This window comes from Scyliorhinus canicula, chromosome 4, assembly GCF_902713615.1.
Source record: "Scyliorhinus canicula chromosome 4, sScyCan1.1, whole genome shotgun sequence".
Classification (NCBI taxonomy): domain Eukaryota; kingdom Metazoa; phylum Chordata; class Chondrichthyes; order Carcharhiniformes; family Scyliorhinidae; genus Scyliorhinus; species Scyliorhinus canicula.
The window spans coordinates 48,498,484-49,651,916 of record NC_052149.1 but is presented as its reverse complement, the minus strand read 5'-3'; the positions used below and the strand labels follow the sequence as shown (position 1 = coordinate 49,651,916).

The following is a 1,153,433-nucleotide window of genomic DNA, read 5'->3' as shown; positions in this document are numbered from 1 at the left end:
CATTGGGCATTATGTGAGAAACCACGGCTCCCACCGCATAAGGTGATGTGTCGCAAGTGAATTTTAGGTTACCTGCCCTAATAGACCCTGTGCCAAATTTTATTTGGAAATGATCCTGTGAATTTTACTACGTCAGATACAAGTTTTTGTTGTTAAACATGGCAATGAAATCTCAGTATTACAACCCCTCATTTTGTGTGAAAACAACTGCAGTCCTTTTCCACCCTGCAGTTAAACAATCTTCAGCCACCTGACAACTTAAACAGTCATTTAATTAACAGTCTTATCAGATGATATCTCAGGCAGCAGTGGCATCCCATATTTCTGACCACCCTTTCCACAGAACTCTGTGGATTTTCCGAATGATTCTGTTATAGGGCAATACTTTCTTATCTAGCAGCACATTAAAGATTTAATGCCACTATTCAAAGAAGTGGTGTCCTCTGGTCTCCTGGCAATACTATTCCCTCAACCAATATTCCTAAAACAATGCACCTAACCTTTCCTCTCATGACTGTTTGTGGGAACTTGCTGCATTTAAATTGGCGACTGAATTGCCCTATAAGCTGAAGGTAAAGTCACCATAGTTCCAGATGACCATCGGCTGCTTTCCCTTTTGAGGGGGGTGAGCTCACTGGTGGTGATTGAACCTGAGGCGAGGGGCAAGGTTCAGAAGGCGGGACCTTAATAAATAGCCTCAGCTGGTATGGGAATTGAACCTGCGCTGCTGGTTATTAGCCACACTCCATTGGCTGTGAAATGCTTTGGGATATCCTGAAGTCATGAAAGGACTACATAAAATGTCAGTTCCCTCTTTCCTTACCTCTCACTGTAACCACATCTGTGCAATATTATTACCTGGTACTGTGCCATTTTAATGGCAGGATTGTTGCAATGTTTGGAGCCATAACTAGCTCTACTCCAGCTACCAATCTCTGTGGAAGGTCACTACTGGAGTCTGCTGACAATTACACAAGCTTTCCTTGGCAGGCAATAAAGTTTGTTTTTCCAAAAAGTTGGCAAGGACAGAGTGTTCCTCCTAAAGAAATGCAATTTTTCCCCTTTTGAATTTTGTGGTATTGATGATTATAACATTACCAAAATATTCTGAAAAATAGGTATTGATGAGGATGATTAATCCTATTGCTTTGTTAAATTGCTTACTTGTAATTTCTTTTGCTTTAATCTTGTGACAATGTACCTGTAGTGAATTGTGTGGCATTCCTATCGATCTATGCAAACCATGTTAATCCTTCCGAGTACCTTAAATTTTTTACGACAGTGCGTTAATTTGTGAGAATGTGGCATGAACAGCAAAGAGGATTGTTAGAAAAAGGCTCTCTTTCACACCAAAGTAAAAAGGTCATGGGTGCGATTCAGCGGACAAAAGTTTAAGTCCACTTCTAAGTGCAGTTGGCGGGATGTTTCTTGGCAGCTGCAGTGCTGAAAATCACACCGTTATTCAACAGCACTTTTGTCATTTTTTTTGGCCTTGGGGAGTTTATCCCCCTCGAGGCCACACTCAGAGAGATTTCCTGCTGCCAAACTGATCTTGCCAGCAGGAATGGCTGCTCGCAGAACAGGGCGCCAATTTGAACAGCAGCCACAATCTTTCCTCCCTTTCAGCTCCCTTTCCCCACGCTTTATTGACCCCCTCCCCTCACCCCACCTCACAACCATGTCAAGGCCGTTGGGAACATCCCCCTCCACCTCCAATAGGCAAGGGTGGCGCTGCCAAGGCATCAGGCTGGCAATGTCAAGGTGCCATGATGCCAGGGGGAGTGTCAGGGTACTACCCTGCCCTGACCCTTACCACCCAGGGGCCTCTAATGCATGAGAGACCCCCCCCCCCCCCCCCCCCCCCCCCCTCCCCCCCGAGATGGTATTGTGCCCGGTCCATTTTTGTGTAGACCAGCACTAAATGGCACTCTGGCAATGTCTCGCAGGCAGGGCCGTTGACTCTCGGGCGCTGGGTGAATCCGTCGTCCGGATATTAAATATGCAGATCTGCATCTCACCCAGCAAGGGCAAGATCCAAATCGTGCCGGGCAGAGAGAGTCAAGTGACTCGCCATCGGCCCGGCTCGGAGCCCGATTTGGGGCTCTCGGGCGATTCACCCGTTACGCCCGGGTCCATGTCAGGTGGAAAGGGATCGCTGAATCATGCCGCATATCTCTTTTTTAATCTGAATGAATTGTTTTAACAGCGAGCCTCAGCCCGAGTCACCCTCTATGTAGAGCGGGTTCACTCTTTTATCATGTCCCACAACTTAAATAGGAAGAAAAACTGGAATTACAATGATTTTCCATGATTATTTGCTTTAGTAAAGTTCAGTTCAATCATTTAAAAAGTGGAAGTGCCAGCAACCAGACTGGCAATGTAGTAAAACAAATAAATATTTGGACAATCCCAGCAGCCCCTAGCTTGGCAGTTCATCATTTCCTTCTTCCCACCCACAGGTCAGAGCTTTCAGTGCAGGATACCAGATGCAGCAGCCTGCTTGACATTTAAAACAATATTGATATGGGCAGAGATTTGGCAGGTTCCACTCTGTACTTACGCGTTTACATTTATCCTACAACCTGCCGTATTTTGATATTTTCATTACGTCACAAGGTCATAAAATATCCTTATTTATATTATTGTAAGGAGGCATTTCTTAAAAAGAAAAACAGATACAATTTCTAATGCCTTTTTCTGGATGGACTTTACTACCGTTATCAAATCTCCTTTCAGCCTGTTTTTCTCTTAGGAGAACAGACCTAACTTCTCCGATCTATCTACGGAACTGAAGTGCCCCATCCCTGCACTCACTCCGGTGAATCTTTTCTGCACTCTCTCTAATGCCTTCACATGCTTCTTAAAGTGTGGTGCCCAGAACTGGATGCAATTGTGGTGGTTCAAGGCAATACCAGCTAGACGGTAGTAATGAAGAACAAAATGTTTATTGGCAATAACAAGGGTAACTTATGTACAGACACAGAGTCAATTATTCTATAAGATAGCATCCCCAAGTTCAGTTCGCTCTCTTGGCCTTGGCTCTCAGTGAGGAGAGACCTGCCTAGCAGCTGCATCAACCAAGTAAGTCTAAGGTCAACGCACGCTACGAGACAGACGCTCCTAACTATTGTTCCGTACCAATTCGAAGCCAGCAGTATCAGAACCGGACAACGGCCATTGTTCCTCTGACCTGGTGGGCCACTCGAAGCTAAGTATAGGCGTTAGCAATAGTTGTAGTTTAGCGAGTAGAACATAGAACAGTACAGCACAGAACAGGCCCTTCGGCCCTCAATGTTGTGCCGAGCAATGATCACCCTACACAAACCCACGTATCCACCCTATACCCCCCCCTTAACCTTACTTTTTTTTTAGGACACTATGGGCAATTTAGCATGGCCAATCCACCTAACCCGCACATCTTTGGACTGTGGGAGGAAACCGGAGCACCCAGAGGAAACCCACGCACACACGGGGAGGACGTGCAGACTCCGCACAGACAGTGACCCAGCCGGGAATTGAACCTGGGACCCTGGAGCTGTGAAGCATTTATGCTAACCACCATGCTACCGTGCTATCCCACGGTAGCATGAGTTTATGCATGAGTAATAATTGACTCTGTGTGTAAATAAATGTGTATTGATTTCAAACTTACTAACTGGTGTATTGAGTTATTGATCAGTACTTGGCTTTGAACCTCGTGGTGGTATCAGAAAGATACCTGGCGACTCTAGAGCAAAGGTTATTAAACAGAGCAAATTAAGGGAAAGCATAACGAGCAACACCATCAGTTCTCATAACCCAGGATGTTCCATTGAAAATTAAAATGTAGTTATTTATGTTTTTCTTATGCACTCCTGTTCTGCTATTTTTGTTTATTTTCAAATTAATCCAAGACACATAAAATTTGAAACAGAATATACAATTCTTAATCTGAATGACCTTGTGACCATGCACAGCCACACCTGCTGTGGCTGCCGAAAACTATATTACTTTTGAAATTTAATAATCTATTATGAGATATTTTCTCTCTCAAAGATTTACAACAGAAACAAATAATTATTTCGAAACAGCAATTCTGGAAGGATTATTGTGCCTTGTCAATCAGCAGGAAGCATTGGTTTTCAGCACAGAGTCCAGTGTGCAGTAATTGCAGAGTGTTTATATATAATTAACCTTTTTGTAGTCCAGGTTGATTGCAGCTCAACGTTAGCACCTCTGATGAGCAATTAATTATTCAGGTGGGCTGACATGATGCTCCAGTTGGTTTTTGAAGAATGATGTTAAACTAACTTTACTTTTTAGTTTAACATTTCAAATTTTATTTAAACTATTGCCCAACTTTGTGTCCAGAAGGCGTGAGGTGGGCATGTGACGTGGGCAATAGAAATCTTAGGCCTGAGCAGCAGCAGAGCTTGGAGGCATTGAGATGCTCTGTATTAAAGACTTGAGTGACCATTGCCTGACTGAACCTTGCATTCTAAAGGCTTTACTTCCTTTCTGCACCAATTTGATCCCAAGTTGCCTCATAAACATATTGGGGGCGATTCTCCAGAATGGAGCCCAAGTGTTCGCGCCTTCATGAACGCCGTCGCCCCCCCAGAGGGGGCCAGCACAACGCTGGAGCGGTTCATGCCTCGCTTCCCAGCGCCAAATGGGCACCGCGCCAACCCGTGCATGCGCAGTTGGGCCGTGCCAAACTGCGCATGCGTGGGGGACTTCTTTAGTGTGCTGGCCCCGACCAACATGGGGTTGGTGTTCAGGGGCCAGCTGCGCCACAAAGTAGGCCCGAGGGAGTGGGGGGAGAGGCCGGCCCACTGACTGGTGGGTCCCGATCACAAGCCAGACCCCATCGGAGGCCCCCCCCCCCCCCCCCAGCGACTGAGCCCCCCCCCCACAGGCTGCCCCCTGACCGTTCCCGCAGAGTTCCCGCCGGCAGTGACCGGGGGGGGGGGGGGGGAACGACGTCGGCGGGACTCTGTCGTATACACGTGGCCGGTCGGCCCATCCGGGCCAGAGAATCGGTGGCCCCGCCGATTCCAGCGGCCCGCGGCCAGCGCCGCGCCGGAGCCGATTCTCCGCACCTCGGAGCATCGCGCGCCGGCGTCGGGGCGTCGTGGCGCGGGTGTGCCGATTCTCCGGCCCGGCGCGGGGCTCGGAGAATCGCCTCCATTGTGTTCCTTCATAGAATTATTGAACGTTTGTCGCACCGAAGGAGTCCATTCGGTCCATCGAGTCCATGGTGGCTCTCTAAAAGATGAGTTTAAAGTCCCCACTCTTCCATTACATGCCATGCATATCTATACCTGATTCACAGACTTCCAGCAAAATATAACTCTTGACCTTTGAATGTATCATATACCTAAGCTGTTTACCTATTAGTTTCTCCAATAAGTAAAGTCCATGTAATTGCTTCCACCTGGGAGGCAAGACAAAGCTGATCCTTGCAGGACATTAGAACAAACTCTCCATTTGTTCTAGCACCAAAGCACATTGGTGCTGGCTGCACGTTGTACTGGGATATACATTCTGCCCAAATGAACTGGAAATAGCTAGTTTGTCAGTAATGTGGTAGATCAAAATATCTTTCGAAGCTATGAAGTAGATTCTCTGAAATGGTTAGTTGTTTATTTGTGAATCTATTGATGCTGGTGAGGCTCACTGACTCACTTCTTAAACACATTTGACCTGAAAGGGTCAATATAATTCCAAGTCCCAACGTTGCTTGAGTGGTTGCAATGACATTAGAGAAATTGTCACATTTACTAATGCAATAGTCCTTGGCTGAACACATGATTGAGTGCGGATTTAATTCCCTGCACTCTGTATCCATGGAGAGTTAAATTGCTGCAGTGCAATCATCGAGTTACCACAAAATAAGACAAAATCGACAGTGCTTTCTCAGTAATGGATTTGTGCTCTTGTGACTCTTTCTTTTACATCAATTGAAGCACAAATTTAGACTCCTAATTGGTGTTTTAATATGAAAGCTGTATTGTCTGTTTTCCAGTAAGCTATATTTAATTGGTTCCTTGTGCATCCAAAACTGATGTATGTAATTGCCTAAATGGGTTCTGATGTATATTCTTCAGTTTCACTTATATAGAGTTACATGGGACATACAGCACAGCAACATGACATTACACTCAACCAGTTCATATAGGCGTTTGTGCTGATCGAACTTCCACCATCCTTCTTCATGTGACTCGATGCACATAAGCCTCTATTCCTTTCTCCCTCGTATGTTTTCTCGTCTTCCCTTAAATGCATTCATATTATTTTCCTCAGCCACTCATAGTGAGTCCCACATTCTCACCACTCTCTGGATAAAGAAGATTCTTCTAAATTTCCTATTGGGTTCCTTGATGACTATCAATTTTAAACTGATTGGGCGGGATTCTGTGATCCTGAGGCTAAGTGTTGCGCTGTCGGAAACGGCGTCGCGTTTCTCGACGGCGTCAACACAGGCTCAGAATCAGCAATTCTGACCCCTACGATCCACGCCGCTCCAGCTGCTGAATGTGGCGTGAACTGGGCACCGCAGGGTCCGCGCGTGCACAGTGGTACCGGCACCAATGCGTGCATGCGCAGTGGCACCGACACCAACGCGCGCATGTGCAGTGGCTCCCTTCTCCGCACCGGCCCCGATGCAACATGGTGCATGGCTACAGGGGCCGGCGCGGAAGAAAGGAGGCCCCCAGCCAGAGAGGCCGGCCCGCCGACTGGTGGGCCCCGATCACGGGCTAAGCCACATCAGAGGACCCCCTGCCCTTTGCCACCAGTCTTGGAGACTCAACTGAAGTACAGTCTTTAGTCTGCCAGCCAATGAGCATGTACACATCCCTTCAGTTGAAAAGACTCAAACTAACTAACAAATTACAATGTATACCTCCTCCTCTTTCTTCAGTGTACTAACAAAATGGGAAATCTGTGCATTTGTTAATCTGGACAAATGCGAGGTAATGCATTTTGGAGGACCCCCGAAACGGGGCCCGGAGAATCGCCCCCTTTCGTTCCAAAGTTCCAAAGGGCAATGGTCAAAGAAAGGCACATCACAGGATCAGGCCCTTTGGCTCTCTAAGCCTGTATCGATCATGATGCCCGAACAAAAACTAAAACCTTCTGCCCTTCCTCGGTCCGTATTCCTCTATTTCCTCCCTATTCATGTATCCAACCAGATGGCTCTTCAACATTGCTCATGTGCCTGCTTCCACCACATCCTCTGGCAGCACGTTCCAGGCATCCACCACTCTCTGCGTGAAAAACTTATCGCACATCTCCTTTAAACTTTCCCCCTCTCACCTTGAACCTGTGCCCCCTTGTAATTGACACTTTCACCTTGGAAAAAGCCTCTGACTGTCCACCCTGTCTGTGGCTCTCATAATTGTGTAGATCTCTATAAGGTCTCCTCTCAGCCTCAGTCTTTTCACTCAAATCCTAGTTCATTCAACCTCTCCTCATAGCCAACACCACCGAGATCAGGTAACATCCTGGTGAATCTTCTTTGCTCACTATCCAAAGCATTCAAGTCATTCTGATAATGCGGTGACCAGAACTGCACGCAATGCTCCAAATGCAGCCTAACCAAGGTTCTATATAGCTGAAATATGATTTTCCAACTTTTGTACTCAATGCCCTGGGTGATGAATGCAAGCATGCCATATGACTTCTTAATCACCTTGGCCGCCTGTGTTGCCACTTTTAGGGAACTGTGGACCTGCATGCCCAGATCCCTCTGTATGTTCCTCAGGGTTCTGCCATTTACAGTATAATTCATACCTAGATTTGATCCTCCAAAATGCATTACCTCGCATTTGTCCGGATTAACAAATGCACATATTTCCCATTTTGTTAGTACACTGAAGAAAGAGGAGGTGGTATACATTGTAATTTGTTAGTTAGTTTGAGTCTTTTCAACTGAAGGGATATGTACATGCTCATTGGCTGGCAGACTAAAGACTGTACTTCAGTTGAGTCTCCAAGACTGGTGGCAAAGGGCAGGGGGTGGGGTGGTGGAGGCCAATTAATTTTATACTGATGTAGATTTGCATTTACTGGTCTATTGCAGGCAATCTGTGTTTGCATACTAGTTTTTCATAAACTTTAAGATTTTGAAATTTGTGGCTTATGAATATAAATCATTCATATGCCCATTGCTATAGTTATCCAAGCAACAGCAAGTATTTCTTCCACCCTGCTAGCTGTTAATTCATTGTAACATCGCCTTAAATTTAATGTTGCCACGTTGCATTCATAATGATAATTAGACACTTCACACATATTTGTTCTTTGATGTGAAATATGATCCACTACTGAGAAAACTTGTATTTCAAATATGATGTCATTTATGTTAGTGTCCTATAATTTTTAATTCATATCAGTAATATCAAAGTGTATATTGTGGTTGTTGAGTGCTTTTTCTGTGTTACATTTCATAACTTTTGAGTGTTATTGAGCCCCAAGCGACTCCATTAGTAAAAGAACATCTTAGTCTGTTACAAAATGTGAAACACTTTTCTCTGAAGTGGAATTCATCAGTGGTGTCTGCGATATATTAAATACTGATCTATTTTGTGCTGTTTGTGACCTTTTGGCTTACTGTCAAGTTCAAATTTCAGAAAGCGAAGGGGTGGTTGAATAAATTAGAGCGTCCACCTCCTGGGGAATCAAATCCAGAACAAAAATGACTTGCCAGTAAGAATTTGATGAACACAGGCCACGTTAAAGACAATTCTGAACTTACAGCACGAGGAGGGTTCCAAATTCTCTAATTTCCCCTCCCACATTATACTTCTTTTAAAAATATAGTTAACTGACAATATTAAACAGCGTTCCTTTTAAATATATGGGCATTAGCCCTTAAGGGTCTAAAAATATGGTTTTCACATTTTGTCAGATGTTGATTGGTACAATAATCTTTGCTCTTCAATAGTGTGGAGGAGTAGACCCACAGAGATAATGATGAGGTCCAGAGCTAGAGGCTGCCAGTATTGAATTATCACCATAGTGATCAGTCAGGAAGAGAAGGTGTGCTTGTCTAATTTGTTTGGATAATCGCATAAGTGCACCGTTGCTGCATTTGGATATTCGATATTCAAAGGCCTCAAAGTCAAAATTTCCAAATCAGTGGAGGAGGGAAATCTGTTCGTGGACCACCACTAAAGCCAGTCATATGATGCTAAAGATTTTAATGTATGCTGGCCGGAGTAACACTTAAAACAAAGGAAGATGGATGTGGTTATTCGAGGCCATTCATCTCATCTCCAGGGCAACATTGCCGGAGTTCTTCAGGGTAATATCCCAGGCCTAACCATTTTTCATTGTTCCATCAATGACCCGCCTTCCATCATATTGGCAACATTTTCTGATCATTGCAGTATTCAGTTCCATTTAGTAAACCTTCTTTGAACTGCATCCAATGCATTTAGATTCTTCCTCAAATAAGGAGACCAGTGTTGTACATTGTAATCCAGATGTTGTCTCACCAATACCCTGTATACTTGAAGCATCGCCTCCGAATATTTGTATTTAATTACCTTGCAATAAATGATAGCATTCTATTAGCTTTCCTAACTTGTTATGTGCCTACATACTAGCCTTTTGTAATTCATGCACTGGGACCCCTAGATCCCTCTGCATTTCAGAGCTCTCTAATATCTCATCACTTCGATAAGTTTAAAAAAAAATTTCCCTGCAAAAATAGAAAATATCACACTTTCCTACATTGTACTCCATTTGCTCGATCTTTGCCCACTCACTTAACCTATCTAAATCAATTTTATAGCCCCCTTGTGTCCACTATGTAATTTCCTATCTTTGTGTCATCAGCAAACTTAACACTCATACCTTTGGTCTCTCCATACAAGTTGTTGATATGAATTGTAAAAGATTGTTTCCCCATCACTGATCCCTATGGCGCACCACTTATTATATCTTGCCAACCAGAAAATGACCCATTTGTGCCTACCCTGTTTCCTGTTAGACAGCCAATAGAGTAGAACAGAATACCTATACTACAGAAGAAGGTCATTTGCCCATCATGTCTGCACTGGCCCTCTGAAAGAGCACTCTACCTAGGCCCACTCCCCCTAACCCCATAACCTCACCTAACCTGAACATCTTTGGACACTAAGGGCAATTTAGCACAGCCAACCCACCGAATCTTTGTACTGTGGGAGGAATCCGGAGCCCCCGATGAAACACACGCAGACACAGGGAGAATGTACAAACTCCACACAGACAGGCAGTCATCCAAGGCCAGAATTGAACCCAAGTCCCTGGCGCTGTGAGGCAGCAGTGCTAACCATGCTGCAATCTTCAATCTATGCCAATATGTCCCCTTCTGCACCGTAAGTTTTTATTTTACAAATAAAATTTGATGTACCACCTGATCAAATGTCTTCTGGAATTCTAAATCTACTGGTTCCCATTTGTCCACAGCACATGTTACTTCTTCAAACAACTCTAATTGGTTCGACTTGATTTCCCTTTCACAAAACCATGTTGACTCTGCCTGATTACTCTGATTATTCCAAGTGCCCTGCTTTACCATCTTTAATAATAGCTCCTAATCTTTTCCATATGACATGATAAGCTAACTGGCCTTTAGTTTCTTGCTTTCTGTCTCCCTCCCTTATTGAATAAAGGAGTTACATTCACTATTTTCCAATCGAATGGAACCTTCCGAAAATCTAGGGAACTTTGGAAACCCAATGCATCAACGTTTTCACCAGCCACTCGTTTTAAGAACCTAAGATGAAGTCCATCAGGTCCCGAGGACTTTTCAGCCCCCAGCTCCAACAGTTTTCTCAGGGCCGCTTCCCTGGTGATTGTAATTTTCAAGAGTCCTGGCCTCCCTCCCATTTCCTGATTTACAGCTATAATTGGGATGTTACTCGTGTGTCTATAATGAAGACTAATGCAAAATACTTGTTCAATTCATCTGCCATCTTTTTATTTTCCATTATTAATTCCCCAGACTCACTTTCTATAGGACCAGTGCTCACTTTGTTAACTCTTCTTTTTAAAACATCTATATAAACTCTTACTATCTGCCTTGATATTTCTAGTTATCTTTCGCTTGTACCCTATAATTCCATACTCATCAATTATTTGCTCATTCTTTACTGTTTATTTATATTCTGTCCAATCTTCTGACCTGCCGCCCATCTTTGTGCAATTATATGCTTTTTCTTTAAGTTTAATACTATCTTTAACCTTTATACTATTGTTAACTTTTTTAGTTAACCACAGATGGCGAGTCCTCCTGTTCGATATTTTCTTTCTTAGAATATATCTGTTCTATGTATTCTGAAATATCCGCTTAAAATGTCAGCCACTGCATCTTTAAACTATCTGTGCGGCATCTGCACATTCTCCCCGTGTCTGCGTGGGTTTCCTCCGGTGCTCCGGTTTCCTCCCACAGTCCAAAAACGTGCAGGTTAGGTGGATTGGCCATGATAAATTGCCCTTAGTGACCAAAAAGATTAGGAGGGGTTTTTGGGTTATTGGGTTACGGGGATGGGGTGGAAGTGAGGGCTTAAGTGGGTCGGTGCAGACTCGATGGGCCAAATGGCCTCCTTCTGCACTGTATGTTCTATGTTCTATGTTTATTGTTCTATTCTTTAACCTAATTTTCCAGTTCACTTTAGCTAGCTGTGCTTTCATCCCTCATGATTGCGTTTATTTAAGTTTAAAATAATGCTCCTGAATCCATTCTTCTTTTCCTGAAACAGAATGTAAAGTATTATGATCACTGCTACCTAGGGGTGCCTTCATTATGAGGTCATTAATTAATCCTATTTCTTTGCACAATGCCAGGTCTAGTATTGCCTGCTCCCTGGTTGGTACCAAAATGTGCTGTTTGAAGAGACCTATCAAATCAATAATGTAAAATTTGTTGTAGTGCTGTATACAATAGGACAATCTACAAACTATTAACAATGGCTTACTGTGGGGGGAAATTATCAAATAGTTTTGAATTGGAGATTGTTTTGTAGCATCTCAATGTAATGGATAGCAGTAAAACTTTAGTTATATTCTAGTGAAATACCTACTCAGTTTTTATGTTCCTGGTGTGATTGCTTACTGTGCCATACACAAATTTGGAATTCCAAAGGATTGTTACTGGGATCAATGAAGAAGGAAGGCCCAGCATGTGTGGTGATGATGACACTTAGAAGCCAATATATGGAGGATCGTAATTCAGAGGAAGTTACTGTCTTAATTGCCAGAGAAAATATAGTTTGATTATTAATAATATGTTTTCATTGGAATAACGTCTCTCTATTGACTACAGATCTGTCACAGTATCTCCTTAAGCTGCTCCATTACTTTCATGTGAAAATATTTGTCTTTCGGCCTCACAAACCATCCGACCTCTATACCCAAAACAGATCTCAAGAAAACTCCTGAGCTCATTGTACAACAGAGCCAATTCAAATAGCAACAACTATTTAATTATTATTCTTGAAAACATATCCCCTATAGGTCAATCACCATGCTTCCTCTGGATGCCGAGATGCACCTTTCTATGACCTATGAACTAAGGTAAATGTTGCGAAAGGTGGATGGTTCCATGCATGGGCTGGAGCCTTAAGGACCTTCTGCAAGGACCACCTGTGGGCTCTATCTCTCTTTTCCCTGTCAGGAGAGCCTAGCCTTGTCTCTTATGTTCTATTTAAGTAGGATTTGGCTAGGAGGCTGCCACATGCTGGAGATAGCTGCATAATGTTGGAGAAGCCATGTTATGCCAAAGGTGCTGGCTACAGGTTAAGAATGGTCACTGATCAGCAGCACGACAGGTCAAATATTTAGGACATCATGCTGAAAACCTTAAGTGTGGATCTCTGGTAGCCCAATAAGAGGAAGTGAGAATATGGTTCTCCATCATATCTGCCTCCCAAAGACATGAGGGTACAGTCTTCACTTCTAAAGAGGAGGCACCTGGATGAGTGGTTGCAGACCATAATGAAGCTGCCACACACTCTGTTGCTGTTTGCCATGAGATAGAAATGCCAAATAAGAAAGCAGTAGATTCCACTGACCACTGCTAACCACTGCATTTATTAGGATTTGGATTTCAGTACTGAGTGCGATGTCAGTCAAACTTTCTTCTTTTCAGAGAATGTCTATGAGATTAGAATCTATGAGATTAGAATCTTGCCTTTTCAACTGAGGCCATTTGTCTCCCCAGCCTTTTCTTCACTTCCCAGTGTGATTACTTCATGGATTGTGAATGGCCCTGTGCCAAGTCTTCATCTCCCACTAACTTCAACCTGAGTCAAAATCACCTAGGTGGTGAGCGGGCAAAAGCAGCTGAATAATGCATGAAGTGAAAGGGAGGATCCATGGCCAGAGGCTGCGAGACAAATTTCTTCCTTATAATCATTATCTTTGTCATCACCTTTCTCCTCCTCTTTGTCTCAAATGTGAATGAAAGGCGCTAGTTAGAGATATCCATTCATATCAGGAATTTTCTCACTGTTGCGCCCAGTAAACAACAAATTTTGGCAACAGACACACAGATCTCTTCATGTTGGTAAGTTCCTCTGCAGCAACATCATTGCTTGCTTCTTAAAATGGGCTCACTTCCAGTAACAATTCAACAAGCCTCCCTTACACATCCTCATCTGCCTCACCCCTAGTTCAGTAGCTGAGAAACACCGAGCTATGCAATGGTACTCCAAGAGTTTTCTTTACAGCTGCTGATGCTTGTAGAAAGGAGGCTATCACAAAGCCACTCAGCATCTGGAAATACTATTAAACTTTTCAAAATATTTCCTTGCAGAACTCTTTGATGAGGCATTAAACCAAGGCTCTTAAAGACCTGTGAATTGGACATACAAAACCCATGGCACTATTGTGAAAGGGATCAGGGGATTTATCACTCATCTCATGGCCAATGTTTATCCTTCAACTAACACTCTGAAACAAAAACAGATTATCTGGTCATTATCACATTGTTTGTGGAACATTGCTGGGTGCAAATCGTCTGCAGTTTTTCCTGGATTTACTACACTTAAAAAATATTGGCTGTAACCTCTTCAGGATGTCATGTGACTGTGAAAGGCACTATATAAATGCAAGTTCTTCTAACTCCTGCCAATTCTGTTAGGATCTGTGGGTTGCATCACTAACAGAAAACATCTTGCCCCACATTATTTCCAACCAGCACCCCTCCCCCTCCTTTACTATGTTATCCAAGGACATTCAAGGTCTATACGGAACACTCTGGTCAGTTGGAGTAACATCTATTATGTGTATGTTGGAATCATTAAACTACATTCCCCTGCTCTAGATCCAGCTGTGGGATTAAAATCATGCTTGCAAATAATTAATTCAGACAGTAATGAAGCGATAGCTCTAGTGGCCTGAATCAAACACAAACCATCATGTGATATCTGTGGAGGAACTCAACTTGTGTCATTGTGCATTCTCTTTGTAAAAAGAATGAAAAGATTCTGTTGTCGTGAACAAGCCTTAAGTTCAGAAAAGAATGTAAAAAGACACAAGACTACTTTGTTTTAATATAAGCTTTGATTCCCTGTTGGCGAACATTGATGGTGCGGTTGCCTGGAGACTAACAGCATTCCTAAGGAGATGCAGAAACACAGTTGCAATGAGCACTTTTAATTTTAAGAATAGTGATGTTCTTGTTTGTGGCTAAAGGAACAGTACATGTTTGTACTTAAAAACTCTTATTGTACCTTGGTCATATTTACAGAGTGTCCAAGAAAAGAAGGGCTATTCATCTATCTCTACCACTTAACCTACTGAGTTGTTTAAATTATAATGTGTATCCTATCGACTAATGGTTAGCATTGGGTAAAAAAACATGCAACCAAACCCATCTTGGAAAAGCCTTTGGAAATTAGAGGACAAACCTGACACTGGGTAATATCTGTGTGGTCATGATTTTGGCCTTAAGAATTCTATAGATTAATAAAGCACGCCATTGTCATGACTATCTCGACTATGGAGATGCTCGACTGTGCTTGGCTGAGCAGATATCAAGAGTTGTGGCAGTACATTACATGCGGTGCAGCCCACCAAGAGGGCGCAGTCCTTACCCCCATCTATCAGATGAGAAGTTAAGGAGCAGGATCACAAGGAAGAGATGCAGCAGGAATAATAATAATATAATAATAATAATAATCACTTATTGTCACAAGTAGGCTTCAATGAAGTTATTGTGAAAAGGAAGTGGAGGATGAGGAAGGGAAGTGACAATCTACACAGCCCCGTTATGCCTGTACTATAGGTGGTTAAACGGCCGATGACTAATCTCAGTAACCTCAAACACACCTCCCCATTCACAAACTCCTTAGGGCCATAATCCTTACCTTTCCTCGATCACTGACCATCATACTATTCTCTTTCCATTACTAAAACCACCAGACAACGTGGATTCCAAATAAACATTCCAACACAAGTTTATGAATTTGAACACAACATAGTGCATCCAAAAATAAACTCATTCCCTTGTGCATTCCCTTCAGTTCCTTTCTTTCAAAAGCCTTTGTCTTAGTCGTGCTTATCTTTAGCTTGTGCTAGATGAGTTGCTGCAGTGTGACGGGTGGAAGGATGCTGACCTCCAGTTGAGGAGATAGCCTTGGAGGGTGACCTCAAATCGCTCCGGGTCTAGAAGACATTAGCTTCAGAAAACACCATTGCAGCCTTGAAAGCAGAGGAATCTGCTGGTTGGTATTCCATATTGGAAAGCATGGAATCCAAGCTCGGCGTAAAGCCCTGTGCCAAATTGATATTGGATCCCTCTGTGCTCCCTGACATTGAGCACAAGCTTTCTGGCTGGTATTCCAGTGCACAAAATATTTGGTCACATACACGCATCAACCTTCTGCTCCAGCCTGACACATCAAAATCCTCATCTGAGTCCCCAACTGATCTTGGGTCCAAATCTTGGCATGTGTCAAGTGTCTCACCAAATATCCCTCTAACCTAGTCCCTAAAGTACATGTATGTTCAGTATCTGAGCTGGTGGCTGCTCGTGTGTGATCAGGGGTGGATTAATTCCACCCCTCTTCCGTGGTGCTTTTTTCCAATGGCAGAGGCGCTCTCCATTGGCTGCTGGCGGGATCCTCTGGTCCTGCCGATGTCTATGACATTTTATGTGGGTTACCCATCCTGCCACCGGGGGACACAACGTGGGGGCCACCTTCGGCAGGGCTGGAAGATACCACCAGCGGGAAGGGCTGGAAAATCCTCCCTCTAGTGGCAGAGCCTGTCTATCTTCATTTTCTTCTTTCTCTTTCTCCGCTGACTGGACAGTTTGTATTTCTTGGGCATTTGAAATAATAAAAACAGACAAGTGCTGGGTTGTGGTGAGGGGAAGAGAAGATGGTGAGAAGTAAACGTTTACACCATCAACAGCTGCTTCATCAGAAGAAACAAAGGGATGAGAGCAGAAGGATTTGGCATGGTGATACACATGTCACCATTATCAGACTAGGCTAGAGTCACAGACTAAGAACACGGACTCCCGTCGGTTGTGGCGAGGCTTAAACAAAATAACGGGCTACTAAGCAAAGTGGAGTAGAATCTCCAGCAGCAGCGCACTCTTCCCCGATGACCTCAATGCATTCTGTGCTCGGTTCAAGTAGGAAACCAACAAACCACTGTCAACTGCCTCAGCAGCCTTGGACACATCCATAACTACTGTCACAGCTTCCAAACACAGAGTGGCCTTCTTGAAAGTGAACCCTTGGAAAGCAATGGGTCCTGAAGGAGTCACAGGTCGTGCACTCAGATCCTGTATGGATCAACTGATGGGTGTGTTCATGGGCATCTTCAACCTCTCCCCACTCCTTTCCGAATTTCCCACCTGCTTCAGGAAGACCACCATCATACCGGTGCCAAAGAAGAACCAGACAACGTATCTCAATGCCTACCTTTCGGTGCCTTTGACATCTATCATTATGAAGTGCTTCGCGAGGTTGGGCATGAGACACATTAACTCCATACTCCCAAAATGCCTTGATGAGTCAGAGTTCATAAGGGAGATTGAGAATCTAGTGGCATGGTGTAATGACAACAATCTGTCCCTTAATGTCAGCAAAACTAAGGAGCTCGTCATTGACTTCAGGAAGCAAAGTACCATATACATCCCTGTCTGCATCAATGGTGCCAAGGTAAAGATGGTTGACTGCTTCAAATTCCTCGGTGTGCACATCACCTACAATCTGTCCTGATCCAACCACGTCGACGCTACTACCAAGAAAGCATGACAGCGCTTGTACTTCCTCAGGAAACTAAGGAAATTCGGCATGTACAGATTGACTCTTACCAATTTTTACAGATGAAACATAGAAAGCATCCTATCTGGCTGCATCACAGCCTGGTATGGTAACTGCTCGACCCAAGCCCGTAAGGAACTACAGAGAGTCATGAACACAGCCCTGTCCATCACACAAACCCGCCTCCCATCTATGAACTCTGTCTACACCTCCCGCTGCTTTGGGAAAACGGGCGGTATAATCAAAGACCCTCCCACCTGGGTTATTCTTTCTTCTAACCTCTTCCATTGGACAGGAGATGCAAAAGTCTGAGAACACACACCAACAGATTCAAAAACAGCTTTTTTCTCGCTGTTATCAGATTCCTGAATAATCATAGAACATACAATGCAGAATGAGGCCATTCGGCCCATCAAGTCAGCACCACCTCAATTAAGCCCTTACTGGGAAACATAGCCTCAAAATAAGGGGAAGTAGATTTAGGACTGAGTTTAGGAGGAACTTCTTCACCCAAAGGGTTGTGAATCTATGGAATTCCTTGCCCAGTGAAGCAGTTGAGGCTCCTTCATTACATGTTTTTAAGGTAAAGATAGATAGTTTTTTGAAGAATAAAGGGATTAAGGGTTATGGTGTTCGGGCCGGAAAGTGGAGCTGAGTCCACAAAAGATCAGCCATGATCTAATTGAATGGCGGAGCAGGCTCGAGGGGCCAGATGGCCATCTCCTGCTCCTAGTTCTTATGTTCTTATGTTCTTATGTTCTTCCATTCTATCCCCGTAACCCAATAACCCCTCCTAATCGTTTTGGCCAATCCACCTAACCTGTACGTCTTTGGACTGTGGGAGAAAACTGGAGCATCCGGAGGAAACCCATGCAGACACGGGGAGAATGTGCAGACTCCGCACAGACAGTGACCCAGTGGGGAATCGAACCTGGGACCCTGGAGCTGTGAAGCCACAGTGCTATTCACTTGTGCTACTGTGCTGCCTCTCATGGACTGAACTGATCTCTCCGCGCATCTTCTCTACTGAGTAGCACTGCACTCTCTATGCATCACCCAATGTCCGTGTCTATGGCCATATTCACCATTTTTGATGCTATATGTTGGCGCCAGCAGAGGAACTGTGGCGTTATACGATGGAAAAATCGGCGCAAAACCCTCACACATCCTGCGACCGGTGAGGGGCTGGTAGTCTCACCAAGTAAAACATCCGGCTTTCACAGCAAAAACGGCTGGAGAATGGCCGGTCCATGGCCGCGCATGTGGCCGCGACCTGCACCGGTCGTGCTGTAAAAGATGGCGTTGGCTGTGCGCGGACCTGACCTGCCAAATACTGCCCCCCTGGCCAACCCCCGGGCCTCCCTCCACCAAACCCCCAGCCCTTGCGGAAGTCCCCCCGGCCAGCAGCATGGCTCCCGGATGCCTGTGGCGGTGATGGACACAGTCCGCAGCCGCCACGCGGGTTCCCGACCACTGAGTACACAAGTGAACCTCACCGTCGGGATCTCGGCCCATCGGTGGCAGTTAATCACGGAGGCCCTGGAGAATAGAGGGTCAAGCCCGCTAATGAAATGCCAACGGTACCTAAACGCTGCACGGTGAGGGATGCATTTACACCATTTCAAGGGTGCCCGAGGAGCCCGATTTGACATCAAACCAGTGCCTACCACGATTTTGGCATCGGAGGCTATTCTCCGCCCAATTACTACTCATGATTTTGGCATCGGCCAACAGTGAACCCAACCCACAGTATTTACATTGTGTATCTATTGGATGTCCTATTTTTAAAAAAAAATGTATGGAACGATCTGTCTGGACTGTACGCAGTTCACTGTATCTCGCTACATGTGACAATAAATCAACTCCAAATCCAACTAGCTTCAGTGCTGCTTGTGGCCAAGGACTCAGTGATGGAAACTGGAGCACCTGGAGGAAACCCACGCAGACACAAGGTGAATGTGCAGATTCCACACAGACAGTGACCCAAGCCGGGAATCGTACCTCGGACCCTGGAGCTGTTAAGCAACAGCGCTACCCTCTGCTATTTACAAGTGAGGTTCAATTGGTGACTGATGTGGTTATCACATCTCATTGCAGATCATAACGTATTAGTCAATTGGTGTCAGTTATTTGGAATTTAGTGTGGCTCAAGGATTAAATGGGAATTGCACAGATTTCTGCCCTTCCCGAAAACCTCCCAACAAACTCTGTAAGATTTTCCAATGGCCTAACATGGAGGATACCTTAGTAACAGGGCCACTGAAAGCTCTTGCACCGGCCCACCTTTTTGAAAGAACTCCTCCCCCAGCCCCCCACCTGACCCTCATTTATCTGTGCGCAGGGATCCAGCAACAACACCTGGTGAAGACCCTGGAGCATTACCGATAGCAGCCACCACTCCCAGTGGCGCTGCTGGCAATGGTGTGCTCCCCCTCTAATTGGCCAGCAACTTTTGTCAGCTGAGATTTCCACCACCTAGCTCCTAAATCACGGGGATGGTCCAGTGCTGGCCAGTTAAGTGACTGAGAGCCACTTAAAATCATTCAAACATCCCCCAAAGAAGAGATCGGGGGGCATGGGGCAGGATCCATGTTGGGAACATTAAAAGCTGCCCTATGAATCCAAACAGCACTTTTCACTACTCCACAGCCAGTTGAGTACTTTCTTATTGCTGTACAGTCCCTGGTGTTTTAATGTCAGGCTTTGGTTTATGATTTGAGGAAGACTGAGGCATTTAATAGATTTTTGTGATGCTGTGAAATCCTGACAGATTTCCTGAGCAGGCAATGATATCTTGAGGCTTCATTTCAACTCCATGAGAAAAATGGAGGGGAATGGTGTGAAGGATTTTGTAATTGCAGTTTATGGATTTTCAAATAAGCACCGTAATTGCAGTCAAATAGGAAGAGACAAGAATGAGTCACAGAGATTGGACATCAGAAGAAGCAGAAATCGCCTATCAGAGCCTATGTTTTTATTTAAATCTTGTCGGGAGTCTGAAATATCAACTGTCCAATCTGTAGATCACTTTCTCCTATTGCTACAGATACTTATCTGTGCTTCATAATTCACAGGTGATGTGACAAAGATGTCAGTAAGTCGTGTCCTGTATCATAACATTAAATTTACGCTTTGGATGCTCATCGCACAAAATACAGATTTATTTAAGAATTGTGGACTTAATAGCCAAAATTTTATGATATATCACCTTCCCCTCAACATCCCTGTGGGTTCTTCAGCAGGGTAGTGGGAAATAACACAGAGGGGATTCCCTCCAGGATCCTGCCTGCCTGGTCCCAGGTGCGATGTTATGGCTGGTTGGACAGGGCCTCGGACAGAGAGCCCACCCTTGCCCCTATTAAGATATATGAGTGGCCACTCAATTGCCATTTTAGGGCCTTTTCCCATCCAGCCTCAATTTTCTTGTTGGCAGGTGCCTGTGATAGAGGGTGGGAAATTGAAAATGTTCTCGGAAGGGTGAGGGGGCTTGGTGAACCTCAATTAGAAGATCCCTTCAGACCGGGATTCCTCCCCTCAGAGATCAGAGAGCTCTGATCCTCCTCACCCCTCCACCCTTGGCCCAAAACCCTGACACAAACCTCCACCCCTCCCGACTCCAGAGGGCATCTCCTACTCTTGGTACTTACCAGAAACGTGGTCCTGGGACTTAGTCTCAGGCACAGCATTACAGCACTTTTTCCAGCCACTACAGTGCTATGCCTTGGTGGGCTGGTGATCTGTCCGCTAATCTGATTGGCTGGCAGTTCTCCAAGGCGGGACTTCCATCCAAGTGTGAACTGAAGTCTCACTTTCTGCCAATCAATCTCAATTGAGTGTGAAGTGGCAGTGGGCCTGTTGGACCCGGAGGGGATGTGTTCTTCACTGACTCTTGGATGAAGGGCGTCGGACACTCACCATCCTGAAAATTCAGGCCAATATGTTATTAAATGGGAATCTCATTCACATTGGTGTGAATGAACAGAAAATGGTTCATCTTCAACGACTAAGAACAGACCTGAAGAATTTGTGCCTTGAAAGACATTGTCCCTTAAATGGTTACTGCTACTCCCTGGGGAAAAAAAATGTAGAAGAAAAGGCAATTAAGCAATTTTGTCACAGGGTCATTTACGGCACTGGAGAAATAAAACCATCCGTGGAAAACTTTTTAAAGTTTTGGTTTTGCTTTGAGAAAGTGGACCAACTGGCAGGGGGCGGGTTGACTAATGGGCCTAGTTTTATAACTTCCAGTGAGGGCAAAAGAGAGAAGATGGGGAATAGGGAAAAAGAAAAGGGGGACGGCTTGATTGTTGACAGTGGAAAAAGAAATGATCGCCTCCCAAAGGGCAAGAAAGAGATTACGGCAGGGTTTAATTGTATGTATTTAAATGCACGGAGTATAGTGAACAAAAGTGGGTAACTGAAAACAGAAATTGCTCTCGGGGGATATGACATAGTAGCAATGACAGAAATGTAGCTCAAGCCAGGTTGGGTAAAAGGGAGGAGGTTATCAGTCTTGGTCAAAGGTAGTATCATAGCCCTTGAATGAGGTACAGATCCTGAATTAGAATCTGTATGGTTGGAAGTTTGAAACAGGAAGGGAGCAGTTATCTTGTTTGGTATTTATTATAGACCTCCAAATAGTGGGGAGGAAGTAGAAAAGAGAATTTGTAGGCAGGTTGTGGAAATCTGCAGGACAAGTAGGGATGTGATCGTTGGGGATTTCAGTTACCCGAAGGTAGACTGGGAGAAGGGTAGAATATGGGATGTGGGAGAGGAGAAATCCCTCCAGTGCATGCAGGGGAACTTTCTGGACAGAACATTTCTAGCCCTACCAGGGAGGAAATGAGGCAGGCCAGGTGGAGAATGTCAGAATGGGGAGCAGTTGGGAAATAGCAAACATAAAATAATAAGAATGAATATGAAGTTGGAAAAGGATAAAAATAAGTCATGGATTCAGATCCCAGACTGGTAAAGGACACATTTTAGGGCTCTAAAACCTGAACTGGAGTAGGTTGATTGGAAACACATTTTGGTGGATAAACAGTGGATGCAAAATAGGACACTTTCAAAGGAGGGGTGAATGGGTGCAAGCTAGGTGCAGACCCATGAGAAATAAAAGATAGGGATCTGGATTCTCCATTTCTGAGACAAAGTGTTGAAGCCAATGGAGAATCCGTGGACTTTACGACAGAAAAAGCAGCGCCTCACCTGGACCGATTCCGCTACTGTTGAGGGGCTAGCACTGGTGCCACGTGGAACACACTCAATTTCACTGAAATATTTTGCGGGAGACGCCGGGTCCATGATCGACACTCGGAAGGCTGACAAGCTGCAGCCACACGTACACATTACACTCCCCAAACACACTTGTCCCAGCCAAAAGGCTGGCACTGGTATTGCTGGAGCATGCCCATACAGCTGATGGGTTGGCTCTGGGGGGACACCTATGTGACCCGTTGGACCAGGTTCAAAGTGGGCTGTTAGCGGTGTGTGCAGCTGCATGGCTACCTTGCCTGCTGCAACAATGGTGTTCCGTGTCCGACCACCCTGACCCCACAGCTCACCTCCTGGCCACCTCCACTACTTCCCTGGTAAAAGCCCCCAGCCAGTGGCACAACTGTCAGCACACTATGGACATGTTGGACATTCTCTGTACTCCCTCTCTCTCCCTCAGCAGCTGCCACATCGGTTTCACAATTTTTAAAACTAGAAGTGATCCACGCCGTCGGGAACTTGGCCCATCGGAGACAGAGAATCGTGGAGGTTCTGGAGAGTACTGGATCAGGACCGCTAATGATTTGCAAACGGTGCCTACTGTATGTGCGGAGTGAAACGCATTGACTCCATTTTTGAGGTAACTGATAATCGCTATTTGGCAACAAATCGGTGCCTGCCGTGATTTTGGTGTCGGAAACTATTCTCCACCAAATCGCATTTCATGATTTGGGCATCGGCTAATGGAAAATACCACCCAGGGTATCCAAAGCTAGAGGGCCCTGGATGACTAAGGTTATTGAGGAGAAAATAAGGAAGAAAATTGAGGCATATGATACATGCTAGAATAATAATCACAATAATAATCAGGAAGAGTATCTCAAATGCAGTAGAGAGGCTAAGGCTGAAATGAGGAAGGCTAAGAGGAAGCATGAAGAACGGATGGCAGTAAATAGTAAAATGTTTTGCAAACATATTATTAGAAAAGATTAGTGATGGATAGAGTGGGGCCCATAAAGGACAAGCAGAATAAATTGCTCACTGAAGCAGACGGTATATCAAAGGTATTAAATGAGTATATTGCTTCTGTCTTTACTAAAATAGAAGATGGTGACAATGGCCAGTTGAAAATGAGGGTGGTGAGCAACTGAACAGTATAGTTTTAGATAAAGAAGAAGTGCCAAAAAGGTTGGCAGCAGTCCAGGTAGAGAAGTCACCAGGCCCACATGGGATGTATCCTAGATTAGTGGGAGAGGTAAGGGAGAAAATTCAGTTTCCATTAGTTGGTATTTTTATGTTCTGTGTTTTGGCTGTGGTAAAGATGCACACAGAACATCTAGTTATTGACTAGTAAGATAGTTTATTAACAAAATGAACACATGGAAAGATAACTAACAAACTATAATACAAATGGTAACAAATAAATCAATTCTCCTGGAGCTACTTCTCGTGCAACTGTCCTCTATTATAACTTACTACCAACTGCCGATCTGTGGAGTCACATGGTGGATCACCATCTCCACCTGCTGGTCGGAGGTTATACATCCAACCATATGCATTACTATGCATATGCATATCACCACAGATATGTTAGTGATGAGGGGGTCACAATTTCAAGATGGTCAACAAGAGAGCTAGGAGCGAGATGAGGAAATACTTCTTTACTCAGAGAGTTGTTGGCTGCCTGGGAGAGTGGTAGAGGTGGATTATATACAAGGTTTCAAAAGAGAGCTGGATATATATTGAAAAGTTAGGCCTGGGGAATGGGACTGGCTAGGTAGCTCTTTCAGGAACCAGTGCAGACACAATGGGCCGAATGATCCCCTTCTGTGCTGTAAAATTCTATGATTCTATAACTGCTTGTGAAAAGACAGCAGTCTTTCTGCAGCCCAGAGCTGGTCCACAGCTGAAAGTGAATATAAGAATTAGGGGCCTCACGGTAGCATGGTGGTTAGCATCAATGCTTCAGGGTCCCAGGTTCGATTCCCGGCTGGGTCACTGTCTGTGTGGAGTCTGCACGTCCTCCCCGTGTGTGCGTGGGTTTCCTCCGGGTGCTCCGGTTTCCTCCCACAGTCCAAAGATGTGCGTGTTAGGTGGATTGGCCATGCTAAATTGCCCGTAGTGTAAGGTTAATGGGGGGATTGTTGGGTTACGGGTATACGGGTTACGTGGGTTTAAGTAGGGTGATCATTGCTCGGCACAACATCGAGGGCCGAAGGGCCTGTTCTGTGCTGTACTGTTCTATGTTCTAAGTTGTTCCACACACTGGAATGAGTACTTGCAAGAGTTCCTCGGGCCCACCTGAGAAACAGTGTAAGAGTCGCAGACACGGGGAGAACGTGCACACTCTGCATAGACAGTGACCCAAGCCAGGAATTGAACCTGGGTCCCTGGCGCTGTGAAGCCACAGTGCTAACCACTGTGCTACCATGCCACCCTTACAGTAGTATCAACAAAATATTAATTTTTGTTTTAGATTAAGTTGAAATTTCCATATCTTAAATATCAGAAAATGCAGTACATTCTTTGGATTAGAGAATCTATTGGGTCAATATGAAAAATATATCGACTTAAAATTGAATTGGTTGTTACAATAAGTGACCTTGAACCTGTTACCTTAATGTCACTAATAATGTTTTTAGAATGGCAAAAAAACCATCACAGCAGTAAGTTGATCTGATTATATTCACCTCCTTCTATCCTCTGTTCGTTACAGGAAGGGACGAATAGTTCAGTTATGCTATGAGGGTGACCAAATGTCCGAAGCTACCTCAATCAATACAGGCAGGCCTCTTGAAGAATGAGAAGAAATCTGAGAGAAATGATGCCCATTTCATTTAATAATGAAAATGAAGGGAGATATAAAAAGCAAAAGAAATATGTTTATGTCAAGAATGGAGCTGCATTGCCTTGTGAGGTAATGATTGGTTGGTTCATTGGGCAACATCTGCAATCTTCAGATCTTGAAGCTGCAACGGAAAAGCCAGAATGTGGTTGTGCGATTCACCTGATGAAGGATCTGCACTCCGAAAGCTAGTGATTCAAAACAAACCTGTTGGACTTTAGCCTGGTGTTGTAAGACTTCTTACTGTGTGTGCCCACCCCAGTCCAATGCCGGCATCTCCACATCATGGCTTCTAGATCGTAGCTTTTGTGGGTTTGGAAGATGCTGCCTAAGGAAACTTGGTGAGTTCCTGCAGTGACTTTTGTAGATGGTACACTCTGCTACCACTGTTTGTCATGGTGGACCTCCATGGACTGTAAAGGTTTAAGGTGGAGGCTGACTATCTCTTTCTCAAGGGCAGTAAATGCTGACCTTACCAGAAATGCCCATTTCCAAGAATGAATAAAAACAAATACTGATTTGGAGAGATTTGGAGATGCCATGCCATCTGGGAAGTGAGAGAAGGAATCAGTGCTGTTGGATATTGCAGAGGGCTTTGCAGAGTGCAGGAGAAGTGTAAATAAGATTCTTACCTTGACAGTACTACAGCTTGATTCTGGGAATAATGACTTTCTCCACTAATTTTGGCACAGACTCATTCTGCTCCATACCCGTCCCTTCCCTTAAAAGGGAAGAGGACCTCTTTCCTACTGCCCACTGTAAGTGTCATGCTGACTGCTTCTTGAGAAAATCACATTCCGCGCAACACCATTGAAGAGAGCACCTCCCCTTTCAGGGTCTACCAGCTGCCTTGAACCCGCATCCGTCCTGCCTGATTTCCCACCCTCCCAATTGGTCAGCTGCCTGTCGGCAGCACAAGTACAGCGGCAAGTAACCAATTATGCTCCTGAAACTTAATCACAAAGCTGGCTCTCGTCTTCCCCCATCTGCACAGACAAAAGGATGTTGCCGATTCTGTTCTCACTGCCCACCCAGCTAAAGTAAAATACAAAAATCAAGCTCGGTAAGACCAATTGCTGAATTATCTCTGGATGTTTGATGAGTTGCGGCCTCCAGACCTTCAATTTTCTGTTAAGATTGCCGACAAAGCAAAGTGAGTTCTCCAAAGAGAAAAGGCAGGCTGTGAATTACATCTCACCACATTGGAATATGACCAAGTGTGCTGAGAAAACTTATAGCACCAAACAAGCAAGATTAAGGCCCCACCTGTTAAAGAGAATTGAATAGAAGTTTTCATCATTGTGCCTTTTTCCCATGCATCAGTAGCAGACACTCTTTGACACATGTTCATGCAGGACACCATCTGGTTTCCCTTGGATAGAAGCCACATTATCCATTCGAAGCTAACACATTGAGACAGCCATTCATTGTATTATGTACGTGGTGTGATTTGTTAGCCCGATTGGCTAGAATATTTTCAACCCTGAACTTTGCCCTAGCATCACTAATAAATATTTATATCAACACTTAGCTGAACTTACATGGATGCTGCCCTTGCAGATTAAAATTAAGCCTGCATCCTTCCAACATTTATTAACTCATCCTGTTTGCAAAGCCGCTTTGCCTTTCAAACCAAGCTGTAATTAGCCAATGTAGGAAAGCTGCAAAATATTATGTGTACTCTATTAAAATTGCAAAAGCTGCCTGTACTCTGCTGTCATCTGTCTGTGGGTTTAACATTGTAACATAGCAAGAGACACCAGTTTAAGACATAGAAAACAAAGCTGCTTGGAGTAATAAGACGCATCAGCCAAAGTTAAGGTTTTGCCTCAAGAGGTTGATTCAATATATTTAATTATTGAATTGATTGAATTATATATATTTGGTGATTATAATATTTCCCATTCACCAGTTAGATAAATAACAGCTGCAACATGTATTTGCATATGCACAGTGGTTAGCACTGCTGCCTCACAGCTCCAGGGACCCGGGTTTCAATTCCGGCCTCAGGGGACTGTCTGTGTGGAGTTTGCACTTCCTCCCCGTGTGTGCATGGGTTTCCTCCGGGTGCTCCGGTTTCCTCCCACAGTCCAAAGATGTGCAGGTTAGGTGAATTGACCATGCCAAGGGACTACCCTTCGTGTCCAAAAGGTCAGGTGGGGTTACTGGGTTACGGGGATAGGGTGGAGGCAAGGGGTTCCTTCCAAGGGCCGGTGCAGACTTGATAGGCCGAAAGGCCTCCTTCTGCACTGTAAATTCTGTGATTCTATAACAATACAGGGGCTTTCAGCCCCGTGACTACCAATCACCTTCCAGGACCACACTTGCCAAGTTATTGGTACCCAGGTCACATGACTGTCTCAGGAGACCTCCCCTTAAACGGGACAAACACCACATCCCCCCCTCTTTAAATTCTTTTATACATCATTAATAATTAAGTTACGTAAAATATTAAAACATTAAACACATGCAATCAGTCCATCATAAATTGAATCTTTCAGGTGGTTTCTGATTCCTAGTGGAGTGGCATAACTCCTCTGTTGGGGTGCTTCCACTGGGATGCTTTCTGCAGAAGGTACTATGCCCGACATCTCTCAGGTATTGGTAACTCAGTGCCATTCATTTCCATGGAGACAACAGACTCGCATGTCACAGATTGGCTTGGTGCTTCACTGCTCAGATAGTCAACAAAGTTTCCTGCTGGCAATATGGTTTCAGGTGGCAGTATTGGCAGCTGAGACACCTCTCATCCTCCTAAATGGTCTACATGCTTCCAAAACTTTCTTCCTTGTACATCCGCTTCATTAGACAAAGGTCCTGTTTTTGATACAAAAACTCCTGGGACGCAATTTGAGCCACTTCCAACATTTCTGACATAAATGGCTTCCTTCATTGAAAGCGACCTTGTTGATCTGCCTGAATAATGACATTTCTTCTAACTACACTGGTCTCGTCTCTCCCCGGCAAATTTGCAAACATCTGGATTAAGACGCCGGCTCATCAATGACTCTGCTGGCAGTACTCCCTTTGGGGAGTGCAGAGTGGTTCCCCAAAGTAGCATATGCAAAGGGCCCAATAATGATGACATGTTTGGAAGGAAATGCTCAAAGTAATTCAACATTCCTAAGAATGACTTATCTCACGTGAGTTTCTGGTGGCCAGTCCCTTCTTTATGGCTCTGACCTTGTCTTCTATGGGGTGTAATCATTGTGCATTTACTTAATACCCCAGATAGGCAACTTCAGTGACTTGAAAAGTAAATTTTTCCTTCTTTTGGCATACTTCAGCCTCTTGAAATTTCTTTAGCACCTCCTCAAAGTTAGCTAGGTGCTCACCTTCTGACGATCCAATTATCAAAACATGCTCTAGGTATACTATGATTCAGGCAGACCTTGCAATAGACTTTCCATTGATCTCTGGGAAATTGCATATGCCGACAAGAAAACAAACGGCAGACATGTAAACTGAAACAAATCTTGATGCTTGTTAATTGTAACATAACCTCAGGAAGGCTCGTCTAACTCAAATTGCTGACATGCGTGACTCATATTTAACTTAATATTAGACTGGTCTCCAGCCAGCTTTGCATACAAGTCTTGGAGATTGGATACTTATCCAACATGGCTGCCTGATTAACTGCTAATTTCTAGTCTCCACGGATGTGGAGAGTCTTGTCAGGTTTTATCACAGGGACTATGGGTGCTGCCCATTCCATGAATTGAATGAGCTGAATCATACCCAGTTCTTCCAATCTCTTCAATTCCATGTCCAACCTTTCTCGCAAAGGTATGGTACTGGTCTCGCTCTAAAAAATAAGGGGCTGCCTCTGGATCAACATAGGTCTTAGCTTGGAGGCCCCTTATTTTACCTAACTCGTTGTGAGAAATGTTCTCTACTTCTTCATTAACTCTGGCGGTCCCAGCTCCCATAGAAGATCTCCATCAAGTTTAACTTGATTACCTTGATCCAATCACAGCGCAAAAGACTTAACCCTTGGCCTGACACTATTATTATTGGGAGCTGAGTGGACTGTTGCTGATAGTTTACAGATATCTCAATGGCTTCTCCTGTGACAGTTGTTAATTTTGCTGTGGCATCTCTCAAACTCAATGGTTGCACTCCATGTAAATATCAAAATGTGTGTTCTCCTGGCACCATGACAGAGGCTCCCATTCAACTTCCATCTTCAAGGGCCTTACCATTTACCAAAAGCACCAGTGATGGGACCTACTTTGCCAGCTTTCACATTGACCAATAAGTGAATATTTAAATCCATAGTACTAGAGTCTTCCATATACAAAGAACAATTCAGCTCAAGACAAGGCCCTTCAGCCCTCCAAGCCTGTACCAGTCATGATACCAATATTTGCCAAAACCCTCAGCACTTCCTTTTGCTGTATCTCTCTATATCTATCCTATCCATGTGTTTGCCTTTTGAACACCGTTAATGTATCTGCTTCCACAACCTCCCTTGGCAACGTGTTCCAGGCACTCACCACCCTCCTCGTAAAATACCTGTCTCGCACATATCCTTTAAACTTTGCCCCACGGACGTTAAACCTGTGCCCCCTTGCCCCTTGGTGACTGACCCCTCGACCCTGGGAAAGAGTGCCTGCCCATCCACTCTATCCATGCCCCTCATAATCTTGTAAACCTCAATCAGGTCACTCCTCAACCTCCATCTTTCTAATGAAAACAATCCGAGTGTTCAGCCTCTCCAAATAGCTAAAACCTCCAGACCAGGCAAGATCCTGGTAAACCTCCTCTGCACCCTCTCCAAAGCCTCCACATCCTTCTGGTAGTGTGGCGACCAGAATTATGCGCAATATTCCAAGTGTGGCCTTACCAAGGTTCTGTACAACTGTATCATGACTTGCCAGTTATTATACTTGATGCCCTGTCCAATGAAGGCAATCATTTGTATGCTTTCTTGACTACCTTGTCCACTTGTTTTGCCACCTTCAAAGATCTGTGGACCTGCACGCCCAGATCTCTCTGACTTTCTTTCTTCCTAAGTGTGTTACCATTTACGGTATATTTCCCCTCTTATGTTAGAGCTACCAAAATGCATTACCTCACATTTGTCCGGATTAAACTCCATTTGCCATTTCTCTGCCCAAGTCTCCAATTTATATATGTCCTGCTGTATCTTCTGACAATCCTCAACACTATCTGCCACTCCACCAACATTGGGACCTTCCGCGAACTTACTATTCAGACCGGCTATATTTTCCTCCAAATCGTTTATGTACACCAGAAACAACAGAGGCCCAAGCACATGATGTACATGTGATGTATTATTAACTCTGTTACTAGGTAGACTTGACTTTCTTTTACATTGGTGCCTTAAATGACCTTTTCTGTGGCAGGAAAAACATTCAGCCTGTTTATCTTGGCTGGCTTCAGGGGAGTGATTACCCCTGCACCAATAACTCTCTACTTACATGCATGTAATTGATTGGCTCCTTTAAATCTTCTCACTCTATTTGTGGCTGCATTTGCTTTCCATTTTAAAATCATATCTTAATTTCTGGTGCCAGTGTTAACTGCGTCTTCTCCCCCAACTGGTGGGCCACACCATTTTGCGCACTCTGAAGCTCCTGTGCGCCCTACTCAGCACTATCCATCACCAACACTATCTTCTTCAGTGCCTTCTTAAAATGTATATCTGCCTCTGCTAATAGCTTCTTTTGGATGGCCCCATTGTTTACCCTGCAGAATAAACAGACCCGCAGCATATCATTGAAAGTGGTTCCAAAGTTTCAGTGCACTGTGATCTGAATAACTTGGTAATATAAGTTGCAATAGTTTCCCCAGGGACTCTCCCGGTTGAGTTGAACTTAAATCACTGCAATATTACTGATGGCTTCAGGTAGTGGTGTGTTTGCACCAATTCAACTATCTCAGTGAATAACTTGGAGTTGGGCGTGGCTTGGGGATGTGACGTTGCTTATTAACTTGCAGGCCTGGGTCCCACACGTGCTCAGAGGATTACCTTTCTCTTCTCTTCCTCCTCCATTTTGTTGGCCTGAAAAAAGTAGTCCAAATGTTCAACGTATTGTGTTCAATCCTCCACAGAGGCATCAAAAGGATCTATCTATCTGAATAAGGTCACATCTGCAAACACTCTTCCGTTTCTCAACTTGAACTGAACTTCAACATAACTTAGTGCTCACAATCTTGGGACTGCTTTTTTATTTTATCCTCATTGCCAATGTAATATTTCCCATTCATCAGTTAGGTAAGTAACAACAACATTTATTTACATGTAACTACAATACAGGGGCTTACAACCTCCTGGCTGCAAATCAGCTTCTAGGATCGAACTGATACAGAACCCTGGGCTTGCTAGGGTAATCCCCCACCCTGATCCATGATTGGTTGCCCAGGCCACGTGATTTTGCAAATCACGCCTTAAAGGGGACAAATACCACAGGTGAGAAATATAAGAACAACACATTCTGACTTGATGAGCCTTGTGATCTGAAAGCAGAATGTATTTTTGGTACAGGAGGTTTTCTTTTTCTCTCACAAACCTTATACCTTCCCAGATACTGGTTAGGGTTGGATTGTATTCAATGTGAATTGAACTGATTATCCTCACCAAAATTTGTTTTTCAGCTTAAACAGAGGTAGAAACAGCAGATTTATTTTTATAATCTAATCATATTGTATCATTCATTGTTAACAGCACCAAGTAATTGGGACTGATTAATCTGAAGATAAAGCATGTACGGGGCAACCAAAACTGATTTCACAGTTTCTGATTTTGTTTAAATCTTTCTTTGAACTAAAATAGGATTAATTGTACTAGTGCAATTAACATCCTGATAAATTGCTCCTGATAATGAGCCTCCACAAGTAACAAGTGTGTCGATCCATGTGTACAGTGGAGGACACAGAAACATTATCCCTCATGCTTGACCAAGTGCCCAGTCATGGGGCTACTCTCTCTCTTCCTCGCTCCTCCCCCCACCCATCTCCCCCGACTACTCCCATCTCACCGTCCACAATGGAGTGGCCACCATACTGTTCTGCTAATTCTGGCGCTTCTTTTTCCTTGGGTGTTAGGGCGGGTGGAAATGGCACCTCACCTCATTGCCAGTCTGGGCCCTTTCTTTTTCTTTGTGGAATTTCTTTACCTGCAGGAACAAAGGCAAATAATGTTGATTTTTCAAAAGTATGGGCAAAATGCCTAAGCAGGTGGCATCCTAGCTGCTGATTTTGAGGGCATTTGGAAGTCCCCTGAATTCTGTTGTGGCCTTGCAAAGGTCACAACGGACAGATGAGTGCCCATTGACCAAGCTGGATGCGTTCCTCTTGCTGCAACCTGACCCCATCGACACTGACTGGGTGGACTCCATTTATGATGGTGACTCTCATTACAACTGTGACTCCCATTAAAAGAGTGACTCCAGTCAAGACAGTGACTCCCATTTAAAGAGTGACTCCATTTAAAGCTGTGACTCCAGTCAAGGCAGTGACTCCAGTCGAGTCAGTGACTCCAGTCAAAACAGTGACTCAGGTCAAAAGAGTGACTCCAGTCAAAAGAGTGACTCCAGTCAAAACAGTGGCTCTAGTCAAGTCATAGAATCATCCCTTCAGTGCAGAGTATGATGAATATAACAAATTGCCATGTTTTATATTTGATATCTCTTGGAGTAATATTTTTACAACCTGGGTTAAGATTCATACAGGCGGTATGACTTCTAGAGTGGTGAATGAGGTGTTGTAAAACTGAAGTAATCATGATTTGCACATAAAGTGTTCAGCTAATAGATCTTGAGAACAATGTACCTCTTTACAGATAGTTAGCTAATGGAGTGTTCTTTAGGTTTGAAGGACCCCAGGGTGTAGATCATTTATGAGGTGTATTGTGCTTGTTTCCGGCTAAATAAGTCAAGAGACATCTTGTAAGAAGAGTCAAAAGAATGTCTTAAGCTTTGGGTACAAATGATGCAGTAAATGGGAGGAGCCAGGTTTGTCTGAGAGTCAGGAGGTCCCAGAACTCCAATCCGAACAGAGGTGTTTTAGTTTGGTCACGAAAGGTTCTTTCTCCAAAGATTCTGCACAAAGAAATCCTTAATTGTTAACTTTATTAATAAGTGGCATTTAATATATATATATATATATTTGCTTAATTGGAATATAGTGGCAGGTTTAGGAAGTAAAGTAAGTTTTCTTCTTTTACCTAAGAACTATTATAACTGTTAACTTTAAAGCGATTTATTTGTTGCGAATGTAGTTAATTCTGTGATGAACATAAAATATACCTATTGGTTACCTGTGGTGCAGTAACATTTCCTCATAGTTTTACACGGTGCAAGTAGTTGGCTTCTCATCCGTATCCTAACTCAGAGCAGCAGATATTTTCAGAGCGTGCTGGCACATTCTTTACAAATGGCAACAACACCTCCAGAAATGTCACCTGGCACCTTGGCCACCACCTCACTGCCCACCTCTGGTCCAGGTGGAGAGACCACAGGCCTATCCATAGGCCAGAACACATCTCAAGCTATCCCACAATGTTGGCCCATTGTGGTTTCAGCTAGTGTTAAGTTTGCTGCCTTGTGGCCTTACTCCTCTGGTGCCCATGGAAGCAGAAGTGGAAAAAATACGGACAGACAAAAAAATAAAGGGAGTATTCTGACTTCAATTAAATTTGTTTTTATTATGTTAACAATTACAGTAATTTCTACATATTATTAAAATATTTTGCTCCTTTTCATTAATTTGCAGATTACAGGGTATTTGGAAAGAGGCAACTAAAATCATTCATTTCACAGATGCACACAAAATTCTGCAGGCATAAAGTGGAAAGTACAGGGACGCTAACAGAATAGGGAATGGAAGAGGACTGCAGCTAGAATGGATCATTCACAACATAGGAATCCACAACAAAATACAGGACAAAATATCATTGCTTATTCAGGATAGCAATAAGACATTTTTTAAAATTTCAACTTAGAAACATAGGAACATAGAATTAGCAGCAGAAGTAGGCAATTCAGCCATTCGAGCCTGCTCCTCATTCAATCAGATCATGGCAGATCTCTTCCTGGTCTCAAATCAACCTACCTACCTGTTCCCCATATCCTTTTAACCTATTTTTTTCCCCCAGAAATATATCTATTTCCTTCTTGGAACCATTTAATGACTCAGATTCCACCACACTATGGGGCAGCGAGTTCCACAAATTTATCACCCTCTGGGAGAAATAGTTCCTCCTCATCTCAGTTCTAAATCTACTGCCTCTCAACCTATATCTGTGACCCCGCGCTCCAAATTGCACTACAAGGGGATCATTTGGTCTACATTTACTTTATCAATCCCTTTTATATACCTTGATCAGATCCCCTCTCACCCTTCTAAACTCCAGCGAGTCTAAGCCCAAACTGTTTAATATCTCCTCCTATGTCAACCCTTTTATCCCTGGAATCAATCTCTGAATTGCCTCCAATGCCACCACATCCTTCCACAAATAAGGAAACCAAAACTGGACACAAAACATCCAGATGTGGTCTCACCAACATCCTATACAATTGCAACAACACTTCTCTACTTTTATACTCCAGTCCTTTTATAATAAATGCTAACATTCCATTTGCCTTTTTAGCTACATGCTGTAACTGCATACCGTCTTTCTGTGACTCATGAACAAAGACGACTAGATCTCTCTGCCCAGACACATTTAGAATCTGTTTTCCATTGAGATAATATTTTGCCTTTCTATTTTTGGGGCCAAAATGGATAACCTCACACTTATCTACATTAAACTCCATCTACCAACTTTTGGCTCAATCTCCTAGCCTATCTATATCCACCTGTAAAGTCTATATCTCCTCTTCACTGCCTGCTTTCCCACCTATTTTAGTATCACCCACAAATTTTGCTATGTTACACTCTGTCTCTGCTTGCAGATCATTTACTTGCATTACAAGGGATGAATTTGTGCAATGTTTCAATTTCTGTTGAATTACCTTTCAGGGAAAATTATTCAAATTATGTAAGAGAATAATTCTTTATACAGCCCACTAAAGGCAGCTCACACTTTTTAAAATCTTCAAATGCTTGCAACATCATTGGTTTCCTGCCCTCCATATTGAAGTGGTTAAGCATTTGAAATACCCAAAGAGGTTATTTCCTTTACAAACATGTACTCCTAATTTTACCTCCAGCTTTCAACATTTCAACAGAAGGATCTGTCTGTTGCTACTTCGTGGCCAGATCTTGATTTTCTCCAGTGAATGAGCAATCATGTGACCATCGGAAATACTTAAGAACTTCAAAAGCTGGCTGGGCTAGAATATTGCCCTTCTATCCAGGTTTAGTCAAGACTAATGGACCAGAAGCCCTAATTTCCTCTCTGGCTGTGTCTAAAAGGTGGAATGAATTTGGTCAACTTCAATGCAGTTGTTTGTTTACATGAACAGTTGGCAAGGGAAAGTAACGCCTATTGACAGAGCCAGTTTTTTTTTTTTTTTTTTAATCGCTTATTGTCACGAGTAGGCTTCAATGAAGTTACTGTGAAAAGCCCCTAGTCGCCACATTCCGGCGCCTGTCCGGGGAGGCTGGTACGGGAATCGAACCGCGCTAGCTGGCCTGCTTTAAAAGCCAGCGATTTAACCCAGTGAGCTAAACCAGCCCCTTCAAGTTTCACACTTGAAGTGAAATTTTATGTCTTGGTTATGACTGGATTCCCCTGCGACGGATTAGATTTGATTACCTTTTGAGCACCTCAGGCAAACCTTGAAATTTAACATCATTTATCAAGCACCAAAACCGGTCTGCATCCAAGTCAGAAATACTGCAAGAAATATTTTGTCAACATTTTCCTGATGTCAGGCAGTATGCAGAATAACAATTTGGGGTGGGATTGGGGGGGGGGGGGGGGGGGGGGCGGGGGGAGTTGGTCACTCACTTGAAAGCTTCAGGAGTGAAACATAGTGAGTTTGCAGACTCAACTTTCACCTTTTGCAACAGGTTTTCTTTTCATGATACTTAAAAGCTGTTATATTTCCAATATTATATGAGCTAGCAAAGCTACAAAAATATCTAGCATTGACAAATAACAAATGCCATGAGGATCTTGTTCAGTAATATAAAAAAATCATTATTATCCATAATCTCCAATTACAGTCTTGCTCTTTTCATTAAAACCTTCTAATCTCTTTTTGCAATCAATACTACTATGGTTATTTCATTTTCATTTTCCACATTGCATCCACACTGATGTTTCTGTCCTTGATGTGATGCAGTGTTCCAATGATGCTCAACCCAAGTTGGAGCAACAGCACTTCATTTTTGACTATGTACTTTACAGCCTTCTGGACTCAACATTGAGTTAATCGATTTCAATCATAACACTTTCCTCCATTTTGTTTAATTTTTCGGTTCTTTTATTTCTCCTTTAATTCCTTGATTTTACTTTTGGACAGCAGATATTCAGGATCCGACCATTTATGTCTCCTCTAAGCACATCTTTTGTTTCCTTATTTGTCCCATTACCACTCCCTTTGACTTTGTACCTTGAAACATTTTGTCATTTAATCTCGTCTACCCTCCAACCCTTTTTCCATCTTCCCAGCATCCCACCTGTTAAGAGGTTGTGATAAAATGAAAATCAAGGAATCCAATAATTAGCAATGTGTTCTGGTGCATTTTATGAAGAAAGATTGGCTGAGATTAAGGAACTGAGGTTTTTGATTTGCGGATTAAACACTATAAACAGATCTTTATCTGAGAAAAGTGGTTCACAATGGAACATAGAAGTTCAGAAGTTAAAGCAAAGATGGTATAAGTTCGAAAGAGAAGATGAGGATGAATTTCAAACTTAAATTCTAAAAGAGTGAACTCACATGAGAAGTGCCATGAAGAGGGATCTCTATGATGGGTAGGTCAGATAAGAAAAGGTCAAAAGAAAAAGCAGTATATCAGTGACTGAGTCATCCTCATTGAGGATGGTCCAAGATCACAGCCGCACACAGAAGAAGCTGTGTTCACTCCACCCCAGCAAGTGCCTGGAGAAATTGTTTTTGAACATCCATTTTGTCTCTATTCTAAATCAGAAGCAACCCACAAGAAATAGATGCTAAGTGTGGCAACTATTGCTGGATTTTGCTTCCAGTTCAAAACCTATGGGATGTTGTTTGGGCAGGTTTAGCTTTGAGGTTAGTAAGGTAGAGGCAGTTGAAGATGGGTCAATTTAAGTGTACTGTGTATAGCCATTAATGTAGTTAAGTGTAAGTATTGAGTTGCCTTTCTTTTATGTGTTTTACTGCTAAAATTCATATTTATTTTGTTTAATTATTCTTCCCTAGTATTCACATCTTTCCTCACGTTATACCAAATTGCAAAAAATACAGTTGGGAACTACCATTCCACATTTCCCTTCTGAGATTTGGAAAACCCTAACATTTAACATCAGCTGGATTCTTAACATAGAATATAGAACATAGAACATTACAGCACAGTGCAGGCCCTTCGGCCCTCGCTGTTGCTCCGACCTATGAAACCACTCTAAAGCCCATCTTCACTATTCCCTTATCATCCATATGTTTATCCAATGACCATTTAAATGGCCTTAATGTTGGCGGGTCCACGACTGTTGCAGGCAGGTTATGCCGCGCCCTTACTACTCTATCAATTCCCCAAACCTATTGCATTATCAGTTATGATAAAATGTAACAGACAAGAAACATTCATTCTGTTTCTCTTTCTGCAGATGCTGTCAAACCTGCTGAACAATCACAACTATACTACTCCTCTGAACTTGCTGTTACTTTTCCAACATAATCTTCCTCCACTTTGTTGAGGCCAACACACAGTCATTCATTTCCTACCCTTATTCATTGTTTACCAGGGTCTGATCATCATAGAATTCTTTGCTTCCCTAAGTGTCCTCTTCTTTCCTTTGATTTTTAAACATTAAGCTCAATATCATTATTTATGGATTTTAAGGGTCTATATTCCTCTGCCCTGAGACTAGGCAGTCAGCACTCATCAGGTGCAGGGCAGAGGATAAAGAGAGCCATCACATCAGCTCTTCACTGACAGGAAGGCCCTCAGGGATCCTGACTAAAGGCTGAAGACAATCCAGATTTATTTTATTTTGTTTTAAAATACAATTTTATTGAGGTATTTTTGGCATATAAAACAATGACATTGTATAATACTGTACAAAAGGAAAAGCAAGTAATGCATAGTACAAACCACCCCCTACTCTACACTACCCTAGCCAACACCACCACCCCCCCCCCCCCCCCCCCCCCCCCCACCCCCCCGCCGATTAATTCTCCGCGAAGAAGTCAATGAATGGCTGCCACCTCCGGACGAACCCCGATAGTGAACCTCTCAAAGCGAACTTAACCTTTTCTAGACCGAGAAAGCTCGTCATGGGCTTTGAGTCCCTCCATGCCAACAGTATTCGTCGCTGGGCTACCAGGGAAGCAAAGGCCAAGACGTTGGCCTCCTTCTCCTCCTGGATTCCTGGGTCCTCCGACACCCCAATGATTGCCACCTCAAGACTCATTACCACCCCAGTTTTCAAAACCCAGGACATGATGTCCATGAATTCCTGCCAGTGCCCCCTGAGTCTAGGGCACGACCAGAACATGTGCACATGATTGGAGGACACTTGTCCTCCAGCCTGAAGAATTTACTCATCCGGGCCACCGTCATGTGGGCCCGGTGCACGACCTTAAACTGGATCAGGCTGAGCCTGGCACATGTTGCGGTCGTGTTTACTCTACCCAGAGCTTCTGCCCAAATACCATCCTCCAGCTCCCTCCCGAGCTCCTCTTCCCACTTAAGCTTCAGGTCCTCAGTCTATGTATCCTCTGCTCCCATTAGTTCTTTGTAAATATCTGAGACTCTATCCTCACCTTCCTCTCCCCTAGAAACTACCCTGTCCTGCCTCCCCTTTGGCGGGAGGCATGGGAAGGATGGCACCAGCCTGCGCACAAAATCCCCCACCTGTAGGTATCTAAAGTCATTCCCTCCCACCAGCCCAAACTTCTCCTCCAACGCCCGCAGGCTCGGAAAGCTCCCTTCCAGGAACAGATCACCCACCCTCACAATCCCGCCCTCCTCCACAGTCGATATCCACCGTCCATGTTCCCCGGGGCAAATTGGTGATTACCGCAGATTGGGGTCCACACCGATGCTCTCACTTCCCCTATATTGCCTCCTCCACTGGCCCCAGATCCGCAGAGTGGCCACCACTATCAGGCTGGTGGAGTACCGTACCGGCGGGAGCGGCAAAGGCGCTGTAACCAGGGCTGCCAAACTGGTGCCCCTGCACGAAGCAGCCTCCACCCGCTCCCAAACCGACCTTGTGCCCACCATCCATTTTCTTATCATCGTTATGTTAGCCGCCAAGTAATAGTTGCTAAAGTTCGGCAATGCCAGCCCCCCCCCCCCCCCCCCCCCCCCACCCCGTTCCTTTTGAACATCACCTTCCTCACCCGCGGGGACTTCCCCGCCCAGACAAATCCCAGGATAATTTTATTCAGCCTCTTAAAGAAGGACCTCGGGATGAAAATGGGGAGACACTGAAATATGAACAAGAATCTCGGGAGAATCACCATCTTAACAGTCTGCACGCTCCCTGCTAGTGACAGCGGGAGCGCATCCCAACTCCAAACGTCCTCCCTCACTTGTTCCACCAATCGGGACAGGTTGAGCTTTACAAACCTGCCCCACTCCCGTGCCACCTGTATTCCCAAGTATCCTGAAAACCGGCCAACTTCCCTCAGGATTTCCATGATACCGTCCATCCACACCGTTGGGTCTGACACATATAATAGCATGTCATCCGCGTATAATGAGTCTTTATGTTCCACTCCCCCCCACCGGACCAGTCCTTTCCAGTCCCTTGAAGATCTCAGAGCAATTGCCAGCGGCTCTATGGCCAGCGCAAACAGCAGTGGGGAGAGACGTCTTGTCCCGCGGTGCAGTCTGAAGTAATCTGATGTCGTCCTGTTTGTCCTTACACTAGCCTCTGGGGCCTGATATAACAGCCTAACCCAGTAAATGAACCCCTCCCCAAACCCAAACCTTCCCAGCACCTCCCACAGATAGTCCCACTCGACCCGGTCAAAAGCCTTTTTCACATCCTAGGAGAGTAGGCTGAAGGGGTTGCCGTTCAGGCTGGTAGGAGAAAGCTTTCGATACTTGGGGATACAGGTGGCACGGGACTGGGGCAGGTTGCATAAGCTCAACCTGTCCCAATTGGATAGCCACCACTATCTCTGCCTCCCTGCTCTCCAAGGTCATCATGATCACTTTAAGCACCCTTCTTAGATTGGCTGCCAGTTGCCTACTCTTTATGAACCCAGTTTGGTCCTCCGCAATAACGTCCGGTACACAGTCCTCAATCCTAGTCGCCAAGATCTTGGCCAGTAACTTAGCGTCTGCGTTGATCAAAGAAATCAGCCTGTAAGACGCACAAACCTCCAGGTCTTTATCCTGTTTCAGAATAAGTGAAATAGTGGCCTGCGAGCGACATCGTCGGGGGTAGGACCCCTCTGTCTCTTGCCTTGTTGAAAACCCTGACCAGCACTGGCCCCACTATCTCGGCAAACTCCACCAGATACTCATCCGGCCCCGGGGCTTTACCTGACTGCATGACCTTCAGGCCCCCCAATACCTCTTTGATCCTAACCAGGGCCCCCAGTCCGTCTACCAACCCCCTACCTACTCTTGGGAAGGTCAGTTCGTCCAGGAATCGCCTCATCCACTCCGGTCCCCTGGGGGGTTCCGAAGTGCAGATTTATTTTTAATCCCCTCCATGAATCGCTTGCTTCAGCTATTGATCACAAGCAGTAGCCAGAAACTCTTCATCCCTATTATTATTCACCTGGTTTTAAGATGAAAGGCACAACTGGGAATTTACGTAGATTCTAATCTTCTCAGGCCATGTAGATGACCCAGGCAAACTGTACCTTCTTCCAGAAAGGCACAGCACATACCTGAGGTGCACAGTGGCCTCAGCAGTTTAATTAGGTTTCTGAATACAAATATTGTAACTGGGGCACAGCTACACAAACATTTTCATTGCAACCTTTCCAGTCTTCTTATGAGGTCCTTAAGTACAGATGTCAGATGACAAGAAGGGCGGGTGATGCATCGAAAGCTTATTGCTGCTGTGATGTTGGGATTGAATGTAAAGCCAGATATTTCACTATTATTGCAATTCATTAAAAGTTAACATTAATACTTGAATATGTTTTGTGGAAGTACAGGTGCCATTTATGAAGCCTGGACTGACACTGTTTTGATCTCTGCTGGAGTATTTGCTTTATTACCATCATTAATCTATTTTCACGGCCAAGAGGTCCTCAGGTTAAACTGCAATGTGATTATTAGCCTGTCAGAAATCACAGGGCTTTGACTAATGCATTGAAACTGTTTTTGCGAGAAGCCCACACATGTTGTTACACAAAACCTGGAGCAGCAATTGAGTGCCAGTGATGGAAAGAAAAGCTCTCTAAACATAGGGTTAAATGAAAGAAAATTGATGTGTAGATAGTTTAAAGGAAGATGATTCAACAAATTACATTGAGGCCGGAACAGCAGGCTTTCTTCACAAGAGGACGTGATAACTGCAGAGACAGAATTATCCTGCTAATCACATTTCCCCCTGAAATGTTTGCCATATTTATTGTTTCTCTTGATATAATTTTCCAGCCATGCAAAAAAGCCCAAAATTGTAACACAAGATCAGCAGTCTGAGTATAAAATGTCCAAGTTCTCTTCATAAAAGAGGAATGTATTCAACAGGTCTGATCCAAGAGTAATTACATATTTTGTGGAATGTGATCACAGCAGAATAAATGTAAAAGGGCAACAATGCAGTCCCCATGGATTCCATCGGTGTTTTTCTCCTCACCGCCGCACATGCAAGTATTTTATGGGAAGTAGACCTCACCCGATGGTAGGGTTAACAACTGTGAATGCATTCCTGGATGTTTCAGCGCATGACCTCCAATTACCCTGCCCCCAAATGTCTGCCATTGGTCACCCAAAATGCCCATCTTCTTGACCCCCATACCTTGCCACCTTTGGGAAACAAAGAGATTTTGTTAACTGATTGGATAATTCTTGTCTCTCAGTCACACGGTTCTCTGGACTCCACGCAAATATTTGCCGCCCTCATCTTTCTGTCTCTTGCAATGATGCTGAGCACTGGATTATAACTTCATATGAACCATGTTGCTACACTATACAGGTACTCTGGCACTCTGGGGTGGCACGGTGGCACAGTGGTTAGCTACTGCCTCACCAACGCCAAGGACCTGGATTCGATTCCAACCTTCGGTCACTGTATGTTTACAATTTGCACCCCACAGAAACCCTAGCTCAAGGTTCACGTTTTTAAAAAGGATTACTAATCGGCGCCAGCGTGAACACTTGCTGGGTAGGTCGCTGAATGACAGGAAGCCATTGGATATGGGATAGCTCCCGTTAATTGTATGGAAAGGGGGATTAAGTGGTGATAATTGGTTTCTCGCCACACTATGGCGAGATCCCAATTTCGCCAATGGGAGCAGGCCGGTTGCATTGCAAAAGTTTGGCCCCCAGCACGGATCCCGTTTTTGGCCTCTCCCGCTATTCATCGGCCTCGTTACGCTTGAGCAAGAGCGCAACGAGGCCAAAGAATCACACCCAAATTGTTGACGCCGGGGCAGAATTCATGGACTTTCACAACAACAAAGCTGGCGCCGAACCTGGATGATACAGCTGATGCATCGGCTGGGGCCAGAGGGCACCGAGGAGAGTGCCCTGTGGGGGCACCTATATGACCTGTGCCCTAGGTTTACAATGGGTTGTCAGCGGTGTGCACAGTTGCATGGCTGCCTTTTCAGCTGCAGCAATGGTGTTCCATGCCTGTCCATCCCGACCCCACGGCCCACCTCCTGGCCACCCCCTGTTACCCACCCCGGCCCTGACAGCAGCCCCCCCCCCCCACCCCCCCCCCCCCCAGCCAGCAACACAACTGTCAGCAAACCATGGTGAAGTTGGACACTACCCCCCTCTCTCTCTGTAGCCATGACAACAGTTTCACCATTTTTTAAAGTTACAAGTGAATCGCGCCGTCAGGAACTCAGCCCATCAGAGGCGGACAATCGCTGAGGCCTCAGAGAATACCGGGTCAGGCCCACAGAATTCTCTGGCACTGGTTTTCGGGCGGGGGCGGGGATCGCGCCGTGCCAGTTGGGGGCCGTTGGCAGCGCCCACCCCGGCAATTCTCCAGGCCCCGATGGGCCGAACGGCTGACCGCTTGCGGCCAGTCCCACCAGCGTGGGTTAGACATGGTCCATACCAGCGGGACCTGGCTTGGAAGGCAGTTAGCGGGGTCCTCAGGGGGTCGCGGGGGGATCCGGCCCCGGGGGGGAGGGGCTCCCACGGTGGCCTGGCCTACGATCGGGGCCCACGACCTGCGGGCAGGTCTGTGCCGTGGGGGCACTCTTTCCCTCCGCGCCGGCCTCTGTAGGGCTCCACCATGGCTAGCGTGGAAAAGAAGCCGCCTGCGCATGCGCCAGAACACACTGGCGGTCCTGCGCATACGCCAACTCGCCCCGGCCGGCGGTAGCCCTTCGGCAGCAGTTGGCGAGGTGCCAACCCCTCCAGCGCCGGGCTAGCCCCTGGGAGTGCGGAGGATTCCGCAACTTCCGGGCAGCCCACGCCGGAGTGGTTCACACCACTCTTTGGCGCCGTTACGGGCCGCCCCGCCAATTCCGGGAGAATCCCGGCCCTGATTCGGCCTCATTTGGGGCATTGTGTCCAGTGCTGGGAGCTGTGTTTGAAGAATTATGTAAAGGCTTTGGAGAGAGTGCAGATTCATGAGAATGTTTCCATGGGTGAGGAACTTCAGTTGTGTGAATAGATTGGAGAAGTTGGGATTGTTTTCTTTGGAGAAGAGAATATTTGAAAGAGATGTTCAAAAATACGAGAGCTCTGAATAGAGTAGGTAGGAAGAAACTGTTCCCATTGGTGGAAAGCAGGGTCGAGAACCAAAGGGCACCGATTTAAAAATAGATGGCAAAAACACGGAGTGGTGACTTGAGGAAACCCTTTTTCATGCAGAAGGTGATTAGGATCTGGAAAGCTCTGCCTGAGAATGAACTGGAAGCAGATTGTATTGAGGCTTTCAGCAATGAATTGTATCATTGTCTGAGAAGGAATATTTGCATAACTCCAGGGATAGGCAGAAGTGTGGAACTCTCTGAGGGCCAGCACAGGCACACTTGGCCAAATAGCCTCCTACAGTGCTGTAACTATTCTATGATTCTATAGCCCTATTATTTGAACCCCCCAATTTGTCACATGCTCCAACCCAGTCGTTATTTAAACGAGATTCCAACAAATCTGTAAATTTAGAGATGAAAGACTATTCAAGTTTTCCTTCTAACTTGATTTGCCCATTTCTACATTATCTTTGACTTACTTTTACCATTCTCATGGTCATGCATCATTGCCCAGGGCCCTGCACTATGGGTATAAATGTGGGAGTTTACATTTTTAAAAATTGTCTTTTTACTTAACGGAGTGAAAGTACCTTTCATCGCTGTGCACATTTCTTTCATGAATGGGACTAACTGGCTTCTAAAGAATCTGCAGAAGATACTCATTAAATAAATGATCCAGCAGCTGTAATGTATCAAGAAGGAAAACTGCATTGGCTCCAGATGGTGTGACTACTACAAAGGCTCCAAGATTATAAAACCTGCTTTTCAAGCAATGTGATCAAAGTAAAATCTATTAGATCTTGAATATTGAACAATCTACTCTGTTTCCATGTTGCTGCTCTGTGGTGCCTGTAAAGGTAAACACGGTAATTGAGAAGGGGAACGATTTCACAGATAAGAATAGAATAAAATAGAATAGAATGGAGTATAGAATAGAATACCCAGAGTGCAGAAGGAGGTATTTTGACCCACAGACCCTCCACAAGGTATCCTTCCCAGGCCAATTCCCTGCCCCATCCCCGCAACACCATCTAACCCTTTGGACACTGAGGGACAATTTAGCATGGCCAATTCATCAATAGTTCAATGCAATACAGCACGGTATCACAGTTGTTAGCACAGCTGCCTCACTGTGCAGGGACCAAGGTTTAATTCTGGCCTTGTGCCACTGTCAGTGTGGAATTTGCACATTAACCCATGTCTGCATGGGTTTCCAACAGTTGCTCCCATTTGCTCCCACAGTCCAAAGGTGTGCAGGTTAGATGGATTGCTAAATTGTCCCTTAGTATCTCAAAGGTCTGGAGGTTAGGTGGGGTTATGGGGATAGGGTGGGGGATTGGCCCTAGGTAGGGTGCTCTTTCAGAGGGTCAGGGCAGATTTGATGGGCCGAATGGTCTCCTTCTGCACTCTAGCGATTCTACGATTCTATGAAACCTCCTTCATCCAGTTAAAGGTAGCAGTTCCCTATCTGCATGAGTGATTGAAGCAGGGACTGTGCTAACATTTAAGAATATGATAAGTAGGTGGTTGAAGGAAAATGGAGTAAAGAGACATGGGAACAAAGCAACAATGTAGAATTAGGACACTTGCTTGGGATAATCACCAACATGGACTGGTTGGGCCAAAAGGCCTGTCTCTATGTTGTGACGTCAATGAATTTGTTGAAGCTTTAAAAATTAAAAAATGGCATGCAGAAAAGCTGGATTTTTTATTAGTTCAGAATCAGCCTGTGGACTGGAAGGTTGCCAACCTGTTGACAATACTGTGGTGCCACTTACTGAGGAACCCATCATTTGTATTAGCAGAATGGTGCCTTTCTGTCTTCCTGATCAAAAATGGCAAACCTTAAAAAGTGATATGAACTGTGGGTCAGAATTTGCCACAGTGGCAATATTGCTGCTAAAAGTAGACCAATGGGCTCGCCAATTGCCAATAGCTGGTTTAGCTCAGTGGGCTGGACAGCTGGTTTGTGATGCAGAACAAGGCCAGCAGCGCGGGTTCAATTCCCGTACCAGCTGAGAATTCTGGATTCTCCCTGTGTGTACCCAAACAGGCGCCAGAATGTGGCGACTAGGGGCTTTTCACAGTAACTTCATTGCAGTGTTAATGTAAGCCTACGTGTGACAATAAAAATTATTTATTTTATTATTTAATTTTTATTATTTTATCCTCCGGTGGGAAAATAAGTAAAATACACAAGATGGAGTGCAGTATTGGATTAGGAGGAGCACAGCTGAAATCTGATACACATCTGACATATCATGGCCCAAAACATGCTGGAACAACTGGGATGCCTTAAGGAGCATGGGTTCCAATCTGATAACAAGCAGATGGGTCACAGTATTGTATGAACAGGATGCACGTTTGAGTTCAGTTTGATTGATAGGTTTGTGCTGAAACTGTAGAAATGTATAAATCATTGATAAAGAAGGTACCCATATGCAGAGGGTCACCTTCCAAGCGGCAATGATCTCTGGTAATATTTCATTGCCAGTTGCAATCCATGCCTAATGCACAAGCTCAATAAATGTTAATGTAAAAACATCAATCAGGGGAACATCAAAACTGGATGTCAAAAGGCTTACTTTATTATTTGGTTGCCATTTATGATTTCAATGAAGTTCCTAAAACAAGTTGGTAAAAATATTGCGATTAAGCAACCTGCTGTGCGACTATTAATTCAGGCTGCACTGATTTGAAGCTCTTTACTGCCATTTTGTGTCAAAGTGGCTGTAGTGATCATGATAGAGTTAATTCAGCAGACGCTCCCTTGATTTGAATTGGTGGGTTAGATGGAATGGTCGATCTCCATGACAAATCACTTTCAGTATTTTCTAGCGAACTGCTTTACAGTCTCAAACAACATCAGCATCACCCATGTCAGAATTGCCCGGAATGTCTACCTCATAAGAATGAGTTCACTGTGGACAGTCCACTGTTATAATATTTATTTTCATCAAATTCATGTTGGTTCTGTCTCTAACACATCAGAGAAACTTTATAGATTTAATTTAGTTGGTAAATCGGGAATTGCTGATATTTCAAGTATCCCATTAAACATTTTTCCTTTATGCTGAAGAAACTAGAAACCACTCCATTGACATCAGCATAATTTCAAAAAAACTAATTTTGAATAAATACATGAATCAATAATATACAGTATACAGTTCTCTTCGATTTTCCACACTTCACGATACGGGCAAACACTAAAGAAGCCACTTTGCTAATGCCTGAAACAGGGGTTCACTCAGAATAAAATCTTACTAAACTGTGCAAAGTGGCTCAGACTGCCTCTTGCTGCCTGCCAGGAGAAGTTGAAAGCAGGAATCTTTTGTTTTCCCTTTATTCTGTGAAGCTGAGGTGTTAAGCTAGTATCCTTTGAGGTGGGCTATGGAGCTCTCAAACATGTAGTTTTAGCAAAATTTCACACTCTGCAAATGGGTTGAATTAGCACTTAGCCCCTTTCGTTGGCCCAGACAGTGCCGGACCTCCAATGCATTTGTGATTCACAACTTTTTCTTTACCAGTTAACACTCCAAATCATTGTGAAAATCAGCCTTGTTCCAGTTTACTGCCTTATTGAGAAAATCATACTGGTGCTCTTTTATCTTGATTAATAATAACTACAAGACGTGAGTATGTTCCGTGTACTGTATTGGACAAATGACCACACAACCAGTATATTAGTTCAATTACTGTTTATTATTAAACATAGGCTTGGTTCTATGCATAATAATCTACACGCGGTTACACATGAAACTACAACTAACAGCTTAAATGACCTTTACTTAACTTTCAAGTGACCGGATCTGTTCAGGTTATATAAGGCCTTTATCTGAATCCCCGCGTGTGGTGGCTGGAAGTTGTCAGGTACGTCTAAGCTGCGGCTCATCCTTCAGAGAGCGATCGCGGGTCCTTGAACTTGGCTGGTCGAAGTGCTGCAGTTGGTGGCAGTGGCGGACTGGGTCTAAAAATATTGGTTGCCAGGAGACAAAGGGGGCCCACCCACAACTACAATGCTATCATTTAATTTTCATAACGAATAAATAAAATTTTCAACAAATACATATGGAAAAAAGGGTACAATTAAAATGTTTGTGGAAAAAATGTCTATTTCTTAGTAATACAGTGTACATGTACTGTACATATTACTGACAGTAGATACCAAATGTAAATACAGAATGTTATAATTGAATTTTTTATTTTTTTATTTTATTTTAAATAATTGGTTGATATTTTTAAATAGTTTACTGCACAATTTACACATTAACAGATAGTTCAAAAGCACAATAGAGCATTGCATGCAGTCCACTATATTAAGAGCAATCGTTTGTGTTCGCTAGATGATTGTGCGAATCTGCCAATAATTGCTTCTGCATCCAATTCATCTAACAATTCCTTTTCAATGGATAGCAACATGTATGATTCCAAATTCTCCTCAGACAGCGAATTTCTTAACCTTGTCTTTATGATCTTTAGCTTTGAAAATGTCCTCTCACATTGGACTTGAGTAACTGATAGTGTGCAGATGACTTTATAAAGTTCATAAAGGTTATCATATGCCTTGTCATGAAGTTTGTTGGATGCCAGAATTTTTAATACACACGATAGGCAAGTGCTGCAAATTTTACAATTGTTGCAACTGGAATCCATATTCTCACCATCATTAAGCAATAGCTTTAATACATCAAAGTTTGAAGCAAAAGAAAACAATTCCAATATTACTTGATCTTTGCTGATTTGTGGAAACAGCTTAATAATACCTTCCAATGCTTCATCTTCAAGGCCCTTCTCTGCAATAGTTTTAAACTTTGCTGGGTCCAAGCAGGACAAATCTTTATACAACTGTTTGTGCTGTACAAAGCGTGATTCTAGTGACTGGACAATGCGATCCATTATTAGGTTAAACACATTTACTCGAAAATCCGCTAGAGAATTCGAGGAATTTCTTTCATCATCAATAAGCTCATCTGCCATTCTTTTCTTCTTCCTCTGCCTCTTAACTGGCAATGCTGATTCCAACGCATCTATTTCCAATGTTTGATTTTCATCCATATTCATCTGTGAAATCCTGTCATTACATTTATTTTCAAATTCCAAAGCCTTGCTGTGAACGTTATCAAATGTTCTTGTCTGTTCCTTCAACTTTGTTGTAGCTGAATCTACCAAACTCCATGCAGTAAACATATCTAAACCACTTGTCTGTAGATAACTTGATAATGGGGTTGTAGTTTCAAATATATACAAGTAAGTAAATGCTATCAATATGGTTTCAAACTTTAGAAGACTTTGAAGTAAAACATTTGCTTCATGTTTTGTTTTTGCATCAAACTTTTCTGAACCTTGTATCATTGATAAGCATGTCAATAGATTTACAAAAGTACTGGCAGAGGCATCATCAAAACGTCCAAATATAGTTGTTGCTGCATTGGATTTTCCTGACCATTTGGTCTCACCAATTAGCTTTAATCATTTCATTTTTTCTTGTCCTAGATGTTTTCCAACAACTTCTATCCATACAGCCATTCTCTTGTATGATGCTTTCACAAAAGTTGCTATATTCTGGAGCAAATTGAAAAAAGAAACTGCAGGCACAGAACACAGAAATTCAAGACATGGGCATAGCACCATATATGAACATGTTGATCAGCCACATCAGCAATTTTACTTTGTAAACCATTATACTGGCCATGGTAGCTTGCAGCGCCATCTGTGCTATCAGATAAACATTTTTGGGGGTCAATTTTAAGATGCTGTAATGTTTCAATCAATAGATCAAAAAGTCCCTGTCCTGTACCATCGTTACTTGGCACAACTGAAAGTAGTCGCTCACAGATAATACCTTTAAGCACATACCGAATAATAATGCTAAACTGATCGATGGATGAATTATCTTGTGTTGGATCAACCTGAATAGAATGATATTTTGCTTGAGAAACTTCATGACTAATTATTTCTTGTATCATATTCTTCATAATTTTGATTAACATGTTTATAGTTTTACTCAGGTATGTAACAAGTCCACCACGGTCTTTAATTTGAGCCTTTCCTTGTTGCTCTAATCGTTTGATTCTTTGTTTAGACTTGTTTTGCACTGCAGAAACGTGAGCTGCCATAATGGGGTCATATTTTGCCATGAACTGCACTGTAGCTAAAAAATTGCCACGATTCAGAACCTCATTATCTAGAGTGTAGGCCGATTCTTTTCTGTGACCTCGAAAAGGAAGTGCTTGCTTGCCTAACATCTTTATGATGTCTATAATCCTCATGGAACATAGAACATAGAACATAGAACAGTACAGCACAGAACAGGCCCTTCGGCCCTCGATGTTGTGCCGAGCAATGATCACCCGACTCAAACCCACGTATCCACCCTATACCTGTAACCCAACAACCCCCCCTTAACCTTACCTTTTAGGACACTACGGGCAATTTAGCATGGTCAATCCACCTAACCCGCACATCTTTGGACTGTGGGAGGAAACCGGAGCACCCGGAGGAAACCCACGCACACACGGGGAGGACGTGCAGACTCCGCACAGACAGTGACCCAGGCAGGAATCGAACCTGGGACCCTGGAGCTGTGAAGCATTTAGACTAACCACCATGACAATACGTCTCTGCTTCAATACTTCTTCTTTCCTTTTAATTAGTGATGCTGCAAAAAAATTTATCTAAGGTGCCATCATTAACTACACTACTTGAAGCTATGTGTTCAGATGTAGCAACTACAGGCAGTACAGATACCGGAACAAGGAAGCCAGAAGAAATATTGGACCTGGGTTGATTAGTAATGGATGCACTTGTATTTGTCTCTACATTCAAAGTAGCTCTTCTCTGTTCTTGTAACTCGCATGTCATTGTATCATCACCATGAGCATTGTTTCTTGCTTTTTGATTATTTGTTGCAGAACTGGATATTGATATGGATTGTGCTTGTGGTATTATAAACTCTGTAATAGGCCTGCATCGCTTGGCTGATTCCTTCCTTTCTGCTTCTTTTTGTTCTTTGTGTTTTAGTGACCCAGATTTATGCTTTTTCTTTTCCATGCTGGTAGGGGTAATATTCCTGAAATAAAAACTTAATTAAAAATAGCCCACATTGGAAAAAATAAATATTGATGATTGCAAGAATAACTTGAAGGAACGCCAGGTAAACCCCTACTTGATAAAAAATATAAAATAACTTACTTACACTTCAATAGGCTATGTTCATTAGTCAATACTACTGTGGCCTATGCAGCTTCAGAAGAGGAGACAATCCACTGTCCAGTGTTCAGACCAGCAAGCAACTGAGACAACTGTTGAAACTTAGAAGTTTGGTCCGACTATAGTAAGACATTAAGAATGGTCCCACGACCAAAGTTAACATGTCCAGTTTGATACCAGTGTAGTGTTATAAGTCATAACCCTTTGAGTTAACCGATCATGGCTTATCACTTCAATATCTTTGAACCCATGATTCACGGTCAAAGGTACAGCTTCTCCTTTTCGGTGACCTCACAACCCTATGTACTGCTTGATATCCTTTCAAGTTGCCGACCATCTCAAATCACGAACTGTAACTTTATCTTTAAATTCACACACTCTTGCTGAAAACGTGGATTTCCAACTATGTTCAACCTGGGTGAACCAGCCTCCCCCCCCCCCCCCCACCCCCCCACCCCCCCCCCCCCCCACCCCCCTTCACATCCGTTTAACACTGATTCGTTCCTTCATACATAGAACATAGAACATAGAACAGTACAGCACAGAACAGGCCCTTCGGCCCTCAATGTTGTGCCGAGCCATGATCACCCTACTCAAACCCACGTATCCACCCTATACCCGTTGTGGTGATCACAAGTTAACCAGATGCAACACAACTGAGCGACCACTAGAGGGAGCACGGGAGAGCCATATAAATAGATCAGGACAGGAAGTGAGGACACTCTTCACAGCAGGCGGGCTGGTAAGCAGGACACACAGCAAGCAAAGCTGGTAGTTAGCACTGGAAGGTAGTTCTAGGTCGAGCTCTGGAAACTGAACGAACTCACAATAAAGCATCTTCTCCACACTTGAGACTACGAGCTTTATTAAGACACGAGGAACAACACATGGTACCAGCAGTGATTTCAGGACGCTTACTACAGGACAACTCAGCTGCAGATACAGAAAGCACAAAATGGCATGGAAATCTCCTACTGGACATTTGACTGGGGAAGACATCGCTAATTCGAGGATGTGGCATGGATACCCACCTCAGCTGGACACGACTGGTAATGTAAGAAATGTCTGGAAAAGGTTTAAACAAATGTTCGATTTTTATCTCATAGCTAATGATGTTGCAGAAGCCTCAGACAAAATTAAAATAGCAATTCTCATCGAAGGGCCTGTCAATAGGAAAGTGTATAATGGATTTAAACACTCAAAAGGTGAAGACAGGAACAGCTTACAAACGTTACTAAACAAATTTGAAGAGTACTGTGAGAAATTTGAACAGCAAGGCATGCTCACAGTCCAACCTGCACAGAGACTGAGTGATGCAAGACTTAAAAAATCACAAAAAGATCAGGAAATCGCGAATGCACAGTACAGATCAAAAAGAAGAAATAACATGAATTTTTCACAAAGCCAAAACGCTGAAATCCAGTCCAGATCGGAAAGAAAAGGTAACTTACAACTTTTAGAAAGAAAAAAACGCTGAAATCCGCGATAAAATGGCGCCGGAGCACATTTTGCAGTCTCTGGTAAGCAAAGAACTACAAATCGCGTCTGCGCATGCGCCGGAACCGGAAGTCGCGCATGCGCCGGAACCGGAAGTCGCGCATGCGCAGTTTACAAAAGATCGTGGCGCCAATCGTTATGCGCATGCGCAAGCCGCGCATGCGCAATGGACACCGAACCGCACAAGGAAAGAAAGTCGATTTGCGCATGTGCAAGTCGTTCCTACGCGTGACGTCATGACGTCTGAGAATCATGACCACGCCCACTTAAAAGGGAAATGCCCGAAAATTGAAAACAAGACACTTAAAGTGGTAAAACCAAATTTTCTTGCCTCAGAACACAGAAAAACGCCTGAACTTAAACCAACAGTAAAAAACAACTTGCACAAAACCTTGGAAAAAGCTGCCTTCACCACACACAGTGAAGCGAACAAAAAGAATTCCGAAACAACAAAAGATGATTTGTTTTTCGACGATTACCTCTCAGACTTGACTGGGTCAGTCAGATATGCTTATCACAGCATCAGCGACACGGTCGCAAAGTACAACACGAACCAACTCGTGGTAGATGAAGCTCAACACGACGCTACTCATGGTGGATGAATCCAACACCATGGTGCCATGGCAGCTCGTCGATACATTGGATGACAGCAATACCCAAGACGAAGACGACGCCACACAGAGAGCACAGGAAGACTCCACGGAGCGAGCGATGACAGGCTCCACAGTGCGAGTGATGAAAGACGCCAACAGGGATGCAAGCAAACACTCCCGGGCGGACACCAAGCATGAACAAGACCATGAAGGTAAACCCGCTGTACCTGAGCAACCGCAAGCAGACTATGAAAGTCTACCAAGCTCACAGGAACAAGAAGAAAAAGCAGACTATGAAAGTCCAACACGCTCACAGGAACAAGAAGAAAGAGCAGACTATGAAAGTCCAACACGCTCACAGGAACAAGAAGAAAGAGCGGACTATGAAAGTCCAACACGCTCACAGGAACAAGAAGAAGACAATGCACCTCTGCCCACTGCATGCGAAGACAGTGACAAGGTGCTCGCACTCGACGTACAGGATCACAGTGAGACTGACAGTTCTCAGCTTGTCTGTACCGAAGCACAGAGCGAAAACAGTGACAAGGTGCTCGCACTCGACGTACAGGATCACAGTGAGACTGACAGTTCTCAGCTTGTCTGTACAGAAGCACAGAGTCGGGCCACCCAACAGTCCAGAGAGACGATGCCGAAAGAAAACATGCAGATTTTGACTCCAGAAGAGGAGCACCTGGAGCCCAGAGAGACAACGCCAAAAGAAAACATGCAGATTTTGACTCCAGAAGAGGAGCACCTGGAGTCCACAGAGACAATGCCGAAAGAAACCATGCAGATTCTGACTCCAGAAGAGGAGCACCTGGAGTCCAGAGACATCAAACAAAAAGAAACCATGCAGATTTTGACTCCAGAAGAGGAGCACCTGGAGTCCAGTGAGATAACATCAACAGAAATCATGAAGATTTTAACTCCAGAAGCGGAGCACCAAGAGTCTAGAGAAACCACGTCAACTGAAATCATGCAGATTTGGACTCCAGAAGAGGAGCGCCGAGAGTCCACAGACACCGCGTCAAATGTAATCAAGAAGACTTTGACTCCGGAAGACGAGCACCAAGAAAGCAAAGATGCGGAATCCAATTCTCCACAACTGATTGATGTCACCTGCACCGATGCAACATCAGATCATTCGCACCACTCGCGAGAAGACGAGCACCAAGAAAGCAAAGATGCGGAATCCAATTCTCCACAACTGATTGATGTCACCTGCACCGATGCAACATCAGATCATTCGCACCACTCGCGAGACGGAATGCTCAATGACTCAAATTATCCACTCGGGACACTCATAGAGTATAACAAGAAAAACAAAAGTCAAAAGAAACACAGCAAGAAGAAAAGCAACATGAAGCGCGACAAGACAAACAACAATAGCAAGAAGCACAGCAGAAACGAGAACGACAACAGCAAGAATAAAAGCAACATGAAGCGCAACAAGACAAACAACAATGTCAGGCACAAAGATAGCGACAACGACAGAGGCAGAAACAACAAGAATGGCAACAAACACAACAAAGTCAGGAGCAAAGATAGCGACAACAACAAAGACGGAAACGACAAAAACAGCGACAAGTACGGCAACGGAAACAACAAAAACAGGAACGACAGAAACAACAGCAATGAAACAACGACTTGTACACAATGGCACTACTTGGCACATGATGGACGATGCCACAGCACACTGCAAAACGATAACAAGACTACAAACATGTCATGGGATGACAACGAATCGCACAAACTCACGTCTGCTCCAGAACAAGCAAGCACACCAGCATCCAAGGCGGATGAGACAATAAATCAACACCACAAGCACAAAAAAAAGTCCATGCCAGTCAACATCAGTGATGTGACCATGCAAACACCTCGGGATGACGCATTGGGTACTTAAGATAACAAGGAACACCAACAACATTCACAGCGGACTTGCAATATCAATATCACCACGTCATCAACAACAAAAAGAAAAAAAAAAAAAGCTCTGAACAAATTCATCAAGTTTGGACTCATAAATGTGTTTATTAAGTTTGGACATATAAATACATTGGCTTTGTTAACTAAGGCAATAGCATCATCACTTGTATAGATACGCATATCATAAGTTACTGTTTTGTATAATTTCCCTTAATGATGTACAGAAACTATGTAATGAGAAAGAGGGGGATGTGGTGATCATAGATTGACCAGATACAAAAACAACAGAGCAAACACGAGCGGGAGAGCTAGAAATACACTGGGACAGGATGTACAATTTTCTTTAACGATGTTCAGAAAATATGTTAAGAGAAAAAGGGGGATGTGGTGATCACAAGTTAACCAGATGCAACACAACCGAGCGACCACTAGAGGGAGCACGGGAGAGCCATATAAATAGATCAGGACAGGAAGTGAGGACACTCTTCACAGCAGGCGGGCCGGTAAGCAGGACACACAGCAAGCAAAGCTGGTAGTTAGCACTGGAAGGTAGTTCTAGGTCGAGCTCTGGAAACTGAACGAACTCACAATAAAGCATCTTCTCCACACTTGAGACTACGAGCTTTATTAAGACACGAGGAACAACACACCCGTAACCCAACAACCCCCCCTTAACCTTACTTTTTTATTAGGACACTACGGGCAATTTAGCATGGCCAATCCACCTAACCCGCACATCTTTGGACTGTGGGAGGAAACTGGAGCACCCGGAGGAAACCCACGCACACAGGGGGAGGACGTGCAGACTCCACACAGACAGTGACCCAGCCGGGAATCGAACCTGGGACCCTGGAGCTGTGAAGCATTTATGCTAACCACCATGCTACCCTGCTGCCCCACTGAGTGATTATTTGTTTCTTTCTTTCTTGCATTTTTATTTGGTATTGCTCTTTTTAAAAACAATTATATTTTATATAATAATACAAATCTCAGGAAAGAAGTTGGAGATTTATTTATCTAATTAATTATAATTTTTAAGGGCCCTTCAGAGATTCACGGGCCCCTTCTTGGCTCGCCAGGCCCCGGACCGATGTACCGGCTGAACCAAGACTACTGCTTGATATCCTTTGAAGTTGCCGACCATCTCAAATCACGAATTGTAACATTGGGCGCGATTCTCCGCAAATGCGGAGAGCCGTAAAGGCTGTCGTGAAACTGGCCGTGTTTCACAGCAGCCTCCGCACCCCCTCCCGGGACCCAATTCTCCTCCCCGGTCGGGGCTAGCAGCACGGCCCCGTGAACCACGGCATCGCAGGCTTAGCGACCATCGCTAAGCCCGCGTGCCAAGGGTCACGGCAGCTGACGTGCACGATGACGTCAGCCGCGCATGCGCTGATTGGACGGCTCCAACCCGCGCATGCACGGATGACATCATCACGCATATGCATCAAACCCGCGCATGCGCGGGCCGTCATGCCCCTCAGCCGCCCCGCGGACTGATCCAGCTGGGCGGCGGAGGAACAAAGAGTGTGCGGGTTTCAGACCCGCTGCCCGCGATCAGTGCCCACCGATCGCGGGCCCATGCCACCCTTGGCATGGCCGTGGTGTGGCCATGCCAATCGATGCCATGGTTGTCGGGAACGGAACTTTGCGGCCGTTTTCATGAACGGTGAGAGCAGGTGTGTTTGCGTTCGTGAAAACGGCCGTAAAAGCCTGGGAACTTGGCCCATCGGATAGGGGAGAATTGCTGTTCGCCGTAAAAAAAGGGCGAGCAGCGATTCGTGTTGTGGGGTGGCCGTGGGGGGGGGGGGGGGGGGGGGGTGGGGAGAATTACGGGAGGTCGTGTTGTGGGGCGGTCGTGGGGGGGCGGAGAATCGCCCTTTATCTTTAAATTCACACACTCTTACTGAAAACATGGAATTTCCTTAATTATCCCCAACCCGGGCCCCCCTATTCCACATCTTTTCACTACCTCCCCTGCTTCGTTCCTTTTCATGCACTGCTTATTTGTGTCCTGCTCTCTTTTTTTTCTTATTCCTTTTTATTACTAAACCAGTTGTCTGTGTTTGTTTCTTTATTGCATTTTTATTTGATATAGGGGGCCCACTCCATCGGGCAAGCTGACACCCTGGCCAGTCCGCCACTGTTCACAGTCACTCACCCAATATCCACCATTGGCAAACCCCAGGAATCTAAAACAAATAAACTTCTAACAATTTAATACAGTTCTCACTCATATACACTTCATTGTAAAAAAAAATCCTGCATTTATGAAACACATTCTTTTCATAGAATTTACAGTGCAGAAGGAGGCCATTACACCCATCGAGTCTGCACTGGCTCTTGGAAAGAGCATCCAACCCAAGCCCACACATCCACCCTATCTCCATTACCCAGTAACCCCACCCAACACTAAGGGCAATTTTGGACACTAAGGACAATTGAGCATGGTCAATCCACCTAAACCGCACATCTTTGGACTGTGAGAGGAAACCATTCATTAGGGTTCCCTTTCCAAGGGCCGGTGCAGACTCGATGGGCTGAATAGCCTCCTTCTGCACTGTAAATTCTATGACTGGGCCGACTGCAGCTCACACCCATCCCATAGCACTGAAAATCCCGCCATTGTGGGCACATTCTTCCAAGGTGGGTGAGCAGAACCAGGAATCTTCTCAATTCCCCCGAGGGAGGATGAAAATCCAGAACGTTGTGTTTGCATTCAGAACATGTCAGAAACTGGGTTTTCTAAATGACTCCTGCAATGCAACAAAGTTGCCTTGTAAACATTTGGCTCAGACGTGTGGTTACAGCCATTCATCTCCAACATTCCTGTGCAGCTAAAATAACTGTGAATCCTCTTGTGTCTGGGTGTTGTAGCAATTGATCTTGTTGTTTCGGAAACCCTCGTGTGGAGTTCAACCTTCTGCTAGCATGTTTCTTATTTATAGCATCACCGTGTATTTGGAGCTGACACCTCGGTGGATTACAAAAATCTGTACCACAAAAAAATATTGCTTCAGGCAAAAACATTTCAGTAACCGCTTCAAGAGAATGTTTCAGAAATCCCTCTGTTGGCACTTCCCTAACTTTACAAAAACACCCAGCCTCAGGAAAACGATAAGGTGCATTTGAAAGAAGGTACAACTGGGTAATAATTTCAGAGCTGACAAGCAGAAAAGCAAAATGTTTAAAATTTTGACTACGGGCAAAAACATTCTGGAAGTAGACAGCTGTCTTACACCTATCTTTGCTCTCTTCCAGTACCAATGATGAACCTGCATTTCCAACTGTTTGTGAATTGCTGAGTACATTTCTCTAAAACTCTAGCTGTTATGCTGGGAACACGGGAACAGGAATAGGCCATTCATCCCCTTGAGAATGTTCCCCCATTCAGTTAGATGATGGCTGATCTATATCTTAGCTCCATCTATCTATCTTGGTTCTGTAACCCTTAGCAACAACCTATCAATCCTGTTTTGAAATTCCCCATTTACCTAGCCTCATCTGTTATCCGGGTGGAGAGTTCCAGATTTCCAATACCTTTTCTTCCAGTGATAACATCCAACAATTTATTTTCGATGTAGGATAGTTCACGTGTGGGACTATTTCTGTCTACACTGGCAATATTGTGACAACTCCATTACCAGAGGGTTACATCCTATTCCACCATTGTGACATTTTGATTTCCCTCACCAAACATTCTTCTTATTTACTGAATTCTGAGAAATGTTGCTTTAACATTGGGCGGAATTCTCCCATTTTGAGATTAAGGGTGGTGGTGGACGGCTCCGGCGGCACTTGTCCCCCTGACCAGGACAGTGGGATCCCATGCCACGTTCTGCGCTTGGAAGGTCATTAATTATGCACAAGTGAGATCCCGTCCAACTTTCCTGGCAAGCTGGCAACTGGTTTGTCCACTTCACCAGACCATGCAGGATATCAACAATACAGGGGGAAAAGGCTAGCAGCTTCAAGAAAAAATCTGATCCTTGATTCAATCACTCTCCCCTTGAGTTCATGGGCAGACCCATGCCCCACATGGATCTCAACCCATTGCATCTGGCGTCTTCATTCAGCCCCTTCCAGTAAACAATGTGGTATCTCTTTGACCCTCTTGTTTGTGAGTTGTTCATGCAGCCTTGTCTGGGTCCAGCTTCCCTCCCCTCGGCCTTCCCTCTGCCATCCATTGTTCATCTTCTTCATCTACCTCCTTGCCACTCTGTATGCCAGCACCAACTCTTGCCCTTCCCCTGCCCTCTTGCACATCCCTCCTCCCACATTGCTCCCCCTTGTTTTCATGAGGCCACAGCCCCCAGCCTCATCTCACACCCTTGGGTTGAATTTCAGACCTTTGTTGCGGTGACAGCACATGTCCCACAGCACAGTCTTGTCCAGATAAACAATGCTGTGTGGCACCAGGGGTAAGGAGACCCCTGTACACCCAAGTTCCAGGCACAGTACTGATTTGACTTTGTTACATAGGAGGGTCCAGCAACACACTGCTGTCCATGAAAACCAGCTCGACACGGAGATGGAGGCAGGAGCCAGCCTGCCCTGTCAGAGTGGTGAACATGCACAAGGAGCAGCACAGCACTTTGGCAGAAAGTTGCTGCACTCACTTTGTAGTCTTTAGTGGCCTGTGGGCCACCTTGTGCACGCCACTCATCAGCAATCGGGTTTGATGCTGATATAAATTCCTTCTGGCGTGATGTAAGATTGAAAGGCCTGATGGGATGCCAGTGGGCAGCTGTTTTGATGAGCATTCTTGAGATACAAGTCAATGCAAAATGGCAGTTCTGCCACTTGCCAGCAGGAAGAGCAACCGGAGAATTGCAATGGGATTTTATACTGGCGAATTTCCCACCAGATTCACTGTGCTCGCCCACCAGCAAAGCAGACAAGTTGGCAGAATTACACACATCATGTCAAGACAATTCAAACTTATTCACAAAGGTCCTGGCTGTTTTGTTCTTATGTTGCAAGGTGACCAATTTCATAATTGTAAACTAACTTTATTAAGAACAGAACATGGACACAGATTGCAGGCTGGCAATCTGGTTTCAATTTACATTTACATGTGCAATCTCACCTCTGATCCTGAGGCCATGTGACCCCTATGAAGTACTGAGTGCGGTATTCTCACCCCGCCCCCTCGCCGGGTGGGAGAATCGTCGGGGCCGCACCGACCCCCGCACGCGATTCTCCCACCCGCCCGAAACCAGCGCCGTGTGAATCACGCTGGGCTGCTTGGTGAATCGCCGCAAACGGCGAGCGGTGATTCTCCGGCCCGGATGGGCCGACTGGCCGCTCCGACACAACAGGATCCCGCCGGCACCATCGACCCCTGGTTGCTGCCGGCGGAAACTCTGTGGGAACGCTCGGGGGGGGCGGCCTATAGGGCCGATCGGGGCCCACCGATCAGCAGGCTGGCCTCTCCTCCGCTGAGCCGACATTCTGCCATGGCCGGCCCCTGAACACACGCCATATTGCGTCGGGGCCAGCGAGCGAAAGAAGTTCCCCGCACATGTGCAGGATGGCGCGGCCCAACTGCGCATGCGCAGGATTGAGCTGCCCCAACTGCGCATGCGCGGGTTGGCACGGCGCCCATTTGGCGCCGCATAAGGACGCTGGAGTGGCGTGAACCACTCCAGTGCCATGTTGGCTCTCTGTGGGGGCCAGAATAGGTCGTGCCCGGGCCCTGTTCACGCCATCATGAAACGCGGCGCGGAGAATCGCCCCCTAAGTGTACCATAATATATCAAATACTGGAGCGCACTACCACAATCACTCTAATATCATGACACTAGAACTGTCTGAATAGAGAGTTGGAGGTGTTTGGTCCCATTTACCCTCATTTGCTGTGCCTAAAACAGAGGCAATGAGGGCCAATTTTGAGATGCGATGCCTGTGCCTGAGCAGTTGCTGCCATGTAGGTACAGGGGAAGGCCCTTTGCAGTGGTCACCTAAAATTATCACTGGGCCTTACGCTGAAGCAAATCAGGGCCTATTATCTGTTTTAGGCCCTATCCCAGAAAGTGGTCAAAAGCTGACTGGAACATTCTTTGATTCATTTTTTCAGGAAAATGACATGTACTGGAAGCTGAAGAAAAGGTGAATAATTTTCTCTGAAAGTTTCCTGGACTCCTCCTGGTTCCACAGATGGCATAAGCATACTAAGCAGTGAAGCAGCATGTGATAGATAGAGCTAAGCGACCCTACAACAAACAGATCAGATCAAAGCTCCGCAGCCCAGTCATGAATGGTGGTCAACAATTAAACATCTAACAGGAGGAGAAGGCTCCAGAAATATTTCAATGATGGGGGAGCCTAGTACATCAAGTGCACAAAAGACTAGGCTGAAGCATCTGCAATTATCTTCAGACAGAAATGCAGAGTGGATGATCCATCTCAGCCTCCTCTTCATATCCCCAGCATCACTGATGCCAGTCTTCAGCCAATTCAATTCACTCTACATGATATTAAGAAATGGCTGAAGGTACTGCACACTACACAGGTTATGAATCCTGACATCCTGGCAATAGTACAAAAGACTTGAGCTCCTGAACCAGTTGCACCCATTGCCAAGCTGTTCCAGTACAACTACAACATTGGCATCCATCTGGTAATGTGGAAAATTACCCAGGTGTGTCCTTTCCAACTTAAACACTCACTCCCTCCACCATCGACACTTAGTTGCAGCAGAATGTGTGATGTTGAAAATGCATTGCAGCAATTTAGCAAAGATCCTTTGACAGCACCTTCCTAATTTGCGACTATGCCGCCGAGAAGGACAAGGACAGCAGTTGCACATGTTCCTCTCCCAGCCACACGTCATCTTGATTTGTAACGATATTGCCAGGTCTTCACTATTGCTGGGTCAAATTCCCGGAACTCCCTTCTGAAGCTTGACCAAGTCCCAGATTTGCATCATCAGGGCAGGATTTAAAGTCAGGACTCTTGCTTGTTTCTCACTGTATTCTGCAAATTTGCAGAGCATCCTCTGATATTAATTGGAATCATAAATCTTCTTGGAAACATTGAAATCTTTAATAATTTGTGTTTGTCACAAAATTGATGATTTTCTCTTTCTTGTAATATTCTCTTTGTCGTCATAACTAATAGATTGTCAATCACATCAAAGCTTTCAGCAAAGGAGGTGAGGATCGAAGAGGAGAAAATGGACAGAAATAAAATTGGAAACTGAACGAAGGTATGACGGGGCATATATCCTTAAGGACTACATGAACATTTGACTTCTGCTCGAATTCTAGCGTCCTGTCACATGACGCCATCGTGAATGTTGATGGCACTGAAGAGAAACCCTTGCGCAATTAAAAACTGTTTTTCAAAACGATGAATATAAATTGTACAATACAGAGTTTTCTACTGGAATAATAAAGCATTTTCCATTTTTTCTTGACACTTGTGAAATGTAGAAATACTTAGCCCGCCACCACATCCTCAAGGGCAATTAGGGATGGGTAGTAAATGCTGGCCTAGCCGGCGATGTCCACATCCCATGAACAAAAACGGCAATCAATCAGCCTCAGTCCACAAGAGGTGAAAAGTACATAGCAAGTGTGGAGCTGCATTAGAAAGGTCAGTTGTGTCTTTCCATGCTGCACAGCCTACCATCCGGAACAAAATTGAAAGTGACCTATACAGCAAATCACTGATGTCAGCTTAAATCTGCCTTCCTGTCGCTCCAAATACATTATCCAGCATTATTTACAGCCTTGCTTTAAAAACTAGATGAAGCTGAAAGCCGCAATGAAATCTATCACAAAGGTCCACAACAGCTGACTGAGCTGTTCTCATCTAATAGACTGCAAAATCAACTATCATAGCATTTAATCTCCTTTTGCAGAATAAATGCTACGAATGCAATAAAATTCCTCTCATTATGGTTATTCATCCATTTGTGCATTTTAAAGATAAAGGCACTCCATAGCCGGGTGATACTAGGCGAATGTTGGGATTTGATTCTCCATCGTGTCATCATCTAAATTCATCAGGGGGAATGGCAAGTATAGGTACTCTTCACAAAGTAAGAGAGTGTAAATCATTCTGTGCAGCAGTAATGTTTTAAGTGAAGTATGTGCTGTTCCCATGACAACAAAAGTGAGGGACCCAAAAATCTACGTAATTCTCAATTGAACAAAATAATGTGACAAGGATAGTGATACAATATCACACCATCAGACCACAGATAGCTTTTATTTTCAGAATTAATTGGCCCAATTTCTCTGGCTGATCTAATTTTCTCCTCAGATTGAATCTATTGGGCGGGATTTACCATTCCCCGACGGTGATTTTGTAATCGGTGATTGGCGGTGAATCCCTGCTGATGCCGAAATCGGGAACGGCGCCTGTTTGACGCAGGTTTTGTATCCGATGCCCCCTCCGAAATGGCATCACCATGCTGTGCAGCGCACACCATTGGGATGGTGTAGGTGTGTCACCTGAAGGCCCTCCCCGATTCTCCGCCCCCGATGGACCGATGACCTCGCGGTTGACATGTTGTCTCAGCAGTTGGCAACCCGGCGTAGCGGCTGTGGACTGGGTCCAACGCCGCCACAGTTAGGTGGGAGTCGTGTTGCTGGCTGGGGGGGGGGGGGGGGGGGGTGGCGCTTTCGCGATGGCTGGGGGGACTGTTGGGGGCTGGCCAGGGGGGCGTATCTGGTAGATTGGGACGGCACATGGCCAGAGCCATGCTTTACGGAGCGACTGCTGCAGATCGTCGCCGTCCGCTTGCGCTGCCACGGACCTAGCCATTCTCCAGCCATTTTTATAGTGGGAGCCGGGGAGCTTTTATGTGACGTGGCTGCTAGCCGCTCACCGGTCGCAGGATAGGTGAGGGGTCAGCGCCGATGTTTTTGGCGTAAAATGCTACAGTTCCTCCGCACTCAAAAACGGTGAATCCAGCCCATTATTTTGAAATGGGATTTGGATGGTGGACAGGAGAGGTTGGGTCAAATGAAAATGGGGGTGGGGGAGGGGGGTGGGGGGGTGGGGGTGGGGGGGGGGGGGGGTCGGGTTGTGACTGGCGTTCAAAGAAACCCTCATTGATCATTGCACTACTGCTTCATATGGTTCCAGTAAAGCAACTGGCACTTTGATAAATGAAGGTTTTGCAGGTTTAAACACAAACCGTAAAATGCAATCAACGAAGACTGTGGAGGTACTTCAAAGATGGGGTTAGCATTTGAAGATAGTGTGACTTCCCAGTTAACCTGTGCTTGAGAAAACATACAACGGAAGTAATGTCCAACAATGTAGTTTGGCAGGTTAATTGACCAGCCTTGAAACTTGACAAAAATGAACTTTCTTCACACACATCTGTATCATATATGTCTAACACTTTTCTATTCAGTGCTCTCAGGGTACGGTGGATACGATTTCAGGGAACGGATGTGGGCTATGGCAATTTGAATTGTCAATAAATAATTTATTTATTATTTGAATCAATTTGAATTATTTAAATTCCATAATTTGATTATTATTAAATAATAATATTTAATCCTAACATTGTTCAACCTTGAAATGAGGCATCTGAGCTATGACCACAACAAGGTATATGATATAGTGCCAAAAAGAGAAACCTTGAAGATTGCTTTAAACCGAACTGAGTATGGAACCAGGAAGAAACAAATTAAAACTAGTAAAAGATAAATTTAGAACTGACGTAAGAAAGCTCTTATTCGACGAGTGATTAACACATGGAATAGAATGCCATGAAAGGTAACATTGGAAATGGATGCACATACATTTATTGGTGACATCTCATTTAAATTGCCAAGCTGTACTTAACGGCCTGACAGCCACACTGTGCAAGATTGCCAAGTGGAGTTGGTTCGAAATTAAATATATTGCTGTGTACATTCCTAGGTTTCAGAAGAAAGCTTTTTTTACAGACTAACAAAGCAACACCGACAATCAGAACTAAATACATGCCGACATGCAGCATTCAATGTCAGCTATACCTGCATCTGTGGTAGGCGATGTGAAAGATATAGCCATTGATATCCCTGACTCTCGCCCAGGAATGCCAATTCGCGATGTGCAAAACTCAGGAAAAAGGAAGAAGAGATTCATTTTGCTGCATTTTCGCTCTTCTGGGGGTTGAAGGGGAGTTGGGGGCAGGGTGGAGGGGGAGGGTGGTGGTGGTGAGAGAGGAAACCTGCATCCAGGATTCACCTCCCGAAACACGAGTTCCAGTGCTCCTGGAGCTCGACAGACTCATCAGGGAACATGAACATTGGTAACATTTGATAATCGGTGGACAGACCTTTCCACCAATTTACCAATTGGGTGTACCCGCCATCTATCCAAGAATACAGTTGGGGCACCAGCTGTCTTCACCAGCACCACTGAACTGAAAATTAGTCCATTAATGCAAAGGTGTGCTGCAGCTGCAGGATATCTGAAATCTAAATAGAACATGGTTCTGATCTGCTGGGAATTTCTAACAACTTCTGGTCATGGTCAACATTTTCAACAAAGACAAAAAAAATAAACCCAGAATCAATCATTATTCATATATTTCCAACATGAAAAAGGCTAATGATTGGCAGCCAACTCAAGTGAAATGCTTCCTGAGCAACCATGTTCCCCTTTTGGAGGAAATGACATTCAAATAGTCATTTGGTAGTACAGAACTTGACTATTGCTGAAAAAAGTGACATGCTGTCAAAGCTTTTTGTCTTACACTCATCAGGAAAGATTTGTAAGAATATCAATTGTAAAGGGAGCAATGATTTCTACTGCATGGGAAGAGAGTGCTGATCGATTTTCAAATGGACTCCGATTGGTAGAGGTGCTGCCATGGGGAATGAACCAGGGAATGGCTGTTGCCCCAAGGTTTTGCTTTGAAATGCTCCTTCTGTTTTTTTTCTCTACTATACAAAGGCTTGGGCGACGGCCATTCTCCGGTTCATTCCCTGTGGCAATGCTTTGATCAGAGCCAATCTACCTGGTTTGAATTTAAACAAAAATTTTGTGGTTAATGTTCACAGGTGCACTATCCATGGCAACACCTTTACCAATCAGAGTCCACTTGCTAATCGATCAGCACTCTCTTCTCATGCAGTATAAATTGTTAAATTGTTGTTCCTGTTACAATTGGTATTTCTGCGAATCTGCCCTGTCTCTTTTTTCAGCAAATGGCAGTCAAGTAGACATTGAAAACCCTTGATTTAGTGCACCTTAACTTGCAGAAAACCTTCAGTAAGGATACGTCTGAAATGCTGTTGCACAGATTCGGGAGACGGTGGCACAGTGTTACTGTCACTGGATTAATAATCCAGAGACCCAGGGTAATGATCTGGGACCCAGGTTTGAATCCCACCATGGGAGATGGTGGTGGAATTTAAATTCAATAAAATATCTGGAATTGATAGTCTAATGATGACCAGGAAACCATTGTCGATTGTCTTAAAAATCCATCTGGTTCACTAATGTCTGATAAGGAAAGGAAATCTGCCATCCTTACCTGGTTTGGCCTTCATTTGACTCCAGACACAGCAAAGTGGTTAACTCTTAAATGCCCTTTGAAATGGCTTAGCCACTCAGTTGTACGAAAACACAAAAAGGAATGACCCTCCCTAACAGCACTTTGGGTGTACCTACATCAGTTCAAGAAGGCAACTCAACACTACCTTCTGAAGGGCAACTAGGGATGGGCAGTAAATGCTGGCCCAGCACTAGTCAGCACTTGTTCTAAATTCAGATTCTAGTTCTAGGGGAGATGGATGCCAAAAATCCTGCACTTAGATTCTCCGAGGGAGCCCTTACCAAACTATTCAATGGTGTGCAGCAGAAATTGGACCCACAGATGCCTTTCCAGCACCACTGTGTTAGCCCTAGTCAGTGCCTAGTCAGGGGAGAGGGCAGCTGTGCTAGAAGAAGATGAATGCGGCCAGGGTAAGTTTGATTCCTCCAGTCCCTACTGCACAGCCTCACACAACCTTGACACCTCCAAGGTGACTGGCCAGCCACCTTGTGGGTTGTCAACACCTATCAAGCGGCCCCCTTACTCACCTTCCCCAATCCTCATGGTCCCCCCTCCCCCCCCGCAGTAGCTACTTTGCTCCTTGCATTCCTGCTGTCATTCAAGTTCCACACCTCATTACCATCCTGCAAACACCCTCCCCATGTGTCTCTTTTCGGGATAAAATCAAGCATAACAAAATATGAGCGGGCAGAGGAAACTGGAAACGCTGCCTGTACACCAGCCTACAGACGCTGTTAAAACAAGGGGTGCCCCAACATGAAGGGCAAGGCCTGTGAGCGACCCCCCTGGGATTGTGATACTGAACCACACACACACACATTTTCAATTCTTCCCTGGTCACAGGAGAGGTGGCGGAGGACTGGAGGATAGCCAATGTGATATCATTATTCGAGAAGGGAGGATGGGATAAACCAGGAAACTACAGGCCTGTCAGTCTAACCTTAGTGCTGGAGAAACTATTGGAAGCAATTCAGAGAGACTGAATTAAATTGCATTTGGAGTGAAGTCCCTGGTGAGGCGGCTGGAGAGCTGCATGCCAGAAGTAGTCGCCAAAGACCAGGTGGGCTTTGTCAAGGGCAGGCAATTAACATTGAACATTAGGCACCTGTTGAACATGATATTGACCCCATCCGGGGAGAGGACACCTGAAGTGATAACTCCCTGGATGCAGGAAAGGCATTCAGCATTGTTGAATGCAAATACCTCATAGAGCTACTGGAACGGTTTAGGTTTGGACTGGGCTTCACTTTCTGGTGAAACTACTGTACAGCGCGCCCATGGTGAATGTATGGACAAACACCACCATCTCTAAATACTGAGACAGGGATGTCCGCTATCTCCGCTGTTGTTTTCTCTGGCAATCAAGCCTCTGGCGATTGCCCTCAGAAAGGCAAAGGGGTGGAGAGGTATCCAAAGGGGGGGACAGAGAGCATAGTGTTTCACTCTATGTGAATGACCTGCTCCTCTACATCTCGAACCCCCAGAACAGCATAGAAGGGAAAACTAAATTCCTCAAGGGCTTGGAAACCTCTCCTGTTACAAGCTTAACCTGAGCAATAGCATGATCTTCCATGTGAACCCACAGGGGAAAGGGAGAGAGCTGGGGGGCTACCGTTCAAGCAAGCGCAGACCAAATTCCGCTACCTGGGGATATAAATAACCTATGACTGGACACGGATCTACAAGTGGAACCTGATGAGTCTGTTAGAGGAAGTCAAAAGCGACCAACAGAGTGGGGCCACTCTCACTCTCCCTCGCAGGGAGAATATAGATGATCAAAATGAATGTACTGCCCAGGTTCCTCTTCCTGCTTAAATCCCTCCCTATCTCCATCCCCAAGGCCTTTTTCAGCACAGTTAACAAACTAATGAATACATTTGCGTGGTGGGGGGAGGAGGCAAGGCAAACTTGAGAATCCAAAAGAAGGTCCTGCAAAGAAAAAGAAACATGGGAGGCCTGGCCCTCCCAAACCTACAGTTCTACCACTGGGCAGCCATCATAGATAGAGTGAGGGGATGGATGAAGGAACCGGGAGTACAGTGGATTAAGATGGAGGAGAGTTCCTACATAGGGACGTCCCTCAGAGGCCTAGTCACAGCCGCTATCCCATCTCGCATGGCCAAATACTCGAGGAGCCTAGTGGTAATAGCCACAATCAGGATGTGGTACCAAATGAGGCAACGCTTTGGCCCAAGCAAAACATCCACAATGGCCCCCATCTGCAACAACCGCAGGTTCACTCCGCAATAATGGACGCCACCTTCAAAAGGTGGGGGCAGAACAAGGGACACTGACGGTTAGAGACATGTACAAGGACAATAGAGTAACGACCCTTGGGGAACTCATGGAGAGGTTCCAACTACCAAGAATAAATAACCTGAGATACATTCAGGTCAAAAACGTCCTCCATAAGGAAACAATGGCTTACTCCCAGATACCAGGACACTCGTTAGTGGACGCGGACAATCTAGGGAATAGAAACTGTACGGCCAATCACACCCAAATGTTCTGGGCTTGCCCCAGACTTTTCGGGGACTGGAGGACCTTCTTTGAGGCAATGTTCAGGGTTGTGTGGGTGAGGATGGAGCCATGCCAAAAAGTTTCTGTCTTGAGGGTTTCAGACCAGCCAGAACACTTCATGGGGAGTGATGTGTTGGCTAGTGTAGGCTTGAGAGATGCCACAGACACTTCCAACACTGGTGAAGGTTCAACTCAATTTTATTAACTACTTCTAACTACCTAATACACGATGACTGTGGGTCTAAATAATGCTAACTTGAACTAGAGACTTAAGCCTTGTCCGATCCAGTTGATTCTTTCAGCACATGTTGTAAGTCTGTGCTGGGCTGGATAAGTTCTTGTTACACTCAGAGGCAGCACCCAGAATGAGCAGGAACCGTGGTGCCCTCTGCCTTTATAGTGTGTGTATTCTAACTGGTGATTGGCTGCAGTGTTTGTACATGTTGATTGGTCCCTGAGTGTGTCCATTAGTGTGTGTCTGCACCATGATATATTGGTATATATTATGACAGGGAGGGGAACCAACACCTTAGCCTTTGCCTCCCTGATCCCCCACTGGAGAATCCTGTTCGGCTGGTGATCAGCAGCACCACCCAAAGCTGCCGACTGCTGTCCGACATGGCGCAAATCCCAGGCTGGAGAAAATACAATTTGCCATCCGGGAGTTGGATAAGGGCTTCCATATGACATGGAACCTGTTCACCAACTTGTTGCAAGATCTGTTCGTAGCCAGCAACCAGTAGGGAGAGGCGGGTGGGGGCAATGGGGGGGGGGGGGGGGGGGGGGAGACACAAATGAGCCACGGGACAAAGAGGAAAAGGAAATGGGGAGGGGAAGAAGGGAGGGGCGACCGGAGGGGAAACGGGGAAGGGAGGGGCAGCAAAGACAGGCAAAGAGAGCGAAAGGGACAGGGGAAAAAGCCCCAGGGGACTGGTCCAAGGACAAACTGAAGCCCAAATCAAACTGTAAATAGACACTTGTAACTACGTGCTCTGGCCATACTGGGGATTGTGACAGATGTATGCAGACTAAAGTGGGGTCGCGGACAAGGCGGGAGGGATGACAATTACCTATAAATATATGGGCTGACTTATGTCTGTCTTTTTTATTTTCCTTTGTTTGGCACGATTTTTGTCATAAGTAACCTAGGGATTGTGAAATCTAAGGGGCGGGATTCTCCGGGGGGCAGCGTGAATCCCGCCTTGCCGCCCCAATGCTGGCTGCCGGATTCTCTGGCGCCGGTTTATCAGCGGGGGCGGGAATCGCGTCGTGCAGGTCGGGGGCCGTTGGCAGCGGCCTCCTCGGCGATTCTCCGGCCCATGATGGGCCGAGTGGCCGCCCGTTTTTGGCGGGTCCCGCCGGCGTAAAATGCACCAGGTCCGTACCGGCGGGACCTGGCTCTGCGGGCAGCCTGCAGAGTCCTCAGGGGTGCTGGGGGATCTGGCCCCAGGGGAGCCCCCACGGTGGCCTGGCCCGCGATCTGGCCCCACCCGCCTCTCCCTACTCATTGCCTCTGCGCTGACCGCTGTAATTGTCCGCCATGGCCGGCACGGAGAAGAACCACCCTGTGCATGCGCTGGGATGACGCCAGCACACCCTGGCGCTCCCGCGCATGCGCCAACTCACGCCGAACGGCGGAGGCCCTTCGGCACGGGTTGGGTGGCCAAGTCCTTCAGCGCCGGCTGACGCGGTGCCAACTCCACCGGTGCCAGCCTAGCCCCTGAAGGTGCGGAGGATTCCGCACCTTCCGGGCGGCCTGACGCCGGAGTGGTTCATGCCAGTAAACGGCGCCGGTACGGCCCGCCCCGCCAGGGAGGGGAGAATCCTGCCCAAGATGTGAAAACCCAATGAAAACACTATGGGCGGGATTCTCTGACCCCTCCCCCCCTGCCAGGTCGGAGAATCGCCGGGGGCCGGCGTGATTCCCGCCCCTGCCATCCTCCAAATTCTCCGACCCATCAAAAGTCGGCGAGGTGTGAATCGCGCCGCCCGCATCGGAGAATGGCAGGGACCGGCGCGACTCAATGGGCCCCGGGACTGCCCGAATTCTCCGGACCGTGATGGGCCGAAATCCCGCCCGTTTTTTGCCAGTCCCGCCGGAGTGAATTGGAGTAGGTCCCTTACCGGCGGGACCTGGCAGCGTGGGCGGCCTCCGGGGTTCTTGGGGGCGCGCGGGGGGATCTGGCCCCGGGAGGTGCCTCCACGGTGGCCAGGCCCGCGGTCGGGTCCCACGGATCTGCGGGCTGGCCTGTGCCGTGGGGGCATTCTTCTCCTACGCATCGGCCGTGTCAGCCTCCGCGATGGCTGACGCATAGGTGACGCCCCCCCGCACATGCGCGGGGATGATGTCAGCAGCTGCTGACGCTCCCGTGCATGCGCGGACTCTCGCCGGCCGGCGGAGTCCCTTCGGCGCTGGCGCGGCGCCAAAGGCCTTCCACGCCAGCCGGCGGGGCGCAAACCACTCCGGCGCCGGCCTAGCCCCCGAAGGTACAGAGGATTCCGCACCTTTGAGGCGGGCCGACGCCGGAGTGATTTACGCCACTCCATCCTGCCGAGACCCCCCGCCCCGCCGGGTACGGGAGAATCCCGCCCTATTAAAAAAAAGTTAGGTGGTTGTTTGTGACCGGCGCAGGCACGATGTGCTGAAGGGCTTTTTCTGTGCTCTATGACTATGACACCCTGACTAGAAGTTATCTGTGCCCCCCGCATTCTTCTCAGTGCCCCCTGAAAATTGAACACGCTGGAGTGTGATTCCTGACAGAGAGCTCACCTTGAAGTTCCCCTCGGAGGTTGTGGTAAACCACAGTTACACCTGTATTAGGTGATATAAGGTAGAACCTGTACTACAGGTTCGCCGGTAGCCCCGCCTGCTGGCTCTGCCCAGTAGGAGGAGTATAGATTCATGTCCTCTATCCAGCAGCCATTTCGCCAGCTGCTGTGGGAGGCCACACATCTTACTGCAATAACGCCACAGTTGTATCCAACCTTAGTCTTTGTACAATTGATCATGCATCAGAGGTGAGATCGCCAGGTTCACATTTGTATAAACCTATTATAAATCGTGCTGGCGTGATGTCATGTCATTATTAAATGAGGGGGGAAGTCCCATGACCTCACATCAGACGTGGCAACCTGCTGAATTTAAGCATATTACTAAGCGGAGGAAAATAAACTAACAAGGATTCCCCTAGTGAGTGCTCGCTAATGATATGCTAATGTATTAAAATGAGGTTCTCGGGCTCCCGTGGCACAGTTCCTGTCAGCGAGGGGTTTGGAAAATCAGAAATCGCGATCGCATTGAATCATAGAATCGTACAATCCCTACAGTGCAGAAGGAGGCCATTCGGTCCATCGAGTCTGCACGGACCCTCTGAAAGAGTGCCCTACCTCGGTCCAAACCCCACCTTAGCCCCGTTACCCCACCTCAGGGAAATTTTGCATATCCAATGCACTAAACTTGCACATCTTTGGACTGTGGGAGGAAACCGGAGCGCCCAGAGGAAACCCACGCACACACGGGGAGGACGTGCAAATTCCACACAGTCACCCGAGGCAGGAATCAAACCATGGTCTCTGGCACTGTGAGGCTGCAGTGTTAACTACTGTGCCGCCGTGCTGGCATCATCCCAGCGCATGCGCAGGGGGGTTCTTCTCTGCACTGGCCATGGCGGAGTTTGACACCGGCCGGTGTGAAGGGAAAGAGTGCCCCCACGGCACAGGACCGCCCGCGGTTCGGTGGGCCCCGATCGCGGGCCGGACCCCCCCCCCCCCCGAGGACTCTGCAGGCCATCCGTGGAGCCAGGTCCCACCGGTAAGGACTTGTTGTGATTTACGCCGGTGGGACCCACCGAAAACGGGCAGCCACTCAGCCCATCGCGAGCCAGAGAATCGGCGGGGGGAGGGCGGCGCTGCCAGCAGTCGCCGACCGGCGCGCCACGATTCCCGCCCCTGCCAAAACCCCGGCGCCGGAGAATTTGGCAGCCGGCAGGGGCGGGATTCATGCCGCCACCCGGCGATTCTCCGACCCGGCGGGCGGTCGGAGAATCCCGCCCAATAAAACTGATATTATAGACGGAAAATGTTGGAAATACTAAGCAGGTCAGGCAGTCTCAGATGTTTTTCTTTTACAAGATTAATAGTATTCTTGCATCATATGATTGATCACAGCTCCCTGAAAGCTGGGAACCATTATACTGTGGCATGGGAGGAGAATTGTATTTTACACAGCGAGTTACGATGATTAAGAAAGCAGTGCCTGAAAGGACATTGAGGCAGATTGAATAGCAACTTTCAAAAGGGAATTGAATAAATATTTGAAAAGGGAAAGCAATCTGCAAGATTTTTGGAAAAGAGTGGGGAAGTGGGACCGATTAGATAGCTCTTCCAAATGTTTTCATGGGTCGAATAGCTTTCTTCTATCATGTAGGATGTTACGGTTAAGTAGTTGGTTTCGTTAAATTAAAATCTGTGAGGATCAGTAATCACTACCTTAGAATTGCTGCATGCTTGTTATTTTACAATATTACAATGTAAATTGCATGTTAAAATTGAACATTATTACAATGCAAGGGCAGAACGATAGCTGTACAAGTCAGCACATAAGATTAGAGCTTTACACCGTAGGGATTTACAGATGATAGGGTTTAAGGCATTGGAGGTAATATATTAGCATGGCTTGAGGATCAGTTAACAGTCATGAAATAGAGAACAGGAATAAATGGAACACTATCAGGATCGCAAGGTGCAACTAATACAGTGTCACAAGGCTCAGTGCCTGGGCCTCAGCTATTTACAATCTATAGCAATGGTCAGATGAGGGAACCAGGTATGAAATATCCGAGTTTGTTGACGATATAAATATAGATGAGAATGGGAGCTGTAGGACACAAAGAGGCTGCAAAGGGTTTTGAAGCGAGTTTTTGCTGGCAAAAGCAGGAAGACAGATTATTATCTGAATGGCTATAAAGTGAGAGAGTGTCATGTGCAATGAGACCTGGGTGTCCTCGTATACTAGTCACTGAAGGTAAACATGTAGTTGCAGCGGGCGGTAAAGAAGGCAATTGGTATGTTGGCCGTCATAGCGAGAGAATTAGAGTACAGGAGCAGGGATGGCTTGCTGCAATTATACAGGGCCTTGGTAAGCAACATGTGTGCAGTTTTGGTCTCCTTATCTAAGGAAGGATGTTCTTACCTAGGGTGGGTGCAGTGAAGGTTCGCCAGACTGATTCCTGGGGTGGTGGGACCACTGGATGAGGAGAGATTGAGTTGGTTAGGATTATATTCACTGGAGTTCAGAAGAATGAGAGGAGATCCCATAAATCTAGAAAATTCTAACAGGGCTAAACAGGGTAGGTGCATGAAGGATGTTCCCGATGGTGAGGCTGTCCAGAACCAGGGGATACAGTCTGAGGCTATGGGGTAGACCAATTAGGAATGAGAGGGGGAGAAATTTCTTCACCCAGAGATTGGTGAATCTGTGGAATTTGCTACCACAGAAAATAGTTGAGGCCAAAACAATATGGTCGGGATTCTCCAACGCTCCGCAATGGGCGCGGAGAATAGCCGTTCACGCCGGAAATCCGGAGCGACGGCGGTTCCGTGATTCTCCACGGACCCGCCAGTCCCCCGCGCGCGGTTGACGCAGCGCCGATCGGGGGCCGTTGGAACAGGCCCCTGCAGTGATTCTCCGCGGTCGACCGGCTGAACTCCCGCCGGCGTGGTTTACATGTGGTACCACCCGGCGGGAGCTGGGACCCACATCCGTGGTTGCGGTTTTGGTGGGGGCGGGGGTATCTGACTCTGGGCGAGGCCTCAGCGGTGGCCAGGCCCGCGGTCGGGGTCCACCGATCGTCGGGCCATCGCGATCTGGGAGGGACCTACCTTCCTTCGCACAGGCCAGCTGTGTGGCTCCGCCATGTTGGTGGCGCCTGCGCCAAGGTGGCCGCCGCACACATACGCAGACCCACTTGCGGCCACTGTGCGCAGGCACGGTCACATGGTCTGACTAGCAGGGTCCCGGCGGCAGCCAGAGCTGTGGGACACACGCCGGAGCTCTGATAGCCCCCTGGAAAACAGAGAATCACCCCGGGCCTTCGAGGAAAATGTCCGGAGTGATTCTCGCCCGTTTTCCAGCGGGCATGGGGACCTGGTCCCCAGAAAGGAGAATCCCGTCCTATGTTTTCAGAAAGGAGTTAAATATGACACTTAGGGGGGAAAAGGGATCAAGATATGGGACGAAGATGGAAACTGGTTACTGAGTTGGACGATGAGCCATGATCGTTATAAATACCGGAGAAGGCATGAAGGGGCGAATGGGCTCCTACTGCTTCTACTTTCTCTGCTTATATGTTTCTGAAATGATTGAGCAAATAGCTGAAAGATGGAATATAATGGGAATATGTGAGATTATCTACTTTAGCAGGAAGAATGCAAAGGCAGATTTGTTTTTAAAAAGTACGTAATCAATAAATGTTGCTGATCAGAGGGAATTGGCAGATCCTTGCAACCAAGTTAACATACATTGCAGGTTATCACCAAGACTCCTTCATCCGCACCTTAAAAACACATGACCACTAGCATCTAAAAGGACAAAGTCAGGAGATACCTGGGAACAACATCACCACCTGGTAGTTCCCCTCCAAGTCACACACCATCCTAACTGGGATTATATTGCCATTCCTTTACTGTCACTGGGCCAAAGTTCTGGAACTCCCTCCCTAACAGCATTGTGGGTGCACCTACACCTCATGGACTCCAGCGGTTCATGAGGCAGCTCAAGGGCACCACCTTCTCAAGGGCAATGAGGGATGGACAATAAATGCTGACCTAACCAGTATAGCCCACATCCCATGAATGAATATAAGAAAGGTACAGCAAGCAATTAGGAAGGCAATTGATATGCTAGCCTTTCTTTTATAAGGTGGTGAATGTACAAGAGTAAGCAGTCTTGATGCAATTATACAGGGCTCTGGTGCAGAGCAAACCTGGGAATTTTATACAGTTTTCATCACTATATTGGAAGAAAGATATCCTTACTTTAGAGGGATGCACATTATGGTTCACTAAATTGATTTGTGGAATGAGAAGGCTGTCCTAAGAAAAGAAATCGAGTAAAATGGGCTCACATTCACTGGAGTTCAGAAGAATAATAGGAGATCTTATTGAAACATATAATATTCTAAAAGGGCTTGACAGGGTAAATGCTGCTCTGGCTGGAAAGTCTATAACTAGGGGTCAGATTCTGCAGATAAGGGGTCAGCTATTGAGGATTGAAATAAAGAAAGATTTCTTCAGCCAAGAGGTTGTGAGCCTTTGTAATTCTTTACCCCAGAGGGCTGCTAATGCTTCGTCAATGAGTGCATTCAAGACAGAGCTTAATTTATTTTTGGTAGAAATTTAGTCATGTTCCTATATGGCAGAGGATATTTGATCGGCCATATGGCCAACTCCAGCTCCCATTTTTAAATGTTCTTAATAGCAGTATTACATCAGTACATTTCAAGTCAGTCTGAGTAACTTTACCTTACAATAACAAATGTTCTGAATAGAGTTCCCTAAAGGTCAGTACTGGGGTCTCTACTGTTTCTGACTGAAATTACTTTTTTTTAAACTTGTTCATGGAACGTAGGCTTCTCAGGCAGTACCAGCATTGATTGTTCATCCCTAATTGCCCTTGAGGGGGCGGTAAAGAGTCAACCACATTGCTGTGGGTCTGGAGTCACGTGTAGGTCAGACCAGGTAAGGACGGTAGAGTTCTTTCTCTAAAGGACATTAGAGAACCAGATGGGTTTTTACGACAATCGACAATGGTTTCATGGTCATCATTAGAGTTTTAATTCCATATTTTATTGAATTCAGAATTCACCATCTGCGGTGGCGGGATTTGAACATGGGGCCCCAAAGTGGGACTTTGGTTAACTCGTCCAATAACAATACCGCCAAGCCACCACCTTATAAATCATCTAGATTTATAAGTATAATAGTGAGCTGGTCAGTTTTGCAGATCATACCAAACTTGTGTGACAGTAAGAGTTCAAGATGGAACAAGTTGTTAGAACTACAATACAGATAGATTCAAATAGAGCAAATACTTCTCCCACTGCTCTCTCCCCTCCCCCCCCTCCCACACACACAAAAATATTTTCTTTGTCCTTTGGGTTAAAGTGACCGTGTTCATCATCTGGGGGACATAGGTGATTGCTGAGACCAATGTGCCCAAATGTTCGATATCAGATAGGACAGGATACCTCGGATGATTGAGTTTTGGGTGAGATAATGCACGAAACTGGCTCGCAATTTCCTCCCCTTGTGTTTTTTCTCTCAGTCTCTGATATGCTTTTGCTTTTGAAGGAGGCCACACCGTTTTATTGTTTGGTTGCACCAAGTGCAGTGATTGCGGGTGAGCTTATCTCAGGACTGGAAACTGTAATCAAAACTCCTAACTGAAATCTGCAGAGTGTCCTTGTAACATTTCCTGCGACCGCCATGAAAGTGCACGCCTGAAGATTTGCTTTTGGAATTGTGGTGAATATATTCATCTAATGCGTGTATGATACCGTAACCTATGACCTATGACATGGAAGTGGTGATACGAGCTGCTTCCAGGTACTGTACTGTAACCCTGGTGGGCTCCGCCTCTGGCTCCGCCCTCATCGGGGCCATATATAGACTGTGGGCGGCATTCATCTGTACAACTGACTCTGGCTAGGCAAGTTCATGATTAATAAAGCCTAATGTTCACTCGCTCTCTCTGCCTCTCGGTGAATTGAAGGTATATCAATTTATTAATCATCGACAGCACTATGGAAACCGTTCTAAAGCCAGACAGGCTCAAACACGACGCCCGCGCATCCGAAGCCAAGGAGATATTCAAACATTGGCTTCGATGCTTCGTGGCTTCGTGGCTTCGACTCCTCCACAACGCCGCCCACGGAGACCCTCAAGCTGCGATACCTCCACGCTTGGGTGAGCCATCGAATCTCAGTAATGATCGAGAAAGCGGCCACGTACGACGCGGCGGTCGCAACCCTCAAGGCACACTTCGTGAAGCCCATAAATGAGGTGTTTGCCAGACACCTCCTCACTACTCGCCGTCAACGCGCCGGAGAATCGCTGGATGAGTATCTGGAAACCCTGACTCTACTCGCGAGGAACTGCTGCTATCGAGATGTGACGGCGGAGGAACACATGAACTCACAGAGCTGGGGCACCTACGTGACGAGGGCCCGCTCGAAATACATCAGGCAGCGCCTGCTGGAAAACGGGACCTCCGACCTGCGGGACACAGTAAAGTTAGCTACCTCGCTAGAGGTGGCCTGCCAGAACCTCAGTGCGTTCCCCACAGGCCCGGCGAACCCCTCGTGGACACCCTCGTCGCGGCCCCCGTCGGACCCAACTACGTCGCAGGCCTGCGCCGCGCATCTGCCAGCCCAGCCCGGGGAACCGCAGTGCTACTTCTGCGGCCAGGGCCAACACCCCCGGCAGCGCTGCCCAGCCCATACAGTGACGTGCAGCGACTGTGAGAAAAAGGGGCACTTCGCTAGAGTCTGTCTGGACCGACCTAAGGCTCAGAAATCGAAAACGCACCAGGCCCAACCCATGGAGTCACAGCCCCACAGACCCCGCAATGTGGCTGCGTGCCTGCCCGGAACACCCCTGTCAGATGCGCCATCAGCATCATGCGACTCGTGGGGGCTGCCACCTTGGTCACCGGACCCAACACCGAACGACACGTGCGTTTCATGGGTGCCACGATCTTGGCCGCCGGCTCCGGTACCGACCAACACATGCGACCGATGAGGGCGGCCATCTTGGGACCCACCTTCGCCCCAGCCGACACGTGCGACTCATGGGGGCCGCCATCTTGTGATTCCACCAACCATACAGGCTACCCGCAGCTGGGCGCAGTCACTCTCGACCAGTCGCAGTCAAAACAGCTGAAGTAATCCATGATGGTCGTCCGGGTCAATGGGCACGAGACCCCCTGTCTTTTCGACTCCGGGAGCACGGAGAGCTTTGTCCACCCTGACACGGTAAGACGCTGCTCCCTCCACCCCTACCCAGCCTCCCAAACAATCTCCCTTGCCTCCGGGTCCCATTCGGTTCAGATCCGGGGGTACTTTATCGCCAATCTCGCGATGCAGGGTGCAGAGTAAGCTCGTTTTAAGCTCCACATCCTCCCCCATCTCTGCGCCTCCCTACTGTTCAGATTGGACTTTCAATGTAATCACTGAAGCCTGACCTTACAGTTCGGCCGACCCTTGCCCCCCCCCCCCCCCCCCTTATGGTGTGCACCCTTGCGACCCTCAAGGTCTCCCCCCGCTTCACTACTTGCGAACCTCACTCCTGACTGTAAGTCCATCGCCACCAGGAGCAGGCGGTACAGTTCGCTAGACATATTGGTTTATCAAGTCGGAGGTCCAGCGACTGTTGAGTGAAGGGATCATCGAGGCCAGCAACAGTCCCTGGAGAGCGCAAGTGGTGGGCGTCCGGACCAGGGAAAAGAATCAGATGGTTGTGGACTACAGCCAGACAATTAACCGGTTCACACAACTGGATGCGTACCTCCTCCCCTGCATAGCGGAGGTGGTCAACCAGATCACACAGTACCGTGTGTTCTCAACAGTCGATCTGAAGTCGGCCTACCACCAGCTCCCAATCCGCCCGGAAGAGCGCCACTACATTGCCTTTAAAGCAGCCGGCTGACTCTTCCTCTTCCTCAGAGTCCCCTTCGGTGCCACTAACAGGGTCTCGGTCTTTCAGAGGATGATGGACCGAATGGTGGACCAGTACGGTTTGCGGGATACATACCCGTACTTGGACAATGTGACTATCTGCGGCCATGATCAGCAGTACCATGACTCCAACCTTCCGAGGTTCCTCCAGGCCGCCCAACCCCTCAAACTCACATAGAACAAAGAAAAGTGCATCTTCCATACTACCCGACTAGCCATCCTTGGCTACGTCGTGGAGAATGGAGTCCTAGGGCCCGACCCCGACCTTATGCGCCCCCTCACAGAACTCCCCCCTCCCCACAGCCTTAAGGCCCAAAAACGATGCCTGGGGCTGTTCTCATACCACGCCCAGTGGGTCCCCAACTATGCGGACAAAGCCCGCCCACTTATTCAAACCACCACTTTTCCCCTGACGGATGAGGCCCACTCGGCCTTCAGCCACATCAAGTCTGACATCACCAAGGCCGCAATGCACGTGGTAGACGAGTCCATCCCCTTTCAGGTAGAGAGCGATGCGTCAGAAGTCGCACTGGCCGCCACAGTCAACCAGGCGGGCAGGCCAGTAGCATTCTTCTCTAGGACCCTCCACGCTTCTGAAATTTGACACTCCTCAGTCGAGAAGGAAGCACAAACCATAGTGGAAGCCGTGCGGCACTGGAGGCACTACATAGCCAGTAGGAGGTTCACCCTCGTCACCGACCAGTGGTCGGTCGCCTTCATGTTTGACAACGCACAATGGGGCAAAATAAAAAAAGACAAATTCTTGAGCTGGAGGATCAAACTCTCCACCTACAATTACAATATCAAGTATCGTCCTGGGAAGCTCGAGCCCCCAGATGCCCTGTCCCGTGGCACATGCGCCAGCGTGCAAGATGACCGACTTCGGGCTATCCACAATGACCTCTGTCACCTGGGGGTCACCCGGCTTATCCACTGCATTAAGGCCCGCAATCTGCCCTTCTCCACCGAGGATGTCAAGGCAATGACCAGGAACTGCCAAGCCTGCGTGCAGTGCAAACCGCACTTCTACCGGCCAGATAATACCCGCCTGGTAAAGGCCTTCCGGCCCTTTGAGCGCCTAAGCATTGACTTCAAAGGGCCCCTCCCATCCACCAACCGTAATATATACTTTCTCACCGTCATCGATGAGTACTCTCGCTTCCCCTTCGCTGTCCCCTGCCCTGACATGACCTCGGCCACTGTAATAAAGGTACTGCATAGCATCTTCACACTGTTCGGTTACCCTGCCTACGTCCACAGCGACTGGGGCACATCGTTCATGAGCGAGGAGCTACGTCAGAACCTGCTCAACAAAGGCATCGCCTCGAGCAGGACTACGAGCTATAACCTGCAGAGAAACGGACAGGTGGAGAGGCAGAACGCGACGGTATGGAAGGCCGTTCTTCTGGCCCTCAGTTCTAGAAGTCTCCCAATCCCCCGCTGGCAGGAGGTCCTCCCCGACTCCCTCCACTCCATCAGATCGCTCCTCTGGACAGCCACGAACGTGACCCCTCACAATCGTTTGTTTATCTTCCCCAGGAAGTCCATCTCTGGGGTCTCGCTTCCACCTTGGCTGACAACTCCGGGACCAGTCGTTTTCCGGAGGCACATGATGAGCCATAAGACCAACCCCAGCTGCTCCACGCCAACCCCCAGTACGCCTACATCGTGCACCAGGACGGAGGGCAAGATACAGTCTCCCTACGGGACCTGGCTCCAGCTGGTTCCCCTGCCAACGCGCCCCCCTCCCCGCTGCCCACCGCTGCTGCCAGTGCCCCGTTCACTCTCCTGGGTCTCCTATATTGTCCCGCGCCAACACTGCCGCCACCCATTACCCCCCTGCCTACCCTCACACCCCAACCATCTCCGACACCCGGACTGAGGCTCAAGCTCCAGACACAATGCCCCTGGAGTCATCACCTGCAACAACCGTGCCCGCCTCACCGCCAGAGCTGAGGAGGTCGGAGAGAACGATCCGGCCTGCAGATAGACTGCATACGTAATGACCCCACGTCGCCCCCGCTGGACTTCATTTTTTTAACAGGGTGTGAATGTGGTGAATGCATTCACCTAATGCATGTATGATACTGTAACCTATGACCTATGACCTGGAAGTGGTGATATGAGCTGCTTCCAGGGACTGTACTGTAACCCCGGTGGGCTCCGCCTCTGGCTTCGCCCTCACTGGGGCCATATATAGACCGGCCACCTGTGGGCGGCATTCATCTGTACAACCGACTCTGGCTAGGCAAGTTCATGATTAATAAAGCCTAATGTTCACTCGCTCTCTCTGCCTCTCGGTGAGTTGAAGGTATATCAGAAATTGAACCGTGAGACATTCTTGACCAGCCTGATGCTGTTGTGACTGCCTCAGTGTGGTGTCGTGCTTGGCCTCCAAACTCGGGCAAGCTCGAGCTCAGTGTCTGGTATTTTCCCCTGCCATGTAATCTTCAGAAGTTTCCAAAGTGAAAATGGTTGAATTTCTTGCATGATTCTGGCACATAGTTCACATTTTCCATGTAGAGTAGAGTGGGCAGGATTATTGCTCGATACACTTTCAGTTTGGTCAGCAGAATTACTCATCTTCATTCCCAGACTGATGTTCAAACTTTGCCAAAGGCTGCACTTGCTTTGGCAATTCTTGCATGTGTTTCACCATCAATATAGACAGCTAGAGAGAGTGTGCTGCTGAGATAAGTGAACTTATCCACCACTGACAAGTTCTGGCCATGAATTGAAACCTCGGGCTCGAGATAGCGCTTTCCTGAATCAGGCTGGCACTTTACTTCAATTCTTTCTATGCTGATCGTAAGGCCAGCTTTGTTTGCATTGGAGAACAAATCCTTGCTGTATTGCATGTCAAGCTCTGAACTGGCAGTTTGTGCGTAATCATAGGAACATAAGAACATAGGAATATAGGAATACAGGAACTAGAAGAGGAAGTGGGCAATTCAGACCTTTGAGCCTGCTCCGCCATTCAATCAGATCATGGCTGGTCTCTTCCTGGACTCAAATCCACCTCCCCACCTGTTCCTCATATCCCTTTAACCTGTTTTGTTTTTACATCATCTCCTTCTTGAAACCGTTTAATGACTCAGATACCACCGCACTATGGGACAGCAACTTCCACAAATTCACCACCCTCTGCGAGAAGTAGTTCCTCCTCACCTCAGTTCTAAATCTACTGCCTCAATCTATATCAGTGGCCTCTTGCTCTAGATTGCCCTACACGGGGGAACATTTGGTCCACATTTACGTTGTCAATCCCGTTTTGTATTTTATGTACCTCGATCAGATCCCCCCTCACCTTTCTAAACTCCAGTGAGTATAAGCTCGAACTGTTTAATCTCTTCTCATATGTCAACTCTTTCATACCCAGAATCAATCTGGTGAACGTCCTCTGAACTGCCTCAGATGTCGCCACATCCCTCCTCAAATAAGGAGACCAAAACTTGACACAATACTCCAGATGTCATCAGCAAGCAGATAATCATGAAGTATGTTCTTTGATACCTTAGTCTTTGCCCAGAGTCGTTTCAGATTGAGAAGCTTCCCATCCATGAGATATCTGATTTTGATGCCACGGTCAGACAGCATGGAGGAGAAAAACATACTGAAGTGTTTTGGCACTCGCACACGGTTCTGTTTAATTCCATTATTGAATGGGAATGGGTCAGAAGACTCACCATCATCCAGGACATGTGCGAGCCTGCAGTCATGGAACTGTCGAACCATTCAACTGATCTGCCAGCATTTATGGAGCGAAAGAAACAAACTTGGGATTTCAGGTTGATAATCATTCACCAGAAATCTGATTTACAAAATGGGTTTACAGAAGAGGTGGCTTGTTTTCCGCTCTGCTCAATTTTCTTTACGAATGAAGTGTCTAGTAAGTTGCAACACAAGCTGCCGGTTTACTATTGCCCATTTGGTGCTACTGCCAAGCCAGTTTCATGACCAGAAATTGAATTGGCTAGTTTTATCAATCGCCCTCAGTTGCCAAATATACTGACATTTCTGCGTCAACATTTGCACAATATTGGCACAAGAAATATAGAAGAACACTGGTCTGAGAGCATCAGGTAGAGTGGAATCGATTTATCTAAAAAAGGACGATCACCCAACTTGTACTTCAAACTAGAAGTAGTATAAATGGTGTTAAGTTTCTAAATTATGGGCAGCATGGTGGTTAGCATAAATGCTTCACAGCTCCAGGGTCCCAGGTTCAGTTCCCGGCTAGGTCACTGTCTGTGTGGAGTCTGCACGTCCTCCCCGTGTGTGCGTGGGTTTCCTCCGGGTGCTCCGGTTTCCTCCCACAGTCCAAAGATGTGCGGGTTAGGTAGATTGGCCATGCTAAATTGCCCGTAGTGTCCTAAAAAGTAAGGTTAAGGGGGGTGGGGTTGTTGGGTTACGGGTATAGGGTGGATACGTGGGTTTGAGTAGGGTGATCATTGCTCGGCACAACATCGAGGGCCGAAGGGCCTGTTCTGTGCTGTACTGTTCTATGTTCTATGTTCTAAATCCTCTAAATAACCCATTGGACCACCTGTAATGTAAGCAAAAAGCTGATGGGGTAGGCTGCTGCTTGATTTAAGTTGTAATTGCAGTATGTAAAATATAGGCTTCCACTGAGTACAAAATGACATGGATTTGGCAGAATAATTGGTACTACAGCCTGCGCCATTCAAAAACAGATGCCTGCAATGGAACTCAGCATATTTCAGCTTTTTTTTTTCTGCTGTGTTGAGTTACTAAAGCTGAGCGAATGATCTCAGATTCTTCCCTAACAGAAGGCCTCACAACGTCTGTGCTTTGACAAAGCTCCACATTGACAAAAATATTGATTTATCAGCAGTTCTCCATCTCAGTGGACGCTTTTTGCTCCATACTCTGACAAGCAAATTGGAAGAGAAATTTAAAGACTGCAATAAGATAATCCATCTGGATGTACTTCAAGTAGTAGTGGCAAAAAAACACGAGTGCTCGAACATGCCAATCTCATTCGTCAAAGTAATTTAGTTTGAATTCCCATTCTTTTCTCCTGGTTCGGCTCCTTATGTGGGTAGTTCCCTTGTCCTACATTTTTCTTTGCTAACTTCCATTTGTGAGACTTATATTCACTGCTTCAGAATGATACAGGTTCCAGATTCACGCTCCCATAGCACAGTTCCAATACAAGATCAGGAAAGTACAATTTATATTCCTTTTTTTCATTCTCGCAAAAGGGTTATTGATGAGATCATCTAGTTAATACTGACATAGAAGTAAAATCAAGAAATAGAGAATTGCCTAAGTGATAGTTCACCTGGCTTTCGGTTTTAAGGAGGGACACAATATATAGGGTTTAAAAGCCATTTTTAAAAACAATGATTAATTTACAGAATGTGGGTGTCGTAGGCTGGGCGACATTACCCTTGAGAAGATGGTGGTGAGCTGCCTTTTTAAACTGCTGCAATGGATGTAGGGAGAGAGTTCCAAGATTTTGATCCAACAATAGTGAAGGAATGGTGACATATTTCCAAGTCAAGACAGTGAGTAGATTGGAAGGGAACTTCCACCTGGTTGTATCTGTTGGGTTCAGAAGGTACTGCTCAAGGAGTCTTGCAGTGCATCTTGTAGATGGCACATACTGCTGTCATTGTTCATTGGTGGCGAAGGGATTGAATGATTGTGGATGGGGTACCAATCAAGCGGGCTGCTTTGTCCTCGATGGTATCAAGCTTCTTGAATGTTGTTGAAACTGCAGTTAACCATGCAAGTGGAGAGTATTCCATCACACTCCTGTGATAGGGGCTGGTTTAGCTCACCTGGCTAAATCGCTGGCTTTTAAAGCTGACCAAGCAGGCCAGCAGCACGGTTCAATTCCCGTACCAGCCTCCCCGGACAGGTGCCGGAATGTGGCGACTAGGGGCTTTTCACAGTAACTTCATTGAAGCCTACTCGTGACAATAAGAGATTTTCATTTCATTTCATTCATTTCATTTTGTACTTTGTTGATGAGGGGCAGGTTTTGGGGAGTTACTCACCGTGGGGTTCCTAGCCTTTGACCTGCGCTTGTAGCCACAGTATTTATATGGCTAGTCCAGTTCAGCTTCTGGTCAATGGTAACCCCCAAGATGCTGATTGTGGGGGATTCAGCGATGGTAATTCCATTCAATGTCAAAGGGAAATGGTTAGATCCTCCCTTGTAGGAGATGGTCATTGCCTGGTACTTGTGTGGCGTGAATGTAACTTGCCACTTGCCAGCCCAAACCTGGGCATTGTCCAGGTCTTGCTGCATTTGGACATGGACTGCTTTAGTATCTGAGGTAAATGATGCTGAACATTGTGCATTCATCAGCGAACATTTCCACTTCTGACCTTATAATATAAGGTAGCTAATTAATGAAGCAGCGAAGATGGTTGGGCCTAGTAACATACATTAGGTATTGATTGGTTCTGTACTTTTGTCATGAATGAGTTGAAGATTCTATGGAAAATGGCAATTGTTCCCAAAGTAACACTAATGTCCCATGTTGGATTTCAGTGGAACTAACTTCCAGGTCAGCAGTAATCTATATTTCAATCCTCAGATGAACTAGGAAAAACAAAGACCTTGCAGAAGTTAAATTAATTAAGTATTTCATGGATTAACAGCTCAACAATGCTAATTTTACTCTCACGCATCGATGCTTATTTGCTATCTGGTAGCTTCAATATGCAAGAGGTTCTCTGGAGAACAGGAAGGAAATGCGAAGAGGCATATAAGGTCCAAAATGTACATGAGCTAAATGGAAAGTGTACTTGACTTTTGGAACATATTTGCTTGCAATTAAAATCAAAATTCCTACTAATGAGAATGAAAAATCTGAAGAAGTAAAAACCTTTTGATGTAACAACAATGGGTATGAAATTCATCGTGGAAACTAAATAGACATGGATAAGATGAGTTTCCCCATAACAAGTATTGAAGTTCTTTTAGCATTTGCAATGGTCAATGCCAAATAAAATGAATGTTTCACAATACCACTCTTACTCAATATATATATATAGCCCAACGTATTACAGAGGGATGTTTGATTCAGCCGATTTTCCCGGAATACCTGACAGCCACCTAACACAGATGTTAGGCCCAATATATATGGAGGTGAGAGTACAACATCTGTTTTAGACTTCCGGTATTAAATATAATATCACAGAGCAGAACAGGAGCCTTATGTGGCTTTGGGTTCATGCATGCTCTGTTGCCTTTGCAACTCAATTGGGATACCAGTGAATCTAAATCCCCTACATTTTTTGCTATAAATATTCGAGTCTATGGGCTGGATGCTCCATTTCGGAGACAAAATGCTGACGCTGGGACTGAACCGATGGTGATCTACGACCATAGAAGGAAGCGCCTGGCTCGGAGCAATTCAGGATTTGTTACTGGGTTAGCCCCAGCGCCACGTGGAGCTAGAGCAATTGCAATGAAAAAGGTGACAATTTGCCGGGGTCGGGATTGGCACTCAAGATATGCTGCAGCCGCATATAAGCACTCCACTCCCCACACGTGGTCATTCCAGCCAACATGATAACAGCCTGAAGAGCATCACCGCGGTTCGTAGATGCGGAGCTCGAGACCCTGCTGGATCCGTGGTTCAGAGGCGGGTCACCCTGTTCCCTGGGGTGCGAAGGAGGCTGCCAACCGCCGTCGTACACGGGCCTGGGTGCAGGTGGTAGAGGCTGATAGTGCCGTGGGCCCCACTGCCAGGACTGGCCAGCAATGCCTGGAAAAAGCTGCACAACCTCCTCAGGGTGACCAGGGTGAGCAGCCAGCAGCACGTCCCTGGCACCAACCCCTGTCCCACACACCCGTAAACCCCCCCCCCCACCCCTACCTGGAGGACCACCTCCAAATCCCACACGCCAGCAGTCTACTCGCACCCCACCCTGTGCCACTTGCCAGCACCTCTATCACCTGCCTTGGTCAGGTGCCCTGTTCACAAAGATCACCAGCTGTCCACGCTCTGAGGTGTCCACGTCTGATTGCCTTTCACTGTCCTGTCTCCCCTGACTGCAGACTAAGGCAGTGCACAACCGCAGGGAGAGAAAGATGACTGGAGGAGTCCCGCCGGACCTGCGGCCCCCTCACCACAGCAGAGCGGCGGGCACTGAACCTGGTCAGTGGGCCCCGGGAGAGGGCAGTTGCCGAGGCGGAGGTTGGCATTGGAAAACAAGTGAGTCCCTACAGCGTTGCAGTGCCCCTATGGCACAAGTGGCATAACCCTCACGCCACACCCACACCACCCCATCTCCCCCACACCACCCCAGTACTCCACCACCTTCACACCACCCCACCACCCTAACCCGCAATCCAAACATGCGTCACATCTTGTGTCTTGCAGGATCACCTCGCCATGAGGTGGGGCCTTCTGCTGTCCCTCGCACACGGTCAGATTCCAGGACACATCATGTGATGAGGTGGCACCGGACAGCAACACAAGACCCCAAACGCCAGCCCCCAAACACCAGATGTCTCCAACAACCTCCACCATCCCAGAGACAGTCACCTCGGTTGGGCACTTTCGTGAAGAGGCTCCTTGGACACTACCTGGTGTGCACTACACACACATGCAGCAGTACATCATATACAGGTAGGAACCTCCGAGGGGGCAGTCGGTTGGAGGGCAGCATGACCCCAGGAACTAGCTGCCATTCAGATGGACCTCGGGCTTCTGGAAAAGGCGGTCCTATCGATGCTGGAGATGCTGTCACAGAACCATGGATTACATGAGGGGGTGTCAAGAACCATCCTGCAGTTGCAGTTGGAGGAGTCGAACCACTTGCAGGGACTGGAGTCATAGCTGACAATGCGTGCGACCCAGCCAACAGCGCATGAGTGGCATCCGCAGTTGAGGATCATGGGTCAGGATGTCCAAGGTATGGGGCATTCTGTGCGGGCGATGGCTGAGGCGCAGGACATGGCTGCCCTGACACAGGCAGCTATGTACCAGGGCCACCTGGACATTTCAGCGACACTCTACTGCTTGGTCCAGTCACAACAGGTCACGGCTGCAGGCGTCAACATTGCCCAGGTGCTGGCCGACCTGACACAGTCCCAGAAGGATGTGGCACAGTCCCAGAGGGAGATGGCTCAGTCCCTGTGCTCCATCGCCGTGAGCATTGAGACCCTGGTCGATTTGAAAGCAGCCCTCAAAGACTGGCAGTGCCAGGTGGTGAGGAGCACCCCCCCCCCTCCCCCACCCCAGTCCCAAGGAGTAGCCCGAGGGTGGAGGTGGGCGGGGCCTGTGCTGGTGATCCCTGCAGGTGAGGTGGCAGAACACCACAGTGCCTCAGACTCCCCCCAACTTCTGTCTCTGGCGCATCCGATGGGCGGATGGCAGAACAGGGTTGCACCTCGTCACCTGGGACACCCGAGGGACTGCCGGGCTCGTCCAAGCTCGGTCACTCCAGATACAACCGCCGAAAGGGACCCAGGTCACAGGGCGGAAATCGCAGCAGGCCGCCCAGACAAGTTCCCACTCGGCGCCTGGAAGGACCGGTGGGGAAGAAGTTCAGGGTGACCATTATCTTGATTGCCACCGGGAGTGGGTGTCCTCCTCCATTCCCCCACGGTTCCAGTTGTGCCATGATCCCACAGATATACCATACGATCCCCCTACACAGCCGGAGTCTTCGACAGCATGCCCGGTCATCAAATGACATACACTGTCGGCACATACGAGGCTGAATGCAGTGCCTCCTTCCCGCCTCCTCATCGGCCTGTTGGGTGGCCGGCAGGCCCCACTGTTGCAGGGTCCTCCACGGGCAGTTCCTGCTCGTACAGTCAGGGCTGCAGCGGCGAGGGTTATGACAACCATTTCTGTTTGGATTCCAATATCCATTGTCTGCAGGGGGTGAAAGGCAGGCATGTTAACGTGCTGTGTACCTTCAAGCCCAACCAGGTTCAACGGGCTACACGGAGCCCCATCCGGCATTGCAGCCCTTGCCCCTGCATGTCTCCCTCCTCCCCCATCTGTTCCCCCTGGCACTCTGCCCTCTGAACCGTACCCCTGGGTCCATCAGTCCATGGCATCATGGGGGCCCCTGGTGCTACACATGCCAGTGGTACGCTCTGCGGGACCCCGTCCATTGTGCTCCTATGGGGGTTACTGTGGTCATTGCCCTTGGGTTGGCCGCGTGATGCCCCACCGCGGGGTGGCACCTTGTTCTGGTTGGAGGGTGGGGTTCGGGGTGGGGTGGGTGCACCCATAGAGCCAGAATCTCTCTACGCAGCCATGGGCCAGTGTGTGGTTAGTGGGGTGCGCCGCAAGGTGACGGCCGTGGCAATAGCAGTCCTTGCCAGGACACCCCAGTCACGGGGACCACTCGCACGCCATGGCTCATCCCCTAGTCACCCCCCGCTAATCCACCCGACCCTGGCAAATGCCACCGCCAGCATCCAGCCATGCCAACGACAGGACCGGTAGACGACGGTCGTGTATCTGGGAACATGACCTACATCCGCTCTCCCCCTCAGCAGCCACTGCGCCTGTTCCCGATTTTTAAACCATAAGTGAACCTTGCCCTCGATAATTTCTCCTGGCGAATCATCACGGGAGACCTGGGGAATACCGGTCCAGGCCTGTTAATGATATGCCAACAGTGTTTACTGTACGTGCGGAGTACAATGCATTCACGCCTCTGTCGAGGCACCAGAACATGGCATTGCATCGGCGTCTGGCACTGGCCTCGATTCTCAGCCCATTTGTGTTTCCTAATTCCGGAATCTGCCGACAGAGAATCCCACCCTATATGCGAGTTTTCTCAGAATATTGTAACTTTAAACAAGCCCGCTAACATCCATTCTTAAAAACACATTTTGATTGCTTATGGTGTCCAATTGTCATTTTAACATCTTTAACAAAAGAGTGGAATGGTGTGAAAATGATCTTTGCAAGTTTCAAATTGCAAAATTTCTCAACACTATGGAAAGTTGCATTCAAGAAAGAATTCAGATCATTTAATTCTATCTTTCATCATTGGCCAATTCACTTTTCTGAGGTAAATATTTCACATCAATGCTCTCTCGTGGAGCGCCAGGAAAAGAACACCAAGGGGTCCTTGTTTTTTGGGAAAATCTATTGCCCTTGGTATGAAATCAATAATGGTTTACAATCATTTATTTTGTGGAATCAATTCTGTGTGCCAGCCCTTCGTACCTAATCTGGTGACATGGAATGTGATATGAATGAAGCATAGAGAGCAAACTGTAACAGTAAACAGATGGATTAGCTACATGTGGCAAATATCCCATGGATACGTTTTAGGAATTTAGTTGTTCTCTAAATAAAAAATAAATGATTTGATTATGGACACAGACGTATACCGACTGCAAATTTCCAGGCCAGTGACTACATGGAAGCGATGACTAAGAAAAACTCAAGTTTATTTTACCTACTATATTAGAACACCTACTCCAAGAAGGGTCCCTCACACCTGGCCCACACTTGGGCGGGGAATGTATGTCCCATGAGGCCCCTGGCTTAAGGGTGTAGTGTAATGTTCTTGACAGATGGCCTGATTTATATTACAAGAACACTTGTATGTAAAACTATAAACAATTTATTAACATTAACTATGGGTCAAATGTATATAAAACAACAGATGAATGACAGTAAGAACATGCACAAGCAACCTCTCTCCCAGCTCCCTCATCAGTCTGAGCTCACCTGACTCAAACATTTACTTGTGGTCAGTCAGTGAATTACAACCTAACCGTGATATCACTGCATCCCCTTTCCTTTGAAGGAATAAATTAATACATTATCATCAGCATATGCACATGTGATATCATTAGCCTATGAGTCTAACAGTATTTTTTTTAATTTTCAAAACTGTTTCAGAATGTACAAATAGTCCAAATCTACAAATTGAGTCGATCAGGTTTTCCTCTGGCTCTGGTTGATCTTCTCAAAGTTTGACCTTGCTGCTCAGAACTTGTAGATTCAATGTTCTCCATGACATTCTCATGCTCAGGAACTGCTGAACTTTCTGACACTGCAGCCGATGTTGATTCTGACGTAGATTTGTCATCTATCACGTTGTTGTGAAAGTCTTCTCTGGTTTTCAAGAGCACGCGACAATTGCTTCTTAAAACGCTGTCTGTACATTGTAGGAACTGGGTGCTACTTCTTCAAGTACAATGGCTTTTCTCAACCAATTGCCTGAATCTCCAAATCTCACAATGTCATCGCTATTCAGAGGTGATAAATTTCTAGACACTCTATCATAGAACTGCTGGTGTTTTGCTTCAATGTTTTGCATTTCCTGCAGTACCACTGCAATTTCCTCCTTCTTTTCCAAGTATGGTAGTGTGGTACACAACCTTCTATTCATCTACGATCTACCATGTGACAATGGTAATGCTTTGCAACGTGATATTGCGAGATATGGATCAGATTAGCTGTCCATTGCTTTGTGTAATGATTATTTTACAATATGTACACTTTTTTCATTAAGATCTTTGGGATCCATGCCTACCATCACCATTGCATCACCATTTTTTTATTTCACACATAATCATGGAATTTATCCCATTGGTAGGTTCTTTATTCTTAATAGCTTGCGGTTTCGTATCTGATGCAGGTGGTAAGGTAGAAATGAGATTGACATGCAGGTCTATACCTTCATCAATTTCACTACGAATAGTTTGTATCGGTGCTTTAAATTGTATCTCGTTGGTGAATGGGAGTGCACTAAAATCAGTGAACACATTGCTGAATTTGTTGATAATGTTCTCAGAATCATTGGAGTGTTGATCCAATCCTTTGTATATACTAACTGCACTAGACCTAATTCATCACATGACTCATCAACAAATAATGAATCCAAGCCCTTGGATACAATACAGAATGGGGTGGAATAAACTATGTTCTTCACCACCACACACAGGTTACAAGCACCATAAGATTTAATGAAATGAAAATTGCTTATTGTCACGAGTAAGCTTCAAATAAGTTACTGTGAAAAGCCCCTAGTCGCCACATTCACATTCCGACACCTGTTCGGGGTGGATGGTACAGGAATCAAACCTTGCTGCTGGCCTGCTTGGTCTGCTTTAAAAGCCAGCGACTTAGCCCAGTGTACTAAACCAGCCCCTAATGCTTGAACTATTATAATCTCTGAGATATTTTGTGATTTCTTCTAATTGGCTGAAGTTTTAGATTTTTTAGATCAGTCATGCTGATTAAATTGGCTTTGGCACCAGTGTCTAACTTCAATTGGACCACTGAACAATATACTTCAAGTGGTAGAAGTAATTTATCCTTATCAACTGCATTTATTTTAAATGGAGCATCAGTTTGTATTTTTTTTAAGTGCTGGAGAATTTTATGATGTCTCCAAAACATTCTTCTTCTCTGTTATTACTCCAACAAACAATGGAGACTGTGTCTTCCACTGTGCTGACTGATCTGGGACTGAGCTTAGAGTAACAATTCTGAGCAAAGTGATTTTTTTCCTTTTCATCTGGAACGAAACACCATAACCATAATTCAACACCATAATCCCAGCCAAGCTCATATCAAAGCTCCAAAACCTAGGACTTGGCTCTCCACTCTGCAACTGGATCCTTGACTTTCTGACCAACAGACCACAGTCAGTAAGAATGAACACCAACACCTCCTCCACAATAGTCCTCAACACCGGTGCCCCGCAAGGCTGCGTACTTAGCCCCCTACTCTACTCCCTGTACACACACGACTGCATGGCAAAACTTGGTTCCAACTCCATCTACAAGTTTGCTGACGATACGACCATAGTGGGCCGGATCTCGAACAACGACGAGTCTGAATACAGGAGGGAGATAGAGAACTTAGCGGAGTGGTGCAACGACAACAATCTCTCCCTTAATGCCAGCAAAACTAAAGAGCTGGTCATCGACTTCAGGAAGCATAGTACTGTACACACCCCTGTCAGCATCAACGGAGCCGAGGTAGAGATGGTGAGCAGTTTCAAATTCCTAGGGGTGCACATCACCAAAAATCTATCCTGGTCCACTCATGTCGACGCTATCACCAAGAAAGCACAACAGCGCCTTTACTTCCTCAGGAAACTAAGGAAATTCGGCATGTCCACATTAACCCTTACCAACTTTTACAGATGCACTATAGAGAGCATCCTCTCGGGCTGCATCACAGCCTGGTATGGCAACTGCTCGGCCCAGGACCGCAAGGAACTTCAGAGAGTCGTGAATACCGCCCAGTCCATCACACGAACCTGCCTCCCATCCATTGATTCCATCTACACCTCCCGCTGCCGGAGGAAAGCAGGCAGCATAATCAAGGATCCCTCCCACCCGGCTTACTCACTTTTCCAACTTCTTCCATCGGGCAGGAGATTCAGAAGTCTGAGAACACGGACGAACAGACTCAAAAACAGCTTCTTCCCCACTGTCACCAGACTCCTAAATGACCCTTTTATGGACTTTCCTCATTAACACTACACCCTGTATGCTTCATCCGATGCCAATGCTTATGTAGTTACATTGTATATCTTGTGTTGCCCTATTATGTATTCTCATGTATTTTCTTGAATTCTGTTCAATTCCCTTTTCTTCCCATGTACTGAATGATCTGTTGAGCTGCTTGCAGAAAAATACTTTTCACTGTACCTCGGTACACGTGACAATAAACAAATCCAATCCAATCCAAACTTGCCAAATGCTGGACACTGCCTTAATTTGTGCCTTTGACCACATCTTTTATACAGAAATACTTTGTCCTGGTCGTTAACCTGTTTGTTGGTGTGCGAGGAGCTGCAGGAACTTTCCCGATTTTTTTCAGAAGTTTCCTGCCTTTGTTGAAAAAGAACAGCAACCGGAGTGCTTTCCTCCAAGAAGACATGGCCATTACTGAGAAACATTTTAAAATGCTGTGCTACTAGCTCATGAGCCTGACAAATCTTAACTGTTTGTTCCAAGGACAGCTCCGTTTCCCTTAGCAACCGTTTCCTCAGCTTGCTTTTATTCACACCAAGCACAATAAGGTCCCAAAATCATGGAAGATTCCACCGCAGAAAAATTAGATGTTTTAGCTGCTAACCTTCAAATCAGTGATGAGAGTAGACTGATAGAGCGGTAATTGGCTGGGTTGGATTTATCCTGTTTCTGGTGTACAGGAGACACCTGGGCAAATTTCCATATTGCTGGGTCGATGCCAGTGTTGTAGCTGTACTGGAACAGCTTGGCGACTGGTCTGGCAAGTTCTGGAGCACAAGTCTTCAGTACTATTGGCGGAATATTGTGAGGCTCATAGCCTTTTTAGTACCACTAGGCACTCCTGGCTGAAGATTGTTGCAAATGCTTCAGCCTTATCTTTTGTACAGATGTGCTGGGCTCCTCCATCGCTGAGAATGGGGATATTTGTGGAGCATCCTCCTCCAGTGAGTTGTTTAATTGTCCAGCACCATTCACGGTTAGATGTGGCAGGACTGCAGATCTTACATCTGATGCAATTGTTGTGGAATTGCTTAGCTGTGTCTATTACTTGCTGCTTATACTGTTTGGCACACAAGGGGCGAAATTCCCGACCCCCAGCAGGGTCGGAGAATCGCCTGGGGCCGCCGAAAATCCCGCCCCCGCCGTGGCAGAGATTCTCCGCCACCCGGGAAGTGGCGGTGGCGGGAATCTAGCCACTCCGATCGGCGAGGCCCCTGCGGCGATTCTCCGGCCCGCGATGGGCCGCAGTCCCGCCGCTGGGAGGCCTCTCCCGCCACCGAGGTTTGAACCACCTCTGGTGGCGGCGGGATCGGCAGCGCGACCTGGCCCCCGGGGTCCTGGGGGGGGCGCGGGGCGATCGGACCCCAGGGGGTGCCCCCACAGTGGCCAGGCCCGCAATCGGGGCCCCCCGCTCAGAATCTGGGCCAGTGCCCTGGGTGCACTCTTTCTCCTCTGTGGCCACCACGGCCTCCGCCATGGCGGAAGCGGAAGAGAAACCCACATCATGCATGCGCCGGTGGTGATGTCAGCGGCAGCTGGCCGCTGACATCACCGCCGGCGCATGCGCCGACCGGCGAAAGCCTTTCGGCCAGCCCCGCTGCCGCTGGCGCCGGTTTTGTGCGCCAGTCTTCTGGTGCCAAACGCTCCGGCGCGGGGCTAGCCCCCAAAGGTGCGGAGAATTCCCCATCTTTGGGGAGGCCCGACCCCGGAGTGGTTGGCGCCACTCCCCTACGCCGGGACCCCCCGTCACGCCGGGTAGGGGGGAATCCCGCCCAAGTAGTCCTGAGTTGGAGCTACACCAGGTTGACACCTCATTTTTATGTATGCCTGGTTTTACTCTTGACATGGTCTCCTGAACTGTGCATTGCATATTATAATGGTTCGATTCTTATAAAACGACATTTCATCCAACCGAGTGTAAACAATGCCATAGGACATTTTCAACTCTGAACTTGCCCAGTATTGTCACCATTTCATTGTTGTTTTTCTGTCCAAGTTAAGTTGCATTTTAAACTTTATCATGGATTTTTAATTTACTAATTTTGATGTTATAAGTTCCTGCTCTTTATTTGTCATCATTGTGCAAATAAATATCTCCACATAGCATGCTTCCCTTTCTACCCTGCTGGCAGTCCTTAACTCTCCCACTGTGTATTCCTCTTTGCTTGGCTGGAGAAGAGGTCTATATTTCACAAGTAACAAGCTTCAATCAGAATGTATTTATTTTTATTAAAAGGAGAGAAAGCTAGAGAGCTATTCTTTTCCATTACTCTCCAGTTGGTGAACTTTTATGTTATGATTTGCTCAATCAAAATTAATGGATGGGTTTCCATAATTCACAACTGACCTCAATCAAATGTTGCTTCTCAAATGACCTGACTGGATGAACATGCACAGGGCTGTTTCATAGCTCACCAGTTGGAAGTTGGGGCTCTATAATTTCAAGAATAGCAAGAAAGAGATATCTGAGTAATGTGAAATAGTTACAGTACAAATGTGCTCTCAATCTAAGGCATCTGTGTGAACTACCTTCCTGAAATTTTATGCAGTGAGCTATCTTTATGGCAGGAATTCATTCTTGAATTAGATAACAGGTGAGATATTCCCCGAAATCGCCAAAGGCCATTGGCAGCTGTGAAGAATGGCATTAACGATGCCGACGTTAGTTCGGGACTCAGAAAAAGTAACATGTGGGTCCGACAATATAGAAATGATGGTGTGTTTCTGATTCACCCATCACCCCCCCACCAGCAACTTGGAAACACAAGGCATTTTTAAAGGCCACCCCCAGCATATGGTGTCCATATCAGTTAAACTTGGCATCCCTGGAAGCCCCCTGGGCAATCCCCTGGTACTAACCGGGCACTAACAGGCATTCCTGGCAGTGGCCAGGCACTGTCCAGGGAGCCCGACAGTACCCTGGCAGTGCCTGAGCAGTGCTAGGGGGTACCTAGCTGGTGCCGGGGTGTGCCTGAGCAATGTGTAGACAGTGCCAGGGGATTTCCTGGGAAGTGTCAGGGCAATACCCGGGTGTGATCCTCTCCCTCTGAGCACTGAACTCATGCAGCTCCTCTGGGTAGTTTGCTCATCAAGGCCGGAGGGTGGATGAGTTTTACGGGAAGGGGACCGGCGCCCAGTCCAAGTGAGGGGGCTCCGCTGTGGCAGGCTGTGCGTGGGCAGGGGGTTCCAGGTGGGTGGGTCAGGTGGGGGGGGGATCAATGGGAAATGGAGGGTCCCGGAGTAAGGGTGTCAGTCTAACATCCTCTCTCGATGCCTTACTATTGAACGCTATGGCAGGGCTTTTGGACTCAGAACCTGCCCTCATAGTGCTGTTGCTAGGCTGGGTGGCCAGACGCAAGAGTCAGCGGCAGCAGCAGCATCTGCAAAGGCTTGAGGTGGCGGACCATGTGTCAGACCCCGGCACACACTCTGAGGATCTGGCTGCCATAAGGCTAGGGAGGGACCCACAGGTCTACAGGCGTTGCTGGTCATTTGAACAGATGACAGACAGCGCGTGCCTCAAGAGGCTCGGCCTCAACAAGGAGATGGTGCGGCATCTGTGCAATGTTCTCGCGGACTTGGCACATTGTGGAGGAGGATGACATCTTCTCCCGGTGGCCGTCAAGGTCACTGCATCTCTGAACTTGTACGCCCAGAGCTTGAGCGGGGGCCTGTGTGACATCTCGTAGGCAATAGCTCACAGGTGCATCCACCAAGTCACGGATGCCCTGTATGCCGGGTGGAAAACTACATCATCTTTGACATGGACCAAGTCAAGCAGGGTGCACGGGCAGCAGGTTTTACTGCCATTGCCGGGATGCCCCAGTTTCAGAGGGTAATAGATGCCACGCATGTTGCCCTGCACTCACCGGGCCATTTGGGAGTGCTCCATATTGGCAGAAAGGCGTTCGACTCCCTCAACATACAGCTCGTGTTTGACCACCAGGTGAAGATAATGCACGTATGTGCACACTTCTCTGGGAGTGTGCATAACAGATACATTCTGTCAGTCATCTAGGACCACCCCAGGATGAGCGGTTGGCTCTTGTGGGATCAGTGGTGCCCGCTGAAGACCTGGATAATGATGCCAGTATGGTCTGAGACCGAAGCAGAGAGCCAATACAATGAGGCCCAAGTGGCCACCTGGGCTGTGATTGAGCGCTGTACCGGACTCCTCAAAATGCGGTTCCGATGCGTCGACCACTCCAGTGGTGCACTCCAGTACACCACCGGAGGGTAGCTCACTTTGTGGTGGTCTGCTGTGTCCTCCACAACTTTGCACAGCAGTGACGTTGGTGATGGGTTGGAAGTGGGTGTTGAGGAACATGTGGCCACCTCCGAGGAGGAAGAGGAGGAGGAGGACGAGGATGATGAAGCGGCGCTGGACCAGCAGAGGCTGGAGGACGAGCCCAGGGAGAAACCGGAGGACCAGCCATAGGCATTCTACTGAGATCCACAGCCATGGCCATCACCAACTGCGCGATGCCATGAACACCTTCATTAATGGTGCGACGTCGTGCACCAGGCTCGCCATTTCTCTCGCCAACTAAGCAGTGTTGGCCTCGGTGCCTCACATTGCCGGTGATATCTCCTGCGCCGTAGCCTCTGGGACTCCTCCAATCGGCCATGGACCGCTGGATTATCACTGACATTTCCCTTTGAATGTCCTGTCTGCTTCCTATCATCTCCATAAGCTCCAGGATGACCTCTTCCTCAGACTCAGCATTAAGCTGGGACCCATTGGGGTCCTGGGATTCAGCAGCCCTCTGACTGTTGTCTCCCCTGGGGCTTCCTGCGTCCACCTGATGTGCATCAACAGCTTTGTAGTGCTCACCAGAATGCGCCCCAGAGGCCTGACCAGTAACATTTCCCACCAAGGTGCATGTATCTGCGCTGGTGGAGGGTGGGGATGACAGCTATGGCATTTTGTGCCTTCCTCAGAGCTCCTCTTCGAGGTGTTCTCCTGGAAGGCTGGAGAGGGGGCCAGCTGGGATGGGCCGGCGCCATCAACTGGAGAACCAATGGGAGAATGGACAAATGGGGCTGAATTCTCCCAAAATGGGGCTATGTCCCCATGCTGCGTTGCATTCCTGAGTTTCCTCAAAAACAGATAAACCGATTCACTTACCTTCAGGGGGCTAGCAGGGACCCGGAGTAAATCACACGGCTTTAGCTGCGGATATGGGCCCCTGCACCTCTGGTTTTGAGACCTCGCATGCACACGGCAGTGGCCTCCAGCGCCCGCGCCAAGCGCCCTGGCAGACTCGGACTGCGGAGGCAGCTCCGAAATATAGGCCCCCCCCAATCTGTCGGGCACCCTTGCATTGGACTGGCTCGATATATCCCCCGGCCGCGCATAAGGGCTCCCCCTCCCGGTGCCCGATTCCCCCCACCCGCAACAGGGTTCCCAAACGGCAATAGGTGGTTAGAACCACGCTGGCAGGAACTCGGCCGACTCGGAGAAGAGAATTGCTGGGCAGGCCTCTGGCAATGGCCCCCCGGCCACACGGAGTAATTTGCGGAAAGGCCGATTCTCGAGTCCTGAAGAATCACTGGAGTGGTGCCAGGCCCGATTTCGGCGCAAAAGGTTATTCTCCGCCCCTGCCGGACTCAATCTTAAAAGGGGTTGAATGTGGTAGTCACCACTGATGTATATATTATGTATAGAGGATGTCGGTGTAGGTGTTTTGTGGTAAGGCCCTGTACTACAGGTACAGGGGTAGTTCCCTGCCTGCTGGCTCCGCCCAGTCGGCGGAGTATAAATATGTGTGCTCCCAGTACAGCAGCCACTTTGCCAGCTGCTGTAGGAGACCACACATCTTAGTGTAATAAAGCCTCGATTACATACAACTCTCGTCTTTGTGTAATTGATCGTGCATCACTGAAGTAGTCCATTCCCACTGGCAGCAAGACCCAGACAACATTAGCTTGGGCTAATCAGTGACATTCACGCCACGCAAGTGTCAGACAATGACCATTTCAAACAAGAGAGTATCTGGCCATCTCCACTCCATGTTCAGTGGCATTACCATTGCTGAATCCCCCACTCTCAACTTCCTGGGGGTTATCATTTTGGACGAGGCACAAAAATAAGGTGGTTGCAAGAGTAGTTGTCAATGTTTCAGTGGATAACTCATCACCTGACTTCCCAAAGCCTGTCCACCATCTGTGAGATACAATGAAGAATGTGGTGGAATATTCTCCATTCAAGAAGCTCAACACATCCAGGACAAAACGGCCCAATTGATTAGCATTCCACCCACCATTGTATACATCCGCCACTCCCTTCACCACTAGAGCATAGTGACACTAGTATGTATGACGTACAAGATGCACAGCAGAAGCTTGCTAAGGTTCTTTCAACAGCACTTTTCAAACTTGCAGCCTTTGCCATCTAGAGGAATAAGGGCAGCGGACACATGGGGACACCACTACCTTCAAATCCCCCTCCAAGACACTCTCCATCCTGACTTGAAGCGAGATTGAAGTTGCTTCTCTTTCATTGGGTCAAAATCGTGGAACTCCCTTCCTCACAGCACTGTGGGTGTACCTACAACATATGGACTGCAACGGCTCAAGAAGGCGGCTCACCACAACGTTCTCAAGGGCAATTAGGGATGGGGCAACTAATGCTGCATTTCCCAGTGATGGTCACATCCCAAGAATAGAAAAAAAGCACTGCCTGCCTGATTTATCAAAATAGCTTGGACAGAAGAAAGTTACAACTTAAACTGATACAATTTAGGATTTCCTATGGGAATACTTAGTTCCCAAGACATGTAAGGAGACTCACTGAGCATTAATCACTTGCACAGGAGGGATTTACATCACTGAAACCACATTGTAAGCTGACATGAAGCTACATGCCTTTACTAAATGACATTAAGCAGAGTTAAAAGATTAAGACGATATTTGCTACAGAGCGAAGTTGATAAATACTGGAATTACACCTTGGAAAGGAATGCCATTTTCTCATTGCCAACATGGACGTGTCATTGAGAACTGACTGCTGGCTCAGAAAGGCTCTCTGGAAATGCTTCCTAATCCATATTCTAAGCACGAAATTCATTTTTAAAAAGCACTCATCAATACATTAAAAAACACATTTTATTTAAGTGGTCTTCTAAAATGCACCAAACAAAAGCTCCAGAAATTAAATGTAAGATTTTATTGGTCAGATTTTCCTTCACAGACCATCCCAAAGCATTTTACGTGTTTTTCTTATAATTATTTTATGTACTTTTTATGTGTTTTTTAATGTGTTTTTCTTGTAATTATTCTTCATCTGAACTGTTTGAAATTATTATAAAGGAACAGAGCTGTAGCTGCTATTTTCAATCTTACCTCTGTGATCTCCCATGTGTTATGTTTTTGAACTGGCTGATGACTGCAGGGAATGTTCGAAAACACTTTGAGTAAATTTCTTCTCACAATGGCAGCCCGAGCTACCATTCCAATTGCATTTTAAATTTAGAAAGATGAACTCACATTAAAAATGAAAACCTGTTATGGTATTAACAGCAATCATGAAATTCTGGCCAACCAGGACTGTTCTTCCCTTCAATATGTTCCCAAGAGTCAGTTTCTGTGGTTCAGAAGTTGCACTCAAGCATTTCAAACAATAGCAGATGTTCAGTTTTTCTCAGCAAGTGATGATTTTTCACCTGTAAAAACGAATTGGGACTGTCAATAAGTTTGGAGGTGCCCATAACACCATAAGACCATAAGACATAGCAGCAGAATTAGGCCACTTGGCCCCTCAGGTCTGCTCCACCATTCAATCATGGCTCATATTTTTCTCATCCCCGATCTCCTGCCTTCTAGGAGATAACACCTGATTCTCCGCCCCCGCCGGACTCAATCTTAACAGGGGGTGAATGTGGTAGTCACCACTGACCATAACCCCTGATCCCCTTATTAATCAAGAACCTATCTATTTCTGTCTTAAAGACACTCAGTGATTTGGTCTCCACAGCCTTCTGCGGCAAAGAGTTCCACAGATTCACCACCCTCTGGCTGAAGAAATTCCTCCTCATCTCTGTTTTGAAGGATCATCCCATTCGATCCTCTCCATACCACTCCTGTAAAGATGTGGTTCCATGAAAATATCTGCTAAAATGTTACATTTATAATGCTCAAATAGGATAATGAGGTGCATTCATAGAACAATTGATGACAAGATGAGACATACTACCTGGTTCTTATACTTGACCTTGGTCAGGTTTCACTTATAATGTTCTGCCCAATTTTGGTCTACAAACATGGTGGATGATATTGAGGTTTAAGCCAGTGTTCAGAGGTGAGTCACTTAATTAATTCCCGATATACAGTATCTTGGTTATGAATCTAGGCAAAAAGAGTTGAGACTCTATGCTTTAGAGAATTTTAAGCCTATAGGGATGATCTGATTAAGGCAATGTTTTCTGTTCCAGTGATAGTTTGGATGCCTTGGACGGGGACATACAGGTGGGTGGTGTTTGATAGGGTTGATTCAGAGAAACTCTTTTCTTATTGTGGGGAACCTAGAATGAGGGAGCATTGTTATCTTAAACCTGGAACTGCGCCATTCTTGAATGAAATCAGGAAGTATGTATTTGCATTTAAAGTAGTGGAAATATGAACTATGCTCTGTCAAAGGGTTGTGGATGCTAGGTCAATGATCGTTTTTAAAACTGATGCCAACATTTTGTTAATATGTAAGGCTATCAAGATATAGGAATGAGCTTTAAGTAAATGGAGTTGAGGTATAGATTAACCATGACCGAAATGGATGTCAGGACAGATTCACTGGTCTGAATGGCCTACGCCTGTTGCTATGTTCTATCAGTTGATCGCCAATGTTGGCATGGTTCCTGGTCAGTGCTGATCCAGGAAAACAGGGATGATTTCATGCTCAAACCAGGATGGCACAAAGAGCACAATTTACCTCAGTGCTTCTTATCATTGAATCATAGAATTTACAGTGCAGAAGGAGGCCATTCGGCCCATCAACTCTGCACTGGCCCTTGGAAAGAGCACCCCACTTAAGTCCATAGCTCCACCCTATCCCCGTAACCCAGTAACCCCATCTAACCTTTTTGAACACTAAGGGCAATTTATCATGGCCAATCCACCTAACCCGCACATCTTTGGACTGTGGGAGGAAACCGGAGTACCCGGAGGAAACCCACGCAGACACGGGGAGAACGTGCAAACTCCGCACAGACAGTGACCCAAGCCGGGAATCGAACCTGGGACCCTAGAATTGTGAAACAACAGTGCTAATCACTGTGCTACCGTGTTGCCCCACGGTATCAGTCAGTGTGTCTGTTCCTGACCATTATCCAGCAACAGTCTGGTTCAATTGTTCACCAATTGCCAACAAGCTGAGATTTGTTGGAGGGGTTTGCTCAGTTGTATATTGTGTAACTGGAATCATTAGCAGGTTCGAGCCAGACAAGATGGACAGAATTTGAACTTAAAAATAAGGGTGTGTTTGCAATTGGGTGGCTGGGCTAAAGTCATAAAAATCTGTTTTTCGAAGCAAACCAACCTCCAAATCACCCATTTCTGACTTTAACTGAGGTTGAAGATTGGGCAGGCAACCTACCCACTCCAAGGTGGCAGATTACAGCCATAGACAAAGTAAACTTGAGAAACTTGGCAGCAGTCTGCTGGGTTTTTCAGCATTGGGTAACCTGGCAACTTCATCAAGGTGAGGAGGACCTGGCGGGTTCAGGAGGTGAACGTCATCACACCTACCTGCCTGCCTGAGGAGCTCCTGTGATTGGGTCCTTCCGTCAATGACCAACCCCCTCACCGCTTGACCCCACTAGACCCTAATCTCCCCAATAGATCCTGATACCCCACTGTTACCACATCCCCCACCAAGCCCAATCTCCCTAACAGACCCCGATTATGTCACGATCTCCCCACCACCACACCACAATCCCCCTGCCGAAAAGTCTCTGACCGTCTCGCCCATCAAGCACCGACCTAGCCCACAATTGACCACACATCCCCTCCCTGCTAACTGAATCTCCCCCCATCCCACTGGAGGACCAAGCTGTTTGACAGACATGCCTCTGGAATCAATCACTGATTTGAGAGACACACTATGGAGTTAAAGTTACGCTGCATGTGGGGGAAACTCAAACTGTAAGTTCCCACAGCTTTCTCCCTTGGCGAGCAGGTAAGTAAAAATTCAGCCCAATGCATCTGAAAGGGCATTCGTCCTGAGAAAAGTATTTCACTTGTGCTATGTCATTCTGACACAGCAAAGGTGATCCAAGGTCAAGAGCAGCAGAACTCTTCAGCTCCGAAAGCGCATTCAGCTATCCCTGGAAAGTAATTAAACTCCTCTGGCCATAACAGCAATCTGTTTCATGCTCCTGTGTGAAATGAAAGCCCAAAATGTGGGATGCTGATTCATTATCAAGTGTGCAGATCCTTCAACATGCCATTACATCGTAAATACTAATTGAAGAGAAGTATAGGAAAACCCCATGTTAATAGCCGGGCACTAACTCCCAGCTTGTTGAACAATAAGCCCATTTCTTTTGATAAATTGTTGGAGTTTTTTTAATCTCTCACCACGGTTGTTTGCCTTTTCCCCGGGAAAACAATACGTTTGGCAATTGTACAAAGAAATACGAATCACGTGATAAATTACATTCAAATACATTTTATGTTTCAAAACTCGCAGTAAATTCCACCATTTTCATTGCTTGCTACTAAGATTGCACTAGCTTTAACTTGGTAAATGTTGAACTTTGAATTTGCGGTCACTTGTCTCCCAGTATCAGATTCAAAGATTTTGCAAATTTACACAGTTGGGTTGGAACATATGTTGTAACTCACTTGCTGCTTTCAAATGATAAACTATGAAAAGAAAACTCAAGCACGCTGTGAAAAATCACCTGGCACCTCCAATTTGTCATAACATGATCTGACCCCATTCTGTGTTGAATAAATTCAGTCATGCAGTTTTTTGCTGTCAAACCTACAGCTGCTGTGGAGTTTGACATTGTTTGCAAATGTCGCAGTCTTTTATCACAACTGCTTCCCTCTCTGTCACAAGGTCAAATTGGTATTGAAAGTAACATGACATGGAATCAGCAGCTAAGGTAAATTTTATTTTCAGAGAAACATGAAGAATCATTGGGGCGGGATTGTCCGTCAGCCGATTCCGGAATCAGGAAACACGATTGTGGAGAATCCGGGGTCAGACGAAAATCTAGGTAGGAGATGGGCGCCCGATGGAATGCCATGCTCGACAGCAGCGTGAATGCATTCTACGCCGCATGTATAGTAAACGTCATTGGCATATCATTAACGGGCCCAGTCCGGTATTCTCCCGGTCTCCCACCATGCTCCACCTCTGCCTGCAGGAATTACCGATGGCGAGGTTCACTCGTGGTTTTAAAACTGGGGAAACTGGAACAGTGGCTGCTGAGGGAGTGTAAGGACATGTTCCCAGAGGCATGTCAATGGGCTGCCAGTCCTACCACTGCTATGGCTGGCTGGGGGGGGGAGCGTCTGCCAGGGCCGGGGGGAGTAGCGGGCGGTGACTAGGGGATGGGCCATGGCATGGGGGTGACCCCGGGACTGGGCTATCCAGACACGGACCGTCTGTCTGCACATCCCACTGACCACCCAGTGTGGCCCATGGGTGTGTAGAGCTGCACTGGCAATTTGGGAACAAGCACCCAAAACCTCACCCCAACCCCTTCACCACCCTACCAACTCACCCTACCCCCCCCCCCCCCCCCCCCCCCCCCCGCCAGTCATATTGTACATGGTTGTGCATCACCCGTACCCCTGCCGCAGGAACAGGTGCCGGAGCCAGAGGCCCTCACGGTGCCGGACACTGACAGGGCCAGGGGTGCAGTGAGGAGGGCAGAGTGCCCGGCGGAATGGCTGGGGGTGGCTCTGGGGTTGGGGAGGAGAGGAGGCGATGCGGGACATGTGGAGACAGGGGCTGCAGTGCAGGTCGGGGCCACCGTGTAGCCTGTTGGACCTGGCTGGGCATAGGGGTGCGCACCATGCTAAGATGTCTCCCTTTCGCCCTTGCAGACAATGGATTTCAGAATTCAACCAGAAATGGTTGCCATCATCTGAGCCACCGCGGCACTGGGGGATGCACTGAGGTTGTACAGGCAGAGGCTGCTTGCGGAAGGCCCTGCAGCAGCAGAGCTTGGCCCAGAAGAACTAGAGCTATCCGGAGAGGATGGAGACACGGCTGCCCAACAGGCTGAGGAGGAGGTGGGAAGGGGACACCGCATTAGGCCTCAGGTGTATCGCGATCGCCTGTCATTTGAGGACCTGCGACACTGGGCAAGCCGTCGAAGACTCTGGCTGAGCAGGGAGACTGTACGGCATATCTGCTGGATCCTGGCACACTTGGCACTTTAGAGGTATGGGGAGGACACCCATTCCCGGTGGCTGTCAAGTTGGATGGTCACCCTGAACTTCTTTGCCACAGGGTCCTTCTAGGCGCTGAGTGGGGACCTGTTTCGGATCTCGCAGACCTCGGTGCACAGGTGCATGCGTGTTGTCATAGAGGCTCTATATGCCTGATTGGTACAATATATCATCTTCAATGTGGACTGAGCCCACCAGGATGACCAGGCAGTGGGATTTGCCACCATCGTTGGGATGCTGCAGGTTCATGGGTGATCGATGGGACGCATGCCCCCTCTAGGGGCACCGGCGCAGAAGGGGAAGGTCGAACCGAAAGGGGTTGCCCTCCATGAACGTGCAGCTAGTGTGTGACAACTAGATAAAGATAATGCATGTCTGCACTCGATACCCGGGCAGTGTGCACGACGTCTTCACCCTGGCACACTCCACGGTTCCTGACACCATCGAGGTGCTCCCTAGGGTGAGGGATGAATTGAGCGGTGAATCGGCATTCGGAACATGCGCTTCAGGTGCCTGGATCGCTCTGGAGGGGGCTTCCACTATAGCGCTAGGAGAGTCTCCCACATTGTGGTGGCCTGCTGTATCCTCCACAACATTGCACAGCAGAGGGACGGCATGCTGGGGGATGGGGATGAACGCTAGACTTTGTCTGACGAGGAGGATGTGCACTTGGGTGATGCACTCTGGACCTCTACTCGCCTCCAGGTTCGGCCTCTCTGCCACCGCCCCCCCCCCCCACCCCCAGAAGTGCCCCCTCTGCAGCCAGCCCAGCCCAATCCATCCCTCACCCACTTCTAACAGTGCACCTGCAGGTGTTGGATGATTGCTGGCAAGCCCTCATGTAGCCCCAGGCTCTGTGTCTACATCTCCAGCATCGATGGGACCGCCATTTCCAGAAGCTCGAGACTGATCTGGATGGCAGCTAGTCCCTGGGGTCGGGCTTCCCTCTGACTGTCCACCCGCTCGGGGGTTCCTACCTCCACCTGATGTACCGCTGCCCGTTTGTGGTTCGCACTAGATAGTGCCCCAGGAGCCTCTTGACTAACATGCCCAAACAAAGTGTCTCTGGGATGGTGGAGGGTGTTGGCGACAGCTGTGACGGGAGGTCGGTGTCATCCCCGGACTGATGCTCAGCGGTGTCGCAGGCTGGTGTTTGGGGACTCACGTTGCTGCCTGTTGCCGCCTCCTCGCTGGACATGTCTTAGGGTTGTGGCCGGGGGCAAGAAACACCAGAAGGGCCCATCTCGTTGCCAGGTGATCCTGCAAGACACAAGTCATGGTGCATTGTTGGATCTAATTTTGGGGTGGTGCTGTGGGCGAGGTGGGTGATTGGGTGGTTGGGGTGGTATGCGGGTGATGGTGTGCTGGTATTGGGCAGGTTGAGTGCACCCGGTCCAGTTCCCGCCACTCCATGAAGGGGGGATGCAGTTGGGGAACAGGAAATGCAAGTGTTAGGCAGTCAGACCATAGACCGCAGGGAGGTGGGCAGCTAGTGGCCTTTAGGAACAGGGCACCAGGTCATGGTGGGCGTTATGTGTGCTGGCATGTGGCGCAGGGTGGGATGCGAGCAGACTGCCAGAGGGTGGGGTTCAAGGGTTCAGTCACCCTCCAGGTTGGGGGCGGTGGGGTAGTGTGTGGGACGGAGGTTGGCACCAGATGCATGGTGCTGGCCACTCACCTTGGCCGCCATGAAGAGGATGTGCAGCTTTTTGTGACATTGCTGCATTGCTGGCCGGTCCTGGTTGTAGGACCCACGGTACTCACAGCCTCTGCCATCTGTGTCTAGGACCGGTGTATTGTGATATATTGCAGCTTCTTCCTACCCCGGGGAACAAGGTGCCCCACCTCTCCTCACAGCGTCCAGCAGGGACTCGAGCTCTGCGTCTGCAAACCGGGCGGCCCTCCTCTTGACTGGGATGAGCGTGTGTGGGGAGTGGAGTGCTTACATGCGACTGCAGCTTATCAGCCTCTTGAGTGCCAATCCCGGTGAATCGGACACCGTTTTTCATTGGAATTGATCTCATTCCACATGCTAGCCCATTAATAGATCCTGAATTGCATGAGACTGGCGCCGATTCCATGGTCATAGAACACCATTTATTCAGTCCCGGCATCAGCACTTAGGGCGCGATTCTCCGCAAATGCGGAGAGTCGTGAAGGTTGCCATGAAACTGGCCGTGTTTCACGGCAGCCTCCTTGCCCCCTCCCGGTACCCGATTCTGCTCCCCGGTCGGGGCTAGCAGCGGGGCCCCGTGAGCCACGGCATCACAGGCTTAGCGAACTTCACGAAGCCCGCGCACCAAGGGTAACGGCGGCTGACGCGCACGATGACGTCAGCCGCGCATGCGCGGATTGCACGGCTCCAACCCGCGCATGCGCAGATGACGTCATCACGCATATGCGTGAAACCCGCGCATGCGTGGGCCGTTATGCCCCTCAGTCGCCCCGTGGACCGATCGCTGGCCCATGCCACCCTTGGCACGGCCGCACCACGGCCGTGCCAATCGGTGCCATGGTTCTCGAGAACGGCACTTTGCGGCCGTTTTCACGAACGGTGAGAGCAGGTGTGTTGGAGTTCGTGAAAACGGCCGTAAAGGCCTGGGAACTCGGCCCATCGGATAGGAGAGAATCGCTGCTCGCTGTAAAAAAACAGCGAGCAGCAATTCGTGTCGTGGGGAGGCAGTGGGGGGGGGGGGGGGGGGAGAATAGCGGGAGGGCGGGAAAAATGTCAGGAAGGCCCTCCCGCTATTCTCCGACCCGTCGTGGGGGGCGGAGAATCGCGCCCTTAGTCTCTAAAACAGAGAATCTGGACCATTACTTTTGATGTACTGTTGCTCGTTATGCTCTCTCCTTAATTGGCTCTGTTTATGGCGGTTAATATGGTCGCCGTCCTTAATTCTAATTATGTTTTCTCAAGAGTCGCCAGGTATCTTTCCGATACCGCCACAAGGTTCAAAACCGAATACTGATCAAAGACTCGATATACCAGCTAGTAAGTTCAAAATCAATACTCATCTATTTACACACAGTCAATTATACTCATGCACAAACTCTACCAACTAAACTATCACTACTACTAAAGCCTATACTTAGCTTTGGGTGGCCACTCAGTCAGAGGAACAATGGCTGTTGTCCGGTTCTGAGGCTGCTGGGGTCGAGCTAGTGGGGAATAGTAACTAGGAGCGTCTACCTCGTAGCGTGCGTTGACTTTGGACTTTCTTGTCTGGTGCAGCTGCTAGGCAGGTCTCTCGCTGCTGAGAGCCAAGGCCAAGAAGAACGATTCTTGCTTGGGGGCTTTCTTTTTATACCCCAAAGGGGCTTCGCGCGCTTTTGGGCGGGCCTTGAACTTGGCCCCAATTAATTGGACCATATCCTAATCACTGGTATTGATTTTCTCCAACAAAGGAGTGGCTGCCTGATCGCTGGGTGGGCCCTAGGTTACCGTTGGCCTGCTTTTGTTTTAGTCTCCATTGGCGCCGGGGTGTCTGCTTTGGTGTCGTTTGCTTAAATGTTTCTCTATTGTCCCCGGGGATAGCTCATTAGTATGCTAATGGTTTTGCAATATCGGTCTTGTCTGGGAGCTGCAAACTCCAATCTACAGACAAACCTTGCACCTGCTTGCTTTCTTAACATTGTCCAATTTTCCCTTCATTCTCTGCAAGTGTCCATTTTGTAATTGGGATGTGGCCACCCCAGGTGGCTACAATACAGAGGCAGATTGTCTGGGGTCACCAGCCAGCCGCGGGAATTGTGGTGGTCTGGTGCTCTCTCTAAGTGCTGTGCCTGTACCTGCTCTTTCTAGGAAGCTCTTCAGAACAAAGGGCGAAATTCTCCGCCCCCCACGACGGGTGGGAGAATAGCGGGAGGGCCTTCCCGACATTTTTGCCGCCCTCCCGCTATTCTCCCAACCCCCCGCCGAAGTCCCGACCCGAATCGCTGCCGCCGTTTTTTTACGGCCGGCAGCGATTCACAGCTGTTAGATGGGCCGAAGTCCCAGCCCTTTCCGCCGTTTTCACGAACGGCAAACACACCTGGTCTTGCCGTTCGTAAAAACGGCGTCACCAACTCGCTTTTTATAACCATGGCACCGATTGGCACGGCAGTACCACGGCCGTGCCAAGGGTGCCATGGGCCCGCGATCGGTGCCCACCGATCGCGGGCAGCGGGCCCGATGCCCGCGCACTACTTGTCCTTCCGCCGCCCCGCAGTATCCATTCGCGGGGCGGCTGAGGGGCAACCCGGCCCGCGCATGCGCGGGTTTCGCGCAAAAACGCGATGACGTCACCCGCGCATGCGCGGGTTGGAGTCTTCCAAACTGCGCATGCGCGGCTGACGTCATATGACGCGTCAGCCGGCGCTAACTCCGGTAAGCGGGCTTAACGATTTTCGTTAAGCCCGTCTTGCCGGAGCCTACGGCGTCGGGCTGCTAGCCCCGACCGGGGACCAGAATCGGTCCCCCGTCGGGAAGGGGCGCGCTGCCGTAAAACCCGCCCGGGTTTTACGGCAGCTTTACGATTTCTCCCGTTTTGGGAGAATCTCGCCCAAAGAGTCAGCCTCTTTGAAAAACTGTGATTAGAATGAATACCTGCTCAAAAGAGGAAGCACTTCAGAGTTAATGGACACCTGTCGAACTATATAGATAAACAACGGTAAGCCTTCATTTGATACTTCCTGGACCTGTCAATGCAGTTCAAAGATTTTTGGCTTTTAAGCCTGCAGAAAGGTCTGAATAAGTTAAAGGGCAATTAAATTGACTGAAAAAACACTTAAAGGTTGACACCACATTAAAGGAAATACATTTACTTTCTTCTCACAGATCTTTCATTTTGACATGCTGGGAGACAGTTTGAAGGTTTTAAGGCTACCGGTGAGATGATTTTCACTTTCTTCTCACAGAATTTTAATAGGGGCTGGATTAGCACAGTGGACTAAACAGCTGGCTTGTAATGCAGCGTGGGTTCAATTCTTGTACTGGCCTCCCCAAACAGGCACTGGAATGTGGCGACTAGGGGCTTTTCACAGTAACTTCAATGAAGCCTACTTGTGACAATAAGCGATTATTATTATTACATTGAAATGCTGGGAAGCAGTTTAAAGGGTGTAATGGCCACAGGTGGGCAAACAAGCCAAATGACCCCAATACCAAGAAATACCCCTGGCCTGTGCCCCTCCAGCCCAGCGCAAGTACCCTTACCCCCACTGCCCCTGAAGAACCCCCCTCATCACCCTGGAGGCAAGTGCGTGGAGGGCATGCAGCCCTTTCCATCCCTCAGAGTGGAAGATGCCAGGTTGGTACTGACAAGGGGCAGGGCCTGAAAGGGGGGGGGGGCTAATGGGGGTGACGGGGGGCCTGAAAGAGGAGCTGGGGGGGGGGGGTGGCCTTGCCAGTGATTGAGGGGGGTCTTGCCAGTGATCCAGGGGCTGGAGGGCTGCAATAGTATTCTGAGATCAGTGCACCCCTGAACTCTGAGGAGCGGGATCTCTTTTCTAACTGCAGAAAGCACTTCACTGCTTTGAAGTGGTCAGCAGCTGTCAATCATAACAAGAATGTTCATTAACATTGTGGTTCGGATTGATGGAGGGTACTTCAAACTAAACAAACCTCCTGGGAGGTCTGTTAATTAATTAAGCTGTCAATCATGAGCAAGTTAAAGGACCTCAGGGGATTTTACGCCTTTTCAAATATCGTGGGCTTTCTAGGAAGGCACTAACACTTCAAAATGCAACAGTTTTAAAGCCTGGGGCTGATGGAGCAGATGTGAGGATAGGGAAAGTGTTCCTGGCTTTATTATTCACTCATCTGTCTGGTCTCCTCATCAGCAGTCAGGCAGTACAGTTCAAAGTGAGAAGACCACTTCAGAGTTCAAATAGGTCAGATAATGATGAAGACCTTGAATAGAGGACTGCCTGAATGTCAAGAATGATCTTCAGCCTCGGGCAGGAAGGGACAGTCCAAACATGGGACCCCCATCCTGGGGGAGGATCCCAGGGTCAACTCCTTACCAACAGCCTGAGACCACCAGCCCCAAAAGCTTTGGGAGATCTCCTCGTGCATCCTGGCAATGGCAAAGGGGCACATGACCAATGGGCTGATCCCCTTGACCCCAATCACGCCAGGCTAGGGAGTCACTGCAGGGTGTCAGTGCAATGGTGCCAGAGGGCAGTGCACCATTGGCAATGCCAGGGGGCGCAGACTGAAGGGGGGACTGAATGGAGGGACCTGGAGAGGCAGCTGAATGGGGGATGGCTGAATCGGGCTGCTGAATTAAGGGAGGGGAGGTTGGCTAAAGGGGGTGCAGCTCAAGGGAGGCTAAAGGGGGTTGGGGGGGCTGAGGGGGTGGGGGCATTGGATCACCCTCATGCGTGGGTGGTTTGGGCGGAGGATGCCCCTCCTTGATGAGGGGTGGAGGGTGCTCCCATTATTGGCGGGGGGGGGAGTGTCAACAGTTGCGCTGTGGGGAGCAGGGCAGCCTGTCCCTTGTTGCTGGGATCAGGGCGCTCGTTCGAAATAGCGGCAGTAAGTGCTGGAAAACCGGCATGTTTGCATAGTCAAGCCATTAGAACCCCTCCCCAGTGACGCTGCTTACGCCATCCACCGGTGGGAGCACGTGGAATCTGGAATGGAGAATCCCCGCACTATTAAGCGTTTAAACACATCCGTCTTCTTGCTTTTTCAATGACATATGCTGTGTCACAAAAACTTCTTTTCCGAGCTCAGTTACCTTCATCAAAATACAGCTAATGCAGAATTATGTTGTAAATCTATTATTCCTGCAGGTAATAAAATTTAAAAAATAGCTCCATTATAGCCATGATATATTGATGCTCCGATACACAGCCATGATGTGGAGATGCCGGCGTTGGACTGGGGTGAGCACAGTAAGAAGTTTTACAACACCAGATTAAAGTCCAACATGCTTGTTTCAAACACTAGCTTTGGGAGCACTGCTCCTCCCTCAGGTTAACCAGAGGAAGGAGCAGTGCTCCCAAAGCTAGTGTTTGAAACAAGCATGTTGGACTTTAACCTGGTGTTGTAAGACTTCTTACTGATACACTGCATCAATGATGTGGCTTCTTTCACCATTCACAAAACAGATTACCTTCCCTTTTTCAGTTGGATGAATGGTTTTGATCAGAGATCAAGCATTCCTGTTCAGGGCAAATATAGGTTAGTGGAAAAAAAACCCACAACAAAACTATGAATGATTCAAGATTGCACATCCTGATAAGCAGTTCACAGTGACACAGGCAAAAATAGTGCAGAGTAGGGAGTGAATGGAAACCAATGAAACACAAGAAACAAGTTGAAATGTGGTGGGTAGAATTACAATGCTGTTGTAATATTACAAGCAACACTCAGCCAACTGATGGGCAATACCTCTCCCTCCCCAATCTAAGTTTTTAATTTCTACTTATACTACAGGATGGCACAGTGGTTAGCACTGCTGCCTCACAGCACCAGAGGCCTGGGTTCAATTCCGGCCTTGTGTGACTCTGTGTGCAGTTTGCACTTTATCCCTGTGTCTGCATGGGTTTCCTCCGGGTGCTCCAGTTTCTTCCCACAGTCCAAAGATGTTCAGGTTAGGTGGGGTTATGGGCTTACGGGGATGGAGTGAGGGAGTGGGCCTAGGTGGGGTGTTCTTTCAGTGGGTCAGTGAAGACTCTGTGGGTCAAATAGCCTCCTTCTACGCTTTAGGAATTCTATGTTTCTATGCGCTGTTCCTTTGATCTCTTATCCCTCATTCAATAATAACAAAACTGGCATGTTTTTCGCAAATTAAACACAGTAGAACACCCAAATTGCTTCACAGGTTTGTAATCATGAGGCACCAGCAGCAGCAGAATTCTACTTAACCACAAACCTATTGGCCCTGCATATTTCCCGCTCTACCGTTATCACCAAGCCAGGGATCAACACTGGTTCAATGAAGAGTGCAGGAGAGCATGCCAGGAGCAGCACCAGGCATACCGAAAAGTGAAGTGTCAACTTTGTGGTGCTACAGCACAGGACTACTTGTGTGCCAAACAGTGGAAGCAGAATGCGACAGACAGTTAATCCCTCAACCAGCAGATCAGGTTTAAGCTCTGCAGTGCGGTCACATCCAGTCATGAATAGCAGTGGACAATTAAACAATTCACTGGAGGAGGAGGCTCCCCATCACCGATAATGGAAGAGACCAGCTCTTCAGTGCAAAAGATAAGGCTGAAGTGTTTGCAATCATCTTCAGCTGTTCGGAGCACTTCTTCTCTGAGAGAATGCTATCAGCGCTTTCCAGATGAACGGCAACTTCTTGGAAGGTGCTCCTGCTGCTGCCTTCAATAGGGCATGGAAGCAGATTATGGAGCTGTACCTTGCACCAAGAAGAGCAGGAACATTACCACCATCAGTAATAGACATGCTATGCTCCCTTTTCCACAGCCACTTGGTTCCCAGCCAGAAAAGAGAGAATGGTCACTGATTTCCTGTTGGACGGAGGCAAGAGCCCAACACAGGGTGGGTCAGCTCTCTTGACATGACGGAGCATTCGTGCCTCAGGAGGCTAAGGATGTCACAGCAGGTCACTCCCAACATCTGGCCTCCCCTGGAATTTAACCTCCTTCTCACTGGGCCAGCTGGTCATGCATTGCCAGTGGTTGATAAGATTTCTGTCACTGGTAAGCCACCACCTGGGTCTCTGCCAATCACCAAGTTGCATGCTCTCTTCTCCTGCAAGGAGAGAAAGTAGAGAGGTTTGAGTGTTCGGAATGACTTGTGTAGAAAGGTGCAAAGGACACCATTTTGTGACTGTGAGGGAAGAGTGCGAGACACAATAGGATGAGGGTAAGAGTGAATGTTGACTGTCCAGATGGGTATATGAAGTGCCTTGAGAGAGGGAAATGACTGTACAGGGTCGTGACTTCAGGAGTGCTGTGCAGGGGAACGCTGGACAAGTCAGATTGTGGGGTTTGGCACCTGAAAGCATTGTACTACTCACCTTTCCTGCCCTCCTGGATCCTCCTGATTCGCTGTCTCCAGGTTGGAGGGACCACACTGCTGCTGCTACCCTTCTTGGCTACTTCCATCACATCTGCTTGATTCAAGAGGCTGTCTTCACCCTCCCCTCCTTGACAAAGTTCTCCTCACTGCAGCTTCGCAGATACCGCAGCGTGACCTCCAGATCAGACTGAGAGATACAGAGAGCAGCCTTCCACAGGTCTCTTCTCCATTCTGGCTGTACACTGAAACATCTAAAGGCAATTTCACCATTCTAACCCATGCTGGGGCCTGTTTAGTTATATCCTTCCTTTGATGGATTATCTTACCCCACTCCCTAAAATTCCCGATTTTTCAGGGAACCCAAAGGCTGGATAATAGTCCTGGGGCTCAAAGGAAAAGCCTCTGCAAAATCTGCCAATTAGTGAATTGGGTCCTCAAACCACAGATATCTCAAACTGCAGAAGATTCCACCCAAAATATTTGTAGAGACTTGAACAATTTGATTCACAAACTGTATATCCAATTCCCATGAAGACTATTCAGGATTAAGATGCTCCAATAACCAGGCTGCTGCTATTTTTACTTGATCTGGTAGAATGTTGCAAGCTAACAAGTTCATCTGTCGTTTCTCTGCCTGTACTGTGCCCAAAGCAATTTTCTCTTGGTGCATTAATTCTAACATTCAGAACCACATTGAATCTTGCATTGAAGTGGACATGAAATATACGTTGTACTTTATTTGAACCATTAGCTTATCAACCAGCAGATCAATTAGACACAGAAATATCCTCACTGTAATTGGAGTCCCAGTTACACAGTCAGAAAGTAATCAAGGGCACAAACCAATTAAATAAATTACAGAACAATTCTTTTGGATTGACAAAATGATGATGTCCTTTAAATCTACCTTTGGATTACTTGACACAAAATCGCAGGCAAAGCATTTGCAGGAATGGGTGTTGTACCAGCGCGGCTATACTATAGTACTGAAAACAGTAACACTTAAGTAGCTAAGTACAATGTTAGGTCAAAATCAACACCGTGGTTCAAGCTGTAAAAACTAGGGAAAACATCAAATGTTTTTGGTAAATTGGCTACCTACTGGTACGTGCCACTGCTGTGCTTCCTTTTTCAGCTAGAAAGACAGAACAACATGGGCTGTATATTCCTTATAGACACACTCATTCTTCTCCATAATGTTACGACACCCTGGGCTAGTGCATGGCCAATTCCAGCCCCGCTTGGCCTGGAGTTGTATTACAATTGAAATTAACTATTCATTCTTCTAAAATACCCAAAGTTTGGATGCCCAATAATTACAGTCACCCAGTTTGTAAATTTAAGCACAACTAATCTTTATTAACGACAATAACTGTAATTAAAAAGCGGTAAATACAACTGGTTAACGATGATCTAATTCCTGACCCACTCTCTTTAACTCACCCCATCCTCTACACACACACAAGACAGACCAACACAGAGGGGAAAGTAGGGTGCAAAGGAAAATAATACGAAAAGTAAAAAGGATAAAAGTCTCTGTTTATGATGGACATCGTCCAGTACATTCAGTCTAGGTCTTCAGTTGGAGATTCTTGATTTCCATCTATAATGGTTTTCACTGTGGATCCATCACAATCTCAAGATTTCTCTGTAGATTCAGAAACAGCACGCAGGAAACCTTTTTGGAGAAAGAGAGCAACCAACTCACAGCTTTTCTCTCAGCATCCAGGGGAGTCCAGTTTCCTTCCTGGGTCCTCTGAAAAATCTCCCACTTGACTGAAACCGATCACGGTCTGTTGCCAGGCAGAATACAATCTTTGGCCAATCCACTGGCCAACTAATTGAACTGAATCCCTCCGATCTTGTGGGTGCCAGAAAGCCTGATATCTTGTGTTCAAAATCTAAGTCTTCATCACACAGTGTACCAATTTGCAACTTTTGAATTCCTCCCTCCCTCATTTTGACATAAAGGTTTATGTCTATTAAATATCCATGAATCAAAAAGAATAACAACAAAGTAAAAGAAATGGAAAATAAGGGAATCAGCTGGTAGGGTCTTTACACACCTCCCTCCCTAAAATTAATGAAATGTCAGGGCATGTACTTTTCATTATGAGGTATGCAAGACATAAATCACAGACATATATCAATTCATCCTTTTTTGTTATATAAGTCCCCCCTCCTCCCAGTTCCTACACTGGTAACTAATCAGCCCTTAAACCCATGACAAAGCACCTGCTATCAAATTATCCCTTCCAGGGATGTTTATCATTTTAATATTGAACTATTTAATGTTGTTATAATAAACCCAAATGGAATAATCTTGCGTTCCGAGTTTTAAACCTTTCTGTAAATGCAAGTGGATTATGATCCATATAAACTAAGCTTTGTTTATTGTCATGTAAGACATATACTTCAAAGTGCTGAAGGGCGAGTAGCAATGCTGAGGTTTCGTTTTCAATGGCAGAATACTATCTTTGGTACCGACTTAGTTTTTAAAAAAATATCCCACTTACCTCTCTATTCCTACATCGTCATCTTGTAGTAGCTCTACCCCCCATTCCCAAGTTGCCGGCATCCGAGGCCATTTTAAAAGATTTGATGAAATCCAGGGCGGTCAGCACTGGTTCGCTCACTAACATGGCTCTCAATCTCCCAAACTCTACTTGTCATTCTGTGGACCATACTATATTCATTTGTTTCGGCAACATAGCAACATGCGCTGATTTTCCGCCACTAACTGAGCCAGTCTTTGTGGGTCCAGTCGAGACGCATATTATTTTATTGGTTCAGAATCACGTATGTCTGCATCATGATTAGTTAATGTAGTGCACCTTGGTGTGTCCCTACAAATCTGTCCATATTTATTCAATATCTTTATTCGATCTTTTTGTTGTTCTTCTTCCAAATAGGCAAACTCAGACTGTAATGGTTCCAGAATGTCCATATTTGTTAGTAATACCACAGGAGGGTCATTCTGTGAACTGTTGACCTCTTCGCCTACCTCACTCTTCCTATATCTGTCCTCTTCCACTAATAATAATAATCTTTATTATTGTCACAATAGGCTTACATTAACACTGCAATGACTTCTACCACCTACACACTCATTCATTCCTATCCTCTTCCTTACGATGGTATTTCTTCAACATATTTATGTGGCCTAATCGGTCCTTATTCCTACGGTCTAAAGAATCGATTAAGTAAGTCACCTTCCTCAACCTCCTAACTACCTTATAAGAGCCACTGAATTCTGCTTTCAGATGTTCACCCTGCAATGGCAACAATACTAGTACCTCATTTCCAGCCTTTAATTCTTTGGACCTGGAATGTTTGTCTGCTCACATTTTCATTCTTGCTCCGGAAACGTTTAAATTACTCTCAGGCTACCTGACAAGCTCCTGTGAGACTTTCCAGAAACGTGGACACGTAATCCAACATTGAGGATTCATCCTGTTGTTTTAGAAACTTCTCTTTCAACAACTTTAATGGACCCCTTATTTCATGCCATAAACTCATTCTAATGGGCCAAACTGAGTAGATTTGTTCACAGAATCTCTGGTTGCAAATAGTAAAAATCCAATCGCTCATCCCAATATCTTGGATATTCATGGCACTAGGTCCTAATCATGGTTTTGAGCGTCTGACAATATCTGTCCAAAGCTGAGTTTGTGGCTGATAGGCAGTTGTTTTTAATTGTTTGATACCTAAACTTCAAATTATCTTCTGGAAAATGTGAGACATAAAGTTAGAGCCCTGATCAGGTTGTACTTTGAAGGGTAGGCCAAAGCGTGTGAAAACCTGCATCAACCTTTCCACTACTACCTTAGCTGTAACTGTTCTCAAAGGTATAGCTTCTGGGAATTGGCCATAAGAATGTACTAACGCCCTGCCTTCATTTTAGGCAATGATCCTACACCGTTTACCAATACCCGACTGAATGGTTCTTCAAACACTGGTATGGGTATTAAAGTTGTGGGTTTAATCACATGTTGTTGTTTACCTATATCCTGACAGGTATGAAAGGTTATACAGAATTGTACTACATCCTTATGCAGTCATGGCCAGGAAAAATGCCTGTTGACTGTTGCCTGAGCTTTCCGAATTCCCACATGTCCTGACATTGGTATCTCATGTGCTACACGCAGGACTGCCCTATATTTGGGTGGTACCGCTATCTGATGAACAACCATCCATTTCTCATCCACAGGTCTATGAGAATGTCTCCACTTCCTCATCAGAACTCTGTTCTTAATATAATAGCACTCTGTAACCTCCTCAGCCTCTACATCTGTAAGATCTGATTGTGGTAATCTCTGCAACTGTCCCATGGGCCTCAATTAATTAATCTACCCTGTCTAATCCTGTTAGAATTTTATAAATTTCTATGAGATTCCCCCTCACTCTTCTTAACTCCAATGAACCTAATCCTAACCGATTTAGTCTCTCGGCATATGACAGTTCCGCCACCCTCGATATCAGCCTGGTAAACCTTTGTTGCACTCCCTCCATAACAAAAACACCCTTCCTCAGAAAAGGACACCAAAACTGCACACAATACTCCAGGTGTGGCCTCACCAATGCCCTATACAATTTAAGTAAAATGTCTCTGTTCCTATACTCAAATCTTCTCGCTATGAAGGCCAACATACCATTTGCCTTCTTTACTGCCTGCTGCACCTGCGTGCTTACTTTCAGTGACTGATGTATGAGGACACTAAGGTCGAGCAGAGTCTCCCTCCATCTGCACCCATTCAAATAATAATCTGCCTTCCTATTTTTGCTACTAAAGTGGATAACCTCACAATTATCCACTTTATGCTGCAGCTGCCCACTCATTCAGCCTGTCCAAATCCCGCTGAAGCATCTCTGCATCCTCCTCACAGCTCACCCACCCACCCAATTTTGTGTCACCTGCAAATTTGGAGATAATACATTTAGTTCCCTCGTCTAAATCATGAATATATAATGTGAACAGTTGGTGTCCTAGCACAGATCCCTGCGAGACCCTAGTAGTCGCTGCCTGTCAATCAGAAAAAGACCCATTTATTCCAACTTTTTGCTTCCTGTCTGCTAACCAGCTTTCTATCCATCATAAGATACCACAATCCCATGCACTTTAACTTTATACAGTAATCTGCTGTGTGAGATCTTGTCGAAAGCCTTCTGAAAGTCTAAATGAACCACATCCCCCGGTTCTCTCTGGTCAACTCTATTAATTACATTTTCAAAGAGTTCTAGTAGATTGGTCAAGCATGATTTCCCATTCTTAAATCCATGCTGACTTTGTCTATTTACACCACTACTTTCCAAATGCTGTGCAATGAAATCCTTGATAATGGACTCCAGCAACTTCCCTATTACTGACATTAGGCTCACCGGTCTATAGTTCCCTGATTTCTCCCTATCTCCCTTTTGAATAGAGGGCTTTGAGCTACCTTCCAATTTGTAGGAACCATTCCAGATTCCAACAAATTTCTCCACTTATCCCATTCACTAATACCTTAGCTTTCGTTGAACTCTCTGGGGGGGAAAACCAAATCCCTCTCCAGTAAGAGAGTTTGTGTAGCACCTGTGTCCCTTACAATAGTTGTGGGGTTGGCTACATCAGTTGATGAGTATGGGGTGATGTTCTCCTGAGACAACAACCCTGCATATCTTTCATCGACTTCATTCATCACAACTGCGCCCACAGCAGTGTTTACCTCAGCTCTCCTAAGTCCAGTTAGAGCTACAGTCTGTCCCCAAGTATTCTACATTTGTGTTCTCTTTTTTAGAATCCTCCTTATGAACCCCAGCAAGTCCCTCGGGCTTTCATCGCAAATTCCAACATGCTGAACTAACATGTCCCACTTTATTGCAATGGTAACACCTCGGCCTTCGAGTCTCACCTCTATCATAGATTATCATAGAATTTACAGTGCAGAAGGAGGCCATTCGGCCCATCGAGTCTGCACCGGCTCTTGGAAAGAGCACCATACCCAAGGTCAACATCTCCACCCAATCCCCATAACCCAGTAACCCCACCCAACACTAAGGGCAATTTTGGACACTAAGGGCAATTTATCATGGCCAATCCACCTAACCTGCACATCTTTGGACTGTGGGAGGAAACCGGAGCACCCGGAGGAAACCCACGCACACACGGGGAGGATGTACAGACTCCGCACAGATAGTGACCCATGCCGGAATCGAACCTGGGACCCTGGAGCTGTGAAGCAATTGTGCTATCCACAATGCTACCGTGCTGCCCTCAGTACTTTCCTTCCTGATCTGAGGAGATGATCTCGGGGCATTCCCAGCTATCCATTCTTTTCACTTCCCTACTTTCTATATTTTTCAACATTATGGGAGCGAAAGAACAAAAGTTTGAATTTGTGGATCAGCTCATAATCGTCAGCCAATATTGCTGCTTGACCAGTGGTTTTCACCCTTTGGTCTTCAACATGGGTTCTTATCACAGAAGGTAGTGAATTATTCAATTCTTCCAAGAGAATGAGCGGAAGCAAAACTCTCTCTCTCTTTTGCTTCTTCCTTTCTCTCCAATTCCAACCTCCTTGTTTCAATATCCATTTGAAAAGTTCTTTCTTTTTGCTGTATCTAATTCTCTTTCTCTTTGCTGCATCTCTAATTGTTTAGTTTGTACCTGGCACCCAGGCTGCATTTCTGGTATCTCTTTCAAATTTAAATGCTGCATGATCATTTTATTTATCTCTACCTTCCCAGCTTTAGACAGTACCTCCATTTTTAATTAATTTGTCAATTCAATGAGTTTGTCTTTTCAAACCTCTTGTAATTAAACCAAAGGTAGGTCTTCCACCCAAAGAAAAACCTTAGCAGCTTCCAGGGCCATTCTGTTATGATATTACAAACCTGGTCCCTCTTTAATATATACTTTTCGCCCAAACATCGCCATCTACCGTTCCAAAGATCACGGGATCGAGCACCCAAATTATGTTACGACAGCCTGAGCTGTGCATGGTCAATTCCAGCCCCACTTGACCCAGAGTCGCAAACAACTGAAATTAACCACTCATTCTTAGAAAACACCTGAAGTCTTTGGCTACCCGATAACTACAGTCACCAGATTTGTAAGTTTAAACACAATTAATATTTATTAACAAAAATAGGCAGCAAGTACAACTGGTTAACTGTTAATTCCTACCCCCCTGGCGACGAGGGAATTTTAACATTGATGTCATTGCAGTGTTAATGTAAGCCTACTTGTAACAATAATAAAGATTATGATTATTACACAGAGGGGAAAGAGCGATGTAAAGGCAAATCATACAGAAAGTAAAAAGGACAAAGGTCTCTGGGCGGGATTCTCCCGCAACTGGCCGGATGGCCCGATGCCAGCGCCTAGAGCGGCACGAACCACTCCAGCATCGGGCAGACCGGAAGGTGCGGAATCCTCTGCACTTCCAGGGGTAGGCCCGCATCGGAGGAGTTGGCGCTGCGCCAACCGGCGCTGATGGGCTGGCACAAGTTGGCGCATGCGCAGAACCGCTGGCGTGGTTCCTGTGCATACGCAGGGGGTTTCTTCTCCGCACCGGCCATGGCGGAGGACTACAGAGGCCAGTGTGGTAGGAAAGAGTGCCTCCATGGCACAGGCCTGTCCACAGATTGGTGGGCCCCGATCACGGGCCAGGACACCGTGGGAGCCCCCCCTCCGGGGCGGGATCCTTCCGCTCCCCCCCCCCCCCCCCCCCCCCCCCCCCCGAGGACTCACCTGGCCGGCCAACAAGCCAGGTCCCACCGTGATGGACCATGTCCATTTCACGCAAGTGGGACCGGCCAAAAATGGGCAGCCGCCCGGCCCACTGGGGCCCGGAAAATTGTCCTGCTGTGGATTCCCCTGAGCTGCTCTCTCCAGTAGGTTTAGTTGTGAGATCCTGGCCTGTTTGTGTCTCTGGCCCTCTCTTCCTTATTACAAAATGATCCATTTTAAATTTTACAGTCCTGTTGCTTGTTTGCTGCTGACAAGTGGAGGAATCATAATTGCGCCCAGAGCACGTGTTCTGGGTGTGTGACCGGTTCTCTGCCATTGCTTCTCCTGGGTCAGCGCACTGACATCAGAGGAAGCGGTGTTTCTTGCTGGATGTGGGGCATCTGCACTGACGAGCGGAGACGCCTGCACAGCATGCCAGCATTTTGAAAGCCGATTGCATCCGTCATTTTTAAAGCCAGGTTTAGCTGGCATTTTAAAAAACTGGTTCCTGCGGCTGTTGAGCATTAATCCCCGTGAATGGGAATGCCGTGAAGGATTCCACGACACTCCCGACATCTGCCCACAACCCACCTGTGGGTCACGACCCTGACTTTGAAAATAACTGCTTTGACCCTGCAGTTGAATCCTGGAATCAGTATGTGGAATGCCTATGTTACTTTTTCAGGGCAAATAACATTACCAAACAGGAGTGGCAGACAGTGATTCTATTGACAGCCTGTGGGGCGCACACATTCGGGATAATTAAGGGCCTTACATTTCTGGCAGATATGCTAGTATTTGACCAGCTTTGGTGGGCGACCACTTTAACCTGATGTTTTTAAACGGTGTCCCGATCTCCTTCTGCAGTGAGGAACTCCAGCGGGTGGGAGTGCCTCAGTGCAGGAAGTGGGACTAAGTGCGGCCTCGTCAGGACGTTCCCTGTGGAGGCCCCGTGTCTACCTGAATTGGCATTTAATAGCGTGGTATTTCTTGGCACTCCGAGCGCTGGGAAACATCTGGCTAAATGCGCTCGCTACAAGACTCTGTTCCCATTCGGGTAGATCGCGCCCACAGACTTCTGGGGTCTCTGACTCAGAATTGATCATTCGCCCGCCTTCGGATTGTTCTCTACCCAGAGAATCCAGCCGCAAGCGTCGTTCTCCGGCTAGGTATTTGCTGGCCGACCCGGTCCCTCCACCTGCCAGCAATGTGCCGAAGCCCAAGCATCTGTGTCCTCCGTCGCCATCGGGACTCTGCCAATTTCTCCTGCTTTTTCCTCATCATCAGTATTTTTGACTTCTTATTCTACTCCTTGTATTCATCATCCTCGTCGTTCTCTTTGGGGGGGTCTTTGGAATTTGGGTGGGAGGGGGTAATAGCCTGCAAGAGATACAAGGGGCGGGGTTGATTGTTTTCCCATTGTAGTTTGAGGAGTATGAGCTCCCCCACTAACTATGAGGCTGATACCCATGTTGTATAACAGGTTGGCCAATCAGGAATGGCCAAGACTGAGAGTGGCTAGCTATGAAGAGAGATTGAGTAGATTAGGATTATTTTCATTAGAAAGACGGAGGTTGAGGGGGGACCTCATTGAGGTCTACAAAATCATGAGAGGTATCGACAGGGCAGATAGCAAGAAGCTTTTTCCCAGAGTGGGGTGCTCAATTACTAAGGGTCACGAGTTCAAGGCGAGAGGGGAAACGTTTAAGTGAGATATGCGTGGAAAGTTCTTTACGCAGAGGGTGGTGGGTGCCTGGAACGCATTGCCGGCGGAGGTGGTAGAGGCGGGCACGATAGCGTCATTTAAGATGTATCTAGACAGATACATGAATGGGCAGGAAGCAGAGGGATACAGATCCTTAGAAAATAGGCAGCAGTTGTAGATAGAGGATCTGGATCGGCACAGGCTTGGAGGGCCAAAGGGCCTGTTCCTGGGCTGTAATTTTTCTTTGTTCTTTGTTCTTTGGACTCGGTAAGTATAACTGGGCACCATGTAAATAGTAGTTCTTATAAATAAACGTTTTCTTTTGTTTACTTGTCGGACTCCCCTCGTCTTTATTAAAGAAACGAGTTTCAATACAGTGTACTTACAGAACCTTAAGCGTTCCTGAAAATTGTAGCTTATGCCCTTGAAAAGAAACATTTAGCGGCAGCACAGGGTAAATAATAGGTCAACTGATATGAAAGTAGCATGTTGCCATCAAAACAGATGCAAGACATTTCAATCAGCGTGAAGTAAAAACTCAGCCAGCCTAGCAGCATCTGTAGCGAGTAAAATAGAGTTAACATTTCGAGTCCAATTTGACTTTTCTTCGGAAATTCTCTCTTCACGAATTCTGTCAGATCTGCTGAGTTTTTTTGCAGGATTTTCTTCCTTTACTTCAGATTTCCAGCATCTGCCGTATTTTGCTTCAATCACCACGAAAACCGACTTGGAACAAAGTGAAAACAGTAGACGACAAATAACCAACATTTCAGTCGTCAGTTTCTTCCAAACACAGAAGCGTGCAAACTAAATCCTAATAAATCCTGTCGCTGTGTGTGCAGTGAGCAAGTGACGGCAAATTGCTCAATGATACACTTTTGTATCAGTGAGAAGCTGCGAATGTGAAGCCAGGTTTGATGGAGCAGCTGGTCTTTCCTTCCATTTTAATACAAAAAATGACATTTTAAGCAGGTTTAATTCCCTTGCACTTAGATCTCAATTATTAGAGCCTGGAACAGGTATTTTGAAAGTGAAGCAAAACAGATACACTACTGTAACATCCTCTAATATGGCAATGCTCAAGGAACCTTCTTCAACAGAAGAGTTATGTAAAAACATCATGTGACATACGCTTTGCAATAAACAATATTAGTTTCCTTGGCCCAAATGCAACATTGCAACATGAATGTTCTCTGCTGTGTTAGCTGGTTCATTTAGCTCCAAACAGCAGACTGAGGTTTCAGGATCCCCCTATAAAAAGAAAGAAGATCTTGAAATTGTATAGCACCTTTAATAAATATGCAGACTGCCTGAAGCTGCAGCCAGTTAGCGGCAGCTGTGTGGTGATCTCCAATGGTTACCAATATATACATAATCGCCATCACCTGTTGCCAGCAGCCAAATCAACGGCAGCAGCTGGATCAATCAGATCGACCATTGTTCCAGAACCCCTGGCCCCACCCGCCTCCCTCAAACCAGATGACGTTGGAGACTTGCATGGCCTTCACACCGCACAAACGATGCACCGTGCATGCCCAACACAATGCACACTGCCGATAGGACAGTCCCACCTGCACCTGTTGGTGTCGATACACATTACAGACACTTGAACAGGCCCAACACAAGGTATCATGACTTCATCATGCCTTAAAACTGTCTGGATTGACCAAAGTCATTCTGTCAATTTTGCTTTTACCATTCCCCCAATTTATCCTAAAAGAAGGGGTGTAAGTGCACACAATAGACACACAACGCACTGTGTACTAGTTGCAAGAGTCAATTGGAGTTCTATTGTTCAAGTGCACACAGTGGGCACACAACATACTATGCACAAACTGCAAGAGTCAAACTGGTGTTTCATTGTTTGTACAGACTGTTGTTTGCTTCTGTAAATTCATTGCTCTGTTTGCGTATACTCAGTTGTACATAGTTTTCCGCGTACCCTGCTGTATCTCACACCTCCGGGGGCCCAAACTAAATGTGGAGGATGTAGGCCGGGTTATCACATGACTATGTGATGACGTGGTCAGGTGGAGCGTCACGTCGGTTGCTTGGCAGAATTGTCCGGTACTTCAGGCAGTGTAAGTGTGTTAATGAAGCTTTGTATCTTAATTAATACATCTCCCGTTTGTTCACAGTCCCTTGTGCAGCTGTTGATTTAACGGACCATACAGAATTGCAAGCAGCACACGTTAATTAATCTCTCTCAGACTGTCATGATTAATACTTTTCTGTAGTTCAGGCATTCCCAAACTGGGGTCCACCCAGTTCTCCAAAAGGGCTTGCTCTGATTGGCCCATTTCATTTTTCTGATCTTGCTGTTGCTGGGCAGTAGGGCCGAGGTGAGGCAGGAGATGAATGAGCCAGAAGTGGGGAAGTGGTCGCATTGACAATGAGTGGCTGCTCACAGGTGAGTATGTGTGTGAGAGAGAGGGATGAATGTGCGAGAGAGAAAGGGGTGTGTGCGTGTATGTATATGCATGTGTGACAGACAGGGGTGAGTGTATGTGTGTGATAGAGAAAGATATGTGTGTTAGAGAGAGGGATGAATATCTTAATGTGAGAGAGGAATGAGTGTGTATATGTGAGAGAGGTATAAGTGTTTATGAGAGATAAGTGTGTGTGTGTAAGAGAGAGAAGGGTGAATGTGTGTGTGTGAGATGAGTGATTGTGTATGTGAAGGGGTGTGTGTGTGTGAGAGAGAGAAGGGTGAATGTGTGTGTGTGTGAGGGGTGAGTGTGTGTGAGAGGGTGACTGTGTGTGTGAGAGGGGCGAGTGTGTATGTGAAGGGGGAGGATGTGTGAGAGAGAGGGATGAGTGTGTGTGTGAGAGAGAGGTATGTGTACGTAAATGTGTGTGTGTGTAAGAGAGAGAGAGATGTAGGGCGAGATTCTCCGATCCCCGCCGGGTCGGAGAATCACCGAGGGTCGGCGTGAATCCCGCCCCCACCGGCTGCCAAAATCTCCGGCCCTCGAAAAGTCAGCGAGGCGTGAATCGCGCCGCCTGCCCCGGAAAATGGCGGGGACCGGCACGACTCAATGGGCCCCGGGGCTGCCCAAAGTCTCCGGCCTGCGATGGGCCAAAGTCCCGCTAGTTTTTTGCCGGTCCCGCCGGCGTGGATCAGACTAGGTCCCTTACCGGCGGGACCTGACGGCGTGGGCGGGCTCCAGGGTCCTGGAGGGGGTGCGGGTTGAGGATTCTGGGTCTGTACTTGTTGGAGTTTAGAAGGATGAGGGGGGATCTTATTGAAATTTAAAGGATACTGCGAGGCCTGGTTAGAGTGGACGTGGAGAGGATGTTTCCACTTGTAGGATAAAGTAGAACCAGAGGACACCATCTCTGACTAAAGGGACGATCCTTCAAAACAGGGATAAGGAGGGGCTTCTTCAGCCAGAGGGTGGTGAAATGTGCAACTCTTTGCCGCAGAAGGCTGTGGAGGCCAAATCACTGAGTGTCTTTAAGACAGAGATCGGTAGATTCTTGGTTAATAAGGGGATCAGGGGTTATGGGGAGAAGGTAGGAGAATGGGGATGAGAAAAATATTAGCCATGATTGAATGGCGGAGCAGACACGATGGGCTGGGTGGCCTAATTCTACTCCTATGTCTTATGGTCTTATGGTGTTGGGTGGTCACGAGAGATTCCATGGCTCAAAAGGTTAGGGAGACGCTGCTCTAGCCAATGCTCCCACAGAGACCACCAGCATTTTCTACTGAAGTAAAACATTAAACAAAAATATCAAAAGAGGTTGCTGTTAAATGTAGAGCCTTCAACTGATTTTTAAGAGAATAAATGGCTAAGGGTGTGGAAGAATTGAACTCATTCTAACTGTGGTATTTTGTTGCTCAGAAGGACAGAGAGAGGTCACACAGTTTATCAGCATCTTTATGTAAAAGGTGAATGGGGGAAGGTAATGTGAATTTAATGGTGTTTAGTTAACTACATACTACATAAAACATGTAGGATAAGCTTTAAAAATGTGAAACAACCAAAATAACAGGAGTGAAAATATATTAACAAAGTCCATCAACAGCTAATAGATTCCTGTTGATTGATTGATATTCCCAGCCTTTATTTTCATCTCCTGGTGACTTTGCCTAATAGATAATACAATTTGCAAGCACTCACAGAATGACATCATGCTTCCATGTTAAAAGCATTATTAGGGATTTCATCTCACAAGGGATGTTTTCAATGCCAAAGACAAAGATATAAGTTTCCAAATATGATATGACAAGCATTATTGTTAGCTATATATTACAAAGTGACAATGGGACCCTTTGACTGTCCGATACATATTAAAGATTCTGTTCAATTATATTTCTTTTTATGAAAGATGAAATAGACATTTCATTCCTAATGGGTTCTGCATCAAGGATTATGTAAGGGGAATTTGACTATTTTATTACCTTTTGTCTTCCACTCCACTAGAGAAGCCTGCATTCAACCTGTCTTTAGGGCTTGTTACAATCCAACAAATCACGGATACATCGACTGTGGGACTGAGGTTTCAATTCAGCGTTTCTCTCCATTTTTTCTCTGGTCAGAGACCTTTCCGCATTTACTTAGTTTCAACACGATTCTTGATTAATGTGAGTCAACAACCGAAATGATATACTATTCAACACAAATTGTTAATCTCACAGGGTGAATGGATTGGAAACTGAATTATTCTTGCAGTATACCCCAGCGAGTAAAATAGAACTGTTGCCACAGTCCCAGAGGACTATAGGCTGCTCTGCCCTTTGAGAGCTGACTCTTGGTGATTTAACCTGAGGATTACCACATCTCGGGTGAGGAACAAGGTTGAGAAGGTGAGGACTTCAGGAATAACTTCAGCCAGTACAAAAATTGTTGGCGTCGCTCCGCATTGCAAACCAGCCTTCCAGCCAACTGAGCTAACCGACACCCAACACCAGCTAATAATATCGGACACAGCAGGCAGGATTCTCTGTCCTGCCAGACCCGTTTTCTGGTGCTGGCAGTGGGATCCTCTGTCCTGGCAGTTGGCCAATGGGGTTTCTCATTGTGGCCATTCCCCCCCCCCCCACACCGTCAGAAAACCCGCAGGCATGAGTGCCACTGGCAAAGTGATGACATCTTTTGCAGTTGCTGCATTCAATCAGATCGTTTTGCACCTGTGCACTACTTTTTCATTACTTTATGTACGTGGAGGCCCAAACCCCTTTGCTCTTCCATAATCCTAACTCCTTGTCATTGAGAAAATATTCTGATTTCTTAGGACCAAAGTTCATGACCACGATGTTAATGTGAAGGCATATTGGCCACAGGGTGGCAGAAGGTGGTGACGTGGGTAGATGGAGAGGGTGGGGAGGAGAGGTGGGGTGGGGAGGAGGGGTGTGGGGGGGGGGCGCAGTATCATGTGGGAAAACTGAAGGCAAGTTCAGCATTTCTGTCACTGGCATTTTAATACAGCCAACTCATCATCATTGTGGATCCAGTTTCAGTGTGGATTGCACGGCACAAGGGTCGATGAGAACCACACGGCAGAATGTAAATTCCAGTACTTACGGGGCCGATCCAAACTTGGAACTTGGAAGAATTTGTATTTGGAAGCGAGGGGAAATAAGATATGAATGAATTGTGAATACGCAACTCCTGCTCTGCACTTTGATAAAACCCCCTTTTTGTTACAGCTGGGGCTGTGAGGAACTGGAGAGGTATTCTCCTCTGAACCTGTAGGGAAAAAACCTGCTGCTGAGACAAAGAAGGTTTGACCGGAGCTGGTCAGTTAACTCAAATGGTCACCAGTGGGAGCATCGTGCCACAATCCTGGATTCAGTGTGAAAAGTGCTTTAAACTACCGAACTAGAAATTACCCAACGAGGAAGAGAAATTCCAAGGGGAGGTCCAACAATTCATAATTAATTTAAAAAGTTAGGGCAGCACGGTGGAGCAGTGGGTTAGCCCTGCAGCCTCACGGCGCCGAGGTCCCAGGTTCGATCCCGGCTCTGGGTCACTGTCCGTGTGGAGTTTGCACATTCTATCCGTGTTTGCGTGAGTTTCGCCCCCACAACCCAAAGATGTGCAAGGTAGGTGGATTGGCCACTCTAAATTGCCCCTTAATTGGAAAAAATGAATTGGGTACTCTAAATTTATATTTTAAAAAGTTAAAGATCGTATCAAACTTAAAGAAAAGCACATAATTGCACATAGATGGGTGGCAGGGTGTCAAAAACAGCAAAGAATGACTAAAAGATTAATAAGGAGGGAAACATCAGAGGATGAGAGAAAGCGAGCTCGAGTCAGATAGGAAGAGTTTCTATAGATATTTTTAAAACGAGAAAAGCTATCAAAGTGAGCCCTGGTCGATTAAAAAGTGAGTCTGGGGAGATAATAATGGAAAATAAGGAGATGGCAGATGATTGAATTAGTATTTTGCAGCGGTCTCCACTATAGAGAGTATAAATAACATCCCAGGAATAGCTGTCAATCAGGAATTGGAAGGAGGGAAGGAACTCATGAAAATTACAATCACCAGGGGAGTGGTGCTTAACAATTCGTTTGAGCTGCAAGTCCTCAGGACTTCATCATCTTGTCTTAAAAGAAGTGACTAGTGAGATCGCTGATGGGTTAGTTTCAATTTTCCAAAACTTCCTACATTTGGAGAAGGTTCCTTTAGATTTTTTTTAAATTAGAAATTCGAACAGTACAGAACAGAACAGGCCCTTCGGGCCTCGATGTTGTGCCGAGCAATGATCACCCTACTCAAACTCACGTATCCACCCTATACCCATAACCCAACAACCCCCCCCCCCCCTTAATCTTACTTTTTAGGACACTACGGGCAATTTAGCATGGCCAATCCACCTAACCCGCACATCTTTGGACTGTGGGAGGAAACCGGAGCACCCGGAGGAAACCCACGCACACACGGGGAGGACGTGCAGACTCCGCACAGGCAGTGACCCAGCCGGGAACCGAACCTGGGACCCTGGAGCTGTGAAGCATTTACGCTAACCACCATGCTACCGTGCTGCCCCCAACCGTGTAGCCCCATTAATGGAATGAAAATCTGGTAGGTTCTGTGAAGGGGAAATGATCTTCCCTGCCAGACATTTGTAGTTCGGTTGATGCTTAGGCAGTAAAGTTGAAAATCTATCTCTGGGAGATGATAGCTATTCTCTTTTTGGAGCCTGGTTTCAGAGGCTCTCTGTGACATTTAGTTGGTTCGAAATTAAATATTTTTCAAGTCAATAGAAAATAAAATTAGCCTGGTGAAAACTCAGCTGCTGATTCTCCATTTCATTCTGACATAGATTAACTTCACCACGCCATCTCCCACAGTAAGTTGCAAGTGTTTCCCTATGAGTTCCATGGCCTTTGTTTCAAAGGTAATGGCAGGTTTAAAGGTGGAGAAACCTCCTCATCTGCATCTCTGCCCCATCCCCAGTATCCTTCCTTTCACAGATACTGGGCTGAATTTTATTAGCCCTCTGGTGACAGATCAGAAGGTGGGAGGGCTTTTAAAATGGAGGCAGGATGCATCTGGAGGAAAGTCTTCTCACCGCCATGTGATATTCCCAAAAGTGGGAAAGGCAGTGGTTTGGCTGCCTTCCTTGAGTCAGGGGACAATTAATTAAATTAGTTGGCCAACCAAATGCCATTTTCCCATGATAAGGGGAATAAGAGGAAGTAGATTTAGGACTGAGTTTAGGAGGAACTTCTTCACCCAAAGGGTTGTGAATCTATGGAATTCCTTGCCCAGTGAAGCAGTTGAGGCTCCTTCATTACATGTTTTTAAGGTAAAGATAGATAGTTTTTTGAAGAATAAAGGGATTAAGGGTTATGGTGTTCGGGCCGGAAAGTGGAGCTGAGTCCACAAAAGATCAGCCATGATCTAATTGAATGGCGGAGCAGGCTCGAGGGGCCAGATGGCCTACTCCTGCTCCTAGTTCTTATGTTCTTATGTTCTTATGATGTCAGGGGTTTACCAGTTTTGGCACAGCCTTCTGCCATGTGAGGAGAACACGGGCTATACCACAGGCAGCTTCTCGATGGAGACCTTTCTTTCCGACCCATTGACAGGCTCCCCAATAGAGCTGCTTCAGAGTCACTGAGGCTTGTTGTCAGAGATCGACTGAGATCGTCCAATCAGCTTCCAGGTCCCCACAGGTGGTAGGGAACATTGGAACACACTGGAGGCTATTTCCCGGTGGCAGCCCGTGTGTTGGGAGCGGGTGCAGGAGTGGTTGGCCATTGCTCCAGACAGGCTTAGAGGACCTCCCTGCCCACTACGGTTCAGGGTACGTAGAAGCGTAGTGGTATAGTTATTGGGCTAGTAATCTAGAGACCCAGCTAAATGCTCTGGGATCCTGGGTTCAAATCCCACCACGGCAGATGATGAAATTTGAATTGAATAAAAATCTGAAATTAATAGTGACCGTGAAACAATTGTCATAAGAATCCATCTGGATCACTAATCCCCTCTTGAGAAGGAAATCTGATATTCTTAGCTGGTCGGGCCTATATGTGACTCCAGATCCACAGCAAAGTGGTTGACTCTTAATTGCCACAGGATCATTCTTCCATTCATTTAATGGAATGAAAATCTGGTAGGTTCTGTGAAGGGGGAAATGATCTTCCGTGCCAGACATTTGTCGTTCAGTTGATCGTTGATTCTTAGGCAGTAAAGTTGAAAATCTATCTCTGGGAGTTCAAGAGTGTGTGATGATTCCTGATATGCAAGTTTGCAATATATATATATTTAAAATTACACAGGTTTAATGGAATCATCTACACATTAAAGACATGGATATCAATGATTGATTTAAATAATAGACTGCAGATATGTGCATATTCTCTCTATTATTCAGATTAAGTAATTGAAACTTGGGATACTCCTAAATCATAATTGGAATTTATCCAAATGTTCAATATATCACATTATCACATTCCAGGAAATGACTTCAAGGCTATAATTTAATTGGCTCTAATTCAATTCTCCTGTCTGAATGATGTTTAGTAATTTAAACTTGGGTCTCATGGTTTAAAATATCCCCTAAACCTCTCCGTTAAATGAAAGCCTGAAAATTCATTCCTAATTATCCAGTATTGTACCATTCAAGTCCGATTGGTTGGGCCTGGCTGAAACATTTAAACCTTGTTCTAATTTATCAAAAGATTACAAGATAGTGACTGATTAACTTAATTTATCCATCCAAAACAACGCTATCATAGTGTTTCCTCTTTCGGAATATGTAGTAAGTGTGTTTCCTGCTTCCTAAACTGGGGTTCATTTGAAGTGCCTCCCCAGGCAAAGAGGAAGTGAGGTACCTCAGATTTCTCGGTCTTTTATAATATTCCTCTGATGTGCAGTTGGCTTGTGTCCACTTCTTTCATAAAATGGCTACAGTCACAATTAATCTAAAGAGTAAGTAAACGTTGTTTGGAGTACATTTTGTGCAAAACCAAATATGCCACTGGTGTGCGGAAAGAACTAATTACAAATCTGGTTTCATTCTCTGTTTGAACAGGCAGTCATGTAAGTTTAGCTGTGGGTCAATGATGCCATTGGAGAGAGTGCATTGGTCCTCTGAAAAGACCCGTAAAAAAATCAATGAGCTATTGATGGATAAGATGATTGTTTTGGGTTTTTCACAGATGGCAACTTCAAAGCTTTTATTTTCATTAATAAGCAGTTTTAATTATTTGTACTTTCTGCCTGTGAAAATTCTGGCAACTAACAATTGCCAAAACATTTCTATACCGTATCATTGGCTCTAACGAACTCTGTTCAACCACTGACTTAGCGATATGACTTTAAATAAATATATAATTAAAACCTCCAGAAGGGAAATAAAGCCATGACATGGTCAGGTTCGCTTGGTCTAGTTTTATAAACATTGATTTTTTTAAAAGACATCGATAAATGCAAAGTCTAGCATGACACAAGAATGCAGATGTTCGGCCTTCCCAGACAATGCCCCAGTTGCTGATTAGGAAATGCTGACCTGAACCCAGAGCTATCAACACGGAGAAATGGATACGGAGTTTTCCTAGGCATCTCCAACAAATTGGCTATGGGCTAACATTGGCAAAGGCTTGGGAACAGACTGTACTCTTTGTCCTGAAATTTCCGTGGTTAGCGAGAGAAAATTGAAAAATAAACAATAAATTAATCAAAATACAAAAGAAGCGAGACAGTGGGCGGGATTCTCAGCGAACCGGAGGGGCGGGCAACTCCGGCACGAAAGAGTGGCGTGAACCACTCCGGCGTCAGGCCGTCCCGAAGGTGTGGAATCCTCTGCACCTTCAGGGGGTAGGCCGGCGCCAGAGTGGTTTGCGCCCGGCGGCCGGCGCGGAAGGGGCTTGGCCCCACGCCAACCGGCGCCGAAGGGCCTCCGCAGGCTGGTGCGAGTTGCCGCATGCACTGGCATCAACCCAGCCCATGCGCAGGGGGATCATCTCCACGGCGGCCATCATGGAAGACCACAGCAGCTGACGCGGAGGAATAGAGTGCCCTCACGGCACAGGCCCACTCGCGGATCAGTGGGCCCCGATCACGAGTCAGGCCACTGTGGGGGCACCTGCCAGGGCCAGATCCCCCCCCCCCCCCCCCCCCCCCCCCCCGGAGGACCCAGGAGGCCACCAGTGCAGCCAGGTCCAGCCGGTAAGTACCTATTCTAATTTACGCCGGAAGGACCGGCCGAAAATGTGTGGCCACTCGGCCCATCACAGACCAGAGAATTGGCAGGGGGGCGATGCAAGTGCCCGCTGACCAGCACGGCGCGATTCCCGACCCCACCAAATCCCCAGCGGCGGAGAATTCGGCAGCCAGCAGGGGCGGGATTCATGTCGCCCCCCACCCGCCGCCGGTCGCAGAATCCCGCCCAATAACCCCCGGGAGAGGGGGTGGGGCTAGCAGTAAAGCTAACGCCGGAAGCATGCAACAAAGCAGGGCAGCGGCGTGCCCTGGGGACGGCACCAGGCGAGATGGGGGGGGGGGGAGAGGAAACGGGGATAGGAACGAGGGAAAGAGGGACAAAAGAGGGGTAAATGGGAGTGGGGGGATAAGGAAGGGGATGGGGGGATGAGGGGGGAAAGGGAGGGATGGGGGAGACAGTGAAGGAGAGATGTGGTAGTCACCACTAGCAGTATTATATGTATTACGGTAAGACACGTATAGCTCGGCAGTGCTGCAGCCATTCTGGTTCCAGCTACACTAGGCACAACGGGCACGATTCTCCGCAATGGTGGAGAATCGGGAAGGCTGGCGTGAAAGAGGCCATCACCCACAGCAGCCTCCGTGCCCCCTCCCGGGATCCGATTCTTCCCCCCCCCCCCATCGGGGCTAGGAGCGGGGTCCCGGGGGTCTCGGCGGCGCGGCCTTGACGACCGTCGTCAAGGCCGCGCGCCAAGAGTGACGCGCGGCTGGCGCCTATATGACGTCAGCCGCGCATGCGCAGGTTAGACGGCTCCAACCCGCGCATGCGCGGATGACATCATCACGCAGACAGCTCCGACCCACGCATGCGCGGAGCCGTCTTTTCCCTCAGCCACCCCGCAAGATGTGGCGGCTTGATCTTGCGGGGCGGCGGAGGGAAAATAGTGCTTCCGTTATGGACGCAGGCCCGACGATCGGTGGGCACCAATCGCGAGCCTTTGTCCTCCTTGGCACGGCCGTGGTACGGGCGCCTATAAGCCCAAAATGGGCTTCTGGTGCCCGTTTCACGACAGTGGCGACCAGGTGTGGTTGCTGCCGTAGTGAAAAGGTCGCAAACGGCCGGCCACTCTGCCCATCAGCCTCAGAGAGCGTGGGGGGGGGGGGGGAGAATAGCGGGGAATCGGAAAAAATGTCGGGAGGCCCTCCCGCTATTCTCCCAGGCGTCGTGGGGAGCGGAGAATCGCGTCCAACATCTTTGCTCAATAAAGACTTGATTATTCCACTACTCTCGTCTCTGTGGTAATTGATAGTGCATCAATTTATTGAGCAAAGATTTTTTTAAATGATGGATCTTCACATCAAGCCTGATCGCCTGCAGCTGAGCCCTCGAGCAGCCAACACTACATCCGCTTTTGACCACTGGCTAGCCTGCTTCGAAAGCTACCTCCGAACATCCGCTGAAGAACCCTTGGACTCGCAGAAGCTCCAGGTCCTTAATTCATGGGTGAGCCCTCACATTTTTCCTCTCATCCGGGATGCGCCCAATTACTCCGAGGCGATGGAGCTCCTGAAGGGACATTACGTTCGACCAGTCAATCAACTATACGCTAGGTGCCTCCTGTCCACGAGACAGCAACTCCCTGGGGAGTCTCTGGACGATTTCTGGCGTGCCCTGCATATCCTGGGTAGGTACTCTGACTGCCAGGCAGTTTTGGCAGTCTAGCACACAGAACTTTTCATTCGAGATGCTTTCGTTACGGGCATGAGGTCTGTGTACGTCCGCCAGCGGCTACTGGAATGGGGTATGCTTGATCTTGCGGGAACTAGGCAGCTCGCAAACCCGTTAGAAGTGGCCTCCCGTAACGTTCAGTCGTATGCCCCCGACCACGCGGCACCCTCATGGGCATCGTGGGCCCCACCAGCTGCCGACTCCAGCTCACCGCAAACCTGCGCCGAGCAGCAGCTAGCCAACCCTGGGGCCCAAGTGCTATTTTTGCGGGCAGAACAAACACCCCAGGCAGCACTGCCCGGCAATGGACCTGCAATGAATGTGGAAAGAAGGGACACTTTGTTTACGTTCACCAGGTCGGGTGGGTCGCTGCTGTTTCCAGGACCGGTGTTCCTGCACCCCCCACGTGCGACCCAGAGGCGCCGACATTTTCCTCTTCGCAAGCCATGTGCGGCCTGCGGGCGCCGCCATCTTCGGCGCCATTTTGGACAGCGCCTCAGGGCCCCTGATCGTCTAGCCGTTCATCACCTGTCACTACCGCCACCATCGCTGACCAGCCCGGGACCTCCCAGCACCTGCCGCAGCTCGCCTCCATCACCCTGGATCAGTCCCGGCCCCGCAACCTCGTGACCGCAACAACGACGGTGAAGATCGATGGGCACGAGACCACCTGCCTTTTTGACTCTGGGAGCACAGAGAGCTTCATCCACCCCACGACGGTAAGGCGCTGCTCCCTCCCGGTACACCCCGTCACCCAGAAGATCTCAATGGCTTCCGGGTCCCGTTCTGTGGAAATCCGGGGGTACTGCATCTCGACCCTCACCGTCCAAGGCATAGAGTTTAGCAACTTCCGGCTCTACATCCTCCCCCACCTCTGCGCTGCCCCGTTATTCGGCTTGGACTTCTAGTGCCACCTCCAAAAGCTTAACCTTAAAATTCGGTGCTCCCCTACCCCCCCCCCCTCACCATATGCGGCCTCACGACCCTTAAGGTTGATCCACTTTCCCTGTTTGCGAACCTCCCCCCCGGATTACAAACCCATTGCCACCAGGAGCAGACGGTACAGTGCCCAGGACAGGACCTTCATTAGGTCGGAGGTCAAACGGCTTCTGCGAGAAGAGGTTAGTGAGGCCAGCAATAGCCCCTGGAGAGCTCAAGTGGTAATAGTAAAGACTGGGGAGAAGCACAGGATGGTCATTGACTACAATCAGTCTATCAATCGATACAAGCAGCTCGACGGGTACCCCCTCCCACGCTTATCTGATATGGTCACTCAGATTGCGCAGTATCGGGTCTCTTCCACAGTGGACTTGAAGTCCGCCTACCACCAACACCCATCCGCCCGGAGGACCGCCAATACACTGCGTTCGAAGCAGATGGCCATCTCTGTCACTTCCTTAGGGTTCCCTTCGGCGTCACTAATGGGGTCTTGGTCTTCCAACTAGAGATGGACCGAATGGTTAACCGGTACAGACTGCAGGCCACCTTCCTGATGTACCATCAATTGGACGCAAGGCACGATGAAGGTCCAAACTTAGGCTTTAATCAGTTAGTTGTTAGCCCGGTGGTCGACTACAGAGAAAGGCTGACCGCCGGGAACTCTGGGTACTTATACCCCGCCTCGGAGGCGGGGTCTACTTGCCTCTCGACCAATTGGTGAGCAGTCACATGACTAGTCCCAGCCAATCAGATGAGAGGCACATGACCAGCCAGAGCCAATGGGAAACCAATGCTATGCACCAATGGCAGTGCTCCCATTCATACCACCACATTCACCCCTTGTGGGGAAAGGCGGCGGGGGGGAGGGGGAGTGTTGTAAGGGGAAGAGAGAGAGGGGGGGGCCGAGGACTGGTGGTATGAGTAGAGACAATCGAAAAGATGGGGGCTGCCCACTGGCTCGTGGCAAAATGAACAAAACTAAATACAGTAGGATGCAAAAAAAATTACAATAGAGTCCAATAAAGTCCCATGGTTGCATCAGATGGAGACGATCAGCCTGTTGGGTGCCCGTGGTGTTCTGGTGGACTGTCGCAGTGGAGCCGGTGATGTCGGGCCGATGGTCGTCCTTGCTTCCAGGAGCGTCGGTTGTAGATGTGTCTCCGTACCCCGGGCCGGTGGTGGAGACGCTGTAATCGGGGGAGAGGGGGTCTGTGCGCTGGGTCGTGGGGGCGCAGGGGGCGTTGGGGGGGAATTGGTGTTGTGGGGGGGTGTTGATGTAGGGGGAGAAGGCTGCACGCCGGCGGGTGCCAGGTCCCGAAGCGAGACCGTATCCTGCCAACCGTCGGGATACTCCACGTATGCATACTGCGGGTTGGCGTGGAGTAACTGGACTCGCTAAACCAACGGGTCAGACTTGCGCACCCGCACATGCTTCCGGAGCAAGATGGGCCCGGGGGTGGCCAGCCAGGTCGGGAGAGGGGATCCTGAGGATGACTTCCTAGGGAAAACAAGGAGACGTTCATGAGGTGTTTGATTAGTGGCGGTACAGAGGAGAGACCGGATTGAATGGAGGGCGTTGGGGATGACCTCTTGCCAACGGGGGATAGGGAGATCTCTGGACCGTAGGGCCAGCAGGATGGTCTTCCAGATGGTGCCATTCTCCCGCTCGACCTGACCGTTACCCCGGGGGTTATAACTGGTCGTCCTGCTAGAGGCTATGCCCCTGCTGAGTAGGAACTGACGCAGTTCGTCACTCATAAAGGAGGACCCCCGGTCGCTGTGGATGTACGCGGGGTAACCGAACAGGGAGAAAATGGACAGGAGGGCCTTTATGACGGTTGTTGTGGTCATGTCGGGACGGGATGGCGAAAGGGAAGTGGGAGTACTCATCAATAACACTCAAGAAATATGTGTTGCGGTTGTTGGTGGGGAGGGGACCCTTGAAGTCTATACTGAGACGTTCGAAGGGGCGGGACGCCTTGATCAGATGCGCTTGTTCGGGGCGGTAGAAGTGCGGTTTGCACTCGGCGCAGACGTGGCAGTCCCTGGTGACGGTCCTGACTTCCTCAACGGAGTAGGGCAGGTTGCGGGTCTTGATAAAGTGGTAAAAATGGGTGGCCCCTGGATGGCAGAGGTCCGTGTGGACGGAACGGAGGCGGTCAATCTGCACGCTGGCGCAGGTACCGTGGGATAGGGCATCGGGAGGCTCGTTGAGCTTCCCAGGACGATACAAGATATCGTAGTTGTACGTGGACAACTCAATCCGCCACCGCAAGATCTTGTCGTTCTTGATCTTGCCCCTCTGTGCATTATCGAACATGAAGGCTACTGACCGTTGGTCTGTGAGGAGTGTAAACTTCCTGCCGGCCAGATAGTGCCTCCAATATCGCACAGCTTCGACTATGGCCTATGCCTCCTTTTCCACCGAGGAATGGCGGATTTCGGAAGCGTGGAGGGTCCGGGAGAAGAAGGCTACGGGTCTGCCTGCTTGGTTCAGGGTGGCCGCCAGAGCTACGTCAGATGCGTCGCTCTCGACCTGGAATGGGAGGGACTCGTCGATAGCATGCATCGTGGCCTTTGCGATATCCGCTTTGACGCGGCTAAAGGCCTGGCGGGCCTCCATCGACAGGGGAAAGGAGGTGGACTGAATGAGGGGCGGGCTTTGTCGGCATAGTTGGGGACCCACTGGGCGTAATAGGAGAAGAAGCCCAGGCAGCGTTTGAGGGATTTGAGGGTGTTGGGGAGAGGGAGTTCCATCAGGGGGCGCATGCGTTCGGGATCGGGGCCTATCACTCCGTTACGCACTACGTAGCCAAGGATAGCTAGGCTGTCGGTGCTAAACACGCACTTATCCTTATTGTAAGTTAAATTCAGGAGTTTCGCGGTGCGGAGTAATTTTTGAAGGTTGATGTCATGGTCCTGCTGGTCGGGGCTGCCGATGAGATGAAATGAAATGAAATGAAAATCGCTTATTGTCACGAGTAGGCTTCAAATGAAGTTACTGTGAAAAGCCCCTAGTCACCACATTCCGGCACCTGTTCGGGGAGGCTGTTACGGGAATCGAAACAAGCTGCTGGCCTGCTTGGTCTGCTTTCAAAGCCAGCGATTGTTATCGAGATACGGGAAGGTAGCCCGTAAACCGTACTTGTCGACCATTCGGTCCATCTCCCGTTGGAAGACCGAGACCCCATTTGTGACACCGAATGGAACCCTGAGGAAGTGGTAGAGGCGCCCATCTGCCTCAAATGCGGTGTACTTGCGGTCACTCGCGCGGATGGGGAGCTGGTGGTAGGCAGACTTAAGGTCTACCGTGGAAAAAACTTTGTACTTCGTGATCCTGTTAACCAGGTCGGAAATACAGGGGAGAGGGTACGCGTCCAGCTGTGTAAACCTGTTGATGGTCAGACTGTAATCAATGACCATCAGGTTTTTCTCCCCAGTCCGAACTACCAACACTTGGGCTCGCCAGGAACTATTGCTGGCCTTGATGACTCCTTCCTTAATGAGCCTCTGGACCTCGGACCCGATGAAGGACCGGTCCTGGGCACTGTACCGTCTGCTCCTAGTGGCGACAGGTTTACAATCTGGGGTGAGATTAGCAAACAAGGAAGGGGGGTCCACTTTGAGGGACGCGAGGCTGCAAACAGTAAGAGGAGGAATAGGGCCGCCGAATTGGAAGGTCAAGCTCTGCAGGTTGCACTGGAAATCCAGGCCCAAGAGTGCCGGAGCGCATAGACGGGGGAAAATGAGGAGTTTGTAGTTTTTGAAAACCCTCCCCTGGACCGTGAGGTCCGCTATGCAGCACCCGGTGATCAGGATGGAGTGCGAACCCGAGGCCAAATCGATTTTATGCTTGACTGGGTGGATGGGGAGCGCGCAGCGTCTTACCGTGTCAGGGTGGACGAAACTTTTCGTGCTCCCGGAGTCCAGTAGGCATTTCGTCTCATGCCCGTTGAGCTGGATCGTTGTTGTAGTCTTGGCGAGCGTGTGTGGTCGTGACTGGTCGAGTTTGATGGAAGCAAGTCGTGGCGAGAGTTCCAGATCATCCTCGGCGGCAGAGTAATCGCTGGCAGGGCCTTCCATGTTGGCCCAAGATGGCAGCGCCCAGGGCCCGCACGTGGAATCGAGGCCCCAAGATGGCGGCGCCCTGGACCCGCACATGGCGTCCGGGGCCCAAGATGGCGGCGCCCAGGGCCCGCACGTGGAATCGGGGCCCCAAGATGGCGGCGCCCTGGACTCGCACATGGCGTCCGGGGCCCAAGATGGCGGCGCCCATAGGAACCTCGTGGCGGCTGGGGGCAGTGTCAGCGGCGTCTGCGGGCCGGTCAGGGCAGCCGGGAGCGGGGGTAGGGAGGACTGTGGGCCTGTTGCAGGGGCTGGGAGGCGGGCCGGAGAGGTCGGTGCGTGGCGCTGGGCCCTGGGATGGCCCGGGGGGGCGCGATCCGCGGTCGCTGCGCGGAACAGCAGCGACCGACTTGGTCTGGCAGACCACAGCATAACGGCCCTTCTTCCATCAGCTCTTACGCAGAGCGGAGTGGGCCGTGCAGTGCGGGCGGGGGTGTTTGGAGAGGCCGCAATAATAGCAGCGGGGCCCCATTAGCTTGTCGGAGCATCCCGCAGCGCAGGCCTGGGTGGGGTCGGGGTCAGCGGAGGACGGAGGGGGCGCGTGCCATGAAGTCCAAGGGGATGCCGCCTGGCCGGGGGCATATGCGCGGGTGTTCAGGTCGGCGACCTCCAGGGAGGTTGCGAGGGTCCGTGCCTCAGCTAGGCTGAGGGCGTTCTCTATAGCAATCGTTGGCGGATAGAGGAGGATTGCATGCCGGCAACGTAAGTGTCTCTAAGTAAAAGTTCCATGTGCTCTGTCGCAGAAACTTGGGGACAGGCGCAAATTCTCCCTCGAACCGTGAGGGCCTGGTAAAACTCGTCGATGGACTCACCAGGGAACTGTTGTCTAGTAGTCAGGAGATGCCGTGTATATACTTCGTTGACCGGCCGGAGAAAGTGTCCTCTCAGGATATCCATGGCCGCGTCATAATCATTTTCGTCCTCAATCATTGAGTATACCGCCATGCCCACGCACGAGTGGAGGATGTGGAGTTTCTGCTCTTTGGTGGGCTTGCTGGCTGCAGTTGTCAGGTAACTGTTGAAACACGCCAGCCAATGTTTAAAGATTGCAGGCGGATTTGAAGCATGAGGGCTGATGCGGAGGCAGTCAGGCTTGATGTGTAGCTCCAATTCTACCTAATTAAATTGATGTACCATCAATTGGACGCGAGGCACGATGAAGGTCCAAACTTAGGCTTTAATCAGCTAGTTGTTAGCCCGGTGGTTGACTACAGAGAAAGGCCGACCGCCGGGAACTCTGGGTACTTATACCCCGTCTCGGAGGCGGGGTCTACTTGCCTCTCGACCAATTGGTGAGCAGTCACATGACTAGTCCCAGCCAATCAGATGAGAGGCACATGACCAGCCAGAGCCAATGGGAAACCAATGCTCTGCACCAATGGCAGTGCTCCCACTCATATCACCACACTCTCCAAATGTGGAAAATTAAATTTGCCACCCAAGGGTCGGACGGCGGATTCCACAGAACGTGGGAGCCATTCACCCAATTGTTCCGGGACCTGTTTGTGGCCAACGAACAAGCAAAAAAATAGCCAAGTAGCCTAGATTCAGGGGAAGGTAGCCAAGGTGTGAGATGGAGGGAAAGACCCGGGGGGGGGGGGGGGTAAACCAAGGAGAAAAGAAAGGTGAACCACAGGAGAAAGGGGGAGAAAGGGGAGGGAGGCAGTGGGGGGGGGGGGGGGTGGGGAGCGAATAGGGAAGAAGGAGCATACAGGGAACAAAAGAGGAGAACCAGAGAAGTGGGGAGGTGGGGGAATGAAAACCAGAAGGAGAGCATGGGAAACGACAACAAACTCGGCAAATACAGTAACAGAGAGCAAGAAAATACGGGACGAATGGCCGAAGCTGAGGTGTATGCGCAACAACGGCAGTGAAAACCGTCCGGGAGAAGCAAGTAACAACACCAACACCAGATCCATTCTCATATTGCCCTCTCTGTATTGGGCATAACTAATGTAATTGTTTCTCTGGCGCCCAAATGTATATGTACCTCCCCCCCCCCCCCCCCCCCCCCCCCCCCCCTCCGCAAACGGTGTCTACTTATTTGTTCAACGTAATACAGTATTGCTAACTATACAGAGTTGCTGTTTTTGAGCTGGTGTACAATATCCCAACAGTCTGTTTTTTTATATGAAAAATGAAATGAAATGAAATGAAAATCGCTTATTGTCACGAGTAGGCTTCAACTGAAGTTACTGTGAAAAGCCCCTAGTCGCCACATTCCAGCACCTGTTCGGGGAGGCTGGTACGGGAATTGAGCCATGCTGCTAGCCTGCCTTGGTCTGCTTTCAAAGCCAGCGATTTAGCCCAGTGTGCTAAACCAGCCCCAGCCCTGTGCTAAACCAGCCATTCTGAGTACATAACTGTAAATATACTATGTTCAAAAACCTAATAAAAACATTTTTTTTTTAAAAAGAAGGCATTTGATAAGTTCCTGATGGAGGAGGACATTGGGGATGTCTGAGTAGGCTTAATTCACTTTGGTAATCATGATTATGATTAACCAGGGTCAGCCAGCGTGAGGCTAGATTTAACTGGAGTACTTCCAGAAATTATCCGGTTTCTTTTGGCTCTTTATTATTATCTCTCCCAGGAGTCAGTACATCGGTAAAGAGAGCCTGAGTTTGCACTTCTGGATAGGGTGAATATTGATGAGCTGAATGGTCTTTTCTTGCCCGTCTTGTGTGTTCTGACCAAATCACTGAATGTTTGTGGTTCTATTCCTCCATTCGCAAATTAATCCAAATAATTCAATATAAATGAAGTGTGTGGGAATAGAAAAATATCAGAGCGACTGTCTAATAAAGCATGACACATAACACCCAGATAGAAACAAAATGTACTGACAACAGAAATGTTCTCCAGAAAATGTTATCTCAAGACTTTATGAATCGGAAAGGATTTGAACTTCATAGAAGTTTTTATGCGTTGGTACTAATATCTTAATGTTAGCTTTGTTTCACTCTCCACAGATGCTGCCAGATCTGCTGAGTTTCTCCTGTTTTTAGTATAGTAAGAAGTCTTACAACACCAGGTTAAAGTCCAACATGTTTTTTTCAAACACTAGCTTTCGGAGCACTGCCCCTTCCTCAGGTGAGCACTGCTCCTTCACCTGTGTTCACCCCAGTCCAACGTCAGCATCTCCACATCACATTTTTAGTATAGTACTAATATCTTGTCCAGCACTAATAATCTTGCACCATGTCCAAATAGAAGCAAATAAGGTTGGAGTGAGGAACAAGCCAGTTTTTCTGGGAATCTGAATAATAATTTTAGTATTCAAAGATTTTGGAATATATGACTTCCTCAAAGAGAATATCTACTTTTCGCAATGTGTGGCACAGGTTTCCCTTGCACAGTAAAATATGAAGGCCAGAATTCTCTGGCCGTTTGCTGGTGGCAGGTGTCTCTGGTCCCACTGGGAGGTGCACACCTGGCCACATGTTTCCCAGCAGTGTGGGGAGGTTTCACTGGGAAATCCCATCGACAGCAGAGGGAGCAGAGAATCCCGCCGCCAGCGAACGGCGCGCTGCCTCCCGCCACCAAGAAACACGAGGCTGGCAGGCCACATAATGCCACCCGAAGATTCTGAACATGATGAACTGACAGATTCAGAGAAATGACTGTCTCCCTGGGCCAGGTGAGTTTTATTTTATATATATTTGGTGAGGGAAAAAACAATAGAATAATTGCTGAAAAGAAAGGCATGTCGCTGAAGCTTTCTGTCTTGCACTCATCAGGACAAATTCAAGAATATCAAATTTCAAACAGTCACAGGAGAAAATGATGCTAATTGGTTGCCATGATGACCCTGATTGGCTGAAGAATTGCCACGTAGAGCGCAACGGGAAACTATAGATTCCCCAAGCTGATAGGGATGGACAACCAGAACGCACGGTTGGGTAGAAATGAATAATAGGTTTATTACGGTATACACAAAATAATGAAACTATAATTCCACTCCCAGAAGGGCCACCCTCTCTGACTTGCTGCCAGGTCAGTGTTTATATACTGAGTAATTTCCCCTTAGCCCCACCCTCAATTACTGGGAGAATTCATACTCAGTTATGTAAGGTGGAAAATTGTACAGAGACGGCATTGGCCCCAAAGCAGTTATAACAGGCTCAAGGCTTGAATATTTATTGTTTCATGTAGGGAATGCGTCCCTGTGTATGAATATCTGACACTTCCAGCAAGCGTAAATGAGCATGACTGATCATCATAAATTAGTTGCTCCATATCCTGTGGGACAATGGTTATACTGATCATTTCATTGTTTGCTATGTATCGCGCAAACTCGAAACTGGGCTGAAGTCTGTCACTTTCAGACCTGGAAAATGCCCAGTCTGCCCCAAATTGCCCTGGAAAAGCTAGGTAGTTCAAAAAATTTGAACAACAGGTTAAGCATACATTCCACACATCTAATATTCAGTGGCTATACAAGTGGTGTTTCCCACTAACAGGATGTTGCTGTCTGTTCAAAGAGACATTCTGCCTAATTTAGTAACTTTATGTATGAATTTCAGTGCTACGTAGGCTGATTGGCTGATTGAAACAAACTTTGCTTTTTCATAATAGGCAGAATGCAGACAGTACTCACCAGCCCACAAAACCCAAGAGAAAGGATTGGATCTCCCGCCGTGTTCACCCGGCAACCGGAGAATCCCATCCGAGGTCAACCGATCTTTCCATTGTTGCCGTCTCGCCCGTTGCGTTCCTGTGTTGGGCGGATCCAGCCCAAAATGTCTACATTTAGATGTGATTCCGTGATTGGTGAGCACTGGCTGAACAATCCTGAGCATGCTAATAGCTACACAATCAAACAAGTTAAATAATCAGTCAAGATCATTACATGACTCATTTACATTTGTTAGACGTGACATACATTCAGACATAGGGACCTATTCTCTGTAGTGTTCAAGCCTTGCACCTTTTTTGAATGATCTGTGATCTTGAGGAGCCTATAGTTTTCCATTGCTTTTTCCATGTCATTGCATTGGCCAATTGGAGTTGACTTGCCAACCAATCATCATCCTTTCCCCCTGTCGTATAAATTGTTGTGATCATTTGAAATTTGGCATTCTTGTGTTTGTCCTATTGGATGCAAGAGGAAAGCCTCAACCTCAATGTCTCTTTTTCCAGCAATTCAAGTTCTGTACAAACAAGTGGGCAGCATGGTGGCATGGTGGTTAGCATAAATGCTTCACAGCTCCAGGGTCCCAGGTTTGATTCCCGGCTGGGAATCCACTGTCTGTGTGGAGTCTGCACATCCTCCCCGTGTGTGCGTGGGTTTCCTCCGGGTGCTCCGGTTTCCTCCCACAGTCCAAAGATGTGCGGGTTAGGTGGATTGGCCAGGCTAAATTGCCCTTAGTTGTCTAAAAAAATAAGGTTAATGGGGGTTGTTGGGTTACTGGTATAGGTATATGTGGGCTTGAGTAGGGTGATCATTGCTCGGCACAACATCGAGGGCCGAAGGGCCTGTTCTGTGCTGTACTGTTCTAATTCTCATTCTAAGTGACTGTCAATATAATAATTTTAATACTGTGATAATCAGAATAAACTCAGACATAATTCATTTGAAAATAAATTAATTTTACTTAAGCTCCTACTGCCTTTCCTTGATTTTCCTTTCATTAGTCTCTCTTCCCCACTTCATAACTTTTCCCAACCAATATTTCATAAAATTAATATACATCCAGAGAATCCCTACAGTGCAGAAGGAGGTCATTCGGCCCATCAAGTCTGCAATGGCCCTCTGAAAGAGCACTCTACCTAGGCCACTCTTCTGACCTATTCCAACAAATTTATCATGGCCAATCCAACTAACCTGCACATCTTTGGACTGTGGGAGGAAGCAGGATCACCCAGAGGGAACCCACGCAGACATTGTGAGATCATATAAACTCCCCACAGTCACCGAACATGGAATCAAACCCAGGTCCCTAGCTCTGTGAGACAGCAGTGCTAACCACTGTGCCACCAAGCTGCCCACATGGCTCTTTGAAAGAGCTATCGCATTGGTTCAACTCCCTCTCTCTTTTCCCACGGTGCTGTAATGTAGCATAATCCATCAATTCTAACTCCTCTTTCCACCCCTTAAGGTAACTTTTATATTTACCACTGAGATTCATCATCGACCCCTTGTAGATCGTCCAATTTTCAATGATGAAAATTGGGTCATTTCTACAACAGGCAGGTGGGCAATCTGCTCACCAAATTGCCACTCAGGGTTACCCAATAAGGTGCTCTTATCAGAACACTTCAGCTGAAAGGTCAATGGCCTGAAACATTGACACTGTTTTTCTCTCCACAGATGCTGCTGAGTATTTCCAGCATTTTCAGGTTTTATTTCCGATTTCCAGCATCTGCAGTATTTTGCTTTTGTGTGAATAACAAAAGGAACTAAGCACAATACTGCACAGGAACAGGCCCTTTGGCCCTCCAAGCCTGCACCGACCATGGTACCTGCCTAAACTAAAACCGTCAACGTTATGAATATGAAACGTCTTTCACAAGGCTAATAGATGTCATGGGACATAACGTTCCACTTCCTGATTGTCGGAGTCAGCTGCAAATATAAAAAGCTAGTTCAGCATTATAAGGTGTACTTAGATAAAGAAAATGGTTGAAAGATGAATACCTAAATTGCTCAAGCAGTACAGCACTTTCATTCTCAAGCAACATTTGTAAAGAAGCTAAAGGTTTTCTTCAATGACACCATACAAATTGGAGCAATTTTTCATATCCTGAATGAGACAGCAGAAGGCTGTGATTTTGTTAAGTATAGCATCAGGAAAACACCCACGCAGGTGACTCGCACCACCTGAGTGCATCTTTTCCAGCTATGAGGCACAATATGCTTTCGGTTGCCGAAAGGGCAACTTCTGATCTTTGTTCTGGCACTGTAAATGTGGTCAGGAAGTTAAGTGGTCAGGATTTAGCCCTTTTTTTTGTCAGCGGTGAACCTCCATCTTTAATCCTTTTCTAACTTTTATTCTTTCTCATGTTCTAATGAAATTCAGTTAACTTTTATGTTCATCAGCATCGCTTTTTGGCAAATCATCCAGTCACAGTCACTAAATATACAATGCCGTTATGGATTATTCCAGGAAAATATCATATTTTCTTTCACAGAATTGTTATAGCACAGAAAGAGGCCACCTGGCCCATCGTGTCTGCACCAGCTCTCTGAATGAGTAACTAAACTACTGACATTCCCCACCTCCTCCTCATAACCTTGTACATTCTTTCCTTTCACATAACAGTCTAATTCCCTTTTGAATACTTCAGTTGAACCTGCCTACACCACACTCTTAATCAACTAAGGACCCTAACCATTCACTGCATGTCACTTATGCCTCTTTTGCCAAGTACTTTAAATCTGTGCTCTCTGGCTGTGAATACTTTTACCAGTGGGAACAGTTTCTTCTGATCTACTCTGTCCAGACCCCTCATGATTGAACACTTCCATCAAATCTTCTCTTGGCCTTCTTTAAAGAAAATAGTCCTTGTTCTGGATGATATCAGAGAACAATTTAATGCAAGGAGGTTATTGCTATTTTATTCAGACATTTTTCATTGTCCTCTTCTTTCATTTTCAAATATCTTGGACCAATATTTATCATTCTCACTGAAATGTGTTGTTTTTGTAACTTGAAGTTGAATACTATTTACTGCACTTGTGCACCTTAAACTGAGCTCATTAATAAAGTAAAAAGTCCTACAACACCAGGTTAAAGTCCAACAGGTTTGATTCAAATCACTAGCTTTCGGAGCACTGCTCCTTCCTCAGGTGAATCAGGTTGTTGTAAGGCTTCTTAATGTACTCGCCCCAGTCCTACGCCGGCATCTCCATATCATGGCTATCCTCATTAATAAAGATCAAATGACTCAGTTACAATCATTTAAGTGTAAGATTTTCATCTAATTTACCACTGCCAAGCTTAATTTGTTATTGGTTCTGAATAACTGTGTGAGAGTGGAGGAATGGCACTGAATGACTTAGTGGTAAGCATATGTGATTCATACTTATTACCTCCTAACGTTGATCAGCAAGTTGGTTTCTTTGTTTTGAAAGTAGATTAGTAAAATGAAGTTAAAACAATGCAAAGATAATTGGAACTAGGTGGTCAGCAAAGGTTGGGCATTTTCATTTCTCTGGCTGCTGGATATGGTAGCAACGTTTGGCTGTTGTGTTGGGCTCGGGGATAGTGTTGTGGTTCGTCTACTGGGAGAAATAGAAGATTGATGCTTCTTTGGTAAGTAATCCAGTTTAAAATAATTTATTTTCAAGAATCACAGCTGACCCACATTTGTATAGGTTGTCAGTGAGGTCCACTTGCCTCTGCTGGATTCTTTAAGAGCCTGAGGCATGAGAATCAGATGGCCAGAGTCTCTGGTTTGGATTGGTTTGGGGTTTATTGTCACGTGTACAGAGGTACAGTGAAAGTATTGTTCTGCGTGCAGTCCAGACAGATCGTTTCATACATGAAAAACATAGGACGTACGATAAATATGCAATGTAAATACATGGACAGTAGAGAAGATGTGTGGAGAGATCAGTTCAATTCATAAGAAAGTCATTCAGGAGTCTGGTAACAGTGGGGAAGAAGCTGTTGTTGAATCTGTTGGTGCGTGTTCTCAGACATTTGTATCTCCTGCCCGATGGAAGACCTTGGGACAGAGAATACCCAGGGTGGGAAGGGTCTTTGATTACACTGCCTGCTTTCAGGGGGAGGTGTAGACCGACTCAATGGATGGGAGGTGAGTTTGTGTGATGGACTGGGCTGTGTTCATGACTCTCTGTAGTTTCTTAAGGTCTTGGGTCAAGCAGTTGCCATACCAGGCTGCGATGCAGCCAGATATGATGCTTTCTATGCTGCACCTGTAAAAATTGTTGAGAGACAATGTGGACATGTCAAATTTCCTTAGTTTCCTGAGGAAGTATAGGCGCCATTGAGCTTTCTTGGTTGTAGTGTTGACGTGGGTTGACCATCAGTTGTGGTCATCAGTTGTGATGTGCGCACCTAGGAATTTGAAGCTGTCAACCATCTCCACCTCGGCACATTGATGTAGACAGAGGTGTGTATGATACTATGCTTCCTGAAGTCAATGACCAACTCTTTCGTTCTGTTGACATTGAGGGAGAGATTGTTGATCCAGGCCCCAACCTTCTTACAACAAAGGTCCTCCTTCAGAAGATCAAACACTCTGGCCCAGACTTGTGTCCCTGGTTTGGGTATGTAAATTCAGCTCGGTGAACCTGACGGCCAGCCTGCAGCTCAGATTTGGAGTTAGTGGGTTTGGGGGGGAGCTGAAATAGGAAGTGGGGTGGCCAACCCTGGAATGCATGCCAGCTGCTGAGGTGTGCTGGATGGCAGGCCTGCCTCTGTGTTCTGGTACTGTGTTTCAATACATTTTAGAAGAGAATGAATCAATAAGCAGCCCACTTGCCCTCACCACCGACCCCTCCCCCCCACCCCTACCTCCACCACAGTTTGACTTAAATGGCCTGTGGAAAACTGGGCCTCTGTTGAATGGTGTAATTAATTTGTGCATAATGTTTTCCTTGCCATGGAGGAAATGTGTGCAGCCTTGAACTATAACTAGAAAACATAATAATAATCTTTATTGTTGTCACTAGAAGGTTTACATTAACACTGCAGTTACTGTGAAAATCCCCTAGTTGCCAGACATCCGGCCACCTGTTCGGGTATGGAGAGGGAGAATTCAGAATGTCCAATTCACCAAACAAGCACGTCTTGGGGACTTGTGGGAGGAAACCGGAGCACCCGGAGGAAACCCACACAGACACGGGGAAAACATGCAGACTCTGCACAGACAGTGACCCTGGTGCTGTGAAGCAATAGTGCTAACCACTGTGCTGCCGTGCCACGTACACAATGATAAAATGGCAGACTAAATTAAAATAAATTGAAGTTATACAAAGCAACTCTTGGCATTCCTCAATTAATGCAACCGTAAAGTAGGCAACAAAATGTTGGCAAAAACATCCATTTCCATGCACAAAATACACAACGTCACTGTGGATTGTTCCAGTGCATTGATGCTCACACATGTGCTCTACGGTCAAAAAAGGGAGAAGCTTGCCAGCAATTCATAGTAGCTGTCCCATCACAGGTAGGATAATCCAAGTAATATCAGTGAAACAGCTCATTTTCTTGCTATCTTCATAGAATATTATTATGTCTGGCGTTGCCAGCCTGCTGGTTTCATTAACCCTGACCCCCCCCACATTGAGCTAAGGCGAGGCCTCTACATGGCTGAACTCCGTAAACTGAAACGGCAATTTGTCAGCTGCACCAAGCTGCACCCGACAGAAGGCACTGGACAGATAGCCAACATGTTTGTGCAGTACATTAACCAAAGCCTACACTGACCAGCGTGGAAAAGCAGTAGTTTGTGACTCAGATTTCTTGACAATAATAACGTTTTTTTTTAAGATGTCTGCCGTTGCTTCTTGCATTAGACATACCAGGGGTCATTGCCACCGCTAGAGACAGTTTATTTCAAGTTCCTTGACATTCCTTCTACATGAGCCTTGAGTCTACAGTGCAACAGTCAATAAACTTCAGAAATTCTTCTTTGACTGTAAAATGCTTTGTGAGGTTCTGAGATCATAAAATGCAAATATAAATGTGCACTCAAGCAGTTAAAGATAATAGAATGTGTTCTACGTTTAGGAATATAAGAAAATGAATGGCATTGTCTGCAAGTTTTGTCGTTCCCAATTGTCCAACCCATGGACAGGAATGCCAAACATTTCGCATAACTATGAGGCGAACAGCAGTCATTGTGATAACAGAGTAAATCACACTTAACTTTTAATATGTGTGCATCTGGGCATTTAGACATGGAAATTGTTGTCAGAGATACCATGTAACACAGGCTGTGCTAGCACAGACACTCATGGGTAGACCCTGTAAAAGTATCCGTGCAATTGTGGGAAGTTGAGATAGGTGTTTGCAGAATCATTAAAAAAAAGCCTTCAAAAGTAGTTCAGAAAATCATTGAAAATTATTTATAATCAATAAAGAAAGAGCAAGCACTAGGGTTGCTCTTCAAAATAGTCAGCAGAGACCTGATGTACCAGATAGCATCTGCCAGTGTTACATTGTTCTGCAATTCTATGATAATTGCCCTGTAGTACACCACTATAAACACCAGAAATGTTTAGGGCTGGTGTATGCAGGAGTAAATTATTTTTTAACAATGTGATAACTGATAATTGTTCCCAAACAATTTCTCCAGCACTGAACATTTAATTTTCTCAGTATGGACTCTCATTATTTCAGAAATTAATTAGTAATGGTGATTTACTTTTTAAAAATCCCTTTTCAGATTCTCTGTTAATCTCGTCTGTCTTTCAAAATCCTTATTTTGCCTCGTGCATATGATTTAACTTTAATCTCCTTCCTGCTTTTTTACTTCCTGGTTTAGATCATGTGCGATTCAGTGAGGATTCTTCAATATGATTAGTTGAAGGAGCTTGACTGTTTCCTGGTCTGGTCACACATGCCACTGATGCCCTGTGAAGCATACAGCATTGGGCCAGACACAAAGGGCTGGATTCTTCGATTTTCGGGCTATATCCAGAGGATCGATGGCGTTTTATGGGAAAAATGGGCGAGGCCCCAGAATCGATCCTCACAACGGTGAGAGGGCTAACAGCCACGCCATGTAAAATGCACAGCCTTCTCAATATAAACGCCTGGAGAATTGCTGGGTCCGTGGCTGCGCATACGCATGGCGACGACCTGTAGCAGTCGTGCCACCCGACCTGCCAGATAGTGCCCCCCTGAACACCCCCTCACCACCCCAGGACCACCACCCACCAGTCCCCCTCATCCTAGCCGAAGTCACACCCTCCCCCCCCCCCCCCCTCCCGCCCGACTGTGGCGGCGCTGGACATAGTCCAGCCGCCACACCAGGGTGCCGACTACTGAGACCACATGTGCCCTGTGCAGACGGGAACTCATGTTTTGTATTCGGTGGTGAAGTGAGGGTTATCTTATGGACAGCTCTAGCGAGCTTTTGAACAGAAACCTACTCCTATCCTGGGCGGGATTCTCCATTCCCCAAAGCCGATTTCGAAATTGTCAATCGGGCGGAGAATGCCTTTTTACGGCCGAATCGGGAAAGGCCCATCAGGGGCGGAGCATCGTGGGAGGGCCTTCAGGTAACGTCCTGAGACCATCCCAATCACGTGCTCCGTGTTCCTCAATGACGCCACTTTGGAGCATCCGAAAACAGGCGCCTTTCCCGATTCGGCCGTAAAAAGGCATTCTCCGCCCGATTGACGATTTCGATTTTGAAATGTTTTTTCTGCGTATTTCAGAGACCCACCAATGAATAAACAGCAATGGACAATAATCATAAACCCAAGAATATGTCAATGACAGAATTGATATTGGATGACAATAGATTCAAAAAGGACAAGAGTTTCTACCAACCCTGCCCATGTTTGATTGGGTATTGATCTCCCTGAAAATTCCTGGTGTCCTACTTGAGCAATATTTATTCGCTGGAGCAAATAATTCTCTCTGCAGAAATCAGAGGAAACTAACATAGTCAGAAATTTGATAATCAGAAAAAAGTGCTGTCAATTAAACTGTAAATTCCTGATAGATTTAACTGGAAATAATCAGTCAGATTTCTAAGAGGTTTGGTCAAACTCTTGTGCTATTTGGCTACTGCCCAACATTTTCACTTCAATCATTCCATACACTAAATAATTTTCTCCAACATACCCAATAGACCGCCCAAAAGAGCGCGAAAGATCGGAGGATAAGAGGAACTGCACGACCAACATTCTGTTTCTTTTGGGACTGACCTCTGCCCCACCAAGTTCTGTGAAGGTGACATGCGGGTTATAAGAGCATAAAACATAGGAGCAGAATTAGGCCATTCAGCAGACCGAGTCTGTTCCGCAATTCGATCATGATGACATATTCCTCATCCCCATTCTCTTGCCTTCTACCCATAACCCCGATCCCCTTTTTAACCAAGAACAGCAGATTTGTGCTTGAATGGCTGTTAACCACAGGGTTGTAGACCAAGAACTGGATGGTGGACAGAACAGTTTTTTTTTAGAACATAAGAACTTGGAGCAGGAGTGGGAAATTAAGCTTCTCAAGCCTGCTCTACCATTCAATAAGATCATGGTTGACCTCATCAATGCCTCATCTCCACCATCCTGCCATTCTCTGTAACCCTAATTAAACATCTGTCTAACTCTTCCTTAAATTAATAAGTGATATTATCGCTGGACTAGTAATCCAGAGACCCAGAGTCATGCACTGGAGACCCTAGTTCGAATCCCGCCATGGCAGACAGTGAAATTTAAATTCAATTAAAATATCTGGAATTAAAAGCCTAAAAGGTGACCATGAAACCATGTCGATTGTCATAAAAAAAATACTATCTGGTTCATGTATGTCCTTCAGGGAAGGAAATCTGTCATCTTTACCTAGTCTGGCCTACATGTGACTCCAAATCCACAGCAATGCGCCCTCAGGGATGGGCAATAAATGCCAGCGAAGATCCAACCCATGAACAAATAAAAGGAAAACCTTATCAAACACCTTCTGGAAGCCAAGATACAGTACATCTACAGGGTCCTCATTATCCACTTGGCGTGTTACACCTTTGAAACACTCTAAAAAATTAGTCAAACATGATTTCCCCAACATAAAACCATGCCGACTCTGATGGATAAAGTTTTGATTTTCCAAATATCCTGAAATTACTTCCTTAATAATGGATTCTAACAAGGGCTTGGGGTGGTTGGCGTTGATGGTTGGCATGTATAAGTTGGCATGGAGGTGGTATTGGGTATCTGAGGGGACATGAGGGTGGCTGGGGATTGAGGGGGTGCAGGGGTAAAGGCTAGACGGCCAAGTAGCTTATCAAATAACTGGGACAAAGTAGCAGAGAGGAAAAGGCAGGCCCAATGCAGGATCCACCCTTCGCTTTGAGAGCCTACAATCAGCTTCCAGGGTCGGCGGGCCCTACTCGATCCTGCCTGATCCCACTGGAGCAAAATCTGTGAACAACAAGGTCCTTTAAACCAAGGCATGCCTGCAGAGTCATAACATTTCCCAATTCAAGCTACTGCTTCAAAAGCGGAAATCTCTACTATCGATACAAATCAACGGTATAGTTTACCAGCTAAAGTCATAGGATTATTGATGAACTATATCCTCTCACTGGCCAAAATATGACAGTTTAAAATAGGCACGCATTAATATGGACCCCCCCACAAACCTTATTTTGCGATTACTTTTTGAGCGTAGTTCCATGGGATAGGGGTCGCCTTCTCCTCCTCTCACTTTAATCCACTTATGTTAGAAAATATTTCCGTGACAATCCAGCTTAATAGCTGTAAAAAAAAACATCAAGAGCGGGACCTGCTAAATGTGCAACCGTTCACAGCATGGTCGCCACCTGAAGTCTCGGAGGCGTAGACTTGAGTGGGATGGTCTTTCCAGGGACCAGTGCAGACTCGATGGGCCAAATGACCACCTTCTGCAATGTAAATTCTATGATTCAATGTTATTTTTTAAAAACACAGTCCTTTCTTATTTATTCTACTAGTTTGGTTAGGCAGGAATTACGAAGCCACACAACTTAACTATGTTTTCTAAAGTATTTGCCTTACAGGCTCCAGTAATTTATGAAGATCTCAAATAGAACTAATTAACCTATGTATTCCTGGCCATGATTCACTGTTTCTCTCGAGCTTCCCATCAGGATGTGAGTAATCATGGGCTGGATTCTCCCCTACCCGGCGGGGCGGGGGGTCCCGGTGGGATGGAGTGGCGTAAACCACTCTGGCGTCGGGCCGCCCCAAAGGTGCGGATTTCTCCGCACCTTCAGGGGCCAAGCCCTCACCTTGAGGGGCTAGACCCGCGCCGGATTGGTTCCTGTCCCGCCGGACAGCGTGGAAGGCCTTTGGCGCCACGCCAGCCGGGGCCAAAGGAAATTCGCCGGCTGGTGGAAGTCCACGCATGCGCTGGAGCATCAGTGGCTGCTGATGTCATCCCCGCACATGCGCAGGGGAGGGGGAAAAGAGTGCCCCCATGGCACAGGCCCGCCCGCGGATTGTTGGGCCCCGATCGCGGGCCAGGCCACCATGGGGGCACCCCCCGGGCCAGATCGCCCCGCGCCCCCCCTCCCCCCCCCTCCAAGGACCCCGGAGCCCACCCGCACCGCCAGTCCCGCCGGGAAGGGAGCTGGTTTGATTCACGCCGGCGGGACAGCCATTACAGCAGCGGGACTTCAGCTATCACGGGCTGGAGAATCGCCGTGGGGGGCCCGCCTACCGACGCAGCGCGATTCCCGCCCCAGCCGAATCTCCGGTGCCGGAGAATTCGCCGGCCGGCGGGGGCGGGATTCACGCCGCCCCCCGCCGATTCTCCGACCCGGCGGGGGGTCGGAGAATCCAACCCCATATCCCTCTGATTGGTATTCCCAAAGTCCAATTTTTTCTTGGACTGTAACCTTCACTAACAGTACCACACCCACCGATAATAAAGAGCAGAGAAAAATCCATAATATTAGACTTCAGGTCCTACCTTACTTTTAACCGTTGTGAGATACAACTCTCACTTGCTTTATCCTGTGACATTGTCCATTGTACATTCAAATGGGTTCAAAGTGAAGCAGCTTGATAGAAGCTTGACATTTTCAATCTGGAACATTTCTACAAGTAACCATGAAAATAACCATCACTTCAATGTCAGTTTGCAATTCTCTACCTTGCCTCACCAGCCTTACCACACTCAGTGATGTCATGTATATTGAGGGAGGACAATTACAAACAGTTTGGAAATGTGGGCTAGTAAATTGGAGTACACTAAGGTTCTGGCTCAAGTATGATCGATCTTCCTACCACTGGATGTGGCTTTAAACTAAATCTGGCTTGGTAGTGAAATCGTTTATCATCAATATTTCTATTGACAGGGCAGCACGGTGGCGCAGTGGTTAGCACAGCTGCCTCACGGTGCCGAGGTCCCAGGTTCGATCTCGGCTCTGGGTTACTGTCCGTGTGAAGTTTGCACATTCTCCCCGTGTTTGTGTGGGTTTCACCCCACAACCCAAATATGTGCAGGGTTGGTGGATGGCCATGCTAAATTGCCCCTTAATTGGAAAAAATTAATTGGGTACTCTAAATATTTTAAAAAATATTTCTATTGGAGAGAAACTGACAACTACAGCAGAACACAAGCTCAATTTGCAGATCAATCGATGTACATTTTCCACCGGAATGCAGTAAAATGCCATTTACATTCAGTGTAATACAATATTTAATGATGAAAAAAACAAAATCACACTAAATTTTTTTCTAACATAAGTGGATTAAAGCGAGAGGAGGGGAAGGAGACCCCTATCCTATGGAACTATGCTCAAAAAGTAATTGCAAAAGAAGGAATCAAAAGCTGGTTGGAGGTGAGGATCTGAGCTTAGTGGTTGCAATTGCAGAGAAGCCAGTTCTGGCCCCGCAGGCTCAATGGTCGATGGATCGGTTGGTTACATACCTGGATGAGAAGTTCGCTTAGCACCGCAAGGAGTGTGCGGAGGACCTGACCAAGGTAGTAGCCTCGATTAAGGAGGCTGTCGACCGGATGGAGGTAACAGTGACGGCCCAGGGACAGTCGATCCAAAAGCTACAGGAGCAGGCGACGGAGCAAGTGGAGCAGTCCACTGGGATGCCACTGCAAATTGGCATTTTACTGGATCAGCAAAAGCGGCTGCTGGAAAAGTTGGAAGACCTGGAGAATCGTCCCCGCAGGCAGAACATTTGGATCGTTGGTCTGCCAGAGGGGAAGGAAGGATCGGATGCCGGTGCATATGTTGCGAAGGTGTTCGAGAAAATGACGGGGGCAGAGGCGTTCAACAGGCCGTTGGAGGTGGACCGGGCTCACAGGGCACTCATGCGCAAGCCCCAGGGTCGTGAGCCCCCGAGGGCAATGGTGGTGAGGCTGCATCGATTCTTGGAAAAGAATGCATCATAAGATGGGCTGGGCAGACAAAACGGTTTGTATGGGAAGAAGCTGAGATCCGTGTTTACCAAGACTTGGGAGCAGAACCTGCTAAGTGGAGGGCAAATTTTAAGAAAGTTAAAGCGGCCCTGTATACGAAGGGAATAAAATTTGGACTGCTCTACCTGGCCCGTCTTTGGGTAACCTACGAGGAACGGGAACTATATTTTGGCTCGCTGGAAGAAGTGGCGGGCTTTATGAAAGATAACAACCTGGGGGGCCCATTAGGACTTTAAAAAACTGGCCGGTAGCGATTTAAATCAAAAAGTTCTGTGGTGCACTGTAACTTGAGTTGCGCTGACCGGGAAGAGAAGGATTTTTTTGAGTTATCTAACTTTGATCCTTTCAGTGTATGTACTAAGGTACAGTTTCTTCTTTTTTTATGTGTTTGTAAAAAAAGAAAAAAGGGGAGAAGTGGAGGGGGGTGAAGAAAAGTTCTCAAATTGAGATGTTCTAGGAAGGAAAGATATCTGTTTGAGTTTTTACATGCATAATTTTTTCTGTATTTCCATTTATCCTGTTTGTTTATACTACCATTGTTTGGGGCTCTGTTTGAAGGTGATGCGATTGAAAAGATGTCCTAAAGGAGAAGGGGTGGGCTGTTGATCCTAGACCTTAAGTGCATGCTGTGTTTGTTTTCTGTGCTTGCTGCTATTGTTTTGAAAACTTTTAATAAGAGTTGGGGGGGTGGGGGTAAGGATCCAGCAGCTGGTAGACTTCTAGGCATCTGGGGTGCGGTCTGCTAGGCTAGCTGGTAAGGCTGGCTCATGGAATCGAAGTGGGGGGTGAGTTGAAAAGTGACAGGGTAGGGGGGTAGGGGTGGAGAGGGGGGACTGCTGATGATTAGGGGACTTCCAGGAGGCTGGAGATGGAGACTAAATGGCGGTTGCTGCCAAGGGGCGAATCTGGGGAGGTGCGGGCCATGGGCTAAGGGTTGGCCCAGGAAAGGTCATGGCTGATCGACAGAGGAGGGGGGCAAGTGCCCCCCCCCCCCCACCAAACTGGTTACTGTCTTGTTATGCTCTTGGCGTAGCATAAGCGCCTTCCTTGAAGTGCACGCTGACAGAGGAAGGTTCAGACGTGGAGATAACTTCAACACGTTTATTGAACTATTTACAATTCTTTTACTTGGGTTCGCCACTACTGTTAATCCTTCTATAGCTACTCGGACTGACTAACCAGTCTGCTACAATCCACGTGGTGGGTGTGATATTGAATCAACCCTGTGTCTCTACTCACTGAGTGTCTCCACTGGAAAGAGGAAGATCATATGTGTTGTGTCCTTTATATATCAGTTGGTGTAATGCCCCCCTGTGGTAGTGTCACCTCTGTGTGTATCGTGAATGCCCAATGGTCATGTCCTATCTAACTGACCTATTTGTTGAGTGTCTGTGTGTCATGTCTCTGGTGCTCCCTCTAGTGTCTAGCTAGTCTACATGTATTTACATTAACCCCTTGTGTATTTACAGTGATACATATCACCACAGTTACGTGGAATGTTCGTGGCCTTAATGGGCCGGTCAAGAGAGCCTGTGTGTTTGCAGACGTGGCCATGTTACAGGAGACACACTTGAAGCTGGGGGATCAATTTAGACTGAAAAAGGATGGGTTGGACAGGTGTTCCATTCAGGATTGGACTTTAAAACAAGGGGGGTAGCCATCCTGATTAACAAAAGGGTGGCGTTTGAAGTGGGGGAAATGGAGACAGACCCGGGAGGCAGATTTATTATGGTGAGCGGAAAACTGGAGGGAATGGCAGTGATGCTGGTAAATATGCCCCAAACTGGGATGACGTCGCATTTGTGAGGAAGATTCTGGGAAAAATCCCAGACCTCGACTCGCACCGGTTGATTATGGGGATGATTTTAACACAGTCTTGGATCCTAGGATGGACCGTTCGAGTTCTAGGTCGAGGAAAGTATCAGCAATGACGAATGAGCTGCAGGGGTTCATGGAGCACATAGGGGTGGGGGGGGGGGGTGGGGGCTGTTGATCCGCGGAGATTTGAGAAGCCAAGGAGCAAGGAATATTCACTCTACTCTCATGTGCACTAGGCGTACTCCAGGATCGATTTTTGTATATTGGACAAAACATTGTTAGCAGGGGTGGTGAACACAGAGTATTCAGCAATTGTAGTATCGGACCATATGCCACATTCGCTAGACCTACAGGTGAACACGGGAAATTCCCAGCGCCCACAGTGGAGGCTAGATGCAGGGTTGTTAGCAGACAGCAAGATATGTGAGCGAATGAGGGAGGCAATTCGGGGGTATGTAAAAACCAAGGACACGGGAAAGACCGGCTGGGGCTGGGATGGTGTGGGGGGCATTGAAAGCGGTCATCAGAGGGGAATATATTTTGATTCAGGCCCATAGGGAAAGGGCTGAACAGGTGGAGCTGGACAGGCTAGTAGGGGAAATTTTACAGGTGGACAGGAGATATGCAGAGTCTCTGAATGAGGAGCTCCTGAAGGAGAGTCAGAGACTCCAAATGGAATTTGGACTCCTTTCCACAGGTAAGGTGGAGGGACAGCTGAGGAGGGTAAAAGGGGCAATATATGAATATGGGGAGAAAGCTAGCAGGATGTTGGCACATCAGCTGAGGAAGAAGGAGGTGGCGAGAGAGATAGGGAAAATTAAGGATGTGAGGGGGAAAGTAGTGAGGGACCCGGGGGCGGCTAATGACATGTTCCGTGAATTCTATAGTCGTTTATATGAGTCGGAACCCCCTGAGGGGGAAGAGGGAATGAACAAATTCCTGGAGAGGCTGGAGTTCTCGAAGGTAGATGAGGAGGTGGTGGAAGTCTTGGGGGGCGCAACTGGGCTCGGTGATTGGGGGCAATGTAATTGGGTAAGGCCCTGGGACCTGACGGATTCCCAGTGGAATTTTATAAAAAGTTTTCGGGGCTCATGGGACCGCTGTTAGTCAAGGCTTTCAATGAACCCAAGGAGCTGGACGTGCTTCCCCCAACGCTATCACAGGCATCAGTCTCTCTCATCCTGAATCGAGACAAGGACCCGGAGAGCTGTGGATCGTACAGGCCAATTTCCCTTTTAAATATAGATGCTAAATTACTGGCAAAGATCTTGGCCACCAGAATAGAGGACTGTGTCCCGGAGGTAATAGATGAGGATCAGACGGGATTTGCGTCCAATATTAGACGGCTTCTTAATGTTATGATGGTGCCAGCTGAAGAGCGCGAGGCTGAGGTGGTAGTAGCCATGGACATGGAGAAGGCTTCCGACCGAGTGGAGTGGACATACCTATGGGATATTTTAGGCAGGTTTGGGATTTGTGGACTGGGTCCGGCTGTTATATCAGGCTTCGGTGGCAAATGTGAGAACCAACCGATCCCAGTCAGAATATATGGCCCTTAGAGCATCGGGTGCGTGGCGGGGAATAGTGAGGGGGGGGGGGGTTGGGTGGAGCACAGGGTTTTTCATATGTGGATGACTTGCTGCTCTATGTACAGACCCGGTGGGGGGGATGACTGAAATCATGGAGGTACTGGGAGAATTTGGGCGATTTTCAGGTTACAAACTGAATATGGAAAAGAGCAAGATGTTTGTGATCCAGGCACGGGGGCAGGAAAGGAGACTGAGGGAGTTACCTTTTAAAGTGGTGGCAGGGAGTTTTAGATATTTAGGGATTCAAGTGGGTAAAGAATGGGGGCAGCTCCACAAGTTAAATCTGGGTAAAGCAGTTGACCAAATGAAAAGGGATTTCCACAGATGGGATATGCTCCCACTGATGCTAGCGGGAAGGGTCCAGATGGTGAAGATGACAGTCCTACCAAGACTGCATTTCCTTTTTCAATGCTTTATGATTTTTGTCCCAAAGGCTTTTTTTTGAGATATAAACGTGGCGATTACAGGTTTTGTGTGGGCAGGGAAAACCCCGAGAATAAAGAGGGCACTCCTGGAGCATGGTCGCAGAGCTTAGTCCTCCCGAGCTTTCTTAATTATTACTGGGCGGTCAATATAGCGATGGTCAGGAAGTGGGTAGTGGGGGAGGGGTCGGCCTAGGAGTGAATGGAAGCGGCATCCTGCAAGGGTACGAGTTTGGAGGCTTTACTAACGGCGTCCCTGCTGTTCTCGCCGGTTGGTACTCTACAAGCCCAGTGGTGGTGGCAGCCCTAAGGGTGTGGAGGCAATGGAGGCAGCGCATGTCAGTGTGGTCTCCGATTTGTAACAATCACCGGTTTGTCCCGGGGAGGCTGGGTGGGGGCTTCAGGAGATGACAGTAGGCAGGGATCGAGAGATTTGGGGATTTATTTATCCAGGAGGCCTTTCTGACCTTGAAGGCACTACAGGAGGAGTTTGAGCTACCGGGCGGGAATGGGTTTCAATATCTTCATGTCCGGGACTTTCTCCGGAGGCAGGTTCCAAGCTTCCCTCGCCTCTCCCTGAGGGGACTACAGGATAAGATGATGGCCAAAACTGGGGTTGGAGAGGGGAAGATTTCGGAGATATACAAGGATTTGATGGAGTGGGAGGGGGCCCCGATCAGGAAGGTGAAGCTGAAGTGGGAAGAGGAGCGGGGAAGAGAGCATGAAATGGAAAAGTGGGAACAAGCCTTGAAGAGTGTCAATCCATCTTCGTCCTGTGCCAGACTTAGCCTGATCCAGTTCAAAGTGGTCCACTGGGCCCACGTGATGGTCGCCCGGCTGAGCAGGTTCTTTGAGGAGGTGGAGGATAGATGTGGGAGGTGTGGGGGTAGCCCGGCTAACCATGTGCATATGTTCTGGGCATGTCCGAAACTGAGGGAATTCTGGCAGGGATTTGCAGACATTATGTCAGACGTCCTGGAAGGGACAGTAACCCCAAGTCCAGAACTGGCAATATTTGGATGATCCGGGGGCCAAGGGGGGAAGGGAGGCCTTCTCCTCCCTGGTGGCCCAGAGACGGATTTTGCTGGGTTGGAGGGACTCGGAGCCCCCGAAGTCAGGAGTGTGGGTCAGCAATATGGCAGGGTTTCTCAGTCTGGAGAAAATCAAGTTCATCTTGAGAGGATCAACTCAGGGGTTCGCCCAGAGATGGCAACCGTTCATCAACTTCATCAAAGAAAACTGAAGTAAGCAGTAAGGGGGGGGGGGAGAAAGAAAGTAGGAGGCATGGCAGTGTTAGATATGAACAGGGAACTCAGTATACGGGTAATTTAGGGGCTGTTTAGCACAACGCTAAATTGCTGGCTTTGAAAGCAGACCAAGCAGGCCAGCAGCACGGTCGATTCCCGTAACAGCCTCCCCGAATAGGCGCCGGAATGTGGCGACTAGGGGCTTTTCACAGTAACTTCATTTGAAGCCTACTCGTGACAATAAGTGATTTTCATTTTCATTTCATTTGCAATTAGAGAATAGGTCGTGGGCAGTAGGGGACATTATTTTTTAGGTTTTTTGCGTGCGTTGGCCCAGGCGGTTTTTCTTTTGAGAAATGTTAATCTGTTAAACTGTGAAAATTACAAATGCTTCAATAAAATATTTTCTTTAAAAAAAAGCCTACTTCTCCACCCTATTCCCATAAACCCCACCCAACATAACCTTTTGGACACTGAGGGCAATTTAGCATGGCCAATCCACCTAACCTGCACATCTTTGGACTGTGTGAGGAAACCAGAGCACCCAGTGGAAACCCATTTAGACAGGGAGAAAGTGCAAACTCCACACAGACAGTGACCCGATTCCGGAATTGAACCCGGGTCCCTGGAGCTCTGAGCAGTGTTAACCACTGTGCCACCGTGCCGCCCATTGTTTATGGATTTTCAGAAAGTATTTGACAGCTTTCCAGCTGAGAGACTTGTGACTGGAATGTAGGAAAATGGAAGGAGAGATGAGTGGAGGAGAAATCGAAAAACGATAAGGGAAAAGGGAAGCTTCACAGACTGGAGAAGTGTGGTGACTGGAGTTACGGTGGCATTTATGTTGGATCCACCTTTGTTTCCTTAAACATTAATGATCTGAAATTAAGGGAACGTTGTTGAGATTGGCTGGTAGCATCAAATTGGAGACGGGAATGGTAAATCATGTTGAGGACCATGAAAGGTGCTAAGAAACGGGTGGCACAGTGGCACAGTGGTTAGCACTGTTGCTTCACAGTGCCAGGGATCCGGGTACAATTTAGGCCTTGGATGACTGTCTGTGTGGAGTTTGCACATTCTCCCCGTGTTTGTGTAGGTTTCCTCTGGGTGCGCTGGTTTCCTCCCACAGTCCAAAGGTTAGGTGGGATTACAGGGATAGGGTGGGGTAGTGGACCTCGGTACGGTGCTCCTTTAGAGGGTTGGTGCAGCCTCGATTGGCCGGATGGCCTCCTTCTGCACTGTGGGTATTCTATTATAAGGCAGACTAACCGGATTTGGCAGATGTGCGGTAAATGCTGCACGGTCTTGAGAAGTGTGAATTGATAGATTTTGGAAGTTGGAATAGGGAAAGATTGTAGGCCGATAATGACATCACGGCCACGATTCTCCGCTCCCCACGCCGGGGGGGGAGAATCGCGGGAGGGCCGGGTGAATCACGCCACGCCGCCCTGGCACCCCCCTTGATTCTCCCACCCCCCCCCCCAAATGTCATGTCACGTTTTGTGACACGCCGCTCGGAGAATCGCCGCTCGCCGTTTTTCCCGGCGACCGGCGATTCTCCGGCCCGGATGGGCTGAGCAGCCTGACGACCCCGACCGGTTCACGCCGGCGGCAACCACACCTGGGTGTGGGGCCTGTGGGGGGCGGAGAGAGGATCGAGCACCACGGGCGTGTTCGTGAGGTGACTGGCCCGCGATCGGTGCCTACCGATCGTCAGGCCGGCGTCTCTAAGAGACGCACTCTTTCCCCTCCGCAGCCCCGCAAGATCAAGCCGCCATGTCTTGCGGGGCAGCGGAGGGGAAGACAGCAACCGCGCATGCGCGGGTTGGAGCAGGCCAACCTGCGCATGCGCGGTTGACGTCACTTAGGCGCCGCTGGCCGCGTCATTCTCGGCAAGCGTCAAGGCCCGGCGCCCGAGGTTCGCGCAACGCCGCTCCTAGCCCCCCTGGGGGGGGGGGGAATAGGGGGTGAGGAGCGGCCTCCGACGCCGGAGTGAAACACTCCGGGTTTCACTCCGGCGTCGGCACTCAGCCTCCCGTTGGGAGAATCGCGCTCCACATGTTAATGACACAATGAAAACAATTTTAACTGAACACATAAAGCAGAAAACCCACAGAATCGGTTAGGTATGGCAGATTTACATCGGCACGGTGTCGCAGTGGTTAGCACTGCTGCCTCACAGCTCCAGAGACCAGGATTCAATTCTGATCTTGGGTGACTGACTGTGTGAAGTTTACACTTTCTCCTTGTGTCTGCAAAGGTTTCCTTTGCGTGCTCCGGTTTCCTCCCACAGGCCAAAGAAGTGCAGGTTAGGTGGATTGGTCATACTAAATTGCCACTTACTGCCCAAAAGGTTAGGTGGGGTTACTGGGTTACGGGGATAGGGTGAAGGCATGGGCTTAAGTAGGGTCTCTTTCCAAGGGCCGGTCCAGACTCGATGACCCGAATGGTCTCCTTCTGCACTGTAGGGGTCCTATGATTCTATGATTTCAATGGATAGTAAACTCAAGTAGGATGTAAAATACCCAATCTCGTCTTTTTCCAGATGTGCAGCTTAAGTTAAACTAACTTGGTTATTGCAATATGCTCTTAGTTTGTGGATTCCAAGGATCCCACACATCACTTCGTCAGCAGGTTGCTCAGAACATTGACACTTGGAGAAAGTGTTCCAGTATTTTACGAGGAGCGACAGGAACCATCCAGAATAGTTACTAAATGCCGATGCTGCAACTCACATTAATGATTCCTGTTGTCTCACAATTTAAAAGCACTGTGAACATATGTTGCTAAATATTCAGTGATAAGAAAGATTCAGTCAAGACAGGAAAGAAAACTGTTGCAATGTGATGCACGATCAATTGCACAAAGACTTGAGTTGGATATAACTGAGGCTTTATTGCTGTAAGATGTGTGGCCTCCCACAGCAGCTGGCGAATTGGCTGCAGCATGGAGGACACACATATTTATACTCAGGGACTACCAACGTACCTGTAGTACAGGTCCTACCATACATCCTCTAATAGAGGTGCAACAGTGGTTTACCACACAATGTTGTACTGAGCTCATGAATTCCAATGATATAGCGACGGGGCATAATCCTGCCTTAAAATGTCTGCATATTCTGTCACATTCTCAAATCTCTTCACTTTAAGAAGGATCAATGAATTAATGACGTTGCAGAACCAAATATGATTTGCTAAGTACTGAAATACACTTTATTTTCATGCATTATACATCGTTCTTGAAAGTAAATAAGCTGGGTTCATGTCACGCATTGCCCCTGATAAAGATAGTGGTTGCTAACCTGGACCTACTATCAGCAACTGCACATGCACATCATTGTCAGCAAATGCAGTCATGCATATTTTACAATGTTACTTTGATTGGGCTAAGTGTAATAAATTTATCCACTTCCTTTGTTAAACTCAGGAAAATATGTCTTTGATGATCAAAGAATGTAAACAGTTAAGTGCTCACTGAATTGGCAAGTATATCCTTTACAAACATAAAAAACCTGTTGCAGTCATATGAGGAGATGAAAGAGAAGGAAAGGTGAGCCGTTCAACAACTCCTCACATCATCATAACACAATTATTTATTGTGCATAATCCTTCAAAATTTAATGTCATTCATAATCTTCTCCACTCCAGTGAAAAAATACCTTCGTTCCTTAAGCCTCTCTGAATAGCTGAAAGTCCCAGAACTCCCAATGGGGTGGCAATTGAGTCAGATAGCCATTCCGCTCATAAATACTTACCTTGAAATCCAACCACTCCTATGTTACCCAATCTTCCAACTTAGGCCAGACAAGATCTGTTCTCAAGTTCTTGAGGCTTACAGCTGAGTGCAACTCAGTTGAAGGTAAATAAGTAACACTTCCTTTTTCACGGCATTAGCTGCCTTAAACCGGATAAATTTAAAGGTCCAGGGTCCAGCCACTTTGACAACACAGAGAGAAGGTAAGTGGGTAGAATTTGGGAGGGGGAAGGGGGTCGGAACCTGAGGGTAGTGGGGGTTGGTTAGGATTGGACAGATTGGGCCTGGGGTGGGGGGCACGGGGTGGTGCTGGTGGGGAGGATTGGGCCAGGTAGGGTCTTGGTGAGGAGAGGAGGAGAGTGCAGTGGTCGTTTGAGGGGGAAGGGAGTCTGGTTCAGGTGGGAGGGTAGTCAGGAGATACTTGGGGGGGAGGGGGGGGCGGTGGCAGGGTTACATAGAACATAGAACATAGAACGATACAGCGCAGTACAGGCCCTTCGGCCCTCAATGTTGCACCGACATGGAAAAAAAACTAAAGGCCATCTAACCTACACTATGCCCTTATCATCCATATGCTTATCCAATAAACTTTTAAATGCCCTCAATGTTGGCGAGTTCACTACTGTTGCAGGTAGGGCATTCCACGGCCTCACCACTCTTTGCGTAAAAAACCCACCTCTGACCTCTGTCCTATATCTATTACCCTTCAATTTAAGGCTATGTCCCCTCGTGATAGCCACCTCCATCCGCGGGAGAAGGCTCTTGCTGTCCACCCTATCTAACCCTCTGATCATTTTGTATGCCTCTATTAGGTCACCTCTTAACCTTCTTCTCTCTAACGAAAACAACCTCAAGTCCATCAGCCTTTCCTCATAAGATTTTCCCTCCATACCAGGCAACATCCTGGTAAATCTCCTCTGCACCCGTTCCAAAGCTTCTACGTCCTTCCTATAATGGGGCGACCAGAACTGTACGCAATACTCCAAATGCAGCCGTACTAGAGTTTTGTACAACTGCAACATGACCTCATGGCTCCGGAACTCAATCCCTCTACCAATAAAGGCCATCACACCATAGGCCTTCTTCACAACCCTATCAACCTGGGTGGCAACTTTCAGGGATCTATGTACATGGACACCGAGATCCCTCTGCTCATCCACACTACCAAGAATTTTACCATTAGCCAAATATTCCGCATTCCTGTTATTCTTTCCAAAGTGAATCACCTCACACTTCTCCACATTAAACTCCATTTGCCACCTCTCAGCCCAGCTCTGCAGCTTATCTATGTCCCGCTGTAACCTGCAACATCCTTCCGCACTGTCTACAACTCCACCGACTTTAGTGTCGTCTGCAAATTTACTTACCCATCCTTCTGCTCCCTCCTCTAGGTCATTTATAAAAATGACAAACAGCAACGGCCCCAGAACAGATCCTTGTGGTATGCCACTCGTAACTGAACTCCATTCTGAACATTTCCCATCAACCACCACTCTCTGTCTTCTTTCAACTAGCCAATTTCTGATCCACATCTCTAAATCACCCTCAATCCCCAGCCTCCGTATTTTCTGCAATAGCCGACCGTGGGAAACCTTATCAAACGCTTTACTGAAATCCATATACACCACATCAACTGCTTTACCCTCGTCCACCTGTTCAGTCACCTTCTCAAAGAACTCGATAAGGTTTGTGAGGCATGACCTACCCTTCACAAAACCATGCTGACTATCCCTAATCATATTATTCCTATCTAGATGATTATAAATTGTATCTTTTATAATCCTCTCCAAGACTTTACCCACCACAGATGTTAGGCTCACCGGCCTATAGTTACCGGGGTTATCTCTACTCCCCTTCTTGAACAAAGGGACCACATTTGCTATCCTCCAGTCCTCTGGCACTATTCCTGTAGCCAATGATGACCTAAAAATCAAAGCCAAAGGCTCAGCAATCTCTTCCCTGGCTTCCCAGAGAATCCTAGGATAAATCCCATCAGGCCCCGGGGACTTATCTATTTTCACCTTGTCCAGAATTGCCAACACTTCTTCCCTACTCACCTCAATGCCATCTATTCTAATAGCCTGGGTCTCAGCATTCTCCTCCACAATATTATCTTTTTCCTGAGTGAATACTGACAAAAAGTATTCATTTAGTATCTCGCTTATCTCCTCAGCCTCCACACACAACTTCCCACCACTGTCCTTGACTGGCCCTACTCTTACCCTAGTCATTCTTTTATTCCTGACATACCTATAGAAAGCTTTTGGGTTTTCCTTGATCCTACCTGCCAAAGACTTCTCATGTCCCCTCCTTGCTCGTCTTAGCTCTCTCTTTAGATCCTTCCTCGCTTCCCTGTAACTATCAAGCGCCCCAACTGAAACTTCACGCCTCATCTTCACATAGGCCTCCTTCTTCCTCTTAACAAGAGATTCCACTTCTTTGGTATGTCCCATGGCAGGGGTTGTGAGTAGTGGGAGCGTAGGGGGAGTTCTGTGGGGATTGGGGGGGGTAGTGGGCTAACAAGATTCCAGCGTGGGTTTGGGTGGGGGAGGGGGCTGGGGCGGGGGATCAGTGCTATCATTACCCAGAAGCTAGAAATGGTTTTAATTCTTCTGACTCTTCCTGGGTAACCACTGCTGTTTGACAGTCAGAACTATTCAAAGTTTGCAATTTAAATTATATTTTCAGATGGGTCCCGGTACAGGGAAGTATTCCAAAAGACGTTTGTACTTTCCAGGCTATTGCTGGGAAATTCTGGTGGGGGCGGGGGGGGGGGGGTTATCTTTGAGGTACGCCCCAGATCCCCCAGATACACTGTCCTGAAACTCGAAGGTATAGCCCAATATATTATGTTTCCATAACTTCTTTATTCTTCGTATAATGGGGTACTCAACATCTAAAACTGCTTCATATCCAATCCTGGTGGATTACAATTAGATGAAAATTTCCCCAATTATTCCATTTGCATGTGATACCATGATGATGAAAATGTCACTGACTCCCCTCAATCTCCTCCATCAATAATGCTTACCAATAGTAATGGAGGGGGTCTCTTTCAATTTAGAAATAACATTCCACATGACACTAAAATATCTTTATATTAATTTAATATAAAAAAACCTTGATAAATTAAGGAAAATAAGATTTAATATGGCCAAGAATTTCAGTGTGTCATAGTAACATAGAACATAGAAACACTGAAACATAGAAAATAGCAGGAGGAGGCCATTCGGCCCTTCGGGACTGCTCTGCCATTCATTATGATCATGGCTGATCATCAAGTTCATTACCCTGAACCTGCCTCCCCTGCCATATCCCTTGATCCCTTTAGCCCCAAGCACTATACCTAATTGCTTCTTGAAATTATACAACATTTTGGCCTCAACTACTTTCCATTGTAGAGAATTCCACAGGCACACCACTCTCTGGGTGAACTAATTTCTCCTCAATTTAGTCCGAAATGGTTTACCTCTTATCAAAATATGACCCCTAGTTCTGGACTCACCCACCGTCAGGAACATTTTTTCTGAATCTACCCTGACTAATCCTGTTATAATTTTGTAAGTTTCTATGAGATCAATGACACGGGAGAGATTGCAGCTGGGGTGGTCTGGGAGGCGCTGAAAGCAGTCATTAGAGAGGAATGTATTTCGATTCGAGCCCACAGGGATAAAACTGAGCGGTCGGAGCTGGACAGGTTGGTAGGAGAAATTTTACAGGTGGACAGGAGATATTCAGAGTCTCCAAATGAGGAGCTACTGAAGGAGCGCCAGAGACTTCAAATGGAGTTTGGGCTTCTTTCCACAGGAAAGACGGAGGGTCAGCTGAGGAGGGTAAAAGGAGCAATATATGAACATGGGGAGAAAGCTAGCAGGATGCTGGCGCATCGGCTGAGGAAACAGGAGGCAGTAAGAGAAATAGGGAAAATAAAGGATCTGAGGGGGAAGACGGTGATGGACCCGGGGGGGGGGGGGGGGGGGGGGTGAATGAAGTGTTCCGGGAATTTTATAGCCAGCTAAACGGGTCGGAACCCCCGGTTGGGGAGGAGGGCATGAATCAATTCCTGGGGAGGCTACAGTTCCCAAAGGTAAATAAGGAGCTGGTGGAGGCCCTGGAGGGCCCGATTTGGCTTGGGGAGGTGGTAGAGGGACTGGGGGCGATGCAATCGGGTAAAGCCCCGGGACCTGATGGGTTCCCAATGGAATTTTATCAGAAGTTCTCTGGGTTACTGGGGCCGCTCCTGGTTAAGGCTTTCAATGAGTCCAAGGATCTGGGAGTACTCCCCCCATCGTTATCACAGGCATCAATTTCTCTCATCCTGAAGCGTGACAAGGATCCAGGGAGCTGAGGATCGTACAGGCCAATCTCCCTCTTGAATGTAGATTTCAAATTATTGGCAAAGATCCTGGCCACTCGTATAGAGGATTGTGTCCCGGAGATAATTGGGGAGGATCAGACTGGATTTGTAAAGGGCAGGCACGTGACATCCAACATTAGACGGCTTCTTCATGTAATTATGATGCCAGCGGAGGGGCGCCAGGCTGAGGTGGTAGTTGCCATGGACGTGGAGAAGGCTTTCGACTGAGTGGAGTGGAAGTATCTATGGGATATTTTAGGCAGGTTTGGGTTTGGGCAGGGATTTGTGGAGGGGTCGGCTACTGTACTAGACCCTGGTGGTAAATGTAAGAACGAACCGAGTTTGGTCAGAATACTTTAGTCTTTGTCGGAGGACAAGGCCGGGATGCCCACTCTCCCCATTACTGTTTGCCATGGCCAGAGAACCCTTAGCAATGGCCCTGAGAGCAGCGAATACCTGGAGGGGTATAGTGAGAGAGGGGTGGAGCACAGGGTCTCTCTCTATGCAGACGATTTGTTGCTTTATATCACGGACCCGGTTGGGGGGGGGGGGGGGGGGGGGGGGATGACCAAAATCATGGTGGTATTAGGAGAATTTGGGCGATTTTCAGGCTATAAGTTAAATATGTGGAAAAAGCGAGATGTTCGTGATTCAGGCACGGGGGCAGGAAAGGAGGCTGAAGGAGCTACCTTTTAAAGTGGTTGGGAAGAGTTTTAGGTATCTGGGAATTCAAGTAGCCAAGGATTGGGGGCAGCTTCACAAGTTAAATTTGGGCAAAGCAGTGGATCAAATGAGAAGGGATTTTTGTAGATGGGACTTGCTCCCACTGACGCTGGCAGGGAGGGTTCAAAAGGTGAAGATGACTGTCCTTCCGAGACGGCTTATCTCTTTTTCAATGTCTCCCGATTTTTGTCCCAAAGGCTTTTTTCAGAAGTATGAATGTGGCAATATCGAGGTTTATATGGGCAGGTAAAACCCCTAGAGTAAAGAGGACACTCCTGGAACGGGCCCACAGGGAAGGGGGATTGGCTTTCCTGGGTTTTATTAACTATTACTGGGCTGCCAACATATCGATGGTCAGGAAGTGAGTAGTGGGGGAGGGGTCAGTCTGGGAGCGGATGGAAGCAGCATCCTGCAAAGGTATGAGTATGGAGGCTTTACTGGGTGCCCCTGCCATTCTCGCCACCTCGGTACTCCACAAGTCCTGTGGTGGTGTCAGCCCTGAGGGTGTGGGGGCAATGGTGGCAGCATATGAAGGGGGCATCAGCGTGGTCACCGATCTGTGACAATCACCGCTTTGACCCGGGAGGGCTGGATGGGGGCTTTAAGGTTTGGCAGCGGGCAGAGATTGAGAGGTTTGGGGATCTATTCATTCAGGATGCTTCCTGACCTTGGAGATATTAGAGGAGGAGTTTGATTTGCCGCGTGGGAACGGGTTTCGGTACCATCAAGTGCGGGACTTTGTACGGAGACAGGCCCCAAGCTTTCCTCGCCTCCCCCTGAGGGGACTACAGGATAAAGTGGTGTCAAAAACTGGGGTTGAAGGTGGGAAGGTTTCAGGCATATACAGGGAATTGTTAGAGTGGGAAGCAGCCCCTATCAGAGAGATGAAGAGGAACTGGGAAGAGGATCTAGGAGGGGATCTGGAAACTGAACTATGGGAAAAGCCTTGAAAAGGGTAAATGCATCCTCGTCCTGTGCTAGACTCAGCTTGATTCAGTTCAAGGTACTCCACAGGGCCCACATGACGGTAGCTCGGATAAGTAGGTTTTTCGAGGAGGTGGAGGACAGGTGCGGGCGGTGTGGGGGGTGTGGGGGTAGCCCGGTCAACCATGTTCATATGTTTTGGGCATGTCCGAAACTGAGCGAATTCTGGCAGGGATTTACAGATGTTATGTCGGAAGTTCTGGAAGGTAGGGTAACTCCGAGTCCAGAATAAGCAATATTTGGGGTGTCGGAAGGTCCAGGGACAAAGGGGGGAGGGAGGTCGAGATCCTGGCCTTCTCCTCCCTGGTGGCCCGGACACGGATCTTGCTGAGATGGAGGGACTCGGAACCCCCAAAATCAGGTGTGGGTCAGCGATATGGTAGGGTTTCTCAGTCTGGTGAAAATCAAGTTCGCTCTAAGAGGATCAATACAGGGATTTGCCTGGAGTTGGTGGCCGTTCATTGATTTCTTGGTGGCCGTTCATAGACACGGGGAGAATGTGCAAACTCCTCACAGACAGTGACCCAGAGCCGGGATCGAACCTGAGACCTCGGCGCCGTGAGGCAACACGGCTAACCCACTGCGCCACCGTGCTGCCCTTCATTAATTTCTTTAACAAAAACTGAACGTCAGCAGTAAGGGGGGAAAGGGAAAAAGTGGAGGGTAGTAAATTAGGAGGCATGGTAATGTTAACTAAGGACAGGGAGTTTAGTATACGGATAATTGGGGATAGGGTGGGAGATGTGGGGTACGTGGTTTATTGTTTGTTGTTACTTTAGGGGGCATGTTGTGCGTCAACCCGCACGGTTTTAGAAATTGTGAAAATTACAAATGCTTCAATAAAATATTTTCTCAAAAAAGAATGACAGTCCCGCCATCCCAGGAATCAGCCTGATAAACCTTTGCTGCACTCCCTCCAAAGCAAGAACATCCTTCCTCAGATAAGGACACCAAAACTGCACACAACACTCCAGGTATGGCCTTACCAATGCCCTATACAATTGCAGTCAAACACCACTATTCCTATACTCAAATCCTCTCGCTATGAAGGCCGACATACCATTTGCCTTACTGACTGCTGTACTGCGTGCTTACTTTCAGCAATTGATGCACGAGGATACCAACATCTCGCTGAGTCTCCAACTCTCTCAATCTATACCCATTCAACTAAAAATCTGCCTTTCTATTTTTGCTACCAAAGTGGATAACATCACATTTCTCCACATTATACTGCATCTGCCATATATGTGCCTACTCACTCAGCCTTTACAAATCCCACTGAAGCATCTCTGCCATCGTCCTCACAGCTCACCCTCCCACCCAACTTTGTATCATCAGCAAATTTGGAGATAATACATTCAGTTCCCTCTTCCAAATCATTAATATATAATCTGAACAGTTAGGGTCCTGGCACAGATCCCTGCGGTACCCCACTAGTCACTGCCTGCCAATCTGAAAAAGATCCATTTATTCCAACTTTTTGCTTCCGTCTGCGTACCAGATTTCTACTTCAAGACACTGCCCTTAATCTCATGCTCTTTAATTTTGCATATTAATCTGCTATGTGAGACCTTGTCAAAAGCCTTCTGAAAGTCTAAATAAACCACATCCACCGAACCTCCCTGGTCAACTCTCCTAGTTACATCTTCAAAGAGTTCTTGTAGATTTGTCAAGCATGATTTTCCTTTTGTAAATCCATGCTGACTTTGTCTGATTACACCACTGCTTTCCAAATGCTGTGCTATGAAATCCTTGATAATGGACTCCAGCAACTTCAGTACTACTGACGTTAGACTCACTGGTCTATAGTTCCCTGTTTTCTCTCTACCTCCCTTTTGAATAGCGGATTCCAATCTGTCGGAATCATTCCAGAGTCCAAAGAATTTTGGAAAATGACCACCAATGGATCTACTATTTTTAGGGGCCACTTCCTTAAATACTGTGGGATGAAGATTATAAGGCCCTGGAGATGTGTCCACCTTCAATCCCATTAATTTCCCCCAAACTATTTCTTTACTAATACTAATTTCTTTCAGCTCCTCATTAGACCTTGTGTTTCTCAAAACATCCGGTAGATTACTCATGTCTTCCTTTGTGAAGACAGAAGAAAAGAACCAATTTAGTTCCTCAGCCATTTCTTTGTTCCCTGTTATGAATTGCCCCATTTCTGACTGTAAGTTACATTATTTTTTTACCAATCTTTTTCTCTTTTCATACCTAATGTAACTTTTACAGTCAGTTTTTATGTTCTCAGCTAGGTTTCTCTGAAATTAATCAATCCCTTGGTCTGCCTTTGCTGAATTTTTAAATGTTCCCAATCCTCAGGTCTTTTGCTTTTCCTTGCTCATGCCCAGTTAGGGCATGTCATTTTCATAAATTTAAAAAACATGAACTGAACTCAACGTGGAATCTTCTGGAACAAACTTTTCTTTTCAAAATAGTAAATAATGTGCTGCAAAAGATGGTCGCCAAGGATCATCCAATTTGGTCTGTGGATTCAAAACTGCCTCATTGTCTCAAAAGGACACACCCCACACTGAGAAATGTCACCAGCCATGTTTTCTGGAAGTCCAGATACACTACATCTACATAACTGCCATTATCCACTTTGCTTGTTACATCTTCGGAGAATTCCAGAAAACTAATCAAACAGAATTTACCCTTCATAAAACCATTTTGACTCTGATGGATTATGCTTTGACTTTCCAAATGTCCTGTTACTATTTACTTAATAATGGATTCCAACAATTTCCCAATGACTGACATTAAACTAACTGGTGTATACTTTCCTACTTTCTGCCTTTCTCCCTTTTTGAGCATGGGTGTTACATTCACCTTTTTCCAATCCACTGGAACTTTTCCAGAATCTAGGGAATTTTGGAATATTATAACCAATGCCTCCACTATCTCTGCTGCCACTTCATTTAAGACCATAGGATGTAGGCCATCAGACCCTAGGGACTTGCCTGCCTTTAATCCCAATAATTTGCTCAGTACTTTTTCTGAGTGATGGCAATTGTTTTATATTCCTCATTTTCAATAACCTCTGCATTATCGGGAAGGTTCTGGTGTCTCCCATCATGAAAGTCAGGAATAATATTGAATTAGTGTCTCTGCCATTTCTGTGTTCCTCATTATTAATTCTGCAGTTTTGTCTTCTAAGGGACCAACATTGACTTTAGCTACTCTCTTCCTTTTTATATACTCCTAATTTTTTGCGATCCATTTTTATATTTTGCACTAGATTTTGTCCATAATTTACCTTGCTCTTTTTATTACTTTTGTTAGAACCCTTTGTTGGTCTTTAAAGGGTTCCCAATCTTGCAACTTGTCACTGACCATTGCAGTATGGTATCCATTAGATTTTGCCTTTATGCTATCTTTAATCTCCTTGCTTTCCTACAGATGCATTTCCTCCCTCTTATAATTTTTCTTCCTCTCTGAAATATATTTTAGCTCAGAGGAATTGAATGTCTCCTCAAATGTCTGCCATTGTTCATCAACTGTCCTACCTTTTCATCTATCTGCCCAGTGCAGGAGGGCCAATCTGTCTGCATGCCACTGTAATTACTTTGATTTAACACTCGAACACTAATATTGGTCTCACATTTGCTGACCTCAAACTGAATTTAAAATTGAAGATGCAATGATCACTCTTCACTAGAAGATACTTTACTACAAGATCATTAATCAATCCTGTCTCGTTACATAATGCTAAATCCAAAATAGTCTGTTCCCTGGTTGGTTGGACAACATATTGGGCTTTATTCTCCATCCCAGAATGCTCAGAATGCTTTCAGAATGTGACGAAGAACGGGGCGTCGGGGAAAAATCAGGTTCGGCCCTGGGCTCTGACGAACATGATACGTCACGGCCCTGCTGGCAGCGTGAATTAATTCCATGCCACAAGCTAGCGAGTGCATGTAAATAAATGCAAATGGGTCATAATGATGCATTTGCATCTATTTAGCGGGCCCAATGCCCTATTCTCCACCCTCCAGTGATTCTATGGTCCCGCGGCCTCCCCGAAAGGTTTTGGCCATCGTGGATGTTCTCTCCCTACCTGGTCTCTGCACAAATTCCCCCAACTTCCCTCCCCAGGCTTTCACCTCCCCTCCCCATCCTGACATCTCCCACATTTACCTGGTCGTGGACTCCTAGGTCTTGAACTCTGGGTACTGCTTGCAATCACCTTTCTGTCCAGTGCAGTTCCTGGGACTAAAGAGCTGAAGTCAATCAGATTTTCCAGCAGCTCTCTGATGCAGGACTTCTTCTTGACTGAGAGGCAGAGGTTCCACTTCCAAGTAATCAGTGGCCAGTTAAATGACTGCAGGGCAGCCAGTCTTGTTGGTGATCTGCTGGCCAGAGGCTCTTCAGCTGACAGGAAGGGAAACCCCACTAACTTAAAAATTCTGTCCATTAATACAATAAATTCCCACATAACTAATTGGGCTTACATTGTGCATTGTACTGAAGTTTAATGGATTTTTTGTTCCCAAAGCAAGCAGACTACATTGACATTTGTGAGGTGCTGCTAGGGTAGAATGGCTGCTACCTCTGGCCACGTAATAACACTTTAAGAAAGTCATTATGTGAAGGTTTTCAGATGTTTTCGGCACGATGAAACAGAACAGAAATGCAAGGAGCTATTTGGGGAACTGGGTGGCATAATGAGAAGTCGGGCCTTTCATTTCTGGGACCTGAGCTGGATTTTCAATTTGGCGTTGGGACCCTGACACCAGAATCAAATGCAGATCCCAACCCCGCACCCTATCAGGTACAGTGTTTTTGCAAGTTTGGCCAATTAATGGGCGGTGGCGGTGGTGGGGGGGGGGGGGGGGGGGGGGGGTGCAACTGTCATCCTGGAATTGGGGGGCCAATAGAAAGCCAACCTGCAGGTAAAAGATGGAGGCCCCAGCTCAGCGCATTACATTTTTAAAAAAGTAACCATGACCAAAGCTGTCAGACTGTCTTTGTGGAGGTGAAGCCCTGTCACCAGGTAGTCTGTGGCTTCAGCTGTGGCATTTTAATTTCATTGGTTCAGGTATGGGTCAGTGTAAAAGCGATCCAATCACTGAAGCAGTGGAGTTAGACACTGTGTCCTGGCAAATATGTATCTCTCAAGCAACATCATAAAAATAGAACAGATTATCTGGTCATTATCGCATTGCTGATAGTGGGAATTTGTGTACACAAATTGGCTGCTGCGTTTTCCACATTACACCAGTGACTACACTTCAAAATAATACTTCATTTGTGGTAAATCACTTTAAGATATTTCGTGCTCACAAAAGTTACTGTATAAATACATGTCTTTTGCTCTTTTTTTACTGTAAGAAGTCTTACATCAGCAGGTTAAAGTCCAACAGTTGGACTTTAACCTGGTGTTGGAAGACTTCTTACTGTGCTTGCCCCAGTCCAACGCCAGCATCTCCACATCATGGCTTTTTTTTTCTGGATTGACCAGTAGCCTAGACTGTTGAATAAAACTCTCCTCCTGTTTGATGGCTGTAAAGATTCAACAAAGTGGTGAAATGATTTTGAGCAGTCTTATCCCAGTTTCTAGTGGGCATTGCATTATTTTTCCTAATCTCATATGAATGACTGGTGTGGTAAATGGAAAACATGTCACATGAGGGCAAGAGCTGAGGTTTGTGTTGAGATAGAAAATAAGAGGCTTTAATATGTGTTATTCCTCAATTAGGAATGCTTAATGCTGACTTGAGCAGAGATTACAACCCCCCCCCCCCCCTCGCCTCCTCCCCCTCCCCCCTGGCCCCCAGTCAGAAAAGCCAGGGAGTGCCATCAGACTTCCTGTCCCCACTATAGCCAGACTTAATTAACATCTTGTCAACCAGCTGTCCATCGATACTGGGAGTAAAGAGGTAGATATTCAGCAGTTTGCAGGTAAATCGTAAGCTTTCTATAGTTCAGCGTGACTTATCTAGGCCCAAACTTAGCACTCCTGATCGTCATTGCAAAGAAAGGATTTTCACTTGTATTTGGATCTGTGACATTATGTTGAATGTCCAGAATATAAAGGGTTAATGAAATATCATAGTTGACCACCAGATGGAGCTAGATGCAGAATTATATAAAGTACTGACTCTCAGGCTTCTGGGAGAGGGCTGGAGAGAGTGCAGAGGAGAGGTCTAGAGAGTCCTGGAAGGTCTGAAAAAGCCAGAACACTTCAGGATGACCGGTAAACTAAGTCTAAACTGGAAAAATTCAAACAGTAATTGAAGTTTCTTTATCTGCCTCTGCGTTAGAATCAGCTCCTGATCATTGCAAAATCGCGCTCCTCCTAAATATAGCTGGACCGAGGCATTTGAATTATATAATTAATTTGAGATTGAAGACAGTGAGGATAAGAAAAAATAAGAGTGGGCCATGAACAAATTCGATGTTCTTTATAAAGCGCAACTGAATGAAACTTATGAGTGCTACATGTTACCAAAAAGGCTGCAGCTGAAAGGTGAATCGATAGATTCATTTATCACTAATCTAAGACTCAGAGCTCAGTCTTGTAATTCTTCCTCCATAATGGATTCATTAACTCGGGATCAGATCATGTTTGATGTATATGATGAGCAGGTGCGAGAACATTTATTTAGTAGACTTATTTTGTCTTTAGAAGAAGCTATAAATCTCTGCAAGGCTAGTGAGCATGCCACAAACCAATATGCAGAGTTTAGGGCTCAAGAAAAAGGCGGGAATTTGCAAAACGTGCACGAGACTGAAAAAGATACAATACATCAGTGGGTGATCAAACATCTGAGAGAAGGATGGCCTAATGGCAGCTGCAACAGTTTTAGAACTGTCAAGGATAACCTGACTGTTGTCAATAGATTCCTGTTGAAAGGAGACAGAATTGTCATACTGTCCAGCCTACGAAAAAGTATTCTTGAAAAGATACATGAAGGGCATCAAGGGATAGAGAAATGCAAAGGACAGGCAATCAGTATATTGGCCAGGCATCAATAAAGATGTTGACAACTATGTTCAAGATTATAGTGTCTGCCAAACACATCAACCATCCCAGTGCAAAGAAACATTTACATCGAGTGAAATTGTCACTAACCCATGGTCAAAGTTTGGGAATGGACTTGTTCTATTTCAGAGGAAATGATCATCTGATAATCATAGATTACTATTCCAATTATCCTGAAGTCATAACGTTGAGAGATTTAACTGCTCATTCAGTCATAAGAGCTGCGAGGTTTGTATTTGCTTGACATAGCATACCCCTAAAAGTCATGATGGATAATGGACCCTGTTTCAGTAGTTGGGAATGGTTGTCATTTGCAGAAGGCTGCAACTTCCAACATGTCACATCCATTCCATTATACCCCCAGTAGAATGGGAAAACCGAGAAAGGAGTCGGAATAGTAAAACAACTGTTCAAAAAGGCAAATCATGATTAAGAGGATTTTTCATTAGCACTGTTAACCTTTGGCGTCAGGTTTGTCGCCTGCCCAGATATTGAGGGGAAGGAAGCTACGTACTCCGTTACCAGCCAGCACTAACTCTCAGGGTTCTGGGAGAGGGTTGGAGAGAGTGTAGAGGAGAGGTCTAGAGAGTGCAGGGTACAGTTATAGATAGAGTGTAGAGACTAATGTTAGTATAGAAAATTTACAGTGCAGAAGGAGGCCATATGGCCCATCAAGTCTGCACCAGCTCTTGGAAAGAGCACCCGAAATAGCCCATGCCTCCACCATATCCACGTAACCCAGTAGCCCCATCTAACCTTTTTTGGGCACTAAGGGCAATTTAGCATGGCCAATCCACCTAACCTGCACATCTTTGGACTGTGGGAGGAAAACGGAGTGCCCGGAGGAAACTCGCGCAGGCACGGGGAGATTGTGCAAACTCCGCACAGACAGTGACCGAAGCCCGGAATCGAACGTGGGAGCCTGGAGCTGTGAAGCAACTGTGCTAACCACAGTTGCGTGTAGATTGTAGGTGAATCGATTATTGCTTGGTATAGGAGTAAGTGGTCGAGCTTTAATAAGTAGTGTAATAAATGTTAGCTTTGTTATTGAACCTAGCTTCTGTGGTCTTTGTGAACACTACGACATCCATCCTGATAATAAGAATTACAAAGAACACCACAGGATCCTCTGCTAAGTGCCTAGTTGTATTGATGTATAGGTCACAGTCAGCCGTAAAGTTGCCGAGGCACTTTCTACGCAGGACTACTGCAATTAGCATATATTTATGAGTGAAGCAAATACCTGAACCATCCAACTTTAAAATGGTCATTGGGCATTATCAGAGCAGGAAAAAGAGCAGCTCAATTTTAACCCCCATGGAATGAGGTTCGAATTCTACCCCCGGTTATCTGAAGTGGAAAGCTTTTGCCTTTGTGTGAACCAACATCCATCCGCTCAGTGAGTGCAAATTTTAATAAGTGTAATTGATTTTCGCCAACACCATAGCAATTGTCTGAAGAGGTTGCAGCGAATCTTGACACCCAACTGTAAATTAAGAAACGCTATAAATCATTGCCACTTTTGAAAAATACAACCTGCGGCAAATGGCATTTGTCTTAAATGGGAAGCACAAACTATTTCACCCCCTTTACTGGCATCAGTCACCTCTTCCGCTGTGTCACACGGCTGCGTTGTACAACTTGTAATCACATTTTGTACAGAACTGCCACCCTGTCATTATGAAGTTCTGCTTCACCGATGACATGAATAGGAATTGCTGCCTTCAGCCGCACCCACCATCACTGCTCGTGACACTGGAACAGAATTGCATGATGTTGCAAAATTGGGAATACAAAACAGCAAGCTTTATTAATCTAGGTGGTGTCAGGAGCTTCATCTGACAGCTCTGCACACCCAGAGATGGCAGGTGTGCCACCTGTAATTTTGAATCTATATAATGTCTGCTACAAAGTTGCATCTAGACTATGGTTGAAATGTGTCAGTCACATTTAAGCATTGTATTTTTAAACGGTGATTTCACTCGAGTGGAAACAGCCACAAACTGAAGTTATCTGAACATTTGGGAAGATATTTATTCATTAGTCATTTTGAAGCCAAATGCATGTATGAAGCTTACACATGGGCCACACAGTCTATGTTGGGAATGATTGTTCAGCAGCTCACAGCATGTTTGGATTTGCAATGTATACTTATCAAACATTTTGAACAGAAATAATTTAAATCCCCTACTTGTCAATGAGAATCTATCCAAAGAGGTGATTTTAGTGCAGTAGTTGCAGCTGAATCTATTTTGGTCCAAGTGGAAAAAGGTCGATTCCAAATTAATGATAGCGTCTTGATCTAAGTCTCAAGGTGAAGGTGCTCAATGTGATGAGGTACCCTGGATCCAAATTACTGAAGCATCCAAATTATTTCTGTGTATTACAGTGTCTTATTATCCCAGGCATTCAATGGTCTACAACTGATCCATCTAGCTTTGAAGGTCGCTACAGCTGAAAGAAAATATCAACATCATTAAAAATATGTTTCTCAACTTAACATGTTCATGAAGAAACGAAGCGTAATTGGACACTTTTGGAAGGCAATTAGCTGCTTGAGACTGTTCTGGTGTTCAATTAGATTATGACTGGTCTGTATCTCACCTCCATTTAGCTGCCTTTGCTCCATATCTCTTCAGACTTGAAGATGAGCCTTAAATTTCCACTGGTCCAGCATCCACAGCCCGTGGGGAGGTGAGTCCTAGATTTCTGCCACTCTTTGTGAGAAAAAGTGCTCTTGATTTTACTTTAAGATTAAGCCACCTTGTTCTTGCTTGCCCCGCCTGAAGGAATAGTTTCTCCGCATTTACTTTAATCAGTTAAATATGTTGCTTACATCACCCCTCAACATTCAAAACTCAACTCCAGGGAACATAAGCCACATTCAAAGCTGCTTCAATTTCAGTTTGTATCAAGTACAAAAATCACAATGATTACAACACAGAAGGAGGGCATTCAGTCCATCTTGTCCGTGCAGGCTGCCCTCCCCTTCATAGCTCTCATGCTCTTTCTCTTCAGGTAATAATCCAATTCTCTCTTGAATACCTCCATTAGATCAGCCTTCACAACACTCTCAGGTACAACATCCCAAATCTTGACCACTTGGTGTATGAATAAGCTTTTTCCTCATAGCAACATTCCTGCTTTTGCCAATTACCTTAACTCTGTGCCCTCCGAATCTCAATCCTTCCACCAATGGGAACAGTTTCTCCCTCCTTTCACCAATGGGAACAGTTTCTCCCTATCTACTGTCCAGAACCCTTATGATTTTGAATACCTCCACCAAATCTCCTCTCAGCCTTCTCTTCAAGGAAACAAGTCCCAACTTCTCCAAACTATCTACATAACTGAAGTTCCTCATCTCAAACCACTCTTGTGAATCTTTTCCGCACTCTCTTTGATGTCTTTAATTCCTAAAGTGTGGCACCCGGAAGTGGATCTGATCAATACTACAATTGAGGCTGATCCAGTGTTCTGTATAAGTTTGACATAGCGTCCTTGCTTTTGTACTCTATGTGCTTTAACCAAACTCTCAAATATGCCCTACCGTCAGTTTAGCTCATTTGGCTAAACAGCTGGTTCGTGATGCAGAGTAAGGCTAGCAGCAGGGGTTAGATTCCCGCACCAGCTGGGATTATTCACGAAAGCCCTGCCTTCTCAACCTCGCCCCTCGCCTGAGGTGTGCTGATCCTCAGGTTAAGTCACCACCAGTCAGCTCGCTCCCTCAAAAGGGAAAGCAGCCCATGGTCATCTGGGACTATGTTGACTTTAACTTTACAACACCACCTTCAATGATTGATGTACATATGGACCCAGGTCTATCTGCACCTGTGCCTCCTATAGAATTGTGCCCTTTATTTTGTATTATTTCTTCACTTTCTTACTACCAAAATTACTCTCTTCACTCTTATCTGCATTAAATTTCATCTGTTGCTTGTCCGTCCATTCCACCAACCTCTCCAGGTTCTTTGGAAGCTCAACATTATCCTCTTCACAGTTCCAAATACTTCCAAGTTTTGTCTCATACATGTATTTTGTATTCAATGCCCTTTACACCAAAGTCATGGTTATTAATATAAATCAGCAAGACCAGGGTACCCTAACACCTACACCTGAGTGGCTCTACTGTAACTTTAAAAGTAGAAATGTTTTTTTGTGCTGAAACATTTAAGTCATGGTCTTTGTTAATAAATAACTTTCCCAACACAAACAGTGCTGCATGAATGACTGAAAACTAATTGTCGAACAGTTTACAATAATTTCAGGGTCATAGTGCCACTGTCGTGGACAAATACAGTGTGGTGATATGATTTGCATAGCTGTCTGCCATTGGTGCAGAACACCGGCTTACCATTGGCTCTGGTCGGTCATGTGCCTCCCGACAGATTGGTTGAGACCAGTCATGTAACTGCTCTCCGATTGGTTGAGAGGCTGAGTTAACCACGCCTCCTTACCAAAGTATAAATAGTCGAAGCGCCCGGCGGTCGTCCATTTTATTGTAGACAACCGCAGGGCTAAGTTCTAGCTTATTAAGCCTAACTTTTGTATAGCAACTCGTCTCTCGTGCAATTGATGGCTCATCATACAGTCAGTCAAAGAGCACAAGGAAATTCTCACAACAGTGACTAAAAATTACAGAACAGGGACACACTTCAAACATAGAAACTGTTAACATTAAACTTCTTATAGTTACGGTACAATGCAAAGCTACCCTGAGAATGAAAAAGAGCAAGATGAGGTAGATTCAGCCTCTCTCAGGCTCTGCATATTTTTCTTGAAGTAGGTTTTCCCTTGCAGTATGTTGCTGCCTGATTCAATTTATGGTATCAGTGTAACTTTAAAAAAAGCCCCTCTCTATCTGGTCAGAAATAGGCATCACAAGGAGTTTTCGGCCCATTATTTTCCATGTAGGTTGAATTTAATGCAGGTGACAGTTGTTCTGTTTTTATAATTGTCATAATCGACAAGAGGCCACGGGGTCTGCAATATCAGAGTCCCGACTGCCTCAGCTGAGTATGCTCACCCCAGATGAGGGGGCGGAGCTACACCCTTAAGCCAAGGGCCCCATGGGACACAAATATCCCTGCCCAAGTGCTCCTTCGAGGAGTAGGAGTTGTACTATTGTAGGTAAAATGAAGATTGAATTTTCTTAGTCATTGCCTCCGTGTGGTTGCTCGCCTGGAACTTTACAATGCTCATGAAGGATTGTGTAAGCAAATGGTGGATTCATTTATTGAGACTAGGCACATGAGAACATTTATACAGAGGCGTGAAGACAGCAGAGCAATGTGCTTCTTTTGGCTAACCAAATAAACTATCAATGAACTGAAGCATAAATTAAAATGCAGCTCCTTAAAGGGATACTGCATCAAAGTAATAGGAATGTCAAAGCAAACTTAAAACATCAAAACAAAATATGATTGAAGGGGTCTGTGTTGGGGCCTCAATTATTCACATTAGTCATTAATGACTTGGATGATGACAGAGAAAGTCATATATCCAAATTTGCAGGTGGTACAAAGTTAGGTGGCATTGTTGACAGTCTAAATGATTGCATAGAATTGCAAGGAGATAGTGACAGACTAGGTGAATGGGCAAAATTGTGACAGATCGAATTTAATATGAGCAAGTGTGAGGTTATCCATTTGAACCAAAAAAGGATAGAGCAGAGTTCTTTCTAAATGGAAAGAGGTTAGGTACAGTGGATGTCCGAAGAATATTGGGGGTTCAGGTGCATCCGTCCTTAAAATGCCAGGAACAAGTGCAGAAAATAATCAAAAAGGCTAATGGATTGCTTGCCTTTCAAGCTTTCAACATACAACAGGGAAATTTTGAACATCCCTGGAACAGCCAATCCCCAGTGGCCGACAGAGGGCAGGAGGCCAATCTGCCTTTTGTTGTCATGGAAGATATAGACCCAGTCTGTTAGGAACAGACTGGTTACAGAAGATTAGGCTCAACTGGCTGGAAAAGCTCAAAATATTGAACGGCTTCCTCCAAGATGTCTTAAGAAGCTATGAAAATGTCTTCCAAAAGAGCCGGAATAAAGGTGTAAAAGTCCAGATATATGTCAATCTGGATTTAATGCCCAAGTTATTCAGAGCCAGACCAGTGCTATCTGCACTGCATCGGAAGGTTGAAGCAGAGTTAAAGAGATTGGAAGAGCTGGATATAATAAAGCTGATTCAGTTTCAGAGAGGGTGTCGCCGATAATCCCTGCCTTAAAACCTGTTTGCTCGATAAAGATTTGTGTGGACTATAAGGTGACCACAAATCAGGCTGCCCAAGTCGATCGGTATCTGATTCCCCAAATCGAGGACCTCTACGCTAATCTGGCGGGGAAACCTTACCTATTCAAATATTAGACCTCAGTCATGCCTACCTGCAACTAGAGTTGGACGAGGAGACTCAGAAATTTGCTGCAATCAATACCCACCAGGCCTCTTCCAGTATACCAGACTGCCATTTGGCATTGCTTCAGCCTGCGCCATCTTCCAGTGCACAATGGAAACACTCCTCCAGGGATTTCCCAAGGTGATTCTTTACCTTGATGATGTACCAGCCACTGGTACTACACCAGAAGAACACATGGCCAGCTAAGATGAAATATTAAAGGGATTTTGTGATGCTGGGGTCTGCCTAAACTGGAAAAAAAAGTATTTTTCAGGCCTGAGAAGTAACGTAACTAGGATTTTCAGTCGATGTGACAGGGCTGCACCCCCTAGAAGAATAGATCAAAAGCCATACAAGTCACCCAAAAATGTCAATTAGCTGAGATCCTATTATGGAAGGTTCATTTCGAATTTAGCCACAACATTGGCACCAGTTCACCAGATAGTAAGGAAGAATCAGTGGTGGCAATGGAGTAAGCCCATCGTGGATGCCTTCTGAGTCTTGAAGGTAGCATTACAGTCTTCAAACCTCTTGGTGCATTTTGACTCCGGAAAACCAATTGTGCTGACGGGCGATGAATCCCCTTATGGTATACGAATGATTTTATCTCAGAAAATTGGAGGTATTTCAGAGCGCTCTATCATCTTTGCCTCAAGGATGCTTTAAGAGGCATAACAAAACCATGCCCAAATTGAGGAGGACTTAGTGGTTATATTCAGTGGGAAGAAATTCCATCAGAATGTGCACGGTCGACGGTTCGACATAGTGACTGATCACAAGCCATTACTGGGCATTTCAAAGGAAGATAAGCCCATATTACCCATAGCTTTCCAGCACCGACTGAAGACGCATATCACTAATGCAGGTGCATACATCACCTGTCACTACCTAAGAGCATTCCTCCACCACCACCTGTACCCCAGGAGATAATTCTGGCTCTAAACCTTCTAAACACTCTGCCAGTGTCCGCTGGGCTCTTCCGCAACGGGACCTAAAGAGACTCTATTCTTTAAAGGTTAAACAAATGATACAGACTGGCTGACGTTCCGAGAAGTCTGATCAGCTGAAGCCCTATTTTACTCGGTCAGCACAAATTAACTTGTGAAGACGGCGTGAATTCTTATGATGATCACAGGTGGCCGTCTTGCCTTAGACAAGGTGGACCCTCCTTCAAGAGCTACATCGCGTCACCCAGGGCAGACAAAGATGAAGATGCTGGGTGCGCCTCTACGTCCGGTGGATAAAGCCATAAAAGAACTTGTCCAATAGTGCCAAATGCATCAATCTTTGTCACCTTCCACCACCCTTTGGAATTGCCGGGTTGCTCAAGACCAGAGCTCATGTTGACTACACTGACCCGTTTATGGAAATGAAATGAAATGAAAATCGTCTATTGTCACAAGTAGGCTTCAAATGAAGTTACTGTGAAAAGCCCCTAGTCGTCACATTCCGCCGCCTGTTTGGGAAGGCTGGTACGGGAAGTGAACCCACGCTGCTGGCCTGCCATGGTCTGCTTTAAAAGCCAGCTATTTAGCAATGTGCTAAACCAGCCCCAAGATATGGGAAGATATTTTTGATGCTGGTTGGTGCCCACTCTAAGTGGTTAAAAAGATGGGGGCCACTACCCTGGAGACCACGGTAGATGCCTTGTGCCAAGTATTTGTCATTCATGGGCCTCCTGGGCCAATTGGTTTGACAACGGCACACCCTTCACCTGCATTGATTTCCATAGTTTTGTGAGGGCAAATGGTATACTACACATGAGGACAGCCCCTGCCACCAGACGTTGAAAGGTCTGGTTGAGTGGGCTATCCAAGCTTTCAAGAATATCATGAAGAAGCAATCTGATAAACTACTCACCAGTGGTTGGCTAATTTTTTGTTGTTGGACATCTCAACCCCTCATTTCACGACAGCGGTCACACCAGCTGAGCTGCTCATGGACCGTCAGTTGAGAACCTGATTGGTTCTTGTATTTCCAAATTTGGCTGGGAGGGTGGAGGCATGTCGGGCCTTCTAGAAGAATCAGAAGTCTGCGCAGATGGGCGCAGTGGGAGACTCCGTTTTGATCCATAATTTCGCCTCAGGTGCGCCTTGGTTAGAAGGACGGGTTGTGGTCTAATCAGTGCCAGTGTCTGATGTGGTTAATGTTAAAGGGAAGACTATCAGAAAGCACATAACCAGTTGAGGAGTCAAGAAGTGGTGAGCCCCAACTTGGAGTCTACTAGTCCAGCTAGAATCGTGAACACTCTTGTAACTGTCCAGCTAGGGGGAGCCAGGGACTCATAATTCTGCTCTACTGAATGCGCCTTGTCGAGGCTGGTGAGACCAGTTTGCCTGTCGTTGAGGTGGTGTCTCCTGAGGTGGCACTAACTGTTGACCACTCGATCGCCCAAAAAGTGTCCAGCCTGTGGCTACGGGGTCTGGGAGGACTGATTGACGTTTTCATGGACTCTCTTTCACTGACGTTTCTGTTAACATTTGTAATTTGTGTATATAGTTGTAATAAAGGACTAAAGGGGAGAGGGATGTGGTAGCAAGATCCCTTTAAGGGGGTGGACTCCATGGACCATGTACCCTGCTCAGGTCCAATCACATGGGAGCGCACAAACTTTGGCCAATAGGGAGTTTGAGCAGGGCCCTGGGAGCAAGACCCCAGGCAGTGTGGACCAGGGAGCTGAAGTGTTAAGACCTGTTGTTTGGGGTTCTGTGCCTGTTACTTAACTGTCTTTGCCTTTCATTAATAAACCCCATTGTTAACTACTGGAAGCCTCCAGTGTCTGTCTTGAGCCATCACAACTCTCCACTTACCTTGTGGATCCTGCAGCAACAACACTCAAGGAGTAAAGCAGAATCTTAGATGAGAAGTCCATCCAGCAACTCCAACATTGCCTTCACAACTGGTCTCCTGAAATTTGTTTTAATTGCCTTTAGGGATCACAAAGGAACCTCCCACATTTATCATCCTCTGCCCCTCAAAAGTAACTTTGCGTTTTTATCATTCTTATCTCCTCTCCCAGGAAGAGGCTGCTGGTGGGATGAGCGTGCCCCTCCCTCCAACACCCCACCAAAAATGTTCACAATGCTCAGTTGCACCTTGATTTTATTTGTGGGGCTTTTGCTTCTCTAATCACAATTTTCATGGGCGGGATTCTGTGATCCTGAGGTTAAGTGTTGACGCCATCGGAAAAGCCGTCGTGTTTCTCGACGGCGTCAACACGGCCTCAGGATCAGCAATTCTGGCCCCTACAGGGGGCACTAGAGTGGTTCACGCCGTTCCAACTGCTGATTCCGACGTGAACTTGGCGCCGGGGGATCCGCGCATGCGCAGTGTCAACGGTGCCAACACGCACATGCGAAGTGGCTTTCTTCAATGCGTCGGCCTCAAAACAACATGGCGCAGGACTACAGGGGCAGGCACGGAAGAAAGGAGGCCCCCAGCCAGAGAGGCCGGCCCGCCGATCGGTGGGCCCCAATCATGGGCCAGGCCACATCGGAGGCCCGCACCGGGGTTGGAGAACATGCTATTAATAACTAAAACATTGTGGGAATGATAGTCATGTACATTTTACACATTTAAACTCTTAATGCCTAATACATCGTTAGTATCGAACAGATTTTAACTGTATTTTGCAAAACATTCAATCTATGTGTTCACTATTAAAGAAAGCAACTGCTTTTAGCTATTAATCTTCGAATAGAGCAATGATCTTTGGCAAGCCCCAGTGTAGAGTTCAAATCCTGAGAGGTTTTCTCTGGCCTCTAAACCTGAAAGTGTGACTTACACAGTGGAGTGATTAATACTTTGCCACATTAGTGGGCACAAGTAGTTTGAGACCAGGCCACTGTCACTTGAATTTTATAATGTACATCAGGTTTGGCTTGACTGGAGAATTTTATTACAATGTTGTACCAGAGTCCAAGGTTCAAACATTCTTGGTTTCGAGAATAGTTTAAAAGAATATTTCTGTCGAGAGACCCAGGAATTTGAAATTGAACAAAATTCTTTCAGAAATCTGGGGCGGGATTCTCCGCTGGCGGGATTCTCCATTTTACCGGCGCCCGGGGGTTTCCTGACGATGTGGGGCTGCCCCACAATGGGAAACTCCATTGATCGGTTAGCGTAACGGAGAATCCCGCTGGTGGGTCGAGGCGGAAAAGTGGCGTCGCGGGGCGAGGAATCCAGCCCCTGCTCTTTTTTTCAGCACCTCTTTAACTTTTGGCTTGCAGGCCGTTTTTTCCACGCATGCCCCCTACGTCAATGTAACCCTAGAAATTCCAGCCATTCACCGAATAATATAATTTTCACCTGGTTTTAAAAGCCTCAAGAAACAATTGGTTCAATATAGTTGGGGCCAATTTTAACTGAGGCTTTTGGCATAAATGAAGCTGCAGTGCCTTGGTCACTTCCTGCCCCATTTAAACGGATGCTTCAACCACCAGCACCGTGATAAGGGGCCATTAGAAGGGTGGCTGGGTAGGATACTCTTTCAGAGGGTCAGTGCAGACCCGATGGGATGAATGGTCTCCTTCTGCACTGTAGGGAGTCTATGATTTTATGCTGGAAGGAGCATGCACCACGTATCCTGTCAGTTCTCCTTCCTCTCCAACTATGTTTTGCACATAGCAAACCATAGCACTGGTTTGCGATGTGCAAACTCACTGGAAATTTTGCAAATGAAGCTGGAGTTTCAACTTAACTCCTTTAATGGCAGCAAGAATGGATGAGCAGCATACAGCAGGCCCACTGCAACTGCTGACCAGCATTTTGTGTAAAATCAGCCTCAATGAGCTTTAATTTCAACAAATTGGGGGCAGAAAGCAGAAAGTGTGTGGGGAATGGTATCGACGATCTGGAAAGTTATTGCACGAAAATGCCTAGTTCAAAGTGTAACTTTTTTCCAAAAGTACTTTTTCGAGCGATTAAACAAGCAGGTGCTTATTGATTTGTTGACACAAACCTCAGTCTGAGTCAACGTACAAGACACAGACCCTGTTTGAAACTATTGCCTCCAGCAAAACCACAGATATACTTAAGATATGACATTTACACTACTTTCCATCGAGGTAGAAAATTTGATTAGTGATCAGCATGATTCAGTATTCGTGTTACAAGCTTAGGGTCTTGGTTTGTCTAATTAATCTTTTTCACCATCTGACAGGACAGTAAGAGGTGTGCCCATATTACCCAATATACAATTGTCGGACAGTTAAACACACAAATATAACAATAAAAGACAGACTTGCATTTGTGGAATGCTTTTAAAATGGACTTGTCAAACCAATGGCATACTTTTGACATGCAGTCCCTGAATCATAAAAATACACAGTGCAGATGAGGCCCTTCCGCCCATTGAGTCTGTACTGACACATCAAAAACACCTGATCTACCTACCTTTTTTTAAAAATGTTTTTTTATTGAGTTTTCATATTTTATATACAACATATTACAAATCATTAGAGAAGAGAAAAAAAACACACGCAAAAATTAACATGTATATTTACAGGTAAGCATCTTCATAATAATAATTGTGGCTGCCCCCTTTAGCCGGCATACATATTTTACATTCCCCAATATGGCCGAGGCACATGTTTATAGGCATTTATTTATAGTTTGGTTTTGGGCCTTAGCTTGCCATCAAACCCCCATAACGAACCCCCCCCCCCCCCCCCCCCCCCCCCCCCCGGCTACCTTCCCCCGATTCCCGTCCATTTTCCCCTGATTCTTGGCCACCCGACTATTCTTCCTCTTGTTCGTTGGCCACAAACAGGTCCCGGAACAATTGCATGAATGGCTCCCACGTTCTGTGGAAGCCGTCATCTGACCCTCTGATGGCGAATTTGATTTTCTCCATTTGGAGAGATTCCGAGAGGTCGGACAGCCAGTCTGCAGCTCTGGGCGGTGCTGCTGACCGCCAGCCAAACAGGATTCTACGGCGGGCGATCAGGGAGGCAAAGGCAAGGGCGTCCGCCCTCCTCCCCAGGAATAGGTCTGGCTGGTCTGAAACCCCGAAGACCGCCACTTTCGGGCATGGCTCCACCCTCACCCCCACCACTTTGGACATAGCCTCGAAGAAGGCTGTCCAGTACTCCACAAGTCTGGGGCAAGAGCAGAACATGTGGGCGTGGTTGGCCGGGCCTCTTTGGCACCGTTCACATCTGTCCTCCACCTCCGGGAAGAACCTACTCATACGGTTTCTTGTTAAGTGGGCTCTATGTACCACTTTTAGTTGCGTCAGGCCGAGCCTTGCGCACGTGGAGGTGGAGTTGACCCTATGCAGTGCTTCGCTCCAGAGTCCCCACCCTATCTCCATCCCCAGGTCGTCCTCCCATTTCATTCCTGTTGCGTCCAGTATGGTGTCGTCCCTTTCTACCAGTCGGTCATACATGTCGCTACAGTTCCCTTTCTCTAGGATACTTGCGTCCAGTAGGTCTTCCAGTAGTGGCTGTCGTGGCGGTTGTGGGTACGTCCTTGTCTCCTTTCGTAGGACGTTTTTGAGTTGCAGGTACCGTAGCTCGTTCCCCCCAGCTAGTCGAAATTTCTCTGTCAGTTCGTCCAGTGTTGCGATCCTGTCGTCCGTGTATAGGTCCCTGACTGTCAGTGTCCCCCCCGTCCTGCCTCCACCTTTTGAAGGTGGCGTCAGTCAGTGCTGGTGTGAACCTATGGTTGTTGCAGATAGGAGCCTTGTCCGACATTTTGGTCAGGCCAAATTGCTGCCGCAGTTGGTTCCAGGATTGGAGGGTGGCTGTCACCACTGGGCTGCTGGAGTGTTTTTTGGGTGGGGATGGGAGTGCTGCCGTGACGAGGGCCCGGAGGGAGGTCCCCATGCAGGAGGCCTCCTCCGCACGCACCCACTCGGCTTCTGGCTCCTGGATCCATCCCCTTACTCGCTCGGCTGTTGCCGCCCAGTGGTAGAATTGTAGATTTGGGAGGGCTAGCCCCCCCCCTGGATTTTGTTTTTTGTAGGACCTTCTTTGGGATCCTAGCATTTTTACCCCCCCATACGTACGCCATGATAATTTTGTCCAGCACTTTGAAAAAGGCCTTGGGGATGTAGATCGGAATGGATCTAAACAGGAAGAGGAACCTGGGCAGTACGTTCATTTTGATCGTCTGGACTCTCCCCGCGAGGGAGAGTGGTAGTGTGTTCCATCTTTGCAGTTCCTTTTTTACTTCCTCCGTCAGGCTGGTGAGGTTCCATTTGTGGATCCCTTTCCAGTCATGGGCTATTTGGATCCCCAGGTAGCGGAATTTATGTCGGGCTTGTTTGAATGGCAGCCCCTTTAGTGCTGCCCCCCCCCCCTTGCGGGTGTACTGGGAAGATCTCGCTTCTGCTCATGTTGAGTTTGTAGCCTGAGAAGGTTGTCCCTTTTGTCCCTTTTGTCCCTGCATTTCCCCTCCCTGGTCTCTCGCACCCTGTGTGCCCCCCCCCCCCCCCGGTCTCTCCCTTTTCCCTCCTCCCCTGTATACCCCTCCTTTGCCCCTCTATCCCCTATTCCTTTCCCCGTTTGCTCTCCCGCCTTTGATGGGTGATCTCCCCCCCCTCCCCTGCCTGGCGCCTTCTCCCCTGTTGGGGGTGCACTGCGGCCCTGCTTTGTTGCGTGCCTGCTTTGTTTCCTGCTAGTCCGGTGGCTCCCCTCTTGGAGGTTGTTGTCTCGCTTCTCCTCTACCTGGCCTCTACGATTTTCTGCCGCTCTTTCCCCATCCTACCCTGCACCCCTCTCGCCTGCTCTCCCTTCTCCAATACTCCCGTTCCTACGTGCTGGGGCCTGGCCTCTCACCTGGAGCGGTCCCCTGGGCAGTGGGTTGTTTTTTGTTCCGGGTGTTCCTGCCGGGGGGGGGCTGGCTTTGCCTCGCCCCTCCCCAACCCCCCGTCGGCGTGTCGTTGCCCCTTGCCAGGGGCCCCTCGTCCCTACCTCCCCTGGTGTTTTTCCAGCCCGTGCTCCTCGACGAACCTATTCGCCTCAGCGGTGGCTGTAAAGAAGTATTCCCTGTTTTGGTATGTGACCCAGAGTTTCGCTAGGTACAACATACCAAAACGCACTTTGCTCCTGTAGAGAGCTGCTTTCGCTCTGTTGAACTCAGCCCATCTCTTAGTTATGTCTGCTCCAAGATCCTCATAGACTCGGATGGCGTGCCCTTCCCATTTGCAAGCTCTATTTTCCTTGGCCCAGCGCAGGATTGTCTCCCTATCCCGGTACCGGTGCAGTTTGGCTATGACTGCTCTCGGTTGTTCCCCTGTCTTGGGCTTCGGGCGCCGCGACCGATGTGCTCTGTCCATTTCCGGTGGGTTGGGGAAAGTTTCCCTCCCCACTAAGTTGCCCAGCATCTCAGCCACGTATGCTGTGGGGTTTCTACCCTCGGTCCCCTCTGGCAGGCCCACTATCCTAACATTTTGCCTTCTCGAGCTGTTTTCCTGGTCATCTACCCTGCCCTTCAGGCTCCCCTGTGTTGCGCCCAGTCTCGCCACTTCCCTCTCCAGGGCCGTGACCCGGTCGCTCATGTCAGTCGCTGCTTTCTCCAGCTCTTTAATGGTTGCCTCCTGGGCTTCCAGTTTCTCCCCTTGGGCTTCCAGTTTCTCCCCTTGGGCTTCCAGTTCCTCCCTTGGGCATCCACTTTCTCCTCCAATCTGGTCAGAGCCTGCTGCACCCCTGACATGGCCCTGGCCACTGCTGCCTGTGCTGCGGCCTCTGCGTCTGCTTTCTCCTCTGCCTCGATTGCCTGCAGCTGCTCCCTGAGCACCTCGGCAAAGGCTGCCTTCCAATTCCAGCCCCCCTCTAGCCCCAGGGGAGAGGGCACCTTTCTGTCCAGCTCTTTTTGATGCGGCGATACATCCGTCCCGCCGCTTCGTGTGCTGATTCGCTCGCCTGAGCTGGCTTGCCCTTTGTCCCGTCTGCTTCTGGTGCCCCCTCTCCCTTGGCTCCCTTCTGGCGTTTTTTTCTCCCCCTTCCCTTTCATCTTTTCTTCTCCCCTTGTTTTTCTTTTCCCCCCCTTTTCCGCACCCTATTTTTATTTTATTTATTTATTATTATTATTATTATTATTATTATTTTATTTTATTTTTTTTCCCCCTCTCCCTCTCCTCCCTTCTTTCCTTTACCACTTTATTTTTTTTATTTATTTATTAATTTTCTCTCCTCCCCCCGCTTTTATGCAACTCCTCTCAGGTGGGCTTACTTTTGCTGGTAGCGAGTGCAAAAAGAGAGAAAATAATATATATACCCCTTTTTCTTTTCCTCTCCCCCTTCCTTTCTCCTCACTCACCCAGGAGAGAGAGAGAGAGAGGCTTTTGCCCAGTCCCTTTGTCCTTGCCACGTGGTGGTCGCTGCCGGTTGGGCCGGTCCCCGCTGTTGGGGGGGGGGTGTTGTTGGGGTGGGGGGGGTGTTGTTGGGGGGGGGGGGGGGGGGGGGGTTGTTGGGGGGGAGGGTTGTTGGGTGGAATGAATAAAATAAATGAAAAAATAAAAATTAAGTGAACAAAATAAATGAATAGATGAATAAAACCACTACAGAACTTGCAAAACAAAAAGCTGCAATCATTAAAAAAAATAGCGGCCGCACTGCACATGCGTGCCCAATCACCGGGCGCGCATGCGCAATGCGGCTGAATTTATTTTTACATGCTCGCGGCCGCTTGCAGCCGGCGTTATGAAAAGCCGGCTGCTGCGCGGGCATTTGCGCGATCGGGAGCGCCGCGGACAACGGCTCCGTGACCCTCCCGACACCCGCCCACGACCCACCCGCACCCGGTCGCGCCCCTGACTTTGAAGAACACTGCCCTAAGGCATAGAATCTTTTACAACCATTTGAGAGAGCAGGCAGGGTCTCGGTTTAGCATCCCATCAGTACTGCACTGCACTGGAATATCAGCCTGGATGCTCAAGTCTCTGGAGTGGGACTTGAACTCAACGGGAAGAACGCACACCACCAGGTCAAAGTTGACACACAATTTATCCCAGATAGTCATGTCTTTAGATCTGTAAATTCCGCCATTTAAAGGCACATTAATCAAACACTTGGGCCAGATACAAATTGTTGAGCTGCTTTATTTCACATCAAGTAAGCAGAGAATCAGTGCACCTTGCCTTTGTGCAATAGAACAAAACAATCAACATCCTGTCATTTCCCACATCAGTGGGTTGTCTTGTTTGATACAAAACAAAATAACTTCTAACTACTCTCCTCAATACTAACTTCTCCACGGTCTTTGTTGTTGTTATTTATATCACAGAAGGAGGCCATTTGGCCCAAAGTGACTGCACTGGCTGCCAAAAGCGAAACCAGCTAGTCCCATACCCTAGCCCTATCTCCGTAGCCCTCTAAATTAATCACTTTCAAATATATATCCAGCAGTTCTTTGGAACCTCCTATGGAATCCACTTCCACCACTCTCCCAGGCAACGCATTCCAAACCCCAACAACTCTCTTGAGTACAGAAGTTTCTCCTTATCTCATTCCTAGCTCTGTTGCTGACCAGCTCAAAACTGTGGCCCCTCATCACTGACATACCAAATAGTGGAAACAGAATATCCTCATTTACCTTGTCAAAATTGTTTGCTAGGTCCAAATCCCCTTTCAGCTGTTCTGTTTCTTTTTAAATGATTGACATTATAATCTTTGCTAAATCTAACAGCTGCCTCTGCCATGATACTTCACAGTGATTTCATAGTGTTCAATATCATTTTTGACACCTCAGTTACTGAAGCAGTCCATACCACATGCAGCAACACCTGGACAACATTCAGGTTTGGGTTAATTAGGGGCAAATAGGGCAGCACGGTGGCGCAGTGGGTTAACCCTGCTGCCTCACGGCGCCGAGGTCCCAGGTTCGATCCCGGCTCTGGGTCACTGTCCGTGCGGAGTTTGCACATTCTCCCCGTGTTTGCGTGGGTTTCGACCCCACAACCCAAAGATGTGCAGGCTAGGTGGATTGGCCACCCTAAATTGCCCCTTAATTTGAAAAAATGAATTGGGTACTCTAAATTTATTTTAAAAAATTAAAAAGTTAGGCGCAAATAATATTCTTGCCACAAATGCCAGGCAATGTTCATCTCCAACAAGAGAGAATCTAACTATCTCCTCATGACATTCAACTGCATGACCACCACTGAATTCCCCACCATCAACATCATGCAGGCTACCATTGAACAGGAATGGAACTAGACTAGCCATATAAATACTCTGGCGCGAATGAATGGCCTTGTTGCACACGACTCAGGCGGCACAACGAGGCTGTTAAATCTCGTGATAGGCCTCTCATGAGATTTGTGACGCTCAGAACGTCTCGTGAGATCTAACGGGATCACCTAGTGAGGGCAAGATCCAGATTAGCATATTTAAATGAGACATTCGGGTAATTTAAATATGTCTGCACTCAATTCTCCCGAGGCCCAGGAACGAACGGCCTTCCCAGCGAAGCCTCAAACGGGCACCTTTTAGCACTGGTCTACATAAATGTGGACCAGGTCGAATGGCACCGGGTGGGGGGGGGGGGGAGGGGGGCTTCCAGTGCCTCGGGGGGCCCTGGATGGTCGGACATGGGACAGAGTGGTACCCTGGCACTCTTACTGTCACCCGAGCTCCTTGGCACTGTTGGCCTGACATATTGGCAGTGTCACCCAGGCAGTGCCACCCTGGTACTTGTGGGGGTTATAACACCCCTTCTCTTGCCCCCCCCAAAAAGTCTGAAAGTCGCCCTTCAGCCGCCAATGGAGGGGGCCTTCTGCACCACTTTGCCCGTGGCTGTGCACCCACCTGGGGCGGCTCTGGGTTCGGCAGAGTGTACCGAGTCGCTGAATGCTATTTTCTGGCAAACCGCAAAAGAGGAATCGTCGGGACCTCGGTGCCAGACATGCTGTTGTCTGCCAGTGTGGACATCTCCACGTCCATGTCGGAACCCGAGTTACAGCACTCTTGCTGGGAAGGGTGTGACAATCCGGTCGGCTCGACCCTCAACCCAAGGGGTGGCTACTGCTATGGCGACAATGGTACTACCGCCAGTAGGACTTCTCAACAGTCAGGTGCATGCCTGGTTAAATGGTCCAACTGTTTTTTGAGGGTCTTTCCTTGGACTCTGACCCTATACGAGACTGGGCCATGCCTGTCCAGTATCACTCCTGGAAGCCACCACACCATTGCCAATATTCCATGCATAAATGGTGTGTCCGATTGGAAACACACGTTACATGATGTTCCATACTCTCAGACCATGATGTCTCTTCTGTGATTCCTTTTTTTTTAAAACGCATTTTATTCAAACTTGTATCAAAGTAGATTACAGCAAATAAACACCCCGGGAAACATTCTTCCCAACAATCAACTATACAGTTTGTACAGATTTTTTCTCCTTGCACAAAGGAGGTCCCGTTTACCATTTGCAGTGCCTCACTCCATACTACCCAATTGATCTCCATTCCCAACTCCGCTTCCCATTTCTCCTTGATCTTCACCACCCGCTTGCCTCCCTGCTCCCTCAACCATTTATATATATATCCTCAATTCTTCCCTCCCCTTCCACATCCGGAAGCAGCAGTCGCTCCAGCAGGGTGTATCCCGGCAATCTGGGGAACCTCTTCCAGACCTTTCGTGCAAAGTCCCTAACCTGTAGATACCTGAACTCACTGCCCCTCGGCAGCTCTACCCTCTCACTTAGCTCCTCCAGACTGGCGAACCTTTCCTCCAAATACAAATTCCTCACCTTGACCAGCCCCACTTCCCTCCACCTCCTGTATACACAATCCATCCCCCGCCCCCAGCTAAAACCCATGATTCCCGCACAGCAGCGTTAGCACCGACATCCCTTCCACCCTAAAATGCCTCCTCAGCTGATTCCATATCTTCACCGTGGACTGCACCATGGCTCCCTGAAGACCTACTCGGAGCCATTGGCAATGCTGCCGTCACCATAACCCTCAAACTAGACCTCTTACAAGATTCCTCCTCCATCCAAACCCACTCTATCCCTTCTCCTTCCCACCACCGCCTACATTCGTCACCCAAAAATAATGAAGCAAGTTTGGCAAAGCCAACCCCCCCTGCTGCCTCTGCCTCTGGAGCAGGGTCCGCCCCACCCTCGGCACCTTCCCCTCCCATATAAAGTCAGAGATGACTGTGTCCATTTTCCGAAAAAAGGCCTTTGGTATAAAGATCGGGAGAGCCTGAAAGGTAAACAAGAACCTCGGCAGAATATTAATTTTCACCATTTGGATCCTCCCCGCCAACGTTAAGTGCCACCTCTTTAGATCCTCCCTGGCCTCCTCCATCAGCTTCATTAAGTTCCACTTATGGAGCCCCGTCCATTCCCTCTCTACCTGAATCCCCAAGTACCTAAACTTATCTCTCGCTACCGTTAATGGCATCCCCCCTAAATTAGCCCATTATGCCAGCTTCTTCTGTGAACCATGATGCCATTCTGGCAATGAAGTTGGGAAAAGTCAGACTCAATCAAGTCGACAACCATCGACCCATCTAAAGCTCTGCCATGATATCCCGGTGGTCACATGCAGCGTTGTAAGGTAATTGACTAGGGTGCGCTCCGACCGTGTGTCCATAGACTCTGTCGACTGCTTCTTCAATTCCCGTTTAAAAGTATGGACTGCCCGCTCTGCTAGCCCATTTGAGGAAGGATGATATGGCGCGGTCCAGATGTGCGAAATGCCATACTACTGCATAAACATGGCACCATCTTCACTGGTGAAAGGAGTGCCAATGTCCATCACCAGTACTTGCGGGATTCCAATGATGTAAGAAGATACACTGAGGTTCTCAATTGTGGCCCTAAACATTGTGGAAGATCTCCAGCCACTTGGAGTGTGCGTCCATGATCACTAGGAACGTGGACCACATTAACGGTCCCGCAAAATCCACATGGAGGCAAATCCATGGGCGACCCGACCATTCCCAGTGGAGAGGAACCGCTGACGGAAGTTCCTGAAATTCCCAGCACGCCGGGCTTTTTTTACAACTCTCTCGATGTACCCAACATCGCTCTGGACCAACATTTTCATCTTCGATGCCCCCAGAGAGCATATTAGACTACCAACAGTGTATAAGGTTCCGGAACAAGTGCCGGAAAAGTGGATTAGAATAGATAGGTGCTTGATGGCCGGCACATACACGGTGAGCTGAAGGACCTCTTTCTGGATTGTAGATTTCTGAATTTTCAGCATCAACGGCAATTCTCAGACCCGGCACGACCTCGGCAAATCCTGGCCCAGGGCTCTCAACCAGTCTCTTCCATGTAAGTTGAGACCCGGACCATGTACTACCACCAAGGGAAGACGGACTGATTGCTGTCCCTACGTCACTGCCGTCACGGTTTTCCCCACGGCTTTTCATGGTTCCCCTGTATAGGTAGCCAACCTTGCCTTGGTATCACACAATTTCAGCAGGGTGATCCCCGAATGAAGTCATTGAAACGTGCAGAGGTCTACAATAGAGACAGAATGGATGGCATGGTGGCCCAGTGATTAGCGCTGCTGCCTAACGGCGCCAAGGACCCGTGTGTTCGATTCCGGCCCTGGGTCACTGTCCGTGTGGTCTTTGCACATTCGCCCCGTGTCTCTGTGGGTCTCACCCCCCACAACCCAAATATGTGCAGTGCAGGTGGATTGGCCATGCTAAATTGCCCTTTTAATTGGAAAAAAAGAACTGGGCACTTTAAATTTATTTTAAAAATATAATAGAGACAGCAGCCCCTATGCCCATCTCTATCAGCACTGGATGACCATTAACATGCAAAGTAATCTGGATTGGCATGGCCCTCGCAGTAGAGACATGGTTCAATTGCATCAAACAGTCGTCATCATCTGGTGTGTCCACGTACAACAACAACAATAAGAGTAACAATAATCGCTTGTTGTCACAAGTAGGCTTCGATGAAGTTACTGTGAAAAGCTCCCAGTCATCACATTCCGGCGCCTGTCCGGGGAGGCCGGTACGAGAATTGAACCCATGCTGCTGGCCTTGTTCTGCATTACAAGCCAGCTGATTAGCCAACTGTGCTAAACCAGCCCCTGTGCTAAACCAGCCCAGCTAAACTAAACCAGGTACAAGGCCCTGATCTGGGAGTGACGGCCTGCCCCCTAATTCACCGGGTGACCTTGACCCTCATGAGACCCTGGACCATAATGGCAGGATGGTGGCCAGCTCTCACCGTCATTCTCATCCCATCGGGCTGAGGCAGCGCCCGAAAACTGAACTCAGGCGATTCGACAGCCAAGTCCGGAGCTGCCTTTAATCTTCGTCGGCAGGGTATAATACCTCAGAGGAAAGCTGTTGCAAATGAAGGATTTCTTTACATATTTACAATAGTCTGCATCTCACTGTTGTAAATGGAGGTTTGGTTTGCACCTTTACAATAGTCTGAGTTTCACTTCCAGTGCAACCCTAGCTGGGAGGACTTGTTACACTAGGCCCTGAGTTGGGCCTGCTTTTATACCTTGCTCATAACAAGCCCAGGTGGTTGACCTCCACACCCTACCAGGAGGGCTCATACTCCACAAGTCCCACAGGGAGATCAATGATTGTTTCCCTGTGGTCCTCATGGAGGTTATGATACCGTTTAATAAATACAGGCTTTTTGTTGTTCATTTGCAATGCTGTCAAGGATAGAGAAGTGGAAAATGAACAGAAATCTTTCTGCTTGTCGAGGGTGGTAGGGTCCAGGGTCAAGCCAGGCTGGGGGCTCGCGATATTTGGGGTTGGGGTGGAGCCGGGAGTGCAGGAGGCGAAAGAGGCCGGTGTTTTGGCCTTTGCATCCCTAGTAGCCCGGCGGAAGATCTTGTTGCAATGGAAAGATGCGAGACCCCCGAGCGTGGAGACCTGGATCAATGACATGGTGGGATTCATTAAGCTGGAGAAGGTCAAATTTGCCCTGAGGGGGTCGGTACAAGGGTTCTTTAGGAGGTGGCAGCCTTTCCTCGACTTTCTGGTTCAAAGATAGGGAACTAGGTCAGCAGTAGCAACAACCCAGGGGAGTGGGGGGGGGGGTGCGGTTTCAGGGGGGCATTGTTTATGTTAATTTAATTTATTGTTAATTTATTTTGTTGTTTATTGGGTTGGGGGGGTGAGGGGGTTCGTTATATGCGTTATTATGGGTGCCGGGGGGTGTTTATTATTGTTATTGTTATTATTATTATTGTTCTGTTGTTATACATTTTTCAAAAATCTCAATAAAAATTATTTAAAATAAAAAGAAATATTTCTGCTACTTCCAGATTGCAGCTCAAGCAGATGTAGTCAGGAAATTGCTACATATTCATCTTTCTGACCACAGCTGGAAGTTTATCTGCCAGTTAAATGGTTTAGCCTTATTGCCAACAAAAATAACAGTACTTGTTTTCTGACTAAGGTAGGAGATTTAACTGAGCCTCACACTGTCAGACCATTCATCATACCTGCGATAGATTATTATGCATTGTGGAAATGAAGGCCAGTTGCATTAGACCTTATGCAATCTAATTAAATACTTTGCAACCAACTGATCTGCCGGGTTCCTTGCAAATGCTGGCCCTCCTCCACAAAGATTTGACACGTTTCTGGAGACTGGCCATCACATTTTGAGAATTCCCAGAGTAAATTCAGAAATAAAGTTTTCTTATTGCCAAAACCATCTGATTTATGCATATAGATATGTACCACCGAAACAATTGTGTAGTGCATATCTTTGGTTCAATGGGTGGTGATTTGATCCAAAATAGTGACATGAGTGTCTGAAGACATGAGTGTGGGCAGTGGACACCATTTTGGAATAGATCCAGCAGAGGGCAGCAGAGCGGAGCCGCTGACTGGCTGTTGCAGGGTAAATTTGCATCAGTACATTGTGGTCACTGTATCCAGAAGGTGTACCTGAGCAAGACACACTCCGTGTTCAAGTGAAGGAAAGCATCCGGCAGAGAGCAGCAGTGTGGAGCCGCTGCTTGGCTGTTGCGGGGAAAATTTGCATCAGTGCATTGAGGTCACTGTATCCAGAAGGTGTACCTGAGCAAGACACCCTCCATGTTCAAGTGAAGGCAAGCATTCAGCAGAGGGCAGCAGGGTGGAGCTGCTGATTGACTTGTGGGGAAAATTTGCATCAGTGCATTGTGGTCACTGTATCCAGAAGGTGGTTTGTGGAGGAGTTGTTGTCAAGTGACAGTTAAACCACAAACACTTCTTCAGTGTTTCCCTCCCTATCTCCTCCTCTAACCAAAAAAAAACAATCACTGTAAGGATCCCAGCCAAGTAAAGATCAAGAGGGAGACTCAAGGGCAGGTAGAAGTAGAAAGAAGTTGAACCGTGAAGTCACAGCCAGCAGGTAGGTGATTGGTTGGTGACTGGTGTGTAGTTTTTCTTTTCCCTGAGGTGTGTTGATAAGGTAGGGTTTTTCTATTTCTATTTATTTTTTATCGTGTGACTGGTAACAATTTTTCTTTTTTTTTTCCTTTTTCATTTATCTATTATTTGATATTATAGTTGGACTAAGTAAACCTTAAGATTAAAAATGGCAGGAGATCTCAGACCCGTGTTATGCTCCTCTTGCCCAATGTGAGAGCTCAAGGTCATGGCTGATGTCCCTGGCTCCTTCATGTGAGGGAAGTGTGTCCAGCTGCAGCTCCTCGCTCTAGGGCTGCGGATGGACTCACTTTGGAGCATCCGCGATGCTGAGGAGGTCGTGGATAGCACGTTTAGCAAATTGGTCACACCACAGATTAGGATTGCTGAGGGAGAAAGGGAATGGGTGACCAAAAGGCAGAGAAAAAGCAGGAAGGCAGTGCAGGTGTCCCCTGCGGTCATCTCCCTCCAAAACAGGTATATCATTTTGGATACTGTTGGGGGCGATGACTCACCAGGGTAAGGCAGCAGTAGCCAGGTTCATGGCACCATGGCTTCTGCCCTACAAAAGGGCAGGAAAAAGAGTGGAAGGGCTATAGTCATTGGGGATTCAATTGTAAGGGGAGTAGATTGGCGGTTCTGTGGTCGAAAACGAGACTCCCAAATGGTATGTTGCCTCCCAGGTGCATGGGTCAGGGATGTCTCAGGTCGGCTGCAGACATTCTGAAGGGGGAGGGTGAACAGCCAGTTGTCGTGGTGCATATAGGCACCAATGATATAGGTACAAAACGGGATGAGGTCCTTCAAACAGAATTTAGGGAGCTAGGAGCCAAGTTTAAAAAGTCGGACCTCGGAGGTAGTAATCTCAGGATTGCTACTAGTGCCACGTGGTAGTCAGAGAAGAAATGAAAGAATAGGCAGGATGAATGCGTAGCTTGAGAGATGGTGCAGGAGGGAGGGGTTCAGATTTTTGGGACATTGGGACCGGTTCTGGGGGAGGTGGGACTACTGCAAATTGGACAGTCTACATCTGGGCCGGACTGGAACCAATGTCCTTGGGGATGCTTTTGCTAACGCTGTTGGGGAGGGTTTAAACTAATGTGGCAGGGGGATGCGAACCAAATGAGGAGGTTAGTGGACAATAAGGAGGTAGTAACTAAAGCCTGTAAGGAACTAGATCATGAAGTCAGCGTGACTAAGGGGAAGAGTAGGCATGGAGCAGGTGATAAACACAAAGGGACTGTTAGTCTGAGGTCCATTTGTTTTAATGCAAGAAGTGTAGCAGGTAAGGCAGATGAACTTAGGGCTTGGATTAGTACCTGAGAGTATGACGTTATTGCTATTACTGAGACTTGGTTGAGGGAAGGGCATGATTGGCAACTAAATATCCCAGGGTATAGATGCTTCAGGCAGGATAGAGAGGGAGGTAAAAGGGGTGGAGGAGTTGCATTACTGGTCAGAGAGGATATCACAGCTGTGCTGAAGGAGGGCACTATGGAGGACTCGGGCAGTGAGGCGATATGGGCAGAGCTCAGAAATAGGAAGGGTGCAGTAACAATGTTGGGCTGTACTACAGACCTCTCAACAGCCAGTGTGAGATAGAGGTACAACTATGTAAACAGATTATGGAAAGATGTAGGAACAACAGGGTGGTGGTGATAGGAGATTTTAATTTTCCCAACATCAACTGGGGTACACTCAGTGTCGGAGGTCTAGATGGAGCAGAATTTGTAAGGAGCATCCAGGAGGGTTTTCTAGTGTACTGTGTAAATAGTCCAACTCGGGAAGGGGACATACTGGACCTGGTGTTAGGGAATGAGCTCGGCCAGGTGGTTGAAGTTTCAGTCGGGGATTACTTTGGGAATAGTGATCACAATTCCGTAAGTTTTAGAATACTCATGGACAAAGACGAGAATGGTCCTAAAGGAAGAGTGCTAAATTGGGGTAAGGCCGACTATATCAAAATTTGGCAGGAGCAGGGAAATGTGGATTGGGAGCAGCTGTTTGAAGGTAAATTCACATTTGATATGTGGGAGGCTTTTAAAGAGAGGTTGATTAGAGTGCAGGAAAGGCCAGTCCCTGTGAAAATGAGGGATAGAAATGGCAAGATTAGGGAACAATGGACGACAGGTGAAATTGTGAGACTAGCTAAGAGGAAAAAGGAAGCATACATAGGGTCTAGGCGACTGAAGACAGACAACGCTTTGGAAGAATATCGGGAATGTAGGACCAATCTGAAATGAGGAATCAAGAGGGCTAAAAGGAGTTATGAAATATCTTTAGCAAACAGGGTTAAGGAAAATCCCAAAGCCTTTTATTCATTTAAAAGGAGCAAGAGGGTAACTTGAGAAAGGGTTGGCCCACTCAAGGACAAAGGAGGAAAATGGGTGAGATTCTTAACGAGTACTTTGCATCGGTATTCACCGAGGAGAGGGACATGACAGATGTTGAGGTTAGGGATAGATGTTTGATTACTCTAGGTCAAGTCAGCATAAGGAGGGAGGATGTGTTGGGTATTCTAAAAGGCATTAAGGTGGACAAGTCCCCAGGTCCGGATGGGATCTATCCCAGGTTACTGAGGGAAGTGCGAGAGGAAATAGCTGGGGCCTTAACGGATATCTTTGCAGCATCCTTGAACACGGGTGAGGTACCGGAGGACTGGAGAATTGCTAATGTTGTCCCTTTGTTTAAGAAGGGTAGCAGGGATAATCCAGGTAATTATAGACCTGTGAGTTGACATCAGTGGTAGGGAAGCTGCTGGAGAAGATACTGAGGGACAGGATCTATTCCCATTTGGAAGAAAATGGGCTTATCAGTGATAGGCAACATGGTTTTATGCAGGGAAGGTCATGTCTTACTAACTTAATAGAATTCTTTGAGGAAGTGACAAAGTTGATTGATGAGGGAAGGGCTGTAGATGTCATATACATGGACTTCAGTAAGGCATTTGATAAGGTTCCCCATGGTAGGCTGATGGAGAAAGTGGTCTCATGGGGTTCAGGGTTGTACTAGCTAGATGGATAAAGAACTGGCTGGGCAACAGGAGACAGAGAGTAGTGGTGGAAGGGAGTGTCCCAAAATGGAGAACTATGACAAGTGGTGTTCCACAGGGATCCATGCTGGGACCACTGTTGTTTGTGATATACATAAATGATCTGGAGGAAGGTATAGGTGGTCTGATTAGCAAGTTTGCACATGACACTAAGATTGTTGTAGCAGATAGTGAAGGGGAATGTCAGAGAATACAGCAGAATATAGATAGATTGGAGAGTTGGGCAGAGAAATGGCAGATGGAGTTCAATCCGGGCAAATGCGAGGTGATGCATTTTCGAAGATCCAATTCAAGAGCGAACTATACGGTAAATGAAAACGCCCTGGGGAAAATTGATGTACAGAGCGATCTGGGTGTTCAGGTCCATTGTACCCTGAAGGTGGCTGTGCAGGTCGATAGAGTGGTCAAGAAGGCATACGGCATGCTTTCCTTCATCGGAAGGGGTATTGAGTACAAGAGTTGGCAGGACATGTTACAGTTGTATAAGACTTTGGTTCAGCCACATTTGGAATACTGTGTACAGTTCTGGTCGCCACATTACCAAAAGGATGTGGATGCTTTGGAGAAGGTGTAGATGAGGTTCACCAGGATGTTGCCTGGTATGGAGGGTACTAGCTATGAAGAGAGGTTGAGTAGATTAGGATTATTTTCATTAGAAAGACGGAGGTTGAGGGGGGAACCTCATTGAGGTCTACAAAATCATGAGAGGTATAGACAGGGTGGATAGCAAGAAGCTTTTTCCCAGAGTGGGGGACTCAATTACTAGGGGTCACGAGTTCAAGGTGAGAGGGGAAATGTTTAAGGGAGATATGCGTGGAAAGCTCTTTACGCAGAGGGTGGTGGGTGCCTGGAACGCATTGCCGGCGGAGGTGGTAGAGGCGGGTACAATAGCGTCATTTAAGCTGTATCTAGACAGATAGATGAATGCGCAGGGAACAGAGGGATACAGATCCTTAGAAAATAGGCGATAGTTTTAGATAGAGGATCTGGATTGGCGCAGGCTTGGCGGGCCGAAGGGCCTGTTCCTGTGCTGTAATTCTTCTTTGTTCTTTGTGTTTTTTGTGTGAACCATCCTGATGGTATTTTGGTTAAGGCATTGACACTTATTTTGACCTCAGTGCTGCCATTTTGGAGTTCAAGGACTTCCTTAAGTTTGTACACGCACACAGCAACAGGAAGTACACCCCACCCACCCTCCTGGAAACGGGAGCACCCAGAGAAAACCCTTGCCGACACGGGAAGAATGTGCAGATTCCACACAGACAGTGACCCAAGCTGGGAATCGAACCTGGGCCCCTGGCGCTGTGAAGCAACAGTGCAAACCACTGTGCTACTGTGCTGCCCATGTAACTTTAAGAGTACTGCTCAAACATCCTCCTCATTATGGGTGCAGTACTTTCTGTTCCTACACTCTGCACCATGATAGTGAGAATGGAGAACAAATTGCTCAGAGAGGACGATGGGAGAGGAAAAGAGCTCTTGGCAGAAGATGCATCAACTCAGCGTGTTCAGGAGCAATTCCACTATTTCAATCTCCATGAGGAACAGTGTTTGCGATATCTCTGCTTCACTGACGAGATGCTCACTGTCAGGCATGGGCCTTTTCCTATCCTCGTGCTCCTGTACAGTGTCAGTATCTGAGCTGATGGCTGCAAATGTAAAAACAAGTAACAGGATTTATCGTCTTCCTGTTCTTCCATCTGTTCTTCCCTCTGCCTGTCTTGGTTTTTGAGTATCTGGAAGGGCAAACACACAAATGGCTTGGTTTGTGATGATAGAGGAGGAAAGAAGAACTTCCCTTCGTTTAACACTTTTATAAATCAGAAAAAATTGTGGGATGAGGGAAAAGTGGGATTGGAGAAGGAGGAATAGGTAACAGTATACTGTCACTTTCAATGGCTTCAAGCCTTCCACTGGCTACAGCCTCAGTTGTGACTACTTCAATGATGGCAAGCTTCAGTTCTTCCATCGTTAACCTCAGTGGAAGAACTTGGCATTTGAGTGTTGGTGCCTCAAGCTGTGCACCATCTTAGAGTCATAGGGCACGATTAAACGGGAAGAAAACAGAGTCCCGTTTTGGGCAGGTTTAGAAGGGTGTTTCTGGCACCTGCAGTGCTGAGAATGACCCCGCTATTAAATGGAAATCTTTTTTATTCAGGCCTCGGCGAGCAAAGCCTTGAAAAGGCCGCACTTAGATTCATTTGCTGCACTGGCAGGCCCAGCTCATCAGTGCAGGAAAAGATTGATGTGCCATTTTTAATTGCTTCCCCAATCTCACGACCCCCACTGAGGCATCCAGACGCCCTCCCCAACATATCACCTTATTGATTAGGGGGTCGACGAGCCCTCCCCTCACTCCACCTCAAAAGGACAGGGCACTCCTGGGCCCAATTCTCGGCGTGGGAAACCTGGCAACTGGGCATCATACTACTTCCAGGCTGGTACTCTGGCAGTGCACCTGCAGTGCACCAGGGTGGCACTGCCAGGGTCCCAGGGTGGCAGTGGTAGGGTGCCCGTGTGGCAGTGTCAAGGTGGCAGCGGGAGTGCCACAGTACCAGCCTGCCCAGAGCCCGTCCACCCAGGGGGCCTCCCCTCACCTGGGAGACCCCTCACCTGGGAGACCCCTCCCCCCACCCACCCTAATTGTGATTACACCAGGGCATGTTGTGGAAACCAGAATCATGGTGGGATCACCCAGGTGCAGGCGTTCAATCCTGGGCTTTGGGCGACTCCGGCATAGACATATTTATGTGAAGATAACTGATCACTTAAATATACAAATCTAGATCCCACCCAGAGAGAGTGAGATCCAGATCCCAATGTCTCGTTAGATCTCGCGAGGTGCCCGAGGGTGTTAAATCTCTTAACAGCCTCGTTACGTCACCGAGTTGGATGCCACAAGGCCGTATGATCATGGCCATAGAATTCTACAACCCAGAAAGAAGTCCTTCAGCTCACCATGTCTGTGCTGGCCATTAAGCAGCTATCTATTCTAATCCTCTTTCCCGGCACTTGGTCCGTACCTTACATGCTGTGGGTAGTCTTGTATGCTAAACCTCTCAAGTCACTTGTCCTTCAAAGGAACATGTCACTAAGTGTGGTGCAATGTGTACAAATTTCAATGCATGTGAAGTTTGTAGCAGTGCTAAGTGTGTAAGGGTAAGTTGAAGCTATGAATGTTAAGCACAGGTCCCTATTGCTAGATATTGTTAGTAGGTGAATAATAGGATTGGTAAACTGAGAAGTATCTGAGGCTACTGGTGCAGCTGGCAGGAAACAACATTTCAATTTGGATTCACCAACCCAGACTACGTGTGTGAGGTCATTGAATCTCATGTGGTCTGCATCCAGGTCTTAGGGGCTAGACTGTTGGCATTGACCACCATGACTTGGGCAGCAGGGTAGCATGGTGGTTAGCATAAATGCTTCACAGCTCCAGGGTCCCAGGTTCGATTCCCGGCTGGGTCACTGTCTGTGTGGAGTCTGCACGTCCTCCCCCTGTGTGCGTGGGTTTCCTCCGGGTGCTCCGGTTTCCTCCCACAGTCCAAAGATGTGCGGGTTAGGTGGATTGGCCATGCTAAATTGCCCGTAGTGTCCTAATAAAAGTAAGGTTAAGGGGGGGGGTTGTTGGGTTACGGGTATAGGGTGGATACGTGGGTTTGAGTAGGGTGATCATGGCTCGGCACAACATTGAGGGCCGAAGGGCCTGTTCTGTGCTGTACTGTTCTATGTTCTATGACTATCTTGTCCCACCGCCATCTGAGAATTTGTCTCGAGGGCATCCTGGCCCCCTGTGGCTAGAACACACCAATCCTCCTCTCCATCTCTTCCGACAAAGCCTTCAATGTAATATCTGAGAGCATTGGGACATGTTTCTTTCCCCTAGTCTGCCATGAGTCACTCTCCTTGCAAGTCAGACACTTTTCCTCTGGCCCCCTTCAGCACCTGTTGCAGCCAGAATTCACCACCCCTGCACCACAAGCTGTTTTTAAGTAGTGCAAGCGAGCTTTAAGTAATGCTATCCATGCACCAACTTGGGCTCCCTGCTGATATGTACAATTACTTAACAGTGTGCTGAGCGCTTGACTGCACATTACAATCATGTGAGCAAGGAGGTTGTCTTCTGCTTGAATGCAACAGGCTTAGATTAATTGCGCTTTGTGATCCTCATGCCTGTTTTCAGGGGTATCCAATTTAGCTCCCCATGGCGAGGAAAATGTTAATCATTGCTTCATGTGACCAGTTGGATGTGTCGGTCAAAACCAAAATGCTTTTACCTACAGTTTATCCTGAGCAGTACAAATCTGATGTATCGATTAGTGAAGTGAAAAGAAAGTAAAGTCTTTTATTAAGAGGAATAATGCTGGAAAGTTAGATTCAACAGATAATTAATTTAATTAAAATGTAACATTCCTTTCAGTGCACCTTAATGAAATGAGTTGACCATTGTAAGTATTTTGCATGATGTATTGGTCATTTTGATTGGCAGCCTCAGTGGCGCATCTGGAACGTAAAGTTGATTAGTTAACAGCTGTTGCGCTGTTAAAACTGCCTATAAAACCATTCCGAATGATTTCCCATGAAAATAATCAGCCTCATATAATTAAAATTAATTAAAAGACTGTTAAAAATTGATCAAGAAATGGTTAAGTTCAAAACTTGACTTGATTACATTCTCTCAGCGCAACTCAGCTGTTTGAGATGCCAATGAACAGCTGTAAGAGCAGGAGATCCCTTTACATTGGGATTTAACTTTTAAACGTTAACATTCCTCCAGTAGACTTGATCTTCTGCATGGGAAAGTATTGTGCATGCATTGCCATTATTGGATCAGCCCAATCCACTCAGAAACTGTTTGGTTGCCTACCTTTGGACATAGTTATCAATCTACTATTGTCCAAGGGCAATTAGGGATGGGCAATAAATCTTGGCCTAGCCAGTGATGCCCACAACCCATTAATTAATACATTTTTGATAACTATATTGAGCCTTACAGGGCATGCTCAAATCAACGGTTATAACTGAATTTTCCCGCTCTTTCGTTAGAATAGATGCAAGGTGCTAATAAGATTATTATGTTTTTCTTGAACTTCCAAAATGATTCACAACCAATAAAATAGTTTTCAAGTTGAGTCATTGCTGTAATGAACGCTAGGTCCCACAAACAGCAATAAGGTGAATGAGCAGATAATTTGTCTTTGGTAGTGTTGGTTGAGGGGTAAATGTTACCCAGGACACTATGATAACTCCCTGATCCTCTGAATAGTGCCGTGGGATCTCTTACCTCTGCCTGAAAGGGCAGGTGGCAGCATTAGTTTTACAGCATAACCAGAAGATGGCACCTCTGACAATGCAGCATTTCTTCAGGACATTGCTGGAGTGCCAGCCTCGACTACATGTTCAGACCTCTGGAGTGTGGCTTGGAGTCAGTCTTCTGACTGAAAGTGCTGCTACCTGACATAAATTCAGAAATCTGATTATCTTGGGAACCCTTAAAGATCTTGATACCACTGGACTGACTGGGCTGATTTTCTTATTGTGCTTTCCAAGGTGGCCTGGCAAAAGCCATTTTTTTTAAATGTCTAACTTACAATTGGAGGTCTGTCTGCTCTGGTTTTCAGATAGTCCATGACTTAGGTGGCCAGCACTTGTTGTTAAATAGAACTCACATATGTACTTAATTCTGCTGAACAGTTTCAGTGTCAACATAGAATCCATGATTTGGTCCAAAATCCATGGGTAATACGGTTATTAAAGTGGTTATTCGCCACTCTACCTACAAGGATCATAACATGCTCTTAGGTAAAGCTAGAAGCTGATCTGGCTATTATTTTCTGTTCACTCCCTTCGCTATTTTAAACCTTCAAAGGTTCAGTGCAATCGGATGACACTACTTCTCCACCTTTAAGTCATTGCTGCAGGTCTACATCGGTCTTCTTCTTTTTCTTCTTTTTCATAGGCAGTCGCTTGGGATCAGGATGACCTGCTTCCACTCCAGTCTCATGGGTTCTGAAAATTGTTGATAAGTCCATTGAGCGATCTGCAGGCTTTGCCGTATGTGGGCAGATGGTGTTTGAAGGGTTGGGTAGATGGATTGTTTGGAGGTTTGAGCGCTGCCTCTATTGCCTCGACTTTGCCTCTGCATGTTCCCAAAGGAACCTCTCGATGTGCTCGGTGCCTTCCTGAATGAGCTTTCTCCGTTTTGGTCGGCCACAAGTCAGGACTTCTGAGTAGATCAAGTCCGGCCTCGGGTGACTATGCGGAGTCTGCACATTCTCCCCGTGTCTGCATGGGTTTCCTCCAGGTGCTCCAGTTTCTTCCCAGAATCCAAAGATGTGCAGGTTAGGTGGATTGGCCAGGCTAAATTGTCCCTTAGTGTCCAAAGATGTGCAACTTAGATGGGGTTATAGGGCGGGGGAGTGGGCCTAGGTAGGATGCTTCTTCAGAGGCAGGTTGTAGACCCGATGGGCCCAATGACCTCCTGTACGAATTGTATGGTTCTTCTATATTTCTCGAGTAATTGCATCGGGGTCTGTTGTCTGGAGTAGAAACAACATGCCTCACCCAGCAGAGCAAGTTTTGAGTGATTGGTGCCACAGTGGTGGGCAGGTTGGCCTGTAAGAGAACTAGATTTGGAGGATTTTGCATAGTCACCCCAGTGTTACTTCTTCAGTGCTTTCAGGTGTCCCAAGTCTCCAAAGCATATAGTGGCATTGGGATCACTGGTGACCAGTAACCCATGACTTTAATCTTGGATTTGAGATCCTGGTCTTCAGCTATTCTTTTCCTCAGTCGGTCCAAGACGAGCTGCCACATTGAACGTGATGATGAATTTTGTCATCAGTCTGTGCCTTGTAATATCTCCCACCCTCGCAGTTTACTTGTTCTATTTAAATAAGGGCCAACCACAAAACCTGATGAACAAGAGCTTGCATCAATAAAAGGTCTTTTATGTCATAATAGTGTCCCATTCTGCGTCCGCAAGGCATATTTTGGAGAGAAAAAAATGGGCAATCCAACAAAGAACAAATGCTTGATTGCCAAGATGGGCTTTACAGGAGGAGAGAGATGGGGCACTAGAAGGGAACTCTAGCCGAGATTGTTGAAGGCAGAGCTGGCAACATTAGGGAAAAGGAAGGGAGTGCAAAGGAGGCCAGTGTCAGAAGAATGGAAAGCTCTGGTGGAGGGTTTGTAGGGCTCGAAGAGATTCAATGATGAAGGATGTGGCAGAGAATGAGTTTAAACAGGAGAGTGAGCATCCTAAATTGGAGGTATTGCAGAACTGGGGCCAATGGAGCTTAGTCAGGATGAATGGGAGAGAAAATACGAAGTGGGGTCTTAGATGAACTGGAAATTAATGAGTATTGCAAGTAGAAGGATGGTGTGTATAACATTGGAATTGCTGAGTCTGGAATTGGCAAAGATAAGGTTGAGAGTTCCAGCAGCAGTGATTTCATTGCAGTGTTAATGCAAGCCTACTTGTGACACTAATAATGATTATTATTATTCTAAAATAGTGCCAGGGAGGATGGTGGAATCGATGCAAAGATGGGAGGTTTGTGGTGAAGGCTGAGAGGAGGGCTCCTGTCTCCCAAAGTTTAACTGGACAAAATGGCCATTCATCCAAGGCTGTTTGTCATCACACAGCCTGAGAGCACAGCAAACAGTGGAGGGGCTTGCGGGAGTGTTCCTTCTAAACTGTGTGGCTGCGTGACTTCACAGCAATCTTGAACTCACTGCCCAGGGCTATAAACAGGCTGAGCACAAACCAGAAAGATTAGACAGAACATAAGTTGAGTGAAGTGGTGAAGAGGTAGAACTAGGCATAGTCAATACACATGAAGTTGCCCTATCAGCAGATAAGGTTGCAAAGAAGTATGTAAATGAGGAAGATTTCATTCACTGAGACTTGGGGAATTTCAGAGTTGTCATTGGAGGAGTAGTGAAGCCATTAGTGGAGATATTCTATGTATCATTTGATTGGAATCAAGTGAAGGCCTTAACCTTGTGTCATCAGAGGGGGGTTAGTGTGTCAAACCAAGCCATAGCTACAGAGAGATTGAAGAGGGGAAATATACCCCTGATCATAGTGTGAAGGTGTCATCTGTGACATTAATTAGGTTCATTATGCACAGATTTATGTTATTTTTCTGAGAAATAATGGGACAAATGGCTCCTTCTGTACCAGAAATATTTTATGTTTCAGTGTATAAATGTAACGAGTGAAGATAGGCAAGAACCCTGTGATTTTACTGGGTTTGAAGTGGAGTTTAGGTGGGGAGAAAAAGCACAAAATTATAAATTTTCAATGCTAATCTTGTTTTACAATCTTACTCATTGCAGAATATTTTCCACAAACCCTCTGCTCTTCCCCTCTGTTCACATGCTGATGTGCTCATGAATACAGATAGAGAGAAGCATATGCTTCTCAAAAGCTTGCACTGTAATGTCTGCCACCTCACAAAGTGATTCGCACCTAAGAAAAGGTGTAAGTACTGGGGAAAATGTCCTATTTTTTGACCGATGGCGCGTGCTGTGCAGTGAGAGCTCAGTGAAATGAAATGAAATGAAAATCGCTTATTGTCACGAGTAGGCTTCAATGAAGTTACTGTGAAAAGCCCCTAGTCGCCACATTCCGGCGCCTGTCCGAGGAGGCTGGTACGGGAATCGAACCGTGCTGCTGGCCTGCTTTAAAAGCCAGCGATTTAGCCCAGTGAACTAAACCAGCCCCTAAAATATATTGAAATGTATTTTTCTCATAAGATTGAACGTCGAGTTCAAACATTAATTTGAATTTTGGGGAGGCTGCCTTTTTTCATGAAGCATCAGTTCTCTCTATGGAGTTCAATAATTTATATGGCCATAAAAAAGACCAAGAGAAAGACAAAATCCAGCATTCCAAAGAAAGCAGCATGTGGATACTTGGCTGCCTAGCCAGTCTTTTGAAGAATTTTCTCCAAGCAGTGGATTTATCATGGTCCTCTCCTTGGAACTGACTGGAGTATTGGCTCTCATTCATAATCTGCTTCAAGAAAGATAATGTGTTTATTCCTGATGAGGACTACCTTTCCACAGTCCATATGAACATAAGTATTTTTCAGAATGAAATCGGTCCGTTCTTCTATGACATAAACATCCCAATCATACGACAGTGATTGGTAAAATAATCTTGATTTGGAGAAAAGTCTATGGGCGGGATTCTCCAGCCATGTTTATCTGCATGCCATGCCCCCGCCAGCTGCGGGATTTGTCATTCTAGCAGATGGCCAATGGGGTTTACCATTGTAGCCATCCCACGCCTTCAGGAAACGTGCAGGCGTCAGTGTGCTGCTGGTGGACCGGAGGAATCCCGCCGACAGAAAATTCCGCTGTATATACATACAATATTAACTGGGAGGTTGAGTATGCAAGTCTGACTTTGACTGCTGCTTCTGTAGACTGAGTTCATTCACGGGACTCTTCCGTCACATCATTTGTCGGTGATAGTGATTGACAGCAGTTTTGATTATATACCCTCGAAGGTACTGTCATATCTCTGAGTTTGCTGGGAAGAGTAAAGGTGTGGAGCTGCCAAAAACTTGGATTCTTACAAACACGATGAGAGGTTTTATTAGGGGAAGTTTCAACGATTTCACTGCATGAAGCTGGTAGCTGGGCAGCATGACATCGCCAAACTCTTTCATCATCCGTCTCGACGGTATCTGATATTGGACCTGTCTTTGCTCAGATCACAGCAGGTTCCCATTTCTCATTGGTGGTGTAGCTTCTGGCTCGCACTTGCTCACTTTGAGTGAACACTCACTTTTTAGAGTTTTGTTCCCTCCAAGCAATTTGTGGTTGTTGTCACTGGACAATCTCTAATGTATCAGGTGGGATCAAAAGATCAAACTATGTTCTCAGTTTTCTTTGAACAGCAGCATTGCTGATGAACTCTGTGTCGTTGCATGTGCGATGTTCGGATAAGATATTAATAATTTATTCACTCTTCTTGCCAATGTATGATCCTTTGATTCATTGATGGAATATGTAGTGATTTAATGAAATATCTGGCCAATCCATTTGTCTCAGGCTGACTTTGTGCTGTATACCATTTCCCTTTAAGTAATCTTCAAACTCCTTAGAAGTGAATTGTGGGGCAGCACGGTGGCGCAGTGGTTAGCATTGCTGCCTACGGGGCTGAGGACTCGGGTTCGAATCCCGGCCCTGGGTCACTGTCCGTATGGAGTTTGCACATTCTCCCCGTGTCTGCGTGGGTTTCACCCCCACAACCCAAAGATGTGCAGGATAGGTAGATTGGCCACTCTAAATTGCCCCTTAACTGGAAAAAATAATTGGGTACTCTAAATTAATAAAAACAAAAAAAAAAGAAGTGAATTGTGCACCATTGTCAGGGCCTGCTCCAAATATTGCAAATAGAAAGAAAGAAAGAAAGAAAATTGCTTATTGTCATGAGTAGGCTTCAATGAAGTTACTGTGAAAAGCCCCCAGTCGCCACATTCCGGCGCCTGTTCGGGAATTGAACCGTGCTGCTGGCCTGCCTTGGTGTGCTTTAAAAGCCAGCGATTTAGCCCAGTGTGCTAAACCAGCCCCTTCCAAATATTTGGACCAGCTTCTCAATGGTTTGTTCTGTCATCGTGGATTTCATGATCAGTATTTTTGGCCATTTCGAGTGTGCATCCACAATCACGAGGAACATCTGTGCCTCCACTAGACCAGCATAGTCTGTGTGCATTCTCTAACATCGCTGTCTCGGCCATTCCCACAGATGTAATGATTGCGGTGGTATTATGGGCCAGGGTTTAGAGAACCCCAAAGTGTATCATGGAGTTCATGGTGTGCATTCCCTTAAATGTGCCCTCATAATAAAGCCAGCAGTCAGGCTGAACCCTGTGAAACCGAAGAGCCATTGTGAAATGGGTCAGTGAATACAGATTGCATACAGTAAAACACTGAAGCAAAGCATTCCTAACAGACTGGGAGGTATAAACCACCAAGGTCACAGGCTCAGAGATAACTGTTCAGAGATACAAGTATGTGACTTCTTATCTGTAGAAGGTCCTTTGTTAAAAATAAATTGAAAATTTAAGGAGTGGATGGGGTGATAGTGCCACCTGGATTGCGATGCGCATGTCTGTGAGTTTACAACATAGAAACAGGCCACTGATGTTTACTCTCCGAACGAGCAAATAATACTAATTACATTTACCCACCCTGTTTGCATCTCTCTTCAAGTCTTTTTTTTCTACATTCAGTTATCCAGTCTAATCCTGAACATTGATATAATTTCTGCCTCAACAATGAAACCTGGTTTGAATTGCCTCATAATTATCTGTGAATATCTTTATTCTATTCTCTGTTTTAATTTAATTTAATTTTGTATTTATGGCCCCCCATTCTTCACCTGTTAACTTCTGGAAAAAAGTCTGCTTCGGCCAACCCTGAATGATAGTTCCACAATTCTAACATCTTTGGGAAGCACGGTGGCCTAGTGGTTAGCACTGCTACCTCACGGCGCTGTCGGTCCCAGGTTCAATCCCACCTCTGGGTCACTGTCCGTGTGGAGTTTGCACATTCTCCCCGTGTCTGCGTGGGTTTCACCCCACAACCCAAAGATGCGCAGGCTAGGTGGATTGGCCATGCTAAATTGCACCTTAATTGGAAAAAATGAATTGGGTACTTGAAATTTATTTTTTAAAATTAAAAATTCTGACATCTTCTGTTATATTACCTCGTTCTCATTCTAACTGATGGCTGTATTCCACTTCTTCTTGTGTAAGCTTTTTATTTTACCTTAAAAATATTTCTTTCCTCACTTGTTTGTCATGGACGCTTAACCAGCCAGGTTGTTTGGGGTCTGTACTGGTTTCATGGGTGGTCTTGTGGCGCAGTGGGTAGCACCCTGCCTCTCAGTCAGAAGCTCTGGGTTTGAGTCCCACCCCAGGACTTGATGGTCAAGGAAGGCGCATTTATAGCATTGCCAACAGGTTGAGCATCAACTTACAAAATCCTTCCAACATACACCAACAGAAGGCAGTAAAAACAGCGTAGACTCCTGGTCAGCCATGCTTGATACAGAGTGACACCCTTAAGCCTCTGGCGATAGGCTAGTAACCTATTCCAGGAAGAATTTGCAATGGAAACAGATGGAATTCTGCCTTGTGCACTACTGGATGTGGGAAGAGAAACAACAACAATGACTGTCTTTGTAAATTAGTATGATTTGCAGCTGAACAGACACACTGGTCAGTGCAGGGCTAGTTACACCATGCTATAGCCAACTGAGCTAAACAACCAATAGCCGCATGTCCAACAGGTCAATGTGATGTGCCTAGTGTGTGGATGAAGAGAGTTTAGCATACTTACTGCTTTTGTGAGATAGTTTGCTTCTTATTTTCAGCCTCGACTGCTTTCTAACAGCAATTAAGTCTGTCTCTATCACTGCGACCTCTCTAGGGCAAGTCCTCAGCTGTGCCTTCTCATGGCAACACATGGAAACTGCATTCCTCACAGGTCCCTCCCAAGTTAAAGCTTCAGAGGAACTCGCAAGGAAATTGGCCTCCAGAAATGGACTCTGACTTTAGGCAGGTTAGGGTCTCCATGAACATTGCCCAGGCTTGTGCCTTGTAAAGGACATTACAGTTTTGCTGTTGGGCATTAACACAACATGCGAGGCAGCAGCTACGAGTGATAAGATCAACTTGCTTGGAGTAGAGAATGGGTACAGTGGGCTGTTTCTGATGGTGGGAGGGATCATCGTGTCCTATTGGTCAGTCACTGCGCACCACAAGTCAGATGTCTTTCCAAAATGGACAACCTCACACTTTTCAGGGTTAAACTCCATCTGCCACTTCTCAGCCCAGCTCTGCATCCTATCTATGTCTCTTTGCAGCTAACAACAGCCCTCCTCACTATCCACAACTCTACCAATCTTTGTATTGTCTGCAAATTTACTGACCCACCCTTCAACTCCCTCATCCAAGTCATTAATGAAAATCACAAACAGCAGAGGACCCAGAACTGATCCCTGCGGTACGCCACTGGTAACTGGGCTCCAGGCTGAATATTTGCCATCTACCACCACTCTCTGACTTCTATCGGTTAGCCAGTTCATTATCCAACTGGCCAAATTTCCCACTGTCCCATGCCTCCTTACTTTCTGCATAAGCCTACCATGGGGAACCTTATCAGATGCCTTACTAAAATCCATGTACACTACATCCACTGCTTTACCTTCATCCACATGCTTGGTTACCTCCTCAAAGAATTCAATAAGACTTGTAAGGCAAGACCTACCCCACACAAATCCGTGCTGACTATCCCTAATCAAGCAGTGTCTTTCCAAATGCTCAGAAATCCTCTCCCTCTGTACCCTTTCCATTACTTTGCGGACCACCGAAGTAAGACTAACTGGCCTGTAATTCCCAGGGTTATCCCGATTCTCTTTTTTGAACAGGGGCACGACATTCGCCGCTCTCCAATCGCCTGGTACCACCACTGTTGACAGTGAGGACGAAAAGATCATTGCCAACGGCTCTGCAATTTCATTTCTTGCTTCCCATAGAATCCTTGGATATATCCCGTTAGGCCCGGGGGACTTGTCTATCCTCAGGTTTTTCAAAATGCCCAACACATCTTCCTTCCGAACATGTATCTCCTCGATCTTACCAGTCTGTTTCACACTGTCCTCTCCAACAATATGGCCCCTTTCATTCGTAAATACTGAAGGAAAGTACTCATTCAAGACCAATCCTATCTCTTCAGACTCAATACACAATCTCCCGCTACTGTCCTTGATCGGACCTACCCGCGCTCTAGTCATTCTAATATTTCTCACATATGTGTAAAAGGCCTTAGGGTTTTCCTTGATCCTACCCGCCAAAGATTTTTCATGCCCTCTCTTAGCTCACCTAATCCCTTTCTTCAGTTCCCTCCTGGCTATCTTGTATCCCTCCAGAGCTCTTTCTGAACTTTGTTTCCTCAGCCTTACGTAAGTATCCTTCTTCCTCTTAACAAGACATTCAACCTCTCTTGTCAACCATGGTTCCCTCACTCGACCATCTCTTCCCTGCCTGACAGGGACATACATATCAAGGACACAAAACATCTGAATTTCCACCTTCATTGTTCCAAACGTATCCTCAGCACCTTGGCAGGGCCAGGTCCTGGAGCATGCTAATTCAATCAGCATACACTCCTTGCTCAGCCAATGACGTCTGCACTGGCTCAACCACATTTACTGGACAGATGATGGTCGTATACCCAAAGACCTTCCGCATGATAAATTGGTCACGAGGTCATGACCTCTTGGGCATTCATACCTTCATGACCAGGACACTGGCAAGTGTCAGGTATGAAGATAGAGGATCATTGACCCTGACAACCTGGAGGTAGGCACAAACAGCCATTATGGCTGGAGGTTGACTGTTTGGAAAGGTACTGGGTGTTGCGAGTAGAAAGGTCAAGCTCAGCTGGCTGAGAAGAGGGCCCAGAGAATACTGACGCCAGCCAATTGTGCACCTTCTCAGCCCACTGTCATCTTCTGCAACAAGTGTGGCAGAAACTGCAATAAAATGGGGCTCATGAAGGCTGCCGATGACTGGTTTTGTATTGTACTAAATCATTCTGTGAATACTTGGGCTGTAGCTTTACTCATTAATGATTCAACCAGATTTTATTCTTATCAATTAATTCTCATCCCTTAAACCTACCTTACCTAAATTTAAAAGCTTGTTTTTTAACATTCTATTTTAGTTCAAACCTATTAATACATTCAGTCATATTATGGTTACTATTTGCAACATGCTCCCTTACTATCAAATTGTCAACTAATTTGGTTTTGTGGTTCATCATTAAATCTATATGGCCTGTTCCCTTGTTAGTTACAAAAATGGATTGTTCGAAGAACCTGTGCTGTATTCTAGAAAATTATTGACCGCATAATTCAACTCCTTCATGCCTGTTTTAAGCTACAAGTGCTGTTTTGATTCCAAAATGGCATTCTAGATACATGCACACTTCTGGTGTGAGTTAAATGGCTGCTTTTTGGCAAGGACATTAGCACGGGTAAATAGAGCGTCTGCTGGAATAATGCAGAGTAAGCAAATTGTGATGTCAATCTGATTGATGCTGATTTACTGCTAGTAGTGCCATTATGGAGCTCAGTACACCTTTCTCCCAGATGTGATTTCATTTCCTTTGGACTATGTGAAGTGTACGACCGATGCTAGAAGAGGGAGAAAAAGGAGAGGGGTGGGAGAGAACTCTGCAGGAATCCATACTTTCCCAGGGTGTTCAGAAAGCATGTCTACCTGAGTCTCAGCAAAAAACACTAGGCCATAATGAACATTGGAAAGCGATGGCTCGCTGGAATGGCAAGAGTATACAGCGCATTTATCTGCTCTGCGGAAACTCTGCCATTCCCCAGTGCGGTGCTTCAGTAATCCTAGCGACCTTATGGAGGGCAGCCCCTTTGAGCACTGTACTCCACAGCTTTGATGATAGCTGCACAACCATTGTCCCCTGTCTTGGCTGCCAACTACCTGTACCCAATGTCTTACTGTGTGTAGATCCCGCTTCTATACTAACCTATAAATTACACACCGTGTTACTGTCTGAGCTGATGGATGTAGGGATGGGACCAAGTGATGGTGTTTCTCCTTCATCCTGCTGCTCCACCTTTCATTGTCCAGGTCAGTTCTTGGATCCTGAAAGGGTAGGGTTGTGGTGAGGGGAGGGGTGGAAAGGAAGAGGTGCATGCTGACCCATCTTGTAATTCAGTAGACAGTGCAGACTGAGCAGGAAATGGGGTGTGAGCAGAAATTAAGGGTGCCATCAGCTTTGATGGTTTGAGTTCCACTACTTGCAACAGCTTCAGCAATTACCACTGTTCCCACTGGTTAGGTCTGCAAGCAAGAAGGTATTATGTTTGTGAGTGTCATACAATCTGTTTGCCTAATGTGGCTGTCATGATTGAATACCTGGCAGTGTATGCAAGCTGTGAGATATGCATGTGAGGCTTGCAGCAGAGTTAAGTATGTGAAGGTGAGGTGAAGGTACAACTGTTATGTATGAAACATGATTGATAGAGATTGTTGATCGGTGAGAGAAGGAAGTATGGTTGATTGATCAATAGCTGAGGCTAATGATGCACTTGGTGGGATGTGGCACTTGAAGATGACCTTGACCACCCAGGTGAAGTCATTGAACTTCTTGCAGCACTGCATCCAGATCCTCTGGGCTGACTCCTAGCAATGTCAGATATGCCCCAACTACCTTCTGAGGGTTTGTTTACTCTGGAGGGCCTCCTGGCCCTCTGTGGATAGATGCCATATGTCTCCCTCACTGCCTCCTCAACCAAAGCCTCCAGTAGAGGATGAGAAACTCTTGGCGCATGTTCTCACCTCTTTTCTGCCATAACTCATTCTTCCTCCATCTCAGAATCTCTCCCACAAACACCTCCCCCTGTAAGTGGTGCAGGCAAACTTTAAGTGATACTCACCGTACACAATTTTGGGCCCCCTACTGAGGTGTGCAGCCACTCAATAGTATGGTTAGCACTGCTTTTTAATAAAAATAATCCCAGGGTGTCGCTGGCTAAACCAGCATTTATTGCACATCCCTATTTGCCTTTGAGATGGTGGTGGCGAGCTACCCTGGCCAAATGGAAAATCCTGCTCAACGTATTTATAGTATCTGATCATCTTGGCTGAAATTCCTCCTTCTTATCACTGTTGCTCTTATCTTTTATCTATCTACCGCTCCATCATCTTTCTCAATGTCTTTGTCTTTCCTAAGATCATATTGCCTGGACTTGTTCCCAATCTTGCCTAGCTTGTGGCCAGGTTTCTTGAATGGCTGCTACAGCAACTCTTGAAACAAAGTTTTTTTTTGCCTCCGGTAACCTTTTTTGATGCTCTATGTATTTTTAGACAAAATTCTGTATTGCATAACTGTGCCCACCTTACTCATAGACTTTGTTGGTCTTTTCTTCACACTGCTTCAATACCCTGTGGATTTTCCCATCTAACCACCCTCCCACCTATCCCATGCTGTGTCAAATCTTTCCAACTGTAGTCTTGATCCTTTGAGAAGGACATAACCGACCTGCTGGTTTTGGCCAAGATCACCTTACAGATACAGCCTTGCTTCGGCCCAAAGTGGACCAGTAACCTGTAGCCCTGTCCCACCTTCTGCTCCCTTCTTCCAGACATTTGTTAACAATTTATCTTCTTGTGCAATCCAACATGTGATACTGAGAGTAATCAGTAGACATCAATCCTGGAGTTTCTGCTCTTTAACCTGGGATTTAACTGCATAAAATTTCTTTAGCAAAACCTCAAATTTACTCCAGTCTATGTCACTGGTTCTCACATAACCCAGAGCCTTTGGCTACTTGACCTATAATTCCATAACTTTTTGTATTTGCTTCTTGAGGGCTTGAATTTAATGGCCATGTTAACAATGTGCCATTCAGGATTCTGAATCATGTCCAGAAACAAACAATCTCACTCTTGACCTAGAATTCCCCATAATCACCACTCTTCTATTCTTAATACCTGCGACGTTTCCCTCATGGGTAATTACCTTGCTTTTCAGCGCCTAGTTAGTCGCTTATGGTTACCTGTCCTTCATATCCACCCCCCTCATTATGTGTATTACTTGTACCCAAACAGGTATACCCATTAAAACGATCCAGTTTCAAAGATCATCCCTTTTCTGCTACTTCCTGCTAATGGTCACTGATTGATCCCCCTTCCCAACCCCTCTAGTCCTAATAACCTTTAGAATGAATGTTGAGTAGTGCATTCAGTTGGCTTTAAAGTTATGCAACTTTCTGTTTGAAGAGCACAACTTCATGCACTTTGGATTGATTCGGCGTGATATTCAAATCCAGACAGGACAACGACGCGTGTCCCACACATATCATTCCAAATCTCTCTATGTAATACAAACTCTTATCAACTTATTGTTCATTTAATTATTTCTACTTATTCTCCAAATTCATGATACGTCCTTGATATGTTTCGGAAGTATTCTTTGGTCAAAGCTTGACGTTTTGTCATAAAATCTATCAGTTTAGATAAATAGTTGCTTAAACAAATATTTATGTTTCTGGCCACCAACCACTGTCATAGATAAATAGTTTTTTTGGGGTGGATGGACAAAACTGGAATGAGTTTTGCACCATAAAAAGAAAGCAGCTGACTTATCCGTTTACACTAAACTCTGGTGATGACATCTACATAGTGTCCTGACGTTCAATCCACTGGATCACAGTGTGTTCTGAAGGTAACTCTGAACGTTAGGGTAAAATCCCAACATTTATCTGCTCTGGAAAGCACGTATCATAGAACATAGAACATAGAACGATACAGCGCAGTACAGGCCCTTCGGCCCTCGATGTTGCACCGACATGGAAAAAAACTAAAGGCCATCTAACCTACACTATGCCCTTATCATCCATATGCTTATCCAATAAACTTTTAAATGCCCTCAATGTTGGCGAGTTCACTACTGTTGCAGGTAGGGCATTCCACGGCCTCACCACTCTTTGCGTAAAAAACCCACCTCTGACCTCTGTCCTATATCTATTACCCCTCAATTTAAGGCTATGTCCCCTCGTGCTCGCCACCTCCATCCGCGGGAGAAGGCTCTCGCTGTCCACCCTATCTAACCCTCTGATCATTTTGTATGCCTCTATTAAGTCACCTCTTAACCTTCTTCTCTCTAACGAAAACAACCTCAAGTCCATCAGCCTTTCCTCATAAGATTTTCCCTCCATACCAGGCAACATCCTGGTAAATCTCCTCTGCACCCGTTCCAAAGCTTCCACGTCCTTCCTATAATGAGGCGACCAGAACTGTACGCAATACTCCAAATGCGGCCGTACTAGAGTTTTGTACAACTGCAACATGACCTCATGGCTCCGGAACTCAATCCCTCTACCAATAAAGGCCAACACACCATAGGCCTTCTTCACAACCCTATCAACCTGGGTGGCAACTTTCAGGGATCTATGTACATGGACACCGAGATCCCTCTGCTCATCCACACTACCAAGAATTTTACCATTAGCCAAATATTCCACATTCCTGTTATTCTTTCCAAAGTGAATCACCTCACACTTCTCCACATTAAACTCCATTTGCCACCTCTCAGCCCAGCTCTGCAGCTTATCTATGTCCCGCTGTAACCTGCAACATCCTTCCGCACTGTCTACAACTCCACCGACTTTAGTGTCGTCTGCAAATTTACTCACCCAACCTTCTGCGCCCTCCTCTAGGTCATTTATAAAAATGACAAACAGCAACGGCCCCAGAACAGATCCTTGTGGTACGCCACTCGTAACTGAACTCCATTCTGAACATTTCCCATCAACTACCACTCTCTGTCTTCTTTCAACTAGCCAATTTTTGATCCACATCTCTAAATCACCCTCAATCCCCAGCCTCCGTATTTTCTGCAATAGTCGACCGTGGGGAACCTTATCAAACGCTTTACTGAAATCCATATACACCACATCAACTGCTCTACCCTCGTCTACCTGTTCAGTCACCTTCTCAAAGAACTCGATAAGGTTTGTGAGGCATGACCTACCCTTCACAAAACCATGCTGACTATCCCTAATCATATTATTCCTATCTAGATGATTATAAATCGTATCTTTTATAATCCTCTCCAAGACTTTACCCACCACAGACGTTAGGCTCACCGGCCTATAGTTACCGGGGTTATCTCTACTCCCCTTCTTAAACAAAGGGACCACATTTGCTATCCTCCAGTCCTCTGGCACTATTCCTGTAGCCAATGATGACCTAAAAATCAAAGCCAAAGGCTCAGCAATCTCTTCCCTGGCTTCCCAGAGAATCCTAGGATAAATCCCATCAGGCCCCGGGGACTTATCTATTTTCACGTTGTCCAGAATTGCCAACACTTCTTCCCTACGCACCTCAATGCCATCTATTCTAATAGCCTGGGTCTCAGCATTCTCCTCCACAATATTATCTTTTTCTTGAGTGAATACTGATGAAAAGTATTCATTTAGTATCTCGCTTATCTCCTCAGCCTCCACACACAACTTCCCACCACTGTCCTTGACTGGCCCTACTCTTACCCTAGTCATTCTTTTATTCCTGACATACCTATAGAAAGCTTTTGGGTTTTCCTTGATCCTACCTGCCAAAGACTTCTCATGCCCCCTCCTTGCTCGTCTTAGCTCTCTCTTTAGATCCTTCCTCGCTTCCTTGTAACTATCAAGCGCCCCAACTGAAACTTCACGCCTCATCTTCACATAGGCCTCCTTCTTCCTCTTAACAAGAGATTCCACTTCTTTGGTAAACCACGGTTCCCTCGCTCGACCCCTTCCTCCCTGCCTGACTGGTACGTACTTATCAAGAACATGCAATAGCTGTTCCTTGAACAAGCTCCACATATCCAGTGTGCCCAACCCTTGCAGCCTACTTCTCCAACCTACACATCCTAAGTCATGTCTAATGGCATCATAATTGCCCTTCCCCCAGCTATAACTCTTGCCCTGCGGGGTATACTTATCCCTTTCCATCACTAACGTAAAGGTCACCGAATTGTGGTCACTGTTTCCAAAGTGCTCACCTACCTCCAGATCTAACACCTGGCCTGGTTCATTACCCAAAACCAAATCCAATGTGGCCTCGCCTCTTGTTGGCCTGTCAACATATTGTGTCAGGAAACCCTCCTGCACACATTGTACAAAGAACGACCCATCTAATGTACTCGAACTATATCTTTTCCAGTCAATATTTGGAAAGTTAAAGTCTCCCATAACAACTACCCTGTTACTTTCGCTCTTTTCCAGAATCATCTTCGCCATCCTTTCCTCTACATCCCTAGAACTATTAGGTGGCCTATAGAAAACTCCCAACAGGGTGACCTCTCCTTTCCTGTTTCTAACCTCAGCCCATACTACCTCGGAAGAAGCGTCCCCATCTAGCATCCTTTCCGCCACCGTAATACTGTCCTTGACTAGCAGCGCCACACCTCCCCCTCTTTTGCCCCCTTCTCTGAGCTTACTAAAACACCTAAACCCCGGAACCTGCAACAACCATTCCTGTCCCTGCTCTATCCATGTCTCTGAAATGGCCACAACATCGAAGTCCCAGGTACCAACCCATGCTGCCAGTTCCCCTACCTTATTTCGTATACTCCTGGCATTGAAGTAGACACACTTCAAACCACCTACCTGAACACTGGCACCCTCCTGCGAAGTCAAATCTGTGCTCCTGACCTCTATACTCTCAATCTCCCGTACCCCAAAACTACAATCCAGGTTCCCATGCCCCTGCTGAATTAGTTTAAACCCCCAAAGAGCACTAACAAATCTCCCCCCCAGGATATTGGTGCCCCTCAGGTTCAGATGTAGACCATCCTGTCTATAGAGGTCCCACCTTCCCCAGAAAGAGCCCCAGTTATCCAGAAATCTGAATCCTTCCCGCCTGCACCATCCCTGTAGCCACGTGTTTAATTGCTCTCTCTCCCTATTCCTCATCTCACTATCACGTGGCACGGGCAACAACCCAGAGATAACAACTCTGTTTGTTCTCGCTCTGAGCTTCCATCCTAGCTCCCTAAAGGCCTGCCTGACATCCTTGTCCCCTTTCCTACCTATGTCGTTAGTGCCAATGTGGACTACGACTTGGGGCTGCTCCCACTCCCCCTTAAGGACCTGGAAAACACGATCCGAGACATCATGTACCCTTGCACCTGGGAGGCAACATACCAAACGTGAGTCTCTCCCGCTCCCACAAAATCTCCTATCTGTGCCCCTGACTATTGAGTCCCCAATTACTAATGTTCTACTCCTTTCCCCCCTTCCCTTCTGAGCAACAGGGACAGAATCCGTGCCAGAGGCCCGTACCCCATGGCTTACCCCTGGTAAGTCGTCCCCCCCACAAGTATCCAAAACGGTATACTTGTTACTCAGGGGAACGACTGCAGGGGGTCCCTGCACTGACTGCTTCTTCCCAGTCCCTCTTACAGTTACCCATCTATCTCCAGTCTTTGGTGTAACTACTTCCCTGAAGCTCCTATCTATGACCCCCTCTGCCTCCTGAATGATCCGAAGTTCATCCAGCTCAAGCTCCAGGTCCCTAACACGGTTTTTGAGGAGCTGGAGTTGGGTGCACTTCCCACAGATGAAATCAGCAGGGACACTGACGGCGTCCCTCACCTCAAACATTCTGCAGGAGGAGCATTGCACTGCCTTCCCTGACATCACCTCTAGATTTAAAAAATCCTTTAATCTATCCAATAATCTGATGATCTAAAGCTGGTACCTTGACTGCAACCTGAGGAATTTAATCATAAATTACTCTCAGCAGCATTTTTTACCAATCTGCAACACCGATCTTAACCATCAAATTGTAATTAATAATGTTGAATTACCATGACATAACTGAATTACCTTTGCAACCTCTGTTATTCATTCCATCAGTTCATTTTCTCTGTTAGATAATTTGCTCAATATTTAATTTTAAATGGTGTTGTGATCATGGGGGATAACTAATAATTGTCAGTTTATGACTATATTATCTGGTTTCTCCTTTGATAATTTTGAAAGAAATGATGGATTAATTTACTCACCAGCTTGTGCATAACCTTTTGGGAGGCTGATGGTGTAAATGCTGAATGAGTCTGTACTGCTTGATGTGAGACTGTTGGGCTAGTCAAATCTGGGCGTTATTCTCTTCCAGTCAGAGGGTAATAGGCCCCAGGGCATTCCTCAATGAGGAGTTATGGAGAGGTTGTGAGGCATTCAGACGGAGGACATGATAAATATTGTGTTCACGGTATCATAGGAACATCAGAATGAGGAGCAGAAGTAGGCAATTCAGCCCTTTGAGCCTGCTCCACCACTCAATCAGATTGTGGCTGATCTCTTCCTGGTGTCAAATCCACCTCCCCCCCCCCCCCCCCCCCGTTCCCCAGAACCCTTTAAGCCATTTTTAAAATCTGAAATATATCTATCTGCTGCTTGAAACCTTTTAAAGATTCAGATTCCACTGCACTGTGGGGCAGTGCATTCCACAAATTCACCATCCTCTGCAAGAAGTAATTCCTACTCATCTCAGTTCTAAATCTACCGCCTCTCAACCTATATCTGGGACCTCTCTTTCTAGATTGTCCTACAAGGGGAACACTTGGTCGACATTTACTTTATCAATCTCTTTTAGTATCCTATATATCTTGATTAAACCCCCTCTCATCCTTCTACACTCCAGCGAATATAAGAATATAAGTTCAATCACTCCTCATATGTCAACCCTTTCATCCCTGGAATCAATCTCGTGAACCTCCTCTGAACTGACTCCAAAGCCACCAGATCTTTCCTCAAATAGGGAGACCGAAACTGGGCACAATACTCCAGATGTGGTCTCACAAACACCTTATACAATTGCAACAACACTTCTCTAATTTTATACTCCAGTCCTTTTGCAATAAATGCTAGCATTCCATCTGCCTTATTTTTTTTGCATAAATATTTTTATTTTCCTAATTTTTCACATTTTCTCCCGAATCTACACCCACCAACAATAAACAATAATCAGCAACAGATATCTCAATCCCCATAACAATAACAATGATCCCGTCCTCCCACCAACCCCCAAACATCAGCCCGCATGTTTACATAAACAAATTACAAAAAGGAATCAGGGATTACCCATGGTCATCCTTAATATACACAGCCCCCTCCCCCAACCCCCCCAACTAATGTTCGAAGTTATCCAGTTCTTGAAAGTGCATAATAAATAATCCCCATGACTTGTAGAACCCCTTCGTCCTTCCCCTCAGTTCAAACCTAACCTTCTCAAAGGTCAAGTGTTTCAACAGCCCCCCCCCCCCCCCCCCCCCCGCCAAGCCAGGGCATAGGGGGGAGAGGCTGCTCTCTATCCCAGCAGGATCCGCCTTTGGGCGATCAACGAGGTGAAGGCTACGATATCTGCCTCCGCACCCGTTTCCAACCCTGGCTGGTCCGACACCTCTAATATGACCTCCCGGGGACCCGGGTCCAGTTTAACATGCACCACCTTGGAAATTACCCTAAAAACCTCCTTCCAGTAATCCTCTAGCTTTGGACAGGCCCAAAACATATGAACGTGATTAGCGCCCCCTCCCCCCCCCCTGCAACGCTCACACACATCTACTCCTTCAAAGAATCGGCTCATCTCTGCCCTCGTGAGGTGCGCTCTCTATACCACCTTCAGCTGTATCAGCCCCAACCTCGCAGATGAGGTGGAGGCATGTACTCTCTGGAGCACCTCACACCAGAACCCCTCCTCCATATCCTCTCCCAACCCTTCCTCCCACTTCGCTTTGATCCCTTCCAGTGGTGCCTGATCCTCTTCCAGAATAGCTCCGTACACCGCTGCCACTACCCCCTTCTCCAGTCCCCTTGTTGTCAGCACCTCCTCCAGCAATGTGGAGGCCGGTCCCTCCGGGAAGCTCGGTATCTCCTTCCTGGCAAAATCTCGAACCTGCATGTATCTAAACATTTCTCCCTGCTCCAGCCCATACTTCGCTTCCAGCTCCCTCAATCCTGCAAACCGACCCTGAAGAAACAAATCTTTTAGCGTCTTAATCCCCTTCTCTACCCATTTCCGAAAACTTCCATCCCACTTCGCTGGCTCAAATCTGTGGTTCCCCGAATCGTCATTTCCCTTGACTCTGCCCCCAACCCGAAGTGTTGGCGAAACTGCCTCCAGATTTTCAATGAAGCTATTATTACCGGGCTCCCTGAGTATTTCCCTGGAGCTATATGGAGCAGCGCTGTTGCTAGTGCTTTCAGTCCCGGCCCCCTGCACAAACTCTCCTCCATTCTGCCCCACTGGGAATCAACCCCTCTGACCCAGCTCCACACCTTCTCCACATTCGCCGCCCAGTAGTAGTACATCAGGTTCGGGAGACCCAAACCCCCTGCCTGCCTTCCGCTCTGTAGCAGCACCTTTCTCACTCTGGTCACCTTGCCTCCCCATATGAACGAGGTAATCCTTCCCTCAATTTCCCTGAAAAAAGCCTTTGGCAGGAAAATCGGTAGGCATTGAAAAATGAACAGAAATCGCGGCAACACATTAATTTTAACCGCCTGTACCCGACCCGCCAGTGACAGAGGGAGACCATCCCACCTTGCCAGATCAGCTTTCACTCTCCCCACCAAACTAATGATATTGCACCTGCGAAGCCTCCCCCACTCCTGGGCAACCTGCACCCCCAGATACCTAAAGTGAGTCCCTGCCCTACGGAATGGCAGCCCCCCCCCCCCACACCTGCCCCCAGCCCCGGCCGAGACACCACAAAATACTCACTCTTGTCCAGGTTCAGCTTGTACCCCGAGAAAGACCCAAATACTCGCAGTAGCTCCAATATTCCTCATATCGACACACTCGGTACTGACACATACAGCAGCAAGTCGTCGGCATATAAGGACACCCTATGCTCTACCCCCCCCCCCCCCCCCCCCTCACTATTCCTTTCCATGCTCCCGAACTTCTTAATGTGATGGCCAATGGCTCAATCGCAAGTGCAAACAGTAGGGGGGACATAGGACATCCCTGCCTCGTCCCACGGTGGAGAGAAAAGTATCTCAAGCTGATGTTGTTTGTGTGGACACTCGCCTTCGGCTCCTTATATAATAGCTTTACCCAGTTCACAAATCTTGGTCCAATCCCAAACCGCTCCAGAACTGCCATCAAGTACCCCCATTCTATCCTGTCTAACGCCTTCTCGGCTTCCAATGCCACAACCATCTCTGTCTCCTTCCCTTCCGCCGGTGCCATAACAACATTCAAAACCCTCCCAATATTCGAAAACAGCTGCCTCCCCTTCACGAACCCCGTCTGATCCTCACCTATCCCCTTCGGGAGGCACTCCTCCAGCCTACCCGCCAGTACCTTCGCCAGTACTTAGCGTCCATATTCAGAAGTGATATGGGCCTATACGACCCACACTCCGGCGGATCCTTATCTTTTTTAGCAACAGTGAAATCGATGCCTGCCCCAAGGTTTGTGGTAGCACCCCCTTCCCTATCGTCTCTTCAAACATCCCCACCATCAGGTGTGCCAGCTTATCCTTGAATTTTTTATAATATTCCACCGGAAGCCCATCCGCACCTGCCACCTTCCCTGACTACATCCTCCCAATCGCATCCTTTATCTCCTGCTCCACTATTGCTCCTTCTAATGTAGCCCTGTCCCCCTCCCCTAGCCTTGGGTAGTCCAACCCATCTAGAAATTCCTGCATCTCACGGTCTCCCCTGGGTGACTCTGATCTGTACATCCTCTCATAAAATGCCTCAAAAAAACTTGTTAATCCGCTCCGGAGCCACCACCAACTTCCCTGCGCTATCCCTCACCTGAAGAATTTCCCGTGCCGCTGCCTCCCTCCGGAGCTGACCTGCTAACATACCTTATTTCCATGTTCATAAACTGCACCCCTTGCTTGTCTCAGTTGGCGCACCGCCTTCCTGGTGGACAGTTGGTCGAAGCTTGCCTGTAGTTCCTTCCTCTTTTCCAGCTTTGCTGGGTCGCCATCTTCCGCATAACTCCTATCTGCATCCAACATCACATCTATTACCCTCTGCCGCTCCAACCTCTCCTCTTTGTCATCTACCTTATTAATTAAATACTATACCTGCATACCTACTTTCTGCAATTCATGATCAAAGGCACCCAGATCCCTCTGGCCAAATACATTTTGAATTTCTTGATCTCAGGCACAGCAGAGTGTTGGATGAGCTGAAATTTCTGGGAGTCTAGCCAGGAGAAACGTCTGGAGTCTGGTGGCACTGTGGTTAGCACAGCTACCTCTTAGCGCCAGTGACCTGGTTTCAATTCCAACCTTGGGTGACTATCAGTGTGTGGTTTGCACTTTCTCCCTTCTCAGTGTGGATTTCTTCCGGGTGCTCTGGTTTCCTCCCACAGTGCAAAGATATGCAGGTTAGTTGGATTGGCCTTGCTATATTGTCCTAGTGTCCAGGGGTGTGCAGGTTGGGTGGGGTTGCGGGGATGGGGCTGCGGAGTGGACCTCGATGGGGTGCTCTTTCAGAGGGTCGGTGCAGACTCGATGGGCCAACTGGTCTCCTTCTGCACTGTAGGGGATTCTATGGTCCTATGGAGGTGGAAGGGAAATGCATGAGACTTTCAATGGCAGATGGGCTAAAGTAAGGGCAGAGATGGGGGATATTGCAGTGTTACAAATAGACAGTCTTGGAGATGGAGAGGATGCAGGATTGGAAGAACAGCCTGGCACAAATGGACAGAAGAGGTTGAGAACAACCTGGTTCGATCTAAAACAATGGCGGAGGAATGTGTTGGAGTCAGTCTCGAGGATATAACGTTTGAGGTGGATGTTTCATTCCAGGAAATTGTGTATCATCAAAGACTGATGTGGGACAACACAAAGGAAGGGGAGGGGTTAATAGAAGTGGTGAGGCAGAGCGTGTGAAAGGGCAACAATAGTGGGTAACTATACATTTACCCACTGGCATCCACAGCTGGTAGATTTTTATTATATATTCCGAAAAGATTTTTGCAATAAGAAAACCTTCATCCAAAAATGAAAGCATTTAGTTTTTACTGGATTTACACCACACCCCCCACCCCACCCCAAATAAATCTTGAAAATGCCAGAAGTTCCTTTAGTCCCGCTCCAATCCCAAGTGCACCATACTTAATGCAACACGTTGCAGCTTGAAGCCAGCAAGTGAACCAGGCGCTGTTCTTTCCAAGGGGCCCGTACAGCTGCACAGATTCTGCAGTGCAATGACCGACTTTCACTTGCAATTTATCACAGACAGGAGGTGTGGTTAGACACGTCACGCTATAAATACTGGGAATCTGGCTGGGGGGAAAGTGACTGCAATGAACAGTCCAGACTGCGGAGTGCCCGATCTTGCCATGCATCTGAAATAAAGCAACTGCAATTAAAGGCAATGATGAGGAGGCAGCAGGCGTCACGTTCAGCAGACACTGTGGGGAGATTTGCCCCCTAAATCCTCTCTCCACCAGGCGTGGACATCTTACCGGGGGAATCGCCCAGGATTTGGAGAGGTATTTTTGTTTGTGCTCCAATGTTGAAAACCGTAGGGGTCTGGTGTATATTTTTTAGCCATTTTTTTTCTCGCCGTGGTGTTTGCACTCGGGTTTTATTTTTCAATCTCTTACCCTTGGGACTTCTTCATTTTTATCTGCGGGGTTTTTTGGTTCAACTTTCCCTTTTTGCATCTGACATTTTAGAATGCATGGGTTCCACAGGTCTGAGCGATTGAAGGCGAGTGTGTCTGGAGATTATTGCGGGGCTGGAGGGGGGTTTGTGCTGTGGTGAATTACCAGATAGATCCACTTATCCCCAAATACTGTACTTGCGTATAAATACCCCTCGTGCCTAAACAAATAATGCGCATGTAGTGGGGAGAGGGTCAGGGGACTGCTTTAACCTGTTTAATAACCCCTCCTCTTTCTGGACAGTTTGGATTACAGAAAGGACTTGAACTCAGGACGTCCCGATGAATTCCGCTTGATACGGGATAAGCAGCCAGCCGTCATTGGGAAGTTGGAAGTGTCCTGCAACTTGGGTCGCAGCACCATCGACGTGAAGAGAATGGATGTTGTATCCAGTGGGACAGCGGCGATTTCACACTGCCGGAGAAACTGACAAGCTTCTGAAGTTGACCTTGAGTTCCAGGGAAGAATCACACTGTGGTTGTCGGCGTCAAGTCCCCTCCCCACCACCCCAAGTTTTGTTTTTCCAAAAGTAGAATAAAAATTCCTGGGATAGCACAGCAGCAATGTGTACCGAGGGTTTCCAGTACCGTGCTCTGTTCGAGTACAAGAAGGAGAGAGACGAAGATATCAATTTACTGCCAGGCGACGTTCTGACTGTTGGCAAGTCGGTGCTGGTGACGGCAAATTATCAAGAGGGAGATGAAAAGAATCCCAAAGGATGGCTAAATGGTGTCAACGAAAGAAGCAAAGACAAAGGAGACTTCCCTGGAACATATGTTGAGTTTGTTGGACCGGTTCGATTTGTGACTCCATCTCCCAAGCCAAGACCAAGACCAGTCCCTCCCACACCAGGGGCCAGCTCAGCTCCCACTAATGGTATGTGTTCCTCAAACAGCTCGCTCCACTGTTTATTAAACTTTAGGACATGGATATAGATTATGGTTCCAAACGCAATTCGCAGCAGTAGTTTTGACCCATTAGCCATCGGTGCAGGACACTTTTGTTCAGAACAAAATGGACCAAATTTGTGCAAGTTTGAATATTTAGTAGTTTAAAGGGAGAAAAAAAATCCCAAGTTTATAACGGTGAGAGATGGCACAAAATTCAATGATGAACATGATTTTACAAAGGTGGAGCTAATTTAGGATTATTTCACCCTTGTGATTTTCAAAAATGAAGATGAATTCAACACTTCTATCTTACTAACCTTGAAAAAAATTACTTAGTTTAACTTGATATCTAGCTAATTCATGAATTAAAATTTTGAAATGTACTAATATTCGAAAATACACAATTCTGATCATAAAGGTAACTTTTTATTCTGTCCCTGCGTGCTTTCAATAAACAGGTTTGAAAGTACTTGATTAAATTTCAGCATTCTGCCATCAAATTATTGTCCACTTCTATATTTCCTTATCCATTTCAGTTCCAATGTGTATATATGACTCTTAAAATATGCTTTCATATAGACAAAAGCTGTGAACATATTCAGCGACCTCACCAGTCTCCAATAGTTTACCTGAGGAAAATGCGAATCTATTTATCTGGTTCAATGAAAAATCTCACTATTAGCATTGATATTGGGCCATGGTAAAATAAATTGGAGGAAAATTGCATTATTGATGCTGTGTAGAAAGAATATTGCTTACTCGAAGGATGTGGTGCTCTTTTTTAAAAGAAGCAAAATTCAAATTATGTGCAGCAAATCCACTCGTCATTTAGTTAAAGCATTAGCAATGACTCGATGTTTTTCAAAGCTCAGAGATCTCCACTTGCATGGAACCATTAAATAATTAGAATCCCTACAGTGCAAAAGGAAGCCATTCGGCCCATCGAGTCTGCACTAGCCCTCAGAAAAAGTGCCCTACCCAGGCCTACTCCCACCATATCCCTGCAACCCAGTAACCCCACATCATCTTTTTTGGACACTAAGGGGCAATTTATTATGGCCAACCCACCTAATCTGCACACCTTTTAGACTGTGGGAGGAAACCAGAGCACGGGGAGGAAACCCATGTTAACACGGTGAGAAAGTGCAAACGCCACACAGTGACTCGAGGCCGGAATTGAACCCGGGTCCCTGGCGCTATGAGGCAGCATTGCTAACCACTGCACTACCGTGCCGCACCATTATGGCATTGGTTGAGACTATAATTTGACAACAGTATGCTCTGACTGTGTTGCAGAGTTTCAGATATTTGTGCAAAGTTCAATAAATCATAACGTTGCTACAGTTCCCATTGTGCAATCAAACTCTAAAGTAACAATGCATTTTCAAGATGTTCTTATCTTTACTTTCCACAATAGGACAGCACAAATAATATTTTTAAATACTTTTTGAAAATGTACCAAAGTTAAAATCCAAAATTTTTAATTTAAAATCTGAGTTAAGTTTGAATTCGCACAAAGCAATTCCAGAGTTTCAGGTTTTAACTGCCAGAATACAGATCCAAATTCAAACTGTTCCTGTCAAGGAAAAGATGTAGTGAAACATTTGAAAATATTTCAGATAGGGTCTTTCTTATAGTATATCTGTGATAATCTTTTCTCACCGCTGGATATCATTCTCAGTTCAAACAACTTTGATGCAAAAGCAGTTTGTCATTCGCAAGTCCCTTCAGTAACAATCGGCATTATCGTCCAACATTGGGTTGCAAAACCAGGTTGTCATTTCAGTAAGGATGAGGCATTAAACAAGCAAGGTTTACTCATATTTTCTTTTACACCTGTTATCATTTGTAACATGTTTTCGGATCTCGCGTTCAAAACAGGTAAATGCAATGTAAAATGGTCAGTTGATCATACCAAAAAGATCAGGAAGTTAAGTCAGTAACATGGTGAATAACCCTTTGGGAGAACGTGCAGGAATTAGGTGAGCAGGCTAGCATGGAGGAACTGAGTTGTGGTAACTCAGGTGAAACAAACCAAATATAGCTAGCTGTTGATTGTGGCTGTGCCTTTTATTGGAACTACCAAACGTTAAGCTGCTGTGAAATTTTTAAAATCATCTTTATGTCATAATTGCCATGTCACCATTGCAGCAAATGCCTTGTGTTTTCAATAAAAGCAAGTTTTTTAAAATTGTGGGCTAAACTCCGCAGTAGCAGTATTGCAGAAGAATTTAACTGCAGAGTGCTGAAAGCACAGTACATGGTACAAATCTTCAAATGTCTTTTTGAACATCGATGAAAGCCTATCATTTGCTTCAAGAGCTAGTGTCTAAAATATGGAGGCAGCATGAGCTCGAATATGAAACAGATTCCAGAAACTTTTCAGAAGATTGCTCATTTGTGAGGTGATTAAGTGAGATCTGTCAAGAATATTTTGATCAATACGTTATCCAAAAGAGGATGGATATCTTTGAGGATTACAGTGCCTGTCGAAAAAAAATTGACCTCATTAAAAATGCAGAAAGGTTTTGGAAACAGCAATTTTGAATACCATATATCATTAGCTTGGACTTGTGCTGAAGATAGTGCTTCACACTGCATTGCGACCAGAAGCCCTGAATGTATAGCAGCCATTACACATGAAACATGGAGGTGTTTGTGTTTCCGACATGGCATAACATCAATTTTCAATTTTAAAAAAATTGTGCCAAATTCTTTTTAAATTATTTATATTATATGTTGCTTAGCGCATTGCTTGATAATCAAAGGAGCATTCTATCTGGTTGAACAAAAATACTATTGAGGATACCAAATAAAAAATTGGAATACATTGCGTTGATTTTTTTAAAGAAAAAATGGAAATGTTATGTTTCTGGCTTAACAATTTAAAGGAAAAAAACTTAGAAGTCAAATTTCTGAAATGTCATAGAAGATACATTAACAAGCAATTGTTTATAAAAATTGAACTGATGACCCAAAACTTTTCTGTTAGTTTGGGGCTGACCTTTGCATAATTGTATAATACATGAACCTTGGTTTTTTTTAAAATCAGAAATAATAAATTGCATTATTATTTTGTATTTTTCATCTATTGAAGCTTGCAGATTGTTCTTGACAACCAAATTCATTTAAAAAAAAAAGCTGCCATATACTTCTGGTTAGAAACAAAACTGACAATATTGACACATATATTCCACTGAGCGTTATTTCAACATGTTTTTATTGTTTGGATTTTTGAATTCTGAAGCATTAATCAGATGCAAGAGTAGGGTTTGTATCGACCTTTTGGCTTTTGCATTCATCAGTAAAATTGAACTGAAGACATTACGAATGCCTTTCATTCAGCATCATGGGAACCTTGCTGTTTTAGATCAAGGAGCTTTGAGGAAGCAAGGAAATAAGGAATAGAACATTTTTTTTTAAAAATGGGACTGTGTGTTATTAACAAAAGAGCAGATGATTCAGAAGTGGGAAATTTTATCATTTTGAATGCCGTGCATTAGGGTTACATCTTCTACACTCTAATCAATTGAGTGGATTCCTTTTCCACTTCAGCAGACAATTTGAAACCCTTCACTTTCTGTGCACCTCGGTGTCGGTGTGTGAGTCTTGGGGTGTGTGCACCTTGTTGTGGGTTTGTGTGCCTCTGTGGGTGTGTGCACCTCTGTGTGGGTGTGTGTGTTTGTTCTTTAGCACAAATAATGTATCTTCCATCGTCATCTAGTTCCAATTTTCAAGCAGCAGAGTCATTTTTACCTGAGACATTTATGTGTTGACAATAAGTCAAAAGATACTTAGTAAAAATTGTGCGAACAGATAGGATTCCTTATAATAATCATTATAGTACTTGTATTTGAGTAATCCTACATTATTGGCTTTTTGCAAAAGGCTCTCTCTCCTCTATGTTAATTTTCTCATAATTCAAAGGCTCATTGATTTTAATAACATTTCAGTCAGTCACTTATCTGGAGGGAAATGTTTTTTCTGATTAATTTAATTGATTATTCAGAAGAGATTGATTTGAATTTGAAACCATTCAAATTAAATAATTCAAATTAAGCCAAATTCTGTTTAATTTGAGATTTGTTCTCTATCTACCAACATCTTGTCTATAAAACCGATCACATCTTTGTGAAATCTTTTCAGTAAAATTATATTACTGAGTTGATTGATTATTTTGATAAGCGCACATCCACTTTGTGAATACAGCTTATATTATATTGGAAACGCTTGTTAGTGTTGGGCAGTAGATTTAAGAATAATACAATCTAAACCCACCAATATAGTCAACATAGTCTATATTCACTTTATATGAATGCTTTTGTGAAAATAAAACTGATAGGGTGCAGCAGGCAAGTGACTTCAGTTGATTTTCTTGAGCAATAAAAGTATTTGCCAAAATATTATTCCCTCTCATCTGCAAAACTACAAGGGCCAGTAAGACATGGGTTTCAGTAAATGTCTTAAGATTAAGGAGTAGGTCTGATCCACTTCTATCTTTCTTGCTTGTGAGTTACATGGTGAAACGTTTAACCCACTCAAAACCTATCCTCTTGAACAGAGTTAAAATTGGGTCCATCGGGGCAGCACGGTGGCGCAGTGGTTAGCACTGCTGCCTCATGGGGCCAAGGACCCGGGTTTGATCCTGGTCCCGGGTCACTGTCCCTGTGGAGTTTGCACATTCCCCCCGTGCCTGCATGGGACTCACCCCCACAACCTAAAGATGTGCGCGGAAGGTGGATTGGCTATGCTAAATTGCCCCTTAATTGGAAAAAAAAAATGAATTGGGTAATTTAAATTTAAAAAATATATTTCCATAGAATCACCATTGACAATAATTTACATCCTCACTGCGTTTACAAGACTGTTGCTTTGTTTTTGACTTTTTTTCATGTTTGATAGTGTGTATTGTAGCATGCAAAGCACAGAATACTTGGCTGTCAAGGGCCACTTAAAAAAAGTTGATAGAATGTGACATACTGCCAGGTATCTATCCGTCAATATTGCGCTGAGTTGACTGCTGGGAGGTAAAGAATGCAAATGTGAAATCTGAGGGGAAGGCAGAGCCAGAATGATCTGGGAGAATGGAAATAGGATATCCGATTAACTGGGCTACAAGAGGAGAAAAGTACCAGGGTGAATTAACGGGAATAAGGAAACAAGGTAAAATAATTCTAGCGTGGGTTGGTGGGTGGGGGGGGGGGGGGGGGGGGGGGGGGGGTTGGGGGGGGGGGGGGGTTGGGGGGGGTGTGGTGGGGGGGGGGGGGTTGGGGGGGGGGTTGGGGGTGTGTGGTGGGGGGGGGGTTGAGGGGGGGGTTGGGGGGGGGGTGTGGTGGGGGGGGGTGGCGGTGAAGGGAATAGAATACAGAGAGCTGAATGTTCATTAAGGTTGGGACTCCACTGTTGGGATCACTTCCAGGTGCCAGCCCAAGCCACATGGCGCCTGATGCAATTTTCAAGAAAACGCTCAATTAGTGGCCAGATGGGGCGTTTGCTGTTCAGTTAAGGATGGCTGACAATACAAGACCCTGCAGCATTGCAAAATCAGCAGTTCCAATGTCAGAGGTCAGTACTGACAGTGTGGGTCGTTGAAAGAGAGGTGCCTCAGGATGGAGGTGTCCACTGGAGATTCTACAAAATGTTAAATAGGAGCTCGGTACAGCTGCCAGACCATTATTGTGGAGAAGAAAACCCACCCATCAAGTGCGGCCACAGCTGCATCTCCATGGGTACCATGTTGTGGGGGGAGGAGGTCCTTAACTTCAATGATGGAGTGTTGCAGCCACCCTCCCTACCCCCAGAACCAGGACGGCTTCCAAAATTAGCTGGGTTGTGGCCTCAACATTCCAACTAGAAATTTAATTTTCTGCTTCCAAAATTCGGCTTCCACTGTACTTACGATTATATCCCTCCAATATCAGTGATGGAATGCTATGTATACCTGCTGCTTGAATTACAAATTCTGGGGCAGCATGATGGCACAGTGGTTAGCATTGCTGCCTAAGGCGCTGAGGACCCAGGTTTGAATCCCGGCCCTGGGTCACAGTCCGTGTGGAGTTTGCACATTCTCCCTGTGTCTGTGTGGGTTTCGCCCCCCACAACCCAAAGATGTGCAGGTTAGGTGGATTGGCCACGCTAAAGTGCCCCTTAATTGGAAAAAATGAATTGGGTACTCTAAATTTAAAAAAAAAATTACAAATTCTGTGTGGCCACTTGTTTTTACATGTCAGGCTGTTCTGAAATTGTGAGATCTTTGGAGAATGCGACAGCTTTTTCTCTTTGAAGGTCAAAAATAAATGAGGGTGGCTGGTGCATTTCAGATGAATTCTTTAGCGAGGCCCAGGTCAAATACTGTATGTTGAGAAGAGAAGTGAAAAGGAAAATAAGACTGGCAAAGAGAGAATGGTTGTTATCATAAACAGGAACCCACAAATCTTCTACAGGCATATTTACTAGTAAATGGGTCGTGAGGGACAAGGTAGGGCCTATTGGGAGTAAAAAGTTGACAGATGCTTAGAGGTGCAAGGCAAGGCTAGAAGAATGAAAGAATTATCTGCATCCATGGTTACTAAGGAAGAGGTTGCTGACAAAGTATCGCTAGAAGAGGCAATGGTGGAGATATTGGATGGAGTGACAATATACGGGCAGAACATATTGGAAAGCCCGGCTGTGCTTAGAGTGCGCAAGTCACCTGGTCTGGATGGTTTTCATTCCAGGTTTATAAGCAAAGTCGGGGTGGAATAGCGGGAAGGGCTTACCATAATCTTTTAATATGCCTCAGATATGGGAGTGGTAAATGTGGTCCCAGTATTCAAGAAAAGGTGTACAGACATTTGTAGCAACTGCAGGCCTGCCAGTTCAACATCAGCAGTGGATATGGTATTATAAACAATCATCAGAGAAAAAAAATCAACAGACCTTTGGAGAAGTTTGAGTTGGGGTATGATTCTCACTTCGGGGGGGGGGGGGATTGATGTACAGAGAGATCTAGGAGTTCAGGTCCATTGTACCCTGAAGATGGCAATGCAGGTCGATAGAGTGGTCAAGAAGGCATACAGCATGCTTGCCTTCATCGGAAGGGGTATTGAGTACAAGAGTCGACAGGTCATGTTACAGTTGTATAGGACTTTGGTTAAGCCACATTTGGAATACTGCGTGCAGTTCTGGTCGCCACATTACCAGAAGGATGAGGATGCTTTAGAGAGGGTGCAGAGGAGGTTCACCAGGATGTTGCCTGGTATGGAGGGTGCTAGCTATGAAGAAAGGTTGAGTAGATTAGGATTGTTTTCATTGGAAAGACGGAGGTTGAGGGGCGACTGATTGAGGTCTACAAAATTATGAGAGGTATGGACAGCGTGGATAGCAACAAGATTTTTCCAAGAGTGGGGGTCACGATTTCAAGCTGAGAGGGGGAAAATTTAAGGGAGATGTGCGTGGAAAGTTTTTTTATGCAGAGGGTGGTGGGTGCCTGGAACGCTTTGCCAGCAGAGGTGGTAGAGGCGGGCACGGTAGCATCATTTAAGATGCATCTGGACAGATATATGAATGGGTGGGGAACAGAGAAAAGTAGATCCTTGGAAAATAGGCAACAGGTTTAGATAAAGGATCTGGATCGGTGCAGGCTGGGAGGGCCAAAGGGCCTGTTCCTGTGTTGTAAATTTCTTTGTTCTTTGTTCTTAATTAAGCAGAACAGTACATCTGTCAAAGGCAGATCGTGCTTGACTAATTGATTTTTTTGATAAACAGTGAAGGTTGATGAAGGAAATGCAGTGGATGTTGTCTATATGGATATTTAAAAATGTTTGGCAAAGTATCGTAGCAAAGATTGGTTAACAAAATTGAGGCGTATGGAATAGAAGGGTCAGTGTAAGTGTGGATAAAAAATAGGCTTAAGGACAAAAAACAATGAGTTGTGCTAAGAAATATTACATGGCTATTGGAATACAGAGTAAAATATCAAAATTTGCCAATATTACCATACTTGCAGGTTTGGCTATCATCAATCATGATGCCAATCAACTGCACCAGCTAGCCCATCCAACTGGCATATGGAATTTAATACAGAGAAATGTGAGGCGAGTTATTTTGGTAGAAAGGCTTGGGAGAAGAAATAATGGCATAGTTCTAATGTGTGCGAAGGGGCAGTGGGAGCTCTGATTGGATTTGCAACCTAAACAATCTGCCTACAATTCTTAATTTGATGGCAGATTCAGAGGCAACCAATAACAAGGCTTCCTTTCAGAACAATACACCAGCTGGCATGTTGCCAGTATGTGTGAGGTCTGAATGTGGAATTGAATCTGTCCCTCAATTTTTATTTTAATGGGCCATGATTCCTCCAATAGATTTCTCATAGTATAGCCCACCAGTCATGCTCTAGGGAGCTACTGAAAGATGTTTGAAAATAATTTCCCTGCGCAATACAGATGTGTAATAATAAAGGACCCCTTTCTCTCTCTAATTAATTCTGAGCATGTTTGTAAAGTGGCGTCTGTGCCTTGGAGAAAGGTCCAACTGGGGTCAGAATGGAAATGTTATTAACAGATTAACACTCTGACATTTACAGGAATTCCGATGTTTTACAAAGAATTAAGTCCAACATGGACTCTGAGAAAAAACAGAAAATATTGCAAGTCTGGTGCAACCCTTATTTTCTATCCACTTGCAGGATAGTTGCCATATGCTTGCAGAATATAAAATAGGATTGAGTATTGTGTGCTTTGCTCACACTGCACACTGTGCACACTAAATGTCAGAACATGCTTAATAGCTTATATAAATTGAATTTTTCCACTTCCCTTTGATTACAAATAGATGGTGGGTAAGAACTTCAACTTATTTCTGCTTCTGACATATGAAACATAATTCTAATTTCAAAGCTTTTGTCTCGCTGTATTTTTACTTGTATGTTTGCCTGTGAACAATCATCTGGCATTTATCATGAGAAAACTACGGTGAAAAGAATGACGTGAATTCACGGGCTGGAGCACAATATTAAAGGGTCATAATTGGAGGTTGCACAGAGGTTAAAATTTTAGGTTCTTTGGAAGAAAAGTGTCCAGATTACAAATAGGGGCAAGATATTTTATGTTGCTCAGATGTTGTTCTTCTTGCATGTGACATCTTACAGCTTTTCAATCCTCAGTCCAAGATGGACACCAGAATCACAGTGTGTCATTATGTGGTTTACATTGAATCATGTGGCAATTTTTGTAAACCACAATCATCAGCAATGTGGTGAACAGTCTGATTGGGATGACCACAGATGCAGGCTGGGCTGTCCTTGACATTCCATTTGTGGAGGAGGTGTGATGTCCTTCCAATGGTTTCTGTTGAGTGTAAACCACTGTTTTGAAGGAGGTCAAACTCTGGAGGCTCTGCTGTCGGATGACTCGCCAGATCTTTGTTCAGCAGCTCAACTCTGATCCACTCAAAAACCAGCATTATTATTGCCTCCTGGATTGTTTTGCAAAATGGTGGTATTCAGGTAGCAAATCACTCTGCACTCGGATGTAGCAACACGCCAGATTGCTTGCCCTCCTTATAATTAGCCTCCTTACCTACTCATCAAAGCATGGCTATAATGTTCATTCCTGTTTTCAGAGGAAGGATGCTGCTTTCCTCTCACATGGTCAGAAGAAAGACAGTAAGCCTCTTCATTGCTATCTTTTTATAACATCAATTGTTGGATGAAATTTGTTCTCTTATTCTGCAATTATTTTGTGTCAAGATTGGTATTGCCTGGTGCCATTTGATGCTTTTGTTGCTTAGCATAAAGAGCTTAAAAAATAAATTTGCTCAGTATTTGATAAATGAGACTGTTACCTTCCTTGAAAACTTTCTTCTTGACATCAGATTGCGAGCATTTTGTTGTAAAGATCGGAGATGTTTTGATTTGTCTACTACTAAAATCTGACTCGTATAGACTTCATGAAACATATACCCCCGCTATCTTATGCAAGTACTGTGGGCTGTTGACACACCAAAGCACCACCAAGAGATCCCTTATAAACAATAAGGGATGTTCAAATCATTAAAGATCTTTGGATCATTGAACTGTGTACTGCCTGAACTCGATTTCACTCAAAATTATATGTGCTGTGATATGTTATACGTACGGATATCTGGAATGCTGACAACATGAATCCAAATCAAAAACCTTGAATGAAATGTTTAACTTTTTTAAAATTCCAATTGTGGGACAATTTGGCATTGCCAATCCACCAACCCTGCACATCTTTGGGTTGTGGGGGTGAGTCCCATGCAAGCACGGGAGAATGCGCACACTCCACGGATAGTGACCCGGATAGTGACCAGGATCGAACTTGGGTCCTCGTGCCGCCCTATTTTTAATTTTAAAGATTTTCAATATATCAACTTTTAAGCAGTAACGCAAGCTGCTTACTAACTGCTTTTGCAGTATGTCCAAACTTGTATTTGTCAGTGTATTGACTATCTTGGCACATTTAAGTTGCTGTTCGGGGACTGTGTGCACAACATGGATGATAATGACAACTTGCCTGTTTTTTTTAATAGAGACAATCTGCCTGTGCCAGTTAGATATTGAGCAAAATTCTAATTTTCTCACCATTCGAATTCCAAGTTTTGTTTCATCTTATTTTTTTTGTTACATGTGTTTGCTGTGCCAATTGGAATCTGTTACTTAAATTACTCTATTGCAAAAAAGACGAAAGTTGGTTTGTTGCTATAGTGCACGTCTGGTGTTCTTATAGTTGCTATATTTATCATAGACAAAGCCTTACCAGTAAGGAATTTGAAGACGTACTTGTTGACAGTTATTGCAGTTATATAATTCTTTTTAGATTGAACCCCAGAAGTGCTACAGTCACTTTTACCTACAGAAATACTAGAAAATATCTGCCTATGATTTCTTAGCAAACTGAAGTAATTTCTTTCAAAGATTAAGAGAGCATTTACTTAAGGAAACACAGAATGAAAGAATGTTAGCTTTTCCTACAATCCCTGACATTCAAGTGTCGCTCATATTGCTTGTATCATAATTGTGAAAAGATTGAGATATTTGGAAGAGCAGAGTGATCTTGAGGGACATCATGGGCAGGATTCTCCGACCCCCCACCGGGCTGGAGAATTTCCGGAGGATGGCGTGAATCCCGCCCCGCCGCCTTGATGCCAGCTGCTGGATTCTCCAGCACCGGTTTTTCGGCGGGAGCGGGAATTGCGTTGCGCCGATCGGGGGCCGTTGGCAGTTTCCCCCCCCCGGCGGTTCTCCGCTCCGCGATGGGCAGATTGGCTGCCCGTTTTTTGGCCAGTCCCGCCGACGTAAATCAAACAAGGTCCTTACCGGCGGGACCTGACTCTGCCGGCGGCCTGCAGACTCCTCGGGGGGGGGGGGGGGGGGGGGGGCGTGGTGGCCTGGCCGGCGATCGGGGACCACCGATCTGTGGGCGGGCCTGTGCCATGGGGGCACTCTTTCCCTCCCCGCCGACCGCTGTAATGGTCTGCCATGGCCGGCACAGAGAAGAACCCCCCTGTGCATGCACTGAGATCACGCCATAACACGTTGGCGCTCCAGCGCATGCGGCAACCCGCGCCAGCTGGCGGAGGCTCTTCGGCGCTGGTTGGCTTGGCGTGGCGATTCCGCACCTTCCGGGCAGCCCGACGACGGGAGTGGTTCACGCCACTCCTCGGCGCCGGCACGGCCCGCCCCGCCGGATAGCGGAGAATCCCGGCCCGTATCACCCATGGGAGACTGCTCATAGGCAGCTAGACAGCCGCAATGGAATAGTCTGTAAAAAAATGAACAAAAATGCAATTGTGCAGAATCCTCCACGGCCTTGTTGTCATAAAGCTCTGTTTTACTTTACTTTTGATGTGTGGTCACTTGTAATGTTGAGAAATTTGGCAGCCACTTTGTGCACAGCAGGAGCATACAAACTACAACGAAATAATGACCAGGGTAATTTATTATTGTTGAAATAACTTGAGGGACAGATATTGTCCTGGACACGAGGAGTACTTCCTTCAAATAGTGCCATGGAATCTTATGCATCCACCTGAATGGGCAAATGGAGTCTCAAGTTTAACATTGCATCCAAAAGAGAGCCCTTTCCACCTCAATCAATGCTGCACCGAGTTGTCAACCTTGACTATGTGCTGAACTTCTGTCGTAGGGCTGAACTCCGTCCGTGATACTTTTCACTCACAAGATGACAATGCTACCCACCGAGCCAAATTGACACTGAAAAATCAGCAATATTGGCAGGTTATACCTCAAGCTTAACATTTAAAGGGATACGAATCAAGAAGATAAGGACTGTGCCTAATCAATTATTGCCTCCGTAGCTCCTGAAATTTGAGCCTGGCTATACCTTTCTCCTCTGAAATCTTTTCTGTTGTTACAAGCCACAGGAACTATAACTTCAAATTCAAACAAGTAGTAACCTGGCTTAAGTACTGTCATTTTACATTTGCCACAGCTGGAAAATGTATGATCAAAGACATTGCTTCCTCAAAATTCTTTAATCTTTAATTAAAATTCTTTAATTTTAAGATTTTCAGAATTCTAAGGGAATTAAAGCAAATCTTCCAAGTGTCGTTTGCTTATTTTAGGGATTCTTCCTGGTCCATGTCCTGATTAGTAACAATGTAAAAAAATTATGGATGAGAGATATCTTGAAATTATTTTCTTTCTTCATGCATACTCATCTTAAAATGACTGCGTTCGACTTTTGCCTTGTGATTCAATCAGTATTGCAAGACCAGGGAATAAGAGGTAAATAAATGTGACTGAACGTCACCATTGAGCTAGATTGCCTGACATCCTTGACTGAACACAATTTACTCCCCACCCACGGTCATTGACTTCTAACGAATGATTAATAATGGGTACCTCAGGACTGGGAGGAGCTAAAGCACAAACCAGGAAAGTTCTGCATATAAAAATACGCCTGATACATTTTTTTTTTGTGCTCAAACACCACAATAAAACAGCACACCCCAAGACTCTTGAAGGTAATGCCCTCTGAAGCATTCACAAGAGTTTGAAAGGATCGTGCTCTTCCGAAATGACAGATTGATCACTTGCTGCTACATCACCTTAACCGATATTAATTTTGTATTTAGATTAAACACATGGTTGTAATTATCACTTGATGATCTCATTTTAATATTCTTAGTGGCTTGATAAAACACCTCGTTTCATGTGATTCATAAAATGAAGGGCTGTTAATTCAATTCAAGTTCTGGATTCTAAATTGCCAAAAGTAGTTTGCATTGTTTCAACAGAACGCTTGCTAAACTTTTAACCAGCCAGAACATGAGCTGGATTTTATGTTTAAAACATTGAGGGGGGGGGGTTGGTGGGTTTTGAGGGGGGGGAAGCGGGGATTGGTGGTTGCCTGCCCACCATCCCGCCTGCTGTTTTGCAGCAATTAAACACTTCTATTCGGAGGAAGCCTGAGAAAGAGTTGCTGAGTTGGTGGCCAACTGAATGGCCAGTAGCTCTGTAGTTGGAGCAGTTGCAGGCGGGGACGGTGGCTGTGACTGGGAATTCAAGCAGTCTAGCTGAAGGGGAGCCTGCATTCGGATGTCGATCCACAGTACTGCCAGGGCCAGGCTGGCAGGTCAGGTTGAGGGAGGGTGTAAGGTTTGGTTTGAGAGGCATAGGAGGCAATGTGGGGCGAGATCTTCCGTTGCCCGACGATCGGGCGGAGAATCGCCGTTTGCGACTGAATCGGGGTTGGCACCGTTTTTTGGATGCTCTGTCCCCTCCAAATCAGCGTCATCAAGGCGCGTGCCACAGGCCATAGCGCGTTGCTTTGAGTCCCCCCCCCCCCCCCCCCCGATGCTCCGCCCTCGATTGGCTGGGTTCCCGACCGCGCGGGTTGCCTGTGGTCTGAGTTTTCATAAACCCGGCATGGCGGCTGTGGACTGTGTCCAGCGCCACCACAGTCAGGCTGGAGACATGCTGCTGGCAGGGGGGGCTTCGGTGAGGGCTGGGGAGACTGGTGGGAGGATGTCCAGGGGGTTGCGAAGGGGTGTCCAGGGGGACACTATTTGGCTGGGCAGGTCCGTGCGCAGCAGGCGCCATGTTGTACGGCGTTACCTCTACAGGTTGTCGCCGTGCGCATGCGCAGCCACGGACCCGGCAATTCCCCGGCCGTTTATGTCGGGAAGACCGGGAGTTTTATGTGGCGTGGCTGCTAGCCCCATACTGGGCGGAGCATCGATGCGGGGTTGGCGTTGACTTTTTCATTGTAAAACTAGAAACTTCTCTCCGGACATAGCCTCAAAATCGGAGAAACCAGCCCGTGATCTTCGCCGGTGTGCCTCCAATGGTTTCAGGGAACCCACAAAGGATGTGTCTCCTCCATCCCCCGATCTCAGTTGCCCAACACAAAGGTTGGGATTCTCTCTTCCGGGGGACTAAGTCCCCATGCTGGCGAGAAAACCGGCACCAACGACTCCGGCGTCAACGGGCCCCCGAGGTGAGGAATTCTCACCTGTCTGGGGGGCTAGGTGGATGCCGGAGGGGTTGCCGCCACTCCAGCCAGCGCCGAAGGGACTGCGCGAGTTTGTGCATGCGCAGAAGGCCCTTCATGATCTCGTGCATATGCAGACCGGCCATCGTATTTTGGCGCATGCGCGGGGGATTCTCTTCTCCCCGCCGGCCATGGCGGAACCCTACAGGAAGTGGTGCGAAAGGAAGAAGTGCCCCCACAGAACAGGCTTGCCCGCAGATCGGTGAGCCCCGATCGCGGGCCAGGCCACCGTGGGGGCCCCCTCCCTCCGGAGTCAGATCACTCTGCACCACCCGTGGACTGCCCACCCGACATACCTGCCTGGTCCTGCCATGTGGGACCTTACGTAACCCATGCCGGTGGGACTGGCCAAAGATGGATGGCCGCTCGGCCCATCGGGTACCGGAGAATCACCGGGGTGGGGGGGGGGGGGGCGCTGCCAACTGCCCTCAACCGGCGTGGCAAGAATCCCGCCCCCACCCGAAAAACGGTGCCGGAGCATACGGCAGCCGGCGTCAGGGCGGCAGGGGGGATTTGTGCCGCCCCCTCGGGGATTCTCCGACCTGGCGGGGTGTCGGAGAATCCCGCCCAAAGTGTGTGTGGGGCAGGATGAGGCCATTAATTGGACACAAAAGGCAGCACGGTGGCACAGTGGTAGCACTGCAGTCTCACGGCGCCGAGGTCCCAGGTTCAATCCCGGCTGTCACTGTCCGTGTGGAGTTTGCACATTCTCCCCATGTTTGTGTGGGTTTCGCCCTCACAACCCAAAGATGTGCAAGGTATGTGAATTGAACATGCTAAATTGCCCCTTAATTGGAAAAAATGAATTGGGCATTCTAAAATTTATTTTTAAAATTAAAAAAAAAAATTAATCGGCCACGTAAGGGCCATTTGATGTCTCCCTTTCTCCCTTCCCCTACCCCCAATAACATTTTAAACCGGTTAATGGCAGGTGAGTAGGCGACGAGAAGGCTACCCACTGTAGTTATGAACCAGTCAATCTTCACACACACTCCCTGGCAGGGGAGCTTAAAATCCACCCCCCAGGTTTCGATCATGCTTTAGAGCTAGATTTATTGATATGTGGTGTTGCTACTTTTCACCACATAACATGGGACCAGGTTGTGAAGTTTCTGCTTTGAGTGTAATTGGTGATCCAAGCACAAATGGTGCCTAAAATTATGCTCATCGTGAGAGTTATTTTCCACTCGAGTTTCCACTCAAATTTATTTGCATACCATTCGATGGGAAGTTTTACCTTAAACCACCAATCCGGCAGCGTTTCAGATTGTAATATCTGACATTTTTTGCTTTAAAAACATTCTTTCCTATCTTTAATAGTAGCAACTTGCAGTTTGATTAACACAACCGAAAATGGGCGTTGTCAGAATGAGCACACATTTTCCATCAAAGTACCGATAGTCCCCATCTGTGGGTAACCCCAATTTTAAATAACTGAAACTGACCTAAAACTATTAAACAGAACCAATTGCTAATAGTGTTGGTAATCATCAATTCCTTAGTTCGTTAAAAGGAAAGTTATATTCAATACATTTCAAATCTGTCTATGGCAGGGGTGGGCAAACTACGGCCCGCGGGCCGCATGGTCTTTATGCGGTCCACCAAGTCATTAAAAAAAAAAAAATTTAAATTTTTTTTAAAAAATTTTTTAAATTATTTTTTTAAGGTTAATGGGGGGGGCTGTTGGGTTACTTACTGGTATAGGGTGGATACGTTGACTTGAGTAGGGTGATCATTGCTCGGCACAACGTCGAGGGCCAAAGGGCCTGTTCTGTGCTGTACTGTTCTATGTTCTATATGAGGCGCCCAGAATCATAACCGGGTGAAGCAATTATTTTACTTAATATACTATGCGGCCCATTAAAATTGTGAATTTCTGAATGTGGCCCTTGCACAGAAAAGTTTGCCCACCCCTGGTCTATGGGGTGCCTGTGGTCAAAAGAACCAACTCATTTTGAGAGCCTCCTTGAAGGCTCACAAACAGATACCATTCTCTGCTCATTTCAACGGAAATGAATTTGACCTTGGGGTCTGACCCGTTTTGTGGGTGGGGCAGGCTGCTATCTTGACATTTGTAAAATTAGCACAACGGATTGAGTTACGCTGGACATATTTTACCCTTAAAATGCCGCAGTTCCTTTGTGCCCCTTTGTATGATTTTGCATGAACTGTGCTGAACATAAAAAAACTTGCAGGAAAAAATTAATAACCTCCTACAGGGAGTTCAGAACCCAACATTGAAAATTTTGAAACTCAATTCAATAAGTTTACGATCCAGCACCGCCAAATTGCCCATGAAAACTGCTGAGCCGGGCATGTTTGTCAAAGATTGCCCAGATCTGGTTGGTCTCCATGTAAACCCAGTCTGACATTTGTTGACTCTATTTAATTTCAGGACGACAGATGGGTTATAAATGCTGCCTCATATTTTCCACACCTCATGAACAAGTGAACCGGATTTGGAATAATGATGCTAAATAGTTTCAGTTAACCAGTGAGAAAATCTTTCTTTAATGCGGCATTTCTTCCAAGAAATCTGTCAATGTTCACAGGATTAAATATTTGGCTGCAAGTTTCAGTTATTTTTGCGTATTTGTTCTTGGGATATGGCCGCTAGCAAGGCCAGCATTCATTGACATCCCTGGTTGCCCTTTAACCAAGCAGTTTGCTCGGCCATTTCAGAGGGCATTTGAGAGTCAACCACACTGCCTTGGGCCTACAGTCACATGTGAGCCAGACCAGGTAAGACCAGAAGAAATAGGAACAGGAGTAGGCTGTTCAGCCCCTTGAACCTGCCCCGCCATCTAATAGGATCATTTAAAAAAAAAATTAAATTACCCAATTATTTTTTCCAATTAAGGTGCAATTTAGTGTGACAATCCACCTACTCTGCACGTTTTTGAGTTGTGGGGGCGAAACCCACGCAGACATGGGGAGAATGTGCAAACTCCACACGGACAGTGACCCAGAGCCGGGAGGCAGCTGCGCTAACCACTAGGCCACTGTGCTGCCCTGTCCAATAGGATCATGGCTGATCTGACATTTCTCGCGTTCATCATCCTGCCCTTTCCCCGTAACCCTTGATTCGCTTACTGATCAACAATCGATTTATCTCAGCCTTAAATATACACAAGTCACACCAGTGCCTTGTACAGTTGCAGCAAGAATTCTCTAATCTAATACTCCAACCATCTTGAAATAAGGGCTAAAATTTAATCAGCCTTCTTGATTACCTGCTGCACCCATGTGCTAGCCTTCTGTGTTTCATTCACAAGTACCTCCGCATCCCTTTGTGTTGCAGCTTTTTGCAGCTTTTCTCTATTTAAATAATACTGTGTTGTTCTCCTTCCAAAATGAACAGCTTTACATTTTCCCACATTATACTCCATTTACCATTTTTTTTGCCCACTTGCGTATCTCTTGCGTTATCAATATCTCTTTGCAAACTATTTGTATCCCTCTCGCAACTTGCCTTTCCACCTATTTTTGTGTCATTTGCAAATTTGGCTACAATATATTTGCTTCCTTCCTCCAAGTCATTTATATATATTGTAAACAGTTGTGGTCCCAACTCTGATCCCTGTTGGGCGGCGTGTGGCACAGTGGTTAGCACTGGGACTGCGGCGCTGAGGACCCGGGTTAGAATCCCGTCCCTGGGTCACTGTTCGTGTGGAGTTTGCACAGTCTCCCCATGTCTTTGTGGGTTTCCAAAGATGTGCTGGTTAGGTGGATTGGCCACGCTAAATTGCCCCTTAATTGGAAAAAGAAAAATAATTGGCTACTTTAAATTGATAAAAAACAACCTCTGATCCCTATGGAACCCCACTGGTCACAGGTCGCCAACCTGAAATAGAACCCCTTATCCCTATTCATTGTTTCCTGCCTATTAGCCAATTTCCTTCCCTAATGGACTTCCGTTAATCAGGTGGGTTTTTACAACAATTGATGATAGTTACAAGGTCGCAGTTGGACCGGCGCGAAGCCGTGCATGCACAATGGCTTCCTTCTCTGCCCTGGCCCTGATGCAACATGGCGTAGCGCTACAGTGGCTGGCGCGGAACAAAAGAGGCCCCCAGCCCGAGAGGCCGGCCCGCTGATCAGTAGGCCCCGATCGCGGGCCAGGTCACAGCGGAGGCCCCCCCTGGGGTCGGACCCAACCCCCCCCCAACCAGGCCACCCCAGATGCAACCACGCCGAAAGTCCCGCCGACTAAGAGCAAGTGTGGACGGCGCCAACAGGACTCGCCTTTTTTAGCGTGGCCGCTCGGCCCAACCTGGACCGAGAATCACCGGGGGGGCCCCGTAGAGCGGCCCACGACCGGCGCCGTACCGACCGTGCCGGCACCAATGGCGTTGGTTCTCCGGTCTCTGGAGTATCGGCGGACCGGCATCGGGGCGGGGTGGCGCAATTTGCGCCGGTCCCAGCCATTCTCCAGCCCGGCGTCGGGGTGAGAGAATCCTGCACCTAATTTTGTTAGCTGGATCAATAGCCAGAGTGCACAGAATCAAAGGTGATACGTTATGATTTGGAATTCATTGCCTGAAGAGGTCATGTTAACAGATTTCAATATGGATTTGGATATGGACTGAAGATTTGCAGGGCTATGGAGAAATGGATGGAGGCTGGAACTAATTGGAAATCTCATTTGAAGAACAGGCCAAGGCTGAAGACATTGCATGACCTCCTTCTGTGCTGCATGATTTCAAGATAACTAAATTCTTAATATATCCTTTCATTACCTCACACACTGTTCTTTCCCTGATTTGTTTCTCAATTGTTTCTTGTATGTAATTACCATATGACACCATGCTAAGAATGCTTAAGTCAGCCATGATCTCATTAAATGGTGAAGCAGGCTCGAAGGGCTGGGTGGCTTACTCCTGCTCCCAGTTCATATGCAAGTTCTGTTCGCTCAAAATTGCTATATAAAGGTCTCTGTTATTGACATTTTTCATGCAGTGAGAATTTCCAAACCGTTATGAGCAAGGGCCTTTGAGTCCATGATAGCTGCTGATGTGTACAGGTGAGCATGGATACTCCGCTGTTCGGAACAAGGATTAGCTGGGAAAAGTTTATAAAAATTGAACTGGAAGTTGAGTCAGCAACACCAAAAGTTGGATCCTTTGCTATACTTTTCATTAAAAATGATTTCATCAATTATTCTACCTGTTTTGAGTCATATAACTCATAATTGGTGGAAGGATTTCATCTTTGCTGCAATCCTGTTCATGCCAGACTCAATTATGATTTTTGGAAACCTGTCAACATTCTTCAACAAGTAGTTTGTTTTGATTGTTGCCTTTCACTGATATGCTTGTCCTAGATTGTCTGCCACATCATTTGACACTGTAACGGTGAAGTAATAGTGGCTGGCTACTGAATACTGTCTTTGTGCAGCTTTGTAAAACCCAAGTATGTTTTGGCACAATTCATTGCTGCATGAGATACTACTGAAGCCAGCTGAGGATTGATAGAAACAACTGTCACAAATGTGAAAGAAGAGCTTGTGTGTGTGATTAAATATCATTTTTGGTTGAGCAAAATTAATCTTTGTTTTATGTTCCAGGGCGTAAACACAAATGGCAAGCAATGTGGTTTTTCTTTGCACATTGAGTGACTTTCGAGCCCCAAAAAGGTGCAGGGGTGGGGTAGGGATCTACAGGCACACTCATGGGGCAAATCATACTAGATACCATATTGGTGAGGGTGTTGATGTGGAGTAATTGTTTGGTTGAGTATTCAGAGGAGGCAGATCATGCCCTCAATCAGCATGCAACACTGATGTGACGTGAAGGGTGCCACTTTGGACATCAAGATCCTGGTTCTCTTCATTTCTCACAGCTGAAACTTTGTTCAAGAAGTATTTGATGTTTTCCACTGTTGTTCAAAGTTGCCCAAGACTACAGGGCATGGTATTACAAGCACTGACTGAATTTTGCTGACTTCAAGACTTCTGCACAACCCAGTTGCTCCCAGACATGAGTGCAGTAGTAGGCATTCCTCTTGGGATACAATGGGCCTTGGAAGATGAAAGATGCCATGCAGAGCAAGCCGAGCTGATGGAAAGGCTGAAGGAGAAGTGTTGTAAGCAGGAAGTCATATCTACCCAGGGTGTTTAAGAAGCAAACTGCCTACCTGAACCTTAGTGAGAACGACATGTGATTTGTCTGCACTTCAACAAGGACATTCTCACTGAAATCTGTCACCTGCTGCACCACAGCTGAGAACTCAGACTCAGCAAGGACTACATTACCAGTGGATGTGTAGGTGAACACAACAATGAACTTTCATGTTTCAGCCTGCTTCCAGGCTGGCGCACCATCTTGCAGTCTGCCATCCACTATGGTGCAAGTGAGGTCACTGAGGCTCTCTTCTTAAAGAGAAGTCATTACTTTTCATCCTCTCTTGCCAGAGAGAAACAGACAGCATGTGGCCTCACTAACATTGAAGGCTTTCCCATAGTGCAGACTGCCAATGACTGCACGTGTATCATTTTGCAGGCTCCACATGTCAGCACTGCATATAGAACCAAAAGGGATTCAACTTCTTTGGTGTTAACTGGAGTGTAACCAATCACAGCATACCATGCAGGTCGCTGACTGGTATCTTAACAACAGTCTTGAGACATAAGAACATAAGACCTTCACCTTCTTGCTGCCCACTGTGTCAGCTGCTTTTGAGCCAGCACTGCAAATCATTTAGGTGATGAGGGCTATTTTTTGATGACCCGGCTCATGATTCCAGTAGACAACCTGTGCACTGCATGCATACAATGAAAGCCATGGTGACACACAATGTGATGGAGCACACCATTAGCATGTTAAGACTATGGTTTGTATTTCATGGTTAATGGGAAGCAACGGGGTTTCTCATTGACCGTGAAAGAAAGCTTCCCACAAAGACCTGTGTTGTGGATTTTCCCTTTCCCAATATCAGTTTGAATCTGGCACCAAGTCGAGGGAACTCCAGACACTGATCAATAGCGATGTCATCAAGCAGCATTAGCTGCCAATCAGATTGCACTGTCCTCACAGTCAGCAAACCAGGCACTAACACTTTTAATATAAAGTTTACAGATAGTAAAATTAATGATTTGGACCATGGGATTACATTAGAAACTGGATTATCAGAAAGAAAGAATATTTTGTTGATGATTTGAGTCCCGCCATTGACCATAAACTCAGCAATGGCCTTCACAATAATTGCTAGCACTGTCTTCTCCATGGAGTTAGAACCACACACACATTTGTCCACCAGGAGCTAGTCCTTGATTTCTCCAGTTGCGTTCCCACTTTTCATGCTCGTGTGTCAGGGAATATCATGCAATTAAATTTGATGATGGGGCTGTCATAGTTGAATAGTTTGCAGTTTTTTGTAAGCTACTGTGAAATGTGGCTGTGAGATTCTCTGCAGTAAGTGTGTGAGGGTGTGGTGAAGCATATTAATTTCAGGTTGTCTTGTTGGTAGATGAGTGAGTGATTGGGGTAGAGTAAATTGAGCAGTGTCTGAGGTTAGTGTGCCATTAATGAAATATGGCATTTGAAGATGCATTTATGGATCTTGACCACGCTATATTGTCCCTGACTTTCTTGCAACACTGAATCCAGGTCCTCGGGCGTGACCTCCAGTCTTGAATTCCTGTTGAGCATACAAATTGAGGATCTCATGGCCCTCTGTGGAGTTAATACATCTCTACTCCATGGCAGCCAAAAGTCCACTCTTTATAATGTTATGCCGTTCTTCAATTTTCCCAGATCAGAGTGACTTGCTGCACATCCTCCAGCACAATTCCCCATTAAAAGCTGTAGGTTAGCTTTAAGCAATGTTGGCTAGCTTTAATTGATGCAAACTACTCGGGTACTTGCCCATGGCTTATGTGTCCTGCTAGAGGACAGTTAGAGCTTCTTGAACATTGAAATGATTGAAATGAGCACACTGGATGAAGTTGACATGCTGCTCACTGTAATCAGTGCCGATAGACCTAAAGAAACCCCAACCCACTGTAATCACATACTGCTACTAGGTTAAACAGGCAGAGTGGGACTTTGGCTCTTCAGTTGGGGTTGTCTCGCCCTCGAGCTGCCATCTCAGCGTTGCCAGAACTGATCAATGGGCACTGTGTGGACTGCGGGAAGTCCCACAAAGAACTTTGATGGATTCCAGATCCAGATAAGCCCTGGGCTTTGAGGGAAGGGAGGGGTCGGAAAATCGAGGGATGTGGGGCGAGGACGTGTGCTGGGCAGATTTTGCAGGGCAGGTAGGGAGGAAAAAGGAAGGAGGTAACATTTTTGGGAGTTGCCCCCCTCCTCCAAAGTACAAAGGCCCCCCCCCCTACAAAATGCTGTGTCCCTTTTTCCTTCCCAAAATATATTTTAAAAAGAGACTCCATCCATTAACTCACGCCCATCTGCCCATGCCAACTGGGTTATAGCATGGTGCAATGACTGGAAGACACCAGGAATATTGGATTCTAAGTATTGGGCAATGAAAGGGTTACAAGCCTGAAGTGTGTATTTGACTGCAGTAGCCAGGGGCGAGATTCTCCGACTACCCGCCGGGTCAGAGAATTGCCGGGGAGGGGCGGCATGATTCCCACCCCCGCCCGCTGCCGAATTCTCCGGCACCGGAGATTTGGCGGGGGCGGGAATCGCGCTGCGCCGGTCGGCGGCCGCTCGCAGCGGCCCCTGTGGCGATTCTCTGGCCCGCGATGGGCCGAAGTCCCGCTGGTTCTTTGCCAGTCCCGCTGGCATAGATCAGACTAGGTCCCTTACCGGCAGGACCTGGCGGTGTGGGCGGGCTCCGGGCTCCTGGGGGGGCGCGGGGCGATCTGGCCCCGGGGGGTGGCCCACGGTGGCCTGGGCCACGATCGGGGCCCATCGATCCGCGGGCGGGCCTGTGCCGTGGGAGCACTCTTTTCCTACGCGCCAGCCGTGTGATCCTCTGCGATGGCCGACGTGTAGGTGATCAGCCCCCCTGCGCATACGTGGGGATGACGTTACCAGCCACTAATGCTCCCGCACATGCGCGGACTCTCGTCGGCCGGCGGAGTCCCTTCGGCCCCGGCTGGCGCGGCGCCAAAGGCCTTCCACGCCAGCCGGCGGGGTGCAAACCACTCCGGCGTCAGCCTAGCCCCTGAAGGGATTCCGCACCTTTGGGGCGGGCCGATGCCGGAGAGGTTCACACCACTCCGTCCCGCCGGGATCCCCTGCCCCGCCGGGTACAGGAGAATCCCACCCATTGAATTTTGGTCCAGTTTCCGAGCCACTGTTGGGGTCTGGTCTGGGATCGTAATAATGGGCAGAATGAAACATGGGTCAGTTGGCTTGGTAATATGCTCAATAGCCCTTTAATTATTTTGTTAAAAATGGTGGCCCCAATTTCAATACCCGCCAACCCAACATCTTATGGGGACTATGTCAGGATCAGCAAGAAGACTTTGCACCCCTCCCCAACCCCCATTAAACACACGCTGGGAAGGAGGGGCGGCGTGTGTCTTAAAATCAAGCTCATTAAGTTTAATGTGATGTGAGAGAAATTAGATTGTTCTTTATTTTATTAGCAAAAACATAATTGTTGCTTTAAGTGAGTATTGTTGTGCAAAATACGTGCATTATGCAGCAAGTAGCAATGCACAGTATTCTCGTGTAACATCCTGAGAATGACCTGAGCAAAGTTTTCTCGAGGATGTGATAATCCAGGTTCCAGCAACTATGATTTTTGTGCATTTCTAATTTATTTTTTTCTGACGAGGTTGTGCTTTTCATTATCTCTTGTCTACTCCACATTGTCCCTGAGAATTAGAGGCTCGGGATGAATGTCCTTTTAGAAAACCAATATCAGTTGTGATTGTACTAGGCTCCATTACACTGAACAATATTGATTGCTTCTCATTGTGGCTTTAAATCCAGGTCATAATTTACACTGAATTTAAAGTACATGGATAACGTTGTCATGCAGGTTTTCCATGATAATACCATCAGAAACTGAATTTTAAAATCCTCATCCATGAAATATATTTCCATAATCCCCGAGAACCTTTTAAAAGAGTCAACTTTCCTCAGCCTTCAGAAGCTTTGTTATCTGTGCCAACATGCTGAGGTAACAAAAATCTTGAGGTTTGCAAAAGACCCGCTGTGAAATGCATTGGATTTTCAACATTCTTTTTCAGTAGATAAGAATAAAATGTGCATACAAATAGTCCCATTCACAATCAGGGAATATCCATCTTTATGTCACATTCCACACTAAATCTCTTTCCTAGGTCTTCAAGACTTTGGAATTGCTTAGCGGCCCCTACTGATTTACCACCGTGTCTCTCTTGCGCTGTTCAACCTCGTTGAACACTCGTGCATTACATGATTGACATTGGATTTTCTACATTTTTTTTTAAGAAAATTAAATAATGTTATGTATTTTCTGAACTGAAAATGATAACAATCCAGAGTTAAATTAAGGAATAGACAACAAAAATAAGCTTGAGACACTAAGCAGCAATATCAAGGCCAAAAGTTAGGTGAGGTTGCTGGCTTACGGGGATAGGGTGGAGGTATAGGCTTAGGTAGGATACCCTTTCGGAAGCTGGTGTAGACTCGATGGGCCGAATAGCCTCTTTCTGCACTGTAAATTCTATGACAAGATCTATGATAAGAATTAATTGCTGGACTTTAAAAAGACATTGTCCCATACATGTTTAGCTCAACTCCTTTTGCCATTTCTATTCTTCCAGTTACTCATTTTGATTGAGCTCAGACTTTTTGAAAACCAGTGGTGCAAGACCTGCTGAGAGTGTATAATATCATCGCGGAGGGTGGAATATGATTGGATTCTTGGTCGGGATATTTTTGCTCTTTGCTTACCCATACAAAGGTCAAAAGAATATTATTATTTTTTTTATATAATTTTTATTGGAATTTTTTACAGAAAATATAAAACATAACGACAAACAATGAAATGCAACAAAATAACCCATAATAACTGTGGCACCCCCAGACCGTATCGGCGCATGTATCACATCCCCCCACCCCCCAACCCTAATGAACAACAAAAGAACTTTAAAAATATTAAAATTAAATAAACAAACATAGTCATTGTCGGCCCCCCCCCCCCTTTTCCCTCCCCTTTTCCCTCCCCTTTTCCCTCCCCGGGTTGCTGCTGCTGCTGTCCCCGTACCCTATCGTTGAGCCAGAAAGTCGAGAAAAGGCTGCCACCGCCTAAAGAACCCTTGTACCGACCCTCTCAGGGCGAATTTGACCTTCTCTAGCTTAATGAAACCCGCCATGTCATTGATCCAGGTCTCCACGCTTGGGGGCCTCGCATCCTTTCATTGTAGCAAGATCCTTCGCCGGGCTACTAGGGACGCAAAGGCCAGCACACCGGCCTCTTTCGCCTCCTGCACTCCCGGCTCCACCGCAACCCCAAAAATCGCGAGTCCCCATCCTGGCTTGACCCTGGATCCCACCACCCTCGACACCGTCCTCGCCACCCCCTTCCAGAACTCCTCCAGTGCCGGGCATGCCCAGAACATATGGGCATGGTTCGCTGGACTCCCCGAGCACCTGACACACCTGTCCTCACCCCCAAAGAACCTACTCATCCTCGTCCCAGTCATGTGGGCCCGGTGCAGCACCTTGAATTGGATGAGGCTAAGCCGCGCACACGAGGAGGAAGAATTAACCCTCTCCAGGGCATCAGCCCATGTCCCGTCTTCGATCTGTTCCCCCAGTTCCCCCTCCCACTTCGTTTTCAGCTCCTCTACTGACGCCTCCTCCGCCTCCTGCATAACCTTGTAGATATCAGATATCTTCCCCTCTCCGACCCAGACCCCCGAAAGCACCCTGTCGCTCACCCCCCTCGCGGGAAGCGAAGGGAATCCCTCCACCTGCCGCCTAGCAAATGCCTTTACCTGCAGATACCTGAACATGTTCCCCGGGGGGAGCCCAAATTTCTCCTCCAACTCCCCCAGGCTCGCAAACCTCCCATCAATAAACAGGTCCCTCAGCTGTCTGATGCCCGCTCTGTGCCAACCCTGAAATCCCCCATCAATGTTCCCCGGGACGAACCTATGGTTCCCCCTTAACGGAGCCTCCATCGAGCCCCCCACTTCTCCCCTATGTCGCCTCCACTGCCTCCAAATCTTGAGGGTAGCCGCCACCACCGGACTCGTGGTATACCTCGTAGGAGGGAGGGGCCACGGCGCCGTTACCAGGGCCCCCAGGCTTGTATCGCCACAGGACGCCCTCTCCATCCGTTTCCATGCTGCCCCCTCCCCCTCCATTACCCACTTGCGCACCATCGACACATTGGCCGCCCAATAATACCCCAAGAGATTGGGTAACGCCAGCCCCCCACCATCTCTACCCCGCTCCAAGAAGAACCTCTTCACCCTCGGGGTCCCATGCGCCCAAACAAAGCTCATGATGCTGCTAGCCACCCTTTTAAAAAAGGCCCTAGGGATAAAGATGGGCAAACACTGGAAAAGGAACAAGAACCTCGGGAGAACCGTCATTTTGACGGACTGCACTCTACCCGCCAACGATAGCGGCACCATGTCCCACCTTTTAAATTCCTCTTCCATCTGCTCCACCAGCCTGGTAAAATTAAGCTTATGGAGAGTCCCCCAACTCCTGGCCACCTGCACCCCCAGGTATCTGAAACTCTTCACTGCCCTCTTAAATGGGAGTCTCCCGATTCCCTCCTCCTGATCACCCGGGTGTACTACAAATACCTCACTCTTGCCTAAATTTAACTTATAGCCCGAGAAGCCCCCAAATTCCGCTAACAGCTCCATCACCCCCGGCATTCCCCCTTCTGGATCCGCCACATACAACAGCAGGTCGTCCGCATACATCGATACACGATGTTCCTCCCCACCCCGCACCAGACCCCTCCATCTCCCTGACTCCCTCAACGCCATAGCCAAAGGTTCAATCGCCAGTGCAAAGAGCAAGGGGGACAGGGGGCACCCCTGCCTGGTCCCACGGTAGAGCCTAAAGTACTCCGATCTCCTTCCATTGGTAACTCGCCATCGGAGCCGCGTAGAGCAGCCTCACCCATTTGATGAATCCCTCCCCGAATCCGAACCGCTCCAGCACCTCCCACAGGTACCCCCACTCAACTCTATCAAATGCTTTCTCCGCATCCAGCGCCACCACTATCTCAGCCTCCCCCTCCACTGCCGGCATCATAATAACATTTAGTAGTCTCCGCACATTCGTGTTGAGCTGCCGTCCCTTGACAAATCCTGTCTGATCCTCATGTATCACCCCTGGCACACAGTCCTCTATCCTGGTGGCCAGGATCTTCGCCAGCAACTTAGCGTCAACATTGAGGAGCGAGATAGGCCTGTATGATCCACACTGCAAGGGGTCCTTATCCCGCTTCAGGCAAAAGAATATTATTAAGTGATAGTGTTTGTGGTTCATGACTCAGTGCTTCTTAGCATTTAACCAAATCACATGTAAGAGCAAAGAAGGGGTGATGAAAGATCGGAAGTTGGCTTGTCTTAATACCAGCTAATGTGTCAATTTGGGATAGTGCACGCTGCCCTTGGCATATCTCAGTTCTCCAACTGACTTCACATTTTAAAAGGAATATTTAAAAAATAAATATTGCTAACTTGCTGGAGGTTTTTGATGAGCGCAGTGCTGTTGATGTGCTGTACATGGACTTTGAAAATGTGGTTGATACAGTGCCACACAACAGAATTGTGAGCAAGGTTACACCTCCTGGAATAAGAGGAGTGGTAGCAACATGGATATGGAATCTGCTGAGTGATGGGAAAGCGAGAGTGATGGTTAACGAATGTTTACCATGCTGGAGGCTGGTTTCTAGGTGTTGCACAGGGGTCAGTATTGGGTCCCTTGCTTTTGTTTATATTTGTTTATATACATTAGTGAACTAGATCTTGGTTAACAGTGTACAACTTCAATGTTCGCGGATGATACAAAACTCGGAAGCATTGTGAACTGTGAGCAAGGTGGGACATGGACAAGTTGGTAGAATGGACACTCAGTAGATGTATTTCAATCTAGAGAAATGTGAAGTGATTAATTTTGATGGGAAGAACATGGAGAGACAATATAAAACAACGGTACAACTCTAAAGGGGCTACAGGAGTAGAGAGATCTAGGTGTATATGTGCATAAATCATTGAAGGTAGCAGGACATTTTAGAGAGTAGTTAATAAAGCGTGCAGTATCCTAGGCTTTGCAAATAGAGGTATCGTGTATAAGAGCAAGGAGGTTATGTTGAATTAGAATACGTTACTCGTTAGGCCTCAGCTGAAGTATTGCGTCCAGTTTGGGCAATGCATTTTAGGGTGTGAAGGCATGAGAGAGGGTGCAGAAAATATTCACAGAAGTGGTTTCAGGGATGAGGAGCATAAGACAAGAAACTTCAGTTATGAAGATAGACTGGAGAAGTTTGGATTTGTTTTTGTGAGAAAAGAAGGTTGACAGGAAATTTGACAGAAGTATTCAAAATCATGAGAGATCGGGCAGCAATGCGTCGCAGTGGGTTAGCCCTGCTGCCTCACGGTGCCGAGGTCCCAGGTTCGATCCCGGCTCTCGGTCACTGTCCGTGTGGAGTTTGCACATTCTCCCCGTGTTTGCGTGGGTTTCGCCCCCACAACCCAAAGATATGCAGGCGAGGTGGATTGGCCATGCTAAATTGCCCCTTAATTGGAAAAAATTAATTGGGTACTCTAAATTTATTTAAAAAAAGAAAGAAAATCATGATAGATCGGGACAGAGTAGATAGGGAGAAACTGCTCCCAGTTGTGATAGGCTCGAGAACACAAGGGCACAGATTTGAAATAAGAGAAACTTTTTTTTAATGCAGCAGTGATTAGGGTTTGGAGTACAAAGCCAGAGCGTGTGGTGGAGGCAGGTTCAACTGAGGCATTCATAAAGGAACTGGACTGTTATCTAAAAAGGAAGCATGTGCAGGGTTAAAGGGAGAAGGTAGGCAAACAATAGGTGAGTTGCGTACTTGGAGAGCCGGTGCAGACATGATAGATCACAATCTGCGCCGTATGAGAGAGGGTGCAGAAAATATTCACAGAAGTGGTTTCAGGGATGAGGAGCAGAAGACAAGAAACTTCAGTTTCAGTTGGCGTCGCATTTCCCGACGGCGTCAACATTGCCTCGGGATCAGCAGTTCTGGCCCCTACAGGTGGGCAGCACGGCACTGGAGTGGCCCACGCCACTCCAGCTGCTGATCCCGATGTCAACAGGGCGCCGCAGGGTCCGCGCATGTGCAGTGGCACTGGCGCCAATGCGCGCATGCGCATCCGCACCAGCCCCAACGCAACATGGCTTGGAGTTACAGGGGCCGGCTCAGAAGAAAGGAGGCCAGATTGCCAGAGAGGCCGATCGGTGGGCCTTGATCGTGGGCCAGGCCAGAACTGAGCCCCCCCCACCTCCCTACAGGCCGCCCCCAGACCCTTCAATGCCAACGCCGTTCTAGTCTACTCTCAGCCGGCGGGACCTCGGCCGTGAAGGTTTTTTTTTGTTACGGCCGCTCGGCCCATCCCGGGCCGAAATCACCGGGGGGGGGGAGGAGAGAGGTGGCCCCGTGGCGCGGCACCGTGCTCCATTGACCCTATTCCCACTAAGCTATTGATCGTCGGCGTGGCGCGATTCGCGCCGGCCGCGGGGATTGCCTGGCCTGGCCCCTTCCGCCTCAGAAAAGTGCTGAAAAAAGCAAACTAATGTTGCTTTTCATGCTATTCCGCAGTGGTGGAAAGGTATGCACTGCATTTATGATGTAACAAAAAATATTTGAAGCCTATTGCCTTAGAAGGAGGACTCGCACTTGGGGGAACAGAAAAGCCTCACTTAAAAATGAAACAAAATGTAACGGGAACAGTTATAAACACTTAATTGCTATCTGATATAGATGTGAGATAAGATGATGTAATTTGAAAGCTTTCATAGGAATTAAATTACTTTGGTTTAAATGCATTTACTTTATAGGTGCTACGAGGAGAAGTAGAAAACTTTCTCCTGCTTGGGTACGCGATATTCAATCGGCGGGATTCGCCGTTCCTGAGACTAAGTGTTGAGGCGAGGCAGGATTGGCGGAGTTCCACGACAGCAAAACTGCCGCTGCAACTGGACCGATTCAGCGACTGTTGAGGGGCTAGCACCGGCGCCACGTGGAAAACAATTGATTCCAATGAGAAACGGTGCAGGATTGCCGGGTCCACGATTGGCACTCGGAGGCTGACAACTGCAGCCGCATACTCACACTGCATTCCCCACACACACACATCCCAGCCAACAAGATGGCACTGGTAGTGTTGGTGCACGCTCATCCCATTGATCAGTCAACTGCGGTCAGGGGGCACCTGGGAAGGGGGGGGGGAAGTCCTCTGGGGACACCCATACGTCTTTTGGCCATAAGTTAACAGTGGGCGGTTAGCGGTGTGAGCAGCTGCATGACTACCTTCCAGGTCATGGCAATGGTATTCCGTGCCTGTCCACCCGGCCCCGAAACCAGCGACATGACTGTAAGCAAACCATGGCGATGTTGGACACTTTCCGTGCCCTCTCAGGTAAATTTTTCCCTTGTGACAGAGGCATCCAGTTTGGATGAAGGCGAGTGTGCCAAATAAGAGAATGAGAGTGTGCATAATGGCAAAGAAGCTGCAAAATGGGGATGACACCTTTGCAAATAGAGGCATGTGAACGGGAGCAATGTGTGGTCATGCGTTGGCAAGGCCACAAGTTGGAGCAATGGCTTTGCCCTGAGGTAAGGGTGTATGACTGAAGAGGTCATATCTGGATTTGACAGAAAACCAATGCAGAGTGTGGCTTAGATTAACCAGGGGATTTGGTATTGAGATATGTGCTGTGATGCAACAAAGATCTGGCACCACAGTCTGCAGGTCTCATTTGTGGGCAGTCACTGATGCTCTCTTGGTTTAACTGTGATATATACAAAATTATATGATATGAAATGAAACTATAATGAACCCATTTGAAATCGAGGCAACACAGCACCCTGTGCTGACGAATGCTCCTCCATAGTGCCTATTGACCAAGAGGAGGTGGAGACAGGCTGCTTATTTGTGCTATATGGCATTTTTGCAGAGGCAGCTGTTGTCACTAGGACAAGTAGAGCAGACAGGGGCTTGGAAGTTATGCTGAGATGCCCTCAGAACCTGCACCCTCCTCATGAACTTCTGCAGCCAGGCAAGGTTGACCTTCAGGTGGGTTAGCTGGGCTGGCTGCTGAGGTGCGGCACTTGTCCATTCCAGCAACCTTTGTGCTACTAGTACAAAAGTCCAGTTAAGGGAACACAGCTCTTCATGCATTCCATACATGCCAGCACTCCACAGAGTGGACTGCTCCAGTCTCCTGAGTGAGCATTGTACCCTTTGCAGAGAGCCACGCTGCTCTTGGATGCACTCCGGATGATGCTGTATGTATCTCTTCATGAGATTGGTCATTCTCTCACAGATGTAGGCCATGCTATCGACTGTCCTAGACAAGGCAGAGCTCATCAACTTCATGGACGTCTCCACTCTTGATGCACAAGCTCTCATTGCCTCCGGGAATTCTGCCCAAAGTCTACACATTTGCTGCTGATACTATAAGTACTGTGCCACATAAGGAGACTCCTGACCTGCATGCCCACTGGACCATCATGATTTTCCTTCCTTCGAGGGGGATGTGCGCAGATGTCCCTGACTCCAACATGTCCACCTGCACTCTGGCACAATGCCCTTCACCATGTGCAACTGTCTGTGCACTTGTGTTGCATCACAAGATGTGCGAGTATTTACGTTGGCAAAATGTGGACAAATCAGATGTGACACTGCTTCCTCGGACATCTCTCCTCCTGGTGCCTGAGGGATGAGGTAGGATGTGGGGGGTGAGCAAGTGGCACTGGAACCTGTGTGACACACAAAGTTTCACATTATAGCCCAGACAATACTGTTGGCAACATATACAATGGTTTTGAATGAAAACTGTGTGTATTATTTTAATAGAAGTATAAATGAGGCTCTGGCAACGTTTTAATAGCAGAGAAAGAGGAATGTTGTACAAAGACTAAGGGGGTCATTTTAACCTGACAATAGGTGATTATTGTTCAACCAGTGGTCTGATTTTTTCCATCTACTAACTAACTTCATACATGACGTATAAACGGTGACCAATCTGATATCATCCTTTTTACATGCTCAACAAATGTTAAAATCAATATACTCAAGGATGCAGAACATTGGACTTTTGTTGCACAATTTTGGTTGAGTTTTCAATTACCAGTGAAGGTCAGCATTCTACTCCAGCTATCATTTGCTGTGTGAAGAGTTAGCTGCGTTTGTGAGGAATTCCACAGAGATTTTCAGGAGACTGTCTGTACTAAACCCACCAAGAAAATGTGCTTCACACTATTTTGGTAAAACTTATTGGCAAAGCAAGTCATGGAGAATTATTGAACTGCTGACCGTCTCCTCAGTTGATAGTGATACTGTTGCTTTTGGGTACTTTTAAGTGTTAAGTAAACTGAGAGGAAGATTTTGAAAGGGAGTGTGGGGAATAAACCTGTCTGAGGTGTCATGTAAAGTGGGTGCTAGTGAATTAATGGCCTTGTCAATCTGGGAAAAAAAATTAGATGAGTGCAAAGCCAGATGATACTCGCGATCATTTGTCTTCCAATACAGTCCCAAGGCAAATGCAAACCCCCAATATTATTGCCTTCTCTTATCATGACATATTCATTGATCTCAGAAATACTTTGGGATTATAAAGAGACCTGTTACATATTCTTCGTGCAGAAAATTGTTTTGACGCATTGACTAAAAATTAAAACCGAAAGCCTTAGTTTGTCCTGAATTAGTGGAACTTGGGCAGCACGGTGGAGCAGTGATTAGCACTGCTGCCTCTCGGTTCCGAGGACCCGGGTTCGATTCTGGCCCTAGGTCACATTCCGTGTGGAGTTTGCACATTCTCCCCCCCCGTTTCCGTGGGTCTCACCCTCACAACCCAAAGACGTGCAGGGTAGGTGGATTGGCCACACCAAATTGCTCCTTAATTGCAAAAATATTTTTAATAATGGTCCACTTGTCATGATTGACTTTTTGGTAAAAAGGCTTGTGAAATGCTTTCATCACTTGGCTGGAGATCAATTATTTTTAGTTACACTCCTGCCTCAGAATAATAAGTATAACCGGTTTATTTGGAAAATGGAAGTGCATGAGATTTTGAAGGGACATGTGTATTTAAACATTGAAGGGATAAGTCAAAGAGTAGTGATATATTTCTGACTGGGGAGAAATATGCTGAGATGTCACCTGGGGGGGGGGACCATTTGCTTTTCTCATTATATACACATGGCCTGGCTTTGGGCAGAATTGAGTAAAACTTCAGAACTTGCATGTGTTACAAACTTAGCAATGTAGCAAATAGTGAAGACTATAGTGTGGTGACATGCCCATGGGCTATCTCACAGTTGGAAGGTGTGCAACCTCCAACCAGCAGGTGGCGGTACAGACACTCCATGCGGTCTCTAGACCAGTGTTCTTCAAAGTCGGGGGCGCGCCCCGCGGGTAGGTCGCAGGCAGGTGTCGGGAGGGACGCGGAGCCGTTGTCCGCGCCGCTCCCGATTGCGCAAATCCCCGCGCAGCAGCCGGCTTTTCATAACGCCGGCTGCAAGCGGCCGCGAACATGTTAAAAAATAGTCGCCCGCATTGCGCATGCACGTATGATGATCAGCTTATCGATAGCATGCGCAGTGCAGCCGCTATTTTTAAAAATGGTTGCAAATTTTTGTTTTACAAGTTCTGTAGTGGTATTTATTCATTTATTTTATTCATTTAATTTTTATTTTTTTCATTTATTTTACTCATTTTATTTTTTATTTTTTTTACAAGTTCGGAGGGGTTTATTTGATAAAAATTTACAGGAAAAAGTGCAGAACTTTGGACAGATGGAGACTCCATACTTTCCGACACCAGACGGCTTCACCTTCATCCAACAAGAGGAGCGTGTACGAGGGCCAAAGGGACCCAAAACCATTTCCTCCATTTTTGTCAGTATCAAACAAGGTAAGAGAAAATGGTGGGTCGCGCAGGCCGGCTGGCATGGGTCGTGAAGGTCAGCTGGCGTGGGTCGCGAAGGTCGGCCGGGTTGGGTCCCGAAGGTTGGCCGATTGGTAAAAATGGGTCCCCAGAAAAAAAGTTTGAAGAACACTGCTCTAGACTAAGGTCATGTGACTTGTGACTCCAATGTAAACGGAGTCACATCTCACTATCTTCAGAAGAAGATTGAGAGGGTAGTAAGACATGCATGTGAATGGTCAGCGCGAGGTGCAAGTTCCAGAGGAGTAGTTAGCAGATGTCATAATAAAGTGCTCTGTATCAGATTACTATCTTACCATACGAGTCTCCATAAAAGATTCTGGTTTGGACAAGTCAAAGTGTTTGGTGAGTTCCTTCGTGAAGTACAAAGGACCAAACACAACATAAAGTAGCAGACTTCATGAGGACTTTGGCAGGCTGGTGAAATGGGCAAACAGATGGCACTTGCAATTTAAGGAGAAGTGTGAAGTGATGGACTTTGGGAGAAATAATATGGAGGCAATATAATCAAAATGGTACTATTTTGAGGCGCATGAATATTTGAAAGAGTCAGGGTAATTTGTTCAGACAGTTAAAGAAGTGTATGGGTCACTTGGCTTTGTAAAAAGCAATCTCTGATGAAGCCTCAGCTGAAGTATTGGGGGAATTTTCCATTTTCTGCACAGTGCTGGCTGAGGCCAGGAAACCGGTTGCACATCCAGCTTTTCTCTCCAAATATTACAGCACTCTGTGCGGGAAACACCTGGAAGTGTGGCCCATGCCATTACATTGGCAGGGCAGGAGAAAGCAGGCAGCCGGGAATCTCGCGATCAGGGTATAGTTTTTAAAGGCAGCTCTGATATATAAAATAAAACAGGAACCACCACCCCCACCACATACATATAGAGACCCCCCACCGGCACTGCATCCTGGTAGCTGGGAACCTTGCCGACAGAATTCCAAATGTGAGGGGGACGATAAGGCAGGCAAGCCCACTAATTATATTTAAATTTATTTAAATGAGGTCCCCAACCTTCCTGAGCAGGAACCTCATTTCGTCACCGGCTAGAGGTGTGGAGAATCGGAAAACAAGATCTCGCCGACGTGGGTGCAAAATTGCAACCATTATGTGCAATTCTGGGGAGCCACACTTCACGGAGGATGTAAAGGCATTGGAGAGGGTGAAGAGCAGGTTTAGCAGGATGATACCATAGATGTGGGAGTTCAGTCATGTGGAGAGTCTAGAGAAGCAGGGATTTGTCTTGTGTTTTAGTGTTAACGTTGAATGCTCATGACTTCTGGTATGCAGAAAGTAACATGGCATCGTGCAAATTACATGCAGGTTATTTAAAAATGTTCAAATAGAAAACAAATTTTGAGTTTGAAACTAAATTCTTGAATCTATGCAAATGCTTAACTCACTGAATTATTGGCTCGGGCTATGGTATCGCCACTTAGCCTGATCTTTTCACTTGCAATATTTGTACAAGTTTCCAATAGGGGTTGTTTGAAAATCCTGCCCTGGTGGGCTTTCATCTGGCCCAGTTTTATTCTAACTTAATTCAAGGACATTGTGCATTGGGTCTTCTACTACAGTCCTGGTTGATAGCAGTTCAGTCAGCACAAACTGGGAATCTAACTTAAGATCTTCCTTGTCAGCAATGTTCGCTTCACCGAATAAATGAACAACACAGAGAAAATGCGGGAAATATGTGGCACAGCCATTCCATTTTCAGTATTCAATTTTTGTTTTATCTCCCTCGATGAGCTCTTTAACCCATTGGGGATGTAACCAGTGCTCCTGTTCTTCAGACAAAAATTAGGCAAAATGTAGAATTGTCATTCTCATTGCTGTGCCTTAGAATTTCACAGTCATTATGTAAGCGTTTTAAAAAAAATGTTTTTATTGGTTTTCACGTTGTATGTTCAGCTCACAAGATAAACTACACGTTGCGTACCCGCGCAAAGCAAAGCGGAAAATAAAACAAGGGAACAAATTGCAGTTATAAAAAAGAACAAAGAAAACAAAAGAAAACAGATATGAAAGGGAAGGCAAAGACCATCAGAAATCCTCACATATATTTACAGACCCTTGTCTCCCTTCCCACTGTGGCTGTGATAACCCTTTCGGCGGTCTGTCTTTGTTATACTCCCCAGTGTGACCTGAGCGTTTATTTACAGGTGCATCTATACTGTTTACTTTGGTTTTCAGCTTGCCCTCGGGCCCATCATCTGCGGTTTTGTCTCTCTTGCCTATTTTGCGTGCTTTCGCTCCCCCCCCAACCCTCCCCCACTCTCCTGGTTGCTGGATACGAACAGAACCTGGAACAAGTTTGTGAGCAGCTTCCACATCATGTGGAAGGCCTCTTCCGACCGGCGGATGGCAAATTTTATTTTCTCCAGCCTGAGAAATTCTGCTAGGTCGGACAGCCAGTTTTCAGCTTTGGGTGGTGCTGCCGAACACCAGCTCTGAAACCCCGAAGACCATCACTTTTGGGCATGGCACCACCCTCACCCCCATAACCTTGGACATGATCTCAAAGAAGGTCGACAAGAACCGGACAAGTCTAGGGCTGGCCCAGAACATGTTGGTGTGGATGGCCGGGCCTCCCAGGCACTGTTCACATTTGTCCCCCAGCTCTGGAAAGAACCTATCATTTGGGTGCTAAGGGGGGTCTTTAACTGCATACAGGACCCACGGACAGACAGATTGAACCCCAAATCGAGGGGGGTGGAAGTTAAACATGGCGAAGGAACTGAAGTTCACCCTGTGCAGTGCTTTGATCCAGAGTCCTCCCCCTACTACTATGCGTAGCTCTTCCTCTAATTTTTCCCTTGTCTCCTTCTGCGGGGTAGCATACCTTCTCCAACAGTCACCCACAGGGTGCACTAAGGTGTTTCCCTTTGTTTGGGGGCCCTCCAAAGTTTGCAGTGCCTTTATGTTCCTTGCCACCATGTGTCAAAGCCAGCCTAATGCCCTACCCTCCCACCCGCCTGGCTTCTGTGTTTCCCCCCCTATTTACTGCCCCTATTACCACCACCCCCCACCCCCCACCACCTATAGTGTTCTCCCCTCCTGCCGGCAGGCATTGTTTTCCCGATGGGGGATGTACTGCGGTCCCCCCCCTCGCTTGTGCCACCTAATGCTGGCTCACCCACTGGTGTGGTGCCCCCCACCCCCCTCCGGGTCGATCTATAGTTCCCCCTTCGTCTTCCTCATCTCCCCTGTGACTTGCTGTTCTTGCCCCCTCCTTTCTGAGGCTCAACATCAGACTTTAAAATGAGGCGGTTGAGTTCCCTGCAAATAGTCTCTCCAATCTTTGTGGTTTGAAATGTTGCGGTATCTGGTTCATTGCTGGTTACGTTGCCTCCTTCTCTAGTAAGGGGATCCATTAGTCTGGTCGATGGCAGCTCTCTCCATCTCCTTGATCGTCAATTCCTGTGTCTCCAGCTGCCTTTCCGTCTTCTTCAACGCCGCTTGCAGGGTGCCTAGTGCTTCCGCTAACACCACCTTCACTGTTGCCATCATTTCCACTTTAATGACATTCTTGACCTCTTGGAGTTCCTGCGTTAAAAACTCCCTCCATTCGTTCAGCGGGCAGGCCCTGCGTATGCTCCAGCGGCACTCCCTGCTCGGGTTTGACTGGTGCCTCATCGCCTGCAAGCTTACCATAGCCTCGGTCCTCCTCTCACAGCTTTTGCTGCCTTTGTCATCTTTTCAGTCTCTGGGGTTGCTAGGGGCATATCTTGGTGGTGTTGGAGGAGGTTGAAGGGGTTTTTCCCCGCATTTAGCGGGCTATTTCGTGTTGGAAATGCTTAATTCACGTCTGTGCAGCACATCCCCATCACTGGAAGTCATTGTAAGTGTTTTTTTTTAAAATGAGCGTGCTTCAAAAACCAGATTGACATTCCAGTCCTCCAAGGGAGTTAGACTTGCAGGTTGCCTCTTCCCCTCCAGTTCATTCTTGCTGCCGTTGGTTGTGTACCAGGTTCTCCTGTCAGAGTCAGGGAAGTGCCTCAGTGAGCATTGTGCAAAATGTTTGGGTGATATGGCCATCGCGGCGTGTTTCCCGGCACCGGAAGGTGGTTGGCTGGTGGCAGGATCTTCTTGTCCTGCTGCCGTCAATGGGATTTCCCATTGAATTCCATCGATGGGACCAGAAGCTTACACTGGTGAGAATGGATTGAAAATCCTCCAATCGTGTTTGAATACCTAACAAGGTGTGCAAAATGTGTGGTTTGCAGTGTGTGAGGATGAGATGAAGCACATGAATTTTAGGTAGGATTCCAATAGAGATTGTTGAGTGAGTGACAGGGGGGTGGTGAATTGAGCAGTGTCTAAGACTATTGATGCAGTTGGCAAGATATGGTCTTTGAAGATGTATTCAGTGACCTCAACCACTTGAGAGCCCCTTGCGGCTACTCTCAGGCATTGACATTCTTGACTGTTATTCTGTGTATTCCAATTGCCTCCTCATTGTGGGCCTGGTGGGCCTTCTCCTGCCTCCCTCCCTCCTGCAGAGGCAGGGCATTGCTCCTCCTTTCAACCTCCACCACCAAGATCTACAGTGATGTGTCAGAAGATCTTGGGGCATACACGCTCCCTTGGCCAGCCATTGGTGAATGTTGCACAGTCTATTCCAAAAAGCCTTAGTAATGCCAGCAGCCATAATGCACCTCCCCATTTAAGAGATGCAGGCTAGCCTTAAGGAAGGCAGTGTTGCTTTTAAGTGGTGCTAGCAAAGAACAAAGTGAGCCCCTATCTGATAAGCACAATGAATGAACAGTGTGGCTACATGCAGTAATCAGTATAATGAGCAGGTAGCATGACGTTGGCGTGCAGCCTACATTATGTTGAGTGGGTGCCCACTACATTTCAGCACTCATTTTCATGGGCTATCAAATTTACCCCCAGAGTTTATTCACAAAAGTTATTTAGAATTGCATGAATTACTTGAATGTTTTTGTGCGCAAATTTTTGAAACCGTAATGAAAAATAATGAATAGCTTTGCTGTAATTACCCAGTCACCATGAAAAGAGCCCACATCAACTTGGTGACAAATGAAAGCATCCATCAACAAAAGATTATTTACCAACACTAAATAGCTGGAGGTGAACTTGAGATCTCCCAAACTATTTTTTTCAAGTTATTCATTCATGGTCGCACAGTTTCATTCCTTTTAGACTTCTTACCCGTTGGTTACAACTGAGTGACTTGCTCAGCCATTTCCGAGTCAATTACATTGCTGTAGGACAGACTACTCAAGGATAGAAGATTTCTTCCCCTTCAGGGAATGTAAAGCCAGATGGGTTTCTACAATAATGGTTTCATGGTCACCATTACTAAGGCTAACTTTTCAATTCCAGGTTATCAATTGAATTCAAAAGGTGAGATTTGAACCCAAGTATTGGGCAATGTAAGGGTTAAAAGCCAGGAGAGAGTGTGTTTGACTGCAGTGGTCATGTTTTTTTGAGAAGAATTCGGTTTTGCAGTGCCTGGGTACTTTCAGCAGCCAGACGGTGAAATTGACCCGAGGGATGTGTTTTTCAGACTGGGTTAATGGACTGTGGTTTGACTGGAAAAGTCTCTGGGGAGCTAATGTGCTTTGCAGCCTATAGAGATAATGGGCGGGATTCTCCGGTCCCCCAGCAGCATGTTCCTTGGCATTGCGCCCTTGCTGGCAGCGGGATTCTCTGTTCCCACCACGTGCCAATGGTATTTCTCATTGTGGCCACCCTACGCCACCAGGAAGCTCGCCGGTGTGGGTGTGCTGCCAGTATATTCCGCCAGCGGAGAATCCGCCCAATGGGTTCTTCAGCTTGGGGAGATGTGGTCATTGCTGGGTGGAGCCAAGGAATGCAGAGAGACATTCTGAACAGCTTTAGAGAAGCAGGGATTTTGGAAAGAGCTGTGGAGAGCGGCAGTTTTTTAGAGAAGGCCTTGGAGAGAGGAGTTGAATTCTGATTTGCCTTTTGCCGAGTCCACAATTCTCCCACAGTAAAATAGATTGAGAACTGTACTTTTCTTTTCTTGCTGTTGTGTAATGGGGAATTGAGTAGTAGTGTTTAAGGGGTAATTGTAAGCTGTTCTTTTGGGTGTGATATTAAAAAGTTAATATTGTAGCCATTTTCTTTTTTTAAATACCAAAGCCCTCTTTCTTCATGCAGTCACTCCTGGAGCGAATCATTCTTTCCAAAGAGTCTTACAAATAAACTAAAATAATGGGGTTTCAGTCCAGTATCCTAGCCATTGTTGGGGTCTGGTCTGAGATCATAACAATATTTACTGTAATTTTAAAAAAATTGCCCACTGGCCAATCATTATGAGTTGTATTGCTGTGACAAAAAAGAAAAACTGGCATTTATATATTGCTTTTGATGACTTACATTCTTTACAGCTCATTAAGAATGGAGAAAGTATGGCAGCTGATCAGTGCACAGTAAGATCCCACGATTAGTAATGCGACAATGGCCGGCTAATCTTATTTTCAGTCACTAGCCCCAGTGCTCCACGCCGCCCCCCCCCCCCCCCCCCCCCCCCCCCCACAACAATATAAATCTGATCCTGTTTCCAGTTCTCTCAAAGAGTCATCCAAGGCTTGAAACATCAGCTCCCTTCTCTCTCCACAGATGCTGTCAGGTCTGCTGAGATTGTCCAGTGTTTTCTGTTTCTGTTTCTCTTCAGTGATGTTGGTGAACCAATGAATCTTGTAACATTTTGTTCTCCATCTCCTGTGACAAGTATATCATTGATATTATTATTCCACGTAAGAATTTACGAGCATGGTAATTGGGAGCGAACGTTGCAAAAATCAGCATCTCTGCTTTCTTGGAATGCAGCAATTTTGTCTCCTAACACTGATCCATACTTTGGTGCATCTGAAGATTTTGCAATTTATATGGGACTGAAAGAACCAATGGTACATTTTTTGCTCCATTACATTATTCCGCCTGAATCAAATGTTCCCATAAACTGTCCACTTTCAGGCTAGAACGGCATTATTTCCCAGCTTATCTGCAATCCCCAATCACCTGAGCTTACTTAATAAAAGGTTAGTCAAAATCTTTGGAGGTTTGGGTACACCACGGGATTTATCACAGTTCACTTGTGACCTTGTCAAATAATTTAGCTTTATTGGTCAGACAACCTCCTCCTCTTCTGAATTAGCACTGTTTGCTAGGTTACTAGCGTGCAGATAATCATTACACTTACTCCCGATATTTGATTGCATTATTGCTGAAGTAAGTCTGATGGGTGCATCACTATCATTACCTGCTTTATTTTTTTGAAAATATGGACCATGTTACCTCCTCCGTGTCTTTTAACACCCTCAAAATCACCATCAACACCTCTCAGATTTTCTCCCCAGGCTTTCATTGTGCTCTGGAAGAAATACAACATACTCTGGGATTTATTTGTTCTTAGTTCCTCCAGCCGCACAACCCTCTGAACCAGGCCCTCACTAACTCTGGCCTTTAAAGTATCCCCAATTTTTAATTGTTCCCCCCCCCCCCCCCCCATTTTGTCTGTGTCTTCAGTTACCGAGGCCCCAAGCTCTGGAATACCCTCGCTGAACCTCTCCACCGGTTTACCTCACTTTACTCTATTAAGGCGCTCTTTAAAACCTACTTTTTTGACCCAACATCTCCTTGCCTGGTGTGGGTGTGATACTTTGTTTCATAATGCTCCTGTGAAGCACCTTGGGATGTTATGTTGCATTAAGTATGCTATATGATGCAAGTTGTTGTTTCGGGCCTAGGTGAAACCTCACTCAGCTGGACAACGGCAGAGAGGCATTGAAGGGGGATGATATGGTCAAAGGTATTGAAGGCTGCAGACAGGTCGATAAATACCAGAAAGTACAGTTTACCATGGTCACAGTCGGATAGGATGTCATTTGAAGTGGGAAGATGGCATGGTAGCACAGTGGTTAGCACTATTACTTCACAACACCAGAGATCCGGGTTTGATACCCGTCTTGGGTCACTATTTGTGCAGAGTCTGTACCTTCTCCCCGTGTCTGCGTGGGTTTCCTCCCGTTACTCCGGTTTCCTCCCACAGTTCCCAAAAGAAGTGCTTGTTATGTGAATTGGACATTCTGAATTCTCCCTCTGTGTACCCGAACAGGCGCCGGAGTGTGGCGACTTGGGGATTTTCACAGTAACTTCATTGCAGTATTAATGTAAGTCTACTTGTGGCTCTAATAAAGATTATTAATAAACAAACATTGAAGAATTGCTGAAGTTATAAGGCGTCCGATCCCTTCGTGGACCCCCAATTTCCTGATCCCAGCCGGGCTGTCCTGCAGATGATGAATGGAGGGTGCTCCCTCCCCACAGTTGAAGACCGGAAGACAAATTACTCCAAGCTATTGCCCCGCATTACCCGGTGAGCAGCAAAGTTTAAAAAATTGAGAACCGGACATTGATGCACCACAGTTTTTTAGCTGCTTTGCTTTAATTGGGTCATGTTCATATTAACTTGCACGACTGAGGTAAAGTCTTGTAATGCTCAAGGTGGCCAAGTGTGCAAAGATGACCAGTATTGTTGGTGTTAGAGAAAACCACACCTCATACCCCCAACATACAGATTGTATTTCTAACTGTTCAACATGTTGCAGATTGAAAGGTGTGATGCACAATTTGCCTGCCAATGTATGTAACTGAAACCTCAAAATACTAATGCAATAAAGAAAAGAAAATGAAGGGAATAAAATTATGGTGCACCAACAAATCTGATCAAATCCAACACTGTTGAACAGTGGATTATTCAACTAGTATTTTACTTTTATAATGTTTTATAAATATTTCCAAAACTTATATAGAGCTGCGAAAATAAATAATTAGAGGATGGAAATGTATCAGAGGCATCATTATATTAAAAATGTGTCTTATTTTAATTTATTCTTTCATGGGTAATGGGTATTGCTGGCAAGGACAGCATTTGTTGCCCATCCCTAATTGCCCTGCCACACAATTTCAGAGGAGAGTTAAGTATCAACCACATTGCAGTGCGTCTGGAGTCGCAAGTCGGCCAGACTGGGTAAGGATGGTACGTTGGTGAACCACATGAGTTTTTCAGACAATCTATACTGGTTATATGGTCACCATTATTGGGACTAGCTTTTCAATTCAAGGTTATTAAGTGTCATGGTGAGACTTGAATCCTTGTCCCCATAATATTAACCTGGGGCTATGCATTAAAAGCCCAGCAATGGTACCACTATACCACCATCTTCACCAACATTTATTTTGTTTGATAACAAATTTATCAAAGAATTCTGTTGGTTAAAATTTTAATGTCTTAATGTAGGGTGATCAGTGTAGAGTAGTGATTCAGAGAAAGCCATGATTGATGAAGGAAGCAATTTAATTTCTTTCTCCTGTTAAATTATTTATAATTGCTGCTAAATATTTATGTGTTGCGCCTGTTCATATTTTTTATATTTGAAAATGAAATGAAAGTCGCTTATTGTCACGAGTAGGCTTCAATGAAGTTACTGTGAAAAGCCCCTAGTCGCCACATTCCGGCGCCTGTCCGGGGAGGCTGGTACGGGAATCGAACCGTGCTGCTGGCCTGCTTGGTCTGCTTTAAAAGCCAACGATTTAGCTCAGTGAGCTAAACCAGCCCCTAATATATTTTATTTGTTTACACATTAAACAAGGTTATTAATGACTATGTTGAGGAATCAGAAATATTGAAAAAGAGAAAAGATCCAGCGGAATTTTGACTTGTAAATTTCCCTAACGCCAGATTATTATCATCTCCGCACCACCATCTCATTCTCCAAGAGTACTGTTTCCATTTCCCATATTTTGTTACCATATTTTGAGCAAGGTGGTTAAATTAGTGCTAAACTATATTAGATTCTGGAGTCTCCCCATCCCGGATCAATTAAGTGCAGGCTGAATTGTCCACATGATTTGTCTCACTCACCGACAAGTTTGAAATTATCATATTTAATGCAAGTTAGGATCATTCAGATTCTATCCAATCTGTAGAGCTGGACATCCAAGCAAGGTTACTCATGTGTTATGCTTATGAATCTGGAGCAAGTAGTGTTTCTGGAAGTGTTTTCCCACTGTTTTATGATGTTCTGCACTTCCTTATATTAAATAAAATACATAAGCACGCTTTGAGTTCAGATTTTTGTACTCGAGCTAAATTAAAATCTGCCTCAACACTTTCCACTTTCCAACCTACCAGGATGCCCGAGGTGCAAGCCCAGATCCAACTTTAAAAGATTTTAGTTTAAGACTGTACCTACATAGAGAATTGGTTCCCTTCCCACATCAATTCTGGTGGTACGGTAGCACAGTAGTTAGCACTGTCGCTTCACAGCGCCAGGGTCCCAGGTTCGATTCCTGACTTGGGTCACTGTCTGTGTGGAGTCTGCATGTTCTCCCTTTGTCTACGTGGGTTTCCTCCGGGTGCTCCGGTTTCCTCCCACAAGTCCCGAAAGACATGGGGCGCGATTCTCCCACACAGGGAGAAATCGTAAGGCTGGCGTCAAATCCGGGCGGGTTTGACGTCAGCCCCCCCTCCCCGACCGGGAACCGATTCTGGTCCCCGGTCGGGGCTAGCAAGCCGCGGCCGTGAATTCCGGCATCGCGGGCTTAACGAATTTCGTTAAGCCCGCTTGCCAGAGTTTGCGCCGGCTGACGCGTCATATGACGTCAGCCGCGCATGCGCGGATTGGAAGACTCCAACCCGCGCATGCGCGGATGACGTCATCGCGCATTTGCGCAAAACCCGCGCATGCGCGGGCCGGGATGCCCCTCAGCCGCCCCGCGAATGGATACTGCGGGGCGGCGGAAGGACAAAGAGTGCGCGGGCATCGGACCCGCTGCCCGCGATCGGTGCCCACCGACCACGGGCCCATGGCACCCTTGGCACGGCTGTGGTACTGCCGTGCGAATCGGTGCCATGGTTTTAAAAATCGGGACTTTACGGCCGTTTTTACGAACAGCCAGACCAGGTGTGTTTGCCGTTCGTAAAAACAGCCGTAAAGGGCTGGGAACTCGGCCCATCGGCCAGCTGAGAATCGCTGCTGGCCGTAAAAAAACGGCGGCAGCGATTCGTATCGGCAGTCGGGCGTGGGGGGGGGGGGGGGAGAATAGCGGGAGGGCGTCAGACTAGCGTGGCCGTAAAATGTTACGAGCCACGCTATTCTCCGCACCGTCGTGAGTGCGGAGAATTGCGCCCATGCTGTTTGGTGAATTGGACATTCTGAATTCTACCTCAGTTTACCCGAACAGGCGCCGGAATGTGGCGACTAAGGGCTTTTAACAGTAACTTAATTGCAGTGTTAATGTAAGCCTACTTGTGAAAATAAAGATTATTATTACAAGTTTATAATATTTATCATTTTTTAAATTTGAGTTTAAAGGCATTTTGGCAGGTTTTTAATGGTCTTCCAAATAAATAGTATGTTACGGCTGCTCAATGCTTTCTTTTATGTGAATATATCTCTCATTTCAACAAATTGTAAATTTGTTTTGTTTATATTCCCTGCACATCTCACTGACTGCATGATTTTGCAAACATGTGACCCATTGGTAAAACCATCTTCTATAAATACGCTTTATTTTAATCTTTGCTGTTGAGAAAACATCTAAGACAGACGTTATTTTTAGGAGGAGCAGAAGGATAAGTTGGGACAGATGTCTGAATAGTAGAGCTTTCCTGACATACTGAGGGCTTAACCAGGTACAAAAATCTGTGTCACATGAGTTCTCTGTGTTGAATATCAGTGGCGTACACGTGTAAAATTACTGTAGCCAAAACAAGTCATATTATATGTAGACTCACAGCTGGAATCTATTACAGGCCAGTCACACACTGAGGGAATAAGATGGCATAAACTGTGAAGTCAATGCTCAATTTATCTGCGTAGATGACACTGGATTAAGCGGAGTATTTTCTATTGGGTTCTAAGGTGAGGGTTTGGAGGGGCTCTCATACGTGTCCTTGTAATAGTGCCTGTTTTCTTGAAATACAAATAAATATTTTTCTGGCTCTTGGTATTCAGTTTTCATATGGAACATGAGAAATGTTGTTACTGTGTAATTTAGTTTGTAACCAGCTAATGATTCAAATAGAACCTGATACTGAGAGAGGCATATATGCCAGTAATTAGTTTAAATTTGTTCATTTCTGAAGCTCATTTTACATCTGTATGTTATGAATGTACCATCTTCATGAAAAGGCTAGGGACATATAACAAATGAAAATGCCAGCACCAGGTCTAAACTGTGAGAGACTGAGACGGTGGAGATCATACAATGTCATCAAGAGACCACCAGAGCCAAGGAAAAATTCTCTGAGCTTAGAAACAGTCAACCCTTTTGGTATATTGAGGTTATCCACTTTGGTAGCAAAAACAGAAAGGCAGATTATCTGAATGGCCATGAATTAGGAGAAGGCAATGTGCAACGAGACCTGGGTGTCCTCTTGCACCAGTTGCTGAAGGTAAGCAATCAGGTGCAGCAGGCAGTAAAGGCAATGGTATATTGGCCTTCGTAGCGAGAGGATTTGAATTCAGGAGCAAGAAAATCTTGGAGCAAGTAAGTCTTGCTGCAATTATACAGAGCCTGAGGGAGGCCTCACCTGGAATATTGTGTGCAGTTTTGGTCTACTTCTCTGAAGAAGGATTTTCACCAGACTGATTCCTGGGATGCCAAGAGAGATGGCAGGGCTGACGTATGAGGGGGAGATTGAATCGGAGTACGATTGTATTCGCTGGAGTTCAGAAGAATGAGGGGGGGGGGATCTCATAGACAGCTATAACATTCTTGCATTATGTTCCTGATGGTGGGTGTCACCAGAATCTTGGATCAGTCTGAAGATACTTGGTAGACCATTTAGGATTGAGATGATGAGAGACTAGTTCTCCCAGAGAGTGGCCGGCCTGTAGAATGCGCTACCATCGAAAACAGTTGAGGCCAAAATATTGTATGCTTTCAAGAAGCAGTTAGTATAACCCTTGGGGCAAAGAGGGTCAAAGGATATGGGGGGAAGGCAGGATCAGGCTATTAAGGTGGATGATCAGCCATGATTAAAACGAATAGCGAAGCAGGCTCGAAGGGTCGAATGGCCTCTCCCCACTCCTATTTTCTATGTTTCCATTTAAGTACTTTGATATGGTATAGCCTTCTTGAAATCAACCATATTTGCATTGAAATGAATGTACGTTTTTCTTTCTGTGTTCAGATGGCCAATAATCAATGACATAGAGGCCAACCTAAAAATGTTTCAATTCCTATAATAAGATATGTATTCATCAACTTCTGGAAGCTTGAAAACAAAGCTCGTCATGAGAGCAAAAGATGCTTTTAATGACAAAGCTAGCATTTGTTGCCCATTCCCAATTGTGCTTGAGAAGGTGGTGGTGAGCTGCCTCTGGAACCTCCGCAGTCCTTGTGTTGATGTCCTGAAAACCTTACTTTCTCAAGTCTAGTCCACAATAAGTTAATTGGACGAAGGGTTGAGTTTTACCAATTTGACCAAAAGAACATTATTTTCATCTCTTTAGTTTATGATTCTTAGATCTTCTCATGTCATGCACTACTGTCCAAGAATATAACAGACAATCCTCCCTTGTGCCTCTAATATTACCTTTTGAGCTAACCACGTGCAGTTTAACAAGAGGAACAAGTGAATTTGCTCTCTCATGTCTCCAACCCTGTGCACCATGCCAATTTTCTTTCTGTTGAAAAATATTAACATTCTGTACAACATCTTGCTGTAACAACACAATCCTGCAGCACAAGAAATTGCTGGAAACCTGTGAATGCATTCAAAAGTCAGGTCAACATTCTTTCTCTTGTACTTACCATTTGAAAGACCAGCCATGTCAACATGTTTCTAAGTTTCAAAATGTGCTGACTTCCATAGAGAAAAGAATCAACAGAAGATTGCAGTCTACTAGACCAAAGTGCTAGTGCTAGGAAAACAGGATTTTTAAAGAATTCCTTGCACAATGGATTTCCAGCAAAGCTCCCTGTGCTAGCTTGACCTCTTTAAGGGGCGATACTTTGTGGGCAATGTGAAGGCCGTAGAGCCTGTAGGGGACACAACGCGCAAATGTAAACTTATCAGGCATAGGTGCAGTTCTAGCCCTTGGGGATTGGTCAGAATTAGCCCGGGAGTCATGGGAACTAGACCTGTGCATTGTGCTGTCCAGGATATATAACTCGTCTTAGTTCATAAACCTGTTTTGTGTTTTACGACTGCCTCGCCGATTGCCTCGTAATATAACATTGGCGACTGGAGTAAAATAAGCCAGTCAACGGAAATTGTTGAAAATTTGGACGGGGTGATGGGAAAGAGCCTCTCAGAATACTAAAAAGTAAAAAAGCGTCTGCAGTCAAATAACAATGCCATGGAAAAATTGATCCATTTGATCCAGAGGTTGAAAGTTGCAACTAATTTGTTGAAAGGCTTTGATAGTTTTTTGCTGCCAATTGAATAACGGCAGAAGAGACGCGAAAAGTAATATTACTGCTTGCAGCTCACAAACATACAACCTTGTAACATCCCCAAGGCTCCGGACTCCAAGTCCTTTGTTCAATTGAAGCAGTTATTGAAGGACCATTATAAACCCCGACCCTCCATCATTATGCAGAGATATAAGTTTCATAAAGCCATCAGAGGTCCGGGTGAAACTATCTGCTTTTGTAGCCAGGACCAGAATGGTTGCCTGGAAGAGTTGTTAAAAGGACTGGGCCAGTATCCCATGCCACAGAACTACAGGGCTGTGAGGCTAGAAAGATTTAGCTTGATTGGCTGGAGAGCTGTTTCATGATACAGAGCAAGGCCAGCAGGGCAGATTCAATTCCCGTACTGGCTGAGGTTATTCATGAAAGCCCTGCCTCCTCAACCTTGCCCCTTGCCTGAGGTGTGGTGATCCTCAGATTAAATCACTGCCAGTCAGCTCTCACCCTCAAAGGGGAAAGCAGCCTATGACCATCTGGGACTGCAGAAACTTTACCTTTCACATAGCTGTTGATACGAGTTTTTCTGTTTCTGTATTACAGGGATCTGTAAGGGAACTTATGGGGCTAGGAATATGGCAGCTTGACCCTTTTAAGGAACAATACTTCACGTGCCACATGACTGGCCTAGAGCCTATGAGGAGACAGGCTTACATTTAGGCACGGTTCTAGCTTTTGGGGCTTGGTCAGAGTTAGTCCGAGAGTCATGCAATAAAGTCCTGTGTAATAATTGTGCTGTAGACTGTATATAGTTCACCTTAGTTCAACAAGCCTCTTGTGTTTCAACACTACCTCGTCAATGTGCTCGCAATGTAACACTTTCCTGGAGAGATGTGAGCATAATATGAGTGTGTTCTCACAGTGAGGGAGGATGACTAGAAGGATGTTAATCATCCATGCCTGTAACAATTTGATAAATTGGTCAATAATTTGGAGCAGATGGCTTACTTGACTGTTTTCGTAGGAGCACAGGAGCAGGAGTAGACCATGTGGCTCCTCCAATGCTAGGTCTGGTGTGTGGGGTAAGGGATCAGGAGAGACTAATGAACAAAATGAAGAAATATTCTTTTCAGGTGAGTACAAGTCCCATTAAAATTCACATGACCAGGAACTGCGATATTGAGCTCCCTTGCCTAAGAACAACAGGTGAAGTAACTTAACTGAATCCTCAGACTGAAATTGTACTGCCGATTTATTTGTTGCATAATTGGAAACTTATAGTCTTGGTTTTTCCCAACTGTCAAACACGGTAATGCTTCAGTTTTTATGCGCTTTGACTTGAGATTACTGCTGGTACTGTATCAGCTTGGAATGCTGTGCGTGCCTTTGAAAGGTTCACACTGATTTGATGTAAGAAGCATGGCAGCTCATTAAAACATGAGCCAAGGTGGAACACAGATCTCACATTCACACTGGAATTCTACTGTATTACTTAACACACATTCACGCCGTTTGATGAAGGGAATGTGCAACTTTAAGCTGGCGCCAGAGTCCATTCCTTTTACCTGATTCATGGACTGCTAGAGTTTTGATTGAATTTTTACTGTGCGGATTTACGGTGACAAACAAGTTCAGGCAATGAATGCGCTGTATTAGCTGCTTCCCAATTTCAAAGCTGTATCTATGTATCCATTGGCGCAAAATCCACAGATTGACCAAGTCACCCCAATTAGATTAGTGGATGCCATTTTCTTGACGAAGAGTGGGTAACCTAACAAACTGGCCATGTCATCTGGTGTCACTCGGAAACCCGAAGACCTTAGGCATCAGCTCTTTGATATTAGTTTAGATAAATATCCTTTTATTGTGGCAATATTCAGGGTGTCCTGGTAATGTTCAACTTCAATATAAGATAATGTCAAGTATGTCATATTATTGTTTATTGAACTATTTATCCTAAATTGTTAGAATTTCTCTTTCCTTAGGATTTCAGTTTATCAGCAGGTATTGTAGTGAGGTATTTGAGGCTGAATCTTCCAGTGGCTTTGGGGAAACCTGACCTGTGCACCTACATGGCTCGCAAACTATACACCCGATCCATGTGTGACCTCATGTGCCATTTTTGTCTTTCACACCAGGGTTGAGTTTGCAATCCAGTTTGCGAGCCATGAATTAGTACGGGTGCAGAGGCAGGCTGGTTGGAAGGCCCACTGCAGTACTTCAACATAGTATTCCACCACCCAACAGTGCTTAAAGGCCTCGTAAACCTTTCTCACCTTCCCACTCACTTCCATTACAGACCATGCCACCTTATATCATCCATGCCACCTGTATACGCTATGTATTCTCCACACTCTTTCAGATTTTACATGTCACCCCTAAAACCCCCATGTATCTGCCATAGCCATTCGCTCACTATGAATGGATCCTCAGATTCCATGATATCAATGAAAAGTATTTTATGTTTCTTGTGGGTGGGAAATGAATCTTTTACCATCTAATAATCGTCTCCATATCATTAATACTGAAAGAAATGTACTCTGGCATTTGAAAAAAAAACTTGCAATACCTTTAATCCTATTAGCTTGCATCAACAAACCAGAAACCACATCAAAGGTACAATCAGTTATAAATCTGTTATAATAATAATTTTTATGGTCACAAGTCAGCTTACAGTAACACTGCAGTGAAGTTACTGTGAAAAGCCCCTAGTCACCACATTCCGGCGCCTGTTCAGGTACACAGAGGGAGAATTCAGAATGTCCAATTCACCCAGCAGCACGTCTTTCGGGACTTGTGGGAGGAAACTGGATCACCCGGAGGAAACCCACGCAGACACATGGAGAACGTGCAAACTCCGCACAGACAATGACCCAAGCCGGGAATCGAACCTAGGACCCTTGAGCTGCGAAGCAACAGTGCTACCCACTGTGCTACCCCACAAAACTATCTCCTTGAAACTATCATTGATTCTCAGATGCGTGGAACAATGTGCTGAAAACCATTAGTGTTTGAAACTCAGTCGAGCATTGATAATGACCACAGTTGTCCAAGCAACAGATTCCTCTTTGGGAAGGAAAGAACAAATCAGAGCGCCGAGGAAGTAGATAGTTAAATTTGTTTTGATGTGTCAAAACCAGGCTTTTTTTTCATGTATCAGCCAGAGCGATTTGAATCACAATAGAAAAAATGACATCACAAACGGACAGGACATTTTGATACATTTTTTACTAAATGATGCTTCTTTTTCCATTGGAAATACACTTGTATGTGAACAAATGCCAAAGACTGACCTATTTAAGGGTCAGCTTACCTTTAAATGATAGATCTCTGTGATGAATTACTGTATTAAAACATACATTACAATTAGGTAACAAATACCAACATTTGATATGTAAAAACCCTTTACACTTGCCTCTCAGAATGTTTTCAATTCCTCAGTGGGCTACTATTTTCTTCACAAACTCTCACACCTTGTGTGATTTTAATAGCATTCTAAAGCCCCACACCACCAAATGAAAAGTATGTGTGGAAGGAAATCTGATTTTTAAAATGAGGAATGTGACCTCAGCGAGGGGAGGTTGGCCTTCCTGATCAGCAAAAATACCAGAGGAAAATTGGCTGGAAATGCGGAGGAAGATCAGATTTCCTCCAGAAAACCTTGGTGTGCCGAGTTGGGATATTTCCCAGCTTGCATACCCCAGCTTAGGAAAAAGAAAAGCTCCATCTTCACATTAAGGATGCTCTTGATCGTCTTCTGTGGCACAACTAAATGCGATAGATTTCGAACAGATCTGGCAACTCGAGACTGGAGAATCATGAGCCGCTGTGGGCCTTCAACAGCAGCAGAATTATACTCAACCACAATCTTTAACCTCTTTAACCTGGCATATCCCCCACTCCATCATTAAAACCAAGCCAGGGGATCAACCCTGGTTCAATGAAGAGTGCAGGAGAGCATACCAGGAGCAACATCAGGCATACCTAAAAATGGAGCGTCAACCTGGTGAAACTACAACACAGGACTACTTGTGTGCCAAATAGCATAAGTGGCAAATAATAGACAGAGTCTTGTAATTACTCTTGCAATTGCCTGGATGAGTGCAGCTCCAACATTCAAGAAGCTCACCATCCTTCAAGACAAATCAGCCTGCTTGATTTGCACCCCATCCACAAAGATTCACTCTGTCCAATGCACAGTTGCAGCCATGTGTACCATCTACAAGATGCACTGCAGGAATTCACCAAGGCTCTTTGGACAGCACCTTCTAAACCTACAATTGCTTTCAATTAGAAGGGCAAGGACAGCAGGTTCACGGGAGTACCTCCACCTGCAATTGTCATTCCAAGTCACGCACCATCCTGAATTGAAAATATATCGCTGTTCTTTCACTGTCGCGAGGTCAGAATTATTGCAAATTCCTTCCTAACTGCAATGTGGGTGTACCTACACCACTTGAACTGCAGCAGCTCAAGAAGGCAGCTCACCATCACCTTCTTGAGGGAAATTGGGGGTGAGCATTAAATGCTGGCCTTGCCAGTGACACTCACACCCCATGAGTGAACAGACAAAAAGCCACTGTACCAGGACTGCATCATCTGCCCCTGTGAATTCAGACAAACAGTGTGGGACCCTAATGGCCGCTGGACAGATTTTGAAGTCTATGGATTGAGACTGCCTATTGGCTGATGTGATGTGACAATATTGCTTTGTAGTTTAGATTTACTTTCCAGAGCAAAGGAAAATAAACATGTCCTAAAAACGGATAGTTCGAGCAGCAGAATCCGCATCCAGCTGGACAGTTTGTTTTAATGAAAACAATATACTGCGGATGCTAATGGAAATCTGAAATAAAAATAGGAAATGCTGGATAAACTCAGCAGGTCTGGTCGCATCCGTGGAGACTGAAATAGGGTTAACGTTCCGAGTCCCTCTGACCTATCTACAGTTTGGTAGAAGCGTTAACTCTGTGTCTCGCTCCACAGATTCCATCAGATTCTGCTGAGTTTGTCCAACATTTTCTGTGAGACAGGTTTTTCTTTGTTCACTTGTGGTATAAACTCTGCCCTCACTCGCATGGCAATGTATCTTCAGTGACTGCCAGACTCCACTGATAAAATGGCAATGCAGCTTCAGTCTAGCTGATGCATATATTAACTTCTGAGCTAATAAAAATCACGTGATATATGTATTGCAAGCCATGGGAAAAGAGCGGGGAACGGGACTAATTGAATGGTCCAAAAACAGATTTCATTATGTTATTAAGCAGTTTACATTTTTATTTGAGGTTTATAAATTCCACTTGTAATTTTGGTCCAGAATCACTTAAAATGCCATCTGTTATGTGTCACTATTTTGCAAAGAAAATGAAAGTCTTAATGGTTAGAACAAAAGGGAATGTTAAAATGGTTGAGTTGGAACTCCCCTTCAGAACAGTCTCTCTCTGCCGATTATTATTGTGGGTTTTATCTGTGAGGCAAAATGACCTTCCCCACAGAGTGATAATCTCATTGAACACAATTTGGGGGCTTTCAAATTGTCAAGCAGAGTTTGAGCAAATTAGAATGACCATGTTTGAATTTCAGTATGAGACAGCAATTCACTCTTCATCATCATCAGCAGCAGTTGGCTATTATCCAAATTACTCCAAGTGTCTTTCACACCTCTTTATTCAGCATGTATGATGGTAATTCTTCTATGGGAATTGCTGTCTCCCACACAGATTGGGTTGAATGTTACAGGATACTCTATTCCCCCTGCCATCCCAACCCCACCCGACTTAAAGGTCAGCCGGCCCATGAAGGTGCTGGCTGCCCTGCAGCCATTTAGCACTGGAAGCTGCGTTAATTGTCCACTCCCATCGTCACCCTCATCCGGGGAGGAACTTCTGCCATAGAGAGCTGGCAGCTAATTAGATTGGCTGGCAGCTCCTATAGTCCCAGCAGTGCTACATTCGAACGGTGGCCACTCCTTGGAATACAGCCAGTCCCTGGAGAAGAAGAGGTTGTGCAACTGGACTTCAAGGTAAGTCAGGACTATCAGCAGAGCTGGCAGTCAGAACCCAGTGAGGGGGATGAGGAAGGTGGGGGGGAATTTGAGAGATGGGGAGGTGCAGCGTTAAAGGGGGTTATGACTTTGGGGTGTGCATCCAATGAGGACTGGGAACTCCGAACAACACCCACCCTTTCCAAACACCAGCTCAAACAGTACAGCTGCCAAAACCTATGAAGCAGCAGGAGCTGATTTAAACACTCTCTCTGTCAGGCCTGTGAAGGTTTAACTCCTGATTTAAATGCTGCAATTGTTCTACCCAGCCAGGCCTGTGAAGTTTAACCTCTGATCAATAGGCTGCAGGCGCTCTCCAGTCAGAAGGCTGGGGAAGGCACAGTGCTGATAGCTCTCCCTTGAAATCGCTAGAGATCTGGAAGAAAGGGTCTTTTACTTTCTCTTCAATACAGTTAATCTTGATCTGTAGAAGGAACAGACAAATGTTTCAGAGGGAGAGTAGAAAGAAAACCCTATTTTCAGTGCTCAGGGAGAGAATTTTTAAGATAGTCTCACTGAGACTGAGGTCGGTCCAGTGAAAGTGACTCCCCAGAGGAAATTCTACAACTTGCGAGTTCTAATTGGAGACAAACCTTAAAACCAACTGATGATTTCAAGGTCTCAGACTTGACTACCACCTCCACAACAAAGATTAATCTCAGCCATTTTAATCCCTGTTATTTTTTAACTTTTCCTTCCCTGCTCACTGTGTCTGCGTGGAGAGTAGGATGCGGTTTGGGGAATAGAACATAGAACATACAGTGTAGAAGGAGGCCATTCGGCCCATCGAGTCTGCACCGACCCACCTAAGCTCTCACTTCTACCCTAACGCCGTAACCCAATAACTCCTGCTACCCTTCCTACCCCTCCTAACATTTTGCACACTAAGGGCAATTTTAGCATGGCCAATCCACCTAACCAGTACGTCTTTGGACTGTGGGAGGAAACCGGAGCACCCGGAGGAAACCCATGCAGACACTGGGAGAACATGCAGACTCTGCACAGATAGTGACCCAGTGGGGAAACGAACCGGGGACCCTGGTGTTGTGAAGCAACAGTGCTAACCACTGTGCTACTGTGCTGCCCTATGAGATGCTAATCAAGTAGTCTGTTTTAACCTAAATGATGCTGAGTTTTGTTGTTTAAAGTTCTCTCATCTCGGCAAGTGCATGTTATTCTATTACACTCCTGGCTTGTTCTTATACATGGTGGACAGATTTTGGGAAGTCGGGAGGGAGAGTACCCCGCCACAGAATTCCCAGTCCCTGACCTGCTCTGTACTTAGTTCAAATAAGTTTCAAGTGAATATTGGGCTCTTGAATATTTGTGGTGGGAATTCATCAATGAGAATGGTGTTTTATGTCAAGGGGAGCTGGTCAGATTCTCTCTTGTTGGAGATGGCAATTGCCTGATGGTGTGTGTGTCCCAAATGCTGCTTCATTGAATGGAATTTTACCAAAATTTGGCCGAGGGTCAGGCTCTGTTTGAAAACCCATGTGTATCTCTCCAGATGCATAGCTGAGATTTCAGACCGCATTTTCCGGCATTCAGTATACAGTAAATCTGGGGGCTAGGTTTACGATGTCACTCTGGCGGGATGGGACTCTATTTAAACAGCGCTCCAGACTGTTTAAAATATGCTTCCCCCCCCCCCCCCCCCCCCCCCACACACACACACACACATACACAAATACAGCTCCCCACCACAAGTGTCAGGGGCACTTTCCCCACCCCCTTCCTCAACATGGCTTTATCAGGGGCATTTCTCCATTCCCCCCCACCACCACCACCATCACAGAACTATTGGGGACACTGTAACCTTTCCCAGCTGTGACCCCGCCCACTCCCATCATACACAAACACAAGGGGACCCCTCCCCCATGGAGCTCCTCAGAGGGCCAACCTTAGGCGCTGCCCCATGGCACAGGTTGGCATTGACATGTTGGCACTGTCAGGGGCAATGCCAACCTGTGCTGGGGGAATGTCCCTCTTTCTCCCCCCTCCCCAGGAACTATACCAACCTTGGTATACTCAGCGTGAGGGGGGATCATGTGGCTGGAAAACCCTCTAATAAGATTTAAATGTATTGAAATTAGAGCCCTGCCCTTGATGGGTGGGAACTTCATTACATTATCAGCGAGGGGTAGGGAAAGTTGGGAAACGAGATCTTGCCAGTGAGAATCTCAGTGAAGAACGACATGCCATACAACATCAAACATCTGAAAAGTTGCGCAGCTTCATTTTAACCATGGAATTTCTGCATGCAAAGTTTCCTACTTCATTTTGGCGTTATACAAAATGTGATATTGCTGCAAAAACCTTGGGCGGGATTCTCCAAACTCCCGCCGAATTCTCCGGCCCCCCCAAAATCTCCCCTCGGAGAATGGCGAGGACTGGCGCGAAGCAATGGGGCCCGGGGCCGCCCGAATTCTCCCGTCCGCGATATGCCGAGCGGCCGCCAATATTAGGCCCGTCCCGCCGGCGTAAATTAAGGTAGGTACTTACTGGCGGGACCCAGCTCCGCAGGCGCCCTCCGGGGTCCTCAGGAGGGGGGGGGGGGGGGCGGAGCAGGATCTGGCCCTGAGGGGTGCCCCCACGGTGGCCTGGCCAGCGATCGGAGCACACCGATTCGCGGGGGGGCCTGTGCCATGGGGGCCCTCTATTCCTCCGCATCTGCCGCAGTAACAGTCTGCGATGGCCAGCACATGCTGTCGCTCCCGCGCATGCGCCAACTCGCTCTTTGGCGCCCGTTGGTGTGGCGCCAAGCCCTTCCGCGCTGGCCGGCGCGGAGCAAACCACTCCGCCACCGGCCTAGCCCCTGAAGGTGCGGAAGATTCCGCACCTTCGGGGCGGCCCGTTGCCGGAGTGGTTCAGGCCTCTCCTTCGTGCAGGAGTTGCCCGCCCCGCCGGTTCGCGGAGAATCCCGCCCCTTGTTCATATCTTTTGTAATAAAACTTTTAGTTTTATAATTAAAGTTTTAACTGTTAATAGATTGGGGCAGCAGGGTAGCATGGTGGTTAGCATAAATGCTTCACAGCTCCAGGGTCCCAGGTTCGATTCCCGGCTGGGTCACTGTCTGTGCGGAGTCTGCACGTCCTCCCCGTGTGTGCGTGGGTTTCCTCCGGGTGCTCCGGTTTCCTCCCACAGTCCAAAGATGTGCGGGTTAGGTGGATTGGTCAAGCTAAATTGCCCGTAGTGTCCTAATAAAAGTAAGGTTAAGGGGGGGGTTGTTGGGTTACGGGTATAGGGTGGATACGTGGGTTTGAGTAGGGTGATCATGGCTCGGCACAACATTGAGGGCCGAAGGGCCTGTTCTGTGCTGTACTGTTCTATGTTCTATGTTCTAGATGGGGGCATCTAATTGAAAACCTGATAAGAAATTCAGATCTAAATGCTCTCAAACTAGCTTGAGTTTATTATGCTTAAAAACTAACCAGTGTTTGTTTTAGAAAATCAGAGTTGATAGTGAAAAAGCACTTTGGCCAATGAATGGCCCATCTCCAAGCTTGTAATGGAGTCCAGGAGTCTGGAGAAAGTGACATAAAGCTCCATTAGCAATATAAATTATTGATATTGGTTGCAGAATCAAATAGTTGTGTTGAAGGTAAACTAATCCATTTACATGTCTGTTTGTATCATCCCATAGCATGCCATGTTGCCATAGAGAAAGTGATTCAGGGTGATGCCTTAATTAAAACGTTATTTTGTTTATTCAATCCGTGTGTGCTGACAGAAGCAGCGAGGCCAGTTTGGTTTTGTGAGGGAAAAGTAGCTGGCAGTTGTACTCTAGCTTGCAACTCGTGGAAAGTAATATGTAGTAGTATTTGCAAAGGCTTGTGGAAGAAATCAGTCAGCTTAAATGGTTAGCTAGAAAAGAACTGCGTAGTAACTGTGCGAGCAGGTTGGGGGAAAACAGTCTCTGTATGTCCAAAAAGCGAATGGAAGGATCCTCGTGTAATTTGAACCTTGCGAAATAGCTAGAATACAAAGGAGAATTAAAGTAAATTCTGGAAGGCTGTCAACTTTTATCAGGGGGTGAGGGATGCCCCTGATAAAACACAAAAGTGGCATACTTTTTGGGCTGGTCCCAGGAGAAATGAATGGTCCTTCATGATTTTGTAAGATAATAGAACATTGGGGGTGGGGGGCAAAATAAGTAGAATTGAATTGATCGCATAAGCTTTATTTTTTGCAATGTAATTTGTTTCTAAGACAAACATGACATTTGTGGGTTCTGTTGGTTGATTGCTGGGTGCTTAGATAGCTTCTTTAAATGTTAACAGTCTTTAACAATATTAATTAACATTTTTTTTAAAAAGGACACGGTTTATTGATTAACAATTGGAGTTGTACCTTATTAGACTAATGTAGTGCATTAAGTAGCTCTTCCATATCACTGGGAGTAAGGTCGAGTTTAGTTCAATACTTTGTTTTCGTTTTTAAGAGTTACTCAAGTTGGAAGAAAATGTATTTTGTTAAAAGCTAATATTACATTAAAGCCATGGATAACTGCTCCAACACATTTTTTATTTGGAATAATGATGAGGGATGTTAGTGGTGGGACTGACATCCTCTCCTCTTTTTACTGCAATGTTAATATTGAAGCAAAAGGTACAGCACAGTCTGGATACATGCTAATTTGCTGCAACATAGCCAGCCTCAGGCAGACTTCCGACTGAACCAAGGTGAAATTTTCCATCTCGCACAGCTCTACAACTCAATAAATTGTTAAATTTAATATTAATGCAATTATCTTTATATAGAATCATAGAATTTACTATGCAGAAGGAGGCCATTCAGCCTACTCTAACCCAGTAACCTCACCTAACCTCCATACCTTTTGGATACTAAGGGGCAATTTAGCATGACCAATTCACCTAATCTACACATCTTTGGATTGTGGGAGGTAACCAGTGCACCTGGTGGAAACCCACGCAGACACGGGGAGAAAGTACAAACGCAGACAATCACCCGAGGCTGGAATTGAACCCGGGTCCCTGGAGCTGTGAGGTGGCAATGCTAACCACTGCGCCATCGTGCTGTCCTGGCATTTTCAACATTATAATATGTAGTTTTTATTCTATTTTCATTATTGATTGTAGTAGTTCAGTGGGTGCATGCATCCATCAGTACCCTTCCAGAGTAGCAGTTCTTAATATTTGAAACTGGGCCATAAATGTTGGCAGGCTATTGAACTGTGGAGTACTTCGCAGCTGAGCCCAATGTCCACAAACACACACTTCTGGGCAAAGGGTCGCTGAATAATTATCACGGCAGCGGCAATTTTGTTTTTGGTCAATTGGATGTCTGCCGCACGTGGGAATCAGCCAAAAGCCTCTAAACCCCATTACTGAGGAATTCACACACGTGGAACGTCTCATTCCCTGCTGATGGAGGTTTCTCCTCTGTCAAGATCTTCCTGGTGAAAAACTGCTTGGAGAAGGTATTATTGTGCTTGAATGTTTTGGATTTTGCAATCCTTTTAATGAGGGGAATTCATCAATACCTATCTGAAGTGCTGGCTAAGAGAGTCTCAGTTATGAATGTTGAATGAATAAATCTTAATGCTTAAAATTGAAAATGCCATTAGCAAAGACAGATTGTATCTTCAGTGTCTGAAGGATAGATAGTTCATTGAATGCCACATATTGTTATTGTGTCAGGCTGGAGCAATGGTGCTTGCATGGCTGGAACTGGTCTGCTTGATCTCCAGATTCTGCTTGAAAGTACAAGCACATCATGCGATTTAATTGCCGGAAAGCAAAGATGAAAAAGAAAACAAAGAAAAACAAATGAGAAAATCAAAAATAACTTTGCAAAGCCTTGCAGTTTCAAATGTGCTTCACTCCCCTTTTCTTCAATAAAGGAAATAATTCCTATATTATCGACAGAGAGGTGCAATTATTTAAACCACAAATGTAATTGGGGGCCTTCAGTTAAGGTGCTTTCAAATAACCTGCTAGGTATTTAATTCCCCGTCGTAATGTCTATCTCCATCCATGTGTACAGAAAATATAATCATTTTACAGTACATCTGGAAGAGCACACATTTCACCACCCCTCTATCTGCACTGTCAGCTTAAATGTACTTTTATTGCTGTATTATTCATAGCTTGTGAAAATGTAGTGCAAACAGTTTACATGAGGATTGGAGGTGAAATATAAAACCAGGTTTTTATTGAACATTAATCTGTAAAAATCGTCCATGGCTACTTGCTCCAGTTGAAGAAGCTAACTGAACTCTGCACTATTTAGCTAAAGAATGAAAGACTTTGTTTCCTATTTGTGTCACAGCTGCAGCATTTTGTAGTAAAATGCCAAGAACTTTGGATATCATATACTCTCAGAAGAAATACCATTCATCGAGAACAAATTTAATGCAACATGCTGGACTCATTATGGCTTGTGGGACGCAAATCATTTTTGCAAGCTTCAGTGATAAATGAACAGCCATTTCGGGCTAGGCTAGCTGAGCCAACTGAATATTCCGTTAACTATTCCCTCTCCATTCTCACACAATTCGGCTTACTCAGTCCATGTGCAAAATGGCCATAACATTCTGGGTCTCTCAATCTGCCACTGGAAGTACAAGTAGGGCAGGATTTCACCTCCCTTTCCAGCTCCGATCGTGACCCTGTCAGAAATGCAGGGTTCAGCTCATTAGGACACGCGTCCTGCCAGCAATTGGTGAGATTTGCCTGGAAGGCCCAGAAAAGATATTGCCGGGGGGGGGGGGGGGGGGGGGGGGGGGGGGGGGGGGGCAAAGCAAGCCATTCCATGGGCCTGGTTGCAAGATTTAAAGCTGGATTGTATTTAGAGGGCAACTAGCATATTGGAAGTATTTTTTGTTGATTACAATATATTGATCACATTCATTGCATTGTTGGAAACAAGGTTGCCAGGAAAAATGTTGGGGAAAAGTACATATGGACATGGGGTTGGTAATCATAGAATTTGCCGTTCGGAAGGAGGCCATTTGGTCCATCGAGTCTGCAACGACTCTTGGAAAGAGCACCTACTTCAGCCCACGCCACCACCCCATCCCCGTTACCCAGTAACCCCAGCTAACCTTTTTGGACACTAAGGGCAATTTATCATGGCCAATCCACCTAACCCGCACATCTTTAGACTATGGGAGGAAACCGGAGCACCCGGAGGAAACCCACGCAGACACAGGGAGAACGTGCACTCCGCACAGACAGTGACCCAAGCCGGAATCGAACCTGGGATCCTGGAGCTGTGAAGCAACTGTGCTGACCACTGTACTACCCTGCTGCCCCAATGAGTCGTTTATTCTGAATAAGTTGTGAAATTAATTTACTGCGAAACATCCTGTTTATTAAAGATGTTGGAAAGCTATGTGATAAAAGATTCTTGAGAGTCTGTCTGATCAGTCACCACTCATTTCCAGAAGCTGCTGTGACCCTGTGTGTGGCCCACATGTCCAAGTCCCTCCGACATTGTGCATTCAGTTTCTCATTCTGTCTTCACCTCTGGAGTCCAGGCCTTCCTGTAGAATTAAAATATAACGGGCACAGTGGGCCACCGCAAAGCATGAAGCAACATTGTGTGATGATACTAGAGGGAATGCCAGACATACCTTGGCACCTGAATCGATCTATCAGCATGCCAATGGCCTGTTCAATTTTAATAGAGAGTGAATGTGAACCCTTTATAGGGCTTCTCCACATCATTGATAGGGGTGGGGGTCCCCAATGGGTACAGGGCACCAGTAAAGTTACTCCCCACCCATTCCTCCCCCCCCCTTTGATTAGTCACCGGCTCAACCCATGAAACAAGACATGCTGGACACTTGGTGCCATCCTCCCCCACCATGAGTAAAATACAAGCGACAGAGGAAGCCCTTACATGGCCATTAATTGGTCAATGTCACAGGTAAAATTGTGGAAGGGGCAGGGTTAAGCGGGTCGATGCTGGAAATGGCAGTTGCCTGTAGAGCGGGCATTGTGCGGAAAGTTGAATCTGTAATCACACACCAGTTGGACATTGATGCAGTAAAGTCTCTTCCAATTGACATATTTGATTGGTCTTGTTGGCAACATTAATGCAGTCAGGAGCTCCAAGCACTCACAATCCCGTGCTTGTGATCCCCTTACCCATGTCTTACTCCAGCATCTGATGTAATGAACTGGCAAACAGAGAATTGGTGACTTCCCTGATTGAAGAATTGGCACTAAAACTCACATGTTGCCAGAAATGTAAGGGTTGTTTCTGAAGCCCAGCGCGTGTCAACAGTACTATCAAGTGAAATGAAAAAATGAAAATCGCTTATTGTCACGAGTAGACTTCAACGAAGTTACTGTGAAAAGCCCCTAGTCGCCACATTCCGGCACCTGTCCGGGGAGGCTGGTATGGGAATCGAACCCTGCTGCTGGCCTGCTTGGTCTGCTTTAAAAGCCAGCGATTTAGCCGAGTGAGCTAAACCAGCCCCTAGTGAACCAGCCCCTAGTAAGTGGCACTTACTCAGCAATAACCTGCTCGCGGACACTCAGTTTGGGCTCTGTACACTCCTGACCTCATTACAGCCTTGGTTCAAACATGGAAAGAGGTGAGGTGAGAGTGACTGCCCTTGATATCAAGCCCTTGACCAAGCATCTGACTGTGTATGGCATCAAGCAGCCCTAGCAAAACTGGAATCAATGAGAATTGGGGTGGGTGGGGGAAATCTCTGCTGGTTGGAGTCAAACCTGGCACAAAGGAAGATGGTTGCGGTGATTAGAGGTAAGTCATTTCATCTCCAGGACATCACTGTAGGCGTTTGTGAGGGTAGTGTCCTCGGCCCAACCATCTTCAGCTGCTTCATCAATGACCTTCCTTCCGTCATAAGGTCAGAACTGGGGATGTTCGCTGATGACTGCACAATTTTCAGTATCACTCGTACCTCCTCAGATAATGAAGCAGTCCAGGTCCAAATGCAACAAGACTTGGACAATATCCAGGTTTAGGCTGACAAGTAGCAAATAACATTCGCACCACACAAGTGCCAGGAAATGATCATCTCCAGCAAGGAAAAATCTAACCATCATCCCATGACATTCAATGGCATTATCATCACTGAACCCGCCCCTATTAACACCTTGGGGTTTACCATGGACCCGAATCTGAACTTGTCCAGCCATATTAATACTGTGGCTACCACAGCAGGTCAGAGGCTCGGAAACCTGCCGCAAGTAACTCACCACCGGACCCTCCAAAACCTGTCCACCATCTATAAGGCTCAAGTCTGGACTGTATGGAATACTCTCCATTTGTCTGGATGAGTGCAGCACTAACAACACACAAGAAGCTCGACACCATCCAGGACAAAGCATCCCGCTTGATTGCTATCCCTTCCACATGCATTCAATCCCTCCACAAACAGTGGCATCTATGTGCACCATCTACAGGAATCACTGCAGGAACTCGCCAAGGTTTCTTAGGCAGAACTTTCCACATCCAAGACCACTACCATCTGGAAGGACAAGAACAGCAGATACCTGGCAACTTCATCACCTGGGTTCTCTCCAAGTCATTCACCGTTCCTTCCCTGTCACTTGGTCAAAATCCTGAAATTCCCTTACTTTCAGCACTGGGGATGTACCTACACCTCGGGGTCTATGGTGGTTCAAGAAGTCAGCTCAATACCATCTCCCCAAGGAAACTAGAGATGGGCAATAAATGCTGGTCTTACCAGTGATGCCCACATCCCGTAAAATTTTTGTTTGTTTCGGTCTGTTTCCTTGATGCAGTTTGAAGACCTTCCTATAATGTTCGTTCAGCCCTTCTGAGCTGCAACCTTGTTGCCTCATAATACCAAAGAGGTAGGAATGTCTGATGGGTCTAAGCACTCTGCTGGTTGGGTATCAATGAGGCATGGGTTTCCTGTGGCCCTGCCATATACACCTGTGGAGCTTTTAAATTCTTTGCTTTTCTCTATCTTTCTTTTCCAACATAGTTATCATGAAGAGGAAAATCATCTTTGGAAAATCCATGTTACAGCCTATCAGGATATTTTAGGAAGATTTTCCAAACCAAAAGCTGTCTAGAGGCAGAATTCCAAATGAAGCCCGAGCTTTAATAATAATGTTGGCGAAAGACTGATTCAAAACAAAGTTTGTACCGAATGGCACAATTCAGTACAGCATTTAACCTTCCACTACAATTGTATTAAAATACACCCATTTCAGAATTGTGTAAGTTAGAACCAGAGAAATGATGGAATATGTGGTCTAAACCTGTTTGCATGGCTACTCATACCAGTGTGGACCTATCTCTCCCACTGTCAAATGCCTGTGGCATTTAGGACATACCTTAAATGGTGTGTAAAATTGGTGGACTTAGTATCAAACCCTGATCACCCCCCCCTCCCCCCAAACCGTGACCACCCCCTCCCCCCCCACCCCCCCACCCCCCCCATCTCTCTCTCTCTCTCTCTCTCTCTCTCTCTCTCCCCCCCCCCCCCCCCCCCCCCCAGTTATGGCAATCGGATTTTAAACTTCCAAAACCTTTGGAATTCTCGAGCCATTAGATTGTTCATGCCTTCCACAGTGATAATGTGGACCAGTAAAGTGTCAATTCCTTCCATTTATGGTGTAGGTCTCCACAAATAATCAAGATTATTTGGCCAGCCGTGTCGGGGCAATTTCTGCCTTTGCAAAATCAAAGGCCAGAAGCAGATTTCCTATTTTTTTGTGATTTGCAGCCGAATTGTAGCCATATGCTCCATATGCTGCTCCCAATTCCTTTCCAGCAGTGCCTGACAAAACCTCATCTCGCCAAAATTGAAAGTTAATTCTTCAGTTGCAAAGTTTCCTTTAAAGACTTGTCAGAACCTGCTCGGATACCCCTCCTATCTCACTGAAGAGCATGGGAACATTTCCATATTTGGTCGGGTGAGAGGGTTCTACTGAGAGTTTGCAGTAACTGTGGTGCAAAGCTGCAAACCTGTTAAAAAACAATGGGCGTGATTCTCCGCTCCCCACGCCGGGGGGGAGAATTGCGAGAGGGCCGGGCGAATCACAACACGTCGCCCTGGCACCCCCCGCGATTCACCCACCCCCCCCAAAATGGCGTGTCGCGTTTTGTGTGACGCCGCTCGGAGAATCGGCGCTCGCCGTTTTTAACGGCGACGGGCGATTCTCCGGCCCGGATGGGCCGAACGGCCTGATGAACCCAACCGGTTCAGGCCGGCGCCATCCACACCTGGTCGCTGCCAGGTAAGTGTGGGGCCTGTGGTGGGCGGAGGGAGGATCGAGCATCACGGGTGTGCTCATGAGGTGACTGGCCCGCGAACGGTGCCCACCGATCGTCGGGCCAGCGTCTCTTTTCCCTCCGCCACCCCGCAAGATCAAGCCGCCATGTCTTGCGGGGCAGCGGAGGGGAAGACGGCAACCGCGCATGCACCTGTTGGAGCTGGCCAACCTGCACATGCGTGGCTGACATCACTTAGGCGCTGCCGGCCGCGTCATTCTCGGCCGCAAGCGTCAAGGCCAGGCGCCCGAGATTCACGCACCGCTGCTCCTAGCCCCCCGGGGGCAGGAGGAGAATAGGGTGTGAGGAGCGGCCTCCGACGGCGGAGTGAAACGGAGTCTTAGTATCAAACCCTGATCACCCCCCCTCCCCCCCTTGCAGGTGGTCTTGTGGCGCAGTGGGTTAGTGGGTTGCGTCCCTGCCTCTCAGCCAGAAGCTCTAAGATCAATCCTACCTCAGAAGGTGCATTCATAATGCGGTCAACAAGGTTGAATGTCAACCTGCAAACCCTTCCAACGTGCCAATAGCTGGCAGTAAGAGCGGGAGAGACTCCTGGACAACCACGCTTGATATGGAGTGGCCCTCTAAAGCTATGAATCCCGACCAACAGACTAGCAACCTGTTCTGGGAATAACTAGCTAGGGAAGCAGACGATAGTTTGCCTTAGTGCACCAGTAGGTGCGGGAAAAGATTTGGAATGGAATCTAAATGACTGTCTTTCCTCACTTCACTTATTCAAAGTGCCTGCAGCCAAATCCTTCTCAGCTCTACATGAGCTCTAGGACAGTTGCCTGTCAAAAAGGGATGTCAAGGATCAGAATTGGCAGATTTAAACTCGTAAGTGGATGGTAATTGTGCAAATTTATTGAACTATCGAAAGCCCAAGTAAGGGTAGTGTTTGCTCAGAATAAAATAAAGTCTTACAGGACTGTTTCTATAATCTATATGTGAAGCTACTTGTCATCCATTAAGCACGTTGCCTTTGTAAATTTCAGCTAAGTCCTACCACTAGCTTCTTCACACCTCTTGGTTTGGCACACACTGAACATATGGGTATAAATCCAGAGACTCATTAAAATTCCAACTGGCGTCTCATTGCATACACCCTTTTTTGGCAACTCAACAGCGCAAGCTCTCAAATTTAAACCTCAGAGACTAAGGGAATTCTTATCATTGAGTGATCTCTGAAATCATTTTACTAACTGTGTCAGGAATTTGGTTCAGAAAGACAAATAAAAAATACTGTCTTAAAATAGTTTAGGTTTAGTTACCACATTCTGACCTCAGTAAATTTGCATTAACTCCATGTAGGAGAACCTTTATAAAGAAACAAATGCACAAAAATTTCAAAGGTTGAAAGAGTGGGTGGTGGAGCCTAGACCTTTCTGCCCAGATTTTTGTGTGGTGTTGGGGAAACCTGCCCTGCACTCTTTCGGTACTGTGTTTGAATTCCAGGTTTTATTAGGTTGGTAGAAGTTTATTTTTGATTTTAAAATAACTCCCATTAATATTGCATGTTTCCTGAGGCCGGTGCTTGGTTCATACTTAGTAAGTGCCTATGGAGGATGCAGAGGTCACAGAGAGGCTGATTTAGCACAGTAGGCTAAACAGCTGGCTTGTAAAGCAGAGCAAGGCAAGCAGCATGGGTTCAATTCACATACCAGCCTCCCCGAACAGGCACCAGAATGTGGCGACTAGGGGCTTTTCACAGTAACTTCGCTTGAAGCCCACTTGTGACAATAAGCGATTTGCATTTTTTTCATTTTCAGGTGGCCAGATGTAGCAATGGATCTGGGGCGCCATGGGGACCAGAGATGGAATGAAGGGTGGGTGGTTGGCAGTGAGGGAGCATGAGGGATCTGGGGTAGTATGAGGGATTTGAGGTGACATGGGGAGCCAAAATGCACAGCCAACCCAAACGTGCCTTTTGCCCAGGATTTCTGTCTTTTTATGAAGTGTGTTTTATGAGTCGTGATGGAGTGTGTGGGGACTGAGTGCGGAGGGAGCCTGTGTGAAGACCTGCCTTGGTTCTCCAAAACAGCAGCCCCACCTCCCAACACTATTTAATGGCCCCCATGAATCTGACCCCTCTTACTCTCCACCCACCCCATGCCATCTCCCGCCACCTCAAAATCCCCCATGCCCACATCCGGCGAAGCATAAAAAAAGTAAGGATCAATTTAACTTTGCAAGACAAGAATCCCCTTGAGAATCACTGCATTAAAAACACATCTACATTGCAATACAGCATTTAATAGTGACATTTGAAAGTGTCAAAATGTTCTTCACTCCTCAGAAAGCTTCCTCCAGTGGTCACACTCATTCCTAGATTTTTTAGGGTTTATAAAACCCGCCCCAGCATATGGAAACCGTGTGTAGGAGGAAATTTAGTTTCTCTGTGGTCCTCATAATGAGGAACTGATCTTGGAAGAGGTGCACGTGTGTCTTGTGCTCAAGGCCTTCCTTACCTGCTGAAAATGGTCGAGGGTCAGGAAGGCAGGAAAAATGTTTTTGCAGCACAAAATAAGTTTGCATTTTGCGACCCAATTTGTACCTTTGTTAGGAGTGGAACCCACCCTTTATCTTAGTTTGCAATAAATTAATTGAGACATATTTAATATTAGGTTAACAAATGTATCATAACCCCTGAATTTCTATCTTATTTATCTTGATCTGATTCTACAGTTGTCTGGAGATTGTTTTTGAATAAAGATGCACAGTTCACATTCTGGTGATGCCCATCACTAAAATGTTTTGGGTTAAATCTGTGGGCGACATGGTAGTACAATGGTTAGCACAGTTGCTTCACAGCTCCAAGGTCCCAGGTTTGATTCCCAGCTTGGGTCACTGTCTGTGCGGAGTCTGCACGTTTTCCCCGTGTCGGTGTGGATTTCCTCCGGGTGCTCCGGTTTCCTCCCACGATGCCGGAGTTCACGGCCGCGGGATGCTAGCCCCGACCGGGGACCAGAAGTGGTTCCCGGTCGGGGGGGGCAGAGGCTGGCGTCAAACCCACCCGTTTTTGACGCCAGCCTCACGATTTCTCCCGGGTGTGGAGAATCACGCCCATAGTATTCCTGCAACAAAATGCTTTTAGGCATAGTCTATTACCTTTTGGTTCTAATCCCTGATGTTCTGATGAATTAAGAAAATATTTAATTTAACCACAAATGCAAAACTGTATCCTAATCTTGTGGCTACCACCACCATCCCAAGAAAAGTTATTTCACAAATTGTTGGATTGTATTTGTGGTATGTAATGTCGTACTGTCTTTCCTAACTCAAGAAAACTAGACAGAGATAAAACCACAGAAAGAGCCATTTAGCCCATCGTATCTGCGCTGGCCAAAAAAACAAAACCAAACAGTGACCAGCCATCCAATCTAGAGGTTGCAGCACTTCCGGTGCAGTGCCAGGTATTTTTGAAATGAGTTGATGGTTCCTGCCTCAACCACCAAACCAGGGTGCAAACTCCAGGCACCCACCGCCTGCTGTGTGAAGAGCTTTTTCCTCATGTCCCCTCTAATCCTTCTACCAATCACCTTAAATTCTCCCCCCCGGTGGTTGACCTTTCTGCTAGAGGAAACGGGGGCGGGATTCTCCGACCCCCCGACGGGTCGGAGAATCTCCCGGGGCCGGCGTCAATCCCGCCCCCGCCGGGTCCCGAATTCTCCGCCACCCGAGATTCGGCGGGGGCAGGAATCGTGCCGCGCCGGTCGACGGGCCCCCTGCGGCGATTCTCTGGCCTGCGATGGGCCGAAGTCCTGCCGTTGACAAGCCTCTCCCGCCGGTGTGGATTAAACTACCTACCGTACCGGCGGGATTGATGGCGCGGGCGGGCGCCGGGGTCCGGGGGGGGGGGGGGGCGCGGGGCGATCTGACCCCAGGGGGTGCCCCCGCGGTGGCCTGGCTTGCGATCGGGGCCCACCGATCGGCGGGTGGGCCTGTGCCGTGGGGGCACTCTTTTTCCTCTGCCTTCGCCATGGTCTTCACGATGGCGGAGGTGGAAGTGACCCCATCTCCTGCACATGCGCCGGGGTGACGTCAGCAGCCGCTGATGCTCCGGCGCATGCGCGGACTTACGCCGGTCGGTGAAGTCCTTTCGGCCCTGGCTGACGTGGCGCCAAAGGCCGTTCACGCCAGCCGGCAGAGCGGGAACCATTCCGGCGCGGGCTTAGGCCCTCAATGTGAGGGCTTGGCCCCTAAAGGTGCGGCACCTTTGGGGCGGCCCAACGCCGGAGTGGTTCACGCCATTCCAACACGCCGGGACCCCCCGCCCCGCCAGGTAGGGGAGAATCCCGGCCCGTGTCTTTTGTGTCTACTCTAGGGCCTTTATAATCTTGTACACCTTAATTAAATCACCCCTCGGCCTCCTCTGTTTCAACGACACTTGGCTTCTCTTTCTGACATATTTAATGGTCTGGAAGTACAGCCCTTTTTCAAATTGATTCTTCAGTCATTTTTCTCCTGCCTTCCATCTGGGAGAATGTCCAAGCAGCTGCTCTCCAGTCTTGTCAATGTTACTGTGACTTGCTTGCTTGAAGGTGAGTGATAGGCTGAAGTAGACATTTTCCTCCTGGCTTCAATTTTATGTATGGAACCATGGGTTTCAGTCCCCTCCCTAGTTTCTCTCGTGTATCATCAAATCCCACCAAAGGAATCAAGTCATAATTTTAACTGCAGGCACTGATGCTAACACTTTCACTGTCATGCTACCAGGTTGATGTATTTTGTTTCTCGTTTGCCATTTCCAAATAACTATAAATAATTTTAGTCGGCGATTTTTCAGATGTGGGGCAGGATTCTCCGCCCTGCTGTGCCACATTCCTGCCCCGACCGGCCGGCGGGATTCTCCATTACGCCGGCCGGTCAATGGGGTTTCCCATTGGGGGAGAGCCCCACGCCGTCGGGAAACCCCCGGGCGCCGGCATAATGGAGAATCATGTCAGCGGAGAATCCCAGCCATGCTTTATGTAATCATGTGATCATGATCTCATTCAGTTCTATGTTCAAATGGCCTTCCTCTGCACTGTAAATTCTATGATTCTATGAAATGTACAAGTTAGAGCAGAACCAGAATTAATCATTCCCTTTAGTGAGATTCTGGTTCACAATTTCAGCCAACCGTGAGACACTGCATATGTGCAGAAATCCCAAGAGCTTTTTTAAACCAATTTTGCATTCTCTTTAAAGTAAAAGCTTTTTGATATTAAATTGCGTTTGGAATCGGTATCCTCTGCAGACTTGTACCGAAGGCTTCAGTCCCACATGTCGAGTATGCAATCAGGTTTTTTATATGCTTCATCTGTGCATGCATTTTCATTACTATTAATATAAAATGTATCTTTGCAGCAGAGGGAAAATTGTACACAAATGGATTTTTTGACATGTTGAGAACAACACATTTCTGTCTCCCTTGAATCTTTGTAACGGTATCTCATTTCGGTTTTGAATTTTTTTTCAATTGGAGCAAGTTAGTTTCGTACATTAGGGGAGGACGTGGTTACAAAGAGCCTCACATCTTAAACAGCCCTCTCATTTTGAGAGAGGTAAAAAAGTCCCTCTGGCAATCATTCTGCTTGGAGCAAGATGTAGTTTTCCTGCCCTTCCCTACACCTCACAGCACTCTCTGTAACTCTCCAGGATTTTACTGCTGTCCCCATCGGGGCCCTTTAGAAAGATTAATCTTTCCTTGAAACACATGCCTTCTACATTTGTTCACTTCATTTTTAACACACAATAGTATCCTGTCTCTTGGAGAATTCTGATCACAAAACAAATAAAGGAAGCTGCCAATGTCTGATTCAGAAATATCTGCTGTGAATCTTTTTGGGAACGAGTCCATGTTCTTCCACTTTACGGCACGCCAAATGTTGCACCACTGATGTTACTCTGGAATGGCGACTCATATTGTCCGGTTTAAGGACCTGCTGAATGGAATTTACATTTTACAGATTTGCCCTACATTCCTGATAATGCTGGAAGAACATCGTCAAGTCATTGATGTGACAAATGTTGTATCTTGACCTGATTTGGAATACTGTCATAACTTGGCAACAATATTGTTCATTGTTGCAGCATTAAACTAGATGCTTTGGTGATTTCCCAGCTCCCTATGTAGCATGGTATAAATATACATCCAGCTCCTTGAAATAGAGCAGTTTCCAGACATTGGAAATATATCCCTTTTTGGCACCCATATCATGTTTGGCATTCGTTAAGACAGTCAGCTCGGGGTCGATTCATCCTTTTCAGACTAATCTCGCCCGCCTATAGATTGGCGGACTGCAGAATTTAAAAAATGATCTCTCAACCAAAAGCAGGAAGTTGTTGCAAAAGGTTCTGTGTTACAAGAATAAAGACAATTGTAAAATGAGTCGAATATATATATATTTCACAAGTCATCAACTTTCATTAAAGTGAATAATTACCATGGACATTGAGAACATGCATGGCTGTTGGTGTACCCCGTGACATTAATTCATGGCAGAAACTTAATCCAAACAGAATTAAACCATCCCCAAAATCTCCACAGTGTTTCTATTTTCAAAGAAAATAAAAGTTGCACAGATGTCATGTCATGTGCCAAGAAATTACTCCTCTGATATAGCTTGTGTTTTTGACATTTGAATAATGAATTATTGCATTGACGTGATTTGCATGGCGATCCTTTGGCAGGCGGTATTTTCAAGTCATAGTAAAATTTAAGTGTTGAGGTTGAATCAAGATCTCATGACAAAGGCAGTGCGTTCTCATTTTCATGGAGGAATGGAAATTATCATAGAATACAATTCCAAATTAGCAGTAAGAATCTAGGAGTCCGATATAATTTTTAAAAAAACACAAAGCCCATAGTTCCTAGGCCTTAAGTGAAAACTTGAGATTGTTTTCCTGCCTCCACTTCTGTTTTATCTATCAACGATCTGCCTTTCTCTCTGGATTTGCTTCCATCAGTGCCTTTACACTACAAATATATAAGAGAACCGACAAATGAGAAGATTCTGATTCTTGTAACAAAATGATATCTGGAGGACATCCTTTGGTGTAAAACAATTTGTTTTTAAATTTCACAACTGGCAAACGCAGCTGAATCTAATCAACTTGATACTCAATCACTTGTTTGGTCAGTCATGGATTGTTTTTAAAAAAATTGCTGCACACTGGTGACCTGTGCTAAAACAATAATACAGGCGTTCGTTTTGAGTGTACGCTGAACCCTTAATCTCCAGGGACTGCAGTAGAGTTGACAGTCTGATGTTAATTGATTATGGTTACAAATTGTGAGCAGGTTTAGAAAAAATGTAGATTTGTTAATAAGATTAGCACAGGGTCAAGAGATCATTCGCTGAACATGAAAAATTAACCAAATTGGACATCTCTAAATCTTTGAACAGGAGAGTGGGAACTGTGCATTATTTTACTTCATTTAAAAAAAATGTTTCCTGTCATAACTTTAAATATTTGTACCAGTTTTACTGCTTCTCTTCTGTCGCAAAATATCCACAATATTTATGGCCGCAGTACGGTAGCACAGTGGTTAGCATTGTTGCTTCACAGCAACAGCGGCCCGGGTTCGATTCCCAGCTTGACTCACCGGCTGTGTGGAGTCTGCAAGTTCTCCCTGTGTCTACGTGGGTTTCCTCCCACGAGTTCCGAAAGATGTGATTGTTAGGTGAATTGGACATTCTGAATTCTCCCTCAGTGTACCCAAACAGGCGCCGGAGTCTGGCGACTAGGGTATTTTCACAGTAACTTAATTGCAGTATTAATGTAAACCTACTTGTGACACTAATAAAGATTATTATTGATTATTATTATTTATATGAAATGTGCATTGACTAACTGAAAGGCCATGTGACATATTAGGAGGCAATGTTTACTTCGTGACATGTTCAGAGATGGAGGGCGAGATTCTCCGACCGCATCCGCCCGGCACCCGGAGAATCCCACCTAAGGTCAATGGAGTTCTCCATTCTATGCAGCTTACCTGTGGCGTTCTTGCGGTGGGCGGGGAAGGAGAATCCAGCCCGCCGGTTCCAATAGCACACAGGGAACCCCAAGTCTCGATTCCCCATGTGCTGTGAAGTTTCTGGTTTGTATGAGGTTTAGGGGAACTTACAGGGCCAGGAAGAAGTGCACCTGCTTCTCTTGGTTCCCTTGGAGTGCTGTGAATGAACTTGCCTTCTCCCCAAAGCTATCCTTGCCTCGCTACAATTGCAGGTTTCCCAAGGCCCTGGTAACCAGCCGGCCACAGTTAAACCTGCAAGGCAGATTAAATTTGAGGTTTACAGACTCATTAACTGTTTAAAATTCCAACCCACCTCCAGGGAGCGAGTTGGCTGCCCGCTCCTTGTCCAACCTCTGCAAAATCTGAAAGACAGTGGGTTGGAGTTTTCAGTATGTTCAGTATCTTTTGTCCATTTAAACCCCTGCCCACACCGAATCTCACCAGGCACCCATGTTAAAAATCCCCCCATTATATATGTAATACCCAGAGAATGTACGGAGCACAGAGGTGTGTTCGACAAAACTCCGAGGGAAGCTGGAACTCCATGATCATAAACATGTTTGGCCATGGGGGAAAACACAGAAGTGGTAAAATTGTGTTGCTGTTCGTAGATCACCAGATATAGTTCTGAACACATGGGCACAGGAAATAAAGAATTCCATAAAATCTAGATGAGTCCATCGTAAATCTGAAATGCTATCTGTTGTTCGGGTTTGCAACATCGCCAAGACACTTACTACCTTTGCTCGTGCCTCGTACCTTTCTCAAAGAAAATAATCTGCTGGAAACCTGACACAGAAGTACAGAGTGCTAGGAATACATTGCAGGCCAGTCAGTATTTGTGGAGAGAAAAGGCAAATTAATGTTTTGGCAGACCCTTATTTTCAGAACGTCTTTGCGCTCAAAGTGTAAACCTGACTTCCCGCTGGACAGCTGCTGTGGTACAAACACTTTTATATTCCCAGCTGTGTAATTCCAACACTTTGATTTTGTCAGTTTTATTCTGCTGTTTGCTATGACTTGCATCACTCAACAGATGGTGGGCATATTCTTAAACATTTTACTTTTACAAGTATACACAAAACCATATTCATATGGACATGACTTGTTTCTATTGCACAAGGGATAAAGTTTAGCACTGCCATGATTTGTTTATTAAACCATTCTAACTTAGGTGGCCGTTTACAGTTTATATTTCTAATATCATTATACTTTCCTCAGTGTTGTCATGGTGCTGCTTCTGCTTAACGTTTGTGTTTGTTATTCTACTGGAATGTTCAGAGAATTATAATGTCATAAAACCCCATAGGTTACTGTTGAATGGGAAGGAAATCAGATAATAGGCAACCATTCACGAAAACCCCAGTTGAAAATTCTTATGCTCGTATTACACATGGTTTGAAAGAACTGTGGTTATGATATATTTTATTATCTATTTTCATTCTTGTGCTTTCACCAAACACCAATTTACTTGAAGGTTCAAGTTTAACCACACCAGGGTCGAATGAAGTCTGCTATATCATAGGCAGGAACTACATTAACATCTCCACTTTCAAGGCTTTAGTGTGTTCAGAGATTGATGGCGTGAAGGTGTTTATTGTGTCTCAGTGAGCGTATTTGTATTCTTCACATGAACGTTGATGATGCTGAATAGGCATGATATTGGACATGGCAATGGCTTTTGTTAAACAGGGTTGATCATGTTAAAGTTTAAAGTTGATTTTGTTTTCTATTTTGTTTCAATGACCAGATTGTACAAGATCCCAAGAGGTGGGGGGGGGGGGGGGGGGGGGGGGAGGGAGAGAGAGAGAGCCTGCATCCATCTAAAGGCCTATGACAATCCCATCGCCATTTTGTCGTTGGTTTTCACGTTGGCATGGTGCCCTCCACCCCCCCCCCCCCACCCCCCCCCCCCCACTATCCCACCCCCACCACATGGAAAGGCCACCAGATAAATGGAAGCAGTCTCCCAGTGACAGCCTGAGACGGCCACCTAAGTTAGAGAGAATGAAACAAAAAGGCGGCCGTGGCAGCCCCCGTGGGTCCAGTGAATTCCCCAATGGGGTATTCCCTCCAACTATCGGTCCCGTGATATACGTTTCACTTATCTCAGTCGGCCCTACATCCCTCAGCAGCAACAAACTCTCCTTGTGGGGCTACTGAGTTTTTAGAACTGTTAGTCCTCAGATTTGCAACACCACGAGCCTGCCATGGTCTATAATAATAATCATTTTTTTTCACAAGTAGGCTTACATTAACATAGGCAGGCAATGAGGAGGCCGCTGATGTAAAATTGCCGAGCAGGTCCCACTGCCATTAAATGCAGTCTCAGGACAATACCTTTTATCCCAAAATCGAGGTCTCAACACGCCTCATAAAATTAACCCTCAATGTCAATGGAAAATAATTCAAATCTCTGTAATCGTAATATTTTTCAAATTGCAAGGGCGGGATTCTCCGATCCCCCTTGCTGGGCCGGAGAATCGGCGGGGGGTGCGGCGTGAATCCTGCCCCGCTGCTCCGATGCTGGCTGCTGAGTTCTCCGGCGCCGGTTTTCGGGCAGGGGCGGGGACCGCGCCACGCCGGCCGAGGGCCGTTGACAGCCCCCTCTCCTGCAATTCTCCGGACCCAATGGGCCGAGCGGCCGCCCGTTTTTGGCCAGTCCCGTCGGCGTGAAATGGACATGGTCCACCACGGCGGGACCTGGCTTGTCGGTCGTCTAGCGGGGTCCTCGGAGGGGGCACGGGGGGATTCGGCCCCGGGGAGGCCCCCACGGTGGTCGGTCCCGCGGTTGGGGCCCACTGATCTGCAGGCGGGCATGTTCCATGGGGGCACTCTTTTCCTCCGCGCTGGTCTCTGTAGGGATCCGCCATGGCCGGTGCGGAGAAGAACCCCCCTGCGCATGCGCAGGAACACGCTGGCGGTCACCTCCGGTTGGCGTGGCGACAACCTTTCCAGCGCCGGCATAGACCACAGAAGTGCGGAGAATTCCGCACCTTCTGGATGGTCCGGGGCTGGAATGGTTCGCGCCGCTTTTGGAGCCGGCGTCGGGCCATCGCGCCAAGTGTGGGAGAATCCCGCTCCAGGTTTAGAAAATGCACTTTCCACAAAGAGCCAGACACTTTTCTTTTGCTGGTGCTAGTTTTTTGTTTAGAATGAATTCAAATACTGGAGCTGCCATTCGGGGTTTGAACTCGCACTCTACTGGATTATAAACCCAGTTGTCTGATTATTAGTCCACAACCCCTCCACCAATGCGGTGTTTATTTACAATGTTTACAAATGATTTTAGTGCTTGAACACTCAGGTTAAAGCGTTCCACTTTGGCGGGGTGCAAAACAGTGGCAACAAATAGAAAGTGGGGCACTTGGTCTAAGATGTCCATTTTATAACCCATGTAAAGTTGACACCCCTGCCCTTAGATTCTAAGAATATTGACTTCTTTGTAGATCTACAATTGACCTTTGCTTTTGAGTGCCGTCAGCAGTCGTTGGCAGTTGGACTTATAAATCTATCCCATGTGTAAATAGCTGGAAACCTGACCCTCAGCACCTGTTGTCAGTCTGCGGAAGTGTGTACGGCTCCCAGACGGAGACCATTCACCCCATTCTGTCTGTGCTGGATCTTTGGTGTAGCGATTCGATTAATTTCACTCCCCTGCTCTTTCCCCAATTCTATTTTGAATGGCACTATTGAATCTGCTTTCTTTCGTGTACAGGAAGATTTTGTTTTGTTCATTCGTAGGATGGTGGGTGCCTCTGGCCAGGCCACCATTTATTGCCCAGCCCTAATTGCCCTTGAGAAGGTGGTGGTGAGCTGCCTTTCTGAAGTGCTGCAGTCCCTGCAGTGTAGGCACACCCACAATGCTGTTATGGACGGTGGAGGAATAGTGACGTATTTCCAAGTCAGGGTGGTGAGTGGCTTGGAAGGGAACCTCCAGGTGATGATGTTCCCATGTGCCTGCTGCCCTTGTCCTTCTCAATGGTAATGGTCATATCTTTGGAAGGTGCTATCTAAGGAGTCCTCACTTAAATTAACATCATGTTTCCCAGGAACCAATTAATGACGTAATTTGGAATGACGACATGCAAAACAATCTGTAGGAGTTTCATAACCCCCTCCCAAAATTACATGCTCCCCACCTCATCCAAGAGGCAGCTCTTGCAGGTTGAACAGTGGATATTTTGTGGGAATGTCCTGGCTTACTGCGAAGCTAGCACAGAATATCAACATTACAGTTCATTGGAGAGTAATGTTAAGGCAATGCAACATTGTGCAGAATGATATTAAGCAAGGATTTCCTGCACTGTATTCTGAGTCTCAATAACTTCCTGCATAAAAAATGTTTCCTCCTGTTGACTCCTGGGGCGGGATTCTCCAATCCCGCGACAGAGTGTCCATGCTGTTGTAAATGTCATTGCGCTTTACGACGGCGTGAACGGTCCGCTCCCAGGACCGATTCAGTCCCCTACAGGGGGCCAGCACGGCACTGGAGCGGTTCGCGCCAATCCAGCTGCTGATCCCGGTGCGAACTGTGCACCGCGGGATCTGCGCATGCGCAGTTGCGCCGGCGCCAACGCAGACATGCGCAGTGGCACTGGCGCTAATGCATGGATGCGCAGTGGCCTCCTTCAACGCGCCGGCTCCGACACAACATGCCCAGGATTACAGGGGCTGGCGCGTAGGAAAGGAGGCCGCCAGCCACAGAGGCCGGCCCGCCGATCGGTGGACCCCGGTCGTGGGCCAGGCCACATAAGAGGCCACCCCCGGGGTCGGGCCACCCTCCCACCCACATGGGCTGCCACCCGACCCTTCCACGACGAGGTCCCACCAGCCCAGCGCAGTTTAGAACGGCATCGGAGGGGCTCGGCTCTTTTCTTACGGCTGCTCGCCCATCCGAGCAAGAGATTTGGCGGGCCAGCCGCGTAGAGCGGCCCTCGACCGGCGCCGCGCCAACCACGCCGGCGCCAATTCTCTGCTCCGCAGTGTGGCCCGTTCGTGGGGATTCTCCGGCCCGCCCAGGGCTGGGAGAACCTCGCCCTGTTTCTTTTGCCAATCGACTTAAATTTCTGGTCTTCTCTGTATTTACTCAGCCAAACCCACTCATTGTTTGGACATCTCGATCCCATCTCAAGTTCATCTTCTCTGCTCTGAGGAGACAGCTCCAGCTTCTTCCAGTCCCTCCACATAACTGAAGCCCCTTGTCCCTGGCGCAGGTCAAGCTATCTCGTCCGCACCCTCTCAAAGCCCTTCAAATCTTTCCTAAAGTGTTGCCCAGGTTTAAATTCTCTTTTATTCAGGTTTAGGGTAGCTTCCTTGCTGTTGTACTCTATTCTTCAATTAACAAAGCCAAAGAACACTTTGATATTTAGCAGCCTTTTCAGCTTTTCTTGCCACTTTCAGTATGATGCACGATCAATTGCACAAAGACGAGAGTTGGATACAACTGAGGCTTTATTGCTCTAAGATGTGTGGCCTCCCACAGCAGCTGGCGAAATGGCTGGAGCATGGGGGACACACATATTTATACTCCACCTACTGGGCGGAGCCAGCAAGCAGGGACTACCAACGTACCTGTAGTACAGGTCCTACCATACATCACCTAATGGAGGTGCAACAGTGGTTTATCACATTTACCCCCTGTTAAAATTGAGTCCAGCGGGAGTGGTGGAGAACTATACACAACAAATGGTTTTCTTTTTACATTTACATTTACAATATTTGATAGACCATATCAGATATGCGTGGGAGGGGGTACGCATCGAGCTGCGTGTACCGATTGATGGTCTGGCTGTAGTCCACGACCATTCGGTGTTTCTCCCCCGTTTTCACCACTACCACTTGGGCTCTCCAGGGGCTGTTGCTGGCCTCGATGATGCCTTCCCAAAGCAGCCGGGTGGACCTCGGACCTGATGAAGGTCCTGTCCTGGGTGCTGTACCGTCTGCTCCTGGTGGCGACGGGTTTGCAATCTGAGGTTAGATTTGCGAAGAGGAAAGGCGGATCGACCTTTAGGGTCGCGTGCCCGCACACAGTGAGGGGTGGTAGGGGCCCGCCAAATTTCAGGGTTAGGCTCTGGAGGTTGCACTGGAAGTCCAGGCCGAGTAGTAGGGCAGCGCAGAGGTTAGGGAGGACGTAGAGGTGGAAGCCGCTGAATCTACACCCTGGACCGTCAGTGTGACCATACAGTACCCCCGGATCGCCACGGAATGGGATCCGGAGGCCAGGCAGTTTTTTTGGTTGGCGGGGTGTACCATGAGGGAGCAGCGCCTTACTGTATCCGGGTGGATGAAGCTTTCGGTGCTCGCAGAGTCCAGCAGGCAAGAGGTTACGTCTCCATTGATTTTAACGCTGGTCTATGCGGTGGCCAGGTTATGAGGACGAGACTGGTCGATGGTCACTGAGGCGAGTCGTAGTCGGTCGTCGCTGGTGTTGGATAGAACATAGAACATAGAACAGTACAGCACAGAACAGGCCCTTCGGCCCTCAATGTTGTGCCGAGCCATGATCACCCTACTCAAACCTACGTATCCACCCTATACCCGTAACCCAACAACCCCCCCCTTAACCTTACTTTTATTAGGACACTACGGGCAATTTAGCATGGCCAATCCACCTAACCCGCACATCTTTGGACTGTGGGAGGAAACCGGAGCACCCGGAGGAAACCCACGCACACAGGGGGAGGACGTGCAGACTCCACACAGACAGTGACCCAGCCGGGAATCGAACCTGGGACCCTGGAGCTGTGAAGCATTTATGCTAACCACCATGCTACCCTGCTGCCCCAGGATGATGGAGAGCCGGGAGGCACGGGTCCTAGAACGCTGGCAGTGCCCATGTACCATGGGGGAGACATGAAGGCGGCGCCTGAAGATCTTGAGGAGGGCAAAATGGCGGCACCCATGGGCCGCACGTGGCGGGGGTTGAACAAGATGGTGGCGCCCATGGGCCGCAAGTGTTGCTCGGAGCGGAAGATGGCAGTGCCCACTGGTAGCAGGTGGTCCGGGGAGGTGAAGGTGGCAGCGCCCATTGTCCGTAAACGAGGGGGGTGGGGGGCGATAGCGACGACTGCATGGGCCTGGCACACGACGGCGAAGTGCCCCTTTTTACCGCAAGCCTTACAAAGGGCAGCGCGGGCCAGGCAGCATTGACGAGGGTGTTTCTCCTGGCCGCAAAAGTGACATCGGGGACCCCCGGTGTTCGCGGGCTGGCGTGTGGCGCAGGCGTATTGGCTGGGTAAGGCCCCCGCTGGGGCGGCCGTCTGTGGGGTCCACGATGCGTAGGAGGGATGGGCCGCGCGGCTGGGGGTGAAGGCCTGAACATTGCACGAGGCGACTGTCATAGAGAGCGCTAGTTCTTTGTCTCTGCTAGATCGAGCATGGCCCCTTCTACCAGTCGTTGGCATATGAGGTCCAACCCAACCCCCGTAACAAACGCATCCCGCATGAGGAGGTTTGAATGTTCGGTGGCTGTAACGGCCTGACAGTTACAGTCCCGGACTAGTAGGATTAGGGCCCGCCAGAAGTCTTCTATGGACTCACCAGTGAGTTGAGAGCGAGTGGCGAGTACGTGCCTGGCGAAGAGCGTATTCGTCTTCTGAGCGTAATTCTCTTTGAGAAGGGTCATGGCTTCGGCGTATTTCGGCGCGTCCTGGATTAGCGGAAAGATGCTGGAGCTCAATCTTGAGTACAGGATCTGTATCTTCTGAGCCTCCGAGACAGGGCTGGGCGCCGATTTGATGTATGCCTTGAAACAAGCTAGCCAGTGTTGAAAGTCCTTTTTGGCCTCGCTTGATTGCAGATCCAGCTGCAGGCGATCCGGTTTGATACGGACGTCCATCTTTTGAAAATCTTAGGCAATAAATTTATGCACGATCAATTGCACAAAGACGAGAGTTGGATACAACTGAAGCTTTATTGCTCTAAGATGTGTGGCCTCCCACAGCAGCTGGTGAAATGGCTTCAGCATGGGGGGGGGACATATTTATACTCCGCCTCCTGGGCGGAGCCAGCAGGCAGGGACTACCAACGTACCTGTAGTACAGGTCCTACCATACATCACCTAATAGAGGTGCACCAGTGGTTTACCAGACGGTATACACCTTAGACCGTTCTGCTGAGGCTGTACACCAGCCCCCCACCCCCCAAAACCACAGCTGCTTTAAAATTGTTCCACTTTGTTCATATTTTCCTCATTCTTCCTGCCAAAATAAATCATCTGACACTTCTCTGCGCTAAATTTTATCTGCTGTTGTTTTATTTCACCAGTTTGTGTATGCTGTCCTGAAGTCTGTTCCTATCCTCTTCATTGCTTTCTATGGGCACGATTTAACTAAATGGGAACAAAGTCTCTTGGCGAGCTCTTTTAGCCGCACCATTCACGCTGCTCGCAGGGCCAAGAAACACAAGGCTATAAAACGCGACTCACATTAGATAGGGGGCCTCAGCAGGGAACAAGCGGCCGAGGCTGCACATAGTCCCGTCCTGTGCACTGAGGAACTCCGCTCCATAGAACTCTTCAGTGTAACAAGAAATGGCGTCCCGATCTCCGATGTCCCTGAACCTACCCCTGATTTCCCACCGCCCCCCCAGCCCTACCGCACTATGTGAGGGAACCACTCTATCTTCTGGGCACCTGGGCAGTGCTAGGCTGGCAGAGTGCCGAGCTGGTACTGCCAGGTTGCCTGGGTGGCACCAGCTGTGCCAGGATACCACCCTTCCCAAAGGGCATGCACCTCGGAGAGGGGGGGGGGTGGGTCTTCAAACCCCTGGGAGACCCCCATAAGTGCCATTCTGTCTGGTCCCCGTTTGTGGAGACGTGCTGAACGGCCCTCGGCCAATGTCTCCAAGGAGAAGGGGATATATCCCACTCCTCGGATAACCCAGGAGTCTGCACATTAAAGTGAGTTTAGCTGATAAATACTCATAGTTTAGTAAATTTGTTAATTTGGTTAGGATTACATTTTTAGAGCTCAAAGAGCCACAGTTGAGGCTAACTGACACCCAGGGCTCTTCCTTTTTGCAATTGAACAAGATTTTGATTTCCTTAATGACTCAATGATGAGGCATACTCATTTCCGACACTACAAAGAAGAAACTTGGTTGAAACAAAGTTCACTGAAGTTTCTTTCTGTTTTCAGACATTTGGTCAAATGTTTCTTTCAAAAGGAAGTTGAAATATATTCCTGAATCCAGGTAAATCACTCCTCCATCAGTTGGTGATTCCCGATACAGTTGTAGTACGTACATGTTTTATGCTTTTTAAAGTTTAACCCGTGTCTTAATATTAATGCTCAGCACTTCCATGTACCCTGTGTTCTTTGAAACAAAGACTGACTGTTCTGGGGAATAGAATGTTTTTCCACATTGCGAATGAAGATACAGCCTCTTGCCAAATGGCCTAATTGTAATTTGCATGATGCGCAGCTTATAGCATTAAAGGTGAATGCAGTTTCTTTCAGCTGCACAAGGAAAGAATAAATATAAAACAGAACTGGAGCAGAATACTTTTAATTTATTTGACACAGTTTTGAACTTATTTGATTGTTAGGCCCAGATTTTCACCATAACAAGAAATAGAGGAACTGCCTGAAAATCTTAAGTCCTGTCCGAATATGGCACTTCCCAGTTTGGCGCATGCATGCTTCACAGAGGCAGCTGGTGTTTAAATCATCAGATACCTCCACTCCAGTCGTATTTTGTTAGCCGAGGTGTGGGGATGGGTAGGGGTTGGTGCTGGTAGATGGAAGTAGAGTTAGGAACTGTGTGAGACGCAAAAGGAGTCATTTAGGTCAAGCTCGTCTCATTGTGAAAGCACGTTGTGATTCACATCATTGCCTTAACTTATGATGCAGCCCCATTATTACATTCCCTCTCATGTTAATACCCCCTTGTGCTCTGTGAACTGAGAGCATGGCCTTGTACATGTACAAAGGTGATTGCAATACTTCAATTATCACCTGCTAATGGCGATTCACCATCACCAACAGAAAGCTGTTCAGGCTCCCCGACAAACCCCATGGGTCGGATGGCTGAATCAGGCCGATCCACCCCCAGTCCAGACCATTTCCATGGTTTTCTTCGCCCTGTTTGACTGTAATGACATTATGATATGACATTTATCATCACTACAACTGTGCATCACATTGCTTATTCACATACGTTCTGTGCAAATCTGCATGAGCTGTGTACACCTACAAGCCTGAGTGCTGTAGCAGAGCTATGTGCCATGTCCCATGCTCCAGCATCTAGATATGACCTCTGTGGATGATTGGATTGGATTTTGTTTAGTGTCATGTGTACCGAGGTACAGTGAAAAGTATTTTTTTGCAAGCAGCTCAACAGATCATTAAGTACATGAAAAGAAAATAAAATAAAAATAAAATACATAATAGGGCAACACAAAGGTATACAATGTAACTAAATAAACACCGGCATCGGATGAAGCATACAGGGGAGTAGTGTTAATCAGGTCAGTCCATAAGAAGGTCATTTAGGAGTCTGGTAACAGCGGGGAAGAAGCTGTTTTTGAGTCTGTTCGTGCGTGTTCTCAGACTTTTGTATCTCCTGCCCAATGGAAGAAGTTGGAAGAGTGAGTAAGCCGGGTGGGAGGAGTCTTTGATTATGCTGCCAGGCAGCGGGAGGTGTAGATAGAGTCAATGGATGGGAGCCAGGTTCGTGTGATGGACAGGGCTGTGTTCACGACTCTTTGAAGTTTCTTGCGTTCTTGGGCCGAGCGGTTGCCATAACAGGCTCTGATGCAGCCAGGTAGGATGCTTTCTATGATGCATCTGTAAAAGTTGGTAGGAGTTAATGTGGACATGCCGAATTTCCTTCGTTTCCTGAGGAAATATAGGCGCTGTTGTGCTTTCCTGGTGGGTGGACCAGGACAGATTTTTGATGATGTATACCCCAAGGAATTTGAAGCTGCTAACCATCTCCACCTCGGCCCCGTTGATCTGACAGGGGTGTGTACAGTACTTTGCTTCCTGAAGTCAATGACTAGCTCTTTAGTTTTGCTGGCATTGAAGGATAAATTGTTGTCGCTGCGCCACTCTATTGAACCAAACTACTCACCTTGCCAGAAAGCAGCAGATTGTTCAATCTTTTCTAGCACTTGATTCATGAGCACTGTTGTACTCCAGGATAGCAAGCTCTGTGGCCTGCATTCACAGCCCTCTTAGACACACTGTTATTCCATGACAGCAGCTGTCGTGTGCAGCTATGAGGGACCTAGTCAAGGGGCAACAGTGGGGGTACATCCATGGGTGGCTGGCAAAAGGTCAAGTGTATGGCATAATGAACATGGCACTGTGCATCATTCATCCACCCACTGAGTCTTTGCAGCTAGCTACATTGCTGCAGAATACCTCTACCTGATAGTGATATCAAGATGGTGGCATCTCCATGGCTATGTCTTGAGAATTCACTCCTTGCTTTCAGTGCTTTAGAGTACACTATGATTAGACAGTAACAATGACAATTCTCCCATAGGAAAGCCATTCCAGGGTCAGCCAACAGTTGGACACCATTTACAGCTGGGACACTCAACTTAATATCTCATCCGACACATGAGGAATTCACTTTTTTTTAATTTGTTCCTGGGACGTGGGCTTCGCAGGCTGTGCCAGCATTTATTGCCCATCCCCAATTGCCCTAGAGTGGGCAGTGAAGAGTCAACCAAATTGCTGTGGGTCTGGAGTCACATGCAGGCCAGACCAGGTAAGGACAGCACATTTCCTTCGCTAAAGGACATTAGTAAACCAGATGGGTTTTTACAACAATCAATAATGGCTTCATGGTCATCATTAGACTCTTAATTTCTTTTATTGAATTCAAATTTCACCATTTCTGACCAGTGCAAATTAATGGAGTCTTTTTTTTGTATTAGAAATAAGGACACACGGTTTAAAATTAAAAGGTCTGAAATAGGTGAGAATTAATGAAGCCCTTGCCTCTCACAAGAGAGCATGAAAAAAAACCTCCATTTCCTTTGTATCGTTTACATCCTCAACATATGCTAAAGTCTGTCGTGGCTATTGAGCTACCTTGCTTTTTATAGGCAAGTAAATAGTATGCACACAGCAAGGTCCCACAAATGGTATTGATAGTGTTGGTTAGCGACGAGTGTTAGTCAGTCCAATGGGAAACCCACCATGCTTTATTTTAGTAGAGCTATGTGATCTTCCTCATTTCTGCATTGCAGTACCAGCTTATTATGGGCTGAATTTTCCTGGTCCTTTGGCGTGCGGGAATGGAAATGGGGGAAGAGCGATGCCAAGAAAAACGGGGAGCTGCATCAAGGCTGCTGGGAGTGTTTCCCAGGAGTGACACGGTTCGCTCTGCTGCATGGAGGTGGGCAGGCAATTTAAAATGGTTAAGTCCCTAATTAAGGTTGAATGTGCGATGCCAGTGGCCGAGTGGTCCGCCACCACATTGGGAGGCTGCCAGCTCCCTGGATGTGGTCTCCTTGCGCCGTTTCTGGGTCCCATTGTGTTGCAGGCTCTACACCTCAAAGCAGGCAAGAAATGCTCCATGCTCCAACAATGCAACTGGAGAGGTTTGCCCTCTGAACTGAGAGAGGGGCCTGCCACCTTCCCCCTCTAAAGTATTAAATTATTTTTGTGCCTCCTGAGAGCACCTCCATTTTGAGGCATCCTCACATTCACAGGCCAACCTTACCCACTGGGGCTGCTGAGGTTCGAGGGCTACTGGCTCTGAGACTGGATTGGCAGTGTTAGGAATCTGCCTGCCGGTTGTAATAGGATGGCAAGCGTGAAGGAGTTCAATTAAAAGACTCCTGGAAAATAGTTCTACCAGTCTTAACACTCAGCACGTGCGGGCTCGGGACCCCCATTGGTTCTAACATCGAGATCTTGAAGCCCGTGGGAAAATCCTGCGCTTTAGTGTTCAAATCCTGAATGAAGCTTGAACTCACAATCTTCTGACTGACTCCACATTCAGCCAAGTTAACAGGTGAATGGACTGTCAGCTGGGACAGTTATTTTAATTAAATCCTCCTATCAAAAAGGTACTGGATGTTCAGGAATACAATTGAAGAATAATTATAGACCCAAGATAATCACAGTAAAGGACACAACAGCCACAGCATTTTTGGATTTGCGTGGAGTGTTAAATGAGATGGGAAACGGGCCTCGGAGAGGGTACATAGGTGAATACATCAGTTTTGCATGATTATTTTTCAAAGATATGAAGAGATTAATTAAGGGTGGACTATGATGAGGTAAACGGCATATGGTCTGTGACAAAAAGATGGTCTGAAATTCTTTTCCTCATCCTGTTATGACTGCAGATAGTCATTGTAGAAGATTTTTCTCTCTGAACATAGAACATAGAACAGTACAGCACAGAACAGGCCCTTCGGCCCTCAATGTTGTGCCGAGCCATGATCACCCTACTCAAACTCACGTATCCACCCTATACCCGTAACCCAACAACCCCCCCCCCCCTTAACCTTACTTTTATTAGGACACTACGGGCAATTTAGCATGGCCAATCCACCTAACCCGCACATCTTTGGACTGTGGGAGGAAACCGGAGCACCCGGAGGAAACCCACGCACACAGGGGGAGGACGTGCAGACTCCACACAGACAATGACCCAGCCGGGAATCGAACCTGGGACCCTGGAGCTGTGAAGCATTTATGCTAACCACCATGCTACCCTGCTGAACTAATAAAAAAAAAATTCATCCCAATTAGGTATGCAAGTACTGGGAAATTAAATATTTTCCCACTTTTTGGCATCTAATGCCAATGTGGAATCAGGTCCAACCGGAGCAGATGGAGAATAAAACCCTCTTTATTCTTTCCACATTGGATGGGTCTATTAATGCCTTTTGCCAATGGGATTATCGCAAATAATATTTCCGAATAAAATAGCTGTAAAACTGTTTCCTGCTATGTTTGTTGAGCCATAAAATACAATCTAAGAATTCTGTTCATCTTTAAGTTGCTTATTTGGCGACGTTATTATCATAAGAACAAGATTTTATAGCAGCTGTCAACAGAAAGCAAAAGGACAAATTGGATAAATGTGCCCATCCCATATGATTGCTGTGATACAGGAATTTTAATTAAAACATTGGCACTTTGCAACATGGCAATTACCTATCGAGCTGTGACTTTGGATTGCTGTTGCCGGAGAAGTCATTTTAGAAGTGTAGCGATCTGCATAACGGTATATACACAAGGGGTTAATGCAAATACACTACAACTAAGTAACCACTAGAGGGAGCACCAGAGATGTCATGATATGCAGACACGCAACCAATGGGCCATTAGAACAGGACACAACCAATCGGTAATTAGGACACCCAGAGGTGTCATTCCCATAAGGGGGCACTACATGACCCATATAAAAAGGACAAGACACACAGGACCTGCCTCTTCCACCAGCAGAAACCAAGAGAGCAGGACCGGGTTGATTATCAGCAACATCACACCCTAGCACATGGTCGAGAGCAAGCTTGTATAGTTAGCAGAGTAGACTGAGTTACTAGAGGCAGATTAATAGAGTGTCAAACTCATTTAAGAACATTGTTAATCGTTCAATAAATACGTTAAACTTATCTCCGAGTCTGGAGCATTTTTCAGCAGAGCCTCCATCAAGTAGCAGCTTAACACAACAAGAAGGTTAATGGATGTTTCCCCATCACCTCAGCAGGAATTGAAGCCTTCTGGTTTATCACTGTACAGCTGCAACACCAGCGAAGAAACCACACATCAAATCAACAAAGCATTTATGTGGACTTGCAGCCGCTTTAGATCTCGGGACAGAATTGAAATAGCTTTGATTTGCACAGCTTGATGTTGAGAATGCACTCAATGCCTTTCTATTATAGAAATAATCTGTAAAGCAGATGAAATAGTTGTCACTTTCCTTATGTCTGTTGAAATTTTTTCACAACAAATCACAATTGTCTTAATCGCAATTATGGCTAAAATGATCAAACTACGTAGTCATGCATTTGGAGTCGCATAATCAATTTTCAGTCACTGATGTTGAGTTCAATGAGAAAATCTGGGCAGGAAGGTGCTGCAGTAATGATATGCTGTCCCTCGGTGTCTTTAGCATGCTTTGTTGCCATAAACATGTTCCAGTAAATCAAATGGCAGGGCATCAGAATACTCGATCATATTTAGTGAAAAAGTGACTAACATTTGCTTTGGTTGATGAATCAGTCAGACACTATAATACCCTCTCTCCTTTGTGACCTAGACCACTCTGATAGGTGAAGATTCTCCATCCACTGCTGATGTTGCTACATGAACTCAGTTTTGGCGGACCTGTCAGTTCCTGCTGAATGTAGGCCTCTGGTACAACTCTGCCCTGTTTATGCACCAATTGGTTCTAAGCTGGCACCCTCACACTGGTGTGGAAACTGTAAATGCTAAAGAAGGGCCAAGTATCTTTGGACAGAACAACATGAGTTATACGTTCAAACTATGCCATTCTACACCCGATCTAGAAGTGCTTGATTCTAGCTCTCACAAGAGCTCCATTTTGCATCATTTTGTATATATCCCACCGTAATATGCACAAATTCATTAAAACTGGAAGAGTTTAAAATTGCAAGATATAATGATGGGCAAGATCCAATAGCCTTTTTGCGCCCGACTTGGTGGGGAATATCCAAATGACCATATTTAAGTGAGCCATCAGGTTGTATTGAGAACTTCTGTGCTAACTTGAAAAGAGAAAAACACTGGGCTTCTAAATTCTCAGCAATAACACAAATTCGGCAGGACAGTCAGCATGGTTTTGTGAAGGGTAGGTCATGCCTCACAAACCTTATCGAGTTCTTTGAGAAGGTGACTGAACAGGTAGACGAGGGTAGAGCAGTTGATGAGGTGTATATGGATTTCAGTAAAGCGTTTGATAAGGTTCCCCACGATCGGCTATTGCAGAAAATACGGAGGCTGGGGATTGAGGGTGATTTAGAGATGTGGATCAGAAATTGGCTAGTTGAAAGAAGACAGAGAGTGGTAGTTGATGGGAAATGTTCAGAATGGAGTTCAGTTACGAGTGGCGTACCACAAGGATCTGTTCTGGGGCCGTTGCTGTTTGTCATTTTTATAAATGACCTAGAGGAGAGCGCAGAAGGATGGGTGAGTAAATTTGCAGACGACACTAAAGTCGGTGGAGTTGTAGACAGTGCGGAAGGATGTTGCAAGTTACAGAGGGACATAGATAAGCTGCAGAGCTGGGCTGAGAGGTGGCAAATGGAGTTTAATGTGGAGAAGTGTGAGGTGATTCACTTTGGAAAGAATAACAGAAATGCGGAATATTTGGCTAATGGTAAAATTCTTGGTAGTGTGGATGAGCAGAGGGATCTCGGTGTCCATGTACATAGATCCCTGAAAGTTGCCACCCAGGTTGATAGGGTTGTGAAGAAGGCCTATGGTGTGTTGGCCTTTATTGGTAGAGGGATTGAGTTCCGGAGCCATTCCGGGTCATGTTGCAGTTGTACAAAACTCTAGTACGGCCGCATTTGGAGTATTGCGTACAGTTCTGGTTGCCTCATTATAGGAAGGACGTGGAAGCTTTGGAACGGGTGCAGAGGAGATTTACCAGGATGTTGCCTGGTATGGAGGGAAAATCTTATGAGGAAAGGCTGATGGACTTGAGGTTGTTTTCGTTAGAGAGAAGAAGGTTAAGAGGTGACTTAATAGAGGCATACAAAATGATCAGAGGGTTAGATAGGGTGGACAGCGAGAGCCTTCTCCCGCGGATGGAGGTGGCTAGCACGAGGGGACATAGCCTTAAATTGAGGGGTAATAGATATAGGACAGAGGTCAGAGGTGGGTTTTTTACGCAAAGAGTGGTGAGGCCGTGGAATGCCCTACCTGCAACAGTAGTGAACACGCCAACATTGAGGGCATTAAAAAATTTATTGGATAAGCATATGGATGATAAGGGCATAGTGTAGGTTAGATGGCCTTTAGATTTTTTCCATGTCGGTGCAACATCGAGGGCCGAAGGGCCTGTACTGCGCTGTATCATTCTATGTTCTATGTTCTATGACACTGTGCTATTACTAAGCGGGATGCATTTCAGTTTTTCAGCTGACGTCATCTCGGACTGTATGAGGCATGTCTAAAGTGTGGTTCATTTTCTCCTTGGCTACATGGTACGCTACCATGTAAGAGGTTAATTGTGCTTTGTCAATCAATGTTGCATTTCTGCTAAGCACTTCAGCTGATGACTTAAGTTCTCGCTGCATCCCTTGAAAATAAATCTAGAGGTTTGTCCTCAAACTCGCCATGCTTAGTCTTCATGTGCCTTTGAAGTTTTGAAGGTTTTAAATTCTCATTTGCCAGCACATCCCTGCATATAATATACATGGGCCTGGATTCTCCAATCCCGCACTGGGCCGGACAATCAGCGGGCGGGAGTGGGGGGGGGGGGCGCGAGAATCCTGCCATGCCGCTCCGATGCTGGGCCGCCGATTCTCCACCAATTGGAGAATCGGTGCAAATCGCGCCGTGGGGGCACTGCTGTGCCGGAAAGTGGCCGTTGAAAGTGCCCACCCCCCGGCGATTCTCCGCACTCAACGGGCCGAGTGCCTGCTGAGTCCCGCTAGTATGGGTTACTTATGGTCCCACCCAGCGGGACCTCGGAGTTCTGGCTGCGGGGGCCGTGCTGGTGGGGAGGCGAGGGGATCCGACTCTAGGGAGGGCCTCCACGGTGGTCAGGCCCGCGGTCGGGGCATACCGATAGGCGAGCGTGCTAATTCCGGGGGGGGGTCCTATGTTCCTCCGCGCCAGGCCCCTGTAGGGCTCCACCATATTACCAGGGTGCCGTCAACCCACGCACATGCGTGGACCCTTGTCGGCTGTGGTGCGCATGCGCGGACCTGCGCTGCCTGTGGCGCGCCGGCTTTCGAGCGGACAGGACTCCAGCACCGTACTAGCTCCCGAAAAAGGGGTGAATGCCTGGGCCTGGAGGCCCGGCACGCCGGTGTTGCTCGCGCCGGTTTTGATGCCGGCGTCAACACTTGTCCAGGATTTGGGAGAATCCCGGCCATGGGCTTTGCATCCAGATTTGAATTGACACAATCAACAAAGCCATACCTCAAGAAATCATCTTTATACAGTACTGCTTTGTTCCCTATTTCAGTTTTTTTGTTGGCTTTCACTAGAAGCCCTAGAGCGCTGTTTAGAGATAACACTTGCAGTGCTTTGTTCTGCTTTGGACTTGCCTCAACAGCTCACACGAGCGCTGTTTTGTCTTGCCATGGACTCTCCTGTCAAGCTCTTTCCAGCAGATTCAGTTGTGAGATTCTGGGATGTTTGTGTCTCTGGCCCTCTCTTCCTTATAACAAAACATCCATCTTCAGTTCTTCACAGTCCTGTTGCCTTGCTTGCTCACAGCTAGAAAATGGAGGAATCTCTCCTCTGTTATTTTGCGTCAAAAGCACAGACGCACAGGGCGCGTGACGTCAGTGCATATCCCGGGCGTGTGACCTGCATTCTGCAGCCACTTCTGGCTGGAATACTGCATTGTTCCATTTAAAAGCTGGTCTCATGTGCCTAGCCTAAACAAATGGACCCACAATGAGTTTACACAATCCCTAAGGAGTGATTGATGCTTTGATAGCATTATAAGAATACAACAACCACCACCTTCTCAAGGGCAATTTGGGATTAAGTAATAAATGCTGGAATTGCCAGTGACACCCACATCCCGGGAAAGAATAAAGAGGGCGCGATTCTCTGCTCGCCACGCCGGGTGGGAGAATCGCGGGAGGGCCGGGCAACTCACGACATGCCCCCCTGGCACCCCCAGCGATTCTCCCACCCCCCCGCTCGGAGAATTGCCGCTCGCCGTTTTTCACGGCGACCGGCTATTCTCCGGCCGAGCGGCCTGACGTTCCCGACCTGTTCAAGCTGGCGTCAACCACATTTGGTCGCTGCCGTCGTGAACATGGTGCCAAAGGTTCGTTTGTGGCTTGTGGGGGGCGGAGAGGGGAGTGAGCACCACGGCCATGCTCAGGAGGGGACTGGCCCGCGATCGGTGCCCACCGATCGTCAGGCCGGCGTCTCCAAGAGACGCACTCTTTCCCCTCCGCCGCCCCACAAGATCAAGCCGCCACGTCTTGCGGGGCAGCGGAGGGGAAGACGGCAACCGCGCATGCGTGGGTTGGAGCCGGCCAACCTGCGCATGCGCGGCTGACATCACTTAGGCGCTGCCGTCGTGTCATTCTCGGCGGCCGAGATTCATGGAGCGCCGCTCCTAGCCCCCTGGGGGGGGGTGAATAGGGTGTGAGGAGCGGCCTCCGAGGCCGTCGTGAAACTCGGCCGAGTTCACAACGGCCTTCCCGATGCCGCGCGGGAGCGGAGAATTCCGCCCAGAGTATTTCCAGCTGGTAGCCGGCACTTCTGTCCCCTCTGAAAGATTCTGTGCAATGTTCCAGGTTGATGACTTTTAGCAGTTCTCTTAGTTGAATGTTTGAAGCATGGGCACCTTTTCAAGGAGATAAGTTCAAAAATATTTGATCTGCATTTCCAATCAACACTAGTGATCACATCAATTAACACTCTCATGTCACAGTGGCTCCTGCTTCAAAATTACAATTAAAATTATTTCTTTATCATAAAAATTAAATACAGTTGGTCCTCCTCTCATGACAGTCTGTATATATATTACTGAAATAAGACTGAAATTCCCATAAATTAATTTATTTTTTAATGGGTCGGTTATGCTTAGTTGGCGGTGACGATAATATAAAAGGATTCTCACTTGTCACTGATGTATGACAAATTCTTTTCGCGTCTGTCTGGCAACTTGCTAATGCAGCGAGGAGTAAGGCGGTTCTAATTATTATTCAGCATTTAATCTAAAATTTACACAGAATTTGTGATAGATTTAAGACTTTGCAAGTTGGCTCCTGCAATCTCGTCAAACAGGAGGAAAAGGTGACCTATGTCACACTGTTCCCATTTTATAAAATCTCTTTTTATTTTGTTTCTGCTTTTTAATTTTGGGCACTGCAACTTGTCTTGTTTTCGGTGCCTCTCAGAAACGTGATCGGGACTTCCTGGCACTCTAGTCGCCAGCAACATTTGCTCTAATGATGTGTGCATCTTTTTCTCAGCAGACCACTGTGCACTTTGTTAAATCAGTTTCCAATTGATAGATTTGGCCACAGACCAACACTTTTCCTCAATCAATTGACGGACTAGGTCCAATTTTCATTTGTGTGAGTTACCAATATAGTGGGCAGTAAAATGGGCACCGATAGAACAAGAGCAGGTTCTAGAAATGAACTTCTGTCACTATGCCAAGTTATCCTGGTCCAATGCACAAATATGTCCAGGATCACGATGTTACCTCTTCTTATCCATTTTGGCTTTCCACAGCATGTGCTCTGGTTGTTCATGCACTGTCTCTTATCGTCTTATGGTCAATGGTCTCTTCCTCTCTCATCTCTCTCCTTCATTTGACTTTCAATGAGGCAACAGAGGTCTTGCCCACCAGCCAATAATTGGTAAGAGCACTGCATCGCCCATTTTAGGTGAAGCCCATCACATTAAGTGCCAATAAGGCACTTGACTGTACAGTAGCAAGCTTCCCCTTGATCAAGGACTGGAGGTTCTGCCTGCTGAATTCTACAGGCCAATCAGACAGCGTCACTGGTGAGGCGATGGCTATTGCCAGTACAAAACCTGCCTTATGTCGAGGATCATTTTAGTGGATCATGCTCCGCATTTTGTGGACCTGATGTTGGGACTGAGCTGCTCTGAGTGACTCCCTAGGAGATGGACGTGGCGTTGCTCACAGATAAGGGTTTTTGTGAGCATGGATCCTCTGCCATTGGAGAGCATGTGCAGTTTGACGGGAATGAGGCAGTCTTGCCTTCCACGCTTTGGGAGGCCCTCAAGGCGATGGTTGGAGCGAGATGATCTCTCTTTTAAGGGGATAGAGATAAACCTGGGAAGGTGGAGAGGCAGAGACCGGTGGATTCCATTCTCGATTGCTCCGACACCGGAGTTATTGATGGACAGAAAGAAATTGCAAATGGATTTTGACTTATTGTCAATGGGAAGTTGGTGACCCAGCTCCTCCTTTGGAGGAGGACTTTTCGTGAGTATGGGAGAAAGCCGTTTGTCTGTCGGATTACCAACTGAGGCCTCTCAAGAGATAGTGCAGGTCAGGGGTTTGGGCAGTGGGTAGTCTCTGCCCCAGAGAAGGTTAATAAGGTGTTTGAAGCCTTCTACTGTGGGTTGTCTGAGTCAGAGCCCCCAGAGCAGGGTTCATCAATCAGGCAATTTTTGGATGGGTTGATCTTCCCGGAGGTGGAGCAGGAGAGAAGGCATAAGTTAGAGAGGAAAATCAGGCTGGAGGAGATCATGAGCTGTATACGGTTAATGCAGACGGGCAAAGCACCTGATCTGGATGGGTTTCCAATAGAATTTTACAAACAGTTTGCTCGTCAGTTGGTCCCACTTCTGCTGGATATGTTTAATGATTCCGTGTCCCGGGGGAGGTATTGCTGGCCACGCTGACGAAAGCATCGATTTCCCTCATCCTGAAGAAGGACAAGGGTCCCATGGAATGTGGGCCATTTGGGCCTATTTCATTGTTAAACACTAATGCTAAGTTGTTGGCCAAGGTGTTGGCACTGCGTTTGGAGCTTTGCCTTGTTGAGGTAATGTCTGAGGAGCAGACTGGATTTGTTCACGGCTGGCTGTTGTTGGCCAATATTAGGGACCGAGCCAGAGGTGATTATTTTCATGTTAGCAGAAAAGGTGTTCAGTAGGGTTGAGTGGGGGGTACCTCTTTGAGATCCTGGGGCAGTTTGGCTTCAGGCCAAAATTTGGTTCATGGTGGATGAAAAGTATTCCACTTGGATGTTGGTGACCAATGGTGTCCGGCAAGGATCTGTTCTGGGACCTCTGCTCTTTGTGGTTTTTATAAATGACTTGGATAAGGAAGTGAAAGGGTGGGTTAGTAAGTTTGCTGATGATACGGAGGTTGGTGGAGTTGTAGATAGTGTTGAGGGTTGTTGCAGGTTACAACAGGACATTGACAGGATGAGAGCCAGGCTGAGAATTGGCAGATGGAGTTCAATCTTGATAAGTGTGAAGTGATTCATTTTGGAAGATCGAATTTGAATGCTGAATACAGGGTTAAAGGCAAGATTTTTGGAAGTGTGGAGGAACAGAGGGATCTTGGGGTCCACGTACATAGATCCCTCAAAGTTGCCACCCAGATTGATAGGGTTGTTAAGAAGTCGTATGGTGTGTTGTCTTTCATTAACAGGGGGATTGAGTTTAAGAGCCGTGAGGTTTTGCTGCAGCTTTATAAAACCTTAGTTAGACCACACTTGGAATATTGTGTCCAGTTCTGGTTGCATCATTGTAGGAAGGATGTGGATGCTTTGGAGAGGGTACAGAGAAGATTTACCAGGATGCTGCCTGAACTGGAGGCCATGTCTTATGAAGAAAGGTTGAGGGAGCTAAGGCTTTTCTCACTGGAGCGAAGAAGGCAGAGAGGTGACTTGATAGAGGTGTACAAGGTGATGAGAGGCATGGATAGAATGGATAGCCAGAGACTTTTCCACAAGGGAGAAATGGCTGTCATGAGGGGACATAATTTTAAGGTGATTGGAGGAATGTATAGGGGAGATGTCAGAGGTAGGTTCTTTACACAGAGTGGTGGGTGTGTGGATTGCACTGCCAGCAGAGGTGGTGGAGTCAGAGTCATTAGGGACGTTTAAGCGACTCTTAGACAGGCACATGGACAGCAGTAAATTGAAGGGGTCTATGTTAGGTTGATCTTAGATGAGACATTGTGGGCTGAAGGGCCTGTACTGTGCTGTACTGTTCTATGTTCTATGATTAAGTTTTTGCCCACTATGAGAAAGCTGGGGGGGGGGGGGGGGGGGGGGGGTGGTGGTGGTGGTGGTTATTACTGTATATTGTGGACCGTCTCTCCAATGTGGGGGAGATAATGGGCTGCCCAGGAAGTTTGGCTCCTTCTTCAGGTGCAAGCTAAATATGGGCAAGAGTGAATATTTTCCTATGAATGCCCTGGGGAAGGGAGGTGATCTAGGGAGGCTGCCGTTTTGTCCGGCCAAGACTAGCTTCTGGTATTTGTGTATCCGGGTGGCCCATGTCTGGGCCATGCTCCATTCACCTAACTTTTCTGGTCTGATGGATGGGATGCAGGCCGATTTGAAAAGGTGGATGCCCTCCCTCTGACCTTAGCGGGAAGGGTACAGACGGTGATGATGAATATTCTCCTGAGGTTTTGTTTTGTTCCAATGTTCCCAATCTTTCTTTCCAAGGCTTTCTTTTGCAGAGCTGATAAGACTCCTCGGATTCCTCAGATATTTTTGCAAAGGGATAGGCAGTCAGGAGGGTTTGCTATTATGTAATGTGTTTATGTTTTTGCAGGGCAGCAAATATTGATAAGGTGCGTGGATGGTTCAAGGATCCGGACTCTATATGGAGTGGATGGAGGAGGTTTCATACATAGCGTTGAATCTGAGGGCCCTGCTTACAGTGTCATTCCCGTTTTCCCCTGCTAGGTTTTCTTCGAACCCGGTGGTGATAGCCACTTTGAGGATTTGGAATAGGTTTAGGCTGAATCTTAAACTGGGCTTCCTGTCACTGTTGGCTCTGATTTGCAGGAACCATAGGTTTTTGCGTCTGGCTTAGATTAATCGTTTAGGGTATGGGAGAGGGAGGGTTTGGAGAGGTTTAGAGACATGCTATTGGAGGGTAGGTTCGCCGGTCTAGACATTTTGTGGGAGAAGTTCCAGCTCCCGAGGGGGAATATATTCAGGTGCGCGATTTCTTATGCAAGGAGCTTCCATCATTTCCCCAGGTACTCAACCCCCGAAAGTAAGGAATTCTCCGCACTTTCGGGGGCTCGGGGGACACCAGAGGGGTTGGCGCCACTCCAGCCGGAGTCCAAGAAATATCTTAACGCTGTCCAAATATAAGTAATTGTTACGAATTCTCACTCTGCTGTGAACTCAATGTCATAACTAGTTCATGGAGAACGATTAATAGGAGCATTCAACAATTACTTCATTCCAAATGAAGCAAAACATTATGGATGAAAACTAATTGCTATTAAATCTCAATGCTAAAATACAATCTCTAATTGTTTGGGAATATTAGACTGAAAATGCTGCGAGTCCGCGCATGCGCGGAATGGCCGGCGTTATCTCGCGCATGAACGGACCGGCCGGCGTATTTCCGCATATGCTCCCGGGAAAAATGGCGGAGCCCTACAGGGTCCCGGCGCGGAGGAAATACGTCCCGCCACAGAACAAGCCTGCCTGCCGATCGGTAGGCCCGGATTGCAGGCCAGGTCACCGTCGCACCCCCCACCCCCCCCCGAGGACTGCCACCGAATAATCAGGTCCCGCTGGGGCCCGGAGAATCACCGGCGTGGCGGGAATCCCGCCACCGCCCGAAAAAACAGAGGGAGAGAATAGGGCATCCAGCGTCGGGGTGGGAATCGCGCCTTCCCCGGGATTCTCCCACCCAGCGGGGGGGGGGGGGGGGGGGGGGGGGTTCGGAAAACCCTGGCGCAAGGTTTCTGATTGGAAGATCTGGACCTACACAGTGTCTTCTGAGAATCAAGCACTGCAGTGAACATAGTACCATTGAATAAGCTTCACAAAACGAGTAAATCTAGATCATTCGCACAGGCTGAGACACATGAGACACAGCTGCCTATCACTGAGCTGTTTTTTCAGATAGGACTTGACTGAAGGCTTTGTAAAACTACAAATTTTAAACAAACATTTTTATGCTTTAGACCTAACAAGGACAGGCTTATGAACATTTTTGTGTTGAAAATTAATTGTTTCCCTGGCTCGTGCTGCATTTATGTCTGTGTAACAGACTAAACAAGGAGATAAGGCACAAAAAGACACACAGGTCAGGGTCAGTGGATATCTCCAGTTGCCGAGTGCAGTCATATTGAGTTCAGGGTGATCATGCTGGGAGATTACAAGAGATGAGAAATGAGGATAACAACAACAACATGAATTTATATAGTGGCTTTAATGCAGTAAAATGCCCTGAGGCACTTCAAAGAAGCAGAGGCAGAGAAAAATCAACCATCAGCCAAGGAAAGAGATATTAGAGTGAGGAATCACCAATCGCTGGATCAAAAAGATGAGTTATAGGGAGGAGAGAGAGGTGGGGAGGTAGAGGGGGTTGGTGAAGGAATGGCAGTGCTTAGAGCCAAAAAGGCCCGATGGCCAGTGATGGGTCCAAGGGGAAATGCAAAAGAGACCAGAGTTGAAGTAATAGAAAACATATTTTTTCAAGAAATATCTTAATGCTGCCCAAAAATAAGTAATTGTTACGAATTCTCACTCTGCTGTGAACTCAATGTCATAACTAGTTCATGGAGATCGATTAATAGTAGCATTCAACAATTACTTCTTTTCAAATGAAGCAAAACATTATGGATGAAAACTAATTGACATTAAATCTCAATGCTAAAATACAATCTATAATTGTTTGGGAATATTAGACCAAAAATGCTTTTGGCTCCTTTGCAGAACATCTGTAGAATAGCTTTTGCAAAACTCAGCATTGGCAAATTAAAGTTTACTGCTGATGGTTATAGCCAGGCATATTATGTTGTCCCATAATCCTTTTGGTATCCCCAAGGATATAGTTGGAATTGATAAATTTAGTTAAGCACTATTTCCAACATCTGGTTCAGATATATATCATGCTGTGATCTGCGTTGATTAACTATACATCCTTCATTAGGTAGTCCTCCGATATACAGTGCATTATTTCTTTGATGTACTTCCTCCCTTATAAGGAGTAAGAAACAGCAGAAAGTTGGTTTGCTGACCGATTCCAAGTTGACATATTGCTGAAGTATGAGCTGTGTTTAAGGATATGGCTGACCAATCACCTATTGACTCCACACCATGACTTCTTCAAATAGTTCCATATGTTGAACGATCATTACAGTTAAGTTACCTGTTGTTATAGCTTGTAGCTGTTAGTACCGCTGGCTAACATGAACATTCATTTGGAAGTTATAAAAAATGAGAACGAATCCCATGGAAGGTTTGCAGGGAAATTCCTGTGGTGCCTGCCCCACATTTATCCCTTAGCCAACGCCATTAAACCAGAGTATCTGGTCATTTGTCTCACTGGTCTGTGCAAATTGATTTCCAAGTTTCTCTGTGTCGCAACAGTGATACACTTCAAATGCTTCAATGTTTTCTTTTATTAACCGTGCATCTTGTTTGGGATGTCCGAGATAAATTTAAATTTGTTCCTCTTTTGAAACAAACTTCATTGAATCAAAAGTGGCCAACTTTGACAGTTTAGTAGTCATGGTATAACACACGGCGATGAACTTTGTGTGATTGTGTCAAATGGCCAATAGAGTGTTAGTTGGCAGCTCATTTTGCAGTTTTACTCATTTTACTTTATTACCATTGTGCGTATTGCAGAATGAAGAAATGTGAAACAGTGGCCGATTTCCACAGCATCTGGTTCTCTCCATTTCACAAAGCCAAAACCTACCCCAACAAAGCAAGTTGTGGACAACTATGGAAGATAGCTTCTTTTGGTTTACTTTCAGTGGGTAATGTTTCCAAAGACTGGTAGGCAGACATTTCCCGTGCAACAGGCCATCTGGGGATAGATGTGACAGTAATTAATTTGCAACCTTTTGTCCAATTTTGCATCCTTTTCTGACGGAAGGGGCTGGAAGGGTCAAGAAACAGCCAAACTGCTCAGCTGGATACTCAGTATCTGTGCAAGATTAGCATGGTTTTGTTTGTCCGTTTCGTATCTTCACGCACTTTTGTTTTCTCCCTTCGGGGATTAGTGGGCAAATGTTTGATGGATTAACAGGTTGACAATCAACCTGATGAGCCATGTCTTGAACACTCCTTTCATGGCAAACAAGTTCTGGGGGTACTTGAACTCTGGCTCAGAAGCAGCTGACTGAGCCACATAGCCTCAATATGACAGTGATGAGCCACATGTGCATGTTAGAAACAAAGAAACATAGCAAATAGGTGCAGGAGTAGGCCATTCGGCCCTTTGGACCTGCACCACCATTGAATATGATCATGGCTGATCAGTATCCCACTCCCGCTTTCCCTCCATACCCTTTGATCCCTTTAGCCACAAGGGCCACCTCCAGCTCCCTCTTGAATATATTGAACAAACTGGACCCAACTGCTTTCTGTGTTAGAGAATTCCACAAGTTTACAACTCTGAGAAAGAAGTTATTCTTCATCTCAGTCCTGAATGGCTTACCCCTTATTCTTAGGCATTCACCCCTAATTCTGGATGTCCCCAACATCGGCAACATTCTCCTTGCATCTAGCCTGTCCAATCCCATCGGGATTTTATATGTTTCTATGAGATCCCCTCTCATTCTTCTAAACTCCAGTGATCACAAGCCTAGTCAATCCAGTCTTTCTTCATATGTCAGTCCTGTCATCCCGTGAATTGGTTTGGTGACCCTTCGCTGGACACTCTCAATAGCAAGAATGTGCTTCCTCAAATTAGGAGACCAAAACTGCACACAATGCTCAAGGTGTTGCCTCACCAAGGCCCTGTATAACTGCAGCAAGGCACCCCTACTCCTGTACTCAAATCCTCTCCCTACGAAGGCTACCATGCCATTAGCTTTTACTTGGTCAAACTAACACAAACTCCGTAGTCCCCTTGCAGAGCGAGAGCTTTATGAAATCAGTGAATTATCAACAGTGCCTTAAGGGTTCAAGTAAGAAAAAAGCCCGAGGAGCCAGGACCTGCAGGGTTCCTCATTGGTTTTCTTCTGCCCAGTTTTGCTAATGCCTGAATGGCTGTTTAAATAAAAAATGAAGCAAACATAGTTCCCAGTTTCCTAGAAATGCTTCAACACATTGCTTTCGATGTCATGACTAGTATTTCACATGGTTTAACATGAGTCTGAATCACACCAGACAAAGCAGCCATCCATTCCCTCACATGGACCTTACCCAAAGCTGAGGGAAAGGGACCGCTCACTGTGTGTATTACGGCACAAACGTCCTGACCTTGATTTTGTAGCATGTTGCCAATTCAGGTAAAGGTGTTCAAGTTAATATCTATTACAACAGGAAGGTAATGACCTCTGAAGGAGTAGTAAGTTGAGTGTGATTCTTTCTCAGCTGCACTTTTGGTTTAAATTAAAGAAAAGCTTTTTGTTCACTAGGAACAGCAAACAACTGAGGCAAATTAATGCAGAATTTTCATTGACACGGGAAATGAGACAAAACATTTGAGTGAAATGTCAATGAGCAGAGAGTTAGGCATTTGCTACAGGCAGGGACTGAAAGATTTGTCAGTAATCGAGGCTGACAAAGGGACGCTCAGACAGCAGAACATTCAAATTAGTTGTTAACTGCAAACATAAAGGATGTATCCTGGTGGTAAAAAAAACAATGCAGTATATTTTCAATCATTATTGTTACGGCCCACATTTATTATGTTTTATTTTTATGGGTTTGAACTGGCTTACGCTGCATTTGTAAAACATGAAGAACAATTTAGAAAAAATGCCTTAAGTGTCCACCACAATTGGTAAGCTGTGCATCAATGTACAGGCTCATTTCCTTAATTTTCAACAAATAATTGAATGATGCATGTCTTAATTATTTTATTTGATTATTTTAAAATGTTGGGCGCAATCTACCAGCCCTCCCTATTAGAATCAGAGTAGGTGTGGCTGATAGATTCTGGGAGGGGCATCTGCGAGTTGCCCCGGCTTTCAGGCGCAATCCAGGCAGTAGATTGCACCATTATGTGTGGGTAGCCCAGAGAGAAACCCGCTGGGTCCCAAGAAATGACTATGTGTGGTTACATAGAGATAGAGAGCTCACCAACAGAGCCGAAGAGGAACTCCAAGCCAAATACGCCTGAAACGATACATAAACCTTTTTGGTAAGATCGCGCCCATTATCCTTCCAGTGTTTGCTCTTGACATTGCATCTGCAATTGCATGTTGATAGCTTCAATCTTTTTGGAGAAATCTATGGTCAGGTGGCAAGTGTTAGCATCACCATCTAAACCCCTTATAGCATTTTTAGTGCTTCCTGCGTATCTCTCTATTAAGAAAAAATATATTACATCCCCACATGGGTGATGTGTGGCTAATCACCTCTCCTACTGTTCTCCAGCCAACATTCAGGGATAGTTCAGAATGTCTTTCCCGTTCAATGTTATACTCTTCTCATCCAAAAATGGTGCTTCTATATTTATTTCGAGGCATTCACAGGATGATTCATGAACCACATTTATTATTTATCTCGGGTTTCCCTGAGGAGTTGATGGCTGGCCTTCTAGAGCAATTATATTGTGTGCAGTGATGGCGTGCCTATGATGATGTTAAAGTGAGAATTCCAGAGTTCTGACACACCAGGAGTACAGAAACAGCATTTCATGTCCACATCAGATTGGCGTGGATGGAAATGAATGGGGAATTAAAGATGAAGTTATTCCCATAATATTGTTGTTTGTCTTTCTTAGTGGCAAATGGCACAGGGCTGGGAGCTGCAGTTGAAAGGAGCTTGTAAGTTAGTGTATACTGAAGCCACAGTGTGTCAGTGGTGAAGTTGATGTATTTTGAGCTAAATTTTGCTGCCTTCCGAGTGATGGAAATAGAGGTGGCGTGGCTGGCAAAATTGTTGTCACATCAGGACGGATACTCATTGCTGTCCAACCTCCAGCTACGTTTCCCAGCGAAATGCTGTGAATCAAATCGGCTGCTGCTCCAGAGAGGCATTTACATATTAAGGCCTAATTGAGGGCCTTTACAGGGCGCTGGCATTTTGCAGGTGGCAGGGTACTGGGTGGGGAGGCTGCCAAAAACTGAGGTGGCCTCCATATGGCAGCACTGGGGAAGTGAGGGGCACTGGATCCAGAGACCCCATGGCCCAAAGAGGGACATGTAGGCAGAAAAGGGGGGGTTCAGGAGGGGTTGGAGGGGGGGGGGGGATCGAGGAGTCAGGAGGGGTGTTTTGGGTCGGACCGGGATGGGGGCCGGATTGGGCCACACAGGGAGGGGGGTTGGGTTGGGGGGGGGATCCGCTAAGTGGGGGGGGGGGGGGGGGGGGGGCGGTGTTGTGTGTGTGAGAGGTGTCTCATGCAAGGTTCGGCCTGGGTTTTTAAATAGTTACTCTGGAGTTGGAAATAATTATTTTCCTTGTAACTCTTTCAGAGTAACTATCAGGGTAAAACTGGTAGAAGCATCTGAATTTAGTGATTTAAATCGCTTCTGTTGGATGGTTTCCAGCCCAGTACAATTGTTCATGGGAAGTTAGGACTTCTGGGTAAACCCTTACCTGGGAATTCCCGAGAGGAATTTCTAGTGCATCATTGGGAGACCCCCTAAATGCAACACTGGAGAACCAGCAAGTTACGAGAGATATGTAGAAATTGAAAGGATTTTTTTAAAGGTAGCAATTTTGGATCAATTTGTTTCTTGTAAATAAAGTTCTATTGGTCGCACTTCCTAGTGCTTTGTTGCTTCACAGCGATATTGAATGTACAGAGGTTGCGGACCATGGTCAGAAATAACATATCTGGAACTGGGATTACTCAGATAACATCTTTGGAATCCTTTGTGATCCCTAATCTCCAGTATTCAACTGCACACTCAGGAAGGCCAACCTCTCCCGCAGTGAGTAATATCGGTAGTCATATTTCAGAGGCAACAATGCTGAGGGACTTCAGTGGCAGTTCCAACATCACTTTGGAGTTCCCTCCATTGCAAATTTAAAAAGACTGAAAGTCAGTGATGGATCTAATCTAGTTTAGGGTGGTGGATGAAAATGTGCAAGTCATCAAGTTTGCAAAAGGCCGTCACTGTGTGCTATGGCTAGCTGAAAAACAATACCTTCCAGTGTGAATCAAACTTGATCAAAATACCAGCCATGTCCCTGGTTGTATCAAGATCATCTTTAACCACTAAGCAGCTCTTCTTGTAGAACTGGAATTTTGTGAATAGCTAGAATAAACACAAGAAAATAAATTTAAATTTTCTGAGTGATTGATTCGAAAATTGTAAATAAGACTGAAGGAAATCATTTTTTTCTAATATATTTTTCTTTTGAAAGACAACATGAGAAGCATTTGGATTTTACCTAATGATTGCTTTAACAAAAAACACAACAATACTCATTATTAGGTTGTTAACACTGTGAAGTTAACAGTAAAATAACGTCAATAATTTTTTATATTCTAAATCCGTTCAATGGAATCTGAAGCTTGTTTTGAAAGTGTCTTGTTTGTTTTAATGACAAACAGCAAAATTAAAGTGAATTTTAATCTAGGGAGGAAACCATTATGAATTGTTTGCAAAGTCATTTTCTATTTCAATCAGGATTTCTGTAAACAAGGAACGCTGATAAGTGGGAAGACTGTGTATATGAATTGATAGTTTGTTAAGCCTTTTAAGATGTTTCAGAGGGCTTTGATAATACACCGTACAAATGCAAGTCTTTCTATTGGTGTAGATGGTGCTGAAGGGTAAGGTGGTTTTTGATGATGAATGTCAAATAAGATGGAACTTGGTCGTTTTTCATCTGGCAATTCTGATGTTCCTATGTTTTCACTGAATGTTCAACAACAGCAGAACAAAGCTATGGAAGAAGTTATGTTTCCACCCTACCTGCTTGCTCTCTGACCACTTTTGGCATCACACAACAAAGGCAACCTTTTGGAAATGGGAAGTTATAACATACTGGAGTAAAATTGGAGCGGCTGGTTTAGCACAGTGGGCTAAACAGCTGGATTGTAATGCAGAACAAGGCCAGCAGCGCGGGTTCAATTCCTGTACTGGCCTCCCCGAACAGGCGCTGGAATGTGGTGACTAGGTGCTTTTCACAGTAACTTCATTGAAGCCTACTTGTGACAATAAGCGATTTAAATAAAAGTAATATACAAGTATATTTCATACTTTGTCAATCATTGATATCTTTCAGAAACCTGTTACAAATATTTATGTCAGACTTCATGAATATCATGGTCCCATTAAGTCCAGAGAGAGTGCACTTCATGCTCGGGAAAATAAAAAAACAAGAATAATTTCCAAAACAAACACTCATAATGTCATGAAAGTTGATTTTGTTTTGGAAGGGGGTTGGAGGCAGCAATTGTTCTTCTCCATCCAAAGAATGAGATGTCTGACTAATTTGTGTAATATTGTAAATTGCCCATGTGTTTTTTATTACTTCAAATAATATATAAATGCTGTCAATAATGGCTGTATTCCATGCTGAATTCATTAAAAAATTCAAATTCATCTGAAACATGTATCAATTTTGACAATCTGCCGTGAATAATTTCCTGTTTGAGCAGTGAAATCCTGAGAGTGTCAATGGAATTCCATTTCTCAAGAGATTGTAAGAGGTTCTTGGATATTATTCTGTCCTATAAGTAGGTCATTAGCCTTAGGAACTGAATAATAGAGGATTTAATTAGCTGAGGTTAGAGATGTTAATTTTCCTGCTGGCTATAATCAACTAATTAATTTTGTATTGCTATTGCTGTCCACTTAAAATGAAAAGGTATTCTTACAAGCTCTGAGGTGTATAAAAGATCCTATGCTGAAGATGCTATTTTCATTCAATGCTTCAGGCCAACATCATCATTTGGTGACACGGTGGCAAGTTTTTTATTGGAGTTTTTCCTAAAAGTTAGATAGCAGTGCCATTTAATGTTTCCTGGTGTGATTAATGTTTCGATTGTAATGGGCTTCTATTCCAAAATATAAACATTTACCACCGCTGCGTTTTTCTTTCTTGACAATCTGTCTTCCTGAACACCTTCGAGCAAATATAATAAGTCTGGACTGGACAGGATGACATCATGGCTGAAAGGTGGTGTTTTGTTAAGGCCAAGCTCGACTTTTAAAAGTGGGAAGAAGGAACGCCTGATGGAGCTGAGGGAATCCATTTTTGAGATTTGCTGCTGCTATGTTGACCATTGTCAATGATTACACAGAGGCAGATGTGACTTCTGTTACAGCACAAACTATTGCAATACTGATTCCAACAGGGGCCTTGTAATTTTAAGTTCAAAGTGTTTTAATTTTTCAATGCCACTGTTTACACTGACACAACTGCAGTACAGGGCGTATAATTTTTACCAGGTTTCAGAATGAAGATGCAAATCATTGCCGCTTTGCATGCGCAACAACAGTCACTGCGTTTCAAAATGTAGTTAATTATTTGTGAAGGGCTCTGGGACATCGTACGGCTGAGATAAAGCAATATACAAATGCATGTTATTTATTTATCGCAACAAAATTCTATGTAGGTCAAGCTTCACATTCACATGGGATAACACAAGAACATTGCTCAAGCTCAGAATTCCTCAAAGGAAAATATCAGAATGCGAATACATTTTTTTTTAATAGCAGTATTCAAATCTCAATGAACGTTATAGTAAAGCATGGTTCAGATGGTTGAATTCCCAATTGTATAAAAATGCACATTGACCTATAATCCTCGATGTTATAAAGAGTGCACTTTTTATGCTCTTTGCATAAGTTTGGTGGTGGGGTGGGCATTTAATCAGCCTGGGATGGTGGCCGATGTGGGCCACACCATTTATTTGCCCCACCTGATTAAGTCTGTGGTGGGAAGGTATATGGATGCCAAACAGGCGCCAGAGCGTGGCGACTAGGGGCGTTTCACAATAACTTCATTGCAGTGTTAATGTAAGCCTACTTGTGACAAGACCATAAGACATAGGAGCAGAATTAGGCCACTCGGCCCATTGAGTCTGCTCCGCCATTCAATTATGGCTGATATTTTCTCATCCCCCATTCTCCTGCCTTCTCCCCATAACCCCGATCCCCTTAAAGATTATTATTATTATTATTGCTGCAAATTTTAGATGTCTGATTTATCGGAGATGAGCAATGCAGAGATGGTACTAGTTCCAAATTGACAGTAGGCTTATTTACAATACATGAAAATATCTCAGAACTGATAGGAATTTCTACATACAGAAGGTGTCATCCAACACCCAGGATATTTTCTGGAAGTAAAACAGAAAACAGAAAACTGCTGGAAAAACTCAGCAAGTTTGACAGCATCATTGGAGAGATAAATAGAATTAATGTTTCATCTCTGTATGACTCTTCTTCAGAGATAGAGAGGGAGAAATATGATGGATTTTATTCCTAAAAGCGTCCATGCCTAACTAGCTCTCTAGCCCTACCCACAGGCTTAAGCAATCAAGTACAGTTACATAGATCAGAGAACCAACTAACATAATCCAGCACAGATAAATCAAACGATTTTCTCCCTTTTAACCAAAGACATCATTTTCAATTGAATCCTTCTTAAAGTTTGATTCATCTGTGTTCTCTAAGTACAGTAATTGGGATGCAAATGTCTCTTTGATCTGTGAGATGATCTATGAATCTGATGTTTTGCTTCTGTGTGATCTAGCTTGATGAGGCGTGTGATCACAGGAAAGGAAATGTGTCTTATTCTCGGAATATCTTGGTTTTCTTACCAGTAGGACCCTGCGTTTCATTTTATGTTGGCATCCAATAGATCAGCATTGGTACCAAATAACTGCTTGATCTGTTTTGGACCTTACACAGAGGATGCAGGTTTGTGGATGGAATCTTCAACTTCCAAATGTGGTTCCCTTGTGCCTGTTCATTTGTCAAAGTATCTTTATCTTGTTGTTTAGCCTGTATTCTGTTCATGCAATACAGCAATATCCACATGCTGCCAGATCAGAGCCACTGTTATTCCATTGTGTGTTACCTTGGATGTATATCAGACATTGGCCATGGTAATCCTGATCCAGTGCTTCGGTTGATGTGGCGTTTTCTAATTATTTCCCCAGGAAATTGTGACATTCACACACCATTGGAGGAGCTCAACAGTCTAATTTATGGTATTCATCGCAAATATTGTTGCTGCAAAAAATTGCAGTCCGTAGGTCTGCGATCTAAAATGCGACACGTGATTGTGCGCTTTCTCCTCGGTTATCATTTTCAGTAGTTCTCAAACAAGCCATTTTACTGAAACCCCCCAAAAATAGGAGTGCCTTGAGAGGGAACTTTATCTCTCATTGTACCAGAATTTCATTAATCAAATAGAGTGCTCAATTAATCACTTCAATAATCGAAACAGTTACCAATATAATCAGTTGATGCAGCCCTGCAACAATCCAGTGATTTAGAGTGAGGTGCACACAACCCAGTGCAAACCAATATGTTTATGTCTAGATTGAAAATGCCCTCCAGCATCTTATTACTTGTAAAGCTTCGAAGACCTAATTGAGTGTTGAAGGATTTACAGTTTGTTAGACAAAATCCTGCAAGATTTATTCAAAATCCCTCCAAGAATCATACAGGACAATGCAGAATATGTCTATAATTTCCTGGAGGATAGTTTGTAATGCAATAACATAATCCTCATTTTGATCCTTATGTGCTTAGCTAGGTCATATCAAATACATTACTTGTTTTCAAGGATACATAGTTAAATGACATAAACCACCTTCGTTGACATAATGGGATGAATGGCCTCTTTCTGTGCTGTAACCATTCAGCTTGCATTTTTGAATCTGATGTGTGCTTTAAGTATTGGCTCATAGACAGATACAGCTTATACATGGGATAGTTACAGGACTCTTTAAATATTGATCATGGTACTTATGTATTGCTGACAATTAGTTGGTACAACAATGAATGCTTTAAAATTAATTTTTAATAATCTGTGCTACTTATGTGTCAAACAGTAGCACAATATGAGTTTCAGAGAAAAACTCTTGGCAAAGAATGGGTGCAACAGCCCTTCTCCAACAGGATCTGTTTCGGCATCTTCCAATTATACTGAATTAATTCCAGCAAGTTCACATTTGCAGTTTCAGATTCCATGACAATAGCTCATTCTTGATAGAAATACACCCACAAAACCCTATAACCGCTAGTAGCCCTATGTCCAGCCTCCTTGCCGGATGTTGAATAGGACCCACCTCTAAAACCAAATCATGGTCCCAAATGCCAATAGCCGAATATGGGTGGCAGGGTAGCACAGTGGTTAGCACTGTTGGTTCACAGCGCAAGGATCCCAGCTTTGATTCCCGGCTTGGGTTGCTGTCTGTGCGGAGGCTGCGCGTACTCCCAGTGTCTGCGTGGGTTTCCTCCGGGTGCTCCGGTTTCCTCCCACAGTCCAAAAAGAAGAGCTGTTAGATAATTTGACATTCTGAATTCTCCCTCTGTCTACCCGAACAGGCGCCGGAATGTGGCGACAAGGGGCTTTTCACAGTAACTTCATTGTAGTGTTAATGTAAGCCTACTTGTGACAATAAAGATTATTATTATATGTTGAGCAATGCATGTGAACTGAAATAGAGGGTACAATTTAATTTTTTTAAATCTGGGCTGGATTAACGGGGTAATTCCTGGCACTTGTAGTGCCGGGGCTGACCCAGGCCCAATCCCTTCCGTGAGCAAAATGCCAGCCTGGCACCTTGACACTGCCAGCCTGGCATCCTTGTAGTGCCCCTGCCAGCCTGGCAGTGCCACCTGGGCACCCTGGTAGTGTCAGGCTGACACCAGCCTGGCAGTGCCTAGGTGGCACCAGAAGTGCCAAGGTGCCAGCCTGGCCTGAGACAGACCACCTGGGGGTCTCTGGTTTCCTGGGAGCCCCCCCCCCCCCCCCCCGTACCGTTCCACCTGTTCCCCGTTTGTGGGGACTAATGCTGCCTGGGGTCTCTAAAGGCATCTCCCAGGATCTAGCCATCGTGTTTCTTCCTGATTCCGGCGGGACGTGGCTGGTAAATCGTGTCCATAATGAAAGTTGATTGTGTCACTCAGACATTAAAAGAAAAACATTTGCTGAACGGCTTCCTACATTTGAGGTATTTTGCCAGCATGTGCGCTGAAAGTGTTAACTTGTGCTGGGGCACTACCACAGCATCTCCCAATGCTCAGGTGCCTTACCTTAGCTGTCATTCCTGATGTGCTATGCTTGCCTGTGCACTTCAGCAGGGTTTATTTTGCTCATGGTGGAGATCATGGTTGAACATAAATCAGAATGTACATATGTAAATGCTGGCTGCTTCCACCCCTATGGAAAGTAATAGAGTCTGAAGTGGATAGCATTGGTGCATTTAAGGGAAAGTGGGAGGGGTGTTCTTGATGCAGATTTGAGAGAAGGGATCTACTGATGGGGTATTAAGATGTAATTAGTCTGGAAAGAGGCTCATGTGCAATCGAAACATCAGCTGACCTATTTTTGAACTGTATATATGTGGAACTCTGTCTCACCCTTTTAGATGGGGAAATAAAGCTCAATTGTAGGCACCCCACTAATATCAGCTAATTCACAACCAATCAAGGCTAACCCAGGTAATGCATATACAAATGGGAAAAGTGAGTGAATAATATTTGTATACATAAATTTGGGGTACTTTGATTTAGACTCCTGCGATGTAAAAGGTAGAAAGCTTTCATGTCATTTTGTAATGGTCTATACAATCATTGTGTGAATCAATCACACGGTGCCAGAGGCACTTGAGTCAATTAGATTAATCTATGAAAATCTGTACAGTATTCTGTTTGTTACTCTTTCTACAGCTATGTAATGAGGTTAGTCGAACATGCAGAGTTCTGTTACATCGGACGAAACACATTCAGATTCTGGAAACCTAATATTCAAGGAGAAATGCAATTTCTTTCACCAAACCACTGCAATGTACAGGCTTATTGGAGTCTCTGGCCTGGCAAATGGAGGGAGGGCAAATACTGAAATGGCCAGATCAAAGGAGTCGGAAGAAGACATCTTGTCTGAAATTAAATGAAAAAACGTTGTTATCTTATATACCAATTTGAGCATTTGGCTTGGTTTTGAAACCATTTGTGGAGCTATAGTAAGAACCAGGAACTAGTTTAAATATTTCAACAAATCACTCAGATCTGAATGCCAGTATTTTCTTGCAGAGAGGATCAATGAAAAGTCTTCCCCATACATTACATGCTTCATAGCAACAAAATTCAGAAGTGCGGAACATGCTTGCCATCCCCTTGCATGTAGCCACAGTTGTCACCTGCAGGAGGAAAATCAGGAATGGAAAAATAAAACAGTAGGTCTTAGGCTACCCTCAAATTATTTTAAAATATTTTTGAAATGAGAGGAATATGTGAAAGGAGAAACCAACCTAAATAGGTTCAAGCAATTTCTAAAAGCCAATGGGCACGATTCAGTGGCCTCATTGCACTCAGGCAAGAGGGCAACAAGGCCGGTGAATAGCGGAGAGGCCAAAAACAAGAACCGCACCGGGCGCCAAACCGTTTACGATGCAACCGGCCTGCTCCCATTGTTGAAATCAGGATCCTGTTGTAGCCTGGCGAGAAACCAATAATCACCACTTAAGCCCCATTTCCAGACAATTTCTTTTTTGAAATTTAGAGTACCCAATTCATTTTTTTCCAATTGAGGGGCAATTTAGCATGGCCGATCCACCTAACCTGCACATCTTTTGGGTTGTGGGGGCGAAACACACGCAAACACGAGGTGAATGTGCAAACTCCACATGAACAGTGACCCAGAGCCGGGATCGAACCTGGGACCTCAGCGTCGTGAGGCAGCAGGGCTAAACCACTGTGCCACTATGCTGCCCGCCATTTCCATACAATTAACGGGAGCCACTCCATAACCAACAGCCTGCCGTAATCCCACGGCCTCTCCAGCAAGTGGTCACGCTAGTGCCGATTAGTACTCCTTTTCAAAAACGTGAACTTGGCAGACGGTCTGCTGCTGGAACCCAAGGAGATGAGTAGCCATCTTCGCACAGAGGCAATGAGCCCGGGGACACTGGGAATGCTGCCCCTGTGATGTGTGTCGGGTGGGGCATGTGGGGGGGGGGGGGGGTGTGGGGGGTGTGCCAGGACCCCATATCTCGGGGGATCGGGCATGGGATTGGTGGTCAGCCTGCATCATGGAACAAAACGGTAGAGTTGTCATTCTGGTAGCGGTGAGGGTTTTTTAATGTGTCTCGTATAAGTCTACACTACTGCCCCACCCTCCCTCCCTACCACCATCCCGTGATGCCCCCTCACTCACCCCCCTATGCACACTCCACTCCTTCCTCCTACCTATCCCCACCCTCTGCCCCCCCCCTTGCCCTCTCAGTGACCCTCAATGTGCTTCGTCTTCCTTGCTCTCGCACTGTGTCTAGGTGTATCCCCAGGATGCACATTAGAGGTGGAGGCAGCCAGCTGCTCACCACGTCCCATGGCCATCGATGCCCCGGCGGGTCTCCTCTGGGGGCTCAGGGGACGGAGGGCCCCGACATACTTGGTGGCATATGCACAGCTGTGCCTTCCTTTTCCGGGTGCTGACTGCGAGACGCGGCTTTGTCAGAGGGGTGGAATTCGGGGGAGCTGGTGGCCACTGTAGCCAGTCCATAGGATGGCGCATGTAGGCCAGACCAGACCAGATAAGGATGGCAGATTTCCTTCCCTAAAGGACATTAGAGAATCAGATGGGTTTTTACGCCAATCGACAATGATTTAATGGTCATCAATAGACTTTTAATTGCAAATGTTATTGAATTGTTGTAAGATTCCACAAAGATGAGAGTGGAATTATTTTGTTCTTATTATCTGTGTTGATAGTTTCCAGAATAGAAGACCAACCTTGCAAGTAGTGTGACCTGTAGCAGCCATTTTTTGGTTCAGCAAAAGTCCATCTAAAAATAGCAAAAAAAAGGATAAAATCTTGATGCACCTGCTGGGGGTCGGAGAATCGCCTGGGGGCGCCTAAAATCCCGCCCCCGCTGTGGCAGAGATTCTCCGCCACCCAGGAAGTGGCGGCGGCGGAATCTCGCCACTCTGATCGGAGAGGCCCCTGCGGTGATTCTCCGGCCCGGATGGGCCGAAGTCCCGCCGCTGGGAGGCCCCTCCCGCCGCCGAGGTTTAAACCACCTCTGGAATGGCGGGCTCAGCGGCGCGAGCAGGCCCCCAGGGTCCTGGGGGGGGCGGGGGGCGATCGAACCCTGGGGGGTGCCCCCACGGTGGCCTGGCCCGCGATCAGGGCCACCGCTCAGTGCCTTGGCTGCACTATGTTCTTCCGCGGCCGCCACGGCCTCCACCATGGCGGAGGCGGAAGAGAACCCCACATCGCGCATGCGCCGGCAGTGACGTCAGCGGCCAGCTGCTGCTGACGTCACTGCTGGCGCATGTGCGGACCGGCGAAAGCCTTTCGGCCAGCCCCGCTGCTGGGGGCGCCGGTTTTTTGCGCCGGTCTTCTGGTGGCAACCGCTCCGGCGCGGGGCTGGCCCCCAAAGGTGGGGAGAATTGCCCACCTTTGGGGAGGCGCGACCCCTGAGTGGTTGGCGCCACTCCCCTACTCCGGGACCCTCCGTCACGCTGGGTAGGGGAGAATGCCGCCCATAGTTTATATTTAAAGCACATGTAATGATAATACAATAATGAAATAAATAAGAATGGCTATGCACTCATGATCCCTACGTGTAACTAAGAGAAATACACATTTGAGCATCAAACATCATCACCCCCAACTTGAGTATTGGTAGTGGTGTTTAATAAAGGGCTAGCTGGTACAGGGTGAAGCTCACTGTGCTGAGTTACCATCTGAGTTGAATGGACATATCAACATTAGTAACCTTGCTTTCAGATGGAGAAAAGGCTTTTAAATTAGTTGTTCTTATTTTCAATTAAGTTAGTTTTGATACTGAAGAGATCTAGATTAAGCCAATTAGAACAGAATAGAATAGAATAGAACAGTACAGCACAGAACAGGCCCTTCGGCCCTCGATGTTGTGCCGAGCAATGATCACCCTACTTAAACCCACGTAACCCGTATACCCGTAACCCAACAATCCCCCCATTAACCTTACACTACGGGCAATTTAGCATGGCCAATCCACCTAACCCGCACATCTTTGGACTGTGGGAGGAAACCCACGCACACACGGGGAGGACGTGCAGACTCCACACAGACAGTGACCCAGCCGGGAATCGAACCTGGGACCCTGGAGCTGTGAAGCATTGATGCTAACCACCATGCTACCGTGAGGCCCATAATTAGCTTCCGCACTGCAGCATTAAAATCTGTTCTTTTTTAGTTCCTCCTTCACTCCGGCTTGTGTGTGCATAGTGACTGCATCCAGCACTCTTCGATAACCTAAACGCCAAAATGCATTTCATAGTTTCATGGTGCTGGCCTAGATATGTTGCCATTTGCTTTCTGCATAGAGTAGACAAAACAAGTTTAGCTTATTTTTTTCAAATATCCACCGAGCTTCAATTCCTCTTCAGATCAGAATCACTTCTGCCTGTGTTTTTACCTTTCAATGGTCAGCACTTATACTGTTGCAACACAGTCAAATGGAACACAGTCATCTGCAGTTGCAACTGATTCATTTACATAATAAAAAATGTAAACATCGCCATAGGACCAGAGGATGCTCACCCCTTTGAGAGAGAGAGCTGACTGGTGGTGATTTAACCTGTCAGCCGCCATGCCTCAGGCCAAGGAGAAAAGTTAAATTCATGAATACCCTCAGCCGGTACGGGAATTGAACCCATGCTGTTGGTGTCACTCTGCATTGCAAATCAATCATTCAGCCAATTGAGCTAATCCCATCCCCTAATGCCTTATAATTGGATAGTGACTTGAAAGTGGTTATTGCAAATTATTTGATTTGAATTCATGTTCATGAATGATAATTTTACTAGGAAACAGTTAGTTACATCAAGAAGAATTTACTGCTTTTACACATTAATTAGTTACTACTTTTACTAATTAATAATTTTAAATGCCTTGAATAAAAATGTCATGGTGTTCTTTTATAATATATGCGAGGTTGTTACGACAAAAAGCAGAGTAATGTTTCAGTAAAAGCTGCATGATGTGTTCATTGATCTGTCACATCTGAGACCTGGATTCAGGGTCAGCTCCAGATGACAGAATGAAAGTTTGGTGGTTGTAAGAATTATGTTGAAAAAGTACTGGGGTAATTTCAGTGGTATCATGTGGGCTGGGCATGGACCCACAGCATGGAACTTCCTTCAAATCTGCGTTAAATATATAAAGTTTGTTTGACTGGTAAATCAAAAATGAATGAAGTATACAGCATTCTGATTGGGACAATGGGTTTTTTGTGATCACTGAGTTGGAGGGGTGGGAATGAAGTATTTTTCTCACCTCATTCCCCAATCTCTTCAGCGTGAATTCTATACTCTGCCAGCTGCAATTTTGTCCTCATTCCTGACAGCATGTGGTTTCTGCTCTGAGCTACAGCACACTATTGAGAAAAATATTGGCCTCGGCTACATCTGGCTGAGGAAAGCCTGATGCTGATACAGGCTGGAATTTCATGTGGGGACGGGGTATCTGGCCAATAGCTGGAGGAGAACCAGTTTCACTTGTGTAAGAGAGGCCTGACAAAATTAAGTGGCTGCCAGGCAATTAACTGGCCAGCAGCAGGACTTCCCATATGCGGGAATTCATGGGCAGAAATCCCATCTTCTGAGTACCTTCGGTCAATCAGAGGCTGGCAGCTCACCATTGCCTGCAGCGCCTCCAGGAGTGATGGCTGCTGCCGGTAATGCTCTAAGGACTTCACCAGGGATTAGCGCTGGATCCCAGGATTCAGGTGAATGGAGAGGAATGAGTTCATGGGAAGGGGGTCACCAGAGAAGTCTGATGGGGTCTGAAGCAAGGACAGAGAAGTAGCATTGAGCACCAGCACCAACTCCCTTTCCCAATGCTGGGTGCCTCGATTCGACTGGCTGCAAATGAAGGATCCAATGGGAATCAAGCAGGAATTTAAAACTCTTCAAACTCTTCGGTTCAAAAACTGCTTCAACCTGGGCCTGTAATCTGTCTGCCCCCGAGCTAGCACTTGTGCCTCTCTTCGGTAACCTTGAACCCGATGGTGTCAGTGGAGAAGACTGGGCCCAATACACAGAGTGCATGTATTACTTCTGTTAAAATTGAGGGAGATAAAAAGACAGAAAGTGATCTTACTGAAAAAATGTGGTGCCCCGACATTAAGTATGATAAAAGCCTGACCTATTCAGATGCTCCTAACTCGAAGACTTTAAATGAGTGTGTAGACTTGGTAAAAAGTCCCAAGTCCTCAGAGATGCTGCTTTACACAGCAGAGAAAACCTCAGGGGAATCTGTCACAGAATCTTTGGTCAGATTACGAAAATTGGCAGAACATTGTGAATTCCGATTATCCCTGAACAACATGTTGTGAGACAGATTGGTATTCGGAATTAACAACTTGACAACCCAAGACAAAACTTTTGACAAAACTCAATCTGGGTTTAAAGAAAACCATTACTTTCACTGGAAATTGCAGAAAAATGAGCTCAGGAACTCAAGGGACATCAGTTGGCAATGTCCTCCGGTTAAGGTTAGTAGACTTGTGGACTTGTTACCATTCCTCAACTGAGGGCACTTGTGTAAGTAAGATATCAGATATCAGGGGCTGTTTAGCACAGGGCTAAATTGCTGGCTTTGAAAGCAAACCAAGTGGGCCAGCAGCACGGTTCGATTCCCGTAACAGCCTCCCCGGACAGGCGCCGGAATGTGGCGACTAGGGGCTTTTCACAGTAACTTCATTTGAAGCCTACTCGTGACAATAAGCGATTTTCACTTTTTCACTTTCAGATAGGCCATTACAATATCTGTGCTCAACTCGCATCACCCAGCAATCAAGAAAATGCAATGATGGCTCTGACAATACAAGGGAACCAAGAAGGTTGCAGGTGCCAGGTGATTGATGATTGCAAGCGCTGCCAAACTGCCAAAGGGCACAGCCAAGACAAAGTTATAGCAATAGGGAGAACCCTTGCTGTTCAGAGAAGAAGACAAGACTGCACCATGCAGGTATACCCACTGGCAGAAACAAACAATGTAACTAAACCGCCTCATTATGACCAAGGTCACCCCAATAATGGTGAAACTGCTGGGAAGCAGCCATACATTGAAAATGGAGATGGACATGGTAGCGGCCAGCTCTGATATCAGGAGCAGGCATGATCATCTCCAAACTGTTATTTGACTCTTGAGCTTCGAAGACACGAAGGCCAGACTAGCCACCTGGAAGGAGCAACCGTTACGAATAAAGGGAACCATAATGACCTCAGTAACTTACGGACAGCAATCAGCCCGGCCTCCACACATTGTTGTGCAGGGGCAGGGGCCAAGCCTAATGGGGAGAGATTGGCTCCAGCGGGTCAGGCTGAACTGGTTGGAATCTTCAGGCTGGGCGTGGGAGGAATGTATAAAGTCAGCAAAAGACTGAAGTTTTCCAGGAAGACCTTGGGAAAATAAAAGGAGATAAAGCCAAGATTTAACCTCGATTCTACACCTAAATATTTTCGAGTGAGACTGGTTCCATACTCCCCACTGGAAAAGATAGAGACTGAACTTGGGCGCCTGGAAAATCTGGTCATAATAAAACCCATACAGTTTGGAGAGTGGGCCACGCCTGTGGCCAGACATTCACAAAGTTGGATATGAGCCATGCCTAGGTTGAACTTGAATTAGAAAGGCCTTCCTGAAAGCATGCTACGATCACCACACACAAGGCCCTATATGAGTATACTCACTTGCCCTTTAGGATCTCATCAATGTGCACCATATTCCAATGGATTGCGGAGAATCATAGAATCCCTACAGTGCAGAAGGAGGCCATTCAGCCAATCAAGACTGCACCGACCCTTCGATTGAGGCCCCCTCTACCGATGTTCACCCCGCTCTATCCCCATAACCCCGTAACCTAACCTGCACATCCCTGGACACTAAGGGGCAATTTAGCATAGCCAATCCACCTAACCTCCACATCTTTGGATTGTGGGAGGAAACCTGAGCACCCAGAGGATACCTATGCAGACACGGGGAGAACCTTCAAACTCCACACAGACAGTGGACCCAAGGCTGGAATTGAACCCAGGTCCCTGGCGCTGCAAGGCAACAGTGCTAACCACTGTGCCACCCCAAAGGGTTACCCAAAGTGGTAGTGTACTAGGATGACGTCCTGGTTACGGGGACTTCAGAACAAGAGCACCTGGCAAACCTAGAAGATGTTCTGCTGAGATTCTGGAGAGCTGGCATACACCAGAAGTGGGAAAATGTGCTGTTCAAGTGAATATAGATCTTTTGGGCAAAAAGATCGATAAAAAAGTTTTACATTCGGTAGAGGTCAAGGTAGAGGCCATCAAGGAAGCGCCAACTCCAAGAAACATTAGTTAAGATCTTTCCTGGGATTAGTCAATTATTAGGGAAAATTTATCCCGAATTTGACCTCCATATTGACCCTCTTGCATACCCTACTTCGGAAGTACCAAAGGTGGTCTTGGCAGGCACCACAGGTGGAGGCTTTCAATAGAGTTAAACAAAAATTATTGTCATCAGACAGAAACTACAACAACACTAGCTATGAACACTTTTAACTTCATAGCCAACTTTACAAGAAAAAAGTCACTGAAATATTTGCCTGTAGGTGATTCAGGGAAAAGAGGGACTGTCTCTTTAAGAAACACAGCATGAGATGTGCAGCTTTTTCGTACAGTTAATAGCCTGTGACACACAGAGTAATAACTTGGCGCCCATTAAGAGTCTGGAATATGGATTATGTTCTCATTAAAGTGTCAGTGCAAGTTCCTCTGAATCTAACTGTACGAATGGCATTGGTTATAAATTGAAACCACATGCTCTGAACATAGCACAAAAATCCCTGAAGATTGTTTGATGCTGGATGACCTTCAATGCAAAGCATTTAGGCAAAGCAGAATGCAATTAATCTGCTTGCAAAACACTGAGTTCATCTTCTCTTTGCCCAGTTCTGAAGGCCCCCTGCCCATACCCACTTGGAAACTGGCTATTTGCCTCATTTTGCCTATTTTTACCACCTGAGGTGAGAGCTGAAGATGCTGTGAAGCTTCTTATCATTGCCGTATGTGGAAGCTCGCTATGCAGAAGTTGGTTGCCATGCCTCCCGCGTTACAACAATGAAACACTTCAAAAACTGTTTCATTAGCCATAAAGCTCTCTGGGATGCCCTGCAGTCCCGAAAGAGGCTACATAAATATACTGGGCACAATCTAATACGATTTTGTGCGACTTTGCGATGTAAATAATGGGGGGAATCACTTTTTAGCAAATCTGCGTATCAGGGCAACACAGCTAGTCTCACTGTAATGTGCAGTTTCCTGAGGCATCCGAGGCATTGGCATCTATCCCATTCACCGGAGACCTTGGGTGAGTTCTCAGTGTTCTCCACATACGGGGACCAGATGGAACGGCACTCCTGGAGGTCTCCCCAGGGATCGGAGTCCCCGAGGTGCATGCCCTTTGGATAGTCTGCCACCTTGGGTGCCAGCTTGGCATTGCCAAGTTGCACAGGTGGCACTACCAGCTGGCAGGGCACTGCCAGGGTACCAGGTTGGCACTCCCAAGGTGACAAGCAGACATTTTTTGCATGGCGGTGGTCGGGCCTGGAGTGCCCTATGCAGGTGTTGGTGGTCCCAGGAACCTCCTCACAGTGGCTTAGGGGGTTTGGGTGTTGCATCGGGGACTCCAGAGATTGGGACACCATTTATAAATAGCTACACTGAGGAGTTCTGGTGAGTGGAGCTCCTCGGTACAGAAAACGGGGCTATGTGCTGCCTCGGCCGTGCGTTCCCCGCTGAGGCCTCCTATCTAACCTGAGTGCCGTCCAATAGCTTTGTGTTTCTCGATGCTGTGAGCACCAGGAAACAACGTGGCTAAAGTGTGCTTGCTATGGGACTTTGTCATGCTCAATGTTTCTTCTTACTGGGCTACAATTGACCATTTAGTTCCATGCTCAGAAACATTGGTGAGAGGAACAGCTCCATGCTGGCACAGTGAACCGGAGTAGCTGAGGATATAAACCAGAAAAGCCCCTCACTTAACCTGCTCTGGCCTTTGTTAGCTAGTTTCAACTAATACAGCCATAGCAGAATGACAAAGTACCTCAGTTTCCTTCGGTCAGGGAAGGGAATATAGGTAATTAACCCATTAATTACTGTTTGCCATTCAACCTCTGCAGGAGGTGCATGTGCATTAGGATTGCAAACCCTCCCAGATTACCTGGGATTCTGAGATTCCTGGGTACCACTGCTAGCAACCCAGGGGAAAAGTCTGTTGTATGGGTGATTTGCACCTCTGGGTTTCATAGCCCTGGGAGTATAGAGGCTAGAGAAACTAGAGGTTTCCAGTTCTTCACTCATTGTGGAGATCAAGTTTCCACCATGACAAATCCTTGCGTCATGCAAAAGCTGAACCATGAAAGAGAAAAGTTAGGCATTCTAGTAGGGGGGTGCCAGTGTAGGAGAGCAAATATGTGCAGTGCATTTGGACAGAGATGTGGAATGCAACATAGGATAGTTGATAAAGTGAGGTTTGTGTCTAGTCTAATCAGGTACTACATGTTCCTTGGTACAGATTAAATGCTTATGGGTAGGCTGGGTAAATTATGACTTTCTTGTGCAGGACTTTAAAATTAGACACAGATTAAAAAAGAAAAAAATAGCTTTTCATAACAAGATTACTTACAGCTTTTTTGGCTTTTAAGGCTGACCAGTTGCTGTGAACGTTCTACGGCTCCGGCTCGTTGGTCATCGCCAGGTTAGCTGTGAGCCTCTGGCTGGGTAGCTCTTTCTTCTCGGGGTCTTTGAGTCCAGTGACATTGAATCCTCTCCGACAGAGTTTCTTCTGTATGTGTCGGTTTGGGGCCAGGGTGATGGAGATGGCAGAGCGGGTTAGTCGCTGGCCAGTCCAGCAGTTGTCTGTTGTGGTTCTGGCGCAGGTGATGTGGATGACTTTGCATTCCCTTGCCCGGATGATGAAATAGTCTGTTAGGTGCCATTGCTTGAAGCGGGGGTGTTGCCATGACGTCTTCTGCTTGACCCTGTAGTGGAACAGGGTGTGTGTGATAACCAGGTCACACTCTAAATATTTTGTCAGGTGGAGGACTCTGTTGGCGTTTGTTTTCTCCACACCTTCCCTGTCTAATGCACCTTTCCAAAGGTTTGCATCCTTCCCGACTCTAGCGTTGGAAGTCACCGAGAAGAATCCGCTCGTCTCCTTTGGGATGCAGGACAGCGATTGGTCGAGGCTGGAGTAGAATGCCTCTTTTGTCACGTCTGTTTCACCTGAGGTTGGGGCATAGGCACTGATGGCTGTGATTTTGTGTTTCTCCCTGCCTTGAAAGCCATCATAGTCAGCACCTGCAATGAGACGCTCGGGCTCTCGACCAGGACCAAGACCGGTTCGACGAGAATGATCAGGCCATGCAGGATCTCCTTGGCCCACAAGCACACGGCGCTCCTGAACTGGCAGCTCCACGAAAACCTGAGTGAGAGGAAACAAGCCTACAGGCCAATGTGCAACAAAGAACCCACGACCTAAAGAGCAGATAGTGAGTGGAATGAGTGCAGGAGACTCAGCAACTCACCAACAATCACAGTGTGCCTGGCTTCTTCAACACAATCAAAACCAACTAGGGTCCAAGTACCCAGGACCCTACCCCACTGAGAGCCAAAAACAGAGAAGCTCTCATCAAAGACAGAGGACGCGATTCTCCGGTCCCCATGCCGGGTGCGAGAATCACAGGAGGGCCGGGCGACTCTCGACGTGCCCCCCTGGCGCCCCACGCGATTCTCCCACCCCCCGCTCGGAAGAATTGCCGGTCGCCGTTTTTCACGGCGACCGGCGATTCTCTGACCCGGATGGGCCGAGCGGCCTGCCGTTCGCGACCGGTTCACGATGGCGGTAACCACACCTGGTCGCTGCCGTTGTGAACATGGCGCCAAACGCTGGTTTGACGCTTGTGGGGGGTGGAGAGGAGTGTGAGCACCATGGCTATGCTCGGGAGGGGACTGGCCCGTGATCGGTGCCCACCGATCGTCCGGCCAGCGTCTCAAGGGGACGTACTCTTTCCCCTCCGCCGCCCTGCAAGATCAAGCCGCCACATCTTGCGGGGCGGTGGAGGGGATGACGGCAACCGCGCATGCGCGGGTTGGCGCTGGCCAACCTGCGCATGCGCGGCTGACGTCATTAGGCGCGCTTGCCGTGTCATTCTTGGCGCGCCGGGCCTTGACGCCAGCGACAAGGCCCAGCGGCCGAGAATAACGGAGCACCGCTCCTAGCCCCCCAGGTGGGGGTGAATCAGGTGAGAGGAGCGGCCTCCGAGGCCGTCGTGAAACTCGGCCGAGTTCACGACGGCCTTCACGATTTTCCACGGGAGCGGAGAATTCCGCCCAGAGAGGCAGTCAACACCCACTGGAGAGAGCAATTCGAGGACCTCCTCAACCCAGACACAGCCTTCGACACAAGCGTCCTGGACACCATCCCCTAACACATTACCCACCACCAACCCAGCGCAACCGCAGCTCACCCTGAGGTTGAAAAAGCCAGCCGACAGCTGAAGAACAACAAAGCCTCTGGTACAAATGGAATCCCCGCAGAAGTATTAAAATGCGGTGGAGATGCACCCTTGGCAAGAATCCACAAGCTCATCACTCTTGTCTGGAAGTAAGAGAGCATGCCGGATGGTCTCAGAGATGTCTTACTTGTGACCATCTTCAAGAAAGGAGATGGGTCCGACTTGTGGAAATTATAGAGGGATTTTCCTACTCTGCGCCATGGGAAAGGTCATTGCGAGAATACTCAACCTCTGCCTCCCACTGTCTGAAGAGCTCCTTCCTGAGTCTCCATGCGGCTTCCGCCCATCAAGAGGCTCAATGGTCTTCAGTGTGCGACAAATCCAGGAAAAGGGCAGGGAGCAGCATCAACCTCTGTACATGGCCTTCCATCTCGCAAAGGCCTTCGACTCTGTCAACCATGAGGGACTGTGGAGCATCCTCCTCAAATTTGGCTGCCTGCAGAAATTCATCGCCATTCTCTGCCTGCCCCACGATGACGTGCAAGCAGTGATCCTCACCAATGGAACCACCACAGATCCAATATGTGTGCAAGTTGCAGTCAAACCTGGCTGCAACATCGCATCAACGCTCTTCTCCATCTTCCTAGCAACAATCCGCCCCATCACCCTGAAACACCCCACGAGAGTGGAGCTAACCTATCAGATAAGTGGGAATCTATTCAGCCGTCGACACCTCCAGACCAGAACCAAGACCACCCCAACCTTTGTCATTGAGCTGCTGTATGCATACGACGCCTGTATGTGTGCACATTCAGATGCCGAACTACAAATAACATTGACGCATTCACGAGGCGTATGAGAGAATTGGCCTCAAGACTAATCTTCTGACTTCCGGGTGCGGCTATGACTAGCTAAGTCGCACACTTGGAAGCTCCTGCGACAAAGGTATTTTCGGGCCAACTGGAGGGCCCCAAAGGTGCAGTAAAGACGAATCCCGGTGGGGGAAGGTCCCCTGAGGAGAACTAGACCGATTTTATGGTCGGTACCCGGAGTGGAGCTGCAAGAAAAACGGCAGCAGCTCCCCAAAAAAAGCGGGGGAAGAAAATCAAAATGGCGGCCGGCGGCGCATCGGAGGAGTGGAAGAAATGGGCGGAGGAGCAGCAGGCCGCTCTCCTCCGTTTTTTCACGGAGATGAAAGTGGAGCTCTTAGAGTCCATGAACGCGACGGCCACCAGGTTGGTGGGAGTCCAGGCGATCCAAGAGGCGTCGATTAAAGAGCTGCAGCAGGAGATGACCGCGAGGGAGGAGGAGGCCACAGTCATCGGGGCAAAGGTGGAGGTGCACGAGGCACTCCACATGAAGTGGCAGAGCCGCTTCGAGGAGCTGGACACTCGGATGAGGAGGAAAAATTTGAGGATCCTGGGCCTGGAAGAAGGCCTGGAGGGGTCGGATCTCCCGGGATACGTGGCGGAGATGTTGAGCTCCCTGATGGGGGAAGGGGCCGGTCCGGCGCCCCTGGAATTGGAAGAGGCGTACCGGGTCATGGCCAGGAGGCCTAGGGCAAACGAGCCCCCGAGGGCGGTGCTGGTGCGATTCCAGCGGCTAAGTGATCGAGAGAAAGTCCTGAGGTGGGCAAAAAGGGAGAAAAGCAGCAAATGGCAGAACTCGACGGTAAGGGTGTACCAGGACTGGAGTGCGGAGGTGGCAAAGCGGCGGGCCCGGTACAACCGGACAAAGGCGGTGCTACACGCGAAAAAGATCAAATTTGGAATGCTGCAGCCGGCACGCTTGTGGGTCACCTACAAGGACCAACATCATTATTTCGAGTCCCCAGAGGAGGCCTGGACCTTTGTACAAGAGGAAAAGTTGGACACGAACTAAAACCTGGGAGCACCGGCGGTCGTAGCCGCCTGGGGACTTTTGATTGAGCAAGTGGCCCTTTTCTTTTTCAGGCCAGGTCGGAACTGGGTAACAGTTTCGTGGATTGTGTGGGGTGTTTTTTCTCGAACGGTTGACTTTTCTGAATATCTTGAAGGTTTCGAGTTGTTGGGTGTTTCTGTATATTTGTACTGTTGAAATCTCTATTGTGGGTCGTTGGCTTCTTATGGGGTGTTTCTTCCCGTTTCCAATTTCCCTTAGTTATTTACCCCTTTTACCCTTTTCCTTTGGGTGCTTGGGGGGGGGTTTTTTGTTCTTTTTTTCTTTTCGGGTTATGGTTATCTGCGGTTATTTATACTGTTTGATGGAGGGTGATGGTTGGGCACACTGTTAGTTGATAGCTAGTTAATTATTTTGTTATTAAAGTATGTAGTTAAGTATTTATGTATTTAGTTGCCATTGGGTATGTATATCGTTAAGTTGGGGAGACGGGACGGGGGAGCGGGTTGATTATGCGGGTCTTTCTCTGGGGTTTTAAGGGGATCTTTCACGGGCGCAGATGGGGTGAACCGGGAGGAGTCGGAATGTGGCAGGAGCAGCCGGGTCAGCGGAGACCAGCTGACTCTCGGGAGTACGATGTTGGGTACATCGCGGCTAGGAGGGGTCCTAGCCGGGGGGGGGCGGGGGGGGGGGGGGGGGGGGGGGGGGGGGGGGAGGGGGGGGGGAGGGGGGGGGAAGGGGGGGGGGGCTGGGGGGGGGACACCGGGTTGCTGCTGGAAAGACCAGGGACGAGAAGGGGAGAGCCGGGGGGGTGGGGGGGGGGGGCCATCGCTATGGGAAGCGGGTCAGAAAAGGAGGGATGACCCGGGGCGAGCAAGGGACAAGACATGGCTAATCGACAGGGAGTAGGGGCGGGTCGCTCTGCGATCCGATTGATCACGTGGAACGTAAGGGGGCTGAATGGGCCGGTCAAAAGATCAAGGGTCTTCTCACACCTGAAGGGACTGAAGGCTGATGTAGCAATGCTGCAGGAGACCCATTTGAGGGTAGCAGATCAGGTCCGCCTGAGAAGGGGGTGGGTGGGACAGGTGTTCCACTCAGGCTTGGATATCAAGAACCGGGGGGTGGCGATTTTGGTGGGTAAGAGGGTGTCGTTTGTGGCGGCAGAGGTGGTGGCAGATAAGGAGGGCAGGTATGTGATGGTGAGGGGTAGGTTGCAGGGAGAGAATGCGGTACTGGTAAATGTGTATGCCCCGAACTGGGACGACGCGGGTTTTATGAGGCGCCTGCTGGGCCTCATCCCGGGACTGGAGGCAGGGGGCCTGATCATGGGAGGGGACTTTAATACGGTGTTAGACCCTGGGCTGGATAGATCGAGTTCCAGGACGAATAGGAGGCCGGCAGCGACAGAGGTGTTAAGGGGGTTCATGGAGCAGATGGGAGGGGTAGACCCATGGAGATTTGGTAGGCCTAGGGCGAGGGAGTATTCTTTTTTCTCCCACGTCCACAGAGTGTACTCTAGGATCGATTTTTTCGTATTGAACAGGGGGCTGATACCGAGAGTGCAGGACACGGAGTACTCGGCCATTGCGATATCGGACCATGCACCACACTGGGTGGACGTGGACATGGGGGAGGCGCGGGATCAACGCCCGCTGTGGCGCCTGGATGTAGGGCTGTTGGCGGACGAAGAGGTGTGCAGAAGGGTGAGAACGGGCATTGAGAACTATCTGGGTACGAATGACACAGGTGAGGTGCAGGTGGGGACGGTCTGGGAGGCCTTGAAAGCAGTGATTAGAGGAGAGCTGATCTCCATAAGGGCACACAGAGAGAGGAAGGAGAGGCAGGAAAGGGAGAGGCTGGTGGGGGAGCTCCTAGAAGTAGATAGGAAATATGCGGCGGTACCAGAGGAGGGGCTATTATGGGAGCGGCGTAGCTTGCAGGCCAGGTTCGACCTGCTGACCACTAGGAAGGCGGAAATGCAGTGGAGAAGGGCGCAGGGTGCGGCGTATGAGTACGGGGAAAAGGCGAGCAGGATGCTGGCACACCAGCTTCGTAAGCGAGATGCAGCCAGAGAGATTGGGGGAGTGAGAGAGAGGGGTGGGGACGTAGTGCAGAAGGGGCAAGAGGTGAATAGGGTCTTTAGGGACTTCTATAGGGAATTGTATAGGTCTGAACCGCCGAAGAGGAGAGGGGGAATGAAGAACTTTCTCGACAAATTGGGGTTCCCAAGGGTACAGGAGGAGCTGGTAGAAGGGTTGGGGGCGCCGATAGAGCTGCAGGAGCTAATTAAAGGGATAGGCCAGATGCAGGCGGGGAAGGCGCCGGGGCCGGATGGGTTCCCGGTGGAGTTTTACAGGAAATTTGTGGACTTGGTGGGTCCAGTGCTGGTGAGAGCCTTTAATGAGGCGCGCGAGGGGGGGGTTCTGCCCCCAACAATGTCGCAGGCCCTGATCTCCTTGATTTTGAAGCGGGACAAGGACCCGGTCCAGTGCGGGTCCTACAGGCCCATCTCCCTCCTAAATGTTGACGCCAAGCTGTTAGCAAAGGTCCTGGCAACCAGGATAGAGGACTGTGTGCCAGGGGTAGTCCATGAAGACCAGACGGGGTTCGTGAAGGGACGCCAACTTAACACAAATGTCCGGAGATTGTTAAATGTGATTATGATGCCAGCAGTGGAAGGGGAGGCGGAGATAGTGGTAGCGCTGGACGCGGAGAAGGCATCTGACAGGGTGGAGTGGGAATACTTGTGGGAGACGTTGGAAAGGTTTGGGTTTGGGGAGGGATTTATCAAGTGGGTAAAACTGCTCTATTCAGCTCCGATGGCAAGTGTGGTAACAAACGGGAGGAGGTCAGAATATTTTGGGCTCCATCGAGGTACTAGGCAGGGATGTCCCCTATCCCCCTTACTCTTTGCATTAGCGATTGAGCCGTTGGCGATGGCACTGAGGGGTTCAGGGGGGTGGAGAGGACTGACAAGGGGAGGGGAGGAACATCGGGTCTCGCTCTATGCGGATGATTTGTTGTTGTATGTGGCAGACCCGGAGGGGGGAATGCCGGAGGTAATGGGGATACTAGCGGAGTTCGGGGACTTTTCGGGGTATAAATTAAATCTGGGGAAAGTGAGGTCTTTGTAATACACCCGGGAGACCAAGGGGAGGGAATTGGGAGGCTCCCCTTCAAAAGAGCAGTTAGAAGTTTTAGGTACTTGGGGGTGCAGGTGGCAAAGAACTGGGGGACCCTCCACAAGTTGAACTTTTCCAGACTGGTGGAACAGATGGAGGAGGAGTTTAAGAGGTGGGACATGGTGCCGCTGTCGCTGGCAGGGAGGGTGCAGTCAGTTAAAATGACGGTCCTCCCGAGGTTCTTGTTTTTGTTCCAGTGTCTGCCCATCTTCCTCCCCAGGGCCTTTTTCAAGAAGGTAACGAGTAGTATCATGGGGTATGTGTGGGCACATGGCACCCCGAGAGTTAGAAGGGTCTTTTTGGAGCGGAGTAGGGATAGTGGAGGGCTGGCGTTACCCAACCTTTCAGGATATTACTGGGCGGCAAATACATCGATGGTACGAAAGTGGATGATGGAAGGGGAGGGGGCAGCCTGGAAGCGCATGGAGAGGGCGTCCTGCGGCAACATAAGCTTAGGGGCACTGGTAACGGCACCATGGCCGCTCCCTCCCACGAGGTATACCACGAGCCCGGTGGTGGCGGCCACCCTCAAGATCTGGGGGCAGTGGAGGCGACACGGGGGGAAGTGGGAGGTCTGATAGGGGCACCACTAAGAGGGAACCACAGATTTGCGCCGGGAAATACAGGAGGGGGATTCCAGAGCTGGCAGAGGGCGGGTATTAGACAACTGAGGGACTTGTTTATAGAGGGGAGGTTTGCGAGCTTGGGAGAGCTGGAGGAGAAATTTGGGCTCCCCCCGGGGAACACGTTCAGGTACCTCCAAGTGAAGGCATTTGCCAGACGACAGGTAGAGGGGTTCCCCGCGCTCCCCGACAGGGGGGTGAGTGATAGGGTGCTATCAGGGGTCTGGGTCGGGGAGGGGAAGATCTCGGACATCTATAAGATTATGCAGGAGGTGGAGGAGGTACCAGTAGTGGAGCTGAAAGATAAGTGGGAGTTAGAGCTGGGGGAACAGATAGAGGACGGGACATGGGCAGACGCCCTGGAGAGGGTCAACTCGTCGTCGTCATGTGCGAAACTAAGTCTCATTCAATTTAAGGTACTGCATAGAGCCCACATGACGGGGACAAGGATGAGTCGGTTTTTCGGGGGGGAAGACAGGTGTATCAGATGTTCGGGAAGCCCTGCGAATCATGCACATATGTTTTGGGCATGTCCGGCACTGGAGGAGTTCTGGAAGGGGGTGGCAGGGACGGTGTCGAGAGTGGTGGGGTCCAGGGTCAAGCCAGGATGGGGACTTGCGATCTTCGGGGTTGGGGTGGAACCGGGGGTACAGGAGGCGAGGGAGGCTGGAATATTAGCCTTTGCGTCCTTGGTGGCTCGGAGGAGGATCTTGATTCAGTGGAGGGACGAAAGGCCTCCGAGTGTTAACACCTGGTTAAACGACATGGCAAACTTCATCCAATTGGAAAGGATCAAATTCACCCTGAGAGGGTCGGTGCAGGGGTTTTTCAGGCGATGGCAACCCTTCCTAGACCTCTTGGATCAGAGATAGAAACTGAGGCCGTGACAGCAGCAACCCGGGAGGGGAGGGGAGGGGCGGGTGGGAGGGAGGGGGGGGAGGGGGGGGGGGGGGGGGGGACAACGACGAGGGAAGTACGGTAGCGGTGGTGGCACGGGCAAGGCCTGCCCGAGGACACTGCCAGAAATGATAAGTTGGTCTGACTGTCGGTTCGCCGGCGGGGGGGGGGGGGGGGGATGGGGGGGACGCGCGAGTAGGGGGGGGGGGGGACTTTTTTTCTTTTCTTTGTTAAGTAGGGGGGTTTGACTTTGTTTTGTTATAATATAAATGTAAATGTAGGGGGGGTTAAAATGTTTGTATTTTTGAAACATTTCTTCAATAAAAATTATTTTAAAAAAAAGACTAATCTTCTATGAATCAAAGGTTCTCTCCTGCCGCACAAAACTGCCCCCCAACCATCAAGATCCGTGGTGAGCCGTTGGACAACGTGGATCATTTCCCATACCTCGAGAGCCTCCTATCAGTGTGAGCAGGCATTGATGATGAAACCCAACATCGACTCCAATGTGACAGAGCAGTCTTCGGATGCCTGAGGAACAGAGTATTTGAAGACCAAGACTTCAAATGCCGGACCAAGCTCATGGTCTACAGAGCGGCCGTGGTCCCCATCCTCCTGTAAACGTCAAAAACATTGACAATGTACAGCAGGCACCTCAAATCCCTGGTGAGATGTCACCAACGCTGCCTCCGCAAAATCCTACAAATCCACTTTCAGGATAGGCATACCAATGTGATCGCGCTCTCCCAGACCAATAGCCCAAGTATCAAGGCACTGATCACACTCGATCAGCTGCGATGAGTGGGCTACATTGCCCGCATGCCAAACACAAGATTCCCATAACCAGTGCTTTAAATGGCAAGCAATCACTAGGAGGGCAGAGGAAACATTACAAGGATACTCTGAAAGCCTTCCGACATAAATGCAACATCCCCACCAACTCTTGGGAATCACTTGCCGTAGAACGCACAAGCTGGAGAAAATGCATCTGCGAAGGTGCAAATCGCCTCCCACGTTGTCGGGTGGAGCACGTGGAGACCAACCGTAAACAATGGAAGGAGAGCGCAGAATCCAGAGTGTCCCTACCACCTACCTCATCAAGCACCACCGGTCGAACCTGTGGCAGCGTCTGTGGATTCAGGATCGGACTTTTCAGCCACCACTGAACCCACCTCCGCGGAGCAGAAGCAAGTCATCCTAAACGCTGAGGGACTTTCCCAGAGGGAAGACTTACAGAGCAATTAAAGCAGGAAGTACCAGAAAAACTCAGCAGATCTGGCAGCATCAGTGACAAGACAAAATCAGTTAACTTTTCAATGCCCTATTCTCTGGCGTCATTTGGCGGCGGTGGGATTCCTGCCACGACGGTCGAGGGCTATTGACAGCTTCCCCCCCCCCCGGGAACTCTCTGGGCCCCAATGGGCCGAGCGGCCGTCCAGATTTGGACAGTCCCGCCGGCGTGGATTACTCACCTTACGCATGGCGGGCAGGACCTGGCAGGTGAGTATGCGGGGGCGGTCCTCGGGAGGGGGAGGGGGGAATCACCAATCTGCGGCGTGCTTGTTCAGTGGGGGGACGCCTTTCCTCCACGCCGGACCCCTGTAGGGCTCCGCCATATTGCCTGGCTGGCGCGGGGAAGAGAACCCCTGCGCATGTGCGGAAATATGCTGGCCAACCCGTGCATGTGCGAGCTGACGCCGGCCATTCCACGCATGCGCGAATTCGCGCCGTCCGTTTGGCACCGGCTGGAGTGGCGGCAACCACTCCGGCATCCACCTAGCCCCCGAAAGTTCGGAGAATTCCTTACTTTTGGGGTCTGTTGACGCCGGAATGGTTGGCGCCGGTTTTCCCGCTGGCATGGGGACTTTGTCCCCAGAAGGGAGAATCCTGGCCCTCGTGTTACACCGTTCCCGATTGTTGGGCGGGATTCTCTCAGCTCACGACGGGTCGGAGAATCGCCGGGCCGGGCGCGAATCGCGCAACGCCGTCCCGATGCCGGACCGCCAATTCTCCGGTGAGCGGAGAATCGGCATCATTGGCGACGCCGGGGTTGGTGCGGTGCCAGTCAAAGGCCGCTCTACCTGCCCCCCCCCCCCCCCCCCAGCGATTCTCCGCCCGGAATGGGCTGAGTAGCCGCCCAAGAAAACTCGAGTCCCGCCGGCGCCGTTCACATCTGGTCTTACCCGGTGGGACATCAGCATCCATCCTGCAGGGGTGGCCTGGGGAGGGGGCTGGGGGGGGGGGGGGGGGGGTGTCCGACCCCAGGGGGGGGGGGGGGGCTCCACCGTGGCCTGGCCCGCGATCTGGGCCTACCGATTGGCAGGCCGGTCTCTCTTGGTGGGGGCCTCTTTTGCTCCGCGCAGGCCCCTGTAGCCCTACGCCATGTTGAGTCGGGGCCGGCACGGAGAAGGATGCTGCCACGCATGCGCAAGTTTTCGCCGGTCGCAGCGTGTATGCGCAGACCAGCGGCACCCATTTGATGCAGGTATCGGCAGCCCTGCTGGCCTCCTGTAGGGCTCAGGATTGCTGCTCCTAGGGGCCTGTTGACGCCATCGTAAAGCGCGATGATGTTTACGATGGCGTCAACACTTAGCCTCAGGATCAGAGAATCCTGCCCGTTATCTCCATTGAAGGTTATTGCTGGTTTTACACTATCGCATGGAGTCACCATTACTCCATCGCGCATGCTGTAGGTGGCAGGTCCATACTCATCACCCAACCTGTCTGCCCTCCATCACATTGACTCTTGGCTTCTTTCCTCATCCCCCACCCACCCATAATTGCTGCACACTTGTTAACATGGGCCCTTCTGGGGCATGAAAGTGTTGGGAGGCTTACTTTTAAAATTCAACTCAACTTGTTGTGTTTCCATTGTCAGTACTTTTATCAATGAAATTTAAAGTTATCAGCTGATAGCCCTCGGTTTCTGCAGGAGTTGGAAATAGGGCACCGGCCCGATAACCATCAAAGCAGCACTGGAATAAAAATGAACACGTGAGAGAGCATCAAAACGGACAAACTCTATTGGTTGCCATTTTTCCTGAAAATGCAAGGTGACTCAGCTACAGGGAAGCCAACGTTTCCAACGTGAATTCATTAACAATTGCCAACTATGGGTGAATGTACACATGATCAAATGCCATATGATCAATTCCCTCAGTATAATTCTCAGCAGGGTTGGTAACCCTAGTGTGCACAAGGTGTTGGATGAGCATATTGACCACCCCCACTATTGACTAGTCTGCTGAAGTGCACACATCCATACTGGGTAAATTGGGTGATGCACCCTCCTTGGCTTCTGACATCAATAAAACCAAGTGCCAGAAATGAGTACATGCTTTCAAGAGGGGCGAAGAGGAAACTGGTGCAGACCATATGTTCTTGTTTTAAAAGATGCTTAACAACTCACCATGTATTAGACCAGGGGTGGGCAAACTACGGCCCGCGGGCCGCATGCGGCCCGCCAAAGGTCTTTATGCAGCCCACCAAGTCATTAAAAAAAAAATTTTTTTTTTTTTAATTAAAAAAAAAAAAAATTTTTATTATTTTTTTTAAAGGTTAATGGGGGGGGGGCTGTTGGGTTACTTACTGGTATAGGGTGGATACGTTGACTTGAGTAGGGTGATCATTGCTCGGCACAATGTCGAGGGCCGAAGGGCCTGTTCTGTGCTGTACTGTTCTATGTTCTATATGAGGCGCCCAGAATCATAACCGGGTGAAGTAATTATTTTACTTAATATACTATGGGGCCCTTTAAAATTGTAAATTTCTGAATGTGGCCCTTGCACGGAAAAGTTTGCCCACCCCTGTATTAGACTGTCTGAGGTACTTATGCAGGTTGTAGCTTTGCAGTGTACCACCCATATATTTCACAAGCATTATTATTGCAGGAATGTTGGGTGGGATTCTCCAACCCCCCGCCGGGTCGCTGAACCCCCAGGGGGCGGCACGAATCCCACCCCGACGGCAGCTGCATTATTCTCCGGCGCCGTTTCTCGGACAGAGATGGGGTTCACGCCACGCCAGTCAGGGGCCGTTGGCAGCGGCCCCACCGGCGTTTCTCCGGGCCCCGATGGACCCAGCGGACGTCTGTTTTTGGTCAGTCCCACTGGCATGGTCCCTGAGAATCCCTTGTCCGTAAAATACGCTGCGCGGCTGGGGGCCAGTGACAGAGGTGCTCCCAGCGATACTCCACTACCGACCGGCCGAGCTCCCGACGGCATGGACCTAATGTGGTATGGCCGGTCGGGACTCCTGCGCGGTGACTGCAGACTCAGTCTGCGGCCGCCCTGGTGGGGGGGCGGGGGGATCAAGCACCGGGGGGGGGGGGCCTTATGGGCGACCGGGGCAGCGATGGGGCCAGTCCGATGCAGCGGTGCGCGCCCTAGATTGGGCATGTCGGTTTGCGGTCCGGGTCTGCCATCGCGCTCGGCATGACAGCTGGAGGCCACCTCCGTGCGTATGCGCGGACTCGGAACAGGAAGTGTGAGGGCCCGTATCCGCAGCCAAAAGCTGTGTGAAGCTCCCCGAGTCCCTGCTGGTCCTTAGAAGGTAAGTGAATCGACCTTTGTTTTTTTGCAGGAGACTGGGGAGTGAAACGCCAGCGTTTTTACACTGGTGTGGGGACATAGCCCCATTTTGGAGAATCCAGCCCCCTCTTTTTAAAATAGGTTAAACAAAAGAGTATTGGGAACCATGGCTGGGATTCTCCGGCCCTGTGCCGGGTCGGAGAATCCCTGGGGGGAGGTGCGAATCGCACCCCGCCACCCTGACGCCGGCTGCCCTATGCTCCGGCGCCGTATTTCGCTCCGACGCCGGGATTCCCGCCGCACCAGTTGAGGGCCGTTGACAGCTCCCCCCCCCCGGTAATTCTCCGGGCCCCGATGGGCCAAGCGGACATCCATTTTTGGCCAATCCCGCTGGTGTGGGTTACTCAGGTTCCACATGGCGAGACCTGGCAGGTAAGTCGGCTGGGGCAGCTCTCGGTGGAGGAGTGGGTGCAGGGGGATCCGACCCTGGGGTGGGCCCCACGGTGGCCTGGCCTGCGATCGGGGCCCACTGATCTGCGGCGGCACTTCTTTCTTCTGCACCAGGCCCATGTAGGGATCAGCCATATTGCATGGGGGCCGGCGCAGAGAAGATAACCCATCATGAACTTTCGCATGCGCGAAAATATGCCGGCTGGTCTGCGCATGCGCGGAATCACGCCACCCGTTCTGCACATGTGCAAACTCGCGCCGGCCCTTCAGCACCAGCTGGAGCGGTGCCAACCCCACCGGCGTCTACCTAGCCCCCCAGACAGGTGAGAATTCTTCACCATGGGGTGTCGTTGACGCCGGAGTGGTTGGCGCCGGTTTTACTGCCGACGTGGGGTCTTAGTCCCCAGAAGGTTGAATCCTGGCCCATTTCTTTACTTGCCTAATTCTGTTCAGGAAGTTGACATTATTTGTATTTTACTGAGGGATGGGAGACCTGCAACGATTCTCCACGGGTATGTTTGATAAGTGCAGCCAACCACTTTCCTTTTATCCAAAAGGAGATCCTGAATAAATACAGAAGTTGATATTTAAAGATACATACTATATAAAGCATTGCCAGTATGTATAGATAGATAGAGAAATACAGCACAGAACAGGCCCTTCGGCCCACAATGTTGCGCCGAACTTTTGTCCTAGGTTAATCATAGAATTTTGGACAATTTTTCATTGCCAATCCACCCAACCTCACATCTTTGGACTGTGGGAGGAAACCGGAGTACCCGGAGGAAACCCATGCAGACACGGGGAGGATGTGCAGACTCCACACAGACAGTGACCCAAGTTGAAATCGAACTTGGGACCCTGGAGCTGTGAAGCAATTGTGCTATCCATAATGCTACCGTGCTGCCCTTAAGAAGTTAACCTACACTCCATTATTCTACCCTAATTCATGTACCTATCTAATAGCCGCTTGAAGGTCCCTAACGTTTCCGACTCAACTATTTCCACAGGAAGTGCATTCCATGCCTCCACTGCTCTCTGGGTAAAGAACCTACCTCTGACATCCCCTCTATATCTTCCACCATTTATCTTAAATTTATGTCCCCTTGTAATGGTGTGTTCCATCCGGGGAAAAAGTCTCTGACTGTCTACTCTATCTATTTCCCTAATCATCTTATAAACCTCTATCAAGTCACCCCTCATCCTTCTCCGTTCTAATGAGAAAAGGCCTAGCACCCTCAACCTTTCCTCGTATGACCTACTCTCCATTCCAGGCAACATCCTGGTAAATCTCCTTTGCACCTTTTCCAAAGCTTCCACATCCTTCCTAAAATGAGGCGACCAGAACTGCACACAGTACTCCAAATGTGGCCTGACCAAGGTTTTGTACAGCTGCATCATCACCTCATGGCTCTTAAATTAAATCCCTCTGCTAATGAACGCTAGCACACCATAGGCCTTCTTCACAGCTCTATCCACTTGAGTGGCAACTTTCAAAGATCTATGAACATAGACCCAAGATCTCTCTGCTCCTCCACATTGCCAAGAACCCTACCGTTAACCCTGTATTCCGCATTCATATTTGTCCTTTTTGTCCTTCCAAAATGGACAACCTCACACTTGTCAGGGTTAAACTCTATCTGCCACTTCTCAGCCCAGCTCTGCATTCTATCTATGTCTCTTTGAAGCCGACAAGGGCCCTCCTCACTATCCAGAACTCCACCAATCTTCGTATCATCTGCAAATTTACTGACCCACCCTTCAACTCCCTCATCCAAGTCGTTAATGAAAATCACAAACAGTAGAGGACCCAGAACTGATCCCTGCGGTACGCCACTGATAACTGGGCTCCAGGCTGAATATTTGCCATCCACCACCACTCTCTGTCTTCTATCGGTTAGCCAGTTTGTTATCCAACTGGCCAAATTTCCCACTATCCCATGCCTCCTTACTTTCTGCACAAGCCTACAATGGGGAACCTTATCAAATGCCTTACTAAAATCCATGTACACTACATCCACTGCTTTACCTTCATCCACATGCTTGGTCACCTCCTCAAAGAATTCAATAAGACTTGTAAGGCAAGACGTACCCTTCACAAATCCGTGTTGACTATCCCAAATCAAGCAGTGCCTTTCCAGATGCTCAGAAATCCTATCCCCCAGTACCCTTTCCATTACTTTGCCTACCACCGAAGTAAGACTAACTGGCCTGTAATTCCCAAGGTTATCCCTATTCCCTTTTTTGAACAGGAGCACGACATTCGCCACTCTCCAATCCTCTGGTACCACCCCTGTTGACAGCGAGGACGAAAAGATCATTGCCAACGGCTCTGCAATTTCATTTCTTGCTTCCCATAGAATCCTTGGATATATCCCGTCAGGCCCGGGGGACTTGTCTATCCTCAAGTTTTTCAAAACGCGCAACACATCTTCCTTCCTGACAAGTATCTCCTCGAGCTTATCAGTCTGTTTCACACTGTCCTCTCCAACAATATGGCCTCTCTCGTTTGTAAATACTGAAGAAAAATACTTGTTCAAGACCTCGCCTATCTCTTCAGACTCAATACACAATCTCCCGCTACTGTCATTGATCGGACCTACCCTCGCTCTAGTCATTCTCATATTTCTCACATATGTGTAAAAGGCCTTGGGGTTTTCCTTGATCCTACCTGCCAAAGATTTTTCATGCCCTCTCTTAGCTCTCCTAATCCCTTTCTTCAGTTCCCTCCTGGCTATCTTGTATCCCTCCAGCGCCCTATCTGAACCTTGTTTCTTCAGCCTTACATAAGTCTCCTTCTTCCTCTTAACAAGACATTCAACCTCTCTTGTCAACCATGGTTCCCTCACTCGACCATCTCTTCCCTGCCCAACATATCAAAGACACGCAGTACCTGTTCCTTGAACAAGTTCCACATTACACTTGTGTCCTTCCCTGACAGCCTATGTTCCCAACTTCTGCACTTCAATTCTTGTCTGACAGCATTGCATTTACCCTTCCCCCAATTATAAACCTTGCCCTGTTGCACACACCTATCCCTCTCCATAACTAAAGTGAAAGTCACAGAATTGTGGTCACTACCTCCAAAATGCTCCCCCACTAACAAATCTATCACCTGCCCTGGTTCATTACCAAGTACTAAATCCAATATGGCCTCCCCTCTGGTCGGACAATCTACATACTGTGTTAGAAAAGCTTCCTGGACACACTGCACAAACACTACCCCATCCAAACTATTTGATCTAAAGAGTTTCCACTCAATGTTTGGGAAGTTGAAGTCACCCATGACTACTACCCTGTGACTTCTGCACCTTTCCAAAATCTGTTTCCCAATCTGTTCCTCCACATCTCTGCTGCTATTGGGGGGCCTGTAGAAAACTCCCAACAAGGTGACTGCTCTTTTCCTATTTCTGACTTCAACCCATATCACCTCAGTAGGCAGATCCCCCTCGAACTGCCTTTCTGCAGCTGTTATACTATCTCTAATTAACAATGCCACCCCCCCACCTCTTTTACCATCCTCCCTAATCTTGTTGAAACATCTATAACCAGGGACCTCCAACAACCATTTCTGCCCCTCCTCTACCCAAGTTTCCGTGATGGCCACCACATCGTAGTCCCAAGTACCGATCCATGCCTTAAGTTCACCCACCTTATTCCTGATGCTTCTTGCATTAAAGTATACACACTTCAACCCATCTCCTTGCCTGCAAGTACTCTCCTTTGTCAGTGTTACCTTCCCCACTGCATCACTACACGCTTTGGCGTCCTGAATATCAGCTTCCTTAGTTGCTGGACTACAGATCCGGTTCCCATTCCCCTGCCAAATTAGTTTAAACCCTCCCGAAGAGTACTAGAAAACCTCCCCCCCCCCAGGATATTGGTGCCCCTCTGGTTCAGATGCAACCCGTCCTGCTTGTACAGGTCCCACCTTCCCCAGAATGCGCTCCAATTATCCAAATACCTGAAGCCGTCCCTCCTGCACCATTCCTGCAGCCACGTGTTCAACTGCACTCTCTCCCTATTCCTAGCCTCGCTATCACGTGGCACCAGCAACAAACCAGAGATGACAACTCTGTCTATCCTGGCCTTTAACTTCCAGCCTAACTCCCTAAACTCGTTTATCACCTCCACACCCTTTTTCCTACCTACGTCGTTGGTACCAATGTGCACCACGACTTCTGGCTGCTCACCCTCCCCCTTCAGGATCCTGAAGACACGATCCGAGACATCCCTGGCCCTGGCACCCGGGAGGCAACATACCTTTCGGGAGTCTCGCTCGCGACCACAGAATCTCCTATCTATTCCCCTAACCATTGAATCTCCTATTACTATTGCTTTTCTATGCTCCCTCCTTCCCTTCTGAGCCCCAGAGGCAGACTCAGTGCCAGAGACCTGGCCGCTGGGGCCTTCCCCCGGTAGGTCATCCCCCCCAACAGCATCCAAAACGGTATACTTGTTTTGAAGGGGAACGGCCACGAGGGATCCCTGCACTGTCTGCCTGTTAGTTTTCTTTCCCCTGACTGTAACCCAGCTACTCTTGTCCAGTACCTTTGGTGTGGCTACCTCCCTGTAACTCTTCTCGATAACCCCCTCTGCCTCCCGGATGATCCGAAGTTCATCCAGCTCCAGCTCCAGTACCTTAACACGGTCTCTGAGGAGCTGGAGTTGTCCGACCAGAGGGGAGGCCATATTGGATTTAGTACTTGGTAATGAACCAGGGCAGGTGATAGATTTGTTAGTGGGGGAGCATTTTGGAGGTAGTGACCACAATTCTGTGACTTTCACTTTAGTTATGGAGAGGGATAGGTGTGTGCAACAGGGCAAGGTTTATAATTGGGGGAAGGGTAAATGCAATGCTGTCAGACAAGAATTGAAGTGCAGAAGTTGGGAACATAGGCTGTCGGGGAAGGACACAAGTGTAATGTGGAACTTGTTCAAGGAACAGGTACTGCGTGTCTTTGATATGTTGGGCAGGGAAGAGATGGTCGAGTGAGGGAACCATGGTTGACAAGAGAGGTTGAATGTCTTGTTAAGAGGAAGAAGGAGACTTATGTAAGGCTGAAGAAACAAGGTTCAGATAGGGCGCTGGAGGGATACAAGATAGCCAGGAGGGAACTGAAGAAAGGGATTAGGAGAGCTAAGAGAGGGCATGAAAAATCTTTGGCAGGTAGGATCAAGGAAAACCCCAAGGCCTTTTACACATATGTGAGAAATATGAGAATGACTAGAGCGAGGGTAGGTCCGATCAATGACAGTAGGTATAGTCAGCGGGGACACCAGTGGTTTCCCTCACCACCCACATCCAACAGGAGGAGCATGCAACTGCCCTAGCCTCCATCCCCTCTTACTTTACAGAATTAGCTGCCCCGTGGACCAACTGGACCTCCGCCCTCCAACTCTGCTTCCAGTCAGCTGTACTCTAAACTCCTGGCTCCCTTCACGCTCTTTGATAAATATAGGAAATGAAATGTAAGGAGCACCTTACTCCCTCCTCACCTAACTCCCTCAGTCACCAAACTCTCACTGTAGCACTCAAATGCCACAAGCTCAACACTCCCTCAGTCACCAAACTCTCACTGTAGCACTCAAATGCACCAAGTTCAGCACTCCCTCAGTCACCAAACTCTCTCTGTAGCACTCAAATGCCACAAGCTCAGCACTCCAGTGCAAACAAAGTCTGCACTGTAACTAGCTCCTATTTATGGTGTGACTTTAGCTTCTGAAAAACTGGCCTAATGCAATTAACTAATTAACAAGCTCCAGCTGCAAGTAAGTACAAGTAGAACCTTGTTTAAAACTGATTCAAAATTCACCTTCTGATAGACCAAACAGCAACTTTTAAGTTAATTAACTAAATAAAAGAAATACTAGACTTTAAATAAAAATGAACCCTTATACTCTCTCAGTCACCAAACTCTCACTGTAGCACTCAAATGCCACAAGCTCAGCACTTCAGTATCTCATAAAACTTTTGATATGTGCACATAAACAACTTTGGCACAAGCGGATGGAAAAATGCTCAATTCCTGACTTTGTTTAAATGATATTAGATTAGCCATTGGGAGTGTCACCTTCCTCAAAAGGGCCCTATCTCCAGACTCTTTTCCAGATACAGCAATGAATTGAGATTCAGGAGGGAGTTGGAGCTGTCAGTGGAAATATTTCTAAATTACAGACATGTATGCCTTTCTTTAGAATGGCTCCAGGTTTTGCCAAATCTCAGTCCCTGGGGGAAATATTGTGGTTACAGTCACAGACGATTCAGTAACTGGAAACCTTCAGATACAAATCTACCGGTTTCAACATTTAAGCCATCAGAATCAGTGCTTAAAATTTTGTTTGGAATTTTCCCATTTGGCCGCCACAGTGTCAGCGAAAGATCGCTGTAAAAGAGCAAATGGATAGCCAGCATTCCCTTTGATCTTTGCCAGTGGCAGCTGATCAGGAGAGATATTATGAAGGCCTATTTGTCATTTTTATTTTGAAAAAAGGTAACTCCTATTTTCCATTGTCACATGCCACATTAGCTCCCTTCCCCTCTCTGTCATTTTACTAAGGTCATTTATTAGTCACATGGCATTTCAGATATTGCAGGTGAGTTTTTCCACTGGAGTTGGATGGCCAGTGGACCAAATTTCTGCCGATCGTTTTCCAGGTTGCAGCTGTTGACAGAAAGCAAACATCTGGCAATTGTTTTAGAATTGGACACTTCCAAAGTCTTTATATTTGAATTTTCTTTCCCCGAAGTATTGAAATGGCAAGAAATAGTTGAACGCTGGACATTTAATGCTGGACATATTTTGAACATAGAACATACAGTGCAGAAGGAGGCCATTCGGCCCATCGAGTCTGCACTGACCCACCTAAGCCCTCACTTCCACCCTATCCCCGTAACCCAATAACCCCTCCTAACCTTTTTGGTCACTAAGGGCAATTTATCATGGCCAATCCACCTAACCTGCACGTCTTTGGACTGCATGAGGAAACCGGAGCACCCGGAGCAAACACGGGGAGAAGGTGCAGACTCCGCACAGAGAGTGACCTAGCGGGGAATCGCACCTGGGACCCTAGTGCTGTTAAGCCACAGTGCTAACCACTTGTGCTACCATGCTGCCCCGTGCAGAACTACAGGGAAGATAATCATTCCCACCCCATACGTCCCGTGCGGGATATTACAGAAGGTTCTCTGAAAATCTCTTCAGGAGGATCTATAAACAAGCAATTTATGTAGAATGGTATCATTTTAAAGGGTCCCTTGATCCACAAATGTAGCCTGTAATCTTTTAGCAGCAGGAGTACTATAGATTATGGTTCGCATCATCTTTTCAAAACCTTGAAAGCAATTTAATTGGTTCAGTTTATAGTTGAAAATATTACCCACTGTAGATTTGTAATTTTGTGACTTCATAATTGGCGGTTTTCTGTTTTGGTTTCTACTTGCTGATTGGTGGGGTTTCCAGTGCATCAGTTGTGATTTGTTGCTGCTTTATAAATATGAAAATTGGTGCCATTGTGTAACACACTAATTTACGTCCATTCTGGCGCAAACACAGATGCACACACTTTAAAATATTTATGAGATGAGGGCATCACTGACATTTGTTCCCCATCTCAAATTGCCCTTTTCACAAGGTTGGTGAGAGTCAATCACATCACTGTGGGCTTGATGTCTGATGTAGGCCAGGCCAGATAAGGATGATAGATGTTTTTTTTTCGTTCTTGGGATGTGGGCGTCGCTGGCTGGGCCAGCATTTGTTGCCCACCCCTAATTGCCCTTGAACTGAGTGGCTTGCTCTGCCATTTCAGAGGGGGAAGAGTTAAAGGTCAACCGCATTGCTGTGTTTGTCTGGATTCACACATAGGCCAGACCAGGTAAGGATGGCAGATTTCCTTTCCTGAAGGATATTGGTGAACCAGGTAGGTTTTTGAGACAATCGGCAATGGTTTCATGGCCATCATTAGACTTTTCATTCTAGTTTTTTTTAAATTTAAAGTTCACCATCTGCCATGGCGGGATTCGACAATGAGCCCCCAGAGCATTACTCTGTGTCTCTGGATCACTAGTCCAGTGACAACAGCACTACACCACCACGTCCTCTAAAGGCTATTAGTGAACCAAATGAGTTATTACTGAGACTAGCTTTACAATTCCAAATGTACTCATTGAAATTAAACTCCACCCAGCTGCCATAGTGGGATATGAACTCATGTCACCAGGATTACTAGTCTAATAATAATAATCTTTATTGTCACAAGTAGGCTTACATTAACACTGCAGTGAAGTTACTGTGAAAATCCCCTAGTCGCCACGTTTCGGCGCCTGTTCGGGTACACTGAGGGAGAATTCAGAATGTCCAAATTACCTAACAGCACGGGTGGGATTCTCTGACCCCATGCCAGGTCGGAGAATCACCGGGGGGGCAGCGTGAATCCCGCCCCCGGCGGCTGCCGAATTCTCCGACGCCGGGGATTTGGCGGGGGCAGGAATCACGCTGCGCTGGTCGGCGGCTGCTGGCAGCACCCCCCCCCCCCGGCGATTCTCCGGCCCACGATGGGTCGAGTGGCCGCCCGTTTTAGGCCGGTCCCACTGACGTAAATTACAACAGGTACTTACCGGTGGGACCTGGCTGCATGGGCGGCCTCCGGGGTCCTTGGGGGGGCATGGGGGGATCTGGCCCCGGGAGGTGCCCCCACAGTGGCCTGGCAAGCGATCGGGGCACACTGATCCGCAGGTGGGTCTGTGCTGTGGGGGCACTCTATTCCTCTGCGTTGGCTGCTGTGGACCTCCGTGATGTCCGACGCGGAGATGAAACCCCCTGCGCAGGCGCTGTGATGATGCCAGCACGCTCTGGTGCTCCCGCGCATGCGCCAACTCGCGCCAGCCGGCGGAGACCATTTGGCGCCAGTTGGCGTGGCGCCAAGCCTATTCTGTGACGGCCGGCGCGGCACAAACCACTCCGGCGCCGGCCTAGCCCCTGAAGGTGCGGAGGATTCCGCAACTTCGGGGCAACCCGACGCCGGAGTGGTTCACGCCACTCCTTCGTGCCTGAGTTGCCGCAGTTGCTGATTCCCGCAGAATCCCGCCCCACAACTTTTAATCTTGTGGGAGAAAACCGGAGCAGCCGGAGGAAACCCACGGGGAGAACGTGAGACTTCAAACAGACAGTGACCCAAGCCGGGAATCGAACCTGGGACCCTGGCGCTGTGAAGCCATAGTGCTAACCATTATGCTACCAGGCTAGTCTAGAGACATTGGCTGGAATTTTCTGGCCATTGGGATTCTCCTTTCCCACTGGTAGCGCATCCCCACCTGCGGGTTTCCCGGCGATGTGGGATGGCTCCAATGAGAAAACTCATTGATAAGCGGCGAGAAGAGAGAATCCCGTTGGTAGCGAACAGCAGGGCCGCCGAGAAAAACGCGGTTGAAGGTCCGGAGAATCCCGCCCGTTATCACTATGTTGCCCGCTCCCATTTACACAGACTATTATTTTTATCAGTGAGCAAAGATTTTCTTAACGTATTTTTGGGCATATGCGAGATGAAGAGGAATGTGCAAATGCTGGTCGAACTTATTATTTAAGCGAGGTTCAGATAGTAACACCAGATGGCTTAGTGGGAGATAAAATGGCCATTTACTGCGGAGACATATTTACATTTAAAAGAAATGGAACAACAAAGTACAGAAGCTGAGTGGTGGTTTACCCTTTTAAGGTAGTTCCGCCACAGAAGGTAGACTGAAATGGGTCAGACCTTGGCTTGGATTCTTCCGCCCCGCCCGTCGCAAGGTCGCCACAGGCGGGACGAGGACCATGTAAAGGTCCATTGACCTCGGGCGGGAATTTCCGGTCGCTGGGAAGGTGCGGCCGGAGAATCCCGCCCTTTGTGGTACAAATAACAGTGAGGATAGCAGTGCTCAGATTTATTCAAGTGTAAATTGGGACAATAACTTCCAGTGACTGCACATGTGTAGTTAAAAGTGGAGGTAAAGGTTATCCAAGAGACTTAGCCTCATCCTTTGGGAAGGGGTTCTTGTGGCACAGTGGGTACTATCCCAGCCTCTGAAGCAGAAGCCCCAGGTTTGAGTCCCACCCCATGACTTGATGGCCAAGGAAGATGTGTTCACAGCGCGGTCAAACAGATTGAATATTAATCTGAAAAATCCTTGGGCATGCCAGTGGCAGCGGGCACGAGCGGGAGAGACTCCTGGTCAACCATGCTTGATGTTGAGTTGGTGCCCCTTTGGTGTCCGTGATAAAACTAGCTATGGAAACCGATGGAAGTTTGATTTGTGCACCACTAGGTGCAGAAAGCGGAACAACAAACTCTTAATTTCAATTGATGCAATTTAATCCAAAAAATTAGCAGGGTCATTCCCGGCGCTGAATGGGACTGACCCTGCTAGCTAAAGGGAACTTGTTCCTATTTCGGCTCCTGCTGAGGAATGCCTCACTCAGGCCGCACAGCATCATTTCTTGCACTGAGGGGTTCCAACGAGCGGAGCCCTTAAATGGTGCCCTTATCTCTCAACCCTCCCAAAGATACCCCTAGACCCGCCCATCACCCCACCTCACATGGGCAGGGAACCCCCGGGCCTGATCCCCGGCATGGGCAAAATGCCAGCCTGGAGGGACATCATGGTGGCGCAGTGGGTTAGCCCTGCTGCCTCACCGCGCCGAGGTCCCAGGTTCGATCCTGGCTCTGGGTCACTGTCCGTGTGGGGTTTGCACATTCTCCTTGTGTTTGCGTGGGTTTCGCCCCCACAACCTAAAGATGTACAGGCTAGGTGGCTTGGTCATGCTAAATTGCCCCTTCATTGGAAAAAATGAATTAGGTACTCTACATTTTTTTTTAAATGGAAGCCGGGCAGTGCCCCGGGAAGCCTGACAATGCCATCTGGATATCCTGGAAATGGCAGGGTGGCATCCAGGTGGCATTGTCTGGGTGCTGCTCAGGGTGCCAGGCAGACAGTACCAAGGTGCCTGGGTGGCATCAGTAGTATCAGGGTGCCACCTTGCCCAGAGGCAAATCACCTGGGGGCCTTCATTCACCTGTGAGACCCCTCCCCACTCCGAGTGTTGTTCTGCCTGGCCCCCCCTTTGTGGTCACCGATGCCAAATGGTACCCAGCTGGGATCTCCTCGGCGAGGCCGGTGGCCCTTTGATTCAGGAAAGACATAGTTAAGAGTGTTTTTAAGCTCACTTAGCTATGCAAGTCTGGGTCCTGCCCATTTCTGCGCCACATTTGCCAACCACACTGATATTGGTTGCATCATGCAACTATCAGGATCACTATCAAGAGCGAGGTAGATCTTGGTTTTGTTTGGTTTAGCATTTCCTATGTTTACATGAAGGCAGTGTCACTGTTCTTGGTGATAATGATCACGCCAGTCCCAACACTGCATGGTTTATGAATGTTTGCATATTTCCCACACCTACCTTACTGATCACTCATAATCTCTCAGGAATAATTCCCAAGCAGATCTCTTTTCTTATCTGCCTTGCTCCTAGTGTTTTCTTGTTTTTCCTTTTGGTCCCCTTTTCCCTCTCGTTAATCCACCACCTTGCACCTCATTCTTTATTTCTCTTTCTGTCTCTAATTTGACCTCTGATTGTGGGATTATGGTGCCCCGAATGAACGAGCAAGTCTAGACTGACTGTTTTTTCTTGGAATAATCTTGCAACCTTTGGATCTTTGCTTTCACATGGTAGCACAGCGGTTAGCACTGTTATTTCACAGCGCCAGGGTCCCAGGTTCGACTCCCTTCTCTGCATGTGCAGAGTCTGCACGGTCCCCCTGTGTCTGCGTGGGTTTCCTCCGGTATTTTCCCACAAGTCCCGAAAGATGCGCTCTTAGGTAATTTGGACATTCTGAATTCACTCTCTGTGTACCCGAACAGGAGCCGGAATGTGGCAACTAGGGGCTTTTCACAGTAACTTCATTGCAGTGTTAATGTCAGCCCCTACTTGTGACAATAAAGATTATCAATTAAAAAATTATACTTGACTGCTATCATTGCTTCTTCACATGAGACCAGTACCTAGAACACCTGGATTGTTGTAGCAGCTATTCACTGGTAAGCATCATGACACCCTAGCTGCAGAACTGTGCATATGGTAAAACTGATATCCAAGTATTGAAGTGAAATCTCGGAAGGACCAGTCAAACAAGTTGAATAAGATCTCCGTGAGATTATTCATTTTTCATTCTTGGCTAGAAAAATAGACATGGCAATCTACGTGATCAAGCAAAATTGCACTGAACAATAGGAAAACCATAGAAAAGAAAGATTATGTTGGAGAGAGGACTCGACCGTTTTGTTTTTTAATCTCAAAGTAGTGCATTTGAAATGCATTTTAATTCACTAAATAATTCTGTAAAAGGATTCGGAAAATAAATTGTAGCATGTTCTAGATAAGATGGCATTTTGTAACCACTAAGTGGATGTTGAAATGCAAAGCACGTTTTTTTTTCAGCACTTGGCAGACCTGGCCTCCCCACCCAGTGTACTTGTGAATCTGATTGGCTGGAACAACCAGCAGAGAAGAAACTAATTATAGCTTCTATTGAGTAATAGTTTAGGTGCCGAAACAACAATGTCTAGTTGGCTAGCCCTGAGGGTGATCGGCAACGAAAGCTGCCGTGAATAGTTTATGGCTTCCAGGAAAGGACCCCAAAGGAATGCATCTCATTTTGCTATATGGCTTGTCAGATCTCACTCTTGGGTCCTCGGATTCCAGAGCTATTTATTTTGTTTTGAGTGATTTGTGTTGCTATTCTTGCTAAATTGCATTCATCACACAAATATTGTGGTAATAAAGAGTCCCCAGTACGATTCTGCGACCACTGTTACTTTAAGTCTGTTTTAGATATGTTCATTTGCTTTACTAATCTAAAGAATGAAGGTCAAACAAACATTAACTTGTGCCCCATAATGAAAGCAAAATTCTGTAGAAGTTGGAAATCTGAAACCCCCCCCCCCCCCAGAAAGTGCTGGAAATTGGCTGTGGGTGTGGCAGCATCTTTTGAGAAAGACCCCCAGCCCACCCCCTGCCCCTGTTTTTTGGCAGGCGAGAAATGGGGGAGGAGAATGGAAGAGAAGACCCAAAACAGCTTTCAAGCCGGTGGGGCTTCCCTGCTCGATTGTCCATGCCCTCCACCCCGACAAATGGGGAGCTGGTGAACGCTCCCCACTGGGGGCGCACAATTAAGTACAGTCTCCAGAAGGGAGAGGGTCATGCCATGGCAGTAACCTAACATTGCCCCCAAGCAGTGTCCCCAACACTGCCAAAGGGGGGTGGGGGGGGGGGGGGGCTTCCATTGGGGAGGTACTGAGTGGGGGAGGTTCCCTCTGGGAGAAGGGGTTCACGAGTTAGTGGGGGGTGGGTTCGCTGTGTGAGGGGGGTCCCAAGTCTGGGGGAGGGTGCTGTTCCCAAGTCCATGTGGGGGGTACATGGAAGGTGGGTGGTGTTCCCAAGTCCTTGTGGGGGCTCCCGGGAGGTGTGGGTGGGTTTCCAAGTCTGTGGGGGGGAGGGGGGTTCTCTATGGGTGGGGTGGTACTGAGTCCATGACAGGGGGCTTCTATGGGGTATTTGTGTGTTTTTTTTAATTGTTTTCAGATCAGGCCGCCATTTCTAAAGGGGCCGGGTTTACTGGCGTGCTGTCTCCAGGATTTGTCTTTGACAGTATGCCAGAAAATATGGCGGGTAGCCTGGCAGTGTGGCTGGCGGGTTACACTCACTTTCCCGCCTGAATTGACACGTTGTCCGAAGAAGAGCAAATTCCACCCAGAGTTAATGCTTGGAGTTCATTATTACTTATTTTTCAGAAGAGAAGAAGTATCATATTCTATCCAAAACGTTAATTCTGTCTCTCTCCCCACAAATGCTGCCAAATTTGCTTGACTTTTTCCAGCAGTTTCTGTTTAAGTTAGCTTGTAACTTTCCCAGTCAATGACGGTGCTTCTTGATAACATCTTAGAAGCCATCCTATCGGGTTACTTTCTTGTTAATAATTAGAAAAGTATTTTTGGCTTGCAGTCCTTTTAGTCTGTGATGAGCGAGGGCTTTTGCTGAATGTAAGCCTCTGGTAACCATGTTAATGAAAGGTGTCATCGCATTGTTTGGGACACATTGTTACATTACTTATCCATGACAAAGTATGTAGGAATAAGGAATGGCTCTTCACACTCCCCAAAGAATTGTTATGCATTTAAAAATAAAAAATGAAACAGCCCTTTTAAATAACTTGCACTTGGGTGTTCTCATGATTGGATGTGGTGGAATTGCAAGGAGTAAATGGGTAGACTCGGCTGAAACATATATCTTTGGGATAGGTTTGGTTGAATGGTGTCGTATGAATGGCAACTGTAAGATTTCTCAGTGAAGTTAATTTGGACAATGCCCGAATTTCATTCCAAGAGGAGTTGACTTTGAAAATGCCTATTATCCTTCCTCGATTAGTATATCACTAGATTAACGTGCAAGAAGCCTTTGGAAGTGGCATCAAAATGAAAGTATTCGCACTGGTGGAATGGAAGCTGCTGTTCTGAGGTTCGTCATGTCAGATGGATTGGGCAAAATATAATACCTCATTTTTGCATTGGGATTGAAAATCTGTTCCATTCTCCAACATATATAAATTGATTCCGTGATGGAAATTCAACATGGCTTACCTCCATTTTCAGCTTATTTCTTCGCAAGGATGAATCAGTGAAGGAAGACATTTCACCGTAAGACAGTGTAGTGTGCTTTTTAAGAAACTGCTCAACCTGAGTTTTCACTGATGTATCGTGACAGTTGGCAGGGCTTGTGCATTCTTCATGATAAATGACTTGTCTTTTTATTGTGCTAAAAAGCATTTTATTTTGTTATCAGCATGGCTTCTCTACAAAGTAAAAACAGATGACACAAAAAAAAGCAGGCACAATAGCTCATTGTCCAATGTAGTCAGCATTAATGAAAAGAACTTCATGTGGCAAACAAGCCTTTAATTTATAGCTGTACAAATTTCATTCTGATATGATGTTGCTGAGTTATAAGTCAGGCATTAAATAGGTCACATATACCTTTGCCCAGTCATGCTTTGGATGGTCACAGCTGGGGTACCAAGAGAGAACTGCAGATTTTTGATTTATAAAAAGGGATTTTCCCTGCGATGTTCATACCTCTTCCTGGTCTTGATCTTGCCGTTAAAAAGAGTGGAGGCCTTGCACCTTTCTGAGTGATAAAGTAGCATTATGCTAACCAGGACTGAATTATTTGTTCTAACTCTGATTGGGAATGATGGATGGTGTGGTGAAAGCTGCTTGAAAAGTAGAGAAAAATATTGAATAGTTATGGTTTGCATTTTCAAGTTCAAAATATTAATTATGCAAAAATCCATCCTCCCGACATTGGCTGCACAGTTAGCTATGGTCCAGCTCCAGCTCATGCATGTTTGCCTTTTTGTTCCTGATTGTTTCATTCACTCACACACACACACACACTCTGGTCAGTCTAATTACCTCATTCTGAGCACACACAATCCTCTCTTTTTTCACCCGTCCCCATAACTTCTCTTTGATCCCTATCTCTCTTTCCCACCCTCATTTTGACATATGAACCAGCGCCAAGACACCAGTTCATTCTCCAAGGGACCGATGATATTAATTGGGATTTGTGCTTGGCGAATTTCCGAGCACTATCACACTCGGTTTTGATGAGCAAATAACTTAATTCTGCCCCTATCACCACAGCACCAATGTAAGATAAATACAGATACACATTTTTCAAGAAATCTTTTATTCAAAGAAAAAGCTTGTCCCCGGCATTACAAAAGCTGTTGAGTTCTATGGGTAACTAGTTTCAGCCCACAGTCATATATTCTATATCTATCAGTTGGAGCATCTATTATGTAATTTTACCAGAAAAGCTTATTATAAACCAGGTACTTAAGTGTGCCAAAGATTCCCGATTGTTTCTCTCATTTGTGCGAGAGTGTTTAGTGTCTAATTGATGTTTCTTCTTTGCTTGACAGCAGAATGTACTAATGATAAAGGACCAAGAAAAACAATCGGCACAGCTCCGATTAATTAAGAATGCAGCACATCAATATTTGCTTACAGTTTCTGAGCTATTTAGTATTCTGTCTGCAGAGCCTTGCTCCCACAACACAACTCTATCTCTGCTTTGATTGAAATACACAAAACAAATAACTTTCTTGCTCTTATTGTACAGCCCTGAAAACCACGTATTTGATTAAATGTTACCAGTCCATTGTGAGAATGCTCTGTCTGTTTAGAAACTGTTCACTAAAGCAGTGGGAGAATATATCAAGGATATTCTTTTTGTTCAACTGTTTTTCTTTGTTTATATAAGGAGGTGGGATTGCTGTAATCACTTATGGAGCATCAATGTTGAGGTGGGGTGTGCATTTCCATTTGTGGCACCAATATAATAATTGATCATCCTCAGGATAAGTGCAGCATTAATTTGCTACAAGAAGAAAATTCCTGCTTCCTTTCCCCTTTTAAAATTCTTTTTAACAATTTTTATTATGGCTTGGCTGAGTGAGATGGCTATTTTCTATTTGATCTGCTTGGGCTACCAACTCATATCTACTTAATGGATGACCTTGCATTATAGGAATGGAGAAAGAGACAGTCAAGCAAGCTGGATTTGAATTCCACTTCTGCAAGTGTAAAAAAACTGCTTACCACCAATGCTCCAAATATATAAATAACAATATAAGTAACCATCCTGTTGCTGCTTGTACAACAAACTTCTGCTATGTTTGCCTACATAACAACAGTCAATGTCCTTCCAAATAACTCATTGTATCTGAAACACTTTTAGACCGTCTCCTACGCTACATGACTGAGTCTTTTATGAATGTTTGCAAGTTTGAGATTTCAAGTGTGATGAATATCACACTGACCACAGAACCAGACAAAGCCAGAATAGTATAAATGAAACCTGAATCATGTAATAATCATTCAGAATCCCTATTGCTCATTGGGATAGAAACATAACCAATAGAATTATGAATAATACTTAAGTATTTCAAACTTCACAAGCAACAAGTATAACAAAGAGAATAAATTGTACTCCAGGATCTTGAGTTGATAACCATAAAATTATTCCGAACATCATTCATAAAAGCCTAGCAAGAGACCCACAGAGGTAGCATGGTTCTCAAATGGCTATTAGTCCGGTCATTTTTCAAGATGTATTGACACCAGCCCTACAGTTAAAACAAAGATAACAGGTCCTGTGAAGGTCACCATCCTTTAAAAAAAGGATCCTATAATGAAAATCGCTTATTATCACAAATAGGTATATAATGAAATTACTGTGAAAAGCCCCTAGTAGCCACATTCTGGCGCCTGCTCAGGGAGGATGGTATGGGAATTGAACCCGCGCTGCTAGCCTGCTTTGTTCTGCTTTAAAAGCCAGCTGTGCTAAACCAGCCCCTGTAACTATGAATAGTTGCCTTTAAAAATGGCTAATACAGACTAGTTCCTTTAAGGTTGAAAAGGTACCAGGTTGTCACCATCCTTAAGAGAAAAAGATATAAATCTACAAATATATATAGCCGTCTCTAAGAAAAATGTATGAAAAGAGACAGATTCGAAAGAACCTGCACTCACCCTTCTGTCCTGCAAAGAGGGTGCAGTCAATGGTTCTGTCCTGCCTATTTCCTCAAACAAGTCATTCTGGACTTTGTGAGTATGACTTTCTTAAAAGTTTTGTAGTAAAAGATACTTTTGGGTATCCATGTTTAAGTACTTCTCTTTTAGAAATGACAGTCTGTTAGCAGACTCACATTAATGACAAACTGTTATATTTTGTAGACTCTGTGAACCTGTTTTATATTTTAAACTGTTTGTAATAAAACCCCACTAAAAATATAACTGTGTATGTGTTACACTGGGTAAGTCTAAATTCCTAGAAGCTCATTAGGAAATGTTCGAAGAGACAAGAATCCACGCTGAAAAAGTAACGATTTAGTATGAGTGACCTACCTGGGGAATCCCCCGCCAGAAAGTAGTATGAGGTGACTTACCTGGGGAATCCCCTACCAGAAAGTAACTGAAAGCTGTTTAACTATGTCAGAGCATGTACAGTAATCTCCCCCCTTTTTTTTGTTCAGGAAGAAAGCTATCCCTCTTTCGGTGGCTTAAGCAGAAGTAGACTATTAAGGTTAATCATCCAGGTCAGAAATCCTAAATCAGTGACACAAGTTGCACTCTGGCAAATCGGCGCAACATCCAAGATGACACTTGAATCTAGTAATGAGTGAGTGCTGTACTGAGATGTCACCTTTCGTATTATAAGATATTCATTACAGAATCATCTGGCCTGTTTGGGGAGATGTCAAAGATCCCATAGCATTATTCAAAAACAAATGTTGGTTACTCCCTAATGCCTGAGATTAAATTGTTTGGCTAAATTCTCCTTCAGTGCCAAGAAACGTCATCCTCAATACCTGTCTGCAATTCAGTTCTTTTGACCATGTTTGGACTGAGGTCTGGAGCCAGATGGCCCTGGCAGAATCCAACCTGAGCATCAATTATTAGTTAGTGAGTAAATGCCACTTAGTAGAACGGCTAACGACTCAGTCCATCAGTTTACTGATGATCAAGAGTGGACTGGTGGGGGAGAATTTGGTCGGGTTGGATTTGTCCCGCTTTTTGTGGACAGGGCATACCTGAACAATTATCCACTTTTTCGGGTAAATGTCAGTGTTGTAACTGTACAGGAACAGCTTGGCCAGCGGCATGGCTAGTTCCATAGCCAGAATGCTGTCAGGGCCCATAGCCTTTGCCATTTCCAGCACCTTTAGCTGTTTCTTGATATCACATGGAATTAATCAAATTCGCTGGAGACGAGCCTTTTTGATTGTGAGGGCCTGAGAAGGAGACCACGATGGATCGCCCCACTCTAGCTGAAGATGGTTGCAAATGCTTCAGCCTTTTCTTTTGCACTTATCTGCTTGGGATGTTCATGGAATCTGCTCCTCCTGTTAGTTGTTTAATTGTCCAGCACCATTCATGACTGGAGAATGGCAGAACTACGGAGAATGTGTTATTATGTATCCTTTATCTTTTCCACAAACAACTATAATTCATGGCAATTGTCAACAGAAAAAGGCTTGAGAGAAATGCTGCACGCAAACCACAATTCAGATATATTTCATTTCAATTGAAATTTCTGCTTTTTTCGCTGCGGAATTGTGAAATAACAGCTCATATTATTTCATAACCATTTGGATTCTAAGCTACATCGTGTCTGTTTTCCTCTGGTTTCTGTAAGTTGACAGCTCCATGTAATAGTGGAATTACATTTACAAATTCAGCAGAAATAACATCAGTAACATTGTGGATCCCTTATCTGAAGTTCCCTAAACATTGAAAGTATTGCCCGTAATATGTGTTTCGCAGCTCATCTATCTTACCATAGAACCAGAGGGCGCAATTTACCAGCCGCCTTGCACCCAGAGCAGATCCGTGCCGTCGATTAAATCCCAGGAGAGGTCGAAATCGGGATCCGCATTGGGTGCTGATCAGCTCGTGATCTAACCGGCCCGCTTGCATTGGCAGGTTCCGGATTCCGCCTGGACATGGCGAAACCAATTAATTGTCACCAATTAAGGGCAATCTCCATCTCATTAATGAGATGGGTGCCTTATCTAATGACCTCCTGGGAACTAACCGGCTCCCCAGTGGGAGGTCTTGAGGACGCCGTTTAGCACTCTTATTTGAAAATGCGAACCCAGCACGATGGCTGCTGAGGGGATCGGAGGCGGTGAGTAGCCATCTTGATTTTCGGGATGCAGCCCTGGGGCACTGGAGTTGCTGCCCCAGCGCTTGAGGGAGTGGGTAAACCCCCCAGGGGAGGGGAATGGAACTGGCCAGGAGGCTGGGCACCTCGGTTGGCGTTGACACTGGGCTGGGGGGTGGGGAGGAGTGAGGGGTTCAATGCCTGCAGGTCCGACAGGCTATTCCCCAAATTTTGTACACCCATAACAGGGGCCTGTCTGCCCCACCAAACATTTCCAGGACAGAGCCCTGCTCATGGTTATATGGTGAAGGTCACTTTAACTCGAAATGTGAGCAGCCTCTGGCGATTGCTAAGAAGGAATTGGCATTTTTAGTTACGTGAGCACTTCGCAGCTCTCAAGTGTATTCTCGTGGGTACTATGTCTCAGACAAATTTTATCACATAGCATTCCAATCAAACTGTGAGGCCTGCACACTTTGCCTGAACCCTGGTGCTGTCAAAATCACAGAGGCAGCAGCCAACAATCAAACACCCAAGAGTTGGGCCTCAACACTGGGGATATCCCTGCACCCAGAGGGTGAATGTGTGGATCAGGGTAGGGTATCTGAGCTCGGTCCCCCAAATGATCCCAGCAGGGATATGGGGTTTGGAGTCGAGGAGCTCTTGATGTGGCCAGGGGTGAGTATGCAGGGCGGGGTTCCCCAGCAGGCTGGGTGGATGGCATTCTGATAGAAGGTGAGGAATGTAAGTATGGGGGAAGCTTGGGGGATTCGAGGGTCCCAGAGTGAGAGCCCTAACTGATTGTTGGTCCCTCACTTCTCCAATTCCTGACAGATATAACAAAATGGGTGGTGTTGTTGGCCCCGCAGCAGCCTGCCTCACGGTGCTGATGGTGGTGCCAGTGGCAGCCGGTTGGCCAGATGCTGGAGAAGGCGGCAATAGCATCAACGCAGGCTCTAGCTGACACCCCATGTGCAGGAAGCCGCAGCATACCCTGCAGACCTGGCCGCCCATTAGGCCCGGAGACACTCAGAGAGGGATGCCAGCCATGGCTCAAGGTGTGCAGGCATCGTTGTTCCCTCGAGGCAATGACAGACAGTATGTGCCACATGCGGCTCGTCTAAACAAGAGACGGTGTGGCAGCTGTGCCATCTCCCTGCAGACTTGGCAACCCGTGGAGGAGGAGGACAAACTCCCGGTAACCAGGAAGTTCATCACAACCCTGAACCTTTGTGACACTGGTTCATTCCAGGGCTTGAGCGGGCACTTGTGTGGCACATCCCAAGTTACAGCCCACAATGTATATCCATGAGGTCATGGATGCCCTGTACGCCCGGGCAGCTGACTGTATAAACATTGAGCTAGACCAAGCCCATCAAGATACCCGGGCAGCAGGATTCTCCACCAGCAATGGGATGTCCCAGGTCCAGGGGAAATTGGATTTGGATTTGGATATGTTTATTGTCACGTGTACCGAGGTACACTGAAAAGTATTTTTCTACAGGCGGCTCAAACAAATCATTTAATATATGAAAAGAAAATATGTAATACGGCAACACAAGGTACTCAATGTAAATACATCGATACAGACATTGGGTGAAGCATATAGGAGTATAGAATTAATCAGATCAGTCCATAAGAGGGTCATTTAGGAGTCTGGTAACAACAGGGAGGAAACTGTTTTTGAATATGATTGTGCGTGTTCTCAGACTTTTGTATCTTCTGCCCGATGGAAGAGGTTGGAAGAGTGAGTAAGCCGGGTGGGAGGGGTCTTAGATTATGCTGCCCGCTTTCCCCAGGCAGCGGGAGGTGGAGACAGAGTCAATGGATGGGATGTGGGTTTGTGTGATGTGTGATGGACTGGGCAGTGTTTGCGGTCTTGGGCCATACCAGGCTGTGATGCAGCCAGATAGGATGCTTTCTATGGTGCACCTGTAAAAGTTGGTAAGGGTTAATGTGGACATGCCAAATTTTCTTAGTTTCCTGAGGAAGTATAGGCGCTGTTGTGCTTTCTTGGTCATAGCGTCGACCTGGGTGGACCAGGACAGATTTTTGGTGATGTGCACACCTAGCATCTCCACCTTGGCCCTGTTGATGCTGACAGGGGTATTTGAAGAGTAATTGATGGCATGCATGTCGCCTTGCATGCACTAAGGCATTAGGGAGCATCCTCCTTTAACAGGAAGGGGATACACACCCTTGAATGTTCAACTGAAGTGCGAAGACCACCTCAGGATCATGTACGAGTGTGACAGCTCTATCCTGGGACAGTTGGAGAGCCCCCGTGTCTTTGAGGACAACCTCAGGGTGACAGGTTGGCTCTTGGGGGATAAGGGGCACTCGCTGAAGTCCTGGCTGGTGATGCCAGTGCGGAGACCAGAGACTGAGGCGGAGACCCGATTGAGGCCCATGTTGCCATTCGTGCTGTCATTGCGCTGTGCATCGGACTGCTCAAAATGCAGCTCTAATGCCTGGACACTCTGTGGTGGTGCCCCGCAGTTGACCCTCAGAGGGTCTCCAGCTTTGTGGTGGTCTGCTTTGCCCTCCATATCCTCACACAGCAGCAGGGATGCGTTCTGGAGGAAGAGGAGGGACATGCAGCCTCATTTGAGGAGTAATGAGAAGGGGCTGGAAGACAAGCCTGGGGAGGACCCGTGGGAGCAGCCGAAAGATGGAGAAGGGCCCGTCACGCCCAGAGAGCCAGGGAGGCCCTCATACTTGCCCGTTTCTCATAGGGACGGGGCTTTGTCCATCAGCCCACCTCCTCTTCCTCCCCTCCCTTCTTTGTCCCTTCACCCAACTTCTCCAAATCACCCCCCCCCCCCCCCCCCACCACACACACACACACACACACACACTCCCACCCATGGCTAACCTTTTCCACCCTTCCAGGATCTGTGTAACATCACTCCAGGGTGATGGGCCTGAGTCGGCACTGTCAGCGGGTCCCTATACAAGGCAGGAAAGTGATAATCACTCGCTGGGAAGGAAAGCTTTGGTGCACCTCACACTATGCCATAGTCTGACTCCTGTCTTTCTGCTGACAGCGCGTTCACCTGCACGTGGTCTGCGTCATCGGGGGAATTAGATCTTTAACAACTGCACCCGGAATGTTGGGGTGTGTGAGGAGCAGAGGGCAACAGGCGGTGGCTGGGATCTAGCAGACCTCCGACTGCTGCCTCCCTTGGATGTTCCTGCCTCCACCTGGTGTACACTAGCATCTGTGTGGTGCTCACCAGATTGTGCCCCAGAAGCCTGTACCCCACAGTGGCCCACCAATGTGCCTGTCTCTGTGTGGGCTGAGGGTGGGGTGATAGCTGCGATGCCTCGATGGTAGAACCCTCGGAGCTGTCCTCCGAGGTGTTCCCTTGGGTAACAGGGGGCCTGGATGGTCCGGACGGCTCAGGCCCATTGGATGGAGGTCTTGCGAGAGAATGGACATGTGGCCAGTGAGAGAGAAGGACCATTTTGTCTGACATGAAGAACTGACTTGAGACAGGTCATCTGGATGAAAGGGCAGTGGATCCTCACCTCTGCGGGGCATACCAAACGTGCTGTTGGTGACTGCTATAACTTCGGCCAACCCTGCGATTTCCAGGTCCTTTTCCTCACAGAGGGTAAGAACTCTGATGTCAGGTGCCCTGCCACCTGTCTGGGCCTTTTCCCAACTTTTATGGGCTAACTTCTTCTGCTGGGGCAAAGAGAGAACTTTGGGAGCTAAACGCCTGATGCATCGAGGGGTTGGGGGACGGGGGTCTATGGAAGATGCCATGTGTGCGCAGCAGTCCTGGGCATAGAGGGGTTGTTCTGGTAGATGCCAGTGTGTGCTGGGGAATAGTTGCGGTAATATGCTGGGGGAGGGGGGGGGGGTGCGGTGTGAGGTGCCAGCTGACGACTTGTTTGCTGGGGGGGGGGGGGGGGGGGGGGGGGGGCAGGATGGAGAGGTCGGAGGGCATGTCAGGGTGGTGGCAGGTGGGACAGATGCCAGAGGGCTTGTGCCAACTTACCTTGAGGCGCGATAGAGGTTGTTGGTTTTCCTCCCACACTGGACTGATGTCCTCCTGGTCATGCTGCCCGAACTGGCAGCCGCTGCAGTCGCGCTGCCAATGCAGCCTCCTCCTGATCATCCAACATCCTTTGGAGTCGAGGAGCTCTTGATGTGGCCAGGGGTGAGTATGCAGGGCGGGGTTCCTTTTCGTCTCCAAGGCATCAAGCAGCCTGGCCTTGTTAGTGGGGAGCTGCCGGGCATGGTCCAAGCGAATCAGCTGGCGCTACAGCCTTTTCTAGCATGAAGCTCATGGGGGATCATTTCCAGCACTAAGTTCTGTTCAATACGGGCCATGGTCTCACTGGCTCAGCCATCGGGAAGCACCCGGGAAGTCACGTCACTTAGAACGTCTCCTGTTAAATCATGTCCATAGAAATGATGCAGCGCAGAACGGGATCATTCTCCCCACCTTGTCCATGGCGACCCAAAGACACCCAGGTGCCCTTTCTAATTCCATATTTCTGCACACAATAGCATTTCTTATCAATTGTAACGCACATCTTTACAACACACTAGCAATGTCGTGGGCGGGACGGATAAGGTCCATTGACCTCGGGGCGGGAATTTGTGATCCCGGGCGGGCGGAACTGGAAAATCCCACTCACAATGACAACTGAAGGGATTAATTTGCTCAAAAGGTCACAGGCGTGCTCTTCAGATGGTTTTGACTCTGACCACACTGAATAGAATGAGTGTGATGCCAGGAAACAGGTTATCCATCTGTGCCCCTCAGGGAGTTAATGTTGAGTGGATGGTTATTGAATCCAGTGGATAGAGTACAGGTACTAGTTAAGCAGGAAGCTCAATCCTTGATGTTGTTGAACTTATTCTGATGTTGGGGCTGAACCCACCCTGGTGAAGCAGACTGGAGAGAGAGGCAAACTCAACCACTCTATCCTCTATCCGTAAGCAGAGTTTTTTTTAACTATGTGCACACACACACACTGAACCATGTTGCATCGTCAGTGAACCTCCTGACTCTTCCATTTCTAAAGGGGAGAAATTCAGTGATGAAGCATTGCAAGGCAGATGCACTGAGCGTGCTACCTGATGAAACTCCAGCAGAGTTGTGATGATGGGCTGCAATAATTGGCCTCTGGTAAATGATCATCTTACTTTTGGGACGGTTCTGCCAATTTAGGCGCCTGTCTCCAATCTCAGTGAGAAAGCATTTTCAGGGTCAACGGAGATTACCGCAGCTGTGCATAACCAATGAGCAGCTCACTCTGCCACTTCAGCCAGTAAACGTTATCGATGTCATGTGGGACTGAATTCGTATGGAGACAAATTGCCTAAGAGTAACAGGATACTACCCTCTGAGGGCTAGAGCAGCTTTTGTGTTGACGTTTCTGGGTTTGGGCTGACAAATGACCAGATTTATTGAACTTATTTTCACAAACTGCTAAGCGTGGGATTGAACTCACAACCTCTGAATTGCTTGTTCAGTGCTGCACCTCAGTGCTACTATATTCCTGCAACGTTTGACATTAAAGAAGTTGAAAGCTTTGAATGCAGTCTAATAAACAAGTCTAATTTCCAATCAAGTGAAACACATTTATTCTTAATACTTCGCACATGCTGAATCATTCTTGCACCCACCTTTTAACATTTCTATCATTTTGTTTCAGTAGTACAGGGTATTTTAGAGTGTACTTACTGTTCATAGCTTGGCTGATTAGAGCCTTAACTCATGAATTAATTGTCTTAACAACAATAGAACTAGATTTAATTTTTTTAAACATCCTTACAATGCAAAATACTCAGGAAACAGCTGGAATTAAACTATCATTTTGGTTTTCATGATCTTGTTTCGCTCCTGTCAGCCAGCTGAGCATTTTAAAGTTAGAGGAAAAAAAGGATTGCTGAGAACAGCAAAAGCAATCGCAGAAGAGATTTGTGATGGAAAATATTTTTTTTCAAAGGAGCAGCATTTTCTGGCGTCTGTCCACAGCAGGGGAGAAAGGCCCCTCGCTGAATCCTGTTAGCATATGTTCGCGTGCTAGGACCACTTTAATTTGGTGTGGAAAGCCAGTTAAAATTGTTTTTTTCCACTAAACCTGATAGTGACTGGGTGTCCTTGGCACAGCAGGGCAGCGAATGCTGGCATTAATATTTAGAAAGCGTAGCACGCAGTTGAGTGTGAGAAAAATGCTCTTTGGCAGGGGTGGCTGAGGCGAAATGGGGTTGAGACTATCCCTTGTCTGTTTTAACCAGAGATGCAAATCTTTGAAATGTGGTTTCATCAAGCATGAGCTTTCCATCAGGATTTTTGAACAAGCTGCCGAACTACAAAATGGCGGTTAGCGTTTTCCACTAATTGACACTTACATTTCAGGATGTCTAGTAAACTCAAAGCCTAAACTACTACTTAGTACCATAATCTGTGCCAACCTGCCCCATTAATATGTTCAATATCACCACAAAGTATTTTTTTTTCTTCTCTCTCCTTGAGTCTGTTTAATATGCTGCAAATGTTCAGGCTCTCACAGTACACATCATTTATTTATGCATCCCATTCCTATCAACTCCCAACTAAGATGTTTAAACTAACATTATTTTTATAGTGTGCACACAGGTACATTTTGAACATGCTCCCAATATCTGGGTGTGTGCAAAGCTTACCACAAAAAGTCAAGCACTCTGTGAGCGGGGAAAAGATCAGTTATCTGTTTGCGAGTATTCACATTTAAACACCTTCTTTTGCTCAAATCAGCCCTACTTGTCATTGGCAAGAGGTTAGGAGGGAGTCTGCTTTACATGAGTGCTAATCCAGAGCAGATGGTTCAATTTATAATGACCTTCCTGTGCCATTATTGTTAACAGCATAATGCTCAGTTACGTTTTGTGTGCTCTGAGACCCATACAGAATGTATTGCCTGAGAACCACTGTCAAAAATGGCATCATGGGTACCGATCGATAGTTAAGAGCAGCAGTCCAAATCCTCATGAGTCCAGATAGTGCATTAAACACAGGAAAATATTTGACTGAGTTAAGTATTTCTGAAAATGAGACATGCTGTTGACACTTTTTATCTTGTATTCATCAGAACAGGTGTGCAAGAATACCAAAGGTAATGGGAACAACAACTTGTACTGCATGAGAGGAGAGTGCAGATTGGTTGGGACATGGGCTCTAATTGCTAGAGTTGCTGTGGAGCCTGCACCAGGGAACAGTTAACTACCAAGCTTTTGTTACAATTCAAAACAGACAGGTCAACACTGTTCCCCAAGCTTTTATTTAGTTGAAAAAGGCGCAATGTGTGTACATGTTCTTTCTGTCTGTAAAGCACGGAGCTTTGAGTGTGAATATATGCAGCTTCTAGCATGCATATGTTTGTGACACTACAAGCCTGACTGATAATCCTAAATTAGCTGTTATGTAATATATATGCTAGAAGCATATATTGGGAGGGAGTGGTGTCTATAGCAGGCCTGTGGAGCCAGAACCAGAGGGCACGAATGGCAGATTAAAGTGAGAGCAGGATTAACAGGACTGGGGAGAGCAGCCCAATGCCTATTTCAGTTTCTGGTGAGAACTGGAGTGAGTACCCAGCTGTAGGACAGTCTAGACCACATGGAATGCCACAGCCCCCCCCCCCCCCCCCAACCAAGAAGTCCTGTGTTCCTGGAGTTATAGTTTGTGGCCTAGACGGCACGGCAATGGCTGTTGTGTTTTCGGGGACCTAAAAGCAGGAGTGCCATTAGTGTTTCTTTGCTGTGCTTCAAGTCCAGTTTTAAATCCAAACCCATTTTGTGAAGACTGGGGATAGGAGATAAAAGAGAAATGTTCATTACCCTCCACTACCCTTCACTCCACGCTAGGCATTCTCATTCCATTGTTTAATACGCAAGTCTGCAACATTAAAATAAATGTAAAATACTGCGGATGCTGAATCTGATATGACTCTTCTTCATATGGACTCAACATGTTAATTCTATTTCTATTTCCACAGATGATGCCAGACCTGTTGAGTCTCTCCAATATTATCTGTTTTTAAGTCTGCCACACAGCTGATTCGAGATAAGGAGATGTGTAGTGGTAGCAGGAGACAGTAGAGTGAGGGAGATTGACACTTTTCTGGAGCAAAGAGTGAAAGCTCAACAGGCTCTGTTAGCTCCTTGGTGCCACGGTCTGGATATTTGCTCCGGGCTGGAGAGGAACTTGCAGTGGGAGGGGAAAGATCCAGTGGTCGTGGTACATGTATGTACCAGTGACATAGGCAAGACAATGAAAGAGGTTCTACACAGTCAATATGAAGAACTAGGCATCAAATTAAGAAGCAGAACCACCTAAGTAATAATCTCTGGATTAATTGCCTGAGTCACATGCAAATTGGCACAGTACAAATCAGATTAGAGAGATGAATGTTCAAATACTGGTGTGGGAGAAGTGGGTTCCTATTTGTGGGGCACTGGCATCAGTACTGAGGAAAGTGGCAGCTGTACCATTGGGACCGTCCACATACACGAGGACCAGTTGCAATGGCACCTGGAGGCAGGTCTTCCAGGCCATTGGAGATCCCCGGGTGGTCGGAGATGGGGCAGGGTGGCACCCTGGCACTCCCTCTGGAACCTGGGCATCTTGGCACTGCCAGCCTGGCACCCTGGCAGTGCCAGCCTGGTGAGGAGGGGGTGGGGGTTCAAAAAATTGGGGAGGGCCTGAAAGAAGGGGGAGGGAACGGTCGGGGCTGCCAGAACCGATCTGCGAAGAAGCTCGCCAGCAGGAAATCTCTCTAAGTGCGGCCTCCGCAAGGAGAATCTCCCTGAGGCCAAAACAAACAGCAAAGTGCCGTTGGATGGCAGGATGTTTCTCGGAATTGCAGCCATTGAGAAACACTCCACTAAACGCACTGTTCAGCGGACTTTAACTTGAGTTTGCTGGATCACGCCCCATGTCTTGAATATTGCGTGCAGTTTTGGTCTCCTGTTTTAAGGAAAGATGTAAATGCTTTGGGGCGATTTAGAGAGGGTTTACCAGATTGATACCTTAAATGAGCAGGTTATCTTATGAGGAAAGGTTGGACACATTGGACTTGTTTTCATTGGGGTTTAGAAGAGTGAGGGGTGACATGATTGAAGCATATATGACGCTGAACGGTCTTGACAAAGTGGAGATGAAAAGGATGTCACCTATTGTGGGTGAGTCCAGAACTTGGGCACTGATTTAAAATTAGGGGTCACCCTTTCAGGACAGACATGAGGAGAACTTTTTTCTCACAGAGGGTTGTGCAACTTTGGCGCTTTCTGCCTCAGAAGGCGGTGGAGGCGGGGTCATTGAATATTTTTAAGGTGGAGGTAGATAGATTTTTGTCAGGCAAAGGAATCAAAGATTATTGGGGGTAGATGGGAATGTAGAATTTGAAACTTAAACAAATCAGGCATGATCTTATAGAATGGCGGAGCAGGCCCGAGGGGCTGAATGGCCTACTTCTGCTCCTGTATCATATGATTATAAAGGAGTGGGCTCTTTGTGCTTTGGAGTGTCGAGTGACGGTCATACACTGTCAGCTGCGTGTTTCTTTAGGATAAGCTTTCTTTCATCTATGTACTTGCATGTTAGGTGCCAGTGCAATACAAGATTAAAGGATCACAGAACTTTTGTGCATTCTGTGTACTTCTTCCTGCGTTACATTATCCAGCTTAAGTGAACCATCTTCTCTCAACAGTTTGATCCACATTTTCACTATCCTATGGAGGTGATACTTTTCTCATCTCTTACCTGTTTGCTACTTGTTAATGTGGTTATCTGTGCCCTCTTGTTCGCCAAGATAAATACTTGCTCTCCTTCAACAGCAGGAACAACATATTTATATTTTACTTCTGCCTGACCAATAGTTTTCATTCATCTGAAGATCTGCTACATAACCCCTTTGTCTTAGCTCGAGAGGATTGTTTTTTACCGGAGCCTTTTGGCATAACGTTATGCCTTAGGCCTGGATAAATCTTGGTCACTTTTCTCTGATTTTTTTTTCTCATGCATCCAAATGTCTCGAGGGGAGGACGAGCAAAACTGCCTGCTTTGCTGCAGAATTGGCTTGACCATTAATTTGTTCAATGTCAGACTCATAGTCCAAAGGTTGCTAGAGCTCAGTTTGCCTGATAGCAATACAGTCAACGTTGTAAACTGCTGGGAGACAGGTTGCTCGATAGGTTGAGCCCTCTTATGTGTGAGGTGTATATATAATGTAATGGGGGTACGTAGGAGCACAGGGGGAGGATATTTGATTTTTATATATTCGTGTACTATGCCCAGTGTTGAATCTCAATAAAAAGCCTGTATGTTTCTGGCACTTCCATTTTGGTTCTACAAACACTGTTCGCAATCGCTGGTTTACATCTTCAGTGGTTTCAAATTCAGAGAAACTTGCATAATCCAAAGACAAATGTAGATTTTGTGCCAAAATTTGTCCTCGCACTAGTGAATTGACCTGCCTGATTTAAGAAATACAGAGTTCATTGAGAATCAGAGAACTGCAATCCCTACATTTGAAGCAAGAGTTGTTTACTCATAAATAAATAGAAACTGATATTCTGGTCTATTAAACGGGCATGTCCCTCACTCTACCATTACCACCAAGCCAGGGCATCAAGCCAGGTTCAATGAAGGGTGCAGGAGAGCAAACCAGGAGCAGCACCAGACAGAGCTAAAAATTAGGTGTCAGCTGGTGAAGCTACAACACAGGATCACCTGCGTGTCAAACAGCATAAGCAGCAAGTTATCGACAGAGCTAACCAACCCCACAACCAATGGATCCCATCTAAGCTCTGCAGGCCACCCACATCCAGTCATGAATGGTGGCGGACAATTAAACAACTTACTGGAGTAGGAAGCTCCTCAAATATTCCCATCCTGAATGGAAAAGTGTGAGGTGGTTCACTTTGGAAGGAGTAACAGGAATGCAGAGTACTGGGGTAAAGGCAAGATTCTTGATAGTGTAGATGAACAGAGAGATCTCGGCATCCAGGTACATAAATCCCTGAAAGTTGCCACCCAGGTTAATAGGGCTGTTAAGAAGGCATATGGTGTGCTAGCCTTTATAAGCAGGGGGATTGAGTTTCGGAGCCACAAGGTCATGCTGTAGCTGTACATAACTCTGGTGCGGCCGCACCTGGAGTACTGCGTGCAGTTCTGGTCACCACATTATAGGAAGGATGTGGAAGCTTTGGAAAGGGTTCAGAGGAGATTTACTAGGATGTTGCCTGGTATGGAGGGAAGGTCTTACGAGGAAAGGCTCAGGGACTTGAGGTTGTTTTCGTTAGAGAGGAGAAGGCTGAGAGGTGACTTAATAGAGACATATAAGATAGTCAGAGGGTTAGATAGGGTGGACAGTGAAAGTCTTTTTCCTCGGATGGTGATGACCAACACGAGGGGACATAGCTTTAAATTGAGGGGTGATAGATATAGGACAGATGTCAGAGGCAGTTTCTTTACTCAGAGAGTAGTAGGGGTGTGGAACGCCCTGCCTGCAACAGTTGTAGACTTGCCAACTTTAAGGGCATTTAAGTGGTCACTGGATAGACATATGGATGAAAATGGAATAGTGTAGGTCAGATAGGCTTCAGATGGTTTCACAGGTCGGCGCAACATCGAGGGCCGAAGGGCCCGTACTGCGCTGTAGTGTTCTATGTTCTATGTTCTATGATGGCGGAGCCCAGCACATCAGTGAAAAAGACATGTCTGAAGAATTTGTAACAATCTTCAGCCAGAAGTGGGTGAACCATCTCAGCAGGAAAACCCCACCACCTGGAACCTTCCCCTCCAAATCATTCACCACCCTGACTTGGAAATATATCGTCATTCCTTCAATGTCACTGGGTCAAAATCCTGGAACTCCCTCCCCAACAGCACTGTGGTCCTACACCACTTGGACTGCAGTGGTTCAAGAAGGTAGCGTACCACCACCTTCTCAAGAGCAATTAGGGATGGGCAATAAATACTGGCCTAGCCAGAGACACCCACATCCCATGGATGAGCAATAAAAAGCCAGAGCTTTGACACAGCCAGGCACTGTGCAATTGGTATCTTTTCACCGGCGAATTCCATTTTGCACCATACCTGCTAAAATAAGGTCGACATCTGGTGCACCTTCCATGCGTAGAAACAGCAAAAACATGAGTGAAGAAAGCATAGAAGCATTATTTTTATTATTGCATAACAGGTGGAAGAGACAGCCATTGATATAACTTGGAATATTGTTTCCAGTTCTGGTCGCCTCATAGGAAGGATATGGATGCTTTGGAGAGGGTACAGAGGAGATTTACCAGGATGCTGCCTGGACTGGAGGGCATGTCTTATGAAAAAAAGGTTGAGGGAGCTATGGCTTTTCTCGTTGGAGAGAAGAAGGAAGAGAGGTGACTTGATAGAGGTGTACAAGGTGATGAGAGGCATGGATAGAGTGGATAACCAGAGACTTTTCCCCAGGGCTGAAATGGCTGCGAATGAGTGGACATAATTTTATTGTACTCTTCTATGTTCTATAACTAGTTGCCTGTTTCAAATGCGCACAGTTGGCAACCAAAGAGACAGTACAACATGGTGTGAGCCACAATTTAGCCATTAATCCAATTCCCCTCTGTACCCATGCTTCATATGTAATGGTTCAATATGAATTAGTTATATCTGCAATCCTGCTCCCAAATTCAGACGATATCTGTTGGTGTTTAGTATCTGCTGTTTGCTCTACCTCGCCAGAAGATTTCCACAGTGCTCGAACTCCTGTGGTGCCACTCTGTGGATGTTGCTTGTATTGCATGTGTATTTTTTGCTACCAGTGTGCCATTTATTCTGGTGACACAGGCAGCTATTTATCTGACCACGAATTATTAGCCCGGTTAATCATATATAATTATATGCAAATGATCAACATATCGGATATTCACTATCTTATACGGGTAAACTGAACTGCAAATAATAAGGGATCTAGCCAAACCAGTTCAACTTTTACACCGCCATATATCCAGCAAACTGGAACATTTATCAGGCTTGTCCAACCCCCAATATTCTAATGGCAATATTTTAATGGGAATATTTTAATGAGAATATTCTATTGCAAATACTCCAATGGGAATTGCCTCATGGAAATAGCCTTATGGGAATATTCTAATGGGAATATCCGAATGGAATTTTAAAAAACATTGTTCATGAGATGTGGGCATTGCTGGCTAGGTCAGCATTTAATACTCATCCTCAATTGCCCTTGAGAAGGTGAGCCATTTTCTTGAAACAGTCCAGTCCATCTGACTTGGATACACCACCCACAGTGCTGTTAGGGAGAGATTGCCAAGGTTTTGACATAGCGACAGTGAAGGAACAACAATATATTTCCAAGTCAGGATGGTGGGTAGCTTGGAGGGGGAATTCCAGACAGTGATGTTCCCCTGCTGCTGCCCTTGTTCTACTAGATGGTACAGGCTGCGGATTTAGAAGGTGCTGTTGAAGGAGCCCTCGTGAATTGCTGCAGTGCATCTTGTAGATAGTACACAATGTTGCTACAATGCATTGGTGGGCGGAGGAAGTTAATGTTTGAGGTAGTGCTGAGCTGACAGTGAAGCTGGACTGCTTTGTCCTGGATGGTGTTGAGCTTCTTGAATGTTATTGGAGCTGCATTCATCCAGGCAAGTGGAGAGTATTCCATCACGCTCCAGACATGTGCCTTGTAGATAGTGGACAGGTTTTGGGAGTCAGGAGGTGAATTATTTAATAAGGACATAGGGAGTACACACCATGTAAAATAAAGAACTTTGGTTTATCTACAGTTATGTACAACTCGCAGTAGATCCCTACCAGGTCACTGCGAGAACCATGGGGAAGATGATCATTCCCACCCCATAAGTCCCATGTGGAAATCCCAGCATCTGACCTGCTCTTGGAACCACAGTATTCCTATGGCAAGTCTAGTTTCTGGTCAGTGCTCATCTAGGACGTTGCTCGTGTGGGTTTCATTGATGGTAATGCCATTGAATGTCAGGGGGAGGTGGTTAGATTGTCTTTTGTTGGAGATTGTCATTGCCTGGCACTTGTTTGGTTATTTGCTATATTTGGCTCTGCTGTGAATGCACCTTCCATGGCCATCAAGTCCTGAAGAGGGATTTGAACACAAAGCTTCTGGTCCAGTGTAGGGATGGTACCCACTGCACCACAGGTCTCCTGATATTCAAAAATTAATTTTATTTTAAATTATCCCGTACCAGCCTTCCCGAACAGGCGCTGGAATGTGGAGACTAGGGACTTTTCACAGTAACTTCATTGAAGTCTACTCGTGACATTAAGCGATTTTCATTTCATTTCATTAAAGCAGCACAAAGTAAAACATTATTTCCAGTGGCTTCGCCTCAATTGTGAAGCAAGCAAAATGATGTTGTTTAACACTATGGTCCTGAATTTCACTGCCACCACTTTACTGGCAGTACAGCAGAAGTCCTACTTACATTTATTAATGGTGTGTCCATCACATTTCGGGTGACGTTACGGAGCAGCTGCAGGAAAATGCTCGGCCTATAAAATTTAGTCCTTCGGCAGAGGTGAGGGTAGCAACAAAGACTGTTAATAGACAGATTCAGTGTACATTGATGATAGGACTCGAGAGCTTGTCCTTGTGGGAATTGAGACTAGGAGCTAGAAAATAGCAGTATGAGAAAGTGTACCCTCTTTTGAGAGGCCAGTCGAGTTTATGAGTGAGAGAAACTGTCAGATTGGTAATAAAATTGCTCATATTTGTATTAGTGCAATGTACTAAAAATACAGGAATCAATGTTCCAAACATACTTTCAGCAGTAAGATTGCTATGTGATTTTTTTTTGAAAAGATTAAAACTATCCCCTAAGTATTTTGCAACTTTATAGGGGTTACATGTCAGAAACAGAGCCACAATGAGGAAACAAATGAGGTTAACCCCCTAGCTTTAGTGACAAAGTCATGTGTGTGTTACATGCTCTTTTTCCATGCTCTATACATGTATTCATTGGAAGCCTGTTTATTTTGTGTACTTTTGAAAATGGTATATTTTCATGAGATTTTTTTGTGTGGCAACATGTTGCAGTCTGAAATGTGAGCATTATACTGCTGATATCATTTACAGTAAGAGGAGTTCAACACGGGCCTCCCTCCAGGGCAGGAGGAAAGATGTCAAAGATATAATTGAATGGGCAACAATTGAGGGGGGCACGGTATCACAGTGGCTAGCAACGTTGCTTCAGGGTCCCAGGTTCGATTCCCGGCTTGAGTCACTGGCTTGGGTCACTGTCTGTATGGAGTCTGCATGTTCTCCCCGTGTCTGCATGGGTTTCCTCCAGGTGCTCCGGTTTACCCCCGCAGTCCAAAGATGCGCAGGTTAGGTGGATTGACCGTACTAAATTGCCTTTAGTGTCCAAAAAGGTTAGGTTGGGTTATGGGGAAAGGGTGGAGGTGTGACCTTGAGTAGGGTGCTCTTTCCAAGAGCCAGTGCAGACACGATGGGCCGAATGGCCTCTTTTTGCACTGTAAATTCTATGATTCTAATTAATAATAATCTTTTATTGTCACAAGTATGAAGTTACTGTTAAAAGCCCCTCGTCGCCACATTCCAGCGCGTGTTCGGATAAGCTGGTGCAGGAAATGAACCCGCGCTGCTGGTCTTGTTCTGCATTACAAACCAGCTATCTAGCCCACTGAGCTAAATCAGCCAGCTGCTATGAAAGTGGAAGATGGAGTAAATGTGGGAAAGTGTAAAGTTAGTAGTAAGAATTGAAAAGCAGAATATTAAAAAAAATACTTGAAACTTTTAAATGTTGATATCAGAGAAACTTGTGTGTACTTGTACAAAGGACAGTTTTATCATGCAGGTATGGTCAGCAATTAGGAAGGCAAGTGGCATGTTGTCCTTTATTGGAACAGGATTGGAATACAAATAGAAGGGACTCTTGCTCTGAATGTATAAGACTTGGGACTGCTACACAGGGTTTTGTGTCCATATTGTCATATTATTATAATGGTAAAATATCTTGGGCGTATTTACCATACATGTCCAAGGCACCAATCGCTCATAAGGGAATTGTTAAACACATTGTGGGTTGATTTATTAAGACTAGGCACATGAGAACAGTTGACGTAGGTAGAAAGCTTGAAGGCATCAGGGCAATGTGTAGTGTGCTTTGCTCAAAGCAGAAGTGAGTGAAACTAAGACTGGATTACATGTCACATTTCCCTTGCAGTGATGTCATGTCTTTACCATGAACCTCTTGCCAATTAGATCGATCTTACTCTTTCTTTGTTCTACCCAAAACAACTATACCTTCTACAACACATACATCCTAGCACAGTTCATGTAATGTGGTTCATGCAAGCCTGAAAGAGATCCTGGCCAATAGATAACTAGAAGGAAGTCATAGAAAACTGAATGGATTGTGAAATGTAGTGAACTCTTGTGACCTCCCTGTGTGATATACCGACCAATAACCATGCCTGGCAAGAAGAATTTTTTTGCATGCGCCAATCTTGGATTTAAGTCTTCTAATGTGGTTATTTTATAATGATAATATTTCAAAGCTGCATTTGAAAGTCCTGGACCAAGGCGTAATCAAGACGATGAGTGCATTCAACCAGAAACCCCGTTGGCAACGGTGGGACCAGAAGGTCGCGCCGCTGGCTAATGGTGGGTCACCTCTCACCATCATGAAACACATGACGTGTTGTGCAGTACATTCCGCCCTCTATCTTTAGCTCGAGTTTGTATGAATGATAAACAGAGCATCATTGCTTCAAAACATTGCAGTTCTGAAAAGGACAATCGAGACATATGTTGAAATTTTCCATGACAGGACTGGAAATTCCCACCTGAAGTCAACGGGAATTTTGTTGATCCTTCGTATTTCCTGTCGCAGCCATGACTATTCCCGCTGCGGATGGGACTGGGAAGTCCCAATCACGTAAACATCACATGAAGGCTTGTGCCATAATGAAGCTTTAAATTTGACTCAATCAACCACCAGCACACAAAAGCATTGTGTACATTTAAATATTTTGGGCATGGGTTAACGGAAATGAAACAGAGTCCTGTTTTGGGTGTGTTTAGCCAGGTGTTTCCTGGCACTTGCAGCGCGAACAACCGTGTTATTAAATGGGACTTTGCTTTATTTCTAGGCCCCAGCGAGGAATGCCCTGCTGAAGCCACACTTAGTCCCATTTCCTGCACTAAAGAGCTCAGGTCACCAGTGCAGGAAGAGATCGGAGTGCCATTTTGAAATGGCACCCCGATCTCTGGACCTCCCATCGTGACCTCCTCCCAACACCCCAACTTATTAATTAGGGGCTCTTCAAGCTCCCCTGGACCTCACCTCATATGGGCAGGGCACACCCGGCCCAATCCTCAGCATGGTAAAGCGTGGCACTCAGGTGGCACTGCCAGGGTGGCTGCGTAACAGTGCCCGTGTGGCATCGGGGGTGCCAAGGTCCAGAACCTGACCTCCAGGGGCTCCTGATTACCTGGGAGGACCCCCCAAGTGCTGGTACACCTGGTTCACGTTTGTGGCTATCAGTGCTAAACGTCACCCACCTGGGGTCTCCAAGATTCTGTTAGAATCCTGAGTCTTGGGTACTCCAGCACGAGCATATTTAAGTGAGCTTAACTGCACACTTAAATATGCAAATCTTCAATGGGCGGGATCCAGTTCATGACACCAACCAAGATCACACGAAGCGTAACGAGCTCCATAGATCTCAGAGATTTATGGCCTCATTGCGTCCTGTGCCGGACGTGACGAGGCCGAGAGATCGCGCTCTATATATCTCTATTTTCTTTGCTAGTAGTGTTGGTCTTGGAGGTAATTATACCATTGCACTGAAATATACTGGAGCTGATTTTATCAGTGTGATCCTTGTTTCTAGTTTTCAACAGGGTTTACCCTCTTTCCAAAGGAAATGCTGATGGGTGTATGTATCAATTCTGGGTAGTAGAAAGCAAATAGCAGCAAAATGCACAAAAGGGATTTGTGTCGGTGTGGAACCTTAAGATTGCATTCAGTTAAGACATGATTGAAGTAATCAATCAGGTTCATTGGAAAACGTGGCAGCGAACTTGTGACATTTGTCAGTGATGTTATTGTAGCGAGTTGGATATTACTGGTACAAATGAACCTTCAAACAAAGTATTCACTCTCTGAAGCAGTCGAAAAATGGATTAAAGGTTATAGTTCATAGCATTAAATCAGACTTGTGGCCTCATTTCCTAAATAAGCTCAAAGATTGCTGCCCATTATCCCAGATCAGGTCCAAGGGGATAACTAGCTTTTTGGTCAAATGTTTCGAAGTAGCACCACCAGTAAAGAACCGTGACACAGCAGCTTGCTATGAAAAGGGTAGAATTTGACTACCCTTATTCAGACAACCAATTCTTTACTGTTGTTGGGGTAATTTTCCTTCATACGGTTGTTAATGTCAGCATGTGCGCCGGGCCTCATTAACACATATTTGGCAGATTACAGGCATCCTGGGCAGCTCACCTACCCTCGACCACTGCAATATTCCAGTGAGTGACCAGGCGCAGAACAAATCATTTTTAGCAAAAGTGGGTAGGGGGCTCTGTCCATTCTCAGAGGTGTGGGACCAAGTACAGCAGCAGCTGAGTGAGTGTTTGTGGAGCGGCACCTCGAATGATAATGAGGGTCATATGTATGCTACAGGAACCTAATTTGCATATTAAAGGAGCCAAGCACTTGTACAGGTCGGCTCTCTCTCTCTTTCTCCTTTCTTTCTCTCTCTCTACCCGCAGACGGATGCCCTGAATAGGGGGAAAATTCACCTTCACTGGCGGACACATAATGGTTGGCACGGGATTGGCTTGCTGTCATACACCTCATCTAATTTTCCATACTGCTGTAGTCAAATCTGTGAATCTGATTCATGCCAATTAAACCTATTGCTTCTTCTGTCAAAACACAATTATTGTGGTTTGGCTTGATACTCGTCTGTGTGACATACCAATAAAAACATCAGTCGCATGTATTTTATTTCGCATATTCACTTTGCTAACTTTAATAAAGCTGCCCTGAGGTAGATAGTGTGCAATTCTGATTGCTGAGTATCTCACTGACTGAACAAAAACTCTGCGACTCTTTTTGTCTCCCATTTTCTTTCAGTTTACCAGTGTTCTATTAATGAGACATTTTGCTGTATTGCTCCTTTATTCTTTGGCATTTTGGATAGTATTCCAAGTCCTCCACCAAAGCATTGGATATATGTGACTTAAGAAACCAGCGACAATTAATGGTACCTTGAGGGTACTCGCGACAAATCCTGAATATGTTGAGAAATTACAGTCTGTGGGAGAATGATATGTATCTCACGTTTTGTTAATTGATCATCTGAGAGGGTTTTAGTCATTGGCTATTGATATCTGATTTTCTTTGAAAAGGTTTGTTGCAGTTTAGCCCAGTTCTCTGTGCCAATAAAGGGAGTAAAAGGTACTGTGTGAATAATACCCAGTTTGAAGATATGATACATATCAATGAAAGGCTCATTGAGGGTAAAACACCACCTAAGTCATAAATTGCTAGTGCGCAAGTGGATATCTGTATGTGTACTGCATGTGTCTGTATATGCATGTGTGTGTGCGTGGGCACGTGTATCTGTACACCTGTGGGGCATGTGAAATTGCCCACAAGCATGTCTATGTACCTGCAGGCATGAATGTGTGCATCTTGAGGTGTGCTTGTGTCTGTGCATGTGTGCTTATATATGTCTGTTTGCATGAATGTGTGTACCCGTATATGTGCATGTGTACTTGTGTGCAAGCATGAGTGTACCTGCACACCTGCATTTATGTACTTGCATGCATGTGTTGTGCACGATGCACATGTGTGTATATGAGAACATAATGGAGCGACGCCACGTCTTTCTGCCTGTCTATGACCAAGAAAGCACAACAGCACTTATACTTCCTTAAGAAACTAAGTAAATTTGACATGTCCACATTGACTCTTGACTCTTACCAAGTTTTACAGAGGTACCATAGAAAGCATCCTATCTGGCTGCATCACAGCCTGGTATGGCAACTTCTCGGGCGAAGACCATAAGAAACTACAGAGAGACGTGAACACAGCCCAGTCCATCACACAAACCTGCCTCCCACCCATTGACTCTGTCTTTACCTCCCGCTGCCTTGGAAAACTGGGCAGCATAATCAAAGACACCTCCCACACGGGTTATTCACTCTTCCAACTTCTTCCATCGGGCAGGAGATACAAAAGTCTGAGAACTCGCACTAACAGATTCAAAAGCAGCTTCTTCCCCACTAAACGACCATCCTAAATGACCCTTTTATGGACTGGTCTGATCTCTCAACACTTTTTCTCTACAGTTGTAGTACCATATTCCGTATGGTTTACTCAATGTCTATGTCTGTGTAGTTACATTGTGTATTGATCGTATGTCCGATGTTTTTCATGTATGGAATGATCTGCCTGGACTGTACGCAGAATAATACCTCAATACACATGACAATGGAGAGTGGGGCTCAGGTAGAGTGCTCTTTCAGAGTGAGTGCGGATTTGATGGGCCAAATGGCCTCCTTCTGCATTGTATGGATTCTATGGATTGCTGGTACACATTTAGATTATTTATCTTCCAGCCCAAGCTTCCTCTTGTTCTTTACATAATTTGAAAGTGGAGATTTTTTTCCAGTTGAGGGTAGATAAAGAATGTAATAACTGGGTGCGATCGTGGTAGTAAATAGGGAGGAGACGCCCAATCTTATGGCTTTACTTTCCCCTTCCACTTCTTACTTTGAACGCTGCAGCCATTTCCCTACATGGAACATGGGCAGAACAGAGCCAGTGTACCTGGCAAGGCCTGGGAGCAGTCCATCTGCCCATGACCATCTTGGACACAAAACAACATTTAGAACAGGAAAAAGGGGATGTTTCAAAAGGGAAGACCAGGAAAATAAATCCTGTGGAAAAGACACAACATATGCACCATTACTTAAATATAAGGCTGGAAAATTACTGCTTTGTGATGGAAAGAATGGTGAAATTAAATTTAGGATATGGATTGTGACAAATCTAGATTCCTTGTCACACTGCTTTGCGAAGATCCAGTCCCAGAAAACCTATTTAATTCACGCAACTAAATGGCGACAGCTGAAATTCTATCCATCCCCAGCTTCAGCCCATCACATATTGCCTGAAGGAATGATTCTGCAAAGCTGATTTCTTGGAAGATACTGCCAGTCAGCTTCTTATGCTTTGCTTATTTTTTTGATTTTTCTCACTAGCTTTGCAATTTGATTAATTAAAAATGCAAAGAAAACACCATCTGCCTGGTAGAATACAGGGTTTTCTATTAACAAGGTTTTAATGGATAAATAATATATACAGATGGTCTAATCAAGTTAAGCCTGTGATGTTTTATCTCTATATCTAGTAAAATACTGTGCAATCGTGTTTGAAATGTTTTTTTCTCTAATTATTTGCGACAAACTAATATTAAGGATTAATGGCAATGACACTGACAGAACGATATTGCAGTTATTTAAATACTGTGTATGCTCTTGTTAACTAAGTGTTGCCGTGCAGTCTCAGTGCATCTGCAATTTTTCAAATCCTTGCCCTCAAAACATAGAATCATAGAATCCCTACAGTGCAGAAGGAGGCCGTTTGGCCGATCGAGTCTGCACTGACCCTCTGAAAGAGTGCCCTACCTCGGCCCATTCCCCTACCCTATCCCAGTAACCTCACCCATCCTTGGACACTGAGGGACAATTTTAGCACGGCCATTCCAACTAATCTGCACATCTTTGGACTGCGGGAGGAAACTGGAGCACCCGGAGGACTAAGCAACCGGCAGGACCTGCTCAAAGGGCACAACCTGCCCATATAATAGAGGAGCAACAACAAAGGCAAATTGCTCTGAGAGGGAGGCATCAGAGCATAGTGCAGGAGACCACTCCTCATTACCCTATCGGGTGCACTGCATCAGTGCTTAAATTACACCAGTTTAAAGGTTACGCTATAAGTTAATAGGTTCTGCAGAAATGTTCTTACTAGCTAGATTGGTGCAAAAAATAGCACAAGTGTAGCTTCCATTTTAGGGTGAAGGATGAAATTCTAGACTAATATCTTCATTGTTGTCACTTTTGGCATTAGAGCAAGTCAGACAGAATAGTGAAATAGCAAATAAGATTTTATCTTTTAAAGCCATCATTTCAACTTTGGAACAATCTTGCATTCAAGAAACTTGTACACACGCAATTGTTGCAGAACCTGGCCCACGGTATATGCTGCTCAATACAGCACCGATAGGAACTTGTTAATTACAAATTGGTTCCAAGTGGAAGAGGCTCATCAATGGAAAATGGCCATGAGATCGGTCTGTCTTTGTGTTGTGTGTCATAGCAGCCTGAACCATTTATTCACAGCATAAATATCAGTGTCAGTTTTAAAAGAAAACTGGCCTTTGCATAAAATGTACTGCGCACCTAACTTAGGCCATTAGTATTTACTTCCCTGTGAGAAAATGTGGGATTTGGGGCTTTGTTTGCCAGCCACTGTGCAGTTCTGTAACTTGGGATATGCAAAAGATAATAGATAGATTAAACGGCAACATTCTGATTCAGAAAATCAAGTAAGATCATGATGCAGGAGAAGAGATTTTTCTGATGTATGAAAATAAGGTGAAGCCTGAGATTTGATTGGTGGTTTCAATCCACTTTAACTACTTGTTTCCAATTGAAAGGTCCAGCAGTACATCCCTCAATCGGAACTCAGACACATTGGGCATGACGTGGGCAGAGTGTGTCCCAATTGGGTGCCCAGACCGCCAGTGATGAGAGGCAGACATTTCTGCTGTACTTTCCAGCAAGTTGCACATGGTCATGATGGTGGGTTGGGAAGGCAGGGATGTGTGCAGTGGTGGGGGAGTGGTGCCCTAACACTCATGACCCCTCTGCTAAAACCATGAACCTCAGTTGGGCTGGAGTGGAGGCCCGTATTTCCGTATTCCGCAATGTTAAGGTCAGCTTACCTGTGTGTTGGATTCCCATTTTGATAAACTCCAAATCAGTGTGTGAAACAGAATGAGAAGGAGTCCATGACCAAACCTTTTGTAGTTCCAAAGCCCCACACTCCAAAGCTGTCATTCCCAAGAAGTGGAAAGAACATTATTTGATTATAAGAGGCCCTTTTGCTCTAACCTTAAGAGTGTTCTGTGTGTGGTGATGTCCATTTTCAGAGCGTATGCAAATACGTAGTCCAGAATCATCCAATTTAAGAGAGAATGGCCTCATAATGGCACAGGACAGCTCTGAAATTGTCTTGCATATGTTAAATAGTAATTGCAACAGTAGAAATGCACTTTTCAAAGCTATCTTTCTGATGGAATAGCCAACTGAGCTACTTGTCGAAAATGATAAGAATAAGTGTCAGAATACAGAATGTTTTGCAGCCTGTTACATAAGGTCCATGATTAAAAATCCAGTTTAATTGATGCTCAGAGGAGGCTGCAGGCAAGCATAATGAATACTCTTTCTGTGTTCTACATTGACAGTTCCCCCGGGGCAGGAGCTAACTGAGCTGTTAACTTTGCCGGATCAGGCACCGCAGATTGTGATGAAGCTGATTGAGGCCTTGGAGAAGAAAGGTACAGTTTTTTTTTTAATTCTCCCAGTTATTCTGTCCTGAGCACAAATGCAGAAACATCAAAAGCATGGGCACACAAATATGCATGGAGGTCATTCTCAATAGTATGAGCCGTCCAATTATTGAGTCATAGTCAAATGGGAATGAGTCCAATCTGTACTCCCAGGCTTAAGCACATATATTGACACAGGGTTCAATACTGAAGCCAGGTTGTCCTTCAGGTGATGCCCATGTGTCTGTTCAGCTGGACATTTAAGTATCCCCAAACATTATTCACAGAAGAGTATGGGCTTCTCCTAGTACCACAAAACTAAATTATTCATCTTGTGACCATTGTAGCCTTTGAGATCTTGCTGTGACATTCAGCTGCGGAACAGCAGTGATTTCACTAAAGTTAATTCATTGGATGTGACTGAAAGACGTGATAAGCTACCATAAAAACAAAAAGTCCTGGAAATACTCACAAAGTTAGGCAGCATCTGTGAAGAGAAACATGGTTAATGTTCCAGGTCAACAACCTTTCATCAGAACAGAAGGAAGATAGAAATATAAGAGTTTTTAAGCGAGTTGAAGAGAGGTTTGATCATACAGAACAAGAAATAAAAGGGAAGATCTGTGATATGGTTGGCGACAGTGGAAGCAAAATTTTAAGATGCAAAATCCCAAACGGAATGGTAATTGGTACAGGAAACTAATAGCGATTGTGTTATAATGGGGCATGAATGGCTATATAACAGCCATCTGAATACAGCGTTCAGGGATAAAGAAAGAAAGATGTCAGCAACAAAACCCAGAAAAAAATACATAAAACAAGGTGGAGACAGAAATTATGATCTTAAAGTTGTTGAACTCAATATTGAGTCCACAATGTTGTAGAGTGCCGAGAATAAAGATGAGTTTCACTGCAACAGTGTAGTAGGTCAAGGACAGAAGGGTCAGAGTGGGAGAAAGATAGGGAATTAAAATGACAAGTGGCAGGAGCATCAGGGTCATGTTTGCTGTCTGAATGGAGATGTTCTGTGTTTGGTCTCCCCAGTGTAGAGGAGACCACATTGTGAACAGCAAATACAATAGACTAAATTGTAAGAAGTACAAATAAATTGCTGTTTTGTTTGGAAGGAATGTTTGGGGCCTTGGACAATGAGAAGGGAGGAGCTGAAAAGCCAGGTGATGCATCTCCAGGCTTGCACGAAAAGGTGCCGTAGGAAGGGAATGGGTGTTAGGGATGGCTGAGGAATGGACCAGGGTGTCGCAGAAGGAATGATCGCCCTGGAATGCTGAAAGGGCAGGGCAGGGGAAAATGTGTTTGGTTGTGATGTCACAAAGGAGCTGGTGGAAATGGCAGAGGAGGATCCACTGAAAACGAAGGCTGGTTGATTGGAAGGTGGGATGCTGATGATGAAGGTGTGATTCTGATGATACCAAGCTAGGTAAGCTGTGGGAAGGGCACAGAAAGGCTGAAAAGAGATATGGACAGGTTAAATGAGTAGGCAACAAGATGGCAGATGGAGTATAATGTAGGTAAGTGTGAAGTTATTCACTTTGATCATGAGGATAGAAAAGCAGAATATTTTTTTAAAGGTGTGAAACTTGTAAATGTTAATATTCAGAGAGACTGGGATGTGCTCATGCAATGAATGCAGAAGGTTAGCACGCAGGTGCAGCAAGCAATTAGGACAGTGACTGTCATGTTGACCTCCATTGCAAAGGAATTCAGCCCACTGAAACTTTAGGGTTTTTCAGAAGGGCCCTGACCAATTCTAACCTCTGTAAGTTTAGCTGAGGTCGTTCAAGAATGTGAAGGATAGAATTTCCCGGTTCAAATTTCCAATGTACACCCATAAAATAGAGAGGGCATGATGGAAGATATACCCATGGCCCCCACCAAATATTGAAAAAACAGGGCAAATATGGGGGATTCCCAACATGGGCAGGATTCTCCGACGCCCTGCCGGGAGGAGAATCGTCGGGGGGGGGTGGCGTGAATCCTGCCCCGCCGCTCCGACGCCGGCTGCCCCCAGAGTCCACCCTCAGATCCACACCGCCCGTCAGCACACAGCCATCCGAAGCGGCTGTAACCCCGGTGCTCCACCGATCCCAGCGGACGACTCGGCCACCGGACCGACTCAATCTGTAGACCCGTCACCCCCGCCAGACTTGATTTTTTTACAGGGGGTGAATGTGGTGAATGTATAATGCATAATTCACACTGTGTATCACTGTGTCCCTGTGGGCTCCATCTGTGAGCCGTTGCGCGGCTCTGCCCTGAGGGGGAGATGAGGAGCTTGTACAGGGCTCCACCCTTGGCTCCGCCCATGGCTCCGCCCATGGTCCCTCCCACTACCGGAAGTATAATGTGCTGTGGTCTTGTGAGTCTGCCCTCAGTTCTTCTAGTCGCAGGCAGGCTCAGTTGTAAGTTGATTAAAGCCACCGTTTACTTCCCCTCGTGTCTTGAGTGAATTGATGGTCGCATTTTCTGTGCAATGAATACCAGAGAATCTGAAGAGCAAGCTCGGCTGTGCAGCTGGAGAGCTACACACTGGTTTCCTTGCCACAGGCAGCATTCTCTGCACTAGAGTCCAAACGTCCGCCCATAATCTGTGCATGTTGGATTTCTAAATTTGCTGTCCAGCTGGAGGAGTTTCTGTGCCAGGCGCACACAAGCAGATGGAACTTACCCTCTAATTTCTTTCATCAGGACCAAATTTCCAAAGTTCTACAGGTAAGGTGCACCCAGTCAATACAGCGACTCCTTTGTCTATCATTTAGGATTATTTAGTAATTCAGATGAACAGTTCTATTTTTAACTATGCTTTGCTTAAATCATTGTCGCATCAAAAGTGCTCTTTAAATTTGTGGTATAGCTAATTCTCAGTTTGTAACTTGCCCGCAGATGTCATTCTTTTGACTAATTATGAATCACATCTGTCTCTTAGGCAAATGATTGTGACGGCAGGTTTCAAATCAAATGGTGTAAGCATTGAAATATGGAAAATACCTAAAATGGACTCACTCTACTATTTATTTGTGTAGCTTTAACTGCTCAATTGATGGTTTGCTTCGTGTATCTTTTCAACAAGCAGAATAAAAAGAATGAATGAAAAATGGGCCAACAATTTTTGGAGGGTCAAATGAGATGAATGCGTTGCGTTTGTATATCGGAACATAAGAAAGAGGAGCCGGAAGAAGCCATCTGGTCCCTCGAGCCTGTTTCACCATTCAGTAAGATTGTGGCTGATCTGACTGTGGCCTAAACTATACTCTCCAGCAGGTCTTGCATGACACTGACTCTCTGTGGCATTGGGATCAGAGCAAAAAATCAGAGCACAGAATTGGTTGCAGCTTTTGTGGCCTTCACTTTTGATGAACTGCTGCTGGTTAGTTGAATTCTACAGCACGTAAATTAGTGAAGGCCTCCACTGAAATCCATGGCCAGTTTTGACTCACCCGATGTATGGCCCTCAGCGTAGAGAAGAGCTGGGCCCTGGTATGCCCTAATGAGGAGTTCCCACTTTCCTCCAGTTCAATGGGACCATTACAAAATAAGGCTACAGGGAGTGTTTTACTTGTTTTCGATGGTGGGGAGAGGCTGATAACTCCTCCGGCCCAGCAGTCTTCAGCCAGTTTTTCTGGCTTCTTCATCATCAGATGCCCAAATTGGCTGCCCAATGAGGAGCGTTGCCCTGATCTTGGAAAATTTTCCGAGGACGGTGGCTGTGACTTCTAGCAATTTGCTTTTGGTTGATACACAAGGATACATTCCTTCATAGATTTTAGGACAATTATTTCTATTGTCTCATCGTAAATTTGTACAGTGCATTGATCTTATTCCCATCTGAACTGGACTTTGTTTATTTTCTCCGTTAGGTGCAGAAAGTGAAATCCTCTACAGGCCTCCCCCTGACTCACCTAGTGGCTCAGAGCTCAAGGAAGCTCTTGAAATTGGTAAGATTGAAAAGCAATTAAAGATACTCCGCTGTACTTTTTATTTGGAAAGAACTGAATTAATGTCCTCAATGTTAAATGGTCTTCTTTTCCTCTCCAACAACTCCGGATGGAATACAGTTCCACTGAGGCTAGACACTCCCTGTTAATGTGTCCCAGTGTCTCTTATTTATTTTTAAAACTCAACACTGTAACCTGATATTTGCACTTGCCTACAGCTGCCAACTTAGTTGGGTTGGTGCTTTTTAAGTGCTGCTCAACCTTGTTGGGGGGGGGGGGCTGCGAACGCGGTCCGGCGAATAGGCTTGTGAGCTTTCATTTGCGGCGTGAAACCCATGAGGCCTCGTTACGTGGACCAATTAACGTTGAGTAGTGTTTGCTGGCTTCGCCAGGCCGAGCGTCGGGAAGCTCGCTACCACACTTCGAGATCTTTCTGGAGAATCGCGCCCAGGATTTCGGTGGAGGAGGTTCAGAGAAGGTTCACTATGATGATGGCCAATATGGAGGGATTGTCTTATGAGCAAAGACTAAACAGGTTGGGATTCTACTAATTGGAATTAGGAAGAACGAGAGTCCTTGTGTATATTTGAGGCTGAGGGAGATAGATTCTTGATCAGCAAGAGAATCAAGAGTTGCAGAGAAAGGGCAGGAAAGTGGGCGTGAAGAATGTCGGGTCAGACATGATCCTATTGAATGGCGGATCAGGCTCAAGGGGGCGAACGGCCTACTCCTGCTCCTTTTTCTTATGGTCTTATTTCTTAAGGTATTTATATAGTAATTCTTGCCATCTCTGGGTGGTGGGGGGTAGCGGGCAGCATTGTTGTCACATTTATATTGCACTGCCAGAACAGTTTAAGTGTTGTTATAATATAACAATTGAATAAAGTCTTTTCCTCGGTTTGCAGAAAGCTGAACTGTCTGCTTGGACATTTTCTCAGCTTTAAAACCAATAAGCGAGTTGAGGTGCTTTCTTCAGTGTGTAAATGTGAGTTCTGTCACAAATTGGGCAATTTGTGCTTTTCTTATCTATGATTTGTTAAAAAAAAACACCTGACTGTATTTTTGATCACTTAGAGAGAAAATTGTTTGCTTTTGTAAGTGGAAAACTTGACCAATTAATCAGCCTATGGGCTCAAGTATAAATGGCAGGTGCTGTGTTTTGCAGGTACAGGATGGGACTCTGTAAGTTGTTATCTTCCATTAAATTTCCAATCAGGAATTGTTGTCATGGCTACAGTAGCCTTTTGAGGAGGAACTATGTCAACAATTGTGCCTTTTTGGGGCCAGGAACTTCTATCAGGCACAGGTTCACTGGAAGCACCTCAGTGCAAATTCTGTTCAGTAATAGGGAGGCACGAAGGAGCACCCACCCTCCCGAGTTAATGACAAACTTCGCCTCTGCATCTTCAGCCCCATCTGAGAATATGTGCCACTGTACAGTTACCCGGAGCCCATTCATCAGCTTAGAAATATTTGGTTAAATAAACACTACACCATTGAGATTGCACATATCGCACAACCCAAATATAAACGAGCATACTTGACATGAACAACAAAGGATTCCAGTCCCTAAATCTGCGGCTCGTTCACGATGACAGACAAAGATTTTTGTTTGAGAATTCACAACATGCTGTTGTTTCAGTGTTTCAGTGAATAATTAATATTGTGTACACATGAAAACACCAAAATGAATTGAGGAAGCCTATATAGCTCAACAAAAGTTGTCCAAGCCTAGGTAGATTGAGGGTGTTGTGCAGTTTGTGCCCAGCACCATCTCATAATTTATGCCAGCCCATTGTGTGTGTCACCATATTGCATCGAATTACATTGATTTTACAGCACAATAGGTCAATGCTGTATTGATGTGCTATATGAGCTATAATTGCCTTGTTGCAATGCTTGAAAACAGACAGATGGACTATTTCAAATCAACTGGGATTACAGTCAGAGATGGATTTACGGTCCAACAATGCCAGTGAATCCGAGGTTCACAATTCCTGATGTTGAAGCCTAGGCCTTTGAAATGTGGGTGCTTAGATGCAAGCTTCAAATTCTCTATCCAGACCATAAGACAAATAAAGAGGTGCTTAAAATTGCAAAAGCATTTCTAACAAGTGACATCCAGAAAATAAAATGTCAGTATTTTGGCCATTTGAGCAGAGCCGAAAAGCTACAGTGGTCTCTTCTGGAGGGCAAAGTGTGCGACTGCTAGATTGGTAAGGACGAGGTCACTTGGGTTTTTCCCTTGTACTGGTTCTCTGACTACCTGTCACAGGCTTAATCTGGCAGCCATATCCTTCAGACTCTGCCATCTCTGTCAGTAATGGTGATACGCTCATCCACTGTTGGTGATGGCCATTGACGTTCCACATCCAGAGTACACTTTGAGCCCCTGCCACCCTCAGTGCTTCTTGAACGTGGTGTTCATGGAGGAGCACTGATTCATGAGCTGAGGGAAAGCATCACGAGGTGATCAGAAGGAGGTTTTGTGTGTGTGTTTTCGTGTGAATATGTGCATGTGTTTGAGGAGTGGGTGTTGTGTTTACATTTTGGGTGTTGTAAACGTTCATACTTTATTTTGATGTAAGCTTACAAGAATGCCTGCTTTGTGTCTACTCTTTAGATTCAAACCCCACCCAAGGTTAAAACACTTCTCAAAAATACATCTTGTTGCAGCCATTGAGAGGTGGAAAAAGGGAAAAATTATCCCACATCTCTCCATCCAAAACAGCAGCAAAAGGACTAAAGGTAGCACTAACAGTATTGGCCGCTCCTGTCCTTGATGTTGTGAACCCAGGTGATGTTATAACCGGAAGGGAAGATCCCAGGATGAAACCCTAGCTCATTATGTCATAATATACACCAGTATATCATGGTGCAGACACATACTGATGGACATACACTAGGACCAATCAACATGCACAAACACCGCAGCCAATCACCAGTTAGAACACACACTATAAAGGCAGAGGGCATCACTTTTCCCGCTCATTCTGGATGCTGCCTCTCAGAAGCACAAGAGCTCATCAAGTATAGTACAGACTCACACCACGTGCTGAGAGATTCAACTGGTTCGGACAGGCACAGGTCTCTAGTTAAACTAGCATCGTTTAAATCCACAGTTATAGTATGTCTATTATTTTATAAGAGTTAATAAAATAGTGTTGAACCTTCTTCAGTGTTGGTGGCATATATCTGCTTCACAAGTCCACAGTGTCCAACACTTCATGGTACAGTAGTTGAGGGATGCTAGTACTTCTGAGACCTATCTTCCAGTGATCAGCCATCCATTAGTCTTCAGCCATCCTGCAGTATTGACAGCGTTCACTTGCCGCCGCCCCTCCGCATTACCGGAAACCTGGGCTCCAATTGGGAGATTTTTAAACAGCGCTTCCAGCTGTACCTCGAGGCCATGGACCTGGAAGCTGCGTCGGACGCACGGAAGATTGCTCTCTTCCTCTCCACAGACGGGGACCATGCCCTCCACGCCTTTAACTCGCTCACCTTCGCTGATGGGGAGGATAAATCAAAGTTCAAGACGGTCCTCCTAAAGTTCGACAGCCACTGCGAAGTCGAGGTAAATGAGAGCTTCGAACGATATGTATTTCAGCAGCGCCTACAGGGTAAGGACGGACCTTTCCAGTCCTTTATCACCCACATCCGTGTCCTTGCGCAGTCCTGCAACTACGGGTCCACCTCTGACTCCATGCTACGCGACCAGATAGTTTTCGGTGTGCAGTCGGAGCCCCTTCGCCAGCAGCTGCTTAAAGTCAAACAGCTCACCCTGTCCACTGCCATAGAGACCTGCCTGTTCCATGAGCACGCCTCCACGCAATATTCCTGCATCCAGGCCGCTGAAACGGCATGGCAAGCTCCCCACAAGGCTGAACGGGTCCAGGTCATTAAGTCTCTCCAGGGCCTAAGTCTGGATGAAAGCGGCCATTTTGTGCACTTTTTGCAGGCTCCCGCGCTGGGACGCAACGTACGTGGTGACGTCGAGGAACGTACTGCGCAGGCGTGCACCAAGCTGGATCGTACCGCGCATGCGCGGTGGTGCAACGAACGCACCGATGTGACGGCGTGTGACAACTGTGGCTCCGCCCACTTAAAGCGGCAATGTCCCGCAAAGACCCGACGCTGTCTGCAGTGTGGCAAACTTGGCCACTATGCTGCTTTATGCAGGTCGACTCAGCCTGCTAGTTTTCGAAGATCCAGCCAGCCTCGCAGGGATGTCCGGGCCATTCAGCCCACAATCAACGAGCCTGTCCCAGACCTGTCCTCCGACTTTGACAGTGATGACCTGCAAGCCCCTTTCCATGTTGGCATCATAACCAAGCACAGGATGTCTCCTAAGCGCAGCACCAAACCCATTCCAATACACAGCATCGATCCGGATGATGAGTGGTGTGCCACCCTTATGGTCAACCAGAGTTCGTCGCCCGCCTCCGAGACTGAATTTATGAACTTTGCAAATTTATGGACTCTCTGAGATGTTTTATTCCTTGTTAAATCGTTTTCTATTGGTTTGTATATAGCACTGTTCTTGTTCAATTTGTTGCATACTAATTATCTGCACCAGGCACCTTCCCTTGTATATAGCTTTGTTTTCCTGTTTATAGATTTGTACATATGTCTTCGCACCTCACATATAGCTAGGAACATTCTTCACACACCCACACTATTTATTGTCACACATTCACAGCAAATTTTTTAAAAAGGGGGCGGATGTCATAAAATGCACCAGTATATCATGGTGCAGACACACACACTGATTGACACACAGCAAGACCAATCAACACACACAACACCGCAGCCAATCACCAGTTAGAACACACGCACTATAAAGGCAGAGGGCATCACTTTTCCCGCTCATCCTGGATGCTGCCTCTCAGAAGCACAAGAGCTCATCATGTATAGTACAGACTCACTCCCCGTGCTGAGAGATTCAACTGGTTCAGACAGGCACAGGTCTCTAGTTAAACTAGCATTGTTTAAACCCACAGTTATAGTATGTCTATTATTTTATAAGAGTTAATAAAATAGTGTTGAACCTTCTTCAGTGTTGGTGGCATCTATCTGCTTCACAAGTCCACAGTGCCCAACACTTCACATTAGACTGTAAATTTCACTTTATAAAAAAACATGGAGGAACAGAGTCACAGGACCGCTAATTACAAGAACAAAAACATTTATTACACATGAAAAGTTGGATCATGATACGATACTTCTTTACTCCCCTTTTAGTTTAACAAATACACACAGATTGTGAGGTTAACATGGATTACAAAATATATCTTATGCTACAATGGTCTCAGTAACACAAATCCCTTTAAGCATACAGGTGAGCTGTGATCAAATACACACTCCACTCTGAACCCAAGTTAGTAACTAGATTTCTGCTCCGAATCTCCCCAGATGATTGTCACGTAACAGTTTCCAAGCTCCGCTCCAAAAAAAACCCAGAAATTAAAATCTTCTTTCACAACAATGCCTTCCATCAATGGTTTACATTCTGAAATCCAGTCCAGCTTTTCCAAAGGAGCCAGGGGTTGAAGCAGTCAGGTGTTGAGGATTCGAGGATGAGCTTTTGGCTGGTAGGGGAGCTGAGATAATCTCTGAAAGTTACCGCCAGATATTCTGCATTATTCTGACAGGGTGTCAGGTCTCTTTCTTTTAAACAGGCTCAAAAAATCTATCTTTCTCAAAGTGGAATACCCAAGACATCTCTTTGGAGTAAATATTCCTGAGTGCTAACTGTATTTAAAAGTGGATTGGGATTTAAGATGGTTTTGTTGTTTGAGTGAAAATAAAGATAGCTTTTAAGGGTTATTGTGTTACTGTATTGATTTAAGGGGTAATTGTTAGCTATTTTCTTGTGTGATGTTAAAGTTATTTTAATACTGTGTTAATAATAAATTTTGTTTTCATATAGCATATCCATATTTATCATGAAATCACTCCTGGAGTGAGGTTTCCTTTCCTCACAGTCTTACAAAAATAAAATAAAATATTGGGGTTCCTATCCAGTATCCTAGCAACTTTTGGGACCTGGTCCAGGATCATAATACCGGGTCATCAGATACTTCCCAATTCACCTCCTGGAAATTTTTTTAAAAATGATTAAACATTTTTTGATAAATATAAAACAGTAAAACAAGTAAAACAAACCCAAAGAAACAACAACAGCCCCCCTCCCCCCACAACACAGTGACTAGCTCTTTAAAGTCCAGAATAAATGGTGCCATCTTTTGTAGAATCCCTCTGTTCCACCCCTTATGATGTGCTTAGTTTTCTCAAGGTGTAAAACTCCATAAGATCACTTAGCCATACTGAGGCATTGGGTGGTGAAGCTGACCTCCACTCCAACAGAACTACTGGCAATCAGCGAGTCGAAGGCTAAGACATCTGCCCAAACATCTCTGTTAACTCCTCTAAACTCTCGATCCACCCCTTCAAAAACAAATCCCTCATTCCTTCCACCCCCCTTGTCCTCCCAGCCTCATAACCTGGCATCCAGCCTTGCCGGCTTGAACATGTGATTAGCACAAATCATCGCCAACTTCGACACCGCTTCAAATTTAAAGTGCAACCAAAACTGACTCCATATTTTCAATGTAGCGATCCGCCACTGGGCTACCCAAATATTCACTGGGGAGAACGGAGAAGCCATCTCCAATGCCCGCAGCCCCGACCCTCGACATGAACCAACTCCATTTTCACCCAAACTGCCTCCTAGTCCCCGCACCAACCCAACACCTTCTCCACATTCGCAGACCAATATTAGAGTCGGTAACGCCAAGCCCCCCGACTGCCCGTCCCTCTGCAGGACCGCTTTCCGAATGCTGGCCACTTTGCCTGCCAGACGAAGGACGAAATCAATCTCTCCATCCCCACAAAAATTGATTTTGTTAAAAAAAACGGTAAACATTGGAATTTTAGAAAAGAACCATGACTGAATGTTCATCTTCACAGACTGAATTCAGCCATTCAAAGATAAAGGGAGACTGTCCCACCTCCGTGGAACGGCTTGAACCCTGGTCACCAAACTCATAAAAATTAATTTACAAAGATGGGCCCAATCCTGAACTACCTGCAAACCCAAGTACCTAAAGTGAGTGCCCGTCAAACGGAATGGAACACCCCCAGTTCAGCTCCCCTACCCGGCGAGAATACTGAAAAACACTCACTGTTCTCCACATTTAATCTGCATCCAGAGAAAGCCCCAAACTGCAACAACAGGGCCATTATGTCCCCCACTGTGGGGACCAGGCTAGTAATGTACAAGAACAGATCATTAGCGTAGGGGCACCCTATCCTCCACTCCCCCCTCACAATCCCCCTCCACTTATCCAAATTCCTCAAAGCGACAGCTGAAGACCCAATCACCAATGCAAACAGGAGAGTGGACATACAACACCCCTGCACATATCCTGGAATCCTTGTCTGCCATTGCTTAAGCCTTCTACTTCTTTCTGCGCTAAGGAGCAAACCTTGCTTTGAAAATTGCAGTGATGTCTGGAGAGCTGTGCAGGTGTCATACCCTAAGCTGTGCTGCTGCATTGTGGGCTTTTGAGCTTGTAGGCAAGCAATGCCCTGGCATCGGGGTTAGCTAACAGCAGGCAAGTGCAATGGCAGTGGGAAGGAGTCTACTGCAATGATGTCTGCGGCTGGAAGTACCATTAATTGTTGTCTTGCCAGCTCAAGCCAAAGGTCACAGTGCATTCAAACTTTACTTACACCAGTGCAGGCCCAATGTGAGAGCTGTGATCTGGTTTTAGCATTTCAGGAAAGGCTTCTGACTTATATTGTCATTTATGCATATCGGCTCATGGCCGCTGCCACCACGTTGTAATTATCTCTTTCTGGATCAATACAAATGAAGCTGAAGTACGGGCATAGAAGTTGAACAGAGAGCTTTAATGGTGGCTCCTTGTTGCTTCAGCTTGCATGTACTAACTGCAAGAGAACTGGATCACATGATATTGCATCACATTCTGTGATGACATGCACAGGAGCATAAACATACATTTTCTTTAGATTGACACAGGGTTGGGAAAGCCAAATGAGATTCAGTAAAATTGGAGGAACACACAACAAATTGATGGCCTGAAAATTGTATTGTGCTCAGTGCAGTGTTTGCTACACACACCTAATGAAGCTAGTGGCGAGACCATGTGAAATTGGTCCACTAGCCTCATTAGCATTGTGCTGCTATAGTGTAGGTACTAGTCATGGTCCATGAGAAAGCTTGTTGCCATGGGTGGGGAGTAGGGGCAGCTCAAGCTTAGTGTGACGATTGAACGAGGAGTGAGCAGTGCCCCTTCTGCTTCTCCCAACTCCACATACATTCAATCTATCTTTTTAGAAGCCACCATTTTGGAATCAGTCTTTTGTGATCCCTTGAAAGATATTGCTCAGCCAGATGTAGATTTTTAAAAATAAATCTAAAGTACCCAATTATTTTTTTTCCCCAATTAAGAGGCAATTTAGCATGACCAATCCACCTACACTGCACATCTTTGGATTGTGGGGGTGAAACCCATGCAGACACGGGGAGAATGTGCAAACTCCACACAGACAGTGACCCGGGGCCAGGATTGAACCCGGGTCCTCAGCGTCTTAGGCAGCAGTGCTAACCACTGCACCACCGTGCCGCCCAGCCAAATGTAGACCTGATAACCCTGAATGCATGCATCTTTCCACATACAGAAATTCCTGATATGGTCTTAAAACAAGTATTAGACTTTTGATTAGTGTGTTCAGGAGCCTAATGCATGTTTTAGGCAATTGCCCAGGAATACCTCCACTCCCCAACAAACAAAAGTGGTGCATTGGATCTCTTTAGCACCTATTTTTCATCTGGCACTCACCAGTATGTAGATGTTCTTTGTAAACCAATTGTGAATGTGACAAATGAAGTGGGGGGGGGGGGGGGGGGGGGGGGGTTGCGCCAGAGTAATAATTCTGAGTCAATTTTTAAAAGTTAATTTCCACGAAATGGTGAGCTTATGTTTTTTGTCACCCATCAAGATTCCTTCAAAAGTCGTTTTGCAGATTCTTTGAAGAGAAAGCAGCACTGAGTTAAAAACCTATAAATCTCTCACCGTCTTGAGAGGGGAGTGGAGGTCAGTGAAAGGGAATGAGGTGTCAATTATTATTGTAATGATAGCCTTTGTTGGCTGACAGCAAATGATAGTTTAGTCTCTTACCAAGTTGGTTCTCTTTCCCTTTCATTTGCTCTGTCAACTCCAGGTCAGTTTCATGAACTCTAAATCAACAAAGCACTGATCTATGTACCTAGGATCAAACAGGAACAGGATTGTTGGCAACAATGTGTGTTTCTGCAACAACATTTGGACTGAATTAAGTTATAGATGTAATACTGTAACTTACAGCTAGCATGTCACATTTTTTTAACAATCCACTTCCAGACCAGTACTCATTATTCTGTAATGTTTCTTTATTTTTATGTGGAGTGAGTAACTACATTTCTACAGTCTACCACAAGGGGGTGGTGTTTTATCAGAGTCATGTTCGCCTTTTATCATTTTCTACCATGAGTCATGTTGTAATCTCAGTTTCCCAGTAAAGCTTGATTGTATGATAATTAAAATACATTCTCTTTGTATCAGTGTTATAATAGTAATTTCCCTTACAGGAAATCTTTCAAAAGCTGTGACTTTAGATGCGAAATGGATCGTTATAATAACAGCTTGGGTAAGGCAGTGGTAAAAGACCATTATCACTGGAACTGGATGTCTTTTCCCGTAAGAGTTGGCATCTTCAGCGGAGGAGGGCAGAGGTCGCTGGAAGTTCGAGATTTGTTTTGCCAATCATTGCAACTTAAAAATATATTTTTCCAGTATGAATGCGCTTATCAAGGTGTTATAAATGCAGCCAAACTAAGACTGCTCAGGAACTGAGTCTACATTTTTTAACGAACTTTATGAGCACATACATTACTGCTGACTAATGGGATGACAGATCTACGGGAATTCCTGATTCCTGTGATAGGGCATGGATAAGGTTAATCAGGTAGATTTTATTTGCAAGCTTTTTAAACAGAAACTTCTCGGACAGAGTCTAGACATTACATAAACGAAAGTTGACGTTTTAGTGAATTTAATTGTGACGCACAGCCTGTGTAAGAACTGGTTATCTGATGTACAAGCAAATAACAACACAAGCTACCAATCTACTCTACAGCCTATTGGTAACAGATTGTCAAACTTTGGCACGTGGTATATTGAAGGGATAATATAATCCATGCATTCTACTGCATAGAGGAGTAGATTATGATATGGGGCATTTTTTCATAGAACATACAGTGCAGAAGGAGGCCATTCGGCCCATTGAGTCTGCACTGACCCACTTAAGCCTTCACTTCCACCCTATCCCCGTAACCCAATAACCCCTCCTAAAGTTTGGTCACTAAGGGCGATTTATCATGGCCAATCCACCTAACCTGCGCGTCTTTGGACTGTGGAAGCAACTGGAGCCGGAGGAAACCCACGCAGATACGAGGAGAACATGCAGACTCCTCACAGACAGTGACCCAGCGGGGAATCGAACCTGTGACGCTGTGCAGTCACAGTTCTATCCACTTGTGCTATGTGCTGCCCCTTGGATTTAGTGCCAGAAAATCAATTTTAATCATTTTTTCCCGTTTTTGGGCCTAAATTGCACTGCAAATAATATCCTGTATGGACTTTTGAGGGAGGTGCACTTGATGGTGCCTCAAAAAGAATGGACAGATGTAAACTGCAAGCACGAGTCAGAAACCTGTGCATGCAGATTTCCTGCTCTACTGCTGGGTGCAATTCAGAGGCAAACCAGTCCCAAATTATCTTGACGTCATAGCTCCCACACCTGCCATGCTGGTGTTATCTGTCTCAAACAGCAGGCTGCTTTTATCTGACAGGATCTTCATTTTAGATATTGAATTTATGAAAAATATTTTTTTGAAATATAGTTGCTATTTTGGAGGCAAAGCCAACAGCCAATTGGTTCCCTGCAAGGCCCTGCAAAGAGCGATGCTTTGAATGACCAGTTGATTTGCTTCTTACTTGGTCTTAACCAAGGGGTAGAAATTGGGCAGGACATTGATGGAATTTCCCTGTTCTTCTGCAAATGATTCCATGGCATCAGCTGTAAAATCGGCTAATTCAATGCATGTTGTTGCTTTAATTTAATGGCAGGAGCCTTGCATTTTACTACTGCTAAGGGGGATCTACAAAATGTATTTTTTCCAAAATAAATATCAGCTTTGGTCAGTCAAAACATTAACTGATGTTTGGCTGGGGAACTTCACAGTTTCAAACTGCAGCTCAGAACTGCCCAATATTTTTAAAGCTTGATTAACATCAGTATCAAAATGTGGTATCTGGAGTGCAGTGTACATAAAGCACTGCTGAAGAAACATGCTGTCAAAGCATTTTGTTTTGCACTCATCAGGACAGAATCGCAAATAAGCAAAGGAAGCAACAATTTAGATTGCTTGACAAGAGAATGCTGACTGATTGGCAAATGGACACTGATTGGTAGAGGTGTTGCCATGGAGAATTCAAACTAGGCAAGTTGACTCTGATTGGTCAAGGCATTGCCGTGAGGAATGGACCAGGGAATGTCTGTCGCCCAAGCTTTAGTTTAGTGAAAAGGGTGCAAGGCATGGGCATGTCTTTCTGTTTGCAAAGGGCAGGGCACTTTGTGTCAATATATGTGGCATGTAGCACGTCAGTGAGCAACACTGTGACCGCTAATGATAATTTAAAATTGGTTGTTAATATAATTCGTACACGATCACACTAAAAAACAATTTGGCAGGGGGCGGGGGGAGTGGACAGATAATGTAAGATTATCAGTTGGATCTTCAGTGTGGCTTACTTGCATGTACTAGAAGTTACATAATTTCCACATATTTGTCCTTTGCAAACTTGGGGGACAGCCATAGATTCTATAGCACATCAATGGGTCATTCAGCCCAACTGGTCTATGCCGGCATTTGTGCTCCACATTGATCACATAGATATACATATCTTATTTCAGATGTTTTCAAAATTGGGAGGAGTCTTCTAAAGACAAAGATTAATATTTATTTTTCTGTGTTATTTCTGGTGCAGAAGCGCTGCAAACAATAATATTTACAGTGACTGCAGTACCAGATTTAAAAGAATTCCAATCAACAATAAATATTGCTCCAAATCAGCTTTAGTCCAATTGAGGCCAGAGTTTTGATTGTCTGTCCACCCCTCCCCTCGCCCGGCCCTACTGAAGTAACCTGAATGGAGGACCTAGTTAATTGGTCAGAATTCAGTGGGTAGTGCTGTAGTACCACAGGGTGCTAGCTGGTGGCACTGTTGTACACTAGGCCCTTGGTATTACCCAGTATGTGATTGATGGGATTGACTTATTTGTTACTGGCTGCATTATTTTCACTTATAGTGTCAGAATTGTGGAAATTAAGCATTTTAAAAAACAGGGGACGGCAACATTGTGCAGATTGCCACTAATTAGAGAGTTATCGATGTATGCGTGTAGGTCAGCACGATAGCACAGTGGTTAGCACAGTTGCTTTATAGCTCCAGGATCCCAGGTTTGATTTCCGGTTTGGGTCACTTTCTGTGCGGTGTCTTCACATTCTCCCCATGTGGGTTCCCTCTGGGTGCTCCGATTTCCTCCCACAGTCCAAAGATGTGCAGGTTAGGTGGATTGACCATGCTAAATTGTCCTTAGTGTTCAAAACAGGTTGGGTGGGGTTACTGGGTTACGGGGGTAGGTTGAAAGTGTGGGCTTAAGTGGGGTGCTCTTTACAAGGGCCGGTGCAGACTTGATGAGCCAAATAGCCTCCTTCTGCACTGTAAGTTCTATGTGAAAATAATCAGAATCAGCTTCCTGCTGAATTTAAACCTTCATGATCTGGAAGCAGTGAGAATTGTAAAAACAAATGATGCTTTTAAGTTGGTATCACTGTGACAAAGTGAAAAGGATGAGCGGATATAAATTCATACCGTCTCTGGACTGCAGCTTTCAATGCATTTGAGTTTGACAGGGACAGTTCCTGCTGAATTTATCCCTTTAAAATTGTCCTGGATTGCAATTTGTGTCCACAGCTCTGTCATTCTGATGTCTGCTGCTTTGTGTCTGCAAATCAAGGTATGAGGTTAGATTCTGAGGTGACAGATGAAATGGAGACACTCTTATATCTGTCACTGCCCCCCCCCCCCCCCCCCCCCCCCCCCACCCGCCTGAAAATGCAATCAGGCCGAAACCGGTGGGTGTGCATGACTGCAATTCTTTAACCACCCACATTATAAAAGATTAACTAAGCACGGTTTCAGGAGCTATTCTCCACTTCTCGTTTTCATTGGTGCCAAAAATATCACTCTTTGACGTAGCTTTACTGCAGCTTGACAGATTGTGGAGTGCCATTCTGGGACTCAGTAGAAAGCGTTGCTGTGAATTAGTGATTTCCATCCATCAGGCAGTTTGTGGACACAATCAGGATTTTGGTGGAGTAACGACTGTAGATGAGGCTGTGAACCATATTTCTGGGTGTGGTTAAGGGGACAACTACACATCAGGGTGGTCGGATATCTATTGGAAAAGAAAAAGAAAAACCATAAGCCGTCAGAGGCAAGTCCTCAGAACTGGTAGTGTTAAACACAGCCTATCGCAGATGATGGCTAAACGTCTGTGCACAAGAAGTCAGATATAATTCACTTTGGCCCTGCTTGAAATGATGCCTTGTGATGAACAACAATTTGGTTGATTCTTAGCTGCCCTCTGAAATAGCCAAACAAACCAGTGGCTTCAAGGGCAATTAGGGATGGGCAACAAATGCTGGCCTTGCCAGCGATGCCTACCTCTCATAAAAGACTAAAGAAGAAAAAAAATATTTTCTTCACTAGCTCAGTGGAAGCATTAACTTGTTTATAACAAATGGAGTTATTCTCTCCTCTAGCACAGGCAAGAGGAATTGCAGGTGAATGCATTTAAGTGATCCTGTCTTGCCATCTAATTTCAGTGTCTTTGCGTTAATGGATCACTTTTTAACTTAAAGAAAAATCCAAGAGACATTCAACCAATTGTCCAAGATGAAATACAAAGATGAGGCCAAGTTCGGCATCTGTCTGCCAGGTCTTAAATACAATAAGGCCTCTGAGGTCAGGGAGCCATTAGCATGGTGAATGTTTGACTTTTTGCAATTCTAACTAGATTTCAGGGACTGTCAATCAGGATTGATTTTTGGGGGGAAACTGAAATGTCCGCAGATGTGTGTGCATTCATCCTTCTAACCAGATGGCAAGTGTAAAATCAGAATAATTGGTGTCTAATTCTCGAATCCCGAACATAAAGTTGTTTTATTTGTTAAGGGACTCTAGTGTTATGGGCCAGGGTTTGAAAACTCCAAAATATTCCATGGAGTTCACCTGACCCACAACTGTTTATTGATTGTGGTTATGATGAACACAAGGGTCTGCCTTTCAGGTGTTATTCAACAGAGGCCTTAAGTACTTTTAATCAAAAACAAAGTTTATTCTATAAATTTAGTTGACATTTTAATAAACACACACAGTAAGCATTTTATCAACTACCCACATTAATACCCCACACAGCTACAGTACACTATGTATAACCCTTAATAATTTCCCCCTTTACCTGTTCCAATTTAATAACAAGATCCCATAAACCCAGAAAACACTTTTCATAGGTGTGGCCCAGCACACAGCCCTCAAGACCTGGTATGGATGCTCTTGTCTCCCTTCCAAAACAGCAGGATTGAATTCCTTCCAGAAAGCAATTATTTATTTTCAAGTTATCACACAGTCTGGAAACAGCTTTTAAAATGCAGATAGAGCCACAGCCCAGCTCCACCCACCCAATGACATGACAGAAGCCATGTGATAAGACAATAATATTCCTTAAAGGGACACTCCCATGACAGTAGTATAATGTTTATTGTGTGGGTGAGACTTCCCTCTCCTTCCTTTCTCAATCCACATGTAATGTCTGGAATGTAAAGCTGAGCGTGGATATTGTGGCAGTGATCCATTGGGATCCTCCTTCTAATGGAACCAGCCTTGCAGAGGGCATTGCTGGGAAATTCATATCTGGCGGTAGCATCTGATGTTGCTTTTCTTATGCAGCATTGCCCCAAGAAACAGCCGACAACCCCAGTGACTAGACTATAATATCCATGACATTGTACCAGGATCTCTGACTGTAGAGTGGCTGACCAGAAGAGAGCTTTTGTTTTGCCTGCCCGGCTGGAGAGAAGTGTGAACATCGCCTGGCCCCATAAACGGGGACCGGGAGGAACGGCACTTGTGGGGGTCTCCCAGGGGATCGGAGGCCCCCAGCTGCATGTCTTTGGGTAGGTTGGTACCCTCGATTATATCAGGCCCCAGTCAGGCTGAGCACTCGAACCTAAAATGAATGATCCCAATCCCACAAGGTCAGTGAACACCTGCCCTTTGAAACCTAATGACAATGAGAGCAATCGCGGATTCCATTTTATACACACTGGTGTTCCTCCATTGCTGCCAGTGCTGTGAATAGGAACGATTTGAGAGTCAATAAAAACAGAAAATGCTGGAAAAATTCAGTAGATGCGGTGGAGAGAGAAACAGAGTTCACCTTTGAGGTCCAGTATGACTCTTCTTCGAAACTGCAGTTTCAGAATACTGAGGCGACAGTACGTCAGAAGATGTAGAACCAGTTCCACAATATACCTGCACCATCAGTTAATTGTTGGAACCATCTTGGAGCTTGCCTGCTTATCCTGTGAACCTTATCGATGTTTCATTTTGTACCTTCACTTTTTCCTTGGAAAGAAAAAGTTGCCTTCACGTACACCTTCCATGACCGTGGATGTCTCAAAGTGCTTCACAGCCAATTATGTTCACTATTGTAATGGAACAGATGTAGCGGCCATTTTGCACACAGCAAGCTACCACAAACAGCAAAGTGATAACAATCAGTTCATCTGTATCTGTGGCATTAATTGAGGGATAATTATTACCCTGGACACCAAGGATAATACCCCTGCTTTTATTTGAAATAGTGTAGTGGGGTTATTTTTATCCACTGGGGAGAGTAGGAGTGTGAACCCCAAACGCAGCTTGCCACGGTGCAGCATGGGCAATAAAAACCAGGAGACCCCGCTCCCGGGAGCTACTCGGCTCGCGAAACCTTGCAAGATCCAACACGATCTTGCGAGACGTTGCGACATGAATTCCACTCATTGTGACAGCATTGTGCAGATTACTGAGGTACCTGATGCTTTGGGATTCATCTCCTTCTCTTCGGAGACCTGGGGGGGGGGGGGGGGGGCCCATTCAGCACTGTCCCCACACTGGGACCGGGTGGAACGGCACTTGTGGGGGTCTCCCAGGGGATCGGAGGCCCCCAGCTGCATGTCTTTGGGTAGAGTGGTGCCCTAACACTGCTGGTGCCATCTGGCCCCCTGCAGTGCCAGCCTGATACCCTGACAGTGCCACCTGGGTGCCAGCCTGGCACTGCCCACTGGGGGCGGGAATCGCGTCGGGGACCTCAGAGATCAGAATGACATTTAAAAATGACATCCGGTGCCTCGCTATACTGGTGAGTTCCGCAGGTAGAGCTCCCCAATGTACAAAACGGGGTTATGTGTGGCCTTGGCCATGCGTTCCCCACTGAGGCCCCTTGTACAACGTGAGTCGCCGGGAAACACACAGCTAAATGCGCTCGCTGTGGGACTTTGTTCCCATTTAGTTATATCGAGCCCTCAATCCCATCTGAAAGACTGTGCAATAATACCTCGCTTCAGCACTTGGAGTTTTAGCCTTAATTTGTGTGCTCAAGTCCTGGAGTGGGCTTTGAACTCAGAATCTTCTGACTCACAGTTGAGAGCGCAACTAACTGAGCCGCAGCTGACACTATAAACAGAGAGAGGTAAAGATCTGCAGGATAATTAGCAACCATGTTATAGACACTCCTTCTGTGGCTATGACCACCTTAGTACCAGTTGTGAAGGTAGCTAGTTCTGTATTGCGGGGGGAGTTTTATGTGTTTCCATAATCTATATGACGATACATCCACACTCACTGGACGTCAACCCTGAATTCAGAACCACATCCTGACTCTTTGTTTGAGGGGATAATCTAGAATGGGTATGGACCCTTGCAGTTTCTGATCCAGAGATAGGAATGCTGCCACTAAGCCAAAGTCCATTTCTGAGAAAATTATGAATGATACATTTAGTTGATGCTTGATGGTCTCATTCAGTTTTATATTCATTTACGGTAATTGGAAGTGAAGAGTGGGTAAATGCGGTCTCCTTACATTTAATCATAGATAATCAGACATGGCTGAGGAAGCCCTTGTGAGATTTTTTACCATCTGATTGATCTCCTTTGATCCCAAATGGAGATTCTCTCCTCACATCTACTCCATTACCAAGTGTTTTATTCCAGTTTTTCATGGCCTTTTCAACCTCGTCCCTCGCCTGAGGTGTGGTGATCCTCAGATTAAATCACCACCAGTCAGCTCTCCCCTGTCAAAGGGGAAAGCAGCCTATGGCCACCTGGGACTCTGGGAACTCTATCTTTATCTTTAATACCTTGAGGCACAACTGTCCTTGCACTCTCCTATCATGCTTTGTTCTTATCTACTCTTGACAAAGTGCAACTTGTGAGAAGTCCCTGGTGCTTCAATAGCCTCTATCATTGTTAAACTGCACCAACACCCATAATTCAGCAAATCAATTTTAGAATCCTTCCCTGAACTCACTGCAACATAACCTACAAAGTTCTTCCATCCTCTCGTGCAGTTTCCACTTCCCTGTGTCATTCTATTTAATACGCATTCAGTCATTCTGCCAATTCCATCTTCTGGAACTCCCTTCTGAAATCCTTGCGTCCAAACTACCTTTCAAAAGATTCAGAAAACCTCTTATCATTGACCTTGCTTCTGGATCCCTTATAAACTCCTTTTGCTGCTTTCTCTTCTGCCCCTTCTACTCCACTCCCCCAGTTTTTACTCCGTTTTGTAGCGTGCTATGAGATGGTTTTCTGTGTAAGGAGCTTTAAAGTCTACCTTATTGTGCTTAAAACGATACTAAATTCCCTGCTGTTGTGTGAACCTGGATAGGGTTTTATTCAAGGCTGCAAGTTAGTAAAAAAACAGAGTGCCTCAAACTGTAGCAAAAACAGCAGTCATGTGTCAAATGTACTCTGCTAGCACTGTAACATGGAACTAAGGAGGGATAAATCAATTGGTCAAACAATGCTCAGTTAGTTCTACTGATCATATTTATGTCTTTCGCACACATACAGTAGAAGCAAAAGGGGATTACTGGACACTTAATATTAATATATTTGCACATGTGTACAACAAAAATATAACAATAATCTCTATTATTGTCACAAATAGGCTTGCATTAACACCGCAATGAAGTTACTGTGAAAATCCCCTAGTTGTCACACTTTGGCACCTGTTCGGGTACACAGAGGGAGAATTCAGAATGTCCAATTCACCGAACAAACATGTTTTTTGGGACTTGTGGGAAGAAACCGGAGCACCTGGAGGAAACCCACGCAGACACGGGGAGAATGTGCAGACAGTGACCCAAGCGGGAATCGAACCTGGGATCCTGGCACTGTAAAGCAACAGTACTAACCACTGTGCTACCGTGCTGCCCATCTATATACTACATATTATCAAGTTTTTGGTTTAGTATCTTTTCTATCATTAACTTAAATTGTATTGCGCACTTCACCACAAACACCTGCAATAGAACTGCTGTAGTTATGAGAGACACATGTACCACATATGTATCGACAGTTATCAGCAGCGAAGTGTAGAATACATTCCCTGGAGACATGACAGTGAGCAGACAATTTAGAAATCTTGCATGAATCGTGGGTGAACCATGAGTAACTTGAGACCCCCTGGCACTGTAAAAGAGGTGAATAAAATGTAAGTCCCAGAGGCAGTGGCATCCCAGACACAACATCCCATTTCTAAGTTTTTCTCTTACAGTTTTGTGCAATTTGATTGCTGCTTTATTTATTTTAAGTCTATACAGTTTTACAGTGCTTCAAATTACTCTTTTCCAATAATATGGTCCAATAAAGTAAAAAGCTGATCAATGGGCATTCAGATACGCCAGGTTAAAGTTTACCATGAAGTAGGAGGAAGGGGAATAATGTTGGGAATCCATTGCTGAGCAAGGACAGCGTTTTCACCTTGTAGACAGTTATTCTGTGTAGCAACCATTTTCTTCGGACTGCACACATGAGCTCAAATTGGATAGGTGGCAAAATGAGTATTTGTGGGTGGGGAGGGGGCAGGTGGGTAGGTGGTAGACATTGCCCCATTATATGTGTACAGTTCATAAACTAAAATGCAAATGGAATTTCATCTTTATTTTCAGGAACCATTTATTATTTAATCATTCGTATGAATTGTGTTTTAACTTATAATCACCATCCATACAACAAAGTATGACTTTAAGCAAACAGAATGTTTTACCTTGTCATCGTGAGAAAACACATGATGGTAAATGATAAATGATGCACCACGTTGGATTCATTTGGTGTAATTCCACAAAATGAAGGCAAGCGCCAACTATTACAACAACACTGCCTTATGAAGCGTTTAGGCCTCACTCTAATCTGGCATTGCACCAATTCACTTTATTAACTCACTGATTCATCTATGGGAGGCATGCTATAATAAAGGACCTTCACTACAGAACGATAGAATTGTACAACCAGGGTGGGACAGGAATGATGAGGCATTAAACAAATGGAGACATTTCACTATGAAAACACCAAATTGTATTTTTGGCAGCAGATCAATTGAGTTCATTCAGGTTAGCAACAGAAACTTTCCACACTGCCTTAAACACTTGCTAAATACAGACATTCAAAGTTTATGTTGGCTAAATAATGACACACAATGCTGTTTTGAGACCATGATTCAACAGTGGATTACATCTATGTCATTATTTAAACTGGGTGATTAATATATGTCATTATGAAACTACCAACCATTCCTTTGCTGTTCACGGAAGAGCACCAGCTTTTTCCCGGTGTCTTTATAACAAATTTGATGACACTAAAGTTACTGACTGCACTCCTTGCATAATGCAACCCCATTTCCATGTTACCACCCAGCAAAGCAAACTTTGTCTTCCTTTCCAGGCCACTTAATCTTTGAATAACAGAAGATATTTTAATAACTAAACTGCGAAAAGCCCAAAAAACGAATATCCTGTATATTTTAGAGTTGAATGTTGAAATCCATTGACTCCTCAGCACCCAGAATGAATTGAATTAAATGAGTAATTGGGCTGGATTCTCCAGTCCCTCAGTCGTGTGTTTCTAGGGGGTGCACCACTCGCTGGCAACGGGATTCTGTACTCCCGCCGCTGGTCAATTGGATTTCCCATTGAAGCCAACGCCCGCTGACGGGACACCCGTGGCAGTGGTGCGCTGCCCACGGGAACAGAGAATCTCAATGGCTGGGGAATTACGGTCCTTGTGGTTTTGTTACCTTTCCCGCAATTTTTACTCCCTTTTACTTCCCTCTATCCCTGACTTCCCTGTTTCTTGCTGAGGTCAATTGCATCTCGCCGCCTTATTTCTCAGCCTGGTGGACAATACGAGCAAGCTGTTCTCACTGCAAGCCAATGCTACTTGATGGCGCAGCTGTGTCTTTCCGTTGGGTCAAAGTGCAGAGGCAATTGTGGTGTCCTTCTGCATGATATCAGCTAATTCAGCAGATATAGGTGATCAGTCCTTGAAGTTTGTTGACCAGTTTACTTCAGTAAAAAGCTGGTGCTTTTGCTGTTAGGGTGGCCAATTGTACTTTTGTTCTATAACAGTTAGATAATGGACCAATTACTACCTGCACTTGACATGCCAGTAAGGAATGAAGAAACAAATTTAAATAAATTTGAATAAGTAAAGAATAAGAATTTCTTCTCGCTGTAAATAATGTGCCTGAGCTCCAACTTTGCTGAGGCTGAACACCAACATAGACACCTGAGTTCAATGGCTTGTTTCCATGTTGCAATTTCTATAAAAGTTTGGAAGACCTGTATCAATGTGAATTTTGCCATTTTCCCAGCACCTGCATGTCCTTGTGGTTTAGTTAAACTGCCTGTTTGATGGCCATTTGTAAGCAATTGCAGGTTTGTAAGTTCACGTCCATTTCATGTTGCCCATTTTACAGACAGTAGAGTTTTGCACCAAATTGAAAGAATTCTCCCCAGATGAATAATTTATTTAGTTATTTGTTATTTTAGCCCATTAGATGGTTAAACCATTAGGGGGCATAAGAAACGTGAATATCGTTTGTGGAAAAATTACAAAGAAAGTAAGTGGCTTCTACAACTGAACCTTGAGTCTATTATAACGATAAACTTTCAGAAAGGGAATATTAGGCAGGGCAAGACTAACAATCCAGGGAACTTGTCTTCCCCATGGAAATACTGGCCTAATCATTATTTTCCCCCACATTTGGGTTTTAGGCAGTGGCAGGAGCGTGAAATTGCGGGGATGGGTTTCTGCTTTCCCCGGGATCGGGCCGGAGAACCCCAATGACCGGCGCGATCCCGCGATCAGGGCCCACCGATCGGCGGGCAGGCCTCTCTGGCTGGAGGCCTCATTGCTTCCGCGCCTGCCCCTGTAGTTCTGCGCCATGTTGCGTTGGTGCCGGTGGGTTGAAGGAAGCCACTGCGCATGCGTGTGTTGGCGCCAGCGCCACTGTGCATGCGTGTGTTGGCGCCAGTGCCACTGTGCATGCGAGATCCCGCGGCGCCCAGTTCGTTCTGGGATCAGCAGCTGGGGCGGCGTGAACTGCTCCAGTGCCATGCTGGCCCCCTGTAGGGGCTAGAATTGCTGATCCTGAGGCCGTGTTGATGACATCGATATACGTGATGGCGTTTCCGACGGCGTCAACATTTAGCCTCAGGATCCAGGATCCAGAACCCCGCCCAGTGATTTTATACTGGAGAGAACAAGGCCTCGGATGGGAAGCCCATCCATGACCCAAGTGAGACTCAAAATGGCTAATTAATGGCCACTTAAGGACCATTTTCTCGCCTTGCATCAATTTGTAGGCTGGCAAGAACATTGAACCTTTGTGGAAGGAGGTCCGAAAAAAATCAAAGTTAGATCTTGGGCAGGAAGGTGGTGAGGGGTGATCTCCATTAGAAGTCCCTTTCTGACTGGGAGCACATTCTCCTAAAGACCCAATGACTTTCGGACCTCTCTTCATCTCCCCTCCCCTCACTCACTCCTCCCCAACGATCACCATCCCCTTCCAGGGATCCCGAAAACCATACCTCTCCTGCCTGCTCTGGGACCCCCTTACTACCTTGTCTTGTAGCTCCAGAACCTAGGCTTAGGCAGGTTGGTGTAGTTCCTCTTCTGCCCACTGCAGTGTTGTTGCTGCAAGGGCTGGAGAGCCACTGGCCAATCAGGTTGACCAGCGAATCTTTAAGACGAGATTTCTTCCCAAGTGAGAGGTGGAATTCCTGCCTGTAGTGAATCAATGCTCACTGAAGCTGAAATTGGCTGCAGGGTAGTCGGATTCAGTGAGGATGTGTCCCCACCAACTCTCCGGATGGTGGGAGGCGAGCCACCACATTAAATAAACTTCAGGCCACTGTCTAGCGATTTCACAGAGCCAGCACATTACAGGCAATCACATATTAGTTGTGCAAGATTAAGGTATTGATTACAACTGATGGTTAGACTTACAATAATGGAGTTAAGGTAATAACAGTGCAATAGCGAAACAATAAAGATCTGATGTCTAGGTGGATTTATTACTCTAGGGTACAGAATAGCTGCCAGTTTTCTGTGAATGATGGACAACCCAGGGCCAATGTTGTTATCCCAAAAATAGAGCTAAACCAGCTGTATCCCATTTATACAGTAAATTCAAAGACAACCTAAATGAAGCAATGTTAAAACAGAATGGAATTTGGGTGAATGCAAGTGGAATGAAGCAATAATTTGTCCTCTTATTGTGATGCTGTTCCAAGAATGAAATGCATTATGTTTAGACACAATAGTTCCCCTAATTTTATGCCGTTATCAATTGAAAGGAGAATAATCCCGCAAGAGTGGCTAAGGAACAGAGAAGAAAGCACTCAGTCTTGAACATGAATAGGAAGAGGAGAAATAGGTCAAAAGATCACTCGCTGAATAGGGCTGTGGATGAGATTTTGATAAATGCGTGCGACAACATCATTAAAAGGCAATGTCCACCTTCATTTTGCTTTGTAATATTCATATGGATTGATTACTGATGCGCCATAGCTTCCTTTTAATTTTACCAGCACTTGCATGGATGGGAATAAACAAAAGGATAATTAAGATAACGCCAATTCATTCAAATTTAATGGTTTTTAAAGCAGGACGTTTGTTTAGTGAATTAAATCCATTGATCATTGCACAAAATGACATCATAAGATGATAAAAGTAGCTGGTTTAAGTAGGTTGTAGTATTGCAGAGATCAAGACCATGACGGCATTCTCAACAAAAATTATGTTGGACAGTTTTTGGAGTGCAATATACTATATTCCATATTCATATTCATCTAATTTTATGATTGTGACCTGGAGTGAACCTAACTATGATGGCGGGTGTACCAGTTGTGTTGAAAAAAAAGCTGACTCTGTGTTAGCGATTAAAGATAGAGAAGGTGAGGAAAGGGCCAGAACAGACATTACTTCACCTTAGCTGTTTAGTTCTCTTTTGTAAACAGTCAGTTGGATAAATTTAAGACTCACACCCAGAGATTACTGATCAACTCGGTCTAGTGTCTAATACGACACTGGGCACATCTTGCTGGTTGAATAGCAGCTTGTTAATGTCGCACATATTATTAATGCTCACACTGACCAGCAATTCAGCGGTTAAGAGTGAGTTAGTGTGAGTTGCAACTCCCTGTAACTTTCTGATTGACTTATGCCACCCCCACTACGCATGGCACCTCACCTCACCCTCTTCCTCCTGGTTTTCTTTAAGAACTGCTGCATTTAGGGTGACATGTGGCACAGTAGGTTGCACTGGGAATGCGGCGCTGAGGATCGGGGTTCGAATCCCATCCCTGGGTCACTGTCCGTGTGGAGTTTGCACATTCTCCCCATGCCTACTTGGGTTTCACCCCCACAAATCAAAGATGTGTAGGTTAGGTGGATTGGCCATGCTAAATTGCTCCTTAATTGGAAAAAAAATAATTGGGTACTCTAAATTGAAAAAAAAGAACTGCTGCATTTGCATGTTAGTTACTCATTAAGCTTCTCAGAGAAAGTTAGTACAGGAACTTAACGATGCAACCCCCTTTTTAACAATGTAATCATTGTTAATGCCATTCCAGGGTCTCTGACCCTGAATCTGCATGTAGCAAATTGTTGTTTCTTGATTCTCTCTTTTCGTTCAATCTCTCTTCCCCAGTCATATTTTCCCCCCTTTGATGAGACTCCAATTCACTCTCCTTTTCAGTTACTCCTCGTTTATTGCTCATTCCTGTTAGAACATAGGAAATAGGAGAAGGAGCAGAGAACATGGCCAATGAGCTTGTTCTGCTGCCCTTCAGTGGGGTCATGGCTGTGCTTGGGCTTCAACTCCATATCCTTAAGGAGATACACTGTCGGTTGTACATTCACTGAAGTCCCAGATGCTATACACTACCTTCACCTCACCATTATCAATTCACACTCCCGACAAGTGTCACAGTGTTACAATAGTCACCTGAAAAGTGCTGAAAAAGTTGGAAGCAGTCCTCCGCCACCTTGCTCCAGCAACATCTGGTTCTCCTTTCTGATGATAATAGCTCCAATGTCAATTGAAAATGGTCAACATGTAAATGCAAACAAACCATGATGATACTTCCATTGAGCACTTTGTGTAGTGGTGATGAGTAGAAGGCAGGATCGGGTGATGTTTACCTAAGATTTTTGTTGGAGCTTCCGTTTAGACATATCTTCCCAATACCTCAAGTCAGGGAGATGTAATGAATAGACCAGCTGTTCCCAGATCTCTGGAGAGCTTTTTTTCTTCTAACCCTTTGACAAGCACCGGATTTCACTTTCTGATTCTCTTTTCATTGCCCAGCTGAGACGGAAAACTAGTCACATGAGTTAAAATCACTCTGAGTACTATTTCAAAGCACGAAAAATAAGATTACCTTGTTCATTTCAAATGAATGAATTTGCTAAAATAGTACACTCCGGAATTTCAACCCTGTGGTTCGCTCAGGGGAAAAGGGAAAGATTATTTCTGTGGGGGGAGAAAATCAGACATTTGCATCACATGCAAAAGTGGATGACCAACTGAACTTAGAGAGGGAAAAGTGTATGGCAGAAACAGTCCGACATTTACTTGAAGGAAGATATAGATCGCAATGTGCTTTTTAATGTCTTACAATAACATCCTATCAGGAGCTGAAAAACGTCACGCAATCACAGGAAGAGCCTTGAGGTTCTCCTTGAAGTGATAATATCTCCATTTCATTCAGTTATTCTCAGCTTTCATAGATACTTGAGACATCAACAGACCTTGGGCGCAATTCTTCGCACTCACGACGGTGCGGAGAATAGCGGGGGTCGTAAATTTTTACGGCCACGCTAGTCTGACGCCCTCCCGCTATTCTCCCCCCCCCCCCACGCCCGACTCCCGACACGAATCGCTGCCGCCGTTTTTTTTACGGCGAGCAGCGATTCTCAGCTGGCCGATGGGCCGAAGTCCAAGCCCTTTACGGCCGTTTTTACGAACGGCAAACACACCTGGTCTGGCCGTTCGTAAAAACGGCCGTAAAGTTCGGATCTTGGCAACCATGGCACCGATTGGCACGGCAGTACCATGGCCGTGCCAAGGGTGCCATGGGCCCGCGATCAGTGGGCACCGATCGCGGGCAGGGGGTCCGATTCCCGCGCACTCTTTGTCCTTCCGCCGCCCCGCTGTATCAATTCGCGGGGCGGCTGAGGGGCATCCCGGCCCGCGCATGCGCGGGTTTCGCGTAAATGCGCGATGACGTCATCCGCGCATGCGCGGGTTGGAGTCTTCCAATCCGCGCATGCGCGGCTGACGTCATGTGACGCGTCAGCCGTCTCAAACTCTGGCAAGCGGGCTTAACGAAATTCGTTAAGCCCGCGATGCCGGAGTTCATGGCCGCGGCATGCTAGCCCTGACCGGGGACCAGAATCGGTTCCCGGTCGTGGAGGGGGAGGCTGGCGTCAAACCCGTCCGTTTTTGACGCCAGCCTTACGATTTCTCCCTGTTTGGGAGAATCGCGCCCCTTGTCTTTTTCAGCGATTACTCGCTAACGAGTATGATTGACAAACCTAAGAAACTCCATGTCAATGGTCACGGGTTCTGTGGGTCCTTGCATGATGAGCCCGATCCTAAAACCCTGCCTTTGAGTGCACACAGGTTTTTCCGGGAGGTGGGATTGGTCCTTGGATCATCGGTATCCCTTGCTCAGGCTCCTTTTCCAGACCTCCCCTTGCCGTCAGGTATACTCGAAGAATTGTGAGCCTTCAGTCATGAGGTTCCTCAAAGCAGAGTTCTCTACATCGAAGGCTGATGTTTTCTCTGTTACTCAAAAGGGTTCCATCCTTACTCTGCATCGGTTTGAGGCCTAGGGTGTTGGGTCCCTATGTAGCCTTGGTGGCACTGAAGAAGCCCAGGTGTCATGCTTGTCAGTGAGAAGTTGCAGCTCCTTAGCTTTCTCAGTCCACCATTGGTTCTTGATTCCCCTACTTCTTCTTTGTACCTCCACCGTTGCTGTTTGATGAGCTCTCCCCTTTGTCTTTCTGGTGATGTTGTTTTGCCAGGCTCTGAGAGCTTTCCTCTTCTTGTCGATGAGCTCTTGGATGGTGTGGGTGTTCTTGTCGAACCAATTTGGTGTTTCCTAGTCTTGTCGCTGATGGTTTCTTCACAGCTTGTGATGACGGCTGTCTTCAGCTCTTTCCAGTTTTCCTTCACTCCACTAGAATGAACGCTTTGGAGATTTTGGTGAAGACATTGTTGGAGGTTTATTAGCAAGTGCTGGTTTAGCACAGTGGGTTAAACAGCTGGCTTGTAATGCCGAGCAATGCCAGCAGCGCGGGTTCAATTCCTGTACGGGCCTCCCCGAACAGGTGCCGGAATGGGGCTTTTCACAGTAACTTCATTGTAGCCTACTTGTGACAATACGCGATTATTATTATTATGCTTGGTTATTGAAACCGCTCAACATTGATTTTCTTTCCAAGATGTTTCTTCGTCTTCTGCTGCTTCATAGAGGATCCTGTGGTCTGTCCAGCAGCCATCTGCACTGGTCATTGGTTTGGTGGTGAGGGCATCCTTTTGGTCTTGGGATCGGATGATGACAAAGTCGATCATGTGCCAGTGCTTTGATTGTATGTCCCCAGGAAGTCTTGAACTTGTCCTTTTGGAGGAAGAGTGTGCCACTGGTGACAAGCTGGTATTCTACATTTGGTGAGCTAGAGAACGCCATTTGAGTTGTAATTCCCAACTCATTACTTTTCGAAGATACCTTTCCAGGGTTGGGAGTTCTTTCCCATTCTGACGGTGAAGTCCCAAAGGAGGATAATAATAATAATAACCTATATTGTAACTGCAATTAAGTTCCTGTGAAAAGCCCCTAGTCGCCACACTCGGGCGCCTGCTCGGGTACAAGGAAGGAGAATTCAGAATGTCTAAATTACCGAACAGCACGTCTTCTGGGACTTGTGGGAGGAAACCGGAGCACCCAGAGGAAACCCACGTGGACACGGGGAGAACATGCAGACTCCGCACAGACAGTCACCCAAGCCGGGAATTGAAGCTGGGCCCCTGGGGTGTGAAGCAACACCCCAACAGTGCTGACCACTCTGCTGTCTTATCTGCCTCAGGAATGTTAGAGAGTATGATTTCCAGGGTGGAGTAGAAGTCCTCTTTGGACATATCACTGGCATCAAGGGTTGAGGCACAGGCACTCAAGACCGTTGGCTGCTGGTTCTTGGTAAGTTGCAGATGGAGAGTTGTGAGGTGTTCATTGATGCTGACAGGGAACTCAGAGAGTCAGTTAATGAGTTTGTTCTTGGTGGCAAATCGAATTCCATGCATCCTGAGCTGATAATCAGTCTTTCCATTCCAGAAGAAGATGTAATCACTGCCAGCTTCTATCAGCTGCCCTTTGTCTGCTCTTTGGGTCTCTTACAGAGCAGCGATGTCAATGGTGAACTGCCCGAGTTCACGGGCAACATGGGCAGTTCTCTGTTCTGGTCGATTGTTTTGTTCAATACCCATGAGGTTTCGTACATTCCAGGTTCTGAAATTGAGTTTAACTTTGATTTTCTGACTGGATGCAATTTTCCAGCCAGGTTGGGGGGGCGGAACAGACTATTTTTAGGGCATCTTTTCTAGCCCTTTCCCCATGCGGGATGAGCAGAGTGGATCCTAAAGAGGGGGCTGCTCAGTCATGAAGTAAATTGTCGAAACGCTCACCTGTTCCTATCCAAGACTGAAACGATTGAATCAGACTCCACCGCCTATGCGCCGGTCCCAAGCTAGGGACCTCTAGATCTCACGGTCTCTTTCCCGTTGCCAATCCCCACAGGGCTTGTATGTGGGGGGGGGGGGGGGGGGGGGGGGGGGGTGTTGGGTTCCTTTAGGTAGACGTCTAGTGTGCGACATCTTTTAACATCGGTATGCCGTTGCACATCAACAAACATGGTCCTTAACAGAGGTTAGCTCCAGTTCCAGTGGCAAGGGAACCTCAATGAGTGGGGATCTCCCTATTGCTGCAGCCTTCATCCGCTATCACAGCCATTGATATTATGTGAGTATCTGCTGCCTGATCCACTGTTGAGAACTTGTTTTGGATTGTGCTTTGTCTGGTTCCAAACATCCGAAGTTACTATCGTGGGTGAGCCTGCCAGGGGTTTAAGACTCACGATGACATCGCTTTCAGAATCTACAGAATGCTCAAGTCTCTCCAGCACAACAAGGTGGCAATCCACGAAAGGTGGCTTCTAGTAACCTGTTTTCAAAAGACATCGGGCAGGATTCTCCGATGCCCGACGCCGAGATCGGGAACGGCGATCAGGCAGAGAATGGCTCCCGATGCCGAAATCGTGGCAGGTGCCGGTTTGGCACCGAATCGCAATGCTCCGCCCCCTCCAAATCGGCCTCATTTTGCAATGTTATTTGTGTCCTCCTTTGCGAAGACAGAACCAAAGTATGTATTTAGTTGGTCAGCGATTTCTTTGTTCCCCATTATAAATACCCCTGTTTCTGACTGGAAGGGTCCTACATTTGTCTTCACCAATCTTTTTCTCTTATTGACCTGTAGAAGCTTTTACAGTCAGTTTTTATGTTCCTCACAAGCTTACTCTCACTCTCTATTTTCCCTTCTTAATAAATCTCTTTGTCCTTCTTTGCTGAATTCTAAATTTCTCCCAATCCTGAGGTCTGCTGTTGTTTCTGGTCAGTTTGTATGCTCTTCCTTGGATCTATTACTGTCTCTAATTTCCCTTGTAAGACATGGTTTGGCCATTTCCCATTTCATTTTTGCACTAGATAGGAATGAACAATTGTTGCAGTTCACCCATGTGCACTTTAAAATTGTTCCATTGCCTAGCCATCGTAATCCCTTTAAAATCATGTTCCTCAATCCATCATAGCCAACTCACGCCTCACACAACTAGATTGCCAATTATTCCTTTCTTATTACACAGTACCCAGTCTCAGATGGCCTGCTCCCTAGTTGGTTCCTCAATATATTGGCGCAGAAAGCTACCCCGTACACACTCCAAGAATTCCTCCTCTACAATATTGTTTAATTTGCCCAATCTATATGCAGATTAAAGTCACCCATAATTACAGATGTTCCTTTATCACATGTGTCTCTAATTCCCCGCATTAGAAAAGGTGCAGGAAAGATCATGAGAATGTTTCCAGGGATGAGAAACTTTAGTTGTGCAGATAGATTGGAGAAGTTTGGATTGTTTTCCTTGGAAAGGGAGATTTGATGGAGGCATTAAAAAGATAAGGGTTCCGGTCAGAGTAGATAGGGGGAATCTGTTCCCATTGATGGAAGGATGAGAACTGAAGGGCACAGATTTGAGGTAATTTATAAAAGAAGCAATGGAGACATGAGGAAAACTACACAGTGAATGGTTAGGATCTGCGAGTGTGGTGAAGGCAGGGTCAATTGATGCTTTAATGAGGGAACTGGAAAGGAAGAATGTGATGGTGGTGGCACTGGGTAAATTGCTCCATCGGAAAGCCGCACAGGCATGACTGGCCAAATGGCCTCCTTCAACGCTGTAACCATTCTGTGATTCAGTGATTCTTTATATTTTGAACCCAAGCTGCTGGTCTGCATGTATTCTTGTGCCATAAAATCACAACCATATTGAAAGAGGCCCTCGCGGCGATTCTCCGCCGGCAGCTGGCCGAGTTCCCACCGGCGTGGTTCCACTAGGTGGGCACTCGGAGTGGCAGTTGCTGCGGCCGCCCTGGTTGGGGGTAGGGGGATCCATCACCGGGGCAGCACCACATTAACAGATATTGGATGGACAAAGTCACACACTTTGGTGTCGGCAGCAAAAAACTTCCCTTGCAGTCATGGGCCGGGATTCTCCGAGCCTACGTGTCGAAATCACGCTCGATGTGGGGGCGGAGAATGGGACACGCGCAAACCTGCGGCCGAGAATGCCTGGGGCGGGATTCTCTGAAACGGCGGCTGAGTGTTGACGCTGGCGTAACAACCGGAGAGTTGCACGCCGGCGCCAACGGGCCCCTTGGCCCAGTGACTCACTTACCTGAAGGAGGCCAGACGGGCGCCGGGTGCTCTGCACAGCTCTGGATGCCGATACGAGGCCCTGCACTTCCAGCTGCGGGTCCGCGCATGCGACGGTGCCCCTGCGCAACATGGCGGACCCACACAGCAAGCCGGCTCCAACAATATAGGCCCCCCCAGATCATGCCCGCCTGCCGATTGGTGGCCCCCAATCGGAACACTGACCGTCCTAGAGGACTAGCCCCCCCATTCCCGGTGATGGATCCCCCCACCCCCCACCAGGGCGACCGTGGCAGCTGCCACTCCGAGTGCCCGCCTAGTGAACCATGTTAGAACCACGCCGGCGGGAACTCGGCCAGCTGCCGGTGGAGAATCGCCGCGGGGGCCTCTTTCAATGGCCCCAGCTAGCGCCGCGTCTACCACGCACGCACGACTGCCGTTGATACTCCGGTCCACGGAGAATCACGGGAAGGCGTCGGACCCGATTGCGGGCCTGATGCCCCATTCTCCGCCCCCGCACCGAGCACGATTTCAGCGTGGAGGCTCGGAGAATCCTGGTCATGGTCTTTGGCACTGAGCACGCAAGAAATATCAAAATAAAGTCTACCAATCTATTAACTGCAGTCAGCAGAGGTCTGTTAAGATCCATGAGAGGGCAGAGGGAAATTTACCATCTAAGCCATGGATTTCCTTTCTCCCCCCTCCATCCCTTCCCAGGCACCTGTTACAGATACTCTGTCAGTGCTGTCAACAATAGCAAAATACTCGGAATGAATATGATCATTCAGAACACTAAAGCTTGTAAATTTATTTATCCACATGGAACTCTGTTTATTTTGAAGAGTGATGCACATGAAGTAGGTTACTCTTAATTAGTGGTGCACGGTGGGTGAGTCTGTGGCACTGGGAGATGTGCCTGGTGCTTCATTTGTTAGTAACATTGGCAGAAACCAAGGAGCAGATTGCTTTCTTCGCCCCCTCAAACACAGAAAATGAGTGGATTGGAGAAAGTCAAACAAAGGCGGAGTGGTGTTTTTTTGTTTAATTTTCACAGTCTGCATCAAGCAAAGGACTGCAGTGCTCGTTGGAGGGGAGAAATTATTTGGTAAAGCACAGCTGTCCTCGGGGTTAGAAATAGTCACTCGGCCAATCCTGGATCCAGCTGACATGATGCCAAATGCACTGGCTCACAGAACAATCTCACAAAAAGGACACATCCCAGGTTTTCCAAGCCATAGTTAATTGTGTTGACCCCTGCTCCAGCCCAGTCTTACCATGGCCTTTAGCATCACCACATTGTTTAAAAGGCCCTGCTTTTCAATGAATAACCTGGCACAGAGATATTGCGGTGGATCTTGAAGTATGGAAGCTATCGAGTCCACCATCATTATGTGACAGGCTGAAAGGACCGAACAAAACCTTTGTTCCTCTGTTACAAAAGTGGATGCGGATACCATCTTTGGTTGCCAGAAATATGATTTTGAATTTCATTTTGCAATGGCTAAACTAAGAATTAGCCTCTCTCTCTACACAGTGATTTAGAATTTCATGCAACAAAACATAATCGCAGAAAGATTAAAAGAGCCATTTCTCTATGGTGCTGCCAGCTCTTTGCTTTGTCCAGACTAATAGCCATTGTATCATCTTTGTGATTCTGTCCACCCATCTCTTTAATTTTCTCTACTCCTTGACTGGCAAACAGTTTTACAGATAATTTCTATCAGCGGCAATTCCTCTTGGACACGTTTGACATATATCAGAAGGCTCTTCAACTATGAGATCATCACAATGCTCTCGTTGTCCAATGTGCAAGGCACATACTTGCCTCCAGGGATCAAGGGATAGCAAATTAGAAGTGAGAACCATGGATAATTTACCCCTTGTCTACCCAGGGCACACATCCTCCAATTGGAGCACCCGTATCCTTGACTCCACTTAGCTCAACTAACTCAGGATCTCCCCACTATATAGACACTGAGGCAGTACGACCATTTCAATTCATGTTTATTTGGAATTTGTTGCGCTCAAGTCAGTATTGTTACTCCATCCAAAGAAAAGGTTCCCAAAGGCACTGTGAAGCAGCAACGTTGTCCTTGAACTGATAGAGTCTATCATCGGGTTAAAGTTAAATTTTGAACAAACTGATTTATTTTATGTATGTTCACCCTTGACCTGGCACCCTTCTCGGCTCAACATGATTCATGGAAAGCAGTATCAATTATTATGTCTTGGATCAATAATTCAACATTTGTTGCCTGATATTATATCATATTTTTCTTCATCATTTAGCCACTTGTGACACCAGTGATCCCCTGAGAGTTTAGCTATTCTCATAATAGTAATAGAATCTCATGGCATTTTTACAGTACTCAATACAAGATCAGTGGGAATAGTCAACACTGAACACTGCAGTATTTAATTATTCAATCTATTCAGCTGCATTTGAGCCATGAGTTGGATCATTCTAAGTTAATATTGCCTGTGTAGAATTACAGTAGATAAAGATAATATTTTTTCTTGGCCCAAGGTGATTGTGTAGAGGGGAGCTCTATGCGTAATCATTTTGCAGATCCAAGTGGCTCATAACTCATTGCACTTAAACCATTCCATCCATACATTGTGAGACCATGGGCCTTAATTCTTGGAATAAAAACTTTAATATATCTCGCTTTATAATGGGCACGGTCTACCAGCTGTTCATGCTGGCGGGATATTCTTGTCCCACGTTGGCGCATCGGTTTCCTGGCGGTGAGAGGTGCAGTCACCGGGAAGCTCCGTTGACAACGGCGAGGTTGGTAAATACTGCTGGCTGGCCGCCTCCGCCGCCGAAATTACAGGTCGGGTTGGTCATAAAATCCCGCCCAATGTTTCATGATGAAGCACTCGGGTTGCATCTTCAGAATGGCTGACCTCCTTGTCTGGTACAAGGGCTTCTACGTTTTTAGCAATTGAAATGAAAAAGAGGTTTGGTTGTGGCGTGCAGCTTCTTGCTGACTTGAGAGGAAAGAGACTGCCTCCTCTTCTCCAACGTCTCCGTTGGCACCAGAGCCTCCAAAGAAACATTTAAGAACCTTGGCGCTCCCTCAGTCACTTCTCTCCCTGGTGTCCACAACCAGGTGTCGGCTGCTTTGATTTGAGAAGGTAAATATCTGCCCACACCAATACCCATCCCCTCGCTGGTCAACTGTGTGGCTGATGTGTAGCTTGGCACCACTTTTAGAAATATATATATTTGCAGATGTGGGTGTCTATGGCTGGGCCAGCCCATCCCTGTCATTGAACCGAGTGGCTTCGTCGGCCATTCCAGAGGGCATTTTCAAGAATCAACCACATTGCTGTGGATCTGGAGGCACATATAGACACATATAGGCCAGACCAGGTGAGGATGACAGATTTCCTTCCCTAAACACCATTCATGAACCAAATGTGTTTTTATAACAATCGACAATGGTTCATGGTCATCATTAGACTTTCGATTGAACCATCTGCCACAGTGGTATTTGAACCTGGGTCCCAATATTACCTGTGTCACTGGGTTACTCGTCCAGTGACAATACCACTACGCCACTCCTTGCACAATTAAAATGACCAGGGAGCACAAAAATTGCATGCAGGCTGAGTAGATGCTAATAGGTGTATGTAGTGCGTATCTCATCCCCCCATGCTTCTGCATCGGGATACAATCCTTTTTTACACTATAAAGCCAGTAACCTTTTTGCTGGAGGTGAGGTAGTTGGGAAGGGGGGGGGGGGGGGGGGGGGGGGGGTTGTGGATTTCAGTACAGGTGAGCACGTGAGTTTGGAGGCAGCTGGATGGTGATAATTTAAGTATGTTGGGAAGCTGGCTGCAATCTGCTGATTTCCATATTTTGCTCCAATGTATTATGTATGTGTGCATGCTAATTGCTCAATTAGAGCAACATTGATGTTAGTGTAGAGGTTTAAATTTGGTTGCAAGGGCTTCCCGGGCTTCCTGAAACTCAGCAGGAAAAGCAAGATGAGGTGACAGCAGAAAGTGCAGGACTGAAGACACGAGAGGGAAAGAAGACAATAAATGCACCATACTCACTGCAGTTTATATAGCTGCTTCTGTGAAAGAGTCTGTCCAGTGTTCTTGGAGTGAAAGATTACTTTGTACACTTTGGAAGTTTGGTAACCTGATCTGCACTTTGAAACTCTGATTTATAAAATCAGCTTGGGAGTTGCATATGCTGTATTGTGTTGGGACAACCGATGGAGACGAACATGACCAGCAGCAGCTCACAGACTGGTAGCTCCACAGGAGAGGGGGATGAGCAGAGAGATACCATTTGCAGGAGGCTATAAACCCAACATAGAGGGTGCGCAGGCAGATGATCAGCTCACTCAACATGTCTGAACACCAGTGTCTCACGAGGCTAAAGTTGTTGAGTCAGGGGATGTTGCTATTGGCTCTTCACAAAAGATGTCCCTTGGTACCAAACACCATGACAATGATTGGTAATCTAAACAAAGGATTCTTTATTGAAGAATTACAAGGTTCCAGGAGAGTTCTTCATACACATGTTAACTGCTGATCATAACTGCTCCAACCGCCATGTCACATGTTAACTTGCATCACTTCGTTTGATGATTTATACCAAAATAAACATGCTGAAATGAACCCTAATACAGTAACAATTCTAGTCGAATGAGAGGAACTGTAAATATTTTACTTTCTTCCCTTTTATATCTATTCTTTCTTCTTCCCAATTCACTATTCTTTTCCATGTGATACTGTACCAAACTGTTGAAAAATGAAAAAATGAAATGAAAATCGCTTATTGTCACGAGTAGGCTTCAAATGAAGTTACTGTGAAAAGCCCCTAGTCGCCACATTCCGGCGCCTGTCCGGGGAGGCTGTTACGGGAATCGAACCGTGCTGCTGGCCTGCTTGGTCTGCTTTCAAAGCCAGCGATTTAGCGTTGTGCTAAACAGCCCCTGAAAATGAAAATCGCTTATTGTCACGAGTAGGCTTCAATTAAGTTACTGTGAAAAGCCCCTAGTCGCCACATTCCGGCGCCTGTCCGGGGAGGCTGGTACGGGAATCGAACCGTGCTGCTGGCCTGCTTGGTCTGTTTTAAAAGCCAGCGATTTAGCTCAGTGAGCTAAACCAGCCCCTAGTGAGCTAAACCAGCCCCTGTTGTGGGAGCGTGTTAAAATATTCTCTCTATCCTCCTGGAATGTGGATATGAATCCATCTCAAGCTAATGGAATGAAAGTTTCCTGTCTCTGCTGATTGCAAGAGTCCCCAGTGAAATGTGTTGGATAGTTTCACGGAAGCTCCTGGTGCGTTTGTGTGCAAATTACAAAATGCCTCACAATTTGACACAAGATGAATCGTCTCACTCAGAGCTCATTAGTATTGATGGTATTAAGAGAGAAGAATGCACAGCATGTGGAAGGGATATTTCCTGAGCCATGATCAGTCTACATCCAGCATTACTTTATATTGGGTCTCTTCGAAAAATAATCCCTTGGCTGTGAAGTCCTTTGGATGTGAAATGCAAGCTCTTAGTCATTCCTATTGTGTGTCAATAGTGGCTCAGTTGGGAGAAGTCTCACCTCTTTCACAGGGTATGGGTGCCACTGACTAGACCAGCATTTATTGCCAGCCCTAATTGCCCTTGTGAAGGTGGCGATGAGCTGCTGCCTTGAAATGCAGCAGTCCATGTGGTGCAGGCACACCTATAATGCCTGAGGGAGAGATTTTCAAGAATTTGACCCAATGACAGTGAAGGAACAGTGATATATTTTCATGTCAGGGTGGTGAGTGGCTTAGAGGGGAACCTCCAGGCGATGGTGTTCCCACGTCTTTTCCGCCCTTGTCTTTCCAGATGGTAGTGGTCATGGGTTTGGAAGTTTCTGCCGAACGAGCCTTGGTAAGTTCCTGCAGTGCATCTTGTCGATGGTATATACTGTTGAAAATGAAAAAATGAAAATTGCTTATTGTCACGAGAAGGCTCCAAATGAAGTTACTGTGAAAAGCCCCGAGTCGCCACATTCCGGCGCCTGTTTGGGGAGGCTGTTACGGGAAACAAACCGTGCTGCTGGCCTGCTTGATCTGCTTTCAAAGCCAGCGATTTAGCCCTGTGCTAAACAGCCCCTTCTGCTGCTGCTGCTACTGTGCGTCAGTGGTGGAGGGAGTGAACCTTTGTGGATGGGGTGCTAATCAAGTGGGTTGCTTTGTCCTGGATGGCGTCTAGCTTCTTGAGTGTTGTTGGTTCAAGTCCAGGAACTGAGCACCAAAAATCAAGACTGACACTCCAGTGAAGTACTGATGGAGCGCTTCAGGGGTGCTATATTTCAGATTAAATGGAATTTTAGTTACAGGTTAGGTTGGAGAAACTGGTTTTGATCTCCTTGTGACAAAGAAGATTTGAGAGGTGTTTAAGGTTTTGACAGTTTTTGATAAGGTAGTTAAGGAAAAAACTGTTCCCATTAGCTGTTAGTACAAGGACGAGAGGCCACAGATTTAAGGTTTTGTGCAAGAGTTGCAGGGAAGATATGAGGAAGATCTTTTTACACAGCAGGTGGTAATGGCCTGGCACGCAGTGTCCTTGAGGGTTTAGCATTGTCACTGGAATTAAAGAGGGAAAAATTTCAGATCACCCTCCAGTGATCCAGGACTTTGTTTCAGGCCTTTTCATTTTCCAACCTGTCAGTCGCGTAAAATATCCCATGAGCACGATTTTATACAATATGCAAGAGGGCCATTTGTCGTACCATACTTACGTTTCTATATTAAGGATTTATAGTGAAATTTTGCACTGAAAGAAATGACCGTTGGCGATAATTATGTTGCTGTTACAGTGCAAGCTAACAAAGACACTTTGAGAGATTGTTTCGAGCCACATTAGTGCCAGTTACCCACTATTGATTTAGATCCAGATTGAAAGGGGACAAAGGCCCTGACATTTACGAGGGAAGCTGAAGGCGGCCGAGGAGTCTGGCAAAGGGACTTGGAGATCCTGCTGAATATAACCACGTAGCCATATTATCATTTACTTTTCTTGCATTTCCTGCCCGACAACTGGCCAAATCAACAACCTGGCTGTTCGCTGGGCGGGGAAACCAGTAGCAGGAGGTTGGGGCTCTTGGTGCTGGTTGGGGAACACATTCCCCGTTTTCTCTTTCGTTTTTAAACCCCTTCCTCCAATTACCCTCTGACACCTATCGTGAGGAGAATTAATATCAAGGCCTCCAATAGGAACTATTTTAATTGAATTAGAAATATCTAACTCCTTCTCCCAGGGTGAGTGCATTGGTGCAATTCGGAGCCTGTCCAATTTCAGCTCCATCTATGGCCATCTATCCTGGCAGAAGATGCAATTCTGGTCAACTTTTCCTCTGCTAAGAGACCATGCCTGCATGACTAGAGCGTTTGAGTAGGAAAAAAGATTTTCTGATGCCTGCTTAAGTTGCTGAAGTATATCAATCTTGTTCGTGAAGACTACATAAATACAGATGTTCCCACTTTGAGCACATTATTTGAACTTTATAGTCGTGTAAGCAAATTCCAATGGGCATTCCGAATTGAAGTGGTTATGGCGCAGCCCCACGATAACTTTTGCAAGTTTCAGAGCAGCCCACTCATTGGTAAAGGGCCCAGGCTCCCAGATGCCCAGAAATAATCAAACATTTGTGGTGAATCCCACATTAAAACAAATGAGTCGTGATTCACCCTGTGCCCATACGTTGGGAATATTTCTTCAACCAAGTAACCATGAATTCCCAAAAGCAATATACTACGGATGCTGGAAAACTGAAAATAAGAACAGAAAATGCTGGGGAAACCCAACAGGTCAGGTCGGACAGTATAAGGGGAGAGAAACAACACATGTTCACTGTTTCTCTCGGCACATGCTGCCTGGCCTGCTGGGTTTTTCCAGCATTTTCTGTTCTTCACTATGAATTCAATTTACCCACGATGACACATGGTTGACTTCCAAATAGTAATATTAATGCTTTCGCTGAACTATATACCACTGTGGTTGTCCCATTTTTCAGCAATTTCCTTTCCAAATCTCACAGGAATAGTTTAGTGTACCCATCTCATTCCAGAAATTAGGAATTGTCCATAATTTTTAAGGACCACTGGGGCCTAAATTTAACATTGCTGCACCTACTTTCCAGTGTAAAATGCATACTGTTGTAACTAACTTAGTTGTGGGATGGCCCATGCCCAATTGCTGCATCTGGGCCACTTCCAAATTATTTGTGGGACACATTTTGCGGGCGCCCTGATGTTTTAAAAAAAAAATCATTTGCAGGATGTGAGCGTCGATGGTTAGGCCAGCATTTATTGTCCATCCCTAGTTGCCCTTCAGAAGGTGTTGGTGAGCTGCTTTCTTGAACCGCCCAACCTCCAAGGTGTAGGTACACCCACTGTGCTGTTAGGGAGGGAATTCCACGATCTTGACCCAGCAACAGTGTAGGAACAGCAATATATTTCCAAGTCAGAATGACGAGTGTTCCATCTGTCCATCTGAAATTCATATACCAATGTTAACCTGTTCAGTTCAATGTGACTTCAAATGCCAATGGGAATTAGGTGTATGGTGAGAGAGGTTTTCTGTTAGGTGGATAAGATTTGATATCTGTATTCATAGATTGATACCGCAGAGTAGGAGGCCATTTGACCCATTGTGTCTATGCTGGCCCTTTGGTAGTACTGGTTAATTAGTCTCACTCTTGCTCTTTCCCCTAAATTATGCATTTTTTTCCCAATGAAATATTTATCAAATTCTCTATTGAGTCTGCTTGCTTCCATCATTCCTTCAAGCAACGCATTCCAAATCAGAATAACTTGCTGCACAAAAAATACTTTCTCATATCGTATCTGGTTCTTTGTCAACCTCCTTAAATCTGTGTTCTCTGCCTTGAGGCCCTTATGGAAACTTAAAATTATTTCCCAAATCTTTCAAATAATTTCAAGATTTTGGACAACTTTAGCAAATCACATTTTGACCTTTCCTGCTCTAACTGAAAATGAAATGAAAATCGCTTATTGTCACGAGTAGGCTTCAATGAACTTACTGTGAAAAGCCCCTAGTCGCCACATTCCGGCGCCTGTCCGGGGAGGCTGGTACGGGAATCGAACCGTGCTGCTGGCCTGCTTGGTCTGCTTTAAAAGCCAGCGATTTAGCTCAGTGAGCTAAACCAGCCCCTAACTTATTTAGTCTATCCCAGTGATTCCCCTTGACTTCCGTTTTGCAAGGGCTCCTTGGTGCCAAACACGATCAAATGATGCTATGATGTCAAGGGCGGTTACCCTCAACTTACCCCTGGAAGGCAGCTCTTTTCATCCATGTTTGAACCAAGGCTGCATTCACATCTGGAGCCGAGTGGCCCTGGTAGAACACATACCGTGCATTGGTGAACAGGTTATTACTATGTATGTATTGCTTGATAGCGCTGTCGACAACATCTCAATCGCTTTGCTGATATTTGAGGGAAGGCTGATGTGTCAGTAACCGGCCAGATTGGATTTATCCTCCCTTTTGTGGACAGGACATAACTGGGCAATTTTCCACATTGTTGGGCAAATGCTAGTGATGCAGCTGTACTGGAACAGCTTGGTTCAGGTTTGGCGAGTTTCAGAGTACCTATCTTCAGTATGACAGTGTCATTTTATCAAGGTCCATATCCTTTCCTGTATCCAGTGCCTTCAGCCATTTGTTGATATCACATGGAGTGAAACATCTTTGGTACCATTCTCACCTGAGGCCTTGACTTCTTTCCTAAAATCTGGCATCCAGAATTGAACGTAATATTCCACATATTTTTTTAACGGCCTTCTCAACTTTTCCTCAGGTATCTATGTTCCTGCACCTCTTCTAAAATTGTACCATTTAGTCCAGATTGCCTTTACTCATTCTTCCTGAAAAAAGATGTATTGAGTCATACTTCATCGATCAAATCCATTTGCCTCATGTCAGCTTATTTCACCAGCCAGCCTATGTCCTCCTTATCACATTTACTTATTGGTCGAAATTTTGCATCGGTTGGGTGCACGCACTGGGCGGACCCGGAAGCGGTCACAAAATGCGTTTCCGGTCATGGTTGGTCCAGAATGCGATTTAACGCAGGCTGGTCAAATAACGGGCAGCTAACATGAGACACGAACTGGGAAAGCTCAGTGCTGCTGGGGAGGATGGGAGGGAGCAGGCTGGTGCATCTAATGGTCTTTCTCAGAGGGACTGCCACTGTGGAGCTGTCTGAGGGAGCTGCAGGCCTGTGCAAAATAGATCTCGATGGAAAAGCACTGCAGTGCCCAGGCAGCACATTCAAACACAGACCTCAGCCCCCGGGTACCTTTTTAAATGTTATTACAGCCCTGACGGTTCACCCCGCCTTGGATCAGGATTGCAGCTAAAACGTAAGGCTGCCAGGCCAATCATGCTGCCTGTCATATATAAAAGTTAGATGGACCACGAATGATTGCTTTCAATTGGCCCCTTCATGGGCTAAATTGCCTGTTTGATTGTTGGCAGGTGTGCTTCTGACTCTCTTCTGTGCCCACTGACTGAAATACCACACGAGTGCGTGGTGACATCGGGATATGGGCCAGATGTCCTATCACATGATTTCATGCGCTTTCCGGTTGGGCGCCTGCCTGCCCGAGCAACATGAAACTTTGGCCATTGTGTATTGCATTTCTGTGTTTTCTGACATCAGCAGATATCATCATCTCCAGCTCATTAATATTTATCAAAAAGAGAAATGGTCCAAACACCAAGCATTATCTGCCTTCTTCCAATGTGACAAAGAACCATTTGCTGCAACTTTCTGCCTTATCTTCCTTTGCCGATTTTTTTATCGCTGCTGCCCTTGTCCCTTTAATCCCATAGTTTATACTTTTGCTCACAATTCTATTATGTAGCAGTTTATCAAACACCTTTTGAAAGTCACAACATTAAATGCACTACTCTCATCAATCTTTTCCATTATTTCACCGAAGAGCTCAAACAATTTAGTCAAGTACGCGGTTTTCCATTTATTATCCTATATTTTCCAAATGTCGATTAATTTTGGCCCGAATTATTGCCTCAGTTTCCCACGGCTGAAATTAAACTGGCTGGTCTAATAGTTACCGGTTTATCCCTCTCTACTTCCTTAAACAGGAGTACAACATTTGCAATTTCTCCGGTCCCCTGTCACCTCCTCCATATCTCAGGAGGATTGGAAGATTGTGGCCAAAACGTCCTAAATTTCCACACTTTCCTCCCTCAGTAATGTAGGACAGATCCCATCTGGACCGGTGACCTTTCTACTTTGTTGCTTAATATGACAGCAGCAGGTCCGATGTGACTTATGATTTAATGTTCTGTCAAGTCACAGGCTTTGCAAGTGCCCCCAGTCTGACAATTTACTTCATTTGATTCTTACGCATGTACGTGCTCACGATTATTGAGAAAATCAAACAATGGCAATTGTTCCAAATTCTGTATCATTTTCTCCAGACAAGCAGGTTATTTGCAAAGGTTTGCTGGCTGTGGCTGGTGAGCACTAAAGACAAAATTAGCCAACCTTGTCACTCCACCTTTCCTGTAAAATAGCATCAAAAATTATACAATTTTCTTCTCGCTCCCCTTCTCATTCCCCTTCTCCTTCCCTTCCTTCGAACAGCTTTCTACGCTCTCCCATTTGTCTTCTTGAGTGCTGGGTAGCAGTATGCTGGTACCTTGTTGATGTACATAGACAGTGAGCATTGGCAGGTTGTTTGGTATTGGAAAGTGTCAAAGTCAATTCTATCCCTGTCCTTACTTGGCATCCACACAAACCGTTTTCAACAGTAATTGTAAATGAATAGAGTAGGGTAAGGAAGCTTTATTGAATCCCTACCCCAGCCTACCGCAGCCAACTGCAGCTCATCAAATGTGTGCAGGTTGCGATTAACTAACAGAGCAGGAATTGAATAATAACCTTGCAAAGTGACAGACAGAAAAAGAGCAGCTGCTCTAACAAAGCTTGTTCCATACTGTCATGGTGCAGTCTTTGCACATGATCCCCACTCACTTGCAACTTTACAGATCTTTGCACAGGAACAAAATCAATGCTTGCATTTTGCTACTGGCTTTCAAGGACCAGGTAGTTAGTCTTTTCTTCTGATGCATTTTCTTGCAGTCTTTGAATCTTTTATTTTGTTGAAAATGTTTTCTGAATTCCAATTGTTGAAAATATAAAATGATTTTTAACAGAATCCAAACATTCGGGTGATATCATACAAGTTGCTTTTGCGAACCTTTTTCGAATTAAGTTGTTCAACTCCGTGCATTTATTATACCAGTTTCTTTTTGTTCTGTGAATTAAACCTGAGCTTTTAACTCGATTTGCTATATGTTCATGGCTGCTCGGTTGTCTTGTCGGCAAAGCTCGGAATGTGGGGGAGTACTAGGGATTCCGGGATCCTTCCCGGAAAAGTTTGGCACTGGAGCTGAGATTCCGTTTATGTATTGTAAGCAATCTATTGGAAAGATTAGTTATTTACCATATAAAGGTTTCAATAGAAGGTTATATAGAAGGTTGTTTTGAAAAAAGTAGTTTATTATGTTTGGGTACTTTAAAAGTTATCTAAATGTGAGTATGTGTGAGAGATTTTTGTGCACTTTGCTAAGGTACATTTAAACTCAGCAGCCAGATGTGAAGGACATGGAAAAAGTTTATAAAAAATAAAAGTAAGAGTAGGGACAACCCAGACAAGGATTATTACTGTGTTGAATAGTTCTTTTCAGCCACTTTTCTTACACAGTGCCTGTAATGTGAGAGTTTATCTGGTCTGTGGTTTGCAAAGAGTTGGCGCCAAACACTGGGTGGAGAAGGGTAAAAGGTTTTAAGTAGGGTGGAACAAAGGACTCTTGTGGTTCAGTGAATGGTGACATCAAGTTTTTATTTTGATGATGATCTGTACTCTGTAAGGGTATCAGTTTGTGCTATAATCCTACAGTTGCGTGCTAGACCGAGGACTCATTAGCCACAAAACGCAGTTTACATATAGCGCACGTATTTGTGGCATTACAGGTACCATTTCATATCCATAATGGCATCCATGCACACATACTTGCTGACCACCATTTTGGTGATGTCATGAGCACAGGCACTGGTAATCCATAGAATCCATAGAACCACATAGTGCAGAAGAGGGCCATTCAGTCCATCGAGTCTGCACCAATCCTCCAAAAGAGCACCCGACCTAGGCCCACACCCCTGTCCCATCCCTGCAACCCCACCTAACCTGCACATCTTTGGACACTAAGAGGCACTTTAGCATGGCCAATCCACCTAACCGGCACATGTTAGAGAGAACAAACAGAGTTGTTATCTCTGGGTTGTTACCCGTGCCACGTGCTAGCGAAGTGAGAAATAAGGAGAGAGAGGAGTTGAACACGTGGCTACAGGGATGGTGCAGGAGGGAGGGTTTTGGTTTCCTGGATAATTGGGGCTCATTCTGGGGTAGGTGGGACCTCTACAAACAGGATGGTCTTCACCTGAACCAGAGGGGTACCAATATCCTGGGAGGGAGATTTGCTAGTGCTCTTCGGGGGGGTTTAAACTAATTCAGCAGGGGGATGGGAACCTAAATTGTAGTCCCAGTGTACAGGATGTTGAGAGTAGTGAGGTCAGGGATAGGGTTAAAAGTTCGAAAGAGGGCACCGGCAAGCAGGACGCTGGTTTGAAGTGTGTCTACTTCAACGCCAGGAGCATCCGGAATAAGGTGGGTGAGCTTGCAGCATGGGTTGGTACCTGGGATCTCGATGTTGTGGCGATTTCGGAGACATGGGTAGAGCAGGGACAGGAATGGTTGTTGCAGGTTCCAGGATTTAGATGTTTCTGTAAGAACAGAGAAGATGGTAAAAGAGGGGGGGGTGTGGCATTGTTAATCAAGGAAAGTATTACGGCGGTAGAAAGGACGCTTGAGGACTCGTCTATTGAGGCAGTATGGGCCGAGGTTAGGAATAGTAGAGGAGAGGTCACCCTGTTGGGAGTTGTCTATAGACCTCCGAATAGTCCCAGAGATGTAGAGGAAAGGATTGCAAAGATGATTCTTGACAGGAGCGAGAGTAACAGGGTAGTTGTTATGGGGGACTTTAACTTTCCAAATATTGACTGGAAATACTATAGTTCGAGTACTATAGATGGGTCAGTTTTTGTGCAGTGTGTGCAGGAGGGTTTTCTGACACAGTATGTAGACAGGCCAACAAGGGGCGAGGCCACATTGGATTTGGTACTGGGTAATGAACCCGGCCAGGTGTTAGATTTAGATGTAGGTGAGCACTTTGGTGATAGTGATCACAACTCGGTTATGTTTACTTTAGCAATGGGCAGGGATAGGTATATACCGCAAGGCAAGAATTATAGCTGGGGGAAAGGCAATTATGATGCTATTCGGCAAGATTTAGGAGGTATAGGATGGGGAAGGAAACTGCAGGGGATGGGTACAATCGAAATGTGGAGCTTTTTCAAGGAACAGCTACTGCGTGTCCTTGATAAGTATGTACCTGTCAGGCAGGGAGGAAGTTGTCGAGCAAGGGAGCCGTGGTTTACTAAGGAAGTTGAAGCACTTGTCAAGAGGAAGAAGAAAGCTTATGTTAGGATGAGACATGAAGGCTCAGTTAGGGCACTTGAGAGTTACAAGTTAGCCAGGAAGGACCTAAAGGGAGAGTTAAGAAGAGCGAGGAGAGGACACGAAAAGTCGTTGGCGGATAGGATCAAGGAAAACCCTAAGGCTTTCTATAGGTATATCAGGAACAAAAGAATGACTAGAGTAAGATTAGGGCCAATCAAGGATAGTAGTGGAAAGTTGTGTGTGGAATCAGAGGAGATAGGGGAAGCATTAAATGGATATTTTTCGTCAGTGTTTACACTGGAGAAAGACAATGTTGTCGAGGAGAACACTCAGGTTCAGTCGACCAGGCTAGATGGAATTGAGGTTCAAAAGGAGGAGGTGTTAGCAATTTTAGAAAATGTCAAAATAGATAAGTCCCCTGGGCCAGATGAGATTTATCCTAGGATTCTCTGGGAAGCCAGGGAGGAGATTGCGGAGCCTTTGTCCTTGATCTTTATGTCGTCTTTATCGACAGGAATAGTGCCGGAAGACTGGAGGATAGCAAATGTTGTCCCCTTGTTCAAGAAGGGGAGTAGAGACAACCCTGGTAATTATAGACCTGTGAGCCTTACTTCGGTTGTGGGTAAAATGTTGGAAAAGGTTATAAGAGATAGGGTTTATAATCATCTTGAAAAGAACAAGTTGATTAGCGATACTCAACACGGTTTTGTGAAGGGTAGGTCATGTCTCACAAACCTTATTGAGTTTTTTGAGAAGGTGACCAAACAGGTGGATCAGGGTAAAGCTGTTGATGTGGTGTACATGGATTTCAGTAAGGCGTTTGATAAGGTTCCCCACGGTAGGCTATTGCAGAAAATAAGGAAGTATGGAATTGAAGGTGATTTAGCGGTTTGGATCAGTAATTGGCTAGCTGAAAGAAGACAGAGGGTGGTGGTTGATAGCAAATGTTCATCCTGGAGTTCAGTTACTAGTGGTGTACCGCAAGGATCTGTTTTGGGGCCACTGCTGTTTGTCATTTTTATAAATGACCTGGAAGAGGGTGTAGAAGGATGGGTTAGTAAATTTGCAGATGACACGAAGGTCGGTGGAGTTGTGGATAGTGCTGAAGGATGTTATAGGATACAGAGGGACATAGATAAGCTGCAGAGCTGGGCTGAGAGGTGGCAGATGGAGTTTAATGCGGAAAAGTGTGAGGTGGTTCACTTTGGAAGGAGTAACAGGAATGCAGAGTACTGGGCTAATGGCAAGATTCTTGGTAGTGTAGATGAACAGAGAGATCTCGGCATCCAGGTACATAAATCCCTGAAAGTTGCCACCCAGGTTAATAGGGCTGTTAAGAAGGCATATGGTGTGCTAGCCTTTATAAGCAGGGGGATTGAGTTTCGGAACCACAAGGTCATGCTGCAGCTGTACATAACTCTGGTGCGGCCACACCTGGAGTACTGCGTGCAGTTCTGGTCACCACATTATAGGAAGGATGTGGAAGCTTTGGAAAGGGTTCAGAGGAGATTTACTAGGATGTTGCCTGGTATGGAGGGAAGGTCTTACGAGGAAAGGCTCAGGGAATTGAGGTTGTTTTCGTTAGAGAGGAGAAGGCTGAGAGGTGACTTAATAGAGACATATAAGATAGTCAGAGGGTTAGATAGGGTGGACAGTGAGAGTCTTTTTCCTCGGATGGTGATGACCAACACGAGGGGACATAGCTTTAAATTGAGGGGTGAGAGATATAGGACAGATGTCAGAGGCAGTTTCTTTACTCAGAGAGTAGTAGGGGTGTGGAACGCCCTGCCTGCAATAGTAGTAGACTCGCCAACTTTAAGGGCATTTAAGTGGTCACTGGATAGACATATGGATGAAAATGGAATAGTGTAGGTCAGATAGGCTTCAGATGGTTTCACAGGTCGGCGCAACATCGAGGGCCGAAGGGCCCGTACTGCGCTGTAGTGTTCTATGTTCTATGTTCTATGTTTGGACTGTGGGAGGAAACCGGAGCACCTGGAGGAAATCCACACAAACAAAGGGGGAATGTGCAACACAGGTGGTCACCCAAGATTGGAATCAAACCCAGGTCCCTGGTGCTGTGAGACAATAGTGCCAACTGATGTGTTATCTGTGTCGGTCGAACATCGATTGCAGCTGGATGTAGTAAACAGGCTTCCGACACAGGAGATGGTCCAACACTGTTTTATTGAACCTGTTGATTGCTGTACATAATCTGCTGTGGGTTGGCTCTCCATTAACCTAACTGATAACCTCCTACTGGCTTGACCAGACTAGCTCTCTATCACATGGTGATGATGTTCATTGGCCTGTGCACTGCGACTATCCCTAGCCGTGACCTGTGAGAGAGGGAGAGCCTTAATGCCCTGTGGGCTTTATAGTGGTGGTGTCCTGCCTGGTGATTGGTTGTTCGAGTGTCGTGTGTGTTCATTGATTATCCTGTGTGTCAATCACTGCCTGTCTGCATCTCATGATATACATGAGTGGATATTATGACACCAACCACTGTGCCCTGTTGTGTTTGCTTGTTAGCTTCGGGGGTATCCCTCAATACCTGATGAAAGGATCCGGGAGCAGAAAGGTGGGGGATGGGCCACCCACTGAGAACCATTCCCTGCCTTTGTGTCAAGGCCACCCTCCCCGCCCTCCAGCAACCTGCCCTCTCTGACCTGTGGCCTGGGTCCCTCAGCAATCCTAGGCCTCTGATTGGCCAACCTCTCTCGGGGTGGAAACATAGCCCTCCAGGGTCCTTGATCCTGCGAGTGGTCTGGCACTGGCTATTTATAGGGCATTAAAACCCTTGGTGTTACCACAACCCGGGTAGGTAGGGGTCTCACTGGTTCTTAGCCAGCTGGTGAGTCTCCTGTCCCCTGCATTAAATTCCACCCATTTTTTGCGATGCTTTGCTTTTGCTAAGGAGGTGCTCATTGAAATCTGCAACCTGTAGCAGGCAGACCAGCAGTCTCAGAGCAAGGGGAAGACAGTGTAGCCAGAAAGGTGATTGTGATTGTAAACTTCTTCACTTTGAGCTCCTTTCATGTTGGAGCAGGCAGCATCTCTAATATCTTGCGGCTCGTTATCCGCTGGTGTATAAGTGAGGTCACTGAGGCCCTATTGCAAAGAGAAGGGTATACATTGCATTCACAAAGTTTACAGGGACGCAACCGGTGCAAGTAAATTGTGCAACACCATCCCCGTACCTGGTTTCATACTGTATCGAATTTCAGACATTAACTTTTCTGCATATGTTGATAACCAGCTCTTTCAGATATGTGCAATAATTGTTTACGCTCTGCACATCATGGCCGGGATTCTCTGAAAATGGGGCTAAGTCCCATGCCCGCCGGAAAACGGGTGTGAATCACTCCAGACTTTTAAAAAAAAACTCCAGACTTTAATCAGCTCCTGTTGCCAATACGGGGCCTTGCACATCCAACTGCAGGTCCGTGCATGCGCGCAGTGGCCATTTTCGCACCGGCCCCCGCGCAACATTGCAGAGCCACATAACAGGCCGGCGCGGAAGAAGATAGGCCCCCCCCCCCGGATCGCGCGCGCCCGCCGATTGTTAGCCCCCCAATCACAGACCTGTCCGTTGTGGAGGCCCCCCCCCCCCCCCCTCCCAACCAGGACGGCCAGAGCGGCCGCGAGTCCGAGCTCCCGCCGGGTGGAACCAGGTTGGAACCATGCCGGCGGGAACCTGGCCGGTTGACCACGGAGAATCGCCGCGGGGGCCTCGTTCAACGCCCCCCGACCAGCGCCACGCGACCACACGCACGAGGCTGGTGGCGATTCTCCGGTCCACGGAGAATCATGTCCCGGCACCACGGGTCTGAGACTCCATTCTCCACCCCTGCGCTGAGCGCGATTTCAATGCGGAGGCTCGGAGAATCCCGGCCCTTATTCCTGTAATTTGCACACTGTTTTGTCAGTTTGATTACTTGAATCCAGCTAATTATTATTCTCATAGACCTACAATATATTGTTCCATATTAGTGGGACATTCTTCACTCTTCAGAGGTGATGTGAAGGGAAGGGTAACACTACGGGAAGTAAAATAGTTAATGGGATGCAATGCAGCAGGTTAGCACATGGGAAGGTGGGTTCAACGACATCGGAAGTTATGAAAAAAGATAAAGGGAAGAAGAACTCCGGAGATGTTATGAATGGAGATGTTAGGATTCAAAAAGAAGGTATTAAAACTAGCATGAAGGCACTTTACCAAAATGCTCGCAGCATTGGTAACAAGATAAATGAGTTGACGGCATAAATCATCGCAAATGCCTATGATTTTGTGGCCTTTAGAGACACATGGTTGCAGAATGGTCACAATTTGGAGTGAAATATCCAGGGGTATCAGACTATTCGGAAGGAGAGACAGGAAAGTAAGGGAGGTGGTATAGCACTGATATTTAAGGATGACATCAGGACAGTAGTGAGAGATGATATAGGTTCTCCAGAGAAAAAGGTTGAATCCATTTGGGGGGGAATTTAGAAATAGAAAGGAGAAAAGGTCACTGATAGGTGTAGTCTATCGACCACCAAATAATAACATCACGATGGGGTGAGCAATGAACAAAGAAATAACTGATGCGTGTAAAAATGAAATGGCAATTACCATGCGAGAATTTAATCTACATGTCGATTGGTCAAGCCAGGTCAGTCAAGGCAGCCTTGAGGAAGAGTTCATAGAATATATCCGCGATAGTTTCCTCGAACAGTATGTAATGGAGCCTACGAGGGAGCAAGCTATCCTAGATCTGGTCTTGTGTATTGAGGCAAGAATAATTACTGATCTCATAGTTAGGGATCCTCTCGGAAGGAGCAATCATAGTATGGTCAAATTTAATATACAGATGGAGTGTGAGAAGGTAAAATCCAATACCAGTATCTTATGTTTAAATGAAGGAGACTACAATGGGATGAGGGAAGAGTTGGCTTGGGTAGTTTGGGAGCAAAGATTTTGTGGTGGGACAATTGAGGAACAGTGCAGGACTTTCAAAGAGATTTTTCACAGTGCACAGAAAAGAACGTACCAGTGAAAAGGAAGGACTGTAGCAAAAAGGATAATCAGCCATGGATTTCTAAGGAAATAAAGGAAGGTATCAAATTGAAAGAAAACGCATATAAAATGGCAAAGATTTGTGGGAAACTAGAGGATTGGGAAATCTTTACAGGTCAACGGAAAGTCAGGAAAAAAAGTGATAAAGAAAAGTTTGATAAATTAGCTCAGAATATAAAACCAGACAGCAAAAGTTTCTATAAACATATAAAATGAAAAAGAGTAGCTAAGGTAAACATTGGTCCTTAAGAGGCTGAGAAGAGGGATTTAATAATGGGAAATGAGGAAATGGCTGAGGCATGCTGAGCAAGCTAATGCAGCTAAAGGTAGAGAAGTTTCCTGGCCTGATGGAATACATCTCAGGGTACTAAAAGAGGTGGAGGGGGAAATAGCAAATGCGCTCGTAATTTGCCAAAATTCGCTGGACTCAGGGGCGGTTCCGGCAGATTGAAAAACAGAAAATGTAATGCTACTGTTAAAAAAGGAGGTAGACAAAAGGTGGGTAACTATAGGCTGGTTAGCATAACCTCTGTTGTTAAGGAAGAAACAGCGAGACATCTGGAGAGAAATTGTCCCATTGGGCAGGCGCAGCATGGGTTCATGAAAGGCAGGTCATGTTTGACTAATTTAGCGGAATTCTTTGAGGACATTACGAGCACGGTAGACAGGTATATCTGGATTTCAAGAAGGCATTAGACAAGATGCCATACAAAAGGCTGTTGCATAAGATAAAGGCACATGGTGTTTCGGGCAATGTATTAGCATGATTATACGATTGGTTAACTGACAGAAAGCAAAGCGTGGGTAAATGGGTGCTTTTCTGGTTGGCGACCAGTTGCTAGTGGTGTGCCTCAGGGATCAGTGTTGGGTCACAATTGTTTACAATTTACATAGATGATCTGGAGTTGGGGACCAAGTGTCAAAGTTCACAAATGATACTAAGGTGAGTGGTAGAGCTAAGTGTGCAGAGGACACTGAAAGTCTGCAAAGGGATATAGATAGTTTAATTGAGTGGTCAAGGGTCTGGAAGATGGAGTTCGATGCTGGTAAATGTGAGGTCATTTATTTTGGTAAGAATAACAGCAAAATGGACTATTATTTAAATGGTAAAAAATTGCAGCATGCTGCTGTGCAGAGGGACCTGGGTGTCCTTGTGCATGAATTGCAAAAAGTTGTTTTGCAGGTGCAGCAAGTAATTAAGAAGGGAAATGGAATTTTGTCCTTCATTGCTAGAGGGATGGAGTTTAAAAGCAGGGATGTTATGTTGCTGCTGTACAGGGTGCTGGTAGGCCACACCTGGAGTACTGTGTACAGTTTTGGTCTCCTTACTTGAGAAAGGACGCACCGGCGCTGGGGGGTGTGCAGAGGAGATTCACTAGGTTGATTCCGGAATTGAGAGGATTAGCTTATGAGAAGAGACTAAGTAGATTGGGACTTGTTGTGTTATGCTGCTTCAGATAACACAAGCTGCTACTTGATGCAGTCTTAACTAAAGGATGCTCCAGACTCTGAAATGAGTTCAACGTGTTTATTGAACTATTATCACAATTCTCAAATGAGTTCGACTCTCTGCTAATCTAACTGTAGTAACTCAGTCTAACTGTACCAGCTTGCTCTAAGCCATGTGCTGGGGTGTGATGCTGCTGATCAACGCTGTCTAACTCTCTTGATGTCTGTCTGTGGAAAGAGGCAGGGTGTGAGTACCTCATCCCTTTTATAGTGTTTATGTCATGCCCCCTTGTCCTGATGCCACCTCTGAGTGTCCTGATTGCCCATTGGTTGTATCCTATTCTGAGTGTTTATTGGTTGCATGTTTACATATCATGACAGCTCCCCTTTTTTTTAGATGTATACACATGTGAATATGTCTGTCTAATGTGACTGACCGAGGAATACAGAACAGAACAAACAAAACAAATGCTCATAAATCCAGTCTCTGAGGTTTGCGTCTGATCCTCGCCGACCGCCGGAGAGGTGGTGGAGTGGATGACGGTGCCTTGACAGGTGAGTGGGAGGCACGACTAGTGGCCTCGTGGTTCAAGGTGTCTGGAGGTGGCAATTCGACATGTGGAAATGGACGGGCAAGTGGTTGTGGGCAAACAACTTTTCACAGTGCCCTTCAATTCCTTTGCACAATGGAGCCATCAACCATACGTATGACATAGGATCTGGGTGCGACCTGTCGAACAACGACAGCCAGAGCAGACCACCCACCATCCGGGATCTTGATCCTGACCGTGTCTGCTGGGGATAGCACGTCCAGATCGGTATCATGTGCGTCATAGCCCTGCTCTGGCTATCGCGAAGCTGCTGCATCTTCTGCAGCACCGGGAGGTGATCATTGTTGGGCAGTTATATGGCTGGAAGCGTCGTCCGCAGGTCCCTGTTCATCAGGAGTTCAGTGAACAAGGGAGTCGCCCGGTACGCAAGTAATGCAAGTAATGGAAGCGGAGTCCAAGGCCTTGCGGATGAGCTGCTTAACGATGTGCACCGCTTTTTCGACTTTGCCATTGGACTGCGGATAGTGCGGACTGGAGGTGACATGCCTGAAATTGTAGCTCTTGGCAAACGTGGACCATTCTCGACTGTGGAAGCACGGGCCATTGTCGCTCATGATGTTCGGGATGCCATGCCGTGAGAATGTCTCTACACGCTTTGATGACGGTCCAGGAGGTGAGGTTTGGCAGCTTCAGCAGCTCAGGATAGTACGAAAAGTAATCGATGATTATGATATAGTCATGACCATTCGCGTGGAATAGGTCAATGCCAACCTTGGACCACGGAGAGGCCTCTAGGTCATGTGGTTGGAGCGTCTCCTTGCTCTGCGCTGGTCGGATCCTCTGACAGGTTTCGCAGTTCAGGACCATGTCCGTGATGTCCTGGTTGATGCCGGGCTGGTAGACAGCTCGCCGGGCCCTGCGAATGCACTTTTCTACGCCCAGGTATTCCTCATGAATCTGCCGCAGCACCGTGCTCTGGAGACGTAGCGGGATGACTATCCTGTCTAGCGTGAGGAGGATGCCGTCGATCAGCATCAGGTTGGCCTTAACGTTGTAGAATTGAGGCCATTGCCCTTTCTGCCAGCCATTGCTGAGGTTGTGGATGACTCACTGCAACAGGGGGTCTTTGGTCATCTCTTCTCGGATGAGAACGATCTTCTCATCTGTTGCCGGGAGAGTGCACACAGTTGTACCTGCAATTCAATGTGTTGGATGATCTCCAGTGGTTCACTGAGTGAGTTGATGGAGCGGGACAAAGCATCGGCAATGATGAGCTCCTTGCCAGGTGTGTACACCAAATTGAAATCATACCTCCGGAGTTTGAGCAGAATTCTGTGCAAACGAGGCGTCATGTCGTTCAGGTCCTTTTGGATGATGTGGACCAGAAGCCTATGATCCATCTCAACAGTAAATGTTGGCAAGCTGTAGACATATCATGAAATTTGAGGATTCCGGTGAGAAGACCTAAACACTCCTTCTGAATCTGCGCATATCTGGTTTCAGTGGGTGTCATTGCCCGTGACACATATGCTACTGGTACCCAGGATGACGTGTCATCTCTTTGAAGCAACACCGCCCCAATGCCATCCTGACTCACATCTGTGGATATCTTGGACTCTCGGTCTGGATCAAACAATGCAAGGACGGGTGCAGTGGTGAGCTTGGCTTTCAGCTCCAGCCACTCTGTTCGGTGCTCCGCCTTCCACTCAAAGGCGGTTGATTTTTTCACCAGGTTGCGTAGGGCCATGGTGTGTGTGGCCAAATTCGGGATGAACTTGCCAAGGAAATTGACCATTTCCAGGAAGCGCAGTACTGCCTTCTTCTCCTCGGGGACTTTCATTGCCTCGATGGCTTTAATTTTGTCTATGTCCGGGCCCCCACCGAGTCGCGAAATCTGATCGCCCAGGAACTTCAGCGTGGATGTTCCAAAACAGCACTTGGACCTGTTTAGCTTGAGGCCATGTTCATGTCTGCGTCGGAATACTTTCTTGAGTCGCGACACATGTTCCTCTGGGGTTGTGGACCAGATTATGATATTGTCAATGCAGGCATGAACCCCTTCTATTCCCTCCATCATCTGTTCAATGATGCGATGGAAAATCTCTGATGCCGAGATGATGCCAAATGGCATTCGGTTGTAGCAGAATCTGCCAAAAGGTGTGTTGAAGGTGCAGAGCCTTCTGCTGGATTCTTCCAGTTGGATTTGCCAAAATCCTTGGGATGTGTCCAATTTTGTGAAGAAGCGCGCGTGTGCCATCTCGGTCATGATTTCTTCCCTCTTCGGGATGGGGTTCCCGCATAATGTTTTTGTTTTAATCCTTGGGGTCAATGCAGTTGCGTAGGTCCCCCATAGGCTTCTTTACGCACACCATTGAGCTGACCCAGTCGGTTGGTTCAGTGACCTTGGAGATTATGCCTTTTTGTTGTAGACTTATGAGCTCTGCCTTCAGGCGCTCTCTCAGTGGAGCAGGGACTCGTTGTGGTACGTGGACCACTGCAAAATCAGGTTGGCGGTAGCACCTGTGTCTAGTTTGAACTGGATGGGGCAGTGGTTGACCGTCATCACTGCATGCCATTCGTCCTCAGAATCCACGGCCAGGATTGATTGGACTTGAGATGTGTCCGGTGTGGCGTATTCGCACTTCGTAATAATGCCCACTTGGTAAGTGTTGTCGAGGTATTCATCATCTGGATCCGTCACACTGCCTGGATCAGAGTCATGCATTCAGTGTTGCACACTTCTGATGCGCCGCTGTCGGAATTGGGAGCGCTGGCTCCTGACTGGTGGTGCAGATCTGCACAGGGCTGCACAGTGGTTTGGTTTCCCACAGTTTAAACAGCGTTTGCCTCTTGCAGGGCAGCTTTTTAAAAATGGGCAGTGCCGCAATTCGCATACGTCGTGACGTCAGCGTCATGACGCTCAGTGCGTCGTTGTGCATGCGCGGTGCGGTTCTCGGACGTCTGCACCTGCGCAGTGCGGTTTTCAGCCGTTTTGTGTTCCCGATTGCATTGCGCATGCGTCGGACCCCGGAAACAGCGCGCAAAATGGCCGCTTTCATCAATGTGGAAGCGCTGCATCCAGGAGATGGCCTGAACACTCTCTACCTCATGGGAGGCTTGTTTTTTACTTCCTGCCGTTTTGTAATGTGAATAGCGATTTTTAGAGTGCTCATGCACAGTACATGTTTCAATCGCGACTGGCCGGGTCATGTGCTCGATTTTCAACAATTGCTCTCGCAGAGGATCAGAGTGGACTCCAAAAATGATTTGGTCTCTGATCGTGGAGTCAGTGATATCACCAAAGTTGCAGGATTGCGCTAGCAGTCTAAGTTTAGTTAGATAGGAGGTGAAGGATTTGTCTTTACCTTGCATCCTCTGCTTGAAGATGTAGCGTTCGAAGATTTCGTTGGTGTCCACCTCGCAGTGGCTGTCGAATTTGTCCAGGATTGTTTGGTACTTCATTTTATCCTACCGTTCGGAATAGTAAAAGGAGTTGAAGATCTCTATCGCATGGTCACCCGCAGTGGCGAGTAGAAGAGCTATCTTCCGCGCATCGGTCATGCCATTGAGGTCGGATGCTTCCACGTATAGTTGACATTTATGCTTGAATGATCGCCAGTTGGCACTAAGATTGCCGGTGGTCCTGAGCTGATGAGGAGCCCGAATCTTGTCCATTGTGCCTGTATGCAGGAGCTGGTTGTTACGGATCTTGCTGAGTTGAACTAAATAGATTGAACAGCCACTCCTGGTATCATGTTGTGTTATGCTGCTTCGGATAACACAGGCTGCTACTTGATGCAGTCTTAACTAAAGGATGCTCCAGACTCTGAAATGAGTTCAACGTGTTTATTGAACCATTAACACCGTTCTCAAATGAGTTCGACTCTCTGCTAATCTAACTGTAGTTGATGTGTTAGGCAGGTTGGTTCGATGTGGACTGCACTCGATGCAGGGAAGTTAGAAACAGACGTCTAACACTGGAGAAGATCCAACACTGTTTTATTCAACTATAGAACTGCTATACATATTCAACTGTGGGTCGACACTATACCGATCTGACTGGTGACCTTGTAGTAGCCTGACCAGACTTACTAGCTACCGCATGGTGTTTGCACTTGCTAGCTCGTGGACTCTGACTGTCTCAGTAGCTGGGTCCCGAGAGAGCGGGAAACCTAGTGCCATCTGGCTTTATAGTGGTAGTGTCCTGTCTGGTGATTGGCTGTACTGTGTTGTATGCTTACTGGTCATCCTATGTGTCAATCACTGCCTGTCTGCACCTCATTATATACATGAGTGGATATTATGACAGGAGTGACTCAGTCTAACTCGACCAGCTTGCTTGGGTGTGATGCTGCTGATCAACCCTGTCTAACTCTCTAGATGTCTGTCTGTGGAAAGAGACAGGGTGTGAGTGCCTCATCCCTTTTATAGTGTTTATGTCATGCCCCCTTGTGGTGATGCACCTCTGCGTGTCCTTACTGCCCATTGGTTATGTCCTATTCTGAGTGTTCATTGGTTGCATGTTTGCATATCATGACAGGACTATACTCATTGAAATTTAAAAGGATGAGGGAGGATCTTATAGAAACATATAAAATTATGAAGGGAATAGATAGGATAGAAAATTATGAAGGGAATAGATAGGCTAGAAGCACAGAGGTTGTTTCCACTGGCAGGTGAAACTAGAACTGGCGGCAGAGCTTCAAAATAAGGGGGAGCAGATTTAGGACGAAGTTGAGGAGGAACTTCTCGTGATCGTGAATCTGTGGAATTCCCTGCCCACTGAAGCAGTAGAGGCCACCTCGTTAAATGTTTTTAAGGCAACAATAGATACATTACAAGGTTAAGGTGAGCGGGCGGGTAAGTGGAGCTGAGTCCACAAAAATATCATGATCTTATTGAATGGTGGAGGCTCGAGGGGCCAGATGACCAACTCCTGCTCCTAGTTCATAGAATCATAGAATTTACAGTGCAGAAGGAGGCCATTCAGTCCATCAAGTCTGCACCGGCCCTTGGAAAGAGCACCATACCTAAGCCTCTACCCTATCCCTACACCTCCACCCTATCCCCGTAACCCTACCTAATCTTTTTTGGACACTAACGGCAATTTAGCATAGCCAATCCTCCTAACCTGCACATCTTTGGACTGTCGGAGGAAACCGGAGCACCCGGAGGAAACCCATGCAAACACGGGGAGAACGTGCAGACTCCGCACAGACAGTGCCCAAGCCGGGAAGCGAACCTGGGACCCTGGAGCTGTGAAGAAACTGTGCTAACCACTATACTACTGTGCTGCCCTTACATTCTTATGAACCATTTTTCATTCAGAAACCTGTGTAAGGACAGCGTTGTGCCATCTCAAGAGCAATCGTTACTTGTAGTTTTTCTCTTCCTTGCCTTTGGCGGAAATCCTTCCAACGTTTCCTGAAATACTGACCAATTTCTCCCTACCTTTTTAACTGGATTAAAATTATTGCGTTTTGGTCGCCATTTCCTTATTGTTGAAATAAACCTTTAATGCGTTTGTTTCCCTGCTCCCAGTGGTCTTATTGCCTCCTGAAACCATTAATTGGGACAGGATTTGATGCATATATACACGTGCTTTTGATTATTCTTCATTCTTGAGAATTACAAGTGAGTTTTGACAGCTGTTCAATAATGGAGTTAACAAAGCCAGGCGTATTTCTATTCCTAAGATCAAGAAGTGCACATTTTCCAGTACTGGTCAATAGATAGCAATCAAGATGTTTCATTACTGTCCTTCCCTGCCTTGACTGAGATCAACTAATTCAGCCCACTTGGGACCTTGCCTCTGTTGTTCTGTTTCATGCTGGTCACTGCAGTTGAGCCACTGGTGAAGCAAAGCTTGCAATTTTATTGAAATAGACAAGAGGCCAGAGCATCTACATTAGAAGATCCAAGAAAAATGCTCACTGTGGTGAACGTATTATAGTAACCATTCACCACTGTGCTACATTGTATCACACTGTTGCCCATGTGGGCTCCACCTAGGGACCATTAGAACATAGAACAGTACAGCTCAGAACAGGCCCTTCGACCCTCAATGTTGTGCCGAGCCATGATCACCCTACTCAAACCCACGTATCCACCCTATACCCGTAACCCAACAACCCCCCCTTAACCTTACTTTTTTTTTATTAGGACACTACGGGCAATTTAGCATGGCCAATCCACCTAACCCGCACATCTTTGGACTGTGGGAGGAAACCGGAGCACCCGGAGGAAACCCACGCACACAGCGGGAGGACACAGCAGACTCCACACAGACAGTGACCCAGCCGGGAAACGAACCTGGGACCCTGGAGCTGTGAAGCATTTATGCTAACCACCATGCTACCCTGCTGCCCTAAAATCACTTCAAACGAAGCCCCTAGTCGCCACATTCCGGCGCCTGTTCGGGGAGGCTGGTACAGGAATTGAACCGTGCTGCTGGCCTGCCTTGGTCTGCTTCCAAAGCTAGCAATTTAGCCCTGTGCTAAACCAGCTCATTGTACTGTACTACACTGATTGTATCATGTTGGTGCCCTTGTGGGCTCTGCCCCGGCTCCTCTCCCTTTAGGGGAGGAATAAAGAGCAGCTTCCCTGTCGGCAGCTCTCATAGCAGAGCAGTCGCAGGCAAGCACTGTTCTAGTTGATTAAAGCCTCTATTCACTTCTCTGTCTTGAGTGAATTGATGGTTGCATCACTCACACAGAAGAAAAGAACAACGTTGAAACCAAATTAATTTTTTAAAACGCTTTCTCATGCTGAGAGAAAGAAAAGAAAGCTGCGCCTGACAGAATATAGTACAGAGGAGGGGAATTGATTCAAAAAGCTGAATAAGTGGCTCCGAAAATCCGAAAATATGGAAGGGCAGGGGGAGGAGAACAGGACAGAAAGAAAAGGGACACATAGAATCCCACAGTGAATAAGCAGGACATTCGGCCCATTGAGTCTGCACCGACCCTTTGAAAGAGCACTTTACCTGGGCCCACTTACCTGCTACCCCACCTAACTATTGGACACTAAGGGGCAATTTCGCTTGGCCAATCCACCTAACCTACACATCTTTGGACTGTGGGAGGAAACTGGAGAATCTGGAGGAAACCCACACAGACATGGGGAGAAAGTGCAAACTCCACACAGACAGACCCAAGTTCAGAATTGAACCCGGCTTCCGGGCACTGTGAGGCAGCAATGCTAACCACTGTGCCACCATGCCACCCAGTACACAGAAGTCTACTCATTTCTGAATTATTTCGATGATCAAAATTCTGAGACACAACTGAAAGCTGGGGATGTATTTCAATGGAACCCGTTGTCAAAATTTGTAAAAGTTATTGTTGTAATGTGTTGGGTGTAGTTTGATATATACTATTAAGGTATTCTCAGTCTCAGGTAGTTCAACAGATTTACTAACCACTGGAAACTATACATAGAGGTACAGTAACGGCCTGAGCTAGGAGTTGCCTCCATGCTTGCTTCTAATCACAGCTCTGTCCAACGCTACACTGACTCCTTGGTGCAGACCATGTGTTCTCCTACATCACTGAGTGGGCGGTACTGTACTCAGGCTCATGTTAACTTTTTATGTGCCAGATCCTTCTACTACAGTCATTACGAGCACAAGGGATCTGTCCAGGCAACTTGATAATGATGTCCAACAAACCAAAGCAAATTACGTACATACTGTCACAAAATTGGACTGTCTGCAATGAGAAATGTGTCGAGCCAATGAGTCTAACCAACACAGTGAGGAAAATGTCAACTCCAAAACAATGGGTGAATTTAAGTCAGGTAGGAGATTAAAGTGTTAAAATTTGAATCCTGACCCCAGCATGCCTTCAACTTGCACTCTGCCAGTTTTAATGGGGAGGAAGAGTCACAACCAACCTGCTGCCCGGAAGCTAGTTGGCAATTTAAATATTATCATGAGAGTGGCAGCCTCGTACCAATCCACAATTTCAAATTTAACTCTGACCAGCTGAGTTTCTCTCTCTGCCTCGCTGACCCCTTTTGATTGGATGCCCTACCTAGACCCTTCTACCTCCTCCCCCCCCCCCCCCCCCACACACACACACACGCGCATTTGGCCTGTAATCTACCATCCCCTCCAACCTTCAATTTCTCAACCCCCTGACTTCAACACCCCGTACCAGCCTCCCCGAACAGGCGCAGGAATGTGGCGACTAGGGGCTTTTCACAGTAACTTCATTGAAGCCTACTCGTGACAATAAGTGATTTTCATTTCATTTCATCGTCCCGCTGCTGCTTGTCCTCTGAACTCTGAAGAACACAACCCACCCCCACCCCCCCATCCCATTCTACTGCGGGTCCCAATCCAGCCCCGTCGCTCCCTCCCTTCCTCAGTGAAGAACTCAGTGTGCCATTTTCTGGTAATGCAAAGACTGTATGAAAACCATCAATGAAACAGGCATCATCCACCACAAGAGACGTCTATTACTCAATTGTGGTTCCTTATAATTAGTGTTGCTGATTGGAAGCTGAAGAAACAGAGTACTACAGTCTCACTCTGCAATTCTGAAGGTGTCCATTAGTGCATCAGCTCATGCTTTAGCTATCATTATATAACCTGGCGCAAGACACTAACAAGGATAATTACTGTTTCAAAACTATTCACGGCAAACAAGTTGGCATGAATTTCCCTTAAAACTCAGCCTGTACGTGGCAGTATATTAGAAAGCATTCAAGGTTACGAGAATTTTGAGAACAAACAATTTTGCTTGGCAATCAGAGATAACATATGGCCCCGCGTTTATGATCATGTTGAACAGGTTTTAGATTTTCATAATGCCTGTCTAGTGTGAATATTCATCTGTGTGCATAAAGATCAGCATTTGGAATTTAGCTTTCAAACTCAACTTTGACTTCTGTGCTCTTCCTGCTCAATGGCTGTGATAGGCGTCATGGTCAAATAGCCTGTCAGAGATAAGTAATGGCTGCTGAAGGTCAAACATTGTCCATGGAACAATATCACAGAAATATTCAATACTTCCAAGAGGAAGAGGGTAGAAAATGAGACATAAATGGTGAGATTATGGAAACAAATGGAATTACACATTGGCATCCGAAGATTATTTGGTGCAGATCGTCAAATTGTAAACTGGACCTCTCCAGTAGGTATGTCCAGTAGTAGTACCGCTGCCTAAAAGACAAGGAGGGTACAAGTTTGGATTCCCAGCTTGTTTCCAATTGGCTGATCTCAATGGTAAAGGTGTAACAATTGGCTATATATCCCTAATTAACAGATTTTTAGGGGTTCCCATTCCTGACCACTCTCCAGTGAACTCTGCTGTGAGGTGAAAACAGGATCAGGCTTCCTTACGATGCCCCTCGCAATAGAATCGACTCCAAAATTAACTTGAAAGACTCACATGGAGATAACGGCCACATAGTTACTGAGGCAAAAAAATATGCATTTCCTTTAGCCTTATGCCAGTGAAGAATCAATGCCTTTAAAAAAGAACAGGAGGTAAAATTGGAGATAAAAGAATTTTAAAAGTAAAATATAATGCATTCTGCGGTGGCTCGAGGCAATACTAGGGAAACTTCCAGTATAACGGAACAAAGGTTTATTGGTAACAAGCAATGGTAAACAATACTAGGCACAAGAGTCACTAAACAGGTCTTCACCCTCTGACTCAAGGCTCCACTCTGCTCAGGACTCCACTCCCAGGGCCCACACTTTTCACCATTGGTTATGTTTCTGTGCTCCCATGCGATAGGCCCAAGCCGGTCACCTGGTTGCGCTACCACACATACACACGGATGTCACAAGATCCTGGGCTAGTGTGTGGTGAATTTCAACCCCACTTGACCCGGAGTGACATCACAACTGAAATGAACAAATCATTCTTGGAAAGATGCCCAAAGTCTTTGGTCTATGGCTGCCTAATAACTAGTCACTAGGTTTGTAAATTTAATTATTTTTTTCTCATAACAATAGCTATAATTAAATACACAACTTGTTAACTATTATCTGATTCCTAACCCTTCCTCTTTAACTCGCTCACCCTCTATATACACTCACAAGACAGACAAACACAGGGGAAATAGGGGTGTAAAGTAATTATGAAAGTAAAAGGGTAAGAGTCTTTGTTTCAGGTGGATATCTTCCTCCATTCCTCAATCTAGGCCTTCAGTTGGACGTTTTTGTCTTCAGCCTATAATGGTACATTCATCCAAGTTCTCTGCAGGTTCAGAATCAGCAGATGGGCATTATTCTGGAGAGGAAGAGAGAGACAGAGAAAGGGATAGACACTGACAGCTTCCCCTCTCAGCACCCAGGACCTACTGTCACTTCGTTGGTTCTCAGAAAACCATCCTACACGGGCAGGACCCAATCATCACCTGTTACCAATCGAACCGAATCCCTGGGATCTTTCAGCTCTCAAAAAGCCTGAGTTGTTCTATTCAAAAGGCGATGGGCACAATCTACCAGCTGCGTCGTGCCTGGAACGCAGCGATGAACATAGAACATAGAACAGTACAGCACAGAACAGGCCCTTCGGCCCTCGATGTTGTGCCGAGCAATGATCACCCTACTCAAACCCAAGTATCCACCCTATACCCGTAACCCAACAACCCCCCCCCCCCCTTAACCTTACTTTTAAGGACACTACGGGCAATTTAGCATGGCCAATCTACCTAACCCGCACATCTTTGGACTGTGGGAGGAAACCGGAGCACCCGGAGGAAATCCACGCACACACGGGGAGGACGTGCAGACTCCACACAGACAGTGACCCAGCCGGGAATCGAACCTGGGACCCTGGAACTGTGAAGCATTTATGTTAACCACCATGCTACCGTGCTGCCCATAATGAACTGCCGGTAGATGCTAGAAGATCCTTTTCCGGGAACAACCCAGCCCACACACCTCATGAAATCTAACGTGATCTTGTGAGATGTCGCAATGTGAATCTCGCCCATTGTGTCAGTGCCGAAGTGCCAAGCTGGCATTTTTCCCTCTGCTACTGATCAAGACTGAGGATGCCTTGGATAGGCGCAGGGAGGCCTAAGGACCCCTTTATAGGTGCGTTGGGGCTTTGGGGGGGGGGGGGTTGTGGGGCGCCTTGGAGTGGGGGTCGAGAGATCGGGACACCAATTTTAAATGGCCTCCTGATCTTCTGCACTGAGGAGTTACGGCAAGCGAAGCTGATCAGTGCATAAAACGGGACTAAATGCGGCCTTGTCGAGTCATTCCCTTCTGAGGCCTGTATCCCCCTGAACGGGTTTCGATAACATGGTGTTTCTCGGCGCTCCAGTTTTGTTGGATCTCCCTACCAAGACCTCGCTCCCGTGGGACCGTGTGGTGGTTGGTGTGCAGCGACCACCCACATTTAAAAAATTCATGCATAGGCATCAGACAACCTTACCACACCCTCCCAAATAAATTTTGAAACCTGGAACACCAGGACCCTCATGGACAACCCCAACAGCAACACACAAAAGCATTCTCGGCACCATCCTGTGACAACTTACGCACCACCATTTCAACGCAACCCCAGCTCGCCGTGAGAGTGAAAAAGCCATCCAACAGTGGAAGAGCAACAAGACCTCTGCCATAGATGGAAACCAAGCCAAAGTGCTAAAATATGATGGAGATGCACTCTTGACAAGAATCCACTCCCTTTGTCTGGAAGGAAGAGAGCATGCTGGATGATCTCAGAAATGCCTTAATTGTGACCATCTTCAAGAAAGGAGACAGGTCTGACTGTGGAAATTACAGAGGGATTTCCCTGCTCTCCGTCATGGGAAAGGCCATTGTGTGAATACTCCTCAACTGCCTCCACCCAGTGGCTGAAGAGCTCCTCCATGAGTTTCAGTGCGGCATCGACCCATCAAGAGGCTCAATGTACATTGTATTCAGCTTGTGACAAATCCAGGAAAAGTGCAGGGAGCAGCATCAACCTCTGTACATAGCCTTCTTCGATCTCGCAAAGGCCTTCGACTCTGTCAACCATTATGGACTGTGGAGCATGCTCCTCAAATTCGGCTGCCGGCAGAAATTCGACACCATTCTCTGTCCTCTCCATGATGAAATGATGATGATGAAAACTGCTTATTGTCACAAGTAGGCTTCAAATGAAGTTACTGTGAAAAGCTCCTAGTCGCCACATTCCGGCACCTGCTCGGGGAGACTGGTACGGGAATTGAACCGTGCTGCTGGCCTGCCTTGGTCTGCTTTCAAAGCCAGCGATTTAGCCGTGTGCTGAACCAGCCCCTATGATGTACAACCTGTGATCCTCACCAACGGAACTGCCACAATATGGCGGCAAATGGGTCAAATGGGGCTGTGTAATCACACCAACGCTCTTCTCCATCTTCGGAGGCCAAGCGAAAACAGCGGAAAGAGAGCGCAGAATCAAGAGCGATCCACCCACCTCATCAAGGACCACCTGCCAGACCTGTGGCAGAGTGCCAGGGTGCCAGGCTGGCACTACTAAGGTGCCAGGCTGCCTCCTTGCCCAGGGAGCAATAACTAAGGGGTCTCCAATCACCTGAGAGACCCCCCCCCCCCCCCCGTGCCATTCCATCTGGTCCCCGTTGGTGGAGATCAGTGCTGAACAGAGTTTACATGCGATCTCCGAGGTGAAGGGGTTGATCCCAATGCCTCGGTAGATCAGCTGTAGTTTATGTTAAGTAATGGGTTAAGAGACATTGCAATTAGTTGTCTCATTTATGTTAAGTGTTCAATGATTGTCTCATTTATGTTAAGTATTCAATGATAATGATTGACACTGATATGTAAAGGGGCTTCAGGTGGATTCTGGATCTTGTGATGTGATGATTGAGTTTAGTGCAGAGTCTGCTAAAGTGAAATAAAGGTGTTTGTGAAAGGGAGCTGGACTTTTGTCTCTTCATATCACAGCATCCTTTCGTTTAACAGTTTAAAGTGAAATTAGCTGCCGTGCTCTAATATGCAGATTTGCCAAATACTAATCCTGCCAACAATGGGCGGAATTCAGAACACGACATCTTGTGAGATCGTGTTAGATTGCTCGAGGCATGGCGAGCCAGGTAGATCCTGGAAAAGGGATCTACTGCCCATTGCGCCCATAATATCAAAACATATATCATAATTTGAGAGTCATTCCTATCTTCAAGTAAATGCTTTTCTACCAGCCTTCAATTTCCAACAGTCATTATTTGAATAAATATTCAAATACTGTAGGTGGGTAATCCCATGTAGTCCCATCCTGATCATCATTTTTTGCCTTGAGAACATTGAATTACCAGGTAATTAAGTAACTTTGAATAAGTGTTGGCTGCATTAACCTCTGCTGTATTAAAATTGATGTGCCTTGCCCTTTTTGTCTGTGATAACTTCAGGTAATGGCCCTGATGGAAATTCTCAGCTTGTTCATTGTTGCCATGAGCTGAATCTGTGGAGCAATTTTACCTCTGGCCTGCCTTGATCAGACATTTTGCTTAGTGACCATTATAATTTTATATTTTAACACGCTTTTCTTTAAAACAAGAGCTGTTAATGGAACCCCCTTCCAGTCTTGAATGATGATACAATTCCTGTGAGGATTTATATTCATAATTTTGTTTTCAACTTGTTTTGACATAAGCACAAGTGGAAGAGGAAGAATTCTGGCCTGTAAGCATTCAGAAATCATTAAATATCAAGCCATGACAGATCTTCATTTCATTTGTCATGTATGTTATGAGATATATTTCATAAATCCATAATACATTAAGTACTGAAAATTACATTTTAACTAGAAACGTTACCTTAGAAAAAGATCAAAACATTATGCTTTCGATATTGCGTACAATTTTTAAAAAATGATGTAGTTATTCTCATGGACCAAAGTCTGGTGTACGTTGAAGTGGGTTGTTTGGTCATTTTATACATAGGTAGGTCTCCCAAATGGCAAGTTCTGGTACACTTTGTGAATAGCCAGTCTGGCTGTCAGTTATACAAATGAAACAAAACCAGCTGGTTGTAGTTCCAGATGTTTGGTGTGAAGTGTGGCATTCCACCATGTTGCAACTCTTTAGCCAACAGTGCCATCTTTGAAAAGCTCATGATCTCAAGCACTAGAATTCCTGGAGAGACATTAACAAGCTGCAAAATTGTACTAGTAAAAGAAGGAAAGGACACCAGGTAAAGTATCATGGAAAATCCTGTGGCCAAACAATGATTTCTTTATTAAATGGAGGATCTCAAGCACTAGAATTCCTGGAGAGACATTGGGAATCATTGTAAGGTATGTTTTAAAATGTTATCTCAGTATATTCAATAATATTCCTGAAAGTATTGCTATTTGTGACACATTTGCTGTATTGTAAGTCTACTTTCCAGCAGAAAATCCTCCATTTAATGGAGAAATCATTGTAGCGGCCAAAGGATTTTCCATGAATATACGCCATGACTTTACCTGGTGTCCTTTCCTTCTTTTACTAGTACAATTTTGCAGCTTGTTAATGTTTCGTTGACTGTTTTTCCTATTAGTGGCCCCCTAAAGTAGACTGTTTCCAGGTGGCTTGTCATTGACCAGTGACGGGATCTTCCAGTCCCACCATTGTCCATGGCATTTTGCGTTGTTCGCTGGCCTTGTCACCAGGGAGCCTGCTGCAGAGGGTTGCCATCAGTAAGACCGGAAGGTTCTAATGGCGGAAAGGGCTGGAAAATTCAGTGTTAAGTCCAAGTGCAGTATTCCAGCTGAGCAGGGTTAGAGGGCGGGAATAGCTAGACTGAGCAGTAGAGGGGCTAAAGAAAGCAGAGTGGAGGGTGAGAGAAGGTGGGGTAGATGGAGGAGAAAGAGATTTGATGGGGAATTGGGAGGGGGTAGATGAGAAGGAAGTTAACAAATGAGTAGAGAGGGAGAGGGGAAGTAGAAAAATTGGATGGGAAAAGTTAGCTGCAACAGGAAACACTGGGCGCGATTCTCCGCTCCCCACGCCGGGTGGGGGAATCGCGGGAGGGCTAGGCGACTCACGACACGCCCCGCTGGCGCCCCCCGCGATTCTCCCACCCTCCCTGATCGGAAGAATCGCCGTTCGCCGTTTTTCACGGCGACCGCCGATTCTCACACCCGGATGGGCTGAGCGGCCTGCCGTTCGCGACCGGTTCATGACGGCGGTAACCACACCTGGTCGCTGCCGTCGTGAACATGGCGCCAAAAGCTGGTTTGAAGCTTGTGGGGGGCGGAGAGGGGAATGAGCACCACGGCCGTGCTCGGGAGGGGACTGGCCCGTGATCGGTGCCCACCGATCGTCGGGCCGGCGTCTCAAAGGGACGCACTCTTTCCCTCCGCCGCCCCGCAAGATCAAGCCACCAAGTCTTGCGGGGCAGCGGAGGGGAAGACGGCAACCGTGCATGCGCGGGTTTGAGCCATCAGCCGTCGTGACGTCAGCCGCGCATGCGCGGGTTGGAGCCGGCCAAACTGCGCATGCGCGGCTGACATCACTTAGGCGCGCCGGCCGCGTCATTCTTGGCGCGCCACCTTGATGCAAGCGTCAAGGCCCGGCGGCCGAGAGCTACGGAGGGCCGCTCCTAGCCTCCCGGGTGGGGGTGAATAAGGTGAGAGGAGCGGCCTCCGAGGCAGTCGTGAAACTCGGCCGAGTTCACGACGGCCTTCCCGATTTTTCGCGGGAACAGAGAATTCCGCCCACTGTCAGCTTCTTTGACTGTCCAGCCCATAATGCCAATATCATGAGAACAAACTCATTGACCATTAGATTCAATCTTATCAGGGGTAATTTTTCTCAAAATTTAAGTTCTCTGCTGACTATAATTCAGTCAGAACCGAGACAAAATACTTTTTTGCCAGGTAGTTTCTAATAATGTTGTTTGTGTGAATGAGGTTTGGTGTTTACCTGAAAGTTGAATTTGTTAGCTCTAATTATGTTGTTACTAATTTTAGCAGTTTCATAAAGTTCTAATTTTAGTCCATTATGTTCCAAGAGATAAATAAACTCTGTGTCAATATAGTGTGGCAGAATTGGGCGTGCTATTCCCCTCAGTGTCAAAATGCTGCTCTTGTCAACTTACATCTTGTTAAAAATATTTTACGAATGTTTTCAGGAAACAAGCTGGTTAATATAAAAGTTTGCAAATTGGCAATTGCTTCCACTTTTTAAACAAATTGCCCTTAATTTTGGACAAGCAAGGGGAGAAAAGTGTTTAAACGTGCAGATGAGCAGTATGTGAACACTGACAGTGTGGAAAATGTGGGACCACAGGGAAACGGTGGTCGGATATTTTGGGAGAAGGTACAAACACTGTGGGATGATGATAGGAGGAAGTGGGGAGGAACTCTCTGGTGAATGTCAGAGATCCATGCCCAATTAATATAAATATCTGTAAGCTTGTATACTGCACTTTGCATGCAAAGCTCTACAGGGAATTCTAGGACACTGGAGGAGGTGATTTGTCCCTATCGTGCCCCTTAGTTGATAGAACTGTCTATTCATGAATCTTTTGATCCTAAATTGTGTTCTCACTGATTCATGGACCAGTTGGTAATTTTTTTTATCAAGGACCTTCAGAATTGTGGACAACTTTTTCAGATCTCTGAAGTCTCTATCTTGCTCCTCAGGCTTCCATGACATTGAAAAGAGTCCTGTTTCTCATAACCAAAGCCTCCCATCCCTGGTAGCTTGTTTCCCGTAACTTCTCCATGGCCTTGGCATCCTTCCAAAAGAAAGGTGCTCAGATGGAACACAATATCCCAATGCCAACCTAACCAATTATTTATTTGGTTCAGAATGATCACTTTGCTTTAGTTCTCCACAGCCCTATTTATAAAACCTCGGATCTTACTGTGTTTTGTTTTAAGATTTCACAACTTGTCCTCTCATTTTCAAAGAGCTGAATTCCGCTCCAGCCCCTTTTAAAATGTAACCATTTTGTGGATATGTCCTGTCTTTCTTCCTCCTTCCAGATTCTATCACCTCACATAAAACTCAAACTGAAATATATTTGTCCAATCCGCTATCTGTTTATGTTCTGCAGTACTCATCATAGTTACCCACACTCATTGTATTGGGTTATTGTTAATCTAGTGCCAAATCCAGTATATCTATACATATTGACAAGAGTAAGGGTCGCTGGGAGATTAGCACTGCTTGCATCTCTCCTGTTAAAAAAAATAATTTACGGTTACTCTGGTTTTTATTCTTTAATCAACTTTCTATCCCTGCTGGAATGTCGTGGGGATAATTTTCACTTTCACTGCCTGGACGATAAACTGATGGACAGGATCACCCTTGTAAAATGCACATAGTGTTCATCCCGTTGAAATCAAAGATGAATATACACCACCCATCTTGACGCCAACCATTGCGGTAAACATTGTCTTCTTATTTAGCAGTATAGCTCTCCTCCCGTAGGAGGAATGATTAGGTCTGTCCCACTCAGCCCTTCCTTACCCGCAGTCAGCCCTTCTCGTCGGCTGCGTCTCTTGGAGGAAGACTTTGTTGGCTTTCAAACATTTCAGGTGGACGGAGACTCTGGATCTTTCCACTGGGCCATTAAGTCACCCGACGTTCCAGGTGACTATCCTGATGGGATTTTTTTTTGTCCGCCCCCTCCTGTGGGATCAACCATACTTACCTGGTGGACGCGCCCCTGTGCTCCGGCATTTCCCTTTGTTAAGGGGCCAGCCAAGATGGCCACGGTCACTGTTCTCCCATGAGGCTGAGCCCCTTTGTCCAGGAGTCACCCAAAATGGCCGCCAAATATGTGTACACCATGTGGGTGAGCCCCTGCACTTCAGGGTGCCCCTTTGTTCAGGGACCCTCCAAAGTGGCTGCTTGCGGTGCCTTTGTGTTCCAAGTCGCCACTTGTTGCCTGTTGAAACCTACCCACTTGCTATATTTTGTACCTATGTTCCCCTTATGGTGTTCCCTCCCAACTTTCTCCCCCTTTCCCTGTACCTGTTCCCCACCCCGCTCCCAACCCTCTGTTTCTTCCCTAGTTGTATACCTGTTGCTGATGCCAGGCGATTGATCCCTTGGGGGAGATGCACCTCGGCCTCTCCTTCACGCTTCCAAGTGCTGACTTCCCCACTAGTGTGGTGGCCCCTTCTCCCAGGATTGGTTGTGTGTCCTCCCATCGTCCATTCTCTGTGTTCCCTACCAACAGTTCCCGTAACCCTTTCCTGCATTCTGCTGTCCTCGCTCTCTCCTTCTTCTATTTCACCTCTCGTCCCTAGAATGAGGCAGTGCAGTCCCGCGAAAATCATCGAGTTGGTTAACGTTCAGTAAATGAACAAATAAGGTCTCTTCAGATGATCTCTTTAGCACTGTCCCTGCTCCTGTTTCTCCAGCTCATTCTCCAGGACAAACTTGTCCGAATCAACAGAGGCCATGAAGAAGTGTTCGCCCCCTTGGAATGTGTCCCAGAGTTTGGTTGGGTACAGCATCGCAAACTTTACGCTGCTCTTGTAAAGGGCAGCCTTTGCCCTGTTGAATGCTTGACCAGGTCAGCCCTAGTGTCCTGGTAGATCCGAATCCAGTGGCCTTCCCAGTCACAGTTTTTGGTTAGTCTGGCCCAGCGCAGGATTCATTCCCTGTCCTGGTTCCGGTGCATTTTAGCGATTATTGCTCTCGGCTGTTTCCCGGCTCTGGGCTTTGGGCAAAGCGATCGGTAGGCTCTGACTATTTCTGGTGGGTTGGGGAAGCTATCCCTTCCCAACAGATTGCCCAGCATTTGGACCACATAGTCCATGGGATTCCTACCTTCAATCCCCTCCGGCCGGCCAACAATCTGCACGTTTTGGCACCTCAATCGGTTTTCCTGGTCCTCGGTCTTTCCCTTCAGACTCCCCTGCCTTGCGACTAACCTTGAGACTTCTTTTTCCAGAGCAACGATCTGGTCGCCCTGGTCTGTTGCGGCTTTCTACAGCTCTTTAATGGTGCTTTCTTGAGCTTCCAGCTGCCTCTCTGCCTTGTCTCGGGGCACCTGCACCGTCGCCAGAGCTTCTGCGAATGCCCCCCTGACCGCAGTTTGAATGTTGGTTTTCGTCTCCTCTCTGTTCTCTCAGTTCCCTTGAGAGAAACATCCTCCACCCATCCCCTGGTGTGGGCGGGGGGGGGGGGGGGGGGGGGGGGGGGGGGCTCCTTGTGCGGTGGGTCGGTCCTTCTAGCTCTGGCGAGGCCTGAGCTTCATCGCCTCGTGCGTCAGCTGGTTCAGCCATTCGCTTCTCCTGGGTTTCTCCACTTCTTGGTTCTTTGTGACCTCTAGAGTAGCTGTTGTTCAGCAATTCCCTTTGCGTTGCTATTTCGGGTGAAAGTGCCTATTTTCGGACTCTTGGGGGGAGGGGGGGGGGGGGGGGCACCTGATGTACGACTTCTCAGCACATCCCCATCACCGGAAGTTGGGTCAGATGGATTCTTGATAAGCAAGTGGGTCAAAGATTATCGGGGGAAGGTGTGAATGTGTTGTTGATGTTACAATCAGATCAGTCATGATTTTATTAAATGCCAAAAACAGGCTCAAGGGGCTTAATCCTGCTTTAATAGACATGGGTCGGTGAGCTTGCAAAACGATCATATTTGAACCCAATTTCAGGTAACTGTTAGCTACAGAATTGTAAATCAAAGAAAACTGCATAATTCCCTGGGGGGTTCCCTTCAGAAGCCTGACTCTGCACGTGTCCATTCAATAGGAAAATACAGTTCCATCCAGTATTCCTATTTCTCAGTTTTTCTGGTGTTCCATTTTTAAGATATACAAGACCAGTTCAGACCAGTATTCTAATTTCCCTGGTTTTACCTTTTCTTTTATTTTTGGTATGGGTATTGATGGCATGGCTAGCATTTATTGCCCGTCATTGATTAATTGCCCTTGAAAAGGTGGTGGTGAGCTGCCTTCTTGAACCACTGGTCGTTGTTCTGATGCAATTGAATGTCTTGTCAGGCCATTTCAGAGAACGTTTACGTGTCAACCACATTCTGTGTGCCTGGACTCGCCAGATGAGGCCTCCCCTAATGGGCCTCCGTGAGCCAAATAGGCTTTTAGGACAATCCACTGGTTTTATGGTCGCTGTTGCTAGTATTCTATTCTGGATTTCTTTCAATGATTTAAATTGGCAGAGGAGATATGAAATCAAAACAGAAAAACAACGGAAATGCTCAGCAGGCCTCACAGCCTCTGGGGAGAGGCAAATGGGTTAATGGCCTGGATTTTCACGCTTCTGTCTGTGTCGGAACAGAGGTGGGTGGAACTGACTCCCAAGATTCCTCTCACCATTCCCGCCGTGTGAGATCATGATGGCCCTGAGATAAGGCTGCAGCTCGTAAACCCATACACAGCAATGTTGCCCTTGTCTACTCCATTGTGGGGATTTTAGACCCTTCGCTGTTACAATCAGGAAACGTGTGATTTAAATGCAAATCTTTCTTTTGTTACATGAACCATTGATGTTACAGTTCTGATCAAATTTAATAACATATTGCATCTCTGTAGGCTGCTCTTGGTTTATAGAGTTATAAATCCCCCCAACTAAAATATGTAACATTGAGATTTGTATGATATTAAACAGGACAGATCTGATCTGTTATGATGACACAGGACATCATTTGTTAGTGTCTGCCTTTATACAGCTTCAACATTGTGTCTCTTATTACAAGGCCTACAGTTGGAGGGGCATGTTTAAGATGCGTACGACGAGAGACTGCTGGATAGCAACTGCTCCTGATAACAAGCATGCAAATTGTCAAAGTTTGTTGACCTACTGGCTCATGTTGTCTTAGAGTCAGATGTTTACTTGAAGTCTTTAGGAGGATTGAAAACACACGCAAACAATTTTTTTTCTGAATTCGGATGAACTGCATCAAACATTAGCTGCAGACAAATGGCTTTTTGTAACCACACATCACTAAACAACATAATTTAATTAGCAAAGGCTGTGCTCATAAGTCAACTATCTCCAGCATGTGCATTTTTATGTGTGCCTTAAGCCTTGTTAACTGAGATGTACGACAGAACTCTAAAAATTCAAGAAACAGCAAATGTGCTGACTGATATGTTCCCTCATTAAGCTCAAGTAATGTGAGCACCAATGGGCAAACGCACCCTCTGTACAGTGTTCAACAGAACAGACCAGACAAGCCCGTACAGGCCTTAAAGTTCACCCAAAATAGCTGAAGCAAAAATATTTATTTTTGGACTTAGTTTATGCGAGTGGCCGCTTTTGTTTGTTTTCTGATGGGCTTTCCAGATCTCTTTGTTTTGCGATTTAACCTACTGCATTTTTCTTTGTCAAATGACAAGTTTCATTGAACTTTTATTGACCCTAAGAATCATAGTTGCAATGCCAGAATGACTGCACTCCCACCTCTACAGAGATTCCTGTGCTTAAAGCACGCCACAGCGAAAAATATAAACCCTCCATGCCAGGAGTTTTGGACCCCCACTGTCTTGTTCAGTTTTTCAATTTTCAGAATCTAAAAGTATTGTGTATTCACTTGCAGGAGCTGGTGAGTGTATATCTGTGTTCATATTTAAGCTGCAAGATCTCCGCTGTGAGAAATCGCAAATGACAGCAACATAGCAAAATATCATAGTTTAAGTTTCCCAACTTTCTCAATGGATATATGCAGGGCCGCGCAAAGGAAAATGATAAAAAACGTATTGTATTATAAAAGTATAGTACACTGAAAATGTGTGATCATTACCTTCGAGCTCTGTGAACTGATCTTTCTGTAAATTATTTTCGATGAAGTTCACAACATTTCAAACTTCAAGCACCTTGAACACCATAAATTCCTGCTGACTAGAATGTAGAACATACAGTGCAAAAGGAGGCCATTCAGCCCATCGAGTCTGCACCGACCCACCTAAACCCTCACTTCCACTCCATCCCCATAACCCAAGAATCCCTCCGAACCTTTTTGGACACTAAGGGCAATTTAGCATGGCCAATCCACCTAACCTGCATGACTTTGGACTGTGGAGGAAACCGGAGCACCTGGAGGAAACCCACACAGACACGGGAAGAACGTGCAGACTCCACACAGAGAGTGACCCACCGGGGAATCGAACCAGGGACCCTGGCATTGTGAAGCCACAATGCTATCCACTGTGCTGCCGTGCTGCCCTAAAATTGCCAAACAGGCGCAGAAAATGAGCGCCATGCAAGGGAGGCTGACAGTAGCCGGAGTGGGGTAGTACTTAAACGTAGTATCAGGGAGTTCTGCCTTATCGGTGCTATCGTTCAGATGAGGTGTTGGCCAGTAATAATTCATGAAAGCGAGATAGTTGACATAAGGTTATACCAAATAGCATATTGTACCGGAATCAGTGCAATGATTGGATGCAGTTTTAATGTCAAGGTATTTCATGTACTATGGAAGGAGGCAGATAAAATCAGAAATCTATTAGAATCACATAGAATCCCTGCAGTGCAGAAGGACGCCATTCGGACCATCAAAACCGTACCGGCCCCTGGAAAGAGCACCCTACTTAAGCCTTAATTAAGCGCACAACTCTGCCTTACCTCCTGTGGTGATCCACCGCTGTGTAATTGTGTGTCTGCCTGTATTAGGGGATGTACAGCTGTACCTGTATTACAGGTTCGCCGGTAGCCCCTGCGGGCTAGCTCCGCCCACAGGGAGCCGTATAAATATGTATGTGTTCTCCTGAGCTGCCATTCTACCAGCTGCAGTCGGAGGATAAACATCTTTCTGTAATAAAGCCTCTCTTGTACCGATTCGAGTCTTTAAGTGCGATTGATAGCGCATCAATTTATTACAGTTAGATTTTTCACATCATGGACATCAGGATAAAAACAGATCGCTTGCAGCTGGATCCGCAATCGCCAAACGCCAGAAAAGACTTTAATCACTGGCTGGCTTGCTTCGAGGCCTATATCAACTCAGCGGATCCCGAACCGACGGAAGCTCAGAAAATTCAACTTCTCTACTCAAGGTTGAGCTCCAGCGTGTTCCCGCTGATACAGGACGCGCCGAATTACGTAGGTGCCATGGAATTCCTCAAAGAAAATTACGTCCAGAAGACAAACACTCTGTTTGCAAGGCATGTACTCGCCACTCGCGTACAACTACCTGGTGAGTCGATTGAAGACTTCTGGCAGGCTCTTATCCCTCTAGTACGGGACTGTGACTGTCAGGCCGTCATGGCCATGGAACATTCCAATCTGCTCATGCGTAATGCATTCGTGACGGGGATTGCATCGGACCCCATCTGGCAACGACTGCTGGAAGGGGCCGCGCTTGACTTAACGGCGACAAAAACTTTAGTGCTCTCCATGACGGTCGCTTCTCGTAATGTACAGTCCTACCCCGCTCGTCGCGCGGCCCACCCATCCTACCCCTCGTGGACCCCGCAACCGACCCCCCGACTGGGGCCGCTCCCGCACAATATGCCTGCGCTGCTCGCCACACCGCGCACTCTGGGGGTTCCCGCTGCTACTTCTGCGGCCAACACAAGCACCCCGCGCCGCCACCTGTAAATCCTGTGGCAAGAAGGGCCACTTTGCGGCGGTGCGTCAGGCCCGCGCAGTTGCCGCTATCGCGCCCGACTTCTCTCCACTCAGCCGATCGCGCAATGGGCACCGCCATCCTTTGCTCCCGGGGCCACGTGCGAACAGTGGGCGTTGCCATCTTCCCACCCCGCCCCAGGTCCACGTGCGGCCAGTGGACGCTGCCATCTTGCCCCGCCCCCACAACGTGCGCACCATGGGCGCTGCCATCTTGCCCCACGCCCGCAATGTGCGCTGCATGGGCGCCGCCATCTTCCTCCCCACAGGTACTTCGGACGCCGCAATTTTGTCCTCCCCTTGGGACTGGACCGCGGGACCCGGGTCGCTGCCGCTCCTCGTCGGACTCCTCGGACAATCGCCCGCTGCTTGCCTCCGTGGCACTGGACCAGTCCCGTCCTCACAACGTGGCTACCGTTTCGACGAGGGTGCTCATCAACGGCCACGCGACCTCCTGCCTACTAGACTCCGGGAATACCGATAGCTTCATCCACCCGGACACGGTAAGGCGCTGCTCCCTCGCGGTCCATCCCGCCAACCAGTGGATCTCCCTGACTTCCGTATCCCACTCTGTCCCGATCCGGGGTTTCTGTTTGGTCAACTTTACCGTACAAGGCGTTGAATTCAGCGGTTTCTGCCTGTACGTTCTCCTCAACCTCTGTGCCACACTATTACTGGGCCTGGATTTCCAATATAATCTCCAGAGTCTCACCCTCAAATTCGGCGGGCCCCTACCCCCACTCACCGTTTGAGGCCTCATGACCCTCAAGGTTGTCCCCCCCTCCCTCTTTGCCAATCTGACTGCAGATTGCAAGCCCGTCGCCACCAGGAGCAGACGGTACAGCACCCAGGACAAGACCTTCATCAGGTCCGAGGTCCAGCGGCTACTTTGGGAGGGTATCATTGAGGCCAGCAACAGCGCCTGGAGAGTCTAAGTGGTGGTGGTTAAAACTGGGGAGAAACACAGGATGGTCGTGGACTACAGCCAGACCATCAACCGGTACACGCAGCTCGACGCGTACCCCCTCCCACTCATATCTGATATGGTCAATCAGATTGCACAGTATCGGGTCTTCTCAACGATTGACCTTAAATCCGCATACCACCAGCTCCCCATCCGCAAATCGGGCCGTCCCTACACTGCCTTCGAGGTGGACTGTCGCCTCTCTGAATTTCTTAGGGTTCCCTTCGGCATCACTAACGGGGTCTCGGTATTCCAAAGAAAAATGGACCGAATGGTTGACCGGTACGGACTGTGGGCCATGTTTCCGTACTTAGATAATGTCACCATCTGCGGCCATGACCAGCAGGACCATGACGCCAACCTTGCCAAATTTCTCCACACCGCATCTCTCCTCAACCTCACACACAACAAGGAGAAGTGCGTGTTCAGCACTAACCGCTTGGCCACCCTCGGCTACGTAGTCCAAAACGGACTCCTGGGGCCCGATCCCGACCGCATGCGCCCCTTCATGGAGCTCCCCCTTCCCCACTGCCCCAAGGTCCTCAAACGCTGCCTGGGGTTCTTCTCCTACTACGCCCAGTGGGTTCCACAAAACACGGACAAGGCCCGCCCACTGATACAGTACACTCAATTTCCCCTCACGGCCGAGGCACAACATGTCTTCGCCCGTATTCGCTCAGACATAGCCAAGGCCGGGATGCGCGCAGTAGACGGACACTGCCCTTTCAAGTAGAGAGCGACGCTTTCCGCCACTCTAAATCAGGCAGGCAGACCCGTGGCATTCTTTTCCTGCACCCTCCATGCCTCCGAAATTCGACATTCGTCTGCTGAAAAGGAGGCCCAGGCATTCGTTGAAGCGGTGCGGCACTGGAGGCATTACCTGGCCAGCAGGAGGTTCACTCTTCTCACTGACCAACGGTCGGTAGCCTTCATGTTTAACAACACGCAGCGGGGAAAGGTCAAAAACGATAAAATCTTGAGGTGGAGAATCGAGCTCTCCACCTATAATTACGAGATCTTGTATCGCCCCGGCAAGCTCAACGAGCCCCCAGACGCCCTCTCCCGAGGTACATGTGCCAGCGCACAAGTAGACCAGCTCCGTGCCCTGCACGACAGCCTTTGCCATCCGGGGTTCACTCGGTTGTACCACCTAGTCAAAGCCTGCAATCTGCCCTACTCTGTCGAGGAAGTACGGACAGTCACCAGAGACTGCCAGATCTGTGCGGAGTGCAAGCCGCACTTCTACCGGCCAGACCGCGTGCGCCTGGTGAAAGCGTCCCGCCCCTTTGAACGCCTCAGTGTGGATTTCAAAGGGCCCCTCCCCTCCACCGACCGCAACACATATATCCTTAGCGTGGTCGATGAATTCTCTAGGTTTCCATTCGCCATCCCATGCCCGGATATGACGTCTGCCACCGTCATCAAGGCCCTCGATTCCATATTGGCTCTGTTTGGTTTCCCTGACTATATCCACAGTGACAGGGGATCCTCATTCATGAGCGATGAGCTGCGTCAGTTCCTGCTCAGCAGAGGTATCGCCTCCAGCAGGACGACCAGCTATAACCCCCGGGGAAACGGGCAGGTTGAGAGGGAGAACGGGACGGTATGGAGGGCCGTCCAGCTGGTCCTATGGTCCAGAAACCTCCCAGCCGCTCGCTGGCAGCAGGTCCTCCCGGATCCATTGCACTCCATCCGGTCTCTACTGTGCACTGCCACGAATAACACACCCCATGAACGTGTTTTTACCTTCTCTAGGAAGTCTACATCCAGGGTGTCGCTCCCGACTTGGCTCGCAGCTCCAGGGCCGGTTCTACTGCGTAGGCATGTCCGACTCCACAAGGCGGACCCCTTGGTGGACAGGTTACGCCTGCTCCACGCAAACCCCCAGTATGCCTACGTGGAGGTCCCCGACGGCCGCCAGGATACGGTCTCACTCAGGGAACTGGCTCCCTCGGGTGCCGATCCCACTCCCTCACACCTCCCCACCCACGCGCCACCCTCCCCTCCCCTGGCGCTCCCAGCATCAGCCCCACCAGGTCCATCCCTCCTTCCTCTGCCCACGCTAGAGGATAAGGAAGATTTCAGCACGCTCCTGGAGTCATCCAGCCACTGGCCAGCACCAGCACCGACGCTGCCGACGCCGACACCGCCTGTACAGATGTCACCACCACTGTTGCGTCGCTCCCAACGAACCGTCAGACCACCGGACAGACTTAACGTCTGACGGGCACCGGGTTGCAAGATGGACACTTAATTTTTTTCCCCCTCCCCTCTGTAAATAATTCACGGATTCTGTATATAGTTCCACGTTACCCCCGCCGGACTCATTTTTAACAGGGGGTGAATGTGGTGATCCACCACTGTGTAATTGTGTGTGTGCCTGTATTAGGGAATGTACAGCAGTACCTGTATTACAGGTTCGCCGGTAGCCCCTGCCGGCTAGCTCCGCCCACAGTGAGCCATATAAATATGTATGAGTTCTCCTGAGCTGCCATTCTACCAGCTGCAATCGGAGGATAACTTCTAACTACAATAAAGTCTCTCTTGTACCGATTCGAGTCTTTAAGTGCAATTGATAGCGCATCACCTCCATAACCCAGTAACCCTACCTAACCCTTTGGACACTCTTTTATTACACTCCTATATTATCTTTTATTACTCTTCTCTGTGTGTTTTGATATACTACGGAGTGTAATATGTGTTATCCAAACCTTAGTTACTGATGAAATCTTCTGAATCTCAATGAAGAAGACTCAAACTTGTCCAGTAGTAACTAAAGGTTTATTAAGTAACTCTAACAATAATTGCATGAGTTCTTTACTTTAACATTGATCCTAGTGATAAGGTTAACAAGGTCTAACTACAGTAACTCTGCGTAACTACACGAACCATCTGAGCTAATCTGATTTTCCTGTCCTGGTCACAGTTCATCCAAAAGAGAAGAGAGAGACACAATGTGGTTGCATTTGTACCCCTGTTGGTCCGGCCCTCTAGTGATCATCTGGTGCTACTGATTACACATTAACCCCTTATGTACATGCACATACAGACATCACTACAGACACTAAGGACAATTTAGTTTGGCCAATCCACCTAACATGTACTTCTTTGGACTGCAGGAGGAAACCGGAGCACCCGGAGGAAACCCACGCTAACGCTGGGAGAAAGTGCAAACTCCACACGGGTAGTCACCCGAGGCCGGAATTGAACCTGGTCCCTGGAGCTGTGAGGCAGCAGTGCTAACCACCGTGCCTTCTGGAGCACTGTCCTGCATCCCCTTACAGAGGAGCATTGGCAAATACTTTAGAACAGGCCATTGCTCCAGTTTCTCAGTCAGCTAATGGAAAGTGCCTTGGGTGAGGAGAGAAAGAGTGAGAAAAATTAATAACAGTGCTGTGACGGTGGGGGAGGGGGGGAAAGAATTCTCATGAGTGTCTGTGGCACATATAAACATCCAAGTACACACACCAAGTGCACAGGCAGATATTCATCATTTGGACAGTGTGTTTCTGTCAGCTTGATTTAAACCAGATTCAGGGAAAAGGTTTTACTCCTTCGCTATGCGGAGATCTATCAACTTTCCATTAACATCAGCATTTCCTGTACATGTGAACATGCTGATAAGACAGCTGGCTGGAGGTGGAAACAAATTGATATTGATAGGGCAAACTATCCCAAACTGGGACTTTGGATTTCCACATTTTCCTTTGATTGTCGTGTCCAATAGCCGCACGTTCCTCTTTACGCCCCATGAGAATCCTACTTTTATAGGGAGGGCAAATACACTGCCTGCCCTATCACTTTCATAGTTTTTAGTGTCATGTTACCAGCATTTGACTGCAATCTAAAAATGCAGAGCTCATAAAGATTACTAAACCTCCCTAAACATCCTGCAGCTCATATCAACTCCAGTTTTGTCACTGATTGAAGTCCCTCGTCATGCAAGAAAAATCAATGCTGTGCACAAATTATTTTGCCCTGGATTCAGGCCAATCTTGATTGTAAATCCAGGTGCACATTGCAAAGGAGGTGCCCCCGTGAGCACATACTAAAGCTATGTTGAAGATTTCCCATCTTAATATGACAGCAATGTTCATGTATACTTATAAGGTGGTGGCATGTGGCACAATGGTTAGCATTGCTGCCTACAGCGCTGTGAACCCGGGTTCGAATCCCAGCCCTGGGTCACTGTGTGGAATTTGCATATTCTCCCCGTGTCTGCTTGGGTTTCAACCCCCCAACCCAAAGATGTGCAGGGTAGGTGGATTGGCCATGCTAAATTGCCCCTTAATTGGAAAAAAAATAATTAGGTACTCTAAATTTAAAAAAAATGTATACTTATAACAGAATTGCAAAGGTGTGCTATCAGCCTGCGATAAACCAATGGGCAAATTTAATAGAAACATTTCTAACTTAATTTGTGGCAGGTTTTTCAGGGACTTCCCTGCCTGCTCTGCGGTGTGTTCCCCACTGCTAGTCAATGACACTTAGTGACTTTTTTGGGCCCTGGGCAGTTTCGCAAAAGTTTAGCCCACTTGGAATTTTTTTCAGCACTGGGCAACTGAAGTGCCATTTTGAAAGGGTGCCCCGATCTCGAAGTGAGCTTGTCACCCACCCATATGTAATGTCACGCCCTACGCACATGGGCACTATCCCATACAGCCCCCCCCCTCCGTGAAGACACACCGCTATGGGGTCCCCCCACTTAAGGTCTCTCCAGCTCCCCTTGCAGCACCCCTCAAGCACCCACAGCCGCACCCACCCCAAACTCCCAGAGGCCCGGCTTGCGTGCTGTGCAAACCCCCAACCTCCACCCCCCCCCCCCCCCCTCCACCTTCCTTTCATAGGCATGGCCCCCCCATGGGCCCTGACCCTTTGCAGTACAACCCTGGCAGCTGAGCACCCTTGCACTGCCACCCTGGCACACCAGCAGTGGTCCAGAAGCCTGGCAATGCCACCTAGGAACCTTGGCACTGTCAGGGTGGCAGTGCAGAGGTGCCAGCTGGGCAGTGCCAAGGTGTGTGCGTTCCAGGGGGTGGGCGAGAGATCCACTCTGCAGTATGTCTGACGACCTAGGGATCTCCGATGGACCGGGAGACTCCCGGGTGCCATTCCAACGGGTCTACGTTTTTGTGGACCTGTACTGAATGGCACTTGGCTGCAGCTTCCCTGGCGAGGTCAGTAGATCCCGGTAAGAGCGCCGAAGTAGGTTTGCGCGTGATTCCGATTCCGACGCCTCGCGCAACTTGGGTGGATCCTGCGAGGCATGAAGGCTTTCGGGAAGCCCATGAAAGGCCTTTCCCGGGATCTACTGGCTGCGTTGTACTCGAGCAAGAGCATAACCTGGTCAGTAGATCGCACCATTTAAATTGCACTGTACATCAGCTTATTCTGTCGAGGGGATCTCTGTGTGAACACATTATATGGCCCGTAACTTCCTCAGAGTGGGGTCAGTGTTGAGGATGGGGAAGTCGGGGGGGGGGGGGGGGGGGGGGGGGGGGGGGGATGGAATGGAATGGAATTAGTTAGGAGGGATGGGGGTGACCCGAGGAATTGGGGGGAATGAGGTGGGGGGTGTGGGGGAGTCCAATGTGGGAGTGCTTCTGGGTGTTTACAAAAGTTACCCAAAAGATAGGAGAGATTTTAATTCCTCTAACATTTTCCAGAGTAACTACTAGTGCAATCCTGTTGGAACCATCCGAAGTTAGTTGTTTAAATTGCATTTTTGGATAGTTTACAGTGCAGCGCAATTGCCAAGGGGAAATTGGCTCTTCTGGCAGTTTCCCAATAATTTCTTAACTGGGAGTTTCCGAGAGAGATTCTCCAGCGCATCTTTGGGATACAGCCCAAATCCGATATGGGTTAAAACCCATAATAATGTTGCGTTTTTACTGCATTGCAATGACCATTCACTGAGAGGGATTTTCCGCACAACCCGTGTCGTGTTTTGTGGCGGAAGCCGCAGACTTCCATTGGCCGGAGGCAGGATCTTCTGGTCCCGTCGTTGTCAAGGAGATTTCCCATTGAATCCATCCCTCACCACTGTGAAAGCCGCAGCGGGGGGGAGGGGGGGGGGGGGGGGGGGGGTGCGTATCAGCGTGACCGGGAGATCCTGCTGGCATGAACGGCCGGAATGTTCTGGTCTTTGTGGTGAAGACAGTAACAGTGCTAACGCAATTGACTTCTCTGTTGTTCTCGAACTGTTCTATTGTTAGGACTTAGTGGCAAAAACAGTAAACTAGAAATGGTGTAACTGAACTAAATCATCAAATCTCGATCCAGAACGATGTCAACAGAACTAAAGAATTATTTTCCGTATGTACATTTTTCAGGAAGGATTTGGGTATACCTCCTAACTGCACAGGTAGGCTATATGTCTTTCCCACAGTTACCCAGCCTCAAGGCCAATTAGTTGGATAGAAAATTGTCACAGTGTGCTGTGCAATCCAACCCATATTATGCACTGCATTCGCCAATGGCAGTTTCATAAAACTGCTTTTCTCCTCCCAAAACCATTTGTAACCTCAAAACCAGATTCAAGAAATGGCCCTCCAAAGTACTGATAATGTGCTCCATATTTGTTGTGTTCACATGACAGGAGTCAAATATTTCTCCAGGAATTTCTCCAGTGGTTAGCACTGCTGCCTCATAGTGCCAGGGACCCCGGTTCGATTCTGACCTTGGGTGACTCTCTGTGTGGAGTTTACACATTCTCCCCGTGTCCTCCAGTTCTTCAGTTCCCTCACACAGTCCAAAGATGTGTGGGGGGGATTGGCTAAATTACACTTCAGTGTCCAAAGGTTCGGTGGAGTTATGGGGATAGGGTGGGAGTGGTATGGGCCTAGGTTATGGTGCTCTTTCAGAGGGTTGGTGAGACTCAATGGGTCAAATGGCCTTCTGCATTATAGGGATTCTCTGAATTCAACTTTCTTATTAAAGTTAATAGAACCTTTAAGGGGAACAAAGATCATCCTGCCCCAGATCTTCTGAGGAGTGGCAATCAATCTTGGATGACCGTTCCACTCAAAAATTCCCCGACTCGACGCTGCTTCACCTTTCATTTGAGATTTTCCAAGCCCACCTTTTCCAAAACTGTGGAGTATGACATACCTCAGAAAACTCTATCAGAGCAAAGTAGAGTCAGGGGAAGACAGGACGCCCCTTTTTTTTAACAGCACTAGCTACCATTTGGAAAGTTTACATTGTGTCTTTGAATGTTAGTGACTGTAAAAGTGAATGAGTGACTGGGTACGTGGGTAGGTAGTTGAGGGTAAGTGGGTAGGTGGGTAAGTTGTTAAGTGGACCACTGATTAGTGGGGAAGGTGGATAAGTGAGTAGGTGGGTGGGGGGGTTGGTTGGTTGGTGGATAGGGGGTGTAGATGGATTAATTGGTAGGTGTACAGGGGGTAAGGATAGATGGATGAGGTGGTTAAATGCATTGGTTGGTTGGGGGTAGTTGAGTTGTGTAATCAGGTCAGTTCCGGTCCGGTGGGGGTTGTCGGGCCGGGTTAGTGGTCAGTTGGATGGGTGAGGTGAGGTAAGTGCAGTCGGGGTTAGTTGAGTCAGGTCAGAGGTAGTCGGCAGACCAGCGGGGTAGTTGGTGGTCAGGATTGCTAATTGGATCATTTTGAGGGTATGGTCAGGAGGTTGTGGGGTGTTTGAGGTTAGTCAGGTTGGGGGAATATTTGTGAAGGTCAGGGGGTAGTTAAGGATTCAGGTTGGGGATGCGGTCAGGTTGGGTATAGTTAGGAGTCTCGGAGGGGGCAGCCGTGGGGTCAAAGGCGAAGTCGGATCAAGTCTTAGTGATAGTCAGGGGTCAATCAACAATTTAGGAAGCTAGGTAGAAAATATACAAGAAGGACCTCAGAAGTCGTAATCACCAGATTATTCCCACATGTAAGTGATTACAGAAAGGCAGATAAATGCGTGGCTGGAAAGACGGTGCAGGAGGGAGGGCTTTAGATTCCTGCGATACTGGGACTGGCTCTGGGGGAAGTGGCATCTGTACAAGGCCGATAGGTTGCAGCTGAACAGAGCCAGGGCTGAGTTCATGGTGGGGAATTTTGGGCAAGGTGCAGTGGTTAGCACTGCTGCCTCATGGCGCCGAGGTCCCAGGTTCGATCCCGACTCTGGGTCACTGTCCGTGTAGCGTTTGCGCATTCTCCCCGTGTTTGCGTGGGTTTCGCCTCCACAACCCAAAGATGTGCAAGGTAGGTAGATTGGCCACGCTAAATTGCCTCTTAATTGGAAAAAATGAATTGGGTACTCTAAATTAATGTTTTAAAAATTGAGGGGAATTCTGTTAGCACTGTTGTAGAGGATTTAAGCTAACTCAGCAGAGGTGTGGAAAACAGGAGAGCATATTAGAGAGTGCTACCAAGTTGCAAATAATACTGGGAGAGATTGATAGCATTAGAATAAAGTATAGTAAACTAATAGGCAAAGTTGGACTAAGGGAGAAAATAATGAAGTTGAAATCTGGGTATTGCTGCATATATGTGAATGTATAGATTGATGAGTTACAGACACAGATTGTTATGTGGAATTATGATGTTGTGGCAATCACAGAGACCTGGCTCAATGAAGGGCAGAACTGGATGTTAAATATTCCTGGGCACAAGGTGCTCAGGAAAGATAGGACAGGAAGAAATGTAGAGGGGCGGCGTTATTAGTTAAGGAGAGCATTGCAGTGCTGGAGAAAGAGAGTGATCCAGAGGGTCCAAGGACAGATTCTATTTAGCTACAGCTCAGGATGTAATAGGGTGCAATCACATTGCTCAGTGTAGTTGATAAACCACCAACTAGCAGGAAGGATGTAGAGGAAATAATTTTCAGGGAAATTACAGAGGGGTGCGTACATTATAGCGTGGCTATAATCAGGGACTTTAATTACCTGAATATAGACTGGCACAGTGGTAGTGTTAAGGGCAGAAAGGGGAAAGAGTTTATAGAGTGTGTTCAGGAGAATAATCTAGACAGTAGATGTCCAGTCCAACAAGAAAGGAGGCACTGCTAGACAATTTCCAATTGTTGGAAATGAGGTGTCATTGTATCATACGTTTTAGGATGAAGGTGGAAAAGGACTATGGGCAATCCAGAGTAAGAATAATTAACTGAGGTAGAGCCAATTTCAATGGTGCAAGAGTAGAGCTCGGCCTGATAGACTGGAACCAAAGGTTGGCAGGAAAGACTGCAGCTGAACAAAGGGCTACCTTTAAGGAAGAAATAGTTTGGGCTCAATTGAGGCATATTCCCTCAAGAGGGAAGTGTAGGGCAAACAAATCCATAGCTTCCTGGATGAAGAGGGAGATGGAAATTAAGATAAAGAAGAAAAAGTGTGCATATGACAGATGTCAGGCAGAAAATATAATTCAGAACCAGGCTTAATACAGAAGGTTCAGAGGAGGGGTGAAGAAACGAATAAGAGAAGCGAAGATTGATTGTGAGAAAAGACTGGCATCCGACATAATAGGGAATGCCAAAGTCTTTGATGGGCATATAAATAGTAAAAGGAGAAGTAGGGCTGATTAGGGGATTTACAAATGGAGGTAGCTGAGGTACTAAATTAACACTTCATAGAAACATAAAATTTACAGTGGAGAAGGAGGCCATTCAGCCCATCGAGTCTGCACCGGTCCTTGGAAAGAGCACCCCATCTCTGTACCCCCGTAACCCCACCTAACCATTTTTTGGACACTAAGGGCAATTTAGCATGGCCAATCCACCTAACCTGCACATCGTTGGACTGTGGGAAGAAACCAGAGCACCCGGAGGAAACCCACATAGACACAGGGAAAACGTGCAGAAACTGCACAGACAATGACCCAAGCCGGGAATCGAACCTGAGATCCTGGAGCAGTGATGCAACAGTGCTAACCGCTGTGCTGCTCTAAATCTGCCCTATGGTTCGTCTTTACCAAGGAGGCAGATGCTAACCAATCCGTGGTGACAGAGGAGGGAACTCTATCACTATCAGGGTTCAAGATTGATAAGGAGGAGGTATTGGAAAAACTGTTGCTACTTAAAGTTGATTCCAGGACCAGATGAGATGCATCCAAGAAAATTGAAGGCGATGAGTTCGACCTCAGCTAGAGCATTGCGTATAATTTTGAGTGTCATACTTTAGGAAGGATGTGAACGCTTTTGAGAGAGTGCAGAAGAGGTTCACAAAAATGGGGGGGGGGGGACTCTCCAAAATGGAGACCAATGGAGACGGCGCAAATCGGGCATGGGGACGACCAATTCTGTCCTCCACAGAGGCCAGCACGGTGCTGGAGCATTTCACGCTGCTCCAGCCTCCATTCCCAGCGCCAAATGGGCGCCACGCCAACCTGCGCATGCAGGGGGACTTCTTCAACGCTCCGGCTCCGACGCAACATGGTGCAGGGGTTCTGGGGCCGGAAGGTGAAGAAAGTAGGCCCGGGGTGGGGGAGAGGCCGGCCCGCTGATTGGTGAGCCCCGATCGCGGGCCAGACTCCATCGGAGGCCTCCCCCCGGTGAAGGAGCGCTTTTCCCCACCCCACAGACTGCACCCCCGACCCTTCGCGCAGAGTTCCCGCCGGCAGCGACCAGGGGTGAACGGCGTTGGCGGGACTCTGCCATTTCCGCGCAGTCGCTCGCCTCATCCAGGCCGGAGAATCTGCAGCCCCGCCGATTCCAGCGTCCCGTGGCCAGTTCCGCGCAAAACGTGCTGGCGCAAATGACGCCGATTCTCCGCACCTCAGAGAATCGGGCGCCGGCTTCGGGCCGGCGTTGCGAGGTTGTAGCGATTCTCCGGCCTGGCACGGGGGTCGGAGAATCGCACCCATGGTTTCAAGGATGAGAAACTTCAGTTATGAAGGTAGATTGGGGAAGTTCGGACTGTTCTTCTTGTAGAGGGGAAGGCGGAGCGGAGATTTGAATGAGGCGTTCAAAATCATGAGAGGGATGGACAAAGTGGATAGGGAGAAACTGTTCCTGTTTATAAAATGATTGAGAACGAGAGAGCACAGATTTAAAATGATTGGCAAAAGAAGCATATGCAATGTGAGAACAAAGGCTTTCACACAGCGAGTGGTTGAGGTCTGGAATGCATTACCTGGAAGTGTGGTGGAGGCAGGTTAAATCGAGGCTTTCTAGATGGCATTAATTGATTATTTGAATAGAAACAATGTGTACGGTAACTGGGAAAAGGTAAGAAAATAGCACAAAGTCAGAATGTTCATTTGGAGAGCTGGTGCAGACACAATGGGCCAAATGGCCTCCTCTTGCACCATAAAGATTTGCCGATTCTCTCATACGCCACCGTCTCCCCTCCATGCCAGTGGTTTTGTTTAAGGTGGAGTGTTTGGATATTTATGCTGAGTGTACACCACCCCTCTGACACACACACAAACACACACAAAAAATACATTTCCCTTTAAGTAAATAATAAGCTAACTGAATGCTGTCTATCTCTCTTACTGGACCATTGGCTTCCTCGTGTTAATCCTTGCACAGGCTATTTTTGCTTTAAAGCCACAGATGCTCAGAACCAACTTTGTGGATTTTGTTCTGCATTTAGTGCAGTAACAAGCTGGAGTCCATAAAGAGTTCAGGACCTAGGAATGATGGATTTAAACTCACTGTACATTCTGTTAATCTGAGAACAGCCAGCACGAAAGAGCAAGGAGCAAGGCCATTATAGAGCATGCGTCACCGCTGAGTACAAGCTGAACCTCTGTGAGAACAGACAGACATGTTCTGTTAAATATTGAAACTAAAACAGTGTGTACAAGAACATATTGCTTGTTAGTTTTTATCTTACCCATTCTGAATTATATATTCATGAAAACTACTGCTTGAAGGAGTCTGTTTTATGAGACCACAGTAAAAAATTCCAAAGAATTGTATTCTGTATTCTCTATTCCTTCTCTCTTACATTGCTAGCTGCCTTTTCTAAGCAAATGTATTGAGGAATGAGATTTGTCTTAATGTATACATGCAAACGTATATTGAGCACCGTTTCCATGCTCTACGCACTTAATTGACCATGGATGTTACTAGCACTGAAGGAGGCCATTGACCCCATCACATCTATACCATGACTTTGCAAGAACAATCCAAAACTAATTCCACTGTGTTGCTTGCTCACCATAATAATAATAATCGATTATTGTCACAAGTAGGCTTCATTGAAGTTACTGTGAAAAGCCCCTAGTTGCCACATTCTGGCGCCTGTTCAGGGAGGCCGGTATGGGAATTGAACCCGCATTGCTGACCTTGTTCTGCATTACAATCCAGCTGTTTAGCCCACTGTGCTAAACCAGCCCTTTTCCAGCCCCTAGTCATGTGCATTTCTCTGCTTCAGATGTTGAGCCACTTTTTCTTGGAAGGTTCAAGAATCTCTATCTGAAATACTTATCTACACAAAGAGAGGGCAGGCTCCATAAATCTTACTCTTGTGGCACAAAAGGAAGAATTGGAATTCAGCACATCACAGCGTGAGATAAGGTAGCAAGTCCCACTTAATCATGGGAGAGGCCTCACCTCAGTTTTCCAGCAGTGGAAAACCTTGTGATTAAGTCGGAGACAGGAAGGGCCCCAAGCAGGAAATTTACCTGCTCAAGGGGAGATGTCAGTTAGGTTCAATAATGAGCCAATTGACACCAACTATCCCTGAGCCCACCAGAATTTATTGATGGCTCAGGGATTAAATGGGAATCACATGGTTTTCCCATGGTTCCCAAAGGCCACTCAGCAAAATGGTTTCTCATTGTTAGGCACTCATTGGCCAATAAAAGGAAGCAGGATTGGGGAGGGGGAGGTGTGGGGAGTGCATTAAAAGTCTTCAATTTTCCCACTGCCACCCTTTCCCCTGTCCGCTCAAGACCTCGCCCCCTCCACATCACCTCAGTCCAGCTCTCAACAGATGGAAGGTCCATTGCCACTCATAAATCCCAGGGAAAGCTCAAAGCTCACCAGCTTTCCAGCCAGTGGACGGGACTTGCATTTGGAAAATTAAATTCTGCCCAAAGTTTCAGATGTTACCATAACTAATTCCCTTCAAGTTGCACTTACGTCAGTAACTAAAATACTAATAATATATGAATTCTTTTGTTTCAAAAGAGGCAGCATAGTTCACAACATGTTATTCCTTTCTATGTAAATCCTTGTAATTTACACCAGGAAAGATAATTGCAATGGAAAAGTTTTATCCTGGAGATTCAAAACTTACCAGCGAAGTATCACTCGTCGATAAAATGTTTGCTAAAGATGACAAGCTCCAAATTGCTCCTCAAGCCAATGTGAAATGTGGATTCTAGTAAAAAATGAATGGCGCCTCCAAGGGGTGAATGCTGGTTGGCTGTCTAACCTGTATCACTGAATCAGCTGTGTAAGGAATCATAGAACCGATCCTAAAGAGAAACAATAAGGTGTAAAAACAAACTTCATATGATGTACTGGACTGCATCCAATCTTTTGATCTCAATGATGATCCAACCATTAGACGATCAGTGGCATGTTTTAGGGCAATCAGATTTTCATGGTGACTGCTCAGTTGGGCATCCATCAACATCAGCACCATGCTTGCAATTATTATTTTTTTCTTGAAAGCTTGTTTTTTTCCAAGAGTATTGTGAACAAAGAATATAATCAGTAACTTTGCCCCCCCCCCCCCCCCCCCCCGCCGCCCCCCCCCCCCCCCCCCCCCCCCCGCCCCCCCCCCCCCCCCCCCCCCCCCCACCCCACCTCAAGGCCCTGGGCTCATTATTATGTCACCACCCTTCCCCCCACACCCCCCACTGCCCTAACCCTATGGTGAAGGTTGGCAGGCAGTGGGAAATTGGGCACACCAATATGGACAGAGGTCAGTGCCAACAGTGTTCACATTTTGGGCTGGTAGCCAATAAGGCAGCGATGGTACTTCCTTCATGGGTTCAGGAATAGTGGCGCAGCATAAAATCACAGCCCTTAAGTTAAGCAAATTGGCTCATTGCTGAGCAATTTGGTGCGATTAGCAGCCATGAAGATGATCATGCTGAGCACAGTAGGGAGGGGGGGAGGGGGTAGGGTTCTAAAACCACGATTATAACATAAAACTTGCATAATAAAGGTAAAGTTTCTTCTGTCCCTGAATATCATTGTGTAAACTGGCATTTCCATAATCATGAATTGTGAAAGGAAAAGTACCATTTGCTTCCAGAACTCATCCCTTCCTCGAGGTAAATCCGAAACCAATCTAATCCCAAAAGCGAGAGGGCCCTATGCACTCACTAGCACTGCCATCCATCTGGTTTTGGACCAGACAGTCTGGCTTTTGAATGGGCTCATGAGAATTATATTTAATTGAAATAGAGCACCAAAAGACTTTTCATTTCTCGGGAGAGAAATACAATCTTACTTTTCATTTCTGTATTTCATGATCCATTACTTATTCATCTATTAATTAATAACATCAGCCGCAAAATAAACATTGGGGTTCAGAGGTCACAGCACTTCCTGTGTTGTAACCAGTTCTGGAGTGGGTACCTGATGATACAAATATACCTTGAAGTCGGGATTTCCACTGGACATCTTTGAGCAGGTTTGGTCCTTGTGAAAAATTGGTCCCAGCAAATAAGTCCCCGAAATGGGTTTTGAAATGTGAAAATGTCTGAACGGTTCAACCCACTGAAGGAGAGAGCTTGAACCTAAACTTTTTGTTAACAAGTTTTCAACCAGAATAGTATGGACATGCAGCCAGAGGAGGGATGGAATCCTCCAGCCTTTTGTTCTATGGAGTTGATGGTAAAAGCATAGCTAAAATAAAGTATTGAAAGAGGGTTAGGTGGATTGGCCATGCTAAATTGCCCGTAGTGTCCTAAAAAGTAAGGTTAAGGGGTAGTTGTTGGGTTACGGGTATAGGGTGGATACGTGAGTTTGAGTGGGGTGATCATTGCTCGGCACAACATCGAGGGCCGAAGGGCCTGTTCTGTGCTGTACTGTTCTAAAATTCTAAAACACACATGCAAGGTGCCCCTTTGAAGGAATATAATCCTGAAAAAGTTAAAGCTTGTGAGGAAGTCAAGGGTCACAGCATTAATAACAGGTGATTAACTTCTCTTCACACCTTTTCATCTTTCTGAATAAACATGCAGACATTGAAAGAAAAAACAAGGAAAGAATAACTTATCATATCCTCATAAAGAAATCAATGAATCAAAGCTAACACTCCACTTCAGCCCATCTAAACAAATCCCTACTGTGCTAATCCCTCAGTGAGTATTGAAGTTCAGCCAAGCATTCATAATGAGGCCATCTGGAGAAACACAGATGGCCTCATTATGAATGTATGGCAGTATTTTGTGATACATCAGTTTCAAACAGCACTTTTATTCCGTAGTTTATTTGTTTTCCTTATTTTGTGACTGGACATTGTTTTCTGGACATTCTTTGCAGTATGATCGTGGCATATTGATCAATCCAAGCAAAAATAAATATTGCTGAGGAAGACACATGTTGTCAAAGCTTTTCATCTTGCATGCATCAGGACAATTCTTGATATCCAAAGGCATCAAAGCCATCTTGCACAATAATGGTTGCCCCAATCAGATCATCACTTGCTACATATCGTGCAAACACATGAATAGATCTAAGGCCATCTACAACCAATTACACTAACAACCAATTCAACATTATCAGTCAGGCCCACAGTGTGGCACACTTACACATGCGACACATGCCTACACATGTGTATATTAATACACAGGGCCCTGTCTTTTGAAGCTAGAAAGACCATGTACACACACTGAGCCTTTTTCAACATCATAAAGTATGTGACAACCATTATCTGGTTCATTCCCCAGAGCAATGCCTTGACCAATCAGAGTTGAAATGCCTGGTTTGAATTTAAACAAATCTTGGCAGATAACTGTCAATCATTCATTAAGTGGGGCATTCTCCATGGCAACACCCCTACCAATCAGAGTCTACTTGCCAACCAATCATCACTCACTTCTCATGCAGTATAAATTGATGTTCCCTTCACATTTAGTATTCTTGTGAATTGCCCTGATGAGTGCAAGACTAAAAATTTTGGCAACATGCTTCTTTTTTCAGCAATTCTCAAGTTCTGTACAACCAAACAACTATAAATAATAGTAAGTTAATGAAAATGAAATGATCATAAAGCAATGAGAAATAATGCAACCAGTTTTGTCACAGTGGATCAGTTGTTTGTATCATCCAAGGTTTTGTTAAAACTGAGGTTAAAAGTAATATATTTGTAAACCATATCATGCAGTATGATCAGTAACATGGTGAGGCTGGGGTTAGATCCCTAAAGAGACCCACCTTTAGCTTCTCTGTTGGTAAGTGATGCCTCTCATGGGCATGTGCCTAACCAATTTTGGGTGATGGGGTATATTTGTCTTGAATCACTATCAAGCTAGTGAATACAGGATGGTGCCTGCATTTGGGTTCTTGGAGAACTAAAGAACAAGAATCTATAGGAGTCCATGTGTCTAGTGGTACACTGGCCAGAATTTTGCCTCCAAACTTCGGGCACACACCCAACCCGGAAGGACGTGAAATCATGTGATGACATTGGCGATGCATTCCAACATCATAGCGTATTCACGCAATATTTCAGTCAGCGGATGTGTGCATGTGTTGGGAACGCGCCGCCGACAATCAAGAAGCCAATTTAAATTAATTAAACACCAATTGACCAGAATTTTACGTTGCCCGTCCGCGTTTAGAGTTGACGGACTTTGCTATTGGCCAGGCAGTCTTTACATTTAAGCTGTAACCTCATTCTGGGGCGGGAAGAAAGGTCAGAACTGAAATAAAATTAACAAATGTGTCCAGAGACTGAGGTCTGTGGATGATCGTGCTGCCGAAACGTGGCCACGTTTTAGCAATGATATTTATTTTTCACCAATCAGCAGCTCTCTGAGGCAGCTCCTCAGCAGCTGTCCCCCCCTGAGGGAGCCCTATGGAAATACCAGGGCGCACCCTCGCTTTTATCAGTGCCCGTCCTCTTCCCGCCTTTCCAGCAGTGCTCAGTCTTTCACAGCACAGGTTTCATGCTGGCTGAACGTTAATTGGCCAGCCGGCATGAAGTCGCAATCCTGGGCCGTCTGCAGCCAGGAACATGTTCAGGTTTGCTTCCGGGCTCGCTAAGTGCCTGCATCCTAGGCCTGTGGCAGTACTTAGACCTCTACTGCACTCCAAGACTTGAGCACAGAATGTAAGCGACAAATTTATTTAAATTATAACGGACTGCAAGTTGTTTTAGGATGTTCTGAGGGTATGAAATGTGCGGTATAAATGCAAGCTCTTTTGTTTTTTCTTTTCAGTACTCTACCATCCATCCATGTTTACAAAATTAGAGCATTAACTTTTGGACTTTTAAAATCTGAATCCCAAATTTGAATTGAACCGAAATATTTAGACTGCCTTAGTTTTACTGTAACTGTGACTTTGAATCGTAAGTTGTTCCTGTGTTATAATTTAGATGATTCTGTACTGCTTGCCAGCAAACAACAGCCGCTCCATTTTGTAGTAATTCATTCTTTATAAAACACTTGTCAAAGGTTTGAGAGTTGTGGTGAGGTATGCTGAAGAGGGAACATCTTTTCTTTTATTCTGCAATGTAGAAATGTGGTTCAATGGATTCTAGGTAGCTTGAGGGTTTCACTAAAGTGATACAGAGGCTCAGACATTTGAACATTTGACAGTTCAAGGAGTAAAATCAGAAATCTCTTCGTTGCAATATTAAAAATCTACTTTGATTGGATATCGAGCCTGTACCCCATCTTCTACTATAGTGTTGAAGGTTAAATACCAGCAAGCTTGCCTGCAGCGCTCATTTAAATGTCGTTGTCACCAGATAAAAGCCAAATGGATAATCTGACATCTTTTGGTAAGTTTCCCAGCATTTTAAAGCCCTTTGGATCCTTTTCAGAGATGGAGCTTCAGAATGACAATCATGAAAGTGCTGCTTAATGCCTTTCAATTACGGAGTTGTGGCCATCTTTTTGATATTGAGCTGTTTGGGTTTCAGTGATCCTGTCCAAATGCGACATTTGTTCATGGGAAGCAGGCTGCAGTTCCCCACTCAGATGCTGCTATGGGAGAGCTGCATTACCAAAGTGCCTTGTGCCAACTCGGTTCATGTAACCAGATAGTCCCATTGTAATGTGTTATTCTCAAAGAGCAAGTGAATTGCTAAGAAAGGCTTGATTGGCCGTGACTATTGCAGAGCCAAGAAACATATCATCGTGAAAACCAAGCATTAGCTCATAGCTCAGGCTCATGTTCAAGAAAATGTGATCTCTTCAGCTCTTTCTTTCAGTTTAACCCTGCAGAGAACAAAATGATAGATAAGGCATTTCGAGACATGGCGATATGAAAATATGTTTCGGAAAACAGAATTATTTGGCAGAGGTCAACATCTACGTTAAATAAAATTATGAAAACAAACTTGGGCACTCCCAATGGTATGGATGCAGATTGTGGGCAAAGTTGCTTTAGCTTTGAGAAGTGAGGCTTTTTATTTTGCTGCATTTCCAGATATCATCAAAACAGACAATTAGTCATGAACCAACACAATTGCGCAAGTGATTAAGCAAATTCATTTGAAATTGAATTAAAAATATTGTTTAACATATTTTAAGTGTGGCCTGGTACAGCTTTATTAACACAAGTAAAAATGAATTAATCACCAACAAAAATTATTTTTCATCAGATTATCTCATCAACCACCTGAAAGTAATCTGATTTTAAGTAAGTGAAAATGACTTGAAACCATTTACTTGTTACATTGGTGTACTTAAATCAGTTTTATATAAAAAATTTTTTAAAGGTTTTAAATTATGCTTATTAGTGTCAATGCACCTAAAATGCAAATCCTCTTTGAAAGCCTCTAAAGCACGATTACCAGAAACAATGGTGATTAACTCAATCTGGAGGAATGGCCAATACCTGATTGTTTTGCGTTAGTTTGCCTGATTTGGGGCAATTTGCACTGAAAGCCTCACAGAAGCGCCTTCCTAAGACCCCTGGATCACTGCATGGTCAATGCTGGTTTCAGTGGAGATAGCAGTGGAGCCATTGCATTTTACTTCCATGGTGCCAACTGAGCAGAAAAAGAGTCCATTTGTGCTCCTGATCTCCAGGTAACAAACAGTGCTGGGAAACGTGCGCATGCAGAAATCTAATGAAAATGAGAGCAAGTTCAGTGGTGGTATTTTCACTGGCCGAATAACATACCCATACTTAATGACCTGGCATAAGACATGTTCCCCCCCCCCCCCCCCCCCCCCCCCCCCCCGACCAGACCTAGCCCCATACAAAATAACAGAAAGGTTGCCAGTTCCAAGGAGGATTTTTTTTTAAAATCAGGAACGTTGGGTGCAATCCTTCATCCACCCTCCCCCCTCCCCCCACCCCCCATGCAGCTCATTGTCCTATGGCAGTGGTGGCTTATCATCAGCCAGCAGCGTGATCTTCTGGCCTAACTGAAGTCAATGGTGATTCACATTCTTTGCCTCTGATGCCGTGGGGGAACCCACGGGGTGGGGTCGACTCCAGTGGGACCAAACTATACCACTGACGGGAAGTGGTGGAGAATTCCGCTCCTTGACTTTGTGAATATTTTCTGCATTGCCTTCATTTAAAGTCATTCAAATTCTGTTTTAAGATGTCATAAGTATATCTTCGGCAGGTTTTAGTTTCCAATCCCAGTCTTGTTTTATTAAGTAAGCTTTGTTCTGACATCTAACCTCCTGTGCCATCTATATTGCTGTGACTTAGAGTCATAGGGGTCGACAGCACGGAAAAGGCCCTTCAACCCATCACATCTGCTCCAGCCAAGGACAACAACCTAACTACTCTAATCCCATTTTGCAGCACTTGGCCCATAGCTTGTATGCCTTGGCATCGCAAGTGCACATCTAAATACTTTTAAAATGTTATGAGGGTCTTTGCCTCCACCATTTCTCCAGGCAGCGAGCTCCAGACTCCCACCACCCTCTGGGTGAAGACGTCTTTCCTCACATCCCCTCTAAATCTCCTGCCCCTTACCTTAAGTCTATGCCCCCTGGTCATTGATCCCTCCACCAAGGGGAAAAGTTTCTTCCTGTCTATCTATGCCCCTCATAATTTATGTATCTCAACCATGTCCCCCTTCAGTCTCCTCTACTCAAAGAAAAACAACCCCAGCCTATTCAATCTCTATAACTACAACTCTCCAGCCCAGGCAACATCCTGGTTGATCTCCTCTGCACCCTCTCCAGTGCTATCACATCCCTCCTATAATGTTCATTCCAGAAATGCACACAATACTCTAGTTGTGGCCTAACCAATGTTTTATATAGTTCCAGCATAACCTCCCTTCTCTTAAAGTCTATGCCTCGGCTAATAAAGGCAGGTATACCATATGCTTAATTAATCACTTTATCCACCTGCCCTGCTACCTTAAGGGACCGGTGTACATGCACACCAAGGTCCCTCTGATCCTCAGTGTTCCCCAGGTCCTGCCGTTTATCATGTAGTCCCTTGCCTCGTTTGTCCTGCCCAAATGCATCACCTCACACTTATCCGGATTGAATTCCATTTGCCACTGATCAGCCCATCTGACCAGTCCATCTCTATCCTTCTGTACTTGAAGTCTAATCCTCACAATTTACCATCCCATCAATTTTCGTATCATCCGCAAATTCAGGGATCAACCCTCCAACGTTTATTTCGAAATCATTTATATAAACCACAAAGAGCTTGTTACATGAATACCTTAGATAGTTGTGTTCAGCAGATAGATAGTTACAGTATGCTGAGTTTCCAAAGGGCATTTATAACAAATGAATATTAAATGTTAGTCTTTTAAATAATTGCTTTTAGGTAATAATAGGCTATGGATTGGAAGTAACACAGACAACATAAATTTCACCTGTAAGAATGGACAGTAATGTTCTAAAATCTTTTGTTGTTTCAAACAGTTTCCTCAGTTACAACATGACAGTGCCAGCCAGGGTTCCTTTGTTTTTCAAACTGGGCAGCATGGTAGCATAGTGGTTAGCTCAGTTGCTTCACAGCTCCAGGGTCCCAGGTTCGATTCCTGGCTTGGGTCACTGTCTATGTGGAGTCTGCATGTTCTCCACGTGTGTGCGTGGGTTTCCTCCGGGTGCTCCGGTTTCCTTCCCAGAGTCCAAAGACGTGTAGGTTAGGTGGATTGGCAATATTAAATTGCCCTTCGTGTCCAAAAATGTTAGGTTGGGTTATGGGGATAAAGGGAATAGGGTGGTGGTTTAAGTGGGGTGCTCTTTCCAAGGGCCGGTGCAGACTCAATGGGCTGAATGGCCTCCTTCTGAACTGTAAATTCTATGATGCTATGATTGTTTATCAACTATTATTACATTGTAGCTGCATTATGTATAAGCCCATTATGTTCAATGGGCAATGATAGGATCGGCAGCATTTTAAAATGAAGGAATAGGTTACTGGAAGACCATGAATATTTCCTTTAACCTTGGTAAAAAAAACCTAGGTTCGGAGAACCATCGGGACAACAATGGATTATTTAGCCCCTTAAACCTGTTCTCTGTTTTTACAGCTCGTGGCGGATCTGTAGCTATATTCCTCGTGTACCTAGGTCTCCCTTTCCCCCTTATCTCTCAATACCATTACCCAATTAAATTCCATGCCCCTGAGTCTCCACTGGTTTTAGGAGAGATCCAGATTTTTAACTCCAGCATTCTCATTGATCCGAATGAACAGACATGCCCTTACGCCCACCACCACCCTCCAGCAGTATTGCCCAATTAACCTCTTCACTGGACAATCTGTCCGGCTGCAGTGGGTGCCAGTTTGGAGCCTCCAAGCTGCACAATAATGTTATCGGGGTATAAAGTTGAAATGGTTTGGGTTTTCATTGGTGAGTGTCCAGGCCTGGATTATTTCAGTATCGAACATCATTATGTCAGTGGTGCCCAAATACCCCCCCCCCCCAAACAAGCCAAAGCACCTTACAGGAAATGAGCTGACATTTTAAAGCTATACCCAGGGCTGTAATGTCGGAATTGTGGAGCTATTACAATGTTTGCGGAAGATCTTCACTGGAAATGGGGTGTTGCACAAAGTTAGTAAATTTACTGCTCAGTGCAGAGCTCAGTAATACAGAGCAGGACATTGAGTCACTGGTTGGTGTTGAATTGGCTATAAATAGTTGAGATAACCATCAAGTTGGAGCAATTGGCTTCAGCATACCCTAGATAAGGAAATAGAAATAGAAATCAGGCAGCATCTGAGCTCTTGAAGACTATTTAATGATCTCTGCTAGAATTTATGTATGAAAAGAAAAGATCAACTTCTGCCATAAATCTACACTAACTAGGGTATTTCACAAACTCACTGCATGTGCGCTTCACTGTCAGACTCACTGTGGCTGTGATTCACTGTCAGACTCACTGTGGGTGTGATTCACTGGCAGAATCACTATGGGTGTGATTGACTGTCAGACTCACTGTGGGTGTGATTTATTGACAGACTCACTGTGGGTGTGATTGACTGTCAGACTCACTGTGGGTGTGATTGACTGTCAGACTCACTTTGGGTGTGATTGACTGTCAGACTCACTGTGGGTGTGATTGACTGTCAGACGCACTTTGGGTGTGATTGACTGTCAGACGCACTTTGGGTGTGATTGACTGTCAGACTCACTGTGGGTGTGATTCACTGTCAGACTCACTGTGGGTGTGATTGACTGTCAGACTCACTGTGGGTGTGATTGACTGTCAGACTCACTGTGGGTGTGATTGACTGTCAGACTCACTGTGGGTGTGATTCACTGACAGACTCACTGTGGGTGTGATTCACTGACTGACTCACTGTGGGTGTGATTCACTGTCAGACTCACTGTGGGTGTGATTGACTGTCAGACTCACTGTGGGTGTGATTCACTGTCAGACTCACTGTGGGTGTGATTCACTGTCAGACTCACTGTGGGTGTGATTCACTGTCAGACTCACTGTGGGTGTGATTCACTGTCAGACTCACTGTGGGTGTGATTGACTGACAGACTCACTGTGGGTGTGATTGACTGACAGACTCACTGTGGGTGTGATTGACTGTCAGACTCACTGTGGGTGTGATTAACTGTCAGACTCAATGTGGGTGTGATTGACTGTCAGACTCAATGTGGGTGTGATTCACCATCAGAATCACTGTGGGTAAGATTCACTGACAGACCTATTAAGGGTGTGATTCACTGACTCGGAGAAATTCTGAGCTCCCGTATCCATGCGCGTCAAAGCTGCGTAAGCAGAAAATTTCGCGAGAGTCGGGTGTTGCGATTCTCTCCGGAGAGATCGTGTTTCCTGATTTTGTGCACCCTTGCGGGTGACGTCACGAAGTTCACTCCCACAAAGGGTGAGAATCTCAGTTTAATGTTTTTGAATACATTTCAGTGTAATTATCTCTCCCCCCCCCGGCCACATGATCCCCCCCCCCCACTGAATATTCAAATTTTCCCAACATGATGTCACGTCAGCAAGGTCTACAACAGCTTTTTGAAGATGCAAATCAGTTGAGGGGATTCCCCCGAGGGTGCAAATGTAGGCATTTGCCCTGGGGGGAGAGACAGATGCAGGAACAGTGCCAACCTGACAGTGGCAGATGAGGGTCTTCTCGGGAGCTGCGTGGGGACAAGGCTTCCCATGAAGTGTGATAGTGGGAACACGCCAAGGCCACTGAGAGGGGACCTTGCAGGCATGGGGGAGGGAGGTGGCAATGAGGGAACACAGGAACAGGAGTAGGCCATTCAGCCTTCGGGCCTGCAGTACCATTTAATGAGATCATGGCTGATCTGTGGCCTAACTCCAGCTTTGACCCATATCCCTGAATAACTTTGCTTAACACGAATCTGTCCATCTCAGATTTAAAATGAACAACTGTTCAAGCCTCAACTGCTGTGTGTGGGAGAGAGTTCCAAACCTCTCCCACCCTTTGAGTCAAGTCGTTCTTCGCAACATCTCTCCTGAACAGCCTGCTCCTAATCTTTAGACTCTGCCCCCTAGTTTTAGAATCTCCAACCAGTGGAAATGGTTTATCATTATCTACCCTGTCTTTCACTGTTAAAAGCTTGAGGGGGAACTTGCAGGCATGGCAGGTTGGGAGGGTCGGTGGCATGTAGGATACCACTGTCTCACTGTCGGTGTGATTAACTGACTATCTTGCACATTCCGTGTTCCCATTTGACGAGTATCGCTTAAGATGAACATCTGATGAGGCTGTTTGTGCCTCTCTTACATTATAGCTCAGTATATCCCAGTATAACTCATTATTCTAGGATGGAAAAAGAAAAGACATCATGCAAGGTGACAAATACATACCTCCTAATGCAGCACTTAGTTGAACTATGGGATTCCATAATCAAAAGACAGTGAGATATTACAATAAAATATATTTAACTAATTTTACCTTAATAGCTGCACATTATTCTATAATAACAGACTGACTGCCCTGAAGTTGTTTTTAGTTTTAATCAACCACACAGCCCTTCCTGTTTATACATGTTGAGATAGCCATCAAGTTCTTTGCAGTCCAATTTTTTTTTACTGCTTTGTCCAAATCTCCCAATCTTTTTTTTAAAAAAAAGCAGCAATTTGTTTTGTGTGGGGGATGTTAGCTCAGAAGCGAAACAGCAATCACACCTCGCCACACGACTGGTTTAATTTTTCATTGCTCCAAGCCGCCTCAGTAATGACAAACGTGACCATTGTGTGTGTGCTGCTTTGTGTGAAATATCTGTCATCACAATAGGAGGCTTTGCAACATGCCAGGCCAAGGTCAAAGTTCACCTCTGTGCAGCACAGTACAAATTCCTCACTGCAATTTTAAATGAAAAATGATGCATACTTTGGCTGCCAGGTTATAACGTTGACATAATTATCAGTTAACTTAACACCAGGAACCATCTTAAGGCGTAGTTTTTTAATTTCTTTAAGCTAACAAATTCATGATAGCCTGTGTGTTACTATCATTAGTGAGATGTGTATGTTCCATTTCTTCATATGCATCCCCAGACCGAAGCTTTGCAGAACCTTCCGGTTATTTTGCAGCAGGAGATTTTACAAATTAACTTGCTCGGATGAGTTGGCTTTATCTTCTGCTTGCCCTCAGTGTTCATACCATTGAGTGGGAGGTCTGTCTTCTGTAGGGTTGCCAATTTTGGTTCAGTGTATTCCTGGGCCTTCCCTTCTCCCTGCCTCTGTTCCCAGCTTTTTTCCGTCATCTACATACTTTTGTAACAATCTTGAAGGATTTCTTTTTTATAAGGAGCCCTCACAAGTTTATTACTTCCGCAAGATTTTTTTTCTCCTGGTTCTCTGCAGTGTCCAATAATCTTGACATCTCAAGGACAACCCTGGAGGTTTGACTACCCTAGCCTGCAACCGACCATGATGTACCTTCTGACCTTTGGCCATCTTTCTGAGGGCAAACTCAGTTAAATTATTCTGGTGAGGCTAGGATTGAGCAGGAGGCCCATGGGGAGGCGGTGTAATCACTGGACTAGTAATCCAGAGACCCAGGATAATACGCTGGGGACCCCGGTTTGAATCCCACCACGGAAAAGGTGGAAGTTGAATCCAATAAAAATCTGGACTTAAAAAGTCAAACGATAATCGTGAAACCATTGTCAATTGTCGTCAAAACCCATCTGGTTCACTAATGTCCTGTGGGGAAGGACATCTGCCGTCCTTACCTGGTCTGGCCTACACAGTAGTTGACACTTAGCTGTCCTCTGAAATGGCCTAGACACTCCATTCAATGGCAATTCGGGATGGGCAACAAATGCTGGCTCTACCAGTGATGCCCACATCCCGTGAAAGATTAAAGAGAAAAAATGTCATGTCTTACAGTGTCTGGAGTAGTCAAAGAGGATTAAGATTTAAAAACAAAAATCTTTCTCGGGTGCGATTTTAAGCGAATTTCCCGGCCATTGGTCCAACATCTTCCATGGGATTTAAAATTCAAATCTTCCCTTTGCCAACACTAAACATCAGAGAACAAAGATGCCCTTCAGAGCCCAGCATTGCTGAAGTGCAGCTGACAGAAAACTGATCGTTTCCACCTATTCTTGTAATTTTCTCTGTAAGTAGATGTATTTTTGAGCCAAAATCACAAGCGGTTTGTTTTCCCCATTCCTAACCCTTGTGAGGGGAAGTGTGGCAGCTCTGCTAATTCTATGAGTGACACCAGCGAACACAGCGCAGAGTGGGAATTAAGCCTAGGAGCTTCCATGATCTGTGTGGCTCAGTTCCAACATAAATGCATTTAACAAGTAAACCATTCAGGAGCTAATCTGATTACTCGTCGAACTGATGTGAGCTATATAAAAGCTACTTATCATTCCCTGATAAAACTGGTAACAAACTCAAAATAAAGTTTATGGTTCTATGATTAAAGTTCCTAATGTTCTTCATCGCAATTGTTTATATTCCGTTGTTCAATTTTCAGTGTTTCCTTTCAATGCTGCAAGATTCACCTACTGTCAACAGATCCTGCCATTTGTATTTGTAATTAAAGCTTTGAAAATATATATATAAAACATTTGAACATGTCAATATAAGTAGCATTTATATGTGGGGCTTTATTTCTGAGACGGTAATGGAAGTGCCTGTGGCTTTCTGCTTATTACTGTGTAAGTGGATAGTGAAGCTTATGTGGCTATATAGGTCCGAAAGATATGCTGAATTTATGGCTTAGAATGTGGAGGGACATTGAATACTCACACATTGAAATTTCAGCATTGACAGTTCCTTTCTGTATGAATTTTCGATCGCAGGATTTACAAGCACATTGTCTTTTTTATGGCAGAGCGTAGCAAACATCTTTAAAGATGTGCCATAAATTCCATAAACCCCACCATCTCAGTGTGCACAAAATAAACTCAAAACAAAGGGAATCCTTTCCAACAAGGGAAATCATATGGAGGGGGAGCTGTCAACACAAGGGTAAACTGAGACGAATGCCCTCCACATCAGGACACACTGCAAAAGTTGCCACAAACCACATATACATTGTTATAGCAGCCTTAATAGACACACTCTATAGCAGCAGTATTATTTATTGTGACACTCTAGTGTCTTTTTAAGGCCAGGATAGAAGCTTCCGCATCAACCAAATAATATATAAGTTACACTCCCAATTGATTTTAATTTGTGAAAAGCGAGAGACATGTTGCCAAAGCTTTTTTTTAAAATATTTTTTATTCTCCCTCCTTTTTCACATTTTCTCCCAAATTTACACCCAACAATAAACAATAATCAATAACGAATGTAATATCAATCCCCATGTCAATAACAACGATCCCATCCTCCCACCAAATCCCAGGCATTGGCCCGCATGTTAACATAAACAAATGACAAAAAGGAATCAGGAATCGCCCATAGTCACCATTAGCACATACAGTCCCCCTCCCCCCAACCCTCCCAGCCCCCAACCGCCCTAATGTTCGATGTGATCCAATTCTCAAAAGTGTATAATGAATAACGCCCATGAATTGTAGAACCCCTCTATCCTTCCCCTCAGTTCAAATTTGACCTTTTCAAGCGTTAAGAATTCCAGCAGGTCCCCCCGCCACGCCAGGGCACAGGGTGGAGAGGTTAATCTGCACCCTAATTGGATCCACCTTCGGGCGATCAACAAGGCAAAGGCTACAACATCTGCCTCCGCGCCCGCTTCCAACTCCAGCTGGTCCGACACCACGAATATGGCCTCCCGAGGACCTGAGTTGCCAAAGCTTTTTGACTTGCACTCATCAGGACATACAGAAGAATTACAAATTTCAAATTATCACAACAATTTCTACTACAGGAGAAAATATGCTGATTGGTTGGCATGTCGGCTCTGATTAGCCAAGGGGTTGCCATGGAGAAAGCAATGGACAATTATAGGCTCCCCAAGCTCTAGCAAAACTCAAAAAAGGCATAAGACTTGAACATATTCCTTTTGATTGCAGACAACAAGTCCCAGCTTGAATGTATGTCACTTCTCACATGCATAAATGGACCATGTTACAAAATTTATTGATTATCTTAATTTAGCGATTAGTGTAGAAACTACCACACTCAGGATTGTTTAATAAGTGCTGCTTAATTGCGCAATCACATCTGACAGTAGACATTTTGTTTTTCGTTTTACAAGCAAAGACAGTTGAGGATGGTCTCAGTTGGCTGGACAGCCGGTTCGTGATGTAGAGCGAGGCCAACTGTGCGGGTTCAATTCCCGTACCGATTGAGGTTATTCATGAAGGCCCTGCCTGCTCAACCTTGACCCCACCTGAGGTATGGTGATCCTCAGGTTAAATCACCATCCGTCAGCTCTCCCTCAAAAGGGAAAGCAGCCAATGGTCATCTGGGAGGCAGTGGTGAAGAGGTCTTGTCTCTGGGCTAATAATCCAGAACCAGGGAAATGCTCCGGGGACCCGAGTTCAAATCCCACCAGGGCATGTGGAGAAATTTGAATTCAATAAAAATCTGGAATCAAAAGTCTAATGGTGACCATGAAACAATTGTCGTAAAAACACATCTGGTTCACTCATGTCCTTTAGGGAAGGAAGTCTGTAATCATTACCTGGTCTGGCCCACATGTGACTCCAGACCCACAGCAATGTGGTTGGCTGGGCTGGTTTAGCTCACTGGGCTAAATCGTTGGCTTTTAAAGCAGACCAGGCAGGCCAGCAGCACAGTTCGATTCCCGTACCAGTCTCCCCGAACAGGCGCCGGAATGTGGCGACTAGGGGCTTTTCACAGTAACTTCATTGAAGCCTACTCGTGACAATAAGCAATTTTCATTTCATTTTCTTAAATGCCCTCAGGTATGGGCAATAAATGCTGACGCAGCCATCAATGCCCACATCCAATGAATGAATAAAGAAAAAAAATGGTGACTTTCCTTTTATCTGTTTAAATAATTCTCGTAGTTAAAAAACACTTAAAATTAACCGACTGAAGACTATGAAGACTTCTTTAAGACACACCATTCTGTAATCAATGCTCTCCCAGCACATGTATCAGCAACTCTCAACTCAGTTTTTCCAGGACTATAGCGACCTAACCAATGATCCTAAAGGGGACAGCTAGAAATTGCTCAAAGAGGAGTAAGTTAACTGTTTCAAAATATCTTAACTTCTGTTGTTACGATCGGTCCCCAGGGGACTTCCTCAGATTTGTTACCCTCCAAACGTTCTGTGGGATCTATTGCAGCTCGATCCCCAATTCATTAAATTCTGAATGGGATACTCCCAAATTGTTATGCCCCCAGGTGAGGAGGGATGAGCTGGCTCCCTTTATTTATTCAAACCCCTCGGTTGGTTGCAACAAGATTGCTTCAAAAACATTCTCTTCCCTCGTGGACACCTTTCCCCAGTCCCAATATATTTATGTCTTAAAAAGAGCCAATATAACCAGGCTTTCTTGAGTTAAAGGAAGAGTGAGTTTATTAGCTACTAAACATGAGAAGTATAATAAAATATGCGCACATACATTCACACAGATAAGGGGCTGGATTCTCCACTACCTGGTGGGGCGGGGGTCCCGGCGGGATCGAGTGGCGTGAACCACTCCGGCGTCGGGCAGCCCCAAAGGTGTGGAATCCTCCGCACCTTTAGGGGCCAAGCCCTCACCTTTAGGGACTAGGCCTAAAGACCGGAGTGGTTGGCGCACCACCGGCCGGCGGGAAAGGCCTTTGGCGCCACGCCAGCTGGGGCCGAAGAGACTCCGCCGGCCGGCGGAAGTCCGCGCATGCGCGGGAGCATCAGCGGCTGCTGACGTCATCCCCGCGCATGCACCGGGGGGGGGGGGGGGGGGGGGGGGGGGGGGGTGGTCACCTCCATGTCGGCCATCGCAGAGGCTGATGCCCGGCGCGGAAGGAAAAGAGGGCCCCCATGGCACTGCCTGCCCACGGTTTGGTGGGCCCCGATCACGGGCAGGCCACCGTGGGGGCACCCCCCGGGCCAGATCACCCCCCTGCCCCCCCCCCCCCCCCAGGACCCCAGAGCCCGCCCACGCCGCCTGGTCCTGCCGGTAAATACCTTGATTAATTCACGTCGGCGGGACTTCGGGCCAGAGAATCACCGTGGGGGGCCCGCCGACCGGCGGGGGGCGCGAGAATATCCTGTGCCGGAGAATTCGGCGGCCGGCGGGGGCGCGATTCATGCCGGCCCCCGGTGATTCTCCGACCTGGCGGGGGGTCGGAGAATCCAGCCCAAGAAGTGAGGAGAAAGTACAAAAGTAAGTTTAAAAAAAATAGAAATTAGCCTTTGACTTGTCCGTGAGGAGTAGACAGTGAAATGTTCCGACGTTTGAGATTCGTGATTTCAGTAGCACTGACTTCAGCAGTTGAGTAGCTAGTTTTGAGAGTCCATGGTCCTGACAAGTTGGGCAGGAATTACCGACCAACTCTGCTGCATGTGTTTTGGCAGCAGAGGCAGCCTGCTAGCAGCATTACCGACCCCGCCGTTGTCAATGGGATTTCCTGGTGACTGCACCCTCGTCGCGTTGATGTGGGACCGGAATATCCTGCCGGCATGAACAGCCAGTAGATCGCGCTCATCGTCCTGCTTTCTTTGCAGCTGTGACTTTGCTGACTTGGGTTGCTTCAGCAGTCAGAGAGAGGGAGCTCAACTTGTAGTTTGCATGTCTGAACAGGTTGTTTCTGTGTCACACACGCTGGGCGGAATTTACCGGCTGTTCATGCCATCCGGATATTCCGGTCCCACCGACGGCGCACGGCTTTCCGGTGAAGAGGGATGCAGTCAATGGGAAATCCCATTGACAACGGTGGGACCAGAAAATCCTGCTGGTGGCCGCTGCCAAAAGCCACGTGGAGGGTTGGTTGGTAAATCCTGCCCTCTGACACACCAGCATTAGTCCACACTGACCAGATTTTGCAGCTGACTTTATCCCAGTCTCTTTTATAATCCTGCATGGCAAAAATCCACCAACAGGTCTAGGATATACCTTACAGGCTATAATTCCTACTAAGGTAATCAGCTTCCATTATCTCCACAGGAGATAGTGGGCGTGATCGAAAGGACATGTTGCACCTGAAAGGCACCGTGACGCAGCGCGATGTGACCAATAGAAGCCGGGAGACTCCGCTCCCAGGATCCACCCAGCTCGTAATGCCTCCCGGCCACGAACAAGTCGATGCAATGTGAATCATATCCATTGTGGGCAAGATCCCTTTTTTGACAAATCTGCGTGTTAGAGCGACACAGCTAGTCTCACTTTAATATGCAGTTTCCCAAGGCACCCGAGTGTTACAATCTATCCCATTCACCTCAGAGATTTTGGGCAAGTGCCACTTTGCACTAATCTCCACAAACGGTGACCTGACAGAATGGTACTCGTGGGGTTCTCCCAGGGGATTGAAGGCCCCCAGGTGCTTGCCCTCGGGGCAGGGTGAAACTCCGGCACTGCTGGTGCCACCCAGGCACCCTGCCACTGTCAGCCAGGTACCCTGTCAGTGCTAAAGTGCCCAGGTGGCACTGGCAGCAGCATTGTCAAGCACTGCCAAGGTGCCAACCTGACATTTCCCGCACGACGGTGATCGGGTTGGGGTGCCCTGTGTGGGTGTTTGGGGGGTGTTGGGGGGTCCCGGGGAGGGTCCTCATAATGAGTTGGGGCTTGAAGGGGCGTCGGCTCACGGTGCCGAGGTCCCAGGTTCGATCCCGGCTCTGGGTCACTGTCTGTGTGAAGTTTGCACATTCTCCCCGTGTTTTGCGTGGGTTTTGCCCCCACAACCCAAAGATGTGCAGGGTAGGTGGATTGGCCACGCTAAATTGCCCCTTAATTGGAAAAAATGAATTGGGTACTCTAAATTTATAAAAACAAAAAACAAACATTGAAGGGGCGTCGGGGATGGTGTCCCGATCGTTCGCCACACCAAGGAGTTCCGAGCTGAGCTATTAATGCAGGAAACGGGGCTATGTAAGGCCTCAGCCGCACATTCCCCGCTGAGGCCCCCTGTTTCACTCACTTAAATAGCCAGGTGTTTCTCTGCGCTGTGAGCGCTGGGAAACACGCCACTAAACCCGTTCGCTATGGCACTTTGTTCCCATTTAGTTAAATCACGCCCAGCAGTTCAAGTTTGAATGGCTCCTTCCTATCAATTGTGTATCTGAGACAGGGTGTGACATTCCATTCTGTCGCTTTTATTATCACCCACACTGGGAGCTAGTCAGACAGTGACTGAATTTACATCCTCGGCCAGCTTTGGCTTGTATGTACCTTTTCAATACTACATGTCTTATTTAAAGTTTCAATATATCCATACATTTTTCTCCATCATCCCCCAGGTGAATCAGGAGACCCGCTCTGGTCTCCTTCTAAGTTCTGCAGGACATTTCTGGCCTGAGGGTCATTAGATTGAGCAGAACATCCCACAACCCTGACCAACACGCTGCATCAGGATAGTCAACTCCTTGATTTTATAGAAACTTTGAGCACGCATTCCAGTTGTGATGCTCACTTTGAGCCACTTTGCAGCATTGCCCAAATTACTCTGCATATATGTTGCTGTTTAGAAGAAACATGTGATGAAAGTGTATATTTAAAAATAACTAAACCCAAACCTTCCCAAGCTTGCTAAAAAGAACATGCGTTAAAGAGTAACATCATTCATTATCACCCTTCAGAAAAATTCACTCAAGCTATAAGTGAAATGGATAGCTTTACAGTCAGTTTAGATAACACAGAAAGGCCGACATGTACTGATATACACAAACAAACATGAGTGAATTGTTCGCATTCATTACCAGATCTCTCCCACGTTTCTCAAATTCTATTGCATTTAAGAGCATTTTAGGGAAGACTGTTTTGATGCTCCATCCTTTTAACATGCACTGAATCAAATGCTACTGAAATTGGGACCTTGGAGCCTAAATGGTTGCATATTTAATGTATCCTACAGCTACCAGCGCTGCCAAGGTACACGACAACATGTGGAACACCACCTCCTGAACAGGCCATCCTTTACTCCTAATGTAATCTAATAGCAAGCTTCAGATGAGATCATAAACAACAAAAGTGAAGCCTGAGTGTTTTAGATCCATCATCTAAAGCTTGAGATTAGATTACAGCCTTGAAATTAGTCTCTTGCCTCCTCTCCAATTTATATATTATTCAGATACTTTTTGGATATTGTATATGCATTGCTGTTTATATTGTTCTTGCTGCATGTTCTCAGAAAATATATAGAAGTTGCCGGTAAAACTCAAGTCATTGGCCGTTGTGAGAACCTATTTTTTGAATCTTAAAAATATCTTGTGTAGTTGCAAAAAAATCTCCACTGCTCAGTAATGTGGGAGACAGGAGGGTAGACAAAGGCTGAAATGAGTTTATTTCCTGGCTGACAGCAAATGGCGGCCCTGTAGTAGCCCCCAGAAAAATTAAGATGGTTCAACAGTCGCTGCGACACCTGAAGAGGAGGACGAGCATTGAAAGGAGCCAAAATGGGCCTGAAGATGTCGGTCGCTGTGGTGACTGTGATTCACACGGGATTATAATCTGTATATACATGTGTCTATATTGTAAGTGCAGTTGCACTACCTGACCACCAGGGGGAGTAGCTCTGGGAATGCTCGAGAGTTGTACTGGGCTTCTCCCTTGGCTCCGCCCAGGACGCCTCCCCCGGGAGCTGCTGTATAAAGATCAGTGCCACAGGGTCAGCCGGCCAGTTCACCGAATGTTCAATGGCTAACAGGCTGGTTCTGTTGTAAGTATATTAAAACCGCTATTCTAGGGCAGCACGGTGGCGCAGTGGGTTAGCCCTGTTGCCTCACGACGCCGAGGTCCCAGGTTCGATCCCGGCTCTGGGTCACTGTCCGTGTGGAGTTTGCACATTCTCCCCGTGTTTGCGTAAGTTTCGCCCCCACAACCCAAAGATGTGCAGGGTAGGTGGATTGGCCACGCTAAATTGCCCCTTAATTGGAAAAAATGAATTGGGTACTCTAAATTTAAAAAAAAAAAACCGCTATTCTAATCCTACAAGCACGTGTCTGTAGAATTGTTGGTTCCAGCAGTTGCTCAGTATTTTGTAGACCTTTTTAGACTGAGGCTAGCATGGTGGGTGTCTGGCAGTGACTTGAAGGCTTCGGCTCTTTCCATTCTCTCACTCGTGGATTTTTCTAGGGAGGGTCTCAGGTATCACCTGACACTGCCTGGGTCTGACGGTAAGAGTGTCTAATGGTTGGAAAGCCGGCCACGAAGACAAACTCCACCCCTCCCCCAGTATTTGCAGGCTCAAATTGGGGAAGTGTTGGGCAGTCATGGGGGTCCTTTGAACCATGAGAGGAGGGATGTCAAAGTTGAGACGGTGGTGGTAGGCCTCACTGCCCCATTTCCATCACAATCCCTCCTGGTTTTGAACAAGATAGCTTGGAGAAGCTTGGGATTGTTCTCCTTAGAAAAGAGAAGTTTGAGAATAGATTTGATCGAGATGTTCAAAATCATGAAGAGTCTGGACAGAGTAGATAGGAAGAAAGCGGTACCACAGTGGAAGCTACTGATAAAGCACCATTGGAAACAGCCAAGAAAGTACAGTTCTGGGTGTCAAACTATGGGAAGGATGTAAACACATTAGAATGCAAAAGGGGTTCACAAGAATGGTCCAGGGATGAGAAACTTCAGTTATCAGGGAAGATTGGAGAGGTTTGGACTGTTCTCCTTGGAGAGAAGAAAGCCACAAAGAGATTTGATAGAGATATTCAAAATCAGGACGGGACTGAACAGAGTAGTTCGGGTGAAGCTGTTCCCATTTGTAAAACGATCAAGAACGAGGGGGTACAGATTTAAAGTGATTAACAAAAGAAGCAAATGTGATGTGAGAAAAAACACTTTCACACGAGTGGCTCGGATCTGGAATACACTATTTGGAAGTGTAGTGGAGGCAGGTTAAATCAAGGCATTCAGGATTATTTGAATAGAAAGAATATGCAGAGTACAGGGAAAAGGCAGGGGAATGACACAAAGTCATGATGCTCGTTTGGAGAGCCGGTGCAGACACGATAGGCCAAAGGGGCTTCTTCTACACTGAAACGATTCTGTGATTCTGGTAATGTGGAATGTCTGAACATGAAAGGAAAGTTGGAAGCAAAAAATGGAAAAGGAGAAATTAAAAACACTATAGTTATGTGAAGTGTGGTGGCCAGGCCATTTTGAGTGATGAAATGAGAATGGTAAACTCAAGAGGAGGTGAAGAACAGGATAAGGATGCTGCTAACCGTGTATGAGTGAAGTGAAATACAAGTCAGATAGACTGATGCTGGTCAAGCTAAAGGGGAAGCGAGCAGACATTTCCACCATTCGAGTATATATGTCCACAAGCGAACAACCAGATGAGGAGATTGATGGGAATGTATGATAGAATTGAAGAACTAATCGACACAAGTGGAAAGAACTTTGATTGTTGCTGGAAAAGGGGATATGCTGTTGAGGCCTATCGTCTTGCCCAGACCAGGTATGGCAGTGCCGAATTTCAGGGGGAGCAAAGGTTTGTATTGTGCGGGGAAAAGTGATTGACATGTCCGCTCTGATTGCTTGAAGTATTGCAGTGGAGAATGCAACAGGAAAGTATCGTCTCCCCCAAGCCCTTGTTTAATCCAGAAAAGGTGCAATGCCTCGACACATTCCACGATCCCAAGTTCTAGATTCTCCCACAAAAGGAAATATCCTCTCCAGATCCACCCTGTCAAGACCCTCAGGGTCTGAAAGGTTTCATTCAAGTTTTCTCTTACTCTTCTAAACTCCAGCAGATACAAGCCTAACCTGCCCAACCTTTCCTCATACGTCAACCCACCCATTCCAGACTAGTCAACCTTCTCTGAGCTGCTTCCAATACATTTACATCTTTCCTTAAATAAAGATACCAAAACTGTGCATCAAGCAGCTCCAGCTGGAGTCAATGGGAATCAGGGAGAAAACTCTTTAAATTGGTTGGTTGGGGGGGGGGGGGGGGGGGGGGGGGGTGGTTTAACTGTATCAGAGATTTGGGGGAGGCTTAAAAAAAATCCTGCATAAAATAAGCATTTATGATAATCTTTATTAGTGTCACAAATAGGCTTACATTAACACTTCAATGAAGTTACTGTGAAAATCCCCCAGTCGGGGGATTTCGAGTACACAGAGGGAGAATTCAGAATGTCCAAAATGCCTAACAGCACGTCTTTCGGGACTTGTAGGAGGAAACCGGAGCACCTGGAGGAAACCCACGCAGATACAGGGAGAACGTGCAGACTCCGCACAGAGTGACCCAAGGCGGGAATTGAACCCGGGTTCCTGGCGCCGTGAAGCAACAGTGCATACCACTGTGCTACTGTGCCGCCCTTCTCTACACGGCAGAATTTCACAGTCAAACAAAGGGGCACCAAAGAATATTTTCCTGTGAAACGTGAGATCATTTTCACTTAGATCAGGAACTCCAGGAGGAGCCCTGGACACACTGGAGCCTGGCTTAGAATTTATAACTTAGAACTGTGACATATCAGGAAATGGGAGAGACAAAATTATGACTAGCTATGCGTAAGTTTGTCTGGCTGTGTACACAAGATAGTGTGTAAATTGGCCCTTGCACATGAGCTTAAAATTCCTCAGTTTAAAATGGTAATAACTGTATTACCAATGATAATCATTTGTAGATTCATTGACTACAGTTTTAATTGCCATTTTCAACTTTTAGATGCGATTTCCTTTTATTGACCTGTCAAATCTCAAATTTCAATAGCAATTCTTTGTGAGGAAATATAAACCAAAATGTTCCAAGTCTGTATCAGTTGTGAACAAGCTCATTGCCACCTGTAAATAGCGTGAACTCATTAGTAGCACAGCTGTGATTCTCCAATTTGCAGGCGAGGTGGATGGGGCAACGGTCCAATTGCCTCCTGCCCCATGCATGCTGGAAAACAGCAAAAGGAATTGAAGACACGACTGAGGATTTTCAAGTTGATTCACCGAAAGACAGTAAGTCTTTGGAGCTCATGTAAGATAGGGGGCGGGATTCTCTGATCCTGAGGGCTAAGTGTTGACGCCGTCGTAAATGCCGGCGCGTTTCACAACGGCGTCAACAGGCCCCCAGGAGCAGCGATTCTGAGCCCTTCAGGAGGCCAGCACGGCACTGGAGCGACCAAAACCGCTCCAGCTGCCGATACTGGCCTCAAATGTGCACCACCGGTCTGCGCATGCGTGCTGCGACCAGCGCGATTGTGCGCATGCACGGTGGCCTCCTTCTCCGTGCCTGCCCCGACGCAACATGGCGTAGAGTTATAGGGGCCGGCACGGAGCAAAAGAGGCCCCCAGCCCGAGAGGCCGGCCCGCCGATCGGTAGACCCCGATCGTGGGCCAGGTCACAGCGGAAGCCCCTGCCAGAGTCGGACCCCACCTCCCCACCAATCAGGCCGCCCCGGATGGATGCACGCTGAGGCCCCGCCGGGTAAGATGACCTGTGGATGGCGCCGACAGAACTCGGATTTTTTTTGCGGCCACCCGGCCCATTCCGGGCAGATAATCGCCGGGAGGGCCGCACAGAGCGACCCCCGACTGGCGCTCCGCCGGCGCCGATGGTGCTGACTCTCCACTCACCAGAGAATCAGTGGACCACTGTTGGGGCACCGTCGCACGATTCTCCGGCAAGGCCTGAGAGAATCCCGTCCAGGATTCTGGGCATGTGGACTGTGCACAATGGTACATGAACCACACAATTATGGATACCTTGAAGGTCAAGCTTCAGAGGCCAGTGACCATACTGAAGATATTGAGCCTTGAGGTGACAAAAGCATGGAATATTAGGCTGGGTTTAAAAACTCGCGGATTATGGACAAAATGGGAAAATTGGACAAAAGTTTCAGTTCTCTCCCAAACCTTTCTGTAACATATGCAAGGAAGATAGAGGTTTATAGAACAGAAATAGAAAATTATTTCGCTATCCACATTCATTGTTTGGAGTGTTTGACAGGTTTGACAGTGTTGAGAAAACATTTGGAATAAATTAAGCCGAAGAATGTGACAGATTTTAATCTGGTTTAAAGAAAAGGACCTCTGCATTTTTTAAAAACATTTTTGAGAGAAATATCTAGTGAAGGAACAAATAATCAAGAGTTATATATATGTCTAATGTGTCAGATATCTAGGAGATTAATTTGAATGGGTGGAACCTTTCCAAGGAATAGGAACGTGTCAGGTTCAGTCAAAAAACCAAAGTGTTTCTCCCCAGAGAAACAGACAAGTTTCCTATCAGAATTTCTCACAGTTAGCCATTTTTTTTTGAAGGGGGATAGGTTTTGCCCCATCACTGGGCGAGACCTAATCACACCAGCAAGCCAAGTTTCACAGGGGGTGTGCTGAACCCAAAGTGAAATCCCTTAGCGACGGACATCAGGATCCCCCCCCCCCCCCCCCCCCCCCCGTTGATTGGTGGTATAAGGGTCCTCCTAATGAGTCACACTTCATACTCCATCCCCTCAATGCCACTCATCGCTCCTTCAGGTCCTGTGCATTAAGGCTGCACCCCTTCAGACCCTGCCCCTTGGCAGCGCTGTTGGCACTGCCAGGGCATTGCCCTGCCATGTTCCCAACCACGTAGGGGTTACCATGGCCTATGAGTCCCCCAGCGTGTTCATCATGTTTGGTCCAGTAGTTATTCACGCCAGCTTCACGCCGCACCAGCAGGTAGAAGAAATACAGGAGCCGGAATAATCTGGTTTGAAACACATCCTGCATGTTTGAATGAAGATTTAAATATGCTAATCTAGTTTGCGACCAGCGAGGGCATGAACCAGATTACGTCTGCTGGGAGGGCCCGTGAACATAGTGAACTGTTTAGTGTCCGGCGCAAACCCCATTTCATGGCTGTCCTGGTATTTTCCTACATAGCAGGATTTGCGCTGGGCAAAATGCGGCTGGAAAACCACCCCCAATGTGTTCATTCCATTGAATAAGGATCTTTGCTTCATTCAATTCTACTAATGGAAAAGCAGCTGGCCTCGTACAATTATTGGTTGTGGCTCCGTGTTACCATCCCCCTCCAGCTTTCGTCTGAGTATTAGCTAATACCTGTCAGTGAGCATACTTATTCAGAATTTATCTTCCTTCTTGTGGAACTCATGTTAGTGCTTTAAGCCACAAACTAAAACTGGTTTGTTTGACAAAAGGAGTCATTTCGGTGCTCTGGACAACTGTTATGCTATTTATTCCACATTGGTATGGTACACAAATATGCATAATGCTACATAATTACATGGCAACCTATTGCAACCTCCAGTCCCTCACTGACAATGTTCGAGGCAGGCAGAAGGCCTTGATGGCTAAAGGGCTCACATATATTCTTAGAAGTAATCAACCTTTTCTCTTATTGCACTGTGCAGCAACTAAAGCTGTGACACTGATGTAGTTGCTCATTTTTCCATCTGTTCAGAGACTGTTAATTACATTGATCGTAGACTGATGAATTGTTTAATAAACTGCCAGGACTCTGAATGCCAATGTGCTGCAGTGATCAGCTGCTCATTATACTTTATTTATCACTGTATCTGCCATTAACATCCAATAAAAGAGATATGTGGAGGCTCTGCTGTCTTTAAAAAGGTACAGCTGAATAATAGACTCTCATGACCTTTCTCTGGAATGATATTGCTGGCCGAAAGCCTAAAGGCCAAAGATTGTCACCATAAGATGTTGCAAGGATTTGCCATTGCACTAAGGGAATCTGTATGCTTGCCATTTAGTAATCCTTTTAAAAAAATAATAAAGCTTTTCCTTCATTTCTCCCTGATCAACATATCATTTCCAACCTGCCTATCTCATAGCAATTGGCTACACGAACACCTCTTATTTATGAGACATGGCTGAGATGGATAAATCGCTGCATAATCACTATTAGGACAAAGCCACATTATACCACTCTGGAGCACATCATGTTGGGGGCCAGCTGGTGCTCCACTAGTTTTTATTCCTGAGATATTCCCCTTGAATCAAAAACATTTTTAAACCCTGTTAGTCTTAAGGGAAGAAGTAGAATTTGCTTAAGGATTCAAATTCATGTATAAGGAAATAGCAGATATACATCTTTTTCTAAAAATGCTTAAAGTAACGCATTCAGAAATTCATCACAGACTTTGTCCAGACTCCCAGTGCTTTTTTGTGACCATCTTTCATTTGGCAATCCCAGCACTTTCACATTGAGCTCGGGGACAAAATGCGAACAAGATCCATTTTACAGAGTAAAAAACAAAACTGCAAACGATTCTGAAAATTAATATTAAACAGACCCAATCTGTCAGCAAACATTACATGTTAAAAATGGTCATTTAAAATAAAAGAAGACTTTGCTGTTTCAAACTGTTTTGTTGCGCTATACTTTGAAAATAGCAAGATGGTTTAAATCATTCACATTGAGGCTTTGGTTTGTCATTCTTGCAAATGGGGCTGTTGGGGTGGAAATGGGGTTAGTCTCTGATTTTTTTCAGCAAAGATAACAATCTACATCCATTATTTGAAACTGAAGTTATCATAATGGTTTTGAGAGTAGTACTGAATCACAGAATTACCACGAGATAGATCTGCACCAGGATATTGCAAATGGAAAGAAAAGATTCACATTTTTGTAGTGCTTTTCATGACCACTGGACATCTCAAAGCACTTTACAGCCAATGAAGTGCTTTTATTGAAGTTGCAATGTTGGAAATGTAGAAGCGGCTATGTGCACAGCAAGCTTCCACAAAGAGTCATGTGATAACAAACAGACACTCTGTTTTTTGTGATGTTAATTGACAGATGAATATTGAGCAGACCAGAGATACCATCATTGCTCCTCTTCGAAATTGTGCCGTTATCCTTCACATCCATCCAAGCACGCAGATGGAGCCTAAGTATCTTCAGCGCTGGTGTGTCAGCCATTTTTGAATTTTGTGCTGAAGCCCTGGATTGGGACGAGAACCCAGAATATTGTGATTGACTTAAGCAACAGCTGATACTCGAACAATTACTGGGCCTGCTATGCCCGGGTCTCTCAACCAGGCTGGAGCCTGCTCAGCATGAAAAAAACTTCCCGTGTTGGGCATTTCCACGCTAGTGTGGCCCAGGTGAATTGCTTATTCCCAATCTTGGTTTGTGGAGGCAGGGGTAAGTGGAAAATAGGAGGCACAGATAATTAGACATGCAGCTGAAGGGAAAATTGCAGAACATGTGAGTTTAGGCCACTCATTCACTTTGTTGCTGGGGAGGGTAAAGAGCCAGCGGTTGTGATACACGTTGGTACCAATGATATAGCTTAAAGAAAGATATGAGGTCCTGACAGCTGAATACAGGGAGTTAGGTGATAAGTTAAGAAGTAGGACCTCTAATGTAATAATCACAGGATCACTCCCAGTGCCATGTGCTAGAGAGAATAGAAATAGAAGGGTGGGCAGGATGAATGCGTGGCTAGAGGGGTGGTGTAGGAGGACGGGTTTCAGATTCCTGAGCCATTGGGAAAGGTGCTGGGGAAGGTGGAATTGTACAAACATGATGGATCACACTTCAACAGAAACAGGAACAATATCCTAGCAGGGGTGTTTGCCAGTTGGGGAGGTTTTAAACTAGCATGGCAGGGGGATGGATACCTGAGCAGGGTGTCAGAGGAGAGGGAAACTGGGTTGGAAACAAATGGCATTAAAAGGGTAAAACAAAAGAGGAAGACACGGGAATGAAATTCAAAATATAAACAGTGGCCCTGTTGTCCCTAAAGATGGGCTTAGTGTAAGGAAAAGTGGCAGAAAAACAAAATTAAGACTTCTGTACCTTAATGCACAGAGCGTAAACTACAAGATAAAAGAACTGCCAGCACAAAATAGAGTTAAATGGGTATGATCTGATAACCATTTCTGCGACACGGTTGCAAGGAGATCAAAATATTCAGGGTTATTTGACTTTTAGGAAGGACAGGTGGGAAGGAAAAGGTGGTGGGGTAGCTCTGCTAATAAGAGAGAAAATAAGTATAGTTCTGAGGGATGATCCAGGGGATGTGGAGTCGATTTGAATGGAAGTGACAAATACCAAAGGAAGGGACAGAGTGGCGGAAGTATTGTGTAGGCCCCAAAAAGTAGTCATACTGTAGGAAAGTGTTTAAATCAATAAATAATAAATGCATGTGAAAAGGGCACTGAATTAATCATAGGTGACTTACATTTTCATATAGATTGGGCGAATCAAATTGGAAATGACAGCCAAGTGTATGAATTCGTAGAATGCATACGGGAGGGTTTCTTGGAGCAATATATGTTATGGAGCCAACCAGGGATCAGGATATTTTGGATCTGGTAATGTGTAGTGATGTAGGTTTAATAAATAATCTCAAGATTAAGGATCCCCTAGGACGTAGGGGTGGCACAGTAGCGACTAGGGGCTTTTCACAGTAACTTCATTGCAGTGTTAATGTAAGCCTACTTGTGACAATAAAGATTATTATTATAAGTAGAGATCACAGTATGATAGATTTAGCATTCAGCTATGAGGAGCGTATTAAGGTGAAAGCAGAAACTTATAAAATGGCAAAGGTTAATAATAATCTTTATTATCATAGGTAGGCTTATATTAACACTGCAATGAAGTTACTGTGAAAAGCCCCTAGTCGTCACACTCCAGCACCTGTTCGGGTACACAGAGGGAGAATTCAGAATGTCCAAATTATCTAACAGCACGCGCGGGGTTCTCTGACCCTCTGCTGGGTCAGAGAATCACCGGGGGGGGGGGGGGGGGGGGCGGCGTGAAACCCGCCCCTGCTGACTGCCGAATTCTCCGGCGCCGGAGATTTGGCGGGGGCGGGAATCGCGCCGCACCGGTTGGCGGCCGGCCCCCCCCAGGCGATTCTCCGGCCTGCGATCGGCCGAGTGGCTGCCCGTTTTCGGCCAGTCCCGCCGGCATAAATTAGAGTAGATACTTACCGGCGGGACCTGGTGGTGCGGGCGGCCTCCGGGGTCCCCGGGTGGGTGCGGGGGTATCTGGCCCCGGGAGGTGCCCCCACGGTGGCCTGGCCTGCGATTGAGGCCCACCGATCCGCGGGCGGGCCTGTGCCGTGAGGGCACTCTATTCCTCCGCGTCAGCTGCTATTCCTCCGCGATGGCCGATGTGGAGATGAATCCCCCCTGCGCATGTGCTGGGATGACACCAGCACATGCCGGCGCTCCCGCGCATGCGCCAACTTGCGCCGGCCAGCATGGCACCAGTTGGCGTGGCGCCAAGCCCCTTCCCCGTCGGCCAGCGTGCGCAAACCACTCCGGCGCTGGCCTAGCCCCTGAAGATGCGGAGGATTCTGCAATTTGGGGCGGCCCGACGCCAGAGTGGTTCACGCCACTCCTTCCCACCAGTGTTGCCCGCCCCGCCGATTCCCGCAAGGTCCCGCCCCACGTCTTTCCAGACTTGTGGGAGGAAACCCACTCAGACACGGGAGAACATGCAGACTCCACACAGACAGTCACCCAAGCCGGGAATCGAACCTGGGACTTTGGAGCCATGAAGCAACAGTGCTAATCACTGTGCTACTACTGGTAAGCCAGAAAATTGGGATGGATTCAGAACTGCAAAGATGGACCAAAAGAATAATCAGGAAGGAGACAATAAACTATGTGGGCCAGTAACCGAGAAACACAAAAACAGACAATAAGAACTTTTTAAGTATATTAAAAGGACGAGAGAAATAAAAGGAAGCATTGGCCACTTAGGGAATGAAACTGGGGATGTAATAATGGGATCAAAGAAATGGCAGAGGAGTTAAATAGATAAAGGGGATACAGGTTGTACTGTGCTGGAGAAGTGATTGCTGAACAAAATGCAAAGAAGTCAAGACTTGCTTTTGAGTTCTTATAACGAGTTACCGTCGGAGCTTAACATATTTGAGTATCATTGATGGAAGTCTAAAGAATGTTGCACGTTTGAGAAGTTCAACGGTGAAGAAAACAAAATACCTTAAAAAAAGGCAAATGTTCAAGAAGTTCACTTCCACATGAATTGGGCAGCTTTATCCACAGGGTTCATTTATGGAACTGCTGGAGTTACCTGTTTGTGTCAGCAAATGGTCCCCGAATTTCTAGTTCAACTCAAAGCTTGAACATTTATACAAACAAAATGCTTTCTTCTTACAATTTGCTTTTTTTAAAAAGGTAAAGCTCATTTGCCAATGTTGCTGTTTATAGGACTGCAACAAAGATTCAGGTGTCATTTTTGGTACTTTGGGCTGAATTTTCTTTGTGGTCTTTGGTACCATGATATTGGGCCCCTATGTACGTCCTGAGCCCACACAGTCAACTGTGTTGGAGTTACTTTACGTGAATATAGAAACATAGAAAATAGGAACAGGAGGAGGCCATCAGGCCCTTTGAGCTGGCTCCAACATTCATTATGATCATGTCTGATCATCCAACTCAATAGCCTAATCGGGGGCCGAGGCAAATAGACGCTAAGGCAGTTTCTTAATTGGCATCCAATTAAGGATAGAAAGTGGACCAGGGAAGTGGGAGTCCCAGTAGGTGGCCCAGCAATGTCCAGACTGCAGCCCCACCGGAAAAGCTAAGCACTGCTGGAGAAGAGGAAGACCTCGGGGGTACCATAAAATCCCTCTTCCGTGCTGAGAAGGTGACAAAGTACTCTGAGGGACCTCAGGGTGGAAGGTTGGCTCCTCCAGCAGAATATTTGTGGTCTTTCGTGGGGCCCCTGTGAGTATTGCAGCTCCCAGCTGCTGTCAATTAGTTCAACCACTCACAAAGCGCCAACCTCCCAGCAAGAGGTCACTATTCAAAACCTTGTCAGGCTCCCAGCATAGCGGGAGGCTGTGCAATGCTGGCAAAGGTGCAGCACTGTGGAAAAAATGGCCTCGATTGGGGATTTTAATGACTTCATTGCCTGCCCGTCTTCGTTGATTGGACTGTCGATTTTTGTGGCAGCCTTTCCCTGCTCAAGTTGCTCAGAATCTGTACAGAGCCGGGGAGCTGTCCCAATGGGATTTCCCGCCACCTTCCCAGCTCTCCCTGCCTCCAAACACATCTCCACGGGGCTGGGAAAATTCAATCGCATGTATTTGTATTAATGAATACCAAATCAGGCACAGCGGGCGAGATTCTCTGCAAATGCGGAGAATCGTAAAGGCTGCCGTGGGACAAGCCGTGACCCACGGCAGCCTTCACGCTCACTTCTGGGGCCGATTCTCCCCCCCGGACGGGGCTAGGAGCGTGGCCCCGTGCGTCACGGCTGCACGGCCTTGCGATGGTCATCATGGCCGCACGGCAAGCGTCACGCCGGCTGACGCGGCCAATGACGTGAGCTGCGCATGCGCAGGTTGGACAACGCCAACACGCGCATGCGCAGTTGGCATCTTTTCCCTCAGCCGCCCCGCAAGACGTGGCGGCTTGATCTTGCGGGGTGGCGGAGGGAAAAGAGTGCGTCCGTTATGGACGCATGGCCCCCTTGGCATGGCCAAATGGGCATCTGGCGCCTGTTTCACAATGGCAGCAAGCAGGTGTGTTTGCTGCTGTGTTGAAACGGGCGCGAAGGCCCGGCCGCTCGGCCCATCGGCGAGCGGCGATTCGTGGCGTGGGTCGGGCATGGGGGGGGGGAGAATAGCGGGAGGGCGTGAGAAATGTCGGGGCCCTCCCGCTATTCTCCCACCCGGCGTGGGGGGGTGGAGAATTGCGCCCGGTCTTTCAACACTGAGTAATGCTGCCTTCATTGTGGCATCCAGAAGCATCAGAAAAGCACCCCTTATTGCAATAATACAAGATTTCTCTATTTCTATTCCTAATATCACGTGTTCTCATGAAATTGCCATCTTGGTTTCAATTAGTAGTAAATCTGGGCAGTTTTGGATGCTATCAAAACCTGAATTGGTGCTGTCCAAGCCCGGTTAACATGCTACCTTTACAGCCAGTGTCTATCTGAACATTTTACAGATTTCTATCACTTATACTTTGTGAATGTTTTCTTGGCTTTGCAGAATTGTTGTAGGAAAGATAGTAAAGTTCTAAACCAAATTAAAAATCAATCGTGCATGGACAATGCCTTGAGGCACCTCTTGCATTTGGAAGCACAATGAACATTTTGCACATGATTGATTATTATTGGGTGCATTCAACTGAATATCTGCCTTGCTGTTCCCTCGGTGGGAAACGGTTTCAAAAAGGTGTGTTTTGTCAGGTTTTACTGAAAAATATTGCAATTCCTGTGAGAGAAATATAACATTCACATATTACTGTAGTGAGTAAGATGGATATTTAACAATAATTAAGAATCTGAAAGAGGTTCACACACCTCACAAATCACAAGGATAAATCATGAATGGTTTTTTGAACCCTCAGGTCAGATTGTGACGTTGAAGCCACTCCTACATATCCCTTACTTCTATATTATACCAGTGAACCCTCTGGCATTGCTGACTCTCAGAGAATACTCTCTTTTTCAGTGACACTGCTGAGCGCCATTAGCAGCTGTGTCTTCCCCCAAAATGGGCACAAAGCTAAGTGTTGCCCGTGGGGGGGGGGGGAGAGGGTCATGCCTGGGCATTTCTCTGGCACTGCCCCCGGCACAGGTTGGCACTGCCAGGTTGGCATTTCCCTATTTGAACTGCCAAACATAGCAATGCTAATTTGGCAGTGTCAACCTGTGCCAGCGGGCAGTGCCAGGGCGAGCCTCGTGGGAGCTCCATGGGAGGGGGGTTCCATTAATGTGTGGTGAGGGGAAGTAGGAAGAGAGTGGGCAGTGAGGAGCCAATATGCAGGCCATGAGGGGAGTGTGCACTAGACGGGGAGGGGTAGGAGAAATGCTGGCTATATTTCTGCAATACTTGGGGGGGGGGGGGGGGGGAGCACCCGATGATTGTTGGTGGCGGGGGGGGGGAGCATCCGTTGAGATTGTTGGGAGCCTGCGAGGTTTGCCTGGGGGTTGTGGCAGCCCCCGATACCTTTGTGGTGGGGCTGTAGGCCATTCAGTTTCACCTCTGATCTCTGTGGTGTCGGATGCCGGCTCTGTCAATCCCTGTCCCACCAGAGTGATGATGTAAACACCGCCCATTATTTTTTCTCTTTATAAAGGCTCAAGATCTGGAGTGAAAATTGGTGTGTACAACTGGAGTGCTACACACCAGTTTTCAGCCTGAGCCTGACACTTTGAGAAAATTGGGTAAGGTTCCGCCCTCTGATAAATTTTGGGAGAAGTCCATGCCGGGTGTGATTGTGTGATACACTGGAAGGGAGGTGCCAGTGCTATGAAGCAACAGTGCTAACCACGATGCTACCGTGCCGCCCATCAGACACAGTAAAATAAAACAAAGTAAAAATAAACAGACAAGCAATTGCTTTGGAGCTGTAAAAGTCCCCTTTCTACATTGTCAAGGTTGGAAATGGACCACTCAAGGAGTTAAGAGCTGAGATATTGATATTTAATCACATTTGGCTATCACAGTGGCTAACAGAATACAAGGAATTAATTGTCTCACCTGTTGAAGGCCACTGTTGATCTATAAAGCTTCTAACAACAGGTGCGAGAGAATTCCACTTCCAGAGGGGGGTCAATGACTGTGCAGTTTGAAAGCCAGTCACGTGACAGTAGACATCTTTGCTGCCAAGTGTCGAAAGGCAGCACGAGCTGTTAAAATCAAACGAAGAAACATCTGAAGGCAGCAACAAAGCTGCGGGTCTCTCTTTCTCTGTCAGCTAAAGTGAAATCTGCCTGCTTGTATCACACTCGGGACAAAAGACAGAAAAATTCTGGAGATTAACAAACAAGGACTTCCATTGAAGGGACTTCCTCAGTTATCAACAACAGTGAAGGACTCATAATCTGTGAACACTCGTCAAATCTTAATTTGGCCAAAAATTAACTGTGTGTGTGTGTGTGTGTGTCGCAATGGTCTGGACATGTGTTTACCTTTTCAAATATTTTTATGTCTTTACCTGGGTGGATTTTTCACAAAATAAAAGCTAACAATAAAAGCTCAATGTTTAAACTCAAGAAAGCCTGTCAGACTGAATACTTTGCACTCACTATGTAAATGGTTAAGTGCATGCACAGAATTAGCTGTTCATCCTTAGAAATTTCAAATTATCCTGTTAGAATTAATCAAGGAATGGGATTCCTTGCACCCATCCTCACCTGGATGTAAAAGTGAAGGTGTATCCATTATAGAGTGGATGTAGTGTCGTTTTGCATTGTATTTTCAAAGGAAAAACAGGAAAACGTACTTTTCTTTGCAAGATTCTGAGTGTGGACTTTAAGACTTATTATTTTACTTTCGGGTGCACAAGTCTGCTCAGACCAACGTCAGGAGGAAAAAGTCTGAAATATCTGCATCAAGAAGTGTTAATTGGGGTTATTCTGACTTTGCATGATTGTATAAAAGTGGATGATAGTACATACAATGGGATTCCATAATTGGCGTCACTATTTTTATATGGTTGCTCAAAGTTATCCGCAGTGAATGGAAAAACAATTTAAACATGTTCCAGTAAGTCCCCTGTATCACGTTTATTTGTGCCAAAACCCACCAGTTACTCCTTAGGTTCATTTTTATCCTGGAGGACGCATTGAGGGTTAGATGGAAAATGGGGAAGGAGACCATTGACAAAAGCGTCAGACGGGGCATGAATAAACTGTCAGTATGAGGTGGAGAGGAGCAGAAAAAGCAACAATGGGGTCATGAGCAGATGGAGTGAGCTATTAAGGGATGTGGAGGATGATGCTCCCGTGTTGCAAGACCAAGTTCAACTGTTCCTTTCAAATTTTGATGGAAAAGTTATACTGCTGTGTTCAGAGTGCTGATTCATTATCGGAGCATGCCCGGTTATCAGTTCTGTAGATCTGCGCTGAAAGGGACTGTCAATGATTAAAGGATTTAGGCTGTATGTTCAGTAACAGATTGAATTGCTATGTGGCTGTAGTGTAGATCTGACTTTCTGCTAATTCTATACATTTCAGTGTATCTCTGACAAGGACGTAACTTATTTATACATGCCAACAGGTTCAGTTTGCTCTGTTATAAGTAATGCTATTGTGACCATGACTAAGTCTGAATCTAGCTTGTGTTCCTGAGGAATCTGATTGCCTTCAGATATCTGCAGCAAACTGATACCCGAGATTGTTGGGGTCCCAGAATTCCATGTAAGTTCCACTGTTTTCCTGATGGTTAGGGGGTGCCCACGACAAGGACAAGAACTCCCTAAGCTAGATATTCTTGCTACAGTGGCTCAGTGCAGACTCAGCCGCCTGGATTTTACTGGCCGACAGGAGATGGGCTCAGAGGCGGAGAGCTGGCTGATGTGGGTCTGCAGCTGCCAGGGCATTTTCTATCGATGGAACTGGCAGGTGGGCAGCAAATCACTGTAAAGAGACCCAAATGTGGGCTATATTATGGCGCTGTCAGCTAAATGTTGGTGGCCTTCCTATGGCAGCTTGGGGGTTGGGGAGTTGAGGGATAGGCCGAATGGCCCAAAGAGAAGGTCACAAATAGTGAAGGCAGTTCCCATGGCCCCATCAATCTCCCCACAGGGGTTCCCCTCCAACATTTGGCCCTATGATTTTTTAAAAAGTTTTGTTTTTAAACTTGCCTGGTCCAGCTACCGATGTTCCCTGCATACCTCAGCAGTGGCCATGTTCCCCTGTGGCACTGATGAAGCTTCAGGGCTACAGGCCCTCTGTTTGGGCTCTCAGCATTGGGAGCTTGTCGACCGCCTTTAATTGGATGGTGGGCCTGCAGTTGGTCAAAATTACCTGTGGTAAAATTCCTGAGGAAATCCTCCGACCAGTATGTGTGGGCTCGGCATTGTACTGTGACGTTGGGGGTCTAACATCCACTGTGAAATTCAGGCCAGTGTTTCAGTGACAACCTGGATGAACTAAATGCAAGTGACACCATATGATAGTATGTCAACATTGCATAAATCGGGCAGCACGGTGGCGCAGTGGGTTAACACTGAGGCCTCACGGCGCCGAGGTCCTGGGTTCGATCCCGGCTCTGGGTCACTGTCCATGTGGAGTTTGTACATTCTCCCCGTGTTTGCGTGGGTTTTGCCCCCACAACCCAAAACAAATGTGCAAGCTAGGTGGATTGGCCATGCTAAATTGCCCCTTAATTGGAAAGAATGAATTGGGTACTCTAAAAAAAATTTTTTTTTAAACATTGCATAAATCTTTACTTTATTATTCCCAAGAGTGTCCAGTTTGAATGACTTTTTCTGTCTTTCTCTGTTTTGCTAATATAACGATGTATTTTCACAGCACACTTTGGCATATTAACAATGCTCTGAAAATTTAGTAAGTATGTGGATTGCAACCCTTCAGTGCTAATGTGCAGCACAGTAGCATAGTGGTTAGCACAATTGCTTCACAGCCCCAGGGTCCCAGGTTCGATTCCCAGCTTGGGTCACTGTCTGTGCGGAGTCTGCACATTCTCCCTGTGGGTGCATGGGTTTCCTACGGGTGCTCCAGTTTCCTCCCACAGTCCGAAGATGTGCAGGTTAGGTGGATTGGCCATTCTAAATTGCCCTTAGTATCCAAAATTGCCCTTCGTGTTGGGTGGGGTTGCTGGGTTATGGGGATAGCGTGGAGATGTGGGCCTGGGTAGGGTGCTGTTTCTAAGAGCCGGTGCAGACTCGATGGGCCGAATGGCCTCCTTCTGTACTGTAAATTCTATGACTAATTGGCATTAATGCTCGTATTCATAAAGCTATTGCAGATCTTAAAAAATATGCGTGGTAGGAAAGACTTGCATTACATAAGCACCTTATCATATCTCGGAAATCTCCTAATGTTTTTCAAATAAACTAACTCCTTTGACGTTGAGCGGCTGTTAAACTTTGCTACAGTTTGTCTGCCAAATTTTCCACCTGTAACCACATGTACCTGTGAAAAATCACATTTTCATAGATTTCGAATGGAGCCCTAATTGCGATGCAGCAAGGAGGGAAGGGACCCTAGACTTGATGTTGCGGGTGAAGGGAATGGTAATGCAAGGAGTTTTCTGCTTCTGTCCATCAGCTGAAATGCTGCTCCCAAAGTGAAAGTGTTTCATGCACAAGGTCAGATAATATTTCATTCAATAGCACAATAGTTATTCACCTCAGCAAACAGGTAGAGAAACAAAACAAATATTTTCACAGTTGCAATCTTGAGGATGAATTTTAAATTAACATTGTCGAAGCCCTTGTGCTGGAACAAAATCCTTGCAATACTAATGACACCATTAAACCTCTTCAGTAAGGCTATAATGTTTTTGATGATGCACAATTGCACACCCATGATGTCAAAGAAGTTGTTTTACCAGCACACTAAGTCAAATGCCATACTTCAGAACGTGCTCCAGACATCTCGCATTATCCCCTCATTATCCAGCCACCGGGGATGGTTAATGTGTGGCACATCGCTTCTATTTTTGTCAGCTTGACTTTTTCATCTCAAAAATACTCTCCCTTGTGTCATTTAGCATTCTTCCTCGTCTCGTCTTCCAACTCACTTATCGCCCATTCGTCCCTTATTCAGTACATGGCTGGGTTTTTAGTGATGCCATTTGTGCCAATTGTTGAATAGCTAGAATTCCACCCGGTTTAGAATCATAGGATACAACTTAACTTTGCATTCCTCTCCTGAGAAAACATTTTGCTTTCATCAGTTTGTGGTGCTCCAACGTGTACCCTGATCAAGAACTGTAGAAACAAAGTAGCAAGGCTAAGTATCAACTAACTATTGGATGTGAATCTCCGGCTCTTCAATGAGAAGTGGATCAAGCGGTTACATTTCTGAGCTGTCTTATGTATTATGAACCAATAGCTGTCCCAATTGTAGGTCCAGGCAAGTTAAGTTGCTTATTTAAAAGTTGCGGGATGACCCGATAGGAAGTGAAGTAACCTGACAGGAAGTGGGGCAGATTCAAGTACCTGGCAGTTCTGATGCATTAAATTCATGATTACGCTTTAACCTCGGAGATAGGCAAACTAAATATCATTTTACCCTAAGTCGGACAATGAAAGCCGCAACAGCCGACAAGACTGTGCTGCCGACAACAGACATGCAATAAGAAAGCATAGGAATTATGCTAATCTATCTGGTTTCTAACCCCTTTCATTATGTTACAGATATGGCAGCTGTTGATATCGATCAATATGACATCCACATCATTGCTGATGCACTGAAGCATTACTTACGAGGGTTGTCTTCACCTGTGATTCCGCCAGCTATTTACAGTGAGCTGGTCTACACTGCCCAAGGTAAAATGCTGCAGATGGCTTCCGATTAGTACCATTCCTTAAATAAGAATATGTTCTAAAATGCACACTAGCCTGATAACATTTTGTTCTGCTTTTGGAAACGTTCAATCATCTTTCATCCTGTTTTAAAATTAAAATAAAATCAGTGTTTGAAAGTGTAGTCCACAATACATAGACACAGAGTAGCGATCCTGGGGGAACTAACGGACAAAACCCAGCTCCCAATAGGTAACAAGCTTTGCTACATGCAACTAAGGAACTTACTCCACAAGGAGACTGCAACGATCCCCTAGCTACCCAGACACACTCTACTGGACAGACTACTGGCATCGGATAACTGCGTTAACATGTACGGACGACTGCTAGAGGAGGTAAGGGGACCGCTGGATGAGACACGGGAAAATGCTGGAAGAGGTAGGCCCAGGTATAGGGGGAGGACTCTGGATTGAAACACTGCATAGGATGAACTCCACCTCCTCATGCACAGGGATGAGCCTAACGCAGCCAAAGGTAGCGCACAGGGTATACTTGACCAGAATATATATGAGCAGGTTCTACCCAGAGGTGGAAGGCAAATGTGAACGGTGCCACATATTCTGGTCTTGCCCCAGACTTGTCGGGTACTCGACTGCCTTTTTCGAGGCCATGTCTGAGATTGTGGGAATGAGGGTGGAGCCGTGCCCACTAGTGGCGGTCTTTGGATTATCAGAACAGCCAGAGCTCTTTACGGGGAGAGGGGCAGATGCCCTAGCCTTTGCCTCCCTGATTGCTCTACAGAGCTCCTGCTTGACTGGAGGTCAGCAACGCCACCCAAGGCCGCAGACTGTCCGTCCAACTTAGCAGAATTCCTTAAATTGAAAAAGATAAAATTCACCATCAGAGGATCAGAGAACGGCCTCCGGAACACGTGGAAGCAAATTACTAACCTGTTTAAAGTCCTGTTCATGACTGGCAACCAACAAGGGAGAGGGGGAGGTTCAAGGTGGGGGGAAGAGGGACCGAAACAGACAAAGGAAGAACAGAAGGGGGATAAGAGAAGGGAAGACCCTAGAGTACAGGGGAAGCAGGGCAGAGGAACCAAAGGGCAGGGAAGGAAGGAGAGCCCATGGGTGTGGCCATGGCAACAACAACGGGATACATCTAGGTTGCCGCAAACATGCCCATGGTATGTTTTAATGCCATGGATCCGCTAGTAAATAGCCAAATAATACAGTTGGAGTAACCGATCACTGGGAGCCCAATCCTAACAGGCCTCATAGCTTTATATATGTTTCATATGTATTCACACCCTATTACTCTCTTTTCCCTTTATTCGTTTTATTTTTCTGTGTATATTTTTTGTCTTTCCGTTTGCAATATTGTTACAAGCAAATGCAAAAAACAACAAAAATATATTTTTTTAAAACAAAATGTTGAGCACATAAAGTGCAGCGGTTCAGGAAGGCAACGTACCAACACCTTCTCAAGGGCAATTAGGGATAGGCAATGGATGCTGGCCTAGCCAGTCACACCCACATCCCATGAATGATTTCTAAAAAAAAACTATAGTCTTCAGGACAAACATTCGGAATCATTCGCTTATTAAAATCAAACATAATCGCAACATTGATACTAAAACTAATTTATTGTTGCTTTTTAATAACTAAATTACAAGATATAGGATTTGCTGATCATTCCAATCCAGTTTTTAAGATGCTGATGTATAGTAGCATTATTTTTCCAGTCCTGGATCCAACGTCTGGGCTAATCATCTGCGACATGCATCGCCTCAATCTTCATAAAATATTACTGAAGTAATAAAGATATCAATCAACTCCTAAGAATATTATAGACGGTATATGTGCAATTGGAGCAGGTCAAAATGTTCAACATTGATCCAAAGGAAAACCCTTGCTGAATCTAATAGCTTCAATAAAGCTAAGAGATTTCTATGGTTTGAATGGATATTTGAACACCAGCAAATGGCATCTTGGCAGTTTCCATCCTCCACAGGGAAGGAGATACCGGCCAGAAATTCACCCCCGAACCCTACTAATAGTTTCCTATAGTTTCTCCAGCTGGAAATTGGAGAACTTGTGTGAACATGTCAGCTGCCTATACCGCTGCCCATGTGTGTTTGTGGCACAGAGAGATTGACTCGCGTCAAGGTACAGCAAACATTTCACACGAAAAAATGGTCAAAAATATTCTTGAGATATACACAGTTGATGAAAAATAAATACGGTTCATATCACCATTCAATCGAATTTATAGTTCAAAATGATTCAAATCGGGTTGATTTCTGAATTCTAAAAATTAACCCTGTTTGAATTTAGATGTGCCTGTCCCTTTAATTGCATAAACAGAAATAGTGGGCGAGATTCAATTAAATGGGAACATTGTCCCATAGCGCCGAGAAACACATGGCTATACAATGCCACTCGCATTAAATTGGGGCCTCAGAAGGGAACAAGCGGCCGAGGCCGCACATAGACCCGTTTTCTACACTGAGGACCTCTGCTGGCCCCTCAGTATACAGACATCAGGATGCCATTTTTAAATGGTGTCCTAATCTCTGAAGCCCCGACATGACCCCGACCACCTGCAAGGGTCGCTGCACCCCCCAACCTTCCAGCAGGGCATTCCCAGCCCAATTGCACCTACACAAAAAATGCCAGCTTGACACCTTCGTAGTGGCCCTGACAGCTGGACTGCCACCTGGGCATCCTGGCACTGTCAGGGTGCCACCCAAGCACCTGGCAGTGCCAGGGTACCACCCTACCCAAAGGACATGCACCTGGGCCCCCTATCCCCTGGGAGCCCCACACCAGTGCCATTCCATCTGGTCCCCGTTTGTGGAGCCCAGTGCTAATTGACACTCAGCTGAAACCTCCAAGGCAAAGGGGAGATCTTAATGCCTTGGGTACCTTGGGAAACTGCACATTAGAGTGGGTCTAGCTGTCTTTCTCTATTATGCAGGTTTGCTAAAAAGTGATCTCGCCCACAATAGGCTGAATTTACATTGCAACGTCTCTCGAGATTGCATTAGATCCCGCGAGGTGTTGCGAGCTGTGTAGATCCCGCGAACGGAGTCCCCTGGCTTTTATTGGTCATGTTGCTCCATGGCAAGCTTCTTTTCAAATGCAGCATGGCCATCGGATTCAACAGGAGTCTTGCCCACCGGTTGGAGAACAATAGGGAACCCGGTTAGTTCTATGGGGGAAGGCCCTTCGGATACTTAAGTGACCACTTGTTGGGCCTTTCCAGCCTGCCAAAAGTTGCCAGCTAATTGGAGGCTGGCAACTGTCCATTGCTGCTCGTACCAGTGGGAATAGTGGCAGCTGACCACAGTGCACCCACCAGAGGTCCAGGATGACATGGAATTCTGGGCCAAATGTGAGTGAAGGTGGAATGGGGTTCGCATGATCAGGATCACGGGGGAGGGGTGATTGGTGGTAAGAGTAGCGGTTTGACTTTCAGCGGCCCTCCCACTTCCCAATATCGAGTTCCACAATAAGGACGATGGTCCCCCCCACACAGGCGTCTAGAAAATCTGCCAGCTTTATCAGGCCTCGCTCTAACACTGTGAAGGTGTTAAAACACCACCACTGATTTCTTTTTTTCCAGAGGGGCTCAAGATCTAGACTAAAATCTCAGCTGTGCAGCTGGAGAGCTGCACACCGGTTTTCAGTCAGAGCCTGACACTCTGGAAAAAAATGTGGGAAAATTCCACCCCCTGTTTCTGAAAGGTATTCTCATTTCTTCTAATCATCGGTATTTGGTATTTATAACTGAAGCCAAGATATTAAGTTAGCTGTAGTGAGAAAAAAACAGGTATGGCAGCTTATCTTTTATGGACCAGATGCGTAACAATTTACTGAAAGGTGTATAGATAATTGATACTGATAACAGGCATTATATCACACGCATGAGTAGAATCAAGTGACCTTTTTTTAATCAGAGACTCATAATGCTATCGGGTTGGGCAATGTAACAAAAGGGAGTTTGTAGTTTTAGTGATCATTCATTCTGTATAAATATTACACACATAATAAACTTGTTGAATGCACAATCTGATAGTGGAACTAATCTCAATTATAAAATGGGCGAACTTTTATTATACTCGACTTTGGTGCTTGAGTTACAACAAAGAGCAACTTTATTTGTTGTGAAGTTGTTTATGTCGTTGACAGATGAATCTTTAAATCCTCTTGCTGCTTCAGTAGGCCCATGGCAGTATTTGTGTTAGTTTTCACCGTAATGCCACAATCTCATCGTATTCATCTCTGCCCACCCTTGTTTTGGAAAAAGTGCAAGTTAATTGCATTACTTGTCATTAGGCTGGTCTAAACACTGGCTGAGGGTAAGGCAATGATGTTCTCAACCATTGATAACCCATTACATTCACTAAGCTGTCACTGGAAGAGATATGGCAGTATTGTCCCTGCCTATAATAACACACCCAACATAAATCACCATGTTAAGAAAAGTGCAAAGCAGGAAAATGATTGGAGAGAAAAGAAGGGTATTAAGACATATGAAGGGATAATGTGGTTATTATTAGCCTTAAAGTCATAGAATCCCTACAGTGCAGAAGGAGGCCACTCGGCCTATCGAGTCTATACCGACCCGCTGAAAGAACACTCTTTCTAGGCCGAATTCCCCACCCTATCCCCATAACACCACCTAGGGACAGTTTAGCATTGCCAATCCATCTAACCTGCCCATCTTTGGACTGTGGGAGGAAACCGGAGCACCCAGAGGAAACCCACGCAAACATGGAAAGAATGTGCAAAGTCCACACAGACAGTCACCCGAGGTTGGAATCGAACCCAGGCCTCTGGCGCTACGAGGCAACCACTGTGCCACCGTGCCGCCATTTGTGTTTGTTATTCCACACGATCACTATGGAGCCCATTGCTACTAGTTCAAATGAATTACAATTGTATCTTAATCTTAATTGTGTGCATAACAGATGCTTTTAGAACAACTGAAAGGTGCTAATCTTGGTATTCAGGTGACAGTTACAAATCTGATCATTTATGGCATCTGAATCCTTTATTTTCCTGCTTTACATTAGGCATCAATTACAATATGTTGAATCACAATAGGCAGAAGTGTAATCAACAGTTCTTACCATTAAAAATCTCTTGGCAGGAAAATCCTGTAGGAGTTTTTTAATTTGGTGAGTTCGCTTGCAGCTGCGAGAAAATGTTAACTCCAGCTGGGATATATTTAGTTCTGCGTGTAAGGTAAAGCAATAATATTGTTACAAAATGGCCATAAATCTCCCTCGTTCAGACCCTGAGTGAAAGGTACACCATGGTTCACAAACCTGTATCTCAGCATTCTGTGGAACTCAGGCTTTGGAGTTACTGAATGTAAAACAATTGTATACACACTGTGGAATAAATGAGGATTTCAACTCCACTGCATGTGCACATGTTGTTCGTGCTTTCACTTGCCCGTTCCGGAACATTGGAATTTAGTTTGAGGTAGATTTTAGTTTGAGTTCATTCTTGTTCTGGGGGCCTAAAAGAACAATTGATGAATTTAACATGGGGAGCAATGCCTGAGTGTATTGGACACAGATCAGCTCAGTGTACGTTGGTATCCTTTGCTTCTGGTTTTATCTAAAAATTGGGTGCAACACATACTCGTTCCTGCCCCGTTCTGTCTTTAGCTTTGCATATATTTAGAAACCAAATAGACAACCAGGACACATGAGCTGTAATGGAATCTGACTTATTTTGCCTGAATGCTGAACAAGAATTTGTGCTAGCTTTCTTAAGATTTGGCATTTGCATCAAAGAACTTTTAAAATCCGCAAGTTGAATTTTCCAGCCATCCAGCCAGCGGGATCCTCCGGCACCGCCGGCAAACAACTTAAAACGCTCTTGACATTGGCACAACCAGAACATCCCGTCACTGGCCAATGGCAAGCTGCCCATCCCTGGAAAATACAGCCCGAAGGGGTACAAAATCCCGTCCATAATGTGAGCAGCCTATTCAGACTATTAAGTCAGCTCATTCCCGAGTCCAAATATGATTTTTCCGTTTTGGATTTCTTTTCCACATCACTTCCTCCTTTCCTACTTCAAGGAATGTGCATTTCCTTCACTGGCTTCCCTGAAAAATACAATGACTGAGTAAATCTTCTCTAGAACCCTCAATCTTCTCAACATAATATTGATACCATTTTATTAGAAAGGTACCAATTGACCTCTAATCTAATACCTTCTCTGGAGCTAATCCACTATTCCGTTGGATAATTCAAATCCCCTATCTTGCTCATGAATTTTATGTATATTATAGCTCAGTCCTCTAATTCTATATTAATTGCCCCCCCACTCCCCAGACTATTTATTTCTATCTGCTCCATGCTAGACTGATCTCCCTTCAACCCTCTTTTTTCCAATGAGTATTTCTTTATAACTTAATACCCCTAAGTTTGGGATTCGTTTTCTTTAAACCTTTCTTGCTGTACTTGTATGCTTTTCAGAGTAAAATGACCAAAGCTGCATTGCAAACTCCAAAAATAGCCCCGCCAATGATTTGTGCAATGTCAGTGTATCTCATTCTGACTTGTAGCCCAATGTTGTCCAGATACACCCGAGTACCTGATTTGTCTTATTAATAGCTGCCTCACACCGACCAGATGCTGTCAACAAAGTGTAATATAGCAGAGCATTAAGTTCTAGGCTGTTGTACTTTCACAATATTTCACACAGAACTATACATGGTTATAAACTCACAGTAAGATTTAGTTTCCAGGGTTTTCTAGAGAAGCAAGTAATGAAATTATGAAATAATATCTCTACCCAGAAGGGCTATTTAGATTTATATAGCTATTACAGCCAGAAACTAGGGCTGCAACTAACTCAGAGCAAGATTCTTTCAAGATAAGAAACACAGGAACTTGTCAGCTCATGAGTAAAAGAGGCTTTATCCAGCTGTCTGCAATCTATCATTGATCCTATTCGTACACCTAGAATAATTTTGTTGCTAAGTGCAAATTGAAACAGCTGGATTAGTTCACACTTTTATGTGTTGTGACAACTGAGGAACTAGCTGGAAGATGATGTGGAGAACAAAGAAAAGTACAGCACAGGAACAGGCCCTTCAGCCCTCCAAGCCTGTGCCGACCATGCTGCCTGTCTAAACTAAAATCTTCTACAATTCTGAGGTCCATAGTCCTCTACTCCCATCCTATTCATGTATTTGTCAAGATGCTCCTTAAACATCACTATCGTCCCTGCTTCCACCACCTCCTCCGGCAGCGAGTTCCAGGCACCCTTTACCCTTTATGTAAAAAAACTTGCCTCGTATATCTCCTCTAAACCTTTCCCCTCGCAACTTAAATCTATGCCCCCTAGTAATTGACCCCTCTAACCTGGGAAAAAGTTTCTGTCTATCCACCCTGTCTATGCCCCTCATAACTTTGTAGACCTCTATCAGGTCGCCTTTCATCCTCTGTTGTTCCAGTGAGAACAAACCAAGTTTATTCAACCTCTCCTCATAGCTAATGCCCTCCATACCAGGCAACATCCTGGTAAATCTCTTCTGCACCCTCTCTAAAGCCTCCACTTCCTTCTGGTAGTGTGGCGACCAGAATTGAACACGATACTCTAAGTGTGACTGAACTAAGGTTCTATACAGCTGCAACATGACTTGCCAATTTTTATACTCAGTACTCCGATCAATGAAGGCAAGCATGCCGTATACCTTCTTGACTACCTTCTCCACCTGTGTTGCCCCTTTCAGTGACCTGCAGTGCATTCCAATAGAGGAGGAGGAGGACAGTCTATCCTGAGCAATACCTCAGGCTTTGCAGAAGCTGTCAACAGGGAGCATTGGTGTGGACTGGGAGCTGGTTGCCCATGAGGTGTCTTAGGAGTAGAATCACCAGACTAGGGACGTGGTTTACCGGCTGGGTTCTGCCGGAACCTGACCCCTTCCAATTCTGTTGGCTTTACTTTCGTGTCTTTAGTTCTGAAAGGCTCAATTGTCTCCTGCAGGAGATTTCTCTCTCCCTCAGCTCTCTGCACCTGTGCTGAATTCTGTTGGTTTTTCCCAGCTATACCAGTCTCTCTGGATTGTCTTGAACTCATAAATAGATACATACATAGAAGATAGGAGCAGGAGGAGGCCTTTTGGTCCTTCGAGCCTGCTTCGCCAATTATCACGATCATGGCTGATCATCAACTCAACAAGCCTAATCCTTCTTTCTCCCCATAAATCCCATTCGCCCGAAGTGTTATATCTAGGTGCCTCTTGAATATATTCAATGTTTTAGCATCAACTACTTCCTGTGGCAATATATTTCACAGCCCCATCACTGACAACACCCCCTCCAACAGCGAGGAGAGTGGTGCCACCAGAATAGTCGGGAAAACCTTCTTCGCGAATTCCCACACCTGCATATACCTAAAAACTTTCCCTCGCGGGATCCCAAACTTCTTCCCCAACTCCTCCAAACTCGCAAATCGCCCATCTAGAAATAAGTCCTTCACTTCCATCACCTCTCACTCCTCCCATCCCCGAAACCTGGCATCCAACCTCGCTGGCACAAACCCATGATTCCCTCGGTATCCATGTTGACCCTGCCTCGTAAGGTGCTGCCGAAAATGCCTCCATATTCTCAACATGGCCATCACTACTGGACTCCCTGAGTATTTCCCTGGGGAAAACGGGAGTGGAGCCGTTGCCAGCACCCCCAACCCTTACCCCTTACAAGAGCCTGTCTCCACCTTTACCCATAAAGCCTCCGGCTCCCTGCTCCATCCCTGCACCTTCTTCGTGTTCGCTACCCAATAATAATACATCAGGTTTGGAAGGGCCGCCTGACTGCCGCCCTCTCTGAAGCACCATCCTCCTAATCCTTGCCACCTTGCCTGCCACACAAATGACTGAAATTGAAATAAAAACCTGATCACCTGCACCCGGCCTGCCATTTCAGTAGGACCGCCTTGACCCTACCCACCAGACTCGTGAAATTCAACTTATGGAGTGGGGCCCAGTCCCGGCCCACTGCCTGCCGAAATGGCAACCCCCGGAGAAGGCACTACCAAACACACGCTCATTTCCAGATTGTAACCTGAAAACACCCCAAAAATCCTAAGCACCCCCACCGAAGAACCCAAGTTGGAGATATACAACAACTCATCATCAGCATACAGAGACACTCTATCTTCCACCAACACCCTTCTCCCCTGAACAACCCCTTCCATTTATGTGAGCACCTCAGCGCAATGGCAACGGGCTCTATCGCCAATGCAAACCAAAGTGGGTACATGGGACACCCCTGCCTCATTCCCCTGTGTAACGGAAAATACCCAAACTCGTGTCGTTAATGCTCACAATTGCCTTTGGTTCCTTATACCATAATCCATATCACAACTTAGGCCCAATCCAACCTCTCCAAAGCTGCAAACAAATAACTCCACTCAACGTGATCAAACGCCTTCTCTGCATCCAGCACCACCATCAACTCTGACTCCCTCCCGGAGAAAGTACCACATTTAACAGACGCCGCACGTTCAATGACAACTGCCTGCCGTTTACAAACCCCCATCTGATCTTCCCCAATCAACTTCGGGGGAACTCTCTAGCCTAAGCTACATCACCTTAGCCAAAAGCTTTGCATCCACATTGGCAGATATATTGGCCTATACAACCCACACTCCACCAGGTCCTTTCCCTTTTTTCGCCAACATTAGCTGTGCCAACTTATCCAGAAATATTTTATAAAATTGCGCTGGGAACCCATCCGGCCCTGGTGCCTTACTCGTCTGCATCTTCTCTATTGCTGCCGGAACCTCTTCCATCTCCACTGGCTCTTCCAGCCCTGCCCTCTCCCCCTCACCTACTCTCCAACCACCCAAACCAAATTCCTCATGTCCGACTCATCCTCTGGGGCCTCTGACCTATATGACTATTTATAAAACTTCTCAAATGGCTTGTTCAGCTGCTACAGCGCCACCACCACCACCCATCCCGGACTCAAACAATTTCTCTCTCAGATGCCTATAGGCCAGCCAGCAAGTAACTAGCCTTCTCCTCTTACTCAAAGCAGCCCTCTTTGCCTGCCTTCACTTTCCTGTGGACAGAAGGTCAAAACTTGCCTGTAATTCCTTTCTCCTCACCAGAAGATCCGGGGAGGGATCCTTCTTCCATCCACTTCTAAAATGTCTTCTCCCAGCCTCTACTGCTCCTCTCTTGTCTCCCTGTACACCCGAGCCTTAAACAAGATTATCTTGCCCGTTACCGCCGCCTTCAACGCCTCTGTGGTGAACAAAGGGCCCCTCCCCTCCACCGACCGCAACACGTATATTCTCAGTGTGGTCGATGAGTACTCCAGATTCCCCTTCGCCATCCCATGCCCGGATATGATGTCTGCCACTGTCATCAAGGCCCTCAACACAATCTTTGCTCTGTTCGGTTTGCCCGCCTACATCCACTGAGACAGGGGATCCTCATTCATGAGCGATGAGCTGCATCAGTTCCTGCTCAGCAGGGGTATCGCCTCCAGCAGAACGACAAGCTACAACCCCTGGGGAAGCGGGTAGGTAGAGAGGGAGAACGGGACGGTTTGGAGGGCCGTCCAGCTGGCCCTACGTTCCAGGAACCTCCAGGCTCTCGCTGGCAGGAGGTCCTCCCTGATGCACTACACTCCATCCGGTCACTACTGTGCACCGCCACAAATAACACACCCCATGAACATGTTTTTACCTTCCCCAGGAAGTCCACATCCGGGTGTCGCTCCCAACTTGGCTCGCAGCTCCAGGACCGGTCCTGCTCCGTAGGCACGTCCGACTCCACCAGGCGGACCCCTTGGTGGACAGGGTACACTTGCTCCACGCCAACCCCCAGTATTCCTACGTGGAGGTCCCTGATGGCTGCCAAGATACTGTCTCCCTCAGGGACCTGGCACCCTCAGGTTCCACCCAAACACACTTCCCCACCCATGCTCCACCCTCCTGTCCCCCGGCGCTACCAACATTAACCCTACCAGATCCATCCCTCCTTCCCCTGCCCGCGCAAGAGGACGAAGAATATTTCGGCACGCTCCCGGGGTCATCCGACTACTGGCCAGCACCAGCACCACCAGCACCGACATCGGTTACACCAGCACCACCAGCACCGACATCGGTTACACCAGCACCGGCAGCACGGACGTTGCCGCCACCGTTACGTCGCTCCCAGCGAATCGTCAAAGCACCGGATCGACTGAGCCTCTGACGGGCACCGGACCGTCAAAATGGACATTTCTTTTCCTTCCCCACTTATTTTATAAGACACTGTACATAATTTGCAACATTGTATATAGTTCCACACCACCCCCGCCGGACTCATTTTTAACAGGGGGTGAATGTGGTGAACCACTGTGTGCACCTGTGTTACGGGATGTAAGGTAGGACCTGTACTACAGGTTCGCCGGTAGCCCCTGCCGGCTTGCTCCGCCCACTAGGAGCCGTATAAATATGCGTGTCCTCCATTGATCTGCCATTTTGCCAGCTGCAGTAGGAGGATACACATCTGACTGCAATAAAGCCTCAGTTGTACCCAATCTGAGTCTTTGTGCAATTGATCGTGCATCAGCCTCCCACACCATTGATGGCAGAACCTCCCTGTGTCTATTAAACTCCACATAATCCTCAAAGACCCTTCCCAACTTTGCACAAAAATTCGGCTCCACCAACAACCACACATGCAATCTCCAATCGGCCTGTGTGCCAGTCCCTTCTCCAGGACCTCATCCACCAATTGCGAAGCATGGTCCGAGATAACAATTGCCGAGTATTCCATTTTCCTCAATCCTGCCAACAACGCCTTCTCCATAATAAAAAAGACGATCCTGGAGTATACATTGTGTATTGGCGAAAAGAACGAATACTCCCTGTCCCGCAGATTGCAGAAACCTCCATGGGTCTGTCCGCCCAATCTCCTTCATAACTGTAGTCAAAATATTCCCCCCCCCCACCTAAGGGAGTCCGCAAACGCGACTTAGACCTATCTACCTTCAGATTCAGAACCGTATTCAAATCCAATGCCATTACCTTCTCCATCTGAATCCTAATTCTCTTACCCAACTACCTCAGTACTATCACTACCTCCTGGGCCCTGCTATCGAAGCCTGAGTGGAACACCTGACTCACCCAACCCTTCCGAAGCCTCACCTGGTCCTTCACCCTCAAAAGGGTCTCTGGCAGCAGCACCACGTCAGCTTTCAAGCTCTTGGGATCTTAACAGTTGATCTACTTCTCCTGCTGCGTTGAAAAACTAGGCGCCACTTTCCCCTAAAATGCCAAATCCTAATAGATTTCTGGGCCTTCAGTTTAATTTGAATAGAGACTTACGACATCCATAGAATTCCTACAGCACAGAGGAGGTCATTGACCCATCTTGAATGCATCGACCCTCTGAAAGAGCACCCCACGTAGGCCCACTCCCTCGCCCTATCCCCCTAACCCTACCTAATCTTTTTGGACGCTAAAGGGCAATTTAGCATGGCCAAGCCACCTAATTTGCACATCTTTGGACTGTGGGAGGAAACCGGAGCACCCGGAGGAAATCCACTCAGACAGAAGGAGAACGTATAAACTCTAACTTGCCTGTAGTACCTTCTGTGAAGCTTTATGCGTGTATTTTACTCAATGGAGAGACCCAAAAAAGGATAGCTAAAAATAAATTATTTCCTACTCATGCTAGGAATACTATAACAAAGTAACAGTCCAAGTCCCAGCCGAGACCATCCTGAGACTCCTTCCTGGGCCGGCTTTTATCTTGGGGAATTAATGAGCCCGCTGTTGGGCCTCCGCCCCTCAGTGGGGGAACTTGTACTCTATGAGCCCCATGGAGACATCAATTGGGTCGTCCCCGTGGGGGTTATAATAGCATGCTCGCAGTTTTCTTTCATATGGCCTGGCATGCCAGAGTTAAGCATGCAAGGTATGGTCTTGTTAATTTGCTTTGCAGGTTCTTTCTTTTAAAAGTTAGAGATTGATTCTCCTTGTCTTCTCAACTCTCGTATCCTCCGTTCTCACTGTCTTCTTTTTATCTTTTCTTTGCTGATAAGAGCTACCAGACCCAAACTTGATTTGTTTCCGAGGTTTGGAGGTCGCATCGTAGTCATCAGCAATGTCTGCTGCAGCTCTGACAGGGGAACCCCTTTGTTCCGATGTGAGTTTTAAGGCTGTGTCGGAGACAGTTTTTAATTGCCTCTAACAGTACCAGTTCTATTAACCCTTCATAAGCACCGTCTACCTTTAGGCTCAGACACAGCAGGCAAAAGCTAGCTGTACAATTTTTCCGAATTCCAGATAAATCTATGTGGCTTTTCATTGGAATTCCAGAATTGTTGGTTGAATGTCCCTGATACTAGTCCATAGGCACTGAGGGCAGCATCCTTTGTATAACTACCTGGCAGAGATGACAGTAGACAACATCGTGGAAACCGCACAGGTTGTCCCTACCAGCTGACCCTGTATTAGGAGTCTCCAAAATTCTGTTGCTTGATGTAACTGAGTTGCCAGCTTCTCAAAAGCTGTAAAGAAAGTCTCCACATAGAATCATAGAATCACTACAGTGCAGAAGGAGGCCATTCAGTCCAGCGAGTCTGAACCGGCCCTTGGAAAGAGAACCCTACCTAAAACCACGCCCCCCACTCTATTCCCGTAATCCTGCAACATCTTTGGACTGTGGGAGGAAACTGGCGCACCTGGAGGAAACCCACACAAAAATGGGGAGAAAGTGCAAAATCCACACAGTCACCCAAGGCTGGAATTGAAAATGAAAATTGCTTATTGTCACAAGTAGGCTTCAATGAAGTTACTGTGAAAAGCCCCTAGTCGCAACATTCCGGCGCCTGTTCGGGGAGGCTGGTACGGGAATTGAACCGTGCTACTGGCCTGCCTTGGTCTGCATTCAAAGCCAGCTATTTAGCCCTGTGCTAAACCAGCCCCTCTATTGAACAATTGAACAAGAGTCCTTGGAGCTGTGGGGCAGCAGTGCTAATCACTGTGTCACCATGCCAGTTTCCTCTTCAAATTTTCATTTCCTCTTCAAATTTCCGTAGATTCTTCAAATTATGGCACAAATTGGGAGAATGTTCCTTTGGTTCCAATTGAACACCAGCTTAATTAGTTAGGGTAAGCAAGTAATTATCATGACACTTGTAACTGTGGGACCAGGACCATCACTAGTCTTTTGAGAATGAACTTGTGGGGTGCCGGTGAAAGAAAAGTCCGACATTACATTACCTTTTTTTGTCAGCTGCCTTTGCATTCGGCTAGCAGGTATGCTACTGGTCTCAGTTATTTGAGGCTCCTTCATTCTAGGATCTACCTAGATGAGATAGAACTTGCTGCCTGCTGGCCTGAGTTGGGAACTGGAAAGAATCCCAAAGTTAGGTAGGAATTTAACCAGAACAAACAACAAGAAATTTTCATCTGCTTTGCCTATATTGTTTAGGCTAAAACTTGACTGATTGAGAATTTTAAAAGTGTGTACAAAATCTAGCATGTATCAATTTGGGGGGGGGGGGGGGGGGGGAGCATACTCAAAAAGAGGGTTGCATTCTTTTAAAGCAAAATAGTTTTATGTTTTATGTTCTCTACATTCTCTCCTGCAGTTTTATGCAGCCTATTACCATGTCCCGTGGTACACTCACTCTTCAAACCAAAACAGTTAATTGTTTTTTATACAACATGCTCTTTTGAACTAAAGTTAGAAATTGTAGTTATTAAGTTTTAATCATTAATAGATTTGGTGACAAATGTTGATAAATCTAGGTTGCTGTCTAATTCGGAAACTCTGTGGTAAATGGATATCTGAATCATGGCACTAGTAACTATTGTTACAGACAGGGGAGAGACATTAACTCAAGCCCCCAGTTCCCCTTGCCCTCTGTTGTAATCAGTGTAGTATTTTTGAAAAGGCTCTTGTGTGTGTTACCAATCCCCCATTGCGGTCAATTTAAGAATCAACAACAGCAGACTTTCATGGATTCAAATTCGGGGAATTGTTTATTCTCTCACTCACCCCGGAAAGTATATTGCCATGTCAATCACATATTACACACCCAGGAAACATATAAGTAAAGATAATAGTTTGTTCCTACAAGTATTAGAAGCAAACAGAATGGTTAGCAGTTTACGTGTCTTTTGAGAGTGCAATGATGGAGGGAGCTTTCCCCACTGTGAAATTGTAGTTCAGGTATGTTTAGAGAGTTAAGGTCAGATCCAGATTAAATGCAGGGCTCCTTCAAAGGGAGGCCTGTTCAACAGGTCCTGTAGACAGGCATTGGTTGCTGTGGTAGCCAGAGGTCCAATTTCATTACAGGTGAACTTGGAGCTTTTCGAAATGTGATGAAGATGGCTTTTAAAAATACTTTTAAACCTCACAGCCCTTAAAAGGCAAGATGTCACAGCCTTTCTCTGCAGTTGTGGCATTGTTAATGTTGCTCCGCAGGGTTTTGGGATAAAATATTTTCAGTGTCTGTTTCAATTATATGATGAATGGTCATTGATATTCAATAGAAGGCAAACGATTATCTTTCAGTAAAGATTTAGTTTCAGTCACATGGTCAAAGGTCATTGATATCCAATGGAAGGTAAAATAGTGGTCTTTTACTCTTCACTTGTGGTTAACTGGTCTCAATTTCCTTTGTTACATCGCAAAACAGGAGTCAAAGAGTCGAGGAGACCAATGTTTCTATGTTTTGGAGTAAGCTTGGAGAATAGCAGGTGTGAAATTCCACAGAGGACTATTTTTTAGATTGTCAGAGGTCAGTTATCTCAGTTCTGGGATGCCGCTGCAGGAGCTCCTTAGGATAGTGTCCTGGGAGGGCAGCATGGTGGCGCAGTGGTTAGCACTGCTGCCTCACAGTGCCGAGGACCCGGGTTCGATCCCGAGCCCGGGTCACTGTCTGTGTGGAGTTTTCATATTCTCCCATGTCTGCATGTGTCTCACCCCACAACCCAAAGAGATGTGTAGTGTAGGCGAATTGGCCAAGCTAAATTGGCCCTGAATTGGAAAAAAAAAGAATCGGGTCCTCTAAATTTATTTTAAAAATGATAGTGTCCGAGGCCAAACCATTTTCATCTGTTTCATCAATGATCTTCCCTCCACCATGAAGTCAGATACTGAACCAGTCCATGTCCAAATGCACCAAGACCTGGACAATATCCAGGCACGGGCTGACAAGGGGCGAGTAACATTCATGACACACAAGTGCCAGGCAATAACCATCTCCAACAAGGCATAACCTAATCATCACCCCTTGACATTCAATGGCATTACCTTCGCTGAGTCCTCCACTATCAACATTTTGGAAGTTACCATTGACCAGAAGCTGAACTGGACCAGCCCATGGCTACAAGAGCAGGTCAGGGGCTGGGAGGTCTGCAGAGGAGAACTCACTTCCTGACTTCCCGAAGTCTGTTCACCATTTATAAAGCACAAGTCAGGAGTGTGATGGAATACTCCCGGCAGCACGGTAGCATTGTGGATAGCACAATCGCTTCACAGCGCCAGGGTCCCAGGTTCGATTCCGGCTTGGCTCACTGTCTGTGCGGAGTCTGCACATCCTCCCCGTGTGTGCGTGGGTCTCCTCCGGGTGCTCCGGTTTCCTCCCACAGTCCAAAGATGTGCAGGTTAGGTGCATTGGCCATGATAAATTGCCCTTAGTGTCCAAAATTGCCCTTAGTGTTGGGTGGGGTTACTGGGTTATGGGGATAGGGTGGAGGTGTTGACCTTGGGTAGGATGCTCTTTCCAAGAGCCGGTGCAGACTCGATGGGCCAAATGGCCTCCTTCTGCACTGTAAATTCTATGTAAATTCACTTGACTGAATGAGTGCAGCTCCAACAGACTCGAGAAGCTTGACACCATCCAGAACAAAGCAGCCCGCTTGATTGGCATTCCATCCATCAACTACAACATTCACTTCCTCCATCACTGATGAGCACTGGCAGCAGTGTGTGCCACCCACAATGCAGTGTGTGCCACCCACAATGCAGTGTGTGCCACCCACAATGCAGTGTGTGCCACCCACAATGCAGTGTGTGCCGCCCACACTGCAGTGTGTGCCATCCACAATGCAGTGTGTGCTACCCACAATGCAGTGTGTGCCATCCACAATGCAGTGTGTGCCGCCCACACTGCAGTGTGTGCCACCCACAATGCAGTGTGTGCCATCCACAATGCAGTGTGTGCCGCCCACACTGCAGTGTGTGCCACCCACAATGCAGTGTGTGCCATCCACAATGCAGTGTGTGCTACCCACAATGCAGTGTGTGCCATCCACAATGCAGTGTGTGCCACCCACAATGCAGTGTGTGCCATTCACGCTGCAACAACGTACCGAAGCTCCTTAGACAGCACCTTCCAAACCCGCAGCCTCTACCACTTAGAGGTACAAGGGTAGTTGGTGCATGGGAACACTATTACCTGGAAGTTCTCCTCCAAGTCACACACCATCCTGACTTGAAACATATCGTTGTTCCTCCATTGTCATTGGGTCAAAATCCTGAAGCCTCCTCCTAACCGCACTACTAGTTCCAGCACATGGACAGCAATGGTTCAAGAAGGCAGCTCACTATCATTATCTCAAGTGATAGGGAATAAATGCTGGCCGAACCCGCATTGCCCACACCCCAAGAACGAATACAAAAATCTCCATTCAGGGGGAGAACCCTGCCCATTATAATTCAATTCAGAACTTTCCAGAAGCTTGTTAGTCTGTTTAAGTTACAAAAGATCATCTGACCCTTCTGACATCCATCTGAATAGTTCATCAGTGTCCATTTTAAACAGAATACAGTTTTTAAGAATGTGTAATGTTTTCATGCCTGCACTGCCATGCCACTATTTGCTCGAAATGAAACAAGGCAAGCAAATGCATTCCCACTATATCTTTACCCACTGTGTAGGTTTGGGGTTAGCAATATTTGTCATTATATAGGACCATATTTCTGCGGAGCAGGGAAAACTCCACAGAGCTTTGGAAAGTGGCAAGTGGGACCGGTTGTGGAAATACTGCCCTCATTGCTAATATATCCAATTCTTGGTGGTGGGGGAAAAGGGGCAGGGTGTGATTTACACCCTGAACCTGAACTCAGTAGGGTTATTTAAACTCAGTGCTGATTTCAGACCCCACTTTAGCAGTTGCAAGGGCCTTGATCTGCAGTGTTAGAAATTGATGGAGTTGACATTAAGGCTCCTGAAGGGCACATAAGGTGCGTAATTCAGCGGGCTTGAGTTAAAGTCCGTTGAGCGGTGCGTTTGCCAGCGTGTTTCTCAGTGCCTGCGGTGCTGTGAAAGACCCCGCTTTTCAACAGCACTTTACCATTTTTTGGGCCTCAGCAAGGATCTCCCCATCGAGGCCAATCTTTAAGTCATTACCTGTTCTGGCGAGCTCAACTGGCCAGTGCAGGAAGACTGGTCGGGCAGTGTTTTTAAAGGCAGCCCCGGTCTTTCCCCCTCCCTCAGAGCTTCCAGCGCAGCCTCTGGACCCCCTCATTTCACCCAACCTATCTCTTTTGGGCTCTTCAAGTCCCCTCACCCCACCTCTTATGGGCAAGGTCCCCCAGGCCAGACCCTTGGCATGGCCAACCTGGCATCTGGGTACCTTGGCACCACTAGCCTGGCACCCTTGAAATGCCCCTGTCAGCCTGGCAGTTCCACCCAGGCACCCTGGTAGTGCTGGGGTAGCAGCACCAGGGTGTCCAGGTGGCAGTGCCAATGTGCCAGGCTGGAAGTGCCAAGGTTCCTGAGTGCCAGGGGGAGTGCCAGGGGGCCACTATGATCAGTGCCCGACCCTCAGGGCCCTCAACGCCCCATAATATCCCTTAGACGCCATCACGACTGAGGCCTCACTGGCAAGGCAGGTGAATCCCGGGCCCCGGGTGAGTGTCACAAAGTGTTTCAACGCCTCATCCCTTTTCCAAGTTGGGCGCGACCAGTCGCTGAACCGCGCCCAAAGTCTATATAATTGTTATGACCAGATGTTTTTTAAATGCCCTTGTCCTTTCAACTTTAAAAAAACACACTGCACATGTCAGTGAGAATTAAAAACCCTTCTGTTGGACTAATGTGTAGGTAAGAAAAAACAATAGCATATTTTGTGCAGTTTCCATTGAGCTCTTTGTTGGCAAATCTTCAAGGGCTTTCACTATGTGGTTATGAATGGTTAGCTGGGTTTCAAATGCTACAGTTATCTTAGCAAGGAGTTCTGTGTTTACAGTTTGGTTCACAGTTTAAAAAGGCTATTAAAGAATTGACCGTCTTTACTGTGAGGTCAGAACAGAAGTTTGACTTTCTAAAGGATTAACCACTTGAGGCGAGTTAAAAGCTTTGAATGAATTTTATGAATGGAAATTCTTTTAATTATTAACTGTGTAGGGGTAAGAGCTTCATTGTTTGCTGAAAGTTTATTTTTTTCATCTCCACATGGCGCATGTGGTTTACCCATTATGGATAGTGTGTGAGTAGCTACGGAGGTGGCATGGAGAGTTTATGAAGCCATGGGGAAAATAGGTGAGGGGCATCGAATTGACATGGAGTGCATGCGGGTTGGGGGGATGTGAGGGGTGAAGGCTAGGGGACTTAACAGCTTCTAAAACAACTGAGGCGTGCTTTCTAACCAGCCCACCTTAGCACTCCCCCAACTCCACCCTTCTTATTGCCGCCTATGTCCTGCCTCTAGGGCCAGTTGGAAATTTCCCAGGTATGAACTATCTACCTCGGCTGGCAAAATCTGGCCTTATAGTGTCAGTTTATACTGTACATATTTCAGGTTCTATTTAGATTTCATTGTGTGTGCTGAGGGTAGTTTCATTATGTAATGTGTTGTGCATATTTAATTTTGAATTGTATGACCCTCTACTGCATCATCTCTATGTATAAAATCTTTTCAGTAGCATTTAAAACTGTAAGCAACTATAAGCTGTAAATATGATCGCATTGCTTTCTGATCTGTGTCAATTCACTAAATAAGTTGTAATCATTTATTTTGCTCAACCAAAATGGTAATTTGCTGTTCATTAAAACGGCTTTGATTAAAAAGATTAAATACATGCTAATGATTCATAATAGACTTTAAAAAAAATATCTGTGTTGCTAAGAATAGGAATGAGGGTCCATCTGGGCCTGAGATTGTACGGACAGGTTTAACCTCCTGAAGGATAAGGTCATTTGGAACGGCAGCTGGCTGAGTTTAAAGTTCATTTGGAGCTTCCATTGTGGGGCACGCATCATTGGTAATCACTGCAAGTAAAGCAGCAGGGAGTAAGTAATGTTCCAACCATGTTGGATCAAGGGCAAGTCTTCGAGCTCTAATTAATCCATACTTGCTGAGATAGGCTTTAAACCCATTCATCATCCACCAGTTTACCAATGAGCCGGTGGTGACCTATGAACTCTAAGTGCTTGGATTATTATAAATACTTCAATAAGATATAGATCCATCAATGGCTTTTGTCAGCACAGATATCATGAAAATTGTCTGGTTATCCAAACCAGTCTGTACACACAACATATGGCATGTATTATGGTCTCCATTGCAACGCCTCTGATTTTTATTTCCAAATCATCTCCTAAGGTTTACCACGCCAATGTTTTCCATTAGAATTTGTCACAAAAGTATCTGAAGATTTTTTTTTAAAAATCCTATGCATTTTTATGTAATATCCAGTTAAATAGGTGCTCAAGTAACATAGAGGTTGAGTCCAAACCAATATTTGTGTCAGCAAACAACCATTAGACATTGTTAAGGCCAACAGGCCTTTGTTGCTAACTTTCCCAATCACAGGATTTTTCTCTCCCTGAGATACATATTCACTGTTTTCATTCTGTCTGCTTTGGTTTTTTTACAAATCATGTTCTGTGTCTCAAAGAGTGGAACTTTCCATTATTCCCCTTCCTGGAAGAAGCTTGTTTGAAATGGTGGGGCTGTGCTGGATATTCCTTTGAGTTCAAATTCATTGCACTTTCTTCTAAATGGACCCAACAACATCCTTCATAATCAAGAGTTTCCTGTAAGGAGACTTCCGGTTGCGGTGATGCGGAGCTAAGCCGCTCGTTCGGTAGCTCCCGCTATTTTTGGTCTTTTCGGCTCTTTTAAGGGCCCGTAGCGGCGCTGGCTGGACTATTCCCCGGTGTGGAAACACATCCACTGCGCTTATCTGCCGGTGGATGGACTGAACCAGGAGCGGAGCGGTCAAAAAATCGGCTTTGGAGCAGAGAAAGCTGCGAGGCAGGAAAAACAAGATGGCGGCCGGCGGGGAATCGGCAGCGTGGCAGCAGTGGGTGCGGGAGCAGCAGGAGCTGCTTCAGCGCTGCTTCAGAGAGCTGAAGGCTGAGATCCTGGAACCGCTTAAGGCCTCGCTGGACAAGCTCATGGCGACTCAGAGGGCTCAGGGTGCAGAGATCCGAGAGCTACGGCAAAAGGCCTCGGAGAGCGAGGACGAACTCCTGGGCCTGGCAGTGAAGGTGGAGTCGCACGAGGCGCTCCACAAGAAATGGGTAGCGAGGATGGAGGAGGTGGAGAACCGCTCCCGTCGGAAGAACCTGCGGATTCTGGGCCTCCCAGAGGGGCTGGAAGGTAAGGATTTGGGGGCCGACGTGGCCGTGATGCTGAACTCGTTAATGGGTGCGGTGTTATTCCAGGGGCCCTTGGAGCTGGAGGGTGCCCATCAAGTACTGTTGAGGAAGCCCAGGCCAAACGAGCCGTCTAGGGCGGTGCTGGTCCGTTTTCACCGCTTTGTTGACCGTGAGTGTGTGCTGAGATGGGCGAAGAAGGAAAGGAGCATCAAGTGGGAGAATGCAGAGATCAGGATCTATCAGGACTGGAGCGCGGAGGTGGCAAAGAGAAGGTCTGGTTTAAATCTGATGAAGGCAGTGCTTCACGGGAAGGGGGTGAAGTTTGGCCTGTTACAGCCGGCTCGCCTCTGGGTCACTTACAAGGATCGCCAGCTTTCCTTCGATTTCCTGGAGGAGGCCTGGGCCTTTGTCCAGGCAGAGAAGTTGGACTCAAACTGAGGACTGGGGGGCTGGGGAATGATGTACATAGTCCGGAGGCTTTGTCCTCCTTGGTATCCTTTCGTTTATTTAGTGGTTGTGTTTGATGATGCCTTTTTGCTTTTCTGATTTTTCGCTTTTTGGGGCTGTTATTTATTTATTTATTTGGGTGCTTTCTCGTTTTTTCACTGGTGGAGGGCTGGGGAGCTGTTCGCGGTCCCGCTGGGTCATGTGCCCTTCTTTTTCCCGCGTGTTGGGTCGGGGGGGCGGGGTTTGGGATGGAAGCGCGGGTTTTCTTCCCGCGCTGGAGGAGCAGTGGGCGGGGCCGGCACTGGGAGGGGGGGATGGTGGTTGTGTTACATCGGGGGGGGGTCGTTGGTGTGGTTGGAGCAGCCGGGGTCAGCAGGAGTCGGCTGACTTACGGAAGTACGATGGAAGGGGTTATGCAGCTAGCTTGGGGGGGGGATAGGGGGGGTACCGGGTTGCTGCTTTAGGGGCCGAAGGGTAACTGCTGGTGATGGGGGAGGTTGGGAGGGGTGTCTGCCACCGTGGGGAACGGGCCTGGGGGGTTCTGCGGGCACGTGGTGAGCCGAGGGAGAGCTATGGCTAACCGGCGCAGAGGGAGGGGGAAGACTCCCCAGATTCGGCTGGTCACATGGAACGTGAGGGGGCTGAATGGACCGGTGAAGCGGTCCCGGGTCTTGGCGCATTTGAAAGGGCTGGGAGCGAACGTGGCTATGCTCCAGGAGACGCACCTTAAGGTGGCGGATCAGGTGAGGCTGAGAAGAGGCTGGGTTGGACAGGTGTTTCACTCGGGGCTAGATGCGAAGAATCGAGGGGTGGTGATTTTAGTTGGCAAGAGCTTGTTGTTTGTGGCGTCGAGTGTGGTGGCGGACAGCTGTGGTAGATACGTAATGGTGAGTGGTAGGCTTCAAGGGGAGCGGGTGGTTCTGGTTAATGTGTACGCCCCCAACTGGGACGATGCGGGCTTCATGCGGCGAATGTTGAGACGGATCCCGGACCTGGAGACGGGGGGCTTGATCTTGGGAGGGGATTTTAATACTGTGTTGGACCCAGCTCTGGATCATTCCAGGTCAAGGACGGGCAAGAGGCCGGCGGCGGCCTCAGTGCTGAGGGGGTTCAAGGATCAGATGGGAGGGCTAGACCCTTGGAGGTTTTTGAGGCCGGGAGGTAGGGAGTTTTCCTTTTTCTCCCATGCCCACAAGGCTTATTCCCGGATTGATTTTTTTGTCCTCAGCAGGGCGCTAATCCTGAGAGTGGTGGGGGCGGAGTATTCGCCGATAGCCATATCTGACCACGCTCCCCATTCGGTGGACCTGGAGCTGGGGGAGGGGAAGGATCAGCGCCCGCTGTGGAGGTTAGATGTGGGGCTTCTGTCAGAGGAGGAAGTATGTGGGAGGGTCCGTAGGTGCATAGAGGGGTATTTGGAAGCTAATGACAATTGGGAGGTGCAAGTTGGGGTTGTCTGGGAAGCGCTGAAGGCGGTGGTTAGAGGGGAGCTGATATCTATTCGGGCGCACAGGGAGAGGGTGGAGAGGGTCGAGAGGGAGAGATTGGTGGAAGAAATGGTAAGGGTGGACAGGAGGTATGTGGATGTCCCGGAAGAGGGGCTTTTGAGGAAGCGTTGCAGTCTCCAAGCGGAGTTCGATATACTGACCACCCGGAAGGCGGAGGCGCAGTGGAGGAGGGCGCAGGGGGCGGTATATGAATACGGGGAGAAGGCAAGTCGGATGCTGGCCCACCAGCTCCGGAAGCGGGAGGCAGCGAGAGAGATAGGGGAAGTCACAGATGCAGGAAGGAACCTGGTGCGGAGTGGAAGGGACATTAATGGGGTGTTCAGATCCTTTTACGAGGGGCTGTACCGGTCGGTGCCCCCTAGGGAGGTGGGCGGGATGGACCGCTTTCTGGATAAGCTGGAGTTCCCAAGAGTGGAGGATGAGCGGGTGGAGGGTCTGGGGGCCCCAATCGAGTTGGCGGAGCTGATGGAGGCACAGGGGAGCATGCAGACAGGGAAAGCACCGGGACCTGATGGGTTTCCGGTGGAGTTTTATAAGAAGTTCTCAGATCTACTGGGCCCGCTGCTTGTGAGGACCCTGAATGCGGCGAGGGGGGGGCTCTACCCCCGACGATGTCTAGAGCAATAATCTCACTGATCCTGAAGCGGGATAAGGACCCCCTCCAATGTGGGTCTTACAGTCCGATCTCGCTCCTCAACGTGGACGCAAAAGTTGTTGGTAAGACACTGTCCAGGAGGGTGGAAGATGTGGTCCCGATGGTTATCCATGAGGACCAAACGGGGTTTGTGATGGGGAGGCAGCTGAATGTCAATGTGCGGCGGCTTCTTAATGTTATGATGATGTCGTCGGCGGATGGGGAGGCGGAAATAGTAGCATCGATGGATGCGGAGAAAGCTTTCGATAGGGTGGAGTGGAGCTACCTGTGGGAAGTGCTGAGGAGGTTTGGGTTTGGTGAGGGATTCATTAGCTGGGTGAGGCTGCTGTATAGTTCCCCGGTAGCGAGTGTGGTGACGAATGGGAGGAGGTCGGAGGACCTTCGGCTGTCACTGGGGACGAGGCAGGAGTGCCCCTTGTCTCCCCTGCTCTTCGCGTTAGCGATTGAACCCCTGGCCATGGCGCTGAGGGATTCGAAGATCTGGAGGGGGATTGTGCGGGGGCTGGGGGGGGGGGGGGGGGGGGGGGGGGGGAGCATCGGTTGTCGCTGTACGCGGATGATTTACTGTTGTACATTGCAGATCCGGCGGGGATGCCTGAGGTGTTGAGGATACTTGGGGAGTTTGGGGACTTTTCAGGCTATAAGCTCAACGTGGGGAAGAGTGAGCTGTTTGTGCTGCACCTGGGGGACCAGGAGAGGGAGATAGGGGAGCTCCCGTTGAAGAGGGCGGAGAGGAGCTTTAGATATCTTGGGGTCCAGATAGCTAGGAGCTGGAGGGCCCTGCACAGGCTAAACTTTCGAGGCTGGTGGAACAGATGGAGGAGGAGTTTAGGAGGTGGGATGCGCTGCCGCTCTCTTTGGCGGGCAGGGTCCAGTCAGTTAAGATGACGGTGCTCCCAAGGTTTTTGTTTCTCTTCCAGTGCCAGCCCATATTGATTCCGAAGGCTTTTTTTAGGAGGGTTGATAAGAGTATTCTGGGGTTCGTGTGGGCGCAGAAGACCCCGAGAGTGAGGAGGGTATTCCTGGAGCGAGGCAGGGAGGTTGGCGGTTTGGCATTGCCCAACTTGTGTGTGTACTACTGGGCTGCGAATGTGGTAGTGATTCGTAGGTGGGCGATGGAGGGGGAGGGTGCCACATGGAAGAGGTTGGAGGTGGCGTCCTGTGTGGGTACGAGTTTGGAGGCATTGGTGATGGCCCCGCTCCCACTCCCCCCGGCAAGGTACTCTACGAGTCCAGTAGTGGTGGCTTCCCTCAAAATTTGGGGGCAGTGGAGGCGGCATAGGGGGGAAGTGAAGGCCTCAGTGTGGGCCCCGATACGGGGCAATCACCGGTTTGCACCAGGGAAAATAGAAGGTGGGTTTTTGAGTTGGCATAGGGCAGGCATCAGGCGGATGGTGAACTCGTCCTCTTCTTGCGCATGGCTCAGCTTAATTCAGCTGAAGGTGCTGCATAGGGCGCACATGACTGGGGCCAGGATGAGCCGGTTCTTTGGGGGTGAGGACAGGTGTGGGAGGTGTTCGGGAGGTCCGGCGAACCACACCCACATGTTCTAGGCGTGTCCGGCGTTGGAGGGGTTTTGGAAGGGGGTGGCGGGGACTTTGTCCAAGGTGGTCGGTTCCAGGGTGGAACCGGGCTGGGGGCTCGCGATCTTTGGGGTAGCATCGGAGCCGGAAGTGCAGGAGGTGAGAGAGGCCGGTATCCTGGCCTTTGCGTCTCTAGTAGCCTGGCGTAGGATTCTTTTACAGTGGAGGGACGTGAAGCCCCCGAGCCTGGAATCCTGGATTAACGACATGGCCGGGTTCATCAGGCTGGAGAGGGTCAAGTTTGCCCTGAGGGGGTCGGTACAAGGGTTCTTCTGGCGGTGGCAGCCCTTTCTCGATTTTCTGGCGGAGGGTTAGAGGGTGGTCAATCTCAGCAGCAACCCGGGGGGGGAGGGGGGGGGGGGGGCGGGGGTAGGGCAAGGGGGGGGGGGGGGGGCTATGGGTCTGTTAAGGCGGTTTGTTTTTGCGACTGTATGTTTCCTACTTTCGTTTTTTTGTGAATTTACTGCTTTGTATTGCGGGGGGGGGGGGGGGGGTGTTCTTCTTTCTGTTTATTTCTATACCTTGTTTATTTTATTGTTGGGAGAAAATTTGTTGTTGAAAACTTTGAATAAAAATTATTTTTTAAAAAAGTTTCCTGTAAGTGCCCGATGTGTGGGTCACAATAATGAAAACTTTCAATGTGAACATGACACAATTATTTTATATGTGCCATCATTTGCATTTCTCTTACGACCGGTGGGCTGATCAATACTCTAGTAAGACAAGGCCAGCTCTAAAACAGGCCAATATATTTTACAAATGATGTATGAATGGACAGAGAGTAACGTCTTTATGGCAGCCTTCTGTCTCATAATACAATGATTTGTGCCCTGGTGTTCAGCTCTGTTAAGCATTGTCTTGTGTGGCTCAGGGTTTGCTGCAGAGGAAAATAGTGAGTTAAGATGGCACATGATTCACTGGCTTCTATTTACTCTGTACCCTTTTCTCAGCAATTGAGATTTTCATTTCAGCTTTCCCCTTCCAATGTCCTTCCAAGCAGTCAAACTCCAGATAGGTTACGATAATGCATTTGTTAGAATGCTGAATATGATAACTTAAATATATATTTATGCTAATTGTTGGGGTCGCATGGTGGCAGAGTAGTTAACACTGCTGCCTCACAGCGCTAGGGACCCGAGTTTGATTCCAACCTTGGGTGACTGTGTGGAATTTGCACAGTCTTCCCTTGTCTGCATGGGTTTCTTCCAGGTGCTCCAGTTTCTTCCCTCAATCCAAAGATGTGCAGGTTAGGTGGATCGGCCATGCTAACTTGCCCCTTAGTACCCAAAGGTTAGGTGGGGTTATGGGGATAGGGTGGGGAGTAGAACCTAGGTTGGGTGCTCTTTTGAACTCGATGGGTCAAATAGCCTCCTTCTGTAGGGATTCTAAGATTCTAATAAGTATGCCATCACAGGGCAGCACGGTGGCCTAGTGGTTAGCACAACCGCCTCACGCGCTGAGGTCCCAGGTTCGATTCTGGGTCACTGTCCGTGTGGAGTTTGCACATTCTCCCCGTGTCTGCGTGGGTTTCGCCCCCACAACCCAAAAATGTGCAGAGTAGGTGGATTGGCCACGCTAAATTGCCCCTTAATTGGAAAAAATAATTGGGTAATCTAAATTTATTTAAAAAAAAGTATGCCATCACAGGAATTGATGCAATATCACATGATTCAGTTCTCTTGCACAGTCAGTCAGCATTTGTAAGCTGAGGCAACAACATTTCAGCTCTGCTTTCAAATTCCCCGCCTGCCCTCCAGCCTCGTTTGTTTACCCCAGAAAAAGATAATATAACAAGGGCTGTAAGCAACTGTTGGCCGGTTGTCAGTGCCAAAGTCCGCTGCTTCATACCCCGCTTGCAGATCTCCTTGTAGCGTGGGTGTGGACACCCAGATGTTTGTGACTCAGTATCTAATTCACTGTACAGGAGGTCTTTGGATGTCAGCTGTCAAGTATCTCTGATGAGTGTGGTCGAGCCAGTGGAGATGTGGTTGGTTTAACAGTAATATATGCTAATGGTTAACACATTCCAAGATCTCTGAGTTGATGATTTTGTCCTGCCAAAAGGTGCTGAGGGTAAACCTGCCTAGCATCCATTGTCCAGGTCTCACCATTGTAGAGGAGTGCATTGAGGATGCAGACTTGATAGACTCACACAGTTTGGTGTGCTCAGTCAGGTAGCTGTTGTTCCCCACTCTAATAATAATAATCGCTTATTGTCACAAGTAGGCTTCAATGAAGTTACTGTGAAAAGCCCCTAGTCGCCACATTCCGGCACCTGTTCGGGGAGGACGGTACGAGAATTGAACCCGTGCTGCTGACATTGTTCTGCATTGCAAGCCAGCTATTTAGCCCAATGTGCTAAACCAGCCCCTGCTCTCTTGCTCAACTTGGGCATAGCAGCTGCAGTTTTTGCAATGCATGTTTGCAGCATGATTTCAACATCAAATGACAAATTGCTGGTGATTGTAGAGCCTCGATATGTGAAACTATCAACAACATCCAATGTCACATTCTCGATGCTAATAGATGGTGTGCCCACATCCTGGAGCATGACGTTGTCTTCCTAATGTTGATTTGCAGATATTTTGAGAATAGAATCCATATGAATTCTAAACTATTTTTTAACTTTTCTCAGAGCGTGTCACTTTGCTCCTGTGAACAGGCTCAATATGCTTTGCGGATTGGTAATACTTCTGATCAGATCCAACTCGGTGTCCAGGCTAGTGTTAGTGGGTCACTGGAGGCAACAGAATTTGCTTCTGACATTGGGGGAACAGCCAATCTCCACTCTAGGACAGCAGTCTTCTACTGGACCTGAATGGATGGGTGGGGAGTCTGAGGATTTTCGGTGGGTGTTTAAGGGTTGGGGGGCGGAATCTGGGGGTTGGGTTGGGGGGGGGGGGGGGGGGGGGGAGTCCAAGGACCACCCAAATGCTGCAATATTCACAAGCCCTCTCCTGCCCCTGTAAATTTCAGCTGGGGACAATTCTGCAACCCTCTATCCCATCTTACAGGTTTTCTGGGCGTGTTTCTCTTTGTTGGGAGATCTTCTGCTTGTGAAGTGACTGTGAGGCAAAATCTTCTGGTCCCCTGATGGTTATATCCCAGAGGTACCCTGGAAGATGTGTTGGGGGAACCACTCAGGAGTCCCTATACAAGGACTCAGTGGAATTACCCAGAATGTTTGAACCCTCCAAATCTGATCTGAAGTCATGAGACTTCAGAGGGGTCCATCACACTTACCAGAATAGTTACACAGGAATGGTAGACAGGGAAAAAAAACCATACCTAACTCCTGGGTAACTATACAACTGCACCACCCCCAACTCCCCACTGATGCCCCTGACTGCCCTCCACTCTCTGACCGACCTGACCCTCCAATACCATCTCGATACTCGGGCTCTTCCCTGACTCTCAGACTCCCACTGGCCCCACCCCGACCTCGGAATCCTCGCCGACCCTCGGACTCCCCACCGAACCCCAGACTCCCCGCTGGCCCTCGGTCTCCCCCTTGACCCTTGGTCTCCCCCTTGACCCTCGGACTCCCTCCTGACCCTCAGACTTCCCCCTGGTCCTCGGACTCCAACCCCTCAACCCTTGGACACCCTCCAACTCCCCCGTAACTCTGTCTCCCCCACAACCCTTTGACTCCCGCCCCACCTCTCCGACTCCGCTCTGACTCGCTAACCCTTCCTCGGACACCCTCCATCCTTGAACATCCTCTGACTCTCTCTCCCCAAACTGGTCCCCCCCCCCCCACCAAGCCCACCTGACTCGACCTCAGCACCCTACCACCCTGTAACCGTACCTATGCTGCCATCTGCAATCCTAACCGGCTGGCATCCTACCCAGCCTGCCACCTACCACCCAGGCCATCCAACCCAACCTACCACCCTACCCACTCTACTACCCATCACCCTGTGTCCTGCTACCTAACCCAGCTGACACCGCACCCATTTAGTTCTCTCACACTCATTCACTAACACAGTAAAAGCTATTTAATATCCCAAAGTGTTGATGAATGAAGGCTAATCAAAATTCTGCAGCTAGTGCTGTAAAAATGCGACGTAGCTTGGCTTCTTCCCTGTGAAGGAGGATTCCGAGAATGGGTCATTCTGCATTTCTGAAGATGCCTGTTTCAGAAGTCCAGGCAAGAAACACAAAGCTCTGCCACTGTGTGACCAAAAAGGAGCAGAGTGAAAATCCAACGATGATTGCATTCTCAGAAGATTCAGTCCTGAATACCAGCTCCGGCCCTCTAGGTAATTGCTGATGTTCCACGTTCATGTTTGACTCCAAGGCTTGAACATAAATATTTACCCTGCCACTCCAGTTTGGTACTGAGGGACTGCTGAACTGTCGGAGGTGCCATATTTTGGATGAGATATTGAACTGAGATCTATTTGCAAGCTGAAGTGGACTTAAAAGATACCATGGCAATATTTTGAAGAACAGCAGGAGAGTTATCCCTGGTGTCCTGACTGATGCACGATCAATTACACAAAGACGAGAGTTGGATGCAATCAAGGCTTTATCACATTAAGGTGTGTGGCCTCCTACAGCATCTGGCGAAGTGGCTGCTGTACTGGGAGTATACATATTTATACTCCGCCTACTGGGGTGGTAGGGGCCTGCTGAATTTCAGTGTTAGGCCCTGGAGGTTGCACTGGAAGTCCAGGCCGACTAGCAGGGCAGCGCAGAGGTTGGGGAGGACGTAGAGGCGGAAGCCGCTGAACTCTACACCCTAGATAGTGAGCGTGGCTATGCAGTACCCCCGGATCGCCACAGAGTGGGACCCGGAGGCCAGGGAGATTCTCTGGTTGGGGGGGTGTACCGTGAGGGAGCAGCATCTTACCGTATCGGGATGAATGAAGCTCTCGGTCGTCCCAGAGTCCAGCAGACATGAGATCTCGTGCCCATCTATTTTCACGTTGGTGGAAGCAGTTGACAGGTTGTGTGGGCGTGACTGGTCAATCGTGACCGAGGCGAGACGCGGCTGGTCGTCGATGGTGGCAGGCGATGAGGTGCCTGGGGGGCATGGGTCCTGGTAAGATGGCGGCACCCACAGGCCACACGTGTCATGGGGAAGACAAGATGGCGGCGCCCGATGATCCTGGGGAGAACAATATGACGGCGCCCACAGGCCGCACGTGGTGGGGATCGAACAAGATGGCGGCGCCCATGGGCTGCACGTGGTCCGAGGAGGGGAAGATGGCGGCGCCCACTGGTCGCATGTGGGGGGAGTCGGAACAATAGCGGCTTACCACAAAACACCTACACCGACATCCTCTATATACAATATATACATCAGTGCTGACTACCACACTGACTTATATTTATCCTTCAATCAAAATCACAACAGAACAGATTATCACATTGTTGTTTGTGGGAGCTTGCTGTGTGTGCACAAATTGGTTGCCATGTTGCCTACATCACAAAAGTGCCTACACTTCGGAAGTACTAACTTAGCTGTGAAGCACTTTGAGACAACCAATATTCATGAAAAGTGCTAAATAAATGCATGTCAACTTGTGCCCCAGGCGTTGTCTAATAACTTTAAGATAATCATCCTCACCATCAAATTTCTCCACAGGCTCATTACTTAGAATCATAGAATCACTACAATGCTTGCCTTGACCATGCCTTCGTCTCTTCAGACCTTCTTCCTTTTACACTCTGCCTGTGTGCATTATCTATCCATCGTCCTACAAAGCACTCTGAGTTGCCTCGTTGTATGTTATGAATACCGCTTCAAAAATATACATTGCTGTACACATATTTATATATATATATGTAATGGCAGACAGGAAACAAAGAGTAGGAATTAATGGTCTTTTTCAAATTGGCAGGCAGTGACTAGTGGGGTACCACAGGGATTGGTGCTAGGACCCCAGCTATTCTCAATATGTATTAATCATTTAGATAAGGAAACAAAATGTAATATCTCCAAATTTGCAGATGACACCACGTTGTGTGGGAGGGTGAGCTGTGAGGAGGATGCAGAGATTATTCAGTGTGATTTGGACAAGTTGAGTGAGTGGGCAAATGAATAGCAGATGCAGTATAATTTGAAGAAATGCAAGGTTACCCACTTTGGTAGCAAAAACAGGAAGGCAGACTGTTATCTAAATGGCCATAAATTAGGGGAGGGGAATGTGCAACGAGACCTGGATGTCCTTGTACACCAGTCACTTAAGGTGAGCATGCAGGTACAGCAGGCGGTAAAGAAGGCAAACGGTGGGCGGGATCCCCCCCCCCCCCCCCCCCCCCGGGGTCGGAGAATCGCCAAGGGTCGGCATGAATTCCGCCCTGCCGTCCTCCAAATTCTCCCGCCCCCCAAAAATCGGCCCAGCGTGAATCGCGCCGCCCGCCTCGGAGAATGGCGGGGACCGACGTGACTCAATGGGTCCGGGGCTCCCCGAATTTTCAGGCCCACAATGGGCCGAAGTCCCGCCCGTTTTTTGTCTGTCCCGCCGGCGTAAATTAGAGTAGGTCCCTTACCGGTGGGACCTGGCGGCGCGGACGGTCTCCGGGGTTCTTGTGGGGACGCGGGGGGATATGTCCCCGGGAGGTGCCCCCACGGTGTCCTGGCCCGTGATTGGGGCCTGCCAATCCGCGGGCAGGCCTGTGCTGTGGGGGCACTCCATCCTTCCGCACCGGAGGCTGTACCGATCCCCCATTCCCGGTGCGGAAGCGAATCCCTCTGCGCATGCGTGGGGATGACGACAGCACACTCTGGTGCTCCAGCGCATGCGCCAACATGCGCCGGCCGGCAGAGGCCCTTCGGCGCCAGTTGGCGTGGCGCCAAGCCCCTTTCCCGCCGGCCGGTGGGGAGCAAACTACTCCGGGGCGGGCCTAGCCCCTGAAGGTGCGGAGGATTCCGCACCTTTGGGGCGGCCCGACGCCGGAGTGGTTCACACCACTCCGTCCCGTCAGGACCCCCCACCCCGCCGGGTAGGGGAGAATCCCGCCCGGTATGTTGGTCTTCACACTGAGAGGATTGGAGTACAGGAGCAGGGCCTTGGTGAGGCCACACTTGGAATATTCTGGGCAGTTTTGGTCTATTTATCTGAGGCAGGCTGTTCTTGCTCTAGAGGGAGTGCAGCAAAGATTTACCAGACTGGTTCCTGGGATGGTGGGACTGACATCTGAGGAGAGATTGAATCGGTTCGTATTGTATTCTCTGGAGTTCAGAAGAATGAGGAGGATTTCATAGAAACCTATAAAGTTCTAACAAGACTAGGCAGGGTAGATGCAGGAAGGATGTTTCTGATGGTGGGTGTGTCCAGAACCAGAGGTCACAGTCTGAGGATACAGGGTAGACCATTTAGGACAGAGATGAGGAGAAATTTCTTCACTCAGAGAGTGGTCGGCCTGTGGAATTCGTTACGATGTAGTTGAGGCCAAAACATTGCACGTTTTCTAGAAACAGTTAGATATAGCACTTAGGGCGAAGGAGATCAAAGGATATGGGGGGAAAGCAGGATTAGGCTATTGAGTTGGATGATCAACTATGATCATACTGAATGGTGGAGCAGGCTTGAAGGGCAGAATGGCCTCCTCCTACTCCTATTTTCTATGTTTTTATAATCTTTCTCAATACTTCTTATCTGTAGTCAAGCATTTTCAGAGCTGGATTTAGAAATCTCGGGACCCTGGACTCCAAGAAATTTTGCCCCCCCAACCATTACACAAAACACCAACTCACTCCCCTCCCCCAATCTATTAAAAAAAATCAATTGTACGTGATGAAATAGACCTGTGGAATGTTTACATATAGGCTCTTTATTAAATGAATTATGTCATAATACAGTAGGGCGACATGAAACCGTGGAGCCTGGCTTGAGGCCTCATTGGCCTATATGTTAGTCTGCGCCTGAATATATTCATTATATTTTATCTTTTGTTGCTTCCCCGATATTTCTTCCACATACAGAGGCTTTATAAAGTTGGTTGAATCCAAATTGTATTATGCTTTCTTAATGTGCAGTCAGTTTTATCGGCAACTTCAGTGGTTTTCACTCCTATCACTGTAGGAGTATGGAATGGGTAGCATTCATCTGCGTTGACCAAATTCTGGTAAATTAGATTCACGAAGAGCCTTGCAAATTTTACCTGATAAATAGGATCATATATACAGAACACCCAGTGCACCTCGGTGAAAGATGATCTTTTGCACAACGAAAGCTGACTGAATGACTCACAAGAAAGAATAACTGAGATTAAGCCCGTCTTGCCAGCAGAAATAGTGATGATAAAATCTATTTGATGTGGCAGCATTGAGTGTTTCATCAATTGCGCTGATTGAGTTTCTCAGGTTCGAACAAATGCAGCTCAAAATTAGTTTTTTTTGTCCATTAAAATGGAAATGGAGAAAATTACATCATTAGACTACCCTGATAAAAAAACAAGTTCTTAATTCCGTTTTTTTTTTGTTTCTTTCACAAAGGTCAGAAAGCTTTTTTAAAATGCATGTAGAGGCAGAATCTGAAGTCAAGGAAATTGGGGATTATAATCACTAGAGTATAGAATTTATCCTATAATACATCTTTCAGCTTATTTTCTTGATTGTATATTATGCTTTATATATTGTTAGCATTTATTTAGCATTGATGCTTTTCAAGTGAGACCAACTTTAAATTGACAACTGGTTTGAGAACTGATTCAGCAACAGGGGTTAGGATGATGAAAGCATTCCCTCCAAAAGAAATTGTTGGTCTCTTACAAAACTTTTATTCACACAACATTTTTAAATAGCACAGCGGTGTATCATTAGGAAAATTATTAAACGTGTTTGTGGCCTAAAGCTATGTGAGCAGCTAAGAAGCAAAAGGCATTAATTATCTTTGTCAACAATTTGTCTAGTGCTTTTAATAGTATTCCTACAGTGCAGAAGGAGACCATTTGGCCCATCAAGTCTGCACTGATTCTTTGAAAGTGCACCCTACCTAGACCCACACCCTTCCTAACCAGCACATCATTTAACACTAAGGGGCAACTTAGCATGGCCAATCCACCTAACCTGCATATCATTAGATGTAAAAAGAAGTCTCAAAGTACTTCACAGAGATGAAATTAGACAAAAAATGGATGACAAGTCAAAGCAGGACATATTAAGAAGGGTCACCTGTGGTTCAAAACACTTTAGAGAGACCAGGGACAATGTCACGTGTACCGAGGTACAGTGAAAAGTATTATTCTGCGTAGACCAGACAGATCGTTCCATACATGAAAAAATATCGGACGTATATAAATACACAATGCAAATACATAGACACAGGCACCAGGTGAAGTATACGAAGTGTAGTACTACTCAGTAGTGACTGGGCGGAATTCTCCGCTCCCACGCCGGGTGGGAGAATCGCGAGAGGTCTGCTCTCGCACCTCCCGCGATTCTCCCACCCCCCCCCAAAATGGCGTGTCGCGTTTTGCGACACGCCGCTCGGAGAATCGCAGGCCGCCGTTTTTCACGGCGGCTCGCAATTCTCCAACCCGGATGGGCCGAGCGGCCTGCCGTTGGGGACCGTTTCACGACGGCGGCAACCAATCCTGGTCGTTTGGGGCTTGTGGGGGACCTAGAGGGGACTGGGCACCACGACCGTGCTCGGGAGGGGACAGGCCCGCGATCGGTGCCCACCGATCGTCGGGCCGGCATCTCAATGGGACGCACTCTTTCCCCTCCGCCGCCCCGCAAGATCAAGCCGCCACGTCTTGCGGGGCAGCGGAGGGGAAGACGGCAACCGCGCATGCACGGGTTTGCCGTCATCCGTCGTGATGTCAGCTGCGCATGAGCGGGTTGGCGCCGGCCAACCCGCGCATGCACGGCTGGCGTCATTAGGCGCGTCAGCCGCGTCATTCTCAGCGCGCCATGCCTTGACGCCAGCGACAAGGCCCCGCGGCCGAGTTTCCCGGCACGGCCCTCCTAGCCCCCCAGCGGGGGGAGAATAGGGGGCCAGGTGAGGCCTCCGACACCGTTGTGAACCTCTCCAGGTTTCACGACGGCGTGGGGCCTTTGGGGAATTCCGCCCAAGATGTCTGAATAGATCAGTTCAGTCCATAAGAGGTTTATTCTGGAGTCTGGGAACAGCAGGGAAGAAGCTGTTTTTGAACCTGTTAGTGTACATTCTCATACTTTGTGTCTTCTGCCCAATGGAAGAGGTTGGAAAAGGGAATAACCCGGGTGGGAGGGGTTTTTGATTATGCTGCCCACTTTCCCAAGGCAGCAGGAGGTGTAGACAGAGTCAATGGATGGGAGGCGAGTTCGCGTGATGGACTGGACTGTGTTCATGACTCTTACATAGTTTCTTACGGTCCTGGGCCAAGCAGTTGCCATACCAGGCTGTGATGCAGCCAAATAGAATGATTTCTATGATGCACCTGTAAAAATTGGTGGGAGTCAATGTGAACACGCTGAATTTCCTTAGTTTCCTGAGGAAGTATAGGTGCTGTTGTGTTTTCCTGGTCGTAGCATCGACGTGGTTGGACCAGGACAGCTTGTTGATGATGTGCACACCAAGGAATTTGAAGCTGTCAACCATCTCCACCTCGGCACCATTGATTCAGGCAGGGATTTGTGCGATACTTCACTTCCTGAAGTTAAGGACCTTGGGCGGAATTCTCCACTCCCCACGTGGCGTGGGAGAATCGTGGGAGGGCCTCCCGACATTTTTTAAGCCCCCCTGGCGACCCCAGCGATTCTCCCACCACCCCCGCTCGGAAAAATCGCCGCTCGCCGTTTTTCACAGCGAACGGCGATTCTCCGAGCCCAATGGGCTGAGCGGCCGGCCCTTCACGCCCGTTTCACCACGGCAGCAACCACACCTAGTCACTGCATTCGTGAAACGGGCGCCAGATGCCCGTTTGGGGCATCTAGGGGCTCGATTGGGATGGGAGCACCGCGACTGTGCTCTGGAGGGGACAGGCCCACGATCGGTGCCCACTGATCGTCGGGCCAGCGTCCAAAATGGACGCACTCTTTCCCCTACGCCGCCCGGCAAGATCAAGCCGCCACGTCTTGCCGGGCGGCTGAGGAGAAAGATGGCCACCGCGCATGCGCCGGTTCATGCCGTCCGCGTTATGAAGTCATCCGCGCATGCGCGGGTTGGAACCGGCAACCCGCGCATGCGCGAATGACTTCACATTCTCGGCATGACGAGGTCGCTGCCGAGAAAGACGGAGGCCCACTCCTAGCCCCCTGGGTGGGGGTGAATTAGGTGCAGGGAGCGGGCTCTGAGGCCGTCGTGAACCTCGGCCGAGTTCACGACGGCCTTCACGAATTCGGCCCCTTGCGGAGAATTCCGCCCCTTAGTTTTGCTGATACTGGGGAGAGGTTGTTGTTGTTACACAATGCCACTAGGTTCTTTATCTCCCTCCTGTACTCTGACCCATTGTTGTTTGAGATCTGACCCACTATGGTCATGTCATCAGCAAACGTGTAGATGGAGTTGCAGCCAAATTTTGCCATACAGTCATGTGTGTACAGGGAGTATAGTGGGGGCTAAGTACGTAGCCTCATAAGACCCCAGTACTGAGAACTATCATGGAGCAGGTGTTGTTGTTTATCCTTACTAATTGTGGTTTATGGGTCAGGAAGTTGAAGATCCAGTTTCAGAGTGAGGAGCCAAGTCCAAGGTTTTTGTAGCAGTATCGGGGGAATACTGCACTGTTGGAGATGATAAAATTCTTATCTGGTCATTATCATATTGCTGCTTGTAGGCCCTCACTTTTCACTGAGTAGCTGCTATGGACAGAAACATAGGACTTAGGAATAAGTGGCAAGTAACATTTGTGCCACACAAGTGCCACGCAATGACTATGTCCAACAAGAGAGAATCTAACCTTCTATCCTTGACATTCAATGGCATTGCCTTCACTGAATTCCCCGCCTTCAACATCTTGTGGGTTACGATTGACCAGAAACTGAACTGGATGAGCCATATAAATACTGTTGCTACAAGAGCAGGTCAGAGGCTAGGAATCCTGCGGTGAGTAACTCACCTCCTTACTGCCCAAAACCTGTTCACCATCTACAGGGCACAAGTCAGGAGTGTAATGGAATACTCTCCACTTGCCTGAATATGTTCAGCTCCAACAACACTCAAGAAGCTTGATATCATCCAGAACAAAGCAGCCCGCTTGATTGGCACCCCTTCCACAAACATTCACTCCCTCCACCATTGATGCACAGTGGCAGCAGTGTGTATCATCGAGAAGATGCACTGCAGGAACAGACCAAAGCTCCTTATGAATCTGCGACCGCTACCATCCAGAAAGACAAGGGCAGCAGACACATGGGAATGCCCCCGCCTGGAAGTTTCCCTCCAAGTCACTCACCATCCTGACTTGGAAATATATTGCCGTTCCTTCATTGTCACTGGGTCAAAATCTGGGAACTTCCTCCCTAACAGTACTGCGGGTGCCCCAACACTCCAACACTGCAGGGACTACAGCGGTTTAAGAAGGAAGCTCACCACTCCTTCTCAAGGGCAATCAGGCATGGGCAACAAATGATGGCCGAGCCAGTGATGCCCACATCCAATGAAATGAATTAAAAAATGAATAGCATAGGGCTTCGGAGTAGGAGGTTATTTGGCCCTTCGAGCCTGTTTCACCATTTGATGAGTTCAAGGCTGATCTGTTGTGGTCTTAACGCCACTTTACTGTCTGCACCGCTCTGCCCCACCACTGTAACCCTTGACTCCCTTGTCTATCACCATTCCTACATTGTCATATCTATCAATATATTTTACATTACCTCCGAGAAGAATTACCGGCTGAGGATTCCCAGACGTCATGAACGATGCTCGAAAAAAATGCATGATCTTTCTTTACTTCCTGAATGATCTGTCCAGTTCTGGAATTGGGAGGAATATTTTGGTCACCATACCTAAAATAGAAATAGATGCATTGAAAAAGGGTTCAGAAAGGAGTGAGCAGGATGATTCGACCTTAACTTCCATAAAGTACATTAAGTGGCTAAGTTAAATTAAGCTAAGATTTGTAACGCCTACGAATATCTATATCATACATTGTTATTTGAGATTCTAGTTAAATCTAGATGTTTCAGTTTTTAAAATGAATGCCACAGCAGCTAATGGGTTGACTAAGAAGGTCTTGATGTGAGGACCTAAGTAATCCACTGGGGCCGGTTTAGCTCACTTTGCTAGTTCAAGAAGCATAGCAAGGCCAGTATTGTGGGTTCAATTCCCGTACTGGCTGGCGTTATTCATAAAGACCCCACCTTCTCAACCTTGCCCCTCACCTGAGGTGTAGTGATCCTCAGGTTAAATGATGACCAGTCACCTCTCCCAAAGGGGAAACAGTCTATGGTCATCTGGGGCTATGGCAACTTTACCTGAATGTAATTAACACCTAGCTAACTGGAATGGATTTTGATTTGTGAAGAGGATCTCTAACCTCTATTCATCATTTTCTCTGTATTTTCATGCAACAGTTCAAAATTTGTTTGGTTAGATTTTCAGACTTCCAAATCACTTAGAAACAAGTCACTTGCATTGCCTTAGAAGTGCTAGATGCAAACTGCAAAAATAATTTAAATTAAATTGCAACTGTCAGTTGCAACTTCCATGATTCTGGACTTCAATTGTGTTAAATATTCAGATATAAATTTGCTTAGAAATTTACAGCGTTGCCTGTTGTCTGCCTAGAAACAACCAAGCCAGTAATTGTTATTTTTGTTCTACCTGGGAGTATTCTAGCTGCAATAGTGTTACTTTGTTATAGAGGTATGAGGATTGCTTGAATTAATTACCCGGGAGGTTACCTTCAGCTATCTGAAATTTGTATCCAGAAGTAGCTCGGGCTTAGAATGAATGTGACCAGCTTTTCAATTGAGAAATCTCATACAAATATTACGAAAGTCAGAGAATAAATTGCACTTTGTTACAACTACAGTGAGGCTTAATGCTTTTCAATATGAATAGGGGAGCGATGTTGATGTGTAGCTGCAATGTTTTCGAAGATGTTTAAAGCCCCGATATGAATTAAATAGCAGGCAAAAAAGAAAGAATTGCATTGATATATCATGTGCCTGAGATTTCACGAATTTCGTTGCAATCAATATTTCACATTCAGATATGCAATCACCATGGGCGAGATTCTCCGAAATTGAGGCAAAGTGTTCGTGCCGCCGTGAACGCTGTCGCATTTCACAATGGCGCGAACAGGGCCCGGGCACGACCTATTCTGGCCCCCATAGGGGGCCAGCACGGCGCTGGAGCGGTTCACGCCGCTCCAGCCTCTTTACCGCCGCGCTGACCCGCGCATGCGCAGTTGGGGCAGCTCATTCCTGCACATGCACAGTTGGGCCGCGCCATCCTGCGCAGGCGCGGGGAACTTCTTACGCACGCCGGCCCCTCACCAACATGGCGCCGGGGATCTGGGGCCAGCAGTTGAAGGAAGTAGGCCGGGGGGTGGGGGCGGGGGGGGGAGGCTGGCCCGCCAATTGGTGGGCCCCTATCGCGGGCCAGACCCCACCGGAGGCTCCCCCCCCCCCCCCCCCGGTGAAGGAGCCTCCCTGCGCCCCCCCCCCCCCCCCACAGGCTGCAACCCCCAGCGTTCCCACACAGTTCCCACCGGCAGCAACCAGGGGTGATTGCGGTGATTCGCCGAGCGGCCTGGCGAGATTCTCGCGGTGCTGGTTTCGAGGGGGGGTGGGAGAATCGCGTGCCCGTGTCGAGGCGGCAAGGCGCGACTCGTGTCGGGGCGGCGTGGCGCAACCCGTGTTGGGGCGTCGTGGCATGGCTCGCGCGGTACCCCAGCGATTCTCCCACCCGCCATGGGGGGGGGGAGAATACCGCCCCATGATTATGTAGGCAAAGATGGTAGCCAATTTGTGCATAGTTGAATCCCACAAACAATAAAGAAATAATAAATGTTTTAGTTGTATTAGTTAAGAGATGAATGTTGACCCAGTCACTGGGAGAACTCTCTTGTTCTTCAAATAATGCCATGAGGTTTTTTACAATCGTCTCAGCAAACAGACCGAGCCTCAGTTTAACATTCAAAAGGCAGTATTTCTGGCAGCTCAGCATTCTCTCTGTACTGCATTGACGTTTCCAGCTAGATTATATACTGTAGTCTCTGGAATAAGGCCTGAACCTACTGACTCAGAGACTAGAGTGCCATAACTAGTTGGGACTAGTTTTGCTAGCCAATACTTCAATTCAGAACTCAAATTTTAACTCACAGTTTAACCTTATACATTATAATTTTACATTATTTGTCCCACATTAAATGGCAATCCCTAGCCTTTCCACTTCAACGTACCCTGGTACCTCTTACCCCTTTACCAGACGTGGATGCAGCACCAGACTGGTCGAGCAAAACTAATCTTCCGTGTATATTTTAGAACTGTTTTAGAAAGCATTTCTGTAATACCAGCTCAGGACCTGGTACTTGAAAATTGTCTTCGTTTAATGTGGTGTAGATTCCACAGCAGCCAGAACAACACAAAGACAGCTGCTCATGCACAAGCTCGCACATGTGCAGTTATTTTTAACCATGCATCTGGCCGCCATACCTTCCCAAATGGCAATGTGGAACTGGGCTGAGAAAGCAACTGTCCAACAGTCAGTTAGTTAGTCTGATTTCCAATTAAGTTGCCACTGGGGATGTTACTACCTCCAGCAAAGTCTATGATCGTGCACATGAACTGCAGAGGTAGCAGAATTAAGTGTTTGCTCTGCACCATTACAAAAGCAGTTTATCAAAGTGCAGTGTTTAACAATGACAACATTTTGACTTTATGCATCAAACATTTATCTGAGCAAATCATTAAATAAATAAATCAGCTGAAGCCAAACCAGCACTGTTTTTCTACCCAGTAATTGAAAAATGTGCTGTTTAATACCTGCATCTGGTATGAATAAATATGCATTGCCAACAGATACAAAAGAAAAACAACTCAGTGGAGGAAGAGATTGAGATAGACTCTGACCTTTTAACACTGCAAGATTTAAAGACAAGGAGGTGTAGATACAAGATTAAATTAAAGAAACTCAGAACAGAGAGCAGGAGAAACTTCTTTATCCTGATTGTGAGATTGTCAAATTCACTTCAAGGGTTAGTGGCTGAGGCGAATACCATACCAACATTAATAATTAGATTGGATAGGTGGATGAAGGGAACATGATAGAAGTGAAATGGGGGCAGGGGAGATAAATATGATTGGAACTATTATTTTGTGTGGAATATCTCCATGAGGGCCTTTAATAGCAAGAATGGCAACAGAAACAATCCTGTCATGTAAAGTTGACATTAGTCAACAATTTTCTGCTGGAGGTAATCAAGTCCTCCTCAGGTAGGCATGTCCTTGGGGACCTCCAGTAGAAACTGCTTTTAAAAACCAATGCTGGTCCGTTTCTGCTGGTGATACTTGGTTTACATTTCCAGTCATGGACCTGCCACGGATCGATCAATATTTCTTTCCAGGTTGGTTTCCACATTACTGCCCTCGAAAGGAGCTTCATCAATTTAGGTCATAGCCAGACGGGAAAGGGCCCTGACCAAATTAATTGTGAATGGTTCAGCATCATACGTAAGCAGTTTCAAATTGTGCAGTTGTGAATTCAGTGCATATTACCAAATCCATCCACAGTGTAATTGGGACATGCTCAAATTTTTTTTGTTTGTATGATTGGGGGAGCAATTTTAGTTCAATGTTGAAGTTAACAATCCATTCAACGGCTTCAACTGATGCAGTTTGACTTGTTATGATGCCACCAGGGGTCACTAACGGAGATGACTCATTGTTGAATTATTGAAGTTGTAATAAAAATGTATCTGTCTATTATATTGTTGTTTTGAATTCTTTTTTATTGGAATCCTCACACACAGAACATATGTTTGATCCCAGGAACATCCGTCCCTGCTTTTTCCATGCCATTATCACCTCCCGATTACTATTCCAGTGCTTTCCTGGTCATCCTCTATAAACTTCAGCTGATCCAAATTGTGTCTGCTATACCCTACCCTGCTTGAAGTCCAACTCACTCAAGACCCCTGAATTTGCTAACCTACATTGCCATCATCAATCATCCCTCAAATTTAAAATCCTCATCCGACGCATAAACCCCTTTATGGCCTCACCTCTTACTTTCTCTGTGGTATTCTCCCACTCGACCTCATCTCTCATCCGAAGAGAGCTTCATTGCTCTGACTCTGAGCGCATTTCTTCCTCCTCAACAGCTCTGCTTCAGCTGCCTAGACTCTACACTCTGGAATTTCCTTCCTAAATCCCTTCTCCTCCATATCTCCCTCACTTTTTTTACAATTCTCTTTAAAATCAACCACAAGTCCTTTTGACCACCCACCTTAATATTTCTTCCTTTGGCTCATAGCCCTTTGAAGCATTTTTCTAACTTAAAGACGTTATCCAAAGGCAATTTGTTGATGTTAAAATTATTGTTGTGTGTGCTGTCTTTGAGAGGGTGAAAAACAAGGTAACAATTCTGCTAATATGTCCCGCAAAGCATGGGCTGAAAGTTCGCTCCCCGCAATGGCTTGGCGGTGGTGGAACTAGGAAAATAGGAAGGGGCTGAGTTGGGATGGCTACTTGGCATTCCAGTTCCCAGAGAACTTTCCCAGGGGTAAGCTGTGATTGAGATCAGATGTCTCCTCCACAGCGACAGGTACATACGAATATATAAATTAGGAGGAGGAGTAGGTTATTTGGCCCCTTGACCCTGCTGCAGCATTAAGCAAGATCATGGCTGATATGATTATGGCCTGAACTTCGCATTCCCAGCTACCCTGATAACCTTTAGCTTTCCTGTTAGCCAAGAGTCGATCGTAAAAAATTTCAATCACCCTGTCTCCTCCACTCTCTGGGGTAGAGTGTTTCAAATAATCACAACCCTCGAGAGAAAAAAATTCTCCTCATCTCCGTCTTAAATGGAGGACCCCGGACCCCGTCCAGGGCCGGCCCAAGGTACCGGCAACTCGGGCAGTCGCCCGGGGCGCCATGTGCTAGGGGGCGCCAGACTCGGGTCCCGCGCATGCGCAGTTGGGCCAGTGCCAACCAGCGCATGCGCGGTGGCCGCCCTCCCCCAGGGCGGCCCCCCCCCTCCGGCCGCTCCCCCCCTCCGTCCTCCCCTCCGTTCGGCCCCCCCCCCCCGCCTTGGCCCCCCTCCCCCCCCGCCCCGGCCCCGCCCCCCCCCGCCTCGGCCCCCCCCCACGCCTCGGCCACGCCCCCCCCCCCCAAGGGCGCTGAAGTTCAGCTTGCCCGGGGCGCCAGCAACCCTAGGGCCGGCGCTGACCCCGTCGTTCCAGTCTCTCCCACAAGGGGAAGCATCCTTTCACCATCTACCCTGTCCCCTCGGGATCTTATATGTTCAATAAAAACACCTCTCATTCTCCTAAACTCCAAGCCTATCCAAACCCCCCACTCCAGGTATCAGTTGAGTCAACCTTCCGTGAACTGCACTGAACGCATTTATATCCTTTCCCAAACAAGGAGACCAAAACAGTACTCCAGAACTGATACAAACAATGCTCTTTACAACTGTAGCAAAACATCCCTACTTTTATATTCCATTCTCCTTGCAATAAATGAGAACATTCCATTTGCCTCCCTAATCACTTGTTGTGTCTGCATACTAAATTATTGTGACTCACCTACCAGGACACTCAGATCCCTCTACCTCAGAGTTCTGCAATTGCTCCTCCGTTTAAACAATACACTGATTTTCTAATCTTCCTGCCAAAGTAGACAAGTTTACATTTTCCCACATTGTAGTCCAAAGTTTTGCTTCTCTCACTTAACTTAACTCTGTCCCTTTGCGGACTCCTTGGGCGGGATTCTCCCTTTTGACAGCAGAGTTTTGGCGCCAATGTAAAAACTGGAGAGTTTAACGATGGTGCCATCGGACCGCTCAGTGTAGTGATCCTCTGCCCTACAGGAGGCGAGCATGGCACTGGAGTGATCCACGCCACTCCAGCTGCCGATAACGGCCTCAAATGTGTGCCGCAGGTCTGCGCATGCGCGCTGTGACCGGCCTCAAATGTGCGCCTGCACGGTCGCTTCCTTCTCCGCGCCGGCCCTGACGCAACATGGCGTAGAGCTACAGGGGCCAGAGCGGAGTAAAAGAGGCCCGCCCCCCCCCCCCCCGGGTTCGGACCCTTCCCCACCAGGCCGCCCCCACCAGGATGGACGCCGAGGTCCCGCCACTTAAGACCAGATGATAACGGCGCTGGCGGGACTCGAGTCTTTTTGACGACCACTCGGTCCATCCCAGACGGAGAATCGCCGGGGGGGGGGGGAGGCCGCGTAGAGCGGCCCCCGACCGGTGCCGTGCTGACCATACCGGCGCCAATGGCGCTAATTCTCCGGTCACCGGCGACACTCTGAACAGGCGTGGGCTGAGAGAATCCCGCCCCTTATGTCCTCTTCAGAACGTACTTCCCTTCTCACCATTATATCATCATCAAACTTAACAACCATGTAGTCGGTCCCTTCATCCACATCATTGAAATAAATTGTAAATAATTGAGGCCCCATCACTGATTACCTGTGGCTTTCCACTCAATCAAAAAATGACCCATTTATGCCTACTCTCTGTTTGCTAACCATTCCTCTACCCATGAGTCCCCTAAACCATGAGCTCTTATTTATGCATAGTAACCTTTTGATGAGGTACCTTTTCAAATGTCTTCTGGAAATCTAAGTACAGGGGGCTGGAGTCACTGTTTTTGGGACTATGTCCCCACGCCATCATAAAATCTGTGGACTTTCACACCAGAAAAACTGACGTGAAACTGCCACATATTCCAAGCCCTGCAGGGGGCTAGCAGGGACCTGGCGTAAATCTAGCAGATTTTGCTGCAGATAAGGGTCCCCGCACTTCCAGGTCGTGTTCCATCAGCCCACCGTGATCCGTGGCGGACTCAAACCGCGGAGCTGGGCACTAAAAATAGACCCCTCGATCAGCCACGCGCCCGACCCTGACTGCCCACCCAAACATTGCCTGGCCGCGTATAAGCCCCCCCCCCCTCCCCGCCCTCTGATCAGCCCGCCCCCGACCAGGGCGGCCATGGGCTGAGTCTTGACTTTGGCCGGGAAGAACATTTTTTATTAAGTCTAGTCTAATAAATGAATTAACAGCAAGAAAACCAGTGCTTCAGACTTTGGGTTCGTGGTAAATGACAGGTACAGGCAATGACACAACTGTGTGGACTGGTGGTTATATATGATTAACGTCAAAGTCATTTTTCTGGCCCTGAATTATCTGGGCGTGGATCTTCTGAGCAGCGGAGACGATCTTTGATTGCTGCTGCACTTGAAAATGCCCCTAACTTGATGCTGCTGAGCATCTCTGCCAAGATCTTCTGAGTTTGCCTTTGACAGAAATGCAGAGCTCAGTATCCCTTGGGGAACACTGTCAGAGCAGAGTTGAAGGAAGACAGAAATTGATCCCTTTTTAATGGCACTAGTTGCTGTATGGTAAGTTCAAAGGTCCAGTTTGAATGTTCATGAATGGGTAAGTGGATAAATGGGCAGGGGGCTATCTGGGTAAATTCATCAAGTGCATCTCGGTAGATGGGTAGGGTCTAGGTGGGTGAGGGTGGATATGGAGTAAGTGATGGGTGAGGTGGATAAGTAGGTGAGGTGGGTAAGTGGTTGGCGTGGGTAGGTAGGTGAGGTGAGGATGTGGATAAGTTAATTGGGGAGTAGAAAGGTGAATGGGTAGTTAGATCAGTAGGGAAGTCAGGTCAGAGGGATAGTAGGGTTGGGTCAATGGACTAATTAGGTGGTTGGAAGGGTAGTCATGTCAGGTCGGGATAGTCGGTTGGTCGGGTGGATAGTTGGATCGGGTTGGGTCATGAGGGTAGTCAGCTGGTTCTGGGGGGATGTAGAAAAGTCAGAGATGGATATGTGGCGTAGCTATCCAGATGTTAGACTAGGCTTAAATCTGTCCAACATTTTTGGGGTAATTATTCAGGTCAATCCCACAGAACTGTCCAGAACTCAGAGTCAGGGGGCTGGATTCTCCGATTTTGAGGCTATGTCCGGAAGAAGTGTCTAGTTTTACGATGAAAAAGACGGCGCTGCCCGCGCACCAATGCTCCGCCCGGTGGGGGGCTAGCAGCCGTGCCACGTAAAACTTCCGGCATTCCCGACATAAACGGCTGGTGAATTGCCGGGTCCGTGGCCGTGCATGTGCACGGTGATGACCTGCAGCGGTCACGCTGTACAACATGGCGCCGGCCACAGCCGGACCCGGCCTGCCAGTTAGTGCCCCCCTGTATCCCGCACGTCATCCCCAACCACCCCCCACCAGTCCCCCAGGCCCTGCCAAAGCCCCGCTGGCTCACCCCCCCCCTGACTGTGGTGGTGCTGGACAAGGTCCACAGCCGCCACGCGAGGTTGACGAAAACTCAGAGCCCACGTGTCCAACGCTGTCGGAAATTGGCCCATCGGGGGCGGAGTATCGGGGGAGGGCCTTCGGGTGACATCCTGAGGTCGACCCAATGGCATGCGGCGTACTCACAGATGATGCCGTTTTGGAGGGGGCGGAGCATCCGAAAACAGGCGCCGCCCCATTTTCAGCATCAAAAGGAATTCTCTTCCCGATCGCCGACTATGATATCGCCATCGGGCACTGGAGAATCCCGCCCAGGGTCTTTCGCAGAGGGTCTTAGGGAGCAGGGGAATTGCACAATTGAAGTTGAAACTTTTTGGGAACTTGTCACAGACGTCAGCGCGTCACAACTTCCAGAGAATCCCGGTATACGTTCTCAGTCGTACATCTGTGGCATGATTCTCCAGCCACCTTGTGCTCGTGTTTGAGCGCAACGCGGCCGGAGAATGCTGGGAGAAGCTTGCAGCGAGCCTCCTGAATCCATAGATTCTCTGAAGTCCCGCGAGTTGTCGGAGTCGGAACCCCGCCCCAAATGGGCAGGACCGAATGACACTCGCGGAAGTAGGTTGTAAACCTACTTACGACCTACCTGCCCGGGGTCCAGCGGCCTCCATCGATTCTTCGGCCTCCCCATGGAGGCTGCAGCCGGGCACCGATCAGTGCACGTCCAAACAAACATGGACGAGGCATAACGGCTCCCGAGGGGTTTCCCAGGCCACCGGAGACGCCAGGGTGGTCAGGGTAAGTGCAGGGTGGCTCCCTGACCCTTCCCCTGTGACACTTCCACCGTGGCACTGCCAAGGTGCCCAGATGGCACTGCAAGCCAGCAGGAGCACTGCCAGGGTGGTACTGCCAAGGGCCAGGGAGTGAGGGGGCCATGCCCATGAAATAAAGGTGGAGAGGGGGTTTGAAAGGTGGGGGAATGCAGGGAAGGTAAGTAGGGGCCTCTGGGAGATTGGGTGTATGTTTGGTGGCGGTCCTAGAAGGGACGGGGTGCTGTAAGAGGGCTTGGGGGGGCCTGAAGAGGGGGGGGACCCCAAGGCACCCTCTAGTGTGGTGTCCTCACTTGGGAGTGTGGGGTAGTGCCCATGTGTGTGGGGGGTGACATTGTCCATGGGTGAGGGGTGGCGGGGACTTAGAGATCGGGGCACCCTTTCAAAATTACGGACCGATCTCTGAGTTCAGCTCCTCAGTGTTAAAAAAAAGTCTAACTGTGGGCTAAACTGGTGAGAAACTCCCCAGGGTTCAAAAAGGTGTAAGTGTCATATTAATAATAATAATCTTTATTAGTGTCACAACGAGGCTTACATTAACACTGCAGTGAAGTTACTGTGAAAATCCCCTCGTCGCCACACTCCGGCGCCTGTTCGGGTACGCAGGGAGAATTCAGAATGTGCAATTCACCTAACAGCACATCTTTCGGAACTTGTGGGAGGAAACCGGAGCACCCACGAGGAAACCCATGCAGACACGGGGAGAACGTGCAGAATCCGCACAGACAGTGGCCCAAGCCAGGAATCGAACCCAGGACCCTGGCACTGTGAAGCAACAGTGCTAGCCGCTGTGCCACCCACTGAACAGCGGTGGGGAACTCACCGGCGGAACCAGCGGGAAACACCCTGACAAACACGCCACAAATTAACTTCGAAATTATTGCGCAGAATCGCACCCCTGGTTTCCAACAGACGGAGACAGAACTTTTGGCCCTTGGGGTCCAATGGATAGTTCTCTGTCACAGAGAGCATGGATGGGAGATCTCTGGTTCAGCATCGAGGTCAACCAGTAAATAGACCTCGCACCCCCTACAATCCAGATGACACTATTCAATATCCAGTTAATCAAAATCACAATTCAGAGATTGTTATGTAGCCCTATTGCTGAGTTTACTTGGTACTGTAATTTCACACATGACTCTACAAACTGGCTTATGTTACATAAATGAACAGGATACATTTTCACTGGGAGATCTGTCAATTTCCTACTGCTGCTAACCACATGAAAAATAAAGGTGAAATTCTGGCAAAAGCCCACTTTCGAGTCAACCGATCAAAAGCTAACTGCTTTTATAAATAATTAAATGATCAGATACTCAAGATTCTCCCAGCACACAAAAAACACCAATATCGTAGCTACAGGAATGAAGGAAATTATGATACAAGTTATATATATTGAAGTTAATCTCTGTTGAACGATCCAAGTGATTTCTGGCAGCAGGGGGTAAATTAATGTCAGCTGGTTGTGCAACGTCTCGTTCAACACTGTACACTGTGCATTATAACAAATAATGAAACGGAGCGCAGCACGATGGCGCAGTGGGTTAGCCCTGCTGCCTCATGGCGCCGAGGTCCCAGGTTTGATCCCGGCTCTGGGTCACTGTCCGTGTGGAGTTTGCACGTTCTCCCCGTGTTTGTGTGGGTTTTGCCCCCACAACCCAAAAATGTGTAGGCTAGGTGGATTGACCACGCTAAATTGCCCTTAATGGGAAGAAATGAATTGGGTACTCTAAATTTTTTTTTTTTAAATAATGAAGCAGAGATAATGGAAATTATATTCTTTTGTTGTTTTTTCTGCTCCCTCCGTTCAACTCTGGACTCTGCATTTAACTCCTCCAGAAGATGGACAACAACTCTGATCCAAAGTCTTTGTAAATACCAATAGGAGGTCTAAGATGATGCTTCTGTATGTTCACTCTCTTGATTTTAATTTTATCCCATCCTTGGACCTTTTGTTCTGCACCTTCTCAAAGAACTGCATTTAGTCAGAAATGATGTGCAAAAGAAGCTAATGTGATGTGAGAAAAACAAATTCCCCCAACAAGTGGTTCAGAGTCTGGAATGCACTGCCTGTAAGTGTGGTGGAGGCAGATGCAATGAAGGCATTCAAGAGGGCACTACATGATTATCTGAATAGAAACAATGTGCAGGAGTATGGGAAAAGGCAGGAGAATGATATGAAGTCATAATGCTATTTTGTAGAGCTAGTGCAAACAGAGTGGGCCAAATGACCTCCTTCTGCACCATAATAATTCTGTGATTGCATGACATTACAGGTACCTATGCCATACTACACTATGGGATGATGCAGCCCATGTATGCTGCACAATACATGGCCACGAGGTTCTTATAGTTACCAATGTTGAAAGTAGGCCCTAACATAATCTGATCTCTTATTCAGAAATCCAGAACCTTGATGACAGCGTCAAACAAATCAGAAGAATTGTGGAATCTCCCAGCCTGCCTCAGCCACACCGCCTTATTTTGCAATATCTGGTGAAGCACTTCTGTAAAGTGTGTCAGTATGAAGGCATAAACCATCTCACCCCAAGGCTCCTGGGCGAAATCTTCAGTGACGTCTTCTTCAGGCACTCATTATCAAGGTAAATGACTTTGGAAACAAATAACTTGCACAAAAAGATGTTTTGTCAAAGGCTTTTTTTTTAATGGAAACTTACCCAGGACTGCAGAATAGCTTCTGTAACATATCTTAAGGGTGGCATTTTTTCAATCCAACTTGAGTCTTGATAAGCATGGTGCGGTCATTTTCTTCGTCTTTTGATTTGCCAAAAAATGACGGGATATATTTTATTTAGTGGAATCTTAGCATGGTGTGCAATGGGAGAGCATTTTGGGGAATTCAGACTTGGAGATCAGAACGCCCAATCTGAACTTCATTCTGTCTGCTGATTTTGGCTTTTGATCAGAATATTGTTCGGATCATGGTTTCTGTAAATCCCACTGAGCCGATTTCTGTTTTGGACGCACAATAAAATGAGGTGGTGGGTGGAACAATGGCATCATCTGCCCAGAGGAACCAGCAAGAGGGCTGAAACATTTTCACGGTTGTGCCTTTAATTTGATTGTTGAGCTGCCAGCACAGAAATAAAACTAATGGGGGGGGGGGGGGGGGGGGGGGGGCAGTAAATCCATTGGTTGCTGCACAGAGCTGGATGTAAATCTTTAAAAGTCAATGGGGAGGCAATCCAAAGAATGGTTACGGAACGACTGAAAATAGGTCAGAACATTTCTCTTGGGGCCAGCAAAGCATCCTGCAATTTAGTGACTTTTCTAAACAACCTACAGTTAGACCATTAATGGATAGTTGGCTTGACTGCAAAACAAATAGTTCCATTGGGCAGAAAGTGGGGGGGATTTTCTGGGCCCCCCCCCCCCCTGTGGCGCGCTTCCCGGCGGTGGGAGGGCAACGGGATGTTCTGGTCACGCCGCTGTCAACGGGATTTCCCACTGAATCCACCCCACTCTGCCAGGAAACCCATGGTGGGGGTGCGCCATCGGCGGGAAGAGAAAATCCCGCCGCCTTGAACAGCAGGAAGATCTCGCCCATTGAGTTGGTCGGGCCTCGGGCGACTACAAAACGGAAAAGACATTTTAAATGGGGCAGTTGGCAGATAAAAATCTCCCCTCCTCGTCCATATAAATACAATTAAATATCTTCATCTGTATACAAGAGCCCATTTACTCATTGATTAACCCCACATTTCAAACTCATAAGAAGCTTGTAAAAATGCTGAGACATCTCCGAGAACTTTAAGATTGATTTGATTGTGTTGGCATTCTCCACCAAATGTGGAATACATTTGTGGTTGGATTGTGGTTTTCCATTGAAGAATCAGACATGGCATTGGAATTATATAAGATAACAATGCATGTGTTTAGCCGAGTAAAAAGTCTTACAACATCAGGTTAACGTCCAACAGTTTTGTTTCAGGTGTGTTTAGTCTGTTATTGACTTTAGAATAAAAAAAAATAATAATTTTTATTCTCCTTTTTCACATTTTCTCCCAAATTTACACCTACCAACAATAAACAATAATCAGCAACAGATATGTCAATCCCAATAACAACGATCCCATCCTCCCACCAACCCCCAAATATTAGCTGGCATGTTTACATAAACAAATGCCAAAAAGGAATCCGGGATTACCCATAGTCACCCTTAATACTCAAAGGCCCCCTCCCCCCCAGCCCTCCCACCCATCCCCCCAACTAATGTTCGATATTATCCAGTTCTTGAAAGTGCAGAATGAATAATGCCCATGACTTGTAGAACCCCTCCGTCCTTCCCCTCAGTTCAAACTTAACCTTCTCAAGGGTCAAGTATTCCAACAGGTCCCTCCGCCACGCCATGGCACAGGGTGGAGAGGCTGCTCTCCATCCCATCAGGATCCACCTTCGGGCGATCAACGAAGCGAAGGCTATGATATCTGCCTCCGCACTCGTTTCCAACCCTGGCTGGCCCGACACCCCGAATATGGCCTCCAGGGGATCCGGGTCCAGTTCCACGTGCACCACCTTGGAAATTACCCTAAAAACCTCCTTCCAGTAATCCTCTAGCTTTGGACAGGACCAAAACATATGAACATGATTAGCGGGACGCCCCCCCGCAACGCTCACACACATCTACTCCTTCAAAGAAACGGCTCATCCTCGCCCTCGTGAGGTGCGCTCTATATACCACCTTCAGCTGTATCAGACCCAACCTCGCACATGAGGTGGAGACATTTACTCTTCGGAGCACCTCACACCAGACCCCCTCCTCTATAACCTCTCCCAACTCTTCCTCCCACTTTGCTTTGATCCCTTCCAGTGGTGCCTCATCCTCATCCAAAATAGCTCCGTACACCGCTGACACTACCCCCTTCTCCAGTCCCCTTGTCGTCAGCACCTCCTCCAGCAATGTGGAGGCCGGTCCCTCCGGGAAGCTCTGTATCTCCTTCCTAGCAAAATCTCGAACCTGCATGTCTCAAAACATTTCTCCCTGCTCCAGCCCATACTTCGCTTCCAGCTCCCTCAATCCTGCAAACCGACCCCTAAGAAACAAATCTTTTAGCGTCTTAATCCCCTTCTCTTCCCATTTCCGAAAACTTCCATCCCACCTCCCTGGCTAAAATCTGTGGTTCCCCCGAATCGGCATTTCCCTTGACCCTGGCCCCAACCCGAAGTGTTGGCGTAACTGCCTCCAAATTTTCAATGAAGCTATTATTACCGGACTCCCTGAGTATTTGCCCGGAGCTATCGAGAGCGGCGCTGTTACTAGTGCTTTCAGTCCCGACCCCCTGCACAAACTCTCCGCCATTCTGACCCACTGGGAATCAACCCCTCTGACCCAGCTCCGCACCTTCTCCACATTCGCCACCCAGTAGTAATACATCAGGTTCGGGAGACCCAAACCCCCTGCCTGCCTTCCCCTCTGTCGCAGCACCTTTCTGATTCTGGTCACCTTCCCTCCCCATATGAACGAGGTAATCCTTCCCTCAATCTCCCTGAAAAAAGCCTATGGCAGGAAAATCGGTAGGCATTGAAAAATAAACAGAAATCGCGGCAACACATTCATTTTAACCGCCTGTACCCGAGCCGCCAGTGACAGAGGGAGACCATCCCACCTTGCCAGATCAGCTTTCACTCTCCCCGCCAAATCAGTGATGTTGTACCTGCGAAGCCTCCCCCACTCCCGGGCAACCTGCACCCCCAGATACCTAAAGTGAGTCCCTGCCCTACGGAATGGCAGCCCCCTCACCCCTGCCCCCACCCCCGGCCGAGACACCACAAAATACTCACTCTTGTCCATGTTCAGCTTGTACCCCGTGAAAGACTCAAATACTCGCAGTAGCTCCAGTATTCCCCCTATCGACCCACTCGGCTCCAACACATACAGCAGCAAGTCGTCGGCATACAAGGACACCCTATGCTCTATCCCCCCCCCCCCCCCCCCCCCCACCCCCCCCGCTCTATTCCTTTCCATGCTCCCGAACTTCTTAATGCGATGGCCAACGGCTCAATCGCAAGTGCAAACAGCAGGGGGGACATAGGACATCCCTGCCTCGTCCCACGGTGGAGAGAAAAGTATCTCGAGTTGATGTTGTTTGTGCGGACACTCGCCTTCGGCTCCTTATATAATAGCTTTACCCAGTTCACAAATCTTGGTTCAATCGCAAACCGCTCCAGAACTCTCATCATGTACCCCCACTCTACCCGGTCAAACGCCTTCTCGGCGTCCAAAGCCACAACCACCTCTGTTTCCTTCCCTTCCGCCGATGCCATAACGATGTTCAAAACCCTCCTAATGTTTGAAAAGAGCTGCCTCCCTCTCACAGACTCCGTCTGATCCTCGCCTATCACCTTCGGGAGGCGCTGCTCCAGCCTACCCGCCAGTACCTTCACCAATACTTTTGCGTCCACATTCAGAAGTGACATGGGCCTATACGACCCACACTCCGTCGGATCCTTATCTTTTTTTAGCAACAGTGAAATCGATGCCTGCCCCAAGGTTTGTAGCAACACCCACTTCCCTATCGCTTCTTCAAGCATCCCCACCATCAGGTGTGCCAGCTTATCCTTGAATTTTTTATAATATTCCACCGGAAACCCATCCGGCCCTTCCACCTTCCCTAACTGCATCCTCCCAATAGCATCCTTTATCTCCTGCTCCACTATTGCTGCTTCTAATCTAGCCATGTCCCCCTCCCCTAGCCTCTGGTACTCCAACCCATTTAGAAATTCCTGCATCTCACGGTCTCCCCCGGGTGGCTCTGACCTGTACAACCTCTCATAAAACTCCTCAAATACCTTGTTAATCAGATCTGGAGCCACCACAAACTTCCCTGCCCTATCCCTCACCTGAAGAATTTCCCTTGCCGTTGCCTCGCTCCGGAGCTGACCTGCTAACATATCTCCATGTTCAAAAACTGCACCCCTTGCTCGTCTCAGTTGGCGCACCGCCTTCCTGGTAGACAGTGGGTCGAAGCTTGCCTGTAGTTCCTTCCTCCTTTCCAGCTTCACTGGGTCCCCATCCTCTGCGTAACCCCTATCTACCTCCAACATCTCATCTATTACCCTCTGCGCTCCAAACTCTCCTCTTGGTCCACACTGGCCTTAAACGATATTACCTCACCCCTCACCATCGCCTTTAGAGCCTCCCAGACCACTACCTTCGACACCTCTCCCCGTACAGTTGAAACCTACATATTCCTTAATTACCTTTCCAATTTTCTCACAGAACACTTGATTCCCCAAAAGCCCCACATCCAGTTTCCACCCTGGCCTCTGCGCTACCCCCTTCTCCAGTACCATATCCACCCAATGCGGAGCATGATCTGACACTGCAATTGCCGAGTATTCCGACCCCTTAACCCCAGCCAGCAAAGCCTTACCCACCACGAAAAAGTCGATCCGCAGGTATACCTTATGGACTGCTGAGAAAAATGAGTACTCCCTTTCCCTTGGGTGCAGGAACCTCCAAGGGTCCACCCCTCCCATTTCCACCATTAGCCCAGTCAGCCCTTCGTCCCCCCTGATGGGACCAGCGAGCGCAGCCGTGACCTGTCCAACCTTGGCTCCTGCACCAAGTTCCAGTACCCCCCCCCACAATCAGTTCATGTGTGTCCAAGTCAGGAATGGCCCCAAACACCTTCTTCGCGAATCCCACATCGTCCCAATTGGGACCGCATACACTTAACAGCGCCACTAATCTCCCCTTCAGCGCCCCTGTCACAATCACATATCTACTCCCCTGATCTGCCAACCTCCTTCTCCATCTGGAAGTGTACCCTTTTGCTGACCAGCATCCCTACCCCTCGAGATCTGCCGCCAAATCCAGAGTGAAACATCTGACTAACCCAGCCCTTCTTAAGTCTCACCTGGTCCTTCATCCTCAAGTGAGTCTCCTGCAGCATTGCCACATTGCCACAAACGGTGCTTGCGCAACTTTTAAGATGCGCAAGCACCCTTGACCTCTTGACCTGACCTCCTAGCCCTCTCACGTTCCACGTGACTATCCTAACTGGGGTCTCTCATCTCCCCCCCACCCTTCTTATCCACCATCATCATACCTGCCCCATAAGCCTGACCCGCCCCTGTCCATTGTTAACATCGAATCCCTTCCCTCCTTCACAAGAACCCTCCCCTACATTTCCCCTTGAAAAAACATCTCCGCGTCAACCCCTTCCCCCCCTCTTGCTCGCCTTGTTGGCCCATTGAAGTCTGCTATCCAGGCTTCAACATCCGCAGCCCTCCTCTCACCCCACCTCCGTTCACTAGCTGACTTTAGTTGAAATGAATGAAATGAAAATCGCTTATTGTCACGAGTAGGCTTCAATGAAGTTACTGTGAAAAGACCCTAGTCGCCACATTCCGGCGCCTGTCCGGGGAGGCTGGTACGGGAATCGAATCGTGCTGCTGGCCTGCTTGGTCTGCTTTAAAAGCCAGCGATTTAGCCCAGTGAGCTAAACCAGCCCCAGTGTGGTAGTCGGTATTCAGGGTCTTACGGTACGCAGGTTGATGCTGTAAGACCGCTGGTGTGGGAGGTACCTGAGACAGCAATATCATTGGCGAAGCCTGCCTGCTGGTTCCGCCCAGTAAGGCGGAGTATAAGAGCCTGTGTTTCCCTAGCAGCTGCATTCTGTACCTGCGCTGCTGGGGGAAACATCTAGTCCAATAAAGCCTTCAATTGTCATCTAATCTCGCTTCTGGAGTAATTGATCGAGCATCAGTTAACTAGCGTGGGTGGCACCACCTCCGCTAAGATATATCATCCCCCAGTCCCAGAGAATGAAAAAACAAAACCAATAATCCACCCATACAATTCACGAACATAAGATTTAACCGTCGCAACACAGAACGCCAATCCACCCAACCATTAACTTGAACTCTGTAACGATGCAAAGAGAAGTAAATTACAATACACATCAGTAAAAAGAAAGTTGTAACATTTATACATTTTCCAGCTGCCCAAACAGTCCACAGTATCTGTTCCAGCTCCGCTCCTCACGTCTGTCCCAAGCCTTCTGCCCTCACGAACACCTCAGCTGCCTCTGCTATCTCAAAATAAAAGTCTTTGGCGTTATACATTTCCCTCAACTTTGCCAGGTACACCATACCAAATCGCACCCCCTTCTTGCACAGTGCCGCCTTCACCCGCCCGAACGCCGCTCGTCTCTTTGCCAACTCAACCGTCAAGTCCTGGTAGATCCGAACTCCAGCACCGTCCCACTGCACTTTGCGCTTCTGCTTCGCCCAGCTTAACACCTTCATGCAGGACTTATGGAAGCAGATAATTACTGCTCTTGGCGGCTCATTCACCTTGGGTTTCGGCCTTAATGATCGATGAGCTCGGTCCAGCTCGTACTGGGAGGAGTTCTCACCCTCCCCCATCAGCTCTGCCAACTTCTTAGCGAAGTACTCCGTTGGCCTTGGGCCCTCTGTCCCTTCGGGCAAGCCCACAATTCTCAGATTGTGCCGTCTCGAGCGGTTCTCCAAGTCCTCGAACTTTGCTTGGAATGCTCTGTTGACCTCCACCACTCTCCGCAGCTCGTCCCCCATCGAGGTGAGCTGGTCGCTGTGCTGTGACACGGCTTCCTCCACTTTCTTCATCTTCTCGCCCTGCTCTCTCACCTCGGCCGATGTCTTTGCCACAGCTACCCTCACCGGGGCGATTGCCTCCTCCACCAACGATTTCAATGCGACCGCCGTCTCCTTCCTCAAAGCCTCCATATGCCTCGCAAACTGCTTTTAAAGCTCCACCGTCATCACCTCGGTCATCTTCTCCACCGTACGTAGTGCGGCCCCACCATGCGATCCGGCGTCCGCCATCTTGCCCGCGCTTTTGCTGGCCTTCTCATTCAACGGCGAACCCGGGTTTTCTTCCTTCTTCCGAGCTGCTTTTCGCATCCTCTAACGACTTTTTATTTCTTCTTTCTTTCTTCAATCCGAAAATAACTAAGTAATTATTGTCACAAATTGTTTTCCCCAAAAATTCTGAAGTCAGGAAACCTCTTCCTCCGGGGACCGGACTTCAAACTCCTCAAAGGTCCATTTGGAGCCACCCAGTGTGCTCCAGTCCCCCTCAACATCGCGTTCTGGACTCAGGCCTGCCACCTCGATTGCCTCGCCTCGTGTCAACATTGACTTTAGAATTAATGGGCATAACAGCTTTAACGGTAATTTGCTGTGTTTACTTCAGGAGTGTTGAACGCCGATTATTTAGTGATGAAGAACAGAAAAGTGGTGGAAAAGCTCAGCAGGTCTGGCAGCATCTGTGGAGGGAGAAACAGAGTAAACATTTCAAGTCTGTGCGAATCTTCTTCAGAGCTCACGTGCTCAGAGCTTCACACTCCGAAGAAGACTCATATGGACTCAAAACGTGAACTCTTTTCTCTCTTCACAGATGCTGCCAGACCTGCTGAGCTTTTCCAGAATTCTTTGCTTTTATTTCGGATCTCCAACATCCGCAGTATTTTGCTTCTTATTCCATGCTCTGAATTTACTAATCAGGTGAAAAATTAAAGTAGAAGAAACAATAAAGAGGTTTATATCAGGGCTGTGCTGTAGAGCGAGAGAATTGGCTGCATACAAAGTTGCTCTGATGAGACTGTAGTGAAATTATAAGAATTATTTTCCTGTCCATAACTTTTATGATTTCATCATATATATGGGGCAGATATAATTTCCATATTTGATAACATATTAACAAATGTCATGGAATCATGAATGTCGGGGGGAACTGTGTCACATGGGGTGGGATTCTCCCTTCTGGGGACTAAGTCCCCACGCCCACCAGAAAACAGGCGGGAATCACGCCGGACTATTTACCAGAAAGTCCGGGGTGATTCCCCATCCTCAAGGGGGCCAGCAGGGCCCCGGCATGCATCCTGCAGCTCCGGCTGCTGAGGGGGCCCTGCTGCACAGAGTGCACGCAGTGGCTGTCTTCGCGCCGGCCCCCGCACAACATGGCGGCGTCCTACAGGGGCCCGTCTCGGAGGAACATAGCCACCCCCCCAGAATGAGCACGCCCGCCGATCGTTAGCCACCGATCGTGGGCCTGACCACTGTGGAGGCGGGGTTAGTCGGATCCCCCCCGCCTCCCCACCAGGACGGCACCCGCAGCCAGAATGCCGAGGTCCCGCCGGGTGGGACCACATGTGAACCGCGCCGGCGGAACTCGGCGGGCACGTGGCCCGTCGAGCGTGGAGAATCACCGCGGGGGCCACTTGCAACAGCCCCCCCGGCTGGCGCCACGTCGATTGCCCGCGCGGCTGTCGGGGATTCTCTGGTCGCCGTAAAGTCACGTGCCGGCGTGGGAGCCTATTTTGGGTTATTCTCCGCCCCTCCGCCGAGCGCGATTTCGGCACGGAGGGTCGGAGAATCCCGCCCATGGTCTTCTGTACCTTTCTTTTAAACTTTGAAGTTGAAGAGCAGGCATTTTATTTAGCTCATTCTTTTCATGAGTGGAGGTCATAGACTTGATAGCACTTTGGGGGCAGCAGGGTAGCATGGTGGTTAGCATAAATGCTTCACAGCTCCAGGGTCCCAGGTTCGATTCCCGGCTGGGTCACTGTCTGTGTGGAGTCTGCACGTCCTCCCCCTGTGTGCGTGGGTTTCCTCCGGGTGCTCCGGTTTCCTCCCACAGTCCAAAGATGTGCGGGTTAGGTGGATTGGCCATGCTAAATTGCCCATAGTGTCCTAATAAAAGTAAGGTTCAGGGGGGTGTTGTTGGGTTACAGGTATAGGGTGGATACGTGGGTTTGAGTAGGGTGATCATGGCTCGGCACAACATTGAGGGCCGAAGGGCCTGTTCTGTGCTGTACTGTTCTATGTTCTAGCACTCCAAATCCATTGCATCATTAGATTAATGTGTTAATAATGGGTAAACACTAGGTTCAAGAGTGAGAACCTTTCTAATATCAAGCAGAATATAAAAATTCATGAAGGAAGAGACTGTACGTTGCAGCGTCTGTCGGTTGCATTTTATTGAGTCAGACCACTGAAGTAAAATGGTTTCAATTATGCTGAATTCGATTTAGTTTATCTCAGTAACAGCACCTAACATTGGCACATTTACATGGTCAGATGTCAGGAAAGTGTTGGGGAAAGGCCTGGAAAATTCTGATCAATTGTCTGATGCATTTAGGTGCATGCTGACTGATATAGCCACATCCAGACAACAGAACAAGGTGTTAGTCACGTGATGTTTTATGAGATTGCACATTCTAATTACATTTGGTTGCTGAGGATTTTCACTTGATTCAGACTGCATGCAATGTGCCAACGTTTCCTCGATGGCCTGATTTACACTCATGCATCCATCGTGCTTTCTTGGTACTGTAAGGTAATGTAGTCAATTCTCTCTATCGCACTGCTGCTCCGAGCTGCAAAAATGTAGTGCTGAGGGAAAAGTTTCAAGGAAGGCACTTTGTGGAAGCTTTGCATCAATAATGGAGCTGCAAATGAATGCGATGATATGGGTTAATCTGCTCACAGTTTATCGTGTACTGTGCAATAACGGACACTTGAATTGGTAATGTGCCATTGTGTTGAACAGATTTTTGGAATACTGTTCTTATGAAATTAGTTGTGTGACTGGCTCTCAATATTTTTGTATATTTGGAGGATTATTTTGTATCAGCCAAGGTAAATAGCAAATAATCTCCTATGGCAGTTTAAATTAGTTCCTTATTAATTGTTGGGGTTGTATACAGTATCTATGTCTGGATGTTTCTAGCTTTGCAATGGTAATAAGACTGTGCTGTACTCTACCGCACATCTGTCGAAAAGAGGCCAACCTGTGTGGGTTTACTTCTATCTTGTTGCTGAGGGACAAGGGGATTGACAGCAGATGCTGCAGTGATCTTATCTGATGTAAACATTTTGGTGGGGGGCAAAAAAAACCTGCAGCAGTCAGGGCAGGAGGTATTGCACTAAGCTAACTGAAGCGTAAGAACATCATTTTATCTTTGAAGAAAATCTCTCTGCATCAGTTGCACAAAGTATTGTATGTTATGTTCCAGGCCATCAGCAACTTTTCTTTTTTTTTTATAAATTTAGTGTACCGAATTCATTTTTTCCAATTAAGGGGCAATTTAGCATGGCCAATCCACCTAGCCTGCACATCTTTGGGTTGTGGGGGCGAAACCCACGCAAACACGGGGAGAATGTGCAAACCCCACATGGACAGTGACCTAGAGCTGGGACTGAACCTGGGACCTCGGCGCCGTGAGACTACAGGGCTAACCCACTGCGCCACCGTGCTGCCCATCAGCAACTTTTCTGAGCTTTGAAAAGGGTCCTGTGGTTGGATAAGTGCATTTTAAAATTGAGAAACAAAGGTGAGGGGCCAGAACATCGTGAGGTCTGAAAAGGCTAGGAGAGAATACAAGGTAAAAATCAAAATGTGCCGCTAAGATGGTTGAGAGGAGGAATGGAAGGCTTGCAGTGAGGGAGAGGTTCGGTTGCGAGAGGGGCTGGTGGGGTAGTGGCCATGAGAAGCTAACCAAAGTTAAATTTGGTACATTTTCATTTTGAATCACTGTTGTTTAACTGGTAGGAGATAAACTTGCTGCAGTTAAGGAGATAGTGGCCAAATGTTCTACCTTCAAGGGCCAACTACCTCCATGCGGCTTTCCGTGGAATTTAGCATTGGTATGGTACACTTCAGAATGCAGAATAGATTAATGAAATGTACTTGTTGCACAGTTCTGAGCTGGCATCAGATTATAAGCTTTTGTCAGCAGCTCTAGGAAAGCAGAGGAAGCTGTGGGAAGAATGGGTTTATTTGAATTTCAATCCGTGACTTGCAGTGTTTCCACGTCTAACTCTCGCTCGTTATTTATTAAACACTTCTCTGTTTGGGAAATTTAAGTCAGTGGCAAGAATTTTTCAAATGCCAACGTCAGGCCAAATGTTGTAAATTGTGCTTGAACCAGACACGCTGCCAGGATGAATGTGTACAGAAATGTTAAATGCTGGTTATATTTGATTTCAGTGCTGATGTAAATCCAGAGCACCACATCAAGATCATTGAGGCACTTATCATGACTGGAGGTTTGGCTGAAATGCAAGCTGCACCAGGTAGGAAGCCAATATTCTTCTTCTGTATTATGAAATGTCCTTGGCAGATTCATTTTTTTTCATGATCCAATGCTTTGAGGTATTTCCATATATGTCTTAGATAGCAGATGGTTACAATAGACTCCTTGTTGGCCTTTACACAGATTCAATTTAGATACAGAAGCTATATTCAGTATAACAACCTGCTTTAAATTTCAAGGAGCAAGCATAAGTCATGCAAGACTTTTATGAGATGGTGTGTGTCAACGTGGCATTTCAACTTACCTAAGAGGTACTGCGTTTTGAGAAAATATTCAGCAATGCAGTTTATACTTAGGAAGGGACAACATTTTGTCATGACAGCATCACACATAAATGGCATTGGAATGTGTTCGATACTTAAATGTGCACCATGGTATCAGTTTTCGGCATTGCTGATTTGTCTTTAAACACTTATTTGTGAAGATAGTGCACTTTAGCTCACATAATGTATATCGTCACATTTTATATATGTTTAATTGGGACCCAGGCAAAGAATAACCACATTGATTCTTTCATGGCTGGTTGGTAAAATACAGATGGGGGTAGTGGATGCCAAGCAGATGTTAGTACTTGTGGCAAAGGAAAGGGAGAAGGGGTGAATGGAATGAATGAAAAGGCCCTTTTCTGATTTTGCAAGATGTTAGAATCCTTCCAATTCTGATTTGAGTTCGCATCCATTATCTTTTTGCCTGTGTACATTTTTATGATGCTTATTGAGATGCATTTTCTGTGTTAAATGTGTACATACATGAAAGATATTGAGGTGGTAAATTTTCACAATGAATTGCTTTAAATTCCCATAAATGAAACATTCACGATGGACAATGGACTAGGTTCTGGAAAAAATGTTTCGCAGGTTTGCTCCATTACTGAGGGAACATGAACCAAGTGCGTCAACCTTATATTGTTTATATTACGTACATTGCGGAAGAATGAGTGAAATCATTTATCTGAAATGAATGAAGCACAACTTGTATAGAGACAAAGCTGTGCCAAAATGGAATACTTTGTCCACAGTCATGTTTCACTCTATCATCTTATTATACTTGAGCATTAAAACTAGGTTTGCTTCAAGAAATAACCTACATCTGAGAACTGCATTTCCCATTATTCTATAGCATCCTTTCCCAGGCACAAAACAGGATTGTGTCCATTCATTCTTATATGATAATTGTTAATTGAAAATTCATTTGAGTTGCTATTCTCTGCTGGTTGCTGGCTTTGTTCTTGTGATGGTGCATTAAGACTAAAGCAATTTATAGCCGGTTGATAAATGAATTTTGGCCCGGCACTTAATAGCTGGAAACTGCAGACACTTTCCTGTTATTAAGTTGATGTTGGATTGGTAACTTCATTTGATGTTGGGAAATACGCTTCTGCTTTTCCTTGCTCAGCCTGATCAAAGTAGAAAGGGTACTCCACAGATTGTGCTTCTTGTTCATTATTTGTTAAAAAGCTATCAAGAGAATTATGGGAGATTTTGTGAAAATGTTGTCTGTAAAACCTCAGACACTGTGACCTGTTTATTATTCAAACATTTTACCCAAGTCTCCTTATTTGCAAGATGAACAAAGGATAACTATAAATTTACAATTCAACTAAATTTATGATCAAACGCAATAAAAACTGTTACTGCCTTTAAATTATCCCAACTAGGGGGCAGCACAGTGGCGCAGTGGTTAGCACTGCCGCTTCATGACACTGAGGACCCGGGTTCGATCCCAGCCCTTGGTCACTGCCCTTGTGGAGTTTGCACGTTCTCCCCTTGTCTGAATGAATCTCACCCCCACAACCCAAAAAAGATGCGTAGGGTAGGTGAATTGGCTACGTTAAATTGCCCCTTAATTGGGAACAAACGAATTGTGTACTTTATTTTTTAAAAACTATTCCAACTATAATAATCTCAAGATTCTTAACACTACCCATGCCGATGAACTCAGTCAAGCTGCCTGTCCAATTCTCTGAGTCTCTGTCGTCTCAGAGTCTCCATCCACAAAGGTAGGTCTCGTATGCTGCTTCCTTCCTTAGAATCTTCTCTGCTCCGAGTCTTTGCTGGGAAAGGTCCTGGTGGTCGATTCGTATCCCCCTCTTCGTGCCTTTTCAGAAAGTTCTCTGGCTGTCAGCCAATGAGATCTTGGGATGGGGGTCACAATACCCAGTACAGTTGCTGATTGCAACTCAGCAGGACACCTGGAACCGCAGGTGTCTGGAACCGGGTCTATCTCCAGGTAATTTGTCCAGTCGTAACCTTACTCTATATATGGTAACAGCAGGAAATCTGGGTGTCAGAAGGTCTAGCTACACCTGGGCACAATCGAACGATTTGAATGGGACCGCTTATCTCCTGATATCCTGTTTACAGGGCAGGCCCAGACTTGTCTCGACCGTCTGTCTCTTCTCAGTGTATTTGAACTTGGCTGTTCAAAATACCCATCAGGCCTGCCTGTGATCTGACCGTGGCTATGATTTATAATGTCCAATTCTTATTTTAACGTGTCCAATTATATATCAGGCTTAAAATTCAGGCCATTAGAACATAGAACATAGAACACTACAGCGCAGTACGGGCCCTTCGGCCCTCGATGTTGCGCCGATGTTGCGCCGACGCCATTGTACATGTTACCACTGAAGGATGGGCAGGTATTCTGCGACCAACAAATTAGCTACTGAAACTCCCAGTTTCCCGACCTGATGCCAGGCTCACTCGTGAGCCTGGAAGTTAAAATGCTGACTTATATCAGTAATGCAATTTGAAAAATTTCAAATGCAGAAATATCTGCAAATGGCACAATGGCTTTTGGCACAGTGTATGCAAAATTGGCCGAGCGAGGGAAGTGGTGAATGCTATTTTTCAGACTGGAGTAAGGTTTCTTGTGGAGTTCCTTGGGGATCAGTGTTAAAATTTCTGCTCTTCATTTGTATTAATGATGTAGACCTTGGTGCACAGGGCACAATTTCAAAATTTGAAGAAGATACAAAACATTAAACATAGAACATTACAGCGTAGTACAGGCCCTTTGGCCCTCGATGTTGCGCCGACCTGTGAGACCAAGTATTGTGAACTCTGATGATGATAGTTAGAACTTCCAAAGAGCATGGAGAGGTTGGTGCAATGGACAGACAGGTAGCAGATTAAATTTAATTCAGTAACGTGTGAAGTGATTCATTCTGGTCAGAATAATGTGGAGAGACATTATAAAATAAAGAGTTCAACCCCAAAGGAGATTCAGAAGCAGAGGGACCTTATATATACATATGATTGAGAGTGCGGTTAGTAAGCATAAGACATCTTGGACTTTATCAATAGGGGCATAGGTACAAAGGCAAGAAAGTTATGCTACGCCTGTATAACACACTGATTCGACCTCAACTAGATATTCCATCCAGTTCTGGGCACCACTCTATAGGAAGGATGCGAACGCTTAAGGAAATACACAGAAAAGATTCATGAGAATGGTTCCAGGTATGAGGAACTTCAGTTGCATAAATAGATTAGAGAAGCTGGGACTGTTTTCTTTGGAGCAGAGAAAGTTGAAAGAAATTTAGTGGAGGTATTCCAAATCACGAGGGGTCTGGATGGAGTAGACAGGGAGAAACTGTTCCCATTGGTAGAAGGATTAAGAATCAGAGGGCACAGATTTAAGGTAATCATACAGTAATTAATTAGGATCTGAAATGCACAGCCAGAGAGTGTGATGGAGGCAGAGTCAATCGAGGCATCCAAAAGGGAACTATATCATTATCAGAAAAGTAAAAGATTGCAGGGTTAAGGAAGGGGAATGTCAGTAGGTGCATTGGTCGTTCAGAGAGCCAGCAGAGACACAACAGGCCAAATGGCCTCCTTCTGCACCACATTCCATTATTTACCTTGGGTGAAATATACAGATGGTCACAAGACTGAGATTTGAATAAAACAACAATATTTTAAGGAGAAAAATTCCAAGTGAATCCTTCACTTGGAAGGATTAAGAGAAGCTAAGAAAGTTATTTTATTGATAGTAGCATAAAGCATGTGGTCAGTTATGGTCACAGTCACTTGTATAGAGTCACTCCAAAATGCTACACGTCATGATGGAATGCTCTCCAATGTTTCCAGTGTCACTACAAAAGCACATCATTTGTGTAGGATCAGTGGGTAGAAGTACCAGACCCATAGCAATGTGGTTGACTCTTAAATACCCTCAGGGATGGGCAATAAATGCTGGCCCAACCTCCTGCCAACTGAGACTCTGCTGACCATCCAGCTGCAGGGATTTAGGAGATGCGGTTGCCAAAAACCATAACAACCACCACATTGCACCACCCCATGCAACCCCCCCCATCCGCCCCCCCCCCCCCCCCCCCACCACCCTCCACAACCACCCTCCAATTTCCCTCCACTTCCCCACAACTTCCTCAATTCTTCCCATCACATCATTGCGTTGAGCTCTCTCTAGACAATCACATTGTTCCAGAGGTCATTAGCACTGTGGCTTCACAGCGCCAGGGTCCCAGGTTCGATTCCCTGCTGGGTCACTGTCTGTGCGGAGTCTGCACGTTCTCCCCATGTCTGCGTGGGTTTCCTCCGAGTGCTCCGGTTTCCACCCACAGTCCAAAGATGTTCAGGTTAGGTGGATTGAATATAGAACATTGAGAAATACAGCACAGAACAGGCCCATCGGCCCACGATGTTGTGCCGAACCTTTGTCCCAGGTTACTCATAGATCATAGAATTTTGGACACTCTGGGAAATTTATCATGGCCAATCCACCCAGCCTGCACATCTTTGGACTGTGGGAGGAAACCGGAGCACCCGGAAGAAACCCACGCACACACGGGGAGGATGTGCAGACTGCACACAGACAGTGACCCGAGCCAAAATCGAACCTGGGACCCCGGGGCTGTGAAGCAATTGTGCTATCCACAATGCTACCATGCTGCCCTTAAGAACAAATTAATCTACACTCCATTATTCTACCATAATCCATGTACCTATCCAATAGCCGCTTGAAGGTCCCTAACGTTTCCGACTCAACTACTTCCCCAGGCAGTGCTTTCCATGCCCCCACTACTCTCTGGGTAAAGAACCGACCTCTGACATCCCCCATATATCTTCCACCATTTACCATAAATTTATGTCCCCTTGTAATGGTTTGTTCCACCCGGGGAAAAAGTCTCCGACTGTCTACTCTATCTATTCCCCTGATCATCTTATAAACCTCTATCAAATCGCCCCTCATCCTTCTCCGTTCTAATGAGTAAAGGCCTAGCACCCGCAACCTTTCCTCATAAGACCTACTCTCCATTCCAGGCAACATCCTGGTAAATCTCCTTTGCACCTTTTCCAAAGCTTCCTCATCCTTCCTAAAATGAGGTGACCAGAACTTCACACAGTACTCCAAATGTGGCCTGACCAAGGTTTTGTACAGCTGCATCATCACCTCACGGCTCTTAAATTCAATCCCTCTGCTAATGAACGCTAGCACACCTTGGGCCTTCTTCACAGCTCTATCCACTTGAGTGGCAACTTTCAAAGATCTATGAACATTGACCCCAAGATCTCTCTGCTCCTCTATGTTGCCAAGAACCCTACCGTTAACCCTGTATTCCATATTCATATTTGTCCTTCCAGAATGGACAACCTCACACTTGTCAGGGTTAAACTCCATCTGCCACTTCTCAGCCCAGCTCTGCATCCTATCTATGTCTTTTTGCAGCCGACAACAGCCCTCCTCACTATCCACAAACTCCACCAATCTTCGTATCATCTGCAAATTTACTGACCCACCCTTCAACTCCCTCATCCAAGTCATTAACGAAAATCACAAACAGCAGAGGACCCAGAACTGATCCCTGCGGTACGCCACTGGTAACTGGGCTCCAGGCTGAATATTTGCCATCCACCACCACTCTCTGACTTCTATCGGTTAGCCAGTTCGTTATCCAACTGGCCAAATTTCCCACTATCCCATGCCTCCTTAATTTCTGCATAAGCCTACCATGGGGAACCTTATCAAATGCCTTACTAAAATCCATGTACACTACATCCACTGCTTTACCTTCAACCACATGCTTGGTCACCTCCTCAAAGAAGTCAATAAGACTTATAAGGCAAGACCTACCCCTCACAAATCCGTGTTGACTATCCCTAATCAAGCAGTGTCTTTCCAGATGCTCAGAAATCCTATCCCTCAGTACCCTTTCCATTACTTTGCCTACCACCGAAGTAAGACTAACTGGCCTGTAATTCCAAGGGTTATCCCTATTCCCTTTTTTGAATAGGGGCACGACATTCGCCACTCTCCAATCCCCTGGTACCACCGTGTTGACAGTGAGGAAGAAAGATCATTGCCAACGGCTCTGCAATTTCATTTCTTGCTTCCCATAGAATCCTTGATATATCCCGTCAGGCCCCGGGGGACTTGTCTATCCTCAAGTTTTTCAAAACGCCCAACACATCTTCCTTCCTAACAAGTATCTCCTCGAGCTTACCAGTCTGTTTCACACTGTCCTACGCCAACACTATAGCCCCTCTCGTTGTAAATACTGAAGAAAAGTACTCGTTCAAGACCTCTCCTATCTCTTCAGACTCAAGACACAATCTCCCGCTACTGTCCTTGATCGGACCTTCCCTCGCCACTAGTCATTCTAATATTTCTCACATATGTGTAAAAGGCCTTGGGGTTTTCCTTGATCCTACCCGCCAAGATTTTTCATGCCCTCTCTTAGCTCTCCTAATCCCTTTCTTCAGTTCCCTCCTGGCTATCTTGTATCCCTCCAGAGCCCTGTCTGAACTTTGTTTCCTCAGCCTTACATAAGTCTCCTTCTTCCTCTCAACAAGACATTCAACCTCTCTTGTCAACCATGGTTCCCCCACTCGACCATCTCTTCCCTGCCGGACAGGGACTATCATATCAAAGACACGCAGTACCTGTTCCTTGAACAAGTTCCACATTTCACTTGTGTCCTTCCTGACAGCCTATGTTCCCAACTTATGCACTTCAATTATTGTCTGACAGCATTGTATTTACCCTTCCCCCAATTGTAAACCTTGCCCTGTTGCACGCACCTATCCCTCTCCATTACTAAAGTGAAAGTCACAGAATTGTGGTCACTACCTCCAAAATGCTCCTCCACTAACAAATCTATCACCTGCCCTGGTTCATTACCACGTACCATATCCAATATGGCCTCCCCTCTGGTCGGACAATCTACATACTGTGTTAGAAAAGCTTCCTGGGCACACTGCACAAACACCACCCATCCAAACTATTTGATCTAAAGAGTTTCCACTCAATGTTTGGGAAGTTGAAGTCACCCATGACTACTACCCTGTGACTTCTGCACCTTTCCAAAATCTGTTTCCCAATCTGTTCCTCCACATCTCTGCTGCTATTGGGTGGCCTATTGAAAACTCCCAACAAGGTGACTGCTCTTTTCCTATTTCTGACTTCAACCCATACTACCTCAGTAGGCAGATCCTCCTTGAACTGCCTTTCTGCAGCTGTTATACTATCTCTAATTAACAATGCCCACCTCCCCCCCCCCCCCCCCCCCCCCCCCCCCCCCCCCCCCCCCCCCCCCCCCCCCCCCCCCCCCCCCCCCCCCCCCCCCCCCCCCCCCACCTCTTTACTATCCTCCCTAATCTTGTTGAACATCTACAACCAGGGACCTCCAACAACCCATTTATGCCCCTCTTCTATCCAAGTTGCGGTGATGGCCACCACATCGTAGTCCCAAGTACCGATCCATGCCTTAAGTTCACCCACCTTATTCCTGATGCTTCTGCATGAAATATACACACTTCAACCCATCCCTTGCTGCAAGTACTCTCCTTGTCAGTGTTACCTTCCCACTGCGTCACTACACACTTTGGCGTCCTGAATATCGGCTTCCTTAGTTGCTGGACTACAGATCCGGTTCCCATTCCCCAGCCAAATTAGTTTAAACCCTCGCGAAGACTACTAGAAAAACCTCCCTCCCAGGATATTGGTGCCCCTCTGGTTCAGATGCAACCCATCCTGCTTGTACAGCGTCCCACCTTCCCCAGAATGTGCTCCAATTATCCAAACACCTGAAGCCCTCCCTCCTACACCATTCCTGCAGCCACGTGTTCAACTGCATTCTCTCCCTATTCCTAGCCTCGCATCAGTGGCACCGGCACAAACCAGAGATGACAACTCTATCTGTCCTGGCCTTAACTTCCAGCTAACTCCCTAAACTTGTTATTACCTCCACACCCCTTTTCCTACTACGTCGTTGGTACCAATGTGCACCACGACTTCTGGCTGCTCACCCTCCCCCTTCAGGATCCTGAAGACACGATCGAGACATCCCTGGCCTGGTACCCGGGAGGCAACATACCTTCCGGGAGTCTCGCTCGCGACCACAGAATCTCCTATCTATTCCCCTAACCATTGAATTCCTATTACTATTGCTTTTATTTCTCCCCCTTCCCTTCTGAGCCCCAGAGCCAGACTCAGTGCCAGAGACCTGGCCGCTAGGGCTTTCCCCGGTATGTCATTCCCCCCCAACAGCATCCAAAATGGTATAATGTTTTGAAGGGGAACGGCCACGAGGGATCCTTCACTGTCTGCCTGTAGTTTTCTTTCCCCTGACTGTAACCCGTTACTCTGTCCTGTACCTTGGGTGTGGCTACCTCCCTGTAACTCTTCCTAATAACCCCTCTGCCTCCTGGATGATCCGAAGTTCACCCAGCTCCAGCTCCAGTTCCCAAACACGGTCTCTGAGGAGCTGGAGTTGGGTGCACTTCCTGCAGGTATAGTCAGTGGAGACACCGGTAGTATCCCTCACCCACCCATCCTACAGGAGGAGCATGCAACTGCCCTAGACTCCATCCCCTCTTACTTTACAGAATATAGCTGCCCCGTAGACCAACTAGACTCTGCCCTCCGACTTTGCTTCCAGTCAGTTGCACTCTGTAAACTCCTGGCTCCCTTCTCGCTCTTTGCAGAAATGAAATGAAAGGAGCACCTTGCTCCCTCCTCACCTAACTCACTCAGTCACCAAACTCTCACTGTAGCACGCAAATGCACCAAACAGCACTCCTCAGTCACACCAAACTCTCACTATAGCACTCAAATGCACCAAGTTCAGCACCTCAGTCACCAAACTCTCACTGTAGCACTCAAATGCACCAAGTTCAGCACTCCCCTCTAAACTTCACACACTCCCCCCCCCCCTCTCACTGTAGCACTCAAATGCACCAAGTTCAGCACTCCCTCAGTCACCCAAACTCTCACTGCAGCACTCAAATGCACCAAGTTCAGCACTCCAGTGCAACCAAGTCTGCACTGTAGCTGGATCCTTTTTATACTATGAATCTAGCCTCTGAAAACTGGCCTAATCCAATTAACTAATTGACAAGCTCCATCTGCAAGTACCTACAAGTAGAACATTGTTTAAAGCTGATTCAAAATTCACCTTCTTCTAAATCAAAACAGCAACGTTTAAGTTAATTAACTAAATAAAAGAATACTAGACTTTAGATAAAAATGAACCCTATACTCCCTCAGTCACCAACTCTCACTGTCGCACTCAAATGCACCAAGTTCAGACTCCAATGCAAACAAAGTCTGCACTGTAGCTGGATCCTTTTTATACTGTGATTGGCCATGATAAATTGTCCTCAGTGACCAAAAGGGTTAGGAGGGGTTATTGGGTCACGGGGATAGGGTGGAAGTGAGGCTTAAGTGGGTCGGTGCAGACCGATGGGCCGAATGGCCTTCTTCGCACTGTAAGTTCTATGTTCTATGTCATGTATTGGTTGCTATTCAGTGCCTTAAAATGGGCAGCAGGGTAGCATGGTGGTTAGCATAAATGCTTCACAGCTCCAGGGTCCCAGGTTTGATTCCCGGCTGGGTCACTGTCTGTGTGGAGTCTGCACGTCCTCCCCCTGTGTGCGTGGGTTTCCTCCGGGTGCTCCGGTTTCCTCCCACAGTCCAAAGATGTGCGGGTTAGGTGGATTGGCCATGCTAAAATTGCCCGTAGTGTCCTAATAAAAAGTAAGGTTAGGGGGAGGGGGGGTTGTTGGGTTACGGGTATAGGGTGGATACGTGGGTTTGAGTAGGGTGATCATTGCTCGGCACAACATTGAGGGCCGAAGGGCCTGTTCTGTGCTGTACTGTTCTATGTTCTATGTTCTAAAATACACGCAAACAGTTTCCCATCTCGTCTGGCGCATGAATCATCGCGGGTGGGATTGAACCTTTGGAAGTCCATTAAAGGTCGGTTTTGATGCGGGCATGTCTGGAAAATCCCACCCATTATCTTGCTTAAGTCTGTAATGTAATGTCCAATGGACTTTATTGCACAGAAGTCGATGAGGATTTGAACTAAATAGTAGAGCGGTAGAGATGGGTGTCATTAACACACAATCAGAAGTTGAACCATGCCAGTTGAGGTGTAGTATATAAATGGGGAAGTGATGGGCAACATGGATAAATTCTTTGGGAGAATAGAGGTGACTGGAGGGAATAGGAGAAGAAACCTTAAAATGCTGAATACTTTGGGTCACATAGGAGCAGGTGGCATTGTGGCACAGTGGTTAACACTTCTGCTTCATGTCGCCAGGTACCCCAGTTCGCTTCCAACTTTGGGTGACTGTCTGTGTAGAGTTTGCATGTTCTCCCTGTGTCTGCATGGGTTTCCTCTGGGTGCTCGGTTTCCTTCCACAGTCCAAAGATGCACAGGTTAGGTGGATTTGGCATGGTAATTGCCTCTTATTATGTGGGGTTACAGGGATAGAGCAAGGTAGTGTGCTCTTTTGGAGGGTCAGTGCAGACTCGATGGGCTGAATGGCCTCCTTCTGCACCACAGATTCTATTCGATTGTGTCAGGGTGACCAATAAAGCTGAGCAACAGAAGGTTGTAATTACATGTAATTGTTTCTTTTCAAGCGATTTATGTCTTCCAGAGAATCAGTTTTTGTTGTTTGACTTCTATTTAGACTAGTTTTCATTTTAATTTGTATATAGCATTTCAGCACATGTGCATGACTGCAACAATAATAAGAAGTACATAAAGCATTTTTAATATACTGAAACATCCCATGGCGCAACACAATGTCTGACACTGAGCCACATTAAGACGTATCAGGGCAAATGACCATAAGCTTGGATACGGAGGTAGGTTGTAAGAGGTGTCTTAAAGGAAAAAGAGAGAGATGTAGGGAGGATTTCCCAAAGGGCCTACTTCAGCTGAAAGCATGATCTCCTGTGGTGGAGTGTTATGATTCGGAATGCACAGGAAGCAAGAATTAGAGGAGTACAGATATCTCGGAGAGTTGTGGAGTTGGAGGAGATGACAGAGATAGGGCGGAGCAAGGCCATAAAATGGATTTAAAAATGAGGATGCAAAATTTTAAATCAAGGTGCTGTTTGGCCTAGAGCCAGTGTGAGTCAGCTAGTGCAGAGGTGATAGGAGAGCGGGACTTGCTGCAATGTGAGTGTAGAATGTGGTAGGCCAGCCAGGGGTGCATAGAAACAAAGGAAATAGCAGCAGGAGTGGGCCATTTAACTAAGCCTCCACAGCCCTCTGGATTAGAGAATTCCATAGATTCACCACCCTCTGAGTGAGGAAATTCCTCCTTAACTTCCTTCTAAATGGCTTGCCTTTTATTCTGAGGCTATGTCCCGGGCCAGGGGAAACATCATTCCTGCATCATTTCTGCCGAGCTCTGTAAGAATTTTGTATGCTTCAGTGAGGCCCAATCACCTTAACCTCCCCTCATAGAACTAGACAGTCATCCCAGTAATTTGTCTAGTGAGCACTCACTCTGGCAAGTATATCATTCCTTAGGTATGGAGAGCAAAAATGTATGTAATAGTCCAGGGCCTTAAGTTTTGGTCCATTGGACACGCGCACTAAGTAGGCCTGGAAGTGGACACCGAACACCATTCCCAGCTGTGGTCGGCCCTGGAGCGCAATTTCACGTTGGCTGGCCAATTAACAGACACCCAGCATGAAACACATGGCTAAGCATTGTGGGAAAGCGCAGGCACCAAGAAAAGGGAGGGTGCGGCCTGGTGTTTATAATGTGGGACAGCCACTACAGAGCTGTCGCACAGAGCTGTTGATGAATGAAAATAAATATCAACCAAAAAACAAATTGCCATTAGTGTTCAAGCAGCACAATCATACACAGACCTTGGTCCCTGGACATAATGCTTCATTTCTTTTCAGTCCTGACAGTTCATCCCATCCTGGATTAAGGCTAAAAACATAAAGGCCGTCTAGCCAATTGGCCTACTCGCCAACCGTAAAGCCGACCGGGCCAACGAAAATTGTGTTCAGCTGGCCCCTTAACGGGCTAAATTTAAAAAAAAATTAATATACCCAATTCATTTTTATTTTTCCAATTAAGAGGCAATTTAGGATGGTCAATCCACCAATCCTGCACATCTTTGGGTTGTGGGGGTGAGACCCACGCAGATATGGGGAGAATGTGCAAACTCCACATGGGCAGTGACCCTGGACCAGGCCAGGATCGAACCCAGGTCCTCGGTGCCGTGAAGCAGCAGTGCTAACCACTGTGCCACCGTGCCGCCCCTTAATGGGCTAAATTAGCTGCTTGATTGTTAATGGGCTTGCTTCCGACTCTCTTGCACACGTCCGCCGCACAGAAATATTGCAAGATTGTGCAATGATGTCAGGAAGCGCGCCTGACATCGGCTCTCGCAAGTTAACAAGCTAGCAACGAAAATGTCTTGCCCGGGTGTGGTCTCATCAAGGCTGTATACAATCTCGACGAGATTTCTTTACTCCTTGCTCAAATCCTCTTGCAGTAAAGGCCAACATTCCATTTGCCTTTCTAATTGCTTGCTGCACCTGAATGGTGGCTCTCAATGACTTACGAACCAGGACACCCAGGTCACTTTAGATTACTCTGTGCAATCATTTATTTTGAAGAAGCCCATTCATATCTTTATTTCACATATACAACCATAGCATGAATTGTGTGATAAATCCAGCAAAGATACACAAGCTGGAGCAAAACAAAGCTGATAATTGTTTTCTGTAAGAAGGAAGGACCCATAACTTTCTTAACTTGTTTGCTAAGTACTAACATGATGCTTTCAGTTGCACAGTTAGAATAGCTTTCCTGGACCAGGGACTTCAGATAAAACAATGTTGAATAATAGCTTAAGTAAACCTTTTGTCCTCTTTGAACAGCTGTTGCTTCTTTTCAGTTGCCATATGTGATACTCTCCTGGATTTTTGCTTGTACTAAAGATCATTGACTTTGTCACGTATTTGATGGCCCACCCATGTTTGAAACAACATTATGCTGGACAAGCTCACACGAGGTGGAGAATTTTTTCTTACTCTTCCCTTTGAATTTCAATAATGGCTTTCGAGAGTTTTATCCCTGCAAAATGATGAGTCCCGGGCACTTTCACAGAGTAGCCATCCAAGATACATCAGCATACGAGGTACGCCTGTGTAGTTAACACACAAGAACATGATGTTGTCAGTGGCTGGAACTAAGTTAAGCCTCCGCTTTATTTAAAATTTCAAAATTGTTTCCAGCCTTTCAAAATTCCTATTTGATGCTCCCCATAATCTCTTCTCGGTAGGGATACGTTTTCTGAATTCTGCTGCTCGCTCCTTTGTGCTGTATTCAGTTTTTGTTGTGTTGTGTGGAATGACTAAGGAACTCTTTGACCTATGATACAGTTCCATGATTGTCGATAATATGCAGTTAAGCAACCATCTGGACGTTATTGCATGACAAACAGATTATTTTTGAATCCAACTGTTGTGCTGCGTTAACAAAGGAAATTTAAAAAGAGACAAAGGAGTTCCTCTGTTATTAAAGTAGCAAAGTGCTAGTTTGGATGATTAAATGACAAACAGAGACCATGCTGTGTTGCTGCTGTGTTTTCGCGGAGGCCTTACAAAGAAAGATCGGTAGCTTTTGCTGACGTCTACAGAAAAGATAGCCCACACTTTGCGTGCAGTTGTTCTTCTGAAAATGTTAAGTAGCAGCATAATGCTTCATGTCTTCTGAATATTCGACCGACTGATTTCCTTTGAAGTTTTTTGCCAATACCCCCACGTTATTGAGTGAGAAGGTGAGCCATACAGTCTAGAAAAAAATCCAGGATTAAATCTTGATTATTGCTGAGTCAGCTCATTGCAGATGAAGCGTCATTTGGTTGTTTCAAAGCTCTTGGGTTAGAGGAGGGGAAAGAAGCTTGGGTTCCTGCTTCTGACTGTTGCTGTGATGTATGCAAGTAGAGATATCAGGTAAGAATAGGATCGCTGTTTTGTTCTCTTCACCATCAAATAATATGTCGGTTCTTCTCAAGGCACACAGTATGATTGGGCACCGAGAGGAAGTATCAGATGAGTTTGGCGGCCATTGCACCATTATTGACAAGAAATCAAAACTTATAGCAAAGAGGAAAAAAGATCAGCTGAAGAAAAATGGCAGAGAAATGATCTAAAGTGAATCCTGTGGTATTCTTCTACCCCGGCTCCCCCTCCCCTCCTTCCAACTCCTGATCAATATGATTGAGAGAATGAGTAGTTCACTATTCTGCAGTGCCATCAAGGTCAAGTGTTCAGATATGCTGGAGAGTGGACCAGGAATCTCTCCCAAAGTTTTCAGATCTTGGCTCGGTAACTCTCTAAAGTGATGTCACATGCATCAGAAACTCAGTGGAAAAGAATGATGGAGCTGGTGTCACACCAATCAGTAAAGTTGTGCAACGTTGCAACCCACCCTGAAAACTAAAGGGCAGAATTCTCCAATGCCCCCGCTGCCAGTGGGGAGGATGGGGGTGGGGGGGAAAACACGCAATGAACGTTGGCCCAAACCACCCCAAAATCTCAAACAGGTACCCTCATTCTACCCGGTCAAAAGCCTTTTCCACTTCAATTGATATAATAACTTCCGAGGCTTTACCCCTAGATGGAGTCATTATCACATTCTGCAGTCTCCTGATATTGCTCAACAACTGCCACCCCTTAACAAAACCCGTCTTGTCCTCAGAGACCAACTCCGGCACACACCCCTCCAGCTGCCTCGCCAGCACCTTAGATAGCAGCTTCACATAGGTAATTATCAGGGGGATGGGTCCATAAGACACACATTCCGCTGGATCCTTATCCTTCTTTGAGATCGATGCTTGTGCCAGCATGGGTGGCAACATCCCCTGCGCCAACAAATCATTATACATCCCCAGGAGATGGGGTGCCAACTCTGCCAAACACTGTTCATTAAATTCTACCGGAAAGCCATCCGGCCTCCACATCTTCCCGACTGCATCAACCCCATGCACTCCGTTATCTCCTGCAATAGTGCCTCCAATCCCTGTCTCTTTCATCTCTCCACCTCTGGGAATACTGACCCGTCTAAGGAATGCAACATCTCCGCGTCTTCTCCCCCCCCCACCCCCCCCCCCCCCCCCCCCCCCCCCCCCCCCCCCCCCCCCCCCCCCCTCGGGGCTCAGATCTATACAGCCCCCGGTAGAAGGTCTCAAATGCCTTGTTAATTTTCTCCGATGTCTTCACCAGCCCCTCCTCCCCAATCCCTCACCTGCATAATCTTCCGTGTGGCCGTCACCTCAACTAATGGGCTAGCAGGCAGCTGGCCTTCTTTCCATACTCCTAAAATCTCCCCTTGAGCGACGAATCTGACCCATTGCCTTCCCTGTCGCCATTAGATTAAACTCCCCCTGTAGTTTCTTCAATTCTGCTAATAGCTCCCTAGTCGGGGCTACGATGTACCGCCAGTCTGCTTCTACAATGGCATCCACCAACCTCTGTCCCTCCGTCCTCTCAATCTTGTCCCTCTGGGGTTTGTAGGATATAACCTGCCCCCAGATCATTGCCTTCAACCCTTCTGAAAATGTGGGGGGTGAAACCTCCCTGTTCTGGTTAAGCTCCATATACTCCTTTATCACCCAAACCACCTTCTTGCAGAACAACTTGTCTGCCAGTAGCACTGAAGTGGACCTCCACTCTGGGAGATCCGATTCGGTGCTAAACTCTGATCTCGTCCCATTTCAACCTCACGTCCACATAATGTGGAGCATGGTCCAAAATCACAATTGCTACATATTCTGCCCCACAATCCCCGGGAGTACTGACTTCCCCACCACAAAAGTCTGTTCGGGACTTTGTCTAATGTACATGGGAGAAAAAGGAAAACTCCCTCTCACCTGGATGTCTAAGCTGCCCCGATCTGGTCCATAAATACCTGCAGCTCCTTTGCCATATCTGACCTGGCCAATGGCTTGGGGCTCGACGTATCCATCCTGATGTCTAACACACAATTAAAGTCGTCCCCTTCATTAGCAACTGTTGTGAATTCAAGTCCTGTATGGATGGCAACATCTTCTTAACAAATTGTGTGTGTCCCAATTGGGTGCAAAAACATTCACTAACACAACTCTGCCAAGACCCGCTCACCATCACCAACCTGCCTCATGGGTCCTGCACCTCACCCTTTTACCAAACAAATCACAACTCCCCTATAACTTGGAGACAAACCCCAAGTAGAACGCCTGCCCCACCCATTCCTTGCTTAACTTTGTCTGGCCCTTCACTCACAGGTGTGTCTCCTGAAGGAAGACCACATCTGCCTTTAAAATTTTCAAATGTGCGATCACCTGAGACAGTTTAACCAAACCGTTCAGCCCCTGGATGTTCCACATCATTATACTCACCGGGTGTTTCTGAACACCCCCTCCCTCCCACTCTATTATGGTCCACCATCCCGACCTGATCCAAAGTTCTCCCTACTTCCAAGCTCCCCTCTTGTCCGGGCCCACCCAAAATAGCCACCCCTCTATCCTCTCCTGCACCCAAACGCAAAGTCACCTGAAGTCGCAAAATGTTGGTTTTCAGGTGCAACAGTTGATTAAGAAGGCAAATGGAATTTTGTCCTTCATTGCTAGAGGGATGGAGTTTAAGACTAGGGAGGTTATGCTGCAATTGTATAAGGTGTTAGTGAGGCCACACCTGGAGTATTGTGTTCAGTTTTGGTATCCTTACTTGAGAAAGGATGTAATGGCGCTGGAGGGTGTGCAGAGGAGATTCACTAGGTTAATCCCAGAGCTGAAAGGGTTGGATTATGAGGAGAGGTTGAGTAGACTGGGACTGTACTCGTTGGAATTTAGAAGGGTGCAGTGGGATCTTATAGAAACATATAAAATTATGAAGGGAATAGATAGGATAGATGCGGGCAGGTTGTTTCCACTGGCGGGTGAAAGCAGAACTAGGGGGCATAGCCTCAAAATAAAGGGAAGTAGATTTAGGACTGAATTTAGGAGGAACTTCTTCACCCAAAGGGTTGTGAATCTATGGAATTCCTTGCCCAGTGAAGCAGTAGAGGCTCCTTCATTAAATGTTTTTAAGATAAAGATAGATAGTTTTTTGAAGAATAACGGGATTAAGGGTTATGGTGTTCAGGCCGGAAAGTGGTGCTGAGTCCACAAAAGATCAGCCATGATCTCATTGAATGGCGGAGCAGGCTCGAGGGGCCAGATGGCCTACTCCTGCTCCTAGTTCTTATGTTCTTATGTAACCAGCACAGTCCCCTTCCTCCACCACCCCCCAAACCCCTCCTTCCTCTCCCCTTAACACCACCCTTCCAACCAGCCCCTCCCACCTCCCCCATCCTACCCAACCACTCTCCCCACCCCACCCGACAGCCCCCTCTCCCAGACTGCTTCCATTTACCAGCATCTCTGCGAACATGGCAAATCCCAGCTGGAGTACCACACAAAGAACCCCACCCACAATGCCCAGATCACCCCTCCCCCACCTCTGCTTCCCCCACCTTCAGAAAGCCCCTACCCAGGCCCCTTTGCCAAATACCTCTCAGCAGCAGAAAAACCCAAAACTCGGAACAATTCCTCACCGACCAAAGCAAAAGCAAGACGAATATGTGCAAAAATCAACAGAACTCATGATATACATATCAAGACAAAATGTTCCCACTATTAGCCCTCCCCCAACCCTTGCTCCTTGACAAAGTAATTTGCCTCCTCCGGCATTCTTTACCCTTGAAAATCATCCAGAGTTAGAGCGGGTATCACACCGAAAACCGGACCTTGCTCCGAAAAGCGCCACCCTGGCCCTATTAAAACCCACCCACCGATTGGCCAGGTCGGCCCCAATCTCCTGCTAGATCCGGATCCGATTCTCCCCCAGCGACAATCACTCATTGACTTCGCCCACCTCAATATCCTGTCCTTTTCCTGAAACTTGTGCATCTGAAAGATCACCACCCACAGCAGCTCCTGAGCTCTCAGCCTCTGTCGCAGCGACCGGTGGGCCTGATCCACCTCTGGGGTCTTGTTGAAGACCCCCCTTCCTTTACCAGCTTCGCGAACATCCTCGACACATAGTCTGTGACACTTGTTTCCTCCACCCCCTCCGGCAGTCCTACAATTCTTAGATTCTGCCACCTGGATCGATTCTCCTGATTGGATTGGATTTGTATATTGTCACGTGTACCGAGGTACAGTGAAAAGTATTTTTCTGCGAGCAGCTCAACAGATCATTAAGCAGACGGGAAGAAAAGGGAATAAAAGAAAATACATAATAGGGCAACACAAGGTATACAATTTAACTACATACGCACCGGCATCAGATGAAGCATACAGGGCGAAATTCTCCCAAAACGGGAGAAATCGTAAAACTGCCGTAAAACCCGGGCGGGTTTTACGGCAGCGCGCCCCTTCCTGACGGGGGACCGATTCTGGTCCCCCGTCGGGGCTAGCAGCCCGACGTCGGAGGCTCCGACAAGTCGGGCTTAACGAAAATCGTTAAGCCCGCTTGCCGGAGTTAGCGCCGGCTGACGCGTCATATGACGTCAGCCGCGCATGCGCAGGTGGGAAGACTCCACCCGCGCATGCGCGGGTGACGTCATCGCGTTTTTGCGCGAAACCCGCGCATGCGCGGGCCGGGTTGCCCCTCAGCCGCCCCGCGTATTGATACTGCGGGGCGGCGGAAGGACAAATAGTGCGCGGGCAGCGGGCCCGCTGCCCGCGATCGGTGCCCACCGATCGCGGGCCCATGGCACCCTTGGCACGGCCGTGGTACTGCCGTGCCAATCGGTGCCATGGTTATTTTTTGCGAGTTTGTCACGACGTTTTTACGAACGGCAGGACCAGGTGTGTTTGCCGTTCGTAAAAAGGTCGTAAAGGGCTGGGACTTCGGCCCTTCTAACAGCTGAGAATCGCTGCCGGCCGTAAAAAAACGGCGGCAGCGATTCGTGTCGGGATTTCGGCGGGGGGGGGGAGAATAGCGGGAGGGCGTCAAAAAAGTCGGGAAGGCCCTCCCCCTATTCTCCCACCCGTCGTGGGGGGGGGAGAATTTCGCCCACAGGGTGTAGTGTTAATGAGGTCAGTCCATAGAGGGTCATTTAGGAGTCTGGTGACAGTGGGGAGAAGCTGTTTTTGAGTCTGTTCGTGCGTGTTCTCAGATTTCTGTATCTTCTGCCCGATGGAAGAAGTTGGAAGAGTGAGTAAGCCGGGTGGGAGGGGTCTTTGATTATGCTGCCCGCTTTCCCCAGGCATCGCCCACCTTCGCCTTGAATACCTAGCAGGTCTCTTCCAACATTGACCTTCAGCCTCCAATGACACCATCCTGTCGCTGTGATCAGAAACTGCCCTTTCCACCTCTCCGATCGTCTCACCTTGCAACTCCAAACGCTACTCCACCCATTCCCAAGTCCCACCAACAGGGGCTACTGCTCACTCAATCACCTTGGACCAGTCCTCTTGCACCTCTTATCGATGGTGCCTCAACTCCCCATAATAAATTCCATCAACTGCTCCACAGACAGTGGGGTAGGCAATGGTGACGCTCCCACATCCGCCATGCTCTCAGTTACTGCCTCATGTGGATCTCTTGAGCCAAGGCTTTACTTGACTATTGCCGGGTGTTGTAACCCGGCAACATTCTACTTTGGAGGAGAAACCAACTCCCTCCACTTATTTTGCACTTTTTACCAACAAAGTGCCCACTAACAGGTGGAAAAGGCCAAAACCAAAACCTCTAAGCAGGAGCCATCTTGTGTATGACCGATCAGCTCATGGCCGCCACCGAACGTCCCCAGCCTCAGAATGTTCCTGGAGATCCATCTTCCTTCTCAGGAGGTCTGCTTTCTTTCCACAGTAGTGGGTCAGTGATGTTGGGTGCCTTTTAAATATGGCAGCCGGACATGAGGACAAACTATGCACCATCAGGCATGACCTGCCATAGAATATTGCGCAAAACGCCATGGTGCATAATTAATGATGTCGGGGCTGGAAGATATGCCATGCATTCCCATTGGCCTCCGCAGCGGGAAACACTCCATGTTCCCACCACCATCACGAGGCATAGTCCCCAGATGGCAGGATTCCACCCAAAGTTTATTTTTCAATTCTCTTAATAGTTTAAAACACAACATTAGACCTTGGTTCTCATAGGGATGTTCAACTCATCCTTTGAACTTCAGAATAATACTTAATAGGGAAAATATATAAATCCTGCCACATGTCAGGAAAAATAGGGCAGCACGGTGGCGCAGAGGGTTAGCCCTGCAGCCTCACGGCGCCGAGGTCTCAGGTTCGATCCCAGCTCTGGGTCACGGTCTGTGTGGAGTTTGCACGTTCTCCCCGTGTTTGCGTGGGTTTCACCCCCACAACACAAAGATGGGCAGGATAGATGAATTGGCCACACTAAATTTCCCCTTAATTGGAAAAAATTAATTGGGTACTCTAAATATTTTAATAAAATTAAAAGAAATGTCAGGAAAAATGAGCCATTTGGTGATTGATTTTTGAATGCTGAGATGAATGTTGACTCCTCCCAGGATATTTGATGTTTTGCATAGTGTAATGTATTATTTTCTGCTGTTTCACTGTTGAACCTGCCTTCCTGCCACACACCATTCTGACTTGGAACTATATTGCCATTCTTTCACTGTCACTGGGTCAAAGGCCTGGAATCCCCTTCCTAACAGCACTGTGGGTCTACCTACAGCAGATGGACTGCAGGAGTCCAAGAAGATAGCTCAGTACCACCTTCTCAGTGGAAATTAGGGATGGGCAACAAATGCTGGCCTTGCCAGTAATGCTCACATTCATAGAACATAGAACAATACAGCACAGAACAGGCCCTTCGGCCCTCGAAGTTGTGCCGAGCAATGATCACCCTACTCAAACCCACGTATCCACCCTATACCCGTAACCCAACAACCCCACCCACCCCTTAACCTTACTTTTTTAGGACACTACGGGCAATTTAGCATGGCCAATCCACCTAACCCGCACATCTTTGGACTGTGGGAGGAAACCGGAGCACCCGGAGGAAACCCACGCACACACGGTGAGGACGTGCAGACTCCACACAGACAGTGACCCAGCCGGGAACCGAACCTGGGACCCTGGAGCTGTGAAGCATTTATGCTAACCACCATGCCACCGTGCTGCCATGAAAGAATAATTATTTTTTAATAAATTGCAGCAATTACTTCACAATCGCTGACAATAAACTGCTGTCATCATCTGCTTGATAGCAAGTGAAGTCCTAAAAACTGAACATTTCTGCTGAAAAGCAATATTCAGTTGATAGTGTTACGGGCCAGGGTTTAGAGAACCCCAAAGTGTATCATGGAGTTCACCTGACCCACAACTTTTAATAGATTGTGGTATGGGGAGCACACGGCCCACTCTACAGGTGTGGTACAGCAAAACAATGTTTATTTTAGGGTGATTTAGCAGTTTGGATCAGAAATTGGCTAGCTGATAGAAGACAAAGAGTGGTGGTTGATGGGAAATGCTCTGACTGGTGTCCAGTTACTAGTGGTGTGCCACAAGGATCTGTTTTGGGGCCGCTGCTGTTTGTCATTTTTATAAATGACCTGGAGGCGGGAGTAGAAGGATGGGTGAGTAAATTTGCAGATGACACTAAAGTCGGTGGAGTTGTGGACAGTGCAGAAGGATGTTACAAGTTACAGAGGGACATAGATAAGCTGCAGAGCTGGGCTGGCAGGTGGCAAATGGAGTTTAATGCAGAAAACATAGAACATAGAACAGTACAGCACAGAACAGGCCCTTCGGCCCTCGATGTTGTGCCGAGCAATGATCACCCTACTCAAACCCACGTATCCACCCTATACCCGTAACCCAACAACCCCCCCTTAACCTTACTTTTTAGGGCAATTTAGCATGGCCAATCCACCTAACCCACACATCTTTGGACTGTGGGAGGAAACCGGAGCACCCGGAGGAAACCCACGCACACACGGGGAGGACGTGCAGACTCCGCACAGACAGTGACCCAGCCGGGAATCGAACCTGGGACCCTGGAGCTGTGAAGCATTTATGCTAACCACCATGCTACCGTGCCGCCCATTAAAAAAGTGTGAGGTGATTCATTTTGGAAGGAATAACAGGAAGACAGAGTACTGGGCTAATGGTAAGATTCTTGGTAGTGTAGACGAGCAGAGAGATCTCAGTATCCATGTCCATAGATCCCTGAAAATTGCCACCCAGGTTGAGAGGGTTGTTAAGAAGGCGTACGGTGTGTTAGCTTTTATTGGTAGAGGAATTGAGTTTCGGAGCCATGAGGTCATGTTGCAGTTATACAAAACTCTGGTGCGGCCGCATTTGGAGTATTGTGTGCAGTTCTGGTCGCCACATTATAGGAAGGATGTGGAAGCATTGGAAAGGGTACAAAGGAAATTTACAAGGATGTTGCCTGGTATGGAGGGAAGATCATATGAGGAAAGGCAGAAGGACTTGAGGCTGTTTTCGTTAGAGAGAAGAAGATTAAGAGGTGACTTAATTGAGGCATACAAGATGATCAGAGGATTAGATAGGGTGGACATCGAGGACCTTTTTCCTCGGATGGTGATGTCCAACACGAGGGGACATAGCTTTAAATTGAGGGGAGATAGATATAGGACAGATGTCAGAGGTAGGTTCTTTACTCAGAGAGTAGTAAGGGCGTGGAATGTCCTGCCTGCAACAGTAGTGGATTCGCCAACACTAAACGCATTCAAATGGTAATTAGATAGGCATATGGACGACAAGGGAATAGTGTAGAGGGACTTTAGAGGGGTTTCACAGGACGGCGCAACATCGAGGGCCGAAGGGCCTGTATTGCGCTGTTATGTTCTATGTTCTATGAACTCAAGTTAACCTTTTTAAAACATACAGTGAACATCTGAGCAACCATCAATTCAACACTAAGTAATCCTTAATAAATTCCAAAACAACATCCAGAAGACAAAAGAAACACCTTTTAACAGAAGCACATTAGGTTTACATTCACTACGGAGAACATTTATAATTCTGAATTCACCAAATGATCAAGAGATCGCCTTTTCATGGCAGACAGAACAGCAGTACACCTGTTTTTTCTGGCTTCAACTCCAACACTGAAAACGAAACTAAAACTAAAAGCAGCCCAGTTCCACACACACTCTGACATCACTGATAAACACCCATTTCTTAAAGGTAAATTTATTAAACACCCATTTCTTAAATGTACTCTCACATGACAATAGTCAAAAACCACTGCAGTATACATCAAAATCCCTCAATGACATTACAACCCTTATACATGTTGCATAATTTAAACAACTTACATATTTCCTTTGTGAACCAAGGCAGCATATGTGCCTGATGAGCTTACATTTTTTCAATTAACAGCAAATATGGGCGGGATTCTCCAATCACCAATGCCGAAATCGTGTTCGGCGATCGGCTGGAAAATGGCCGTTTGCGCCGAAATTGGGGGCGGCGACACATTTGCAATGCTCCGCCCCCTCAAATTCGAATACTGCCGTCGGGATGGTCTCAGGACATCACCTGAGGCCCTTCCCCGATGCTCCGCCCCCGATGGGCCGAGTTCCTGACAACACAGAACACTTACGCAATTTTTGTTCATAGACCCCCGCGTGGTGGCTGCGGACCGTTCCACTGGCCAGGGGGCTTCGGCGAGCGCTGGGGGGGGGGGGGGGGTCCGGGGGTGGCGAAGGGGTTACTAGAGGTCATTATTTGGCAGGCCGGGTCCGCGCGCGGCCATGGACCCGGCCATTCCCCAGCCGTTTTTGGGAGCTTTACCCGGCCCGTCTGCTAGCCCCCCAACGGTCCCGGAATCGGTGCAGCTGTTCCGTCGTTTTTTCTGGCGTAAAACGGGATTGTTCCCACGCTGCGTCAGCGCTCAGTCTGGAAATCGGAGAATCCAGCCACATGTTTTCACATTAACACACAATATCTAATATTTTGTACAATCATCATTCTTGCAGATAATGTACAACAGAAAATAGTTCTGAAACATTTGCAAAAGGAGTCAAATGCTTGAACTATTAGCTGAAGGAGTAGAAGAGGCATTCACAATTTTCAAAAGCTCTCTCTTGTTAGCCTTGGTAGATGTTGGTATAAATGCAAACTGTATGAAGTTTGACTCTCCACAGTGTCAATAGGACTGGAAATCTATCTCAAGCTAGGGTCGTTGACGCATCTGCTACAGGGTGAGACCAAGTCCAGATAGCCAGTCAGCCCTTATCCATTGTCAGCTGTAATGTAGGTTGACAACACAGATGCTGATGTGATTCATGATGCTCTGCTCTGAACTGACTTGTAGGAAATTGAATCACTACCTGCGTTGTACACACCTCAGCTGAGGAGAGGTTGGAAAGAGTTTAAGGGCACTGTGTTAACCTGGTCTTGGTTTTGGCCAACTTAAGAAAGGCCATTCTTTGGTCCAAGATCATTCGTAAATGTCTGAGAATCAAGACATGTCATTGGTATATTGGTTGACAAATATTGCAGTGAGAAGGCTTGATATTAATTGTCTCCATGGACTAGAAGCAAGCATGAAGTCAGCACCGAGTCTGAATAATTAGGGATCTCTCTTGCTTATCTCTCCTGCTGAGAAAAGTTAAGTTTTATTTTATTGCCAATTCATCTGATTTCAACAAGGACAAACTTTTTTTGATGAACTCATTCAATTAACTAAGCTTTCGGAGCATTTATGGCCTTAAGGCCAAATGTTAAAAACATTAAAATTCAAACCGGTGCACATTCACTCCTACATACATAATTCTTGTAATGTCTGGCATTTCCACCCCACTCCGTTTATTATTTTTCCTCCCTTTAGATTTTTCCGTCTTTTCCTCCCCCGTACCACAAATCATTTCCTAGCTAGAAGGGTGGACACTTGCCCCTGTGCCCAGACCTCTAACCAGGTTGCTTTATTATTAGTTTCCAGTGTAACAGAACTCCAGCAGTTTTATAATGACTCTCTCAAGGCACAGGCTGAGGCCATTTCAATTAATGGGTACCGACCCTGATTTTTGTAAAACAAAGACTTATATTTAGGGGCAGAAATCGATCTTCAGGAATGGTCTAGAATCAGATGTGACAAGATATATAGCTTGATGTGTTTCTGCAAGTGACTGAATGGCTTAAATGAGTCAACTAATATCAAATGATGCTTTTTGCACGAGGTAACATCTTCACACGGCCTACTGAATGGAGCTTTTGCATCTGGTAGACACCCAAAAATATGAAGAAAGAAACAAATAAAAGACTTTTAAATAGTCCCTATCAGGTTATCTCAAAGTATTTCACAAAACAATCGTACTGTAATCACTATTGTTACGGAGAAAAGGGAGAGTAGCCATTTTTGGCACAGCAAGGTTCCAGAAACAAAATGAATGAACAATCAATCTGTTTTCAGTGTTATGGACAAGGGAGAAATGTTGACAAAGGGATCTCTGTACTGCTTCGATCATGTGATCTTCCGTGTCCACCTAAACGACAAGGACATTCAGACGCAACTGCATCATAATGCTTTTTCTGAAAGATGACATTTCCAACGATTCAGCTCTTCCCTCAGTACTACATGAAGGATTAGACTCATTTATGACCTCAAATGTTTGAACAAAGCGAGTTTAATATTTACTCATCAGGCTGTATTCCAAATTCTACCAGAATAACAACAACTTGAACTGATAAAGCGCCTGCAACATAAGAACTCATCCCACGGCATTTCACTGAAACAGAATCAGACTAAAACTGATTCTGAGCCAGGAGGTCTCATTAATTATCAGCACTTCTATAGCTGAGATGAACCAACTAAACAGAAAGTTCTAACCTTGGAAATACAGAACTATATAGCTCAGTACCACACCAAGACATTGAGTATGCAAGTACATTTTAAATGAAGGAACACAAAGCAAACACTGTAAGTACATTAAGCTCTTAAAAAGCAGCTAAAACGTATCCACATATTTAATGAGGTTCAATAAATTACCTCATTAACTATTAGTTGGCGACAGATTGTGATTTTGATCACATTATTTACATATGAATCAAAAATTCAAAAACAGTCCTACATATTTTTAATAAAGTTTTTCATTGTAATACTGATTTTCTGTTGTTTACTCGTTAAACTAAATTGTACTCAGCTGAATTATTGCAGATACAACCAAGTAAGTTATGTTTCAAACTTTTCAAACAATAACCCTGAACTGTTTTCATTAAAATGCAAATTAAAATTTGCTGACCAGGCTTTGATTACAGTAGAAGACAAATGGCATTCCAACTTCATAGGTGTGGGCCAGATTTTCAAAATGTTGGGGTTTGCTGGGCCCTGTGTCTGTGGAGAATGCATCCCGGCCGATTCCGCCCCTCAGCCATTTAATGCTCCAAGGAGTGTTAATTGACTGGAGATTAGGACTCTTCTCCTTTCTTGGGAAGAAGTCCCACCTCAGAGAGCCACCAGCCAATATGATTGGCCAACAGCTCTCTAGTCCCAACTGCAAGCAGCCCCAGACTGTAAATCCTGGATTTTCATCCTTGAAGTGGATAGGTGGGAGTCAAAAAAATTCCCGATTCGACCTGCCCTCATCAGGAGAAAGTGCCCGTCCAGGTGGGATCTTCAGGGATGGGACGTTTCGGCGTGGCCAGTTCGGCGTGGCCGATTCGGCGTGGCCAGTTCAGCGTATCCGATTCGACGGAGGAATTTTTCGGCGGAGGGACGTTTCAGCGTCAAATTACCGAATACAATTGAAATGTCCTGACGCCTAAACGGCTGCGCTGAATAGTCCAATTATTTCCCGGACGCCGAATCGGCCACGCTGAATCAGCTACGCCAAATGGGCTACGCCGAAACGTACCAAACCCGGGATCTTCATTGCTGGCGTGGGTGTAAATTGATTTGGGTCAGCAGACCTGAGAGAAAATGCAGAGGCACCTGCAGAGGCTGCCGGGTGTGGTGGAGGACTGTTTAAAAGGTCCTTGTTCCAGTGTAAAAATAACACAAAAACTTTCCAGCCCTCACCCCTCACACCCCCTTCACCATCCAAACACTCCCCATGCCCCGTCCATAACACCACACTCTCCCCCACCTACCTCCAAGGCTCCTCATGCACCCGATGCCACGCTCCGGTACTTCCACTTCCATTAACCCATTGTACACTTTCTACACAGTGTATTTGATCAGAATGTGATCATTTTGATCACTTTCTCATATGCTTCAAAAGAAAGGTTTGAAGTGCTGAGCCAAGCAGAGGAGACATGAGGGGGCATAGGTGGTAGGTTGAAGGGCAGAGGCTGGCATGGGAGACATGAGGGGGAAACCGTCCCTTTTAAAAGGAACTCTCATGCACACAAGAGTTCACAAACTCCTCATAAGAGTGTCATGAACCACAACTCTTTAAAAACTTGGCCCTACTCTATGAAAATTGCAGAGAAGTAGGAGGTAGCATGGTAGCACAGTGGTTAGCACTTTTGCTTTGCAGCGCCAGGGTCCTGGGTTCGATTACCGCTTGGGTCACTGTCTGTGCGAAGTCTTAGGACTGCATGGTCTGCAGTTCTCCCCGTGTCTGGGTGGGTTTCCTCCGGGTGCTCCGGTTTCCTCCCTGAAGTCCCGAAAGATGTGCTGTTAGATGAATTGGACGTGCTGAATTCTCCCTCAGTGTACCCGAACAGGCGCCGGAGTGTGACGACTAGGGGATTGTCACATTCACTTCATTGTTAATGTAAGCCTACTTGTGACAAGAATATAGATTATTTATTTGATACCTGTCTCCACAATGGAGCTGGCCAGATCAGGAGAGCCAGATTTGTGCTCTTGACAGGAAGCAACCTACACCTTTTAAAGGCATTGCCAAAAATCAGGCAGCCCGGGAGTGGGGGTGGGAATCCTGGAATTGACACCAGCCCACCATCTTTAAACGGCTCCCGAGTCAACCTAACTTGGTAAAAATCTGGGCCTATGTCCCTGAGTCCAGGATCAGGTAAAATTGGGCTGGGGGTATCAGGGCGGGGAGGTGAGGCGAGGCTCGCAGTTACAGGCAGGTGCGTTGATGGAAAGGCTTGAGGGGTGCAGCAAGCATCCCCAAGGGGCAGACCATGTTGGATGGGGGCGAGGGGAGATTACTGATGTTGAAAGGAGGCTGTTGATGGAGACACCCACTCACTTCCTGTCTGAGGCCTGAGCAGGCATTTTCCAGAATCACCTCCATTTCTACACCACCCTCCTCCTCATCCCTCCCTCTACATTGTTCCACCCGCCAGTCTGAAAATTGAGCACAGGTGGGAAACAGCCTTAAAATGGTCATTAAATGGGCCTCATTTGGTGACAAGGGAATGCTGGCAGGCTGGTGTAGGCCTTGCCCGTCCGACTGTAAAATAGCGGAGTGATGAGGGCAGGTAAGAGCGTGGTGCAATGCCATGTGAGGAATCTTACACGCTCTCCGCAGCTGATAACAGAGGAACATAAAATTCATGAAATTCTGCTCGTGAAGGTTTCATTCCCTCATCGAACTGGTTTCACTTTGTACCTGCAAGAAGTCCGAAATTCTCTTACACAGTTCCACATAAAATGGATTGAATCCATTTCACAAGCTGATCTCAACTGAAGTACACCGGCTAATAAATACAACATAACCGAATGTCAATGCAATCAGAATTGAGCCGACTGGTTTAGTGAGTAAAGGTAATGCATTCAGCAAGCCAGGAGCCTACAATCCCTGGCTCCAGAACCACATGCGGCCCTTTAGCATCTCATTTGCAGCTCTCAACCTTTTCCATTGGCTCACATTAACGTTGAAAAAGCTATATTAAAAAAATTAAGTCAAGAAAAGTCAGAGCTGCATTTCTTTTTAATTTAGAGTACCCAATTCATTTTTTCCAACTAAGGGGCAATTTAGCATGGCCAATCCATCTAGCTGGCACATTTTTGGGTTGTGGGGGAGAAACCCACGCAAACATGGGGAGAATGTGCAAACTCCACACGGACAGTGACCCAGAGCCAGGATTGAACCTGGGACCTCGGCGCCGTGAGGCCGCAGTGCGAACCCACTGCGCAACCGTGCTGCCCCAGAGCTGTATTTTTATTGTGCGGATAAGAAGCTGAATGCCACAGTTTCAAACGATTATTTTAATACTAAACAATATTGTGCTCTAAATAAACCTGTTCAAGGTTTAGCTGCACCGGAGTTATAGATAATGCCTTTGGATCAAGGAACAGGTTTTATGGTTGCCAGCGAAATGGTTTTTAATATAGCTGAAACGATAAATTATTCTGAATGTGCTAATAGAAGCTATTTTTTATCACGAGAATCAATAACTGAAAGAATTGTTTTAATTCTATGCACATGTTCAATATAGAGGGCATTAATTTTCATCTTGCAGCTCCCAGTTATTTCTATTTTAGACAACATTATTGTAAAAGGTTCCTCGGGTATAAAAGGATTGTTGATCCCAGCACGAAGTATTACAGACCAGAAAGTCCCAGGGCGGGATTCTTTGTTTGCCGACACCATTGCAAAAAGAGATTAGGCAGAGAATAGGTTCCGATGCCAAACTTGAGGTGGGCACTGATTTGACGCCAAATCGCACTTCACCGTCACCTCGACAGGGGCGCCAGTTCGGACTGGAACGCACATGCAGTGGACAGCGTTTGCATGTCATTAACAGGCCCGACCAGGTATTCTCCGGGGCCACGGTGATTCTCCTCCTCCGATGGGCCAAGTTCCCGATGGCGCGGTTCACTTGTGCTTTTAAAAATCGTGAAACCAGCGTTGTGGCTGTTGAGGGAGAGAGAGGGGGTTCAGGAAGTGTCCAACATCTCCATAGTTTGCTGACACTTATGCCATTGGCCACGGGTCTTATGGGTGTCCTCCCAGGCCACCACCCTGGATGCCCTCTGGCCCCAGCTGACCCATCACCTGTATGGCACCTGTACTGCTCCAGTATAACCAGTGACATCTTGTTGTATATGCGGCTGCAGATTGTCAGCTTCCCGAGTGTCAATCACGGACCCGGTGAATCCTACACTGTTTTTCATTGGAATCCATTGTGTCCTACGTGGCGCCAGTGCTGGCCCCTCAACAGTGGCGGAATTAGTCCAAGTTTTGCTGTCGTGAAAGTCCACGAATTCTGCGTTGGCGTCAGAAACGGAGTATCGCGCCGCCAGTCTTTGCTGAGTTAGTTGATCTGACACAGGGCAGCAGTTCAGATGTTATCATTTGCTGCAGAGCCTTTGATTAAGGAGAGGGAAAACTTAGTGATAGATTCTGCTCCTGAGAGCCAGCCTGAGGCTCAAGTGAGAATAGGGTCGGTCTCGATGATAATGATTGTTGGCGTTCACTGTTTGGACCCAAAGATGGGCCAATTGGGAACATTTCCTTATTCTGCCAACCGAATCATGGAAAAGGAGACCCAAGACCATCGGACTTATGTCCTGGAGTGGTGGGCTGCATTAGAAGATTGGCCCATCATCCTCGGAATGAGTGCAGAGGCTGGAGGTGGGCTGGGTGGAAAGCCTGCCTCTGTTCTCCAATACTTGTTGCATTTATTTATTTTTAATGATTAAACCAAAATCACCCCCTTTCTCAAACACTGCCCTTGCTGCATCCATGTCAACATTTGGCCCCACGGCTCTTCATACCCCTGTGCTACCCTATGTCCCTATATCCATACTATGGTCACCCATATGCCCAGTTTCAACCTATGTTCCTCTACCCATCCCTATTGTCCTTTATAACTCTTATGCTAACATATTGCCAACTGATGTCAATCCATACTCCCACTCATCACCTTTGCCCATACCCACTCCATGCCAGCTCACACAAATCTTGAGGGGCATGCTGACATAAAATAAAGTTATGTATCAATTGGTGATGTCACTATTTAAAAATAACACTCTGATTGATAAGATAAAAATCAATACATTGAAATTCCTTCAACTAATCTCTTATGACTACTTGGAGCAGTCAGTCAAACTATTCACTTAACATGCACCCTAGTGCCATAATGTAAGACTGTAAAATGCGTTTTGTAGCACAAACCCATTAATGATAACCCTCAGGCTTATTTCAACAGAGTGAAACAACACTTAAACTCCACACATTAGTTTGCAATTTAAAGCCCAGCAGAGTTAAATCCCTTGACAGCATGAGATTTGATCATTTCAGTGAGCTTCGACAGTTCCATGTGTTTTGATAGTTTTTTGACAGCTTGTCAGTTCATTAACAACTCAACAGTTCCAATGCATTTATGCATATTTTACACATAATCATGTTTGCTTTTAACAATCCTAAAGGGCTCTGAGCTATGCCAAAGGATGCCTTACCTCTCCCAAAGGGTGTCTCACTTCTCCCAAAGAGGTACCCCAAATGAATCAACATGGGTTCAGACCTGCTCCTATCGGGTTCAAGGTGCACACTTCAGGTTTTGGACATGGACCTCACTAAAATAACACATGAGTGGAGACAGCTACTAATTTATGTGGGAAGCTGCCTTCGGGAAACCCTGATGTGCAATTTATATCCTGCCCTTTCCCCCCTACTCCTTGCAAAAATGATGGAGGCTGAGTTCGGGGACTGGATTTGGGTCTCTTGGTGCAGATGGAGAGCCTGTCTGTCTGTGCAAAATTCAGATCGTGGTCACTTGGGTGAGATACTCGATGGCTGTTGGAGCTGGAATCATTGGAACTGTGTCCCAGGAGGAGCTATAACCTTCGAGAGAAAATTAGCTGGAAGAAAAATTCAAACCACAAACTCTCTGGGCACTCTTTAATCAGCATTGAAAATGTTTTCCATTAGAATCAATCTAGGAAACCCATGTGCAAAAGATTTTTTGTATTCTGGCCACTCCCATAAAAAGTGAAGTATTAACAGAGAAAGACCAGCAGTTACACTGTTAACTGGAACTGTTCCGATTCAAAGCACTCCATGCATTAACCTTCATAACATAAATTTGCCCTGTTAACACTCAACAGTACATTTATATTGCTGGTTTGTCACTAACAGCAGCTCCAAAGTCAGTGGCAAACATGTAGCATGGAGTTAATGGCAGGAGCACAGACTTCAAGAAGGATTAATTGATGGTAATGGTGACTTGGGCAGCAGAAAGGTGAAGTGCCAAGCAATTAATTGGAGAAGGTGCTTTGCATGGTTAGTGGGGGCTATATCATGAAAACACTTGTATCTGGCCAATACATGGTAAGAAAGTATTATGGCTGGCCTATTCAGACCTCCTGCAGCTATTGAGAAAGGTAATAGACCCCAAGAAGAAATAATTATACATGCATTAGCATGTGTAAAGTGCATCTTGTGATCTGGGGAGGGGGGGGGGGGGGGGGGGGGGGGGGTCGCTCCTTAAGGTAAATTCTACAATGGGAGTGAAGATTAGAATAATAAAATTGCTGCAGAAAGCAGATAAGTAAAATAAACACATTGAGAAATGGGCAACTTGGAAAAGTACATCCCAGAGAAATCTGCTGACTCAATAAAGTGAGATAGATTGGGCAGTGATCTGATTTAGGATATCTAACTGTGCTGGCTGGAAAGAGGGAGTGGCTTCTGTGATTTAGACCAGTCATACCCACATTCTGATGCCTTCAAATCCACAGCATGAACTGTCCCTAAATCTTCAATAATTGATGTGAAACTAAAGATCTAACTGAAGGGAAGACACGTTGATATTCGCCTATAAGGAATAAGTATGATGACAAGCATTGTCTAAATCTAGAATAAGGCATACTGTTGAGTAAAGTAGAAGCAACTCTTGCCTCCATTGCACCTGACCTCAGAGGCTTGACACTAATAATGGATCCCAAAAGTTGAAAAACATTTGATTGCAACAGTACTCACCCTGGTGAGCACAACATTTGCCCCCCCAAAAAATAGGCATTTCTTGGGGGTTGAACGGACCAGGACTTCACATTTAATATCCCCTTTCAAAAACAAGTTACAAATAATTCAGGTTAACCTTCGCATCCTGTATGTTAATTGTTTATTTATCTATTATATATTTCTCTTCCAAGTGCTTATTTCCATTGATATTGTTGGAACTGGGCTACAAGTTAACAGGCTTGAATGTGAGAGGGGGATAAACTAAAATATGTTGTTAAATTCAGAATGCATGCAATAGCCATTGTGTAACCAACTTAGCTTTTGCACATAATTGGCCATGGCACCATACTCTTTTGGAAAATTGAGCCATTTTAATGTGTTACGGGAAAGGGAGAAATGATGGGATGGTTTCCCCTTTTTCCCACCTCTCGACTGATTGAAGACAGATGTGTTTAAAAGAAAACCCTAATCCCCCGGGTGCAATAACTCTTAAGAACAGACAAGTTTCTGATTTTCTTGTTATAAAAAGGATAAATGTTGAATATTCAACACATTAAATGTATTTGCAACTGCACCCACTCACACTGACAGGCATACACACACACACACACATACACACACACACACAAAGATGGTGATTACAATAGAGGTAGCATGCACTTAGATCTTAAAAACCTAAACCAATAACTCACTTTTGCTTTTCTTATAATGAAGCCTTGAAGCATTGCAGGCCTGTGATTACTGAAGAAATAGGCTGAGATGTCTGGCCCTGCCATGGCGGTGTCATAATATATACCAGTATATCATGGTGCAGACACACACTGATGGACATACACTAGGACCAATCAACATGCACAAACACCGCAGCCAATCACCAGTTAGAACACACGCACTATAAAGACAGAGGGCACCACTTTTCCTGCTCATTCTGAGAGATTCAACTGGTTCGGACAGGCACAGGTCTCTAGTTAAACTAACATTGTGTAAACCCACAGTTATAGTATGTCTAGTATTTTATAAGAGTTAATAAAATAGTGTTCAACCTTCTTCAGTGTGGGTGGCATTTGTCTGCTTCACGAGTCCACAGTGCCCAACACTTCAGGCGGGACCCACCACAGGGGCCGCGGCAGGCCAGCCAAAAGTGCATTGACATGCGGCAGAGTGGATAATCTCAGCAGCGGGCAGGGCTGGAAAATCCCAGCCATTGATTTTGGAGGTTTATGAAGACGGATTTACAGTGGATTGCTGCTTGCAATCACAGGTTTATCTAGCCTCACTTCAATCAAGATGCAGTTACACCCCTGCAGTCAAAACTGATTTGATTATTCAAATAAGTAGATAAAGGCCTATCCAAATTCTCTTCCAGTCGATGGATTTTAGGCAGGATCCTGTTCCTTTGCTGGCTTCGATCTCTTCTCCCTTTGCTGCTCCTAAATATTTGTCTTGTTAAATGTCCCTTATCAGAAACCTGGGTTTCCATTGTGTGACCATAGTATCTGTTTTTTCATTGATCTGACAGCTTGACCATTGACACTCAGTGATATTCGCATTTCACCTATTCACAGATCCTCGTGACAGTATGGGGTTTTTCCTCACACCCATTGTATGGAATTCCATTCCCACGCCCAAAATCTGAAAGTTCATTGTGAATTGGTTGCTGTAATAATTTGGATAAAAGCAGCAATTAATCCACAGGAATGGTCTGTTGCATGTTAGTGCCTTCTCATGAGATGTGCTACAAGTTCATTTGCATTTTAATGTATTCTCCAGACATTCTCCAGTTCCATATACATATTGCCAAAAGAGAGAAACGTCACCTGACCACTCCATTTTGTTTTTAAAGCAGAATGTCCATTCTTCATTTTCTTTGAACGCAGAGTCCACTTTGAATTTGTACTCCATAAATCCAGATATTGTGTGGATGTGGCAAATGAATTAGGACACCAGTGTCCTGGAGGGATAAAGTCAGCCTATGAGATAAGATTCAGTGTTCCTGCAGTAGGGTGGGGAAGAATAGTGGGAAAACACTTTGTCTCACAGGACACTCCGGGCTCTCCTGAAGGCAAGAGATTGGTGACAGCAGAAATCAGTCTGGCAACAGAGTTTATGAGCCATTGTGATAGTTCAGAAATATCTGGTCGACTTTAAGCGCTAAGGCGGTTCAGTCCGTAATTGATTTCCTCTTTTACATGAGGGTTGGAAATGGGTAGAAAGCTTATTGATTCTTCATTCCAGCGCATAACATTCCATCGCAACTATTTGGAGGAATTTGGGGCTAATTGCTGTCTCCCAACGCTTTATTAGACGTATCAAAATGGTGTGTTGGAATGCTGTGCAACTGCTATGATTTCATGCAGAATTTCTTTTGATTCTTTCCCTGTTCATTGGTCCTGTGTTGGTACAGATTTTAAGCACTTTCTCCATCCTGCCCTTTTACTGTACTCCTGAGATACAGGTTGTGGATTGCAGTTTGCACATGTTGGAAACTGTCTGTTGACAGCCCTGAATGCTGACCGACTGCTGCAATCTGTAATGAATCCTTGTGGCAGCTTTTGTTAGTTCACTCCTCAGATGCCAAACCGAAAAGCCCTAAAACCCATCCCAGATAATCCCTTGTGCAAGCATTCTCTGAAAGAAAAGTGCTTTGATAACACCACAGTGACACTGAAAGATGGACTTAAATGCATCGGGCCTCAGCCATCACTCGCTGATTGACTTGCTAAATGCAGAAGATAAAGGATTTACATAAAGATGAGGAAACTTAGGGACGAGTAAATTAAAAAGGCTATAAATACTGCTGTATAAAGAATGATGTCATCTTATTTGCATTGGCTGTAATTTCAAACGGGTCAGTCTCAGATCTTTTCTGTTGTGCAGCAGAGAGGAAAGAAAATCAATAAAATCAGTCAATGTGCAGAAGCATTGACAAAAGATAACCATCAAATGCTTCACCTGCTGCAACTTCAGAACAAAAATCAAAAAGGGACAAGTGAAACTTGAGCTAAATTCAGGCCAGTTCGATTAAAGTGAAAATGCCCCTCTTCCTCCATTCTATGGGCGGAATTTTCTCTGTTTTTGACACTGAGCAGGATTCACCGACCAACCCGCCACGTCTTTCTTGCCAGGAATTTTATGGTCCCGCCGTTGTCAACCGGATTTCCCATTGACTGCACCCCTCGCCGTCAGGAAACCTGTGCGGCATCGGTGGGATCGGAATATTCTGCCGGCATGAACAGCCGGTGAATTCCACCAATATGTTAAGTCAGGCGGGGAAAGTGGTGCAGCCCTCCAGCTGCAATGGCGGCTTTTCCCACCATATTGTTAGATACATTGTCAAAAGGAATCCTGGAGATGGTTCCCAGGACATCTGAATGAGCCCATCCCACCAGCAACCCCTGACAAATCAGGACACCCTTTTTGTTGGGCGCCCCAATCTGACAGGAATAAAATAAAAAAAGGATCCCTCCCACGGTCACGGGACACTCCCCCCCCCCCCCCCCCCCCCACCCCCACGCTCCCCCACCTCGAACCTCCCCAAGAGAAGCCCCCTGGCAGTGTCAAGGGGCAGTGCCAGGGTGCTGCCCAGGCGTGACCCTCTGCCCCAGGGGGCTGTATTTACCTGTATGCCTCTGGCGGGTTGTCTCTGCCAGTTCTCCGTTTGTAAAAACCTATTGGGCATCCCAGCGGCCTGACGTTAAACCGCCAAGAGGGGACCCTTGTACACAGTGGGATTTTCCAGTGGAGAGGCCGACTTATTATATATAAATTAACTTAAATGGTGTTCCTGTCATTGTATGGTGGGAACCCCGTTAAATCAGTGGCAAGGGAGGTCTTGCCTTCATACAATCCGTTTTGGGATTCCCCCTTGATTCTCTGCGCTCTCTGCCATTCCTGCCTGCAGAAAATAGTGGGGTTGGAGGGAGGGGAGTGATCGCAGCCTATATATTCATTTAACTTTGAAGGCTTTGAATCTATTTACAACTTAGAATGGAATTTTCCAGCCATTCCCGCTGACACGATCTTCAAGTCTGCCGAAGTTGACCTCACACGACAGGTTGCCTGTTGGCCAGGGAGCAATGCAAATTGTCTTTGGCAGGACTAAAAGATCACTCTGGCGGCTAATAGCTCACCACCACTGCAGTAGGAATACCTTGAGTAAGGGGCTGGAAATTTCTAGCCTTAGACTCTGAAAAAAATCAGTTAATAAATGGAAGAGAAGCAATGCGTTGTGCCAAAGATTGGTGGATATAATACCAACTGAATATATGGTGCCCTGAGTTTTTTTGGTGGAAGTATACATTTGTCACTCACACATGCATCCTGGACTGTGATAAACGTTTACAGCACGATTCTCCGAAAAGAGTCCCCTTGCAAGTGCATTTAGCTGTGTGTTTCCTGCCATTCAGAGTGCCGAGAAACACATGGCTATTCAAATTGACTTGCGATGTATAAGGGGCCTGAAGCGGACGGCCGAGGCCACACATAACCCATTATATACAGTGGGAGCTCTGCTCTCTGGAACTCCACAGTGTAGCTAGAGATTAGGGGCGGAATTCTCCAACCCCCAGCCGTGTCGGAGAATTGTCGGGGATTGGCGTGAATCCCGCCCCCGCCAGCTGCCGAATTATCCGGCACCGGAGATTCAGCAGGGTCGGAATCCGCCGGTCGACGGCCGCTCACAGTGCCCCCCCCCCCGGCGATTCTCTGGCCCGCGATAAGCCGAAGTCCCGCTGGTTCTTTGCCAGTCCCGCCAGCTTAGATTACACTAGGTCCCTTACCGGCGGGACCTGGCAGCGTGGGCGGGCTCTGGGGACCTGAGGGGGACACGGGGCGATCTGGCCCCGGGAGATGCCCCCACGGTGGCCTGGCCCGCGATCAAGGCCCACCGATCCGCGGGTGGGCCTGTGCCGTGGGGGCACTCTTTTCCTACCCGCAGGCCATGTGGTCCTCCGCGATGGCCGACGCGTAGGTGAACCCTCCCTGCGCATGCGTGGGGATGATGTCAGCAGCCGCTGATGCTCCCATGCATGCGCGGACTCTCGCCGGCCCGCGGAGTCACTTCGGCCCCGGCTGGCGTGGCGCCAAAGGCCTTCCACGCCAGCCGGTGGGACGCAAACCACTCCGCTGCCTGCCTAGCCCCTGAAGGTGTGGAGGATTCCGCACCTTTGGGGCAGGCCAACGCCGGAGTGGTTCACGCCACTCCAACACACCGGGACCCCCCGCCCGCACGTACGGGAGAATCCCGCCCCAGGACGCCATTTGTGAATGGCATCCCGATCTCCGAGGCACCCTAAATGAACCGCAACCTCCCCCCCCCTAACCTTGCCTTGAATATCGCAACAAAGATCAGGAATGTCCCTCGGTGAAAGAAGGAAAATCAGAGCGTGCATCATTGTGTCCTCCTCTGCAGAGAAGCAGCTGTGAAACAAGTCACCCACTCAGTCAGAATATGTTGCATAGTAAGAACCAGGAAAAAATAAAATGCTTTCTAATTTCTAATTGCAGTACAGAATTGGCAAAATAGATTTTCTATACAGTATATGTTTTAATTATGAACATTATAATGTGGAGTTCTGAATGCACATTACAAAGATATTTGTTACTTTTATTTCCTCCATGGTCATTTTCCTATCAAGATACAGTGACTGCTGCAAACAGTCTTTCGTGACAGACTGATCAGAGACATGTTTGTAGTTGTACGTGCTTTCCTACACTTCTGCATGTAGAAGAGATATATTAACTTCATTGAGACCAGACTTTGGAGTCTACGTCAGTCAGTGTCCTTTCCTTGTTATCCATTGGCTATTGTCCCAGTTTGTCTCCCATCTGGTGATGTATGTCTTCATTAATCACCTCTAAATAAAAACTAATCAGTTGTTGATGTCCCTCCCTAAAAAGAACATTCCATGCTCAGCTGACCAAAATGCATCAGATTCCTCCATATAAATAGCACATTATTGTTGATGCATTTACTATGACCATAAAATAATGTGTATCCGTCAAGTTATATAACTTGATCAATTCTAGTCATACTAACTTAATTCTAATACCCCTTCCTCGATGTACCAGCTGCCACAAATGTGCAAATTAATCAGGTTGTGAACAAATATAGCATAGTCAACTAGACTGCAATTATGCTTGAAACTCCCACACTAACATCCCAACAAATCTCAACACAAAATGCAAATGAGGCAGAGTTTTATAAATAAGAGAATATGTAATGAAGGACTTTCTATTGCACTTCTCCTGTCAGATTCCTCTGGGGCATTTTGACTTACTATCTCGAACCATTTTATCTGGGTTTTAAGATGAGGAAGAATCAAGTCAGAAAGCTGAAACCTTCTGGATGGCTTCCACTTATCACTGAAGACAGAAATAAGGCTAAAAGTCAAATAGTAATCCTCAAAGAATCAGTATTATATGGGAAACATAAGACTCTAATCTTGAAGTCAGGGTTCTGTTGTCCAGTCATGTCCAAAAGCTGAATAATTATGACATGTGCCAATATGCAGAGCATATGATTTGTAATATGAAAGCAGTTCTTAACTTTGCTTGTGTCAGCTTGGTCATTGAGAAGCATAACTTTGCCCATAATAATCCAACAATGCACCAATTTTTGCTGTGCCACTATCACAGTGGATTTTTTCCGATTCTGTGCAATATATTAAACTAACCATTGGGGCACATCAGTTGCAAAAAAAGATCCGTATTGTGTCTTTGAGCATCAATTAATCTTTTTTCTATAGATAATATCTCAGCTTGATTAATGACATCTTTGGCCCTTTCAGAGGCAGGATTGTGGGTTCGACACTTGCCTGAAATTCTGACGTTGCAATAATGACAAAACTATCGGCATCCGGCATCATTCCCTCTTGCCACGTAGTATCCTCGTTGTATGAGGGTTGCTAATCATGGCTCAATTATGTCAGATTTCACAATGGGGCAAGTAGAAGAGGCATGCTCCCAAAAACTACCTGATGGAACTAAAAGCAAAGCATTGCGGATGCTGGAATTTGAAACAAAAACAGAAAAATGCTGGAAAATCTCAGCATGTCTAGCAGCATCTGTAGAGGGAAGATAGCGTTAACATTTCGGGTCCATACGACTCTTCTTCAGAGCTCAAGAACAGGGTAAATGTGATGGATGCTATACCATTTCAGAGAGGATGCAGCAGCTGGAGCAGACGGGAAGGTGAGTGGGAGCGAGGAGAGATGGCAACAAAGATCTGTAGGTCATGAGGCAGAGGCAGCATTAATTGCAGGAGAAGATGCCAGGATTGAGCCCCTGCCATCGACATCATTAAGCATCACGTTCTAATTAACTGAGCTAACTGGCCCTACCCATCATCATTATAAATGGAAAACTGACAGCGACATCTGGCATTTGTGCCCATGCACAATTAAATGTGAAAGTCCAGAGGTTGCTGTCACTTCTTCACTGTTTCCCCAAAGGGTGCGTTATTGAACTTCCTACAGGTATGAAATCTTCTGAAGTCACTTGAATTGTCATGAACTTGCATATTTCCATGATTAGTCTCACTGTGAAGCCCTTTGAAGATGTTACAACTTGTTGACTGAGGTAGAACTGGGTTTTATCCGCATATTAAGTTTACAATTATTCTCTGGCCCTGGAAAACTATTTCTGTGTATGTGAGTGTCAAAGTTTTCCATTATGATTTTAAAAAGCCTTTGATTTTTCAAATAATATTTTCAAAGTTTATGAGACTTCACCTTCTACCCTAATTCCACATGTGTGCTCCAATCATTATTTTGCAATCTGTAAACTGAGTAAAAAGTGAAGGTTAGTCACTGGGTTTTGTTTCCTGGTTTGTTGTCTGTGACAATTTGTCAATTTGATTGGTTGCTTGGCTTGTTTGATGACATTGCTGTTGTTGGATGCTGGAGCCCCCTTGAGCTGATGTGGGAATCAAAGCAATACCAGGAAAGGGGAAATCCACGCCAGAGAGATCGCCTATGGCAATGTTCTTCGAGGTCAGCAGTAAGTGCTGTTGATTATCTGCTGACTGCCAAAATCTGAGTTAATAGAGTTTTGAAAAGTTTAATTCTTATTTTCATTGTGTGAGTGAAGTTGCAGTGTAATGTTTTGCTGTCGGTGAAGCTCTGCTGGTGGTAGCGATGAGTGGGTGCATTGTCAGATGCATGTTGATATATGTGTATGAAAGAATAATAACAACAGTTTCACTTTTCTAAATGCAGCCATTGTGGAAATATAACAGGGACATTGACCTTTTAAAATTCTGATCTCAAGAGACATGGATTGTCTTTTGTTTTGGACACCCACCTCAGTGGGAGTTTGTATCAATAAAAGTTTAATTCCGTTTGTTTTACTGAAAGGGTGCATGTTCCAGGAAATTAGAATTCTGAGTGCATTATTCCATGAATATGGCAAAATTGTCTTTTCTTAAAAAATAATTATTTGGCAAATAAGAAGACTATATTTCCGCACATGAAAAGATTTTTTTTTAATTTAGAGTACCCAATTCATTTTTTCCAATTAAGGGGCAATCTACCCTGCATTTCTTTGGGTTGTGGGGGCGAAACCCACACAAACACGGGGAGAATGTGCAAACTCCACACGGACAGAGACCCAGAGACAGGATCGAATCTGGGACCTTGGCATCGTGAGGCAGCAGTTCTAACCACTGCGCTACCGTGCTGCCCCCTGCACATGAAAAAATGAGCTACAAATCTGCCCCATTGGTCTACTAATATGAAATGGTAGCAACCATGAGAATATATATGTAAATGTCCTCGGTGACTGGGGGTCATTTTTGTCCCTTTCCCATTGCAAAGTTACCAGGCCTCTGATCAGCAACTTTCCACAGCACCAGTGTTGAGGAGCCCATCATGTGGTGGTCGCAGCTGGATTAACATTCCATGGGGAAGCAGTCCGAGGAGACATCAGATCCAAGTTAACATGTGCGTGCTGGTGTAGAACATAGAACATACAGTGCAGAAGGAGGCCATTCAGCCCATCGAGTCTGCACCGGTCCACTTAAGCCCTCACTTCCACCCTATCCCCGTAACCCAATAACCCCTCCTCACCTTTTTGGTCATGAAGGACAATTTATCATGGCCAATCCACCTAACCCGCATGTCTTTGGACTGTGGGAGGAAACAGGAGCACCAGGAGGAAACCCACGCAGACGCGGGGAGAACGTGCAGACTCCGCACACAGTGACCCAGCGGGGAATCGAACCTGGGACCCTGGCGCTGTGAAGCCACAGTGCTACCCACTTGTGCTACCGTGCTGCCCGTAAGGTGTGAGGAAGAGGGAGTTGTTTCAGGTATGCCCGGATATGGAAAGTAAAGAAAATCCTAGACAAATGCTGCCTTGTGTTAATTAATTCAAGAAAGTGGATTGAAGACGAAATAGTCATGTCGGACATTGCTTGTTGAATGATAGAAGAAATTTCAGACATAAGCAAATAAGCAATTATACTGAAGCAGCCAGCAACTGCATGTAGTGAAACCTGGACCAAAAATGACACTGAATCCAGCATGTGATAAATCAGCTTCATCGATACTCTCGAAAAAGGAGCTGAGTCAGGCTTTACTGTGCTGTTCTGAGCTGAATCAGATCTTGCTGCCAGATAGTTCTTTAAACACTAGCGTCCACTAACTAACACATTTGGTTTAGTGTGGAGTTTATTTAGCATGAAATCCTGCAAAGTAAACTTGTTCTGGCATCATTCACACATTGTGTGACTCACTAAATAAATAGGCAGGAGGAAAAATCCAATAAAACTCAAACTTGTCTTTATTTTTAAGGCAACTGGTTAAATTGCATGCCATTGATTTTCCGTGAAGGTTCTCTGTTAAAACCTTTGGAACTGTTGCAGAGACAGTATATGTGGGCATGGGCTTTTTTTTTGTTTATGTTTCGGCATGGGTTAACTCTTCTAAAGTATGATTTGGAATAGTTGAAAATCACCTGGCAAGTCCCCACCGAATATCCTTCAGTAGAACTATTGTGTCAATGATAAAATGCTTGAATTAAAGTGCAAAGATCTGATTATTTGAAGTTGTGCCTGAGGTTGTGTTTGGTTTGGTGTTCCTTTCAATACAAACACACTCTACATATAAACTTAATTTAACCAGAGCCAACAAACGGGAAGACGTCTAAACTGAATATTTTAAAACTGGGATCCATGAGGAGCCGCCACCAGTATGATGGCCCATCTGTAGTATCTCACTTTTACAAATGAAGCTTTTAAATTTGAGATGAATAGAAAAAGAAAAAGTAAATACTGTAAGAATTTTAAATTACATGACAAATTAATCATTTTGGTGACATCATTAGCCCATAGTAGTTTATGTTAAAAGAATCCTTGACTTTATCGTTGTTTTCTTGTAATGATATACAATCACCATTTTAATGCAAAGACATTTGGCGGGATTTTCAGGCTGCTTCCGCTGACGGCATCTTCTGGTCTCGCCGACGGCATCTTCTGGTCCTGCCGATGGCATCTTCTGGTTCCCGCCGACGGTGCGCCCCTCCCCCTGCCCCTCCCCCCCCCGCCCCTCCCCCTCCCCCCCCGCCCCTCCCCCTCCCCCTCCCCCCCCTCCTCCCCCCGCCCCCCCACCCCCACCCGCCCCTCCCCTCCCCCCCCCCGCGCCCCTCCCCCCGCCCCTCCCCACAACCACCACGGGTTCCCCGGTAGCGGAGGGTACAAACAGCAGGAGACGCCATTGACAGCTGCGGGATCAGAAGATCCCACTGCCGGCCAATGGTGGGCTGGCTCCACCACCACAATACACGCCGCAAGGGGAGGTCGCAAATCCCACCCCTTGTTAATATTGATGAGTAAATTATATTTTATGTGCTTTTGCAGACACAACCTGATATCTTTTCAAAAATAAACTGACTTACCGCGGAATAAATAGTTCTTTCATTTATATTAAAGGAAGTACACAGGCCAGAGGAAAATGAATGACCCTGTAAAAAAATAATGCTCTAAAGACCTTTCATGCATGATGCGTCATGGCTTTCGTAACCCTCTATCCTTTACTCTCCACCAAGGGGAGTTGGCCTTCAAGTAAATGTTTATGTTTATAACAATAATCAATATGTACTGATGTATTTGAATCTTGCAATTGTCACAAATGCTGCTATGATCATTTATATTGTGTGCGAATTGTATGGAAGTAAATAGTTCTAAACTTCATTTTATATTGATGATTGGTCTTGAATGCCTCTGTGGAAATACTGCCAAATAATGCAACTGAGTTGCTTAGGTCAACAGTGGGCAACAGATAGAGAAAGCTCAGGTGAGAAAAAAAGGTAACCAACTTTCTTTTTAGCAGATCTCTCTCTCTCTCTATTGCTGAGAGAATGCGTGCTTGCATGAAACCCTGAGAGACAGATGTTTCTGAAGCAAGTGTGGACAATTGCACAACCAAACAATCTAAACCTAATTGTGTCAGTCTTTTTAAAAGCTGGAAATATTTTTAAATATGTTTAAGCCTTTCCAAGCACTTTTTCAGGAAAGAAAGTGACTGCAGTGTCCACTGCCTGGCACAATAAATGTGGAAGCTGGAAAATGAGATCTGGGTTTTCGCCAGGACAGAGAACTTTGGCATTGTGGTGAAAATTATGTAAGAGGCCTGAATCCAGAAGTCCTGCCCCCACACATGGCCCCTACCATCTTCATAGGGGAGGGAATGGGCCCAGGTCAGGATTTGAGCATGTGCATTTCGGGGAGGTAGCAGCTCATAAAAATCAGTAGCTGCCTCCACTCATGTGATTTTGGTGTGGGAGGTGTGTGAAACCCATTTTATGCAGATTATAGCAGGACTGCACTTTGTGGATTTGTCTGGATAGCCAGAGTACCTTTTTGGAGAGGTAAGGTACCCCTTAGGATATCATCCCAACGATGGAAGGTCAGGTGCCTTCTGGGGCAGGTCACGTGCCCTTTGGGAAAGGTCAGGCACCCTTTGCGATTTCTAAAGGTGGACATAAATGAGAGTAAAACATGCATTAACTCATTGGAACTGTGAAGCTCATTGAAAGTGTCAACAATGTCAAATTGACCTGTCAAAGGGAGCTGTCAAGCTGTCAAAACATCTAATACTTTAATGTTTTGAAAGAATTATCTCAACTGTTTAAAATAAAATGTTGCTTGTTATTTCACTCTTGGCTGTTGATATAAACCTTAGGATTACCATTACTGGAGTAGTGTTGCAGAACTGATTTTATAGCCATCTATTATCACAGTAGGGGGCCTGCCTTTACACAGATTGAATGACAGCTCCAAGTGTAAAGGACTCTTTGACAAGAGAATATGAATTCAATTACTTGTTTTTATAAGGAATTGTGCAAATGATTGGAATATTTGTTATAAGGGGTAATGTAGGAATATAAATGCAGTAAATGTTTTTTTTAATGAATTAGAGTTTTTTTTTAAAGAATGACATCTGCAATAGACAATTGGAACAAAATGTTATTTAATCTCAGCATGGGTCCAGAGATCTGTACATTGTGGATACTGGGTGTTGCTATGACAGGTGTAATGGCAAATGGTGATGGATGGGGACATGAGTTGTCAATAAGTTGGCAAAGGGGATATAAAGGACCATCGGGGTGGGAAGAGGGGCATATGTTGGCATAGAGGGTATGGGGGCCATGGGGTGGGTGGGATGGATTTGCATGGACAGTGTGTGAGGGGGAATGAGGGGTGAGGGCTAGAGGGCTGGCGCACAGAGGCAGGCCATCCGACCAGCCTGCTCCTCTGTACTCATTCCATGGTCACCTAGCCCAACCACTATTATAATCCGCCACCTGGAACAAAAACCTGGACTTTTGATTAGGCATTTTTAGACGTCAGGTCCACAGAGCCAGGAAATCCTCTGACCCTATGCATGTGAGAAAATCTAGGCCTGAATCTGTGGGCCGGCGGTGAATTTGTGTTACTTTTTCACCTGGTAAAGTTGGAACATTACTGAATGAGATACGTAGCAGGAATGTTGTCCTGTTTGCCAATTTTCAGGGCAGCCTTCATGGAAGATGACTGACTGGTCATCATGCCTGTCAGGAGGAGATGGCTATGCATTGCGGCATGAATTAGCTGCAAGGCCTGAGAACAGACACAGAAGCTAGCATACCTTAAAGAAGCTGCTAATCAAAGTCTACCACAGCTTAATTTACAAAGTTCATGGCCTGTATATATGCATGATGCAAAGAGTTGCCGAGCAACCTGTTTCACAATTATTGCTTCTGCACAATTAGTACCTCATCAATGCAAGCTGTGTTGGAAAATCTGTCTTGGCTGCAGCATGATAAAACCGCTTTTTTTCAGTGTTGGCTTGTCAGCACAAAACACTCTTGCGACTTTCTCACCATTTTCTGTGAGGAGTGGGACAGCTCGGTTTTGGAAGGCGCCCATGTGGCAACATTTGGCAACTGTTCCTGGTGAAATTCAGTGAGAACCCAGATGAAATGTCCACCTGTGCTCACTGACAAATCAGCCAATTGTGACATTAACTGGCCATGTTCGCCTGAAAGGAGGTGGAATCAGAAACGGTGAAAAAACTGGCAATCTTGCCTGTTGCAGCCTGTGGAGGAGGTTGGCTACAGGGCCTGGAACAAAAACCTGGACTTTTGATTAGGCATTTTTAGAAGTCAGGTTCACAGAGCCAGGAAATCCTCTGACCCTATGCACCTGTTGCATGTGAGAAAATGTAGGCCTGAATCTGTGGGCCGGCGGTGAATTTGTGTTACTTTTTCACCTGGTAAAGTAGGGACATAACTGAATGAGATACGTAGCAGGAATGTTGTCCTGTTTGCAGTTTGTGACACAATTCCTGTCATGCTCTCCTTGGCTATTCTTGCTTTTGGAAAACACTACTCATTGGACCAACCATGTTAGGTCACTCTAGAGTGGGTGTGCACTCATCCTTTGGTGCTACTTTGCCTGATGATCTTTCTTAAGTCCCTTGTTTCCTTTGTGCAGGAACAAAATGTCTCCCCAACAAAAATTCCCCATTCGGGACCTAATCAAAATGTGCCAGATTCTGTGGCACCAAATCTTTCATCAACTCAAGTCAACCAGGAAAATATTTCACAGAAATTGCACAGGAACACTTGTGAACTATCCATTCAAATCTGGACTTTATCATCCTCTGTCCCTTTAAATTAACGAGAGTATTGACTGCATTGATGCACATTACAATCATGGTTTTGACAGGGAAACACAGCTCTACTAAGACTGGGAAATACATCAGGTATCCTCACCCCTCATTAAAATATTAAAATGAAACATGCACAGGAAAAGATTAGGTCATGTGCAACACCCACCAGAAATGCACAGCATGTACACGATTGCTGTCCAGATTCTGTGTCCTATCACTACCTGATTGTGACTATTTATCAGTAGGCCAAAATCTATCTGATGCTAAATGTGGCGACACACAAACAGAAGGGGTTATAATTGTAGGTTGTGTTGCTTGCAAGCAAGGAAATAGATAGTATATTTTGCTGCAAAAAAGTGATTTTTATTTCAGAGGTGCTTGCAGTTGTGACAATTCTTTGGCTGAACACGTAAATTACTTTCAGGATTATTGTTAAAAGATTTGAAATACAGTAGGGATTCTACCAGTTGCCTGCTGATTCTGCTCTTCCACCATGACCCCATCAGAGGACCAGTGAAACTGTTGGAGAATAATTGGCAGTTTTCAGCTGTATGTGCTATTTCTCATGGGAGGAATTGTACCAATTCCCCAGTAGAGTTGCAGCTAGGTCTTAATTCCAGCAACCTCATCTGACATCATCTGACAGTGACCCCCAACTGGAGTATGTAAGGTGTGGAGAGGTCACCTAATTTGCATCTCAAGCAAATCCCTGCTTCATTTGGGGCACATCAAAGGAGCCGGCTTTATGTATGATGAAACAAATTGCAGCCCAGGTGGTTGGTTAGAAGGTTTTTGAGCCCCACTGGAAATTTACTGACATCCCAGCAAAGATGGGGGCCAATCTTAAACTGTCCAGTCTTTGGCACAACCTAAATGCCAAAGTGGGTCCCACAATGGCACTGGGTCAGCCAGTTCATATGTGCGCCAACCTTAAGCCAGGTAGCTTGGACAGCCAAAGTTACAGGAACTCCTGATGTAGAACAACCCCATTCCCTAGCCCCGTCCCTTCCTAATCGATGGGCATGTTTGTTGTGGGCAGTCGGCCAGTTCAGGAACTTTGAAGCGAGGCCAGGCTACTGTTTGACCCTTGACTACCCTGGAAGAGGCACAATACTCACAAGCCCCTGATTAGGAATAGCCAGAATGTCCCATTGTTGTTTGGTTGGCGGTTTCCGTAGTGCCTCTAGTGTAAAAAAATTTCTATCACAAAGTTTCTTTTCAGCCTCTTGAGCCCCCTGATTTTAATTGCTCGATCACCGATGACCGTGCCTTCAGCCGTCCGGGCCCGAAGCTCTGGAATTCCTCCACTAAACCTCGACCTCTCTTTTCTCCTCTCAGGTGCTCTTAAAAACTATCTCGCTGATCAAAGTTTTAAACCTCCTTACATGACTGGGGAGGGTTGTGAAATTTTGCTTTGTCACGCTCCTGCAAAATGCCTTTGGAACTTTTTATTAATTGAAAGAAACTGTACCGTGCAGGTTGTTGTTGACGTTTCCGCCAGGTGCAGAGGAGACACAGATTGCTTTTGCCAAGCATTTATATAGCTGAGTGCAGGGAGTCCCATCAAATTAAGTTTCTGGGCATTCAAATACACAACAGCTCAGTTCCATCAGCTCTTGCATTTTGACACAAAAGCAAAATTAATACTCTACACATTCAGGTCATTAAGATTGTGTTTTTAAGAAGTAAGATTCACAGTCGAGTGCTGGTAAATCATTAAGCACACAGGGCTAGACTGAGCTCCAAGGAGATCCCCATTTTCTCCACTCATTAGTCTGACCTAAATAACCTTTTGTAAGATTAACTCCATTATTCATTGTGAGGGATGCACAGCTTACCCTGCAGAATTATCATGAGGTATACTCCCTGATTATCATTTAAGGCATAACTGGGAGATTTCCGGCTTTGCTTTTCTCGTATTTTGAATGTTTTTTTTTAATCCTATGTAATTACAGACCCAAATTAATTAAAAATCTTACGGATGCATCAAGCATGAGTAATTTGCACACTATCAATAATTGCTGTTGTAAGTGGAAATGATAAACATGTTTACGTCCTGAATTACACAATAGGAGGCTATTTTAGTTGAGCAAAAAGTATTTTTTTCATCCCATTTCAACTCCCTTTGTCACATGTGACCCATAACTAAGAAGGCAGATAGGAAATTAGTTGTTGAGCCTTTATATCAGCATGCAAGAGATGGTCTCTCTCTCACATCTATCATTCTGTCTTTATTTCTTTCTCTGTCCATCTTTTCCCAAAGCACAGGCTGGCAGTGCCAGGATACCACCCTGCCCAAAGGGCATGCACTTGGGGCCCTCCAATCCCCTGGGTGGCATTGAATGGGGCCCCTGAATGCCACGAGTGGCATTCCTTCTGGTCTCCATTTGGATTGGATTGGATTGGGTTTGTTTATTGTCACGTGTACCGAGGTACAGTGAAAAGTATTTTTCGGCAAGCAGCTCAACAGATCATTCAGTACATGGAAGAAAAGGGAATTAAACACAATTCAAGAAAATACAAGAAAATACATAATAGGGCAACACAAGATATACAATGTAACGACATAAGCATTGGCATCGGATGAAGTACACAGGGTGTAGTGTTAATGAGGTCAGTCCATAAGAGGGTCATTTAGGAGTCTGGTGACAGTGGGGAAGAAGCTGTTTCTGAGTCTGTTCGTGCGTGTTCTCAGACTTCTGTATCTCCTGCCCAATGGAAGAAGTTGGAAAAGTGAGTAAGCCGGGTGGGAAGGACCCTTGATTATGCTGCCTGCTTTCCCCCGGCAGGCAGTGAGAATAAATAGCCTGTTATTGTGTGACAATTATTCAAGACTATTAAAGTAAAAAAGACAAATACATACAAACAGGATTACTCTACTCTCACGCAATAATGACGTATGAATTACTAATATATAGAACGTACCCTTTTGTTACAAACTATATCTATGATACCTGAACTCTGCAGGATTTGCCCTGCTCCACAAACAACATCCAATTTGAATAACCAACTATGGTTACCATACAATACAAGATGATACTCAAATCTAGGAACCGTCTTTTTCGAAGATATTTTTTTCTTATGCGAAGATATGTTAAAACTGCTGTTACAAAGGTTTTCTGCACTGCCTTGACTCTAAGACTTAGAAGCTGTTTGCTGTAAACTTGTCCTTCAGGCTTGGTGGCTAGAAACTGGCCTATCAGCTTTCTGAGACAGCTAGATGGAAACTGCCTCCTTTCCTTCTCAGGGTCTGGTCAATTATACCTTTGTTCTTCTTTGATGATGCCTTCTGTGTATTCGGCTGACTACACATTAACATATGTATATTTCATGGATCTTCGCAATTGTCTCAAATCTGTTTCCCCTCCAGAAACTATTCACACTTGATTATTATCTAAACTGCTGTTCAAAACTCGTTGCCGAGAGAGATGCGTGCCAATTGAGTCCATTTGAATGGTGTCTACTGTAGGTGGATTTATGACAGTCGAAACAACCTATTCTTCAAGACCTGCAAGTGTATCAGCAATGGATTTCTCGTTCATTTGTACCAGAACTGAGCCTTATTCCACTCTTAAAATATGTTAATCAAAACAAGAGGGGGAGTCTCTTCCTAGAAACTGTTAAAACTTTCCTTGAAGTCTTTGCAAGTCATTAATTTTCCTTCATTCACCATTGATTTCTTCAGAACAAATATAAAAGTTACGTTTTAATATACATTGCACGTGGTCATGACTGAGTGAGCAGCATTCCAGACATTGGCATTATTCATTCAGGGATTTACTTACTGCTCAGTAATCCTTCAGAACTGGTTTGCTTGACAGCCAATGATATATTAATATATGTATTGATTGGTGCAGGTTGCTGAGGCCCATCTGTTTTGCATTTATTTAGTTTTACATCTGGTGCTGGATCTTTGAGGAGATCAAAAATAAATCTCTTGCCAAGACAGGCCTAGATCCTGTCATCTTCATTACTACAATAAGGGTAAAATCTGCCCTCCTACATGGCATGTTTGGTGGCGAGGGACATTTATTCAAGTGGGAGTGATGATGGTGGTTGGGGGCACTGCTGCCTTCATGCCTGCGCCCCTATTGAGTTGATGGCAGAAAGGCCTTGAACATCCCGCGGCCAATAAAGAGCCCTAAGAGAGCAATTAATGCCCGTGTGGGGTTGCTTGTGGGCTCCCAATGGGGGGTTCCCTCATTCAATGACACTCAGTGCCTGATCAAAGAACTTACCATCCAGACAGGGTGGCCAGCTCAAAGCCACACCCTGATCCTGCTGCTGTCCCTCCTTCCCCATGGCCCCACCCTGTGACCGCACCCCACCCCCAGCCTTCGCCTTCTCTCACCTGTGACCTGGGCTCCAGCGACGGTCGTCAACAGCAGTCACCACCTCGCCAGTAGCACGACCGTTATAAAGCTGTCAGCATCTGATTGTCCAACACCTCTCGGTAAGTAGGACTTGCACCCCTAGGATCCTTGATCCTGGGGTAGGCCTACCACTACCCCTGGATGCTTGAGTGACATTTAAATTTGGCCAGCTTTCTCTAAAAGAGGCAGTGTGAATCTCTCACCAGTCCTCCAGCCCATGGCGAGACCCCCATCAGCTCCATTACTGCCCTAACTGAATCTCAGGCTGTAATCGGCTTTAATGTCTGTCAAGGCAGCTGTTATCTTGTCTCCTTACCCCCCCATTCCATCATCCTATCATAAACACTCAGATATCCTGCACTCCTTCTGAATGGAGTCAGAGGTGAGGTTCAGTACATTTCCTTTGTCTTTTTTTTAAAATGAGGAACAACAAAGAAATGTTTGGTATCCCATTCCATAGTGCATTTTAGTTACTCTGCATCCTGTTCACTTGCATGACTAGGTCTGGAAGAGCCTCATCTACTAATCATCTTTTTGTTTCCCTAGCTGCAGAGTGAGGGAGCAGTGATGAATTCCACTGCCGACAGTAACACAATTTTGTCTAATGTTTACACTGTAAAGGGGTGTGTATTATTCTTGCACCACCTGAGGTTTCATCAACAAATTGTGAGGGAGGAGCAGGAATGATTTTGGCTCCTGTGAAGAAAAGCAATATTGAATCAGACCAAGAGATCAGTTGTTAAATGTTCAGGCCATTGTGGGACTAAATGTCACACATCAGGAAGGTCCCAGGTTCGATTCATTGTAAACCAGGAAAGCAGGAGTGTTGAAAATAGCTTTGAAGGGGTTAGGAGAGAGAAAAAGACCAGCTGATGGCTGTCGGCACAGTACATTTGTGTGCACATTGGCTGAGGATAGGGTTGTGGTCGACTGCATTGTGCTCCTTATCGAATGCCCTGTTACAAAGTCACTCAGTTGGCTCCCATATGGGCTACGCGAACAAGGTAACAGGAGCAACGTGACCAACCATGCTGAATTATGACTACTACATCCCAGGATAGATCTTTAGGAAGAAGGGAGCAAAATTGAAGCTTTCTCTCAAACTGAAAGATGCTACTTTCAGATATATGACTCACCGATATCATGGAAACAAAGAGTATCATCTCGGTTGTGGAAGTTTTATTTTTGAGGATAGAACCACTAGCTAGTGATGTGGTTGAGCTTTCTGAATTTTCTTTTTCTCCACCCCTTACCTAAGAGTACTGAGCCCCATTTGATGAATTCCAACAGCCTGAAATAAGCTGACACAATGCAAGCCAATGTTCTTGGACTGTGGGAAATGGATTTCAGCTTCAGTGTAAAGTGTCGGTATAATGAGTACAGTTTTTATCAAATGTGACATTGCCGCCCACCTGTGAGTGTCGATGTTGTGGTAAAAATAACTTGCACCATGGGGGCTACCACGCTGGTAGTGGCAATTTGTCCTCATTTACTCATTAGCAACCATGGCAGTGAACTACTGACTTGGGAGGGCGACAAGGCCATTAAATCTAGCGAGAGGCCTCTCATGAGATTTAATGACCTCATTACGTCTCGTGGGATCTTATTAAAAAATATATTTTATTCCAAACACAATCAGTACTATACAAATACAATAACCAAATATAATCAAAATTCAAACAGTTTATCAATTTCCCCCTGTTTCTCCCCTAAACTACCCAACACCCCATCCCCCCACCCCTCCTCCCCCCAACCTCCTGGCCACAAATAGATCCTCAAATGATGACAGAAAGAGCCTCCATCTGATATAAAAACCCTCTTCCGATCCCTTGAGAGTGATCATGATCTTCTCCAATCTTAGAAATTCATACAAATCACCCAGCCACGCCGAGACCACCAACTCAGTAAGATTCACTACCAGCCAATCAGAGAGGCGAAAGCCATGACAACGGCCCCCTTCCTCTCCAGCAGATTCGGCAGATCCGAAACACCAAACATCGCCACCATAGAGCATGCCAATATCCTCACCTCCACTATCTCTGAGTCTCTAAAACCGATGCCCAGAAACCCCCCCAACTTTGTGCAGCCCCAAAATGTATGAGCATGGTTCACCAGCCCCCTCCCACATCCCTCACATACATCCTCCACTCCCGGGAAAAACCCATTCAGATAGACCCAAGTCATATAAGCCCTGGCTCATTTGAATAAGCTCGCGCCGGAGTTGCCCAAGGCATGGGATCTAACAGTCGCACCTCAGAGACGCTGAGCAAACACCATTTAACACTGGTCTTCACCAATGTGAACCAGGTGTACCGGCACAAGGGGGATGGGGAGTGATGGGGGGTCCCAGGTGATTGGGTGCTCCCAGGTGATTGGGGGATCCCAGGTGATCGGGGGCCCCTAGGTGATCGGGCACTTGCCAAGGTGGTATCCTGGTGGCCAGGTGGCACTGCCAGGGTGGCAGGATGGCAGTGCCTAGGTGCCCGGGTGACACCTTGTCTGAGCCAGGATTGGGGCCTGGGAGTGCCCTGCCCTTATAAAATGGGGTGCAGGGGCTCGATGACCGTCTCATTAGTACGTTGGGGTGTTTGGGGAAGTCCGGAGGCCATGGTGGGGGCTTCAGAAATCGGTATGCCATTTAAAAGAGGCGCCCCGATCTCTTCCTGCACTGGTGAATGGATTCATCGCTGAGGCCCAGAAATGAAGCAGAGTCCCATTTAATAGCAGGATAGCTCTCGGCACTGCCAGTGGCGGGAAACACCCGGCTAAATGGGCCAAACACGGCACTCTGTTTCATTTCCATTAAATAACGCCCTATATGTGATTCAGAGAATTAAATGGTTAATCAGGTACTTTAATATCTTACCATAGGTATCAGTTTTTCCAGAGAATTGGTTGCTATGACTTAAATCCGAAAGTTTCTAAATATTGCTGGTTATTCCATGAAGCCATATTGGCCGGGATTCTCTGACCCCCCACCGGGCTGGAGAATCGCCGGGGGATGGCGTGAATCCTGCCCCCGCCGGCTTCCGAATTCTCCGGTGCCGGGGTTTTGTCGGGGGCGGGAATCACGCCGCGCCAGTCTGCGGCCGCTGGTAGAGCCCCCCCCCCCCCGGCGATTCCTGGCCCGCGATGGGCCAAGCGGTCGCCCGTTTTAGGCTGGTCCCACTGGCATAAATTAGACCTGGTACTTACCGGCGGGACCTGGCTCTGCGGGTGGCCTTCGGGGTCCTCGAAGGGGGAGGCGCAGGGGGTATCTGGCCCCGGGGAGGGGGGGGTGCTCCCACGGTGGCCTGGCCCGCGGTCGGGGCCCTCCGATCCGCAGGCAGGCCTGTACCGTGGGGGCACTCTTTCCCTCCGCACCGGCTGCTGTCGACCTCCGCCATGGCCGGTGCAGAGACTAACCCCCTTGTGCATGCACTGGGATGACGCCAGCACACGTTGGTGCTCCTGCGAATGTGCCAACCTGCGCCGGCAGGCGGAGGCCCTTTGGCACCGGTTGGCACGGCGCCAAGCCCCTTCCGTGCCGGTTGGCACGATGCCAACCCCGCTGCCGCCGGCCTAGCCCCTGAAGGTGCGGAGGATTCCGCACCTTCCGGGCGGCCCGACGCCGGAATAATTCACGCCACTCCTCGGTGCCGGGACCGCCCGTCCCGCCGGGTAGAGGAGAATCCCGCCCATTATGTTTTTTTTTGTAAAATTAAAGGGATTAATTACTATAATGAATAAAATTAGTTTATGTCAGTATTTGGGATTTTCAGCTGCATGTTGTAATTTCCTCTTTATCATTAAAACAATAAATTATTCATTTCATTCACAGCATGCTCACGGCACAATGGAGCCTAAGATTACAGGCCGAATAGATGCATTATGCCAAAATTAATAGGAAGCTTGGAAAATGCACAGAGATCTACATATTGAAGAGTGTTTTTATTCTTAAAAAACATAGTTCAAACAAACTTGAAAAATAGCCTGTTGCACAGAGCAAAGGGAGAGAGGCTTTGAAGATTGCTTCAAGTATGTATCAATAATCCGGGACGGTTTTATTCAGCCGGTATGGATAGAGTTTACATAAACTAAACATGTTTCTATAGAAACATTAGGATTGGTTGGAGAATAATTTCTGGCTTTTATGCATATAACCCTTTGAGGACTTTCCTCTTGGATTATTTATGAGGACTGTGGATATAGTGCTGAAGTGATGATGTAGTTAATTCCTCCTGAGTATTTTTTTGCTTTGAGTTTATTACCTGCCGCTCCTCTGGGAGGGGGAAAAGTTGACAGCATGTGCATGTATGGGAGTAGAGGATATTTGGGCTGGGGAGTGACTGTGAACAGACGGCACTGATAAGCTGGAGCAGATAAGCTGCAAAGCAATGACTGAACAACAAATAGAAAGCACAGAGGGCCAAGACCTAAGAGGAGGGATAAAACAGGCCTAAATTGTGGTAAAGGCGATAAAGTATGAAACACGGTGGACTAGGAAGCAGTAAACAGAAGTTTATTATTTTAATGTCCATTTGAAAGACATGCTGAGGCCTACCCAAGTGAATCCTGGGTGAGTGGCTATGGAGCATACATGCGGCATGGAAGGGGGCATTGGAGTGCATGAAGGGACGTGGAGTGAGGGGGGATGGGGAAAGGTCATGGAGGGAGCATGGTGGTATGAGAGGATATAGAAGTGGTATGGGGGCTGCATTAGAGAACATGGGTGAATGAGAAGGCATGGAGAAGCATTGAGAATATGAGAGGACTTGGGAGGTTGGGGCATGGAGGGTCATGGGCATATGTGGAGGCATGAGGTCGATGAGGGAGCATTCAGGTTGGTGAGAGGCAAGGGGTGAAGATTATAAGCGATAAGAATAGTATTGGGAGGGACAGCATGGTGGTGCAGTGGTTAGCACTGTTGCCTCGCAGCGCCGAGGTCCCAGGTTCGATTCCGGCTCTGGGTCACTGTCCATGTGGAGTTTGCACATTCTCCCCGTGTTTGCGGGGTTTCACCCCCACAACCCAAAGATGTGCAGGGTAGGTGGATTGGCCACGCTAAATTGCCTCTTAATTGGAAAAATGATTGGGTACTCTAATTTTTTTTAAAAATAACAGTGTTGGGAGCTTGGCTCCTGACTTGAGAACTAAGATACTTCACTAAACAATCAAATTAAGTTGAGAGATAATGGAATATAACTTACAACATCACAAAATGCTTGAGAAGAATTAATGGCAGGAACCTAAGTAGCACTGCATACGGACCTCTTATACACTCAGAAATGGTAGGACCTGAATAATCACCCACAGTTCTCCATGTTGTTAATTATGGCACCAATTTTGAATACGTTAACCATTCAAGTGCAAATTACCAATACTGGGGCTGGAAATTCATTTTCAAACCGAAGATCAGCAGTGGAAGGAACAAGTCCAATGGTCATTCAAAATTTGACTCTGTGATTTATCAGCATTCTGCTGGCCTGGGTTATTAGAAAAAAGAAACTAGTTTAGTTTTATGTCAGGGGTAATGCTTGTGTTTCCCTGTTACAAACCTGTGAAAAAAAATGGTCACATCATTAAAATCCATTAAAATTAACTTGCTGGATACATTAATGGAATTTGATTGAAAGTACAGATGGAAGAAAATAGGTTGATTTGTAGTTAATTATCTCTTCATTAAAAAAAAAACTACTGAATATTTATCTGGATTTTCAGAGGAAAAAACAGTCACTTTGTCAAGCTATCTCATGTTTACCTGAGGACTGTGTTTTGAGATTATCAAGTTCCTATTTACATTCCTGAATCTGAAATTGTAAATTTTCGATCAAACACAAACCATTATTCCTGCTCAAGATTTTGCTGTGCTGTTCATTGTACCTACAGTTCAGTCTCAAGTCTCAGTGTGTTAACGTGACTGTGAACAAAAAAGTCCTGGACTTTGTGCTTGTCCTCTATTCAGCCCACCGCTCACCTCAAATCCGATCAGCATGTCTAATAAAGCCACTGCTGGTTCAGGTCCCACTTCTGTCCTGCAATGTTGTCCATGCGATGCACAGGTACTCTGTGCTAATTCAGCATTCATACTGTTTCAGGGCATTTAAGGTTCTCCTTTGTCAAATAGTCATTTGATTGTACAGAATTTGAATACTGCTGAAAGAAGACGCATAATGTCGAAGCTTAGTGTCTTGCATTTCACCGCCCTCCCTGCCCAAGCCCCCGGACCTACCAGTCTTTGGGATCCATTGGGCCTTCTTCTCCTTCCTGCTTGCAGTCCCGGCAGTTCCCACTAACACACTCGCTGCTGGGACTGATGAAGCTGCTGGCCAATCGGATTTTGCCACTCAAGATTCATATGAGCATTTAGCAGTTTTTTTCATGAAAAGATAATTGACTGCAATCAGATTGGCCAGCAGCTCCCGACGACTGTCAGGAGCGGAGGTCCCCCATTGCCCCCGTTTAGGGTGACCATATCACGTTCTGGCTGCAGGGCGGGCCAGCATGCAGCAAGTCAGCTCCACGCCAACTTTGTTTCCGGGGCGAGAGAGCGAGCTATCCACACCCCCTGTAATATTCTGAACAAAGTATTACACTAGATGGGATACATTTATTCCAGGAGTATCAAAGTGCTTTAGACCAGTTTAGTCCTAAAAGAAAGGTAATATTGATCATTATGATGCAAGGCATATTGCTACTGAGTGACCATATAAGGAAGTCTTCCAGTTGGTGAGGCACTTTGATGAAATTAATGAAGTTGCTTCTCAAAGTTGATCTGTGGTCACAAGTGCATTACCTATAAAGACAAAAAGCCAATCATTACCCCAACCCAAATCAGGTTCTTGTTGTTAATTGCAGTGTTAATACCAAACATTATTTCTTATTTGTCTATAGATTAGGATATTTGTAACAATACATAATAACAAACGAGCAGAAGTATCTAGTCCATGGACCTTTTGTCACCATTTCTGCCTCTCGCCTGCTAAAATACATATAGATGCACAATCCAAGATCCTATGTAACCAATATTGTTAGTTGTAAAAACAGCAGCTGAATTCATGGATAACTGTTGTCACAGTCAGCAAGGATTTGCAGCTGATTTTAGTGAAGCCTATTCTCCGACAAGCAATAAAATGGATGTGGGTTTAAAAAAGCTAAAAATAGTGTTCTTCTCAGTCACTTCACTGATAACAGACTTTTCCATTTTGATGCCCTGAGTGTTTGCTGAGCACATTCTGTTTTAACTTCTCTTCTTCGCCAGCTATTACCATTCCTGAAAGATTCAGCCTTAGCTCTGTAAACACACTCCTCTTCTCCACTTTAGGGAGGGGATTGTACTTAATGATTTATGCAGGAATCTCATGGGTCTTATTAATCCGATAGGAATTTGGTAAGTTTAACTATTATGGGAGGTTGGGGGAGAACTTACATTGTAAAAACCCCAAGGACTAGCTAGTGGATAATTACTGTTAATTAATCTTCTGGGGTTGAGGTACCTGGTGACCTGTGTCTTTCTCATTTTTACGTTATATCAGTTGTCTACCTGGCTGCAAAGCACCCTTTTAAAAGTTTCGAAATCATGCCAATTGCCATCTCATTTACATGGGGAACGATGGATCTCACAATGATTTTTCACAAATATAATATTGTTTGGGTTACTCCATCAGGAAAGTATCACTGTAGGCCAAATTTCTTTTAAGGAAGGGCTGCATTTCTTCCCTGTGTGCTTTTGACTGGAACAATTTAGCATAGGGTTGTCTCCAACTTTCCCTATGGCTTAAAGGGTAGCAAACATCAAGCAGTGTAACACCAAGTCATATGGAGGCAAAGGTCCACCGTGATTCCCCATCTAAGGAAAATGGGATAATCTCAAAGGACAACATTTGAAATGCTCCAAACAGGAATGGAGAGTGGGAAATTATCGCAAAGGTTTCTGCTCCTGGTTATAACGCAGGAACACATCTGGTAACTTCATTGCAGTGTTAATGTAAGCCTTCTTGTGACATTAATAAAGATTACTATTATGTTGCAGTCTCTAGACGAGAATGATATTAGATTAGACCAAAATAGAAAATACTGGACAATCTCAGCAAGTCTAACAGCATCTATGGAGAGAGAACAGAGCTGATGTTTCGAGTCTGGATGATACTTTGTCAAAACTGGTTAGATTAGACCAGTTGTGGGGTCCTTCCATAATTGAATAGCATTTCTTTACAGTCAGTTGACTTAGATTGAAATGGGTTAGCAAAAGCATTTGTGAATAAGAGATCCGCCTTGTGATTATTTTGCAGTAATTCAGCTTTGCAGGGAGCTCTCTTGGGGTGAAGGAATGGGGGGAACCCGACTACAGAGAAAAAAAACAGGATTAAAAAAATGAATGCCTTATCTGTCTGACCAATGTGAAGCAGTACCTAAACATGTGTGAGAATGGCTCTGAATGGAAATATTAGGTTGTCCTTGTCGATAGTATCAAATCCTTTTTTAAGCTTCAGGAATTGTCATAACCTTCAGAGGTTGGCAAATATTGACAGTTTTGGTCGAATTATTCACTACTGTATAGAAAAATAAATACATTCAAGTGAGTTGCCGAGCTGGAATTTGATCAACGAAATTATGTCCAAAAAAAAGCAAATGAGTGAAACTTGACACTCGCTGCCGGGTCTGATGAAGCTGCTGGCCAATCGGATTTTGCCACTCAAGATGTGTTGGCCTTTATTGGTAGAGGGATTGAGTTCCGGAGCCATGAGGTCATGTTGCAGCTGTACAAAACTCTGGTACGGCCGCATTTGGAGTATTGCGTACAGTTCTGGTCGCCTCATTATAGGAAGGACGTGGAAGCTTTGGAACGGGTGCAGAGGAGATTTACCAGGATGTTGCCTGGTATGGAGGGAAAATCTTATGAGGAAAGGCTGATGGACTTGAGGTTGTTTTCGTTAGAGAGAAGAAGGTTAAGAAGTGACTTAACAGAGGCATACAAAATGATCAGAGGGTTAGATAGGGTGGACAGTGAGAGCCTTCTCCCGCGGATGGAGGTGGCTAGCACGAGGGGACATAGCCTTAAATTGAGGGGTAATAGACATAGGACAGACGTCAGAGGTAGGTTTTTTACGCAAAGAGTGGTGAGGCCGTGGAATGCCCTACCTGCAACAGTAATGAACTCACCAACATTGAGGGCATTTAAAAGTTTATTGGATAAGCATCTGGATGATAATGGCATAGTGTAGGTTAGATGGCCTTTAGTTTTTGACTTCCCATGTCGGTGCAACATCGTGGGCCGAAGGGCCTGTACTGCGCTGTATCGTTCTATGTTCTGTGTTCTATGAACAATATCAGATGGTTATTAGTTCAAATAAGTAGTCCTAAGAAAAAAGTATTGGTACAGTCCTCATACTTTCTGACTGATTTATTGAGCCAATGGTGGAGATCTAGGAAATGTGACTTAATGGGCTGGATTTTCAGGTCAAGAGGTGGGAATCAGGAACTCTGCGACACAATCCTGGCTCTATCTTGGGAATGGTCTCCTAGGGGTCCTGGCCTAAGTGTCCTGAATATGGGCCTGCCACTAGAGGTGGACTGAGTCCAGAGTGGTCAGGGTAAAGGACGTGTCCTGATTCAAAAAACAAACCTCAGCCCAATGATTTTGAGGTTGTCAGTTGTTTACTTTTATACAGTTGGACCTGCTGACAACTTTAAAATGCCTAATCACCTCCTATACCCTTCATACTCTCTTCCTCACCCTCACCTCCTTTATCTCACCCTCACCCATCATCCTATTTGTCAACAGAACTCACAAATCCTGTTTGATGGAAGCCATTGAATAGCCCATGAAACTCCCGGAGTAGACAGACTCTTCAGTGGTATAAATGATGCAATGTACTTGTAATAGGATAGGCAGTTGGATTGCAGTGATAAGACTCCCCGAGTAAGCAAACAGACTTCAAAACTGTTATCTCAACAGATGTCCAGACTGAACACACAAATGCAATAGGAAAATATTAAATATTTACACATCATTATCCATGCTAGACTGCCCTTTCAATCATGTGAAAAGTATTCTTTTATTTATCTATTTGATGAATATTTTTGACTTACCGAAAGACTTTCTCACATTTACAACATTGATCTTCTACTTGACAGCTTGCCATTTGGCAAAAGTAAAAGTTAGTCAAGCATATAGGGTGCAATTTATCAGGAAATAAACAATGTCCCATTTTGGACGCATTCAGCGAGGTGTTTCTTGGCACCAGCAGCGCTGAGAACAACCCCTCTATCAAACGGAACTATGTTTTCTTTTGGCTGAGCCCACACTTACCTCATTTTTAAATGCCGCTCTAATATCTCGACCTCCTTTGGACTCCTCCATCGCTGCTTCCTGACCCCCCCCCCCCCCCCCCCCCCAACAAGTGCCCCAAATTACCTGGCATGGGGTCCGGGAGCCTCCCTCATTTCACCCCATATCATAAGGCTGGCAGTGCCACCCAGGCAGGGTGCCATGGATCTCGGGTGGCAGTGGGAGGGCCAGGGTACCACCCTGCCCAGAGTCTGATCACCCGGGTGCCTTAGATGGCCTGGGTGGATACCCCCCCTCCCACCCACCCCCCAGTCCATGTTTGTGTTGACCAGTGCTGAACGGCGCCATGGTGAGGGCTCCCAGGCGTAGGCGTTCATTCCCGGGCCGAAGGAGCATCGGGTGGCGGCAAATATATAAATGAGCCTAACTGCTCACTTAACCATGATCATTTGGATCTCGTCCTCATCGCGACGTTTCGCGAGATCGCGTTAGATCTCGTGAGGCATTCAGAGTGTCGCAAATCACAAGAGAGTCGGGCACGGGCAGCACGGTGGCCGACTGGTTAGCACAGCTGCCTCACGGCGCTGAGGTCCCAGGTTTGATCCCGGCTATGGGTCACTGTGGAGTTTGCACATTCTCCCCGTGTCTGCGTGGGTTTCACCCCCACAACCCCAAAATGTGCAGAGTAGGTGGATTGGTCACGCTGAATTGCCCCTTAATTGGAAAAACTAATTGGGTGATCTAAATTTATTTTTTTTTAAAAAGAGAGTCAGGCCGACAAGGCCGTTCAATCGTGCCCACAGTTTACTGGGTAGTTACATCTTACGATCACAGCATTGTCATGATACACAATCAATTAAATAAAGATTTGAGTTGGGTACAACTGAGCTTTATTGCTCTAAGATGTGTGGCCTCCCACAGCAGCTGGCGAAATGGCTACAGCATGGAGGACACACATATTTATACTCCGGGACCACCAACGTACCTGCAGTACAGGTTGATTTGTTGGGTACTCTGGATCCGTGGAGACTGCGTTTACCTCAGCAGTAACACATAGAGGCTACCAACACTTTAAATAGTACAACACTATTTTATTAAGCTAGAAACTGTTGAACATACTTTCACTGTGGGTCGACACTATGTTAGATTAAACTAAAGACAGGGCAGCACGGTGGCCTAGTGGTTAGCACAGCCACCTCACGGCGCTGAGGTCCCAGGTTTGATCCCGGCTCTGGGTCACTGTCCGTGTGGAGTTTGCACATTCTCCCCGTGTCTGCGTGGGTTTCGCCCCCACAACCCAAAAATGTGCAGAGTAGGTGGATTGGCCACGCTAAAATTGCCCCTTAATTAGAAAAAATAATTGGCTAATCTAAATTTATAAAAAAAAAAGATTAAACTAAAGACCTATGCATATCCTAACCAGTCTATGCACTCAGCACATGGTGAAGTTCTGTGCTGCAAGCTGTGAGTTCTGTCCTTCTGAGAGGCTGCATCCCGAATGAGCGGGAAAACTGATGCCCTCTGTCTTTATAGTGAGTGTGCTCTAACTGATGATTGGCTGCGGTGTTGTGTGTGTTGATTGGTCTTGCTGTGTGTCAATCAGTGTGTGTGTCTGCACCATGATATACTGGTGTATATTATGACACAGGTCCAACCATACATCCTCTAATAGAGGTGCAACAGTGGTTTACCACATTCACCACTGTTAAAATGTAGTCCGGCGGGAGTGGTGGAGAACTATATATGACAAATGGTTATTGTTTTTTTTCCATTTCCATTTCCATTTTTTTGGTAGAGAGAAAAAAAAATGTCTTTTGAAGTCCAGTGGACCAGTTAGAGGTTTAACCGGTCCGGGGCCTTGATGTGCCGCTGGGATCGATGTAGCGGTGGCGGCGATGCCGATGCTGGTCTGATGTCCGGTGCCTCCGGGAGCGTGCAAAAATCCTCTTCATCCTCGGGCGTGGGCAGGGGGAGGACGGATGGTCTCGGGGGGGTTGCTGCTGGGAGCGCCGGGGGAGGCGAGGGTGGTGCCGGGCCGGGGGGGTGTGTGTGTGCGTAACCTGCTGGTGCCAGGTCCCTGAGGGAGACAATATCCTGGCGGCCATCAGGGTACTCCACGTAGGCATACTGGGGGTTTGCATGGAGCAAATGCACCCTTTCCACCAACGGGTCCGCCTTGTGGAGTGGGACGTGCCTAAGGAGCAGGATGGGGTCCTGGAGCTGCGAGCCAAGTCGGGAGCGACACCCCGGATGTGGACTTCCTGGGGAAGGCAAAAAGACGTTCATGGGGTGTGTTGTTAGTGGCGGTGCACAGTAGTGACCGAATGGAATGTAGTGCATCAGGGAGGACCTCCTGCCAGCGAGAGGCCGGGAGGTTCCTGGACCGTAGGGCCAGTTGGACGGCCCTCCATACCATCCCGTTCTCCCTCTCTACCTGTCCATTTTCCTGGAGGTTGTAGCTTGTCGTCCTGCTGGAGGCGATACCCCTGCTGAGCAGGAACTGACGCAGCTCATCACTCATGAAGGAGGATCCCCTGTCACTGTGGATGTAGGCGGGGAAACCGAACAGAGCGAAGATCGTGCTAAGGGCTTTGATGACAGTGGCAGGCATGGGATGGCAAAGGGGAATCTGGAGTACTCATCAACCGCACTGAGAAAATAGGTGTTACGATTGGTGGAGGGGAAGGGCTCTTTGAAGTCCATGCTGAGGCGTTCAAAGGGGCGGAAGGCCTTCACCAGGCGCGCACGGTCCAGCCGGTAGAAGTGCGGCTTACACTCCGCACAGACTTGGCAGTCCCTGGTGATTGTCCGTACGTCTTCGACGGAGTAGGGCAGATTGCGGGCCTTTATGAAATGGTACAACCGTGTGACTCCAGGGTGACAAAGGCTTCGCGCAGGGTCCGGAGTCGGTCTATTTGTGCTCTGGCACATGTACCTCGGGATAGGGCGTCTGGGGGCTCATTGAGCTTACCGGAGCGATACAAAATCTCGTAATCGTAGGTGAAGAGCTCGATCCTGCACCTCAAGATCTTATCATTCTTGATCTTGCCCCGCTGTGTGTTATTGAACATGAAGGCTACCGACCGTTGGTCAGTGATGAGAGTGAATCTTCTGCCGGCCAGGTAATGCCTCCAATGTCGCACAGCTTCAACGATAGCTTGGGCCTCTTTTTCGACGGATGAGTGCCGAATATCTGAGGCATGAAGGGAAAAGAATGCCACGGGCCTGCCTGCCTAATTAAGGGTGGCAGCTAGGGCGACGTCTGAAGCGTCGCTCTCTACTTGAAAGGGCAGTGTCTCGTCTACTGCGTGCATCCCGGCCTTGGCGATATCGGCTCGGATACGGGCGAAGGCCTGTTGTGCCTCAGCCGTCATGGAAAAATGGGTTGACTGTATGAGTGGGCGGGCCTTGTCCGCATAGTTTGGGACCTACTGAGCGTAGTACGAAAAGAACCCCAGGCAGCTTTTGAGGGCCTTGGGGCTGTGGGGGAGGGGGAGCTCCATGAGGGGGCGCATACGGTCGGGATTGGGCCCCAGAACTCTTTTCTGGACCACATAGCCGAGGATGGCTAAGTGGGTCATGCTAAACACGCACTTCTCCTTGTTGTAGGTGAGGTTTAGGAGAGTGGGGGTGTGAAGAAATTTGGCACGGTTGGTGTCGTGGTCCTGCTGATCATGGCCGCAGATGGTGATGTTGTCTAGGTACGGAAAGGTGGCCCGCAAACTGTACCGGTCGACCATTCGGTCCATCTCCCTTTGGAAGACCGAGACCCCGTTGGTGACGCCGAAGGGAACCCTGAGGAAGTGATAGAGGCGGCTGTCTGCCTCAAAGGCAGTGTATGGACGGTCCGATTTACGAATGCGGAGCTGGTGGTAGGCGGATTTGAGGTCTATCGTTGCGAAGACCCGGTACTGCGCAATCTGATTGACCATATCAGATATGTGTGGGAGGGGGTACGCGTCGAGCTGCGCGCACCGATTCATGGTCTGGCTGTAGTCCATGAGTATTCTGTGTTTCTCCCCAGTTTTAACTACTACCACTTGGGCTCTCCGGGGGCTGTTGCTGGCCTTGATGATGCCTTCCCGAAGCAGCCGCTGAACCTTTGACCTGATGAAGGTCCTGTCCTAGGTGCTGTACCGTCTGCTGCTGGTGGCGACGGATTTGCAATCTGAGGTTAGATTTGCGAAGAGGGAAGGTGGATCGACCTTGAGGGTCATGAGACCGCACACAGTGAGGGGTGGTCGGGGCACACGAATTTCAGGGTTAGGCTCTGGAGGTGGCACTTGAAGTCCAGGCCGAGTAGTAGGGCAGCGCAGAGGTTGGGGAGGATGTAGAGGTGGAAGCCGCTGAATTTTACGCCCTGGACCGTGAGTGTGACCATACAGTACCCCCGGATTGCCACGGAATGGGATCCGGAGGCCAGGGTGATTTTTTGGTTGGCGGGGTGTACCGTGAGGGAGCAGCGCCTTACCGTATCCGGGTGGATGGAGCTTTTGGTGCTCCCGGAGTCCAGCAGGCAAGAGGTCACATTCCGTTGATTTTAACGCTGGTCGATGCGGTGGCCAGGTTGTGCGGACGAGACTGATCGATGGTCACTGAGGCAAGTCGTGGTCAGTCGTTGTTGGTGTCGGATGATGGAGAGCCCGGGGGGTACAGGTCCTGGAACATTGGCGGTGCCCAATGCCATGTGCCGTGGGGGAGGCAAGATGACGGTGCCTGAAGATCTTGAGGAAGACAAAATGGCGGCGCCCATGGGCCACAAGTGGCGGGGGTTGAACAAGATGGCGGAGCCCTTGGGCTGCACATGTTGCTCGGAGGGGAAGATGGCGGCACCTGCTGGCCGCGCTTGGTCTGAGGGGGAGAAGATGGCAGCGCCCACTGGCCGCGCGTGGTCTGAGGGGGAGAAGATGGCAGCGCCCACTGGCCGCGCATGGTACAGAGAGGTGAAGATGGCAGCGCCCATTGTCCATAAACAAGGGGGGTGGGGGCAATAGCGGTGACTGCGCGGGCCTGGCACACCATGGCGAAGTGCCCCTTCTTGCCGCAAGCCTTACAAAGGGCAGCGTGGGCCGGGCAGCTTGGCGGGGGTGTTTCTGCTGGCCGCAAAAGTAACATCGGGGACCCCCGGGGTTCGCTGGCTGACGCGTTGCGCAGGCGTATTGGCTGGGTAAGGCCCCCACTGGGGTGGCCTTCTGTGGGGTCCACGATGCGTAGGAGGGGTGGGCCGCGCGGCTGGGGGTGTAGGCCTGAACATTGCGCGAGGTGACCGTCATAGAGAGCGCTAATTTCTTTGTCTCTGCTGGGTCGAGCGTGGCCCCTTCTAACAGTCGCTGGCGTATGAGGTCCGACCCATTTCCCGTAACAAACGCTCCCCACATGAGGAGGTTTGAATGTTCAGTGGCCGTAATGGCCTCACAGTCACAGTCCCGGACGAGTGGAATTAGGACCCGCCAGAAGTCTTCTATGGACTTACCAGGGAGTTGAGAGCGAGTGGCGAGTACGTGCCTGGCGAAGAGCGTGTTCGTCTTCCGAGCGTAATTCTCTTTGAGAAGGGTCATGGCTTCGGCGTAGTTTGGCGCGTCCTGGATTAATGGAAAGACGCTGGAGCTCAACCTTGAGTATAGGATCTGTATCTTCTGAGCCTCCGTGAAAGGGCTGGGTGCCGAGTTGATGTACGCCTCGAAACAAGCTAGCCAGTGTTGAAAGTCCTTTTTGGCGTCGCTTGAATGTGGATCCAGCTGCAGGCGATCCGGTTTGATACGGAGGTCCATCTTTTGAAAATCTTAGAGCAATAAATTGATGCATGATCAATTGCGCAAAGACTTGAGTTGGGTACAACTGAGGCTTTGTTGCTCTAAGATGTATGGCCTCCCACAGCAGCTGACGAAATGGCTGCAGCATGGAGGACACACATATTTATACTCAGAGACTACCAACGTACCTGTAGTACAGATCCTACCATACATCCTCTAATAGAGGTGCAAAGGGGGCTTACCACATGTCATAACTCACTTTACTGAACATTGATACAACTCATACCACAATGTTTATAATAATGAACTGGAAAGGAGGCAAAGCAATTTAACTTCCCTTTTAAACTTCCAACCTCCACGTAGTTGGTTTAAGACGTGGCACTTGCAAATCTCTATCTGCCTCCATGAAAATTAAAAACTTACCTGGAGCGGGCTCTCAATGAACCCACAACACCTATCAGATTCACCCACCGCAGGACTGGGCAGATGCCAGGGTTCGATTCCTCCCCTGCCCTCATGAAAATGGCTGAGGGCAGGAATGGAGGCAAGAACTCTGGCCCCTCTGCCCGTTGGCCATTTTGAGTCCTGACTCTGTTTGGAATCAGGAAAATCTGGCCCAGGGCCAGGATTTCAAATCACCCATGGAGGCAAAAACACGAGTGGGTTGGCTTTGAAAATAGTACTCCCAGATGGTATATCAGCATCCCAATGCCTCCAGGACATACAGGCAATTTGAGAAGCGAGGGCAGAGGGTTGGAGTTGTGAACCTGCTCACCTTTGATTAACTCTCTATTAAGCTCCTTGAGGAGCGTGTTCATGGACCAAAAGACAATTTTCATATTGCTAATTGCCAGACCCAAACAGTCTGATACATATTACTGCACCACAGCTGTCTGTCGGATTCAACACGAGGAACAATTAACTCATTTTTTTTAAATAATGAAACATTTTTGCCACAAGGTTTTTTGTGTGAGAAGATGCACAGTAACATAGGGGGTCGGTTAGCTCAGTTGACTGAATGGTTTGTGATGCAGAGCCATACGGTAGCATGGTGGTTAGCATCAATGCTTCACAGCTCCAGGGTCCCAGGTTCGATTCCCGGCTGGGTCACTGTCTGTGTGGAGTCTGCACGTCCTCCCCGTGTGTGCGTGGGTTTCCTCCGGGTGCTCCGGTTTCCTCCCACAGTCCAAAGATGAGCGGGTTAGGTGGATTGGCCATGCTTAATTGCCCGTAGTGTAAGGTTAATGGGGGGATTGTTGGGTTACGGGTATACGGGTTACGTGGGTTTAAGTAGGGTGATCATTGCTCGGCACAACATCGAGGGCCGAAGGGCCTGTTCTGTGCTGTACTGTTCTATGTTCTATGTTCTATACCAACAGCACGGGTTCAATTCCTGTACCGGCTGAGGTTATCCATGAAGGCTCCGCCTTCTAAGCCTTGCCCCTCGCCTGAGGTGTGATGACCCTCAGAGTAAATCACCACCAGTCAGCTCTCGCCCTCTGTTAAAAGGGAAGAGCAGCCTGTGGAATGGTGCCGACTTTCACTTTCAGTAACTTTTAGGTGTTATTTTGGCCACTTTCATGACTGTTGACCCTCCAATGTGCTTTTCTGCAAGGCAGCAACACGCCCTGTCATGGTCGATGGCTGCCATTGACCCTCACTTTCTGTTGGCAGCTCCCACCTCATAGCAGAGCTTGGCGCTGCAAATTGGGTACAGAGTTCACTGCCAACTGAATTAGATCATCTACATTTTAAGATTGCATTGTGTGTGCAATGCACTTGCGAACATGATGTCGGGGGCTGGAAATTGTCAGTGCAACTGGTCCCCGATCCAAGGTTGAAAATCAAGCACCTGAGCCATGCCTATACATCCATTAACTTCCTGTAATTAGGAAATCTCCTTTTGGTTATTCTGTTTTGTGATAAAAGGGTATTATTAGCAAAGTAAGATAGGGAAAGTGTTACAAGAGATAAGTGCGGAAAGTGTAAGATGTTTTAAGCATTACTGGCTTACTAATGTCCTTTAGGGAAGGAAGTCAGTCGTCCTTACCTAGTCTGGCCTATATGTGACTCAAAGAACAAAGAAAATTACAGCACACGAACAGGCCCTTCGGCCTTCGCAGCCTGCGCCGATCCAGATCCTTTATCTAAACCTGTCTCCTATTTTCCAAGGTCTACATCCCTCTGATCCCACCCATTCATATACCTGTCTAGATGCTTCTTAAATGATGCTATCGTGCCCGCCTCTACCACCTCTGCTGGTAAAGCGTTCCAGGCACCCACCACCCTCTGTGTAAAAAACTTCCCACGCACATCTCCCTTAAACTTTCCCCCTCTCACCTTGAAATCGTGACCCCTTGTAACTGACACCCCCACTCTTGGAAAAAGCTTGTTGCTATCTACCCTGTCCATACCTCTCAAGATCGACAACAATGTGGTTGACTCTTAAATGCCCTCAAGGATGGGCAATAAATGCTGGCCCAGCCAGCGACGCCCACATCCCATAAATTATTTTTTTTTAAAAGTTGTTTATATGGTTAGCTGACTCCAGGAACAGCGATGTGCTATTTAGAATGGACAGCCTCTCAGTTTACCGGGAAAATTGAGGCCTTGAAGGAAATTTTTGAAATTGTCACTAAATAAGAGGAGAGAAGACATTGAGAGAAGTTATTTAAGCAGAGTTGTTATAGCATACAATGTTTTGCCAGAGTGAGTAATTGTGATGGAAACTGTTGTACCTTTTAAGGGAACAGCAGTTATACATGTTAAGCAGATGATGATGATGCAGGGCGATTTGAGAAAAGAGAGCAAAGGAATTAATTTTAGATTTATCCAACAAGATCTTGGTACATAGTGGGCAGAATGACCTTCATCAGCACTGGAATCTTTGGTGGATTGTAAAGAGGACCAGAATTGCACCTCATTTCTGCTGGATTCTTTCTCTGAAAGTTAAAGCTTCTGCGCCTGAGGTTTTGACACTTTTATCAACTGACACATGGAGACGGGTGATGTTTAGGCAGCATTCAGAGGTCAAAGGAGCTGAGACATCAGAATAGTCTTTCGAGCTTCCTCGGTCTGTAGCACTTGGGCTTAATGAGATGGCTGTCATAAGAGAGGGACAGCAGTACCTTGTACTGAGTGTTAAGATTAAACAGGTCTAAATAATTGACAGAACCTGACAGCACAGCCAAGACTCCAGCGGCAATACAAGAGAATTTATTTTAGTCCACTGCATCAATGTAGCGTGTTTGTTGATGAAAGAGCACAGTTAACCCAGAAGAGTTTCTGGTAATGTTTCTATTTTGGTTTCTGTTGTGTACTAATCTCTCTATTCACACTCTTTTGTATTAAAAGAGCGCTATACTCATGGGTGGGGTGAAATGTTGGCACGTGCTTTCCAATTTGTTCAGGACAGGATGTGAAGACAAAGGGCTGGGTTTTATGTCCCCTGAGAGCAGATTTTCAAGCGGGGGAACCGATAAAATGCCATGGGGGCATGCCTACCATCTACCTGCCCATTCCTGCTCTCGCTGTAATTTTACCAAACTGCCTGTGGGACAATTAAGGACCTTCAGTGGATGGAGGTGGGCAAGGGTGGTTACTCCTGGCTGGGCTCCCTAGGCCAATGGATTGACCCGTGCCCTCCTCTCTCCACCAGGTCCTTTGCCCCCTCCACTAGATTCCCTCCCCTTCGAGCTTGCTTACTTTAGTAGGCCGCAAACGAGTCCGAACCGAGTTATTCAAAATAATACTTGGTTTATTACAAAGCAATTATATTTGCAATATACATCAGACCACAGCCAGGTCTGCTCTGTCGCTTCCATACCTGGCTGACTTTATACAGATCTCAATCATGAATGTCCTCGGGCTCCATGCCCCCTGAGCGGGGGGGAGCTCGTATTCAACGAGAGTAATGGGGAGACTGGTTGCCCCATCCTGTACGTCTCATGCGGGTTATAACAGTTATCTAGGATCATTACTACCATTTCCCTCCTTGCCAGACCCTTCCGGCTTAGCCTCAGTGATACCACCTTTCTACTTACTTTCTACTCCGATTCTGGCTCCTTGGAGTTGGGGACTGTTGTAGTTCCAACAGTGACCACCACTACTGGTGGTGCTACTAAGAGCAGGGCGATACCTGATGTTTGATTGATCAGCAGCTCTCAGAGGCAGGATTTTAAATCAGTAACGTTACTCTGAGCATTAGATCTCCACAGGATGAGCTGACGAATAGGTCGACAGCTCACCTCAACTTTTTCACTGAGGAGTAATCCCGGTGCCCCATTAAACCTAGCACATAAAGTGCATTAATGTCTATTACTACATCACTTACATCTGGGCCATTGCCTTGTCAGACCAATATATCTACAGCTGGCTAGAAAGAGTCATTAAAAATTGCAAAGACCGCTCCATTGAATTCTATAAGATATGAAAACTCCTTCTCCTTCTGAGGGAACAGGAGACAGGCAAGGATTCAAAGGGCTTCAACACAATTAATTTGTTGCCTGGTGGAATAATGCTTCATCAAAATTGACACAGCAGCCATTTGTTTTTTGTTACGATAAAGACAGGCTGAGAATAAACATTTTTGAGTGCAGACACTCAAGAAGAACTCAGGGAAACAGCTTGAGTGAGAGTTTTTGGCCAAGGGAGGACAAAGAAGAAGGTATTAAGAAAACTGCTGTCCTGCCTAAAGAGTCAAGGCAATCTGTAAGTGCTCTAACTGGAGTGAGGAATTGGAAACACTGGGCGCAATTCTCCAGAAAGATTTCTAACTGTGGTGTCGAGCGGGAACTGCTGCCATCTTGCCAGTGCTTGGCCCAGCGAGGCTGGCAAAGCTGTTAAATTCGTCCACTTAACGAGGTCCCACGAGCTTCTCGCCACAAACGAAGGCTCGTCAGCCAATTTGCCGGCACCGCATTCGCCAGCCCCCAGCTAACAAGGATGAGCAGCACTTAAACAGCAGTTGCTCAGTAGCACAGTGGGTAGCACTGTTGCTTCACAGCGCCAGGGCCCCAGGTTCGATTCCCAGCTTGAGTCACTGTCTGTGTGAAGTCTGCACTTTCTCCCTGTGGCTGTGAGGGTTTCCTCCAGGTGCTCTAGTTTCCTCCCACAAGTCCAAAATACGTGCTTGTTAGGTGAATTGGACTAACTGAATTCTCTCTCTGTGTACCTGAACAGGCGCTGTATTGTAGCAACTTGGGACTTTCACGGTAACTTAATGGCAATGTTCATGTAAGCCTACTTGTGACAATAAAGATTACATTAAAAAAATGTGATGTTCAGCCAACACCAGCCAATTCGCCAAAAGAGGAAATGCTGAAAAATCTCAGTAGGACTGACAGCATCTGTCGGGAGAGAAAAGAGCCAACGTTTCGAGTCCAGATAACCTTTTGTCAAAGCGGCTCCACAGAGATCGGGACGCTGATCTCTAAGCGAGCTTGAGGGTCCCCACACTCCCCATCCATGGGCAATGTCATCCCTCTCCCTCCATCGCACACATGTGCATTACCCCACATATTCCCAATTCAGAACTCCCGGTATGGGATCACTGAAGGTGGCACCTTTTCAGGCCTCCACAGCCCCCTTTGTGTTCCCCACCCTTTCAGGACCTCCACCTTTCACCTCCCCCAACCTTATGGATGCCCATTCGTACCTGCCCCCCCCCCCCCCACAGTCTTCATACCCTCCCTCATCCCCTTTCATTGGCATGTCCCTCAGTCACTGGCGCTTGGCAGTGCCACACTGGCACCCAGGCACCCTGGAACTGCCACCCTAGCAGGGCCACCCAGGCACCTTCACAGTGCCAATCTGTCAGCACCACCTGACCACCTTGGCAATGCCAGCCTGGCAATGCCACATTGCCACCTTGACAGTGCCAGTGCATTTTAGTTAACCACTTTATCACTTTTACCAAGAAGCTCTCAGTAGAGTGTTTTTGAATTAAACCCCATATAAATTAAAAGGGGGCGACATACATACGCACAAACTCTTAAGTCACTGACCACCTGAAGGAAATATATTTTTACATCCTGACACTCCACTTTCCCAAAGCCTTGATTCAGTCGGAGTAAAGCACAACTTCCCTGTGGGATCCCTGGATATCAGGTGCAGTGCTGTTTCAGTACCTAGAGGCACTGAGGTTAATTGTAGCACACGGGTGATGCCCAGGCAAAACCTTGGCACAAACACGAGTTGAAACCTGAGACTTTCTTTACTTGTAGGGTTTAGTTAATTCCTGTATATACTTGCTAAGTCAGTCAAGAAAAAGTTGTTAACCTTCAGGGGATATGTATCATTTGTTGACATTATCATTTGCTCTGCATATCGTTTGTTGCGCTCATCCCGCAACATAAACCCTTCTACTTTTCAATTTTTGATATTTTAATATATACGTATAAAAAAAGTCTTGCATTTCAATAAAATTGTTCATGACATCAGCACATCCCAAAACAATTCACATTAAAAGAAGTATTTTTGAAGTGTAGTTGCTGTTGTAAATTAGGAAACGTGGCAGCCAATTTATACACAGCAATAACTCGTGTGATTGTGACCTGATCATCTGTTTTAATGATATTGATTGATTGGCCAGGGCACTGGAGACAACTTCCCTGCTCTTCTTCAACATAGAGCCATGGGATCTTTTACACCCAACTCAAGAGGCAGGTAGAGTCTTGGGTTAACATCTCATTTGGAAGTCAGCACCTCGTCACTGTGGCTCTCCCTCAGTGCTGCACACGAGTGTTAGCCTTGATTTTTGTCTTCAAGTCCTGGGTGAAAATTGAACCCGCAAACTTCAGTCTCGAAAAGAGAAAGCTGCAACCAATACTATTGCAGGGCAAGGTTTGGTGAACATCCTTAGAAGCTAATGTCACTGAAGTACCCGCACAACTTTCAGACTATTTGGCTGCAGCTGGGGCATTCCTGGTCTCTCTTGTTCATTAGCACATTTTTTGAAGGTGGGCACTCTTTAGATGTGGAGCTGCTGGGTCAACCTGATTGACAGCTAAAAATGACAATTGTTAAGCCTTCTTTTGGGCATCTAAGAGTTATCGTAACATTGCTCTCTTTTTGATATACAGGTTCATGATCTGCAGCATTCACACCACCAATTCAGGGCGTTTTGTAAGACTTTAAAGGGCACGATTCTCCGCTCCCCACGCCGGGTGGGAGAATCGCGGGAGGGCCCCCCCCGACTAATTTCACGACCCCCTGGCGCCTCCCGTGATTCTCCCACCCCCACCCCCCGCTCGGAAGAATTGCTGCTCGCCTTTTTTCACGGCAAACGGCGATTCTTCGACCCGGATGGGCCGAGCGGCCTGCCGTTCCCGATCGTTTCACGACGGCGGCAACCACACCTGGTCACTGCCGTAGTGAAATCGCCGTGAGATGCCCGTTTTGGGGCTTGTAGGGGGCCTGGTGGGGAATGAGCACCACGACTGTGCTCGGGAGGGGACAGATCCGCGATCGGTGCCCACCGATCGTCGGGCCAGTGTCTCAATCGGACGCACTATTTCCCCTCCACCGCCCCGCAAGATCAAGCCGCCACGTCTTGCGGGGCGGCTGAGGGGAAGACGGCCACCGCGCATACGCGGGTTGGAGCCGGCGAACCTGCGCATGCGTGGCTGACGTCACATAGGCGCCGCCGTAGTGTCACTCTTGGCCCGGCGGCCGAGAGTTACAGAGCGCCACTCCTAGCCCCGCCGGGACAGGAGAATAGGGGGTGAGGAGCGGCCTCCGAGCCCATCGTGAAACTCGGCCGAGTTCACGACGGCCCTCCCGATTTTTCCCAGAGCGGAGAATTCCGCCCTTTAAAAACTCCCCATCAAACTATTTTGAAAAATAAACAATTAAGGTCATCCATGGTTTATTTCTAAAGTTGGTCCCTTTTTTGTTTTCCTCAATATTTGTTGTTTTTTGAATTATTTGAAAGATGAAACAGTCGTCCCTGTCGGTTTGTTGCTAAGTGCCACATAGAAACTGAAAGGTTTCCAATTGTGCTGAATTAGCTGATTTTGAAAAAAAATAGTGCTCCAGTCCCTTTCAATGGCCCTGGGCTAGGGGAATAAAGCAACCTGCAGGGTTGCCACTCCTGATTGCTGTCCAATTATTCAGCTGGAAAGAGTGAAGCTGTGTATATTTATCTTTTTCAAACTAACCATTCTTTTAAACCAGTTCTTTTTTTGTTAAAGTTGTAAGTTCTTGGCCTCAAAGAGGCAGTGTTGATTTGGGCCATCTGGTGTACAAAGCTGGCAGGGGAAGGTGCATTTTGGAAGATGTTGCATCTATAACAGGCCTCCTCGGAAGCACTTGAGCGTCCGGGGAGCTGGTAGTTCCTGTTCCTGTCCACCTTCAATTGGGCATCCTGTCACGGATTGATACTGCTGAAATTCCTGTCAGTTTCAACTCTGGTACCCCCAATATACTTTTAAAGAAGACTGAAGTGAGAATAAGCAGATTTTGAAAGAACAGTTTCCTTTATAACACTGATCCAGTGCTGTGAGGCAAACGATCTTACCAATTTCTCCTGCAGTCCATCTTCTCTCTCCTTGTTCTCCCTCTCCTCTCCCCCTGTCTCCACTCTTCATTCTTTCCTGATCCTTGATTCAGCTCAGAATCAGCCATTTTGATTTAAACTGTTTTTCACCACTGCAGTGCATTAAACCAGTTGGTCACACTAGTATTAGTGAGCACGCAGCTTTGGAGCCCCGAATATTAGGTACCCTCAGTGAAGTCCTCTTCAATGATGTAATTGACAATTAAATCAGCCCAATTTGCTGACTTAAGCTGAAACCAGTGAGGAGGAGGAAGGATCTCCCATCAAGTGAAGCCTACAAGAAACAGAGCCATGAAAAGTGAACATTTTAACTAAAATTCTAGGTAGAATATTTGAGCCCGACCAAGGTCGGGACAAGAGACATTTGAGGCTCAAAAATACTTATGCCGGCCAGTGTGCCGGTTTCCCGACACTGCCCTCGGGACTCAACATTGAGTTTGGCAGATTTAGATTAAACCATAACACATAGGAGCAGAATTAGGCCATTCAGCCCATCGAGCCTGCTCCGCCATTCAATCATGGATGATATGTTTCTCATCCCCATCCTCCTGCCTTCTCCCCATTACCCCTGATCCCCTAACTAATCAAGAACCTATCTATCTCTTGTTAAAGACACTCACTGACTTGGCCTCTACAGCCTTCTGCAGCACAGAATTCCACAGATTCAGCACCCTCTGGCTGAAGAAATTCCTCCTCATCTCTGTTTTAAAGAATCGTCCCTTCAGTCTGAGGCTGTGCCCTCGGGTTTTAGTTTTTCTACAAGTGGAATCCTCTCCACATTCACTCTAGTCTCTCAGTATTCTGGAAGTTTCAATGAGATCCCCCTTCATCCTTCTGAACTCCATCGAGTACAGACGGAGAGTCCTCAATCGCTCCTCATATGACAAGTCCTTAATTCCGGGAATCAGTCTTGTGACCTCCTCTGGACCCTCTCCAAGGCCAGCACATCCTTCCTTAGAGACAGGACCCAAAACAGCTCACAATATTCCAAATGAGGTCTGACCAGAGCCTTATACAACCTCAACGATACAACCCTGCTCTTGTATTCTAGCCCTCTCGACGTGAATGCTAACATTGCATTTGCCTTCTGAGCTGAACCTGCATGTTAACCTTAGAGGATCTTGAACTAGGACTCCTAAGTCCCTTTGTGCTTCTGATTTCCGAAGCCTTTTCCCAATTAGAAACTAGTCTATGACTATTCTTCCTACCAAAGTGCATACCTCACATTTTTCCACATTTTATTCCATCTGCCACTTCTTTGTCCACTCTCCTAACTTTTCCAGGTCCTTCTGCAGCCTCTCTGCTTCCTCAACACAACCTGTCCCTTTACATACCTTTGTAACATCTGCAAACTTAATAACAAATCCCTCAGTTCCTGTGTCTTTTCTCTTCCATCTTAAACCCCTTTTTAAAATATCCCATACGTCTATTGCATCAATGCAGACCCCTTCTCCCTTCCACACTACGTCATCTTTTGTTCTTTCTTTTTTAAAAATAAATTTAGAGTACCCAATTCATTTTTCCAATTAAGGGGCAATTTAGCATGGCCAATCCACCTCGCCTACACATCTTTGGGTTGTGGGGGCGAAACCCACGCAAACACGGGGAGAATGTGCAAACTCCACATTGACAGTGTCCCAGAGCCGGGATCGAACCTGGGACCTCAGCGTCGTGAGGCAGCAGGGCTAACCACTGTGCCACCGTGCTGCCCTATCTTTTGTTCTTAAAGTTGCTACACTTTGTTGCCATCTCTCACAGCTACACTTCAGTATCTTACGCATTCTCCCTCTCTTCAGTTCTGACGAAGAGCCAAAGGATTTGAAACGTTAACTCCACCTTCTCTCGTTACAAATGCTGCCAGACCTACTGGGTTTTTCCAGCACCCTCTGTTCTTGTGTCAGTTTCCAGAATCTGCAGTATTTTGCTTAACATAGTAATGACCAGGCTGCTTTTTCCATCTTTTATTAATTTATTTTTACAATGTTGCTGAGAGGGCACCTTCATGTTAAAGCGCCCTCTCACTTCCTGCCTCTGAAACTGGAAGCTCTCTTATTGGGCTTCTGGAGTCCACCCACAGGGGAACCAATTAAGCACAGGCCGCAGTCAAAATCCCAAAATGACCGTTGCCCTCTACCCTACCATTCAGAAGCTGGAAACAATTTAGCCCAAAATTCAGCCCAATGTCTTTCCTTGTGGGCCAAGGTGAAGGAGTGCTCGACAAGGAATCCCTATCCTTGGCATCATCCACCATCCTCTTACCTGGATTCCGCTCCTGGTGACCTTCGCTTATGCTGAGGACCACTTACCTGGGTCCCCAGTGGCCAACTCCTGCCACCTCATTTTAATGGCTAGGCAGCCACGTGCCACTGACTTCCCAGTAGTGCGGGTAAGGAAGTTGGCTATATGTTGACAAGGCAGCACACACACTTTGCCCCACTCTGTCCCAAAGTTAAAATCCAGCTCGTGTTTATTTGTTTCAGAATCTAGCATTTCTTCAATATATCAGAAGATGTTTAATTTGGATGGATTTTCTGTTTTTGAAGAGGCTGGAAGTAATCTATTTCACTCATCAGTCCCTGGCTCAATTTCCTAAATTTTGCAATAAATCTTTAGATCCGCTCTGGGTAAAACAATACCTTAAATTTCTGTTGCATTTGCCCATTTCCTAAGGAACATTGGCTGAAAAACCCAACTTTGTATTTTTCTTTTCTTCGTGCGCCAGAGGCAAACACCTTCAGAAGAATAATTCTTTGGACAGTTAAACTTGGGTTCTTTTTGACTCCGTAATAGACCTGTTTATATAGACATGTTTTTTATGGATAATTGCCTACTTTTTTTTAGGATTTTGGGAATAAGACTCCTTTGTAAATGTTCCATTTTTTTTTATTTTCCTTGGTGTGAGTTATGAATTCAGTGTCACATGAACATTGGATTATCTTACTGTAAGCAATGCTTCAATTCTTTAACCCACAACTTTCTTTCTTCAAATGCTTTGCTCCTGCAAAGCCCCATGTATGAGGGTCTTCTGTGCTAGATCCAATCAATCATCAGTTGAGGTATGTGGCAGCTCAAGGATGTAACAGGAGAAATAATGTTTAGCAAAATGTTAGACCTTGGGAATACAAATATTCATGCTAAATTTGAGACTGCTCTTTCTTCAAGTGTTTTTGAAAAATATATTTGAGGAACGTATCAAACTGACCTACAATGCTTTTCCTACAGTGACTACAGATAAAGCATAGGCATTCCTTGCACTTCAAATCCACCCTCATATAACAAGGACAAGTCACCATCATACGTCCCTCACTGCGTAGGTCTGTTCAGTCTAAATGTACATTTTTGATGAAACTCTAAAACAGCCAATGCGAAGATATATTTATTGTAGTGAACGTTACTCAGTATTTAATTGTTGGACATATGAGCCTGAAATCTCTCCAATTTTCTGTCCCCCTCCTAAAGTGCAGTATTCTTGTTAGGGTGTCCTTCAAGCAACACTAAATTCTCGACTGCCTCGTCCTCTTCATGTTTGGGTCTCAATAATGAGTGGTGGTCTCACTAGTCACAGTGGGCATTCCAGCTGAGCTATGTTACCATTCCACGAAAGTGCATAGGAATTATCACTAGATGACAATTGAGAGGTAGCATATCGGTTTCCTCTCCCCTGTATGTATTCAGCACCTGTCCTTGATCTCATGGCCAAGAGTGGAAAACTCTCTTTTTGGGGAACTTCTATCTTGTGGCATTAGCATCATCGCTCAACAACATTGAATAACACTCCTTGGTCCAATACACATCACAGTGTCGAAAACTAAAGGCATGTGGAGTGGTCTCATTCTCAACTTTATTTATTGTAAAGTGGAGTCTTAGTCTGAAAAGTAAGACTTTTTTCGCATCAAAATAGAAGTTTGATTTCTGAACCAAATCCTTTATTCTTTTGCGTGCAACAGCATCAGGTTTTAATGATTAAGTGAGTCTTTCTGTGTCCATGTTATCATCATGCGGATGATGATCAGTCTGGCTTTATCAGGACTGTCTGAAAACATATAATAGACCATCTGTGCTTCAGCAAAGGGGGTCCCTGGCAACTCCACTGCTGTTAATGACTTTGCTAACTGTAGCCTGACCTTGTGCACTAGCTATTTGGAGTGATCAGACTATGTTAATTCTTTGATTAAAATTACTACCATTTATATCTTCCTACCTAAGATGTAGCAGATCTCCCATGGTGTTGCTCATGATTGTTAAGCTCCAGTGGTAACTCTATAATAAGAACTAGAAAGCAGGTCTAGATTTCTTCGACTCCAAGTTTATTGTGTTTAGCAATCCCTTCTCCAACAACACCACGATGCCGGGGGAAGCACAGTGGCGCAGTGGGTTAGCACTGCGGCCTCACGGCGCTGAGGTCCCAGGTTCAATCCTGGCTCTGGGTCACTCTCCGTGTGGAGTTTGCACATTCTCCCCGTGTCTGCGTGGGTTTCGCCCCCACAACCCAAAAGATGTGCATGCTAGGTGGTTGGGCCACGCTAAATTGCCCCTTAATTGGAAAAAATGAATTGGGTACTCTAAATTTATTTTTAAAAACACCACGATGCCACCCGCATCCCCTTTATATTTGCAGTCAATTAAACAAGAAGTCTTATTGAACAATTAAAAACCCAATTCCAACTTAAATATGAGGGAACATTAACTCTTTCCTAACAGTGATGAGCCAGTGACTATGCTCTTTTACTACAACAGGGTGACTAGAAAATTGTTCTATAAATACTATGCTACAAATTTTGGAAAACACACAAAACAGGAGATTTCTAACGTATTGTGGAAGTCAAATTGTGGTTCTTGCTTGTCTCTGCTACCTGTGTTTATTTTGTCTTCTTGTTCTCTGTAGTTTGGTCATTAACTCTTTTTTTGATAGCGTCTGTGTGTTCGTCCCCTCTTCTGCATTTTATATTGTGTTCTTTGCTTTCTGTCTTTTCTTCTGTGTTTTATCTGTGTAGATCAAATTTGACCTACTATTCGTATTTGGCATTTCTATCCTTTATTTCCTGCCAAGTCTTCCTGTGGCTTCTTTGTACCTTTTCAGTTTCTCTTCCCTTTCACCACCCTCCCTTTTAGAAGCATAGAATCCCTGAAGTGTAGAAGGAGGCCATCGGCCCCTCGAGTCTGCACCGACCCTACAAAAAAACACATTGCCTCAGCCCACTCCCCAGCCCTGTCCCTGTAATCCCACCTAACCTGCATATCTTTGGACGGTGGGGGCTTCTTCCCTTCCCACACTCTCTTTACTTTACCCCGGCCCTCCGCTTATGCTTGTCCTTTTGCTCATTTTTTCCTATCTGTCCTTCTTTGATACATCATTGTGAAAGGAACTAAAGACAAACCCTATATTTCAGTCAACTATTAGCATTTTGCAAAGTTAAAAAATGCAGTTTCCATTCAGTGCAGAAACCAGCAACAAATGCAGCCAAGAGGCCATAGTGGTGAATGGTAGAGGGAAAAGGAGATGCATGTCCGTGATGTGCTGACAGGTATGGGCATAAGGAGTTACGCCCAGGAAAATATAGGTGAGGACCAGAGAGTTAAAGAACCAGCAGTAGGAGACACAGAAGTGGGTAGGGCCAGGTGAGTGAGGCACAGGAAGAGGCAAAAGAGCACCACCATGTGTAGGAATATCTGCAATGTAATATTCTATTTCCACATGAACACTAATGACATGAAACCATCACTTCTCCACTGTCTCTAAATTGTCCCACTGCTGGTCAAAGGTCTGGTACTGGCTGAACAGAAATTTTCTCCAACTAAGTATTGTCTTTCATCACTGACACAAACTCTATTCCCTAGCTACCAGCTCCATCCATTTCCCTGGCAACTGAGGCTGAACCAGACTGTTCCCAACCTTTGATATTATATTTGACCCCAAGATGAGTTTCCAACCACATATTTGCTACATACTCCCACCTCCATAACATCACCCGTCTCTGCCCTGCCTCAAGTCATCTGCTGCTGAAATGAAACATGCCTTGGTTCCATCTAGACCCAAGTATGACAAATCACTCTTGTCCAGTCTTGCATTTTTGACCCTCCATAAACTTGAGGTCATCCAAAACTCTGCTGTTTATGCCCAATGTGCGCCATTCCCATCCAGCATCACACCTGTGCTCGCTAACCTACATTGGTTCTGTTGAATAATTATTGATTTTAAAGTCCTCATCGTTGTTTTCCGTCCTCCATGGCCTCACCCCTCTCTGTAATCCCCACCAGCCCTACAACTCACTAAGATATCTACACCCTTCCAATTCTGGTTCCTTGAGCATCCCAAATTTTAATTGCTCCACCTTTTGCAGCCTTGTCTTCAGCTACCAAGGCCCGAAGCTCTATAATTCCCTTCCTATGCTTTATCAGGCCTTTTTATTTCCTTCTTTAAGATGCCCTCCTTAAAATCTATGATTATGATCATCTGACCTAACAGTTGTGGCTCAATGATTGTTTTGGTGCCACTCCGATGAAGTGCCTTGGGACGTTTTACTACATTAAAGGTTCTATGTAATTCAAGTAGTTTTTAATATTTTCAGCAATTATTACCTCAAATGTTAGGCAAATGTGAGGAAGTGTCACAGTTGACAAAGTCATGACACCGGAAGTAAACAAGTCTGATAATAAATGTATCTGGCATAAGACTTAATGTATTATAGTTGGCTTCCCACATCTTACACATGGGTCAACGGTATTGTTACTCTCTTACCTGTCTCTGCCATCTCCATTTTGCTGTTTGGCCACATCCCACCCCTTCCTATTTTTTCTTATTAAATCCTTTTGCTTTTCTCTCTAGCCTCTGCTGTTCTCCTGCCTTTGCCCCTCTCATTCCACATCCACATTTGTAATTGCAAATGCTTATCTAAACTTGACACTATGATTACAGCCTCCAATCAGCGATGGCGCTGCAGCATTTCCATTGGACAAGAGGGTGTGATTGCAGCGTGGCAAGTTTACATAGGCACTGTTTCATTATAAATGCAGACATAGAAATTCATAATTGAAAAAGCCGATGGCAAGTGTGAGTAGATTTTGAAACATTACAGATATGACCCATTTAGCAGGCTGCTCCTGAGATGAGAAAGCTGCATGCCACAGTCATTACACGATTCCTAAGCTATTATATAGTCATTAATATAAGGACTCTGCCTTCTGAATTCTTAGTATACATTGTTGTGCTGGGGCATTTACTGTTACGTGGAAGGACAAAGAATTTCGTTATAGACTGCATCAGATTGCAAAGTTAAAACAAGCCTCAAGAATCTTGCTTCAAACACATGGAAATACCATATTTAAGACGATTGGAAAGTTCTTCCAGGCCGAAGGTTGGACACCGCGGCAGAGGAAATGAAGTGAACAGCTGGATTTTAACAATGTTCGTCCAAAAGTCGAAATGTCATAGTAACCAGTTGTAACGAGTAGGTAGTATAAAAATGCTGCCCTTTTGTGTATATTTGTACCAAGTTATTCAATGTTTATGTGAACTCAGGCTGCTTTAAAATAAATGCTGTGCCTGGCAAGGAACTGAAGAGCAAAAGATGAACTTGAATTGCCTCCTGCATGCGTAAAATACAGGGATGGCTATAGGTACAGTTCATGCCCCTTAGATCCAGTTAGTGTTTGGGGAAAATGTTCTGCTTTGGATTTGTACCCACGATAAGCTACATTGACAAATTCATTTCACTTTTCCAAGAGGCAGAAAATTCTTTCCCAATGCTTCAGCAATATCTGGGATCCAAACCAGGGGTTGGATTTTCCCTATGGGGTGGGGGGAGGGGGGGGAGGGGATGGGAAATAAAAGTCGGGCCTGTTTACGGGTCCCGAACCAACCCCTAGGGGAACATTCGTTCATGAGGATTCTGATGGATGGACCCTGTTTTTTTAAAATAATATTTTATTAAAGTATTTGAAAATTATATGCTGACATTTTAAATTTCCCCCGAGAAAGTCGACGAACGGCTGCCACCTCCGGGAGAACCCTAACATTGACCCTCTTAAGGCAAACTTAATTTTCTCAAGACTGAGAAACCCAGCCATGTCACTAACCCAGGTCTCTACACTCGGGGGCTCCACATTAATAAGATCCGTCTCCGGGCTACCAGGGAGGCAAAGGCAGGACGTCAGCCTCTTTCACCCCCTGAACTCCCGGATCTTCCGACATTCCAAAGATCGCTACCTCTGGACTCGGCACCACCCGTGTTTTTAGTACTGTGGACATAGCCTTAGCAAAACCCTGCCAAAACCCTCTAAGCTTCGGGCATGCCCAAAACATGTGGACATGATTTGCTGGGCTTCCCGCGCACCTCGCACACCTATTTTCAACCCCGAAGAACTTAATCATCCTAGCTGCTGTCATGTACGTCCGGTGGACTACCTTAAATTGTATCACGCTAAGCCTGGCGCACGATGAGGGGGTATTAACCCTGCTTAGGGCATCCGCTCATAGACCCGCCTCTATCTCTCCATGTAGCTCGTCCTCCCACTTGCCCTTAAGCTCCTCTACCGAGTTTCCTCTGCCTCCGAAAGCTCCTGGTAAATATCCGATACCTTCCCCTCTCCCACCCAGGTACTGGAAACTATTCTATCCTGTATCCCCCGTGGCGGCAGCAGCGGAAAGGCTGGCCATCTGTTTACTCAGGAAGTCGCGCACCTGCAAATACCTAAAACCATTCCCTGCATGCAATTTATATTTATCCTCCAAAGCTTTCAAAAACTCCCATCTATAAATAGATCCCCCATCTTTCTAATTCCTGCCCTCTGCCAACTCTGGAACCCGCCATCTAGCCTACCCGGTACAAACCTGTGGTTGTTATAAATCAGGGTCCAAATCGATGCTCCCTCCACTTTCTTATATCTCCTCCACTGCCCCCAGATCCTCAGAGCCGCCACTACCACCGGACTTGTGGAGTATCGGGCCGGCAAGAATGACAGAGGTGCCGTTACTAATGCTCCCAGACTGTTGTCTTTACATGACACCGCCTCCATCCGCTCCCACGCCTACCCCTCCCCACTACCCAATTCCTAATCATGGCTATATTAGCCGCCCGGTAATAATTGCAGAAGTTCGGCAGCGCCAACCCACCCTCCCTCCGACTGCACTCCAGCAACACTTTCTTCACTCGCGGAGTTTTACTCGCCCACACAAGGCCCAAAATAATCTTATTCACCCGCTTGAAAAACACCTTCGGGATGAAGATAGGGAGGCACTGAAAGAAAAACAGAAATCTGGGGAGGACTGTCATTTTCACGGTCTGTACCCTCCCCACCAGTGATAGCGGGAGCATGTCCCATCTCTTAAAAGTCCCCTTCCATTTGTTCTACCAACCAGAATAGGTTTAACTTGTGTCGTACCTCCCATTTCCGGGCCAGGTGGATTCCCAGATATCGAAAGCTCTTCCCTACCATTCTAAGCGGCAGCTCTCCCGGTCTCTTCTCCTGCCCTCTTGCCTGGATCGCAAACATCTCGTTTTTCCCCATGTCCAATTTATACCCCGAAGAATTACCAAATTTCCCCACGATTCGCATTACTTCCCCCATCCCCTCCAACGGGTCTGAAATGTACAAGAGCAGGTCATCTGCATAGAGGGAGACCCGGTGCTCCATCCCCACCCCACCCCCACCCCCGAACCAGCCCTTTCTAGTTCCTAGAGGCTCTTAGCGCCATGGCCAATGGCTCTATGGCCAGAGCAAACAGTTACCGGGAGAGGGGGCACCCTTGCCTCGTCCCTCGGTGTAGTTCAAAATACCCCGACCTCAGCCGGTTCGTACGCACATTCGCTACTGGTGCCTGATAGAGCATCTGCACCCAGTCAATAAAGCCCTCACCAAACCCAAACCTTCCCAGTGCCTCCCGCAGGAAATTCCACTCCACCCGATCAAAAGCATCCATCGCTACCACCACCACCGCCTCCTCTCCTTCTGAAGGCATCATAATAACATTTAGAAGCCTTCGAACATTGGCCTTGAGTTGCCTGCCCTTAACAAATCCCGTCTGATCTTCCCCTATCACCCTGCGACACAGTCCTCTATCCTTGTGGCCAGTATCTCAGCCAGCAGTTTGGCATCCACATTCAGTCGAGAAATCGGCCTGTTTGACCCGCATTGCTCCAGATCCTTCTCCTGTTTCAAGATCAATGAAATCGAGGCCTGTAACATTGTTAGGCCTTCTCTCTTGCTTTGTTAAATGTCCTCACCAGAAGTGGGCTTAATATCTCTGAAAACTTCTTCTAGAATTCCACTGGGTAGCCTTCAGGCCCCGGGGCCTTGCCCAACTCCATGCCCTCTAGCCCCTTGATTATTTCCTCAATCTCAATTGGGGCTCCCAACCTCTCCACCAGGTCCTCCTCCACCCTCGGGAACCTCAACTGATCCAGAAATTCATCCCCTCCACCCCAGCTGGGGGTTCCGACTCATATAATTTACTATAAAAGTCCTTAAACACCTCGTTCACCCCCACTGGGTCCAGGAAAGTATTACCGTCTCTACTCTTTACTTTACCTATCTCCCTGGCCGCCTCCCTTTTCCTGAGCTGGTGCGCCAACATTCTGCTTGCCTTCATAGATCGCCCCCCTTGCCTTCCTCAACTGTTCCACTGTTTTCCCTGTGGTCAACAGCCCAAACTCCACCTGTAACCTCCGCCGCTCCCTCAGTAGCCGCGCGACCGGGGCCTCCGAGTATCTCCTGTCCACCTGGAGTATCTCCTCCACGAATCTATCCCTCTCAGCCCGTTCCACCTTTTCTCAGTGGGCCTGTATCGAGATTAATTGCCCTCTGACTACTGCCTTCAAAGCTTCCCAGACCGTCGCGGCAGAGACCTCCTCTGTATCATTTGTTTCCAGGTAGTTCTGGATGGACTTGTTAACCAGCCCACAGACCGCCTTGTCCGCGAGCAACCCCACATCCAGTCTCCACAGTGGGCATTTCCCTCTCTCCACTATATCCCGTAGATCCACCCAGTGCGGGGCATGATCCGACGCTGCGATTGACGAGTACTCAGTATCCACCACCTTCGGTATTAGCGCCTTGCTCAGAACAAAAAGGTCGATGCAAGAGTATTGCTCATTTTCACTTTCATTTTTATTTCATTTCATTTTCATTTCATTTTTTTCATACGTTGTGGACATGTGAAAAAAGGGAAACTCCTTCGTCCTCGGCCGTGCAACCCTCCATGGGTCTACTCCCCCCATCTGTTGCATAATACCCTTCAATTTCTCTGCCGCAGCCGTCTCCTCCTTCTCCTGGATTTTGACTGGTCCAATTCCGGATCAATGACTGTGTTGAGGTCCCGTCCCATGATCAGGTTATGTGACTTTAAGTCTGGGATCTTACCTAACACCTGCCTCATAAATTCCACGTCATCCCAATTTGGAGCATATCATAGTTTTTTTCATAGAATTATACAGTGCAGAAGGAGGCCATTTGGCCCATCGAGTCTGCACCGGCTCTTGGAAAGAGTACCCTTTCCAAGGTCAACACCTCCACCCCCTCCTGATAACACCACCCAACACCAAGGGCAATTTTGGACACTAAGGGCAATTTAGCATGGCCAATCCAGCTAACCTGCACATCTTTGGACTGTGGGAGGAAACCGGAGCACCCGGAGGAAACCCACGCACACACGGGGAGAACGTGCAGACTCCGCACAGACAGTGACCCAAGCCGGAATCGAACCTGGGACCCTGGAGCTGTGAAGCAATTGTGCTAACCACAATGCTACCGTGCTGCCCACCGTAGCATTGTTCACAAATATATATATGTTCACAAATATCACTCACACCCTCTCCAGATTCCCTCTCACCATTAAGTACCTATCCCCCTTGTCTGATACGATTCTCCCTGCCTCGAATGCCACTCGTTTGCTGATCAAGATCACTACCCCCCTGGTCTTTGGGTCCAGTCCTGAGTTGAACACTTGGCTAACCCACCCCTTCCTCAATCTCGTCTGGTCTGTAACCTTTAGGTGTATCTCTTATAGCATTGCCATGTTCGCCTTCGGTTCCCTCAAATGCGCGAACACGCGAGCCTTCTTCACCAGCCCATTCAGTCCTCTCACGTTCCACGTGATCAGCCTGGACGGGGAGCTTCCAACCCCCACCCCCTGCTGACTAGCCTCTTTTTAGGCCAGCCTCGAGGTCAGGCCCTCCGCTACCTCGAGTCCCCACTCGGGCTATCGCCGTTACTGACCTCCCATTTGTCCCCGAGTAACAGTTCCTCCCCTGTCAGTAAAGCAGCTCCCTCCCCCGCTAGCAACAGCACTACAAACCCAGTCCCCCAAGTCAAGCTCCAGCTTAACACCTGTCCAACCCCCACTGCGCTTCCGAGAGTCACCTGACCCATGCTGACTCAATAGCTCCCGCCCCTGGCACCAAGCAGTCTGACTCCCTATTGTACTCTCCTTTCTCCCCACTCCCACATGAATAAACATTTTAAAAGCATCACATTCCCCAGTAAACAAACAGGAAAAAAAACAGTGAAGAAACAATCACTTTAGAAAAATAGTCACCCAAAAAGCAGAACTAAATTCAAAGCCCATCCCCCCTCTAACAAGGTCCCTACAAGACAGATCAATCTTTAACCATCCACACAGCCCATTATTTCACATGGAGCTACTTAAATTTTTACAATCCAGCACCACAAATCGCTGTCACAGTACTTCTCCAAGGCTTCAGTGTCTTTTAATTCACCTCCAGCTTCATTTCTGTAATAAAGGTCCATACTTCATCTGGCTTTTCAAAGTAGAAGTCCCGTTCCTCATGTGTGACCCACAGGCGGGCTGGTACAGCATTCCGAACTTCACCCACTTCTTAAAGAGAGTCGTTTTTGCCCAATTGAACCCAGCTCGCCTCTTGGCCAAATCCGCTCCCAGGTCCTGATAAATTTCGCAACTCACAGTTCTCCCACTTGCTGCTCCGTTCTTTCTTGGCCCACCGCAAAACGTGTCCTTGTCCATGAAACAGTGAAAATGCACCACCATGGCCCTTGGCTGTTCGTTCGCTCTGGGCTTCCTTGCGAGGGCTCTGAGCGCTCTGTCCAATTCCAGGGGCTGAGGGAACGCCCCTGCCCCCATCAACTTCTCCAACGTGTCTGTCACATAGGCCCTCGCATCCGATCACTCACTGCCTTCAGGGAGGCCAACAATTCTGAGATTCTGCCTCCTGGACCTATTCTCCAGGTCCTCCAGCTTCTCCTGCATTCTTTTCTGGCAGTCGTTCATCACCCCCACCTTGCTTTCCAGCACGGTTATATACTCCTCGTGCTCGGACAACTTTTGTTCGACCTCCTGGATTGCTCTCCCATGGGTTTCCTGATTCTGAACCACTTGATCAATCGAAGCCTTAATCGGGTCCAGCATGTCCTTCTTCAGCTTGGTGAAGCAATCCTCGAAAAACTTCATCAGCTGCTCTGTCGACCACTGTGCCATCTCCCCGCGGCCATTGCTCTCCGCAATGCTGTCTCCTGCTACTAGCTCTGCTTGAGTCTCCCTTATAGGACTGTGTCGTCTCACACGGCCACTTCTGGTCCAATTCTCCATACACCGGAGGGGGATTTCTCCCTACTGTCTCACTCTTCACTGCTTTATCCCATAAAATCCGAAAGAAACCAGGGGAAAAAAGGTCTAAAAGTCCGTTACAGGCGGGAGCTATCAAATGTGCGACCTACCACCGGGTGGACTTAGTGAATTGACAGTGATTCGCTTCATGGTTCTTCATAAATGTTGTGTCAATTCGTCTGTGCCAATTCAGTGGCATCTCATGCCGCATCCATGCCTGTTCATCCAGTGTACAAAATATATATAACCACTGGGAAAATGCTGGAAAATTTCAGCAGGTCTGGCAGCATCTGTAGGGAGAGAAAAGAGCTTCGAGCCCAGATGAGTCTTTGTCAAAGGCTTTGTTGATACTGACAATCCTGCTGAGATTTTCCAGCATTTTCTCTTTGGTTTCAGATTCCAGCATCCACAGTAATTTGCTTTTATATTATTTTATATAACCACTGAGCCTAATAATAAGAATGGCAAATGTGAAAGTGTCGAGAAGAAAAGAAACGCCCTTTCACAAATCATCTTTTGAAAAAGAATCTGCTGTTTCAACAATCCTAAATGTTCTATCCTAAACAATCCTAAACAATCCTCAGGGCAGCACGGTAGCACACGTGGATAGCACTGTGGCTTTACAGCGCCAGGGACCCAGGTTCCATTCCCTGCTGGGTGACTGTCTGTGCGGAGTCTGCACGTTCTCCCCGTGTCTGTATGGGTTTTCTCCGGGTGCTCCGGTTTCATCCCACAGTCCAATGACATGCAGGTTAGGTGGATTGGCCATTATAAATTGCTCTTAGTGACCAAAAAAGGTTAGGAGGGGTTATTGCGTTACGGGGATAGGGCTTAAGTGGGTCGGTGCAGACGATGGGCCGAATGGCCTACTTTTGCACTGTATGTTCTATGTAATCCTATGAAAATGTTAATCAGACAGACCATTAAAGTATCCAGAGCTTTCAGCCACTTCACAAGTCTTCATCTTATCCAAATAAATATTGAGGCATAGGCCCAGAATTTCCACGGAGTAGCAGTCACTTGTGGATTGCCACTTTGCTTCATTTTACTTATCCACGCTTTCACCCGATCCTCCAAACCCGTCCTGGTGAGAAATGTGCAGCGCAGCAGCTCCAGACTCCTTCCTGCCTAGGGCAGCAGCTCCAAGGGAAGGGAAGCCGCACCCCATTTAATGGCACGAGGTGTCACAAACCCAGGTAAGTTTAAAAGCCCCAGCACTTTGACAGGAGGGCAAGTAATTATGTAATGTAAGTCATTCAGCTGGGCTGGGGGAGAAGGGTTCGGGGGGGATGGGTCGTGGGTAGTCATGGGGCTGCATGGTTTGGGCGTGGTGATGGATGGTTGGAGAGAGGGCTATGGTGGTTGGAGGTGTCGGGAGCATGGGGGCTGTCAGGGGATAGTCCAGCTTAGTCAGGGGTATCTGAGGATGGGGAGTAGTTGGGTGGTCACGGGGTTGACGTGGTCATGCAGGGTGGGCAGTTGCAAGACAGTGGGGGGGGGGGCAGAGGGCAGTAACTGGGGGTTGGGGGAATGGGCTGTTAGCCGAAGGGTAGTCAGAAGTTGGAGGGTGGTTAGGGGGGAGTCGGGGATGAGAGGAGTCAGTGGTTAGGGCAGACAGATGGTCGGGGTGAGGGTTATTTGGGGGCTAGTCAGGAAGACCAGGAGAGTAATCGGGTGGTGAAGGGGGGGGGGGGGGTGCGTTAATCGGGTAGTGGTAGTGGTCGGGGGGGTGTCAGGTGGTTGAGGGAGTGGGTAGCCGAGGGAATGGTGTCCAGTGGGGGTCAGGGAGGGGTGGGGGCGCAGCCAAGTATCAGAATTCCTCTAACCTTATGTGGGTGACTGGTATGGAAAGATGGTGGAATGTGGTATTGTCACTCGACTAGTAATCCAGAGACCCAGGGTAAAGCTCTGAGGACTCGGGTTTCAATCCCACAATGGCAGATGGTGAAATTTGAAGTTAATAAAAATCCGGAATTAATAATGATCACAAAACTATTGTCATAAAAGCCTATCTGGTTCACTAATGTAGGGAAGGCAATCTGCCACCCTTACCTGGTCTGGCCTACATGTGACTCGAGACCGATAGCAATGTGGCTAAGTCTTGAATGTCCTCTGAAATGGCCTAGGAAACCATTCAGTTCAAGGACAGTTAGGGATGGGCAAACAATGCTGGTCCAGCCAGTGATACCCATATCCCATGAATAAATGAATGAATGAATAAAAGAACGTATCTTGTTAAGAGAGGGAAAACCATCAATAGTCTCTAGTTTTAAATTGGAGTTTCGTATATTCCCAGTGGAGGATATTTGCCCTTTGAAAGGTACGTCCTGTAGATTCTTAGCTGAAGGCCTGCAGACCTCTTGGGGGTCCCACAGTGCATCTTCTAGGGTAACACCAGAGTATATAGCCCCTCAGGAGAATAGATGTTCTGGGCCTTTGACGCACTTAAAAATATCAATCAAGCGAAGCCAACAATTCAGTTAATTTGTTAAAAGAGAACCCCATGATTGGTTCTGCCCTGAGTAATTTGGGATTCCAGCCAAGCCTCAGTAGGCATGCTTGGATGTTTTATTTTCTGTCAGCGATTCCACATTTGCCATTATAGTGCATACTGGGTGAATTGGCATTGAAGAGGCATGAGTTGGCATTCAATTGGCCTAGACAGTATAAGAACATAAGAACTAGGAACAGGAAGGCTTGGTGGCATAGTGGTTAGCACTGTTGTCTCATGCCTCCAAGGATCCGGGTTCGATCGCAGCTTCGGATCACTGTCTGTGTAGAGTTTGCACATTGTCCCCGTGTCTGCATGGGTCTCACCCCCAGAACCCAAAGATGTGTAGGATAGGTGGATTGGTGATGCTGAACTGCTCCTTAATTGGAAAAAAAAGAATTGGGTATTCTAAATTTGCATTTTAAAAAACTAGGAACAGGAGTAGACAATTCAGCTCCTCAAGCCCATTCTGCTATTCAATACAATCATGGCTGATCTCCTCTCGGCCTCAACTCCACTTTCCTGCCCGTTCTCCATGGGGGTCATGGAGAGTGGCTTAAGGACATTGTGTTGTCATGGAGAATATAAGCAGCCATGGTTTTGGAGAAAAATTGGCAAGAGTTGGAATGGAAGCTATAAGGAGGAGCTGTGAGGGTGAGGGCTAGAGGGCCTAAAATCGTCTAACATAACTGGGACAAAATCCGGGAACGAGGTCTTCAAACTTGCCTTCTGTGACACTCGTCTGCCACTGCGACTGCTGACATTCTACTTCCAGGGTCAGTAGGCCCGACTCCCTCCCACACCCACAACCCGAGAGCAAAGATTGTGTGTAATTTTTCATCGAGGTGGGTCTGGCAAGGCGGGAATTTCATGACTCAAGCTATCTGCCCCTCGGTAGCTAAATCCTGCCTATTGTTTCTGATCAATGACTTGTTGTGAGAACACTTGTGAAACTGGCTTATATCAGTTTCTGAGATTTATATACCGTCACCATGAAAATCAGAAAACATGAATCCCAACTTTTTTCCATAATAATCAATATACACTATTGTGTGTATGTATATATTTTATATATAATGGCAGGCAGTTTCTACCATATTAGGAAAGAGATTGAGGCGTACACGACTGTCAGAAGGCATGAAAAGACAGAAAGCAGACACAAAACAGACCTTTTATTCTCCTTTTGAGTTACAGATCACATTTATGAGTCAAACAGTTCAGGACAAAAGCAAAGCTAGTTTTGTGTCTAATGCAATAGCATACAAGTAACTGGTTGTACTATGTAACTTTAGCTGTGTCCCAGGGGAGGGTGATGGGATTGATCAAATGAAACCATTGTCACATTAACAAGATGGTCACTGAATGACCCCTTTCACCTCTGTCCAACATGACTAGTAAATCTTCTGAAGGCAAATCTTTTGTACAGCACATTTTTTCAAGTTCTCAATATAAATAAAAATGAATGATTCAAATGTGTAAAAGATTAAAGGGTCCCTTAAATATTTAGATATTAAAAGAGCATGTCAGCATGAATAGTTACATTTATTCGGATATCAAATTGAAACTCACTTTTTGTACAGTAATTGCAATGTGGATTGTTTTGGATTTTTAAAGCATAAGCATTAATTTTCAACACTACTTGTCATTTTCAGGTCAATTTTACCACAGCACAATCAGCAATTTAGCAATGACTTTACTTGACAAAAAAAAACTCATGGTTCACATCAATAAAATGCAGAACAATGTTCTGTATTCTTAACATATGCCCTATTGGGGAACAATATGCTGAAAATATTATCTGTGATCATTATTTTCATGTAAACAGTTTTAAATTCAGAGTAATGGGATTAGTCGAATCCCGGATTAAATGAGTTCCTTGCGATTCTGGGAGTGAATTTGGTCTTGGGCAGTCGAGCAAAACTGGCATATTGGCAGCTATTGAAGTTGATGGAAAATAAAATGCTGAGGCGAGGGGGATTGGGGGTGGGGATGTTTTTGTAGCGTGTTAAAATGAGGTGTCAATTCTCCATTGTCTGTTTTGTGGTATTGTAAAAGAATCCACCCTCCCTCTAAATTCATATAAATCAGCAAAATTTGAATATCTCCATGGCATCGTCTATCAGTTTCCAAATATCAACGGTGGCACCACAAGAGAAAGGTACTTCTAGTGGTCGAAGAAGGGTTCTCTGCGTTTGCACCTCATTGATGACTTGAATTTGATAAAAGTAGCTAAAGTAAATAATTGGCCAAAGCTGAGTATTACATTTGCCCCCGTAAAACAGTGCACATATCATATGACCTTACAGATGAATAAGGTTTACTATAGTTGTCATGACCAAATGCAGAAATAAATTGAATCAATGTATTATCGTTGAATGTAAAGGTGGTCTGGAAAAGCAGATTTTGAAAAAATGGTTTAAGCAAAGAACATTTTATTAACTCATAATACATAAAAAGTAAAGAAAAGAATGCTTGGGGCAGCACGGTGGCGCAGTGGGTTAGACCTGATGCCTCACGGCGCCAAGGTCCCAGGTTCGATCCCGGCTGTGGGTCACTGTTCGTGTGGACTTTACACATTCTCCCCGTTTTTGCGTGGGTTTCGCCCCCACAACCCAAAAGGTGTGAAGGCTAGGTGGATTGGCCACGTTAAATTACCCCTTAATTGGATAAAATTAATTAGGTACCCTAAATTTATTTAAAAAAAGGATACCATGAGATGTAAAAGTCTCCAGTTAAAGTGGTAAATAACGGGCGCTGCAGTGATTAGCACTGCTGCCTCACGGCACCGAGGATCCAGGTTAGATTCCAGCTCCGGGTCTCATCCCCACAACCCAAAGATGTGCAGGTTAGGTGGATTGGCCACACTAAATTGCCCTTTAATTGGAAAAAAAAAATTGGGTACTCTTAAATTTAAAAAAAGAATGCTCCTCAATAACATTGGGCAGCTGGATATTTTGCCCGATTGACAGGACTGCAGTACTGCCCTGGGCAATGTCTGAAATTGAGATCCATACAGAAAAGGTTAATCCAGGCAAAAAAGGCAGAAAAGCAGTGCTATTCATTGGGTGCATTAGTGTTACTGGAAGCTAACATAGCTGGTTCTTTGGAACAAAAGAAGAATCTTTTGAGTTGTATAAGGTTGCAAGATTATTCAGATTAAATAGTCACCTTTTTCATTGTACCTGAGTCGCTTAATGGATACATTTTGGAAAATGAACCGCTCCATGTTTTTATCCCTCTTAAAGATTAAGATGATTGTTACATAGAGATCTTCCATGTCTTGGGTTAGTTCGGTCTCGTTCATTCTGAAACATGATCAGGGAGAGTTTCTGGTGTCTTTCTTTGCCTTTGACAAGATACTATGGGATACAGTTGATATCTCAAGTCATTTCCGGGCACTGATGTAATGCTCTGTATGTCCCAGCTTGAGTTCCAACATTTCAGTTCTTCACAAGTACTGAGCAGGTTATAACAGTGCAGCTGCAGCGGACCAGGCACACTGGCCAGTATGTTGTGCTTTACTTGTGATGTTGAACAAAAGCCTTGTGTTTAAAAGTGTACTCAGGGTGGATTTGTAATCACACAGGAAACACTGTACACGGTTTTGGACATGGTCTGTTTATTGACTTTGGAAGTGACCTGAATTTGTCAACAAAGTTGAGAGTATATATCTTGTTGAAAACTTGGGTGTTGACTCCACCTGCAAAATCCCTAACCCTGCGCTAACACCCCTAAGCCCACAGCTCGGCACATTAGCCAGAGTAACTGAGCTATATAAGATCATTAGATAAATAAGGATGAAAACAATATTTCAGACTACCTTACTTAATGCATCTGGAAAACAGGCAGTTATGCCATTAGAACATCCAAATGTCTGTTAAATAATTACAAGGTTTTGCTGCCACTCTCCAATTTGGAAGCCCTTCCAGGAAGGAGGCACTCTTTACAAGAAGAAATAACCAGATCGCAATGCCATTAGTTTGAAACTATGAGCGGGATTTACCGACCAGCCTGCCACATGTTTTTTTGGAGACGCAGGTGGACCGCCAGCGGGATCTACCTACCCCCCCCATTGTCAACAGGATTGCGCCAGCGAGGGACTGGGATTCCCCCCCCCCCCGGTGTGAATAGCCGTTAAATCCTGCCCTATATTTACATGTCTTGGCATCTTGGTTTATTTGAAATACTTTGTGAGATTCTCCTTAATTCAACCATTTATTATCTTTTATATCTCCTGAATTTACCTCTCAAGACCAAGGGCGCGATCTAATGGAAAAAGTTTGAAGTGTCATTTGTGGCGTGTTTTGCTGGGCTCTGTCGGTGAGTTCCCCACTGCTGTCTAGTCACACTTAGGGCACAAACTACCCAAATGGGGACAGAGTCCTCTTGCACGCGAGATTAGCTAGGTGTTTCCCAGTGCTTGCAGAGCCCATTCTGGTCGATCAGAGGCCTCGGTGGGGAATAGTTGCCAAGGCCGCACTTATCCCCATTTTCTGCACCGAGGAACTCCGCTCCCCAGAACTCCTCAGTGCATTGAAAGGTCAGGATGGCAGGGGCCCACACTGCCCTGTCCCTGACCACCCAGGGCCACTCCAAGGGCCGGGAGATCCCCCGGGTGCGGTTCCAACTGGTCCACCTTTGTGTGGCATAATACTGAATGGGGCCTGGCTGGGGTCTCCCTGGGGAGGCCAGTAGATGCCGGGAGCCCGATAGATCCCGGGTCAGCATACCTAAGCGAATTTTAAACCTACTTAGGCGTGCGAGGCTTGGTCCCGCCCATTGTGGGTAGGATCCTGATCATGGCGCCTCGTGAGGTCTGGGTAGATTTTGCGAGGCGCACTGGCTCTCGGGACGACTGAGGAGGCCTCTTCCGGCATCTGCCGGCCATGTCACACTCCTGTTCGGGCAGGGCGCGGCTTGTAGATCACGCCCCAAGTTTTTACTGACACTGGAGATTGGTTGTGTGTTCTTCTACACATTAATCTCTGGATTCTGATGGTTCCTTGCTATCTTGATGTCAAAAACTGCACATAGTGTTCAAGATGCAGACTGGCCAGAGTAATTTACATAAGAACCTCTTTTTGATGTAGTTCAGCATTCTGTTTACTTTGATCGCAGCATATTCTCTTCCCATGTTAGATTCTGCTCACTCATCACGCTTGTCCTCACAGCATGCATAGACATTTCCCTCTTGACTTCCTAAGTCACTTCTTAAAATTGAATCAGGCTCATTAGGCATCATGTACCTTTACTAAATCCAGGCTGGCTATCTCCAATCAGCTGAAATTTTCAACGTATTCAGTCACCCCGATTATAGGTTCAAGCATCACCGAAATGTTACGATGCAGGAGGAGGCCATTTGACCCATCGTGTCTGCACAGACTATCTGAATGTGCAATTTCCTTAATTCCATTTCTTGCCTTCTCCCAATAATCCTGCACATTCTTCTTTTTCAGATAACAGTCTAATTCCATTGTGAATGCTTCAAGTGAACCTATCTCCACCACCCTATGAGGCAGTTCATTCCAGAACTTAAGCACTCTCTACATTAAAACATTTGTCTCAGATCACTTTTGCTTCTTTTGCCAATTACTTTAAATCTGTGCCCCCTCATTATCAATCCTTTCACAAGTGGGAACAGTTTCTGCATATCTACTCTGTCCAAACCCCTCATGATTTTAAATACCTCTGTAAAATCTCCGCTGAACCTTCTTTTTGCCAAGGAAGACAATCCTACCTTCTCCAGTCTATCTTTATAACTGAAGTTCCTCATTATTGGAACCATTCTCATCAATTTCTTCTTCACTCTCTTCAATGCGTTCACATCCTAAATGCAGAACCCAGAACTGACCGTAATACTCCAGCTGAGGCCAGATCAGTGTCCTACACAAGTTCAACATAATCTCCTTGCTCTTCTACTCAATTCTGCTATTTATTAAGCCCATACTTTATACTTTATTAACCAGCTCACTCGCTCGGCTAAACCGCTGGCTTTTAAATCAGACCAAGCAGGCCAGCAGCAAGGTTCGATTCCCGTACCAGCCTCCCCGGACAGGCGCCGGAATGTGGCGACTAGGGGCTTTTCACAGTAACTTCATTGAAGCCTACTCGTGACAATAAGCGATTTTCATTTTTCGTTTCATGCTCTCAACTTTTCCTGCCACCATCAATGACTTATGCATATATACGCACTGGTCCCTCTGCAGCTGCATCCCGTTTAGAATTATAACCTTTATTCTCTATTGTTCTTCCTACCAAAATGAATCACTTCACATTTTTCCACATTGAATTTCATCTGCCTCCTGTCTGCCCATTCCACCTACTTATCTATGTCCTTTTGAAGTTCCACACTGTCGTCTTCGCAGTTCACAATTCTTACAACTTTCCAAAATATAATTTTGAAATCATGTCCTGTATGCCAAGGTCTTGGTCATTAATAGATATCAGGAAGAGCAAGGGTCCCAACACTGATCCCTGGGGAAGATAGGAACATAGGAAATAAGAGCAGGAGTAGGCCATTCAGTCCCTTGAGCTTGCTCCATTATTCAATTAGATCATGGCTGATCTTCTATCACAACACCATTTTCTTGCACTATCCCCATATCCCTTGATATCTTGAATATCTATAAATCTATCAGTTTCTCATTTAAACGAATCAATGACTGAGACTCCACACCCTCTGAGGTAGAGAATTCCAAAGATTCACCACCCTCTGACTGAAGAGATTCCTCCTCGTCTCAGAATTAAATGGCCCGCCCCTTATGCTGAGACTATGACCCTGGTTGCAGATCCCCCCAGCCACATGAAGCAACCTTACTGCATCTACCTTGTGAAGCCCGGTAAGAATTTTGTATGCTTCAATGCGGTCACCTGTTATTATTCTAAACTCTAGAAAATACAGGTCCAGTCCCATTAATTTCTCCAGTAATGCTTTTCTTTTACTAATACTAATTTATTTCAGAACTCTACTGCAAGCCGTTCTCCAGCCAGAAAAACAAACAATAACTACTACCCTCTGCTTCCTGTCACTCAGCCAATTTTGTATCCATTTTGTTACTGTCCCTTTATTCCAAGTGTCATCACTTTGTTCATAAGTCTCTTGTGAGGCACTGTATCAATTGAAAGTCCATGTACATCACATCAAAAGCATTGCCCTCATCAACCTTCTCTGTTACCACTTCCAAAAACTCCAGCAAGTTTGTTAAATATGATTTTCCCTTAGGAAATCCATGCTGCCTTTCCTTAATGAATCTGCATTTGTCTTTGTGACTTAATTTTGTCCCAAAATATTTTTTCCAGAAGTCTCTCTGCCACCAAAGTTAACTGACTGACCCATAGTTTGTGAACTTATCTTTACAACTTTTTTGAACAAGAGTGTAGCTTCTGCAATTCTCTAGTCCTCTGGCACCACCCAAAATTTCCTGACGAGAGATGTTGGGCTAACTGGTATATAATTCTCTTTTTCCTCTCAATTTACTTGAATGGCAAAGTTGATGTGTTCAATTTTCCAATCGACAGGCACCATCAGAAAATATTTGAAAATTATTGTTATGGAATTGGCAATGTTCTCACCAGTTCCTCTAAAAACCTGGGATGGAGCCATCTAGTACTGGGGATTTGTCATAAAAGTCAACAGCACAGAAATGGCTCTTTGGTCCATCACGTCTGCACTGGTCCACCAGCCCCAGCCCACAATGTGACCAAGAATCCGAAAATTGCCTTCCACTCCCCCCTCCTACCAAAATTGCCCTTCACCCCCCCCCCCCCCCCCCCCCCCCCCCCCCCACATTGTGTACCCTCTCTAGTCCAAAACAACCCCCGGAGAGGAGAAAGGCAATCCACACCACAACAACACACCCCAAACAGCATTAAACTTTAACGGTAACAAAGTACAAAAAGAATTAATGAACCCCAACCACAAAACATATCGCCATCATCCCAACTACATCAAAGTCCCAGAATGCATCTCAGTTCAATCTCAATCCTTTTGCCTTCACGCAAGCCTCCACCTTCTTCATCGTTTCAAAATAATGGACTCTGGAGTTATGCCTGACCCTCAGACTCGCCTGGTAGACCTCCCCGAAGTGCGCTTCACTCCTGAAAAGCGCTGCTTTTGCTTGTTAAAGGCTGCACGCCTTCTCACCAACTCCATCGTGACATCCTGGTATATGAATACCACTGCCTTCCCACCTCACCTCTCGTTTCTGCTGGGCCCATCTCAATACCTGCTCCTTCATCTGGTAGCTATGAAAGCAGACAATCACAGACAATCTTGACAGCTCGTTCACCCATGGCTTCGGCCGGAGAGACCAGTGGACCCTATCCAACTCGAAGTGGGGGGGGGGGGGGGGGGGGGGGCCTCTTCCTCTACCTCCAACAACTTTGTGAATGTCTTTGCAATAACTCCATTGGCCTCAGGCCCTCCACATTTTTAGGAAGACCCACAATTCTGAGGTTCTGCCATCATGACCTGTTCTCAAGGTCCTCAACCTTGGTCCTCAAGCCCTTATTTCTGCCCTTCACCCTCAGCTTCCAGTGAGGCGAGCTGGTCACTGTGTCACAACAATGCTTCCTCCATCCCTTAAACAACTCACAATGCTCCCCCACCATCTCCAATGTCTTTCCAAGAGCCTCCTTTATCAGGGCCAGCGACTTTTCCACTCATTTATTAAGAGTGTCCATCACCTTCCCTTGTAGCTAATAATGCTTGGCAATTGGCACTCAAACTCCATCGCCATCACCTTGGCCAATGTATCCACGGTAATAGGTACAGCCCCACCTGGCGAGCTTTTTCCTGCCATCCTTCCTCCAAACACACTTTGCACCTTTGTCGACTCTGCCAGTAGACTAGCACTCGCTCCCTTTCTCCCAGTATTCCTTCTTTGGGATTCCAACATGCTCCAGTGCCCACAACTCTATCAGGGGCTGGTTTAACACACAGGGCTAAATCGCTGGCTTTTAAAGCAGACCAAGGCAGGCCAGCAGCACTGTTCGATTCCCGTACCAGCCTCCCCAAACAGGCGCTGGAATGTGGCGACTAGGGGCTTTTCACAGTAACTTAATTGAAGCCTACTTCTGACAATAAGCGATTTCCATTCATTTCATTTGTTCAGGATGAGTTTACCCTCAAATTCCACCCAAAAACTGGGTAAAAAGGCTCTTGTGGAAGCCACCTAACGTGCGACTTCCACCTGAATGTCGCCACCGGAAGTCACTGTTATCAGTTTTCAAGGGGCCCGCATTGCACTTCACCTCACATTTTCATAAAGTAATTGTAATTTTTTTGTGGTGATTTTGACATTCCTTGAAAGTTTTTTTCATATTCCCCTTTCTGTAGCTCTTGTTTGTCATCACTTGATCACCTTTGTATCTCTCCCATTCCCCGGGATCTGTGCTTTTGTTTTGCATTTTTATATGCTTTTTCTTTTAGTTTTGTGTTGTCCCTTCCCTACTTCATTGTGCCTGTCTAAGTAATGCTCTTACCCCGAGGGATATAAAGTGGTTTTGTATCATATTGAATTCCTTTTAAACACCTCCCACTGGTCTTCTGTCATTTCACCCATGAACTGATTTATCCAGTTTACAGAGGAGACAATCTCAGTCACATTGCATCAAAATCGGCCTTATCCTAAATCTGGAATCTTAGTAGCCGTTTCGAGTTTCTCTTTTTCATGCACTGTGTAGAATTTGGTCATATTATGATCACAATTAGATAAACAAAAGCTAGTGACCTCTTTGCTGTTTTCACTCAGCTGCAGCAACAAGCAGACCAGGTTTAAATGGATCTGTCAAAGAAGTAGGATTTGGAATCTCCATTTGCACACTTGACTAAGTTCCCCAATACATTAAAAGCTTCAGCCTGCACTTTATCAGACTTGGAGTCAAAGAAAGATTGAATCCTGGTGAAGGTTTTGATTAGAAAGAGTCTGATGCTATTTGCTTCTAAATGATTGAAGTGCTTAGGGCCTCCTTGCCATTCTCCTTGGTTGTCATCAGATCAATCATTGCGCACAGCACTTGTTGAGATTATTTTTCATTTCTTGTGAAATATCAATTGTAACAATCCCTGGTCCCTTACCACGAACAATTGGGCAACTGGAGAAGGATAAAGCAGATGTTGAAACAATCTGCTTATTGGGTATCTCTGAGCTACAGATATGAAAGTATTGGTGAATTTAACGGACGCCAGAGAAGGCAATCGCTGTTGACTCTTTGACACTCTTGTATAGTAAGGGGAAGAGGTACATGTTTTACCATCAATGTCTTTGCTTGACCCAGCTTGGCCATGGCTCCATGTACTCCATGGCTTCCAGATGCTTGAAGTTCTGTTGAGAATTCACAATGGGGAACAAAACCCTTACACAGATGAACATTGACAGAGGAGCTGAGTTTCTGCTTCTGCTTTGGTTGTGTCACCATCAGAGACTAATATCTGTATTCCACCGATATTGATATGGTTGTGCAAGTTAGCCAGACATGACCGGCTGATATGGTAATCCTGATAATGAAAAACTTAGAAATGGAAATTACCTAAGTGTGGATCTTAAGGATTTCATGTGATGGGGCTGTGACTATTGCCTTTGCCAGCTTGTACCATTGTTGGATTGTCCTTGGAAAGAAAGATTGTTGACTGTCTTGGAAACAAATGTGCCAGGAGATTTTGGCCCCTCCTGTCTAGTGGGATATTACGGTCCCGCCAAAGGAAACAGTAATTTAAATGGCCCACTGCATCCACCATGGCATGGGGGCTGTAAAGTCCTGCCCATGATCTTTCAAGTTTATGTGGATGACGGCATTGTGTTTTGTCACTGTCGGACAACGTATTTATTTCTACCAATTCCCACAAGCCCAATCCATGTTTTATAGATCATGATTAATTGAGAGAGAGCGCGCAGAGAGTCGCCATGCTCCGGCGCAATCTTGAAATCAATTGACTTTTCTACGTCCATTGCTGTAGTGTTACGACCCCGCTGATGTTAAATGCGAGGATATCCCAAAACCCAGAAGGGTAACTTGGAACACCAGTTCATAGTGGTGTATGTGATTTTTCTGGTATAACGTGAGGAATGATGTATAACCCAGTGAGAGACAGTTCAGTCATTGTGTGAACAATTAATAAAGAATACTTCTTCAAAGAAACATAAAACACACACACACGACAGGAAGGATAATAATCTGTTGTGACACTTTAGTGTACTGATGTCTATATACGCAAAATTTTACATGAAACTATCCCTTGGTCTCCAACTACTTACGTTTACCTGAACTCAGAGATACCCCTTTTCCCAAACAATATTCCTCTTGGCCAGGAGTCACGGGGGCGTCGACTGGTACACGTATTTGCCAGCCCAGCCCCGCTGCAGTGGATCTCACGGTGGGCCAAGGGGGTAAGTATTTAATCTAGGTGCCCCTAAAGTCTATCAGAGGGATCCCACAATGCAAATCCTGCCCACCCAACCTCCTAGCCCCCCCCCCCCCTTCTGATGAGCAGAGGTCTCTGATATGGGGGTCTCTGATATGGGCGGTCTCTGATATGGGATCTAGATACGGGGGTGGGGGGGTGGTTCTCTGATTTCAAGGCTTTTCAAGTGTTGTGGCTCAGATACTTCAAGAAGCAGCCGTTTTAAATGCATCAGGACTGAGGGAGCAAATGTGATGAAAGGAAAAGTCTTCCTGGCTTGAACCATCAATGAACTGCCTGGTCTCCTCATCAGCTAACAGGCAGAACAGTTCAGAGTGAGAAGGCCACCTCAAAGTTAAAAAAGGTCAAAGACAAGGATGATGATTGTGAATAGAGGGCTGACTGAGATCACCACACCAAGAATGAGCTTTGGAAGGGGCAGTCTAGACAAGGGACCCCCATTCCAGAGGAGCGTCATGGGCTCAACCTCTTACCCACAGCTTAAGCTCACCCAACCCTTGGGGGACCCTCCCTCTGCAGCCTGGCAGTGGCAGAGGAGCAGATGAGCAATGGCTCACATCCCTTGAAACCCCTTGGAGTCCAATGTGCCAGGCTAAGGTATCACTGCCAGGGTGTCAGTGTCATGGTGCCAGGGGGCAGTACACAATTAGCAATGCCAGGGGGCAAGGACTTAAGGGGAAGCTGGGGTGGGTGAAGGATGGGGGGTGGTTGGCTGATGCTAAGGTGGTGGGGAGCGCTGAGGGAGTGGCCCATTATTCCTGTGGTGGAGTGGATACCCCTTTCTGAGGAGGGGTTAGAGGTGCTCCCCTTGTCATTGATCAGGGGGTCACGGTCAACAATTGCATTTTGAGGGGAGGGCGGCCTGTCTCTGCACTCTGAGATAGGAGCGCCCATTCAAAATGGCGACGCAACACTAGTAAGTGTAGGGAAACTAGTGTGCTTACCCCCATTCATTATTTTGCACAGAAAAGGTCTGTGAATATCACCTCAGCGACGTTCCTAACACTAGCCGGACACAGTCCTGAATCCCGCTGGTGCTGGAAAAACGGGACGGAGAATAGGGAAGCTGGCATCGGGGCAGGATTGGCGCCTCTCCCCGGGGATTATCCGACCCGGCACAGGGTCGGAGAATCCCTGGGGGGAGGTGCGAATTCTGCCCGACGCTGGCTTCCCTATTCTCCGGCCCCCTTTTTCGAGCGCCGGCGGGATTCCTGCTGCGCTGATCGGGGCCGTTGACAGCCCCCCCCCCACCCCGGAGATTTTCCGGGCCCCGATGGGCCGAGCGGCCGGCGTGTTTGGCCAATCCCATCGACGTGGATTACTCACCTCACACACGGCGGGACCTGGAAGGTAAGTGTGCGGGGGCCGTCCTGGGGGGGGGGATTCGACCCAGGGGGGCCCCCACTGTGGCCTGGCCCGCGATCGGGACCTACCGATCGGCGGACAGGCTAGTTCCGTGGGGACCTATACTCCGCGCCAGGCCCCTTTAGGGCTCCGCCATATTGTCCAGGGGCCGGTGCACAGAAGGGAACCCCCGCACATGCGCGGAAATACGCAGGTCCTTCCGCGCATGTGCGGAAATTCGCCTGCCCTTCCGCACATGCGCGAACCCGCGCGGGCCGTACGGCGCCGGCTGGAGCGGCGGGAACCTCTCCGGTGACAACCTAGCCCCCTAGAAAGAGGAGAGTTCCTCACCCTCGGGGGCTGTTGACGCCGGTTTTCACACCGGCGTGGGGACATAGCCCCATTATTGGAGAATCCCACCCAGTGTCTCTGGGACACCGAATCCACCCTTAGTCATTTTCTGAGAGAATCACCCCCACTGTTTCTTTCCCTTTAATGTTATTCACCCTGTGGAGTTGTCTTTTTGGCAGGTACGTGTCCATTTCTTTATCTCTCCTATTCGGAGTTACTGCCCCACATAGTCCTATTGATTTCTCTAACCACGCATGTAAAACACTTGTTTTCCACTGATTGGCGAATTTGCATCTCAACATTTCTCCAGACATCCGCCCCAAATCAACTCCCTGTTTTACTCTGTTTTTACTTGTTTTTTTATCCTAATTTCCCCCCTCCTTAACAGTAGTGATTGCCATTTCAAATATTAGATCAACAATGCAGGGTTAGTGTATTTCCCATACCGATTTGTATAAAATTCTGCAGCACCTCTTTGGATCACTTCAATTTTATTTATGTGTCTTGCGTTTCTAGGATCCCACACACAACTTGCATACTGTAGGACTGGAGAGACAGAGTGCGGAATAACTGAGGATATAATTGATTACAGACTGGGATTCAGATATAAACTCATGCAGCGTACACACAGCAGCCAGGGGTTCAAAAGTCGAATAGTTAAGTTCACAGTGACAGGGTAGCTTCTCCTTTCCACAAATGGTAAATTTGTCCAGCAGCTTTCATTGTACTCCTGCTCAATTCTGTCTTGCCTGCCAATGATCTCCCCGCATCATTGACATACCTGTTGAAAGGATCAAGACAGGTGCAATACTGTAGCATAGTGATTAGCACTGTAGCTTCACAGCGCCAGGGTCCCAGGTTCGATTCCCTGCTGGGTCACTGTCTGTGCGGAGTCTGCACATTCTCTCCGTGTCTGGGTGGGTTTCCTCAGGGTGCCCCGGTTTTCTTCCACAGTCCAAAGTTGTGCAGGTTAGGTGGATTGGCCATGCTAAATTGCCCTTAGTGTCCAAAAAGGTTAGATGGGGTTATTGGGTTAAGTGGATAGGGTTGAAGTGAGGGCTTAAGTGGGTCGGTGCAGATTCGATGGGCCGAATGACCTCCTTCTGCACTGTAAGTTCTATGTTCTAGGCGAAGTAAGGCACTGAACTGTCGGTGTAAGATGTGAAGTCAAAACAGCAGTTGCACCTCATAGTGAGGAATTGACGGTGATTGAATCTATGTCATGGGTAGATTTGGATCTGCTTGGAGACCAGGCACAAGTAGTTTTCCACAGGGAACAGTGTTAGGACATTATTATTTTCATTCATGATTTAGCGGGAGATGATCTGCAAGATGATACCAATGTATCAGTGAGAATCAGGATGCTTGTCTACTGTAAGTCAATCTAGATGTATTGGGGGGTTGACCCTGTGACTTACAAATGATGTTTAACTTGGATAAAGAATAATGTTATGTATGGTGATGGATCCAATGTAGAATATGCATAAAACTCTATGGAAAATAACTAAAACTGGTACATAGATCTCTAAAGATTTGTGGGCAGCATGGTGGAACAGTGGTTAGCACTGCTGCCTCAGCACCAAGGACCCGGGTTTGATCCCGACCCCGGGTCATTGTGTGTGTGGAGTTTGCACATTTTCATAGTGTCTGCATGGGTCTCACCCAAAAAGATGTGCAGGATAGGTGGATTGGCCAAGTTAAATTGCCCATTAATTAGGAAAAAAATAATCCGATGGTCTCAATTTAATTTTAAAAAGATCTCTAAAGGTTCATGACCAATGCTGTGAAGCTTTACCTCGAGTGCATTCGGTGATCGAGTGTGGATACAGGACAATTAACTACGAAATATAGCATACTATTTTGGATTTGTGCAAGACCTTGGTTAGAATACCTCATTTAGAATACCAGTTTTGGATCCCTCGTCTAATAGGTGATGGTGAGGGATTGGAAAGGGTGCAGAAGAGGGCAACAACATTAATTGCCAGCCTAAAGCATCTTAGAGCTGGGTCTTTACACATTAGAAAAGCATATACCGGGGGAATTTGATCAAGGCTTATCGGATCATGAAGGGATTAGACTGTGTATGCGTGAACAAATTGCTTCATCTAAACAGATTCCGGGGGACTGGGAGATAATTTTCACAAGTTGCATAAAGGCAAAACTAGATTGGGTGCAAAATCTTGCGTTTCTACATCATAGTGGTTGTGTGGAACGGATTGCAGCTCATACAGTGAATACTAATTCACTGAATTCCTTCAAACAAGAGCTGAACCTATTCCTGACCAATGTATAAGAAGTAGGTGCCTGGTAAAGTTGATAAATAAAATAAATACTCTTCATTGTCACAAGTAGGCTTACATTAACAATTCATGACGTTACTGTGAAAAGACCCTAGTCGCCACATTCTGGCGCCTGTTTGGGTACACAGAAGGAGAATTCGGAATTCTAGGCTGGTACAGGAATTGAACCCACGCTGCTTGCTTTGTTCTGCATCACAAACCAGCTGTCTAGCCCACTGAGCTAAACCAGCCCCCAAATATAGGCAAATAGAGTCTTCAGCTCACCCCACTTAACCACATTGACAAATGGAATCAAAGTCCCTTTGGTCAAATTAGTGAAAGACACCATTGCTTTACATACTTGCCGTTGACATTTTTGTCATGGTTGTCATCATGTAGGCACTATGGAAGGTATCCTTGTTTGAAGTACTCGAGCATCAGTTAGATACATTCATGAATAAACCTAAAGCTCATAGCAACCAGGAGATTGCACACAGTTTCCTGGCTTAACTTAATTGTCCAGAATGAAGCCAATGAAAGACATCCCAGAGCTAGCACTTATCTAATTTAACCAAGGGTGCCCTTGCTCAGCATCACCAAGCTCTCCATTATACCACTGTACAGCTGGCAGCATACAGTTGGAACAGATGGTTGTGGGAGGCCATTAAGACTTCTTGAATGATGACATCCCTGCTCATGTAGGATATTTTCTACTGAGAGATTTCATCTTCATCAGTTATCTTCACAATACAACTGAGAATGATTACAATATATTTTGGCAAGCTTTCCATAGCTGCAGATTTAAGAGCTAAAATTCCTCAATTCAGCATTGGAGATTATCACATGACTCTCACTGAGGGCATCACCTCTCAGAACAGAAATCCATAGTGCCTGATATATTCTTAAGATTCTCAGCCTTGTTTCTCATTGTAAGTTTTTTACTCTTCAGTTTGGAGAAATATTCTGACTTTTTAACTAAGTATGTTCTGTGCCTAGTTATCAAAGGAAGACTATACTTGTTCAGGTACTATATCAAATCGCTTCTTTGGTGACTGTCTCTCCTGTCTGTCAGTTCTTGTACTCCAATATTACCTCTTTCCTTTACAGTGCCATTTTCAAACTGCCAGTGACCTTGCCAGATTTAGATAGATTTGATAAACTTGCTTTGTTTTAAGCTCTCTCCTAATTTTACTCACATTTAGAGGTACTTTACAGTTTTATCTCCACTGCTCCTGTCACTGGGTTGCTGTGGATTCCATTGTGAAATCAGATAACATAACCCCATACTTGTGTCATGGACCTTGGTTTTTGTGTCCATCTGAGCTTTTGAATCCTGCCAACTGCATCACAGAACCATAGAATTCCTACTGGGCAGAAGGAGGCCATTCGGCCCATCATGTGTGCAGTGCCCCTGTAACTCCATTAGCCACCTAACGTGGACACTAAGGAGCAACTTACCATGGCCAATCTACCAAACCTGCAAATCTTTAAACTGTGGGAGGAAACCCGAGCACCGAAGGAAACCCACGCAGACGCGGGCAGTTTAAAGTGGATGGGAGTTAAGGTACAGACCTTCAAACCAGTTTGTTGTTGTTTCACTCCCTACAGCTAGTGGTGCACAAGGCAGACTTTCATCTGTTCCCATAGCGCAGTTTTTCCTGGAACCGGTTGCCAGTCTGTCTCCAGAGGCTTATAGTTTGAGAGGTGCCACTCACATCACACATGGCTGACCAGGAGTCTCTCCTATTCTTACCGTCATTGGTGTGTTGGAAGGATTTTGTAGATTGATACTCAAACCTGTTGGCTATGTTATGTATGTACCTTCCTTGGCCAGCAAGTTCTGGGGTGGGTCTCGAGTCTAGAGCTTCTCACACAGAGGCAGGGACACTACCCACTGTGCCACAAGACCACCCTTCAATCCAGTAGGATAGTGTTAAAGTGAAACAGTTTAGATTCCTTTGTATTTCACCATGAAAAATGCTCTATTACCCCCCAGCAACACAAATGTGAGTTTGTAAGGAGATTACTGTCTAATCAAATAATTCCCGCTGTTTCCGTGCTGACAGAGAGTAAACTCTGAAGGAATTTAAGCTGTTTAACCATGTCATGAGGAACATTCTGTGGCATTCATGTAAAATGGTATTTTGAGTTTTGGCTTGCAGAAACACGGCAGATATTTTTCTGCTGCCCTCCAAAGTGTGTCAATATTTTGATAGAAAGGTAAAGACAAAGTAGTTACAAACCTATATACATGACATATCTGCCCTGACTTACACTCCCACTGTACATCCAGATGTGCTCCACACCTTGGCGTCTCCACTAATCCTCCATAAGTTTGTCCCTCAATTGCCATACTTTGTTCCAGTCCTCTCACCTCCTCCTTTTAAAATTCTTGTTCTCATCACACCACCACCACCCCAAGCCTCACCTTATTTCTCATCCTCTCTTACTTTATCACAACCTCTGCACTGAAGACTTCTCATCCTTGGTTACTTCCATCTCCCTCTTCACTCATCTTGCCCTATCCTCGCTGTCACATGCACAGCCAGTTCATCATGCTTACTTGGTCAAATGGAGTGTCTCACCATCTCTGATAAGGTAACTACTTCTGCGTGCATTCTTCATCTAAGTACCCCCTACCCCTAGCCCCAACAACCCTACTTCCTTCTCTACTGCATCTGGAAAAAACTATCACCAAAATCACTTACAACTAACTGAGAGTTAGTACTACATTTGCCACAATACGTCTGCTGTTTCAATCTGTTAATGATACTCTCTCCTTCACCATTGATCATCTTATCCACAACAAAACCTTTATTCTCTTTCATCTTTGTCATTCCGGGCAGCACGGTGGCACAATGGTTAGCATTGCTGCCTACGGCGCTGAGGACCCAGGTTCGAATCCTGGCCCCTGGGTCACTGTCCGTGTGGAGTTTGCACATTCTCCTCGTGTCTGCGTGGGCTTCACCCCCACAACCCAAAAGATGTGCAGGATAGGTGAATTGGCCACGCTAAATTGCCCTTTAATTGGAAAAAATAATTGGGTGCTCTAAATTTAAAAAACAAAATCCTTGTCATTCCTCCAATATGTTCCTGAAGTCCAAGGGTGGACACTTGAGCACATTTTGGCACACAATTGATTTAGCCATGCATTCACACAGCTGGCTGGTATATGGCATATATTATCTGACCTCATTCCTTTGCTAAAGCGCCTTGATGAATTAATTTCTCCACACCCATCCACCTCTTTAAACCTCTCTTCATTTTGCCTTCATCTTTAGCATGAGATCCATCTCTTATTCCCTTAACCTCATTCCCACAAAACTGACAATCAGATATTGTGCCTTTCCTGTTTAAAACCATCCTCCTCCTCAAAAAAATCTATTTTCAACCCAGTTTTTGTATCTCAGCTCCAACCTCCCCTTTTTCTCTAAAGACCTTAAATGCATCGTCACCTCTCAAATCCAGGCCCATGTTCCCCATAACTCTATGTTTGAATCTCTCTGGTCAGGCTTTCTCCCTTGCCAAGCATTTCAATAATGCAAATCAAAGTTATAAATGACCCCTTCTGTTTTTGTGGCAATGGTACGCTACCCTTCCTTCCCATTCTCAATTCTCTGCAGCTTTTGACACAATTGAACAAACTGTCCTCCTCCAACACTTTTTATTTGTTGGCCTACTCAATGGGATTGCCTTCCCTCAGTGGCAACCTTGCCTATCTAATCATAGTCAACTTTTCAAGTAATATTCTTCCCATTTGAATGCTGCTACCTCTGGAGTTACTCACAGATCTATCCTTAGCTCTTCCTCATCTATATGCTGCCCTTGGCAACATCATTGAAAGCCAGGGGGTTAGCTTCCACATGTACACTGATTGCACTCAGCTCCAATATACCACCATCCCTTCCCATCCCTACAGTGCTCCTGTTGTTATCATCATTGCTTTTCCAATATACAATATTGGATAATACACAGTGTCAACTTGTCAAAGTCATTACAAATGCCATAGTCGCAGCACTAATTCCATTCCTGGGCATGATCCTTGGTCGAACCAGAACCACCTGTTTCTTTGCCCCACAATTGGTGGATATGACTTTAGTTATCTAGGATTTAAGATTATAATTCCCTTCCTAAATCTCAAAAGCCATCTCCTTTACCTCCTTAGAACCTTCCCTCTTTGAGTAAACCGTTGGTCATTCCTCCCACTGCCACGTTTATTTTAGCTAACTATCCATTTTTAACTGATCATGGTCATGGGATATTTCCCTGCATATAAAGGTAAATTGTTGCACCAGTCCTACAATCAAATAAATTATGATCTGATTTTGGGCTCGATGGCCTAGAATTCCGGCCAGGATTCTCTGACCCAGCGTCCGGTTGGAGAATTCCCGGCGAGGCGCAAGAATCGTGCCCCGACGCCGGCTTCCACATTCTCCGCCGCCGATTTTCGGGCACCCGCGGGATCGCCGCCACGTTGGTCGGGGGCCATTGACAGCGGCCACCCCCGGGGATCCGACCCCGGGGGGGTCCCCGCGGTGGCCTGGCCCACGATCGGGGCCAACCGATCGGCGTGTGGGCTGGTTACGTGGGGGCTTTCTTTACTCTGCGCCAGGCCCCTGAAGGGCTCCGCCATATTGCCCGGGGGCCAGTGCAGAGAAGGGAACCCCAGAACCATACATGGAAATACGCCGGCCATTCCGCGCATGCACGGAAATACAGTGACCGTTCCGCGTGGGCCATTCAGCGGCAGCTGGAGCTGCGGGGATGACTCCAGCCTCCTAGAAAGAGGAGAATTCCTCACTTTCAGGGGCCGTTGACTCCGGAGTCGTTGGCGCCGGTTTTCAAGCTGGCGTGGGGACATAGCCCCATTATTAGAGAATCCCGCCCTCCATGTCTAAACCTCTTTGCTCTTTATTCTCTATTCTCTTTAACACTGTCCTTAAAACATGCCTCTTTACCCAAGCTTGTGGTCACCTTCGTAAAGTTGACTTAGGATTCCCTCTGTCAAATTTTGTTTTATGCCACTCCTGTGAAGCACCGTGCAATGTTTTACTACATAAAAGGTGCAAAATATTTCCAGGATCCGCAGCATTTTGGTTTATATACTATGGCCGGAATTCTCTGGCCATTCGCTGCTGGCTAGATTCTTTGGCAGGTTTCCCGGTGGCATGGGGTGGCTTCAATGGAAATTCCCATTGATAGTGGCGTGAGCAGAGAATCCCGCAGAGAGGGGCAGCACGGTAGCATTGTGGATAGCACAATCGCTTCACAGCTCCAGGGTCCCAGGTTCGATTCCGGCTTGGGTCACTGTCTGTGCGGAGTCTGCACATCCTCCCCGTGTGTGCGTGGGTTTCCTCCGGGTGCTCCGGTTTCCTCCCACAGTCCAAAGATGTGCGGGTTAGGTGGATTGGCCACGATAAATTGCCCTTAGTGTCCAAAATTGCCCTTAGTGTTGGGTGGGGATACTGGGTTATGGGGATAGGGTGGAGGTGTTGACCTTGGGTAGGGTGTAGGGTGCTCTTTCCAAGAGCCGGTGCAGACTCGATGGGCCGATTGGCCTCCTTCTGCACAGTAAATTCTATGATGATCTATGATGATCCCGCTGCCAGCTAACAGCCTGCCATCTCTCGCCACCGAGAAACATATGGCTGAGAGGCCGGAGAATCTCGCCCTATATATAAATTGCATTTGTTGTTTGGACATGGACTAGGGATTCATAGACTCCCAAGAAAGAAAAAATGATATGTAGCCCAATGCAAAACCTCAGGGCATCCCAAAGTGCTTCACAGCAAATTAACTACTTCTAAAGTGTGGAATCAGAGTAGGTAATTTGCACCTGGCAAGGGCCCTCAAAAAGTAATGGCATAAATGACCAAATCTTCATTTTAGATGTTAATTGATGAATAAATGTTGGTCAGGGTACTGGAAGAACATCTCTGCTTTTGTTCAAAATGGTGTCTGTAACAATATGTATATTGTGTGGGAGATAAAGAGTTAACAATTTAATGTAATGCCTCCTACCACCAGCAGGTGATCAAGAGCAATCATATATATCATGTGACGTCCCTTGACTTGGAGAAGGTGTTTTGATGTGAGATAGATTAGTTGTATGTTTGAGAATTCTGCAGTTAGAGATAAAATAGTTTAATTTAATAATCTTATTCTTTAGCAATACATTTGAATCTTGTTTAAGTAGTGTTAATAAATCAGCTTTGTTAATTTACTTAGCTTGATGTTCTTTGTTTAACTCTACACATTCAAGACATTCAGACAAACTAAACAGAGAACATCACAGTGTCATGGAACTTTTTATTTTCACCTGAAGTTAGAAGTTTTAGCTGAATGATGGCATCTCCATCAGTGCAGTATTTGCTCAGTTATGCACTGAAATGTTATCCAGGATTATGTGGTCAAGTCTGCGGAGTAAGGCAAATCCAATGACTTGTTGACACTCGAGCCAAAGGCTAATATGATGTGTTTAATTTGGATTCTGGGAGTATGGCATCTGTGAGCCAGGCCTGACATTTCAGATGTTAAATCCAGTTTACAGACACTGACAGCAAACTTTGGAGTCTACTTTAAAATATATATGAAGCTCAATCATCAAGATTTCATAATATGATGCTTATTTAAATTGTACATTGGTGTCAAAAGCGTATGGGTTGGTGCAGACTATAATGGGCCTAATGGCCTCCTTACACACTGTAGGGATTCTATGATTCTAAATTAAAAAGGCATTGCAGGTAGAACTCAACCAATTCAAATATTGTAATTTCTAGTAAATATGCTGTGGCATATCCTCCACCCTAAATTTAGTAATAAGTCAAATATTATCCCATGGTTCAAGGATATCCAGTTCCACATCAGCCACTGGTGCAGCCAAGCCAGTGCGTGACTGTTCCCAGTCTATGTGGGTGGGGAGAGGGGGTAGAAGATCCATATGGTCGTATTGAATGGTGGAGCAGGCTTGAGGGGTTGTATGGTCTTCTCCTGCTCCTGTTTCTTATATCCTTATGTACTCCCTTAATTATGTTAAATGTTTTAGTAATTAATTGGAAGCTATCCAATATTCTTGTATCTCAATCATTTTACTTATCCAATCATATATTTATTTTTATGTAGCATTTATTAGCATACTCTATTATTCTACATTTGTGTTCATGTGCCAACCTTCATTTTTTTGCTGCTTCAGCAATTGTTTTCTGAATGAAGATGAGGTAATTTAGTAATGATTGTAACAATTCTAAATAATTAACAAGAAAAAAAGGCACTGTAAACATTCAGCGCAAGATTAATTTGTGACACCATAATTGGAGCTGGTAGGTGGACAGAAGGACATCGGTGAAGTGCCTCCCCCACCCCCGCCCCACCCCCACCTGTAATTTTCTCTTTCCTCAGCTGAAGGCTGTTGAGTAGTTCTAGGAGATGTAGGCAATAGATCATGATCACCAACAACATCTCCAGTACTTTATTCATGAAACCATTCTTTGGGAGGAATGGCGGCACAGTGGTTAGCACTGTAACATCACAGCATCAGGAACCCGGCCTTGGGTGACTGTCTGTGCAGAGTTTGCACTTTCTCCCCGTGTATGGGTTTCCTCCTGGTGCTCCGATTTCCTCTGACAGTCCAAAGATGCGCATGTTAGGTGGATTGGCCATGCCCTTATTGTCGAAAGAGGTGCAGGTTAGGTGGGTTTATGGGGTTACGGATATGGTGAGGGAGTGGACCAAGGTAGGACGCTCTTTCAGTGGATGAATGCAAACTCAATGGGCTGAATGGCCTCCTCCTGCACCGTAGGAATTCTATGGTTCTATGTAAATGCTGGCAATTAATGATAGCATACTGTTCAGCCAGAAAGGTATCTTAGCCTTACCTGATACCTAGGTGCATTTTCCAAGTACCACTGAAAGCAGAGATTATGGCAGTTATTTCCACTTACAGCTCAAGAGGCCTGGAGCTTATTATAAAGCCCTGCTCTAGGTCCAGTGTAGACCAGCTAACTCAGCACAGGCTGAGGATCAGACTGAGACATTTCTGCCTTCTTAAGACTCTGTTCCATATGCCTTTACCAACTGGCTTAAGTGGTATTTTTAAGCAGAGAGCTTCTGAAGTAATAATCAGTTGAAAGTGTGTGATTCTCCAGAAATATAACTTAACTGATCAAAAACTGAGAGACACGTTTGCCTTCTATTCATATGTACGCGGTAAGTGGGACTAATTGTGTGAGCTGAAATTAGTCACTGGAGAATCTAAGAAATGTCTCAAACTATATGGATTCATGTTCACTGTTTCAGCTGTTTCTTTAGTATGGCACAAATAGGAGCACTTAAAAAGTTACAATTTCATGTTACTTTCAAAATACTTTCTCTATTGTCCATCACAGTGTCAAAGTTAAATTCTGTGTACAGTAAAATACAATTCAACACTCACATTTGTGTTCAGGAAAAAGAAGAAAAATAAATCCAATCGATTTTCTTCATAATAAGTTTATCTTAATCATATTACTTTGAGATTCAGAGGGCAGGATGATGAGGGTGAGAAGTTGAGGTAGAGGCAAACAAAACAAAGAACCTCAATGTAGGTTCCAAGACATGTCTGAAAATGATGAACTTTTGAAGAAGCTTTGTAGACTTTGAGGAGTGAAGCCTGGATTAAAGTGCATTTATTGTTTGTGCAAGGATTTTGATCAATGCTGATCAATCATTATTTTTGTGGCAGTGTATTGATGTAAGCTGTGGAGTGGCATAGTAAACAGATTACCTTGCACTGCCAGCAGGTTCACTCATTTTCATTTCAAATGTTTTATAAAGTCTGCAGTGCATTGACATGTCTTGTGAAAAGGATCATTTGGCTCCTTTTGTGGCTAACTATCCTCTCGGGGAATACAGAGCAAATGCTGTGTGACTGTATTGCAGCTCTGGTGCAGCAATATCGTCTGTGGAATCCATCTTTATAGCGCAGGGCAGGTTTCACACAAACGTATAATGGCAAAAGAAACACACAGGCTAAAGTTTGCAAATATTTCTTTAAAGTAACGGTTCCTGACTTTCTCACTGCCGAATCTCACAATCGTTGGAAAAGGCAATTGTAAAACATTGCACAACATTGAGATTAGTAATTTGGTAGTACAGAACTTGAGTATTGCTGAGGAAAATTACATACATAGATACATTGATACATAGAACATACAGTGCAGAAGGAGGCAATTCGGCCCATTGAGTCTGCACCGACCCTCTTAAGCCCTCACTTCCACCCTATCCCCATAACCCACTAACCCCTCCTAACCTTTTTGGATACTAAGGACAATTTAGCAGTGACCCAGCGGTGAATCGAACCTGGGACACTGGCGCAATGAAGCCACAGTGCGAGCCACATGTGCTACCAAAACACCTCATGGGAGGGGCAACATTGAGAAGGTGGGCCTTCATGAATAACCTCAGCCGGTAGGGGAGAAAGGCCAGTCTAGCTCAATTGACTGGACAGCCAATTTGTGATGTAGAGCAAGGCCAACAGCATGGGTTCAATTCCCGTTCCAGTTGAGGTTATTTGTGAAGGTCCCGCCTTCTCAACTGTACCCTTCTCCTGAGGTGTGGTGAACCTCAGGTTAAATCATCACCAGTCAGCTCTCCCCCCTCAAAGGGAACGCAGCCTATGGTCATCTGGGACTATGGCAACTTTAGGGGGCCGATTTAGCTCAGTTGGTTTGTGATGCAGAGCAAGGCCAACAGCACGGGAATAGAAATATACCTTTGTTGTAATAGCTCTTCTGTCTGCAATAAAGATGGACTTCTGACTTGAGACAATTTTTCAGGATGAGGTAGATTGGTGACCTTTTCTGTGAGGTCTACTTGAAAAAAGGCAGAGTTTGGCCATGACAGGCCTGTTGCATTGTTGCTAGTTAAATGTACTCAAGACAGAACTGTCTAAAGCATGCACCTGTGTATTCAGTTGTCCATTTCAATCTTAAAAGGTGCCACGTTGTCCAGAAGGCGGCACAAATGATGTAAAATATATTGGATGGTATCATCCGGCCTCCCAGCCTCGTGTTTCTTGGCGGCGGGAGGCAGCGCACCATTCACTGGCGGCAGGATTCTCTGCTCCCTCTGCTGTCAATGGGATTTCCCATTGAAGCCACCTCGCACCACAGGAAACCCACTGGGGTGCGCTGCCGGTGGCACCAGAGAATCCTGCTGCCAGTGAACGGCCGGAGAATTTGGCCATTGGATGACATATCTCTGCCATTGAATACTGTTACAGCCAAAGTGAAAATAAGGACATAAAACCCCACATCTAATGTCCCTCTTTCCTCCATTACTCTATTCCTGACAAATGTCATGACTTTGCCACCATTGCTGACAAAGTAGGTGAGGTTGTCAAGGCACATGAAGGTGTACTTATGCTGGGTATGCAACAACCTTAATTGTTGTTTTCTCCCTTATATTGGTATTTATGTGAAGTGCAAGATGAAAAACTTCTACATATATTTAGGAGCAAACTGAAACTTGGTTTGTAGGTTAGAAGGTGCATATTTGTAATGTGTATCACTGTAAATAAAAGATTATAAAAGTACATAAAGTTTAGACTCCATTCCTATTTCACTAACTGGTTTTCTGGAGAAAGACAACAAATACGTAATTGCTTGGGTCTCTGACTTCCTCTTGCTTAAGATGTTTTGGCATAACTACTGATTCTTCCTCATCACTTTAATAAAACTATTCAATTCAGAGAAAAAGTTAATATTTTCCCATCCTGAATTAATACTGTTTTTTTTGTACAGGCTGCTTTTATTGGGGACGGATTGCAGTGGAGCATAACACGTAGTTGAATGTTCAGAACAAAACTGAATGCTGCTTTTTTATCACTAACTCAGGATTTAGGATTGTATTGTGAATGATTGCTCTGACTGTACATACAGTGGAAGCATTTCATTAGACAATACTCAAGCAGTTCATGTCTGTGTAAATCTTGTTCACAAGACCTCGGGGTGGGAAAACAGAATTATGATATAATTGAGGCTTTAATGAGAAGGTTTAAATATCAGCCACAGTATGCTTCGCCTTCAGGTAACTTGCCCACCATCCCAAGAATAAAACCCAATTCCGCCGTGCCACAGACAGGAAGGTACGTTTATACACCTCAAATTTATTTTGGTCATTTCTGTTGAATGATTCAATTGAGCTCATACCTAGATATATCTGGTACAAACAGCAATTCACCAACCTGTGGCTTCAAAGTCAATGAATTACTTATGAAGAGTATTTTGTTCGGAATAGGTCATAATTGGGAGTTACTTTGTTCAGTCCACAGTATGGAAAACAACACACAATCCAGGCATGTTTGATGTTCTTTACAATTTTTGTAAGATTTTTTAAGCCTATGTGTACATTATAAAAATATTAACCGATCCTCTTAATGTACCGAGAACCAACTTAGACATTCGTTGGTAACATATTGATAAACACCTACATTCACAATAGCTGATCCATTGCAGCACAAGTGACCCTGACAATTGGCCCCCTATACTGGGCAATTATTTTGTTATTTCAACTCCTTACCCATTATAATTCTACCTGACTGGGAGTTTCAGGATGTCTGCACTAAAACAAGGTAATATTAAACATGTAAAGTTAATTTTATGGAAAAGCTGATTACTCCAGATGCTGAACATCTGAGATAAAAATAGAAAATTGATTTTGAGCAAGGGGTAGGGGGACAAGGATAAAAGGAAGTCATGTGGCAGGGTAGAAGTCAGTACAGAATGAATAACAGAAGCATCAGTCTGTCAGAGCCAAAGAGAATTGTGATTGAGAAGAAAACTGTTACAATCAAGTGAGGAAGGGTCAAATAGCTCCCTTCTTTTCCCACTCCTCGTTTGACTGTAACAGGGTATTTGGAAAAAGGACATAATTGCCAATTCGGTGAGTGTTTAACTATTTATGTGTTCTGGTCATAGGAGCCACAGTCAGGCAGGTTTTTTAGGCTTAACCCGGCCTAAGTAAAAATAATAGACAGGCTCCAACTTTTGCACTCACACTTGAACAAAACTAAGAGCAGGAGTAGGCAATTCAGCCCCTCGAAACTACTCGGCCATTCCATATTATCATGGCTGATCTCCTCTTGGTCTCAATTCCACTTTCCCACCCGTTCTCCATAACCCTTCAACCCATTACTGATTAAAAAGCTGTCTAAATCCTCCTTAAATTTACTCAATGTCCCGGCTTCCACCGTACTCTGGGTAGTGAATTCCACAGAATCACGACTCAGTGGGAGAAGTAATTTCTTCTCATCTCTGTTTTAAATCTGCTACCCTTATTCTAAAACTATGACTTCTCATTCTAGATTACCCACAAGAGGAAATATCCGCTCTCCGTCTACGTTGTCAATAACGTTTATCATCTTATATACCTCAACTAGATCTCTTCTCATTCTTCTAAACTCGAGGGAGTGTATGCCTAAGCTGTTCAATCTCTATTCATAAGATAAACTCCATGGGTGGGATTCTCCATTAGCTGATGCCGAAATCGGGAAAAGTGATTGGGTGGAAAATCAGTTTTGATGCCAAAATCGCGGCAGACGCCAATTTGGCGCCAAATCACAATGCTTTAGCACCTCGAGAGTGTGGTTAATACATCACAGAACGCAAGAATTCAGTATTCCCCGGGGCCTCCGCGATTCTCTGCCTCCTATGGGCCGAGTTCCCGATGGCATAGTTCACTTGTGCTTTTAAAAATTATGAAACCAGCATGGCGGCTTCTGAGGGAGAGAAAGGGTGTACGGAAGGTGTCCAACATCGCCATAGTGTGCTGACAGTTGTGCCGCTGGCCGGGTCTTCTGCCAGGGCTGGGGGAATACTGTGGGTTGGCCAGGAGGTGGGCTGTGGAGTCATGGTGGACAGGCACGGAACATAATTTCCACAGCCAGCAAGGCAGCCATGCAGCTGCGCACACCGCTAACAGCCCACTTTGAACCAAGTGTCACAGGTTGTACAGGTGTCCTCCCAGGGCACCGCCTTTGCCTCGAAGACCTCGGGCGAGTACCGTTCAGTACTGGCCTTCGCAAACATGGACCAGATAGAAGGGAACTTGTGGGGGTTTCCCAGGGATCGGAGGCCCCCAGACGTTTGCCCTCTGGGCAGGGTGGGCACTCTGGCACTACTGGTGCCACCTTGGCAATATGGAACTGCCAGCCTGTCACCCTGGCAGTGCTGCCTGGGCACCTTGACAGTGCCAGGCTGGCAGCCAGGTCGCACTGCTAGCTGGTAGGGGCATTGCCAAGGTACCAGGTTGGCACTGCTCAGGTGCGAAGATCGCATTTTTCACGCAGTGACAATCGGGCCAGGGGTGTCTTGCGCAGGTGTTGGGAGAAGCGGGAATCCTGGACACACCCTCACAGTAAGTGTGGCTTGTGGGAGGGTGGGGGTTGCGTCGGGTGCTCCAGAGATTGGGACACTATTTAAAAATGCAGTCCCGATCCCTCGCTACACTGCGGAGACCCAGCAAGCAGAGTTCCTCAGTGTAGAAAACGGGGCTATGCACAGCCTCAATCATCCATTCCCTGCTGAGGCCTCCTATCTAACGGGGGTGCGTTAAATAGTGGGGTGTTTGTCAGCGCTGCAAATGCTGGGAAACATGCGGCTAAACGTGCCCACTATGGGTCTTTGATCCCATTTGGTTAAACCATGCACATGATCACTGTCAGCCAAATGGTCCCCCACTGATACATCAACCACTTGTCCAGCTTCATTACCTAAAATTAAATCCAGGACCGTAATATTCCTCCCCATATATTCCAAATTGCTGTAGAATCAGGAATTGTCCTTTTGGATTGGATAGCATGGGGAGGTTGTAGCATAGTGGTATTATCACTGATCCAGAGACCCAGGGTAATGTTCTGAGGTTCGCATCCCACCTTGCAGATGGTGGTATTTGAATTCAATAAAAATCTGGAATTTTAAAAAAGTCAAATGATGTCCATGAAGCTGTTGTCAATTTTTGTCGAAACCCATCTGATTCACCAATGTCTTTTATGGAAGAAAATTCTTATCTGGTCTGGCCTACATGTGAATCCAAAACCACAGCAATGTGGTTGACTCCTAAATATCCCCTAAAATAGCCTAACAAGCCATTCAGTTCCAAGGATAACTAGGGATGGGCAACAATGCTGCCCTTGTTAGTGACACCCACATCCCATAAAATAATTTCTAAACACTGGCAATGTTTGAGAAAGGTAGGAGGGAGAATCAAGGAAATGATAGATCTGTTGCTGTAACGTGTGAACAAGCGCTGGAATTTATTATTGCTTGATTGAGTATTTGAAAAAAAGGAGCCAGCATGAATCGGTGAAGGATAGTCATATCTAATGAACCTCGTTGAATTTTTTTCAGGAGGTCACTATTGTGGTAGGTAAGGAAGTATTTATGGATTTTTTTCATGGTGCTCCAGAAGGCATTTAACAAAGTTTAACATTAGATATTGTTTACAAAAATGAGAATGCATGGACTTGGAGGCAGCCTATTGGCTTGGATAGGAAATTGGACTGGAGGTGTGAGCCAGGGAGCAGGAATAATGGATATGCATTTGATTTGGCAGAATGTGACTTGTAGCATCCATCCAGTCTGCCATGTGGAACCCATCAAAATCCTTGCTAAAATCCATGTAAACTCCCACCAAACATTTTTTTAAATAAATTTAAAGTACCCAATTATCTTTTTTCCAATTAAGGGGCAATTTAGCCTGGCCAATCTACCTAACCACATCTTTGGGCTGTGGGGGTGAGACCCACACAGACACAGGAGAATGTGCAAACGTCACACGGACATTGACCCGGGGCCGGGGTTGAACCTGGGTCATCAGCGCCGCAGGAAGCAGTCCTAACCATTACGCCACTGTGCCGCCCAACTCCCACCAAACATACTACCCTCACAATCCTCCTTGTCATCGCCTCAAAAAATGTAATCAAGTTAATGAGATAAGAACTTCCCTTAAAAAATACACGTTGACTGTCGTTGATTAATCTGTACCCTTCTCAATGACAACTTAGATTGTCTCTCAGACAATTTTCAATGATTTGCCCATGACCGTGGTTAGATTGACTGGAGTGTCATCACATGGTGTATCCCTTCCTCCGTTTTTAATCAACCTTTTTTGTTATGCTTCATGGGATGTGGATGCCAATGGCAAGGCTAGTCTTTATTGCACATCCCTAAAAGAGTGGTTTTTTTAAACTTCCAATTAAGGGAAATTTAGTGTAGCCAATCCACCTACGCTGCACATCTTTGTGTTGTGGGGGTGAGGCTCACGCAGATATGGGGAGAACATGCAAACTCCACACGGACAGTGACTCGGAACCTCGGCGCCGTGAGGCAGCAATGTTAATCACTACGCAATCATGCTCCCCTGATAAGCCTGTGCTAATAACAGAGCTGTTGTACCTTTCATTTTGTATTTTGTAAACTTGAGAAAGGCAGTGAAAGGGAGGGAAAAGGAAAGAAAGTTCTCTGTTATAAAGATACGTATGCCAGTTTAATTTTGAAGTCAAATCATCTCACATTTGCTTTGTTGGGAAATGAAGGTTTATAAAATAATGAGGATTAAGTGGATAGGCAGGATCTATTTCCCTCGCAGAGAGGACAATAGGGGCTGGTTTAGCTCACTGGGCTAAATCGCTGGCTTTTAAAGCAGAGCAACCAGGCCAGCAGAACGGTTCGATTCCCGTACCAGCCTCCCCGGACAGGAATGTGGCGACTAGGGGCTTTTCACAGTAACTTCATTGAAGCCTACTTGTGACAATAAGCGATTTTCATTTCATTTTCAATAAGCAGGGGGCATAAGGTTTAAAGTAATTGACAGAAGGATTAGGGAAGAGAATTGTTTCAACCCAAGTTTGGAGAGCATCAGAAACACACTGCCTGAAAGAGTCGTAGAGGCAGAAATCCTCATTGCATTAAAAAAAAATACTTGGGTACAGTGTCATAGTGGTTAGCATTGCTGCCTCGTGGCGCTGAGGACCCGGAATTGATCCTGGCCCCGGGTCACCGACCGTGTGGAGTTTGCACATTCTCCCTGTGTCTGCGTGGGTCTCACCCCCACAACCTAAAGATGTGCAGCATAGGTGGATTGGTCATGCTAAATTGCACCTTAATTGGAAAAAAAAAACCAATGGGTACTTAAATTTTATTTTAAAAAATATACTTGGATGCGCTCTTGAAGTGTAGTCAGCTACAGGACTACAGACCAAAAGCTGGAAATTTAGGATTAAATTCAATACCTGTAGCTGTTTTTCATCTAAAACTGACACAATGAGCTAAATGGCCTCCTTCTGTGCTGTGGAGATTCCATATTGCTATTTTCCTCCACACACATATTTTATCTAATCATGAAGAGAAAACATTCAATATATGTTTTGCCTCAAAACCTTTGAAGCTCGTCTTGTTTTTGAAAATTATTTGAAGGAAAATTCCAGTGTAGAAGTTGGTCGAAACTGACTGGTTCCAGTACATTCTTTCACGCAGGTCAATTAGGTGCATTATACATGCTGGAATTGTAAAATACAAAGTCACTTCAGACTCTAGCTCTGGGTGAAAATATCTAGTCCACCCTCGGCACTTGAGAGGGGCCTTGAGATTCAAATTTTCGTGGAGGAATTGAAATACATTAATGACAGCATAAATTTATTTATATCATTATGAGGATTTTAATTTTTTTTAAACTGAACCAATACTTTAGACCTTAGCCTTTTCAATTTACTGAGGGAACTAGTGCGCAATTTGTGGCTACCCAGTTTCCAGATTGTGCAGTCACACTGCTCAGGTGCCATGGACAGGCAATATGGTCAACAGGTTACTGCCAAAGAGTGGGAGAAGGGGTAGTTTGTAACTCCAGCCCAACTTAATATACCTAGGAAAGGATATTACTGCCCTTTTAGTATTTTATATTTCAGCATCTAAAAGGGCAATCTTCCCCCTGAAATAATGCAAGAATCACTGACGTGATTTTAAAAACAATGGAGGGACAAGAAATGTAATGCAGGAGCAAAATGACTTTTGTTTGGACTTGAGGACACTGCACCAAACTATTCAATTAGAGATAAATTGGTTAACACTTTCAGAACTGTTTCTGACTTGGATTCAAATTGGCAAGAGGTGTATCACACAAATGTGTACTTTCTCTGCTGAATAAATGCAAGGGATCAGATGGTTAATGTAACGATTACTGTGACTGGGAGTCAAAGAGGCGTTATAATTTCCATGGCAAACTCAGTTTTTGGAATAGTTCATAAAGATATTTTACCAAATTCATATGACCAGTGGTACAATGAATGAGTGATATCCATTCTTTTACCATTTTTAATTTAATAACTTTTATAGTGCATGAAATTTGTGATGACGAAGTAAGATGCATTTTTTTTTAAACTGAAGACAATTGCTTAATAGCAAAACAGTTCCAGTTCTAGGAATTTAAATTATATGGTCAGGATACAAATCCTTTTACTAACAACCAACCATTTGTGCAACTGGGCATGTGAATAAAATTCTGAGAAACGGCAATCATTTGCTTCGGTACATTATTTTTTACTTCATGTGACGTAATTAGTCATATGCTTGACTGGCCTCAAATGAAGGGTTTTGTGGAGCCTAAACTCAAAATTGACCCATCTAATGAAGCTTCAAAGCTGACTTCTTTCCTTTTTCTGGTAGTTGTCAGTTTTGGGCTCATCTTGATAGTGAGAATATTTTTTCCATTTATGGAATCCTCTGCGAATTAGCGTCAATTATTCCAGTTAAGAAACAGCAGAGGTTGAATACTCAGCAAAACGTCTTTTTCCCTGCCAAAGCCTCACCTTAACCACATTTCTCCAGACTGTACAACTTCACCAGAATGCTAACTTAATTTTCATAATTAGCCATCATTTGGATAAGGTCATCTTGTTTTCTTCCCATTACCTTTAAAGCTAGGTTCAAAAGGATAAATGGCAATGTTCATTGCACCAACCAATCTCCTCAATTGCCAGTCCTTACAGTTATTGTATCTATTCTGTTACATTGTTTAGTTTTTGGAACATGTTTAATGCAAACTTATTCTTTTAAACTGAAGAAAAAATTAGCACAAAAATAGCACCTATCACATCCTCAGAATACTGCAAAGTACTTTGCATTTCATTGTAGTCATTGTGTCACGGGCAAGGGTGGGTGAATTTGCACACTGCAACGTCCTCTAAACAGAAAGTGAGGTTACTGACCGGTTACTCTGTTTCATTGATGCTGTTTAAGGAGCGAATGTTGGCCAGGGCATTGTGAAAGTTCCCTGCTCACTGGTGAATAGTGCCATAAAATCTTTTACATACAGGTAGACTCACTCCTTAGCTGAACAGCTCATTGAAAGAGGTAACTTGAAAAGTACAGCCCTCCCTGGCTACTGCACAGAGGAGTCACCCTGGATTAAGAGATTATGTCCTCAAATGGAGTTTGAACCCGCAACATCTAACTCCAAGACAAGAGTACAATCACTGAGCTTAGCTGACATGCACATGCTTTCCCAATAGCTCTGTGAATAAATGCCATGTAGTTGGGAAAAGTGTCTAGACTAGTTCCTGGTCTGAGCTGAATTAGTACATCTCAGGGAAGTGGTATTCACAGAAAATAGTGACAGCTAATTGGCATAATGAAAATTTTTAATTGGTTTGCAAGTAGGATTCTTTAAAAATACTTGTAGATTCATTGAGATTTATTTCTTCAAAAAGGTATCTTGGTATGTACTTAACAAAAGATGATTATGAAAAAAATGATTATGAAACACATTAGTAACTGTAAACAGTTTGCCAAGTGTGATCTAATCAAGCTACAGTGTACATTGAGCATAATGTCTGTACTTTGTACAGCTACCCCTCCTTCAGCACACCTAATGTGTTCTGAGAAAACAACGTGCTAAACAAATATCATGTTCCCTTAAGAGACAAGTAATAAATGTGGGTTACATTCCTGACCTGTAATTTTTACAGTCTTCTTCTTAGGCAGCCCCTCAGAATCAAGGATAACTTGTTTCCACTCTGATTCGATGGGTTCTGAAATGGCTGATAAGTTCATGTGCAATCTGCAGACTATGCCACATGAGAGCACGAGGTGCTTGAAGGGTTGGGTACATAGATTGTTTGGAGATTTGTGCCCTCCTCCTATCCATCTCTGCACATTCCAATGAAGTTTTCGGTACCTTCCCAAATTAGGCTTCTCCATCTTGGTCAGTCACAAGCCAGTGTTTCCTTCTTCCTTTGAAGACATCCCTATAACATTTCTGCTGTTTTACTGGGAGTCTCCTGCGGTGATCAAGATCTGAGTAGAGTAGTTGTTCTGGGAGTCTGGCATACTAACTTCTTGAAGCTAACTGGCCCAGAAATCCTCTTACTAACTCTTAATAACTTAAGAAGCCTTAATAATTTACCAACTATTAACTCTTTCAACTTACCTTGTGCTCTTGCTTCCAGCATCCAGTCCGCTACTTCTTCCAACTCACTGCCTCTCTTGACTTACCCCTTTTCTCCCCAACCCTTCTACTCACCACATCACTCGCTGACCCTCCCACTCACCACTTCCTTCTTATCCTTCCCCTTCACCATATCCTCCTTGACCCTCCTACTCGCCACATCTCTCCCTGTCCTTCCTGACTCTATGACCCTACCATTCACTACTTCCCTCCTGACTCCCCAATACTCCGACTCTCCACCTCCCTCCTAGTCACTGGTCCTTCCTCTCAACTCATCGCTTCCCTTTCCTGAACCGTTGCTATTGGCAAGAGCTTGTGAGAGGGGTGGTGAGAGGGAGGAAGCAAGCAAGTAAGTGAGAAGAGCTGAAGTCGGAGGGTCAGGAAAGGAAGCAGCGAGCAGGAGAGGAGGGAAGTGAGAGGGGGGTGTCGGGTGGGAAGATCAGGGAGGGAAGTGTCAAGTGGAGGAAGTGGCAAATGGAAGGGTGCTAGTGTATTGGAGGGTCAGGAAGGGAACTGGCAAGTGGGAGAGGTACTGAGTGGGAAGGAGATGACAAGCAAGATGGTCGACGAGCAGGCCACAGGACAGACAAGAGCAAGTGGGCCAAGAAGGATTGTGTAGTGAATACTGCTATCTTAAGATATCAACAGTGGTACAATAATTGGAATAGAAGAAGAATCATTGAATCATGGAGTACAGAATGACGCCATTCAGCCGTCGAGTCTGCACTGGCCCTTGGAAAGAGCACCCTACTTAAACCCATGCCTCCATCCTATCCCCGTAATCCAGTAATCCTACAAAGGGGCAATTTAGCATGGCCAATCCACCTAACCTGCACATCTTTGGACTGTGGAAGGAAACCGGAGCACGCAGAAGAAACCCAGGCAGACATGGAGGTGGGGGGGGGGGGGGGAGTGCAAACTCCACACAGTCACCCGAGACGGAATTGTACCCTGGAGCTCTGAGGCAACAGTGCTAGCCCCTGTGCCACCATGCCGCCAATTGACCAAGGTGTTCTTGAGTTTGGATGTGGAGCAAATAAAGCAGGTTTGTTACCTATTCCAAAGTAAACTGCCCATTGATACCACCTCCCCACCTTTTGTTGCAAAGTGCAAAAGAGTGAGCAAGTGAGCATGAGCCCAGAATTTCCTTCAAAGTTAAGTGAATAAAGGTAAAGTTGGACCAGTTTTAGATGTAAAAGATTAAGGGACCTGCGGTTTATTCCCATTTTCACGATGACCAAAATTTCCTCAATGTTCATGCCACTTTAGTTCACCTACTGCTCAGTCCCTCTTATGCTCTATAACGTTGCCCCACCATACATTGAGAAGACCAGAGAATGCAAATTTCTTGTTTCGATTAACGGGCCAAAATGTACAGCCGGCATTTTAGGTGCAGCAGAAGCTATAACCTAGACCTGAATTTAGCAACTTCATTCCTGTAAGTCGCACGGGCATTTCAGGTACCTCGGGTACTGCCTCACTTCATTCTCATGCAATTTATTTGATTAGTCATAGAATTGCAGGAAGCTTGACCAGAATGCTGGGGATCTCAGAGGTCAACAAGTATCTCAGGCTGCACCCCTCCCAACCTAATAATTTTTGTGGTGCCCTGTAGATAAAGTAATATAATAATAATCGCTTATTGTCACAAGTAGACTTCAATGAAGTTACTGTGAAAAGCCCCTAGTCACCACATTCCGGTTCATGTTCGGGGAGGCTGGTACAGGAATTGAACCCGCTCTGCTGGCATTGTTCTGTGTTTCAAGCCAGCTGTTTAGCCCACTGTGCTAAACCAACTACTGTTGCAAGTTTATGCAGACAACACTTTGTTACCCAAAATCTAACCCTTTGTAGATCCCATTTTACTTAATTTTTTTAAGTGATCCTTCTACATGTATTATTTCTCACATTCTTTAGATTTCACCTGCCCCACCTATTATCTTGGCCTCTGATAAAACATGTGGCTTCTGTTCAATAACGTAAATATTTGGCTGACACCAGTGACTCCTTGTGTAATGAATTTGGGGGCAAAGCTGTGCTGGTCTAGTTGGTCGCTCAATACATGATTTGAAATGGTCAAAAAAAAATTTTTAATTTATATCCCAAAATATTTAATGTTTCAATTCATTGACAGCGCTTTGGATAGAAGGCTGAAATTATTCATTCAGATTCTACATGAATCACTTCAACTCTGAAACAATGGATGTGATGGCCTCTCAATGAGGACCCAATTAATTCAGATTGAATCTGAATAAATCTGAATGAAACTGTACATTAAATGCCTTCATCCCTGTAACCAAGCTGAGAACTATGAAGCAGTTTCATCCCTACTAATTGAAGCAGATTCTTACCGCCAGTTAAATGTACTTTACCAGAGAGTTTTTTTCTCTGTTTATCAAGTACACCAAACTGTTGTAGTTCAGAAGTAGTAAGAGTTGAATCTTGTTATGGCCAACTAGATGTGATTAGTGCCCTTAAAAAGCAAAATAATACTCCATCTTTGGAGTTAGGTATAAACATAATGTGATGTGTTTTCACCTTACTGGTACAATGCATTCAGCAGGAACAGATACAGGGGCCCATCCTTAGAGTAACAGTGGAGTGGTCTCTGCCACAATAGTGATGGTAACATGAGCAATAATGGAAGCAAAGAAGGCTTTTGTGTTCAGCAAAAGTACTGTTTTGGCCCATAGTTGGCAAAGGATATCAGTTACTTGATTTTTCCCTTAATCTAATCTGCCTTTCCTCACTGCCTGCACTCCCAACCCCACCTCCTCCCCCGCCCCGAAAAATAGCTTTGCGTCACAATTGGTTGGGATCTAGTATTTAAATAAATCTTCCTGAAACTTTTTATTAGAAAGTCCATTTTTGTCCAAATATGTTTATTTCCTTTTTCCCGTATTTCAAGTGGAAAACCCCATAATTGTAGCTGAAGTCAAGGTCAAAGTCAAGGTTACATGATCTGTAACATCACCCTTAATAACAAATAATGGGTCGTTACGTTTTCTCACAGCCATGTTTAGTAACTGTATCAACAAAGCTTGGTAGGCAATCCACATTTTTAAATTTGAACTCAACTCCATGACATTAGACTTTGTATGGCTTCTTTTGGGTCAAATGAAGAATCTTCTTTTCAATGGGTATTTAATAGAGATGGCAGGAAAAAGGGAAAACCTCAAACAATCTGTACACATGGCTGCCAACCTTTTTTTTCCAATTAAGGGGCAATTTAGTGTGGCCAATCCACCTACCCTGCACATCTTTGGCTTGTGGCGGTGAGACCCACTCAAACACAGGGGGAGAATGTGCAAACTCCACATGGACAGTGACCCGGGCCGGGATCACACCTGGGTCCTCAGCGGTGTGAGGTAACCGTTGCACCACTGTGTCACCCACTTGGCTGCCAACCTTCTGATCACAAGCGATGAACAATATACATTGCAAGACAAAAATGTGATATGTAAATACATCAGAATTTGTACCACATTGCTTGCACAATATTTCTTAGAGATTTTAATCTACATGTTGATTAGTCAAACCAGGTCGGTCAAGATAGCCTTGAGGAGGAGTTCATAGAATGTATCGGCACAAGTTTTCTCGAACAGTATGCAATGGAACCAACAAGGGAACCGGCTATCCAAGATCGGATCCTGTGTATTGAGACAGGAGTAATTAATGATCTCATAGTTAGGGATCTTCTGGAAGAAGCGATCACAGTATGGTTGAATTTAAAATACAGATGAAGGGTGAGAAGGTAAAATTCAATACCAGTGCCTTGTGCTTAAACAAAGGAGACTACAGTAGGATGAGGAGGAGTTAGCTAGGGTAGATTGGGAGCAAAGACTTTATGGTGGGACAATTGAGGAACAGTGGAGGACTTTCAAAGAGATTTTTCACAATGCTCAGCAAAAGTATATACCAGTGAAAAGGAAGGACTGTAGGAGAAAGGATAATCAGCCATGGATATCTCAGGAAATAAAGGAGGGTATAAATTGAAAAGAGTAGATCCTTTAGAGACTGGGATTATAATAATGGGAAATGGGGAAAAGGCCGAGGCATTGAACAGGTATTTTATGTTAGTCTTCACAGTGGAAGACACAAATCACATGCCAATAATTCATAGCAAGGAGGTTATGGCAGCTGACGACCTAGAAACAATCATTATTACTAAGGAGGTAGTGTTGGTAAGCTAATGGGGCTAAAGGTAGACAAGTCTCCTGACCCTGATGGAATTCATCCCAGGGTACTAAAAAAGATGGCAGGGAAATAGCGAATGTGCTCGTGGTAATTACCAACATTCACTGGTCTCTGGGGTGGTTCCAGCAGATTGGAAAACAGGAAATTTGATGCCACTGTTTAAAAAAAGAGGTAAACAAAGGCTGTTAACTATAGGCCGGTTAGCTTAACTTATGTCCTGGGGAAAATGCTTGAATCTATCATCAACTATCATCATCAAAAGGGGCTGTTCACAGTAACTTCACTGAAGCCTATGTGTGACAATAAGCTATTATTATTATCAAGGAAGAAATAGCGAGACATCTGTCCCATTGGGCAGACGCATCATGGGTTCATGAAAAGCAGGTCATGTTTAACCAATGTACTGGAATTCTTTGAGGACATTACGAGAACGTTGGCAATGGGGAACTGGTGGATGTGGTGTATCTGGAGTTGTGGACCAAGAGTAATGTGTCAAAGTTTGCAGATGATACGAAGGTGAGTGGTAGAACAAAGTGTGTAGAGGACACTGAAAGTCTGCAGAGGGTTATAGATAATTTAATTGAGAGGGCAAGGGTCTGGCAGATGGAGTACAATGTTGGTAAATGTGAGGTCATCCATTTTGAAAGGAATATTAGCAAAATGGATTATTACTTAAAATGGCAAAAAATTGCAGCATGCTGCTGTGCAGAAGGACCTGGGTGTCCTTGTGCATGAATTGCAAAAAGTTGTTTGCAGGTGCAGCAGGTAATTGAGAAGGCAAATGGGACGTTGTCCTTCATTGCTAGAGGGATGGAATTTAAAAACAGGGAGGTTATGTTGCAGTTGTACAGGGTGCTGGTAGGCCACACCTGGAGTATTGTGTACAGTTTTGGTCTCCTTGAGAAAGGATATACTGGCATTGGAGGGGGTGAGAAGGCTTATGAGGAGAGACTGAGACTATGCTCACTGAAATTTAGAAGAATGGGGGGGGGGATCTTACTGAAACATATACAGTTATAAAGGGAATAGATAGGATAGAACCAAGGAGATTGTTTGAGGCATTGCCTCAAAATAAGGGGAAGCAGATTTAGGACTGAGTTAAGGAGGAACTTTTTCATCCAAAGGTTTGTGAATCTGTGGAATTCCCTGCCCAATGAAGCAGATCAGGCTACCTCGTTGAATGTTTTAAGGCAAAGATAGATAGATTTTTGAACAATAAAGGAATTAAGGGTAATGGTGGGCGGGCGGGTAAGTGGAGCTGAGTCCACAAAAAAAATCAGCCATGATCTTATTGAATGGTGGAGCAGGCTCGAGGGGCCAGATGGCCTACTCCTGCTCCTAGTTCTTATGTTCTTATAAAAACTAACTGTAAAAGCTTTTGTAGATATGTGAAGAGAAAAAGATTGGTGAAGACAAACAGTCTTCTTACAGTCAGAAACAGGGGAATTTATAATGGGGAACAAAGAAATGGCAGACCAACTAACGCAGACTTTGGTTTTGTCTTCACAAAAGAGTACACAAATTATGTACCACAAATGTTGGGAAACACAGGGTTTAATGAGAAGATGAATTGACATGGTGTTGGGAAAATTGATGGAATGAAGATCGATAAATCCCCAAGGCCTAATTATCTACAGCCCAGTTAAGGAAGTGGCCCTAGAAATAGTGGGTGCATTGGTAATCATCTTCCAAAATTCCAGACTCTGGAACAGTTCCTACAGATTTGAGGGTAGCCAATGTAACCCCACTATTTAAAAAGGGAGGTAGAGCGAAAACAGGAAATTATAGACCACTCAGCCTGATGTCACTATTGGGGAAAATGTTAGAGTCCATTATAAAAGATTTAATAGTAGAGCGCTTAGAAAACAGTGGCAGGATCGGGCAGAATCAGCACCGGACTCCAGTGGTTCAAGAAGGTGACTTTCTGCAAATAGGGGCCAGGGCAGGATATCTAACACTTACAAGCAGGAATGTTCAAATTCTCATCTAATTTTATTAATGTGCATTTTTAGTTTTGACAGAGTGTTCCTTATTTATAATTACTCTCCTGTCTGAGAGGTGAAAGGAAAAATGTTAATGGTGCATGATGTTGTGTACAGAGAATGAAGTAGTTAATTTCAAATTGAGAGAAAATACTGTTCAGCCGTCACAAGCAGCTAAAAATATAAGCCTTTTATCAACTAATTGGTAACAATTTGATCTTGTACATTGTATTCATACAGAAAGCTCCTCATTTGTCTAAACTGTATTCATAACATCTGCAATATGCAGACTGCCAGGTGTTAAGAGATATCAGGGATTCATTAAGCTTGGATTAAGTTAAATAGATAGAGACCTAATAATCCAATCAGAAGCAGCCTAACACTGGAATGAACAATACCTAGAGATTTATCCAAACCCAACTCTGGGCAATGATGTCATCACAAGATACTTTTGAAGGATAATCTTTAAAGGGGATTAAATAGATGCAGATTGTTACCGTGATAAACTGCCTCCCTGTTGTACTTCATTACTCTTTAGTTTGGAGATGCCAAGTAGGATTTGGGATCAGAGGCAGTGGAGCAGAAAACATGTACAGGTCATCAGTATTTTTTGCGTTCCTATTTCCAGTGAAGCAGTTTTAAATGCACTATATAACGATGCTGTATGAAAGCGCTTGTTAATTGTGGCTAAATCATGCTGTGTTTCATCAGCGTCAAAACAAATTCTTAACTGCATTAGACAAGAGCAGTAAAACTTGCTAACTTCCATATCAGTAATATGCTGAGCCAGGTCACATTTCTCTAATTGATGTGCTTACTGCTTTGTTCCCTGTTTCGAATGATTTAAGAATTCTCCTTTCAGTCACTGCCATTATCTTAGTGGCTGAAGTAATAAATTGTGCAGTTATAGTTTAATGATTGCACTCAAAGGCACTTACCTTTCATGTGATTGTGTCATCCATAGACTCCCTCCCACCCTCCATAACAACAAGGCATTAGCCTTGCAGTTTTCACACATGGGAGGTAGTCTAAAGAAGGTAAACTCTTCTGAGTACCTTATAACATGTTTATAAATCAGCCATGAGATCACAAAAGGAAAGCTACCATGGGAACGACATGCTAACTGTCTGAGGACAAGTACTAGGTGCCTCTTCATGAGTGTAAATTCTGGGGACTGTGAAGGGTGCTCATGATTAATTATGTGCAATTTATAAACATGTTTACTGTGACTTGGGAGTGTGATTAAATGTTAAAAGGAGGCTTTGATATCAGGGTAAGTATTTAGCCCTAGATAAGCCACAACTAATCAGTTCTTTCTAAGAAAATCAATTTGTTTGAATAATGCCATTTCCAAGCATTCAACTGTGTAGGGGGGCAGATTTAACTGTGTGATGTAGACCATGGAGGGTTTTCTCACCGAGTATATGTGATTCCATAGATTCCGATCATACAGACTTGGAGCCTTTTGATGCTGCTTCAGTTACACCTTTGTCAAAATTTAATACTACAAGCATATGCGTGGAATTTGAGCGAGGCAATAGTCCAGCTCCAGCATTAAATCAGTTCTATTAAGAACAGTGATGTAGATCAGTGATATGGGTATTCAGCATAACCTGTCAAGAAAAATAAATTTCCATCTCTGGACGGATAATCGACTTTGTAAAGCACCAATACCAACTGGATGTCAATTGTGGCTTGGTACTTAAATTTGAGGCAGTAGGTGGTAGGGTCAAGCATCATTCCAGATACAGATCACATAACTTAGGATGACACACAAGTGCAGTACTAAGGGGGAGCTGCTCGATCTGAGCCACTTACAGATAACAGGTAAGATTTAATAAAAACATTTCCAAGTGTGAGTTTGGGCGGGTTTGGTGGGTTGTTTCTCGACGGCCGCGTTGGCAAGATCATGGGGGCAGCATGGTAGCATTGTGGATAACACAATTGCTTCACAGTTCAGGGTCCCAAGTTTGATTCCGGCTTGGGTCACTGTCTGTGCGAAGTCTGCACATCCTCCCCGTGTGTGCGTGGGTTTCCTCCGGGTGCTCCGGTTTCCTCCCACAGTCCAAAGATGTGCAGATTACGTGGATTGGCCATGATAAATTGCCCTTAGTGTCCAAAATTGCCCTTAGTGTTGGGTGGGGTTACTGGGTTATGGGATAGGGCGGAGCTGTTGACCTTGGGTAGGGTGCTCTTTCCAAGAGCCAGTGCAGACTCGATGGGCCGAATGGCCTCCTTCTGCACTGTAAATTCTATGAAATTCTATGGTCTGTATTTAACGGCAATTAGTGCCGGAAATGAGCTCCATGAGCTTCTCGCAATTACTGACGGTCTCACCTTCTGATTCGCTGGACTCGTGCCTCCGAGTCTCAGTGTCAGGAGGAGGAAGCACTGGTGTCCAATCCAGGGCCTGTCACCAAGGAGACGACAGCGCCTTCCAGTTCTTCCAAACTGTCCCATCCTGACACCGGCGCATCTCAAGGGCAGCGGGCAGAACATGGTAGAACAGCGATGCCAGTGACACCAGTAAGTCGTCTGGGGCCCTCCAGCTCCAGAAGACGTCTGCCAAGGGCATCAAAGGCCACAGGGCACAAAAAGCAGCAGGCTACCTCCACCTCCGATATGCATCCTGGGGACACACTTAGAAGTAGCAGTAGACCACGGAGAATCAAGAAGAGAGAGGGTCACTGATTGGACATGGGGGTGGGGGGGCACTATCTGTGTTAGGGTGAAAGGAAATGTCAAATATTTACAATTAAAACATGTCACACCTGATACATGTGAAACCTCTGTCACATTAATCTTCACAGCAGGCCTGCCTGCACCCCTGCCCCCCAGGGCACAGTGGTCCAAGATCAAATGCCCACAATGCAAACCCCGTTCAGTGGATGGGTGTGAGCGCGCTGTCAGCAGAAAGGCAGGAGTCAGCTTTTGGCATAAACTGAGGAGCATCAGAGCTAACCTCATGGCAAGTTATCATCACTCTCCCGCCTTGTATACTGACTCGTTGACAGTGCCAACACAGACCCATCACCCTGGATTGATGTTACACAGGAGGGTGGAATGAGTTCCTCATGGAGAGGGGGGTGAAGGAGGGAAAAAGGTGGAAAGAAGGGAATGGACGGGATTGGGGATTATGGGGAATTGGGGGGGGGGAGTAGGATTGGGGGAGTGGGAAGGAGAGGAATGATGGGCAGGGGGGATTGTGGGAAAGGGGAGATTGAGTGGGAAGAAGGGAAATGGGGGAATGGGGGGAAGGAGGGCTGGGGGAATAGAGGGATTTGGCGATTGGGAGCGAAGGAGTGGAACGTGGGTAATTTGGGGGGGGGGGGTTGGAGGATTTGGGTAGGACGGGATGAGCTGACTTACAAAGCCTCGTCCTATGAGAATCGTATGAGGTTGAGGGCTTCCCTGTCCCAGGATGCAGCTGTCATACACAATCCCTGGGAAGCGTGCACCCTTGTGCACGATCCGGAGGTGGTGGTTGTACATGAGTTGAACATTCAGTGAGTGGAACCCCTTCCTGTTAATGAAGGGCACTGCCTGATGGCACAATGCGTACAAGGCGACATGCATGCCATCAATTACCCCCTGGACCTGGGACATCCCAGCAAAGGCAGAGAATCCTGCTGCCCGGGCATCTTGGTGGGTCTGGTCCAGCTCAAAGTTGATAAAGTCTGATGCCCGGGCATCTGTGACCTCACAGATACACTTGAGGGGTGTAGCTTGGGAAATACCCTGCAAATCCCCACTCGAGCCCTGGAATAAACCAGTTGCATAGAAGTTCAGGGCTGCAGTGATCTTCACGTCCACCGGAAGAGGGTGTACTCCTTCACGGTGTGCCACATCCGCGAGGATGTGATACAGGTATTCCACTTTCTCTTTGTTGAGACGGAGTCTCCTGCGGCACTCGCTCTCCGTCATCTCCTCAAAAGACCAATAGCGCCTTTGGCCATCGCTGGCATGCCCCTGTGGATTCCTCCTTGGCCAGATGGATGGCTGGGTTTTCAGGGTGAACAGCGGCCCCCTGCACATGGGGTGCTGCCTCCAGCCTGTGTCGCCACTGCTGCCTTTTCCATGTCTGCCTGCCTTGTCTGCCACCAGTAACACGAGGGCCGCCTCTGCGGGACCGACAGCACCCGCTCTATTGTTATATCTGTAACGAATTGGCGAAGGAGAGAGAACAAGGGGCTGGTTTAGCTCACAAGGCTAAATCGCTGGCTTTTAAAGCAGACCAAGCAGGCCAGCAGCACGGTTCGTATTCCTGTACCAGCCTCCCGGGACAGACAGACTAGGGGATTTTCACAGTGACTTCATTGAAGCCTACTCGTAACAATAAGTGATTTTAGAACATAGAACATAGAACAGTACAGCACAGAACAGGCCCTTCGGCCCTCGATGTTGTGCCACGCAATGATCACCCTACTCAAGCCAACGTATCCACTCTATACCAGTAACCCAACAGCCCCCCCCCTTAACCTTATTTTTTAGGACACTAAGGGCAATTTAGCATGGCCAATCCACCTAACCCGCACATCTTTGGACTGTTGGAGGAAACCGGAGTACCCGGAGGAAACCCACGCACACACGGGGAGGACGTGCAGATTCCGCACAGACAGTGACCCAGCCGGGAACTGAACCTGGGACCCTGGAGCTGTGAAGCATTTATGCTAACCACCATGCTACCGTGCTGCCCCTAATTTTCATTTCATTTTTTCATTTCAACAAGTAGTTAGGGCTTCCACCCCGGGACCCTCAAATCCCCCAAGCCTCCCTGATCCTTCCGTGTCCCACCTTCTCTCAGAGTGCCATCCACCAAGCCAGTTGTGCCGGAAATGGAAATCGGCGATCTGGGCACTCGCCCCTGGCCGCAGCAGGAGCCCCTAGACACCAGACTCTGCCGGGAACATTAGGGAGATAGTGATCAGGTGCCCTCCCCCGAGCCACACACTTACCCTATGGTCCAGAGGATATTCCCAGCGCTGAAGCTCTTTTGTGTTTGTTTGTCAGCTGCCTCTACGGTGCTGACGTGTCTAGAGTTCAGGCAACCTGTTCAGGCTTCAAAGTTTGATTGACATGTATGCAATAATCATCGTCTGAGATCTAGCACATGTACCCATGAGAAGCCACTTGAGTAATATTTTACTGGCAAAACGGTCAGCATGGTGGCGCAGTGGATTAGCCCTGCCGCCTCACAGCGCCGAGGTCCCAGATTCGATCTCGGCTCTGGGTCACTGTCCGTGTGGAGTTTGCACATTCTCCCCATGTTTGCATGGGCTTCGCCCCCACAACCCAAAAATGTGCAAGCTAGGTAGATTGGTCACGCTAAATTGCCCCTTAATTGGAAAAAATGAATTGGGTACTCTAAATTTATTTTTTTTAAATGGTCAGCATTAACAAAGATTTGAACATCAACTGCGTAACATTCCACATATCACACTAACCATTAATCAACAAGGAAATATCACTGTTCATATTGGTATTAATACAAAGCCATATCAGCTCACTTTCACAAAAGAAAACGTTCACACGGTAACACCCCTTGAAAGTTCCTCAACGGAAATGGAGGATAAGCCTGAGAACATTTTATCGCATCCAGAACTTTGTCATAAAATGATCTGTTCATCAATGTGTGACTTATTCCACATATCAGTGTAATTCCCCGTCCAGAAGCCACAGCTGTGCAGGCCCTCCCACACGGCCCAATCTCACTGGAACCAAACCCTGACATCGACCTATTCCACTGGCGCTCAAGGTGCAGTTGAACATCCTTGACTTCCAGCATGCTTAACCCATGGTGACATGCCAGTTACATGCAGCACACCACACCAGCAACAAAAGCATCGGCAATCTGCGAAAGCATTTCTTCAATGGCGTCATCAGGTTGCTCATTCAGATCAGTGTCGCACACCAGTCCCCGCAGCATCTTCTTGCTTCAAACCAGATTGCCTTCTGCAATCATACATCTCGCTGAGCCCGGTTTTCCAGGACCTATATATCTTTGAAAAAATTGTCTTTCTTTCCCACTAAAGAAAAAGAAGGAAACAGCAACAGCAGTCTCCAGGCAGCTGCAGCCACCAGCAGCAGCAAGCTGCAAACATAATCTGCAGCTGTGAAGTGTACTCACAACTATCAAGGTCAATTCCTCATTAGCAATAGCTTTCAGCTGTAAAGCTAGAGGCTGCTCACAGTCAAAGGGAGTTCAAGTAACCTTCAGCATAGAAACAAGAGTCGGGCTTTGTCCTGGAAGTATTTGGTAGAACAGACAGGCAGCATCTGTAGTTGTTCCTATTATGGGTGTCCACAATATTTAAAAATGGCTTGAAGGCCTCACAGACAAAAAGCCCCTTACACAGCCCCTGCCCCGGCCCAGGGGCAAACCACAACCTGGAATGCTTCAGTCCTCCCCCTTGCCCCCATCTCGCCTCAGGGGCGACCGCCGATCTGCAATGCTTCAACCCCTGCCAAGACTAAGCTCCCAACCCCCCAAGCACTGTGGCAGCAGTTCCGTTGCCCATGAGCTGCATATTTGAAAATGGAAATGGCTGTTCACGTCCTCAGTTCCCCTCAGCACCATCCTCACGATTTTAAAAAGAGTACGAAACAACGCCCGCATGATTTTACTCTTGGGAGAAAGTTAATACGTGGGTCCCGGAGACCGTTGCATGTGACTTCAATCTTATTAATAAGATGAGAATGATTGTAAAAGAAGGTTAATGATATGCTCGCCATATTTGGGTGTGATCTGGAATTCGCCATCAGGAGTGTGCCAATTAGATAGTAAATTGATTTGGACCTGGTTCGAATCTCGATTTTGGCCTTTCCTGCTATTTAACGCTCAGATCAGCACCGGGTGCAACACGGTGGTTAAATCACGGCAACAGTGTTCATCTGATCCCCTCTCTGGTGTGTGTAAAAGACTATGGCCGGGATTCTCCCACAATTGGCGGGTAGGGGCGACGCCGGCTCCAAGAGCGGCGCAAACCACTCCAGTGTTGGGCCGCCCGGCAGTTGCGGAATCATCCGCACTTCCGGGGGCTAGGCCGGTGCCAGAGGGGTGGCCGCCATGGTCCCGCGCATGCGCAGAACCGCCGGCGTGTTTCCTGCGCATGCGCAGGGGGGATCTTCTCCGCTCCATGGCACAGGCCCGTCAGCAGATCGGTGGGCATCGATTGCGGGCCAGGCCACCGTGGGGGCCTCCCCCGGGGCCGGATCCCCTCACGCCCCCCCGAGGACTCCGCTAGCCGCCCTCCAAGCCAGGTCCCGCCGGGATGGACCATGTTCATTTCATCCTGGCTGGACAGGCCGAAAATGGGTGGCCGCTCGGCCCATTGGGGCCCGGAGTATTGCCAGGGGGGTTGCTGCCAATGGCCCCCGACCGGCACGGCGTGATCCCCGCCCCCACCTGAAAACCGGCACCGGAGAATTTGGCAGCCGGAATCAGAGCAGCGGGGCGAGATTCATGCCGCCCCCCGGCGATTCTCCGACCTATGGCTGGAATTCTTTGGCTGTTGGATTCACTTTTCCTGCCAGCAGCGCACCCATGCCAGTGGGTTTTGGGGCGGTGTGGGGTGGTTACAATGGGAAATCCCATTGACAATCGGCGGGAAGATAGAATCCAGCCACCAGTAAACGACGCAGGGCCGAGAAACACGCGACTGACGGACCAGAGAAATCCGCCCTGTGTGTTATTGGAAAAGCAGGCAAGTTCTCAGTGTCCTGACCAAGTGTTATCCCTCAACCTATAAGCCTTGGAAAAATGATTTGGTCATTTATTTCATTTCTGTTTGTGACCATGCGATATTGGCTGGCATAAATTCTACATTAATTCAGCACTTTGAGATGTCCAGAGATCATGAAATATAAATGTGATGTCTTTCTTTCGAGTTTTATTTTCGTAAGGAAAATACCAGCTTAGCACCTTCATTTTCCCAAGTGTAGTTTAGATGTGGCTGTGATGTGAAGAAGCTGAATTAGCCAAGGGAGAGTTTAAGGCAGTAAAACATAAGTAACCCAATGATGAATGAATGCTGATGATTTTGCCATCAGAATTGGCTTGGAGACTTGCTAAACTCAGCAGTGTGAGTTAAACTAAATATGCACAGTTCAAGTTAAAACACCACCACATTCATGAATATATTCCTGATTTATTCCCCCTCACTGTGTACATAGGCTGCAGAGCGGACTTGAGTGCAACTGCCCAATAGACATGGAGGTGGGGTTCAAGAGAAAGTCTTACATACTACTTACCGAATTTTCAAGTAATCAGTTGCAGATATAATTTTGCAATAAAAACTTGCAAAAAATGAAACAATAGTTAATTCGTAAATTCATCAGATATAGGAAGAATTAGGCCATTTGGCCCATCATGTCTGCTCCACCATTCGATCATGGCTGATTAATTTTTTAAAAATTCATTTATGGGATGTGGATGTCCCTGGTTAGGTCAGCATTTATTGCCCATCCCTAGTTGCTCTTCAGATGATGTTAGTGAGTTGCCTTCTTGAACCGGTGCAGCCCTTGTGTACGTACAGCCATTGTGTTGTTAGGGAGGGAGTTCCATGATTTTGCCTCAGCAACAGTGAAGGAACAGCAATATATTTCCAAGTCAGGGTGGTGACTGATTTGGAGGGGAATCTCAGGTGGTGGTGTTCCCAGTATCTGCTTGTTCTTGACCTTCTCGATGGTAGTGGTCGTGGGTTTGGAAGGTGCTGTCTGAGGAACCTTGGTGAGTTACTGCAGTGCATCTTGTAGATGGTACACATGGCTGCGACTGTTCATCGGTGGTGGAACGTTTGAAAGTTTGTAGAAGGAGGAGCAATCAAGTTGGGTGCTTTGTCCTGGATGGTGTCGAGCTTCTTGAGTGGTGTTGGAGTTGCACTCATCCAGGCAAGTGGAGAGTGTTCCATTGCTCAATGCAAGTATTGTCATGTATTAATGACTTGAAGATTACTTTCTTTTAACTACTGCACTGACAAGCCTGGTCAGCAGGAAATATCGAGTGGATAGTTTAAATTAAAACCACTACTTAAAGATGACACAAATACTTAAAAGAATTAGTTCAGTATTGAGGTGGCGTCTAAACCAATGGAACTTCTCTGATCTGATATATGATGCCATCTGTGTCCTCAATGGGAGACTGAGCATTGTTAAGACTCATCGGTCACTAATGTTCTTCATGTAAGCCATTTGCAACCCTATATGAGACTCCAATCCTGAAGACTATAAGGTGTAGGAGCAGAAGTAGGTCATTCGGCCCATCGAGTCTTCTCCCCATTTAATGAGACCATAACTGATCTGTAATCTCGCCCAAATATCCACTGCTCTCAAAATAACAAGTTCAGGATCCTCTACTTCCCTGCAATGTGAAGTAGCATTGGATTGTGGCAAGAAATTATGGACGGAATTCTCCCAAAAATGATTACAAGTGCTGTTTCAGGTGGGAAAGTCAGTACAAGCACTCCCAGCTGTTCCAGCACGATTCCAATCGCAATTCTCCCAAGCGTAATCATTTTATTTTGGAACCTGGGATGAAAGCAGCTGAGAAAATAAAGCTCTCACCCAAAGGTGCTGGCAATCCTGACCTCACAGATATCGAGGTTTCATTTTTAAAGGGCGCCCCAATCTTAAAGTGAGAGTATGAAAGTGCAGCTTCCCCCCCCCTTCCGCACAAGGATCAAAGTCATCCCGTCAGGTCTCCCGTCAGGCCCCAGCCCTGCCAGCCAGCACCAGGCCCCCCTCCCCAGGTGAGAGACAGCCTGCTATGGGGTCACCCAATAACACACCCCACTTCATGTGGCTCTTTCATGAACAGGCCCCCTTTCAGGCCCCGACCACTTGGCAGTGCCTTTTGGTGCCTTTCCAATGCCAAGCAGATACTCCAGCAATTCCCCTTGGCACTCTGGCAGTGCCAATCAGCCAGGCATTGCCAGGATTGGCCACATTGCCATATTGGTATTGCCAGGGTGCTAAGTCCTTTTCCTGACCACCTGGAGGCCACAATAACCTTGAGCCCCCTGCCATCGCCATCATACCTGGTCTTCTTTGATGGAGACCAGTAGTGATTCCCACCAGCCTCGTGCTGCACCAGCGGGGATGGAGAATCCCAGGAGCCGAGATTCCGGCTTGAAACGGGCTAAGCATATTCAAATACTCATTTAAATATGCCCATTAGGTACATGCCTATGAGGGCATGAACCAGATTGCACCTGGTGCCACGGGCCTGGAGCATCATGCTCCAATTGACGTCTGGCGCAAACCCTGTTTAGGCTATCCTGCTATTCCCCGGAAATAGCGGCATGTGCATTGGGAGCAACGCAGGCAGAGAATCATCCCTATGTTTGCTTGTAACATTTGTGTTTTCTCTGAGGACTGTGTTTGTTATTCTTAAAGGATGTTTTCAGAAAGATTGCACTCTCAAAATGGTTCCTTCAAATACATGGTGGGACTTTGGCTTCTGTTCTTTCGATTCTATTTCTAAAAAATTAGATAAGCCAGACTGTTTACTGACGCATTTATATGTCTGGAAAAGCCCTCACGGAGTACATCCAAGTGCTAGAAACAATTACCATGAGGCACCAGTCTGGTAAGCAACAACATAATCTAATCAAGACAGCCTGAGCATAGAAGGTACTTGTTAGATACAACAAGTGGACATTGCAATGCTTCTTGAAAACCGTTGACATAAATAGCTTGGTATACATTATTGAGTTTGTTCTTAATTGATTGAGTTGACTGCCTGTTTCTCAAATTGATTTCTCAAGGTATGACTATATTTCAAAGGGTTTTTTATGGTTGGAAGGATTGGCCACCCTTTCTTTAATGACTTGACAGCAACACATACAGATTGACATGACTCCATGGGAACGTTCTCATGAAAGCTGTCAGTGGAAATCAAGCTGATTCTTCTTTGGTTATCTTGAGCTGGGAATTGAGCTGATGGGATTGTCTGATTAATCCTTCCACAATTTAAAAATATACTTTATTCAGAAATTTTTCAATTACAACACCCAAAATGGTCAAACAAATTTATACCATTTTCATTAAAAAATCTCAGTGGGGAATTGGAGGGGTGGAGGCTTGTAGTGTATGGGTTAGTAGCATAGTTGCCCACGAGTTATAACTGGTTTTATTCCTTCTAACTTTTCCTGGGTAACTATTCTGGGAAGTAAGCCAGAACCATCCGACATCTACGACTCTTAACTCAGAGTTTTGAAGGATTTCAGATGCATTGGAAGATCAATCTACTCAGGCAATTTCCATGTAGTTAGTCCATGGAATTTATGACAATTGCCCAGTGTATTTCAAGAGGTACCTCCAGGGTACGAACATCCAGAAGTCTAGAAATTCTTGACCAATGCGCTCAAATTACACTGAATAAAATGGGTTGGAATGTGCTACAAGACAGTTATCCATCTTTACAAGTTCCTCCAAATTCACTCTCAGTTTATAAAATGATGGACCCCTCGATGTTTTCGTGAGAATTTCTTCTACATTTCACACCATTCAAGATAGTCAAATATCTTTCAAGGTCCTCTGAAAAAGAATAGAAGACGACCAACAAGTATCACTTAGAAATATTCAGGCACCATGTCATTTAAATGGAACAGGTTAAGAAAAAAAATGTGCTTTCAAATTTATTACGTGAAAAATATATGGATATTTAGCTGATACGACCAGGAGTACAGCAATGGCAAACCTTTAAGGGAAGAGAGGAAGGTGCATGCAGGTTACGTTCCAACTCTCTACACACAATGGCCTGGATTTTCACAACAAATCAAAGCCTCTCCAACATGACAGAAGTGGCTTGAATCTGGAAGTCCCACACTCAAACTTGGCACCTACCATTTTCACAGATGCAGTACTTGAGTTACATGATTCATACATTCACTAAGGCGCCTAGGCAACACCTTCCAGAACCATGACCACTACCATCTGGAAGGACAAGGGCAGCAGACACATGGAAATCCCATGACTTGGAGGTTACCCTCCAAGTTACTCACCATGTTGACTTGGAAATATATCACTGTTTCTTCACTGTCGCTGGGTCAAAATCCTGTAACTCCCTCCCTAACAGCATCGTGGGTGTACCTACACCACATGGACTGCAGCGGTTCAAGACGGCAACTCACCACCATGAATTTTAAACATGTGCATTTCACAGAGGCAGCTGCCCATCGAAATCATCAGCTATCTCAAGCGTAATTTTGGTCTGAGAGGTGTTTGAAACCTGGAACGAGCAGCTTAGACATAGGAGCAGGTTGGAATTTTGTGGATTGGTTTTGGAGTCTTTGGAGAAGTAAGGTACTTCTTTGATTATGGACCAAAGGTGTGGTCAGGTGCCTTTTGGGAGAGGTAAGGTAGGCATGAATTTGTGTAAAAAGTGCATAAACTCATTGGAACTCTGAAGCTCATTTGAATTGTCAAAAACAATCGTGGACTGGCTTCAATGGGAAATCCCATTGACAAGTGGGGGCAAGAGAGAATCCTGCCATCAACAAATGGCGCATCACCGAGAAACACGTGGCTGGGGACCAGGGAATCCACCCCCATTATTGCAGGAGGATGCCTGCCATTTCACAGTTTGATTGACGTGGTAGGTATAAGAGCAGAGGGTGGTGGGTGGGAGGGCACGGATTGGTATGAGTTTGTATTAAGTTGACATAAAGGCTATTAAGCGCTGGGGGATGAATGGGAAGCATAGGTTGGCATTCAGGTTATGTGAGTTCATAGGGTGGGTGGAGGGCATGAGGTGGCATTCATGAGACATGGCAAGTGTGTGTGTGATGGTGGGGTGAGGCATGCGGGCTCGATGGTTGTTTTACGCATTTGTTTATTTTTTAATTTTGGACACATGCCTTCAGCCCAGCGTGCCTCTACACTCAGCAACCTCTACACTTGGTCCGGAGTCACATGCCCCAGCTCCCAGGGAATCCAGCCACTTGAATTAGGTTCAAAGAATTCTAAAATCAGGTAGAATCATAGAATCTCTACAGTACAGAAAGAGGCTATTTGGCCCATCGAGTCTGCACCGACCTGTTGAAAGACCACCCTACCTAAGCCCAATCCCCCACCCTGTAACCTCATCCTAAGGTGCAGTTTAGTCTGTCAAATCCACGTAACCTGCACATCTTTGGACTATGGGAGGAAACCAGAGCACCCGGAGGAAAACCACGCACACACGGGGAGAAAACACAAACTCCACACAGACAGGACAACTGACACTGACACTGAGAGCTGTCTTGGTGCATTTGCTAAAACAATATTCCATGGTGGCTATGTTCACTTGCAGCCTCTTTTGTCCATACTGCTTTTAAAACCCCCTTATTGTGTAATCAAAGTCAAGTGGGAGAACAGGCGAACAAACCTCCAGATTTGAAGACAATTCCTCCAGCCGAGTAATCATGATCATATGAAAGGCTCTGCTGGTCTACATGTCCAATAATCGTCTTGTGGAACAGATCCTCTTTTCACAACTTAAGGATGGCACTGGGTCCTAGACAGGACAGAGAAAACGTTTTGAGGACATGCTGAATTAAGGTCTAATTGAAAAGGGAATAAATTAACACACACAAAGCCTGACAGACGTCATCATCATTTCATGGGACTGACGACAATGATCATTGTGTAAACAGAAGAGTGGGGTTGAATACAAATCAGCAAAATCCATTTCAGAAACAATTGAAAGATATTAACAGTTGGCTCCTGTATGATTTAAACAAACAATTTTGAAGCCTTTCTCATTTTTGTCGCATTATTTATGCCCCTGTTTATTGACTTGTTCTATATGATTGCGGTTGGGTTAATTAAGCTTCTTACTCAGGTTACTTTCTTCCTACTTTAACTCAATGCAAAGAGATGTAAATTATTGAGATTTTCTAAATACTCAACTGAGACTAAGTCATTTTCGACTTACAGTACGTTAATTGAATTTGGTTAAAGTGGTAATGGCTTAAAATGGGATTTTTGTCCTTTGTAATGTATTGAAAAAGGATGGACAAACCATTACAAATATACAGAATGTTAAAAGTACAACAGTACCGGTAAATCTTTTCTACCATTTCAGCTATTTTTTGTTTTATGATAAACCCTGACAAGCAGCAGGAAGAGAGAATTCCACTGCAAGGGAATGGCGGGCTGCTGACAAACACACAGCTGGGGGACCGCAGAATTCAGTCCAAGATTTTTGAAGAGCACTTGCCAGTAGAAATTGTAGGATATTGATCATCTTTATGATGTTCTCTATTTTCAAATAGTCTGCCAACTGTTTCTTCTCTCGCTCTATACTTGACAAATAACGGCCAGGATCCTCCAGGACTGCCTGCTAGCTGCGGAATTTGGGGTGACACGCTGAATCGCCTGTCAGGTCAAAATCGGGATTCACATCGGTCATCAAATCTGTCGCGAGTCTCCCGGCCTGCCCCGCTGGCCATAACGGAATTCCCGACATCCTCTTCGAGCTTCCTGCCCCAACCCGGAGGGATCATGTAAAAAACTCATTAAAGTTGTTTGATATCTCATTTATGGGCTGGACGCTCATTTCACTTGCCAGCTGGGATACTCCTACAACCCCCCCCCCCCCCAACCCAGAGTCCCCCTGGCGTGAATTCATGCAAGTCCTGAGGAATGTAGACCTGGCGGCTTGCAGTTGCAGAGGTGGAGTATCTTCCCTATGCTTGCTTCCAGGGCACTGAGGTGGTCCTTAATCGGAGGTGCGGTCTCGAGGGCTTATGTTTGGCTGGAGGGGCTTAGGTCGGGGTTCTTTCCTGGGATTGGACTTAATTGGTTGCTCTATCCATCTGGAGCCTTTAAACCCTGTAAACAGTCAGTCAGTGCGTACAAATTAAAGTTTTCTCATAATAAAGTGGAAGTAATATTATTTGCACCCTTAAACCTATCGAACAGTCAATCAGTATCTCAGAAATACACATCTCTCCTAATAAAGTGAAAGTGATCCCATCTGTACTCCTAAACCCTTCAAAACGCCTGTCAGTATGTCAAGTCTAAAGGTCTGTGGGATTAAGGTAACTACAATCCATTTGCCCGTTAATGTATAAAAGTTTGTGTGTGTGCCTAGAAGGCTAAAAGCTTTGAACTGTATTCAATACCATGCCCAAATAACCTTTGGTCACACTAAGGGGAAATTTATCAATCCACCTAACCTGCACATCTTTGGACTGTGGGAGGAAATCGGAGCACCTGGATGAAAACCACGCAGATACGGGGAGAGGGTAAAAGCTCCACATAATGACCCAAGGTCAGAATCGAACCCGAGTGTCTGGCACTGTGGAGACAGCAGTGCAAATCACTGTGCCACCTTGCCATATATTGTGAAACAATGATTCTAACCATTAGAATGTGCATATTGAGGGCTTTCTCATTCATAGTCTCACTGTTATCCCACTTTCCCTTTTACAAAATAAGGCATTATCATATTTCACATGTGTGATACAGAGAAAGAGCAAGTTCAAGTGGGTGTTAGGCCGGCGTGAATTTCTTTTGGGATCTAATGCCGGTGCCAGCCATGGCAGATCGGAAACCCACTGAAGGCCAGTGTAAACCTCATTTGATTCCCGCTAATGGGACGCAGATGAAGGCCCAGCCACCTGCGCCCGCTTCTCCACGGTGTCAGCACGAAAACACACCAGTGCAAAACACATCTGTGCAGATGTCTGAACTCACTGGACAATGTCTGGGGCTGCCTCCAGAGTTCAGGGTGGAGGCCACCAGCAACCCTGGACCCTGGAGCAGCATTTGTGGTCAGGTACCTTGGTTTCAGCCTTGGCCCTGTAGTCACATTCCCACATGTTTTTGTTTCAGAGGAAGGTAAGTGTATAATCTATGCTCCCATTCCAGTGAGGTGCTGAGAGACTGCTACACTGTCAAGGGTTCTGCCTTTTGGACAAGACTTGAACCAAAGTCCCAGCTATCTACCAGGCAGATCTGAAAGATACCATAATGCAATTTGAAGACAAACAGTTCATCCCGTGTACCAAGCATCCCTTAACCATCAGCGCTAAAACAGATTATCTGGTCACTTATGCCCATTGTTCTGCTCAAATTGGCTGTGTCTGCTTATATTACAATCGTGACTAGACTTCAAAAATGCTCCATTTCCTTTGAAGTACTTTGGGATGGCCTAAGGCTGTAAAAGGCATTGTATAAATGTGAATTGTTCTTTCTTTGCACATTGATGTTAGATACGTTACTTCTCAGCCACTGTTGAATCTAGTCTTTCGCATGGTTTTGCAGCATATAGTTTAGTGTGATTTTTGTGGGATTATTCTCCAGAAATCAAAGCTTGAGTCAAATGTATTGAAATAGCCAAGAAGATGTGTATTGTTTTTACTGCTGATTTGCAGTATAATAATGTTATCTAGCCTGTTTACACCTTTGTGCAAAAAGACACTCTACCCAGCATTGCTGGAGATAGCCAATCTGTACCGAAATAGAATGCAGAGGTTGGAAGGCTCTTTTGTAACAATATGAATGATGCTATGTCTACTGGCTTGAGTGTTAATTTGACAGATACCCATCTCTTCCTTCAGGCTGGTAACATAAAGTAGGGATGGAGATTCCTAACTTTCTTCCTGCATTAAAGTTCATCTATAGGCATTGGGGTTGCGGGAAGAGAATTGGAGGGGGGAGGTTTGAAAATACCTCTAACATAGGTGTTGGGAGAGGCTGTGTGGGACCCCCATCAGTGACCCTGCTGAACGTTATGGTTTAGGGATGCATCAACTCTTAACTATCACACCCCACCGTATGTCACAGGCTGGAAAGTTTGGCAGAGGTTACTGGTTCTGGAAAGTGCTCGAAGGATTTTAAATCCGTTTCTAGCAGTTTCCTTCATCAAGAAACTTCATTGCGCATTTTTTATAAATTCTGTTCCAAGGATCACCCTCTGCATCCCCAGCTTTGAGGGTTAGCTGTGCATTATTGTTGCACAATTGGAGATGCCACCTTTCAGAGGAGACATTAAACCAATACCCTATCTGACCCCTCAGATGGACATAAATTATCTCTTGAAACAATTTTGTAGAAGTGTAGGGGAGTTACCCCCAGATTCCTGGCCAATACTTACCCTCAACAGTCACTACATAAATTCAACAGATAAATAGCAGCAAACATTGTTTGGATGAGTGTTTTGATGCTTAATAAATGAGGGGGGATAATTGAAAGTATTACATAATTTTACTCATATTGAGATATAACTAAAAGGAAACTGCTACTATGAAAAGTGTAGATATAGGGCGCGATTCTCCGCTCCCCCCGCCGGGTGGGAGAATCGTGGGAGGGCTGGGCGAATCACGACACGCCGCCCTGGCACCCCCCGCGTTTCTCCCCCCCCTCCCCGCTTGGAGAATCGCCGGTCGCCGTGAAAAATGGATGGGCCGAGCGGCTTGATGTTCCCGCCTTATTCACGCCGGCGGCAACCACACCTGGTCGCTGCCGTCGTGAACATGGCGCCAAAGGTTCGTTTGTGGCTTGTGGGGGGCTGAGAGGGGAGTGAGCACCACGGCCGTGCTCGGCAGGGGACTGGCCCGCGATCGGTGCCCACCGATCATCGGGCCGGCGTCTCCAAGGGACGCACTCTTTCCCCTCCGCTGCCCCGCAAGATAAAGCCGCCACGTCTTGCGGTGCAGCGGAGGGGAAGATGGCAACCGCGCATGCGAGCGTTGGAGCCGGCCAACCTGCGCATGCTCGGCTGACGTCACTTAGGCGCCGCCGTCGCGTCATTTTGACGCAAGCGTCAAGGCCCGGCAGCCGAGTTTCTCACAACGCCACTCCTAGCCCCCTGGAGGGGGGGGGGGGGGGGGGGGGGGGTGAATAGGGTGCGAAGAGCGGCCTCCGACGCCGTTGTGAAACTCGGCCGAGTTCACGACGGCCTTCCCAATGCCGTGCGGGAGCGGAGAATCGCGCCCATAGTGTAGTGTATAGATAGAGGAAGCTACATAATTATTTTAAATCATCACATTCTGTATCAACAACTTCAACCAGTTCTACATTGTCTTATGCGTTGTTAGCCTTTCTAAACCTGATCAACAGGTTTTCCAAGTTTGAATGGTGGTGTTAGAAATAGTCTTCGATCTTCCGTAAGCAATCCTAATATCTTGCATATGTTGCTGTTGCCATACCAGCCCCTGTCCACTACACAATAATGTAACCTCATAACAATAGTATCCTCATGGGATTTGAACTGTATAACTATCATATTTGTGCTTCAAGTTGGATAGAGAAAAATCTTTGCAAGAACAGACATGGCAAGTTTATGATTGGACTTGCTTCGTTCAATCAATACCTCAGAATACAAAGTAATGAACGCACGCACTTTCCCCATGTAAATAGGTCAGGATAACTGACACCTTCCAGTGATCTGTTGACAGTGTGTCAGGTGCCCACAAATTCATCACACAGCTGACCAATGCCATGTTTGTTAAGGCAGGCAATTAATAATAATAATTATTATAATCTTTTATTGTCACAAGTATGAAGTTACTGTGAAAAGCCCCGAGTCGCCATATTCCGGCACCTGTTCGGGTAAGCTGGTACGGGAATCGAACCCACGCTGCTGGCCTTGTTCTGCATTACAAACCAGCTGATGTATTATGTACACGTTGCCACCAATGGTGCCAATAACAATGATTTCGGGTTTGCATTTTGCCCTTCAATATGTACCAATCAGGAGCTCCAAAATGGTCATGTTGGGTTTCGCTCTGTATATCCTTGCGCAGCAATGAAGTTCGTATTTTCAGGAGGAGCAAGATGTAGAACACAGGCTAGGATTCTCCGAACCTCTGCGCCGAAATAGCGCTTGGCGCGGGGGTGGAGAATGGGGCCTCAGACCCGCGATCAGGTTCGACGCCAGGACGCGATTCTCCGGTGACCAGAGAATCGCCGCCACCGCGCGCGCTGTCAATGCGGCGCAGTCAGGGGCTGTTGAAAGAGGCCCCTGTGGTCAACTGGCCGAGTTCCCACCGGCATGGTTCCCCCCAGCGGGAGCTCGGACTTGCAGCCGCGGTGGCCGTCCTGGTTGGGGGGGGGGGGGGGGAATCAGACTCTGGGGGGGGGGGCCTCCACGACGGCCAGGCCCGCAATTGGGAGGAGGCCTATCTTTTTCCACGCCGGCCCATGGTGTGGCTCTGCCATGTTGCGCGGGCCTGGCACGGAAGCGGCCACCTCCTGCATGCGCGGACCCGCCGCTAGCCGGCGCGAACCCGCGGCCAGTAGTGCAGGACCGCGTATCGCTGCCAGAGCTGCGTGGAGCACTCCGACGCCGTTCTGGCCCCCTGTGTGCTTCAGAATCATTCGGCCAAGAGGCCCGTTGACGCCGGCTGAAACACTCCTGGTGTTTTCGCCAGCGTGAACACTTAACTGCATTTTTGCAGAATCCCGGCCACAGTGCCTCCTTGATTTTCTGTCTCTCCTTGACTCTCGAAGTGAGACCTGTGACTGAAAGTAATGGAATGTTTTGAAGGATGGCCAATTTGTTGAGATTGACCATGAGGGAGACACTGCATTAAAATGAGGGTGAGTATCAGTTGTGGATGAACAGATATGGATGTGAGGAAGTGCATCGATGGAAAGGAACATGTATAACTGAAAGGTAAATTGATGTCAGGTGTAATACGTTGGAAAGGAATTAAAAAGACAGAGTGATGGCTTTATGCATCAGGAAGTAGTTGGGTATGCCTCTAAACTCACCATTCCTGCCCCGATTAGGGGAATAAACTGCTTTCAGTACTGAATTCAAGAGCACGGCACGCTGCTCCTGCTGCTCACCTCCAGAATGACCTCCAACAATGTGTTCTTGGTTTCAGCACCTTTCCTCTTTTTCCCATTAATCGGGAAGAGTAGGGATGAGTATCTCCTTGTGGACACTTACAGATTAGCAGCATCAAATCCAGCCACACATCAGTAAAGTGGGGTGTAAACATATGGGATTTCATTAGAACGGTCCCTACCTTTGTTCCCCCACATCCAGAAGCCATCATCTGAATTTCTTTGCAGTGTTTCTTCAAATTATCTGGGTCAACAAGCCCCCGCATGCTAATTGGTAGGGGAAACCTGGAAGTCAGTTTCAAATGCAATGTTGTAAGCATCCTTTCATCTATGAAAGCTGATGGGCATGCAGGAACAAATCCATTTAGGTGGGGAGTCTTCATATGATGCAGCTTTGCTGATGGTTGTGTTGGCCAATCTTTGCGAGGCAGGTTTTTACATAGAATTTACAATGCAGAAGGAGGCCATTCGGCCCATCGAGTCTGCACCGGCTCTTGGAAAGAGCATCCTACCCAAGGTCAACACCTCCACCCTATTCCCATAACCCAGTAACCCCACCCAACACTAAGGGCAATTTTGGACAGTAAGGGCAATTTAGCATGGCCAATCCACCTAACCTGCACATCTTTGGACTGTGGGAGGAAACCGGAGTACCCGGAGGAAACCCACGCACACACGGGGAGGACGTGCAGACTCCGCACAGACAGTGACCCAAGCCGGAATCGAACCTGAGACCCTGGCGCTGTGAAGCGATTGTGCTATCCACAATGCTACCGTGCTGCCCTCAAGGTTCTAGGTGTAAATGTTACAAATTGGGGAAAGACAAATCTTACGAAGCTGAGAGATGGTCTGGTAAAAGTGGGCTGGTTACAGCTACTTGAAGGGAAATCAGCGGCAGACCAGTTGGAGGCATTCAACAGCATAGTGTAGGTATGTTTGCACGAAGAAAAAGGGTGGTACAACCAAGTCTGGAGCCCTCTGACTATCTAGAGGTATAGAAGGTAAAGTAAAGCAGAAAAAGAAAGCTTATGACAGTCGCAAGAAACTTAATACGGTAGAAAGCCATGAGGGGTATAGAACACACGGGTGAAGTAAATAAGGAAAATAGGAAAGCAAAGAGAGGATATGAAAATATATTAGCATGTAAAATCAAAGAAAACCCAAAGATGTTTTACCACTACATTAAGAGCAAGAGAATAACTGAGGAAAGGGTAGGGCCTATTAGGAATGTACAAGGTAACTGATACGATGATGCAGAAGACCTGCCTGGGCTGGAATGAGTACTTTGGGCGGAATTCTCCCCCCCCCCACCACGCCGGGTGGGAGAATCGCCAGGGTGCCTCGTGAGTTCCGCCGCGTTACCCCGGAACCCGTACGCGATTCTCCCACCCCCCCAAACCAGCGCAGCGAGAATCACGGCTGGCCGCTCGGCGAATCGCCGCTCGCCGTTTGCATAAGAGCGCCGCCCCAACACGACAGGTTCCCGCCGGCGCTGTCCACACTGGTTGCTGCCGGCAGGAACTGCGTGGGAACGCTGGGGGTGGGGAGGGGGGGGGGGGGGGGGGGTTCCCTGCACGGGGGGAGGGGGGGGCTCTTATGGGGTCTGGCACGCGATCGGGGCCCACCAACCAGGACCTCCTTTCCTCCGCCGCCCCGCAAGATCCATCCACCATCTTCTTGCGGGCGGCCTCGGGGAGGACGGCAACCCGCGCATGCACGGGTGACTTCATTTACACGACGCCAGCCATGTCATTTACGCAGTGTCGCTTTTTACACGGCGCCAAGGCCCAGCGCGTGTAAAATACGCGACCCCGCTCCTAGCCCCCCCCCCCCCCCCCCCCGGTGGCGGGCAAATAGGGAGCTGGGAGCGGGTTCTGATGCCGGAGTGAAACACTCCAGTTTTCACTCCGACGTCGGGACTTTGTCTCCATTTCGGAGAATCGCCCCCTTTGTTTCTGACTTCACAAAGGTCGAGCGATGATGCAGACCTTCTAGTTAATGGGAAGAAGTTAGAAATATTAGATACATTAAGCATGACAAGAGCAGAAGTACTGGAGGGACTGACACCCTTGAAGGTGGATAAATCACCAGTGCCGGATGGATTATATCCCAGGCTGTTGCAGGAAGCCAGGGAGAAAATAGTGGATGCCCTGAGGATCATTTATCAATCTTCATTAGATGGAGGCAAAGTACCAGAAGATTGGAGGTTGGCAAATGTTGTACCATTATTTTAAAACGGTGTGAAGGATAGGCTAAATACATATAGCCCAGTTGGTCTAACTTTGGTGGTGGGCAGATTATTTGAGTCAATTCTGAGAGCAACGATAAACTGCCTGTTAGAAAGGCAAGGATTAATCAGAGATAGTCAGCATGGATTTCTTAAGAGAAAGTCATGGCATGCTAACTTAATTGAATTTTTGGAGGAAGTAACTAGGTGGATTGATGAATGTAGTACGGTATGTGTAGTCTACATGGATTTTAGTAAGGCAGACTGTTCAGAAAAGTTAATACAGGGGAATGGGTGAGCTGGATCCAAAACTGGGTCAGTGACAGGAAACAAAGGATAATGATGGCTGTTTTATCAAATAGAAAGTGGTTTCCAGTGGTGTCCCACAGGGCTCAGTGTTGGGGTCTTTGCTGTTTGTGGTATTTATTAAAGATTTGGACTTAAATGTGGGAGGCATTATTGGGAAATTTACAAATTACACAAAAATCGGCGTGTTATTGATGATGAAGAGGATAGCTGTTGTCTTGAGAATTCTATCAATGGTTTGGTTGATTGGGCAGAAAAATGGCAAATGAATTCAATCCACAGAAGTGTGAGGTAATGCATTTTAGGAGGGCAAATGAAGCAAGGGAATACTCAATTAACAGGAGGATTTTGAAAGGAAGTGAAAGACTTTGGAGTGCATGTCCACAGGTTTCTGAAGGTTTTACTGGATGAGGTATGGAATACAAAATAAGGACTTTATAAAATGCTGGTTAGGCAACTGTTGAAGTACACAGTCCTGGTCATCACATTAAAGGAAGGACATAATTGCTCTGGAGAGAGTGCAGAGGAGATTTCCAAGAATGTTGTCAGGGCTGAAAATTTGCAGCTATGAGGAGAGATTTGGCATGGTGGAGTTATTTTCCTTAAAACAGAGGAGGCTGAGGAGTGACTTGATTGAGATGTACAAAATTATGAGGGGCCTAGATAGACAGGGAAGATTTGTTTTCCCTCACAGAGAGGTAAGTTATCAGTGGGCACAGATTTTAGGCGATTGGTAAAAGGATGGGAGGGGATATTAGGAAGACCCTTTTCACCCAGAGGGTGGTTGATGTCTGGAATTCGCTACATGGATTGGTGGTTGAGGCAGAAACCAGCAACTCATTTAAAAGGTACCTGAATCTGCACCTTAAATGTTGTAACCTGCAAAGTAAAGGACCGGGTACTGGAAGTTGGGATTAGAATGGGAGGATAGTTTTTTCAGATGGCGGTCCCGCTAGGCTGAATGGCCTCTTTCTGTGCTATAATTTTTCCATGGTTCTATATTGCCAAGTCGCTGTATCACTGGTTGTCGTAGTGCCCACCGAACCAGGTGTCCCTATTTCCCTCTTTCACCAGCTCGTGACTCCCAGATGTGATAGTCAATGTTTAGGGCCTACATGTCACTCTTGCCAGCACCCTTGACTTGGAACCTTGGGTGCTCCACTCGTTGACTAGCTGTGTCTTTTCCAGCCATGTAGAATTGGGTGTGCAACTATCCTCCAATTTGTGGACCTGTTTGATTAATGCCAACACATTTCAAATGCAATGACTGGGTTAATAAACCACTAATGGGTGCTGCGCACCGACTTATGAGTTTCCCCACAGCCACTGTAGCACCCTCCCTCCCCACACAACCCTCCATTTTGCCCACACGGCTTCCAGTATGTTAGCTAATTAAAATTCTCTGAAAGAGCTCTCATCTCCACTCACCTGGGCAACATTGAAATGATTTGCTACAATGTTCTGAGCCCAGCCAAAGCTTGGCCTCGCAAATCTTCCCTATCTATCTTCCTTTCAAAAGGAAGCTCAACTGCCTCTGTGTCTCTCTCTCTGTCTTTGCACAATCCATTAGGAGGACCGATGCCAGACCCCCTGCTGATTGCCTGAGCCTTGGCATCGACAAACCCTATGGGTGTGAGGAGTTTATCAAGTGCCAAATCAGACTAACAAATTGCTTATTATTTACAGTCTGTGAGCAAACAACATTTATTAACATATTAACCACCTGTTGGCCATGTGCTTATTTTTTTTCAAATCTTGGATAAATTAACTTTGCTTTGAAGACTCACTATTTACCTTTCCTTTGAAAGAAACATTTTAAAATCCTGACATTTGCTGGTTAGCATGCTTTACTTTTCAATTTGCCCAAATCTAACATATGGGCAACATCCTGATTTATTTTAAATCGTAATATATTATTGGCTTACTTTCTTTCAATGGAGTTTTAATTAAAGTAAAAAAAATATCTCTTTTTGGGAGTTAAGTGGCCTCTCGGCACCAGCAAATAGGGCCACAAGTCACGCCTTTGTCCCTTGAGTGTTTTCACCCTCATAAAAATTGCCACAGGTTAGGAGGTTTACAGGAGGTATTTGCTGCAGCTTTGGCTCCCAAAACTAGCATTCTAATAATGCTAATGTCGGTTCTCTCATCTGTTAGTCTTAAAATGCTAGGATCTGATTCATATCAGTGTTCAGAGGCCTTAAATCAACAAATCACATTCAGTTTCAATGAGATATAACACTTTCAGACAGATAAAAAAGCCTGATTAGAAACTAGCCTGAGGCTCGTCATAAAGCCTGGTGCACACAATGTTTACAGGCCTCTTAAAGGGGAATATATTGCCATATTCAGGAGTTATCAGACAGAAACAAATGGGAACAGTGTGCTCATTAAAAAAAGTTTTTATTGTAGTTACTCTGGCAGTTGCAGTAGCATGTTAAATTCATAGCAGAGGCGATGTTCCTGACGTTGCAAGTCCCAATTTTGCAAATGCTGTTTTTGAGCGACTTCTTGAGGCCACACAAGATATGTTTATAGGGAGTCGTATGTCAACTCAGAAAATCAGATCCAAATTTCATGAGCTCTGTTGGGCCTTGGTCTACAGTATGAACCTTACCCACAAATGTAGGCATGGAAGGTCTTTGGTACCTGATGATTTGAATCCAGAAAGTAGGTTTTTGGAGCTGTATTTTATATTTATTTCCCTCCCATCACATTTAACTCCAGTCATTAGTTTTTTTGGTGGAGGGCCCTGTTACCTTCCTTGCTCTTGATAGCTGCTGGTAGTCAGATCACACTGTGCAAAGAGGTGAACTTGAGTATTACTTTAAAGACTATGGACATTTTGCAAAATTAGGATGAAAAAGATTACTGAAGGGCAACAGCCCTGAACGCACTTTAACCGTACCTGTAATTCCTCAAGGTCCTATACATGGAGATTATTCATGAAGGCCCTGCCTTCTCAACGTTGCCCCTCGTCTGGGGTGTGGTGATCCTCAGGTTAAATCACCACCAGTCAGCTCTCTCCCTCAAAGGGGAAAGCAGCTAATTGCCATCTGGGACTACAGCGACTTTACACATTTATAGATGGACAAGCAAAAGTAGACCTGTCGTCACATTAGATACTCTTATTTTACACAACTGGGCAAGGGCCAACATCCTAATCACTCTTCCTTTGGAAAGGGGGCACCGGCTGGAGAGTACACACAGTTTTCAGGGGGTTGGAGTTTAGCCAGAGTTGTCGACTCAAAGGGAAACCACTCTATAGGCAGAGAAGTACCTTGACCTGACTTCACTGATTGTCCCTTCCTCTCTGCGACCCAGTTCAGGCACACCGGAGGAGCAAGTACAAATGATGATGGTTCAATCGTGCTTCATATGCCACATCCAAGGGGGGTTGTAGTACCAAATTTAGATTCATTCCAGGCTTATTGGGCCCTGAAAACATTTGTGTGACATTGAGGAGTTGGACACACACCTTCATCTTGATCCTGATAGCACAGGACCCTCATGTGTGACTAAGTACATGGAATGAGTTTGGCTTAGTCAGCAAGATCCCTCTCTCCTGGGCCATTGCTGTTGAGTGGCCATCAGGCCTGAGAACTGTTCTCTTTTTATACATCCACTGCATCAGGGCCTCCAATTTTGAAACAACAGAGGGAGCAATGCTGTTCACATATGTCTCTGCTGTATGGTTGATATCAATTAAATCAATTTTTCATCCTGCACCCCTAGAATGGAAAGTCCCAGGCCTTTTTAATGATCGCCTGTTGTTGGACATATTCCTAGAGGCTTCATCATATGAACTCTTGCCTCCAACTGCTGAACTCATAAAAAAAAACTTTTGTCCTATCAACAGCATTTTTATAATTACTAAATAAAAGTGGTGAAAGAAAATATTAAAAAGTTGCATTTTTTATGCACTATGCTTTTCTGATGGTTGGCGAGATGTCTCCAGGATGAATTCCTGGAAGGTCCAAGACAAACCTGGGGCTTGGGAATCAGAGTTGATGGTTGCATTTTGGTTTTCTCAGTTTAAGCTCCGTCTACAAGCTGTTACATTTCCCGTAGCCGATTCAAATTCACTGCTGACTTTGGGTCGTTAGATCAGCACAAACTGAATCTGCCTTTCCCCATCCCTACACTAGGGGTAGTTGGCTGGACAGCTGGGGCGGGATTCTCTGACCCCCCGCCAGGTTGGAGAATCGCCGGGGGAGTGGGGTCAGCGTGAATCCTGCCCCGCCGCCTCGACACCGGCTGCTGAATTCTCCGGCGCCAGGGTTTTGGCGGGAGCGGGAATCGCGCCGCGCTGGTCAGCGGCCGCGAGCAGTGGCCACCCCGACAATTCTCCGGCCCGCGATGGGCCGAGCGGCCGCCCTTTTTCGGCCAGTCCCACCTGCGTAAATCAAACAAGGTCCTTACCGGCGGGACCTGGCTCTACAGGCAGCCTGCAGAATCCTCGGGGGGGGCACGGAGGGATCTGGCCCTGGGGGTGCCCCCACTGTGGCCTGGCCCGCGATCGGGGTCCACCGATCCGCGGGCGGGCGTGTGCCATGGGGGGCACTCTTTCCGTCTGCGCGGCTGCTGTCAACCTCCGCCATGGCCAGCGCGGAGAAGAACCACCCTGCGCATGCGCTGGGATGACGCCTGCGCATGCTGACGTCCCGCGCATGCGCCGGCCGGCGGAAGCCCTTCGCCTCCGGTTGGTGCAGCACCAACCCCGCCGCCGCCGGCCTAGCCCCTGAAGGTGCAGAGGATTCCGCACCTTCCGAGTGGCCCGATGTCGGAGTGGTTCATGCCACTCCTCGGCGCCGGTACAGCCCGCCCTGCCAGGGAGGGGAGAATCCCGCCCCTGGTTTGTGATGGAGAGCAAGGCCAACAGCACAGATTCAATTCCCATCCCGGCTGAGGTTATTCATGAAAGTCCCGCCTTCTCAACCTTGCCTGAGGTGTGGTGATCCTCAGGTTAAATCACCACTAGTCCTCAAAGGAGAAAACAGCCCATGGTTACCTGGGACTATGGCAGCTTTACTTTACTAGGAGCACAACTACACCACAGGCTCCTGCACTCTCAGATTTGCCATAATTGTTAAATTAGGCTTAACTGTCTAATTTAATGTGACTTTGTGCATTTGCATTTCAGGAAATTACCGGTTTTAATTAAAAGTATGATTATTGTTCAATTCTAGCACGTACGACTCATTGATGTAACCTGATCACCAGTTATATCATGACACCTGATGCATGACCTTAGCAACAACACTCTTTAAAACAAGTGATGAAAAGGTATAATGACATGGTGCATTTCCTGTGCAATGGGCGCACATCCTCGATTATGAATTGTGGTTGATAGCTATACCTTATCGCACCTGGCCAGAGGGGCTGTTCTCAATAATGGACCAGGGTTTAGAGGTTGTGACAAAGGTGATATGTAGAATCTTGACTCTTCAGCAGCACCTGAAATTGTGCACCCCGTTCACGTGAGCAAAAGTGAATAGGCTGCACATTTAACACCCCACTCAATTTTCTCTTCATTTCAGCTGGTTTGCTGTCTCCTGTTAGTTGCAGGGCGATAACAGCTAATACCAAATGAGTTGCTGACTGCAAGCTAAGCTGTCCGCCGTGACTCAGTGACGGCACTCTCGTCCCTCATTCAGAAGGTCAAAAATGGGTTTAAGTCCCTTTTCAGTACTGAGAGAACACTGGGCTAATGGATATGCTGCCCTTCAAATGAGACATGAAAGCACCTGGTGGACAATAAAGATTCCATAACACTATTCAAAGACTGTTTGGCAAACATGTATCCCTCAACCAATATCACTAAATTAGACTGCCTGGTCATTTATCTCATTCTCTTTGTGGGAACTTGCTGTGCACAAATTGCCGGCTTACTTAGATTACAACAGTGACTGCACATGCAAAATATTTAATTACAGTAAAATTTCAATTATCTGGCACTGTACCAATTGGCACACTGCAGAATGACCAGACTTTATTTTCTGACTGCAGATGTCTCCTATCACTTATCTCATGGTGCTAGCACTTGTTGCTGAATGGTTAGGTTCACTGCACCCCCCCCCCCCCACAATCCAACTCTCAGACAACCGCTAATAATTGTGTGGCCTTCCCTCGCTCCAGCCTCAGCCCCCACCCTCTCCCGCTGTTCTGTGGCACCATGTTCCCTCAGCGTCGCTCACAACTGCTTGCAAGACCTCAACGCCCATGTCACCACCAGTTCATTCAGGAGTTCATCCTGCATCTTAGTTAACCGACATTATTGATTAACCGGCGCCTCCTATTCTTGGAACTCGCTGGACAACAGAAATTTCTCTGGATTTCTAGAGACTTTTAACTGTATTCTAAATAACCTTTGTATTTACTCCTGACTGAATTTTGCAAACATTTTTGGAGACTTGTACACATCTAAGAACATAAGAACTAGGAGCAGGAGTAGGCCCAGCGCAAACCTCGATTTCAGCCGGACACCCGATTCTCCTCCCGATCCCGATTCACGATCCCAACATCACGGGGCGATATCCCAGCCGATATTTCACAGCAGCTGAAGTTGAGCAGCAAGTTGTAGAGCAGATAATTCCGATTAATATTTCATTGCAAACATCTGCACTCTGTCCAAGAGTGCATAAAATGTGGGAAAACTGGTTATTCACTGTGATTGTGTTGGGTAATGGTAATTTTTCCAGTACATTTCAGAAATACTTATAAAATTGCTGGAATTTAAAAATCATGTATTTTTCTCTTGCAATGTTCTCCCCAACATTGTCCTGCATATTTAGAGTTAAGGGACAATAATGGGATCACAGTAGCTTTCAGGAACTTCTTTACTGATCCTTGTGCACAGGTCCTTCTGCTTCTCACTTGCTAGATCTTTAGTTCTGAAGACGATTAGTGTATATTAATCTTGAAAATATTGGAACTAATATTCTTCTCTTGATGCTGATCAGGAGAAAACTAAGCGGACTAAATGTGCTCTTCGTAGGAACCAAGAGTTGAGTGTCTAAAATTCCTCAATCGTTATTGGAATTTAGCACTATATGGACATTCTAAATCTAAGAGGAAGTCTGCCACTTCTGGGATCTTATACCATAAGCTGGCCGAGAACAACAATGGCTGCGCTCTCCTTGTAAGTGTGAACTAAGTGCCCACAAATCCAATATGGCCTGCATAAACTTATTCCGTACCTGAGATAGGCTGTCCACCATATTTGTAAAGGCTCAGCATCTGAACTGGGCATTAGGCCCTCTTCGTTGAAAATAAGGGGTTTGGGGGCGACACGATGGCACAGTGGTTAGCACTGGTGCCTCACGGCGCCGAGGACCCTGGTTCAATCCCGGCCCTGGATCATTGTCTTTGTGGACTTTGCACATTCTCCCCACTTCTGCATGAGTCTCACCCCCACAACTCAGAAAGATGTGCAGGCTAGGTCGATTGGCCATGCTAAATTGCCCCTTAATTGGAAAAAAAGAACTGAGTACTCTAAATTTATAAAAAAATAAGGGGTCTGATACCATTGGAGAAATTTGTTTCTGACTCACATGGGTTGGATTCTCCATTATTGAGAATATGTCCCCCACGCCGGCGTCAAAACTGTGGAGTTTCACGCCAGAAAAACTGGTGTGAAAGGGCCACATATTCCTAGCCTAGCAGGGGGCTAGCAGGGATCCTGTGTAGGTCTAGCAGCTTTTGCTGCAGATACGGGCTCCCGCACTTCTGGATCAGAGGCCATGCGTGCGCATGGCGGCGGCCTCCATTGACCGCGCAGTGCTCCATGGTGGATTCGGACCACAGAGCTGGACCCTAAAATTAAACCCCCCGATCGGCCGCGCGCCCGCACAAACATTTCCAGGCCGCCCATAAAGCCCCCCCTGCCCTCCGATTGGCCCGCCCCAGACCAGGGCGACCAAGTACGCTGCTTTTCAGGGTCTGCAGAATGAGGGAACCGCCGCCGGTCCCGATTCCTTGCGGGAAAATGGATTCTCCGCCCCCGTACTGGCCACGATTTTGGCGTCGGGGTGCGGAGAATCCAGCCCATGGTGTATGTGCTATGCATGTTCTGGCTCTTCTTCTGCATCCTTCCCCAGTTAGGCTGATCATCAGGGTATTTGAAACTAGATATTTTCTATTGGGGTTGTAGAACAAATAAAACAGGCCTCTCAGGAACACTAGTGCAACCTTTATAATAACTTTAAACTGCAGCAAAATGAATTGGAAAGAATTTGTCATGATTTCAGCATTTAATAGTCTAACACAGCTAGAATTTAAATGACAGGACAGGGAAAGCAGTAGCTTTAGATTTTCATGCACCTCATATTATTAGAGAAAATGTACGCAAAACCCTCTTGTATTAGTTTTCCTGTAATTTACATTGTCACAACCTCACACCACAACCTCACGGGGGAAGTTTGTGTGCACAAACGATAGGGAGACAGGATAGCACCTATTTCTTCAGATGCTACTGGGGAGCAGAGGTTAAGGAATTTGGCCAAATGTTTACTACAATTGAAACAAAAGCAAAATATTGTGGATGCTGGAAATTTGAAATAGAAACAGAAAATACTGGAAATACTCAGCAGGCCCGGAAAGATCTGTGGAGAAACAGAGTTAATGTTTCAGGTCAATGATCTCAGTTCTGACACAAGGTCATCGACTTGAAACATTGTCGGAATCTTATGGAAACTTAACAGGCAATCGGCAGTCCGTCCACGGGAATATAGGAGCCCAGGGGAGGAAGTCCTGCCTACTGAGGGCTACTGGCCAATCAGAGGCTGGCAGCTCTATTGAATGGCTATAGCTGCTCCCAATACGGCATCCGCTAGACGCCAAGAATCATCGCTGGATCCCAGGCTACAGATGAGTGATGGCAGACGAATGTTGTGTGGCAGGGATCACATGTGAAAGGGCGAGAAGCAAGAGCGTGGGGTAGCTCTCAGCAGGTCCCCCCCCCCGCCTCTCCCTGGAGCCCACAAGCTAGCAACCCCTTTTTTTTCTGTTGTGCTCCCTGGAAAGTGAGCCCCCTGCCAGCCACAGAGTTAATACTAATGAGAGCAGAATGAGGCCCTTAAGTGGGCTTTAATTGGCAGAAATTTTGTCCGTGGGTCGTCCCGCCAAGGAACTAATGCCGTTGACCTGGGTAGGTGGCAGAATTCCTATGGTTAAAAGTGCCCTCCCATGCCACCAAACTCAGGGGAGAGGATCCCTACCATTAACTCTGTATTACTCAAATTGAGTTGGAGAATAAACCAGACCAAATGTATGGTAACTAAGTTTGCTGATGACATAAAGACAGGTGGGAAAGTAATTGCCAGGAGGACTTAAAGAGTCAACATAGAAATTTAAATAGGTTAAGTGAGTGGGCAAAAGGTTTGGCATGTGGAGTATAATGTGGGAAAATATGAACTCGTCCACTTTGGTAGGAAGAATAAAAAAGCAGCATATTATTTGAATGGCGAGAGATTGCAGAACTCAGTGGTAAAGAGGGATCTGGGTGGTCTGGTACATGAATCACAAAATGTTAGTCTGCAGGTTCAGTAAGTGATGAGGAAGACACATGGAATGTTGGCATTTATTGCAAGACAAATGGAATATAAAAGTAAGGTTACTGCAGCTGTACAGAGCCTTAGTTTGACAGCATGTGGAGTATTGTGTACAATTTGGTCTCCTTATTTGAGAAAGGATATAATTGCATTAAAAACCGTCCAGATAAAGTTCACTCAAGTGATTTCTAGGATGAAGGGGTTGTCTTATGAGGAAAGGTTGAATAGTTTGGGCCTATGCGGTGATCTTATTGAAATATGTACGGTCCTGAGGGCACTTGACAGGATGGCTGTTGGGAGGATGTTTCCCCTTGTGTGGAGGTCTAGAACTAGGTGACACAGTTTAAAAATTAGGGATCTCCCATTGAGATAAGGGTTTTTTTGTTCCCTCAGAGGATCCCTTATTTCTGAAATTCTCTTCCCTAGAACGTATTGGAGACTGGGTCATTGGATATATTCAAAGCTGAGTTAGACAGCTTATCGATCAACAAGAGGAGGGTTATATGTCTCTTCATTCACCTGAGGAAGGAGCAGTGCTCCGAAAGCTCATGTTTGAAACAAACCTGTTGGACTTTAACCTGGTGTTGTAAGACTTCTTACTGTGCTCACTCCAGTCCAACGCCGGCATCTCCACATCATGATCTTATCAAGTGATGGAGCAGGCACAAGAGGCTGAATAGCCTATTCCTGCTCCAAATTCATGTTTTCTCCTCAGTTGCAGCTTGCTGCATAATATGTAGATGATGAAGTTGGATTCAGGTCAATCACACAAGCATCCTGATGCAAACATTTGATGGTTGGTGCACTGGTTCGGCATCTGACTCAAAACTACCCAGAGCCTAAACTCACTTGGTATCCTCCCCTGAGGAATCATTTTCAATTTGGGTCACCCTGACTTTGTACTGAATGTGATCACATGTGGGCTGCTATGTAAATGGGTATTTAGCTTCAAATGTTAACCTGCTGAGTACACAGAATTGTACTGGGAGAACCGTCTTATTAAGAAGAAAAAACACACTACTAAATGACTAAACACCAGAAGAATGCCACTTCAAACAGCCTTCTTTGTCGTTCGTCATTGTCACTTGTTTTGAATTAGAATTCAGACCAGGTTTATCTTGCATAACTTACATTGAACTTACATAGAACATACAGTGCAGAAAGAGGCCATTCAGCCCATCGAGTCTGCACCGACCCACTTAAGCCCTCACCTCCACCCTATCCCCGTAACCCAATAACCCCTCCTAACCTTTTTGGACACTAAGGGCAATTTAGCATGGCCAATCCACCTAACCTGCACGTCTTTGGACTGTGGGTCAAGAACTCTTGTTCAACTCTTGTTAAAGATTCCTGTTAATAGTCTTGAAAAGTAAAACTTTGGCTGGAAATGTCCAGTCTCTCACCCTAGCATAGGCTCCGGCAGGATCTTTCAATCCCGCTGGCATCAATGGCATTTTGTGTGCATACCCATCTTGCTGCTCTGGGGAGCAGACGGGTTTTGACTTCTGCGGGACCGTATGATTCCACCAGTGGGAAGGACCACAAAATCCCACCCCTGGATGTATAAATAGAAATGAGTCCTTAGTTAAACTATATTTATGCTGCAACCATCCAAACGGGGCCAGGATTCTCCCAGGAAATGGCTAAGGGCGCGATTCGTTAGCTGCGCTACGCTAGAGTGAGAGCACAACGCAGCTGGAGAATCCCAGGGGATCCCTCTTGCGAGCTTCCCGGCAACCACCACGTCTCATGGGTTTCACCCAAGTCCTGAGGGGCATCGAAATTGGGTCTCCGCCCAACGGCGCTCCCGGAAGTAGGTCTTAAACCTACTTAAGACCTACTCACCCCGGATATACTGGTCTCCCTCGATTCTCCAGCCTCCCATGAAGGCTGCAGACGGGCGCCGACAAATGCTGGTCCACAAGAATGAGTTCAGCTCCGCAGTTCTAAAACAGTTTCTATTTCAAAGTGCGGGCTAAATGGGTGAGAAACTCCCCACGGCCCGGCAAAGTTACTAATGCGGGATTCTCCAGCCGCGTCCGCCCTGTGATTGGTGAATCCCACACGAGATCAATGGAGTTCTCCATTGTACGCAGCTTGCCCGTGGCATTCATGCAGCAGGCAGGGCCGGAGAATCCAACCATAACTGTTATCGAATAGCAGTGGGGATCTCCCTGAAAACCGCCAGAAATTAACTTAGAAATTTTTCCGGAGAGTCGTGGACTATTTCTTTGGAGCCAGAGGTGATTGGTGCCAAAAATGTGGGGAGGGATTCTCTGGTCCTGATGGTGTCAACAGGCCTCAGGAGCAGCGGTCCTGTGCCCTACAGGGGGCCAGCACGGCAGTGGAGTGACTCACACAGCTCCAGCTGCCAATATATGCGCGTTGCGGCCGGCATGAATTTGCGCATGCGCATTACGACAGCCGCGAACCCGCCGCGAACCCACGCATGCACACTAGTTTCCTTCTCCACCGTCGGCACCGCGCAACATGGCGGAGAGCTACAGGGGCCCAGCGCGGAGTAAAAGAGGCCCCCACCAGGCGAAGGCGGCCCGCTGATCCGTAGACCCCGATCGCGGGCCAGGCCACAGTGGAGCCCCCCCCCCCTCCCCCGCCTGGGTCTGACCCCCCCTGCCCCACTCCCTCCCACCAGGCTGCCCCCCGCCAGGTAGGATCAGATGTGAACGGTGCCGGAGGACTCGGCCTACCTTGGCAGTCACTCGGCCCATCCCGCGTTGAGAATCGCCGGGGGGGGGGGGGCTCTTCAGCGCCGCACCGACCGTGCCGGTGCCAATGGCCTTCATGGCTCTCTCTTCAGGCCGCTCTCTCCTCACCCCCTCCCTTTAGGCCTTGTCCTTGGCAGTACCAATTTGGTACTGCTCCATGGTGCCCTTGGCAATGCCAACCTGGCACAGCCAGGATGTCAGGGACAATGTCAGGGCACTGTCCAGCCATATCCCTGACTATCCGCAGGGTAGGCCTTCGAGCCCCCAGCTGTGGTCATCACGTCTATCCGTAAAATTCAACAGTGGCTGTGAGAAGGTCCTCATCCTTGGCACTCTAATGTCTTAGTGGTGCCAGCTGCTTCTGTGGTGGTAAAGTACCTCCAGTGTAGACATGCTGTTCAGGCATCAGAGATTAAAAAAGATCGAGTCTGAATAAAATTGTTGTAAGGCAGAGAACCTGCTCTTTCTAGGAAGCACTTCAGAGTATAAAAAAATTCACAATGAAAAGAAGGCACTCAGACAGAGCATCTAGTTTTGGTTTTCAACCAATGCGTGTGGTACTTCAATGCCTGTTGATCTGTTAGTTTATAGCTGCTCATAGAAATGGTTGTGAGTGATAATGCTGCCTTTAAATGTGCTGGTTGTGTGCTGAGGCCCTTCCTGCCGCCACACTTTGCAGGTCTCTCCTTTAGTGCAGTTGCACAAATTGAAGAGTGGTGGAGGGTGGGAAAGTGGAAACAAAAAGCAGAGCAGCTATCTGACCTGGGAGTCTAGCCTTGGACACCCTGCACAATGATTGGCAGTACATCAAATAAAAGCAACAGAGCAACTCCAATTCATCCCCATCTTCCAAATGGTGAAGCCAATTGATGCAAGCGCATGGAAGCTGCAGCCAGGTTTTGCTATTCAACTATGAATGATAAATGAATTTCCAGGTATTATACAAATCAGGTTAGAGTGCATGAGGTTAAAATTTGTTCAACCTCAAACCACCACACCCCCCCGCCATCCACCCAAACCCATCTCCATCTTTATCTGAAGGCTCCATTTGGTCCTCACTTATCACCTACAATGCCATGGGGAATGCCACTATTATTACAATCATTTTAAAGGATGGTTGAATGAGCTTGGACTTAACATGATTCATACAAATAAAGATGCCAAAACTGTTTTTTTTTTTTACAAACTCCAAGTTTATATTGGGGAAATTAGTAATCAGCAAGAGTAATGTAGCTGTCTCCAAAGATCGTACGAGTTCTGTCTGAGAAAATAATTACTATGATTTCCTTCAAAGAATAAACAATTGGGGGAAGGGAGACGGATTGATTGGTTGGTCAGATCTATTTCAGAAATGCTGACCTTTCATCAAATTTCACAGCCCTTCAACACAATCATTGATCCAATAGGCACTTTATTCTCTTTTGGCGGAGATGACTACATTTCTCTCCCAATATGAATGATGCCAAGATCAATACAGATCAATCTTAGAGCCTATGGGTGTCATACCCAGTATTATGATCTTCCAGATAATCGATTAGCTGGGCATCTGTGCCTTGCTGTATGAATTGGGAGTTTTATGAACCCAGTTGACTTGCTGCTCCCTTAATGCCTGAGCGTAATGTATTTATTAAACTGTGGCACTCATGAAATTTCTACTATTATAAAAAAGATGGTAGTTTCCAGATATTCATAAACATAATAAGGCAAGAATTGGAAAATGTCACTCATCTGTACCATGCTGCCCTTGCTTCAAGATTCTGTTTTGGAACTATTTAATTATCCTTTTTTTTTAAAACGAAAACCTCTCCATTCGACACTTAATTTGAAATAATCCAGTTTCCTTTATAAGGCTTCAACATAATGGATACTATTAGATATTTTACTGGCTGATCATCTACCTACAGGTCTGTGAACTTTGAATGCGAATACATTTAGTTGGTGCTTCGTTTATCTTATCTCTGTTGGTTCACATAGTCTGATTTTACGTAAAACTGCTGTTACACGTCCATGATTTCTTCTGTACTTAAGGGATGCAGTGGCATAGTGGTGTTGTCACTGGAGTAGTGATCCAGAGATGCAGGGCAAGATCTGGGACCTGGGTTTAAATCGCAGATGGTGACATTTTAATTCAATAAAATCCAATGAGGACCAGGTGATCATTGTCACGAAAACCCATCTGGTTCATTAATGTCTTTTAGGGAAGGAATCTATCATCCTTTCCTCGTCTGGACTACACGTGAATCCAGGTTGCCAGCAATGTGGTTGACTCTCAAATGCCCTCTGAATCGGAGGGCAGTTAGGGATGGGCCCAGCCAGCGACACCCACATTCCCTAAATGAACAATAACAAATTTGAATTTGGAGTTCCCCAATGTTTGAGGCAGTGAAAGCACTGCCCAATGTATTGTTGCAGTCTCCTCTCTATTCCAGGATGCACTTGGTTTGATCTTCAGTGTATGCTGAGTTGCCTTGACAGTAATAGGTGAACAACAAATAATATGATGGAATAGCTTGCCAGCATTCATATGTAGGTTTAACATGAAAAATGGCCACACAGGTAAGTTACCAAAAGATTGATTGCATGTTATAGTATTTTTGGCCTAGAAGTTAACAGTTTGAGGAAAGAAAATGAGGAAAATTAGGATAAATATTGATGTCACATTAAAAGTCCAATGAGAAACATTTAGGGTGTGATCTAACCAAAAAGCCGTTCTGAGTGGGATTAGAGAGCTACAAGCGTCAGGTACGACCTCGCTACCCAACGGTACTCTGCGTTTTTTGGGGAGCCTCACCGGGGAATGCCCCACGGAGACCGCACTCAGCAGCATTTCCTGCACTGAGGAGCTCTGGCGAGCAGAACATAAATGCGCTCCGATCTCTCGACCCACGGCACGACCCCCGGAACCCCCCAATACCCCAACTCACCTGTTGGGGGGTCCTCAAGCACCTCGCACCGCACCTCACACGGGCAGGGCACCCCCAGGCCTGATCCCCGGCTCAGGAAAAATGCCACCTGGGCACCTTGGCACTGCCAGCCTGGCACCCTGGCACTGCCAGATCTTGTGTCGGGACCATTGGGAATCCGGGGAGAGACCTGATTCTGACGGGAAACAGTCTGTAAATTGGGCCCATTGTTTACATACTCTCTTCGAAAACTGCGAAAAGTTCTCAGTTCACTCATCTTTTGCAGGCCTTCAGTGAAGCATTTCTAATGTCTTTTTTTCCGTGCACAAAATGACCGCACCTGCACTTCATGTGTAATCTCTCCAATATTTTCCAGAATATTATCACGTAATTAAATCTAAGAGGTTTCAAAATATTTCTCCTTTTAGTGAAAGGGAATGTTTTCATCAAAATTAATTTCTAGTGAGCTGAAAGATGCTGAATGATATAAAAAAACTTAATGGACAGCCTCCAACAAGGAGGCAGACCACCAATCTGCAAGCATTTTGCTTTAATTGAGGTAGTTTTGCAGAAAGTAATGCAAGCATTTTCAAAATGATCTTGAATATAACAGGCGGGATTCTCCCATTCGGCGGCAGAGTGTCCGCCTGTTGGAAACGAGGTCGCGTTTCACAACGGCGTGAACGGGCCGCTAGGAGTACTGATTCTGGCCCCCTACAGAATTCTCCGGCCTGGCGCGGGGCTGGGAGAATCCCACCCAACATCTACCAAGCTAAGACAGAAACTGTGGGGGGATTCTCCGATGGCGAGTCAGAGTGTCCGCGCCATCGTGAACGCCGTCGCATTTCACAACGGCGCAAACTGGCCGCCGGCAGCATCGATTCAGGCCCCAAAAAGGGCCGAGCAGGGGGGCCGCGAGAAACATGATGGCGTGGTGCCAGAACAATACCGTCATCGCGTGACGCCGTGGCGCAGCATTTAATGTGCGCAATCCATGCACAGGCCCTGACAGAGAGAGATGGCTGAGCCCGCCGTACCGCTCCCAGGTTCCGGGACAATGACCTGAAGGCATTGCTGGACACAGTTGAAGACCGACGGGTGATCCTGTGTCCAAGACGTGGCCACCGGTACCCGGCCAGCACAGTCAAGCGCAGCTGGCGTGAAGTGAGCATCACAGTCAGAACTGTGGGGCACACTCCACGCTCTGGAGACCAGCGCTGCAAGAAGCTCCACGACCTCACGAGGGCTGCCAGGGTAAGTACCCCAATAGTTCCCCGGGCCGCCACCCCCCCCCCCCCCCCTCCCCCCACCCCCGAGGGTGGGGGTGTTGGGTTGTGTGTTTGGGCAGAACAGTGGTGCGTGCCTTGCTCAGCGATGCCCTCCCGCTAGTTCGTGAAATGTGTGGCAATCAACACCACATGTGCTCGCTCGCCAAGCCGGTGGCGTCGTGCAGCCTCCCGGCCATATCCAGCCCCCATGTCATGTCTGTGCCCCCCTCCCCATCCTCCTACTCCTCCTCATGTGCAGATGCATCGCCCTCATCGGGCTCCCCCTGTGCCTCTTCCTCCAGGACATCGCCGCTCTGCTGGGCTATGTTGTGCAGCACGCAGCAGACGACAACTATGCGGCCAACCCTCTCTGAATGGTACTGGAGGGCCACTCCAGAGCGGTCCAGGCACCTTAAGCGCATCTTCAAGACGCCAAAGCACCTCTCCACAACACCCCTGGTTGCCTGATGGGCCTCATTGTAGCCAGTCTCCGCGTTGGTCTGTGGCCTCCGTATAGGCGTCATCAGCCACGACCGCAACGGGTAACCCCTGTCGACCAGCAACTAGCCCCTCAGCCGGGATGGGGGTGTCCCTCGAACATGACGGGGATGTAAGATTGCGCCAGTATAAAGGCATCATGCACACTGCCGGGGAAGTGGCTGCACACGTGCATGATCTGCACGCTGTGGTCGCATGGAGTAGGCCCCTTTCTGTTCATGAAAATGTCCCTGTTCTCCAATGGTAGACGCATGGCGATGTGCATCCCATCAATCACCCCCTGGACCATCGGTATCCTGGCCACGGAGGCGAATCTCGCTGCGCGGACATCCTGGTGTGCGCGGTCCTCTGGAAACTGGATGTACCGGTTGCGATGGCCTACAGGGCATCGGTTACTGCTCGGACCCTGTCGCGTAGAAGTTGAGGGCTACTGTCACCATGACGTTCACTGGGATAGCATGTCCTCACCCCCGTTCCACGTGGTGCCAGGTGTGCCATGAGGTGACATATATGTGCGACAGTCTCCCTACTCATTCGGAGTCTCCTCCTGCATGCCCTGTCCGGCAGGTCCTCGAACGGCATGTGATGACGGTACACTCGAGGCCTCATGGGGTGCCTCCAGTGCCTTGGCACTACCACCTGCTCCTCCTCCTCCCCCAGCGCCCCATCAAGATCAGAATCCTCGGCCTGTGCATCCCTGACAATGTGGTGGTCATTGTCTCCCTCCGCCTCCTCCTGCACCTGTCAGGCGGGCAGGCCTGCAGCCTGAGCGGGTGTCACGGGGCCCTCTGCAGCCCGTCCCTCTGCTGCAACTGCTGCTGCTGCAGCTGCTCTGAGCCGCCTGCGTCGATGCTGCCGAAGGGCCACCTGCAGGGCTGCGGCTCCTGCCACGGCAGCAAACATTGCTGGCTGGTGCACAAACATGACGATCTGCAGGAGGAGGAGGGGGGAGGAGACACAATATGTTTAATGATGGCGCTTTGACACCTCGACAGCCAGGTGCCATGGGATATATGTGTTCCCTGGTTGCCTGGTCTCACTACCGACACCCTGACCCCTGCCCACAGTCTCCGTCCACCGCCCAGTTTACCCCATCCCTCCTTATTGCACCACCATGGGCTTGCCATGCCCTCACGGGGACTGGGTGTTGCGGCTCGTGTGTGGGAAGGGATGGGGGCTGGGCGCACCCAAGGTCAAGGCGTGTGGCCGCGCGGGATGGCAGCGCCAATGGCCTTTGCCCATCAGCATGACCTCAACTTGCAAGCGTGCCTTCACCACTGTCCTGCTGACATGTCACCCCCGTGGAAAACCCTCCCCACCCCCACACTCCCCTCCCCGGAAACATGGAGGCCCCCTGCCCCGATCTCCCTCCAACCACCCCCCCCCCCCCCTCCTCCCCCGGACATGACTGCGCCCTCCTCCTCTCCCTCCCTCCTCCATTCCCCCTCCTCCCCCCTAACTCCCCCCTCCTCCTCTCCCTCCCCCAACTCCCCCCTCCTCCCTCTCCCTCCTCCTTCCCCTGCTCACCCCTCCCCACCCCTCCTCCCCACTCCCCGAGCATGGCGGCATCCTTCCCCTACGCCCTCCACCTTCCAAACCCCCCCCCTCGAGCATGGCGTCATCCTTCCCCCCTTCCCCCCCTCCTCTCCCGCTCCCCCCTCCTCCTTCCCCCTCCATCTCCCCCCCTTCCCCCCATCTCCTCCACCTCCCCCCCCCCGAGCATGGCGGCAGCTTTCCCCAAAACCCCTCCCCCTTACCCCCTCCTCCCCCCACCCCCAACCCTCTCCAAGCATGGCGGCACCCTTCCCCAAAACCCCTCCCCCCACCAGCACCGGCCATGGACGCCACACCATGCTGCCTCCGAGAACACTGGCCACTCACCTCCTCACTCCGCATCGTCAGCCAGTACAACTGTCTGACAAATTTATCTAGCAGGGGTGAACAGCGACGGCGTGACCCCACGCCGTCGGGACTTTGGCCCATCCAGGCCGCTGAATATCGGGGGGGCCCGGAGAATCGCCATAATTAGCACCTTGGGCGATTCTCCGGCAGGCCTGGTGCCGACCTCGATGACGCCGTTCTCGCAGGTTGGGAGAATGGCAAGACGGCGTCGGACCGGCATCACGTGAAGAATCGTTCCTGAAAGAGGAGCATCATGTGCCTGGATTGACATGGAGTTGGATACCAAGGTCATTAACAATTTTCTGCAGCATTCCAAACCATTAGTACACACCTTCCATTTCCCTTGATGACATGACAGTACCACTTTAAAAAGCCTTTTGAGAGATTATCATCTATGTTTTGCTTAAGAAATGTCAAGTAGTTTATCAATGCTACATATCATTTTCTGTCTTTTTTGCAATTCACTATGGTGGAATCACTCTGAACCATGAGGCAACATCAGCTAAAACTATTATGGAGTATTTGGTTAAAGTATTTCAAGTATGTAGCGTAGCGCAGGCACTTTTCTATTTTATGTGCAAAACATTGGAGCTATAAATCAAGGAGTTTTAGTTTAATTTCTTTAGAAAGTGACTGTGGCTGCGTGTAGGTTGTTCAATTTTCTTTTTTTGAAAAAAGCTCATTTTGTGAGGGCCACGAAGAATCCAGCACGAGTCTTCAGGATACAAAAAAATAACATTTATTTACAATAACATATATATACAACTGCAGCAACTTCCCTTGCAGCTAACTCCTCTCTCTCTGCTGGTTCCAAATTGGCCAGCTTTATTTATGCAGGGAGTCTGCTAATGATTTCTCCGCCCTCCTCATTGGGGAAGCTCATACTCCCACAGGATTGTGGGATTGTCATTAGTCCCCAGCCAATGGTAAGCAGGCAGGTTATAACAGCTCAGCATGTTCATTGTGGACTAGGGTGGGATTGTCCACGCAACCTGCCGCGTGTTTTGCAGCGGGCTTGGCAATCCACCATTGTCAACCGGGAGGATCTTCTGGTCCTGCCGTTGTGAAGGGGATTTCCTGTTGAATGCTCCCCCGGCTGCCGGGTAACCTGCGGATCCCAGAAGATCCCACTGGCTTGAACAGCCAGGAACCTCTGACCTTTACTTTTATCGCAACATACTGTGCCACAATTAAAATGAACAACTATATTTTTTACATTGGTGCGGTAGAACAGTGGTTAGCACTGTTGCTTCACAGCTCCAGGGTCCCAGGTTCGATTCTCGGCTTGGGTCACTGTCTGTGTGGAGACTCCATATTCTTCCCGTGTCTACGTGGGTTTCTTCCGGGTGTTCCGATTTCCTCCCACGGTCCAAAAGATGTGCAGGTTCGGTGGATTGGCCATGCTAAATTGCCCCTTAGTGACCAAAAAGGTTAGATGGGGTTACTGGGTTACGGGGATAGTGTGGAGGTGTGGGCTTAAGTAGGGTGCTCTTTCCACGGGCTGGCGTAGATTCGATGGGCTGAACGACCTCCTTCTGCACTGTAAATTCTATGATTCTTGCTAAAAAGAATTTCGGCTTCATAGAAATGTTAGACATCGAACTTTGGCAAACAGTCAAGTTTCAATAAAGCACTTGGAACTGGAGCCCATGTCAGCCCCTCATTTTTTTCAGAACACACAGTCTCGTGTGAAGTTTGTATTCACACAGGGACATGAACGATTGTTTAAAGAGGAATTCTAGTTTGTTTTACTGCTGTGGGAAATGGCCCTGTTAATTTATTTTTTAAAATCGCTGATTTCCCCTTGCAACAAAAAAAAGGCGGCTTCGCAAAAGTCATGTCTTCGGGAAGACTGTAGGTGATCTGCGGAGTGTCAATAAGGAACTAAAGGCCATTAGATTTTCAGTGGAAAAGAACATCTGTTGACTTGGCACGGTTGTTATAAGCTTGCATAATGCTGACGGTGAGTAAATTCTCGGGCAATGGACAGCAGAGAAAATGCATTATGAAAACAAGCGGGAAAAGCATAATTTGGTGGGTCACTGAGTTAGAAATCGAAGTTACAAAAAGAATGTCCTGATTTACACTAAACTCATGCAGAGTGGGCAAAATTCTGGTTGCTTTGGGAGATAAAAATGACTTATTGAGGCAATATGACTTTTATTCTGAGATGAACGGTTAAGGGCAGGCCTGCTAACTCTCTCCTGCATTCAGTGGTTTTTCTTTAAATATTTGTTCTTCGGATGTGGGCAAAGCTGGCAAGATTGCATTTATTGCCCATGCCTGGTTGCTCTGAGAAAGTGGTTGTGGGCCTGCTTGACACTGCTGCAGTCCTTGTGGTGATGATGTTCCCCACATGTGAGATCACCAGCTTGTGCTCAGGTGCCAGAGGATTATGACTGCAGGCGCGCCTTGTTTCTCACACACTGCAAAGTGGCACAGGAAAGATCCTACCAGTAGGACGCGTCGGGTGGAATTTTCCTGCCCCTGCCCACTACCGGGATCGTACGGTGCAATTCGGATGTGCTTTTGGCTGGCACCACCACATCCTCTGTGGCGGGTCCTGCCAGGGAAAAATCCTGGCCATCATTCAACACTGTAAAAATCTGACTTTACATTGATGCATGACATACGTCAACACAAAATTATAAGGGGTAATTTTAACTTCCAATAATAGTTGGGTTGGAAGATAAAAATAGTAAACATCTGAAACAGCGACCCAACCCAACCCACCTGGGTCCCGTCCACTTCAATTTATAACAGAATCAGAATGGCGGGGGGAGGGGATGACCTGTAATCCCTTCCAAGGAAATAGGTCGACCACTGAAATCTGTTAAAGAGACTGCATGCTTCGTCTTAACAGTGTTTCTCTTTTTAAACTTTCTTGGTTGGGGTTTCCCCGGGATCAGGAAATGCAGCCGGACAACAAAGATGAAAATAACTGGATCCAGAAGATAAGTATATTTACAGTTTTGCTTGTGGACCAGGAGGAGCAGGGGTACTTATTTCCCTCTACCCCCCCACCCCCACCGCTTGTGAATAATCTCCCCCATTTCCAAACCGCCATGGTCACTGAGCACTCCCAATACCTGATTTCCCCCCTCCGTCAATCTTCCATGATTTTCAAGCATCTTGCCATCATCTCCAGTTTTCCCAACCATTCTCTACCCACCCCCCCAACCACCACTAAACCTACTTCTCCGAGGGCTAGATTTACCCACTACGCAAGCAGCCATGCCAGTCAATCCTGCTGCTCAATTTCCATCAGGTTTAACATGTCCGTCAAAAGACTGACAATTCAGCACTCGTTTAGTACTGCACTGAATATGTCAACCTAGTTTATCTGCTGAAGCTCCGTGGGGCTAGAAACCTTGAGCTTCTGTGCCAGAGTTGAGAATGCAATCAGGCATCAAATAACGATAATAGTATAATTAAGGAATTGTAATCCAGAAGCAATGTCTGCACGCTAAAGCTTGAAGTTCTGGAGCTGAACAATGTTCAGGACTCAAAGGTCTTCAAACTCTCAAATCCCTTTCAATTCTAACTGAACTATGTCATGGGTAAATGGATGTTAAACCTAGATAGTTTAGGAAGGTTGGGATTTCCTAGTGACATATTAGAACTTGTCTTAACCTGTGATTATTGTACTCTCACATGACAAAGAAGGCAATATTGGAAAAAAAAAATCAATATTACGTAAAACCTCAATGACAAAACCTAGCAGTACTTTTTGGTTGCTGCATCTGACATATTGGAGGGGAGCAACAATATATTTGAATGGTTGTGCCTTGCAAAAGAAGGTAATATGACTTGCAGATGCTGCACATGGCTTTTTTGTCATAACGGTACTATTTGTGGGGCCTCACGGCGCCGAGGTCCCAGGTTCGATCCCGGCTCTGGGTCACTGTCCGTTTGGAGTTTGCACATTCTCCCCGTGTTTGCGTGGATTTTGCCCCCACATCCCAAAGATGTGCAGGGTAGGTGGATTGGCTACGCTAAATTGCCCCTTAATTGGAAAAAATTAATTGGGTACTCTAAATTTACAAAAAAAAATACTATTTGTAAGAAAATATATGGGGCTTGATTCAACCAAAAATAAAATCCAAGTCCGGTTTTGGGCGCGTTTCGTGGTGGTTTCTTGGTGAGACAGACCCACTATTTAACGGCACTTTGCTGGATTTTTTGGCCTCGTGAGGAATACCCCATCGAGGCCTCGCTTTAGTCATTTCCTGCTCAGTTTGTCAGTGCAAGAAGACTACTCGCGGATCGGCGCGCCATTCTTAAAGGCAGACCCAATCTTTGGACCCTCATCAACGACCCCCCATAGCTTCTAGACCCCGCCCCACTTCAATCCGGGGTCCTCGAGCCCCCTCTCATCTCACCTCTTATGGGCAAGGCACACTCAGGCTCAATCCCTGGCATGGCAGCTTGACATGCGGGCACCTTGATACTGTCAGCCTGGCAGTGCCAAGGTGCCCAGATGCCAAAGGAAGTGCCAGGGTTACATCCTGCCCAATACGCAACCACCAAGGGGTCTCCAAAGGCCTGGGAGACCCTCCTCCCCCCAGGTGCCGTTACGTGTATCAAACGGCACCCTGGCGAGGTATCGCAGGCGCGGCTGGTGATGTAAGAGCTCACTTAAATATGCACAGTTGGCTCTCACCCAGTGAGAGCGAGATCCAGATTGCGACGTCCTGCGTGATTCCATTGAATTGAATTTCGCGAGATGAATTAAGCATCGTGAGAGGCCTCTCACGAAATTCAATGGCCTCAGCCCGATGTCAAGTTGGGCGCGAAGAGACTGCTGAACAGTGCCCATTGTATCCATTTTAATGAAAAAGTTACTCTATTTCTTACATAGTTTGCATATTATTGCAGTTTATCTTGTATGCAAATTCCTGTTCCCTTCCCTATCCCTCGCTTTGTGAAACCTAATTCATAGTTGATGATAGGCCAATTCTAGGGCTTGCATGAGACCAGTCTTTGGCTAAACGGGTTCTACTGTTTAGGTTAACTTGAGAAATCATCTGAAGCATCACTAGGCCATGCTGCTAATATTCTCAGCAATATAGTATTGATCACAATCTTTGCAGATCATTGGTCTGATCTTTTCCAAGACAGAATTTTTCATGAAAGTTTACAATTAAGAGCATCCGACTGGAAGGAGAAAGGCTTATAAATTCATGACGATTGAACTTTGATTTCACAGAATCATAGAATCGCTACAGTGCAGAAGGAGGCCATTCGACCCATCGAGTCTGCACTCACCCTTCGAAAGAGTGCTCTACCCATGTCGACTCCCCCGTCCACCCCACCCTATCCCCGTACCCTAACCTGCACATCTCTGGACACTAAGGGGCAATTTATCACGGCCAATTCACCTAACCCGCACATCTTTGGACTGTGGGAGGAAACCGGAGCACCCGGAGGAAACCCACGCAGCCACGGGCAGAATGTGCGAACTCCACACAGACAGTGACCCAAGGCTGGAATTGAACCCGGATCCCTGATGCTGTGAGGCAGCAGAGCTAACCACTGCACCACCCTGCCGCCCCTTGGAGATAAATTAATCAGATTCTAAATATGAGTGATTTCGATGGTAATAATGGATACCTTTATTCCACTCCAAATACGTTAATTAGAACATATTTTTGCAATGCACTTCAACATGACTTTAGTTACTTTATTCCAGGAACTTTGCCTTGTGCCTGAGATTGTGTTGAAGGCAGACTCAATCGTTGCTTAAAGGGAATTGGATAAGCAATTGAAAAGAAACATTTTCAGAGCCATGTGGGGAAAGAGTAGGGAGTGTCTGGCTGAGTTGCACTTACAAAGAGTTGGCACAGACGTAACTATTCTCTGCTTCTGTCATTGTTCTGAAGATTGTTGAGCAGCCTGAAAGTGTTCAGCCCACAGGTCAATGCTTGAGATTTACTGCAGTTGCAACTGAAGTCAGCTCCTTGAAGTGTAACTCCAACTACAGTTTAGTTGATAAATGAGGAGGATGTTATAAGCGTGAAATTCATTCATATCAGCAAGAACCTGAGCCAGACATGGCTATACAAACTTGAGATATGGAAAGGAAAAATCTTTATTTTAGGGAAAAATTAGTAATCCCGCAGCACAATATCGCAAGTGTTTACAATGCAGCAGATATTGAGCTGGATTCTCTGCACCGCCCTGGCCGGGGTCGGGCGGATCGGAGGCCAGGGGGGGCCTTTCAGGCGGCCAGGGAATGTTCTTGCGGGGGTTGAGCGTCGGGCGCGTGTTCGATCGGGGGGTCTCCTGTGTGGGTCTACCTCCGTGGTCTGAGTCCACCATGGAGCACAACACAGCCACTGGAGGCCGCCGCTGTGCTCCATGTGCGGCCTCTGATCTGGAAGTGCAGGGGCCCATATCTGCAGCAAAAGCTGTGAGATTTACTCTGGGTCCCTGCTAGCCCCCTGCAGGGCTGGAAATTTATGTCCCTTTAATCCAAGATTTTCAGTAGTAAAACTCCACCATTTTGACACCCGTGTGGATACATAGTCCCAATAACGGAGAATCCAGCCCATCATATTTGCAGTGGAATTGATATTATTGTTTTATGGCTCCATTTGTGGGAAGGGATCCAAAACTGCTCATCTCAGCCATTTCAGGAACTGTAAGAAGTCGTACAACACCAGGTTAAAGTCCAACAGATTTATTTGGAATTACTAGCCTTTGGAGCAGAGCTCGTTCATGTGCCCACCCCAGTCCAACGCCGGCATCTTCTCACCATTGCAAGACTGTTTATCTTCTAACTTCCAAAGGAGCAATAATGGCTCTATTAAATTAATGAATGCATCAATATACAAAAGACTAGTTAAATAGTGGTCTGTAGCCCTGATTTTAACTTAGGGTGAATATTGGATGGACAGGATAAACTAGTGTTCTCTTGGCACATAAAGTCCCGTTGATCCTGATTCTTTGGCCTCGTTTGTCGGTTCCCTGTCTAAAATTGGCAAGAAAATCCTGTTGGTTGGCGGGCAGAAACAAGATGCAGGGCAGCAGGGGGCTGTCAGTTAAAACAGGAAGGAACAATCTCTCATATTCAGATAGATTGCTTTCAGGAGGGCCTCGTAGTCAAAGGGGGAGCTCGTGGCTGGGAAAGCGGAACCATTCCTTGGTGGGCCCAGAGGGCAATTCTCCACCTTCTGACTCCACTTAACAATTTACTTAAATTATTGAGCCTTTTCTGGCCTTTCCTCTTCTTTCCACCAGCTTACATCTGGCAGGAAATCTTCAACAGATACCCCACACAGGCTATTGGTTAAAATAGCAGACGGACCCCAATGATGTAATTAGAGGCTGGTTAGAGAACAACCAATTGCCTCTTTACTGCCTCCTCAGAACAGCAGACCAATATGGAAGGCTGTGAAAAGGGAGCAGGATGACCAGATACATTTCTCCAGTGATCTTAGTCGCCTGCCCGCCTGACCTCAGCCGGGCAGGCAGTATTATCAGCACCCCCTGTTTCTTCATTTTGAGGAGGGAGGATCCAGCTGGGAAAAACAGCTGCTGCAAAGATGTAGCATGCTTCGCACTATGGTAGTCAAGGAGGAGCCCGGAAAGGAGAGTCATGAAAGGCTTATTTCCGACCTTGGTTTAGGAAATAGTATATATAAGCAACAGTCTAACTCCCAGCTTGGGACTATTCTGGAATCCCGGCTCCTACCTGGGCTGGGTTTTATCCTGTAGAATTAACGAGCCCGCTGAAAGGACTCCGCCCCTCGAGGCTCACCGGGAGATTAATCGGGTCGTCCCTGTGGGTCTCGTGAGGATTCTAACAACATGCACAATATGACTAGGTAAAAATCAGCACATTCAGTATTGTTTGTGGATTGAGAAAGAGAGGAGTCAGGAGTATGCCATAACAATGCCATGCAGAAAAGCTAAATGTATTTAATCTTGGAATTCTAATAGATAAATCCACTTTAAGCTACTCCTATATATAAAAAAGTGTTGTATTTATATAGCACCTTTCATGACTTAGACATTTCAAAGCACTTTACAACTAATGAAGTACTTTTGAAGTGCAGTCACGATTGTAATGTAGGAAATGCAGGAACCAGTTTGCAAACAGCCAACTCCCACAAACAGCAACACAATAATGACCATATTATCTGCTTTTGCCAGGGCACTGGGGATAACTATTTTATGTCCAGCTGAGAGGGTAAGTCAGGGCCCTCAGTTTAACATCTCAGAAAGATTAAATCTCCAGCTGTGCAGCACGCCTTGATTTTTAGTGCTAAACATCTGTCGGTTGTTAGAATTCTCCTTCCTAAAGGTACGCACTGTGTGAAACTCTGGTCACAGTCACTCTCAATTTACACTGTAAAATTACAGTTCACTGCCTTGTTTCAATGTGTCAGTCCACTTCCCATTCACTTCCACAGGCTGCAATTACAGTGGATCAATTCCCATTTGCTCCTACAGTACACAATTCCTAATTGGAAGACCAAAAAGTTCTTAATTAACAAATTTTTAAATGTTCAGCAAGAAGTATGGCGTGTCTGCCTCCAAATTAAACCTGAGACAGCAGGAAACCTCTGAAGTCTGTTCAATTATAGCGTTTAGTTCAGTATGTGCCATTGTACGATCAGACAAAAATGCTGAGTGACTGATTGAGTAAATAAGCTTCAGTTCAGAGATTTTCCAATTGACTAGTTTATTGAAGTGTATGGTTTCTTGGCAAACCAATTATGTGTTTATCAGAATTAGACTGGATAGAGGATACTCTGCTGTGTAGTTTAAAACCTGAATGAACTTCTATGTTGAGAGTTAAAGTAAAGTTGACCCTGATTAGGTTGGTTGTTTTTGCCAAAGGAAACACTCGTGGTGTAACTAAAGTACAGGCATTTGGGAATTACGTAAAGATGCCATGACTACCCCAACAATCTTGCTCACAAGTGCCAGATTTTTTTTCAAACTGAATGGCCTTAAGCCAACTGCTGACAAATCACTTTTAATCAATTCTTATATTGGCGCTCGCCTCTGTACAAATGGAATAATGCTCAGCATGCCGGGTATAGTCAAATATCAAGGTCATTCCCTCGGCTCCAAGCAGCACTGTGTTGGTAACAGAAGCTTTGCGTTCGGGTCTCATTTGAATAGATTCCGAGGTGGGACCATGTAAGAAACGTGGTGGTGTTGGGGATGAGGCTGAATCGTTTGCAGCATTAAAGCATAAGGTGCTGTACTGAGGCAATGCTACTGTAAAAGGTTCTGGCATGCAAAACAAATCTTCACTGCAGCAGACATATTGTGGGCTATTTTGACCTAACCCATCTGTCAATGAAGTTCAGGGAAAGTAAAATTGGGTGGGATGAGTGACCAATCCAATCCCATCAGCTACCAATTTGGCATGTTAGTTCTGAATGGCTCCTATAATCTGATGCCTCATGAAGTCTTGAAAGTGGCTTTTAATACCATTCCCACACTAATTATCCTACTCCTCCCAGGTGCCAGTAATGTACAGTATGCCGAGTAATTATTCTTCTATAAAGCTAGAGAGTGAATGTTGATGGGCTACATAAATATCCACATCAAGTAACTAACTATATCGGCCATTATAACTATAATCCATTCAGTCCTATTCACTCGGAGAGTGGAATCTTACCACATTATTTTCAAATTGTTGGTTCCAGTGAGAAAACAGGAGAGAATCCTGTTGGCGCCAACTAGAAATCTCACAGAATATTGAGCTGATAAACTCACCCCGGGACAACTTAATCTCGTCAACCGGTGAAGCACTCCACATAAATACCTCCTCCGCACTTGTTCCACATACAGTCAGAGGGATGGCTGCCAGGGAGCCAGCACCAAGGTTCTGAGAGGGAACCCTGACCAAGCTCCTGATGCTGTGTAACAGAGGCAGGGTGTTCTATACCCACATTCCCCACTGACTTCTTTCCAACAAGGTCACCACCCCCTCCTGGGGAGGCAGTGGCAGCCTTAATGAGTGCCGTCTCACCACAGAAGAGGACGGGCAACAGCGCTACAGGAAAATGAATGATCTTCGCACGGCCAGGGTAAGCCCGCCTCCTCAAGTCTCCCTCTGGACCCCTTCACACTCCCTTCACACCTCCAAGATCATCTCTCATCCAACCATCTGACGGGTTCAAAATACCAATCATGCGGCACTCTTCCCACACCCCACCTCCACCCACTCCTCATGTTCCCCCATAGCTAATCTGCTCCTCACATTCCCATTCCCACTCAAGACCCACATATGCCAGATTTCATCAGCATCTGAACTAGCAGGACTCCCTCCTACATTTTCCCCACCTGTCTCATTGAAGGATAAACTCAAGCATAACCGGGGTCAGTGGGCATAGCCATCCGGAGTTATGCCTGAGCTCAGATGCGGCACACCCTTGGAGCAAAGAGCCCTTGAGATGGCTGGCGAGCAGCAAGGCCGCAGCTGTACAGAGGGTGAAATGGGGGCAGCAGATAAAAATGAGAACCCACAAGATGCGCTATCATAGCTCAAGTCCCTGTGATGCACTAATGCCATCTCCCCTCCCTTGCAGGACAATCAGTCAACCAGCCCGGACCATCCCCGCACCCTCCAGACACCACAGACCTGAGCAGCTCTGAGGGAGACAATTCGGAGACAAGCATCAAAGAGGCGTACACCTGTCATCTGCACACCTCAATGGGATTAACTAGTAGGCAGGCCTCTGACGCATTCCCTGGTGAGCAACTCACAACTGATAATCCACAGCAAGTGGAGGCAGAAGCGCCCCAGGGATCCGGCACTCGGAGGAATGCCAGAGCCCAGGACTCTGTTCAGCACCAGGCTGAATCCGTGTCACTGGGTACTGCATAGATACATAGAACATACATCCCAGAGCTGCTGGAACTGCAAAGGCAGAGTCATGAACATCAGAAAGGGATGATAGCATCCCTCCTTGGACTACAAGGCTCCCTGGAGGAGTCCCATCGCCTTCTGTCCGAGGAGATGCTGCCACCAGTCCAACGCAACAAGGCCAACACTGCGAGGGTGGTGTGCGAAATGGGGACCTTGGCATAGGGCATTCACTCCATAGTGGGTGTTGTGTTATGTTACTTTGTGTAACATAAATTGCTACTGGATGTAGGCTTTACGAAAGGATGCTCCAGACTATGAAATGAGTTCAGCGTGTTTATTGAACTATTAACACAGTTCTTAAGAGAGTTTGACACTCTGCTAATCTAGCTCTAGTAACTCAGTCTAACTATACCAGCTTGCTGTAAGCCACGTGCATGGGTGTGATGCTGCTGCTGATCAACCCTGTCTTACTCTCTCGGTGTCTGCATGTGGAAGAGGCAAGGTGTGTGTGTCTTGTCCCTTTTATCGTGTTTGTGTCATGCCCCCTTGTGATGATGCCACCTCTGGGTGTCCTGATTACCCATTGGTTGTGTCCTATTGGTTGCATGTTTCACATCATGACAGTGGGGGATACCCACTTCATGGTGCAACTGATGACCCCCGTGACTGAGGGCATGAGCTCCATGGTGCAGAGCTTCAACTGCATGGTGCAGGCACCATAGTGAGAGAATCCACGAGTGTCAGCAGGACAGGACGACCGGACTTCTGGATCTCACTTCAGCTGCCCCTCTGTCCATGGAAGAATGAGGGTCCCCCGGGTACCCAAAGGGTTGAGGATCAGCAGGAGCACAGCCCGGGGCCTTCCAACCAGGAGACACTGGGGGTGTCCAGCCCATCTGACACCTCCTCACTGTGAGCAACACTCCTCCAGCAGTGGATACCGAGGAGGGCTGCACTGCAATACCCTTGTTGCCCGAAAGTGTTGGGAAACGTTTTCAAAAGGAAGAATTGCCAAGGAACCATAGATGTCGCCATTTGGAGCATCGTGTTTATGCCAACAATAATTCACATGTTCATGCATCATGATGGAGGAACTTCGACTTCATAAAAGAACATTTATTTGGAGCTACTACTTTGCATTATTCCCTTGCTGCAGTGTAACACTGGTATGAAAATGTTGCTAGAACTATGATGTGTTGGGAAGGCTGGGTCGATGTGGATTGCACTTGATGCAGTGTAGCGAGAGACCGACCTCCAACACTTGATAAGATGCAACACGATTTTATTTAACGTCTTAACTACTATGTTCAACTGTGGGTTGACACTATGCTGACTTGACTGGAGACCTAGTACTAGCCTGACCAGACTTACTAGCTACCGCATGGTGTTTGCACTGGCTAGCTCACGAACTCTGACTGTCTCAGTGGCTGGGTCCAGAGAGCGGGAAACCTAGTGCCCTCTGGCTTTATAGTGGTGGTGTCCTGTCTGGTGATTGGCTGCTCTGTTCTGTGTGCTTACTGGTCATCCTGTGTGTCAATCACTGCCTGTCTGCACTCCATTATATTCATAGATGTATATTACGACAGACTATGCCAGTGCAATCCTGCCACAATAACCTCTAGCCCACAGGTAATGCAGTGAGATAACATGGCAGTCCCTCTCTCCGCTAAAAGCATTTTTATGGCTGGAAGGAAGCAGGGACCTGGGTGAAGCCCACCTCGGAGGGCAACTGCTGCCTCATCACACTGGAGTCCAGCAGCAATACTAGGCTGCCACTGCTAAACATTCAGGAAGAATGCACTAAACTGTCCAGTTTAAACAATTGTTATGACCTCAAATGTGACTGCTGTTAGATTTGGGTTAATAGTTTACTGGTGTATTATACACAGGGCAAATGCTGCCAATTGCAAACAATGATCTTTAATATGGGTTGCTTAATAAGAGTTATTGTATTAAGGGAATATTCTGCCTTTGTATCTCCACAGTAAGGTAATTCCACTTACCCACTGTAACAATAAACTGTGCAACATTTCACCACTTTATGCTCATGTTTACTCTTGCAATAAAATTAGCAAAATTTCACCACCAAACAGTGCATTGTTTGATAGGTCTGTTGATTTGACTGCACGATGCAGCTCAAGTGTTGGAGATTACATTTGACAGATGCATCTGGTTTGCAACATGTAGCTGATCAAAACTCCTTTGATAATCACATTATCTTAATTCACGGTCCCCTGGAGATACTCCAGTGTTTAAGAACTGGAAGGAAAATGTTAACTAGTTGAAAAAAAATGGAAAATGTGTCAACTGCTGCCTCTTTGTGTCATTTCCATTTCTCATTGAAGCCAAGAATCGTTCACCAAAAATCTAATTGGAACAAAGTGAGGTATCACCATATTTCTGTTTCCTGAAAGACCTTAGTTGTTTATAGCTGTTCATTTCCCTATTTAGTCTGTGGTTACACAAATTCCTTTCTTTGAAAATGATCCATTTAGAAACCTTATTGCAATATTTCCAGGGTTTTATATCCACATAGTAACGAATGTTACTTGTGAATTTTTTGTAGCCCTACCTTCCAAGGTATTTTTTTTCAACCAGACCATAAGCCAAAGAAAGGATGTGTTCTGTTACTTCCTTGATGATTAAGGTACACATAGAACACAAAGATGTAGTTGTTACTAATATTTATTCTTAATGGCAACCATGCATTTCTATGTATAAACGATTCCATCTCCATTCCTGATGTCTGCTGTCTTGTCTGCCCTCCTACCCTGTGCCCGGTTCCTGTCCGTCCTCTAATATATATTGCTGTTGCTAAATGTTGCTAAGTGTGCTTTACATTTAATTTGCTCTGTTTAATCACCTTGCTCTAGAGTCGGCAGGTATCTTTATGATACCACCGCGAGGTTCAAGTTCAAGTGCTGATCAATAACTCAATACACCAGTTAGTAAGGTTCAAACCAAAACACATTTATTATATACACAGTCAATCGCTACTCATGCATAAAATACTATTCACTGGGCTATTTCTAACACTAACAGGCCAATACTTAGCTTTGGAAAAGGGACCCACTAGGTCAGGGGAACAATTGGCTTCTTGTTCGATCCTGAGACTGCAGGCTTCCAGCTGGTATGGACTAATGGTTAGGAGCGCCTATCTCATAGCGTGCATTGACTGGACACTTACTTGTTGGTGCAGCTGCTAGGCAGGTCACAGTCAAGAGTTGTTTCGAGCTGCTGAGAGACCCTGCCAAGAAGAACGAATTGAACTTGGGGACTCTACTTTATAGTCCCCAGGGGCATCGCGCCCTTGTGGGCAGACCCCGTACCTGCTTCCAATTGATTGGACCAAGTCCCAATCGCTTGGATCAATATCTCCAATACTGGAGCTGCTCCATGATCGCTGGGTGGTTCCTAAGTATCCGTTGACCTTCCTTTGTCTTGGCTCCTGCTGGCGCCAAGGAGTCTGGTTTGGTCTTGATTACTTCAATGCATCTAATTGTTCCTGGGGATTGCTCATTAATATGTAGATGGTTTTTGGTTTTGAGTCTGTCTGGGTTCTGCAAGTCCTAATATACAGGAAACTTTGCACCTGCTTGTTTTTCTATCCTTGGCTGAATTTCCCTGCATTCTTAGCGAATCTCCATTTTAAAGTCGAGAAGTGGCCAACCCAAGTGGCTACAATATACATCTGTCCGGTCTAGTTCCACCTGCTGGCAGGAGCTTATAGCAATCCCTACATATGTTGGTCATTGTCTATATACAGTGGCACTGTTATGTACAAATATACACATTGACACAACTACGTGCAATTATACATAGATATGCTGATCACATGTTACCACATCCCCCTTCCTTTGGAGAAATGTTACAAATACCCTTATTGACAATCACATTTCTTCTTAGAGAAAGAAGTGTTCAGTCACAAGTTCAGTCTATTAGGCTTCCGCTGCACTCTGGACGATCGCCCGAGTATCATCTGGGCTGGCGAGCGTGCCTTATTTGCATCATTCACTGGTCCATCCCCCGGCACCAACTCAGACACAACAGTTGCCAGGGTGTGCCGGATCTTCTGCACATGTTTCGCACTTTTTAAAAATAAATTTAGAGTACCCAATTAATTTTTTACAATTAAGGGGAAATTTAGCGTGGTCAATCCACCTAGCCTCCACATCATTGGGTTGTGGGGGTGAAACCCACGCAAACACGGGGAGAACGTGCAAACTCCACACGGACAGCGACCCAGAGCCGGGATTGAACCTGGGACCTTGGCGCTGTGAGGCTGCAGGGCTAACCCACTGCGCCACCGTGCTGCCGTACCTATTTCGCACTTGGGAGTGTCCTAAGACTCATCTACCAGGTTGAGTACAAAGGGTCTCAGTATCTTGAGTAGAGCTCTTTGATTTTGGCGCAGAAATGAGCCATTCTCAGTGAGCAGCCTATATGACTGTGGACCCGCTTGTTGGATAACTGTTGCTAGCCTCGTCCACCCTCCGCCATTGGGATTCTCGACTCTTAACTGTGTCTTGTATTTGCATAGGCTTGAGTGCTCTTGCAGATTTGTCATATGCGTCCTTTTGTTTCTGCTTCTGTGAGATGAGCTTCGACTGGAAGTTCCAATCCATTATGGGGACTGCCATGGAGGGCAGGGTTGTCCGCAGCTGCCTGTTCATCAACAGCAGTGCTGGTGACAGGCCATTTACCAGTGGGGTTGACTGGGTAGCTGAGCAGGGCAAGGTACATGTCCTCTTCGCTGTCTAAAGCTTTCATGAGCAGCCGTTTGACTATGCGAACAGCCTTCTCCACCTTCCTATTTCACTGTGGCTAGAGCAGGCTTGATGTTAGGCGTTTGAAGTCATGCCAGTGAGCAAACGCAGTCCAATCGTAATTGCTAAAACAGGGACCAATGTCCGACATGACAATTGATGATATGCCATACCTTGCTGTCGCGTTGGACAACTGCACCACCTTAGGGTAGTTGTAAAAGTAATCATTGACCATCAGGTAGTCTCTCCCTCAAAAGTGGAACAAGTCCATCCCAACCTGTACCATGGGCTGGCAACGTCTTTGACCTGCATGGTTTCCTTGTTTTGCCTGCAGCGGAATTTCTGGCAGGGTTCACACTGGTCCACCATGCCAGCTATGTCCTGGGTGACACCAACCAGTATACCATCTCCCAGGCCCTGCGCTTGAATTTCTCAATGCCTAAATGTCCCACGTGCAGCTTCTTGAACATGAGCGGCCGCAGTGAATGAGGGATGACAATTCTCTGCTGCCTTAAAAGCAAGCCATCCACCTCACTGAGTTCAGCACAAATGTAGTAGGCAGGGCAAGAGCCTTTTTTTCCGCCATCCTTCAGACATCCGATCACCTTTTGAAGCACCAGATCCTTGGCCGTTTCTGCCTTGATGAGCTTTGATTTCTCATCTGATACCGATAGTGATGCAGCCACCATATTAACATTCATTTAAACTTTGTTCCCCCCTCCGGACAGACTTCATTTACGGACGCAGCTCTTGAGTGTGTGGCAGCGACAGCCAGAAATTTGCCTGATGTGTAGATCAAGTTGAAGTCATACCGCTGAAGCTTCATCATGAGCCAATGTACCCGTGGAGACATCTGGCATAAGTCCTGGTGGACTATTGAAACCAACGGCCTGTGGTCTGTCTCAACCAAGAATGTGGGAAGCCCATTCATGTAATCGTGGAACCTTTTCAGCCCCTTGACAAGTCCCAGACATTCTTTTTCAATTTGTGCATAACGGTGCTCTGTGTCCATCATGGTCCTCAAGGAATATGCTACCAGCAGCCAGTCTCCATTCGCACCACAGCACTGCTCCGATCCTGAGTTGAGAGGCGGCCGTGGAGATTTTTGTCTCGTTAGCCGGGTCGCAGAAGTCCAGCACCAGTTGGTGAGGAGACACAGAGCGTCATGTTTCAGAGACCACTGGAAGACCAGAATATTTTTAATGGGCTCCCTGAGCTGAGTTTTTGAAGCGAGATTTGGAATGAATTTGCCAACGAAGTTGATCATGCCCAGAATTCGCAAGACACCCTTTTTATCTGTGAGCTTCGGCATGTTGATGGTGGCCTTGATTTTCTCATCGTCCGGCTGCACCCCCTGCAATGATATTCTGTCACCCAGAAACGTGATGGGCATCCACACCAACTTGGCATTTCGCCCGATCAAGTTTGAGGCCATTTTTCTTGACCCTTTGGAGACCCTTCTGGCGACGTGCTTCAGCAAGCCGGACGACGAGAAAATCAAGGCCATCATCAACATGCCGAAGCTCAGCCCCAGCCATCCCGCACACAATTTCCTCCAATTTTGGAATGGGGTAGTGCTCCCTTTTGATGCTCGTATTGAGGTCTCTGGGGTCGATGCAAATCCTCAGGTTCCCGTTCCATTTTTTTTACACAAACCATCGGGTTCACCCAGTCTGTGGGCTCTTCAATGCACCTGATGACACCCAGGTTTGTGATCCGTTGTAGCTCGGCCTTGAGTCTCTCCCTCAACGGGACAGGAACCCCTCTAGGTGCATGCACCACTGGTCTCATGTCTTACTTCACCTGTATACTGTAGGTGAATGTTAGAGTGCCAAACCCCTGAAATACCTCCAGATGTAACCTGGAAATGGACTCCACTGAGGCGAATTGGGAAGGGTCCATGCAATCTGCAACGTATAACCTTTTGACTCGCCTGAGCTGCTCACAGGCCTGCATGCCAATGAGTGATTCATGCTCTGCCGCTCTTACGGAGAACCACATCCTGTGAGTTACCTTCTTAATGTGGCACCGAGCTTGCATTCACACACAGTCACAATCTGCTGTCCATCATAATCCTTGAGAATGATGCCTGCCAATCGATGTCAGGTACTGTCTTAAGCTGCTGCACCACCAAGAGCGGAATCAGGTTGGCCCTCGCTCCAGTGTCAAGCTTATACCTGATGACCATTCCATTTCGCATTACCGGGATCATCCACCTGTCCCCGATGGTTCCCACATTTACCTCACTGTGACTGCAGGTGGTGAGCGTCAGTTCTTGAACGAGACTGGCCAAAACGCTCGAGTCATGTCTTGTAGCCATGTTCACAGCAGACCGTTGATCGACCCATTTGTTCTGCTTCGGGTTCCTCTGTACTGCCCGATCAACTGTGCAGGGGCGAGCAAAGTGCCCCTTCCTGCCACACCGGTAACAGTTCTTGTTAAACGCCGGACATCTTTTCAGCTTGTGTCCTTTGTCACAGCTTGGGCACAAAATGGCGAATGGGATCTGCTGTCCAAAATGGCTACCCCCAGCGAGAACACATTTCTTGCGATGTTCAAAATGGCCACCCCCATGTAGGCCATGTACTGTCTGCGCCTTTTATTATTTTGTTCAAAATGGTTGCCCCATCACAAGCACATTTCTTTCACCAGTGTGGAGCAGTGCTCTCCAAATGGCTGTCTGCCTTGAGACCACATTGTGTGTCTGGCTGCATACCATAGCACACAAAATGGCCACTCACATAAAGCTACACTTTTTCTTACACTGCGTCTCAACACTTGCAGTGCCAGAATCCTTTCTTTGATCAATATCAGCGTTGAGTTTGGGGAAGGCCCCGATCTGCTGAGCAGAGAGCCCACTTGCCTAGCACATCCTAATAGCGGCATCCATCGTCAGGTCGTCTTCTTTTAACAGCTGTTTTTGCTGATTTGGTCTAGGATCACTGACGATTACAATTGCCCATAATTGCGTGACTGGGCCTTTAAACGCAAATCCATCGCAAAACTGTTGAAGGAATCCTCGTCTTTCTTGGCGCGAGACCGGAATACGTATCTATCAAAAGTTTCATTGCTTTTGGGGGAGCAGTGGCCATCAAAGCATTGAACCACCTCCAGGTAGCTCTGCTCGCCTTTTTTAAAGCTAATGAATCGTACAGTTGAATCGCTTGGAACCCAGCTGTCATTAGCTTCAACGCAATATACCTTTCATCAGGCAGCACCTGTAGGCCACGGGCCAAAAGAAAAAGCTCAAACTGCTGCTTGAACACACAGTTTGAGTCCAAATTGCCCGAGACTTGAAGTTGATGTGGTACCTTAAGCCCATCTATCTCGCACTTCACCGCCTTACATTGCCTGAGGTTGCACCCCCTTTGCTCACCAGGTTGGTGGAGCTTTTGTCTGGCTTCTTCTAGCATACTGTTTGGTGTGTCTTGATGCGATTAACTCAGGTTCTTCAGCACGCCTGGTACCATGTTGTGTTCTGTTACTTCATTGATGATGAAGGTACACATAGAACATGAAGATGTAGTATTTATTCTTAGTGGTAACCATGCATTTCTATGTACAAACGATTCCGTTTCCGTTACTGATGTCTGCTATCTTGTCCGTGCTATTACCCAGTGGCCGGCTCCCGTCCAATCTCTAGTATATCTGTCCAGTCTGGTTCCACCTGCTGGTGGGAAGTTATAGCTATCCCTACATATATAGCATATATAGTGGCACTGTTATGCACAAATATATACATTGATACAACTATGTTCAATTATACATAGATTTACCTATCGCATATCACCGCAGTATTTATATGGCGCTTTTCATCACCACAGGACACCCCAAAGTGCTTCTCAGTCAATGAGAATCTTTGAAGTGCAGTGTGGAATTCCCCATTTTGAAACCGTGCGGTGGCAGGTAGCGCTGGGAGCCCCTGTCCCGTCGACCAGAATGGAGGGATGCTGCACCATATTCTGTGCTTAGAATCTCATTAATTATGCACAGTCGAGTTCCCCTCCAACTCGCCTGCCCTCAGCTGACTGGTTTGAGCATCCCCGCATCATAGTTAAATACCAGTTCAGCACACTCCTAACACTCTCTCCAGCCCACCTACTTTCACCAGACCATTCAGGATGTCAGCATCACAGGGGGAAATGGCTAGCAGCCTCACAAAGAAGCCTGTTCCTTGATTCAACCCCCGCAACCACCCTCCACCCCCCCCCCCTCCTCACCCCCCCTGCCAAACCCATCACTTGTGAGGAGCCCATGCCCAACTTGGACCTCTTCCTACCACCTTGGAGTCTTCATCCATTCCCTTCCAGTATGCGATGTGGTAACTCCCCCTTGTTTGTGAGATTTTCGTGCTACCTTGTTGGAGTCCAGCTTTCTTCCCTTTGGTCTTCCATCTGCCTCCCATTGAGAATCTTCTTCATTCACCTCCGTGCCCCTCTGCCGACCATTGTGGGCCCTTGCCCTGCTCCCCTCCCCCATCCTTGCCCAGCCATCCTGCCACATTGCCCCCCCCCCCCCCCGCCCGTCTTCGTCAAGCCACCAGCACCCTCACCAAATGCATGTGGGTTTTTCCTCTTTGCATCCCCCAACCTGCAATGATATCATATTTACATGTCCATTATAGCTGATAAATTCTCCTTCCAGGATAACGAGGGGTGAGGCTGCAACTTTTGCAAAACCGCTGGAACTCGGCAAATCAGTAGCTTGTGATTGACACCAAAGTGTTCATTCCTCCATCACCAGCCATGACTATTATGTTCATTTAAGTATATTCCTTCTGCACCTGACCTGCAGTTCCAACTAACCATGGTCTATATGAATAATCCAATAAATGTATTTGAGAACTAAAGATTTCCTCCATACTCCCCAAGCATTGAATAGCTTTGAAAATTCTTTTCCTCTTTCCTTTGTGGACATTTTTTGTTGTTGATTTATTTCAGTAAATCTCACAGACTGCTCATTATTTTGGATGAATATGATAATGGTTTAGTTCAACACCTGTCACAGGATTCAGGCCTGTCATTCAGTATTTCCAAATATTTAGTGCAGACATAGCAGAAAATGTGTCAGAAACTTGGGTCCATTCCTGAATCAACCCCCACACTTTTTCCCAAACCTTAAAGTGCTTTTTTTTTGGCAATGTAGCAAGTTACTGTTAACATTCTTTTTGTTTTGCCCCATTGTATAAGTGTCATATTCTATGCTACAGAAAATATCTTACCTTATGGATGTAAAGGCATATGGCAGCATGGTGGCACAGTGGTTAGCACTGCTGCCTCACAGCACCGAGGTCCCAGGTTTGATCCCAGCTCTGGGTCACTGTCGGTGTGGAGTTTCCACATTCTCCCCCTGTTTGTGTGGATTTCACTCCCACAGCCCAAAGATGTGCAGGCTAGGTTGAATTGGCCAACGGTAGTAATTGAGATCCTTCTTTAAACCTTCTACTTTGAATAAGCTTCCAATCGCTCCTCCTAATATCGCCCTTTTTTTTAGATCAGTGCCAAATGTTGTCTGATTATATTCCTGTGAAGCACCTTGGGGTGTTTTTTTCTATTAAAGATGTGCTACAAATGCAAGTTGTTGGAATTTTCTGTGCATAATCTGTGAGGACATCAGTCTGAATTTCACCAGGTCTCTGGAGGTGTGCTGAGGGGCAGGAGGGCTCATAAAATGGCAGCCGAACATATTGGGAGGGAAGCTTGATGCCATTCTGCCACTATGGGATCTATTCTATTTTCGAAACCCAGTTGGTGAAGGTGGTACTGGAGCCAATCTTTACTCAGTTTTGTATTTTTTTTTTACAAGGTGAAACATTATAAGCTTGCACCCCCCAACTCAACTACCACACAGTTGCAGTGAGTATCTCTTTATATGTACTCAAGTGTAACCCCTATTAACACCCTCCACCTTCATATAATTAAACACAATTGATATAAAATTACTGGGACATTGTCAATGACATGAGGAACAACAGCACAGCATGGCCACCCCCGATGGGAGTTAGGTGGCCAATCAGTACAAGTAATTGTCTGATTAGCAACTACTTTCTGCTCCCACCAGCATTTTGCCAGATAGGGACAGGCCCCGCTGCATTGGGAGACTGCCAGATTTATTGAGGTAGCAATCCAGAGACTTCCCAGGAAGGGGCCTGAGGACAACAATGGTGCCAGCAGTAGTGCAACACCCTTCAATCACTGCGGCCCCTCAGAGTCCTGTGTCCACCTGTGCAGGCTTGGAAGCCACTTTTGATCCCTCAGGCCTTCCAATAAAATTCTGGCCTGCGCTTCTGCCATTTTCACATTTATTTATTTGTGTCGGAGTCTGGAAAGACCAATCCTTCACACAAAGTAAAGGGCTGTATATACTGAGGTGGTTTGGGTATAAGTAGCAGTTTCTCGTCAAGAAAAGTGCAAGCAAGTGGATGTATTTACTGAAGCCCTTGCACCGACAGCATTTCCGTGCAAAAAGAAAGCTTGCCCTGCAGTAACAAGACTTTATTACAAAGCTGCTCTCCTGGCACATTATTGAGGGAAGAGGATTATTTTATACACTGAAACGGGGTGACGATTTTATACTCCGTTGAAATATTTGGAGATTTTTTTAAGATACCAATACAATTAATTTATTTTCTAAATCCAAGAACAGCAAGTCTGACTCAACAAGAAAGAAACTTGGCAGAACAGGTTTCTGGAAGGAAAAAGTGGGCTTTGGGCCTGGACTGTATGTTAGTACCAGTGTTGATAAATGTGATATCATCATTTACACTTGCAGAGCAGTGGCACCGACAATGTATTTTATTCTCATTATCAGGATTTAATTGTTACATCGGTTCCACAAAGCAGACATTAAAAATCTATTCAATCAACTTCTCATGACTATTTCCAAGTATATTGAAATACCAGTATGCTTTTGGGAAGGCCGTGCAAACGTTGGCTGGGATTCTGTTTGGGAGACTATGGGCGCGAGCCAAAGGCCACCCTGCGCCCGAAACGCAGCTTGCCGTGACGCAGCCTGGAAGATAAAAGCAGAGAGACCCCGTTCTTAGGATCTAGATGGCTTGCAACACCTTGAGAGATCTCACGCGATCTCATGAGGTGTTGCGATGTAAGTACCGCCCATAGTGGGCAGGATCACTTTTTAACAAATCTGCATAAAGTGAGTCAGCTGGTCTCACTTTAATGTGCAGATTCCTCAGTTACCCGAGGCGTTGGGATCTAACCACTTCGCCTCAGAGATCTCGTTAACGCCATTCAGCACTGGTCACCACAAACAGGGATCATCTAATCTAGGCTGATACTGCTGTACAGTATTGAGGCAGTGTTGCATTGTTAGAGGTATCTTACAGATGGCATATTAAACTGAGGCCCTGTTTAAATGAATATAAAAGGTCCCATGACACTGTTTGAAAAAGAACGTGCAATTGTCTGAATGTCCTATTCAACATTTGTCTCTCACCAATACCACCAGAAAGACAAATGAACTGTTCACTTAATGCATTGCTGTTTGCGGAATGTTTCAGTACACAGACTGGCTTCCATATTTACCTGATAACTTTCATGGTTAAGATGTCATGCAATCACTCTGTGTAACTGCGGATATGTATTTATACAATGGACTGCAGAGTAGGTATGTCTTGCTCGGTTGCCTTATCTGTGGCTTACAAAGGAGTCACAACTACAAAAGAGATGACGCATATGGAAACAGTTGCAAGTAGTTATTTATAAATATATTAACAGCATCTATCTGTGTATGAACATGACCTGATCAAGCAGATTGTGGCTATGTGGTACTATGTATATCCAGATGTTCTTACACTTAATATTTATACTGTTCGTGGTTCAATGAATGCTCCAGCATTCTGGTCTACAGAAAACCCTAGCACACCATTCTCTGCCATGGGAGACGTCATGCAAAAATGTACTATTTTTGACATTGATTCTATGTACACCACTATTCCAGGTAAACCAGTTTTGTAAGTCATCAATGGATGCTCATGTTCTAGGGCTATCAGAGTTATCATACAGAGAGTTATCATACAGGAAAATATTTTTGTTTTGATCATTCCAATTTAAATAGTTATACTCTTAAAAGCAGTACAATTTCATAGAATTTACAGTGCCAAAGGAGGCCATTCGGCCCTTCGGGTCTGCACCGGCCCTTGGAAATACTGTACATGATATGTTGTATAATAGAATTATTGGCTGCTTGATGTGTATCCTGGCCCATTTCTTTTCCTTTTGAATTCAATGAAATAGAAAATTGGTGGGTGTATAATGAGCAGCTAATCCATGGTGTATATCTCTCCTCATTCTCCTTCAAAGCTCTGCAGCTTTTAATAGAGTCGACCATATACAAATGCGATCCTTCATCATCTCTCTTGACCCTACCCTACCTGGGTGCTCAGACTGCTTGTGCAACATCCTATCTTGAAATGATTCACAACATACTCCAGCTAAAGATAGGAAAGAGCAAAACTATGGGGCAGGATTCTCCCGTACCCGGCGGGGCAGGGGGTCCCGGCAGGACTGAGTGGCATGAATCACTCCGGCATCGGGCCGCCCCAAAGGTGCGGAATCCTCCGCACGGTCAGGGGCTAGGCCCGCCCTGGAGTGGTTGGTGCCCCGCCGGCCGGCGGGATAGGGGCCTGGCGCCACGCCAACCGGCGCCAAAGGACCTCCGCCGGCCGGCGCGAGTTGGCGCATGTGCGGGAGCGCCAGCGCATGCTGGCATCATCCCCGCGCATGCGCACAGGGAATCACCGTGGTCATCCCCCATTCCCGGTGCGGAAGGAATAGAGTGCCCCTACGGCACAGGCCTGCCCGCGGATCGGTGGGCCCCGACCGCGGGCCAGGTCACCGTGGGGGCACCTCCCGGAGCCAGATCCCCACCGTGATTCCCCAAGAACCCCGGAGCCCACCCGTGCCGCTAGGTCCCGCCGGTAAGGGACCAACTCTAATTTACTCCGGCGGAACTGGCATAGGACGGGCGGGACTTCGTCCCATCGTGGGTAGGAGAATCCGGACAGCCCCGGGGCCATTGAGTCGCGCCGGACCGTGCTATTCTCCGAGGCGGGCGGCGCGACTCATGTCGGGCCGGATTTTAGTGGATGGGAGAATTGGGAGGACGGCGGGGGCGGGATTCACGCCAACCCCCGGCGATTCTCCCACCCGGCGGAGGGTCGGAGAATCCTGCCCATGGTGTTCACTATCCATGCCTCCTATCCAGACTCTGCTGGACGCTCATTGAAGATTTCAACTATCTCTCTGGGTAATGTCAGGCTTAACCAGACTCCTTATAACTTCAGTGACCTGTTAAGACGAAGATGCATTTCTGAGCCCCCCCTCCCAATCTTCTCCTATCAAGGACCATCTTTTTCAACCTCTATAACATTTCCCATTTCTGCCACTACACCCCTCCATCTACGAATGGAAGCTGCCTTTGCCATCTCCAAACTCTTCCAATATGAAAGCAAAATACCATGGATGTGAAAATCTGAAATAAAAAGAGGAAGTGCTGGAAATACTCAGCAGGCCTGGTAGCATCTGTGGGAGAGAAACAGATTTTGAGTCCAATACGATAACTTTTCGGAACTTCTCCCTCTTATTTAGAATATGGGACTCGAAATGCTAATTTTATTTCTCTAGAGGGCAGCACAGTGATGCAGTGGTTAGCACTGCCACTTATGGCGCTGAGGACCCAGGTTCAATCCCGGTCCTGGGTCATTGTCCTTGTGGAGTTTGCACATTCTCCTCGTGTTGCGTGGGTTTCACCCCCACAATCCAAAGGTGTGCAGGGTCGGTGGATTGGCCACATTAAATTGCCCTTTAATTGGGAAAAATAATAATTGGAGACTCTAAATTTATTTTTAAAAATGTCTATTCTCTAGGACTGTCGCACTCTTCCTGGGTGGAAGGGAGGAGCCTGGCATAAGAGGCATGAGGAGCCTGAGGGGGTGGGTTGGCATAATGTGGCATGGGGGCATGTGGGGGGCCTTTTTAAACTTACCTTTTAAAAGGCCTCCTCATACATACGACTCCTCTTACATACGACTCCTCTAAGGACAGCTTTAAAAACCTTGCCCAACTTCAGGAAAATTACAGAGCAGTAGAAGATATCTATGGAGCCCATAAGATTGGGATTGGCGGATTTCGGCTTCTGACAGGAAACAATCCATACTGTTTAAATGCACTGCCAAAAATTGCAAAGCCCTCAAATGGGGTTGCGAATCCCAGAATTGGGATATACCCACCATTTTTAAAGGACTGTCGAGTCATCCCAACTCACTGAAAATCTTTGCCTGTATTTCTCTGAAGTATCATGAGGCAATTTTCCACATTCCTTTTCTTTTGACTGCTCCCATGGTACTTGGGGTGGCCACGATGCTGGTTAACCACCCTTCTCCATCTCCACCTGTCACTTCCCCATTCTTCTTCCAATCCCACTGTGTTTAAGGCTCTAATCACCACATCGTTCCATCTATTGTTAGACCTTCCTCTTCCCCCTCTTCCCAGCAGTCCCATCTCCATCACACAGCTCACCACAATCCGTGTCTCTCTCTCCACAACAGATGACCATCAATGCTCCCATCATTTTTACTTGACCCCCTAATGTGCTGCTCCCTAATTTGTGGGTGGAATTTTCCATTTTTTTTTGACAATGTGTCAAGTCAGGCAAGAAAGCCGTGTGCAGCTTGCCTGCCGCACTGCTGACTTTTCTCACTTTATATTTTGGCACGTTGTCAAAAGAAATCCTGGAGGTAGGTCCCACGACGTCAAGCTGGCAGGGTGGGCTCGTAATGCAAACTCAATCTGAAAATAATTTTTAAAAACAGACAAATAGCGCACGGGACCATCCCTCCCCCCGCAGACTCAGGAGCCCCCAGACTCGGCATCCAGCCCTCTCCCAGGGAACCACACCCCCAATCCAAACCTCCCCAAGGGAATCCCCCAGCAGTGCCCCGGGCAGTGGTGGCGTACTTTTCCAAACCCTTCAGTTTTAGGGTGGTCCAATCCTCTATTTTTAAAAATAAATTTAGTGTACCCAATTCATTTTTTCCAATTAAGGGGCAATTTAGAGAGGCCAATCCACCTAGCCTACTGCACATCTTTGGGCGAAACCCATGCAAACACGGGGAGAATGTGAAAACTCCACACAGACAGTGTGTAACCTGGGACCTCGGCGCCGTGAGGCTGCAGTGCTAATCCACTGCGCCACCGTGCTGCCCACGTCCAATCTTCTATTAATAACCCTACAGCAAACTCAAGTTGGATAAACTTAGAAGGTAAGTTTATTTTACACACACTCAAAATACAGGAAGCGGGTTTGCAACATACAATATTCATACAATAAAAAGAGGCATGATGTGGAGATGCCGGCGTTGGATTGAGGTGAGCACAGTAAGAAGTCTTACAACACCAGATTAAATTCCAACAGGTTTGTTTCAAATCACTAGCTTTTGGAGCACTGCTCCTTCACCTGAGGAAGGAGCAGTGATCTGCAAGCTAGTGATTTGAAACACACCTGTTGGACTTTAACCTGGTGTTGTTAGACTTCTTACAATAAAAAGAGGGGTAAGGGATGAAAGAGGTACAGGGCAAGACCAGACAAAATAAGAATGATTGTTTCACCTAGTGTAATGTTATTTTCCTTCAGAGAGGTTAAGGCGGAAGCTCCACAGTGGAGAAGCACGCAAAGGTGCATGAGGCTTGTTGTCGGCTCTGGTACAGGATTTCAGACGTTCCAGTAGAAAGAGTGTAGATGAGGGACAGGCAGTTTAAACCTGGACAGAGCTCTATTCCTGCTGTGTTCGTGGAAGCTGGCAGGGTGCCGCTTTTAGCTTCACAAAGCAATATTACAGGTCCTAGCAGCATGAGGCAGGGCATCATGTGATATACTCCCAATTCTTTGCCTTGATTTGGAAAAAGGATGTGGAGATGATTAATGTTTCATCCATTCATAGGTTTGCCAGGGGATGAATTTTTAAAGAGCTTGAACATATCCCTGCTAACTCAGACAGGCCTGCAGCCATTTTAAGCTCCAATGAGTGTCGATTGCGGCAGGCAGGATTTCTGTCTTCACTTGGATGGAGGTCCCACCTTGTTGAGCAGCCGTGGCTAGAAGAGGCACTGTCGCAATAGCAATGTGCCTGGGACGTAGTGTTGTGACATGGAGGCCAGATAAGTGGCAGAGGTCCCAGAGAGAGGAGGATAGGGAACTCCTTGGAGGGGGATGACTAGAGGGCGCAATTGGGGTATTGGTGCAAAGGCCAGGATTGGGCAGAGAGGCTCAGAGGTGTATGATTCTTGAGGGAAGGGCAGCCTATCAGAGGAAGGCTTCTGATGGATAACCCCACAGCCACCTTGGCCAAGATAGAGGATTTTAAATATTTCTATATCTCCCCCTGATCTACCCTGCACCTGCCAGCCTAAACATTTTGGCTGATTGGGAAAAGGCCCTTTAGCGGCCCCATCGTAAAATTGCTTCCAGGTTGGGTGGGCAGGATCCTGGAAGGAAACATGTCCATACAGTTTCACACATCCACCTCACCCCCCACCGCCCAAAAGAAAACTGCCGGGGGGGTTAGAATTGAAGTCCAGAGGTTTCAGGGACCTTTTTCCTCACAGATGGGTTGTTTCTGTTGGCCAGGGCTTTGCTTCAGAAATGTAAAGGGGCCTTTGTGCATTCCTTGGAATTTGATTTCTGCAGTCACAGGGGGCATTAGTACATCTTATTTTTTAATTTTTATTCAAGTTTTTCAATAACAAATTTTCTCCCCACAATTTAAAACAAACAAGGTGTGTTTCCACACCAACACAAGAAAAGAACTCGCCCCCCCAAAATAAATAATAACAAAAAACCAACAGCAATACAAGAAAGAAGAAAATAACAACATCGCAAACCCCCCCCCCCACAAGTTGCTGTTGAGACCGACCACTCTCTACCCCTTCGCCAGGAAATCGAGAAAGGGCTGCCACCGCCGAAAGAACCCCTGTACCCACCCCCTCAGGGCGAACTTCATCCTCTCCAACTTGATGAACCCAGCCATGTCGTTGATCCAGGCCTCCGAACTCGGGGGCCGCGTATCCCTCCACTGTAACAGAATCCTGCGCCGGGCTACTAGAGATGCAAAGGCCAGAATGCCGGCCTCTCTCGCCTCCTGCACTCCCGGCTCCGAAGCTACCCCAAAGATCGCGAGCCCCCAGCCCAGCTTGACCCTAGACCCGACCACTTCCGTCAAAGTCCCCGCCACCCCTTTCCAAAACCTCTCCGAGGCCGGACAAGCCCAGAACATATGGGTGTGGTTCGCCGGGCCTCCCGAACATCTCCTGCTCCTGTCTTCCCCTCCAAAGAACCGGCTCATCCTTGCCCCTGTCATGTGAGCCCTATGCAGCAGCTTCAACTGAATTAGGCTGAGCCGTGCGCAAGAGGAGGAGGAATTCACCCTCTCCAGGGCGTCCGACCACGTTCCATCTTCAATCTCTTCCCCTAGCTCTTCCTCCCACTTCGCTTTGAGCTCTTCTACTGAGGCCTCCTCCTCCTCCTGCATCAGCTGGTAAATAGCCGTGATCTTTCCTTCACCGACCCACGTCCCCGAAAGCACCCTATCTTGCACCCCCCTTGGCAGCAGCCACGGGAACTCCGCCACCTGCCTCTTAACAAGTGCCCTGACCTGCATATACCTAAAAGCGTTCCCAGGGGGGAGGTTCCACTTCCCCACCAGCTCCTCCAGAGTCGCGAACTTCCCATCCAGGAAGAGGTCCCCAAACTGTCTGATGCCTGCCCTGTGCCAACTCCCAAATCCCCCACCCGTTCTCCCCGGCGCAAAACGGTGATTGCCCCGTATCGGGGCCCAAACTGAGGCCTTCACTTCCTCCCATGCCACCTCCAGTGTCCCCAGATTTTAAGGGACGCAACCACCACCGGATCTTGGAGTACTTTGCCGGGGGGAGGGGGAAGTGGGGCCGTCACCAAAGCCTCCAGACTCATACCCACACAGGACGCCACCTCCAATCTCTTCCATGCGTCACCCTCCCCTTCCATCACCCACCTGCGAATCATCGCCATGTTCGCCGCCCAATAATATCCACACAGGTTGGGCAGTGCCAGGCCCCCCTACCTCCCTTCTTCGCTCCAAAAATACCCTCCTTACTCTCGGGGCCTTCCGCGCCCACACGAACCCCAGAATCGACGTATTCACCCTGCTGAAAAAAGCCTTTGGGATCAATATGGGGAGGCACTGGAAAAGAAACAAAAACCTCGGGAGCACCGTCACCTTAATCGACTGGACCCTGCCCGCCAACGAAAGCGGTAGCGCGTCCCACCTCCCAAACTCCTTCTCCATCTACCCACCAGCCTCGAAACGTTAAGCCTATGCATGGCCCCCCCAGGTCCTAGCCACCTGGACCCCAAGATACCTAAAGCTCCTCCCAACCCTCTTCAACGGGAGTTCACCTATCACCCTCCCCTGATCCCCCGGGTGCAGGACAAACAGCTCACTTTTCCCAACATTGAGCTTATAGCCCGAAAAGTCCCCAAATTGCTCAAGTATCTTCAGCACCTCTGGCATCCCCTCCGCCGGATCCGCGACATACAACAGCAGATCATCTGCGTACAGCGACAACCGGTGCTCCCCCCCCCCCCCCCCCCCCCGGCACAATCCCCCTCCAACTCTTCGAGTCCCTCAGCGTCATGGCCAGGGGCTCAATCGCTAACACGAAGAGCAGGGGAGACAAGGGGCACCCCTGCCTCGTCCCCCTGGAAAGCCGAAAGTCCGCCGACCTCCTCCCATTCGTCACCACACCCGCCACCGGGGAGCTGTACAGCAACCCCACCCAGCTGATGAACCCCCCCTCACCAAACCCAAACCTCCGCAACACCTCCCACAGGTAACTCCACTCCACCCTATCAAAAGCTTTCTCCGTATCCATGGACGCCACTATTTCTGACTCCCCAGCCGCCGGCGCCATCATCATGACATTAAGGAGCCTCCGCACGTTGGCATTCAGTTGTCTCCCCTTTACAAACCCCGTTTGATCCTCATGAATCACCGACGGGACCACATCCTCCACCCTCCTGGACAGCACCTTTGCCAACAACTTGACATTAAGGAGCGAGATCGGCCTGTAAGACCCACACTGAAGGGGGTCCTTGTCCCGCTTCAGGAGCAAAGAGATAATTGCCCTGGACATCGTTGGGGGCAGAGAGCCCCCCCCCCCCCCCCCCCCCCAGCCTCATTCAGGGTCCTCACAAGCAGAGGGCCCAGCAAATCTGAAAATTTCTTGTAAAATTCCACCGGGAACCCGTCAGGCCCTGGCGCTTTCCCTGTCTGCATACTTCCCAACGCCTCCACCAGCTCCTCCAACTCGATTGGGGCCCCCAAGCCTTCCACCCGCTCGTCCCCTACTCTTGGGAACTCCAGCCTATCCAAAAAGCGGTCCATCCCACCTGCTTCCCTGGGGGGCACCGCCCGGTACAGCCCCTCGTAAAAGGATCTGAACACCCCATTGATGTCCTTTCCACCCCGCACCAAGTCCCCTCCTGCATCCGTGGCTCCCCCAATTTCTCTAGCTGCCTCCCGCTTCCGGAGCTGGTGAGCCAACATCCGACTTGCCTTCTCCCCGTACTCATATACCGCCCCCTGCGCCCTCCTCCACTGCGCCTCCGCCTTCCAGGTGGTTAAAATGTCAAATTCCGCTTGGAGATTACACCGCTTCCTCAAAAGCCCCTCCTCCGGGGTGTCTGCATATCTCCTATCCATCCTTACCATTTCCTCCACCAGCCTCTCCCTCTCAACCCTCTCCCCCCTCTCCCTGTGCGCCCGAATAGATATCAGCTCCCCTCTAACTACTGCCTTTAGCGCTTCCCAAACCACCCCAACTTGCAGCTCCCCGTTATCATTGGTTTCTAGATACCCCTCTATGCCCCTACGGATCCGCCCGCACACTTCCTCCTCTGCCAAAAGCCCCACATCCAGCCTCCACAGCGGGCGCTGATCCTTTCCCTCCCCCAGCTCCAGATCCACTAAATGTGGGGCATGATCAGAAATGGCTATCGCCGAATACTCCACCCCCACTATTCTCGGGATTATCGCCCTGCTAAGCACAAAAAATCAATCCGGGAGTACGCCTTATGAACATGGGAGAAAAAGGAGAACTCCCTACCCCCCGGCTCCAAAAACCTCCAAGGATCCACCCCTCCCATCTGATCCATGAACCCCCTCAGCACCGAGGCCGCTGCCGGCCTCCTGCCCGTCCTAGACTTCGAGCGATCCAGAGCCGGATCCAGCACCGTGTTAAAGCCCCCACCCAGGATCAATCCCCCGTCTCCAGGTCCGGGATCAGGCCCAGCATACGCCACATGAAGCCCGCATCATCCCAGTTGAGAGCATAAACATTAACCAAGACCACCCGCTCCCCCTGAAGTCTCCCACTCACCATCACATATCTACCTGCACTATCCGCCACCACTTTGGACGTAACGAACGACAGGCTCTTACCGACCAAAATTGCCACCCCACGGTTCTTCGCATCAAGCCCCAAGTGAAACACCTGTCCCACCCAACTTTTTCTTAGCCTCACCTGATCCGTAACCCTGAGGTGCGTCTCCTGGAGCATAGCCACATCCGCTCCCAACCCCCTCAAGTGAGCCAAGACCGAGGATCGCTTCACTGGACCATTGAGCCCCCTCACGTTCCATGTGACCAGCCGAACCCGGGGGGGCCATCCCCCTCCCGCTACGTCGATCAGCCTTTGCTCTTCCTCAACCCGCCACGCGCCCAGGGAACCCCCAAGCCCGTTCCCCACGGCGGCAGATCCCCCTCCCAACCCCCCCTTCACCATCCATTCCCTCACAGTCCCTGCAGCAACAACCCGGTAACCCCCCCTTCTTCCTCCCATCCAAGCTAGGGCCCCCCTTAGCTGCGTTACCCCTGACATTGTGCTTCCGTGAGTCAGCTGACTTCTGCTGACCCCGGCTACTCCCGCCATAACCACGATCCCCCCCCCTTCCCCCCCCCCCCCCGACGCAACACAGCCACCAATCCCTCCCTACCAGCGCCGGCCCCGCCCCCAATTCCTCCGGCGCGGGAAGAAAGCCCGCGCTTCCAAACCGAGCTCCGTCCCTCAACCCAACACGCGGGAAAAAGATGGACACATGACCCATCGGGACCCCAAACTACTCCCCAACCCAACAGTGGACAAAACAAAAACAAACACCACAGTAAATAAACAACAGCCCAGAAAACAACCCCGAAAAAACCAAAATAGCGAAAACGAACAGGCAACATCGATCAGCAAACACAGCCAATATAAACAACAGGATACCCAGGAGGGCAAAGCCTCCAAACAAAGTACATTTTTCCCCCAGTCCTCAGTTCGAGTCCAAGTTCTCTGTCTGGACAAAAGCCCAGGCCTCCTCCCGAGAGTCAAAATAGAGCTGGCGGTCCTTGTAAGTGACCCAGAGGCGAGCCGGCTGTTGAAGGCCAAACTTCACCCCCTTCCTATGAAGCACTCCCTTCACTCGATTGAAGCCAGCCGTTCTCTTCGCCACCTCCGCGCTCCAGTCCTGATAAATCCTAACGTCCGTGTTCTCCCACCTGCTGCTCCTCTCCTTCGCCCATCTCAACACGCACTCCCGGTCGACCAAGCGGTGAAAACAGGCCAGTACCACCCTGGGTGGCTCGTTCGGCCTCGGCTTCCGCTGCAGCACTCGATGGATGCCCTCCAGCTCCAGGGGACCACGAAACAACCCCGCACCCATCAGCGAGTTCAACATTAGGACCACATAGGCCCCCAAATCCGAGCCTTCCAGCCCCTCCGAGAGGCCCAACATCCGTAGATTCTTACGGCGGGAGCGGTTCTCCAACTCCTCCATCCTCGCTAGCCATTTCTTGTGCAGCGCCTCGTGCGTCTCCACTTTCACTGCCAGGCCCAAAAGCTCATCCTCATTGTCCGTAGCCTTTTGCTGCAGCTCCCGAATCTCCACGGCCTGGGCCGTCTGAATCGCCACCAGCTTGTCCAGCGAGGCCTTAAACGGCTCCAAGGTCTCAGCTTTAAGCTCCTTGAAGGAGCGCTGAAGCAGCTCCTGCTGCTCCCGCGCCCACCACTGCCACGCTGCTGCTGCTTCCCCGCCCGCCGCCATCTTGCCTTTTCTGCCTCTCGCCTTCCTCTGCTGTCGAGCCGACTTTTGGACCGCTCCACTGTGAGTCCAGTCCATCCACCAGTCGCTGGGCACACTGGCTGTGTTCCCCCCGGGGAAAAGTTTAAAAAAGTGCCGTTGCGGGCTCTTAAAAGAGCCCGAAAGTCCAAAAAAAGTGGGAGCTGCCGAACATGCGGCTTAGCTCCGCATCGCCGTCACCGGATTTCCGCATTAGTACATCTTTAGGTACCATGAGGTTTCTGTCGTTTCCTGAAGGTTAGAAATTACTTTTCTGTGCATTGTAGCCAGTCATGGCTTCAGTCAGCAAAAATTCTTTGGGCGCAATTTATCGGCTGCATCCCACCAGAATCGGGACAGGCTGCGGCTGGTAGATCCTGGGAGAGGCCTCTTCCGGGATTCTCGATGGTTGTTACTCCTTCTGAGATCTAACCAGATCTCGCGGGGTTCCACGATCCAATTCCCACCCATAATGGGCGGGACCCAGTCTCGCACAGTTACTCACTTAATCGTGCTGACATCGGATCAAATGGTCACCCGGCATCTATCGGCCTTGCTGAAGAGACCCCAGCTGGATGTCGTTTAGTACCCGTCCCCACAAACAGGGACCAGATGGAACAGCACTTGCCGGGGGGGGGGGGGGGGGGGGGGGGGGGATGGTCTCCAAGGCAATCGGAGGCCCCCAGGTGGCTGGTCTCCCGGCAGGATGGTACCCTGGCACTGCTGGCGCCATCTGGGCACATTGACACTGCCAGGTTGGGCACCCTGGAACTGCCAGGGTTCCCAGGTGGCACTGTCAGGCTGGCAGGGGCACTCCCCAGGTGGCACTGCCAAGTGAAAGGCTGACATTTTACCAGGTGAGTTGGGGCATTGGGGGGCTCCGGGGGTTGCAACCCAGGGTCGCGAGATTGGGGTGCCATTTTAAAATGGTCGGAAATCGTCCTGCTAATCCTGCCCAGAACGGACTCTTTCTCTTTTTTAGTTAAATCATGCCCTTTTTCTATTATCTTTAAAAAATACCAATTTTATAAAACAGCCAGGATGATATGGAGGTATGTTTTTTCTTTCATGTCTTCTTGGCAAGACAGTGTAGTTCTTGTGAACGGCAGCTTTAAAAAGACTGCTTAGTCATAGCATGATCCATCATGCCTGTAGCTTTAAAATGAGCCCATAAATCCATCTATCTGTAACTTTCTTTGCTTCCGCAGGCAGTAGGGGGATGGACACTTCCGTACAGTTCAATGCTATTCTCCACCCTGAGAAATAATGAACCAGGTGTTTTTGGATTTCAAATAGTTCCTGTCTTTGCTGCATTTTGTCAGATAGAATAAAGTGGAAGTGGAAACCTCTAATGAATCAGAATTCTGATTGTTAACCTCTCAGATTTTAGGAAGAAGGCAATGAGAGAGACTGGAGAGAGAAAGATGAAAAATAATAATTATTGGGCGAAGGACCGGATGGCAATATAAATTGGCAGTCTACAGATCCTAGTTTATTCTTGAATACATTTTTTTATCAGTAATGGAAACATAGATAAAGCAAATTTTGTGATGAGTACTTCAGGTCATGATCACTTTAAATTTTTCTTGCTCAACTTTTAAACAAATGCACGTGAATGTATATTAAAACTCTTTGTTCTCAGCTAATATATTTTTGCCATACTCTGTTTGCATTTTCTTTCCAAAGGGTTACAATTTTTAGACTCTGGATCAGGACTATTTGTAGAGCCTTAACACGGTGCATTCTGCTAAAATAGTAATAAAGAAGAATAGGAGAAAAGAGTGAGAAATAAAGATATAAACTTAAAACAAACAAAACAGCAGTACACTTAAAGAACTGTTGAGCATGAAATGGAAAGGTAAATGAGAGAGAATTAATATACACTGCAAGTAAACATGCTTTCCAACTGCTTTGAGAAGTCAAAAATCATGAATTATGCTCATTGTCAAAGAGTTTGCTGTTCTTTTGTCGTCCAACTTGTTGAGACAAATTTGAAAAGGTGATGCCTTTTTCCCTCCATTCAATCTTCTCCTTTATGGCATTGCTCCTGCTTACTGTGACCCAGCCAAGCAAGAAAGGCCCTTCAGAGCAAGGCTGACAGAGGCTGACAGAGGCAGAGAATGAGATACAAACCCCATTTACAAGGACTCAACTTTGGCACAAGGTGGCTTTTGTTTAATCAATCTTGTGTTGCTTTATAGAAATCATTTACCAGGCCCCTGCTGAAAGGGAAAAAAGACACAAGGTAATTTTGAGACAGTGCCAGCAGTTTATTGTAAGAGTTGACATTTCTCATCACATCCTGTAAATAATAATTATTGTATATTTCTGATAAAGTAAGTTGATGCACTCTAGTTGACATTCAGAGTAAGTATTGCTTTCCTTTGGCCTTCATTATTACCGGACATGTCAAAACAGCAATACACACATTAAAAGAGGGGTTTTAAATGTTAATCAGGGATATTCTAGGACGACGGTTCAAGTAGATTGCCAAAATAATTCTCCGCTAATCTGGGAGGCAAATAATTATTTACCAGTTTTTAGGTACTAAAATGTATTTTACGTCCTCGCAATTAGCTGCCCTGTGCTGAATGTGTCTTTTCTGTGAATAATTATGCAATTTAATTAGTGATGGTGTCAATGTGTGAAGTCAAACAAGATAGGCTAGAAATAAAATAGCTATTCTGTTTTCAGTGCCATCAGAATTATCAAACAACAATGTACGAGTGTGGAAATAAACCCAATGTTGCGATTTCTTAATTATCTTCAAATTTAATCAGCAGAAAAGCTGGGTCTTACTCACTGGCTGAGATAGATGCTGCCATGCAGAATTTCTGTGCCCACCTTCTCAAGAAGCTACCTAGAGTTCCCTAATGGCTCTTTAAGTAAGTGCACTGCAAAGTGTGTTAATTGATGATACAAATGAGGAGGAACTCTAGTTTGATATGGATTTAGTTGATCTCATCGAGGATAGTAGTCCAGCACTAGATTTGGGTTTACTCCCATTGGCATTGGAGGGGAATGTGTGTCAAATCAGTAATCACTGATCTGTATGGAAACATGTGCCTGCCTTAGGACAGGATCGGGGTTGACCATGATGCTTCATGGATGGAGAATGACCGTTTGGGTAAAGTATGGGAGGCAGGCTGCATCCTTGGAACCTAACGAGTGACAGACAATCTGATTGTGTGTGTCGTCACAGTGGAACTTGAATATATATGCGTTTTCTTTTACTAAGAGGCATTATTGGATTGTATTTAGCAGTGTGAGCTTTGGGTGTTTCTTTTCTCCCTCTAGAGTACAGAAGCACCAGTTTCACTTTATTGAGATTAGATTATCAATTGAGATTAAACCTGGGGGAAGTCTGGGCTGTGTGGCTCACAGGTGATACATTTAACTTGATGTACCATCAATTGGACTCGAGACACGATTAAGATCCAAACTGTGGCTTTAATCAGCTAGTTGTTAGCCCGGTGGTCGACTACAGAGAAAGGCCGACCGCCGGGAACCCTGGGTACTTATACCCCGCCTCGGAGGCGGGGTCTACTTGCCTCTCGACCAATTGGTGAGCAGTCACATGACTAGTCCCAGCCAATCAGACGAGAGGCACATGACCAGCCAGAGCCAATGGGAAACCCATGCTCTGCACCAATGGCAGTGCTCACATTCATACCACCACCTTCACCCCTTGTGGAGAAAGAAGGTGGGGGGGGGGGTGGTGTAAGTGGAAGAGATGGGGTGGAGGGGGGGGGTCCGAGGACTGGTGGTATGAGCAGTGAAAACCGAGAAAGGTGGGCTGCCCACTGGCTCGTGGCAAAAAAACAATACTACTACTACTACTTAAGGTGCAACAGAATAACAACAAAGTCCAAAATGTCCCATGGTCGCATCAGCTGGGGGGAATTGGGGTTGGGGGGGGGGTGTTGATGTAGGGGAAGAAGGCCTCACGCCGGCGGGTGCCAAGTCCCGAAGTGAGACCGTATCCTGCCGACCGTCGGGATACTCCACGTACGCATACTGCGGGTTGGCGTGGAGTAACTGGACTCGCTCAACCAACGGGTCAGACTTGCGCACCCGCACATGCTTCCGGAGCACGATGGGCCCGGGGGTGGCCAGCCAGGTCGGGAGAGGGGATCCTGAGGACGATTTCCTGGGGAAAACAAGAAGACGTTCATGAGGTGTTTGATTAATGGTAGTACAGAGGAGAGACCGGATTGAATGCAGGGCGTCGGGAATGACTTCTTGCCAACGGGGAATAGGGAGATCTCTGGACCGTAGGGCCAGCAGGATGGTCTTCCAAATGGTGCCATTCTCCCGCTCGACCTGACCGTTAGCCCGGGGTTATAACTGGTCGTCCTGCTAGAGGCTATGCCCCTGCTGAGCAGGAACTGACGCAGTTCGTCACTAAGAAAGGAGGACCCCCGGTCGCTGTGGATGTACGCGGGGTAACTGAACAGGGGGAAGATGGATAGGAGGGCCTTTATGATGGTTGTTGTGGTCATGTCGGGACAGGGAATGGCGAAAGGGAAGTGGGAGTATTCGTCGATAACACTCAAGAAATATGTGTTTACGGTTGTTGGAGGGGAGGGGACCCTTGAAGTCTATACTGAGATGTTCAAAGGGGCAGGATGCCTTGATCAGATGCGCTCGTTCGGGGCGGTAGAAGTGCAGTTTGCACTCGGCGCAGACGTGGCAGTCCCTGGTGACGGTCCTGACTTCCTCAACGGAGTAGGGCAGGTTGCGGGAATTAATAAAATGGTAAAAACGGGTGACCCCTGGATGGCAGAGGTCCATGTGGAGGGAGCGGAGGCGGTCGATCTGCGCGCTGGCGCAGGTACTGCGGGATAGGGCATCGGGAGGCTCGTTGAGCTTCCCAGGACGATACAAGATATCGTAGTTGTACGTGGACAACTCGATCCGCCACCGCAAGATCTTGTCGTTCTTGATCTTGCCCCTCTGTGCATTATCGAACATGAAAGCTACTGACCGTTGGTCTGTGAGGAGGGTAAACTTCCTGCCGGACAGATAGTGCCTCCAATATCGCACAGCTTTGACTATGGCCTGTGCCTCCTTTTCCACTGAGGAATGGCGGATTTCGGAAGCGTGGAGGGTTCGTGAAAAGAAGGCCACGGGTCTGCCCGCTTGGTTCAGGGTGGCCGCCAGAGCTACGTCAGACGCGTCGCTCTCGACCTGGAATGGGAGGGACTCGTCAATAGCATGCATCGTGGCCTTTGCGATATCCGCTTTGATGCGGCTAAAGGCCTGGCGGGCCTCCATCGACAGGGGAAAGGAGGTGGACTGGATGGGCGGGCTTTGTCGGCGTAGTTGGGGACCCACTGGGCATAATATGAGAAGAAGTCCAGGCAGCGTTAGAGGGATTTGAGGGCGTTGGGGAGGGGGAGTTCCATCAGGGGGCGCATGCGTTCGGGATCAGGGCCTATCACTTCGTTACGCACTACATAGCCAAGGATGGCTAGACGGTCGGTGCTAAACACGCACTTATCCTTATTGTAAGTTAAATTAAGGAGTTTTGCGGTTCAGAGGAATTTTTGGAGGTTGATGTTGTGGTCCTGCTGGTCGTGGCCGCAGATGGTGACGTTATCGAGATACGGGAAGGTGGCCCGTAAACCGTGCTTGTCGATCATTCGGTCCATCTCCCGTTGGAAGACCGAGACTCCATTTGTGACACCGAAAGGAACCCTGAGGAAGTGGTAGAGGCGCCCATCTGCCTCAAACGCAGTGTACTTTCGGTCAACCGTGCGGATGGGGAGCTGGTGGTAGGCGGACTTAAGGTCCACCGTGGAGAAGACTTTGTATTTCGCAATCCTGTTAACCAGGTCGGAAATACGGGGGAGAGGATACGCGTCCAGCTGCGTAAACCTGTTGATGGTCTGACTGTAATCGATGACCATCCGGTTTTTCTCCCCAGTCCTAACTACCAGCGCTTGGGCTCGCCAGGGACTGTTGCTGGCCTCAATAACTCCTCTCTTAAGGAGCCTCTGGACCTCGGACCCGATGAAGGTCCAGTCCTGGGAACTGTATTGTCTGCTCCTAGTGGCGACAGGTTTACAATCTGAGGTGAGATTAGCAAATAAGGAAGGGGGGTCCACTTTGAGGGACGCGAGGGTGCAAACAGTAAGAGGGGGAATAGGGCCGCCGAATTGAAAGGTCAAGCTCTGCAGGTTGCACTGGAAATCCAGGCCCAAGAGTGCCGGAGCGCATAGACGGGGGAGGATGAGGAGTTTGAAGTTTTTGAAAACCCTCCCCTGGACCGTGAGGTCCGCTATGCAGCACCCGGTGATTTGGACGGAGTGCGAACCCGAGGCCAATTCAATCTTATGCTTAACTGGATGGATGGGGAGCGCATAGCGTCTTACCGTGTCGGGGTGGACGAACCATTCCGTGCTCCTGGAGTCCAGCAGGCATCTCGTTTTGTGTCCGTTGAGCTGGATCGTTGTCGTAGTCTTGGCGAGCGTGCGTGATCGCGACTGGTCGAATTTGCTGGCAGCAAGTCGTGGTGAGAGTTCCAGATTATCCTCGGTGGCAGAGTAATCACTGGCAGGGCCTTCCGTGTTGGCCCAAGATGGCGGCGCCCAGGACCCGCACGTGGAGTCGGGGTCCCAAGATGGCAGCGCCCATGGCCCGCATATGGCGTCCGGGGCCCAAGATGGCGGCGCCCGTGGGAACCGCGTGGTGGCTGGGGGCAATGTCAGCGGCGTCTGCGGGCCGGTCGGGGCAGCTGGGAGCGAGGGTCGGGAGGACCGTGGGGCCGTTCCGGGGGCCAGGAGGCGGGCCGGAGAGATTGGTGCACGGCGCTGGGCCCTAGGGGGGGGAGGGGCGCGATCCGCGGTCGCTGCGCGGAACAGCAGAGACCGACTTTGTCTGGCAGACCACCGGGTATTGGCTCTTCTTCCCGCAGCTCTTGCACAGAGCGGAGCGGGCCGGGCAGCGGTGCTTGGAGAGACCACAAAAATAGCAACGGGGCCCCGCTAGTTTGTCGGAGCGACTGGCAGCGCAGGCTTGGGGGGGGTTCGGGGTCCACGGAGGATGGGGGTGGCGCGTGCCATGAAGTCCAGGGGGTTGCCGCGTGGCCGGGGGCGTATGCGCGGGCGTTCAGGTCAGCAACCTCCAGGGAGGTTGCAAGAGTCCGTGCCTCAGCTAGGCTGAGGGTGTTCTTCTCCAGCAATCGTTGGCGGATAGAAGGGGACTGCATACCAGCAATGTAAGTGTCTCTAATTAAAAGTTCCATGTGCTCAGTCGCCGAAACTTGGAGACAGACGCACGTTCTACCTAGAGCTGCGAGGGCCTGGTAAAACTCGTCGAGTGACTCACCAGGGAACTGTTGTCTAGTCGTCAGGAGATGCCGTGCATATACTTCGTTGACCAGCCGGAGAAAGTGTCCTTTGAGAATCTCCATGGCCGCATCATAATCGCTTTCGTCCTCAATCATTGAGTATACCGCTGTGCCCACGCATGAGTGGAGGATGTGGAGTTTCTGCTCCTTGGTGGGCTTGCCGGCTGCAGTCGTCAGGAAGCTATTAAAACACGCTTGCCAGTGTTTAAAGATTGCAGACGCATTTGAAGCATGCGGGCTGGTGCGGAGGCAGTCAGGCTTGATGCGTTGCTCCATTCCAAAATTCTAGCTGATTAAATTGATGTACCATCAATTGGACTCGAGACATGATTAAGATCCAAACTGTGGCTTTAATCAGCTAGTTGTTAGCCCGGTGGTCGACTACAGAGAAAGGCTGACCACCGGGAACTCTGGGTACTTATACCCCGCCTCGGAGGTGGGGTCTACTTGCCTCTCGACCAATTGGTGAGCAGTCACATGACTAGTCTCAGCCAATCGGACGAGAGGCACATGACCAGCCAGAGCCAATGGCAAACCCATGCTCTGCACCAATGGCAGTGCTCACATTCATACCACCACATAACTATTAGATCAATAAAGGCATTTCATTGTTTGAATTTTGGAATCGTTTTCAAAAACCAACTGGGATTAAATTTGGGACTAATCCTGAATCCCAGATTTCTCACTTCATGTTGCTCTTTTTAAGGTTGAGAGAAAAAGGCAGTGTGGTCCACAAGGTTAGCACTTTGGTAATAAGAGAACTTGAGTTCAGCAGCAGAAATAAATGGGGCATATCATTACAGCAATATGGAGTGAAAATTATTAGAAGAGGTAATCTATAGGGGAAAATAGTGCAACAGCACAGAAGCAAAATATTGAAGCCTGTCAGAATATTACTGCTTGTATTGCAACCAGCCCTGTTAAGAAAAAGAACAGAATGAAACTATAAATTACAATTCTCTTTCTTTGCTTCAGAAGAACAAAACGTAATTTATTCCTCTCAGTGGAGGTAGGACAGTGCTTGCAGCTGATAATAACTTGGAATAAGAATGACTTGCTTGCAACGGTTGGTAGAATGTTGTATCAAGCGAGCAGAGCAGGTCACATTGCAACTAGGCATGACATCACCATGCTGGTTAAAGCTGGTGTGAAACTAAGTATGCAGCAGCTAGAGCTAGGGATTCCCATAACTCCCTGAAGCAATTCAGGGCTAATGCAATGAGTACATTAGAGAAATCACATCGATCCCAGTTATTAACCCAGCAGTACAGCATTTCTGCATACTCATCAGCATATATAAAATTAGTTTTCTTTAATTGTCTCTTAGAATCCTGCGGACGAAGACTTTTTTAAACAAAGAATTGAAGTGATAAGCTTTGTTTGGAGAGTATATCGAGGATTTTTTGTGTGCTGTTGACTATTGTACCTGTTCTAATTATCTATGTCAAATAATGTTTTTAAAGTTAATTTACAATTTCTTTGTGTTAATCCATTTACTAACAGTCCCACTTTTAAATGGTTATCCAGAAATCAAAGGTTGGCTTCGATTTGAACTGATGAAATTGACATGTAGATAATAAGAAATGGGATACTGCTGCTCTGATAGCCTTCATTGGAGGTTTGAGTTACAACAGTTATATTTGATGAAGCCCAGAACGAGATGTACTTTACAGCTCACAAGAACATGTCGGGTTTTTGTTTTGAAACTCCATTTTAAACTTAAAGATATCATCTTATTTATCTAAGGAAACCAATATCAAAAGGAAGTGAAAGATCCCAAGGTTGCCGCACAGCACAGTCAAGCAACATTTCTGTGAGGGGGAGGGGGAAAAGCATTTCACAGTGAATAACTTAGTGGGTCAATGATCTTTCAGGAACAGTTATGTAGCGAGCAGTTATACTATGCTTGTCAATAGACAGTATCTAAAATGGCAAAGAATTGTGATTGCTGTATTCATTTAAGAAATACTGACTGATGAATTTAAGCAGTTCAAGATTGATCAGATGATTTTCAAAGATGCTTTGCAAAAGATCATCTTCCTTCAATGGGTGGCATGGTAGCACAGTGATTAGCACTGTTGCTTTACAGCACCAGGGACCTGGGTTCAATTCTCAGCTTGGGTCACTGTCTGTGCGGAGTCTGCACATTCTCCCCATGTCTGCGTGGATTTCCTCCCGGTGCTCTGGTTTCCTCCCATAGGTCCAGAAACAGGTGCTTGTTAGATGAATTGGACATTTTGAATTCTCCCTCAATGTACCCGAACAGGCGCCGGAGTATGGCAACTGGGGATTTTCACAGTAACTTCATTGCAGTGTTTATGTAAGCCTACTTGTGACACTAGTAAAGATTATTATCAATACTTTGTTCCAATTTGTATCCTAGCCATTCTTCCTTTATCTTGCATGCAGGAAAGTGATCTGGAGCCTTCTACATTTATTTCTTAATGTTATCCTTATGAGTCAGGAGCCATCATGCACAATTTTTGAGCCATAATGGATAGTGATCATTGATCAGATACCCCACCTAGTGGATACATTGAGAAATATCATACTTTAATTTGTGAATTAACTGCAGCTACGTACCTCTATTTCTCGTTGAGTTTAAATGTTAACATCACACATACACTAAGTTTGCGGAAAATTTAATCCAGATTTAAGCAGTTTTAGACCCACTCCAAGTTCAAGCAAGTGAGTTTGGTTGATGAGAATCAATTTCTTCAGATATTAACATGACCGTAAGCCCTGTTTGAAACCTAAACTCACCTGGTTCAATAGGTGCAATGCGTCCAATCTCAGGTTTAGCATCGATGTTTCTTTAAAATCATAAATACCATGTATAAAATATTTTCAAAACTTGCTGAACTGCAGTTTTATTACTGTTTTGGCAAAAAAAAATTATTTTCCAGTTTTGACAATGCTGAACTGCATATTAAATGCTAGCATAGCCTGGTTGTGATATGAGGACCTGCTGAAAGGATGCATGATTTTAAAGGCTAAGCTCCCTTTTAGCACATAGCAGCCTTTGTCAAGGACTGTGAAATTTAACCAGCTTCTGATTTCACCAGCTTGTAAATAAAACAGTTAAAAATGTTTGCCGAACTAAACCTGTTTTCTGCGGATTCATTGATGTGAAATTTTATTGACTACACAATGCAAAGGATGCTGCATTAACATTGTACTGAAAGTATTATGTTGAAGGAGCATATTAATGCCAGTGATCACCACTGCAGGACATTTCAACAGACATGACTCAATTCTCTCTCTCTCTCTCTCTATATATATATATAGTTATCACGCAAATGAATTAATGTACATATTATAGCTGAGAATTTTCTTCTTTGTGTGTGGGGGGGGGGGGGGGATGGAGAGGGCGAAAGAGGTGGGGGAGAGATGCAAGCACTCCTGGTAACTAAAATTTAAAAACTGATTTGCAGCTATAATAAGTACACAATTAGGTTTTTTTAATGGCTGTCAGTTAAAGTCTACACTTTTTTCATGCCAAATTGGATTGGCAGACCTCTCATGTCTCGGGTTGTTGGAACTGGTCAGGCAGTCAATTGTATTTAAAGTCCCTCAGATCTATTCAGCAGTGACATCGGGGTTTTTGTAAGAAAAAAATTGGCCCGCATAGTATCCCAGGTCTGCAAGAAATTTAGTGTTTTCTGTGGCGGCTTAAATGTTCTTGCCTGGTGGAACAAAGGGTTAACGATGGTTGGATTCACTGGGGGGGGGTTTAAAGATCTTTTTGCAGTCAATCTTGTTTGGCTTATTTGCTCAACCCATTTAAAAAAAAAAGATGCAAAAGCCAGCAAGGTTTAATTCTCGGTGCCGGAACACAATCTGCAATTTCTGGCTCGTCTGGTTTTAGATAATTACCCCCCCCCCCCCCCCCAAACAATGGCAGGAAGCACACAATTGACTGAGAGCAACTGGCTGGAGAGAGAGAGAGAGGGAGGGGGAGGGGAGGGCTGGGGAAGGCACCAGTTCAAAGTCCTCCACTCGGCTTCTCGGCCATCTGTTGGTTCCCCCTTGCAGCCGCCAGTTGTTGTTGTACTCCAGCTCACAGCCCTTTGTCCCGCTTGGTAACCGCGCGGCCAATCGGCGCGCGCCTGTCGGAGTCGCCGCGAGGGGATTGGCTCCGACTTGAGGAAAAGGGGGGGGCGGGGTTTCGTGCTTGAAGAGCCTGTGGGAGACAAAGCCGCGGCTGGCCCCTCCCCCCTCGCCCCGCCCCCTCACTACCCCCTCCCCCTCTCCAGGTCCCGCTCCTGATTCGCTGCGGAATCGCCGGCAGTTTGCGGGCGGCGGAGCGGCTTCTGGAGCGAGCCGGAGCCGGGCTCGGCCCGTACCACCGCACACTTCGGTGGGGGTGGGGAGAGGGGGGGACAGATAGTAAAACCCAACCGCATGCGTCTGAAAACATATGTATTTATAAAGAAAATCGGTTTCCGACGATTTATTACGGTTAGAATGCGGTGCATGGAGGACATTGTTTTACGTGGTTTTATTTGGCTGGGGGGGTGTTGTATCCCGCTCCTCCCACCGGTTGCGGTTGGTACCTCCCGCTGATGTGAAAGGTCACGGGTCAGCTCCGCCCCTCCCTCCCCCCTCTCTCTCTCTCTCACACTCCCCCCCCCCCCCCCCCCTCCCCTCCTCCTCCAGCTGGAACATGAAGCCCAAGCTCTGCTTCCACTGAGCCCACAATCGTAGAGCTGGTTTCTACGTTCATTCATCCCATGACTGTTACTGCTTTTATTTTTCCTTTTCTTCAACAACCAGGAGCCTTCAAACTCAGCACTGAGCAACAGTAACAAAGCAAGGTTTTAACAGCACATCTGAAGCAGGGATTCAGGGATACTGTCAAAGTGTAAAGCCGTATGATAGCATTTTTATATTTAAAGAAAACTAATATTAATACTGCGTAGACAATGTACAACACAGTTTGGAATATGGACAAATCTGATGCAGACTGGAGAGAAGTGATGATGCCCTATTCAACTGAGCTAATATTCTACATTGAAATGGACCCTCCAGGTAACACCATTCTAAATCTTTCACCTTGCTCTCTTTCTTTAGCTACTTAAAGCCTGAGTCTCTTGGGTGACCCCCCCCCCCCCCCCCCCCTCTTGTTTCTTTTGTGTCTTCAGTGGTCTGTGCAGCGCTTTTGCAATTCTCAGTTTTATTACTGGCCGGGCCTGTACCCCATTACACTTCAGGGCATTGCATTGATTTTTATCTTTTATTCTTTGGAAAAGCTTTTGACATATTGGACTTCTTGGAATCATGGTTATGCTGACACTCTTTCCCCCCCCCCCCCCCTCCTGAAAAGTACAATGTTTTATATATATTCCAAGTGGAATTTATATATATGCTGTTGAAAACTTTATAAAGGACTTCAATATTAAATTAATTTGGAGTGCTGAGATTTTTGCCAAGGTACATTTTGGTTGCATTCTTACAATGTTTTAAAAAAAAAATGTATTTGAAAAAGCTGGTTTCTGTCGAATGTTAGTGAGCCCTGCTATCATAAGAAAGGGAAAGTTTTGCATCAAAGGGAGTTAATGTGAACAGTATAGACAATAAAAGGATCTCTTTGTGGGCCATGCAGATAGAATAAAAAGCAGCTGCTTCCTTGGAAGCAATATTTCCAAAGTCTAACATTGGCCTACTTCCTTTGCAGAGGAAAAGGTAAGGGAAAATTGAGAGTGTTACATTGCAAATATATCAATAACTTTCTTAGATTTAATAATTAGGAATGCTCATTTATTGTATTCTGAGGGTGCATTTGAAAAGTGCGAAGTAATCATCATTGACCCATTGAGTGCTGTGGGTTACTTTTTTCTGGCTCACAGGATTTTTGAGTGAAATATTTAATTTGATACATCTCAATAATTCTGCTGTTAAATATCCATTTTTAGTCCGTTTGAGCTGCTCTGGTTAAATGTGGACGTTTCCAAGGGAATCTGGTCCTCTTGGAGTTAATAATATAACGATAAAAGTTTAATTATGCCCTTTTTTAAAAACGAAGTCCAAGCAGATTAGGAGACAATGGAGAGTGTGAGGATTTAACTGTCTTATAAATAGGGATGGGATGGGGGGGAATAATGATGGGAGGAGGAGCTTTGCAGATGTTTCATTTTAACATTTATTGAAGAGAAACATGATTCTGCTTGAACTTGGCGTCATTTCTGTTGGAAGCTGGATCGTGCTTTATGAGCTTTGAATACCTAATTGGTATGTGAACTCAGCACTGCTCTGATCCACTGGCCAGCCCCGTCCCAGCAGAACGCTGCTACACAGACCATGAAATCCTGGTAGCTGACGACTTTCTGGATGTGATTGTAATGATAAGAGTTTGGCCAGACTCTCTTTCTCTTTTCTTTCCCCCCCCCTCTCCTGGCTGCTGTTCCCTTTGGATCACCGCAGATCGTGTTGCAATGTCTAGGGATTCTTAGGTGAGCTTGCATAGGCAACAGCTATTTCTGCAACCAGCCATTTTAACTTTTTATTTTATACTTGCTGAGTTAATGTGTTGAGCAATTTGAAAAATAGTTGATGTACATTTTTAAAGGAATGTATTGCTTGGTAACCCCTTCAATCCAACTGGTTTTCAATCTTGCCCCTGGACATTTTGTGTCAACTATCATTTGCAATATGTGTTTAAAGCTGCACAATAGACTCTAGTGAATGACAATAAGGATTGTTTTTTTTCTCCAAACAATAAAACTAATTAAAGCCACATTACAATTTAGGGACTGATGCTATAATGCTGGCAGAAATATAATTTGTATTCAGAAGATGTACAGCCACCACTTGAGTCCTTGTCAATGATGTCACTTGGATTTCAGAAGACAATAGCATAGCGAGCAGAACTCCTTGCAAAGTCAAAAGACTATTCACTTTTATGTTTTTTCAGAATCTCTGTGCAAAACTGAAAAGTAACCGCAATTGCTACAAGAGCAGTCAATGGCCTATTTTTACTCACTATTTTCATTTGCATACGGTTACCAGATGGATAGTGATAAGGAATTAACACCACCTATATTACATTTGTTTTTCCAGCCTTCACATCCTGATGGGACTTGGCCATGTACATTATACAGCTAAGATTACATAGCCACAAAAGGGGGCTGGGAGAAGGGGAGGGGGGTGTCATGTCTCGGCCCCCTGGTAATGTCACAGCAGCAAGCATTCCCGAAGCAGCTGAGCTTTTGTGAGAATGTCCCTGTTAAGGCTTGCTTAGCTGTGTTACTGCAGTTGATTTGTTAAATTACCAAGTCCTATATGGAAGGCCACAGTGAGAGAAAGAAATACAAAACAGAATATATTGTTCGCACCCTGTAAAACTCTTCAATCAAATTTTGAAGCACATCTATGTAAATGCTTATATCTCTGTATTTGGTTTGTCTTTTTGGACAAATACCCACTCTTTTTGGCCAAATACACCCTCATTGTAAATGGTCGATGCAATGATGGGGCAGATTTTATTATTTTGAGCTTTCGGTGTTCATGTAAGCAAAATTATTTTTAGCAGCTATTACTAATATTAAAACGCATATTTCAGTACAAAGGGCATCCTATATTTTATCTGCGAATACCAATATGGTGATGTAATATATACAAGCAATGTCACGTTAGCAGCCCGAGTCACACTAACCTAACACCGAACTGTTGACTGTCTCCAAGAATTAATCAATGATGCAAATTGAGCTTTATTTCCACTTGAGTATTCATCTATACACTGATAAATCAAAGGATGCTTTACTGTGATTGCAGCAGCAGTATTGTCAAATATCCCTTCCAAACAGAAGCTGTTCTAATTGTACGGATGCAGAGGCCTCAGCAGAATTTGAGCTCCTGTTAACTCAACAGCCAATTGCTTGCCTCATCACATATTTTGGCCAAAAACATATCTATCCTTAAATAAAATGACCCAGGACTCAATACAGATGTCTATTAGATGCTCCATGCCCTCTGTTTTGAGTTTGCTATATAATTTATCTTTTGGAAATTGCCCAAACTGTTAAAATCTTATACAATACCGAAGTATTTCTTGACTGCACATTTGCCCTCCACTCCCTCCCTCACTTCTTCTCTTCCACACTTACTTTTCAGTTTCCCCAAACTTTGAAAATGCTGATCCGAAACATAATTGCCCATGTAATTCAAACAGAACAAATCAGCCTGGTGGGTGGTGAGAACTCTGTTTTACTATATGACAGCTGCAGCTTAATAGGGCTACCACTTTTCATGCTTAGAGGGTGTAACCAAAAAGCAAGAAGCTATGTGCCAGGAAAGACCCATCCTCAGAAAAGCTGGTCACAAGGGCTTTGTTGGCCTAAGCCAAATGCTGCTGCCATTAGGCATAAACTCAACTATCCTGCACTGTGTGGCTGGTAGACACCGCTTTATTTAATCACCTCTTCTCTAAATCTTGAGTCATATTTTATGAGATTATTTGTGTATTGTTTGGGCTCATAATGGCTGTATGATTGACAACTTCCTCTTAATTCAATTACAGTAAATATCCACTATTTCTAAATTCTGGAAAAAGTGGAAGAATCCTGAGGAGTTTCTTTTTGTTGAACAAAATGTTGTAATTATGATGGACTGTGGAGATTTGGGGCTCATAAGAGCAGACAAAGTTATTCTGGAGGGGTAATAAAGGAAAATGCTAGAGACTTGATCCTTTATTCTGTGATGATTCAGAGATGGGAGAATCAAATATACTGTGTACTGCGCTGTTATGTTCTATGTATTATTTTAGTAATAAGTGCCTTACAGTTACCGAGGACTGAAGCAGTGAACAAAATTCTGAACAAATCTGGTACTGGGGATCCAACTTGCTCTGTTAGCAATGAACATAATTTTAGTGCTGGGTGCAGCACAACCGAAGGATGTATGTATTTTTAGAAACATTAGAGCAATTTTATATACTATCAACCCAACCTTTGAAGCAATAAGTACACTAGTAGTAATGACAGTTGAGACAAACTGAATTTGCTTTATGAACTACATAGCCATGTGACTCAACATTTTAGTGCAAGTCAATTTAGAAATTCAAATTATGTAAACATTTCAAGTCTGTAAAATGCTAATGGGTTTTAAATTTGTAGTCGGCCTCTAAACCTTGTTTTTCACCTGACTGCTCTCTGCTATGTTATAGACTTCTGAGGAACATCTAATGTCAGTGAATAAGATAGTTACAAGAATATGGTTGAAAAGCTGGATGGAAAACCTGTCTTTCGTTTTAGCTTTCGCGGAATACGGGTGAAAACCTTGGCCTACAATGTTTTCTCCATGTGCCAGTTCACCTGCACCTTTTGCAGGGGGCGGGGGTTGGCGAGAATACTGATAAGGATTCGGGAGCATTGGATTTATTTGTGAAAAAGTTGGTTTAGATAATAATGCTGTGTATTTAAAATGTTTGCCAAATGCTTCAATTGTAATTTAGTGCATACTACCAAACTAAGATGGAAATGATTCAAATGGCTTCTTCCTGTGCTGTGTTATTCTATGACTTTATGCAGTGGTTAATACATGTCCCATTTGTACCACATTTCCAGATTTAGTTACAAAATCTGAAAGAATAAACCTCAGCAGAAATTCCTGCATAGTTGAGATATCGTATAGGTTTTTGCATGAGCATTTTAGTCATTTATGCCAAGCTGCATTTATAGCAAGCAATAAATAACATAGTTGCAGACATGTAGCTGCTTTTCTTTGTTACTATATTGCTCTACAGGTAACACAAAAATTGGATCATAATTTCAGATTACGTTTCTGGTGAGAAGAAAAGAACTGTATCGATTGATGAATTAGAACATTTGAAAAGTATTCCCAAACAGTAATGCTGATGGATTATTTTTTGCACTGCCAGTAATAGTTGTGGGGGAGGGAAGAGGGTTGCAACTATTAAGACATGTAAAATTGGCCTCATCAATTTGTTCTTTTTTCAAATACAGTGATTGCAAATTGGACTGCAGAGGTTTTCAGGTGTTCAGCTGCTTGTTATCAAAACGCTGAACAATGATTCAAAGGGAAATAGTTGGGATAGGTTGAACAGTAAGAAAGTGTTGATGGATAGGCCCTGAGTAAAGCAAGACCTTTATCGCGTGAATGGCCATTGAGATTTATCAGAGAAAGTGATATAGTTCCACACATTAGCGATGTACGGAATAAAGGATTATCTATCTTATATTTCCAAGCGTTTCTTATATATGAGAGAGAGAGCTGAATGTGGTGTCCCTAACAGCCGCTGCTTGCTATAATGCTATTGCACTTTATTGCTATCCTCTATGACGTCAGAAACATACGATCCTCATGCTGCACTCTGATTGGCTAGAACGCTGTCTCCATTCAAAAGGTTAATACTGCCAGGAGCTTCTGATATAGGGCTTAAAGTTCAGCAAATGCCGAGTTCAACCTCATTAGCAAGCATGATACCAAGGAGTGAATCCGGCACACAAAGGAACTGACAATGCATGAAGTAGATATACTGCATTTAGTAATGCATGCCAGACTCCTATCAGAAAATTTGCCATAGACGGTAAGGTAGTAAAAATACAGCATTCTGAAATATCTATTGAAATGGAGAATGCCAGTTCCATTACAAAGAAGTTGGGATTGAAACTTTAAAATGTGTTGTTGGAAACATAAACATTGATTATCATAAAATAGATTCGTATTCTATGAAAGTTGAAAATTGTTTGTTGGATATTTAGATGGAATTATAAGCGCATTGTTTTATAAGCGCATTGTTTTTTAACATGTATAATATAATCTGCATTTTTTCCCCCTTGAGCTGTTTTGCTAGTTCTTTAACACTGCTTTCCCTGGTTACCAATACTGCAGGCTTTGCTTGGCTAAAAGTGTTACCAAAATAATCATCCCTTCTTCCCAGTCAGTATTCCTTATGCTAAATGCACCAGATTATACGGACCAAAAAATGATGTTTTGTAAACTGTGTTCTACCTGATTTTTCCAAAATGACTATCTCTCCACTCAGTAATGCAGTTAACTCAGGATAGTTTCACATATGTCACATCAGCCAGACAATTCCCACCCTGTCTCATTTTAGCCAGCATTGCGAGGGCTGTGTTAAAATTAGGTAATAGTGAAATTATGTGATTGCAGGGTTAAACCTCAAAATTACAGTTTTGAGGAATTGTTCTGCTAGCTATCTCTGGATGTTCTGAGGAAAACTGGCACTGTTTCAGATAGTGGGCCTGCCACTCATTGCCTTCTGAAGTATTTAAACATTTCTGTTTCTGTTACTGCAGATGGACTGCTGGAGTCTATTTATTTTAAAAGGACATTGCTGGTTAAAATTGAGCAACTGTTGACGTTTGGTGTACTTTTCAAGGTTTGCTGGTATATTTTGATGGACAAACCAAGAGCTTTGACCCAAGCGTTCAGTGAAATATAGAGGCATATTTTATTGGGAGTTCTGATCTACCTTAACTTTAAATGTTAATATTTATAACAAAACGTTTCACTGCTTCATTCAATATAACCAGCTACATTTTGGAGCAAAGGTTTAAAGGATATGACATGGATAGTTGGAATAACTAGGTGCGTGATGAAATATGAATCTAACAAATATATGAATTAATTAATTAATAGGATCATAGAATCCCAACAATACAGAAGGAAGTCATTTGGCCCATCAAGTCTACACCAACCCTCAAGATCATCCCCGAAACCCCACCCAACCATCTTTTGGACACGAGGGCAATTTAGCGTGACCAATCCACCTAACCTGCACATTTTTGGACTGTGGGAGGAAACCGGAGCAGGCGGAGGAAACCCACGCAGACACGGGAAGAAAATGCAAAGACAAGGCCGGAATTGAACCCAGGTCCCTGGCACTGAGGCAGCAGTCCTAACGACTGTGTCACTGTGCCATTCCTGCCCCTGGGGCCTGAACACACTGTTCATTAAAGACTGGACTTTGACATGTCAGCTGTGGTCCCCATTCACATTTTATAGGGACTTTTAGAATGGGTATGAATGTCCAGAATCCATTTCTTTGGGAAGAATTGATGCACTACTATCTTCGAGTGGACCAAATCCAGCTCATAATAATAATAGCCCAGAGTGTGTTTGTCATAACCAAACTACAACCCCACCTTGATGACATCAATTACCTTTAAACAGTGAAATAGATCTATGTAGAATTCACACACACAGGAGATCGCCCATTCCTGATGTAATCCTCAGAAGGAATGTGGAGGCTTAAGGGACGGAGTGAAGTGTTACCAAATGGAGAACAGGAACACGTGCTTCTGGATGGTGTGGTCAGTTTGGACAGAGTTTATTTGTCTCATTTGTTTTAGGGTGAAATGCACATTTTGTTTTGTCATTCATTGGGGCTAAATTCTATCTAATGAAAGACTTGGACCAAAGCCGAATTAGACCAACCCACCACCACATGCAGTATAATTTACTCACTTGGTGTCTTCGATGGCTGCCGTTTTGTATGCATTCAATGTTTAGGGACTGGTTGACTTGTGGCGATTCTGAACTGATGGCTGCCAGTTTAGGAATTGTATCTGCTTAAGAGTGGGCACATTCCTCAGACTCTAATGCTTCCCTGAAACAACTTATCATAGTAAATGTAGTTTTTCTATTTAATTTGTGCAGTATAGCTTATTAAGAAAATAAATGACTGAAGGCCGATCCAGTTGAAGCAAGTGTTACAGGCAAGTCTTATTTCAACATGGTAACATGAGGCCATGCCCAAGGTTTCTGCCCACCTGTACATTTCTAGTACATCTGTTGTGAAGTTGGAGACATCTGCAAAGCGTATGCTCTCTTTTGGAATAAACTTGGATGTTGGCGCGAGTTGAAAGCCTTCAAAATTCAAATATTTCAAATTGTTCAGTCATCCTCATTGGGCCAAAACGGTGATGTGCCTACCACATTGTGAATTCAGTTAAGCTCAGGACTGCAATGATGGGAACATGGAAGGCACCTTTCAATCCACAATCTTTTGAATTGGTGAGCATGCCAAGAGAATATGAAGTTTTCTTTGTGGTCATTGGTTTAAAATTTTGGGCAAGATAATCACGAGTCAATATATCTTTGATGTAGACTCCGCATTTAAACTTGGACACCTACCTTTTTTATACTTTCAGCACTCAAATTTTTAGAACGTTTGTTCCCAATCCCCTTGTGGTCCATTGTCCTCTGCAGCTAAAGAAGAATACCAGACAAAAAGATAATTGGGGCAGGGGTGGGAATAGTAAAAACAAAAAATGCTGGAAAAGCTCAGCTGGTCTGGCTGCATCTGTGGAAAGAAACAGAGTTAACGCTCTGAGTCTGTATGACTCTTCAGAGTGGGTGGCAATAATGTTTCATTTTGCATCAAAAGCCACAATGAAGTTCTTTTGAATCTTATATCCTGATGATCCTCATGTGCATTGGGTAGGCAAGAAACAGTTACTTTTTAGTAAATTGATTCAATTCACTTCTATTGGAATGTATATTACGATGCAATTATTAAAGCATCCTCGAGTCAGATGGTCTCAATCCATAATACCTGATTTTCGAATTCACCACTATTCTTTTTTTGTGGCTCATTAATCCTGACAGTGACTAAAGGGGATACTTCAGGTTAGCCATTCTACCATCAAAAGTTTTAATGTGTTATGGGCCAGGGTTTAGAGAACCCCAAAGTGTATCATGGAGTTCACCTGACCCACAACCTTTAATAGATTGTGGTATGGGGAGCACTCCACAGGTGTGGTACAGCAGAAATGGAAAAATATTTTTTAAAGCAAAACAATGTTTATTCTATGAACTCCCGTTAACCTTTTTAAAACATACAGTGAACATCTTAGCAACCATTAATTCAAATACAATCCCCAAAGAATACAACACCAAGTAATCCTTTAAGTTTTCGTTTTAACATCCATAAGACTTAAAACACCTTTTACCAGAAGCACATCAGGTTAAAGTCACTACGATTATTAGTTTTAAATCACCAGGATTGATTTACAGTCTTTAGATTCGAGAGAGAGATTCATATACCTTCTGGATGTGACTGCAGCTATCAAGCTCTGAAAATGAAACTAAAACACGCCCTGCAGCAAACAGCCTAAAACAAAAGTAAAAAGCTAACACAGTCCAGCTCCACCCACTCTTAGACATCACTACAGTAATAAACACCCATTTCTTAAAGGTGCTCTCACGTGACAAATGGTAAAAGTTGTGTGATATTTTGTACTGTTTCACTTCTTACAAAAATAGTTCAATCAGAAGCCTTTGGTTTCAATCTTAAATAATTGTCCCAAGTATTTTTCCAGAATGAAGCCCAGGACTGTCATCTCATTCTGAACATGAGGGAAGAAATTTGCATAGAATACTTAGTTTAAATTAGCTCCTAGCTCTATTTAAGAAAGAGAGAGAAATACAGCACAGAACAGGCCCTTCGGCCCACGTTGTTGTGCCGAACTTTTATCCTAGGTTAATCATAGAATTTTGGACAATTTATCATGGCCAATCCACCCAACCTGCACATCTTTGGACTGTGGGAGGAAACCGGAGCACCCGGAGGAAACCCACGCACACACTGGGAGGATGTGCAGACTCCACACCAGTGACCCAAGTCGAAATCGAACTTGGGACCCTGGAGCTGTGAAGCAATTGTGCTATCCACAATGCTACCGTGCTGCCCTTAAGAAGAAATTAATCTACACTCCATTATTCTACCCTAATCCATGTACCTATCCAGTAGCCGCTTGAAGGTCCCTAACGTTTCCAACTCAACTACTTCCACAGGCAGTGCATTTCATGCCCCCACTGCTCTCTGAGTAAAGAACCTACCTCTGACATGCCCCCTATATCTTCCACCATTTATCTTAAATTTATGTCCCCTTGTAATGGTGTGTCCCACCCGGGGGAAAAGTCTCTGACTGTCTACTCTATCTATTCCCCTGATCATCTTATAAACCTCTATCAAGTCGCCCCTCATCCTTTTCCGTTCTAATGAGAAAAGGCCTAGCACCCTCGACCTTTCCTCGTAAGACCTACACTCCATTCCAGGCAACATCCTGGTAAATCTCCTTTGCACCTTTTCCAAAGCTTCCACATCCTTCCTAAAATGAGGTGACCAGAACTGCACACAGTACTCCAAATGTGGCCTGCCCAAGGTTTTGTACAGCTGCATCATCACCTCACGACTCTTAAATTCAATCCCTCTGCTAATGAATCCTAACATAACATTTCTAAAATGTGGGGGAAATATTGCAATGATTTGAAAAAAATGGATAGAAATATATCATAAATTACATTACAGTGTGGTGAGACATAACGGAAAGGCCTGAAGTACCCATAGAAAGAGCATTTTTGTATTCAGCAAGAATGATTTTTAGGTTGAGAATTTGTAACCATAGCAATTGCCAAATTAGACTAACGGTATAGAGTTCCATTGGACAACATAGTTGTTGAGACATAGAGTAATTATGGCTTTTAAATCCAATTATTAAAAGGCAAGGCAATTAGATTTTTTTAAAAAGCCGATCATAACATTTTCATAAATGGTAAGCTTTTTAAAAGTGTGTACAATTGAAGAGTCTATTTGATTAGCAGTGAATGTTGTTCAACGTGTTAAATGTTTAAGGGATGTTAAATACTCTTCTCCAAGGTTGAGTGTAGCAATGCAGCAAGATGGAAAGTTCAAAATGTTAACCCTGCAAGACTGACTTTTGGATTAAACTGAACTGGATTAGTATCTTTCTCCTTGTTCTGGATTAATGCATTTAATGTTTGAACAAACACGGAAGTTTAAAAACAGAAAATGGTGGAAATCATCAGCAATATTGATTGGCATCTGAGAGATTTTTTTTTAAATGTAGTAATTTACTGGATGTGGGTGTCGCTGGTTAGGCCAGCATTTGTTGCCCATCCCGAGTTAGCCTGCAGAAGGTGGTGGTGAGCTGCTGCCTTGAACCGCTGCAGTCCCAGAGGTGTAGGTAAACTCCGTGTTGTTAGAGAGGGGTTCCAGGATTTTGACCCAGCGTTAGTGAAGGAACAGCGATATGTTTCCAAGTCAGGGTGGCGAGTGACTTGGAGGGGAACCTGCAGGTGGTGCGGTTCCCAAATATCTGCTGCTCTTGTCCTTCTAGATGGTGGTGATTGTGGGGTTGGAAGATGCTGCCAAAGGAACCATGGCGAGTTACTGCAATGCCTCTTGTGGATGGTGCACATGGCTGCCACTGTTCGTCAGTGGTGGAGGGATTGAATGTGGAAGGGGGAGCAATCGAGCGGGGTGCTTTCTCCTGGATGGTGTCGAGCTTCTTGAGTGTTTTGGATTGATTTTATTCAAAATAAGGGCAAGATGCAAAATGTTAACCTGCATTTTTATTTTGGATAGTAAGCTTTCTAGCTATTTTACCTTGAGATGATCAAATTTGTGTGTCCTTCTACTGGAAAAATTATAGGGTAGCATGATATCAACTCGAAGATCATCATGTTATATATATTTGATAGAACAATGTCAAGTGGATTGTAATTTCTTGCTTTCCATCAACCTGAGATGAAGCTTCCTTTGCTTTATAAATGAGATTCAAAAATCTGCTGTATTGTAGGGTAAGTTTTGCGGAGTATTTTGTGGTGTGATTGAATGAATTCAAGTATCCTGTGGTAATACTTATCATTTGCATGTGGAGAGGCTAATATATATATTTTTTAAATTAGTGGATTTGGCCATCTACTAAATATGTTTGAGGGATAGGCTAGGCAAGACTCAAAAATGTAAGTTTCATGGTTCATTTTAGCACACAGTTCATCCAAGGAACTACATCAATAGAAAGGGAGGAACCGCAATATAATGGCCAGTCTTTGCTGCAGTAACCAATCCCAGCTGGTGCAGTGATAAAGGTGCTACAATTGGACTCCGAGCCTCAGTTTAGAGAACAGGAAATTAACCAAGTGACGACTGCTGACCTCTGTCCTGCGATCTCTGATAGAAGTGTGTGTGGATACGATTTTGAAAACTAACTTGGGTTTGGCTGTGATGACTCTGCCATTAACGTTCATTTTGAGCACTGCAGCATGAAGATTGGCTATTTGGGAGAAGGACTAACACAAGTTGGTGCCTTCAAGGGTCAGGGTACAAAGATAACTTAATTGGGGGAGGGGGTGATGGTGAATATTATGCAAGAACTAAACATCAAAGTACTGTTAGTTTTTATCTTTGCATTTGACTCGGGTGCTTAATATGTTGGGGAAAACTATTGTGCCCATTGCTGAGTCTGGCACTTCCTGCTTTAATACAGGGTAAGGCACTCACAAAACTATTAAGATACCTCAGCAGTATACTATACATCCCTGCTGCATCTCCTCCTGGTAAATTTGCCATTAAAATTATGATTAGTTTTGTTCTATGGATTTACATTAATTTGGTTGTGCCGTTGCCATATTTCATATTGAAGGGGTAGCTTATCAGCATGAACAAAACTTTGAATTCCTATATTTCAGGTGAAAAGTGAAGTACGGTGGCACAGTGGTTAGCATTGCTGCATCACAGCGCCAGGGACATGGGTTCAACTCTGGCCTTGGGTGACTGTGTGGAGTTTACAAGTTCTCCCCCTGTCTCCTGCAGGTGCTCCAGTTTCCTCCCACAGTCCAAAGGTGTGCTGGTTACATGGATTGACTATGCTAAAAGAAATTGCCCTTGGCGTCTAAAGATATGCCGGTTAGGTGGAGTTACGGGGTAGGTCAGGGGAGTGGGCTTAGGTGGGGTACTCTTTTTCAGAGGGTTGGTGCAGATTCAATGGACTGAATGGCCTCCTTTTGCACTGTAGGGATTCTATAGATTCATATTGAGATGTAAAAGATATCGGTTTTTTGCTAAATTTCATAGCCTGGTAGTTCAGAAAATATTAATGTTTATAACAATCTGGAAGTTTGCTTCCGACATGACTGGTGATCTGTTGTCAGTTGTCTTCAATGAATTTGGCCAGTTCTTGGATAGCTTGCTAAATGAAATGTTATGTCTTGGAACACTGGGGGAGCAATCAGAGATTTCAAATCAAGGTAAAGATGTGCAGCAACAGGTTGGATGTAAACATTGCCATTTCTTTCCCAATGCAAATTTAATTTAACCAGGCAGTTCCACAAAAATGGAAACTTGCTTCATGTATTGAGGATCCATATTCAGATGCAAATAGATGGGGAAGGGTCGGGAAAATGAGTTGGAAGGGAAACCCAAAAAGAAAATTATCGTGACCTTGTAAATTAATCTTTCAGGTTTACCAAGTAAGAGCAACGTTCATTCATGCCATTAATTCTTTCCTAATTTTTTTTTTAGTGGGGATTCCCTATCAGTTGTGAGAATCTATAATGTAATGAAACTGAAGCTACATTACAGTACAAGCTACTTGTGGTTATACAGCTTTTTAGAGGCCAATAATAAAGAGGTGATGGTTATCATGAATAAGACAATCCAGCACATTATTTGAATGAGGGCAGGCCCTTTTGAGAACCTCAACATGTTCAAGCTGGCTTATGATACTTGATATCTGGTAGTTGTCTACATTTGACACTTCTTATATTTAAAGCCTTAGAGTACAACCGTGACTCCTATGTCAGAATTCTACACCATAATGATTTTATATCATTGGGTTTCGCATTAACTGAGAATTGTATTCCCGTCTTGAAATGACGAATACTTTCAGTTCGGTTGTGTTTAACCATCAAGTGATCTGTGTACACAAGATCAGTGTCTTCACTGATTTTTAAATACTGAAAACTGCAAAATAGTTGTGGATAAAAAATTCTGAAGTACCCAAAATTTGGACCACTTTGCAATACTAAATATGGTTCAATTTAATCTTCAAACTTCAACATTATGTCTAACTTATTTTAACTTTATTAAAATACTTTTCAATTAAGCCACTGAATTGAATCAACTACAAACCATTTTCATAGGCACAGGAGTAGGCCATTCAGTCCTTTGAGTCTGCTCCACCATTCAATTAATTAGATCATGGCTGATCGAAATCTTAACTCCAACCTGCCTTGATCCATTAACCCGTAACACCTTTGCCTAATAAAAATCATCTTGAGTTCTCTGCCCAAAGGCAGATCATTGGCGATTATTTGTCACACCTTGGCAAAGTGCCGTGATTTTTTGATTACAGGTAGGGCGAGGAGGCAAGCCCAAGTCTACCTCAGCCAGAACGGGAATTGATCCCTGTGCTGTTGGCAGTTATCTGATCCACATGCTAGCTATATAACCTACTTCTAAGAGCTACTAAAAGGGATTGTAAATGGAAACTTACAAGAGACATCAAAATCAATAAATAGTTTTATAGGTGCACAAAGGGAAAGCTGGTGGTCAGGAACAATATTGGCTTGCTAAAGACTTTCAATGTAGGCAAGTGTGAGGTTATCCATTTTGGACCAAAAATAATAGATATGGGTATTTCCTAGATGAAAGAGACCTTGGGTTCAGGTGCATAGATCTTTAAAATGCCGCCCACAAGTGCAGAAAGTAATCAAGACGACGGCTGGCCTTTATATCTAGAGGACTGGAGTAGAGTCATAGAATTTACAGTCCAGAAGGAGGCCATTTGGTTCATCGAGTCTGCACCAGGCCTTGGAAAGAGCACCCTACATAAGCCCACACCTCCAACCCATCCCCGTAACCCAATAACCTCACCTAACCTTTTTGGACGCCAAGGGCAATTTAGCATGGCCAATCCACCTAATCTGCATATCTTTGGACTGTGGGAGGAAACCGTAGCTCCCAGAGAAAACCCATGGAGACACTGGGAGAACATGCAGAATCCACACGGTGACCCAAGCCGGGAATCAAACCCAGGTCCCTGGCGCTGTGAAGCAACAGTGCTAACCACTGCAGCGCCGTGCTATCCTACCCAGCCATGATCTCATTGAATGGTGGTGCAGGCACGAGGGCTGAATGGCCTGCTCCTGTTCCCATCTTCCATTAGCCACTCTAATTATTTTGAACCTGTTCACGAGGCTTTAATGATTTCATACTCTTAAATCTCTGCTCTTCCAGAGTTGCTAGATTTTCGCTGTTTAGAAAATACTCCCTGATCATTCCCTCTTGAGTTCAAAGTAGATGACCTTGCACTTCCCCCACATTGAACTTCACCGTAAGTAAGTGGGTATAATCTATTGATGCCCCGTTGTAACTTTCTTTTCCAATCTATTCCATTTAATTTGCTAATGGAATTAAGTTGGATGCCACACTTAGATACATGATTCTCCGTACCTTCTTCCAAGCCATTTATAAATATGGTGAAAATTGCAGACCAGTATAAATCCATGGGAATGCCACTGGTCACATTCTGCCTATTATCCTTGCTCTGTCTCCTATCTCTTAGCCAATTCCTTATCCAAACCAGTATGTTTGCTTCCCAATTCCATGCGCTTACAGTCTCTGTTTTATCTGGAGCTTTGTCAATGACTTGTGAAGTTTGTACAAATGACATGCTTGGACAAAAACAAAGAAAATCAACCCAAGTTAATTAATATAAATCCCACTGGGGAAACTGGGAAACTTAAATTCAATTAATGAAATAAAATCTGGAAGAAAAAAATGGTGGCTATCAAACTACCGAATTGTTGTAAAAACTAATTTGATGAAATTCTATCCTTGCCTGTCAGATCTATATGTGACTCCTGAACCATTGTGGTTGACTCTAAACAGCCCTCTGAAATGGCCTAACAAGTCATTCAGTTTTATTCAAAAAAAAATGGCTCATCATTCAAGGGAATTTGGGGATGCTTGCAATAAATGTTGGTCTGACCAATGATGTTGCAAACTATGAATGACTATGTAAAAATGTTTTAAACATAACTTGCCCTTTGCAAATCCATGCTGTCTCTTTCTGGTCGGCTACTATTTGCCCAAATTCATTGGTATCACTGTTTCTAATAAACTTGCACAACTGATATTAGACTTGCAAGCTGTAATTTCCTAATTTATCTCTCATGCCCTTCTGAAATAGTGGAATGTCATTAGCAATTTGCCAATACAAGGGGACAATTCCAGAATTGCGGCTCATGGTCTTCCAAAACTCTAATGCTCTAGACCCCGAGAGTGAGGAGGGTATTCCTGGAGCGAAGAAGGGAGGCAGGCGGTTTGGCGTTGCCCAACCTGTGTGGGTATTACTGGACTGCGAATGTGGCAATGATTCGCAGGTGGGTGATGGAGGGGGCAGGTGCCGCATGGAAGAGGTTGGAGGTGGCGTCCTGTGTAGGTACGAGTTTGGAGGCATTGGTGACGGCCCCGCTTCCAATCCCCCCGGCAAGATATTCCACGAGTCCGGTAGTGGTGGCGTTCCTCAAAATCTGGGGGCAGTGGAGGTGGCACAGGGGGGAAGTGAAGGCCTCAGTGTGGGCACCGATACGGGGCAATCACCGGTTTGCACCAGGGAGAATGGATGGTGGGTTTTTGAGTCGGCACAGGGCAGGCATCAGGCGGATGGGTGACCTTTTCCTCGATGGGAAGTTTGCGACTTTAGAGGGGTTGGAGGGGAAGTGGGGCCTCCCACTTGGGAATGCTTTCAGGCATATGCAGATTAGGGCGTTTGTTAAGTGGCAGGTGGCGGAGTTCCCGCTACTGCCGCCTAGGTGGGTGCAGGATAGGGTGCTCTCGGGGACCTGGGTCGGTGAGGGGAGGATCTCGGCAATTTATCAGATGATGCAGGAAGAGGAGGAGGCCTCGGTGGAGGAGCTGAAAGCGAAGTGGGAGGAGGAGCTAGTGGAAGAGATTAACGATGGGACGTGGGCGGATGCCCTGGGGAGGGTGAACTCGTCCTCTTCTTGCGCACGGCTCAGCTTAATTCAGCTGAAGGTGCTGCATAGGGCGCACATGACTGGGGCCAGGATGAGCCGGTTCTTTTGGGGGGGGGGGGGGGGAGGAGAGGACAGGTGTGGGTGGTGTTCGGGAGGCCTGGCGAACCACACCCACATGTTTTGGGCATGTCTGGCGTTGGAGGGGTTTTGTCCAAGGTGGTCAGTTCCAGGGTGGAGCCGGGCTGGGGGCTTGCGATCTTTGGGGTAGCATCGGAGCCGGGAGTGCAGGAGGCGGGAGAGGCCGGTACCCTGGCCTTTGCGTCTCTAGTAGCCCGCGCAGGATTCTTAGCGGAGAGACGCGATGTCCCCGAGCCCGGAGGCCTGGATCAATGACATGGCCGGGTTCATCAGGCTGGAAAAGGTTAAGTTTGCCCTGAGGGGGTACGTTCACCTGGGGGGGGGGGTGGGGGGAAGGGGGGGAATGTGGGGTGGGTTCGGGGCTTGTTAAGGGCTTGCGACGGTGTGTTTGCTATTTTCTTCTTTCTTGTATTATTAGTTATTAATTTATTACTTTGTATTGGGGGGGTTTCTTTTTCTGTTTCTGTTTAGTTTTACACCTTGTTTACTTTAACTGTTGGGAGAAAATTTGTTGTTGCAAAATTTGAATAAAAATTATTTTTTTAAAAACTCTAATGCTCTTAGCCAATTTCCTCACCACCTTTTAATACCCTCGTGTGGAAACAGCTAGTCCCAGAGATATGCTAGTCCCAGAGATATGCTTATCTTAAACCTTGTTAGTTTTCCATGTCTTTTTAAATAGCTCGGCCTGTTATCATCCCATCAGTCCGCTCTCAATTATCAGCAAAGTAATGAAGCTATCATTGACTGAGTTGTTAAGCGACACTTAAGTCAGAAAAAAGTCACCCATTGGTGTTCAGTTTGGGTTCCGTCAAGGCCACTGAGCTCCTGACCTCATGGCCTTGTACCAAACATGGACAAAAGAGCTATATTCCAGAAGTAAGAGTGACTGACTTTGTCCAGGGCAGCATTTGACCAAGTGTGGCATCAAGAAGCTGTGGCAAAACTGATACCAATGGGAATTGAGAGGGGGATCCCCCTCCATTGGTTGGAACCATATCTAGCACAAATGACAATGATTGATTTGTTGGAGGCCAATCATCTCAAACCCAGGATATTGTTGTAAAAAATTCTCTTGGTAGTCTCCTAGGCCCAACCATCTTCAGCTACTTCATTAATGACCTTCCCTCCATTTTAAGATCTGAATTAGGGATGTTCCGTGATGATTGTATAATGTTCAGCACTGCTCACTACTGAGACACTGCAGCAGGCTGTTCCATATGCAGCATGACCTGGACAACATTCTGATTTGGGCTGCACGTTTCCAGGCAATAGTCATCTCCAACAAGAGAGAATCTAGCCATTTCCTCTTGAAATTCAATGATATTACCAACACCAAATTCCACTCTTATCAACATCCTTGAGTTGCCATTAATCAGAAAATTAAATACCGTGGCTACAAGAGCAGTCAGAGGCTAGGAGTCCTGCAGCAAGTAACTCTCCTCCTGACTCCCCAAAGCCTGTCCACCATCTACAAGGCACAAGTCAGGAGTGTAATGGAATATTCCCAACTGCCTGGATGAGTGCAGCTCTTAATAACATTTCAGAAGATTGACACTATCCACGACAAAGCAAATCTTGATTGCATACACCACCTTAAATATTCACTTCCCTCCATCACCAATGCACACTGGCAGCAGTGTGTACCGTCTACAAGTTGCACTGCAGCAACTCACCAAGATCTCTTTAACATCACCTTCCAAACTCTCAACTTCTGTCACCTAGAAGGGCAAGGGCAACAATTACAGGGGAACGCCACCATCTGCAATTTCCCCTCCAAGCCACACATCACCCTGATTTGGAATTATATTGCCATTCTTTCACTGCTGGATAAGGACCCTAGAATTCTTTATTCTAACAGCACAATGGGTGTACCTACTACACATAGACTACAGTTGAGTAAGTTGCTCACCACCACCACAACTTTCTTGAAGGTCAATTGGGAACAGGAAATAAATTCTAGCTTATTGAGAAATGCCCTTATTCTATGGAAGAGTAAAAAAAAATCTAGATAGTTCCCTTTTGTTTTTCCTTTATCTTGGGTCACATAGCATTGTCCTATGATCATTTATTCAAGCACACTGAGTTTATGGCTTTTCAAAGCAAGACACAACTTCAAAAATAAATTGTCATATAAGGCTTAATTTAGCACTGAAGCTAGTAAACCAGTACACAAGACCCTTTCGGAATGGGCAGAAAGTGTAATTAATTGCTCTGCAATCCACTGTACAGTTAGTTAGTGCAGTAGTATAGTCTGATTCATTTAACATTTTCCTTCAGTGAGGAAAATATAAATTCAAAGCCATAACATGTGACCTCCTCAACTCACTCCCTTTCCATAAGCAGAGTTTTCTAAGGTACATCACCATGTTTATACATCCATGCTGATTATACATGTCAGGAGTGTTCTGGTGAATGGAATTCAGTAAACATTTGATATAGCAGTAACAGAATCTCATTAGTTTCTCCTTTTTTTTGCATTGGATCTAATTTGTTCCTTCCCTTAAGTTAATGTTTCAGGTCAACGACCTTTCATCAAAACACGGGAAAGTCACTCTGTTCTCTCTCTACAGATGCTGCCTGACTTGCAGTATTTGCAGAATTTTCTGTTTTTATTTCTAGACTTACAGCATCCATAGCATTCTGCTTTTCAACTAGTTCCTCTCCTTGAATGCAAACTCCTGCCACCTTGTTTTTAACAATAATAATATTTATTGTCACAAGTAGGCTTACATTAACATTGCAATGAAGTTGCTGTGAAAAGCCCCTAGTCGCCACATTCCGGCGTTTGTTCGGGTACACAGAGGGTGAATTTCTGCTCATCTGAAACATCCATTGGGTAGTTTATGGGTCAATTTATCCAAGCACCTCTTACCCACTTTGTAGAGTGTCACATAGATAAATTAGTAAGATAAAAACCTAACAAACCAAAATTGATACAGTAAATCAACATCCAAATTGTACACTACATGTGCTGGTGAGTCTCCATTCTATTCATACACAAGTATTTCACTGGAGTGAAAAATAAATATCAAGGACTCTTTGGTTTCTCCTATATTCATATTTTGTCTCTTTCTGTTGCAGCTCTTCCTCCAAAGCCACCTAAACCCATGACGTCAATAACTGCCAATGGAATCAAAGATAGTGGAAGCATATCTCTACAAGATGCTGAGTGGTACTGGGGAGATATCTCTAGGTCAGTCTATCATTTATGCCTGGTGGACTCCTATCATCTGTTGAGATGTCGCTGCCAATTTTGCTTAAAACTAATTTACTTGGTAATTAAGGGCCTCGGCCTAATCCTGCGGCTAAATTTAACTGAAATAACGGCTTAAAATCAGTTTTGTATGCCAGGCAAAAAATCTGTCAAATCGGATCAATTGAATCAAGCAATATGGCTATTTTTTTTTTAAAAGATATTTTCTGGCAAGCAGCAACTTTCCTAATGAGCCTCCATGCAAGATCAAGCAGGAAAGTAATGCTAGTTATCAATAAGAATTTTCTTAATTAGGAAATGGAAGGATGAGGAACAGAAAGATAAAATTATGCAATATTATATAGGTGTTAAATGCAGTTGAGTAGCAGCAATGTTTAATTAATATTTGTATTAAAAAGTAATCAGAATAGTGTTGCTAGTCCTGCCATAGTGGCAATCTAGCAAATTGGGTTTTAAGTGGACCAGTTTTGCAGGGTGAAAACCGCATGTTCGCAAATGTCAACTTTCCAGGTCTAATCACCACTTTTTTTTAATCTATAGGGAAGAAGTGAATGACAAGTTGCGTGACATGCCAGATGGTACATTCCTTGTGCGAGATGCTTCCACCAAGATGCAGGGAGATTATACTTTAACCCTCAGGTATACAATAAGTTAGAGTATTGAAATATGTTTTGTCAAAATGCTGGATCTATTTCAATCTGTTTATTGAGCAGGACAGGCATTGTTAATTGTGTTTTTTAAAGAATATTTTTTATTCTCCTCTTTCACATTTTCTTCAAAATTTACACCAACCAGTAAACAGTAATGAATACAATGTCAATCCCCTTATTAACAACAACGATCCCATCCTTCCACTAATCCCCAAACAACAGCCCACATGACAACATAAACATCAAATAAAAAACCAAAAAGGAATCGGGAATCGCCCACAGTCAACATTGATATATTTTTTATATATATATATATATAATATATATATATATATAGTCCACCCCCTCGCTAATGTTCAAGGCCATCCAATCCCCGAAAGTATACAATGAATGACACCCATGAATTGTAGAATTCCCCCCCCCCCCCCCCCCCCCCCAACCACGCTCCCCTTCACTGGCCAGCCTAAACTAGCCAGTGTGGAGGTCTATGCCCCAGCCTCGCTCTCCTCCAATCCCCTCCCCTATGCCTGGTCCCAGGAGAACAACAAAATCCCCTTCAACGCACAACCCCAGTGTAAACACACAAACCCCCAAAGAACCATCATTACAAAGGAAAATCCCAACTCTTACCTTGTCCAAATAGACAACGTCGACTCATTTAGCACATTATAGCACAGAAAAGATAAAGCTACATACACTCCTACAAACCCCCTACCCTCGGTACAAGACCAATCCTCAGTCCCAATTCTCAATTCTGTCCCAGTCCTTCTGCCTTCACAAACACCGCCGCCACTTACACCGCCTCAAAATAAAAGTCTTTGGATTTGTAGGTCACCCTCAACTCAACTGGGTTTACTATGCTGCAGCGCATCCTGCTGTTATACAGTGCCGTCTTCACTCGACCAAAGGCCGCATCCTCGCCAACTCCCCCGTAAAGTCCTGGTATATACGTATACCAGCTCCAGCCCACTGCACCTCCTGCTTCTGCTCTGCTCAACTCAGGATCTTCTCATTCACGTGTACCTAGGGAAACAAGTAGTCACTGCTTTTGGCGGCTCATTCGCCTTTGGTATAGGCCTCCATGTCCTATGGATCCAGTTCATACCGAGAGGGATCTTCCCCCTCCCCCAACAGGTCCGCCAACATCTTGGCAAAATACTCTGTCGGCCTCGGGCCCTCCACCCCTTCGGGCAGACCCACGATCCTCCGATTTTGCCGCATAGATCTGTTTTCCAAGTCCTCCATTTTGGCTCGCAGAGCCTTGTTGGCCTCCACCACCCTCCGCAGCTCCTTACCCATCGAGGTGAGCTGATCACTGTGTTGCGACAAGGCCTCTTCCACTTCCTTCAGTGTCTCGCCCTATTCCGCACCTCGGCTGATGCTCTCGATAACGCCCTCCTCACCAGGGCAATCGCCTCCTCCACCAGCACCTTCAATACTGCCACCATCTCCTTCCTCGTCACCTCGATGTGCTTTGTGAACGTGTTTTTCAAGTTCCACAACCACCACCTCGGTCATCTTTTCTGCCATGAGCAGTGCGGACTCACCCGGAGACCCAGCCTCTGCCTTCCTTCCAGTTCCTGAGCCGCGACCCTTCCACTCGATTGCAAACCTTCATTAGCCCCCTTCTTCACGGCTGTTTTCCTTTGGGTTTTGGACATCTTTCTTCCTTCTGTCTTCCTGCACTTAGTTAACCAAAAATTGCCCCTGGGACCGGTTATTAAATTCTAAAAAATTAAGCCTCAAGCAGGAGCCCTCCAATGTGCGACCTCCTCCTACATGCCCCCTCTGGAAGTCCCCAGGCATTGTTAATTGTGTTGATATATTTTTTAATTCCTACATTGATCTATACTAGTCACCTTTTGAACCAAGCAAGAAATAAATGCTGCAGCAGTCATCCCCAAATCTCTTGCTCGCTCTGAGAACTACCCATGTATTAATTTGTTTGCTATCCTTACAGAAACTCATGGGGAAATAAATGACAGAAAACAAATGGGAGACAACCATCTGGTTCATCAAGCCTGGCCTGTCCTGGCATGATGTAAATTGCATGCACCATTGCTCCTTCATAGGTTCCTCAAAGAGGGTAGTAAAAACTATAAGCCAATTTAAGGGGGGGAGCAAAGTATTAGGCAACTTCTCTCTCACCCCTGAAGGCAAGAAGTGAAGCTTTAGGAAACCAGATGATTGATGACTCTAATCCCAATCACCCACATGGTTGTCACATACAGGAACTGGTCCAGCTCCCATTGGAATGTCTGCAGTAAATTAACACTTTCTGTAACTTATTCCAGCAGTTGGTGAAACCTGGTAAAAATAAATACCTCCTTGCATTTAACTTAATTCTGCATTGTTAGAACTTAAAAACTATGTCCCCGTACCTAATATTTTTCAATAACGTACGCACATGAACTGAGTCTATCTAACCCATCCATTATTTTACAGATCTCAATCATGTTTCCCAAAACATGAGTTTTTTTCTAATCTTACCCCCAAAATGAGCCATCTCCTCTGAAATAAAAGTAGAAAATGCTGGAAAAACTCCGGCCTGGCAGCATCTGTGGAGAGAGAAACAAGAGTTAATATTTTGAGTCTGTAAAGCTCCTCTTCAGAGCATTTACCTCAACTGGACCCTGTTAAGGGGCCTCTATCACCCACTATGGGAGTGGTCCAAAACTGGACACATTGTTCTTGATGTGGCCCGACCATGGTTTTCTTCAAAGAACGAAGAGTACTTTTTTGTCTTTAATTATCCTACTAATACGTTCTCGTATCCTATTTGTTTTCTTAAAAGCCTTTAGTTAGTGGTCGTATACCTTAAGTGAATCATTCACTATAAGCATCTGGTATTTCTCTCGTTCAGTAAGCTCATACATGCAACCCTCCATGCTTACACTTGTTCCATCTGTTTCATATTGCACGTCTTTGGCAGATGCATTTTAATATAGACATGGGTCTATTCCCCCATTGCATATAAACTTCATTCATTTACAGTCCTTGCATCTGCTCAAGTCTTTGTGTCCTTCATAAACTTGCTGAGAATTCTGCTGATGCGTTCGGCTGGACCAGTGATTTTTTTTTTTTATAAATTTAGAGTACCCAATTATTTTTTCCAATTAAGGGGCAATTTAGCGTAGCCAATCCACCTATCCTGCACATCTTTGGGTTGTGGGGGTGAAACCCACGCAGACACGGGGAGAATGTGCAAACTCCTCACGGACAGTGACCCAGGGCCGGGATTCGAACCCGGGTCCTCAGCGCCGTAGGCAGCAATGCTAACCACTGTGCCACCGTGCCGCCCTGGCTGGACCAGTGATAACGATGCAGTAGTGCAACTACCTCAGAACCAATTTCTGTGGAAGCTACTAGTAACTTGTCCACCCGCAAACTACTTTCTGTCCACAAAGACGTCTGCGCAATTCCTTACCTAACCCAGAATGTTCCTGTTAATCCCACAAGCTCAAATGTACTTTAGTCTTTTGTACGGCACTTCATCGAAAGCCTTTTGAAGGTTTAGTTACACAATATCGACTACCTTGCTGAATAAGTTTACTTACAGTCCTCTGTGATTTCATTAGCAATTAATGTGTTAGGTCAACAATGAATCTTGTTCTTCCTTCATCCATGAAGTGCTTTTCCACAAACACCTCACACTGCAATAAGCCAATGGGTGAGAAGACCATTCACAATCAGTGTGTCTGAACTGAATTCTTTGTACACCTGTGTGAATCAAAGTTTGTGCTTGATTTTAATTTTCTTTAATAATTGATAAATTTCAATTTAATTTGATATATTGATGTCTTGTGTTGTAGGCGTGCTAGAATATCTATATAATGTTAAGATGTGCTTTACATGGACTATCTTACCACTAAATTCTTCAGTCAAATAATTTACCATCCAATTCAATGTATGCATTAGTGACATTCTCTGTCTTTGATTGCTAGTACAGATTATTAATATCTTATTGAGTGATTTCAGTCAGTGTCACATGATATTGATCATATCTGAATTCCCTCCATTACATTTTCAAAGATCAATTATTAGTCAGTCAGAATGTGTTTATTTGTATTATGATCAAATAAGGAAACTTAGTAATGTGTGCAAAAAAGGGAAATCATCTCTACTTCCATATTAAATCTGGTTTGACTGCTATAGAAGTATTTCGTAGCACTGATTTAAAAAAAAAACATTGGCTTGTTAATGTAGCCAATTACCCACCTAACACTGTTCTCCCTCAATTCTCTCCTATTAGTTGATTATAAAGTTTACTAAAATAATACTAAGAATTCTTGAACAATTTCTAAGATTTTTAATTACAATACAAGGTTTTTTGCAAGGTAGTTCCTTTAATACCGTTGATCCATTTTTTAAAAGGGAGATCAGTTGGTGTCCATTAATGGACACTAACAGCATTAGCTTGTATATTGTTTCCAAAAGCATTGACATCCTCCTGATTACTGCCAAGTTGATTTTCATCAAGTATAAGGCTGGATAATGAACAGTGTATTTGGAGAGGACATCCCAGCAGTCCCCAGTCTTATCTTCACTCTGCACCTGCGCACATGCACTTTTAACAAAAGCTGCTGGGAGGTAATAGGTGCTTTTTCACTCCTCACTGCACCCATCTCGCAACTGATCATTGTCCAGAGATGTTGGTGCCAATTGTAACAGCCCAGTTGCTATCTGACGGTAAGAAAATACGTCAGGGCAGATGGGTGAGTTAACCTGATATGTTCTTGACCTGTGTAGTTCAGCAGCAAGCCGTGGGGTGCCTTAATACATTGGGTGTCAGTGGAGATCAATGTAATTTTTTTTTACATAGGGCATAGTGTGTACATAGTGTAGCTGACCCAAAATCTGTAGCAGCCAAATTGTTACTGCTGTCACATCAGTGAACAGAAGATATTTATTTTTAAAAAGTCATAGTCATTTATTGCATGGAAGGAGGCCATTTGACCCATCAAATCCAGGCCAGTGCTTCATATATCAATCCCCTCAGTCCCATTTCAGTGTTTCACCCCTGCAAATTTATTTGTTTCAAGTGCCCATCCAATTTATTTTTCAAATAATTGATCGTCTGTTTCCATCACCCTCCTAAGCAGTGAGTTCTCGATCGTTACGTCCAGCTGCGCAAAACAATTGTTCCTCACATTCCCCCTACTTATTTTGCCCAAAAGCGTTAAATCTGTGCCTGCTAATCCTTGTACCATCAGCTAATGGGAATGGGTTTTCTTAGCGTACCTTATTTAAACCTGTCATAATCTTGCACACTTCCATCTATCTCTTTGCCTCAAGGAAAACAACCTTCAGTTCTTTGACCTAGCCTTGTAGCTAAAATCCTCGTCCCTAGCACCATTCTTTTAAATCTCCTGTGCACTTTCTCAAGGACACTCCCATCATAGGCAACAACACCTCCTCCACGATCATCCTCAACACTTGCCCTGCAAGGCTGTGTCCTCAGCCCCCTACTATACTCCTTATACACCTATGACTGTGTGGCTAAATTCCCTTCCAACTCAATTTTCAAATTTACTGATGACACACCGTAGTGGGTTGGATTTCAAACAATGACGAGATAGTACAGGAATGAGATAGAGAATCTGGTGAACTGGTGCGACAATAATCTCTCCCTCCCCCCCCCCCTATGCCGATACTATAGTTAAGAAAGCCCACCAACGACTCTACTTTCTCAGAAGATTAAGGAAATTTGGTATGTCAGCTACGACTCTCTCCAACTTTTACAGATGCACCATAGAAAGAATTCTTCCTGGTTGTATCACAGCTTGGTGTGGTTCCTGCTCTGCCCAAGCCTGCAGGAAACTACAAACGGTCATGAATGTAGCCCAGTCCATCACACAATCCAGCCTCCCATTCATTGACTCTGTCTACAATTCCCGCTGCCTCAGAAAGGCAGCCAGTGTAATTAAGGACCCCACGGACCCCGGACATACTCTCTTCCACCTTCTTCAGTCAGAAAAAGAGACAAATGTTTGAGGTCACGTACCAACCGACTTGAGAACAGCTTCTTCCCTGTGGCCATCAGATGTTTGAATGGACTTACCTCCTATTAAGTTGATCTTTTCTCTGCACCCTAGCTATGACTAACATTACATTCTGTAGTCTCTCCTTCCTTCCCTATGTATGGTATCCGTTGTCTGCATAGCATGCAAGAAACAATACTTTTTGCTGTGTACTAATATATGTGACAATAATAAATCAAATCGAATCTTGCCTAAAGTGTGGTGATCAGCACTGGACGCAACACTCTTAAGTTGGGGCCTAACCAGAGCTTTCTAAAGATTCAGCATATCTTTCCTGCTTTTGCACTCCGTGCCTCTATTTATGAAGCCCAAGATCACCAGCTTTGTGATACATTAAGACACCAGCCACTGCATTATCTTCATCAACCTTCTCTGTTCCTTCATCAAAGAAAATTAAATTGGATTGTCGAGCACAATCTACGTTTTACAAATCCGTGCTAGCTATCCATTATTAACTCGGACCCCCCCCCCCCCCCATTGCTGGTTATTGTTTCTCAAATCTTAGCCACCACTGACATCAAACTAACTGACCTATTGTTGCCAGGTCTGTCCTTGCACCCTTGATTAAGAATGTCACATTTGCCACACACTAGTTCTGTTGGCATCTATCCTGCATCTAGAGAAGGTTGGAAGAGTATGGCAAGCCCTCCCTCTTTCTCCACCCCCTCTTTTTCTTTAGAAACCTAGGATGTAAACCGTAGAGATCTGACAACTTACACTCTGAGCCAGTCTTTCCAGTACCACCATCTTTCAATTTTCAGCCCATCCACTGCCACTGCTATCTCAGCTTCTACTGATAATGTCAGATTCCTCTTAGTAAACACCAATACAAAGTATTCTACAGTATTCTTTCTCTGCACATCTATGCATGTGTAACCCTCTTTGTCCCTAATAAGACCCTTCCACTTCTTACTAGATGCTTACTATTTACATGTCAGGAAAGTTTTGATTTCCTTTTATGTTGACTGCCATTCTATTTTCAAAATCTCTCTGCAAGTTTCCGTCTCCTCCTCACTTCCTATCTCAGCCTATGGTGTTTGACTTGGTTCCTGTTTGACTGATTCACCTGACATGCATCAGGTATTCTTTATTTAACCATATTCTCAGTATCCTTGTCATCCAAGGTTTCCTAGTTTTGTTTCCCCCTACCTCTCGCCCTTGTTGGAATAGACTTTTTTTTTCTGAATTTAGATTACCCAATTATTTTTTCCAATTAAGGGGCAATTTAGCGTGGCCAATCCACCTACTCTGCACATTTTTGGGTTGTGGGGGCGAAACCCACGCAGACACGGGGAGAATATGCAAACTCCACACGGACAGTGACCCAGAGCCGGGATCGAACCTGGGACCTCAGCGCCGTGAGGCGGTTGTGCTAACCACTAGGCCACCGTGCTGCCCTTTGTTGGAATAGACTTGACCTCTACATGAAGCATCTCTTCCTTGAAAAACATGACATTGTTCCGCTACAGTTTTTCCTGTAATTCTTTGATTCCATTTTATTCTGGCCTCATCCTTTCTTATCCCTGAAATTGGCCCTTTTCCAATTTAGACATTCTACTTCAGATTGTTCTTGCTCTTCTTCAATACCATCCTTGAATATCAGTGAAGAGAGAGACAAGTTGCTGAAGATTTTCATCAGGACAAACACAATGCCAAATTTCAAATAATCACAAGTTATACTACGGGAGAAAAGAGGTGCTGGTTGGTTGGCAACTGGAATCTGGGCTGAGGTGTTGCCATGGAGAAAGCTACAGGGAATTATAAGAGACCCATGTTTCCGGGTAATTCAAAAAAGGCGCAAGGCTTGAACATATCCCTGTGCATGAATGTATGTTGCAAGTGCAAATGAGCCATGCTACGAGTTTGACTGATTATCTTAAATAGTTTTTTTAAGTGTAGCTAATAGGGCAAGCAGGATTGTTCAGCAAGTGCCCTCAGTCATGGAATCACAACTGACGGTAGACATTTTGAATTGAGTTTGTGTGGCTGGTTGAGTACTCTGCTTATTATGATCAGCCAGAGGAACATGTTGTCGGATTCAGTCAGCCAATCTTGGGCATGTGCGGCCTACATACCGACACTGGAATTCCTGCATGACATTGCTCAATTGTGTGTTAAGTAGAACGTCTTTTTGGGCTGACGGCAGCATCTTATTAGTAGGGAAATACCATTAGCATTGCCACTGCAGATCAGTTTGAAGCAGCTTGCTTAACCAGTTGTTCAGATTTTTAAGGTATTTTTCCTTTCCATGGTAATTTGAGGTAGACGGGCACAAGTCCAATTGTGGTGTCCTTTCTTCCATTTTGCAAGCTTTGTGCTACGCAGTGAACAATGATAGCCAATGTTCTGCAATACTTCATTTGCATTCTTTTCCTGTCTGGAGCTTGCAAGGTGAGCAAAAGCCCTATTTACAAAATTGCTAATCAGACCAAACTTGTGGAGCTATATGAATCCCAGAATTATCAGTGAAGGTAGACTTATAGTGGACAGCAGAGGAGAAACTATTAGCAGATTTCTCAACTAGCATGTTGAGGAAAGGCAACACGTTAGGATAGATCGATTGATCTCAAAAGCGAACAGGAGCATGGGATGGAATGCACGGAGGTGTATAAGGAAATCTTTACAAATATAATCGTCATATTGGAAAATGCCCTTCTCGTGAAAAACAATGTAACTCAGCAAATGCTGGACCTAGATAGTTACGCCATCTATTTAAGTATAAATGGTGCCATTGCAACTGAACTTGACTGTGAGTTCATAAGTTTAATGAATGCAAATGGCAGCATATCTAGCTCGCTGTGAATAGTGACACAGCACAAATGTCGATGTCTTCTTCAGCTTTGCATATAGATTACCCATGTCAAACGAACAAGACATTGCAATCAATATGCAGGTCAGCTATAGTTTTGGTGAGCATGATGGATTCCTTCACTGCTAACATGGAAAACTTTAAAGAACTGGCTGCAGTAATGCACCCAACCATTTGGTCAATGGCATGAGGGGGACATCACTTTTGTGTGTCTTATGCAGTTCATACACTAATGGACGTAAGCAGTCCATACACAAATGGACTTAGTAAACCATGAGGACAAATCCTGTCACATATGTCGCAAGGCAGCTTGTTATTCTTGCACAAGTCGAACAAATGTTTTTACAGCTTGCTTTTGAGCAAGGCTGCACTATCATGTTTGATGGCAGATCTAAAGGATATGAATTTTGAAACCCATTCAAAACGCCATGCACTTTAAAAACTTCTTTCACAGTATGTGTGTGGTTGGTTTGGCCATCATTTGTTGCCCATCCCAAATTGTTCTTTAGATGGTAATGGTGAACTGTCGCCTTGAATTGCTAAAGTCTGTGTAGGTACGCCCACAGTACTTTTTGGAAGGGAGTTCCAGGATTTTGCCCAGCGACAGTGAAGGAACAGCGCTATAGTTCTGAGTCACAGTTTGGAGGGAGATTTGCAGGTGCTGATGACCAATTCATCTGTTTCCCTCGTCCTGGTAGAGATGCTGTTGAAGCAGTCTTGATGAGTTGATGCAGTGCATCTTGTAGATGGTAACACTGCTGTCATGGTGGAGGGGATGAATATTTGTGGATGGGGTGCCAATCAAGCTGCTACTTTGTCCTGAATGGTGTCAAGTTTCTTGTGTGTTATTGGAGCCGCTCTCAACCAGGAAAGTGGAGAGGATTTGAACAGGCTCCTGACTTCTCCTTGTAAATAGTGGACAGGCTTTTGGGAGTCAGGAGGTGAGGTCCTTGGTGCAGAATTCCCAGCCTCTGACATGCTCTTGTAGCCACAGTATTTATATGACTGATCCATTTCAGTTTCTGGTCAATAATAACCTCCAAAGATTTTGATTGTGGGGGATTCAGCAATGGTAATACCATCGAATGTCAAAGGGATATGGTTAAATCCTCTATTGTTGGACATAGTCTTTGCCTGACGCTTGTGTGCCACAAATGTTCCTTGCCACTTATCAGCCCAAACCTGAATGTTGCTCGGGTCTTGCTGAAAATGGTCAGGGATGGCTTCAGTATTTGAGGAATTGTGAATGGTGAACATTGTGCAAGCTTCAGCGAATTCCCCACTTCTGATGATGGAGGGAAGGCTGTCGATGAAGCAGTTGAAAATGTTTGGAACCTAGGACACTGCCCTGAGAAACTCCTACAGTGAAGTCCTGGGACTGAGCTGATTGACCTCCAGCAACCACAACCATCAACCTTTGTGCGAGGTATGACTCTAACCAGTGGAGACTTTTCTTCCTGCCTCTCCAAGACATTCAATTTTTCAAGATTTCCTTGATGCCACACTTGACCAAATGCTGCCTTGATGTCAGGAGAAGTCACTCTCCTCCTGGCTGGAGTTCAGCACTTTGTGCATGTTTGGACCATGGTTATAATGAGGTCAAGATCTGAGTGGCCTTGGCAGAACCCAAACTGAGCACCATTGAGCAGGTTATTACTGAGAGTGCCACTTGAAAGCACTGCTTTTGGCACCTCCATTCACTTGCTGATGATCAAGAGTAGACTATTGTGGAGGTAATTTGCTGGATTGGGTTTGTCATGACGTACCCAAGCTATTTTCCACGTTGCTGGGTAGCTACCAGTGTTGCAGCTGTACTGGGACAACTTGGCTTTGGATGCAACTAGTTCTGGAGCAAAAGTCTTCAGTACTATTGCTGGAATATTGTCAGGACCCTAAGCTTTGTAGTATCGCCACTTTTGTCAGTATAATCACGTGTTTAGATTGACTATTCCAGCCTCTTAGTCTGCCTTGCAAATATGTATGCCTGGGTTGGCCCTGAGGCCTTGGAAGTCCAGCAGACATGTGCGCTGCATGTGAAAATTCGAGTAATTGGGTATTCCACAATATGTATGCATTAGTATAGCACGGTGCAGTTTCAAGGACTTGGGACGCAGGAATGTGTGCTCTGCATAAAAAAAGAATATGTTCAAGCCATGCATTTTTAAAAATTAACCTGGAAGTTTCAGAGCCTTTAGTTCCCCATTGTTTTCTACATGGCAGCACTTTGGCCAGAGTCGACTTGCCAACCAATCAGCTCCTCCTTTTTCATGTATAAACTATTGTGGTTGTATGAAATTTAGCATTCTTGGGTTTATCCTGATGAGTGCAAAACAAAAAAACTTTAGCAACAATATTCCAAATCTAAACCTTGTGATATCGCTCTTACCCAACCGTCCACCCATAGACACTTGGTCCACCCCGTTTCCCAGTGCCTGATCCAGAGGTGTGTCCTTTCTAATTGAGACGAGAGCATAACTGATCCAAGAAAGTTCTTCTGAACGCGTTTCAGGAATTCCTGTCCCATCTACTGGAGGTAACACTATCCCAAGCAATTGAAGTACCAGGTAATTTAAGTCTCCTGTTTCTCCACTCTAGTTCTTACACATCTTTGATTTCCCTGCAATTTTGCTCCTTTACACCTCAGGCTATTTGGAGGCCTGTTGAATACCCCAGTTGCATGATTATACCCTGTTTCTCAGCTGTAACCAAATGGATTCTGCCCTTTCCCCCTCAAGGACATCCCCTCTTTGCAACACTACAATATCTTCCCTACCCGGTGCTGCCATCTCCCCTTCCTTTGTTCCTTCCCTATTTTTTCTGAGAACTTTATATCTTTGAATATTAAGCTCTGTGTTCTCCATTTTTCAGGCATGTTTCCATTATTGCTGCTGCATCATATTCCCACACAGCTAGTTATGCTCAGCTCACCAACATTATTCACATGCATTGTAAATCTGTCTTTGCATTTCTTTTTTAGTCCTCCTTTATCCACTAGTATCTAATATGGAACTACTCCCTTTTCTAGTATTGTCCAACACAATCACTTTTGACCATATTCCTCTTTTCTGTTTCTATCTGCCATTTTCCTGCCAATTTAATTCAAACCCAAGAAAAACTTGTACTGCCTTTCATAATCTCAGGACATCCCAAAGTACTTTGCAGCCAATTATTACTTATGAAGTGTAGTCGTTGTCATAAGGTAGGGAACATGACAGCCAATTTGCACACTACAAACTTCTGAAAACATCAAATGCCTAGAATTTTAGTGATGTTGACTGGGGAATAAATATTGACTGGGGATGGCTCCCCCACTGTTATCCCAAAATAGTACCATGAGATCTTTAGAATTACCCTTGAGAGCACAGGCAGGGCTTCAGTTTAAGATTGCATTCAAAAGACAGCACATCCTTGGTAATGTAGCATGGGTTTTGTACTCGAGTCTGGAGTGGGACTTGAGCCCAAAACCTTCTGACTCCGACAAGAGTGCAGCTATCTTCAGTCCTCGATACTCCTCTTTATTGCTCCAATGTCTACATCGTGCAACTTTGAACATTAAACATGTCTAGTATATTGATGTAAAAACTCATGATTAAGATTTTAAAACCATGTAGTCTTCCTTCGGCTATCATTTGTTCATGATTGTCCACCTGAGAAACTCTCATTACTGGGCAAGGGATCTCTGGCTCCTTGCGTGGCTGATGAACCCGACCCCAGAGCCGCATCTTTGACCACACACTTGGCAGGTGTTTCCTTGGACTCTAGATCGCTGATATTCCTTTCTCTGGCTCATTTTATGGGCCTTCTTTTGCCGTCGGGTGTCCTTGAAGAATTGTGTCCCTTCAATCAGGAGGTTCCTCCAAGTAGATCTCTTCTGAGCAAGGCACTTCCAGGTGTTGATGTCCATGTTACATTTCTTGATGAGCCTTCAGCGTGTCTTTGAAGTGCTTTCTATATCATCCTCTTGTTCGGACACCTTCCTTGACATGGGCAAAGAAGATTTTCTTTGGCAGTCTGGACTCTGACAAAGCACATGGCCGGCACAGTGGAGTTGGTTTCGGATGATCGTGGCCTCAATGCTGGTGCTGTTGGCTCCTTCAAGGACACTGATGTTAATATGCCTTTTCTCCCAGCTGGTGTGAATCCATTTCAGACAGCATTGATGGTACCTCTCCAGGGCCTTGAGATGGCATCTATACATAGTCCACGTTTCTGAGCAGTATTGAAGAGTTGGGAGGGCAACAGCTTTGTACACCAGGATCTTGGTGTCAGTACAAATTCACAATCGTCAAAGACTTGTCTTTATGGGTTCGAAGGAGGCATTTTGGATTGGATACGATGTTGGATCTCCGCCTCTATGCTAGCCTTAAATGAGAGGTGGCTACCCAGGTAGGTGAAATGTTCCACGTTCCATTGATCTTAATGGAGGGAAGAGACTGATATTGCCCTGGGTTGGGTTGGCAAAGGACTTTAGTCTTCTTGAGGTTGAGGTTGATTTTTCGGTATGCTTCTGTGAAGGTGTTAAACATGGCTTCGAAATTCTCTTTGAGAGAGTGGAGATGGCGATGTCATCCAAGTACTGGTGATGTCCGTGTTGTTTTCTTCTTGGATTTTAACCAGCCGGGTTTGAAAAGGTTTCTGTTCATCCTGTATACTATGTTCACTCCACTGGGAAGCTTGTTCTTGACAAGGTGAAGGATGGTGATAGTGAAGATGTAAAAAGGAAGGGGACTGGCTTGACTCCAGTCTTTACCTCAAAGGTTTCTGTCTCATTTCCATTGGTGAGGATTGTCGCTGACATCTTGTTTTGGAGGACTCGGAGAATTTTGGCGAATTTCTCTGGGCATCTGTTTCCATAGCACTTCCCGATTGATTGAGTCACAAACCTTTGTCAGATTGATGAAAGCCATGTAGAGTGATCAATGTTGCTCCTGGCATTTCTCTTGAAGTTGCAGAGCACTAAAAGTCACGCCCGCTGCTCTGTGGTTTGGTGAGAAGCCACACCTGTTTTCTGGAAAGGATTTCTTCAAAGACTGGGAGAAGGCAGCTCGTGAGAATTTTGGCGAAGATCTTCCTGGGGCTGGCTGGATGGAGGGAGGGAGGGTAATCCTCTGTAGTTCCCACAGTCTGCTTTGTCTCCTTTCTTGAAAATGATGGCATCCCCGAGGTCGGCAGGAATTACTTACCTGATTTTCAGCAACAGCTGATGGAGATGACGGGTGATTAAAAAAAGCAAAGAAAAATACAGTACAGTACAGGCACAGGCCCTTTGGCCCACCAAGCCTGCGCCGACCATGCTGCCCGTCTAAACTAAAATCTTCTACACTTCCGAGGTCGTATCCCTCTATTCCCATCCTATTCATGTATTTGTCAAGATGCCCCTTAAATGTCACTATCGTCCCTGCTTCCACGACCCCCTCTGGCAGCGCGTTCCAGGCACCCACTACCCTCTGTAGTAAAAAAAAACTTGCCTCGTACATCTCCTCTAAACCTTGCCCCTCACACCTTAAACCTATGCCTTCTAGTAATTGACCCCTCTAACCTGGGAAAAAGCCTCTGATTATCCACTCTCTCTCATAATTATCAAGTCGCCCCTCAACCTCCGACGTTCTATACAGCTGCAACATGACTTGCCAATTTTTATACTCAATGCCCCGACAAATGAAGGCAAGCATGCTGTATGCCTTCTTGACTACCTTCTCCACCTGTGTTGCCCCTTTCAATGACCTGTGGACCTGTACACCTAGATCTTTCTGACTCAATAATACCATTCACTGTATATTCCCCACCTGTATCAGACCTTCCAAAATGCATTAACTCACATTTGTCCAGACTAAAATCCATCTGCCATCTCTCCGCCCAAGTCTCCAGACGATCTAAATCCTGCTGTATCCTCTGACAGTCCTCATCGCTATCCACAATTTTACAAACCTTTGTGCCATCCGCAAACTTACTAATCAGACCAGTAACATTTCCTCTAAATAATTTATATATACTACGAACAGCCAAGGCCCCAGCACTGATCCCTGCAGAACACCACTAGTCACAGCCCTCCAATCAGGAAAGCACCCTTCCTTTGCTACTCTCTGCTTTCTATGACCTAGTCAGTTCTGTATCCATCTTGCCAGCTCACCTCTGATCTCGTGTGACTTCACCGTTTGTACCAGTCTGCCATGAGGGACTTGTCAGAGGCCTTACTGAAGTCCATATAGAAAACATCCACTGCTTTACCTGCATCAATCATCTTTGTGACCTCTTCGAAATACTCTTATCAATTAGTGAGACACAACCTCCCCTTCACAAAACCCCATGCTGCCTCTCGCTAATCTCTTCTCCAAGTTTGATGATCTCTACTGGAATCCCATCCACTCCTGCAGCTTTTCCATACTTCACTTGTTTTTTATGGCGGCTTTGACTTCATCCACGTTTGGTGGAGTACATGATCACCTTTGATGGGGAGTTGGGGGATTTCCTCAAACACATCTTTATCTATCACATTTTTGGAGTTCTTTGAAATGTTCTGTTCATCAAAGGCTGATGTTTTCTCTGTCCCTTGAGGGTTGTGTCCTTTACACTGGTTTGAGACCGAGGGTGTTGGGTCCATATATTGCCTTGGTGGCACTGAAGAAGCCCCGGGTGCTGTCCTCGTTGTGGGGAGTTGCAGATCCTTGGCTTTTTCAGACCACCATTGGTCCCTGATTTTCTTAGTTCTTTGTATCTCTGCCTTGGTTGATTGATGAACTCTCCTCTTTGCCTTGCTGGTTATATCATTTTGCCAAGCGCGGAGAGCTTTCCTCCTGTCGATTGAGGTCTTTGATGGTGAAGCTTTTTTCGTCAAACCAGTCTTGGTTTCTTCACAGTTTGGGATGATGGCAGTTTTAAGCTCTTTCCAGTTTTCCTGCACTCCCATTAGAATGGACATTTTGGAGATTTTAGAGGGAAGTTCACTAGCATGCTTGGCAGTTGAAGCTGCTCGATGTTTATCTCTTCTCTGAACTGTTTCTTCATCTTCTGGTGGAGGTTGACGGACATAGAGGAGCAGAGGCGCCCGTGGTCTGTCCAGCAGCCAGCAGCACTGGTCATTGTTTTGGTGAGGAGGGCATCCTTTTGGTCTCTGGATGACAAAGTCAATCCTGTACCAGTGCTTTTATCCTGAACTTGTCTTTTTAGCGGGCCAGTGTGTTACTGATGACAAGCTGGTGTTTTGTGCATTTAGTGAGCAGTAAAGCCCCATTGGAGTTACAAATCCAAACATTCCGATGGTTCTTTTCCAAACTTGGCGTTGAAGTCCTCGAGGAGGATGATCCTAGCTTCCTGAGGAATGTTGGAGAGAATGGTGTCCAAGGTGGTGTAAAAGCCTCCTTTGGACTCCTCACTGGCATCAAGGATTGGGGTGTAGGCGCTCACGACCGTTGCCTTCTGGTTCTTGGCGAATTGTGGATGGGAGGGTCATGAGGCACTTGTTGATGTTGGCCAGGGGCTTGGTCGGTTGATGAGTTTATTCTTGATTGTGAATCTAATTCCATGCGTCCTGGGCTGGTCCTCTGGTTTCCCCCTCCAGAAAAAGGTGTAACCACTGCCATCTTTCCTCAGTTGCCCTTCACCTGTTCTTCAGGTCTCTTGGAGGACAGTGACGTTGGGGTTGATGTGCCTGAGTTCACGGCAACAATGGCATTCCATGCGGGGTGAACAGAGTGGACCCTGAAGAGGGCCCCTCAGTCGTGAAGACAGTGGTTGAAACACTTTTCCTATTCCAAGAGCAAAATAGCTGAATCAAACTGCACTGCCAACACGCCGAACTGAAGCTAGGGACTTCCAAATCTCACGATCCTGTCACCTCTTGCTAATCACTGCAGGGCTTGTCTGTGTGGACCCGTGTGTTGGTTTCCTCTAGGTAGACACCTGGTGTGGGACATCCAGGTAGTTGGGTCCAATTCCATTGGCAAGGGACCCTTGACAACTGGGGATCTCCATCCTACTACAGCCTTCATCCACCATCACAGCCATTGATACCATCTGAGTATCCTCTGCCTGATTCACCACTGAGGACTTAATTTTGGATTGTGTCTTGTCTGGTTCCTCCCCTCTGACCTTGACGTCATGGGTGACCCAGCTAGGAGTTGAAGACTTCCAACGGCATTGTTCTCCGGATCAACGGAATGTTTGAGCCTCTCCACCATGGAGCAGGTAATCCAACTTTCAAATGTAACATGCCAAGCACATTGATATAGAGACCTATGATTAATTCTTCAAAACCCCTAAGACCATGTACAGCAAAGTTTTGGAATCTAATTTTGTGTTTTTTGTTGTTTAATTCCTGTTGACCTCCACCCCATGTTGACTTCTACCCCATTCTATCAACTATCCAGGCCATGAGTACCCAACTGAGAGGATAGCGTGGCGTCCTGGTCCAAAACTCTGCCAATAGCAATCTATTGCTGGCTACTAGGAGGCACACAAGTGGCACTGGACCTGGACTTGTCCCTATGGACTCTATCATGAGAAACTATTGAGCATAACTAATTGCCATTTTGAGGCAATATGAGAATCTAATTCTGGGGGTTATCAAGCTATACTTCATTTAAATTACTGCTTCACAATTCGGTGTGAGCCACTCCATTCAATCATGATTTTTCCTAAAACAACAGTTGGTAGTTTTCTCTCTTGCAGTATGCAACCTGTAGAGGATGGCACAGTGGTTAGCACTGCTGCCTCAGTACCAGGCACCTGGGTTCAATTCTGGCCTTGGGTGACTGTGGAGTTTGCACATTCTCCCGTGTCTGCATGGGTTACCTCCGGGTACCTCCCACAGTCCAAAGGTGCGCAGGTTATGTGAATTGGCCATGCTAAATTGCCCACTTAGTGTCCAAAACAAAATGTGCATGTTAGGTGGGGTGGAGTTATGAGGGGAGTGGGCTTTGGTAGGCTGCTCTTTCAGAGGGTTGGTGCAGATTTTATGGGCCAAATGGCCTCCTGCACTGTAGGAATTCTACGATTCTAAAGAAAAAAACCGAGACCAACGTAAGAACATAAAAGGAATATTTTTGAGTAATGATGCAACTTGGTGAAGAATAAATAAGTGCCATAGACTGTTGGCCTTTGTGAAAAGCTTGAATTTAATGGGAATCAACATTTACTGTCAATCATTTGTGTTTACCATAATCTGAGTTTAGTTTAGAATGGACATAATTGGAGAAGCCTTGTTAGAAATTATTTATCGCAGCACAAAAGCACACCCTTTTAGTTAGGAAAGGATTTAGAATTTTCGTTTCCCAAAACATTATGGTTGTCAGGGTGGTTGGGTTTCCATTAGAAATCTGTATTAAGTAAAATACCATTGGGTACTCGGATGTATCAAGTTTAAAATGCTAGGGCAGCACGGTGGCGCAGTGGTAGCACTGCAGTCTCACGGCGCCCAGGTCCCAGGTTTGATCCCGGCTCTGGGTCACTGTCCATGTGTAGTTTGCACATTGTACCGTGTTTGTGTGGGTTTCGCCCCCACATATCAAAGATGTGCAGAGGAGGTGGATTGGCCACGCTAAATTGCCCCTTAATTGGAAAAATTGAATTGGGTACTCTAAATTTATATATATTTTTTTTAAAAGTTTAAAATGCTGTACTGGAACCGAGTTTGAAACACTTACGGTCATACATGGAATAGGAGCAAATGTAGGCCAATTGGCCCCTCGGGCCTTCTCCGCCATTCAATAAGATCGTGGCTGATCTGTTTGCGTTGAGTTCCACATTCCTTCTCTGCCTCCAATTAACCTTTGATTCCCTTTGTCTTAAAAATATTCAGTGATCCTTCTTCAACCACCTGCAATTACCTGCCCTCTATCTTTTCATTGAGAACTGTCGAAGGGACATTGGCCGTCTTAATTTTTCTGCCCCTGTCCCCCTCACCCATTCTAACCGCTCTCTGCTTCTGAACTTTCTGCTCTTCACTCCGTCAGGTCTAACCCCGACTTTGCCATCAAACCTGCTGACAAAGGGAGTGCTGTTGCCGTCTGGCGTACTGACCTCTACCTTGCAGAGGCTGAGCACCAACTCTCATATACTTCCTCCTACCTCCCCCTGGACCATGACCAGACCACCGAGCATGAAGCCATTATCTCCAGCACCGTTAGCGACCTAATTTCCTTCGGATGCCTTCTCCTACGGCTTCCAACCTCATAGTCTCCCAACCCTGGACAGCACCAATGCCATCCTTGATCAACACTGCTACCCCTCCACCTTTACCTAGATTCCTATTCTTCTTGAATGTCATAGATTGCTCAATATTCAGCTCCAGTCCTCGTCTTCCTGCAGCCGGGTCTCCACGACGGCTATCAGGTTGTATTTATTTACTTGTGCTAACAATTTGTTCTTTGTTATGAATGCTACATGCATTTAGATATAGAGCCTTTACTTTGGTCTTTTTTCTTTCTTTGTAATATCTAGTCTTGATTCCTGATGCATTCTTGAGAGTTTATTTTCTCTCTCCCTTTCTGCCATTCTCTGCCCCTTACCTCCCACTTGACTATTTTCCTCTGTTCTCTGAATGATGGAATGAACATCACCTCTCTGATTCACCAAGTGAAGCCAAATCATGAAGGCCAAAACTGGCATCAGTTGATGGTCTTATTTGGTAATATCATTCTGGGAAATGAAAATGTCACATTGGTTCAGGGGAGCCAATTGCATGATACTAGAATTCAGTGCACTTGGGAGGAAGGAGAGACCGCATCATCCTATATTGGCTGACATTATTCTGACCCGGGGCGAAAAGTGAATTTTCATAAGCAATTTCCTCATATTTTCTGCAGAGGCACTTCAAGTGCTTCTCTGCGGTCATCATGATTTTGAAAATAAAAAACAGTTTGAAAATCTCTCTCTCTTTGCCCCACATTTCTTGTGACACAGCTAATATTGCAAGTTGCTCCCTCTTCTCCTCAATGGAGTACTCCGATATGATAGAGTTACCTTCACTAGGAATATGTTCTGAGATTATGTGAACTGATCATTAAGGAGGTTTGCACAAAAGGACTGCTATTAAGAAAACTGCACGTATATAGCACCTCTCACCAGAAGTCCCGAAGCGTTATTCAGCCAATGCAGTAATTTTGTCATAGAAAGCATGGCAGCCAATTCCCAATCCCAGTGCAAAATCCTCAAAACTGCAATGTCTGTTTTTGCAATATTAACTGAGAGAAATATCGGCCAAGACACCAGGAAAACTGCCCTTTGCTTCGAAATAGGGCCACGGGACTTTTCATGCTGCTGTCCTCTCTTCTCACCCCTCCCCCACCCGCAGGACTCTACCACGAGAGCTATTCAGCTGAAATTCAGTTTGTGACTATTGGTTGCCTTAATGCAGTATTTTTAAAAAACTAGCCACATCAGTGCCAGTGCCTCTCTCTGTAAGTCTAATTGTGTTTTTTTGACATATTCTTGTGTTAAGCTGCTCAACTGACCACGACCTTTACGTTTGTCCTTCTGCAGGAAAGGAGGCAATAACAAGCTAATAAAAATATACCATCGAGATGGAAAGTATGGCTTCTCTGACCCACTCACTTTTAACTCAGTGGTGGAACTCATTAACCATTACAGGCATGAGTCCCTTGCACAGTACAACCCAAAGCTGGATGTGAAATTAATGTATCCAGTCTCCAAGTTCCAGCAGGTAAGAAGAGCTGTTAGATTTCCTGGATTTGATAACTGAATCTCTCTAATGATGTGGTTTTTGTATGCCATATTGAAGGGAGCTCTAAAAGAGGTGTGGTTACTGTAAGAGAACTGACTATCCATGAAAAATAGATGTGGTCAAAGCATAATAAATGTGACCGATTAGGCGGCACGATGGCACAGTGGTTAGCACTGCTGCCTCATGGTGCCTAGGACCCGATTCGATCCCGGGCCACTCTGCATGTGGAATTTTCACATTCTCCCCGTGTCTGCGAGGGTCTCACACCCACAACCCAAAGATGTGCAGGGTAGGTGGATTGGCCATGCTAAATTGCTCCTTAATTTAACAAAAAGAATTCGGGTACTCTAAATTTATTTTTAAAAATAAATAAATGTGTCCGATGACTGTTCCATACCAAACCAAGTTTCTTTTCAGGAAATTTGTAATTAATTGTGAATGGGCCAGATGCCTCAAGTATTCTGTGTTTTGCCATGGTTTTAATGCAGGCATGAACTTTGATTATTAGTTTGGCGCTGAAATCGCTATGTAGGTAGATTGTATTGTGTCTCATGCAGGGAAATCTCCATGTATTAGATGAAGTATTCGATATACTGGTTGCACAGTGTTTGTTTATTATAATTAGCTGCTAGGTGAAATGAAAATGATTGTTCGTGGAATAAAGAAGTTCTGTTTTTTTTTCTTGGAAATTGTATTCGGGTACTTCCAGTTGTACACCTAATATTTAGCTGTGTCTGTCTTCATAATGAAGCAAATCTTGATGAGAATATAGGTATTATATCATGTGCTGCTCACTTTGTTAAACAGGATCAGGTGGTGAAAGAAGACAACATTGATGCTGTTGGCAAAAAACTGCAGGAATACCATAACCAATATCAGGATAAGAGTAAAGAATATGACCGGCTTTATGAAGAATACACACGGACTTCACAGGTATGCCAAGTACAAGTACTGAGAGTAATGTGTACCTAGCAGTAATTTATTCCCATCACTGGAGCTCAAATGGCTTGAAACAGTGTTGTTGGAGCACGGGAGGAAATTTGTTGAAAAGCAGGGGCTGGATAGTTGAGATGCGAGAAAGGGAATAAGTTATTTCTTGCAGCTCCTTTCTTTCTAAGACATGATGTAAAGGTGTTGACTTAAATGGTCTTTACACATTCCATTCCTTTTTGACTTTGTTGAAACTTGGACGATGGTTTCATTTAGTTTTGGATCCTGCATGTTGGTAATGGCAATGTTGACGCAGATGAGTGATAGTATTTACACTGAAAGCCAGCAGTGAATTTGCCACAATTTCTGAATGTTTATTGGGACTGTACGATCTGTACATCACCACCTTTTTGCTCCTCAAAAGCTCCAGTACTTCCCCACTTTTAATGTATACCGTGTTAGCAATGGTTTTAGCTAATTTTTTTTTTAAAAATAGTGTAAAGCTGGCGACCTGGTTTGTTTGAAGTCAGGTATGCTCAGGCCAAGTTCTCACCAATTGCATACTTTGCAGAAATGTTTCTGCCACAGTGCATTTTTAGAAAAGTAATTTTTGAATGCTGTTTCCTTAATCTTGTGACTCTCATTTTAGCAAAAGTTGCTACTAGCATCTTCAATCGTTTTAATTATATCATACTGCTCCAGAAATCCCACTGCCTTTTTAAGGAACAGTTAGCTCCTATATAAATTTGTGGCTGTGTTGACATCAGCAGTAGGCTCAGAGAATAATTTGAATGTAGGGCAGAAGCTTTTTCAAAGTGGTTTGTTAATTTCTGAATTAATATCCAACCTGGTTCCTGTATCAAGGTTGTCCTAAAACAATTGCACTACTGTACATCTTTGCCAAGTGGTAGAATATGTATAGCTTTATATAAACCCTAGAAATTAGGCTATCGGCATTTGCAACTCCCTGTGCCTATTATCTGAAGCCACTGCCAAAGGATAGCGTTACTGTGAAATCAGCATCTGGTTGAATCGGAGACTTAAATTTCACAGTGCTAACGTTTCCCAAATAAATTCCCTTTCTCCTTGCCATAATGTGTAACCTAAACTTTTGAATGATATTTGGAGAAGGGGCAGATTAATGACCCATTACTGGCTAGTATGAGTGGGTAAGCTACTTGGTTCCAGGACATGTTAACCTCCATCTCAGCAGCATTACTACTGAGGTAATAGCCTGGACAGAAGTGCTGAGACTCTCTAAATCAAATTTAAAATAAAATACACTTTCTTTTGAGAAAGAGTTGCAGAATTGAATTTTGCAATATGTTTGAGTGTACTCCAGGGCCACCTTTGAGTACCAAAAGACATTCATAAAAAAATCACATCCATGTCTGACATTTAGTGATCCTAGACTGTAGCTCACAATAGAATACAGTGAAATTACATGTGCATATTACCATAAAAAATATAGAATATTCAGTGCAAACTAAACTGTTTTTGAAATCGAACTTGTAAACCTGTCACTTAAAGGTAAAACCAATTGTCTCTTAACAGGAAATACAAATGAAGAGAACTGCAATTGAAGCCTTTAATGAAACAATAAAAATATTTGAAGAGCAGTGTCACACTCAAGAACGTTACAGCAAAGAATATATTGAGAGATTTCGCAGGGAAGGGAATGAGAAGGAAATTGAACGGTACTATTGATTTAAATATTTTTCTCCCCAAATCTTCAGTCTATGGAGTTGCCTGCTGAATAAAAAAAGTTTTCCCTCACTTGGACCTAAAGCAGAATGTTACTCCTAATAAGGACGTTCATTTGAAGCTTTCCACATTGAAAGAAGCCATTTGGTCCAACTGATCCATCTTGTGTATATGCTTCACACTTGCTTTCTCCCACCTTACTTCATCTTCTCAGTATATCCTTCTATTACTTTCTCCCTTGCGTACTTATCTCGTTCCCCTTAATTGCATGCATGTTATGAATTGGCTCTGTGGTAGCAAATCTGGATAAAGAGATTTCTGCTTAACTCTTTATTGGATTTATTGGTATCTATCTCATAGTTATGGTTGAGGGCTTCTCCATAAATAGAAACATCATCACATGTACCTTATCAACCCCTTTCATAATCTTAGAAGATCTTTATCTAGCCACCCCTCAGTTTTTTTTTCTAGAATAGATCCCCAGCTTGTTCTGTCATACCTGATGGCTGTACCCTCTTAGTTCTGCTATCGTCTTGGCGATCTATTTTGAACTTTTTTCAGTGTGTCTAAATCCTTTTTGTAATACCGAGACAACTGTGCACAATAATTTTAAATATGTAAAAGATTGTAACAACAAAAAAAATTATGTTCCTCCAAAAAGGAGTCCCAGTGCTTTGTTTGCAATTTTATGGTTTTATAAACCTTTTTTAATTGGGCAGCACGGTAGCATAGTGGTTCGCACAATTGCATCACAGCTCCAGGGTCTCAGGTTCAATTCCTGGCTGGGTAACTGTCTGTGCGGAGTCTGCATGTTCTCCCCGTGTGTGCACCAAAATGCAAGTTTTCCTACTCTTTGGAAAATAAGAATGGGAACAAAAAATTGATCTTGGGAGTCAGAATCAATAAAATTATCATAGATATCATAGAATTTACACTGCAGAAGGAGGCCATTCGGCCCCATTGAGTCCTCCGGGTACTCCGGTTTCCTACCACCATCCAAAGATGTGCAGGTTAGGTGGATTGGCCATGCCAAATTGCCCTTAGTGTCCAAAATTGCCCTTCGTGTTGGTTGGGTGGGGTTACTGGGTTGTGGGGATGGGATGGTGTGGGCTTGGGTGGGATGGTCTTTCCAAGGGCCGGTGCAGACTCAATGGGGCCAAATGGCCTCCTTCTGCAGTGTACATTCTATGATTTTATTGATTGTGACTCCCAAGATCAATTTTTTGTTCCAATTCTTATTTTCCAAAGAGTAGGAAAACTTGCATTTTGGTGGGAGGAATAAGGATCACCTCTCACTGGTATTAAAACTAATTTGCCATTTCCACTTCCATTCTTCCAGTTTATTGGTGTCTTGTACTTTGCAGCAGTCGTCCTCAATATTAACTATGCCCCAAATTTGGTGTCATCTGTTTATGTTATAATCATAAATGTTAATAAAGAAGAATATGGTTGACATATTACTTTAGAACAGATTTTCTCCATAATCAATACATAGATAGATTTTGCTTAATTGAGTCGTTAGATAAATGGGGTGATCTTAATTTTCGTAAAGTATACTTCTGCAAACCAGCTAGCTAATCAGATTTCTACTGGTACGCAAAGGGGAAAGTGATTATTTGCATGTCCGTTATAAGTGAGCAACTATGAATATAGGAAGGAGAAATAGAGCAAATAATTAACATACTCATTTTCAGTGTGTAAATGTAAACAGTTTATGCCATCTACATAACATCCTGCTATGCATTAGTTGCCAATATTTGAAAACATTTTACTTGTGTGGCAGGATAATGATGAACTATGAAAAACTCAAGTCTCGTCTTGGTGAGATACACGACAGTAAGATGCGCCTGGAGCAGGATCTGAAGAAGCAAGCGTCTGATAACCGGGAAATTGATAAGAAAATGAACAGCATCAAGCCTGACCTAATTCAACTGCGTAAGATCAGGGATCAGTATCTGGTGTAAGTAGAAACCAAAAGTAATTGATATTGGATTTACTTTTCTGTGGGGAAAAGTATGGTTAAATGTCGGCATTTACATTCTGAATTTATGGTTTTCCCCCTCCATTTTACAGATGGCTCAATCACAAAGGAGTGCGTCAAAAGCGAATAAATGACTGGCTTGGAATCAAGAATGAAAATGCAGATGAGTGAGTATAATTGCCCTTGTGAATTACATTGCTGAAAAATACTTTTTCTTTTACCTAAAGCTGTACCAGTTACATGGTTGGTCTCAGCTGTAAGATCTTAGAAAACGTTTTCTATGAAAACCTTCTGTCTTTCGGTTTTGCACAAATTTAGATATAATGGAGAATCTGTGCTGTTGGACCACCCTTGGTGGAGATAGGAAGAGTTTTGCCACAAAGACACTTCTTTAAATTTTAATCTGGAGTAAGGAATTGCCGCTCAGCTCTGTGGAGCTTATTTCTGGAGGTATCCATTGTGTGTTGCACATGGCCATGGTCGAGCTTTATATGGAAAAAAAAGCATCCTCATTGTTTGATTGTATTTTTGTTCTTTGTTAGTTACAAAAACTACCAGGATTGTGATCATGCAACAGGGAAAGTACTTCAAATGAGAATGAGATATTTTATCTGCAGCTTAAAAAAAAAAGGTTTTACTTTCTTGAAAAGAAATTCTGCATTCTGATGAATGTAAGATGAGTCTTAATAGGATCAGATTTAGTTTCTCATAATTTGATCAGATAGACTTGTATGAATGTGATGGGGAATAGAAGCGAGTCACATTTGGTGTGGTAATATCCGGAGAAAAGTTAAAGATTTATCAGAAATGTTTAATCAGAACATCACGGCCTAATCTCTAGTTCCGGCACTTTTTAATTTCAGATTTACAGAATTCTGTTTTTATCTTGGCATTTATTTTTGGGAAGGGTCATTTTAAGTATCTTTTCCTGTAAGAAACTAATACATCTTGGAGCTTGTATCCAGTTTTCAGGAGTCCAAAAATAGGTTCAAAGAGTTGGTGCAGTTTCTTCAGATCACATTTACAAAGCACGGTAAAGAACTGTTACTGAATGTGCTCATGATAGTTAATGGCAGACCATCAATTATGTAGTCATTGATGGTGTCCAATTACGACCTATTGGGTCCCTTCCAGAGCACTTAATGGGAATGTCAACATATTGATTTGAATAGACAGGACCATAGTCGGGTTTAGCACTTGAGGGCAAGTAAGCTGATATCTTTCCAATTGTTCAGTTTCTTAGTGGTAGAACTAAATGTAGGCTTCATAATCAGGGTCACCTATTTGTATGGGCTTTGACTCAGTTTTGGGGACAGCCAGTTCAGTTCTTGATTTGTGTGCTATTATGCCAAGTTGATTGGTGCTACAAAGGACATTTAACACTAATTTGTAATTGCCTTGATTAATCTACTTTTATGAACTTTATGGCAAGGTATGATGCCAAGCCACATAAGGAGATATTGGGTCATATGACCAAAAGCTTGGTCGAAAAGATGGATTTTAAGTTGCATCTTAAGGAAGGAAAATGAGATAGAGAGGTGCAGGAAGGTAATTCTGGAACTTGGGGCCTGGGCATCTGAAGGCATGGGCACCAATGGTGGAGTAGTTAAAATTCGGGGTGCACAAGAGGTCGCAATTAGAGGAGCGAAGATATTCCAGGGGGTGATGGAGCTGGAGGAGGTTGGAGGTAGGGAGGAGCAAGGCCATCGAGGGACTTGAAAACTATGATGAGATTTTTTAAAGTCCAGACGCTGCTTGGCCAGGAGCCAGCGTAGGTCAGTCAGCACAGGGGTGACAAAGAAATGGGACTTTCTGCAAGTACAAAAGGACAGCAGAGTTTGGGATGACCTCTGGTTTAAGGAGGATAGAACGTGGGAGACCAGCCAGGACGGTCTAGACATGACGGAATAGTCATATCTAGAGGTCATGAATGAGATTTTCAGCAGCTGATCAGGGGAGATCGGGGGAAAGTCAGGCAGTCTTCTGGGGGGCAACCTTAGTGATGGCATAAATGAGGTCCGAAGTTCACCTCAGGATCAATTGTGACACCAAGGTTGCAAGCAGACTGACTTAATCTCAGATTAAACAATCAGATAATTTAGTGACTGGAGGAATTGAGAGACATGGTGAGGAGAGCTGGATGTTGCCAGCATGTATATGAAAATGAACGCTGCATTTGGATGATGTCACTGAGAAGGTTTAATTTCTAGACACATTAAGCTGATGCAGTAGTATAGATATTACAATCGCTATTTAATGTAAATAACCAGTGAATCCTGGAGCAAGATGGCAAATATTCTTCATATCGCTCTTTGTGAGAGCACAGTACAAGGCTCAATAGATTAATGTGTTATAAACAATTTCATTTCAGCACATATTTCATTACTGAAGAAGATGAAAACCTTCCTCACTACGACGAGAAGACCTGGTTTGTAGGCGCTATTAATCGAACACAAGCTGAAGATTTGCTTCGCGGAAAATCAGATGGTGCCTTCCTAATCAGGGAAAGCAGTAAAAAGGGCTGCTATGCCTGCTCTGTGGTGTAAGTATCATGTTTTTGTTTTAAAGAAGGCACATTTATGACTCAAGAAAATCCCATTGTTGATGCCCTGTTGAGTCAATTTTTTTTCTATGATTAGTCTTTGTTGTATAGAAGTTGCAATTCTGTTTGAAGGCATGTAGGAATTGATCAGGAACCCCCCCCCCACCCCCCCATTGGTTACTTACAAAAGTAAATTGTTGAAATTGGAGCAGCACGGTGGTGCAGTGGTTAGCACTTCTGCCTCACGGCGCTGAGGTCCCAGGTTCGATCCGGCTCTGGGTCACTGTCCGTGTGGAGTTTGCACATTTGTGTTTGTGTGGGTTTCACCCCCACAACACACAGATGTGCAGGATAGGTGGATTGACCATGCTAAATTGCCACTTAATTGGAAAAAATGAATTGGGTATTCTAAATTTATTTTAAAAAAAAAGAAATTAATGGAAATTTCGCATTACAGCAGATAGTGTGGTCAGTCCCTTTAAAGCGACCTTTATGACATCCTTTTTTGGGGTCCTTTTCATTTGTTTCCCCTCTGCTCCCTTGTCAATAATCTTTACTACACAGATTCATTGTCATTCTCAGTTGGCTAGTGTAAGAGAAGCAAGGTAATGCAGTTTAGGCATACGTTGTTGGGTGAAGAGAGGGAGCAGAGTTCCCACTCAAAATGAAATTGGTCAGTGAATACAACACAATGAGACCTGAATAAACTATCCAGTTTGGTAGGAAACACCATAAAACAAATATGAACCATTCGTTGATAGGGATATTAGCATTAGGTGAAGAATGTGAAGAATATGCTGGAGGCAGATCCTAACATTAGCATTTTCCTTTTCCAAGTGAGATAAACACAAAGCTTGTGCAAGGCAGGCATCTTAGATATATTAATGTGATTTCCTATTATCTGTTGTTCCTCAAAGTCCCCTTTTCCTTAGCCAGGCATTTTTTCTAATTTTATTTTCACTCATCCAATTTCCACAGCTTGGGGCCAGACCAAGGGCAGAGCTCATCCTATGGGAAGCTAGCACTTCAGAACTGGTACCAAGGGATACATTGAAGGCTCTTTGTCTGCAAGGCCTGGCACATGACCAGTACTCTGTGGGACAGGCTGAACAGTTCGATATGCTTCAGAAGGGATGATTGTGTTGAAAAAGAATGCCTTTCTGCTGCATTCACAATAAACTACAGTAAAAATCCAAATTCTCACCGCCTCAAAGAATTAAAGCAGTCTTTCTTCTGGGAGGAGAGACCTTGGTGGCACTTTGACCAGCTGCATGGATAAACTTCTATTTATAGTTGCCAACACACCAAATGGGCATAAGCTTAAGGGAGATTTTTTTCTTAATTCAGAGGCTGCCCAAAATAAGCCACCACATGAAGGAGACATAGTGAAAACAGCTGGATTTAAATGGTATCTAGATCCTTTTAATAATTGAAATCAGCTTTGCTAAATATTCAAAGTACAGACAAATAATGATGACAGCATTAGTTTCCTAAGAAATAGTAAATTTTGATTTGGACTTCTATAAATTTTTAAAAACAGTTTGGGTGGGCGGAAGCTTGTTGGTGTAAAACATGATCAAATTCTTACGTGTCAGTGTTGGAAGCAGTTGGAAGGGAATCTACACTAAATATGTTCATGGAAAGTGAAGGTGATGCTTTAAAGTGTAAGTGAGATGATTCTTTTGTGTGCAGTATTAGTCACTGTCTTTGTGGTTTCAGACAACAAAAATAATTCAAAGTTATCAAACACTTGATTTAACCCATACTAAAGCTAAATCTGGTCTTATTAAATGTAAGTGGTATGGCCCAGGTTTTAAATATTCAGAAGGGAATCTGATTTTGTCCTGGTAGTTAGGTGAGCAAGAGAAAGTTGATCTAATCTGTCCATTGTCTGCACTGAGCTTCTTCTAGGTATGGAGTAGGGTTGGCCCTCTGATTGAATCATCTGTTCCCATGGGAATGAGGAACATGGGTGAGAGTGAATCTTGTAAAGCTGGGGGGCAATGACACATGGTGAAGAAAGAACATGATTTGTGTACCATCGAGTTTCCTTCAGCTATGATTACAAGAAATGTTTACCCAAGTACAATATTTCAGATACCCAGTTACTAAATTTACTTGTTATATCTACTGTTAATATATTTTCAAAAAGCCTGAAATGTTGCATTTCAACCGTTGCGGTAACTTGCTTGTCGACCTTGAATCAAAACAAGCTGCTTGCCTAATATGTGCTGTCATAGGATTTTGTCTATTGCTAAAAATTGCTTGCATCTCCCCTTGCAGCGCTGATGGAGAAGTGAAGCACTGCGTGATTTACAGCACGCCAAGGGGTTATGGATTTGCCGAACCTTACAACTTGTACAACACTCTTAAAGACCTGGTGCTGCATTACCACCAAACGTCACTGGTCCAGCACAATGACTCTCTGAATGTGAGACTGGCCCATCCCGTCTACAGCCAGATGCCCTCTCTGCGCAGATGAATGTTTGAGTCGGCAGTGACAGATTACAGAACACTGAGGGCATTGTACTTGGCTGTTTTTGCACAGTGAGTACAGAATATGAACAGGACAGTGGCGTACTCAAGAGTTCAGGTGACCTGGTGCTACCTAAACTCCAACTGTGACTTTCTGTTTTTTTGCTTTTATTTCAGTCACAGAGAAACACAAAAAAAAACTGGAAATGTATCTTATTTTTTTGGTTTTTGTTTTGGTGTCATTCGTGTGGAGCTGAAACTTAAGTCCAAACAGTCTGGTGCTGATGGCTCGAGGCTGTTCATTGTGAGAGTTTAAAAATCTCCAACTTTTCAGATGTTCTTTTTCATGGAACTGCCTGTGAGAACTTTGTTAGTCTTAACTTCAGATCTCAACGACATCTAGCGCAATTCTGACAAGAGCACCCAGTGTATGAAGAAGACCTCTTTGCATTTTTAGTTTAGTCAACATATTCTTCTTGAACTAGACTTGAACAGATTATCTGATTTCTTTCACTTGCTGGAGGACACTGAACTCTGTGAAAGAAGACCAAAGGCATTCAGGAGAGCTTCTGACAAAAAAAAGTTTAAAACTGGCAAAATTTGAAAAAAAAAAGTTGCACAAAGGGTCATTTTCAATGTACTGGAGTACAAATTTAAAAAAAAAAGAAATACAAATAAAGAACATTTTATGGCTTCTGTGACTCTAGAGCTCTTCACAAAATTAACCAAAATGAAAAGACCAGGGAATCTTTTGATGTTGGTTTTAACACTTGATGTTCTGTCGGATGTCTGCAGCCGTGCATATTTACATCAAAATGTTAGTGTTTTTTTAAAGAAAACATGAATGCATAAAGTTATTAACATCTAAAATTTTTGCGATCTTACTTTGAGCAGTCATATTTAAACCCAGAAGGTGAGCATCAAAACATGGTTGCAAGGACGCGAGTATGTTAAAGCTGCTTGAAATTAGCTGAAGGGGGGGTGGTGGGAACAAACAAAATAATCTTGTTTCATTGTTTGCTGAAAGGAGAGTACAGTTTGTAATTCTCCTGGATGGCCAAGAAAGTCCCTGTACCTTAATGGGAAATTGGGGTGAGAGGGTTGAATTGACGGTGATGATTATTTCTGTGGAAACAAAAATTCAATTATTTAATTCTTCATACTTCTAGAATTCAGTCTGTTCAATGTGACTTTTGCTGTACTCCACTTTTTTTTTGGAATTGGGGAGAGATATTTGAAGGTTTGGTGAACAGGTTTATTTTAAATGGTGTAAGAGACGACAGTCTAAATCAGGGGTGGGCAAACTACGGCCCGCGGGCCGCCAAAGGTCTTTATGCGGCCCACCAAGTCATTAAATTAAAAAAAAATTTTATTTTTTATTTTTTTTTAATTTTAAATTTTTTTTTAAGGTTAATGGGGGGGGCTGTTGGGTTACTTACTGGTATAGGGTGGATACGTTGACTTGAGTCGGGTGATCATTGCTCAGCACAACGTCGAGGGCCGAAGGGCCTGTTCTGTGCTGTACTGTTCTATGTTCTATATGAGGCGCCCAGAATCATAACCGGGTGAAGTAATTATTTTACTTAATATACTATGCGGCCCTTTAAAATTGTGAATTTCTGAATGTGGCCCTTGCACGGAAAAGTTTGCCCACCCCTGGTCTAAATCCATTGAGTATGCTTCCAGGTGTGTCGTGGTTTGAGGACTTGGCTTGTCCAGGAAATGAGCATCCCATGATGCACTGGGCATTTAGTGCAATTCAAAAAAGAAATCTACAGATTTCTTTTTTAAAGTAATAAGATGGCAGCTAGTTTTTGCTGTACTTTTCTCACTTTTTTGAATCTTATTTGAATTTTGTTTCAAATACTCTTTTCAGATCTGGAATGTTAACAGGCCATCCATAATATTCCTAAATGTACAAAATTGTTGTATTTTTCCTTTGCCAAAAGTCTACAAAGTCTCGCACCAGTTCTGTTTTCTGCAGTAGAGCAGAACATGGCCCTGGTCTCTTTTCGTGCTCCCCAGAACCATTGTTCTATTTTTGCACCAGTGCAGATGTTGAAGTTTTCATGCCCTTTTTTTTACTCCATAGATGTAAAAAATAATGACCTCTCTGAAAAATGTAATTCCTGTGAAAATTAGGCCTTGCATTTTAAGAGGGCTAGGCTATGTTCTGTTCATTTCTAATTCTGTTCCCAAGCAATTAGGAATTTGCAGAACATGATGAAGAGTTGGGTTTTTTTGTGCACCATCTAGGCACGATTGATTTAAAAAAAATAAAAATATTTAGCATCTTTAATATTATAACAGTCACCTGGTGCGCAATATGTTAACAGTGAACTTGACGGAAGCAAATGCACCCCGAGACCTTGAGGGCAGCTGGAGTTTGATGAGGCATTCCATTTTGCTTTGTGAGGGTCTCTGCTCAATTGCAGACCATGGTCAAAATGGAAACCGCTTTTTAATTCTTCACTGTGCACAAGCTGGTGCTTACCCAGCATGTATTAATGGTGCGGATATAACTGTGGCCCACTCACTAAAAGCCCCTTTCTCCCTACTTGAGCAATTCTATTTCTGTTGTTGAATATTTTTTTTTGTAATGGTAAAGTGAAGCAGACCCTGGAATGGAGTTGATTGTTGTGGGTGCAATTCTCCCAACGGGAAACAAAGTGCCGACGCCGGAGTGAAAACCGGAGTGTTTCACTCCGGCGTCGGAGGCCGCTCCTCGCCCCCTATTCTCGTCACGTCAATTTCGCGCGCCGGGCCTTAGTGCCGCGTCAAAGCGGTGCCGCATAAATGACGTGGCCGGCGGCGCTTAAATGACGTCACCCACGCATGTGCAGGTTGGCCGGCGCCAACCCGTGCATGCGCAGTTGCCGTCCTCCCCGTGGGCGCCCCGCAAGACATGGAGGATTGATATTGCGGGGCGGCAGAGGAAACAGAGTGCTTCTTTTAGAGACGCCGGGCCACCGATCGGTGGCCGCCCGCGCAGCGTTTGCACGCTGTTCAAGCCGGCAGCGAACCAGGTGTGGTTGGCGCTGGCGTGTACCAGTCGGATTGGGCAGGCCGCTCGGCCCATCCGGGCCGGAGAATCGCCACTCGACCATTAGAAACGGCGAGCAGCGATTCTCCGAGCGGCCTGTCGTAAATCTCGGCACGCCGCTTGGGGGGGGGAGGAGAATCGCGTGTGGGTGCCAGGGTGGTGTGGCGGGAATCGCCCGGCACTCCCGCGATTCTCCCACCCGGCGTGGGGGTCGGAGAATTGCGCCCTGTATGTTTGCTGCATTCACAGGAATTGGGGCATTGGGGGGAGGGATGGGTGGTGTGGGTTCTGAGAAGGATTGAACTGCAAATATTGGAAGCACTACAAAGCATTCTGATTAACCTTTAAGTATTTCTGCTAATTTCTAGGAGTTGGCTTTTGTTTAATGGGTAGTTGAAACTTTGCCCACTCCTGAGAGAGCCTTCTTTTTTTAAAAAAAGATGCTAAGGCTGGGTAATTTGGTCAAGTTTTAAAGAAATGTTTAAAATGAAGCATTGTGCAATGAACGTGTTTTGGGAAGTTGTAGGAATATTGATTCCTTGTGGTAATGACAAGGATGCCATCTTGTGGTTTTAGCCCTTCTCTTTTCTCTCCCCCCCCCCCTTTGTTAATCAGCCCTCACTTGTATTACTAAGATCTCTGTATATGATGCACTACATGGTGGTGGAGTACTCCCAATGGATGCTTTGGGGGAGGAAGTGAAATCACCAGGAAGAACAATCCTGCTCCTCATTAACTGCACTTGGAGTCTGATTATGCATATGTTATTCTCCAGACCATCATGCCCTTGCAGCTAAAGATAGACACAAAGATTGAAAGCAAACATATAATGAAGAAATGGGGATGGGGGCAATGTCTAGAGCTTTAAAAATTCCAGTTGGCAGAATTTTGTTTCGTGGGGTGATAAATTAAATTCATTGCAGATTCGTGTGTGTATACGCACAATATTTTGATTTATTATTTAAATAAATTCTATTGTTCATGCGTAGTAGCCAACAATTAAAGTGTGAGGCAATCTTAGTCTGAGGGCTTGAATGTCTCTTACCTTTTGATCTATATTTTTGGAGTTGGTAATTACTCTTTTCTTTTCTGCGTGCCCTTTTCTAATTTTTTTAATTCCCCACCCCTGCATGATCTGACCTTAAGTATATTTTTGAAAGAGAAGGATAGGTCAATATCTTTCATGAATTCGCAGCACTTTTTTTTGGTTTGAGAGGGTGAGGAGAAGGAGGGATTATAAAATTGGAGTGCTTCCCAGCACCGCATCAGATTCCGGGTTGCATTCTGATGTTTCCTTTTGAACAAAGAGAAGTGTCACGCTTGGCAACCTAGTGCAGGAAGAATCTAAGACATCTTGAATCTATTTTATAAATGAAGCTTGTAATGAAATTTTTAAGAACTGGAATGTCCTAGTGTTTCAATCGTGGCTGGATTAAACTTCTAGCTTGATGAAATTTCTCACTGATTTGGGGGCGTGGGGTGTGTTTTGGGAGTGGAGCAGTACAAAGTAATATCAAAACTTTCCTTTAGAATTGTTATTCTACAGGAAATATCCAAGGATATTCATCACTACCAAAAATACCGTTCATGAAGAGCATTCAATTCCTTGACACAATGTACTTTATTTGAATGCGATTGAATTTACCTTGAGTTTAGCTTTTCCAGAGTCATCTGGGAGCATTGTTCAATTTGTGGCATTGTTTGTAGAGTTATGGTCGGAAGAACCCTGTCCCTTCACCCACAGACTGGGCTTTTCAATGCTGTTTTTAAAAAAGGTATATTTTCTTTGTGAATTTTCTGAAGCTAACACTATTCACTGAACATAAAAATATCTTTAATTAAAGTCAAAGGGGATGAAAGTAAGAGGAACAGTAGGTTATGTAGCAATCATTCACCCTTTCACTTCTGAGATCTCGGTTTAAATCTGGTGCATACTATTTAGATTAGCACTCTTCTGTCTGCAAAGACCACAAGTAAAATGACAGGACTACAATATAAAATTGTCCACTAACTGGCACTAATTTGATTAGTGACTTGGGTCTGAAAGATGGTTTTGGTATTGGAAATGAAATGAATTAAAATTTCAGACTGATAACATAGGAAGTTGATGACAAAGGAGTAGTAAGGCCGAGCGAAAGGACCTTTACTCTGCACCTGCCTTTTAAACCTTCACTAAAGGCTACTTGATGCCGATAGTGTGACAGCAATGGGAAACGGTCTTTATTGTCTATTGGCATTTGTCCTCTTAAGCATTTAGCACAGGGCTAAATCGCTGGCTTTGAAAGCAGACCAAGGCAGGCCAGCAGCACGGTTCAATTCCCATACCAGCCTTCCCGAACAGGCGCCGGAATGTGGCGACTAGGGGCTTTTCACAGTAACTTCATTTGAAGCTTACTTGTGACAATAAGCCATTTTCATTTCATTTCAAAACTTAATTGGGGAGAAATATGGGACAAACAGTCCTACATGGCTAAGTGATGCGCTGAGTTTTTAAATAATACCATGTATGATTATTGTTCCACTCGTCAAAATTGCTTATTTGTGGCATTCAACTGGTTGGTTGTGTATATGATTTCAAAGCATGTCGCAGGGCCTGATAAAATGAAGGAGCGTAGAGGACTGGAGATTGGTTAGAATCAGTAGACTATCCTTCTCCAGAAGAGAAAAGTGATACGAAACAATCTTAAATTAATATTGAAAATGCTAAATTCTACCCAAGTAGCAGCAATATTTCCCTTGCCTTCATAGTGATTACATCAAGCTTCCCAAATTGGCTATAAATTTGAAGCCCTATGCTACTGTACAACAATATTTCTACACGCCAACAGTGGAATGATATCTGATTTCAATCCACTGCAGCTTTTCCAAGTTGCAAATTTGTCATTGAATTTGAAAATAGTGTTGAATGTAGCATTCATGTTCATTAAATTGAGATTGGCCAAATTTAATTCAGTTGCACTTTGAGCTGTTGGGACCCTGAACACCGATTCTAGGTTTGTTTTTTTGAAGGCGAGGGGAGCAGCAATTAAATTTGCATATCTTACTGCATCACCATCCTCCGGTAACTAAACTTTTGTAGTATTTGTTTTTCCAACTCGTGGAGAAAGCACATTATTTATAATAAGTTGATGACAAAGAATTCCCAGCCTTGATAGAAACTCTTTCTTTTTAAGCAACACAGCAGTTTCAATGCCATAGTCACCAATTGTTAATTTGAAGTGTTCCGAGATTATTTTTTTAATGCCTTTTTAGTCAGTATTGCACATTTTTATTTTAAGAACAGCTAGATGCAGCAAAGTGCTTTCAAGTTCTTTTTATAAACACTTTTAAAAACAAAGTTCTATCCTGATGATACTTGCTTTATTTGAATGATTATATTCTTTGATCATTTTAATTTTTTATTATGAATTGGATTGTTTTGGTTCTCTGCAGGACAGAAGGCTTTACACATTTGTTCCAGACAGTGGGTCAAAAAAGACATTTTTTGTGCATTCTCTTTTCTCTTTTTGTCTTACTCTGTCTGTTGCTCTCCCATTTTCCCTCCAGCTCTCACTCTGTCTCTTGTTCTGTTGGATTCTTGCTCTCTTGGGTTCTCTCTCTCTCTCTCTCCTCTCTTGCACATTCTGTCCTTCGCTCTTTTTAAAGAAAAATTCATGCACTTTTCAGACAAAAACCCAGCATGTAACTTGAGTATGTTGACTATTGTATCTGTGTAATTCAGCTTTGTTCTGTCTGTAAATGGTGTAGTTTAATATGAACTTATGTAGCTTACAAGAAAAGGTCACATCGTGCATTACAACTAATAGAGTAGCATCTGCTCCCAGTCCTGGTATTTTATACTTTACAGATAACTGTATACTACACTAGGTTGTATCAGTTGTACAAATCTCTGTTCCTAGTCTGCAGCTGAGTCTTTTGTGACACCAATAACTGGTCACAGCATGTATGGGATTTTCTGCATTATAAGCATTGACTCTGTGTTTCACTTTTCACACAGTAACTGCTACTGTCTTCAGAATTCTTGTGATTTTTTTCCTTTTTTGTCAAGTTGCCATAACTTCATATTCATCTATCTTGCAGAATAAAAATGTATTTTGTTCAGAATCATTGTGAAGGGTTTAACTTTTCAACAAAAATAAAACCAGTACCACCTATTGCTTTCTCCTTTTGCACAGCTGATTATGTTCCTGATATCCTGTTCTATGTGAAAAGAAAGGTTCAAGGATGCTCCCATTGAACCTGCACCGAGCAAAATCTCGGGTAATTGGTTTGAAGGGTTTGATTTGATGCAATTCAGTGTTGTTGGTTATTAGACATATGACTTACAATTTCCCAAATCTGTCTTTCTATAGTTGTGATCTTATCACCTCATAATGTATATTTTAGCCTTTAAATATTTTTCAGGGTGGAGAATTCATGTTTGAATCTATTTCAAATTCGTATTTGCACGTATTCAATGTACCTAGTGGTGCATTGTAGGATACTATGTTTACATCAATTGTAGAAAAGATCCTTTTATCTCATTGATGAGAGATGCATGGTTTAAATTACAATGGTGACTACATTCATAAAGTACTTCATTGATTATAAAGAGCTTTTGTTGTTGGCTGTCCCTCAATTTGAGGATAACATCTGCTCAAAGTCACGGGTTTCTGCCATGAGTCTTCATGTGACTGAACAGGCCAATTCTTGACCCACAGATTTCTGGACAGGTGGTGCGGGATACCCCATAAGGTTGTAGGATTCAGAGTACAGAATTTGCTTCCTTCTTTTCTCTGCTAATGCTCTGTCTCATCAAAACATTTAGACTCTTCAGCATGAGGCAGCTTGATGGACAAGTTGTCACCTTTTTGAACAATTGGTAGCAAGCTTCTGTACTACAGCGAGACCATCGACATATAAGGAACGCCAGAAATCGGAAAGCTTTGGAATACCCTGACATCATAAGGGCCATATAAATGCAAACCGTTCTTATGTGCCATTCACAGTGGAAGAATTTCAGACTTCCACTGGTAGATTGCAAATGATCTGATTGCAAATGATCTGGAGCTTTAAAGCTGTTATTTGTATCTGTGGGTGGAATTCTCCGGTCTGCCAGCTGCGGGTTTCTCGGCAGCACACCGTTCGTTAGTGGAGGGTTTCTATACTCTCTCAGTTTAATGGGATTTCCCATTGTAACCACCCCATGCCACTGGGAAACCCACTGGCGAGGGTGTACTGCCGGCGAGTAACGTGAATTGCACCGATCAGAGAATTTCAGCCAGTATGTCAAGTGACGGTTGGAACTTTTAACAAAGTCTAAAAATGCATAGAATCGCAATAGTGTGTGCGCATTCGTATGTGTTTAATTTTATTTTTTATACATAAAAACTATGCAATTATGTGACACAAAAGCCAGTTCTTCATACATTTTTTAAAAACACTCACTTTCTGAGTCTGTCGTGTCCATATTTTCTGAGCTAGATTGCCTACTGCCAAGAAAGTACTTGCCTGGATTGGCCTGAGGGCTTTTCTTGTGCAAAGCAAATCCTAATATGTTCCTGTAATATCTGGGATCTCTGCGTCCTTTGCAGCACGACAGCACTTTGTGGTATTGATGGCCAACCTCTCTTAAGGGCAGAGATGACCGATGGAGTGCAATCATGCAGTTGGCAAGGAATAATGCAATGATATGAACTGTAATCACTTTTTATAAGAGTGATTGGAGTGCACAGCAGATGCCCAGAGCACTGCATTGATGATGAGGGTGATTCATTTACACAGGCTTTTATTTTACTTGTGCAGCAAATATTGTCTGTAAGCACAGCATGCATTGAAACATTCAGACTTGTGATTGAGTTAGAATTTGAACATAACAAACCATTCTGCTCTTTGCAGCTGAAGATTTATTAGATAAAAGATGCATCATGGTAAGTTAGCATTCGGGGATCAGCAATCACTGATTCAGTTTTGGCACCTTCAATTGACCACATAGCATATGCTTAAAGTGCAGTGTTGCTCTTGACCAGCTTCTCATTCTCAGCCCCCTCCTATAAGCTGGGCTCATCAAAAACCTATATTCTTTCCTGTGACACTGCTTCTTCACCGATTTGCATTGGCAACAAGCCCCCTTAAATTTTCATCCTTTGGTTTGTCACCCACCTTTCAGACCCTGTCTAAAACCTAGTCCCTTGGCCAAGCTCCAGATCACCTTTTCTAATGTCTCCAGTTTTAATTCAGCATCCAGTTTCTTTGATTATGCCTTTGTGCCTTGAAATGTCTTCCCACATTAAAGGTGAGCACAGTAAGAAGTCTTACAACACCAGGTTAAAGTCCAACAGGTTTGTTTCAAACACTAGCTTTCGGAGCACTGCTCCTTCCTCGGGTGAATGGGCAGGTGAAGGAGCGGTGCTCCGAAAGCTAGTGTTTGAAATAAACCTGTTGGACTTTAACCTGGTGTTGTAAGACTTCTTACTGTGCTCACCCCAGCCCAATGCCAGCATCTCCACATGGCTCACATTAAAGGTGTTCTAAGAACCCAAGTTGTTGGCAATTATGGCATTTCCGTAATTTGACTTAATTGAGAAACTGTTATGTGATTGCCAAATAGGTTTCAAAGCAAAATGGTTGATGTATATTTCTCTAATAATAATAATAATTGCTTATTGTCACAAGTAGGCTTCAATGAAGTTACTGTGAAAAGCCCCTAGTTGCCACATTCCGGCGCCTGTTCAGGAAGGCTGGCACAGGAATTGAACCCGTGCTGCTGGCCTTATTCTGCATTACAAGCCAGCTGTTAGCCCACTGTGCTAATTTCTATGGTTGAGAAATGGAATCATCTCAGCATGGGGTTTGCGTACCCTTTGTTTCCAGAGCATCTGAAGGACTATGACATGCTTCTCTCATTTGAGAAATGGCTTTTTATGGATTATCTGATGAACTGGCAATGCCAACTTTTCAAAAGTTTGTAAGTGTGATATTGTAAATGCATGTTTGACATGCTGCTGTAACAACTATATAAGAGGCCCTTGGGGAAATGTTCTTGGCTTTTTGAGCTGTGTCTAAGGGTAGCATTCCTGCCTTTGAGCCGTAAGGCCCTGGATTTAAATACCACTTCAGTATGAGTGGGGGAAAAAGATCAAGGCTGACATTCCAGTGTAGCTCTGAAGGTGTACTACATCATTGGAAATACGCCATTCAGGTGGGATGTTAAACCGCAGCTCCTCACAGGTGAGCAGAAAAGATTTCGGAGCATCAATTTGGCAAAACAGCTATCCCCAGAGTCCTGACCAATATATTTAGCCCTTGTTTAATATTTTGCACACAATTATCTGGTCATCGTCATTTGTTGTTTGTGGGAATTTGCTTTGTGCAAATTATTATTTGAAAAGGAAAGGTTTGCAGTGCCACTAAGTAATGGCAGGGGAGTTGGTACAAGGTGAATTGATGGGCCAAAATGACCTGTGCTGTCATGATTCTAGCTCTTCCGTTTCCTATATTACAATAGTGACTACACTTCAAAAGTACTTTGTTCGCTGTGTGTGTAGTGCTTTGAGATACTTAGTAGTCATGAAAATTGCAAGTCTTCCTTTTTTTAAAAAAAAACCTCTGGTTTGGATTGGATGCAAATGAGAGATATCTTTGCAGAAAGATCTATGCCATCTTCTGAAGTATGCACAATTGAGGCATTATCTTAAGTGATGTGAAGATCAGTGTAAAGCTAAGCTATCAAAAGTTTACTGTAATTGTCCACAATCTGCACTCTGATCGCAATGCTCTCTGGTTATGAACGTCAGCCTAGCTAGCTAATTAAATATAATTGATGCTGGGATAAACAAGTCGCGAAAGATAGCTGGAAGTGCTGCTTTTTCTAGTACTCAGCCATATCACCACAGAAAAATGTCAAAACTGGAAAATACCGTATCCTAGCCCATGCAATAAGGTCAAAAGATTAGGTCCAGGTGCTAGGTGTTATGTAGACTTGGAACCAGTGAAAAAGGTTCAAAAACCAACATTCGAGAAATTTCATTAAGTAACAAAGTAGTCAAAAAAGACCCATGTTGACCATGACTTGCATGAATTGATACCTACTTCTGTGAGCCAATAGTCCATCAGAAGCCAGTTCAGCTGTCTTGAAGATAAGCCCACAACATGTTGTGTACGCCTGCTATTCTCGGTAAAAAGAACAACCGTATATCTATCTAACCTGTTTGTCCTTTGTGTAATTTATACACCTGAACCATTACTTCTGTGTCCCCCCCGGACTTCCGCTTGTGACCATGGAGTGACTGGTCGCATAAAGGGCTGTTCCTGTTCAAAGTCACAGAAAAGGGCCCTTTTTACCCAGATCCGGGTGGAATTTTGATGAAAAGGCGTAGGTGAATGTTAGAGGAGCAGTTTACCCCTGGAATGGCATGTCTTCTGATCACTAGACCCGGCAGAAAACCGTGAGAGGTTTGGCTGGAAAGTTGAAACAGCCTTGTGCTTCACAGACATTCCAGCATGCAGGTGGGGGAGGGGCAAGCTGTAAGGCCCCAGATACAGGAACTGATGACTTTTATCAAGGAGGAATTCCATAAACAGAGGAAAGAAATGCATGAGGATCATGCAAAGGCCGTTGCAGAAGCTGTGGCACCCCTGAAGAGTACTTTGGAGAGGTGTTTGGAGGTGCAGGGGTCACAGATTTGGGAGATTGAAGGAGCGATCTCGGACCACAGCGATCGTGTGGTGGCTCTGGAGGCAGAGGTGGGGCTCCTAGGAGACCTTTTGTAAAATGCTGAGGGCAAAGGTTGAGGAGCAGGAGAATACCTCTAAGACAGACCCTGCGAATAATGGGCCTGCCTGAAGGAGTGGAAGGTGTGAGTGCCATGAGGTTCGTCTCAAGGATGCTGGTGGGACTGGTGGCAGAAGGGGTGCTAGATAATGTACCTGAAGTGGACCGAGTGCATAGGTCCCTGAGGCAAAAGCCTGGAGCTGGGGATCCGCCGCGGGCGGTGATCGTGAGACTCCATAAATTTGTGGAGAAAGAGAAAATTCTCCGGTGGGCCATGGAGAAGCGTAGCTGCGACTGGGAGGGAAATAACATCTGGATTTATCAGGACATTGGAGCCGAGTTGGCAAAACGACAGGCAGGTTTCAACAAGGCCAAGGCGGTGCTGTACCAGCGGCAGATCAAGTTTGGGGTGCTCTACCCGGCGGAATTATGGGTGACGTTCGGAGGCCGGGAGCATTATTTCGAGACCCCAGAAACGGCCAAAGACTTCATTAAGGAGCATAAACTGGGTGAGAACAGAGTAGACAATGCTTGGGAACCAGGATGCTGGCACTATGTAATGGTGTCCAATGTTGAGATTGTAAGGAGTTGTAGGGGTGAAAAGTTTGTGGGGATGGATGTTCCCATCCCCCCTCTTGTTTTATGGGACTGTTTGTGTTTAACATCTGTTTGTTTGCTTTTGGAGAAGGCTACCTGGAGTTCAGGAGAAGTCCTTGTTTGGGTGGGGGAAGGTAAGGCCAGCAGGAGGCCGCCGCCTTTGAGCTGAGGAGTGGAGGTAGGGGGGGGAGGTCATTAGGATGTGCATTTGGGCAGCTGCGCTAGCAGGTTATGCTGGTGAACAGAAGTGAGGTGGTGGGGGAGAAGGCCAACAGGGGTGGCTGGGGGGATGTGGGGGGGGGCGGGGGAAGGGGAAAAGCGGGGGGGGGGGGGTTTCTGCGACACGGCAGGGGGTGAGAGATGACATGGTCAAGGGCGAAGAAAGGGGCCATCTGGGATGGGCTAGGTACAGAGTGGAATTCGAGGGGCAGGAGTTAAGTGTGGAAGATGACGGACGGTAGAGGGGATTGGAGGCGCAAGCCTCCGGTAAGGTTGGTGACGTGGAACGTCCAGGGACTGAATGGGCCGGTTAAAAGGTCGCGGGTGTTCACGCACCTCAGGAGCAAGAAAGCGGGGGTTGTCTTTTTGCAGGAGACACAACTCCATGTGAAGGACCAGGTTAGGTTGGGTGGGGCTGGTTTTTCACTCTGGGTTTTATTTTAAATCGAGGGGTGTGGCGATTTTAATGAGCAAAAAAAAACTGGGATTCGTGAGTGCAAAGGAGGTGAGGGATCCAGGTGGGAGATATGTGATTGTGAGTGGGGTATTGGAAGGGGCACCGGTAGTGTTGGTAAATGTGTATGCCCCAAATTGGGATGATGTGGGTTTTATGAGGGGGTTGCTGGCAGCAATCCCAAATTTGGCCACGTACCAGTTGATCATGGGAGGAGATTTACACTGTGTCCTGGAGCCGAAGGTGGATGGGTAGGGTACAAATGGCAAGGGAGCTGGGGGCGGTTTATGGACAGGATGGGTATGGTGGATCCATGGTGCTTTCAGAACCCCGGAGGAAGGGAGTATTCCTTCTTTTTACACGTCTATAAGGTGTATTTGAGGATTGATTACTTTGTAGTGAGTCGGGAGATTTTGGTTGGGGTGGAGGGGGCAGAGTATGCGGGGATAGTTATCTCTGACCATGCACCCCATTGGCTGGATATTCGGTTCAGTACGGGACGAGAGCAGAGGCCGGGGTGGAGGTTTGACTTGGGGTTGTTGGCGGATGTAGGTTTTTGTGATAAGGTGCCGTTTGGCAATTAGGGATTATGTGGAGTTCAATCCGAATGGGGAGGTGTCGGTGGGTGTTTTTTGGGAAGCACTGAAGGCAGTGGTCTGGGGAGAAATTATCTCATTTACGGTTCGTGCGAATAAGGAAAGGAGGGCGGAACATGACCATCTAGCGAGTGAGATCGTGGAGGTGGACAGGGAATGTTTGAAGGGTGCCCACCGTGGAGGGATTGGTGAGGAGGAAAAAGTTGCAGGGGCAGATTGACAGGCTGACAACGAGGAGGGTCGTAGGGCAAGAGGGGCGCAATACGAGTATGGGGAGAAGGCGAGCTGCATGCTAGCACACCAGCTGCAGAGGCAGGTTGCATCCAGGGAAATATTGAAGATCCGGGTTGGGGATGTGGTGTCAGAGCCAGGGAAGATAAATGAGGCATTTAGAGAGTTTTGCGAGGGACTTTGAGGCAGACCCAGGAGGAGAGGAGGAGGACATGGGGTGGTTTCTGGAAGAGCTGGAATTTCCCCAGGTGGAGGAAGCAAAGAGGCAGGCGTTGGAGGAGCCCCTGGGGCTGAGGGAGGTGCTGGATAGTATCAGGGGTTTGACGTCGGGGAAGACCCCTGGGCCAGATGGCTACCCGACAGAATTTTATACTGAATTTGCGGTGGACCTGGCACCTGTTGGGGGTGTTTAATGAAGCACTGGAGAAGGGGGAGTTGCTGGAGATGATGAAGCAGGCAGTAATCACACCAATCCCCAAAAAAGGGAAGGACCTGGTGGAACGTGGGTCGTATAGACCCATATCACTATTGAACACGGATGTGAAAGTATTGGCTGAGTTGTTGGCGGGGAGGATGGAGGATTGTGTCCCGGGAGTGGTTGCAGAAGATCAAACAGGCTTTGTGAAGGGCATGCAGCTCACGGGTAATATAAGACGGCTGTTGAATGTGGTGATGAATGCATCGAGAACTCTGGCACCGGAGGTGGTGGTGTCCATGGACGCGGCGAAAGCATTTGATTGGGTGGAGTGGCGATACTTGTTCAAAATTTTGGAAAGGTTTGGGATTGGGTCAAGATTTGTGGCATGGGTGCGGCTGCTGTATGTGGCACCAAGAGCGAGGGTGAGGACGAATGATATGAGCTCACGAAGCTTTGACGTACGAGGTACGTCACGAGGTACGGGTACGAGGCAGAGGTGCCCGCTGTCTCCGCTGCTGTTTGCGCTGGCCATAGAGCCATTGGCGATGGCTCGGCACGGGGGGGGGGGGGGGTGGTGGTCGGAGGACAGGGAGGATCTTAAGAGGTGTGATACACGGCACTTAACATTGGCGGGGAGGGTCCAAGTGGTGAAAATTTATATTCTGCCGAGGTTCTTGTTTATCTTTCAGGCTCTCCCGATCTTTATACCAAAGGCCCTTTTTCGGAAAGTGGACACAATCATCTCTGACTTTGTATGGGCGGGGAAGGTGCCGAGGGTGGGGAGGACCCTGCTACAGAGGCAGAAGCAGCAGGGGGGGTTGCCAAACTTGCTTCATTATTATTGGGCGGCGGTGGTGGGAAGGAGAATGGGGAGAGTGGGTTCGGATAGAGGAGGAATCTTGTAAGGGGTATAGTTTGAGGGTTATGGTGATGGCAGTATTGCCAATGGCTCAGAGTAGGTATTCGGGGAGCCCCGTGGTGCAGTCCACGGTGAAGATATGGAATCAGCTGAGGAGTCATTTTAGGGTGGAAGAGATGTCGGTGCTAACGCCGCTGTGTGAGAATCATGGGTTTGAGCCGGGTTTGGGGGGGGGGGGGGGGGGGGGCGGATAGTGTATATAGGAGGTGGAGAGAAGTGGGGCTGGTCAAGGTGAGAATTTTATTTGGAGGAAGGGTTTGCCAGTCTGGAGGAACTAAGGGAGAGGGTAGAGCTGCCGAGGGGCAGTGAGTTCAGGTATCTACAGGTTAGGGACTTTGCACGAAAGGTCTGGAAGTGGTTCCCCAGATTAAATTGGGGATATATATAAATGGTTGGGGGAGCAGGGAGGCAAGCGGGTGGTGAAGATCAAGGAGAAATGGGAAGCCGAGTTGGGAATGGAGATCAATTGGGGAGTATGGAGTGAGGCACTGTGAAGGGTAAACGGGACATCTTCTTGTGCAAGGATGAGCTGATACAGTTTAAGGTGGTGCACAGGATGCTTATGACTCGAGCGAGAGTGAATGGTTCTTTCAGGGGGTAGCAGATGAGTGTGAGAGGTGTGGGCGTTGGCCAACGAATCATGCCCACATGTTTTGGGGTTGTGAAAAATTGGGAAGATTCTGGGCGGGAGTGTTTGCAGTCTTAGCCAGGATAGTGGAGAAGGGAGTGGACCCGGACCATTTTGGTGGCGATATTTGGGGTTTCCGAGAAGCCTGAGCTCGTGGAGAGGAGGAAGGCCGATGTCTTGGCCTTCGCGTCTCTGATTGCACGGCGACAAATTTTGCTGGAGTGGCGGTCGGCATTGCCACCGGGGGTAGCAGCATGGTGGGTGACCTGTACGACTTTCTGCGGTTAGAGAAGATAAAGTATGAGTTGAGGGGCTCAGCAGGGGAGTTTGAGAAAAGGTGGGGGATGTTGTGACCATGTTTGAGGAGCTGTTCGTCGCAGTGGGGTGGGGGGTGTGGTGAAGCGACGGGGTGTAAAAGAAGAAAAATCTGTACCGACTGTATAGGTGATTGTTAGGAAGAATGTTTCCCGGGGTATTTATTTGCTGTAACCTACTTTGATACAAGTTTGAATACAATGCGTTTTTTAAAAAAAATCTGCGTCCCCCAACAACCCTGGTTGGTCTCAGCCTATCGTTTGCATAATCTACTACCTATTGTAAAGAATGCCGGGAGAATTGCAGTTATCATTTGTCACCAGTTGCTCTGAGGAGATGATGGGCAGCTTTATTGAACAACTGCGGTATTGAATTGAGAATTACAAGACAGTGATTCAATATTATGGCGGTACGGTAGCACAGTGGTGAGCACTATTGTTTCACAGCCCTAGGGACCAGGGTTCGATTCCCGGCTTGGGTCAATGTCTGTCCGGAGTCTGTATGTTCTCCCTGTGGGTTTCCTCCCACACGTCCCGAAAGACGTGTTGTTAGGTGAATTGGACATTCTGAATTCTCCCTCAAGTGTACCCGAACATACGATTATGGGATTTTCACAGTAACTTCATTGCAGTGTTAATGTAAGCCTATTTGTGACACTAATAAAGATTATTATTATTATTAATTGCCTGTGAAGGGTCAGACAAATCTGCATAGGGAGGTATTATCTGCTGTTTTCACTTGCTGAGCTAGAGAAGTTGAGCAAACCGTTAGATTTGGGAACTCCGATGTGGACATTGATGCTGTCGATGCTTGCAGCATCTGTGTTCCCAGTAATGACTGGTCAAATTTGTGGGAGACTTGTTCTTGTTACAGTTGTCCCTAACTTAATTCTCTTATTCCACTTCATTCCTTTAAGAAAGTGAATATATATTGCACATATATTACCTATCTGTGCTCCCACTCCTATCATGAAGGGAATTTAGGGGATAAAATTATTGTAAAAGAACAATGGGACTGGAAATGACTTACAGTGCAGAAGGAGGCCATTCGGCCCATCGAGTCTGCACTGGCCCTTGCCCTTGGAAAGAGCACCCTACTTAAGCCCACATCTCCACCCCTGTCCCCACACTTCCACCCCGTCCCCACACTTCCACCCCGTCCCCACACTTCCACCCCGACCCCACACTTCCACCCCGTCCCCACACTTCCACCCCGTCCCCACACTTCCACCCCGTCCCCACACTTCCACCCCGTCCCCACACTTCCACCCCGTCCCCACACTTCCACCCCGTCCCCACACTTCCACCCCGTCCCCACACTTCCACCCCGTCCCCACACTTCCACCCCGTCCCCACACTTCCACCCCGACCCCACACTTCCACCCCGTCCCCACACTTCCACCCCGTCCCCACACTTCCACCCCGTCCCCACACTTCCACCCCGTCCCCACACTTCCACCCCGTCCCCACACTTCCACCCCGTCCCCACACTTCCACCCCGTCCCCACACTTCCACCCCGTCCCCACACTTCCACCCCGTCCCCACACTTCCACCCCGTCCCCACACTTCCACCCCGTCCCCACACTTCCACCCCGTCCCCACACTTCCACCCCGTCCCCACACTTCCACCCCGTCCCCACACTTCCACCCCGTCCCCACACTTCCACCCCGTCCCCACACTTCCACCCCGTCCCCACACTTCCACCCCGTCCCCACACTTCCACCCCGTCCCCACACTTCCACCCCGTCCCCACACTTCCACCCCGTCCCCACACTTCCACCCCGTCCCCACACTTCCACCCCGTCCCCACACTTCCACCCCGTCCCCACACTTCCACCCCGTCCCCACACTTCCACCCCGTCCCCACACTTCCACCCCGTCCCCACACTTCCACCCCGTCCCCACACTTCCACCCCGTCCCCACACTTCCACCCCGTCCCCACACTTCCACCCCGTCCCCACACTTCCACCCCGTCCCCACACTTCCACCCCGTCCCCACACTTCCACCCCGTCCCCACACTTCCACCCCGTCCCCACACTTCCACCCCGTCCCCACACTTCCACCCCGTCCCCACACTTCCACCCCGTCCCCACACTTCCACCCCGTCCCCACACTTCCACCCCGTCCCCACACTTCCACCCCGTCCCCACACTTCCACCCCGTCCCCACACTTCCACCCCGTCCCCACACTTCCACCCCGTCCCCACACTTCCACCCCGTCCCCACACTTCCACCCCGTCCCCACACTTCCACCCCGTCCCCACACTTCCACCCCGTCCCCACACTTCCACCCCGTCCCCACACTTCCACCCCGTCCCCACACTTCCACCCCGTCCCCACACTTCCACCCCGTCCCCACACTTCCACCCCGTCCCCACACTTCCACCCCGTCCCCACACTTCCACCCCGTCCCCACACTTCCACCCCGTCCCCACACTTCCACCCCGTCCCCACACTTCCACCCCGTCCCCACACTTCCACCCCGTCCCCACACTTCCACCCCGTCCCCACACTTCCACCCCGTCCCCACACTTCCACCCCGTCCCCACACTTCCCCCCCGTCCCCACCCTTCCACCCCGTCCCCACACTTCCACCCCGTCCCCACACTTCCACCCCGTCCCCACACTTCCACCCCGTCCCCACACTTCCACCCCGTCCCCACACTTCCACCCCGTCCCCACACTTCCACCCCGTCCCCACACTTACTTCCTTCCACCCTATCCCCATAACCCCACCTTCCCTTTTTTGTACACTGAGGGCAATTTAGCATAGCCAATCCACCTACCCCTGCACATCTTTGGACTGTGGGAGGAAACCGGAGCATCCGGAGGAAACCCATGCAGAGACAGGGAGAACGTGCAGACTCCGCACAGACAGTGACCCAATCCGGGAATCGAACCTGGGACCCTGGCGCTGTGAAACTATTGTGCTAACCACTATGCTACCGTGCTGGCCTGATTCGACTTAGTGGGATACTGTTTATTTGAAAATGAGATTTACAAGAGTTAAGATTTGTCTATTCTGATTTTTTTAAATGGTGTTTCATGTGCACTGTCATTATATTTCAGCACCTACCACAAGCATGTGTGACTTGGCCAACTTTTGGGTTGTGGGCATCATTTGAATAACCATTATGAACTCTGGAATTTTCACCTGCAATGTGGTTGATGAATAGTTTCAGCAAATCTCCAGCCTGCCTTAGCGTAACCACATGGAGCCTCTTTTCAGTTCCTTAAGTTTGCAATTTCCTTTTGAACCTGATGCCAATGCTTGCCCATCAAGTAGGATTTAAGCAATTTATATTTAACATCCCTGTTCCTTGAGTCTAGTGTTACTGCAACACAAATGACAAAATGTCAGATACATGCTCTACTCCAGACCTCATTTGATCCAGATGTTACAAAAGAGCTGAACTCCATGGGTGCAGTGACAGTGACTTCCAACATAGCCCCTCATTTATTTTGGAATGTGCAGGTGATTTATTTAATTACTTGGCCATAATCATTTAACAGGTCAACTCGTGTGATTTATTTGGGGACTTTTTGGTTGCTGCACAGCTTGAAAGGGAATAATGGTGACTGCCCTTAACATCAAGAAACAGTTGACTGAATGTGGCATCTTGAAAACACCGTAAAATTGATGTCAACAGGTCAGGTGAAAAATTCCATAACTGGTTAGAGTTATGAAGGTAGTTCTGGGTGTTGAAAGTCAATGAGCTTGGGCCCAGGATGTAACTGTAGGAGCAGTCGCCCCTTATTGACCATCCCTCTACCATAAGGTCAGAAGTGGGGATGTTTGTTGATGACTGCAGTGTTCAGATAATGTAGTTTGCCTGTACGCAGCAAGATTTGGACAGCATTCTGGCATGGGCTGAGAAGGGGCAAGTAACATTCACCAGTGCCAGACAATATCATCATAAACGAGCGAATCTTGTCACCTTCCATCTGTGTTCGAAAGTATTACCATCACTGAATCCATAATGTCAACATCCTATCAATCAACCTTAACCAGAAACTTTACTGGACCAGCAACATAAAAGCTGTGGCTGAGGTCAAGGAGGTCTAGAGGCTGGTTCCATAATCTACAAAGTGCAAGTCAGGAGTGTGATGGAATACTCCCCATTTGGCTGGTTGTGTGTAGCTTCAACAACACCCGAGAAGCTCTGCACCATCCAGAACAAAGCAGCCCACTTGATTGAGTCCCCTCAAGTTAAACATTCACTCCCGCCATCACGGTTGCAATGGGTAGCATCTACCCGAAGCATTGCAGAAACTCGCTGCACTTCCTAAGCCCATTATATCTACCACCTAGGCGAACAGGCTCATGGCAACACTGCCAGTTTCCCCTCCAAGTCACACATCATCCTTACTTGGAACCATATTGGCATTCCTTCACTGAAATCAAAATTCTGTGGGTGTGCCAACACTACACTGAGTGCAAGGGTTGAAGAAGGCAGTGAACCACTACATTCTGGAGAGCAATTAGGGATGGCGAATAAATGCTGGTTTTCCTGTGGTGCCCACTCTGAAAACAAATCTATATTTTTCAATTGCCCAACCTACATTATAATGACGCCATAGCGGCACTGGGGTTAGTACTGCTGCCTCATTGTGCCGGGGATCCAGGTTCGATTCTGACCTTGGGTGTCTGTGGAGTTTATACATTCTCTCTCTCTCTCTTTCCCCCCCGCGCCATATACGTGGGTATCATCCGGGTGCTTCAGGTTCTTCCCACGATCCAAAGATGTGCAGGTTGGGTGGATCGGCTATGCTGAATTACCCCAAAGTGTCCAAAAATTTAGATGGGGTTGCGGCGATAGGCTGGGGCCAATGGGCCTAGGTAGGGTGCTCTTTTGGAGAGTTGGTGCAAACTCGATGGGCCGACTGGCGTTCTGCACTGTACGGATTCTATGAATTAGTGATGCAAATTCTTAGCTGTGAATGCATAAATGATTGGGGATATTTCAATTCTTTTTAAAGAGCTTTGATAGTTATGGTTTCATTAAAAAGTATTCTGCTGGCTTCAGTTATTCCCTCTAGTGTTTTGAACCTGTTTAGGAGGGGTTTTACTCCTCTAGATTCTGGATCCCATGACTGCATTTCAAATGGCATCCTCCTTGTTATGTTGGGGAGACAGGGGACAAACTAAATATACATTTCTAAATGACTGCTTTGCACCAGCAGTTCTGTTCTATTGTAACTGTCTTGGTGTAATGTAAACTCTGCTATTTTGTTTTTGCAACCCTCATCTGGATATACCCCAGCCCCTAGAGCTCCTGTAATGAGCCCCATTCCTATGCGCAAGCCCAACAGTGCTGCATAGTTGCAAGTGCACACTTTGGGGGCGTGCTGACTAATCCTTGCCACTTAACAACTCCGTTAATACAAGTTGGTAAGGAACTACCTGTGCATTTCTCAGCTATGTCCTTTGAAGACTAAAAAGTTTGGGTGCCAGATACCTATGTGATAAAAGGGAAAAAAGTATTTGCTGAGATCTTGCTAAACATCTGACCCACAGTCATTGTCACTGTTGCTTTAACGTAATATCATGTCAGAGGAAGTTGCAGTATTTTCTAAAACATATGTCATCAATATATAGCAGATAGTTAAAATTATGCAAGAATTGTCAATTGGGACCCAATTTCAGGAAATCGAAAGGTGAGTACACAATAATATTTGTAAGTGGGTAAATGAATTGTTACAAAAAGGGGACCAAGGGAAATATTCATTCCATCCTTGTTACATGTTATGTATTCGGCTAGCTATTCGTGTTTAATGTCAGTGACAGCTCCTGCACATTGCCTTGCATCCCACTGTGATTCACACTCACCTGCCCCATCTGTAAAAGATGGTGAAAACCAGCCTTCGGCAGACGATTCTTGCTACTTTACCCAGCTCACTGGAATGTACTGCCTGCTGCCACAGTTTTTCCTGTTTAGTAGGTGGATTGAAACTGAGGCTCAACTTGTGCTTTTTCTAAATTATGGAATAAGTCAATGAACAATGCCCAGTTTAAAAAAAACACTAAATATATTCCAAAAGCTATAAACTTTACAATAGATCATATCCCTTCAATATATCAAGATATATTTAAGCACCGGTTTACTTCCGTCTACAAACATAATACTGACTAGGTAAGTGTGGTGAATGTAATATATATGATAATTCACACTGTCTTTGTAAGTGCAGTAGGCTATCCTACCACTAGGGGGAGTAGCTCTGGGAGTACTCAGGAACTTGTACTGGGCTCCACCCTTGGCTCCGCCCACGACTCCTCCCCCTAGTGCAGCTGTATAAATACCTTGTCCAGAGTCAGCCTGAGTTCACTAAGAGTTCATCAACGGGTAACAGGCTGGCTCAGAAGTAAGTCGATTAAAGCCTAGATTCATATCGGAAACACGTGTCTGGTGAATTGATGGTTCCATCAATTTAATCGACTTAAGAACAGTAAAGATCGATTGTGGAATCGGCCCTCAAGCCTGGAACTCTACCCGCAGGATGCAGAGGCTAAAGAAATCTTCTCCCACTGGATCCGGTGCTTCAAGCCCTACCTGGCAGAAGCGAGCACAGCCGAAACGACAGAGGATCAGAAGCTAAGTCTACTGCACGCGAGGGTGTGCCACAGAATCTCTACGCAACTAAACTCGGCCAGTTCATATACTGCGGCGCTAGCAGTTCTCGATAAAATTTATGTACGGCCTATTAATTAAGTTTACGCTCGCCATGTGTTCACGACTCGCCGCCAGCGGCCTACAGAATCACTCGCCGAATTTCTAAGGGAACTCAATAATTTGTCCAATGACTGTAATTACCAAGCGGTTACTGCGGCTGAACACAGGGAACTTGTGGTACGCAATGTTTTTGTAGCGGGCCTCAGGTCTAACTATGTGCGCCAACGACTGCTGGAAAAGGGGGCCCAGGACTTAGAAACGACTGTGGAAGCTGCTACCATGATGGAGGTCTCCTTCCGCAGCCTTAACTCGTTCCCCACGACCCAATCATGGGCCCCCGACCAGCGACTCCCCCAGGCCTGTGCTACGCGGCCACCCAGCCACCATGTTGCCCCAGCCAGCCACTATGCTGCTTCAGCCTGCCATTTCTACGGCCAGAACCAGCACCCACGGCAGCACTGCCCGGCCCGCAACGCGACCTGCAGCAGCTGCGGGCGAAAAGGCCATTACACAAGAGTGCGCCTCGCTAAAAGGGCCCCAGCTTCCAACTCCCCAGCGACTCTAAATAATCGCTCCCCTCACTTGCAGGCCTGCGGGGCCCGAAACGCTGCGGCTTATGCCCCGACTCCGCCCCCTCCAGCCACGTGCGATCCATCGGGGCCGCCATCTTGGAAAACCTCCACCACGCGGCCGGCCACGTGCGACTCATGGGGGCTGCCATCTTGGTCGCCATCTTCCTCGCCGCCCGCCACGTGCGATCCACGGGCCCGATCGGCATCTCCACGCTCGGACAACTCTGCGGAAGAATTCGAATGCGGCTATGAACTCAGAGGGCAGTCTTCATGGGGCCACTCCAGCACAGCTGATCGAGCCGCCGACTACCCGCAACCCAGCTCAGTCACCCTGGACCAATCATGACCAAAGAATCTACGAAACTCTATGGCAGAGGTTCATATCAATGGATACAAAACGCCATGCCTCTTCGACTCTGGGAGCACGGAGAGCTTCATACATCCAGGCCTGGTAAGACGCTGTTCGCTCCCCGTTTTCCCCATGCAGCAAACTATCTTGCTCGCTTCAGGCTCCCACTCGGTCCAGATCCAGGGGCGCCTCACAATCCGAGGCGCTAGTTACTCGAAATTCAAACTCTACGTTTTGCCCGAACTCTACGCGCCACTCTTATTAGGCCTAGACTTCCAATATAACCTCAAGAGCCTCACCCTCAGCTTCGGAGGGCCCCTGCCCCCACTCACGATCTGCAGCCTCGCTACGCTGCAAATCCCCCCCCCCCCTCCTCTCTTCGCTAATCTCACAAAGTACTGTAAACCCGTAGCCACTCGTAGCAGGCGGTATAGCCTGCAGGATAGGGTATTTGTCAGAGCAGAGGTCCGAAGGCTACTCAGTGAGGGGGTTATAGGGGCCAGCAATAGTCCCTGGAGAGCTCAGGTGGTGGTCGTTAAGACCGGGGGAAAATTCCGTATGGTGGTCGACTATAGTCAGACCATAAATAGATTTACACTCCTCGACGCGTATCCCCTCCCCAGGATTGCAGACATGGTAAACCAGATCGCCCAGTACCGGCTCTTTTCCACGGTGGATCTGAAGTCTGCATACCACCAGCTCCCAATCCACCCGGAGGACCGCCACTACATGGCATTCGAGGCCGATGGCCGCCTCTTCCATTTCCTCCGGGTCCCTTTCGGTGTCACTAATGGGGTCTCGGAGTTCCAATGAGCAATGGGCCAAATGGTGGACCAGTACGGGCTGCGGGCCACGTTTCCGTACTTGGACAATGTCACTATCTGCGGCTATGACCAGCAGGACCATGACGCCAACCTCCACCATTTTCTCCAGACAGCACAGAAACTGAACCTCACGTACAACAAGGAGAAATGCATTTTCCGCACAACCAGACTAGCCATCCTCGGCTATGACGTGGAAAACAGAGTCCTGGGCCCAGACCCGGACCGTATGCCTCTTAGAACTCCCCCTCCCCCATTGCCCCAAGGCCCTCAAACGGTGCTTGGGCTTCTTTTCCTACTACGCCCAGTGGGTCCCTCAATATGCGGACAAAGCCCGCCCACTCTTTAAGGCCACACGATTTCCCCTGTCAGCCGAGGCACGCCAGGCCTTCGACGACATAAAGGAGGACATCGCCAAAATGGCCATGCGGGCGGTGGATGAATCCACCCCATTTCAGGTAGAGAGCGACGCCTCAGTGGTAGCTCTTGCAGCCACGTTAAATCGGGCAGGGAGACCAGTTGCATTTTTCTCTCGTACCTCTCCGCTTCAGAACTCCGACACTCTTCAGTCGAGAAAGAAGCACAAGCCATTGTGGAAGCTATCCGTCACTGGGGGCACTACCTCGCAGGTAGGAGGTTCACCCTCATCACCGACCAAAGATCGGTTGCCTTCATGGTCGACAACTCGCAAAGGGGCAAAATTAAAAACAACAAAATTCTGAGGTGGAGGATCGAACTCTCCATCTACAATTACGATATCAAATATCGACCCGGGAAGCTCAACGAGCCTCCGGATGCCCTATCCCGCGGGACATGCGCCAGCGTGCAGATCGACCGATTAAAAGTCATCCACAATGATCTCTGCCACCCGGGGGTCACCCCGTTCGCCCACTACATCAGGGCCGAAACCTGCCTTTCTCCAACGAGGAGGTAAAAGCGGTCACCAGGGACTGCCCGATCTGTGCGGAGTGCAAACCTCACTTCTATAGACCAGACAGGGCACACCTGGTCAAGGCCTCGCGATCTCAAAGGGCCACTCCCCTCAACTAACAAGAACGTTTACTTTTTAAACGTCGTGGATGAGTTCTCCCGTTTCCCATTCGCTATCCCGTGCCCCGACATGACCTCCCACACAGTCATTAGGGCCCTGCATAGCATCTTCACCCTGTTTGGTTTCCCCAGCTACGTACACAGCGAACGGGGTTCGTCCTTCATGAGCGACGAGCTGCGTCAGTACCTGCTCGACAAGGGCATTGCCTCGAGCAGGACTACCAGCTACAACCCCGGGGGAACGGGCAGGTGGAAAGGGAGAATGCAACGGTCTGGAAGACCGTCCTACTGACCCTCCGGTCTAGAAAGCTCCAAGTCTCCCAGTGGCAGGAAGTCCTCCCAGACGCGCACCACACTATTAGGTCCCTTTTGTGCTTGGCGACCAACCAGACCCCTCACGAGAGGCTCTTCATTTTTTCCAGGGGCACTACCACGGGGGTCTCACTTCCGGCATGGCTGAGGACGCCGGGCCCCGTACTTCTGAGGAAACAAGTCAGGGCGCACAAAACCGATCCACTTGTTGAAAAGGTGTGCCTGCTCCACTCCAACCCCCAGTACGCATTCGTCGAGTTCCCTGATGGCCATCAGGACATGTTCTTTATTGAAGTCTCACCACTCCCTCTCTCCACACTCTTAATTGAAGTCATATCTCTCTCTCTTCACGCTCTTTATCGAAGTTCCACCTCTCCCTCTCTGCTCGTTATCCATGTCTCACCTCTCTGCCCGCTCTTTATTGAAGTCCTGCCTCTCTCCACTCCGTATTGATGTTTTGCCTCTTTCTCCACCCTTTAGTGAAGTATTGCCACTCTCCATCCTTCATCGAAGTCTCGCCTCTCTCTCTGTTCTTTATCGAAGTCTCTTCCCCCTCCCCCCCCCCCCTCCGCTCTTCATCCAAGTCTTGCTTCTTTCCCTCTGCTCTTTATTGAAGGCTCGCTTCTCTCTCTCCACTCTTTATCGAAGTCCTGCTTCTCTCTCCGCTCTTTATTCAGGAGTAAACTTATCACCCAACTGAAACAGCCTTGGCATGGTGGACTCCAGAAAGTTTTTGGGTATTGACTTTCAAGGTTGCAGGTGTGATCCACCAACTGCGTTGCACTCTCGCTTGAGCATGGTGTGGCCAGTGGATGCCAGATGAGGCCTCCCACCGGTTTCATGGCAGCCCTCCTGTCTCGTGGGGTCTACCCAAGTCCAATGAGGCGTCGGAGTCAGAATCAAGCCCAAAAGGCTTGCTGAAGTCCGTTTTAGACCGACTTCGACGAACTTACCCGGCATCTACCGGCCTCCCCAGCCAGGCCACACAAAGGTGGACCATGCAGAATGGCACCCGGGGGTGTCTGCCGGGATATCGGAGACCCCTGGATGGTCAGGGATAGTGCACGGATGCCCTCTGGCCCTTGACACTGTGTGTGAGGTGACATTGCCGATGGGTGGGGAATGTGGGGGACCCACAAGCTGACTTCGAGATCGGGTCACCCTTTCACAGATCCCCTGTGCTGGAAAAAAAAAGTGTCGGCTAATCTGGTGTGAAACTCCCCTGGCCCAAAAAACGTGACCAAGTAGCGGTGGGAAACCCGTCGGCAGAAAACCCTGCCACAAATGAACTTTAAAATGTTTTCCATTGAACCGTGCCTTACATTGGCATAATAGTCAATGTCAGATGTCCTGTACAGTTTCCACTTAAAGCTGCTTCGGCCCTTGTGCATTGAGGCCTTGAGGCCCTCTGAATAATGACGAGGAAATGAAGAATAAAATGTACCATCTGGAACACCTTGGGAGCTATGTCAACTTCACACCTGTATTTAAATGTACCTACTGCATGACTCTATTCATAATGTGCTTTGTATTCACAATTTTTCACCAGTGAAGTGACACAATCTCAGATTGCTTGCCAGAAGTGTGGAGGCCTAATGCAGTTTCTGACATTGAACCATTCACTATACATGGCAAATTACTGGCTGGTATTGGTTGCTTGCTGGCAGAATGGTACAGAAATGGCATGCAACTGCATTTCTAAGGGGCACACCGGCAACAGAGGGACTCGGCAGTTGTAGTGTATCGTCTATACCAAGCTGGAGCAAGGAGTGGTCCTGGTTAATTTCCTGTTTATTTTTGAACATCCTCTCGCGGGCAGTGCAGCAAAGGAGGGTTAATCTCATGCTCCTAGCCCTGTGAATAAGGTTCACAGGGTTGCCTTATTTTATTGCAGCCTGACTAACACTACATGCTTCAGAAAACAATTTTTCCTAAACTTCACATGCTTGCTTTTACTGAGCAGAGAACATTTTGTTACTGTGTCTCGAACTGCAGTTGGGGGGCGCAATTCTCCGCTCCCCACGCTGGGTGGGAGAATCGCGGGAGGGCCGGGCGAATCTCGCCGCACCACCCGCGATTCTCCCACCCACCAAAAATGGCGTGTCGCGTTTTTCAACACGCCGCTCGGAGAATCGACGCTCGCCGTTTCTCACGGCGACCGGCGATTCTTCGGCCCGCATGGGCCGAGCGGCCTGCCGAACCCGACCGGTTCACACCGGCGCCAACCACACCTGGTCGCTGCCGGCGTGAACAGCGTGCGACAGGTGAGTGTGGGACCTGTGGGGGGCGGAGAGAGGATCGAGCACCACGGGCGTGCTCAGCAGATGTCTGGCCCGCGATCGGTGCCCACCGATCGTCGGGCCGGCGTTTGTAAACGACGCAATCTTTTCCCTCCGCCGCCCCGCAAGATCAAGCCGTCATGTCTTGCAGGGCAGCGGAGGGGAAGACGGCAACCGCGCATGTGCGGGTTGGAGCTGGCCAACCTGCGCATGTATGGCTGACGTCACTTCGGCGCCGCCGGCCACGTCATTCCCGGCGCGCCGCTTTGACGCAAGCGTCAAGGCCGGGCGCTCGGGATTCACGCGCCGCCGCTCCTAGGGGGCGGGGGGGGGGGAGAATAAGGGGCAAGGAGCGGCCTCCGACGCCGGAGTGAAACACTCCGGGTTTCACTCCGGCGTCGGCACTCAGTCTCCCGTTGGGAGAATCGTGCCCGTGATCTCTTGGAAAAGTAATTCCAAAAATTAAGCTTAATGCATTGTAAGTGAGGGGTCCAGACTTTCGCCATCCATCGTGGCGTTCCACATCGCGGGAATTCACACGCAACGGCCGCAGAACAATGCCGGCTGGGAGCAGCTTTAAAAAAGCCAGCTGCGACCAGCTACAAAATATCCAGGCGCCCTGCACAGGCGTGCCTGCTCATCAGTGCACATGCCCGGAGCCCAGAGAGAAACACCGCCTCCTCCTGATGTCAGCGCGCTGACCCAGGAGAAGAATTTTTTTTTAAATTCAATGCAGTCTTCCTACCTGAAGTGAGGCAGAGAACAAGTCACGCACCCCAAACACTGACATCACATGCTTTGGGCGTGATTGCAATTCCTCCATTTTGTCAGCAGCAAACAAGCAACAGGTCTGTAAAATTTTAAATGGATCATTTTGTAATAAGGAAGAGAGGGCCAGAGACACAAGCAGGCCAGGATCTCAGAACTAAGCCTGCTGGAGAGAGCAGCTCAGTGGAATCCACAGCAGGACAAAGCAGTGCTGGTGTGAGCTCGAGGGCCTCTGATGAACAACCCATTTAAGAAGAAGCTGAAATCAGGCACAAAGCAGTGTAAAGACGATTTTTTAAGGTATGGATTTATTAATTGTGCCAATGCAAATCAGGATGTGTTATATGCAGGGAAGTGCTGACAATTAAAGTTAGGCGCGCCTAATGACGTCAGCGGTGCATGCGCAGGTTGGCCGGCTCCAACCCACGCATGCGTGGCTGACGTCATGACGCTGATGGCACGAACCCACGCATGCGCATTGGCCGTCTTTCCCCTCAGCCGCCACGTCTTGATCTTGCGGGGCGGTGGAGGTGAAATAGTGCGTCCGATTTGGACGCCGGCCCGATGATCGGTGGGCACCGATCGCGGGCCTGTCCTCTCCCAAGCACAGTTGTGGTGCTCTTTCCCCTGTACTCCCCCCACAAGCCCCGAACGGGCATATCTCACCCGTTTCACGACGCAGCGACCAGGTGTGGTTGCCGCCGTCGTTAAACGGTCATGAACGGCAGGCCGCTCGGCCCATCCGTGTCGGATAATCGCCGTTCGTGGTGAAAAATGGCGAGCGGGGAGGGAGAATCACATATGAGGCAGCGGTCGCAACCCTCAAGGCGCATTTCGTAAAGCCAGTAAACGAGGTGTACACCTGACATCTCCTCATGACTCGCCGTCAACGCGCTGGGGAATCGCTTGATGAGTATCTGGAAAAACTGACCCTACTCGCGAGGAACTGCAGCTACCGGGATGTGACCACAGAGGAACACATGAACCTACAGATCCGGGACACCTATGTGGCTGGCTGGGGTCCGATCAAACTACGTCAGGCAGCGCTTGCTGGAAAACAGGACCACTGACCTGCGGGTCACGGTAAAGCTAGCTATCTCGTTAGAGCTGGCCTACCAGAACCTCAGTGCGTTTTCCGAGGACCAGGCAAACCCCTTGTGGACTCCATCGTCGTGACTCCCGTCGGACCCAACTACGTCGCGGGCCCGTGCCGCGCGGCTGCCAGTCCAGCTCTGGGAACTGCAGTGCTACTTCTGTGGTCAGGGTCAACATCCCCGGCAGGACCTGCAAAGATGGAACACACTCCTGCTCTCCCTCGCGGGGAGAGTCCAGACGATCAAAATGAACGTACTGCCCAGGTTCCTTTTCCTGTTTAGATCCATTCCGATCTACATCCCCAAGGCCTTTTTCAAAGCGCTGGACAAACATATCATGGCGTTCGTATGGGGGGGTAAAAATGCTAGGATCCCAAAGAAGGTCATACAAAAAACAAAATCCAGGGGGGGGCTAGCCCTCCCGAATCTACAATTCTACCACTGGGCGGCAACAGCCGAGCGAGTAAGGGGATGGATCCAGGAGCCAGAAGCCGAGTGGGTGCGTGCGGAGGAGGCCTCCTGCATGGGAACCTCCCTCCGGGCCCTCGCCACGGCAGCACTCCCATCCCCACCCAAAAAACACTCCACCAGCCCAGTGGTGACAGCCACCCTCCAATCCTGGAACCAACTGTGGCAGCAATTTGGCCTGTACAAAATGTCGGACAAGGCTCCCATCTGCAACAACCATAGGTTCAAACCAGCACTGACCGACGCCACCTTCAAAAGGTGGAGGCAGGACGGGGGGACACTGACAGTCAGGGACCTATACACGGACGACAGGATCGCAACACTGGACGAACTGACAGAGAAATTTCAGCTAGCTGGGGGGAACGAGCTACGGTACCTGCAGCTCAAAAACTTCCTACGAAAGGAGACAAGGACGTACCCACAACCGCCACGACAGACACTATTGGAAGACCTACTGGACGCAAGTATCCTAGAGAAAGGGAACTGTAGTGACATGTATGACCGACTGGTAGACAGGGACGACACCGTACTGGACGCAACAAGAAGGAAATGGGAGGACGACCTGGGGATGGAGATAGGGTGGGGACTCTGGAGCGAAGCACTGCATAGGGTCAACTCCACCTCCACGTGCGCAAGGCTCAGCCTGACGCAACTAAAAGTGGTACATAGAGCCCACTTAACGAGAAACCGTATGAGTAGGTTCTTCCCGGAGGTGGAGGACAAATGTGAGCGGTGCCAGAGAGGCCCGGCCAACCACGCCCACATGTTCTGGTCTTGCCCCAGACTTGTGGAGTATTCATGTTAAATTTTTGTGTTTTCCTTTTTTTTTTCTCTCTCTCTAATAACTTGTAATTTGTCATATATAAAATATGAAAACTCAATAAAAAAAAAACATTTAAAAAAACATCCCCGGCAGCACTGCCCAGCCCGCGCAGCGACTATGGGGGAAAAAGGGACACTTCGCCAGAGTCTGTCTGGGCAGACTTAAAGCCCAGAAATCAAACACTCACCAGGCCCGACCCGTGGACTCACAGGCCTGCAGACCCCGCAACGTGGCTGCGTGCCTGCCCGGAACACCCCCTTCAGAGACGTCATGAGCTTCGTGCGACTCGTGGGGGCCGCCATCTTGCCCACTGACTCCAACACCGACCGACACGCGCGAACGATGGGGGCGGCCATCTTGCTCGCCATCTTCGACACGTGTGACTCGTGGGGGCCGCCATTTTTGTGACCCCGACACCACCAACCACGCTGGCTACCCGCAGCTGGGCGCAGTTACCCTCGACAGTCGCAGCCGAAGCACTTGAAAAACTCAATGATGGACATCCGGATCAACGGGCACGAGACCCCCTGCCTTTTCGACTCCGGGAGCACAGAGAGCTTTGTCCACCCCGACACGGTAAAGCGCTGCTCCCTCCCCATATATCCCACATCCCAAACCATCTCCCTTGCCTCCAGATCCCATTCGGTCCAGATCCGGGGGTACTGTATCGCTAACCTCGCGATGTAGGGCGCCAGGTGCGCCCATTTTAAGTTGTACGTCCTCCCTCACCTCTGCGCCTCCCTACTGCTTCGATTCGACTTCCAATGCAGTCACCGAAGCCTGACCCTACAGTTCGGCGGACCCTTACTCCCCCTCACGGAATGCAGCCTCGCGACCCTCAAGGTCTCCCCACCCCACCCCGGTCGCTCTTTGCGAACCTCAGTCCCAACTGTAAGCCCATCGCCACCAGGAGCAGGCGGTACGGTTCCCAAGATATGGCTTTTATCAAGTCAGAAGTCCAGCGACTGTTGAGTGAGGGGATTATCGAGGCCAGCAACAGCCCCTGGAGAGCGCAAGTGGTGGTCGTCCGGACCGGGGAAAAGAATCGGATGGTTGTAGATTACAGCCAGATTATTAACAGGTTCACACAACTGGATGCGTACCCCCTCCCCCACATAGCGGAGATGGTCAACCAGATCACACAGTACCGTGTGTTCTCAACAGTCGATTTGAAGTCTGCCTACCACCAGCTCCCAATCTGCCCGGAAGAACGCCACTACACTGCTTTTGAAGCAGCCGGCCATCCCTTCCACTTCCTCAGGGTCCCACTCGGCGTCACTAACGGGATCTCGGTTTTTCAGAGAACAATGGACCGAATGGTGGACCAGTACGGTTTGCAGGCCACATACCCGTACTTGGACAATGTCACCATCTGCGGCCATGATTAGCAGGACCATGACGCCAACCTTCAGAGGTTCCTCCAGGCCGCACAATCTCTCAACCTCACGTACAACAAAGAGGTGTGTTTACAGCACCACACGACTGGCCATACTCGGCTACATCGTGGCGAACGGAGTCCTTGGGCCCAACCCTGACCATATGCGCCCCCTCACGGAACTCCCCCCTCCCCACAGCCTCAAGGCCCTCAATCGCTGCCTGGGGCTGTTCTCCTACTATGCCCAGTGGGTCCCCAACTATGCGGACAAAGCCCGCCCACTTATTCAAACCATCACTTTTCCCCTGACGGATGAGGCCGCTCGGCCTCCAGCCGCATCAAGGATGACATCACCAAGGCTGCAATGCACGCGGTGGACGAGTCCGTCCCTTTTCAGGTAGGGAGCGATGCGTCAGATGTCTCACTGGCCGCCACACTCAACCAGGCTGGCAGGCCAGTAGCATTCTTCTCTAGAACCCTCCACGCTTCCAAGATCTGACACTCGGTCGAAAAGGAAGCACAAGCCATAGTGGAAGCCGTGCAGCACTGGAGGCACTACCTAGCCGGTAGGAGGTTCACCCTTGTCACCGACTAACGGTCGGTCGCCTTCATGTTTGACAACGCACAACCAAGCAAAATAAAAAATGACAAAATCCTGAGGTGGAGGATCGAACTCTCCACCTACAATTACGATATTAAGTATCGTCCTGGTAAGCTCAACGAGCCCCCAGATGCCCTGTCCCGCGGCACATGCGCTAGCATGTTGACCAACTTTGGGCTATCCACAATGACCTCTGTCACCCAGGGGTCACCCATCTTACCCACTTTATTAAGGTCCGCAATCTGCCCTTCTCCACCGAGGAGGTCAAGGCCATGACCAGAGACTGCCGGGTCTGCACGGAGTGCAAACCGCACTTCTACCGGCCAGACAAGGCCCGCCTGGTAAAGGCCTCCCGGCCCTTTGAGCGCCTGAGCATGGACTATAAAGGGCCCTCCCCTCCACCAACCATAATATATACTTTCTAACCTTCATCGACGAGTACTCCTGCTTCCCCTTCGCAGTCCCCTGCCCCGACATGACCTCGGCCACTGTAATAAAGGCACTGCACAGAATCTTCACACTGTTCGGTTTCCCTGCCTACATCCACAGTGACCGGGGCACATTGTTCATGAGTGATGTGCTGCGTCAGTACCTGCTCAGCAAAGGCATCACCTCAAGCAGGACGACGAGCTATTACCTGCAGGGAAACGGGCAGGTGGAGAGGGAGAACGTGACAGTATGGAAGGCCATCCTTCTGGCCCTCCAGTCTAGAAGTCTCCCGATTCCCCGCTGGCAGGAGGTCCTCCCCGACGCCCTCCACTCCATTAGATCACCCCTCTGCACAGCCACGAACGAGACACCTCACGACCGTTTGCCTTCCCTAGGAAGTCCATCTCTGGGGTCTCGCTTCCATCTTGGCTGACAACTCCAGGACCTGTCCTTCTCCGGAGGCATATGAGGAGCCATGAGACCGACCCCCTGGTCGAGAGGGTCCAGCTGCTGCACGCCAACCCCCAATATGCCTACATCGCGCACCAGGACGGATGCCACGCTACGGTCTCCCTACGAGATCTTGCACCAGCTGGTTCCCCTACCAATGTGCCCCCCTGCCCGCTGCCTACAGCCACCCCTTGCGCCCCCCTGGGTCTCCTATCTTGGCCTGCGCCGGCACTGCCGCCACCCGCCGCCCCCTTGCCTACCCCCACTCCCCAACCGCCTCCGACATGCTGGACTGAGGCTCAAGCTCCAGACACGACGCCCCCCGGAGTCACCATCTGCAACGACCGTGCCCGCCGCATCGCCAGAGCTGAGGAGGTCTAAAAGATCGATCCGGCCTCTACACAGACTGAATCTCTAATGGACCCCACGTCACCCCCGCTGGACTTGATTTTTTTTTTAACAGGGCGAATGTGGTGAATGTCCTTCACCTAATGCATGAGCTGTCTGTATAATAATGTGACCCATGACCTGGAAGTGATGATACGGGCTACTTCCAGGTACTGTACTGGAACCCCGGTGTGCTCCGCCTCTGACACCGCCCTCACCGGGGAAATATATAGTCCAGCCACCTGTGGATGGCACCCACTTGTACAGCCGACTCTGGCAGGCGAGTTCATGGATATTAAAGCCATGAAATAAATATTATTTATTTAAAATAAATAGATATTAAAGTTCACTCGTTCTCACGGTCTCACAGTCAATTAACGGTATCACAGCAGTGCACACAATACCAGATTTTATGAGACTCTATCGTCCGATATGGGAGCTGAGCACAAACATTTATTGTTCCACACAGAAGTACGTTGGCTGTCAAGGGGTCAGGTGCTACTCAGAGTTTACGAACTGAGGTACGGAATCCACGCTTTCCTCCTCGAGAAATTGTCCTTTCTGGCTGATTCGTTTGCTGATGAAACTTGGATGCTAACTATGTCTTACCTTGCAGACATCTTTTCAATTCTAAATTGACTGAACCTCAAATTGCAAGGGAAGGATGATGATTGCTTTCGGCACTGTGAAGAAATTGAAGCTTTCCAAAAGTCATTGAAAGTTTGGAAATTGCGAGTGCAGACCCCAGAATCAGTTCTTAACTTGCAGCTGACTCCAAATGAAGAAACTGAACTTCTGCTCCTCAGCTTTGACAGCACATTAAACCCATGACACAAGTCAATGAGGCTAACAGCATTCTGGAGTAGCATCTCCAAGAAGTAACAGGAGCTGAGTAAAACAAACATTTTGTTGCTTTTGCCCTTCACAATGACCTACATGCGATGTTAGATTTTCCGTCCTCACAAAGTTGAAAATGGCACAAAGGAACCAGCTGAATTCTGCACCCGATATGCTCGTAGCCCTCTCCACCAGTGAACATGATTGAAGTGAGATCGTGGCAAGCAGGCTCACCTCTCGCATTAAAGGTAAGAGAAAATTATGGGCCGCGAAGATCGGCCAGCGTGGGTCCCGAAGGTTGGCCAGTTGGTAAAAATGGGTTCCTGGAAAAAAAGATTGAAAAACACTGCTCTATAAAATGCCAAAGATGTTCTTAAAATGGAGTTGTACCTGAAAAACTGTCCTCCCAATGCAAAGTTCGGCTATTGATTGCTGGGAAGTGGCTAGAAATTTTCTCTAGTGAAGTAATAAACTTATTGTCGAGAAATAAAAGCCACTTCCAGAAAAATATATATTTTTAACATTCCTTTATGGGATGTGGGCATTGCTGGTAAGGGCAGAATTTATTGCCCATCCCTAATTGCCCTTGAGAAGGTAGTGATGAGCCACCTTCTTGAACCATTGCAGTCCTTATGGTGCAGGTACACACCGTGTTATTAGGGGAGTTCCAGGATTTGATACAGAAAGTGAAGGAATTGCAATACAGTTCCAAGTTAGCGGTGTGCCCCTTGGAAGGTGTAGAGACATAGGGGTTTACAGCATGAAAACAGGCCCTTCAGCCCAACTTGTCAATGCTGCCCAATTTTTATCACTAAGCTAATCCCAATTGCCCGCATTTGGCCCATCTCCCTCCACCCATCTTTCCCATATAATTGTCTAAATGCTTTTTAAAGACAAAATTGTACCCTCCTCTACTACTGCCTCTGGCAGCTCACCACCCTCTGTGTGAAAAATTGCCCCTCTGGACCCTTTTGTATCTCTCCTCCCTCACCTTAAACCTATGTCCTCTATATTTTAGGCTTCCATACCTTTGGGAAAAGGTGTAGTATTAGGGTTTTTAAGAGTTAATGTATGAGAATGTGTAAATAGCCCCTACAATGATCAGGCAAGAGAATTCATGACCAGGAGAGGAGAAAAGGATGTTCATGGCATCAGCAATGCAATATCTAGTCATGGATGATTGTACATGGTTCCGTTGTATAAAATAAACCAGTTGTTCTTTCAACATACCAACATCTCCATAATTATTCTGAAGCTCAGCTAACCAACATAAAACATGGTAACAGCAGTGATGGCCCCCAAAACACTGCTAGCCCCGACCGGGGACCAGAATCGGTTCCCGGTCGGGAAGGGGCACGCTGGCGTCAAACCCACCCGGGTTTGACGCCAGCCTTACGATTTCTCCCGTTTTGGGAGAATCTCGCCCAAGGTTCTCACCATTTAAGGACAAGTGATAGATGGCCTTGTGGGGTGGGGGTGGACAAAAACTGGATTAAAAGGGGGTCAGGATGGGGTAGAGGGTTGATGGTCTGAAGTTCATAGATCATAGAGTTTACAGTGCAGAAGGAGGCCATTCAGCCCATCGAGTCTGCACTAGCCCTTGGAAAGAGCACACTACCCAAGTCCCACGCCTCCACCCCATCCCCATCCCTTATATCCCAGTAACCCCACCTAACCCTTTTGGACACGAAGGACAATTTAGAATGGCCAATCAACCTAACCTGCACATCTTTGGACTGTGGGAGGAAACTGGAGCACCCAGAGGAAACCCACTCACAGGGAGAACGTGCAGACTCCACTTTGCTGGTTGTTGAACTCTTGTTGAACTCCTCTTAATAAATTTAGAGTTTCCAATTAAGGGGCAATTTAGTGTGGTCAATCCACCTAACCTGCACATCTTTGGATTGTGGGGGTGACACCCACGCAGACACAGGAAGAATGTGCAAACTCTACATGGACAGTGACCCAGAGCCGGGATCGAATCCGGGTCGTCAGGGCTGAGAGCCAGCAGTGCTAACCACTGTGCCAGCCGTGCTTACCACTGCGGCACCGTGCCACCACTGAAGTTGTTGAACTCATTAGGGCAGCACGGTAGCACAAGTGGTTAGCATTGTGGCTTCACAGCGCCAGGGTCCCAGGTTCAATTCCTCACAGTCACTGTCTGTGCGGAGTCTGCACGTTCTCCCCATGTCTGCGTGGGTTTCCTTCAGGTGCTCCGGTTTCCTCCCAAAGTCCAAAGACGTGCAGGTTAGGTGGATTGGCCATGATAAATTGCCCTTAGTGACCAAAAAGGTTCGGAGAGGTTATTAGGGTACGGGGAAAGGGTGGAAGTGAGGGCTTAAGTGGGTCGGTGCAGACTCAGTGGGCTGAATGGCCTCCTCCTGCACTGTATATTCTATGTTCTCTGTTCATTGTTAAGTCCAGAAGGCTGTAAAGTGTCTAATCGGAAGATGGGGCGCTTTTCCTCCACTTTGCATTGAGCTTCAATGGAGCATTGCAGCAGATAGGTATGAACAAATGGACATTAAAATAAGATGGTGAGTTGAAATGGCAAATGACAGGAAGGTTGCGGTAATGTTTGCGGACTGAGTGAATGAGTTTAGGAAAGTTGTCATCCAGTCTCCGTTTAATCTTTCTAGTATACAGGAGACCGTATTGGGAATAAATAGATAAACCAATACAGTAGACCAAATTGAAGGAGGCGCAAGTGAAGCACTGCTTCATTTGAAAGGAATTTCTGGGGTCTTGAACAGTGAGGAGGGAGGAGGTGAAGAGGTAGATGTTAAAGTTTCTGCAATTTTGGGTAAAGTGAGTTGTGGCAAGGCCTAAACAACATAACAGGCTACATAGCGAAGCCGAGCAATATCTCCAGCAGCAGTGCACTCCTCCCCAATGAACTCGTTGCATTCTGTGCTCAGTTCGAGCAGGAAACCATCAAACCACTGTCGAGTGCCCCAGCAGCCCTGGGCACACCCATATCCACCGTCACAGCTTCCAAAGTCAGATCGGCATTCCTGAAAGTGAGCCTCGGAAGGCAACGTGTCCAGACGGGATCCCTGCTTGGGCCCTCAGATCCTCCACGGACTAGATGTCAGATGTGTTCGCGGACATCTTCAACCTCTCTCCACTCCATTCCGAGGTCCCCACCGGCTGGAGGAAGACCACCATCATGCCGGTGCCAAAGAAGAACCATGCAATTTGCCTCAATTACTACTGTACGGTGGCCCTGATATCGATCGTAATGAAGTGCTTCAAGAGGTTGGTCATGAGGCATATCAACTCCATACTCCCAGAATGCCTAGATCCACTACAATTTGCATACTGCCACAATCAGTCCATAGCAGACACCGTCTCCCTGGCCCTACTCTCATCCCTGGAGTAACTTGACAACAAGGACTCCTATATCAGACTCCTATTTATTGACTACTGCTCCGCCTTCAACACCATAATCACAGCTTAGCTCATGATAAAGCTCCAAAACCTAGGACTTGGCTCCTCACTCTGCAACTGGGTCCTCGACTTTCTGACCCATAGACCACAATAAAACTAAAAAACAACACCTCCTCCATGATAGTCCTCAGTACCGGGGCCCGTAAAGCTGTGTACTTAGCCTCGTACTATACTCCCGATACACACACAACTGTGTGGCAAAATTTGGCTCCAATTCCATCTACAGGTTTGCCGACGACACGACCCTAGTGGGTTGGATCTTAAACAATGACGAGTCAGAATACAGGAGGGAGGTAGAGAACCTAGTGGAGTGGTGTAATGACAAAAATCTCTCCCTCAATGCCAGCAAAACCAAAGAGCTGGTCATTGACTTAAGAAAGGGCAGCACGATAGCACAAGTGGATAGCATTGTGGCTTCACAGTGCCAGGGTCCCAGGTTCGATTCCCCACTGGGTCACTGTCTGTGCGGAGTCTTCACGTTCTCCCAGTGTATGCGTGGGTTTCCTCCGGGTGCTCCGGTTTCCTTCGTTTGGACGTGCTAAATTGCCCTTAGTGATCAAAAGTTTAGGAGGGGTTATTGGATTGCGGGGATAGGGTGGCTTAAGTGGATTGGTGCAGACTCGATGGGCCGAATGGCCTCCTTCTGCACTGTATGTTCTATAAAGCAAAGTACTGTACACACCTCCGTCTACATCAACGGGGCCAAGGTGGAGATAGTTGACAGCTTCAAATGCCTAGTTGTGCACATCACCAAAAATCTGCCCTGATTCACCCACGTCGACGCTATGGCCAAGAAAGCACAACAGTGCCTCTACTTCCTCAGGAAACTAAGGAAATTCGGCATGCCCACACTGACTCCAAATTTTACAGATGCACCATAGAAAGCATCCTGGTACAGCAACTGCTCGCCCAAGGCCGCAAGAAACTTCAGAGAGTTGTGAACACCGCCCAGTCCATCACACAAACCCGCCTCCCATCTATTGTCTCTGCCTACACCTCCCGCTGCCTTGGGAAAGTGTGCAGCAGAATCAAAGACCCCTCCAACCCAGCTTACTCACTCTTCCAACTTCTTCCATTGGGCAGGAGATACAAAAGTCTGAGAACACGCACAAATAGATGCCCCGTTGTTACCAGACTCCTAAACGATCCTCTGATGGACAGATCCGATTAAAACTACACTCCTGTATGCTTCACCTGATGTCTGCATCTATGTATTTACATTGAATACCTTGTGTTGCCCTATTACGTATTTTCATTTTCATGTAGTAAATGATCTGTTTGAGCTGCACACAGAAAAATACTTTTCACTGTACCTCAGTACATGTGACAATAAACAAATCCAAATCTAAATCTAAGTGCTGTGGGAAGGGGATGAAGATTTGAGGGTGATGAAGGAGTCATGGAGGGAAATGTCCCTACAGAATTCTGACAGGCCAATAGGTGAAGGGAAGTGTGTTTGGCGAACCATTTAAGCAGAGTTGTTGGTAACCTGGCTTTATGGAATAGAACATGGAGGCGAACCTGTGTCTATCCTTAGCCGAAAACCCTGAGAGAACCCAACCCCAGGTGGTTATTGCAAAGAATGATGCTCTCTGTCCATCATTTCTACTGTCATTAGAGAAAATGTTAACAAGCCTGCAAACAGCTAGAGTTGAAAAGTTAGCTAACCCTATCAGTACAGTCCAACAACTGCTAACCGACCTGCAGTCCGTTGTGAATGAAACGGCTGCTGCAATGAGGTCTGCAGCAGAGCTCGACCCCCCCCCCCCCCCCACAATTTTGGGAGATGTCCAAGCAGATTTGGACAATCACTGATGAAGGCGCCAAAGACTTTGGCTCTAATAGTATAAAAGCAAATTACTGCGGATGCTGGAATCTGCGACAGAAACAGAAAATACTGGACAATTGCAGCAGGTCTGACAGCATCTGTGGAGAGAGAAGGGAGCTAATGCTTTGAGCCTGGATGACTCTTTGTCAAAGCTTTAGGTCTCTTCAATTTTAACATGTAATGGGATAGAGGGGGAATGCAAGGTTTTTCTGCTTTGAATGTTACCAAGCAGTCTACTGACAAACAGATTACTATAGATGCAAAGAAAGTGGAATCAGTAGGAATCCAATTGCAGTAGACACTGGTCAAGGATATGCCCCTCAAGCCAAAGTAAAATTGGCCCCGCCAACAACCTTGCTTAAATGGTTTTAAGTGTGGCACAAAGTGAACAGGACCACCCATAGCTTCAGAACCATTTCATGCTCCAACATAAATGAGCAGAAGACCATCTTAATCCCAATACCTTCCAAATGAAGCCCAGCAGCCAGTCATCTAATGGATTCCTGAGAAAGAACACTCATTTCTTTCGAGCAATACATTGTACATTGCCATCAAGAGACGGTCTGCATGGAAAATACTGGTCACACGTACTCAACTTTTAGATGATCATATTTTGGCTACAATTTGCTCAGGGTAGTTCAATACAAAAAGCTAATAGGGGGAAGGCAAAGGATGCTTGGTAATCCAATGCTGAAGGAACGTATAGTTAGCTACTGCGATGTAGCTGTGGAGATGACTTTTAATGTATTAAATTAGATGGATGAAGCATTTATGTGATATTCCCATCCCTGTGAGCTTGCTCTCTGGTTCTAGTTGCCTGCAACGATACTTCAATATAAATCTTTTCCCATTTTGTCTCCTCAACGTACTCATTTCTCAGCTCTGAATGGATGCTTTTCTCTATCACCTCTTTTATGGATACAACAGGCAATACTGATTTTGAACACCAAATTACCAGCCTCATTTTAAATATGGTTTCTACTCTGCACTAAACAGTCCTGTAAAGAATACTTCACATGGGAAAGCCCAATGCTTAGTGTATTCTCTGGAAGCTGCAGTACACATATCATCGTATTTTAATATTCTAATGAAATATAAATAATGAAATGATTGCCTGTTTGCAATGAGAGCTTTGTCTACTCACCTGTCCCTTCCCCAGAAGTGCGTACATGACATATTATGAATGACCCCCTGATAATCAGCATTTCTGCCTGATCTCATGACCCCACAATGCCCATTCAGCACAATCTCCCACAAGAGTAACAATAAAAAATTATACCCTTTATATCCAGATGATTTCCCTCTTCCATTATCTTTGTGGCTTGCCATAATTTTAGTTTGTAGAGGCCTCAGGCAAACTCTCTTGGTCCGGAACACTCAGTTACTCTTTTTAAGAGTCCCAGTCGCTGCTAAGAATGCTATTTTTAATTTTTCTGCAATAGTTAAAATTGAATGAAATGTAATGCTTCCATTTCAGGAATCTAGCGTCAATGTCAAGAGATCCTAGATTAGATATCCCACGATGTAAGTGTGGCATTTTGCATTACTCATACCAACCACCCTATGGGCTGATTGAGATTGTTCATTTACTGCTGAATTCAGAGCAATTTTAGGACGAGGTCGTCTGAACTAGAGATTACCCCAATTCAGAGTTCTTGTACAAACCCATAGAGAATACGTTGATCTAATCACTACTGGATGAATTCAAACAATGATGCTAGGACTTAGACACTATACAAGATCCTGCAGATGCAGGAAATATGAAAACAGGAGCAGAAATGCTGGAAATACTCAGCAGTCGGTCAGCAACTGTGGAAAAGGATTTGCTGAGTATTCCCAAATCTTTTTACTTTTGTTTCCTAAAGATAAGGGGTATTCCTCTTCCAAAAATCTTTTCATTACGTTTAAGTGACATTTTTGATAACTCCATTCTTTCTTAACTCGGTAGAAATAGCATAATATCTATAAGCCTACTTTTAAAATTCAGTGCCTTCATTTTCAATTGTAATGTGAAAATGACCCTTTATTTGTGTCTTAATGGTTCCATTGAATAATAGCAGTTCAGCTATAATCTTGGACTCCATCTGATACTGTTCAGTTCATGATCGTGGAGTAGGGAGAATTTAAGAAAATACAATGGATCCATATGGACTACCTGAAAGGGTGACGGAAGCAGGTTCTAAAGTGACATTCAAAAGTGAATTGAATGAATACTTGAAAAGGAGATATTTGCAGAGCTACATTCAAAGAACAGGGGACTGGAACTAATTGGCTAGATACATCAAAGAGCCATCAGAGCCACAGTGGGCCAAATGCCCTCCTATGTGCTGTCTGATTCTATGATTTTATATATATTTCAAAATTTGAATCCATTAAAATTAGAATTTTCACTAAGTTGTTTAAATTGGGAACTTGCCTTAACATTACAGTTTCCAATGGTAACAGGACTGTTGGATTATTCACAAACATTACTAAAGGATTGTTAAACTATAGTTATGCTAATTCCTAATAATCATCCTAATTACTGACTATATATATTAAATATTTATGTTTCTGACATTTGAAAAACTGAATGTTTGTACGTTATTTATTCTGAATGGAGAGCACTTTTTAAGATAAATATATACACAGGAGTTAACATCTAGACATAACAAGGTTATAATTATTTGTCCCATGGATTGTCATAGCATTTTTTTTCGAAAAAGTCCATTTTCCATCTTGTAAATTCAATCCTTCCCCCTCCTTCTGTGTGTCTCATATTCCCCAAGTACTCACAGATTTCTGCCAACACTGGTCTGTTATTGGATGCTGTAAGATCCATTATTAAAGGCCAAGTTAATGTCCTCCACCTTTGCTTCTCTATTGAAAGGGAAGGTTCCCATTTTATTATCTGCCTCTCCTGAATGAACTGCAAAAATTCTTCATTGCAAGGAGCATTGTGGATACATACATGTCACTATTCCATAAAGCAACATTTCATGGTTTTATCCAATCACATTTATTTATTTATTTAGCTCACCTTGAATGCATGTCTCTCAATTCCCTTTTGAACATTTCACCAGTCAATATTTACTTTACCACCTGGTCGTCTGTTCTACAGGTCAACAAATTGAAACATGCTGAAATTATTGTTTAAGCTAAGCACAGCTTGCTTTACTTTATAATTATGGATTCTGATTTTTTTCCATCCTGATTTGCCCCAAAATACCTCTCTACCTTTATTTCCTTAATTTTCTTCAACAGTTTCACACATCTCCTTAAACACACTCTCACAGCATACCCTGACTACAGCATGTACTATCTGTAGAATGCTTGGCAGCAACTTGACAAGCCTTCTTTGGTAACACCTTCCAAGAGGGCAGCAAATGCCCGGAAGTGCCATCACTTCCATTTTCCCTTTCAAGTTGCACATCATTCTGACTTGGATTTATATCCACCATCCCTTCATCATCAGCGAGTCAAAACCCTGGAACTCTCTACAGGCATTGTAGGAGTACCTTCATCAGAGAGACCCCTGAGCCTCTTATCTTCGGACGAACGATAAATGCTGATCTTGTAAGCGACAGCCTCACCCCTAAAACAAAAGCTAAATTAAAATCAACCGAACTTACTTATTCTTCCTACACATTTATACCCCAAATTACTTTTCTTTCTCCTGCCTGAAGCTTTTTCACCACATTAACATTTTCTGTCAGTATGCACACATTTTACCAGTGAAAGTACACCAGGCTAGTCTCACTAATACTCCAACAGTACTAACATCACTTCCTTAGATGTTTATTCAATTGTTTGGAGCAGAAAAGTCTGGACCATCAGCATCAGAAAATGGAAAAGACAAGATGACAAGGTGGAGAACCTTGATCAGAACATTTCAAGTATTAAAACATAAGCAAAATGGAACAGATGCTGGAAACCTAAAATTAAAACAGACTGACCAGACTGATTCCTGGGATGGCGGGACTGACGTATGAGGAGAGAGTGAGTCGGTTAGGATTTTATTCTCTGGAGTTCAGAAGAATGAGTGGGGATTTCGTAGAAACCTATAAAATTCCTGACTAGACAGGGTGGATGCTAGAAGGATGTTCCCGATGGTGGGGATGTCCTGAACCAGGGGTCACAGTATGAGGATCTATGGTAGACCATTTAGGACAGAGATGAGGAGAAATTTCTTCACCCAGAGAGTGGTGAGCCTGTGGAATTTGTTACCACAGGAAATAGTTGAGGCCAAAACATTGTACGTTTTCAAGAAGCAGTTAGATATAGAACTTAAGCGAAGGGAATCAAAAGATATGGGAGGAAAACGGGACTAAGGTTGAATGATCAGCCACGATAATGAATGGCGGAGCAGGCTTGATGGGCCGAATGGCCTCCTCCTCTTTTCTACATCTATGGTAAAATCCTAGGAACCCTTAGTGTGCTAGGCAAATGGAGATAGAAATAGTTAAGGATAAATGTACAGTTTTATCTACTTATTCATGGGATTTGGGCGTCACTGGCTTGACCAACATTTATTGTCCATTCCTAATTGTCCTTGAGAAGGTGGTGGTGAGCTGCCTCCTTGAACCACCCAACAGTGCTGTTAGGAAGACTATTTCAGGGTATTGACTACAGACCTACCTACATACACACATACATACTATTGCATTTATATCATAGTTTGAGGATAAGAGGAAAACCTTTTAGGACTGAGGTGAGGAGAAATTCCTTCACACAGAGAGTGGTGAACGCATGGAATTCACTGCCACCAAAAGTAGAACATAGAACAGTACAGCACAGAACAGGCCCTTCGGCCCTCGATGTTGTGCCGAACAATGATCACCCTACTCAAACCCACGTATCCACCCTATACCCGTAACCCAACAACCCCCCCCCTTAACCTTACTTTTTAGGACACTACGGGCAATTTAGCATGGCCAATCCACCTAACCCGCACATCTTTGGACTGTGGGAGGAAACCGGAGCACCCGGAGGAAACCCACGCACACACGGGGAGGACGTGCAGACTCCGCACAGACAGTGACCCAGCCGGGAATTGAACCTGGGACCCTGGAGCTGTGAAGCATTTATGCTAACCACCATGCTACCGTGCTGCCCCTGAGTAGTTGAGGTGAAAACATTGTGAAATTTCAAGAAGGAATTAGATATAGCTCGTGGGGCTAAAGGGATGTGGGGGGGGGGGGGGGGGGGGGGGTGGAAGGCGGTATCAGGGTATTGAACTTGATGATTAGCCATGATCATAATGAATGATGGAGCAGGCTTGAAGGGCCAAATGGCCTACTCCTGCTTCTATTTTCTATGTATGTTTCTTATGTATCGTGCTTTTCAAATACACAATGTCCCGAAGTGCTTTACAGACAATTAAATACATTTAAAGTGATTTTGACTGATTGAGGAAAATGTGGCAACGAATTTGAATACAGTTGAGTTGTCACAGCAATGAAATAAATGTCCAGATAATCTGATTTCAGTGATGTTGGTTGAGGAATGAATGTTGGCCAGGACACCTGGAAAGCTCAGCTTTGAATAGTGCCATGGAATCTATTATATCAGGTTTACGCAGATGGGGACTAACTTCTCATCTGAGCTACACTCCCTCAGTACTATACTGAAATGTCAGCCTGAATGATGTCCTCCAGCCCCTGGAGTGGGATTTGAAGCCATGCCCTAATGACTCAGTGGTGAGAGTGATGCCACTACATTTTACTGTACAGTCGAAAAAATCCATAGTATTTTGTTCTTGCTTTTTCCCCAAAATACTTCACAAATATATTCAAAATTGGAAATATATTTCCAATTGCTTTCATTCAGTTTCTTACAGTTTCTATAGGCTCTACAGTAACACATGCTCCAACTCTTCATTTACACTCTTATGAAGCACCATATTAGGCAGTTGACTATGAACAACATCATAGCCTTCAACTATGTGTGGCTGCCACGTTCCAAAGGTATTGCATCTATAAGTGAGACTGTGAGCAGACCTTTATGTGACTCCACAGGACCAGATAAACCAAAAATAAGTAATTCATCATTGAATCATAAACTGCAGATAAAAAATGTTTGAAAGGTAAAACTCTTTCAAGAGGGGAAGCGATAGTGTAGGCGTAGTGGTAATGCCATTACATGACTAATCCAGAGCCCCAGACAGATGCTCTTTGGAATAAAAACAGAAAATACTGGATAAACTCAGCAGGTCTGGCAGCATCTGTGGAGAGAGAAAAACACAGTTAACATTTTGAGTCTATATGGCCCTTCTACAGAATGCAATTAAAGAAGGTGCAGTACCTGCCCCTTTACCACCTCACTGTCCAAGGGCCCAAACACTTCTTTCACGTTAAGCAGCATTTCACTTGTATCTCCTCCCATATGGTCTACTGTATTCGCTGCTCCCACTGAGGTCGCCTCTACATTGGGGAGACAAAACACAGACTGGGTGATCGCTTTATAAAACACCTTTGCTCCATCTGCAAGCAGGACCCCAACCTACCGGTCGCGTGTCACTTCAACTCAGCATCTTGCTCTCAAGCCCACATGTCCATCCTCGGCCTGTTGCAAGGATCCAGTGAAGCCCAACACAAACATCCTATTAGGCACCACAGTTACACCCTTCTGGACTCAACCTTGAGTTCAACAACTTTAGGCTGTGACCTTTCCCCTCCATCCTGACTCCCTCACCCTTTTGTCTGTTGTTGAGTTCCCCAGCTTGTCCCAACGCAATACATCCCTCTCCGACACGGCCATTGTCACTTGTTCTGTTTGCTCGCACTGAGCACTGGCTTCTGTTTTCCTATTAGCACATTCTGCTATCCTACCTTTGCCACTATTAACACTCTTCAGTCCCTAATGTTACTATTAACAACCCTTTTGTCTCATGTTCATGACATCTTTATCAATCTCTCCTCAGATCCAACCATTCTGTCCCACACCGCTCTCCAAGTATATAATTAATCACATTTCTATCCCTTTTCAGTTCCGTAGACCGGTCATATGGACTCAGAACGTTAACTGTGTTTATCTCTCTACAGATGTTGGCAGACCTGCTGAGTTTATTCAGCATTTTCTGCTTTTATTCGAGATCTTTTCGGTTTCTGAAATATTGGGCAGTATGGTAACATAGTGGTTAGTACTGTGGCTTCACAGCGCCAGGGTCCCAGGTTCGATTCCCTGCTGGGTCACTGTCTGTGCGGAGTCTGCATGTTCTCCTCGTGTCTGCGTGGGTTTCCTCCAGGTGTTCCGGTTTCCTCCCACAGTCCAAAGACGTGCACGTTAGGTGAATTGGCTACGCTAAATTGCCCTTAGTGTCCAAAAAGGTTAGGAGGGGTTATTGGGTTTGGGGGATTAGAGTGAAAGTGAGGGCTTAAGTGGGTCGGTGCAGACTCGATGGGCCGAATGGCCTCCTTCTGCACTGTATGTTCTATATCTCCAGCATCTGCAGTATTTTGCTTTTAAACACTCTTTGGACACAGGTTCAAGGGTGCCTAGTCAGCACTTGCAAGGACCCTCATTGACAAGGATGGAGCATCCCTGCACATCCCTAAGAAGGCTGAGGGTGATGGTTGAGACCACAAGCCCTGGCCGTTCATTTATTTACGTTTCACGTGTATCTTTTTCTCTTCTCTCATATGTCAGTTCCCCCCCCCCCCCCCTTCAAAAAAATAGAAATTGATCTTTATTCTTCCTGTTTTCATTGTCAAGAAGGAACTGGAGGAAATAGGGTAAGTGTAACTTTTAAATCAATAATGAATTGAGGGGTTTGTGATTATACTTTGGTTCTTAAATTTTGGGGCTTTGATGCCCGAAAAACTAAGGGTCAACTTTGGCATGAAGCAAATGAAAAGTTATATTTTTTAGGTCATACATCATGGGGTCGACTTCTACATTGGATCGACTTTTACCTGAGTAGATATGGTATTTAGTTTCACAATAGTGGAAGAATATTGAAGAATAAATAATGAGTATTCCTGTGGGCTATGCTGCTCTAACTTTCCTAATGAATGATAAAGCACCATCTATGGATACTTGTGCTAATAACCAACTTCAATTACCATATGCAATTTGGGTCTGACAGGCATGTCTTAAGTAGATTCCAAATGTATCTCCCTGAAGAAATGTCTTAATTACATAAATTTCCATATGTTTAACAGTACATCATACAAGTCCAACAGAATCCTAATTGCATATGTTTATTGGAGTCAATCAGCATTTACCAATGATTTATCTATTCTCCCTGTCCATCATATTTAGCACATCCATATATCTGGCCTGTGCTATCTACTACCCATTAACAAGCATAATGAGCTGATACATGTTTCTCGCACACATTTCCTACAATGATTCAGCAACTATTATGTGCTGCAAAAGTAATAATGTCATATTTTAGGGAATTGCATAGCAGGTAGTGTTGGAATTTTTGAACATTAGACAAGGAGATGGACACTGGTAGCACTGATGTACAGATTAGGGGACCATGTTACTGAAATGCCTGCAAGGGAAGAATGAGCAACGTGTTAACCATTTTATAGCCAAATCAAACAACAGTTTCCTAATATACGATCCAGAAAATATAATTAGACAAATGTGAGGCGTTCTCAGATTTTAATTTTGTGACCTTAAGACTTTTGAAGAAAAGGTGTATTTTCCAAATTATTTGTGTGATATCGATGACTGTTCAACTTTTGAACCTGGATACAAATAATTAGTAAAGCAGCTAATTACCATCGACTTGGCAGGCCTAGGGTGGGATTTTCTGCTCCCATTCGTGTAAGGCGGCAGGAGTGGAAATTATCGTGAGAAGGCCAAAGTCGCATTTCGAGACAACGTCGAAGCAGAAAGCAATTGTCCCCTCCCCCCATGCCATGTTTCCTGATGTTGAACATTGGGAACCTCATTGTAATAAATTATCATAATTATCAGGCCCATACGCTGGAATCATAGCCCCATATCAAAAATCCATCCACGATGATGTGATGTCACAGCAGCACGAAGTAAAACTGGCCTCAGAAAGCTTGCACTTGGAAATCAGCGTTCCCAGGGGAACACGGAAAGCCGGGGGGGGGGGGGGGGGGGGGGGGGGGGGATGCCAGGGGGGTTCCGCCTGGGTGAAGATTATTTCCTGGTCTGCCAGCTGTGTACTGGGGTAGCCTTTAAAAATGTCACCCAGATCATCGAGTGACTGATTTGATGGTGTAGCGAGTGAACATACAAACGTATGAATTAGAAGCACCAGTGGGCTACTAGACCCCTCAGGCTTGCTCTGCCATTCAATAAGATCATGTCTGATCTGATTGTGACCTCATCCCCAGGTTTGGGGAGGCTGTGGCAGAGTGGTTGGCACTGCTGCTTCCTAGTGCCAGGGGCCTGGATTCAATTCCAGACTTGGGTGGCTCCAGTTTCCTCCCACAGTCCAAAGATGTGCCGGTTAAGTGGATTGGCCATGTTAAATTGACCATTCGAGTCTAAAGATGTGAAGGTTAGGTGGGATTATGGGGATAGGGTGGGGGAATGGGCCTAGGTAGGGTGCTCTTTCAGGGGGTTGGTGCAAACCTGATGGGCCGAATAGCCTCCTGCACTGTAGGGATTCTATGTTATTGTAACGGGACTAGTAATCCAGAGACCCAGAGAAAGTTCTGGGGACCTGGGTTCAAATCACACCATGGCAGATGGTGAAATTTGAATTCGATAAAAACCTGGAATAAAAAAGTTTAATGATGACCATGAAACCATTGTAGATTGTTGTAAAAAGTCAATTGGTTCACTAGTGTTCTTTAGGAAAGGAAATCTGTCATCCTTACTGTGGTGAATGTGATTCATACCGGATTACAATCTGTATATACATGTGTCTGTATTGTAAGTGCAGTTGCACTACCTGTCCTCCAGGGGGAGTAGCTCTGGGAATGCTCGAGTTGTACGGGACTTCTCCCTTGGCTCTGCCCAGGACTCCTCCCCCGGAAGCTGCTGTATAAAGATCAGTGCCACATGGCCAGCCGGCCAGTTCACCGAAAGTTCAATGGCTAATAGGCTGGCTCTGTTGTGAGTATATTAAAACCGCTATTCTAATCCTACAAGCCCGTGTCCGTAGAATTGTTGGTTCCAACAATTTAATATACTCAGGAAACAGTCGAAGAAATCATGGAAGCAGCCCTCAAGCCCGGACGCCTAGAACTCGACCCAGAGGATGCAGAGGCTAAGGAAATTTTTTCCCACTGGCTGAGATGTTTTAAAGCCTACCTGGCAGAAGCCAGCACCGCCGGAACAACGGAGGAACAAAAACTCAGCCTACTGCACGCGAGGGTAAGCCACAGAATATCCACACAGCTAAATCCAGCCGGTTCTTACACCACAGCGCTGGCAATATTGGACAGAATGTACGTTAGGCCCATTAACGAGGTTTATGCACGCCACGTGTTTACGACCCGCCGTCAGCGGCCTACAGAAACGCTAGCCGAGTTTGTAAGGGAATTGAACAATCTTTCCAATGACTGTAATTATCAAGCCGTTACCGCGGCTGAACATAGGGAGCTTGCTGTGCGGGACGTTTTCGTGGCGGGCCTTAGGTCTAACTATGTGCGCCAAAGACTGCTAGAAAAGGGGGCCCAGGACTTAGACACTACTGTGGAGGCTGCTACCACTATGGAAGTTTCCTTCCGCAGCCTCACCTCGTTTCCCGCGGACCCCGCGACCTCATCGTGGACCCCGACCAACAGTCCCACCAAGCCTGTGCCGCACGGCCCCCCAGCTACCGCGCTGCCAAAGCCAGTTACTCTGCTGCCCCAGCCAGCTACTCGGCTGCTTCAGCCAGTTACTCTGCTGCCCCAGCCAGCTACTCGGCTGTTTCAGCCTGCCATTTCTGTGGCCAAAGCCAGCACCCGCGGCAGCACTGCCCGGCCCGTAACGCGACCTGCAGCAGCTGCGGCCGAAAAGGACACTATGCCAGAGTGTGTCGGGCGAAGAAAGCCCCAGCCTCTAACCCTCCCACGGCTCAAAGCACTCGTTCCCTGAATTCACGGGCCTGCAGGCCCCGAAATGCTGCAGCCTGTATGCCGACTCCGCCCCCACCCGACATGTGCGACTCATGGGGGCCGCCATCTTGGCAATCCTCCTCCATGCGGCCGGCCATGTGCGACTCATGGGGGCAGCCATCTTGGCAATCCTCCTCCATGCGGACGGCCATGTGTGACTCATGGGGGCGGCCATCTTGGGATCCATCCCCTTCAAACTCTGAAACTCACCTCGACGACTACGAACTCAGAGGGCAGTCATCACGGGGCCACTCCAGCACAGCTGATCGAGCCGCCGACTACCTGCAACTCAGCGCAGTCACCCTGGATCAATCCCGCCCCAAGCACCTACGAAGTTCGATGGCGGAGGTCCAGATCAACGGGTACAGCACGCCATGCCTCTTTGACTCCGGGAGCACCGAGAGCTTTATACATCCAGAGCTGGTAAGACGCTGTTCGCTTCCTATTTTACCGGTGGGCCAAACTATCGCCCTCGCTTCGGGCTCCCACTCAGTCCAAATCCAAGGACGCACCGTTGCTCTGCTCACAATTCGAGGCGCTAGTTATTCTAAATTTAAACTTTATGTCCTGCCCGACCTCTGCGCGCCACTCTTATTAGGCCTGGATTTCCAGTGCAACCTCAAGGGCCTCACCCTCAGCTTCGGCGGGCCCCTGCCCCCACTCACTATCTGCAGCCTAACCACGCTGCGCATCTCCCCCCCTCCGCTCTTCGCCAATCTCACTCCAGATTGCAAGCCAGTAGCTACTCGCAGCAGGCGATACAGCCTACAGGATAGGGTCTTTATCTGATCGGAGGTCCGACGGCTGCTCAGTGAGGGGATCATAGAGGCCAGTAATAGTCCCTGGAGAGCTCAGGTGGTGGTCGTCAAGACCGGGGAAAAATTTTGCATGGTCGTCGACTATAGCCAGACCATAAATCGCTTTACGCTGCTAGACGCGTATCCCCTCCCCAGAATTGCAGACATGGTTAATCAGATCGCCCAATATCAGCTATTTTCCTCGTGGATCTGAAGCCTGCATACCACCAGCTCCCAATCCGCCCGGAGGACCGCCACTACACGGCATTCGAGGCCGATGGCCGCCTCTTCCATTTCCTCTGGGTCCCTTTCGCCATCACTAACGGGGTTTCAGTGTTCCAACGAGCAATGGACCGAATGGTAGATCAGTACGGGCTGCGGGCCACGTTTCCGTATCTGGACAATGTTATCATCTGCGGCTATGACCAGCAGGACCACGACGCCAACCTCCACCGTTTTCTCCAAACGGCACAGAAATGAAATCTCACTTATAACAAGGAGAAATGCGTTTTCCGCACAAACAGACTGGCCATCCTCGGCTACGTCGTGGAGAACGGAGTCCTGGGCCCAGACCCGGACCGCATGCTTAGAACTCTTAGAACTCCCCCTCCCTCATTGCCCCAAGGCCCTCAAACGGTGCTTGGGGTTCTTCTCATACTATGCCCAGTGGGTCCCTCAATATGCGGACAAAGCCCGCCCACTCTTTAAGGCCACACGATTTCCCCTGTCAGTTGAGGCGCGCCAGGCCTTCAGCTGCATCAAGGAGGACATCGCCAAAGCAGCCATGCGGGCGGTGGATGAATCCACTCCCTTTCAGGTTGAGAGCGACGCCTCAGAGGTAGCTCTAGCAGCCACTTTAAATCAGGCAGGGAGGCCCGTTGCATTTTTCTCCCGTACCCTATCCGCTTCAGAACTCCGACACTCCTCAGTCGAGAAGGAAGCACAAGCCATCGTGGAGGCTGTTCGTCACTGGAGGCACTACCTCGCAGGTAGGAGGTTCACCCTCATCACCGACCAACAATCGGTTGTCTTTATGTTTGACAACTCGCAAAGGGGCAAAATAAAAAATAATAAAATCCTTCGGTGGAGGATCGACCTCTCCACCTATAGTTACGATATTAAATATCGACCGGGGAAGCTCAATGAGCCCTCGGATGCCCTATCCCGCGGGACATGCGCCAGCGCGCAGATCAGCCGTCTGAAAGCCATCCACGTTGATCTCTGCCATCCAGGGGTCACCCAGCTCGTCCACTACATCAGAGCCCGAAACCTGCCTTTCTCCAACGAGGAGGTAAAAGTGGTCACCAGGGACTGCCCAATCTGTGCAGAGTGCAAACCGTACTTCTATAGACCAGACAGGGCCCACCTGGTCAAGGCTTCTAGGCCCTTTGAACGCCTTGCGATCGATTTCAAAGGGCCACTCCCCTCCACTAACAAGAACATTTATTTCCTCAACATAATCGACGAGTTCTCCCGATTTCCTTTTGCCATTCCATGCCCTGATATGACCTCCCACACAGTCATTAGGGCCCTGCATAGTGTCTTCACCCTGTTCGGTTTCCCCAGCTACATGCACAGCGACCGGGGTTCGTCCTTTATGAGTGTTGAGCTGCGTCAGTACCTGCTCGACAAGGGCATCGCCTCGAGCAGGACTACCAGCTACAACCCCAGGGGGAACGTGCAGGTGGAGAGGGAGAACGCGACGGTCTGGAAGACCGTCCTACAGACCCTCCGGTCTAGAAAACTCCAAGTCTCCCAATGGCAAGAAGTCCTCCCAGAATCGCTCCACGCAATCAGATCCCTCCTCTGTACAGCTACAAATCAAACCCCTCACGAGCGACTCTTCATTTTTTCTAGGGGCACTACCACGGGAGTCTCACTTCTGGCGTGGCTGAGGTCACCAGGCCCGGTCCTCCTGAGGAAGCACGTCAGGGGGCACAAAACTGACCCCCTTGTTGAAAAGGTGCACCTCCTCCATTCCAACCCCCAGTACGCATTCGTGGAGTTCCCGGACGGTCGCCAGGACACAGTATCCCTTCGCGACCTGGCACCCGCTGGATCCAGCCCCCCCTACCCCCGCTGAGGAACCCCTTACCCCGTTCCCTATGCTGCCGCCCCCCCCGCGCCCCTGATTCCGCAAGCTCACCCCACCGGTTCCACAAGCCAGAACCAGCCCGCCCCCAGCGCCCCCAGTCTCCGGTCGAGCCAGAGGTGTATGAAGTTCGGACGAGACCCGCCCCGGAGTCTGCCATCGTACCCCAGCTCTCAACACCCACACAGCCACCGCAAGAGGCTGCAACCCTGGTGCTCCGCAGATCGAAAAGAACAATTCATCCACCGGACAGACTAACTCTGTGAGCCACCACCCCCGCTGGACTCGATTTTTTCACAGGGGGTGAATGTGGTGAATGTGATTCACACCGGATTACAATCTGTATATACATGTGTCTGTATTGTAAGTGCAGTTGCACTACCTGTCCTCCAGGGGAGTAGCTCTGGGAATGCTTGAGTTGTACGGGGCTTCTCCCTTGGCTCTGCCTAGGACTCCTCCCCTGGAAGCTGCTGTATAAAGATCAGTGCCACATGGTCAGCCGGCCAGTTCACCGAAAGTTCAATGGCTAATAGGCTGGCTCTGTTGTGAGTATATTAAAACCGCTATTCTAATCCTACAAGCACGTGTCCGTAGAATTGTTGGTTCCAACACTTACCTGGTCTGGTCTACATGGAACTGCAGATCCACAGCAATGTGGTTGACTCTCAAATGCCCTCTGAAATGGAGAGCAATTAATGCTGGCCCATCCAGCGAGGCTCACATCCTGGAAATGAATTTTTTAAAAAAGCCTGCCAACTCCGATTACCTTTAACCCCCTTGTTAATGAAGAATCTATCTAACTCTACCTTAAAAATATTCAAAGTCTCTGCTTCCACGGCCTTTTGAAGAAGAAAACTCTTTCTTCCCCAGTCTCTACTATTTGGTATAACGCCTCTTCCCAAATTTGATCCTTTGCCCCACTAATCAATTTAAAACTCTCTCTTCCTAGTTATGTGACTTGCTAGAACATCAGTCTCAGTGTGGTTCAGGTATAGACCATCCCAGGGGTACAGATCCCACTTTCCCTGGTATTAGTGCCTGTGCCCCACGAGCCAGTACTCACTTCTCCCACACCAGTCTTTGAGCCATGCATTAATTTCCCTAATCTTATTTGTTTTCTGCCAATTTGCACATGGCTCAGGGACTAATCCAGAAATGATTAACCTTGAGGCTCTGGTTCTAAATCTAGTGCCTAGCTCCTCATACTGACTCCTAGAATCTCTTTCCTCGCCCTACCTATGACATTGACACCTAATGCACAACGGCAACTGGATCCTCCCCTCCGACTGCAAGTTCCTCTCCAGCCCGGAGCAGATAACCCGAACCCTGGAACCAGGCAGGCAACACAGCAGTCTGGACTCCCGCTCTTTGCTAAAGAGAACAGTGCTAATCACCCTCACTATGCTATCCCCTACCTCCGCTACATTCTTATGTGCTGCCCCTAATTGAATCACACCCTGTAACAAAGTGTCATGGTCAGTCAGCTCATTGACCCTGCAGCTCCCCACTCTGATCCAAACAAGTTGAAAGAACTTCCAACCTATTGGACAATTTCAGTGGCTGACGCTCCTGCACTCCTGCCCTTTGGGCCCTCTTACCTACCTCAGCAGCAGTCACACTCTCCTGTCCCTGAACACTTTGCAAACCAGAAGGTCCTATCCTAAAGGGTGCGACCACCTCCTGAAACAAAGCATTCAGGTAAATTTCACTTCCCTGATGTGTTGCAGTGTACACAGCTCAGTCTCCAGCTCAATGACTTTGAGCCGAAGCTCCTCAAGCCGCAGACACTAAATGCACACGTCATTTCTCAGGATAACCCGCAAATCCAAGAGCTTCCACACACTGCAGCCTTGACCAAATCAGAGGCTGTTCACCAGCAATACATCATGGAACCCGTGACTGCAAATTTTCTTTCCTAAATCCTGGATTATATAGTGAGAAAATCTGTAAATGCCATTGGTGGCCTCAATGCTCTTTACATGCCCAACATCAGTCTTTGCCGATGTCGGAGAAAATCTCACTCCTAATCTCTTTATATTTGAAGGAATTATTATTGTAATTCCCCATACCAGCTTGCAGCAGAAGGATTCACTTTTGAGTAACTAATACATGAAAACCCCCAAATTAAACCTGCAGCTTATCACAATTTTGCACCCAATGTCAGATGATGTGTCCAGTCAGTCATTGTGATAATTCCCAAATGAAGCAAAACAAAAGTCTAAGCAATAGTAAATAGAAAATAATATAGATAAAAGTGCAGATTGGGAAAAGAAAATGATAAAGATATACCCAAGCAAAGTTTACAAAGAAGAGGATTTGGATGTAATTATTCACCATTCATGGAAAGTAATTGCTATTTGTTGATTAAATGTCAAGAAGCCTGCTTAAGTATTACAATGGATTTCAATGGTATTTAATTGTAAGTTGAAACATATTATTTGATACATTGACAAAATCAAAGTCACTTTGTTTAGTTCTCGCCAGGAACCACGTATCCATGTGCCTGATTTGTCCCCCCCCCCCAGCTCCAAACCACTTGTTCAGACCTAACGTGATTGTGGCCTTGTTATCCTGCTCAAATTAAATGAGCTTCAAACTCCATTTTCTATCTACGAGTAAAACCGACAATCTCCACTTCTCTCTTTCATCTCACTGTCTGCGAAATCCTCATCCACCAATGTGCTCCACACCATTCTCCCCAAACTTGTTTCTACATAAGCTCCATCTCAACTAGACATCCAGCGTTCATACCCTAACCCACACCAAGCCAAGATCACCATTACTTCAACCCTCCCGTGCTTTCAACCAGCAGCACAGCACTGATTCAAAATTCTCATTTGCACCTCATCTCTGCATCTTCCTCCAACCTTGTTGCACTGCCTATGCCTTGCACTGTCCTGAGTTTGGATCACTGTGCACCCCTTCTCTGCAGTCCATCTATAGCGGCAAGATCCTTCAACCATCCTGGCCTTCCTTCTGTAATTCACTTTATAAACCTCTCCACTTTATATTTCCTCCCACCTATAAACTCTTCTCCCAATTGATTGGTGTCCAATCAGTTCTTCCATGAAGCACCTTCATTTTTTTTGTATGAAAGGCTATGTTCCCTGCTTTCAAAAGGACACTGGTGCATTATAAGAGGTTCACAGAAGTGTGACAAACATGCTTCTAGTATTGTGTGCTCTACCATGAAGACAGACACACATAACTGAGCATGCCTTAATTGAAGGAACGTAGATTGAGAGGAATCATGATTCTGAAGATAATGCAGGCTATTAAATTAGACATCACTGCATAATGAGCAGGAATCCCTGCTGATGCGGATATTTTTTTCTGCTCCGCAGGGTGACATTGCCAAACATTACTCTTACTAGTGGCACTCTATGATCATCTAACAACGCAAATTTGCGACGCTTTCTGGTTTACAGCAGATTCTGTCCTGTACTGGTCAGTACATTTACCCACCGAGCTCTTGGGATTATTCAAATGAATGTTTAACCTGAGCTTGTTCTAACTCTATTACACAGATTGTTGAGGCAGGATCAAGAGATTTTAAGTTCTTGGCAAATATGCTGATTTCTTTCCTCTAATGTGCAGACACCGGAATCGGGAAATGCGATTGTGCAGAGAATCACGCCCAGGGGCAGACACCCGACAGAATGCCACGCTCCGGTGCCTTGACCGAGGCTTCAATGCATCCTACTCCACACGTGCAGTAAACGCCATTGACGTATCACTAATGGGCCTGACCGGGTATTCTCTGGGGCTCCTGTGCTGCTCTGCCTCCGCCAAGACGAATTACCGATGGCGAGTTTGACTTGTGGTTTTAACAATGCAGAAACAGGTGCCGCAGCTGCAGAGGGAGACAGAGGAGGTAGGACATGTTCCCCAAGCCACGACCGTGCGCTGTCGGTATTGCCACTGGCATGGATGGATTGGGGGGATATCTGCGAGGGGCGGGAGGAGTAGTGGGGGATGATGATGGGGGGAGTGACCAGGGGATGGGCCATGATGTCGGGGTGACCCCCGAGGACCGGTGTGGCCTGCAAGGCAGTCACCTTGCTGCGGTGTGGAGGGCAGAGTGCCAGGTGGAATGGTCAGGGGTGGGTCCGGCTGCAGTGGAGCCTGTTCCAGAGGAGCTAGCTGGTGAGGATGGAGAGAAGACCGCCCTAAAGGCAAAGGAAGAGGTGGGATGGAGACGCCACACAAGGCCGAGTGTGTACCGGTAATCTCTGGTTTTCAAGGACCTGCCAGACCGGACATGCGGTCGAAGACTCTGGGTGAGCAGGAGATAATGCGGTTGGCGGAAGGGGCATGGGGGAAGACACCCGTTCCCAGTGGCCGTCAAGATGACGGTTGCCCTGAATTTGTACACCACTTAGTCCTTCAAGGTGCTGAGTGGGGATACTTCTGGGATCTTGCTTACCTCAGGACCCCAGGCTATGGTAGAATGGAGATGTGACCGTTGCGAACTCCTGGGGCTCCACCGCCACCTGGCGCCACCAGTCCTGCAGGCCCGCTCTCATCTCAACATGCGTCTCCATGCTTGCAGCCGTGGAGCACAGGGTCTGGGTCACCTCCCTCTAGATTGTGCTACCTCCCTCCGGGACTGACTCAGGTCATCCAGTGCCTGGGCAATGCCAACGATGCCCTCAGCCATAACCTGTTGTGACTGAGCCAAGCTCTGGAGCGTAGCTGCAACATCCAGGCGGTCCTGGTACATAGCTGCCTGTTACATGCAGCCCTGTCCTGTGCCTCGGCCACTGCCCACAGAGTTCCACAGGCCTTGGACATTCTGACTCAAGGCTTCCATCGTTGGCGCTACCCATTCGGTGTTGGCCTGGGTGGCACATATTGTTGGCAACACTTCCTGCCCCTACAGGCGGTTGGACTTCTCCAATTGCTCCTGCAGGTGCTGGATGGTTGCTGACATCCCCTCATGTAGTCCCTGGCTCTGCGACTGCATCTCCATTATCGATTGGACAACCCTTTCCAGAAGGCCGAGACCCATCTGGATGACAGCTAATCACTGGAGTAGGGTCGCTCTTCGAATGGCTGCCCCCATGGTGTTCCAAGCTCCACCTGATGTCCCGCTGCGTGTGTGGTGTGCACCAGATAGTGCCCCAGGGGCCTCTTCAGTAACGTGCCCAACCAAGGTGAGTGTCTCTTGGATGGTGGAGGGGGTTGGAAGCAGCTGTGACGTGAGGTCAGTGTTGTCCCCGGACTGGTGCTCTGGGGCTATCTTTGCTATCCATCACCTTATCCAATCACTGGAATCTGCATGGGGCTGGGGTCGGGTGCGGGGGGACACAGAAGAGCCCGCCTCCCTGGCACGTAATCGTGCAACACGCAAGACATGATGCATAATTGGATCACGGGTTGGGTTGGTGGGTGGCAGTGACGGTGCGGTGTGAAGCAGGTGAGGGGGCTGTGGAGGTGGTATGGGGGGGGTCATGGGAACCCACAACACAGTTGGGTCACACTTGGTTGCCCGATGACATCCTCCGCCTCGCTGACTGCCCTCTCCCTGAGCCCAATGACCAGGTCCAGTGCCTGCTGCTCCACTGTGGTGAGGGGTCATAGTCCGACAGTCCCCCTCCAGCCTTCTCGCTCTATTGGCGGTTGTGGGCTGCTTTTTCTGGGGGGGGGGGGGGGGGGGGGGGCTGGGGGAGGATCAGACAATGCATAGTGTTGAGGCACTCAGATGTGGGCAGCACAGTGGTTGGAAAGCTGGTGGATGGCGTAGCCGGACACCCAGTATGGTGGCCGGTATGGGTGCTGGCATGTGGTGCAAGGTGAGGAGCGAGCACACTGCTGATAGGTAGGTTCAGTCACCCACTGGCTTGGGGGAGGGGGGTAATGGGTGATTTGGATGGGGTTGGTGTATCCTGGCTGCTTTGAGGATGTTGTGCAGCTTTTTCTGGCGATGCTGTCCGGCCCTTACAGTCCACGGCAGTCACGACCTCTGCCACCTGCGCCCAGGCCCTGTGTACGGCGATGGGTGGCTGCCTCCTTCCCACCCCCGGGAACAGGGTGGCCCACCTCTCCTCCTTGGCATCCAGTAAGGTCACCAGCTTGGCGTCTGCAAACACGAGTGCCGCTATCCATGTTGCCATATTGTTGGCTGGGATGTGTGTGTGTGGGAAGTGGGGTGCTAATATGTGGCTGCAGCTTGTCAGCCTCTTGAGTGGCCAACCTAATCCCGGCGAATCGGACACTTTTTTCATTGGAATCGATCGTGTTCCACCGCCGCCAATTTAGTGGTCGTAGAAGTCCACCGATTGAGTCCTGGTGTCAACACTTAGGGCTGGATTCACCAATTTGGGGACTAAGTGCCGACCACGACATGGGAATTGTGGCGTTTTATGATGCAAAAATCGGCATTGAACCCTCACCAATCCTGCGACTGGTGAGGAGCGACCAACCACGCTGGGTAAAACTCCTGGCTTGCATGACAACAATGGCTGGAGAATTGCTGGGTCCGTGGCCGGGCATGTGCCCGGCAACAACCTACAGCGGTCGCGCCGTAAAGCATGGCACCGGCAGTGCACAGCCCCGACCTTCCAAATACTGCCCCCCCCCCCCCCCCCCCCCCCCCCTCCCCAGGGCCAGCAGCATGGCTTCTCAGCCCACCGTGGCACGCTGGACACAGTCCACAGATGCCACGCCAGGTTCCCGACCACTGAGACCACACGTAAACCGCACGGTTGGGAACTCGGCTCATCGGGGGGCGGAGCATCGGGGGGGCCTTCAGGTGATGAGGTGATGCGTTAACGCCATTCCAACGGCGTTCGTCACGCGATGACACCATTTCGGAGGGGGCGGAGGATAGAAAACCGGTGGCAAACTGTCGCTGCCTCCGATTTGGCCGTCGGAAAGGATTCTCCGTCTGATCGCAATTCCGATATTGGCGTCGGGCAATGATGAATCCCACCCTATGTTTCTGACATGGAGAATCCCGCAAAATACTTTTGTCATTATCAGAACGAGCTAAGAAATATTATGCATAGTATGCTTAAATATTATCAGCACTATTTAAAGAGTAATGTTCACCTTTACTTAATAAAATTCAAGGAATTATGACGATATATCTACGTATCATTTGTATTTTGCAGTTTTATTTTGTTGACATAGTTAGAGCCCAATCTGCACATTTAAAGAAGGACGACATTGGTTGCTGGCCAACTTAAGAGGTGGTTAAAACTGTGGCCATGCACAGTGTGTGTGTGACCACACAAATGTCTACCCACTATGTTTCTTCTGGGTGGTCAGGATTAAAATTGCCCCTTCAGTGGTCTGCCGGTCACCGGCAGTCATCGGCGAGCCAGGAAATTCAGATCCAAGCAATGATATATTGGCAGGTGTGGACAGTTTTTCCTGGTGCCAGTTGACCTCTCTCTCACCCCCTTTGATCTTCTACCACTTCAAACATTAAAAACAGTGATTGTAGCAATTTTAAAACAAGCCCTGTCTTAATGATAAATTACGCAAGCAGAATGTGCTTGCATCCTGTTGTGCTCAAATGTTCAGTGTTTGATTGTTTGTGTCTGTTGACTGATGTTAATGCTGTGATTGATAATCAAGCTTGACTGTGGTTACAGAAAAAGAGTCATTGAGAGCAAGATGGGAGCTGCACACATTGGTCTGAATTTTCTGGCCGTTCGCCCCGGTGGGATCTACCAGTCCTGCCGGCAGTGCATCTCCACCCCGGGTTTTCGGTGGTAAGGGCGCATTTAATGGGAAACCCCATTGACAATGGCAACCCGCCTCTACCACTCTCCCAGGCAGTGCATCCAGATCATCACCACCGTCTGGGTCAAAAGGTTTTTCCTCAAATCCCCCCTAAGCCTCCTGCCTCTCACCTTGTGTCCCCGCATAACTGACCCTTCAACTAAGGGGAAAAGCTACTCCCTATCCACCCTGTCCATGCCCCTCATAATCTTGTACACCTCAATCAGGTCACACCTCAGTCTTCTCTGCTCCAGCGAAAACAACACAATCCTATTCAACATCTCTTCATAACTTAAATGTTCCATCCCAGGCAACATCCTAGTGAATCTGCTCTGCACCCCCTCCAGTGCAACCGTATCCTTCCTATAATGTGATGACCAGAATTGCATACAGTACTCAAGCCCTGGCCTCGCCAAAGTTCTATACAATTCCAACATGACGTCCCTGCTTTTGGAATCTATGCCTCGATTGACAAAAGCAAGTGTCACATATGCCTTTTTGAACCCCCTATTAACCTGCCCTTCGGTCTTCAGAGATCTATGGACAAACAGGCCAAAGTCCCTTTGTTCCTCCTAACTTCCCAGTGTCATGCCATTCATTGAATACTTCCTTGTCAGAATACTCCTTCCAAAGTGTGTCACCTCACACTTTTCAGGGTTAAATTCCATCTGCCACTTATCTGCCCATTTGGCCATCCTGTCTATACCTTCCTGTAATCCAGGCCACTCTCTGTTAACTACCTGGCCAATCTTTGTGTCATCTGCAAACTTACTGATCCTACCCCCCATATAGTTATCTATGCCGTATATATAAATGACAAATAATAGGGGACCCAGCATAGATCCCTGCGGTACACCACTGGACACTGGCCTCCAGTCACTAAAGCAGCTTTCAGTCATCACCCTCTGTCTCCTACAACTAAGCCAATTTTAAATCCACCTTATCAAATTACCCTTTACCCCATGTGCATTTGCCTTTTTTATAAGTCTCCCATGTGGGACCTTTTCAAAGGCTTTTGCTGAAATCCATATAAACTACATCAACTGCACTACCCCTCATTTACACACCTGATCACCTCCTCAAAAAATTCAAACATATTTGTTAGGCATGACGTCCCTCTGAAAATTCCATAGTGATTATCCCTGATCAAACTTCGCCTCTCCAAGTGCAAATAGATTCTCCCCTTTAGCATTTTCTCCAATAGTATCCCAACCACTGATGTGTGACTCACTGGTCTGTAATTCCCTGGCTTTTCTCTACAACCCTTCTTAAATAGTGGAACCACATAAGCTATTCTCCAGTCCTTTGGCACCTCCCCCATGGTCAGAGAGGAATTAAAAATTTGGGTCAGGCCCCTCAGTCTCCCTCTTCAGTCCCTGGTACCCAATTTATCCAGACCTGAAGATTTGTCCACTTTTAAACCTGTCAAAACCTCCAATATCTTAACATTCCCTCTGTTAATTTGCTCAAGTACCTCGCTGTCTCTCTCACTGAGTTCCATACCTACATCCTCATTCTCTTGGGTGAAGATGGACATGAAATATTCATTCAACACCCTACTGATGCCCTCTGGCTCCACCCACAAATCCCCCACTTGGTCCCTAATGGGCCCTCCTCTTTTGCTGGTTATCCTCTACCCATTGAGATACTTACAGAATATCTTCCAATCGCATCCTTAAGCTCCACCCTGCACTTTCTGTACTCCACTAATGCCTCTTGCTAATTTGGTCCCCTTGTACTTGCTAAAAGCCTCTTTTTTCCTTCTTATCGTATCCTGAATATCTCTAGTCACCCATGGTTCTCTGGGCTTGTTACTCCTTCCTATCACCCTAGAGATGTCAGGGAAATGGTGAGCCCAATAGGTAACAGTGTGGTCGCAGTTGGCTTCCACATGTACAGTTGGCACATTAACTAACAAACTAATCCATGACCAATTGATTGAAAATCTTCAATTCTACAAATTAGCGAATGTCTCCTCACGGAGGATGATGATTTAACCTTGGAAAAAGCCACAGTCTTGGCTGTCCAAATCAAATTCACCATGTTAGATTTAAAGAGGTTACACAAAAATACTTCCTCAAACTTAGGGTCACAAACATAGCTTGCCTAACCAGCTCAAGAACAAGGGCTATGGACTAAGATACCACAGCAGGCTCAACACTCACTCCCATCACAGTCAGATACCCTAAAACATGTACCAAATTGGTCAGGTACCCATCCACTCCCAACACCATGTCCAGCTTGAGGTAAAAAGTGTTACTCACACTCAAAAACAAATCACTTCACAAAGATGTGCAAGTCATTGAAGAAGACTTTATTATCAAGTTGACATGTGGAGGAATCTTTCCCTGAGAGTTAAATACTGCACATGGAGGGAAGTGCAAATGGTAAAGCACCAGATTATTTTAAGGATTGCCCGATTGAGATCATGGGCACCTCAGTGTCACTCCTCATCAATGCTGGTGGAAAAGCATCTATATTGAGTGACAAAGTCTATTCTCATTATTTTTCACAATGTTTTTTCCTGCGTCAGACACTCTTCAAACTTATGTTGACTCTATTATTCTGGTGCTGGGAACGATCCCAATTCCAGTACACTGCAAACATGTCACTCTAGACTATTTCACAATCTACAAAGCCAAAGGGAGATGATTTATTCGGGCAAAGCCTTTTAATAGACTTGCCTTCAAATTGAAGACTCCACTGGAGCAGACATTAGTGTGATTGATGATGCTGACTATGCACAATCATCCTTTCTTACCAGTTGAATTTGTACTTGGATCAGGTAATATTCCAGAGATTATCACTTTTCAGATCTTGCCTCTTTAGTTTAGTGTCCAGCGCCACATACTCTGTACGAAGAACCTCTTTCCTAGTTCTATCTATGTAACTGGTATCTCCATGATGCATAACAACTGGATCCTCTCCCTCCCACCGCAAGTTCCTCTCCAACCCTGAGAGGATGTCCCGAATCCTTGCGTTGGACAGGCAACATAACCACTAGGACTTCCGTTCTATTCTGCAGAGGATAGTATTAATTTGCCTCGCTATAAGGTCCCCTACTACAACTACATTCCTTTTTGCTCCCTCGATTTGAATGGCTTCCAGTAACACAGTGCCATGGTTGGTTTGCTCATCCAACCAGATGCCTCCATTCTCACCCAAAGAATCTGAAAGAACCTCAAACCTGGACAATTGCAAAGGCTGACAGACCTGCACTCCTGCCCTCTAGGTCCTCTCAGCTGCCTCACTCGCAGTCACATCCTCCTGTCCATGACCATGACTAAATCCTACATGATGTGACTGCCTCCTGGGACAAAGCATCCAGGTAACATTCCCCCTCCCTGCTGGGTTGCAGAGTATGCACCCCAGCTTTCAGCTCAGTGACTCTGAGCCGAAGTTCCTCAAGCCGCAAATACAGCAGACCCGTTTGCTCTGGATCACTATAGTATCCAGGAGCTCCCACATACTGCAGCCGTGACACATCACCTAGCCTGCCACTTTTGATGTGTTTTAATTAATTACTTTATTATATTATTCACTTTTCTCTATTGCTTTTTAAAATATATTTTATTAACTTCATCACCAATTTGTATATCTCAGGGATGGAGTAGATTAGAATAAAATAGACCTCAACCACTTCCCAGATACTCACCAAATACCTTTCTCTGTAGTAGAGTACGGATCAATTCCTACAGGTAAGAATGGTAGAAAAAACAAAAGGAAAAAAACACCCCCTTCCCACATGTCCAGCCCACCCCCGCACCAAACTCACCAAACACACTCAGGTTTGCACTCAGTTTCCTCAGCTGCACTCTGTACTCTGTGCTCTGTACCTATCTCTCTGTGACATAGAGATAGGAAGCTGCTGAGTTCCATTGAGGACATTTCAGATGGCTACGCTGGGCAGTTTGGAAGTCTTGAGATCCCAGCCTCTGTTTTCAGCATCTCATTGTGGTGGTAAGGTTCAACTGACTGTGTGGCACAAGGAAGCAGATGTCGTAAGGGCTCATTCACATCTTATCCTTCACGCTCCTGTCTTACCTAATAAAGTCTTCTTCAATGACTTGCACACCTTTGTGAAGTGATTTGTTTTTGAGTGTGAGTAACACTTTTTACCTCAAGCTGGACATGGTGTTGGGAGTGGATGGGTACCTGACCAATTTGGTACATGTTTTAGGGTATCTGACTGTGATGGGAGTGAGTGTTGAGCCTGCTGTGGTATCTTAGTCCATAGCCCTTGTTCTTGAGCTGGTTAGGCAAGCTATGTTTGTGACCCTAAGTTTGAGGAAGTATTTTTGTGTAACCTCTTTAAATCTAACATGGTGGATTCGATTTGGACAGCCAAGACTGTGGCTTTTTCCAAGGTTAAATCAAGGCGTTTGATAAGGTTCCCCACGGTAGGCTATTGCAGAAAATAAGGAAGAACATAAGAACATAAGAACTAGGAGCAGGAGTAGGCCATCTGGCCCCTCGAGCCTGCTCCGCCATTCAATGAGATCATGGCTGATCTTTTGTGGACTCAGCTCCACTTTCCGGCCCGAACACCATAACCCTTAATCCCTTTATTCTTCAAAAAACTATCTATCTTTACCTTAAAAACATGTAATGAAGGAGCCTCAACTGCTTCACTGGGCAAGGAATTCCATAGATTCACAACCCTTTGGGTGAAGAAGTTCCTCCTAAACTCAGTTCTAAATCTATTTCCCCTTATTTTGAGGCTATGCCCCCTAGTTCTGCTGTCACCCGCCAGTGGAAACAACCTGCCCGCATCTATCCTATCTATTCCCTTCATAATTTTAAATGTTTCTATAAGATCCCCCCTCATCCTTCTAAATTCCAACGAGTACAGTCCCAGTCTACTCAACCTCTCCTCATAATCCAACCCCTTCAGCTCTGGGATTAACCTAGTGAATCTCCTCTGCACACCCTCCAGCGCCAGTACGTCCTTTCTCAAGTAAGGAGACCAAAACTGAACACAATACTCCAGGTGTGGCCGCACTAACACCTTATACAATTGCAACATAACCTCCCTAGTCTTAAACTCCATCCCTCTAGCAATGAAGGACAAAATTCCATTTGCCTTCTTAATCACCTGTTGCACTTGTAAACCAACCTTCTGTGACTCATGCACTAGCACACCCAAGTCTCTCTGAACAGCGGCATGCTTTAATATTTTATCGTTTAAATAATAATCCCGTTTGCTGTTATTCCTACCAAAATGGATAACCTCACATTTGTCAACATTGTATTCCATCTGCCAGACCCGAGCCCATTCACTTAACCTATCCAAATCCCTCTGCAGACTTCCAGTATCCTCTGCACTTTTCGCTTTACCACTCATCTTAGTGTCATCTGCAAACTTGGACACATTGCCCTTGGTCCCCAACTCCAAATCATCAATGTAAATTGTGAACAATTGTGGGCCCAACACGGATCCCTGAGGGACACCACTAGCTACTGATTGCCAACCAGAGAAACACCCATTTATCCCAACTCTTTGCTTTCTATTAATTAACCAATCCTCTATCCATGCTACTACTTTACCCTTAATGCCATGCATCTTTATCTTATGCAGCAACCTTTTGTGTGGCACCTTGTCAAAGGCTTTCTGGAAATCCAGATATACCACATCCATCGGCTCCCCGTTATCTACTGCACTGGTAATGTCCTCAAAAAATTCCACTAAATTAGTTAGGCACGACCTGCCTTTTACGAACCCATGCTGCGTCTGCCCAATGGGACAATTTCTATCCAGATGCCTCGCAATTTCTTCCTTGATGATAGATTCCAGCATCTTCCCTATTACCGAAGTTAAACTCACTGGCCTATAATTTCCTGCTTTCTGCCTACCTCCTTTTTTAAACAGTGGCGTCACGTTTGCTAATTTCCAATCCACCGGGACCACCCCAGAGTCTAGTGAATTTCGGTAAATTATCACTAGTGCATCTGCAATTTCCCTAGCCATCTCTTTTAGCACTCTGGGATGCATTCCATCAGGGCCAGGAGACTTGTCTACCTTTAGCCCCATTAGCTTGCCCATCACTCCCTCCTTAGTGATAACAATCGTCTCAAGGTCCTCACCTGTCATAGCCATAGTATGGAATTGAAGGTGATTTAGCGGTGTGGATCAGTAATTGGCTAGCTGAAAGAAGACAGAGGGTGGTGGTTGATGGCAAATGTTCATCCTGGAGTTCAGTTACTAGTGGTGTACCACAAGGATCTGTTTTGGGGCCACTGCTGTTTGTCATTTTTATAAATGACCTGGAAGAGGGTGTAGAAGGATGGGTTAGTAAATTTGCAGACGCCACGAAGGTCGGTGGAGTTGTGGATAGTGCTGAAGGATGTTATAGGATACAGAGGGACATAGATAAGCTGCAGAGCTGGGCTGAGAGGTGGCAGATGGAGTTTAATGCGGAAAAGTGTGAGGTGGTTCACTTTGGAAGGAGTAACAGGAATGCAGAGTACTGGGCTAATGGCAAGATTCTTGGTAGTGTAGATGAACAGAGAGATCTCGGCATCCAGGTACATAAATCCCTGAAAGTTGCCACCCAGGTTAATAGGGCTGTTAAGAAGGCATATGGTGTGCTAGCCTTTATAAGCAGGGGGATTGAGTTTCGGAACCACAAGGTCATGCTGCAGCTGTACATAACTCTGGTGCGGCCGCACCTGGAGTACTGCGTGCAGTTCTGGTCACCACATTATAGGAAGGATGTGGAAGCTTTGGAAAGGGTTCAGAGGAGATTTACTAGGATGTTGCCTGGTATGGAGGGAAGGTCTTACGAGGAAAGGCTCAGGGAATTGAGGTTGTTTTCGTTAGAGAGGAGAAGGCTGAGAGGTGACTTAATAGAGACATATAAGATAGTCAGAGGGTTAGATAGGGTGGACAGTGAGAGTCCTTTTCCTCGGATGGTGATGACCAACACGAGGGGACATAGCTTTAAATTGAGGGCTGATAGATATAGGACAGATGTCAGAGGCAGTTTCTTTACTCAGAGAGTACATAGAACATAGAACAGTACAGCACAGAACAGGCCCTTCGGCCCTCAATGTTGTGCCGAACAATGATCACCCTACTTTAAACCCACGTAACCCGTATACCCATAACCCAACAATCCCCCCATTAACCTTACACTACGGGCAATTTAGCATGGCCAATCCACCTAACCCGCACATCTTTGGACTGTGGGAGGAAACCGGAGCACCCGGAGGAAACCCACGCACACACAGGGAGGACGTGCAGACTCCACACAGACAGTGACCCAGCCGGGAATCGAACCTGGGACCCTGGAGCTGTGAAGCATTGATGCTAACCACCATGCTACCGTGAGGCCCCCTCACGGGAGTAGTAGGGGTGTGGAACGCCCTGCCTGCAATAGTAGTAGACTCGCCAACTTTAAGGGCATTTAAGTGGTCACTGGATGGACATATGGATGGAAATGGAATAGTGTAGGTCAGATAGGCTTCAGATGGTTTCACAGGTCGGCGCAACATCGAGGGCCGAAGGGCCCGTACTGCGCTGTAGTGTTCTATGTTCTATGTTCCCCAGCCCAGAAACGCTCAGATTTGTGGCTCCTTGGCTGTGGGACCAGTATTGCTAAGGACTCGCACACATTGGAGGAGTACTGAAGTGCAGCCTCTTAAGAACGGCATTGCTTCCTCTCTCAGGATAACAACATGTCCACTTCCTGCTGTTGATTTCAAAGGGCTACTGTTCGAGAAGCCTCTGGCTAGTGAGTCCACACTACTACTACCAAAGAGAGCAACAATTATGTGGAGTGCAGACAGAAAGGGACTGGATGATCTTCCATTCAGCAAATCCCGACAATTATGGTAGAGGGATCTGTTGAATGCAAAGTCTCGGAAAAGGGGGTCTGTGAAATCACAATTGTTGTAGCTGTTCTGGTCACCAGAGAGACCATGTAGAACACAAGGATTATCTGTTGAATGAAACACGGCTGATAACTGGGCTTAATCCCACAATGGAAGCGCAGAGTCTCAACAGCCACTCCCACCTTGGCACATGAGCAGACCATTGGACTCAAGAAGAGGTAGTTTTGGTTCCATAATAAATCCATTGCGGGAGTGGGGTAGGGGATGGGAGTACCCTCCATTATGCTCCCTCAAGGGTTTCTCACAGGGTTAGTCTGCTGTTTCCTGTACAAGGTGACCTTTTAGGGAGTGTGGACCTTGAGAAGGAATGTGCAGAGAAGTGGCCCACACCTTCAGAGGAGAACGACATGGTAGAGCATGGTGATACTGTACTGCAAAGCCTTCCAGAGGTCCGGATCAGATGCTAATCCATTGACCAGGATGGCATGGAATCTCAGGCTGCGCAGATCATTGCACAATTCTCCTGAGGACATCGGATCCCGAAGTGCATTTGATGCAGTTCCAGACCTCTCCCACAAGGAGCAGCTGCATCCAGAATGTCTGCCATTCAGACACTTCTCTTGTTTCTCCACAATGTCCAGAAGGCACATTGCCATCGGACTGGTGTCCCCTAACATCCACTGTTGCATCGCACACCAATTTCCCATTGTCAGTGTGGTCACCCGCCAAGCACATAAATCGTGCCCGTACCCCACACTCCTGCCCCCATTTCCAGGTATGATTGAATTTCTCAGACTCCCATCACTCGCCTTCCCACTCCCATTCCCCCACTGCCAGCCCCCAACCTCGCCCCGTCTTCCAGGCCGTTACTGCTGTATTTAGGTGTACAAAAGGTCAAATCCATTCTACCTATTCTTAGGAAAGAGAAATGACCGAAAGTTTCAAATCTCCAGTTGAATTCTTCACCCTCCACTGAACCAGAAGCAAACCTATCCCAGAATGTACTAATGATTTAATTCATCTCCCAGAGGAACTGCGTAAAGTGTTGACAGTGCCAGGTGAAAACCACATCACTTGATGCATGTAGCTGCTGCCAACATTGGCCTACTTTTGCAAGTTATCATGAAGTCTGGCCTAATGAATAGATTCTTATTCTTGGAAATCATTTATACTAGTGACAATCTTAACTCCTGGAGGGAAGATAAATATTCTGAAATGGATTAATTATAAATAACTAGTTTTTTAAAATAGCAGTTTCTTATTTTATCTTTGGAATGCAAAATTCATAGTATTCTAGGTGGGATTCCCCCTTCTGGAGGCCATGTGAGTGGAGAATTGGAACCTATTGTCCACTGGTGCTGGGAGAAGGGACCAGGATGCGAGTCGCTCCCCTTTACCATGCAAATTTATGCATGAGAGGAGCTCACCGTATTCGGTCGGAATCTGGTATTGGGCTGACATTTTGAGCAGGTGGCCTGATCCAGAAATCTGCTGACGGACCCCCCTCCCCCCACAAATCCTGCCCCCCTCCCCCATTGATGAGGAGGGCATCCTCCTGCACCGCCCCCCCCCCCCACAGGAATAATGGATCACCCCCCCTCAACAACACGCATGCGTGAGAGTGGCCCAACCCCCTAGCCACCAACCTCCCCCCCTCCATCAGAGACCACCATCAGTCACCCCTGCCTGAAAGCTGAAGAGCAGTCCAGGCAATGCAGTGAAACATCCCTGCATTTTCATTTATTCTTCCCTAACATCTGCTGCCTCCAATAAACGTGTTTAAAGTAGCAGCTGTTACAATTGTCAGAGGTTTCCTCAAAAGCCAAGTATACTTGAAAGGGCTTTGAATCCCCTGAGAGTCTTTGAAATGCAAAAATCCCATTCAATATCACACAACAATACGTTTCACTCGCCAGTGATTGACCATTTTATTAGTCCAAAGACAGGTGCTTGGTGGATTTCTTTTATCTTTTTCTTCACGCTTGAATGAATCTCAAGTACCTTGCTTTGATGCGAACCACAATGTTTATAAACATTCTTGCTATGATTGACAGCTCCTCACCACATCAAAAGTAGCTAAGTGATTTCACTTCCTCTTATTCACAGCAAAATGCACTTAGCGCACTAAGGCCCACCAGCAATGGTACACTCCCCCTACATTCACACCGATCGCACCCGTAAAGGTGGCGTACCGCACAGCCCACCTCCCGGCTACCCCCACTACTCCCCCCAGTCCTGGCAGAAGCCTCCCCCCCCTCCCGGCCAGCAGCACAACTGTCATTGAAGTATGGCGGTCCGTACGCCCTCTCTCCGCAGCCACCACGCCAGGCTCACGACTGTTGAGATCACACCTGGAACCAGTCGTCAGGCACTCGGCCCACCGGAGGTGGAGCATCGTGGGTGGGCCCACTAATGAGATGTGAATGCGGTCGCAACTGCACGCACTGCAATGATGCCAATTTGGAGGGGGCGGAGCATTATGATTTGGCACAAAACCGGTGGCTGCCGCGATTTTGGCGTCGAGAGCGAAACCCCACCTGATTGCCGTTCCGATCTCGGCGTCGGGTAACGGAGACTCTCACCCTGTGTCTTCGTGTGTTTCCTCCGGGTGCTCTGGTTTCCTCTCACAATCCAAAGATGTACAGGAGGTGGATTGGCCATGCTAAATTGCCCTTTAATGTCAAAAAGGTGGGGTTACGAGGATAGGATGGAGGTGTGGGCTTAAGTAGAGTGCTCTTTCCAAGGGCCGGTGCAGACTCGATGGGCCGAATGGCCTCCTTCTGCACTGTAAATTCTATGATTCTCTGACCAGGCTACACTTACTTTTGGGTTTCTTGCAAGCTACCAGATCGCCACACTGTCCCCTGCATCCCCCACCCCCTGTCCACCACAACCCACCCAGCAGGTTCAAATTCCCAGTCAGCTCCAATCCAGAAATTATGGGCGCGATTCTCCGCCCCCCACGACGGGTCGGAGAATAGCGGGAGGGCCTTCCTGACATTTTTCCCGCCCTCCCGCTATTCTCCCCCCCCCCCCCCGCCCAACTCCCGACACGAATCGCTGCCGCCGTTTTTTTACGGCCGGCAGCGATTCACAGCTGATAGATGGGCCGAAGTCCCAGCCCTTTACGCTGTCTTTACGAACGGCAAACACACCTGGTCTGGCCGTTCGTAAAAACGGCGGGAACAACTCGCTTTTTATAACCATGGCACCGATTGGCACGGCAGTACCACGGCCGTGCCAAGGGTGCCATGGGCCCGCGATCGGTGGGCACCGATCGCAGACAGCGGGCCCGATGCCCGCGCACTATTTCTCCTTCCGCCGCCCCGCAGTATCCATTCGCGGGGCGGCTGACGTCATATGACGCGTCAGCCGGCGCTAACTCCGGCAAGCGGGCTTAACGAAATTCGTTAAGCCCGTGATGCCGGAGCTTACGGGGTCGGGCTGCTAGCCCCGACCGGGGACCAGAATCGGTTCCCGGTCGGGAAGGGGCGCGCTGGCGTCAAACCCGGGCGGGTTTGACGCCAGCCTTACGATTTCTCCCGTTTTGGGAGAATCGCGCCCTATAAATTACATTTAAATTATGCACAGAAATAAAGATTGGGAAAGAAAGACAGCATTGAGAGAGGGGGGAAATTACACTTTCTGTGCCAAATTGGCAGTAATTATGGCTCATCACAGTTTTACAAATTGACTTGCAGCCATTCTAATTTTTTCTGACCCATCGTGTCTACGATTGTCTACACCGACCCTCCGAAAGAGCACTCTACGTAGGCCAACTCCCCAGCCCGGCCTGCCCTATCCCAGTAATCTAACCGGCATGTCCATGGACACTAAGGGGCAATTTAGCATGGCCAATCCACCTAACCTGCACATCTTTGGACTGTGGGAGGAAACCGAAGCAGGCGGAGAAAACCCACGCAGACACGGGGAGAACGTGCAGACTCCGCAGAGACAGTTAACCAAGGCCAGAATTGAACCAGGGTCCCAATCACTGTGAGTCAGCAGTGCTAATGACTGTGCCACCGTGCGCCCATTCACAGGGAACATATGACTTCTGGATTTTTGCATTTCATTGCGTAAGTGTGTACTCCAGAAGTCACTCCTTAATAAGAATGAGCACCGATAGCCTCATTTCTATTGTACTAAATCTGAACCTATGCATTTAGATAGGGTAAATAGGAAAACTTATTTTCACAATTCCATCTTCAACAGAAGAACAATTGGAGAGAATAGGGGGATCTTTTTAATGCAGTTAGTTTTTGAAACGCAGAAAGTCTTTTTAAAAAAGACTAGTGGAAACATAATCCATGATAGCTTTCAAAAGGGAAGTGGATAAATACTTGAAAACAAAAAAGTGTAATAAGATATGGAAAGCAGGCAGAGGAATGAATCAAATTTGGGTGGTTCTTTCAGAGTGTCATTCCAGGCACAATGGACTGAATAGTTGCAGAATCCTATGATTCAGTAATCCCAGTGCTATGAATCTGCCCTGAGATGTAGGAAGAACTCAAGGCACCAGCAGCCTCAGACAACGTCGTAGAATAAGCTCTTACACACGTTGATAAAACTGCAAGGCAAAAAGTGTAAAATCATATTCGGTTCATTCATTTTGTGCTGTATTTGATAAGATGTTTATAGATTAAACTATCTTTTACCCAGGCACTTAATGTGAGAAACAAAAGAAAAATATTCCGTGTATGGATTTACAAATGTCTTGTTCTGCAACTCAAACTGTATTTAACTTAAACACAATACTGCATAGTCCAGCACCGATCTACAAAATAAAAATATGTAATTTCTGATTATGGGTTGCAGTGACCTATTGTTCGGGTAAGGAAATTGCAATAAGATTCCAAACTCCTCCTAGTCTTTTATAATTAAAATGAACCTTCCTATCCATTGGAATGGCTACAATCTGGTAGTATGGTTGTGTCATTCAGACAACATTACGAGTTCATGATGTCATCTGAACGACTCAGTTGTGAAATTAATCTATTTTGTTACACATCATCACAAAGTTAATCTCCTACCAGGCTATTATGTTTGTGCCAAAATTCAGTGATGCCCAAAAATAATTATTTGTTTAGGGACAGTGGTTATTCCTGATTCCAAGGGTTCAACTCAAGGGCATCACAGCAGCAGAGCTTTTCATCTCCTGCCCCGTTGGATAAACTACACATTTTCTGCTGAGGCAATCAGGAATATGAGGCATTTATTCAAGAGCATGTAACTGATTGCAATGCAAATCCAATGGGTAGTGCCCTCTATGTTCATTAAACGCATGCAGGTTATTTTCAGGCCTGTCACAGTTTAATGTCTACCAGACACTCAGGGTGAGACGATTGTATCACAGACTCTGATGCAAGGTTAATTGTAATAAGAACATAAGAACTAGGAGCAGGAGTAGGCCATCTGGCCCCTCGAGCCTGCTCCGCCATTCAATGAGATCATGGCTGATCTTTTGTGGACTCAGCTCCACTTTCCGGCCTGAACACCATAACCCTTAATCCCTTTATTCTTCAAAAAACTATCTATCTTTACCTTAAAAACATGTAATGAAGGAGCCTCAACTGCTTCACTGGGCAAGGAATTCCATAGATAATGGTAACTGAACAATACTGATTTTCTCTTTCTTTCTCCTTCTGCTAGCAAAGTCATGTAAAGAGCTCTGAGGTGGAAATTGGTTAGGGTCTATTGGTCCATAACTGATAGCATGAATGGAGTGCACACCCCTACTTTTTCACTGGCAGGTCTGCATCCACATCTGGAAAACCTGGGTGGAGCAGGCCCAAACTTGCTCTGCTTAGGGCAGTCCATTTTCTCAGACAGAGCTTAAAACAACTGGTAGGCAGGCCCCTCATTGACGTCTGCAAGGGTCGAAGATCTGGTTTAGCCATAGGGTTGCCAATTGTGATTCAGTGTATTTCCGAAGGTTTCATCATATGACCTGCCGCCATGCTCCAGCCATTCATTGGCCAACACATCTATCCTGCTGATGTACTGCCTTCCTACACCAATTGGAAAGCAGAAAGACTCATTATCCAATTGGATGATGCGTGACTGTCACCAAACAGCCTTTTTCAAGCATTTTCAATATTTTGATATCTGATAAAGAAGAATGTTCAAAGAAAATTTAAAGGGAACTATATATTTTTTATGTCCTCATGATTTTTCTTGAGGATTGCACATGACAGTGTCCTGGAGTTTGGTCTTAAATTCTTGGAAATTCCAGGCAAATCCTGGAGGATTGGCAACCCTATGTAGGATTTAGCGATACTGAAAATTTAATTCAGTCCAATTTGGGTCTGATATTTTTCAGTTGCTATTGCAATGTGGGAAACAGCAAAGTGACTGGTGCACTTATGCTCTGTTTGATAGCTGAAACGTGAGATGCAACAGCACTAGTTCGACTCTCTTCTGATAATCGATTTATGGGAATAGTTTTAAAGGCATCACACATTACCCTCTCCATACTACTGATTGAAATATTTTTGGTTAACAGGAGTCAACTGTTTTTATAGCACCAGGAATGTAATTAATCACCCCGTTATGAAAGTCAAACTTACTTTGGCATTGGTAGTGGAGGGCGGGAACTTCAGCACCCTCTGATCTCAGAGCTTTAGTGCATGTGCAGACCAGGAGTAGCTGTACATGTACAGATTGGCATTTTTATATTCTTTGGGGCCAGTGCACCTTGTATATATGAACAAATAACACAAAAACCCAGGTCAGGTGACTGGGAGAGCACGGCATTGAGAAGAAGAGTCCCAGGCGGGGAACAGGGAGAGGGGATGGGGAGAGGTCCCAATAGGAGAGTCACTGAGAAGTGGCTGGGGCAGGAACAAGTTCCAGTTCAGTTGAAAAGTGAGGAATAGAGAAACAGGCTGTAAATGGGAAAAGGGTTGCGGATAGTAGACTTTATGTGAAGAGGGCTCAAGAGAAGCCTTGGTAACAAGAAGGTCCAAGAAGGTAGCCGAAGGTTGGTGACTTTGTGCTGTGGGGCATTGAGCTAAAGGCATCCCTTTGGACCAGTAGTGTTCTGCTCAGTGTGGCTGAAGAACTGAAGTTGTGCTTGTGAGTTGTTGCTTGAGGGAAGATTTGGGAATCTAGGAGAACAGAAACTTGGCAGGTGAGACTAAAACCCTACGAGGTGGGCCATTGTTGACACCATCCAAATTGGAGCGACTTGTGGGTAGAATTCCAATGCAAGATCTTTGAAGGAGAAGACTGGAATCCCTCATGAGAGAGACGGGTTCAATGAAATTAGCTGATTCAGTGTTTACGGACCTCTTGGTGGGTTGTTGAGATATCCATGGACTCTGTTTTGGTCACATTTGCTATTTAACTTAAAGTGTGGTATGCTTGAGCACAGTTTTCCTGTTTAGTCACATGTACCTCATATTAAGCCTGAATGTTGGAGTATAAGATTGATAGTATAAATTGTTTAATCTTTCTGACCTTGTGCAGGAATGTTTATTTATTTTTGTTCACAACCCATGGAACTTTGTTTCTTTATTTACTGAGCAAGTTCTTGAATCTCAAACTTTGTCTACCTCAAAAAAAAACATTATTGGTCCCTAACTGAATCTTACAAAAAAACTGGGGGTCTGGTCAGGGATTATAACAGTACAATTCTAAAAAGGGTGTCAGGACCGAGGGACCTATGTGTGCATGAACATAAATCATTGAAGACGGCAGGACAGGTAAAGAGTGTAGTTGATAAATCATACAGCATCTTAGGTTTTATTAATAGAGGCAAGGATTACAAGCAAAAGTTATGTTAAACTTGCATTGAACATTGGTTCAGCCTCAGCTGTTTGTATTGCATCCAATTCTGGGCACCCACTTTAAGAAAGATGTGAAGACATTAAGCGGGATTCTCCAATAATGGGACTATGTCCCCGCTCCGGCGTGAAAAGTGGTGCCAACCACTCTGGCATCAACGGTCCCCGATAATGGGGAATGCTCCCCTTCCTAGGGGGCTAGGTCAGCGCCGGAGTGGTCCCCATAGCTCCAGCCGATGTGGAGGGAATCCCGCGGGCGCCTGGGTATTGGCGGAGGAGAATCGGGAAGCTGGCATCGGGGCGGCGGGGTGCGATTCTCACGTCCACCCGGGGATTCTACGACCCGGCGCCGGGTCGGAGAATCCCGTTCATTGGAGAGAATACAACAAAGATTCACGAGAATGGTTCCAGGGATGGGGAACTTCAGTTACATAGAACGATTAGTAGAGTTGGGACTGTTTTTCTTTGAGAAGAGAAAGTTGCAAGGAGATGTTCAAAACCCAGGGTTTTGGACAGAGTAGATGGGTAAAAACCGTTCCCATTGGCGAAAGGAGTGAGAACGAGAGGCCGCAGATTTAAGGTAATTGGCAAAAGAAGCAATGGTGACAGGAGGGGAAACCTTTTCATGCAGTGAGTGGTTAGAGTCTGGAATGCACTGCCTGAGAGAGTGGTGGAAGCAGGTTCAATTGGAGCTTTCAAGAGGGAATTGGATTATTATCTGTAAAGGAAGAATGTGCAGGGTTATGGGGAGAAGGTGGGAGCAGCATAGATACAACAGGCTGAAAGGCCTCCTTCTGTGTTGTCACCATTCTGTGATTCTGTGTACTTTCCCTGAATCCAGTGCCTGGTACCACAATGTTTCTTCTGCCTAACAGATTGTGTGTGCTGTGCTTGATGAGCTGATCTGCTGCTTCATTCAGTGCAACGGGAGTGGTACCATAATGACCCATTCTTGGTTAGTTCTATTCCTGTTTCTCGCCTCTGCATCAGTGTAACCACCGAGAAGTTGGCCGTCCAACCCTACAGTGCCATTGACATGGTTGAAATTCCTATGAACATCTTTCTCCATTCAGACAAAGTTGTCCACCCTGTCCAGGGAGGAAATGACATTGCAGCCAAAGATCAATAGAGCAGCAGCCTGAATATTAATGGCTGGGATCAAGAGCCTCGACAATGTGGGACTCTACTGGAAATGTCTCTGGAGCCACTCACTCCATCGTGGAATTTATATTTCTGATGCTGTGAATAGGAACTCCACAAATGAAGATTCCAAATTCTTCTATCCTAGTTGACACGTGCTGAAAGCTGCTAGGCATGTTCTCTAATAATAACAAACTCTCCCGCTTCAAGAGCATCCTTCTTTTAAATAGTCAGCACCAGAAATCAAGATATTGATATAATGAGTTATCTCTATAATGTCTGTCTGAGAGTATAGACAATGTCAGCACACATTTTCTACATAATGTTTCTTATAACCTTGCAGCTTCTCTGAGGCTGAGTTAGGTGCAATCTGTCCTTTTTAGAACAGAGAACAGAGTTCTGTGGTCAGTTAGAACTTCACTAGTTTTGAGAGACTAGCTAAATCTTTGGAGGTTCTGGTTAGCTCAGTTAGTTAGACAGCTATCCTGTGGGTCAGCTTAGTGATGACAGCATGGGGTGAGTCCCGATTCCAGCCTCCTTCCCCTAGGCACTTTGCTAGTGGCTTTGGAAAGTAATTACCAAGGATCTGCCTTTGGACGGAGAACTGAAGAAGATAAATAATAATACATTATGCTGAACTCAGAGTAAATGTAAATGTTGGTGCTGCATAGGCCTCATTGGCTGTTATTGGATGGTAGCTGGCTCTCTGGCCAGGAATGTCTTGCTTGCCCTGGACCTGCACCAGTTTCTGTTCAATGTGGGTCATCCAACAGGTGCTCTAACATGGGCTATCCAAATCCACATATGGATGGATCTAGGTTGCAACATTGGAGAGTGAGAATGAGTGTCAGGATGTTAGGGAACTTGATGGGCCAAGTTCAAAAAGTCCTGAGACAACTCCTTTTCCCATACATACAGAATGGAAACTCGTCACTAGACAGCATTCACCAAAGAGCTGGAATGAGGCTGCTGGTCTATGGAAGTGTTTGTAGAATTTGCTGGGTTGTATAGGCTGACAAGACGGGACTAACAAGCCGAAGGGTTTATTGGCCTCGGGAAGGGTCTCCATTTCCAACAGTGCAGAGGGTGCAGATTGCAGACTCAGTGCCCAGGACTGTGTGGTGGTTGGTGGTGATGGTTTGGGTACCTGCAACAGATGACACCAATTCCTAATCTATCAAGCACTGTCTGAGGTAACTACAGAGCTGTTTGATTGTGAGCATGGCAGCAAACCGCCGCCAAGGTGTGGTAGTGGTGTGTGGTTTGGATCCTAACCGTTTGGCCTGGTTCTAGAGCACAGAGTCTGCGGGCATTGTGGTCATAGTATCTTTTGCTACTTCTTGACGGTGGTACCCATCTTTGTCTCTATTTTCGGTTGCAGAATGGCCTTGGCTGCAGGGATCATGGTCCTGGTGCACCTGGAGGATATTCTATGTGCTGATGAGGTCAGGCTCTGCCTCAGAACCTTTCACCGGTTGAGTAGTATTATCGTGGACACATTTCTCAAAGAGATGCTTTGCTGAGCACACTATCTGTTCTGCCAGGCCATTAGATTGTGTGCAGAGGGGGTTACTTGTGATGTGCTCAAAGTCCCATATTCATACAAAGTCTTTGAACTCTCTGTAGATAAACTGTCAGGCGTTGTCTGTCAGTATCCTTTTGTGGATGCCATGTGTGGTGAAGTGTCTCCTCAGCTTGCCGATGACCATGCTGATTTTCAGATTGGGCAGATAGTTGATTTCATTCCACCCAGAGAATGAGTCAACCTGGACCAAGTGCTCCTTTCTGTTCTGTTTGAATATGTCTACCGCCGTGAGCAACCATGGGACCATCGAATGGGACCTCATAGAATCCCTACAGTGCAGAAGGAGGTCATTTGGCCCATCGAGTCTGCACCAAACCTCTGAAAGAGCTCTCCACCCAAGCCCACTTCCCCACCCTGTCCCAATGACCCCTTAACCTAACCTACACATCTCTGGACACACTAATGGGCGATTTAGCATGGCCAATCCATCTAACCTGCACATCTTTGGACATACTAAGGAAGGGGCAATTTAGCATGGCCAGTCCACGTAACCTGCACATCTTTGGACATACTAAGGGGCAATTTAGCATGGTCAATCCACCTAACCTGCACATCCTTGGACATACTAAGGGGCAATTTAGCATGGCCAATCCACCTAACCTGCACATCTTTGAACTGTGAGAGGAAACCAGGGCACCTAGAGAAAACCCACACAGAAACGGGGAAAGTGTGCAGACTCCACACATGTAGGTGCAGTAGTTCTTTGGTTTGTTAAAGCTTGAGTGCGTTGCACAGTACACATCTGTACACTTCCCTCTCTATGTCTACATACATGGAGGTCCAGTATAAGGATCCTTTTACCTTGTTGCTTCCAACTCTGGGTTACCTTGTTGGAGTTGTTGGGTATAGTACCTCTACAGAGAGGTTGGGATGACGAATCACAGGTTTCTGAGATCTTGACCTGCAGCATTGGTTCCACTTCCCACAGTTGTTACAATGTTTATTAGTTGCAAAGCATACAATTCTGTTCTGTGGGTGATGTCTGCTGAAGTTGGAGCAGGGCAAGTTCTGTACCACGAAACCTTCTGCTTCCCGCCTTAACTCTGAGCACTTATTTCTGACTGCTCATTTAGCATGCTGATGCCAGATTCTAATGTTAGATTTTTATCTCAAAGCAACTGTTTCCACATGACACCACTATGGATTCTCCAGATGATACAAACTCTCACAAATTCTTTGTGAGGGTGCTGAACCCACACATTTTGGCAAGTATTTTTAAAATCCCGCTATAGGATTGTACAGACTCATCGAGGTTTTGGTTAGTTGTGTTAACGAGATGCCTGTCCAATATAATATTTTTCACTGGTATGCGTATCTGTTAGAATTTCTTTAACAATACCTCTGAGTCCTCTTTCTCTTCCTCACCTTGGGAGACAAAGTCAAAATATCCAGCCGCCTTGTGGTCTGCTAGGTTTAACAGTGTGTGCACTTGTACCTTTTTCGATTTATTGGGGAGGCCAGCACCAGTGTAGATGCGCCATGATGTTTTCTCAAAGGACGTGCTGGCCGATGCGACAAAGTCCCTGTGCCATCTCGGCCAGCTCCTGACACCATGTCGTCTGATGACAAGGGACGTGCAAGTTGGATGGTTATTCAACAATCTTAACAGCTCTTCCATGCTGTGTTTCTGCCTTTGCTGGGTCTCCCATATTCACATGTCACTTCCTGTGTCCACATCATCCCGTGGTACACCTGACCAGCCGGTCTACAAATGTCATAACTGAAAATGATAGGGACAAGAAAGGACAAATCATGCAAAGACTTTAAACATCGGCCGTACCTTCTGCTTTTCCAAAGTCTCTTTTCTTATTTTTCCTAGTTCTGGAGTTGGAAGTACTATTTCTTGAATGGAGTCAGATGATGTAATGTGGCCAGATTCCTCCAGTAAACATGTTTTTTAAATATAATACGAACTATATTAACTCTGTTTCTCTCTCCACAGATGCTGCCAAACCTGCTAAGTTTTTTTTTCTGGTATAACATTGTCTATTTTTATTTCAGATTTCTAGCATCCACAATGTTTTGCTTTTATATTAATATATTCCGTTTGTTGTAAGCTGACTTATCCTTTAACAGTTGACTGGCAGCAGGGAATCTCCCTACACCCATGTATCAGGGTAACATACTCCTATCCTATTCAGTCGCCCTGTGCAGACGCGGGGGGTGAGGGGGGTTAGAAAGGGGGAGAGCCTCCTCGTAGGCCTGGCCAAGTTGGCCATTAACAGGTCCAGGCAGCAGGTGGTCAAGGCTGTCAAATGATCAAACTGTCTGCCCCTCGACTGCAGCTACGTTTGCGGCTAAGTGGCCGTGGAGAGGGAGCACGCGGTGTCCACCAGCACCATTCAGGCCTTCCCGGACGGGTGGGTGCCATGTGGGCTGGGGTGCATCACCTTCCCTGGGAATGACACTTTGATTTAATTTATTAAATTTCCTTTTGTTGTTATCTTTGAGTTTGTGCCCCACCAGGGGCTGTCACCTCTGTAATCTTTGTTTAATTTATTGATTATTGTTTGATTGAAAAAGTATATCACGTCAGCCTCCATTTGTGTTGAGAAGATATGACAGCTGCCAAATCATGGTAAAACAGATGAATACCAAGACTTCCATCATAATCCTGGGTAGTGGAATTCTTCCTCTTATTGCCTGATGTCCACAAAATGGATAATCTCAAACAAGTATAGGAATTTACTGAGGCACCCATTTCTAAAATGAATCAAGGAGTAATGCAACATTGGATTTGCTGCCTTCTCACTCAATAGCAAAGTAGAAATAAGGGAATATTGGTGGTGCTATCTTCCCTGGAGGGCTAGGGAGCATATGAGGTGGCCAAGATAGCACATCTTTAGTGCAAGATATCATCTTGGTAAAGAAGTGCATGCTATCAATGGCTGCCCTGGTTCACTAAGGGGTTAATTGCTCAGCACTCATTAAGAGGATTGCATGGCACTTTGATGGAGATCACTTGACTTGACACTTTCTCTCAACAACGTCTCGCTGATTATGAATAATTTGTTGCAGAGGACCTTTGGTCCAGAGTGTGCCACCCTGATACTTTAAAGGTTTAAGAATAAGAAAAAATTCTGGGAAACTTTACCAAGACTGCACCAACATTCTATTAACATGTATTCCAGCAATTCAGAGGATTTCAGTAAAAAGAGTAAGTGCTGTGCTATTCTATATTGTTGGAGAAGTGCTTGGGCCAGGCAACGCAGCACCTGCTGCTGTAGGAGAGGAAACACGATGATTAGGTGGATTGTTTCCCCCTTACACTCCTCTCCTCATCTGGACGTCCTCCACCAGGACCTCAGTGCTACATCCCAGGAACCTGCATGCTCTCTAACTCAGTCCCTGAGCCATATTGAAAAGGGTCACTCTGCCAGTACTTGCCATATGTTTGGTGAAATGTAGTTGCCGTAGTCCAAGAGGAACATAGGCTGCTCTCTCATTTGTGAGAGAGAGAGCTGACTGGCAGTGATTTAACCTGAGGATCGCCACACCTCAGGTGAGGGGTGGCAAGGTTGAGAAAACAGGACCTTCATTAATAACTTCAGCCAGAACAGGAATTGAACCCACGCTGTTGAGCCTCAATCTGCATCATGAACCAGCTGTCCAGCCAACTGAGCTAAACCGGCTCAGATATGTTGCGTTGGATTCTCCGGTCGGCAATGGCGAAATTGTGTTCGGTGAACGGTCGGAGAATCCAAGTTTATGACCAAATCAGGGGCGGCACCGCTTTCATGGTGCTTTGCCCCTACGAGTACGCCGCACCACATATCAACGTCCTCAGGACATTGCCTGAGGCCTGTCCCCCGATGCTCAGCCCCTGACCGGCCGAGATCCCGACGGCGTGGGTCTCTCACGGTCTCATCCGTCGGGAACTCGGCATGGCGGCTGCGGACACAGTCCAGCGCTGCCACAGTCGGGGTGGGCCGATCCGTGGGCAGGGGGGACATTATTCGGGGCTGGGGACACTGTGGGGGATGGTCCGGGGCGCGTGAGCCAGCCAAATGGGGTCATTATTTCGCGGGCCGGGTCCGCGGGCTGCGTCCGCCATGTGGCACGACCGCTGCAGGCCGCCGCTGTGTGCAGGCACAGCCACGGACCCGGCAATTCTCCGGGGCGTATCGGCAGCTAGAGCCGGGTGTTCTGTGCTGCTGTCCTGCTAGCCTCCAGCAAAACGGGGAATCGGTGGTTGTTTTGCTGGCGTAAGACGGCACGTTTCCCACGCCGGCGTGGAGACATAGCCCCAGAATCAGAGAATCCAGCCCATTGTATTTATATTGAGTCTTAGTAGCTGCAGTAAGCAATGTGTATTAATATATGTATGTCGTCACCAGAGGTGACCTCACAGGTCGCTAGCGTGGGAAATTACCAGGGTGAGGAAACAGCCCGTGGTGAGCACACCTCCATTAAAATAAATAAAACTCCATTAGTTTCTGACCTTCCGTGGACTTCCTTGCGTCAAATCTCCACAATGCACAACAGTTCACTTCTTCTTGTTCCCATTTTCAGTGAGATATCGTTCAGTAATGAATAATTTGCCTGCCAGTGATTAAGATCTTAGTGCACGAAACAGAAGTACTTTTCTCGGTTCAAGTCGCCTCACTCAGCTGTAGAATTGCAATGTGGAGCCGGCTGAAGAGGACTTAATTGCACTTATTGCTTCGGTTGATTACAGCATTGCATATGGTTTGTGATTGATTTCTTGAAATGGTTTCCCTCTATTCACGAAACTGCTTTTACTTGATCCAACTTGGTAACCTTGCTGTGTGCAGAACTGCTGTTCCATTTGTCAACATAACAGCCAAGTGCTTCAAAATAAATTACACTGAAAAGTTTATGATGTACACAAGAAAGCACCATAATAAACACAGGGCTTTTTGTTCAGGGATGCACAGGAATTATTTGCAACAGTTTAGTGTAATCGGTCAATTTATACAAATATTAGGTGCAGGCAAATGCTACTGTAATGTTACTAATAGAACATAGAACATAGAACAGTACAGCACAGAACAGGCCCTTCGGCCTTCGATGTTGTGCCGAGCCATGATCACCCTACTCAAACCCACGTATCCACCCTATACCTGTAACCCAACAACCCCCCACTTAACCTTACTTTTTTAGGACACTACGGGCAATTTAGCATGGCCAATCCACCTAACCCGCACATCTTTGGACTGTGGGAGGAAACCGGAGCACCCGGAGGAAACCCACGCACACACGGGGAGGACGTGCAGACTCCGCACAGACAGTGACCCAGCCGGGAATCGAACCTGGGACCCTGGAGCTGTGAAGCATTTTTTGCTAACCACCATGCTACCGTGCTGCCCATGTACCAAAGTGCCTGTTTTCAGAATCATTACACGCTCAAAGTCACGTCAATAATTTCTAATACAACTATTTGCCTTACATTGTGATCAATATTTATTATATTCATAAATTTAAATAACAAGAATTGTTTCCTATGGATGTTTCAAATGTTTTAAATGTTTTACATTATGGCCGCCTACAGCATTAATATCTGTCAAAATGCCTACTGATTATGCCTACTGATAACAATCCTGAAGACACTTTAATCCATTAGCATCACTTGGTAATCAATAATAAATACAAGAGGACATAGAATAAACCAGCTTGTTCATCAGATTACTGGCAGATGTACTGTAACGCAGAAAATTGTGAAGGAATACATTTTGGATAGTAGGGAAACAAAATTCACCTTAACTGATAAGATTATATGTCCTCTCACACTCATTATTGAGCACTCGTTGAGAAACCGGGGGACCTTGCTGTGCAGCTACAGAGGCCATTAAACATCGTAACATAAATAGATAAAACCATTAATAAGACAAACAGAATCCTTGGTTTTGTATTTAGAGACATAAAATACTAAAGAAAGCAAGCAATATTGAATTTATATTAGACTCTCATGGTTTCATCCGTCGGGAACTCGGTGTAGCGGCTGCAGACTCAGTCCAGCGCTGCCACAGTCGGGGTGGGCCGATCCGTGGGCAGGGGGGACATTATTCGGGGCTGGGGACACTGTGGGGGATGGTCCGGGGCGTGCAAGCCAGCCAAATGGGGTCATTATTTCACGGGCCGGGTCCGCGGGCTGCGTCCGCCATGTGGCACGACCGCTGCAGGCCGCCGCTGTGTGCAGGCACAGCCACGGACCCGGCAATTCTCCGGGGCGTATCGGCAGCTAGAGCCGGGTGTTCTGTGCTGCTGTCCTGCTAGCCTCCAGCAAAACGGGGAATCGGTGGTTGTTTTGCTGGCGTAAGACGGCACGTTTCCCTCGCCGGCGTGGAGACATAGCCCCAGAATCAGAGAATCCAGCCCATTGTATTTATATTGAGTCTTAGTAGGTGCAGTAAGCAGCCTGTATTAATATATGTATGTCGTCACCAGAGGTGACCTCACAGGTCGCTAGCGTGGGAAATTACCAGGGTGAAGAAACAGCCCATAGTGAGTACACCTCACGCAGATGCAGGAAGGATGGGGAGTGCTGTAGTGTGGGGGTGAGGAGAGGGAGCTGGAGGGGGGGGGGGTGCGGCGGGGGCTGGGGGGGGGGGTGGAGTGGGTGGTGATGATGTAGAAATAGGGGCGCACTTTCTGAATATGAGCCAGGCCATTTAGCAGTGAGATGAGGAAGATTTTCTTTATTCCGAGGGTGGTAAATCTTTGGAATTCTTTTTCCCAGAGGGTTGTAGATGCTCAGACATTGAGTACGTTCAAGAGAGAGATTGATAGATTTCTAGGTAGCAAAGACATCAAGGGATCTGTGATATTACAGGAAAATAGCTCCCACCACGATCCCCCCACTATTCCCTGAATCCCGACTACCCCGTAATCCGGGCGATCCTCGACCCTCAATTATCCCTAACCCAACTCAACTACTCCACCCCTGACCACCCAACTACCCCCTGACTACCCTGACCAGACGTGACCGGTACCTCACCACCCGACAATCCTCCAAACCCGAGCCCATACCTCCTGATCCACCTGCAATTTCCCCCACCAGTCTTCCTAGCACCTCGCCACCTGCTTTCTCACCCACCTGCCACCCTACCCATTCATCCACTTACCTTACCCACCTTACCCAGTCACTCATTCATCTACTCAGCCATTTACCCATCAACTAACAGTGGACATTTAAGCTTACCATATGGCAGCTAGTGTCATAACAAGGGGCCGTGCCTTGTCTCTCCCCCCCCCCCCCAACAACGCTACAGCTGCAATGGAGTTCTCCGAGGGGCACCGGGATCTGAACTCTGGAGAGGCCAAGCTCCGAAGACCTAGCAAGGATTGCAGAGCAGCATCAAGGCATGGAAAAGCTCAAGTCGAGTGGCAATCAGATGATGATTGCTGCTTCATGAAAGATTTGAGCTATTATTTTTGAAATTGGTACACTTAGTTAGATATCTCTTCGATTTGGTCCAGGGCAAAACTTCTCTTCATTGCCTTAGCAATCCTGTAAACTGAGACTTGACAAAGTCTGCCCTAGGTATCATTTGAAATTTTTCAAATGGCACGTCAGTTAGCCATTCTTATAATCTCAAATGAGTGAAACAGCCAAATTATAGGCTGTCTTACTTTGTGGATTTGTAATGGATAGGAACTCAGTGAACTCCGATGTGTTAAGTCCTTTTCTATGGTACTCTTACAAGCTGCAGACTGAAGGAACCTTCATTCCACTGGTAAGAATTGGAATGTTACTCAAATCCCAGGGATGAAAGGACAAAAATATCCTTCTTCATCAAAACATTATGTTAACACAGATTGCAGCAAATGTTATGAATGAAAGTCATTTCTGCTTGTTTAGTTCCTACTCACAAAACAAGACCAGGTAACAACTACGAGCAAGGAATGGCAGCATTTTATAAATATTCATCTTCCACAAACAATAATTTCATTTTGTTCTGTCGCATTGCAACAAGTAATGAAATAAAACCACAGTGAGGAAATAAATATTGATTCCAGCAATGGTCTATCAATGAGTGCAATGTGCTACCAATGTTAACACTGGGTGTAATTATCACATTACAAATCTCTGGCACACTCAGAATTTGCTTTTAGAATTTTACTTCTAGTCTCAGTTTTAAAGGAATATTTTTTTATGGTTGATATAAAAAAAACTGCAAATAATGGAAATAAAAGCGGAAAATGTACAAAAAGCATAGATTCTCCTTACAAGTGGGATTAGCATCAGAACGCCAAGATGAGATGTGGGTTCTCACCTGAAACGCTGATTGATTTTTTTTTTCTTGATGCTGTTCGTTTCCAATGTTTTCTACTTTTATCTTGCAAATGGTTTTTTTTTTCGACATTACTGAACATGAATGAAAGCTGCAAGAACAAACAATAAGATGAAATGTGTCAGGAAGTTTTAATGATAGGGGATTGGTTTTGTGTTGAGCCACATCCTGTGCCAAAATCCGAATTGGTGTAGCTTGAAAAACAGGTTACCTTGTACCCGTGCATTATATTTTATCATTCTTGTTCGTGACAATCTGTTGTATGAAAAATGCCATGACTAATCCTTTAATACCTAGCCATATTACTGGCATTGTCATGGAAGAATAAAATCACAAAGGTGAAATTCTTGTACAGGCTACCAACGCTGAAATTTATACTGATATCAACTTAACCTAATGACAGAAATTAATAGAACTCAACCTGTGTCTTTATAGTAAAAATATTTGACATTTCCATACCAATATAGTGGTAAGACAGTGCTTTTATAAAGGGTGTGTAATGACCTTTACATAGGAACCATAGGAATTTCCAGGTCTAAAAAGACCAAAGTTCATCTAGTTTACCTTCTATCATCCTGGTTCTTTCATCATGCATTGAGGATGGAGTTATTGATTTTTTACAACAATCCACCTTTATCAATCAGTCCACAACAGGCCCATGATCGAGAACAAACAAAAGCACTCAACTGTCCAAGGCTTTGGTGCAGTGAAAATAGCCTTACCTCTGGACCTGTAATTCCAGGTTCAAGTTCCACTTCAGGACTTGATGGCCATGGAAGGTACCTTCTTAACGTGGCCAAACAGGTTAATTGCCAGCCTGTAAATCCTTCCAATATATCCAAAGCAGGTGGTAGGAGTGGAAGAGTTTTCTGATCAGCCACACTGAAGAAGGCAATGACGAACCACTGCAATACCTTGTCAAGCATAATCGTAGCTGAATCCAATGAAGTCCATGGTTTCCAATGATCTCTTTGGGCATGGTACCTGAATGAGGAATATGTCCAAAAGCACCTGTTCCATCCAAGTATGGTTTCAAATTACTCATATAATGTATCCCAAAATGTTATGGGCGTGTTGCACTCGAGCGAGAGTGCAATAAAGCCAATAGATCCCGGGAGAAGCCTCCCGCGGGCTTCCCGGCAGTCTTTACTCCTCGCGGGATATGTAAGAACCCTGCACAAAAGGGGTGTGACCAAACAACACGCACTGGTAGGTTTTAATCTTACTTCGGGAAGCTTACCTGGGATCTACCGACCTCCCAGAATCTACCAGCCTCTCCAGCAAGGCTGCAGCTGGGCCTAGCCCATGTCAAAGTTTAAATAGTTCGCTGCCCGGGCAAACAGGCATCCATGACTTCATGAATGCACTTGTGGGCTATAACTGGTGAGATGTTGCACAAGTCCCTGCTCGAACTCTGGAATGATCCTGAGGCATAGAGGCCACCAGGAGCAGGTAGCGTCCTCCTCCATGTGGTGCCAAGTCTGCGAGGACATGGCACAGGTCCCGCACCATCCCCATGTTGAGGTGGAGCCTCCTGCGGAAAACGCTATCCGTCATCTGTTCAAAAGACCAGCGACGCCTGTACACCTTGGATCGTTGCCGGCCTCCCCCTCTGGGTCCCTCCCTGGCTTGACGGGCAGTTGGGTTCTCAAGGTGTGGGGTGGGACCCTGCACATGGGCCGCCACCTTGAGCCTCTGTCGACACTACGGCTGTCATCTTCTACAGCGCCGGGCCACAGCAGCACCACGAGGGCAAGTTCCACTGGGTTCAAGATATTGTCCACCTCTATCCGCATCTGTAGGTCAAGGGGTTTTACGTGGCGCGGCTGCTAGGCCCCCCACCTGGCGGAGCATCGTGTGGGGGCGCTGCCGCTTTTTGGTCATAAGATCAGACGCTTCCTCTGGACATAGCTGCAAAATCGGAGAATCCAGCCCTTAGTCTCCCAAATAGAGAACCCCGGCGGCTGTTTTTTCTACTGATTTTCACTTTACTTTCAATACCAGCTTTTCCAGAGACCTCACTGAAATCAAAGTGAATCGCATCCAGCACCATAACTCTTTCTCATCTTGGAATGTTCCTTTGATGGGAAAAAATAATATTTTGAAAATGTCCACTCCGTCCGCCTCTAGGCTCATATTTCTGTCTAAAACAGTAAATATTTCTGTTAAAAACCTGAAACTGTGTTGCTCCTCAATCTATAAGTTTGCAGACGATACGACTGTGGTGGGCCGTATCTCAAACAATGACGAATCAGACTACAGGAGGGAGATAAATCACTTGGTTGCATGGTGTACCGAAAACAACCTCTCTCTAAATGTTGGAAAGACCAAGGAACTGATCATCGTCTTCAGGAAGCGTAGCACGACACACACTCCCATCTGCATAATGGCTCCGAAGTGGAGATGGTCCACTTTAAGTTCCTGGGGGTCACCATCACCAACAGTCTGTCCTGGTCCACTCACGTTGATGCAACAGTCAAGAAAGCCCAACAACGTGTCTAACAAAAAAAAGTGCAGGCCAGCAGCACGGTTCAAATCCCATACCAGCCTCCCCAAACAAGCGCCGGAATGTGACGAATAGGGACTTTTCATAGTAACTTCATTTGAAGCCTACTTGTGACAATAAGTTCCTCGTTAGTATAGTGGTTAGTATCCCTGCCTGTCACACGGGAGACAGGGGTTCAATTCCCCGACGGGGAGTTTGTACCTCTCCAGAAAAAACAACGGTAATACTTTGTGGGCAGCACGGTAGCACAAGTGGCTAGCATTGTGGCTTCACAGTGCCAGGGTCCCAGGTTCGATTCCCTGCTGTGTCACTGTGTTCGGAGTCTGCACATTCTCCCCGTGCCTGCGTGGGATTCCTTTAGGTGCTCTGGTTTCCTCCCACAGTCCAAAGATGTGCAAGTTAGGTGGATTGGCCATGGTAAATTGCCCTTAGTGTCGAAAAAAGGGTTAGGAGGGGTTATTGGGTTCGGGGATAGGGTGGACGTGAGAGCTTAAGTGGGTCGGTGCAGACTAGATGGGCCAAATGGCCTCCTTCTGCACTGTATGTTCTATGTTATACTTCCAGCGGAAGCTAAAGAAATTTGGCATGTCTGCATCGACTCTCACAAACATCTACAGATGTGCGATAGAAAGCATCCTGCATCACAGCCTGGTATGGCAACTGCTCGGTCCAAGATCACAAGAAACTGCAGAGTGTGGTGAACTTAGCCCAACGCATCAGACAAGCTCGCCACCCCCACATTGATTCTGTATACACCTCCCGCTGCCTCAGGAAGGCAGACAGCATTATCAGAGATCCCTCCTACCCAGGCATTGCTTTCTTCCAGACCCATCCATCAAGCAGAAGGCACAGAAGTCTGATGACTCGCACATCCAGACATAGGAACATCTTCTTCCCCACAGCTACAAGACTCCTCAACAACTCCCCCTTGGACTGATCTGTTCCCTGGAAGAACACTATTCACGACGCCCTATGCTGCTCTTGCTCATGTATTTGCTTTGTTTGGCCCCTTGTTCCGCACTATAACCAATCACTGTTTGTAAATGTACCATTTGTCAATGTTCTCTGTTGATTACTCCTTTGTCTACTATGTACGTACTGTGTACGTTCCCTCGGCCTCAGAAAAATACTTTTCACTGTACTTTGGTACATGTGACAATAAATCAAATCAAAATCAAAAAATCAAATCCTGATAATCTATGGGGTATTTCAAAGAACAATGAACAATACAACGCAGGAACAGGCCCTTCGGCCCTCCAAGCCTGTGCCGGTCATTATCATTTTGCAGATCACACAGGTGCCAGGTTTGATCACTGGTTTATGCTGAGTGACCTAGACCTCAACCAGATTGTTGGGAGGAGCACTGAAGAGAGAAGAGAAAGCACTGCGCCTCTCATGCATTATCCAGTGATCATGCCGAAGTCTGCATGTGTGGGTCCTGGGTGAGGACAGGATTAGATTTAAGTGTGATGCCTTTAATGGTGCCCAGACCTCCAGCAATAACTGTCATGTGATGAATAATGACAAGCTGATTGAGGTACCAGTGGGTGAGTGGAACCCATTAGCGGAGGGTTGGGGGGGGCGGTGTCGAGTAAAACTGTCAGGAAAATTGGGGAAAGAGATACAATTGTTCCAGTATTTAGAAAATCAAAGAAATAATTTTGAATAGGAGCTCTGTTGCGACCCCAGAAGGCTGGTTGAAAGATGATTAGCATTTTATATAACCAAGGGAGTCTTTCACAAAATGCTTACCCCGCCCTTCCCCCAGTACATCTTTAATGGTACATGCTCATCAATTACAGCAGAAATATTTTCCATTACTACCAGCTCAGTGCAACCCATTGTGATCTAACTTGTCTCTCAAATGTAAAGCAGAGATTAAAAAAACATGGAAAGGTTTGTTTGGCGCAAGTGAAAGCAGTCTACCTGAGCTATTGGGGACCAAACTAACTTGCTCTGTTCTGTGTGCGTTACTTTTACTCCTGGTACAGCATTAGGGTTGCTGCAAGATTATAAGAAACAGTACGATCAAGTGCCCTGTTAGTAATATCTACATTCTTATGTCAACAATATCTACTTGTTAAGATTGGGTCAGTTTTTCCATTCTGAACATAGAACATAGAAAAATACAGCACAGAACAGGCCCTTCGGCCCACGATGTTGTGCAGTGTTATGTCCGTGTTTATAATGGATGTTGTCTGTGTGAACAGATCACACTATACTTACACCTTCCTTCCAGAGGTCAACCTGTAGCATCTCTGTTTTACATTCCTCAACCTGTGCTGCAGAAAGACGTGTGTGCTCCAACCAACATTACTTCTTTGGTTCTCAAAATAGCAACAGGTTTTGTTATTTAACTTCAAATATAGACGGGGGCGAAATTCTCTGCTTCGCTAATCGCAAACGTGAACCACGATCGGGAGTCCGGCCAAAATTGATGACCGCACCTGGGGCGATTAGATGCCATGCTCCGGTCCCTCACTGGTGACGATAACAAAGTTTGCCACCCGCGCCAGCTGCGGCCTGCAAAACCCACATTTGCATGTATTTAAATGTAATTAGCGGGTTCGACACAGTATGCTTCACCCTTCTGCGATGCTCCACTCCTCTCAGGCAGAAGTGTCGCGGGTGCGAATTACTACGGAGGAGGAGCAGGAGGCTAACAAAACACTGAAAAACCATAGAAAACTGTTGGGCTTGCTGGGGGCTGGCTGCCTGGGCCAGGGGCAGGAGCAGGTAATGACTTGGTGCCAAGTCCGTGGACTGGGGCTGCCCCCCTCGGGATCAGGGTGACCTGACTCAGACTGCCATTGCTGCAGTCTGTCTTTTAAACGCACCCTTTTGGTGCTACTTACTGGCTGATCATACTGATGAGTTCCGCCTGTTACCTCTAAATGCTCAGAAGGCCTCTGGTCATCTGGGTGCCCATCCGGGCTACCCCTCTGGACTCTCATACTCCAACGGTATTAGCAAGGGCCAAGCTCACTCAGACGTCCACCAGGTGTTGGCACTCCTCAGAGGCACTGCCCCATTGCAGAGGAGCAGAGGACCAGCAGAGCTCACACCAACCAGGGGACACCTGCACTACAGCCATTGGAACCCTCCCTTGTTCTCTGCTCCTCTCAGGACAGAGGACCCACCTGTGACTCTCACCCCTTCGGATCACCAGCTATTGCCTCCTGGTGAGACTGGCAGAGCTGACTGCCTTTTCCACCACCTCCCAGGCAGTGTTCATTTGGGGGGAGGATTGAGTCTGCTGCCCACGTTGGGAAAGAGGGTCTCCCTATGCTCCTCACTGGCATGGAGCTGTGGGTCCACCTTTGACTCTCAACCTCGGGCGGCAGGTCTTCTCTGAACCATTCTGGTGGCTGCACTAAGTGTGCGGTAAGTAGAGCACTTAAAAACAGCTCCAGCTGCCAGGCTGTTTGGTGCTAACTCCGGACCCAGTGGTTAGCAATCCCGCAGGGCCGGGAATTGCTCAGAACTCACAACAGCAGAGTGCTGGCCAATTGGCATGTCCTGCATTTCTCCATAACAGGATTGTGAACCGCACGTAATTCAGTCCTGGTGTCAACTTGTCTCCCAAATGGAGAATTTCACCCAGAAAATCACAGTATGGTATAATAAGGACAGTCATTAAACATTAAAAAGGGCTCTCATATACAGCTACATGGCCTGGTACAATTATACTTTTTCCTCTAATCCCACTTCACCTGAAGATCACACTGTCTTGACTCCTCATGTGTAACTGATCGACTAATATAATTTGTTTGGACCAAAAAGTTAAAAGAGTAACATATTCATGAAGAAGGAGCTTATTTTTCATAAGAAATGCAAGCACCATAATATAAACCAGGTCGAATTAATTATAACTTGGCTTAACATATCAGAGCACCTCGAAGTGCTTCAAACCCAATGAATTACTACCATTCTTGTTTATGTAGACGGAAAAGAATAGAATGGTGAAAAAAATCTGAGTTAGAAATTGAAAATGCAGATATAGAATAGGATTTTAAAAATTATTTTATGGAACATGAGCGTCACTGGCTAGGCCAACATTTACTGCCTATCCCTAATTGCCCTTGGAAGGTGGTGATTAGTCGCTTTTTTGAACCGTTGCAGTGGGCTGCTTTGACCTGGATATTTGAGCATCTTGAGCGTTGTTGTTGCGGCACTCATCCAGGCAAGTGGAGAGTATTCCATCACGCCCCTGTGCTGTGTCTTGTGGACAGGTTTGGGGAGTCAGGAGGTCAGTTTTTTAGCACAGAATTCCCAGCCGCTGATGAGCACTTTGTAACCACAGTGTCTACATGGCTGGTCCAGTTGTTTCTGGTCAATGGTAACCCCCAGGATGTTGAATATGGGGGGATTCAGCGAATGCCGTTGAATGTCACTGGGGCGATTTTATTGGAGGGGGCCATTGCCTGTCACTTGTGTGATACAAATGTTATTTGCCACTTGCCAGCACAAAACTGGATGTAATCCAGCTCTCGCTGCAAATGGGCATGGTCGGTGCAGTCTTGATGGACCAAATGGCCTCCTTTTGCACTGTCGGGGTTCTAGGCTTCTATGGACAGCTTCAGTATCTGAAGAGTCGCAAATGGGGCTGAACATTGTGCAGTCATCAGTGAACATTCCCCACTTCTGACCTTATGATGGAGGGAAGGTTTTTGATGAAACAGCTGAAGATGGTTGGGCCTAGGACACGACCCTGAGGAACACCTGCAGTGATGTCCTGGAGCTGAGATGCTTGACCTCCAACAACCACAAACATCTCGCTTTGTGCCAGTTAAGAAAACCAGCAGAATTTCCCCCTTATTCCCATTGACTCCAGTTTTGCTTGGGCTCCTTGATGCCGCATTGGATCAAATGCTGCCTTGACGTCAAGGGCAGTCACTCTCACCTCACCTCTTGAGTTTAGCTAAGTTGTCCCTGTTTGGACTAAGGCTGTAATGAGGTCAGGAACTGAGTGGCCCTGGTGGAACCCAAACTGCTTGTCGGTGAGCAGATCGTTTCTGAGTCAGTGCTACTTGCCAGCACTGTTGACGACGCCTTTCACCACTTTGCTAATGATCAAGAATAGACTGATGGGATAGTAATTGGATGGGTTGGATTTGCCCAGCTTTTTGTGGACAGGACATACCTGGGTAGCTTTCAACATTGCCAGGTACAAACCAGTGTTGTAGATGGACTAGAACAGCTTAATTAAGGATTCAGCTAGTTCTGGAACACAAGTCTTCAGTACTATTGCTGGAATATTGTCAGGACCCATAGTCTTTGTTGTGTCCAATGTCTTCAGCCGTTTCTTGATACCACATGGAATGAATCGAATTGGCTGAAGACTGACATACGTGATGCTGGGGACTTCAGGAGGAGGCTGAGATGATTCATCCACTTGGCACTTCTGACAGAAGATTGTTGAAAATGCTTCAGACTTATGTTTTCCACTGGTATATTAAGCTCCTCTGCCATTGAGGATGGGGATATTTATGGAGCCTCCTTCTCCAGTGAGTTGTTTAATTCATGACTTGATGTGGCAAGACTGCAGAGCTTAGATCTGATCCATTGGTTGTGGAGTCACTTAGCTCTGTCTATCGCATGCTGCTAGTTGTGTTGTATGTATGCCTGTTGCTGCTCCTGGCATGTCCTCCTCCACTCTTCATTCAACCAGGGTTGATCCCCTGGCTTGATGGTAATGGTAGAGTGGGGGATATGCTGGTCCATGAGGTTATAGATTGTGGTTGTATACAGTTCTGCTGTTGTTGATGGCTCACAAGTCTCATGGATGCCCAGTTTCGAGTTGCTAGATCTGATCAAAATCTATCCCATTTAGCATAGTGGGTATCCTCAATGTAAAGGCAGGACTTGTCTTCACAAGAACTGTGCGGTGACCACCCTAACAATTCTGCCATGGACAGATGCATCTGCGGCAAGCAATTTCATAGAATCAAAGAATTTACAGTGCAGAAGGAGGCTATTTGGCCTATTAGTCTACACCGGCCCTTGAAAGAGCTTCCTACTTAAGCCCACATGTCCACCATATCCCTGTAACCCAGGAACCCCACCTAACATTTGGACACTAAGGGGCAATTTAACATGGCCAGTCCAGCTAACCTGCACATCTTTGGACTGTGGGAGGAAACTGGAGCACCCGGAGGAAACCCACGCAGACACGGGGACAAAGTTCAAACTCCACACAGTCAGTCACCCGAGGCAGGAATTGAACCCGGGTCCCTGGAGCTGTGAGGCGGCAGTGCTAACCACTGTGTCACTGTGTGAGGCCAAGTATATTTTTTCTTCTTGCTGGTTCCCCCGCCATTTGCCGCAGATCCAGTCTAGCAGTTATGTCCTTTGGGACTTGGCCAGCTCAGTCACAAGTGGTACTACCAAGTCACTCTTGGTGATGAACACTGACACCCCCACCCAGAGTACATTCTCTGCCCTTGCCACCCTCAGTGCTTCCCCCAAGTGGTGTTGAACATGGAGGAGTACTGATTCGTCAGCTGAGGGGGTCAGTAGCAAGCTTCCTTGCCCTGTTTCCCCTGAAGCCATGAGACTTCATGAGGTCCAGACTCAATGTTGACAACTCCCAGGGGAACTCCCTCCTGACTGTATACCACTTTGCTACCACCTCTGCTGGGTCTGTCCTGTTGGCGGGACAGGGATGCTGATGGTGGTATCTGGAACATTGATTGGTAGATATGATGCCATGAATATGACTATGTCAGGCTGTTGCTCTCCAAATTTTAGCACAAACCCCCCAGTTGTTAGTAAGGAGGACTTTGCAGAGTCGATGGATCTGGGTTTACTGTCGTTGTTTCCAGTGCCTAAGTCGATGCCGGAGTTCCATCCAGTTTCTTTCTTTTTTGTAGCAATAGATTGCTGTGGATCTGGATCGACATGTAGGCCAGACCAGATAAGGATGTCAGATTTCTTTTCCTAAAGGATATGAATGAACAAGATGGACCATCAACAGTTGTTTCATGGTCACTTTTACTGAGGCTAGCTTTTTAATTCCAGATTTATGAACTGTATTTAAATTCCACCAGCTGCTAGGGCATTAGTCTGGATTCTAATCCGGTGATATAACCACTACACCACACCTCCCCCATTCTTATTCTACCTGTAACTCATGATCTGCATATACAGAAAAAAAAGAGGTACATTTAATGGCAGAGCGCGGAATTCTCCGTTTCTGAGACGGAGTGCAGTCGCCAATGGAGAATCCGTGGACTTTTACGACAGAAAAATTGGCGCCGTACCTGGAACCGTTGAGGGCCTATCACCGGTGCCGCGTGGAACACAGTTGATTCCCATGAAAAACAGTGCGGGATTGGCCAGTTCTGTGATTGACATTCCGGAGGCTGAGAAGCTGATATGCATACTCCCCACACACACATTTCTCGAAGCCAAAAAGATGGCACTGATTGTGCTGGAGCATGCCCATACAGCTGATGGGTTGGCTGGGGTCAGGGGGCACCAGTGGAGTGCCCTGGGGGTGGGGGGGAACACCTATACAACCCCTGGCATTAGGTTTAAAGTGGGCTGCTAGCATTATGTGCCGATGCATGGCTGTCTTGCCAACCGAGCCAATGGTGCTCCGTATCCATCCACCAGGACCCCACAGCCGAACTCCTGGCCACCCCCCAAATACTCCCCCCGGCCTTGGCAGGAGCTCCCCCAGCCAGCGGCACGATTGGCAGTAAACTATGGCGATGTTGGACACTGTCCGTACACTCTCTCTCTCAGCAGTCACCACCGCAGGTTCACGATTTTTAAAAGCACATGTGGACCACGCCGTCGGGAACTCAGCCCATTGGGGGGGGCGGAGAATCGCGGGTGGGCCCACTAATGATATGCAAACAGTGTTCAAAGTACGTGCGCCGTGCATTACATTGACCCTGTTTTCGAGGTGACGGGGAAATCGCGAGTTGCCGTCAAACCAGCACCTGCTGCGATTTTAGCGTCGGAAGCTATTCCCCGCCCAATCGCCGTTCCCGATTCCACCGCCGGCCAATGGAGAATTCCGCCCAGAATATGTGTTTCTTATTTGATTGCAGGGTCATGCTTTTAAAAAAATAAATTTAGAGTACCAAATTCATTTTTTCCAATTAAGGGGCAATTTAACATGGCCAATCCACCTACCCTGCACATCTATGGATTGTGGGGGCGAAACCCACGCAAACACGGGAAGAATGTGCAAACTCCAAACGGACAGTGACCCAGAGCCAGGATCGAACCTGGACCTCAGCGTTGAGAGGCAGCAATGCTAACCACTGTGCCACCATCCTGCCCTGTGCTTTTTAACTTTGTCTTTAACATTTCTTTATCTTGAGCCAATTCATATGTGTCTTCCCATTCAGTTACCTAAATGAGAATTGGAGGTAGTAGTTTCTTTTTTAAGAGTGGGAATAGGGACCCAAAAGAAAGGAAATAGCTTCAGAACCGTATTCAGGGCTGTGTTATCCGAATCGACCACACCAGTTTATTAATGCAAATTTTACTGTTAGGTTTCCATTACTTAACAGTGCTGACAGCATTGTAAAATGAGCCTCAAAAGACTAATAAGCTCAAAGTTTGAATTGTCAGTGCTTTCATATGCATTTTAACACAACATAATTTGAAATTAATGTGACAAATTCTTGTCGTAATAAAGTAGAAAAAGACACACCTAGTCATAAACTGATCTGATATTAAAATAGGCTTCAAAAACAGCCTGCATACTAACATTTGTTTGTGTTATCTTCTATTAATTACTTACATAACTGAATTTAACATCCCTTTAAAAAAAAAATACAGTCCTCTGTAACGCTTCTCCTGTATTCTGTGCCAATATTCTTTATGAATTAAAGATAGAAATGAAAAGGGGAAAAGGGAACTAAGGAATGCTAAAGGGGTGATCATTTTGAAATGAACTGTTTTCAGTTTTCACGCTACAAACTTTTCTCAGTGCTTTCGATATATATTCATCAGATTGTGATTTTTTTCATAATATTGAAGAAAATCTCATGATATGCCAATAAATCTCATCCCTGTCAAAGGAGTTTTCTCTGTCGTGGAATTTGACATCTGCCTTCAGGCACCACAGCCAAAAACAAATTAACCGGAGACACTGGGTGCAGCTTTCAACATTCACCCATATTGGGTGAACACTGGGCAGAGCGATCAGATCTCTCCTCCTGGTACCAGTGGCCCGATTTCAGGAGCCATTTTTGTGCAGCCTCCAGCGGTTTTATTAGTAATAATCTTTTATTGTCACAAGTATGAAGTTACTGTGAAAAGCCCCTAGTCGCTACATTCCAGCACCTGTTCGGGTAAGTACTGGAATTGAACCCGTGCGGCTGACCTTGTTCTTCATCACAAACCAGCTGTCTAGCCCACTGAGCTAAACCAACCCTTATTAAAGACTGCTGATTCACTTTTCCAAGACCATGAGCCAATGGCCAGAGTATGTGCAGTGCACGCTCCATCAATGGGTACTGGAAATTGATAATGAGGTATCGCAAATCCGTAAGATCCCAATTTGCATAATCAAGAAGACTCTCATTTGTTTCAGCTACTGAGCTGCTTACCAATTTGCAAGGTTGCCGGAATATTCCATGATGTGGATTTCAAGCAGCCAATGGTGAGCTTTTTAAACCTTCAACTGTCGACTACATTGTTTCCCAATGTAAATAGGGTGTTGGTTAAAATGGCTCCCATTTTCACTTTACGTGAATTCTTTAAATGAGGCTTACCTTACCTTTTACCAATTGACAGCATTTTGCTATTTACTCTAATTTATTTGCTGCTTCAAGTATGGACACAATATTCTACCTTAGTCTATTGTTTTTCTCTAAACGTTGATGTATTTATGCCATATCCAGAGTTTGTGGCTCTGTAATATTGTTTGTCAGCTCCTTGTCTGTTTTATTAACAAAGTGCACCATTCCATTATTGTGTGTAGTAAGCAATTGGATGTAATGGTCAAACTAAAGGCCACCCAAATTAATCAGGCTAAATAAGTTACACTTCAGTTGTATCTGCCTCTACCAAGGTCCTCTGCCAATCTTCTACATATGATACTCATTTTCACATTACATGGATCAATGCCTAGTATGTTTAAACAAAGTGAAAACCTCTCACATTTCTACATTTCCTTCGAATCAGTTCTCATGGCTATTTTCCCAGTCCCCAACCCACCCCCCACACCAGCACTCAACAATCCCAGATCCTCAGAGCTCCCAGGTGCCAGCATCAGATATTAGATTTCTCAATTGGGCTTGGATAATTTTCAAGTATAAATTCATCACACTCAACTGGAAATTTGGACAGAGACCTATGCTGGATCGCTGCCCACTTTCAACTGCGTCCAATTTAGCACTGGAACTTCTCATGTGCGCAGGAAGCACCTGTCAATTTGTGGACGGATACATGCCAGTGAGACAGAAAAAATATGCAACTTTCTGCAATTTCCTCCCGATCAACGTTGTTTCCATTACTATCAGTTAAACTGGGTGTCAGGATTATTGGGGTGGGGGTGAATTTCCTTTGGGCTTCTCTCGCAGCCATAACTTCAGCAGAGGTTTGGTAACAATGCTCAAACCTCGGGACCAAGGACCCGGGTTCGATCCCGGCCCTGGATCACTGTCTGCGTGGAGTTTGCACGTTCTCCCCGTGCTGCGTGGGTCTCACACCACAACCCAAAAGAGATGTGCAGGGTAGATGAATTGCCCATGCTAAATTGCCCCTTAATTGGAAAGAAAAAGAAGAATTTGGTGCTCTAAATTAAAAAAAAAGAAAATGCTCAAACTTACACCAAAGCAAGAGCAGGTCTGAGAAAATTCATTCCCTCGGTTTCAAATTCCTCTATACGCTTTCCCCATAGTTGTGCAATTTTGTTTCACTTCAGGTATTTATCCAATTCCATTTGAAAGTGTTATGTATTCATGTTTGTTCCTAATTTGAACTAGGTCATTGTAAGAAGCCGATCACACGATATATTGATGGGGGGGGGGGGACATTCAACTTCCTGTGAAGCCCAGTGCAGCCAGAAAAATCATGCTCATAAACCTACTAGAGATTGTGGAGATATTGTATGGCCACTTTTCATCTAAACCTTTGGTCATCGCCAAGAGGTTCAGGTTCTATAAAGGTAACTAACAGGAAGGTGAATCAATCGCACAGTTTGTAGTTACTTTGAAGAAATTGGAGATGTCTTGAATGATATCATTAGAGACAGACTAGTGTGTGGGTTAAGAAACAAAGCTATCCAAAAAGGCTGTTAACAGAAAGCAATTTAAACCTAAAGAAGGCTTTAGAAGTTGCAAGCTCCATGGAATTAAAAGCTATGGAAACCCAACAATTAAGTTTGAGCACTAGAATACATAAAATGTTGGCTGAGACCCGAACACCAGCAGAGGTTCGAAATTGCCACCCATATGCAAAAACTAGACACGCAGCAGCAAACTGCTGGTGCAAAGATGCAAAATGCAGGAATTGTGGTTAAAAAGGGACATATCGAACATGTGCGTTGGAGAAAGAAACAAGTTCAAAACAAGGACTATAAAAAGCAAGAACCAAGTATATCATCTGGCACCATGGTGGCACAGTGGCTAGCACTGCTGCATCACAGCGCCAAGACCCCAGGTTCAATTTCAGCCTTGGGTGAGTGTCTGTGTAGAGTTTGCATATTCTCCTTGTGTCGGTATGGATTTCCTCGGGTGCTCCGTTTTCCTCCCACAGTCCAAAGATGTACGGGTTAGATGGATTGACCGTGCTAAATTGCGCCTCAGTGTCCAAAGATGGAGAAGTTAGATGGGGTTATGATATTATGTGGATAGGGTGAGGGGACTAGGTTTAGGTAAGGTGCTCTTTTGGCGGGCCAGTGCAGACTTGATGGGCCAAATGGCCTCCATCTGCATTGTAGGGATTCTAATAAACTGAAAACCGGATAAAGGGAAAAGGATCCATATGATACAAAAAAGGTGTGATAATAGCAATCTTTATCGTCACAAGTAGGCTTACATTAACACTGCAATGAAGTTACTGTGAAAGCCCCTAGTCGCCATATTTCGGCGCCTGTTCGGGTACACAGAGGGAGAATTCAGAATGTCCAAATTATCTAACAAGCACTTCTTTCAGGACTTGTGGGAGGAAACCAGAGCACCTGGAGGATATCCATGTCGGCACGGGGAGAACGTGCAGACTCCGCACAGACAGTGACCCAAGCCGGGATCGAACCTGTGGCCTTGGAGCTGTGAAGCAACAGTGCTAATCACTCTGCTACCATGCCGCCCATAAAGGATAAAGGACCAGAGTAACAGTCAGATAATGATTTATTGGCCAATGCCGCATAACAAACCATTACTGGGTCATTTCTTTTCTGGTCGTACAACCAGTGAAAACGGAGGTGAATACTGGAGCAGCAGCTTTGTTGGTAGCAGAAACTGTTTACCAAGAGAAACTGAGACATTGTCTTAAATCCCCCAAAGATAACATTAAAAACCAATGCTGGGGAAGTTGTTACATTGGGAACTGTTTCAATGTAAATGTGCAGCTAAACGGACGGCTCGGAAAGTAATTGAGAGAATTTGGCTGGAGAGTGTCAAGGTAAACTGGGTTGAGGTGAATCTCACGTCAGAGTCCAAAGCACGTCTACCAAACATTTTGAAGAAACATGCCTGTCATAATATACACCAGTATATCATGGCGCAGACACACACACTGATTGACACACAGCAAGACCAATCAACACACACAACACCGCAGCCAATCATCAGTTAGAGCACACTCACTACAAAGACAGAGGGCATCAGTTTTCCCGCTCATTCGGGATGCAGCCTCTCAGAAGGACAGAGCTCACAGCTTGCAGCACAGATCTTCACCATGTGCTGAGTGCATAGACTGGTTAGGATAGGCATAGGTCATCTACATCCCCAAGGCCTTTTTCAAAGCGCTGGACAAACTAATCATGGCGTTCGTATGGGGAGGGTAATAATGCTAGGATCCCAAAGAAGGTCCTACAAAAAACAAAATCCGGGGGGGGGCTAGCACTCCCAAACCTACAATTCTACCACTGGGCGGCAACAGCCGAGCGAATAAGGGGATGGATCAAGGAGCCAGAGGCTGAGTGGGTGCACGCGGAGGAGGCCTCCTGTGTGGGGACCTCCCTCCGGGCCCTCGCCACGGCAGCACTCCCATTCCCACCCAAAAAACACTCCAGCAGCCTGTTGGTGATAGCCACCCTCCAATCCTGGAACCAACTGCGGCAGCAATTTGGCCTGACTAAAATGTCGGACAAAACTCCCATCTGTAACAACCATAGGTTCACACCAGCACTGACTGATGCCACCTTTAAAAGGTGGGGGCAGGACGGAGGGACACTGACAGTCAGGGACCTATACACGGACGGCAGGATCGCAACACTGGACGAACTGACAGAGAAATTTCAGCTAGCCAGGGGGAACGAGCTACGGTACGTGCAGCTCAAAAACTTCCTACGAAAGGAGACAAGGACGTACCCACAACCGCCACGACAGACACTACTGGAAGAACTACTGGACGCAAGCATACTAGACAAGGGAAACTGTAGTGACATGTACGACCGACTGACAGAAAGGGCCGACACCGTACTGGACGCAACAAGAAAGAAATGGGAGGAGGACCTGGGGATTGAGATAGGGTGGGGACTCTGGAGCGAAGCACTACATAGGGTCAACTCCACCACCATGTGCGCAAGGCTCAGCCTGACGCAGCTAAAAGTGGTACATAGTGCCCACTTAATAAGAACCCGTATGAGCAGGTTCTTCCCGGAGGTGGAGGATAGATGTGAACGGTGCCACGTAGGCCCGGCCAACCACGCCCACATGTTCTAGTCTTGCCCCAGACTTGTGGAGTACTGGACAGCCTTCTTTGAGGCAATGTCCAAAGTGGTGGGAGTGAGGGTGGAGCCATGCCCGAAAGTGGCGGTCTTCGGGGTCTCGGACCAGCCAGATCTATTCCTGGGGAGGAGGGCGGACGCCCTTGCCTTTGCCTCCCTGATCGCCCGCCGTAGAATCCTGTTTGGCTGGCGGTCAGCAGCACCACGCAGAGCTGCAGACTGGCTGTCCGACCTCTCGTAATTTCTCCAAATGGAGAAAATCAAATTCGGCATCCGAGGGTCAGATGACGGCTTCCACAGAACGTGGGAGCCATTCACGCGAATGTTCCGGGACCTGTTTGTGGCCAACGACCAAGAGGAAGAATAGCCGGGTAGCCAAGAATCAGGTGAAATTAGTCAAGAATCAGGGGAAGGTAGCCAAGGCATGAAAGGGAGAGATAGACTGGAAGGGAGGGAGGGGGGGGGGGGGGGGATGGCTAAACCTGAGGAAAGAAAGGTGAACCACCGGGGGGGGGGGGGGGGGGGGGGTGGAGACAGCTAATCCTGAGGAAAGAAAGGAGAATCGTGGAGGGGGGGGGGGGCAAGAGAGGAGAACCAACGGGGAGGGGGGGGGGGGTTCAGGGAAATGGAAGCCGGAAGGAAGGCACGGGATACCAAAATGTGCATGACATCTCCAGGAGCGGGAAACAAGGAAAATAAAGATGGAGGACGGGAGGAGCAGCAGAAGCGGAGGCCAACGCGAGACGGCAGCGAGACCCGTCCGGGAGAAGCAGGCGACAACAACACGAAACACAGCCAAGTATCGCACACTGTAATTATCTCCCCGGCACCCAAATGTATATTTGCCCCCCCACCCCCGCAAACAGTCACCTACTTACGTGGTTTAAATAATTTTGCCAGGTGTACAGAGCTGCCGCTGTCGAGCTGGTGCACAATACCCTACCAGTTATTCTATTTCATATTTTATTGTATTTTATGTTGGGGTGTGCCCCTCTCTTCAAGATATGTGTATATATATCTATATATATATGTTTCTTATTCTGTGTACATAACGGTAATTATACCTTGTTCAAAAACCCAATAAAAAAACATTTATAAAAAAAAGGATAGGCATAGGTCTTTAGTTTAATCTAACATAGTGTCGACCCACAGTGAAAGTATGTTCAACAGTTTCTAGCTTAATAAAATAGTATTTTACTATTTCAAGTGTTGGTATGTGTTACTGCTGAGGTAAACGCAGTCTCCACGGATCCAGAGTACCCAACACATCAATGCCATTGTCTCTGGTGGAGAGATGGGGAACATGAAAAAGATTTAATTCAAGCTAAGGACTAAGGACAAAAGTCCTGCAAGATGCTTAAAGGCTAAGTTAATGCCGTACGCAATCAGTTCTAAGGCTGAGGCAGAATTAGAGGGGCTGGTCAAGGTGGGGGTTCTCGAAACCATGAATGTAAGTGATTGGCGCATGCCGATAGTGTCTGTGAGAAGAAAAATAGTTTGGTACGCATATGTGGTGATTTTAAAGTCAGTATCAATTCGGTACGACATGCAGAGCAGGACACTCTGCCTTTAATTGATGCTCTTTTTGCTGAGTGTGACAAATGCAGGATTTTAGATATATTGGATTATAAGCATTTGGCAATTTGAGGGTTGAAAGCCTGGGTTAGAGGTGAAATTGATCATTGTAAAAGCCTGGGCTAATGCATTGTTGTTCGACTAGGGGGGTCCCTGGGGAGTTCATGAGTTTTCAGCTTGGGGAGATGATGTCATTGCTGGGTGGAGCAAGGGTGTTCAGACATTTTGAGAAAGATTTTGAGTTGCGTTTTGATCTGGTTACCATTTAGACCACAAGTAAAGTCTTTTGCTCTCACAGCAGGAGCGTGAAAAAAGATTAATAATACTTAAAGCAATGCAGACGTGTCTGAGGACAAAGAAGAAGCTGAACAAAGCAGTTGAATCAGCTTTTTGAAGACATCCAGACAGAGTCTGTAGGGGTCTAACAGGAGCCAAATCTGTTCTGGAAAGCAAGTATTATCCTATGCCATTAGGTTGTAGAATTGATTGAGAGCTATGTTTTTTTATTTCTTGTTGTTTAATTTGGAATAGAGATAGAACCTACAGTGTAGAAGGAGGCCATTCAACTCTTCGAGTCTGCACTGGCCCTTGGAAAGAGTACCCTACTTAAGCCCATGCCTCTACCCTATCCCTGAAACCCAGTAACCCCATCCAACGTTTTGCACATTAAGGGGCAATTCTGCATCGTCAATTCACTTAAACTGCACATCTTTGAACTGTGGGGGGAAACTGGAATACCCGGAGGAAACCCACGCAGGCACAGGGAGAAAGTGCAAACTCCACACCGACAGTTACCTGAGGCCGGAAATGAACCCGAGCCCCTGGAGCTGTGAGGCAGCAGTGCTAACCACTGTCTCACTGTGCTAGTAATTGTATTTACTGTATTGAGTAGTATTGTTTAAGTGGTAATTGTAAGCTATTTTCAGGTGTGAGGTTAAAGAGTTTAATATTGTGTTAGAAGTAAAGTTTTATTCCAAAATACCAAATCTCAATTTCTTTCTGCAATCATTACTGGAGTGAAGTATTCTTTCTGCACAATTTTACAAAATAAACTAAAATATTGGGGTTTTGGTCCTGTATCTTAGCCAATGTTGGGGTCTGGGATTGCAAAATGTATTGGCTGGAGATCAACATTTCAGTAAAGTTGACCTGAGTCAAGCTTATCTCCAGATGTGGATCCAGATTCACAATGTTTGGTAATCGTGACACGTAGAAACATATTCAGGTATAAAAGGCTTACACCTGGCATCATATCCGCACCTGCATTTTCCAACATGCCATGGATCAAATTCTAAGCGGACTAGAAGGAATCTAAGTGCTACTGAGGCAATATCTTAGTTACTGGAAAGAAGGAAGAAGAGACTCTTCAAAATTTGGATGCTACACTTCAGAGACTAGAAGATTCTGGACTATGCGTAAAGAAGGATAAATGTGAATTCTCCAAATCCCCTGTTGAATACCTGGGGCACGTCATAGATGCAAAGAGACTGCACAAACCACCTTCAAACGTAAAATCCATAGCTGAGGCACCTGTACCTCAAAACATAAATCAACTTTGATTGTTTGTAGCCTTATTAAACTATTATGGAAAGTTTGCTTCGTGGTCAGACAACGGGAGCAAATGCAGAGTTGAAATGGAGTTAGCCGAACCCAAACTATCCGTACAGGCTGGATGTTTGCTCTGGGGAATGAGTGTCTCCATTCTGCCATTGTTAAGGAAACATGTTAAGGAAACCAGGGCAGCATGGTGGCGCATTGCTGTCTCACGGTACCAAGATCCCAGGTTCGATCCTGGCTCTAGGTCACTGTCCGTGTGGAGTTTGCACATTCTCCCCATGTTTGCATGGGTTTCATCCCCACAATCCAAAGATGTGCAGGGTAGATGGATTGGACAGGCTAAATTGCCCCTTAATTGGAAAAAAAATGAATACTCTAAATGTATTTTTAAAAAAAGGAAAAAAAAAAGAAACCAACTTCATGAACGTCGTTGTGGGATAGTAAGGATAAAAGAGATAGCCAGAAGCTGTTTTTGGTGGCCAGGGCTTGATAGCGAAATTGAGGAGAAGGCGGGCATGTGTTTGACTTCGGGAAAAGTTTGAAACTTGCTGCCACTACTGCTATTACACCCATGGGAATGGCCAAAGGGCCATGGTAAAGAATTCATGTTGATTATGCCAGACCATTCAAATGTTTTTCATTGTGGTCGACGCGTGTTCAAAACGGCCTGAAGTCGCCATTATGAAGACTACGTCCTCGGAGAGAACAATAGAAAGACTGGGTGAGAATGTTGCAGGATTCATTTACCCTGAACAACTTGGTAATGACATTCATGTCAAGAGGGCTAGAATACAAGACAGGGATGTACTTCTGAGGTTGTATAAGGCTCTGGTCTGAGGTTGTATAAGGCTCTGGTCAGACCCCATTCGGCGTATTGTGAGAGGTTTTGGGCCCCGTATCTAAGGAAGGATGTGCTGGCCTTGGAAAGGGTCCAGAGGAGGTTCACAAGCATGATCCCTGGAATGAAGAGCTTGTCGTATGAGGAACGGTTGAGGACTCTGGGTCTGTACTCGTTGGAGTTTAGAAGGATGAGGGGGGATCTTATTGAAGCATACAGGATACTGCAAGGCCTAGATAGAGTGGATACGGAGAGGATGTTTCCACTTGTAGGAGAAACTAGAACCAGAGGACACCATCGCAGACTAAAGGGACGCTCCTTTAAAACAGTGATGAGGAGGAATTTCTTCAGCCAGAGGTGGTGAATCTGTGGAACTCTTTGCAGCAGAAGGCTGTGGAGGCCAAATCATTGAGTGTCTTTAAGACAGAGATAGCTAGGTTCTTGATTAATAAGGGGATCAGGGGTTACGGGGAGAAGGCAGGAGAATGGGGATGAGAAAATATCAGTCATAATTGAATGGCGGAGCAGACTCGTTGGGCCAAGTGGCCTAATTCTGCTCCTATGTCTTATGGTCTTATGGACAATGGGTTGCAGTTCATTTCCTAAGAATTCACAAATTATCTAAAGGAGAACAAAATCCAACACATCTGATCTGCTCCGTATCATCCTGCCATAAATCAGCTGGCTGGTTCAGACAATGAAGCATTCATTGAAGGTAACTCATCAGCAAGGATCATTGTCTAAATGACTAAACCAACTCCTGATGACATACAGGAATACAACACATTCGATAACTCAAATTTCTACGGCATTACCTATGATAAAACGTCAGTTACGCATGGCGTTTGACTTGAAGCCGCTGAAGACAAGAGATTTTTGAGAACAAACAAGTTTTTCGACATGAGAACCAGCTTAAATGCCGTGTTTATCAGAAACGCCTGGAAGCATTGGCAAGGAACTGTACCATTGGTGAGAAGTGGATACCTACCATTGTCTTAGCACAGCCAGAACTGGTCTCCTACACTCAAATACCGTTCAAACTCGGGATGATGTAGTGTTTAGAAGGCACACTGGTCAACTGTTAGCAACTAAGACTAGTTTGTCAGAGACAGAGTTAAACGAGAGTCCACAACAAACTGTGCCAAGTGAAAACCTCAACACTCCTGAGAACCTGACAATACCAGAAACAACTGTGGAAGATGGTACCCCAGTTGAGAACACTTCAACACTGAGTCAATCTCCAAACACTACGTCGACTCTGGTTGGGACAACTACGGACAATGTCCAAACTAAACCAAAAACATCAGAGGTTGCAGTCAACATGAAAAAGCAGATGCCTGAGTTTCACCGACAACCGCACAAAAATTGACGTCCTCCGGAATTTGTAAGTTATTGACTGTTGTGTTTATGAATTGTTCACATTGTAAATGTTGATAGTTAATGTTACATTGTATTTCACTGCAGGAATCTTTAATGTAAAGGGGGAAGGAGGTTTTGTGTATTCATGTTTGTTCCCAGTTGGAACAAGGTCACTTTAAGAGTCTGATAACATGACCTATTGATGACGTCATTGGCTGGTTGCATGGACAAGCAGGCAGTCTATCTTCACAACCTGTTGAGTAAATACCTTTCTAATAAAGCTCTTGGGCGAAATTCTCCCCTACCCGGCGGGGCGGGGGGTCCCAGTGTAGCGGAATGGCGCCAACCACTCCGGCGTCGGGCCTCCACAAAGGTGCGGAATTCTCTGCACCTTTAGGGGCTAGGCCCATGCTGGAGTGGCTCCCGCTCTGACGACTGGCACCAATGGCCTTTGGCGCCACGCCAATCGCCGTTGGGGTTGGCCGAAAGGCTTTCGCCAGTCGGCGTGAGTCCGCGCATGCGCCGGAGCATCAGCAGCCGCTGACGTCATCACCGGCGCATGCAGGGTAGAGGTGGAAGAAACAGAGTGCCCCCACGGCACTGGCCCGCCGGCCGATCGTGGGCCCCGATCGCGGGCCAGGCCACTGTGGGGGCACCCCCGGGTTCCGATCGCCCCGCGCCTCCCCCCCCCCCCAGGACCCTGGGGCCTGCTCGCGCCGCCTGCTCCCGCCGGCACAGAGGTGGTTTAAACCATGTCGGCGGGAGAGGCCTGACAGCGGCGGGACTTCGGCGCATCGTGGGCCGGAGAATCACCGCGGGGAGTCCGCCGATCGGCGCGGGGGGCCCGCCGACTGGCGGGGCGCGATTCCCACCCCCGCCGATTCCTGGGTGCCGGAGAATTCCGGCCACGGCGGGGGCGGGATTTACAAAGGCCCCGGGCAATTCCCCGAACCTGCAGGGGGTCGGAGAATTCAGCCCCTTATTTGTTTTTACCTTTGTGGTCTGCAAGCCCATCCTTTGAAAATACCCCAGAAAGCATTATTGAATATGCTTCCACTTTTTCAGGCAGTGCATTCCAAATCATAACAACTTGCTGCATTTTATCTCCCTCTGGGACTTTTGCTAATTAATTAAGTGCATGCCTTTTGGTTACCAACTCATCTGTCGCTAGAAACTTTCTTTTTATTTATTCCTTCAAAATCTTTCATCACTTTGAAACCCTCTATCAAACCTCCCCTTAACCTTCTCTGCTCTGACGAGAACAGCCCCAGTCTCGCTAGTCTCTTCAGGTAATTGCAATTTCTTCCCTGCTATCATTCAAATAAATCTCCTCTGCATCCCCTCCAAGATTTTCGCAGCATCCTTTCTAATATGTGGTGCCCAGAGCTATAATACTCTGGCTGATGCCAAACCAATTATTTATAAAGGTTTGGCATAACTTCCTTGCTTTTGTAATGTATGACTCTATTTATAAAGCCAAGGATCTCGTAAGCCTCTTAAACAGACTTCAAGCTCAACCTGTCCTGCCACCTTCAAAGATCGATGTACAACACCCCAAGTCTGTTCCTTTAAAATCACATCATTTAGCTTATATTGTTTTGTTTCATGTTTCCTACCAAAATTAATCCCTTCACATGTGTCTGGGTTAAGGTTCACAGGCTGTGTATCTGCCATATTTACCAACATGTCCTCTTGAACTCTATTATTATCCTCCTCACTGTTTACTACACTTCTGAGTTTCACGCAATCTGCAATGTTTGAAATGGTGCCTAGTGTCGCCAAATCCAGATTTTTAATACACGTCAAAAAAGAGCAGTGGTACCAACAACTCCTGGGGACACTATTGCACACTTTCCTCCAGTTTGAAAAACAAAATGCTCATCACTGCTCTCTACTTCTGCCCTTTAGCCAATTGCGTCCAAACTGGCACTCTCTTTAATCCCATGATTTGAATTTTACCAACATGTATCTAATATGGTACGTTATCAAGTATCTTGTGAAAAACCCAATATCAACACCAACCATACCACCCTCATCAACCCTCTGTTACTTCACCAAAGAACTCAAGTAGGTTAGCCAAACACGATTTCCTTTAAACAATCCATGCTGTCTTTCATTTCTTAACTTATGCTTTCCAATGTGTTGATTCATTTTGTCCTGGATTAATGTCTCTAAATGTATCTCCACCATTGATGTTATGCTGACAGTTCCAGAATTGTTTGGTTTAACTTTCTCTCCTATTTGGTGTAAGGGTGTAACATCTGACATCATCCAGTTGTCTGTTACTATTCCTATTTTCAAGGAGATTTGAAGATTGTGGCATTTACTATGATTCCTTCCCTCAGGAATCTCAGATGCAGAGGAATGGGTTTCCCTCAGATTGTGCCGAATTGGACAGCTAAACCTGATGACCATTTTTAGAATAAATGTGGAAAATGCTGGAGATACTCAACAGGTTAGATAGCATCAGTGGAGAGAGATCTCTAACAGCCGGGGCAAGATCCAGATTAACATATTTAAGTGAGCCATTAAGCTCATTTAAATATGTCGGCACCCGATTCTTCTGAGGGCCGTGGACGAATGCCCAAGCCTGAGGGACCACGCCATGGCACCTTTTTAGCACTGGCTCACACACAAATGTGGATCAGGCTTAACAGCATCTGGGGGGGTGGGGGGGCTCCTCGGCCGGCGGACATGCCCAAGTGGTCGGGCTCTGGGCAGGGTGTTACCCTAGCACTCCTGCTGCAACCTGGGCACCTTGGTACTGTCAGATTTGCACCTTGGTAGTGCCACCCGTGCACCCTGGCAGGGGACAGGTGTCCAGGTGACACCGCCAGGCTGGAAGTGCCAAGGTGCCTGGGTGCCAAGTTGCCCATGCCAGGGATCAGGCCCAGGGAGGCCCTGCTCTTATGAGTTCGGGGGAGGGGGTGCTCAAAAATCCCCTAAGAGCTGAATTGGGGCCGTGGTGGAGGGTACAGAGACCGCGGAGGGGAAGCCGAGGGTGGTCGACAGGTTGGTGCGGCATTTAAAAATGGACATGACGGTGCAGGATATGAGGTAAGTGTGGCCTCAGCAGGGCATTCCCTGCGGAGACCAAAAAAACCAGAGTCCCGTTTGATAGCGGGGTCATTCTTGGCACTGCAGGCACCAAGAAAGACCCCGCTATATGCGCCCAAAATGGACTCTGTTTTTTGGGCATTAAATTGTGTCCAACAGGTCTGTGACCTGCCTCCATTTTTGCAATCTGTATCCTGACCACAGCCGCCTTGGTTGATATGCTGGCTGCCTGTTGGTGAGGATGGCCTGTGGGACCGGGGCAGAGCTGAGAAGTGTAGTTGAGGGAGATAGAAATTGGGGATCACGGAGGTGGGGTGTGGAGAATACAGCAAGATGCCCAAGGAAATCAGAGAAGACCGTTGCAATGAAATTGCCGTGTACAATGGAGGACATGGGGGGGTGGTCCCTTGAAGGAGTTTGCAGGGGGGCACTGGAGAACATGTGCAGGGCTGTGGAGAAGATTGCAGGGGAGCCTGGAGATCATTGGGGAGCTTGGAGATGAGCGGAAAGGTGCCTGGGGGAAAGCATGGAGGAGCCTGGCGTAGAGTAGAGGGGGTCCCTCGAGGAAGTCGTTGAACCTTTGTAGGGGAGATTGTGGGGTGTGGTGGGGGATATCATGAAGGAGATCATGGGATGGCCATGGGGGAGATTGTGGCGAATACCTTGAGAAGGTTTGCAAGGTCGCTTTAATGGCCGAGTGAAGCACCCACTCTGGTTCTGACCCACAAGTTGTTCTGGAAATACAATTATCTGGGTTTCTCAAGGTACAGGAAACCTGGCTGTTGAAGCTGGAACAGAGAAAGGATATTCGCCTCAATAAATGTTCAAATGAGGTATCCACCTCCGGATCGTCGGTTAGTCACCGCCCCTGTTTTACTTCCGTTATATCCACCAGCGGACTTGTTTAACAGAGATGGATTTGGATTTGGAATTTATTTTAATTTTAACTTTTCACCGGACTGAAACACACCTGGGGCGGGAATCGCACCATGCCTGTCGCCCCCCCCCCCCCCCCCCCCCCCTACCAGCGGGACCAGGTGGTGCAGGCGGGCTCCGGGATCCTGGGGGGGGGGTGATCTGACCCCAGGGGGTGCCCCCGTGGTGGCCTGGCCCGCGATCGGGGCCCACCGATTGGCGGGCGGGCCTGTGCCGTGGGGGCACTCTTTTCCTTCCGCCTTCGCCATAGTCTTCACGATGGCGGAAGCGGAAGTGATCCCCTCCCCTGAGCATGCGCGGGGTTGACGTCAGCAGCCGCTGACGCTCCGGCGCATGAGCCGACATCCGCTGGCCGGCGAAGTCCCTTTGGCCCCGCCTGGCGTGGCGCCAAAGGCCATTTACGCCGGCCGGCGGGGCGCCAACTTCTCCGGCGTTGGCCTAGCCCCTCAAGGTTAGGGCTTGGCCCTTAAAGGTATGGAGAATTCCGCACCTTTAGGGCGGCCCGACGCCGGAGTGGTTCACGCCACTCCATCCCGCCGGGACCCCCCGCCCCGCCAGGTAGGGGAGAATCCCGCCCCTGTTTTTGGGGGTTAAAATTCTCCCCACAAATTTCACAGTGAGAAACATGAAAGGAAAATATATAGAAAGAAAAGGTACAAAAGGAAGGCGGTGACATAGTGAACCAGAAACCTAGAGTACTCTGGAGTCCCAGGTTCAAATCCCACCACTGGAGATGGTGAAATTTGAATTTAATAAAAATCTGGAATTAAAAGTCTGGTAAATGACCATAATCGATTGTTGTAAAAACCCATCTGGTTAACTAATGTCCTTCAGGGAAGGAAATCTGCCATCCTTACCTGGTCTGGCCTACATGTGACTACAGACCCACAGCAATGTGGTTGACTCTTAACTGCCCCTCAAGGGCAATTAGAGATGGACAATAAATATTGGCACAGCTTGCAATGCCCATGTCCCACGAACGAATAAAAAAAAACCCTATGCACTACGCACCTCAACAAAAGCCGAACAATCTGTATGCCAGCCCCATACCTACTTATGTCCCCTGCCTACCCACTTGTCCCTTTATAGCCTCTTGCCAACTTGTACCAACCTATGCCCACCACCTACAATCATTTTCCCTTGCATCCTCATTGCCAACTCACCCAGTATTTACCATGGGTAGGCCTTAGCCATGTTGAAATGAAACAAAATAAAGGTATAAATATTTATTACAGCCTCATAATATTAAAAGCACACTCCCGTTGATGAAAGCCCATTCAAACTCTCAAATAATTAATCCCATGTAAAAACAAACAGACTTGTATTCAGAACTCTAATCCATTAATAACCCCTCTGAACTGTCAATCAACCTGTGAACTTCTGTTGGGGTAATTGTTCATTGTGGAAAGCAGCCAAGCATTAATAATGATATAATGATAGTCCTTGGGTAAATTTCAGCAAACAGCTATTCTAGCTGCTGGAACGGATTTTTTTTTCCAATTCTCATGACACATGCATCCTATTACTTTCAACTTGAAGGGCTGGGGATTTAAGTAACTTCACAGCTTATCAGTCCTCCAGACCTTCTCCACCCTTCATGAGCATTTATGTATATCTAGAAAATGATGACACCCATACTGTAGGTTAAGGCCCTCGCAACAACAAAAAAGCAGTCTGTTTGACCTCAGCACTTAAATCATAGGTCCATACAACCTGTGAATTTTCAGATTAAAATGAATACTTTGAATGTGAGGTCATCCATTTTGGTAGGAATAACAGCAAACTAGACTATTATATAAATGGTAAAAAATTTCAGCATGCTGATGTTCAGAAAGACCTGGGTGTCCTTGTACATGAATCGCAAAAAGTTGGTTTGCAGGTGCAGCAGGTAATTAAGAAGGCAAATGGAACTTGCTAGAGGGACGGAGTTTAAAAGCAGGCAGGTTATGTTGCAGCTGTATAGGGTGCTGGTGAGGCCACAACTGGAGTACTGTGTACAGTTTTGGATTCCTTCCTTGAGAAAGGACGCACCGGCACTGGAGGGTGCGCAGAGGAGATTCACTAGGTTGATGCCAGAGTTGAGAGGATTAGCTTATGAGGAGAGACATAGTACACTGGGATTTTACTCATTAGAATTTAGAAGAATGAGAAACATATAAAATTATGAAGGGAATAGATTGCATAGAAGCAGGGTGATTGTTTCCACTGGCAGGTGGAACTCGGGGGCATAGCCTCAAAATAAGGCTGATTTAGGACTGAGTTAAGGAAGAACTTCTTCGCCCAAAGGTTTATGAATCTGTGGAATTCCCTGCCCAATGATGCAGTTGAGGCTACCTCGTTAAATGTTTTTAAGGCAAAGGTAGATAGATTTTTGAACAGTAAAGGAATAAAAGGTTACAGTGAGCGGGTGGGTAAGTAGAGCTGAGTCCACAAATAGATCAGCCACGGTCTTATTGAATGGAGGAGCAGGCTCGAGGGGCCAGATGGTCTACTCCTGCTCCTAGTTCTTAAGTTCTTACAGAATTCACACATGGCATGTTTGCTTTGACAGTGGACTTGGCCTTTATCGCATCATTTAAAAGGGAATTAGAAAAATATTTGAGAGGAAGGATATATAAAAATGTAGAAGGAAATGGAGTGAAAATAGGCACACAATAGATGGATGAGGAGCTAGACCCCCTCCCACCCCCGCCCAAGCCAAGCACAGCGGGCCAAAGAGCTATTCTATGTTATAATGCCTGTTATTTGATATAATCGTTAAAATCCTAATAGCTCCACCAATATATTCTGTTCCAAATCAGGGTGACTTAAAGATTTCTTGGCAGTCTTGCTGTTGTTCAATGAGGAGTGTCAGTGAATGATAATGAAATATTTATACGCTTTTTGAAATCAGTGTCAATATAGGGTGTGCTCAAGTCAGGTTTGGCTTGTGTTAACTCAAAACCTTCCTTAATGCTTATCTATATGAAAATATGTTTTGGACGTTTGATAGACTTTATACAGACCATTTTCATACTTTGGGGTCACCCTGAGATCACAAAAGGCACAATAATAATGCAGATCTTTCTTCTTTAAAAACATAACTTAACAAAAAAACGAAAGGCTGATGATTGACCACAACCTATGGAATAAAATCAATGTTCAACGCTTGTTCAGAAGTTATGTTACATTGGCTGGCACGAAAGGATGAATGGTGAAATTTTACAGCATTAATCAGGGCTCCACATTGCATCAAAGTAAAAAAAAAATGACACTAGAACAAAAGCTGCCTTCATTTCAGAAGCTGCTCAAATAAACGGAAAAAACTTTTTAAGCACGGTGCAAGGAAGTTTTCTTTGATCCTGCCCAAATGTTGGTTTCTTTCAGCTTCCTCAGTTTCATTTCTAGCCGTACATGGTACCAAGTCATTTTTGTAAAGCTACATTCTGTTTTTTCAGATGCAAGTGGTTTATTATTTCCCCAGCACAGAGCTGGCAGGCACTCAAGAAAAACCCCGGATAAATATTCTAGCGACGCAGAATCACAACATCAGTAAAAGGCCTGAAAATACCTGTATTATTATTTTGGAGAATTTGAAACATCTGCTTGTGTGAGTGCAGCACCATTTATTGGCATTGGACCCTCTGATTCCTCTCCCTCCTCCTTCCCCAAGAAATAAAAACACTCTGATTTCAACCTGATGGAAAGAAACTCTTATTTTATTAAGTGATTGGTCTCCCTGTGGGCCTGACTAGTGCTTGAGGCTGCCACCTGTGGTGAGTGGTTGCGATATTTTTGTGTGAAAGAACACAAGGTGCCATTATTGCAGTTTATAATGGGCCAGAAGTTGCTGCAGAAGGCAATTTTAAAGCATCTGCCATTCGTTAGACTTGTCCTTGTGTGTTAGGCTTTTAAAACTTCCACGTGACAGGTCGCTGAAATGTGAGCTGATAAAGTCACAGCTTGGAAAACAGGGCATCTGGGATATGAATGAAAAGGGCAAACAACTGTGCATCTTAACCAATCAGAATTGTGAAGAAAACGGCACAAGAACTGCGAGGAAGTGTAAATTAGAGTCAGTCAACTTGCTGTCAAACCAGTCACTGAAAGGGAAATAAAGAGAGTGAAATGTTGGATTAAGGGAGAGAAACAAAATAGACATGAAGGAAAAGTTTACAAAACACGTGTTTTAAAAAAAAATCTCCAACCGTTAAAACCTGAAGAAATGAGACTCCGCAGATAGAATCTTCTGTTGGTGCTGAGGGTCTTGCTTGCAGGCTGGAGAGTCAGCGGGAGATCTGCACTGCCTCTTCTTTGGAAAGCTCGCAGGATCTTACACCAATCAGGCAGATTCGAAGATAGCAGCAACCTTTCTTCTAGTATCAAGTCCCCAATGGTGGAAGTATGTCCAGCACACTAAGCCAATCAAAGGCCGATAACTCTTAAAATCAACAGTGCCACAGAGGAGGCTGTGGTTGCTGTTGAAACATCAACTCCCAGAGTCCCAGGATGCAGAACAAAGGTAAGTAAGATGGGGAGTGGGGCATGTTTTCCGAGTGGGTGTCTTGAGGAGAGTGGGACAGGGTGTTTGGAAGCAAGATGCTCCTCAGGGAGCACTTTCCAAATCTACGACTGCTACCATCTCGAAGGACAAGGTCAATGGACACATGGGAACACTGCCATCTGGAAGTTTCCCTCCAAGCCACACACCATCCCGACTTAGAAATATATCGCCTTTCCTTCTCTGGATCAAAATCCTGGAACTCCTTCCTTAACAGCACTGTGGGTGTACCTGCACCACATGGACTGCAACCATTCAAGAAGGCAGCTCACTACCACCTTCTCCAGGGCAGTTAGAGATGGGCAATAAATGCCGGCCTCGTCAGCGATGCCCACATCCTGTAATGGATTTTAAAAGCAGCGGGGATTGGTTCTCAACAGGTACCCGCCTGGCCTGATGCCTATGACCTCAATCACTAATACCCCATCTGCAAGAGCTAGACAGTTATTCAATTCCAGACAGAAGTAGCCTCAGAGGCACAAAATGCAGCAAGCTTCATCTCTGTTACTGGAGTTCCTCCTGGTTCAGGGCATTATCAATTGAGCCCATGTGGTAATCAGTGTGAAGCCAGTGAATTTAATTGATGGAAATGGCTTCCACCTCAACGTTCGATTGGATTGCAACCGTAACAAGATATTGCTGCATTTGTGTCCTCGCTATCTTGAATGCTGCTATAGCTCCTTCATCATCCAGTAGTCCAAGGTGCTGCAGCTCTTCATCCATCCCCAATAGCCGTGGATGGATTCTAGGAGTCAGAGAATACCCCTAGAGGAGATGGCTGCTCACCCATGAATGTGATTCTGACATGGAGCTTCAGAGGCATCTGCCCACAAAGATCACCATCAAGCAGGCCTTTGGGCTTCTGAAACTGTGGTTCTAGTGACTGGACTGGCTGGTAGAACACTGCAGTACATTCCTGCAAGGGTCTCGTGCATTGTGGTGGTTTGCTGTTCTTGCCATAACCTTGAAGAGGATGAAACCCAGGAACAACACAGCTGAGACTTGACCCTGCTTCTACAAGTCAATAATTTCAGCATTGTCGAATTACAGTGATCTTGCCCCAATATTGAGTGGAAGTCATTCTGAAGACATACATCTCCCATCTGCTGCCTGACCGAGTTTGGAAATGTGGGCAAGAAAACCAAGCCACAGTTGCTGCTTTATGTGAAAATGAATTGACTCAACTCAAATCAAGTTTGGGTTAATGTAAATGCAATGTGAATTTTATTTTTGTTCGTAAGTTTATCCCCTGTAACTACATGTTAATGCAGCCAATAGGTGCCTCTGATCCTGAAAAGGATTGTACATTCAAGTCAATGTTCCTCCCCTTACAAAAATATGGTTTGACGTTGAATTTGAATCATTAGTTCCTTTTAAAGTAATAAAGGTGCTGATAAATGACAGCAGTTGCTTAAGCAAGCTGCCTTAATGAAGAAAATGTGTAAAAATAACCTGGTACTGAAAAGTTTCAGCTGTTGGGAATGCTGGTACTTTTACCATTCGGACTTTAGAAATCCAATGCTCTGCAATCCATTAAATGGATTCCAAGAAAAGACATCCAATAATGGGGATTATTGATCCATCTACCTCAGGGTTTCAGTTAGTCGGAATGCATTACAAAACTGAACCGGTTTATTTGTGGCAAATATCAACTTTAATAAAAATAAGATTCTAGCTTGAGCAACATTGGCTGAATATCAAAGCTTTTGTACAGTCAGTATATAAGTTTCTTCTCGCCATCAGAGCAAACCAGAAATATATAGGTCTATTCAAATGCGAATGAGCCACTTCAATTAGGCTGCTGCCTCTTTCACTGGTTATAGTCCAAGGGAACCAAATCGTCAGGCAGAAAACTAACTACACTGCTCCCCGACACTCACCCTAAACACTGGGGTTAAACTTCATGATGGTGAGCTGCAAACCTTATCCTGGCATTCTGCACATTCACAGCCTTTGACCAGTTTACATCTGCATATTATTGGCATAATGACATTAACAAGGAATATCATCAAGATGTACTATTCAATTCTGCACCAAATTCACTGTGACATTGGATGAAGGGAACTTTACCTGGGCCTTGAAGATTAGTGATAATTCAGGAAATCCAGTGGAAACAAACGGGTTGCCTGCAACCAGCTTTGGTCAATTCAAAATATTGAGGTGTAAGATCAGCATATCTGGAGTTGTCCGCTTAGATCAATTGGAAAATAGCTTTAAGGAGGAAACTTTAGTGTGGCGATCTGATTTGAGGAAGAAATCTTGTTGGTTATAAGCACGTGGCCATACAGTGAGGTCAAGGTGATAGGCCCAGATTTTCATGGATTTTCGGAGGGCCCATCCCCATTTCTGTCAAATCTAAGGGGATCAGAGGTTATGGGGAGAAGGCAGGAGAATGGGGATGAGAAAATATCAGCCATGATTGAATGGCGGAGCAGACTCAATGGGCCGAGTGGCCTAATTCTGCTCCTATGTCTTATGGTCTTATGGTCTATCTTATTTTTGCTGGTAGGGGAATGGGACAGGATGTAATAAACATATGAGGGAACCACAAACCAGGCAGGGCTATTTTAATTCAGGTCTGGACCCCATTTCAGCTGGAGTCAGTTACATATGATTTTTAAGAGCAGATGTAAGTGCTCGTTAAAGGCAGATAATGTCTGTGGAATTGTCAAGTGACCAAATTATTTAAATCCTCTGTTCTTTAAATTTTGAATAAAAAAACAGCCTGGATGTCTCTGAGTTGAAAAAAATCAGTGCTTTCAGTTTCAATGGCTGTTTGTTGACATGACCCAAAGGGTTATTATTATAACATCATTTCTTGACTGCTTCCCTAACCTATCATTATCACAGTGCGGGGCTGTCCAGCTAAAATAGGTTATTAGAGATTGGCTGTCTTTGAGGGGCTATGAATAAAAATATTTGTTTTATAAGAGATCAAGTACTTGGGGGGAATTTAAAAGTATTGAATAGACTTTTATCAGTTAGAGTTTGTAATATAGTGAAGTCCGTTAGAATAGGTAGATTATTTATTTCTCAAGGAATCAAGGGATCTAGCGAATGGGCAGGAAAATGGAATTGAAGCCCAGGATCAGCGATGATTATAATCCATGGCAGAGCAGGCTCGATGAGCCGTAAGGTCCACTTCTGCTCCTGGTTACTGTATTCTTGTGTTCTATGTCCAACATGGACCACAATCTTCGGTTATTCTTCTTCCCATTCCAGACCTTTAGCCCCTTTCATTCCCCAATGCTCTTAATCCTGGCAACATATCTGTTGGGATTCCCAGCCACAACTGCAAACAAGATTCCTCAACCACTGCCAAACTATCTTGTAGCCGACTGTCACTTGCACCTCTCTTGTTTATTCCCATACACCACAGTGCTCAGTGCCACAACTCTGGAAAATCTGGGCTTCTTTTGTACCTGTCAGTTTTATCCCTTTCTGTTACTCTTGTAGACTTGATAGAGGTTTATAAGATGATCAGGGGAATAGATAGAGTAGACAGTCAGAGACTTTTTCCCCGGGTGGAACACACCATTACAAGGGGACATAAATTTAAGATAAATGGTGGAAGATATAGAGGGGATGTCAGAGGTAGGTTCTTTACCCAGAGAGTAGTGGGGGCATGGAATGCACTGCCTGTGGAAGTAGTTGAGTCGGAAACGTTAGGGACCTTCAAGCGGCTATTGGATAGGTACATGGATTAGGGTAGAATAATGGAGTGTAGGTTAACTTCTTCTTAAGGGCAGCACGGTAGCATTGTGGATAGCACATTCAGACTTCACTAACTTTATGCAACTTTTAATTATGGGGCGGTGCAGTGTTGGGGTAAAGAGTTTCTGGAGTTCAAAAGTCAAGGCTAAAGTCTACAATCTTCTCACCGTTAAAGCCCTCCAATGGACTCCCACATCAGTTCAGGGCACGGCTGATGATAAATGCCGAGTTGTTCAAATCCCAGAAGGGAAGCTTGAAAAAATACCCTCAACTGTGTTTGTAATTTCTATTGTGTGAGGAGTAGTTTGAAATCCAGAAATGATGTCCCCGACTCTTGGTGATGATTTTTACAGAGTTGGTGTACGTTGAAGAACAGAAAAAAAACAAAAAAGTAAAATAGAAGTACACTTATATAAAACAATGGTTTTACACAGTATTACTACTTTAAACAATCATAACTTAAATATATTCAGAACTAATGCTCCCAATCTGTTTCACAGCACCTTATAGATTCTATGATCTGTAAAAATCCAGTGACTTTTACCGCACAGTACCTTCATGTCTGTTTCTGAGGTTTCAAATCTGGCCTCCTTCACACACACACTGTTTGCTGGGTGTTAAACAGCTATTCCTGCTGTTGCCTGAGATCTAGCGCAGCCTCCACTGCATACGTTTCAGTTTCCCCTAAAATACATTTTCCCCTTTGATCTCTCCCTCATCTGTCTTAATTTATTTAGTTCCTCACAGATTTAATTTCCTCCATCTGTTTATTTTAGCTTTTAGAGTTTAAAATAAAAGTTTTTAAAATACTGGCCCAATCTTTCAACTGCTCCACCCCCCCACTGATTGCCCCCAACATGGTCCCCGGACACCCCCGTTGCACCCAACTTACTTCTTTGGGGATTCCCCCCCCCCCCCCCCCCCCCCCCCCCCGACCGCACTTCTTAAGGTTGAGGTACCCCTGGACCCAATTCCTGGCACACTCAACCTGGCACCTGGGCATCGTGGCACTGCTAGCCTGGAACTGACACCTATACACCCTAGCTAGGGTGGCACTGGACTCTCCTGTTTATTCCCATACTCCACAGTGCTCAGTGGCACAACTCTGGAAAATCTGGGCTTCTTTTGTAACTGTCAGTTTTGACAGGGTGCCTGGGTGGTAGTATCAATGCGCCAAGGTGCCCAGGTGCCAGCAGGAGTTCCAGGGTACTACCCTGCCCAGAGCATGACCACCCAGCAAACTCTACTGGACTGGGAGACCCCTGCCCTCCCCATTAAGCTTGGTCCACGTTTGTGGCAACCAGTGTTAAATGGCATCCTGGAAATGTCTCCCAAGTGAGCCCGTTAGTCTGCAGGTGAATACGACGCAGCCATATTTATTTGAGCCTAATGACTCATTTAAATATGTTAATCTGGTCCTCATCCAAGGAGGGTGAGATCCAGATAGCGAGGTCTCATGCGATCTTGTTAAATCTCGCGAGGCATTTCAATGTCACAAAACGCCCGAGATTCAATGGCCTTGACGCGTCACCAAGTCGGTCGCGACGAGGCCGTTAAATCACGCTACATGTGTGGCGTTCTTTAAAATATGCGTATGTTTTAATTTAGATTATGGTAACTCAAAATTTAGTTGTGAAAAACAGAAGTCAGCTTCAGGGTTAATGAATTGGATACATCTCTGCTGTCGGGATTCTCCGTTACGCCGGCATCACACCCACGACCGGGGATTTCCCGATAGAGTGGGGTGCCCACAATGGGAAACCCGATTGGCAGGCTGGTGGACGGAGAATCCTGCTACCAGCTGGGGCGCGCCGCACCAGTCGCCCAGTTTGTGTATATACCTAAATAGATAAAGTAATTGCCAAAACTTATAATCCTAGTCTCTGATTGTAAAAATTACAAAAGGGAAAGATGGTTGTTCTGCCCACTTAGTTTTGATGTGCCAAATATCATATATATTTTTTTAATTTAGAGTACCCAATTCATTTTTTTCCAATTAAGGGCCAATTTAGCATGGCCAATCCACCTAGCCTACACATCCTTGGGTTGTGGGGGCGAAATCCACGCAAACACGGGGAGAATGTACACCAAATACAATCTTGATAGCACACAATGATGTCTGCTTGCTAACTTTCTGAAAGTGTCAAAAATGAAGTAACATTGATTATACTATGATTGAGCTCACCCAGTTTAAATAATACTGTCTTCTCTCTGCGGTGTCATGAAATGCTGCTGCCTTGGAGATTATTCGGATCTGGTCATAAGTGTTAGAAGGGAAAAAGTCCCCTCGAGCACAAGTACTTAGCTGTCTCTGTTCTTGACATTTCCATTTCTTTCTGCAGACAAAACCGGCCCATAATGACCTGGAGTGTTCACAGACTGGAGGGGGCTGTTGTATCACCTCCTTTTATTGTGCGTGTTTTAAAAAATTGTTCTGTGCAGTTGGCTTGATTAAAAATGTGTTTTGAAACTTCGGGGCCCGGATTCTCCATTCCTGAGACATCAGTGTTGACGCCGGGGCAGGGTTAGTGGAGTTCTACGACAGCAAAATGGGTGTCACATTGGACCAATTCATCAACTGTGCTTTCTGCAGAGAAAAAGGTGAAGTGAGAGATCTTAACTGGCTTTGCTGTGGCCCAAGAGCTGTCAATCATAGCTAGATGTTTATAAACATTGCGGTTAATGTCACAGCAGGTTACCTTGAAATCCATGCAGGTGTGAAGGGAAACTAAATGAAACAATCCATTTGGCTGGCTGTGTGTGAAAACTGTCAATCACGGTCTAGTAAAATCAATTTCACATTGATGTGACTAAAAGCATTTCAGATCAAAGATCTGAGGGGTTTAAACTCCGCTGATGCAACTTTCCCTTTCTCGGAATTTACAGGTGCGGCTTTCTAAGCCTGAGCCAGCAGTTTATTTCACAGATGAGTTTCAAAGCAGCAATTGTTTTCGCTGTCTCTGGTCTGGGCTGCACTCTAGCTTCCAAACAGAGGTCTCTGTAATTGGGGGGGGGGGGGGGGGGGGGGGGGGGCTTCCAGGCAGGGTCTCCCTGTAATTGTGGGGGTCTTTAATGAGGGGATTCTTGGTGGGGGGTGGTGATTCGGTCTGGATTGGGGGGGGCGGGGATTTGTTTTGTGGGGGAGGGAGGTGGCCCTCAGACGTCCTTTGGGGGCAAAGAGTTACCCACTTGGCCTACTGCAAGGTGCACCACGCCAGGGCCACGCTGGGAAAGACCTGCACCAATTCTCAACCATGTGAATCCTGGCCCTGGGGACCGTAGATTCATGTGGACTTGGAGAAACTGGTGCCCAGTCCATTAATAGGGTGCAAATGGCAGGGGGCACAAGCCTCGATGAGGGATCGGACATCGGAAGGGAATTGGCGCAGGTGGCGGAGAATCCAGCTCAATATTTGGCACCAGCAGAGAATCATAAAATCATTGAATTTACAGTGCAGAAGGAAGCCATTTGGCCCATCGAGTCTGCACTGGCCCTTGGAAAGAGCACCCCACTTAAAGCCCACATTTCCACTCCATCCCTGCAATCCCACCCAACCCTTTTGGCCATTAAGGGCAATCTAGCATGGCCTATCCACCTAACCTGCACATCTTTGGACTATCCCCACACTTCCACCCTATCCCCGTAACCCCACCTTCCCTTTTTTGTACACTGAGGGCAATTTAGCATAGCCAATCCACCTACCCCTGCACATCTTTGGACTGTGGGAGGAAACCGGAGCACCCGGAGGAAACCCACGCAGAGACAGGGAGAAAGTGCAGACTCCGCACAAACAGTGACCCAAGCCGGGAATCGAACCTGGGACCCTGGAGCTGTGAAGTGACAGTGCTAACCACTGTGCTACCATGCCACCCATAAGTCTGGCAAGGGCCAGACATGTCTGCATCTCTGGAGGCCCATAGAGGAGACAATGCAGTGAATTGTTGGTGTAGCAGTAACTGAAGCTGTTGCAACTGCACTGAGAATATCCAGGATGACGGTATGTTCCTGTCTTATGCACCTTCTCAAATCCCATTTCACCCATCCTGCTAACTGACGTAATATGCAGGCTGCAAATTGTGTGACCATAGACTTCTTGCTTTCCAAACCATCTCCCTTCCCTCAGACTAACTGTCCCCTTTGCATTATGTCAAATAGCTGTGAACTGCCACCTCATCAGCTGGTGCAGCCTCACAATGAAGAACAGAAACAAGAGCAGAGATCTGATGAAGAAGCATCATCACTTGATACCCACAGTAAGCATTTCACAAGTTGGCACTGCGTGTACCTTGGATGGTGAAATAAAGGCAGGGGTAGCATGTGATAAGCCAAGGGGTATGAGTGGGCTGCAAGCAGACTAGAGAAAATGGCTGCACACAAGTCAGCTCCACGGAAGGCAAAGGTGCGGATGAGATCAATCGCAAAGACTCAAATATTGATTTAAGTCGATGGCTAACAGGAAAGGACTGATGGGTGCCCAAACAGAGAGATGCTTATTGCCTTGGCAGGTCTGCCACACAACCTCTTATCACCACCAAGGAGAATGGAAGTGTTTGGGTTCAACTGGGAACAAGAAGTGTGCAAACAGTGGCCAACTCTTTAGACAGTATTTGTGGACCAAATCGTGCTGTGGTTACTGATGTCCAATGTCTCAGCTTCCGTTGCAGCACTGGCAGAAGCCACCCAGTGCCTTAGTGTTGCAGCAGACCCTTAGATTGAGGACATGAGATCCATACTTGTGCCCTTGCAGGTTCAGGCTGAGCAATTATGGCTGCCAGCATGCGCATGCACGACCACCGACCCGCCAATTCTCCAGGCCATATCAACAGCTAGAGCCGGGTGCTCTACGCTGCCTGGCTTCTAGCTCTTCCCAGAACAGGGAATCGGTGAATGTTTCACAATGATTTTTCCGCCGTGAAATGCCACCATTTTTATCCGGCATGGGGACTTAATCTCCAGAATGGAGAATCCAGCCAAGTGTTCCTTGTCACCAAACAGCCTTCTTCACCTTCGTCAACTTCGTCAAGGTGACTGAAATATGTTTGGAACAGTTAACTGGAGCAGGAAAAAGCTTTGTGGCTTTTCATCCAGCCTGGTGAATGTAGGAATTTCAGATATATATTTCTATTATATGTAATTGGTGCAGTAAGGGTTAAAAGCCTGTGTTAGTGTGTATATGACTGCTGCAGTAATATGTTTTAAAATCCTGGTTTGCAAGACAGCTAGGCTCTTTAGGAAGCAGAGGTGCAATTAAAGCTGCATCAAAGTTTGGGCTAATGGATTTTTGTTTCTATTGAGAAGGTTTCCTGCAGAGTAGTTAATTAGAATATTGGGCGCAATTCTCCGGAAAGATTTCTCTAAGTGTGGCAGCAAGCGGGAACTGCCGTGAGCTTCCCGGCGCTCGGAACAGCGAGGCCGGCAACGATATTCAACGTTAATTGGTCCACTTAACGAGGCCCCATGAGCTTTATGCCCTAAATGAAGGCTCACCAGGCGATTCGTCGGCACTACGCTCGCCAGCCCTCTGCTAACAAGGTCGAGCAGCACCTAAGCTGCACTTGCTCCGCCAACCTCAGCCAGCTGGCAACAATGGCGCCGAGGAGGCCAGCCCCGCGATTCGGCAATACAGACCTGGGGGGGGGGCTTCTCAACGCGGTAGCGACCAGGAGAGATGTCCCGTTCCCCCGAGGGTCCCGCAGGGTGAGCCACAGGGCAACCAGTGCTGCCTGGGATGAGGTGGCGACGACTGTAAGCTCCAGGAGGAGATCTGGCTTCCAGTGCCATAAAAACAACCTACACCGGCAGCATGAGTGAGTAGCCCCAAATGCCCCCAAAACCCACCCCCCCCTCGAGACCTTTCCATCCCCACCCCCCTACTCTCCATGCACCTCCCACCACTCCCTTCACCCCCCTCTCCCTTCAACCCCTTCAACCCTTCCTTCACTCCCCCGCCCACCACTGTGAACCACACATGTGGCTAACGATGCCCTCTCGCTGTCTCCTCAGGACAAGCTCTCGCATAATCCTCAGGAGAGGACAAGGCGGTCATCAATGCAGAGGGTGGCAGAGGCCTCAGAGGTGAGGAACCATCGGGCCACACCCGGAGGACCTGTCAAACGTGAGTTGTTACTGCCTTACTGACTGATCCATCCTGCCCACTGACCACACGTCCACTCTCCCGCAGGTCCTCCAGCCGATGGTGTCGGCCCATTCCGGGTGGCTCCCTCTCCTGCCTCCCACCTCAGAGGCGAGCTCCAAGGAGGACACAATTTAAAAAAATAAATAAATTTAGTGTACCCAATTGATTATTTCCAAATAAGGGGGACTTTTAGCATGGCCAATCCACCTAACGTGCACATCTTTGGGTTGTGGGGACAAAACATGGGGAGAATGTACAAACTCCACACGGACAGTGACCAAGGGCCGGGATCGAACCTGGGACCTCAGCGCTGTGAGGCAGCAGTGCTAACCACTGCGCCACCGTGCTGCCTGAGGAAGACACAAATGAGGTGTCACAGCTGTCATTCCCACCCTCCACCAGCGCAGATACATGCACCTCGGTGGGTCATGTTAGTGGACAGGCTTCTGGGGCACAGCCTGGTGAGTACTACACTGCTGATGAGACACATCAGGTGGCGGCAGGAACCCCCAAGGCGAGACAGCAGTTGGAGGGCTGCTGAATCTCAGGATCCAGTTGGGTCCCAGCCTGATGCTGAGCCTCTGGTACAGGGTTACCCGGAGTTGATGGAGACAATAGGAATCAGAGGCAGATGTCAGCGACATCCCCGAAGATCCATAGCCAATTGGAGAGATCCCAAAAGCTACGGGCATAGGAGATGTTGCCAACAATGTGTGGCACTGAAGCCAACACTGCTAAGCTGGCGACCGCAGTGGAGATCCTAATGCATGACGCCAGCACCATTAGTGAAGGTGGCCAAGGCATCGCGCAGTTGGTGACAGCCATGGTTGAGGGTCTCGGCAGAATGTCCGACTCGCTGGGCGATGTGACTCAGTACCTTAATGAGGTTTTGCGGGACATGTCCCGCTCTCAGATGGGAATGGCCAAGGTGCTGTGGAGCTTGTCCCAGTTGTACGTAGGCATTGCAGAGGTGCTGTGGAGGATGTCCAGACACTAAGGAGCATCACTGAGGGCGGTTGACACGATAGTGCAGGCATCGGGGAGCCTCCAGGGCTGGCAGAACCAGATGATGCACGGGCAGCCAGGGCTTGAACCAGCTTTCCCCATGTCCCAAGGTGAACCCCAGGGCCCTATGGGCCCCGAGCGGGAGAAGAGAGCACTGGGTACCAATTCAGACCCATCTCATGGAGTGGCGACGGTGGCCACCAGCCCTCGCGCGTTCCACTCCTCTGATGAGGCCGTGTCTCACAGCCAGCACACAGGACGTGGTGGCACGGCTGCGCTCGTTCTCCGGCCTCCGTACTGGCATCATTAGCTAGGTCCTCAGCCGGTAACCCATGTCCCCCATGAGCCAGCTGCCCATCCTGGGCTGGTCCTCGAAGAGGTCGGGGATGGCTGACTGCCTCAGGACGTTACTGTCGTGGACGCATGGGAAGCATGCACACACGTGCATGATCATCATGTGGTGGTCGCACACGTGCTGTATGTACAGGGAGTGGCAACCCTTTCTGTTAATGTAGATGGCCCAGTGAGCACAGAGAAACATGCGTGCCATCCACTACCCCCTGGATCTGTGGAATCGCGACGATGGTAGAGAATCCTGTTGCCTGGGCATCTTGTTGGTTCATGTCAATGTTGATGCAATTTTACACCCAGGCAAACAGGGGATCTGTGACCTGTTGGATGTATCAGTGGACTGTGGCCTGCGGGATGCCACACAGATCCCCTCTTGAACCGTCAAAGGATCCTGAGGCGTAAAAGTTCAGAGCTGCAGTGAACTTAACGGCCACAGAGAGCAGGTGTCCTCCTCCTCCACGTGGTGTCAATTCGCTCGGACATGGCACAGGTGCCGCACCATCTCCTTATTGAGAAGGATCCTCCTATGGCACGCGTTGACCGTCATCTGCTCAAACGACCAGCGGTGCTGTATACCCTGGGCCTGTCGTGGGATCTCCCCTCTGGGTCCCACCCTGACCTGATAAGCAGCCAGGTGCTCAGGGTGTGGGGCGGGGTCCGAAACGCGGGCCACCGCCTCGAGCATCTGCTGCCGCTGCTGCCGCTGCCATCTCGGGCGTCTGCCTGCTCAGCCTAGCCGCAGCACCTCTAGGGTAAGTTCTGGGTCCAAAATCCCTGCTTTGGCATTCAATATCTGTACGGCATTGGGAGTGGGTGTTAGACTGACAACCGTGGTGGCTCCCACCCGGGGTCTCTCCATTCCCCCATTGATCCCCCCCCCCCCCCCCCCCCCCCCCCCCAAACCCGGAACGCCTTGCCCACGTACTCCCGGCCACAGCGGGCTCCACTCACCGGACCCCATACCCTCAATCTTGGACACTCACTCATAACATCACCTGAACCAGGTGCTGGTCCCCTCCACATAGCACTCACCCACCCTCTGGCCATGGACATATCCCGGAACTGTGTCCCATCCCCTGGGTGTTCTGCATGTGTGGTGTTGTCTCCTGCAGTGTTCAGGCACAGTGTCCAAGCATCACGGTCTGATTGGGATGCTAGGTAATGTTTCCCACATGCTACATGGCCCGCCCACCCATGGGAATCCACTTTGGTTGTGTGAAGTGCTCACTTAACCACGATTGCCAATACCCGATGAGCAATAGCCTTCAGCCGCACGGGCAAAGCTCTTGGCAGTTGCTGGTGGTTATGGGTGGTTGGTGGCGTAGATGGACAGAGACAAGGGTTTCCCCCCCTCCCTGCCGGATACACATGATCCAGGGGTTGGCATGGTGGTGCCGCGCATAGTTGCCGCCCCAGCGCCTCCCCTGGCAGCCCACCCCTGCGGTGGGTCTCCCACTCCCCTCCGAGCACTGCGATGGCAAGCCCAGCCCCCCCGGGCTCTTTGCCTGTTACTCACCTCCTCGGCTCCCCACAGAAGCCCTTCCGCCAGGTTCATGTTTTTAAAAAGGAGTACTAATCAGCGCCAGCGTGAACACTTGCTGGGGAGGCCGCTGTATGACGGGAGGTTATTGGATAAGGGGTGGATCCCATTAATTGTATGGAAATAGGGCTTAAGTGGTGAGAATTGGTTTCGCCACGCTACGACGAAATCCCAATTTCGCCTACGGGAGCATCGCAAACTGTTTGGCGCTTGCTGCGGTTCTTGTTTTCGGCCTCTCCCACTATTCACCGGCCTTGTCTCACTCGAGCGAGTGCGTAATGAGGCCAGAGAATCACACCCATTGTGCTCAACTTAGCAAGGCGTAGTTAATGGGAGGAGCCAGAGGTTGGAAAAGTCAGGTGGTGAGATTTCATTTTAGTTTATGGCTGGAAGCCAAGCTGAGAGGTTTCTGAAGAAATACATCCAGAGATCCTGCACTGTTCCTGACAGTGTTCAGGCCTATTTTTTCAAACAGTTTCCCAATACATCTCTGTACAGTCCGTATTCCTGATTGCTAACTGCTGTTTGAGTGGAAATGGAGATAGTGGTTAAGGGCTATTGTGTCACCTTATTGATTAGCATTGTTAAAGGGGTAATTGTAAGCTATTTTCTTGTGTAATGTTGAAGATATTTTAATACTGTGTTAGTAATAAAGTTAGTAATAGTAATATAGTTTTCATATATCCATATTTTTCATGAAATCACTTCTGGAGCAAGGTATCCTTTCCTCACAGTCTTACAAAACTAAAATCAAATATTGGGTTTTATGTCCAGTCCCTCATCACTCTTGGGGTCTGGCCCAGGATTCTAACACCAGGGTAGTGGCCATTAATCAACATGATGCTCTTGCGCATGGTTATATAGCAACTGCATGTGAGTGAGTGAAACTCTTTGAATTATGGTGTACACCTCCCTGTGTGATATGGTGCCTACAGAGTCACATGCATGCCATTGTTGGCTCCATGCACCATTGGGAATCCTGGTATCCTGCCAAAGTCACACGTCAGTTCATTCTGTTTCCTGAACCTTAGAGGTGAGATCATGAAATCCCCTAATCTTGTACACACAGCCCATTGTCAGCTCCCTGATGAAGCAATGCAGTGAAATACTGCGAAGGTGGCTATTTCACCAGTTTCAGCCTGGACAGCTCTACTAGCATAGAATGAGGGCCATGGCGACCTTGTCAGTCGCTGACAGTGCTGTAACCACCTTGCGCTGTGGCTGCAGATCCTGTTGGCACAGTTCAGCGACGACATCCTTGGTGAATCATAGATGCCAAGATACTGCACCTGGGGATAGGAGAATTGCTGTCTACAAACCCTAGTTGGGGATGGCCTACTGTTCAGAACTCCCCTCCTCCTCCCTCTGCACACAGCTCCCTGTAGGCCCAACTCTATCTCCATGTCGTGCTGCAGCTCAAGCAGGACTGAAACTTAAGTCTCCATAAATGACAGCAGCCTTTCTGATTGGAGGCCTTTAAATTCCAATCGGTTACTTGCAAAATTCTAACCCCAACAGCTTGTGAGAGGGCCTCCAACAATACAGCACACAGCCCTTCCAGAATTCTGCAGCAGCAATACAAAGCCTGAAGCAAAAGGCCTTGTGATGTCTTTAAATACCTCTACTTTGGGAGTTCCTTGTGCAGCTGGACACATGGTCAGCTCGGAGAATCTAAGGGAGGGTGCTAACAGGAGTTGTGTGGCCCAAAATGACAGAGCAGGCGCCAAATTAGTTTTAGACGCTGAGTGGCGTCATGACCTGACCACCCTGCATGCTTCACATGCACACATGACCCACACACCTGCCCATCTAAACTCGGTGATCCATGTGAGCCATGCTGGAAATGGCTGGCAGCAAATTAGCTGCCAGTTTAGCTCCTCGGAGCTCCAATTGCGTTGCAAACCAGCACCAAACGTTCCAGTGTTGGGGAGAGATCTCTCCTTTCAGTGTCCTGGCCACAATCCTGAGCCCCTGGTCCAACATCTCAGCTTCCTGTCAGCCCAGGAAGGTCATAAAAAGCAGCTGGCTTTGTGAGAGTCGGGGAGCGCTGAGGTGACAAAGTGTGAACCATCATTAGCCTTCATAAGAAAGCTAAAAGAAGTCAGCCAGCAAAAAATATAATTTACTTTTAGTTTGTTGATAGGATGTGAGCATCATAGGCAAGGCCAGCATTTGTTGCCCACCCTTCATTCCCCTTGTCGCTCAGAAGTCTATCTAATTCAACCCTAACATTTAGTGACCCAGCTTCCACTGCTTTCTGTAGAAGAGAATTCCAAGGACTTCTGTGAAAAGAAATTTCTCCTCATCTCCACCAGGAATGGGAGACCCTCATTTTGAATCTGTGCCCCCTCCCTACAAGGTAAGATTGTTAAAAAAACAATTTATCATTGACGTAATAACCCTCATGATACCCACGGGGACTACCCATTTGATCGCCCTGTGGGACACATTGAACATGAGCCCCGCGCTAATGGCGGGAGGTCCATCAGCTGGAACTCACAGCAATCACTAAAGCCCACCCGGATTAGGACCAGCATGATTGGTAGTCCCGGTTAGGACCCTTGTGCTGTATGCTGCGTTGCGGCCTTTTCTCTTGGCTGAAAATAAATACCATGTTGATTCACCTTCTTGGGTCTCCTGAGGAAAACCTGGGCTGTGGTGCTGAACGTCCTGACCACACCTGAATTCCCCAGCACGAGAGCAAGGTCAGCAATATTTCAAAAATGCCACTTTTCGGAAGGTGAGAGGTCTTTGATGCAGATGTAGGTGGGCTCAGAATATTGACGGTATTTCTTCCAGCCGAATGTTATTGTTGGAGAGACCGGCAAATGGTAATACTCTATTTTTAGAAATGTTTTTTATTGGGTTTTTGAACAAAGTATATTTACAATTATGTACACAGAATAAAATATATATATATAGAAGAGAAGAGAAAAAAAACAATAAAAAAAGACTGGTATGATATTGTACACTAGCTCAACAACAGCAACTCTGTACAGTTAGCAATATTATTTTTCACAAATTAGTAGGCACCTGTTTGTGGGGGGGCAGGGTGTGGGGGAGTGAAACTGAGGAGGTACATTTACATTTGGGTGCCAGAGAAACAATTACATTAGTTATGCCCAATACAGAGAGGGCGATATGAGAATGGATCTGGTGTTGGTGTTGTTACTTGCTTCCCCCGGAAGGTTTTCACTGCCGTTGTCGTCGCGCGTTCACCTCCGCCAAGGCCGTTTGTCCCGTCTTTCGCCCATATTTTCCTTGCTCTCTGTTACTGTATTTGCAAAGTTTGTTATTGTTTCCTGTACTTTCCTTCCGGCTATCATTCCCTTGCCTCCCCCCCCCCTCTCTGGTTCCCCTCTATTGTTCCCTGTCTCCTCCCTCTTCCCTCTTCTTCCCCCCTCTCCCCTCCCCTTCTCCTTTGGCCTTTGGTTCGCCTTTCTTTTCTCTGAGGTTTGGAGAGATTCTGAGAGGTCGGACAGCCAGTCTACAGCTTTGGATGGTGCTGCTGACCGCCAGCCGAACAGGATTCCACCGTGGGCGATCAGGGAGGCAAAAATGGTAATACTCTTAACCACCGGTGGAGCCCCCACTTTCAGCGTATTCAAAATCCTTCAACGCACTTGTTGTGAATCATTAAGGCCCTAACCGTCAGTGATCATACAGAGATACCGATTCAACATGGCCAGGCGAAATGGAATTTCTGACACTCCTTCGCAAGTTGGCTGAACATTGTGACTACTATCCATCCGTCCCTTCTTGTTGAGAGATTGCCTCGTGTGTGGCATTAATAACATGGTGACCCAATGGAAACTGTTGACAGAACTGGCTTTGCATCTGAAGAGGGCCATAGAACTAACATTATCACCTAAAATGTCAAAAAGGGGGTCCAGGAGCTCCAGGGTTCCCTGGACTGCAACATAAACAACTTTGCCCACCCCCATTCCAACAACTAACGCCCACCACAGCCTGACGAGACATCACTCCTGAGGACAAGGAAGAGTACTCACAAGAGTGCTGCACTTGCAGTCGCAGGAACTGTGGTGGTCGAAGTTATCAGAATCGACAGTCAATTCGTCGCCGTGATTGGGTAACACAAGCACCTCGAGGCAGGACTCTACATATTGTCCAGCCCGATGAAGACGATTGCATGCAACTAATAGTATTATGGCAGCTAAAGTAGCTCCAATTAAAATACCCTCCAAGTAGACGGTCACCCTTGGACATGGAAATCGTTACTGGGGATGCTACCTCAATCATTGGGCAACATATATTCTGGAAACATCTGTGCCTAAAGGACAGTAAGGCCTGGCTGGCGACGTACACCAGGGAGCCATTGACAATTATTGGGACCACGGTTACCCCAGTCACTCACGGCCAACAGTCAGTCTGGCTACCACCGGTAATGGTGCAAGGACCCAGACCTAGCCTTCTGGGCCAGACTGGTTCCAGAAACTCCATCTGCATTGGAAAAAGATCTTCTGAATGGGTACAGACAGATTGTATGAGGTCAGAGGAATATACCCATAAGCCTAGGGAAGATAAAGGGAGCCACAGAAAAAATTTACGTTGTCCCAGATGCCCAACCGAAATATTTTAGGGCCTGTCCAATCTCATACTTCCTGCTGTCAAAGGTGAATGATGAGCTGACCCGGCTGGAGAACTTAGGTTTTATATGCCCGGTCCAATTCAGAATGGGCAGTGCCAGTGGTGCCAGTGCTGAAGCCTGACAAGTCCCTCTGCTTATGTGACGAGTATGAAATGATAGTCAACAATGTCTCCCGCTTGAACAGATGCCCCATTCTATGGGTGGAAGACCTATACGCAAAGCTGGCAGGAGCCACTCATTCACAAAGCTGGACATGAACCATGCGGACCTCCAGCAGGAATTAGACGCGGCGTCCAGAAAGTACATCAAAATTAACACCCACAGGGGATTGTACAAGTGTACCTGACTCCCAACAGAGGGGTTGTCCACATGTGCAATTTTTCAGCGGGTAATGGAAGGCATTCTTCAGCGTGGCTGTCTACCTGGATGATATACTCATTACAAGAGCCACTGAGAAAAAAACCCCGGACAACCTAGAAGAAACCCTTTGTCGATTTTCAAAAGTAGATGTCAGCCTGAAGAGGAGCCAATCTGTCTTTCAGACAAAATAAGTTTTACACCTGGGATACCGGGTCGACAAAGACAGGTTGCACCTGGTACAGGAGAAAGTCCAAGCCATCAAGCATACTCAGCCACTTGAGAACATGACAGAGCTAAGGGGCCCGATTCTCCGCCCCCCACGACGGGTCGGAGAATAGCGGGAGGGCCTTCCCGACATTTTTCCCACTCTCCCGCTATTCTCCCCCCCCCGCCCAACTCCCGACACGAATCGCTGCCGCCGTTTTTTTTACGGCCGGCAGCGATTCACAGCTGCTAGATGGGCCGAAGTCCCAGCCCTTTACGCTGTTTTTACGAACGGCAAACACACCTGGTCTGGCCGTTCATAAAAACGGCAGGAACAACTCGCTTTTTATAACCATGGCACCGATTGGCACGGCAGTACCACGGCCGTGCCAAGGGTGCCATGGGCCCGCGATCGGTGGGCACCGATCGCGGGCAGCGGGCCCGATGCCCGTGCACTATTTCTCCTTCCGCCGCCCCGCAGTATCCATTCGCGGCTGAGGGGCATCCCGGCCCGCACATGCGCGGGTTTCGCGCAAATACGCGATGACGTCATCCGCGCATGCCCGGGTTGGAGTCTTCCAATCCGTGCATGCGCGGCTGACGTCATATGACGCGTCAGCCGGCGCTAACTCCGGCAAGCGGGCTTAACGAAATTCGTTAAGCCCGTGATGCCGGAGCTTGCGGCGTCGGGCTGCTAGCCCCGACCGGGGACCAGAATCGGTTCCCGGTCGGGAAGGGGCGCGCTGGCGTCAAACCCGGGCGGGTCTGACGCCAGCCTTACGATTTCTCCCGTTTTGGGAGAATCGCGCCCAAGATCTTTCCTGGGATCGTCAATTATTACCCAAAATTTATTCCAAATCTGTCTACCATTCTGACACCTCTGCACATGCTCCTAGAGAAGCAGCAAAAATGGGCATTTAAGGCACCACAAATTGAAGCATTTGCCAGACTGAAGCGCCAGTTACTATCCTCCAGACTACTGATGCATTATGACCCATCAAAACCACTTATCCTCACACCTGCCCATATGGGATTGGGGCAGTGTTCTGCCATCGGCGGGACAATGGGACAGAGCGACCAATAACCTGGCTGATGCAGAGGGCCGCTATGTTCAAATTGACTGCACTTTTTGCAGTCAAAATGTTTAATCAATACATGTATGAGCGTCATTTCTCGATAATCACAGACCTCAAGCCCTTACTCGACCTTTTCAAGGAGGATAAAATGGCACCGCCAATAAGTTCGGCCAGGATCCAATGATGGGCATTGCTGTTGGCAGCATCCGAGTAGACTTTTGACTACCGTCCAGGCTCACAGATTGTGCATACAGATGCCATCAGCTGAATCCCTCTGCCTGTACGCCCCCCCGTCCCCGTGTGTAGTGGACAAAGTTGTATGGCAACTCTGCATCCAGCAATAGAGGGGCCTTCGGACTTTGGGTGAAAGTGATGTAATAACCCTCATGAGATCCAAGGGGATGACCCCCATTGATCTCCTCATGGGTCTCGTGGAGTATGAGTTGATGTACCATCAATTGAACGCGAGACGAGGATGCTGTCCAAAAGTATGGCTTTAATCAGCTAGATGTTAGCCCTGCAGTCGACTACAGTAAATGGACGACCGCCGGGAGTACTGGGTATTTATACACCGCCGTGGAGGCGGGGTTAACTCAGCACCTCGACCAATCGGGGAGCCGTCACATGACTGGTCTCAACCAATCGGTCGAGAGGCACATGACCGACCAGGGCCAATGGTAAGCCGGTGTTCTTCACCAATGGCAGGCAGCTATGTTAATCATACCACCACATTCACCCCTTGCGGAGAAAGAAGCCGGGGGGGGGGGGGGGGGGGGGGGGGGGGTGTCAACGAGAGCTGGGGGGAGGGGGGGGAGAGAATGAGTGGTATGAATAGTAGCGTGAGAATGAAAAAAAAATGTATCCTTGGCTTCCCACTGGCCCAGACATTTAACAACAGTACATACTGTCCATACAAGGTCCATGGTGTTGCTGAAAGTTAAATAGACTCGATCAGCCTTTTCGTTGCCCGTGACGTCCTGGCAGACCGCCGCAGTGGAGTTGGTGACGCTGGTTCAGCCGATGGTGGTGGTTCCACTGATGTCCTGGAGTCCGGGAACGATGGTCCTTGAACTGTCTCCGTAACCCGGGCTGGCGGTGGAGACGCCATGGATGGGGGAGAGGTAGCCTGGGTGGGGCTCTGGGGGAAAAAGAACATGGGGGGGTCTGTGGTGAAGGGGGGGAGGGCCACACGCCGGCGGGTGCCAGGTCCCGGAGGGAGACCGTGTCCTGCCGACCGTCGGGGTACTCCACGTATGCATACTGCCCGTTAGCGTGGAGTAACTGGACTTGTTCCACCAACGGGTCGGACTTGTGCACCCGCACATGCTTCCGGAGCAAGATGGGTCCGGGGGCGGCCAGCCACGTCGGGAGAGGGGATCTGGAGGACGACTTCCTGGGGAAAACAAGAAGACGTTCATGAGGTGTCTGATTTGTTGCGGTACAGAGGTGTGAGCGGATAGAATGTAGGGCATCGGGGATAACCTCTTGCCATCGGGAAATAGGGAGATCTCTGGACCGGAGGGCCAGTAGTATGGTCTTCCAGATGGTACCATTCTCCCGCTCGACCTGTCCGTTACCCCGAGGGTTATAGCTGGTCGTCCTGCTAGAGGCAATGCCCCTGTTGAGCAGGAATTGACGCAGCTCGTCGCTCATAAATGAGGACCCCCGATCGCTATGTATGTATGCGGGGTAGCCAAACAGGGAGAGGATGGAGAGGAGGGCCTTAATGACGGTCGATGTGGTCATGTCGGGGCAGGGAATGGTGAAAGGGAAGCGGGAGTATTCGTCGATTACCGTCAGGAAGTAAATGTTGCGTTTGCTAGAGGGAAGGGGCCCCTTGAAGTCAATGCTGAGACGTTCGAAGGGGCGGGATGCTTTGATCAGATGCACGCGCTCGGGGCAGAAGAAGTGCGGTTTGCACTCTGCGCAGATGTGGCAGTCACGGGTTACTGTCCTGACTTCCTCGATGGAGTAGGGCAGGTTGCGGGCCTTCATGAAATGGTAGAAACGGGTCACCCCTGGATGGCAGAGGTCCGCGTGGAGGGAGCGGAGGCGGTCTATCTGCGCACTGGCACAAGTACCGGGACAGGGCATCAGGAGGCTCATTGAGCTTCCCAGGACGATACAAGATATCATAGTTGTACGTGGACAACTCGATCCGCCACCGTAAGATCTTGTCATTGTTAATCTTGCCCCTCTGTGCATTATCAAACATGAAGGCCACTGACCGTTGGTCTGTGAGGAGGGTAAACTTCCTGCCGGCCAAATAGTGCCTCCAATGTCGCACAGCTTCGACTATGGCCTGGGCTTCCTTTTCCACTGAGGAGTGGCGGAGTTTGGAAGCCTGGAGGGTTCTGGAGAAGAAGGCCACGGGTCTGCCCGCTTGGTTCAGGGTGGCCGCCAGAGCTACTTCTGATGCGTCGCTCTTGACCTGGAAGGGGAGGGACTCGTCGATGGCGCGCATTGTGGCCTTTGCGATGTCCGCTTTGATGCGGCTAAAGGCCTGGCAGGCCTCCGACGACGGCGGGAAGGTCGTGGACTGAATGAGGGGACAGGCCTTGTCGGCATAATTGGGAACCCATTGGGCGTAGTAAGCAAAGAAACCCAGGCAGCGTTTATGGGATTTGAGGGTATTGGGGAGAGGGAGTTCCATCAGGGGGCGCATGCGTTCAGGGTCGGGGCCTATCACTCCGTTACGCACTACGTAGCCGAGGATGGCTAGACGGTCGGTGCTAAACACGCACTTATCCTTATTGTAAGTGAGGTTAAGGAGTTTTGCGGTTTGGAGGAATTTTTGGAGGTTGGTGTCATGGTCCTGCTGGTTGTGGCCGCAGACGGTGACATTATTGAGGTCCGGGAAGTTAGCCCGTAATCCGTACTTGTCGACCATTCGGTCCATCTCCCGTTGGAAGACCGAGACCCCACTTGTGACACTGAATGGAACCCTGAGGAAGTGGTAGAGGCGCCCATCAGCCTCGAACGCGGTGTACTTGCGGTCACTCGCGCGGATGGGGAGCTGGTGATAGGTGGACTTGAGGTCCACAGTGGAGAAGACTTTGTATTTCGCGATCTCGTTTACCATGGCGGAAATACGGGGGAGAGGATACGCGTCCAGTTGCGTAAACCGGTTGATGTTCTGGCTGTAGTCGATGACCATCCGGTTTTTCTCCCCAGTCTGGACCACCAGCACTTGGGCTCGCCAGGGACTGTTGCTGGCCTCGATGACCCCTTCCTTCAGCACTCTCTGGACCTCGGACCTGATGAAGGTCCGGCCCTGGGCGCTGTACCGTCTGCTCCGGGTCGCGACGGGTTTGCAATTGGGGGTGAGATTAGCAAACAAGGAGGGGGGGGGGGTCTTTGAGGGACGCGAGGCTGCAGACAGTGAGGGGGGTATAGGGCCGCCGAATTGGAAGGTCAAGCTCTGCAGGTTGCACTGGAAGTCCAGTCCTAGGAGTGCCAGTGCGCAAAGGTCAGGGAGGACAAGGAGTTTATAATTTTTAAAAACCTTCCCTTGGACCGTGAGGTCCGCGATGCAGCAGCCGGTGATGCGGACGGAGTGCAAACCTGAGGTTAACCCGATTTTGTGTTTTACAGGATGGACAGGGAGCGTGCAGCGTCTTACCGTGGCAGGGTGTACGAAGCTTTCCGTGCTCCCGGAGTCCAGCAGGCAGCCCGTCTCGTGGCCGTTGAGGTGGATCAGCGTCGTTGTTTTGGCGAGCGTGCGTGGACGTGACTGGTCGAGTTGAATGGCCGCGAGCCGTGGAGAAGATCCATTGTCGCAGTCGTCGTCGGCCGAGTAGGTGCTGGCAGGACCTTGTGTGCCAGTCCAGAATGGCGGTGCCCAGGATCCACACGTGGAGTCGGGGCCCCAAGATGGCGGCGGCCAGGAGCCGCACGTGGAGTCGGCGCCCCAAGATGGCGGCACCCAGGACCCGCATGTGGCGTCCGGGGCCCAAGGTTGCGGCGCCCGCGGGACCCTCGTGGTTGCTGGGGGCGGGGTTAGCGGTGCCGGCGGGCCGATCGGAGCGGCTGAGAGCGGGGTCAGAGAGGGGCGCAGGCTGGGCGCAGGGACCCGGAGGCAGGGGGAGAGATTGGCTCGGTGCGCTGGAAGGGCCTGGAAAGGCCTCGAGGGGGGGATCCTCGGTCACTGCACGGTACAGCAGCGAGCGATTTGGCCTGGCAGACCGACGAAAAGTGGCCCTTCTTCCCGCAGCACTTACAAAGGGCGGAGCGGGCCGGGCAGCGCGGGCCAGGGTGTTTTGCGAACCCACAGAAATAGCAGCGGGGCCCCGCGGACTTGTCGGGCGTCCCGCGGCGCAGGCCTGAGGGGGGTCGGGAGCGGCGGATGGCGGTGTGGAAGCGTGCCAGGAGGCCCAGGGCGCTGCAGCACGGCTGGGGACATAGGCGCGGGCGTTTAAATCGGTGACCTCCAGGGAGGTGGAGAGAGTCCGTGCCTCAGTTAGGCTGAGGTCGTCCTTTTCCAGCATCTGCTGGCGGATAGCGGCGGACTGCATCCCAGCCACGTAAGCATCTCTAATCAAAAGTTCCATGTGCTCCGTGGCTGAAACTTGGAGGCAGGTGCAATTCCTCCCCAGGACAGCGAGGGCCTGGTAAAAATCATCTAATGACTCACCGGGGAGCTGTTGTCTGGTAGCCAGCAGATGTTGGGCGAATACTCTGTTTACCGGTTTAAGAAACAGTCCTTTCAGCTTATCCATGGCCGCGTCGTAATCTTTTTCCACCCCTATCATCGCGTAGGCCGCCATGCCCACGCTGGAGTGGAGGATATGAAGCTTCTATGCCATGGTGGGGGGGCTGCTTGCGGACGCCAGGTAACCATCGAAACACGCCAGCCAATGTTTGAAGACTTCCGATGCGTTCTGAGTTTGCGGGCTGATGCGGAGGCATTCGGGCTTGATCCGGAGCTCCATCTTCAAAATTCTAGCTGATTAAATTGGTGTACCATCAATTGAACGCGAGACGAGTTGCTGTACAAAAGTATGGCTTTAATCAGCTAGATGTTAGCCCTGCGGTCGACTACAGTAAATGGACGACCACCGGGAGTACTGGGTAGGGCGGGGTTAACTCAGCCTCTCGACCAATCAGGGAGCTGTCACATGACTGGTCTCAACCAATCGGTCGAGAGGCACATGACCGACCAGGGCCAATGGTAAGCCGGTGTTCTGCACCAATGGCAGGCAGCTATGTTAATCATACCACCACATGAGTTCCCCTGCTGAGGGGATGGAGATCCAGCAGCTGGTGTTCATTGAAATCACCTCATAATAATTAGCCCAGATTGAGAGCGGCATGGTCAGTAGTCCTGGTTGGGCCACGTTGCGGCCTTTCCTTTAGGCTGAAAATAAATTGCTGCTTTGATTTACCTTCCCTGGTCTCCTGAGCTTTTATAATTGACATCAACATTAATTTGTTTCTTGCCTTTCCACTTTGTTTAAACGGTGAATGCTGATGCAATCACAATCACCTGGGAAACTGGGTTGGATGAGTCACTTAGCCCAGCAGGTTGAGAGAGCAGCAGAGATGCAGCCATTAATCCAATACAATTGTATTGTTTCAACTGCGTAGGCTAATTCACCTTCAGCTACTAATAATTCCTTGAAGCCAATTCCCTGAACAATAACATCAGCACTGCCACATACAATGGGAATAATTTATTAAACTTTGCTTCCAAATGCCATTATGGAATATTTAACTTTTCTAATCAGGTTGATGCATCATTTGGCGATTTTTAATCATAGATTCATAGATTCTCTCAGAATCTCTAGCCCCACATCCCCTAATCCTCCACCACCACTGCGTTCTCCAGGACAGGTGGAAAAGGGCCATGGGGGTTAAAAGTGAAAGGTTTTTGTGACCCTAATCCGTTGTGCATGCACCCACCCCTTTTTACAGCAGTAGATATCAGAGTGTGCAAGTGACCATGGGTGAAATAATTAATTAACTTGATTGAAGATTAGGTTAATTTAACAGTTAATTCAAATTGGACTCCCAAAATCTTAGGGATGTCCAAGTGATCGAGAAACTTAGCAGCTGAAAAGTCAAAAGGTGCCAAATTATCCAAGTAAATGTCGCAGTGGGAACAGGCGTGCTACCCCAGGCATTTCGTGGAAGCCTTCAAAGTTTACCAGCCTTTCACTGATTGCCAGCCTTTCCTCTCCTACTGATTATTGCCTCCCCTCCAACCTCTCCAGTTACGATTGATAAAATACCAATATTAACACCCTCCACCTTCCCCCCACCCTGAAACTTCAGACACTTCCAAAGATAACCAACCAATCTCTCAAGTCTCCCGTTGCTGGTGTTTCCTCATGCCAAATTGGAACTATCAGGGCATTTCATTTCCATCTGAGCATCATTCCAATATAGAACATACAGCGCAGAAGGAGGCCATTAGGCCCATCGAGTCTGCACCGACCCACTTAAGCTCTCACTTCCACCCTATCCCCGTAACCCAATAACCCCACCTATCCTTTTTGGTCACTAAGGGCAATCCACCTAACCTGCACATCTTTGGACTGTGAGAGGAAACCGGAGCACCCGGAGGAAACCCACCCAGACACGGGGAGAACGTGCAGACTCCGCACAGACTGTGACCCAGCAGGGAATCGAACCTGGGACCCTGGCGCTGTGAAGCCACAGCACTAGCCACTTGTGCTACCGTGCTGACCAGTTGCGTTTCGGAGCAGTTTCGGATCTGTATATATCAAAAAGTGCCACTCTCTACATCAGAAAGAACAACTTGCAAAACTTAACTACCTCATCAGACTTCCAAAATCAGACATTGCTTCACATCCTAATTAAATACTTTTCAACTTACAATCACTGCCATTAGGTAGGCAAGCAACATGAAAACCCACATCATCGGACCACAAGTTAATTATGAATGAGGCAGGTCACTGATCTGTCTGAGCTTCTATCCTAAATGACCACAAAGTATACCCATTTTGCTATCCAATTGATTTGTAAATGATGCCAGGTTTTATGTGTCCATTACTGTATCTTAAAGTTCAAATCATATGTTGATCCTTGTTCATAGGAAGAATACTTGCCTTTAGTCCTAAATTTGTCATTTGCTAGTTCGAACCTGTGACCTCCCTTGTTTTAGTTTTGTGAATTAATTTAAATTCTCGAGAATTAATAATAATAATCGTGTATGTCACAAGTAGGCTTCAATGAAGTTACTGTGAAAAGCCCCCAATCGCCACATTCCGGCGACTGTTCGGGGAGGCTGGTACGGGAATTGAACCCACACTGCTGGCATTGTTCTGCATTACAAGCCAGCTGTGTAGCCCACTGTGCTAAACCAGCCCCTTATCTTTTGCAATCCTGAATATTTTTTCAAATCATATTCAGATATGTCCTTTCAATGTTAAAAAGCCAATGATTCTCATTACTGACACATCTGGGTTTGGGAGCTATTCTCATGGATCTTCTTTTTGCAGCAGCTCCAGGTGTTGAGTATATCTCTTGTGTTTCAGTGACCAACAACAAATCTAAGTAATAACAATCGTAATAATGTCACAACAACAGGAAATTAGAACTGAGTGAAACAACAGACATAATGAACTGTTTACTGAAGACTAGTTTTAAAAAAAGGACACTGAGCAAAAATAGCTGCCACAAGTCACCTGGGCCGGGGTTCTCCATTTGGGAGCGCTGACCCTGGGACTGAATAGCATGCGATTCACATTCCCGTGGGGGTTGCTATTTGTGGAGAAATTCAGATCATGCTAATGGGCCAGGACTCTCTCTTTGCCCATGTGAATCTAGGGCAATTTCCATTCCCGCCAGCATCTGAATCGTTGGGGCCGGAATTGGTGCTGCAGAGCTTGACAAGCTGGAGCTGCTTATAAGCATTCAACTCCCCACACACTATCATTCCAGCCAAGGAGTAGGCAGCAAGGAGACCAGCCCCGAGGTTCTTGGATGCAGACCTAGACAGGATGCTGGAGCTGTGGAGGAGAGGCAGGAGACCCTTTTCCCCAGGGAGGGCAGGAGACTCCAGCCCACTATTGCTAACCAGCCTGGGAGGAGGTGGCTGAGGTGGTCAGTGCTGCCAGCCTCACCAGACGGATTGGCATGCAGTGCAGGAAGAAGATGAATGACCTCCTCAGGGTAGCTCGGGTACGTCACCACCTCTGTTCCCTGGCATCACGCCTGTCCCTCACTCCTCACATCACCACCCCCCCACTCCCATAGAGGCCAATTAAAACCCACCTGTCTGCCTCTCACTCACATCCTACCCTGTACCAAACTACAACACCTGTATTGTCCTCTTTGGCCAGGTGCCTTGCACACACACATGCCATCAGCTACGGAATCCCCAGATAACTCGCCTCCTTGCATCTCACCATGTATTTTATGTGTCCCCTAGGAAAAGGCAGCACATAATAGTCAAAAGCAGGAGAACACTCGAGGGGGCGTCCCGGACCTCTGGGCTCTCACCCATGTGGAGCATGAAGTTATGATGTGGAGATGCCGGCGTTGGACTGGGGTGAGCACAGTAAGAAGTCTTACAACACCAGGTTAAAGTCCAACAGGTTTGTTTCAAGCACGAGCTTTCGGAGCACGGCCTGGGGCACTGAAGAAGGAGCCGTGCTCCGAAAGCTCGTGTTTGAAACAAACCTGTTGGACTTTAACCTGGTGTTGTAAGACTTCTTACTGAGCATGAAGTTAGCAGGGAAGGTGCAAGAGAGGGCCATCTCAGATGCAGAGGCCGGCATACGACAACCAATTGAGCTCCCAATGCAAAATGATGTCCCTATAGCAAATGAGTCACCCCTCTCCTCCAACCTACACCATCCCAAACTCTCACTGTCTCTGTCTTTCATCTTGCAGGATCACCATCATCGGACCAGGCTGGCCTGTCTGAGGTACCTCGCTCCCAGCCTGATCCCCAGCACACCCGAAGCACCAGTCTGGGGAAGAAACCAACTTTTCTGTCATAACTGTCGCCTGCATCCTCCACCATCGCACGGGCTATCACCTCGGTGGGGCATTTTGGTGAAGAGGCTCCTGGGTCACTCTCTGGTGTGCATGTCACACATGTTGCAGCACATCAGGTGGAGGTAGGGACAACCAAGGGAGCGGGCAGTCGGGGGGCTGCCCGATCCCAGGAAGCAGCTGCAGTCCGGACACGTATCGCGCTTCTGGAAAGTATGATCCCATCACTGGTGGAGATGCAAATGCAGGATAGGGGGTCAACAACTTTCCAGCACCTGCGGGTGCAGCTTGAGCAGTCCAACCACCTTCAAGTGCAGCAGATTGTGCTGACGATGCATGCTACCCACACTAATACTGAACAGGCGGCGTCCGCAGTAGAAGCCTTGGGTCAAAAGGTCACAGCCATGGGTCAAGACATCTAAGGCTTGGGGCAATCTGTACAGTCGATGGTTGATGCAGAGGACAGGAAAGTCCAGTCACAGTCTGCAGTGCCCCAGACCTTGGGCGCGATTCACTGACCCCCACGCCGGGTGGAAGAATCGCGAGAGTGCCGGGCGATTCACGCCACGCCGCCCTGGCACCCGCACTCGATTCTCCCACCCCCCCAAAACGGCCTGTCACGTTTTACGACAGGCCGCTCGGAGAATCACCGGTCGAGCAGCGATTCTCCGGCCCGGATGGGACGAGCGGCCCGCCTAATCCGACCGGTTCACGCCAGCACCAACCACACCTGGTCACTGCCGGCGTGAACAGCGCGCGACCACTGCGTGTGGAGCCTGTGGGGGATGGGGGGGGGGGGGGAGGGAGGATCGAGCATCAGGCAGGTGCTCAGGAGGGGTCTGGCCCGCGATCGGTGCCCACCGATCGTCGGGCCGGCATCTCTAAAAGACGCACTCTTTTCCCTCCGCCGCCCCGCAAGATCAATGCTCCATTTTTGCAGGGCGCCCGCGGGGAGGACGGCAACCGCGCATGCGCGGGTTGGCGCTGGCCAACTTGCTCATGCGCGGGTGATGTCATTTAGGCGCCGGCCGTGTAATTCAGGTGGCGCCGCTTTGACGTGGGCACCAAGGCCCGGCACGTGAAATTGACACGCCGCTGCTCCTAGCCCCCTGGGGGTGGGAGAATAGGGGGCGAGGAGCGGTTTTACGGTTTTCACTCCGGCATCGGCACTTTGTCTCCCCTTTGGAGAATTGCGCCCCTTGGCTCATTCACAAAGGGTCATGACTGAGGGCGTTGAGAGCATTGACCAGCCATTGACTGACATAGGCCAGGCACAGGCGTACATGGCACAGTCCCAGAGGGAGAGTGCACAGTGCCAGGGGGACACTACCAAGGCAGTGAGGGAGATGACTCACTCGCTGAGGGACATGGCCCAGTCTCAGTGCTCCATGTCTGAGGACATCAAGACCCTGGTTCAGGCGAGGGTGGGCATCTAGGACTGGCAGTGCCAGGTGATGGAGGAGCCTCCGGAGCTTACTCCAGCCTCACCTCCACCCCATAAAGTAACCCATGGTTCATCGAGAACCCCGAAGGAAGAGGAAGTGTTGGGGCCCATGCCGGTGACTCCCACAGGGGAGGTGCATGAACACCTAAGCACTTCTGAAGATCCCCTCATCTGACACTGGTGTATCTCATGGGCAGCGGGCAGAACAGTGTGGCACCTCGTCACAAGTGACACCCGAAAGTCTGCAAGGCCCTTCCAGGTCCAGGTGGCCCTCCAAAGGACGGCTGCCAAAGGCATCTCAGATCAGAGATTTTTGACCCCCCACCAGAAAATAGCTTATCGACCAGTAGGATGGCACCAGGTGCTGTGCAGAAGGTCAACGTGTGCCACCAATCACCTCCATGCACAGAGGCTTGTGTGTGGGCAGGTCCTACAGATGTGGGTGAGTGACAGAGTTGTGCATTTTCTGGGAGCTTAGCTGCAGTGTGATGTGGGTCCTGGGTGTGACACAGTTTGTGACAACCTGACCGAGGACAGGATGGATGGGAGCAGGGGCGCATTGGGTGGGCTAGTTGATAGTGTCACTGGTGAAGCCTCTGCCCTGAGAGGGGTGGTGTGCCAGGAAGGCAATGGCATTTGGTGTGGACTATGCTGTTCCCCTCCATCCCCTGCAGTGAGGCAACACTTATGATGAGTGCACTGAGGAGTGTGCCACTGATTGAGCTTGGCGATGCCCATCCCATTGATGAGTCAGGTGAAATCTGAGGGTTTCCAGAGGGGCGACCTGGGTAGGCTCCCAGATGACCAGAGCCGCTGTGAACATTGACAGGACACAGTGAGCAGTCAGCAGAGAGAGCAGCCAGGCGCCTGTAACTTGTACCAAATTGGTGGGGTTAAAACAAATACTTTGGCAAAGGCAGTCTGAGCCAGGCCACCCTGATCCCGAAGGGGGCACCCAAATCCACAGAGCTGTCATCAAGTCACTCCCCACTACTCTCCTCAGCCCTGGCAGCCACCCCACAGCAAGCGCTACAATTTTTGACTGTTTTTAAAACTTTGCTTACCGTCTCTCCCCCTCGGCAGCCATGATGCCCAGTTCCCAAAACCTGTAGTCAATTGCACCCCCGTGACTTATACCTGAGAGGGGTGGACCATTGCTGAGGCATGGAGCATAATGGGTAAAACGCAAAAAGTACATTTAAATGAATGCAAATGCTGGTTTAGCATACCCCTGCCGATGTGGGGCGCAAACCTCGTGTTCGCAACCAGGGAGCATTGCGCCCGAATCGGCGCTGGGTGCGGACCTCGATTTTGGACGGATTGTATTTTGCATTTCCAGTGTCACGGGGTAGAAAATCCAGCCCGTATATCTTATGAAGTTGACGACTTCTCAGGAATGTTTGTACATGAATTACACTGTTGCATGGAATTTTACACCTGGGCATGCCAAGGTCTACTTCAGACAGGGTATCTCTTGAAAGGAAAGCATTAAAAATGCAAAGTGCTGGACTTTGATCAGCAGTAATTCTATAATGACAATGGGAACTGCTAACCAGCCACACACTCATCAGACATTCAAAACGTCAGTGGAGGATGAAATAACTCCTTCTTCTGTTGATTTGAAATGTGTCACAAGTTTCAGAGATGAAAAGATCAAAAAATGGGATTACTTGATCTGTAACCATGACTGCAAGACATGCTAATCAAATTCCTTATATATAGAATATACAGATGGGAGTTTAAAAACTGGTTCTGCCCAGCAGAATCAGGAGGAAAGGAGAACAAAGAACAAAGAAAATTACAGCACAGGAACAGGCCCTTCGGCCCTCCCAGCCTGCGCCGATCCAGATCCTTTATCTAAACATGTCTCCTATTTTCCAAGGTCTACTTCCCTCTGTTGCCTCCCATTCACATACCTGTCTAGATGCCTCTTAAATGATGCTATCGTGCCCGCCTCTACTACCTCCGCTGGTAAAGCGTTCCAGGCACCCACCACCCTCTGCGTAAAAAACCTTCGACGCACATCTCCCTTAAACTTTCCCCCTCTCACCTTGAAATCGTGACCCCTTGTAACTGACACCCCCACTCTTGGAAAAATCTTGTTGCTATCTATCCTGTCCATACCCCTCATAATTTTGTATGCCTCAATCAGGTCCCCCCTCAACCTCCGTCTTTCCAGCGAAAACAATCCTAATCTACTCAACCTTTCTTCATAGCTAGCACCCTCCATACCAGGCAACATCCTGGTGAACCTCCTCTGCACCCTCTCCAAAGCATTCACATCCTTCTGGTAATGTGGCGACCAGAACTGCACGCAGTATTCCAAATGTGGCCTAACCAAAGTCCTATACAACTGTAACATGACCTGCCTACTCTTGTACTCAATACCCCGTCCGATGAAGGCAAGCATGCTGTATGCCTTCTTGACCACTCTATCAACCTGCGTTGCCACCTTCAGGGTACAATGGACCTGAACTCCCAGATCTCTCTGTACATCAATTTTCCCCAGGACCCTGCCATTGACCATATAGTCCGCTCTTGAATTTGATCTTCCAAAATGCATCACCTCGCATTTGCCTGGATTGAACACCATCTGCCATTTCTCTGCCCAACTCTCCAATCTATCTATATTTTGTTGTATTCTCTGACAGTCCTCCTCGCTATCTGCAACTCCATCAATCTTAGTATCATCTGCAAACTTGCTAATCAGACCACCTATACCTTCCTCCAGGTCATTTATGTAGATCACAAACAACAGTGGTCCGAGCACGGATCCCTGTGGAATACCACTAGTCACCCTTCTCCATTTTGAGACACTCCCTTCCACCACTTCTCTCTGTCTCCTGTTGCCCAGCCAGTTCTTTATCCATCTAGCTAGTACACCCTGAACCCCATACGACTTCACTTTTGCCATCAACTTGCCATGGGAAACCTTATCAAACGCCTTACTAAAGTCCATGTATATGACATCTACAGCCCTTCCCTCATCAATTAACTTTGTCACTTCCTCAAAGAATACTATTAGGTTTGTAAGACATGACCTTCCTTGCACAAAACCATGCTGCCTATCACTGATAGGTCTATTTTCTTCCAGATGTGAATAGATCCTATCCCTCAGTATCTTTTCCAACAGTTTGCCTACCACTGACGTCATGCTCACAGGTCTATAATTCCCTGGATTATCCCTGCTACCCTTCTTAAACAAAGGGACAACATTAGCAATTCTACAGTCCTCCGTGACCTCACCCGTGCTCAAGGATGCTGCAAAGATATCTGTTAAGGCCCCAGCTATTTCGACCCTCGCTTCCCTCAGTAACCTGGGATAGATCCCATCCGGTCCTGGGGACTTGTCCACCTTAATTCTTTTAGAATACCCAAAACTTCCCCTTTTCGTATGACAGCTTGACCTAGAGTATTTAAACATCCATCCCTAGCCTCAACATCCGTCTTGTCCCTCTCCTTTGTGAATACCGATGCAAAGTACTTATTAAGAATCTCACCCATTTCCCCTGAGTCCATAAATTCCCTCTCTTGTCTTTGAGTGAGCCAATCCTTTCCCTAGTTACCCTCTTGCTCCTTACATACGAATAAAAGGCTTTGGGATTTTCTTTAACCCTGTTAGCCAAAGATATTTCATGACCCCTTTTAGCCCTTTTTATTGCGCGTTTGAGATTCGTCCTACTTTCCCGATATTCCTCCAAAGCTTCATCAGTTTTGAGTCGCCTCGATCTTACATATGCTTCCTTTTTCATCTTAGCTAGTCTCACAATTTCACCCGTCATCCATGGTTCCCTAATCTTGCCATTTCTATCTCTCATTTTCACAGTCTGTCTGTCCTGCACTCTAATCAACCTTTCCTTAAAAGACTTCCACATTTCAAATGTGGATTTACCCTTAAACAGCTGCTCCCAATCCACATTCCCTAGCTCCTGCCGAATTTTGTTATAATCTGCCTTTCCCCAATTTAGCACTCTTCCTTTCGGACCACTCTTGTCCTTGTCCATGAGTATTCTAAAACTTACGGAATTGTGATCGCTATTCCCAAAGTAATCACCGACTGAAACATCAACCACCTGGCCGGGATCATTCCCCAATACCAGGTCCAGTGTGGCCCCTTCCCGAGTTGGACTATTTACCTACTGCTCTAAAAAACTCTCCTGGATGCTCCTTACAAACTCTGCTCCATCTACGCCTCCAACACGACACGAATCCCATTCGATGTTGGGGAAGTTAAAATCTCCCATCACAACCACCCTATTGCTCCTACATTTTTCTATAATATGTCTGCATATTTGTACCTCTACTTCATGCTCACTTTTGGGAGGCCTGTAGCAAAGTCCCAACAATGTTACTGCACCCTTCCTATTTCTTAGCTCCACCCATATTGCCTCAGTGCTCAAATCCTCCGTCATGCCCTCCTTAATCACAACTGTGATATCATCTCTGACGAGTAATGCAACTCCTCCACCCCTTCTACCTCCCTCTCTATCCCTCCTGAAGTATCTATACCCTGGGATATTCAGTTGCCAGTCCTGCCCTTCCCTCAACCAAGTCTCAGTAATACCAATAACATCATATTCCCAGGTACTGATCCAAGCCCTAAGTTCATCTGCCTTACCTGCTAGAGCAAGAAACATAACCGAGTCATTTAGAAACACTGCTGAAAAAGAGTGGAAAGATCTCTCTCACTCAGAAGCTAAAAGAGTGTCTCCAACAAAGTACAGACCTGAATGAAGGCAATTCCAGAATTCTACAGGAAATCAACTAACTTCAGATGGTAAACTGTTCAATAATCAATGTCTCTAAAAAAACAAAGGACTTAATTGTATATTCTTTTAACTTTTTAGTGGACTTTAACCTTCTTCTGATATCTGTGTGTCATTGTAGCATTATTAAGTTGTTCACGGCTTTAGTAACTAATAAACTCACTTTTGCTTTGACTAAAGAAAACATGGGGCGGGATTCTCCGATACCCCCGGCCGGGTCGGAGAATCGCCGGTGAGGCAGCGTGAATACCGTCCCCGCCAGCCGCCGAATTCTCTGGCACCGGAGATTCAGCAGGGGCAGGAATCGCGCCGCGCCAGTCGGCGGCCGCTCGCAGCGATTCTACGACCCGCGATGGCCCGAAGTCCCGCTGGTTCTTTGCCAGTCCCACCGGCGTAAATTAGACGAGGTCCCTTAACCGGCGGGACCTGGCGGCGCCGGCGGTTCCGGGGTCCTGGGGGGGGGCGCGGCCGATCTGGCCCCAGGGGGTGCCCCCACTGGTGGCCTGGCCTGCGATCGGGGTCCACCAATCCGCGGGCGGGCCTGTGCCGTGGGGGCATTCTTTTCCTATGCGTAGGCAGTATCAGCCTCCGCGATGGCCGACGCATAGGTGAACCCCCCCCCGCGCATGCGCAGTGATGATATCAGCAGCCGCTGATGCTCCCGCACATGCACGGACCCGCGCCGGCTGGCGGAGTCCCTTCCGCCCCGGCTGGCGTGGCGCCAAAGGCCTTCCACGCCGGCCGGCGGGGCGCAAACCACTCCAGCGCCGGCCTAGCCCCTGAAGGTGCGGATTGGTTCACGCCACTCCATCCCACCGGGACCCCCCACCCCGCCGGGTACGGGAGAATCCCGCCCATGCTTTGATTGGCTCCTCATTAGCAAATGAAATACATTCGAATTGGGAAAGACATATATAGGGAAAAGTCCTTTTTAAACCTTTGTTATGACCAAGCAAGGGGGCCAAATAGCACGGGAGCCACTCATTCGTCCTCGCCCATTTGTACCAAAATCAACAATGAGGTATTTGCAAAGAGAAATATCCCAAGGTGCTTCACAGAGATGCAGAGAAGAGAGTGAAAGAGGTTGGGTATAAAGAGTAACTTTTAAGGAGGGTTGTAAAGAGAGGAGACAATGAAGAACAAAAGGGGGGAAATCTAGAGTGTGGGGCCTCAGTGGCCAATGGCACAATAGTCATTGATTGGAGAAGGCGGGATAGAGAATAGGATCTGTTGGAGACCAATCAGTGATATGGAAAGTTCATTAATTTGTATATGGGTTATACTGCTTGAGGAAGAAATGCTTTCCGAACATCAGGATAACCTCCTGTTTTACTCTTTATTGTGTTCAGTTACATCTCTTCAATAACGCACTATCAGGATCGTTTTAACTCGATGGAATTAGAATTCATGTGAAATGTAGAACAGGCAGCAAAATTGTTATCACCCATTTTACACTATCGCACAAAGTCGAAATTACCCCTGTGACTCAGAGGTTCTCAAACGCTTTTATCTGCTGACCACTTAGATGGGACAAAAGATCCTGTGGACCTCCGTGTGATCCTGCTTCCATCCAGTTTCGCTCGTCATTCCGAAAGAAATTCATTTCCAGATTACAAACATAAGTAATACAAAAAAACATGTATATTTGAAACATTCTGATATGTTTTCTGAAGTCTTCACAATAATTTTCTTCTGAGAGACTAATATTTATCTTATATCTATTTTAATCAAACAAGGTTATTACGATCCCTGGCCAGACCCCATCAGTGACCCGGATACTATATTCTATTTTATTTTAAGGCTGTACGGAAAGAATGCTTTTCTCCAGGAGAGATTGCTCAAAGAAATAAGGGTTTTCTATTTTAAAACAAAACTTTATTCTTAACACAGTATTAAAATCTTTAACCTCAGACTGGAAAATAGCTTATAATTAAAATTACCACTTAAACAATATTACTAAATACAGTAAATACAATATCCTTAATTACTATCGCTATTGTCAATTAAACAACTAGAAACAAAAAAAACATACCTTAGCTCCACCCAGCAATAACATCATCTCCCCAAGCTGAAAAACACATTAATTCCCCAGGCTAAAAACACATTTACTCCCCGGCTTTTACGATGGTCAATTTCACCTCTGGCTCCTAAAAGCTTTCTTGTCCTGCAAAACAAAAACACATTTTTAAAACCTGACTGCTGCAGTCAAACACACTCTAACCCAGGCTTTTAACCCTTCAATTGCCAAATGTTTATAATCCAATCTATCTAAAATCCTGCATCCGACACAAGATCAACAGTAACATGCAGGCTGCCTTTAAAATGACATTGTTGTTGTTGTTTGACCTTTTGATGACTCGTGCCTCACATGCTGGAGCCTGTCTGGATGTGTGACACATGTGGGTGGAGAGGATGGGGGGTTCTAGCTTTGGCGGAATTGTCCTTCTTCAGTGACTAGCATTTTGGGCCACCCTGTGAATCATCTCACGGACGACACTTTGAGAACCACTGCCCGATGAGTGTATAGTTCTTCATGACAATCTTCAACTGTATAATTTACATGGACCGTGTTTTATACCCCAGCATTAAAGACACAAATGCACCCAAAAGCATCTCCGACTAAAACCCAGCTTCTTGGTGCCAACATCCGTATCAATGTATTTCCGACAAAGAAATATAAGAAAGATTCAGATGGCCCAAATTCCAGTGAATATCCGTGCTTTATTTTGTATATTTAGTACAGATAAAGGTGAGCCATGACTCTTCGCCCTCTGCTGCCCCACGGCATACCCACTATCTAACTGCAACTATTTCTTTTCCACACAGTGTGTTATTGTCCCTCTGAGTGATGGTGCTGAATTATAGCAGCTCTATTAGGTCTACAGAAAGATTATTAAGACAATTCAGCAAATATCCAATAATCCTGCTTTTAACTTTGATGGTACATAATTATCCCCTTTATGCTTTGTAATAGTGGTTCATAGGTACTTATGCTGACAGCTCCACATACTTAAATCAAGTTACATCAAACTGTCTGACCTTTGAACTATGTTACCATAGTTACCAGCTTATTTTCGCATTACTGCTGCACAATGATATACCATTTCGTCGGATTTTTGCATCTTCAGTGTTTGAAAGTCAATTGCTGAATAAAATAAAACAATTTGCAATACTGCATATGAAGGAAGAAAATTACTTGATGGTCTGTATGTGGTCATCTGGAGCTGTAAAATCTTGCTTTACCAGCACACTGTGTCACTAAGTGGAGGGGCACTCACATGCATTATGCTTTCCAGTCTTGGCCAAGCAATTTTGAGCAATTTCAACAATGGCAAAGTGCTTCTGCAGCAGAAAAACTGCCTAGTAATGGACTCTATAAGTGAATAAATTGGGAAAATGGGGAAAGTAGTAGATATGTTTGTATTGGACGTTGTAAGCGAGTAAGGATTGAGAAAGAGCAAGCAAAGTGTCTCCCATTGGACTCTGAACATGTTTCACCACAGGCAGTGAGGTAGAACAGCACAGTGGCTTGTACTGCATCGAATTCCCACAGGTAGCAAATTCTACCCCTTACTGCAAATGCAGAACAGGATTTGGAAAAATAGGGTGGAATTTAATCAGTGGCACGCCCGACAGCGGAATCGGAAGACGGCGACTCCTCCGCTTTCTTGTCACACAATTCATATGACAACCCAAAGGGTCAGCGGCAGGCATGAGAAACATGGATGGGTTTCTACTGGAGGATCCCACTATCAGGTGGCAGTTCAGCAGGACTGCACAGGCTGTAAATGAATCATTTGAACAAGCAGGAGGCTCCATGTCTACCTGTGCTTCTGCAGTTTGGTCAATTCAGTTTTGCAACCTATCATAACCCTCAGTCCCCCCTCAGACCTATTCTGTCAGCCCCACTCATTCAAATCTATTGGCTCGGGACCCTGCCCCATGCCTCCCCCTCCCCCCCCCCCCCCCCCCCCTCACCCCCCAACCCACATCATCACACCCTAACCCTTTACAAGTATCAGAGCAAAGACATAGGCTGGTTCAATAGCTCCCCTGGAGATTCTGCTCCAGGCTGTCAGGGAATGGTGGGGGGTGCTCCTTCTGACTGATGACAGTAGGAGACACCTCTGCCTAACCAAGGCAAACTGGACAGAGATCATGGAGGAGTATACAAATTGGGGATCCTCCAAGATCATGGGTGCAGTGCAGGAAGAGGGTCAATAACCTCCTTTGGCCTGCCCATATAAGTGGCATGTGATCCGCTCTCATGTTGGCATCAGACTTCATATTTGTGTTAGTGTGCAGCCAGTCTCGGCAGGCGAAACTGTGATACGCCTCAGGAACTCTCAGGATGTCTTGACACTTGAGGCCAAAACATGTAACAGTTTGGTTGAGTGAGTGATTGGATAACAAATACATCAGTGGGCCAGTATATATGATGGGAATGTACAGAAAAGGGACAGAGTTGCCATTTATCATGTCACTCAATCTCCACTTTCTCATTGCACAACAAGCAGACCCATAATCAAAAGGAAAGGGCGTGAAGGTGGGCCACATTCAAGTTGAAATGTTAACTCAGTTTCTCTCTCCACACATGGTGTCAGACCTGCTGAGTCTTTCTAGCACTTTCAGTCCTTATTTAGCACTATTGTGTGTGCTGTGTCCGTTTAGATGGCTGCTGGTCTGTGGGACATGGAGGAAGATGTGTGTTCTGCAGACACTCTGTTATTTGCAGTGTCAAGGAGAGGTCATGTTGCACGGGGACAATTGAACTGCCTTCTGTGAAATTAATGACCTGCAGCAATGCAGCAGCTTCTGAGATTCCAGTTGTGATAAGCTGCTTGATGCGTACCCACTGGAACTTCGGTCCCCCTGGGGAACTGTCTTCTGTATCAGACACCCGCTCTCTTTCCTGTTCTAGGTGGTAGAGGATGCAGGTTCAGAGATGGGTCTTGGGAGGGAGGCTGGAAAGGGTAGGTAGGCCTCCTGAGCAGGAAACATGGGAGAATGGTTACATATGTGCCTCAATCTTGGGCAAATCAGGGTATATGAAATCATCCCTGGAATCCCTGACATATCTCTCCATGGTCCTGGCATCCAATAGAGGCTCATTCACATTTCTCTTCCAGATGCTCATTCTACTCATTCTTATGCGAGGAGGATTGTTTCTCCATCCTGTGACCTTGATGCAAGAGTTTGCCATGTTGCACAACCACATAGTGCTGTTCACAACATACCATGACTATCCGTGAAACACTATGTGGTGCATAACAAGAGTAAGCTTGCAGAAAACATAAAAACTGACCGAAAAAGCATCTATTGATATATGAAGAGAAAAAGACTGGGGAAGACAAATGTAAGTCCCTTACAGTTCGAATCAGGTGAATTCATAATTGGAAACAAAGAGATGGCAGACCAGTTGAACAATTACTTTGGATCTGTCTTCATGAAGGAGGACACAAATTCAGCCTTCAACACCATCATTCCTACAAAACTCATCTCCAAACTCCGTGGCCTTGGCCTCGGCTCCTCCGTCTGCAACTGAACTTTCTAACCGACAGGCCACAATCAGTAAGGGTAGGCAACAACACCTCCTCAATGATTATCCTCAACACAGGTGCCCCACAAGGCTGTGTCCTCAGCCCCCTACCATACTCCTTGTACACCTATGACTGTGTGGTCAGCGAATTATAGACCAGTTAGCCTGACATTGGTGGTGGGGAAAGTGCTGGAGTCAATTATTAAGAGTGAAGTACTGAGCATTTAGAAGGTAGGGACAGGATCGGTCCAAATCAGCATGGATTCACTAAAGGGAAATTATGCTTGACAAATCTTCTGGAATCTTTTGACTGTGTGACCAGTAGAGTGGACAAGAGTGAACCAGTAGATGTTGTATATCTGACAAGGTCCCACACAAGAGATTAATGAGCAAAATTAAAGTTCATGATATTGGAGGTAACGTATTGACGTGGATAGAGAACTGGTTGGCAGACAGGGAACAGAGAGTGGGAATAAACGGGTCCTTTTCAGAATGGCAGGCAGTGACTAGTGGGGTACCACAAGTTTCAATGCTGGAAACCCAGCTGTTCAAAATATACATCAATGGTTTGGACAAAGGAATTGCATGCAATATCTCCAAATTTGCAGATGACACCAAGCTGGGTGGCAATGTGTGCTGTGAGGAGGATGTAAAGAGGCTGCAGGGTTACTTAGACAGGGTGGCTGAGTGGGCAAATACTTGGCAAATGCAATATAATGTGGATAAATGTGAGGTTATCCCCTTTGGTGGCAAAAAACAAAAAGGCAGATTATTATCTGAATGGTGGCAGCTTAGGAAAAGGGGAAGTGCTACAAGACATGGGTGTCATGGTGGAACGGTCGCTGAATTTGGCATGCAGGTACAGCAGACGGTGACGAAAGGTAATGGCATGCTGGCTTTCATAGTTAGAGGATTTGAGTATAAGAATAGGGATGCCTTGCTGCAGTTATACAGGGCCTTGGTGAGGCCACACCTTGAGTATTGTGTGTAGTTTTGGTCTCCTAGTTTGAGGAAAGACATTCTTGCTACTGAGGATGTTCAGCAAAGGTTCACCAGACTAATTTTCACGACAGCAGGACTCACATTCTATGCAACTATTTTCTATGTTTCTAAAACGTAGAGCCACTTCAGATCTATCAAGACTGTGGAAGCACATTTTTAAATTGCCAATGGTCTGTTCACGATGGCTCTAGTAGAGGTGTGGGCTGCATTGTAGCGCTCTTCTACTGCACCATAGCGATGCTTCACTTGGTTTCATCAATCAAATCTGAGGGGAGTAGCCATTGTCATTCAGGATCCAGTTGTTAGTCTTAGCAGGAGCTTGGATAAGTTCAGGAATCTGAGAGTGCCACAGGATACAAGAGTCCTGAGAGCTCCCTGAGAGCTGCCAGGGGCAGCATGGTTACACAGTGGTTAGCATTGTTGCTTCATAGCGCCACGGTTCCAGGTTCGATTCCTGGCTTGGGTCACTGTGCGGAGTCTGTATGTTCTCTCCGTGTCTGCGTGGGTTTCCTCTGGGCGCTTCGGTTTCCTCCCACAACTCCCGAAAGATGAGCTGTTTGGAAATTTGAACATTCTGAAATCTCCCTCCGTGTACCTGAACAGGCGCCGGAATGTGGCGACGAGTCACATTAACTTCATTGCAGTGTTAATGTAAACCTACTTGTGACAATAAAGATTGCTATTAGAAATGAGCACAAACCCGTGTGGTTCTTCACCAGTATGGAATCTCTTGCAGATCATAGATGCTGCTGGCTGTTCTGAGGGAGCTCTCATGCTAATGAGTACAGTTTTTCCCTGCACTCTAGGGAAATGAGTGATGGCTACAAATCCCATTGTTGTGATTGACTAGTGTTTCTATTAGATCCTATTACCCGCCCTATGACACCTTCAAGTATCCCTATCTCAGACTGGACCTGCACCCATACCCAGTCCAGATCCCTCCTGCGACTGTGAATATTCCCTCTGCCAGTTAGCACCTTGAATTTGACCCAAAGGATCCACACGTGAACATTACCGGCAACACACTTTAGGCCCCCCCATTTTGTTTACTGAAACTAATTGCATTCCCCCTCACACCATTCCCAAGACGTGTGGGCTTTCCCACTGAACACTTCTACGTCCGTATGCCACCAACTTTCCTCCCTCAGATCCCAATTCCATTTCTCCCTGCTCCGGCCTTATCTTCTGTCCTCCCTCGGAGCCCTCTTCACTCCTCCATGTCCTGACCCCATGCTCTGATCCCTTCAGTGCCCTATTCCACTCTCCATGTCCCAGCCTGACCACCACCCCCCTCACTATCACAGACTTGTATTTACCGGTCCCCATTGTCTATGCAAGCTGCCATTCTCCTGTTCCTCCCTCTGTTGCTGCAGAGTTCAACGAGGACAACCGCTCACCTCAGACACAGCTGCACAAAGCTGGCAGGTGCAGTTTTCAAACAAACATGAAGCAGTGCCACAAGGTTCTTCCGCATCGCTGCATTGATTTTGAAGCTGAAATATAATTTTTAAAAGTTTTAATATATAAAGTATTCATGGCATGCAAATGGAGAAACCCACCATGGAATGCCCGAGGCTTAACGGTAGGGCAGCACAGTAGCACAAGGGCAGCATGGTAGCACAAGTGGATAGCATTGTGGCTTCACAGCGTCAGGGTCCCAGGTTCGATTCCCCGCTGGGTCACTGTCTGTGTGGAGTCTGCACGTTCTCCCCGTGTCTGCGTGGGTTTCCTCCGGTTTCCTCCCACAGTCCAAAGACATGCAGGGTAGGTGGATTGGCCATGTTAAATTGCCCGTAGTTACCAAAAAGGTGAGGAGGGGTTTTTGGGTTGCGGGGATAGGGTGGACGCAAGGGCTTAAGTGGGTCGGTGCAGACTCGATGGGCCGAATGGCCTCCTTCTGTACTGTATGTTCCATGTTAACGTGCCGATGCTGGGCCGCTGGCTTAATTGCCCAATCAGAGCCAGCTTTGTGTCCGATTTTCCGTCTCCTACCTGATTAACTCAGACTGCCCTCCACACTTCCCTCTCCCACAATCATCATTTAACCATTTTTCTACTTGATGACACATTCAAAAGGAAGGATGAATTCATTCATTTAAAAAAAAGACTCCAGCCAATTACATCTCCAAAGCTGCCAGTGTATTGAGTGAGGAATACTTGTTTTTCTCTGTTTGTCTGGACACCTTTGCACAAAAATCACAGACCGGAGCAATTTAAATGAAATGTTTGTGCCTGCAAATTGACAGATTGTAGACCAGACAAATTCATTATCTGAGACTGCTGAATGATTAAAGGGAGATGCTTAGAGGAGAATAGTAATACCTACACATTAGTACTCCACCACACAAGGTAAAGGTCTGGCTCTAACATGGAATAATTCCCTTGATGCTAATCAAAATACAGATCGTAATCTCAAATCCATGAGCATCTCATAAAATTCACATCTAACGTTATGCCTTCAAAAGATTGTTTTATCTGGTGTCACACTGAGTCATCAGTATATTCGAAGATAGTTTCACGTGGATTAATTTGCCGGGAGCTGGGAAACCAGTAGATTGTGGGCAATTTTGATGTCAGGAGTTTCCTGCACACCATGGAATTTAAACTCCACCATTGGCTGGATTCAACAAAGCTGAGGGAAGGAATTTAGCTGCCAGCCAGAGAGTCGGCACCACCCACCACCCCTCTGGCTGATCAAATGCCCCACCCACCTCTTAACTTGCCACGGGGGAAGGCACAAGAGTCTATCCAACCCCACCCAAATCTGCCTGTTTCCTGCGTTATAATTCCAAAGGTAACAGATTTGAATTGAATTGCTCTTCGAAAGAGCTAGTGGAAACCTGAAGAGCCAAGCGTCCTGCTTGTGTTGGATTATTCAACGATTCCATCATTCTATATATCCAGCTGTGTCTCACTGCTATCATGTATTGCGTTACCTGTAAATAAATCTATCAGCTTTAGTGGACATACATTAATCTGTCACATGACGACATGGTGGCACAGTGGCTAGCATTGATGCCTCACAGCGCCAGGGACCCGGTTCAATTCCGGCCTTATGTGACTGTGTGGCGTTTGCACTTTCTCCATGGGTCTGTGTGGGATTCTTCCAGGTGCTCTGGTTTCCTCCCACAGTCCAAAGATGTGCAGGTTCGGTGGATTGGCCATGATATAAAATGCCCCTTAGTGTCCAGGGAATTGCATGTTAAATGGGGTTAAGGGGACAGGATGGCGGTGTTGGTCTAGGTATGCTTTCAGAGAGTCGGTGCAGACTCGATGGGCTGAATGGCCTCCTTCTGCACTATATGGATTCTATGGCATTTTCTGCACCTCAACGAAGGCCAAAGATTAAGTTGGCCATCCCAGTAAATATTCTTTGCAGCAAATACCTTAACTAGGACGTAGATATGGGGCTGAAGTCTCCACCATTGGGATGCTTCATTTTGCCAGCAACTCAGTGTTTCCTGATGACGTGAGGCTGACCAGCTGGTGAAACGGAGAATCCCGAAGGCATGCTGAACCAGGAATATGACACGGCGGGACAGAGGAACCCGCCCATGATATCTCACTTACACTAAGCGTGAAGATATTGTTTCTTGTACATGAGAGAGTTCTCACAAATCGGCACAATAGTTTATTAAATAATTGAATAGATATCAAGGTACCATATGGAATAGCTTATAAATATACAATACTTTAAGGAGTAGTCTTAAGGCAAGGTAATGTGGCTTTTGTATTGCATTGATGCAAAAGAACACAAACTGCACTGGGCAGCTGTTAATTCAATACTTTTTCAGCCAAATGAATCCAGCTGGAAGAGATGCTGCTAAATATTATTTTTAAGTTAGAAGAAAGTAGTTTGCTTGCCAGTCCCTTCCTAATCACCAGTTAATTATTTAACGTTACGGTATATGTGAATATGTTAATTATTAATTGTGACAAATTTGAGTCTGTCCTCGAATATTTTCCTGGGCACGGTAACATTAGTCACTGCTCGAAGTGGTCTGAACATCTTCGGGTAGAGTTCCCTTTCAGTTTTGTTGTGTTTTTTTCAGCATAAATCATCTGTTAAAAGATTGTAGAATATTATTTGAAAAATCCATTTGGCACAAGCCACTTTTCTGCAATCCTCGGTGTCGTTTGAGAACATTGAACGAGAAGGTGTCTTGGTGAATTAATCATCAAAAGGAATTTCCACAAGTCGACTTGTTTGCAGACTGTCAAGGTGAATCTAAAAGTTAAGCTGGTTCTTTTGGATGCAGGAACAAATTTATGTTGTTCTAATTCACCAAGACACAGATTACTGTACGTCAATTAAATAAAATTAAAAATGGTTCTGTATCTTTGTTCATATTTGTGTAATTTAAAAATCAGGTTATTCCCAGGTCGTGAATTGACACTGATTAAAAATATGTATGTTTTGTGATAAACCTATTTTTATCTTTTCCTAGTTACCAACTCATAACGTCCGTTTCCCGCGATGTCATATGGCGGGGGTGGTGGAGGGGGGAGGAGGGGAAATACATCAAAGATGTGCTGTGAAAACCACCCCCCCCCCCCCCCCCCCCCTTATCATCTGATCAGGCTCATGGACACAGTGGCAGGGGACTGTCAGCTTGATAGATCCTTTTGACCACATTTTGATTAGAATTTGTTAAGCCTCCGTTGCTCTTTATTTTAGTTTGGCAGTTTATTTTATTAGGGGTGGCCATTTTTTCTATTGTTTATTTTATTTATTTGTTTGGGCTTCATGTGCATCTGCAAATGGCCACAGGCTGTAACTTACTGCTTGCTCCTGCTGGTAGCTGCCACCGCCTGAAGACCGTGTGCTTGTTTGCTGCCACTTCTTCTGCCTCTGTGGCCTGGCGTGAGGTTCCAGAAGATACGGGCTGACCTGTTGCTGGCGCTGGAGGTGGGAGGAGCAGGAAGGTGGGGCACAAGAGAATGGGCCGGTGCCCCAAGTACGACAGAAAAGGGTAGGGGGCTGGCCTCACGAGAAAGGTATGCTCAGTGGTGGGGGTGGGAGGGAGACAGGGTCTTCAGCCTATAGGGCTTAGCTAAACAGTCGACGGATGTTTTCTCATACCAATCCCACCTCTGACTTAACAAAGTAACTACTCATTTGGTGAGGGGGGGGGGGGGGGGGGGGGGGGGACTGGCGGAAGGACAGGGTCTTCAGCCCAGCAGCGGCCCACTAAAGAGTCACACAATCCTGCCTGTCCCACTGTTGCGGCATAATTGGCAGATGAAAAAAGAAAGCTTCAAATGCACCAACCTTCCTCTCCTTTTCTATCCCTTCCAGGTGTTGCAATAGCCTCCCGTTTCTCTCTCTGTAGATGGCTGGGAGGCTTCCATGGACCTAGGGCCCTGCAGGTGAACAGGCAGCAATCAGTCCTAGCCCCTCCTACCCTTTCTCTGTTGCAGGCTGTAGGAATGCAGGCAGGGAGGCAGGCAGTTTTTGAATGCGGCCCCAGGTTGGAGACCAGACCAGGGCCTTAACTGAAGAACTTCCTCTCCCTCTCTCTCTCTCTGGCAGCTCCCTGTAGTAATAACTCAGCAAAGGAATGGAATTGAGAGAAAGGAGAGAGAAAGAGCTCCCTTTCCCCTTCTCCGTATTCAAAACCAGACAGCAGCAAATCTCTCCTTTCTTCCCTATCTGTTTTCCAGGCTGTAGAAAACAGCAGCCTGCAAAGTTTGCAACCCTGAAGTCACATCTCCAGCTGCAGAAACGCCTGTCTCTTCCCCTATCTAATTAATCCCCTATCACTATCACTCTGCCTTCCGTCCCCCGTGTACTGTCAGGCCACTTGTGGTGCCAGAAGCTTAGCTCTGACTGCACTTCCTTGAGGAACCAGCGTCTTCATCAGCTTCCAAAATGGAAAAGCAATTTGAGAGTGGGACCGCTGGGGGCGCCTGCACTACCTGCCTGTTTCTCTTAGACTATCTGGTGTTCATCCATCTTTCCTCCAGTCACTTGAGCTGTGGTATAACCACCTCTCTAAATGTGCTATCCACATAACTCTCAGCCTTGCGGAGGTGCTGCAGTGTCTCCAGCCGCCTCTTGAAATTAAAACTTGGAGCTGAAGTTTCTGCAGTTCCTACATATGCGGTCATCTAGGATGCCGGTAGGGTCCATAACCTTCCACATATAACACATCACACAGTCCGCTGACCTCACCTGCCATGTCTTAAACTTAAATGTACTTTGTCTTACATACTAATCTTTCTAACTGCTTAGTCTGAAAATATACTCCTCTTAACTTAGTCTCTTCATCTAATTCTACCTTGACCTACTTATTCTCGTATTACTTATTATAATTACTTGTCACTTTATTATGCTGGCTCTGACTGTTACATACCCTTGGTACTTCCCTGTTAATTCCTTAATATTACACTTTTCCAATTTATTACTATTTAGGGCCAGTTCCTGATGGTAGTTCCTCAACAGCCAAGTCCGAGTCACCCAACCTTACTCACCCAACCAGCTGCTTCCTCTTGCCCTGCATTACTTTCTGAATCCTTGATGAGCCATCAATCGAACGCGAGACGAGTTGCTGTCCAAAAGTTAGGCTTTAATAAGCTAGAACTTAGCCCTGCGGTCGACTACAATAAATGGACGACCGCCGGGCGTTCTGACTATTTATACCTCGGTATGGAGGAATGGTTAACTCAGCCTTTCGACCAATCGGAGAGCCATCACATGACTGGTCTCAATCGGTCGAGAGGCACATGACCGACCAGGGCCAATGGTAAGCCGGTGTTCTGCACTAATGGCAGACAGCTATGCAAATCATACCACCACATTCACCCCTTGGGGAGAAAGAAGCCGGGGGGGGGGTATCAACGAGAGCCGGGGGGGGTGGGGGGTGGGGGGGGGGGGGGTGGGGGGGGGGGGGGAGAACTGGTGGTATGAGTAGCAGCCGGGGAAGGGAGAGAGAACATAAATTTTCTCCTCTTTTCTTTTATTACATTTTTCGCTTCCCACTGGCCCAGACAATTAACAATAGTACACAAAGTCCCAACAAAGTCCATGGAGCTGTTGTAATTTAAATCGATTCTATCAGTCTTTTCCTGGCCCGTGACATTCTGGCAGACCGCCGCAGTGGAGTAGGTGACATCGGTTCAGCCGATGGTGGTGGTTCCGCTGACGTCCTGGAGTCCGGGAGCGATGGTCCTTGAACAGTCTCCGTCACCCGAGCTGGCTGTGGAGATGCCGTGGATGGAGAAGGGGTGGCCTGGGTGGGGCGCTGGGGGGAACAAAACTGGGGGGGGGGGGTCTGTGGTGAAGGGGGGGAAGGCCGCACGCCGGCGGGTGCCAGGTCCCGGAGGGAGACCGTGTCCTGCCGACCATCGGGGTACTCCACGTACGCATACTGCGGGTTAGCGTGGAGTAACTGGACTTGTTCGACCGACGTGTCGGACTTGTGCACCCGCACATGCTTCCGGAGCAAGATGGATCCGGGGGCGGCCAGCCACGTCGGGAGAGGGGATCCGGAGGACGACTTCCGGGGGAAAAAAAGAAGACGTTCATGAGGTGTCTGATTTGTTGCGGTACAGAGGAGTGAGCGGATAGAATGTAGGGCATCGGGGATAACCTCTTGCCATCGAGAAATAGGGAGATCTCTGGACCGACAGGCCAGTAGTATGGTCTTCCAGATGGTACCATTCTCCCGCTTGACCTGTCCGTTACCCTGGGGGTTATAGCTGGTCGTCCTGCTAAAGGCAATGCCCCTGTTGAGCAGCAATTGACGCAGCTCGTCGCTCATAAATGAGGACCCCCGATCGCTATGTATGTATGCGGAGTAGCCGAACAGGGAGAAGATGGAGAGGAGGGCCTTAATGACGGTCGATGTGGTCATGTCGGGACAGGGAATGGCAAAGGGGAAGCGGGAGTATTCGTCGATTACCGCCAGGAAGTAAATGTTGCGGTTGTTAGAGGGAAGGGGCCCCTTGAAGTCAATGCTGAGACGTTCCAAGGGGCGGGATGCTTTGATCAGGTGTGCGCGCTCGGGGCGGTAGAAGTGCGGTTTGCACTCTGCGCAGATGTGGCAGTCACGGGTTACTGTCCTGACTTCCGCGATGGAGAAAGGCAGGTTGCGGGCGTTAATGAAATGGTAGAGACGGGTCACCCCTGGATGGCAGAGGTCCGCGTGGAGGGAGCGGAGGCAGTCTATCTGCGCACTGGCGCAGGTACCGCGGGACAGGGCATCAGGAGGCTCATTGAGCTTCGCAGGACGATACAAGATCTCATAGTTGTACGTGGACAACTCGATCCGCCACCGTAAGATCTTGTCATTCTTAATCTTGCCCCTTTGTGCATTATCAAACATGAAGGCTACTGACCATTGGTCTGTGAGGAGGGTAAACCTCCTGCCGGCCAAATAGTGCCTCCAATGTCGCACTGCTTCGACTATGGCCTGGGCTTCCTTTTCCACAGAGGGGTGGCGGAGTTCGGAAGCCTGGAGGGTTCTGGAGAAGAAGGCCACGGGTCTGCCTGCTTGGTTTAGGGTTGGCAGCCAGAGCAACTTCTGATGCGTCGCTCTCGACCTGGAAGGGGAGGGACTCGTCGATGGCGCGCACCGTGGCCTTTGCGATGTCCGCTTTGATCCGGCTAAAGGCCTGGCAGGCCTCTGTCGACGGCGGGAAGGTCGTGGTTTGAATGAGGGGACGGGCCTTGTCAGCGTAATTGGGAACCCTTTGGGCGTAGTAAGCGAAGAAACCCAGGCAGCGTTTATGGGATTTGAGGGTATTGGGGAGAGGGAGTTCCATCAGGGGGGGCATGCGTTCGGGGTCGGGGCCTATCACTCCTTTACACACTACATAGCCGAGGATGGCTAGACGGTCGGTGCTAAACACGCACTTATCCTTATTGTATGTGAGGTTAAGGAGTTTTGCGGTTTGGAGGAATTTCTGGAGGCATTCGGGCTTGATCCAGAACTCCATCTTCAAAAATCTAGCTTATTAAATTGATGATCCATCAATCGAACGTGAGACAAGTTGCTGTACAAAAGTTAGGCTTTAATAAGCTAGAACTTAGCCCTGCGGTCGACTACAATAAATGGACGACCGCTGGGCGTTCTCACTATTTATACCTCGTTATGGAGGCGTGGTTAACTCAGCCTCTCGACCAATCGGAGAGCCGTCACATGACTGGTCTCAACCAATCGGTCGAGAGGCACATGACCGACCAAGGCCAATGGTAAGCCGGTGTTCTGCACCAATGGCAGACAGCTATGCAAATCATACCACCACAATCCTGACATCAGGTCAGGAGCTCCGCCTCAGTAAAGGTTCGCTGAGCTGCTCTTTGTAAAGTGTCTCCGCCGCTCTGATCAGTCGCACCCCACCAGGTTCACTCTCTCTCTCTCCAGCGTCCGGTGCTCTGTCATAATCTGTGCTCCTCTTCGTCTTTTGCTGTTTCCAAAAAGGACAAAGGATATATATTCCTGATCTGGATTCTTTAGATGATTAATGTTTCATCCATTAATGAGTTTACTAGTGGTTTCAGGCTCATGTGTCCTCGCAAACAGATGGTCTCCCTGGCCACGGCTTCACCTCAAAAATGTAAAGGGACCGTTGTGCATTTTGTTGGAATTGGATGTATGCAGCGAAAGGGGGCATTAGTGCATCTTTAGAGATAATAATAATAATCGCTTATTGTCACAAGTAGGCTACAATGAAGTTACTGTGAAAAGCCCCTAGTCGCCATATTCGGGCGCCTGTTCGGGATAACAAGGTTACTGTGGTTTTCTGAAAGCTGCAAATTCTTTGCCATGACATTCAGAAAGTTCAAACTTCTGTTGGGCAGTACTCAGAAATGGGAACCATCCGATAATGTCCCTTAAATCGCAAACTCCAGCTGTTTCTGACTGTCTTTCAGTAATAGCTACCCAGAAAAAGTTAGAATCTAGCTGCAACCCCCCCCCCCCCCCTCCATACCAGACAACCATGGCAGTCCCCCCACCTACTGACTCTCCCCAGACCCTCCACCTAACCCCCTGACTGCACCCCACATGCCCCTCCCCAGCTACCTCCCAACCCCACACAGGACCCTCACACTGCCCTCCCTACCCCCTGACTACATTCCTATCACCTGAGTACTTTTCCACACCCTCGACTACACCTCCCAAACCCCCCACTCCCCAATTTTCCTCCCAACCGCCATCTACACCCAACTCCCTCAACTTCCTTCCCCACACCTTGACTACCCCTGACAGTAGCGGACTGGGTCTAAAAATATTGGTTGCCAGGAGACAAAGGGGGCCCATCCACAACTACAATGCTATCATTTAATTTTGATAACGAATAAATAAAATTTTCAAAGAATACACGTGGAAAAAAGGGTACAATTAAAATTTTTGTGGAAAAAATGTGTATTTCTTAGTAATTACAGTGTACATGTACTGTACATATTACTGGCAGTAGATACCAAATGTAAATACAGAATGTTATAATTGAATTTTTAATTTACATTTTTTTTAAAAGTAATTGGTTGATATTTTTAAATAGTTTACTGCACAATTTACACATTAACAGATAGTTCAAAAGCACAACAGAGCATTGCATGCAGTCCACTATATTAAGAGCAATCGTTTGTGTTCACTAGATGATTGTGCAAATCTGCCAATAATTGCTTCTGCATCCAATTCATCTAACAATTCCTTTTCAATGGATAGCAACATGTATGATTCCAAATTCTCCTCAGACAGCAAATTTCTTAACCTTGTCTTTATGATCTTTAGCTTTGAAAATGTCCTCTCACATTGGACTTGAGTAACTGATAGTGTGCAGATGACTTTATAAAGTTCATAAAGGTTATCATATGCCTTGTCATGAAGTCTGTTGGATGCCAGAATTTTTAGTACACACGATGGGCAAGTGCTGCAAATTTTACAATTGTTGCAACTGGAATCCATATTCTCACCATCATTAAGCAATTTAATACATCAAAGTTTGAAGCAAAAGAAAACAATTCCAAAATACTTGATCTTTGCTGATTTGTGGAAACAGCTTAATAATACCTTCCAATGCTTCAACTTCAAGGCCCTTCTCTGCAATAGTTTTAAACTTTGCTGGGTCCAAGTAGACAAATCTTTATACAACCGTTTGTGTTGTACAAAGTGTGATTCTAGTGATTGGACAATGCGATCCATTATTAGGTTAAACACATTTACTCGAAAATCAGCTAGCGAATCTGAGGAATTTCTTTCATCATCAATAAGCTCATCTGCCATTCTTTTCTTCTTCCTCTGCCTCTTAACTGGCAATGCTGTTTCCAACGCATCAATTTCCAATGTTTGATTTTCATCCATATTCATCTGTGAAATCCTATCATTACATTTATTTACAAATTCCAAAGCCTTGCTGTGAACGTTATCAAGTGTTCTTGTCTGTTCCTTCAACTTTGCTGTAGCTGAATCTACCAAACTCCATGCAGTAAACATATCTAAACCACTTGTCTGTAGATAACTTGATAATGGGGTTGTAGTTTCAAATATATACAAGTAAGTAAATGCTGTCAATATGGTTTCAAACTTTAGAAGACTTTGAAGTAAAACATTTGCTTCATGTTTTGTTTTTGCATCAAACTTTTCTGAATCTTGTATCATTGATAAGTATGTCAATAGATTTATGAAAGTACTGGCAGCGGCATCATCAAAACGTCCAAATATAGTTGTTGCTACATTGGATTTTCCTGACCATCTGGCCTCACCAATTAACTTTAATCGTTTCATTTTTTCTTGTCCTAGATGTTTTCCAACAACTTGTATCCATACAGCCATTCTCTTGTATGATGCTTTCACAAAAGTTGCTATATTCTGGAGCAAATTGAAAAAAGAAACTGCAGGCACACAACATTTTGTTGTTTCAGTTATCACCAAATTCAAGACATGGGCATAGCACCATATATGAACATGTTGATCAGCCACATCAGCAATTTTACTTTGTAAACCATTATACTGGCCATGGTAGCTTGCAGCACCATCCGTGCTATCAGATAAACATTTTTGGGGGTCAATTTTAAGATGCTGTAATGTTTCAATCAATAGATCAAAAAGTCCCTGTCCTGTACCATCATTACTTGGCACAACTGAAAGTAGTCGCTCACAGATAATACCTTTAAGCACATACCGAATAATAATGCTAAACTGATCGATGGATGAATTATCTTGTGTTGAATTAACCTGAATAGAATAATATTTTGCTTGAGAAACTTCATGACTAATTCTTTCTCGTATCATATTCTTCATAATTTTGATTAACATGTTTATAGTTGTTTTACTCAGGTATGTAACAAGTCCACCACGGTCTTTACTTTGAGCCTTTCCTTGTTGCTCTAATCGTTTGATTCTTTGTTTAGACTTGTTTTGCACTGCAGAAACGTGAGCTGCCATAATGGGTCATATTTTGCCATCAACTGCACTGTAGCTAAAAAATTGCCATGATTCAGAACCTCATTATCTAGAGTGTAGGCCGATTCATTTCTGTGACCTCGAAAAGAAAGTGCTTGCTTACCTTAAATCTTTATGATGTCTATAATCCTCATGACAATACTTCTCTGCTTCAATACTTCTTCTTTCCTTTTAATTAGTGATGCTGCAAAAAAATGTATCTAAGGTGCCATCATTAACCACACTGATATATTGCTGAGCATTTCTGACATGTGTTGTCGATTCATGTAAAGTCAAGCTCTGGCTAATATGGCTGTAGTCACTAAAGCCACGTACAAAGGGTGATGGATTACAAGTATTGGGAAACTCAAAGGCTAAGCAGTATGAACAATATAAGCATCTATTTTCTTTGTTATATGTTAGCCATTTTCTTGGGACTGAGTCATTTATAATTTTCCTCTCATACAAATGAGCATCAAATAGCAGATCATCAAATGGCTGAAGTGGTTGTTCAGCAAAAAACTGTTTTAGCTTTGCTCGTGATGGATATTGGAAGATTCCAGTAATTGATCTTTCATTTTCTTGCATAGGTTCATTCACAGGATGCGCTTCAGAAACCAAGTCATTTATGCTTGAAGGAATATCTGATTCCCTGTCACTAGTTGAAGCTATGTGTTCAGATGTTGCAACTACAGGCAGTACAGATACCGGAACAAGGAAGCCAGAAGAAATATTGGACCTGGGTTGATTAGTAATGGATGTACTTGTATTTGTCTCTACATTCAAAGTAGCTCTTCTCTGTTCTTGTAACTCGCATGTCATTGCATCATCACCATGAGCATTGTTTCTTGCTTCTTGATTATTTGTTGCAGAACTGGATATTGATGTGGATTGTGCTTGTGGTATTATAAACTCTGTAATAGGCCTGCATCGCTTGGCTGATTCCTTCCTTTCTGCTTCTTTTTGTTCTTTGCGTTTTAGTGACCCAGATTTATGCTTTTTCTTTTCCATGCTGGTAGGGGTAATATTCCTGAAATAAAAACTTAATTAAAAATAGCCCACATTGGGAAAAATGAATATTGATGATTGCAAGAATAACTTGAAGGAACGCCAGATAAACCCCTACTTGATAAAAAATATAAAATAACTTACTTACACTTCAATAGGCTATGTTCATTAGTCAATACTACTGTGGCCTATGCAGCTTCAGAAGAGGAGACAATCCACTGTCCAGTGTTCACACCAGCAAGCAACTGAGACAAGTGTTGAAACTTAGAAGTTTGGTCCGACTATAGTAAGACGTTAAGAATGGTCCCACGACCAAAGTTAACATGTCCAGTTTGATACCAGTGTAGTGTTACAAGTCGCAACCCTTTGAGTTAACCGATCATGGCTTATCACTTCAATATCTTTGACCTCATGATTCACGGTCAAAGGTACCGCTTCTCCTTTTCGGTGACCTCATGACCCTATGTACTGCTTGATATCCTTTCAAGTTGCCGACCATCTCAAATCAGGAACTGTAACTTTATCTTTAAATTCACACACTCTTGCTGAAAACGTGGATATCCAACTATGTCCGACCAGGGTGAACCAGCCCCCCCCCCCCCCCCCCCCACTCCTTTTCACATCCGTTTAACACTGCTTCGTTCCTTCATACACTGAGTGATTATTTGTTTGTTTCTTTATTGCATCTTTATTTGGTATTGCTCTTTTTAAAAACATTTCTATTTTATTAACTTAGAATACAAATCTCAGGAAAGAAGTTGGAGATTTATTTATCTAATTAATTATAATTTTTAAGGGCCCTTCAGAGATTCACGGGCCCCTTCTTGGCTCTCCGGGCCCCGGACCGATGTACCGGCTGAACCAAGACTACTGCTTGATATCCTTTGAAGTTACCGACCATCTCAAATCACGAATTGCAACTTTATCTTTAAATTCACACACTCTTGCTGAAAACATGGAATTTCCTTAATTATGCCCGACCCGGGCCCCCCTATTCCACATCCTTCCACTACCTCCCCTGCTTCGTTCCTTTTCATGCACTGCTTATTTGTGTCCTGTTCTCTTTTTTTTCTTATTCCTTTTTATTACTAAAACAGTTGTCTGTGTTTGTTTCTTTATTGCATTTTTATTTGATATAGGGGGTCTACTTTATCAGGGGTCCACTTGCCATCGGGCAAGCTGACACCCTGGCCAGTCCGCCACTGACCCCTGACCAAACCCATTGACCATCCAACCGCTCCGTCACTGACTGCCTCCACAACTGATCACCTGACCTTTCTCCACTGACCACTCCCCTTCACCAACCACCCAACTCCACCCCACTAACCATTCCCACACTGACCACCCAACTGCCTCACCCCTACTGATCAACCCCCCACATTGATCCAACCCCTACAACTGGCTACAGATGTTAGGGCCCATCAAAAAATTTTTTTAAGTAAACTTTTTTTGAAAATACATTTTAAAACACTGCCCAGTTGGATACTGGTAAATGTTACATTCAGCAATATGCAGATATGTTTGTGTAGAGACTGTACACAATATCACTTGGATTGCCTATTGTGCTTGAAGCTGAAACCCGACCTCTGAGTTCAGGAGGGTGCCTGTATTTGCCAATATTCAACTAGAGATTAAACAAAAGTACCGTCTTGTGAGCTACGCTGGATATTTATGCCTTTCATAATGCTCCTTGGTGCACCTAGCCAATCCTTTCAAAAAAGCTTGATAAAATGACACCAGGTATCAATCTGTAAGCAACTTCATTTTGCAGAGAGTGAACGTCCAAATCAGCAGTTGTAATCAAGTTTACTTCATTCAATCTGTGTAAGTTGTATTTGTGACGCTGTTCTTTGCAGACAGAGAGAACATGTGTGCACATTGCGCCTGTTTCAGCTAATCAAATGATAGCCATTCACTGATTTGTTCTCCAGGGCATTGCCTCGAGCAGTCAGAGTCCATTTGCCAGCCAATTAGCACACTCTTCTCATGCAGTATAAAGTTATTGTTACCTCTGACATTGGTATTCTTGCTCAGTGTCCTGATGAGTGCAAGATGAAAAGATTCAACAAAATGTCTTTTTTTTTAGCAATATCCAAGCTCTTTGTTACCAAATGACGAACTGTTTTATGTTTAATTACTGTTTTATAGGACAGTGAGTGGGTTTGGTATGTGAATTGTGCCAGTTCTGAAATTTTGTATCTACAAATTGATATTATCGTGCCAGCTATATCTTGGTGGGTAACACTCCTACCCCAGTCCCCTTGTTGTGAGTTCCAGAGACTGCGCAGCAGTGGATAAAATATCAGATTGGAGCTGAATACTTCTCCAGGTCCAGACTGTTTCTAACCAAGAATAAATATTAAAAGAAACCGAAAAAAAGAAAAAAAAAGTTGTATTTGTGGAACAATACAAAGTAACAAGAATATGACCCTACCTCACATCAGTGGGACACCTTGCCTGACTTAAACAAAATGGCCATGTTGTTTAGTTCTGTAACACCTGAGGCTGAATTTTATTCCCCCCCCCCCCCCCCCCCCCCCCGGCCGTGATGGGTTAAATGTTACAGCCTTTAAATGCACTGGGCTGCCTGCCAACTATCTACACGCTCATCCTGCCTCGACACGGGTCGTCAGGCCACCTGCCAGCCCATTGAGGCCCCTAAGGGGGCAACTAATGCCCAAGAGTAAGAAAGAGCCCCGAAACCAGTGATATGTCAAACGGATCATCAATTACATTCAGGCTAGTTTCTGATTGATTTGTATAGACTGTTGCTGCCATTGTAGAAATTTCGGTGGTTTCCAGATTTCTTTAAAGTTGCTCAAGCCTCCAGGGAATGGTGCGGCATATGCTGAAACCCTTTGTCTTGACTTCAAGAATTCTACACAAACCTCCTTCTTGCTGACCTGGGTGCAGTCGCTTATACCTACCTTGGACTACATCATGACGGACAAACTGGCTATAGGTGACACAGATCAGGACAGATCAAGTGGGAGGAGGAAGAAATGGAAAAAGGCTCTAAGCAGGAGGCCATATCCCAGAGTGTTCATGGAGAAATTCTCCTATTTAGGCCATGACACCATAAGACCATAAGACATAGAAGCAGAATTAGGCCACTCGGCCCATCGAGTCTGCTCTGCCATTCAATCATGGCTGATATTGTTCTCAACCCATTCTCCTGCCTTCTCCCCATAACCCCTGATCCCCTTATTAACCAAGAGCCTACCTATCTCTGTCTGAAAGACACTCAGTGATTTGGCCTCCACAGCCTTCTAGGCAAAGTGTTCCACAGATTCACCACCCTCTGGCTGAAGAAATTCCTCCCCACCTCTGTTTTAAAGAATCATCCCTTTAGTCTGAGATTGTGACCTCTAGTTTTTCCTACAAGTGGAAACATCCTCTCCACATCCACTCTATCCAGGCCTCGCAGTATCCTGTAAGTTTCAGTAAGATCCCCCATCATCCTTCTAAACTCCAACGAGTACAGACCCATAGTACAGACCCAACCGTTCCTCATACGACAAGCTGTTCATTCTAGGGATCATTCCTGTGAACCTCCTCTAGACCCTTTCCAAGGCCAGCACATCTTTCCGTAGGGGCCAACACTGCTCACAATACTTCAAATGAATCTCAGTGAGGAATAGTGCCTCATTTGTCCTTGTTTCACTAAGCAAGTCTTCACTGAAATCTGCCACCTGCTACAGCTACAACTGAGGGATGAGGAAGATATTGCCAATGGCGATGAAGTTGACCATGTCCATAAACTATATCTAGGGATTTGTACGTAATGCCCCTGCAGACAAGGTTCATTTGTGATTTCTAGATAAAAGGAAAGATGGCTCAGATGCTTGCAGTGCAGTAGAAATGAGGTATGGGTCAAACCTGCACCATGTACAACACCACCAAGGGCAACTAGCACCACATGACTAGGTTCTTATCTTCAATGGAGCTGGAGCATTGCTCCCATGTGTCACCTGAGTTATATGCTCATCAAACAGAAACTGAAGGGATTCACTTTACAAAGAAGATGCAGTCCATTGGTTTGTCTTCTTCTGACTTCTTCATGGTTACACACCCCTTGGCTTTGAGCTCGGATGTTGACATCAGCCATGCTGGAACACAAGACTTCATTCCATTGCAATTAGGAGTGAGCCAGAATAAAGATTCCGCAATCACAGTGACGTTTGCTGGGGCATTGAGACATTAGGCCAAAGCCAGCATTGAGTTCCAGCCCAAACCAAGAAAAACTGGAAAACCTGAAACTCTAACCAAATACCACACTTAATCTTAGCCTAAAGGCCAAGAAACCCTATTGCACCATAATTGTGTCTTCTTGCTCACTCCCCCATCTGCAACCTGTTCCTGCACCTGCTCCAACCAGAATGCTTTAAAAGGGGCTTTAAGTAGTATAGGCTAACTTTAAGCGATATTAACATTGCACAAACCTGGGTCTTGCAGCCATCTAAGATGGCCACCTGCAGAGGACCATGGGAATTATGGCCAACCCAGGACTCAGACAGATACACAGCCTATGTGTATCTAAAACACAGGTAACCAGACCTGACCAAAACCCCCGCTCGTTTATATTTTAATGGCCCATTTTCCCAGGACAATAGAACTCCAATCAAGCAACCGGTACAGCCACAAACTGATCAGCGCCACCCCCCTTACTCAGAAAGCACAACTGCCAAGGTCAATGACCGCTAAGGACCCGCCCAGTTACCAGGGCACCTGCCCCTTTATTGGCCGAAATTGAAGAGAGTGATCAGAGCCCTGTCGAACTATTGGGTCCAAGCTTAAGGACCGCCCCAAAGAGCGAAAAATCCCAGGGGGATAAAAGAGAGTGAGCCATGTGTTCTGTCTCTCTTGGATCCGGCCTGTGCCTAACCCAATTGCAGCAGGAACAGCCAGCTAAGTTCAAGACCAACGATCGCTACCTGACTGGTGAGCCCAGCAGAGACAGAGCCACTTTCTTCAAACCAGCCAAGTGAAATCCAGATAACGGCCTTTATCCATTTGCACAGTGCTGGTCGCCCTGAAGTTAAGTATAGGTTATTGTAGCTGCTAGGTGTAGTTTAACTCGTAGCAGATATTGTGTTTGCATGTTGAGATAACTCTTGTGCATGTAAATAAACTGTCCTTTGAACTAACTGGTTGTGTGGTCATTTGATCGATATAAGGGAAAGGCTTGTGGTTCACCGAGATAAATAAATAGAGCAACAGTCTCCTGCTAAGGCATGCAACCGATCATCAGCAGGTTTAGCACTATCATGCAAATCAGCAGGTCGCATGGGGCGCAACTTACTAGCTGCGTCCCACCAGAATTGGAACAGGACACAGCTGGTATATTCTGGGAGACACCTCTCCCAAGATTCCTGATAGTCGTTACACCTCACAAGATCTAACGAGGGTGCCAAGCTGTCAGTGCCAAGATTCCAAGCTGGCATTGGATCAGGCCCAGGGGTACACTGCCCATGCGAGGTGAGGTGTGGGGGGATTCAAGGGCCCTCCAACAAGTGTGTTGAGGCTTTGGAGGGGTCCGGTGTTTGCATCGGGGCAAGGTGGTCAACAGATCGGGGTGCCATTGAAACATGGCACCCTGGTTTCTTCATGCAATGAGGTGCTCCACTCATCAGAGCTCCTCAGTACAGGAAATGCGGCTAAGTGCGGCATTGACGGGGCGTTCCCGGTTGTAGCAAAAAAAACCACAGCGGCGTTAGATAGCAGGAATGACCCTGCCCATCCTGCCCAGAACAGACTGTGTTTTCTTTTATTTCTATTCCGCCCATGACATTTGTATGTTGCATGAATCAACAGCAATGGAAATAGGTTAATTATGCATCGTGATATCCATGCTAGTTTTCAGGCACTGTTCACTACCAAGGCCAATATCTTTTCATGGTCCTCTTGTATTTTAGCATTGTCAGGTTGGCAGAAGTATTCCCCAGCATTTTATTGTTTAAAAACCTGTCTGTCTTTTTTAGGTCTGTGTCTTCAGCTTAATCTTCTTCTGTTCAAAACCAGATACAAGACACCTCCTGCCGAGTACCTTGGACCAATGCTCTCCCAAAACTGTTGAGATGTATTTTGATTACCAAGACTGATTGATAAATTGCTTAGTGTCATAGCCTTTATAGAAACAGCTTCAATGCCTTGCCTGTTAGCATTTTAACCAATATGCCAGTGTTATTTTTTTCAAACTTTGGTTAAACCACTTTATTTAAAAAATCCAACCTTTGCATGTTTCTGCAGATATATAATCAAAGAAATCCTGAAACCTGACACTAATTCTGCACAATAGATTTTCCATTCTTTTACTCAAAACAGAAAATGTCACAAGTGTTTTTCCACATAATGCTATGGGCGTCGCACACATTGCATGTAACATAATACATTAATATTATGTTTATTTGGTAATTAGGTGATAAAATGAATTAAAGAAACTGGCTCAGAAACTCGTCTGCTGGATACAGGTGTAAGAATATTCGTATGAAAGCAAAATACTACGGATGCTAGAAATCTGAAATTTAAAAAAAAGAATTCTGGAAATTATCAGTAGATCAGGCACCATCTAACGGAGAGTCAATGGCCTGGACTTTCATTTTCGAGGCAGATGGGGGAGTGCGGGGGGGGGGGGAGTGAGGAAAATTCTCGACTTGTAAAGAAGTGCGGAGGCAGCGAGGGCTGTTGAATGTCAAGGCTGGCGATTTGAAAGGCCAACCTCAAATACACTCCCTATGCCTCATCCATGGATGTTATGACCTCACCCACCCCATGTCCCTTCATGTCCACCCATGTCAAGTGCTGCCCGTCCTCCCACCCCTTCAGACACCTCATGCCCGTAAGTCCCTCTACCCACCTCCATGGCACCTCATGATCCATATGCTAAGCTTTGCCCTTCTATACCCATTGACATACAATAAACTCTCTTGTGTCAATAAAACCCGTATTGTACAATGGTATGTGCAAAAAAAGTACAGCTTTGAAAAATTGCAATCCTTTGATAATGTTTCTCGCAACTTGAAAGACGTCTGGACTGTAAGCTAATAAAAGGGTCAATCATCCAAACACTTTGAAGTTTAAAGGACAAGGGGGCATGTGGGTCTAAGGAAATGGGTGAAAGGACAGAACATGGCACAGGGGAATGAGGAACCTGAGAGGGTGGGTCACAGGCCAGAGCTTGGCATAGGGGGCTGGAGGGGGCATTTCAAATTTACCTTTTTAAAGGTCACTTTATGATCAGTAGGGTTCAAAACTGCTCTAAGGACCCGTGAACCAGGACTGACTCTGTAAAAGCCTGACCTTCTTCATGAAAATGCCGAGTAGGACATATCCATCTCCGCAATGAAGTTGGCAAACTCAGGGGTGCTGGATGCAAACTTTTGACAGGAATCAGCCCACATCCTTTAAATGCATTCTCGAAAATCAGAAAACCCAGGAATCCCAGAACTGGGATCAAACCACCATAAAATGGCTTCTGAGTCAACCCAAGATTCTAGCCAGCATTTCAGGTTGAGATGATCTGCAACAAGAAAGAAAGACTCCCATTTATACAGCCCCTTTCAGGATCTCAAGACATCCTGAAATGCTTTAGAATATTGAAGTATAGTCACTGTGGATGTACTGTCGATAAAGTAAATGTTCGACAGATATGAAGTATGAAGAAACATAAATACTTGGAAGTATTGTGAACTGTTGGGACAGTGATGCACTTCAAGATACAACGGTTGGTGAAATGGGAAAACATGGCAGATGAAATTAAAAAGAAAGAAGTGTGAATTGATGTATTTTGGTAGGAATAGCGAGGAGAGGCAACGTAAACCAAGGGTACATTTCTGCAGGGAATGCAGGAGCAAAGCTTCCTGTCAATTTATGTGCACAGATCATTGAAGGTGGCAGGGTAGATTGAGAAAGCAATCAGTAAGGTATTTGGGATTCTGAGCTTTATAAATAGAGGCACAGGATTGGATTTTATGGCCCTCTACCAGTGTGTTGGAAGTGAGGATACCCGAAAAATGAGACACGCGTCCAGCCCATCACCTTCCCACCGACACTCCAACCTGTCTCCCGTTTAAGTGGTGGAGGCATTGGGCACCCTACTCAGCCTTAGACCTACTGAGGCCCTTAAGTGGCCAATTAATGTCCATTCAAGTGCCTCATCGCACCCCAGCTGCTATTTTACCCATGGCAGGGGATAGTCCAGCAGTTTCTATTGGACGAGCTGGTGTCAGGAAAGACCTCCTTTGGAGGCTTCCCAGTGCCCATCAGAGGTCGTACTCCCTCCTCATTAATCTCTTAAACCTGAACCCCTACCTCCTTCATCCCCTTTCTGGTGCCTCCTCTTTGGGTTTTGGCTGTTGTCTTAGCAATGGCTATTGTTTGAAACTGGAGTTCCTGGGACTACTGAGCTGCTGTCCAATTGGATTGGCTAGCAGCTTTCTAAGACAGGGCCTCCCCTCTAGATCCTTAGGTGGACTCACCCTGAGCCAATTAACACACCGCTGATGCGGGGCAGCTGGCTTTATTGTGGGAAGCTCGCGACCAACATTTTATATTGTTGGGGATGGGGGCTGGCAGCTGGGCGTAAAATCTATTCCATGGAGAACAAAAGCAAGGAACTTATGTATAAAAGGCTGATTAGACGTTAGTGGAGCATTATGTCCAATTCTGGGTACCACACTTTAAGAAGGATTCAGGAGGTTGCAGCAAAGATTTACAATTACACTTACAGGGAAGTGGGTCTTCCGTTATGTGGATAGATTGGAAAAACTTTGGATGTTCTCCTTCGAGAAGGTTAGGAGGTGATTTATCAGAGATGTTTGGAATCATGAGGGGATCAGGACAGAGTAGAAAGAGAAGGAAACTGTTCCCATTAGCGGGAGGGTCAAAAATGTGACAACACTGATTTTAGGTGAAAGGCGAAAGAAACAATGACGATATGAGAAATAAAAGACTTATGCAGCAAGTGGCTGGGGTCTGGATTGCTAAACCAGAGAGGGCTGTGGAGGCAGACTCTATCCTGGCTTTCAAAAGGGAATTGGATCATTATCTAAATGGAAAAAAAGTGCAGTTACAGGGATAGGGCAGGGGACTGTGCCTCGCTGAGTGTTCTTGCAGAGAGTCACGATGGATACCACAAGCCAAATGGCCTCCTTCTCTGCTGTAGCCATTCTAGAATTCTTTATAAGCTAGAAGTGTGAGTTTTGGGAGAACTGTAGCAAAATCACAATGTAACAGATTCCCAAACATTCTGAATAGATTCAACATATTTGCATGTGAAAGGCACAGTAGCCACAATTTTCACAGTAAATTAATTTCTTTCAAACATATGCTTTGAAACTCAGCAAATCTGTTTGTTTAAATACTGCTCTTTCTACAGAAAGAAAAGTTATAAACATAAGTACATAGGAACAGAAACAATTCCGTTACAGTTTGCAGAATCTGCTCAAGAGTCAGGTCCATTTGTCCCTACTTCCTGTTGAATTAAAAATCTGTCCATTGTTTATTGAATGTTCAAACAGGTTCACATTCACTCTACCCAATGATTGCCTGTTCACAAGATACAGAAGGGCCATTAGGTTCATCTCATTTAATGTATCCAGGAGGAATCTGAAGTTCCCTCCTCCATTGTAACTATTTATTTAAGTGAGCCCATTGTTTCTGTCACTGAGAACCACAAGATGGCCCCAGCACTTGAATGTCTCTTCTGTATCTCAATGGTTAGAACTCAAGGTGTGGTCTAGCCCGAGCACTGCAAAATTCTCTGACTTGTGTCCTACTGTTCTGGCCATATTGTTTAATATTCTATTTACTTTGCCAGTCTCCTCTGGTTGGACCTGTTGAATGTTGAAGATCCATGGAAACATAGAAAATAGAACCAGGTGGAGGCCATTTGGCCCCTTGAGCCTGCTCCACCATTCAGTATGATGCTTCCCACCCATATCCCTTGATTCCTTTAACCCCAGAAGTTGTATCTAATTCCTTCTTGAAATTACACAAAGCTTTGGCCTCAACTACCTTCTGTGATAGCAAATACCACAGATTCACCACTCTCTGGGTAAAGAAATTTCTCCTCACCTCAATCCTAAAAGGTTTACCCCTTATCCTCAAACTATGACCCCCTCGTTCTGAAATGAAAAATGAAATGAAAATCACTTATTGTCACGGGTAGGCTTCAATGAAGTTACTGTGAAAAGCCCCTAGTCGCCACATTCCGGTGCCTGTTCGGGGAAGCTGTTACGGGGACTCCCCCACCATCTGCAACATTCTTTCTGAATCTACCTTGTCTAATCCTGTTGGAATTTTCTAAGTTTCTATGCGATCCCCTCTCACTCTTCTAACCTCCAATTAATATAATCCTAACTGATTTAGTCTCTCCTCATATGACAGTCCCACCATCCCAGGAATCAGCCTGGTAAACATTTGCTACACTCCCTCCATTGCAAGAATATTCTTCCTCAGATAAGGGCACTAAAACTGCTGACAATACTCCAGGTGTGGCCTCACCAATGCCCAATGCAGTCAAACATCTCTATTCCTATATCCAAATCCTCTCGTTATGAAGGCCAACATACCATTTGCCTTCTTTACTGCCTTCTGTATCTGCGTGCTTACTTTCAGAGACTGATGCACAAGGTCAACACAGTCTCGCTGAGTATCCACCTCTCAATTTACACCCATTCAAATAATAATCTGCCATCCTATTTTTGCTACCGAAATAACCTCACATTTATTCACATTATACTACATCTGCCATGCATGTGCCCATTCACTCAGCCTGTCCAAATTCTGCTGAAGCATCTCTGCATCCTCCTCACAGTTCACCCTCCCTCACCAACTTTGTATCATCTGCAAATTTGGATATCATACATTCAGTTCCATCCAAATCATTAATATATAATGTGAACAGTTTTGGTCCCTGCGGTATCACACTAGTCGCTGCCTGCCAATCAGAGAAAGACCCATTTATTCCAGCATTTTGTTTCCTGTCTGCTAACCATCTTTCTATCCATCTCAAGATACTACCCGTAATCCGATGCGCTTTAACTTTACATATGGGCGGCATGATAGCATAGTAGTTAGCACAATTGCTTCACAGCTTTAGGGTCCCAGATTCGATTCCTGGCTTCGGTCATTGACTGTGAGGAGTCTGTACATTCTCCCCGTGCGTGCGTGGGTTTCCTCCGGGTGCTCCGGTTTCCTCCTACAGTCCAAAGATGTGCAGGTTAGATGGATTGGCCATGCTAAATTACCCTTAGAGTCCAAAATTGCCCTTAGTGTGGGGTGTGGTTACTGGGTTATGGGGATAGGGTGGAGGTGTGGACTTGGGTAGGGTGCTCTTTCCAAGAGCCGGTGCAGTTTCAACGGCCTCCTTCTTCACTGTAAATTCTATGATTCTATGATATTAATCTGCTATATGAGACCTTGGCCTTCTGAGAGTCTAAATAAATCACATCCACCAGTTCTGCCTGGTCAATCTACAAGTTACATCTTCAAAGAATTCTAGTAGATTTGCCAAACCTGATTTTCCTTTCATAAATCCATGCTGACTTTATCTGATTACACCACTGCTTTCCAAATGTTGTGCAATGAAATTCTTGATAATGGACTCCAGCAACTTCCCTACTACCGACATTAAACACACTGGTCTATAGTTCCCTTTTTTCTCTCTACCTCCCTTTTTAAAAATAAATTTATTGTACCCAAATCATTTTTTCAAATTGTGGGGCGATTTGGCATGGCCAATCCACCTAGTTTGCACATCTTTGGGTTGTGGGGGGCGAAACCCACTCAAACACGGATAGAATGTGCAAACTCCACACGGACAGTGACCCAGAGCCGGGATCGAACCTGGGACCTCGGCGCCGTGAGGCAGCAGGGTTAACCCACTGCGCCACCGTGCTGCCCTCTACCTCCCTTTTTGAATAGCGGGGTTACATTCGCTACCCCCCAATCTGTAGGAACCATTCCAGAGTCCAAAGAATTTTGGAAAATGACCACCACTGTATCTACTATTTCCAGGGACACTTCCTGAAGTACTCTGGGATGAAGATTATCAGATCTTGGAGATTTGTCCGCCTTCAATCCCATCAATTTCTCCAGAGTCATTACTTTACTGATACTAATTTCCTTCAGCTCCTCACTAAAACTTGTGTTTCTCAGAGCTTCTGGTCTTTTATCCATAATTTGTTCCTCAAGATCTAAAGGCCCGTGATCGAGACATCTATATTGGACACACTCACTGATCCGAAGGCTCCCTTATCAATGGGGTGCTATCACTGGCTCCAGGTAACATTCATAGATTCCCTACAGTGCAGAAGGAAGCCATTCGGCCCATTGTGTCTGCACCGACCGTCCGAAAGAGCACTGTACCCAGTTCCACTCCCCCTCCCACCCTGCCCTATCCCTATAACGTAACCTGTGCATCCCTGGAAACTAAGGGACAACTTATCATGGCCAATCCATCTAACCTGCACATCACCAAATCTGTGAATATTTGAACTGTGGGAGGAAACCTGCACACTCGGAGGATACGGGAGAACTCCACACAGACAGTCATCCAAGGTTGGAATCGAACCTGGGTCTCACGCGCAAGGAGGCAGCAGTGCTAACTATGGTGCCACCATGCCGCCCATTGCATTGTGTTGAACATATTAGTATTAAAAGAAGCATTGGACCCCGCTGCAATGTCAGCCATCTGTCTCAGGATCTCAGACATGGTCCTCAGGGCTTTCAATTGAGTGTGATGCTCATCCAGCGCACTTCCTAATCATGGAAGTCTCCAGAAAACGTAGCTTACACGCTCTGGAATCAGGGGGTGACTTTAATGGAATGTCTGCTTCCCATTTTACCTCTGATTCCTCCAGCATCCCTTGTGTGTGCCACCCAGTGCAAAGCCCTCTGGTCATCAGCATGTAAAATCAGGCAGGCAGATTGCTACAAAATGACAAATGGTAGATCTAGCATCTACGTGCCTCTGCAAGGAATAATATAGAACAGGTACAGCTTGTCATATGAAATGAAATGAAATGAAAATCGTTTATTGTCACGAGTAGGAAACATTCTAAAACAAAGCATTAAGTTGTAACGGTGGCAAAAAAAAGACTTGTAAAAGGCTGAAAATGATTTCCATACAGAGATCCATATATGATTTCTAATCATTCACTGAAGGTCTTCAGTCTATATATAGTTGCTATCAAACACTAAGATCATTCAGAATGCGATAATAGATCAGAATATATTATTCTAACCTTGGATAAATTACAAATGAGGCCATGTATAAAATATTTATATGATTTCCAGTACCCTACTTTTAAAAGGATATTGGTGCTTTGAAGTGGGTTCAGAGAAGAACGATGCGGCTCCTCTGGGAGAAAGGCTATTTTGAAGTGAAGACCCTAAACAAATGAAATAAGCTTAGTTTCAGTCAAGTAAATCTCTCTGATAGGAGCTGGATAAATGTTGGCCTGTTAACCAGTCCTGAATTCATGGAATTGAAATTGTCACTGGAGAAAAGATTGAGAGGATAGTGGATCCAAAGTGATGTAATGTATGTAGATTCAAAAACAACTTCCTCCCCGCTGCTACCAGACTCCTAAACAACCCTCCTGTAGACTGATCTGATCTCTTCACACATCTTCTCTACTGAGATGTACTACACTCCTGCAAGCTTCACCCGATGCCTGTGTCAATGTATTTACATTGTGTATTTTATGTTTTCCCTATTTATTTTATTTTCATGTACGGAATGGTCTGTCTGAACTGTATGCAGAACAATAATTTTCACTGTACTTTGGTACACATAACAATAAACAAATCCAATCCAGTCCAATACAATGTGATGTGTATGGAAGCAGGTCTTTTGTCTTTGATCATGAAACTAGTGGATATAAAGTTAGAGACTATGGGAGGAATTCTCCGGTCTCATCCGTGGCAGGACCCCTTGCGCGTGACAACGGGAAATTTGGCTTTCCAGACAAAACTCCATTAACTTCCAGCAGTAGCGGAAAATCCCAGCTTTGAACGAGGGTGGAAGATTACGGCCTACAAATGGGAAGAAATTACTTTCTCCACAGCTCAGTGTACACATTTAGCAAAAACAGCCGAGGCTTGATCAATTGCTCCTTCAAAAAGGAACTGGATGCATATTTGTTTGAGAACAACATTGAAAGTCACAGTCATTGTTTTAAATTAAGACCATCAGATACCCAATGATCCTCTGCTGTTGGAATGAGAGAAAGGGAGCCTGTCACTACAAAAAGGTTGAATCATAGAGACCTGACAAGGCATGAATATCTAAGAATTCGTCTTGATTACCGTGGCCATGATTTTACAGCCTCTCCCACTGGGCAGGATATTATGGTCTGGCTGAAGTAAATGACAATTTAAATGGCTCGCTGCATTTGCAGGGAGGTGGCCGGGGGGTGTGGGGGGCGGGGGCGGGGGGGGGGGGGGGGGGGTGGGGGGGGGGTTGGTGGTGGTGAGGGGGACAGGCACCCCATAACATTCTGGCCTATGTCTTTGGTTTCAGGGAGTATTTTTTTAAGGGATTTTTTATGTGGGCAGAATTTATGGACTGTGGGTTTGATGCTCTGAATGATCTTTTCTACTTCTCCACTTTGTACTGCCAATCAATGACTTAGTGCCAGAGCTCTGCAGTGAAAAGTAAAGGTGACCAGCATGACAAGATAAATAGCATCTCTCTGAAACAGATCTTCATCTTCAAAACCGCAGTCAATTCAAATGGGAACAAAGAAGAACAAATAACAAAGAAAAGTACAGTAAGAAGTCTTACAACACCAGGTTAAAGTCCAACAGGTTTGATTCAAACACGAGCTTTCGGAGTGCAGCTCCTTCCTCAGGTGAATGGCGAGGTATGTTCCAGAAACATTAATATAGACAAAGTCAGAAATGCTGGACAATGCTTGGAATGCAGGCATTTGCAGGTAATCAAATCATTACAGATCCAGGGAGAGGGATAATCACAGGTTAAAGAGGTGTAAATTGTCTCAAGCCCGAACAGTTGGTAGGATTTTGCAAGTCCAGGCCTGATGGTGGGGGGTGGATGTAATGTGACATGAATCCAAGATCCCTGTTGAGGCCACACTCATGCGTGCGGAACTTAGCTATAAGTTTTTGCTCGGCAATTCTGCGTTGTCGCGTGTCCTGAAGACCGCCTTGGAGAACGCTTACCCGGAGATCAGAGGCTGAATGCCCTTGACTGCTGAAGTGTTCCCTGACTAAATTCCATCCCACCATCAGACTCACCATGGACTATTCGCCAAATTCTGTTGCATTCTTGGACACACTCGTCTCCATCAAGGACGGTCACCTTAGCACTTCGCTTTACCGCAAGCCCACAGACAACCTCACGATGCTCCACTTCTCCAGCTTTCACCCGAAACACATTAAAGAAGCCATCCCCTATGGACAAGCCCCCCGTATACACAGGATCTGCTCAGACGAGGAGGAGCATAATAGACACCTACAGATGCTGAAAGATGCTCTTGTACGAATGGGATATGGCGCTCGACTCATTGATCGACAGTTCCAACGCGCCACAGCAAAAAACCGCACCGACCTCCTCAGAAGACACACACGGGACACCACTGACAGAGTACCCTTCGTCGCCCAGTACTTTCCTGGGGCGGAGAAACTACGACATCTTCTTCGCAGCCTTCAACACACCATCAATGAAGATGAACATCTTGCCAAGGTCATCCCCACACCCCCACTATTGGCCTTCAAACAACCATGCAACCTCAAACAAACCATTGTTTGCAGCAAATTACCCAGCCTTCAGAACAGCGACCACGACACCACACAACCCTGCCAGGGCAATCTCTGCAAGACATGCCAGATCATCGACTCGGATACCACCATTACACGTGGTAACACCACCCACCAGGTACGCGTCACATACTCGTGCGACTCAACCAATGTAGTCTACCTCTTACGCTGCAGGAAAGGATGTCCCGAAGCGTGGTACATTGGTGAGACCATGCAGACACTGCGATAACGAATGAACGGGCATCGTGCAACAATCACCAGGCAGGAATGTTCCCTTCCAGTCGGGGAACACTTCAGCAGTCAAGGGCATTCAGCCTCTGATCTCCGGGTAAGCGTTCTCCAAGGCGGTCTTCAGGACACGCGACAACGCAGAATTGCCGAGCAAAAACTTATAGCTAAGTTCCGCACGCATGAGTGCGGCCTCAATTACTGGAGTTTCTCTCCAGTAATTTCCCTACCAGTGACGTAAGGCTCACCGGCCTGTAGTTCCCTGGATTATCCTTGCAATTGTTTTACTTGTCTCTATTGATTACAATTGAGAATCATTTAAGTCTTATACTCTAATATTTGCAGCTAGCATAAGGACTCAAGAGAAGCAATTTTGCAGACAATTCAACTTTCAAATAATACAGAAATGATTTTCTTGCTTACGACAAAACACCTTGCATTTACTTCAAGAGTCAGAGTTGGAAAGTGAAAGTATGAAAGATAGAGTGACAGCAAGTAAGTTAGATCAAAGTATAGATGATTCATGAATGGAAAATAGCCGTATGATCTAACACGGTTATACTAAATCATATCTGTCCTTAGCCATCTAGCTACACCCCTATGTAATCCTAATTGGTTTGGGTTAGAATCAAATAAGTTTGATTTGATGGTTAGCTGTCTGTCTTTAATGTGCAATATCAACTTGAGATGTTTTATAAATGAATTCTTGTATGTGTTCTGGAATACGATTCTGTGCCGTTATCGTAAGTTACTTGAACTGGATTCTTGCTGAAGGCAATAGTGCCTTTAGGTCACTGTGCCGTTGCCATGGAGCCTGCCCTGTCCTTGGACACTGTCTTGAGAAATGTATTTATTAGCTTAGTGAAAAGTGTTTGTTTAATCATTGTTTTTGTGTTTCTGTTAATTTGTGTATCTTAATGTTGTACTGTCTTGAAATGAATTATGCTGTGTCATGCTGAATATGTATTTTGAAATGATCTGAGGTTATGAGTGAGTTTTAAAATGGATATTTAATAGACTAGGGGTTTAATGCTAAATAGCTATCTTTTACCTATCACTTTTACCTATAGAAAATAGCTGGCTTCTACACCTTGCCTGTTGAAGCTCTGGGATGTACCTGCAGGACACTGATCTCACTTGTGAGGGCGCTTTGCACGATAGCGCTGGTAAGATTGCTCTGCTGGCTGGTTCGGGAATGGCTTCCCCTGGCTTGGGTTGTTCGCGCGCATTTGTGACCTGATAAGTTAGACTGCGGATTGGCCTTTAACCCATGTTGTATTCTCTCCCCTTTGGATTAGCCTGTGTTATTCACGTAGCTCAGACAGTCTAACAAGCTGAATTGCCTTGTCTAAGGTAAGGTCATCTTTCGTGTGTAGGAGGTCAGAGAGTGAGTCATCTGCAACATCCATCACGGTTCTGTTGTGATGAGCTCAGACTTTACATTTTCATAGTCACATCCGTCTGCCATCCTGCAGTGAACAGTTATGAAAGAGTCAACAGAGGTTTTCCAGGCAGCTGGCTTCCCTTTTTGAACTTAGATCTTTCCAATATTTTGTTGGATGTCAAGTTGTAATTAACATCAAAAGAGTTTAAAACCTCCTCATATTTGGTGAGTTACTCATCAATATCGTGTTCAATTATGTCATTTGAGGGGATATTTCAGAATACGCAGAATAAGTATATTCCTACTATAACAAAACATTTTAAACTGAGTACCCGCCGTCATGGTTAACTGATAAGTTAAGATAAGTATCAAACTTAAGAAGTATACAACTACTCAAAGATGAGAGGCAGGTCAGATGATTGATCAGTACATGAAGAATGGCAGAGAATGACTAAAAGGTTAATCAGGAACAGACTTCTGGTGGCGGACATGGTGTGAGAAGTTGCACACAGGGCAGCTCCTGCTTGAAGGCGTAGAAAAGAGCTCTTTTTATCCGAAATCGGGAGTAACTTCGAGGGAAAAGTGTAACTGAAGGTCGGAGGAGAAGATCCCCCCGGGAGTGACATGTCTGCTGGTTGCCAAACCCGGCAGAAGAAGATGAATGATCTGACCAAGGAGTTGGAAGAGACCTGTGGTGCAGCAGCTAGTGGCAAGATGGCGGAGGACGAAGGGCAGTGCAACTTGGAAAGCCCCAGATCGAACAGTTTATGGCCTTCATCAAGGAAGAATTCTGTCAGCAGAGGAAGGAGATGCAGGAGGATCGAGTGAAGGCCATCAAAGGGGCTGTGACACCCCTGAAGGAATCGATGGAGAAGGTGGGAAAATGTCTGGAAACTCAGGGGTTGCAGATCCGAGAGATCGACAGGGTGATCTCGGAACATAGAGATCGGGTGGTAGCATTGGAGGCGGAGGTGGGGCTCTGAGGAGACATTTTCAAGACACTGAGAGCAAAGGAAAGGTGGAGGAGCAGGAAAATAGGTTGAGTAGGCAGAATCTGCGAAGGAGTGGAAGGGGCAAGTGCCAGGAGGTATGTGTCGAGGATACTGATGGGGCTGGTGGGAGTGGTGGACAAGGACCCTGAGGTGGACAGAGTGCGCATATCTCTGAGGCAGAAGCCAACAGCTGGCGAGCCGCTGCAGGCAGTGATCGTGAGAGTTTGTGGAGAAAGTGAAGATCATGCAGTGGGTCAGGGAAAAGCGGAACCGTGAATGTGAGGGGAACATGGTCCAAATATACCAGGACATTTGAGCCAAATTGGCAAAACGGCATGCAGTGTTGAACAGGGCCAAGGCGGCGTTATATTGATGGCAGGTTTGGGGTGCTCTACTCGGCGAAACTATGGGTGACTTGTGAAAGCCGGGAATATTATTTTGAGACCTCAGAAGTGGTCAATAACTTTATCAAGGGGCAGAAACTGGGGGAGAACTGAATACTTTTGGGAGATGGAGGTGCTGGCACTCCAGAGCAGTGTTTTTCAAACTTTCTTTCTGGGGACATATTTTTACCAACCGGCCAACCTTCGGGACCCATGCCGGCCGACATTCAGGACCCACAGTGGCTGACCTTCCGGACCCATGCTGGTCGACCTTCGCGACCCACGCCGACCCACAGCAGCCGACCTTCGCAGCCCACCATTTTTTCTTACCTTGTTTCTGCTGACAAAATGGAGGAATCGCAATTGCGCCCAAAGCAAGTGATGTCGACGTTTGGTGGCGTGACCTGCTCTCTGCCTCCCTTCAGGCACGAAGATTACATAGATTTTTTTTAAAAATCTGCATGTCTGATTGCGCAAATCCGCGGGCAGTAGCCGCAGCAGCCGGCTTTTAACAATGCCGGCTGTGAGCGGCCTTCAAAAATGCTGCTACCATATACCAATGAGTGGGCACGCATGCGCAGTGGGGCCGCATTTTCTTTATAAGCCGGCTGCTGCGGCTGGTGCCCGCAAATTTGCGCAATCGGGAGCACCGCGACGGATGGCTCCGCGACCCTCCCAACACCCTCCCGCGACCTACCCGCGGATCGTGCCCCCGACTTTGAAAATGCCTGCCCTACAGTAATGGAGAATATGGGGTGAGTGGGGTGGAGGGAGTTTTTTTTTCTTTTCCTCCTATGTGGAGGGGTTTTCTTCCTTTTTCTGTTGGGTTGACAAAGGGTAGCAGGGGTGAAAAGTTTGTAAGGAGACAGTCGTCCACTCCTCCTGCTGCCTGCGGCTGTTTTTTTATCTTTTGGTTTGTCTTTTGGGGACGTGTGCTGTGGTTCGAGATAGGTCTTTGTTTGGTTGGGGGAGGGGGAGGCCAGCGGGAAGCCTTCTTCACAGCACAGAGAGGGGTGAGGGGTCAGTAGGAGTAGCCTTTGGGCAGGAGTTGCCACCTTGGCAGGTAATGCTGGTGAATGGAAGTGAGGTGTGGGAGAAGAGCGAGAGAGGTGGCCATGGGGGGGGGGGGAGGGGATGGGGAAGGGGGCAATGGGGGATGGAAGGGAGGTAGCTGCAACATGGCAAGGTTAGCGAAGAACAGAGAAAGGGGCCTTCTTGGATGGGCCAGGTACAGGGTGAAATTAACCAAAAGGAGCCAAAAGGAGAAGATGACGGACAGTGGAGGGGAATGGAGGCAGAAGCCCCCGGTAAGGCTGATAATATGGAACGAGCAAGGGCTCTATGGACTGGTGAAAAGATCTTGGGTCTTTGCGCACCTAAGCGGAGTTGGTCTTTCTGCAGGAGATGCACTTCCACAGGAAGGACCAGGTTATGCTAAGAAAGGGATGGAAAGGTCAGGTTTTCCACCCGAGGTTTGATTGAATATTGTGGGGGGTGGCTATTTTGCTGAGAAAGAAAACGGGGTTTGTGAGTGCGAAGGAAGTGAGGGATCGGGTGGGAGATATGTGATGGTGAGTGGCGTATTAGAAGGGACGCCGATGGTGATGGCCAAGAACACAATTTGGGGACGAGCTAAAAGTAGTGGTCGGGGGGGGGGGGGGGATTATCACATTCAAGGCACATGCGGATAGGGAAAGGAGGGAGGAATATGAACGGCTAATGAATGAGATAGTTGAGGTCGATAGGGAGTACTCGCTGGTGCCCACCATGGAGGGTTTGGCGAGGAGGGAAGAATTGCAGGGGCAATTCAATAGGTTGACGACAGGGAGGGCGGTAGGGCAACTGCTTAGGGCAAAGGGGTGCAGTGCAAATATGGGGAGAAGGCGAGTCGAATGTTAGCGCAGATGCTGCGAAGGCAGGCTGCATCCAGGGAAATATAAAAAATATGGACTAGGGCAGGGGATGTGGTGTCAGAGTCGGGGAAGATAAACAAGCTGTTTAGGAATTATTATAAGGAGCTGTGCGGGGTGGACGGGGGGGGGGGGGGGGGGGGGTGAAGGGGGGGACATGGGGTGGTTTTTCGACGAGCTGGAGTTTCTGCAGTTGGAGGAAGGAAGAGGCAGGCGCTAGAGGAGCCCTTGGGGCTGAGGGCAGTATTGGACAGCATAAGGGGTCAGGAAAGGCCCAATGGTTATCCAGCGGAGTTGTACAAGGGTTTTGTGACAAACATGTGGGGCGATTCTCCAATATTGGGCCCAAGTGTTCGCGCCATCGTGATCACCGTCACGTTTCACGACGGTGCGAAACGGGCCCGGGCACGATGGGTTCTGCCCCCACAGAGGGCCAGCATGATGCTGGAGTGGTTCACGCCGCTCCAGGCTCCTTACGCGGCGCCAAATGGGCCGCACCAACCTGCGCATGCGCGGGGATCCTTACACGCGCCGGCCCTGACCCAAAATGGGGTCGGTGTTCAGGGGCTGGCCAGAAAGTACATAGAAGATAGAACGATACAGCGCAGTACAGGCCCTTCGGCCCACGATGTTCCACCGACATGGGAAGTCAAAAACTAAAGGCCATCTAACCTACACTATGCCATTATCATCCATATGCTTATCCAATAAACTTTTAAATGCCCTCAATGTTGGCGAGTTCACTACTGTTGCAGGTAGGGCATTCCACGGCCTCACCACTCTTTGCGTAAAAAACCTACCTCTGACCTCTGTCCTATATCTATTACACCTCAAATTAAGGCTATGTCCCCTCATGCTAGCCACCTCCATCCGCGGGAGAAGGCTCTCACTGTCCACCCTATCTAACCCTCTGATCATTTTGTATGCCTCTATTAAGTCACCTCTTAACCTTCTTCTCTCTAACGAAAACAACCTCAAGTCCATCAGCCTTTCCTCATAAGATTTTCCCTCCATACCAGGCAACATCCTGGTAAATCTCCTCTGCACCCGTTCCAAAGCTTCCACGTCCTTCCTATAATGAGGTGACCAGAACTGTGCGCAATACTCCAAATGCGGCCGTACCAGAGTTTTGTACAGCTGCAACATGACCTCATGGCTCCGGAACTCAATCCCTCTACCAATAAAGGCCAACACACCTTAGGCCTTCTTCACAACCCTATCAACCTGGGTGGCAACTTTCAGGGATCTATGTACATGGACACCGAGATCTCTCTGCTCATCCACACTGCCAAGAATTTTACCATTAGCCAAATATTCCGCATTCCTGTTATTCTTTGTAGGCCTGGGGGGGCTCGCCGATCGGTGTGGGCCCCAATTGCGGGCCAGACCCCATCGGAGGCCCGCCCCGGTGAAGGAGACCACCCCCCCCCACAGGCCACACCCCGACCGTTACCACAGAGTTCCCGCTGGCAGCGACCAGGGGTGAACAGCGCTGGCGGGACTCTGTCACATTGGTGCAGCCGCTCGGCCCATCCGAGCCGGAGAATCGGAGGCCCCGCCGATTCCTGCGGCCCACGGCATGCGCCGGCACAAATGGCAGCAATTCTCTGCATCTCGGTGAATTGCGCGCCAGCGTTGGAGCATCGTGGCGCGGTTGTGGCGATTCTCCAGCCTGGCGCGGGGCTGGGAGAATCGCCCCCATGGTACCACATATATTGGGGTGTTTAATGAGGCGTTGGGAAAGGGGTAGCTGCCGGAGACGACGATGCAGGCAATGATATCATTGATACCAAAGAAGGGAAAAGATCCATTGGAATGTGGGTCATATAGGCTCATATCGCTGTTAAATATGGATGTGAAAATACTGGCTAAGGTGGTGGTGGGAAGGATGGAAGGTTGCGTTCCGGGGCTGATTGTGGAGGACCAACAGGTTTCATATATGGCAGGCAGCTTTCACGCAATATAAGGAGGCTGCTAAATGTGGTCAGGACACCATTGCAAACTCAGGTACCGGAGATAGTGGTGTCCATAGATGCAAAGAATGCATTTGACCAGGTGTAGAGGTGACACTTGTTTGAGGTCCTGGGAAGATTCGGGGTTGGGCCAACGTTTGTGGCATGGGTGCGTCTGTTATAAGTGGCACTGATAAGCGAGTATATGGAACAACGACGTGAGCTCACAAAACTTTGAACTGCGCAGGGGAACAAGGCAGGATTGCCTGTGGCACCGCTGTTGTTTGCACTGGCTTTAGAGCCTCTGGCAAAGTCTGTAAGAGGGTGGACAGAGTAGCGAGGGATTATGAGGGGACGGAGGGAGCATCGATTGTTGATGTACACATACAAGTTACTATTGTATGTTTCGGACCTGCTGGAGAGCTTGGAGAGGATCATGGGCCTGTTGGGGAAGTTTGGGGTGCTCTCGTGATATAAGCTAAATGTAGGGAATAATGAAGTTTTCCGGATGAACGAGTGAGTCGGCGAGCCAATTTAGGGGGATGCCATTCAAGTAGGTCAGAGACAGGTTTAGATATCTGGGGATTCAGGTAGCGAGAGAATGAGCGATGCTACACAAATGAAATTTAACAAAACTGGTGGAGGGAGCGAGGAAGGATCTGAAGAAGTGGCATACGCTGCACTTGACTCTGGCAGAGAGGGTCCAAGTGGTGAAGATGAACATTCTGCCGAGGTTCCTGTTCATATTCCAGACACTTCCGGCCTTCTTTCAAAACCAGGTATGATAATTTCAGACTTTGTATGGGCAGGGAAGGTACCAAGGGTTAAGAGGAGCCTGTTACAGAGACAGAGGCAGAAGGGAGGGTTGGCGTTGTCGAACCTGCTACATTATTACTGGGTGGCAAATGTGGAGAAGGTGAGGCGGTGGTGGGAAGTACAGGGGGCAGAATGGGTTAGGATGGAGGAAGAATCTTCCATGAAGAATGCCGGGGGTCCAACATGAGGGCATTGCCAATGGCGGCAAGGAAACACTCGGAGAAATGGAGGTGCAGTCCACGGTGAAGATCTGGAATCAGCTGAGGAGGCATATCAGGATAGAAGGGATGTCAGTGCTGGTGTCACTTTGTGAAAACCATGGTTTCGTGCTGGAGGGAGGTGGGGGGGGGGGGGGATTAGATGGTATGTATAGGAAGTGGAGGAAGTGGGGCTAGTTAAGGTGAGAGGTTTATATCTGGAGGAAGTGTTTGCCAGTATAAAGGAATGAATGAGAGGGTAGAGCCCCCAAGGGGAAGTGAGTTTAGGTGTCCCGCATGTCAGCAATCCTTGCTTTATCCTGTCTTCTGTCTTCCGTGTATTCCTGGGTGTGCGAGCATAGTATCTGTTATTATCTTCGGTTAATATCTTGTTTTATTTGTCTTTCTCTTCTTACTCTAATTACCCATTCTGATGGTCACCATGTGTGACTCCCTCATTTTTGTTTTTTGAAATAACGTTTTGAGAAACAAGAAATACCAATTTTTAAGTGCAGAGACTCTCGCAGCTTGTGGTCCATGTAGGGAGTGGTATGACAATTTCCTTGACCAGTCTTTTCCTCAATCACAACCATGGGAGGTTGAGGCTTAGCCAAATTTTAGGGCGGCCAGTTTTATAAAGTTTCTTCGTCCCAGGGTCCAGAGGTAGTTCATGTGTAGCAGCATATGTGGCAACCCAGTGTGCCATGTGTGTAAATAGCAGGTGGGGAGTGACCAAAGGGTCGTGGAAGGTAAAAGAAAGAGGGAGTGAGTGTACAGAGTGTGGCAAAGGGCATTCTTTAAACCACAATAAAAGAGCAGAGAAGGGGAAACTAAGACCTGCTAAGGACTGCGTAGAGTGCAGGGAACCATTCCAGAGTACTCAAAGTGATGGTAACATGAGGTGTGTGTGGGCCGCAACAGGGCAAGAATGGGTGGAATCTCCGGGTATGGTGGTGATCAGTGCCGTTGCTCCACTACCCGAGCTTAACTGACTGGATGCATTTGGGGTCCTCAGGTATGACAGGGATTAGTGCCGTGACTCCCTACATGGGTGACTGAACGGGCGGAAAGAATTTGTAGTCATGTGAGATCCAAAAATGGTGCCTTTAACGGTCATTGGTCAGTAAATTGCGTCTGTGTCTCTGTGAGAAGAGTAACTATGACTGTATCAAGAAATTGGGTGTCAGGCTGACATCAATTAAAACTATGTATTGGGAAGAAAAGAAGAAGCAAAAAGGCGGGCAGGCTCCATCAGAACTTGGACACCTTAATACTTAGGCGGTGTCTCTTTCTCATCATCTGGACACCTCAGGGTTCTGTACCAAACAGTGTTGTAAAAGCATTACCGAAACGAGAGTCAGTATCTGAATCATCACCATCTCCTGGTTGCCAGACTCGTGTCTGCCATTTCTGTGCCATGGTCACGTGGGCCGTCAGATAATCTGAATCATCATGTCTTACCAGTCTACAAGAGTTGTCGCGGTGCCAAAGATGTGCTTGTTTGTCGTGAGGCGTAGGGGCGGTGGCTGTGGTGGTGGCTGTGGCGGTGGAAGGGTATATAGGGGGCCCAAAGTTATCTAAGTCGTGGTTCGGGGGGCTGGGGTGACTAGGGGTAGAGAGATTGCACCAGTGGTCAGGGATAGTGATCAATTCAGGGAGGCTGTCACTGTCGTTGGAGTCAAGTTCAAGGTGAAAGTCTGTATCTGTGGGCTGAGACAAGTTCGGGTCTGTGGGCGATGATGTGCTGGCATGGCTGGGGGAGGGTCAGCGTAGGGGTCAGACTAGGCTGTCGATGGGCGGAGCGGAATCGTCTCCTATTGCCAGAGAGAAGTGGTGGGAGTGGCTACATTGGGATCCGTAGACTTTGAGTTGGTTGATGTGGAACCAACCAGTTTTGCAATTGGGGTATGTTATCTTGTACACGGAGGGGCTCAGTTTGTCTGAAATGGAGTATGGTCCTGCAAATTTGGGGAAGAGGAAAGAACTGGGGTTGTAAAGGGAAACCATTACTTGCTGACCGACTGTGTACTCTATGGGGTGGACAGTGTTGTCACAGCAGACTTTACTCTGCTTCCTTCTCGCGCCTAGTCGGACAGCTGCAACAAGCTGTGCTGCTTTAATATTATCTGTGACCTGTTGGACTGCTTTTTCGTGGGTGAGGGTGGTTACTGTGGGGCTTGCTAAATCGACACCTGATAAATATTCAATTCCCTTCATGGGTCGTCCGGTCATGAGAGTGTGGGGGCTGAAACCTGTGGAACTGGAAACGGTGTTCTGAATAAACATAAGGGCAAATGGGAGAACTGTGTCCCATGTGGTATTATTCTGTTGCACCATCTTCCTAATGGTCGCTTTTAAAATGCGATTCATTCGTTCAACAATGCTGCTGGATTGGGGGTGATACGCTATGTTGAATTTTTGCCTGATTCCAAAAATCATTAAAACATTTTGCCTGACTCTGCCGGTGAAGTGGGAACCTTGGCCTGACTCAATGCTGCGGGGGAGACCCCAGCGTGTGAATATCTGTTGGGCCAAAATCTTAGCGGTGGTCTTTGCTGTGTTTGTCCGTGAGGGAAAAGCTTCTACCTATTTAGTAAAGGTGCTGGTTACAACTAGCACATACTTGAAACCATTTCTGCAAGGGGGAGGGGGCCAATGAAGTCGAGTAGCAAGTTTGTCCGGGGGCCATTAACAGGTCGGATGTGACGTAATTGTCCTTTCTTTGTGTATCGTTCAGGATTGTTTTGAGTACAGATAAGACAATTCTCTACATAATGTGTTACATCGGTTTTTAAATCAGGCCACCAACACAAAGGTCTCAAATGGGCAATGGTATTGTCTATCCCCTGATGTCCGTGTCCGTCATGAAACTGGTAAATGAGCTGATTTCCGTCCTGGGTGGGGACCACATAAATTCTGTCTTTTAAAACTATGCCATCCTGTACAGTCAGTGCGTCCTTCCATTTATCATAGGGGGCTGGGAATGTGCCGTCTAAAACCTGTTTATGGGTGTTGTCTGCTTTTTGGGACTGAGATAGATCCTCAATATTGGTCTGGGAAACCTGGACTTAGTGTATCGGTGCGTTTGCTGGAGGCTGCCAAAAGTAACCATGGCGTGATCCTACCTTTGCTAGGGCGTCTGCCTTTACATTACCGGGTGGGGACGAGCGATGATGGCTCCTTACTTTAATAATACCATACCTGTGGTCTGAGGCTGTCCTGAGAATATGCTTTAACAACAGGGCAGAGGGTAGGGGTTTTCCATCGGCTGATACGAAACCTCGAGATTCCCACAGTGGTAGGAATTCTGTTAAGCAGTTGTACACATACAGGCTGTCCGAGTGTATGTCTGCGGGGGTTGGGAAAGAATCGGGGTGCTGAACTACATATGCTATGGCTGCGAGTTCTGCTGCTTGTGAACCTAGGTAGCCGGGCAATTTCAAAGAGATCTCTTCCAGTCGGCGTCCCTGTGCATCTTCTACATAAATTCCACAACCAGTTATTCTCTTTCCATTGTCGATCGTGGAGGTACCATCTACATAAATTTTTTAAGTGTTCCCTGTGGCTTGGGAATGCTGTGCTTTACTGCCTGCTCGTGGGTGTATTGACTTCAGGATAAAGGGTCCCGTGTGGTGTTGGGCTGCTATGATCTGTCACTCGGGTGGGGTCCCTGCATATTGGAGATTATCAGCTAGAAATGTGTGGGTCTTGGTGCGTTTCACTGTAATGTCCCTGCCTTGTAACAGTAGTGTCTAGCGAGCTGCTCGGATTTGGCTGACTGAACCGTTCTTTATTCTACCATCTAGTAATAGTTGCGTGGGGGTGTGCTCGGTCAAGATAATGACTGGGTTAAGGCCTGTGATGTATGCAAAATACTGTACTGCCCAAAAGACTGGAAGCAAGTGCCGTTCACAGGCTGAGAATCCTTGCTCTACGGGTCCAAAACTCTTGAGGCATAGGTTACGGGCCCGAAGCGATCATGTCATTCTTGCAGGAGTACTGCTGATAGGGATCAGTTGGCGGTTGCCACTGTGATGGCATAGGGCGAGTGTGGGTCTGGAACTTGTAAAGCGGGGGCTGTGCCTAGATTTTAAATCTTCAATGGCAATCTGTGTGCTGCGGAAGCCATTCCCATAGGGCGGTCTTTTTAAGGCGTTCTGAGAGTGGGGCTGCTTTTGTGGCAAAACCATCTATATGACTGCAACAATACCCTCCTAAACCTAGGAATGACCGGAGTGCAGTGACGTTTTGGGGCAGGGGCAATTTAACTATTGATTCGATTCGTTTCTGTTCAATTTCTCTCTTCCGGTGGGTGATGGTGGTGCCTCAATAAAGATGCCTTTCTTTTAAAATCTGGGCCTCTTTGGAGTTGACCTTGCACCCGATGGATTGCAGTAGGCCGAGTAATTCAGATAAGAGCTCTACGTGTTCCTCTTTATGTCCGTTTGCAGGAGCAGATTGTCCACATATTGTATAAGGCATTGGGTCGGGTAAATTTAGAAAGTCCGTTGGTCAATTGTCAGTGGAAAATGGAGGGGGAGTTATGAAAGCCTTGCGGGAGGCATGCCCACCTGTACTGCTGCCCTTGAAATGTAAACATGAACTTGTACTGACAGGCCTTGTCCAGCGGGATGGACCAAAAGCCATTGCTGTTGTCCAGCACTGTGAAGTACTTTGCCTGTACTCCCTGCTTGAGCATGGTCTCGGGACCTGTGGCAACAGTGGGGGCTGCTAAAGGGTTACCTTGTTAAGTTCTCGGTAGTCGATTGTTAATCGTCATGAACCATCGGGCTTTTTTACGGGCCAAATTGGGACATTATTTATGGATGCTACGGTCCAAATAACACCTTGGTCTAATAAATTATGAATAACATTTGATTTCTCACCCTCGGCTTGCTGTGGGAAACCGTGTTGCTTCTGTGGTTTTGGATCGGGACCTGAAATTGCGACCATGCCTGGGATCTTCCCACAATCGTGTTTGTGTTGTGCAAACAAAGTTTTGTGTTTTATGAGGATCTCTCTAATCATCTGTTCTGCACTAATTGTTTGCGGATTAAACCAATAGTCTCCTACTGAGCAAACCCTGTTTTCATAATCCCCTACTGTGAGCGTAGCGAGGGCCCTAGCTGTTTTGACCTTTCTCCATACACATTTGTTGACTGGGTCAAACAAAGGTTTATGGGAACTCATAAATCAATGCCTAGAATGTGCTCGGCTGTTTGGGGCAAGTCGATTAAAACGACGGGGTGCCTGCTGCTAATGTTCCCTATCTGAATGGGTACGGGAGCTGTGATGTATGCTTGCTGTACGTGGCCGGTAAATCTACTAAGGATGATGGTGTCTGTGGTGGGCCATTTTTCACGTTGAAACATGATGGAGGAGATTAAAGTGGTAGAGGAGCCTCCTATGTCCCAAAGAAATTCGACTGGTTGTCCCCGGACTGTACCTGTGACTACTGGTCTGCCTCATTTATCCCAGAGTGCATCAAAGACCCAAGGTGGGGAGTCCGAACTCCGTCAATCTGTGGAATTGACCGCTAAATCGTCTAAACGGGCGCAAACACTATGCATGAGCCTAACACTGTTCCCAGGTGTTGGGTTTGGTTGTTGGTATCGGTTCTGGTTCGGGGGGGAGGTTCTATCGGCATTCGCGGGCGTAATGTCCCATGTGTCCACAATTGTAACAACTTCGTGGTGCCTGTGCTCTGGGGTGCTGTCCATCATGTCTACCCTCGTTTATCCATGCTGGGTCCTGGCGAGTCCTGACTGGGTGCATATTTGCTTCTATCTGTTCCTGATCTGTCTGTCAGTGTAGGGATTGTTCCCACGCTCTGGAAAGTCCTTTCAATACCCACACCTCATTGTGTGTGTGGTCTGTGGAGTGGTAATTCACACAAGCTTTTTGGCCTGCTTCTGTGGCATGCGAGACTAAGGTGCGGGACCATTTAGTGGTGTCATCCTCACTTTGGTGTGCGCAGTTCAATTGTCCGTAAACTGCCATAAGATGAATCCAAAGGTGACCTGCAAACGCGGTCGGATGCTCTCCCTTCTTTTGCCTACAATGATTTAAACCCTCGACTGGATCTCCTTTGTTATCCTCTATTGCGTCTAAAATGGCCGTTTGCATTTCCTGTAGGGTTCCTCCTGCTACATTTTGGGGTTCAGACAAAGCTGATCTTATGGACTCGCTAAGGCTCATAACCATGAGTTTGATTTCCTCTCTCTCGTCTAGGCAGTACATAACTTTTTGTTGGCACTTTTCCTCAAAGAGGCTGTGTGGGTCTGGGGTTGGGTGTTGGGGAGTTTGCTCCATGAATTTCTTATGTTTTGAAATTAGAGGAAGCTAGCTAGAAGCTAGTTTGAACCTGCAGCGCATCAAGAAAGCAGCTCACCACCATTTTCTCACGATCAATTAGGGATGGGCAATTAATGCTGCCCTAGCCAGCTACCATCCATGAATGAATAAAAGTAAAATGGATAGTACCAATTTCTACAAGTTTTTAAAAAGGAAAAGAGTAAGTAAAGAGGGTTTGCCCTCTAGAGTGACATTGGGGAAATAATAGAAGGTAATAAGGAAATGACGGAAGAAATTAACATATATTTTGTTCACTTACAACAGAAGATAAAAACTATTTGAGTAATAGCTGTAAATCTGGAGGTGGAAGGGAGAGAGGAACTTTGTGAATTTATAATCACTAGGGAAGGGGTACTGAGCAACTGATGGAGCTGCGGGTTAACAGGTGTCCATGTCTAGATGGACTTCATCTGAGGGTCTTAAAAGAGTGGCTAATGAAATAGTCGATACATTGTTGTTGATATGCCATCAATGAACACGAGACGAGCAGTGAACGTAACTGGGGCTTTAATAAACTAAACAGAAAGCCTCCTGGCCTCGGATCCCAAACTAGGGCAGCAGCGGAGACCAGCCACCTTTATACCGAGCCCGAGGGGAGGCGGAGCCAACAGGCAGTGGTTTACCACATTACATATAATACAGTGGCAGTTTACCACAATACACATATTATATACTACAGTGGTTCGGAGCCAGCAGGGTCAAGCCCAGGCATGTAGCAATACAACAGTACAATACAATACAGTGGTTTACCACATTCACCCCCTGTTAAAAAGGAGTCCAGCGGGGATGAAGTGCCATTAAAGATCAAGTCTGTCGGGGGCCTTGACCTTCCGCCGTGATCGCCTCAGTCCCGGCTGTGGTGTGGGTACCAGTGTCGAGACCTGCGCATCCGGGAGCATGTTGTCCTCTTCTTCACCCAGTAGTTGAGTCGGTGGAAGGGGGGGGTGGCGGTGTGCGGGCGGAGGTGGTGGTGATGATCGGCGGTGGGCCTGCGGGTGGATGTAGCTGGGTAGTGGTGGAGGGAGACGGTGTAGGGTTGGGGGTGATGGTCGCTGGGGAACCTGCAGGTGCCAAATCCCGGAGGGCGACTGTGTCCTGCCGCCCGTCATGATGTGCCACGTAGACATATTGTGGATAGGCATGGAGGAGCAAGACCTTCTTGATGAGGGGATCTGATTTATGACACCTCGCATGCTTCCGGAGGAGGACGGGCCCTGGGGCTGTCAGCCAGGACGGGAGTGAGACCCCGGAGGTGGACTTCTTGGGAAAGGCGAACATACGTTCGTGAGGGGTCTGGTTGGTGGCAATGCACAGGAGCGACCGGCTGGAGTGGAGCGCATCGGGAAGGACCTCTGCCAGCGGGAGACTGGGAGACTTCTAGACCGTAGGGCCAGGAGGACGGCCTTCCAGACCGTCGCGTTCTCCCTCTCCACCTGTCTGTTGCCCCGGGGGTTGTAGCTAGTTGTCCTGCCAGAGGCGATGCCCTTGCTAAGCAGGAACTGACGCAACCCGTCGCTCATGAAGGAAGAACCCCGATCGCTGTGGATGTAGGTGGGGAACCCAAACAAGGTGAAAATACTGTGCAGGGCCTTGATGACGGTGGCAGAGGTCATGTCAGGGCATGGGATGACAAAGAGGAATCTTAAGTATTCGTCAACAATGTTGAGGAAGTACGCGTTACGGTCAGTGGAGGGAAGGGGCCCTTTGAAGTCGATGCTGAGGTGCTCAAAGGGGTGAGAGGTCTTTACCAGGTGTGCTCTGTCTGGCCGATAGAAGTGCGGTTTGCACTCCGCACAGACCTGGCAGTCCCGGGTCACGGTCCTGACCTAGTCGATGTAGTCAGGCAGGTTGCAAGCCTTGACAAAATGAAAAAAACAATGACAGGCCCGGGTGACAGAAGTCATTGTGGAGGGCCCGAAGTCGGTCTACTTGTGTGCTGGCACATGTACCGCGGGATAGGGCATGTGGGTGCTCATTGAGCTTCCCCGGTCAGTACAAGATCTCGTAGTTGTAGGTGGAGAGTTCGATCCTCCACCTCAGAATCTTGTTGTTCTTGATTTTGCCCCGCTGTGCATTGTTAAACATGATAGTAACCGACCGTTGGTCAGTGAGTAGAGTGAATCGCCTGCCGGCCAGGTAATGCCTCCAATGTTGCACAGCTTCTACAATGGCTTGGGCTTCCTTTTCAACGGAGGAGTGTCGAATTTCGGAGGCATGGAGGGTATGGGAGAAGAAAGCCACGGGCCTGTCCGCCTGGTTGAGGCTAGCGGCCAGAGCAAAGTCCGACGCATCGTTTTCCACCTGGAATGGAATGGACTCGTCCACAGCGTGATATCTGCCTTGATGTGGTTGAAGGCCAGACGGGCCTCAGCTGTCAGGGGAAAAATTGTGGATTTAATAAGTGGACGGGCCTTGTCCGCATAATTAGGGACCCACTGGGCATAGTAAGAGAAGAACCCCAGGCATCTCTTCAGGGCCTTGGGGCAGTGGGGGAGGGGGAGTTCCATGAGGGGGCGCATGCGGTCAGGGTTGGGCCCGAGGACTCCATTTTCCACAACGTAGCCGAGGATGGCGAGGCGGGTTGTGCGGAAAATGCATTTTTCCTTATTGTAGGTGAGGTTTAGGAGTTTAGCGGTGTGCAGGAAGTGCCGGAGGTTTTCGTCATGCTCCTGCTGGTCATGGCCGTAGATGGTGACATTATCTAAGTAAGGGAACATGGCCCGCAGCCCGTACTGGTCAACCATTCGGTCCATTTCTCATTGGAAGACCGAGACCCCATTGGTCTCAAAGTGAACCCTGAGGAAGTGGTAGAGACAGCCATCTGCCCTGAAGGCAGTATACTGGCGGTCCTCCGGGTGAATAGGGAGCTGGTGGTATGCAGACTTCAAGTCAACTGTGGAGAAGACACGGGACTGCGTAATCTGGTTGACCATGTCAGATATGCGGAGGAGGGGGTACGCATCGAGCTGCATGTACCGGTTGATGGTCTGACTGTAGTCGATGACCATCCGGTGCTTCTCCCTAGTCCTGACGACCATCACTTGCGCTCTCCAGGGACTGGTATTTGCCTCAATGATCCCCTCTCCTAGGAGTCGCTGGACCTCTTACCTGTTAAAGGCCCTGCCCCGGGCACTGTATCGTCTGCTCCCAGTGGCAACGAGCTTACAGTCCGGGGTGAGGTTAGCGAAGAGCAAGGGAGGGAGCAGAGCCTTACCATACCTGGGTGTATGAAGCTGTCTGTGCTCCCGGAGTCGAAATGGCAGGCCATCTCGTGCCGGTTGATCCGGACGGTCATCGTAGATTTTGCGAGATGATGAGGCCGGGACTGGTCGACGTGATGGAGGCGAGCGTCGGAAGGTGATGGGTAGGCCGGTTGGAGGTTGCGGCAGCCAGCATATGACCGGGTGAGCAGGGCTCCCGGGAGGCTGCGGAGTGGTCCCAAGATGGCGGACCCCATGGGTCGCGCGTGGCGGGTGACATCGGATGGCGTCAAAGATGGTGGCCCCCATGGGCCACGGTGGCGGTGGAGTACAAGATGGCGCCAAAGATGGCGGCCCCCATGGGTCGCGCATAGCGGGTGGCGTACAAGATGGTATTAAAGATGGCGGCACCCGCGGGTCGCACATGGCGGATGGCGCAGCAGTTAGGGACGGCCCCAACAGACAGCAGGCAGCGCTGCTGGGCCTAGGAGTTTTAGGGAGAGACGGGGCCTGGCAGGCTTTCGCAAAGTAGCCGTTCCTACCACACCCGTTGCAAGTCGCGTTGCGTGCAGGGCAGCGTTGTCAGGGATGCTTACCCTGGCCACAAAAGTAGCACTGCAGACCTCTGCCATTGGCGGGCTGCTGCGCGGCACAAGCCTGCGCTGCACTCAAGTCGGATGCTGGCGGCCCCCACGAGGTCCACGAGGTTGCTGCGTGGTCGGAGGTGAAGGCCTCCATGTTCTGGAAGGCCACCTCCAGCGAGTTTGCACTGTCTCTGGGAGGCCGTGTGTACACACGTCCAGCAATCGCTGATGGATGTAGTTCGATTTCATACCTGCGAGGCGTCCCTAATCAACAGCTCCGCGTGTTGGGTAGCCAATACCGCCTGGAAAGCACAGTTCCGGCCGAGTACTCGCAAGGCACGCAGGAATTCGGCTCGTGATTCTCCAGGGCATTGTTGCCTCGTGGCAAGAAGGTGCCTAGCATACACCTCGTTTAAAGACTTTACATATTGTCCCTTCAGCAGCATTATCACCTTCGTATACGATGGGGCGTCCCTGATGAGAAGGAAAACTTGTGGGCTCATCTGTGCGTTGAGGATCTTCTGCTTCTGGAGGTCAGTGAAGTCTTCAGTGGAGGATCCGAGGTACACTTCGAAGCAGCTTAGCCAGTGCTCAAATGTTGCAATGGCATTGGCTGCCTGTGGGTCCAGCTCCAGGCGATCAGGCTTGAGCGATGAATTCATCTTAGATGTTTAGTTTATTAAATTGATGTGCCATCAATGAACACGAGACGAGCAGTGAATGTAACTGAGGCTTTAATAAACTAAACAGAAAGCCTCCTCGCCTCGGATCCCGAACTAGGGCAGCGGCGGAGAACAGCCACCTTTATACCGAGCCCCAGGGGAGGTGGAGCCAGTAGGCAGTGGTTTACCACATTACATATAATACAGTGGCAGTTTACCACAATACACATATTATATACTACAGTGGTTCGGAACCAGCAGGGACAAGCCCAGGCATATAGCAATACAACAATACGATACAGTGGTTTACCACAGTTGTTAATTTTCCAAAATTTGCTATGTTCTGAAAAGTAGACTGGAAAGTAGCAAATATAGCCACTCTATTCAAGAAGGGAGGAAGGCAGAAAACTGGATACTATTGCCCAGGTAGCTCGACATCTGTCATGGGGAAGGTTTTTCAATCAACCATTAAGGAGGTTATAGTTGGATACTGAGAAAATTCAAAGTAATTGAAAAAGTCAGCATGGTTTTGAGAAATCTAAATCACGTTTAACTAATGTATTGGAGGTCTTTGAAGGAGTAACATGCACTGCGGATAAAGGGGAGTCTGCAGACGTGCTGTACTTGGATTTGTAGAAGGCATTTGATATACTGCCAGGTTAAATGTTATTGTGGAAAATTGAAGCCCATGCTGTAGGGGTAACATATTAATGTGTATAGAAGATCTGCTGGCTGGCAGGAAACAGGAAGTATGCATAAATTGGTATTTTTCCTGATTGGCAGGAAATAACGAGTGGAGTCCAGCAGGGGTCAATGCTGGGACTCAACTACTTACAATATGTATCAATGACTTAAACAAGGGGAGAGAAGGCATAGTAGCGAAATTTGCAGATGACACAAAGATAAGCAGGAAAGTATGTTGTGAAGAGGACATAAGGGGTGGATTCTCTGAGCCTGTGCGGGGTCGGAGAATCGGTGAGGGGGGCGCGTGAATCCCGCCACGCCGCTCCGACACCAGGACACCGCAGCCCCCATGGCATGGCATTTCTCCGCGCTTGACGGGCCTAGTGCCCGCTGAATTCCGCTGAGTCCCGCCATGGTTCGCGTATGGTCATACCCGGTGGGACCTCGCCGTTCTGGCTGCAGGGGCCATCCTGGTGGGGGGGGGGGGTCCTGGCTCTGGGGGGGTGCTTCCACGGTGGCCAGGCTCGCGATCGTGAGCAACCGATCAGCGGGCGGGCTCATTCCAGGGGAGGGGGCCTATGTTCCTCCGCGCCAGGCTCCTGTAGGCCTCCGCCATGTTGCCCAGGGGCCGGTGCGAAGATCCGCGTCGGCTGTGTAGGGCCGGCTTTTGGCACCGGAGCAGCGCACAGCACTCCGGCACCATGCTAGCCCCCGCGAAGGGAAGAATGACTGGGCCTGAAGGCCCGTTGGTGCCGGCGTTGTTCGCGCCGGTTTTGACGCCGGCGTGAACGCTTGGCCGGGATTTCGGAGAATCCCGGCCAAGGAGTTTCCTGACAGATGTAGATAAATTGAATGAGTGGGGAAAAAAATCTGGCAGATGGAATACAATGTGGGAAAATGTGAAGTCATTAACTTTGACATGAAGAATAAAAAAGCAGAAAATTACTTAAACAGAGAATGACTGCAGAATTACAAAGTGCAGAAGAATCTAGGTGCTTTAAAATTGCATCACAAGAAAATAGTGTGAAGGAGTGGCAAGTAATTCAGAAGGCTAATGGAATGCTGTCCTGTGGTGAATGTATAATATATAAATCCACACTGTATATCACCGTGTCCCTGTGAGCTCCACCTTTGAGCCGTTGCCCACAGAGGGACATGAGGAGCATGTACAGGGCTCCGCCCTTGGCTCCACCCACAACTGGAAGTATAATGTGCTGCGGTCTTGGGAGCCTGCCTTCAGTTCAGCTAGTCGCAGGCAGGCTCAGTTGTAAGTCGAATAAAGCCACAGTTTACTTCAACTCGTGTCTCTGAGTGAATTGATGGTCTCATCATGTCCTTTATTATGACAGGAATTGAACATAAACGTAAGGATGTTATGCTTCAATTAAAAAGGGACTGGTGAGACCATAGGCATGATTGAACAAAAAAACAGAGTCCCGCTTTGGGCATGAATAGCGGGGTGTTTTAATAGAGGGTGCTGTTTAACATGAGGGGGTAACACTTTTCGGACAGGGATGAGGAGAATTATTTCCTCTCAGAGGGTTGTGCAACTTTGGAACTGCCTCAGGAAGCAGTGGAGGTGGGGCCACTAAATATTTTTTAGGTGGAGGTAGATAACGGCTTCTTAGGCAAGGGAATAAAAGGAATCAGGGGCTTGAAATTCGAAACACAAACAGATCAGCCATGATCTTATTGAGTGGCAGAGCAGCCTTGAGAGAAGTTAAATGGCCTACTACTGTTCCTATTTTGTATGTTTGCATGCTATCTGCAATTGACCCTATTGAGTTGAGAAGTGTGCTTACTTCTTCTGCTCCTGATTTTTTATTTCAGCCTGAAGCACTGATATATTTTAAGAATGTTTTCCTCAGAAGACTCCAATTTTGTCACTGGTCTGTGCCTTGGGTGAATCCCAGTGGAGGTAGAGGTGTGGAATCCTGATCCATTTGGAAAATTTAAAAACTGATTTTAGCTGATAGACATCGCCGTTCACTGCCGAATAATGGATCTCTCACGCTTGCCAGTTTTGGCGGGCTTCGGAAGAAACATTTTCAACGCTAGCTGAGTGGGTCGGTGGTCTGCTGACTTGATTTAATCTGTGATGTTGTGCTGCAAGTAACGAGTCATTTGAATGAACTGCAAGCTTACCACAGGCGAGGTTTCTGAATGTTTTGGGTGGGGTGTGGCGAATGGTCCACCCACTCCGTAATATGCAATGCACTGAGTCTTAACAGCTAACGGCATGACTGCATATTATCTGTGCCAGGTAGTGGTGGCAAGACAGTGCTATCTCCATGGTGGTATTTTGAGAATCTACTCCATGCTTTCAGTAGTTCAATAGAATACACTATGATTAGACAGCACCATCGACATTTCTCTAATAGGGAAAGCCGATGGATACTCATTCACCTTCTCCTCCGAGACACAGATACTTCACCATTGACCTCTCAAGTGGACCAATCTGAGGGCCTGTTTTGATCTGCGCCCACATTGCCCAAACCACGTCAGACCAATCTGACCCTTCACCTCTTCCGGGGTTGCCCATCCCAACTCCTATTCTAACCCGTGAGGCCCCGCAATGGATATCGGATATTCGGTCATCCATGTTTAAAGGTCGGGTTTGCAGGGTTGAGAACTCTCCCATCTCTGTGCACCTAACCTGGAAGTAAATATCTGGGCCCTTTGGTTACCCTGAATGTGCTCATGGATTTGCTCAAAACAACCTTCAGTCTATGCTGAGTAAGGTGCACAATCATACTGGCTGCAATTTCATTATTAAATTATCGTTCTCTCACTCAGATTTTTTATAACTTGCTCCTCTGTGACTTTGACAGCCCAGTCAGCAAATTTGTCTTTTAATAAATCCTTGTAAGACACATCTTTAGGCTGTAAAGCATTTGTTCAAAACTAAGATTGAAAGCGGGCAAAACAAAGCAGCAGCCTGTCAGATGTCTTCGTACGATAGAATTGGAAGAGATTTTAATTTCTTCTTCCTCCTCCACATTCTGCACGATTGCAACCAAATTGCCAGTACAGTGACTAAACTGGGCCATTACCGCAATCCAGCTTTGTTTTGAAGGGAAAGCATCTTCGTTCTAGCCTAAAGCTATGCTGATTAATGTTAACACTGGCCTTAATTGCTCACAATTCTCAGCTCAAACGGAATCATTCTCGGAAGCCAGATCAGCCAATGTGCTGCACATTCCTTGACAGTGGGACCAAGAGATATAACTGAGGAAATAAGTGCTGGCTGGAAGGGCTGAAGGGTCTTTCCCGATCCTATTTCTTGTGTCTTCCATGATCATTGCACAATTTTCTGTCGAATAAGCTGGCTTTTAAAGTCAGCTGGACAATTACAGAGACAATGGGCAGCTAACTACAGGGAAAGAAATATTGAAAATAATCCGAAGGAGGGGGAAGTTATGTTTCAACTGCACAGAGGCATTGGGAGACCCCACCTCGAGGATTGTGTTCAGTTTTGTCTGTGGGCTCCAAATGAACGGGATTGTACTTCCACAAAAATCTTTTGGGTCGCCGCCGCCCTGAGGGCCCCACCCAAGGGAATGGGGAGGGATTTGCATTTTTGATGTTCTTTTGGGACTGGCAACCATGTCTTTTGTCTGGATTTTCTATTTTATGTTTCAGACATGATCTGCAGGCTTTCCATATTTTCAGATTCCTTTGTTGGCCTGTTAATTCACTTACCACATCAGCACATCCTTATTTATTTAATTTTTTATGTTTATATATTGCTTAACTGAGTTGAAATTTTGCATCGACAAAATAATCTGGTTTTCTTTGAACCAGCTCATTCCATTAACATCCTCTGTCTGGGCGTATTTTGTTATGTAGCCACCTGGGTTGGCCACTTCCCGATTCCAAACTGGAGACCTGCAAAGAATGCAGGGAAAATCGGCCAGCCACAGGACAAACAAGCAGGTGCAAGGTTTCCTGTGTATTAAGATTTGCAGAACCCAGACAGAACCGAAACCAGTAGCCATCTACATACTAATGAGCAATCCCCAGAAACAATTAGAAACATTGAAGCAAATCGGGACCAAACCAGAGTCCCCGGCGCCAGCGGGAGCCAGGACAAAGGGAGGCCAACGGACACATAGAGCGCACCCAATGATCAGGGAATAGCTCCAATATTGGAGAAATCGATAGAAACGATTGGGACATGGTCCAATTAATTGGGACCAAGTCCGGGGTCTGCCCAAAATGACGCAAAACCCCTGGGGACTATAAAGTAGAGTCCCCAAGTTCAGTTCGCTCTCTTGGCAGCTCTCAAAGAACTCTTGACCGTGACTCTCAGCAAGGAGAGACCTGCCTAGCAGCTGCACCAATCAAGTAAGTCTCCAGTCAACGCATACTACGAGATAGGCACTCCTAGCTACTAGTCCATACCAGCTTGAAACCTGCAGATTCAGAACCGGACAAAGGCCATTGTTCGTCTGACCTGGTGGGCCATTTGAAAGCTAAGCATAGGCCGTTAGTGTTAGTGATAGTCTAGTAAGTAGAGTTTTATGCATGAGTAGTGATTGACTGTGTGTATAATAAATGTGTTTTGATTTGAAACTTACTAGCTGGTGTATTGAGTTATTGATCAGCACTTGGCTTTGAACCTCGTGGTGGTATCAGAAAGATACCTGGCGACTCTAGAGCAAAGGTTATTAAAACAGAGCAATTAAGTAAAAGCATAACAAGCAACAGTTACCTCCATGTTTCTCATCCGATTAAAAGCTTCCATTTTTAATTATTCAGCCTTGGGGAAGGATACTTGTCTTTCCTTTCCATGGATACTGACTGTCCTGCTGTGTGTTTCCAGGGTAACGTTGTCTTTCAGATTTCTAGCATTCATGATATTGTTTTACTTTTTATTTCCCTTCGCTGGAATTTGACATCATTTTGTCACAAACAGCAACAAGGACAATTTTCAAACCAGAAAAGATATTTTCTTTGTTTTCTTTTGGAATATAGTTTTTTCCAAATCAAGGAGTGGGCAATGGAGCAGTTAAAAAAAAATCTATTGCACCTACATCAAATATTCCAAGATCCAATATAGCAGCATGGATTAGATGCTGAGTAATGTTCCACTTTGTTCTTAATTACACCCTCAAGAGAACACCCATATTTCATCAAAATAATATTCCTGTCGCTGAAGTGAGCCACAAGTGTGGCCTTTCTGATTGAGACCACAAACCTACTGGGAACTGGTGCTAATTATGGAGAAGTTTGCACCGTGGACCCTATTAAAAACACGGTCAAAATGAACTATTCTCATTTCGTTTCGGCAGCTCACAGTAAACAGCAGGAAAAGACTCTAATGGATTTGAACTCAAATCCCAGCGGTGCCGACAAACCCACAACACAAACTGCCCATAATTTGGAATTCAGGGTAAATTGACAGTTTGACTCAGAGTGGCCGAGAATGGCTGGCGACAGAGGTGGAATTATCCAATTTGATGCATTAGGTGCTATCTTCTCAAGTTGTGGGAAAGTCACGTCATTAGTGGAGGAGGCTGTTCTGTGTGTGGATACATTACTCGCAAGTGCTTGTTTCAAGGAAGCCAAAAGTGAAAAGTGCTTCACCCCGCAGCCATCGCTCATTATGAAAGGAGGAAAATGTAATTAAAGTATCTGCCGGTCAGACATTTTCACTAAAATATTAGTTTGAAGTTTTGTTCATGTAAAGTTTTTGTAAGTTATGGATTCTTTTCCAGCATGTCAAATAGTTCACATTTTGACCTTGAAAATGAAAATGAAAATCGCTTATTGTCACGAGTAGGCTTCAATGAAGTTACTGTGAAAAGCCCCTAGTTGCCACATTCCGGCGCCTGTCCGGGGAGGCTGGACTATTGAAATAGGAAAAGGTGGATAAATTAAATCTCTAGAGAAACATTACAACATGTACAACCTTCTATGTATATATGTTGCAAATGTAAGGGGAAAAAAATCACTATAATTAAACCACAAATGAGAAAAGCATATCTTAAAGTCTCTCCTAGTTATACAGACAAAAAGAGGAGATTCCACCACTGCCATGATTAAGTCTGGGTAAGAAGGCTCATGCACGGCCTTCTCTCCCAACTTCCAATTGAGGCCTTTAAGTGGTCATTTAAAGGCCTCATCCTGCCCAACAGAGGACAGGGCAGTCACCATGCAGAAAACCTGCAATCAGAGTTCCTGGGGGAATCCCTTATTGGCAGGCACTCAGAGCCTGATTGATAGACCAGCCATTGGGAAAAGGGGATCCCACAGAGAGACAATCCCTTACCCTTGCTGCTGACCCCTTTCGCCATCTCCCATGACCCCCCGCCCAGTAACCCCCAGCCCACCCTCATTTATTTGCAGTTGGGATCCCTCAGTGTTCCTAAGCCTCTTCCTGGATACATTGCTGGCAGTTAACACCACTCACCTGTTGGTGCTGTCTGCAATGGGCAGATGTCAGCTTCCGATTTTCTAGCAGTTCTCGGGGGCTGGATTCTCACCTGCAGGGTCGTTAATTCTGTGAAGGCCTACTGCTGACCACTTAGTTGCTTGGGACACACTTAAGCCGGCAGACCTTCCCACAGGAGATGATACGGGGCTCTCACTGGCTCTCAAACTTCCTTCAGCTGTATTAAATATCACCCCCACTGTGAAAATTCTGCATTCTAGTCAAACATTGATTCTCTCTTTGCTAAGGATCTGGGTTTTTGACATCAGTGAGGCAAAAAAAGGAATTATAACAGCTAAAAGATGTAATTAACAGGAGTGAGTGCAATGGGTGTTGAATGTTTCTGTTAAGTGACCAGAAATTGCACATTAATTTACTAGCTTAGGCAAGGTCAAAGGATGAAACTGTTGACATGCCAGAAAAGAGAGCATCACAGCCAAAAATAATCAACTTACAGAGGAACAAATTGGCTCAAAATTGAATTGAAACAAAGTTCAAGTTATCTGTTCACAATACAAAAGATAAGCAAGCTACATTTTAGGAATTGCTGAGTCTCAGACGATTTGTCAGACCATTTTCAGAATCCTTTTGCATTTTATGACATTCTTCTGTTGGAGAATTGCTTCTTGTGGAAGCCATAGCTAGCTGGAAAAACAGTGAAAACACATTATTCAATAGGTTCTCAAAGACTTGGGGGCTATCAGAAGGAACACATATCACTTTCTTCACAACATATGACTAGGAGCTGAGGAAAAAATGCCTGACAGGCAGCAGACAGAGTAGCATTTAAGTGATTTCAAGAGCAAAAGAAGGTAGGAATGAGCATAGACCATTTATTGAACGATGCGATTAGGTAAGGCCTTGTCATAGTATACACACAGGTATATGATGGTGCACAGGCAGGCAGTGATTGACACACAGGATGACCAATGAACACACAGAACACAGCAGCCAATCACCAGACAGGACACGACCACTATAAAGTTTTCCCGCTCTCTTGGCATCCAGCCTCTGAGACAGTCAGAGCCCATGAGAAACAACTAGAACATACACCATGTGCTAGGAATATAGTCCGGTCAGATGAGCCTCAGGTCTCCAGTCAACTCAGCATAGTGTCAACCCACAGTTAAAGTATGTATGATCGTTATGAGTTCACTAAAATCGAGTTGCATTTCTTCAAGTGTTGGAAGCCTGTCTCTTCCACTACTACAGTAAACGCAGTCCTCGCAGACCCAGCTTACCCAACACATCAGGCCTGATAATGTACAGAACCTAACCCAATCATTTTCATCACTGCAAAAGTCAGATGCTGGAAACATAAACAGAAAATGTTGGAAATATTCAGTAAGTTTGGCAGCATCTGTAAAACGAGAAACAGTTTCATCAAGACTGGAAACTTGCTGATGTAAGCAAGTATAGAGTCACAGAATCATACAGCATATCTTTTCTGTGCAAGTCAAAAATAACCACCTAACCATTCTAATCCCATTTTCCAGCACTTGGCACATAGCCTTGTATGCTGTCAGATCACAAGTGCACATCTAAATACTTTTTTAATGTTATGAGGGTCTCTGCCTCCATCCTTTTTGATAGCAAATTCCAGACTCCCAACACCGTCTGGGTAAAAACATTTTTCCCCACATTCCCTCTAAACCTCCTGCCGTTACCTTAATTCTCTGCCCCCTGGTCATTGATCCCTCCACCAAGGGGAAAGGTTTGTTCCTGTCTTCTCTATCTGTGACCCTCATAGAGGTAGTGGTTGGGAGCAGTGCAGGAAAGAACAAAAGGAAATGTCAGTGATAGAGTGCACGGCGGGATAGATTAAAAAATAAAAGATGGTGCAAGGCAAAGGGATAATGGGACAAATAAGCAAACAAAAATTAAGTCTATAAGAGCAGTAAATGGCAGTAGCAGAATCTTTGCCAACAGCAACGGCAACCGATATTTATATAGGCCCTTTAAAATAAGGAAATATCCTGCGACGCTTCACAGGACCATTATAAAATAAAGTATGAGACCAAGCCGCATAAGAAGACACGAGGTCAGATGACCAATGATGTAGGTTTTAAGAAATGTCTTCAAGGAGGAAAGTGAGGTAGAGAGAGGTGGTGTGGGGTAGGGAGGGACTTCCAGAGCTTGGGCCCCAGGCAACTAAAATCACAATCACCAGCGTTCAAGAAGCCAGAATTTGACAGATTAAGATATCTCGGGAGGTTTGTGGAATTGGAGGCGTTTACAGAAATAGGGAGGGACTAGGCCTGGGAGGATTTTGAAAACAGGATCAGGGACAGGCTTCTCCAACCCCCCCCCCCCCCCCCCCCCTCCCCCCTGCCGGTTCGGAGAATCCCCGGGGGGGGAGGGGGGGGCGGCGTGAATCCTGCCCCACTGCTCCGTAGCCGGCTGCTGTATTCTCCGGCGCCGGTTTTCGGGAGGGGGCGGGGTTTATGGTGCACCGGTCGGGGGCTGTTGGCAGGCCCTCCCCCCTCGGCAATTCTCAGGGCCCCGATGGGCCGAGCAGGTACCCGTTTTCGGCCAGTCCCACCTGCGTGAAATGGACATGGTCCATCACAGCGGCAACTGGCTTGTCGGCCATCTAGCGGGGTCCTCGGGGGGACGTGGGTGGATCCGGTCTCGGGAGGCCCCCATGGTGGCCTGGCCCGCGATCAGGGCCCACCAATCTGTGGGATGGCCTGTGCCGTGGGGGCACTCTTTCCCTCCATGCCGGCCTCTGTAGGGCTCCACCATGGCTGGCGCGGAGAAGAAACCCCCTGCGTCATGTGCAGGACCACCGCGATCCTTTGGTGCTGGTTGGTGCGCCGCCAAACCCTCCAGCGCTGGCCTAGCGCTCGGAGGATTCCGCAACTTCCAGGTGGCCCAACGCTGGAGTGGTTTGCGCCACTCTGGGCGCTGGCGTCGGGCCATCACGCCAAGTGAGGGAGAATCCTGTCGCAGAATTTTAGAATAAAGATGTTGCTTGGATTGGAGCCAATGTAGGTTTGCGAGCACAGGAGTGACAGTGGAACAGGACTTGCTGAGAGTCAAGACACAGAGAGCAGAGTTTTCAATCACCTCAAGTTTACAGATGGTCAAATGTGGGAAAACAGTCAGGATTTCACTGGAATAAAAGAGTTTAGAAGTAGCAAAGGCATGAATGATGGTCTCAGCAGAAGATAAACTAATACTGTGGTGAAGTCATGCGATGTTATGGAGGTGAAAATAGGTGTCCTTTGATGGCCCAAATGTTTGACACTCACCTTGGAATCACATGTGTGAACAAGGTTATGAACAGAGTGGATTGATTTCAGACTGTTGCTAGGGAGACAAATGGCATTGGTAGCTAGGTAAAAGACTTTGAAGTGAAGACCAAAAACAATGGCCTCAGTCTTACCAATATTTAATTGAAGGAAATTTCTCCTCTTCCAGTACTGAATATCAGAGAAACAGTTTGATCATTTAGTGAAATAGAGAAGTCGAGAAAAGTGGTGTTCAAGTAGAGCTGAGTGTGATCAGCGTACATCTGAAAGCTAACACTGGCATTTGAATGATGTTGCTGAGGGACGATAAAAGAAACCGAGGTTAGGTTCTTAGCGAATACCATAAGTATTAAGTGGGAGAAGGTGCAGAGAAGGAAGAGAACATGTTATAGGTAATTCCCTGGCTATGATTAGATAGAAAAGAATGGAACAGGGTGAGAGCAGTCCCATCCAGGTGGACAACTGTAGAGTGGTGCTAGAGGAAGATGCTGTAGTTAACCATGTAAAAGACTGCAGATAGATCATAGAATCATAGAATCATAGAATGCAGAAGGATGAGAAAGTTTACCAGTTTCACATTCACAAAGGTTGTCGTTTGTGACTTTTCAAACACTGTTGCCCTAGACTGAAGGGTAACCTGGTGTGCTGCACTTTTCTGAAGAGTGTCAAGTTGGAAGGTCGGGTATGAAATATGAAGCTCCCGGCTAAGGTAAGTAAAAAGGAGCAGAATGGTAATCCAACTGCGATTGTCTCTCCTTGGAAGTTCCTGACATGTGTCTCCTGGCACATACATTTTTAACAACCATCTCATCTTATACTGTTGCCTTCAAAGAATTCTGTTGTAACTCCATCAGGTCTCTCAGTTCCTGCATCCCTTTTAGAGTTAGCTTTTATTGCTTCTATAAAAACTGTAGATTTTGTATTATGTAAAGAAACACATTGCTTTGTCCATTTGCTGTAGCTTGGGCTATGTGATGATGTATAGTAGTTAATTTCAGACAGGGTGCATGCACATGTTTAGATAGAGCCATTCAATCAAGTCTCAGAACATGGAGAATTAACTTCAAAGGGAAATTGTGAAGTATAAATAACAGCCCGAGTGGTGTGGGCCATGTTGTTTGGGGAGAAGAGGATAGAAATCATTGGAACCACACTTATGGACAACGGTTTTCTTTCTGAACTATTTGTTTGTTTAGTGATAAGGGCGCAATTCAACTGAAGAAAACAGAGTCCAGTTTCGGGCGGGTTGAGCAGGGTGTTTGGCACTGTAAAAGTACCCGCTATTCAACAGCACTTTGCCTTTTTTTGGGCCTTTGCGAGGAATGCCCCATTGAGGTCGCTGTTACATCATTTCCTGTACTGATCAGCTCAGGAAGACGACATGCGGATCGGGGATCTATTTTTAAAGGCAGGCCCTATCTTTCGACCCCCCTCGGACTCCCCCACTGCATCAAACTTACCCCTTCCCCATATTTAAAGGGCAAGGCACCCCGGACCTGACCCCTGGCATGGGCAACCTGGCACCTGGGCATCTTGTCACATCTAGCCTGGCACCCTGACAGTGCCCTTGGCACCAGGGTGGCGTTGCCAGGGTGCCTAGGTGGCGTTGCCAGGGTGCCAGGCTGGTGGGAGTGCCAGGATACCATCCTGTCCAATGCAAGAAATACCAGGGGTCTCTAATGTCCTGGAAGACCCCGCCCCCCCCCCCCAGGTGCCGCTACAACTGGTCGACATTTGTGGGAACCAGTACTAAACAGCACCTTGGCAAGGTCTCCCAGGAGCGGGCATTAGCTCCAGGGACGTCAGGAGAATCTGGCGCAGACATTTTTAAAATATGCATATCTGGATCTCACCTAGTGAGTACAAGATGCAAATCGTGATGTCTTGCAAGGTTCAGTTGAAACTCAGAAGTCGTTTTGAGCGTCGCGAATCTTGCAAGAGGCGCCTGTGATATTCAATAGCCTTGTCACGTCACCAAGTCGGGCATGGCGAGGCTGGTAAATCTAAAAACATTTCGAAATATGTAGTGGGGTGGTGCTTAATGCTGGTAACGTACATACCTGGGTTTTTTATTTAAATGGAAAGTGATTTGTTTTGGTAGAGTCATATGTGGAAGAAAATTTTAATTGGGAGGAAGATTTACACAATATTAATGACGAATAAAAAAAAGTGGAAAATAATGAGTTACAAATGAGTAAAATTCAGAGATTGAAATAATGTAGATGAAGACAATTAAGCATTGAAAAAGAACAGGGGTGGGATTCACCGTTGGCCGACGCCGGAATCGGGAAATGTGATTAGGCGGAGAATCAGTTCTGACGGCGAAATTGCAGGGGACGCCAATTTCACCCCAAATCTCAATTCTCTGTCACCTCTACAGCGGTGTCAATGCATTCCAGAATGCATATACATTAAATGCCATTGTCATATCATTAGCAGGTCTGACCTGGTATTCTCTAGAGCCTCCTCGATTCTCCGCGTCTAATGGGCCGAATTCTTGACGGCGCAGTTCAGTTGCGCTTTTAAAAATTGTGAAACAGGCGCCGTGGCTGCTGAGGGAGAGAGAGAGGGGTACGGCAAGTGTCCAAAATCGCCATAGTTTGCTGACAGTTGTGCCAGCTTCTGCCAGGGCCGGGGAGAGTAGCGGGGTGTGGCCAGGAGGTAGGCTGTGGGGTTGGGGTGGATGGGCCTGGAACACCATTGCCACAGCCTATAAGGTAGCTATGCAGCTGCATACTCTGCTGAATGCCCAGTGTGAACTTAGGGCCATGGGTCATATGGTGTCCCCCCAGGCCACCCCGCTGGGTGCCCTCTGGTCCCAACCAACCCATTAGCCGAATGGGCGCGCTCCAACGCAGCCAGTGCCACCTTGTTGGCTGGGATGCAGTGTGTGTGGGGACTGACTGGCTGCAGCTTGTCAGCCTCCTGAGTGTCAATCGCGAATCGGGTGAATCCGGCACCGTTTCTCATTGGAATCAATTGTGATCCACGTGACGCCAGTGCTAGTCCCTCAACGGTCGCTGAATTGGTCCAGGTGCGGCGACAGTTTTGCTGTCCTGGAAATCCACAAATCCTGCCCTGACGTCAACACTTAGTATCAGGAATGGAGAATCCCACTGCAGAACTGACAGAACAGACATGGTATGCAAAACAATCAGAATATACACATGGTGTACATAAAACTGCTATTTTAGAGTAAAGATAGTCCCAACTCTGTTTGAGTCTATGTGTGTTAGCTGTGGTTTAATTGCCTCCAAGTCAAACAATTCTGGGTTCAAATCCCACCCCATGAACTGAGTACATTAATCTAGGCAGACATTCCAGTGAAGTACTGAGGGAATGCTGCAGTTTTACTGGTGTGGTCATTTTGGATGAAACATTAAATCAAGGCTATATTGCCATCCGAGGTGGGTATAAAACTCCCATGGCACTACCTTGAAGAAGAAATATTGTTCAGATCAATATTTATCCCTCAAATCAACATCACAAAGAAAAGATTATTTTCACATTCCCATTTGCAGGAGCTTACTCTGTGAGGTGTTTTCTACATTTCTCAACAGAGACTGCACTTCAAAAGCACTTCATTAGTTATAAAACCTTTAAAGACATCCAAGGGTGATGAAAGTTGCTCTGTAATTGCAAGTCTTTTTTTTATTTCTGATCAAATTACTCCAGATCCTAAAGCAAATATAATTTTCAGTGCTCATACAGGCTTGTGTGGGGTGAAGAAGGGTTTTGTTGAAGGTCAAAATGCCACCAGGAACGGGTTCATGGTCAAACCTCTGCTTGACCCCAGCATGGCCCATCTTTTTGCTTGGGTTGGAGCCAGTTTGATATATCGGGCAGACTCGAATCTGAATTGGAACCGACCACTATGAGAGAAGGAAATGCTGTGCGTTTGCAACATTACGTACACTTGAGCAGCTGATGGTATTGAATAATATGTGCAGAGGGACCCATGTGAATTATAACCCTGCTCCAAGGCATAGTTATTGAGAGGGGCATGATATAGCAGTTCTCTCTCCTCAGGGGCAGCACGGTGGCATAGTGGTTAGCATAAATGCTTCACAGCTCCAGGGTCCCAGGTTCGATTCCCGGCTGGGTCACTGTCTGTGCGGAGTCTGCACGTCCTCCCCGTGTGTGCGTGGGTTTTATCCGGGTGCTCCGGTTTCCTCCCACAGTCCAAAGATGTGTGGGTTAGGTGGATTGGCCATGCTAAATTGCCCGTAGTGACCTAAAAAGTAAGGTTAAGGGGGGGGTTGTTGGGTTATGGGTATAGGGTGGATACGTGGGTTTGAGTAGGGTGATCATTGCTCGGCACAACATCGAGGGCCGAAGGGCCTGTTCTGTGCTGTACTGTTCTATGTTCTATGTTCTAGGTGTTGTTCCTCCCTCCTGTACATTTGCCAACTAATGATGCCTGACTCCTACTGGCAATGTTCCCTATACTGCATCATAAAATCATAGAATTTACAGTGCAGAAGGAAACTATTCGGCCCACCAAGTCTGCATCGGCCCTCGGAAAGGGCACCCGATCCAAACCCACACCATCACTCTACCCCTCCGTAACCCAGGAACCCCACCCAACCTTTTTGGACACTAAGGGGCAATTTAGTATGGCCAATCCACCTAACCTGCACATCTTTGGACTGTGGGAGGTAACCGGAGCACCCGGCGAAAACATACGCAGACGCGGGGAGAACGTGCAGATTCCGCACAGACAGTGACTCAAGACAGGAATCGAACCTGGGACCCTGGAGCTGTGAAGCAACTGTGCTAACCATTATGCTACCATGGCCTTTCCTTCAATTGGCAGCAGAAAGCAAAATCTGCTGCAATCCTAAACACTAACCTTGCTGTCAATTGCAAAATTGGGATGGGTAATTTGTGGGGGAGTGTCATCAACAGTGAAGACATGTTTTTTATGGCTACTTGTTGGGGGAGGGGCAGATCTAGCCAGCAACTGCCCTATCCCATTTTCCTTGATTGTCCTTCACGAGGTAATCACTGCTGGCTCTTTGCTATATCACACAGTGAGCTTACCCATTGCACCTTATTCAAGTCCGGGGAGAGAAATCATGAATAATGGAGCTTCTCTCGGTTCAGGGTCCCTTATGCCACGTCCACCCCCTCCCCCCACTCCCCGTACCACCCCCCCCCCCCATCCCACCCTTGCCCTTCACGCTCAATGATGGATTTTTTTTTCTTTCAAGATTCACCAGTCCATTCACCAAACAATCACAGAAAAGTCCCAGTAAAATGACAATACCCATGCTGGCATTTGATGACAAATATCATCCCAAATATATGCAGCATGGGTCATTAATAGGAGGTGCAGCAACAGTATCATGCAGTGTGAGTTTGTGTGCGCTCTATAAGTGATCTCACGAGTTTACATGTTCAGTATGAACACATAGCACCTGGACTGAAATGCAGAAACCACTGATGCTGTGGTGGAGTAATTTCCTTCCACCCACACTTTCTCACTACCCACAGAAGAAACAAATAATCTCAATAATAATATATAGAAAATAGAAGCAGGAGGAGGCCATTCGGTCCGTCGAGCCTGCTCCGCTATTCATTATGATTATAGCTGATCATCAAATTCAATATCCTGATCTCACCTTCTTCCCCCCCCCCCCCCCCCCCCATCCCTTGATCTCCTTAGCCCCAAGAGCTACATCTAATCCCTTCTTGAAATCATACAACATTTTGGCCTCAACTACTCACTGTGGTAGTGAATTCCACAGATTCACCACTCTCTAAGAAGTGGTCCACAGGTCCATGGAGTAGGGACTGCTCTCAGTTTAAAAGATCTGCAAAGTTTGAAAAGGGATCAGCTGAGGGACCAGCACATGGTGTCCGCCAGAGACTGGGGTCATCCACAGAATGGTGTTTCTGTTGGGGAACTCCTCATACAGTCAATGGTTTATATTGATCAGTGGCATAACTTTGGTAAGATGTTAAAGAGCAGGCCGACTATAATAGCAATTGAGAGAAGCAAGACTATTAGAAATCTTCTGCTCACACTCCGCTTGGTTTGGCTTAAGTCAGTCAGGTGCTCAGTCCTTTGCCTGCCAGAGAGAAAGAGGGAGACAGCCTGTCACAGCACCATTCATGCTTATTAGACTGGATTTTCCTCCTTGAGGAGTCAGGAAATTTCTCAAGAATACATCATGAGACTTGGCAGACAGCCATTAGAATATTGCATCAGTTGTGCCCCAGTGTAAACATTGCTTGATTGACAGCTCTGGCCCTCTGATCTATTCTGTCAATTGCACAATGTTTACACATGGTAAAGAGAATGTTACCAGGACTTGATAGCCTGAGTTATAAGGAGAGGCTAGATAGGCTGGGACTTTTTCCCCTGGAGTGTAGGAGGTTTAGGGGTGACCTTATAGAGGTCTATAAAATAAAGGAGCATACATAAGGTAGATAGTCGATATCTTTTCCCAAAGGTAGAGGAGGCTAGAACTAGAGGGTATAGGTTTAAGATGAGAGGGGAGAGATACAAAAGAGACCAGAGGGGAAATTTCTTCACACAGAAGTGGTGAGCATCTGAAACGGGCTGCCAAAGGCAGTGGTAGAGGTGGGTATATGTTTTCTTTTACAAAGCAGTTAGATAGTTACATGGGCAGGGTGGGTATAGAAGGATATGGGCCAAATGCAGGCAAGTGGGACTAGCTTAGTGATAGAAACTGGGTGGCATGCAAAAGCTGGGCTGAAGGGTCTGTTTCCATGCTGTAAATATCTGTGACTCTATGAGGCGTGCAGTTTCTGCTATTCAAACTTTAAAGGGTCTGGAGATTGATACTTTCATTGGACTGTAGTGAAATAATTTTTTTTAAGGAAGTGGAAAATGATCAATGACTGTTTTAGCATTTTGCTCACACATCTTATTGTCACAATAAGTTTCATTGGTTCTGTTGTTTCTGCCGCACAGTATGCCTTGCCCCCTTATACGGTGGACAAATAACTGTGAGTCGACTTTGTTTGAATCAATAATCTTTATTCACACACACAATGTTAATATCATCAATCACACCATCAATATAAGTTAAACTACTGAATGCTAAAGTTTAATACCAGACCTTGACGTAACTTTGAGTGACTGACAAGATTCTTGGTAATGTGAACGAGCAGAGAGATCTCGGTGTTCATGTCCATCGATCCCTGAAAGTTGCCACCCAGGTTGAGAGGGTTGTTAAGAAGGCGTACGGTGTGTTAGCTTTTACTGGTAGAGGAATTGAGTTTCGGAGCCATGAGGTCATGTTGCAGTTGTACAAAACTCTGGTGCGGCCGCATTTGAAGTATTGTGTGCAGTTCTGGTCGCCACATTATAGGAAGGATGTGGAAGCATTGGAAAGGGTACAGAGGAGATTTACAAGAATGTTGCCTGGTATGGAGGGAAGATCATATGAGGAAAGGCTGAAGGACTTGAGGCTGTTTTCGTTAGAGAGAAGAAGGTTAAGAGGGGACTTAATTGAGGCATACAAGATGATCAGAGGATTAGATAGGGTGGACATCGAGAGCCTTTTTCCTCGGATGGTGATGTCCAGCACGAGGGGACATAGCTTTAAATTGAGGGGAAATAGATATAGGACAGATGTCAGAGGTAGGTTCTTTACTCAGAGAGTAGTAAGGGCGTGGAATGCCCTGCCTGCAACAGTAGTGGACTCGCCAACACTAAACGCATTCAAATGGTCATTGGATAGGCATATGGACGATAAGGGAATAGTGTAGAGGGACTTTAGAAGGGTTTCACAGGACGGTGCAACATCGTGGGCCGAAGGGCCTGTACTGCCCTGTAATGCTCCATGTTCTATGTTCTATGTTATCTGTGTGTTGGTTTCTGTCATCCTCGATGTTTGGTCCTTGGTCTGGTCTGATGTTCTGGCTCTGGTCTTCCTTCTGTTGATGGCTTGACGGTCCTCCTCATGGTGGCTGGTGAAGATCACCGTTGTTCTGTTCCTGTTATGGCTTCTGCAGAGAGAGTTTCTAGGATGATGCGGCACCTTTTAACCTTCCTGGATTTTGCGCCCTTTTGGGCAGTCCCTGGGTCATTGCCAATCAATTGATTTTGGGATGTGCACTCAACGGCCATGCCTGAAGGCATTGGGTGACACATATGCTTTCCAAATAAGGAATTGAGGTGCCGCTGTGTCTGGCAAGCAAGAGTGATTGACACCTGTAGTTATATTGTCCCTGGGATGGCCTGGAGATGCCATTATTCCTGTGTATTGCAATGTCCAGGCTGCAACCTGCTCATCAATATTCATTCAGCCTGCTTGTTCTTGCACTTGGCTAATTTTCCCAGTGTACCTTGCTGAACGACATCTTAGGTGGCCTTGAAGTTCTATACAGAGTGCTTAGTGAATTAATGGGCACGGAAGAATCATAATAATAATAATCACTCATTATCACAAGCAGGCTTCAATTAAGTTACTGTGAAAAGCCCCTGGTCGCCACATTCCGGCGTCTGTTCTGGGAGGCCGGTACGGGAATTGAACCCACGCTGCTGGCATTGTTCTGCATTACAAGCCAGATGTTTAGCCCACTGTGCTAAACCGCACCCGATAACTTGGCATGGCTTGGCATGGAGGGTATGAGGGGCCATGGGGTTGGGTGCAGGGGCATAGCTTTACTCTAGGGGGGCCTGAGTAAGACCGTTTAAATTTACCTTTCAAAGTTCTCTCATCAAGACTATAGTTTGTGCCACCTCTGAGTTGCCATGGAAGACAAATCCTTTAAAAGCTGACCCGTCTCCATGAACTTCTGGAGGACTAGGGCATGCCTGGTCCTGCTATGGAACTGGTCTGGTCATTAATGCAGGCTGCAGCTTACAGCCTGAACAGGCCTGCATCCGTAGCCTATGCTGGTGAAAATTGGCGATGCCATTGGGAATCCTGGAATTGTGTCCCAGCCACCATTTTAAACCTCCGTGGAGTCTCCTCAATTACTTGAAAATTCAGCCCATCAGCTCAGCTTCAGGGCCTTCAAGCAACACTGCCTCTAGATACATCATTGATGGGCCTTGGAAGGATGTCTGAGCACACAAAAACTAAAAAGGTGATGCACTTTCGCCTGAATGTTTCTCCACTGTTCATCTGCTCCAAAATTCTTTTCATTTACAGATTGTCTATTTTACAGTCTATTCAATAAATATTGATTGCTTCAATGTGGGGCTGGAATGCATTTTCTGCCCATTTAAGTAGAGCAAATACAAATGAATTTGACATTTGGTAGCTAATTATACGTTGCTGAATTTCTCACTTTCATCTTTCTGTAGGAATTAATTTCTGCACTAAAAGCATAAATTACTGAGGTAAGCTAATTGATCCCTCTGCCTGCCTTTCTAATAAGTCTATTTTTGAAGAATTCTGATATTTGCTAATATTCCACATGAAGATTGATTCTGAAAGATAGGCCAGCATTTTATGATTTTGGGTCAGCATATGACAAAACAGTTAAATCCGATGAAAAGTGTCTGACACATTATATCACTCTTATATTCTTCATATCTACTTATACCATTCACTGACGTCCTTCTATGAGAATAAAACTGCAGCAATACTCCCCTTCTCCTTACACCCAAGGTGCCTGGGTGCCAGGGGGAGTGCCAGAGTACTATCATCCCCGTGCCCGTCCCCGACATGAAAGGCTCCTTGCAAATCGGGGTGCCATTTTGTGCAGCTTCCCCGATCTTTCGCCCCCCCTTTTCAGGCCCCACCTCCCAACTTATTGACTTCCCCTCACCTCTCAACCTTGGAGAGGCTCCTGGGAAGCCCCCCCTCAACCCCACTCTCCTTGGGAAGACACCCCCCCGAGCCTGACCCGTCGAAGTTCCAACCGGGCACTTGTGCATCCTGGAACTGCCATCCCGGCAACTTGGCAGACAGTGGGGGACTGTTATGGCCTGAGAAACCCCCCCCCCCACCCCCCGAGGTGATGTCCTGCGTGGTCCACGTTTGTGGAAACCAGTGCTAAACGGTCAAAGTCTTGTAGGCGTGGCCGTTGACTCCCGAGTGCTGGGTTAAAATGCCGTCCGCGTATTTAAATAAGCCTAATGGCTCATGTAAATATGTGGATCTGGATCACGCCCAGCGAGGATGAGTTCCAGATCACACCGGGGGGGAGCAAGTCAGATGACTTGCGATCGATCCAACGTCAACATGAGCTGCAGTGTCAGATAGTTCAGCAGTTCCTGAGCACGAGAATGTCATGGAGAACATTGCACTTTGGAAACAGTGACCACAATTCGGTGACCTTTACGTTAGTGATGGAAAGGGATAAGTATACCCCGCAGGGCAAGAGTTATAGCTGGGGGAAGGGCAATTATGATGCCATTAGACATGACTTAGGATGTGTTGGTTGGAGAAGTAGGCTGCAAGGGTTGGGCACACTGGATATGTGGAGCTTGTTCAAGGAACAGCTATTGCATGTTCTTGATAAGTACGTACCAGTCAGGCAGGGAGGAAGGGGTCGAGCGAGGGAACCGTGGTTTACCAAAGAAGTGGAATCTCTTGTTAAGAGGAAGAAGGAGGCCTATGTGAAGATGAGGCGTGAAGTTTCAGTTGGGGCGCTTGATAGTTACAAGGAAGCGAGGAAGGATCTAAAGAGAGAGCTGAGACGAGCAAGGAGGGGACATGAGAAGTTTTTGGCAGGTAGGATCAAGGAAAACCCAAAAGCTTTCTATAGGTATGTCAGGAATAAAAGAATGACTAGGGTAAGAGTAGGGCCAGTCAAGGACAGTGGTGGGAAGTTGTGTGTGGAGGCTGAGGAGAAAAGCGAGATACTAAATGAATACTTTTCGTCAGTATTCACTCAAGAAAAAGATAATATTGTGGAGGAGAATGCTGAGACCCAGGCTATTAGAATAGATGGCATTGAGGTGCGTAGGGAAGAAGTGTTGGCAATTCTGGACAAGGTGAAAATAGATAAGTCCCCGGGGCCTGATGGGATTTATCCTAGGATTCTCTGGGAAGCCAGGGAAGAGATTGCTGAGCCTTTGGCTTTGATTTTTAGGTCATCATTGGCTACAGGAATAGTGCCAGAGGACTGGAGGATAGCAAATGTGGTCCCTTTGTTCAAGAAGGGGAGTAGAGATAACCCCGGTAACTATAGGCCGGTGAGCCTAACGTCTGTGGTGGGTAAAGTCTTGGAGAGGATTATAAAAGATACGATTTATAATCATCTAGATAGGAATAATATGATTAGGGACAGTCAGCATGGTTTTGTGAAGGGTAGGTCATGCCTCACAAACCTTATCGAGTTCTTTGAGAAGGTGACTGAACAGGTAGACGAGGGTAGAGCAGTTGATGTGGTGTATATGGATTTCAGTAAAGCGTTTGATAAGGTTCCCCACGGTCGGCTATTGCAGAAAATACGGAGGCTGGGGATTGAGGGTGATTTAGAGATGTGGATCAGAAATTGGCTAGTTGAAAGAAGACAGAGAGTGGTAGTTGATGGGAAATGTTCAGAATGGAGTTCAGTTACGAGTGGCGTACCACAAGGATCTGTTCTGGGGCCGTTGCTGTTTGTCATTTTTATAAATGACCTAGAGGAGGGCGCAGAAGGATGGGTGAGTAAATTTGCAGACGACACTAAAGTCGGTGGAGTTGTAGACAGTGCGGAAGGATGTTGCAGGTTACAGAGGGACATAGATAAGCTGCAGACCTGGGCTGAGAGGTGGCAAATGGAGTTTAATGTGGAGAAGTGTGAGGTGATTCACTTTGGAAAGAATAACAGGAATGCGGAATATTTGGCTAATGGTAAAATTCTTGGTAGTGTGGATGAGCAGAGGGATCTCGGTGTCCATGTACATAGATCCCTGAAAGTTGCCACCCAGGTTGATAGGGTTGTGAAGAAGGCCTATGGTGTGTTGGCCTTTATTGGTAGAGGGATTGAGTTCCGGAGCCATGAGGCCATGTTGCAGTTGTACAAAACTCTAGTACGGCCGCATTTGGAGTATTGCGTACAGTTCTGGTCGCCTCATTATAGGAAGGACGTGGAAGCTTTGGAACGGGTGCAGAGGAGATTTACCAGGATGTTACCTGGTATGGAGGGAAAATCTTATGAGGAAAGGCTGATGGACTTGAGGTTGTTTTCGTTAGAGAGAAGAAGGTTAAGAGGTGACTTAATAGAGGCATACAAAATGATCAGAGGGTTAGATAGGGTGGACAGCGAGAGCCTTCTCCCGCGGATGGAGGTGGCTAGCACGAGGGGACATAGCCTTAAATTGAGGGGTAATAGATATAGGACAGAGATCAGAGGTGGGTTTTTTACGCAAAGAGTGGTGAGGCCGTGGAATGCCCTACCTGCAACAGTAGTGAACACGCCAACATTGAGGGCATTAAAAAATTTATTGGATAAGCATATGGATGATAAGGGCATAGTGTAGGTTAGATGGCCTTTAGATTTTTTCCATGTCGGTGCAACATCGAGGGCCGAAGGGCCTGTACTGCGCTGTATCGTTCTATGTTCTATGTTCTATGAATCTACAGGTTCTGAGCAGCAAGGTCAACCAGAGTCAGAAGAAAACCTAATCGACTCAATTTGTAGATTTGCACTATTTATAAATAACCTTACTGTCACGTGTAGGCTTACATTAACACTGCAATCAAGCTACTGTGAAAAGCCCCTAGTCACCACATTCTGGCGCCCGTTTGGGTACACAGAGGGAAAATTCAAATGTCCAAATTACCTAACAGGACGTCTTTCGGGACTTATGGGAGGAAACCGGAGCACCCGGAGGAAACCCACGCAGACACAGGGAGAACGCGCAGACTCCGCACAGACAGTGACCCAAGCCGGGAATCGAACCTGGGACCCTGGAGCTGTGAAACAATAGTGCCAACCACTATGCTACCATACCACCGTACATACTATGCTTGCTGTTGTTGGACATAATATATATATTATATATATATATATATATTTGTCAAATCAGTTAAAAAAATTTTAAAGAAAAAAATTTATACTGTTAAGACTCACAGGCTAATGATATCACATGTGAATATACTGATGATAATATATTAATTTATTCCTTCAAAGGAAAGTGATGTATTGATATCATGTTTGTGTTGTAATTCACCGACGGACCACTCGGAGTCTCATTGGCATATAAGTGAATGTTAGAGTGGTGACCTCAGACTGACTAGGAAGCTCGGAGAGAGGTTGCTTATGCATATTTATACTACTATTCATCTGTTTTGTCTATAGTTGACCCACAGTTAATGTTAAAAAAATTGTTCTTGCAATATAAATCAGGCCACCCGACAAGAACATTACATAAACTTGGATTGTTTTCACTGGAAAGACAGAAAGGAGACCTGATAGAGGTCTACAGAATTATGAGAGGCATAGACAGGGGATAGTCAGAGGCTTTTTCCGAAGGGTGGAAGTGTCAATTCCAAGGGGGTACAGGTTCAAGGTGAGAGGGGGAACGTTTAAGGGAGACGAGTGAGGTAGATTTTTCACTCAGAGAGTAGTGGGTGCCTGGAATGTGCTGCCAGAGGATGCGGTGGAAGCAGGCACATTAGCAACATTTAAGAGGCATCCGGATGTGCACATGAATAGGGAGCAAATAGAGGGATACGGACTGGGAAAGGGCAGAAGGATTTTTTTGAAGTTAGGGCATCATGATCGGCACAGACTTGGAGGGCCAAAGGGCCTGTTCCTGTGTTGTACTTTTCTTGGTTCTGCGTTCTTTAATCCGGCGCGGAGCCTGATTTGGGGCTCTCCTGGGATTCAAGCATTGCGTCCGCTCCATGCCGGGCGCAAGGTGATGGCTGAATAACACCCAATATTTTATTTAATTTATTCCCAATTTATAAGGATGGTAAAAATCTTTCCCTGACGGGGATCTGTAAACAAACTGGATTGTTGCAACAATCCCACAGCTTTGTGCCACATTTCTTGATAACAGCTTTGTTTATATTTCTAGATTAAAAAAGAATTAAAACAAAATTTTCAAACCGCAATGCTGGAAATTGAACATTAATAATAGGGACAGAGGACTTAAAAGCAGGAGTAGGCCAGTCGATCCTTTGAGCCTGCTCCTCAAATCAGTAAGATGGCTGATCTGGTTGTGGTCTCCATTCGACCATCCTGCTTGACACCCTCATAACCTTTGACCCCCTTGTCCATCAAGAATCTATATAGCTCTGTCTTTAATACATTCAATGACCCAGCCTCCACTGCTTTCTGTGGAAGAGAATTCCGAACTAATGAGCCTCTGAGAGAAAGAAATTGCTCCTCATCTCCATCTTAAAAGAAAGATGCCTTCTTCGCCACTTAATTTAATTCTCAAATTAACAATGCATCATAGCGTAACCACTCCACTATCGTACTCATGACTTGAGCAAGGGGGAAGAGGGAGGCAATAGACAGTTTGAAATTATCATTGCCTATCTTGTCTCACTGACTCCTATAAGCCTGTCACAGCGTATCACTGCTGACAGCCGTGGAAGTGTTCACTCAAACTGTCCTGCCGTCTTGCCTGGAGGAGGATGAATGGTGCTTACATTAACACCAGCCTCTGCAGGACAGAACAAGCATTTATATCGCACTCCAAGGTTGGACTCTTGTTTCTTTTGACAGCAACTGCAGATTACTATGAGGCACATGACTCCCACACCACCAGCACCGGTTATCCAAGGCCATGTCAAGATTGACAAAACCACCGATTTTTGCTTTAACCCACTGTAACAAAACTTCTTGTTTTGTCCGAGGTTTTTTGACACCAGTTTATGTCCAGGTATATACAAGGAAGATCATAATTACCAGGCAAGAGAACCTGCGATTTGATATACAATTAATTACTTAAAATCTAATGGCTTATTTCCATTTATAATGGCAAAGTCTGATTTGATTGGATAACTTTTTTTAAAAAACATATTGAAAACACATTCTGCATATTTTTAAAAGCTAAATTATCCATCATCACTTGTGTCAGTATTATAGATTACATAGAGCATTTGTAATTAATTTTATTCGAACACTGTAACTCCCGCCACTGACCGCAAGCAAGGCAGAAAGGAATGCATATGCCCACTCAGCCTGCACTATGTCCAGCAGTGCATGTGCAACATGTGATGATATGTATAAAGCAACTCTGTATATAATATTATATATGACCTCCGACCAGCAGGTGGCAGTGTGGCAGTGTAGGTCTACCATGCGGCTGTGCCTGGAGGAGTTGGGAGTAAGTTGTGCTGGTGGATAGACGTATTTTGCAGTCGCTCTATAATAGTTAGTGTTAGTAGTTTGTTATTTATTTATTCCAGTTATCTTTACCACGCAGTTGTTTCATAATAATTAATTTAAACCAGATGTTCTGTGATGCATCATTCATTTTGGCAAGCCTACAGAACATGACATGGTACAAAGAGTGATGATTGAACAAAAAGATTCTGCAAAGATCTGAACAATTAAGATAACTCCGAGGGATAAGAAAAAAAAACACTTTTTCCTACTAACCTTGTAAACTACTGGCAACTGGTGCTCAACGCGCGGTGAAACTTTGAAGTCCAGGATGGAAGGTTTCAAGGCACCTCAAGAGTTTCAGATTAACGGAGACATAGACGAGAATTGGTGGCTGTTTAAGCAGCAGTTCAAACTTTATGTTTCAATCCTTGGTCGGCAGGCACAGCATGCCTGTGATCCACCAGCCATGAACTAGAATGACAAGCATTGCAAGTTACATTGACAACAGCACCAGTCGAGACGTTTTTCGAGCCAGCAAAATACGTGAAAAGCTAGATGGACGCATCAAAGGATGGTTTGGGAGCAGCCCTACCCCAACAAGATCTGGAAGGAAACTGGTTTCCAGTCGAATACGCATCCAGATCAATGTCTGATATGGAACGCATTAATCGCTGATTAATGAGCTCGTGAAGATTAATAAGCTCAGCGCCGTCAGGGTGACGGCCCGGACTGGAGACCAATGCAGGAGGAAATTGTACAACCTCCTCAGGATGGCCAGGGTGAGTACCCAACGCTGTGCCCCTGACACCAAGCACCCTACCCTCCACACACATGTGACCCTCCACCCCCACCCCACCCCCCCAGGAGATGGTCGGACGCTCACCGTGACCCACATGCCAACACCCATGCCAGACGCAATGGTCATGTGCCCTGGCCACTGATGCCACTATCTACCCAACCCCTGGGCTGCATGCGTCGAACCGTGTAACACCGTTTGTGTTTGCCCCCCCAAACCACCGGGAGTGGGAGAAGACTGGCGGGTGACCACCAGACCTGCGGCCTCTCACCATGCCCAAGCAGAGGACACTTGACGTTGTCGGTGGCCCGGAGGAGAGGCAGGTCACCGAAGCGGAGGTTGGCAGCGCGCCATGAAGTGAGACCCTGGTTGCGGTCGGAGGGCAGTCCGACCCCAGCAATTAGCTGTCGCTCAGACGGGTCCCGGGCTCCTGGAACATCCAGCCCCACCCTAAGTGTAGGTGCAGGCAGAGACCCAGGGACTAGAGGAGGAGATGACGGCTGGCTTCCAGCTGTTGCAGGTGGAGGAGTCCATCCACGTGCAGGAGCCAGTCATGCATGCCACCCAGGCCAAAGCCGCACAGGTAGCATTCGCGGTGTAGAGCAATGGAGGTGCCAATGTCGGACATGGGCAGCGTGGGCAAGGCCTGGGGCATTCTGTGCAGGCGGGAGACAAGGCCCAGGGCAGGGCTACCCTCTCACAGGCAGCCATGTGCCAGAGCCAGCTGGAGATTGCAGCGATGCTCTTCAGGGTGACCCAGTCTCAGCAGGCCATTGCTGAAAGCATCGGAGTCATTGCCCAGGTGATGGCCCAGTCACAGCAGGCCATTGCTGAGAGCATCGGAGTCATTGCCCGGGTGATGGCCCAGTCACAGCAGGCCATTGCTGAGAGCATCGGAGTCATTGCCCAGGTGATGGCCCAGTCACAGCAGGCCATTGCTGAGAGCATCGGCGACATTGCCCAGGTGATAGCCCAGTCACAGCAGGCCATTGCTGAGAGCATCGGCGACATTGCCCAGGTGATGGCCCAGTCACAGCAGGCCATTGCTGAGAGTATCGGCGACATTGCCCAGGTGGTGGCCCAGTCACAGCAGGCCATTGCTGAGAGCATCGGCGACATTGCCCAGGTGCTGGCCGGCATCGCACAGACACAGAGGGAGGTGGCCCACTCCCTGTGCTCCATGGCAGCTAAAGTACAGAACCGTATGTTTTCATTGTAATAAGGTTGGACACACAAAGTCGCAATATCGTTGTCTTAGGAAATGTCCTGGGAAGACAGACTCTTTAAAACAGAATGGTTGATAAGCAGGAGTCAGATCTTTTTAAAGACTTGATTTGTGAGGGTAAGGTTTACTCATGTGTACAAGATGGAGAAGGCACAGGAGCAAGTCAATCTTTAATGGGGAGAGATAAGGAGATAAGTAGTTCAGAAGGAGTATTGCCATAAAAGGTGGTGATTGGTGGGATTAGTGGTGAAGTGAGTAGCATTCCATATGAAGGTAAGGTTAGAGGAACCAGGCAGGAGTAAAAGAGAAATGACCTTTTTCCAGGGTACAGTTCATCCTGGGTAATGATATAGTTAGATCGCAGGTGGGAGTGATGCCTACTGTGGTTGAAAAGCCGGTGGAAAGTCAAACAACTGAGGTGTTGCAGGACGCATATCCTCGGGTGTTTCCTGAATGTGCAGTGACAGGATCACAAAGCCACAGGTTGAGACAGGAGGAGGAATCGAAGAGTAAAGATAGGAGGCTGAGATTCAGTTATCACAATCTTTGACCAGATGGTTAGCAAAGAACAAGAGTAATAGAATAATATTATTATTACGTGCAGGGAGGATGAAGCTGACACATTTACTTCAGGAAAACTGGTAGAATTACAACAAAAAGATTCAGAGATAACGCAGTTGTGTCAGAAAACATATACAGAAATAGAATCGGAGTGCAAACCAGAGTGTTACAGGTTGAGGGTCCCTTATCCGAAATGCTCGGGGCCTAGTGCTTATTGGATTTCGGAATTTTTCAGATTTCGGAATATAATGTGATAACGTGCATTTGCGGCGCGTTGGAACCTGCGCATGTGAGGCACATTGGAACCTGCGCGTGTGCAGTAAGTTGAGACATGCGCATTCCCAGACCTTGTGGGATTTCCCATCCATGACGTCACGTCAACGCTCAAAGAATTTTGGAATTTTTCGGTTTTTGGAATATCGGATAAGGGATGATCAACCTGCATTATTACATTAGAAATAATGTAATAATGAGGAAGTGATAATTAAACCAGCACCCTCAATACACATTCCATAATTTTAGCAACCTTTTACAGGGTTCTAATTGATTGCGTCTAATCGATTGACCCGTTCCTGAGATGAAAAGTGGGAATCAGTATTTGTTGTCCGTAATGATGTGCCTACTAGATTTCTGGAGGCAATTCCATTGCGAAATAAGAGGGTTGTTGAGGAGTTAACTACATTGTTTTTACCACATATGGACTACCAAAGGAAATCCAATCAGATGAAGGATACAATTTTATGTCAGATTATTCAGGGAAGTTATGGATACCTCAGGAGTAAAGCAATTTAAATCAAATGCGAATTATTCAGAATCACAGGGAGCATTAGAAAGGTGGCATAAAACTTTAAAGACCGTGTTGAGGGCCTATAGTCAGGATTCTGTAGAGGATTGGGATACAGGAATTCTATTTGTGCTATTTGCAATTAGGGATGCACCTAATGAATCATCTAAGGCTGGTGAGTTGGCTAGAAAGCATTTAAAATTGTCACAGCATGTGATGGAAAGAAGAAGCGGATAAGAAATTAAATATTTGTAGTTTTGTTCGTGGGGAGAAGGTGTCAGTATTACAATTAGTGGGAGGTGAACCATTAAAAGCAAGATTTAGTGGGCTTTATCAAACTGAAAGGAAATTGAGTGAGGTGAATTATTTAATAAGAACGCCAGACAGAAGGAACTTTCAGAGTGTGTCATGTTAATCTGCTCAAAAGGTATGTTGATAGAGAAGGAAAGAATGAGGAGGTTTTAGTCGCTGTAACTCAGAGAGAATAGATAAAATCCAGGTGATTCTGAATTTGACATTCCTCAAATTAGATGAGACAATGAGGAAGCAATAAGAAATTTGGATAAATGATTGAGCTAACTTCCAGAGGAAAATCCGAGTTATTACAGTCACATCGAGTTATATTAGCGAACAAATTAGGAAGTACAAAAGTAATTATACATGATGTAGATATGGGAGATTCCATTCCAATTAAACAACATCCATATATACTCAATCCACTAAAGGACTACAGGTCCATAGGTCACTGAAAGGGGCAACACAGGTGGAGAAGGTAGTCAAGAAGGCATACGGCATGCTTGCCTTCATTGGCCGGGGCATTGAGTATAAGAATTGGCAAATCATGTTGCTCACTCTCTGCCTCTGCTCATCCTCAGTCTCCTCCTGCACGCCCGGTCCGGGAGGTCCTCAAAGAACGTGTGATCACGGTATATGCGTGGCCTCATCCAGCACCTCCTTGGTACCTCCTCCTCCTCCTCGTCCTCTTGGGTGTCCGGCCCTCCAGCCTGAGCGGCTGCTGCCTGGCATTCTGCAGCCCGCTCCTCTGATGCAGCCTCTGCCATCTCTCCTGCTCACGCAGGGCTGTATGCAGGCCAGTGGCCATCACCATGGCGGTCAACATCGCTGGTTGATGACCGAATGTCATAATTATCTGCAGGGGGTGAGGGAAAAACATGTCATCATGGCGCATACACACATGCACAATCAGGTACCACTGGCTTCACAGTGGCCCCAGTTGTCACCGTGCACCCTCGCCAGGCTTGCCCCTCCAGCCCTGCACTCCGGCCCCATCGGTGCCCCCGGTCCTGGCGGCCGTCCCTGCTGCCATGTCCACTATTTGATGGCACTGCCCTCACTTGAGGCAGCCGTTGGTGGTGCCCCTGTGGGTGTCAGCAGCTGAGTGGGCTGGCCGGGGAGTGTGGGGGGGTGGGGGGGGGGGGGGGGGAGGGGCACCCAACCAAATGACCGTTTTCTTGGTTTCCACCCAGGGGTCGGGTGGGTGACCACCAAGATGGACGCCGTAATGGCGCTCGGTGCGTGGGTACCGCCCCTGTCCTGTCTGGGGCTCCTTGACCTCTCGGCTTGTTCCCCCCACCCCGTTCCCTCCCCTCCCCCGGCCTTGGAAGGGCTCCCCACCCTGCAGACAGCACGGCAAGAGTCCGATCCAGAGGCCTGCAGTCCCCCCACGTCACCTCCTGGCTCCTCTCGCAGCCACGCCAGCTCGCACGCCAGCTTCACGATTCTTTATAGGACATGAGAAACATGCCGTCGGGAAATTGGCCCATCCGAGGCACAGATTCACTGTGGCCCCGGAGAATCGGTCGTCGGTGCAGATAATGAGATGTGTACTGTACTTCCGGGCCATGAGGTGGGCGCCGCAAAATCGTCACGTTGAGGGTTCAGGAGAACGCTGATTCAGCCCAAAACCGACATCAGGCCTGATTTTGGCGTCGGAGCCGATTCTCCAGCAGATCACGTTTCGCAATTTTGCCGTCACCGAACGGAGAATCCAGCCCAGGGTCTTGTTGAAGGTGGGACAACATCTCCACGAAGTATGGCCTAAAGGATCCAGCTCACACGTTTACAAGATATGAGCAGAGTTAAGTGATGTGAATCGATTTTTGCTGCAGAAACAACAAATTGTGATTCCACAGTCAATAAGGTCAATGTTCCTAACAAAACTCGATAAAGGACACTTAGGGACAGAAAAGTGCAGCGTAGAGCCAGGGTTGCAGTTTATTGGCCAGGGATAAACCACAACATTGAAATGATGGTGGACAACTGCAAAATTTGTCCAAAGTTTCAACGCAAACAAAGCAGAGAGCCCATGCAAATGGGTGAGAGAGAGACAACCCGTGGCAGAAGGTTGGCATGGATATCTTTCACTTGAATGGAAAGGAATACCTTCTGATCATAGACTACTTTTTTAACTATCCGAAGATAGCACACCTATTGAATTCCATGGCCAGATATGCCATTAAGAATGTTAAAGAGATGTTTGCGCACAACGGGATACCGAACATCGTCATGAGTAACAATGGTCCCTGTTTCGACAGTTATGAGTGAACAGAATTTGCACGGCAGTATGGCTTCAAACACGTCACTTTGAGTCCTCTGTACCCTCAGTCGAACAGCAAGGCTAAGAAGGGCATTCATATCGTTAACAGCTCCTGATAAAAGCATTAAATAGCCAAGATGGCACCTATCTCGCGCTCCTAAGTTATCGTTCTGCACCACAAATCAATGGGCTTTGGCCAGCTCAGTTGCTGATGAACAGGCAACTGAGAATGGCCTTACCCTATATTCCTCAAGAACCAGTGAACCATATGTTAGAGAGGCAACCGATCTCTCAAAAAAGGAGGCAAAAGGGATTTTACGATAGATCCGTGAAAAGACTCCAACCATTGCAGCCAGATGAGACGGTCAGACTGGAAAATTCCAAAGGGAATGGATGGACTAAGTATGCAAAGATACCGCGACAATCAGGTCCAAACTTGTATCTCATCATCACGGATGAAGTTGTTGTCTTAAGAAGGAACAGAAGAGCTCTACTGAAAGTTCGACCACTTTGCAACCACCAGAAGAAGTCGGTAACAGTCTGAAGACAGCTGAAGAAGATACAGTGCAGCATTCGGAGCAACAACAACAAGATACAGACACAACAATACACAAACAACAACACGCAGCATCCACAACCACAAAGGAAGATAAAGTAACTTCACAAGTTCAGCAGCCACTCAGAGGATCAACAATGCTAAGATGTAAACCTGAGAGACTGAATTTGTGACAGATGTAGTTTAAGGATGTAAATATTTATGCATATCATATTCAACTGTAAAAAAAATTGATCTAATGGATGTAAATAATTACATTTTCCAAAGGAAAGGGGATGTGATGATATGCATAAAGCAATTCCGTATGTAATATGACCTCCAACCAGCAGGTGGCAGTGTGGCAGTGTAGGTCTACCATGAGGCTCTGTGCCTCGAGGCAGTGGGGAGTAAGTCATGCTGGTTGATAGACGTATTTTTCAGTAGGTCTATAATAGTTAGTGTTAGTAGTTTGTTATTTATTTATTCCAGTTTTCTTGACCACGCAGTTGTTTCATAAGAAATTATTTAAACTAGATGGTCTGTAATGCGTTATTCATTTCGGCCAGTCTACAGAATATGCCACAACACACATCTTTCAAGACTCTCTCTCTCTAGCAGTCCCTCAAAGGGAGGCGGATGCTTGCCACAGAGTACATCCTGTGGCAAGAACCTGTACGTGAAGTATTTTAACAAGGGAAGGCTGTTGCACTGCAGCAACCACACAATTCTCATGGAAAGAGAGGCTTCCACTCTTATCACCTGTCTCATAAGCATATTAATAATAATAATAATATTAGAAGGATTTACCGGTTAATAATCAAGCCATGATAAACTTTTTTATTCATTTACGGGATCTGGGCAGTGCTGGTTAGGCCAGCATTTATTGCCCATCCCTAATTGCCCTTCAGAAGGTGGTGGTAAGTTTCCTTCTTGAACCGTTGCAGTCCTTGAGGTGTAGGTACACCACAGTGTTGTTAGGGAGGGAGTCCCAGGATACTGCCTCAGTGACAGTGAAGGAACGGTGACATATTTCCAAGTCAGGGTGTTGAGTGATTTGGAGTGGAACCTCCAGGTGATGGAGTTCCCAGGTATCTGTTGCTCTTGTCCTTCTAGGTGGTAGCGGTCATGGGTTTGGAAGCTGTTGTCTGAGGAACCCTGGTGAGTTACTGTAGTGCATGTAGATGGTACATATAGCTGCCAATGCCATTGGTAGTGGAGGGTTGGAATGTTTGTGGGAGGAGTTGGAATCAAGCGGGCTGCTTTGTCCTGGATGGTGTCAAGCCTCTTGAGTGTTGTTGGAGCTGCACTCATCTACGCAACGTTATGAACATGCCTTCCACGGCCATCAAGGTCCAGAGCAGGACTTGATACTCAGAGCTCGGCACGGCAGCAAGTGTGGTTAGCACTATTGCTTCACAGTGCCAGGGACCCAGGTTCGATGCCCGGCTCAGGTCACTGTCTGTGCAGAGTCTGCACATTCTCCCCGTGTCTGCGTGGGTTTCCTCCGGGTGCTCCTGTTTCTTCCCACAGTCCTAAGATGTGCAGGTTAGGTGGATTGACCACACTAAATTGCCCGTAGTGCAAAAAGGATAGGTGGGGTTACTGGGTTACGGGGATAGGGTTTAGGTTTGGGCTTAAGTAGGGTGCTCTTTCAAGGGCCGATATAGACTTGATGGGCTGAATGGCCTCCTTCTGCATTTAAATTCTATGATTCTATGTTTCTATGATAGAGGAGGGACACTATAAACTGTCACAGAAGGCCTCCCCTTTCTTGTAGCGGGTAATTTCACCCAAACTGAAAATAATGCTTAGTATAAATACTATTAGATACGGATAGTTATTTGTAATTTACTTCCACTTGATCTGCATTCCTTTCTGCAGGTTAATGTTGAACACTTCCCATTGACTCACTCTTAATTGCACTATAAGCAAACTATTTAAATATTAAATCTGGACATTGTAGGGAACGATGCCTTTCCTGTTCTTGGGTTTCAGACATGAAGCAAAATGTTTGGAAAGCAAAATCCTCCTTCACCTATCAGTGTGCATGTGCTAGCCCCATTCATTGATAAGAGATTTTCCATAAGAAAAAAAGGAAGATTTATTTAATCAGAAATTCATGGTAATCCTTATTAAAGTACAAAATACCTTTGAAGTCTGCACTCTTTCTGCGTGCTCTAATGCTCTCTTCACTATACTAAGATAACATTGGTCACCACAGAAACCAGAACAGGGCTAATAAATAAAAACTGGAAAAATGCAATCAGCTTACATCTGTCTTCTGCCTCCGACACAGTTTAAACATAATTTGCTTGCAAAAATTAAAAAATATATATTTTACAAACTCATATTCATGAAGATTATAAAAACAAAAGGATAAAAGGCAACTGTAAAATGCTAACAGGAATGTATTTATTAACAATACTAACAAATCATGCTCCTCTACTCAAGACATATACTGACGCGACACAGATTAGATTGTTTCTGGCATTTCCTTGTTGAATTATTGTTAGCTTATGTGTGTCATTTGTGCATTTTGTGCCTTCATATGTTCAAAGCAGCTGACCATTACGTCATTTTGCACAGCTACAACCTGCAGCTGTGCATCGACAGGAAGTTCCACTGTTTGGCCATTCTCATGATAATAGTTGATTGTGGTTGAGAACTCCGGTATTCGATACTATACAGTACCCTCTGTGCTCTGTATAGGGTCACCTGACCCAGGGGTGCAGCTTAGATAGCCAATATTAGAGACGGTTGAAGCAAGGCTACAGATGCCTTGCAGTTGCATGTTCATGTTATAAAAATGTGTTATTAATAAGGTTAGTTCACAGCAATGGTGTCGGCCATCATGCATCATAAAAACAAGACAGCTATTAGTAATGTCATGGCACATACAGTGCCCTTTTAAAGGCCAGCCCAATAGCCCCTAAAAATGTGTTGATCTCTTGGCATATCTCTGCTGTAATTCTCTTTAATTGTGGCAGATTAGGACGTAGCCTGTACTGCCTGTTTTCTGGTGATGTTCCTGTTGGGTGTCAGCTACATTCATGTTCAGAGGGGTGTAGGAGTTTCCTGAGTCTTGGTATCAGGTTGGCATGATAACTTAGAGGCAGTCAGTACGCTGATAAGGAAGAGGCAAACAACATATGTTTACCCAATGCGAGATCCTGTTCTGAGTTGTGACCCGAGAATTGATAGGGGGCGTGAGCTGATTTTGAAGTAGTTATTTAGAGCTGTACTGATTCAGCTAATCTCAACTGGAGTGATGCCACACTCATTTATGTAGTATCTTCTTACATCCCACAAATTGGGTCTGAAGTGCTATAACTGTGGTTATGTACACAAATGTAACAGATTCCATAAAATATTAATGAGATAATCTACTTTTTAATTTATTCATGGGATGTGGGTGTCACTGCATGCACCAGCATTTATTGCCCATCAAAGACCATTGCTGTGGGTCTGGATTCACACGTAGGCAAGTCAGACCAGGTTGGCAGATTTCCTTCCCGAAGGGAAGCTCGTAATGCTAAGGGACATCAGTGAACCTGGAGGGTTTTTACAACAATGGCTTTATGGATTTCATTAACTTTTATTTCCAGATTTTGATGAGTTCAAATTTCACCACCTGGCGTGGTGGGATTGGAACCTGGGTCGCCACAGCATACCTGGGTCTCCAGAGTACGAGTAATAATCTTTATTAGTGTCTCAAGTAGGCTTACATTAACACTGTAATGAAGTTACTGTGAAAATCCCCTAGTTGCCACACTTTGGTGCCTGTTTGGGTGCACTGAGGGAGAATTCAGAATGTCCAAATTACCTAACAGCCCGTCTTTCAGGACTTGTGGAAGGAAACCGGAGCACCCAGAGGAAACCCACACGGACACATGGAGAACGTGCAGACTCTGCACGGACAGCGACCCAAGCCGGGAATTGAACCCGGGTCCCTGGCGCTGTGAAGCAACAGTGCTAACCACCGTGCTACCGTGCCGTCCGTCCATCCAGGGACAATATCATTACACCATTACCTTCCTGCCTCGGGCTTGTGGCCTTAATCAAGTGAAAAATGTTGGTTTGGAGAGCAGCTCACTGCTTTTCTTCAAATAGTGCCACGGAAACCATGTAAGCATGCAAAAAGATTACCACCATGACTCCTGACAGCGAAACATCGCTCAGTACTGTACTAAAACACTAGCTTAGATTATATAGGCCCACATGGGAATAGGATTTCAACTCACAACCTTCTGTCTAGGAGGTGAGTTTTAGAAGCAAGACCTAAGATTGGGGAAAATAAATAAACCAGTGACAACTTTTGAAACATGTGAGGACATTGGCTGAGGACAGTGACAGGCCCAGCTATGATGTTCCAATGATCAAAAAGCTAACTGACATTTGCTATCAAAGCTGGCAGAAGAATGGACACTGATGAGCAAAGGATGGCCAGAGCCAATGGTAGTGAAGAAAATTTTTTGGCGGCAGCAAAGAACAGGAGGTGTTATTGAGTTACAGGGATAGGGTGGAAGTGAGGGCTTAAGTGGGTCGATGCAGACTCAATGGGCTGAATGGCCTCCTTCTGCACTGTACGTTCTATGTTCTATGTACGGGGGAAAGAAAAAAGGTTCAATGTGCTAGCAAGCAGTTTATTGTGCAATTAAGAATGATGCAATAATGTAGGAGGTACAATACTTTTACTGCGTTCATAAGTTTGCAATACTCTAATGATGTTTGTAGTATAAACATTATCCAAAGCAGACATTACAGAGACAAGCTGAAAAGACAAGGGTACAGTATCATTTGGAAACCTGTGATTATCAGGCAGAATTACTACCTTTATAATCTTGACTCTAAAATGTCAATCCTAAAAGGCTCATTATGTTCTTCAAGGGGACTTTGTCTGCTTTGTAGAATGTAAATATCCAGCTGAAGAACACAGCTGTTTGTCAAGTCAAAAACAGTGACCTGGATCCTAGTTTCCATTTGCCTGGAATGGATAGAGAGCAGATACCAAAGCTAAATGGCACATTTTACCGCCTGCAATGCTTCTTATTTTGCCTTTTGAATTTGCAATTTCAAATCAAACTATTTGATCATGCCAGTTTTATTTTTGAAATTGCTTTGCACATTACCATCTCAACATTATCTCATTTCCTTCTTTGTCCACACTGCTCTCCATTTATCAGGCTTTTGTTTATCAGGCCTGTTTTAAAAATAATTATACACAGAGCTCCTAGAATAAGACTCAGGTCAAAACTGATCTAAAAACCTAGAAATGGATCAGGACCAGAAACTCTTCTACCAAGATATTGAACAGGATGTGGTTCTGTGTGGAATTTTAATCTTATTCTTGAATCTCTGTAATAAAGGCAAATAGCTTTCTGTGACTCGGATACAAGAAGACTGAAGTCTCTCTCAGTACAAACACTTCCCACTCCATCACCTTTTTAAAACAAATGCTTTTTTATTTTACCTACTAAGGTGGATAGCTTCACATTTTTCCATATTATATTCCATCTGCCATGTTCTTGTCCACTCATTTAACCCGACAACATCGCATTGGAGCCTTTTTGCAGACTCCTTATAGCTTATTTTTCCATCTATCTTTGTAAAATCAGCAAACTTGGACACATTACACTTAATCCCCTCATCTAAGTCATTGACATATTTTGTAAATCGCTCAGGCCCAAGAAATTATGTCAGCCATACCCAAGTGGGTACTGCCTGCCAACCTGACGATTACCAGTTTATTCCTACACTCTGTTTTCTGCCCATTAACCAATCCTTAATCCATTCTAATACATTAGCTCCCATCCCGTTGGTCCTAATTTTGTCCAATAGCCTCTTGTGTGGTACCTGACAGAATCTTTTGTCAAATCCAAAAACATGATATCTACTGGTTTCCCCTCACCTAATCTGCTTGATACAACTTCAAATGAACTCTAAACCAACCAGTTCCATTTTCCAGATCAACACTGATTTGCATGCTCTGCTGAGCTGCCAGAGCAAAACATGCTTCCCAACGGTAGATTGCCAATTAGAATGTGAGAAATCCAGTGCAGATGTAGGTTCTTAAAAACTGTGCGGTTTAAGAGTAGTAGTTGTTACGAAATCAATGAAGCAAAACTATGAAAATGCAGGAAGAGTTCCAGGAGGGTCCAAGGTATTTATATTTGGCTGTAACATGCCAGTGGAGCAGATTTGTGGGAGGAACAAGGTTCCCTTTGCCTTGGATGGACAATGGGTGCCAAGGTGTGATGGTGAAAAGGCGTGGTGATCGGTAGCATAACATGTGAATGCAAACAAAGCTTTCTTTAGGATCTGGCTATATTGCAGAGAGTAATTTAATGATCAGATTAGGTGTGCCAAGGTAAGAATCCTATTCACATCTCTGTTACTTTAGAGTGTACTGCGCAGAAAGGACCCTTCAGCCCATCGACTCTGCACTAACAATAACTGGCCCTAATCTCGCACCAATCCCACTTCCCAGCATGTGTCCATATTCTTGGATGCGATGGTGTTTCAAATGCTCTTTAAAGGCTTTTAAAAGGCTGTGAGGTTTCCAACCTCCACTACCTTCCCAGGCAGTGCATTCCAGATTCTCAACACCCTCTGAGTGAATTTCTTTCTCAAATTGCCTCTGAATCTCCCGCCCTTCACCCTAGAACTATGCCCCCCTTGTGATTGACCCCTCAATCAAGGAAAACAGCTGCTTCCCATTTGCCCTGTCCAAACCCCTCATAATCTTATATCCTTCATTCATATCCCCTTCAGCCTTCTCTGCGCTAAAGAAAACAATCCAAGCCTATCCAGTCTCTCTTTATAGCTCAGATGCTCCATCCCAGGCAAAGTCCTGGTAAATATCCTCTGTAACCCCTCCAGTGCAATCACCTCCTTCCTGTAGTGAGGTGACCAGAACCTCATTGAATCATAGAATCTCTACAGTGCAGAAGGAGGCAATGAGGCTCATCGTGTCTGCACTAATCCTCTGAAAGAGCACCCTACCTAGGCCCACTCCCCCATCCTAACCCCATAACTCCACATAACCTGCACATCTTTGGACACTTAAGAGGCAATTTAGCATGGTCAATCCACCTAACCTTCACACATGTGGACTGTGGGAGGAAACCGGAGCACCCAGAGGAAGCCCAAACAGTCACAGGAGAAAGCGCAAACTCCACACAGACAGTCACCCAAGGCCGGAGTGGAACCCGGGTCCCTGGTGCTGTGAGGCAGCAGTGCTAACCACTGTGCCACCATGCCACCCTAAAGAACGTCAGTTTTGGCCTAATCAACGTTCTATACAGCCCCAACATAACCACCTTGCTCTTATATTCTATGCCACGACTGATAAAAGCAAGTGTCCCATTTTCCTTCTTAACTACCCTATTCACCTGCTCTGCTCCCTTCAGGGATATGTGAACAAGTACTCCAAGATCCACCTGTTCCTCTGAGCTTCCTAGTGTCCTGCCATTTATTACATACTCCCTTATCCTGTTTCTTCTTCCGAAGTGCACAACCTCATACCTGTCAGGGTTAAATGCCATCTGCCACTGCTCTGCCCATTTGACCAACGCATCTATATTTTCCTGTAACCTACCACCCTCTTATTCACTGTTAACCAACCTACCAATCTTGCTGTCTTCTTCAAACTTACTTATCATTCCCCCACGTTCTTGTATGTATCATGTATGTATATATAACAAACAATAAGTAATACAGCACTGATCCCTGTGGTATACCGCTGGACACTGACCTTCAGCTACTCAAACAGCCTTCCACCACCACCCCTTGTGTCCTATAACTAAGCCAGTTTCAGATCCATAGATTTCTCGCTAAGTTTCCTTGAATTCTATGTCTTTCAGCCTTTTCAATCAGTCTTGTATCTGGGACCTTGTCAAAGGCTTTGCTAGAATCCATATAAATTGCATAAACTGCAGTTCCTTCATGCACACACTTGGTCACGCTATCAAATAATTCTATCAAATGTATGAGGCATGGCCTCCCTTTGACAAGGCCATGCTGACTATCCATAATGAACCCATGCCTTTTCAAGTGGAGATCAATTCGCTCCTTCAGAATTTTCTCCAGTGGTTTCCCTACCACTGACAAGAAACTCACCTGTAATTCCCTTTTTTATCCCCACCACCCTTTTTGAAAAATGGAACAACATTAGCTGTTCTCCAGTCCTCTGGCACTTCCTCTGCGTTCAGAGAGGAATTAAAATCTTGCATCATAGCCCCTGCATTTCCTGCCTCACCTCCCACAGCAACTTGGGATGCAATTCATCCGGGTCTGGGGATTTGTCTAGTCTTAAGCCTGTCAAAGAACAAAGAACAAAGAAAAGTACAGCACAGGAACAGGCCCTTCGGCCCTCCAAGCCTGTGCTGACCATGCTGCCTGTCTAAACTAAAATCTTCTACACTTCCAGAAAGAAAGCTTCCAATACTTCCTCACTTCCGATGCCAAACTATTCAAGGTCCTCACAGGCCCATTTTCTGAATCCTGTCCTCCTTCTGAGTGAAATCTGATGAGGAAATATTCATTTAAAACACCAGCAATGACCTGCAGCTTCACACACACAGGTTACCCCCTTGGTCTCTAATGGGCCCTTCTCTTTCCCTGGTTAACTCTTCCCCTTAATGCTCTTCTAATTGCTTTCTTAAGTTCCCTCTTGCGCCTCTTATATTCCTTGAAGGCCATAGTTGAATTTCTCCCTTTGGACTTGCTAAAAGCCTTTCCCTCCTTATTCAGTCCTGGATTGTCCTAGACATCCTGCATTTCCCCCTTATAGGGAACATGTTGGACCTGTACTCTCTCCATTTCCTTTTTCAATGCCCTCCACTTCTCCGCTGCAGATTTTCTCGCAAGAAGCTCGCAATCAACGTTGGCCAGATCCTGCCTTATTTTAGTAAAATCTGCCTTGCCCCAATCCAAAACAGTCTTTTGCAGGTCATCTTTTTTCTTGTCCATAAAAAACTTGAACCATACCGTGTTGTAGTCGCTATCGCTAAAATGCTCCCCCACTACCACATTGAACACTTTGTTTGAAATTTAAACCTGGCAGCTTGTTCATGAGTTTGTGTGATATGTAGTATGAAATGATCTGATCAGGATAGCCATTATTCCGCAGGATACCATTAATGGGCCCTACTTTAGCGTCAAGCTTGCATGGTGTGCAAATGGTTTGGGACCTTTTTATGAGGTTGCCAATAAGACATATCTTATAGTGAATCCCAAGAATCCCAACACGTGTATTGACCAGTGAAGGTGGGCTTGCTGTACACCATGATGGAGAACATTCTGGCAAATTTCAAGGCAAGGAAGTTAATTTGAATGCTTCATTTCAAAGTTGAATTTGGGCACAGAGTGGAACCCATTAAGACATGTAAGGAAATTATTACATGCAGCTGCAAGTTTAAATATAGCAAACATATCTTCCACATAGTAGAAATATGCAAGACGTAGAAGGTTTGGCCATTCCATCGAATAAACATTTTGCATGGAACCCAACAAAGATGGTAATGAGAGCTGAGCCTGGAGGGGATCCCATGGCAACACGAGTTAAAACTAAACTCAACTACGTGAGTTGCCAAGTTCATAAGTTCCATGAATACTGATTCATGCAATGGTGGCAGGTCTAGATCACCATGATATAGTGCTGCAGCGCAAATGTCTATCACTTCCTTAAGTGGAAATTGGTGAATAGGCTCGCAATGTCACAGCATTGTCACTGATACACAAATCCTGTATGATCGTTGCGAATGTGAAGGAATCCTTGCACAAAACTGGTTGTAACAATTCACCCAGGCATTTGGCCAATTCATACCGTTCAGGACCGGTCATAGATAAAATGGGGCATAAAGGGGCATCACTTTTGTGTGTCTTGGGCTGCCCATATGTACACAGACCCAACGAGTTGTGAGCATGAACCCTGTCATACATATCACAGGACAGCTCATTGCGCTTACACAAGTCCAGCAAACATTTCTTTAGTTTACTCTCAAGCAAGCGGGTCCAGTCATGTTGAGCAGCAGGTCAATGGTTACGAATTTAGACCGGTCATTAAGAATTGTGTGCTTTTTGTCGATATAGTTGTTCTTGTGAAGGATGACTATTCCCGTCCCTTTATCAGGTTTAATGCTGTGTACATCCAGCTTGACCTTAGGGTCTTACAACGTTCACATTGCATGTGAAAATTGGGCCAATCATTCAGAATCCTGCAATATGCATGCACTAGATCAGGTAGGTATAATGAAAGAAATTTGTGCGCCTCAGACCAAGCGCAGTATAAGGCTGCCATCAGACCAAAAAGATCTTTTGCCCAGCACAGAATAAGTAATGTAGCATCGGAATTACAGTCCCAAATAATGGTGAATCGCATCAAACAGCATGTCCACTTGACAACCAATCAGCATTCTCTTCTCATACAACATAAATATTTTGATTTCCCTGACATTATATTCTTGTGAATGGCCTAATGAATGCTAGATGAAAAGCTTCAACAACAACTGTCCCTTTTTTTCTGAAATGTGCATTAAGATTGGATAGTGCTGTGAGTTGGACCACTTCCCTTTGGGTCTTGGCTCCAGCTGGTCAGGTTAAAATCGCTGCACCTTTGATTGGCAACCCCAACCACCACCTGGAACATTCACTCCCTCCACCACCAACGCACAGTGACAGCAGTGTGTAAGGTGTACGATATACAAGATACACTGCAGAAACTTGCCAAGGCTCCTCAGACAGCACCTTCTAGATCTGTGACTTCTACCACCTAAAAGGATAAGAGAAGCAGACACATGGGAACACTGCCACTTGCAAGTTACCCTCCAAGTCATACGCCACCCTGGCTTGGAACTATATCGCTGTTCCTTCACTGTCACTGGATCAGGATCCTGAAACTCTCCCTAACAGCACTGTTAATATCCCTACACCATATGGGATGCAGCGGTTTGAGAAGGCAGCTCACTACCTTTCCCAGGGCAATTTGGGATGAGCAAGAAATGCTAGTCGAGCCAGTGACGTCCACATCTCTTAAACAACTAAAAAAACTCTTGCGTAAGTGTCTTAAATGAGTTTGGACAGGTTCAATCCAGCTCTCCTAACCGCTGCTCCACGGAATGGAGTTGCCAATAATTTGTAACTAATAATTTGCAACTAATTAGCACAAGATTGTTCCTCTCAATGGTATGGGAAAAGAAATGTTGATTGTAAAACGTCAGGGGCGGGATTCTCCGTCAATCATGAATCCGACGGATCCCGCACCGTTTCTCATTGGAATCGATTGTGTTCTATGATCATTGAATAGGTCCAGGTGCAGCGCCAGTTTTTATGTCGTGCAAGTCCACAAATCCTGCCCCGGTGTCAACACTTAGTCTCAGGAACGGAGAATCACACCATGGGTATTTTTCTAATTTGAACCAGCGTAGAAGCAGTTTTACATCATTGTAATTATTTGCAGTCTGATTTGTGATTAATTGATGCTAGCTCAATTGAAGACGTGAAAAACTGATCAATTCTCCTGATCTTGAGAAGTACAAATATTCACCCTTTTCCACTTTTATTTGGAACTGACTGGAAAGATGAACATTCGTTATCCTAATTTGGGGTATTACACTAAAAAAATTTACAGATTGTGGTTTCACAAACATAGAAGCTACTTTAATAAAACGAAATACCTAGCAGCAGTACAATTTATGTATTTTTGATTAAATAGTTGTTTTACAAAGGTTGTACTATGGTTCTTATTACATTATATGCTCCAAAAATCATGGGCGGGATTCTCCAATAATGGGGCTATGTTCCGACAGCGGCGTGAAAAGCGGCGCCAACCACTCCGGTGTCCACAGTCCCCGATAATGGGGAATGCTCCCCTTCCTAGGGGACTAGATTGGTGCCAGAGTGGTCCCCATAGCTCCAGCCGGCGCGGAATGGCCCGCAGGTGTTCACGCATGCGCGCTACGGCCGGCGTATTTCCGCGCATGTGCAGGGGTTCCCTTTCCTGAGTCGGCAATGGGCAATATGGCGGAGCCCTACAGGGGCCCGGCGCAGAGTAAAATAGGCCCCCACGGAACCATCCCGTCCACGATCGCGGGCCAGGCTACCATGGGCCCCCCCCCCGGGGTCAGATCCCCCCCATCCCCCACCACCCACCCGCCTCCAGGGCGGCCCCCGCAGACACACCTTCCAGGTCCCGCTGTGTGGGACCTGAGTAACCCATGCTGGCGGGACTCGGCCAAACCCATCGGCCACTCGGCATATTGGGGCTTAGAGAATCGCCGGGTGGGCTGCTGTCATCGGCCCCCGACCGGCGCGGCGGAAATCCCGCGGGCGCCCAAGAATTGGCGTCGGAGAATAGGGAAGCCGGCAGCGGGGCGATGAGGCGCGTTTCTCGCATCCCCCCGAGGATTCTCTGACCCAGCGCCGGGTCGGAGAATCCCGGCCGTGTTGATAATCTTTAGAGAGTCAAAAAACTCCAAGGAATTTCAATGAATTGGGACAGTAATTTTCAGATCAGACATAGACGTCAAAATAAACGGCAATCCTCTATTCCAGCCATTATCACGGTTGCATTCAACGACCTCGTCACGTCAGACTTGGAGTTGGGGGCGAGGCTGCTGAATCTTGCGAGACGCCTCTCGCGAGATTTACAATGCTCAAAATGGCTTTTAAATATATGTTTGCCAGATTCACCCGGCGCCCAGAACTCAATGGCCAGGCCGGCGAGAGCTCTCCAGGGTGCCGTTTCATACTGGTCCACACAAATATAGATAAGGCATATTGGCACCTGGGAGAGGGGGCGTGTCACAGGCCATTGATACCTCGGGGTGGTCAGGAACAGGGTAGGTGGCACCCTGACTCCACATGTGGCTCCCGGGTGCCTTGGCACTGCCAGCCTGGCACATCTCTATTGTCTCAACATGTTCTTTTTCATTTATACCTGTTTACTTTACTTCATCCAATTTTGAGTTTAGAGCAAACACAATTTTAAATATTTTTACCTATTGGTACATTTGTAAGTGCATTTGAAGAGGTAGCAAGATTAGGACTTGAGTGAGTGGATGATTTGCTGTTGTTTTCAGGTACCTAGGAAGCCTTCTTTTCATATGCCTGAAATTAACAAGAGTGAGGGTAACCTTGCTTTTTATCCAGCTGTGTTATTACATATTTGGATGCTGATGTGAATGTATCAGTTAGGAACAGAATTGCAATTCCATCTATCTCGGGTCACAAGGTCATGCTTGTAAGTTCACTGCTGCACAAACTTGCCTGACAAATGATGGGTCCACCAGAGGAGGGAGGCACCCAAGGACATCTAAAAAACAGCACTGTATGGCCACTTGTGCTGGATGTGCATTTTGACTGGTTACCGACCAATGTTATCAGTTCTTTGAGAGAAATTCCTGAATTGTAGCCGCAATAGATTGGAGTTATAATCCTCTCTCGTTTTGTGCCCAAAGTCTCAATGCCATTTGTGATGTGAAGCTCAATTATTACACTCTAAGAGTTGGGCTGTTTAGTTGTTAACAAGCTGAAGGACTGCATTCCAGTGTGGCTCTCTCCAACTTCTAGACTGTAAATGTAACAATACTATACAAGCTAAGGATACAATTTTTTTCAAGCACCTTGCAGATTCTTCAGCCGCAAAATTCAGTTCTATTGCGCTCGAATATGGCAGCAATTGAAAGCTGCACCAGGATGGAGGCATTGTGCTTGCTGCCAGTATGGTGGACATTCGCTGACATGATGCACTGGGCATGGTCATACACCAACTGCATGTTGTAGCTCCTGTGGATCTCCTCATTTACAAGTGGAGCCTGCAGAGATGTTAGTGTGCAGTCAATGCTCTCCAGTACCATTGGAAATCCCACTAATATGGCAATGCCTGTTCATCCATTATCTGTCTGGTTAGTGGAAAGGCCATGAAGTCAACTCTTCTGGTGTCCAGGGCCTCTGTCACCTATTTGGGATGACGATGGACAATGAACTGGGAAATGCTTTAAATGTGATTCTCTTCGATCCAGGAGGATTCAGCCACTTAAATGAAGAGAGCAACTGTGACCTTGATGGTCACTGGCTGTTTTGTCCTCACCCTGTTCGGAGGATGTCGGTCCCTTGAAGCAGCAACACCGTTATGTGATTCAAAAACAGAAAATGCAGGAAAAGCTCAGCAGCTCTGACAGTATCTGTGGAGAGAGAAAATAGAGTTACCGCTTCGGGTCCATATGACTTCTTCTGAGCTCAGGAGAGGAACAACTGTGACTGATTATATACTGTACGAGAGGTGGTGAGCAGCTGGAGCAGAGTAGGTCAGTGATTGGTGGGCGCGAGGAGAGATTGCAACAGAGATGTGTGGGGCACAAGACAGAGGATGCATTAATGGCAGGCAAGCATGTTAGTAGTTGCATCAAGGGAAGATAGCAGAATGTATTAATGGGATAATAAATGTCAGTGCTCAGTGAAAGAAAAACATAAGAACAAGTGAGGAGGAGGTGGGGTTTGTATTGGGACAAAACATATTTTGGACATATAAAAAATGGGTTAAGGTGGAGGAGAAATGTCACAGTCTAAAGTTGTTGAACTCAATGTTGAATCCTGAGAGCTGTAACACAGTGCTCTTCAAACTTTTTTTCTGGGCACCTATATTTACCAACCGGCCAACCTTCAGGACCCAACCCGGTCGACCTTCGCGCCCCACACCGGCTGACCTTCACGACCCACGCCGGCCGACCTGCGTGACCCACCATTTTCTCTTACCTTGTTTGCTGCTGACAAAAATGGAGGAAATGGTTTTGCGTCCCTTGTACATGCTCCTCCAATGGAACCTGTTGGATGAAGGTGAAGCCTTCCGGTGTCGGAAAGTATGGAGTCTCCATCTGTCCAAAGTTCTGAATTATTTTCCTGTAAAATTTTATCAAATAAACCTCCCCCCCTCGAACTTGTAAAAAAATAAAATGAGCAAAATAAATTTAAAAAATGAATAAAACCCTCAGAACTTGTAAAAAAAAATGAAATGAATAAAATAAATGAAAAAAAAATTAAATGAATAAAATAAATGAGAAAATGAATAAAAACCACTACAGAACTTGTAAAACAAAAAGCTACAACCATTTTAAAAAATAGCGGCCGCACTGCGCATGTGTGCCCAAGTATCGGCACCAATCATCAGGCTCGCATGCGCAATGCAGCCGAATTTTTTACATCTCCGCGGAATGTACATGCGCGCTGATCATCGTGCGCGCATGTGCAATGCGGCCGAATTTTTTTTTTAACATGTTCGCAGCCGCTTGCAACCGCCATTATGAAAAGCCGGCTGCTGCACAGGGATTTGCACGATCGGGAGCGCCCCGGACAACAGGTCCGCGACCCTCCTGACACCCGCCCGCGACCCGTGGGTCACGCCCCCGACTTTGAAAAACACTGCTGTAACATGTCTATTTGGAGGAGTTATGTGATTACCTACTTGGTTAATTTCAGGTATCTCTGGCATTGTTTCTGGTGAGGTGGAAGTAGAGGAATTTCTCCTGAAGGTCTTTGGTGGGTAGGGCCTCCTGTGGAAAGCTGTCCTCCTCTTCCGCCTCTGCATAGTTTCACCTCACTCCAGACACAATCCCATTTTCCTGCTGTGTTGCTGTTATACCGTCAATTCACTGTGAGACCGTGAGAATGAGTGAACATTAGGCTTTAATATCCATGAACTCGCCTGCCAGAGTCGGCTGTACAAATGAGTGCCACCCACAGGTGGCCGGACTATATATGGCCCTGGTGGGGGCGGAGCCAGAGGCGGAGCACACCGGGGTTCCAGTACAGTACCTGGAAGTAGCCCGTATCATCACTTTCAGGTCCTAGGTCACATCATTATACAGACAGTACAGACAGCTCATGCATTAGGTGAAGTACATTCACCACAGTTGCATACTCTGATGTACTGGAACATATGACCTCATAACTGTAGCAGTTTTAATTTGAGTGTCTTCAAACTTCTCTGGCGACAATCCAGTTCTGTCACTCCGACAGAAAGCTACAAAAGTTTGTCACGGAGTGGCTGCAGGACTGCCTTCTGAGGAAGCGTGAACAGCAGAGGCCGTGGTCCACATTAGTATCAAAGTCACAGGTAGGAAGAGGGATGAGGTCCTGAAAGCAGATTTTAGGAAGTTAAGAAGGAAATTCGAAAGCAGGACTTCAAATGCAGCGATTTTAGGATTATTATTAGGATGCTAATGAGCATAGGAATAGAAGGTTTGAGCAATTGAACACATGGCTGGACATTTGGTATAGGAGGGAGAGCATCAGATTTCTGCAGCATTGGGACTGGTTCTGGGACAGGTGGGACCTATACAACTTAGATGGGTTACACCATAACAAGACCAGGACTTATATCCTCACAGGGAGATTTGTTAGTGGTATTGGTGAGGGTTTAAACTAGCTTGTCAGGAGGGTGGCATCCTGAGGGGAAGCTCAGAGAACAGTAAGTTAATAGTCAGAGTAAGGGAAAAAGAAATGAACTCTAAGTCAGGATTATATTGCATGTATGTGAATGTACAGAGTGTAGTAAATAAGATGGGTGAGTTGATTAAGTGAGAAGGATGTAGAAGAATAAATCTCCACTGAAATTGCAAACATAACAGTGCAGTTATAATGGGGTACATAAATGATCTAAATATAGATCGGATGGGGTAGTTTAAAGGGAGGGGCAAAATGTTCCTAGATTGTTTCAGGAGAATTTTCTACAGCAGTAAGTGTCCAGTCCAAAACGAAAGGAGGTACTGCTAGGCCTGGCTGTTGTAAATTAGGTAGACCAAGTAGATTAAGTGTCAGTGGCAGAACATTTAGGAGACAGTGATCATTGTATCAAAAAGTTTAGGATGATGGTAGTAAAGGACAAAGGAGAATCCATTTTACAATAGTTAAACGGTGCTAAGCGGGAGCTGAGAGTCAAAGTGGAGATTTGAAAAGAGCGGGAGCTGAGAGTCAGAGCAGAGATTTAAAAAGAGCGGGAGCTGAGAGTCAAAGCGGAGATTTAAAAGGAGCGGGAGCTGAGAGTCAGAGCAGAGATTTAAAAAGAGCGGGAGCTGAGAGTCAGAGCAGCTATTTTAAAAAGAGTGGGAGCTGAGAGTCAGAGCAGAGATTTAAAAAGAGCGGGAGCTAAGAGTCAGAGTGGATATTTAAAATGTGCAGGAACTGAAAATCAAAGTGTACATATTAAAAAGAGCGGGAGCTGAGAGACAGAGCAAAGAATTAAAAAGAGCGGGAGCTGAGAGTCAGAGCGAAGATTTAAAAAGAGCGGGAGCTGAGAGTCAGAGTGAAGATTTAAAAAGAGCGGGAGCTGAGAGTCAGAGCGAAGATTTAAAAAGAGCGGGAGCTGAGAGTCAGAGTGAAGATTTAAAAAGAGCGGGAGCTGAGAGTCAGAGTGAAGATTTAAAAAGAGTGGGAGCTGAAAGTCAGAGCAAAGATTTTTAAAAAGCAGGAGCTTGAGAGTCGGTGCAGAGATTTTAAAAGAATGGGAGCAAAGAGTCAAAGCAAAGATTTTTATAAGGGCAGGAACTGAGAGCACAGGGCTGTATAAAGAGGTAGAGCTGAGAGTCAGAGCAGAGATTTTAAAAGAGCGGGTAGTGCCAGGGACACCTCTGGTCACCGGGCTGAGTTTGAAAAACAATCCAGGAGGAACAGCATAGGAAAGTGGTAAATCCATTAATTTGCATGACCTATTCTAAATTACTTTCAGATTAAGTGTAAAAAGAGACATATTTTACAGATTAGAAACATGAAAATTAGCTGGAAATGTAAAAATAACTAATTAAATCTTATTAAATAAAATAAGGATAGAGTGGAGGGCTAGGTGATGTGTTGTTCCTGCATGACGTGGGAGCTGGTGGGCCCCATTGTGGTTCCCAGTGACCACATCTATAGTAATTGTTGGTTGCTTGAGGAAGTCCAGCTCAGAGTTGATGAGCTGGATTCTGAGCTTCGGACACTTCGACACATCAGTGAGGGGGAGAGGTACCTGGACACTGTGTTTCAGGAGGCAGTCACACCCCTTAGACTAACAACCCATACCAGCCTCCTCGAACAGGTGCCAGAATGTGGTGACTAGGGGCTTTTCACAGTAACTTCATTTGAAGCCTACTTGTGACAATAAGCGATTTTCTTTCATTTTCATTTTCAACTAACTTGAATTTGGCCAATGGTCAGGGTGTGGCTACGCATGAGAAAGGCCGAGGGATCTAGGAGGTAGGTTTGCAGGGGCCTCAGGCTTTGACCATTTCCAACAAATTTGAGGAGTGGAATTCTCCGACCCTGCAGGGTCGGAGATTCGCCCAGAGCCTTCGTAAATCCCGCCCCCGCAGTGGCCGGAATTCTCCGCCACCCGGGAATCGGCGGGGGCGGAATCATGCCGCGCCAGTCGGCGGGCTCCCCGCGCTGGTCGGCGGGCCCCTGCGGCGATTCACCGACCCGCGATGGGCCGAAGTCCCGCCGCTGTCAGGCCTTTACGGCCGACGTGGTTTAAATCACCTCTGGTGGCGGCGGGAGCAGGTGGCACGAGCGGGCCCCGGGGTCCTGGGGAGGCGCGGGGCAATCGGACCCTGGGGGGTGCCACCACGGTGGCCTGGCCGGCGTTCGGGGTCCACCGATCGGCGGGCAGGCCAGTGCCGTGGGGGCACTCTTTTTCTTCCGCCGACACTATGTCCTCCAGCATGGCGGAGGCGGAAGAGACCCCCCTACCGCGCATGCGCTGGGATGACGTCAGCAGCCTTTCGGCCAGCCGTTTGCGCCAGCTGATGGGGCAGAAAGGCCGTTCGCAGCGGCCGGCGGGGAGCCAAAGGCCAACCCCTCCGGCGCGGGCCTAGCCCCTAAAGGTGCGGAGAATTCCGCACCTTTGTGGAGGCCCGACGCCGAAGTGGTTGGCACCACTCCACTATGCCGGGAACCCCCGCCCCGCCGGGTAGGGGAGAAAACCGCCCAAGATTCTTGCTTGCTGTATGCACAGGAATGGGGGACTGCAGGGAGGATGAGCAAACTGACCACGGCACCGTGGTACATGGAGCCATTCAAGTGTGGGGGGAGGAGAAAAGAATTGTAGTTGTATTCGGGGATAGTATACTTTGACACTTTTCTCTGTGATCAGAATCGAGAGTCCCGAAGGTTGTGTTGCCTGCCTGGTGCTTGGGTTTGGGATATCTCACCTGGGCTGCAAAGGAACTTGGAGTGGGAGGGTTAAAATCCAGTTGTCGTAGTCCATGTAGGTACCAACAACATAGGTAGAACAAGAATAGCGGTTTTGCTGAAGGAATATGAACAGCTCAGGGCTAAATTCAAAAGTGGAACCAAAAGAATAATAATCTCTGAATTACTACCTGAGCCAAGAGCTATTTGGCATAGAGTCAATGAGATTGAGGAGGAATTTCTTCAGCCAGAGGGTGGTGAATCTGTGGAACTCATTGCCGCAGAATACTGTTGATTTCAAGTCACTGAGTGTCTTTAAAACAGAGATAGATAGATTCTTGATTAAAGGGGATCTCAGTTATGGGGAGAAGGTAGGAGAATGGGGATGAGAAACATATCAACCATGATTAAATGGCGGAGCAGACTCAATGGGCCGAATGGCCTAATTCAGTTTTTATGTCTTCTGGTCTTATGGTGTAGGAGGAGTAGGGTCAAATAGGGACCCAAAACGGGTTTACACATGGAGGCAGGGGGCATGACTAATGTCTCAGATGAACACTTTGAAACTGTCTTTACCAAGGAAGCAGATGCTACAGAGACCATGGTGACAGAGGAGGAAACTCTGTCACCAAAATTGCTCAAAATTGGTATGGAAGAATATTGGATAAGTTGTTGGTACACGTCCCGATTCCCAAATGGATGCCCGCAAAGAATGCAGGGAAAATTGGCCAAGCACAGGGAAACAACCAGGTGCAAGGTTTCCTGTGTACTAAGACTTGCAGAACCCAGGCAGAACCGAAACCAGTAGCCATCTACATACTAATGAGCAATCCCCAGAAACAATCAGAAACATTGAAGCAATCGGGACCAAACCAGACTCCCCTGCGCCAGCGGGAGCCAGGCCAACGGACACATAGGAACCGCCCAGCGATCAGGGAACAGCTCCAATATTGGAGAAATCGATTGAAACGATTGGGACTTGGTCCAATTAATTGGGACCAGGTCCGGGGACCGCCCAAAAGGGCGCAAAACCCCTGTGGACTATAACGTAGAGTCCCCAAGTTCAGTTCGCTCTCTTGGCAGGTTCTTCTTGGCAGCTCTCAAAGAACTCTTTACCGTGACTCTCAACAAGGAGAGACCTGCCTAGCAGCTGCACCAACCAAGTAAGTCTCCAGTCAACGCACGCTACGAGATAGGCGCTCCTAGCTACTAGTCCATACCAGCTTGAAGCCTGCTGATTCAGAACCTGACAAAGGCCATTGTTCCTCTGACCTGGTGGGCCATTCCAAAGCTAAGTATAGGCCGTTAGTGTTAGTGATAGTCTAGTAAGTAGAGTTTATGCATGAGTAGAGCTTGACTGTGTGTATACTAAATGTGTTTTGATTTGAAACTTACTAACTGGTGTATTGAGTTATTGATCAGCACTTGGCTCTGAACCTCGTGGTGGTATCAGAAAGATACCTGGCGACTCTAGAGCAAAGGTTATTAAAACAGAGCAATTAAGTAAAAGCATAACGAGCAACAGTACTTAAAGTTGACAAGACTCCAGGACCAGATGAGATGCATCCAATGATGTTGAAGGTAGCTAGAGGGGAAATTATAAGAGCATTGGCCTTAATCTTTCAGCTTTCCCTAGGCTTGCAGGAGGTGCCAGAGGACTGAAGAATTCCAAAAATGATGCCCTTGTTCAAAAATAACGTTGTTAGGATAAGGCCAGCAATTATCGATCAGTCAGTTTAACTTCAGTGATGGGGAAAGTTCTTAAAACAATTATTCAGGAAATAATTAATAAAACAATGGGAAAATGTGGGTTGATTAGGAAGAGCCTGCATGGATTTCTTAAGGAAAAATTATTTTTAACTAACTAACTGGGGTTTTTTGAAGGGGGAACAGAGAGGGTTGATAAGAGTAATGCTGTTGATGTGGTGTACACGGACTTTCAGAAAGCATTTGATGCACTGCTGTGCAACAGACTTGTGAGAAAAGATATAGCACATGGAATAAAATGGACAGTAGCAACGTGTTGGCTGAGTAATAGGTAACAGAGAGTAATCGTCAATTGATATTTTTCATGCCGGAGGAAGGTTTGTACTAGAGTTCCCAGAGCTCAGTGTTGCTTCCTTGCTTTCCCTGATATATATTAATTATCTAGATCTTGGTGTGACAGGGGACAATTTCAAAGTTTGCAGATGATACAAAACTTGTAAACTAAGAGGAGGACAGTGGAGAACTTCAAAAGTACATAGGCAGGTTGGTGGAATGGGCAGATAGGTGGCAGATGAAGCTCAATACAGAGAGGCATGAGGTGATTGGTTTTGGTAGGAAGAACATGGAGAGAAAATGTAAAATAAGGGGTACAATTCGAAAGGAATTCAGCTCTGAAATGCACCACCTGTAAGTGGTGGAGGCAAATTCAATTGAGGCATTTAATAAGGCAATAAATGATTATCTGAACAGAAATGATGTGCACAGTTACAAGGAAAAGGCAGGTAAATGGCATTATATCATAATGCCCATTCAGAGTGCTGGTGTAGACATAATAGGTTGAATGGCCTACTTAGGGGCAGCACAGTAGCATAGTGGTTAGCACTATGGCTTCACAGCACCAGGGTCCCAGGTTCGATTCCCGGCTTGGGTCACTGTCTGTGCAGATTCTGCATGTTCTCCCCTTGTCTGCGTGGGTTTCCTCCGGGTGCTCTGTTTTCCTCCCACAAGTCCTGAAAGATGTGCTGTTTGGTAATTTGGACATTCTGAATTCTCCCTCAGTGTGCCCGAACAGGCGCCGGAATGTGGCAACTAGGGGCTTTTCACAGTAACTTCATTGCAGTGTTAAAGTAAGCCTACTTGTGACAATAAAGATTATCATAGTATATTATTCTGCACACAACAATTCTGTGATTCTATGAAAACTGGAGGCCTCAAATGGCAAGTGTATCTGGAGGTATGTGGAAGCAGTGAGAGGTGGAGATGAGGTTGCATCCTTGGAAGGTATGTGAGATGGGCATCTGAATGTTCGTTCTGAATTCTGGGTGACAGGGGCTGCTGATGGAGGAATGCATTGAGCAGCCTGAGAAGTTGATGGTGCGGTGATAAGAGGATACCATGTGGAGAGGAATTTACTCACCTTGACCACTCATGTGAGCCTATTAAACATCTTGCATTCTCGATGCAAAGTCTTAGCTGGCAGACTCTGGGTTTTGATTACTAGTTGATGTGTTGGGTACTCTGCATCTGTGGAGAATGCGTTTACCTTAGCAGTAACATCGACAGGCTACCAACACTTGTAATAGGACAACTCTATTATATTTAACTAAGAGCTGTTAAACATACTTGCACTGTGGGTCGACACTATGTTAGATTGACTGAAGACCTATGACTAACCTGACCATTCTAAACTGGCAGCACATGGTGGATGTTTGTGCTACTGACTGCGAGCTCTGTCTGTCTCAGAGGCTGCATCCCGAAATGAGCAGGAAAACTAGTGCCCTCTGGCTTTATAGTGACCGTGCTCTAACTGGTGATTGGCTGCTGTGTTCTGTGTTGATTGGTCTTACAGTGTGTCAGTCAGTGTGTGTCTCTGCACCATCATATACTTATGTGTATATTATGACACTAGTCACCCACTGCCACCAGAGGGGCAGTACCGGGAGTCAGTGGCAGGCACAGCCCCAGGATGCCGGTGTGGCCCAGTCATGTCGCTCTCCACCACCCCCCCCCCCCCCCCCCACTCCCCAGCCCAACTGCCCAACTGGGTACTGTACCTGCCTGTGCACCCTCGATGAGTTCCCCTTACTTGGTTCCTGTTATTTAAAAACAGTGAAATTGGCGAGGAGGAAATTCCTAATGTGGGGGGACAATATGTCGGGGGAGCCTGCTAATGTGTTGAATTGATGTTTTCTTCCCTCCTGGGCAGAAACCTCGTTACGTCACTGGCCAGGGGGAAATCAGAAAATAAGATCTCGACGGCGAAATTCCCATTTTTCAGCTCTCGTGATATTTCCAGCCCAAGTCGGCATTTGCACTTAAGGCAAATGCAGCACTGCCCCCCCCCCCCCCCCCCCCCCCCCCCCCCGCCGCCATGGTTTCTCTCCTCCCTTTAGCTTCTTGGACTGACTATAGGCAGTCCGCAAGTAGTTTCTATACAATAAGTGGAACTCCCCTTTAAGAGGGCAGGCTGATTTTAAGAAGTGCGAGCTATCTGGAGCTCATGCTAGCCATATACACTACTAGACTCCCTGTTGAGCATTCAGCCAGCCAACAGTATAGGTTACACTCAGCTGAACACTATAATCATTCGAATAGAGGCAGCATGATGTTTACCCGGAGGCAGTTCTGATGGTCTCATGCTGTATCTCTTAAAGTGAAGCTGTGATGGAGCCATAGCAGGAAATGCTCAATGATTCACATAATTAAAACTGCTCCATGAAGTGAGTTAAAGGAAGTTTGCAGTGTTCAATACTTCAGGACACGTTCAGCAGAAAAGTGCACAGTGCCTGAGAGATGATAACAGTCGTCATTGGTGCTGGGAACATTACACCCGGAGACAGATGTGCAAAATTGTTTCAGGCATTAAAAATAACCTGCCCAGGTAAAGGTATTTAATATTTCCATGTACTAAGTACTTGAACAAAGTAGGTAACTCACAAAATGTATCTTTGCATACTGTTGCGCATTGACTACAGTTTCATGCAGAGTTCTTAATAGCATCACTGCTCTTCCATCGATCTACATAGTTACTCATTCTGCAATAAAACACACTTTCCAGCAGGAATTTACAACTGGAAATCATCTCACATTTACATTGTTAAAAATACTTCCTGCAAAAAAATCTTCCAAACAAATCGAGCTGCATAGTACGTGCTAACTTTCTTTCATTCACTTCAAGTGCAGGATACAGAATGGTACAGCAGGGGTACAGCGTGAGATTCACACCTGTCATGATATGCAGACACACACATAATGATACACAGACAAGCAGCTAATGGACACAGAGAACAGGACATGACCAATAAGCAGGCAGGACACTCAGGGGTAGGACCTGACTATAAAAGACACGAGGCACTCACACATTCCGCCTCCTTCCACTGATGAACATCTAGCGAGTCAGTCACGGGTGTTGTTACAATCTCACACCTCCACCATGTGGCTAAGAGTTCAGTCAGACAGAGTAACCACACTTAAATTAGCAGAGAGTCAAACTCACAGAGAACTGTGCTAACTGTGTTATTAGTTTAATAAACCTGATTGAACTAACTTCAAGGTCTGGAGTATCTTTCTGACCTAAGCTGCATCCAGTTGCAGCCAGTGTTAGACCAGTGTACCTAACACGACAACACCCAGTGCAGGTTGCAGGATGGTACAGCAGAGGTACTACATGAGACTCAAACCCAGTGCAGGTTGCAGGATGGTACAGCAGGGCTACTACGTGAGACTCAAATCCAGTGCAGGATGCAGGATGGTACAGTCGGGCAACAGCATGGGATTTGAACAGCAGCTAACAACATCTAGCAGGCAAAATCTACTCGCTACCTATAAGAAAAATGAAGATGGCCAGAATGCTGACTATGGTACCTTGATGCAGGAAGAGGAGGGGAAGCATAATGTAATACTCATGTTCTGTAATTAGAGGGACAGCTGACATCCTTTATAAGTCGGGCCAAGATTCCCATTTGGTATGTTGCCTGCCTGGTGTCAGGTTGAGGCATATCTTGGTTGGATATTGAGGAGAGAGTGAGTGACTCCAGTCATTGTAGTCCATGTTGAACATAGCACATAAAACATAGAACATACAGTGCAGAAGGAGGCCATTTGGCCTATCGAGTCTGCACCGACCCACTTAAACCCTCACTTCCACCTTATCCCCATAACCCAATAACCCCTCCTAACCTTTTTGGACACTAAGGGCAATTTGGCTTGGCCAATCCACATAACCTGCATATCTTTGAACTGTGGGAGGAAACCGGAGCACCCGGAGGAAACCCACGCAGACACGGGGAGAACGTGCAGACTCCGCACAGACAGTGACCCAACGGGTAATCGAACCTGGGACCCTGGCACTGTGAAGCCACAGCGCTAGCCACGTGTGCTACTGTGCTGCCCACAATGACATAAAAGGTAGTACATGGAGACCAATGACAGAAAAGGAAGTACATAATCTTGGCATTATTATGCAAATTATGCAGATTGACATAAATATAAACAGATTACGAAAGTGAGCATGTGGCTGAATGAGAAGATAGCAAAAAAGAGGTTCCATTTTATGGTATCCTGACACTAGTACATGGACAGTAAGAAGCTACATCATTGGGATGAATTCCACCTGAACTGGGCTGGGGACAGGGGCTGAGTTTAAAGGAGAAACAGAGAGGCCACGTGGCCTTTAAACAAATAAATGGGGAGAGATGAAAAAGGTAGAACAGATAATAACTCTCAAATAAATTAAGAGAATGGTGCAATAATCAGAAATTGTGTGTTAAGCACTACAAGCGAAAGGAAAACTAAAAAGTAATTAAATAAGGAGAGAGAAATAAGACATGTGGAGAAGACCAACATTAGTGCTGAAAGAGAAGTGTGTGGGTGACCCACTGGTAGCAGCTGTGAAGTCACAGAATGGATTAATTTAGAGATTAGGGAAGCATGTGGTAAAGTCAGAATGGCATTAATGGAGGATGTTAAGTTTCATATAGATTGGGAAATGCAAACAAACTCATGTCAGGAAGGTGGAAAATTTCCCGACAACTATATATCCCAGAACCAACAAAGGGGTAGCCAACATTAGATTTAATAATGAGTAATGAGTGAGATTTAGTTAACAATCTAATGGGGCATGAACATTTAATTAGCAGCAACCATAGTGTGATTGAATCAAGCCTCGTATTTGAAAGGGAGCAATGCAGAACAGTTACTAAGAGTTACTACTAATTTAAGTAGGGTCAATTTGAACAGGATGAGACAGAGACAGTCCACAGTAAACTGAACAAATCTGCTATTGGGTTAAATGACTTAAACTCACTGTTTAACAATAATTTTACTTGGTAGAGAACCAGTTTATATCCCTAAAGGACAAGAGTTTTACTTGGCAGAAAAACAACTATGGATGATGAAACAAGGAAAAGACAAAATTGGAAAATATACAAAAATACCAAAAAGTAGTGCAGATCCTGGTAAATGGGAAAGATACAAAGAGCAGATGAACAGATAGACGGAACGACAAAAAGAAAAGAGGAAAACAAATTACAAAGGGTAGTGTGAGAGACAGAAAATATGTGCACTCTTTCTACCTATTATCAATATATTTTATATGGGAAGAGGCGTATATTTTCTGACCCTTGGAGTGTATTCCAATTAAATAATTCAGCAGCAAGTTCTTGTGAGTTTAAAAGTAAAGAAGGTTATTTATTCCGACATGTATTCTGAACTACTACAATGCCATATACTCCGTCTCATGTATACACATACATACACACATTGGATACAGATAAAGATAGCGTACTTTTACACATTACAGTTACGTTTTCAGTCGCCCATGTGGCTGGCCTACGGTTTCCTGAATTAGAGTAAGGGTCTTAAAAAGTGAAGGATTCACAGAAGGTTGTGATGTTTATTGGAATTCAAATATCTAGCAGATTGGTTCTCAGGTGATCTTTGAAATTGGAATAGGTTAAATATTTTGGCTGTGTGATGACTTGCCGATAGTTTTGCTATTGGCTCTCAGAGTGGCTGACAAATAATGGTCCTTTGTATTGCTAGCATGACTTATTCCCCTTGAATTCTAGATAGGGTGGACATCGAGAGCCTTTTTCCTCAGATGGTGATGTCCAGCACGAGGGGACATAGTTTTAAATTGAGGGGAGATAGATATAGGACAGATGTCAGAGGTAGGTTCTTTACTCAGAGAGTAGTAAGAGCGTGGAATGCCCTGCCTGCAACAGTAGTGGACTCGCCAACACTAAACGCATTCAAATGGTCATTGGATAGGCACATGGACGATAAGTGAATAGTGTAGAGGGACTTTAGAAGGGTTTCACAGGACGGTGCAACATCGTGGGCCGAAGGGCCTGTACTGCGCTGTAATGTTCTATGTTCTATAATGGCAAGCATTCCATGAACCTAGTTGATTATATTTTTGCACTGTCCATCGCATTTTGTCCAAAGACTTATTTAGAAAGTATTCTGCTCTATTAATTTTAGGTCTAATGCAGATTAAACCACACTTGGCTATATTGAAATTCCTTGACCACAGCATTTCTCATTCCCTTCATCTATTAATATCCCTTTCTAATGTCTTGCTTTTATCTACAATATTACAATGTTACCTATTCTAGTGTCATCAGCAAATTTGGATACGTGGATATCCCATCTAAATTGTGAATAGATATGGTGAATAGTTAATACCACAACACAGAGACATATGAGATGCCAAAAGTCATATCCTGCCAATTATAGTATTTTTACCCTCTATTTTGCTATATCTCCTAACAAAAACAATATTTGGCACAATTTCATGAACATCCACTTCAATAAACAATTGCTTATGAGGGAGATTTTTAAAAGCATGGACAGAGAGAGAGAGAGAGAGGGTACAAAATGCATTTGAGGTCAAAGAGACAGAACCTATGGAAATTTAAGGACACTGAAAGAATCATTCTGGTGTAGCCGGGAAAAGAATCACCGGAGTGGGCTATGTTGCTGGGGATTTGGGAAAGGACCTCCAATGGTCATTGGGAATTTCAACTCAACAAAATGGAGTGAAGTGAGCCTGTTGGAAGTTGGGAATAATTGCAAATTGTTTCCTGTAAAGAATGCAATTCTGCGGAGAGTGGGCTGTAATGTATAAATGTGGCATGGGTTGTTTGAATGTGTTAAAATGCTAATAGAGAATGGGCGGGATTCTCCGACCCCCCGGGGGTCAGAGAATCGCCCGGGGCCAGTGTCAATCCCGTCCCCGCCATGTCCCGAATTCTCCGCCCCCCAGGATTCGGCGGGGGCTGGAATCGCGCCGCGCCGGTCGGCGGACCCCCCGTGGCGATTCTCCAGCTCGCGATGGACCGAAGTCCCACTGCTGACAGGCCTCTCCCACTGGCGGGAATCACAACACTTACCTGACCAGCGGGATTGGCGGCGCGGGCAGGCTCCGGGGTCCTGGGGGGGGGGGCGCGGGGCGTTCTGGCCCCGGGGGGGTGCCCCCACGCTGTGGCCTGGCCCGCGATCGGGGCCCACCGATCGGCAGGCGGGCCTGTGCCATGGGGGCACTCTTTTTCTTCCGCTTCCGCCATGGCCTTCACCATGGTGGAGGCGGAAGAGATCCCCTCTCATGCGTTGCTATGACGTCAGCAGCTGCTGACGCTCCGGCGCATGCACGGACTTATGCCGGCCGCGAAGTCCTTTAGGCCCCGGCTGGCGTGGCGCCAAAGGCCATTCACGCCAGCCGGCAGAGTGGGAGCCAGTCCGGCGCGGGCCTAGCCCCTCAATATGAGGGCTTGGCCCCTAAAGGTGCAGAGAATTCCGCACCTTTGGGGCGGCCCAACGCCGGAGTGGTTCACGCCACTCCCAACACGCCGGGACCCCCCTGCCTCGCCGGGTAGGGGAGAATCCCGGCCAATGTATTTTCTGTAGTTTAGTATATTAGTTGCCTACTGAGTCCATGTTTAGTCAATATGGATTTTAGTTTATTTGTACAGTAAACAGCCTGAAATTGGAAACCTTGTTGTGCGATTCCTTTAAGTCGGCCACTGGAAATTCTTTTTTTAATGTTATCGGTCTGTATGGCAATTATTACAGAGTGCAGTGAAAATTTACTTAAATTGTACCTGAACTCCAAAGGCTAAATTTTGTGGAGGGGTTGCACAATATAGGATTGTAGTTCCTGGAATTTAGGAGCTGAAGTGGTGCTATGATTTATGTTTTCATGACATTGAGGGGAATAGGGGAACTTTTGACGCTGGTTGGAGAATCTTGAACTAGAAAGCAAAGTTGAAAAAATAGAGCCAGACTGTTCAAGAGGGGAGTTAGAAAATACACTTAATTTTTTAATAATCATCTTTATTGTCACAAGTAGGCTTACATTAACACTGCAATGATGTTACTGTGAAAAGCCCCTAGTCACCACATTCTGGCACCTGTTCGGGTACCCAAAGGGAGAATTCAGAATGTCCAAATTACCTAACAGCATATCTTTTGGGATTTGTGGGAGGAAACTGGAGGAAACCCACGCAGGCACAGAGAGAACGTGCAGACTCCGCACAGACAGTGAACCAAGATGGGTGTTGTGAAGCAACAGTGCTACCCACTGTGCTACCGTTCCTAAGTGTGGTGAAAATTCCATTCTGCAAACAATGCTCGCTCAATTGTTAGTTTTTAAAATTGATCTTGATGGCTTTGTGTTAGTCAATGGTATTAATCAGGGGTATTTACCTGGGATACAAGGCAAAGGCATGTGTGTGGCTTTATGTTGCAGATCGGCCAAGATTACATTGCATGGTAGAACAGACTCAAGAGGCTTAACGATCTACTCGAGTTCCTATGTTCCTATGGGCACAAGTGTTATTGTATGTACTTCTGAGACTTCTAAAAATGTTAATACTGCTTATTAATTTCAGAAAAAGTTAGTAAAAAGCCGTAGGGAGCAATGGTGCACTCTTTTAAATCTTTGACTGCTTTTGAAGAGGCAACTGTGGAAATCATTGATGATGGGAGCAAAGGGAAAGACGGAGGATGTGACTGTATTATCTCCCACAAACTGAGAGCACAGATCAATTCTTTCTGTTATTACTTTTTCCCATGTTCACTCATCCAATGGAAAATATTTTGAGTTCCGTGCGAAAGTGTAAAATAGTTGACAGTAAATTGAGAGATGGTGAGAGAATTCCCGCATCAATTGTAGCCTGAGTTTTCAGACCACTTCAGTGGAAGGTTTGGCTGAAAATAAAAGAGGTCTGATTTCAATACAATGGAGGATCATATTGAGAAAAGTTAAGCAGAGCTTCAACGTGCTCCTTGCTGCCTCGTAATTTGCTCCCAAGTAGCCCAATGTACATATTAAGGGAATGGTAAAGCTCGATTGGACAAGGTGCATATTTGGGCAGCATGGTAGCATAAGTGGATAGCACTGTGACTTCACAGCGCCAGGGTCCCAGGTTCGATTCCAACCTGGGACCCAACCAGGTTCGTGCTGGGTCACTGTCTGTGTGGAGTCTGCACATTCTCCCCGTGTCTGCATGGGTTCTCTTCGGGTGCTCTGGTTTCCTCCCACAGTCCAAAGACGTGCAGGTTAGGTGGATTGGCCATGATAAAATAATCCTTAGTGACCAAAAAGGGAAGGAGGG

The 1,153,433-nt window shown here is 46.6% G+C and overlaps 1 protein-coding gene and 2 long non-coding RNA genes across 7 annotated transcripts; 1 reads left to right on the top strand and 2 right to left on the bottom strand.

The window, feature by feature from the left end:
• The first annotated feature begins 236,530 nt into the window (after nucleotides 1–236,530).
• pik3r3b (phosphoinositide-3-kinase, regulatory subunit 3b (gamma)) lies at nucleotides 236,531–883,844 on the top strand. Of its 4 annotated transcripts, XM_038794197.1 has the most exons (16): nucleotides 236,531–236,733; nucleotides 237,151–237,783; nucleotides 416,439–416,531; nucleotides 420,398–420,475; nucleotides 549,449–549,580; nucleotides 599,908–600,109; nucleotides 611,506–611,591; nucleotides 852,206–852,317; nucleotides 852,879–852,977; nucleotides 873,317–873,497; nucleotides 874,326–874,451; nucleotides 876,003–876,145; nucleotides 877,936–878,112; nucleotides 878,226–878,300; nucleotides 880,505–880,675; nucleotides 882,959–883,844. In XM_038794197.1, exons 2-16 carry the CDS (start codon nucleotides 237,471–237,473, stop codon nucleotides 883,155–883,157), a joined length of 2,187 nt encoding a protein of 728 aa, XP_038650125.1. In that variant the 5' UTR covers nucleotides 236,531–236,733; nucleotides 237,151–237,470; the 3' UTR covers nucleotides 883,158–883,844. The 4 variants fall into 4 exon arrangements, with proteins under 4 accessions (XP_038650125.1, XP_038650128.1, XP_038650127.1 ...); XM_038794200.1 differs by lacking the exons at nucleotides 236,531–236,733; nucleotides 237,151–237,783; nucleotides 416,439–416,531; ... (2 more) ...; nucleotides 599,908–600,109; nucleotides 611,506–611,591 and adding an exon at nucleotides 746,747–746,769; XM_038794199.1 differs by lacking the exons at nucleotides 236,531–236,733; nucleotides 237,151–237,783; nucleotides 416,439–416,531; ... (2 more) ...; nucleotides 599,908–600,109; nucleotides 611,506–611,591 and adding an exon at nucleotides 831,850–832,240.
• LOC119964552 lies at nucleotides 425,681–433,615 on the bottom strand. The gene is made up of 3 exons (XR_005460323.1): nucleotides 433,483–433,615; nucleotides 429,685–429,772; nucleotides 425,681–426,090 (listed from the first exon to the last, which is right to left on the bottom strand). It is a non-coding gene; the product is annotated as an uncharacterized LOC119964552 (long non-coding RNA).
• Nucleotides 433,867–738,654, bottom strand: LOC119964551. Of its 2 annotated transcripts, none has more exons than XR_005460321.1 (4): nucleotides 738,270–738,654; nucleotides 588,108–588,239; nucleotides 510,556–510,736; nucleotides 433,867–434,068 (listed from the first exon to the last, which is right to left on the bottom strand). It is a non-coding gene; the product is annotated as an uncharacterized LOC119964551 (long non-coding RNA). The 2 variants fall into 2 exon arrangements; XR_005460322.1 differs by lacking the exon at nucleotides 433,867–434,068 and adding an exon at nucleotides 460,461–461,168.
• Nucleotides 883,845–1,153,433: the final 269,589 nt, after the last annotated feature.

Bases quoted from the DNA above. Each gene is read 5' to 3' on its own strand.
- pik3r3b (XM_038794197.1), top strand. From the start codon at position 237,471: ATGTGTACCGAGGGTTTCCAGTACCGTGCTCTGTTCGAGTACAAGAAG. The intron at 416,532-420,397 runs GTACAGTTTTTT...TTTCTCCGTTAG, and splicing joins TGAGGCCTTGGAGAAGAAAG to GTGCAGAAAGTGAAATCCTC. The intron at 420,476-549,448 runs GTAAGATTGAAA...ATTATGTTACAG, and splicing joins CAAGGAAGCTCTTGAAATTG to ATATGGCAGCTGTTGATATC.